Raw genomic sequence first — 1,101,082 nt, 5'->3', positions numbered from 1 at the left:
GCACACACACTTACTCACACTGAAATAGGAAGAGGGAGGGGGCGGGGAGGCACAGTAAACAGACAGACAAAAGGAATTCGATTTTCAGCTATTTTCTATGCCAAAAACGAAGTCCTAGCCGCTGCAAGCAACCTACTTACGACTTCGGGCATACCCTCCGCTGCGGAGTCCGGCCATGGGGGGGAGGGGGACGGAGGGCATAAACACGTGATAAAAGCTTTACTTGCAATTTTAACTTTGCTGTCGAGTATGGGCCGAACCGACAGAGAGGGACAGCAACAGCAGCAGCAGCACAGCAGCAGCGGCAGTTGCCCGGCAATGTTTTTTTTCTTCATATCCTTTCCCTTCTGCCACTGTTGTTGTCTGTCTGTCTGTCTGGCAGTTGGGCGGCGGTGTGGCGCCAAGGGCAGCCATTTTTCATTGGCGGGCGTATGTGATGTGCCAACGAAGCCGCCGCACAGTGGGAATAGTGCTTGAAAAAGAGGTTGCAAAACTTCAAATTACTACTGGTGGCAAATGGTTAGAGGGTGTACTTAACATATATGATTAGGAATTTCTTGAAATTATTGATATTTGTATACTCCAAAAGGGGCCCAGTAAGTGCTGCCTGGGCGTCCTCACTTCCCCTGCGGCCCTATCATTTATGTATAATAATTGAAGTACAATTTTGGCCCACTGGCTTAAGACAGGAGCCTTGGATGGGATATCATACCACTCTGGACTCTCTTCTGTTATTGCGTGTGAGAACGCAGAGTTCGAGCCCCAAAAATACTTAAAGTGGACCCACAATATCTCTTAAAACATGAATTATATCTGTGATAGTTTGTGATTTCTGTCAAACCTTTCGAAGTTTGGCTTCACAGTGCGCCGTTGACGCCTTTGCAACTTTTTTTGCCCGCTGCTGTCGCGGCAGTCAGTCATTCCGTCAGTTAGTTCGTCAAACCAAAATATTGCTTGTCTGCTTTCTTTTCAGTGCATCTCTCTCTCTCTTTCTGTATCTCCCGTTGAGCTGCTTAGCCGTCTTTCTCCTGTCTGTTGTCATCCGTCGTCAGACGTTTGTCGAGGGTCATTTCGTTGCATTCTGGCTGGAACTTATGGTGCCTTCATTTGGCTTTTCGTTTGTTTACGAGTTTAAAGATGCTGCATTTTGGCCAACGAATTTAGTATTATTGAATATTACAGTTTTTAAATTATCTTGGCAGGGGCCTGAACGTTTTTGCCGATTCGATTGTGCTCGTTGTCGTTGGAAGACATTCCTATAAAAATCTCATAATTTACATACTAAAATTCGTCAACTTCTATTGAATAAATTGTCGTCTTCAACTTTGTATTTTATACTCTTCTGCGAGTGCAGTCTCTTCGAAGCGAGTGATCCGGAGGTTGGCACAGGGCGCAGAGGATTGTCCTCTGGTCGCTAATTCATAATCTATGTGTATAAAAGTAGTCATCTTTTTACAATATATAACAATAAATCGCTGTCCTTTTTAATATATATAGTATTACATATAAAGCTCGAACCATACTCAAGGTCTTTCAATGATTATTATAGATTTTCGCTCATTATCATCTGCTTTCTAATGCCTTTTGTTTATTTTTTGTAGTCTTGTTTATAAGTAATCCTCAATTTGTTATTATTCAAACCAAATGCCTTCGCAGCCAATTAGTTAGAGTATTCCAAAATCTTCAAGCGAAATTAGTAATTTTCCGTTGAAAACTTTCTTTGCCGTCGAAAGAAGCTCCATTTTTTGACATGTTTACTGTCTGTTTTGTTTTTTCCATTCTTCTCTGCTCATCCCCGGATTTTCATAGATTATATAGATTTTATTTGAGCGTGGAGAAAAACAAAGAGTACCGAGAGAAAAGAAAACCGCAGGACGGGCGCCACCCACAGCAAGTAATTGGTCCCGGGCTCGGGCCCGGGCCCGGTCCCGGTCCCGGCTCAGGGTTCATTTCGATTCCGGTCGGAGTTCTTTTGGCACAGAATCAGAATCAAGCGGGCTTCGCCTTACATAAATATGCCACTTAACAAGCCACCAACGTAAAAGTTTTTTATTTCTTCGGGTGCATTGATTGCCCCGTCCTGGCTGTGCCCCCGGGTGTACCTCTTGGTATGCGGCGACACTCTGTGGCATGTGGCAGTGAAGTAAACAATTGTGGGGGGGGGGGGGGGGGGGGGGGGGGGGGGGGGGGGGTGGTTTAAGCTATCGTACTTAAGTTAGAGCGAACTATCGGCTCGAACGACTATCGCTTCGTATCACATTTGCATTCGTTTCAAAAAATGGCGGAAAATAGTCGGTAAAACACAGGGCTGTTCTCTTCCATAAACCACCGCTCATCATCGGAGCAGTTTGCAATTTATTTAATTCGATGTTTGTTTTCGCAAGTGCTGCGAATGGCAAAAGATGCAACCATCGCATCCTCCAGCTACAGCTACAGCTCCAGCTCCAGCTCCACGCACACACCAGCACACATTCTGACTGCGAGTCCCATTCTCATTGATTTGAATATGTCAGCAATTTGTGTAGTTTTGTGCACCAATGCGCCCCAAGCTCTTCTGCCCCACTCTGAAGGACCCCTCGAAAGCCAACGCCTGAGCAAATGCAATGAAACCGGCTGCCCCCCCCTCCCCAGTAGGGGGCATGCTGCGTAATGCAATGTAAACCAAACCAAACCAAACAATTTAAAATCATGGCATGCATTTGGCTTCAATTCAATTTAAACTGAAATGAGCGCGTGGCCGGCATGCATCGGTGTCGTCGGCCAGACGGGCTGGCCGTGGCCTGTGGCAGAGACCACCAGCAGACAGGGCAGAGGCTCGCAATTTTTCCACAGAAAATGAGTGTATGTGTAAGTTCACTGTGGTTTTGGAGGAATTTGTCACTGCGATGACCAAACTAAAGTCTTTAAATCATCAACTTCAAAGTTACCAATCTCATATGAAAATGGTAGAGTACATAGATAGTATATCCGACTGTCCGATTAGGGTTTATTTCTTCCTACTGATTACTTATGGTGGAATGTCTATTCTATTAATATATTAGATATTTTTTTTAGAGGATACCCCAAAATGATGAAAGTCAGTATTCAAAATATACGTATCGTATCTAATACCATATTATCTGCGCAATATCTGCACGTAGATTTTAATGCTTCAAAGAATTCATAAATATCAATATTTTAGGTAAATAAATTAGATAAATTGGAAAAATAAAATCACAACTATGTACTATGATACAAAAGGGATGCTCATCTTCTAAATAGACACAATTTGTATAGTTAAAATAATATCAGAGGATAAAAAATTTTAGTAGCTGTAATCTAAATATAATTCTATATTATACTAACTTGGCATCCATTTAATATGCGCCCAGCCCAGCAAATTGAAAGCAATCTCATTACAAAAGTTTTCGCTCAGCCGAGTCTGCAGCTGGAGGGCAAGCACTGTAATGTACGATTACAGTGGCAGGCCGCTTTGGTTTCAGGGCGCTGTTAATGTTAATGCATGTCGATGTAATGCTATGCATTTACAGTGCACTGTTAAGGTTTCTGACAGACGAGCTAGAAAGAGAGCACAAAAAGGACACAGAGGGGCAGAGGAAGTGGATTGTAACCCGTAAATTTGCCGTTATTTATGCATTTTTAATGCGCCCAGGCGCAGGCTGGGGAAAGTTTAACCATTACAATGTTGCCCCTGCCATCCCATTGCACTTATTGACACTTGCACCCAACTGTGTCACGCAATTTATGGCCGCAATTTCAATGGGAACGCTGATGCTGATGTGCACGCACCTAACCAACAAAAAGGCGACGAGCACATGGCGGCACAACCCGAAATAAGTAAGTGTGATATGATGATACAGTGCCATCAAAAACTATTCCACTCCTGACCATTATATATAAGCCAAAGATGCTCCAGGCTCGACTAGAAGAGGCAGGGGACCCGAAAAAACAATTACAATTTTGCTCGGGCCAATTAAAAGTTTCGACAGAACAACAAAGTGGTGGCCGAAAATGTTTCGACACTTGCCACTTTCCGTTTACCGTTTTGGCCTTCCATTTGCCTTGTTAGCGTCAAGTTTATGGCAAATGGCAACTCCAAGTATTTGCCATGGCAATCTAATGAGAAAATGTAGGACAGTGTTCTCCAGCCTGGCGCCCATCACCCATCCCATTCACATTTACTGGCTTATCTCCGACTCCGAGTAGTAGTCGTCGTCGTAGTTGCCGTCAACCCCCAAGACTGGAGCACTACTCAAAGCCGTCTGAGTGGCAGCATTGACTGCAAGTGCATCTTTTACCCACAAACCCACTGAAGCAGAGGCAACGACACAAACCACAGAGTTCATGTCCCACTCGTAGCTGTGTTCCTGGTGGCCCTTTTCAATAAATCAGAGACCCAAATCCGCTGATGTCAGCAAATGTACAAGCCACTTTGTTTGCAGCTCGCCAACAGCAGCGACAACAACAGAGATAAAAACAGCGACAACAAATTGGCATGGAAATTAATTATGACACCTCGGTGGCAAATGCGAGACAACAGCTACATACAATGGTAACAGCAACAACAGCCACACCAACAGCAGCTTTAACATTGGGAATGCAAGCAGTGCCATTCGGTGGTGACACTTACTGAACTGACTGAGTTTAGTTTATGCAAATATGGAGAATATAAAACTAGTTTCACAATTCTACCATTTCTAAAATAAGTGTAAGCTTAAAGATGGCCCATTGGTCTTAACAAAATATCTAGCAAATCTTTAACCCATCGTATTACTATTACTGTCAATTTTTGTGCCAGAAATTCAAACGAATTCATCGACTTCCCTCCATATTGTAGAGAGAAATCGAAAAGGCGCTGATGGCCTTGATCCATGCGTATGACTTCCTGGATATGATCCATGTTTTGGTAGATATCTTTGAATACCATCGTGAATTAGGGAGAAAGAATCAGCAGCCTCATTGTCGGTACAGTTCAGATCGATTCCAAGTCAAAATCCGCAGTCACATGAACCGATAGTTCACTCATCAGATCAGGATCATCTGCTCCAGCATAGTTTCAGAAACGCTCTGCAACAGATGCCATTAAACCATTCTGAAAGTAGCATATCCCTGTTGTCAGTAAAGGAATGAATAGATTTAAATGTTTCCTGACGAAGGAAAAAAAAATGATTTTCCTTGTTTACGCATTTTCTCCTTCATTTTTTCTTTACCACACTTTTGCTCACTCTTTTTGTGGGTAGTGTAGGCTTTAAAGCGTCGCCGGGTTTCCTGGTCTGACTGTCTCCAGCCAAGTGCCACGAAAGTCAAGTGCAACAAAAAACGTCCCCCGTGACGGCGGGACAAGGAACAAAGCAATAAAGGTGCAAAGGGAAGCTGCGCCAGCCGCCACACACACACACCTCCATCCATTCCTCCTGCCCCTGACCCACCACCACCACCCATTCCTCCAACTGTAATAAACTTTTGTATTGTAGCCTTTGGACATCTTTATAACATGGGTTGGCTAGCCAGGCACACAGCTCCCCGCTCCCGGCCCCGAACCACAACCTGAGGCACTTTAAATGCCTTTCGCTTTTATGAGCATCGCTTTACGTGCACCACAAGAACAACAAAATGAACTTGAAGAGTATTTAGGAAAAAACTGGGAAAATATTTAAAATTTGGCACATCAGTCGATTGGACTCTTAAAATTTTTATAGGCCAATTCATTCTTGTGCACCCAACACTCAATTGGTTTTTCCAGCACAAACAACCCCACCAATATGTATGTTATATATAAATAAAGTATCGTATAGTATAGGCAGACATATGTATGAATGAATCCGAGTGTTAACAGTTTTTTGCGCTAGTTTCAATTAAAAATTTTATTGAGTGGATTTTGGTGTGTTGTAAAGCCAAAATTGATTTGGCATTTGGAAATTTTTAGCAACACATTTTCTATTCAACGAAATGCACACACAATAAACACAAACAGAATTAAGCTAAAATATTTTTCACGCAATATTTTGGTATGAACTAGCGAATGCTCTGTAAATGCCAAATCAGTAAAAACTGAGTAAATTCTTAGCACGATTTAAAGAGCATTAATTAATCTTTCATTCTCTGAATAGTCCGCTAACTGAGATATAAAAACTCTGACCTAGTGCAGACATAATCATATTTGGTTGGACGGGCTGCCTGCACTTCCTCCTCTAGCTATTCAATGGGCCAAACAGAGCCAATCTAATGGCATTTCAGGCGGAATAAAAATGGCTACCAGCGAACAAAAATTTGCATTTATTTTTGTGGATGCACAGTGGGCTGATATCCTTCATTTAGCATTGAAATTAACAAATCGAATTTACAATTTTCAAGAGCTATCTTTGGCAGTTAATAAACAGGAATTATTGGACATTTCTTTGTGATAACATATATTCAGGGAAAATTGTTCTTAGGTCCTTGGAGACTCTACAACTTTTTTCCAAAATAATATTACTGGTCTGGTCTGGTGAAGATTCAGAATAAAGCTGCTCTAAAAACTGCACTTATATTCACTTGGAATTTTCCACAGCTGATTATTTTTCTCGTCCAACATCTCAGGCCCTTCTTCGATCTCCGATTCATGATGTTCAGCTTTAAGTTTTTCTTAATTCTCAAAACAGCGAGAATACTTTTATTGTTAGTGTTTTCTATGCTGTTGGAACTCTGTATTTGGCCCCACTGTTCCTAAATCCCATAAAAATGTACCATTTCAGGCGACGCAGCTGCCAAACGCTTCAATCCCGTGTCAACTCTTTAACATGGCAGCCAGCAGCTCCTGAATCTCCTGTTTGGGCCTCCAAAAACGTTGTTTTGTCATATAATTTTCACTTTTATTGGCAGACAAAAGTTGGGAGATGGAGATTTGCAGTTTTATTTGGCCCGTCTGCGAATTTTTAATCATTTTCCGCCGGGCTGGGGCTGGTGACTGCGGTCGCTATGTGTCTGCGAGTGCTAAATGGTTGGAATTCAGGGATTCAGGGAGTTGGTAGAGGGGAATGCAATTTGAGCAGCCAGACAGGCAGACAGATGATAGGAGATGAGAGCGTGAACTAATTAGTGCATTAGCATTTAGTGGCATGAATTTGGCGCAGTGGAAAACTTTCACTCCGCTCTGGCATTCACAGGCGATGTAGGTTAGGCAAAGTTTTTTGGGCAACCAGGTTGTGGTAATGGTAATGAGGATCCACATCCAGATCCAGATGGGAAGGATGCATCTGGAGGAGCATCCATTCCGAGGCTGAGATGGCTCTGACAGCTGCTGGCTGTAATGCTTGACACAAATATAACAACTGGGAGCTGTGGTGAGGTTTATGGTTTCGAGCATCTGTATTGAGGCTTGCATCTGGTGCTCATTAAGTCTGCATATCTGATGGATGCTTACTTATGGATGCGTCAGCTTTAACGCAGCTCAATGCAAGGCCTCTCAAGGCATCGCCCCAAATCATATCGATTTGCTATGCACAGATTGATGATTGATTAAAATTGCCTTAAGTAACCATGATGAGTGCAGCCTAACCGCGCTCGTCAATCAGATGGAAATGCAATTAGCAATCAAGATCTGCAATTGAAATTTAAATTTAAAAGGCAGCCACGGACTGCAGAAAACTGGGATACGGACAGCTGGAGCGGGATACAGCCGCACGGACGAGTTGATTTTCATGTAAAACAAATATCACTTAATGTGGCCACTGCGGCTCAGCGGATGGCTAATGGCAAAGCAAAAAGGCACGTATCCATGGCCCACTGGCACCATCACCATCCAGCATCCAGCATCCACTGGTCAGTAGCTGCCCTGTCTAGGACAACTCACATAGCCCTCCTTACCTCCTCCCAGGACTCGAACTTGGACCCGGCACGTGTGCGTGTGCAGCTCGTAAAAAAGTGTGCATCAGGTTGCAACAGTCACTGGAGCAGGGGTGCGGTACGGTATGGGATGGGGCAACGGCTGCCGTGTGGCATTAATAGCAACTGTCGACAAACAACAACAGCAGCCACACCGCACCACACCTCACCAGCAGCAATAATATTATGAGAAAGCCAGCCCAGGAGGGCACCAGGACCAGGACCAGACCACCTGGTGGTCTTAGCCGGTGGTGCATCCTTCTGGACATTGGTCAACAAACAGTGGACCAATTGTGTTGAAAAACTGAGAGAATTTCCTAGTTAGCTTCAGTCAATTCTTCTTAGTTTTCTAGTCAGAAAGTCAGTCTGCGAACCAGTCTGAATCATCCTGATTTAAGGACTTCCGTAATACCTACCAAGGGGCTCCGTTAGCTCGCATAAAATTTCATATAAGAGTACTTTAGATAATTGATTTAGATCTGCAAATCTATGGCTGCCTCTATTTTGTATGGGAACGTAATTCTGATTAAATTAATTCTCAGAATTCTTAGAATATCCATCTTTATAGCGATATTCGAACCACTGTGTACTGGCTGACCAATGCCCATGGCACTTAATTTTAATAAACAAAATACTCGGCGCGTGGACGACCAGCCCCAAGGATTGAGAGGGGGCGCTGCGTGTCTGTTGGTGTGTGGGTTGTAGGTAGTGCCTGTTCCTTTCCGGGTTGACTCCAAGTAAAGGAAGGAATTCCAGTCTCTGATATGAGTATTTTTTACTGCTCTGACGGAGTTGTAATGAGCCGCACGAGAAATGCAAAAAGTTTTTGAGCTTTAGGAGGTAAGGAAGGAGCTCTGGCTTCGGTTCAGGGCCTCAGCTCTGGGCTCCCAGGAGATCGATGTCTAACCATAACTCAGCCAGAGCCAGAGCCGGAGTCAGCCAGCAAGCCAGTTCGGATGTGGATAGGGATGGGATTGGGTCAGGTGGTGGTGCTGGTGGTGGAGGGATGTACTGGGAGGTAGGCGAGGGCGAGGACGACGACGACGTAAACAAACTCCTTCAGTTTCGACTTTGACTTTGCCTTCGCTTTCGACTCTCTCTCTCCGAACAGGTCGCACGTGCTCTTGTCATTTTACTTATAAAACTTTTGCGTTCTGCTGTCGTTGTCGTTGTTCGGGTGTTGTTGTTGTTGTTGTTGTTATTCGTTTCTGCAGTGTTGGTGTTGGGTGTTGGGTGCTGGGTGCTGGGTTCTGGGTGCTGTGTGTTGTTTTGGCTGCTTTTCAATTTTATTGTGGGTAAAACAACTGGAACTGGAACTGGAACTGTAAAAGGCGTCAGAGTGCTACGTGATTTACACCTAGCCAGGATGTGAATTTTGTGGGTGCATCATTTTATGATGGCTCCCTGATACCCAAACGTTTCCCCATCCCATCCCATCCCCTCCTTGCCGCCGCCTAGAAGTTCGGCTGCTGCTGCACTTACCACATGTCACGCCCTTTCACAGATCCCTGCCTCTGCTGCTTGTTTTCCATTTAAAGTTTATAAGGTGCTGTTGGCTGCTTTTAGCTGCCAGTCTAGATGTTTGCTGTTTATTTTCGTTAATGCTGCTCATCCACATGCTCCTGCTCCGGCTCCATCTCCATCTCCATCTCTAGCCCCAATTTTACAGCTTCAGTTGATTTGACTTTTACGTACGTGTTGATGCAAGCAAAAGCCGCAGCAACAGCCACAGCTTTGGTCACGGGGCATTGCATTTGAAAAATATGGTGTCAGCCTAGCGTCCTTTGGCCTTCGTCCCTCGTCCTTCACCACGGCCCAGTGGCCGCTGTCCGCTGTCCACTTTCCACTGCCCCATGGCCACGTCAAAGTCAAAGCCACGCGACGCCATTGTCATTACACGCGCGGACGCTTACACGATTGAAGTTTTGGGATTGGGATCGACTCGGGCCTCCTGACAGGAACAAGACCAAACTCAGTCTCGGAACTCGGATTCAGCCGCCAGCTACCAGGCCATCGGGCAACCGAGCGACCAGGCGACCCCGCTCTCTATGCTGAGGATGCATTGCATTTTAATGAAGATATACGGCGCGAGGCGCGAGAGTTGGCCGTGTGAGAGTGTCAGGCGCTTTGCTTGCTGTGGCTTAGTTGGAAAATTTACACGCCGCTTTTCCCCCTTTCCACCTATGCCACTGCCACCCCACCCCACACCACCAATCGGTATCCACAGCGGGCCTGTCAGTCAGTCTGGCTTCGGAGCTCTCGGTTTTCTGCCATATATTTTTTCTGTCTCCTCCGTCCTCCGTCCGCGGACAGAGCGCGTGCCTTTCATTTTGCGCCTGGCCAGCGGCGGGGCTGCCAGCGCTGTCGACGTCCACGAGTTAGCAATGTCACCCTCCCTCACCACCCCCCACCCTCTTGTGTGTTTTTGTTTTTGTTTGTGTTTGGGTGCCTGCGTGCGTGTGCAATTTAGCTGCCATTTTCGTTAGTTTTGTAAAATATCTGAAAAATGCAAATCTGATTTGGTTGTGGCGAATTTTTATTAACACGGAATTTATTCCTGTTTCCGACCTTTATTTTGTGGGAATGCCCAGTGTGTGTGTGTGTGTGTGTGGGCGAGTGGTGCTGAAAGAAATATTTTTCAAAAAAATATTTTACTTAAAAGAAGTTTAAGTTTTTAACTTGTTGAGCGACTTTAGATAGCATTAAATTAATCGCTAGTCAGCTTGAAACTAGCTTTTTTCTGTACGATTAAACTTGACATGGTATCCGTGATATTCTCTATATTACATGGTTAATTACGTAAACGTAAGCATTATCATACTTACATGAGTCGAGTTTCTCCTATAAAGGCATTCTGAGGGCTTAACAGCTACAGACATAGGTGTTTATTTACACGGGCCAGAGAGTGGCGCAAGGATGTAAAGAGGATTGCCGGTGTGATGCCAAAGGCCAATGAGCTTCCATAAAACGGCGTCAAGTACTCTCATTTTATGCTTGCTGTAAACACCTTACACAAGATAATCAACTTAAAGGCTTTTCTGTCTCGTACTTGGCTTGTGTTCGGCTTTCTTGTTAAAGTCAGCTGCTCTTAAATCTCTCTTTCGCGATCCATTTTGTCTCCATCATAGCTAACGTATTGACTAACATAAAAAGAGGCAACAGTATGAGTTCGTATTTAATAGATGCTGCAGATGTAAGTCCAAATGTAATTTATCTTATGTTCAAAGCGCTGTCAGAGAGTGGCTACAGAGCGCTGTAACTGTGTGTTAACGGGGAGCAGTACCTGGAAACGATAACAGGCTGTTAACCGCAATGTGTTAACAGGTTTGCTCCTCTGTTAAGGCTATTCTGTTCTGTTGAACAAGCAGTATTCGTAGCGGTGTTGATTCATGATTTTATTTGATTTATCGTACATTGGTGCAGCATTGATAGAAGTATTCACAAACTAAATAATGTTGAATATGAATGAATAGAATGTAGTAATGGGAACTGTGTATGTTTAATTGAATGAGTCCCAATCACACAGGCTACAAAGTAGATCCTACGAAGAAGATGCATGAAAAAGTCTTCGTAGGAAAGAGCTTAAGATAGCTTTTCCGCGACATTTGCTTTGGTTGGTTTGATTCAACAAAACTTTCACTGTTAAACTTTAGTCACAGCAAAAGCGCAGCCTCCACTCTCCTACCCTTCTCCGAAATTCCGCAAATATTTCAAAATTAAATGTTTTCTGAAACTGATCGATTTAAAGTTTACCCGTTGGCGCCTCTTAATTGCGGAAAGCTCTTAAAGAAAATGACATCGCAGAGCGCTGAAAACTCTGCTGGTCACATGAATAATGTATAGACAGACAAGACACTCGCACACAATTCGCTTTTTGGGAAAAGCGGATAAAAATACGAGAAAAAGAAAGGAAAACTTTAACTCATTTCTTTGTCTGTTTGATGCCTTCAATTTCTCTTTGCTGTTTTCTGTTTGCTTTGACGTCGGCGTCGGGGCCAACTTCTTGCGGCTTTGGCCGCTCTGTGCCTGCGTCTCGGCCTTTGCCTTTGCTACAGCCGCTGCCTTTGTCTTTTGGACAACTTTTCGCATTAATTCTGTTAATAATTTTTAATGTCTGCACGCGCCAAGGAATGCGTAAAGTTTCCAACTATTTGCACACATGGTAATTAAAAATGTAATTGCCTTGTTAATATGTGCCGCGAAGTTCCGCTCCTTTTGTTCGTACTGTACTGTACTTCCGGTCCAAGTTAAAGAGAGTTCTAAAGAATGACGCTGACACGTCATTCGTAATTTGCATTACAAATTACTCAGTTAACAAGGACCACGTCTCTCCCCTCCATCCCTGGCGAGTGACTCCTTAAGGTGCTGTCCAAAGCAGAAGGCGCTTCCCATACCCGTACCCATTCCGCCACACTGTGGCATGTGGCAACTATTTGGACCTGTCAATGCAGACCCCGCTTGACGTGTTAATACGCAAGCTGACACACCCATACCTACATATACCCAAACCCATACCGATACCCAAACACTCACGCACAGACATGCAAATGCATGATCGGACATGCAGGAGGCATTCTTGCGAGTATTTATGGCTGCGCTGCCTTTGCGGTTTATTAGCCACGTGCCGGCATTTCTCAAATTCCAACAAAATAAAAGAGGTATTCCATATAAATGCAAATACAAAGCCATTAATGCATATTTTGCAATGCATAAGCATTGCATACTGCCAGGCGTCATCTGACTAAGCGTTTCCACTGCCCAGCAAAGTCAGAGCTGCCAGAGCTGTAAGGACCTCAAGCAGAGGAGGAAAGCTACTGTAAGAGTCGACTTTTTAATGTAAGTTTCAACACAAGTTGAGTGCTGATCGTTGTTAACCATAGCTTGAGTGCGAGGCGACTTTCGAAATTACGAAATTGCGTGATTCTCCTTACCATGATTGATGTTCCTGGAACCCTACTCCGGAACTACCATTAAAACTCGCATGACGTCCTACTCAACTAATCAACGGTAACTTCTTGAGGTTACATTTACTTCCGGTTTGATTCGACTCTTTCAACTCCCTTAAAGGCGATTATCAGCTTTTCATTAATTACCAGGGAAGGGAAATTATAGAAGTTTTGGGAGTTTATGTTTAGTTTTATTATAGCCAATAAAATCGGTAATGTATCAATATAAGCTTGTTGAAATTTCACAATGCAGACAAATGTTTTTATTGGATGCTCATCAGCTGTTTTTTGATGCATGGGGGATAGTGCCAGTGTGGGTTTATTTAATTGATTATTGTTTTTTTCTTTATATATTTATTTTTTACTTTATTATATTGGTTTCTTAATTAGTTGTATATAATTAGTAAATTCTTAAGATTATATGTGTATATACATTCATCAATTCACATTCAGTTGGTCGTCCAACAAACTTGCTGCAATTCAGTGGAAACGTTTAGTCCAAGCTCCTGCCAATACCAAGCCAAAGGAATAGCTTCTTTGGCCGGAATCAAGAGTCACTTAAAACGGGCTTTAAAGCCATAGCCATGGACTATGAGAGAGTTTAAACGATTTGCCTGACATTGCAATGATTTTCAATGGCAACAGTTGTGGCAACATGTAATGGTCGCTGCCTCCTGGCCCACCCTTTCGCCATTCCAGGCAGTCGGCAGCCCAGCCTGCAGCTGCAGCAGAAGCCTCGCCCGTTGGCCGGCAACAACTGCAATTTGGCAGAAGGAACAGCAGGGCGGCTGGGCGGCAGAAGTCTGGCTCTGGAGCCGGGGCAGCAGGAGCAGAGGGAGCACGGCCGTCAGCATGTTAAATGAACTGCTCCTTGGCTGAGGGAGCTTGTAAATAGTTTGGCACTTGAAAATAAATTACACACGCCATATCTGTAAATCGCTTTACAATCCATACGAAATAAGGCGAATTGAATATGTCGTTCGGTCGAGTAGAGATTGTGTTTGGTTAGCCCCGATCAGTGGCTGGCAAACTTTTCCAGCTCCCAAATACATTATTTATGCTGAACAGGAGGGCTTCAAGGAGGGACTGGAGGGACTAGAGGGACTGTGGCAGCTGTAAGTGTAGGAATCTTCACCAAATTGGCAATGGCCAAACTTTGGCAGGCATCTATCGATAAAAGTTGGGTAGCACCAAGCGCCGATTCGTGCTCCCCCTGCGCTTAATTTGAAAGTCAAGTAACGGCTTCGTCTTTGCATTCGGCGTCGGCTGCCACCATTTGATTACACCACTTGTGACCATCTGGGGTAAGACCCGTCTCGTCTCGCCTAGCCTGGCCAATATTTGGCAACTTTCAATTGGATTTCCTCCCTCTCTCGTATTAATTGGATGACTTTCGACCTTTAAACATTGACCAAATTAGACCTTGGCCTAATTGATGGACTTTTTATTAAAAAAGTTGTGACTACTCTTGGTATTCGACTCATATGGGGGGGTCTCAATTATATTACTCACTCGATCTCTTAGATATATTTTAGACAAATTTAATACTTGCCCTTCATATTTCTTTTGTTAAAGTACCTTTTTTGGCACTTAATAATATATTAATCTTATATATTTCCATGGAAAAGCCTTTGAAATCAGTTAATGATTTTCCACAGGAATATTTGTTTGTAGGAGGGCGGATCGATACGTCGGAATCCCACGATGAGTACGTAGATGAAGAATGAGTCCGAATCGTTGTTGCAAGAGGAAATCTGGGTGGTGTAGCTATATATACAAGTGTTATGTTTCGCCTTCTATAGGTTAGGTTAGGTTAACCCGGACGGCCCTCAGCGGGGCCACGCATAGGCCAATATGGCCCTTAGTTTTCCGGATTTCACCTTCTATAATTCGCATTATAATGCCGGCCGGTAGACAGAGAGGATCTCGAGAGCAGGGCGAGTGCGAGAGTTAACAATCCGTTGCAGCTGCGAGCGGCCTTACGCTGTTAACGAAATGCGGTAACTAGAAGCGCTAACAGGCTGTTAACCGGCAGCGATAACAGGCTGTAAGCAGGATGCGATAACAGGCTGTTAAACTGGCATGCTAACAGCGCTGTCGCTCTGTTACAGCTGTTGCCCTGAACAATACATCCAAGGCACGGCTTGCAACGCGCACTGATCAAGTTTTATGTCGGTAACAAGCTTTTTCAAGTGGTGTGATGCTGAATTTGTGTCCGATTTAGTGTGTTCTTAATAAATCCTATGATCTGAATAATTGTTAATTGTTTAAATGTACTAAAAACCTGCTCATAAATGTAGGAACTAATCGAACTTTTCAGCTCAAAAAATTACCTCTGACCGTATGAGGAGGTACTAAAGCGTACAATATAGAAGTATACCTATTTATGAGTCCATTAACGGAACTCTGCTGAATTTTGTCCAAAGCTAATAATGAAATTACAAAAACATTGAAAGTTATAGTTTTAAAGTGATGGAGGGAAAAGGGGACCGGGGGGCACAAATTTCCTGATGAAATCGCAAAGTTTGAAAGGCAAGCACGTAGCGACATTCAGGACGCGGCCACGACCACCATACGGATCCGGCTATGGACGTGTGCCAAAATGGACGAGAACACATACGCCCATACACCCACACACCAACAAACACACACAGGCATGTGAAAACCGGGCACGTAATTGGCTATTAACAGCGACCGCTCCACAAAGGACTAACACCTTTTTTTGTTCTGTTATGCGTAGATATGGTTATTGTTTGCTAAAATGGAGAAATTGAATTAAAAAGTGCGAAAATTGAGTGAGAACTTGCTGAAAACGTGTTAAAATAATGAGCAGCACCCCGCAGCGTACACGCACACGCCCATGGACACGCCGGACTAAGCAAAAATGTAAAATTAATTGTATTTGCATTTTGAACATATGTTTTAATGGCTTTCCACGTGCCGAGCGACGCTGATTTAATTGCGGCAAGCGACGGGCCGGAGGGCCTCCGAGCACGATATAAAAATAATCCCAATAAAATGCATTTTTCATGTCAAACGCCTGAGCTGGCGGAATAACCTGAATGCACGCACAGGACTTTACGGAATTGCATGCAAACAAACCGAGCAGCACCACTGGCTGCCACGCACATGCGGTCCAGCTGCAGTCCAAAAATGTGACGACACCCCAGCCGTGTGGAGTGTGGCGTGTGGGGAGGTGGGGAGGTGGCACAAAGACGTGGCAGCACTAGCACTCTGTCATGATGTAATAAGGAAAACAAAACAACATTTTCATTGAAACTAATCAAATAGTCGAGAGGAAAACAGTCAAAGCCGTTTGGCAGCCAAGCTTCAAGCCACAAACAGAGAGCGCTGGAGTCCATCAACAGTGGGGGCTGGAGCTGGGGCAGCTGAGAGAGTACAAATCAGCTAACAACTGAAGCATTTGACTAAACAAGTAGACCGCTGACGAACGGCCCCACAGCTGGGGCCCTGGGGTCGGTCTCGGGCTTTTGGCTTTGAGAAAGCAGCCGGTCTAAGGACATTTTCCTTGTCCGCAAATTCAATTTATTGCAGTCTTAAAGAGCCAGGCCACAGCCAGCGACGGGATAACGGCATAAAGCAATAAAGCACTAAAAAGGATTATCTCCCCTTTCCCTGGGGCAACAACAGTTCCTTCCCGAGTCCCCAGCCAAGTTACTGCCACAAGCATAGAGTCAAGCAAAAGTCAGCCAAAGTTGCACTTCGCCCGCTGATAGCGAGCAAAAAATAACTTTTGTAACTAAACAAAAAAAAAAAGTAAGCTAAGGGGAATATAATGATACATACAAATGCAATTCTTAAATGCTGGCAAAGTTCTCTGCGGCCTTACGCCTGACATTACTTATACAAATTGCTGCCAGCCCCTCAAGTGGTTCAATTAATTGGAGCTCAGGCAAAGGCATAATGACAGCCCACTGCGAACTTCCCATACACGAGGCAGAGCCCTTAATAATAATATCCATCCATATATTTACCCTGCATGCATTATGCAGACCTTGTGGGGTAAACGCCTTCATCGATGCCACAACAAAAGCCGGCAACGAGGGTGTCTCAAGAGCGAATTAGGGATGAGTGCGTGATCACGTTTAAGCCCTCGAAGGGATAGACAAGTCACTGCAAAGGGCAGAACAAATGTATCAAACTAGTATCAAATCGATTCCAAATTGGCTCAGATTTCGTATTTTCATTTGAGAGGAGTGTCTCATTTGTTGAGCGCCGCATTTATTGATGAATTTAAATTGAAATTAAACCGAAACAGTATTGCATTCACAATGGAACTAGAGTTTCGAAATGGTTCGATTTAGAACTTAAAGTCATCCCTTATGAAGTCACTAAAGAAATTAAGGAATTCCTTAATTATACATACAATCCTCAGGAAACAGCAATAAAAAACGAAATCCAGTAACCGTGAAATTCGCTATTTTGTAATAGACTCATGCCAAGGGCCGCATCACTGTTCATCCAAATATATGTGAGTGCACGTACGTTGTACGTATGCAAATATGTGTGTGGGTGTGCCAGTCTGTCTGCCCAGAACTCTCAATCTCAACCGCGCACAAATGTAGGCAACAAAAAGCGGCGGCACCGTTGTTTGCTGCCATTGTTGCCGTCTGCCTGCTTTCAACGCTTGACGCCAACGCACTTAGGCCCTACCTCACACACACACACACACACCCACACACACTGTGGCTGTGTGTATGCACGCATACAAATGCATCATATCTTGACTCATTAACAGCCCCACAGCGTCTCCCGACGCGACGCAGCGTTCTAAAAAGCGTTCCAGAACAGAGATTACTTTGCCTGATACCCTGATTCCCGAGTACTCTGCTGGGCCTCAGTGTTATGTGCTCTGTGCTCGGTGCTCGGCGCTCAATGCTCAGTTCAGTAGGTGACACCAATGCGCGAAGGTGTTGCCGTTGCCGTGACTGTTGCTGCCACACATCGTCTGGCCTATATAGGCGCTCCCGGCTGCCGCTGCCCCTGCCCGTGCACACTCGATGCAGTGCAGCAGACTGCGTGCACTTGACGCTATTGCTCCACATTTCTTCCGGCCATGAGAGTGTGTGCACCCCTACCCATGTGTGTGGTTTTTTTTGTTAACAGGTATTCGAAGAGTATATTCGCGTAGATGTATTTAGCCGGCAGGAAAAGGAAGCCATTCCGACCCTGTTCGGCGAACCTGTCTGTAGAGAACCTTTGAATTCTGGGGACTATTAAAGCCTTTACAAAGTCGACGCACCAGGTAACCTGTAGTCGACCATGGATTTCGTAATAGTTTCCCATTTTTTTTTTGTGGGAGTGTGTGCGATCTGTCCCCTTCCCCAATGACACTCTGGTGGTGTGCCATTAGTGTCGCGGTGCGTTGCCATAAAAAAGTTGAGCCAAGTAAGTTAAAACAATTCGCACGCTGCGTGCCGCGAGCTGAGTGGAGCGTGTTTCTTTGATATGCTGGGGCTGCCACCACCTCCTTGTAAAGTTTTCATCTACCATCTACAATCCACCATCTCCGAACTTTGCGGACAAATCCGCGAGCTGAAAATGTTCTTTTCTTACACGTAATTATGCTAAAGTTAAAAGCAACCATCATCGACTTCTCCTTAGTCGCAGTCGCCGTCGGAGTCGGGAGTCCCTCTCAGGAATCCCCCACCTCCATTCCCAAGATCGCTGACGTCTCGCCAGGCAGTCAGCGAGGCGGAAAATCAGTCAGCACTTGAGCTGTCGCTGTCGCGTTAAATTATGCAAAAAGGCAACGCAATGCAACGCGACATGCGACATGCGACGAGGAGCAGTGCAGAAAAAGAAGGAAGAAGAGTTCATTAAAAAAGCTGAGCTCGCATTGGTCACTCCACCGAGTGTTTACTGTTATTGCTGTTGCTGTTGGGGTAATCGTACCGTTCCGGGCGCCATAATTGCGGCTGAGAAATGGGCTCGGAGCTCGCCACGGCCCGTCTTGCATGCGGAAAGCGGCTCAAATGTGTTTGCCACTTGATGCCAATTGGTTGGAAATTGCGTAAACACACGTCAAGTGGGTGTTGCTGTGGGTGTGGTGTGGGCTCTGTCCAGCTATGTAAGCATTTAATTGCAAGTGACTTCAAGTGCTGGTCGATTTGATGGGCAGGAAATAATGAGCCGTTTGTGATTACATCAACAGAATCGGCACAATCAGAGGGATTAGCTGGATTGCTGGTTAATTTGCAGGAATTTATATTTCATGTGAGTGAGCGATTAGTATTGCAATTGTAATGGCAATGCCTAAAGCGATACTAATTTGATTACTATCCTGAAAGCGATTGATAAGCGAAAGAAAACCTTGAACTTAAAGGCACATTTTTGAAACTGTTAATGGGCGAAGCCATCTATCATTTGGGCCCGTTCAGCCCCGGGCTGTCTGCGGAGAGCGTTTGGTTCGAAATCGGCGGCTCTTGTCGCCTCGCTATGTGTTGGGGGCAATTGGCTGGCACTTTAAGCGACAAGCCGGCACTTAATTACATGTGTAGTCCAGTCCGTTCGTGGCATGTCCTTTGCTGTCAATTATGGTGTGTCCGACATGTGTACTGCATCGGCAACAGGCTCCGTGGAGTGGAGTGGAGGGGCCAGTGGATAGATGTAGATAGGTTCCGGCCCGGCCCTGGCATGAGTATCAATCACAGCGAACATGTTAAAATAATTTCATTTCACAACGGGAATTAAATGCATTCGCGTGCCGGGCCCATTTACATGACACGACTATTAAATTAAAAAACATGAAAGGACGTGGACATAATGGACATGGATACTGACATGGATACGGTCCATCGTTTAGTCAGTTCGAATGGCGGGCAGTGTAAGCCATAATAATGGTTTATTGACATGGCAGCAATCGCTCAATGTTTGCTTTTAATTTCAGCAGCTCCCTGCCGCTCTCCGCTCCCCGGTCCCTTTTCCACGATCCCTCTGTCATAATTTGTCAATTGCGAGCTAATTGTTTTCCTTTCTTCTTCTCCGCAGCGTCACGTTCACCGCACTCAACATGATGGCCACGTCACAGGATTACTTCAATCCGTACGCCCTGTTCCGCGGCCCACCCACCACTCTGCGGCCGCGCGAGTCCCCGCTAGGCGTCGGCCATGCCCACGCCCACGCCCACAGCCATATCCACGGACACGCCCATACCCACGCCCATGGGCATAGTCACGGCCACGGACACGGCCATGGCCATGCCCTCAGCGGACACGGCTATGCAGCCCTCGACTTGCAGACGCCGCACAAGCGCAACATCGAGACAGATGTGCGGGCCCCGCCCCCGCCGTTGCCGCCGCCGCCGCTGCCGCCCACATCGCCGAGGTAAGCCCCACAAGGGATTAAGCGGAGAGAGGGGCGCGAGACGAGCAAAGAAACGAAGTGAACCCCAGCCCCCCAAATCGAACCCCCAACCAATTGATATGCATATCATCCGCAACACGTCAAGCCCACTTCTCTGCTACATCTTCAATCAACCAACACCGACACCCAGCAAAAACGCAAGAGCCCAATTTCGTTTCCTATACAATGCTATTCAAGATTCAAGCTTAAAGTTTAAAGTTGAAATGCCCTTAAAATATCACGCCCAAGATCAAACATAAAGTAAAAAGCTAGAGATATATTAGATTTTATTCACAAGCATTTGCCAATGGACTTTGAACCCATCAAATCAAGTAAAAGCAAATCCAAAGAAATAAAGAGAGAATCTCAAGAGAAAGTGTTTGCTACGCTACAGAATGTAATCCCTAGATTATAATGTATTTTCTCCTTCAATAAGTACTACTACCACTGTAAGAGTTGACACCAAGAAAAGGTAAAGATTAAAGATAAAAGTAATGAGAGTATTGTAAGAAAACAAGTAACTATTGCAGAGCATTTCGAAAGCACTTGTACCGTTCTAGAATTAAGTACAGTAAACAATAAACAGTAAACAGAAGTATACGTATTAGCAATCGAATACGATTCAAGTAATTAGTAATTATTAGAGTTTCGAATCAGTCAGTTTAATCAGCCTTAGATTTCGATTAACATACATGCAGAATATTTACAAGTTATATAGAAGATATACACAACATATAGCAAATATATTATACAGTATTATATAGCCAAAGTCAAGGAGTTGTATGCCATAGCCATAGCCATAGCCATAGAATAGAGTTACCATTTAAATACTTAGTAGTTACAGACAGCTAACTGAACGGGTCCACAGTATACCCATTAACAAATACTTTAATCGCTTACAATAATCGAATGATATTCTAAATATTCAAGTTAGTAGCGCAACGATATCTTTAATCGATCCTAGCTAATCCCAACTCAAAGTATACGTAAATCGCAATCAAAGAATTTCCTAATAACCACTCTTGACATACTCTTTCAAAGCAATACGGTAAACAATAACTAACACTAACACTATAGTTAAGGTAGATCGAATGAATATATATAGAATATATGTAGTAGACTACTAAGTTTATGCCTAATCACTATTAGTAGTCCTAAGCCCATAGGCATAGACCGAGCACCAGGCGAGATGCACCATGTAAAATGCAAAAATTTAACTACCAAGAGTACAAAGTGTGAAGGAGTGTCCCCCAAAGAAGTTGAACAATTGGCCAGCCCAAAAAACTCTACCCAGTAGTACCCCCCATTAGACTTAAGACTTAAGAAATTGTAAAGCAAACACTTTTCAAGTGACTTAAAGATACAACTAATCAGAGCCAAATCAAGCATACTGTGAGAATTCGATGAAGTGTGGAGGCGGAGCAACGCAACCCCGGAGCAACCGAGAATCATCAATCAACACCACCCCGGAGAAGCTGCTCTTCAATCAACACTCAACCCGAACCGGGGCAACCCGTCAACGTATATTTTAGTATTCAAATCAATCCAAAAAAGTAGCTTTCATCTCTTTATCTCTCTTATAAACCTAAAGAAAAACAAAACCAAACAACAATCAACATGCACCCCACACACCCATCCAGCCAAGGCGGTAAGTGAGAAGCCATTTTACCTTAACTGTAAGCCCCCTACTAGCCACTAGCCACTGACTAGTCCAAGTAGTGGACCATCAGTGATGTAGAACAGCCTAGAAGCCACCTAAAGCTCGAACTGCATCGGCGATACTGTGGATACGGTGGATACTGCTTTCGCTACTACTACTCATGATGATGATGATGATGATGACAATGAGGATGATCGTGCTACTGCTGTGATGCATGCGATGAGCAAACCGTAGCGGACTGGCTTTAGGCCATCGAACTACTTACTTAGCTGCATTGTGCGCATGACAATCATACAAAAAAAAACCTAAAAAAGAACCTTTAAAAACAATAAACTAACAATAAAACTTAACTCTAAGAAAAGGCCTACCCACAGCAACATGCAACGAAATTCGAGTAGTTCTCACATGCAACGATACTTAGGAGAGTTCCAGTCCTGGAAGTTACAGTTACACATGCAATTTCAGCAACTGCAGATTAAGTCATTCTATTGCCAGGACCATGCTCAAGTCGATTTACGAGTATACGCGCCCCTTTCCCAATATCAGACCCATCGCGTTATGAAACTGATCCTCCCCACCAGGCGATAATCAAATCTAGCGGAAATGTCCCAACAACCGTATTTAATGTGCACGCTGACCAATGGCAAGCAGGCATGCGATAATACTATTAATTCGATACCCTGAGTGAGGTATAGCCCTATGGGGAATTTTTGGACACACTTGCATGAAACTATTCCAGATTAAGGGCGAAAGAATTTGGATTATTTGCATATTAATCTACATAAATCTAAGATATACGGGGTTCCACGAAATAGTGAAACACATTCACTTTTATATATTTTATTTATTATATTTTTGACATTACCTTTGTATACATTCTAAGGGATATTTCAAAGCATAGGGTGGGATATAGATTATAACAATTAAGACATACAACTCTAAACGGATCGTGTTTGACCTACAGAATGGTAAATGTAACGGCCGATAGGTGAAAGTGGGTCTAAAGGGAACCCAAAAATCAATCTCACCCAGTGATTGGACATCCACGATCCCCAAAAAGAACTCTATACATATAAAGTCTTTCTACAGCGTTACTTAAAATTATAAATTCCTTCGATCTATTCATTATATTGGTAATTTGATATCTTAAGAGTTGGAGTGCCAAAAATAATATTACATAATCGTTAGCATTATCTATGCACCCATAATCCTCCTGAATCCCTCCCACAACTAATACCAAACTCTAATTGAATTCAAGAAACATGAAAATCGGCGGCTTGTCATAATTTTACGAGGTACTTGGAGTATTGCATTACCCCAAGAATACAAGAAAGAAACAATCTCACTTATAACTTTTCAAATAGAAAAGTAAACACAGTCTTCGGTGTTGGGTGCCCCCAATTTACCTTTACCATTGCGGGGACGGGAACGGGGACAGAGTTTTTTGCCAGAACATTTTCATTTACGGAAGAGTTGTTTTTAACCTGTGCTCTATGTGAGGCGAAGTTTTGTTTCGCGACGCTTGTAGCCCTGACGTGTTGCATGTCGTGTGGCAAGCGATGGTCATGCACTTCCGGCTCAGTGGCAGTGGCAGACGGCTGCCGTGCGATTAAGTAACATATGTAGCTGTCAAAAGCACAGTTCCAGCTCAGGTGTCTACCGGGACATGCTAATTGTAGAGCAGGGGAAGTATTTTGATTTTCTCCTTCGACTAAAGCCAAGACATCCTGCAATTTGTTTAATTGAATGAAATACGTAAATTCCTTTTCATTTACTTGGCTGCCATGGCCAGAAGCCTCTCGTTAGTGCTGGCATGAGCCGGGCTAAGCGACAATTTGGAAGTGTCGCATCTTTATCCTAATAGCTGAAGGCCGCGAGTAATCATAATCATCATAATAGCGGGAGGATGGCCCCGAGTCATGTAACACCATTAGTGGAGAAGAGTCCCAGAGCCCAGAGTCCGCCTGTAAATGCAATTTAAGCCTGCTTCCAGGATGGGGCAGCTGCCGAGGCTGAGTCTGAGGCAATGAGCGCCACCGCCACTTGGCTTAGTCTAATGAAAGCAGCAGACTGTGGAACTGGCACAGGATGCATACAAAAGGCAGAGCAGGACTCGCTTGTACACCCAGTTCCGTGTTGTTGGGGCGGCAAACAGGCACGCACTGACAACGATACACCAATAGGGCAGCATCCTCAGCCCGAGCAGTCAGGAATGTGGGTGAGGCCTTTGTTCCACTGTCTCTACGAGTATCTTTGTCGGAAAGGAATTGCCCATGGTTATGGCCAGCAGAAGACCTGTAATTAAAAACTGTGTGCCCCCATTGGGGATCAAATGTTCCATCCAGAATTATGTCCACTTACCTGTTAGGAAGCTGAGCCAATATCTGGCAACTGTTATTGACCTGCCGGAAACACTTTCTAGTGTCAAATGTAATTGCGGATGCAGTCTCCTAACGGATGCACCCTTCACCTGCGGCCAAAGCCAAGTCAATAAATCACATTTCAATAAGTCACCTCCCCAAAGAAGGAGAGACCCGCAGGAGGAAAACCCGCACTTAGAGCCCGGATAAGGCCAACTGCATTTTTCATTAGCAAGTATTCTCTGTCCGCCTCGGACTTAAATCTGCTTACACTTTTTTGTGGCAAGACAGCTATTGCCACATGGTTTTTCGGTGCAAGCTAAACAGCTTAACTTTTTGCCAGCTGCATTGCCTCCAACCCACAAAGGGCCATTTTGTTTTGGCCACCGCCATCCTTAGCCCTTCCGCATCCTCTGGCACTTCCTTTTGGGTGAAAGTTTGTCTGTTCCATTCGCTGGCTTAAACGCAGCGTGTCGTCGGCCATTCCCCACTAATTGGTTAAGAATCAGATGTTGGCACTTAATAAAGCGACGCCGCCTGCTCATTATGGGAATGGGGTCGGATGGTATCAACAAAGTCCCTGGCTGAGCGTTTGTCTTAAAAAAAAAAAAGGTCAGTGTCGTTAAAGAAGTTTGACTCTTAAAAGGTTTTAAAAAAGGTCGTGAAAAATTCGTGATGGGTCAAGAGCTTCAGTAGGTAAATAAACAAATACAAATACCACAGTTTTACGGCTTATTACTGTTAGTGGTTTTCCTGGGATGTTACTTCATGTCATGGTTTCTCTCTTTCTCTCCTTTTTTTTGACAATCTCTCATGACAAGTGCGAGCGAAGCTGAGAGAGATCGCGGTCTGCTTTGGCTGTCCTAAACAGTCAAAGCGACTGAATTTCACAACTCTACAATGTGGTGGTCGGATCCTAGTTATTAACATAGATTTCCTTACGATATTATGATTACTCAGGTCTTTATATTTTTATAGGTTTTTGGCTTGCTTTATGTGGAAGAAATGGTATTGTATAATATGTATTGTAACTGCAAGAATAGACCCAGAAAAACTCAGCCTGATCTAACTGCTAAATATGGATATCGGCTGACGAATCAAGTTATGCTCATGAGATGAACATATCGTGGCAGCATTAGATATGGGCTGGGAACAACAAACAAATGATTATATGGACTCTGTCCGTTATTCTTCAAAGAAGGCTAAAAAATTTTCGAAAAATTATATTTTCTGAAGTAGACAGTGGCACAGGTCTTCACAAACGCTCCACTCCAGAGTTCTATTTACTATATTTTTACGAGTATTTTTTGTGGGTTCATATGTTTGCAGATTAGCAGCTTGTGAAAAGAAGCCTTTTCAATTTTGTAGGGGTTTATTTAAACAAATTGCCGATGAATTTGATTCCAAGCTGCCATTCTATTCGGGGTCCTTTTAATAATTCATTAAAGCAATGCCATCAAAGAGGAGCTTAAGCACAGAAAAACAAATGGAAAATATAATATAGAAAATGGTAATCGTTGGGAGAGCAGAGAGACAGACAAAAGTGCACTTTATAATTAACTTTTGGCAACTGGCAAGTAAAGGTTCACACTCTGGATGGTCTTGGGGCTTTGTGCCGTTGACACACGCAAGAAACAGAAGGCTGTCGGGTGTCGGTTGTCGGGTGGAGACTCCTTCGAGTGCGCCTGAGTGTGGCCAACGGCACAAATCATAATTTCAAATATATATACGTATTTTGCAGAGCAAAAGGTTTTCCTGTATGTGCGCTCAGTGTGACTTATCATTTGGCCAAATGAACTGGCAGAAGAGTCAACAGCAACGCCTCCCCCATGGCTGCCTCGTCAACTCCTGCATTGTCACATTTGCCGCACGGATCCAACTTTTCACCTGCCGTTGATGCGGCACTTGATTTACTGCTGATTACATTTTATTTGCGGCAAATGTCTGGAGAATCGGTTTCGGCTTGGCTCTGATGGGATGCAATGGGAGGCGGAAGAACAAACAAATAGATTCCATCCCAACGCAATGTCTGGGCGGAAGAGTTTGCAATTAGAGCGAGATAATGGGGCGTATGCTATATATTAATAAGGTGTTTATTTGCAAATTGAATTAGTTTAATTAAATGGAAAACGGCCGGTCGTGGAGAGCACTTGCATTGTGCGTGCAATTGGAAATTTAATTACATTATTTATAATACGCCCCACGGCCAGTTAAAGATTTTCACTTGAGCTGGCTGGTGCTCCTGTCGTGATTACGCATACGCACAGTGCGCCTTCGTTCGTGGCGAATGGGAGGGAAATATATACATACATAAATTACATAGCTTGACAACAATTTGGGTCACTTAGTGTTGGAGTCGGATTCGGAATGTAATATGCGTCTGTCTAGGTTATTAAATTGCCAGACAAATGCGTGAGGAGTAACTCGACAATGGCAAATCACAAGCACTTGACTTGCAGCTTACACAGGCACGTGCATTCGGGTTGCAAGTTAAGAATGATTACACGGAAATAGAAAGAACCAGCCAGCAGCAGACAGTGCAGTCTGCCCTCAGGGAGGCTCTGCCTCATGCGCCATGTGCGCCATGCGGGATTGTGGGGATGCGTCTGAGTGTTGCTGTTGCATATTTCATTAAAAATATTGCATGCCATCGTTGGAGTCCTCGCTGCTTCAGAGCATCCCCAGACCCCAGACCCAAGACCCCAGACGGAGCTCCGATCCCTTAGCCGGAGACCGATGCTGAACTAGTACAAAATGGCGCACACTAATGCACACACATGCGTAACACTTAAGCGCCTTGCCAGCAAGTGCGTGAGTGCGTGTGGAGGGTTGTGCGGTGCGTAAGTGGGCAGCACCGTTAACAGGCAAGTCGAGAGGCATTGCCATCGCCATCACCATCACCATGGCCGGGCCGTCATTTGTGCGTGGGCGTTCGAGATGGGTTCAGCCGTGCCTTTGGGTCCCCTGTTTTTGTTTGCCGGTTCGCTCGTTGCTCGTAGCTGCTTGCTGCTTGCTCGTTTGTTTGTTTCTTGTTTGTGTGTGAAACTTTTTCCATGGCCTGGCAAGAGGCCCAGCAACTTGGGAACATGCAAAACTTGCGGCCAACGAGCTGCTTGCATTTGTTTCAGCCCCAGCCGAATGCAACTTATCGAATTTTCGAGTGCATGGCTTAGTTGATTATTTTTCTTTTAATTAATGCAGCCAGTTGCACTTAGACCCGCACACACACACACACACACACAGTCATTAAGGTACATACAAACATATGTAAATGTGCGCCTTTTGTTTGGCGTCTCAGGCCACACGTTTTGCTGCCTACTTTTGTGCGCAAGCCGTGACAGCCGCAAAGTATGCAGCACGACTGCAGCTGCGACTGACATTGACAGCAGTAGCGGAATCGGTAGAACGAGAAATGAATAGTAAGAAAAGACACAGCACGAAGGAGGAGGAGAACAGAACAGAGAAGAACAGTCAGAGTGGAATGGAATGGAGCGGAAGGCAGGCGAACATGTAACAATATTGCGGCTGCAATTTAATCTAATTAACTTATGACATTTACCCGTGGCTTGAACTACTGTGCCACAAAAGCAAACAAAAATAATGGCAAAAACCGCCAAATGGCGAGGGGTCCGTGAGAAGCAGCCTCAAAACATCTGATTTTCTATTATTTGGGATAATCAAATTCAAAAGTGACTAAAGTCTTCGTTGGAAGAGGCAGTCCATGGCATGTGGAAGAAGTTTGGCGTCGAAATGGGAACATTAATAACTAATTTTCAGAAAAAACGGACTACTTAGAAGCTGTTCAGTCCAATTTCACTGACTGAATGTAAGAAAAGACTGGATAAATGAATGAATTCATTGGATTTCCCCCAGCAATATTCATATTTTTCTACTCTTCAAGGGGGATCTTTCTTCCTTTAGCAGCCACAAAGGACGCGCTCCTCTTGTAATTTATAACTTTCTGTCAATGGCATTTGAAGTGGGTGACATTAAAGCAGTGATGCTTGTGAATATGAAGAGTGTGCTTGCAAAAGTTTATTGAATAAGAGATATGAATACGAGTATAACCATATGACATTGCTCAAAGGGAGTTTGAGCTTACTTGACGATCCCATTCCGCAGTTTTAGACTATCATTCATGAAGGATTCTATCCACAGCTGTTTATTGGCAATCTTTATTATCAGCATATTGTCTGGTTTCTTCCAAGAGTCAATAAAAACAGTAACAATTCTTGAAATGAAAATAATAGATGATAAATTTCTTTGCCATCAAATTTGAGTTACAAAACCTCTTCGTATCAGTATAAGCAGGAACTATCCGCACTTCAAGTGTTCCTAGCCCAACCAATTTTCCGCCCACCGTTTGGGCCATTTGGCAACTCACGCACGCATCGCTAACGGGCCGCACAGAGAACCTCCGCGACACTGCCAACAAATACTCGTATGCATGAGTTCTCCATAAGCGGCTTTAGTAATTTTGAACACATTGCAGTGCCCCCCATTTCTGGGGGCATTCCATTCCGGTGCAGTTTTGGTACTGCTGGGCCACAGCCAGGCATAACCTTCAGCGGCATAGCCAGGCGGCTGTCACAGTTACCTGGTCTCCCACATTACCTTTGGCGCCATGTGCACGGCCCATAAATTCCGCTCAAGCGACAAGCTCAACAAATTTTTACTATGCACATATTCTCGCCACTTATTGTCACCTGCATATTCCGGCATTCGAAGCGAAATTGTGGATGGACTGCCAGGCCATGGTTAGTAAATGTCGGAACGTCGCGGCCATAAAACCGCCTGCTCTATATGGATAAATACTCGTGCTGGGAAGGAAGCAAAAGCAATGCCGAGAACCAAGTGAGTAGAGGAGCAGAGTGAGTGTGGCAGAGCTTCCCAGGGTCTGGATGACAATTAATTGTTTAGTTGCAAACTTAATTGATAAATTGATGGACATTTAAATGCCCGGTCGGAGCCATTAGGGGTCCGAATCAGCATCAGTAGTGGCAGTGGCATCGGCATCGGCATCGGCAGCATAATAATGTCAGGCAATGCCAACGACCATTTTTGGTCGGCCCTGGCTATGGCTCTGGCTCTGGCCGGAGCAAGACAATGCAAATTTCAGACCAGATTCCATTGCCCGACATGGTTGCCCATTTTGGCAGCCTGCAGGCCACTGCAGAGGCCGCTGGCATCGAAATTGCTCCGGCAACGGCGGCCTAGCTGCCTAGCTGGATAGCTGCATAGCTGCCCAATGAAGCTATTATTTGTGGGCCCAGGGAACACAATTGCTGCCTCCCGGCTACCACATCCACATCCACTTCCACGTAGGTGTCACTTACATAAATGGCCAACGGTTCGGGCTGGCATCGGCTGGCATGGGAGGATTGGCTAATCGAGTTCGGGAGCCAGTTTCGACCTGCCCCCGCCGCACGTGCCCGCTTGTCTTTCACTTGTCTGGACGGGCGGGATGGAGCCACGGCCACGGCCACGGGAGCACTTTTCGCAATTAGCTCAACGAAATTATCCGAGTATCTGTTGCTATCGTGTAGCTGTATCTGTTTGTGTATCTGTATCTGGATCTTAGTGTGTTTGTGTGCAACTGTTGCATGCAACAATTTAACTAGATTAGCCCCCATCGTCGCGTCGATTGTTCTCGACTACATGGATCCAGCACTGGCTGCTGCTCCATAAAAATGGCATTCCTGACGGAAGACGGAAGACTCCTCGTCGTCGTCGTCGTCTTCGTCTTCGTCGTCGTCGTCTAATCTAAATGTTTAGCCTAGACATTTGATGGCCAACATGCGCCGTCTGCAGTTGAGTGGCAGCTCCAGCACCGCTGTCAATCGTCATCGTGCCATCCAGTGCCGCCAGCTCAAACGGTGGCTCTTACAGTTGCACTTGCGGATTGGGGATTGCGGAACGGCCGGCAGAGGCAATTATCGTAATCCAGGCACAAGGTGGGCGTGTGGTCTGGGACTACCGAATCCCGACTGATGCCGCATTAACCCATTGACCTTGTTAGGGGAGGCGTTGCGGCCCAATCGGTTTGTGGCACGTTTTTGCGCCACATTTTCCAGCTCTTTTGTTGGTAGGAGGTGGGTGCTGGGATGGTCCAGCAGCAGCCGAGACACCCAGGAAAAATCAATCGCGCAAATCTTATCATTAAAACATCAAAAGCTGCCAGTTGCCAGCATGTAAATGTTGTCAGGCAGCAACTTAATTTCCAGCAGGCCCCGAAGACGACGACTACACAGCTGCAGAACATCAGCGGCAATCAACGGCAGACAATCAAATGGAGAGGCAGCCCCGAACAGCGAGCCAAGCAAATGGCCAAGCGGCCAAGCAGCCAAACGGCCAGGATAAAATCAGCAGGTGCCAGCCAGGCAACAGCAGCAACATCAACAACATCAGCAGCAACATCGGCAACAACAGCACCAGCACCGGCTAAGACTTTTCCGTCAAATGGTGACAACCGGTTCTGGTGATTTTTCAAAATCGCATTCGTGCTGGCAACTGTAGATGTAGATGATGAGCAGGATTAGCCCCAACATTGACAACGCACCCATACCACACTTTTCCGGCATTTCCTCCTCCATCTGATGCTTCATCTGACGCTCTGATGCTCTGATGCTCTGCTACTCCTCCTCCCCATCACATTTCACCGACTGAGTGACTGACATGCAGAAATTATGCTTTGCCACATGGCAAACTCATTAGATGCCTTTGGCTACTTAACACCCCGCCGCATTGGCGTGCAAATGCTAATCAATGTCAATTGCAATTAAGTGTGTGTGTGGGGCAAACTGGTCCAGGATCCACCGAAAAATATTTATATTTTTCCATATTCTGTTAACAAATTCAGACAACTCCCAGATTTATTTGAAATAACCTCAATTGCTCTTCGAAGGATTTGAAAATTTCATAGAAATTGGTAAAGTTAATTCTTCATAAACAAATGAAAGGTTTTCAGTGGTTTTCGTTGTGTTGTAAGTGGTTTAAGTTGTACTCAAACCCTGTTGCTCCACATGGGATTTCAATATGAATTTCTCTTTAAAGAAACTGCCACTCAAGTAGCAGTATGCGTTTTGTAATTTGAAAGGGTCCAGAGCGAGATGGGGTGGCTACAAAAAGGGTTAAAGGCAATTATTGTAGGAGTTGAAAGGGGTTGCCAGCGAGAAATATAACAGCAATTAAGCCCCTAGTCACAATTCGAAAACAAAACATTTTCTCGAACATTACTTGTTTTAGGGAGCGTGAAACAGCAGTATAACTCTTATAGAGAAACTTTTGAATGTACTGATTCGCAAGCCATTTGCCAAAGTATTGTAACTACTTCTGTTCTGCGAAAGATGTAATTTGGAATCATGAACTGATTTATCGAATTGACTTCAGGAACAGGCCTAAATCTGGAATCATGCTAATAAGCAAGACGTTCAATAGTTCTGGTATTGTCTCATGACAATGTGGACATTCTTTGTCCATAACAACAATCATCAATTTCGGATGAGCGGAATATTTAATATATATTTCGTACTAGACTGCGAGATGAAGAAACAAAGCGGATGTAAATGTGAGTGAGTGAGTGTCAATTACGAACAGACGCACTTTTCTCCGGTCCAAATGCCTTTGCGGATTTCGGTCATCTCGTGCCACTTTTAATTGTGATACACGCCATTGCGACATGCTCACACACACATTTCGTTCTTTCTGCTCTACAATTTCCCACGTTTCTTTCTGTATTCATTTGACGGCCCAATGGCATTGTTCAAACACACACAAATCGACTAAATCATTGCTCTTACAAACAAATTGTCATAAAAATCGGTCTAGCCGTTTGGCAGGAACAGAACCACAAACCCCGGCACACGAGACTTTTATATTTTAGATTGTGTGTCCAAACAAGTAGGCAAAACAGCAGTAAATTGTCATATATGTATTCTGAATATCATACTTTTCCTGACACTCGAGCTATTCAGAGCTGTTTTATTTTAAGTTTTATTTTAAGCATTCGTATTTTTATTTCTTAACAAAAACGAAAGCAAGTGATAAATTCGAAATTTTAGTTGATTACTATCCCAAATTCCCGTTTACTAAAGAACTTGCAAACAGAATTCGTAGTCTGAGTCCCTGATTCATGGAAATGTCCTTGGTACGGATGGTACGTAACTCAAAATTCCGTCATGTCTATGGACAGGCCCAAAAGCGAGAGGAGGGTTTCGAAAACATACGCGTCTCGAAAACCAGCTTGGACTCCACTCTCTGCTGCGCCAATCCCAAATTCCTTGCCATTATTCTGGAAACGTCGGGCGGCGGGGCCTTCATCGTTCTGCCACTGTCCAAGACTGGACGCATTCCGTCCGACTATCCGCTGGTGTCCGGACACACGAGCCCAGTGCTAGACATCGCTTGGTGTCCGCACAACGACAATCTGATCGCCTCCGCATCCGAGGACTGTTCGGTGAAGCTGTGGATGATACCAGACGAAGGTCTGATGACCACCCTGACTCAGCCCACTGTCGACCTGGTCTACCATAAGCGTCGGGTGGCCCTCCTGCTGTGGCATCCCTCGGCCCACAATGTTCTGCTCACCGCCGGATGGGACAAGAAGGTCGTCATCTGGAATGTGGGGACTGGCGAGATTCTGGTCCACCTTGACTCCCATCCGGAAGTCTTGTACAGTGCCTGCTTCAACTGGGACGGCACGAGGCTGGTCACCACCTGCAGGGACAAGAAGATCCGTATATTCGACCCTCGCACCGCAAAACTGTACAGCGAAGCCATATGCCACGACAGCGCCAGAGCCTCTCGCGCCATCTTCCTGCGCTCGGGCCTGGTCTTCACAACGGGCTTCAATCGCGCTTCGGACCGCCAGTACTCGCTCCGCGATCCGCAGGATCTCAGCAACTCCATTTCCAAGGGCAATCTGGACATGGCGAGTGGTGTCCTGTTTCCGATATACGATGCGGACACGAACATGATATATCTGTGCGGCAAGGGCGACATCGTCATTAAGTTCTTTGAGGTGACGCCGGAGCCGCCCTACGTGCACTACATAAGCTCCTTCAAGACGACGGAGCCGCAGCGCGGTATTGCCATGATGCCGAAGCGCGGCTGCGACATCATCGCCTGCGAAGTGGCCAGGTTCTATCGCCTGTCGAGCAACGGCCAGTGCCAGGTGGTTTCGATGACGGTGCCGCGCAAGTCGGATCACTTCCAGGAGGACCTCTACCCCAACACACTGGCGGCGACCGCCGCCATCACGGCCGAAGAGTGGATAGCAGGCATGGATGCGGAGCCCGTTACGTTCTCTCTCAAGGAGAGCATCATCGACGTGACGGCCACCAATCAGAATAGTGGCGAGAAAAGACCAAGGAAAAGGGCTATAGGTGGCACAACTTGTCGGGCATCGGACAGCACAATTTCACGCGATCGTGTATCTCGTTCAGCGACTATGTGGGAAAAGTTGCTGAACAAAAACAAGGCGAAACAGATGGAAAAACAGAATGCCGAAGATGCACGGGCATAAGAGCGGACCAAAGCCAAAGGCCTCTATGTCCAACGTAACCCGAACAGCTTTTAAGAGTGAATGTACCATTTCTATATGTATCTAAATATACATTATTATTATTTTCCCAAGCGAAACCCCTTCGAAATCTACGCTTTTAGGGATATATTTGACAAGTACTAGATGTGGGCTCTGAAATTTCTGTCAGTTCTCTGGTTGTCTTTTGCCTAGAAAGTGCATGGAAAATGTATGTTTCCATGAAATCTTTGCTGACAATATTTAAGAGCAATTTCCTGCCATCGAGCAAATTGAATTAAAATTCTTCTTAAGCATTGTCATTACTTTAAATCCCGAGCAGGCTGCCGCCAGAGCGGAGAGAAAAACAGAAGGAATGCGCTCAGATTTTCCTCGGCCAGAGCTGGTGACACGTCCACGAAATAAGTCGCCTAATAACTTCATCTTCATTGGCCAGGACGGAACGGTTTGGGACTGGACGGGACGGGCCGGGTCGACGATTTGTTGGTTGTTATATATCAGCCTTGCCACGCGACAAAACGCTGGCCAGGACGATGCCGACAGCGGGTAGCGTTTTACAGTTTTGTCTCTGCCGCTGCCGCTGCAACTGGTGCTGCGTCAGCGACTGTTGCAAGTTGCAAGTTGCTGATGCACCTGCGGCTGCAGCAGAAGTGGCTGGCAATAAATCTCAATTTAAATGGCGCCCCAGCATGCGTGGCCAAAACGGTGCTTGATGCCTGATGCTGGCCTTCTACTGGTTTTCCTTCAGCTTTCTTTTGCCTCTGTTTTCCCCCATTCTTTCTTTCTTTCCATCTTTCTTTCTTGGGGCTCGCTCATTTGTAGCAGCGCGCGTCAAATTTGTTGCAGAACCAGTTCAGCCTTGGCGGGGAGAGCATGGAGAGCGGCCAAAGAGGAGGCACATTCGAACTGTATCTCTGGTGTCCGTTGCATTTCGAAATGCGATTTACTGTGCCAAAGCGCGATCATTATCCTAACGCAATTTATGCGCCCCGGCCGCGCCCCTCGCCCCACACCCCACACCCCACGCCCCACGCCCCACGCCCAGCCTAATTGCAGCCAGCTTGTTGCAGTTGCAGTTGCATTGTTAGCTGCCTTTTGTGTGCTGTAGTGTGGTGTGGTGTGGTGGCAGTAGCTGCGATCAGATCAGAACAGATCAGAGAACCGCAATCACAAAGATGCAACAACAGTTCCTGTAATGGCGATAATCATTATAAAAATCGAACGCGACTCAATAACAGCAGCCAGCCAGCCAGCCACATGGCTGCTTGCAACATCGAGTGGCACTGCAACTGGTTCTGCAGGGCCCGGACTATGGCATTAGCAGACAGTCTTGGGTCTTTGTCTTCCTTCCATCAATAAGATCGTTTGCCAACGACATTGATCCTCCTCCTTTCCAGCCAGATCGGGCATTCTCGTATGTATTAACATAGCCATCAACGGATTTGTCGGTCTTTATCAATTACGCTTGCTGCATTCTGCATTCCTCTCTCCGCTTTCTGCATCTCTGCCACAGTTGCGAGTACAGCAAGTGGCATCGACAGCGACATCGACTTTGACATCTCTCCAACAGCCTCAGGCCTCAAGAGCCCCTTCCACTCGATTCCATTCCTCTCGATCGAAGATCGAAGATGATGTTGGTGCCTGCCCAGGTAGGATGTCTAATCCCCGCTATGCAACCCGCTGACAGCCCCAAGCTGATGTGTGATTGAGATTTATTTGGGAAACTTGTGGGTTGACGGCACTAGAGATGGAATCTGCTTCAGCAAGATAAAGTAGAAAAGGCTAGCATTCCATAATAAACCCAGACAGAAATCCACTGAAAAAAGGATACAATGGAGGCGCCTTTAAGGGCAAGTGACAAATGCCTTACCAGTACGTGTATCCCCATCTCCCAATCTAATCAGAGCTCACACTCGGCCCGACAAATCCACTTATAAGCTGTCCGGATCCGAGCAATATAAATGTTACATCCGCAAATCTGTGTTACACGACACTCTCCCGGGTCACGTCCACGAATAGATGATGGATGATGGCAGGACATACGATACCTCGTTGCTCCGATCAGGGGGCAGAGAAACAGTGGAGTGGAGTGGAGTGCTGAGTGGATTATAATTTCTGCACAGACAACACATCAGGTAAGGCATCAGGTGGGCCGGGGCGGCTGTGGAGCATCAGAAACAGTTAGCCAGTTAGAGATCTTTCAAGGACACATAACGGGCAGTCGAGTGACAGCTGTGCTGAGGCAATGATAGCGGTAAACGTCGCACACACACGATGCACAGGGGCACCGGGACACCGGGACACCGAGGCACCGAGGCACAGATGCACTCGGAGAGTGAACAAGAACAACAAGTGCAGCTGGGAATGGAATGGCCACAGCAATGGCAATGTCGTCTTCGGGCCAGCCACACGACAGCCCAGCAGATAACTCACTTTATAAAAATTTGAACAGCCAGCGAAGCCAAACAAGCGGCCACCGAACCACATGGATGGATCCAATGCATCCAATGCATCCGATGGAGCCCCTGGAACCCCTGGAACCCAGGCAGCCAACATAACAGGGAACAATAACGAGAACAAGCAGCAGCCTTGATACTCAGGCGATAACAGGGAGGCAACAGCAACAACGACAGCAGCAAAAAATGGAAAATGGAAAAACTATATGTACGGGTGCCGAGCGAAAAGGAAGCAAAAATCCAGGAATTTTCAAGTGGATTACCCAGTTTTTTTTTTCGTTTCGTTCTCTCTGGTTTTGTTTTTGTTGTTTTTTTGCTTCCTCTAAGCTGTGCAGTTGCAACGTGAAAATAAATAAACTTGTGGCATGATTGGGTCTGCATGATTAGTCACATGCTGAATGGAGCCACAGGAGGGGGAAACAAGTCGGAGAGGGGAGCTGAAGCTGCTGCCAAGCTTAATAGAATTGATACGAGTGGAAGCAAGGCCGGCCATAAGATACGCGAAAGATAGCCACCATCAACAGCCAACAGCCAACAGGCAACAGCAACAGCAAAAGCAATGCCATTTATGCCAGCAGCAACAGCAGCAGCAGCAGCAAGCCGAGGCAGGCAGCAGCAACAACAGTTATTGTAACAATAAAATTAGCTAACGATATAAAGGCAAGGCAAGGCAAGGCAAGGCTAAGAAAGCAACAATAACGGGAGAAAGAAAACAAGAAGAGGCAACATCTGGGGGCAAGAGGCGCAAATGCGGATCAGGAACAGGTGGCAAACGTTGCACGACCAAACCATGAAAGAACGGCAAATGCTGATGCTGCTGCTGCTGGTGCTGCTTCTGCTTCTGCAGCTCCTGGTCCTGCTCCCATCGAGTTCAACTCGCTCCCAAGTTAGTGCCGCATGTAAATCATATTCCAGCCATTCCGTCTCCTTCTCTCGCTGTGCCTCTGTGTCTGTGTGTTGCCTGGTTTTGGGTTTAAGCCCCCCTGCCAAAGGCTACGGAAACTCTTCTCTGAAGGTTGCAACACAATAAAGTAATCCGTAATATCCTGTGAAGAATTCAGATATTGGTCACCATCATTAGCTGACTCGATATGACCACGTCTGTCTGTCACACATATGTTTTATCTTCTACAGGTACATAGAGCAGGTATATGATCCTCCAAATGTCACACAATTTTCTTATATTTATGGCGATGATCCGTCTTTTTCTAAGCAAAAATCAAAACTTCTTCTAGCTTACTATTTTATTGTATTTTATTTGGCCAAGATTAAACAATGATCTTCCGATCTGAAAGGGTATCTAAAGATACGACCTTCCGCAGCCAATTTTCCTTTCCAGTTTGTTCTGTTTTATTGCGCTTTATTTGGTATTCAATTTTCAAGAGAAATCTTTGAAATTGAACCCAACAGAAGGAACAGCCACAACAGCGGCAGAAGGCAGAGTCTAGGGCAGTCCTACAATTGGTAATTGCCTCTGCCTGTTGCCACTGTTTCCAGGCCGACTCTTTTGGCCAGAAATTTATTGATTGTCTGCTTCACGCTTTCCTTGTTCGCCTTTTTCGCCTTGTTGACCGTTGTCTCCATCTCTCCATCGTGCTTCCATTTCTGCTCTTGGATCCGGACTTATGCCGGACTGCACTTGTTGCTGTCATGTACTTCAATTATTTTATTAACTTATTCCCAGGCCAATGAAGACATTCCACATTTGGAATGTTTCAATTATCAAATGGAAATCGAACATCTTCGGATTGGAGGCCACTGGGCGCATGAGTAATATTTTTCGAGTATTTTTAAGCATTTATTTCGATTCTTTTCTTAAGACAAACATTGTGCTCAAAACTGCTTTCTGCACATGGACTTTTTCCAATTAAAAAACGCTTCCACTTGGTACTCCATTCCCGCGTTTGTTTGTTGTTTATGTTGTGTCTGCTTATATTAATCTCGGATATATTTAAATAATTCCAAACATCATCCATCATAACTAATGACAGTCCATGGGGCAGAACAAGAAAACTCGGGAAAAAAATCAATTTACATAAAAAATGCATACGCCATGGCGCCCAGAAATGGGTGAGGAGAAGAGCACAACAAGAAAATATAAACAGCTAGAGAATAAGAAAGAGAAAAACAAGTAAGAAAAGAGAAGAGAGAAGAGAAGAGCAGAGAAAATATCTGTTGCCAGTCCATTCGATGGTCACTCAGCTGGCCATTGAAGCGGCAAATGCGACGCAGATGCAGATGCGTGCGCCATTAGAAAGATCCCCAATGGGGGAATGGGAAAGGCCCGAGAAGGAATGGAAGGGAACGGGAACTTGCTTCGATGGCTCGTTGGGTCTGAGACTGCCGCGATACCGTTAGGCCGCAGCGTGAGGCATCTGCAGCAGCATCCGCCAAGTTTCATTGATGCTCGGTCCAAGTCCCAGTCACAGTCCCCGTCCCCGTCCCCGTCCCCGTCCCCGTTCCAGTCTCAGTCATAGTCCAACCCCCAGGTCCAGGTCCAGGTCCAGGTCCAGGCCAAGTCAATCAGGCAGTCAGTCAGTCAGTCAGACATGCGCAGGGAATACTTGAACGACGACTTCGTCTTTGCGGCGACTGCAGAAATTGCTGCACAAAGTTGCCCAATGGGACGCCCCAAGGATCAATGGCAGGTTTATGCCGTTATTGGCCATTGCCGTTCTCTAATGCATGCTAATTTCATTTACCCGCCAAATTATGGCTATTATTAGCCAGTCCATAAACGAGCAAAGCTAAACTTCAGTTGGAAGGTGGTTGCCTAGAAGAATATAGCAGGTATTGTTGCTCTAAATGTAATCGGATTGTATCGATTTCCTATGTATTTTCTAGCATCAATTAGAAACACCTAATTCAGTGTTCCATATGCTGCATGTTCAATCGATTTATCGATATTTTCCCAGCTATTACTGGTCATGGTTGAAGCGCAAAAACATTTAGAAATATCTTCTTCGCAATTACCAAACTGATTTATCTGGCCCACTAATTGATGTTCCTGCTGCGGCGATTGTTTGGGCGCAACTCTGGCGAAACACCTGCAACCCATAAGCCGATAGATACTTTCAATTGAAAATGGGAAACGAAACCCCATTTTGGCCACCGATCAGGCTTCGGTGCAGCCTCAGCCGCTGCTTTAGCTCTGGCGATTAGTGTGCAACAAATTGCTCAGATTTATTACGCGCGGCAGCAACAGGAGAAGCCACAGCAGCAGCAGCAGCAACAACAGCAACAACAGCATCAGCAGCGTCGGCTTATCAAGAGTCTTGCCAATTTTGGCAACGGCGACGGCTGCGTTATGAATTATTGGACACTATTGAGTGCCGCCGTGCGCGGCGTGCTACCAAATTTGTGTGCCGCGGCTGCCCGGAGGACCTGCTGGCATATCCGATGCTGCGGCCTGGTGCCGGCGACAACAGCAACAACCACAGCAATTTGTCAGCGCAGTCGCAACGTGTCTGCCGTGCAGTTTGGGCAAAGCCAATGCCAAATATGGCCAGACCATGGCGAATGCAGAGAGTCTGCACTGGCCAGCTGCCTTCGACTTGGAGTTCGACTTGGAGTTCTCCATCTCCATCTCCCTCGCCCTCTCCTGGCTGGTGTTGTTGTTGTGCACTTGCCTATGCGCATTTATCGTTTACGTTATTTCTTGGCCGCTAGTTTTCCAGTTAGCCTCAGTTAGCTGTGCTGTGCTGTGCTGTGCTGCATTTGGCTCAAAGTGAAAGATTTACGCGGCCTCAACCTCAGCCTCGACTTCGGCATCGGCTGCGGCTTCCCTTGCCCCAGCTCCAGCTCCAGCTTCAGATACAACTTCTCGGCTGCGCATGCGTGCCGTTATGGTTTATTTAATGCGTTTTGAAAGTGCATTTTCATGTTCGATGAGATTGATGAGAAAATTTGATTTATTTTTCTTCTCTGCCTGCACATCGTATACTTAGTATCGTTCGCTTCTCCCATTCTACGATTCCTCCAGCCTCACATCTTTCTATCTTTCGGCCCTGCCTGCCGCTCTGTCAGTTACATTTGCAGGTTGCGGCATTTTGTCAGAGGGACAGTTAGAACTGAAGGCAGCCACGGCCTCGGACTCGGTCTCGGACTCGGACTCGGACTCGGTCTGCCCGTTAAATTGTTCATCGATCTCGCCAAGATCTTGGCCATCGACAATTGGCCATGCCATCGACAATCCATATGCCATAAATGGCCTGGCCTGAGAAATTCTCTGTGGCATCTGCGAGACGCTGACGCTGACGCTGACGCTGAGATGCGGCTGGGAAATATATCGGCTGCCTTGCTGGGGTTGGGCATCGGTTGCATAACTTTTGCCATATAAAATGCTTAAAAATTGACCAAATGGCCCGAGTCAATTGTCATTAGGAAAAAGTCTAAATGTGGCCAGGGTTCAGGCCACATTCAGCGATATCCAGGCAGCCGCCGCGACAGGAAGAGGCTTCCCTCGGCACTCCATTAAATTGTCTCGGCCTTAATGCAGCCGTAAAGGCTTTGAACATCCCGTCGCGAGCTGGAAGCCGCCACTTTGCAACAATGTTGGCAATATTAGTTGCCCCCTCCAATTAATTACACGATCGTAAAATCAATTTCTAAATGTATTGATAACATAGATAAAGGCCAATGAGGCGGCACATAAAAATGTTCGCTGCTCTCTGTTCGCGGTTCTCTCTTCCTTGTTGTCGCTTTTTTTTTCCTGGTGCTTCTTGGTCCCGATCACGATCTCTGTTCTGGCATTAATAAACGCATCGTTAAGTGCCACTGCCGCAGCCGCAGCCGCAGCGACAAAAACCGTAAACCGAAGTGAATCTCGTTATAACTGGCCACCTCTGCCACGATCCGATCCGATTCGATCCCTCCGCTAACTGCTTATTACATAAAATAAAATTCACACACCGCAGGGGGGGTCAAGCTGCAGTTGGGGCCTCAGATGCTTTGTCAACCGGGTCCAAAGGAACACAAAGGCACACTGAGAGAAAACTCAGGAGGTACTTGAGGTGCATTGTCAGCTCTTGAAGTGTGAAGCCTTTCTCAGTGTAACCCAAGAGAGAGAACGGAGAGTCGCCTGTTGCATAATGTTTATTAATGCACAAATTTTTACGATCCGTGGAAGTGGAAGGAACCTTTTTACGATCCCACCTAACGATTAGGCCGTCCGTCCCATGTCTCTTCAATACTAAATACTGTTTTCCAGGTCCAATTGATGAGGCTGCTACGGAGGGGCTGTGGCAGTGGCTGTGGCAGTGGCTGTGGCAGTGGCAGTAGCAATTGGTTTTGGGCCTTGACAGCATTTCTGCTTCTGCGGCTGCTCTGTTGCGTTGCTTTTACGACCAGTTAGTGGGGCTCTGTTTACTGTTCGCTGGTAACAATTTAAATTGCAACAATTTACAATTAGCCACGTTTGTGCTCCATTTCGTTGTCGCTGATTATTGCAAAATGAGACAGCGATCCCGATCCCAGCCTTGGCCACTTCGTTGGCGTCTAACGGTCAAAAAAGAAGAGGAAAAATGCACAAATGCTGTCCCCAGCTGCCCCAACAGCCCCAACAGCCCCAGCGATGGGCAATTAAAATTGCAGTCTGCAGTCGGTTTGCCAGCTAATTGCACCCGACTCCAAGTCCGACTCCGGACTCCATCTAAGCCCACATCTCTCCGTGCTCCGTGCCCCGTGCGCCGTGCCCCGTACTCCATTGGCGGCGGCGGCTCCTCCTCCACCACTGTTGGGGGCCGCCTTTGTCTGGGCTTTGCTGGCTCTCTCGCTCTCTCGCTCATTCGTAAATCAATTGTTTTCCTTGGCTGAAATCTTAATCGATAGCAGCTACTGTGCCTCTCGGCTACCCTCAGTCGCAGTCGCAGTCGCACTCGGACCCTCCCCCCCCTGCCATCGGTATGCTCTCCATATTATTCCAACATGCCTGGCTGGCCGCCCACTTGGGCCGCCCGTTTGGCTTGTGTTTGTAATTTTAGTTCTTGGCTTTTACTCTTCGCTGATTCCGCCCACTCCTGTTCGTGACCTTGACCAACAAACTGCACTGCACTGCACTCCCCCTTCCCTCTGCCCCTGTGTGTGTGTGTGCGCGCGTGTGTGGGCGTGGCAGTTGCGTGAGCTGGAAACTTTTCATTACATAACTCGCTGCGACAGACCTTCAAATTTCGAGGAAAGCTGCCGAAACTTTCCACAGATCCATCCCCAATCGAATCGAGCAGGAGTTGAGTGTCAATAATTTGACGTGTACGTGTTCGGCTGTCATCTGACGGCTTCACGGTAATCACTTGGCCCGCTCGTAATTCGGTTTTAGCTGCTGCACCGCCAAGCAGTCGCACCACCGCGTGGCACCACCGCGTCGCAGCACCGCTTTAAGCTGCAATTTGATAAACGTGCCGACATTAATGCCGTCTGACATGAAAAGCCAGCCGCCCAGCACTGAAGTTGTCGGGAAAATTGCTCTTTAAGCTGCTGGAGAAAATACCACCAGGACACTAGCGCAGGAGCTGGAAGGAAGAACAGGAACAGGAACAAGGACCAGAACAAGTGCAAAACAAGAGTTTCAAGGACAGACACTTCCCTGGGCTTGGCGTCGTTTCTGTTACCAGAGTGGACATTCCCCTGGAAGGGACACAGGCTGAAGGAATCTTTATTGCATTTTCCCCAAGAGCGTTATTAAACTGGGTCGCCTTTCAAAGGTTCCGATTGGATTGTCCTGCTTTCAGTCCATGGATTCATTACTTCCTTCAGTGCTTTGTGCGTAGAGAACAAAAGCGACTTAAGAAGGTTTTGCTGTAAGTATCTCATAGGCTCTCAAAAATCTCAAATAAGCTAAAGAATTCAGGACTTGTTTTTAATAGTTCCTGCATGGCAATCAGATGATATTCCACCTTTCTTTACCTCTAAATTGTTTGGCTAAAAGGTCTATTCAGGCTGCAAGTCAGTGGTGCCTGCAGCATCAGTTCTAGAGGGAAGGAATCTTAAAGGGATCTTAAGTTTTCAGAGTCTTTTAGCTCGCATTTGAAACAACTGTTTGGAGCAGCAGCTCCTAATGGCTTTTAAGATATTTCTATCATATCTATCCGAGTACTCCTCAAGTATCTGTTGCTCTTAGTGCATCCCATCAGCGGACATATGTATGGCACCTTTTTGAAATCTTTCCCCGACAACAGAATCACTATTTTATCACCTCTCAATTGGGGTTCTATGTATATCCTGGGTTATAGTGCTCATAATTCATATCCGATCTCGTGACAAGTTCGAAACGGCTAAAACTGTTGTGTGTAGTGTGGCTCCCCAATTTTGTGGGTAGAATGTGTATTACCAGCAATTAGGGCATTTATTTTTATGCAGACATCATTTTGGCGGGACTCATCCGTGGCCGGTTGCCTGTAATTTCGGGCTGGAGGCCAGTTTACCGCTGATGACCCTAATTAAAAGCAACCCCATAACCCAAACAGAATTTCACACGAACCGCCAGCCAGACCACTAGACCACCGCCACAGAGATGTGAGCCAGGTTGGGGCCTTTATGATCAGCGGCACAAACCGCATCAGACGCGAGTTGGCAGCATCGGCTGGAGCATCAGCATATGGTGTTGGTGCTGCAGCTGGACTGTTCGGCTGTTCGCTGTTCGGCAGCCGTGTTGCAAGTGGCAACTTTTACGACTGCCATTGCCAGTTACAGTTAACATTATTAGATCCAGGCCCGGCCCGGCCCGGCCCGGCTCGGACAGCAACTACAAGTGGCCGCTTAATGACTTTAATAATCCTGTCACCGATCATTAAAAAATCTCTGCAAACACACAAAAGAAATTCCATGGCAGCTTCAATCAAAATAAAGTACGCGCTCTTCCTGCTCCATCTCCATCTGCAACTGAAACTTGGTGTCCGTCTCGGTCTCGGACTCGGACTCGGCCATGGCCAGCTCTGGGGGCCACTGGTTTTTTTTGAGCAGGCCAAGGCACGGTGAGGACACCGCTCTCTCTCTCTCTCTCGCTCGGCTCTGTTTGTTCTCACGTGGTATTCAAATTTTAACAACATTTTAATGATAACCTCGGCGAACATTAAAACTCATTCAGCCATAATAAACATTAATAACACTTTAATCCATGGCGGGGTGTGGGGTGGGGGGACCGCGGCAGATTGCGGCTCGGCTTGGCTCGGCTTGGGGGATGCGCTCAATGCATGTGGCATGTGGAGAGATGCAAGATTGAAGCCGCAAGTTGGAGACTTTCCTGCCGCGCGCGGCTGCAGCTGTGCGCCAGCGCTATCAAAATAATCAGAGAGCGAGGAAGACGGAATAGGCGACAGAGCAGGAAAACGACAGGGACAGGGTAGATAGATGCCTTTAAAGCAGTGCACTCGTACACTGAGCGAAAATTTTATCAACCAAAATGTATTAGATATAACACCGAAGATAATCCGTAGATCTTACATATTTAAACATATTGGGGGACATGCTTGGATTATTCTCAGACCAGTCTATTGGTATAATTAATTTTTACGCTATAAAAATACAATAAAATAATTCCTTCTTGCGGTCCTTGGATTACCATATCTCATAAATACATGGAATATTGTTTAATAATTACAAAAACAGCTTTGGGAATTGATCGCAATGTTTCCTACAAAGTCCTTGATGCTCGAAAGTTTGTTTTGGTTTTATTTATATTTTCTTTTATGCCAAAATCGAAAGTCTCCAATCAGAAGCCACTAACCACTTAACTAAACCACAAATTCACTAAGGCTCATGTACTGTAGATTTCAGTGATTAAGTGGCAAATGCGTATTGGCCAAGAAGTGATCTTGACTGATGTATTTTCCGCTTTTATAGAACATTTTTCTATGTATAAGCTGTCAATCTTCGGGTACAACAGTACCTGTTTATTTTTAAACATAAAAAGCTTTCAGAATTTTCGTGAAATAAAAAAAAGCATGGATTTATTGGTCACATGACTTGGCCATATATTTAAATAAAATATAATTAATATATTTAAGTCATGTTTTAGATAATTTTGATAGTTTTTTGTTCTATTATTAAAATACCAAAGTATCTAGAATGGAATGTTTTAAATTCGATTCAAATTTTCTGCAGTGTCAGTCTTTTGGCCGTCAGCTTGGAATAAATAATAGAGAAACTTGTTGCTGTTGTTGCTGTTTTTGCTGTTGTTACTGTTGTTGTTAGCTGGGCGCGTTGTAAGGCTATAAAAATGCATGTTTGCTAAATCAATGCAACAACTTGGGGGCATGGCAGCAGCAGCAGCAGGCAGCATAAAGGCGTACCACATGGACCTACCTACCTAGCAACCGACCAAGAGACCAGGCGACCAAGCGGCCAAGAAACCAACCTGCCCACCTTTCGCCTGGCATCCTTAGAGCTGAGGCTGTGTGCGATCTTGCCACTTACGTAGGCCGCGTGTGGCAGGTTGCCGTTGGAGCCGTTGCCCGTTGCCCGTTGCCCGTTCCCCGTTGCTCGCTGCAATGGGCTTTGGCCCCATACCAAGGTCTTTGAGCGGTTCTTGTTGGTGGTGTTGCTGCAACTGCCGCTGCCGCTGCCGCTGCTGGCTGGCAGGCCAGATCATTTTGCTTCCTAGTTGCATGTGGCCCATGTAATTGTGTGCCCATATGTGTGTGTGTGAGTGTCTGATACATAGAGGGGAGGTGGGGGACGGAATGGGAGGGGCATCCACTTGGCCACTCGCTGTGACTTGGCCTAGCTGTTGGTGGCTGTGGCTCTGGCTCTTTGGCTCTCTGATTCTGAATGTCGCTGTCCCTTGGCTGGCTTCGACTTGGGCTGGCTCGGTATGCCGGCTAATCGAATTTCCTAGGATGCATTCACTTTGTCATGACAGTTGGACAGGCAGGTTGAGGTCGAGTCGAGGTGGGATCCCACAAGCGCAAGTCCCAGTCCCATTCCGTGGGCTCTGATCGGGGCAACCCGATTTCAAAAGGTTCAACTAGCATCAACATATGAAGTGGGGATATTTTTGGGGGACTAGCAGTATATATTGTCAGCTCTTTTTTTTCATCGTGAAGGATATTTCAAATATTTACTCTATTTATATATTTTTTATATTTATAAAAATAAACTATACAATTTTTTTGAATTATTTATTGCTTTGAGCAAAACTAAAATTAAATATTAACGTAAAATAAATAAATATATTTATTTATATTATTATTATATTAGAGGGCAAGGCCCCTAGGCAATCACATCGCTCGTGCAACAACCCCTGGCTCACTCGCTGGTGCCGATATGAGTCAAATGTAGAGCAAATTGGCTTATTATTATATTATATATTTATTTATTTTATTAAGAAAAAACTTCATCCTATTTTTCTCTTAAATTTATTTAATTGAAATGCATTCAATTGGCATTTTCTTTATTTGTTTTCTTTTGTAATTTATAAAAAGTGTAATGAATGAAGTCATAAATTGCAATTATGTATCTTAGAGCGGTTTGAATAAATTTCAGTATAAACCCGATGACTGTCTATCAAGAATCGTTCTACGTGCAACCTACTATTTGCTTACAAGGTTTCATTTAATGTTTAAGATTAATGTGTTTCTTCTTTTTACATATTCCAAGTGCATTAGCAATTCGTGGTCTATCGATAGTCGTTGCTCGGATTCCATTAGTTTTATTTCATTTATCAGGCACAAACATGTTGCCCCTCGCTCTGCACTCTGCCCCTTCCACACACACACAGAGAAAACGCGGCCCAGGGTCCGGGTTTGGGGCCTGCTCGGATCGCACTAAAAGGTTATGTACAGGGCTGACTGGCTGGCTAAGAGCTGAAGTGTTTGCACTGCGTAATAAACATAAAATTCAATTTTCATTAAGATGTTGCCTGATCCCTTGCCATTTACCGTTATGCCATCCGCATCCTACAGAACGGGTCTAGGTCTAGGGCCAGCCGGAGTACGAGTATTTCAATAATGAATTCGAGATAAGCGCATTGGCTTCACTTGTCCATGGCCCAGGCCCAGGTCCAGGTCCAGGTCCAGGTCCAGGCCGCGGTCTAGCCCCAGGTTGGGGCCATTCACTCGCATGCCAAGCCTCCTCCTCGGCCGCCAGTCCGAACATACGCTGCCAGGAATTTTCATTTTATATAAGAGGCAATCGCAGTGAACCGGACCAACCCCGAAGGTTTCTTCACTGCGAAGTGCACAATTTTCTCACATGGCAGTCGCTGTCTCTACCTTAGTCGCCGTTGCCGTTGCAGTTGTTGCTGCAGTCAGTCCCATTCTCATTCTCAGTCCGAGTCACAGTCAAGTTGTCCCTCCAAAAGTTGTAGATTTAAATGAACATGGCGCTGGCCGAGTGGACAACAAGACATCGGCTAATGCCCAGGCCCATGCGTGTTGATCTTCCGCTCCTAGCCCGCTGTTTCTCATCTCTCTACCCGTCTCTTTGTACACAGAAAAAAATTACAATAAAATAATACCCATTTAGGCCATTGGGTTTTTAGGGAATATGTCAATGTTTTGTTGAAGAAAATTTATTGACATTAGATCTCTGATCATTAGTGATTTTCGAAAGAGATCACTGATCACTGCAAGTACAATTCGTACTGGTAGTTGGATTTGGTTATTGAATCGAAGTCGGATGGGTTTTTGAGCTGTGTATAGCTCGATCAGGATTGCAGATAGGTTGCCCATAGCTGACACCGTTGACGAACATCATGATGATGCTGGCCGCCGTGATGATGAAGATTAGCGTCGGCTGGCTGGCCGATTCAGATTGCAGATGCATCCGCGAACTTATCTGGCAAACAAGTTTCTCCCTCTGTCCCTCTCCTCCTGCTGCATGGCTGGTGTTGCTGTTGTTGCAAGTGCAGCGGCAATATTTAAATTGTTTTATACATCGTTGTGCTGTTAGCTGCCGCCTCGCTGCTCCCTCTGCCCCAGCATCCTGCGTCGTCGTATGCGTCGCCTGCCCCCTCACTGACTGGGCCAATGGATGTCCTAATGCGTAAGGCTGCAACGTGGAGAGGTGGGGATGTGGCTTTTGCTTCCTAGTTGGGCTGGCTGTACCTGTAGCTGCTTTAAATTTCCGTTTATGCCTTTTGAAAGCTTGTAAAATGTTAAATGAAATTAAAATTTATTGCCCTGGCAGGCAGCGATTGACGTCTGCACATGACTAGGCCAGCGTAGGCCTGGCCAGCACCGAGATGGCCAAATGCTCTCGGCCCGGGCGGAGACTACTGTGCCAGGCGATTATGAGTTGCAGCTTGAAAAGGCCCGCTTGGCCGCTTACTGCCTGGCCTTCCTAACTGTAAGCCGCGATATCCCGATAGGTTTATTGGGCAATGAGAACGAGGAGGAACCTTTTAGACTTGTTTATTTAAAACACCAGAGTATTTTGTCTTTATTGACTATTTCGGGGACTTGGCCAAGTGCTTGAGTGCGAATTTATGCACACTGAGCGGATACTCTTAACTTTTGCAGTTTGTAATCTGTAGGCTGTAAAGCGAAGAGCTGGTTGGATAACTGTACGGCAAATGCTTAGAGCTTCTAAATTGGGGCTATAATAAAGCACTTATCTGGAAGTTATTGCGAAGCGTGGGTTAATTAATTAATATACTAACAATATGCAGATAAAAGTAGTAAAAGACTAAGAAGAAAGTAAGCCCATATAACATTTGTGGGATAAACTGAACATATGCGTCAAAAGACCTCGGCTATATAAGCAATATGGGAAAAATATATATACATAAGATAATCGTAATAGTCTCTTCTCAGATATATCCAATGATTCCCATCAATGACAACATGGCCTTCCCGTATTAATAGGTAGATAAATATCTATACTTGTTACATTCTATGGAGGTTTTTACGTATATAAAATATTCTGCAAGCTAGTCTCTCGATTCAATCAGTTTAAAACAAAGGAAAATATTATTTTTACAACATTTTGCACAGCCTGAAGACTGTATTATGTTTTTATTTATTTATTTTTTCCACCACTACTTTACTTTTTACTTTAACAGAAATTAAGATCCCTTCAAAATAAATAAAAAATATTAATTTTATGTAGCTTTTGCTGAAACACAGCCAAGTGTGCTTATTATTTTGCCCATGACTGTATAATGACTGGGAACTATATAGATTTATATGTGCATACTCATAAAGTGTGTACCTATGGTACCAATGTATGTATTTACATATATTTATATAAGCATTATATATGAATCATTTGCTAATTTTTAGATGTTCTCGAAAAACCTTTAAAATCCAAAATTTGATTACCCAAACATTTAATAGTAAAACCTGATCGGAGAGATCATTAAATTTTAAGCTGAATATTAATCTGATGAGGCAGATCGTATGACAATCTTAACTTATATTCTATATATATATATAAATTTTATTTATAATTGAATCGCAATGTTCTACAAAGTAACGGACCCATTTCGGCCCCACTTTGCAGAGGTACACACAATTAGCCGCAGAGAACAAGCCAAATCCTTGGCTATATTGTGGTGTCCCAGCCCACGATAAGCTATATTTGCTATAGCCATTGTTCCCAGATTGATCTGGTAATTCATTCATGGCTCGCTGTGGCTTTGGCTGTGGCTGTGGCTTGGCATCTCCTCCTCCTACTCCCGACTAAATATGGACATTAAACAAAGCAAAATGAGAGCAACCGCAAATAGCAACAATTTTCCACTTGACTTGAGCGTTAGATTTAGCGAGTGGGCAGATGATGCTGGCCCAGGCATTTAGCGAAGGGGGGGAAGGCATGCGGCAAGGGGCTGCTGCCCACATTTGCCTAAAAGGAGCCCAAACCTGTTGCCTACTGAAATGTAAATCTTGATGGTAATTTTAATAGAAAAAAATCGAGGCAAACCGTTGGTTAGCCCAGGCCGCAGTCCACAGCCGGCAGTCCCCAGTCCGCGGTCCGCGGTCCAAGCCCGTCGTTGGGCGTAGAAATAGTTGGCTAACTAAGCCCCGGCACGGGATAACACTCCGCGAGAAACAGGAACAACAACAGCACACCCATGCGAGAGAGCAGGCAACACCAAATGTTTATTGTGCTATATAAATGGCAACATTTGCAGTTACCCTAAGACCGCTTCTTGCTACCTCTGCTGCTGCTAGTGCTGCTGAACGCATTCCTCTGGCTGAAAGTGGCTGCCACTCAGGTACATTGGCCCAATCCTGTCCTGCCCCAATCCCATCCCCCTCTGCCTCTCTCTCCTTGTGGCTCTATGATGATGCTGGGCTGCATCTGCAGCGCCCGCTGAGTGGACAAACCAGATATTGATAACGGCTCTTCGATGCTGTTACTTTAACAGCCGCATTGCTTAGGCCGAGGACAGGGACTGCAACTGCAACTGAGACCCCTCCATAGCTGCTATCATGCAACATTTGCTGCCTCTGCCTCTGCCTCTGCCTCAGCCTCTGCCTCTGTTGCACACACAGCAACACTTCACTTGGGCTGTTTGTTTTCGTATGGAATTAAACGCCTTGGTGCACAGGTGCTGGCCAAGAGATGTCTTCTCTTCTTGGGCCAGCTTCTCTTCCACTTCCACCTCGGCCTCTCAGGTGCAGCGCTTGCATTTTATTTGCAATTATTTTTGTAGCGCAAAGGAATTACTTGGCCATGGCTACGACTACGACTACGACTACGACTACGACTATGGCGTTGGCTTTGTCCATGGCTTTATCAGCTGCCCGGCTTGGGCCATCTTCGAGTGGAGCCGAGCCGAGCCAGGCCGGGCTGGGCCGGGCCGGGGCAGGCGAATTCTAATTTTTACAACGCAGCTGCGCGCCAGAACCAGGTCCAGTCCTTCGCTCTGTTGGTGGCGCTGTTGGTGTTCATTACGCAAGAGGTGAATGCACCAGAGACGCCCAGCACTTGTCCAGGAATCCGCCCAGGGAGCGAATCAATGAGCTAGTAAAGAACCAAGCCCGCTAAACACTCGAGCCAATTATAAATCCGCTGCTCCTCCTGGCCTAGGCAAACGGCAACCAGCGAACAGCGAACCGCAAACATGTTTTGGGCCAATCGCAAAAAATATGCAAAAATCGAAACGCTCTCTTGCCAAATAGCAAAGGTCAGGCCGAGCATGAAACGTCAACGCTTTGAAGGTTGTTCTCATGCAGTCCGATCCGCGGTCCACATTCAAATCCAACACAAAATCCGCGTCCGCCGCCAAAGCAGATTCATTAACCAAGTTAATAATTAAAAACAACAACAAAATCGATTCGTTACTGGCTTGCAGCAGAGCTCGGAGTTTGACTACAATTTATTACATTCCAAACAAAGCGCCCAAAAACCAGGAAAATGAAACAAAGAAACGCTTCGACAGCAGCAGTTTAGATACCCTTTGCCGTGCGTTTTGGTCGGAATTGAATAAATTACAAACAGGTTCTTCAGCAAGAACCCTATTTTGGGGAGATCCACCCTATGGAAGGGTTCAAACTATGGAAAATTAGATCAGAAATGGAATAACAATACGAGTGACTCAATTTGAATTATTGCAAATGAAAGTGACCTAATCTGTGTCCTTCTGAATTTAACAAACCTCTGAGCAAAATTGTAGCACCCTTTGGTAGGGTGTCGAATGAAGTTGTGGCTGAGAAAACGCAGTCAGAAATACGAGCATAAACTTCCGTATTTGCCAAATTGTTGTATGAACTTTTGTTGTTTTTTTTTATCTTACGTCAGTGAATACAATAACTTACGACAACCTTAGGACGGTCTGGGGCTGTGTCTGGGACTGGGGCTGTTGCTGGGACTGGGACTGGGCCAAGGGGCGGTACGAGGAGGAAAGAGACGACAGAGACGATTCGCGGCTGAGGGCAGTCTCGCATAATTTTGGCAAATTTAGCTGCGGGTGAAGGTCCGAGACGGAGACGGAGACGTGGACGGGGCCCCGCTAGACCAGTTTTTAAATTACATGCAAAGCATTCCAAATGCAAACTAAAACATTTATTTTATTTTATTTGATTTTATTTTTTCTTTCATTTGTGGTCGCTTCTTCTTTATTGTTGCTTTTGCTGCTGTTGTCTTCCTGCGTTTAAGCTTTTTGTGTGTATCAAAAATTTAAGCAAAATGCAAAGAGCATGAAACCCACAAAAAACCAACAACAACAAAAAGAGTGGAGCCACAAAAACAAAGCACCAACAGCAACAAAAATCGCACACATTTTTTTATATTTTTTTTCGCAAACTAAAATTTATTTCAAGGGCAAATGCGCGAATTTTTTGTTGTATTTTTTGTGTTGCAGTGCGTCGTCATCAGCTTGAGTTTTCAATACACTGCCATTTTGAGGGTGGGGTTTCTTCGGTACGAAGTTGGGAACCACTCCAAGTGATTCGACTAATATAATACACTTCTTCAAGAAAAAGATAGATAGAGAGACAGAGATGCAAATATTTCAGACTCGTTTGGAAACCTTTAGGCTTAATGAATAACATAGAACAGTGATATTTTAATTAAGGAAGACTTAATGACACATTATAAAATTAATTTAATTTGTATTTTTAATCCGTTTTAATGCCTATCAGTCATTATACTCGCTTATCGCATGTCCCCAATTTATATATTGTATTTTAAATATCAATTAATTTAAAATAAAGCCAACAACAATTTTTTTGACTTGGTACATATGTATGTATGATTGATTTATTGTTTGATGGAAATTTTCTATATATTTTCTATTTTATATATATTTTTTGTATTTTGTTATAACAACATTATAATAAAAATAAAAAGCAATATTTTAGATTTTTATTTCGATTGTTATAATTTTTAACTATAGACTTACATATATTAATTTATAAAAATACTTCACAATTACTATATTACAATTAATATTTTTTAAATAATTTAGATTGTGCAAAATGCAAATACATAGCATTTATTTATATTTATTTATTTATACTTTTTTAATATTATCATTATATTTATTTACTTACATTATGCTTCTAAAATAAATTGAATAAGAAACCAATCAATTGTTTTATGAATTTAATTCTGTCCGTACGATGTGCAAAGCGCATCTCATGTTCGTCATTTTTTCGCTCGATTTTTCCGCTCATTTTTGTTGGTTTTTTTCTTTGGCAATTTTCGCTTAATACTTTTAATAAATTGCCCGGCGCCAAGCCCCAAGCGCTTCGCTTTCGGCGAAAACTCAACTGAAGCGCTTTAGATTTATGCGTCGTGGCAATTAAATTCATTTAACGTAATTTATGAGCGGCCCAAAATACTTGGGTTGAGGGTGACATAATTGAGAGAGTCCAGCGCCCAGAGCCCAGAGTTTGGAGCCTTGCTCCCAAGTCTCAAGTAAGTGGCAGCCACAAGAGCTCTATTTGTGGGGGAGTGGGTTCATCAACCCGCAGGAATTATAATTTGAGTAAACAAGAAATTTACGGCAAAATTTTGATATTCCGAAAATCGGAAATTGGGCTAAGTAAATTACGCGCATTTGGCCAAAAGCTAAACACCCACAACGAGGCGGGTAAACAAAGAACTATGTAAGACATATGTACATATACCTATGTATGTACGGGTATTTATGTACAATATATAGCTCTATTAAACAGATCACCGCAGCGTGTAATATTTGCATTATAATCAACATCCAAAACAACAACAAAATTCACCCCCGATAAAAACCATATTGTTCTCGATCCGCAAAAAGGTGGAGTGGAGGGGAAGGTGTGCAGATGGCGCCCTACTTTCCGCAGGTATTTGTGTGCCGTGCTGGTTCTTATACAACTTTGGGCGCAATTTAGGGCATCTATTTGGGTTTATTTGTAAAGCAAAAATGGTTAATGTCTTAGCTGAGTCTTGGCTCTGCTCGGCTGCTAAATAAAACGAAACACATGTGCGGAAATTTTCAGCCCATTGGCGGAGGCAAATCCAATCTAAACGCCAAAACAAAACACGAGTCCAGCCAGCGGCAGAATATAGCGCATACGCAGCGTGAGCCGTGACCACACACAGCCTTTGTCTCGGAAACCAATTACCCCTTTATGGCCAACAACAACGGTAAACAAACTCACTTTCAATTGGCCAAAAGCTGCGCTAAGCTGCAGTGCCACCTGATTGATATCTCCGATAAGATATGGCTGAAATCGCCTGCACCGACAGCTAGACAGAGAGAGAGAGGGAGAGAGGTTGGGTCAGAAGGATTATGGGGTAATGTTGTCAACTAACTAAAATTCTATACTTATAGTAAATGGAAGGCAGGGTTTCTTTTTATATGGTGGAATAGAGTGGAATAGCTGCAAGCCGTCATTCGAAAAGTCTAAAGTAAGGGGCCTAAAATTAATAAATTCTTTCAGCTATTAAAAAATCATTTAATCAATTAATTTGTAACAAAATTTCGTGGTATTTGTTATCATGCATGAGGTATACATTAATTAATTAATATTCATTAATATATAAAAAAAATCTGTTTATGTCAATGGCCTTTTATTATTAGAGCAGTACATAATTTGCTAGTCAATGTTCGAAATCGTGAATATTATAGTTAGTCAAAGCTTAAACAGAGCAGAGATTCATGCCGTCCACAGACTATGCGAACTAAATTGGTTATTCGCCAGAGTTCAATGTCAAATGTTACATTTTGAAGTAGTTTCTTAAATATTTATATTATATTTTTTTCCACTCTTTGATGTTTACCCACTCTCGACTCACTGGCTAATACGTAATGCAGTTGTTTGTAAGAGAAAAAAAAACCCCCGCCCCGAACAAATGCTAACAGATCCAGAGTTTGTTTTTTGTCGTCGTTGTTGGCCAAAACCGAAAACGGAAAACCAAAAAACCGAAGCAAAAGCAAACGTAGCGCCAATCCGTAAACGTTGCCAATCATTACGACAAACGATGGAACGACCTTGCCAATTACTGATGGCCGGTGTGCCACTCCTTCCATCTGCCCCCTCTCTGTCCACTCCTCTCCCTCTCTTTTCTGTTTCCATACTCCTGCTGGTCCTGGACCCGCATTAAGCCTTTCCTCTGTTTCCGTATGCGCGCCGCATATTGAGTGGGTGGGATTGTGCGGTGGGTGAGTGGTTGCGTAGTTCCGTGTGTGTTTTAGTCTTGTTAAAGGTTAAATGCGAACCTTAAATTTAACCAGCAGCTGCTTTCTCTTCGGCCGCAACTAAGAGAGCGAGAGATGGAGAGAGATACTCGCAAAAAGCTTGCAAATAATTAGCGCAAATTTAACGCTCGCTTCTCTGCTTTGCTCTGCCCTGCCGCTCTGCTTGGGCTTCGGGTTTGCGTTCCGCCTTCGGCAGCGTGCGTGCGATCGCGGTTACCGCATAACCATCGCTCTCCATGTGTGAGTGTGTGTGTGTGTGTGTGGTGTTGGGCGTTCAAATTGTTTTACATGAGTGATCGAGAGCGGGGAGTGTCGTGTCGTCAGAGAGAGGGAGGAAGAGAGTGAGAGAGCAAGCTCGCGCGTAAATTTTTGCACACATTTCTTGTTGCTTTTACTGGCAGCAGGCCAGGGGCGGACTCTGCGGCACAGGGGGTGCAGGCAAGAATTCTAAGGGGAATGATTATTCCACATTTCAGCGCCACACTTTTGGGCCCCAAGTCACTGGACTCCGGTCCTGCGCCGCGCTATGATCCTCGTTTGCTTTGTGGGCTTTTTGCAAGAGTTTACGCATTTGATGCCGCTGTCAGCCCATCCCGTCCCTTCCTGTCTTCTCTCTTCCCTGGCCCTGTCAAGTGCGAAGACCACGTTTTGTAGTTGCTGTGCCTGTGCCTGTGTGTGCGTGCAGTCAGTAGCAGCAACAGCACTTCCAGAGCCACTTAAGTGCTCAGCACATGTGCCGCAAGAACAGAGCATCTCTAACACACACACACACACACACACACGTGCACATGCACATAAGAAGAGATAGAGACACTCACACAGGGACAGCTTTTCATTGCTCAGCTGGAAACCGGCAAGACGGGGCAGGGCAGGGCCCAGCCCGAGTCCAAGACCAAGACCCGAAGTCTCAAGAACGATCCGCGTTCGTTGCCCATCTAAGTCTAAGCCTATTCTAATGCCAGGTGTGCGACAGAGACAGAGCCGCAACTGGAGAGACAGCAGGAGGGAGCTGCGGAGAGCGAGAGAGAGCAACTGCATCGGATCGGCAGCAACTCCAGCATTTGCCACATGCGAAACGTCGTCGGCTGCAACTGCCGCCGCTGCTGTGGCTGCTTGCGACGGCCGAGGCAGCGACGCGACGTCGCGTCGTCTAAGTTGTTGCTGGACGTGTTCTTTTTAGACTTTTAGCATTATTTGCAGCATTTGCAACGAACACTCGCTAAAAACAACTGCAACCGCAACGTTGTGGCACGCGTTTCTATTGCTAGTGCAGAACGAGCAGCAAAAAAGCAACAACCACGGAAAAGAGCGGAAAGAACGATCCTCCTTCCCAAAACTGGATGAAAACAATCATTTAACGTCTTGTGATGTGAATATGCTACCATCAACGATAACAACAACAACTGTGAACTGTGAACAATCGTATGCTAAAGCCAAACGAGAGTGCAACATGTGCCGCGCAACTTGTTGAAACCGCACATCGATACGATCCAATCGATCCACCAAAAGCGGAAAACAGAAATCAAAAATCAAAGCAAAGTATGTGAGGGTTCAAAGGGAGATTCCTTGGAGGAAAAGAATACAGTTATGGGTCACCCTCTATCTAGAATCCATTCCAACTAACGGTATCTGTTAGTCCCAGAAAGAGAGAGAGAGAAACCTCGGACGGACACCCACCCTATCGTTGAGTGACCAAGTAAATAGGAAGCTACTAAGTTTTTCTAGGTAATGGATCCCTATATCTATCTATACGATATGAGATGGTTCTAGGATTCAGGAGTACCACACATCTGTACACACAAAGAACTGTTAGAATGCTTTCTACTCATTCGATTAGAGAGAAATCAAGTGCAACGTTTAGTCATTTTACCTGGAAATCATTTGAATGGGCCAGAAGTTCGCAGTAACCAATTTGCATACTGATTCGGATCCAATCCCGATATCACAGAACTTACTTCAAATGTAATGCTATATGCCACTATTATCCCGCAAATGCAAATTCGTATCATTTCTGTAAAAGCAAAAACTGGAATTTCACAATTAATATTGTTCAAAGAAAGAGCCATAACAAAGGTGGACAAACAATGGCGACAGAGACTGAGGAAGACTTTTGCAGGGACAAGAAATCAGCTGATGATCATCGTCAACGATCTTCATTATCGTTATAGCCGAATGTCTAACATGTGAGGAGCACATTTCCGATTCCCGAAAGAAAGACCCGACCCCAGCTTGGGCAGTTGTTTTTTTTTTCGGTGTGTGCTTAATTTTCAGACAATTCCAAAGAATCAAAAGCGATACGGGACCTGGAAGGGAAGGCAGTTCAGGGCAGGGCAGGGGATGGGACTGGGAATGGGGATGTGCAGACACACAAAGAGACAAAACGAGACTTACACACTGAGAGGGAAGATGGAGAGATGGAGAGGCAAAGCTCTCGGGGTACTGGGTTAGCAGGCAACCAGGCAAACGAGGAATAAATACCGCATTTTATAAGCAGCCGACGAAATTCGCAAATTGCTCGTTTGAAAGCGAAAACCCTCCAAAGAAATAAACGCACACACACACACACTGGCAGTCACAGACACCCCAATGAGAGAGAGAGATACAGATACTGCGAAGGCAGATACAGATACAGAGACAGCCACAGCTACAGATACATCCGCATGATCGCTGTAAGCGCTTCAAGGGTGAGGCGTCGACAGCAGCAGCGGCAGCAGCGACAGCAGCGTCAGCGACAGCGGCAACATCGTGTCCAAAGTGCCCTTGATCGTTTGCCTCAAAATGTCGCGCAGCGGCAGCGGGCAGAGACCGTGGCAGCATTGAAAGAGACGGCCGCAGCGCTGTAAGCTTTGTCCATCCCTTTCCCGGCCCCTCGGCGAATTTTGGCAACGCAAAATAAATCCACAAAAAGATCATCAAAGAAGAAAAAAAAACACATAAGAGTCTCTCGCCTTTAGATATTTTGCTAAGTTTTCGCTTTTATACTCGTAGTATTTCATTTCATTTATTTTGTTTACTTGAGCAGCAGGCAGGCTAAGGGTTTCGTTTGGGACTCGGCCTGTATCTGTATCTGTATCTGTGTCTGGGCAGGGGTCTGGGGCTAAGCTGCCTGCCGCTTGGTGGGACAGTCGACGGTTCGAACTGCTTCGAGTGGGTTACACTTTTAACCTTAACCAGTCTTTCATCTGCTCTCTCTCTCTTTGGCTCTCTTCCTCTCACTCTGTTGCGGCCTTTCTCTGGGCCCATCATCAGGCATTGTGTAATAGTTTGCACAAAAGAATTCCAAACGGAGAACGTGCGCGAGTGTTTGCTACAAAAGTGTGTGAGATACAAAGATACTGATACTCTTGGAACGAAACAAATCCCAATATCCCAATCTATCCGCAAATGCTTCAGCGCGAACTTGAGAGATACTAACAGAGCTGAATACTCTAGATAATCGTGAATCGAAGCGAAATACCAAAAAAAACCAACAGATACTTTTCCCGGCCACAAACGCAGTGCAAATGTCAAGTGCTCTCTCCCTCACACTCACACTCACACTCTAGATTACGGAAATGACAAGGTTTGTTGCATACCACTGTTTATCGTCTAGAAATGGATAAGCCTCTGTTGAGATGATCGCTCAATCATTGAGGTTGAAAATAACTTTGAGATCTTCATCAATTGATATGATAATCCATTTTTATGTTTATGCATTCATATTTCTTGTAAAATATTTTAAGATAATATACATAAATATACTCACATATTTCACTATATGTTCTGGTTAACTCTGCACCATTGAATGGGACTCTGGTATAAATAAGGACTGCAAATGAAAACCATGCTTTGAGATCCCATAAAAATACCAGAAAATTGAAGATATGTTCTTTTGTTTTGTAGCAACATTAGAATACATTTAACATATGTCTTGGGACTATCATTATCAGATGTATAAAGAATATTTTTCACAACCTAGATTCCATTCCCAAGATAATCTCCATATCTCTAGACAGTTCTTTAAACAATCTAGGACTTTTAGCAATAGATGATTAAGCTTTGAGCTGCCCATAAACTCACTGTCAAGGGCATGGCCAAGATCTCTTAGTCATCGAATTAGTTGCGAACTTTTGTTGCAATCTTTCGGGTTTAGTGGCATTTTTGAGTATTAATTATCCCACGCTCGCCGCCATGGCTGGCCGTCTGCTTGCGGGTCGAGTGTTTGTTTGCATGGCTTTTTAGTACCCAAAACTATTGCTAATTGCCAACAAGTATCTGTCAGCTTGATTGCTCCGCTTGGCGCGCCCTGCCCTGCCCTGCCCTGAGCTGAGCTGAGCTGCCTTTTGAAATTGATTTTTGCCCATGTTCTTTTTCCGAATCGATTTTTGCCAAGCCATTAAACTTTGGTACGTCGTCTGCCCGCGCCCATATGGTCAGAGTGACTGCCGCTAAGCCGTTGCCAAATCGATGCCAATTTAGTCAGCGGCTCGTGAAGGACAAATGCGACTCGATCGTGTATGTACGAGCTGGCTAATAGGAGCAGCAGCCACTGCAAGACAGACTCGAGTCGAGGCGAGTGCCGACGACGTCATCAATTGGAAATAGATGAAAATACGCAATGCATGCTAATTGAATAATTTGAATTGTGGCACCTACAACAGCCAGCAGCCAGCAGCAAACAGCTTGTTTGGCATTTGTCAGGCTCACTAATTTAGTTGCTGGAGATATTTTGACAGCCTCGACTTAGTCCGAGCGTGGGTGGGTGCACTCTGGGTGGGTGGCTGCCACACAGCAGCAGCACCAGAATTGGATTGCATTGTAAACGACCGGGAGTGAAATCAATGCGAATGCACATTTTTGGTCAATTGTGCGGATTGTAATTTATTGCATTTTAAACACTTTTGTTTGGCTGCGATTAAAACAAATGGCCAGGCATCTCAGACGGAGACGCGATTCCAAAATGATGTCATACCGCAGATCGGCAGCTGCTGGTGCTGCTGCGAATCTGTGACAGACATGCAGGGTCAGGTTAAAGTTGAATCATTTGTTTATTTCGCAACACGATTTTTCTCTTAGCTCGCATTGATATGCTGCTGCGGACTTGGCCGCTAATTAATCGAGTCCCATTTTATCGCAGACAAAAGCCGTACTGGCAATCAATTCCCCATCCAAATCCAACAAAAGACCTCAATGCGTTTTATTAACGGACACTAGAGTCCCGTCCCCCAAGCGATCAACAAAGAGCCCCAGCAGCCAGCAGCCTCAACAGCTTCTAATGCGCGGCAGCATTTTGTTAGCATTTCAAACACGCCCCAATACGAGTGGAGCTGATCAGGCTCGTTGGGAAGTCCTCCAAAGTGCAGTACAATAGCGACTTACAGTGCGTCTCATAGTCATAGAAATACGCAGTAATACGAAGCACAGTAGGTCCCCCAAAACATTGGACCTTGGACTAGATGTGGCCTATATCAAAAAACGAAGGGTACTCGTATCTCTGTGCCATATTTCAAGCGGAATTGATACTATTCCAGTTGATAGATTCTAAATTTATAGATCTACCTACTATGTCCACTATACATACATACCTCTAATCGAAGAACTCAGAGGAATCGTTTAGAGAGAGTACAGACGAGGAGCTACAACAACCAGGCTTATAGATCAATCTTTAGACTTATAGATCTACCTACTATGTCCACTATACATACATACCTCTAATCGAAGAACTCAGAGGAATCGTTTAGAGAGAGTACAGACGAGGAGCTACAACAACCAGGCTTATAGATCAATCTTTAGATTTATAGATCTATCTACTATTTCCACTATACATACCTCTAATCGAAGAACTCAGAGGAATCGTTTAGAGAGAGTACAGACGAGGATCTACAACAACCAGGCTTATAGATCAATCTTTAATCAATCGCTTAACCGAAAATTCTTCAATCGATCAACGGTTTTACTGTTCTGAAACGTGCTGTATACTCACACTTAAATGTATTCCCCTAAAAAAGAAACAACTTCGGCAAATATCAACTTCAGAGTGTGTGTGTTTTTTTCGCGAGATTCTTTTGGCGTTTTCAGTTTCGTTTTTGTTGCCGCTGCCGCTGCCTTTGCCGTTGGCTTACAAATAAACGGCTTTAACCTTGAGCGAGCGCATTTGGTTTGTAAGTCACGTCTAAGTCCCCGCTCAAAGGTTTGACGGCAGCGACGACAGCGGCGCAGCGCTGGCAGCGACGCCTGCGCAGAAATCGGTTTCGGCTTCCACTTCGTCTTGCCCATTTTTGCAAAATATTTCGCGTGCTTCGCTTACCCTTTTTTTTGGCCAAGTTCTTGTTGCCAACTCTGTGCTGGTGTGTGTGTGTGTTATGTTTTATTTATTTATTTTTTCTGTGTTAATTTTGGAGCTTGTAAAGTTGCTGTGCCGCTTGACCAAGTTGGCTATTGGCTGTTGGCTGTTTGGCTTGGGCTTTTCTCGGCACACGAAAAAGGTTAAAACATGTTTTTGAACTAGGTGGCTCGTCGTTCGACTGACGCTGTCGCTCCTAATGGCCTACTACACGTTGTGGCTGTGCTCTTGACGGCCTGTTTGTGGCACAGACCGCAGTCATGCCTCCAAAGAAGCGATTATGTAATGACCAGGCTCTAAAAGCAATTGGCCTAAGTGCCCAGCAATTTTACCCGCAAATGCAAGGTGACATGAAAGCCACTCGATAAGCGTCTTTTTAATGGATATCTATCGTTGTTTGAAATGTGGACAGAATTTGATTGGGCCAGGCCAGTGATGGGTAAATGTAAATGTTCGAAAAACACTGCCCTATCAGCAATCATTTCATTGGAACTCCCACGTCAAAACCATGCGATAATATTAAGATTCCAAGAGTCCCAATCCTTTTACTTAAATAAAATTGTATTTATAGCGAAAATATTTCTTATCAATAGCTTGATTTGTTGATATTTGGTCGATGAAAAAACTACCATGAGTGCGTGCGTACTTGCACTATGCCAAAAAGGTATTTTTATAGATTCTTTCATGCTGAATATGCTATTTTCCGTGGCATTTAGTAACAGAGTAGGGGAGTCCAAAGAAGATTCCCTGTACCATCTTTATATGGTGCAAATTCTGTTATTTGAACAAACTTTGTAATGTAGGCTTGCATTTTAGGGTTCGATGGGAATAGGAAATAATCAAATTTCACTTAGAGAAGGGTACATACAATAATCCTTCGGCCTGTGGCATACTTTCCGCCTGAAAGATGACCTACGGGGTATAAAAACTTTCCCACACTCTTTGGGGTCTAACGCAGGTACTACTTACAACACGTGGAGCGTGGAGCGTGGAGCGCGGAGCGGAGCTAAACACGCGCGATCAATTCGCAAAAATTAATCGCTACACGCACACACTAACAGAAAAACTGTCAAAAAAAAGCTCCATTCACACACACACACACACACTCACAGAAAGTCCAACGATGCCGTTGTGTTGGTTTGCCTTTTGCCAAAAATTTGGCAAATATCAATAAAAAAAAGGCAAAGTAAATAAAAACAAGAACAACAGCAAAACCAATTTAACAACAACAACAACAAAATTAATATAAACATTTTTGCACTGCTGTTGTGTCTGCTGTTGTTGTTCTTTTCTGTTCTGTTGTGTTCTCTTTGGCTCGGCTCTCTTTGGTTGTTGTAGTGCTGCTCTTTGCTGTTGCTTTTGTTGTTAGCTATTTCGGGTTTTTTTATATGAACATGGGTCCGTGTGTGTATTCGCGCATCGAATCAGTTACACACACAGTTACACAGCAGCAGTGTTCTGTGTGTGTGTGTGCCGTGAACTTTAAATTAGACGAGCTACGACAGAGACAACAACAACTACAGCAGCAGCAGCAACAGCAGCAGCCGCAGCAGAAGGCGGGCACATGCGAAGAGCAGAACCTTAATAAATTTCGCATACTTTGCGAATTTATGCTGAGCGACAAAGACAACAACAAGAAGGGCGGACGGCATCGTGGGTCGAAACTTTTGATACCCTTGTAGATCGCAGATCTAAATCATTTAACTATGGCCTGTCGATTGAGTGTTTGATTGAAGAGCAGGGCAATATTGCTTTTCATTGAAATAATCCTTAGATTTACGTACTGCTAGATTACTAAGGGACATACAATCAGATGGGCGGAGGGACAATATTCTACGAATATCCGATCAAGAAGATAATAATCATACCCTCTGTAAGTGTATAACAACAGGCAGCCATCAGCCAGGCCAGCGACAGTTGTTCATTTGAAAGAGAGGGCGAGAGAGATAGAGATAGAGTGTGAGCGGGAGAGCCAAGCCCAAAAGACGAGGGCCCCTCTGGCGCTGCTGCTGACGACATCAACATCGCAACGAACGTCGTCTAATGGCGTCGCCGTTGACTGCATTTTGGCAGCGCTGCCAACATCGCTCATTTCGTGGCGTTTGCCGATCTTCTTCTTCCTCCTTTGCCGCTACTCTGCGTTCAAGGACAAGTGCCGTGCCGTGCCGATTGGGTTTCGCTTCGGCTCTGACTCAAAGTTGGAGTCGGAAAGAGCAAGGGAGCAGCGGAACGGAGCGGAGGCTGTGCGGTGTCGAGACAGCTAAAAGGGTTGTCAAGATGAGACTTGCTTGAAAATTGCTTTCTTGGCAAAGCAATACTGATGGGAAATACACACGCAGGCCGGGATTTGAATACATTTGTAATCCAAAGGCGTTATATGATGGACAACAACATCGACTTCCGCCTGAAGGGAGTTTCGCAATATTTAAATTAAAACAAAGCATTACAAAAATAATGAGTGGATTGATCTTTGAAGCAGTAGATGTTCAGAGCCCCATCCAAATATAAGCAGGGTGATATTTCCTTGAATGTAAGGATGTTACATGGACATTACATGGTCTGATGGCCATTTTTAAATGGTCCCTACATATTTAACAGCATCATCTCTTCGATCTCATCTTCATCTTTCCTGTCTTTCTCTTTAACTTCAAATCGTAGCCACAACAACAACAACAACAAGAGAAAGAGAAATCAAAGACACAAACAACAACAACGAAATTGTTTTGATTTCTCCTTTGGCTCATTCCGTTGTTGGTGCTTCTCTCTTTTTTCTTTTCCTCTTGTTTTTTTATTGCTTACTTTATTTTATACGCTCGCTTTTTTGTGCGCTTAATTTTTGCATGCACGTTTCGGCGCTGACCTTGAAATTTTTTCTTTGCTTTTGGTTTTGCGTTTTGTTTGCTGCTTGTCATTGTTGTTGCGTTACTGTTGTTTTTGATTTCGTCTTATTTACATTTTATTTGAATACTCACACACACACGTGCACCTGGGTGCGTTCGTGTGTGTGTGCGTTAAGGAGGAAGCAAAATCCAAAAAAAAAAAAACATCTGGCGACAATAATAATAAAACATAATAATAAAGATAAAAAATATATATAAAAAATAAATAAAATTCACAACAATGAAGCGCACGCTCTGCTTACGGATTTTATAATTATTCATTTTATAACCCGATTTTAATTTGGTTGCAATTAAATTTCTAAAAAAACAACATATATTTAACCCGGCTTGAGGCGTGGGCCATTTAATTGGATATCCAATTGCAATGATATTTAAATTAATTTAGTTCAAAAAAAAAACAAAAACATTTATTACCAAAGTTGAGTGAGATATTAAGGAAACAGGAAATTCATTATATAAGATATTTAATAATTTTTGGAGCTAAAGTGTATCATTTTTTGGAGATTGTTTTTTTGTTCAATCGGAAATTAATTAGGGTAATCACGAGACAAAAATGTTTGTATAAATCCTTAAATTTATAATATATCTACATATGTACATACATATGTATCTAGATAATTTATTCTGAGACTCTCAATGGGGGAACCTGTAATTTTATTATTATCCGTTAGATATATATTTATAAATAATTACAACAAAATCTTCTCGTAGATTATCCAAAAATGATTTCGAGTGGTAAAATAAAAGGGTTTATCAGGTCCACTTGGGAGCTTCGTCCCTTAAAGGTTTTCAACGGGATAAAGTCTTAAAAAAAATATATTTTTTTATTCAACTTTTTCCCTACAAATTCTTGAATGTGAATCCATATATTTCTAGCATAGAATTAGTGTTTTCTTCTGTACAGAAACATAAATATTTTTGTGGTTTACATTTGGCACATACAAATATTTGATTCTCTTAAAAAAATTTTGTTTGATCGCCTTTTAAGCCTATAGCCATAGCTATATTTACTCTTGTCGCATCCATATTTATACATATTTTTTGTACCACTTACCAATTCAGACCGCCCCGTTTCATTTGGTTTTCTCCTCCTTTCCAAGTGGCACAATATTTTCGTGTAATTACAGTAAAATAAACATTTTCGAAATTACATGAAAACACTTTCATCTAGAGGCAGAGCACAGAACAGACATTGGCACGGCCAAGTCATGTTGACTTAATTATTAAATATATATTCTATAGTTTTATGTAGCCCGATGCAAGTTTTGTTGTTGTTTTTGCTGTTTTGATGGTTTTCTGCTGCCTTTTGCAGCTCATTAAAATTTGTCGCCAACTTTTGCACCTGTCGCCGCGTCAGGCTGCCACCTTCGACATGGCCACAACAGCAGCAACAACCACCGAAAAACAACCAGAACCAAATAAAAACTTTTAACTGACAATTCGGCCAGACAGACACAGATACAGATACTCGCAGATACACGGATACACAAACACCAAGCAGCGGGCGAAGAGCGACGGAATTGAAATCGAAAGTGTCTCGGCAGCTTGTTGGTTCTTTTGTAAATTTGTCGACGTCTTCGCTTCCCCTCGGGCTGGCTGGCTGGCGGGCTGCGTTTAATTTAGTTTTTAATTTTGTTCATCGTTTCGAAAAGTGCTTCTGGCCGGGCCGAATATGTTTCAGCCGCTTGGCATTACTCGGGCAAACTATACGTTATTAATTTGACCCCAATTCGGCTGACAGCTGAAAAAGTGTGCAAATATTCTGGGCCATCGCTGGGGAGCTGGGGGCGAGGGAGAAATGCTGTTTGAGTGTTTGGGCTGACTGTCAGCCGTAGGGTGATTTGTCAAGTGGTCAGATACGTTTTCCAAATGACAGCTAGCTGTGACAGGCAGCCTCTTCCGCATCATTTGAGAGATGAAAGCGAGAGACGAGCGCAAGATGCATCGCAAGATGCACTCAGTCGACCGACCACATGCTAATTTACTCAAATTATCCCAAATGTCAATTGGTTGCGGCTTGATGTGTGATATATGCGTTAACATTTGAGATTTTAATTAAATTGTCAAACTAAAGCGGCTTTGAGTGTTTCTGATCGCTGGCCACACCTCTCCGCGCACAACGCGGCGTATAATTAATTGCACATTGCGCATACGCCGCGTAAGACGACCGACGGTCGACGGTCATGTGAAGGATGGCCCCAGAAGGAGAGCAGATCGGGGCAGACAACATGCAGGCCCATGCTTGTAATTTATCATTCGAGTTGTGCAAAAATCCCCATGTCTGGCACAATTAGAAATTAAATACATCAGCACTCGGCACCCAGCAGCCGGCACCCAGCACTCGGCCTCCGACAAGACAAAAGACAAACAAAATTAACTTGTCCCGAACTAAGTGGCGGGGCCAACCTGTCGCCTGCGGCTGACAGAACGAGTGCACAAAGCGAAGGCGTTCTGTTCTGTTCTGTTCTGTTCTGGTCCGTTCTGCTCTGCCCAGAGGAGCACTGTTCTGCGAGTGGATGTAAATGCAAAACAATCTATGCTGACCATTTAATTACGTGTTTTTTTGTCGGCCAAAGGAGGCTCGGCCCACGCGGCAGGCAATGCGCCAGCCAGTGCACCAGGCGATGGCTGCAACTCATAAAAATCATCAAATTATGTCTTATTAAGTGTGAAGTGGCAGCGAGAGGCCGCCACCGCGTGTGTCATTAGCCAGCCAGTATTCTACAAGTATTTCCATATAGTCGTATGTTCGGGCCCCGTCAAACTATGCCAAAGGGAAGCATTTGATTCTATTTATAAATGTGTGTATTTCTTGTCAGTTGCTGGACAACATTTTGCGCCGCTCGAGTTGGCTTAATTGCACCGGAAGTGCCGTCATCAAAGTGCCACAGTTTTTGCTTATGGAAACAATTATTACACATTTTGGGAGGAGCCAACATTTATTTAGTTATATTTTTGTGTATTTTTTTTCTGCTGGGATGAATGAATCACAAAAAGCTTATATAAAGATGCCTGGATCACTTTTCATAATCTCTGGCATTGTCAACTTAGAGATTTTTTTACTTAAAGGATTTGCAGCAGGCTCAGACCCCGACTCTGATCCGATTCCGACTCAGACGGGGCGTGTTGTGCACTCGTCTGGACATTGTGGCATATAAATTAATTGACTCATGCCAGACCCCACACACTCCAGCAGATCTTCTCCATGCGGTCGCGGTGCCCGTGATGATGAGTCAGTCAAGCCAATAAAAACTGCTTCGCTTCGCTGAGCCAGCCACTTACAAGCCGCGGAGAGATGCCGGCTCGTGGCTGCCACTTGCGGCAGCTTGGAGCGATACGGGAATGTGGGTAAATCTGCAAGTCGCTGGCAAATCAAAGCCACGACAAAACAAAAGCCGCAACTCTCGGCAATCATCATCAGCCTCAGGCATCATCTGCATCAAGTTGTGGCAACTTTTAAGGGTCGCAGCGGAGTTGCAGCGCAGTGGCAAGCGGCAAGTGGCATGTGTCATGGCTGCAGATAGCAGCATTCATCTGACAAGTGTTTGGCTGCGGCCACAGCCTGAGCATCAGCTTCTTCTGGCTCTATAAATGTTGTGGCTTCTGCCAAAGTTTCCCCACATGGAAGAGGACTCATGGACTCACTCTCTGTCCGCTGTCTGAGGAAATTCAGTTTTAGTTTTATTCAAAAACTCAGTTACATTGTCAGCGCTCTCTGCCAAGGGTCAACTTTTGACAGGATACAGCCAGGGATGTGTCGTTTTTAAGGCTTTTCGGGGCTAGATGTAAAGGCAAAATAAATTTAACCGAAATGAATGTGACTTTGGCCTCTGAATGATTCATGCTGCGGGTCCTTTTATCTACCTTAAAGGAATTTGATTCTGAAACTAGAATTCAATAAAACAAAACCAAGTGATAAAAGGTCTGCAAATGCCAATAAATGTCCCCTTAGAAGCAGTCCATAATTTACAACATGAAACGAAAAGCACAAAAATTAAATTTGAATAAATATTTCATACAGATTACAGCCACATTTAGCTGTTAGCTCTCTTGACCAGACAACAGAAACAGCAATGATAATTAAAACCAAACTTTTTCAAGGTTAACTTCAGGCCAAAAACCACACTCGGCTAACAACAACAGCAACAATATATTTTTGGTTGTAAAGCCGCTCGCCAAATTTCAATTCGAAAACAAAATGAAAACCCAATTTTGCATGCGTTGGAGCCCACCAAAAAAAAAAAAAAACCAACAAAAAGCAACAAAAGGCGGGGAGAAATAGGCCAGTCGGTGGCGGTATACCTATTTAGGTATTCAAATGTTTACAGCTCGATCCGGCGTGGGAGCGGAGGGTCTGGGGGGGGTGTAACGAACGCCCTTTACCTTGCTGACACACATTTTATGCTAAGCAGCCGACGGTAACGGCCACCGGATTGTTCAAGGTGTTGGTGTGTCTTTTTTACTGTTGATTTATTTGTATGTTGGTGATGTCTCTCTTAAGTTTGTTGGTGAGGGTTGTGTCTGGGTTGGTGTTGGTGTGGGTGTTGTTGGAATTGTTTCTGTAGTTTCTAAAATCAATAATCTTGATATACATATGTTCATTTCTAATATAATTTGTACCACATATCTGTTTTTGTTGTGTTCAATTGGTGTAGTTGTTGAAAGTACTTCTTTTGTTGTTGCTATTCATGATTTTTCGACAATGGGATCTTCCCTGTGTCTGTGTTAACTTTGCATCGTGAATAATTTGTTTTTCGTTTAAGTGCGGACAACCTTCGAAATTGCCAAAAACAAAAACACGCACACTTACACTCAACAAGCGAATAGGCATATTTACATTTTGTTGTTTTTTTAAATTTTATTTGTTTTGTTTTCAAAAGTGACCTTGAGAAATGCGTGCGGAATATTTGTTGGTTTTTACAACACTAAATACTCCGAGTATTAGCTCCAATCTGCACTAAATGGCCAATAAATGCAGATCAAACATCAAAAAAACCTTTTTACAGAAGCAAAAAAAAATGCTGAATCGATGCGAAAAAAATCAGAACAATTGTCCATTGAAAACCCGATTTGTAGTGTAAATATTTAAAGCTGAATTTTTGTTTATTTTGTGTTTTTTTTGCTGCATTTGTGTGTCATCAAAATGCGCTTACAAGCGCCAGCAGACTTGGCCCGAAACAAGACAAAAAATATTCTGCTGATTAGCTCAAAATAAAAACGCAGTTATCACCTTTCTCGGCTAATTTTTTGTGATTTTTTTTTTTTGCTTTTTGTTGACACAGCTCGGCCGCTTTTTGGGGCCTCCCAACTTTCGTTGGCGCCAGCCCCCGCGAAGGTCTGAGAAGGCGCCGGCAAAAAATGCAAACCATAATTTTACTCAAACACACGTTCATAGAATATATGTATATAATATATATATACTTTTACGAGTATATGCCCATTGGGTCAAGCAGTGTTACAAAAACAAGGCCATAAAGTGCTGTAATGCGACGCTTATGCGGCCATAAAATGACCAAAAAATGTACTCGAGTTTTTATCTGTTTTTTTTTTTTTGCTGAGAACTTGGTTGCAATATACATAGTAATCTCGTGCACACAGAAAATATATTCATTGTTTAAAGTATAACGGTTCATTGGGTACTTAGTGGCCTCAAAAACCTTTCTGAAGAGCCAATTATGCTTTAAAATTGAGAATTTAAATATATGTATTATTTGCAATATTTTCAAAATAATTTTAAGCAATTGAACAAATTTCTGATCGAGTTTTCAGTGATACTTGGACCTTTTTGGGACCATGGCTTTATTGTTTCTGTTAAAAAAACTACGAGAAGTCAATGCCCACAAACATACGAGTATATCCAAAACTTGCTCAAGCCCAACTAAATGGCTGAAACAAATTTATATCATAGTTATATTTGGAGTATTTGTATTTGAGAACAAGTTTAAAATTGGTTTACCTGCAAAACCAGCGGAGCGTCCATCTTGGGTTCGCTCTCGAAAGAACAAATAGATACATATACGATTTGGTAGATACAGATGCCCGTCGACATTTGGCAAAGGCGGACTGCGGACTGCGTTTTGGCCGCGTTGCAAGCGCGTGTTCTAATGCGAAATTAATTCAGCGAGTTTTTTTGCTCGTTTCTGTAATCTTTGTTCTTGCTTTTTGGCTGACTGGCCGACTGGCAAATTAAAATCTTTTAATCAAATGCGAAATACCCTGGCTAATTTTACTATTTGATAGTTGTTGGCAACAGCAGCTGCCTCCGCTGCAGTTAACTGGTTTCGCTGCTGCTGTTGCTGCTTCTGGCCAAAAGTGGAGCTTTTTTTGGGTTTATGCCTTCTGCCGTGGCGTCGCGTCGTTAATGAACGAAGGTCAGTCTATGTTTATGCCGGTCCGCAGCGAGATCGAGCTTGAGCTGGACCGAAAAAAAGAAAAAAGAAATATGAAATAATTTGTTTGGCAACTAATTTGCACGGTTTAGTTATGCGAACAGGAAAGCCAAGCAACAGCTGCACTCGCGGGGGTTTTTTATTGCCTGGGAACTGCGAGTATCAGCGGATATTACACGAATAATACCATAACTCATTTGTTGGAGGGGAGGGGGATCCAATTAAAGCATTGATGAGCTAGATCTGTCAAGGGAATTGGTGTTATTGGAGTGCAGGCAAACGTATCGCTCTAATGGGGTAGCCAGAGGGGAAAAGGGATATAGAACACCATCAGATTTCCTCGGTTGTACCCCTACAAATCGCAAAAAAATCAGTGCCTCTTCCTGGATTCTTACTTCTGCGCCATAGATTACGACTGGGCCCCGTCAAGTCACCTTTCACATGCGATCTATCAAATCCAAAGATGGTTCAAAGCGGCCGCAGACCACTCGGCAAACATGCAGCAGCACACAAGAAAATACCATAAATATACCAGCACAGAGATTTGGGATAATATTCCGGCCTAAGGCATGGGCCATCTCTTTCTCTCTCTCTCTCTCCTTCGGCCCCTTGCCCCTCGTTGGGGTTGCGGCTCATGTGAAATGCAAACAGGCAATTAAATGGCGTTGCTGGCTGCACTTGCCCAGATCCGGCCCCGTCCTCAAGTCGAGTATACACACAGACACACAGACACACAGAGGCACACATCTGCATCTTTGATTCCTCTGTGCGTGTGTGTTTGGGTGCTGCGCATGCGTCCAGTTTTTACAGTTTTATTAACTGCATTTTTATCTAGCTGCAGCAGCCGCAGCAGCAACTGCAACTGCAACGAGCTGCACGAACTGGCTCTCGAGCGGAAAAAAAAAGTTGTTGCTGCTGCCGCTGCACGAAATACCCTTTTGGCTAAGAATTTAGCCAGCCAAAGGTATCGCGCCAGCCAGGCCAACCAGCCAGGCCAGCCAGGAGAGGAAAGCGGCCAGAACGAGGCTGGAGGAAGCTGGCTGGCTGGTGGGGTGGCCGCACTTGTTCGCTGCCTTTTGGCTCGGCTCGAAAACCAGTCGAGTCTGTCGTTGCTGTCTAACTGTGTTTGCTGCGGCCAGTTGGGGCAAGTGCAACGGCAGCAGCAGCAGCAGCCACGTCCACGTTGGCCCAGGTCTGGGCTTATTATTTATAAGAATTTATTTGGCCCACAACACTGGCAAACACGATCGAGTTGTAAAGCAAAGACTAACAACACAAACAAGTCAAAGAAATCAAATAATGATAACTGCAAAGGTTGGCATTCCTTAACTTATTCCTAATGTTGCGAGCTCTTGGGGCAAGCTCTCTTGGTAGCGGAAATCGCTTGTCCTACAAAGGCCCAAGTGGCAGGAGTGGAAGGAGTGGCAGGGATGGCAAAAGGCGAAGGAAGAAAGCTGAATCGAGGCTGGCTGCCCGACTTGTTGCTTTGTTGCAGCCCGTTGCAGGTCGGACTGGTTGTTGTAATAGAGATAGCTTTGGCTTCCTTATAGGGGCAATCAAGCAGCGACTTCTTCGGGCTACTTCAGGTTGCAGTTGCAGTTACCGTTGCACGCTGCACGTTGCTGCTGCCGTTGCCGTTGCAGTTGCATATTTACCCAGGAATGTCAACAATTTCCTTTTAATAATTTGCCAGTTTGACAAGTTTTTTTCCCCCCCTCCGCTCGTAACTTCTCTGATTGATGCGAATAACAATCGCAGCAGCAGCAAAAAAAGAGGAATCTTCATTTGGGCAATTAATTAATTTGGCAAACACGGCCGCGAGGGGGGACTTGGCTTAGTACGAGTATCTGAGTGCCTTGTTGGCCTGCGAGTGCTGCATCTGGCTCTGTATCCAAGTGGGCTGCAAATCTGAGCTACCGCAACATTTTGAAAGTCAATATTGAAACGAGATGCGATGTACAAACAGCCAGCGGAGAGGACCAGATACAACCACACAGATACACGCCACTGCTTCTGCTGCTGCTGCCGCACACAGATACACTCGAGCAGCACTTGTGCACACTTTGGGAGTTGACTTTTGCCACCTCTCCATGGCTCCACTTCCACTCCGACTCCACCATCGACTCCGAGTGGCTTTGTTGTGACCAGCTTGTGGAATTTCACACGACAATTTGTGCACTGCGTTTTTGTTGTCAGTTTTGTTGGATTATGCAAAAGTGATTTTGGTTGAAATGTGGTCAATGGATATACATACGAGTATACGTATCACACTCATGGGTGGAATGTATTTGAATGTTCGATTTTTAATTTTGAATTGATTACATATGCCAATCAGTAACGATTGTTGGGGAACACTTTAATCCATCATAATATGACTATGAATAACTCTGCTAATATTTGTAAATAAACCTTCAAAAACATAAAGATACGAGGAAGATAAGATAAGGAGTTTTTTGCGGGTCCCTAGATTAAGGAATAAGTTTAAGAATTACTTATTATGTACAGTTTTTTGGGGGTCCATAGAATTTCTTATCCGGTTATTGGTAGGATCTCTTACAGTGTAAACTCTCCACTGCAAGAAACACAATATTTATTTTGCATAGTTTTTTGCGGGTCCATAGATTTAAAAATATATTTAAGAACTATTTTTTGTTGAGTTTTTTGGGGTTCCATAGATTTAAGCATAGAATTCTCCCAATACTTGTTTTAATAAGGGAATTTCTTTTCCGGTTTTTGGTAGGATCTCTTACAGTGTAAACTCTCCATTATATAAAAAAGCTTTCATCCAAAAAGGAGCAAGTGAGTCGAAGCTAGTGTGCAGGGGTCTTGCTCCCACTATTATAAGTATTTATTAAATTTAGAGCAACAAATATATCGCTAAAACTAAAACAAGTATCACGCGGTTACTCATTTGTAAAATTCCAAGAAAAATCTCCCGCTCTTACAACGATAATAGACCCCATTTCCTCTAGGGCAACATGTTCCCAGGCATTTGCCCGCTTCGATTACAGTTTGGTGACCGTAGGAGCTGTAAAAACACATGTATCTGTATCTCTATCGGTATCTGCAGCTGAAGCTGTCAATTTGAGGATTGACGGGTATTCAATGTGTCCTGACCAACCCCCAGGGGGCAAGTGTTGGAAAGGGGGAGGGGGACAAAAAAGAGGTTTCCTGCTCGGTTTCCTGATCTTTTTGCTGCTGTTTGATCGTTTGATTTGAGGGAAATTGAGTTGCATGTTGCTGGCCAAGCCTGTTAGAGTCTTGTCTTAGATCTTAGAAATACAAGTAGCCATCGCCTGTAAAAATAAAAATAAGAATAACAATAACAATTGCAGCAACAAGAAGTAAAAAAAACCAGTAGACATAAACGAAATGATTGTAATTTGCACTCCGTTTACACGATGCTTGTAGCAGTCGGGGCGTGGTAGCACCTGGTACGTTACTTAGGCTTAAGACTAGAACTGATCGAGCCTGATAGTCCCGAAAAATATATAAATACATAGCTAATCTATAGTTTATAGCGTAGTCCTAAGCTGATCGCGATACAACTGGTCTCAAGGCCAATAAAAACCCCACACAAACCATATCATGTCTTGCCCGAATAAAAACCAATAGATATTGAATGTAATCGAACATATATCGCATATACAAATAGCTTCATACGAACAGCATCAACACCCATTTAGATATTATTTTTGAGTCCTAAGTTCAATATTGCATTCAGTTTTCATTTGATTTTGAACACAAAGGAATTCATCTGCAATACGAATAAGCTAACTCTGAATTTTCTATATTTCTAGGTAAGTTTTTGTGATGGATGGATTCCCTAAAAATTCCCTATTACGTAATTATATATAGAAATTCATAAGACTTAACAAAATCGACATATCAACAGGTAACATATGAATATTAAAATATTAAAAATACAACGATATATTCTTTATTTTGTAATTGTAATTAATTTGTATTTTTTGATTGTATTGTAGATTAGTTAAAAAATTACTTTTATTAGTGAAGTACACACTTACCGATATGATATTCAAATATCGTCACAAAATATAATATTATAGAGGGATAATCATTGCAGATGAAAGAATTCAATGATCGGTTCGGCCTCAATCCGGAAATATCGAATTGATCTGCCGCTAGTATGTTTTGAGGCAGGCTCCGGTTTTCACTTTCGCAAAAACTTTCCGATATACAATTTGTGATCTCGAAAAACGCAAAATGTTTGCGTGAAGCGGAAACATTTTCCTGTCCGAAACGGACAGAAACGGCGAAAAAATATAATACTTATTGATGCATTAATATATAACTGACACCATTACCAGGGCAAAGCAGCTTGTGCTTTTATTATAAACAATTTTTTTTTAGCGTCACCTCAAAAATTTTCTTTGCAATGCAACAACACTTTGCGTTTTCGTACTAACAGCTGACGAAGCCCGATTTGGTTATCGATAAATCAGAATAAAATCTCTGTTACACAATACAGAGGATGTTGTGTGCGCAATGCACTAAATTGTGCGCTTAACAGCACTAAAAGGGAAAACGGAACATTTTGTCTGAAAACGCAAAAGTAAGTGAAAGCCGGAGCCTGCGTGATTATAAATAACCACACCAAACTACAATCCTGAAACAATTCACAGTAAATTATTATACAAATTTAATTTAAATGCAAAAGGATGAACATTTAAGCAAAAACCGAAACAGTTTCTGGCATTTCGCCCCCTGTTTTGTTGGTGTCCGGCCCTAACGCGAAATTCCCTTGGCCAAGGATTTCGCTCCCCTTTGCTGTTGTTCACATTCCGCTTTTACACCCCCTCTGAGAGCGCTGACCACAAGCCAAAAAAAGGAAATGCGAAAAAAATGGCGAATGTAAAAAATAGCTTGAGTGGAAAAAAAGGAATTGGCCCCCTGGGGGGAGGGGCAGGGTGGAGAAAAGCGCAACAGCTGAAGGGCAAACAAAAACCGAACGGAAACAGGAGAACGCTTAACGCAAAACGAGCAGAGCGGATGGGGATGGGGAAGGGGAAGGGGGAACGGGAGACCAGAGAAGAGGAGCCACAGTAAAGTGTCATAAAAAGCGCATAATAAAGTGTTTGCCCCACTTGGACACGCCCAAGAACACCAAGAACAAGAGCGGGTAAAAACAATTTCATCTGCCATAATTGTTGGTCAAATAATTGCTGTAATTTTGAATGCAATAAAGTTTAATGCGCGCAGATAAATTTTCGTTTAAGCCAAAGGCGAGGAGGTGGCTCGTGCCGTCTTCTTTTGGGGCGGGGACCACGCGGCGTATGGACAACTTTTAATGCACTGATGAGGAAGGGGACAAGTAGGGTGACGGGTCTGCCTTTGGCTGTCATACTTTCGGTTTATGGCCGCCATTCTTTTATGACTTCATTTTGTAAATAATCCAAAAATGCAACTGCAACGTGGGCAGTGCAGCCCCCGCCCCAATGCCTGCCCCTGCCGTAAAGCGACAGTGGCAGCTACAAATTAATTAAACAAATAAACAAAACCGAAACAAGACAAGACCAAGACGCAGATGGAGATGGAGAGTGTGGAGTCGATGGAATCTATGCAAATCTGCATGATGTCAGCGTCCAAAAAAACCAAAAAGTGAGGCAGAGAGAAGTCAGTGGATTACGATTATGTGCACATGTATCTGGCGTGGGCTGCGTGCATCTGTCAGATACGGATTCGGAATGGCAACAACCGTAGAACGTAGAACGGATTCCTTGGCGATCGCTATCGGCCTCCAACTTGTTGCTTGTTGCTGTTCACTCGCATTACTCATAAATGTGTCGCCCATCTACCTGGCCCCAAAGCCAGAAAAGAACCTTTTCTGACCACTCGCGTTGGCGTCGCTTTTGGGTCAGACCCAGACTGAGACCCCGCCGAGTCAGGCTCCTTTCTGGCATTGTTCTCGCTGGCCGGCCGGGGGTTGGGCTCGGACTCGGACTGAGGCTCGTGATTCGTAATGGAGTCAAGGAGAACATTGAGTACTGCCTGGCCACTGGGCGACCATTCGACCGGTTTCTTCTTCTCCCAGCCCAATGGCCTAATGGCGTGGGTGTGCCACAAACGGCAGCCGCAGCGACCGCATTGGGTACTGGGCCGCAGCGGCTCTTGTTAGTCCCAAACCCCAAGCCGAAAACCGCACTGACGGATTGCTTTCTAATGGATGCCAAATGTAAGCCGATGCCGCCTGACCCTTTGCATAGAAATCCCGCCTTCGGACCGCCGCCGCCTGCCGCCTGCCACTGCCACTGCCTCCTGTCCAACGGCTTGACGTTGCCGTGACCATAGGAGACCCTAATGCTGCCCTCTGCTGCAAACCACTCGACACGAACATAAAGAATGCCTTCTTCCTCCGAGATATACCCTATCAAGAGGTAGCATACAATCCGCCAAGAAAGTGCCAGGAAGGAATACTTAGATTAGATTCCCTTTTGTATGTTTCCTTCAGGAGTTGACTTTCTCCTCTTCTTGGTGGAGCATCTGCTCTTCGGCTTGGCCAGAGCTGGCCTTTCTAGCAATCTTTGTTGCTGCTTTGGCCGCTCGCATGAAAACGGTTAAATCGCCGCAGGCGCGTAACCTGTCTTGAGACCTTTTGCGCAAGTGCAAAAATTGGCCAAAGTGGCGGCATCGGCAGCAGCAGCAGCAGCGGCGGCATTTAGCCAGGCCTAAGCCTGGGTCTGAGTCGGAGGCGGAGGCGGAGACGTAGTCCAAGTCCAAGCGGGAGTCGGAGTCGGAGTCAGAGCCGGTGCGGTGTTGTCTAAGCCCAAGTTCTCGTATCTGTGTCGCTGCTGGCCACTTTTGGGCTCGCAGCATGCGATCACATCACCATATTTGGCCAAGACTGCATTTGCTGAGCTGGCCAAAAATCCATTGCACGCCACTTGACTTGCCAGTCTTACTCGTATTTGGTTAGACATCGCCCTAGGCCAGAGGCCCCCAAACCCCCAATCCCGTCGCCGCCACGGCTCCCCTTCTGGGCCGGTTTTTTTGTGTTTTTTGTGTGTTTTGTTTTTGCATGCCGCTCATAAATCCCAGAGAATTCTCATTTTCTCTCAGTGCCTGCCTGCCTGGTGCTGCCTGGTGCTGCCTGCTGCTGATGCAGCTCCTGCTGATGTTACTGGTAATTCAAGCTCACATTTGACTTTTAACTTTGGGCCAGCCAAATGTGCAACGTGGCCAAATATGCTGCGGCCATTTTGGCCATATGTGCGCACTCCGAATGGCGATGGCCTTACCCTATTCTCCATTGCCCCATTCGGAGTCGCCTCTCCCCCCCGTGTGTGTGTGTGTGTGTGCGTGTGCATCTAGGTGTGAGCAGCATCGATATTCGTCTAAGATCTGCGTGACCGATAATTTTGATTTATTGAAATCGTTTTGGGGCTGCTTCTGGGAACGCATTTCCATACATCATCGGCATCATCATGATCTCCAGATCTCAAGATCATCATGATGGAAATCAAAGAGCAATTGTGGTAATCCTCAGGTCTTAGAAATTCCAAGATGATGATTCAAGTTAGTTTTAAAGTGCCGCTTCGCAGAGTCCTAGATGAAGTCCTCTTTAAGCCGTGTCCTTTAAGGCCAGTGCGCGTCTAGAACTTCCCAAAGTTTAGCGGAGCAAATCCAAACTAATCAAATTAAGGCCACACTTTAAGAATTAACGCGGCTTGTAAATATTTTTAACGGTGCTGAAGTAATGCGCGCCATCAAAACCGTTGCAGCGTGCCACCACCACCAACAACAGCAACAACAGCAACAACAGCAACGTGCAACAACAACAATAGTACGAGTAGCAACTAAAAAACAGTAAAGCAACGATCCAAAAACCAACAACAACAACAACAAAAGGAGAAGTAGGGGCAGAAACAACAGCAACCAAAGCAGGCATATAAACAAACATAATCGCTGGCGCCACGACACGCTTCGTGGGTCAAAAGCGGTTGCAGTTGCAGTTGCAGCCAGTTGCAGGTTGCCAGTTGCTGCCACTGCCACCAAGTGAGTGCAGGTCGAAAAAAGCCAAAAAACAACAATAGCAACAACAGTGGGCGAAGCATCGTGGCAGAAGCATCGACTGCTGCAACAACAATAAGAACTGCACCGGCTCGCTCGCCGAAATAATATGAGTATTTATAAAAAAAAACACACACCACACATAATGAAATATATCAGAGGCGGGAGCGAACCAGGTAGGTGGAAAACCTAAACACACGACCAACAAACGCTAGGAAAAGCCCTGCTCAGCCACAACGAAGCTGGAAATACTCTTACAGGTTGGTTGCTCCCATGGGAAATATTGAGCAACATCCCAATCGTGGTATAGTTTAAGGGGAATGTAATTCTATCATCATTATAATGAATTATACATATTACGACCATCTGTTTACTCGCTTCGTTTGTGGGCAAACCCCCGCCTCACTCGCTCGGCTTACTCGCTCGCTCTTATTGAGCAGCATGTACATAGAAGCATTGTAATTTGATAACACATAATTCTATCATCATTATAATGAATTATACATATTACGACACTTAGAGACAGGACCCCTGCTTACTCGCTTCGTTTGTGGGCAAACCCCGGCCCACTCGCTCGGCTTACTCGCTTTCGCTTCGGTCGCGTCCACTAGCGAGTGGGTCGTACTCGATTCTCATGCCACCCCAAAGACCTATGCCTCAAATGTCCCTGCTGTAGTACTAGCTACTTCTTATAACACTACGTCCCTCTCTATTATATTATTCAGTTTTATTTGGGTTGGGCTTGTTCCCGATTACCATGCGTGTGCAGGGGGCTTGCCTCCTGATCTTGCACATGATTAAAATATAGGGACGACGACCTAAACATTTTTTATAGAATAAAGAGATATTCAAGCAGTATATTTCCAATGGCAATTTTTAAAGTCTTGTCGTTTTGCTTATTCTTCTTAATATTTATTTTTTTTTTTTTTTATTGTTAAGATTATGATATAAAAAATCTTCCAAGTTTCTGGCTTTCAAGCTATACTCCTTCTGATTAGTATTCGAGTTCTCAAAATATTAAACTCCGCTGTTCGTTCTGGAAATCCTTTCTTCACACGAAAATAATGATGCCCCCTTGAAGAGTGTCGAATGGGAGTGCACATGCAACGACAGCTAAGCTCCGTGGAGGAATGGTTAAGGAGGTGGAAAAGTGGGAAACCAAGGGTACCACAGCCAGAGCCAGAGCCACGACCACAGCTGGCACATTTCTTTTACAGCCACAAAGGCAAAAGGCAGTTGGGAAGGTAATCCATCAATAAAACGAAACCGGGCGCGTGCAACGAGTCCGTCAGAGTCTGGTGAGAGTTAAGGGAGAGAGAGAAAGGAGAAGGAGACGGAACGACTGCCGAGAGAGAGGGCATCGAGCACGTTATGGCTGTAGATTTTTCATGATTTAACTTGGCTGCGGCTGCACTTGGCTGCTTTGGCTTTTTACCGGTTGTTGTTTCTGCTCGTACTTTGCGCTCATTATTATGATTATTATTTTTTAGCAGACATTCCCGGTGTTTGTCCGCGTGTCCGTGCGTCTGTCTGCTGCTGCTAATGCGGCGCACTCATTCAATCAGCAGTAGGAAACCGTGTAATCAACGCGCGCATCAACGTTGCATATCTCACAGCGTTCCCTCTTCCCCTCCACCACTCCTCCACTCCACTCCACCGTCCCTGTGTCTGTTCTGCAGTCATATATTTGCTCATCTCATGCAGCCACTTAACGGTTGTTCAGTATGTGCAAACACACACACTCGCACATACTAGTATATCCATCTGCACTTGTCTGCAAGCAGTATCAGTAAGCAGTAAAAAGCAGCGCAGTAAGCAGTAGCTACTGCTGTAAGCAGTTAATTTATGTGTAATTGGCAGAGCGTTGCGCTTGCGTTCGGATTGTGTGCTGTCCGCTAATGGGCCGCCATATGACTGGGCATTAATATCCAGCTTATGTGTAATGAACAGTGGCTGTGGCTGTGGCTGTGGCCATTGTTGTCTGTTGGTCCAGGTCCCGAGTATCACAAAAGGAAGATCAATTGATTGTTAATCAAATGCTTATTAGTGCCAGGAGCAAATTGCAATTGAAAGATAAACTGTGATTACGAGAAGTAGCTCCATTATGATGATATGTAGAGGGGCATTAGATATTCAGTCATTGATTAGTTATAATAGGGATATTAGTGGAAAAACCTTTCTAGAAGATAATAAATTAATAATAATTTTTGGCTTGCAATCCATGGATAGTACTGCTCGGTAACCAACATTGGAATGTCTATTTATCAATAAACATATTTGTTCCATTTGAGACAATATTTAACCTTCTAAACTTTGTTAACAGCACTTAACAGTTATTTCCCACAACAAATTTGATTGCCACACATTTCCATTGTACTCGCAATATCCATATCAAGCCAAATAAGCCGTCAGGAAATTGTACCGATTAAACACTCCATTTTGGCCAATATAACCGAATGATTTGGCCATATTTTGAGGTCAGATAATGCGGCACTAGACCATTGTCGACACGTGTCCATCAATGAGCCGTATAAAAGTGGCCACTGACCAGCAATCAAAGCCGAATTCAGACAAAACAAAGCCACTCACAGCACACAACACAAGATACGAGTATCCGAAGCACAGCACAGCACAGCCCAGATAATTAAGCTGCAAATTGTAGCGTGAACTGAATGGCTGCTGTTGGTGTTGATGTTGTTGCTGCTGGTGCTGATGCTGATGCTGGCACGTGCCGCACATCATTCATAAAGTGCAACAGCAACGTCAGCAAACAAGAGTTGCTGCTGGCTACAGCCACAGCAACAGCAACAGCATTCGGTGTGAAGTGATGCTGGAGAGGAGAGCAAACAAAGCCAAAAGCCAGACGAGACTGAGTGCAAGGCGGCAAATGCAGAGCCACTAACAAAAATGCACAGCCGAAAAGAGTGGAAATGTTTAGTCGGCTATGCCGACTTAAGGATACCCGCTAAGGAGATTTTCGTATGATTTTATAAAGGAATAAAGTTAGTTTTTTCGTTTATTCTGTGTTGCTCTTCCGATACAGAGACTGCCTGTTACATACCGTACATCTAAGCGAACACGATATACCCTTGTGCTCTACAGGGCCTCTTTCTCTCTTCCTCTCTCCTCCGGCAGACTGCAGCTTAATTGAGTGCAACAAGTTCTGACGCCCAGCGAAGAGAGCGACGAAAACGTTTCAAGAGAGCCAACACAAACATCAAAAACAACAACAAGCGTCAGAGAGCAAACAAAGAAACTTTTCGCCTGCTTAGGCGCCGTATTCAGGGGCACCACATCCTGAGAGAGAGAGAGAGAGGGAGGGAGGGAGAGAGCGACAGACGAACAATGCAATTGTTGTTGTTGTTGCATTGATGTTGTCTGTCAAAGCAGACAGATTACCGCCTCGGCACTCCGCTCCACAGCTCGAGCTGAAGGTCACGCCTCTCCTGCTGCCATTGTTGCCTGGTGTCTAGGCAGCTGCGTCATCGTCTCGTCTCAGCGTTCCCATCAGCAACATGGGCCGCCTGACTCACGTTTTGCTCATTTGCAGCCCGCTTCTTTCACCCACCCACCAACACTCAGGCGCAGCACAGCACAGCCCGTCCTCGTCCGCCCGGTCGTCCATCGTTCAGTCATTCATTCAGCCATTTAGTGGCTCTCTCAATCCGTCATTCCCGTTTTCGCATTCGCTTCCATTCAGCACCGCCGTTTCTCTTCTGTGTTTCTGTTTCTTTTTTCTTTGTTCGCTTTTCGCTCGGCGCTCTCGGGGTCAAGGTAGCCAGCCCGTCACTTGATAATGATTGTGTTTGCGCCTGACAGTGGGACTGATTAGTATTTATTGGTGTGCAAAATTTGTATGTGTGTCGAATGCTGCTCCGGAAAGTTTTTCACTTCCTCAATTGAATCTGAGTTGGATAAAGTAAACACTAAACCGAACTCCCAATTAACGAATTTATAAAGATATAAAGTGAAACAACGGTAGAGAAACCTTTAATCCAATGAATATTCATTTCAGACCTGCTCGAAATCAAATCACTTTCTGCCCACTGTTCCTGGTTGATGGGAAATTAGAGCCGCAAATTTAATTTATAGCGGTATTGTTGTACGAGCTGCTGCCTTCGCTTGAGGTTTTCGCCGTTTCGCTTTCCTTTGGCAAATCGCTCATCGGATGCGGGCTGGCAGCCTCCTCCATGCATTCGATCCGACGGCAGTTTGCCAGATTGGGCGAATATTAATAGTTTTATTTATTGCATCGATTGCCCTACCTGTGAGTGGGAACCCTAAGCCCGTTGGCTTACATAAGCAACCCCTCCCTCCAGAGACTCAGCAATCTCAGACGGGAATCATCCGCCTTTTGTTTTCACAGCAAAAAACAAATGAAACCGATGAAAAAAGAAAAAAAATCGTTCAACATTTTTGCGTAGTTTAATTTCACAGTTCAGCGCGTTTTGGGGCGAGCAGATCGCGGCTTAGACGCGCCCATCCCACCCTCATATGAATGTTTGTTGTACGGTATCTGTATCTCTTTGTATACAAGTATTTTTATACATTTTTTAGGTAGATACAGTACGTTTCAGTAATAGTGGAAGAAGGCTTTCAATTCGGGTTTCGGAGATGGTTAAAGGTAGAAAGAATTTACCTTAGAACCACTCTCCAATTAAATATTCTATCGAATTAAAGTATCCCATGATCGGCTAAGAGCAACTTGGGAGTTGTTTTACTAAGTAAAGACTAGATAATTAATACTGATAGGCTTTGAACCAGGAAATCTACATTTAATACCACTTCAGATATCGATCTAAGTGTGTAATCGAATTTCTCGAATGATATCGAATATATTTATCTATTGTCTATCTATTTATCTGGATTATTGCTTACTATCCGCCCTGAAACAAGATCAAAAAGTGTGTCTCTTGTCGAATCGTATTCCCCGCCCCCACCTACAGTTATGTCCTACACTGTCTGAGTACATATGTTTGTAGAGTTTTGTACTTACTTTCCCATTTACAAGTTGCACGCAGCCATGTGGTTAGACAACCCCTGTGCTTTAAGCCAAACAAAAGACAACAAAGCGGGCTGTTCGGGTGGCTGGCAGTCCGACTAGTTTGTTGGCCAAAATGCAACCTTGGCTTCCAAACGGAAGTTCAATGCGGCGTCGCTTTGACGCTGTTTTGCCCCTACTTCCGGTCTCCTCTGGTCTCTGAGTCTTAGCCGCTCCGGCATCACTTCGAGCAGCTGCCTTCAGCGCCATGTAAATTTCCGAATTGCCATATCCTTCAAAGAGCAAACCTTTATGAGCATTTCCCCCATTTCCACTTCCGCCGTGGCCAGGTCAGAGAAAATTTATGACCTTAGCAATAAATAAATATTACACAGCAGAACATGGAAATCATGATAATGGATTATAATTACGTTTTTCGGATTATTTCATTTGCGGATTCGGGCATAAAAACGATTTACAAATTGGGGAATTGTAATTTGTACGTCTAAATATATCGGTGATATATTGTCTGTGCCATCAGGAATATTCATTACTGAAAAAAAAGACAAGCAACAAAAAAATATTTGATTTACGAGTACAAAATTATCTCGCATAAATATTAAGCATCTAGTGTGCAAAATTATAAATTAATCCAAGTTTATTTGAATAATTCTCTTCCCAAAAACCTTCCCAATATCATGGCTCAGGGACCTATCTATCCTAAAGTCCTGTCCTCGACTATCTGGAGACACCAAATGGTTCTCAGGGAATTCAGTTAAGACCTTCTCTCTCCAAAGATTAGTAGAGATTAAACCATACAAAAACCATCCTCTGCCGCCATGCAAATGAAATTACATTGCAATTTTTGGTTGATTACACTTATATTTATTTAATTTAAATTTTATGTTTGTTTATTACAATATTTTAATGATTTGATGTACAATAAATTCGGGTAGGTTTTTCTTTTGTGTGTGTGTGGGCAAATTGAAAAGCCATTAAAGTCAATTACGGGTTATAACTTTGACAAATTTTCGATAATGCCCAACAGAGACGGCCCAAGCGGCCGTTTGTGTGTGTGTTTGGGGGCAGGGAAAACCATAAATAATAAACGATTTCCATGGCGGGGGCAATTGAAAATCTCTTGTGCTGACAATTAAATGGAATGGAATTAAAGTCAATTTTCCCTCGCTGCTGGCGTGGCGCTGCACTGGAGCATTTTTAATGGCCGGCTCTGTCACTTGACTTGTCCGGAACTGAAACAGCAACTGTTTGTCGTTCTGCGTACTTATTTTTTCGTTGGTTACAGGGATTTACAGCAATCGTCGAATGCCTCCCGTGGTGACAGGAGGCAGGCAGGGTTTGGTGCTGGGGCTGGGCCTCCCACCGACTTTTAATTACGCCATAATTTCGGTGTCATCCAGCTGAGTTCTGTCGCTGCTTTTGCGAGAGATGGACTTCAGGGGCAGTGTCGGTTCTTCGTGTCACGCAGTGGCGGCCTCGTGAGGCCCCTGTACTGCATATGCGATCGTGCATGGATTAAAGGAGTCTGTTGAGCCCTCATCATTCATCATATCCGGACCATCTCTCGCTCTCCGCTGTGGTGCGGGCTCTTCTGGCTTTGCTTTCTTTATGCATTCTGCATTCTTTTGCACTGCTTTGATCTGCCCTGTCAACGCCTCTCTGTTCTGTTCTGTTCCGTTCCGTTCTGATTGTATGCTCCATGGCCTTCTGTCCATCTGTGCCTGCCCACAATCCGCGTCCATTTCGCGCATTGTTTTTTAATTATTTGCCAAACTTTTGTGGAGTTGTAAAGAGGAGCCGCCGCCGCCGGAGTGGGCGCCAGGATTGGGCTGTTAATGAGCCAACATTGTTGTGTTAATTTGCCGGGGTAGCAGCACTGAGGACAGTGTCATACCGTACAGTGAGGCCTGTTCTGGCCTGGTCTGGGTTTGGGGCCAGGGCTTTATGGTTCTGGCCGTTGTTGGAGTTATTAAATTGACATTCCTGCTGCCTGGATGACGCGCTGATTGCAATTCCCGGCAGAAGGACATGTAATTTTTATGGCCCGCCATTTTTTGCCGAAATTCAATTTGTCATTTAATTGATTTTAATGTGCATACTGAACTGAACCCGACTCGAGTCCGTTTCCATCGCATTTTCACATTTTCGCATTTCCATTTGCAATTGTGTTTGTATTTGAGTTTGGTCTCCATCGGACGTGGCAAAGGGAGCCGGCCGAGCCCCAAATGCAAATTTTTCAACAGCCAAAGAAAGGCCGAGCCACCGAAAAAAAGAACCCACCGCAGAGCAGACCGAGACCGGAGAGCGGTAGAACTTTAACAAAAAACCGCACTCTTAATATTTTATGCATATTTTGTGGGCATTAAAAATTAAATTAAACAAGCAAATGCATTTGTGTGTGCCATGGTTTTTTTGTATTTTATTTATTGCTTTTTACACTGTCCAACCCGACGCCGCCTCGAGGGACAGTCGGCAGGGGGTTCCACGCGTTCCTCCCATCCTCCCGCACGCCTTAAAATATGCAATGCAATGCAAAGCGGCAACAAAAATACCAAAATATACTATACGTACATGCACATATGCATTTATATATATACAAATGTTGTAAAAACATTTTTCAAAGCCTCGTCAGGGAACGCTCAGACATTTTGGGTATTTATTTATTTTCTCCTTTTGCTCAGTGGGCCACCAAAAATTTGTTGTTGATTTTATTCAAATAAAAATAATGTTGGCCCATATCAAAATAGTTTTTCCTATATTCTTGCACAGTTGTGGTCAAAATAATAGGTACGCCACCGCTGCTATTGTTGTTTTTAAAATACAAAATTGCTAGAACATCTAATTCGTGTTAAAATATTCAACGTGCAACTATTTTTAACAGAAGTCTTAATATATTAATATTTCCCCATAGTTCAAAATTTGCAATTAAATATAAAAGAAATCAAATAGTTTTGAAGGTCTCTTCCACTATAAGTATATATCCAAAACTACACCAAAAACATTTACTTAAACTAGTTTTTGTTATTGCAAATAAGAGTATCATGGAATGGAGTAAAACCCGTCCTCTTGCGAGAACTTTTCGCACGTCTATTCACTGGGATACTTCAAAAGTTTGTAAATTTATTAGGGCTCTGAAGTGACGGAAATTTGCAATTCATTTCCATTTTATTTACATTCTAGACCATGGCATGAAAATTAATTGACCCACCAATTTGTATAAAATAATTAAACAGTCCACTGGGTCTCGTTTTGAATTTCAATTGGGTTTTAAGCTCTTTGAAACGACCAAATTCAAAGGTTTTTAAATGTTTTAGAATTACGTTTAAAGTTGTAACAAATCGGTTCCAAAATAACGTAAACTAAATAGGCATAGAAGGAAATTTGTAAATATTGGAAATATAATTAAAAAGTATCTAAAATATAAGGTTTTTAGACAATTTCCCAAACTATTTGCTGAAGTATTATAACTTGACAAATCTAATAGATAGAGAATGATTTCTGTGGCATTTCATAAATTGAACAAGGTGATCAATATTAATACCGCACCCTGCCACCCTTTACCCCCACCATTGAATGGAAATTCTCGTCTGCTTCTGGAAAACAAATGTACATCGCAATTTGGCCGTTGTTTACCTTACATTGACCCTACCAAAATTTCCAGCTTCCATTGATGAATGTAATACGCTGGCAGCCAAAAGTTTATTTACCGTGCAGACGGGTGCCCGACGGAAAATTAAACATTTATTGTGTTTAGGTTTTGATTGTGTGAATGGGTTTCAGCGATTGGCGAATGGTGAATGGGGGTGAGCCAGGGCTGTTACACGGCCGGAATGAATATTTGACAATAAATAAATATGTTGGCAGTTAATTAGAAATTGCATTGAGCGAAACCATTTTGTTTGGCTTATTAGCAAGACGCTAATTTGATTTTGTTTGATTTGATTCGATTCCGCTTACAATTTATTCAGCTCGGCCTGTCCCACGTTGTCCACTGATTTGGTCAAATTGTTAGTGCAAATATGGGGGCATTTCTGCGGTGGAGTTCACCAAGGAACCCATTCGACCATGTAAATATGAAAGACCCAACCGGACGGACTATGTTGGCTCATTAAGTGCTGATTTTTATACATTTTCATAGAGTGGAGTGTTGACGATTAAGTATTTATGTGCCCGGTACTCGTTGAGAACGAAGGGTATATGGTTTTTGGGTAGACTGATGCAATCGGGGGAAAGAAGCTATAACAGAAAGAGATAGAGAACAGGCTCCATACCAAACACAAATCCGATGGGAGAACACCAGACCATAGACCATACCATAAGACTCTAGTCATTATAGCTACCCGTACCAAATATATCGTGTTCTTCTTTATGATTTAAAAATTTAAAATAATAATCATAATAGTCATGATACTACCAAGATTTTAGTGGATCTCTATATCCTGTTAGCATTTAATAAGGAAGAAAAATTTACTTTGATTTTGGTTTTAAGGAAGTACTAGAGGGATTCTCTTTTGACTTTGACTTCAGTTCATTAGACATTGATTAATGGGTATCCTTTAGTCGTAATACCTAGTCTAGGTCTCTTATATTGCAGTTTTTTTCTCTCTTATCCAGCATGCCACAGAGTTGGTTGTGGTTTACCTTTTGCGTGCGGTTCTAGTGAATTTTTTTGCCCCTCTATCTCTGCTGCGAGGCGTACGTGTGCCGCAGCAAAGCAACGGTATCGGGTGGAGCGCGTTTTTAGCGCGTTTTTTTATTATTTTTTCTGGGCTCTGCCACCCCCATCGGAGGAGCGATATGCTGCTGTTACAGCGGCGCAAATGAGACGCCCACGCGCCTTTTTAGGGGAACGTGAACTTTGGAGCAACTATCAACGGGCTATATCTGCTATATGGCATGGCCATAACAGTTTCTCACGCTTGAAAATATGGTTTTTGTTGTTCTCATTGTCGTGGTGTTGTTGCTGTTGTGCGGGGTGGGGGGGCATGTTGTAAGGCAAGAGAATAGCCGTTTATGGGCGCCAGAAGGTTCGCCGGTTGACAAAAGCTTGAAAAAATGTTCAGGTTGTCGCACTTTTTGGCACGGCGCATGCGCCACACGTTTTGGGCGAGTGTGTCAAGGCAGTGTCGCACCGTAAAGGCCTCAACTGCAAGTGCAATTGGAACTGCAACTGATACTCGCTCTCCCCCTCTGTGCCTCGCTCCATCACTCTCCGTCATTCTGTGATCTGTCTAACTGCCTTTTATGGGAGGGGATTTAGTTGTTGGATTTCATATTTAATGCTCGCTAATTTATAGCAGTCACGCCCCAGATGGAAAGATAGAACAGATTATGGCATCGCGACTCACGTGCTCCTTGGGACGATTCCCCTACTCACTCGCACCCACGAGTCCCTCTCTTCGATCGCTGGTCTTTTGGCGCACATTACATTTGAAATCGCATTGTGTCTCTCTTTCGTGCTGTCCTAATTCTGCTTTCCTCTGACGCAGAGATCTGAAGAGCGCGCGCCAGAGAGAGCTTCCCACTCTTACACTGTTCTCCCTTTCGCAGCGTTGCCTGCGACGCAAATACCGTTCTTTCTTTTATTCCCTTCTGCCGCTGCCGCTGCCGCTGCTCCTTCTTCTGCTGTGCCTTTACGTCTGGTCTTTTCGTATTTTCGCATAACTTTTTCTCGCTGTGTGCGTGAGTGTTTATTTAATAATTCGCTTTTGTTGTTGTCTTCTCTGGATCTGCCTCTCCCTCACACTCTTTGCGATTATGTGAGTGAGACGTCGCGTCGCAGTCGACGTAGCCAGCATTATTGCGTGTCGCTGCCACGATTCTGCTGTTCTGCTGCTGCTCCGCTGCCGACTGCGCCAGTCTCTCAGTCGCGTTATTTTCTAAGCGGCATGCGGTTGTAATTCTCTTCTAATCACATTGGACTTTTTGCATTGTTCCATTGTTGCTGCGGTTACGGTAATAAAAGCGCTCTCAAAGCTCGTAGGTGCTAAAAAGTGAAGTTGTCACGATGACGCCCACATCGTTGCCATGTAATTGACGCGAGCGTGATTGTGTGTGTGCGAAACCAAATCGATAATAATGCGTATTTATAGCGCCTAATCAATCCTGATTGATTAATGCGGCCCCCTTTACATCAAGCGATCGCCTTCGCCTGCAGATAATGTGTGCGAAAAAGGGTCAGACTACCAACGAACCAGATAAGAACAGAGAGCGATTCCAAAGTATAAGATGGGGAATGATGAACGATTACAGACCAGGTCCAGTTGGCTCAACACGAGTTCTTCTTACGATAGTAGATAGGGTACCTCCTGAACACAAACAAACGATCAAGAAATAATTAAAGACCATTGCATGGCGATTGTTCAATGTCCGGTGTTGTTGAAATTTAACGGTTATAGCTTGTGGGTCTCTCCCATTGTCAAATAAAGATTTCACATACAAATAACTGGCTTCTGCATGGGTAAACCCCTGCCGTGTTGTCTCCCATGTTGTTTTGTTATGATAATCATGTGGAGGCCCTTGAGATTACAATTTTAACCTACGCAAACGGATTATGGTATACCGTTATCTGCACAAATACACACATTCCTCTAGATTATGGATCCATTCATGGAAGTTCATTTCAACCGGATGACGTTCATTTGATATGGCCTGATCGGAGAGATCTGCATGAGTGGTGCAGCTTGAATCCAGTCCAGGATATGGCAATCATAATTACTACCACTAAAAGCTTGTGGAAAAAGGACTTGTATTTTAAAATGAAAACATATTACTCTAATCACGTAATATTAATTATATCAGACCGATCGGCGCTCGATCTTCATATCAAAAAGCGAATGAAAAATTGCAAAAATTCTAAATTTATAAAAAAAAAGCAACAATCCATCCAACAGCCAATTTGTACATGTGTTTCGCATATGTACAGATCTACATATGTAGTATGTATGGCCGTGTGTATGAGAGTATATATTATAATTCCCTAACAGCTACAACAAATTAGGCAGCCAAAGCTATCCGCCTGCCTGTATCTCTCTCACTCTTTGCTCTCATACAAACGCATGCCCCATCTCGACGTGCATGTGTGAGTGATCAAGGCAGTGAGTGCCGTCGACAGCGGCCGTTAAAAAAGCAGCGAGCGAGCCCTACACGCGCTTGTAAAATTGCCCACACAAACACACACACATGCCAGCGCTCTTTTTGAATGTGCCAAAAATAAGGCAGCGACGCCGACAGCGACGCAACTAACGCCAAGTAAAACATGAACAAAAAGCACACACACACACTCATGTGCACAATTTTTTTTTTGCGCTTATGGGTCGTAAAGTTGACCTTCAAACAGCAACATTTGCCGAAAAAATACGAGCAGGCAGCCACCAAAAAGAAAAAGAGACGAACGACAGGCCGAAGCCGAACCACACCAAAAATTGGCCAAAAAATTGCAAGTTTTAACTTTGGCTGCGCCCATGCACACACACACACACACGCAGAAACCGTGGAAGGGGTTGCGGGTGAGGTAGCAGTAACGACGATGACGCTATGGTGCATATGTTGTTGTTGATATTGTCTCATAAAAATCTAATTTCGTGAGCGCATTTTACAAAGAGAGTCGTCGACGCTCTATCTAGTGAGATAGAGAGCGAGAGAGATAGCTGGAGAGCGGGGGCGCTGCCGCTGCTGCTGCACATGTTGCTGCCGCCGACAGCGCTGTCTTTTCTTCTTTTTTTTGCAAACGTGCAGATCGTTGTTCTGCCTCGCTTCGGTCGGCACTCGGCCGCAAACATTTTTTGCAAAAGCTCTTTCATGCTACGAATGCTCTCTTCGCTGCCGCTCTTTTCAATTTACAAATTTTGTGTGTTTGCCATTTTTGTGGCTCTCCCTCTCTGTGTGCGTTTGCGTTTGCGTGTGTGTGTGTGTTTGCGCTGCCGCTACGATCGGTATCAAGGTTTTTGGCAATTTGGTTCGTGTCTGCCGCTTCAGTCGGTTGGTAGGTCGTTGCGGCGTCGTCAAACGCCAGCGTCGTGTCTCTGTTGTGTTGTGTTCTGCTGCTGCTGCGTTTACGTTTGCGTCGCGTCGCCTTTTTCTAGTTGGACTGCGGCGACGTTTTTGCAAATTGCCACTGCCACTGCTGCTGCCGCTGCTGCTGCCGCTGCCTCAGCCACTGCCTCAGCACGAGATCAGCCTACACATACGCTCTCGCGTGCCTCTAGTTTTTGCTCAAAATTCACAAATAGCTCTGCCGCTGCCGCTGTCGCCGTCGCCGTCAACGCAGCCGTGGCGCGTTTTGCGGCACTCTTAACCTATTTTCTCGCGAACTGAACATTACGAACATGTTGCGCGGCAGATACGCGTCGGACACCGGGTTGCGGTTGCGCGGATTCTAAGCACACACTTACACAAACTTACACGCGCACACACACACAACACACCGTACTCGGTGCATACTCCCACACGCACACAAATACGCGCGCGCGAAAAACCCAACCGCTGGGGAAAACACGGAAAAACAAAAACTTGGATACTTTTCAAACCAAAATATACACAACAAAAAAGTTGAATGAAATTTTAAATTTCATAAGAAATTGCAGTTCCCCTCCTCCACCAAAAAAAAACTGCTCGGCAAAAAAGTGCTAAAATCGAAATCTGTGCCTTAAAATACCCAATATTTTGCCCATAAAAATACAAAATCAAATCAAAATTCTGTAGCGATCACTGTGGATCGTTGAGAAAAATGTGGTGCCTTGATATAGTAGTAGTTGTAAAGTTTTATGTTTAAACTGCGATCCCAGACCGAAGGATAGCCCCCAAATCGAAAGAGGAACGGATTATAGCATTTCCGGAACCAACTGTACTTCTCACACACCGACAGAGTACCGCCAAGTAAAACCCATCAAATTGGATTACACAGACTTTTGGCTGCTGCAGTCACTCTGGGAAAGGTTAGTATCCGCCGTGCTCGTACGGACATCAAGTATACGACCTGTCTCAACCCAGTCCCGGCCCCGAGTCGCGGGACTGGCTGAATGGGAATGTTCATGTGAATGGAATGGAACGGAAGCGGTGCGGTGCGGTACGGAGCGGTGCGGTGCGGTACGGAGCGGGTAGAATGAAAACGAAATGAAAGCGAAAGTTCCCTCCCGAGTGTGCGGCGCATTAAGTAATACGTTCACATACACACCACACGGACACAGAGATACACAGTGTTGCATATACACATGTAGTACGAACAAGTGCAGATAAGGTTTATTTTTCCTGAGAATTTTCAATGGGGCATTCCATCCGATTTGGGTCAGGGAAATCCTTAGAGCCATACAAATCCGTGGAACTTGGGCATCGCCGGGAGAGTGTTATGTAATCGGAAATATTCGAAAGTGTCAGCTCTGAGAGATGAAAGGAAGTCTTTCAAATAATATCTGATCGTGATCAAATTTGCTTATCCAAAGATTCTCTAGATTTGGCTCCTTCTTCCCTTCGCTTCCCTATAGATGGGCTGTTTTTGTAAGCTACCTTCAACTGTCCTACAACTAAAAATTCCGAATATTTGACGTTTCTTATCTGTGGAACACAACTACACCAGACCAGAGACCCAGGGACGTGGCAGCCCTCGGATCACTTACATCAGAGTCCCATACGATCCCAACTATCTGCCCGAATGGCCATCTATTATCTACCTACGTATCTGGCAGTGCGCGTATGTGTACGATGTAAAATAAAGGTATTTCGCCGTCCTGGCCGCCCCCTCTCTGGCACTGGCACACAATTCAATTTAGCATATCAAGTCATGCGTAAAAGTTATCTCTAAAAATATACACGAAATATTTTCACACAGCGCAGCACTTACACTAGTATCTGTGTGTGCTTGTGCTTGTGTGTGTGTGTGTGTGTGTGGACGAAAAACCTAAAACATGCGAAAATTATCTATAAATTTAAATTTTTACAATCTGTGCGCGATTATAGCAACAAAAACTACAACAAAAAGAGTGCTACCCAAAAAAAAAAAAGCAACAAAAAATTAGAAAGAAAAAAAGCTTTGAGCTGACGTCAAACGGCAACGTCGACGGCGACGGCGACAGCGACAGCTTTGCTGGCAGCGCCAATTTATTTTACACAATTAAGGGTGTGCACGAACCAGGCAGAACAGCGCCAAGGAGTGGAGAGACAGAGAGAGGGAGGGCGAGCGGCAAGCGGCGATCGGCGAGTGCGAGAGATCGCGAGAGATATCTGTACGAACATTTGTATATGGAAGACATGGGCGATCGCCTCACACACGCACACACACTCGCACACACACGGTCATTACTGTGTGCCAATTTAGATTAAAGGCAAACGAACACGGACCACGCCCCTTCACAGCCCCTGCCCTGTGCGGCCCACCCATGAACACTAAAATAAAACCCCCCTTTAAAGAAAGGTTATCTAGCGGGTGCCCATGGGGGTTGGAGGCGCTTACAAGCCCTAGCTTTGATCAGAATGGCACTGGGGGTCAGAGTTCATTCCACATTTATTATATAATCTGGGGTTTAGTTGATTTAGATGTTTTTCTTGGTAATAAACTGGGTTTTGATTTGCCAGAATTCCAAATAATTCGTAAGTTTATTATGGATGATATTTTTGGAATTTAATGTTCCACCGATTTGGCTGGAACCCTCAGACCACCTCTAGGGGTTATCTTTTCAGAAATACAAGATCTTTCTTTTCTCGTTCTTCAGCGGGAGTCAGTAGATTCCATAAATATGAATGTGGGATGTTCTGATCAAGATTTTCAGCTACGAAAGTGTTACAGTACTGGAATACAGGTTCCCTTCTGTTCCAGATACCCCAGATATTCCTAACCAGAGATGGAATACAAAATATTATGTAGAGCTTGCATTTTTGAGAAGGATTAGCCCCCAAGACACACCCATTTCTCGTTCCATTCGCCACACAGCTGACAAATTTCAGTGACTCTCCCCCCGTGGGGTGGGGGGCTCTACAATACAAAATTTGGGGCCTTAAAATAATAAAAAATATACGTCGAACAGAACCGAACCAGAACGCTTCAACACCCAACGCACAGAGGCACAGAGGCACTGCATTGTTGTTACCTTTTTGCGCCGCGTTATTTATTTATTTATATATTTATGCAATATTTTTATTATACATTTTTTTTGTGTGATTTTTGTGGATTTTTTCCTGCCGCTGCGCAAGAGGCAGCGCAGCCAAAACATTTTTTCTGTGCGAGCTTTGTTTCGCACCAACTGTGCAAATATTGCCCCGCCGCACACTCTGCCATTGTATAAGATGTATAAGAGTATAACAGGACGGGGGGGCTGGGGGGATGGGACACAACCCTATTGGGTTATGCCTCTGTGTGTGGCACACATATCAGCCTAGGCACCCAGGCACCCATCGTCGTAGGAGAGGGAGAGGAAATGATGATCTGCCGCTCGGATCTGCGGCTGTTTCTCTGAGTCCTAGAGATGGACCGTCTGAAGAGAGATACCGCTTGATGGCAGCACTTTAGAGAGCACTCTATCTTTCATCGTGCTGCCTCGTGCCTCACGCTGCCATCTCTAGCCTTTGCCTTTGCCTTCCTTCCTTTTTTTTTTTGCTCCCTTAGCAAATTCTGCTCGTTCTTGTTGTTCTTGCAGTTTATTTTCGTGTGTTATAAATAAATTTCGAGAGTGAAAGAGAGGCAGACCGAGTGAGAGGGTAGGCTGAAGGAAAAAAAAGCTTCAAAATGGACCTCTACCTACATCCCGCCGCCGCACCTTGGACAGATCGGAAGACACGCCAAATGCCGAATACCTCCCAAGTATTTGCAAACAAAAACATAAATTATTTTGTTTGCCCCGAATGGATTGCATATTTATAATCGCTCTTCCTCTTTCCTCCTTCCATCTATTTATAGGTATTGTTTTTGGGGCGTGTTTTGTTGGTCAAGTTTAATATTAGAACTGGGATGTTTTTGTTTTGATCTCCTTGGATGATGACCTTTAGAAGGATACCAGGATGATCCTAAAGAAGGTACAGAAGCCCTCCAAACCACTTAATACCTTGAGGTTTAGGTTTTTCTTCTTTTTGTTTGCATGAATTAGGGCCACATGTTGGGGATCGACGCTGCCACCGACACGACTGCGAGGCAGCTTTGGTCTGCCCACGCGGAGGCGCGCGCTGCTCATTGCTCATGTGCCGCCTGAGGTTGCTTTTGGCAGGGTTTAAGTGGGCCCACACGCACACAGACGCACACAGTATAGAAAGATATATACGCCTTCGCTGGCTGTTTGTTTTGTCATGTTGTTTGCGTGTACTTAGTGCTATCCAAGTTGTTGTCGCTGCTCTCTCGCAGACAATTTCTAAGTGTGTTCGTCAGTTCGAATTTGGGTCAGCCGAGCAGCGTTCTCCACCATCCACCATCCACCAGAGTGTCATTGTAATTGCAAATATCCGAGGCAAGGCAGGCAGTGAGTGGGGACGGACGGACTGGCGGGGATGGGCGGAGGAGTGACATGCATTTCGGCTGCCCACGCCAACAACTGTCAGAATTTGTGCATCATCCTTACTGAATGCGCGAGTATCAAGGGGAAATTAGCGAATTTAATTGCCTAAAAAGTGTCTGGCACAGAGACACTTGACGCAATTGGCCAGGCCAATAGCTGCTCGAACGGGTAGATACATATGTATGTAGATAGTTCTTGTAATTCCTTGCCTTTGCCAAAGATAAATTTTAATTATTTCGATAAATGCAATTTGCATACATGCCTCTGCTTCGCCGTGTGTTAATTGAGTTGCGTTGCCGTGCACCACGTGACGTATGCGCAATAATATATTAAGCATACGCCTCGTTTAATTTCGACAGCACGATCCAATGACAAGCTCTTCGTTTAGCAGCCAATAAAATTTGGTCGCTGTCTAAAGGAAGCCCCAAAGATCCAACCAACCCCAAGGCTGCCTTTTGGGGTCTCCAATCGAATCTCGAGTACGGCCCACGGCACGGCACAATGAAAGACAGCTCCTCGAGATGCGTGGACAGCTTCAAAGCCAAGCCAAGGCACTCGAGAGCGAGAGGCTGCTGCTTGGCCGGATTCCAGATTATGGCTCTGGGGCACCCACAAGAGTAACACCGCATAACTGTAATTATTACAGAAAGAAAGTAAGGGAGCGAGCGAGAGAGAGAGAGAGAGAGAGGTGACATCATCACCGTGGGGCAGCACCACCGTGCCCCTAAACACAGTCGCGACTTGCGAGCAGGCGGCTAATTTCATTTGTCGCTCATTTTACACTATTTCGCACTTCTCGGCCGCCCACACGCCGCTGCACGACACAGATTCGCACTGGTGTCTCCTGTGTGCACTGTGCACTGGGGATGCATCTGCGTGTGGGCGTTCTATGCCTGGCCACGCACTGCCAGGCAATTAACACATTTGTATCTGACAAAATGTAAAATGTATCTTTTGGTGGCCTGGCCTGCACTGGTCGACCCCCTCCGCCTCCTCTGCTTGCCACTAAAAATATCTCTCAACGAGCGACAACTGAAATTATTAGCTTTTGGCCGCTTGTCGCCATGTAAATGCCATGGAAATTTCCATTTTATTTGGCAGCCAGCATCCAGGGAGACAAAACAAATGGTCAACAGTGGAAATGCGAAATAAAATCATTTCGAAAAGGCCTCTCCATCTCTTGATGGCTTCTTTGGGCAGGAAAAACACTCATTTCATTCCAAGATTGGTCTGTATTTGGGCCAAGATTCGGTCAGTCTTCGATTCATCACCCTATCCCTATGATTTTCTGTTTAAAAAAAAAGGTTTTGCCAAACAATAGGCAGGCACTGTGCTGGGCTTCCCTTCAAGACATGCCATAAATTCTGTAGACAAAACGTGTTCTGCCATAACTGGAAATCCCAAGTGGGCCCCAAAAAAGAAGGTAACTGATTCCGAAAACCTGTAAGACCCATTAGCCTAATACCGCACACACCCAGTCCGCCCCCACATCGGTTGTCTGGCATCTGGCATCGTGACCTACTTGCGGCTGGGCCTTTCTGCCCAGCAACCTCCTACATTTGACCTTGCTCAACATTCGTATGGTTTTCGCGGTCCGGCCAAGCCCCAAGCCAAAGGCTAAATGGAGTTTTTGGCCTCTGTTTACAGGCCGGGCTTAATCAATCATGATCTATCTCTCCATCTCTATCTCTGTGTGTGTGTATCTGTATCTGTAACAGGCGACCTTCATCTTTTACAAGCTGCTTTTGAGGCTGGCCAAACCTTTTGCAAATGCTGATTCATGCTGCCCGTAGTCCAAGCAGCTATGTATCTACGTATCTATGAAGTTGTTGTTCATTTTGCACATTTGACCATTGAGTCAAGGTGAACCGCGATCCGGGGCGCTAATCTTGATCTCGTTTGCCTTCTGCATATGTGTAAGTGTAAGTGTATCTGTAGCTGTGCATCTGTATCTGTATCTGTGTGTATTAATAAATTCAAATTATTCATTTGGCTATCGGTTTGAACGCATCTTTGTGCGATTTTCAGCATTGATTTATGCTCTCTGAAGGGCAGCCGCGTAACGAAAGCAATTATCGATCTGCTCTGAGGCCCAAATTGTATCTGACAGATACCAGCGTCGTAATGACCATGTGGGCGCCGTCGTCTCGTTCAGCGTTCGTTGAACCCCGCCACGGCACAGCACGGCACGGCAAACGGTAAATTTACAGCGCTCACAGTCGGGGGGGGAAAGCGGGGTGCGGGGAGCGGTCAACCTACGCCAACATGTAAAGTTCTAAGTCGAAAGATAAACAGCGGCGACGGCGGCAGCGGCAGCGCAGCGGCGGAGCGAAAATTGGAAACCGAACAACGAACGAGCGAACAAACGAACCTCAAACGTCAACAAACTACTTTGTATTTATAATTATTATCGCTGTTTTCCCCCCCGCTACCCCCTCTGCCGCAGGAGCCCACTCTAGAGTGCTCGTGTATCTCTCAGATACACTCATACTCGTGCGGCTTTGCTCAAACTATTTAGAACGTGTAAATTGAAAAACTACGAGTCGAGTGCGTGTAGTGGAGGGGGATGGGTAGGGGGAGCGGTAGGGGGGGACGCGCTCTTACAGCGGAACATAACAGCTGAGAGGCGCTGGCAGCGCGGCGGCATCGCTGCCTCGGACGATAAGGCGCCACTAACTAAAAGTTGAAGGCCATTACTGATACGCCCCGTGGTCCGCTCTCGCTCTCGGGGTGTATCTGTGCCTCTGTGTGCGTGTGCGTGTGCGTGTATCTGTGTGAGGCTGTGGCTGTATGACTGGCAGTTAGCGTTGATTATCTAAGTATGCCGTTGACGCGTGACAAACTGTTTTTCTTTTATTCTTATCTCAATCTTTATCTTTATCTGACGCTGCCGCTGTATCTGCAGCTTGATATTGATTCGCGGCGTTACAGCAGCGCCGTGGCACGTCTTGAGCGGCATTTAACATATTGCGCAATTTGCTGATCGCCTGCCCCTGCAGCCCAGGCTCCTCTCTCTCCCTCCCTCTTTCTCTCCGGCTGATAAGCGCGTAAATATTTTTAAACAATTTACGTAAGCAGCAGCGACGCCCGCAGCGCAGCCGGCGTCGAGCGAAAGTAAAAGTTCTCATTAATTAAACAAAAGCATCAGCAACAGCAGCAGCAACAAAAGTTTGTTTGCTTTTATTGCAAATTTGCATTGAAAGCGCAAGTGAAAATAAAAACTGCAATCGCATGCGGCGCTGACGCTGACGCTGGCGTTGACGTTGACGTTGACGTTGACGCCGGCGTTGGTGCTGACAGCGAATGCAAACAGAGAGGGGGAGGGGATATAAGTATCTAAAAAATGCTTGGCTTGTTGTTTCTTTTTTGTGTCGCTGTTGGCGCCGGCGATCTCTTTTATTACCCATCCCCCCCTTGGTTTTTATGCCAAAAGTAAAGTAATTAAAGCAAACAAAAAGTTAAGATTTGGTGGGGGGACAGCCGGATAGAATGACAGCCAAAAGTGGGACTCTAAGTGATGTATTTAGGGGATATTTAATCGGGTTTTATGAGTCGGTTCATAATAGTGATTACAGAGCGGTTTGCTAGCTAGTATATTCCCTGTAAAACCTTCCAAAGGTACTCTGTTATATAGTTAATATTCATTGAGTCATCGCTTGTCGATTTGTTTAACCACGGAAATATATTCACAGATAACTTTCGGGTTTCCCAGACCTATTTTAGTGAAATTTACAACCGATTTATGATGTCATCGTATATTATTTGTTATCAAAAAAAAAAAGCTTATCTATAAACTAATAATTTATGCTATAGTTTCTCTTTTCGTGTTCCACGAGATATCCATCTTTACAGCATTTTATAGTAGATCCAAGATCTATCTTGCGAAATGCCTGAAAAGTTTTGCATATACACTCGTGTATGATTATATAGATATATGCAAATAGATATCTGGCAAGCGAATTGTACTACCAAATGAAAATAATTCGCAATTCGTTTGCACACACAATTTATAAACATTTACAAGAGAGCGCCAAGACAGGCGGCACCCATTTCGACTATGAAGATACCTGCTATCTGCTGTCTATTGAGTGGAAAATCATCTTGTTTCTGGAAACTTTTGAACAACGATAGTTTCAGTAGTAGATAATAGACTCCATCGTTTGAAAAATTTGTAAAAAATAATGCAACATAGTCACGCTTATACAAATTAGCCAATCTTATGGAAAACTGATTAATTTATGGGATAAAATTGTAAAAAATAATGCAATAAAGTCACGCTTATAAAAATTAGCCAAACTTAGGGAAAATTGATTGATTAATCAGATAAAACTATTTTTCTTTTGAAAATTGCGCTGGAAAAGCTCTTAAAACAGCAGTAAACTCAAAAGTTAGGTCCGGCACTGTGTGATTTATCAAAATCTACCATATTACTGCCAGATATAGGGCTCTGCATATATACCCTGTACCGCACCCAAAAAACTAAGATTTGTGCGAATGAAAATGAAAGTCGCGTTTGCTGATGTGTGTGCCTTTTTTTTTCGTTGGTTCTAAAAGCAACACAAACAAAGAACGTAATCGGTGGATGTGGAAGTGGCTGCGGGGCAGGGCGGCGGGCCAATAAAAAACGCTTACGACAGCGCTGAGGCCCCCCACACGTACACACACACACACACGCACGCACCCGCTATAGCTGTAGCTGTAATTATTATTATTGTTATGCTCGCACTCACTCGATCTAATCTCTCTCTCGCACGTGGAACCCCTCACAACGCCTTCGGCTCTCTTCTGCCGTTCGTTTGCGAAAAAGTTCTTCGGCGCCGGCAAAAAAGCTCTCGCAAGCCAAATGCCAAAGCTCTCTCGCTCGCTTCCTCTCTTCCTCTCTCTTGTTGTGATTGTATTGTTTACGCTCGCCCGATGGTCGGAATGGATTGTAAAGAAAAGCAAAAGTGCTTCTTATCAAATCGGGCTCCCCTCCGGCCGCCACCACCTTGCCCCCCCGCCAACGGACTGACGTTTCCCATTAGAACTTTGCCCGCAGACCGTTAAGATTAGGGATAGATTCCAGGGAATTGTAAAAGAGAAACAACACACAGAGAGGCTAGGCCCCGGTGTAAAGCACGTAGGCGCGAGGGCAGATCGAGCAGATTCGGGTGGACCTACACCGAGGAAAATTCTTCCTCTCTTTGCGGGGCCGGACAACGGAGGGCTCCATAAATATCCCATAGATAAGACCGAACGGCCATTAATTATGCCCCGCTGCTCCTCGCTCACTGCTTCTCAGGTTGGCTTACAACTAAATTTGTCTATTTGGCTGAGTAATTAACAGTTAGCCAGCAGCAAAACATGGCGGCAACAAATGGCAATTAACACTCCACAAACACACACATGCACGCCACGCCACGCCACGCACACTGATGCCAAGTCTGGCCACACAAGTGTGCGGCGTGTGCGGCGTGCGTGCGGTGGGGGTGGGGGGGATTGCGGTCCGTGTTATCGGCAAACGGAAATGCAATAAATAATTGAGAACAGCATCCAGCAATTGTAATGAACAATTGTGTTTAATGACAAATTATCATTGGCATTTCTTGTTACACACCCACGCAATCGACCTCGGAATCGGCTACGGCATCGGCATCGGAATGGGAGGAGTGATAAAGATAACAGTTTAAGCAGTTAATTGCTTCCGTTTCCTAGAGGTAGAACACAGTCAGTGGCCAGAAATAGAGAGCCCACCAATCTCCAATACAATCCTAACCGAACCATGTTACTGATAAATAACTTAATCAAGCGAATACTTAATCGATTCCGGTTGAAACCAGTCAAATGTGTTAACACCTATCAGCAATCCCACGATATCTAATGGTATTTCCACCCATTTATCACCTCTCTTGCAGGTACAACACTGACCAAGGAGCGATGGACCAGCAATTCTGCTTACGCTGGAACAATCATCCCACAAATCTGACCGGCGTCCTCACCTCCCTGCTGCAGCGTGAGGCGCTCTGCGATGTCACGCTCGCCTGCGAGGGCGAAACAGTCAAGGTAACGTCTTACAGTCATGAATTCCCAAGACGATGATCAATAACGAATGTATTTTCCCTATTTGCAGGCCCATCAGACCATACTGTCCGCCTGCAGTCCATATTTCGAGACGATTTTCCTACAGAATCAACATCCACATCCCATCATCTACTTGAAAGATGTCAGATACTCAGAGATGCGATCTCTGCTCGACTTCATGTACAAGGGCGAGGTCAATGTGGGCCAGAGCTCGCTGCCCATGTTTCTCAAGACGGCCGAAAGCCTGCAGGTGGGTTACATTCCAAGGGAGACGAAGTCACTAATTGGGAATTAAAAGGAGAATTTTAGTAAACAAATAAGGTGCAAGGACTCACAACAGTACCAAAGATACTAGTCTAGACACCTTTGGTGACCCCGAACAGCCTTTCTATACCTTTAATAAAATTCTCCTAAGTTCTCGCCGCGTTGACTGTACTTCCGGTCTCACAGCAATACCCCCGAATATAAATGAATACAACAAAATATCTACCTTCTGCATTGCTTCAGGTGCGCGGTCTCACAGATAACAACAATCTGAACTATCGGTCCGACTGCGACAAGCTGCGCGACTCGGCCGCCAGCTCCCCCACCGGCCGCGGACCCTCCTCCAGCTATGGGGGCGGCGGCCTCGGGGTGGGCGACGGGGTGCGAGACTCACGCGACTCCCTGCGCTCCCGCTGCGAACGCGACCTGCGCGACGAGCTGTCGCAGCGCAGCAGCAGCGTGAATGCCGCCGCCGCGGCTCTGGGCCTGACGACGCCCAGTGCCGGCGAACGATCTCCCAGCGTGGGCAGCGCCAGTGCGGCAGCGGCGGCCGCGGTGGCTGCTGCTGCTCTGGCGGCCGCTGCTGCCAGTCGCAGTGCCAGCGCCGATGCCCTCAATAGTCGCGGCGATGCATGCAGCGACCGTGGCAGCGAGCGGGGCACCCTCGAGCGGGCCGACAGTCGCGACGAGCTGTTGCAGCTCGATTACAGCACCAAGGACAACAACAACAGCAACATCAGCAACATCAGCAACACCAGCAACAACAATAACAACAACAACAGCAGCAGCAACAACAACAACAATCGGGAGCGGGAACGGGAGCGGGAACGAGAGCGGGAAAGAGAACGAGAGCGGGACAGCAGCAGAGACCGCGAGAGGGAGCTCTCCACCACCCCGGTGGACCAGCTGAGTAGTAGTAAGCGCAGACGTAAGAACTCATCATCCAACTGTGATAACTCGCTGTCCTCGAGCCACCATGCGAACGCGGCCCATGCCCAGGACAGGCACTACCCGCAGGACTCTCAGGTGAGCAAACAATCGAGTCTCGACCTATTATCCTTGTGGATAATCGAAGCCCTGCAATGTGTTTCGATCGAACGATGGATCATAGCTTCATAAAAGGGGACGATCGTCAGAAGAAGACCATGAATATTTTGACAAAATATGTGTAAGATATGTTCTCGTAGATAGAAATGGAATACCCATCTGATGGATAGCATTTAGGCATCTCCTACAACCTACAGCTCATATCCCCAGTTTTTTTGTTGTCACATTTAAACATTTGCATTTGTCCCACATGCGAGTATTCTTTAATTGCTTTATTAACTGGCTCCTCGCATAATTGCTGTATTCGTAATTAAATTGTTTGACTTTTTTTGTGCGCTCAAACCTAAACAACTGCCAGCTCTGGCGGTTGGCACTTCCGCAATTTAAAGTTGATGCGTTTTTTTCTGTTCGGGAATTTTAATTGTTTGACAATTAAATTTAATTAGAAATTATCTCACATCAAATCAGGCGTCAAATATTTATTAGTTACAGGACAATGAAGTTGTTAAATTGTTATATCTGCCCTTTTCTTTTTTGTAGAAAATTTTTTTTGCCGATTTGTATATTGAATTTCTTAATTAATTTGCCGCAATTTACTGAATTTGATTTTCGTGCGTTTTTTGAAAAACAATTCAAAGTTTTTGATGATTTTAGTTAATTTATAATCAATTAAATTAAAAGTAGAACTTTTGTTTATTTTTTTTTGTAAAGAAAACCTGTCAATATTTAATGCTATTTTTCTAAGGGAATAAGAGAAGCGGCCCCTGCCGATATTCGATACCCGATACTGTTTTTCTCGATTCTCACAAAAAAACCATTCGTTTAATCTCGCTCTCCTCCGCCAGATCGGACACACTGCACGAGGAAGGCTGTGTGTGAGAGGGAGAAAGAGAATGAGTAACGCGTGGAAGGCGTAGCGTAGCAACTTCCTTCTGGCTATAAAAATGATCCGAACCGATTCGGCAATATGATAGATATGGCCATTCTCTATGATCTTCATCTCTTATCTGCGGATACCATAGATTTTCCTGATTTTGTTTCACCAGAGTCTGAATATAAAGTGTGGGTTCTCTAGCTCTTATAGTCTCTGAGATATGTATTTCAAATATAAAATTCGTACAAAAAAAAATGTATTGCAAGCCTGTTTTGCTTTAAAATAATTCTTAATTTTTGTTTTCATTTGAGTTTGCCACTTTTCCTTCTCAATAAAAAACTTTAAGGATGCTTAGGGAAGCACATATGTACATTTCTTTAATTTATCTAAACATCCAATTGCCTCAAACTCTAAGTATCCCCTTGCTACAGCGAATTCCTTTGCGTTCTCTATCATACGCTTTAACCTCTACCTCTAGATTAACTAAAAACTGGCACCTAATGCTAAAATAACTAGTGCTGAAATTATGCTTATCGATTGTTAGCGTCATATTTATAGTTCGGGACTTTCCCAAATACATTTTTTCTTTGGTAGGAAAGCACAATCAAAATAATTTTTAAAAAATATATTCGTTATTGGGAGATTTGGAGACGCATAGATACAATTTTAGTTATGAAAATTGAACGAAATTGCAGTGTTCTGAAATTAAATTCGATATATAGAAAACCTTGTTGTACGGAAGGTCGTAGTAGAGGAGACATATATGGTATATCCTATACTCTTCGAATAGCTGATATAAAAACCTGGCTTTCAAAGAGTTTTCTTTTTCTTCATTCTGACTCTAATATGCTAATGATACTATCGCAATATATCACCTGTATTCTTTGTATTTCTTTCACCTTCCCACAATTTAATTTTGATTCTCCAGCTCATTAATAAAGTTATATTACGAGTATTAGGAGGAATATATGTATTGCACTCTACCTTGAGTAGATTTCTTAACAAAAAGAAGCCAAAGAAAGCCAAAATATACTCATATCTGGCTGCTGTCATAGGTATAATCGATTGATCGATGTCTCCTAAAAAAGATCGATTGGGTATTAGGGTTTTCCGAATACAATGAGCCTATAATAACTGCATATTCCCTGGGTATGCCTTGTTTCGAGCCACCCCCACACGGTGGCCTTCGTTCCTCATTGCCGTTGGCTTTGCCAAACTTTTCTTATCAGTCGGTGGGCGGTGGGCGCAGGCGGCAGGCGGCAGGCAAACAAACAACAAACAGTATCAACATTTTCGGGTATCTGTGGCATTTACGTAGCTGCCTCGCGCCTCGCGCGCGCTCTCCTCACATGACAGTGCCCTTCCCCTTGGGCGTCTGCCCCTCCATGGGGAGTGCGATGGCTGCTATCAGCTGTGGCCAGTGATCTACGATCAAATAATATTGTTTGCGTGTGTGGTATTTGTGCTATTTCTGTCCGTTATCAGCGAGTGAAAATTTTGTGGCCTAGGCACGTGCCGCTCTCTCCACCGCTGGCACACGTGCCAATTGTTGTTGTCATAGCGATACGATACCCTTGCGGAGAGTATGCTGGGCTTGATTATTGGGTACTTAACTGTTTTTCGCCTACTGAATGTCATCTTTCGTATCTTTTCCGTGTTGCAGGGCAACTTCAAGTCGAGCCCCGTGCCCAAGACAGGTGGCAGCACATCGGAGTCCGAGGATGCGGGCGGCCGTCACGACTCGCCGCTCTCGATGACCACCGGCGGCCACCTGGGCGGCGGTGGGGGCAATGTGGGCGCGACCAGTGCCCTGAGCGGCCTCAGCCAGTCGCTGAGCATCAAGCAGGAGCTGATGGACGCCCAGCAGCAACAGCAGCAGCACCGGGAGCACCATGTGGGCCTGCCGCCCGACTACTTGCCGGTAAGTGCCCCACTCTGGGGGCAGTCAATCAGTCAATCTATGAACCGAACCTCTTTCGACGATCGTTGTTTTGTTTTGCTGCATTAGTTTGTTAAGGTTTTTTCTTTTTTTGAACCGGTTCGATGGTTCCAGCTAATAATACAGTACAGAACATTCTTGTAAAGCTTTTTGACCATCTAACTGTAAGCCAAACCAATTGCAAAATGCTTCCCAAAAGCAGCCACAGAGCTGCTGCCAAATTTGTGTATATTTTTGTTTAAGAAAATCAAAGCAGAGTCGGAACAGAACGAAGGATTGGTTGTTTTGTCGTAGAGAAAAAACGTTTTTGCATTTTCCAAAATATCGGAATATCGGCCAACAAAGAAAAGAAAAAATCTCAACAATGCTACGTCTCAAGCGAAAAAGACGCAAAAGAACAGAAAATCCTTCCTTCTATCAGAACAATGTTTTCTCAAGCTGATTTCCCCCGGCGTGCATGTAGGTGAAAAAGAGCGAGGCGTATTTAGGCAGCAAGTCCGTGCACCAGATGCTCCTCCACCAGGCGGTGGAGGCGCAGCTGAAGAGCCTGCAGCAGCACTACCAGCAGGAGAGCCTCGACTCCACCGTGCAGCGCCTGCTGCAGCAGCAACAACAACAACAGCAGCAGCAACAGAAGCAGCAGCAACAGCAGCAGCAGAGGAAGCACTTACTGCCGCCATCCTCAACGGGGGGCGGAGTGGCGGCGACGGGGAGCTCCTCCCGCAAGAGCGGACGCTTCCGGTCCAACTGGCTGTACCAGTTCGAGTGGCTGCAGTACGACGAGCGGGCCAACACGATGTTCTGCAAGCACTGCCGCAAGTGGAGCCCCGAGCTGGCCGACATCCGCACCAGCTTCGTGGAGGGCAACTCCAACTTCCGGCTGGAGATCGTGAACCACCACAACAAGTGCAAGTCGCACCGGCTCTGCTACGAGCGTGAGCTCCAGGAGCTGCAGCAGCCGTCGACCATCCCCGACATCATCACCATCAATGTGGGCAAGGACGGCCCTTAGCCCCAGGCCGGTTGGGCCGGCAGGCCACCCACACACCGCTCAGGATTAGCCTTAGGCCCTAGACTAGACTCTGTTTTTGTGTAACGTAAATCTAGGATAAGCATCGGCTTTGGCAGCATTTTGCAATTGGGTCAAATAAAAAGCAGAACTTTACTACAATTCTCCCCATCTTTCTATCTCTCTCTCTCTCCCACTCTCTTGCTCTCCCCTCTGTCTGTCCCCCTTTCGGTGTGCAGAAGCTGCACGCGGAGGAAATGTCGACGCTGCTGTCGCAGCACGCCCTGCAGGCGGCGGACGCGCGCGATGATCACAACGACGCCAAACAGATGCAGCTCGATCAGACGGACAACATTGACGGTGAGTACTGCCCCATAGAATCAGCAGATCAGCAGATCAGAATATCAGCAGGCCAGAACCAAAGCTAGCACAATTACAACTACAAGTACCAACCAATCACACAAGATCTTCTTCTCTCTGAGCTTTTAAACCCTAACGCACTCGAAATCGAAACCAAAAGACTATATATCTACCCTCTATATAGTACTATGGCTATATATTTGGTCGAAACATATACGTACATATATATTTTCCGTTGTTCAAACGTTGGACTCAAAAGCAAAAGAAAACGAAGACAAACTGTATTAAAAAAAAATTGTAGAAAATTTGTAGCTTAATTTCCGTTCCTCCATCCACTCTACACCCCATAACTATCTTCTAACCAAACCGAGCAAACTATCCTAATTTAATTAAGTAGAGTAAACCCCATAGAGATCCCCCCAACCCACTACCCCAAAGGCCCCCCAGGAAGTACATGTATGTATATAATGGAGAGGGTTTATCCTACACACAGAGAGCTCTCTCTCTCTCTCTCTCTTCTCATCTTAACCCAACTGAGGCCTGTCTCCACTCTATACATGTAGTTCCCCCGAATGTTCCTGCATGCATTTCTATATATTTATCTGTTACCCTGAGACAAGTATTACACCCTTGAATCCCACTTCTTTTTATGCTTTGTAAGTACAGAATCCTACATAGTTTTATCCACACAGTACAGTACTATATCCTTTGCCTTACCGTAGCCTATTCGTTCTGAATGATAGACCCTAAGAGGAGTACGACCCAAAGTGCTAGCTAGAGCAACAGATCAACACCTCTCCTCCTACCAGAATATCTCTCTCTCTCTCTCTATCTCTCTGTCTCTCTCTATACATACTCGTACATATCTTAATATATATATATTATTTCGTTGTTTGTCGTATCGTATGGTATTTCTATATATTTGATATTGATATTTACATATATATATATACTCGTATTGTATGAATAGCTTTTAGGATGAGTTTCCCCACTCGAGACGAGACTTGATCGTAAATACGGTTTAGTTTTTGCTGTATGTTTGCCGCATGTTGCATGTTTTAAGACGCCTAGACCTAGACATAGACACCCACACCCCCACACATACACACACACACACACCACCTCAGCCATACACACACTCCCACACATACAATTATCGTTTATGTATCGATTTATTTTAATTTTATACGTATAATTTTTAATTTTTAACCTATCGACTTATCGATTTCCCATCTTCTTCATTCCGCCGCCGCTGCTATCATAATTTAGTCCTAAGACCAATCGGAATTTCCCCCCCCAATTAGTTTGTAGTCGAAAATGCCTCCGTTATGCCATCCCCAACCCCCCAACCGATCCAATCCAAATGAAACATTTCAGTTTAATAGATCAATTGGCGCACACAACAACAACAACATCAAGCAAAACCACAAAAACAAATTAAACAAAAAAAATCTATAAATAATAAAAAATAATCAAACAATATAAAACATGAAATAAATTTCCACACACACGAAACGTAGAAGTTGCCGCGCTTTCTGTTCCCATTTCATTCAGTTTTTATCCATCATTTTTTAAGAAAGTAAATGTAAAAAAAAAAACCACATCTCATAACCAAAATCGCTACAAAATTTTTCCAAATCTCTCTGTTCGTCTTTAATGTTGCAACTTATTGTCTAAGAAATGAAAACGAAACCAAAAGCAAGCCAACTATCGATAGCATTTCAGTGTTGGTCAACACAGAAAATATTATGAATACGCCTCCTTAAAACAGCTTCCAAATCGATGTCGTTTTATTTTTTTTTTACTGCCACACACACAGACACACAGAAACACACACACACACAGCTACAGACACCTGTACTTTTTCTTCCTTTGAATATTTTCTACTAACATTTGTTGCATTTATGATTTAATGTGAAGATCACTGTTTGTAACGAGATAACCGTAACTCTGACTGTCTGTTTATTCCAATTGGTATTTTCCAAAGCTAACTAAGTGTATTCCAATATTCCTTTCTTTTGCCTACTCTCTCTCTCTCTCTCTCTCTCTCTCTGTATCTCTGTCTCTCTGTCACTCTCTCAATCTCTATGTTTAACTGTGTCTGTGTATGTGTCTGTTTGTGCTTGTTTGATTGCATCTCTGTGTCTGCCCCCAAAGATCGCTAGCGAGAGAGCAGCTACACTCGAACGTAACGGTAAAGTGAAAAGCAGAGAGAAACACACGCACATTGGCTCCAGATAGCGCACAAATGAAATGAAAAATACCAAGAAAAAACCTCACAAAATCACAGAAATATTAAAACGAAATTTAAACCAAAATTGAAATTACCTTACAGCTAAAAGAACCCGCACCAAGCCCCCCCCCCGCCCCCCTTTCACCAACACCCTTTTTTGAAACGAAAAAAAAAAGAGAACTGGAATTTGCTCATATAAAATAAATATGTAATAATATAATAAACACACACACACACATATACATATAAATATATATATTGATGTGTACCACAAAGTATGGCTAAAAATCTGTTGCAACATTGAAGTACTAAAAGACCCGAAAGATCCGTTCCCACCACCTCATGAAACGAACAAGAAATAATATCATTGTGTACGTTGAGAACTGTATTATAAAGTTTTGAAAACCAAATGCCAGAACTATAAGATAAGAGCGCCCAAAAACGAAAAAAACAAAATTGTTGATGCCACAAAATGACACGAGACAAAAGTTGATTTTACCTTGATTTACATTTAGTTCATTTATGATTTATCCCAGTCTCCCGATCCGTTTCACACTGTTGATTGATTGATTGATTGATTGATTGATTGGCTTTGATGCAAAAGTACAATTAATTTAGCTGAATTGTTATACTTTAGAGCTATAATGTCCTGCCGAACCGAATCGAGATGCCGCCCTAGCTTTAAGACCAGCCTTGATTTACATAACTTGAGTTTATACTTTTTCCAGTTTACAATAGATTGCCAAAAAACCACACCACAAAATTAGATTAAGACTCTTGATTTGTTTCCTCCTTGCCCTCCACGTACCACCCGCCACCTGCCAGCGAGCGATCTTGTAAATTATGATTTCCACAGCCGCAGCCTCCCTCCCACCCCACCCCAACCGTCATTGTCAATGCCGTTCACTTGAATTGAGTTTTTCTTTCCTTCGTTCTTACCGTTATGTTCTGCCCCCCCCCCCACACGCCCGTACACGCAAAGATTGTTCCGAAAAAAGAACCAACTCTAGTAGCTGTCTGTTGTCTTTTTGCATAGCCCTCACAGCCTCACACACACCGACACCGACACACACAGAAACACACCCTGCCTATATACTATATATATTCGTAGTATATATTTATATATATACTATCCATACACACATATCTTATATACCCTATAAACGAGTTTCTTGCCTACTTCCTACTCTGGCTACTTAGCGTTGAACTTAGCGACACCTAGAGACACCCACCCATAGACACCCCACAGACAATTGGCTTTAGCCCACTGTGCGCATGGAATGCAAGGGAATCGCGATCCCCCAGATCCCCCACCGATCCCCCTCCACACCCCCACAGTGATGACGCCTAATATGAAACAAGCAAATGTTTGCAGGTCGCGTTAAGTGTTTTAACAATCCGCGACAGCTCGATCAGCAGGATCAGGCCAGGGAGCCGGACCTGGACCAGGAGCACGAGCAGGAGGCTCTCGACGAGGTGGATGTCGATCGGGACATGGACATCGACGAGGAGCAGCTCGAATCGGAAGAGGCGGAGGACAAAGTCTCGGCCGTGGCAGTGGCAGCAGTCGCCTCCTACCATGCCACGCCGCCGAAGTACAGGCGAGCCGTGGTCTATGCCCCGCCACCGCCAGACGAAGACGAACCCTGCACTGGCTCCGGCTCTGGCTCGGAGATTTACGTGGACAACAACTACAATTGCGAGTACAAGTGCAAGGAGCTGAACATGCGCGCCATCCGCTGCAGCCGCCAGCAGCACCACATGGCCCACTATGCCCACCCTCATTCGCATCCCCACCAGCCGCTGCACCGCTCCCTGGTGGACTGCCCCGCAGAGGCGGCCTACTCGCCGCCCGCCACCAGCAGCAGCAGCCACAGCAGCGGGTACCGCGACCAGAGCTACGGCAGCACTAATGGAACCGGCCAGCAGTTGGACCTGTCGAATCACGGCTACCATGGACACCACCATGCGCCTCCGTTGCCCCTGCCACCGCCGCCCAGCCACACCCAGGCCTCGCCGCACTATCAGCCAGCCTCCACATCCGCATCCGCATCGTTATCCTCGTCCGCACCAGCTTCAGTGTCCGCCCCGCTGTCGCCCCAGCCCAGCTCCAGCTCGAGCGGATCGAGCTCCTCGGCTGCAGCAGCCGCAGCCGCAGCTGCCGCCGCCGCAGCGGCCAATCGGAGGGATCACAACATCGACTACTCCACGCTGTTCGTGCAGCTGTCGGGCACGCTGCCCACCCTGTACCGGTGCGTGAGCTGCAACAAGATCGTGTCGAACCGGTGGCACCACGCCAACATCCATCGGCCCCAGAGCCACGAGTGCCCCGTCTGCGGGCAGAAGTTCACGCGCAGGGACAACATGAAGGCCCACTGCAAGATCAAGCACGCGGACATCAAGGACCGCTTCTTCAGCCACTATGTACATATGTGATCACTTCTCTAGGCCCCAGTCTCTATGTCCCCTCTCTCCCATTAGACGAATGTTTAGGGCGGAAGAAGAGTGAAACAAATCAAAAAGGTTTTCAGAACTATCTAAATAATCGAATCAAAACCAAGAACCGAATACGTAATATACGAACATACATAAATAAATATATCTAGAGCGAGGATGTACTTATGTATCTTATAAACAATATGCATATATCAATGCTAATCGTAGACAAGACATTGAATTCTCTATCGTTAAAACGTATGAACCTTTAGACGCTTTTTTAGATCAGTAAAAACACAAGAAAGAAAGAAAGAAAGAAACCAAAAAAGATAATGATATTACGATATCACGATATCAAATTATGTATACCGAGACCAGTACTCAATGGAGGGAAACTTTGACAAGTATTATATGTAGAATTCCAATCGATTTCCAAGTCAGTTATTATTTTAGCTCTTTAGTTCGACTCTTAACATGTGCTGTAGTGAATGTTGACTAATTATTGTTCGTGTCATTTTGTGCCATATTAGCTAATCTTTCTTCTAGTCCATAGGCCATAACGTCCAAAATAAATACAAACTATAACTATTAACTAAATGAAATGCATCGAGTGAGGCAAGCAACGACAAGACTTGAACCAAAAGCAATATCTGTCAGGCAGAACTATTTTTGAGAAACCCTCTCTATCTCTCTCGAACTCCCCCAAGTATATCAAAAGTCTTGCTGATCAGAAATTATCGCGGACAGCGCCCGATTCCGAGCCGTTTGGCCAGAGCCCGCCAACGAAATGGGGCGCTCTCCTGATCCGTATTCGTAACCGTATCTTTGGCAAAACACCCACCGATGTTGATTACAGTTGCAAACAGATTAAATATCATAATTTATCGAATATCGATATATCGAAAGAGTTCAGTGCTTTGCTAAAGAATAAAAAATCAAACAAATCGGAGAAAATGTACTTAAAACATTAGCCATAGAAGCCAATCAAGCAATGAATCCAATTATTAAACACTTATAAACATATATACAAATACAACTGCATATATATGAATATATACATATATATGCAAAAAGGATAAATCAATCTTTAACTTCTTTAACTTTACTTAATAAATCTCTTTCAAATCAAATTCCAGTTCTTTTCATTACAAAAAAATACAAAAGAAAGCCCAGCCCCGTCCTTAGGTACTTACTAAAAACTATAACTAAACTACACAAAATTCAAAATATGAATTAAAACTAAATAAAATCCACACCCAATTGAATATAAAAAAAAGAAAACATTGAAATTAAACAATAATACAATTTAAACATCAAGCGCACTGTCTTAACGGTAAGTTGAAATTTCTAAGATCTTCTTAAGCACAAATCCTCCCACTATAATTTAGTCATCCATAAGTTACGTCATCTAAGTTAAATATATATGTATTTTTAATTATTTACTTTTAAAAACGAAAAGCTACAAATTGAAACAAAAAGAATGAAAAAAAAAGAAAACAGGAATTGGCCAAACGATTGAAAATTTTATTTAATTTTGTATACTTATAAATGGAAACACTTGCCTCTTACTCACTCACTCACTCACTCGATATCTCTCTCTCTCTCTCTAGCTATATACATATTTCCTTCTCTCTCACACACACACTTGATCTCGATCTCGCTTTGGGCGATGTTCCATATTTGTTTTCGTTCTGTCAGGCAGGAGGGGTGTTGAATGAACTCTGTTCGATAAACGATATGCGACTATCGATGTTCTTTTCGATGTTCGATGTCTTTTCTTATCGATGTTGCTGCGCTAGGTCTTGTGTTCATCCAGAATCAGTCATTTACTTATCTTTGATTATGTTTTGTGTCTCATTATTTTGCAATATCTCATCCTCGATTTGTCCCTGCCCTTGCTCTCTCTCTCTCTTTCTCTGTCCCTCTTTCTGTCTCTCTCTTTCTCTCTCTGTCTTTCACTCTGACTTATGTACATTCCACACCACAACACCAAACACCACCACTACCCCGGAAGCCCCTTCGAAAACAGTGAAAAAATCAGAAACTAATACGGTTCTTGGGCTCTCTTGACGAATAAATTAACAAAGAATCTTAAAAAGAAACCGAATCAAATCGAACCACACATAATCATCTATTAAAAAACATAGAAAGTTATTTATAGATTCTAGTTATGTGTCCCACACCACACAAATCATTGCATATACATATACAAATATATATATAATTTGGTTTGGGTTGTTTCATATAAAAGCCAGTCCCGTCCCCCGTTGAACCCTAACTCTTAGATATTATTGTAAATAATTCTCCACCAAATATGTGAATACATGTTAAGCAAAACGGGCAGAGAAGTGCTGCCCGAATCGGGGATTGATTTACATCATTATTCTATATATATAGTACTTATTTTTCTTCCTCCTCCCGTTCGGGTGCTGTCAACATTTCTCATGTTCTCAAAATTCACCGATAAAAAAATGAAAGAAAAAGAAATTTAAATCACAAATTTTCCTATATATCGATATTTTTTGGGTGTAACAAAATTTGATTGCGAAAAATGTATGAATTCTGAGATTGAACAACCTCCGAGAGAATGGCTTCTCCCACGAATAAAAATTCTTGGCTTAATTTTTAAAATCAATCCACTCCCAAACATCCCCATCAGCCATCGTCTCCTGTCTCAGGGATATGCAAATTGATTTAATAACACTTTGTTTAAGTTTAATCATTCCTTCCATAGCAAAAAACAAAAAAAAAAAAGAATAAAAAATACGAATCTAATACCAGAAAAAATACCAGAAATACCACACACACAAACACACACCACACACACACACACAGACTATGAAACCATCTAATTATACAGTTTAAGAATTATTATAAAAATGATTTTTCTGTTTCTGTGAATCACCAACAACAACATTGTTTTTCTCTTCTTTTTTTCTTTGCGCGTTTGAACGAACAAACCAAAAAATAAAATATATAAATACCAAAAATACCGCAAAATACCGAATATACCGCAAAACAAATGCAATATGCTAAATAAACCAAATTCCAAACTCTGATCAAAAAATACCGATAAAAAGGATCGAAGGCCTGGCACATGCGGCTCACCTTCGAGCGCCTCTCGGGCGGCTGCAACCTGCACCGTTGCAAGCTGTGCGGCAAGGTCGTCACGCACATCCGCAACCACTACCACGTCCACTTCCCCGGCCGCTTCGAGTGCCCGCTGTGCCGGGCCACCTACACGCGCAGCGACAACCTGCGCACCCATTGCAAGTTCAAGCATCCCATGTACAATCCGGACACGCGCAAGTTCGACAATCTGCTGTCGGGCTCCTCGGTGGGGCCACCCTCCACGCCTACGGCCTGCCACCTGGCCGTCGCCTCCCAGGCTGCCATGGCAGCGGCGGCCGCCGCGGCCTTCAATGCAGCGCAACAGCAGCAACAGCAACAACAGCAGCAGCAGCAGCAACAATCGCAATCGCAATCCCAACAGCAGCAGCAGCAACAATCGCCGCATCAGCAACTGCAGCAACATGCCCATGCCCTGGCGCAGCAGCACATGTTGCACCAACAATTGCAGCCGCAGCACCAGCAGCAGCAGCACAACGCGACAAGTGAATGATATAGTCAGTACCTTGGCTGGAACTATGGCGCCTGGCGCCTCGATGACACGTCCATGAAGCAACAGCCGCCGCCGCACTTTGCCACAAACAGCAACTATCAGCAACAGCCACATCTGCAACATCAGCGCAGGGCCCAGCCCTTTAACTTTTATGCACGCGACTACTACTTCCAGCAACAGCAACAGCAACAACACCAGCAGCAACAATCGCCCCAAACAACTCTTAGCAATGGCAACATGAGGCAGCAGCAGCAACAGGAACACCAGCAACATCTACATCTACAGGAGCAGCAACATCGGGAACAGCCGCAGACGATCATCATCGATGAGAGCGACGACAATGAGGTGGACGAGGAGCAGCGACAGAATTTCAATCAGTATATGGCCCAGATGAAACAGTTTGCTGGCCCCTGCCACTCGGCTGGCGGAGAGGATCCCCATGAGGCCATTAAGACATTGTGCAATATCAGCAGCAACAGCAACAGCAACAACGCAACAAATGCCAATCAAACGGAAGCTACTACAACTACTACTAATAGTAACGATAATGCTAATAATAATAATAATAATAATCAGAGTTATGCTAACAATACTAGGAACTACAGCAAAAGGCAGCCGGCACCGTGAGCACAGCAACCAATTGATACTCAAAATACATAAGGAAATCAAACAGAAATCTTAAATGTTGACCATTGACCATGCAAAACGTTGAATGGTAAGCCAAATTTATTTGTCAATTATGTAAGCGGAAACGGAAAAGGAACGGAATGGAACGGAACGGAACGGAAAGGAAAGGAAGGAATCTAAAGCTGATCTGTGCGGGAGGCGACACATTATCATGGTTTCAACTGGATACGGATGTTGCAGTCATCCCCACAACACACACACACACAACACAAAAAGCCAATCCCCAAATGTCGTATATATTGTAGGCAAGAGTACGAGTATCGTAAGAGAATTTATGCATAAACCAATTGTAATTGTAACGTCTTGTTCGTGGGGCAAGCAAAAGGGTTTCCAAGGCAGCTAGGCAGGAGGTAGACGGTAGACAGTAGTCGGAAAAGCTATTAGAGATGAGAAACAGTTTTGAAATCGAAGCACTCAAATATTAAACTAAACCTAATCTAAATGTATTTCAAGATCTACTCATACGTATATATGGAATTAGAAATTTACGAATTACTGACTGCAATTGTTGGACCTGTCAGACTCTTGTGCCAAAAATTCTTTTGGTGGTAGTGCCAACTCCTTTGGCTGCACTCTCTTTGCACCTGTTTGTTGTTGCATTTAACACACTGATATGTGCACCCCCATATACACACACACACACACATACTTAACCCACCAAGAAGTGGCTCCGACACTCAGAGCCAGCGACGAACATTGAAGACATTTTACTCGTACATACTCGTACAAGAGATTTCTGTGCTGCTAACCATCTTACTGTTTTTTATATAAATACATACTATATATATGCGATCTAGTGGATGTCGTTTCGATGTTACCTTTGCATAACACTTAGCCAATAGACGTACATGAGAGAACTGTTAAATAGAATGAAATGGGAACGGAAACGGAAATGGAATTTAATCGATATTTACATGAAACTTATCTGCAAATATTTATCTACAATGTACAAATCTGTGCGTTTGATCCGTGTTAGTTGACTTTGAAGACATGCATTACAGCAAGCCCTAATCTTAGACAAGCAGTTTTAAACTAAACTAATTCATTGATTATACATGCTAAACTAATGTTAATTTATTTATAACCATTTGGAGAGTCTCGAACTGGGCGGCAGCTGATCGAACCAATCTGTTGTATTATAAGAGTAGTTAGCCCTGACGAAGATGATGGTCCGGATCCAGCTGAGGTGGATTTTTCGTGTTTGTTATCCAGTCTATACGATATACCACATACGATATACAGGCAGACAGACTCTTCTTACCGTGTAAATATGATTGATGATTCTCCCACGATTTCTGCTAGTTAATGTATATTTAAATTCAATTCTTTTGTAATTTGTTGTTGTACATTGATTGCCAAATCCCCGATGTTGGTGCGCACACACACAAACACAAACACACACACAAAAACAAAAACACACACATGAAACAAACATCTAATTGCCTAAAGAATTAATGCATAAATCTATGAAATATATATAGTTATATATATTATACACACATATTCATAATATTTATTTGTTCTACTTCTTAACATGAAATGTTTAGTAATTATTATTAATTATTATTAATAATGCTACATCAAATACTGCCCCCGACTTAATGTTTGTTTAATGTTTATTTTTAACGCTGTTTTGTTAAAAAAAAAAATTTAAGAAATTTATCTATATATGATGTGATAACTATAGTAAAACTAAACATACGCACACCCACACAAAAACACACACACACACACACAAACATTACAGATTGAAATTATGTTAATTAAGCTGGAGAATTGAGGGAAGGTTTTTTTTAAAAAAACGTTCTATAATTTGTGTGGTATGCAAAATGGTGCTAAATCCAAATATACTTTAAATGAGCGGAGGCGACGGAACGAGAGACGACGAAGGAACGATAAAGTATACCCCCAAGCAGATGACGGTTGGGTGGCAGGAGGAACAGTGTAATAGGAGCGTGTAGAAGGAGAGCTTTCTCCGAATCGTATCGTATGTGCAATATGACTAGTTTTCGTTTTCGTTTAAGGTGCAAGCGGGGAGAATAGGGAATAGACGAGAGGCCACAGCAAATTATTTGAAAAGCAAAAAACACAACACAAAAAAAAAGAGATCTAATTGTATATAGTATAAAGCGGTAAGCGGTGCTTGCCCCATGCACTCGACTCGTTGTGCCCCAAGTGCAGCCAGGACTTGGTCGGAGGTCCAGTGCTTGGTGCAGACACCGCTTGAACACTAAATAAATGTTAGCATATCACCATGAATATGATTATTATGGTTAAATAAATATATGTATATCTGATATCGGAAGAACCAGGCGGAAGAGCAGCTAGTTAATGAGAACTTTTCGCTACAGTTTCTGTGTCTATTTACAATAAATGTCATAAAGCCTATCAAATTATCGATCACACACACTCACACACACACATCAAATCAGAACTCACCCACACCCACACACACTAGCATATTTATTTGGGAGCCCGTGAGACATTTGAATCCTCTCTCTCTTTGATTTTTTTGATTTGGATTTCGATTTCGATTTAGAACTTGACTTTGATTTCGTTTAACCAATTTTAACAGCATTTTGCAGTCGATGAAGAGTGGTTCGAACCCTTAGTTTTAAGGACGTGCTAGTTTGAATGTAAAACCTAGTTTAATCTAATTTTTGTATTAATAAATGCAATACAAACTATTTTTAGTTTTATTTATATACAACAAGAACAGCAGCAGCAACAATAAAATATAAAAAACGAAGCGAAAACGCAGGAAAAAATAAAAAAAATGAAAATCAGATTAATTAACGTTAAGCAAATTGAAGCAAGTCCAGAGAATGCTTGCAGCATTTGTTACAATTTATACATAAATATATATTACAATATTTTTTAAAACGATTTTTAATAAACATTCTATCCATTATGGCAGCCTTTCAATGAAAGAAATTGAAATTGAAATTGAATTACTAAACCCCAGAATAAACCGTAATAAAAACATATAAAAAATATAATAAAAACTGAAGAACAGCCAGATGAACCATATACACCTACATACATACATATACATATACATAACAGACAGGACAAACACACACACCAACACACACACGCGAGAAGAATACTCGTAAAACATAAATAACAAATGAAACAGAATCAAAACTAAATCAAATAAATTGAATTTTATGGAAACAAAACGAAATGGTGATCACTTTTCTTTATTATTTTTGTTTCTGATCCTCTGACTACGAATCCTGTTCTACTGTGCGCCTTGAATTGTGCTTCCAAAGACGTTAGGGGTGCCCATGAAAAGTCGAACCTAGAGTCTAAGAATAAACGAGTATATGCCAATACACACTCACATGCACATACAGACATGCGCGAGAAAACGCACACACTCACACACACACACACATACACAGAAAATTTTCAAACCTCGGCCCAATTTCCTGTTTTTTTTTTGTTTTCTATTCTAATTTGAATTTGTAAAACTCTTTTTAACTTTTACGAATATCTTACTTTTATCAACTAAATACATATGTTTTTAAGATTTATTATGTATGCAATTTTACCTTGAGTTTCAGCCCAAAAATTGGTTATGTTTAAGCCAGACGATTCTTCGCACAAACGAGTTACACCCAAAAAAAAAACAAAAATGAAAGAAAGAAATGTGCGAAAGAGAAGAGCCCCTACAGAACTAGTTCTACTCGCACTTACGCCTAGACTCGTACAAGAATTGTTTGCTACAAAAATATATATTTTATTACATATAACTGAATATATCATAAATACACCTCTATGTATGCGCCGATTGTGACTAATTTCATTTGTATACAATTAAAAGAAAAACAACCTGAATATAAACAAAAAATACCAACTAAAAAGGATTCTGCAGGAACAAACGGAGGCATTTTATAAGTTAATTATAAAAAAAACCTAAAGTATACAGTGCGTTTGAAGAGTATACAACAGTTGGACAATTTCAGAAATTCGGAATTCCCCTCAAATCAAAGAACAACAATTGTTGCCTACTTTTGCAGCGCATTGTTTGACTATAAATCTAATATAAATGCTTATTTTGAGAAGGAAGGTAAATTATGCATTATACTTTAAAACGAAATTAATATTTCACTTGCACGCTGGAATATGTTGGAGGGACCCACAGATCAGCTCCGATAAGATAGGATATAGATCCATGAGTTTCCCGTAATTTACGATCTGTTGCCACATATCTAATTGTATCTTTTTCTGTTGACCTAAGTTGCTTGATTGTAGTTAGACCAGTTTGTTTGAGTTTTTTTTATAGTATTTTTTTTTCTTAGTTTGATTTTTTTATTACGTCGCCTAAGTATATTATTTTTTGCTCACAAAAAGGAAATTCTACCTCTGTCTTATGCCATATGTCTCTCTCTCTCTCTGTCTATCTATCAGTCTGTCTCTCTCGCTCTCTCTCTCTCACACACTCACTCTCACACTCTCCTATCTCTGTCTATTATACGAAAAACCAAAAATTGAAACCAAAAAAAATACCAAAAAAAAAACCGAAATCTATTTCTCTGGGCTGATTTTCGTCCCGCTCGACGGGCTGTTGTGTGTCTGTTCTTCTCTTTCTCGTTCTCGACCACAGGCACCAGCGCACGGAACCACCTATCGACACCGCTCTCGACCTCCTCGTCGGCCTCGCCGCCGCCGGCCGTCTTCGGCATGCACCTGTCCGCGGCCCTCAAGAGCGAGTACCATCCGCTGCACTACATACGCGCCGCCGGCAACGGCCACAACAATCCCGCCGGAACGCCGCCTGCGCACGGATACAGCGCGGCCCAGGCCGCGGCCGCCGCCCTGGGTGGCGCCTCGACACCCACCGGCGCCGGCGGTGGTGGGGGCCACAACTCACATCACACCATGTCCTATCACAACATGTTCACGCCGTCCCGCGACCCCGGAACGATGTGGCGCTGTCGCTCGTGCGGCAAGGAGGTCACCAACCGCTGGCACCACTTCCACTCCCACACCGCCCAGCGGTCCATGTGCCCTTACTGCCCGGCCACCTACAGTCGGATCGACACGCTCCGGTCGCACCTGCGCGTCAAGCACCCGGATCGCCTGCTCAAGCTGAATTCGTCCATTTAAGGGCGTGGCGGGGGCCACCATCCGGGCCAAAGCAGCTACCACCAACGCCACCATCACCCCCAGGAACGACAGCAGCAGCAACAGCAACAGGATTACTACAACAGCAACTATAGATACAGATTCAAACAGAGCGAAAGATTCGTGTAGATCGCTGCTCCTCTCCAAAGTATAGGATGTCATTTTTCCTAGGGTTCTCGCAATTCGTTATAGGATCTTCTTGCATTTAGTCGTCTGTACATTGCCCCAGACCCATCCGAGCTACCCAAGCAATAACCCAAACTAGTAGAACCGAAGATGCTAAAACTTAATCCTATGGCAGGCCAACAGCTACGCTACGCACAAACATTATAGCGATAATGCTAACACTAACTATAGCTATTGATAAACTTTGAAAGATTGTCCTTCTAACATGATCCCATCAACTTATAGATAATATATATACCAGGCTATATGAATGTGTATAACTAAACAATATCAACCAGGAAAGGTTTCAGTTGCTAACAAAGGGAGCGAGTTCCCCCGAACTACGACGGGGACAGAAAACAAGGAGTTCAAGTAGAACGGATGTAACCATATTCTAGGGCTCCAACAAACCAACTTTAAGGTTTCTAAATGTTGTTTCCTAACTAAAAGTAGTAACTATTATAATGAAGAGAAGTCGCAGCAGAGAAAACACTAGGTTGATTCAGTAGGCGTTACTTTGTTGGAGAGACCAACACACCAACAGCAACAACAACTACCACAGTCACCCACAACTACTACTCATAAAAAGGTCACATTAGAGCTTAGTTTATCTTACTATATATATACGATACGATGTAATTTTAACAATACGTTCTGCGGAGTATGCGATGGGGCTACTCAACCAACTACAAAGAAATTTTCATATACCTCAAATGCATTTCAGTTTTATTGTTGATTGCTTAATTTTAATCTATGTAATCGTTAGCACTTTATACATATTATTTTAATCTTTTCCGATTGTCTAGCTAATAGTTCTCCAAAGTTATCCTCTGTTTTTTTTTAGCTTGTTCGATCTGTTCCCCTTAAATTTCTGATTTTATCGTGTCCGTTAAGTTTAAGTTCTTTAGGATTAGGTTGAACCACTTGAACCACCTCACTTTTTTTGTTAAGCTTTGTTTATATTTATGGTCAAATGATTATTTAGTTAAAGTACACAAGAATACGTATAGAAATGAGAATGGAAATCAGATGATATGGGAAGCTAAAGTAACAAAAAAAAAAATATGAAAAAAAACCATAAAAATTATGTCTTGAAATTCTTTAAATTTAACTGTCTGCTCAATCGGTACAAAATTGGAAAATATTCGTTGTAGTTTTCAATTTACATATATTTAACGACTTCCCGGCTTCTTGGATACGTCCCCGCAGAGACGGCAAAAGTAATTAATTTTAAACATTTTGTGATAGACAAAATTATGTTTCGGCACAAAACAAGTAGGCAACAAGCAACAAGCTATAATATAACAAAATAACATATAAAATTCAATGTGATATTTTCGGCACAAAACTTTACATAAAAACTTTCAAAAAAATAATAAAAAAATAGGAAATGAAAAGGAGAGGCAACATTTGGCTAAGGTTGCTGCCCCTTTGGAAATTTATCTAGGTGAAGATTTTTGTTATAGATTTATTCAAAATTGTTATCTTTCGGTCCAAAGCACAAAATGTATAAAATTATTTCTAGTTAACCCTTCCCCTAAATATACTTTTACCTTAACTTTAGACCCTACATTTTACATACATACATACTTGATTTCCTAATTTTAAGTTCCGTGCTCTGTTTCGTTGTACTCGTATGCATGTGTGTGTGTACTGTATACATGTATTTTTGCGAGAAAATATATACATACATATACGCGCAAGATGATAATTTTATTTAGTTTTACGTTGATTTAGTTGCGACACTTTAAGCCAATAAACTACTGAAAAACACACACAAGAAAACTGAAACAGAAACAGAATCACCACAAAACAGCACAGATGTTAAGGCAAATCACTACTACACACAGATTTATGTACCAAAAATGTAATAAATATGAAATTATATAAAAAAAAAACACAAAAAAGGAAAGACCAGCAGAAACCAAAAGAAAAGTAGAGGAGCGTAGCTGGATTTTTTAAAATCTTTATCCCCTACATACCCGTAAGCATACAAACATATATCGAACACAAAGTATTTTTATACATCATTGTAATCGGCTAATTGAGGGGCAGGCAGGGCCCTACTCCGGCGGACGGAGTGTGCTGAAGAGCTGGGTTGCTCCGTGGAGTCCACCACCACCATCGTGCATCGCAGGGAACCGCAACGGCAACCACAACAACAGCGAGTTGCAACTATTTTTTCCGCTCTACATTTACAAATTCGATTAATCAATATGCAAATATACAGCCATACAGCCATACAGCCACAATGGCCAATGCGTTCAGTGGCAAATATTATTAACACTTTTTCGTCGTCTACCAGTTTAAATAAATCAATCCATTAAGATATATATATATATAGTATATATATTTAAACAGGCAAATATATATTTCAAATTATTCAAGCTAAAATCAAAATATATAATTCACTAGCAGCATTTAAATGTCAAACAACCAACAAGTAAAACCAAATAAAAATTTATGATTATTATTATTACATATATCAATAACACTCGTTTCATGTTTGGCCCTTCATGACCACGTCCTTACTTGGAAGCACAATTCAAATCGTTAGGTTCTGCCTGGGTTCGGGGGGAGGTTTTCGGGGTTGTCGGGGAACTCTCTATTTCATTTTTCAGTCGACACACGGATCAGTGGATTGCTTTGATTTTAATTGAAAGAAGTAAGTAATTGGAATCATTTGGTAAGTTAATTCAATCGAGTGCCGTTCGAGCCATTTGCTTTTGCTGTTACAGCATTTGGCTTCCACTAACAATGGACGGGATATTAAGGTAACAAAGCTTGGTCATGGAAATTACTTAACCACAACACGAAGGCTGTCTTGAGACCATGCATTTTGCAACCAAACGTACCGTTTCTGGGATACGTCAAAAAATATGTTAATTATGGCGAATAAAACCACTTGAAGACCGACAGCTATGATTAATTATTTTGTATTGTTAATGATAAAAAAAGAGCCGTTGTTAATTCTGGAATGCTTTGTTTATTATTGGACCTGGTGGCCCTCTTAGATTAGGAATACATTTGTGTAAATGTATCCTTTTTAGTCATCATCGACCACGGTCAACAGGTCTTTGAAGCAGAAGGGCGTGAATGCATGGCCTGCTCCCGTATAGAACTTGCTCATGAACTCCACCCAGTGCAGGCGCAGGGTGTGCAGGAAGGCAGACAGACCCTCCATCATCACCATGATGGCGATGGTGAAGAACTCCCAGACGGCGAAGATGATGAACAGCCCAATGGCTCCGGTGTAGCCCTGCATTTGCAGGCCCATCGCCAAGACCATGGTCCACAGCACCTCCGAGAGCTCTGCAAGGAATATTTCAATAGAGTGCTGACCCAACTCGGATACAGTATGTGGGACTTACGAGCATGGGCCAAGGACAGGGCCCAGAGACGGAGATAGGAGGCTGTGTGGGAGATGGTACTCAGGATGTACTCGATGGTGTGGATGGCCTGGTGTATCCAGATCTCGCTCATCGGCTCGTCGTCCTCATTGTGGCCACCGGACTCGTGGGCCTCGGCCACTTCTGTGATGATTACTTCCTTCCCAGTGACCTCGATCTTCTCCACGATTTCATCGACCTGTATCACGGGCTCAGCGGGCTAAGGAATAGAGTTGATGGACCCTTCCTATAACTTTCTTCTGTAAGGAGCTAATCGATTAACTCACCCTGTTTCGGCGCTGGTACTTGATCCAGAGGGGCTTGCCGACAAGAATCCATGGAATACAGATGATGGCCAAGAACAAGAAAATCATTTCAAGCTCCTTTTGAAAGGAGAACATGTTAACTTCACAGCCGGGCACTGCGGTTTCGGTCTTGAACAGCACCATGTCGATGAACATAATCAGAACGGAGGGGGCACAGCTCGGGGAGTCAGCCAAGATGTCGGTGGTCGGGCTATACTTGACCCACTTGTAGAACATCATGAAGCACATGTAGCCGAACATCAGGAGCAGGAAGAGCACCTGGGGCACGAACTGGAGGAAGATGTACGCATACTTCTTGAAGAACACAAAGTTCTCCACCGACATGCATACGCCAAAGGTCATGTGCAGCACCCCGAAGATGATCGACAGCTTCATCTTGTACGTGTTGAGGAAGATGATCTTGTTTGTGGCCGACTGCCACACGGGATCGAGGCCCATGGGGTAGACTCCGCGAGTGGCGAGTGAGGGGTTCAACTGCAGCGTCGGATTGGTAAGCACGGTGGTCCGATTATAGACGTTCACCCAGTGGGAGCCGAACACATTTATCGACTTCGAGAATATGTCGTTGTAGTGGAAGCCCGTGTACATGGCGAACAATCCCATGAGAAGGATAATGTAGCGACCCGCAAAGAAGATGTTCCAGATTTCTCCGCCCCGTTTCTTCAAGAGGCGTTTCTCGTCCAGTACCATCCACAGGCCCAGCAGGAACAGGATGGTGCCGTGGCCCATGTCGCCGAACATCACCGCGAACAGGAAGGGGAAGGTGATGCAGGTGTACAGGCCCGGGTTCACCTCCCGGTAGCTGCTAATGCCGTAGGCGTCGATCAGGTTCTGGAAGCCACGCGTGAACTTGTTAAGCCTGTAGTAGGTGGGCGGGTCCTTCTTGGTGTCCAGCACGTTGAGAAAGGCGGGGATGGTGCTGCCCACGGTGGCCGATCCCGCGGCGAGTGCCGCCTCAACCTGCTCCAAATCCCGCTTGGGCACCCAGGCCTCGCCAATCAAGCACTTGTTGCCCAGATCCACATTGAACAGGTTCAGGGTGTGGTAGATGGCCTTCATCTTCTTAACCATCGCCGTCCACTTGGGCAGCTGCTTGCCCACCGCATTGAGCACGCAGTTGCGGTGGTCCTCCGTCTGGCTGATGATGGCCTTCAGGTCGTCCAGGCGCGTGCGCACACTCTTCACCATCTCCATGCGCTCCGCGTGAGAGCTGGGGCAAGGATACATGTGGGCGTGGAAGCCGGTGCACACCTTGCGAATGCGGGCCTGCAGCTGGTCGCCCTGGAAGAAGACCACGAAGACGCTCTTGTACAGGACGCTGCCCGTGCGAGGGTCCGTTAGGGGCACGTCCACTTCTGAGCGACGGACGAAGACGTTGCCGCGAGAGATGCGCCAGAGCATGCGCTCGAAGGCGTATTCCCTTTCCCGATTGATGACGCCGGCCACGAAACCCAGGGTTCCGTTTGACTTCTCCGGGTCCTGGTGGGTGCCGCGTTTGTTCAGGTCGAAGTTGTGCGACTCCTGGTCCGAGAAGAACTGGTCCGTCCGCTCCAGCACCTGGATCATCTCTGTCAGCTCGAGGTAGCTGGTCTGCAGGTTGATGTTGTTCGCAGCCAGCTCCATGATCTCTGTCTCCGTCTTCTCCAGGTGCGTCTCCAGCTCGATAATGTCGCGGGGCTTTGGAGCAGGCGGGAAATCGTCCATCAGGTCGAGCACCTTGTGCCCGTCTTTTTCTAGCTCGACGGTCACATAGCGGATCTTCCGCTCCAGCTCATCGCAACGGCGCACCTCCCCGATGAACTTCCGCTGCTGGGCGTTCACGCCCGTGTTCATCTGCAGGGATAACGATCAGTAAGCACAAAGGACCCTCAATCACCTCTCACATCCCGACTTACATCACGAAACTGGGCACATCCCACCTCGCCGAGCTCAGCAATCGTGTCGTAGGCTGCCTCCGGCTGCAGAAACATCTGCACCAAGGACATCACCTCGCTGCGGAAGATGCTGTCGGTCTCCTGTTTGGGGCCGGAACTCCACCACTTGGGCATTTTAGCTACTTTTTTTATCCTTTTTTTTCGAGGTACAATTCCGGTGTGGGCTCCGCACCGTTGTGGCGCAGCTGATGAACTGATCGACCGGTCAAGTGACTGCCACGAGGAAGGTTCTTTACAAACTTCCAGGCTTATCAGCAGTCGTCAAGTCGCCTGCCTTGCATAATTGCTGGATCAAAAACCCGGGGACACGGTGCATAATTGACCGATCCATCAAGTTTTTAGAACGTCCATCCCCCTGATGACTTGCTGCCCGGCCCTGCCGATGAATCGCAGTCTTTGCTTATCAGCTAATTGACTTTCTCACAACGACACAGAACGTCTTATGAACGCTCTATTTGATATAGTGTCGGTTCCGCGTTACAAATTATTTGAAGAATACATATAGAAATATGGCTAGCATATGGCTCTTGGCTGAAATTCATCGTTGATGATTTTATGGAGTACTACAGCCACAGCTGTCGGGAGCCGGAGGTACCAAGAGTGCTGCTCTGGCTAGAGAATTTTTGAGGTGTTTGACGGTGTCTTCAGTCCATCTGATCGGCGTAGAATCGTTCTTCTTGATGTTGCTTTTTTCAAATCTTTTTACATATAAAGGTTAATTCTTACTTGCAAATCATTATAATATATTCTATTAGATATCATTCTCTGGCAAGGGTGTGATGCCATTGCTGTCAACCTGATGGCCTAGGAATGGTATCGATGATTGACCGAAACAGCACTTACTAAGATTGATGGTATTGGGGTCGTCGTTGAAACACTTGACATTGGTGAATTTTGTGTTGTTCCATAGTGCTTGATGCATATTGCCGTCAGTCTCAGTCACTGCCAGTCTTTCAAATAAACATAAGAGTACATATTACATATAAGTAATATAACATATATAACATATAACATAAAAATCGAATGAATAAACTATATCAATCAAACAATTAAAATTATCAAAAGGAAGATACTGCACTTGGCGATATGCTCAAATGATATCGTCAGCAAAACAATTATAAAATGGTGAAAAATTCACTGGCAGGGCACTGTTATTGTTACACACAATTACGAGTATTTATTGTATATTTTTTAGTTTAATATATAATATAACAATATATTGTAAACATGCTGACGAATTATTTTTTATTCATATATTCCATCATATTCCTCGACTTTGATTTTCGATTGAATATTACTAACTTTTAAGGACCCTCAGTCCTAAACAAATACTATGAGTCAGTGCTGCCCGCGTCCTCGACCAAATTCATACGCAACGGGAAAATTGACGCCATCATATGAGTGAGAAGATGTCCGAGCGCGTTGATGATTGGAGCGAGCAGCATGGTCCAGCAACGTGGTCCTGGTTTAAGATTTGACTACGATGGAGCCCTTCACCTATTATTATTATTTTAAATAATCAAATCGTTATTTCGTTATTGCAGCTAAGTGTCTTCAGACGACATAGTCTATAAGGTACATATATATATGCATTTGTTTGAATTGAATAAATAATAAAATTAAATAGTTATCGATTTTGATATTCGGTTGAATATTACTAAATAGCTAAGGCGCTCATTCCTAAACACATAATTTTATTCTATTGGCTAAGACTAATTTAAAGTGTTCTCATCCTTTCTGGATTATAAAACGAGGGGGAACGTTGTGAGTTGCTGCGGACACAGCAACTCTACATTTATACCCGATTCTTAGTCAGTATGGCTTTCCTCCGGCAGACGCCGCGAATATTAAACGACACGACAAAGAATGCGTGCGAGAGAGACAGAAAATCAGTCTAAGCGTGACGTCGGGCGCTGCGTAGCCACTGCAAATTGATTTCTTGCTTTTGGCTATACAAATTATCCGATCTGATCCAGATTCAGCAACCGGATAGATATGGATCATTCTCTATGATTCTGTATCGGGTATAAAAAAGGGAAGAAAGATTGGATGAGGCCTTGATTTCCGGGAGAAGCAGCTCTCTCTGTCCTCGTGGTATCTGAACAGTACGGACGTACTTATCCAGCTCTCAAAAAAAAAATAAAAGTTAAAATCAAATAAAAGTTCTCGGGAGAGAACGTAAACTTCCTTCACATTAAATTCGATTTGAGTGGACCAGGGAAAATGGAGCCAAGAATTGGTGGCAGATATCATTTGAATAAAGGATTCAAATCCAAACTGCAGTTATTTGTTTATTTTTTGTGACGCCATCGGTGGTATCAATTAAATCAAGTATATATTTAACAAGAAACTGAATATGACCTGTCCTCCATAAATTGTGGTCCGAATTGCTGGTTAATTGCTGCTGGGAATAATGCATAGATTTTCAAGTAAAGGCTGAGAAGATCACAGAATTTACTCACGAGGCAGCTTTTCTGGCCTATCGCGCACAGATATGTATATTTGGTTTAACTAAAGAAAAAATTTAAAAATTTACGTAAAAAGAAACGAAAGGAAGGTTTCCGTACTCACTATTTCTCCATTAAATCAGATGGACGCCGCTGCTGTCAACCGCGCATTGGCCTCAGCAACACCCTTCTCGATAGATTGCTTAAGCTTACTTAGGTCGCTATCGAGGTACACAATACGCTCATATTTAGCAGCCAACTTATCGACAATGCATCCAATTTGTTGATTACAAATATTTTTGAGGTCTGTATAACTCTGCTCCATGACTTGCTGTCCACTCAGGATACTCTGGAACTCGTCCTCGGCCAGGTCCTCGGCCAGACGATCTTCAGTATCAGCCTGCTGCTTGCGCAATAGAGTGATATCGCGATCTAGCTCCTCTCGCTCAATGGTCATGGCATCGAATACAGCTATCTGCTGGCTCAGTTCGTTGTTGAGTTCCAACCCCGGAGGGAGGAAGCGGCCAAACCCTCTAGGAAGTGTGGACATCGCTGGAACAATATGACTATCTAAGAAATTTGATAGGGTGTAGAGATAGGGTGTATTTTGCTTAAACTTTTGATTAGTTTCTAGTTACCTACTTAGTCCTTTTTCGGATTCCGATTTTGATGAAGCTAATTGACTAATTTTTCTTGATTCGTCTTCTTTTATTTTTGTATTTCCTTCAGCTCTATTGGCCGAGACCCTCTCTGGCTACAAACTACTATGCAGCGATCCTCTCCTCTTACCCCGCCAGGTAAAGTTATTAACTTATTATTTAATCATTTACTTTATTTATCTCTTCCTTTCATTTTAGCCGGTCACGCCCTATGGTGGCCAGGAATACATCTTGCGTGCCCGCGGACCCCGATATGCCCACCATCGTTTGGGCTTCACCCTTCTGGTCTGCCGTGCGCCCATCGGCGACAGACAGACAGGGCTCAATCGACTCGGCTATTGATGCTGATCAAGAATATATATACTTTATGGGGTCGGAAACGATTCCTTCTGGACGTTACAAACATTTTCACCACAAATCTAATATACCCCAATACTCATTTTGAGTATCGGGTATAATAAAAAAAAATTCATTTCCTTGAATGGTAACTACACGATATCTACACATTCGCTACATATTAACTACATTTGTATGTAATTATCAAAAGCGACACCTGAAGGGGAAATCTGTATTTTGTAAACGGCCTCCGCTAACCGCTTTTTGAAATCGTTGCGGACGTTGAAGTACGCTCCGAGGAGGAGGATCGTTGCGGGGACGCAATGATTCTACCTTTGGCACAAGGACCACTTCAAAATATGGGTGCGGTGGATCGATGGACTTTTCCAAGCTGATTTAAAAAGTAACTAATAATTACTTTGTTTGTCACTGGGGCGCCCCCAGCGGTCGTTTGTTAAAATTCGGTTTCGCTGCCAGTTGTCGGTGCTCGAAGCGTCAAGCAGTGTCACGCATCGATTGGCCACAAACTTCTATGCCGCGATCCCCGCCTCTTACCCAGCCAGGTAAAGTTATTAAGCTATTACTTATTTATTTAATTTATTCAACTCTTCGTTTAATTTTAGAAGGCCCCCTACGGAATACCTCTTGCGTGCCCGAGGACACCTATGTGCCCACCATCGTTTATACGATATTGTGGCGGCAAAATAACTGGCTTCAGTAATTCCACTTCCCTGCCGTTCAATTGTATCGAGAGAAGCTGGGTGTTTCACTTCCAAAGGCCGTGTCAAATGAATCTCCGGCTACACTCAACTCCGACTTGCAGTACTTGCACAACTTGTAGCTTTGAAAGTATCTTTATTACCGATTTATCAATTCGTTTATTGAAAGATACAAACATTTCTGAGAGGGAGAGAGTGTGCTCACATGAGAGAGTACTTGTATTTGTGTCTAGAGACTTCTTGTGTGGGTAAAAAATGCATGCCCAGCAGATTGTCGCTGAGGAATATGATCGCATGACCATTGTCGGGGTTGTTTAATTACATTTGAGTTGAAGTTACTCCTTGTTGAGGAATAAAAGTGACAATTCGGAACATGAAGCAGATATTCTTGAAACCGGAGGTAGCCATACCAGAACTCTGAAGACGAAGAATTTCGAAGAAGAGGATCATCGCCAGCGCGCACGGTAATATTTGCAAACTCTGCGCAAAACAATGAAATGCACAACTGAATCAGATACAAGGAATCAATATCCATATCAAAAAACCACTCGATTTTCTTATTCTGTAGAGTAAAATGTTTGAATATTTACTGGAACGGAGAAATTGTTAGCTCACTTTCGAATCTCCAATTATAATCAATAGTCCAGACACCATGTATGATGCCGCAAATATACAAGACCCATAAGAAAGAATTGGAAGTAACTTTCTTCTTCATTCTGGCTATAGCATTTTTGTGATTTGATCTGATTCGAACCAATTTGATTTGATTTAATCTGTTTTGATTCTACATGCTGGTAAATAAATAGGTATTTACATATGTCTCTGCGTTTTAGTTTTTCTCATATCTTTACAGCATGATTATGACCGTATTTTCCCTTTGTCTGCTTATTAAAATGGGAAATCTTTTTGATCGATTCGAAGACGCTGTCAGTGCCTCTGAAAGGCCCACAATACACCGATATCGCAAAGTGTGTGAAATGATTAATATATCAGAAGAATACCTATACCTCCTAAAGTATTGAATATAATATAAATTGGAGCTTACAGGAAGATGTAGAAAAATTTAAAGAAGTTTTTTTTAGCAATATGAATATTTTTCCAAATATTTTAATTTAGGAAAAAAAACAAACAAAATTTAATACAAACTGCGATGATCCTTACAGCTGCACCTTTCGCATCATATGTTAGGTCCGATGACCAATAACGAGAAAGAATTCCTATCATTTAATTTTAAGTCCCGTTTGAATAACACGTAATATCTCCTGGAATTTGGACTCAATGTAACAGCGTATTTGGATCATGCTTAGATATCAGCTCTTAAGTTTTTAGAAAAATACCGCAGCTATGATCTATATTGCTTGCAGATTCTCGTTATTCTAAGTTCCAATACATTTCCTGCATTTACTACAGTCTTCAAAACATTATGTAACTTAGATTTCTCTTGTTCAAAATCTAGCTAAAATCTTTTTTCGATTAGCTCACTGGAATATTTTCTAAACGACAAACAAGAGAAGCATTATATCCAATCTCGCTTAAAACTTGAAACGACCACCTGTTTACACTCGGACTGAGTCATTGCGTTTTGTGACGTCAATAGCTCTTAAGACATTTCAATAACCTCTTATTGTATCTTGTATCCGAATTCTCTTAAACACTCTATTATCGCGCTCATTCTAATTACGCTCTCAGTGCATACACCTACACTCATTATATTCCATTGCTTCGAACTTTTCTTGCTAGTCGCAGTCCACAACGTCGTCGAAAGCGGAACAGCGTTTCTCCCACTAAACTAAAAATAAAACACTAAACCAAAACCTAAAAACGGAGGAGTTTTATTCGTACAAGGAAAAGCTTTTTGACCCAAAGTGCCTTGCTTGAAACCGAGTAAAGAATTTCCCACTAATAAAAACACTGATTTGTGAACTTCCGCGAAACTTAGGTTATCATCAGGTTCAAGAAATTGAGTAGTAAATAAAGAAAATCTCTCAAGTGGTCATCAGTTGTAGCTCTAAGCCCAAGCTGTGAGGATGATCTACGTGCGGTGTCTCTTTCTAAGTCTTAGTCTATTTGTTTGTAAGTTGCTCTGTAAATTGTACATACATATATTTTGTTTGAGAGCCTTTATCTTTGCAGTACTCGGAAACGCTCGGGCTGATTGCGTGCTTAGCCAACATGAACTATCGCAGACTAATAGGGTTTTTGCCACACGAGATGGTTTGAGCTATCATCTCTTTCGTAAGGATGTAGTTCCTAACAGTGCACAAGTACACTCGATTTGCAATTACAATGATATAGTAATTTCCACATGCACTGCAAATGGCTTCCATCCAGTACTTGCCACAGCTGGTTGTAAAAAGCCCACAACCCCAAAAGTGGAAGAGGTCAACGATGCCAGTTGCCCTTACAAGATGTATCGTGTGGGCTATAGTTTGGAAAATTTAGCATTTCTAGAGATCTACAGAAGCTGTTACAATCCAGATAAAGTTCAAGCGCATTTTACCATTTACATGGCCCAGACCAGCACCTCGGGTAAGTTTTGATTCGATCAACGGCCATTAACTGGAAATATCAACTAATCTGCGCCTCTGTCTAGCCGTGGAGCGTCCAATGCATTTTAATACTGACCGCATAATCAGTGGAGCAGCTGCGGGATCCTTTCAGAACACTCAGATCTTTTCCAGATACAATGCACTCTTGGGACACCAGACTTATTTTGCATTTAGCACAAATATGTTCGATCGGGGCCATCTGACGCCATCCCTTGATTTTGCCTTTAAGGCAAGCAGAGGACAGACCAACAAGTACATCAATTTGATACCACAGTTCAAAACCATCAACCGCGGGAACTGGAAAACCATCGAGAACTGGGTACGCCGACAGTTGTCTGAGAGACACTTCGATACTCTAAAAGTCTGCACTGGTGTATTGGGGGTGCTCGAGTTGCATTCGAGCACTTATCGCGCTGACATACCAATGTTTTTGATGGACAACAATAAGAATCCCATTCCCAAGTGGATATACAAAATTGTAAGCCACATATCAGGCCGCAAATTCGTTTTCCTCACCTACAACAACGCACATGCAACCACACGGCCGACTGGACAATTCGTGTCGAACGTTTGCAGAGAATTGCCATGCCAAAACTTAGGACTTAATGTACGGAACGAGGGGACGGCAGGATACACCTTCTGTTGCGAGCCACACGATTTTATTGCTAGAAATCTCCCACGTTTAACGGGCATTTGCTGAATCCTGGGAGTGTGAAAGCTTTTGGTTTGTAACTGTGTTTTAACTGTATTTGGAATGGCTATAGAGCTCCGAAAGTACCAGGAGCTAAATAAAGCAATATATTCTAAGTATAACTATACCCTTCCTTGAGGAGTACTAGATTAAACGTAAGCAGCTCTGACCACATAGGAATCTTCGATCAAAAAAGAAGCTACTGTGAGATAATCTTTATTGTTTCTAAAGGAAATCTATATGTTTGTACATAACCCACATAAATTTGATATGATACAGATAGTATGATCACAAGGTGTGATTGTGATTGTAGGGGAAATGTCGCAACCTTTGGGTGGGACCAATTAAATGACGCACAGTATACGGTATTCCCCAGAAAATGTTTCTGCTGTGATCTTGTACTGCAGGGAGCTAAATGATTAGTTTTTTTTTTATAGTAGATGATTAATTAAATACCCAGAGAACCGACCGCAGTAACTGGAAATTAATTGAGGGCTGGGTACGCTGACACCCGTGCAATGGGTGTGCTCGATCTGTCCGGCACCAGGAATGGGAATATACAATCAGTTTACCTATTTGCCCCCGCTCCCAAGTGGAAGTACACAATCTTAAGCCATCGCAGGCTTTCCTACAACAACGGATACCAAAAACATTCTGCTACAATCCAAGGCATTTTGTCCGCACTAACCATCCATATTTAACATGAATTTTTAAAATAGAGATTTGAAATCCATAATAAATGTATTTCTATTGTTTAATGGCAACCTGATTGCGATAAAAATTTTCGAAACTGACAACAGAAAAACGGAACTGTGAGAATTTTCAGCCAGATACTCATAGATTAGTTTTTATTCAAAAGTAGGCTGTGTCTATGACTATCCGATGCCTTTGAAAATTATTTTCACTATTTTTTTCAGTATGTCATCAGCGTTCATTGGGAACACAACATACATATGTACATCTCAACAAACACTGCAAACTCCACACAAACTTTTTTTTTCAAAAATTTAGTTTTAATAATTTTGTACTTTTTTGGATAAACATTAGGCTGCTTATCATTCTCTGAAATTGTAAAAGATAACGTAAGTATCTATAACCTCGACAAACAAATTATTTGTTACAAAACTAATACAATTTTTTAGGTTTCAATTTCACAATAGGCTAGTAGTTTGCAAAACTAATAATATATTTTTCCGTTTCTCCCACCAAATGTGCTAAAGCCAAACACTTTTTGATCTTGAATATCAGCATGGCTTCTCGACCTAAACGTCCCGCTCCGTCATATGTGATGTGGATGAACGTCCAAGGACGCCAGCGAATAAAGACGGAGCACCCCAATTGCACCGTCCCCCAAATGGGCAAACTTGGGGGCGAGATCTGGAGAAGGATGGACGAGAAGGAGAAAGACAATTGGAAATCGCAAGCTTGTCTTGCTATGATCAACTACAAGAAGAAGTTGGACGAGTGGAAATGCCAAAAAAAACAATAAGCGTCGTTAAGCAGAAGATTAGCCGAAGTAAGCTCTCAAAATTCTTAGTCTCAATTCAATTTTCAAAAAGCAGACGGGCTCAGCTAAAACACAAATTAACTTCCTTGAAGGATTTAAATTTTAAATGTTTTGAATTTCACATTTGAGGTTGTTGGTGCAATACTAATGTTTACCTCTCCACTGAAAAAATGTTATGGTATTATTAATGAAACCAAGAAAATATAAAAAAACAGCGTATTTTCTTAGCTTTTTTCTTCAAACAGTACATTTTTTCGCGGGTAACTCAAGTTGTTGACCTGTTTAAATAAAGGGGGGGTTAAGTGGGCTAAGTCCGTTCTTCATTTGATGCTGGTATATTTAAAAAATTACATGGTATATTTCGGTATATTTCTGAGGGTCACCATCGATAAATCCATTGAAAAAAGACTTCTTGTCTGCAATAGAATTTCGAAAATTCCAAAACCGTTTCTTATCAGCTGAGAAAAACAAAATACAGTTTCCTATCTATTGGGAAAATGAAATTCCCAGTTAGGGTTCTTTGTTCGTTAGTGTGACTGAAGTAACCAAAAACCATAAATCAAAAATACTGACGACACACCGTCTATACCGATATCAGGCTATCGATAAATGATAATAAATAAGAAAAGTGACTGAAGATCAAAAGTGAGAGAATCGTCGTATTTGTTGAATCGGTAATGGCCCGGTTGACAACATTTAAATCCTAGTCGCTCTCATTCAAAAAAGTTCGATTTGGCGCGCACCACTCGTAACCAGTCGATAGTATCGATATCCGAACTTGAATCGGGTAAGGACCTCTTTTACCCGATTGACAGCAATTACACAAACATGTTGCTAATTCCATGCACACATACCCTGGGGGAAATGGATGTTATAGAATTGTGAATATGTTTGTCATCCCAGGCAAAAACAATTTATTTTCAATATATTTTAATATTATTCAATATTATTTTCAATATTTCAACGATATTTTAAAGCTTATTGTCTTCTTGTAGGGACCAAGAATAGGTATCAGGATCGAGATATATATACAAAACACTCATCATATATGTACATGAATATGTCTAAAAAGTGGCAATTTGAGAAAAGGTCTTTATTAGTTACGTTTTATCTTCATATCAATATTTATACTTTCATATAAAATTAACAAAATAGGCTGTACAAAGGCATATACTACGGCTTACACGAAATATAGCGACTCTTTTTTTGTTGAACTTTTTCGTTTAAACCTTTTTTTACAATAAATACAATAAAAGCAAGGATTAAAAACTATCCAATCTTGTAGAAAAAATTATTCACCAATGGGATAAAACTATGTGGGCATTGCTGAGAGATTTAGTTAGTCAGCATTATTCAATGGAATATCAAAATTGAGCAATTTCCTTTTTCGTTTGTTTTGATTGACCTATTTCGCTACTTGTTTTTTGTTTGACTTATTTCGCTAAAACCTCTTTTTACGCAAAATGCAATAAAAGCAAGTATTAAGAATACACCAGTTAAATAGAAAAATGATTCATTAATCGAATAAAATTATGATGGCATGGTTAAATGTTCTATATAGCAAGTAATATTCGTCGGAATATCAAAAACGAGGAATATGTAAAATAGAACTTGAATTCGTCAATATATTTGCGGTATATTTTGAAAATGAGGCGGAATGTTTCGGTATATTTCTGAGGGTCGGACGGTATATTTTATCGACTGCTCACACTGCTCGTCCGTAAACAAGTCGAAATTTTTTCTGCGTTTAAGCCAAAATGATAATAAATAAAAAGAGTGAAATAGAATCTTAGAGAAATTGTATTTGGCTAGGCCAATATCTAGATTCGGCGGAGAGCGGAGGGATAAAAGCAGCTGTTAATATTACCACCTTTTTCCAACCGTGCAGCGACGCACGACACAACATTAAGAGTAGCAAAATACGCGGGAAGTGCAGATAAATTGCCATTATTTTAACGCGTCTGTGTTAACAACAATAAACAGCGTAAGTAAATGAGAAGTGAAAAGCCTGTGTGCTAGTAAATAATGTGCGAAAAGCACCGAAAAATTGTGCATAAATTTGTGAAATTTTGTATGCGTCGTGTCTGTGTGTGTGTGTGCGAATCGAGTGTTGGACAGAGTGCAGCTGTATATGTGTATTGGTGTTGAAAAAATCTATCTCTTCGCTACGCATTTCACCCCCCGTTTTTGCGTATTCATTTGATCTTCTTCCTCTTCTTGTGTATCACTGTAGTCGCATTACCGTTTCCCTCTGCGCGTGTGTGCGTTAATATTATGCCTTTTGTTTTTTTTTTTAATTCTTTGTTTATATTTACTTGTATTTTGTTTTGCTTGGTCCTCTTTTTTCGTCTTCCTCCTTCCGACCAAATGCGATGCTCCGCACCCCGAAATAATTTATAACCCCATAAAAATACTAAAACACAATCTTGAAATGCTCTGGCCCGCTGCCGCCGCAGAATCATAAATCAACTTGCCATCAATTTTTAGACAAGCCTCCCACTCTGGAAACGAACTTTTCCGCGCACTCTGCCCGGCATTCCCATCCCCCCTGCTCGCCTCTCTCTCTCTCTCTCTGTGTGTATTGCACCTGTCTCGCTGGGGTATTTTGATTACTTCGTCCATCAAATATAACACCCCTCTACCCCGCAACCCCCCCACGAATTTCATTCGCCCCAACTTGCAGTCTCCCACTCGCTCTCTCTGTATCCGAGAGATACAATATTCTCTCCAAATAGTTTTCTTGGAGCCCCGTCGCTCAGTTGAATTTTGGCGCCCGCGTCTAACAGTTTGGGGCTCGGGAAACCCAAAAGCATTCGTAGAGTCCAAGGAAAATGCTGTGTAGAAACGCGTGGATTTATTTTTAGCCATCGTGCCGATTTTAAATGTTCCAACGCTCCATATAAAACGCAAATCAGCAGCAAATAGATCGCAGATCGGGAAGAGCACTGCCAAATTAATTGCCAATGCGAGGAGCCTGCCAATAAACATTCAGCCAGTTCATAAGATAAGATCGATGGGCCATCATCGTCCAGTTCCCAAGATCTCCATTATATAATCATGGAAATGGATTGACGGTCGGGCCATCCAGAGATACACAGAGAGAAAGAGCGGCAGAGACGGAAATCAAATTAGAAAAACCAAAACCGAACAGAAATGCCCAGCAAATTTCAAAGAAGAAGCTCCCCACAAGCGCCTGGCGGCGTGGGGGTTGGGGCATCGAGCGTCTCCTCAACGCCGAGCAACCAGCCCCGGAAGCGCGTGAAACGCTGTTGCCGCAACTTCGTCACCTTCATGTGCACGCAGGTGGGCGTGGGCGCCCTGATCGTGCTCTACGCCATCTGCGGGGCGTTCGCCTTCATGAACATCGAGCGGGAGTACGTGGACAAGACGGCGGCCCATGTGCTGGAGCTGCGACAGAACTGCTCGCAGCTGCTGTGGTACATAACCGAGGAGCACAACCTGATCGACAAGCGGATGTGGGTCAACGAAACGAACGCGGTGCTGCGGGAGTACCAGGCCCAGATAGCGGGCATCATCAAGAACGGCTACGTGGGCCGCAGTCCCGAGCAGATCTGGAGCTTCCCGGCGGCCCTGATGTTCTGCTTGTCGGTGATCACAATGATTGGCTACGGCAACATGGTGCCGCGCACCCCCTGGGGCAAGGGCTTCACCGTAATCTACGCCACCTTCGGCATACCCCTCTACATTCTGTACTTCCTCAACATGGGCCGCGTCCTGGCGCGCTCCTTCAAGTTTCTGTATCGCTCCATGCACGACTGTACACAGGAGCGCAACTTCGATTCCCGACTGGATGCCCTGGAGAACGGTAGCCTTGGCGCCCTGACGCTGCGCAAGAAGATCATTGTGCCCTCCACCGCCTGCCTGTGGGTGATAATCTTCTATGTGCTGACTGGGACCATTATGTTCGCCAACTGGGAGAAGTGGAGCTTTCTGAACAGCTTCTACTTCTGCATGACGTCGCTGTGCAAAATAGGCTTTGGGGACTTTGTGCCTGGGGCTTCGCTGACGACCGCCGCCGATGTGGATGCGGCCACGCATAAGTTGCAGGAGGACATCGCCGCCGATCCCAACGAGCTCTCGGAGCTGCAGTCCATAGCCGATCAGCACTCGAAGCTGGCCATCAACTTCGTCTACATGCTGCTCGGCATGGGCCTAGTGGCCATGTGTCGCAACCTGATGCGCGAGGAGGTCCACGTGAAGCTCAAGGAGATGAAGGAGGACGCCAAGCTGTGTGTCGAGGACACGCGTCTGCGTTTCGTGGGCTGCTGTGGCGATCCGCGTGATGTCTACGAGAATGATTACTACTAGGCCGGAATGGCCAGAGTGTGTGGTGTGTGTGTGTGTGTGTGTGTGGTGTGTGTGTATGAGAGTGTTGTTGGTAGGAAGGATCGGATGAATGTATGTCGCCTAATCCCAAATATATGGTTTGCCCTGCCCCCCGCAGCTCACCATTGATCAATTTCTGCAACTTCAAGAGCGGATACGTAACTTCGAGGGCATGCTTGGCGGCGGCAGCGGGGAGCGTTTATGCACGCCAAGCACTTCGGCCGGTCCGTTCCGCATCTTCTCCGTGGCCGGCTTCCAGAACCGCGCCAATGACATCGTCTACTGTCCGCCGATTGTGCGGCAGCAGTCGCAGCATGTCGAGGACTCCACGGCCATTGTCTACTTTGGCGGCGACGTCCAGGACTTTCCGGAGAGCATGGAAACGAACCGGGACAGTCGCGGCTACATGAAGTACAACCTGGAGAACTCGGCGATCCTGCTGCGCGAGGCGTTTCCCCGATCCCACATCATTGTCATCCGGCCGGTTCGGTGAGTACATCTTCGGCCATCAAATCTCTCGTATATCTAAAGGGATTCGATTCTCTTGCTTCAGCATGGAGTTCAAGACATTTAGCTGCTTTGACAACTTTGTGCGCGGCAACAATGCTGGAGTCCCGGACCATACGCCCATGAACCATGCGCTGCAACACTTGGAAAAGTAAGTTCAGGCTCAATGGGGCGCTGACGCTTGAGGAGCACTAACCCACTCTGTTCTCCTTCACAGACTGCTGCAGAACCTGTCGCAACGTCTGATCTCCATACCAGAGAACGAGATACTCGATCAGGCTGCCCAGGCGGCGGCAGCCGCGGCTGCGGTGCAAGCTGCAGCTGCGGCCGCTGCTCTGACTCTGTCCAATGCCACCACAGTCCCCTCGGACAGCAACTCGGCCTTGGCGGCCAACGACAACAGCCAGGACATGGACATTGACATTCTGCAGGTTCAGGAAAATGTCACAGTGGATGCGGACGGGGAAGTGGTCTTCCCCATGCTCCCCGACGAGGCGGACGAGACGGCGGACGCCGGCACAAACAATGGTGGCGGAAACAACGGCAGCATCGGGAACAACGATGTCGGCCTCAACAATCATCAAGAGTCGAACAACCAGCAGCAGCCGCAGCAGCCGCAGCAGCAGCAGCAGGAGTCGTCGCCAGTTAAAATAGCTGCACCCGTGGCTCTGCCAGCCACCAACAACGTGGAGCACTACAATAATTTGAACAACAGCAACAGCGAATGTGCCACGGGACAGGGCCAGGGGCAGGCCGCACTGGGCGGACAAGCGCGGCAGACAGCGCCGGTGGCGACTGATAGCAATCCGTTGTGGTGGCGGGAGAACCTCAATCTAGACAAGTCCAAGCTGGTGCTCATTGGCTTCAGCAAGGGCTGCGTCGTGCTCAATCAAGTGAGTCGCGTTTGGTTCGTTAAGTCGTTGACATACTTGGCTCTGTCCCCGCAACAGCGGGATGCTCCATGATCCTCACTGACCACGGTCCTTTTCCTTGTTCGCTTTCCTTGCAGTTCATCTACGAGTTCCACTATCTGAAGACCCTCACGCCCGATGACAGCAGCATGTTGCGACTGCTTTCTCGCATAACGGACATGTACTGGCTGGACGGTGGCCACGGGGGCCAGAAGAACACATGGATCACGTCCCGGAGTCTCCTGGAGACACTCACACGCATGGGTAGGCGCTTGATCGAGCCCTCGGGGCATACAACTAGTTCATTATTAACTGAGTGAAACTGATTTTCGTCCAGGCATGAACATACACGTCCACCTCACACCCTACCAGGTGCAGGATGACCGCAGACCCTGGATACGGAAGGAGGAGAAGCTCTTCACAGAGATGCTGAGGCGCTTGAGTGCGCCGATCACGAGGCACTTGCACTACGACAACCAGCCGGCGAACCTAATGACCCATTTCGAGGTTCTACAGGCCTTCTGCCAACACGTCCATGCCCTGAACCAGCAGCAACTTCAGCAGCAGCAACAGCAGCAGCAGCAGGGAGTCACCGATCAGTCTGCGGTGGCGGTGGCTGCGGCGGCGGCAGCGGCAGCAGCTGCAGTGGCAACGGTGGCGACCAACAATGGCAGCAACAATCTTCTGGATGCCAGCGAAGAGGCAAAGTGACAGCTTCAACTGCATCCACATCATCACAGGCGTCGCTTGCATGCAATGAGGAAGGGGACCGCTGCTCTGAAGCGCAAGCAGGTGCAGCAGCTGCGACGGCACCACCAGCAGCTGCTGGCCGCAGACCTGTCCCTGTCGTCGTCTTCGTCGCGCTTGGCGGCCGCCCTGATTTCATCGGCGGTGGCCCTCAGCGCCGCATCTACGTCGTCAGCCGCTTCAGCAGCAGCGGCCAATGTAAATAATCATCATCATAGCCATACGCAACCGCAGCTACTGCCGCCAGGACAAGTGCTGCCACGCCATCATCATCATCATCATTATCATCACCACCAGCATATGCATCTACAGCAGCAGCAGCAGCAGCAACATCCACAGCAGTCACAAGAACAACAGCAGTCGCAGTCGCACTCCCACAGACATCACCATCACCACAACCATCATCTGTGTCGCTCGAAACGCAAACTACAAAAATTGTATTATACGCTTTGCCGTTAGATTCGTACACCCCCTCCCCTTATTTTTAATTAACTTTATATATGTATACTTGTATGAGAGAATGTTTCTTAGAACCTTACCTTAAGTCGAAGCATCCAAGACCGCCCCCATCGCCAGCCCTCTACTTCTACTCCTACTCTAGTACTTCGCATCCATGTATATCGTGCGCGTCGCGTCTGTCTATTTAAGTTTCAAAGTCATGTCGAAAGATCGTATCTCTATGTTGTATATTTATTTATTCAAATTTGTTTTCCCGCTCATATCTCATTTGCGTAATTGGCCAAAAAACTGAAGCAAAAATCTCATCAGTGCAATACCATATACAAACACCTAAATATATATATATATATATATGTGTCTATATATATATAATACGAGTATATATATATATATGTATGTATCGAATTTTTCATCACTTTATGTATACAAACACTCCAAGCTATTTATTGATAATTGAGAAAGATTTGTGATTTGCGCACATTAATTAACTTCATCCAGCCTAAATCGTAAGTGTAGCAATCAAGCAATCTTCGTTTTAAGTACCCTCTCCTCTCCCAAGGAATTTACGTATTCGATATCTTCCGGCACAGTCGCCGCATACGCTATATTCAACCCCCCACTACACTCCACCTACCCCGAAAAAACCACAACAAGCAAACCCTCTGATTAAGTATTACTTAGCGTTTAGTAATGATATCTCTTAAGTTGCAACCAAGATGAAGATGTACTTTATAATGTAGGAAGAACCTCAGTAGCTTCAATCAGTTGTGCGGCTAGCCCCAGATCTAGATCCATTCCTGGAGCAATATTAAATCGTCTGATCGTCTGATTAGAGAGACAGAAAGCAATCGTCAATCTCCTTGATATTTGTATTGTGTACTAGTAGTGTATATTCTGGTTGTGCTGCGCAGTAGGAAGTACTACTCAATGCGAATAAGATTAACATTTGTCAAGCCATAGTGTGGCGCGCGTTCCTTATACTATAGTGCATGGAAAAATGGGGGATTTTACCGCTTTCGCTTAGCCCAGAGACAAGAGATGGCAGAGTGGCCCGTCTTGATCCCATCTTGGGGCCCATTTTAAAGAGAAATCAAGTTAAATTATATAGTGCATAGAAGGGAGAGTACCACCGTACCCCAGGCCCCGTACATACACAACACAAAATTTCGTACCTTGGTAGAATTTGCAGTTCAAAATTGCTTTAGAGTTTGTCAGTGTAAAGTAAATTGTACGGCTTAAAATTCACACACGCACACATGGACAATTTAGGCAAGAATATACATACAAGATACTACATACATATAGTAACAAAAAACAAAACAAAACAGTCATACAATACACCTGCACTGCAGATACAGATGCAGTTGCAGATGCACAACGTGTATGTGTTTATACCCTACTATTATGAACATTATAAATGGAAAAGCTGCGAAGTAAACGTGCTAAAGTAAATGGAAGTGAAGTCCACTTCCCAATGATATGATTAATAGAGTTCCCTCATGTAAATTCTACTGATCCATGCGAGTCTGGTAATAAAATGAATAAGCATATACGAATACAGATACACACACTTGCTCTTCAGTTTGTTTCTTTTATCTTCAATCTACTACTTACTTTAAAATAAATTACAATTCTATTGTACTTATAAAAAAATATCGCGTGTGATGCGCCAGACTGCTTCATCCTTGAGATTTGTGTGTCCTTGGCGGAGGTGGAGGAGGAGGAGGTCTTCCCGTTAACTTCATCGGTCCAGTCCAGGGCTCTGCTATGCAGGGCCCGGAACTACGCACATTCGTTGCGGCACTTGGCATGTGTCGTCCACTCGTCGCTGCCGTCGCAGCAATCACATACGTGGTCGTTCACCCGACTGCTGGCCACATACTTGTCCCGTCCGCGCCCCGTTATGTGGCGCTTCTGGTAGCGGCAGTAGAAGCGCCCGTTGGCGCAGGCATTCGTGCTGGGCTCGTCGCTGCCGTCGCCCTCGCAGTCGCAGTAGTCGTCGTTCAAACGGTTGAAGGCTATCTCCTTGCTGCCGTCCAGACACTTGAACTTCCCCTCGAAGTTCGGCTTGTACGCGTCATAGTCGAAGAGGCGCGTACCTCTGTGCGGGATACAGTGGAAAAAATCAAAAATGGCCGTGCAACAGGTCACTGTTGGGACGGGACATACCGAATAATTTTGATGGGCTCCACATCGGGAGCGGATGACCCGTCCAGAACAGCCGCGGCCGCAGCTCTGGCTTCCGTTGCCCCACCCCCATCGAAGGGGTCCACGTCGCGCTGTTTGCTACCCAGGGACTGCATCATTTCCTTGTGCTTCCGACGCAGCTGCTGCAGGTTCCAGGGCGTGGGCACGGCGGGCAGCTGGTTCAGCGAAAAGGCCTATTATTCGTTTATATATTATACACATTTTGGACACATTTCGCATTTAAATTTACACATTTACGGCGGCCAGAATGCCGGAATGGGGTGGGACCTGTACCTGATAGGCGATGAACGATATTCCGACCAGGAAGATCAGCAGCAGGAACATTTTCGATTTCTGGCGGTAGAATGGCTTGTAGTAGATGTTCTCACGCTTCACCCATGTCTTTCGCATTGTGTATTTTAATTTGATCAAAAAAAGATTTGTTAACAAAATTCTGTTTTGTTTATAGAAGCATTGTATTGTTGTTGGAGGTTAGTGAAAGCACCTGCGGGGCACACGTCATCGATGTATCGATAAGAATACCAGCTGTTTTCATTGGATTGCTTCGAATAAAGAACCAGATCTAAAGTTAGATCCGAGGTATGAACCGAATCACGATTTTCTGTCATTTGAAACCCACTGTAGGCATGCCGCACAAGGCACTTCGTTCAAACAGCAGCAGCATAAAACGTACATAGGTGTCTGTGGACGTACCATGTTGCTGGTATTTGAACAATTGGTGCTCGTCAACCGGTACTATGGAAATTTGTACACCCTGTTTTCTTTCATTAATTTAAACAATATTTTTCAAGCTATCTCGATCCCATACCAATATACCAATTAAATATGAGCCTAGCCCACTCTACCCCCTCTCTTTTAACAGGCCACCTGTTACACTGTTACACACTTAAGTTACACTGCGAAAAATAATACTGTTTTTAAATTTCGTGGTATATCCATCCCTTCTCTTTTTTTACAACATAAGTTACCGAGATGTCTTTCACCTGAACTGCGCTATAATTCTTTAAGAGTGTATTTTAATGTCCACTGGCTGAAAATAGGATAATCGTTTTCAGTCCATGATCGGAAATCATATTCCTCGACTTTGATATTCGGTTTAGTATTACTAGCTAGATAGAACCCTCAGCACTGAACATATAATTTCTACAAGAAATGCTAAAATAAGATTTAAACAAATAAATTCAAAGCCTAACTGGCTTGAAATGAATCCAAGGTTTCTATTTTCTTAACCAACATTAGATTTAAAAATATAACAATCTTATCGAAAATCAAAAAAAAAAAAGAGTTATCCGGTCATCTGTATTACAACCCACAAAAGTCAGTACGGGGATTAATCTTTAACTAAATGAATTCAACCGAAAATGTTGAGCAGAATGGTTTTTATACATGCAAAAGACTTTATTTTGCTTAAACCGGTTTCTATTTCCTATTTTCTATGGAGGTATGCATGCAATAAACATTTGAGCCAGCTGACTAAAGTATAAGATTTCAGTGTTTGATGATTTGTGACCGAATAATAAATAAATTCAAATGGGAATGCCAATTACAGCAGAGTCCTGCCTTCGATGCGAGATTATGCAGCCTTCAGGAGAGCTTCGTTCTTGTAAACTTCAATAACATTTTCGATGATCTCCCACTGCTGTTCCCTGGTAAAATCCTTTACGAGTGGCTTGTACCACATGGAACCCTCCTCCGCCTCATCTGTGAGCGGAACTTGTATGCCGTACGTCTGCATAGCCAACGACAGGCACCCAATGGCGACATGAGTGGGCTTGTACTTAAGTATGTTGGCGCTGTGGTGAAAGTCTTGTAGGTACGAGGCGGCCGCCTTAGCTATCGGAACCGAGTTCCAGACCTCGGCCCCCACCCAGTCTTGAAGGGTCTTCATATAGTAGAGAAGGTACTGAAGTCAGAATAGAATCAGTTAAAAAGGGAGGACAAGGATCTTTGCAAAGGGATTACCTTGTGAGCTAGATCTATGTTCAAGTCAAACCCTAGGGTGCGGGTTATGAGCAGCTCTGCTTGAACAATGGCATCGCGCATGGACCAGTACTCGTCGTTCAGATCCAGCGGAGCATTGCCACGGTTCAGTGTGCAGTATGCCACGTTGATGACATCGCGTATTTTCAACGAATCGTCATCCTTGATTTTGCCAGCCAGGTACAGCGAAGACGCGGCAATTAGCTGGCAAGGAAGGTACTCATGAGATATCACTTTGCTGGGCATTAAGTTTGTACTCACGAACTCATCATAATCAGTGGGCTTGACCTCCTTGAAGAATCGATGGTAGACAATGGCGGCACACGCGGCAGTCAGCGGCTTCATCTTTAGCTTGGTGGCGCACTCGAATAAGTAGAGAGGCACGATACCAGGCATGTTCGTCTTGCTGCAAACAATTGCAAGACTTGCAATTAAAAATGGATTTGCTGGACATTAAGCTTTGGACTCACCGGTAGTCAAGGGGCTTAAGTTGGGCCTGGGCTTTGCTCGACTCCACGTGCTGCTGCAGAGACATGACATCTAAAACGTTTTTCATCTTATTAGCAGTGCAAATAGAGGAATGAAGGACGGTAGCACGGACAGTGATGTCGAAATTTAAGCGAGTGAGTTCGTTGGCACCGACAGTGGGGCTCAGAGATCCAATTATAAATCAGCTGGCAGTTGGCAGTGCAACGAAATGCATGTGGGGCAAAACACGCCGAAAAATCGAGAAACGGCAGTGGAAAACCGGTTCAATGGTATGCGCAATGCTGCTCGAAAGGGGCCCAGGAAAGCTAACGGCGTACTATTGCACAGCTGTTGATGTGTCAAGTAAAATGGTGGTCGAAATCGTGTTTTAAAACCTCGTACATATTTTAAACAACAAACACACAAGTACGCAGCGTAACCGCGGATTTATCGATACAACACACCGTCCGACCCTCAGAAATATACCGAAACATACCGCCTCATTTTGAAAATATACCGTAAATATACTGACGAATTCAAGTTCTATTTTACATATTCCTCGTTTTTGATATTCCGACGAATATTACTAGCTAGATAAAACCCTCAGCCCTGCGCAGATAATTTTTTCCTTTTCATGAATGAATTTTGTACAAGTATTCTGACTAAAACAAGTTTTATACAAAAAAGATTAAAAAAAAAAAAACTGTCGCAATGTTGTCACGTCAATATTGCTGGTACATACATACATACATATTTGAATACTTGTTGCTTATCGACCGGATTATTGGCATTTGCACACCCTATTTCGTTAATTTATTATGTTTAAAAAACGTAATTAAAAATGATTGTTTCCTGTATATATATATCCTTATCCCGATACCTATTCTTTGTCTCTGTAAACAATAAACTGCAAAATTTTAATGTGATAACTTTAAAACAGAGGCTGACCAGTTTTGCCATGTATTGGCGCCTTAGATAAAAAACATTTCCTCAGTGAACGTTGCCAGCAACATAAGACGTAAGAAAACGTAAGTGAGTGTTTTGCCAGGAAAAACCCCTCCACGAAGAGAAGATATCCCATCACAAAATAAAGAGCAAGTCCCAAAAAAAGAGAGCAAGTGCCACCAAACTTGAGCGCCAAACAGAACTAGTTTGAAAGTGAATGAGCGAAAAGGATTTAAGTGAAATCCATTGGAATAAATTATGCATGTAAGTACATGCGTAAAGAAGTACACCCTTTGTTTTCAAAAATGCTTTTGAAAATGAAATTTAATAGATTGCTGAAATTGATCAAATATACCATTATATAGTTGTCTATCCATGCCATCTTCCCTCTGAACTTATAAAAAAACGCGATATTTTTCATCTAGTCTGCGATGAAATTTTTCAATTTTCATGGGTATCGTGTCAAAAAGTTAGAGATGAGCTACAAACGATAGCCACATCAAAAGCAGCACGATATCGGACGAGCACAAAAACAGCACAAAACTCCAGCTGTTTCGTTATCATTGCAAAAATAAAGAAACCAATTCCGCACTAAACAATTCCGACACGACACGGCACGGCCTCATGAAGGTGGATCAATAACGCTGAAGCTAAAACTAACCCAAAACCGCTAATTGGATTGAGTGACACACAGTGATAGGCAGAGCTCGGCTTGCGGGAGGCAGGAAAAATATCTAGTAGATACAGAAAACAAATACACAAAATGAAAGCAACAGCAACAAAGGCACGCGCGGCCCGACTTACGAGCCTCACCGAAGACATGGCCAACATACCCGAGGATGCCCCGTACCGAACTCGCCTCCATTACCTGTTCTCGCAGATAGAAAAGGAGTTCGAGCAGCTCTATTTGGAGAATCTGAACTGTGAGTAATTGTAATTGCAAAACTGAACCCAGTCAATAACCCAAAGGAACTCCGCCTTTGTTGCAGTGCAAGAGAAACTTGAGAACGCCACCAGCAACAAAGAATCGCTGACCTCGCACGAGCCACGCGAACGTGAGCGCTTTGCAGCAGGCACAGTCACTCCCGCCCTCGCAACTGGTGGCTCTTCGGTCACCGCCGCCACACCCTCGACGAGCACACAAGCAGACGAGGTTGGTGCCAGCTTTCTGGCGGCCGCCTCCAGCACACACAAGAGCCTCAAGGCGAAACTTAGCAGTGCCACTGGTGGCAGCAAGGTAAAGGCGAGCAACAAAATTAAAGCCCAGACCAGTCGCATTGTCTCCAGCTTCAAGGCGCAGACGGTCGTCAGCTCGGTGGTACGGGAGTTTGGTGGTCACAAGGACGGAATCTGGCAGGTGGCTGCCAAAGCGGGTCAACCCATCATTGGCACGGCCTCGGCCGATCACACAGCCTGTATTTGGGGAATAGAGAGCGCCCGTTGCCTGCTGCAGTATCAGGGGCACGCCGGGTCCGTGAACTCCATCAAATTCAATCAGAATCGGGACCTCGTGTTGACTGGAAGTGGCGATGGAACAGCTCACATTTGGCAAGCGGCCGTCAATTGGGAGGTGCCCAAGTGAGTGATCGACAAGTACGTGTGGAACGTTGACATCATCCTTTCCTTCTGTTTTTTTTTTCAACAGAAAGGGCCACTCGTCCGAGGAGGAACTCGACGATAGCGATGAGCAGGTTGAGGACCGAGATCGCGTCGACACCTTACGCACTCCACTCTGCGAGTTTACCGGCCCGGGTGGTCACCTTTCCGTGGTGGTGGCTGCAGACTGGCTGTCCAGCATGGATCAGATCATCACCGGCAGCTGGGACCGCACCGCTATATTGTGGGACGTGGAGACGAGTCAGGCACTACAGCCATTGACGGGACACGATCACGAGCTCACTCACGTCTCGGCTCATCCCACCCAGCGCCTGGTGGTGACCGCCTCGCGCGATACTACATTTCGTTTGTGGGATTTCAGGGATCCCATACCAGCAGTCTCCGTCTTCCAGGGACACACAGAGACCGTCACATCCAGCGTCTTTGCTCGGGACGATAAGGTGGTCTCCGGATCCGACGATCGCACCGTCAAGGTTTGGGAGCTGCGCAACATGCGCTCGGCCTTGGCCACCATACGCACCGACTCGTCCGTCAACCGCCTGGCCGTTTCCACCGGAGGAATCATCGCAATACCCCACGACAACCGCCAGATTCGCCTGTTCGATTTGAATGGACAGCGCGTGGCCCGATTGCCGCGCACCAGCCGCCAGGGGCATCGACGCATGGTGTCGTCGGTGGTCTGGGCAGAGGAGCCACTGCTGAATTGTGATTTGTTCTCGTGCGGTTTCGATCGGCGCGTCTTCGGCTGGTCCATCGTGCTGCCGAAGGACAACTGAAAATGACTCAAACATTGAGCCGCAGTCATACGGCCCAAAGAAGAGAAAACTATGATCTAAAATAACCGCTTTAAGAACCCGAATATCTCTCGAACAAATCATCCGCGCTTAGTTGTCTAGATCTAGATTCGGGGCTCGTTCTTATGTGTAACCATAATCATAGATCCAGTATTATACATACAAACATTGTTCTAAGTGTTTTAGAGTCGCATGCAAATTTGTCGCCCTCTGAGTGTAACTAACTTTGCTTTTATGCCAAATAGTCGTGGTTATTATACATACATACATATTCGAATTATCATAGTTCCTGTAAACCCCGGATGTAAAGCAGAGATGGGACTGGACTGGACTGGGATATGGGAGCGGGGCGGAGAACTTCCAACTATATTATCTGTGTTTATTATCATAATGCGAAATGTAACTTACTCTAATATGTGTCTAAGGCATGGGCTTAACGTTGATGTTACAGGTAGAACAATTCAAATAAACGTAATCAAATGCCCGAATTAATCGCCGGGTACATTATAACTTTGGAATAAAAACAAGGTGCTGCTTCCAGTGGCTCTCACAGGTGGGCGAACTTGAGCACCAGCAGGCCAATGAGTATGCCCAACTCCAATACGATTATAAGTATCAGTATAATCTTGTTGTACAGGACTTCGCGGCCGAGCTTGCGAATGATGACGCGCGACTTGGACAGATCCTGGTCGGCATCTTCCAGGCGACGCGTGGTGCGGAGCAAAGACTCGCGTTGCTCTCCCAGCTCGCCGAGCACCTGTAGATGTAGCATTGAGCAGTATCTAAATTGCAGGGAACTCATTGAACATATTTTTTTGCACTGACCTCCGCCCCCATATTCTCAGTGTCTATTGCAATCTGGTTGGAGCGCTGAATGCTGTCGCCCGTTCGCTGCAGGATATCGTAAGTGTTCGCAGCCAGCTGCTGCTGGCGCTGTTCGTGGTCGCTGCCGCTGGGCAGCTGGCTGTAGCCGGCGTATGACATGTTTTTTGACAAATTAAATGCGTTTTAAGCAGCAAAAAAACCAAAACAAAGGACGGGTAGGACCGTTGGTGGCAATACTCGGAAAACCCACTAGCGCGTTTCAAAAAGGCAGTAACGCGTTCGGTCTATGGTGGCACCGAATTCGACGCTGATGTTTCATTGCAGATGTTGGCTTTTTGTGGCTGCGGATCAGAACGTAACCGCTCGTTATTTTTTGAAAATAAACAGAACAGAAATTTGTTCCATCTGTGTTCAAGCTGAAGCTATTATAGTCTCTGAAAGCGAGGCTTCAAATAAGAGGGACAGACGGACAGACAGTCAAAGCTATAAAGACTCGGATTTTACTGCTCTCAAGAAAAAAATTTGCTTTTTTAAATATCAAATAATTAAATATTCAAATTTAACTTTTGTAAGTCTGAAATTTGTTAAATGAATACCTTTTTTTTATATTTTGTCTAATGCCCTGCGCTTTTGGTGCGGACTCGTACTTTGCCAATCTTTTTTAAGCAGAGCCCATAGATTTTCAATGGGATTTAGATCTGGGCTATTGTGCTTTTGGTTACCGTCTTGCTGGAAAGAGATCTCCGATATGGGGTAGATACATTCGAGTGTAACGTCTTTAGGATATACATATATACAGTATACAACGAAAACGTACCAAAAGAATTTGATGCAAGATCTCCCATGAACTAAAAAACATTCCGTGTTCGTTTAAAAATTATTAAAATTTTTGTAATGCAAAATAATGCAGCAGAAAATTATGTGGTTACGTTTTCTTGTACAACCACACACATATGTTCATAAGTTGGTTGCCAAGGCGCGTAACGGGGGCGATTTATAAGGCTGACAAAACCAAAACAAAAAACTATCAATATCAAAGGCTCTTATCTAGACACGGGAATTAGTTCTTGAAGCGTTATTAATTTTAATTGATAATGTCTACACTATGCGGACGTACTTATGTACATTTAAGTATGTATGTAACTTTCGAACATTCTGACTTTTGTATTCCGATTTCTGATAACAGACAACGCTGATCGTACATAGTGAGCATGCGAGGGAAAGAGAGCCCGCTACGTGAGAGAGAGCTAGACAAACAGAGAGTGCCGTGCCCGCGCTATATCTCGCTTACTTGCTTCTCCGAATGCCAAATTTAAAAGCAAGAAAACGCTGGCACTTGACCAGACGTGGTTTGTGATTCGTGTGATCGGCAACATACTCAGGCGGGGCAAAAACAAGTTCTAAATTTATCTCACATACTCTGGGGACTCTGGTGTCTTTGGCATTAAAACAATTTTCGGAGCTGTGAAGGTAAGCGAATCAAAAACCAGAGAGCACAAACAATATTCAAACAATGTAGTGCCAGACAGGCCAATATTATTTGCGATCGAGTTCAAGGTGATCTTGACTTGGAAAGAAAGTGCTACTGCATGGAGAGTGCTTCCCTCTGTGTGTGTGCGTGTGTCTCGTTGGGGGTAAAAAAGGAAGAACAGAGTCCAAGCCAAGCCAAGCACGTGCCCGCAGAAATCGGGCAGTTTTCATGGAAATTTACTGCATTTTCTCCATTGCAAGGCCCCCGGCACGTGATATACTAGTGGCTGCTGCTAGGCGGGAGTGGGAGCGCCTGTCATGGGACCCATTGTGTAAACGCTGTGCCGCTCCCACCTGCCCAGAGCCAGAGATACCTGCTACCATAGCTTTGTCTCTGTCTCTGGCCGCGAGTATCTCTCCGTTACGCACAGACGTCAGGGCCGCTGCACGAGTGTGAGTGTTATTTTGCGTGTGTGTCTGTGTGTGTATGGGTGGGTCATGCTCGCCGCTCCAGAGGCGTTACGGAGAGTCGAGTTTTGAGTTTTATGCAATCGCGTATCATGTGATCTGCTGTCGTTCTGCAGTGTTCAGTGGAGAAATCTTCCACAGAACGTAAAACTTCCTTGAACTTAAATAGCACTCAAGTAGTACTCAAAAGCAATAATTCCGATCAATAAATTCCTTTTAATTATGATTTATGATCTCGTTTCCACAAGCACTCCGATCAATCAATCAAACTGGCTGATTAGCCGCCGTCCATGCAGCTGTTTATGAATGGGGAAAATCTGAACTGGTCGAGAAATCTAGAAAGCCTATATTTTCAAGCATTTAGTAAACGGCGTCTGGGGAATTAAGGCACTCGAGTAGCAGATCTCCAATTGCGTAACTTCAGCGTGCTTATCAGCGAATGGGCGGAGCACTGCACTCGGAATCGTGCTGAATGGGGGGGTTCCAAAGCCTTTGCCAATTCACCCTTTGCTTATCATTCGCAAAAGCTCGTCACTGGTCAGAGGGCTCTGGAGCTGGGGCTGAAGCACTTTGAGGAAAGTCAATTGCTGTATCGACAATTGTCGTTAATAAACGATGAGATGAGTGTGTGCCAGGCCTGGTCTGGGGCCTGGGGTCTGGGGTCTGGCCTGGCTGTCTGCCTTGTACGATCGCCTGTTAATTGCCGCAACACCACGGGAATGACAAAGCGTAGTGGAAAATGGGGAAAAAATTGTCATAAAATCGGGCACAGCAATATTGTTCAATAAAAGTTGAAGTAATTCGAATAGAACAACAAATAGAACGTATCCCAAACGTTTCAAGACCAAGAGAGCTCCGATAGAAACACCAAGAGAGGGAAATAGAGAGAGAGAAACAAACAAAACAGAATACAAAACTCAACGAAACTTTAGTGGTAGCGATATTAACGGTGCCAGCACAGACATGGGCGTACACTACGACGGGGGTTGACGGCGCTCTGCCTTCCGACCGCCGATGTGTGATTAAGGCTCGCTCTTCCCCACGTCTTGCGTGTGTATGCAGGACCAACAACTACAACATAGGGAAAAGCACTCGACACCTACATTTGTATACCACCCCACACCAACACCAACACACCCACACACACACGCACAAACATCACGAAAATGACCAGCGAAAAGCTAACGCCAAAAGCAACGTCGCATTCGATTGCTGTTTTGAAGTTGAACTGGTTTTACAGTTACTCGTAGTGCTCTGGGCCCGCGCCTTGGTCCGTGCTGTGCTGTGCGTGTGTTCGGCAATTGGAAATTATTTGTATTATTAACGAGAGTGCGCTCCACCACGTTTGCGAGGCGAGTTTCAATTGAACGCGAATGCCACATTTCATTAATTGGTTTTGAAAAGGAAAAACATCGGGGGTTTTCATAATTTCATTAAATGTATTTATGTACATATGTACATACATCAGACAGTGTGTGGTTGTGAGGAATTTGTTGTATGTACTTATGTACACTCATAGTCATGCTTATAGCGTGATATCATTATCACTGAATTAACAACAATGGTTGCCACTGTATAGGTTCGTGTCCGAGCTAAGGGAGTGCCACGCAAACCTCTTTCAAACTATGATAAACTTGAGTCGCCAAGAGTGATCTCTTCCAGGAATACATAAATATTTCAAGGTTTGCTGTTACACATTGCGAAAACAGGAAAAATACAATTAAAATTTACTAGAGATTCTGTGAAATCGAAGCCGCAATCTTTATACGTCCATCGCAAACAAAACAAATATCTTTCATTCTGATACCTCCAACGGGTCAAAGCCAAATTCTACATTCCAGTTTTTGTTCCATTAAATTTATGAAGGTTATAAACTAATTGAATGGCTCGAAGTTCCCTGCCTTTCTGCTGGCTCCCTAGGGCATTGTAAATTTAACTGGGATCCGCGGCATATTGGTTAGTCTGTTAGTCTATACGGATTTTCCCACCGCTTCTGTACGGGCACACGCCAATCGGTCATTTATAAGGCCATAAAAAATGAACATCAATAGCCCATATTCGTATGTGCATTATAAATAATTAACTAGAGCTGTTGGAAATGGAATATTCATATCATTGCTATCAATGAGTGTCGCCTTGGACAGTACGAAAAGCTGAACAGAGCTATCAAACAAGCAACTATCATTGGTCTAAGCATGACTGTATACTGCGGCTGAGTTTCAAGTGTTTGGCTGATAAACCGTTCTCAAGATACATGTGCCGGCATGGCAATGTCAAAAACAGCAAGCATCAGCAGCAACAGGCGAAAGGGGCGACAGTAGCAGCGAGTGGATTGGGTGGATTGGGTGGAGCACTTGATATCCACAGTTCGCGCGGAAATATGAACCGGCTACTGTCTGACTGCCGGCTGCCTCAGAAGTCTGCCACGTGATTGATCGATGGAAACCACCGAGCAGGTTCTCGTGCTAGTTTTGGCTGGTTTTGGTTCCAATGCAGCCCCTCCTCTGTGGGCAAGTTTTACACATTCTTTTTCTGGCGGCTGGCCAAGGAGTCATCGCCCATTCTAGGGTGCTGCTGCCCATTATGTCCGTGGTAAATTTACAAATTATTCGAGCACCGTTTCTCTATATATTGTAGTACATCATCGTACGTTTTATCTACCGCAAAAAAGCAAAAGCTAATTCTATCCTGGGTCCGGGGCCCATTAATGCTCGATAATGTGCGGCGTCAGCGTCGACTTTGACGTCTCCGTGTCGTTGACTGCTTGGACCGATGATGTCACAGAAAACCTTGATGTCTGTGTATACACTTTGTCCAAAAGCTGTCGCCCTGCTCGGGACTAGCACCAGGACCGGGACCGGGACCGGGACCCGACCCCAGCCCAACCCCCAGGGCGTCACTGTTGTTTCGACCTAATCAAATCAGAAACATTAATTACTTGCATTATCCGAGTTCCACCGATTTTGAGAGAACTCTACTCAACTGTAGTGTTTACATATGGTCTGGCAGCTCTTGATTAAACGACTATTGTAATTATCAGTCATTTGGGCAACATGTTCAGATCTCCCGCATATTTTCAGTGGGTTTTACGTGCCGCAGCTGTCTCGCAAGTGGGTGTATGGGTGGGCTGGGGCGGTGACTGCATTTGGAGCCAACAAAGCGATAAGAATTGTTTTCTTGGGCTGTAAACAATATTGCACCGGCTCTTCAAATAACTGAAGCAGCAGATTGCTACGAAATATACGATGCAATATACCAATTTGACCTTGTAGAGCTTCATACACATGTGAATATATGAAATTTTAGGGTCAAGATCGGGGTAGATAATAAGTTCTGACCTAAATTAGTTCTAAATTAGTTACAGAAACATACATATGCACGTAATGGCGCGGTCTGCGAGGCTAGGCCTCAATAAACAAAGAATTTTAGAAGCAAGTTCCATAATCTAAATTATTGCTCATAAATTAGTCGTTTCTACGATCTGGAACGCGAATTCGTGTACTTATACATATGTATGTGTAATTTATATTAGATGAAATATAAATTCCATATTATATCCTTATCCACATGGTTTTTGGTGACCATTCTATAACGGGTTTCAATCTGAATTGTAGCAAGTATTTCGGTTAAACGTTGGTCCCTCATGTCCAGAGCAAAGCTTTTGATAAAGAAGGGCTTTGTATACCGAAATGGGATCAAAATGTCTTACAACTGCCATAGGAACTATTGATATCTTAGGGTATTGAAAGCATCGGTTCCTTTCTAACAACACACAACTTTTTTGGGCTGTGTACCTGTCCTTCAAACTACTCGTAAGACCGAAAGTCTGGTACATTTTCGTACTACCTATGGTATTGTGAGTTACGTGGTTCTTGGGCTATAATTGATTTAGAACGTGACTCCACGTCGCCATTTGTGCCAAGATTCCGTCAGGGCTTAAGGAAAACAGATTTGCAAGCGAAATGCTTAGAGCTTGTTCGATTCTCAGGTCTCCCGCATGACGTTCGGCAAAGTCAGAGTGCCGGCAGACAGCTGGAGCTGAAAATAGAGTAATTGCCTTTCCATAAAACAAAGGAAACGAATAGAAAGACAAATAAATAGAATCTTCGGCAGAGCAAGTCAACAAAGTATGTTCATAAACATACCAGTCGTCGCTTATTACGTATAGGAGGGGTCTTCGCTTTCCAATTCCCATCCACATCTACATTTTGTATGGCCAGCTGCTTATTGTATGCCCCCTCCGAAATGGGGCAGACAAAGAATCAGCCCGTCACTAGAGCAGGCGGCGACGTCTTCGATTCTCTTATTCGTATGCTTTATTTTAATTGCATGTCTACGGAATGCTTTACTAATCTCTCGCCTCTCCTCTCCAATCTCCCTCTCTCTGCAGGGAACGTAAGAAGTCGCCAAGATGGGGGACATGTTCCGTAGTGAGGAAATGGCACTTTGCCAGATGTTTATACAACCAGAGGCCGCGTACACCTCCGTCTCTGAGCTGGGAGAAACCGGCTGTGTGCAGTTCCGCGACGTAAGTTTAGACTAACTCAATGCCTTGCCAGACCCCTGACTAACCCCTGCTGCTTCCTGCCCCACAGCTGAACGTCAATGTGAACGCCTTCCAGCGCAAGTTCGTGACTGAGGTGAGGCGCTGCGATGAGCTGGAGCGCAAGATCCGCTACATCGAGACGGAGATCAAGAAGGACGGCATCGTGCTGCCCGACATCCAGGACGACATCCCGCGGGCGCCCAATCCACGTGAGATCATCGACCTGGAGGCGCATCTGGAGAAGACCGAGTCCGAGATGATCGAGCTGGCCCAGAACGAGGTTAACATGAAGTCCAACTACCTGGAGCTCACCGAGCTGCGCAAGGTCCTCGAGAACACCCAGGGCTTTTTCTCCGACCAGGAGGTGCTCAACCTGGACTCCAGCAACCGCGGTGCCGGTGGTGACGAGGCAACGGCCCAGCATCGTGGACGCCTCGGCTTTGTCGCTGGTGTCATCAACCGGGAGCGTGTGTTTGGATTCGAGCGCATGCTGTGGCGCATCTCGCGCGGCAATGTGTTCTTGAAGCGCTCCGACCTGGATGAGCCTCTGAACGATCCGGCCACCGGTCATCCCATCTACAAGACGGTCTTTGTGGCCTTCTTCCAGGGCGAGCAGCTGAAGAACCGCATCAAGAAGGTGTGCACTGGGTTCCACGCCTCGCTGTACCCCTGTCCCAGCTCGCACAACGAGCGTGAGGAGATGGTGAAGAATGTGCGCACACGCCTGGAGGATCTGAAGCTGGTGCTTAGCCAGACCGAGGATCACCGCAGCCGTGTCTTGGCCACAGTGTCCAAGAATCTGCCCTCGTGGTCGATCATGGTCAAGAAGATGAAGGCCATCTACCACACTCTGAACTTGTTCAACATGGATGTGACCAAGAAGTGCCTCATCGGCGAGTGCTGGGTGCCCACCAAGGATCTGCCCGTCGTGCAGAAGGCGCTCTCCGACGGCTCCGCGGCCGTGGGAAGCACCATTCCCTCGTTCCTCAACGTGATCGACACCAACGAGCAGCCGCCGACCTTCAACCGCACCAACAAGTTCACGCGCGGTTTCCAGAACCTGATCGACGCCTACGGAGTGGCCTCGTACCGCGAGTGCAACCCGGCCCTGTACACGTGCATTACATTCCCCTTCCTGTTCGCCGTGATGTTCGGCGATCTGGGCCACGGCCTGATCCTGGTTCTCTTCGGCGCCTGGATGGTGCTCTGCGAGCGCAAGCTTGCCCGCATCCGCAACGGCGGCGAGATCTGGAACATCTTCTTCGGCGGTCGCTACATCATCCTGCTCATGGGTCTGTTTGCCGTCTACACGGGCATCGTATACAACGACGTGTTCTCCAAGTCGATGAATCTGTTCGGTTCGCGATGGGTAAACAACTACAACAGAACCACGGTTCTGACCAATCCGAGCCTGCAGCTGCCGCCCAACAGCTCCGCTGTCGGTGTCTATCCCTTTGGCCTGGATCCCGTCTGGCAGCTGGCGGACAACAAGATCATCTTCCTCAACAGCTTCAAAATGAAGCTGTCGATCATCTTCGGTGTACTCCACATGGTGTTTGGCGTAAGCATGTCCGTTGTGAACTTCACGCACTTCAAGCGGTACGCCTCAATCTTCCTGGAGTTCGTGCCTCAGATCCTTTTCCTTCTGCTGCTCTTCGGTTACATGGTGTTCATGATGTGAGTTATACGTTAAAAACCCCACTCACAGCATCCCCTAAAACATAATTGTTATTTCAACCTGTGTAGGTTCTTCAAGTGGGTCACCTACGACTCCCACACAGACTTCCAGCCCCATACTCCCGGATGCGCCCCCTCCGTGCTCATCATGTTCATCAACATGATGCTGTTCAAGAACACGCCGCCTCCGAAGGGCTGCAAGGAGTTTATGTTCGAGTCTCAGCCTGATGTGCAGAAGACCTTCGTCATCATGGGCCTCATTTGCATCCCATGGATGCTGCTGGGCAAGCCGCTCTACATCAAATTCACTCGCAAGAGCAATGCCCACGTGAGTGCACAATGATATGTCTTTCACTAATGTGATTACTTACTGTTTCTTCTCTGCATTTATTTAGTCCAAACACAATGGCCAGTTGACTGGCAACATGGAGGTGGCCGAAGGCGAGACTCCCCTTCCAACGGGCTTCTCCGGCAACGAGGAGAGTGGCGGCGGCGGCAACAGCCACGACGATGAGCCCATGAGCGAGATCTACATCCACCAGGCCATCCACACCATCGAATATGTGCTCAGTACCATCTCGCACACGGCCTCCTATCTCCGTCTGTGGGCTCTGTCCCTGGCCCATGCTCGTGAGTGTTATAAGAACCTTCATACTATTACAGCCATCTAATGCTAATAACCAACCATTTTACAGAACTCTCCGAAGTGCTGTGGAACATGGTGTTGTCGCTGGGCCTTAAGATGTCCGGCGTTGGCGGCATCATTGGACTGTACATCATTTTCGGCGCCTGGTGCCTGTTCACCCTGGCCATTCTCGTCCTGATGGAGGGTCTGTCCGCTTTCCTGCACACCCTGCGTCTTCACTGGGTGGAATTCATGAGCAAGTTCTACGAGGGTCTGGGCTACGCCTTCCAGCCATTCAGCTTCAAGGCCATCCTGGATGGCGAGGAGGAAGAATAAACTGACCAGAAAGTGTTCAAGCCACTGCATGAATAATTAACTAGCCGAGCTTTGTTTTTCCAATTTATTTAATTTGTTTTGTTGAATGTTTTTGTTTTGTTTTTTTTTCGGACATTGTCAGTATTGTGGTGCTCTTCCCACATCCCATGTTTTTTGTGCCCCTCCCTCCGTTCTAGTACCCAATTCTCCGCTTTGTATTCCATCCGGGGTCCAAGTATTCACCTGAGTTGTGCCTAGTATTCTCAAAGGAAAAGTTTCAAAAGCAATAATTTGATATTCATTGTTATAAATAATAATTCTAATAAATATAAAGTAACGAAGAGAATATCAATTGTTTATTTATTCTTCAATTAAGTCATTCCGGGACCAGGTACACCTCATCATCGTGTGTGTGTGTGTGTGAGGTATGTTCTATATGGTTATGAATCATTAATAAATAATGTTCAAATTACGACTTTATAAAAGTCTGTAGTTATCTGGTGGAGTTGTGGCCAATGAACACCATTATCATAATCAATCTTTATCAATTTATATAGACAGGGCCGGTTTTATTTGTTATGATGCCGAGGACATACATGAGACGAGGCGCTTTGATATTGGAAGTCTGGACTTTTGGCACCCAGGGCCTTAAAGCCGGTCCTGTGTATAGCATATGATTATATCATTACTGTGAGGTGTCATCAACGAAACGCTTACAAACTATATCAATGGTAATGATAACATTCATATATTATATATACATGTATTCAATATTGCTTTCTTTGATAAGAATTTCATGACATTCATTTATTGATTATACATACATATATGTATGTTATCTAACGCTTTAATTATAATCGTACATGATTTCTTTACAGTTTTAATTAGGTTTATTAAGAAAATTCCTAATCAAGCTAGTGAAACCTCGATAATGGAAAATACTGGATCATGTCAGCTTGCCTATGTAAATACAAATTACAATTACAATATTAAATGTCATAAACTGAATCAGATCAAGGATGAAGATCACAATTGAAGTTAAATTTGTTCGGCTATGTTAACAAGATCTAAAAATGCCAATCGCTTATTTAAATATGGATTAGGGGGTGTATTCGGCACATCTCTTTTGGTGCTATATCTTCAATCTCTTTCATCGACGATGCACAGCTATTCTTCGGGACGAAAGAAGGAGTGAGATCTCGAGAATGGGTGTACGCCTACCTTGCAATCATCTCACATATCACTAATATATGTATGTAGAATATTTAGGTCGGAAAGGAAGAACTTTCTTGGGTATAGATATTGCAACGAATCCAATAACACATATACTCCCTATTTTAATATTCCCAATCCGGAAAATACGAGCCGTAGAAACGTAACAATACTGATGATGTAAACTCATTCATGGGTAAGGTCTCTCCTTCAGTAAAGCGTTATCTGAATACCATTGATAGGTATGGTGGGTGGATTGTTACCCAATTGAAACGGGCTTTTAACTATCAAGCAATTGCTTTTTAATGCACACCATCAGCTGATGATAAACCTGCAAAGTTGTACTTTTTCTACCCGTGCCCAAGAACCTTCCTCGTCGCCGTCACTTGACCAGGTCAAACAGTTTTTCGGTGGCGATCGGTTGGATCGGTGCGAACGGTACTTACTTGTCTCTCACAAAAAGGATATTAATAATTTGTAAAAATGCCAGAATGGTGGAGTTTCGGCTCCCAACAGGAGACCGACAGCATCTTCCGCAGCGAGAAGATGTGCCTGGTGCAGATGTTTCTGCAGCCGGAGGCCGCCTACGACATCATTTCCGTGTTGGGCGAGGTGGGATGCGTCCAATTTCGAGACGTGAGTGCAGGACAGGGATGTGACGTGGATGTGACCTCAGTGGGCCTTTTTCCTCTAGATCAATGGGAGCGTCCCCGTCCAGCAGAAAAAGTTCATCGCGGAGGTGCGTCGCTGCGATGAGCTGGAGCGCAAGATCCGCTATGTGACCGTCGAGCTGGTGAAGGACGGGCACAAGGCAATCGACCTGATCGACGATTTCCCGCCTGCTCCGAGGCCCTGCGACATTATCGAGCTGGAGACGCACCTGGAGAAGACGGAGACGGAGGTCATGGAGTTGGCCGCCAACAACGTAAGCCTGCAGACCAGCTACCTCGAGCTGACAGAGATGATCCAAGTGCTGGAGCGGACGGACCAGTTCTTCTCGGACCAGGAGTCGCACAACTTCGACCTGAACAAACGCGGCACCCACCAGGATCCGGAGAAGTCAAACGGAGCTCTGGGTTTCGTGGCTGGCGTCATCGATCGGGAAAGGGAATACGCCTTCGAGCGCATGCTCTGGCGCATCTCTCGCGGCAACGTCTTAGTCCGTCTCTCAGAAGTGGACGTGCCCCTAACGGACCCTCGCACGGGCAGCGTCCTGCACAAGAGCGTCTTCGTGGTCTTCTTTCAGGGCGACCAGCTGCAGGCCCGCATTCGCAAGGTGTGCACCGGCTTCCACGCCCACATGTATCCCTGTCCCAGCTCGCACGCGGAGCGCATGGAGATGGTGAAGAGTGTGCGCACGCGCCTGGACGACCTCGGTACCATCATGGGAAGAACAAAGGACCACCGAACCTGCGTGCTGACAGGTTTGGGGAATCAGCTACCCCAGTGGTCGATCATGGTCAAGAAAATGAAGGCCATTTACCACACCCTGAACCTGTTCAACGTGGATCTGGGCAACAAGTGCTTGATTGGCGAGGCCTGGGTGCCCAAGCGGGAACTGGAGCTGGTGGAGCTGGTCCGGCCCTCGCCGAGGGATCGGACAAGGTGGCCAGCACTGTTCGCTCCTTTATCAACGTAATTGACACCAAAGGAGAGCCACCTACATATTTCCGCACCAATAAGTTCACGCGCGGCTTCCAGAACTTGATCGATGCCTACGGTTTTGCCAGCTACCGGGAGGTGAACCCGGGCCTATTCACCTGCATCACCTTTCCCTTCCGGTTCGCAGTGATGTTTGGCGACATGGGCCACGGCTTCATTCTATTCCTGGTCGGTCTCTGGATGATCGTGGACGAACGGCGCTTTGGCAAGAATCGATGGGGAGAGATATGGAACATATTCTTTGCGGGTCGCTACATAATCCTTCTGATGGGGCTGTTCGCCATGTACACGGGCTTCCACTACAACGACCTGTTCTCGAAATCGATAAATGTGTTCGGTTCGCACTGGCTCGTGCCCCATATGGGCCCAGGGCTGCCCAGTCCGAGTGTCCAGTTGGACCCCGCGGTCGCCACTCGCGGAGTCTACCCCATGGGAATCGATCCCGTGTGGCAGTCGGCAGCCAATAAGATCATCTTCTTCAATACGTACAAGATGAAGTTGTCGATTATCTTCGCAGTGTTGCATATGACCTTTGGCATCTGCCTGTCTGTTGAGAACTTTGTGCACTTCAAGAACTACTCCGACATTTTACTGCAGTTCGTGCCGCAGGTGCTTTTCCTGCTGCTGATGTTCGGGTACATGTGCTTCATGATGTTCTACAAGTGGGTCAAGTACAGTGCCACCAGCGATATCCTGGCCAACACTCCAGGCTGTGCCCCCTCCGTTCTGATCATGTTCATCGACATGGTGATGTTCAAGAAGGAAGTCGCTATGCCGGGCTGCGAGGTAAGCATGTTCCCCGTTCAGAGGGAGCTGGAGACGACTTTCCTCGCGCTGGCCCTGATCTGCATACCCTGGATCCTGGTCGGTAAGCCACTCTATATCAAGTATAAACGCCGGAACAAGGTCTGTTCAATTAGCTCTAGACTGGAGGATATTCTTAGCTCTAATAGTGATCTTCTTTAGCCTGAGGTGGCCGAGTCCCAGGTGTCGGTCGACCATAGCGAGGAGGAGGACGAGCCCATGAGCGAGATCTGGATACACCAGGCTATCCACACCATCGAGTACATCCTGAGTACCGTCTCTCACACGGCTTCCTATCTCCGTCTCTGGGCCCTGTCCTTGGCTCATTCTCGTAAGTTAACCCATTCTCATTCATATTTCAAGCAAGGATTGGGTCTTTATCTTCGAATCCCTTGCAGAACTCTCACTGGTGCTGTGGGAAATGGTGCTGATGAAAATACTGTCGTTTCCATTAGGCTTTGTAGGCTCCATTGCGATCTTCCTCGTCTTCGCCATTTGGGCGTTCTTCACGATTTCTATAATGGTCGTGATGGAGGGCCTGTCCGCCTTCTTGCACACCCTTCGTCTTCACTGGGTGGAGTTCATGAGCAAGTTCTTCATGGGAACCGGAAACCCATACACGCCTTTCAGCTTCAAATATCTGTTGAAACCGGAGGAGGATGACTAAAATGCAGTGCAACCCAAAGCATAATGGTTCCACATATATAATCCATTATTAAACGATGTATTCTAGAACTTCCTAGACTTAATTGATTCTGCAATGCACAGAGAAAGGCCTTTCCGATAGTAAAAACATTGAAATTTGCAAAGAAGTACTTCAGTAGTAGTAAGTTAAGTAACTTCAAAGAAGTGAGACCCTGACTTTTATACTTTTAGCAAGAAAACACCTATTTGAAACAGGTATTCCAGGTACTCCCATCACCTTTGTATTTATTTTGACCGTGATCGAGGACGATTAGGAAGGTCTGGCCAATATAACCGTAACCTTATTAGGTCACCGAATAGAACCCATTAATAAAAATTGTTCTTTCATTTGGCGGCCCACTTCAGCGACGTGTTTGGTTTTTTGGTTTGGGTTTGGGTTCGGGTTTCGGTTTTGGTTACGGTCTCGAAGCGTAAAAAGGTCATCTCGGCGCATTGAGGGCAGAGCTCAGCGGAAAATTCTTGCCGAGGGCCGCAGATTTCAGTGGAATTGGTGGAGCCACAGCTGCGGAATCCGAAACTATTTCCCGCGAATGTCGCCCCGCTCGAGGTTATTTAGCTTGGACCAGAGCGCAGCTCTGGCCAGTTGTGGGCCAAACGAGCTCCGGAAAGGTCTCTCTTATGCTATACGTGGAAATGCGGTGTCTTCATTTGGCTGTGCTGCTGTGCTCCTTGCTGGTTGTCTGCAGGGCGGACACCCTGGTCCAGCTTCACGTGAATCGTCCGTACAACGACGTGAACGAGAAGTTTGTGAGCTTCGCCGTGCGTCCGGAGGATCTGTACGATGCCCTGGACGGGAAGAACAGGAAGGCCGTAACCAGCATGGCCACTCTGCTGGGCGATGCTCACATCAAGTTCGTGGGCGACTTCTACTTTGCCACCAATGCACCCACCCGCCTGCGCAATCCCACAAAGATCATATGGAAGGGCTTCAATCGCTGGACGCGGTAAGTTTGTGGCTAGCGCTCCGACTCGGGACTCCCATGGAAGTATCTTTTTCCCGTCTTTAAGTGCTGTTAACTGGACCATGATCATCCCCGTGCCGTATGCCCCGGACGAGTGGGACTCGATGCACACCCTGAAGATACTCAACAGCTCCTACATGGTGGGCATCACGGACTGCATCTGGCAGCTGGGCACGGACTTTGGCACCTCGCGGGCCAAGGACTACGTGCAGGAGCTGCGCACCCTCAAGCTGATGACGGACACCTTCAAGCCGTACGTGGACGACTGGCGGGTGATGGGCGCAGACATCTCCGCGGGCAGCAGTGCGGAAGAGACGCGTAGATACGTGGACATGTCCAAGGACTTGAATGCAGCCTTTGGCTGGACGCAGTGAGTCTTCCCATTGAAGGTTCCCATAGAACCGATCCTAATTCTTTCCCTTCCCTTACTCTATCAGGCCTGCTAATATGCTTCCGCAGTCCAGCCTGGGAAGCTACATCTACGACAGTGATCCGGCTCTGAGGGCCCTTCAGCAGCTGCGCGTCCCTCTGTGGCTGACTCTGCCCGAGGAGCGGTCCTCCTCGGCCCAGGCCATCAGCAAGCGACTGCTAGGTGACGAGACCACGGATGCTCTACGCTGGGCCCAGACCCTGGGAGATGCGGCCAGCAGCGGCTTTGATGTGATCTTCAAGAGGATGTCCCTCGTAGACTTTGAGCGCCCCACCTTCTCACTGTATGTGACGGCGTTGTTCAAGAAGGTCATGGGTTCACGGGTGTTCCCGGCCAGGCCGCTGAACCTCTTCGCTCCCAGCAACAAGCTCTACACGCACTGCGCCAATGCCGTCTCCGGGGGATTGGCCTTCATGGTGGTCAACACGGAGGACCAGCCCATGACGATCACTGTCAGGAGCATGACACGCCTCGCCAGCAGCGAGATCTGGCAGTATGTCCTCTCCGGTCTGGATGGTCGCGTGCAGCTGAATAATGTGAGGCTGACCCTTAACTCCACTCTGCGGCCCCTGATCAAGGCCAACGATGCCAGCAAGCCCTTACAGCTGATCACGCCGAGCATGTCGGTGGGCTTCTGGGTCCTGCCCACGGCCGACCTGGAGCACTGCCAGTTCACCGAGATCGAGACTGGCGACGCCAGCGGCGAGGCATCGACGGAGGCACGCCGCTCCAATCGCTACAGCTCCGCGGACCGACTGCTCCAGCGTCTGATCGAAGAGACGGCCGTCTCGAGAGGATCCCTGCAGAGCACCATCAACCGGAACCGCCGATTCGTGCTGGACAAACAGGAAACGGACTCCCTGCTGGACCAGTTGCTGCAGCCGTTCAACCAGCCCACAGCGTTGGCTCCTGCCAAGCGAGAGGCGCACAAGGAGGCAGCCAGTCAGCAGGTAAGACCCCACGAGGCCATGGCCTGGCTGCACCAGGTGCTGGAACAGACCCGCGACGTGGCCAAGCGACGCGGCAGGCGCAGTGCCGCCAACTATGGCGGTCCCTACTTCTACAACCGGCACGGAAAGAAGACGGCGCTGACCAAGAAGATCACCGAGATCCGAAAGCCCGAGCGCAAGGCCAAGCCACTGTTCGACTTCGATGAGTTCGACGAGGAGAAGTTCTTCAAGAAGCTCGGCGAACAGACTGAGGAGCCGCCGTCCTACACCCGCCTGCCCGAGGGCGATGTCCTTCTGCGCCACATCGAGTCGGTGGATGGGGAGGAGAGTGAGCAAGATGCGGAGCCAGTTGTCTACAGGAAGTACAAGCCCAAGTCCAAGACACAACTCAAAATTATCCAACGATCTCTAGAGGATACAGAACCCGAGCAGGATAGGGAGCAGGCGCCGATGCCGGAGCAGGAGAGGGCTGAGGGGCGTGGAAAGCTGCGACTACTTCCTACGGAGTTCTTCGAGGCCCTACCCGCTCCCAAGCAGAGCAAACGGTTGAGCCTCGGGGCCACCCTTAACTCTTTGCTCTTTCCCGAACCCTTCTCTAGCAAGGCCAGCATAAGCAAGACGATGTCCATGCCGCAGGAAGAGCCTGAGGAGGAGGTGGAGCCTCTAGTCAAGCGTCGTCCCGCGAAGATGGGGCATGTAGCCAACGACTTCCTGCAGGCGCAGCGAGAACTGGGGAAGAACTTCCTCAGCCACATCCACAAGCATGAGCTCCCGTTGGACGATGAGCATGCTCAGGAGAGCTCCCTCGAGGCTGTGCCAGCTAAAAAACCGACTAACCAGAAATATTTTGGGACCAAGGATGCGCTAGTACCGGTGCCAAAGCCTAAGCGGCTGACCCAAAAGGCGGACGAGAGCATCACGTCCTGGTGGGAGATGCCCTCTCTGCGCCGGCGACGCGCACTCTCCGTCGATCATTCAGACGACGAGGTGCGCTCCAATGCTATCGACAAAATGGATAGGGACGATATGCTGCCCCTGGGACGTTACGCCTTTTACGAATACAAGGTGGATCAGCCGGTGGAGGAGTCAACTTCAGAACAGTCCACGGAGCCCCCCAAAGATTCAAAAATCATGAGAATCAGCAAGACCAGAACCCCGACAACCAGCCGCAAGACATCGCTCTCCGACACCCTGGTGTCGACGGTCAAGTCGAAGGTCTCCCGCTTCATGAACATCGTTTCGCGGCACATGAGCGAGTGGTACAACACTCTCACCAAGCACCTGGACACCGAAACCGGTCCATCTCGGCCTGCCTTGAGCGTCAGCGGTAACTCCATCGATTAATACGCGATCGAAAGGAGTCCTTGAAGTGGTTTATTTGTATTCGAAGATTGGAATTGAAATTAAGTGTAGAGTGAACTTAGTAATTAGTGTAAATATGTATTTATGTACATTACCATCTAAACAACCTTAGTGGAATTCTATTTTTCTAGATAATGGAACCGTAATTATCTATTTCAAATAAAAACGCAGCAACAAGCCGGAGAACTAGGTGAGCTTTGATTAAGCTTTTGCTAGGTCGATCGGCTTTTTATATTGTTCGAAGATCGAAGATACTATGCCACTGTACACGAAACAAAACAATTAAAATGTACTATAAAGTTAACATATTATTTCGCTTTATCCCAACTGCCATGCCATTCAAGTATGTCCGAAGAATATTCTATGTATCGAACGTATGTTAGAAAAAGTATGGAAAAGAATGTACTAATAGATGGAATAGATGGGATTTCTAAATCTAATAAGATTGATATTTAATATAGGAAGAATTACTGCTTCTAAGCTGTGTGTATTGGTAAATGTGTGGGTAATGTGATTTATTGGTCGTCAGACGTCTAGATTGCTATGATCTTACATCCGTACTGGGTTCTTATATTCGATACTCAAAGAGAAGGTAGCATTTCCGACCTTATAAAGTATACATATTCCTGTTCAGGCCAGTCAATATAGCTACATCTTGGATCAAGATAAGATAGATATAGACAGAAGCAGTGGAAAAATTTAAACGATAAAATATTTTAAAATGTGGGATAAACAAAGTGCAAGAATTTACATCATTACACAACTATCGGTCGGTGGTTCCACTCTTTCTCTCCATGTTTTTCCCATCTTTCATGACAAATGCGAGCAAACTTGAGAGAGATCGCTGAGAGAGTTTGAGAGAGTATGCGGCAATCTTGGGCTCCGATACCAATTCCGGCGCTTAAATATAATTGTACTGTTATTATAATGTCACTCGCAACGTTCCCGCTCGTACTTATTTCAGTTGTGCATTTCCTTGCCTTGTGCAGAGTGAGAGCAATTATTACCATTATCAGGATTCCCTTCCATTTTCAAGTTTTCCACTTCAGAATTCCAAATTGTCAATCAACAGAATTCTTGTACCTGTTCAAAATTTGGAAAAAATGCAATACATAGTGCAATATCAAAACAAATTCTGTTTGTCGATAGATGAGGTCTGTCTGTGTTGATGGGGCCTGGAGAGCACTGGTCATGCACCTCACAGTCTACGGCTACGGGGCAGGTCTTTCTGTGTCTAAAATAAAGTTTAAATGCGCTTGTTTGGATTATTTGTATACATTTTCAGTGAGTTTTACCAGATTTTTCTCAATCTCGCCTTCTATTTTTCTCTATCTGCGTTTCATTCTGTGATACTCGAGTACTCACGGTTATTACCATTTTTAATTGACACATTCCTCATTATTTTCAACATAATTCATACGTAATTATCCAAGAGGTTTTCCAAGCTTGCAAAAGCTCTCGCCAGAGGGCCCGCTTCTGTCTGGCTCTTTTGAGCTCTCTCTCTCTCTCTCCGCCGTTGAGGCTCGCTCACCTTGGCTCTTTTTAAGGCCGCTCTTCGCGACCCCACTGGGAGAGCCGACCGACTGGCCTGGCCGAAGACGGGCACAAAGAAGATCCACAGAGAAGCGACTCTCCGCCACAGAAGCGGCGTTGAATCAAAGCTTTAAGTTGTTCCGCCGGGCCGGCCAACCTGTTGCCATGGCCAACACGGCGACAGCCAGCAACAACAACCACAGAGGAAAGAGCAGCGAAAGCAACTATCATAGCGACTATAACAATACCAATAAGTGGAGACGATCCGATCCGCAGCCTCGGCTCCGATCCGTCAGTCTCAGAGCGAGCGTTCAAGGCGAAGGTTGTTTCAGTATTTCAGTGTGGATCCCCAGAGTTCCGTTCCAATCAGTACCGCTCCCCGAAGCTAGAGCTAGTCCAAAGTGCAGGCCACAAGCAGTTGCAGCAGACTATAGATCAGTCCGGACCTAAACAGGTGAGTGTTCATTAAACTTGTCGTGAGCTCTGGCCAAGTGATCTTCTGGGCCAAATTCAGCCAACAAGACACTAAAACGGGTCAGTTCTCTTTCTCGGCCTGGCTGAGACTGCACTCAGGGACGGGGCGGGGTGCCTGGGCGCACTGGAAGGGGAGCGAGCGGCGCACGAGAGCGTAACCAGAGCCAGTCTTGAAGAAATCTTTTGTGACGTGGACAGGGAAAAACACAACACCAAAAGCGACTCAAACGAAAACACAACTCGACTCCACTCCACAACATGAAATTTCAGACTTTCTTTCTCTCTTCTTACCCAACTTCTTTCGTTTGGACGCCAATGAACTTTGATTTCGGCTACAGACAGCGTTAAAAATACGTAATAATAAGCCATAATAATTACGCACATGTGTGAAAGTGAAAGTGTAAATTTCGACATTACAAATCGATTTCATAGCTATTGTAAAACTGATAGATGTCTGGGTCCAGACGAACCGGACCGGTAAACCGAAAAAAATCCAAATAATCCAAAGACAAACTGGTTTGGGTTTTGGGGTTACCTTAAGAGAGTCGTGTCCGTCGTCGTCTGGCCTGTGTTGCCTCAAAACTAAGTATTATATAAACTGATTTCCATATTGTCACAAATAGATAACACGCCATCATATTTATAGGATGGGTTTCGTCTTCGGTTGGTTGCCAACCGAGCACTATGTGCGCGACATCTTTCTCCTGACACTCTCGGCGGCCATTGCGGCCACCCTGATGAGCATTCGCTTCTACTTGCGCATTACGGCGGGACGTTGTTTCACCGAGGTAACGCAACCACCCCCTCCCCCCCTCTAAGCTCCCACATATCCAAAAAGCCAAAACAGCCAGCCCAAACTCCCCCAAAAACAGCCCCGATCGTTCAAATCGTGACATGACTTGGACTTGGACTTTGTGTCCCAGCCACTTCCGTTTGAAATTCTTTTGAGATTCTGTATTCAGGGCAGGGGCTCCATACTCAGACCAGTGTGCGAAACTATCGTTCATAGGAACGCTGAGACTAAGACTTACACAGATGGGGATTAAATGCTTAAGATAGATTGTGAAAATTCGAGTTTTCTGCATATTAAATATCTACACACACATGCATATCTATACCATTTACCCATGTAGCTGAGGAAAATGGCTTTAAATGTGGAAAAGCCCCCATGAAACTGAGTTCAATGGGGTTGTTTTGCCTAATGTTTCGGAGTGAATCGTTGCTTGACACATGAACTGGTTTCAATATTCTTAATTAGTTATCATTCCATAACTACTATAACTATAGCTTTTGGATTATCTTCGATAATAAACATAGTATTATTAGGAAAACTGATATATCTATAACGATATCAATGATCAAAGATCTCCGATTATGGAATTTATCAGAGTTTAGCAGAGCCTCTATCTGGAACTCGGCTATTCGATCTGTAAGCAATCCAAACAATCTTAACCGCATTCTCCACGAATCTCTGTGCAATTTTGTAATTGCCTTGCCCGCTGTGACGCGCCAACTTATATGTGCATATATTTCAGTACATATGTACCTGGGACAGATGCGAGTACGTCACATCTCTTGGGTGCAGAGAGAGGTGTGTAATTTACTCACAAGTTTTATCTCATAGATACAGTTACCACCTGTTCGCCAGTATATTATGCATTGCATCTGCGTCTCGATTACCAGATTAGAGAACTTGAGTCAGCGGAAAGTTCTGAGCTCTCAGCTCTCGGGTTTCCCACTGGGGTGTAATTAAAAGCGCCGTTAATGGGTATGAAAACAAAAAGATACACCTACTATCCGTTCGAAACCCTCATTCAAGTCAGAGACTGTGATTATTTTGATAATTGTTGCTGTTTAGATTGTTCAGACCCGCCCTAGACCTTGTTGATTCCATCACAGTCCCAGTGCCGGTCCCATATTAACTGATTGACTTTTGACATCGTTTACAGACAAAAATGGAGGGCAAAACTGTTATCATCACTGGCGCCAACAGCGGAATTGGCAAGGAGACCGCCAAGGATCTGGCTGGTCGCGGAGCACGCATCATTATGGCCTGCAGGAACCTGGAGACGGCAAATGCAGTCAAGGGTAAGTCAATCTAAAAATAATATGTAGAATCAAGTTCTTTACGAAGAGATGCTTACCAATCGACAGATGAAATCGTCAAGGAGACGAACAACAACAAGATCGTGGTCAAGAAGCTAGATCTGGGCTCCCAAAAGTCGGTGCGCGAGTTCGCCGCCGACATCGTGAAGACGGAGTCCAAGATAGACGTGCTCATCCACAACGCCGGCATGGCACTGGCCTTCCGCGGCCAAACCAGCGAGGACGGCGTAGAGCTGACCATGGCCACCAATCATTACGGACCCTTCCTGCTGACCCACCTCCTCATCGATTTGCTGAAGAAGAGCGCCCCAGCTCGCATTGTCATTGTGGCCTCGGAGCTGTACCGCCTGTCGTCGGTCAATCTCAACAAGCTTAACCCCGTGGGCAGCTTCCCTGCCGCCTACCTCTACTACGTTTCCAAGTTCGCCAACATCTACTTTGCCCGCGAGCTGGCCAAGCGCCTGGAGGGCACCAGGGTGACCGTGAACTTCTTGCATCCGGGCATGATCGACTCGGGCATTTGGCGCAACGTGCCGTTCCCCCTTAACCTGCCAATGATGGCCATCACGAAGGGCTTTTTCAAGACCACCAAGGCTGGTGCCCAGACCACCATCTACTTGGCCACGTCCGATGAGGTGGCTAACGTTAACGGCAAGTACTTCATGGACTGCAAGGAGGCCACCCTCAATGCCGCCGCCCTCGACGAGGAGAAGGGCCGCAAGATCTGGGAGGAGTCCCTCAAGATCGCCAAGATAACGCCCCAGGATCCCAAGATCTAAGCTGGCATGGGCTCCAGCACCTACGTCTGCAAATGCATAGCAATAGATTCTTTCCACGTATGCCCATTCAGCTGATTTGATTTTTTGTAATTAAGGGGGAGTTCAATGTAGCCTAAGTTTTTCATTTAATAAAATAAAGTTCTGTATAAATATTCAACTGGATTTGTGACGAAATGAAGAGTACTTGTTCGACATAAATCAAAGGCCAAGGTTCAAGGTATTCAAAAGTATTCAATGGATAAAGAAAACAAGCCAGTGGATGTCCCTATGTATAGCTCTATACAATCATACATTCCATCGGTAATTATTTCAATGTAGTGGTTAGGATTATATTTAGTATTTTGAAATGAACAGGTTAGCTTTGAAAGAAGACTACGTATTATGGCAGTAATAAGCTGGAGAAGCAGACGCCAACATGTACAGAATACGTAATATGAATACGCGACCATTACAGACGTATAAGTATTTTTGCAATTACGCTATGCAACAGCATAATAATGCTTTGAACCAAACCGACTTCTTCTGATAGATTTGGGGATTAAAAATGTTTTAATGGAGTATGGTTTTTTTTCTATGTTCTTTTTGTATTTTTTATGTTTTTTACGTAGCTATCTTGAATCTGTTTGTGCTGAACTTTAAAATTTTGAAAAGCTGATGAATGCAACTATAAATCAGACCGAAACACTTTGTAGCTTCAGCTTACCGACTCGGAAGTATCAAGCTTTCAAAGTAAACATTTATATTTTTTTTTTTTTTTCAAAATTTTGACTTTCAATCTTCGGTAAATACGAAAAAATAAATGGTTACGCTTAAGGTATCATTTGTAAAAATGTATCGATAGACCCATATACCGTTCGGCTCCCCAGGCTCAGTGTTTTTCTAATTACAAAATTTGTAAGCCCCAAATCTGTTCGAAAAAGTCGGTTTGATTTGAAACGTAAAAAAAGGGAGAGTTGGTTTCCTAGTGTTATAAGACTACCATTAATCGCTTGGGGATGTAGATGCTAGCTTCTTCTGACTAATTTCAGAATATGCTTGAATGATCCTCCTGCATCCGAGGCTCACCGCGTTTAGAACGTCATATGGGCACTTCCGCCAAAAGGTATACCATGCCCAAAAACATTAAAAGTCAAGTAAAACAGATTTCCATTTAGTTTTGTCTTGATATTATTTCTTAACTAATTTACCCAAATGATATATAATTTCATAGCTTTGATCTGAAAACATATTAAAATAAGCAAAAACGCACTATTTTTATAGTCCTATTTTCCCTATTATCTTCTATAAGAAAGATCATTTTTGAGAAATGTTGTTCCTCAAAGTTTCTCAAAGATACTGAAGTACATATCTATCTAAGCAACCCATAAAATTGGCCCGCTCTTGGCTAATGGTAGATTTTTAAACTTTTATTACCACGCAATTTGGTAAGTAAGTAAAACCAGTAACAAATATTACAAAAAAAAAAAACACAGAAAAGGTTTTTTCATTTAATAATTTGAATAATTAACGCTCAATATTTAATATATTATCACAAACAATTTTATACAGATAGTCCTACCCAATCTCCTTCTTCCAACTTCGTTCTATTGTTGTCATGTTTTTGGTGAATATAGAGCTACACAATTTTTATTGAGCGCCAGAATGGAAGTTCACATATAAAAAATATCTATAGAACAAAAAGTTGCACACAATTAATACATAATTTTGTTTCTCTAGCTCTTATAGTCTCTGAGATCTAGGCATATATCAAGAATATATCCGAAACGATTCTTTCTATTTTTTAAACACAGCCAAGTTCGCCACAAAATCAATATATATGTATCTCTAAACTCTTCGAGTACCTGTCTCAACAATCTTTTAGTTAGTTACATTAAAATCTAGTGAAACACCACTAGAGAGGTTTGTGATTGCCTGGCAGGACTGCTGGACAGGACTGTTGGATCGTTTCAATTTCAGTTCATGAGAATTATTAAAAACGACAAATCACAGCGCCAATCGGGTAATGTAATCCGATATATCCGATCCGATGGGGATGGTAGAGCAGGAGAAAGCGATGAAGAGCTGGACTGCTGACCGAAAAATTCTCACACAATGCGCTCCTCACCTGTTGAAGAGGCGAGGCAGCGCAGGAGCAGCGATTCAGGGGTGGTCGGGGGAGGCAAGAGGCAGGCAAGGGATATACCCGTACACTGGGGAATTCACTGGCAGACATAATCTGACAAAATTGCAGTCGCATCTTCTGCTGCGGCTGCGGCTTTCCCTCGCTCAAGGGCCAGAAGAGGGTTGCGGTAGATTGTTATCACCGCCTCGCCTCGTTCGGCACGTGTCCTGTGCTGCCGGTGAGTGGCGATGTCGGTGGCGGTGTCGGCGCCAAGGATAATATAATGATAATGATAATCATGATCGGTGGCTAATAATATGTTAACAGGCCTAATTGAAACTTAATATTTATCCAAAGGATTACAGGATAATCATTTGCGGTTTGCCAAAAACGCATCGCTGAAAGCGGAACGTGACTGACGGACGTCAGCACCGCAGATAATTGTCTGTCCACGCCCTCTACCCGCTACTGTGGGAATCCCTGTTGTCTCTATTGGATCTCCTCCTCAGTTGTTTGCGGAAGTGATTCTCTAATAAAAAATAAACAGAGAATCCCATTATATTGCTGCATTGGCTTGTATCTGTCACACGGAGCAGTCCTCGTCTATTGATAAGGGAAACTAAAACACGAACAAACCCTTCTGGTCTGCTCCTCCTTCCTCTGCTGCTGCTGCTGCTCCTTCTGGCAACGAATATCCCCCCAGAAAGTATCGACTTACAGAAATTCAATTTGGCGCGCTCCACTCAAGTGTATCTGCAGGACGGACATTGTTGTGGCCAAGTTCAACTGTAATTCAAGTAGTTTTCTCCTTTTCGAGTTCGAGTGGGGGAGAGAGTCCTTTACAGTCCTCCCACTCCCGCTCCCTCTCCTTCTGGTTTTGAATAAGTCGCGCGCATTTAATAAGCAGGCTTAGGTTTTTAATAAGAAGTGGGTTATGCGACAGTCCCGATCCGATCCAAACCCGGCTCGTACAGCTGTCAGGGCACCAGTGCTGACTTCTGTTCGTCCTGCTCATCAGGCTCGGTCCTTGTTCTGGCAACTGCTGTGCCTGTCAAGCGGTCATCGATACTCCCTGGAGGCGGGGGTGTAGTATAGTCGGAGCAGTTGTTCCCACTGAATGCGTCGAATAACTTCAAAATTGTAATCATAGAAACCATATATTGCACTCCAGTTGTAGATATTTTGACGAGGGCTTCCCAAATACCATATACTATGTATGTCTGTACAAAAGATGGCGTTCCTCGGAGAGCTCTATAACTATTCAATAATGGAACCAAAAGAAGAATCGAGAAAGCAGCAGAATATTGAAAAAATGCATTTGATTTAAACGTCTAAAGCAAGTGATGGATACGTGTGATGGATATTCCTTTAATAATTTCTAGGTGCATCGGCATAGTTTTGAGACTCAAATTTAGTTTTTTTTATTTTTTTTTTTTTTTTTTTTTTTTTTTTTTTTTTTTTTTTTTTTATTTTTTTTTTTTTTTTTTTTTTTTTTTTTTTATTTTCATATTCATAGCTTTTTTTGAGATCATAAATTTATAGTAGTCCTTTAACATATAGTTTATTGACCACAAAACCCACTCGAGGAAGAAGAGGAACTGATTGTTACTTAATTAAAAGACTCAAGAAACGTCTTAATAAATTAGGAAAAGGAGTGCTACTCTAGAGTCTAGACCTACAATATTGTAGAAATAAGCGCCAGAAATTGCCTTCATTCTGCAACTGCTTCTCCTGCTCCTCCTCCTTCTCCATGTCTCTGTTGGGGGCGCCTGTTTGGCTCATTTTAGCCGGCATCTAATATGACCGAATGGCATTAACATGTTGAATGACTTGAGTGCCAGCCAGCATAAAAAGCAAAGCGCAGCCAAAACCCAGGGAAGCCACACCAGTGCCACCCGAAAAGTATTTCATTGATTTTTGAAGCCTCGCCAATACACAACAGAACACAGAACCGAACAGAAAAGTACAGAACAGAACTGAACAGAGCAGAACAGAACAGAAATATATAAGGCAAAAGGAAAATGAGTGAAAATTCGTGTTGCTGGTGGCAACACTAGAGTCCCAGCTGGGTGGGTGGTGGAGGAGGAGGTGGTGCTTTGGTTTGGGAGGAGGACCAGCAGCAGCAGAGCAGGATCATGTCCTCTTATTGTTTGCAAAGTTAAATACGTAAAGTAAACAGAAGCAACCGAGGTTGAGCCTCCCAGCAAACAAGTTCACGTGCTCATCCACAGATAGAGGGAAGGTGGATGATGAGGTGGTTGATAAGGTGGACGATGATGTTGATGAGCTGGTGTGATAACAGGTCCCCGAGAGGGTGGTCAAATATGTTTACCCTTCTGCTTAATTTGCCACAAACTCACAGATTCTTTGGCTTTTGTGGTTAACTGAGAGAGAGAGAGGGGGAGAGTGGAGGGTGATGCTTTAGCCGTTTGATCAGCTGACACCTGAACGCACCTGAGATGCGTTCTAATTGCTATTGATACCCCGGCCAGACGTGGCTACCAGCGCCAGAGCTCAGGCGAGCCTTGATCCGTGATCCGTGATCTGATCCTAATGCATTCTGACAGTCGGCAGCAGTAGAACCAGGCTCGGAGCGGATTCGGGCAGGTCCTTACCAAGTTGTTGACATGAAACTGTAACTGAAACTGAAACCGAGACTGAGACTGAACCGAAAACTGGTTCGGATCTGGTCAGACTTTGATTTTAACACACACGACGCGGCGTTGATGTTCAGTTTGACCTGAAATTCTCATCGCAGATGTAAAATGATATGGGGGAGTCTTTACAATACATGTACTCGTATGTGTGTATCAGATCACTGAAAGCCTTTACACTCAACTGATTCCGTCAATGAGTGAATTCGGTTTGGGCGTGTGAACTTTTTGGCTTAAACAGGGATCTGTCTTCAAATGGGGAATATCTCGGCTTAAAGCTTAATACAAGCGAATTTCATAATCGTTATTCCTTGTTATTTCTTGTCTGCTGTTTTCTTCCTCTTCGGCTGCCGGCTGCTGGCTGCTGCAACCACAAATCGGAATATCAGATGACAGTCAAACTATCGCAATTGCTCGCCGTGCGACAAGAGCAACGATCGATAGACAGACAGACCTATGCACAATCGTCATTGGCTGAGCTACAAATGGAAATCAGCAGCCAAAGATACAAAGATACAGAAGCATTAGCATAAGCAGAGATGGGGAGGCAGCCAGGGGGAGGCAGCGTGGCTGACTTGGCCTGATGGACTGTCGTCAGGCGGCAGAAACGCATTTAACCACAAAAGAATGGAACGAAGGAAGCAGAATGCCGACGAAGACGATCGATCAATGGTCGCCAGTACAGAGCCAGACCCCGTCTAGCCCTTCCTTTCCACATCCACATCCCAGCTCTGGTTGGTGTCTGGTGTCGAGCCGTACAGATATTGGGTGACAAATAAAAACTACTGAAAACTGCTGCCGCTGTTGCTGTTGCTGTTGCTGCTACGTATGAATGGGCCTGGGACGGGCTCTGGGACTGCCACTGGTACTGGCTTGAGCGGGGGCTGGGCGGGATCGGTGACGGGTCGGGTCGAGTCAGTATCGGAAGAGGGTAGAGGTACAGGGTAGTAGCCGCAAAAGCCGGCACTGCCGTTGCTGGAGCGCATTGGTTGGCCGTCTTTGTGGTGGTTGCCGGCCAGGGATGGGTATGTGGCAGGCAGGGGATGTGTGTGCCACTCATGTGTAGCGCTCGGTACTTGGCTACTTGTGTCATTATACCCGCACCGCTCTCGTATCTGCCTCCTCCTGTGCGAGTGCCAGTGCGAGTGCGAGCGAGAGTGTGAGACTGTTGTTGCGGCCCTGTCTTTTGCGCCCTTTTGTCGCTTGTTTGTAATTAAGTGAGTATTTTTTTTTGTTCGCTAGCCTCTGCTGCTGCTGCTGCTTCTTCCTCTGTGGTTGTCGCTTTGCTGCCAGTCGATACGATATTGGGCTGAGACGCCTCGAGCCGGGACTGACAATTAGTTGCCGTCTTATGCTCGTCGCCAAAAGTCGTCGCTTCTTGCCCCGCACTCGGCGCTGAACCCAACTCAGAACTCAAAGTTTGCACAACAGTTCCACACAGTTCCACATCCACAACCCCAAGGAACCCCCAAACGATCGTGTGATATTCCGAAACCCAATTCGACATCAAAATAATCGAAATCTAACCATCTAATATAGTTCTACAAAAAATTCGTGTAAATCTGTGAATTTTGTAATAAAGTGTAAATTCTGTGTGCCACAGATCATGAGATCGACCAATCTATTCAGAAGGTGCGACATTGGAAATGTATTGAAATTTTAAATTAAAGCAGAACCAATAAAGTGTTTTATCCAACAAAAAGACACATCCTCTATCGGTGAAAAATCATTGGACACGAGAACAAACCTGATCGACCTATGGATTACAACTAAAATTACTGGTTTAGGATCTTTTGGATCTCTGTAGGGAGATTCTGTTCTTTCGAGAAAAAACAAAAGCTACTTGCAAAAAGAATATCATTTCAATAAAAATAAGCTATATGCTCGAATTGCTATAGTTCAGTTTGTTCGGCTAGATCAGGGATAATTAATAATTATAAAAGAAACATTAAAGAAAAACTAAGAAAGTAATATATTTTGTTTAGCCTTTGTAAAGAATTAGATGGAGAAAATACAAATTATTATATGTATGAATGGGAGTCTCCAAGACTGCCACGACTTAAAATGGCAGTCTTTGAGTCTTTAAATTTATAAGAATTTGTTTTCAAATGTTTATTTATGTTTCGAAACTTACCAATACCAATACATCCAAACTTCCAGATTGAGACGAAAAGTTTGTTTTGTATTTTTATTTAAGCCATTTAAATTGACATTTTGGTGTTGTTTTCGTAGGGCTAAGTAAAAAACGAATTGATTGTTGACTAAACCAAAGAAAAATGGGAAACAAAACTTGAACTTAATCAGAAACATTTTTAAATTTGTACCGTTCCTGTGGCAATTTCGATTTAAATTTAGTAAAAAAAATACTTTGGACCCATTTAAAAATAATTTCAGAATGAAGGGATATTTAATTTTTTTAAATGCTATTTTACGTATTTATTATGCATTATGATGTATTATTAAAGTCTAAACAATTACACAGATATTGCATCAGGAACAAATTCCATTTAAATTTTTGCTCGACGCCTCTTGGTGCGGTTGTGCGGGGTACTGAAACTTAAATTAACTTTTAGGGGATCCTCCTATATTGTAGTTTTGAATAAAATTGTTCAATGTAATTCGAAAGAATACCTACTATATATTCAAGAACAAATTTCGTGGTATCACAGCTATCATGCAGACATTTTCAAAGCCAAGGTTCTAGGGCGTTTGTAGGCCGGAACCAGAATAGGATGCTTGTTTGATTGGTCTGTAGAGTCTATTATATTCTTTTATTTTTTTGTCTTATAGTTTTCATAAGTACCTTTTTTCATAACGCGGATGAAATCAATCGGGTTTATCACTTTACCTTAAGCTCTAGCTTCGTTAACCGTTTTATCCTTTCCATCCTTCAATATAAGTACAAATCATTCAAAACAATCTTGCATCTTAATGGTTATATATAAATATGTACGAATAAACCTACGAACCTTAATTCGTACAATCGTATATAATAATATCAGTATTTCTAGTTATACGTGAAATGTGAAAAATGTTGTCTTAAAATTTCATTCAGGATTTCCGAGCACAATCCAGAATGGTAGAAGGGCCTTTTATTAATTTATGTATATATGTACCTATTTTTTAAGAATACAGAAGCCATTCCTTTTTCCAATAAGTACAAATGACGGATAAAGGATTGATCATTTTCAGTTGATTAATTTGTAATTGATTTTTCAGTTGGAAACTAAGGCCACAACATGAAACGTAGGAAAAGCAGAAACAAAACGCCAAACGCTGATTTCAAACGTTCCAGAACTGGAGTCATGTCATGGGATTGTTATATAAAGGTTCCAGACTCTTGAACATAATTCTGGGTGAGTGTGTTTGTGAGCTATGGCACGCTCCCACACACACACAGATACACAGATTCAGATACAGAGACCCCGCATGGAGAGCAAAGCAAATGGCGGGCTGGCATTCATCTGTATTCGTTTCTGTGTCTGCGTTTGTGTGCGCGTGCGAGTCGTGCGCGGCTCAAGGGGCGGAGTTTCGTTGAGCGCACAGTGGTTGCGGCAGCGGTGGAACGCGCGCAAAACGTGTCTGGGGAATAGGTTTGGATGGCGGGCATCTCTGACAGCTTTCCAGCGGGCTAACCACTCGATTTCTTATCCCCTTTGCATGTCCTGTCACCTGCGCAGATTCCCTGGAAGATCAAGAGGGTGGAGCTATGTACATATCGTGCGATGTCTCAAACGGAGGTCCCGTGGAACCAGAGACGGGCTATGTGCCCAACAATCCCTTATTCGGCCTGGCGCTGGACAGCCCGCAGGTATTTCCGTTTTTCCGCTCGTCCTGTCAAGTCCTAACCGGTCGCGTATCCGTCCATCCACAGCAAGAGTGCGCTGCATCCTGCGTCGGCTGCCTGTCCTGCCAAGGCAACACCGCCCTGCCCATCTCCTCGCTCACCAGCAGCGACTTCGACTGCGGCGGCTGCTTCGATCCCACCATCGGCGTTGGAATCGGCATCGGTATCAGCGGCGGCGGTGGCCACATCCAGATCAACACCACTCCGCCGGCTAGCAGCGGCAGCAACCTAACGGGCACCGGTGCAGGTAGCGGCAACAACGCCGGCAACGGCAGCAACAGCTACTGGAGCACCGACGAGATGGCTTCCACCTTCCCCGGCCTGCCGCCCCTGGACATTGACCCGCTGCCCAGCCTGTTCCCCTTCTCGCCGTGCGGCGCCTCCTACAACTTCGCCGGCAATCCGCACCAGGCCTCGCTGTCCTACACCGTCCATCCCCACCAGATGCTCATCTCGCCCAACGGTGGCCAGCAGCACGGACATGGCAACCACCAGTCCCAGCACCAGCATCACCAGCACCTACACTCGCAGCAAGCGCAGAACCAGGCATCGCACGGCGGGAACACGCTCCTCCAAGGCAGCAGCAGCAACGGAGGCGGTCCCGGAAGCGGCTCGTGCTACTATGAGGCGGGACCCAGTGCCCCGACAGCCGCAGCGGCCATGTACCCCAGCATGAGTGTGAACGTGAGCATGAACATGACCATGCACCACGGCTACGGGGCCGCCGACGGCACAGGAGTGCCCATGCAGTGCTCCCAGATGAACTGGACGCCACCCAGCAGTTCCTCGGCGGTGAATGTGCTGTACCCGCCGCTGCTGAGTCCCACCCACTACCCTGCCTCGGCCACCTACTCTTTCACGGCGGACTTCCGTGCGCCTGTCCCGACACCCACAGGACTGGGGTCTTTGCCGCCGCTGGCCGTCGGTGACAAGGAGTCGCCGTCGCCGCCTGCCCCCAGCACATCCGCCGCCCTGGGCTACTATGCCGCGGGCGTGGGTGGAGGCCAGAGCTACACGCCGCCCCACAAGAGCCCTGGGAGCGGGTACCAGGTGGGGGCGTCGGCCTTGGGGCTGGGACTATCTGCATTCGACGACGATGGGGAGGACAGCACCGAGGATGGGGACGGCAGCGCCGCCGGCGATTTGAAGCCGAACCTGTGCCGGCTCTGCGGGAAGACGTACGCCCGGCCCAGCACACTGAAGACGCACCTACGCACCCACTCTGGCGAGCGGCCGTATCGCTGTCCGGACTGCAACAAGAGCTTCTCCCAGGCCGCCAACCTGACGGCCCACGTACGCACACACACCGGCCAGAAGCCGTTCCGCTGTCCCATTTGTGATAGACGCTTCTCGCAGAGCTCCAGCGTCACCACGCACATGCGCACGCACTCCGGGGAGCGGCCGTACCGTTGCTCCTCCTGCAAGAAGTCCTTCTCGGACAGCTCCACCTTGACCAAGCATCTGCGCATCCACAGCGGCGAGAAGCCCTACCAGTGCAAGCTGTGCCTGCTCAGGTAAGTGCCGTAAGCCCGGGGATTCCCCTGCCGAAAGGCTAGACTGGAACTGATTTTTCCGTACCACCGGACCACTCCTCACTCTCCCACACAGGTTCTCGCAGTCGGGCAACCTCAATCGGCACATGCGCGTCCATGGCAACAACAACAACAATGGCAGCAGCAGCGGCAGTGGCAGCAACGGTGGTGGCAGCAGCCTCCTCACATGACAAAAGCCACGCAGTGCAGGCGGTTTTCAGCACTATCACCCCCCGCACCAGCACCCGAATCATCTACATCATGTGCACCACCAGCACGCAGCACATCAGCACCACCACCAGGCCCACGCACACGGCCACTCCCACATGAGCAACTACGACTACGGGAACTACAGCATCAGCGACTACACTCCACCCGGCGCCACACAAAACTATTCAGGGTATTATTTCTGCGCACTCAACAAGCCGCCCAAGTTCGAGCGTTTCTACTAGAGCCCCATAAGAGATATAGGGACATACATATAGGGATAAATATACATACATATACAGATATAGGTAGCATCTACCAGGTACACACGCTCAGAACAAAGTTCATGAAAATGGAACAATGGAACAATGGCCCAACAGCCAAATTCGAATGGTGGAGATGATTTATCCTTGCAGAAAACACTTCTCATTGGTTTCAGCAAAGTCATTCAAACACAAACTGAACTAAATATTAAAGGTATTCTTAAAGCAGCATTTGATGTGCAATGGATTATTCTAACGTAAATTTAAAATTTCAAATGAGCCACACAAATGATCCATATTATTTCGGATTGTTTAATAGAATATCATTATACTGCAAGGGATAAATCAAGTAGGTACTTAAAAAGTTGTTAACGGTAAACATTAAATATTCAGAGAGAGAGAGAGAGCCTCCAAGTGCCGCTCCAGAATGCAGTTTAAAATGCTCAAATTGATGTTTCTGTTGGATCGAGGATAATTAAGCAAATATCGCGACGGATCCGTATCCGGTCTAGCCCTAAGTGCTTCACTGTACATACATGCATACATATAGACTTATATACATATTGTATTTATTATATTCGCATAGCATTCATATATACATATAGAGTACATTCGTACGCATGTAAGGTAGTTGAAAAACACGCATAAATCTATTCAAAAAAATTAGCCAACGAAGTAGACATTAAGTCAGATGAATACACCCTCACAACACAGCAGCACCCAAAATGAGAAAATTTAAACACACACAGACACACTTACAAGTTAATCATATAAATAGTTTTAGCGTTTAAGTTTACATTTAGGACAGGTGCTTTGATTGATCTAAGTCAACGTTTGCGTATACCGAAGCAAAGTATGAATAATAAATATCGAAAAGTATTTATAAAGTTATTACAACACAGAGTAACCCTACTTTATTTTTGACAGCTTTCGTTAACAGGAATTATTAATCAATTAATGTTCGACAATGACAGACAGTGAGCCTGAGTGCAAAAGGTGACTACATGAAACGGGGTTTTAGGAGAACTGAAGTATGGAATTTTCGTCTTTTCCCAGCTGTATGGCTGTATCCATGTCCTTGGGCTTGAGCATGGTGCTGGAGTATGTTTACGCCACGCCGGAGTCGCCCGACCCTTTACCTTTGGAGCAGGACTTGAATAAGGCAAGAGGTTCGGCGTCGACTAGCCAAAAACATCACCGCAATCGACTAAGAGAGAACCAAGAGGATCATTTATACAAGTGCCTTTTCTGCCAGGAGGTGTTCGCAAGCCGCTACGATCGCAATACACATCAGAATTGTCACCAGAAAGAGAATAATCTCAAGTCGTTCCGTTGTGGGTGGAAGCAATGCTCTCGCGGCTTCGAAACCGAGTAAATAGTCTTTCGGTCCGCAAAGAAATAGTAAGCTTACTTTCTTTTTCTTTTGTTAGACTCAGTATGGTGAAACACCAACGTATAATGGGACACCACAACTGGAAGGATAGTTGCTGCCGCTGCAAGCTGCTTTACCCGAATTCCCAATCGCTAATGGCACACTCAAAATCAAAGAAATGTGATATTGTCTCTAAAAATACATAGTATAGTGAGGAGGCGTAACAGAAAAATTGTATTTGAATGGCAGTGAACAGATATTGCTTCAACAAATATTATCTACTAAATAAACAGCTTCTGTGTCCCCGCCGCATATGAGGCGCGGCCCATTCGTATCAAAGGAATTGATGGCTTTGCGAATTCCGGTCAACACGCCATCCACATTGACCAGCGAACGCAAACGATCCCCACTCAGCCAGGCGCTGTTGCCATCTAGAAGGTTTCGGTCGCCTATCCCCTTGTTATCCGACCACATCCAGACCTCGCCTTCCTCGGCGGCTGTGAACACCTTCGAGGGATCGCTACGATGGAAGGCGATGTCGGTAATGGCACTTTCATGTGCACTCAGGTAAGAGGAAGGTAACTGCAAGTTGCGCAGATCCCACACCGTTATAGTGCCCTCTTCAGTGCCGCAAAGAAGAATGTGGTGCTGCACGGGATGCGTACCCAGGGCGGAAACAAAGTTGGAACTTTTTTCGTCCTTGCTGCCCACCATGATGGAAATTTTTTCCTGCGCCGCGGTGGAAGCGCGGGCATCGAGGATGCGGATCACGCCCATGCGATTGGCAGTGACCAACTGTTGCTGGCTGATATAGCACACCGAGAGCAGGGACATGCTATCTGCCTCTATGGTGCGTTTCACTTGCTTTATGTTGCTGGCATTCATTATGTTGACGCAGCCGTCTTCGCCAACGGTGGCAATGTCCCCGCCATACACGGAAAGGTCGGTGCACGGTGAGGATTTGTTGGTGCGCTTGAAGTAGTGCAGTCGTTCGCTGCGTGCTGTTCGCTGAAGCTGATCCTCCTCCACGGCACGCTGCATATTCAGCAAACTCAGGTGGCCTGGTAATTGGAGGGTCCTAGTTAATTTCGTTTTTAAATGAAATGGGCAGAACTCACCATCGGCGCAGCTCACGGCTAATGTGTTCTTGTCGGCGAACTCCATTGCTGTGACGTCTCCTTCCATGGCCACCTTGTCGTTGCAGCGCGGAACGAATTCCACGTTGGTGTCCGCATACTGGTTCGATTGCAAGCGGTACAAGCGCACAAAATTCTGTTCTATGTCCCAGCTGCCGGTTACGAAGCGATCGCTCTGCTGCAGTTGCTCCGGCAGCCACCGGACGGCGGATATCTTCTCCGATACGAAGTGGGACGAGACCGTTGGGAAAGACATTATATTTAGCTGCTTTAACCCGGTATATAAAATATAAACAAAAGTGCTTGCTATCGTATACAGTGTGACCGACTCTCAGAAATATACCGAAACATACCGTCTCATTTAAGAAATATACCGTAAATATACTGACGAATTCAAGTTCTATTTTACATATTCCTCGTTTTTGATCTTCCGTGGAATATTACTAGCTAGATAGAACTTTCAACCATACCCACATCATTTTATCCGATTAATGAATAAATTTTCTACTTAACTGGCTTATTTTAACTACTTGTTTTTATTGCATTTTGCGTATAAAGAGGTTTTAGCGAAATAGGTCAAACATAAAAAGGTTTTAGCGAAATAGGTCACACAAAAAAACGAAAGATGACTGTCGTTTGTTCAATTTTTATATTCCGTTGAATAATTCTGGCTAACTAAAACCCTTAGTTCTGCCCACATAACTTTAGGCCATTGATGAATAAATGTTCTACAAGATTGGCTAGTTTTTGGTCCTTGCTTCAATTGCTTTTTTTTTAAAACAAGGTTTAAACAAAATAAGTCAATAAAAATAACCATATTCATTTTAAGTGATTCGAATAACGCGTTTCATTTTTAGTATTTTTCAATATTTTTTCAGTATACCGGCGGTATATGACAAAGTTGCAAGGTGTGTGAGCTGAATAGGGGATGAAAATCGAAGGAACTATTTAGTTCAGCTAGTTCATTTGACCGACGCATGTATTATTGGCGGGAAAAAAATAAACAAAGCAACGACGCAAACAAGTGGCCTGATAATGGATAAATTCTTAATCAAAATGCCCATTAAGCCTAAAAACAATGAAACCCCAGAGCAAGTATGAACTTAATCATTGTCGAAGTGAAACAGAAGAGCAGGTTAAACTTTTTATGTTGCAGAAACCGATGGTCAAAAAGGAGACTCCCAAGGCAGCTGCTAAACAGTCGAATAAAAACACTCCTATTCAGGCAAGCACCAACATCTTTGCTCATTTCAGTTTTCTTTCAGTTATCTTAATTATTATTTCTTCATCTCAGGCTAAAGAGAAGGAACACGCTCAGGAGAACGATACGCCAAAGCAGGGCAGAAAGGGAAGATTGGCAAAGCCAGCGGCCAAGCGAAAGAATCTAGATACACTCGAAGTGGTAAGCGTAGCAATTAATGACTTGGGGCCCTCATTATCTAGCCCTCTGAATCGCAGAATAAGGAAAAGAATACCGCAGGGAGCGAGAATCCGCCCAAGCGTCGCAGTGGCCGCTTGACTCGGAGCACACGATCGATGGCCGAGGAGGGAACACCCTCGCCGGAGAAGGTGAAGCCCGAAAAGCTGCCGTTTATCAACTACCGCGGAGCGATCAAGTACTTCACAGAGAACCAGGACATTGCCGCATCCGCTGACGATGTGATGTAAGCAACACAAAACATGGAATCAAAGATAGCTTATATTTAACTGCCTTATTCGTTTGTTCATTAGGCAATGGGTGGAAAAACAGACCGATGTGGATGTGGTCCCCATGGCATTTGACATGGAGTGGCCCTTCTCCTTCCAGACCGGACCTGGCAAATCCTCAGTCATCCAAATTTGCGTGGACGAGAAGTGCTGCTACGTCTACCAGTTGACTAACCTGAAGAAACTGCCGGCGGCCCTGGTGGCCCTGATCAATCATCCCAAAGTGCGCCTGCACGGGGTCAACATAAAAGCGTGAGTGTAACATTTTTAAGCAAAGCTGCAACTGACCTTGACTAATCCAATGATTTCCCAAATTTGCAGGGACTTTCGGAAGTTGCAGCGCGACTTTCCCGAGGTGTCCGCCGATGCACTTATCGAAAAGTGCGTCGATCTGGGTGTGTGGTGCAACGAGATCTGCGAGACTGGCGGCCGCTGGAGTCTGGAGCGACTGGCCAACTTCATAGCTAAGAAGGCCATGGACAAGAGCAAGAAAGTGCGAATGAGCAAGTGGCATGTCATTCCCCTCGACGAGAACCAACTGATGTACGCCGCCATTGATGTCTATGTGGGTAGAGCCATTAGCATTCTATAAACAAATGGGTTCAAAATTAGCTTCTGTTTCAGATTGGACAAGTCATCTATCGCGATCTGGAGCAGCGCGAAAAGCAAAAACTGATAAACGAATTGCAGTTCAAGGAGCAGAATGGAGAGGCGGCCTTCAAAGCAGTCAAGGGTCTGGGGGAAACGTTTCTCTCGAAAATCAATGAAATAACATTGTGATGGGATCAACTTAATCTACCTATATCTCTTTGCAACGTAGGACTCATATTTTATTATCGAATGTCATTGACTGTCCATGCTATTTAGGCAATTTGTATCAAATTTATTTATTCCCCTAGAGGTTTTTTAATCATTTTCTCAAACTGCAATCAATTTTTAATATAGGAACAGCTAACAAATTTAGCCATCTACACCCATCTAGATTAAGTTTACATCGTTTTATAAATTTTTCAACTTGCAATAAATTTTAATTCGTAAACTCTTATAAAACATTACTAAACATGAAACTATGAACACAGTTTGGGCTGCCGCAACGGGGCTTCATTTGAATATCGGACGACGCGTGTGTATAGCATTTAGCTTGCGCTTGATCAAATCGTTCTCCAGATCGATCTGGCGCTGGTACTTCTTCCGATTGATTGCCGCACTGGACAGACGCGCTGCTGCAGGTGGCTGGAGCTGATAGAATAGAACAGAAATAGGCGGCCATGATGGTACATATCAGTCATTGGTGGATTACTCACCTTGGAAGTCGCGTTGATGTTGCACTTCAAGGCGCTGGTGCTGGCCTTGATCGTGGCCGTGGGCTTGACCGTCATCATCTTTCGCAGCAAGATCTGGTTCTGCCGCTCGATCTCTCGCATCTGTGCATTGGTGAAGCTGAAGCTCTTGCGGCCCAGATTCTTGTAGCTATCAAACAGGCAGAGGATTAGTAGTTCATTAATCAAACAAACCGGTCAACTCTACTCTACTCACTTTATCTTTTCGGTGGACGATCGTGACCGCGGGACATTGAAGACACGGGCACAGTCGTCGCTGGTGAAGCTGCTCGGGGTGATGCTACATAGGCTGTGCTGAAACTCGGGTGAGCGCCGCTGGTGCGGATGACGCATCAGGCCGTCCCCCTGGCCGCACTCGTCCATATAGACACCTGCATCCATCACCGTCTCTGGCTCGGGGTCCGTCTCCATGCAGTCTGTGGATGAAGGACAACGGCAATGGGAACGCGAGCCCACTGAGCTCATATTCTCCTCATAGCCCTGAGGATCCATTCTTTTTGTCCACATCTTTTCAGAAGTAACACCAGTATCGCCGGTATCATAGCTGCGAGCGCTCGTCAGGCTCGATTCCGTAGCCGGAGTCGACTCCGCTCCAGCGTCTTCCACTTTCGGACTTCGTTCCCGCAGCATGTCCGCTAGCATAGACGGTCCATCAAGTGTTCGATTGTTGGTCAGACCACCGTTCATGCGGATTGACTTCATTATAATCGCAGACATCTGCGACATCTGGCGTTCCAGAAGCTTGACGGCCGCCATATCCGGCGCCATCATAAAGCTATTGTCTGGCACGTTCATGTTCATCTCGCTGATAAATTGTTCCAGCTGGGACATGGACGGCATGGCCGCTGCAAGTTGCTCCTTAGTGAGACCGTTGATCAAAGTTGGTGGCTCGATTACCGGCTTTGTCTTAGTATCAGTCTCAATCTTAGTTTCGGTCTCGGTGTCGATCTCGATCTCGAGCTCGGTGATTGCCTCGAGCTTCGCCTCCACCGGCAGCTGTGACGGATGTTTCTTGTCGATCAGGCTCATGTCCGTCTCATAACCTCGGGGGGAGGCTTTGCGAGCACACTTGGAGCTGCACTCGCTGCTGTTGTCGCTGTCATCTTCCACAGTGATGACGTTCTGGGCCGCTGGGGCAACGATTGTCGGCGGATCAGTCTTGGTCTTGGACTCAGGCTCTTCCGGATCCGGATCCGCATCCTGATGTGTCTCCTCGTCCTCATCGGTTCCATATATATCATTATCGGGCGACTCATGAGCTTCCTCGTCAGAGTCAACTGCGCCATCGCTTTCCGAATATTCCGCTTCTTCTTCTTCTTCTTCTTCTTCTTCTTCTTCTTCTTCCCCGTCCGCTTCGTCTTCATCCAAGATTTCGATATGGTCCCCATACTTCATTTTATCTTCCTCTTCTTCATCGTCCACTTCCTCGTCCGAATCACTAATGCCCACGTCTTCTTTGGACCTGGCACTGCCTGGTTTGAGGGTACGCGCCGATTCCGGGCCATCTTCCAACGACGCGTCCCTGCCGAGGGCCAACGAATTCACCTCGGCCACCGTCTTGGTAATGACCACCTGACTCTCGTCATCGGACGAAGAGCTAGAATAGGCTGAAATCCTGCGGATTTGAGTGCGCGCACCAACGAGGGAGCGAAGCAGCTGTCGCCGGGCATGTGGCTGTGGGTGTGACAGGGCATTGGTTTTGCTATCGAGGCTATACTCTTTAATGGTTAGCTCCTCCTGAGGCACAGCCTCTCGACTTACATTGCCGAGCAGGAACTCCAATTTGGGGTCGGCATCGCTATCCTCGCTATCTTCTAGCGTACTACTATCCTCGTCGACGTCGTCGTCATCGTCGTCTCCGTCATCGTCCTCGTCATCGTCTTTGTCATCGTCATCGTCGATGTCTTCGTCATCGTCATCATTCTTGCCCTTGTCTCTTTCCGCTTCGTCTTCCTGTTCCTGTTCGACATCCGAGTCGTCCTCGAAGGACTCGTTCACGTACAAATCCTCATCGACGTCAGCCATTTTTCGGCCAATCGAATAGAGAAAGTTTCCGATGACGGCTGATATTTTTAGTTAAAGTTTTTTTAGATAGATAGATAGATAGATAGATAGGCTCTCGGTTTCTTGTGTATATTTTTTTATTTTGCAAACCGAAGAGCACTTTCGGAATACGTGTATTATATTTCTGTATTATATATCGAAAACTGCCGAAACTGCGAAGTAATATGGGGAGACCTACAAATTTAAACAGTATTTACTTTGCAGGGCCATCTGTGTGGTGGTTTGTTGCTAACTGAATTCGATTTCCATTTTCCTGGATCCTTCTCGTCACTCCCTTGACAGCTTTGATTGACATGTGTGGCCTGCCCCCGATTTGGGCCCGGTGATGGCCAGGGTTGTTCTTTTCCTCTCCGCACTGTCCACCGCAATTTTCCCCTTTTCACTCTGAGACTTTGTTTTCCAGGAAGCTTATCACATTTCACACTCTTTCGGCTTTGATTCTTGGTGGCCTTGCGGTGGCCCTGCCAACCGTCGACTGGTCGGTCAATGGAGGCAGGACACCTGCCGTCGCCTGCCACCCGACACCTGCCGCCTGACCATTTATTTATTTTCGCCATCGGTTGCCTCTGACAACCGAGCAGGCGCAGGCGGTTTGTTGGTTGCCTCAGCAGCCGCACTGCTGTCGGCAATGCCCGTGTACTCTGGCACTTGTTGGCTCCAAGTTTGATAACAACAACCGATTTCCGTACCTTGGAAGCACCCGAAGTGATGGTGATCACTTGGACAGTGACTCGTCAATAGTGGTTTGGCAATCGAACTCTTTTCAGCTGACTCTGGGGCGGAAAAAGCCACATTAAACACTATGTAATGTGTATTTTGACAGATAATGATAAGGGTTTGAGCTGACTAACATAGTTCCATTATGTTGGAATACTTTTCAACAATTTAGAGTTTTTCGCTTTAATTGTCCCCCCTTTGAAAGCTTTCGCCCAACGGCTCTGTGCGGAAGTGCTTTTGCTCTCTCGCCAGCTTTCAGGCTCTCTTTTCGGTGCTCTCTCCCACCGACTGACAGTTGAATGAAAGGCAAAGCGTAGTCAAATGCCGCCGCATGGCAGCTTCATTTTGTAAATATTGCGAGCGATAGTCGGGCCACATCTCTCGCAGTGCATCCCGGAGACATGTGGCAGGCGACTGCGCATGGGCGGAGAGCGGAGGAGCCGCTGCCTCCGACCAGCCCCCGACCGCCAAGCCCACCGGGCCGCCACGTGCCGCAAGTCGGGGCAATGGAGAGAGGACAGCAGAGAGCTGGGAGCGCTACCGGAGCGCTGGGCTATCTGGCCAGCGGGCACTTCATTTGGCGAAGAAGCTTCGTGGCGTGCGGGCGTGTTGCAGAGCCGGAAAATGCGCGCGTAAACTGATTAATGAGTAGCACAGAGCACAAAGCACAACCGAGAATAGAGCCAGAACAAAGAGCAAACATACGAGTGTCGTTCCGTCGTTCCGCCGTTCCGCCGTACTCCCGTTCTCCCGTGACCGTTGTTCCCGCTCCCTCCGATCCCTCGTTATCCATCGCCTGGCTATGTGTTTATGAAGTGCGTGAATGAAGTGCCACAAAACGTTGCGGAAACCGTTTGCTGGCCCATAAATTGGCCAGCTAGTCCGGGTAATTTGCCATTTGCCAGCCTTAACCGGGCCAGAAGTGAGAGTGGAAGTCGGCCTTAAAGCGGCAGCCAATTAAACATCCCCGCCACACACACGCATACGCATCCCTGGAGGAGTCAGGGAACGCATGGCCAGTGCCGGCTGCGGCCATGTCCCAGAGATCGATTCGCTTCCGCTCTTGTTAAATCAATAGAAATAGTTTGGAGGAATTTCTGTGTCCCCAGCTTGCGCTAATGTCCCTGCCGCGCGGGGGGAGGGCGTCAGGAGTCGCCTAAGTAATTGCGAATTGCGTGCCGCCTGTTTACAAGTTTCTTTCCCCTAGTTGTTGCTGCTCGCCTCTCTTTTTGGCTGCAGCAATTTGGCTAAGAGCCTGCGTGGGGCCAGGGCGGGTAGGCAGGTCAAAAGGCGCAGCCACACGACACCAGCCACCAGGCCACAATGCGGCTAGACCAGGCTCCGTCGACAAGAGCGATGGCTGACAAGTCTTGACTTGACTTGCCTTGGCTTGGGCGTGGGCGTGCACTCCGTCCCTGAAAGGAGTACCTAGAAACCCTAGAAAGAAGAGTTATAGCCAACAAAAATATATTTGAGGGGGCATTGGACATCTGAGCATAAGTTTGCCCTGCGAGAAAAGAAATCTACAATATTCTGTTGATGTTTTGTGTTTTGCCTCTTCGCGTGACTAGAGAGATTTCGTAGGACATCTCATCTGAACTTAAATGTACTTCTTGATTTGAAGGACAGTAGTCTGTTTCGGTCATACTTCGAAACAAATGCTTTCAAGGCGAATTTCAGAGGGAAATGTATGTTTTTTCGTACTCAAAAAGATGGCTTTCTGCAATATATATAATGGGTTTCCTAATCGTGTCGGAAATAGTGCAGGTTTCTTTTCACCAACAACAAAAATACTACCATATGAGGTACGGAATTGGAGGGTAATGGTGTACTTAGGGTATCTCCGGACTTAGAAGTACTGTCCAGGGTATGCAGGGGTGCGGCATGTTTCGCATAACCTTTGCTTCTTCTTCGCCGCGTTTTTTGTTTATCGATTTTCGACGCTTGACTGTGCCAAGGAAGCTAACGTCAGCGCCATAGCCATCGCAGTCGCAGACGCCATCGCCATTTGGCTAGCAGGGGCAGCGCAGGCCAACTCGAGCCGTGAGCCGGCTAATAGCGCTCAGTAGGTCAGCGTCGCGGCAGCTTGAAGTGCGTTAGAAGCAACAGCGGCCAACGGCAGTAGGCAGTTGGCGGAAAGCGAAAACAAGACCGAGAACTGGCACAGCCAGCAGTCGTAGCCAGCAGTCGCAGTAGCATTAACAGGCAGGGAACTTGAGGCGGATAAAAATAGCCAACACACAGCCAACACACACACTCACACAAACGCAGTGCAAACTTCAAACGCGCTTGGCCTACTTTCTGGGTAATGGGCCTGGGACACCAGCTACTCCTACTCCACAAATCCCCGTCCGTCCACAGCCCGTTTTCCTGCGCACCCGCCGGACCGCAACCAAGTTAAATGAGGCACACACGCAAAGGGGGGATTAGAGTGGGGCACAGACTGCAAGCGGGCATGTTCACAAACAAATGACCAAAGCCAAGGCAAAGAGTGAAAAGTTGCGGTGTGGGACTACACTACAGCCGCCCGGACATGGACACAGGCTCGAGTTGAGGCACAGGCAGAGGAACAGGCACCGGCACAGGCACAACGTTAACCATACGCATCGTGTGCCAATCCGTGTCCAGTGAATGCAAAGTCAATCAGTGCTTAATTGACAGCTGCAGTCATGGGCAGACATGGCCAACAATGGATGGCTCCAGCCTCATGGCCCCTCACTGTGCCCACTCGGAAAGCCCAGCAAGAAGCAGCCGAAAACAACAATTAAAACGGCAACCAACTGGCCATGATTCGGCTGAGGCTGATGGCCCTGCTCGAGGTCTTAGCCCACTGCTGTGAGGGAGGCCATTAGCGGTCAGAGATGAGCAACACATGGAGCAGTGGTGTTCCTTTGGTCTTGAAGTGTATTCGTCCTTAGTGGAGTGTGCTTAGAAAGTCGTCACTGGTTGCTGAGTTGCATTTGAAGTTATACGATCTATATAAATAACAAGTAAATTAGCTGGAACGTGAACAAAAGTTCGTTTTTGTAGGACTTAACTTTCTACACAACAAAAATTCTCTTGGGAGACCTTAAATCGACCATTAAGCAAAAGGTTTTATTCTTTGTTTCGAAATTAATTGCTCTAATCAATAAATGTAGGACTTTGGCAAGAGGATATACCAAACAACAAGCATACTATAGACTTTAACAGGAACTTGTAGGATCCATCGAGACTCGGAGAACGTTCAATTATGGCTGTTTTTGTAAGAAGCAAACTGCTTTAATTTTGTTCGCCTTGAAGGCTCTCTAGCTCTCCACTATTCCTTTCTGTTAGGAGACAAATACTTTTCATAACCTTCCTCAAAGAGCTGTAACTGTGGTAACGTCTCTGACATTGGCCATCACCAACAGCCGGGCTGCAGCCCCAGGAGCTTCATGGAGCAGCCAGAAGCCGATAGAAAGCAAATTGAAAACCGCAGAACGATTTCAATCCACCCCCCTGATTATTGGCCATATGGCTTGTCAGGGATTGGTGGTAGTAGCAGGGGAGGGGCTGCTCGAAACTTATCGCTCGATTGCAGATTGTTTTTCCGACTGCCTGAAACGGCGCCGCAAAGTATGCAACACTAAGTATTCGCTTCCCACGGAACCACAACCTAGTGCGAGGCTCTTTGCATGGTATTTTCCAATTAGAACTGCCAGGGGGCTGATGGGGCTCCTGCCCCACCTTGGGCCTTGGGGGTAGAGCACAGAGGAAGAGTCCGGGTGTTTGGTGCCAAACATGCGTGGCACGTGAGCGGCACAGGTACGTACACACACACACACACAGTATCCGTTCCCCCAGTGCGTGTGTGTGCATCTAAATTACAAAATCGTGCAAAAAAGGCGCCATTAAAAGCGAAAAGAAGAGAAAAAAGAGAAACATCAGCGCAAACACATGTGAAAAGTTTGTCACCTACCGAGTGCCGCTTTCTGCATACCCTAGCAGGCTTGCTGGAACATTTATAGAAGGTTCCACAAAAACATAGAGCGATTTATCAAGCTGTGGCCACAGTTGAAGTGGTTGGAACTTACAAAATGGGAAGGCAAAGCTATTTGTAATTAATTGAAATTCATAATAAAAGGATAATGTTTGTTTAAAAGGTGGATCTGAAACAGAATGATTTTATAATTTATGATAGTATTTTGTATTTCATTTGTAATCTAATCTATAGTTGATTTATTATATCAAAACATCAATGCAAAAAAACTGCAACATACACGAGAGTTTTTGTGATGGTGCACTCTTTCGAAGTGAATGAATACGGACGATTTAGCCCAAGACCACTAGTCGCATTGTCGTGGATTTTCGAAGCCTTATCCTATGGCTGTTGCTCGTTCTCGTACGAGTAGTCTCTGAGATCTAGGCGCTGTATCGATTGGGCTACAGGCAATTAATTCGGCTATCAAGAATTTATACACTTTATAAGTCTATACGCTCCCTTTAGTAACATACAATCACACAATCTTATATACCCCTGAACCCTATGAGTACTGGCAGTAGAAACATACATATGTTAAACAGCATAAAAGAACTCTTCTATCATGAAACTTTTCCTGTAAATGTGCGGAACCTTCAACACTCTATTATGTTCCAAGCGGAATTCAAGCTTCCGTAACTACCTTTATTTGTTGGAGCCAATGACTATTGAAATATAATATATAATTTGTATAATTTCTACTGCGGAAACACGGTACCAGGGCTAAGTGTGTCCTGTTTCAAGTGAGCCCGACAGTCGCCTCTACCCAACCAAAACGACTCTCGCTATCCACTCTTATCTCTTCTATGTACATCTCTATCCTCTTTTCTAGCTCCCCAGCAACTTACTAAGGGAAAACTATAATCAAGAGAACCCCCAAAGCATTACTTAACCTCTCTCCCCTAAGCACGGGTATTTCCTGGCATTTCTACAAGCTTTTTGATCGTTTTCGAATACCTCGAATGAGGGCATACCGAAAGTAATAAAGAATGTTATGCCTGGCGGGGCAGCAATTTAAATTCTCGCTTCACACCCGTGTCTCGCCAAATCGCTTTGCTACGCATCGCATCGCATCGCATCGCGCTTTCCCGACTCCTCCAACGAGAGCACTCCCTGACTCCCTGGCGTTGCGTATACGCCTCGTGCTCCACTAACTTTTTGTTTGCCTGCGTGTGCGTGCGTGTTCGGGTGCGTGTGGGCGTGCTTAACATAATTACAGGTACGCTGTGCTATTGCGGTCGTTGTCGTCGTCGCAGTCGCAGTCGCAGTCGCAGTGAAAGTCGTTGTCAATGCCGTTGATAATGCGGTCGGCGCTGGCTGTGCCAGGAGCGGAGTCCGTGCCAGTTCCCGTGCCAGGCCGTAATTGTCACTCGAATGACTCTCTATGCGATACCAATAAAAGTAGCAACAAATTCACCATTGTCACATTTGATGCAACAACAACAATTACAACAATTACAACAATATAACACCAACCTACGACAAAACCAACAAAGTATTGCCACCAGCACCACCCGAATAAAGGCCAAAAACCAGTGTGGGACTCCGCGTCATGTTAGAAGCTAAAACAACAGAAGCAACAACAACAGAAACTGCCACATCAGTAATTAGAGCAATTGCAACATTAACTAAACCAGCAACGACTACCATCCAGAGACCAATAACAAAACCAACACCAAAACCAATCCTAAGATGGTCCTGAGCACCGAATGGTCACAGGTGGAGATTATCGATCTGATCAACGATGGCAACGGCCTCGGATTCATCCTGGTGGGCGGCCGCAGCACGGGCGTGGTGATCAAGGCCTTGACGCCGGGTGGCGTCGCCGAGCGGGACGGACGCCTCCAGCTAGGCGACCACCTCCTTCAGATCGGAGAGGTCAACCTGCGCGGCTTCAGCTCGGAGCAGGTGGCCACAGTTCTTCGTCAGACCGGAGCTCAGGTGCGTCTGATAGTGGCGCGGCCGGTAGAGCCGACTGCCATCGATTACCAAACGCTGGCCAGTCATGCGCCGATTATACCAACTAAGCTCCTCTCCGACCCGGAAGAACTGTCGCGTCATCTCTTCCAGAATTCGAGCTTCTCCACCGCTGCGGCTGCGGCTGCAGCTGCGGGCTCCGTGGACGTCGCCAATTTGGTGGGTCTGGTGCGGGGCGGGCCCGCCGATGGCGCCGAGCTGGCCACGGCCGAGCCGCTAAGCCTCGGACACCTACAGCTGGGCGAGCTGACGGAACTGGCCGATTTCCCCCTGCCACCCATTCCCCCGCACATGATCGGGAGCCACAGCAGCAGCTCGATGGAGGCCAACGGGCGGCAGTGCCCGCGAGACCTGGACATTGTGCCCTTCTCCATACTCTCGCCTCCGCCGCGTCCCGCCCTGCAGCTAGCCCTGGAGCCGCGCTGGAGGACGAGGGACCGGGACGGGCAGGAGGAGGAGGACGATCAGCATATTGAGACTGTGATAGCCGGCAAACTGTTGGCCGACGAGGAGGACGAAGAGGGGGACGGCGATGGTGACGACTCCGCCTCTGCCTCGCCCTCGTACATGGACTCCCCGGAGACGGAGACGTACGTTGTGGAGCTGCACAAGAACGTCTACGGGCTGGGCATTACAGTGGCCGGCTATGTGTGCGAGGAGGAGGACCTGTCCGGGATCTTCGTGAAGAGCATCATCGAGGGCAGCGCCGCGGAGACGAGCGGCCAGATCCAGATCAACGATCGCATCGTCGCCGTGGATGGCCGCTCCCTGTCCGGCGTGACGAACCATCAGGCCGTGGAGCTGCTGCGGAACACGGACATCGAGGTGCATCTGACGCTGGAGCGCTTCCTGCGCGGCCGCAAGTTCGAGCACCTGCAGGTGGCCCTCACCGAGATCAAGGGTCGTCCCGCCCCCTGCACTGTGGACAACGATGGCGACGGCGACGGACAGTCGCAGCTGTCGATGCCAGGATCACCATCGATAGCCACGCTCAGCTGGCTGCCACCCAAGTCCCACGACGCAGACTCCATTGCCACCGAGGGCGAGGCGGAAGGCGAGGCCGGAGCAGCGGACGATGAGCCGCTGGAGTTGGCCGATCTGCCCTCGCGGGACACCGTCGAGTCGAACATGTCGCACGTGCTGGACCGCAGCGACCACAGTGGGCCCCGGCCGGCAAAATCTCCCAATCTAGTCCCTAGTCCCCCTCCCCCTTCGGCTCTGACCAATGGCCAGCTTGTGCGGAGCAGAGGCCACGGGCGGATGGCGGCGGATGACAGTGGCAACGACACCGACGAGCAGTGTCCAGAGCCCGAGCCGGAGCGCGACTTAGAGACCGATGCAGATCCCGCCCCGAGTCGGACGCCCACCAATGAGCTGGATGGGGCGGTAGGGGCGATAGGGGTCAAGGGTGGGGCAGCAGCCGGGAAAGCTGACCGGGTCGAGAAGGCTGCCAGCCCGAGCGCCGCCTCGCTGCGGGTGGCCTGGAAAAGTGAGTTTCCCGACAGTGAAATTTTAGTTGCCGAAATAAATAAACTTTCAGGTCTAGGGATCAGCCTCGAGGGCACCGTCGACGTCGAGTGCGGTATTGAGAAGCGTCCGCATCACTACATACGCTCCATACTCGAGGACGGTCCCGTCGGCCGCCAGGGCATCCTGCGGCCCGGCGACGAGCTGCTCCAGGTCAACGAGCACAAGCTCCAGGGACTGCGCCACATCGACGTGGTCAAGATCCTAAAGGAGCTGCCCGCGCGCGTCAAGCTCGTCTGTGCCCGTGGCACGCGGGTGCCCTCCGTCATCAACACCTCGCAGAATGCGGAGGCCTTTGAGACGCGCAGCCTCCTGCCAGGCGGCCACCAGAGCCTGCAGAACCTGCTCAGCAAGGCGCAGTCGGAGAGCTCCTTGTACACGTCCAGCACGGCGACGCTGACGGATGCCGCCGGAGGAGCGGGCAACGGCAGTCACCAGCGCTCCAAATCGCTGGAGAACGTGTCCGGTCTGGCACTGTGGAGCTGCGATGTGACGGCCATCGACATCGAGAAGACGGAGCAGGGCTTCGGCTTCTCCATTCTCGACTACCAGGACCCGCTCGACTCGGAGGGCAGTGTGATTGTGATACGCGGCCTGATACGCGGTGGTGCTGCGGAGGCAACCAACGAGATATATCCGGGCGATCGCCTCATAAGCGTCGGCGATCATCTGCTCCAAGGCCTCGAACTGGACGAGGCAGTCTCCATTCTAAAGGCCATGCCGCCGGGCCTCACGCGCATCGGCATCTGTCGGCCACTCTCCACGTCGGACAGCAACAGCAACATAGCCTCGCCCCTAGGCGACTCGGCCAGCACATAGTGACAGCCCCTCGATGGCCACTCGGAGCCAGAGCCATTCTCAATGTGTGAGTACAGTTTTGATTTACTTAAACAATAGATTTATGCTACTATATTATAATATTATGATACATAGAAATGCCCATCTGTCCCTATGAACTCCTGCCTGAATCTTAGATACTTAAAGCCACATTTTGTGTCTGTTCTATTACTCCAAGTCCCTCTCAAACGATTTCGTGTATGTATCATATGTGATGATACTTTCAATCGTTTTCCCACAGTCCTTTTTCTTGCCAAAGTCCAGAATGTAGACCAAATCTAGCCATCTATCAAGTTAATGATAAAAATAGATACACGGAAAAGCAGCTTGAAGCTTTATCCAGGCACTCTTACTGCAATTAGATATTTGTGAGTCTTTTTTTTGGATAATCATACATTTGTTTTGAGAATTACAACAAACTTTCTCGTGTATTCCTTCGCCTGGCCTTTAAAAGAAATTTATAAATAAATGAAGAAGTGAATCTGGTTTGAAATTCATAAATTCATCCGTACTCGTAGACCAATACAACGCCCTAACGCTTGTTTCCTGCTTATGAAGCTTTCTTTAAGCAATATCTAATATCCCTACTGACAGTTTTTGTTATATTCTTTCGAAAATTGTTCGCGGATTGATTGCTGGGACATCTGTTTCTGGGCAAAAGTCAATATGAATGCGAATTGTCATTGTCTGACTGGCTGGAGGGGCTTTATTAAATTGTCACCTGTCGCAGGTGGCGCCAATTTCCCTTAAAGGTTTTCCTTTTCCCTTCTCTAATCAGGCAGAAATGTGTGCACATCCTGGGGCCCGCCCCTGCCGCTTCGGTAAGCCTTGATGGGTGATTCCGTGATGGCATTCCGGATGCCGGCTGCCCGCCTTTTATTGTGCATATGAGATTTTGATTTTAATTGCTGCCCGGGCAACGGCCCAAAGCCATTTGGCCGTTGGGTTACGCCCACCTGGGGACCAAACTAAATCAATGGCTGACCGCTTGATACGCTTTTGAAGTAGTTCGTTGCTCATACGCCCTGTGTGCGAATCCTTTTTCCTCGGTTTCCTTTTGTGCATACATATATGTATATATCTGCTGGAGAACACAGCCTTTTCGTGTGTTTTATTGGCTGTCAACCCTTGTGGCCTTTGTTACTGCCACTTGTTGTCCTTCAATATCGTCTGATTGCATTTTCGAGTGCGAATCGAGTCACAGGTCTCCCCTTCCACGTAATAAAATGTCAAGTTCTCCAACTCTGGAGTATTGTCTTGATTCATTCATTCAAACCGTTAATGAAACCTCGGAGAAAATTAAGAGCGTTTGACACATGCTGAAAACTTTTAACTTTCAACACGTAAGAGACAGACAGAGAGAGAGAGGGATAGAGAGGGTGATACAGAGAGGGGCAAGGGTGACGTAGAGTGTCAACGAGGGTATGAGGGCAGAAGTTTTCCCTTACCAATTAACAAAGCCAAAGTTGGGTCCGCACAGTTGGGGGGCTTCTTGACGCATAAATAATTCATGCGTAGAAATAAATACGAAACTTTGACGGGACTCCATCTCCCTTCAGTTCTCTGTCTGGCCGGGCCAAGACTAGGCCAAGGATAAACTGCAAATTACCACTAATCTCCAGGGGTCTACAGGGGTCCTCTTCTCTCTAGCAGTAGTTGTGTGGGTTCTGTGTGTGTGTGTGTGTGGCGTGTAAATCTCATAAATAGTAATCTTCCTAATTGACTCTCTCTCCCCGATTCGCCTGTTTTTTCCTTCTTTCTTTTCTATTCATAATTTATACTTTGTTCCGGGCTTTTGTTTAAAAAATCATTATTTAGCAATTGTTGGCCAGCAGACTCGTAAATTATGAGAAACTTCAACGATTTATGCACACAGCGATAGCGAAAAGTTTCTCAGCTCAAACTATGGCACCTACTGGTTGGGAAAAGAGGAGATCCGTTGGGCTGGAGGCTCTCGGCCAGCTGGCAGCTGGCAATGAAATAATAAAAGCTCCGCCAGCAATTATAAAAATGTTTGCTACATCTGCAAAAGCCGGCGGGGAATTAAATTTTTTCTCTCCACATAGTAAATAGCCGCACACAAGCCGCATATATATATGTATATATTTATATGTACATCTATAGATACATGTACACCGAGAGAAAAATACTTTAGGACATATAAATCGTGGACAATGGAGTTGAGGGAAACAGTGTCCGCCCCACTGAATATTCCAATAATCTGTTGTATCAAAGAAAATCTAAAACATGTTCTAGCAACTCGAATCTAGCACTACGGAAATCACTCTTGGTCCCTTGGTAGACCTTTATATATTTCTGAGTCCTCTGTGGGGCTCTGTAGAGTGTTCTCTTAGTTTATACCAGTTTTCTTTTCGATTTCGATATCTGTTTTTATTTTTTCTCAGTGATACTTTTGTAGCGTCGTCTGTTGTTGTTTGGCCGTTTAATTAATTGGCTATTAAAAGTGTTGAAAATTGAAAACAAAACTCGGTTCGTCTGCAGCAGCGGCAGCAGCAACAATATGGAAATAGCATTCTCTGGTCAGAAAAGGCCAGGGACGAGGGGTGTGCAGGCGAGTACTCGTTCGAGTATACGAGTATATATTCGTGTTTGTCTTTGTCTTTGTTGCACAAGCAGATTTAATCGAAACCACTGGATGATATGAATAAGCGATATACGTTAATGCCCGAACGATTTACATAATATTATCATTGAACAATGATATCATTCAGGAATCCCATTATATGGGCTATGAATAATGAAAACAAATATAAGATGCCACCGGCGAAGGGAATGCGGCTACATATGCAAAAAACATGCAAGTATTCCCTTTTAATTTGCTAAGGAATTAAACAGTTTGCAGAGACTTTACTTGTGCTAAAGTGAACCTGAAAATTACTGCTACCCCCCGTTCCAATTACCAGAACGTAAAGAAATAAACGAAGAATATAGAAATATAAATATAAGTACGGCCATATTTGTATAATATTTTACTATTAAAATCATTTTTACATATTATTAAGTTCAGAAATAACTTGTTTGGGTAGAGACTCACATACAGAGACTCCAATATGTGCAAAAGGCATGTTTAATCCCCACAAAATGAACAGCCAAATTATTATCACAATACTAAAAAAATATGATTGCATTTCCAAGGCTGAATGGATCTCTCAAAGCATCGCAATTGATTTTTTGATTCGTGCTTAAAAAATAATTCCATCATTTGGTTGAAGCCCTCGGGGTCATTGCACGTGAAGTGAAGCCTGTGAAGTGCCCTGTGAATATGGATTAAACAAATATTATTGAGATGTTGAAAAACATGCCACAGAAGGAGGAGCAGGACATTCTGTCGGGCCAAATCGCTGACTTCGTTATTTAATGGCGTTTAATAAATTTTCCTGACGCCGGCGAATCTTTTTTTTTGCACATTCAGCCGTGTCTGTCGATGCCTTTAATCGCGTTTTAATTAACCAAACATCCGTCATGGCCCGCCAGCCAGCGGAATTTCGCAAATCACAAATTGTTTACAAATGGCAATTTAGGGAGGGACGACATGCCACCAGAGCGATGCCTCGCGATGGATGAGGACGGGGACTGCGGCTGTGCATTTTAAATCAAATTAATGTATACAAAAGCAGGGATGTGGGACAGCTCTGGACAGCTGGACAGTCTGCCAGTTGGGCGGAACGTTGGCCAGACAGATGCTTTTCCAGTGGCAGCTCCCGAGGCAGGCAGCGCTCAAAATGGGCTCACAAAGGGATGGGGTTGGGGATGGGGATGGGTATGGGGAGTGGCAGCATGTGTTCAATTTTACTATTTTACAACTTTACAAATGTAAATATGAAATGGCAACAACATAATGCCCGAGTCGAACATGTGGGGGCGATTAATACTAGTGCAGAATCTGAATCTGAATCGGAATCAGCCCATTGTTGCACGGCATTTGCATTTGCATTTTAATTTACTAATTGCATGGCCGTCGACTGGCAGCAGCATCCTTAATCAGAGCACACTCGATAGTAATTTATGATTTATGAAATTATTTCATTCAGGTATTGGGCAGGTCGTAGATTATTGAGTGTAAATATTTGTCCAAGAGGGATTTTGCTTACTTCGAGAGAAATTTGTAAGGGCAATTGAAGCGAAAACAAAAGGGATTAGCAATTTGTATTTATTAGCAACAATTGTATTCGTTATTTCTGCTCAATTTGCATACCTTTTGTGCTGACAGAAACAGGGGGGAAGGGAATCCGAGACGGCCAATGAATTGTTCAAACGAGAATTCAAGTATCTTTTGTGCTCACTGGGGAGGGGAGGGCACAAATTCTAGTTCTTATCAGCCATGAACCGACGAGACATAAACAGTAGCATAATATTAAGAGTCGCTTCCCCTGAAGTCAAGGAAAACTAACAGACAAATGCAATTTACTCTTTAAATAGAGTCAAAAACTAAAACAGAGTTCAAATATAAATTCCGAACTGCAAAAGACACGTCAGATTAATTTGAGAGCTCAACAATATATCTTTATCGTGTGCAGTACATTTCCCGGACATCCACTTTCACTTAAGATTAATAGACCTGCAGTTTCGTGCATTTTTCATATTCCCAAGCATTCATTTATTTCATTTATATATAAAAAGAGCAACGATTTCCCCACAATTACCAAGTGCAGTGTTGGTTGTTGGAGAAAGAGTTTCGTTTGCTGCGGAAAATGTTCCGTTTTCTCATTAAAATGGTTGGAGGCTTGATTGCCGGTCCTTGGAGAAAGCGTATATTTGCGCATACAAGTATAACAGACTGCAAAATAATTACGGGAGAACAAAAAACTCATTAAAACGCATTGCACACTGTACCGCAAACATGCCATCAGCGAGCTTTCTAAATATCCACATCCACATCTCCATCGCCGCCACTCTTCCATTTCCGGATCCGGGGCTGAGCCTGGGCCTGGGCATGCATGCAAATCTATCAACGTACATAAGTACATATGTGCCTGGAAGGGCTCTTCTTCCTTTGCTGCCACTACTGTGGTACACTGAGAGGAAGCAGCTTGCCAACTTTAATTGAAACGATTCGAAATATGCATATAAAACACATGGTGTTTGGTAACTGACAATAGAATAGAGGGAACTCCATTATCGTAAGTGTTTTGCGTACTTTTAAAAACGGTTGAATGCAATTCATCAGCACAGAACGTGAGTTTTCCCCACAATCCATATTTTCTCAATGGTAAACTTATTCCAGTGCCTTCTGGCTATCGTCTCAGTAAGTTGAGTGCTCTCAGTGGGTGACAGGACCAGGCCAGGGCCAGGGCCAGGCGAGCCATTGCGAACATTTATCTAATGCAACAATTGTATAAATGAGTCAGCTGCCGGGTGCTTTCTTGTGGTGGGGGTGGCACGTAAAAAGAAGAAACAATAATGGGGCAAGAACATAATGCAGAGGGGAGAAGCCTTCATTTCCTCTATTATTCCTCTTCGTTCTTCACTCTTCTTGTAATTGTCTGTGCATGGACTTCAAGATACAGCACCACCACAACCACAACGACAACAACAACAAGTTGCTGGTTTTATCTTGGCCTATCGACAACATCCTTGCTCTCCTCTTCTATCCCCCAACTTGCTGCACTCTTGAGTGCGTTGGAAATGAGCTTTGCTCTCCTCCTTTCTCTTTTTCTTTTTCTTTTGCCTTATTTCCTTTTTTCTCGCACTCACACATGGTTTAATTAAACGCTGATAACACCAACAAAGATTTTGCTGTCGCTGTGAAAAAGTTTTTCTTCTTATATGTACCTATTGCACGTAGAGTGCAAGGGTATGCCCTCATATTCGCCCAAAACACCTGACGTGCACGTGTAACATGCCTCAACAGTCGAGTGCAAGACCCATCAGAACCTCAGATTATAAGTTCCTAAGAGTTGAAGCATACAAATTGTATTCCATAATGCCTACGCTCTAAAATACTACATATGTATGTACTCGTGTTGTATATGGTATACAGAGGACGACTTTGAAATGAAATAACCAGATAACAAGAGTCCTTATACACTTCCAATATTCGTTAATGAATGTCCTTTGCTTTTAAGCTTTCCAAAAATAAAAATTCAATCACTCCGCATTACATGATTTTTTCCATTGTAAAAAAGTACTGCGGCACGTCGATACTTAATAATTTCTAAAAAAAGAATGATCTGAGCGATTGAAATGAAACTTCACATTCGTTCATATAAAAGAAGTACCTACTTCAGAAAAACAAATTAGGCTAGTCGTAATGCCCTCTCTTATTGAACCGCAAAACTTATTGAGCACCCTTGTATGTGCCAAAATATGCGATTTTTAAATCACTCAATTTAAAGAAAAAATGTCGATCTTAGCATGGTTTTTTTTTGTATTTATAGCAACCCAAGTTTATGTTAAATCTTGAAGATATTTTACTCTGACAAATTGTAATGGCAAGTCAGTTCTCCTTGTGATGATGTGCCTTGTTTAAATTATATGCATTTTGAGATTCTATTACGAAATAAACTATTCCGAGTAGCGGTAGCGGGTATCCTCGTAGTCGGAATTCCCGTTGAAAGCGTCCTCTCTTGTTTCGCCGTCCTGTGCTCCTGTGCTCCTTTGTGTATTTGTTTTTTTCGGGCAGCACTCGAGTGAAGTGCATAAATTTGTACTCATCGTCAAGTTGTGTATCGAGGGTCTATCTCTTGTCTCGCTCAGACTTCGGCTTGATACGAGTATTTATCTTGCTTGTCGCTCATGGCTGTTAATATGCCAGGGCCTACTTATTAAGCCAGTCAAGGGGGGCTGGCAGCGCTTTAAAAATACATAAAAATTAACTGCTGACGCAATTGCCAGGGGAGCTGACGGTGGAGATGGTGGTGGTGGGGGCAGGGCAGCAGGAGGCGGTGGATGAGCTTGAACAGCCCTTACTATGACGCATTCACTGCTCATAATTCTCATAATTGACAATACCACCAGGGCCCCTCGTCTCTGTGGCTCCTTCGTACTCAACCCCGGGGCTTATAAATATTTGACGATTTGCGTTCGCCGACTCGTCAGCTGATTTACTTAACTTGCTTAAATACAAATTATCCAATGCAGCTGGGCCTGGGCCCAGGCTATCTCCTCGCACTTGTAGTAAATATAGTAAAAGTACACTGAATCGGGGGTTTTTATTGATTTTTCTCCCTCCTGGCCGGGGCTCTGTGAAAAACAATGGGGAAACATACATATGTTTTCATATTTAATTATTCCCATTCCCCAGTTACTGTACTCCTGAGTGTACGTGCGAGTACGAGTACGAGTGCGAGTGAGTGTAAGTGTTTTATGGGCACTTTGAGTGCGCCTTTTTGTGTTTTGGCAGCAGGTAGGGCCGACTGGCGATGTCAGCTCGTTTGCGGATTGAATTGGTAATCAAGGCACTAAAGCCGAGGTGGGGACCAGAGACCCTTGAGTGCCCGCCGAATGTGGTCGAGATTCTTGGATAATGCGTATATACATACGTATCTCTACATAAAGTTCAATGGCCATAACTGGGCTTTTATCAATCAGCTAATACGAATTCTTGTGGCTTTTCATTTGTTTTAGTGGCTCAAATGTTTTGGTTTCTGCCTTCTGTTGAAAGAACGCCACTAAAAGCAGGCCACACTTTGGAGCTGAACAGTTTCGCAAAGAATTATTTGTAATTTTAGAATCTGGTTGCTATTATAGCCTGAGTAAATTAATAACTCTCCCGCCTATATACTTTTAGTACTGACTCAAACTTTCCGTCTGATTTTTCATGAAATTGATTAAATGCACACACAAAATAGTTCCTAAATCGAATACAAATAAAATAAATACATACGCACAAATGTAGTCTTATTTACACTCGTTTGAAAGTGGCTTTCTGCACTAGGAGTTTTCTTTTTTATTTGCTCAAAATATTTTGTTTAACATAGTTAGATATTGATAAAAATGTTCTCTAAGAGTTTATTTATTTTTCTGTATGTACGTTGATTAAACAAATAATGTCTATGTATGCAAAATTGAAACGAACATTGAGTTGAGTTGCTGGAAAGGTTAGTTCCTTTGACTAAATTATTTACAAACTATTCAGCGTGAATTGTGGTTGAAATTTTGGGCTAAAAGCAGAAAAAAGTATGCCAAATATACGTATGTGGGGATGTTGGAATCGTAATGCCACATCAAATTAATTTCAGCTCCCGAAAATGGAACCAATAGCACGGCCAAATGAATTTGGGTCGACCGAGGATTTCGAACCGAATTTCAAAGGAAGCTTAATCCTTCGATATTCATCTGCACAAAAACTCTCCCAAATGAAAGAAAATAAAGGTGGAAATTATTCCTTTTTGAAGCTTTGTGACCATTTCAGGGTGAATCTTTATAAAAATCGGTAAGGATTGTATGCCGGAATACAACTCGAATTATTCCGGACGGTATACTACTCCATGAAATCAATAATTGGAAGTAATCGGAGTGGAACAATTGGGCTGCTATTGGCGGCCCGTTTAGACTGGTCATTGATTTTGGCTGGCCGGTAATCCTGCTTGTCTCATTCACGTTAATTAGGTTTTGCAGCCTGATGCCGACGTGGCCAACGAGTTGCAAATTGCAGCGCATTTGTGTTCCAGCCAGACTTTTAATTGCAGGGTAAACGGGACTCTCCCACGCGTCGGCCCTTGGCTGTTATACACCTACTACCTCGTTCACATGCTCCCTACGCCCTCTATGAGGGTCTCCTCGTTCTCTACGGTTTGTAATGCCCTATATGAGAGTGTTCTGATTTTGCAGAGGAATATACTATTTCAGAGAGGGGAAGTCTATCTTTTATATCCGAATAAGCCTCCAAGATCGGGTCAGTATAATGGAGACCTGCCTTGTGAATAGTATTTCTTATATCAAATTAAAAACTATTCAATAAAACTTTAAAAATTTATAGATGAAAGCTTAAACATGTGACTATCCAATAGATATAGAAGGGTATGAAAGCTTCTACCCCTGAAGCTACTCCTTCGTTCTTGTTTGTGTTGCACGCGGCTGCAGAATGTTGCCTCCCACTGTGGCCGCCAGATAGGCCGCGAGCACACACGCGACGTCATCGAGAGTTCATTGTGCATGCAAAGATTACCCCACAAATGTACTCCGCCAACGCTCGGCTCTCACCGCCTTGCCCCACGTCGCCCCCTCTCCCACCAGCAGTTCAAAGTTTACGCAATGTCAATAGAACCGTTGGAGCAGCTGCTGATGCTAGTGCTGTTGCTGCTGCTGAAAGTCTTGCTTCTCATGTAGCTACAGAATCTTGTAAAGTGCAACAAAATTTAAACGCAAAAATAGAATGCAGCAAAATGTAACAGCCTTAACCCTTTGAAGGCAAACTTATCATGACAGCTCCTTGCAAAAACAATAAAATAGAGCAAAGGCTGAAAAGGAGGCAGGGCTGAAAGGGAGCGGAAAAAAAATGAAAGCAAAGGCGATCAGGCGACAGGCCTGACAAAGACAGATAAGAAAAGCTTAAAACATGCAGAGTGGACCTCTGCCAGCACGATGCTGTCTAAAAGCGTGAAAAAAGAAGGAAAAAAACGAGGAAAAAGCGGAGTAAAAAAGAGAAGAAAAGGGGAAAATTGTACATTGCAGTAGTCCGGATATACGATACCGACTGCTCAGATTCTTTTAATTTTCTAAGCAGCTCTTATGACGTGAAAATTATTGGATTTTAGCTAAAAATTCACGAATCTGCATATATATCTACTATACTGTATAGATGTATGTCTAAGACTCCTGGTTAAAGATACACATAAAGAGTGCCGGTTATAAAACGAGGAATTGCTCAATGCCGCATCCCATTCTGCATCTCTAAGATACCATTCTAGTATTTTGAATAGTTCCGAACAAGTCTCATCATATCATCAATTACACACGACCTTTTTACGAATCAAAGCAGATATTTTTGCTGTGCGGATTTCTGTTAATATTCCGCTAGTGACTGTTTGGTAAAGGGTTAAGCGAATCTCCCTTCGGTACGTGATCCAGCCGCTGATGACTTTTGTGAGTTTGTCGCTAGTCCCTCAACCACACCCTCACACCAGACCGCACTGTCTTCGCCTTTTCGCCTCTTCATACGATGACATTCTTTTTGTTGGTAATGCTATTTCACAGTTATTGTTGTTGCTATCAACGCGAAAATGCTTGCGACAAGGGTTATGTGTATACGTATGTGTATTGAATGAAGATGTATGCGGCGGCCAAGATGATATTTATGCATACATTATACGTACATACATATATGTACGTCTGTGTGTGTATGTGCACGCTGATGCATAAATTACGTATACGCTTGGTTCAATCGAAGAGCGGTTGGGCGCTTGTCTCCCATACATACAACCACTTGACAATCGCAAGCAGCTCTCTCATCTCCATCTCCATCTTTGCACGTACATATATGCGGTGTACCCCTTCCCGAAACCCACTGATGTGTTTTCCGTATTTATATGCAATTTTTCTTCATCTTTTATGTATGTAAGTTGTCGTCGCAGGCTTTCATATCCTTTCAAGTGTACATGACATACATATACATATACAGTCGGTCCAAAAGTTATTCGTACACCCCTAAAAGCCAAGCTAAATCCGAAATAAATGGTTTACAATATCAAAATACAGCATTGTGTTACGGATAGACAAAACGTTTAATTTATAACAAAAATCACTTTAAATTCAGTAACGATTTGGCTTTGGAAACGATTATTCTCCACTTTAGATATCTGTGAGGTATCTACAAAAGACTTGGCTGTGGAGGGTCCATTAATATTTTGCGATGGCTGGGTGTTTTCATGCTTGTCAGCCTGCCGTTTGCATACATTTGTGAGTCGCTGTAATGATATTTGTTATTTGTTTGTTTGTTAGTTTGCGTGTGCGTTGAAAGCATTGAAATGCTGTTTGTCAAACACGAACACTCAGCCCCTATACCATGTCCCCCACTTGTGCACTTTTCTAATGGCTAGCCCGGGGGGCTTTGTGCGGGGACTCGGCTCGGGGGTGCATTACAACTCGCTTACAACTCGCAGTGTGATTCAATTACCATGACTGGCTTGGAAGCCCGCTCTCGGATCACATTTGCATAGGCTCTGGCCCGAGGCGCTTTGCCCTTTCCGTAGCCTTTGCTTCTACTTTAACCGAATGCAGCCTGAAAGCAGGCAATGGTATTTTTAAGTGCACACACACACACACACACGCACTGCCAAACTCACGCACACGGAGACAGACAACATATTTGAGTAGTTTCTCCATTTTGAAACCTGCCACGAAAGCAATCTGGGCAACAATTTCGAGTGCCCTTGCCACACTGATGCATTAATTTAACTACATTTCATACTATTTGCTTTCCACTTCACTGATTGTGTGGACTGTGGAGGTGCGAAAATCAGAGTTTACGTTCCACTTTTTGCAGCTAACAAATTAACAAAAAGATAAGTTATCACGTTAAGAGCTGATGATAGCCATGGAGATGTGAGAGTAAAAAGACCACAGATTTTGTACTCCCATAGTATTTAAGGTATTTAAGACTTTTATTATAATTAACCAAAATGGTAATACACCCAAACCGCTAGAGTTAAAAGCCAAAACCAATACCTTAATGAATCAAATAATAATAATGTGCATGAGGCTCACTAAATTAGCCCCACAAAATAATACTGCTTCTCTATAAATTAGGATACAGTCCCCTAGGAATGCCCTACTCAGAATCAAATAAATACAAATGTAAATAATATTACCGTAGAGCTCGAGACACTTGAATGTCCCATCTCCCCAGAGGAAGGACCTTTCGGTTCGTGCCTACAAATTTGGATGCCCGAGAGCGTCGTTTGCAAATGCCCCAGCTTCACATATAACATGCATATCAGATCAGTTCCGTTCCGTCTTGATTGATGATGATACGCGTAACGTGCGCCTATCAGGGGAACAAAGAGAGAGAGAGAGAGAAAGCAGGCGGAGAGCGCTTGTGGCAGACGTGGCCGCAGCAGTCATGCCACAACTAAGCCAGGCCCACATCTCTCTGACGTGCACATTATCCTGCGCTTGGGCCAGAACCTGTCACGGCTATAAACAGACAAATTCTATTATTTGTTGGCCTGACACACGGAACATACTACGCCCCAACAGAGAGAGAGAGAGAGCCAAAATTGTACGGCTCATGTGGCTCACTAAATCAAAGTTTCGTGTTGCATACGGCATGCCTCACATAAATAGGCTCAAAATATTGTATTATGCTTTTACTAGGAGGACTTGTTCAATAAATAAACAAGAATAGAAGGCTAGTTTCAAGATTTTAATTTTACCCAAAGAACTATACAATATATAGAGCTCCTTGACTTTATATTTATATTTATATTCGATCGGTTAATTCTGAAACTAAAGTAAAATTATTTTCTGTGAAACGTACCGTATACAATTTATTTATAAAATTCTTTCGCCTGATACACGAATACACTGGAATGACATCTACATAGGTATGTCCTCCAATTTACTTTAAATTATTTTCAATATACGATTGCATATACCCATTAACTTGCCCGGGAGTGTGCTGACGATGAACGAGTGTGATTTGCTCCAAATGTGTGTTCGGTGTTTGGTTATTTAGTATTTAAAATGAATTTCACAGCATGACATGCAGAAGAGCAAACAAATTATCCGGCGAAACCGCAGTGACACGATATCAGACATCAGGACGGAGCGGCTAATGCTGCTTCCGATTCCCGTCTTCCTCTTTCCCAACTTTCCTTAGTTTTTCCCCTCCTGTCTTGACATTTTTTCGCTCTGCAAATTGAAATTGATTTTGCGCAAATGATTTCCGTGTAAGCGGCATTAAATGGTCGTTATGTGGGTGTCGCTGAGGCCTGCTTTGTTGCCGCGGCGGCTGTTTAAAAAGCGTATGCATAAACAAGGCCCGAACCACTAACAAGAATGCTAACCATCCTCTTCTCCCCTTTTCCTCTTCAGTCAAAGCCCCTCCATTTGCTGGCGTTGCTGCCCGTACTCGTATTTGCACTTCATTTTCATATTTAAGTTCGTTTATTATGCGAATGTAATTAATTATAAAGTTTAGCGCGCAGAATTTCAGTGTTTCAATTCCGTTCGCGATTGGCAGCCCGGCGGGTGTACAGCACAGTCCCCAGAGGTGGTGGCCAGAGGGTAATACCATAACCCAACAGCTTTGTGGGTCAGCGTTGATGTGACATATTGGAAGGCCGCAGGACGATTAGCTGATATTTGGCACTGGCATAAATCAATCGAGAAGCAGGCGTATGCAAATCCAAATATGTCAATCACTGAATAAATCAGTCAGCCAGTCAATCAGGCTGATACCGCGACAGTCCGTCACTTGGTTAATAATCAGGTCAATCAGTCGGATACCTCGACACGTCGCCAGTTGGTTATTAAGTCCATCAGTCAGAAAGTCATGCCATTCTACCTTTTTCTGAGAACAAGGGGGAACGTTGTGAGCCGTGGCACGGGCCGCGGCTCTACATTTATCTGTTTTACATTTGGGAGAGTGAAAAAAAGTTAATACTTGGATGTACTTTTAAATGTATACTTACTTCTCCGGACACGACTTCCTTCTCGATCTCCATGCTTTTCTCAGTGGCCGTACATTCGGTATTTCTCTAGTGTGCTGGGGCCTGATATGGTCCTACAACATATTTTCTCTGTTTCCACTTCCAAGGCAACCGACTGTTGAAGTGTCAGTCGTAGCATTGAAGTATAGAGATTGCGACAATGACCGACTTTGACTCTCGTCTAATCAGATTAACACGGGGCAACCTCCAGCTTTTTAAGCGGAAAGCCCGCACAGCTCCATACTCATTGAGGAATACATAATGACGAAGAGGAGATCTGCCGCGCCAAAAAGTAGTCCTATATGTATTTTGTATTTTGCTTAACCAATTAGTTAAGTCGTAACTATGGAATATAAACTGTTTGAAGTGTTACAAATTGGTTAGCCAGTGCTGAGGGGAGTGCCACGAAAATCGTGTGGCAATGGAGGTATTTTTCGTGGCATCTTCCACTGGCGCGCCCAGGTACTTCCTCCTTGCCCTTAAGAGAGCAGGACAGTTGCAGATGAGATGTTCGTCATATTTCCTGCAACTGTCTCTGTTTGTTGCATGCGCCGCCCACTAATAATCTGCAGTCCTTCCGTGCGGTCCGGCCTGCTTTTCTAGATCGCTTTGCAGCGTTCTAAGGGAGACAGGCACGTTCTCGGTTCTCGTATCCGCCGTCTCGTTTCCTTCGATGCCCTGATGGCTGGGAACCCAGTAGATCCGCACTGACTTTGTCGTGCTTCCCTGCTCGCCAAGACACTTATGGAACTTACCGCGGACGACTGCATGGATCTTATCGCCGCTTATAAATTTATAAAAAATCAAATTGTTTTCTATACTTCAATGCTACGACTGACACTTCAACAGTAAGTTGCTTTGAGAAAGTGAGAGGAGTGGAAACATAAAATATTCTTAAATTCTAATCAAATAGGTGATTGGGTGGAAGGGGAATAAGCGAAGTGCAAGAATTAACAGCGGTACCACAAGCCAGTGAGTGACCATGGGGCAGTCATCTGATCATCTATCAAATACATTGAATAGATTACATAAATCATAAACTCACATGTGTACTGACTGAGTATGGGGTGTAAATGTAGAGCTCGTTGTGGCTAGTGCTATCAGAAAGTCGTGCAGCCAATCTATCCATCAATTAATCCTTCAGGCCACTCAGTCAATCCTTAAATCCGATATTCACTTTGTCATAGAGAAGGTCCAGCCCTCAGTCAATCAAGTAGAGTGTGAAGGCGTCTCTTTATCTGTACGCAGTCGAATGATCATACAAGCGTATAGTCGAACAGTGAATGAGTAAATCAGTCAATAAGCCCGACAATTGGTTAGCCTCTAAATCAATTAATCTGTCGATCAATACTGCTATTAGTCTGCTGGTCAGACCTTAACGTACCTATTCAAGACTTATTCAATCAACCAATCTGCCCAGACATCCTTCAGTCAAGCAAATTTTTCAATGATTCATGAATGAATCAGTACTCCTTTCATTCAGCCAAGTCGGATAGTTAAAGAGTTGTGTATTCAGTCAGATACACATTTAATATATAGCCATTAGTTCAGTCAGTACAACAGTCTTTCAATCAATTAGCCAGTCAGCCAGCTGGTGAATGCCTCTCGCAATGCTTTCTGGTTCCTCCTGGGACCTCCAGGCCATGAATGGGTAATGCCCGATGACATTAGCCGCTTCCACGCCCAGTTTGACTCTAAATGATGGCTCTGTCGAATTTTTTGGCTGTTGGTTGGGGGGGAAGTGGCAGTTGTTGCAGCCACAAATCAGAAATGCAAAGAAACATTTTAATGTGCGTGTGGGTCCAGACCCAGACCCAGGCCCAGAACCCAAACGGACCCCACCCCGAACTCAAACTCGATCCGGAACCCGAATCTAAATCCCAAAACCAAGCAAAAAGCAAATCATCAGCTGAAGTCCCTCTTCCACTGAAGTCCCTCCCGCCACTCCACGCCCCTACGTTTGGCAGCTCGCAGCGCGTAAATTATGCAACATGCTTTTAAGGCAGTGGCAGTGGCAGCGGAAAAAGGAACGCAGGGAAATTATTGCACAAAACGACCAGCGAAAAGAGCAGATGAGAACCTCAGAAGAAGAGGCGACGACGACGGAAACTCAATCGCGCTGGGATTGTAAAAAAAACAAAAAATAGAAAGAGAGAGCAGCAACAAAGACAAAATTGGGACCAGACAAAAAATGGCAGCACAAAAGGGAAACACAGAAAATTTGACAACAGCTGAACAGGGAAAATAACTAGGAGCGAAAGGGGTCGAGTATTACGACCAGAAGATACCTGGTACTCGAATCTTCAGAGATCTATATAGACATATTAATTCAATTTCAAAATTCCCCATTACAAGGGGAGCCACAATTGAAGGAGCGGAATCCTACCCTGTTAATCCTGATCACGAATATATACAGTTCAAGGGGTATTCTTTGTCCCTCGAATACCGAGTGTTAAAAAGAAGAGGCTAAGCCAAATCAGGTTCGAGTCATTTTTTGGGCAAACCCTTTGGGGCATTCTGCTCGTAGACACGACATTTCAATATTTTTAAGCTCTCTCTTTGTTTCTCTTTCTCTGCCGCCCCCCACATCAACACATTGCGAGGGAGGGCGTCAGTGTCAGTATGTCAGTGTGTGTGTGTGTGTGGGCTGTCAATTTTAATGGCTGCCCATGAAATTGAAATGCAAGCGATGAAAAATTCAAGCATTTCAACGTGATGGACACTACTATGGCTCTGATAATTTATAGCTCGCCCATTCGTAACGCTGCCACTAACACCAACAACAGAGCATATGGACGTACATACACATACTCGTGTATTCTGTGATCTGGGCTGAAAATGGAATCGAGCCGAAGCCTTGATATTGTTTTTAGGTCTTTTGCCCTTTTGCGTTTCAAATAGTAATTAAAATGCCATTAGATTACCTACCCCTCAGTGCATCAGGGCCGTGGGTCAACGCCTGCTTGCTGGCTATTGCCGGGCTATTAATTATGGAAAAAATGAAATGTTTCCCTGGGTCGAATTCTGGTCACAAATTGATTGAATGATTTCCCTTCCAGAGTACTTTTTCAGTGCTCTTGTCCTCGTTTCTCAACTCTTTCACTGAACTAATTGGCCCGTCAAGGCGGCAGTGACCCGAGTGGCCGGTGCGTCACACATTAAGGACGGGACAAGTGATTGACAAGTGGGGGCACACTCCCACTCCCGCTCCCATTCACTCTCCCTCGCTGAAGGCCAGCTCTAATTGCAATTAAATGATTGGGTTAGAAGCTTGAATGGTGGGTTCGTCAGGCATAAAATTAGCCATGGACAAATGACAAAGCTATTGAAAATGTAATCAATATTTATAAACATTGATTAATGGGATCACACAGAGATCCATGGGGATCACGGCGTGCCAAAGGAAGGAACAACATACCATTATACCCATGCAATGAGTTTAATCGTTCAGACCAGAGCATTACATGGCTGGTTACCATGTCAATTATTCGATACTGAAGCAACCTTCAACAGTACAGCTGCGTTTGAGCCTTTAAAATTGTGCCGAAAAGGTCAATATCGATTCGAGGCACTTATTCATAGATTCATTCAATTAGACATGGACCTATGGTTTTTGAAAACACAAGACTTTGAGTTGATTGTGTTATATATCATAGAAGGAAATTGGTTTGCATAATTGAATAAAATAGGAAAGGATTACAATCGAAATTTAAGTGCTTAGAAAATTGTTCGATTTAAATTGATTGGGTCAGTCGAAAACGACTTATTTTTTTCTTTTTGTGTAATTTAATCAAGCATTCGACTCTTCGTTCGGTTCATTTGTTTTATTATTACCATTTCCGGAAATTAAATTTCAATTAAAATGTTACGTATATATATACCAAATACAATATGCACAATGGTGTGTAATCAGATTTATTGATAAAATGAATAGAACATCGATTGGGCCAGCATTCTGCTGATGCCATTCTGCTAATGCTCGCCGAATGATGATAAATGAAACAAGAATTATGTAAATGCAATCAGAAAGTGGACAATCGAATACAACTATTGCTCGTTGAAATGCCATCGAACACTGGCGACGATATGGATGAGACGTGACAGCACCCTCCCCACCAGCTAACGGGTGGGCGCATGTGGCGTATGCGTGATGTATCCGTGCGTGCGTTACGCATACGCCACCGGGCCGTGTCGGAGGGATGCTGTCTCCTTCTTTCGTAGGCCCAACTCAATTTAGCCTCTGATAAGCTGCGTAAAATTCAATGCTACGCTGTTAGTGTTCCATCAAGCAAATTCGTTTTCAAAATCAGCATCTAAATAAATACATATAGACAAGCAAAAGAAGGTAAATTAAATTTATCTACGTCAATGGCTCGGCATTGCCTTTGATAAACAGGGTAAATAGCATTCATGGCAGCTATTTTAAGGCCATTAAAGGCGGGCCAAAGTGAATCCTTTCCTTTTCTTTATTTGGCTCTGGCTTGGCTTTGCTTTACGTTTTTTTTTTTTCGTATCCTTCGCTCAGTATCGTTGGGTCCGGAGCATGGCAAACGACATTTGCAGATAAGGTTCCACATTTTTGGGTAGTCCAAAAATGGTTTTTTTCTCCCGGTCTTTCTCTGTCTCCTTTGCTTCTGCTCCTTTGCTTCCATGTTCCCCATGGCTATTTAATAAAAGTTGCGGCTGCAATAAAAACGGAGGCGGATGACAGGACGGGACAGGACAGGATCAGCGGAGGAGGGAGAGGAGTAGGAAGGATGAGTGAAGGATGGGAAATCTGTTGCTATGGTCCGGCGGTCTTATCAACACACTCACATGCCCTGTCTCTAGGCCCTGGCCAGGCCTTTTTGGGAATGAAATTATTACGATTTTATGAGGAATTCACGCCATAGCCCACACAAGGAATCCGTGCCCGTGCCCGTGCGCGAGCCCGAGCTCGAGCCTGAGCCCGTCCTGCTCATGTCCTTGACGCGTGCCATAAGACAATAAGAATGAGGCTTTGGCATATTTCCACATGTCACTGAGTTCCCACTTCATGTTCCTCCTCCACTTCCCCGCCTCTTTTTAGTTTCGCCTTGGCTCCTGTTTGGAGCCCCTGCCCCCGGTTGCTTGACGGAAGTATGGGCAAATAAATCATTTTATTGCAATACAATTTCTGGCTCCGGATGTTTACCACGCGCTCCAGTTACAGATCCACTCTCATTCTCACTGGCACTTGCCCCGGACCCAGACCCAGACCCCCAGCACTCTTAGTCTGGAGCATTTTATGCGGCCATTGGGAGGACAAACACACGACAGTTTCACGTTGCTTCAATATTAATAAGACGGAGAGGGGAGTGGAGTGAAGTGAAGAGCTGGGGCAGACTGTCAATATGACATGGCGCCAAAATGCCGTCACCGGAAGTTGTCCTACAGGCAGGGTGGCAGTAGGAGGAGGGTAGGAAGCGGAAGTCTTGCCTTTTCTTTGCTTACTCGTACATTACATGCATCGTGTTTCATTAGGGGGGCATTGCTCATTTTTTATTATCGCTCAATCCAATCTCGGGCTGCCACCGATCCCTGCCCCGCTCCGCTCTGCTCTGCTCCTTGGGCGAATGTGCAATTGGTTTCGAGCTGCCACCGGAAGCAACAAGGCAACACTTCGGCGACGTTGGCAGCGGAAGTGTTGCTCTGGAAGGGGGAGGGGGCTGGCCACTTGAGGGATTGCGATGGGTAGCCGCCTGTGTGGGCCTTGACTTAAGCCAGATTTGTGGACAGCAATTAATACTTTTATAGCTCTGACGGAACTTTAATTTAATTATTAATTAGCCCGACCTTAGCCCGACCTTGTGACCCGGCCATCCGGCTTATTATCCTTATTAAACCAGGCGCAAAGCCAATTTAATTGTGCCACACCCTCCACTGCCCAGCCAGAGGACATCTGAAGGAGTTGTTTACTTAATTTTGCCTTCTCTTTTCTGCCCCCAGCCAGAATCAAGGCCAGGGCCAGTTAAATTTCGTTTGAATTGCAAACAAAGTCAGAGCCCGAGCTGGAGCCGGAGCCGGAGCCAGAGCTCGCGCTCGAGTCGGAGACACGGCAAAGGACACGGCCCCAGTGGCACGTCCAACACCAACACCAGGACCAAGATCAAAGTCAATTTCTCCTGACCTGTCCTCACCTCAGCCGAGCAGTCACAAAGTTTCCCCAACTAACGAAACTTTGTCCTTTTCCTGCTGCGGCACCTTGAGCGGGCTCCAACTCTTTCTGCTGCCTGACCCTAGCTCCACTGCTCTGCTGCCTGAAATATTCATAATTGAAGTTATTGTTTGCACCCCCAACCCCCTCTTTGGCCTGGTCTACGTACGAGTACAAGTAGTATATGTGTGCGTGCAAGAGCCACGCCCCATGGGCCACAGCTGGGGCCGTTTTGATTGTTTTGTGGCCGGAGACCGTCGATGAATTGAGGCATCGGGCAAAAGTTCTCGAACTTTTCAGTTTTCGGTTTTTGTTTTCGCTCTTTTTCAAGCGCCATAGAAACTTTGATTGGCCTACAAAATGGCACAAGTGATTGGACATGTGCTTCATTTGGTATATATGGCAAGGACTATGCTGGGATACGTCTCCTCCAGGAGGTTTCGCCCCGGGAACTTTCGGCACGAATTTAATTGCTAATTGGAGCAAGTTTTCTTGACAATTGGCAAATGAGTTGACTGAATTGTTAGATTAACTTGGAATTTCCTTGCAATCTGTTCGAGAAAGGATGGAGCTGTGTGCGGGGAAAGAACTCGTAAAACTATTTAAATATGTACTTTAGATAGTCGTAAAATTTGCCCTTCGGTTCCACTTCTTGGTTAAAAAACTTTTAATAAAAGAGTAAAATTCATTGTGCAGCTTAAGGGAGGTTCTAGAGGAATTTTTATTGAACATTTGATACTTAGGTCCTAAGTACAGCATAAAGCAAGCACTCAAGACAGCGGCACTCATTTTTCTGGCTTTAAATTAAAAATTTATTCCGAAATGTTTCAAGGATGGCTCCTTGGAGAAGACGAAAACCAATTGCCAAATGAGTGGGTAATAATAACTTGTTCTAAGAGCTGCCAACAATCAATCAAACTTAAATAATATTATATATATTATATTAAATTGTTAAAAAGCCATATGTATATTATACAGAGCATACTGCAACTATTTTTCAGTGGACACTTATTAAATTAATGTACATTTTATTCAAATATAATAAAACTGCTCTATAAAACCTCTAAATATAATTAATTATTAATGGATAGCACTTGAATTTTTGTATAACCAAAGGCCACATGAATAGAATGAGCTGAATTTTCCGTGCGATTTATGCGATAAAAATGAAATTTATTGTGAATTATAAATTTTAAAGTCTGATCTCTAATTGGGGGACCTTTTCAAGTGAAAACTTAGCTTTGAAATGCCAGAGTGCCAGAGTTTACAGAAGAATTTCGTCGTCTTAATGAAATATTCTGCGCTGAAGACTAGAAATAAACAGAAACTACGTTTTTATTCGTTATTTTTGTGACCATTCTGTGCAATGTCATTTCACGACACGACAACCGTGGGGCTCTAGACTTTCATGTCTGAATATTCTCGTATTTTCGTAGCTGTTATGACTCGTGCCTGAAAAGACCGGTGAAAATCCGCAGGTCGGTCTTTCATTAAAACCAGCTTTTGAATACCTAAACATTCTCACGGCTCTCCCTACCGTTTCTGTCTTTTTATATTGGTACTTTTATATTCGGCTAAAGCTTTGAAACCCGAGTGTTCTTGACCGATTTTTTTTGATAAATAATTTGAAAAGTAAAAAGATAGAATAAGGGGGGAAAATGCTTCAAGAACCCATCGCTCGCTGAAAGCTTTGACGGGACGCTCCCCGTTTATGGGCCTCATTTGAAGGGGCTATTAAATCTAATTGCTAGCAATTTGTACAATCTACTTAGGATATCATTTTTAATGCGACAACCTCCTGCTGCCACTGCCTCTTGACCCCTTTTATGCTAATTGAGGAAAGCGCAAAAAAAGATGGAAGGTAAACATGAAAAGAACAATGAGCACGAAACAATGGAGTTTTTGCAATTTAAATTAACATTTTGAGTGAATCAAATAGAGGTGAAGAGTCAGTCGTTTGGTAAAAACTGCTGACCCACGGTAAGACCCAGCAGGGCACGGCAAAGCAAAGCTTCTAAATTGTTTTTGATGCCACCGTCGGCGCTGCAGATGGTCAACAGAGCTCATGGCAACACAAATACCAGCCCGTGCGCCACATGGCCGGGGACACCTCCGCCCACAGCCCCGACACAGACACACTGCCAGATTTGCATAACACGTTGCGGTGGCCGTTCCCTTCCAGGACACACAGAAAATAGTTGGCGCGATATTTTACCATTCTGCCACTGTGCCTGGCTGCGGCTAGCTTCGTATATTTCTCGCTGTCTCACTTTCTCGCAGCTGCTGCCCCTCTTTGTGGTGGCATATAAAATTCTAGCAATAACAATAAAGCAGGCAGCCCGAACAGAGGGGCACCCGATCCAGTAGTACCCTATATAATGGAGCATTGAATCCTAAAACCCCAATGATGCAGACCAACTTGTTGCTTGGATTCTGAATATGAAGCGAATCGGATGGGAAATCGTTTAAAAAGATCACAAAAAAACAGAAAATTAATACATTTTGGAGACAAATATAGAATGTTACGATCTCAAGGTTCCGCAAACTACGTCTCCTTTTGCCTGTTGCACTTTCGGAGCCAACCCGATACCATTTGCCAGTTACCTAGACAAGGGAATGGGAAACGGAAAAAAACGATTTACATTTCACTCGCTGAGATATTTGAATGCGACGCCGCGCCTTCCCGAATCCGACCTGGTCAAAAGGACGGCGACTGCGACTGACTCGAGGCTGTCCACAACCAAAGCCAAGGAGGCGCAGCGGCAGCAAACAAAGGCAACAAGCAACAACAAGCAACAACAGCAAGACAAACAAAAGCGGGTAAAAAGTAAAAGCTGCAAAAAGGCCAAAGGCGAGGCACGAACTCTTCCACGAACACCCAGCTCACCCACACACACGTTCACTTAGGCAGCCGCACCCGCACTGTATCTCATAGATACATATATGCATGAAATTTCACACCCCGCCACAGACCAACAGAGGGGCGGGTAGTGGATAGGGGGCATGGGGGCAGGACACGGATGATGGGTGCCCAAGACAATGGAGGAGCCGAAATGCAAATACACAAACAATGGCGGTGCGGGGCTACTAAGCCAAGCTAAGAAGGTTTTGGTAAACAAATTTTACTGCCAACTCACACACAAGCAGCCCCCACATGCACACACAGATACACACACACACATAACCACACATTCGTTGTTACTGTTGTATGGCAAATGGCAGCCCAGGACATTCATAGTTAAAATTTAGAGAGACAGCCACCGAGAGATTTGGCAAACAGCTACAATATTCCATACCCCGCCCGCACACCAACACCATCCACCCACCCACCGGGCAGCCTCCTTCCATCTCCTGTTGCGTTAATCAAGGTTCACACAATCACCAACAACACCAACAACAATGGATGGCGAGCACGTGCCAAAATGGTCATGGAATATTTTGCATTTGGTTTTTACTTATTTTCGTAAGCGACATTTCCTCGTTGAGTATTTGCCCAGTCGCAGTCGCAGTGCCAGAGCCAGTGCCAGTTGTTGCTGCACGGCTCGTGTTGATTAAAAAATTGTCAGCCAGACCCAGACTATTCACAGCTCTCCACGGGTCTACAGTGCGTTACGAAACTATAGGACAGTGCTCCAGCTGAAACGAAGGGAACATTGAACGTTTATACCCGATACTCGCTCGCTCACTCTCGCTCCCCTCTGCCAGATGTCACACACTGCACGAGGAAGAGAATGTGTGAGAGAAAGAACGGGAGAGACAAAGAATGAGTCAGCTCTTGGACGGGGTAGCATAGACATTGCAATATCATTTATTCCTTCTGTCAATGGTAATTTTCTATGATCCTGCGTTTTCGGTTTTGCCCTATCTTCAAAATTGTGGACGCCACATATTTTCGTTCTTTGTGGAGGCGGGATGATATCTTGTGATATCTTAGGAGTCTGGATACAAAATTTGGTTGCTCTAGCTTGTGTTGTCTCTGAAATCTAGGCGGTCATCGGGATGGACAGACAGATGTAGCTATATCGACTCGGCTATTGATACTGATCTAGAAAATATAAACTTTATAGGGTCGAAGACGCTTTCTTCGGGGTGTTACACGCATCTACTTCCACCCCGAATCTAATATACCCCAATAAATATTTTTTCCACAAATGGGATGAAATAAAATATAAAATACAGGGGATACATTTTGAATTAAGAATTTCATACTTTCCGTTGATTATTTTTAAACAGACGAGACCGTTAGTATAGAATTAAATCACCCAAAGAAAAAAAACAAGCCCCGAATTTATGGCATAATATTTTCCCCGAGAGTTAAAAGTGGAAGTGTTTGCTCGTACATTTTGACAATAATATATAAATATATGTAAATATAAATAATATATAAAATATTTAAATATCATTTTAAAAATATAAAATTTAATTTTACTATTCCATTTTTTTCTCAGTAAATTACAAGGGTTTCCGTTATGGAATCGCCATCAAACGAAACCATTTATTGCAGTTTTGAGGAAGTTACTTAAATTTTTCTTTCTACGGCTGACACTTGCACATTAAAAAGATGTTATGAAGTGGGTCTTAGCCTTATAGTTTTGAGCTGCACCGTACCTATGTAGATCCATCCACCCGCTATTCCCTCGAGAAAACCTTTTGGGTTGGGACTATTAAAATCGATTGGATTCTGGTTGGAAGTGCTACATTTGGGCACTGCCCGAGTGAAGCCATATTTTTGGGCGGGTTTTAGGTTTGCTGAATGCCCATTTGGGCTAATAACAAATAACTGAATGGTCCATTATACGAAATGAGTCTGAACCAGAGCCAGGGCCAGCAAGTGTTGAGAGCTAATGGCAACCGGCATTGACAGTGGCAGAGCAGGGCTCGGGCTTCAGGGCTTCCCCCATTCGCACAACCAGAAATTGCTCTCATGCATTATGTAATAAATTTATATGAGCTAATTGCTGGCGAAAGTTCATTAATTTGGGGGCCATGAACTAAATTTATTTAACCCATTAAATATTGTTAGTTCTGGATAGCATAATGATTATGTTCGGCGCGTCATGGGTGCGGCAAAGTACGTAAACACAAAAAGCTACTTTACAAGTGTGAATGGGGTGGTGGATGTGGATGAACCGATAACAGAAGTGTTCATTTTGGTATAAAATTATCTGGACAAATTGGCTATTTTTACACAGTATATTCTACTGACATGTTTATAAACAAGATTGAGGACAATATAAGCTTCTAGCCCATATCAAGACCCTTTTAGTTATTCAGATGAGGCAAGTGTCGTCCCCGTCGAGCAGCTAGGGACCGTTTTTTCGTCCCGACTTCGATGGTAATGTTCCCCAGAAGCCACAAAATCAGTTCAAGCATATCTTATCTTAAATTTGTATATTCAGACACATTAGCTTGAAGAGAGTTGATACCCATTTATAGCGATTTATAGCGGCATATTTCTGTCTGATAATTTATTTATTACCTACCCAAAGAGCAAATAGAAACAGTATGACCTCCATTGAAGTCCTTTGTTGGGGCCACAATTTGACCACGGACTTTATATTTCCATACAATTGCATTTGATATTCACTGAAAGGACACGGGCCTCATACCGCTCTGTGTACCTATGGAATTTTCGATTCAATCGAGTGAAAATGGCATTGACTGGCCGTTGAATAATGTATTTGCTATGCCGCTGAATTGAGGACCGCTAATCGAAATTTCATATTTGTTCGCTTCGCTATATTTGCAGATTATATGACCCTTATATCAGCGATGTGAAGGTGCCACACCACCCGCAACAGGACTAGAACCAGCAGCAGCATGACTCCTCACTGAAAGGGGGCGGACGTCTGCGGCATTCAGCATTGGAACAATTTGTATGTAGTTTAGTACATATATTGAATCCCCCCGCATTACTATTAAATTATATAGACAAATACATACACAAAACGCCCGGCAACGTCAACGGGAACGAGCCTGAAAACTAAAAATGCATAAATAAATACAAATAAAATAGCATGGCACGGAACGATTCTAAAATATCACAGATTGTTGTATCAATAAATTATTAATAAAAATTTCTGCGGACAAACAAACGAACAGAACAGAGCTATAAAAAAGTTGTCACCATCAAAAGTTGGACATCAACCAGGAAAAAAAACAATTTCCAAACAGAAACAAGAGCATCAGCCAGGAATGGAATGAAATTTATTCATACAAACACAAATATTGCAAAACATTTTTCCAGTTTAGCATGCAGATGCAGATGAGAGTGAGGATGATGATAGCCGCCCTGGTAGCTCTCACATATCCCCCAAAGACCGCGTCCCAGCCCTAGCCCCAAATCCAACCCAACCCAACCCCACCTCACTCCCACCCCCTGGAGCCCGCTGTAAATATTCGAGAGATTATTTTTATTGTCCTTTTCGGATTTATGTAGCATAAAATTTACAATTTCTAGCAAGTACGAGTAAATCATTTATGTATTTAAATAGGTATGGAGGCCTGGACGATGTTGGTCGGTCTGTGGGGCGGGCTGTTTCGTTGGGCGGCGTGACTGTCACAGATTGCTTTTCTTAAGAGTAGGTTCTAAGTAGATAAAGATAAAACACAGCCAACACTCTCACATTAAACACACAGAAAAACGAAAAGCGAACATTTTGAAATTGTATAGAACGGGAAAATTGAAAGTAAAGTTAAATAGATTCTTCGAGTTAGTCATGCATATATTGTATATGGAAAGATATATACACACATATGTAGAAACCACAAATGCTTTGCCTATGCATAAACTTATTTATACAATTGACGACCAAGCAAAAGTAAAACTTTATATTTAGTGACAGGATCAAGCCTAAATCACACAACACACAGACACACAAAACTAACGTAGACCAGAGAGAGGACACGTGAGTGCTGTAAAAGTAGGCAAAGGACCAGTCCTCGACGACGGTACCTGACTTTCCTCCACGCCTCCTCCACTCGCCTCTGAAGACAGAAATTATTAAATATAAAACAAAAGCTTGTTAGTGATACTAATTTTAAATGAACAAAAGAGAAAAACAACACAACTAAATAAATATTTGTAAAACAAACCATGTTTGATAATTCTTAGCGGATCTTCAAGTGTTTACATTGTTATGAAATTTCAACATTGATTTATGAAACCGAGTTCCGAGTTCATTTGTAAATAGAGTTGCGTTATTTCCCCACATCCATACGATAAGCTGCTTTAGCTATTTATAGACAACCGGCAGTCGGAATACCACATAAGAAGCATACACCCAACAGTGCGTTTCAGAAGTATAGCATCATTTTAATTGAACAAAATTGCAGCAAGCAATTCTTATTGAAAATCTTAAAGCCAATGATTCAAATCGATGACTGAAATACATAATCTATGAAAATTATATGGAATAAGATCTTCGTTCAGTAGATTCAATAGATTCTTCGATAGATAAAAAGTAGTTTATGGCATATAATTTGGAAAAATCTATTTAATTTATTTATTTCACTATACCATACAAATCGACTTTCGTATAGCTCTGAAACGTACTGTACCTAACAAACTAACACACACCCATACATAGCAACACAGACACACACACACTCAAGCACACTCGCCTAAGAAGACTCTCTTTTGCAGCATAAAAGTGAACAAGTTCCAAGCAAATCTAACAGACACAATCTTACGCTCTATATGCCACACTCACACACATTTACATATGTATGGACACGCACATCAATGCAGAACGCATAATATCTGAAACAATTTACCAATTAGCATTACATATTTATGAACAAAAAACTGTCTGAGCAAAAGCAAACTAACTAAAGCAAATGACTAGGCAAAAGGAACAAAAACAAACTAAATATACGAATAACAATGAAAATGAAAATGAAAACGAAGCGAAACGAAACGAAATGCAACGCAAATGTAAATGCAAATAAAAATGCAAATTCGGCAACCAATAAGCGACATTAGATACGAGAGTATGTAAATTGAAGAAACGTTAAATAAACGAACAGAAAATATTACAAAAACATTTAAACATATGTACGGATCCATTTTGTGTGTGCAATTTCATTTGTTTTAGTTGGGAGAATCCCCTTCGGATGCTGGTTGCTGGTTCTGGCAGGGGGAGGGGCTCTACTCCCGTTCGCTCCATCAATTGGTAAGCCGGATATGGACTGCAGCGTGGTCTCTATGGGGGCCATCAACTGAATTACTGGAAAATACGCGTACGCATTTTACTACTGTACGAGCGGAATGGATGTGCTCTAATTGAATGGGAGTAGCAAAGGGTGAGTGACTCGAGGGGCTCGAATTTCACCATCCTATGAAATGTCAGATTATCTCTCTCTTATGAGGGAATTCCGTTACACTTTTATGCATAGAGACATGTGCGGGAGAAGCTGGATAGTCTTGGAGATGCACATGCAAATATTTGAAAAAAGGAATACCTACAGCATTGAATGATTGCAATACCTGGCAAAAAATGCAGTCATTGTTAATCGAAAGACCGTTCAATAGTGGGGATACATATGCAAATTTTTGAAATATTTCATTGAGCATTCTTTTGTCAGCATGGTTTCTCTCTGCTCTGTTTTTCTGATGCTCATAACTCATCACATTTTTTACGGTGGTTAAGCAATTATTGGCATTTAATTTATTAAACATATTTTTTTTAAATCGCTTGTGTATTTCATGTATTTCCATGCAAAAAAATGTTACTTTGTTGATATTTTCATATTTAAAAATGTTTTTAATGTACTCTTCAGTGTTTTTAATTTAAAAGTGCATATTTGTTGGTACAACCCGTGTTTGAAAGATAAACAACTGCATGCGAGAAAAAGGAAAACTTAATGAACAAAAATCCATAAATTAACCAAATTAAATGAAAGAATCACAAGAGTGCACAAACATGAAGATATGATATATTATAAAGCATAATAATACTCTTTAACGGACAATACAGAAGTCTTCTGCGGTGAAACTAATTTTTAATTAGATTTGAAAGAAGCGAGAAAGAAACTAAGGGGAATTTAAAATGTTATAATGCATTGTGCATTTTTTTAATCTTTTATGGCTTAATGAAATTGTTTTTCGAGCATCGACCGACCTTCTTCATAGGTACATACTATATGATCATCGATAAGTATGTTCCATTTCATGGTAAGTCGTTTCTGGATCCAAAGGAAAAGTCGTCCCTCGAATAACGAGAAAGCCGCCTATTTTTAAAAGAAAAACTCGATAAATCCGCACCGACCATCAGCTTTCCCCTTCCTGCCCATGTCAACCCTTTCAAGAAATCCCACACCGTCCCCCAGCATTCTCCCACGCTCGCTCTGTTCCGCACCAACAGCTGTTAAACGGTAATTAAAATTTGTGGCCACGCAGTCTGACCAAAATCTACTACGGAAGAGAGAGGGAGAGAGAAGAGAGCAGACTGGAAGCAGACGCCGACGCTGACTCCAACGCCGACGCCGGAAGATGAATTGAATTACATTAGTCGGCGACTCTACACACAAAAATATGCACACTGAATGCGTAAAACCGCAGAAAAATTGTACAAAAAAAAGAGGAACCAACACAAATTAAATGAGGGGGAACGTTGTGAGTTGCTGCGGCGACCGCAACTCTACATTTATACCCGTTGCTTAGTCAGTATGGCTCTCCTCTTGCAGACGCCGCTAACATTGCACGACACGACAAAGAATGCGTGCGAGAGAGACAGAAAATCAGTCTGAGCGTGTCGTCGGGTGCTGTGTAGTCTTACTTTTGGCTATAATAATAATCCGATCCGATTCAGACTCGGCAATCTGATAGATATGGTCATTTTCTATGATTTTGCGTTTGTAATTTTCTCGTATCTTCAATATTGTTGCCACAGATTTTCGTCCTTTGCGGGGGCGGAAGGGGTTGGGGCGAAATTATTAAATATACGTGTAATAGTGGCATGTAACAGAAGGATTGGATACAAAATGTCGTTCCTCTAGCTCTTATAGTCTATGAGCACTAGGCGCTAATAGGGACGGACTGACGGACGGACGGACAGACAGACAGGGCTCAATCGACTCGGCTATTGATGCTGATCAAGAATATATATCCTTAATGGGTTCGGAAACGCTTCCTTCTGGACGTTACACACATCCATTTTCACCACAAACCTAATACACCCGTATACTCATTTTGAGTATCGGGTATAAAAATGGAAAACGCGTGTAAATAGCGAACAGAATTTTTCCTCTCTACTCTTCCTATCTCTATATCTCGCAGGCTCCTTTATTGCGGCTTGTGCAAATTTGCACATAACCTTAAAACGCGGCTACAGGTAGCGTCGGAGAGGGGTGGGGGGAAGCATGGTCCCGCTATCTCTAGCCATCTCGTTCTAACGCTCGTTTTGTATGCCGCGCAACAAGCATTTATGTAAATTGAAAATATGCCGGTGACGTTTCGAGGGGGGAAGCGGTAGGAAGCGACATCCCATCCAGGGGTGTGGGTTTTCGGGGGGACATTTAAATTCAATTGTCAGCAGCGTCTTCTGCTCTGCTCTGCTTTGGAAATCAGCGCTTGAGGTACTCCAACACGATACGTTTTCCACCGACGGGTTTTTGAGACAAAACTGGGGACATCTTTTATACCCATGAAATGTTGAGGCAAAACACAATTACACTGTTCCAAGCTGTCAGCGAAGACCGTGTTCTGTGACAACAAAAACCTAAGGGATGTACGCATTGAATCCATTGTGAATAGTGTGAATGGCAACTGCTTCCGACAGAAAGAAGTATCGTGCAACGGCAGCCTAAGTGTGGGTGCGGGTACCCACACAAACTACGGGTCCATGGAGTGGACGGTGGGACAGTGGGACAGCAATGAGAATTTATATTTATAGCTACAATTCCGGTTCAGTTCGCGTTCAACATTTGTGCAGTGCAGACGACAGTCGACAGTCGACAGTCGAGTCCCAGATTCATTCATCAATAAAGAGCGGCAGTAACAGGAAGAGAAAGAAAAGCGGTGACAGGAAAAGAAAGGGCCGCAGCTACAGAAAGAGAAAGAGCCGAACGGGAGCATTCATAAGTGCATAAGAAGAGGAGGCGGAGGAGAACACAGCCAGGATGGAGCGACTGCTGACCATGTTCGAGGAGGCGGATCCCTTCTCCACGTGGTGGCCGACGATAGCGGCCCTAGCGGTGGGCCTCGTGATTACAGTGCGGTGAGTGCGATGGGTCAACGGAAACTGTTTGCCCAGACCCCAGACCCCCGACCAGAGCCCAAGCCCCCTCCTGACGCGGAATAAAAACTTTACCCTTGGACACACGTAAATAAATGTCGCAGCAGCCCCAGTAAAAACTCCCGCCACTCGCGGCAAACTTTTTAAGTGGATTCCATAAAGAGATAGAGGGTGATGGAAAGAGAGAGGCAGATGGAGATGGAGAAAGCGAAGAAGGGTCGGATAATATGTAATATCTAAAGATTATTTTCATTTCTTTTTTGTTCCCTCTGCTCGCGGTTTTTGTGACCCCTATATCTCTTGCTCCTCCACTGCAGGTGTTAGCGTAAGCCAAAGACGGATGGAGTCGAGGATGCGGGTCGGTGGCAAGTGGCCACTGCGGCGATACTTCCTCCTCCGTCACCCCAGCCACTGGCTGGCCCTGCAAAATATTTACAAAGTGGATTTGTGCAACTTAGCCTCAAAGTAAATGAAATGCCAAATGAATTCCGAAATGCGAGATGGGCTGGGGGCCAGAACTTACAGCTAAGTGCCAAAATAAGTCTCAGACAAATGAAGTGGAACGAATAGAGCATGGCAAAAATTATAAAGAGGACGAAACTATCTGAAAAGTACAAAAAATACTGAAGAAATTTGACTAGCCTCGATCGAGGAGGTTTGGGGGGTTTCTGGGATTTTATTTCAACTAATGGTTATAGCCATTATTCTGCAGGGGCTTCAGAGTAAATTTGAGAATATTCGGAGTGTATCTGATGTTTCTCCAATTATTTAGATAGTCATTAGTAGCAGACAAACAATACCATAACTATTTATACTCCTACGACAGACATGAATATATGCAGTTATTAATTTTTGAAAATTGTTTTACACTCGCCAAATAATAATTAGGTCTAATGAAGGCCTAATGTGAACATTTTTAATTAGAACGTTTACATTTAAATTGGATGCACTATTCGACACACTCTTTAGGATAATAGGAGCACATTCAGAGCGTCACCGTGTAGGATTTTGGCGTAAATAGATGGTTCAAGGAGTACCTTAAATATTTAGTTTCAATTAGACTAATGAAAGTGTGTTCCCTGAGGCAGTTAATCAAATAAATTAACATTTATTGTCTACGAACAAGGCCAGAAACTAATCGTGCTCGGATAGGTAGGTCCTTAATTGTCCGCAGGCATTATGGAAATGAGTAAACTGATTCTATTAACGCCTACCAATAACCCAAGTTTCCCATACGCCCCATGCCACGCCCTCGTGCACTGCTGTTGATGCCACACAAGCGACAAGAATGCAGGCACGTCATTCCAGGCTCATAAACCAAAACCACACCCACTAACACCACGCCCTTCGCCGACTTTGTCTGTTGCATGACCCGCATTGCAGGACCATAATGAGCGGCCAACGATGTCCCAACGATAATCAAATCAAGGAGCAAATTGTCGTCGTCACTGGTGGGAACAGCGGCATTGGTTACGAGATAGCCCAGGCCTTGGCCGGCCGCGGGGGTCGCATAATCCTCGCCTGCCGCAACATGAAGGCCGCCGAGCGGGCCGCCGCCGTCATCAAGCGGGAGCTCGGCTGCCGCACCCCCTGCTATCCGGACGACGACACGAATCCGGCGGACCGCTACTTTGTGGAGGCACGCTACCTGGACCTCAACTCGTTCAGGAGTGTCCACCACTTCGCTGGCCAGCTGATGGCCGAGTTCGACCGCGTCGATGTGCTGGTCAACAACGCCGGCCTGGTCTTCGCCAACACCCAGTTGGCCACTCCGGACGGCTTCGAGCAGCACAGCCAGGTAAATTATCTGGCTTCGTTTTTGCTGACGCAGCTGCTGTTGCCCCACCTCAAGCGGTCGGAGCAGGGACGCATCGTGTTCGTGTCGGCCCACGCCCACCAGTCGGCCAAAATCGATTTCGACGATCCCCTCAATGTGGGCACCTGGGCGGTGAAGTTCCATGCCCGAGATGCCTTCGCCCACTCGAAGCTGGCCGTTCTGCTGGCCACGCGCTGGCTGGCCAGGGAGCTCAAAGGTAAGTGCTGATAAAACCCAAAGGTACAAAAGAACAGGCCATACACTGAGAGAAACGGGGCACAAGAGAGTGTTTGGAAATTGGCAACAAAATATATCATGTATTTTAAGTAGTGACAAGTTTTCTATGACGATAATTCAATTAGATTGAATATTGAAAGATCAATGTTACATTTTCCAAAGATCAATTGGTATTTTAAGGGTTGCCATTTGGAAAGAGTAAAATTTGTATCTTCAAACTAGCAAAATGGACATTTTAAGGTGGATTTGAAGACAATTAGTTTGGACGTTGGATGATGATATGCATAAGATTATAAGAAGCTTGCAACAGAACAGAACAGATTATTCATTTCATTGTAAAGGTCTTCATAATACAGGGTGTTCATGGCAAGTAAATATGTGATACATTTGTATCAGATTATTCCTTATTCAGTTATTAGATGTATTGTCACATTCAACAGTAATTCGTATCAATCAGCCGCTATATATTGAGTGTTTTAAAGGTTTCGCCCACATCATTTTGTCTCTGTGCACCTCTGAAAATGGTATTGCTTGCACTGTACTCGTACTCGTGCATTATTAATGATTTAATTTCGATAAGTCGGCGCGGCGACCTTTCACAAGAATGGAAATTCATAACTTTTTAAAATACCCGATAAACGTCCAGAAGGTAACAAGATTTTGAATGCTTCATTAAAGTATAATTTTGCCGTTTGTGAGGTTTCTCGCCGTGCACTGCTGAAATTTGCCTAGTTTGCAGTGTGAATTATTGATGCATTCATTTCGATAGGGCCACGCATTCATGTTTTCATGATTTCTGAAACAAAAATCCACTCGTTTCCCCACAGATACCTCGGTCACGGTCAACTGCTGCACGCCCGGACTCGTGCGCGGCACGCGCCACTTTCGCAAGTAAGTCATCCAAACCCGCCACCGAAAAACCAAACAGCTCCCAAACAGCACCCAAAACCCAAATTAAAATTCAAACGAAACCAAAGCTAAGTGCAAAATGCAACTGCAACTGAAACTTTAACTAAATTTTAAGCTCATTCCGTGGCAGCGCGAAAGTTTTGCACTTTCATTAAGCAAAAGCGAACTATGTTCCGAGCTCAACCACACTTTTCCCCGTCTCCCATCGCCCACCAGCCCATCTCCGTGGGGGTCGGGTCGAGTGGGCGGCTCAGTTTGATGCAATCAAAAAGTTGCCAAGTCATTTGGGCGTGGCGCGATTTGGGAGGCAGCCGTGCAGAGGTAGCCGCGTTTTTGGCAGCCGCATCAAGGTAAAATTTGTTACCGAAGGGCGAATTCATTTAAGATCCCAAATGAGTTGGCCAAACAAATAGACGGAGCCAGCCTCCGTCTAGCTGTCAAAATGGATTGTACTTTGCGGGAGAAAAACCTCAAGTATTGAAGTGTATCTAGAATTTAATGTAACTCAAGGGATTGGTTACAATATACCCTCCAAAAAAATATAGAAAAAGTCACACTCCTCTTAAATGAATATTTATAATCTGCTGAAGGTCATTGAAGAAGTTCTTGTAATTGCATTCAACTATTCCGTATTCTCCTTGTCCTGAGGAACATTTTCTTACATAAGCTAGGATCTGTCTAACTGGGAGAGCTCCTTTACGCCTTGAATTATAATGCATTCATTTATGCAGAGCATGGAATTGCAAGGAATATACTATATTCCAAGTATGTTTCCACATTAAGCACACAAAGGGAAAGATTTTACAATGGGAAAGGATTCAGACCCTGGCTCATGGTCACTTCTGGCTGGCATCGATTTGCATTGCCATTCCCATTAGTGGCCAGCACTTAGCCTAACACATTCCAAATGAGATATCTAAATTTTTGGTTCTAAATCCATTTTCAAGGCATCCAAAATATTTGGGGCTGGGGCTTCCTTTCAGCAGTGGGTGTGAGTGTGTAGTGGGGGGGGCTTATGCTGGTGGAAAAAGAAAGCAAAGAGGGACATTTGCACAATACACAGAAAAGGACGTGCAAACACGACAAACAGTTGCAAATTGCGGAAGGACAAAATGCCAGCAAACATCAGCAACATCGGGAACATCAACAGCAACAGCAGCACGAGCAGCAATCAGTAAAAGGAACCGACTGGAGCTGCGGAGTGGGAGCCAACGACAACATCTGCAATGAACTTACCCGGCCCGGCCACGCCCTCATCTCATCATCAAATGCAGATGAGCTGCCATCGAGTGGCACTCGCACACTGAGGGAAAACGTTCAGAAATCGAGAAAATACAACCGAAATCGAGAATAAAAAATCTTTAGAAAAATAATCACTGAATGTGCGCCACTAAAAATAGTCCTGTAAGTCCTGTAGTCCTTTATACTCTAAAACCTATAGATGGCCATGTGATATAGTCATAGTGTCCTGGTTGCAGCTTTTAGATTTGAGAAGACTATTTTGATTCGATCTTATTGCATAGTGTGATTTGCATATCCATTTCTTTGAAGAGCACAGAAAATATATAGCAAGATTTGAAATGATTTTCTTCAGTGCACACAAAGAGACACAGGGAGTGAGGCTGCTGTGCAACAAGAGTGAAATGCGGTAATTAAAACGGCCAAGTCGGAGAGACGCGGGTTAGGCCGCAATTGAAATGGTCACGGGTCAAACACAGGCGCGTGCTCATGTTGTCTGCTTGCCTTTGGGTCCATCTCTGGGTCAGAGCAAAAGTTCAACTTGGTCCCCGGCCCGGTCTCTTCTTTTGAGTTATGACCCGGGCACACCCTGGTGACAGTTGCCGCTTTTGTTGCCTTCGCCAGCATCAAGTTGGTGTGACACAGTCCGAGAATGGAGAACAGAGCACCGACTCCTGGCGGTGGCTCAATCTTCTAATGATGGCCCGGAATTAATGCGAAATTTATTGATGCTCTCGACCAACACAAAAGTTCTGCTTGTTTTCCTTCTTTTCGACTTTTTTTTTTGTCAGTTATAAATTAGAATTTTCCTTAGGAGGTGGTTCGCCCTGGACTGCGAAATCATTTCCAAGAAAATAAATCTATTCGAATGTCTAACGTGGGTGATTCAGCCATGAATTTGTATGAATGCTTACTCACTTGTGAATATAAATATTTTTCAATCATTTATCTAAATATCAAAATGAATGCTTTCTTCTTTGTTTCTTGCGAATCTGAAATAGATTTCTATGAAAATGTTGGGGAAAATTAATGAGGAATCAAAAAGTCACAAGCTTTACGCATTCAAGTGTGGGAAAACTGTCCATACTCATTATATACGTTGGTTTTAAGAGAAAATAGTTCCTCTAATGGCACACACCTAACTTTTTTGACTCAAACTTTCTGCTCAGAAAAGTGTATCTATCCTGACAATAGATGGAATTTCCTAAATCCTCTTTTGGATTCTCCCACACTCAAGCGAATGTACATATATTTGAAATACTTTTTGAAGTGGCTACAATTTAGGGTATTATCAACTTATGATTGGATTAAACTAATTGAAATGTTAAGAAGTTTACCAACTACCTTAATTTGCTTAAACAATTTTACAGCCAAACTGTGCTTTAGTCAATTAATCCAAGGTAAAGTTTTGAATGATGGCTGGAAGTATAGAGGAGGCATGCTGTCAACATGTGCCTGTCCTCCGAATATTTCGGCCATCACTGAGATGGGGCTGACACAGTCTCATTTCCCGTCATTACTTATGCTTTGGGTAATTGCTTGGATAAGATTTTGCTGATACAATGGTATCTTTAAGTTTCGATTCGAGCACACCCACACGTACATACAGAAAAATCTGTGTAAGCAGTGGCGACATACACATGTAAATGCCCCACAACAATGCCCCGAGCAAAGGACAATAGTGGAATGGAAGCACCACTCCTGCACAATGGAGCAGGTGCTCAAGTGTGCGGCAGACATAGATACACACGCACAAAAGTGCAGATGTTAACAGGACCAGCACGTACAGCAAATTACACAATTCAATGGCAATAAACGATGTAAAATAAGAAAGAGAGACAGAGACAGAGAGAGAGAGAAAGATTTGGATACAATTTGGGTACCGAAATTGTGCAAAAGTATAGCTGTCACAAGCCAGAAAAGCATAATCCATCATAGACACAAATTGCAATTCCTTCATATTCGTATGTATATGTATAACTACCGGATGGAAGTGCCAGTGCCAGTGCCAGCTACGACTCCATCTCTAGCTCCAGCTCCATTTCCAGCTCCATGCCGAAGCAGAAACATTGTTAACATGCGTCATTACAATTTGCAAAATGCCATAACAATACGAGCACTTGTACGGCAGGAAAAAGCGCCCTCACAGTGGGCCACAGAAAGAGAGAGACGGAATGGAGCAGAGGCGAAACAAAGAAAGAAATCAAATGCCTTGCCGAAGGTACAAATCATTTGGACATAAAACGCAGCACCTTGACAGGTGGGCGGGCTGGGATGTGGGGGTGGATGTCGAGATGGAGCCAGGAGCCACGGCAGGCGGCAATAGGTCTTGGCCGTGTCGGTGGCACGTGACCTAGGCGCTGCGCCAAGAACCACGGAATGGCCACGAAGCAAATGTCAAAGAGATGAGCAGCGTTCGTGAAACCAGGCTCGTGATTGGCCTCATTTATGTTCACTAGGAATCAATCACACCATAGAAGAGTGGCTTTTAAGGACATATCATCTTAGTAAAAGCGATTCTGATAGTTATATTGTATGTTTGTGAAACTTGCAACAACAAAATATGTTATGATCTCTATTACGACCTGTAGTCTTACGTTTTTAATATTCCCCCTTAAATTTCTCGATTTTATTGGGCTGTAACTTGACTGTAACAACAAACGGAAAGTAGGCCCATGCAAATGTAACGAAAGGAGCCACTACATGCTCACCTCTAGTGGCCGAGAGCCCACCCCGGACTTGGCTCCGGACTTGGCCCGGACTTGACTGCGGGCAGAGGAGAGGCAATAAAACGGCAAATGAACAGCGGAAGCAACTTGAAGTGGATGCATTGATATGTGTGAGTTGGCCAAAGGGGAGTCGGTCTCCTCCACAGGCCCGGCACGAATGCATTGGACTCCACTCCTCAATGCACATGTATTGTATGCAGCTTACATGCATTCGCTTCCTGTCCATCGGATGCCACTGGCCTCCGCCTCCGCCTCGGCACCCGCCCTCGCCTTCCCATCCACGGTACTGGCTCTCGTTTTCCACGTTTTCTGTTACATGTTTTGCCTTTGCAAGTAGATTTTGTTTTCTTTGTGCAGACTTTGTAGCGCCAAATTGAACTTTTGTTGCTTCTGGTGCTTCCCCCAGCATCATCACGGCGATTCCCAGTACGTGTCCGCCCCATCCTCTGCCCTTCCTGCATATGCCAGAGATAACTGCGACTCTCGTTGCCCCGTATCCGGGTCTTGGCAACTGCTGAACTGCTGAAGCAGCTGTCAGTCACATCTATGCAGTGCCATTCCTCTCCGGATCCCTTGCCGACACCCATTGATAGTTTGTGCAGTTGCCATTGATTGAAAAGCTGATACCTGCTGGGCTTTTATAAGGCCATTGAGACTGGGGTTCATACGCTTATCAACAGGCTTCGCTTTAATGATGCCTGCCCCTACAGCGCCAAAGGTCACTCTGTGGGAAATCAATCCTGCTTTATTGAGCTATTTCTTTTGATTGTGGCTTATGGTTCCCCATGTGCATCTGCCAGTCATTGTCGTAAATGGTGATTGGACTGATACTCGTGTAAATTTAAATATGCAAAATAAATAACCACTTAAAGTTTTCACACTCATTCCAATCGAACTGATAAATAATCCCCTCAACTATTGCATTCCCATTCCACTCAGTTTGCAGGCCAATAAAAACAATTAAGGCACAACGGAGCGTAGACGCAATTAATTTTTGGTCCCAGGCAGATTCAATTTCCGCTCGTGGCCCATCTATTGCGGATTTAAAGGAAAATACACAGAAAAACCCGTTTTCTTTTGCTGCTCAAAGCCCTTTAGCTGTGCTGTTTTTCATTTCCCGACCAACACACACACACACAGCCCACATATAGAGGTGAAAGATTTACCCTATTAAAGGCAGGTGCAGGTCGGTGCTTTAAAATGAACTTTGCCCGGCTACAGCCACAGCTTAGCGAGTCAGGCTGTATTTTCCCCTTGGCCAGGAGAGGCATATCAGGCTAGTTGAGGGACATGTCCAAAGGACATGTTACACAGAATATAGAGAATAATTTAAGAAGGCTATATACTTAATTCGACTGAATTTTCAGCTTTAGATTTGACTTTCATATTCAGATATATAAAAGCACCATTTTCACCCATTATTTAAAAACATTTTTAGCCATCTTTTCTTAGGCTTAAGCGTTTTAAAAGTATCTTTATTTATTTATATTTAGAAACTTGCAACTGTGATCAGCATAGGATATACAACTTTCAAGTTGTTATTCCCACCATATATGTACCGTACATATACCATATTTTGGTGTTAAATCTGTAGAGAACACCTCAATTTATTCTCCATACGTAAACACGCATTAATCAACGGATCTATGTACGCGTAGAGTATGCCCCAAGTCTAACCCCAAGCCAGCCACAACCATTTGTTTTTCCTCTTTTTTTCCCACAGACCATCTGCAGCCCCTGCAGCTTTCTATGCACTTTAAAACTGCAGGCAACGTGGGTGCTGGGTGCTGGGTGCCAGGTGGTGTGCGGCTCGGAACAGAGAAGAGTGAATGGGGGGAGTGAGTGGTTGGGTGTGGAGGCAGATATTCGCATCTATGAAAACGTTGGCGTAAAACGATGAATGGAATCAACACCAGCCTCGACCGAAGGCAAGGAGACCCAGCCAGACCGAACGGTGGGACAGACGCGGGACTAGAACGGGGCACAGGGTCCGACAGATAGTGGCAGGCACAAACTTACACCCATACGTGTGTAGGTGTGAATCTTTGTGGGTGACGGCGGCGGCGTATCTGTGTGTACTATGAAATGAATGGAAATGAAAAGCAGTTAATGCTCAAGTCACGGAAAAAGCGTAAATGGAAAAGTTAAGCGCATTAATTATTTATTTATCGTTTTACGATGCTCAAGTGTCGGTGAACTTGCACCGTTTCCCGTTCGTTGGCCGCTAACAAGAACAAAAGCAAATGGAGTAAACAGCAACCAGAGGAAAAACATTAACAACGACAGCTAAGCAAATTGCGCGCAAGTTCGTAATCCTTCGTGAAAAGGCGGCATCAGGAGCAAGAACGGGAACGGGAACAGGCACCCGGCCAGGAGTAACAGTTGGCAGCAGGGAAAACTGGCAGTGAGAATGGGGGATTGAGAGCAGCCAACCATTTTACACAACTCGTTGGACTCAGCCGTTGAAATTGGCCCGGCTGGAGATCAACGCTGCGAATGGCTGAAATGCTGAAATGCGAGTCGGAACCGGCATTCTGCTCCTGCGACTGAACGTTATCGCCGCACTTGAAATTGTCATTAAAACAATGCCGAAAACAAATTGGCTCAAGTCTGACATGACTACAACATTTCAGGGAATAAACAAAAGGCTTGTGTATTGCCCAAAAAATTTAACTCACACAAAAGCCTTTAAGCAGTTGTTTATTGATGCCAGAATTCACGTACTGTACACTATTTACACCGGAATAAAGCAGTGCGTTTCATGGGGCTACCCTTATAATGGGTGTACCGTCCTTAACCGATTAAGGTCTTATTATCTTTAAATATTCGATGGAATATTCATATCAAAACAATGCAGATCCCACCTTTTGATCATTTTCATTATCATGGCCAAATTTACGTATGTATGTACTATATAGGTATATTCATATAAAAATAAAACATTCAAGTATATAAATTACACTGTGCGAAAATATCTTACCTGCTGGAGAAATGGTTCCTGGGCGGAGCCTATGGGCGATCACTCGGGGCGAGACTCTGGAAATCGGCAGCGTTTATTAATAATATATTAATAATATACATGTTTCTAGTAAAGAATTATAGAATTCAGATGTATGTTATTCGTTGTGATTCGTTTAGGGCAATATTAAGTCTTTGAGAGTACAGTCCTCTGCTAGATTATAAAGATATCCACAGGATCCATCTTCAAAATTTTACGAGATCATTTGGACATCTAAAAGTGATGGCGCGATGGGTACTGTACAGCCAGTCCATGCCAAAAACGCAGGGAATCAATGTAACTCACAAAAAATGTTCAAAGCCAAAAAATATACATGATGAGCGGCTGACGAGTTTTTTTGGGAAGTATTACAAAGCCTTTTACCAGATGGGTGTGGTGTGACTTTTGAGCTCGGTGACTTATTGAACCATGCTGTAAGGACGAGAACATATATACCCTACACCGCCTACCTTCTATCTGGTTTTCCAACTGCAAGGGAAATATAAAAATATAATTTTATGCATCTTTGCTTTTTAAATTCTCTCCAAATTTAGCTTAACAGATTTTATTTAATTCAATTGTTGGAAGATATTCCCTATGCAGTTTCTTTGGTAATCTTCCTTGATATTTCATGGCTTTGATTCCATAACTAATTGAATCCAGTCTTTCCTATTGAAGGCATGGGCTTTAAGCAAAGCATAATTCTATTATTTATCAAGCCAAAATTTGGCGAAAGAATATATTTTGTTCATAAAAACATATGCACAGGGAAGCAAAGATACGGGGGATTGTTGTGAATTATGTACTTCGTCCTCAAGTTTATGGGGGTAAACGAGAGTAAGGAAATTAGAGTGACACTTTTCTTCCTTTAGCTGTTTTTCAACTTTTCCGATGAGCTGGCAAATTTCGACATGTAATAAACAAGTCCTCTCCTTGCCGTTGTCTACACATATTTTGTGGCACGTGTCTGTTTGGGCCCTTTATGCTGGGTACTCGAGAAACAGAAGCAAACAAGATGTGTGTGAGCAAGACTTCCCTCTGTAATACCTGCCATATTCTATCTTTTTTGTAATTGGAATGGAAACTAAATTGGCCAACTTTTGATTTCTGTTTTGCGCACAGCTCGCCTCTGATGTCGTCCATTTGTGTGAGAGTGGTCACCTTCCCGTGGATGTGGATCTTCATGAAGAACCCGTACGAGGGCGCCCAGTGCGCCATCCGCCTGGCCACGGATCCCCAGCTGAAGCAAGTTACCGGCGAGTACTTCAAGTGAGTTGCCATGGCCACTGTCGTCGCTGTTGCTGTTGCCGCATTAGTGGCACTTTGTTAGCCATTTTTTGTTACATCTTTTCCTTTTTTTTGTCTCAGTGACTGCGAAATTGCGGCAAGTTCGGAGCCTGGCCAGGACAAGGAGCTGGCCAAGAAATTGTATATGCAAACCATAAAAACACTCGAGAGCGTTACCAAACTAACAGTCGACAGGGAGGCGTACGCGGTGAAGCTGGAGCAGGAGCCAGAGCTGAGGCTAGAGACAGCACCGGAAACGGAAACGAACCAGGCGGAGGACATGGACACGGAGACGGAGATGGAGACGGCGATGGAAATGGAGAGGGAGGAGCAGCAGCCGTTGGAGTGATTTATGCCTGGCACGCGGCCCGTCGTCTTCGGAGACTGCCACTGCAACGTCTATTTGCATTTGGTTTAACAATTGCCGCATTAGGCAGCAGCCCAGACTCTGGCCACTTAGGAGAGACTTTTTATGGGTCTGCAATTGCAACTGCAACTGCCACCGAAGCCAAAGCCAAAGCCCTTTGAAACTGGCTTCCCGACTTTACGAGGTTCTATTTTCTACAAATAAATGTAACTTTAATGTGCGAGCAGCGAAAACTTGCTGAGTTTGTGCTTTGTTCCAGTTTTGGGATGTTCTTTCTCCTGGGAAGAGGGCTGGCCTGTGGGGGCATGGGGAATCCAACAGGCAAAATATGTTGCCGCTGCTGTGCTGTCTTTGATTTATTTCCAATTTCAAATGCTTTCGGTTGAGTGGAAGGAGCCCCGAACAGACCAGAACGGGCAGTCGCAAGCAATTTGCATAAACGAAAGAACCGAATGTTTAAGAAGGACTTTGGAGAAGAAAAGACAAGGGAAGGATACACTTTATTGTACTCCAAGTAATGAAAGGACCCATTGATTACTGATTACTCTAATCAATTAGAAGCTTTGGACCATAGATACCGAATGTTTTGTGAATCAATCGGGTATCACAGGATCTGGTACTCTAAAGACCATGTTCCATGGGATAGCAGTCTCGAATTTGATGTTAAAATTAATGGTTAGCTAGTATTTAGCTCATAACTTAAACCTTATGGAATGATATAAATGGAATGACATTTCAATTGCTGAATTCTTGTGGAATTGTAAATTATGTGTGCGAATCCTGAGACAAAAATTCCACATATAGAATCCCCCAATTGAGAAATGCCTTTCCTTCGGACAATCACTAGCTGTGGCGCAACATCCCCCTGGGCGAGCCGGCCAACGCGTGGCAACAAACTGTTGATTACCACCCAACAAGAACAACCCACCTAGCTACAGATCTGCGTACATATACACAATTATATGAGTGCGCCGAGAGATGCAAGGCCAATTATAGTATTTGTAGTTCAGCTAGAACCGATTTCCATTCCATTATAATGAGTGTACAATGCGTGGCTTAGGCCAGGACGTGGCCAGGACCAGAGCATGGCAATGGCAGCCAGTAGGACGTGGGCCAGGACATAACCAGGACACATGCAACTGTCTCGACGCAGCCCCGCTTTGTATGCTATGGAAAATCTCTTTATTATATTACGTGCGGCGCTTTTGTTGTCAGTTGGCAGCCCCATAGACCCTCCCACCCACTAGGTGGCATCCGGATCCACTCCCCACCCAGTACGGGTAAGCGCCATGTGTTGCTAGAGCAATTTTATACTTCCCTTTTGGAAGTTGCTTCGTTGGGACTGCCCCAGTTCTTTTTCCCTTTTCCTTCTCCCATTTTCTGTTCCCTGTTTCATCCTCCTGGCTCTAGCTCTCTAGCTGCTGAAATGAAAAGCTCCTGGAGTGGAAAAGCGATTACGTTGTTGCCCATTTCTCCATCTGGCAAAAGCTTTGCGTTTCCGGTTACCTTTCCGCCGTGACGTGTTAGCGTAATATGCATTTTACGCGCTTCAGTTTCGCTGCATGGCACGGTCCAAAGCACCGCTCCCCAAGGATGATGAACATCAGATGGTGTCAACTCAGGCATAGTTTTTTACAGTGTAGGAAAAGCTTACTTTGAAGAGCATAGGGAGCGGACCAACAGTCCCAAAGCTCAATCTCTTGACTCTCTTTGCGTCTGCTCTTAATTTTGTTTCTCTTTACTGATTTTTTGATTAAATCAAATATTATTGTTCATAATTTTTAAAATTAACTCTGGAACGATGGTAGTCTGGCCATTGCGTGTTTTAAAATCTACGGAACATGCTTCCGATTTGTAGGCTTAAACAAAAATAAATTCTTTGCTAACTCAAGTAACAAATGCCTAAAACGTAAGAATAAGTACACCATATTAGAGCAAATATACAATCGGAAAATGTTGAAAAAGATGAGCCCCAACTTGGGGGCCCCCTCCGAAGCCGAGATGGATGAGTCCGGCTACATGTTCTCTCGAGTGCGGAACAACTCAAACGAGGAGGCGCCAGTTTTGTTGGAACGCGACTCTAAAACCGAGAACTGTCCGAACAACAATGCAACAACTCTCCCCAAAGGCCTTGCCTCGTCGCTCAACAGCCATCCGAGAGATCAACTCTGGACCAAGAAATACCCGCTGACGATCGAAGAAGCCGAAGAAGGTCCCGATCTGCCCAAGAGAAGATACAATTTTTTCAACCCACAGCTATTTCAAACTTTGGATAACATCAATAACAACTCGTCTCTCATCGGTACAGCCCACAACAGTCTTCAACTGATGGGGGCAGACGCCGGCCGGGTATTGAAGGAGCAGCAACGGATCAAGTGTCCCCGCTGCGGCAAGAGCAGCCGCGTCTTCGTCAGCGAGGCTGCGCGGGAGCGAAGCGATGAAAGCCTGTTGTTGTCGCAAATACCGCCACCGATTAAATATGCATTTTCCAACAGCACGAGGCCACCCATGTCACGTTTCCTGCCGCTGGATCTCGAAGACATCAAAGGCTCGCAGCCTACCTACACGTTCGCCGAATGTACCAGTGTCATCTGCAAGTACCGCTTCTGCATCAACTGCCTGTGCAAGTCCCATCCGGGCGAGCGATGCCTGGTCACCGAGCTGGGATCACCCTCGACGCTGCTGATGCCCAGGGAAAGGCTGACGCCACCGCAGCGCAACCAGAGGCAAGACCCGAAGCTCAAGAAGAAAAACTCACTGAAGCGCTTGTGCTTTTGATTCCATAGTTTTAATTAATTGTAATGTGTAGTATCTTGAAAACGTTTGCCTTAGTTCTTTTAATGTTTCTTTTAATTTGCGTTTAGTTGAGTTTTTACCTGTTTTTCATCCATGCATAACGAAATTCCCGTTAAGACTTACATTTTTAAACTGTTGTCGCTTCAAGACTCTTGAACAATCTGTACCTCTCTGAGATTAGGCACACATACAAAAGTAATTTTTACATTTTCAAAATACATATATAGTGCTGAAGAGCATTTGTGATCTGGTCTCTACCGAAAACCTGCCAATGGGCTTGGCAAATCGAAATGGAATGAGCAATTCTCAATATTGTGGATTATTATACATTTAATAAATAATAAGTATAATGGAAAGTTATAAAATATCTTTCATCGGTAACATCCTCAGGAAGTTTATAACACAACGCTTACTTCCACCAATTGGTAAATGGTGTTCCATAATTTGTCTTTGCTTGAAACAATATCTGCTGAATTCCACATCATACCTTGACTTTCAAGAGGACGATGGCATTTAAAAATATAGTCGGTATATTTCCTGTACTCATCAGTAGTAGTAGTAGAAACTAGTAAACCCTCGGATATGATGTATTGTTGCGGCTGTTGATGTTACTAGAAGTGCGGGCGATTGTCATGCGGATACTGGTGGATAAATCGAGTGTAAGACGTTAGAAGAAATATTTACGATAGTCCAGGGCTAAACGTTAGAAAAGTAACAGGAATCAACCATGGCAGAATAGAGAAATGGGGTCGGAAAATCTTTCTTTTGGGCGTTACACACACATCCACTTTCACCACAAACCTAATAGAGCTCTATATTCTCATTAAGGTATACAAATCGCAATGATTGATTATTGATTGCAACTGTATAGCACATATTTCATAATTGACTTCACATTGGAATATTTGTCAGGCACGGAAAGCGCGCGACAGACGAAGCGATTTGAAATTTGATGTGCAAGTATGGCACGAAAATATATATAAATCATTTCCATATATACGAGAATATATGTATATATCCATATATCTCTGTGGTATAAACAAGTTTGGGTCTTCGTCGTCGCCAGATATTTAATTGAAAAGCATATGTGGCAAAAATGAAAAATCTGATTATTTCTAACCGCCAAATATTTTTTGCACGTAAATTCTTGATAAACCGCGGCCCATCGAGGGTATCTTTTGTTGCTGAAGCAAGTAAGTATTAATATATTAATAAAATAGAAAACTTATTATACTTCCCTTGAAGTATTCGCGAAAATAACTATCTTTAATTATGTTTATTTTTTAAACCAAATTGTGGGATTTCCAATAGGAAAGCTCATATTAGATCACCTGACAACCCTGTTAAAGCATAGTCTGTTCTTCTTCTTTGCTGTTCCCACTCTCTCTCAACAGAAATCATACGCCTCTCTCTTGGTTACAACTTCAAAGCTTTAAACACCTGTGCGAAAGCTTTGGCGGCTCTGATGTAAACAATGCCAAGTGGGAGACGATAACAACAAAAAAAGAAAGGGAAGCGAAACTGGGAGAAGAGAACGAGTAAATAAACAGATGAACAGAATCCGTATTAAAATAAAAACTGATTAGGGAAACGCGTCAAGAGCGTGTAGAAGTCGTATGGCAATGCTCTCCCTTCCTCTCGCGCTGGCTGTGTGGCTCTTATCTGGGAGAGCTACTCTGCGTGGGAGAACGAACAGCCGGAAGCCCGATTCTCAATTGAGAGCGGTAGCAAAGCTGAGCTTTGGCATATTATTTGGATTTTACTTTTCGGATGCTTTTCCTTTGCTCTGCTGTGCTCCGCTGCTCTGCTGCCTGCCACTGGCTTTGCGATTGCTTTTGCTGCTGCCTATGCCAATGCTTTTTCACAGTTTGTGTTTCAGTTGCGCGGCGGCCGAGGCAAAGTGAAAACGTGGGAAATTCTACCGTTAACCGAAGCGACAACAGCGACACAACGTGGACGCAGACGACGATGCTGCCACAGCGGGCAACCTGGCACTAGCCGTAGCACATACTCTCATCCTCATCCCCCTGCTCGGAATCGTGCTCGTAAAAGAAAAATTACTACACACTCACACAGAAGCAAATATTGAAAATTCTAAAGAAAAGCGCCAGCCGTAATGTGGCACAGTTGAAGGTGTGTTGGTACCTAGCTCCTTTCTCTCCGTCTACGTCTCCGCGTCCGTCTCCGTGCCCGTGAACGTTTCGTTGTGTGTGTACGTGTGTGCATATTTATTATTTGAATTAATTGCATGAAATTTTCAACACATCTATATATACATATTCAAAATGTAGACCGAAAGTGTTGCATCTTAAATGAGTGCAAAAATAATCGGGAAAACTCGTGCAGCAGCATAATGATATTTCCGTCGAACATATGTACATTACAAATTCAGTGCTGCCTCTACCCCTCCCCTCACCGATGTCTGAGTTTGCTCTATTATATCATACATAACTAGATTGTCCTGGTTTTCTCCTTCTTCGGGCTCCGGTCGCAGTTTTGTTACATATAGCACCTTGAGCATAAGTGGAATGAATTGTTGGTCTCTTCTTTTGAGCAGATATTTGAAAAGTGAGGCATCTTTCAATATTTGAATCTATTTTCTGTTTCATCTATATCAAATGGCTACCAATCAAACCATACTGTGCTCTTGGTCCTTCAAAGGTACCAAAATGTTGGGGTTCGTTTCACTTGTTGTTTTTGTGGCCCCACTCATAAGTGGGATCTTTTTCGGCCCGCTCCAATGCAAATGTTTGCCTGCCCCCGCGCTTGTTAATATTTATTCTCTCCTTGAAGCCAGACCAGCCCCGGACCCTTACCCGGACGCGGACCCCAGACCTAGCTATCCTTTAGCCAGGAAGGCAAACAAAAACACGTTCAAGTTGTTCCTTGGCCTTGGTATTTATGGCCAGTGCGTCAGCCTGTCGCACACTTGACATGAGCTCGGGTCCTGCTATCGTTAACCGTTGCCCATCCCCTTTCTAGCCGGGGGCGTTGTATTCATGACTAGTGGGCCTCCCTTTGGACTCCACCCACATTGGTGGAGTTTGGACTCGCTCGTGGTGGCAGCATCAGCCTCGGATCAGCCCGGCATCATCATCGCACCGCGCTATCGCCCTCAGCGCCCTCAAATTATTATCACCTTACTAATTATCTATCGATGGTGATGATGATGATGATGATGCCATTTTCAGGCGGCCCCTTATCAGGGCACAGCGCGCGACTTTTGCGTCGTCTTCGGCTATTTGCATTTTGTCTCTGAACCGAGAATTCTAATAATGCTCCAACAAATAAACATGTGAGCACGGGTGAGCCACCACTCGAAGCACCGCAACCTCTAAAAAAAAAAAAAACAGATAACGGAGAGTCGAAAAAAAAACAACAAACAAATAGAAAGAAACAACAAACTTTCCACGAACTTTTTATTTGGCAGCCGTCCTTTGGCATTACCCCGAACAAAGGTTGCCCAAAGATTGAACTTTCAACCCGAATAGAGATGGTAGCGTGAGTACTGAAATGGTATAGATTACCATATTCAATGGCTTGTGCACATAAAGAACACTTACGAAACCTCAGAAAACTATTTCCATATTCTGTTTTATTTTACTACTGAAATCAAAATATTTCATGCTGGGCCAAGACATATTTTGTTTGTTATGTGGTGCAACACTTGAAATATTTGTAGATTATAAATTCTGCCAATAAAAATAGAAACAATCATTTGCAAAATACCAAGAACATTTCTATTCACTTATTTGAGTATATTCAAAATTATTAGCGGCAAAATGTATGGTCTAAAAATATATCAAGAACATTTTCATATAATTAAAAAAAAAAAACTGAAATGTTTGTTGATTTACTCAATTCCGAAAGACTTGTAAATAAATTCGGCAATAGTTTGAATATTTCGTAATTGAATAATTAGTGTCCTTGTTTTGAAATACAATTTTAAAATAATGAACCTTAAATTAGGAAATACATAGTTTTTATAGAATTAGGAGAACACACAGCTCCCTAAGAACGTAAGGGCCATTCTTAAGTGATCAGAAAATGACAGTCATCAGACGATACTCTTGATACTGATACTATTGGAGTATAGCACTATATGGGACTATAGGGTATAGAAAATAGGACATGACTTTTAAGTGTTGGACTCGTCTTAAGGCTCTCAAATATTTGTTACCATTTTTAATTGTTATTGTGTGTTCATATTTGAACACTAAGATAGTCCTATATAGTTCAAACCTTCAGTGAAGTCAATATGTAACAGAAGACCTACGATTCCGAATACATGTCCATATACATAGTTACTCTCAAATACATGTGCAAATACTAGGGCATACATATGTAATTAAAACAATCAAAACATGGTACACATTCACAAATATAACAATTGTTGCCAATCTCTAGGAAAGGACATATCCTTGGTCCTTGGGCCTTGGCTGTGGGGCCGACCGACGGTAGAAAATCGCTTATCAACGCGAGCACAAAGAGCCACGGGCAGAAGCAGGGCCAGGGCCAGAGCCAGAGCCAGAGCCAGAGCCGTAGCCGAAGCCGTAGCCCCCACAGGTAGTTTCTCGCACAGCCTTGACAATGACAGAGAAATAAGAAAATGGGCGCTAAATGGGCGTGACGGTGCGGGGCAAGGCTGGCTCAAGGCGGTGGAAAGAGTGCATAAATGCCAATAGCTGAGGGGGGCTGGGAGGCGATAGAGAGAAAGCCCAAAGGGAGTGGGAGAGGGAGAGGGAGAGATGTGAGAGTGCGGCCGTTACAACAAACAAACAAAGGAAACAAACAAACGATAAAGGGGATAGCACTACAGAGAGGAGAAAGCAGATGGTGTGGTGGGTGGAGGGAGAGAGGAAGAGAGGCGAGACCATGCCGGGTCGAGTGCTTTGGTTCATGACACACACATACTCGTCTGGGACGCTCTCTCTGCCGCTCTCTCACTCTCACGCTCACTATACATTATTCTATGTGTGCGTGTAGTAAAACGGGTTTTGAGTTTGCTTTTTCGCTGCCCTGGTCTGGCCCTGCCCGGTCCCTGGTCCGGGCCTGGTCGGCAGGGGCATCGTCAACGGCTTTGGCAGTCAGTTGGCCAAGTCAAGTCAGTTGCTCTTTTGGCTTAACAAACTCAGAACGTGCCGCGGCGACGATGGCAGTGACATCCGATTGCAGCGCATAGTATGGAATAGAAGCACACCAGTAACAGTAAAAACAGAGGCAAGAAGCAAAACCCAAGAAGCAGCATAAGAAGAAGAAGCATCTAAGAAGCACGGCTTAGTCGGCGTCAGCATGGCCAAGTGGCATCCATCGGATGCAAGACAGTGAAAACACTTACACCAGTGTGTGCGCGGGTATTTGCTTAATAAATTATTAACAACAAATTGCGGAGAGTGGAGAGTGGAGGCCGCTTGTTGCTTGTTGTTATGTAAATGTCAAATGTATCTGTATCTCATGGATACCAAGCAGACTTAATGCCAATTTGGCTGAATATCTTTAGTGCTTCAGTTTTCGTCAATGTGTGTGTGTGTCTGCCTCTCAGTGTCTGTGTTAGCCTTGACTTTAGGCCTCTGCGCTGCGTCATTTTCTGCTCCAATTTTGTTATTTCTCGGTGTTTTTTTGTGCCCGACACTTGAGGTCTTAAGCGGCCTCCGCTTCCAGATGCCATCCAGCCTCCACTCCACGCCGTCTCCTCCCCCACCCCGCGCTTCCATTGAAATTCAAAACGCACTCCGCTACCAGCTGCGAGGCAACTTTTGACTGATACACCTACTTACTTACAAGAAATAACAAAAGAAAAAAAAGCAAGCGATAAATTCGAGTACCGAATCACCAGATACCTTTAGCGATACAGTACTCCGATTATTAACCTAATTTCTAGAATGAAAATGGAGGAAGAACTTGCTTGAACTTAGACAATTTCCAGTTTCTATACAAATTCTAGGAACTATCTTGCATTCTTTAGTAATAATATGCCTAGAACAATTTTAATTATAGACGAATAGAATCGTCTAAGTCTTTCGTCTCAAGCATCTTAACAAATGTATAATACCCTCTCCAAGGGTATGTCAAGAGACAAGAAAATATCAGAAAACAGATTTAGAAAGTTGCTTGGCGGCCGCTCTCCGGAGTCTCTTTCTCGGCTTTCGTTTTGTTGTTCTTCCGCTTCTGTTGCCGCCTCCCTTTCGCTTACATGTGGCATTCCTTTCATGGCCAGGCACATATTTTCCATCGTGATTTATAAATTATTTTTTAATGCCTCACACACACAGACAAACACTCCCCCCTCTGTAAATGGGTCACAGAGGCCACTTGAAAATAATTGGAAAGAACTCAAATATTCCTGACATTTTCCCAGCCCCGATCGCGTATCTGTGTAATCTCGTACGAGTACGACTTTTCTCATCGCCATTAACAACCTGTTTTTTTTTATAATGTCTATTAATATGCCCAATTGAGGTCTACGTAATGGAATCGGCTTGCTGAATCGATTGCCGCATTATTTATCGACCCATTGTCTCATCGAAACACGCTCCACGCTCCATTCTCCATGATCCGTGCTCCATGACCTAACTTACTAACTCTCCTCAAAAAAGCAACAGACAGTCGACTCTGAAAGTATGCGATCACATCACTGTGATGAATAATAGTTTTTTTTTGTTTTTTTTTTTTTTTTTTTTGTTTAGAATTGTGTTTTGGTATGTATTTTTCTTTAAAAGTCGCTTCAATGACTCCTCAGGTCATTCTACAGTCTAAGAAAATGTTGAAAAGATGATATACGTCTGTTCTTGGATCTGCAGATGGATATTTTGATGAGATATTATATCTTGCAGTATGCTTTAACGCTATAAAAGATTGTCGTTTCTCCAGTTTTAGTGAGCATTTTACAAATCACACAGTTTCCATTTACTCCTTCTCCAAAATATCCTTCTGGGAGTTTAGCTTTCTTTGTTATTAAACAGTAAAGTACAGAAAAAGTTCTTAAATGACATATTGTATATTTAATTATCAGCCATTTATTCGTTCCGCCCACTGCACTCTGCCCTCTGCATTCAGCCCTCTGTGTGAAAAGTTGCAATAAAGTTGCATGCAATTGAAAGTTTCAAATGACTCTTTCAAAGGCAGGAAAATGATTCAGTTTGCGGCACTCCATCCCACCACCACGACCCGAAGCAGTCCACAGTCCAGACCAACCCTTGGCTTTCCCTTCGGATACAGTTACCAATTGCATTCCAATTTCAGTAATTACGCCCTTACTTAGGTAAAGTGCAATTTTCGTCAAACTTAAAAGCTTATTCGATAATATCCTTTCAGTTTGCTCTTATGACTGTCGTGGGAATTCTGCCTGATAGCTGGATCTATACGGAGAGCCGGGACCGACTGAAATACCCCTGAAACCGCAGCCCGCCAGAGCAGAGCCAAAGGAAAACAAACAAAAGCCAGCCATCGGAATCGTCCAGAAGCAAACCCGAGGAGGGGCAACGCCAGAGAAAGACTAATCAGGATAGCGGTGGCAACTATTACAAAAGTTATTGCGTCCTTGGCATTTGCAACAACAGGAAGCACCTCAAGCAGAGCGCAAAAGGAGGTCGCGGAAGGTCGAGGAATCAGTGCAGGAGAAGGGAGAATCCTTTATTGAGCCACCCATTCGGCAAGCACAGCCACCGTGGCCCAACGACACCACAGCACCTCCAACGGCAGCAGCGGCGCCAGCCTTGGCGTTGGCAGTGGCGCTGGCGTTGGCAGCGTCCCCGTCATCATGGAGGGGCCCGAGGTGACATTTCTGTTCCAATTTGGCAGCATTCGCGATGCAGTTAGCGTGCCCGTAACCGCCCTCACGCTCAAATCACTCAAGGATATGGCCTGTGATTTCATCAACACAAAGGTAAGATGTAGGAAATGGAAGTTTGCATGGATGGAAGCAGTCTTGGAGGAACTAGGGACCACTAGGGACCACCCCAAAGGGTGTCGGGGTCACCATCTGCTTTCGTGTATTCTGCATGATCCAGAGCTGGGAGCTGGTCATGTCAATAAGTAAATATTTTTATTTGCCATCTGCGCCGAGGCGGAACGCGGTCAAGTCAACACAAAGTCCATTCCGGAGCTCCTCCGAGTCCGATTACGAGTCCGAATCCCTGGCCAGAGCCATGCGGATAGAGAGGGGAAGATTAATAAATGTCTATGTGTGCAGAATAATTGCTTTATTTCATTAAGTCCAAGTAACATAGACATGACTCGCTTACTTTCTCGGGAGGGAGATGGGGTGGTGGGGAGGGAGGGCAGCTATCCATGGCCAATTCAATTAACCAAGCCGCAACCGGTGACCCATAACGAGGCACTGGCAACGACAGCTGCTCCTGACTTGGAACTTGCTCCACCTCCTCTCGTGACCATGTGGGCGCCACGCGCCACTTCTATCATAGCCAAGGGTCCCTCCCCCCAAATGGAAATGCGTATGGATATACTCGTATTTTGTGTCCGATAAGGTTTATTTACAGGAAGATCCATTGGATCAATATATATGTATCGACTGGTATAAAATTGACAAAAAAATTGAAGAAAAGACCTCCGCATTGGGAAAAGCTTCAAGAGAGTTTTCCAATCGACGTTCCACTGCAGTTAGCTTTCGCATATTTTATTTATCTTTTGTTGTTGGCTATCAATTGAAATCGATATGATATTTTGTGCATATGGCCCGCTGAATCTTATCAGGCAATCAATTAAGATACGAATACGAATATGATATGATAATGGGGGGGGGAGACCCGCACTCCCGTATGCAAAAATGAGCGTTAAATGAAGCAAAACACCGTAAATGGACATGGACATGGCCAGTAAAACTCCAACACTCTTGTGGCACATTTCAGATACCGGATAGCGGACTCACGTATCTGTCGGAGCGGATTCTGCTGTTCGTGCACGACTACAGCACACCCAATGTGCTGCACATTATCAATTCGGCAGCGGAAGTGGTGGACGAGACCCTGGTGGAAATTGTATTGACAGCCAGCCGTAAGACTAACCGAGCCTCAATCTGGGCTTTGACTGACCGCCACGTTTATCTGCCACCCACAGCCATCCTGTATCCGACGTCCGAGATGCCAACTCTGAAGCCGCACAGCCTCAATGTGCATTCCTACAAGGGGCCGACATTCTGTGATTTCTGCGGTGAAATGCTGTTCGGCCTGGTGCGTCAGGGCCTCAAGTGTGATGGTATGTGGCCCATTTATGACAACTGTTTTCCTTTGGCCGGACTAATCCGCCTGTTCAATATCCTTCTTCTCGCTCCCCCCCACAGGCTGCGGTCAGAACTATCACAAGCGATGTGTGGTGAAAATACCGAACAACTGTAACCGCTCGAATGACGCCACATCGAGACGCTCCTTCACCCTGCAGACGCCACGCAGCCCGTCCGGCAGCTCACAGCAGTCGCTCCTCTCCTCCGCCGAGGAGTCAACGGGCCGGAATGACTCCAGCAGTTCTCTGGTAAAGCGCATGTCGGACCTTATGAATGACATTATTAAGAATTGACACGTTCGTGGACAGGCGTGTAGACGTGTGGGGAAAGCACGTCAGCTATCCTCATCCCAACCCTCGTCCTTCCAGTGTGCATACATACGCACATATGTGTTTGTGTGAGTGCCAGTGAGTGTTGCGAATGAATAGTGCGTAGTGGTGACGGTTGACAGTTTGGGGCATCCCTACGAGTATTTAAAATTGTACTTACCCTCTTATTTTTTGTATTCTCTTCATTTTTGAATAAATTTTCATTTTGCTTACATTTAATGGCTCATTAACTCTTTTAAATACTCGTAGGGGGGGTGTCCGAAGCAGAGAGCTAAAGGTCCTGGGGAAAACTCTTCAGGGTTCGTGAAATACCCCTTCAGTCTCTGTGAAAGCCTAGAGGAAAGTTGCCTAGGATATGTATGATCTCTGTATCCACTAAAAGGATATCAATTCCCCCATGGTGTAGGCCATAACACTCGACATAAATTTGTTCTATTTGTATATCTATCCTCGAGGCAATGTTTTCATATTCGTATGAACTTCCGCACAGTATTACCCGAGGGATACTTGGCATTCATAACACTCCGTCTCCGATGACATTTTAAGGCAACCTTGTCATAATTTATACTATTATTTTTAGTCAATTATCTCCATTAGTAAGAGTGGACTGTACACGATCCCGTGGTGTACGCCGACTGAAGACGCTTCTCCAGAGCAACCCAATTTGCTAATTAAGTCTTCCCCTCCGTAAACAGAACATACCCGGACGACACCAGCGCACCCACTCGTCGGGCAGCCGGAACGGCCTGACTGCGCTCCGCATTCCGCACACGTTCCAGGTCCACACATACGGGATCCCGACGGTGTGCCAGCTGTGCAAGAAGCTGCTGAAGGGGCTCTTCAAGCAGGGGCTGCAGTGCCGCGACTGCCAGTACAATACGCACAAGAAGTGCATGGACAAGGTGCCGCTGGACTGCACGGGAGAGGCGCAGCTCAGTCAGCTGCAGATGCAGGCGGAGATCGGCGACGGGACGCCGCGCAAGGAGCGGGACAACTTCTTCCGCGAGGAGTTCGATGACAGCGACTTCGAGGACTCACCCAGTCCGCAGCCGGACTACGGAAAGTACGGCAAGGGGGCGATGGGAGGCGGCGTTAATCTGGTTGCAGGGAGACCCAGGGAGCCGCCCAAAGCACTTACCAACGCCCACAACTCCCCCCGGAGCTGGTCAACGGAGGGATGGGCGACGATGGCAGTGGCAGCGGCAGCGTGGGCGGGGAGACGAAGTCCAGCGACGGCCAGTCGGAGCAGTCTCAGTCGTCGTCCTCCTCCTCGCCCAGCGCCAACATCCCGCTGATGCGCATCGTGCAGTCCGTGAAGCACACGAAGAAGCGCGGCGGCCAGGCCCTGAAGGAGGGGTGGCTGGTCCACTTCACCTCCCTGGACAAGGCCGTCAAGCGCTACTACTGGCGCCTCGACTCCAAGACCGTCACGCTGTTCGTCTCGGAGCAGGGCAGCAAGTACCACAAGGAGCTGCCGCTGGCGGAGCTCCTCTCCATCGAGGCGCACCGCGATCCGCGTCCCGACTCCAACTACTGCTTCGAGCTGTGCATGCCCAGCCTCAGCTACTACGTCGGCCAGGATCCCCTCGTGGGCGCCAAGGAGGAGCAGGCGGTGCGCCTGCCGCCCCCGGACAGCGGCATCGGCAGCGATATCGCCAAGAGCTGGGAGACAAGCATCCGGCAGGCCTTTATGCATGTGAACAACACACGTGAGTGGCTCATATTTATACCCATACCATATTCTGAGTGCTAAGAACTAACCAATCTTCCATGTTCCACAGAATGCTGTGAATCGGAGGAACAGGTCCAGGACATGGGCCAGCTCTATCAGATATTTCCCGATGAGGTGCTCGGCTCCGGACAGTTTGGCGTCGTCTACGGCGGCGTGCACAGGAAGACGAAGCGCGAGGTGGCCATCAAGGTGATCGACAAGCTGCGCTTCCCCACTAAGCAGGAGGCGCAGCTGAAGAACGAGGTGGCCATCCTTCAGAACATCTGCCACTGCGGCGTCGTCAACCTGGAGCGGATGTTCGAGACCCCCGAGCGCATCTTCGTCGTGATGGAGAAGCTGAAGGGCGACATGCTCGAGATGATTCTGTCGCACACGAGGGGTCGGCTAAGCGAGCGCGTCACCAAGTTTCTCATCACCCAGATCCTGATTGCCCTCAAGTACCTGCACTCGCAGAACATCGTCCACTGCGACCTGAAGCCGGAGAACGTGCTGCTCTCCTCGGACGCAGAGTTTCCGCAGGTGAAGCTGTGCGACTTTGGCTATGCCCGCATCATTGGCGAGAAGTCCTTCCGCCGTTCGGTGGTGGGCACGCCCGCCTATCTCGCACCCGAAGTGCTCCGGAACAAGGGCTACAATCGGTCGCTGGACATGTGGAGCGTGGGCGTGATCATCTATGTGAGCCTGAGCGGCACATTTCCCTTCAACGAGGAGGAGGACATCAACGATCAGATACAGAATGCCGCCTTCATGTATCCCCCCAATCCGTGGAAAGAGATCTCCTCCAATGGTGAGCCGGTGCCCTCGGGAGTTCCTTCCGTCTTTTCGACTAACCATTTCATCTCTCATTCCGTAGCCATTGATCTGATCAACAACCTGCTGCAGGTGAAGCAGCGAAAGCGCTACACAGTGGACAAGAGCCTGTTGCACTACTGGCTGCAGGACAAGCAAACCTACCGAGACCTGCGCACCCTGGAGACCCAGGTGGGCGGCGGACGCTATCTCACACACGAGGCGGACGACATACGCTGGGATTGTGCGGGTGACATGTGACCTGTGACCTTCGACAATGACCTGAGTGGATCAGTGGGCACCACCCCCACACCTACAACCACGCCCACTCCCATCTTGACCAACAGCACCACGGAGAGTTATCCATCCGCAGGCAACTGCGCCGACTGCCATCGTCTGTCCGAGAATTCCCCCAAGGTGGAGGCCATCAGCGGCAAGGCGCTAAAGTGGGTCCGTTTCCATCTCTGTCGCCACATCAAATAGTCCCGGAGCAGAGCCAAGCAGCTGTTCCAGTCAGCTGCTGTAACGTCCACTTGAAGAAAACTATACCCTAGTATATCTCTGAATCCAATTTAAGTACAGCTTTTAAAATTGGGTAGACCATGGGTGTAATTTCTTTGAGTGTACATTTATTCGTCCCGCACTCTCGATGTTTCTCCTAGACTTGTAAGTTTTCCCTCTCGCTGCTGCTTCTCTCCGTAACGATAACGATAACGATAACGATAACTTTGATAAATGCTAAACAAGAAAACTCTGTGTGCTAAATTTTTCTCTAGAATCAAAATTAGTCGATAGCTTTAATTTGTTAACCACCTAATGGCAACTCTTATGAATAACACTTACGTACATCAAATATACATGCAAAATACATACGTGTATTCATCAATAAAACAAAAAAACCACAAGCTCGGATCTTATGCAGTACCAATTGCCACAAGAGCGAAAATAAACTACTGATGAATAAACAACAAACTTGACATTTGATTGTCGTGAATGCCTCGCGTCTCATCTGTGCATCTTCGTCATCCTCATCATGGCTGTGATCGCCAGTAATTGTAGGGTACTATACCAAGGTATCTCGAAGACTACAAGAACTAGGGGATCCAAATTCGTGGTGTGGTCTCGAATGATCTTGATCTACCCAGAGGGTATTTAATAGTTCATCTTCATCTGCGAAAGCCATCTGAAAATCGCTGGCTTGCAACGGCTGACACTCTTTTCGTAGCACAGCACTTTGTGACTCGTGCCACACTTTCCAGCAGCAGTAGTTCCACAACGTTCCAATCAAGAAGATGCAACTATTACCATTCAGTTTCTTCCTTTTGTTTGCTCTGAGCTTAAGAGAGTGCGTGGAGACAGCCGCAAGCCAGGATTCGGATGGCTTTACCACGCCCAGTCCTGCTTGGATTGAGTACCAGCGCATTCGCTTCAGTCAAGGTCCAGGAGACCCGAATATTTTAACCAGCGCCCAGATTTTAGGGAGCTCTACCAAAGCACCTGTTCATAATGTGGTCGTGGTCACTCCCAATGTGGAGACTACATCGCGGAGGCACTCGTCGCTTTCGACAGAGAGCCATGAGGAGGAGGACTCTACAGAACCACCGGTAGACAACGGAGATGGAGAAAATGGTGGCGAAATCGAGATGCCCAGCATGCACGGCTTCCTCAAGTTTCTGAAAACCATGCAGAACAGCTGGATCAAGAAGTCGGCCCTCAGCATTGAAAAGAAGATCAAACTCCTCCAGAATCTCCGTGACAATCTAATGCGGATGATTGGTAAGAATATCAATTTTATGTTTAGCTGATGCCGAACCTGACTTTCTCCTGACACGACAGAGCAACATTTCGCGGTTCTGTGGCAGCCACCGGAGCGGAAGAGACGCAGGCGTCGCGGCCTGATGGACGAAGCCGCAATAGATTTCCCACCCGAAGCAGCCATCATGAGCATTAATTTCCTTACATTCGCTGTTTTTCTCATCAAGCTGGTGATGGTAGGTCGCCTTCTATAGTAATTTCTAATCTAAACCTTGATTTTTCTTGAATCTTTCAGCAAGTGGTGAAGATTGTTAAGAGCAAGCATTATACCTTGTCTGGCTTCAGCTTTAATCGTCAAGTGATCAGAAATCCGCCGAGGAGTCAACGGGCCGGAATGACTCCAGCAGTTCTCTGGTAAAGCGCATGTCGGACCTTATGAATGACATTATTAAGAATTGACACGTTCGTGGACAGACGTGTAGACGTGTGGGGAAAGCACGTCAGCTATCCTCATCCCAACCCTCGTCCTTCCAGTGTGCATACATACGCACATATGTGTTTGTGTGAGTGCCAGTGAGTGTTGCGAATGAATAGTGCGTAGTGGTGACGGTTGACAGTTTGGGGCATCCCTACGAGTATTTAAAATTGTACTTACCCTCTTATTTTTTGTATTCTCTTCATTTTTGAATAAATTTTCATTTTGCTTACATTTAATGGCTCATTAACTCTTTTAAATACTCGTAGGGGGGGTGTCCGAAGCAGAGAGCTAAAGGTCCTGGGGAAAACTCTTCAGGGTTCGTGAAATACCCCTTCAGTCTCTGTGAAAGCCTAGAGGAAAGTTGCCTAGGATATGTATGATCTCTGTATCCACTAAAAGGATATCAATTCCCCCATGGTGTAGGCCATAACACTCGACATAAATTTGTTCTATTTGTATATCTATCCTCGAGGCAATGTTTTCATATTCGTATGAACTTCCGCACAGTATTACCCGAGGGATACTTGGCATTCATAACACTCCGTCTCCGATCACATTTTAAGGCAACCTTGTCATAATTTATACTATTATTTTTAGTCAATTATCTCCATTAGTAAGAGTGGACTGCACACGATCCCGTGGTGTACGCCGACTGAAGACGCTTCTCCAGAGCAACCCAATTTGCTAATTAAGTCTCTCTCCGTCGTTCCCTCCGTAAACAGAACATACCCGGACGACACCAGCGCACCCACTCGTCGGGCAGCCGGAACGGCCTGACTGCGCTCCGCATTCCGCACACGTTCCAGGTCCACACATACGGGATGCCGCCGGTGTGCCAGCTGTGCAAGGAGCTGCTGAAGGGGCTCTTCAAGAAGTGCATGGACAAGGTGCCGCTGGACTGCACGGGAGAGGCGCAGCTCAGTCAGCTGCAGATGCAGGCGGAGATCGGCGACGGGACGCCGTGCAAGGAGCGGGACAACTTCTTCCGCGAGGAGTTCGATGACAGCGACTTAGAGGACTCACCCAGTCCGCAGCCGGACTACGGAAAGTACGGCAAGGGGGCGATGGGAGGCGGCGTTAATCTGGTTGCAGGGAGACCCAGGGAGCCGCCCAAAGCACTTACCAACGCCCACAACTCCCCCCCGGAGCTGGTCAACGGAGGGATGGGCGACGATGGCAGTGGCAGCGGCAGCGTGGGCGGGGAGACGAAGTCCAGCGACGGCCAGTCGGAGCAGTCTCAGTCGTCGTCCTCCTCCTCGCCCAGCGCCAACATCCCGCTGATGCGCATCGTGCAGTCCGTGAAGCCCTCGAAGAAGCGCGGCGGCCAGGCCCTGAAGGAGGGGTGGCTGGTCCACTTCACCTCCCTGGACAAGGCCGTCAAGCGCTACTACTGGCGCCTCGACTCCAAGACCGTCACGCTGTTCGTCTCGGAGCAGGGCAGCAAGTACCACAAGGAGCTGCCGCTGGCGGAGCTCCTCTCCATCGAGGCGCACCGCGATCCGCGTCCCGACTCCAACTATTGCTTCGAGCTGTGCATGCCCAGCCTCAGCTACTACGTCGGCCAGGATCCCCTCGTGGGCGCGAAGGAGGAGCAGGCGGTGCGGCTGCCGCCCCCGGACAGCGGCATCGGCAGCGATATCGCCAAGAGCTGGGAGACAAGCATCCGGCAGGCCTTTATGCATGTGAACAACACACGTGAGTGGCTCATATTTATACCCATACCATATTCTGAGTGCTAAGAACTAACCAATCTTCCATGTTCCACAGAATGCTGTGAATCGGAGGAACAGGTCCAGGACATGGGCCAGCTCTATCAGATGTTTCCCGATGAGGTGCTCGGCTCCGGACAGTTTGGCGTCGTCTACGGCGGCGTGCACAGGAAGACGAAGCGCGAGGTGGCCATCAAGGTGATCGACAAGCTGCGCTTCTCCACCACGCAGGAGGCGCAGCTGAAGAACGAGGTGGCCATCCTTCAGAACATCTGCCACTGCGGCGTCGTCAACCTGGAGCGGATGTTCGAGACCCCCGAGCGCATCTTCGTCGTGATGGAGAAGCTGAAGGGCGACATGCTCGAGATGATTCTGTCGCACACGAGGGGTCGGCTAAGCGAGCGCGTCACCAAGTTTCTCATCACCCAGATCCTGATTGCCCTCAAGTACCTGCACTCGCAGAACATCGTCCACTGCGACCTGAAGCCGGAGAACGTGCTGCTCTCCTCGGACGCAGAATTCTCGCAGGTGAAGCTATGCGACTTTGGCTATGCCCGCATCATTGGCGAGAAGTCCTTCCGCCACTCGGTGGTGGGCACGCCCGCCTATCTCGCACCCGAAGTGCTCCGGAACAAGGGCTACAATCGGTCGCTGGACATGTGGAGCGTGGGCGTGATCATCTATGTGAGCCTGAGCGGCACATTTCCCTTCAACGAGGAGGAGGACATCAACGATCAGATACAGAATGCCGCCTTCATGTATGCCCCCAAGCCGTGGAAAGAGATCTCCTCCAATGGTGAGCCGGTGCCCTCGGGAGTTCCTTCCGTCCTTTCGACTAACCATTTCATCTCTCATTCCGTAGCCATTGATCTGATCAACAACCTGCTGCAGGTGAAGCAGCGAAAGCGCTACACAGTGGACCAGAGCCTGTTGCACTACTGGCTGCAGGACAAGCAAACCTACCGAGACCTGCGCACCCTGGAGACCCAGGTGGGCGGCGGACGCTATCTCACACACGAGACGGACGACATACGCTGGGATTGTGCGGGGGACATGTGACCTGTGACCTTCGACAATGACCTGAGTGGATCAGTGGGCACCACCCCCACACCTACAACCACGCCCACTCCCATCTTGACCAACAGCACCACGGAGAGTTATCCATCCGCAGGCAACTGCGCCGACTGCCATCGTCTGTCCGAGAATTCCCCAAAGGTGGAGGCCATCAGCGGCAAGGCGCTAAAGTGGGTCCGTTTCCATCTCTGTCGCCACATCAAATAGTCCCGGAGCAGAGCCAAGCAGCTGTTCCAGTCAGCTGCTGTAACGTCCACTTGAAGAAAACTATACCCTAGTATATCTCTGAATCCAATTTAAGTACAGCTTTTAAAATTGGGTAGACCATGGGTGTAATTTCTTTGAGTGTACATTTATTCGTCCCGCACTCTCGATGTTTCTCCTAGACTTGTAAGTTTTCCCTCTCGCTGCTGCTTCTCTCCGTAACGATAACGATAACGATAACGATAACGATAACTTTGATAAATGCTAAACAAGAAAACTCTGTGTGATACATTTTTCTCTAGAATCAAAATTAGTCGATAGCTTTAATTTGTTAACCACCTAATGGCAACTCTTATGAATAACACTTACGTACATCAAATATACATGCAAAATACATACGTGTATTCATCAATAAAACAAAAAAACCACAAGCTCAGATCTTATGCAGTACCAATTGCCACAAGAGCGAAAATAAACTACTGATGAATAAACAACAAACTTGACATTTGATTGTCGTGAATGCCTCGCGTCTCATCTGTGCATCTTCGTCATCCTCATCATGGCTGTGATCGCCAGTAATTGTAGGGTACTATACCAAGGTGTCTCGAAGACTACAAGAACTAGGGGATCCAAATTCGTGATGTGGTCTCGAATGATCTTGATCTACCCAGAGGGTATTTAATAGTTCATCTTCATCTGCGAAAGCCATCTGAAAATCGCTGGCTTGCAACGGCTGACACTCTTTTCGTAGCACAGCACTTTGTGACTCGTGCCACACTTTCCAGCAGCAGTAGTTCCACAACGTTCCAATCAAGAAGATGCAACTATTACCATTCAGTTTCTTCCTTTTGTTTGCTCTGAGCTTAAGAGAGTGCGTGGAGACAGCCGCAAGCCAGGATTCTGATGGCTTTACCACGCCCAGTCCTGCTTGGATTGAGTACCAGCGTATTCGCTTCAGTCAAGGTCCAGGAGACCCGAATATTTTAACCAGCGCCCAGATTTTAGGGAGCTCTACCAAAGCACCTGTTCATAATGTGGTCGTGGTCACTCCCAATGTGGAGACTACATCGCGGAGGCACTCGTCGCATTCGACAGAGAGCCATGAGGAGGAGGACTCTACAGAACCACCGGTAGACAACGGAGATGGAGAAAATGGTGGCGAAATCGAGATGCCCAGCATGCACGGCTTCCTCAAGTTTCTGAAAACCATGCAGAACAGCTGGATCAAGAAGTCGGCCCTCAGCATTGAAAAGAAGATCAAACTCCTCCAGAATCTCCGTGACAATCTAATGCGGATGATTGGTAAGAATATCAATTTTATGTTTAGCTGATGCCGAACCTGACTTTCTCCAACTTCACGACAGAGCAACATTTCGCGGTTCTGTGGCAGCCACCGGAGCGGAAGAGACGCAGGCGTCGCGGCCTGATGGACGAAGCCGCAATAGATTTCCCACCCGAAGCAGCCATCATGAGCATTAATTTCCTTACATTCGCTGTTTTTCTCATCAAGCTGGTGATGGTAGGTCGCCTTCTATAGTAATTTCTAATCTAAACCTTGATTTTTCTTGAATCTTTCAGCAAGTGGTGAAGATTGTTAAGAGCAAGCATTATACCTTGTCTGGCTTCAGCTTTAATCGTCAAGTGATCAGAAATCCGTAGAACTGTGGATAGGGCTAACGCTACCACCTCTACATGGTTTAATGCAAAACTGTTGTAATTTAAGTACACTATAGACTATACTCTTAGTCGCAGTTCCCATAGTTAATTTATTCATCAATCAATCTTCCTAAAATATAAGCTATCCTTAGAACAAGAATATTTAACATCTATTGCTCAGTGTTTTGAATTCCCATTTTAAATAAACAGTCTTCATTAAACAGTCAGGCAACACTCTGCTCAATAGCGAATTTCATAGCAGCCAGCTCTTTACGCGATGTGTCATGAAAAGCAGTGCATTTCATAAACTGCTTGCACTTATAGATCATGTTTGACTTGTTTTGTTTCTCATTTCTTATGCGTGCAATCACATTGTGCACCACATTGAAACATGGCATATGTACCGCGCTAGTAAAATGATAAAAAAAATAAATATATTGTAAAAAATAATGAAAATTATTTCCAAAATATAGTTAATTTCCACTGTGAAAGGATGTAATTTGCTGCAATTAAAAATCATTTTCATATTAGTTTTAAAAGCGCTTAAGTTAATTTCTAAAAAAAATTACGGAATTCAAATATCAAAACTGTCGCGAATGTACTTAATTTTCGTTTGGCTTATTTACAATTAAAAACTCTCATCCATTAAACCCACATTTGACTTCGATTTATTGTTAAGCTTTCGTTTGAATTTGCCAGGATAGCCACACCATTAAAATAAATGAAATAGTGCTGCCAGACTGATACATTTTGTCAGCGCCATCTACTGCAAAGCTTTCAGCACGGCTTTTCGCTGATATGCACTGACAAAAGCTGACTGATGTAGCCCGAACACTTGCTCATTGCTATGGTCTAAGTCGACCGTTAAAACATGCTACCACCACACCCACGCCCTTTGCCACAACCCACGACCACGCCTACAACCACTGAACGGGATGCTTGACCACCGTTGAGCTAATAGAGAGTTGGTTAGGTTATTCCGCTCCGCGCGAGTTCGCGCTTTTGTGTGACACGACAAAGGCACGCAGGGCGAAGGATGAGAAGCGGGACCTGAGTCACGGCTCGGCTCCTGGGACTGGGTACTGGGGATCCCCGATGGCAGCTGTAACTCTGGGCAGGGCAAATGCATTTGCCTATTGGCCGGTGCCGCCTTTGATTTGATTAATTGATGCATTAAGCTCATTTACGCATAATTAATGCCCCTTCACGCTTTTTTGTTATTTTTCCCTCCATTTTTTTCTATTTGGAAAATCAGTTTTTTAATGCACATACTGGGAAAATTCATGCCCAGCTGGAGCTGGCGGCATAATCAAGAATTCAAGTCGTGCGACAAATCAGTAGAGAGAAGACCAACAACAACTACAGCAGCAACAAACAGGAAAGGACGAAAGGCAGAAGCATGGAATACTCTGCCAGAGAAAGGGTTCGCAGAAACATCGAATATAGATACCCGTTTTCAGTTATGGATCGTATCTCTAAGAACATGTAACTTATGATAGATTGATAGAATATTCATATCCTGGCGTTTCCTAGTTATACAGAGGTCTTTAAGAATAGATTTGTGATGTTCGCTCGAAATTTGGAAATAATTCCTCCTCCAAAAACAGGAATACCCTCCAAGAAGAGTATGAAAACTGATTTTTCAGCCTGAGGCCAAAACGAGTAGAGGTAGAAAAAGGAACAGAAAGGAAAGGGAAGTGGATAAGAAGAAGCAGTAGCAGTAGAAGAAACGGAAGTACAAATTCAACTTCATCTCATGTTTGTGTTGACTGAGGAATGACGTTCGTGCGTGTGCCTGTGTGTGTGTGTGTGTGTGTGTGTGAGAAGGAGTGGGACATAGGGATGTGGAGTGTGAGATGTCCTCGTCTGTTTGCAGATACAGATAAGATGTGAGAATCTGTCTCTTTCTCGCTTCGTGCGGGTGTGTGCATATGCTGTGTGTTGCAGCATGGCACCGAGATATGCACTCGTACTCGTACCTGGAAGCGTGGCAGCTGCAGCTACGTGACTCCCAGCACAAAAACGCTCAAGCAAATGTCGATTTCTTGAAGTTTACCCCCTGCCCTGAGAACCGAACCCAGGCCCCCACCCCAGAGCCAGAGGAAAAGCTAAAAACTAAAGACAAAGTGGAAAGCCGCATGCTAATGCAAAAACTTTTCCATTTCTAAGCCTAATTTGGGTCACTTCCTTAAAGTGTCCAAGAAAGCGAAGGCTTCTCTTCTGGCAGCAGCATCTTTCAGAGCGAAAGCAATTACAGATAAGATCGACTCATTTGAGAGGCCCAAGCCCAGTCCACTGTTTGCACAAGTGTTGAGAATTTCGCTTTTCACACCACATCCGAGAGATACGGATCGCTCGCTCTGATGGGGGTGATGGCATTTCGCTTTCCTTTTGCCCAGTGACACAGATTGATGGCAGGCCTCTGATTAGTGGCATTTAAGTCATAATTCTGGCCACTCCTTCAGAGCTTATGCCTGGGAACACTGATTCTATCTCTTCCGAGCAATCCTGTTGTATCCCAAAGGTTGTCTGCTAGTACAAACAGGAAGTGCACCTCCCCTTCCACCAGGTGCCTCACTCTCTTGGGCAAATTAGTGTCATTAATATTAATTAGTTGCACTTTGCGGTCTACGTATCGTATATGTGTCTGAAATGCATATTATTCAAATGTAATTATCATAGAACAAGCAAAGTTCATAGATAGATTCCAGAGGAGTTTGGGTCTCATTCTCAGGAGGAGGAGCACCCCAATGAAACTTTTTGTGCACAAAATTGTCTCAAAGCAAACTCTCAGCCCCCTGCCTATATCTCTCTGGTTTCTCTGGTTTGAGTGGAGCCTTGCATTTCGCTGATGAGGGTAATTAAAAACTTTCCACACTCCTTTCCCCCCTTTGAGGAGCCGACCGCAGCTTGCAACCACATTGGCTCTGATACAGGAATTGTAATCGCTTTAAACGCGAGGTTTTGGGGAATGATAGCATATTGGCATGCTGTTGATTCACGACTAATTCTGGAGGTCCCTCCTACCCACTGGACTCCCACTCCGATAGTCCTTTCAGCACCCCTATATTTCTCTTCTCTATAGCATTGAAATTTGATGACGACGTCAACGACTTTGACTTTGTGCAGCGCAAAACTTTTGCGTCTGCCAAAGTTTTATGACAAATTTTTGTGATTATGCAGCTCCTGGCCTCGCCCCAACCCCCCACCCTCAGAGGCTTAGGATAAGAAAATTCTATGCATTTGTTTGTTGGCTGGCCCCGGCCCCTGCACCAGTCCCCAGTCGAAATGCAAATTAGATTTTAAATAGTTTTCGGTTTTGATTGCGGGGTTGCAGAAGCAGAAGGAGGGAGGCTGGACATCTGCCCGGATCAAAAGCCTAATGCTATTTCAATTTGACTAATTTGAAAAGCAGCTCGGACTTAAAGCCCCCAGAACGCAACGCAACCCCCGGAGCGACCCTTGCAACCCCTAAATGCAGGCGGCTTGACTTTTGCTTTCAAGCCCCCATTCCAGCCTTCAAGCCTCCCAGCCTCCATCCCATGCTCCCTTTTTTCTGGTCTGGCCACAAAAGCAACTAATTAAGAAATTAAAATAAAAAAAAATGCCAAAAAATAAGGCAAAAAAAAAAGCGGAGAATGCACTTTGCATGCAAATTTTATAAAAAATTTAACACAACAGGCAGCGCGGACGACGGGGCCGAGTGCAGCGACGGCGACGCCGCAAAAAGTGCAACTCTTGCAACCAGCGCCTAAAAGCAGCCAGCGAAAGGGACGACTGACCTCTCCACCAGCCATTCCCTGAGTTGCATGCAACAACAAAACGATGACAATGACAAAAAATTGCATAGCCCGAGCAATACCTTAAAGGTCTTCAAAAAAGAGGAGGCTGAGGCAGTGGCAGAGGCAGGGCTCGAGGGTTGGTAGAGACTGTGGTATTGGGGTTCCTCAACAAAGGGATACGATACGATACGGATACCTGCTCGCTCCTGAAGCTGTCTCTGCCCCATCTCCCACTCCAGACGACAAATTGTGAAAATCCGCAGGAGCTCCGTTTTCGGTTTTTGATGCCCGCAAACTGTGTTCTGTTTTTTTTTTTTTTTGGTTTTTTTTTGTTGGTTTTTGTGCATTTTTTGCGCACTGTTGTTTTACTCTTTTCCGCAATGCAATGCAACGGAAATGTGAATGCACCGTAAAGTGAAGTGAAAAATGCACTTGAATTTTCCTATTTTTCTCTAACTGTTTAATCTGCTCCTCCCATTCTCGGGCTCTGTGGCTTTGGTTGTTGTTTTTTATTGTAATTTTCGAAGGCCAAAAAAAGGTGCGCAAAAAACGAGTGGAAATTAAAATGAGCGGAGTGGAGCGCCGCAAACGAGAAACAAACGCAGGCATCATAATTTTCCAGCCATCTCTAAGCGGTTGCTGGATGTGGGTGGTGGCATGTGGCATGTACAACAATGTAAGCGCCCACGTACCAACGCCAGCGCTGAAAGGTGCACTCCGCTCCTTTTTTTTTGTGTGTGTGTGTGTGGCATGAGGCAGGGCCTCAGATGGCGCATACAACTTGTTAGCGTGCTGCTTGTTCATCAACAATGCAGCGGCTCCCTCAGCAGTCGCTGTCGCCGGTCTCGTCTTCTTCTTCTGCGTCTTGCAGGAAAATTTCATTTTCCGTGAGGGTTGCACAAACAGAGCCCCCGAATCCAACCAGAATCGGAGCAGAACCAACTCTGCAACTGAGAAGCTCTGCAGCGGGGACTCAGAGATTTTTCTTAATTATACCCTTGACGAGGGTATCGCAAGATGGACTTTTTCTCGACCATATAGGAGGGAGAAATGTCTGATTAATTTTGAGAATATATATGGGAAGGGGATGTCCCCATTTACGTTGATCCGTTGAGCCAATAAATATTCGAATAAATATTTACCATGGACTTTTATTATTACCTTTTTTGGAAACTTCTTGCCAATGTCCCCTAGAAATAGCTAGTCCTGCGAGGGTATTCCCAGCTTCGACCCTCTGATGCTCACCTTCCTCTCGTATTCCCTCACACTCGCGACACACTCTCTTTCTTGCCATCCCCCCACTTCCACTTCCATCATCGTCCTGCCTGGTGTTGCCAAAAAAAAGAAGAGTGAAAAATTAAAAGAATTTTTGTTAAAAGCGCTTCAAGTGGGTACTATGATGTCGTTGTCGCTGTCGCTGTCGTCTCCTGGCTCCTGGCTCCTCCATCTGTGTGTGTCTCTAGTGGGGGTATGTGTGTGTGTGTGTGTGTCGCACCTCATCGTCATATGTGTGTGAGTCCGCAGCACTTCTGTCGCCCGCCTGCCCCCAACCTGTTCCCCTGTCACAGCCCTCACCTGGGCGAGGGTGCAGTGACACGACGACAGCTCCGACAGCTCGACGCTTTTGGCTTTGACGTTTGCTGCTTGATTTTTAGCTGTAGCTTTTAATTTTTATTTTAATCTTAATTTTTTTTTCCACCGTTTTTTATTTATGTGAATAATTTGGTGGCAAGTGGGCAGTGGGGTATGTGTGGGAGTGAGGGAGTGCCTTGTGTGAAGAGGCATGATGATTTGTAGGGTCTGTCTGTGACAGGCATTTGATTTGAGGCAGCATCAGCGAAAGCCAACCAGATTTGCATTTATTATATTGAAAAAGGATACCAAGTTGGATGTGTGACCTTCGATAGGCCATTACTTAGGTAATGGACGGTACTGTACTAAAGGGGAATCCGATTTGTGCAGCCCCACAAAAAAAAGGTGTGGTGACTTCAAATTCTTAATTATTGACCCCGAAAACCCCCGATTGAAGAGTTTCAAGCGAATCCGATCAGTATTTCAAATATGTTTCCACCATTCTTCGACCATATAGGTCTTTTGAGGTCTTCTGACCTTGGATTCGTGTTCAGGGATATGATACACTAGTCAGCCGCGCAGTACAAAAAATTATCCAAAGCGGGCTATAAAAAAGGTATAAATATGATATAAATTATAAGCCGATATTATCCCATATAAGCTTTCAAAGATTTGTATAGATTTCCATCCTTATACCCCAATAAAATCCCATTGATCATGACATCATTCTTCCATCCTGTTCTCAATCCATTCTAGATATTTTCTATAGTGGGTCCTCCTATAATAGATACACCCAACCTCTTATAGTGTGCACACCCTATATGGTTGGGTTATCTAAAAGTCCTTCCATTTTATCTGCATATTTGCCAAAAAGATTTTTTGTGATTTTATTTTGATTTTAATTTTGTTGTGGCTTGTACTTGGCTTTTACATACTCCCCCTCGGGCGGGCTCTTGTACCCATTCCTAGTCACCCCATCCACCCTATTATTCCCCCTCCACCCTTTCATCATTCCCATTTGCCACTTGCCTTTGGGGCACTACCGTGCACTGCGATACCGTGGTGCTCTGTGCTCTGTGCTGTGTGGTGCTACCTGGCTTAGCATTTTAGCGATGCATAATTAATCTGCCAGAGTCCGGGTAGGGGTTCTGGTTGGGGGTCGGGGGTTGGGGCTCCCCTGCGCCACTTCAATAAAATATCTTTTATTTTATTTTTAGTGCAGCTTTTCACTGCTGTAAAAAAATTGTTTTCATGTATCTGATGATGCCACGTTTTGGGGCACTTCTGTCAGGGGGGCATGCGAGGGGGGAGGGTGGCCATGTAAAAGCGCAAAAATGTGACGGGTACGCTTGAGTGCAGCTCTCGTGCCCAGATCTCCATGTAGCGTGGCTCCCCCTCCTGCTGGCCCATCTTCACCTCCAACTGCCACTACCACCTCCCCCGTCCATCTGCTGCTGCTGTTCTTCTTCCCTCTCTTGGCCAGGGGTTGTGTATTGTTTGTCAAACAACTTGAGAGGGCCAAAAGCACCAGCACCGGGAGCAGCTTCTGTCGCTGTATTCTCCGCCGTTTACCTACCTGTGGGCGCATTCCAGTTGGGGGTAATGACTTATGGACTACCCCCGAGGTGCCCAGACCCAGGCCAAGTCGAAGTTTATCGCGTCGAATTCCAGCAGCATCTTAGACCATCTACTTCGATGAAGGGTTAGGCTAGGGTTGGGGCAAGGGTTGGGGGCCTGGCGCCGAGGATAAGCCATGCATGAGCGCCTTGGCCATTGTTGCGTGGCCTTTTTAATTGGCCAGCACACACAAAGAAAAAAACCCAACGAAAAATATCCACATTTAATTATTCGCAGCAACAAAACAAAAGCAAACGCATTACATTTTTAATTCGAGAAAGGAAGCCGAAAAAAAACACTGCTTAATTTTCAAGAGTGTTTGCTTAGATTATTTCATTAAATTGACCGGAGCGGGACAAAAGGCGACAAAAGGCGCCGGCGATGTTGTCCTGGCGCTGGTCCTGTCCAGCGAGTGGCCTTTGTCCCGGACAATGCCGAAAAGTGGGGAAGGGCAAACAAAAGTGTTGAGCAAAAAGCCGGACAGACTGGAAGTTCCTCTGTGTCTGCCATCTGCCATAAACGCCGAAGGAGCCGATGCCTGGACTCCTTTGGCTGCTCCTTGGATCGGTAGGGGGTGAAACGTGCACTTAATTAAAGATAAGAATTAACTGCTGATTAGTAGTTCTTCTTTACACTTGACACTGCACAGTCCGGCGCTGCCCGGCGGGGGTCCTAGTCCTAGTCCACGTCCAAGTCCTGGGCACGTACTCTTCGTCTTGGCTCTGGCCTAACGAGTTTTTATTTTTGTTTCATTTCGCCAGTGCCCAAAAAGTTTGTTCTGTGTGGCCCTGTTTTGGGTTCCTCAAAAGACTTAATGTAGCCAAATGATTTATGCACTCACACAGATACTCGTACGCACACACAGCCACACAGAGAACGAGGCATGCATTGGTAGCTTCATATGCGATAATTGATGTGGCATTGCCCGGGTCTAGGCCTGGTTTTGATACCCTTTCTGGGGGGGTACAAGCGCATCTTTAGGAAGCATCTTTTCACACCCCTTTTCTTTCAATCTTTCTGTCTGTTCTTCTGTATTTACATTTGAGCCATCATTCTATATATTTGTTGATCTTTTCTCTCATCTTTTTGTATATCTTTATCGTATCCGTCGAACTCTTCTGAGTCCCTTCTAATATTTTAGCCTATTATTCCCTAATAAATTCATCAGTCAGTGTATTTACTCCTTCGACTGTCCTGGCTCTACCGTGTTTCTGTATAATTTAATGCGCCTACGTGTTAATCACGGCAATTAATGTATGCTCTCACACCCACCTCCACCCCCAGCTCCATTCCTGGCCATGCCTCACGGGGCCCAGTCCACAGGCCTGACTCCCCTCAGAGACAGACACAGATACAGATACAGATACAGACAGAGACCGACTCGACCGAGATACAGATGCAGACCCATAAATATTAGCGGCTGACCGGGCACGTTTGCAGAAGGAACTTTCTTTGGCACTTGGCTTAAATGCCTTATTTTCCAGTCATTAAATTCTGGCCGGGGCGCGGGACTGACCAATTTTGCTGGCCATAAAAATCTTATAAAAATCTTGTAGGAATATACCATGCCCCCCCCCGCCCCGAAAAGGGAACTATGGGCACAATATGGGGGAAGTCGCATTATTATTGACTCTCTGTCTGAGGCCCAGGCCGAGGCTCGCTTGAAATATGTTGACAATGGCGCCAGGCAACAAAAGCTAAATACAAATACTCCAACCCCTACACACTAAAACATGGGGGGAAGGTTCCCCTCCCCACCCCCCCCCCCCGTATACACATTCGAGCCACTCTCAAATTTTGCAACCCCTCAAGGCATTTGACTTTTTGATTTGCTTTCCTTTCCTTTCCTTTTTTTATATTTTTTTTTCTTCTTTTTGGGAGCATCAGCAAAAGTTGTATAGTTTTTGTGTTTTTCCATTTTTCGCCGACATTTCCTGAGGGTTGGGCGGTGGTTGGGCGGTGGTTGGGCGACAAATCAAAGCCGAAAATGTGTGGAAAAGTTGCAGTGCAGCAGCATTTGACAATTTATTATATGCTTTTGATTCAGCAAATGTTGTTTTTTTGTTGCTGCTGCCACTGCGGAAATGTTAAATATTTGCCATTGCAGTGTAATGTTTCCTGTTTAGGGAAGACAACAGCCCCGGACTTGTTAGATGTTGTGGGTAATTGATCGAATGTATAATACCATTTTGGGTTGGAGTTTGCTGGCTAAAAAGTGAAGAGATATTTTCTTAAAGATTTTCTGCATTTTTGAAGGAGATTTATGGAGTGGAAAATTCTATAAAAATCTAGGCAAATTCCTCCCAATTTTTAGTTATTCAGAAGTATCCAAAAATGCCTTAATTCTTTCACATTTATATCTCCTTTAAAACGCATATGCCCCGACAATACATACTATAAACATTTGCTGGCAATGAAAACTATTAGCCCAAGTCATAAATCTTTAACGGAAGAGAGATGGAATCTCCCTCTATAAACCAGCCAGAGAACGTTCCGACTAACCACACAAAAGACCGCAAGAACTGAGCTCCATTTGGCAGCTAAAACCAGAGGCTGTGGCAGAGGCAGGGTGGCAGGGTGGCAGGGTGGCAGACTCAGTGCCAGACATGGCACAATTATGACAATTTCTGATGCATAACGCTGCAGCCCAGCCATAGAGCTTTAATGCAATAAACAAGCGACTGCAGCAGCGTCATTAACACTGACAGGACGGGGGGGGCGTGGCAAGGGCAAGCCCCAAGAGGGAGAAGCATTACTGGGCCGCCTTTTATGTCGTGCACTAATTGTCTGCTGGCCAAAATGTGCAGCGCATCAGGGACGTGGGATGGGACGTGGGATGGGAGGTGGTAAAACGCTCCAGTTCAGGTGTGTGTCAGTTGGTCGATGTCACCGCAAAACACTTTACAGGCAATTGTCAGAGCCGGCAGTTTGCAGTAGCTGCAGTTTGCAGTTTGCCGCTTCCCGCTTGCCGCTTGCCACTTGCTGCTGCCTCATTCAGGTGCTAAGATCGTTGTTGTTGCCGTTGCAGCTCAAACTCACTTAACAGCTGACAATGACAGGCCCACACCGGTGCCGGTGCCGGTGCTGCTGTTGGTGCTGCTGTTGGTGTTGCCCCTGTTAATAGCTGCCTGCCAAGTGTCTGGCAAAAGCCCAGTCGCCTAAGCGACATTGTCACTTGCGGTTTTGGGGCGCCCCTGCTGCCATCAGGCACTCCTTTTGTGGCTACTGCCTCTGGCAGTTGAGTGTATCCGCCGTTTTATGTGAAGTGAGGTGAAGTGATAAGCATACGCGCGGTAGAGAGAGAATCAATTAGCAATTAAATTTGCTGAAATTCCAAAAACCAACGACATGTCTCTGGCAAATCAGAGTCAAAATTTGCAACTTCAGCTGGAGCAGTTGCGAGAGTTGCAACAGCTACAGGAACAACAACAACAACAGCTGCAGGAACAACATCCACTGCTGTCAGCAATTGCGGAGAATAATTATGCGTAAGCCGAAATGACAGAAAGTGACACTCGCCGTGACCCCGCGATGAAGCCCCCACGCCAGACCCCAAACCCCTAAAAGCAGCCGCAGAGCACGAAAGCGCCATAGCTCAGGCACTTAGCGAGGACATGCACAGGATAAAGGGTGTCCCGAAAGATAGAGAACACATGTGATTTGAGAGAAAGTGATAGGAGGAAGGCATGGGAGAAAGTATGCAAAGAAAGTCCTCTTATTACAGGGCAAAGAAACTTCTTTTGATATTAGATCCCCGACGAATTTTTGGGACACCCTCTAGTGGGAGTCTCATTTGCATCTATTCGGAGTACATTTACCCACTCCCTTTTCTCGCTTTCCATATTTTCCAGTCAAACGCAACGCGTGCATTATCCCAACCATTACTATCCGAGCAACCATTACCATTACCAGCAACAGGGACGACCGCTGCTGGCCGCCGCTGGCAGCAGCCACAACGGTGCTTATGCAGGCACTGCCCCGTACAGCGGACACTCCGGCCATGGGTAAGCAACGGGTCAGACCCCAAACCCCCAACACACACACACACAGAGAGAAAGAGAGACCGAGAGGCTAATGCAAGTTTAAAATTAGCAGCCACATCGAGCCATCGGTGGAGTACGAACTGCAGCAGACGCCACCCTCGGGTGGGTTCACCTCGTACCATGCCAGTGCCGGGAGTGCGCCCGCACTGTCCATGGGCATGCCCCATCCGCCGCCCCATCCGCCCCGTCCGCCGCCCCATCCTCCAGCAGTCCATCCGTACTCCTATCCAAAGCCCCCGCCACCCACGAGGGGCTCCGCCGGCAAGAAATCGAAGAAGAACTCCAGCGGGGTGATGTCCGCGCTGACGCTGCTCTCGTTCTTCTTCTTCCTGAATCTGCTGCAGAACTGCATCAAGGATCACATGTCCGATATGAATCCCACCGTGATGGTGCTCACGGACACCGGCAGTCGCAATCGTTTCAATAAATTAGCCGAGATGAACTCACGCGAACAAACCTCATCGCCGACCCCATCTTGGCAGCAGGCTGCCTTGGTCCCAGTGCCGGACTCAGGACCCGGTTCCGTCCCCGTCTCTAGTCCGGCCCCCGTTATTGTTAAACCCACGGTGGTGCTGCAGTCGCCGTATAGTGGAGCTGCTGCTGCTGCCGTGGTGACTAATAAGCCCCAGTATCACCAGAACCAGCACCATCCTCACCAGCAACCGCACCAGCAACCGCACCCGCATCCGCACCAGCACCATAATCACAATCCAGCCACGGACTCACATCATTATCCACCACCCCCCGGTGATGATGATGACGATGTTGATTATAATTACGGACATCGCAGACCCCCACCAGGACCGCCCCAGACCAGCGCCGCGGACTTCTATCCTAATCGCACAACACACATTGACCACTCGTCCCGTCCCGACTTTGACTCCGATTCAGATTCAGATTCCGATTACTATCAGCATCACTACTACCCTGAACGCCACCGCTACTCGGACTCCCGTTACAGCAATCCGCGGCGTCCTTGGTCTTACGGTGGCGCCGGCTCGCATGCTGGCAGCGGCGGCAGCAGCATCAGGCAGCGCTACTCATCCGCACCATGGTCTTCAGCCTCGTTGGGCGCTCAGTCGGGCGTGAGCTCTTACTTGGATAATGCCCAGCGCCGTCAAGGTGATGATGATGATGCTGCTGCTGCTGCTGCCGGCCATGGCTTTGACGCTGACGATGACGATGGTCGGCATCATCGGCGACGCGGCGATGCTTTCTATACAGGCATTAATTGAATGCAAGAAGACCATGCCACGCGCCCACAATTGTGGGCTAGGCTATGGAAAAATATACACCACCAGCACCAGCAGAGCGCACAAGAATTGCATGGACCTTAACCCATTGGCTGGCATTGGGGGTGGATATACATTCAAAAATTAACAAATATTTAAGAACAAAAATTAATACTTATGCCCTTAAAAATTTATACATATTATAATTCTAATATATTTTTAGTTCATTTAAATTTTATTTATTAATTTATCTAAAGCACTTAAAGTAAAATAATAAATACCATAATTACAAAAAAAAATATATAAAAAATATTTGAAACTAAATGGGAAAATCCAAACAAATTTTTAGAAATTATCTCCTTTTTTTAAAAAAAAAATTAAACATTTAAAGTATGTTATTGGCATTTTCTATTTTCGAGCATCAGTTATACAATTGTAGTTTACTTAATTTTTAGTTTTATTTAAAGAACTTAAAGTAAAAAACTGAATACTATAATTAAAAAAAAAGAAAAATATGAAAGAAAGATTTGATACCAAAATGTGGAAAAATCAAAATTATTTTTAGAAATTATTGTTCTTTTTTAAAATTAAACATCTAAAAATTTTTAATGGGATTTTTATTCTCGAAAGTAGAACACAGAATACTATAATTTAAATAAAAATATATACTAAAGATTTGATAACAAAATTTGAAAATCGAAATAATTTTTAGGAACAATCGTTTTTTTTTTTAAATATTAACATTTTTTTCTTAGCTCTTGTATTCTCGAGCATCAGTTTTCTTTAGTAACTTTTAGTAAATTATTTTTGTTTTCCTGGGACCGACTGATGGACTTCCCCAGAGACTGTCTATTTGTTGTTGGAATTTTGGGACCGAAAAGTAAGTATTTTCTGTGCTCCGACGAGGACTGTGTTGTAGGATTTTGTGGCCGTTACTCTTACGAATTATATGAGGGGATATTCCTTAAGGAATTTTGCAAAGCCATGGGTTAATATTGCTTGTAGCACATGTATTTATAATTAAAAGCAAACAAAGAGCAGACGAAAAAATGAATGGGTTGAACATGGGAGCATAGAAAGAAGGAGGAACAACAGTAAGCAGAAGTTGAAATCCTAATGAAAATAAATGCTAATTTGTTGCGCAACAAATTAAATGTGCCACCAGTTTCTGGCTGTTGCATGGGAACTTGGCTAAGACTTTATTTTATTGCCTGCCACAGCAACTAAGTTGCAATTTCCCAGGATCCTTGCAGCTCCCTCTCCCTCTCTCTCTCTCTGTGGAGTATGTTACCCTTCTCCTTTTGTTGGCTGCTACTTTTCTAATTCAAATCTGTTGCATTTGTACCTGGGCTGCTTTGCTTATTTATTTATGGGGCTTTTTTTTTCTGGGGGGCCAATGAAACGCGAAAGCAAAGTCATGTAAGGGGCGGAGCCGCTTTAATTAACACATTTAGCGCACTTTAAAATGCATTTTGCCATTTTGCCACTCGCCGGCGTGCACTACAAACAATGCTATCAATTTCAACAACTTTGATTAAACGTCATTTGCAGTTTTGCAGCTTGATGTGGCACGGACCGGGGCTGGGACTGCAGGATGGCAATTGGCATTGTCAGCGCTTTGGCTGGGTCTGCGTCTGGGTCTGGGTCTGCCGCTGTTGCCTCAACAGCTCTTGCTTCATTTGCAATTAAATGCATGCAACGAAAAGGGAGTGATGCAGCTGCAGCTGCAGTTGCATTTCGGCCTCAACCGTCGACACTCAAAAGCGTAATTTAAAATTCTCTTGGCTGCCATTTTTCGAGGCAGCCTTTCTTCACTTTGTGTCGGTGATATGGCTGGCTGGCTGGCTGGAGTGGAGCGGAGCGCCACGCACCGCGATTCGCTCGGCACACGGTGCGTATGAGTTATGCAATGACTGCATGGCAAAGGCAGCCGTGGCCGTACCCGGGAGCACCCCGAAGCAGCAGCCATGGCAAAATGAAGTTAATATAAATTTTGCTTTACAGCGGTGCCGTCCAGCCCCCTTCCCCCCTCTGAACGTGTGGGGCTTTCGCGTTTATATGTATGCAATGCATGTGAGGGGTACGGGTACGGGCACGGCTACCCTCATATATTTAAATAAATTTATGACTTTAAGTGCAAACTGGCAGCTAATGCGTGATTTTTGGAGCCCCAGCAGAAGCACGTGACTTGTGGGGCCCGCTCAGATTGGGCTTGTGGCAGGGAGTGTAGGATTTGGACGTGAAAGGTGCTTGAAAATCAATGCTTGATGGACTAAGAGTTAGGCAAACTTCGACGAATGAAATGTCCTGCCAGACATAAGGCTATATTTTCTGATGGTTGCAGGTCCTTTACGACTCGGGGCAGATCGTAAAAGTGAAATTACCACGTTATTGGCTGCCTCCGGGCGGCAGTGGCAGCTTGTTGCTGCTGGCCTGCAACTGACGCATTATCCACAATTAAACATGCAATAAATTCACTTTAAACATGCATAAATTTATAATGTAAGAGACAGGTTTTTTATCCGCTTCTCTTGTTTTTTTTTGTAGTTCATTAAAAAATAATTAAAAATTGTAACCGAGGCAGTTTTGTGCTGCTACTACTGCTGCTGTTGCACAATTATTTATGCCCATATAAAGCACAAAATGAAAGGGCAATAATTTTCTATCGTGTCAACTATAAGTGTGCGGTAGATAAATTAAAAGTAAACAAGTAAATAAATTTTACAAAAATTGTTAAAGTTTTTACGGCACTCAAAAGAGAGAGAGAGAGAGGGGGAGCGGGAGATGGAGATGGTCCCACAGGGATATTTAAGTTTTTATTTACCATCAGGCGTAAAGCATGCTAGAAATCCTTTTACGGCAGCTGCCAAAACATAAATGGCTCAAAGCAAATACCTAAAACAACAAGAATTTTCCTCTCAAAAGTTCCCACGAGACAGAGACAGAGACAGAGAGAGAGAGAGAGAGCTCAATGTTATTTGCTACAGTTTTATATGGCAAACAATTACGGTAAGTAATTTATTTCTGCTCAACTGAATTAGAAATCTCTTAGCACTAAGCCAGTTTCCTGGAGGGTTGTCCCTGCTCCCTCCTTTCCGACCTCTTTGCCCCGTCTGTGTGCTTGTCTGTTTATGAAGATACAATAAGATATGCAAAGAAAATTAATAGTACTACATTTTTTACAACACTTTTGTCTCGACTGCTGCTAGTGCGATAATTCATTGCCTGCTCTGGCTCTGTCTGCCACGCCACGCCACGCCATGCCACGCACTTCCTGCTCGACTTTCTTGCTCCAGCTCCAGCTCCACCCTCATCTCCTCCCTCGCTCTATCTGCCTCTCAGACATTTGCCGTTACTTTCGTGCTATAATCGGCTTAGTCTACGCTTACGGTTTGCTTTTTGCATTGCCTGCGCATTTGTGTATGGCTGGAACTTTTGTTGGGGTATAGAGAGGGGGGGTACCCCTCCCACCACTCTCTGTCTATTTGGGCGCCAAAGGTGTTAAGTTGTTATTTTATTGCATTTTCTTTCATTTAGCTGGCTGTGTGAGGCTTTCTATCCGCTTTTCGGTACAAACGCCGAGAGCGTATTATGACTTTATTGTTCAATTGGCAAAGGAGTATTTCAGAGTGAAATGAGAGGGGTCTAAGAGGCAGCCATGTAAAACCGTATCCGTATTTCATGTACAAATGTATAAGAAGAACTTTTCTTGGAATTTTTCCATTATATATTCTACTAAACCGAGGCCTACATTTTTAAAGCAGCCACTTAAAGGCATCCCGGAATTGTCACGTGCCTGGACTTGGCTTTTCTTGGCAGGCTTCATTTATCACACACACACACAGACGCAGAGAGAGAGAGAGAGTCAGATGTGTCAACGTTGCATGCAACGGTTGCAGTTGCCGCTTGAAGAGCCATAACTCATAGACAACACTCGCTGCCTCTCTGTTCCGCACGGGTCCTGTGTCGGTCGAGTTGGTCACATAAATGTCACTGCATGTGGCACAATTGTGTCGCAATTGTTGTGGCAAATAAACACGTCATAAACCGTTGACTATCTTCAGCTGCCTTCCAGTTCAAGTGCCCTCCGACTGTAGGCTTCTGACCAACATCCAACATCCAAAATCGGATGTTACCGCCCACAAAAAAAAAAAAAACTCCACCCGAAAAAGAATCGAGGCCCCAGCACTTGGCAATTCAATTACACTGCACGAAAATCGATGTATGTATGGCAGGAGAGAGGTATAAATATTTTTCCACACACACACACACACAGAGATAAAATATCTATTAATGCCCATAGATTGCTCGAGTTTTAAGCTTACTACAAATTCAATGTGCGCACACAATTCAGTGCCAAATGGGATTTTGGTCAGGAGCAGAGGCAAAGGCACAGCAACAGCCACACAAATGGGTGTAAGCCTTAGATGGAATAGTAACAAACGCAACAAGAACAACCCTAGAAAACTACAAGCATTTAGGCGATAAGCCGACTATAGAATACCCCTGTAAATGGAAACTCTACAGGCGGAATGTAAGCCATAAATAAAATAAAAACATAGCCAAAAAATTCCCATTCAAATGGGTTATAAAAGAAATCAATTGCGATTTAGGTTAGTACATTTTTAGTATTAAAACATATGCCTTTTTGTGCCTTAAATATATGTAAATAAATAAATCCCATGTACATATGTAAATATATAAACTGCGAATCTTGTTAGCCAATTATTGATAGCCACTGTCAATGCCTCCTGATTTGGGATCGGGTATACTTCGGGCCACCTGCTAAAATAATCCAATAACACGAACAAATATGTATTTCCACTGTCAATCCTCTCTATATATTAGACCGACACATAGTTCTAGCTAACAGAGAATTTTCTAGAATTTTGTGGAATTTCCTAAAATTTTCTGGCAAGTAGTGCTGCAAAAAAACCCCCACAAGACTCTGATGGAGATGTCTTTCTTCAGCCTTGGCCATGGAGTACCAACATACCCGCTTTGGCCTTCATTTACAGGGTCGAAAAAACTGCACAGAATCGACTAAACTTTATGTTCATGCTAAGAAAAGTGGTGCAGGAGAGTCCGGAGTCCGGAGTCCGTAGTCCGTAGTCCGGAGGAGACTTGTCGGAGCTTGGTCGTTGGGCCACCACACGGAAGTGAAAACGTTTCACACTCCAGTTGCTGGCCCAGTCTCTGTGCTCCCTCCCTCTCACTCTCTCTCCTTCTCTCTATGTGTGTACTTTCTATCGTTTTGGCAAACTTTACGCTGGGACAGCAGGCACATAAAATAGTTTTAAATAAGAAAAGGCGAAAGCAAATAAACAATTCCATTTTTCTGCCACAGAGAGAGAGAGTGAGAGGGAGGAGGAGCAGGCAGGGCGTGTCAGAGGCGAGCAATGAATGTAAAGCCTTGGCGCATGAAACTGAAAATATTTCGTAGCATACTTCTTGCAACGCCGCGGCGCGCCGCCTGCATTGGCATACTAACACAGACACAGACACACAGGGGCAGCCATTTCCGTTTTAGCTGGCCGTGTAAACTATTTACACACACACACGGAGCACACACACGGTTGTCTATCTGTGGTAGAGATATTTAAAGTTTGCCTTTAAAGAGCTGTTGTCCCGTCCCCCCTACCCCCCCTAATGACATTGTAAATCAGAAATTCCCACACAGCCTGAAACGAACAGAAACGTGGTTTTCGCTGACCAGTTGATTTAAATTTAAATGCGCGCCCGTTTTGTAATTAAATTGACTTTTCCCAATGCATTTCCCATTTTTTGATGCTGATGCCCGACCGCTTTTGTTGCCCATTTTGTGGGCACAGGCAAAGGCCAAAAATTATGCAACTGCAACGGCAAATGCAACGGCAACAGCTGTTGACACATGCCGCCAGCGGGCATTGTTGTATGGCCAACACCAATGCTGACAATGCCTGACAACGCACACCAGCACCGCACAACAGCACCGCACCGCTCCCCCAAGGCCCTCAATCAGCCAGCGCCACCTCCTCCACCTCTCCGCGATGCCCCACGCATGCAGCACGTGGCGTCCGTATTAATGGTGGCGCCACAACAGCACATAAATGCCATTGAGATTTGCCTTCATGCAATGTTAACGCTTCAGGGCACATGCACACACACACCCATAGAGAACGCGAGCGAGAAAGAGACCAAAGCTGGAGCAAAAAAGGGACAGCTATGGAGGGGCAGTGGCAAAAAGTGCCGCACAGAAGAGGAGGCCTCCGCGCATAAAAGGAGATTTTTGGCCAATTTATGACTCCATTTTAATATAATGTCCAATGTTGTTTGCCTTTGGCCCCATGCACATTTTCAATTTCGTTTTCAATCTATGAAATATTTGGAAATGCATCATCGAAAAGGAAATCGGGTGAAATTTTTAGACGTTTCTGTTTTTTTTTTTTGCTACCATTTTTGGCCACAAAATGGTTCATTATAACGCCGTCTGCCATTGCTGTTGCTGAATTTTGCGGTTGCTGAACGAACACCCCCCTCCGCCCACACAGACCCAAAGAAAAATTTAAACAAATGTGTATCGTATATGGCACATCGAAGGCAATTGTCACGACTTTGGGGTATACCATTATAAATTTCAGAATCGATTATGGGATTTCCGATAAGCCAATCAAAACTGATTTCCATTTTCGAAATTAATTGAAAAATTTATATCATTAACTTTGATCTGAAAAACAATTAAATAATTAAAAATTTACTTTTTCGGTATTTTTCGGTATTTGTATGGTATTTTTATGGTAATTTTTACCTTTACTATTTTCTCCTGTAAGAAAGTTAACTTTTGATAAAAGTTTTTCCTAAAAGTCTTTCTTAAAAGCCAAATTAAGTTGTTTGCTAAAAAAATATGAAGTGATTTATGGGCGAATGTGATGGAATAAAGTAAAAAAAAACACATGGAAAAATCGTACATCCGCCACTGGTACTAAATTCAATTTAAAGAACACCAATGAAAATACTTTATTGTGTAAATTCTCGATAAAAAACTACATACATAAATCCTCTTTCAAAATAAATTAAATACTTAAGAATATTCAGTTCCGTTTTGAGGATTTTTCCATTCAAACCAAAGTGGACTTCTATTTAGCGTGCATTCGGGATCCCAAGCTTATTGCTTTCTTTATAAAAACTAAAAATTATATGAACCTAAAGCTAACAAAAGGCTATCGAATCGATTAAAAAAATCTGAGGAATATATTTTGTTTTCTATATTTTTTGTACATCAAAAGCGTATGTTCGAGACCTCGAGAAATACCCATTAATATTAAAAAATTCGTTATTTAATAAAAAAAAAAACACCCGAACATAACAAATGTTTTTTAATAAGAGTTTATATGCCTCCTAATTTAAATTCATGAAAAAATTTAAATTTTAAATATAATTAGCATTTAAAATAAATTGTTAAGAGCTCTTTTAAAAGCTTTGATACAAATATCTACCAAATTTTGCATCTATACTCTCTTTCAATCCCGTAGCAATATACCATCGTAGATCCTTATAAACCCTTGAATTGATTCGCACGCAGGGTACAAAAATCTGATACATGGTCGAAATTGGAACTCTGGCGACAGGCTGCCATTTGCATTTGGTCCGGTCCATAGATGCCTGCCATCTAGGCATAAATTCTATTATAAATAACATTTAGAGCGAGAGCCGGAGCGCCGAGCGCGGCTTTTGCATTTGTCAGCAATGGAAATTGGACTGAGAGTATATGTATATGCCACTAAATGTTTGTTTATGTGTGTGTGAGTGTGTGTGTGTGTGTGTGGAGGGAAAATACAAATTGTGGTTTTCTAAATTGAACAGCGAACACAGAGTCTGAGGAAAATTGAGAGTGGTCTCTGTATGCGATGCATAATCAGATTTGCTGATTTAATTTTTCATGAAATTTTCTTAATTTTTCTGCTGTGCGGTTTTTGAGGCTACCATAAATGATTGACAGCCCGGACAGCCGCACAGATTGGATATGCGTTGATCATATCCAGGACAGATTTTCCCAAAAGCCTTGCAGGATGTATTTCAGTGTAATATTCAGCGAATAAACTGATTTATTGGCCCTTGACAAGCTGAAGATGTGGCTGCCACACTGTCTTCAGTTCAATCAGCATAATGAAAATGCTGTGCATCAATTAACAGTCAGCCAAACAAGCCGACTGCCTGCCGGCAAATTACCGCCGCTAATTAACGTTTCATAAACTGTATTGCACATTACGTATACGACGTGTGTCCGTCAGTCAGTCAGTGGATGCATCAGGGCAAAGGGAATTTAATGAAATTAGCAATGGTTGAGCCCAAGCGAGCGGCTTGTAAACGCGCCACCAACAATCGCTAAATGCAAACAATCATATGTGCGGTAATAACCAACTGCCGACAACGAAAAAAAAAAACAATTACGCAAAATTGTCATAATTACAGCATCACAAACACAGACAACAATTGCCACAAATTGTGACAATTTGCCGCCTGATTAATGACCGTCTGTGGCCATCCACCAGACACAATGGACACACACACAGATGTGAGATTATTTGCGGTAATATTTTATGGCCATCAATTGAAAATGATATTCGTGGAACAGCGGAATCCAACCATCAAATCAAACAATAGCAAAAAACGATCTATTAGAATTGAAAATAATGGACGTGCACAGATAAATGAATCAGCAGCTGCCAGAGAGTATTTATTTATTCATTCATTGGAATTGGGCATAACGCCTTGGCCAGTGATCGACGGGGGCAGCATTGATCCAATTTTAGATGCTTCAGCGCCTCAGCCACAAAAACAAGTATCGATTGACCCCACATTTCCACACAGAATTATAAAATTAGCGAAAGGCAAATAAACTTCCTGATTAAGCTAAGTGAACACCAACCAATCGGAAGCAGACAGCTGTCAATAACCATCTGCAGAGGGCTCCTTCAGATTGTGGTGCCACTTCCTCAGCACAAGCACGGGACATTCAGTTCATCGTTTACTCCAAGGGCGGAAAGTAATACCGAAATGATAGGCAAAATACAAGTAGTGCTGATACTGCTCCTAGCTCAGGCAGTGTCTGGGACAACCGAGCAGCCCCAGATGACTTTCCTCACCAATCTCATCCAAAGTATCCACAAAGAAGTACCGATTCGGACCTTACTCATGCTGCAGCACCACCTAGACAAGGACTGCTCGATTCAGGACTGGAATCCCGACGGTATTCCCATCCTACGAGCCAACGAGCTGATAGAAATAGACATGAGGAAGCACTTCAATCACATGTCGTTGGCATTGGTCTGCCTAGAGGAACCCTCCCACCTGAGTCTGCTCCTAGATTCTCTGGCCAAGACATTCGATCATTTGCGGTATGTGCGAATCCTACTGTGGACGCAAGGGAATCCAGCAGAGGAATTCCTCAAACAGATCTCCGACAAGGCCGAGGAGCATAAATTTCTTCATATGATCGTTCTGGGCTGTCATCAAAGAGGGGAAGTTTCCCTCCATCGTTTATGTCCATTTCCCAGTCCTCAGTTTGAGCGGATTGAGAATATCTCGAGCATTGCAGGCTCCACTTTCAACCCGCGTAAACTTAACTATCTAGGAAAAAATGCACTTGTGTTTCCAAATCGGGACGCACCCGTAAATTACACCACCAAGTATGCACCAACGGGCGATTTCCCCGTCACACGGATGGAGGACAAGCAGATCATTGAGTTTGCTTTGAGATACAATTTGACTTTGGTACTAACGGAGAAACAGGACTCCGACGTGGCCGATCCGTATTCCGATATTCAGTTAAATCCGCGCCCAGTCTTGAGTAACGATCTTGTCGACCAAATTGAATGTGTTAATACTTTCTCTGTGTCCTCGCTGATGGTTGTCGTTCCCTGCGGCAGGGTGACCAGCATTACAGATGTTTTCCATAAGCTGGACTTGAGGACTTGGTTCCTGTACATCCTCTCCGTCTATGCCACGTTCGTGGTGGCGGAGACCGTCATTTTGGTTGCAACCCATCGAATCTCAGGCCGTTCCTATCGTCTAACCAACCTGAATCCCTGTGTGAATATGCGCGCCTTCAGGGCCATCCTGGGACTCCCCTTTCCCATTGGCCCTAAACAGACCGTCTCACTACGCCTGCTTTTCCTGGCCATGATTTTGTTCGGAATGATCTTCAGCAACTTCTTCAGCTGTAAGCTGAGCTCCCTGCTGACCAAGCATCCCCTGCAACCTCAGGTGGATAGCTTCGAACAAATGGAGAACAGTGGTCTGACCGTAATTGGAGAGAGATCCATGCAACCCTTCATCGAGAGTGCGGTTGATGATGAGTTCATCAGGCGATGCTTACCAAATATAAAGTACCTAGACGCTCTGGACGTAATTAAATTGATAATGCATTCAAACGGCAGTTTCGCCTTTGTAGTTTTTACAGAGCTTTGGGGAATACTTGACACTTTTCAGCAATCGATGGGACAGAAAACTGTATGCGTATCAAAGAACCTATCAATCATTCAGAACCTACCGAGGATGTACAAAATGCCGAAGAACTCCATATATAGGTGGCCAATGAACAAGTTCTTCATAACATTGTTCGAGTCCGGAATCCCTTCACATTGGCTACAGCTTTTACCAACTGGTATTCGAAGGAGTCTCAATATCACTTTTCAACCGGATCTTAAGCCAGAGTTCGTTCCTTTATCCCTCCAACATTTGAGATGGCTGCTCTGGATCCTTGGCTGTGGCTACGGATTGGCCACATTGGTCTTTCTTGTGGAAGTCTATATGGGAAATCGGAAGAGAAAAGTTGAAAGCAAGGTACCTGCTCCTCGAAGACACCAGGAGGGCGCTGCAGTCTAATTAGCTGCTTAAAGTTGTAAACATTGCAAGAAATTACAAACAAGAATGCACTCAAATCTCACAATATGAATCTCTTTGGCATTCTCAGATTGCACATTGCATATTAACCTGAAATATATTTCATTAAATACGTGTATTTCGTTACTGCTTTCATGGTTCCGAGTCTCGGTGTTTAGTCTCCGCCGTACAGCTGGCTCCACATATGGTATACCAGATTCTGTCTCTTCGTCATTGTGGGGGGACAGACAAGGCAGACCGCATTTTTAGTTCCGTTTTACCTTAAATAAATTAAAAAATCAACAATTATATAGTCTATAGATACGTATTGATTTAATAACTTTCAAAAACTTGCTTTGAAAATAAATCATAAATAAAAGAATAAAAGTAAGAGTGCGGATAGCCTTTGGTATAAACAGCGGGCTTCCATAGTCGTCCAACGCCTCAAAAATGGTTCGAGATCGGGTATATCCGTGAAAAGGAAAGATAAATACATCGGTTTTCACTTCGAACTTATTCATCCTCATCTATCAGCTTTTAAATTGACACATGGACAATTCCTTATAGTTTTCATTAAGTTATCGGCTCCATCAATTGACATTCGACCACTAAAAGGTAGCTGTCATATGATGAACCTCCCTTGGCGTTTGAGTAGTTTTTCGCTCAGAGAAAACCATTTGGAAATTAAGTTCAACCATTGCGAAAGCTTTATTAAGAATGTGCAATTAATAAAATTGAAATAGATACGCATAAGATACATACATTATTGGGAATAGTTTTTGCTAGTTTTTGTGTGTTTCTGTAAGGTTTACATTGAGAATGTTTATAATTTAAAGCGCAAAATTAGACCGCGTCGATCTCCTGGTTTCCTGGAGGAGCTGGTACCTTGCTCTCCACTTTTCTCTTCCGATTTCCCATATAGACTTCCACAAGAAAGACCAAAGTGGCCAAGCCGTAGCCACAGCCAAGAACCCAACCTAGCCATTTTAGGTGATGCAACGACAAAGGAACGAATTCTGGCTTAACATTCCGTGGAATAGTGACATTGAGACGTTCCCGGACATTATAATGAAAAGTGCTTTTCCAATACGAGGGGATTCCGGACTCGAAGAACGTCATAAAGAATTTGGTCAGATGCCACTTATATATCGAACCCTTCTGCATTTTGTACATCCTCGGTAGGTTCTGTATGATGGATAGGTTTTCTGATTCGCATAAAATCTTCCTTCCAATTACCTGCTGAAACCTTTCGAATCCTTTCCAGGAGTCTCTAAGAAATATAAAAGCGAGACTTGTGTTCCCTGCGATCAGTGCGTCAGCGTACTTTAGAGCGTCCAGATACTTCACATTAGGTAAATACCGCCTGGTGAACTCTTCATCAATCTCGTTCTCGATGAAGGATTGTATGGTGGATACGCCAATTACGGTCAGACCACTCGCCCGCAATTGCTCGAAGCTCTCCACCTGAGGTTGCAGTGGAAGCTTGGTCAGCAGGGAGCTCAGCTTACAGCTGAAGAAGGTGCTGAAGATCATCCCGAACAAGCTCATGGCCAGGAAAAGTAGGCGGAGCGAGACGGTCAGTTTAGGGCCAATGGGTAAGGGCAGTCCCAGGATGGCCCCGAAGGCGCGCATATTCACACAGGGATTTAGGTTGGTTAGACGATAGGAACGGCCTAAGATGCGATGGGTTGCAACCATAATGACGGTCTCCGCCACCACGAACGTGGCATAGACGGATAGGATGTACAGGAACCAAGTCCTCAAGTCCAGCTTACGATAGACCTTTGCAATGCTTCTCTCCTTGCTGCAGGGCACTACAACCATCAGCGAGGATAAAGTAAAGGCATTCACACATTCAACTCGCTGGAGAAGGTCGCTCTTTGAAACAAAGTGCGGATTCAACTCAATATCGACGTAGGGATCAGTCACATCGGTGTCCCTTTTCTGAGCCCTTGACAGAGTCAAATTGTATTTCAGTGCAAACTCAATGATCTGCATGTCCTCGATCCGGGTGATGGGAAAATCGACAGTCGGTGCATTCTTGATGATAAATGGAATATTCAGGTTTGGCAGCACGGTCACCGTTTTTCCTTGGAAGTTGACTGTAGGCGGGGCGAAAACGGATCCCTTCATGCCCGAAACATTCTCGATCCGCTCAAAGCGGGGACTGGGAAATGGTTTCAATCGATGCATCGTTTCCCCACTTTGATGAAGTCCCAGAACTATCATATGAAGAAATTTATGCTCCTCGGCCTTGTCGGAGATCTGTTTGAGGAATTCCTCTGCTGGATTCCCTTGCGTCCACAGTAGGATTCGCACATACCGCAAATGATCGAATGTCTTGGCCACAGCATCTAGGAGCAGACTCAGGTGGGAGGGTTCCTCTAGGCAGACCAATGCCACCGACTTGTGATTGAAGTGCTTCCTCATGTCTATTTCTATCAGCTCATTGGCTCGTAGGATGGATATACTATCGGGATGCCAGTCTTGAATCGAGCAGTCTTTGTCTTGGTGGTGCTGCAGCATGAGTAAAGTCTGAATCGGTTTTTCTTTGTGGATACGTTGGATGAGATTGGTGAGGAATGTCATCTGGGGCTGCTCGGTTTCCTCAGACACTGCCTGAGCTAGGAGCAGTATCAGCACTACTTTTATTTTGCCAAACATTGCAGCGATATCCAGTTTGATTCCTTCAGCGCTTGGATTAATAAAGTGAACTGAATTCGGTACCAGAAAGCGGTTTTCTAATTGCTCTAAGGTGACAATATTCTAATGGGTCTCGTTTGGACTTAATCAGATGACAGCTGTCCTTTATTGAAATGGTCATCCATTAACATAATGGTGGCAGCAACATCACTGCAGATAGCTAAAAGTACTAAAGTTTTAAAGTGGAGCATTTTAGAGTATTTATACCCGATACTCCAAAAGTGTATTAGTGTGTAACACCCAGAAGGAAGCATTTCCGACCCCATAAAGTGTATATATTCTTGATCAGCAGCTATAGCCGAGTTGTTATAGCCATGTCTGTATGTCCGTCCGTCTCAGAGAGTTTTGAAGCTAGGGCTACGAAATTTTCAAAGTTTCAAAATTTTGCAATGTTGAATCATTGAGAATGACCATATCTACCAATCTGAATCAGATCGGATCTTTATTTTAGCAAGAAGGAACCCCTAACACCGCGCCTATTCTCTATCTCTCTCCCTTTCTCTATCCAGATTTCAATCAAAATCTTTGCCGTGGTTGAGAAAGCCTGACTCTCAGGCCGCACTAAGGATCAAGGCAATCCAAAAGTCGAACTTCTTGGTTCCAAATCCTTTAGAGACATGCTTTTATTTTTTATTCCATATATATTTCAAATACTGGGGTGCTTTATAAAGAGTGTGCAATTAGTAAATGTTAAACAGATAAAAATGCATACATTATGGTTATATATTTCTATAACGTTTACGCTGAGAACGTTTATAATTATAAGCAGGTAATTAGACCGTGGCGATCTCCTGGTCTCCTGAAGGAACAGGTACCTTACTTTCAACCTTTCTCTTCCTATTTCCCATATAGACTTCCACAAGAAAGACCAAAGTGGCCAATCCGTAGCCACAGCCAAGGATCCAGAAAAGCCATTTAAAATTTTTGAGGGATAAAGGAACAAATTCTGGCCTAAGATCCGGTTGTAAAGTGATATTGAGATATGATTGGATAGTTTTGGGTAAAACACGTGTCCAATGTGATGGGATTCCGGACTCGTAGAATTTCAAGAAGAACTTGTTCATTGGCCACCTATATATGGAGTTCTTCGGCATTACGTACATCCTCGGTAGGTTCTGCATGATTGATAGGTGCTTTGACTCGCATAAGGTCTTCCGTCCAGTACTCTGCTGAGAAGTATCGAATACTCTCCAGAACTCTATAAAAACTATAAAGGCGAGACTATCGTTCGCCGACATCATCAATAGAACCCGCTCCATAGCGTCCCGATATTCCAATTTTGGTAAATATTGCCTGATGAACTCTTCATCAACCTCACTCTCGATGAAGGGTTGCACGGATCTATCTCCAATTACGGTCAGACCACTTTTTTGCAATTGCTCGAAGCTATCCACCTGAGGTTGCAGGGGATGCTTGGTCAGCAGGGAGCTCAGCTTACAGCTGAAGAAGTTGCTGAAGATCATTCCGAACAAAATCATGGCCAGGAAAAGCATACGGAGCGATACGGTCAGTTTGGGGCCAATGGGAAAGGGGAGTCCCAGGATGGCCCTGAAGGCGCGCATATTCACACAGGGATTCAGGTTGGTTAGACGATAGGAACGGCCTGAGATTCGATGGGTTGCAACCAAAATGACGGTCTCCGCCACCACGAACGTGGCATAGACGGAGAGGATGTACAAGAACCAAGTCCTCAAGTCCAGCTTATGGAAAACATCTGTAATGCTGGTCACCCTGCCGCAGGGAACGACAACCATCAGCGAGGACAGAGAGAAAGTATTAACACATTCAATTTGGCCGACAAGATCGTTACTCAAGACTGGGCGTGGATTGAACTGAATATCGGAATACGGATCAGTCACATCGAAGTCCTGTTTCTCCGTTAGTACCAATGTCAAATTGTATCTCAAAGCAAACTCAATGATCTGCCTGTCCTCGATCCGGGTGATGGGGAAAGAACCAGTCGGCGCATACTTGGTGGTAATATTTACGGGCAGAGCTCGCTTGGGCAACACAATGACCTTCTTTCCCTGGAAATTGAGCTCTCTCTGATGGAAAATTGGTGCTTTAATGCTCGAAATATGCTCAATTTTCTCGAAGCGAGCACTGGGAAATGCATTTAATCGATGGATGGTAACTTCTCCACTTATGTGATAACCCAGAACGAGCATTTGAAGAAAGTTATGCTCTTCGGTTTGGTCGGAGATTTGCTTGAGGAAGTCCTCGGTTGGGTTCCCTTGCATCCACAGAATGATTCGCACATGTCGCATATGGCTGAATGCCATGGCCAGGGCATTCAAGAGCACCATTACGTTGGAGTGTATCCCCAGGCAGACCAATCCTAGTGCCTCCATTTGGTTGTAGTTCTTCATCACATTAAATTTGGCGAATTCGTTGGCTCGTAGGATGGGTATACCCTCGGGATGCAAGTCTTGAATCGAGCAGTCCTTGTCCTGATGGTGCTGCAGCATGAGTAGAGTCTGAATCGGTTCTTCTTTGTGGATACTTTCGATGAGATTGGCCAGGAAAGCCAAATGGTGGTGTTCGGCTTCCTGGGTCAATGCCTGACTTAAGAGCAGCAGCAGCACTATTTTTATATTGCCAAACATTGCGACTAAATCCAGTTCGGGTCCTACAGCGGTGGGATTAAAGAGTGAACTGAATTTGGTATCAGAAAATGGTTTTCCAATTGCTCTAAAGGGTCTCTTTCTCTCGTGTAAATTTAATCAGATGACAGCTGTCTCTTAGGCGATTGATATGATGGACATCCATTCACTTTACTGCTCAAAAGTAAATTAATGAAAGTGAAAACTATTACTCTTTTAAAACGGTGCCTTTTCGGGATATTTCTTTGCAGTTTGTCTTTACTTTTCTAGATTAACCAATCCTTGAGTCTTTTTAATTATTTTAAGATCTTCTAAGCTTCATATCTGCTCTTGTGCACCCAACAGCTGGCGTCAATTTCGTTTCCAAAGCCGAATATGTTCTCCTCTTTTTGTGCTGCTGCTGATCGGTGGCATGTTTATGGGTCACTTGCTGAATTTATTTGTGCAACAATTGAGATTTCATTCGGAGAAGCCGTTTCCATTTGGTCGCTGATCGACGTCGAGAGCGACACATTTTCTCAGACAGACACCACCGAGCCAGCGGCAGCGGCAGCGGCAGCAGCATTCTGGCCGTGGCAGTCGTGAACCGTTTGTTGTGCCGTTTGGAACGAGCGTTGTGCGCGTTTGATGAAAAGTGAAAAATGAATTTCCCCATCGCATTGGATGCGCCGGTGCCGCCTGTCAGCGACTAACAAGTGTTGCCCCTACCCCCCTACCCACTACCGCTGCCCCTGCCACACGCCTCTGGGGCGTGGGCGAAGCGGAAATGAGAAATTTACGAAAACAATTATTAATAATCACGTTTTGTCAAATCAAATTGAAATAGTTCAGCGTTCCCGTGTGTTCCCCTAAGAGTGTGTCTGTGTTGTGTGTAAAAGTAAAATAAAATCCGTGTAAGTTGTGCAGCATTAGCCGGAGGTCTTACGGATATGCAAATCAAATATTCATCAGAAAGCATTTCCGATCCTAAAAAGTATATATACGAGTGTTCTTGACATTTCAACAAGAGTCGTAGAAAATCATCGAAAAAATAATAGATTTGTTCGTACTTTTTAAAATATTCTCAGTGCTTTCTCTTCTGTTTTAAGTTTTATAATTTTTTATTGAAGGTATATACAGTATTGCTTAAATAGATAACAACAAACAAATTTTTTTTAAAATCTTAGTGTACCAGAAATTAATTTTTTCATATTTTGGGCCTGGAAAAAAGATAGAAGCGCACTCAAATTTTGTACTTATTTATTTTTAAAACGTTTTAAATGGAAGTATATTTAAACAAATTAAAAGCTTGACCATAAAATGTATTTTTTCAAAATTTTTCCACTCAAGGAAAGACAGTTTCAACAGTTTCTATGGGGTTAGCCATTTCCGATCCAAAAAAGTGCTCAAGAATAGGTTCCTCCAGCACCAGTAGCCCTACCTATTGTAGGTATTTCGCAGTAGTAGTTGCCAGAATACAGTAATAATTTAATCTACATGAAAAAAACAATGTTAAAAAATTGGAGTGTACCAAAAATTTATTTTTTCAAATTTTAGGCCTGGGAAAAAAATATAAAATCGCAATCAAATTTGGTACTTATTTGGTTTTAAGACGTTTGAAATGGAAATATTTAAACAAATGAAAAGCTGGATCATAAAATGTATTTTTTCAAAAAATGTTCCACTCAAAGCAAGACAGTTTCTATGGGATTAGCCATATCCGGTCCACAAAAAGTGGATAAAAATTGGTTCTTCCAGTACCAGTAGCTCTACCTGTTGTAGGTATCTGCCAGTCTCCACATACCATTATTATATGTGTCTGTTGGTGGCAGCCTTTACTGGCACACGCTCAATTAATTCGCTCAACACCTCACATGGGGCATGTCGCAATAATTTCAGCGTCGCCATTGCCTGTCGCACGCTTTAATAGTTCCACTAATTTTCAAATTTATAATCGCTCCACGCTGTGTCTTACAAATCTGTTTTATGTATAGTCAAACATTTGTATCACCTTCGATATGGGAAAGGCCAGCGATGTTTGGAAACTCATAATCATCAGAAAAAGTAGCTATACCCAGGGTCGGAGAGCAAACAAAGACCAGTGGAATCTCTGGTGTGCTCTCTGCCCTGCTGCCAGGTTCTGCCTGGTTCTGCCTGGTTCTGGCATCAGTCAATGTCAGTTGGCCCAGTGCCAGGTCGACCGCGTGGGCGTAGACACAACAAACAAACGAAAAAACGAGCAAAGGAAAAGCAGAGCGGAAAAGCTGAAAAGCGCAAATGAAAAGGGAAAGTGTCCGAGACCCAGCCAGGGGCCAGAGATGTCTAGAAGACTTCCTTTCCAAAACAACTATTTTCAAGTGGTATTCAGCCTCCACGCGTCAAGTATCAAGTGTTTTTATGGCCAGAAATACAATGAGACATATGTAGACAGTGCGTTCTATAACTATAGGCTATAAGGAAAAGGAAAATTCCCGGAAACAACTGTTTTTTTATGAATTTTTGTAGCTATCGGCCACTCTTTGAGGCTGCCTTACATTTCTGCCACGCACTGTATACTCTTTTATCTATAATGAACATAAATTTGGCCACATATATCCGTTCGATTGCAAACATATGTTACAAAAAAAAAGCATGCCAAATATTCGTGGCATATTTTGTTTGTGGCATTTCTGGCGTATTATTTTAATTTCTATTAATTTTTCGCCGCCCCCATCATAGCCACTCGCCAAAAAAAAAGAAAACCAAAAATTATAGCCACATTTTTTTATGAGAATTTTTTAAATGGCTTTTATCGAGCCTACTGGACCCTGGCCCAAGTGCAAAATTTATGATTTCATTTATCATTCAAATTGGTTTTTCCTCACGCTTTTTGGTTCTGTTTTGTTTCACCGCTGAAAAACATATAGACTTGGAGGATTTCTGGACTTGTGCAATAATTGGCTTGATATGAAATGTAAATAACAAAATGATATAATGTCTGATGCCATCTGGTTGAAGGCTGAAATCAGCTGTAAACTTGAACCACTTGGGAAGTGGGTCAGTGGTTTTTCCATATCAAAAAGATTTTCTCTACTAATTATTAGCAGCTCTAAATGATACCAAATTGATCTTGATCTTTGTTAGGGAAATGTCGATTCCATTTTCTATTTTATGCCACTGCATCATTTCCGTTTTCAAATTTCGTGCCAAAAACGTAAACGTCATGCACTTGGCCAGACCCGAACCCCATCCGATCCCAGCCGATCTACTCCTCCCTTTTGTTGATTTTTTTATCTGTTTTGAAAATAAATTCAATTCAATGGAAGGCAAAATGTGTGCAAAATGCGCCGCTAAATTTTCGTTAATCTCCAAAATCTCGAGCTGTTCCCTGGATCATCCATTTCTGTCTATCTATTTAGAGACTTCAGTGGATTCTTGGCTTTTGGGGGATCTGTTTAATGCAGTTGAATTAGATACACATTCATTTATCTGTCGATCTGTTTGTATATCAAACAAATGTACCTAATCTGTCTGTATATATACTGTGTATCTGTTGGAGTCTTTGCATTCATCTATATTTATACACGATACTCAAAGAGTATAGAGATACTCGTATATTAGAACTGTGTAGAGATGTGTAACACCCAGAAGGAAGCATCTCCGATCCAATGAAGTATATACGTATATTCTTGATAAGTAGATCGAGAAGAGTAGATCGGATCCTTGGTATAGCCAGAAGGAAGAGCCAATAGTCAATGCAACTGGTAAAATACTATAATATTCGAATCAAATAGGTCGTTAGGTGGAAAGAAGATTAACAAAGTGCAAGAGTTAACATTAAAGCACAGAACTAGAGGTTCGTGGTTCCAATATCTCTCTAGGTTTTTTACATATCTCATGACAAGTCCGAAGAAATTTGAGAGAAATCGCGGCCTGCCATACCAGTCGTACAAAAATACTCCCTTTCCCGTATCAATTCGTTCCTATTTCGAATACCGATACCAAATGAGAAGCTCAATCATTCCATCAATCTATTTTTCTTTTCATTTACCTTGAAGTTCTTTGGTTCGTCAAATTCCATCTCTCATGACAAGTAAAAAAGAAAATTGAGAGAGATCGTGGATCGTGGAGATCAATCTATTTTTCTTTTCATATACCCTGAAGTTCTGGTTTAATGTCTGTCTTTAAAAAGCTAACTCCTTGTATCTAACTGGCTATAAATATTTTAAAATCATTCCGTCTTTCCTTAGAGGCATCCTTATGGTTGTATTTTAACAAATACAATCCACACGATCTTGATCTAAATAATATATTTATATTTATGTCTCTGCATTTCGATAAATCCATCACCTTAAAAACTCTATCTCTCTAGGGAACATCCACCTATCTTCTATTTATTCAATCTACTTAATCTGCTCAATCCATCCATCTTCTCCTATACGATATACCTCTTACAATGATCGGGCGTCTGCCTTCGCCTCATTTAAGGTGACGTCAATGATCAGAGGGCCCTACGAGAGCAACGTTTTTAGATATATTTATAGCCATATTCATTTGGAGAATCTGCGATTCTTGTTTTCTTATTTATTTTATTGCTGCCTATAATTGGCTCGTTTATGTGTGCAGAACCATAGAACCATAGACCGTACGGGAAAGAGATGGAGGAACACATCCTGAACTTGAAATAGAACCATGGAGAGAGTGCTTGGGAGGGAAGGGTAGGAGAATGGTTGGGAGGCCCGAACTGCACTCGGATTATGATGTTGTGCTCGAGGGACCGTGATTAGTTTATTTTTGGCACGTTCCCTGCAATTTGAACTTTGCTTTGAATGGAAAAGTCTAATGACTGAGGAGTGGCGCTGACTCAAAGGCGCACTGACTTCAAAGGTACACTGTAAAAAAATAGTGAATGGCAGAATGGAATGGAAATATGTCTCTAGTGCGATATTTTCTGGATTTTATTTGGCATACTTTTAGGAGTTTACTAAAAGGAATATTCTAACCAAATTGTGTCACATTTTCTTCCGAATTTTCGGTCTAAAAGGTTTTAATGTTTATAAAGATACAATCCCAGATGGAAGTCTTAGCAAATAACGTATAAATTGAATATCTCTGAGACAACATTTAACAATCAGATCGGCGAATAATATTTACTTTCGGTTGGAGTATATTCCAGCTGTCAATAAGACCCCCAACAGAATTTTTTCGAGCAATACGTCATTGTTGTTGAGTGACACATAATGACGCATGGAACATGTTTATAAGACTAGCAGCAACAGCGGCTTTCTCTTCCCATCAATTAATATTCATAAGCAATTATCCGGCTTACCCATAAGCATTGTCAATTTCTAGGCATGAGTGTGTGTGTTTTTGATAATTAAAACATTAATTAAAGAAGAGATTTGGAGGGTCGAAGATTTAGATACCCTAGGCGATTGATGTTTTCTATGAAAGCAATATGGGACAATAGAGATCTGATCTTTAGGAAAGATAATTTCGAACATATGAGAGGGAAATTTGTGAATAGAATCTTGGGGTATCTCTAAATTAATTGGATTAATCTTTTCCACTTGGGATTACCATTGATTCGTCGGGGAAAATGTCCCATAAGCAACAGGACTCATTCTTTATGGACGAGACGAACAGAGACCATTCGCTACGATTGATTCTAGGACTTAACCGATAAAATATTTAATACATAGCTCAATTTTCAAGACTGTCTAAATACCTTATCCAATCGGTTTTGTTTTCTGCTTGGCGTTACATGCTTCTCCTCGAACCGATCATACCCTCATCCAGGGCATAGTAATGAATTATGCCATGTGTGTTTTTGTCAAGTGTACTCTCACACACTTGCACTTACACCGCACACTTACACACTTACACACTTGCATGCTGTTGCTCATATTTGTCCAGCATTGTCATCATCATCATGCATGGAGCGGAGCGGAGCAGCGACTGAGCCCGCGCCGCCAGTTGCCGTTCAGCCGCCAGCAAAGTCGAAGCTGCCCCAATCCGCCGAAAATGTCCGCGTGCACTGACTAACAGTAATTACAGTCAATTGAAGAGAGTCTTTATTGAGTGAACGGTAAAGCTAATGCATGTAATTTTTCTCCCAACAGGTTGAAGGCATTTAATCAACAATAACAATACTTATTTGACGCGAAATAACGATTTGTTTGTGAACGAAAAACCCAAAGAAAAGTAAAACGAACGCCAAGAAAAAAAACAAAATCTAATTAGAGGAAAATTAAAATAATTAATAGAAGAAAATAAAAGATTAAGCAAAGGAACGAAAAGGAAAGAGACTATAAATTAAAATAAAAACAAAAACAACGATCATGTTTAATTTGCTGCGACGCTCGCGTCAGAGAAAGACGCCGAACAAGAGCAAGAACCACGACACGAGCGACGAGGAGGACAGAAGTAATAAAGAGAGCAGCCCCAGCAGTCTAAGCAGCTCTCTTAGGCAAAGAGAGAGCGAGAGCAACAGAAAAGAAGAAGAGCGCAATGGAAGAGCACAACTCCCGGCCCACAGACGGGCGGTGATCGAGGAGCTGGAGGACTTTGCCGATGACAGCGACGAAGAGCCGAAACGACGGCCGCCGTCGCTGTCGTCGTCGTCGGCGCTGCCGCCGCCGCCTTGTGTAAAATTAGCAAAAACAGCTGCTAATGGCCGCCACTCCGAAGCGGCAGCACCACTCTCTCCGCTCCGCTCTGACAAACGGTATATAAATAACATAGCAGGACAGAAGGCGGTGGCAGGGGGGACTGCCGTTCTTGCTGCTGCTGCTCTTGACGATGATCCAAATGCTGTGGCCGCCTCTGCGGACAGTCCAAACGAGACAGCAGCCAGCGCGAACGCGAATGCGAATGCTAACGGTAACGGTAACGAGAGCGGCAGCCACTACATTGAAAAGGTGGCCAATAAGCTAATTGGCAATCGCCATAGCCCCCCGCAAATTGGGCCACTGATCGATGGCCGGCCAAACGACACAGTAGTCGCCCGTCGAGAGCGTGCCGCAACGAACGAACGACAATCATCGTCGCGTCTATCCCTGGGAAGCATTGTTGCCCTGCCACTGTCGGCCCTAAGTGGCAGTAATAAAAACGGTACAAACAAGGACCTTGACTGTGAGACGACAGCAACAGCAGCAGCAGACAGTGTGACCAAGAAACGAAAAACTCTGCAAAGGAGTCGCGATTTTCTCAGTGAAATTTTCATGGCGCGAGGACGTAATCATCAGCGCCAGCAGCAGCAGAAGCAGCAAAAACAACAGCAAGTGCAACACAACAGCAGTGGCAAGTGCAGCAACACTGCAGCAGAGAGCCACAAGAGTAACTATAACGATAACAGTAACCACGTAATCGGTCAGGCAGCACTGGCCGCACGCCGCCTCGCACACCTTGAAACGAACTCCGACCCCGCCACTGCCACTGCCGCCGCAGCATCCACAAATAGTTATCAAATGACTATGTCTAATAATAGACCAGAGAAGAACGGCCAGAGAGCGGAGCAGCATCAGCATCAGCCAGAGAGCGAGCTGAAGCGAGAGCGTCGCAGTAATTCAGCTGGAGCAGCAGCACATCCACAGCATCCCCCAGAGAAACGAGAGCGCCAAAGGCCAGAGAGTGGAGAGAGCAGTGGACGACCGTTGGCGCGATCAAGCAGTGCCGAGCCGCGAGATGGCAGCGCCAACAGAGACTTCATTCAAGCGGCAAACGTCGTCGAGTGGCGGCGAACGGTGGCCCGGCACGCGGAAGCAGCAGAACAACGCCATCAGCCAGGCAATGCAACATTGCAGCAGCAGCAGCAACAGCAACAGCAACAGCAACAACAAACAAGTGACATAATCATGGGCCAAACCAGTGCCAAGCCCAACGAAACGGCATCGGGAACGGCATCGGCGCACAGCTCGCGAGCCAGCACGCCGCGTGAGTTCCGTGAGTCGATCGTGTCTCAGCCAGCGCCCCAGGCACCGCCGCGCCAACACAAGTCCTCCCAGGATGTGCCACAAATAACCGTGGAGGACTGCAGCTTTGAGAGCTTCAGCAGCAACGAAGAGCAGGAGGAGCAGCTGAAGGAGCCGAAACCGGAGCCGGAAGTCTACCATGATTTCGATAGCGGCCTAAACATCGAAGAACTCAACGAAGCAAACATCGAGACGCTCGAGGATGAGGTCTTTGCCACGGATATACCCTCCACCATCTATCAGAATGCCAATGGCAGGCCCTGGACACGCCTCAGTCACGTCAAGCTGGAGAATGTCCAAGAGGAAGCAGAAGAAGAGGAGGATGAGGAGGCGGACGAGGACGAGGACGAGGATGAAGTGGATGAGGCGGTGGATCTGGAGTATCACCACCACAGCCAGGCCACGCCCAGCGGCAACTCCAGGCAGTCGGCCAGCAGCGAACGGAGCGCCCTGAAAAGTGACTCCAATCTGAGCAGCAGCTATGCGGATTCCGGCATTGGGGTGCACGACGAGGAGCAACAGCAACAGCAACAGCAACAGCAGAAGGTGCAACCGCCACAGCCGCCGCCCCGCAGTTCATCGGCCACATCGGCGACCCAGCCGCTGCTGCAGCGTCGCGACAATCGCTCGCCCTTCGCCCGCGACGGCTACTCCACGGACTGCGAGGAGACGCTGCTGCAGTGCGACGAACTCGATGACGAGCGCGATCTCAGCGAGCGGCTGGTATGCATCGAGAGCATTAGCCTGCCGGATGTGGTGGTTGAGTCAACGACCGCCAGCACCACAACAGCCACAGCCTCGACCACAAATGGCAGCAGCAGCACAGAAGCACAGATCAATATCAATATTGCCAACGGGGCGGGGGCCAACAGTCTGGGCAATGTGCACTTTATACCCATCCACGTGGAAGGACGCAGTCGCAGCAACAGCCCCAAGCAGCGCAGCCGCGACGACAGCTGTCTGGGCGAGAGCCTGGAGATCACCGAGGATGGCAGTGTCCTGAACAAGCCGGCCCTAAAGGAGCACTCCTATGAGACACACGAGCTCAGGTAAGGACTCATTTGATCTTAAACGAGGGGGCTTCGATCATCGAAAGTGCATCGTGTGGGACGTATACTTCGTGCCGCAGCTGTGCGGCAGCCATTGCGACGTATTTAAATCGAACCGATGCCAACAATTTCCCCAAAAACATCTGCATGTTGTAGCCAATTTATCTTGATCTTCATGTCATGGAGCACGATCACTTTCAAGTGTGATTTTGCCCTCCCAAAACTATAGATATAGTGCAGCAAATAATACGAATTTTCGGGTTAAAAGGGGATTACAAAAGCAATTAGCTTAATGCCCGGAACATAAAATACAGTGTGGAATTTTGGTTAAAGATAGCTCCATTAGATAGGAATCTTTATGCCAGCCTTGGTTGCACTTTCCTGTGTGAGAATTTTCCACTGAATTGCCTACATTTTCCGGCATACGTTTGCAATTCTATACAATTTATTTCTGATTTAATTATGCATATATTCCGTAGATATTTTGGCATCTGTGAATGAAACGTACGATCTTTATGGAGCATTCTGCACATTAATATTTTCTCTCTGGGATTTTCATTCCCTTGAATTTCTCTTTTGATTGTCTCTCTCTCCCTCTCTCGTTCATTGTTTTTCTTATTTAGATTTTCTTGATTTTCCAGCCAGAGCGCCATACCCTATATATATTTTTTTTAAATAGAACAAAACATATACAAAATTCGGGCAAATTTTTCGGCATAATTCTGTTGGCATTTGCCCATCAAAATCCCTATACAGAAAACGAGTTAAGTGATAGATGAAACGCCTTGAAGTGCTTGATGGATACAATACAACAAAAATTTCTGAGGAAAACCCACTTGTTCTACGCTACGTATACGCAATGGGAAAACAATCGTTTTGTGGCCATTGTTTGGCCTTCTCGGGGCATACGAAATATGACAGATTGTGACAGCCGTTCGGCAAGTGGCGCAAATTATTCCTACAATTTATATTCATGTATAAATTGTTCAGTTTCAATATTTTAAAATTTTGATTTTTTTTTGGTCAAAAATAAATTCACTTCGTCATTTGCGTTGTTTTTGGCAACATGTTGGCCATTTCCCACGCTTGTTTACCCTTTTCGAAGGAGGGTATAGATGATCCATCATGAATATATAAATGTATCTTTGGCTGCACAGAAAGAGCATCGAAATCTTCGTTTTTCTTTCATATTTTCTCATGTGCATAGAACACGATCTGCCTGCTCTAGTTTTCTAATTTTCCCCCGCTTATTTTCGTCTTGTTGCAAAAAGAAAAATCATAAAAGTGTACGATGTACGATGTACATAATTTAGAGCAGGGGTTGGGGACCTGCACTTGTGGAATTTTATTTAGGTTGTTCTTGATTCTGTTGGATAATTGATTCAGCGTTTCCGTGAGTAGTGGCTGGCCAAAGTACATGTCTGTTAGCATTGAAAGATTGTTTATAAAGGCGCAAGGCGCACATGCGGCGTATGCGTAATTTCCTCCCGCTAACTTATGGGTAATACTTTTTCTCCTCCTCTTACCCACCGGGGTTGTTTATCCAATCCAATTTGATGAGAAACTTGGGAATAAACAACAAAAGTATCCAAAAACCCAACTATTTGCCGAGGAAAGTTCTCAGAGGCTGAGCCAGAACCAGAGGCAGATGCGGCGATGCTTTTGCCAAAAATAATTTAAATAACTTTCAATCTAAGTGCACGCGATGCATCTGTCTTACTCTGTCCATACCCCTCTCTCTCACTCTCTCGCTCTCCCTCTCTGTCTTCATGTCTTTCTCTAGAGACAAGCCAAGACCGCGTGTCACAAAATTTTGATAAATTCACTGCCCATTGTCTATACTAGACATTTCGTACATTTCGAATATTCTTCTACTTTGGCATACAGTGCGTGACGGTACAATAAGAACAGACTACACACTTCATTAGGCAGGAAATTATAGCTGGCTCACTTTTCAATTAAAAAAATAATTACTCACTTTTTATCAAAGCCCAAATAAAAAAAAAATAAAAAATAAAAAAAATTGTTAAAGAAAATCAAAACCGAAAACATGTGAACTTGGTCTATGTCAAAATAAAAGTTTTTTAGAAGGGATACCAGGATTAGCTATTATTAGCATTTTTTTTAAAACAAATTATTATTTTTTTTAATTTTTATTCTTCATTTTTATAATAAACAAAATTATTTTTCAATTTTAATGATTTAATTCAAAAATATATATATATTTTTTTTTTAATTTACATTTTTTTAATATTAAATTGCATTTATTTATTATCAAATAGCTTGTATTATAATTTTTTAATTTGCATTATAAAAATTAAAAATTGGAGTCATACCAGATTTTAGTCATACAAATTTAAAATACATTTTTTTTTTAACAATATAAAAAAGTTAAATAAAAATAAATATATTTTTTCAACATACAAATTTAAAAGAAAATTAATTTTTTTTTTTAATTTAATTTTCGGTATTGATCAATTTTTTATTTATATTGATTTTGAACAGAAATTCATTTTTATTTCATAATTTTTGTATTCTTCCGATCTCAGATCTGTACTCAATGAAAGAATCATTTGTTATCGATAGTTGTCGATAAGTTTCTAATACTCGATATACTTCTATGACACTCGTGACTGGCATCTTAACCTTTCGCTTATGGGATATTTGTACAGCAATTCAACATCAGGCGCCTCTATAAAAAGAAAGAACATCCCTCCATCATGGAATTTCATAGGTTTTTATCAGCCCTATTGTCGCGAAACGCACCGTACAGAATAGTAAGAGAGAGTGAGAGAAAGAGTTGGCAGAATGTACGTACCAGAAGAAGGAAAAAAAAAAATACATATCGTGCGATTTAAAAATAAACTTTGCGCATTTTCGCAGCCACAGGAATCGACAAAGATAAATTCAATTAAAACGTATTTCATTCTGCGTTGAAAGCCAAAACAAAACAAAGCAAAGGCACAAGCCACAACAAACTACATATTATATAAAATTCTATAGCTGTATCTTACAGTCTGTGTATCTGGTATATATTGTATCTCAACAAATTATGGTTGAGGAAGACATTCCCCACACCCCAGTATTTTTTTACACCTCATTACGGATTTAACGACCGACTTTTCCATTCGAAATTGCGTCAATTAAATGTCTAGCGATAGGTGTAAAACGTGTGTCTCCATTAGAAATATTATTATTATTATTATTTAGATTATCTAAAATATATTTATATTATTTTTTTGTGGTGCTCGTCACGTTTGTGATTCATTTTGTTTTGTGTGCTGGGGATTATACTCAGACAAAATCTCAGTGACAGCTGATCTATTGCTTCCCTACCCAAACTATTAGTCATTCCTGATTGAACCACTGTTCTTGCAGAAAGGAGATTAAACAGCAGAAGGCACGCTTCAGCAGCCAGCTGGACGAGGCCCACAGGAATGTCCATCAGCTGGAAGCCAAAGTGGGGGAAATGCATCTCAAGATACAGAAACTGGAGCAGGAGCTCTCCCTCAAGCAATGGAATGTGGAAAGTAAGTCCACGAAACTAGGCTAAAATCTGTGGAAAATAATCAAGAAATTTTTAAAAATCCTAAAGGACTCCAGGGCGAGCTGAGTGCGGCCCATACGGATGATGAATATGTACGCAAGAAGCTGAAATTTCTGGAGGATGAAAAGGTACACTTGAGGCACAAATACAGCGAAGATCAAGATGAATATCGGCTCAAATATGGTCAGTACAAAAGTCTACACTTATAGAGATATCTGTTAAAGTCAGTTGTATCTTTCCATTTGTTAGACGAACTCGAGGCTCAGTACAACGATCTGACCGAGAAGTACAAACAGACCCAGGGTCTGGCCAGCAGTCTGCAGACCCAGCTGGCGGGTGCCCAGGCCGAGGCTCAGGAGTGGCGCCAGCAGGTGGACAGCATTCGGTTAGAGCTCGATGAACAGATACGCATACTGAAGAATGCCCTGGAGAACTCGGAGGCAGAGCGCAAGATATGCGAGGACAAGTGGCAGAAGGAGTTCGAGATGCTCAGGACACACAATCGAGGTGCTCCTCAGGCTTTATTCCATTCCAAAAATCCTTTTATTCTGATGTGTATTTGCTTTTAGAGCGCGAGGAATCCCTGATGACGGACTGCGAATGGCAGCTGCGGCAAATGCAGCGTCAGTGCAAGGACAAGATGGACAAATCCAATTACGAACGGAAACAGGCCTCAGCCAAGGCCGAGGAACTGGAACTGGAGCTGCAGTCCCGTCGCAAGGAGGCCGAACACTTGCGGGTGTGCCAGGCGCAGGTGAACTCCCTTCGAGGCGTCGTGGGCGAGCAGGAGCAGACCATTCAAACGCTCATGGATCGCATCGAGAGTCTCAAGACCGATCTGGCCACTGCCAACGAGAGTCTCGAGGCCCAGATCGAGGCTGTGCACAAGATCAAATATCAGTGTGATAAGTGAGTAAATCTTATATAGGAGATGGGTTCCAAATAGATCTTGCCCCTTTTTTGCAGTGCCATCTATGACAAGGAACGTCAAATGATCTACAAAATCGATGAGGTACGCAATGAAGCTGCCGCCTTCTGGGAGAACAAACTTTAGTAAGCAAAACCTTATAAAAAATACGATCCCCAGATACTTACAGTCTCTTCTTTTGGTAACCTTAGCACAGAGATGACAAGACTGACAAATGAATTGGAGTCCGTTTATGTGGACGAGCGCAGGGATGCCCTGGATAAGCTGCAGAATGAGCATATTGAGGAGCTGCGAGCCCTGACCAATCGATACACGGCCAATGAGGACGAACTGCGAGCCGAGGCAAGTCCTAAACCAGCTAAATCTTCCCTTATTCTTCTCTAAAGGAAGTCTTTCTAGATCGATGAGCTGCATGAAAATCTGGAGCTTAAGAAACAGGATTTCCTCACTTTGCGCGAACGTTCCGACAATGCCCTGCTGCAGACCCGCATGCATTTGGATCGGGCCGATCGCGAGTACCAGAATGCCATGTGTCGGGAGGAGGATCGTCGCGTGGAGCTCGAGGAGCGCCTCAAGAAGGAGTTCGAGGAGGAGAAAACCGAAATGGAGGAGAAGTTCCGCGAACGCCTCGGCCAGGTCAAGGACGAGTTTGCCAAGGAACTGCAGCTGTCCACCCAGGACATGGTAGAATCTCATCGCAAGGAGTTGGGTATGTTCAAAGGCCCTTTAACGACAATTGAGTGATCGATTAATCGACCCTTTCGATAACAGACTCGCAAAAGGCCAAACTTCAAGCGGAAAGGGACGAGGCTCTGCAGGATCTTGTGGACCGACATCGCGCCAAAATAGCCGCTGCCGATGAGCGATTCAAGTGAGTGTGTGTGGCATGCAACACGTACAGCCCTACAACCTGCCTGCCTGACCTTTGGCTTGAATTGAATGCCTTTTGCCTCTTACTGTCCATCACACTCGCATTCGTAATCGTAATCGTATTCGCATTCATTTTCATCTCGACTCTCATGTTTTTTGTTTCTCTTTTTCCGCACAATTTGCACACCTTTGCTCGTGGATCGTGCAGCATGCTGCAGGGCATAGATGGTGCCACAGCGAGACGTACCGCCTTGTGGGTGCTGGCCAGGGGCGCGTGTCCGTACACGCCCACACTCTATGTGCTATATCTGACCATGTCGCCACTGATCGCCCTCGCATGCTTAGTGTTCAATATTCTGGCTGTGCTCTATATCAAATATCGTCATCTGCTCAAGCGCCACTAACTTCGAAAAACCGTTCTCTTCAAAAAAAACTAACAATAGAAATTAAGTTTCGTTATGGTGTATGGAATACATAGATACCCTATAATATCGATTACTTTTACTTTCTCTTTCTCCTCGCTATATGTTATGTGTGTGTTTGTGTGTGTGTGTGTGTGTGTGTGTGTGTCCTGCCAACCCACCAATCGAACCAATATACCTCTGCACACCCTCTAAAACGCTCCGAAACGTGCGAAACCATACCGAAAACGCTTCGACTCCACTTCGTATCCTGCAGCGATTTAGAGCTTCGGCACCAGCGCAATCTCAAGGACCTGAAGGCGGCTTATGATGCCGAGAAGGCGGCGCTGGATAAGCGGGACATCAGCAATGCCAACGAGATCGAGCAGCTGCACCGCAAGTGCCGTTGTCTAACGAACCTGTAAGTCCACCTTTCTCACTCTCTCTCCCTCTTTCCGCTTAGCCGTGTTGTGGCTCCCTTGTCCCCTAATCTCTCTCCATGCCCTTGCCTTTTTGTACTATCGTTTCTCTCTGTTTTGTAGATTCGAAGAGATGCGCATGCGCTATGAGCGCCGTGATCCTCGAGCCGAGGATCTGCGCGAAATCTCCGAGCTGCGAACGCGCTGCGAGAGCCAGGAGCGGGACCTGTATGTCCTCACAGATCGTTTGCGGGACATGCAGAACCAAATGTCGGAGATGCAGCAGAATGGCAAGGCAGGCGGCAAGTCCATCAAGAAGCCACCGCCCAAGACACTGCCCACCAGCTGTGACGTCATCTATGAGGAGAACGAAGAGCGGGAGTCCCCCGAGCAGGAAAGCGGCAACAGCCAGGAGGATGACGAAGAGGAGGAGGAGGAGCACGAGCAGGAGCCCAGCGACACGGAGTCGAACCACACGATCGAGGTCAACGGCAAGGGCCCGCGCCTCAACGAGGACGACGCCCACCTGATAACGGCTGTCTAAACGATCCCATCCGATCCGATCTGTCACTTCCAAAACCAAAATATCTTTGGCTGTTTTTTCAAAAGAAGATTTGCCCCAGAGGGTCAGCGGGAGACCAACTTCTGGGCACTAAGCCACGCGACAAATACAAAAAAATTGAAAATAACTTTTTGAATTGGTTTTTAAAACCGCACCAAAAAAAACACAACAAAACAAACCAGAACGAAATAAATGTAAATATTTTTAACAGAAACATCTCGTTTCTACATCATTTTTACACATTCAACGGATTCTACATCGTATTTACATCCTTATCAGCCCTTTGGCCCATCTTCATGGTGTGCTAGGAGTCGGGGTGGACTTTATTTTGCATTCGTTGAATTCGGCTGGGTGGTTTTGGCTGCTGCACATACCTTATTTTACTTTGCCGGCAGACCTTTTTCTAGCAACATGTGGCCGTTCTCTTCGAGCCGGAAGCGAGCCGGCAGCAGGACCGAGGTCAGCCGAAGCTCATATTGGAACGCGAAATGAGCACCTCTTCTCTCTTTTTCGAACCGAGCTGTGCTGGGCTATGGAGAGGTATGGACCATAGGCACAAACGGCATAGCAACATTTCAACGACTCAGGCACCTCACTCCATATAATATTGTAACATGATTTTCAGGAAATATTTTTAGGTGCCTCAAGAACATGAATCCGGATTGTTGGACTAACATGCGTTGCAGCAGGCGTTTGTTGCCGAGCAACATTTAGTTCGGAACGATTAACCCATTGTAGACCAGTGACCAGACTTCTTTTTACCGTTTACCGAAATTTTTACATCTAATGCGCCAATAAATGCAGAAACTAGTCAGTTTCTGGCTATCACATTACAATTTTGCAGTTGTAGGTCTTAGTAGAGAGATAAGAAAAGGAATTGGGATCAAGATATTTATAAAACATATCAATTTGACAAAATTTTTGAATTAAACCTCTTTAAAACAGTTTTGAAATCAGTATCTTCAAATTAAATCAACAAAATAGGGTATACAAGTGCCCATATTCCGGTTGACACTCAGCATGTCTTCAAATACCAGCAACATTGACGTGACAACATTGCGAATGTTTCTCCTTGTCGGACAACGATTAGCCCATTGTAGACCAAGGGGGTATTTTAATATGCCACAGAAAATAATTCAATTCTAATAGTTTTAGCGCAGTTTAGGTGATGGACATCGTTGCTTTTTTTAAGTTCAGAGGAAAGATGGGATGGATCTACTAGTAAGACGTAGAAACGCTAATATATTCCGCCACCTGCCTCAAATTTTTGAACTGTTTAAATAGGGGGGGGCTTTAGATGGTTAAGTTGTTTTATCATTGGTATTCCTGCATATTTTTTTTAAATCAAACGGCCTTGCTCTCAATTTTCTTCGACCTTTTTTGCTAAAACACTTTTTTAAACAAAATCCAATAAATGCAATTATTAAAATTATGCAAATCAAGTAGGAAATAGATTCACCAATCGTATTAAATTAAGTGGGCATGGCTAAATGTTCTATATAGCTGGTAATATTCGACGGAAGAGAAAACGAGGAAATCGCATCAGCACCCGAACGCCAGAGCCGAAGTCTCGATGCATGTCTGTGCATGTCTCAACATGTCCCAACATGTCTCATTCGTGTTTCAGTTTTCGAGCAGCGCGGTTGCTGTGCTGCGCGTCGTCAAAAAATTTAAGAACGATATCGTACTAACGTATATTTCGCATTTACCGGAGCGCGCGGCTGAAAGAAACCTATAGTTCCGCCGAAATTCCGAAAACCGCCGAGGAATCCAATTTTTAAATCGAGTGCAACGGGTATTTCGCGGGTTGATTGGAATCGGGATAAATAAGAAACCGCAACAAAAGCCGGTAAAATCGGACTTAGGAACTCAAAAATTAGAAACAAATCGAGATGATAACTATTCAAAAACAAGAAACCGTTTAAGAAATTGTGATAATTTGTTGATAGTTTGTAAATATCTCGCTGCATCGTGGGTGGCAGGGCAATCATAAATTAGAATAACAAAAACGAACGGAGCTGCCGGCTGCAATTATGAAAAGGTAGAAAGCAACAACAACGAAAAAACGTAGAGTAGCTGAAGAAGCGGAATCTGGATGGGGCAGAGATTTTGTGGCATTGTTGTTTGCATGTCCCATGTCCCTCAATTTATCTGCCGGCAGAGAGGTCGTTGGCGCTAAGGTCACGCCAACGCAAAACCAACGGAGCAGCGGGCGTTTGTTTCGTGTGGAGTGCAAGTGACAAAAAAAAAACGACAACATAAAACCAAAAAAAGTAGACGAGAACCAGAGTTCTAAGTTCTCCCCCTTCCGGGCTCTAAACAACAGCGAAAAGAACGTGAGTGAGTGTGTGTGTGTGTGTCGCATGGCTCAAGCAAACGGTTAATCTTCATAGCCCCAGCTCCGCACCGCTCCGCGTGTGTATGTGTGTGTTGCCTGCTGTGTTATATTTTGTGTGTGTTCTACCACCACCGCGCTCTCTCCCGCGCAATTTAGCAAGGAGCGAAAATCGAAAATGTAAGTGCCGCTACTTTTATTGCTTTTCTACGTTTAAGATCTCTCCTCTACCTCTACCTCTGCCCACGTTTCTTGTTCTCCTTTTCCCTTACTATTCGTATGTACGTGTGTGAGTTGCTGCAGCCTCCACCAAGCGCCGCATTTAAAGGATATTCCTAATCCGTTTTATTGATTGCCGGTCGTACCAAAGCAGGGTGCAGGGTGCAGGGCAAGGCAGGCAGAAACAGCGACAGCATCACAGCTGGAGTGCTTCGTCTCTGTCTGTTTCTCTCTGCCTGCCTGCGTGTGTGTTTCTGTGTGTGTGTTCTTGTTCGGGCAATCTGTGCTGCCCTCACCCCCGCCGCCATAACCATCGCTCTCTCTGCTGCTGTTTTTCTTTTTTAATGTTTTTTATACCCTTTGCAGAGGTTGTTACGTTTTCGAGCAGATGCTCAAAAATTATATTTCAATCGGCATTATATTGATATATTCTTGATCAAAATCCACAGAAAGGTCTCTATAAAGATGTCACATTTGCTTAGAAAAAAAAGTTTTCTGAAGGAGAAATTTCTTCCAACAAGAATTCGATTTTTTAGACCTTTTTCCATGCCTTAAAAATTATTAATTTTCCATGGGAAAAAATGTTAAAAATTTATAAATTCCTTTAAAAAAAAAGTGTATTTTCAGTCTCGGACTCGACTGCCGCTTCGAGCATATTTTTCCTTCTTTTATGCGCTCTCTTTGTTTCCCCCGGAGGCTTCTCCCTGGGGATTTGCTGACAAATGTTAATTATTTTGGCATTGCTGTTGTTCGATTTTCCCTTCTGCCTTTGCCTCTCCTTCCGTTGATCTCTTTTTTTCGTCATTGCTTAATTCTGTTTCTTATCTTTTTGCTTAATTCCTGAGCATTTCTGGAAATAACTTTATTGTTGGGCAAAAATTAAGAGAAATATGTGCGGCACCTGCCCCCGTGGGGCATAACTCAATAATCACATCAAATGTCATCCAGCCACCCCCCCGCTCTCCCTCTCCCCTGGCATCGCTCGTTTTGCTGTGCAACACCTCCTTAAGAGGTGTGTCCAGCGCACCCCCACCCCCTCGCTGGGGCTAATGCCGCACAGCTGCGCGCCATTTAAGTCGCGGACAAGTGTTTTGCCGGCATTCGCGGAATGCGACGACGGAGGAGACCAGGCCCAGGGCCAGGGCCAGGGACCGAACAGAAGCCGCAGCAAAAAAAAAGTGGCAGGCAACATTGCCACCAATTATGCGATAAGCAAGTGGAGAGCCACTGCAGATGCTTGCCCCGCCTAGCCCCTCCTCCTGCCTCTCTCTTAAAGTTTTGCCTGCTTAAAGCTTTAACGGTGGTTTCTGCCCCTCTTTAAGAGAAGAGCGTAAAGCCTTGAAAGAAAACAAAAGTTTTACTCTTTCAGGACCCTTTGAATAAAGTAATTTAAATCCCACATTCCCCAAAAAAAAGCACACCCATAATAATAATAATAATGATCAAAAATTGCGACTGGAAAAACTAACAAAAGGCCGCGTGCTTGGAGCTCTCAGGCCGCGGCGCTTTCTTCAAACGAAACGAAAAGCGTGCAACAAGAGGTGGGGGGGGGGGGGGGGGCAAGAGGCAGGCAGAACAAGAGCAGAGGAATGACCTTATATTGCAACTGCAACGCAAACAAAGGTCCGCTAATGGGGAGGGAGAGCAGGAGAGAGAGATCAGCGCCGGCAAACCGGTCGATGGGTGCTCATTGGAGATGGCTACGGCTCTGGCTACTGCGGGGCAATTGGGCCAAAAGCATAAAAATCAGTCAAGAGTCGGCGTTGCAGCCCAGCGTTCAGTGCACGAGCATTAAAAGCGACAAACAAACAAACAAACAAACAGAAACGGGACGACGGACCTGCGGACCAGAATCCTCACTCCTGCTTCCAGAATCCATGGCTGCCTCCCAAAGGCCTAGGCCCTGGCCACAGAAATCGATTTTCTCGCAAAACTTGGCCAGGGCTCAGGTCCGAGTCGGAGTCGGAGTCCGAGTCCGAGTCCAGTGCCGCAGGGCCCAGGGCCGCCACTTCATGTTCCTGCCTGCGCCTCAATTGCTCCACTTCTTCCACGGCTCCTCCTCCTCCTCCACCTCCACCTCCTTCTTTCTGCCGCTCTCCTTCGCCTTCGCCTTCTCCTTCGCCTTCTCCTTCTCCTTGTGCTGTAATGGATATGGTTCAGGCGCGCGCGGTTTTTTGATGATGATACTCTTGATAATGATGATTGAAATGATGATGATGATGATGCCACGTTTCGGTTCGCTTCGGTTCTGTCGTCGCCGTCGTCGCCGTGTTGCTTAGTTGTCTCTCTCTCTCTCTCTATCTGTGCCTCTTTCACTGTGCATCTGTGCTTCTCCTTCCTTCCTCCTCCCTTCTTGCTGTAATTGCAATTGCAATTTTCTCCGACTGCAACTTCCCTGCTGCTGCTGCTGCTGCTGGAGGGTTAGTAAATCTGCAAATTGCATTCGCTCAGGAAATTTAGTAGCCCCATGGAACACCACATGGAACCACAGCCTCACCGTCAGCGTCCAGACTCGAGAGTTATTTAATTTGTGTTATAAATAAATTTGTTTAAAGCTATAATTGCCTCGAGGGGGACCAACTGTAAATGTTTGCTGAGAGCAGCATGCGAGAGCGAGAGAGAACTTAGAGCAGAGAGAGGTCTCCGACAGATCTTTTTACTAATTGAAATCCCATTCAAAGAGAGGAGGGTGTAGGTGGAAGAGGATGAAAGGCCAAACCAATTCCCGAAAAGAACAACATAATTTGAGGGGCCTAGACACGCAACAACAACAACTACAACAACAACAACATTTGCATGACCAAAGCAGCAATTACTGGCTCTGATGCTGCCCTCAAGCCTTTGCCACCTGCTTGTCTGGGAAATTTCTCTCTCTCTATCGCTCCCTCTCTCTTTGCTCTGCTGCGTGTGTGTTCGCAGCAGCTAAACTGTCAATAGAAGGGGGAGAGGGAGTATGAGAGAGAGAGTCCCCCTGCCTGTTTTTCAAGTTGTCTGCAAACGACACCCAACGATGACATCGTCCGTCGCCTTTTGCACTGATTTTTGCCGTGCCCTGGCTGGCTCATCAGCAAAAAAACAACAAATCAACGGAGGAGGGAAGAGGCAGTAGCTTCAATGACAACCAAAACAACAACAACAACAACGAGAGCGGAGTAGACCTTGGACTGATGGTTGCATCATCCCTCCTCTGAGTCCTACAACTGTTTATTGCATCCCTATCTAGGGTAAGAGAAGGGACGGACCCGCAGCCGCCCATTCAAAGAGAGGAGCAGCAGAAGCAGTGGGAGAGGGAGAGGGAGAGCATCAGCCATAATCAGTAGAAAAGATGCAGCGGCGACAGAGCTTTTGCATGCTGCATTTTTACGGTTGTTCCTCTCTTCCTGTTGTGCTTGTACTTTGCATTCACTCTCCCTCTCACCCTCCCTCCCTCTCTGGTGGACTCTTCTTCTCATTTGGGTGCTGTTGTTTTTGGCATTGCTTTAATTATTGTTCCGTTTCGTCTGCCATTTGCTGCTGCACTTTTTCTCGTCTCGTTTTTGTTTGTTTCTTGTTTGTTTTTGTTTTGCTTCCCGTTTTTGTTTTTGTTTTTATTTTGTTCGTCGTTGCATTGGGTGGGGGGTTTGGATAGCATGCTGTGGGTAAAATAATACAATAGGCTCACCGAATCACTTAAATCATTCACTCACAGCTTGAGAGTAAGCGAACGGATATGGATGTAATGGATATGGCTGATTGAAGAGGGAAATGTTAAGAGGGATCTCCTTTGAACAGAGGGGATTTACTTTAAAGCTTACATGTACAACGTTTGTTAAGGCTCTGCCAATGACTTCTGCTGTTCCGCTTTCGATCCAATGATCGCTGCCTCTGCCTCTGCTACTGCTCTGCTGCTGTTTAGATTTTGTATGGCCGCTGCTCTGCTGCTGTTTAGCTTTTGTATGGCCACTGCTCTGCTGCTGTTAAGCTTCCGACTCTGTTCTTATCTCTCGTATGGCTACTGAGCTCTGCTGCTGTGAAGCTTCTGACTCTGTTATTGCCCTCGTATGGGCTACTGGGCTCTGCTTCTGTTAAGCTTCCGACTCTGTTCTTTTCTCTTGTATGGCTACTGAGCTCTGCTGCTGTTAAGGCGCTGCTAAAGATCTCTGTCTGTTAAGGCGCTGCTGAAGATCTGTCTCTGCTTATCTTCGAATTTGATCTTCGAATTTCAAGCTCAAGGGCATCTAGAACTAGCTCTCTCTCTCTCTTTCCCAAAGCTTCAGAAGCACCTGCAAAATGAATTCGAATTGTAAATGATTTTCATGGCCCGATTCATCTCCAACATTTGTTGCATTCCTTGCTGCACTGCAAACGAAAGAATTCTCTTGCATGTAATTATTTTAAATCGTTTTTCCACTTTTTATTTTTTCTTTCCTTTTGTTGTTGTGTCTGTGGAAATGCAATTGCATCCCGCCCCCCGCTCCTCCAGCCCCTCTGGCAACATTTCTAAAAAACCCAACCGACGCCCCAAAAACATTTCACTTTTCTTTGTGCAAAACGAATCAAAACAAAACAGAAACAAAAATACAGAAAAATGAAAAAAAAAAACCAAATGCAAAGTTCGAAGCCCCCGGAACGCTTTAACAGGAGTCTTGGTGGGGGTAGAGAGAGGGCACCAACAAAAAATAAATAAAAACAGAACAGAATTAAACGAATCAAAATAAAAGAGAATGAAATGCAGCCGAGGACTAGGACTAGGAAACCAGGAGGCGGCCAGGAGCCGCCGCTAGCAGGAGGTCCTGACGTTGCAACGTTCCAGAGCCCGCCGTCCCCGTCCTCGTCCCCGTCCTCGTCCTCCTGATTCTGCTGTTGTTGGCCATTTTTGTGCGACTTAAATTGCATTTTATTTCTGCAACGTTGCAAAACATTTATTTACTTTCATGGTTTGTTGAGTATTTGCCAGGCCACAAGGAACTACTGCCAGGACGGCAGTGCGCCAGGGATAGGGCTAAGGATAAGGACGATGATGATGTGAGCCAGGGGAAGGGGCAGGAGGGAGGCAGGGAACTGTTGACTGCTTTTGAACTTGTGCGTCGTCGTCGTCGTCGTCCTCGGCAATTGCATCCTTAGACAATGACACAGAAAGAGGGAGAGAGAGAGAGGAAGAGAGAGATGAACTGCAGACATTTTAGGGAATGGGAGACATCCATGGGTTCCTCTGGGAAAGACCTTTGGATTCCGTATTTGCTTCACATGTGCTGCCATTTTTGTTGTGGAAATATTCTATTTCCTTGATAGAAGCTTTTGTTTCAATATGTTTTCAATCCTCAAAGATTGAAATTGATGGAGACGGCCCGAGGGTCCGTCGGGCTGCTGCAATTATGCGCTAATTAAATGCAACATAATTTTTGGAATGCCGCGAAGACAGCTAAAAAATGCATAACATATGTTGAACAGCCCGAAAAATCGACCAAGATCGAAAGAAACGAAGAACCCAAGAACCGCTTTCTGTGGCCTCATGCCGCGGGCTCTTGGGGCACACAAGAAACAGCAGCAGCCATAACCATAACATGTTTTGTTATTAATTATAGTTTACGCAATGCAGGGGACAGGCCGAAGACAACAACAGTCACAGTCACTCAGAGAGGCAGAGCCTGCCACGGATCGAGGCAGGCAGGAAGCCCAGCCGCCCTGACCAGAAGGAGGATACACAAAAAAATAAAAATAAAAAAGAGTTCACTTAATTTGACGCACAAATGTCAGTCACAGTCGGTCGTTCCTTCGTTCCACCGTTCCTCTGTGCCTCTCTGTGCCTCCGTTCCACCATTCACTCTTTCGTTCCTTTTTTCCTGCTGTTCAGTGAACCGCCGCTGCCGTCAGTTGGCGGGCACTCCGTCGTTCCTGTCGTTACTTTAGTTGTGAAAATAACTCAATAACTAATCCTTTTTGATGCCATACCAAAAGGGTTGTTTGCCCAAGGCATTCCGCACAAGAGAACATGTGGCAGAAGGCTCGGGACTGCCTTTCGTCTTTGACTTGACAATAAAAATGATCATAATTATATTTAAATTAATATGCAACAAGGCAGCGGCAATTTCCGCGCTCTCTCGACAAATTACAGGAAATGCCAGACACCAGAAACACCAGCGACCCATCCCGGTGCCCCCGTTGGCTGTCCGCCACTCTTTCTGTTCACAAAACTGTTTATATTAATTAGGAGACTCACACCAAAAGCAGAGCACCGTCCGACAGAGGTCTCGAGTATTTATGACAGAACCCTAAAAAAGAAATAGGAAAAATGCCATCGTTTTTTATGACGTTTCATTTGAGTGAATTCAATTTCACACCTATCAATATTTAATAGAATGTTGGGCCATCAAGGGAAGGGGATAACATAACGAAAAAGACTAAGCCACACTGGGAGAGAGAGAACCAGAAAGGTGAAGGGGATGTGCAGAGCGGGAGAGGGAGTACAGGCCGGAGTACAGGACGGCTAAGCCACACTGGAGGAACAAGAGAGAAAGAGCACTCGAACTGCTAAGCCACACTGGAGGAAAAGGAGAGAAAGAGCATACACGCATTGCTAAGCCACACTGGAAGCAAAAGAGGGAGAAAGAGCACACTGCTAAGCCACGCTGGAGGAAAAAGAGAGAGAAAGAGCACCCACGCATTGCTAAGCCACACTGGAAGGAAAAGGAGAGAAAGAGCACACTGCTAAGCCACGCTGGATGAAATAAAGAACTGCTAAGCCACACTGGAAGCAAAAGAGGGAGACAGACAGCTACCGTGGAACTAATGAAATGTTGGGAATACTATCTGGGAATTTCAAATGATAATTTTATAATTATCCACCCTAGAAAACAAAGCAATTATTCTGGTATTATAATTATATAATTACCATAAAAAATACCAAATACCAAATCAATATCGAGGCAAGCTTTGACCCAATTTTGAGCAACTAAATAGCATTTTCTATGATAATCCCCCAGGCCCCAGACCAGACCCAAATGTCATTAACAGTCCCTCAACTGCTGCTCCATCGAAAATTTGGAGTTGTTAAGCCCCCAGATTGAGACGATGGGGCTTAAGCGGAGCTGATTAATCTGAAGAGCCAGACAAATTCTGGCTAACAAATGTGTACGACATTAATTATGCAAACAGAAATGGAAACAGAAAACAGAAACCGACTAAAGACTACATAAAGACAGAACTAGATTGTTCTGCGTTTTTTTGTTTCCTGAAGCATGGGAAACATTTTAAAAGTCATTTATCATCGAGCAGAACGCAAAATTTGGATAATAAATTATGCAAGAAATTCGTATGAAATCATTAAAATCACATTGGAAGCGTATGTAAAATTAAGTTAATTATTTAATTTATGGCAACAAAATCGCTGTTGTCAATCGGAAATGCAATAAAATCGAATGGAAAACTGGCAAAATATTTGTCAAAGCCAGCATTTTCGACAGTGCAATTAAGAATTTGCATAAATTTACAATTGAATCGCTGGGATGTGGCCTCGACAATATTAGTTTTTAATTGCCATATAAATTATAAATAAATTCAGCAAGCTCGCTCTCTCTCTGAGAGGCACTTGTCTCTAATGTGGAAAATAGTTTGCATAAATTACGAGCATTTTCCCTGCTGACTGACACCTGGCGAAAGAATGGCCCCGAAAAACTGCAAAACAATGTAAATTAATTAAAATATTTATAAGTCTGTGCGGCACGAGTGTGGCGCTGTGTGTGTGGCACGGCTAATTGATAATTAAATGTCAAATGCATGCAAATATGGAATAATTAGGGGAAATACATTTCAGACGCGCATCCCAGGTATTTTATCGATTATTAATCGATTACATTGCGAATTAAAGTTAATAAAGAGGGCAATCGGGCACAGAAATATGGAAATAAAATTGAATGGAGAGCATTGGAAATCGATTATTAATCGATTTATATGTTTAGATCTTTTTCTAATAGAAAATTCGAGGATATTTTGTGTATTTTTTGGGTGTGGAGAGCGCAATCGAACTCGTTTTTGTATCGATTATTAATCGATAGGTAGAATATTTTGTGAATTTAAGGGAATGGAGAGTGCAATCAAATACGAAAATATAGAATTAGAAGAGCAGAAGCATATATTGTATTAATCGAGTTAGTTTCTGTACCGATTATTAATCGATTTACTTTTGTAGATCTTTTTCGAATGAAAAATGAAGGGCATTTTGTGAATTTAAGTGAAGTTTAAGCTTAAAATCTGTGAAAAATTAAGCAAGATAAATCATTACCGCCATCGAATCGCGTAATCGATCGATTATTTATCGATATACATTTGGCGTTCTTCTTTTAGTGAACAATAATGGGCACTAAATCTGATTTAACATTGACTTACAGCTCCGTAAGCCCCGAAAGGCACATACCCCCATTACCGGGGGGTTCCCACCAAAATCCACTCCGCCATTCGCTGTAGAAAAGCTCATTAGCCTAAACACTGGACTAGGTTTATTATTTATGGCTTTCATTAGGCTTAGACTCCACTCCCCTCCCCTTCGTCTCTCTCGCCGTCTTCATTATTATTTTAGTAGCATTCAAATAACACAAAAACTAAAAACAACAAATAAATTAAGCTTTTGTTAAAAATTACACAAATTCATGTTAGTTTTATATTTGTTTTTTTGTTATGTCTTTCTGTTTTCCTGTTGGGTGGGGAGGGGGGGGCTGGGTCTATAATTTATTTAATGATGCTTTTAATGTGGCTTTTTCGATTGGAGTTTCTGTGTTTATTGACAGCCAACCAGGAGCCAACCATAATAACAGTGTTTAGTGGGGCTTTGGGGCCATTTGAATTGCAATTGAATACATGAAAATCGGTTAGAACACAGATTTACATGAACTGAGGGGAATTTTAGTAGCTTTTTCGTTTGTTTGGCTTTTCTCTCAGTGTATGCTAGTGTGGCCTACAAGCCGCAACAGCAGCTTGTGACATTTAAGCCCCGTTTTCGAGTCAAATTAAAACCAAATAAAAATCGGAGACAGTTGTTGTTGGGTCTCTTTTTTTTTGGTGGGGTGGGGGGGTTACATACACGTACATGGTCTGCCAGGAGTCACTGCGCGATTTAGATAGCAATAAAAATGCAGCAGCAGCAGTGCCCCCTCCCCCTCCATTACACCATTACCGATTCAGAAATGTGTGTTCGGTGGCGGCATGATGTTGCAGCAACCACGTCAACAACATGAGAGAAGTCACGAACTGCAACAGGAACAACGGCAGGCAGGAGAAAGACAGAGATAGAGGGAGAGAGAGAAGCAGCAGCAGCAGCAGCTAAATTGTAAACATAAACAAAACATTTATGACTATTTACAGTTTGAGCCGAAAACTGAATTCGAATTCGGCTTCGAACAGCGAGCAAGATGAAGAGTTGAGGGTATATTAGCAGAAAAGGTAAGCGGGAGACGGCACAAAGAGTAAACGAAAAGAGCAGATGAACAGTCGAGAGGGAGATGGCCTTACCTTTCAATCGACTAGCAACGGAATAGACGAAGAGCGGGAGAGCGGTAGAGCTGGCGAGCCGAGCGACAGAGCTGGAGAGCGGTGTAGCGGCAGAGCGGTATAGCGGGCGAGCGTGAGAGCGGGATGGAGGCTTCTGCCAGCTCATCTACGTGTGAGAGTGTCTCCCTACTGACGTCCACTACCTACTTTTACTTCTACTCCTCCCCCTCCTCCTACTACTTCTGCTACTCTTTGCTGTTGTTGGTTCTCCTCCAACTCCTGCTATATGTTGTTGCTGCCAGGGCAATGCTGTTCGAATGTTCAATGAGGAGGTTTTCGGGTGTGAAAGGGTCAATTGTGTAAATAATAACGAAAAAGTGTGAACAGCAAACAGCGCGGCAGCGGCAGCAACGAGAACGTGTATTGAGAGACAGCAGCAACTGAAATCGAATCTCCAGGAAGGGGGACGAGGAGTGAGAGACAGAACTCATAAAAATATCACACGCATATAGAAAAAGCATTTCCGATAAGCAATGCACTAGACAAACACAAACGTGAACAAATGTAAACAGGAGAGGGAGGGGGAGAGGGAAAGATAGGTAGTGCGAGGGTGGGAGAGTGTGCAATGGAGAGAGAAAGAGAGACTGGCGTTGGGCAGCGCAGCAGACAGAATGTCGCGGTCGCTCAGTGATGCTCATTGATTGGAAGGGGTATGTGCATATCGTATGCACTGGAAATAATCTTATATTAAATTTAAAAAAATATTATTATTATATAATGATTTTCCAGGGTATCTCAAGTGCCAGTCTGGATCCCACGTCCTCTTCTTTTCCATTCTGTTTTTGTGTGTGTTTTTTTTTTATGGCTGCAATTAAATATTGTGTTTAATGCATTTGTAAATAATAATAAATAAAAAGCATTTACTACAGCAATCACGATAATGCTGCAGCTCCAAAGAGGCGGTGGGAGGGGGTGGTGTGGCACGGCGATAACGCGATAATGAAGTTTGAAGTTTTTGACTGCAACAGCCACCATATGGGCACGGGTACGAGTATATCGGAGTTGTTTTATTTGCTGCCATAAAAATTGTCATGGCTGCCCCGACTGTCTCTCCGACTCATAAATGCATATAAATAATGGGGGAAATTCATAGACAGACAGTGGAGGCAGCGGCAGCGGCAGTGGCATGTTCTTAAGCCCGGCCTGAGCGCACTTAATGGGGCAGCAATTTGGTTTTATTGCAGCCGTCAATTGTCATTAGAATCGAGCATTTTCGAGGCTTCTCTTTAAAAGCCTTTGCTAATTGATTGTTAAGTATATGGGGGCACAAAACGGGCTTTAATCGGCTATCGACAAGGGATTATCGCATCACAAATACCGATCTATGGAAATTTTGGGGATTTTCATATTTTCTTGGCATTATTTTGTCAATCTTTTGTGCAGGCATTTTGCTGGTTGCCTCGAGGGGGCATGTGGCAACCTGCAATGAAGAGAAAGTTTCGGCAATTCGAGGGAAGTTTTGCGCAGAGGAAAAAAGTTTGTGGCATGCAAGTTTTTTCGGAGTTTAAGAAACTGTCAGCACACGATTTGTGGATAAAACGATGAAGGGTTTTCAATAGGGAATTCAGAATTTAAGAATTTAAAACTCAATAAAAGATATAAATAGATTAAGGAATTATGGGAAATATTTCCAAAGGATATCGAGGGATTCTCTAGGTAATTCTCTTAGTTTTAGAAACCCATTTCATCCAGAACTTAAGAATTTAAAACTTAATAAAAGATATAAATAGATTAAAGAATTATGGGAAATATTTCCAAAGGATATCGAGGGATTCTCTGGGTACATACCCCCCTCCTTCTTGTTTTTCTGCATATTTTAAGTGCGTTGCATGTTGCACAATAGCAAGCTGTCAAGGATGCAAATGTTGAGGGTTTTTTTTTGTGGCATGCGTAGCCCCAGAGGGTTTGTTTCCAGAACAAAACCCTCTTTGATGCGTGAGCTGTTGACTCTCTCTCTCCCTCCGCACGCATCTCAATGGATGCCCTGCCCCTCGGCCTGAGTGTCACATAATACTCAATCAAATTATGGGGCTCAAGTGGACGCAAGTAATTAAATCGAAAACCAACAATTGCCCCACTTGAAACCCAAGGAGTCCACTCGCAGGGGCAGTGGCAGACGCACAAGCAGAGCAAACTATACCATAAATAGCAACAATTTTCATATTAATTTTCATAATTTTCCAATGTTGACAGCAGGGTAAATATAAATACACGTAGGCAAACAACAACCCCCTCAAGGAGGGGTGCTGTGCTGTGTGCTGTGTGCTGTGTTTGTGTGCTGACAAGAAACAAAACAAAAAAAAACAAAAAAAAACGTGAAAAGGATACACTTCTCTCTCTCTCCACACGGAGGCCGCAGCAGGGACCCTGGACTGGACTTGAACTTGTGGCGTGTACTCTTCCTCGTCCAACAGGGTAGGGTCTTTTCGTGGGGAAGCTTGTTCAAAAAAAGGTACAGAGAATGAAGAGGCAATGACAGGACATCCCTCACGTGTGCCTCGAGAAAAACGTTTGGATTGGACTTGGCCCTCAGTGAAGTTCTTTTAGGGCAGCTTTTGGGTGGACACACACAAAATCGAATGATTGAGAAGCGACTGCCTGAGAATCGGAAAAACAACATACATGACTGTGACATTATTATGCAAATATTTCTTGGAAATATATTTCATATTTAATATAAAGATTTTTGATATTTAAATCCACTATTTTCGTATTTAAAATAAATAAATTTCCTAAAAATTTCCTAAAATCAATAAAAAATACAAGAAATAAAATAAAACAAAAAAACAAAAAAAAGAAAATGAAAAAAATAAAATAAATAAAAAATAAAAAAAAAAAAAAAAAAAAAAAAAAAAAAAAAAAATAAAAAATATAAAATTAAATAAAAAAATTATAAAATTAAATTAATAAAATTATAAAATTAAATTAATACAAATATAAAATAGAATTAATAAAATTATAAAACTAAATAAATACAAAATAATCATAAAAATAAAATAAGAAAAAATAAAATGAATCGAATAAAATAAATAATTAAATTATAAAATTAAATAAATAAATAAAATAAGTGAAAAATAAAATAAGTGAAAAATAAAATAATTAAAAAATGTAAAATAACAAATAAAATAAAATAAAAAAGAGATACAAAATAAAATAATGAAAAAATAAATAATGAAATTATAAAATTAAATAAATAAAATTAAATAAAATAAAAATGAAATGAATGCGTACAAAAAATAATAAATAAAATATAAATAAGAAATAAAAGAAATAAACAATAAATAAAATAATTAATTATAAATATAAAATAAAATAAAAACAACATATGGGTAATATTACAAAACTATTTCTATCAAAGTTTAGTTAAAAAGCGAATATTTAATATTTAACATGAGTGGTCCTTTTTTCTCCGTCTCATGTTTTAGGGCATTTCCCTGTTCGATGTTTTATGGTAGTACCATCCTACTTCTTGTTGATGTTTGCTGTTGGTCAACGACAAAAAACAACAAAAGCAACAACAAGCTGCCACATATATGTATCTATATCCATGTTGTGACAATTTGCTTAATAACCCCGGCCAAAGGAGGGTGTTGAGGGGCGCGAGGGGGCAAAGGACCGACATGCCTGTGCCTGGGCCTTGGTTAAGGGGCAAGGGCCCCACTCTTTTGTGGTTTGTTGTTGAACTGTTGACTTTGTGGCAAGCACTTTAAATTGATTAAGTTGAAATTTGTCTAGCGGCGCCACCGCCTTGCGGTTTAAGACCCGTCCTCCCCCAGCCATTAGCTCCCCCCAACCCCCGCCCGGCCCGTCGGCCGCAGAGCCACAGTGCCACAGGTACTTAATGCCACATGAAAACTGCAGCTGCTCTTTGATTAATTCATTGCCTTTGAGGCACCACCGCGACTTGCAGCGACTCGCAGCGACTCTCGAGTGATATGTGGAATAAAAGATACTGCGCTGCAGACAACTCGTGAGACATTAAAACACTTGAATGCCAAAAAACTTTGAAGCAATTTGTGTCGACGGTGGTCGTCGAAAAGGCCGCCGTCGGTGCCGCTGCCGCTGTTGCCGCTGCTGCCGCCTTCAACTTCAACTTTGTGTTGCACAAAAAGGAGTTCGACTTGGAGTCGCCTCGTCTCTGCTTGTCTGTCTATGGGGCACAAAACTTTCCAAGTCAAGCGCTGAAATTAAACTTTCGAGCAGAACTCTCTCTGTGTGTGTGTGTGTGCCTCTCTGCCTCAAGTGGCAGACAACACAGAAAAGTTACAAGTCACATGACAAAGCCAAAGGAGTAGTCGCGGCGGAGGGGGGCCGCCTGATGAGTTGAATGTCATCCGAAAATTAATTTTCCACCAGAGTTGAGCAAATGCTTTGTCATTTCTAGAAACAGTTGCTCCACTTGTAGGTTTTTTGCAGCCCTTTTAAAGGTGTGGCTGTCCCCAAAGAACAAGAGCAAAAGCTGGCTTAATTTGTGCCACATCATTTGACCAGAAGTTAAAGGCTTTTGGGCGTCAGTTTTGGAGGCGGTTGCAAGGAGAATAAATGAAATATTGGCAGCAGCAGCAGTGCTTGATACTGAAATTCTGCATTTCGAAGGAAAAACCTACATTAAAGTGGAAGCTAATAAGGCCCTTAATTATTTTTATTTTTTGAAATAATTTTGTTTGCATTTTAATTTTTGTTATACATCATTTTGTTCTTTTTATTTTTAACTTTTTATTGATATTTTTTATTTTTGTTAATTGTTATTTCTTTGTTATTTTGAATTATTTGTTTTATTTTAAGGGTTTTTTTTAAATTTAAAAATTTACGTTAATCAAATTTAAAGGAAATACATTTTTTGCTTAAAAATAAAGAAAATTAACCTAAATTTGAAATATATTTATTTTAACTTAAAAACTACAAATACAAATATAACATAAAAATTAAAATATAACAAAAATAAAATTAAAATATAACATATAAATAAAATAGTTTCCTTTTTATCAGTGATATTATTTTATAATCAAAAACACAATCCTAGTTATAATAAAACTTTAAAAATATTTATTAAAAAATAAAATAAAAAATAAACCTAAAAACACAAATTAAAATGCAAATATAAACTAAAAATCAATAAATTAAATTTTTTATGAAATTAATGTTTTTTAAACATGAAATATATATTTTTTTAAATATACAAATATTTAATTTAATAATGAAATATATTGATATTTTTCAAATATATTTCAAAATCTCAAAAGTGAAAGCACTTTCTTTTTAAAAAGAAAATCGAATAAAATCTATTAGTGGGAAATATATACTTAAATTTCAGTTCTTTTTTCCTTGGCTGTGGCACGTTTTGAGGCAGGTGGCACATTGAATGCTTATCATTCGCATGACACTCTTGAGAGTTAAAGGCATTCTTTGGTTTTTCTCTGAGGAGGAACCTTTCCCCAATTTACATCATCATCAAGTGTTCACTGTAGTTGTGCTCCCCTGTTGTTGTTGTTGTTGTAGTTGTTGGTGCCTCGCCATGTCTGGGGGCTAGTCCTACAGTTGGCGACGCCTCCACACACTCATTCCACGCCTCGCTCCCCCCCAGCCGTCTCTCTCTCTCTCTTTCGGTTTCTTGTCCTGATTCCCGCGCCCCAGCTACAATTGCAATTTGTGCACTTTACGCTGCCAGTGCCCCACACACACACATACACACGAGCGGCGGAGAAGTGTTCATGCCTCCTCCGTGGCAGGAACCGAACTTCAGACTTCAGGACTGGCGGGGCATGGTGCACACAATTTTTGTATCTCGTGGAGTTTGCGCGCTGGCGAATGTTGCCTAGTCATTGTCGTTGGTTGTCGCCTGAAAGAGAGTTGTGGATGTGGATGTGGATGTGGCATGGGTGCACGTTGCAGCGTGCAGCATGCCACATAGTTGCTTCTCACTTCAGAGAAAAAGTTGCTCATTTTTACACACTTTACTTTTCGATGGAGTTTTTCGCTTCAGTTTTTGGGTTTCGGGTTTTTGGGTTTGTTTTTGCTGTTGCTGTTGCTGTTGCACTTACAACTTGGAACATTGTTTCAGCACTTAAGCGACATCCATGGGGCAGGCAGCGAGTCGAGTCGAGTCGAGTCGAGTCCAACGTTGGAGCCAGGCAGCCCCCCCACAGTGTGTGTGTGCGCCTCAAATGTTTAAACATTGTGGCAGCCACAGGGAAGAGGGGCATAGCATAGTGCACACAAAGCAAAAGCAATCCCAAAAACCCAATCCACACAGACACAAACAGATACAGATACAGATACACGCCACATACAGTGGATGTGGATGTGCAACAGCAGCCTTTTGTTTGAAGTTTGTCTTCGAATGGAAAACTTTTTGGGTGAAAATTAATTACGAATTCGTGAGGTCAATCGTTTTTCGGTGATAATCGAGTGGGTGCCAAACCAAAGGGAGGACTGGAGAGGGGGGGCGGGCAGCAGGGGGTCCTGCTCCCGCTCCCGCTCCCGCTCCGAACAAAAAACCTCTCTTTTTTTATGGATCTCCCGCTGTGTGCGGGAGTGCGAGGTTTTTTGGAATGCATGCTGCTCGGGTGTTTAAAGGCAGACACTCATCATTTCGTATACACTTTAAGAGGGTATCTTCCGGATTCCATTGGATATTCAGATGAGTAACGCCCATACGTTTCGGTGGCACCAGAGAGTGGCTTCAGAGTGGATTTAGGCTAAGTTTTGCTCTTTTCTTAAGGATTTTGTTCTACCTTTTGCTCTGGAATGGTACTCCAAGCCTCTCCCATCTGGGAATTCGTCAATTAACCATAGTTCCCCTTCACTTATGGCACATTTGTGCAGCGTATCAGACCCAGTGCCATGGGTATTCAATGCCTACCATCTCTAGGTTTTCCTTCTTTGTTGTTTCTTCTGTGGCTCTTGTTGGTAATTTGCAGTTTTGTCGTCCTCCTTCTTGCGTCGTGCCAAAGATTTTATAATTTTTAACTGAATTTTCGGTAGCTGCTGTTGTTGCTGCCTCCTTCTGTTGCTGCCTCCTCCTGTTGCTGCTACTGCTGCTGCCTGCATTTTGCATAATTTTCCATTTGCTTGTTGCGTGTCTGCCATGGGAAGTCGTGAGGCGTAATTAAAGAGTTTATTTTATGATTTGCGGTTCGTTGCTGCTGCTGCTGCTGCTGGGTGGCCCAAAAGTCGAAGTTGATTTTCCAGATGAGCGTCTTTTTTCCCAAAGGTGCCTCGCAGCTAGTTGAGCATGGCAGCATGGCAGCATGCAGCATGAGGCAGCAACAGCAACAGCAACAGCAACAGCAACAGCAACAGAGCCTTTGACGTTGTCATCGCACTTGTCAGCAGCACGACATTGTCCCCCTCTCTGGGATGGGATGGTTTCGTGTCCTTTGCCAGGCCCTCGAGCGTTTAGAGGTTGCTTTTGGCTTGACTTGACTTGACTCTTTGCTTGACTTGGCTCTGGGTCTTGAGTCTTGGGTCTTGGCCGGGCCATGACGCTTAGGAAGGGGCTAAGGGACTCGGTACTCGGGACTCCGGTAGTCATCTTGTTTGCTTTGGCATATTGAAAAGACATCCTCGACAGGCACTAATTTTAACTAAATAACTTTGATGACTCGGTCCCTCTCTCGTCGGCCCACGGCCCACGGCCCACGGCCCCCAAGACCCTTTTTCTAAATCAGCTTAACCTTTGTTTAACCTTTTTCTTCGGAAATGGAAAATGTGGCTTCCATCATAATGATACATAATCCAACGAGAACTTCAATTAAAATCTCCTGTATTTGTATTTGTATAGTGTGGTAGGAAAGGGGTGTATCAGATACAAAAAAGAGAGTAGAATCACATAATAGGCTATCTTTGATTAGTTTTGAAAGAATTCATAGCGATTGGATTATTTTTATATATATGGATTTGCATTGAATACTAAAATGCGGTAGAAAAAACCAGATTGTACAAGAAAATACTACAATAAACCAGAAAACCGGAAATAATATAAAAATCGTCTAAAATAAAAAAATGGCGTAAACCATGAACTATACAAGAAAAGTAATTAAAAATATCAAAAATACTAGAATGTTCTAGAAAATACTAGTATAAACCAGAAAGCACTTAAATCTTAAAATTGTAAAAAACCTACAAAAAATTGCGTAAACCATAAAATATACCAAAAAATGCACTTACAAAATACCACAACACTGTATAAATTATTATAGAAACCATAGTTCGACAGATATGCCACTCAAATTTATAGGAATATCGTATAATGCCCCCATCTATCTGTTGTCCAAGTTTCATAACGAACGGGTTTGGATTAAGCGCTGAAAACTTTAAAATCCCTTACCTTCTTTTGGTATTTTTTCTGAATAAGAGGTGTTTCCATGTCTAGATGCTTGACTTTGGCTTGTTGTTGGTTTTTGGCCAATCTAACATATTTGTTTAGGCGCTGTGATCCTTTTTAAAGGATTGTGTTTGTATATCTAATATATTCAGCGCACATATGGCGTCAAAACCAAAACCCGAAGCCGAAGCCGAGGCCGAAAGACCGTTCCTAAATGCTTTAATTAAATGAAATCGCATGGTTTTTGTGTGACGGGCGGGACAGACAGACAGACAGGAGGGGGGAAAGGACATTGGCCGGTCTTTCATGCGTGTTTTTTCCCTCCCTGGAACGAACACGTTTCACAGTTGCACGCACAACTATGCGATGCGATGCGATGCGGTGGCGACTGCCACCCCGAGGTCTGTGGCATTCAAAAATTGAAAAACCAAAATTTAAGCTCCGGCCACAGCTTTTTGAATTTATGACCCACACACACACACGCACGCGCGGACACACACACACACGGGGAATACGCATGGGAATGCATGGGTTGTAAAAACTGTAAAGGATCTACGGGTTATGTGTGGCATGATTAGGGGTTGGAAAAAGAAAGCATCTTTCGGACATGCCCAACTATTTGAATTTTGATAAATTATCCATAAACTGTGCTATTTATGAATTAAAAATGGGAATCAATGGGTGCAGGACATGGAAATATGCGTGCTTCCCAATCCCAGATCGAATGTCCCTTCGATTACAACATTCTGTGTAATTTTTGCAGGAGCTTCCTGACCAGTAAAATGACACCCAAAGGAAAGGACTCTGTTGGCCTGTCCCGGCATAATGTGACACGTTTCCAGGGAGGTGGGGGGTTGGGGGGAGGTTGTTCGTTCTCTAATCCCAAAACGTGGCACACAGGCAGCAAAAATTGCTCGGCTTACCTGAGGAGAAACAGGACCAGAACCAGTGGCAGCTGTAGGACAGTCCACATGGGTCCACAAAAAGACAATTATTCATGTATGCATTGGACCATAATGCTCTCTCTCTCTCTCGTCGTCGTCGCAGCAGCAGCACTCTTGAATGGAAATCGGAGATGGTGGTGGAGGTGGAGGAGGTGGAAGATCCACATTTCACTTTGCATTATGTAAAACATTTTCACAGGCGACAAACATTTGCATGATTAACCATAATTGAAAATCTAAAAGAGAGAGAGAGAGAGAGCGGAGACAGGTAGCACATGCCACCTCCATTGCGTTGCAAGCAGTCCAATCAGTAGCGCTCCATTCAACTCAATTTATCTACGCATTTCAGGCAAGAGTTGACTTCACTGCGGCTCCGGCTCTGGCTCTGGGATTTTCCAGCTTACAAACCGCTTTTGTGTTTTTGGGTTTTGCTCCCATTTCGGATTTTGGGGAATTATGGTTTGCTCTTGCCTGGGTAGAAGTCCAGGCCCAATCGCTCGACTATAAGACAGTTGTAATCTCAACAAAGATACCCAAAAATCTTTGAAGAAAGGCCTTGGACTGTGCATCGGCAAATATCAGCAGGGAATGAGAACATTTTGAGGTTCATAGTGGTTCCATTCCCAAGGGAGAAAGGAATAAACCGACTATCAAAATACATTCGATCAATATTTATCAAGAATTAAAATATTTGGAGAATTTTTCAAGAAATTTAAAACATATTTGAACGATTATTGGCGAAATAATATCGAAAAATTATACAACACATCGATACATTTTATTGATTATTGAATTCATTGAAAAACTTGAAATATCATAAAAAAGGAGTGTTCGATAAATTATTGATATTTCTTAATGATATATGTATCATTTATCGAATACATTTAGAGATATATAAATATTTAAAAAATGGTTCATTATCGATAAGTCTCAATGGTATATCATTTATAAAATATAGATATCGAATATGTCCATAAATTCCAGGTATATGGTAAAATCGATAAATTATCGATGCGCTTTTATGATATATAATTTAGCAAATATCGATATAGAATATTTCGATAAATTCTCGATATACATATGTAGAAATCGATCAATGTTTTGATCATTGGAAAAATTTTATATATAATAGAAAAATTAATTTCGGTAAATTATCGATAAGTTTTAATAATAAATCATATATTGAATATTTTTTAGGGATCTATAAATATAAAAAATCGATCAATTATCTATAAGTCCTAATGATGTATCATTTGTGAAATATAGATATCGAAAATGTCCATAAATTCTCGATTTATGTAAAATACTTTCATCTTAAAAAAAACACCAAATCCCTCATGCAAAATGTTCTTTCTTGCGTACCGCAAGTGTCATTTCATTTATGGATCATTCTTAAAGCGATTCTACGAATCCTGTCCCTTGAAGTCATGCCTGTCATTCTCTTACTTATCGATTATCGAGTGATCTATCGCTTCCACCTTTCCATCGCCTAATCACCATCATTTGAGTGAACAAACTGCTTCCATTGTCAAAGCCAATGAGGAAGTGATTTTCGGTCTAAAAAATTTCATGAGATACCCAAGCAGAGACCGACTTACAGTTATGAGGCCGCACTGTGGTAATCATAACTGTAATTTGAAGCTCATTCATAATTGAATCTCTGTGGCTCTGGTCCAGAGGAAAATACTCGTATGTAATATGCTTCCTGCTCATTAATGCTGCAAGAAGTACGAAAGAACCTTGCAACAAGCCCGGCATAGAGGAGAGGTAATCAGTCAAGTGGTGGTGCAACTTGTTCTCTGCCTCTCTACCTCTCTCTCTCTCTCCCTCTCTGGCTGTCTCTATTTCCATCTATCTGATCTGCTATATCTATCTCCTTTTGGTCGGTTTGGCTTTTGTTCTTTAGGGCTAATATGCGGCTTCCTGTTTAGAGAGGGTTTTTTGTTACTTTAATTAGTTGATCGCACGTGATACGGCGGACTCTACTACCTGGGTGCCCTCTCTCTCTCTCTCCCTCTGTCTATTGCCATCTCTTTTATCTCTCACTGCTGTTATATTAGCACTTGTCCGAGGCTTTAAATTGCTTGTAAAAGATTATCTCTATGGAAAACTCACACTCAATTTGCGCGTTCATTTTAGCATACCTCGAACTCCTCCTTGGACTCGTATTCTCGTTTAAAACATAATCTGGGCAAAATCTTAAGTAGCTTACAATGACTGGGCGTTGCCTGAACCCAAGACAATGTGCTACACAGGAATACTTGACCATATATAGACATTCTCTGTCTATCTCATGTAAGCCAAAAGGATACATAAATTGCAGCCACGAGGACGAGCTGGCAGGGCAGGGCAGGAGGCAGGGGCAGGGGCAGGAGGCAGGCGGCAGAGGAAGTAAGTCAGACAGAAATTGCTTGCTGGCAAATGGCACAGCTGTTGCCCGAACAAATCTACAAGCAATTCCGAGTCTCAACTGAAATAACAATAATATCCATATACACAGGATTCACATGTAGACACTCACACACACACAAACACATCCATACTTAACAACAGTTGTTGCTTCCGCCTCCATATCCTCGTCACTCCCCGTTTGTCTGTGTTTTTGGTGGGCATCCTTATTGCTCTAGTTGTTGGGTTTTTGGATACCCTTACAATAGCGAGAGAGAGTCCACAAATGGTTGCACTCATTTCGAACCCTATAAGGTATATAGGAGAATACTCTTTACCATCTAAATTCTATGAAAATTGCGCGGAATATTTTATTTTTCGAGGTTCCATTTTCAACACTTTGTGGTTTGCGAGGTTTCCTTTTTTGGGCAGTGATTGAATATTCCTACCAAAAATCGTATTCCATCGCTTGGTTATAGCTTTTCCCAGAATATTGGCATATTCATTCAAATATTTGGGTGCTATTAAGGAATTGGATTAATTTTGTACCGATTAATGTGATAAATGACTGATAGCTTTGATAAATGATTTTGATAACATGCAACATCATTTTTTTAAATATAAATACCGATAAATAATCGATAAAATATATAAATGATCGATAGATTCGATAAATACTCGAAAAATCAAAATAAACAGTTGATCATTACGTAATTTTTTCGAATATAATTTTTCGATAACTAAGATTTAATTTTAACTTTATGTAAATATGTGTATTTTTTCGAATATAATATTTCCATATTTACAATAAACCCTCGATACAATATATTAACGTTAGCTTTCGTTTCGGTATCAATATATTATCGATAATTTTGATAAATGATTGCTGGCTTCGATAAATTATATTGATAATATACCACATTATATATTTATTAATAGAATTTGTTCGATAACTCTGATAAATTATCGATAAAATATATAAATGGTCGATTAGGATTTTGATAATATACTAGAACATTTTTGTCGAATATAATTTTTTGATAACTGCGATAGATGATCGATCATTATTTGATAGTTGATAACATACATCAATTTTTCAATTAAAATTTTGTTTCGAAAACTCCGATAAATTTTCTATAAAATATATAAATGAACGATTTCGTTTCAGTCTTTGTATTTCTTTATAAAATCCATCGAATCCACCATTCGGAAAGGAACTATCTGTTGCGTGACCCTCATAACGAATGCAGCCTTTCGCTTATGGTTACTTCGTACCTACAAAAAATCAAAGCCTTCTCCCTGGAAAGGGTAACAAATGCTTCGGTTTGCGTAGTCTCCACCGTTCTTTGTTGTAATTTCTATGCTGCTCCTATGAGTACAGTTTTGCCGTATTGTTTGTTTGTAATTTGATGCGCGCCTTTTAGTTAATTGTGGCATTCAGGACATGAACACAGGCAGGACTGTGTATGCACAATGCAATAACTAAGCCTAGTGTCAGTGTCTCTATCCTTGCAGCACTTGCCAGTACAGTGCCTGGCAAAAGTGTAAGACGGGCCCTGAGAGTGCAGAAGAGGCCATAGACGAAAGGTTTGGTATGTGGCGCACTGTCCTGTGAACTGGCGTTTGCTCGTTTAAGTGACATTTTGTCGCAGTTGTTGCTCTTGGTATTTCTCGGTTTTTGGATGGCTTTGTTCGGGGACCTCTGGAGCAGAGGTTTCTCTGTGTGCAGGGGGCTCTTTCTTGGCATATTTTAGTTAATTAATTTTATGGTCAAGTGCAGGCAAATTGTCTCTGCGGCATAGAGTTATAGAATGCCCCATACATGTCTTTGATTGGCAAGTGATGGGCTTCCTTTGCTGCTAATTTTAATTGCAATTCGGTGAAAGGAGAAAAGAGAACGGAGAAGGGAGGCCTATCATCTATAATTATTGGACACAGGAAATTCTTCTAACTTTAAAACCAAACCAAAACCGAAATATTCAGCATTATTGCTTACACAATTGAATATAATTGAAAATTGTGGTTGAAAGCGAAGGAGGAATGGAAGCAAGAAATCTTGACTACAAATCAATGTTTCATTTAAATTGCGAGTGGAAACCTCTTAATTAAGGCCCCCCGCCCCCTGGAAAAAGTCGCGTATTTACAGTTTTTGGCCATCAAATATTAATGAACGAAATGTACGCTTGGCCTTGCCGCCGCGAATCAGGCCAAAATATCAAGTTCTTTTCAAACTACGAAACTTTGGTCTCCCCTCCCTCCATTCAGTGTTTCCCTTTTCCCACTCATTACTTATTGAAGCACTTTCCGAAAAGTTACAAATTTCACCAATTTTTTTTTGTTTCTTTTGCTGTAATTATGCCTGGCATATGCGCGTATTTCAACAAGTTTTGAAATTTCAACAACCCTCCTCTCTCTCGGGGGCGGTTTCGATTGGGGGTTAAAAGGTTATATTTTCGCAATAAAGTGCACTTTCTGTCCATCAGAGCAAGACTTTAACATGTTTATCGATGCGGAAATTATATTTTTTAAAGATAACAATTTTTAAAATATGTTTTGTGGCAAATGGAAGAATTATACTCTTTATTTGGTGTTTTGTTGAAGAGATAAAGGCAAGGTGCTGGCATACTTTAGTTATATTTATCGATTTTTAAACCGATAACGATATGAAAGACATATCTTTGTAGAACTGAGACTTTACTTATTGTATTTTTCAAGAAAAAGTACTGTAAAGCATGCATTTGATTGATTTTTGTTGATTTTTATACCGATAACGATATTTAAGGAGATTTAAAGATAGAACTAAGACTTTTCTAGGACTTTATTTATGGTATTTCTCCAAAAAAGTAATGAAAAGCTTATATTTTCATGATATGTATCGATTTTTAAACCGATAACTATATTTAAAGAGATATCTTTACAGAACTGAGACTTTTCTAGGAGTTAATTCATTGTATTTTTCCAAAAAAGTACTGAAAAGTCCTCTAGAAATGTTTAAGAATAAAGATTTTCCATAGGTTACGATCAATCAATATATATTATCGATTTTTTAGTTCGATATCGATAAAAACGGATATTTTCAAAGACTTTTTAAATACAGCTATATCAAAAGTCTTTCAGAATCGGAATGTACAAATATTTTCGCTGTTTAATCAGTAAATCGAATATTTATCGATGCTTAAGCCTGATATCGATGTCTAAAGCGATAACATCTGGGACTCCTTGAGATTTCCATTAATCTTAACATATCCCACATGCAAAAAGTCTTTCAGAATCGGAAAGTACAAATATTTTCGTTGATTAATCAGTAAATCGAATATTTAACCCCTCCCCCACCCAAGTTTATCGATGCTTAAGCCTGGTATCGATATCATCGGGGACTACTTGAGATTTCCATTAATCTCAGAATATCCCACATGCAAAAAAGAAAACCCATGAATGGCTGTAGGAGTGGCGTGGAGCCTGAAGCCGGAACCCACTTGACCACTTGGACAGCGTCCAAGCACATTAGTCATCTTTGGCTAAACGCTATTTGAGTTTTGTATTACCCACCAGACATGTGTGTCTGTGTGTGTGTGTGTGTGTGTGTGTGTGGATGCTGTGGGACGCCCTTTTTTCTCTTTCAGACGGCACGGCTAGTGGGGTGGGGGAGGGGGAGACTTATGGGGTCGCCATTCGCCGTTCCTTGGGTCCACTGATTAGCGTTTTGCATGCGAAATGCATAAATCACTTTGGAAGGCAACGAAAGTGAGAGAGAGAGAGAGAGAGAGAGAGTATTTCTGCAATTGCCATTTGGTCTGCGGCCACGCTGTTGACATTTTTATTGCCTGAGAAAATAGAATTCTTTTTACGCTCGAGTCCCCCCTTCATCTGGCGCTGCCTCGGCACTCTCTATTTTTCGCTTTTATCGCAGCTAAATGGCCGCAAATGTCCAGCGGTTAAATAAAATAAATTGTCAATAAATAATAACATAAAATAAATTCAAGAAACGAATTAAATGCAAAATCCTTGGCTTTAATACTTGGGCGTTGATCTCCTGGGTGGATCGTAAAAACTGAGTGGAGATCATGAATCATGGTCCACCCATAATAAAAGGAATCCAAGAAATTAAGGCCAGAACTAAGGAAATTCAAGAGAAGAGATTCGTGGAAAGTGTCATCGATTATGCTGGCCAAAGTTATCGATAAAATTCCACAAAATTATCGAATGTTTGTACCAAAGTCGTGCACACAATCGATATTTAATGCAATTATTCTTTTGATAAATTAAATTAATATTTAATTATTTAATTTATTAAATAAATAATTATGTATTTTATGGCCATCGATAACCAAGTAATCGATATTTATTTCATATCTTTTTGAAATAAATTAAATTAATATTTAATCGAAATTTATGAAATAGATAATTATTTATTTTGTGGGTATCGATGATTTGGAATCAAAAGGCACTAATTATCGATTTGTAAGATTTGCAATAAAATCGATTATTGATCGAATGCCGAAGTATATCGGCCCAACTCGATAGTTCTCTATCAAAATATATTGCTTCCATCCTATAATCCAGCTCTTTAATCCCTTTATTTCTCTGGACAACCTTTGAACTGTGCAGAATTTAAAACTAAAACTTAATATTATTTTGTTCTTCCTTGTCTCCCCCTCCCCCAACCAATTAGTTGGGGCAATAATTTCAATATTTAGTAGTTGGCCCCGCCCTCAAATCTCTGTAGATTCTCTCCCTCTCTCTCCCTCTGTGTGGGTGGCTGCCGCTAATATGCAACATAAAGTCGTAACTTAATTTACTGCTAGAGCCGAAACGGGGCCTGGAGGCGAGTGGAGGCGCAAACTACTGAAAGCGAGAAAAGCTGTGGAAGCCAGGGCTAAGAATGTAATAAGGCAAAGAGGAAAAATCTTTTACTAATTGAGGGCAAAAGCTGAGAAGAAGAAGCCGGCAAGATGTGCGGGCCAGAGCCGGCAAAAAAAAAAAAAAAAATCAGCGAAAATTATGAGCACGAAAAGAAAATAATAATTTTATTTTACGGCTTGCGTTTTAGCCTGAATTACGAGGTATTTCAGTGGGCGTTGAAGGGTATGCTGCAGGCAACAAAAACGGAAGGAAACGAACGCTTCGAGGGTAGCCTTTCGCTTAGGGAATGATTTCTTTCCGATTAATGGGTATGGAAATATCGACTCCTGTTGGCTCCCTTTTTTTTTGGAATTTTTTTTTTGCTGCTGGTTTTGTTTCTGTTTGTTCCTTAATAGCCGTCAAGATTCTTGGAAAGAAATAAAGCAAACGGCGCAAGGCACACACACTGCCACTGCCACCGCCACCGCCACCGCCTCCGCCTTCGAGGGCAAGACGACTCCTACTCGAACCCTTTTCTCAGGCTGCCCTCCCCCCTCCCCCCTCCCAAAATGTGCGCAAGCGTTGAGCTGTGAAAAGGCACAACAACAGCGGCAGCGGCAGTGGCAGCAGCAAGAAGTGGCAGCAACATTGGCGAGAGGCAGCCAAGTGAAGTGGCGTGTGGCGTCATCAGGTTGCAGATGCTGGGGCAAAAGCAAAGCAGAAAGTAAAAAATGCGTTCTACTTAATGTTGCATGCATTTATAGCAAATATTTCCCATGCCCCATGCCCCATGCCCCAGAAGGAGACGGAGACCCACGCCTGCCCCACAACTGCTAATGATGCAACAGCATGAGCATCTCAGAGAGAGAGAGAGAGAGAGATCCCATTCCCTGGGACTATGATGATGCTGAGGCTGCTCCCTTGTGCCTCCTGTTGGCGCTCTTGTCATTAAGCTGTGCAACATTTACAGTTCTTGCCCGTTGGCTGCTCCCTGGATGGCTTACTGCTTTTCGATTTAACTGCTGATAGCTTTTGAAGTTAGAGACTAACTTACGTAGTGCACTTGGCGCACACTTATCTATCATTATCATCAGCAAGAAGCAGCAGCAGCACACATCCACATCCACATCCACATCCCTGGCCGATGCACGTTGTGGCAACTTTTCTATTACGCTACCAAACTGCACTTATCGTCATCATCAGGCAGCAGCAGCAGCATCTGAAGCAGCTCCAGCATCAGTTTCAGCTTCATTTCTCGTAGACGAAGCTCTAGATACCCTCTAGAAGATACATATGTATCTAAATCAAAAAATCCACTAAACCCTCTTCGAAAAAAAGGGGAAAATGAAGAGGCCGCCTCCAGTTGGTGGGGGTACAACGTCCAGTCTAATCACTGTATGCATCAGGGCCTTGATGGCATTAGTTGGACTTCTGTCGGGCTGCTGAAGCTGCTGCTGCATCTGTGGTGGATGTGTATGCCACTTGAGTTGTTGCTATCGCAGCCGATGACGATGAACGATGAACGATGATGATGATCATTATGTAGAAGAGAATGACTGGTTGGCAGCTGTTGATTCTCTCTTTCTACGACATTTGCTCACTCAAAGAACATACATATTGAACGGTGCCTGGCAAAAGTGTATGGCAGAAAAATAACAAATTCATTGGCGACTTGTTCTTCCCTTGACAATTTTTTACACAACAAAATGCATGGGCAGATATTTGCTTCTCGCTTGCCCTCGGTAGCAGCAAGCAGAGTTCTTATCGCTGCTATGATCTGCTCTCTGAGCGAAAAACGAAATATGCACTCTCTCCGTCATCTACAAAAAACAACAATACGTGCAGAGAGCACTAGCTTAGGCAAATGTACAAGATGGACAGACAATTGCCTCTCCCTTGCACTCGGCACCGCCAAACAGAAATTTTATCGCAGCTATGATCTGCTCTCTGAGCGAAATACGCACACTCTCAAACAACAACAACAGCCACACGGGCAGAGCATTGGCAAATGCCCAAGCTGGACCGAAATTTCCCTCTCGCTTGCACTCGGCAACACCTCGGCACTACTTTGCAAGACAGTTATTGTCGCCTCTCGCTAGCTAGCTGCTCGCAATACGAACAATAAACGACAAACGATTTCGCTTGCATTTCGGCTCTGCGTTTGACGACTGATTTTATCAGCTTGATATTTTGATGCACTCGCCCGCCGTCGCTCAAATTACAAGAACAACGCAGTAGCGTAGAAAAGTAGCGGCAAAACAGAACACAGAAGCCAGCAGCAGCTCACACACTGGGAAAATATTCATAGCCAAATGTCACGCACAGCAAAATATATGCACTGAAAATAATCTTATGTTTAGTTTTTTTTTTCCATGTTATTGGAAGGAAATTTGAGACTTAGACTCAAATTATTTGTTAAATATCTGTTAAAAGCAGTCATAGACTCTCGTAACGCACTGTTTTCTGCTCTTTCTCCTATTTTTGCTCTTCTATTTTTTGCCGCCATCTCCCTTTTCCGCCGGCGGCCTGATTTTGTATAATTTTTTGTTGTTATGAATTTGCTGGAAAATTGCAATTTCAGCGGCCTCTCCCCCCCAACCCTAACAGCGCCTCTTGCGCCTCCTCCTTGTCCGCCCTCGTGGCTTGCATTATTTCGAATAATTTAATTGCTTATTAAATCATCTTTTTCTTCTTCTATTTTTCTCTCTCTTTTTAGGTAAGTTTCTTGCGGATCTACTGCGCCTCCTTCTGTGTGTGTGTGTGGACTAATTAGTTTTGTTGCCCCTGCCACTGCCACTGCCACTACTGATGGTGCAACTTTATTAACCGCTGACCGCCGGAAGGTTTCAATCCGTGAGCCCCGGCCGTCAAATTAAATGAAATTTACACTTTACCGTTAAATTGGCAGGTACGTTAGAAAATTACACGGCCAGATCCATAAATTTTGCCGTTTGCTGCCGATGGGGCACAGCCTTTTGTGTACATTTTAAAGTTGCTGCTGCAACCTGCTGCCCCCTCGAGGCAACATCCGATTTTGACACAATTTTTGCTGAACGAGAGAGGGGGCAGGGGGCAGGGGGGCTCTATATATTATGCATTTTGCATTTCAACAACTCCGAATGGCGGCCATCATCAGCATTTCCCAACCCTTGCTGCCACTCCCTGATGCTGCAGCAACCCTTCTGCCGCTGCATGCCTCAATGCACTTTACACTGAAATAGAGAAAAATTCCACTATTTGGTTTCTATTTTCCCTCCCCCCCCTTGCTGTTTTTCATGCAACTGGTTTTTGTTTGTGTGCCACACAGAAAAAAAAAGGGAGTAAAATGGAGTAAAAAAAGTAATGCTTGCAGCAAATATAAACATGCCAGAAAAAAAACAAAAAGAAAAAAAGTTGAACAAACTTTGGTTTTGAGAGACGGGAACCTCTGTCCATGGAAAATGGAAAATTTCATTGGAGAAGAAAGCAGAAAAGCCGAGTCGATTCAAAGGATACACTTTCACTTCTGTTTGAGGGATGAAGGAAGGAAAGAAGGGGGGTTGCAGGGAGAGAATTGTGGGAAAGGAAAGTCCTTTTTAAAGAAGAAAAATACTCAAAAATATACCCAAAGATGTATCTATAGATTGCCTATTTTTGTCTTTGCCAAACTCTTTCCAAAATTCATGAAACTCTCTTCGAAAGAGCACATCTAAACCACGCACCGAATGAAGGAGGGAACAGGGAACCGTGAAATGGAAAAACCTCCACAGTCCGCAGTCCACAGTCGAAAATATGAATCGAAAAACATGGTCCAGGCCCAGGCCCAGGCCCAGGCACGACCCAAAACCAAATGGACCAGAAGGCGAATCAGACCAAGAAGACTTTAGCCTCCTTTCTGGCCAACTGGTTGGAGCCTGTCTGGTTTTCTGTGTGTGTGTCTTTTGCGGCTGTTGCATTGTCTTGTGGCATGACTGCTGCCGCTGCACTTGGCGTTGCTTTTGGGGGGCTCTTTTATTTGTGTTGCGTTTTTCCTTTCTACTTTTGCCGGCCCCCCCACCCCCCGCCTTTGACCAATGTCCGATGGCGTGGTTCTGTTCTTGGCCATGTTTTGGTTTTACAAGAACATTTTTTACACAGCGACTGCCCCATGTTGTACAATAGTTGCAACAAGGCTTTTTACACATGTCCCAGCTGTTGACCCAATTCCCTGTTTCGCGGCTTATATTGTGCTCTCTCTCTCGTGAAATGCAATCAAAAATATCCTAAATCAACAATCAACAAAAGTGTTGACAATAATATTTCCATTCCGCCTTAAAGTATTTCTGTAAATATTGTTTGATTTCTGTTGTGTTTTGTGTGAGGCTGCTAATTTTCTAACCCCACGAAAAATCTATAAATAAACAAGGGACCCGAACCAAGTCGCCAGTTCCTGGAAAATCAACCACCGATTATTATTTTGCTACCCCCGTATGTGATTTTGATTTTCCCAAAGTCCAAGGCAACGGATCGCTGGTCGATCATCAATACTTGTCGCACAAATCCCTTACACCATCGCCCTAATCGTCACCCCTCCGAATGGAGTTCATTTATTTTCTGTTTAACATCATTTTAGGGATTTTCCATGCATTGTCTTTATTTGCACGGCCCAACCCTCCCCCTCCCCCCAGAAAAGCCAAGGGATGTTTCCTTCCCTTCCTTCCATAATTTATTTCCTTCGGGGGGTTAATGCCTTTCAAGTGTTTTTGGTGCGTAAAGTCCTTTTGTGTCCAAAGGATTAATTTTGACCCTGAACCAGAGATCCTTCTTTAATTTATATATATTTTTTTTTGGGCTTTCAAAAATATTAAAAAAAGTCAATTTCGACTGTGGGGCAGGGGTTGTTCTCCTGCCAATAAATCCGTAACGAATCCTTTACGGCAACGGGCAAGGATCTACGCTTCAGTGAATTTTTGATGGACGTATCCGAGCGTAGCATATTGATGGCAAGTTTTGCGCATTTTACGGATATTGCACAATTTCTTTCTTTTTTTTTATTTTCGATTTTTGGGGGATTTTTCAGTCGCACTCGCAATCCCCGCAACAAAAGTGAAAGACGAACAAAAAATATATACAAAAAATGATTAATTATACAGGGGAAAATGGTGGTGGGAGGGGGTGGTGAGGGGGTGTGGACTGTGTCGGTTGGAGGCGTGATTGAGGCAGACGGACGTTTGTGCGCGAGGCACTTTTAATTGGCTTTTGAGTCATCGACTAATAAAGATTAATTGTTTTTTAAAAGCAAAAATGTTGACAATGCAGTCGGAATGTGTTCTTTGTCGCGCGGAGAGCGGGCAAATATGGCAAAGGATATTCGGAGGACCTACCTCTCCCGGCCGTTTATCTATGTCAGCGCACAGGGGGCTTCAGGGGGCTGGGTACGCACTCAATTGGAAGATTAAATGCGAGACCAACGGACCAGTGCAGTCGTCTGGCATTCGGTAGTGGGAATGGGTTGTGTTTTGGGGCGGGAGCGGGGGTCCTACAGTGTATATCATGGACATAGGCGAGGGGATTGGGAAGCGGGGAGGCCCTACGTCGGGCACTTTTGGCAAATTCGGCGTACAAAGTTGCCATAAGCGACAGGACTCGAAGGACATTTGGTACCAGCGATTTGGAATGTTTTCGATAAATTAATGGAAATTTATCGATAATTTATACATTTTTATTGATAGTTTATCTATTTGTATCGACAATTTATATATTTTTATCGATCATTTATATATTTTATCATTAATTTATTTATTTTATCGATAATTTATCGATAAAATTGTTAATTGATATATATTTATCGATAGTTGATATATTTTTATCGATAATTTTTGTATATTTGATCGATAATTGATCGATTTTATCGATCACTAATGTATTACATGAAACATCGATCGATGGTATAAACATACAGCTATGTTATCGATAATAAATCTATTTTTATCGATACTTGATATATATCGATTATTTATATATTTTGATCGATAATTTATCTATTTTTAACGATCGTTTATCTATTTTTCATCGATAATTTATCTATTTCATCGATCAGTAATGTATTAAATGGATCATGGATCGATTATATCAAAAACCTAGAGATGAATATTGGAGGAATTGATGTTATCGCTGAAAAGTCGATAATCTACCAACATTATTGAAGTTTTTGGCTGTGATCGATTATTTATCGATCAACTATTTTTAGTTATTTCGATTTTACATGTTCTTAGATCGAAATTGTACCAAAATTTTGTATTTCTGGTCCGTTTTGATATCCCTTTCTACCTCTCGCAGCCATAAAAATTCTATAACTCCACCAATTTCTAGAAAATATCTCCGAAAGATGACAGTATCTGGTATTTAACCATTATCGAATAATCTTCTTAATTCTACAATAAATGGATCTTTCATTCTTTGGTTCTTTTTCGATGAAAAACTGCACCATATCTGTGGCACATCTGTTTGTTCTTTGGCAGTCCCTTCTGTACAGCCTATAGTCTTTCGTTACGCACTGTATTCGCAGCGCTCTCTGACCTGCCACTTGCCAATGTCGCCCCATTTTTGCCTCAGACAATGTGTTATTGTATCCCACTCCCTTCGCGTTGCATATGCGGCACAGAGAGTGGTGCGGTGCCGAGTGCGGAGTGCGGAGTGCTGTGGTGGTGGCTACTGTAGAGCCATTGGCAGGTCGAACGATTCAAATGGGCCGCCATCGTCGTCGTCGTCGTCGTCGTGGTCGTGGTCGTCCTTCTTCTCGTTGATGGTTGCGCTCCCTCATCCTCAAACCATTTTTGCGTATGAATTGCAAAACGCCGCACATATTTCACGTTATTGTTTGGGCTGTGGATGGGGCTCTGGGCTCCGGGCTCCGGGCTCTGCCTTTGAGTTCTGGTTAAAGCAGGTAACCCTCTCTGTCTCCGTGAATGGCATTCCAAGTCGTGCCGTGCCACACATTTGATATATGTTTTTCGGTGTCCGAGAGCATGAGTTAACTGTGTCACAGGCATCGTAAATTTTCGCCACATTTTCCAAAAGGGGGGGATACCATTGAAATTGCTAGAAATAATCGTAAAATGATGAAGTCGTTTCATGAACTTCGAAAAATATGAATGATTTGTGTGTGTCTCTGTTTCGGTTTTTGGGTGGCTGCAGTAAATTATGATGAGGGGGGGCCTCGAAGTCACAACTAAATTAGTGGCATAATTAGTCGTCCTACTGTCCTTCTGCTCTGTTGTCCAGGATGCACATATATGCATGTACGCGACTGTCATGAAAAATGATATACCAAAAACTTGCCAGCAGCTGCCTTGCCCCTGGGTCTTGTCTGCCTTTTGGGTCCGGTCGGGTCCTCCTTTTGTTTTATGCCGCCGCTTCTCTCTCTCTCTTTCTCGGTGTCCCTTTGTCCCTTTCAAGCGCATTTCCAGAGTATAATTTCGTTTAATATTGTTCATTTTAGTTGTGTAATTGTGCGACGTTGTCAAATGACAACGAGAGCTGCCCTCCTCTGCCTTCACTTTCGTTTTTCAATTTTTCATTTCAACTGCGGAGGATCGTCTTACAGTAGAACCCCTCGGTCGAAGGAAGGGTCGCCTCGCACGTCGCGTGGGTATCTTTTTTTCTTCTGTTTTTGTACCTGAACGAAGCCTGGCCGGAGATCGATCTGGTCTTTGGCTTAAAGGCCAGCGCCACAATTTTTGACATTGACATTGTCTCTGTCTCTGTCTCTCTTTCTCTCTCTGGGATGTATTTTTATCTGATCGTGTGCCGCCGCTGCGGCATTCAGTTGGAAAATTCAGTCTACCATTAATGGTTTCTGCGAGGGTTCTATGTGGCATCTGTCCAAGGCTAATCAAATTGATGAAATTTCAATTTTATTTTGTGGGTTTTTCGATATGAAATTTGAGCTAGTTCTTCGACGATGGGGTTTTAGGATAATTTGGTTTGACACTCATTTGGTGGCGTGTCTTTGAGTGGAAAGATTTGACAGGTTCGCTGAAAAGTAAGAGACACTTCGAAGGGATTCAAAGATGATCCAAGAGCTAGATAAAGCTGTGAATTTAGACAGATATGAGGTTGAATGGAGCTGGACCCCGCATATAAAGACTGGAGTTTAAAGAGGATTTTCTGTTAAAGTTTTCCGTGGTTTATGATGATCAAAATTTGTTGTAAATCGAAGATCAAACCATCGAGATGATGACCCAAAAGATGTGGAATTTTTGAAGACAAATTGTAGATGCCCGCATATGATTGAGGCCTTAAGATTTGAAGATCTATGATGATCATCTAAGAGAGGCGCGTCTTGCCGCAGAGCCCCTCGGTCGGTTAGCGTTTCAGTCTGGGCTGCGGCTTTGGTGTTTATAAAGAAAGATAGGCATCTTTTCCAAAAAATTAACCTAAAAATATGTTTTTTAGTATAATTTTTTTTTGAATTTAATTTATTTTTAATTCAATTTTTGTTTAATATATATTTTACAATTTTTTTTCTTTAATATATATTTTATATTTTTTTATATTTTATTTATTTTAATTTTATTTTCTTCAATATTTCTTCAAAATTTCTTTAATATTTTTGTATTTTAATTTTATTTTCTTTAAAATTGTATTTATATTTTCTTCAATATTTTTATATTTAAATTTTATTTTCTTTAATGTTTTATTTATTTTAATTTTATTTTCTTAATTTGTTTTTATATTTTTTATTTATGTTTTTATATTTTTTTTTAATATTTGTTTTCTTTCCCTAAGATTTTTATATTTTATGTACTTTTATCTTATTTTTTTCTTTTTCTTTAATATTTCTTTTTTTTTTTGGGAAATTGGGAAACAAATATGTATTTAAATTTTTTTTAACAGGTCTATTAATTTCGCTAAAAAAAAAACTCTCATAATCCATTAAATCTATTTTCTGTTTCTATAATCTTTAATCGAACTTTTTTAATGATCGACGCATGGAAGGTTTTGCCAAAACCCAGATCTTGTTTGAAAAACCCAAAACAAAAAGCCTCTAAATGATCTATTTGAGTATTCCGATTAGATTGAACGCTTTAATTGCTGGGGGGCTGGGGGCTGGGGGCTGAGGGCCCCATAGATACGAAAGTTTGTTGAACAAATTGCTGCGATCATGATCCCCGCAGATGAGGATCGATAAGACCCTTAGTCAAGGCCAATTGAAAGGCCTTTTGTTTGGGCAATGTTATCATAGTCACGCCTATCTGTGGAGCAAACCCGTGGTGATGCCCTGGCCGGAGGGAGCTCCCGCAGTGCGTGTGCCCAGAGACGATCATCAGGCCGTCGATCGACTCGCTGGAGAGTCATTAATCAAGGCCCACTTAAAGACATTTAAACGCTTACGAATTGTAATGCTCTTGGCCGATCGAGGCACGATTTTTCAACGATACATATATCAACGATTTATTTTGCTGCCGCCTTTTATTTGTGGCTTTATTATTATTATTATTATTATTGATACAATGCCCAGTTTGTGTTTACCGTTCCCATAAATTGACTTTGACACACACTGAGAAAACAGGCGATGAAATCTCAATAAGAGAGGAGCAGCAGTCCCCAAGCCCCGAAGACAGCGCCCACAGATCTGCCTGGGGATTGGATCGCATTGCAGTTCCCCCCGTGGGCTGTGGGGAATGTAAATTTTTGTCGCTTCTCGGGAATTGATTTATATCTGAGGCAGCAGCAGCCGCAGCGGCACAAGTCGATCTGGATACGTCTGTGGATTGGCTTCAATCTACTTTATTATTCATTGGAAACACACACCAGAAGGAGGCCCACAAGATGACGATCCAATCCGAAAGAAGTGAAATTAAACAGAACAACCAATGCTCATAAAAAAAAGAATACGTACCCGCCAAAGGCCCCGAGACTTTGAATTTCAATTAATTTGTCTGATGGATGGCTTGGAAGAACCATCGTAAATGTGGGTATTTTCATTTTTATGGGCTAATTGCCATTGTTCAGAGACTCTCCTCTCCGCTCTCTTCGGTTTCAATCAAAGAAACAAAATGGCAAAAGGGAAGACCAAGTTTATTTGCCTGCCGCCCCATAAGATTTTTTTCGTTGTGTGTGTGATTTATGGGACACTTCTTTGGGGTTACAAATCACAAAAAACCCACGACAAAAAAAAAAAGGAAAAGACAGGCTGTGACAGAGTCGCTAAATTGGAAATTAATCAATAAAAATTGAATACCAAATTAATATTTATGGCCACTGTATTTCGTTGAAGCTCAATTAATGCAATCAAATTTGAATATTTCATATAATGTTGTTCAAAATGTAATTGAAAGACGGGACAATGGCTGGGAAATGTGACAGGAAAATATATATATATTAATTACTGCCATCCAGGCTTCATTTCTGCATGTGGCAGGGCTTGCAGCGTTTTTCTGGTGACCCCGAAAAAAGGTGACCTAAAGAAAAGTTTTGTTGGGAACATCGGGTCCATTAGGTGGCTAAATCTTATGGTTTGTACAATTTTATGATCTATAAAGATATACAGATCTATACAGGGTGATATAGTACGAAAAATCCATACAATCGGTTTAATATTTTCAAATAAAAAGCAGAAAGCCATGACTCTACCTCCATTGTGCATCGACAAAAACTCTTCCACTGATTTTCGTCTAATGAAACATCATCTGATTCATTCAGGATCCCCTCCAAGGGACTCCCTACCGATTTTAAAGTCTGCCTTGTGGACACTCGACTTGAAAATAATAATCATAATAATTATAGTTGGAAATTCGTTGTAATAATAATAAAATTGTGAAAAATATGCAGACGAGTGGACGAGTAAATTGCCCTGGCTGTGGCTGCCTGTCCGACTGCCTACATCACAAATTATGGCTGCATTTAAGTAATTGTTGCAACCGATGACAGCGCTGTTGCATGCACCAGCAACTGTCTGACTGTCACTGGCACATGGTCAATGAGAGCGTTGAAATACGCAAAAAATGGCAACTTTAAAGGAAGAAAAGGGAGGAACAAAAGGGAAATGGGAATTCATAAACTGCAGCGACGACAAATTGAAGAGGGAAATAGTGGGAGAGGAGGACGGGAATGCCAGGCATATACAATTTTATGAAACGCCATAAAAATATTTATAAAATTGTCACCCCGCTGAATCTTTACGAGCATTTTAAAAATAATGCATGCAATAATGGGAAAAATTAAAAAAATAAATGTTCAAGCAGATAAGAGATGGAGAAAGCAACGGAAATAACGAGATCGGAATGATAGGAAACGTATTGAAAATATAATATTTACAATGATATAACATTTAAGATTTGTAATCTATGTATGTATAACGAGAAGGGCATAGCGAGTATTGTGGAACAGGGAGAATAAAATAAAGATAATGACGAGAAGGGAATAACGAGAGGGTAGTAGTGGGAAGTTAGTGAGGGGCATGGAAAATCGATTAAATAATAACTGTAGACGAATACTGAGAATCAATTAGTAATTAAATACCTAGAAGGGCATAACGAGTAACGAGTAAAAAGAAGAATGAAATAACGAGAAGAAATAATAACGTTAGAATGGAATAACGAAAAATGAATACCAAAAATCTGATAACGAGAATAAAATAACGTGATGATGAGTGATTAGAATATTGATAATGTGAGAATGTAATAACGACAATAGAATGACGAGATAGGAATTACGAGAAAGGAATAAGGAGAAAGGAATAACGAGAAGCAAATAACGAGAACCAAGTAATGAGAAAGGAATAATGATTATATTAAACGAATAACGAGAACCGAATTACGAGAAAGGAATAGCGAGAAGCGAATAACGATATGGAAATAACGAGATTCGAATAACAAGAATCGAATAAAAAGAAGTCGAGAATCGAATAACGAGTAGCGAATAACGAGAGAGTAATGAGGATAAGCGAATAATGAGAAATAATGAATAATGAGAAAGGAATTATGAGAAAGGACTAATGAGAAGCGAATAACGAAAATCGAATAACGAGAAGCGAGTAACGAGAAGTGAATAAAGAGAATCGGCAAACGAGAATCAAATAATGAGATGAAAATAACGAGAATCGAATAACGAGAAGAAAATAACGAGCAGCGAACTACGAGAATCGGCAAACGAGAATCGAACAACGACAATCAAATAACAATATGAGAAAAACGAGTATGAAATAACGAGTGAGCACCATAAATAGAGAGAGAGAGAGAGAATATAATAAAGAGAAAGAAAAGAGCGAATAACGAAAATGAAATCGAGAGAATAATAATACAAATATTGCCAATGGAATAACGATTCTAAAATAACCATAATAGTGGATTTTTCCCATCAACCGAGTCTCATGTCTGATTTCTCGCCATCTAATGTCCATTTCCATTTGGAGTAAGAGTTTTTTTTTTTCTAGATTTTCTTACGCTTCATTGATTTCCTACAGCTTTTGACAGTTGAATGCATTCCTGATGCTCATTTCCAGAGGGAGCGACAGAGACGACTTGCAGACCAAGGCGTGAGTGTTGCACGTGTCAGAGGAGCCAGGAGCCCTGCTGGCTGCTGCCGCTGACCCAAAAGGCAATTCAATACACCACAAAATTTCGCATCGACTAATCCAAAAAGCATTTCTGACACTTGCTGGCTCTCCCTCTCTCTGCCTCTCTCCTGCGTTACTAATGACTTGGCACTTCTTGGGTGTGTGTGTGTGTGTGTGTGCAACCTGTGTGCCACGCCCTTGGCTGTCAGGCATTTGTCATATTTCTGTCAAATAAGCGCTTTTAATATTGATAGCTGCCGCTGCCGCTGCCGCTGGTGCCCCGCCGCCGACGACTGTCAACAGGATGTTGGCTTCAGCGCGCTTCAGCTTCAGCTTCAGCTTTCAGTTGCAGCTTGGGATGCAATCAGGCGTTTTATGTGAGCAGCTTAATGGGAATTTATTGCATTTCATACCCAACCCCCCAGGCCCAGGCCCAACCCGCGACCCCGCACCAGCCCCTCGAATCAGCCCTTCCTTCCACCCGCTTGCCTTCAGATTTAATGAATTTCTTTTTACGTTTTCTTTTGTTTAAATCGCAATCAATAAGTGTTGCTTTTGTTGCTTATGAGGGTTAACCCCTCAATGGGTTAAGCATAATGATGATGATTTATAGCGATGGACTGTTGTTGGTTTTTGCATAACAAATGATGGCAACAAATGCTAAATTATCCAACATTAAAAGCATTAAGCTAGGGGTTTTTTTTTTAACGCCACCTGCGTCGCCCCCAGCGCGCTGGACCACCCGCAGAGCTTGAGTGCAAAAAAAAAAAATGATATAAATTTATTTATATTGCTGGGGGGCATTCGCCTTCTCTCTATCTCTCTCTCTCTCTGAATCATGTGCATAAAAAACAAATGCAAAATGCCAAAAGGTCAGCCAGGTTTCGCCAGCCCAGCATGAAGTCTTTGGCTTTTTAAGAGCACTTTTTGGAGACTAAGGAACCTGTACGAATGTGGGATTTGTGGAACAGAAACTAAGGCTGGGTTTTAAGGGGTTTTTCAATCAAAGAAATGTGTATCTAAGAAATCAATTGAAATAAACCAGAGCTCCATTTAGGAACCTCAATCAAATGAAGCTCTTTATAGGAATTAGTAGATATTTTTTGATTGTTTTTTGGCCCAAATTGCAGTCAATTGAAATTCAAATCGAAGCCAGAGAATGGGGCTCGATCTCGATCTGGATTCTCCACAGGCAAAACCCATGGATAGGCCTAGAAGTTGGCTTCCCAGACAATAAACATTGGATTGCCATAACTTTCAATATTCATGTGGTGGCCGGTCCGAAGAGGCCTGTTCCAGTTTTCGAGTCAATTGCCTGTTAATTGCCGGCCAACAGATTTTGTAGCACACACTCGTGTGCTGTCTGTGTGTGTGTGACAGTCGACAGACCTGTTTTTGGGCAATCAATTGCTTAAAGTTTACACAACAATTGCGGTTTAATTAGAGTCATGCATACCATATATTATGGAGTGCAGACCAGAGTGGATTTCCAATATTTATTGTGGGGTGTGGCACCTGGAAAAAGGGGCTAGGTTCTAGGCTGGAAATTCTGGTAATTAATTTATTGAATGCTCTCACGGGGAGGTTGTAAAATTTTAATGTCCACTTCATTATCTCGACTTGAAAATCTAATTACCAAAAGTGACTGCAGTCATGTGTACCTCTGTATCTTTGTATCTCTGTGTTCTCTTCTGTTGGCCAGGTCATTCTTGCAGCTGACGCACCAACAGATCGGCCAAAAGTCAAACATTTTTCGGTTTCGGGCCTCAATTAAAGAGGAAAAAACTTTTTGGCTCCGACGGTGAACCGGCCTTTATTATCTTGATGAGCGGCCAAACTATTTTACGAGCTCAACAACAAGTTAATTAGCCATTGGCATTAATGCCCCACAGTGGCGACTCCAGCAATTTTATGTTGTCAAATGGATTTTGACGGTCTTTCCTCGCTGTCTCTCTGTCTCCTTGTTTCTTCCTCTCTTTTTGTTTGTCTCCGGCCTACTTCCTATCGTTAATGAAGACGCCCATCATCTCTCCCTCTCCCTCAGAGGCTCGCCATTTATTTGGGTTTCTTTTAATGCCCTTCCATGGGCGGGATTGCCTATAATTTTTCGCAACAAGGAAACATTTCCGTTGGCTATAAAGCATTTTTTAGTATTTATTTCTTTGATCTGCAATCAACAGGAAATGTATAAAGCAGATGTCTTTCCTTAGTCCAGGAAGAATATAGCTAGGGATCACTGGTATCCATAAAATAGTTGATTATCTGTTTTCGATAAGTATTTCCGATATGCAATATGGAAATATTTTCCACTTTTTGAAATAGATATTCATATAAAAGTTCATCATTTTCTTAGGTTAGGTTAGGTTAAGGCGGTAGCCGGGAGGGGGATCATTTTCTTAATTGTTAACAAAATTAAAAAAACCTTTAACGATAAATTAGATAAAATATCGATAGCATCGATAAATAATAAATAAATTTGATAAATAATCGATATAGTCAACAAATACTCGAAAAAATCATATAAACAATCGATAAATTAGTGATCAATTCGATAAATAACAGATAATGTCAATAAACAATTGATAAAGTCGATAAAGAATGGATCAAGACGATGAATAATCGATAAACACTTGATACAGTGGATATATACTCGATAAATCCAACAAATAATCGATAAAGTCGATGAATGCTCGATAAAGTCAATAGATAATCGATAATGTCGATAAATGATAGTTGAAGTAGATATAATCTATAAAATATTGATACAATCGCTCCCTCTCCGATTATTTCTAAAACAGTTTAAATTTACGTATATTTTTTCTAAATTATCGATTATATATCGATATATTTTTGGAGATTTGAGGGATATGCAATACGGAAATATTTCCCACTTACAGAATAAATATTCTTTTAAAAGTTAAACATTTTCTTAATTGATATCAAAATTTATTTCGATTATTATTATCGATAACGTGTATACATGATATTTGAATTAGATGGAGTCCATAAATTATCAATAAAATCACTGTATTTCCGATGTATGAACTCTAAAATACTTGAATTTGCAGTAAATTATTTCCGAAACTATCATTAATATATCGATATATTTTGGAGATTTAATCGAAAGAAATTCCGAATCGTTTCAGACGAATGATCGCTGTTTTCTGGTTAACCGAAGCGGAATAGACTCCTTTCGCTTATAGAACATTTGTTTGACAGCGAATCAATGCCATTCGATCAGGTTTCTAGCTTGATTAGCATTTTATTCTATAGCTTCTATAGAACCCATGACCCTTTGAAGAGTATGCGATTTTGTGGGGTCTTTTTCCAATTCTCGAATGCCTATTTCTGGCCCTTGGGCCTATGCAAAATATATGAATATCTCTCTGTTTGCTTGGACTAATGATTGTAATTAGATGTGTGTGTGTGCGTAGACCTGCCCCAGAGACGACTTCGCCGTCATCTTAATTGCCATCAACTCGGAGACAACTCCAAAGCGGAGTCGAAGGCAGGGGCAGAGTCGGGGGCACAGTCACATCTAGAGAGCGTGTGAACATTTTATTTTCGGTGTCCGTTTCCGTCGTTGCGCACCTGCACGCCAGCAAAAAAAAATAAAAATAAAATGAAAACGAAAATGATAAATGAAATCAACGAAAAATTGTTCGCTCAATGTGCAAATAATTTTTAATTAAATGGCAATTGCGCATACGCCGCGTGTCCCCAAAATGGTGGTGTGGGGGGTGGGGGGAGGAGGGGAGCAGACAGGACGGAGTGACAGTCCACGATGGTAGATAAATAAATGGCCAGACAGCCGCCGCGACACAGCTGTTGGCGACGTGTTGCAATCGCTGGATGGGAGGGAGGGAGTACGAGTAATTTGCCTGCGCCGCTTATTGAGCCGCGATGTGATTTGCCAGGCAACACCTCTCACAATTGTTGCGCTTGGGGCCTAGAGGCCAAGAGTCAAGCACGATCCGCGGGCGATGGGGGCGGCGGGACGGACGGCAGATGGGGAGACAAAGCAGTCGATCGATTGAAATGACAGCGTTTAAAACAAACGGCGGGCCATCCAACAAATTAAACTTGCCCCAAACAAAAAGAGGCACAAAAGAGAAGAAAACCCCCACCCCCAAAAGAGGGGCAGAGGCGACTAGAAGGTACCCATTATTGGGGATTTAAGGGTGGTGGGGGGGGGGGGGGGGGATTTAGGAGGAGACATAAAGCAAAGAAAATTTCAACGAAATCAGCCAATAAATCGATTAAATAACGATAAAAGACATAAAAGCGATAATAAAACTTACCCCAAGTTATCGATAAATTATCGATATATTATATATCATTGAGTATATCGCATCGATTGGCATTCAAAAGTCTTAAATTACAATTTTTGAGTCCTTTCGATTGTGGGAAACTCAGTATTGCTGTCTAGCTATTGATCGATAAATCGATACACCCTTTGTACCCTCCTCCAATTATCGAAAAATGATCGATACATTTTGTATAATGTTGTTGGAAAGACAATCCCCATTCCCTCGCGTCGAAAGGCATTCAAAAGTCTTAAATCCAAATGATTGTGGCCTTTCGCTTATGGGAAATGCTCAAGTGCTATCTAGCCGTTGATCGATAAACCGTTACACCCTCCTCCAATGCCCTGGGCATTCAAATCTTTATATAAAATGCGTTACGACAAACGCCCCCGCAATATCAATTTGTGTGTGTTGTCCCTTGTCTCTGATTGAAGCCAACAACTGCTCTCCAGCGAGCCGGCAACAAGTCCGTTTGTTGTTGTTGTTATTGTGGCTGTCGCTTTCGATGATGTTGCATTAAATTGTGGCGTGCCCCGCTGTGTGCCCTGCGTGGGCGGAAGATACGAAAAATTAAACAGAAACAGAAACAAAAACGAAAACCCAAAAGCAAAACAAATCAAGCCCCCCGACAAACTTTGACCCCAAAATAAATGCAGCCAACCAATTGGTTTGGAAGTGAAAGGGTTTGGCCTAGAAGCACCTAGAGAGGGGCAGGGAGTCGTGACAGCAGTGGCAGCAACATTTATTGCCGGCATTTAAGTTGCTTATAAAAATGTTATACGTTTTTTTTTACGAATTTATTGGGCAAGTTCTTTATTTTTTTAGGAAGATGTTGACACATGAGAAATTTTGGAAATTGGTTGTACAAATTTTGGTGCTAATTTTGAAGAGTTTTTCAGGCTTTAGAAAATAAAGAAATTGGGTTTTAGTGAACCGAAAAATTTGGGAAATTTAAAATGAGTTTTATAAAATATTTAAACGATTAATAATCGATAACATGGCTTAAAAATAATTGATACTATGGTTACATAGCTGATAAATGATAGATAGTCTCTATAAATGAATTATAGCTTCAAGCTTATAGCTTAAAGATAAAATCGATAAACCATTGTGTAAAAATTATCGATTTACGATAAAAACCCACTCTAAGTTATCGATAAATTATTCATATTTTTTTTTAAATTTAATTGGTAAAAATTCCCCATGGATTGGTGTTTTTGGCCCTCAATAGTTTTAAATCCAAACGATTTTTGTGTCCTTTCGCTTATGGGAAATACGTAAGCCAGTCGAAGGTGCAACACAGTGGAAAAAGGGCTAAATAAGACTCGTATCTAAACGAAACAAATGCAACAGGTAGAAGTATATCTATCTATTTTTATCGAGGACTCAATTAGGGACTGGGGGAATATGCTTTTGCCTATTCCGCTGCCTGGCCTGTTGTCGAGGAATAAATTTGGGACCCTTTGCCTGTCCCTAATTGATTCCTCGAAATTTCGAAATTCACTTTCCCAGCAAATTACGATTGAATTTCGATTTGCAGCGTAAAAGCCAGTAAAAGTTCAATTCATGACATTTGGCCGACAGTTTTATTGGTGAATAATTGGTCATCATTGGGGCCGTACCGTACGGCGTACCATCGACGAAAAAAAAACAAACAACCATCCATGATTGATCTATTCAATGCCAATGAAAATGAAAATGGAAACAAAACAGCTGCCAGCCCAGACAACAGACAACAGCCGGGGAGAGAGAGAGATATGTAGAAGAAAAAAAGAAAACAAGAAATCAGCTTAGTCACATGGTTGGGGGCAGGGCCATGAGGCATGTGGCATGGATGGAGACGGAGACTGACGGCAGCAGAGCACATAAATTATATGATATTGGTGTCCTCTTCTGGGAAGGTGTGTGGTGTGGGGAGGGGCCGCTTTTGGTAAAGATTGGGTTGGGCTTTGAGAGGATTATGGGAACGATTATATACAACGGTGGAAGGGTATGCTGGGATCTAACAGAACTGTCGGAAACTAGCTATAGAATTTTTGTTTATGCCTACGACTTTGATTGCTTTGATATTTTCGATGAAATATTTATTAATTATCGATAAGTTATAGATACAACCGATAAATAATGAAATATTCAGAAAATATCGATTAGTTTTCGATAAATAATAAATTAAAAATATGGAAATATTGATAAATAATCGAAAACGCCGATAAATTGTCCAGAAAATTTTGATAAATCGATAAATAACATAATATAAATAATCAAATATTTATAGAAAAAAATCAATAAGGTCAATAAAATATTAAGTTATCGATCAAATCGATAAATAATAATTAGCTTTAATAAATAATGAAATATGGATAAATTATCGAAATATATGAGATAAATCTGATAAATATTGTACAAAAATAATAGATAAAATCGCTAATCGAATAAGCTGATAAATTGTCCATAAAATATTTATAAATTATCGATAAATAATATATCACAATTATAAATAATGAAATATTGATAGATAATCGAAATGTTGATATATTTTCGATTAAATCTTGATCGATTATCGAAAACTTCCAGATAAAATCTATAAAAAATATTTAACATCATTAAATAAATTGATAAATGATCGATTAGTTATAGATAAAATCGCTAACCTATCGATAATAGTGATAAATTATCGATGACAACGATATATTCTCGATTAAAAGCCATTAGTTATCGATAGTTTATCGATCAAACAAAGGCAGAATGTGGCTTCTGGCTGTGTCTTTGCTGGAGGGGTATCCTTTTGGTCGAGCATCTCTTTTGTTGTGTGGCACTCGTTGGCCGCTCGTTGACGGGTCGAAGCCACCACTAAAATAATCCATTAAAGATAAACTAAAAGCAAACACTAAACTTTTGTGCTAAGCCAAGAAAAACCGCAGCAACCACACACCACACACCGCACCCATTCAGCCATTCACCCACCCACGCACTCATGTACCCACTCGGGGGGATTGATAATCAATCATTTATCAATGAGCAAAAGCGCGGCACACGCCTCACTAGAAAAACTACATGTGGGGCATGCGGCAGGGGCATGGTGAATGTGTGTGCATAAGCTTTTAGTTTGCGTTTAACGCCTCATGGATTCTCTAAAGCGGAAACGGAAGCAAACGGAGGAGCGGGGGGGGCTTGGGGGTGGGGCTTATATGATAAAGTGCATGTCTATATGCCTGGCACGCATTACGACGCGCATTGGCAAGCCGCAAGGCAGCGACAGCGATAAGAAACCTCCCTTTCTCCTACCCCGCCGAGGCATGTGGCATGAACAAACCGCAGCTGCCTGTGGGCCCAGCCCCGCCCCGCCCCGCCCTGCCCTTCGATGGGTTTAATTAATTTTCTAGCATTTTGGAGTTTGATTTGAATCTCAGTTCTCACTGCGTCATCAATTGTGGCCAGAGGCCAGACAGCCCTCAGGGTTCCACCGATTAGATTATGGTGGGAAAATCTTCGAATGCGGGTCGAAACATATGCTGTAATATTTGCTGACTTCTAAATAATAATATTCCTAATATTTTTTGCAGGCGGTGGAGAGACAACAAGGAATGTGAGGAGCGTCGAGTACCGCTGATGGCCCGCTAGAAATGTGCGTTATAAATTTTTACGACTCTACGCAGGGCATTGAATTTTTACGAGTCGACGACGTGGAGGAGCAGCATGATGTGCCGAGGCAGCAGCAATTTAAAACAATTCAGGCAGGAAAATAATGCTTAAAGTAAGGCCAAGGAAATTGCATGCTTGGCATTAGAAAAAAAACCCAACAAAACAACAAAGAAAAAAAAGGGAGTAAGGAGAAAGAAAAGCTGTAGCACGTGACATTCGGAGAAAACTCCTTGCACACGACGCCATTTTGTAACGGTAATTGGCAGACGGCGGCACACGTGAAGCTAAACGTCCGCCAACACGCCCCCACAGCAACACTCCATCCTCCATCATCATCATCATCATCATCGTCGTCAGCCTCTCAGGACGATGGCCGTTAGCAACATTGTCTGCGAATGGCTACGTGCCCTGGGACTGGCCCAGTATGCCGAAAGTTTCCTCGACAATGGCTACGATGACCTGGAGATATGCAAACAGGTCGGTGATCCCGATCTGGATGCCATTGGCGTTGAGAATCAATCGCATCGGCACAAGCTCCTCAAGAGCATACGCTCGTTGCGGGAGAAGGGCGCCGCCTCTGTCTATTTTATGCTCAACGATCCCAATTCCCTATCGGGCAGCATGGAGATACTATGCGAAACGCCGCCCAGCAACGACCTGGAGATGGTGCTCGGCGAACAGCTGGAGACGGACGGAGTGCGTCTGACAGCGCATCCATATTCAACACCGGTAAGTCTCCCTCCCTCCCTGTTTTCCTCCCCCTTTTTACTGTAGTTGTAGGATTAATGAGTGGCATTTTTAGCACCCATTATTTAGGGCTAAAGGGGAATATTTTGTATCCAAGTTGTGGTCGGTATTGCTATCATTGGAATTGTTGTTGTTTTTGAAGTATTACTCCTGTAAGATTTGAAAAATTACGATTAATTTTAATCTAAAGTCGAAAAGTGATCGATAAATGATCGATATCTGCGATAAATAACAAGAATGGGAATATTTCGATAAACTTCAATCTGAAGTCAGCCTTTTTTACAAATATGTTATCGATAAACTATCAATATCGTCGATAAATATTGAACAAGAGAAAAATTCGATCAATTTTAAGCTATAGTCAATATTTTGTGCGTCAATAAATGATCAATGTATTCAATGAAATTCGATATTGAAAAAATTTCGATCAATTTTAATCTAAAGTCCAAAAGGGCTGCAAATATTTTATCAATAATTATCAATAGCTTCGATTAACTTTGAGAATTCGACAATTACGATCAATGTTAAGCTAAAGTTCTAATATTTTGCAAATACGTTATCGATAAACTATTAAACAGCTTCAATAAGTTTCGAGAATGAGAATTTATCAATTTTAATCTAAAATCCAAAAAGGTTGCAAAATTGCGATCGAAAAAAGTCAATAGCTTTGATAAATTTCGATAATGAGAACATATCAATAAATTTTAATCTAAACTCAACATTTTGTGCTTATATACTATCGATAAATGATCAATGCATTCGATACAATTCTAGAATGATAAAATTTAGATTTAATTTAATCTGAAGACCAAAAAGTTTGCAAATATGCTATCGAAAGATTATCAAACAGCTTCTATAAATTTCGAGATTGAGAACATTTTGATTAAATTTAATCGAAAGTCCAATTTTTTTTGGAAATATGTTAACGATAAATGATTGATATCTTCGATGAATTTCGAGAATGATCTAATTCATAGAAAACCCTAAAATTTCGTTAATTTTAAACTCATTTTACAAATACGTTATCGATAAATTATCGAAACCTTAAAAAAATTTCTATAAAATATATAAATTAAAGATATATGTATGTATCATTAAAAACTTTATGATTTGATCGTTACACCAATATATGATGGATAACGTCGATAATTGATCGATAAAATCGGCATATATTCGATATCATTCCGATCTTTTAGTTTAAATTCACTTCGGGGTCAATGGTTTCAGTTTCATTCCCTTTTTGCGGATCCTCTTTTTTATGGGAAATTTGAACAGCGAATCAAGCGATGACTAGTGGTGGTATGCCGCTACAGGGTATCAGGGTTAGCTCTGCTTTGTTCAAACTAAATAACACCCTTAAATAACCCCCCATTGAGAGCTCTCTCTCTCTCTCTCTCTGCCTCTGTGTATTCGAAACTCAATGAAACTGTCACGAACAGAGGACTTCGAAGGGTGGGGTGGGGTGGGGTGCTGGACACTGAAGTATCTTTTAAATGTATCCGAACACACACACACACATCGAACTTTCAGGCAAAAGTTTAACTAAAACTGAAGCTTTTTATTACGAAATCCAATTGCAAACAAAATCTAAAATTGCACTTTTCCTACTATGTAGCTAACCCCTCCCCCCCCTTGCCTCCCCGCCCTCTAACACTTTTCCAAGCCAGAGTTTCGAGTGGAAGGAAAAGAGAGTCCCTGGTCCTTGGTCCCTGGGTCTCTGGTGGAAGACTATTCAATGTCAGTTTACATACTTAAATTAAAATTCTGGACATGCGAAGTGGTTCACGGGGCGGGGGGAGTGATGGGGGCAATGTGTGTCCCAGGGGCAGGTTGCAACTTTGGAAAATGTCAAACCCGAGGTCCGAGATCTCCGCACTTGACAGTAAAATGGAGAACATTTTAAACAGAGAAGCAAAGGCACTCCTGCCTCCCTGCCTCTTCTCTTCCTGTAACCTGCAACTGCTACTCTTTCGGTTACGGATTCCCTTTCTCTGGTGCCCCCCGCGCCCACCCTTCCAGTGATAATCCTCTGTGCCCCTCCATCGAGTGTCATGTTTGGGTTCTCCTCCATTGTTCTGTGCAGCCTCTCCACCAGGTAGGCGACATATCATGTGGCAGCACCGAAAAATGTTTCCGTTTAAAAAATACCCACCTTTTCGGCCTTTTGGGGGCTCCGCTGTAATTAAAATAATCCCTTCAAAGAGCAGATTTTGATTTTTTAGCAAAATGTTTGATTTATTATGCAAAAATATTTTTCTCAACTTTAAATACCCGAAGAAACCTTTATATTTTTTTCGCGTGGATTTTTCTCATAGCCCAAGAATTTGTTGCACATCAGTTTATGTGATTTATATACGGGGGCATGCCCCAGTCGCGTCTCGTCTTTCAGTCTCTTCTCAACATCGTTGGCGGCACAAATCACGTCATTGAGTTGTTTTCATCAAAAGGGCAGGCATGCAGAAGACACAGAGAGACCCAAAAGAGAGACCCACAGAAAGATCCCTACCCCTACCCCTGCCCCTGCCCCAGCCCTGCCCAGCCCCTGCCCCATTCCCCCCTTTCTGCCTTGCCTTTCATTCATGGCCTTATGGTGGCTCCTTCTCTGGTTTATTTTTTGTTTTTTGCTGTGTGTATATTTTTATCCCAAAAACTATCGTCTCGAAGGCAGCCTGACAGGCGAACCGGACAACCGTCGACGTCTTTTGCAGCAGTTTTGTCCGGGAGTATCTGCGTATCTTCAGCGGCGGCTGTGGCTGTGGCTGTGGCATACAATTTTTATTTATTACTCATTCAGCTGCAAAATTGTTCCTTAATTGCCCATATCAGCTGAGAAATGAAATTTATTACCTGGCGTGTGTATATCGCGCACTGTCCAACAGTCCCCCCTCCCCCCCTCCCGGGCCGTCTCTGGCTGTCTGCCTGCCGCATCATTATCAGAGGCATGCCCCTCGCTGCACAGTCCTGAGCCACAGCATCATCGACATCATTAGTTTTGTGCGCCGTGCCGACAACGTTTTGTATATTTACTTAATATTGCATTGGTCCGAGACGAGACGAGACCCAGGTCCAGGTCCAGGCCCAGTCCATGACCATTTATCTCCGTGTAGAGCCCGAGACCGACCTTCTGTGATTTCTGATTTCTTATGCCAATTTACTTGGGGATCTGCCGTGGCAGAGGCTGCTCTACTTTGCGGCTCATCCCCATCATCATCATCATCATCATCGTCCAGCCAGCCAGCCAGCCATAGATCAAAAGACAGTTTGCTTTAGTTTTGCTCCTTCTCCATTCCCTCCATTCTGTTGTATAATTTTATTTTTATGTGCCTTTAGCCTTGACCAGGTCAACCGACAGTGCTGTGTTTTTGGGGTCGTCTTCCTGGAGCTTGACTCTTGGCTTTTGCTGCCTCCCTGCCGCCCCGAGGCAGGCATTGACTGACTGAACTTTAAGTTATTTCCGCGCTTTGGTTCTTTTATTGATTTGTCCTCTCTTTGATCTTCTGCCTGAGCTGCTCTCTGGCATGATTTCATTTTTTATGAACTTGAATTTTATTTTCGCCTGGCGTTGTTGCCCCTTTCTTGTGCCGCCTCATTTTGCGTAGCGTGGCAAGTAATTGCCGCAATTCAATTTGTTCATTTTTGCCTACGTGCCATGTGGCTTTATTGTTGTAGATTTTTCTACAGTCTACACCCAGCCCCATTATGTGGGGCAGACACGTTGAATTTCTGTGCAACTTTTGGCAGGAAATTGCTGGGAATAACAGTGGATTTGTGACCTTGAATGGGCATTTTTTTAAACGATTTTTAGGGAATTAAATTTGAATTTTTAAATTTAGATAAAAAATAAATATATTAAAAAATAAAAATAAAATGAAAACCTTCGGTTAAATTATTTTAAGTAAATTAAGCAAAAAAGAGAAATAAAAAAAAAATAAATAAAAAAAAGAGAAATAAAAAAAAAAAAAAAAGTAAAAAAAAAAATAAAAAAAAAAATAAAAAAACAATTTTATAAAGTAATACAAAAAAAAAATTAAAAAAAAAAAAAAAAAAAAAAAAAAAAAAAAAAAAAAAAAAAAAAAAAAAAAAAAAAAAAAAAAAAAAAAAAAAAAAAAAAAAAAAAAAAAAAAAAAAAAAAAAAATTAATAAAAAATAATATTTTTTAATAATATTTTATATATTGTTTATATTTTTGATTAAATAATAATTTAACAATTTTATTCTTTTAAATATCTGTAATATTTTTATAAAATAGCAGGAAATTCACGGTTGAATAAGCGTATGTTTGTCTGTTCGTAATGAATGTATCCTTTCGCTTAAGGCATTTTTTTTTCCCATTTATTTTGTTTGTAATATTTTTTTTTTCTACACTGAAAAAGAACCACTTTATGGCTTTCCTACTGCCTGCCATTCCATTAATCCAACCATCGAAAAATCCGCTAGAACTTTCAGTTTGAGACGCAATCTCCTCTCCACAATCTTTGACAGATTTCCACTAAATTTCCATTAGCCTCCGAAAACCAGGGCCAATTAACGTTGGGCGGGTGTGTGGAAAATCCGGCAGCTTGAGTGAGTTTTCTTTCGTTTACCCGCATTTCCTTTTCCCTGTCTTCGACATCTTTTGCCTGCATTTACCATCTTTCAGCTAGAAATAAACTTTTTGTCATTGCACTAATTAAGAATTGTTCTTCAGTCGGTCCCTGCCCGCCCTGCCATCTATCCGCTCCCGTTTTCCCGACATCAAAGCGGGCGATTTCCCCGCCCTAACCCTAACCCTTGGCCGGAAAATTTGCATAGCCTTCCGCCCCGCGCGCCATTCATTCAACTTAATCAAGTATTTAACACCAAAAAGTAAAACTGCGAAACCATTCATTGCTCATAAAAAATTAAAGTCTAATTGTACGCGAGCGGCAGGGAAAATGTGGGGGAAAATTGGTGGCGGAGCAAAAAGGGAATCCATGTCCTGGGCAACATTGTGTTTTTTGTTTTGTTTTCCTTTCGCACCGCCCCTAAAACGGAACGGAAAAACCCAGTACTCGAAAAAAATCGACTCTACAAAAGGAGTCGGTCGGGAGACGGGCCCCAGGACCCGGGACCCAGGACCCAGGACCAGGAGCTAACGTGCTGCGGCAGTGTGCTTTTTAATTAATTTAATTGCAATTTAATTACGCTTGCTATTTAATTAAACACATTGAACAAGCACAGAACAAGTTAGAGCGAGAGAGCCATAGGGAGTCGTGTCTGCTCGAGGGTCCTGCCACGAAACGCTCAATTGCATGTTGCCAAAAATTGTTTGAAGGGCCGGGAATAGTTATTTTTGTGGCTCAATTAGAACTGCCCCAAAAGTTGAATTGATTTGAAGAGGAAACCCTGAGAGGGTTTGCTCGGGGGGTTTTATTTGAAGGGAGCTTTCATGCACCCAGCGAAAAAAGAGAATCGAATATTTACCTTCGGGAGGGAAAATTGTAAAAAGTGAGACTTTGATTTAAAATCATTTATTTTCAACTATGAAAAAATATACACAAAAAAACAATACAAAAAAAAAAAAAAAAATAATAAACAAGAAAATAATTGTTTTTAAGTTTACTCTAAATTTATTTTGAAGTTTTTTATATTTTGAAAACAATTATTTAAAAATAATAATAATAAAAATTAAATACAAATATGAAAAGATATATATAAAAACAACTATACAAAAAAACAAAATATTACAAATAAAAATATAAAAAATAAAATAAAAATACACAAAAATACATATAAAATAAAAATAATAACATATAATGAAAAATTTTTCACAAAAGTTAAATAAAAATATAAAATGTAAAAAAAAAATATAAAAAAATATATTAAAAAAAGTACATACAAAAATTAAATTAATGACAAATTATGAAAAATAATTAATGAAAATTAAACGAAACTAGAAAAATTAAAACAAAAAATAAAAAAAAATTTTCCAAGAAATCCGTAAAAAAAAAATAAAAATATTGACAAATTATAACAAATAATAATATCAAAATCAATAATGGATCGTATTAAAAATATCTTTAAATAAATTTTCGTGTAAATATAATATAATTTTATTTAAGAACCGAATTTTTAATTTAAATGTGGATGTGTTTCCCTTTACTATTCGACTTTTCTCCGAGTGGAGATATAGTTTCCGTTTCGTTTTCGAGTGATGTTTGAATTGTCTTTGGGTTTAATTTTTTTCGTCGACAAACAGAATGTATCGCGGAAAACAAGTTCCTATATCATCCACTCTTTTATACGATCTATCCTTTGGGGGGTTTTTGTGATTTCTGTTGTTGTTTCTGTTGTGCTTTCTCTTTTGTGGTGGCGGCCAAAAGGTGTTTGTGGCCGCTTCCTGATGCTGCATCGCGTGATGTGCTCCCCATAGGCAAAGATAATTTGCAGGCTCCGTTGATAATTGACGATTAATTTAATAGAATGCCCAAGTTGGGAGTTGTTTCACTCTTCCGACTACGACTGCGACTACGACTGCAACTCCTTCTCTGAGTTGGACTGGGACTGGGAGTCCGACTCCGACTCCGAGCCATGGTCGGCTGTCGGCATGCTCAATTGTGCGAAGTTATTTCGCATTCAGCCGCAAAGTGGCACCAAAATGCTGTCGTCGCCTGTCGCCTGCCTGTCGTATAGTTCCCCTGGCTTGGCTGCTAGTTGGTTAGTTCTAAACAACTTGCCACATGCTTTGAGGCAGCCGTTGTGGCCTCTAGCTGTAGCTGGACTTGGCCTTACTTGGAGTTTATCTCATATTTCACATGCCGCCGCAATTACTGCCGACAGAGAGGAGCAGAAGCTACTTACCAGCCACCAGCCACCAGCCACCAGAATCCCCTAAACCCAACTCTAGTGTCAACTGGCAGCAGCAGCCTACACAAAGAGCAGAGCCCCCCAGTCCCCAGTCCCCAGTCACCGAGCCCCGTGTCCGCTGCCTTGAAATGTTTCATAAATACTTGAGCAACGCGGCAAACATTTTGCTTATAAATCAAAAAGTGACCACGACGGCGGCAACTTGCGGCATGGCATGGGATGGCCTCCCTCTCAGACCTCTCGGGCCGTCTCTGGGATCGTTGACAGGCGCTTATAAATCTTGTCGCGCACTTCTCGACCAGGTCCCCAGCTCTGACCGGGGCTGCTGCTCCTTCCCGGGGACAGGAGCTGCCTACGCCAGGGCCCCAGTACTCGTAGCACCGTACCATCGTACCATCGTACCATCGTACCACTTGTGCGTTTCATATAACCAATTACAGAAAACAGTAAGAGACAGCAGCAGCGGAATGGAGAGCGGTTGAGCGGTTGAGAGCTGCTGCTTTGGCCGGAGGATGAGCGGGAAATTCATCTTGTCCTTTATTCAATTTGTTGCAAAAGTCTTGTTGGGCTTTTTTTCCCGCCGAATACCCTTGCAGCCAGAGAGGGTATTGTGGCACTAAGTGGAAGTCTCGAAGCATTGAAAGGGGTTGTATTTTTGGGATGTATGGGAATCGAAGGGTTTATCGGAAAGAGATTAAGATTAATCTTTCCAAAACATTTTTAAATATTTTCTTATAATAATGGAATATTTCCCTACTATATTCGTCTAAAGTTAATTGTTTGTATAATTTAAACAAAATTTGGAAAAATTTTCTGTGGGTAAAACATCGATAAACCGATAAAATCTGCAAATAATCGACAGAATCCAGAAATAAATTTTAAAAGTCCATAAATTTTCGATAACATTATTGATTAAATATCGATAACATCGATATTTTGTTGATAACAACATAATTGTATATAGGGTAATATTTTATATTCAAATTGTTGATAGCAGCGATATATGCTCTATTCTTGATAAAAGGGGGCAAATTATTGTTGGCTATCCATAAATTCTCTATACAAAATTTATAAATGATCAATAACACCGATAAAGTATCGATAATATTTAATAATGCTTGCAAATGACGGATAGAATCTATAAATAAGATAAAAAAGTCCATAAAAATTCGATAAAATGTTCGATTAATTATCGATAACATCGATATATTTTTAATTTGAGCGATTTATGCTCTATTCTTGATAAAAGTGGTACAATATTGTTGTATATATATAATGGATCAATAACACCGATAAGTTATCGATAATATTTGATAGTTTTTGCAAATGATCGATAGCATCTACAAATAAGACAAAGAAGTCGGAAAATATTCGATATAACTATTGATTAATAACCGATAACATCGATATATTCTTGATAGCAGCGATATATGCGCTATATCTATAAATTCTCGATAAAAAGTCTATAAATGAACGATAACATTGGTATATTCTCGATTACATCGATATTTTCTTAGAAAAATCTATATATTATCGCTAAAATCGATTCTCGGTCATGGCATATTCCTCATGGTTGCAATGGTAGCTTTTCTTGTATCCTTTCACTTATGGGAATACCGATCAGCAGCATTTAACGAATGATTGGACATTTGTTGGGTTTTAAAGCATATATTCTATGTTGTGCAACAAAATATAAAGTATTTGCCTCATAATTCGCTGCATTTGAAGCCACAATATTTTGCTCCACTGCCTGTCAGGGCATTGATCTGTAGACTGTACCCCGCCTGCCCCGAGAGCCTTTCTCTGGCTCTTGTGTTGCTTGTATTTATGTTTTTTTGCGATATAAATTTCTCATTGCCAGCATCGGCAGCAGCCACTGATGGACGGCGACTGAGACAGAGACTTCAAGGGGGAAAGAATGGGAAACGATGGCTAAACAAATCGCATTCGAGTTGACATAACTCGCTGTCAATGTGTCGTCTGTGTGTCTCATAGTTGTTGCCACTGCCACTGGCTCTGCCTCTGCCTCAGCCTCATGGATGTTGCAGCAATTACACATTTCACAATTGTGCCACGCTAATGATGGGAGTCCCACGTCCAAAGCGCCGTTGACAACTGCCTGTAGATTTTTGTGACATTAGCCAATTGTACAATTGCGTGGAGTGGATTGTAGGATTGTAGGATTGTAGGATTCGAGTCGGTAGTCGGTAGTCGGCAGACGGGAGTGAAAGGCGGCCTAGGCCATACAGACTTCATTCGCTTGGATGGACTTGTTCCTCCTCCTGTTCTGCCTCGAGGGGGAGGCGGCCTGCCTGCCTGCCTCCGACTCGGACCCGGACTCGGAGTCCGACTCGGTTCCGACTTTGGGGTGATTGTGCTGTCCGGCTCATTGATATGCCCGTCGCTGCTAAATGTCAATTAATGTCATCAACTTAGTAGTTGGCTTTTCTTCTTTTTCCCTCTAGTCTTGCTAGTCTTTGTTGTTCCCCCTTTTCGCTTTTAATTGGCGTTTGCAACTGGTAGATCCAGCCTAGATTTTTCTAGAATTTTTGTGGGCGTTTCACACTGCTCTTGACTTCGGAGCGGGAGGTCTTGCTGCAAGTGAAAGTTGTTTGCTTTCTTGCCTCCTGCCATGCTGACACATTTACCAGCCATCTCTACTCTCTTCTCCATTGAAAAAGGCCTGTTCTAGTTAGAGCCTGGCCCGGTAGCTAATTAGAGCAGTCCCTGAATGCTGCGTGCTCCATGGGCCGGGCATAAATCAAACATCATCAGGTGACATGAGAGGCGGGAGGCAGGAGGCAGGAGGCATTGCATTTTGTGTTTGCTGTAATTAACAAGCAGCGCCAGCGATTAGGAAAGAGTTGCCAAAAAGAAACAGAGCGAGGGGTTCCATAACGACTGTAGAGATACCTGCCACAGAGGCCTAACAGCAGTGAGCCGTTCGCTTAGGGGAACATTTTTAAAGGGAATCAACAAAGAGTGGCTTAAAAGAGTTTTTTCTATGATTTTTTGGGCTTTCAATCGAAGTTTAAGCTTCAGCTGATGCCCTTTCCTTTGCTTTTAAAGGGTAAAGAGCGAAGGGTTCCAAACAGAGGCCTAACAGCAGTGAGCCGTTCACTTAGGGGAACATTTTTAAAGGGAATCAACGAGTGGGCTGATTTTGGTACGATTTTTCGGACTTTCAATCGAAATCGAAGCTCCATATACCTCTCCTCGTCTGCTGATGCCCTTTCCTCTGCTTTTAAAGGGTATGTGCCACATGAGATGAGCCATAGAGATACCCTACAAAGGAGGGGACCCCCCCCAAAACATCAGGGCCTGTGGAAATGTTGTGCAAATAGTCACAGAAAATGGTGCAAACGGCGCCGCGGGGCCTCAAGTCGGGGCGGGGTACAGGGGCTCCCACTTTCGCTGCACTCTGACCCCCCACCCCCCTCCCCAACTCTTGGCGACTCTTGGATTTTGGTTTTTCGTTTTTGGATGTCATATTTCTGCCCCCTCTGGAGCGGTGATGGAGGATACGGACGCTTCACGTAGCGAGATGTTGTTTGGCTTACACTAAACGACATGAGCATAAATCTCACTTACCTACAACTTGATTTACTTACTTCATGGCATGGCCATACATATATGAGGTCTCGTCTCACTCTCCCAGTGGGTCTTTGCTTCCCTCTCTCTTGCAGTGGGTCTTTGCCTCTATCTCTCCCTCTCCCAGTGGGTCTTTGCTGTTCTCTCTCTCCCTCTCGGACTCTCTTTTGTCTCCTTCTGTGGGACGTCATAACGAATGTGGCCCTGTCAACATTTCAACTTTGCGCCATTTATGTTGGTCAGTCGCCTGCAGAGCCAGAGCCAGAGCCTGAGCTTTAGCTCCAAGAAATCGTGGACACTGTAGGGGGATGGATGGATGTGTGTGTGTGGGTGCTTCACGTTTATTTTTGCATGTGGCAGACATTGCCCTGTGCAACGTGTAGGCGTACCATGGGGTTTTCTGCCATTATAAATATATTTCCTGTTTTATGGTGGTCCAGCTCTCTTTCTACTCTCTTATGATTCATTTGGCAATTTGGGGTCGTCTGACATTTGATATAAATGTGTGCTGAAGATGATGATGATGATGCTTAGACCTCAAAAGGGAACAGAGAGAGAGAGAGAGAGAGAGAGAGTGTCTGTATCTGCATCTGCATCTGCTTGAAATCTGTCAGCTTCTTTTGGCCATAAATTTGGAATTCCCTCGAATTGGTTTTGTGGTTCCAGGCCGCACCTTCATTTTGGAAGGGAGGCTATTAGTGCCACATCAGTAGGGGGGTGGAGGAGGGGGGTGTCGTCTGGTCAACAACCACCTGCAAAACCTGCAACACTTTTATCACCTCAAAACCAATTTAGAGCACCCACACACCACACAGCACAGAGAAACCACCTCCACCGCCACCTCCGACTCCAAAGTGGGGGCAAAAATGCAGTTGTTAAAAGTCTCTCTCACTCGTTGACATTGTTGCAACATTCAGTTGCATCCGTTGTTGCAACTGTCGCGCTGCTGTTGCTGTTGCTGCTGTTGCTGCTCCCCCTTTTTCGTGACTTTTGCTTTGGGGGTCATAAATTTTCGACCGCCGTGAGGGAGTGCTGCGAGGCGGTCTCCCGATGCCTGTTGTTGCAAGTGAATTATGTTGCACAGACAGCAGCAGCAGCGGCAGCGGCTTTCCCCTTGAGCTTTGTTTTAATTACGGAATGATATGACAGTCCCTTAAAATAATATCTACCCAAAAAATTAAATAAAAATAAAATAAATAATAATACAAAAATAATAATAAATAAAACAAAACAAATATTACAAAAATGATAAATAATAAAAAAGTAACAATAAATAAAACAAAATAACACAAAACTAAAAAATAAAAATTAATAACTACAAAAAAAAAATAAATAAATAAATGAAATAAATAAAAATAAAAAAATAAAATAAAAAAATGAATAAAAATAAATAAATATAAAATAAAATTAAAAAAAAAACACTTAAATAAATATAACTAAAATAAATAAAATTAACGAATAAAAAAAAAAAAATGATTAAATAAAAATGGGACAAATAAATATTAATCAAATAAATATATAATAAATAAAAATACATGAACAAATAAAAAAAATAAATAAAAATAATGCAACTAAATAAAAATAAATAAATAAAAAGAAAATAAAATTAAACTTCAAAAATACAAAAATAAGAAATAGGAAAAATATATTACAAAACCCCCTTAAAAGCAACCCCCTTCTAGCTAAAATTTCCTAAATCATGCACACGACATGTATTGTTATATTTTCGAGCATTCTCCCCAACATCAGGCGCTTGTTCGTCCCGATTTCTCCTCATGCAACATCGAAGGATTACCGAACCCCCCACAATCGATTTGGAATGCCCAGACAGACAATCGAAAACGCATCGAAATGCTCGATAATATTACATTTTCATTAGCCATCAGTCCGGGGCCCAGCCCCTTGGCTGCTTAATTAATTTTAGTTGATTGTTGCCACACGCGTGTGGCATGGCGTGGCATGGTGTGGCATGTGTAGTGTCCGTATGGAGTGTCCAATAACCGGGGCACATGTGCGCTTCCAAAAGGGATCCAAAATTCTCGAAGCGCCTTCCTGCTCTACGTTATCTGTCCCTCTGTCCGTCTGTCTGCCACAATTCGCTTTGCTTTGAAGCTCAGTGGAAGGCAGCAATGGAGTGGGGGCATGAAGCCTGCTCATCAACGGGTTTTCGCAAGCATATCAGTTTTCATAATTGGCACTGCCCCAGAGTTTGTCCTCCAATGGTTCTGGCTGTTGGATGTTGGCTGTTGGCTGTTGCTGCGCAAACATTTCATGTTCATGCTGCTTCCCACTCAAGTGGACATTTGAGGAGGCTCCTTTTCGGATCAGACTCTGTTCGTTTCCGTGCCTGCCCCCACCGCTCTACTGTCCATTGCCATGGCAATGTTGTTGATGTTTGTTGTTGCCTTTGTATCTCTGCTGATATGTGCAGCATCATCACCTCATTTAGATATGCGATATGCAAACGCTTTGGCTACGCTTTACGACTGCCGTGTGTTGCCACATCTCTGGGTCCTTCTCTGCCTCTGTATCTTCTTTTCTGTTCGTTGTCGTTGAACTTGACCCTGAGGCTAAGCCAATGAAGAACATGCGCCTTAAATGCCACAAAAACCACCTCACAGACTCAGACTCAGACGCAGACTCGGGCTCAGACTCGGACTCAGCCCCGGACATGAGGCTCTTCTGGAGCTCTTCCTCCTCTGCAACGTCTGGCCTTTGTGGTGGCAATGCATGGCACTCAATGAAATGAATTGGTTGACATTAGTAAGCATACGAGCTGCAAGTTTCAGGCCTGAAACTCTAAACGAGTCGCAGAGTCGCAGACTCCTCGAGTCCACCAGTCCCATGAGGTGTGAGGACTGTTCCGTGGGTCTGAGCTGCCTTTAAATGGGGTATATATGTCGGATTGTTTAAGCGAAAATTGAGATGGAGTCAGATCGCTTAAGTCGTCGCTCGTTCGCCGATAAGATACGGGAAATTGAATGTTCTCCGGTGCTGGCGCATCTGGCATCGTTATGTGGGAATGTGTGCTTATAAAGATACGGCAGATACGGGCTTAGTGCTACCACATGCACTGCAAATTAATCAGAATAATGGAAAATCAACACAAAATGGTAGCGTTTTCGAGTGGGGGAAACAAAGGGAGCCATCAGTAAAGGAAAGATACATCTTTTTGGGGCCCAGTAGGTTTTGAACTAGAGATTACAACTACTCTAGGGGTTCTCTTTACTCTCTCTACTTCTGGAGAGTGTGGCTGCCTCCTCGAACCTCAGTATATTCAGGGTGTTCCAAGATTTCTGGAGACGATTGGTATCTCCGTAACTATGAAATGGTCCAGGACCTCGGGCCATAAACGCAGAAGCTCTAGTACTATCAATCGACATAACGACATCGGCCATTCCTGGCTCCAATCTTCGAGTCGGAAGATGCAGAATCAGGCCCATACCATTCCCTCAGACCTCAGACCCCTATAGGAAGATATCATTTACTTCCCATAAGCCGTCCCTGACCACCCATCGATGGTCCAATTTGAGGTCTACCTTGATGGCCCGCATTTTCTTTGGATAAATCTTTGTAACTGAATTTTTTTCATGGACTTTTGTACACAACCTAATTGTAGCGTGTTTTCCGGTCTTCATTCCAAAATAAAAATTAAATTAAAAAAAAATAAAATAAAAAAACAGAAAAAAATTACAATTAAATAATATTAATATTATTAATAATAATAAATAAAATAAAAACAAAATAATAATAATAAATTAAATAAAAATAATAATAATTATAAATAAAATAATAAATTAAATAAAAATAAATTAATAATAATTATAAATTAAATAACAATACAAATAATAGAATAATAATAATAATAATATTAATAATAAGAACTATTATTCTTATTATTATTATTGTAATTCTGTAAGAATTAGTATTCTTATATTAAATAATAAAAATAATAAAATAATAATATTAAAATTAAGAATTTTTATTATTATTCTGATTATTATTACATATCTCCAAACGTAACAGAAGACAAACAATTTTTATATTTGTTTCCTGTCTGTGATCATTTGTGTTTCTAAAACAAAACAAAAAAATTTTACCCTTAAAAAAAAAACAAATTAATAATAATTTCTGCTACATCTATTACGATGCACTCTGGGCTTTTATACCCATAAAACCTCTTGATATCTATTATGGGAAAATATAAAACATCAAATATCTCTTCATCTGGAGCATTTCAATTATTTCCAAAATTCTGTCACTCAAAAATCGATTTATTTTTATAAAAACACATCAAAAAACTCTGCCAAATGCATTTCCCTTTTAAATACGGCCCATTTAAAACCGATTTAGGATGTAACACAAGTAGGTTTCATGCGACCAATTAACGAGGAATTTTTAGTTCATTTAAATTGGGTTCTCCATCTGTCATGGCCTATCAGAAGTGGTGACACTTCCCACAGCAGCTGCTGCTGCTCTCAGACGGAATTCATATCAATTTTCCCAGAGACCCATCCCGGCCCCAACACATTCCCGAACATATTCCACTTTCAGCGGCAACTAATTTCGCATGCCCCGGCACCATGAGCCGTGGAGGAGAGCACTTCAATCCCGGGCCTCCAGACAAGACAAAATGCATAATAATTTCCACTGAAAGAGTGGAAGGAGAGGGGAACGGTGGCTCTCAACCCAATTCCATAAAGCGAAAAATCTCAATGGGTTTCCTGGAGAGGGAGACGAGGAGGTAGTCCATGGCTCTCTCTCTCTGGCACTTGTCTAAAATGACATAATTTACGGCGTAGCGCAGTGCCGCAGTTACCGCCCACCCGAATGGCAGGGAAATTTTATAAATAATATTTCACTTGTATGAAAATTACCCCACACACACACAGACACACACACACACGACATGTGGAATATGCCACCAAAAACCCCAAGGCCTGGCACAAAAATACCATTTCTTGACTCTCCATCTCCATCGCCGTCTGTCTCTCTGTGTCTGCCTGCTCTTATTGCCAAATAAATTCGTGCAGCAATGAAAATGAAATGTGTAAAATATGTGTTGCACGGCTCTGAGCCGCAAGCAACAGCCTGAAGGAGGCCTTGCCCCAAACTTACGACAACTGGGCCTGCAGTCAGTCCGTCAGTCCAGGGGCAAAAGGCACTTCTATATGGTTTTTCACTTTTTTTTTTTTTATGGCTGCTATAAGAGTGACGGGAATGATGGGTATATGAGACGGACCTGGAAGTCGGAGAACTACGAGACAGGGGGTTAAAAATAAAGCTGGGGAATTTGCTACAGTACTGTACTTCGGAACTATCTCTCTGTTCATTGTTTTTAGATGAAAATAGCTAGAAAAAATATATATCTTGTGGTAGTATTTTTTTTAGTTATATTTATTCTAGGACTTGCTAAAAATTTCACGAGTTTTTGTATAGAAATTGGATAGATCTGAGTTTTATACATATTTATTATCCACCTATTTTTTTTTATTCTTATTAAAAATAGTTATATTTTTTTCAATGCATTTTTTTTAAATGAATTTTTGTTTAACTAATTTTTCTTTTATTATTATTTTTTTTTTTTAATTTAATTTATTTTTTAAATTTAATGAATTTTTTTTTACCATTTTTTCAGTTCAATAAAAATAAATTAAACTTAAAAAAAATAAACTTATTTTTAATAAGAATAAAATAATGCCTGTTCAATCAGTCAAGAAACATGTCGGGATTTTAGCATTACCAAATTTCGAATAGTTCGTGGCGTTTGATCTTTCTGTTTTAAAAGGCCTTTCACTTATGGGACATTTAGGCAGCGAATCCATATGATTCCTAGTGGTCCTCCAGTGGAATAGGGTCACCAAATGACAGGTTTTTCTTTACTTTTCATTATATGAGCAGAATTATAGCAATGATTCGAATAAATCGGAAACGTAAGTATCTTTTGTATCTGAATACTGGGTATCCTTTAGCCGATATACTCATTATGCAGCCTTCTCATTTGTTTCGGTTTCGGTCTCTGCTTGTTGATTGCAGTTGTAGATGTTTGTGTTTGTGTTTGTGCTGCCTGTGTCCATGCCACAATCCCAGATCCGCAGAACCCCATGCCCATTCCCACTCCCATTCCCATTTGCAGTTTCAGTTTCAGTTCCAGATGCGACTTCGGTCGCTCCCGTGGCCCGGGTTCGGCCTTAATTAACTGCTTATGAATCTGCATATGCAGAGGCAGTCCTCCACCGACTCGGCCTCTGTCTCTGCCCCCAACTCTGGCTCGGTTCCTGCCACTATCTGTAGACACCCGCGCTCTCTTTGTGTAGGTGCTGTAGGTTGTTGCAAACTACAAAAAAAAAAAAGAACAGAAAAGAAAACCAGAAAAGAGAAAACAGGATGCTCATTTAAATATTTAATGAAGTGCCTGTGTTGCTGCCTGCCGCTGCTGCTGCTGCTGCCTGCTGTTGGCTGTGGCAAGTAAGATCTAGGCTGCCAGCGGGCAGAGAGGCTAATCATGCCACTGCCTCATCTACATGGCCCACATGTAACAGTTTTTTCTTCCCTACTTTGCATACACTTTTAGTTTTCATCTTTTTTCGTTCCTCTTTTTTTGGGCACCTCTTGACCCATTTCCCTGGTCTCCATGTCTGGCTCTCTGGTCTCTCGGTTCGTTCTTTCTCTGGCAGGGCACGTCTTTAATTAGAAATTAATTGCAACAAAAATCAGTTGGAGATCTGAAAGAGAGAATCATGAGGCGCCTGCAGCGCATTGATGGACATGTGGCAGGACACAGAGAGACTCGCAGACAGGGCACTCGGTTTGTCTTGCAGCAAAGACCCCGGACTCTTGACACATGCCAAAACAGGCCACAAACTATGAGCCCGAGCCCGAGTTCCAGGGCTTCAGATCTTTTCTTTATGTCTGCCTGTTGGTCCTCTACCCTAACCTTGAAACGAAGGAGCTTAGTGACTTTTTAAAGGTGAATGCAGGGAAGAGAAGAAAGCGTTTTAGAGGCTTGGAAATATATACATAGTATATGCATTAAAATCAGATCAATTCCTGTTCCTATGGTAGTTTTTATTATTATTTTTTATCGATAAATTATCGATAGGGCCTATAACTACGATAAATTATCACTTAAACTGCTTTACTATGGATAAAATGGCTTAATAACCAACATATATCTATAAATAATCGATAATGTCGATAAATGATCTATAACATCGATAAATAATCGATAAACCATTTAGTTAAGAGTCTATAATCAATGAATATATTTCTTATAGTTGTTTTTTCGCATTTTTGTTATTGATAAATTATCGATATATTGATATATGATATCAATTGATATATTAATAAAATGGCATAACTCCCTATAAATAATCGATAATGTCGATAAATGATCGATCAAAAATTCATAAATAAATCTATAATTAATACCATAGTTGAATATTTTGTTATGGTAGTTTCTGTAGATTGATAGACGCGATAACTACGATAAATGAATTCTAGCACTTATTTACTATTGATAAAATGTCTCGATTACCGATATACATCTATAAATTATCGATAACCCCGATTAATAATCGAATAACTCGATAAAAGATCGATAAAATATTTACTAAATAATGAATAATCATAGATTAATATTTTTCTTATGGTGGTGTCTGTTAACATTTGTTATCGATAAATTATCGATAAGCTTATGACCTTGATAAATTATCGATCAAATGTATTCTCCATTGAGATCGACCTGTAATACCCGATATAAATCTATAAATAGTCATCAAAGTCGATAAATAATCGATACAATACTCATTTATAGATCGACAATCAATAAAGTATATAAATGATCGATTTTTTTCGATATTTAATCGTGAAAATTCACCGAATTGATCGCTTAAAACCCCCTCTTTTCGTGTCATTTGAACCGAAAGTATCCTTTTGCTTAGGGAAACCTTAAACAGCGCAGGAAACGTCTGTTTTTTCCATCTGGAAGTGTATTTAAAGCCTCGGCCCTTCGCCGAGAGACAGCATTTGTTTCTTTTGTGTGTGTTTTTTTGCTGTGGCTTGCATTACATGGACATGCCTTCATTTCATTTGGCAACACCTTTCAGTCAAGTCAAGTCAAGTCATGGTCTCGGGGAGTCTGGGGTCCCCCGGTCCATTGTCTCTTGGCTGGCGACCGCCTACACAGGCCTTGGGTGATTTTTGCTTAAATTTATATTTACTTTTTTTCGCGCTGTGCTGCGGCGGATGGACCTCATGTTGTTATCATGTGACATATGTGCATCAACGCCCCATGTTCGGGGCCACGGATCGGAGGGCCTGTCAACGCGACAAAGACAGACACCCAGTGGCAGGCAGGGGGCCCGGGACCCCAAAGATTTATGCTGACAACTCAGTGTTTGATTGGCAAATGGATTGGCTATGGGCTCGCCTGGATGGAAGGAAGGATGGAAGGAGCGGACGCAACGCGTCGTATGCGTAATTTGACAAGTCTTAAAGTTGCCCAGTGATTTAATGGTGGAAGGCATCGAGAAGTGGCAGCTTCCGCATGCCGCTAATTGGCAGACCGTGGGGGTAGGGGTGTGGGGGGGCAATTAACCTGCATTGCCCGACGGGTAGTTGAACCCCAAGTCAGGCTTTTGTTTTGTCTTTTTGGCCAATAAACTAATGAGCGACAAAATGCAAAAGCCACAAAGAGACAGAGAGAGAGAGAGAGACACAGGGAGAGATAGATGCTGAGACAGAGACGGGGGCATTCACACTTGGCATGCCATGTCGTCCTGGGCCTTAATTAGAAGGCACTACTGGCACTGCCACTGCCACTCCTGCCCTCGCAGTTGGCTTAGACGATGACGACAACTTGCAACTATGCACTATTAACCCTTTGTGCCTCATGTGGCTGCTACTGTCTGTGCATGCGGGTGTCCTCGGCAAATCTCATTTAGCAATTTAGCCGCACACCCACTCACATGCCCTCGGCCCTGGGCCCTGCCCTGCCCTGCCCTGCCCTGCCCTGCACTCACGTCCATCAGTCTCTCGTTTGCTCGTTTGCCTGCTCGCTCATTTAATTAACAGTCGCGCGCCACGCCATATAGAAGGAGGCTTCAGAGGCGCAACCTCCAAAGGAGGCTGGCCCCGAAACGGGTCTGGACCCGCGACGTGGCTCAGGGAAGTACTCTGCCAAAAAGGAGGCACCTATGACTTTAGGAACTTCCTCAGAATATACTACCCACATATTCCTATCAAATATATCTCCACCTTCTACCCAAGAGTATCTTTCGCTTCGGTTATCCCCGGCCCGACTTTTGGCTTCCTTTTTCTTTCTGTCTGGGTCTCCATCTTTGAGATGAGCAATGTGGCATGTTTTTAATTATGAATTATCATCGTATACTCCCTGACTGGCTGACTGACTGCCAGAGCTTGTTGCATTTAAATGACATAATTATGGCGCACAAAGAAACTCCCACACAATGTGGGCGGCGGCTGTTCAAAGAGATCTATCCATCCATCCATCCATCCATCCCGTAACGTAAATGAATATTTACCGAATCTCTGTTGTGCCGCAGACAACTTGAAAAACTTTATTTCTATTTATATTGTATGCGAATTTTTTTTTTTTTTGGTATTTTGCAACGGTGTGTGGCAGCCACTTAACTGCCATGGCCATGGGCCCTCTGGCCCTCCACCAGACTGCACTCGAATTTCGGTTGCCCCCCGCCCGCCGCCCACCGCCCCCCGCCCGGAAATATATGTATATTTCGGACAATTGAGAGCGTATTTGAGCGTTAAGGCGCATATTATGTGTGCAAATATCACAAGCAAACAAAAGAGAAAATAAATTTCTTTTATTTTGATTTTTATTTCAATTTTATTTGGAATTTTTATCGGGGCTTTTTTTTGTTTGTTGCAGAATTGAAGGGCACTTGTGGAAAGCCATTTTCATTATGAGTGGGTGGCCAGCCACCAAATAAAAATTATAATAAAAAAAAAAAATAGGCAAGCAAATTTTATATCGATTTGCGCCAACAATCCCCCACACACACACACACAGAGAGAGAGGAAATGGCCTAAACAAATAAAATGATGAGCGCCAATGAAGCGAATGCTAAAATGTTTGACTCTCCAGGGGAGAGAAGCCACCAGGAGAAATGGCAGTCCACTAAATGAAGAGACAGAGAGAGAGAGGGAATGAGAGCAGGGGGTGGGTGGGTGTGTGTGTTCAGTCATCAAGTACAGTGGACACTCGAACTAGAGGGATTCGTGAGATAAAGTAACTCAAAAGGGAAAAACATAGAATTCTTTAAGATTAATTCCACATATCGATAAATTATCGATTCCTGATTTTATACAAAAAAAATTCAAAAGCCACATATTTCGATAAATATATCGATTTTGTCGATAAATGATCGATACAATATCAATAAAACATCGAAAAATTATCGTCCACTGATTATATAAAAAATACGTGACTGCTTACTACGAAATCCACAAAACACAAGAAAATATCGACGCTTTCGATAATTTATCGATCCGATAAATCGTTATTTTTTACTAAAGTAAAAAATAATCCTTAAAACACAATAAAAATCGATGCTATCGATAATTTATCGATACAAAAATTCTTGATAGTTTGCTATAAAATCCACACCATCGACACCAGCGACAACAATTATAATTTCCCTTAAAATGTACGATAAGAACCCAGGAGTATATCGATAATTTATCTCTGTTGTCGACCATTTATCGACACTTTTAAAAATTATAATTTCCCTTACATTTTGCGATAAATACCCAAAGTATATCGATAATTTATCTTTGTTGTCGACCATTTTTATCGCCACTTTTAATAATTTAACCATCAAATCAATAAAACTAGGGAAATTTTTGGGCTTTAGATGAAAATAGAACCAAAATAAACCCAACTGGAAGCCAGATGGCCCATCCCCCCGTCAACTGTTATACGATTTCCCTTCTTTATGGGTATTCCTGCCATCCATCACAGTCCTGTTGCCACTGTACCCAAATTGATACAGATAGATTGCAATTTGAAGTGCAATGAGCCCTGATGACGCTTCATCGTTGCTTTGTATTGCATTTTAGTTCAATTTTAGTTGAAGTATTTAACTTAATTGAAATTCTATTTGACTTTCGAGAGCTACAAAGAAAAAGTGGCGAAAAAACACGAGAATAAATGCCACTGCCAATTGCCAAATGAAGCCGTCGAAAAGGGTTTTTGCAAAAGGATGAAATGTAAATGAACACGCGGCTTAATGAGAAACATTGCGCCCGGCTTAACTATACGATATACATTGTGCTGCATAGAATTATGCTTTCTATTACGCATATTATTACTCAATTATAAATAATACTCTAAAAATGCAGATGCGAAAATTTCAATTGCAATTAAAATGGCTGCAAAAACAGTATGCAAAACCTCAAAAACAAGAACAATAGGGCTTTGCTTTCACACAAAGGCTAATTAACTATCGATTGCATTTTACCGCGCTGCTGTGTTGTTTTTTTGCTTATGGCACACGGTACTCGAAGAGTCTAGAGGTATATTAGATTCAAGGAAATGAGGAATCATGAGGAATAAGCGTAGAGAGATATAGCTGGAGTAAACCTCTATGAACACCTGGCTTTGGAGCATTCTCAAAGGCCAGAGAGCACATCCTTGTGCCTAGCTTTTAGATAAAGGTATTCCCTGACAACCGATGGCCAGATGCATCTGTGAAAAGTGCCCAAGAGAAAGCCCGAGTATGCAAAAACAAAATACATGTAGTGTGCGTGTTGCTCGACTCCACACTGGCCCGCGCATGCAAAAACAAAATACACGGGGAGTGCCTGACGAAGGAGGCTCTAACTGGCTCTAACCCGCGATTGCAAAAACAAAATACATGCCCTGCATCAGGAGGTATCTTCGTTTCGAGCCCCGTGTGCTGCCACTTTAAACGTTTTTCGTTTGGGTATTTCTTTTATGAAAAAATTTACTACATTCCAATTATAAATTGTTTGGAAATTAACGCATGCATGAGACCACACAATTTGCATTAAAATAGCCCGCGATATTAGCAGCAGAATCGAAACGAATCTATTTTTTTTTTTTTAACCAAAAAATGTATGGAAATATTTAAGCTGATTAATAGAAAATTGTGCGAATATTGAGCGCAGGCTTAACAGCGGTCCGCTATTCCTTTGGTTAAATTACTAATTAAAAAGGGAAATTAATGCAGAGAAGGCGGGCGGGGGGCAGGAGTGGGGCACGGGCGGGTCCCAAGCTAGAGGACGTGCCAGGGCATAACAAATGATTTTATCAGGCAGTGGGCGAGAGGCCATTGTGCGGGAATTATAATATGATAATGATATCGGTAATCTGGAGCTTTGCTTGGCCTCAACTAATAATTAATTTTATTGATCGAGTGGCCAGCCAACCATTCATCAAAGAGGCTTCACAAAAAACTACATAACTATATATATTTATGTAAAGTATTTTCTTTTTTTTGGGCGATTAATGAGCTTTAATGGCAGGACTTGGAGGGACATTTGAGGCACGCACATAGCGGGGGAGAGCAGAGGCAACACCTAACGCCTTTGGGGATGTGTCCCCAAGCCAGAAATCTGCAGCCAAATAAAGTTGCCAGTGCTCCTCCTCCTCCTCCGCCTCCTCTATTCTGATGTGGCAATGCATAAAAACGCACTTAAATGTTCCCACGCAATTAATTCAGTGCCTTCGCCTTCGTCTTTGCCTCTGCCTCTGCTCCTGGCTTTGTTTGCTTAATTGGTAAACATTTTGTTACACTTTTACGAGCGCCAAGGTGGAAGGTACTGCCAAATCAGCCATCGGCCATCAGGAGGAGCCTCTCCCTCGCTCTCTGTCAAATTAATGGAACAACTTTTAACAGCAACATTTACCCAGAAGCAAAAGCACACACATTCAATTTAATATAGCATTTTTTATTGTTTTGTGCCACTGCCGCGATACTTGTTAATTAAAACACAAACACGTGCAGTGCGCATTAAATATACAGCACCCTGAATGGTGTCCCAGTAGCAAAGGCAGGCCATGATATCATGCCATTTTCCCAGGAAAATTCATATGTATGTAAATGTTGAAACGAGGGCTTCAAACAGCAACACACGGATCCAGAATGGGGATTTTATTTTGGGAAATGTTGGCATTTGACAAACGAATTTTATGGATTTGAAGGATTTCTAATTATTCTGGTTTGGCAGAATGGATATTACTGGATATAAAATAGAGATAGATTTTAATGGATTACCATACAATTTGTTGGTTTGGATTGCCTGAAAGAGAATAATCTTGCAGATAGTTTGATCAAATGATTATTAATATGAATATTTTCATATAAATATGATGGGTGGGCAGAGCTTCAATTTGAAATAGGATAGATTCAAGGAGAACGTGACATTTGTCAACAGTTAGTTCTAGAACGAGTTGGCAGCACTTGTAATAGTTTCTTTCAGAATGAATTGGTAGCACTGTCAATGGATGTTGCTGGAAAATGAGCTGGCAGCACAGTCGGAGCTTTATTTCCAAAAGAATGGGCACCACTTTAACTAGTTTCTTTGCGAATGTGTTGGCAACACTGTCAGTAATTTGTTTAAGATAGAATGGACATCAGTATCACAAGTTTCTTTCGCGAATGAGTCTACAAATTGGCAGCACTGTCAATTTATTCTTGAAGAAGAAATTGCCTGCACTTTCAATAGTTATTTTTAAGAATAAACTGGAAGCACTGTAATTAATTTGTTCTAGAAAAAGTTGGCAGCACTTTTAATCATTTTTGTATGAATCATTTGGTAGCACTCTTAATTGATGGCTTGGAAATGATTTTCTTTCATAGAGAATGGGTAGCACTGTCAAAAGTTTTTTTTAGAAAGAATGGGCAGCACTGTCAATGCTTTCTTTAAGAATAAATCGTATGCATTGTCAATAGTTTTCTTTAAAAATTAGTTGACAGCATTTTTTATAGTTTCTTGAATAATTAATTGGCAGCACTGTCAATAGTTTGTTGTAGAATAATTAAAGCACTGTGAATAGATTGTTTGGAATTAAGTTGACAGCACTTTCGGTTGTGCTGCTAAAAATGAATGGGCAGCACTGCCAATAGTTTCTTTTGCACAAAGGTCAATAAAATGGCAGCACTTTCAATGGATTGCTTGAAAAGGAGCTGGCAGCATTGCCAATAATTTCTTTCAGAAGGAAAGGGCAATCATTTCTTTCATACTGAATTGGCATCACAGTCAGAACGAATTGGCAGCACTTTTAATAGTTTTTAAAGCGAAATAATGGGCAGCACTGGTCAAACCGGAAATTCTGAAACGCTTCAACTCCTATTTGGCAAAGGTTAAAGTTGTATGGAGCTCTTTTTCAGCCATGCAATAGGCCTTCATCCCACATTTCATACGTGCGCACACAACTCTTTTGGCCATTATTTTTTTCTTTATTCTCGTAAATGCAATGCAAATTTAATACTTTTAGTACATCGTTTTCATTACATTAACAAAACACAGCCCCAAAATAAAGAAAATATAATTTTAAAACCTAAAAAAAAAGGAAAACCCCTTGAAGAGAAACAGAAATTTTGTTCGCTTTTTTTTGGCGAAAAATTTCAGTTATGCTTTTGCACCCGTGTCCATATCCATATCCTTTTTCATGTTTGTTTGTTTGTCGTTATGTGCAAAACAATTTCATGTCCTGTTTGTGCACACAACTCCCCCCCAACCACCAACAACCCGCAGGGGGGCCTGGCTATTTGTTGGTAATGGTGCAACATTTTGTGGCTGCCAAAAATATGCGTATGAAAAAGGAAAAGAGCATTCGCCCAATAGGGTGTGTCAGGTCAGAGGAAAAGGGAGATTTTGTGCCTGAAAAAGTAGCTTAAGGGAAGGGAAAGGCATTACCAAAAGAGACAGTTGTGAATCGAAACCCTGGAACATCTCATCTGAATCTGCAAGGGCAAGGAGGAAATACCTGGGCCTCCAAGATGCCTCCAAGAGGAAGCCACAGGAACTGTTGGCCTAGGCCGAAAACACCTCGATTTTGGAGGACTTTTATACCACCTAAACACTCCCGCGATGGTTCAGGCCCTTAAAAGAGAAATTTCTCGAATTATGGTACCCCTTTTTGAGCCCAATTGGTGGGGCCTTTGAGGTGAGTCACCCTGCCGATAAAATGTTTGCCAAATAAAAATAAAAAAAAGGGTTAATGTAAGCCCTTCCCCACCCCCTTTCTCTGTGCCCGTCTTGGACCGCATTCAATGCCAAAAATATGTACAAAAACAGAGCTGCTACCAAAAAATGTTTGTGTGTGTTTCGTCATAAAAGATGCAAAAACCGACGACATGCCAAAGGATAACCAACGCAATTTCCAGGGGGTGGGGGGAGAGACACCAAAGTGGCAGCCACAAAGGCAAAATTTCATAAGCGCATAAGCAGCATGCATGTGGCATGCAACAATTTGGGTGCCGGAATGTGCCTTAAAATTAAATACAAATTTTTTAAAGCCACGGAAATGGGAATTAAAATTGAATTGAGATTCGGTTTGGGTTTTTTTTCTTTTCGGGGATATGTGTGGCATTCATGGTGGTCGGCGGTCGGCGGCCGCATGTCACGTCGTCTGCGGTTGCAAGGCAACTGGAAAATTCACCTTGAAACAGCACAGCTGCCACAACCGCAAAGGAGGAGGAAATCCAGATGCAATTATTCATATAAAAACGAAACGAAACACGCACTCTGCCGCTCGAATGCAAAAATGTTGAGACTGCGACTCGGACTTGGACTTGGAAGGTGTGTGCCCAGCGGCAACAGCTGCCACTGCAACGTGGAGTCGATCTCAGGTACACCATTCCACTGATCCTCCAGTTGACTGACAGTTTTTCCTGGGAACAGGAGGACTCCACTCGACTCCTCTCGATGCGAAATTCATTTGTCATGCTTATAATTGTCTCACTCCGTTTCGTTGTTGGGCAAATTGCAATTTTACGGCGCACTCTTTGCGGCCGAGAAGGTATTCCCTTTTGGTCCTCCCTTAAGATCTTGCAGCACCCGAAAGGGCATATAATTTTCGGTGCCAGAACTGGCCAAGGCAGCAATTTTAATGAAAACGTTTTGGCCCAGCCCCAGATCCAGATCCAGTGGAGGCTCCTTGCTGGATGTTGGATGCTGCTGTTGGCTGCCTTCACGTAGCAGCCCTGTGTGGGGCCTGCCTCGATTGCTGTCAGTAATTATGCTTAATTTTATTTTTTTTTTTGTTTGTTGTTCTTGGCTAAAGGAAGTGAAAGGGCATTTGAAACATTTATTTGGCTGGGAATTTCGGCAAGCATTTTGGAAGTACTCCTGCCTGTTGGCTCCTCACTGGATATTAAGTTGTTTGGCAGCTGCTGCCTCTGCCTCTGCCTCTGATGTGGCTTCTGCTTTCGCGGAATGGAATGATGATGATGCCTGGGTCGTTGTTTAAAATTGAATAATGCCCGCTCATTTGGTTTTATGACATTTCGATAATGATGATTGTTTCTGCCTTTGTTCTGGCATTATCTTTATAAGGCAAACAAATTGTTGTAATTTCCGAAAGACCTGACAATGACTGACAGACAGACAGAGACAGAGAGAGACAGAGAGGAAGAGTGGATAACTTGGCCAAGAAAAGACCGCAAAAATCGTATAATTCCGCCACAGACAGAAGAGATCAAAACGAAGCTGAAAATGAAATCGATCATGATTGAAATCGAGCAGCAGGCAGGCAGGCAGCAGGCAGCACCAGAGCGTATCTGCAACCTGCCTGCCACTCTGCCCCTGCCCCTGGCCCTGCCCCTGGCCCTGGTGTTTTGTGAAACATCAACATTTTGACAGGCACACACAAATCCTCTTGAAATCAGATTTTATAAAACACAGAACCAGAAAAAAAACAAAAAAAAGAGGCAAAGTCATTGTCGGCGGCGGCGGCGGCGTTGCGCTTGGCTGCAAAAATCTCAAAGGCAAAGAAAAAAAGGTAAAAAAAAAAAAGGAAATAAAGTAGAAAAAGGGCCAAAGGCAGAGGGCAAAGGGATCTCTCGATGTGGTTTAATGTGTAACATGTAGCCCCCACGGTTGTTGCCTTGTCTCGCGGTCTTCAAAACCCCTACCTCTGGCTCTGGCTCTGGCTTTGGCTCTGTACTCGTATTTATTTTCATTTTCAAGACATTGTAGTGTCATTTCAACGACCACGGAGACGACAGAAACTTGACCGCAGCATGAAAAGTAAATAAAAAGCTACAACGACGCACATCTCCACGTCTCCGCACCATGCCCCCTGCCCCATGCCCCATGCCCATGCCGATCCGATCCAATTCGATTCGATGCGATTCAATTCCGAATCCGTGGAACAATCCATGGGGCTTGATGCAGCTTTTAATTAAGCCAAAACTTGTTGCTGTGTCTCGGGATGGACTTGAGGGAGAGAGAGTGATGTTGGGTGGGGAGGGGGGGAGAAAAAAATAATTTATCTGCCGCCGCCGACGCCGCCACAGCGCGTGTATCTGTATCTGTATCTGTATCTGTATCGCCGCGGTATCTGTATCTGTCTGTGGCTCTGGCTTTCTGCCCCTGCCTCTTGTTGCATTTGGCTTTGTTTGCTCAGGTCTCAGGTCTGCTGCTTCGGCTGCCGCCCCGCTGAGCCTGGCAACACCCCAGCCATGGAGCCTCTGTCTTTTTTTTCTTTCCCTCTGTGGTACCCCTTGAGAGGAGTGGGGGAAGGGTATGATTGGTTTAAGGGAGATTCAGGTAACTCAAAAGAGCTATGGAATCGTTGTTTAATTCACTCAGAAAAGAAAAAAGAATAGAGAAACGCGCCTTTACTTAGATTAAAAATTTGGTTTTTAAGTACACTTTGATTTAAATTTAAATCTATTAAAAAAGGGTTTATTTGTATGGGCGATATATTTAATTCAAACTTAAAACACTTCAAATAAATAAAATATATATTAAGTTTGTAGGTACTATATTTAATTTAAATATTAATATATTTAATTAATTCAATTTTAATATTAAAATATTTAATTTAAATATGAAATATATTTATCTAAAAATATGAAATAAATATATACATTTTTTGAAAATTGTATTTTTTATCTATTTATTACTATTATTTATATTTTTGTATACTTTTTTCTTTGTATTTTTTTTATCATAAATTATTATGTTTTTTTTTTGTATATACATATATGATTTTTGTATATTAATTTAAAAAATTATTATTTTTTTTTTTCTTTTTATTCTTATTATTTATATTTTTTTATGTAATATTTTTAAATCAATATGTTTAATATGTAATGAATATGTATGTATATATATAATTTTTTTTAAATTTTTTTATAATTTAAATTTGTTTATTGATTATTATTATTTATATTTATTTTATGACATATCTTGAAATATTTTCCTATATATTTTAAAATGTGAAACATATATATATTTAATTTGTTAAAATATTATTTTTTTTATGTTTCTATGAAATATATGGAAATCAAATAATATATATTTTAAATATTTAATATACATATACATACATACATATATATTTTTTTTCATTTTTGTTTTTTATTATTGCTTTAAACTTATTTTGTATTAATTGAGGAAATATTTTTGTATCAAATATTTTCATATATATTTTAAATATAAAATTATATACACACATATAAATTAACTTTTTTTTACATTTATTTTTTTTATATTTATTTTTTTATTTAATTTATAAATTCTCTTGAAATCATATATGTATTTTCATATGAATGTAAATATTCGCATTGTAGTTCCTTGTTTTCTCTGGCCATTGAAGTCCTCAGGGCGACATTGTTCCCATTAGTAGGGGGTATGCCTGAGTCGTATTCCAGCTCTGGCTTAATTTTTTGTTCGCTGCTGAGTTGTGGCCAAAGCCAAAGCCAAGCCCAAAGCTTCAGCAGCCGGCAGCAGCATCGCATCTCACGTTCATGCGTGGCCACATTTTTTGCAGTGCTGGCTGCCTGCGTTTTGTTCGTTTTTATGGCAATAATTGCAACTTGATGACTTAATTGCGGATGCAACTTGTTTTCCAGCAGCTCCACGAGCAGCAGGAGGCAGAAGGCAGAAGGCAGCAGCCAGGAGGCAGCCTTCATATGACTGGAAATTGAATTTTTCCACCTGGTCTGCTTTTTTCCAACCTCTGGGTGCATATTTTTTTTTTCTGTTTTTGAAGCAGGATATGCTTTCATTATGGATAGATAGTAGACAGATATGTAGATGGGAACGATTCAGAGAAAGAGGTGCAGGGTGGAGCATGCAATTTTCCCCAGCCATTGCATAAGAAAATAAAAATTCATTAATTTATGACTGCCAAAGGGGGGGTACAGAGCCAGGGCCATCCAGCATCTCGCAGCTCTCCTTCGATGTTCGGAGTTTGAAGTTATTTCGAGTTATTTTTATAATCGCGGCAACGTGACATTTATGCGGAGTGTTCATGTAAATGATTATTACGTGCCGCAGACGGAGACGGCGACGGCAACGGCGACTCCCCGCGTGGACTCTTCCTCTGCCTCTGCTTCTGCCTCTGCCACTTGCCACTTCACAAAGTTGTTTACCCAAGTAGATTTCATTTGATTTATTTGCCTCAGCTCTGTGTGATCTGTCTGGCAGCGCCAAAGTAATTTTATGTTTAATTAAAAAAGAATTCTGCGTCATTTGCTTGCAGAGCAGAAAGCAGAAAGCAGAGTAGACCTTTTTGATGGACACTTTTGCCTGCCATTCACGCTGTTGCTCTTGTCGAGTTGTTGTTGTTGTTGCATATTTATGTTTAATTATAGTTAACATGTTTTGTGTGTCTACAATGCTGAATAGAGCGAGTATGAGAACCTCTGTGTCTATGTCTGTGCACGACTTTGATGTTCGTTTTGTAATTACATTGCGTGGGCCTATATTCAAATAGAGTTTGAGAGTCGACTGGAGGCTGTAGACAGCGCGTCGCGTTGCTATAAAACTCGTCAAGGTAGCCCAAGGGCTCTAGCAAGTCACACAAATGGGTGCTCGAGGAATGTGTGTCATGTGGGAGTTAGCGGGGGAAATGGGGGGAAATGGATCTTCTACAGCCTCTCAGAAGTCGTGTTTAGTTTTTCTTACAATATTTGAATTTCTATGATCTTTTTTTAACTAAAAACCTACAAATTTGTGTAATTTTAAAGGAATTTAAAAAATATCGATAAATAATCGATAACATTTATTGATAATCGATAAATGCTCTAATTTTTTCCTCAAGCTTATAAATGATCACTGATACCGATAAGTTTCCAAATTTCCAAAAATTATCGACAACATTGATTAATGAGCAAAAAATGCTATAAAATTGTTCCAAGTGTATAAATTCTCATTGAAACCGATAAATCATCGTAATCGCAACGATAGAATGACAAAATATATATATATACATAATACATAATACATAAATACACATATGTATATTCATTCTTAATAAATCCATAAAATATCGATAAGAATATTTATATAAGAATAAGTATATTTTATCAATAATGTATCGATAACATTTATTTATGATCGATGAATGTTATAACCTTTGCTCAAGTTTATAAGAGAGGTTATCCCAAAATATATCGAATCACAAAATAAGTCATCGGTAATACTTAGAAAAAATATCTGTAAATTCTCAATAAAAATATAAATAATCGATACATTTCATAAATTGTCGATAACACTGATTGATGATCGATAAATTCCTTAACTTTTTGCTCAAACTTATAAATGATCACTCAAATCGATAAGTTTATCCTAAAATATATCGAATCACTAAATATATGATTAAAAATGCATAAATATATATATATTAATTCACAAAAAATCTACAAATCATCGATAAGAATTTGAAAAAATTGTTTATCGATAAATTGTCACATACTTTTATTGATTATCGATAAATGATATAACTAATTACTCAGTTTTGTAAATGATCTATGATCGAGAAGTTATCGAAATAGTAACGATAGTTTATCCCAAAATATATAAAATCAAACAATTAATTATCGATAGTAATAAATACATCATAAATAAGTTTAAAAAAAAAATAAATAAATATCTATAAATTTTCTATATATTTATAAATAATAAATAAAATAAGAAACATATCCATAAATTCATAAAAAATTTATAAATAATCCATTAACTTCATAAATGATCGATATGGTTTGGGTATTTCATATTTAAAATATTCCGATTCATTCGTGGCGAATTGTCGCTGTACTCCAGCCGTTCGCTTAGGGGAAATTCAACACTTTAGTATCTCATTTGAATAAGAGATTCCACTCTTTCGATTTCAACAATTAATCGTTTAGAATGAAAGATTTTTTGTCTTTCTAAAGATTTAATCTTCTTTATTCATCAGTTCTTTTTGCCACGCACTGTACCGAAAGTAAACGGATTAAATTGCCTTTTAGTGGGTTGTTCAAAGGTGGGTTTTAGGCAAAAGAGAGGCCCCGAAAGAGTGCCAATAAATTCGAACTCCTTGATGGGGGAATAAACTCGGGGAATCCTTAAGCTTTAAGCCACAATCAAATGAAATCGCTTTCAAATGGTAAAGTGATTTATTTCGATACCATTCTCCACCCACTGAGATCCCCATTGGAAGCACACATTCCCCAGTGATTGATCGCTCGACAGCCAAATAAAACCCCCGACCAAAAGAGTGTTTACATTTAATTGCAATTACGGCGACCACAAAAAGACTCTCCGATAAATTTAATTAACATTTCTGTTTCTCTCTCTTTCGTTTCAGGTAAGTTCTTGAGACCTTTTTCGTAACCGAAACGTTTTGTACCGACATTAAACCGAAAACGTGGCTTAAATGTAAAACGTAAGTGACTTTAACTTCCACCGAATAAATGTACACATGTACTGTATCTGTATCTGAAGGGAAACTGCCAATAAAAAAGAGTGGGGGGGAAAAAATAATCAAAAAAAAATTGATAAGAGCCCGGACCGGCCCATTCGTTTGGGAGTTTAAAAACTCATTTAGTGTCCAATCAAGGGGCCATAAAATAAAGTCAATAAATCAAGCATAAAAGTAAGAAATTCAGGGGGCAGCTTTCAGATAACACACGCACACGGATACTCCCCAACCCATACCCAACCCAATGGGGGGGGGGAAGGGACGACCCTCTCCTTATCAAGGTGTGATGATCACTTGCGTGCCACTCGGCGCCTGACTTGCATTTCAGAGCATCACCTTGCACCGAGCCCCCATGGCCTCCGACGAATCAATAAAAATAAATCGAAATGTCACCGAGCAGCGGTCAAAAAAAAAGTGTGAGGTCCCCGCAGGTTTTGAGGTTATTCAATACCTTGAACAAAATCACATATTAGTTTCAGCATTCGAACGGAAATTAGTCGGCCTAAAAACGTATTGAATTACCCAGAGAGGGAGTGGTCTTAGCCCTACCCAGCCCTGCCCTGCCCTGACTTCGATCTTCATTCAACAATCAATTGTCTGGGGCTCAACATAAATTCTGGAAATGAGAAATGTGTGGCACAGCATCGTGCCGGATCATCAGGGGGTCTCTCTCTCTCTCTCTCTCTCTGTCTCTGTGCCCCAAAGACTATCCACAAATTGGTCGTGTTCAGCTTTAAATCGTTTCCCCTTTCCCCCCCCTTTCCCCACCTTTGAAATGTTTTGCCAAATGTGGCGCTGTTTGTAAATCACGCATGCCCGTTTGCCTCTCAGGCTCTGTGGCACGCAATCCGGCAATGGATCGATTGGAGTCTACTCGCTGCTCGGTTTTTTGCCAGTATGTTAATCTTGGCCAGGCCGTGACTGGGCAATGCTATGGTCCGGCTCTCTGGGCCTTAAAATTTATGCGCTGTTCAAACGGCGCGTAATAAATTTGTTTGCTCTTCAACTGTGTGCGAGCATGTTCATTGAAATTGTGGCAACACACAGAGTCGTCCCTCCTCAGGGTTTCTTGGTGCCCATTGCCCATTGCCGATGCCGCTGCCGCAGCCGCCACTTCATTTTGTTGCCTTTTAACAGCATTTCAGCATTCTTCTGTATTTGTTTATCTAAACGTTTTTTTTTTTTTTTTTGGAGCCTGTTCTTCTTCTGTTGTGGCATTGCTTTATCTTTTGGTGCTGGAGTTCGTGCTGCCGTACCGTACCGTTCCGTTCCGTTTCGTTTCGTTCCTAATTGATGCGCACTTGGTTCGTGGCGACTCCGCGCATGCGCAACATTCACACTTCTTTGGGGTATTGCCTGTTTTGCCCTGTTTGCCGGCCCAGACCACGCCATCTCCACGTTGATTGCACATTTTATTTGCGCATTTATTTGCATTTTTTTTTTTGTTTCTCACACCGCCGTGGCTTCCCCCCCCAACCCCCCTTCTTGCAATGCAATTCAATTGTCTTTAGCTTTTGAGCGGGGTCCCTTCTTCATTTGTTTGTTTGTCTTTCGGTGTTTCTCATGTTTTGCCGACTCTCTCTTCGGCTTCCTCCTCCCTTAATAGTTCATTTAGTTTGCATTTTTATGAAGTCTTTGTGTGGGTTGTGTAATAAATTTAACTCAAGTTTATTTATGTGCCATCTTCAAGACATTTATCACTCAATTTGAAGGCGTAATTGGGCGCAAAACGACAGGAGGCTGCCACAGGAGGCTGCCACAGGCGGCTGCCACAGGAGTCTCCACCACTGTCTGTCTCCTTGCCTCTCTGACTCTCTGACAACTGACAGCCGATATGGCATCTGTGTTGCATATTTTGCATATCGTTATGCAGTTGTTGCCGCAGTTGCAGTTGCAACTTGCATCTTCTTGATTGGCAAAGCCTTTGTCAGTGTTGACCAAAATTGGATGAGCCATGTGTCTCTGTGTGTGTGTGTGTGTGTGTGTGTGTGTGTGTGTGTGTGTGGGGGGGACATGATCTTAACGGTTCGTGTCGAATGGAGACAATTTCATTTGCATATGATTTTTTTTATTTATACCTCCAGTCAACTCCTTGAGCCTTGAGGCTCTGTTGAGAGCCAATCTTACACCAACTTTAATTGAGTTCTTGTTCTGTTGGATGATCTGGAGATGTTTTGTGGCCAAGAAGTGTTTTGGAGTGGAGTACATACATTTATTTGATATTTGCCATAGCTCTTGGTGAAAAGAGCTCGAATTTTGGGTGCTAAACCCCAATTTGGTAGACATAAAAACGTGGAAAGATCAACCAATGTCCTATCTGCCAGATTGCCAAATTTGGTAACGATCAGATCATAATTATGGCCTGCATGCTGGTTTTTCTCTCTCCCAGAGCAGCTTAGCAGTACCTTTTCTCTTTGTTTTACCCCTTTTCGTGCCAAAATTGCGCCTGCTTGAAGATTTATGAATATTTAGCTCTAATCTAGGGCATAATTATCAGGTATTCACTTGGAAAATCACAAATTACTTTTATGCGCTGCCAAAAATATGCAAATTTCAAGGAAATGCCGAAAATTAGCTAAAATATTTTAGTGCTTAATCAAGCATTAATTTTGGCATTTGCCAACCAAAAAGCTGTCCAGCAAATGGTCACTCGAACACGTGTATTTTGGCACCTGTTTTGCGATGACAGACAGAGAGAGAGAGAAGGAGAGCGAAAAACCATTTTAAACAATAAATAAGCAATTTATGCCACAATGGAGAACAAAAAAAACGAGAAGAAGGACTGCAATGGAATGAATGGCTATGCAAAAATGTAACAAAACATTCGAACAGAACAGCCAGCATTCAGCACATTTTGTAATTTCATTTCATTACGCTCCTCCTACTGATGGATGGATGGATGGATGGACAGTTGTTGGACACTTGGCAGCTTGGAGTCCGAAACAGCACAGACTTTTTGGGGTACACTTTTGAATGCCCTATTTTTAGAGACTCCTCTCTCAAAGAAGCCTTCAAAGAATTACCTTAGAGGTGTATATAGCCAGAGATCCCTGATCTATCTTTGTGCTACGGCCTTTCTCTCTCTCCCACAGCAGCTTAGCAGCGATACCAAGCTTGCAGATAGATCGCTTTTGTTGGGAATCCTGAGATACCTCGAGGGTATTTAGTGCATGGGGTTTTTCGCTCATTTTTAACTGATTTTTCCGAGTAGCTTTGTTTGGGTTGTTGCCGCCTTTAGCAACAGTCTGTTTGACCGAAAAACTTTTGCCTCGAAATTGCTTTGCGCTCCGGTATCCCGGGCATTTGTTGCTGTCTGATTGCCCGCAAAAGACTAGTAGCATTTGGAGTCGTCTCCTCTACAGTGGTTGCCGCTGCTGCAATGAACAAAAAATCGAATTTCCCGTGCGGACTGATTCGATTTGGCGTTGCAATTTCACGCTGTGTTATTGCAAAGTGGCTGCAACTGTCGGCGCCAGGCGAGCAGGCAACATCAGCAGCTGCCTGCCACATGCCCCACCAGCAAAAAACCAATCCCCCAAGCCTCGCGCTATTCCTAAACTCCTGTACACTTCAGCTATGCGGCAAAGCCACAGCACGAGCACTGGCTTCCAAAATAGCAATTTCGATGGCGCACAACAATGGCCAAAAACGAACAGGCAACAGTGGAAAAAAAAAAAAAATCTCATTTAGTGACGAATTAAGCGCCAAAACAGACAGGCGATTCAGTTTGTCAGACAAGCGCTAGACACAGATACACAGACACATGGATACACAGAGATACACAGATACAGTTCCGGGTGCTCCAGCAGCAGGTTCATGTTCAGGTTGAGGTTGAGGTCCAACCCCCCTCTCCCTCCCCAGTAGATGACTCTGCAGTATCTATGGTCGGACATCGATTGGTTTGCCTGGCTGGACCCTGGCTGGCTGCTCCTGCTCGCTGTTTATGGCCTTAAACGCCATTTTGTGCGCGCTCATTCACGCCAGGGTTTGACATTGCCCCCTTGCACCCCCTTCACCACCAGCACCCCCCTAGCATTCCCATTGTCCGTCTAGTCCTTCAGTCCAGGCCATTGTCTGCGCCATTGCCATCCTCTCGCTTCCGCATCCGCGCTGTGCACTTCCGACTGACTCGTGGGTGGTGTTGATGCCACTGCTGCTGCTGCTGCTGCTCCTCTGACAGATTGTTGCAAGGGCAAGTGCAATATTAGAACATGATTTATTTATGCAATTTTTACCATAAAGCGAGCAATTTTTCCCCCCCAAAACTGAAATTTCCCTGGCATTGGCAGTTTTCGTCTATCGTTTTCGAGTGAGCGCGAGCTTGCAATTTGTTCGTTTTTCGGTGGTTCGGTTCTCCCCATTGGCAGTGTCCATTAGTCGATGTGTCGGCACGTCAATTTGTTTGTGTCTATCCCGCCAGTCCTCCATTCTGTCTATCTGTCTATCTATCGCTGACTTGCAATGTTTCAGGTTGGTGTTGAAATTATGATATGAAATGGAAAATGGAGTGAGACAGAGCTCAGAGGTGGAAAGGGGTGGGGGGCACTGGTGGGGAGTTGTGTGCCTGCCTAATAAGTTCTTAGTGCCGCTGCTGTAGTGGCAATTAGCTGTTGCTGTGGCACACTCTACTGACTGTAATTAGGAGTGCTACTAATGGATTCGAAGGGGGGAGGATGCTGATGGAAAGCTGATTTGCATCTCAGGTGGAAATTTCGTATATGATTTTAGGCTATGGGTTGAACTCCACAAATATCTGATGCGATTCCAATTCCCAGCTCTCTTCCTCTGGCAATTGTTTACGCAAAAGCAAAGTATGGTCTGGCATTTGCCTCTCGCTTGCACTCGGCTACACCTGGTATCGCTGCTGCGATCTGTCGACGAGCGAAATACGCGCCAACAACAACAACACTGGCAGAGAGCAATAGCTTAGGTAAATGTAGAAAATGGACAGAAATTTGCTTCTCGCTTGCACTCGGCTACACCAAGCAGAGATTTTATCGCTGCTGCGATCTGTCGACGTGCGAAATACGCAGTCTCGCTGCGCCAACAACAACAGCCACACGGGCAGAGCTTAGGCAACTGTAGAAGCTGGACAGAAATTTGCCTCTCGCTTGCACTCGGCTGCACCTGGGATTATTTTGCACGTCAGTTCTTGTCGCCTTTCGCGCTCCGATGATCCTCTCTGAGCGAGCTGCTCTCAAGACGAATTGTGTCTAGCAACAACAACAACCACACGAGTACAAAGACAAAACGTTTTCGCTTGCCTTCGTCCGCCCTCGTTACGCACTGTTTTTTCGGGTCTGATTTTTCTTCGTTCTTCTCTCTCTCTCATCAAACTTGCCGTCAAAGCGCTGTCAGTAGGGCTGAGATTTTCGCTGCTACAATCCTCTCTCCTTCGCTCGCAGGCAATAAAATCGGCAAATCACAAGAACAACGTAGTAGCAAAGTAAAAGAAAACCAAAGCCAGCAGAAGACTTTACACTGCACAAATAATGGCATGGCATATACAAATGTAATGCCAGAGCCATCAATACACCAAAATACATTGAGAAACAAACATTTGATGGTGAAAATCGATTCAGAAAATGTAAATTAAGGAAATAAGGAACAAATTCATTCATCACTTTGGCACTTTTGGTGTGCATAAACGAAGCTATCATTCCTCAAAGCAACTTTTCATTAGCACCTTGAAAATATGCACCCCCAACCAATACTCACACATTTTTTCAACACCTACCCCCCAACCACCACGAGCCAGGAGCCCACGCAATCAACTGCAATCAACACCAAAAGCCAAAAGCAATAAAACGAAAGAAAAAAAAAAGAGAAATGCATAATCAACATTTTTATCATTAGCGATAGAGAGAGAGAGAGAGAAATATGCAAAGCAGAAAGCAACCAAAAACGCGGAACCAAGAGAAGTATTTCAAAAAGGGGGAGGGGGGGGAATAGATGAAGCACATTATAAATGCCAGAGTACATGCTAACTACAACAATTATCCTTAATGTTGCCACCAAAACTGCCATTACCGGTGGGGGGGGAGGGGACGGGGGGTCCGCCGTCGTCCCGATCACTTGCTGTGAAGAAATTCAAATTAAAATACTTGCCAAATGGTATGCAGAATAGTTTCAATTTGTGCCAGAACGTGGTCCAAGGAATGCTCATTATTCATCCATGGCGCAGGACACAGAAGGACCCGCACTCCACAGGGGAGTGCCCGAGATACAGATAAGACAATTTTATAAAATGAAAAAGAAAAGAGAAGAGAGAAATCGAAGAATGCCCGATGCGAATCAATATCCCCTGATGGGCATTCCATTTAGCGATTGCTTGGAAATTGCAGTTAATTATAGCAGACAGGTCCGTTCCTGTCCGCTCCGTACACCGTTTTGTGCTTATTGATTTACGGTAATCAAGTTGACCATTATTAACCTTTTGTTCTTGTGTTTCTTTTTTTTTTTCTCCTGTTTTGTTTTGCTGGAAGGAGCTGCTAAACAGTTCCAAAGGACAAACGGTTGTTAACAAGGCAGTCGGAACACGCGATCGACACCATTACCAAACACCCAGAAACACCCAGAAACACCCAGGAACTGTAACCAGAGGGTAATGGCACCCAGGGAAGGGGTGCAACATGCCGTTGACCAACCCCCTATATGCCACTTGGTGGTGTAATCAAAGCCAGCTGCTGCTTTCCGTCTGCATTCCATTTACCTTGCTCACACACACACAAAGGGAGGGAGAGGGAGAGCCAGGGAGGGAGAGGGAGAGCCAGGGAGAGAGGGAGAGCCCGCTGCTTATCCTCGTTCCGTAGCACTTTTTTCAATTATGTTATTAAAACAAGGAGCAAAGGAGTAAAAGGACTTGACTGGCTAACATTGCGTGTTCGGTTCGCGCTCTCTTTCTTGTTATTGTACTTGTTGTTGTTGTTTTTTTTTTTTTAAACACTCTATTTTTATATCAGCCATAAATGTAGGGTATACGGGGGATATGGGTTGGCGGTGATGAGACCACAAGGAGTTCTATATAAGGCCATGAATGTAGAAGTCTTTGAGGGTTAGAGCAAGGAATAGTATTTTTAAGGGGCCTAAATATCTTTGAATTACCAAGGGATCATCTACATCTACACGGATCCAGATATAGCCTTCTTCTGGCATTGTTCCACGGGAAAATAGATTTTAGTTGAGTTTTTTTGCTGTTGAAAATGTCCCATAAGCGAGAGGATCAAATGGTTTCAAAGAACGTGGTCCTATGCCACTGTGGCAATGGAACAAACAAATTTCCTTAAGGGAAAGGACATATTGCTGTGGAAGAAAATGTTTTACGTGTTCCTATGCCACTGTTCCCCTGCAGCACAACATTTCACCTTTCTGTGGAAGAACACGATCAATGGTTCCTATGCCATCATTCCACTAGAGCAAAACATTTTCCCTAAGCGAACAAACTCATTGGTGTGGAAGAAAGATATGCCATTTTTCCACTATTTCAAAAAATGTCCCCTAAGCGAAAGGACACATTTCTATAAAAGAACACGATCAATGGTGAAAAAACATTCCCTAAGCGAAAGAACACATTGCTCAAAGGGTTCCTATGTCACGGTTCCTCTGGACACACTTCGGTGGAAGAAAGCGATTACCGCGTTCCTATGCCATTGTTCCACTAGAGCAAAAAATTTCCCCTAAGCGAAAGGTCGTATTCCTGTTGTTCCTATGCCAATGTTCCCATGAAGCACACAATTTCCCCTAAGCGAAAGGCAACATTCCTGTGAAAAAACATCCCTCCGCTAGCGTTTATAGATGATCTCTTTAATGCAGAAGGTATTTTCTCTAGAGATTTGACTACAGGGTATCCAGAAGTCTCATTTTACTGTCTCTCATGCATTCATTTGCATTTGCATTTGATATTTGTGTGTGTTTTTTAGTAGTACTCGTATTCCTTGACGCAAAACTAACTCATAAATGTTGTAGGAATTGCAAATGGCAGTGGCAAACATGAAAATTCAATTATGAATACTTGGTTTAAGGTTGACGCCCCGTAATTTCCCGTTTTCCGTACCGAAGCCGACCCAACGTCTGTGGCCCAAGGCAATTTCCCTGAGTAAATATTGTAAATCTATGACGAGAGAGAGAGAGAGAGAGAGCGGGAGAGAGTCGTCTCATTTGCAATCGGAGCGACCGCAGATACATCGGGGGATTTACAGATACACAGATACAGATACACAGATACACAGTTGGATTGAGACTCGCACAGACATCGTCTAATTATGTCGAGTAGCAAGCATGCATTCGGATGCAAATAAAAATAAATATTTACATTCAATTTGGCAAACGCGCGGAGCGCAAACTTTGCCAAAGGAAAATTGTGCGTAAAAAGGAGGAGACGGGGCAGGGGGGCAGGAGGCAGGGGGGCAGCATATTTGTTAACCTCAAGCAACGGGTAGACCGACCAGAGAACGATTTCGTTGCAGACAAAATCGATTACCAACTGATTGAGTGAATGCTGGGTATCCAGAGATCCCTCTCTTTGGCCAAACTGTCAGTTCAAATGGTAATTGACTTTTGCGCGAGACCGCAATGTGTTTTGGTAAACTTGTTGCCATGCCGCGCCTCCCCATACCCCCCACCACCCATGTGTATCCCCAAAGCGAATGCAATTTCCACAAAAGCCAAGGCTGCGCGCTCCCATAATGTCATATTAGAGTTTTATCAACTGTAAGAGGAGGGGACGGAGGGAGGGGTGGCTGGAAGGACCAAACCCAACCAAACGACAGCAGCCTGCAATTTTCAATTTCGCGCACACTTTGCACAGATAATAGAAATTTCTTTCTTCTTTCCCCAGAAGTCCCGGCTGCCACTGCTGCTGCTCCTCCGTTTATTGACACAAATCGCAAACGCATTTGGCATAAGTACCGGCCAACAAGCTGCCTCTTTCATACCTCCTCCCCCCTTCCCCCCCGAGTCGTGTCTGTACTTATTGTTTTTCCCTAGATTCCATGCTCCTCCTCCTCCTGCCTGCCTGCCTGTCTTCCATTTGGAGTATCTGGGTTATGAGTGGTTTAATGGCAAACTCACTCTCTCTTCAGCCTTTGTACTCCTCAGCTTTTGCTCGGAATAACTTCAGAGACGAAAAGAGGGAAAAAACTATGTCCTAAGCTCCTTAGAAAGATGTAATCCTGTGCTTTAGAGAATTGGGAAATCAACTAAGGGAACTTGTGTACAGACATTCCTTAAACCATGGGCTATGTCTTTAAGGAATCGATAAAAACCTAAGAAAAGTTATGGATTAATTTGTTCAGATGAAATAGAGGAATGTTTATAGCAGATATAGAATTTCTATAGAATAATGGAATATAATATAATATATATATAGGGATCCTTGGTGAGCTCCCTACAAGTGAGTAGGAAACCGCTCCAGAAACTCCATAAAATGGATGGGCAGCGATGGGCATACTCTACAAGGCACTAATAGGCACTACTACTAGGCATACTATTACTATATTAAAAGGCAACACCTAAGGCTTCCCAACCATCCCTTAATACCCCTACCGATAGCCCGATATTAGCCCTTAACCAATAAGTATTATGCGATAGTCTTAAGCGATGATTTAGAGAGAAGATTCATTCTATGATTGACGGGAAAACTGGATAGAAACGTGAAAGAAAGCTCAAGAGAGAAAGAAAAAGAACCCAAGATCTGCGCCACTCTCCCCCTCTCCCACAGTGGCTTAGCACTATGTTTTCATTCCCCTAAGTGTTTAGATATTTGATATAATTATAGGATTTTATTGATTCATGGCCTGTTTAATGATGGGGCCAGACCAGGCCAGGCCAGGCCAGGCCAGTGCTCTCCCACCCAAGGATACATTACTCAATGACAGCTGTGTCCAGTCCTAATGGATTCACCTTCTACCAGAAAACTGTGCCACATTTGGCTGATTAGCTTCTCAGCTGCCACTTGCCACTTGCCACATCTCTCGACAATGAAATATATTTTTAATCAAGCTAAATCGAATTCAAAGCAATACACCGGTGCCTCATTATTTAGGCAAATGTACGGCCATTAACTACACAAAAACAAAACGGTCCACTATCGAGAGCGAGAGAGAAAGAGAGTTTGACCCAAAAGTGGGACCCCCAAAAAAATTACAAACGAAAAACAACAAATTGACAAATGTTGCCACTTAATGTGTGTGCCTTGGGGGCAGAGGCACGAGGGCTGGCTGTGTGTGTGTGTGTGCCAAAAATATACGAAACTAATTAATAAGGGAACAACCATCGAGGGAGTTGACTGACTGACTGCCACGCATTTGGATTTTATTTGATTTTGTGTAAAAATTTAATTTCAACAAGAGGCAGTCGAGGCGGCAATTTTTCACAGACTCGAAGACCCCCAGAGCCACTCAGAATGAGTGAATGACTGTGGGGAAGCAAGCCACTTCCTACAGTTTGTTAAGGGAATTTTGCATTTTATTTGAATTATTGCCTTCATTAAGATTGCGTTGTTGATTTTCTCTTCCCCGTAACCCCCCTGTCAGAAGTGAGCGACAGCGTGACTCCTCCTCCATTTCGCATTACCATTTCCATTCCCATTCCCATTCCCATCTTTACCCAGAGTTCCTTTTGGCCTTTGTTAAAAGTATATCCCACCTAGACGAGTGGCTGGCTGGCCTCCCTGCTGCTCGGTTGTGACTGTGACTGTGACTGTTACACATCTTGAATGTTGTGACTGCACTTGACAATAAATTGTGTAGGTAGGGGGCTGCCACGCAGACAGTCTCGTATTTTTAGCTTAATTGTGAATGAAGTTGGATCTTTCAGGCCCACCATCATCGTCACTGCCTCATGTGCTGACGTGTACCTCCTCCTCCTGTCTGCCTGCCTGCCACGACGACTCTGTGTAATTGTGCGAAAATCATTCATATGGAAAATGTAACAGACTGTGACCATTGAAATCATAATTATGCGAATATTTTCCCTTATTTCGTCAGAGGTTTTCAGTAGGCATTTGATTGGCCTGCGAGGTGCAGAAAAGGGGAACACCACTTGATGGCTTACTCCAAACAGTGTTGGTTAGTCATTGAGTGGTGATTAACGTTTGGGGCAGTGTTGGTCAGTTCTTGGGTAGGCAAAGAGTTCCGTCTTCATTCCCTGATTGCCTATTCCAAAATGTTTTGGTTGAACATTGCGCTAATTCTATAATTGCTTATTCCAAATAGTGTTGGTTAACCATTGAGTGTTGATAAACGTTGGAAAATTTGCAAATTGTAGGGGTTAGGACTTGGGAAGGTAAAAAGTACAGCCTAAAATGTATTTTATTGTTAGAAAATGCTAAATCCATGAATTCTTTTTTAAAACATTGTTGGTTAATGTTTAGTGTTGATAAACGTTGGAAAATTGTGGGGGATAGGACTTGGGAAGGTAAAAAGTACAGCTAAAAATTGATTTTATTGTTAGAAAATGCTAGTTCCATGATAGCTTTTTTAAAACAGTGTTGGTTAGTCATTGAGTGTTGACTAACAATGTTGCATAGGCCTTTACTGGTGCTAAACCATTATTTTTAGTTTTAGAAAATTATAATATTATGATAATTCATTCCAATCAGTGTTGCTAAGTCATTCAAACAGTGTTGATTAACAGTTTTGCGTATGATTACTTATTCCAAACAGTGTTTTTTAATCATTCAGGGTTTATTAGCAGCGTTTCACAGCCCTTAATGGTGCACTAAAAAGTACAGTCTGCACTTGTACTTATAGTGTTGGCAAATGCCAACTGTTGGCTTCCATTTCCCAGAGCCACGAGCTCGTATAATTCCCACCACCATTTCCACGCTGTTTACTTCAAGTCTCTGCATAATTAAAAGTGAAAAAAAATATAAAAATACGAAAAGAAAATGAAAATTCTTTCCTATTTCCTGGCCTGCATTTCACTTTTTTTTCTCCCCCCATTTTGTCAAATAGCCGGCGGGCTCGGCGGGCAAACTTTCGAAATTTAACGCTCAGCACAATGGGAGGGCAGGACAGCGACAGGGGCACATGGAACAATTATAACTAGGAACAGAAACAGGAACAGGAACAGGGACTGGGACTGGTTTTGCTTCTGGTTCTGGCGTGTATTTTTGAGTCTTATGCAAACAGGAAACGCATAATGAACAAAGTCCGAACGTGGCGCCAGGAAGAGTCTCCAGGAGTGTGGCACGGAGTATGGCATGGCATGGCATTCATTCATTCATTCATATTTTTTGTTGAGCGTTTTCGTGGTTAACAACCGTTTCCTTATCCTTATTATTTTAATGCCTGCGGCAACATTTTCATCTTACTTACATTTTTGCGCCCCAACTCTCCGTCTCCCTCCCTCTCTCCGGTGGTGTCTGTCTCCGTCGTCTTTGTGGGCCCTTAATTGGGGTTAACTGCGGCTTCCACCAGGTGAGGTAGTGGCATTGTGTGCCCCAAAGTGTGCCAAAAGGAAAAGTGCAACTTTTTGCCGCACTTATAAATTGTCTGGAGTTTCTAGGGTTGGAGCTGCGACTGTGGCATGGTTTGGGGGCAAGCAATTAACAGCAATTGAAAGTGAAAATTGAAAAGCGCGACAAAAATGATGGCAATGCTTTTGACATTTTCCCAGTGATTGAATTGTCACAGAGAGCGAGAGAGAGAGAGCTGCCAGAGTTGACACGCACATTGAGAAATTCAATTAAAAAGCTGTATCCCTGTCTCTCTCTCTCTCTCTCTCTCTCTCTCTCTCTCTGTCTCTCAGGTATTCTCTCTCATCGTCGATTCAGTTGATAATTATTTTTGCGCTCAAAAGGAGCGCCTTCGGTGGGCATTAAAAATGCAAATGGCAACACTTTGCCACTTTGATGGCAGTGTTGCCAGTTTCCAGTGTTGTCACGTTTGTCGTTTTATTAATTTATTAAATTAAAAACAACACAAACAAAAAAAAAAGCGCGAAAAACGTGTAAAAGGGAGACCCTGTACGGTCCTGCGTGCCTCTCTCTCTGTCCCTTTCCTTGTGGCATGTGTAATTGTAAATTTATGAGCATGCCACAAATAAAAAGCAAGCAAAAGGACCAAGGATGGGCAGGACGAAAAGAGTTCAACTGGGGCGCACTGTCAATCGTGTTGCATGAATTATTAATTATTTACTTTTCACACACACACACACAGGCCCCGTCAGTGTTGCAATGCGGCATTTGGTTGCCACTGCCGTTGCGGACTAATGAAATTATTAACCACAAAAAAAAATTGCTCACACTCTTGCCAATAAAAAGCCAAAAATTAGTTTAATCCAATTACCTGTCACGCATCGAAAGAGAGTCCTGGATTGCCATTCCTCCCTTCCAGAAAAATCTGAAAAATATATTGGAGGGTAACCGGAGAGGCCTAACCAACCCTGAGGCTCAGTCTCAGGCCTTATCCTGTGTCCTTCTCCCTTGTACTGGCTTTTGCCCTGGGGACACGGTCCATGGCATCATTTTCTTTCATTGGTCCTGAGCCTTTTTTTCTGTGAATTATTCAGGGGCTGGGAGCCGCCCCCATCGATGGCTGCTGACAGTTTATTTGCCAAATTGCTTGCATGTAATACGAAACTTTCCTTCCTTCGATCCTTCGAGCCTTACTTTATTTTTCGGGCTAATTTTTAGTTGGGAAAAAAAAATGCAAGCACGCGTCGCACACAGAGGGGATCGGAGGCCATGACTGACTGATTTTCCACGTAGATTTTGTTTGAAAATATCCACCCATACGGTGGGGTGGCACTGGCCATAATTCAAGCAAAACCAAAAATTGTAAATCCCAAAAGCAGGCAGCAGCCATTATTATTGCATTATAAATCTAATTAGAAAATGTGTAGACCCGTATCTGAATATGCACGTAGTCTGGCCACAATTCAACCCCCTTCCAGCCCCCTCCTACCCCTTCCTCCTGCCGCATCTTTTGCGTCTGGGGCTCTGTGGCAACAAATTTGATTTGTTTCAAATATTTCCCTTCTATTATTTGGCTTTTTTCTTCTCTTTTTCGGCCCGAAATCGAATGGAAACCGTATCCAGAGACCGCCTGCTTTGTGGTTACTCCTTTGTTGGGGGATAATAATAATTTACATAAGCAAATCAAATTGGAAGACAAAAAAAAAAGACACAAGAAATGGGGGCCCCAGATTGGAACTATGTTGAGTGGATGTCTGCCGCAGACTAAAAATTGTGTCAAGCCAAAGCCTTTTGTGGCTCCTTTTGTGGCCGCCTCAATGCGTCAAAAGAATTTAGCTCAAGTGGCAGGCAGCCACAAGAAGATGCTGTTTGAAAGGATACAAAAACGGGAATAAGTTGTTTTTTTTTGATTTAGTTGGAAACTCTTTTATCACACCGTAGACTCAAACTCAAGCTATCGTTGATAAGAGTGTGAGACGTTGTCTAACACTTAAAGGTGTGCAAAAGTGTCAAAAGAGAGAGAGAGGGAGTGGAAAAATACGAATAGGATGGCCAAAGGCATGCGATTTCACTACTTTATGTTTTAGTTTAATTTAAAAAATCAAATAAATTATGGCCACACATTCTGATTGGGAATTATATTTTTAATGAATATTCTAACCATTTTAAAGGCAAAAGTTTACATTTATAACAAAATTTTGCCTACGATTTGGGTTGGATATATTTTTGACAGCATACAAAATGGTTCTTTCCTATAGATATATGGAATATATGGATATATATCCATTAATTTCAATATTATATTTATAATTTATGTATTTAAAATGTATTTATTAAATAATATTTAATAATTTCGCACTGTGAAATGAAATAGTGTTGGCAAAGTGTTTTATCCTGACCAACACTGCTTTGACCAACACTGCTGGCCATGACTGATCAACTTTCACTGACATTTCGGGACCGTGTGCAAGTATGTGTGTGTGTGTCTCAGCCTGCTGAAAATTTGTGTGAAATCTCATGTGAAAATTGTGCAAAAAAACCAAAACGCAGAGTCGGAAAACACAGCGAACCACAGCGTGAGTGCCACAAGGAACCGGAAAATAAAGGTGCCACCAAAAAGGGCGAAAAAGGATTGTAATGTGCGATGTTTTATTCCGTTTTCAGGACAGCCAATAATGAAAATTTTGGAAATAGCAACCTGAAGGCACATTTCAATACGAGAACACATTTTCCGATCCGAGATCCGAGATCCAAGTGGCATTTGGCTTTTCCGTTCAGTGTCTGTATATCGTTTGGCTTGCCTTTTGTTGAAGTGTCGGGGCAAACAGTTTGGGACTGGATATATCTGTGCAGCTATGTCGACAGCCGCCATGGCCGCCAAGGGTCGAAGGACAGCCGCAGCAGCAGCCGCAGCCACAACGGCAGCAAAGTCCGGACTGGGTGCCCAAGGAGAAGGATCTATGGTGATGGCGAACGGTGGCGAAGTAAACCGAATTGTGGCCGAAAAGGACGAAGAGGCCATGAGGCCATCTGTGGCCGCCATGGGGGATGCCGGAGCGGGAACCCAAACGGAGGCGGGGGGCCAGGGCTTTGCCGAGGAGCCCTCATCCTCCGAAGCCCCGGCTCCCGTCCTTGGGCTGGAGTTGGACCTCCGTCCGAGGCGAAAATTCAAGACAACAATCCTGCCACGTCCGCCAGGGGGCTACCAGTACTCGTTGGACTTCCTGTACAGCATTGGCAGCAGTATGGTCGGCGTTGTGCTGGACATACCCACGCCGGCCTCCATAACGCCCCGAAATTTGCGCACCACACCGCCGCCGCCGCTGGCGTCGCCACCGGGCGCCCCACCGCTGCTCTCCGGCTCTCCGCCACGAGGTGGCAACATGTCGCCCGGCGGTCGCTACGGCGGCGGTGGCATACCCGTCGCCGTGGCTGTGGCAGCAGCAACAGCCGCCGCCACACCCGGACAGTTTATGTATCCGGGCTACGTGCACAATGCACCGCAGCAGCGGCGACTGTGGCACACGGAGAACGCCGTGTGGCAGTTCGATCGCAACTATCCGTTTAATCAGGGCTATGGCCAGCAGTACGGGGTACCGATGCTGCCGATGGGCTTTGATCACAGCTACGGGGGGAGACAGCGGCTGTACTATCCGAACTACGTGAATCAGTCGCCGGGCGGCACCAACCGCAGCGGCAATCGTCACGGCAACACGCAGCAGCAGCATCAAATGCAGCAGCAACTGCAGCAGCAGCAGCAACAACAGCAGCAACTGCAGCAGCAACAGCAGCAACAACAGCAGCAACAACAGCAACTGCAGCAACAGCAACAACAGCAGCAACAGCAACAGCAGCAACAGCGCTCACAGCATCAGCAAACGCAGACGAACAGCTTCCAGCAGCAACAGCAGCAGCCCCTGAGCGCCACAGAGAACCTGCAGATGGAGGAGTCCGGGCCAGGACCTGCCCTCGACAATGGCAGCGTTAATATGCCCACCTGGCGGTATGGCCGCGTGGGGCAGCAGCGCTACATCAGTTCTGGCCGTGGCCAGACACCCAATTCGGGCTACAGCCAGCAGGGATTCCATGGCGAATCAAAGACCTTTTACAACAGCGCTGCAGGAGCGGGAGGATCCCGCTACAAGCAGCCATACAGCCAGCGGAGCATGTATCCCCCAAGCAGCGGGGAGGAGGAGCAGCAGCAGCAGCAGCAGCAGCAGCAGCAGCAGCAGCACGAGTTTCAGTTGCAGGATCAGTATCCACGTGTGCAGCCATTGTCCCGCTGGAAGGCCAAGGTCAAGAAATACAATTTGGGCCAGAAAGGGATCACCAACTCCTCGGATTCGCTGTCCAGCTCCTCCTCAAAGTCCAACCTGGAGGACAGCACTTCGTTGACATCCGTGACGATGCACCCGAATCGTTCGTTTCGCAATCAGACGCACTATTTGCAGGCCACGGACACGGACAGTGGAGGGAGCGGCTATCAGCAGCAGCAGCAGCAGCAGCAGCAGCAGCAGCAGCAGCAGTACAATCCCAGCCAATCGATGCGTCGCCCCAAGTTCAACAGCAACAATTACCACTCTATGGAGTACAATAAACCCTTGGGCCACAGGAGCCAGCAGTCGCGCTACTATCATGCCCGGAATTTGGATGAATTTGGCTACCAAAACTATGGCCAGAATCAGGGCCTGGCCGACAACCAATCGGGCGGTGGCATGGCCAGCAGTCCGGGGTCCCAGCAGCAGCTCGACTCGGACCTGGACTCGCTGTGGAACACACTCGGTACAGACTACGCCCCCGATGACAGGCCGGACATCTCCGAGCAGGAGCACGAGCAGGACGGCGGACAGAAGAGCTCCTGGGAGGAAGATGATGGCCAGTCGTTTGCCAGCTGGGCGCCCAGCCTCGAGAGCGACGAGTCCGATGCCGAACTAAGCGACGCCTCCATCGAGTCTTTTGTGCGGAAAATCACCATCGAGTGCCTGGCGCGGGCCACGAGCACGGAGCCGCCCGATTTGGGGGGCGCCAATCTGGTGCCGTACGGCGACATGAATCACCTGAATGCCATGGAGAGCGGCGGATCGAATGGTTACCGATACCCCAGTTCCACGCTCCGGACGATAGCCGAGCACGCAGAAGTCAAGCTGGAACCGATCATGACCTCCGGGATCCCAGGGGAGTACTCAGTGTCTGCGATCTATATGGTATGTCTTTTGTGTGTGTTTTGCCTTCGGGATTGGCCCGTATTCAATGCCCCCCCCCCCCCCCCCCTTGCCAGGATGTCAGCCAGGGCGATCTGCTGCCCTTGAACCTACAGAATCGCTACTGGCGTGAGTTCTACGACTATACCCCGGCGGATCGTTTCATGCTGCGCTGCAGGCACGTGGAAATGAAGCGTCCGCCGCGCACGGTGCCCAGTCGCTCGCGCTGGGAGTCCCTGTCGGTGGCCATTTGGAACAAGTTCCTGGAGACGCAGCAGACGAGAAGCATCTACAAGACAAAGATGCGACTGTGGCGCTATATCTACAAACTGGCGGTGGTAAGTTTTTAGAAGGAAAACAAGAGACAGAACTCTATACTGTAAACGTCTCTTAAGCAGAGCCAGTATCCACGATATGGTCTGTATTTGGTGGGCTCCTCCATCTCGAACTTTGGCTCCAAATGCTCGGACATGGACATGTGCTTGGTGGGCTACACGAATCCCAGCCTCGATCCCCGCACGGAGGCCGTTCTGCATCTGCAAATGATGCGCAGCCTGTTGAGCGACACCAATCGGTTCCAGGACTTTCATCTGATCGAGGCCAGGGTGCCGATACTCCGCTTCACCGACAGCCAGCACAAGGTCGAGATCGATATCAATTTCAACAACTCCGTGGGCATACGGAACACCCATCTGCTGTACTGCTACTCGCAGCTGGAGTGGCGTGTCCGGCCGATTGCCTTGGCCGTGAAGCAGTGGGCCCAGCATCATAATATCAATAATGCCAAGAACATGACCATCTCCAGCTACTCCCTCATGCTGATGGTCATCCACTTTCTGCAGGCGGGCTGCAGTCCCCCGGTGATACCGTGCCTTCATTCGCTGTATCCGCAAAAGTTCGAGCTGCTCGACAACTCGAGCAGTGGCTACGTGGACATGAACGAGGTGATGGCCCCGTACGAGTCGCAAAACACCCAGAATCTCGGCGAGCTGATGCTACAATTCCTGCATTATTATAGCATTTTTGAGTTCCGGAAGCATGCCATCTCCATTCGAACGGGCGGACTGCTGCCCATCGAACTGTGTCGTGCCGCCATGGCGCCCAAGAACGATATCCACCAGTGGATCGAGCTCTGCATCGAAGAGCCCTTCGATCAGACGAACACCGCCCGATCCGTCTACGATCCGGACACGTTTGAGCGCGTGCGCGCCATCTTTTTGTGCAGCTTCCGGCGCCTGGAGTCCACCCGGAATCTCCGATCGATATTCGAGGAGTATGAGGGGCCCACCATTGCGATGCGACCCCCACTGCAGCTGGAACCGGAGTACAAGCTCCCCTCCTCGGGATCGAACAGTGAGGCGGTCTCCCCCCGTCTGCCCAAGATGATGGTGGACAAGTGCACCACCGCCGTGTGGGGCGACATCAAAGAGAAATTGGCCCTGCCCATGTACATGGAACCGCCCAGCAACACAGTAACTATTAACCAACTACAAACGGGACTAGCCCCTCAGATGGACAGATCTGATCCTTAGCTTTGACCTCTCTATAAAATAGACAGAAAACACTCTCCAGGACCAAGTCCTTTCGAGGGCGGAAAAAAAATTTCCCTATTGTAAAGTTAATTTTTTTTTTTATGATTTCGGAATAATTTGCTTAAAGCATTTTACCCTTAAAAAAAAAAAATTATTCAAATCTAACATTTGATAGGAAATTTCCCAGCTTTCTGATTTGATTTCGAGCCCCCGGTTCAAAAAAAAACCATAAATGACAGATCGGTCACAAAAACTTGTTTGCCGGACTATTATTTGGGAAATTCCCAAAACAAACAAAACTAAAAAAAAAAAAACGTAGCCCAAAACCACTTCAAAAAAGGTAAAAAAAAATTTTAAAATAAAAAAAAATTTAAATCAAAAGTAGAAAAATTTAAATGTAAAAAAAAGTTAAAAAAGTATAAAAAAAAAAACAAAAAAAAACCCAAAAAAGTAAAAAGAAAAAAAATCCTAAAAAAATATTAAAATTATAAAATCGTAAAAAAATAAGACACAATTAAACTCCTTTAAAAAAAGGACGAAAGACGACTTACACTTTGACACATAAAAAACACGTTGGACAGCCCCCAACAAAGTGGCCAAAACAAAACAGACACAGAAAAATGTAACACCAAAAAATTTTTATATTTATTTATCTTTTGTACAAAATATGTAAAATGTCCGAAGGCGCTGCTCAAAAAACCTGCCAAAAGCAAGGGAGACGAAATAATGATGTTCGGAAATTATTTTCAACATTTTTATGACAAACTCAAATAATAAAAACAGCGCCAAAGACAAAAAAAAAATTTTATAAAATAAAAAAATAAAAAAATTTATATACAGAAAGCAGTCTGTTAATTTTTTTTTTTTTAGCTAATTTTATAATTAGGATTGTAATTTGTATTTACCTTTTTATTGGATTTTTAAATAGTGTAATAAATAGGAACTCCAGAGGTTTTTTTTTAATATCACTAATACCCTAAAGGTACAAAAAAAAAAAAACAGTCACAGGAAAATTTAAGATAATTAAAAAAATATTATTTGGTTCAATTAACAGAAAGCAGTCGAAAAGTTTCTGTAGTACGCTAGGTTTTATTATATTTATATAAGATTGTACTATTATAATTATTTTATTTTTTATTTTATGTAAGATTGGCTACGATTACAAGGGTCGCTCTGATTTAACTGTAATTTAGTTAATTTATTAATTAATTAATTAAAATAATTGCGCTCGTAATTTTTGCGCACCTATCGTTGAGCCTGGATTCTCTCCTCTCTTTGTTCGACGGCCGCTTCTAGTATCTCTCTCTCTCTCTCTCTCTGTTACTTGCTCTGTTCTTTGCTCCGTTACTTGCTCTGTTAATTGGTCTGTTACTGTTTCTGTTCCTTGCTCTGTTACTTACTCTGTTATCTCTACAGACTCTGTGGCACTCTGTGGCTTCCTACCAAATCCCCCATATATTGAAACTTGGTCTTCGCAGGCATCATAAATGTCTGCTAATTGCTTCAGCATAAATATTATTCAAAAGCCAGGTGTTCAAGCAGCCAACAGAGACGTATTTTCTCCCTCTAGGCCTCTAACAATGATCCGCTTTGCCGGTTTCCTACATTCGAATCTGCTCATCCGATCCCTTAGCAATCAACAGTCCATCAATCAACTATCCAATAATGTCCAGAAATGGTTTCTTCATTTCAACACTTGGCGGTGCTGGCGAATGCCTCTCCTGGGGTCCTGCATTCGAATGAAATTATGTACGTTGCTCAATTTGATATTCCGCTCTGATTAATTCCTAGTGGTTGGCCCATCCTCCATCCTCAGCCTCCCTGCATCAAATATCACCCTCTTGGGACTAACAAATAGCCCAAAATTCTCGCACATGTTTCAGTTTGAGCAATTATCTAAGGAAATCAAATCAAATCATTGATGCAACAGCGGCAGCAGTGGCAGCTGTGTTACGTAAGGGTGGGTGTGGGGGGCGTGGCGCCCACTGTCGAGCCGGTATTGGGTATCAATGGCAACCAAAAATGTCAGTGCAGCAAATTATTTCATCAATTGCAATGCTCAATTTCAGTGCATCATCGAACACAGATCGAGCGCAGGACACACACGGGCCATGGTGGGGGTTGGGGTGGGGGTGTGTGGGTGCCTCTCGTACTAGGTGGTGGTTGCAAGAGGGTGCTGAATGATGGTGGCGTGTTGTCCTGTGTCCTGTGTCCTCTGTCCTGTTGAGTAATTGATATAATGTCGATGTGCCATTTGGAGTGGCAGCCTAGCGGCTGTCGTCGCCCACCTAATGGCCCAAAATTGGGCTTTGGATTTCGATTTTGGATTTGGGATTTTGGATTGGGATTTGGCCTTTTGTACATCTGCCTGAAACGTGTGCTGTAATGCAGTATCGTGGCCATCATCATCATTATCATTAACGCCGCGTCCCATGGCCGTACAATTGTCACACTAATTTTCGCATATGTGCGGATAAAATTGCTGCCAATTAAATGGGACACGCTGCCACCCTGGCACCCTGGCAACCCTGGAATAGAAGCATTTTGTCAGTCAATTGATGCCAGGACTAAAAAGTAATTAATGCCTTTTGTTAATCGTAAATGCATTTGCATTTCGAATTTATTCCACAATTCCAGGCACAAAAATTTCCACAACAAAGGCGCCAAAAGATAATCTTCATTAAAATTTTTCATCCAGCTGCCTGGAAAAATCGAGTGAAGGGAAAGGACAGCTGCTGCTGCATCTCGTGGTGTCATTAAAATTCCTTTTTCCGTGATTTGGTCTTTGGTCTTGAATAATTATTCATTGTCATTGTAATTGGCGGGGCAGGCGCGCTAGTCCCCCCCACTTTTTCCATTTTCCACATTTCTGAGGAGTTTTGTAGGGCGGGGGGGAAGGAAGACCGATGGCTCCCCAATGGATTGCGTTTGTTTTGGAACACGTACGGGGATAAAAAAGGATTCAATCGTTGAAAAGATGAAGCAGCAATTGTCCGTACCTGGGTGTTGTCCTTTGTTGCTGCAAAAAGAGTTCCATAAATGATTGAGTGGCCTGTAAATGGAAAGCGTAAAGAATAGCAGCAGCAAATGATTGGTTTAAATGAATGAATATCAGAGAGAGAGAGAGAGAGATAGAGAGAGAGAGAGAGTGTTAAAGTGTTTTTATTCCCGATCCAAATGGCAAGTGTCGCTTTGCCGGCGGCCGCTCCGATCGCCAAGCGCAGCTTCGCTCGGCAGACGCTGGGTAGGCAGACGCAAAGGTGAGATAGCGAAGAGCGAGCTTGCAGAGAAAGCTTAGCTAGGCAGGCAAGCAAGCGCAAAGCTTTGGCTGGCTTGCAAAAAGGGCATTTAAAATAAGTTGATTTTTCGATTTCTATTTTAAATAAACAAATAAATACATGAATGAATTATGACTGCATAAATGACTAAACGAAAGACCCTACATGAGTGTTTGCCTCTAATGAACTGCAAATACCCTTTCCACTCAACAAACTGATTAAATTTTTGCATGTATTTGTTCTTCTAATTGCAGGTAAGCTCATTAGCCCACACTTTTTAGGCAACGGCCACAAACACACAGAAAACAACAGTAACAACAACCACCACCACTACAGTTCGTATAACAATAATAATGAATAATGTTAACATAAGTGCTTGTATACAATTTTAATTAGTTTTAAATGCAATTTAATGCATTAACATTTGTTTTTGTTTTTTGTTTTCGGTTTGCCAAAAACTGCTGCTAAAGCACTTAGCATAATTTAGAGAAAGAGAGATAGCGTGGGGGAGAGCGTATTTTTGGTTAAACAATAAATCATTTCCCGCTCGTTGCGATAAATATTGTGCATAATTTTGGGGCCATGTTTATGCCCGTCGAATGCCTGTTAGATATACATACATAATATATTTTGTGACCAGAGGACATGTGTCGAGACTGTGTGTGTGTGGGTGCCTCCCGCACAATTAGAAACGCATTAAATATTTAATATCCTGTGTGGAAATGTTTCCGGTGCTTAACAAACATTTCCATGTGTTTACCTGCAACCGATTTGCATAAGCTCTATCTCACTCTCTCGGTGTCTCTTGCTCTGGCGAAAACAAACAAGTTTGATAAAGCAAAATAAAGCATGTTCGATCCTGTCTGAGTAAACACACGTATGATCCAGTCCGCGCCAAAGCGCTCGCGTTCTATCACAGCTTCTGTCCGAGCCAAAGCGCTCGATCCACTCTCTTTGTCTCAAGCAACGCGTTCCATCCACTCTCTCTGTCTGAACCAACGCGTTCCATCCACTCTCTTTGTCTCAAGCAACGTGTTCCATCCACTGTCCCTGTCTGAACGAACGCCTTCGATCCAGGCTCTCTGTCTCAAGCAACGCTTTCGATCCACTCCTTCTCAACCAATGCCTTCGATCCACTCTCTCTGCCCGAACCAACGCGTTCCATCCACTCTCTCTGTCACAAGCAGCGCTTTCGTTCCACTCTCTTTGTCAGAACCAAAGCGCTCGATCATTCCGTTGCAGCTCGAACCTGCCGCAATCCCTTTCTGATTTTTTTAATTTTTCAGCTTTTTCTGTGTTTTTCCTGCTTTTTTTTGCTTTTCCGAAAGCCAAAAACTTTATTTGTTTTTCTCTGCCTTCGACCCACGATAAACTACTTAATTTCGTGCTTGAACCACGCCCCCTTGATGACTAAACGCCTTCACGATACCAACCAAACAAATACAGCAAAAATATCATAAAAAGTGGGGGACAAAAATCAATCAGCGATTGTGAAGCGACGGCGAAATATCCTCAAAAAAAATATGTAGAAACCTTTAAGGCGTATTCGTCGGGTACACGCCACAGACACGCCCATCTACCGCCCCCAACCCCCCCTTTTGGACCGCCAATCAAGCTCATTTATTATGCATTTTTCATATGACAATTTTTTTGTGGCGCGCGGGGTGGGATACCCCCTTTTTTATAGGTGCATGTGAGTACATCCCCCCCCCTCCCCCTCGTGTGTCTTCCTCTGTGTGTCTCCCTCTGTGTGTCTCTCTGTCTCTTTGGGGCAGACAATTTAAATTCAACCGCAGAAAAACCAGCAGGAAAGAGGGACTCGCAGAGAGGGGGGTATAGAGGAAGCGGATGACACATACGCTGGACCAGGGTTGCCTTTGTGTCCCGTGGGAATATTTTGCGGATGCTGAATGGAGTGACAAGGCAAAAATCCAACTTTCCCCCAACCACCAAAAAATACAAATTACCCGCAGAATTGAACATTTTCCAACCCTATATCCCACATATCTCTCTCTCTCTCTCTCTCTCTCTCTCTCTCTCTCCCTCTCTGGGTTCTGGCCATAATCCTGCAGGGCATGAGAATGCAGCCTTTTGTCCGATCCGATCCCTGTCATATCGCTGTCATCGATTGCCCTCTAAACAATCTATCGATAACAATTTTTTTCCCTTTTTTTTTTTTGGAGGGGAACAAAACAGCTAAAAAGGGTTGCCCGTTGCCCCGTTGCCGTTGCCACATGCAACATTTGCATATCGTTTCAAGTACAGTCGCCGCTCGAGGGCTTGAGGCGTGGCTTGGTTTTGCTTATCGCCGCCAAACACTTGGCAGGTCCAGGACTGGGGTCTGCCAGGACCTCCCCAAGTATTTCCGTTGCCTGGGCACGCTTGTTAGTCCACGGAAAAACGTGGGGGGGGGGGGGAGGACTGTTGCAAGTGTCAGGCGGAGGCAGAGTTCAAGTCGAAGTCGCTTAACGATTCCGTGTCATTTTTTGCATTTCCTTTCGTTGCTTCAGTTTTATTTTCTTTTTGCCTGCCCCACACCCACACCCACCCCCACACCCGCAACATTTTGCGGTTGCCGGTTTCAAGTGTGCTGCGGCCTTATCGCGTGCTACGTTGTGGCACCTTCAGACAGGGACAGCGACAGAGAGAGAGACAAAAATTAAAGCTTGAAGGAAAATGCATACTTCTTTCCAGCAAAAACGAAAATAAATCACAAGCGAAAATGCGAAGCAGGACTCGTAAATTTGTGTGTGTGCCGTGTACGTGTTAAAAACTTCTCACGTGTCAGTCGTTAGTGTGGGCCTTGGTCCAAGGACTCGCCATCTGCAATGCAGAAAGATAACTTTTGCCAGTGTCTTGCATATCATTTGCATTTCCTTTTGCCTTGATTATGAGTCCTATACAGCCCGACTTTGGTTTCCATTTTCGGTTAAGTCCCTCGTTCCACTTCCGGCCAAAAGTGTCTGCAATTAGTGGCCAAAAGCAGGAGCAGGAAGTCGCAGATGCCAGAAGGATGTTGGGAGCTGCTGCCAAGGCGGGATCTTGAGGTGTAGTCGTCGCTGGCAAGAGCCGCGAATCCGATCAATTAAAAAGTAACTTACAGATGGCCACACTCTCTCTCTCTCTCTGGTATCCTTCCTGTCCTTCCTGGGCCTGTCCCTTAGTTCCTGTCAACTGCTTGGCGCTCAGCGTGATTAATTTCAATGCCCATTTGCATGCGCCATGGTGAATGATGCCATAATCCTTGCTCGTTGGCCCCCTGCTTACTACTGGCTCCTGCCACTGGCTCCTGCTACATGCTGCTGCTGTTTTAAGTAATTTGCTACCCTCTAAGTATTTTTTGGTGATGGAACAGGCACATAGGGAAAGGATTTTGCATAGGAGAATTTGTGGAAGCTAGTTTGGGCCAGCCGATCCACGAACAAATCGTATGATTCCACAAGTTCGATGGCAAACAGTATTTTCGATCCAATCTGCGCCAGAGCTCTCGCGTTCAATCAAAACTTCTGTCTTAAGCAACGCGTTCGATCCACTCTCTCTGTCGTAAGCAAAGCGTTTGATCCACGCTCTCTGTCTCAACCAAGGCGCTCGATCCACTCTTTCTGTACAAACCAACGCGTTCCATCCACTCTCTCTGCCTAAACCAACGCGTTCCATCAACGCTCTCTATCTGAACCAACGCGTTCCTCTTACTGTTGGAACGAAGGCGCTTGCTCGCTCTCTCTGCATGAACGAACGCCATCGTTCCGTGGGAACAAAAGCGAACATGCACGAGCATGCAACTTCGATGAAGTGATTTTCTGACTTCTGACTTCAGATTTTTTCAAAGAGAAGTTATGGAAGGTGGCCCGCAGGATACAATTCTTTTCCAAAAATAGTTTTAGTGCGTCCTCCAGGGTATTTAATCCTTCGTTTCCCATTGGCACTGCCCTCTTCACTTCACTTTACTTTACTTTTCTTTCCTTTTTTTTTTTCGGCTCTTCATTCTGAAAGTAGAGGAAAGAAATTAAAAAAGCACGCAGCTCAGTCTGAGTTGCTGCAAAAGGATAAGGCTTAAGTGTGTACCTCCAGCTACCTGGACGACAAGGACGACTGGCAGGACCAAGAAAGCAGGACGTGGACGGCATCGCTTCGCAGTGCGGGCTTCCACAAAGAGGAAGGAAAAAATATTACAAAAAACGTGCCAAACGTTTATTTAAAAGGATTTATGTGCGTTACGTGCTAAATGTGAAATAATAATTTTTTTTACTCATTCCCGGGTTTTTTTTTTAATACCTTTTGGATGCTGCAGAATGCAGTCAGAGGGATATATAGCTCTCTCTCTCTCTCTCTCTCTCTCTCTGTTTCCCTTTTGTTCTGTGTGTGGTATTAACTCAAGTCCTTTTTGCAATTTTTATTGAGACTCCCGAGAGTCTGGGCCAAACGCATGAAAATTGTTGCGGCAGGAGTGAGCTTTTGGCCAACTGAGATTTTTCCCCCACCTCCCCCACCCCCCGAACTGCGAGACTTAATTGCATTCTGTTGGCCATCTCTTGCCACTTTTTGTGGGTTTTAAGTGCTGGCCTGAAAGGAAAAGTTTTCCCTGTTTCTGCGGCTGCCATTCTGCCAATTTCTAGCTTTCTTCGGGCCATTTCTGTATTTGTATTGAAATCGAAAATGCGTGGCAAGGGAATACCAAGACAGAGAGAGAGCCACAACAATGGCCAAAAAGAACCTTCAGGACTCGGAACTCAAGTCCAAGTCCCAGTTGTGCTCTGGGGGTTCCTTTTTCTCGACTTATTGTTATGTCCATCTCTCTCTCTCTCTCTCTCTGGCTCATGCTGTCCTTTTGCAGTCCCGTCTGTGCATTTGTTTTGGGACCCCGCACGCATATAGCATAATAATTAGATGGTGTCTCCCGTTACCCCCTGCCAATGCCACAGACTCCAGTCGTCGTCTGGCTCTCGACCGAGGGGAGGAAACAGCGACAGGGAGAAAGGGAGAGGGAGAGAAACAGTGGCTCGGTCACACTCTCCACAGTTCATTTTGCGGCGCACAAAGTTTCTTAATTCCTTGCCAACCCCACCCCTCCCCCCCCATTCCGTTGCTGCTTTGTCTCTGGGCACAAAATATAGAAAAAAAAAAGAAGAAAACTTTTAATATGATTTGCAGTCAGACATTTTCCCGCAGTCAGTCAGTCAGAGAGAGAGAGAGAGAGAGAGAGTCAAACATAATTAAAGAGAACGCTCCAGAATCATTAAAGATGTGTGTCTAAGGAGGGGTGGTGGGGGGGGGGGGGGGTCTTATGCATATGCATCTTGGCCTCCAGACATCAGGATAAGATGGGACAGTGACAGTCCTGTGTACCTGCCTGGAGTGCCAGTGTGTGTCGAAGAGCCGAGAGACAGGCTGAATAGTTTGCAGGGAGGCTACCTGCACACTGAGAGAAATTGATGGCTTACACAAGATTTGCGGGGGGCCAAGAGTGGCTTTGAAAGTCGAAGAAGCGTTCTACCTGGTTCCATTCATCTTTCCATTCTCTTCTTTAGTCTCTCCCTCGCCTGCAGGGCTATTGGAGGCACCCTGTACTGCTAAGACACACTGGGAGAGAAATATAGGCATAGAAAACAGATTTCTACAACATTTATCTCTATCAATATCTCTCTCTCTTAATCTCCCACTCCATTAGGGGTATTGTACTGCTTCAAAGCCTGTCTTGCTAAGCCACACTGGGAGAGATAGACATTTTACAGTAGATTTCGATTACATTTATCACTATCAATCTCTCTCACCCTCTCTCACTCCATCAGGGGCTTTGTACTGCCGCTAAGCCTATACTGCTAAGCCACACTGGGAGAGAAAGACATATTCTAGCGGATTTCCCTTACATTTATCACTATCAATGTCTCTCTTCCTCTCTCTTACTCTCTCACTCCACCAGGGGCTTCGTACTGCCGCTAAGCCTGCACTGCTAAGCCACACTGGGAGAGAAAAACATTTTCTAGCTGATTTCTCATGTCCATTACATTTATCGCTCTCTCTATAACCTAATCTCTTTGTCTCCTTCAGGGACTTTGTAAGCCACCCTTAACTGCTGCTAAGCCACTCTGTAAAAGCAGCGTTTTTCTCAGTTTATCGAATAATTTCCACAGTTTGCCAGATAAGTTTTTCCTTTCGTTTTACTTTATTCGTATTCTCTCTTTGGGATTACTTTTTGCTGCTTCTTTTCTTAATTTTCTTCCGTTTTCTTTTCAAAGTGTAGACAATGTGTCCTCGCCGTTTTCTTGGGTGTGTGTTTTGTGCGCAACTTATTACCTTAAACTTGGCAAAAAGGTTGTTGACTGGCTGCAATTTGTTGACACAGACATCAGCGACAGAGAGCGACAGAGAGAGAGATAGGGCAGGGCAGGGCGTGTGTGAGGCTGTTGTCCTTGTAAAGGACTCTTAGGCATGTGCAGCAGCAGCAGCAAATTGAAATTCATATGCAGAAAGTGTTCTCCCTCTTTTCACCACTTTTCTCTGCTTTTCTCTGGATTTTCTCTGTCCATTTTTACTGCATTTTCTGGAGTGCATTAGGGACGCACTTTGCTTCAGTTTTGGTTTTCTTTTTGTAATTTTCATTAGCAAAAATCGTCAAAGTTCTTTCCTTGACCAAAGGCTTACAACCCTCTTCCCTCTCTCTCTCTCTTTCTCTGAGAGTGTCGAAAGCCTTAAAGGCGCTCAAGTGAAAGTAATCGCCTTGGCTCTCGGCCACTGCACTCACAGCATTTTATGTTTGTCTAATTCAATTAGATCTGCAAAAAAAAAATACCTAGAAAACTGTGTGGAAAATGGGACTCTTTAAGGCTTTTCTTTAAGGCCACCAGGATGGCTGCTGCAGCAATAAAACTTCAATTAAATTAAATAAATCTCGGATAAAAATGCGCAACTTTTCCATCTTCGAAATGCGGCACGGAGAGAGAAAGAGAGAGGGAGAGAGAGAGAGAGAGCAATCAGCAGACAGCCTGCGGTCATCATTAAATGTCTAATTTATTTCACAAAAACAACAACTACGGCAGGCAGTCATCGCAGAGAAAATTCAGTTTTTACAAGCAAGATTTTCCATTTTCCATTTGGCATTTTCCGCTGGCCTCCGCTGGCCGTAAAAATTGATTTAATAAAACAGGCACGTTTCCATTTTAAGTGCTGTAAATTTTAATTTAGTTGTAGCAGCTGTGGCATGCCCCACGAAGGACACGGGACACGGCACACCTCATCATCAAAGCCTCTGAAGGAAAACTTTGATAGAGATCACCTTCATTAACAACAATGGAGGAGGAAACAACTGGTAAATGGAAATGGAAATGGAAATGGCAACGGGGAAGGGGCAGGGGGATGGGGCAGGGGAACTGACTTGTAAACCAACGCAACTTTGGTTGTCATTTCTGTTTTGTTTATTATCTCTTATCACTCGGAAGAAAGTTCCACTTTAATGAGTTTTATCGAGGATCCGCCGCGGGCTGTACGGAAAAAAAAGAAAGCAGAACTCCGACTCCGACTCCGACTTTTGAAGGCAATCAAATGGAAAACGTACTTCAGCTGCCGTACAATTTTATATGAATATTTATGATTGTGTTTCAGAAAGTTTCTGTTTCGTCGTTGTTTAGTTTCGGTTTGCTGTTTATTTTATTTAAATGCCCCTTCAGCCCCTGCAATTGTATATTAATTCCATTCCAGCCAGAGACAGCGACAAATGCGACAACTGACAAGACAATTTCTCGTGTTTTGGGGGTGAAAACTTTTGTGTGCCACAGCCAGAGACAACAGCCAACAGCCAACAGAATAGAAGAACAGCCCCCACACACAGCATAGGATATGGCAGGCCCTGTGGCAAGCAACAGCAACAGAACTTGCCACGTTGACACACGTTGACATCGAATTATGCAAAAACCCCGACAAAATGTGAATTAAAAATGCAAATTCCTCAAAAGACACCACAATCCCCCCGCAACCCCCGCAACACCCCCCCAAAAGAAACAGTCAAATACTGTCCTTGGGTCCAACAACTAATCAAGTCTGGCCGTCCTGGCCCGTCCTGTCTAGGCAGCATTTCATTGATGCTTGAATGGGCCACAGGAATTCGAGTGGAAATATTACTCTTCGCAAATATTCCTTGAACGGGGGGGAGGGGAAGAGGCCGGGGAAAGAGAAAGAGAGCCTACAGAGCAGGCTTTTAAGCTAAGCCACACTGTGAGAGCAGAGACAATGTACATATGAAACGATTTTGTCAGCGTCCATTTTAAATTACAATTTTAATTAATTAAATAACTAATACAATAACAACATAAATAATTAATTAATTTAAAAATTAATAACATTTTTTTTTAACGACACTAGAGAGGTGAGAGGGGGAACAAAATTTGTAAGCATCGATTTTAAATTAAAATTTTAATGAATTACTTGAAATTGAATTTTAATATTAAATATTTTTTTTTTAAATTTATATTTTTCTTATACTCAATACTCCAAATAAATATTTTTTTTGATTTAAATATTAAATATTTTTTTCCAAATATAAAAATAAATATAAATTTAAAATACAATATTTTATTTTAATTCAATTAAATATGTATTTTAAATATTATATAAAAATGAAATATAAATTAATAAAAAACATATTTAATTGAAACTAAATATTTGTTTTAAATATTAAATAAAAATAAAATATAACTTTAAAGTATAAATATTTCATATTTTTATTCAGTTAAATATATAATTTAAATATGAAATATATATAAAATATGAATTAAAAATAAATATATAATATTTAAATAAAATAAAATATTTATTTTAAATATTAAATATAAATAAAATATACATTTAAAAAAACAAATATTTAATATTTAAATTCAATTAAATATTTAATATAAATAAAATATAAATTTAATTGAAAAAATATTTAATATTTAAATAAAATAAAATATTTATTTAATATATTTACTATTTAAATAAAATAAAATATTTATTTGAATATTAAATGTAAGTAAAGTATAAATTTAAAATAAAATATTTAATATTGAAATTCAATTAAATATTTGCTTTAAATATATTTTGCAGGAATTGAAAATAATTTATTTCTTTTTAAGAGTTTTATTATTAAAATAATTATAGATTTACTTCTAAATCAAAAATGAATGCTATTTAATTTCAGTATAAGACCGAATATATAATTTAAATATGGTCCTATGCCATGTTTTCTTCGAGTGTAGTTGAATTTTACAATAAATCCGCATTGAGAGGGCGTCACAATTTCGCTGTGGGTCCGCCACGGCCTTGATTATTTCTATTTATTTGCCACTCACGCCTCCACTTCCTTCCGCCTGCGTGGTTTTCCGCCTCGAATTGAATTTTCTTCATTGCGGCCTCACCGGTGGAGTGGAGTATTCATGTGATTTCTCGGGGCAATGTCATTCTTACGCATGAAAATGTGCGGAAAGTAAATTGAAAAAAGTTCCTTTTCTGGTTTCTTGCCCCCTTTCTGTTCTGTGGAGCAGTGGCAGTGGCAGCGGCAGTGGCTCAGCCGACAGTCAATCTGTCGCTTTTCATATTTTCCGCATTTTCCCCTACAAAATAGCTCCAGTGCTTGTGTCGTCGGCTGCATGTCCCAGAACCCCAATAAGTATGCAGCCAGGGTTTTGCCATTGTCAACTTCCTTTGATTGCTCCTGCTCCTGAGGCTCCTGAGGCTCCTGAGGCTCCTGCTCCTGCAGCATTACGTCTCGTCTCTGTACCTGGTCGCATTACGTATACGCCATGCCGTGCCGTGCCGTGCCGTGTCGTGGGGAGTTTTTATTGCTTTCGATTTTCATTTTGACTGCTCGCACGTGCGACGACAACGTACCGTCCTTGGATGAGTCCTCGATGTCCTGTCCTAAACTTTCCAGTTCGATGGCGTAAATTTTCTTTAAGCATTATTTTATTACATATTTCCCAGGCAAGGAACGGCAACCGGATCGGGCTTTCCCTTGGCTGCGTTTTTGTTTTCGCTTGGCGTGAAATTCAATTTCCCATTTGCCACACATACATCCAGTTCTACCTGTCCTTGCCCCTGTCCCTGCCCCTTGCTGGCTCTCTCCTTTGGCGACACTCGTGTCTCTCGATATAAAGATATTCATTCTGCTGTGGGACTTCATTTTTGCATACGTATGAAGTCGAAGAAGTCAGGCAATAAGCCACATGACGGGTGCAGTGCGTTTCGCGACAATCAGGCAATGATTTCGCGGATGATTCTCAGGAGGGAGAACCAGGGAATTGCGTTTATGTTTTAGTTTTTTGTCAGAAATCCAAAGCGAGACGAGGTTTGCGCTGACGTACATATTGCCATTCACTTGGAAACGTTGCATGAAAGCTCCTTATATTTATATTGCGAATGAAGAGATTTGATCGAAAGAAAAACATTTTCCCTGATCGAAACTTTTCATCTCATTCGATTTGTAAAGCATTTAAGGCAGTTAGTCATATTTTCAATCTCAAATCAGCTGTTTGACAAATTGCCATTCACTTTTAAGCGTTGCATGACAACTTTCTTGCTATATTTCTTCCTAAAGAGAGAATGAAGAGACTTGATTTAAAGAAATATCTGCCATGACCGAAACTTTGAATTTCATTTGAATTTTTTAAATAATTTTCAGTCACAAATCAGCTGTTTTACATATTGCCAGTCACTTGTTAGCGAAGAATGAGAATGAAGAGATTTTATCGGAAGAAAAAATCTTCCATTTAATGATCATTTTTTAGTTTTCGATGGGCGAATCGTATTTTATAGAGTCGCAAATCAGCTTCTTGCCATTCACTTGGAAGCGTTGCATGGAAGAATCAGAATGCTGATATTTGATGTGAAGGAAGGATCTGCCATCATTTAATGAGAATTTTGTAGTTGTAGATGGAAGCATCGTACTCGTATAGAGTCGCCAATCACTAGGAAAGCTTCTTGGCATTCACTTGTAAGCGTTGCATGAAGTCTAAGGCGGGAATGAGAGCGCAGGGAGCATCTTCCATCCGATAGAAGGAAGCTCAGTCCTTTCTTATTCCCTGGATTTTACTCACTTAAGCTCTTGAGTTGTATGCACCTTATGGCAGTGAAACACACTGTAGGTTAATCGTTTTTTTTTTTTGCTACACTTTTAGTGTGTTTTTTTTTTGCTATCCTTTCGTGTGTGTTTCAATGGCTTCCCGCCTCCTTCGGTGGTCCTTCGTGTTTATCAGCAGACGCCATCGCTGCCGCCGATTTACTTTTCCGCTTTCTTCATTGCATGCAGAGTCGTAGGGGCACGAGGGAGAAGGGGAGCAGGGGGCAGGTGGGGGTTTTCCTTTAACTGCTGGAAATTCATTGAAAAATATTCTTGATTTTTATTGCGTTCGCTCACAAGTGAAATTGCCTTAAAATCTATTTGAGTTGTGCTTTCTTTTCTTTCTTTTTTTCCCCATTTTATTATGGCAGACATTTCTGGGATGCCCTCCCCTCACCCCCCTTCCTTGGTATTCCTGGGCCCAAAAATTTGTTCCTTTTTTTTTGTTGTCTGACTTTTTCGGCCATTTTCTGTGTGTGCTTTTTTTTATGGAATTCCTTTCGGGTTTATTACTTTGTTTATTTGGCCCCAACATGCAAACATTCCCCAGGCTTTGTGTCCTTTTTTCCCAGGATTTCTCACATATTTCATGTGCATTATCTTAACCGATTCTGACGTGTAATTTATGTGGACAATTTTCGGTTTTTCGGTGATCAAAATTGAGCAAAAAAAATGTGCATTTAATTGTGACTCATTTGCATTTCTTTCTGCTACGCCACGCCAAGAAAAGGGTCCTTCAAAATGCGAACCCTAGAAACAGCAAAAAAATAAAATATAAATCATACGCACCATTAAACAATGGCTTCCAGAGGGGGGCTGCTGCTGCTGGCCCACATAACGCCCGAGAGCGCTTTCAATATCACTTATAAAAGTCCTGGCCCATACAGTACCATGTCCTTGCAACGCCATTTGCCATTTGCAACGGAAGCCGAGTCGCACATGCGAAAGTAAAAAAATTCAAACAATTGCGAGCAACATTTAACCAGATGGGAAAGAGGGGGAAGAGGGGGGAGAAAGGTCACAGAAGGAATAGGAAAATCGACTTCAAATGAAAGATGAAAATCAATTACAAAAAGCAAGCGAAACAAAAGCCAAAAGCGAACAAAGGAAAAAGCAGAAGGAAAAACTCTGCAAAAGAGAAAATGGAAAATTGAAAGTGAATATGCTAAATGTACGCCCCGCCCACCGCCCGCCGCCACCCCGATGAGGATGATGATGTGGAAAACCCATAGCCAACCCCCCCCATTGGTTGCCGCTTCAATGATGATTTCCGACCATAAAAAGCAACTTTAATTTAAGGCTCGGGGTCTCATGTGCAACAAAATGTTGCACGGTACTTGCAGGCCTTTCAATAAGCATAAAATAAGGCGGCAAATGGGGAGGGGCAGCATGGGGCAGCATGGGTTTAATATAATGACACATTTTATGATTGCATTTTCCTACTAAAGGCAGGACCCTTTGCAGCTGGTCAATCTCACGTCTGGTTGGGGGCATGGCCAGCAGGAGTGGGCGTAACCCGAGAACCCAAGGAGTCAGCAAAATGTGCAAAAATACAGGGGAAAAAGAAGGCAAGGAAGGCGTTGCCTAACGAGGAGCTTGAAGACCGCCTGTCCTCGGTCTTTGGTCCTCGGCAATGTCTGCCCCGTTCGATGGCTGATTTTCTTGGGTCCTTGGGGGGACACTCGACTTTCTCCTTTCTCCTCTGTTGTTGTTTGCTGTTCATATACACAATTACCAGCTAAGGCGATTTGCAAAGACCCCGCCCCACACACCCCACCGCCATGCCGTTGTCTGTCAATGTCCCCGCCGCCCTGCCGCCCCACCGCCCCGCTGCCCATCCGCTGATTGTTTGACAATGTTTACAGGTGCAAATTTCAAAGTGAATTGCTTTTCTATCGTTCGGAAAAGTGCTTGCAACACGCAGGCGAACTTAAGTAGCTTCCACCAAGGAAAAGCGGTGGAAAAGCGTTGGGCAAACTGTGGAAAAGCGTTGGAAAAACTGTCTAGAGCTAAGCGGATTTGTTTATGGCTGGTCGTGACAGTTTTTGTCATACAAAACCAAAGACCATTAGGCCTGGGTTTTCCCCATCAATTGACAGGTTCTGCTTTTCCGACTGTCTCGGTTTTAATTGAATTTTCTTTTCACTGCAAAAAACAAGACAAGACAAAGGCATTTATTAAACAATAATTGCAATTTGCTTTTTACAGAACAATAAATAAAATAGAAATGGAAACCAAAAACAAAAACTGTCGACAAATGTCGGAAAACTAATTTATCAATAAATAAGAGAGGCGGCCAGGGGCGGGGCGGGGCCTTTGGTATGGCCATAAATGGTCAAGTGTTTTGGTCAACACACATGGAAATGCCTTCACATTTAAGTAAAAAGTTTTTGCAAAAATAATGAAGCATAGCTTGAGGCACACACACGCACACACGCACTCCAGGGAGACTCCAGGATGGAAAATGCAAATTGCAAACAGTCGAGACAAACAAAACCCCGAGACCCCCCTCCCCCCCCACCACAGACCGACCACAGGACCATAACCAGGCCCAGGACAGGCCCTGGACAGGCCAGGCCAGGACATCTGTCTATGTCTATGGCTGTGTCCTTTTTTGGATCATCCGACCTGGGGCACACAATGAAATTTTTGCTAAATTTGTGCACTGCTCCTTGTGTCATGTACCCAAAGGATTACCTGGAGCTTTGACTGGTTCCGGTGCATGGGGGGGGAATGCATGGGGCCTGTCTGTGGTGGCGTGTCACGACGCACTGGCATTGGCCTGTCAATCACAGTCCAGCTTCTGGATGCACTCGCCGCCTAAAAAGGGAGCTTTTCAATTTGACTTCCAGCTGTAGCTTTCCCCCCCCCACCCCGCACAGGAGTGGATGTGGTGCTCCATTGCTTGGGCTAAAAGTTTGCACAACTTGTTTTCAATAGTTTCCATTGAATATACAGGGGCAAGCCACTCCTAGCTGCTGGCTGCTGCATGCACCTGCTTCTGGCTTGGTCCAGGCGCTATTGATTTCTCTGCCAACTACAGTGTGTGTCAAAAGTGTAAGACTTTAAGTTTAGGAATACAACAAAGAAATGTATTGGAGATGGAAAGAGTTTTGCTCAATGCGATCTGCTGCGCTAATAGCAACAAAACCTAAGCACAGCCGATCTCTTATCTCTAGCAGAAACAAATACATAGCTTCGGCTTGCCTTTGCTTACCTTCGCTGTCGTGGGCTCTGCTTCGTGGGCTTTGCTTCGTCTGCTCTGCTTTGTTCTTTCAGCTGAGCACGATTGAGCACGTCTGTCTTGCAATAAAAACTTTGCTTGCGTGTTGTGTGGGAGAGTGAGAGAGGCAAAGAACCGAGCGATCATTGGAGCGCAAGCACAGAAGCACACATGCATATATGTATGTTACATGCGTAAATACCCACAAAAACAACAAACATGCGAGAGGCGAGAATCCCGCTCGCCAGCGAGAACAAAAAAAATGAGTGTATCGCAAAAAGCTCGCAAAACGAGATGGCAAGATATTGCAAAAGTCTCGCGAAATATAAATGACACGACTCAAGTATCATATTTCTCTCATTTGCGGGTCCAAATGCGAGCGTTTTGTCGGTTTAAGTCTCGCATTTTACTCGTATGCGATATAATTTGTCACCGTTTGGTTTGCTCTGGGTATGCTGTGATCGGCCTTAAGCGTCAGCGAGGAACTGATTCAAGAAGGAGACGACAAAAAGTCCCGTTGCTCGGGCGCAGACCGAAGCGAATGGGTGTAGTATATTGGTGCACTCTGAATATGGGTGATAAATAAGAGAAAAAGGGAGGGAAAAAATCTTTAAATGCAAGAATTATTTATTTATTGGTTTATTCGGAAAAAGAATTCTAAGAAGCCTAAAATATGACATAAATAAAAACAAAATGTATCTTACATTCTATAAAACTTTGTATAATAATAATGATATTTAATAAACTAAAAATTATTAATAATAAAATGTAATTTTAATTCAAAACAAAATAAAAATAGCTAAATATAAATTATTATTAATTTTATAATTAGAAATACTAAATAAAATCCTAATTATATTTATAATCATCATACAAAAAATCATCTGAAAACTACAAAGTAATTAAACTTAATAAAACTAAAATATTTAAACTTTCCACAATTTTTAGTAAATCGTAATTATAGTATAAAAAAAACAAAATAAAATATATAAAATTAATAAATAAATATAAGTCCTCACCTGCCGCACAATTATGAACCCCACTGTACTACCTGTACCTTGAAATCTGCATACTGATGCACAAAATTGTTTTAGCCCCAAGTTTTGTTCTCAATCTCTAGAGAAATTATCCATTTTTCCTTCTTTATTGATGAATATCTTAATTTGGTTATTGTGCGAGAGAGAAGTTATTGCAGTGTTGTTGATTGCCCAAAGATTTTGAATTGCAAATACAAATTTAGAAACAAATTTTAATCAAATTTTGCCCTCTTTCTTTTGTCTTTTTGCAGGTAAGTTTCCCGATCAAGTTTTTATTGGAAAATGCCTTCGACTGCCAGACAGGAGAGACAGATAAGTAATTTGAACGAACCCAACACTCATCATCTGGCTAAGCCCCCCCCCCCCCCCCCCACGCGGGTGTCAAGTGCAAGGTTAAAGATCATAAATCAGGGAATTTTTGTTGCTGTTTTCGGAGAAAACTGAAAATATAAATGTCCAATTTGCGACAAAGTTTTTCCTTTGCGCCACGAAAATGATTAACTTGATTTATGCGTGCGGCGACGAAAAGTTTCCAAAAAGGAATACCTCCTGAAATTGGTACATAAAAAACAGGCGAAAACTCGGGCCGAGGCTAGGCGTTAATTTCTTGGGCCAAAAGTGTCCTGCATCTGGTCCTCTCCAGAACTATAACAAGCTCCATTAGTTGTCGTCGTCGTTTCGCCCCTTCATGTGGCACTCTGGCACTGTGGCACTCTGGCACTGTGTGGCAGCCTTCGACAGCTGCCGCCTGTCCTGGCAGTGGCCTCATTTGTTTTAATGTGTCAATTTGTTGACTTTTCCTGGGCCCCCCTGGGGGGAGTGTGTGTGTGTTGCACACCTGTAATCTGTCATCTGTCGCTTTAATAAACGTTTAATGCTCGTTTGGGGGGCGTGGCCTGGGCCACAAACTCGACTAACTTTTGATTTTGCTCCGGCCAGAGGGTCTCTCATTCTGTTTTTGATGATATTTGGTAGAAACAGAAGGGTAAATGGTTTTTATGGGCAGGAGAAGGTCTAGCATTCAAGGAGATTCGCTCTGGGGCGCTCCCAGTGTGGCTTAGCAGTGAAGGGTGCTTGAAGGGTGTTCAGCATTGAATGAAGGAGAGTGCGCCACCTCTTTCGCTCACTCTCCTCTGTGTTTTCCCGCTCTCATGCTTACTCTCTCCCTCTAGCTTTATCTTCCTCTATCTCTCTCCTCCTCTAGCTCTCTCTTCCAGCGTGGCTTAGCAGTGAAGGGTGCTTAAAGGGTGTCTAGCATTGACTCAAAGAGAGCGCGCCACCTCTTTCGCTCTCTCTCTCGCGCGTTTGGGCCTTCCGCCTCGCTTGCTCTAGCTCTCTCTCTCTCCCTCCAGCTCTCTCTTCCAGCGTGTCTTAGCTGTGAATCTTGTTTATCGCTTCGCGTTGAGCTCCCGAACAGACGAATCTGTTGTTCATCTCCATTTAAAGCTCACTTAAGGCAACAATTTTGCCTGATTTACAGGTCATATATTTTCCCTATGTGGGCTCTGAGCTCCATTAAATTTTTATTAAGTGCAAAATGAAATTGCCTCACTTTTTCGCTCTCTCTCTCGCTGTCTGTCTCTCTCCCGTTCTCTCTCTCTCTTTGCTCTGTCTGTCTCTGTGGCTCTGTCTTTTGTTTCTCTGTTGGGGACTTAATGCGCTTTAAGCTCGTTGGAACTTTGGTGGCCATTTAAAATTTGTGCCGACATAAAGCATAAATTATGGGCCCTCCCTGCCCCCTGCTCCTCTCCCTCTCGCTTCCCCCACTTGAGCGTTAAACAAGCTCATGCACACACACGCACACTCATGCGTACTCTTATAGTCGGTGTGTGTGTGTGTGTGTGTGTGTGTCGAGCATATGGCAAACATTTCCTTGCATTTTTATACACGATAATTGTGGGGTATCCCCGAAGGGTATATGCGTCCGCACAGAGAATCGAAGAGAATAAAGAATCCTTTAAGTTTAGTGTTGGATAATGGTTTTATCTTCGATAGAGAGCTCCTTGTGGCGGTGCCCCCTCTAGCCCCCCCCTTAGAGGGTATCTTTCAGTCTCAATTGCCGTCATCTGAATCCTTTTTCTAGTTTGCTTTTGTTTATGCGAAACTAGCGCATTGAAATTGCATTTTTAATGCGCTTATTAAAATGATAAAGTGGCTGGTGGCCCCCCCCCCCCCCCCCCCCCCACTAGACATCAGAGTGTGTTGCACGTTCCCGCGTGGTCATTAGAGTTGTTCTTTCTGGTTGTACAACAAGCACCTCCTATCGTTCTGGCTCTAAGTATTAGTTTTTTTTTGTTCCTTCATTTTGGGGGCAGACGGAAAAGTTAATTAAGTTGCAAATGCCCGAGCGGTAAGTACATTAAAAACTAATTGCTGCTATCGTTATCGTTACGGTTACGGTGTACAGACATTACCGTTACGTAACGTAACGTACAGCTCTCATTACGTTTCGCTTGGCCGCACACAAACACAAAACAGGAAATAATCGTGGCATCGTGGAGTACTCGGAGGAAGGAAGGAAGGCCTCTGCAGATGGAAGGAAGCTTTCAGCTTAATGTTTGAGTGGGAATTTTAGTGGAATTATGGAATGAAACGGGTAGTTTTCTTTTACATAGGGGCTTAGCAGGGAGGAGGAAGGTGGATATTGAGGGAATTGGTAGAGCCAAGGATGGAGGCATCTCCCCTACACTCTCCTGCCTTGCATGCTCTCTGTAACTCTCTCCCAGCGTGGCTTAGCAGTAAAGGGGGAGTACAAATCAAAGGTTTTGGGATAGCCAGGGAGTAATTCTTGATACTTTACAGTTTTAGAGGGGAATTATGGAATGAAACGAGTCGCTATCTTTTACAGAGTGGCTTAGCAGTGTGGAGACGAGTAGATATCGAGGGAATTGGCGGAGTCAAGGGGAATATTATCATAAAATACACTCTCCCTTACACTCTACCGCCTTGATAATTGGGTGAACTCTCTCTCAGTGTGGCTTAGCAAAAATCAAAGGTAATGGGATAATGATGGAGTAATCTCTAATACTGACCCTTTTCAAGTGGAATTGTGGAATGAAACGAGTTGTTTTCTTTCACAGAGTGGCTTAGCAGTAAGGAAACGAGTAGATATCGAGGGAAGTGGCATGGCAGAGGGTTATTTCTTATAAAATACACTCGCCCCTACACTCTCCCCCCTTTTGTGCTCTCTCTAACTCTCTCCCAGCGTGGCTTAGCAGTACAGGTGGAGTAAAAAGCTAATTATCTCACGAAATGTGCTCTTTTTTATATCATTTTTATTCGTAATTGAAACAATATCATTCGTAATTTATTTATACGTACGGCACTCATCTCTGGCCCTGAAATCCACCATCTCCCATCTGCCACCTGTCTCCTCCTCCCCTCCTCCTCTCTTCCTCTCTTCCTCTCCCAACCTTTCAGCCATTTGCCTCTCTTGACGCTTTGGCTGATTGTTCCCGTATCCCTGTTCATTTTCGACCTTAATTTCATTGACGCGCCCACATTTTGGCTAGTCATTCACTCACACACACACACACAGACACACACACCCAGAGAAGAGAGAGGGAGAGAGAGTGGAACGTAAAACATTTGTTTGTGCTCACACTTGAGTGCCATCCGCAGCCTCTTCTGCTGCACCTCCACTTTCAGTTTGTTTAGTTTTTTGTGGGTTCCGTGTCCGTGTCCGTGTCTCCCGTGTCTCCCGTGTCTCCCTGGTTTTCCTTTTTTTCCCTGAGTCGTTTACATTGTCTAAACACCCGGGCGCCCAACAAGTGTACGGGTCTTTTGGCCATAAAGGTGTACATACACTCCCCCTGCCACTCCCCCCCTCCCCCTATAACCTATTCCCAGTTGGGTTCCCCTTCCCCCTGCTTTCATCACACTCTCTCTCTCTCTCTCTCTCTCTTTTCGCAGCTTCTCATATTTCAGGCAATGGCGTGGTGGGGCGGGGCGGGGGGTAGCAAAGTTTTTGCAGCTTTTATTTTGTTGCGCACTTTTTTATGATTTTCAGTTTCAGACATGTAGGTGTTTATACACTCCCCTCAACACCCCCTTATCCCTCCCCCCCTCCCCTGCCAGATGTCTGGGTGGGGCGGATGTTGCCTCTTGCCCCTTGCCCCTTGCTGCTGCCACGCGTTGTACATTTAATGGCGTTGATATGGTTTTATGACCTTTGTGGCCTGTTACACATACGCCCCCGAAAATTGCATTGTTGGCTTTATTTTCTACCCCTCACCCTTACCCACTCTCTCCCTCCCTCTGCCCTTCCTCTTTGCCTTCCTCGTTCCTTGTTTTTTATTACATTTATTTTATGTTTTTTATGTTTCTGTGCTTTTGTTTCTCGCTCTCTCTTTCTCTGTGTTTAATTTTCCTCGTTTTTTTTCGGTATCCCAAGGAGTCATAATTTCTAAGTTGATTTTCTTGTTTGCTGGCTGCCTGCCTCCCCCTACCCCCGCTGCCTCCTGCTGTGCAAGGACATCCTCTGGGGATGGGGCTGTGTGTAGGCTGTTTTTTAAAAGCATTTGCTTTCCATTCAAGTACCAAAATGCATTTCTGTAAATAAAAAATGCAATTTGATTGCTTTTACTTTTTACCCCGCCCCCCCCCCCCCCCCTTCTCTCTTTCTCTCTCTCTCTCTCTCTGTGTGTGTGTGTGTGTGTGTGTGCCTCTGTCATCGTATTTCAAATGTGACAAATTGAGTGGTTGCATCGACAAGAGCCACACCCAGCACCCCTGCCGCCCCCCTTTTGCTGCATGAAAGTGCGAAATTTGTTTGCATTTATATATATATATATAGAAAATTGAGGGGGATATTCTGAGGATTTATTGATGCCAGACGGAGGTAACCGCAAAACGAGTGCCACAGACCACTTGAACCGCGTGTCTGCCACAGTGAAAGGGGTTGCAAGGGTTGGGGGGCGGCCAGGGTGGTGCTGTATCTTTAATAAAATAAACTAAATTTTTGCTAGAAAGGGTTTCGTGGCGGGCGGGGGGTGGGAGGGGGGGCACTGGTGCCAGTTGGTACCAAAAAGAATTATACGCCCCACAAGGAAAATCGAGTCAATATTATTTAATTTATGGCTCAAGGGGCAGACAATACGAGAAGGAAATTGCGTGACGGTTTAATTGAAATGGCTACAAGGAGCAAAAGGAGGAGGAGCAAAAGGAGGAGGAGGAGGAGCAGAAGGAGGAGCTGCAATAATATGCTAAAACGAAGGCCACTTGGCTCTGGCCAGACAGTTTATGGCTCGCCGAGCATGCTCCAAAATTCATGAGCCACAAAAACGCATAAATATCCACGTTGTTGTGATACCCCCCCCTCCGCCCCACCACCCCTTTGCCCCTGCAGACACGAAAGAACTAGGACTCTAGGCAATTTTGATGAAAATTATGACAATAATTGTCATTAAATCAAAAATGCTCAGTAATTGTCTCATAAATTTACTATGCAAATTGTTGGGGGCGTAGACGTAGGCGGAGTCACGTTTCGTGTGTTTTTCTTTTTTTGGACTTTGGCAAAAATTTTACGATATCAATAAAAACGTCGACAATATAAACTTTACTTTGGCAGGACCCAGGGCCTGTCCTTGTTTTTTTTTTCGGTTGGGCATTAAATTTGTATAGCATATTTCTAGGCGCACGTTTGGTTTTAGTTTCTTGAGTCCTGCCCGAGTCCTGCCCGAGTCCTGCCTGCTGTTTAGAGGTAGCCACAAAACTTTTTACGATGCCTCATAAAAGCCTCGGCACGGAACGAGCCAGCACCAGCCTTGCACAGCAAAGGATTAGATAAGAGGGCATAAACCGAGTCCTTCGAGTCCTTTGTTCGTTGTTACCTTTTTATAACCCCCCCCCATGCACTGTAGGCCGATCCTAGGTGGAGGGGCATTAAAAACGAAAGCAAAAATACAACAACGAAAATAAAAAACCGATTCCCTGCCCCAATGGCGATTTAAAGTTTCAACGCCCACAAATTTACACACAGCGAAGGTGGGGGGCGGTGTGGGGGCGAGGATGGGCGGTTGTGCGGTGACCACAGGAAGCCGCAAAGTGGCTTTTTAATGCACAGCAGGAACAGGCAGCAACAGGAGCATTAACAACAGTAGCAAGTGCAGCCAGGAGGGGCAGCCAGGAGGGGCTGCCAGGAGGGGCAGCCCGGAGGGGCAGCCAGGAGGGGCAGCAGCAACAGCTAGAAGGAAAAGCTGCACTGGCAGCATCATTAAACACACGACTGATGCCTGAACAAGTAACAAAAGTGCCACAGAAGCCAACAAACTATTGCTTGCAACATCAGAAGAAACAATGGCCACATTAAGTGCCACAGCAGCACAGCAGAGGCTTCAACAGAAGCCACACAGAAGTGTTGCACAACCAAAAATGATGATACAAGAAGCTGCCACACGCACATGCCACGTATCAGTTCACAATAGAAACCTCCAAAAAAGCCAAAAGCAGACAAAGCTAAACTAACTATTTTATTTATTTATTATTTTATTTTGATTTATTTTATTATTTTTATTTATTTAATTTTTTTTTTTTGTGCACTATTTTCGCTATGTTTTCACCTAACAAAAGTTATTGAAGTTTTCTACAAATATTTGACCTTTTTTCGTTTTAAAAATTATACAAAAAAAAATTTAATGAAGTTACGCTTATTCGAATTTTTTTTAATTTAGTAAAGGCTTTGCATTTGATTATAAAATAATAATACAATTTGCTGTTGCTTATTAAAATTAAGCAATCGTATGGAAAATCGATTATTTTTATGGGATATTTTTATTAAAAATTTAAAAAAAATGGTTTTTTTTGTCAATTCTGAATTTTTTGTTAAATTTGTTTTTTTTTTCAAATATTGCTACCAAAATTAAAAATAAGCGAAGTCAGAAATTAATTTTTAATTCATATTTTTTGTTTTATAAAAATTAAAAAGAGTTTTTACTTCCATATATTATTATAAAAATCAAAAATCAGCGAAATTAATTTTTAATTCATATTATTTGTTTTATAAAAATTAAAAAGAGTATTTACTTTCAAATATTTTTATAAAAATTAAAAATAATCGAAATTTATTTTTGATGTAACATTATTTTGTATTATAAAAACTAAAAAAAACCTTGATAATTAACAGAAGAAAAAGCCGAAACATCGGATACTCGTATTGCAACAGCAGCACAACATGTGGCAACAACTTGCAGCATCCACCTCATTAGCGGCAGCAACGACATGCAATAATTATGTAAAAAAAAAAACACACACACACATTTGCGTTGGAAAATTGCTTACTTTGCAGGCCACAAAAACAGGCCCCAAAGGGTGTGCTTCCTTCGTCCTTCCTGGCAGGATGGATGCGTGTGTGTGTGTGTGTGTGTGTGTGTGTGTGGTCTGTTGTGTTAATTAAATTAAGGCTTGTTTGTGCGGCATACATAAAAATTAAAGCCAAAAGGACGCACAGGCTTCCATCTCAAGGTCAAAAAACAGCAACAAGGGAATGACATATGGCGTTGAAGGGGCAGCAACAAAGTGTTGAAAGTAGTTGATGTGTGGGGAGAGGGAGGGGGGGGGGTGGCTTCATTAATAATTCAACAAGAGACGCCACACATGAACCTTTTTGCCATCAATACACAAAATGTTGCATATATTTCTGGGAAGGTCAATCCCCAGATGGGGAGACGAGGGGCCATAAAATGTAACCCATGAATCGAAGTGCTCCCCATACCCCTCAAGGGAGATCCTTTCGAGGCACACATAAAAAATCCCGAGTAAATTAAAGTTTTTTTTTCAAGGTTTTCTTGAGACAAGCAAAATCCCAATGATTTATGAATTGAGGCGGAGGGGCCTACATAGGTGTGTGTGTGTGGATTTACACTGAAAGAAACCCTAGGGCGGTGAAGGCTTCTCGATTTTGTCTCACTTTCCCAGGGACCCTCGCTAGCCTCCTTTTTGGACAGCTTGGAGAAATTATTATGCTTTGCTTTTAGCGTGATTGAAATGAAATTAAACTCCTGTACGTCCTGCCAAGGACATGTGTTGACATAAACAAAAAAAAGGAATATAAACTAGAGACGAGTGTGCGTGAGGGTGGCGTGAGGGGGCGGGGGGCGTGCTTCTGAAGAGAAAAAAATTTCATTTACAAAATGAAAATTTACCAAGCCATATTCGGCGGCGGGCAGGAGCGTTGATAAACATATTTCTTCATGTCTATATGGAGGGCTGTCTCTCTTAAGGATCTTAATCGTGTGCGCGATTTTTGTGCCTTCATTGCGGCACATCCTTGTAGGAATATCCTCCTCCGTGTGTGTGTGGGTGACAGCGAAAACCTTTTAAATCCTTGTTAAGGTCTCTCCTTTTTCTCTCGTGGGCTCCTTCGTGTGTGTCATCAGCAGCTCAAGTAAAATATAAATTGAAAAGCATTTGAAATGGCATTTTTTTCCTCGTATTTTTTGTTGTTCCTTAAACTGAAATTATGCTGATTGTTTGGCTTTGGCTGGAAGGAAGGCCCGGAATCGAGGCTGAAAGAGAGTGAGAGTTATTGGTTTTTGAGCAGCTAAGGGGGAATTATTGTGCAGACAAGTATGTGGAGAGCCAGAAAGGAATTGAAAGGATATCTTACTGGGTGGAAGGAATGGAGAAGCCTAATAGAGATGCCAGAGCTGTAGATAGGCTTCTATAGTCATAGAACGAGTAGGTTTTATAGATCTAAATAGGTACATAGAGATATTTAGGTAGATTTTGAGGAAGAGAAGCAGATTGGCAAGGCTTTTTTTTTCTTTTCTCTCCCAGAGTAGCTTATCCAAATGGATACCAAATAGATCTCTCCCTCTTTCAGAGTCTATTTGAGCAAAGAGTAAATCCGTTTCCCTTCTTCTCACAGAGTTGCTTAGCAGTAGAGTATATAGATATCTCTCGCTGTCTCTTTCACAGTGTATCTTAGCCGCAGAGAGGTACTCCTTTTTCTCTTCCTCTCACAGAGCAGCTTAGCAGAAGACTCGTAACTCATTCTACTCTACCTCGCTTTCTCTCTTCCTCTCCCAGAGTAGCTTAGCAGCTAATCCCATTAGATCCTTTTGATATCGTTGTCTCTTAGCAGAAGATGGTAAATACTTGTAGCACGCTCTACTCTCTCGGTATTGCCCTCCCAGAGTTGCTTTGCTTAAGAGATTAAATCCTAAATAGATCTTTCTTTCACTCTCTCACACTGTATCTTAACACCAGGAAGTACCTTCGTTTCTTTCTTTCACAATTCAGCTTAGCAGAATGCTGGTAGCTCTTTTTCCCAGCCTCTCTTCCAGAATAGCTTAGCAGAGAAGTGTAACTCCTTCTTCTCTTCCTCTTACAGAGCAGCTTAGCAGCAGAGGGCAACTCTTTTCCCAGATTCTCTTACAGAGCAGCTAAGCAGCAAAGTGTTAAGCCCATTATCTCCCTTTCCCTCGTTCTTTCACAGAGTAGCTTAGCAGAAAAGGGTGTCTTAGCTTCTTCTCTTTCTCTATCGCTCTCTCTCTTTCGCTAATTCTCTGCCAGTGAGGCTCGTACTCGAAAAACGTCTATTTTATCGCCTCCAAAAAGATCTAAATCTTTTTTTCTCATTTATTTCGGATTAAAAATAAATAAAATTCTATGCAAATTAGCGGAAAAAATTCGCACAAAGAAACCGCAGAACCAAAAAAAGAACAGAACCTTACTTAGAGAGAATTAAAAAATAGTTAGGGTGGTGGGAGGGAGTGGTGCGTGGGGATTAGGTGGGCGGTGGGCGTTCCCCAAAAGCCGCTTAAGTGTCAGATGCGGCATTTAAATGAACTCATTAAAAGACGTCCAGAGAGGCAGTAAGGGGTAAGGGGGGTGCCTGAGAAAATATTTTTGGTATTTGAGAAATGTATTTTTCATTAATTTGGAAACATTTGAATATTTACACAGCGCCCCCCGTGCCCCCCGTGCCACATAATAATTAATTGTATGGCCAAAAAATGTTGCTTATTCGAGGAGAGGTGCCGCATTTCACACTTTAATCTGACAGATGAAGAAGGCAGGCCAACGGCACGGCACGGCACGGCACGGCCAAAGGAGTGGCAAGGATTCTCTCTGGCCTGCCCCTTCGGAAGGTGAAAATTTATGCAATGAAATTAATTCCATGCAAAAACAATTAAGTTAATTTAGCAAAAAAAGGAGAGTGAAAGGGGAGGAAAAAGCGCAGCTACCGGGAAAAATCAGTCTCAAAGTGGAAATATAATAAACTTTTGGAGGAGGAGGAGGAGTCCGGGGCGGGTGGCAGAATAACTCAAGCGTTGAAGGGGAAATGCTTTAAATTTCCATTGCCTTCTGTGTGTAGGTGTGTAGGTGTGTGTGTGTGTGTGTGTTGTGTAATACAAACGCAATTAAAACCCGCTGAAGAGGCGCAAACAACAGACTGGCCGTGGGGGTGGGTGGTGTGGGTGTGTGAAGGGGGTGTGAAGCCCCACAAATGAAATGAATGAACAGAAAACGGAGAAGCACAGAACGAGAGCAGCGAAACGACACCGTAAAACATTTAAATGCCGAAAAAAAAAATAGACAACAAAATACAAGGCGGCCCAAAAAAAGGCAACGCCCCGAAGCTGGAAATACCCTAGGAATATGCCCGGGTTTTTTTATCCCCGATTTGTTGAAATATCCTTGACTGGCAGGCTTATCGAAAATACACCCAAAATCCCCGATGAAAATTCGTCTATTCCTGGGGCAAGAACAAAAAAAAGGGTACAAAGGGTGAGCAGGGGTGTGGAGTGTGGGGGAGGCTGGAATTTCGCTTTCAAATTTGCGTTGGCGCGTGAAATATACTTGTATCTGTGTGTGTGCGAAAGGGTGTGCTTGTGTGCGTGAAAGGATTGCGAATTTCACAGTCAATGCATTTAAGGTTCGAGCTGGTTGCAAAGAGGCAGCAAAAAAAATGTTGTGTAATTTAGCAACTGAGGCTCCGAGGCCCAGCAGAAAGAGGCGACACGAGGCAGGGGAAGGCAGGGGGAAAGGGTGGAAAGGGGGGGAGTGGGAGCGAAGGAAAGCGGTGGCAGGCAGGGGGAAAGGGGGCGAGAGAGAGGGATCGAAAGACAGTTGAGGGAAAAGGGAATCGGTGGAAAGTGGTTGAAAGCGGTGGAAAGAGGTTGAAAGCGGTTGAAAGCGGTGGAAAGCGGTGGAAAGGGTCGAGAGAGAGTGATCGAAAGACAGTGAAGACAGGGAAAGGGAATCGGTGGAAAGCGGCTGAAAGCGGTGGAAAGCGGTGGAAAAGGGGCAATAGGGATCGAAAGACAGTGGGAGGGAAAGCAGGGAGGGAATGTGGCGAGAGGGAGGTATCGAAAGACAGTGGAGGGAAAGAGGCAAAGGGAATCAGTGGAAAGCGGTGGAAAGGGACGTCAGGAAGACAGTGGGTGGGAAAGCAGGGGGAAAGTGGCGAGAGGGGTCAAAGGAAAGTGCGGGGAAAAGCAAGTAGGCAGGGAAGTGGCGTGCAACTAGAGAGCAAAGTTTTATCTCATCTGCTGATTGTTGTTTCATTTATCACGCAAATGTCAAGAGCTCAACATGGAAAAAAAGAAATACTTTTTAATTGCATTTCAGACTGGAATACCCAAACCCCACCCCACCCCACCCCCCTAAGCCCAACCCTCTTTGAGGTGTTAAATGGAAAAAAAAACCAGGGATATATATATATAGAAAGAGAGAGCGAGAATCCAACCCCTCGGGGGTGCGCCTGGGCATTGACATTGGCACAACCCCTAGACGCAGCCACCTTACACACCTCTCTCTCCCCCTCTCCCCCACTCTCTCTCTCTCTCCCTCTCTCTCAGGCGTGCAATAAATTGTTCAATGTCATGTTGGGAAAAAAAAAAACAACAAGGAACTTTCACAGCTTCTCGAAGAAGCAGCCACCGCACAACAGTATCCTCGTATCATATGGTATCCCGTGTGCCCCCCAAAAAAAAAACCCTTGCTGCAAAAAACAAACTTCCAATCAGGCAGCCGGCAAGGATCCGGGACTTTGTGATAAATGTGGCTCTGGCTTTTTGTCTTTACTTCATTTGAAGTTTTTGGCATTGGCCAGATGGCAGCCAGAGCCCCACACCCAGCCGCCCAAAACTGAAGGGAAAGTTGCTGCCGGAAAGTGTTGAAGCAGCACTTTGGCAGGGCATCAACGCCACAACAAGGCTGCAAACAGTTTGGGGCAGCATTCTTCGGGGGGTGGTGATGGTGAGGCTTCTTCTCCTGGTGCTTCTCCTCCTGGTGCTCCTCTCCCTGGTGCTTCTCTCCCTGGTGCTTCTCCTGATGCTGCTCCTCCTTAGGCTCCTCCTGATGCTCCTCCTGGTCCACTCCCTGCTGTTGCTCCTCTTCCTCTTGCTTCTCCTGCTGCTCCTTCTCCTCCTCCTCCTGCTGCTCCTCCTCCTCCTGATGGCACCTCCTCCTTCTCCTCGCTTGCCTTTTTATCTGCTTTTTTGCATGTCGTCTTTAAAGTAGTTGTTTGTTTTTTTTTCTCTCTTTCTGTTTTGTTTGTGGCACTCTCCACAGGCCATTCCTTGGGTGATTCTCCGCATTGAAAGTGTATCTCCAGCAGTATATCGTTTTTCTTGTGCCCAAGTTACATTTTTAATCGCGCCTTTGAGACTTCATTAGTGCAACGAAAAAGGAAAGCAAATGCACAGAAAGATAGAGAGGGAGAGGGGAGGCAAGGGAGGCAAGGAAGGTGGCACAAGAGACTAAAACATGTGCGATGCCCCATCCCGCTGATGCTGCCGCTGATGGCCCTCCTCTGTGCCCCTTGTTGTCTGCCAAATGGCGCATGAAGCACCATCAGAGACCAACGCAAGCCCCCCCTCTACCGTGTAGGGGGCCTTGCCCTGAGCTCGAGTGTTGTCTGCTGTTTGGAACCCTTTCTCTCTGAGAAATGAAGTGTGTTTGTCTTGGGCTTCAAGTGTGGCAGGTTGTGATTTTTGTTTAAAAATAAAAACTAAGTAAATAAATAAACGAAAACGTAAGCGTAACCTCTCCAACATCTTTCGATACGATTGCGAGACATTTATGGCACCATGTCGTATGCGTGTTACGTGCCCTGCCGTTGGGACCCCGCAAAACATAAAATATGCATAAATTCCAGCATATTTCAGCTTTCGTTACGCTCTTCTTTTTCTTCGTAAAGAATTTTCCACAGAAAATATTTTCATTTCATTGACAATTGACATGAAATTGCCACACGACACACGACACACGACACACGGATAGAGACTTTTATGTTGCAAATAAACCAAAGAAAAACTCAAGTAATGAATGCCAAGAACATGCAACCAGCCACAAAACAAAAAAAAAAAACAGAATACAGTGCATATTTTTTTTGACATTTCTTTGGCTGGAAAGTCCTCTGCTTGGCAAGGAAATGTGGCTGGAAAACCCCAGCTAATTGGGGGATCTCTGGGCTAAGGATTCACCGGTTTTTTTTTGTTGTCAAGTGAAAATCCCTTAAGACAAGCAAAAATCCCAGCAATCTGTCTGGGGCAGATTTATGGCCAACAAAAAAAGGTGTCAAATGTCGCCATAATAAATTGTAAATTATTATAGATTTTTTGCCATGGAAATACAAGACGGCAAAAGTCCCTAGAGAGAGAGGGAAAGAGAGTGAGGGGGGGAGATTTTCAATCAGGAGTCTTGACTGTTGCGCGTGTCCTGTGGCAAGATGTCCAGCCAGTGACTAACTAGCTGGCTGAAGACATAATTAATTGGCTTTTAATGCAGCCAAGACAAAGGGGAGGGGAATGGGAGAGCCAGGAGGAGGAGCCCAAGGAATGCCGCTGGCAGAGAGAGTGTGCATTTAGTCAAACGGAAAATGATGCCGGGGAATGCTGGGCTGTGCTGTGATTCTGACAGACAGATTCCCCCCCCCCACTCCTTAGTCCTGCCACACACACATACATCGTGCTCCTGCGGGACATACTGCTTGATCCTTTGTAGACATTTCGTTAAAAGTTAGCACAGAGCACTGCCAACAATCAAATCAAAAGCAAACAATGGGCAAAAATGTAAGAAAACATAACCAGAGATAAGCGGCTTGGGCCAGCAAAAAAAGAAAAAAAAAGATGGCGACGCTGGCCCGCGTAAACGGAAACGCAGACAAAAAAAAAAAAGGAAAGAAAGAAGTAAAAGGAAGACAGCAAAAAAAAAAGGAGCGAAGGAAGGACCCACCACGGTCTGGCAGTGGCAGTGGCAGTGGCAGTGGCACTGGGAGTGCAAATGTCGGCGTGTCCTTGTCCTTGCCACTGCCACTGCCACTGCCACAGCCACAGCCAGTGCTGTCCCTGCGGCTGGCTGGGTGTGCTGGGTGGCAGGGTGTGCTGTTGTCTGCTGCAAATACCGCAACATGTACTCAAGCAGATAATGTTAAATACCACTCGAGAGGCAGAGCGACAGAGAGAGAGCCAGTAAAAGGAAGCAGCAAATCCTGGCAACAACGAAAGACATAAGCGCTACAGCTTCAGCTTCAGCTGGGGTGTTGGACTGAGACTGGGACTGGTCAGGACACTAGCAGTTAAAAGGACACCAAAGCCGGCGGAGAGGCGAAAAAAAAACAACCGAAACCGAAAGGCATCTCCTGTCGGAGACAAAAGTTCAAAGACATTGCACCCCCTCTCTCCCTCTCTCCCTCTCTCTCCCCCCCTCCCAGTTAGCCTTTGGTGCTGCCGGAAAATTTAAGCGTAACATTAAATAATTTACAAACAAATGGCGACGCCGGCTTAATCGCCGGAAATACGCAAAAAAAAACAGCTGGAAGGCTGGAGGACGCATGTGCATGTGGCATGTGGCATGTGGCATGCGGCTTGAAAGAAGGAAAATCAATAAAACGTGTGCGAGGATGCGGCGGTTTTGCTTTTGCCACTTTTACTTTTTCCTCCCCCCCTGCTCGCCCCCAACCAGCAGCCAGGACTCCAGTCAGGACGAGCTTCCGATGTCGTCGTTGCTTTGTCATTTGTTTGGCCTGCAGCTAAATTTGCCTCTGCCTCTGCCTGTGTGTCTGTGTGTCTGTGTGTGTGTGGCAGAGGCTTCTCCCGCTTTTTAGCCACATGGCAGGACTTAGGTGTGGCTCCTGGCAGCTGTTTCGCTCTCTCTCTCTCTCTCTCTCTCTCTCTCGCTGTCTACAAAGTGCAACAAACCGAATTGTGCGACGCCACTCACGATTTTTGCATTTATAAAAGAAACGAAAGAGGGAGAGGGGGACTGGGGGGGGAAGACTCCTGACAAGCGTTAATCTCGAAATAAAATATTTGTGTATTCCAGAGGCAGGCACATGGAACCCTGTTCAACCATCAAATAAGAAAAAAATACGTAGCATACTTAAGGGCGCAGCGAATACCCTTTCTGGTAGGGTATCCGGACTTCAAGAATACCCATATCATTATTTCTGGGTGCGGCAGGGGTTTATTTTTCCTGTGCCGCTGATTATCTTTCGGGCGGCAGTGACTTTTCCCATAGATTTAGCATAAAATCTTCCCCCAAAAACTGAAGGGAAAAGTTTTTCAAAGCTCGTCCAAGGGGTGGGCGGAGCGGGGGGGGGGATATCTTTTACGTCTAAGCTCTGGAAAGCACTTCACTTCATTTTTTTGGGGGGGGTGGGGGTTGGGGGAGTTCCAGGTGTTTGCTTACCCTGTCAATGTCTCACAGTCGTCTCGTTATTTGCATATCCCCACTATGTGGGAGCGAGAGGCGGGGGGAGAGTGTCGGTGTGGGAGTGTGCGCCTCCTGTGTGGCATGCTAACATTGTGTTTGTATTTCATTAATATTTCAGAGGTGGCGCGTTGTTTGAAATCAAAACATAAATATTAACATACACGAATTGAAACTCTGTATCGCCGCCAGCGCATTTCCTGCCACAAACACACACACACACACACACATACACCCAAAAAAAAAAAGAAAGATATAAATGCTGGCCGCACAAACCGCAAACAAATACCCCCCCCTCCCCCCCCCCCCCCCCCCCCCCAACGCCCGCGAAAACCCAGCCCAACGCCAAATAATAAAAATGTTTCAAAAACTTTCGAAAAACGAACAGATTGGAAAAAAAAAAGAAGAAGAAGAAGGAGCAAAATGAAACGAAATTAAACTGGCAGAAATGCAAGGCAAATATTTTTGTGTCTAGCACGAATTGGATTTCGGATTGGAAAATGCACGAGTTTTCCATGCGGTTTTCCGCTGGCCCGCTGGCCCGATGCCTGGCTGTGATTTTGCGTTTTGCTTGTTTTTCATTTAACACGCAAATATTTTGTGGCATGCACAACTGGTTTGCTTCATAATTTTAAGCAAATACCAAAATTGTTGTCGGCTGTAGAGAGTGGAGCACAAAAGAGTTAATTATAAAAGCCATATTTATTGTTTATCGGTGGAAAAGATAAGGCCAATTATATGGCCTGGCAGATTTATGCTCCAGGTGAACAATTACCTTTGATATTGCCAATTTATGGACTTTATTTTTTGTGTGTCTTATTGCCTTCGACTGCTCTTCCATTTAGCTGCAAATAGAAGTTCGTTTTCTGTGTATTTAAAATCATTTAAGGCAGGTTTTGGCATTAGTTCTTGTCAGGAATGCATTTGCCGTCGGCTTTCAGTTCCACTGTATGTCCAAGCTCTCTTTTTTATTTGCCAAAGCATGGGCTGGCATTTGCCTCTCCCTTGCACTCGGCAACGCTAAGCAGAGCTTTTATCTGCTCTCTGGGCGAAATACGCACTCTCTCTCTGCAGCAGAAGGGCAGAAAGCAATAGCCTAGGCAAATGTAGAAGATGAATAGATATTTGCCTTTCGCTCGCACTCGGCAACGCCAAGCAGAGTTCTTATCGCTTCTGCGATCTCCTTTCGGAGCGAAATACGCACTCTCTCAAACAACAACAACAGCCACACGGGCAGAGAATAGGCAAATGTAGAAGCTGGACAGACATTTGCCTCTCGCTTGCACTCGACAACACCTGGGTCTGCTGTGCACGACAGTTCTTGTCCGTTGATCGTCACCGAGCGAGCTGCTCTCAATACGAACAACAACACGAGTGGAAGGTGGACAAACGATTTCGGCTTCGGCTGCGTTCGACGTCGACTTTTATCTGCTTGATCTTTTGATGCGCATTTTTTCAGTCGCTGGCAAGCAATAAAATGGGAAAATTACAGAAAACAAAGCAGCAGCAAAGTAACGATGACGAAGGCACAGAAAAAAAAGAGAGGCAACCAGCGGAAGATCGTACACTTAGAATAATTTCACAGCATAAAGTCATGAAAAATACCCTACAAATAATCCCTGATTATCGACCACAAAATCTCAAAGGCCTCTCAATAGAATTCTCTTAAATAATTGATTTTCATTTTTCATAGAGTCTTGTTTGTTCAATGCATTTAAGGATATTTAAACTGCTTTTTGAACCACTTGAAAATACTAGCCCATGAAATATACATATTAATAATTGTTATTTAATAGTCTTAAATATATATCTCCTCGTAACTAATTCCACCTTTCTGTACTTTCTCTTCTCATTCTAGGTAAGTGTGATCAGCCGCTGGCCCAGACGTTTTCCTCAATCCGTTTCAATCGATGTTCCATCAATGTATTCCTCTGTCTCTCTCTGCACACCCCTCACCACCCCAACCCCTCATTCATTATTCCCTTGCATACTTTCATAATTTTCATCATTTTTAAATGTAGTTTAGATATTTCCACTAACAAAATTTGCAAAAACCCAAAAACTAAACCGTAAACTTAACTCTGTTATGCCTCTATCTATCTCTTTCTATCTATCTATTTGTGGGTGTGTGTGTGTATGTGTGTCTGCTTTGATTGTCGTTACAAATTGTGGTAAATATTTAAACATTTTCATTATCATTTCGCATACAGAGCGAAATTTATGCCCAAAAACGCGTTGACAGACGGCGAGGAGAAATCTGTCAGTGATTTGCCGAAAAACCACCAAAAACAATTTGCGTGCTTAATTAAAAATTTAAATTACATCAAATAGAATGCAGGTTTTGGGGCCCGTGGCCAGGGGGGGGGGCTTTATCAACAATTTGTGCGTGTGACAAATTTCCATCGCAACTTTCCAGAGCAGGAAATGCATAGAAAAGAGAGAGGGAAGCAGAGAGAGGCCCCTGCCATTATGGCATGCATTATGGTTAGGAGCAGCAGCAGGAGCCAAGACCCAGGCGCCAGGAGCCAGGAGCCAGAGCCTTGCCACATGCTGCTACTGCCGCTGCTGCACTAATTTGTGCGTTGCGCCCCAAGTTGCTAGCCGAAAAACATAGAACGAAGGCGCTCCCAAAAAACTTTTCCTCACAGTCTTGGGACACATTTTATACCCCCTCCCCCTTGCCCCCCGCCCGCATAGCCCCTGTTGAGTGCAGGAATTAATTGCATTAGAAAAGTTGCAGAGCCCCAGCGAGTGGCACATGTGGCACGGGCGCACAAGTTGCGCTTATTTAAGTTTAGAAATGTTGCAAGCCCACCCCCACCCACACCCGCGCGTTGAACAAACGTTTGTCAGCAAACTTAATTTCTGAACTTTTGGCCCCCTCCGCTCCACCCCCTGAATTCGGGCTCTTACAAACTACTCTCGTCACCAAACTTGGGCTTCCTTTTGGCAAAGAAAGTTGCCCCAACCCCAAAACCTCCCCCGCCCCTCCATGGAATGTTTGTGCATATTTTAAAGGCGAAACTTGCCAGACGCACATTTTACATAAATGTTGCACTTAAATGCACATTTTGTCATAATGTCCCCCGCCCCGGAAGTCCCCCTTGAAGCCCCTCTGGGACTTGCCAAAAGGGAATTCCTGCTTTCTTTTTTCCTGGAAGCACCAAAGGAACTTGCGTTCAGAATTAAGATTCCTGGCAGGGGCAGGTCTATAACAATTTTCAATAAATAACATTTTGTTTATCCTTTTGGCAGCTATAGCGGGGAAGGGGGGGGGGGGGGGGGGATGTGGAATGCATTGAACGCAAAGGAACCCTTGGCCCGTGTCTTCTCAAAAGTGCCTTCAAACTGTTGGGCAGGGTCTACCTTTTCCTTATTTTTGTGCCCTTTATTATTCTGCTTGGAAAAATATTCCCCCTCCCCCCTTTGCCCCTCTTGCCTGCAACTTTTGTGCATTGAAATGGAAATGAAAACTGTTGCCAAATGAAGGTAATGCATGCCTGACTATTTGAGTGTTTCCACTGGGTAGATGTGTGTGTGTGTGTGTGTCGCTTGTTAGTGCAATTTGCACAAAGACAAACGTAGAATTGTGTGTGTGTCTGCGTCTGTGCCCCACACGTGCGCACACTCTCTGACAAAGTCACTTTGTATTGAAATTAGACACATTTCCGTTCATGCAAAATGCCAAAACCCCCCTATAGAAGGGGGTGGGGGGGCTAACGGATGCAGTCGGGCAGCTGCAAAGTATGCTATAGATTTTTGCTCGAGCGCCTCGCACCTCCTGCATGGGGGAGACACTGAAGAGTGCGTGTCTCGTGTCTCGTGTCTGTCTGTGTGACGACGACACTCGTTGACATTGGGGGCGACAATGCGTCAAGGCAGGCAGGCAGGCAGGCAGGCAGTCAGCCCCCTCCCCCTGCCCCCAGACTCGTTTCGCTCACTAATTTGCATATTTATGCAATTATACGCTACCTTTTGTTCCAGCCAACGTTTTTGTACAATGTCAACCCTTTGCTTTTTTCGAAAAGGGGCTGCCTACCCCCCCCAGACCTCAACAGTTGGTCGCGCCAGAACGGCCGTCAGGTTGTCGCTGGCGCAGCATGTCACTTGTCACGCCAAACACGAACACGTTAAATGTCAACAATGAAGTGACGCGATGCAGGGTAGCACAGGGTAACAGAGGGTAACAGAGGGTGTGAGCGCGAAGAAGGGGGCTACGGGGCACGGTCATTGTCCCCTGTGCGCCTACCAACTGAGACAACATCCGATGGTGTTTGGAGTCCTTTTTTTTGGCCCAAGAACACCCCCTTCATTACCCCTGCTCCTCCTGCTTTTTCGGCTCTGGTCCTGTCCTGCCCGGCTGTGCCCGGGCTCTTCCGCTTCTCCTTTCCTGACATTTGACACTGTCACAGCGTTTAGTGATTTATTTGATGGTGACATGCGTGTGCTGGCTGGCTGGCTGGCTGGCTGGCTGTTGCCATGACACACTGCAAAAATGTGAATAGAATACAACACAGAGCGGCACCCCCCACCTTCCAGCGTACACCCTTCCGGCCATAAACACAAATTTCCGAACTTCCCAGTTTTTTTTTTTTTGTTAGGAATCTCCCTTCTAGATCGGGAATCTCCCTTCTATTAAATGCAAATGAAGTTATGAAAATTGCTCAGCAGCCCCTCACCCCTCCTGCACACTTGGCATGAGGCAGTGCCGCGTGCCACAAAAGGGTGCCTCTCTCTGTGTGTGTGTGTGTGTGCAGTATCTACAACAAATGATCTCAATCATGGGGCGAGCATTATGAAAATTGCATAATTTTACCCGGTGCTTGGGGGGCACTTCAATTAGAGTAGCAAATGAAAATGAAAATAAAAACAAATACAAACAGGGCCCCTTTGAGACCTTCATTCCAATCTGACAAGTTTATAATCCGCCGACTTATGGACCACAATCCCTGGCCTCGCCCCCGACTCCTCGAAGAGTGTCAACAGCTTTAAGTCGCTGCCTTTCACTCCTTGGCTGCTATTGTTGATATATCCTGAAATGCTGTTCGCTTTTCAATTACCAGCTCAATGGCTTCTGGGCTGCCATCAATGGATGGCTGGATGGCTGGATGGCTGGATGCTGCCGCTGCGCTGCTGCTGCTGCTGCTGCTGCTGTGGCAGCCAAATAGTTGCACTTCAACACCACGTCTGCAGCTCCTTTCAGCTCCTTACCGAAATCAGCTTCAGCATCAGCTTCGGCTTCGGCTTCAGCTCCTGCTTCTACAGCTGCCTTTCAACTTTCAGCTTCATTGAGCATTGGACATTTATTGTTGCTGCGCATTAAGGCATTAGCAGTAGATGGAGCGGGTCCTGGGGCAGGTCCTGGGGCTGTGGCAGTGGCAGTGGCAGTGGCAGTGTAGCTGTGCCACGAATTATGAACGTATTTTTCTCGACTTTGTTCGACACTTTTATTGGCAAAGTGCTGGTACCAGCGCTGGGCATTAAAGTCAATAAGCTTTCATGGCCTGGCAGAAGGGAGCTCCATAGATTTTGTTGAAGATTCATATTAATATGCATAACAGCAGGGAAATCTGATTTAAGGTTTATAAAATACAAGTTCTCATCTTTAAAACATCTAAAACATATAAAAATCTCATTTCACGCTTACCCAAAAGTGCTGATTGGGGCTCTGGACAATGAGTATCCCCATTTTCATGCACTCAAACAGTCGACAGATGATAGTTATATCTATATAACATCTTAAACATATACAAATCTCATGTGACGCTCATCCGAAAGTAATGATTGGTGCTTAGGACTAAGAATATCCCGAGTATCATGCACTTAAATTCAAACATGAGACAGATGATATGTGTGGCGCATTTATATATGCAATTATATCTATATAGCATCTAAAACGTCCAAAACTCTTGTTTCACGCTCATCCGAAAGTGCTGATTTGTGCCAAGGACAAGGAATATCCCCATTGTCATGCGCTTAAATAAAAACATACGTCCGATGATGATATCTATATCTATAAAACATCTAAAAAATACAAAAATCTCGCTTCACGCTCATCCGAAAGTGCTGATTGGTGCCAATTACAAGGAATATCCCCATTGTAATGCCTTTAAATACAAACATACGTCAGATGATGATATTTATATCTATAGAACATCTAAAAGATACATAAATCTCATGTCACGCTCATCCGAAAGTGCTGATTGGTGCCAAGGACAAGGAATATCCCCATTGTCATGCGCTTAAATTAAAAAATACGTCAGATAATGATATCTATGTCTATAAAACGTACACAAATTTCGTGTCACGCTCATCCGATAGTGATGATTGGTGCTCTGGACAAGGAATATCCCCATTGTCATGCACTTAAATTCAAAGATGAGTCAGAAAAAGTGAAATTGAGTCATCACCAGAAGCATTGAAGCCACGAAGCCACAAAAATAGTTGAAAATGCAGCAAAAAACTATATTTCCTATTCCCCATATTTGTGATAATTTTCTTTGTTGTTTTATTCATTTATTTTCTCTGGTTGATCGCAACTGTCTGCCGAAACTTTGGCAACAGCAAATTCCCTTATGTTGCCTTTGACTGACATGATTATAAGTTTGTCTGAATCGGAGTCGCAGTCTGATCCAGAGGCTGAGTCTGAGGCTGAGTCCTGTTTATGTCCTGCCTTGTCTGGGTCTCGTCTCGGCACGTTAACTCAAACGAAACTAATTTAATGCGCTGCAAAAGTATTCAAACAATTGCACAAGGCGACGCCCAAAGTGAAAGCAGCCAAAGGAGAAAAAAAAAACTGAATTCAGACTTCCTTGGAAATGGAGTTTGGGTCGTGCCTCACATCAAACGAGCGAATTTCATTTGCCATCCAACGAAAAGGAAAAAGTTTCTTCTGCAGCACCAGAGCTGCGTTTTTCCTCTCTTATTTTTAGATACATTCTTATAGTCGTCTATATATATACACAGAAATTTTGTATCTCTCTCTCTCTGGCAAAAGCACAATTCAATTGTTGGGGCGTGTGCGTGATGATGATGGGGCAGGAGAGCGAATGGTGGTATGGGGCCAGCTAGAGACAAGAATGTTAACAATTTTATTTATGTTTGCTTTGAACTTGTCTTCATTATTTGCCAGCGTATCTGCTGTATATTTTTGGTGCAGGGGGATACTCATTTTCAACACTTTAAAACTGGAATTAAAATTAGCTTAAGATGTGAGGGAGCGACAGCCATTAGAGCACCTTTAAAACACAACCCAAAACACCGTTAATTTCCAGCCAGGACACACACACACACACAGAGAGAGAGAGGCAGGCTTAGACGGAAGCCTAACCCTTTTTTGTGGAAAAATTTGCATATGTGTGGCTGCCGAAAGAAGGACGTACTCGTACATCAAACTATTAAAAGCCTCATAGTAAGGCCTCCAGGGGTTTTAGCAGCCGCAGCCACAGCCACCACCTCTGTGTGTGTGTGTGCGTGTGTGTGTGCGTGTCTGTCTGTGTGTGTGTGTGTGTGAGGTCCTTGTGTCTTGTGCCAACATTTGTCAAGCGAGGCTTCGGCGCCTGGCAAAATAGCAACAGTTTTTCCTCCTCGCCAAAAAGGGGATGAAGCATTCCAGCAGCCAGAAACTTACCGCAGACCACGCCCACCCCTGCCCCTGCTTCTGCCCCCCCTGTGTGGAAAAGTTTAAGTGCCCCTCCCCCCTAGGGGAGGGTCTCCAGAGGCAGGTGCATATATTTCCATATATTTTTATGTACAAAAATGTTGAATGAATGCCAGCTTAAGGGATGCCCTTACCAAAACCCATCAAAATTCCAACTAAAATCCTGTGAAAGAGTATCTGCCTTGAGAGCACTTCCATCGAGGCTAGATGAAATGATTTTAAGCCTTTGCCTTTTGTTTAGATTGTTTCCCCGCCACAGGACACTCGAGGAGCACCTTCACTAAATTAGTTTCATTTATCTGTAGACCGGGACCAGGACCAAGGCTCTGCCTCGTTCACGTAAATTTTCCGGGCAAAACGAGGGCCAGACATCATAAACAATCCATGTGGCTATCATAAATTGCTTTTCCTTTTCCGAAATAATGTCTGGGTCATTTTTTATGGCAGCCAGACAGGAGGCGGGGAGCGGGGGGGAGGGGCCTGTAGACGGTCTTAGTGGCAATTAAAATAAATTATGATGTGCAGATTTACGAAAATTAAGAGATTGCCAAGTGCCACGCCCACACATGAAGAGAGGAAGAAAACTATAAAATTACGTAATAAAAGCAGGAGAGAAAAGAGGCAGAAGAAGAGGCAAAAAGGGATAAGTGAAAATCAAGTTGCAGGTTAACCTGTGCTCCTCCTATCTATGCCACATCCTTGATCCCTGGAATGGAGGGCAACACGTGCTGCGGCCTCATCAGCAGTCAGAACACCTGACGGGCACATCCCCCACATCCCCATTCGTAAAGGATTTCAGGGGATCTGGGATCGGGTGTGCCATCAGGAATTCAGGTCATGTGCATGTGAACTCAATTAAGCAGCACATAACTTACAAACCGGATTACAATCATCATCATCATCAACAACAACAACATTCTGTGCGGAACCTTGAGACGACTCGGGATGGAGCCTGCCAGGACTCGTTTGGCATGCAAAGCAGCAGCAGTCGGCCCTCGGCCCTCGGTCGCCTTTGACTTTTCAACGAGCTACCAAATATGTTACTCATCCATGGCGCCCCCCCATTTTAACCTTTTTTGGGGTGCAAAACAATTTGCAAACCATAAATTTTCCAGGGAGGGAAGGTCCTTTAACCAATTTGAGGTAAGGTCAACAACAGCTGTCGAACTTATTTCGCACACAGGATATGAAACATTTTCGCTTGAATAATTAATTGAACGTCGAGGAGCAGGCGGTTGTATCTCCTCCGAGAAGCCGCCGCCCCCTCCTCCTACTCCCCCCACACACCTGCTGCCCGCTCCTGGCTGTCGATTTTGCCCTCCTTTTGCGGTTGGGCGCTGTTCGGGCTCCCCACCTCTCGGGCCTTTGTCCAATTTGCGGTGTTGTCTTCTGTCTTGTAGTGCGGCTGTCTCTCTCTCTCATGCTCCTCCTGCTCCTCCTGCTCCTGCCTCCTGGCAGTACCTTTAATTAAGCCATACAAGACTCGGTCTTAGCCAGTCATGCAATGCAGTGCGGCTGGGGATTGGATGGGGAAGGGGGGGGAGAGGTTTTAGACGGTTAGATTCATTTTTTCCATAAGCCGCTTTTCCAGCACAACAACAACATTTAAGCCTTTCGTGATAAGCATTTAAATAAATTAAATCCAAATCCTCTTTGCCTCAAGCCCCCTAGCCACCCCACCCCTCCCCTCCCCCCTCCCCCTGGTTCTAACCGCAGGAAACGGCTCTAATGAAAAATAGCAAGCAGAGAGAGAGAAAAAGAGTGCCGGGCATAAACCAACAAACAAAACCAGAGAAAAAAATATTGCAGGCGACATAAAGATTTGTCAACGTTGATAAAACAACAACAAAAGCCAGGCACAAATGCCGCCAAAGAGGGGGGGGAGGGGGAGGGCTCTGTTTTGTGGTATATTTTCACTGTTAAGGGTTAAAAAAGAGAGTGTGGGAGGGGGGGGTGTGACTGTACAAACAAAACCAAATCAAATGTGCAACTGTTGCGGCCGCCTGCTGTCGCTTTGATGGAAAGTGTCAATCCGCTGTCGAATGGAAAACAAAAACAGAATAAAACCCAACACCAACACCACACACATTTTCCAGCTAAAAGCAACGCCCGGTGCGGTAATCCCCTACTGAGTGGAATAGTATCTATCAAAAGGGTGTATTTGGCAGTCCCGCTTGGAGTCCGAAAGGCTCTAATTTTCAAACTAATTTTAGTTTTTATAATCCATTAAAATTGTGTGTTTTTTTGGCACATTTTGTTGGATTATAATTTCTGAAATTACAATTTAAAATCGGAATTTAATTTAATTTTGTACTTTCATAAGAAAACAAATTTTTAAAAATAAACAATTTGTGGTAAATATTAATTTTAATTTCTGAAATTACAATCTAAAATCACAATTAAATTTTATTTTTATTTTCATAATATTAAAGTTAGACAAAAAAAAACAACAATTTTTTGGTAAATTTTAAAATAAATATTTAAACTAAATATCTAACTAAAAACAGTTTGAATTTTCAATTTAAATATTTTAAATTGAAATCTGATTTTTATTTTGTTATATTCCAAATTTCTAATTTTTATAATACAAAAATACAACATTTAAATCTTTTTAAAATTTCTTAAATTAATATGGAATTTAATTGTTATATTAAAAAGAATTTAAATAGATTTATATTTTTTTCAGATTTAAAAACTATTTTTATCTGGAATATTTCATTTTAATAGTACAAATTAAAACTAAATGAAAACCGTTTTTCCGTATTTAAATATTTAAATAGATAAATATAATTAAATAATTAAGTATTTATGTGTTGCCTGGTTTCTAGCGATAGATAGATAGGCCAGATAGATAGATAGATAGTTAGATAAACTCTCCCATATTTCCCCGCATTACAGGGTACGTAACCATTCATTTGCTAGCCACAAAATGGCGGCCCTCTCGCGCTCTCGGCCATGTTAAGTACGCTATATTAATTTCCATTGTGCGCGGATTTGCATTGAGGCGAGGAGGCTCTTGTTGTTGTCCCATCCATCTGTCTGCGGCCAAATGAATGGAAAGAACTCTATAGCCCAAAGTGAGAATGAGTGGAGTCAATAGAAGTGCGGCACAGAGTGGGGGGGGATTGCCAATGATTGATATGAAATTGATGCCATTTTTGTGGCTAAACTGAAATCGTTTGTTGTTTGATTTGCCTCTAAATGATCAGGGTAGACGACACCAGACTCCAGACTCAATCAGAGAGGGAATCAGTGTCAGGATGGGGGAACTCCTCCTGCATACGTTCCCATTAGAGATAATCACTTTTGCATTTTTAATGTCCTGCCAACAGGGGAGGCAAAGGGAGAGGGGGAGGAAGTGGGACACATAAAATGAAATTGCAATTGCCAGAGCGCCAATAGCTTTGATAAGCCATAATCAACAGTTGGTGGAGTGGGAAATTAGCATAATAAATGCAAGTGCCGTTGCCCCCATGGGAGGGGAAGGGGGGGACTATGGCTTCATAAAATTTTATTAATTTTTTCGCCACAACAGGACAGATAGCAGCAGCAGCAGAGGAGAGAGAGTGGGTAGAGAAGGGGAGACACCCGTGGGGCACTCAAGAGCTTAACAGATTTGCAGAGCCATAAAAAATCGTGCGAAAACATGTTTTGTTTTCCCCGAAAAGTGCACTAAAATACCACACACAAGTCAGGACTAAAGCAAGGACTTTCCGAGGCTTTAGATACCCTCGTTTCCAACAGTTTCCAGGGTAAGCAGTCGTGGTGGCATGCCACTTTCTAGGTCAGGCAATTGGCAAGTGCACTAAAAGCCAAAACGGAGAGACAGACGGTTGTCAAGCGGCACACACAAGGCATTGCCTGCCCTGCCAAGTGGGCGTGGCACCCATGTTGGATGTGCACCTTGTGCTCCGGCTGTCAACAGTGTCTGCCGTGGCAAGGGCCCGGCTGACAAGTGTGTACGCCTCACAGATGGCTGCCAGATTGCGCATGCAACGGGGAGGGGGGGGGGGGGGGGGGGGCAGACATGTGCACTTTTCGGCTCGCACACAAAAACACGGCGCAGACATTGTGTCTGAGGGGGGAGGGGGCACCGGGAGTGGGGGTGGGGCTGGTGTGCTGTTTTTGGCTGGCTTCATTAGGAAGAAGGGCGCTGGCACTTGTCGAGGGAAAACAGGGGCCTAAAGAACCTTTTAACCTCTTCCTTAAAGGATCTGAATTTATGAAATTAAATGGGAATCCCTAAGGCAGTGAAGGATCCCAGGCTTCTGCTGGGTTTTCCCTGATTTCAAGGCCTTAATGGCCATGGCTTTTCTCTCAGTGTAGCTGTCTTTCCACCGACACGCCCACTTGGACACTTTTTGCAAGGCCTACACTGCACACACCCCTCCCTCCCTCCCTGCCCCCCTCCCTGCCTCCCTCTCTGTCCCCCTCCCTGCCTACCTCCCTGCCTTTCTCTCTTTTTATAGTTTTCCTTCTGGTTTTTTTTTTTGTTGCTGGCGAAAGTTCATTGGCCGCCCTTTTGTTTTAAGGCGGGTGGCAGGCGAAGCGGGGGCTGGGCGGGGGCGGGCGTTTCGGCCGTGTTGTAGGCCAAATGTTGCCATTTTCTTTTCTCATTTTCCGCGGCTTTCACCGCAGCACACAATCTGCGTTGTCACGGCTCCTGGCTCCTGCCTCCTGCCTCCTTCTCTTTTTTTTTTTGGCCCAAAGCCAGAGCAAAAGTTGGTCTTTGGGTCGACTTGCAGTTGATAAAAAATTAAGCATAGTTTTAGGCGCCACCACTGCCGCCGCTGTTGCTGTTGACTTGATGAAGAAAGTTTTATTGCCCCCAAGGAGGGGCCAGAGAGAGAGAGTGGGAGCACCCTTGGTCCTGGCTTTTTTTTAATTTTATACAAATATTTTGCCAAAACTTTTGCCGGGTGGTCCTGCCTGCCTTCCTGCTTGTTGACAGCTTGTTTGCCGGCCTTTCTTTAACGCTTAATGACAATGGAATTAAGCCCCGATCGGCGTCTGCCTCCTAATTGGAAACCGCCAACTTATTGGTTATCCCAAAAGCGGCTGAGACAATGCAAATTGATTGTGGGCCGGCAGAAAGGACACGAAAAATTGGTAGGCTAATGCTTTGCCAAGTTCTTGCCACATGCCGGCGCATACCAAGTGGCAGCTGGGCCATATGTGCGGCATAATGAGGAGCAAGTCGTGCATGCAGCCGCGCGTCTGACAGCAAATCAATTCATATGGCCACCCCAAAAACCAACCCTCCAACGGTGGGAGAGGGTGGGTGGCACGATGGGGGGGGGGGGGGGAGTGAGTGGAATGAATTCATCAAAACGCTGGGCCCTGGGCCCTGGTTGCCCCATTGTTATGTGCGGTTAACTGCAAATATGACTCCAGGGTGCCACAGAGCCATTATCCTTCTTACGACTGGAACTACCACGCCCCCCCGCCCAACCACCAACCCGCCCCCAGGCTGGACAATGGCCAGAGTCCAGGGGGGGGGTGCACTTAATCCATTTTGTCTTATGCTTTCCAGTTGGACAAATGAAGTCAATTGGATTGCGCTGTGGCAGACGGTGGCAGACGGTCGTGGGGCAGCATCAAAGTAAATTGTTTTAAGCATTCAAAGCTGCCGCTGCCGTTGCTCCTGCCACGGATTAGCATCGGTTTACGGTTGCCACAAAAGGAGGGGGGCAAATGATAAAGAACTTTGCGCCTTAACAAGCAACGTGCCACCACTCCATATCCATTAGATAGTTGCCTCTCCTCCTCCTCTCGCCCTGTGTGTGCACTTTCTTTGGCTGAACTTTGAACCCTGTGCCCGTGTGGCAGCAGCAGCAGCAGCTGTCATATTAAGCAACTTTCGGCCATTCGAGTGGGCCGCTCGAGATAGAAATCTTTTTTGTTCATTTCATTTCATTTTATGTCTACTTTTCCCAGGAAAAACCCACTCACACGCACACGCACACATGTGCATTTTTTTGGCAATTTCCTGGCTTTCATTTGTGTGCGTGTGTCTGCCGTCTGACCAATGCCTCAATTTGACATTGATGTGGAAACTTTCCCTTCACTGACCGAAAAAAAAGGAGCCAGAAGCATAGGCTAATTCGGCAAGGAGGCTGAGACCTGGAATACCCCACAAATGGTACTAAATTTTCCAGGATTTCTGCCACAAAAATTCCTAGAAATTGGAAAAATCTTAACGAAGAAGTTTCCCAGGTAAACTTCGCTTCTAGTGCCGCATACCCAAAGGCAAAACAGGGTATCAAATGGCCAAGCCAGAAGGGAGCCAGGGGGAGGGGGATGGGGGGGGGGGTGGGGTGTGTAACAGCAAAAGGCTGTTGAAATGTAATTTGGCAAAATATTTGCTGCTCCTCGTTTGACTTTGGTTTCGTTTCGTTTTCGCTTCGTTTTCGCTTCTTTCCACCCAAATGAAACTCAATCTGTCAGGGGCCCTCCTGACAGTCATGCTCTGCCCCCAACCACCTTCCCCTCACTCCCTCCATGCCACCCTACCACCCACCCACCCACCACTTCGTGCGTTAGTCATTTTGGCACTTTCTCATGCTGTTGTCAGTCGCTTTTGGCCTCCCTTTTGCTCATTCACACACGCCAAGACATGAATGGACATGTCCCTCACGTTACACCCCCTCTCCCTCCCTCTCTCTCCCTCTCTCTCTTTAAGTCTCTTGCTGTTTGTGTTGCTGTTTCTGGCAGATTAGTCTATGTATTTTGTTGTTGTTGCCTTCTTTTTTTTCTCTCTCCTGTTCGATTGTGCATTTAATGTCAATTTTAACGTGTTCTCTCCTCTCGTATGACTAATGTTTCTCCAGCAAACCCCCAAAAGGAAATCAACCATGATTGATGGGCAAGAATGGCATGCGAAAGGCTGCCAGGAGGTAGATTTTTGTGCAATTAGCCAGTAATTACGATGAGAAATGGCCTAAACAAGACGTTTAAGAGGGTGAAAATAGTCTGAAAAAAAAAATTACAAAAAAAAACAAGAAAAAATAATTTGAAGGAAAAAAACAGAAAAAATTAGAAAAAAATAGGAAAAAAATAAAAAAAAAAAAATAATTGGAAAAAAAGGGGAAAAGATTTGTAGACTTAAAAAAAGACGATTTCAGTTCACTTTTTCGTTATTTTTTATAATATTTTTTTCTATTTTTTCTTAAATAAAACACCAAAAAAAAGTACATAACTTTCTTCAGGCCAATTTTCTGAGAAATTTTCTCAAATAATATTCGTTTAAGAGGGTAAGAGTGTGAAAAAAATAAAAATGAAAGAAAAAAAATAGTTTGAAAGAAAAATACATAAAACAAAAAAGTAGAAAAAAATGGAAAAAGATTTTGTAGATTAAACAAAATAAAAGATTTAAAAAAAGAAAATTCTGTTCAAATTTCCTTCATTTTTAATAATATTTTTTCTATTTTTTTTTCTTAAATAAAACCTTAAGATAATTAGATTTTTATAGCCATAGCCACATGGCCTTCTTCAGGCCAATTTACTGCCAAAAAAAACATTAAATAATATTCGTTTAAAAGGGTGAAAGTGTGTTAAATAAAAAAATAAATGAATGAAAAAAAAAGAGAACAAAAATTGTAAAAAAAAAGTATTTTAAATAAATAGAAAAAAAAATAGAAGAAATGGGAGACAAAATTTGTAGATAAAAAAAAAATAAGACTTAAAAAATAGAAAATTCAGTTCACATTTCCTTAATTTTTTCCTATTTTTTTCATTTTTTCTTATAGCCAAAGCCACATGGCCTTCTTCAGGCTGCTTTTTCACACCAAATTTCAAACTTTCTGCCAAAAAACCTCAAATAATATTCGTATTTAAAATATTTAATGATATTTCATAGCCAAAATAGCCCATAAATAAACCCTAGTAAAGTCAAGGACTTTCCCCAGAACCCATAAACATCAATCTTAAGGGTAAACCATCTTTATGCCCCCACTCGAGATCCCCAAAATGTCTAGACATTAGAAGAAATAACCAGCGCTTTGTCCAACGCTTTGTTCATTTGCGAAACTCATTTACAATTAAAACAACATTAATTTTCCTTTAATATGACCTCAAGCATGTCCCTGCTGTTGCTGGCCAAACAGAACAGCCCCCAACAAACGATTGTCCACCCTTCCTGATCATCCCCATCATTCGCCATCATTATTGTCTATAAACGCCGCAAAAAAGTAATTAAATTACGCTGCCCCACGCAAAAAACCAAAACCCCGACAAAACTTAAAACGTTACGCCCCTGCAACAAGCGTTTAGCCACGCCCCGGCCACTGTCAAACCGCCCTTTTTGGTGGATGGTGGGGGGGAATCGATCCAGCTGTGTGTGCGAAAATTTCGCATAATTGCGTCAGGGCTAACGCATAAATTGCCAAAGACAAGCCAGCCCGAGGGCACGACGTGCGTGGAACGAACAGAGTCCTGTGTGGGGCCATTGAAAAACCTGACAGGGAGGGCGTGGCAATCAAACGTTGCACTTTGCGTGTGGCAGGAACTGGCATTGTTCTGGGCCTTGCATGGCTGTCACTCTACCCGAATGGAGACTCTGGCAAAGGACTGTCGTGCATTTTGCCAACTTAAATTATATTAAGTATGAAATATAATGCTAATTATGGCTGATTTCATTTCATTTGTTGCAAGCGACACAGAGAGCGACAAGAAACAAAAGAACACAGAGAGAGAGAGAGACAGAGAGAGGGAAGAAAAGACAATGGAAAATGAATTAAAATTAAATGGCAGGAAAAATGGAAATGAAAATGAAAATTGAAATGTAATGCAGTCCCACTTCCCCCTTCCCCCTCCCCCCAAGTCCCCGGGGGCTGTCTGTGACGTTGACTCCTCGTGACTCCAGGACGAGTCTCCAGTCTCCAGCTGCCACAGCGTGCCCGTCATTATGCGCAATTTTATGTCAAACGTGGCGTATGCGTAATTTTTCCCATTGCTTCTTTGGTAGGGGGAAAACAACCCTTTTGAAGGCTCTCTGTCGCTGTTTCAAATGATTTTTCCATCACTTTACAAATGAGAAATTAAATTATTTGCTGCTAATGTATGTGAGAGCAGCCTGCCACATGCCACATGCCATCCCCTTTTCAGCGGAAATGATATAGCAAAAGAGTGGCTGAAGATGAAATGTGTTTGTGTGTGTGTCGTCGTCGTCGTCGCAAAACTAAAACTCATTTCTGGCAAATTAAACTCAAAATGTGCCACGCACCACCCCACCCCTATGCCCCCCCCCCCTATGCCACATGTGCCCATGAGCATCTCAAATGTGGAAATTAAAAGGCATTTCCGCAGAATGTCAGCGCCATATTGTAAAACATGAGTATTTAATTAGAAAATACTTTTAGGCAGCAGACACACCGAGGAGGCATCCTGTCTGTCGATACTCCTGGCCTCCTGGCTAATGAATTCCTTGGCACAGAGTGGAAGAGCACCGAGTGGAAGTGTAGTAAACGCCTCAAGTTTTGTGCTTTTTAACAAGTTAACATAGTTTCGTTTCGGTCTTGAGTTTGCCGCTCCTCCATGCTCATGTTGGAGGATGTAAAGTACAAAATAGCATTTTCCTTAATGGAAAGCCTCTGTAGAGGGAGGCAGGGGGGGGGCAGGAACTTTGCATGTATGCGGGATATTAGCACCGAAAAGCAACAACCAGCTGGCATTATGGTGTTGCCTGAAATTGCCAGGGAAAAGAACAAGGCAACAGGACAAGGACTACAGGACTACACGACTACAACGATGATGATGACCATGACGATGATGATGACTGTGTTAATGGCCAGGCATTATTCAGGGCCTCATTCCCAGATTGTCACACAGCGATAAGCAGTGGAGGCGTGTGTGTGTGTGTGTGTGTGCTGGGGGGGGAGGGGGGTGAGGGCTGTCCACTGGCCATGTCAAAACTCATTTGCCGTTAACGAGCAGCCATTGTGCTTATAAAAGGATTATTTACAAATCACTGACTTTCAAAAATTGTCAACTGCAGGGCAAATGCCGCAGCACCAGGCCCCTCCGCCCCCATCTGTTGCCGCTTTGATGTACAATTTATGAAATTAACCCTTAAGTGCTCGTTGTTGCTGCTGACATCCGACATGGACATCGCTTCAGTGAACGCTTTGGCCTCCAAGTTGATTTCTTTCAGCTGATTACAGCCAACGGAAACGGATCTGTCTCCCAGCCAGAGGGCCTGCGATTGTGTTGTGACTTGCAAATAGATTTTGCGATTTACAATTTGCAATTGATGGATGCTTGAACGGTTCAATGGTTGACTGCCGATCCGATCCGCTGATGAGAAATGCAAACTCAAGGAGTCCGAGGGCTGTGCTCTGTCCCCTTAATTGATGCCCCTTTGTTTGCTTTGTGGTCACTCTAATTGGTGTTTGCATGTGGCGGCTGCTCTCCCTCCCCCACTCTTTCTCTCTCTCTCGAAGACTTGTGTAAATACAGACCCCCCACCGCCCGGACTGACCAGCTACCCTTGAACCCCCCTTTCTTAATGCCACTTTCGCTGCCCAGTTCTTTTGTAATTCTTGCGTGCGTTTTGTTTGCTCATTAAACGGATTTTGCCAGCGAATGGAATGGAATGGAATATGTATTTCGTTCACACACTTTTGCTGGAGATAAACGAATGCTCTATCTTTTTAGGGGGCATAAAAGTAGCGCCAGTTCGTTCCTGCGTCTCTCATTCGAGTACGAGGCAGATATGGAAAATTCCGCTCATTCGAAAGTACTGATTGCTGCAAAATATTCCAATTTTCGATGGAATTGCGATGGATTACTGCAAAGGAATCCCATATTCGATGGTATTTTCATGATTAAAGCAGCCACCTGATCGTTTTGAATATTCCGCTCATTCGAAAGTTCTGATTGCCGCAAAATACTCCCATATTCGATGGAACTGCGATGGACTGCCGCAAAATACTCCCATATTCTCTGTTTTTTTCATGATTCAAGCAGCAACCTGTTCGCCTCAGTCCAAGTACCCTTTGTCATTGGAGCTGCCTTCTTTCGCTGAGGCTGCGGCGAAGTCATCAATTAGCGGGCCGCAAGTCGAGTGCCAAGACAAGTTTGCGCAAAAAATTGACAGCCCCGGGCGAGGGCACGGTTGGGCACTGGGCCCCCATCCGTGTCCGGGGCTAATGAGCAAACGTAGCCCGAATAAGCAGTAAGCCCAATGCCACTTGCAGAATCACATGTCAAAAGTTATTAGCCTGTTGTCTTAGTGCAGTTGTAATTTGTTTTTCGGGGGGGAGCCCAGAGCCCAGAGCGAGGAGCCAGAGCCAGGAGCTGATTACCCGAATGGAATACGAGTGTACGTACGAAATAAACAAAGTCGTTTGGCCAGAAGCAGAGAACCAGAAATAACAGAATTCGTTGCCAAAAAGTTTTCGGCTTCTGCCAAAAATTCTCTCTCCCTGCTATCCAGCTCCCTGCCCCATCTTAACCCCTCTCTGATTCACTCTGTCAATATCGTGGCAACACATTTCCACGCTTAATATTTTGTTCGTGCTTAGACAAGTTTTTGCAACAGCTACCAGGAAGGTCCTGTCGCTGTCGCTGTCGCTATCGCTGTTGCTGTCTGCGCGATACGTGAGGGCGTTAAACTCATACATCACTTTATCCTTTATCCTGGCACCCATTCCCAGATCCTCAGATGCTGCTCCTGCTCCTGCTGCCGGTCCCCGCCCTTAACTAACTGCCGCGCTGCCTGCTGTTTGTCTTGGTCTGCCGCGCTTCCACTTTTTTTCTCTCCTCACACACGCGGATGTGTGTCAAGAGTTGCCAATAAACCCCAGCCCGCTCAGCTCAGATGCTGCTCCTGTTAGCTCCTTCTGGTTCCGGGGCAGAGTCCTGCAGTGCTATTGAAAATAAATTTATAACGCATACGTCATGTGAGCCGGGAAGCCATGGATGGAGAGAGGAGACCCAAGACAGAGTCGAGTTCGTTCGCAGTTTATTGCATTTGTCGCTGGCATTGCAAAACTTCAATAAATTATTTTATTGCGACAGTTATTTTGCTTGCTTTGCCCTTGCCAGCGAATGTGCCGGCCATAACTATAAGCACTGGCTGTCCGCCCTGCTCCTTGCCCTGCCCCCCCCCTTTGACAGCACAAATTGCAAATGACTTTATGAATTTGCTGTTACGACTGATGAGGCCAGTGAGGAGGGCACCAATCCAATTCAATCCAGAGATGAAATTGATTCCGTACTCCTAGATGAGACATAAACAAGGAATTGCATAATAAACTTGTGCGGGAGGATCGTAATGAGCCGAGAGTACATTTATTTTTCTTCATATGAACAGAAGAGCAGGGAAAATTGAAAATGGGATAGGTCCACCCCAGCTTGAATTTGTGCCCCCGCGTTTTTTTTCGCCTGGATCCTTCATCAAAAGTTGACACCTTTAATGAAAAGGCCAAACAGGGCCAATAACAGCAGGCCAGAGCCTCAAGGGCTCATTGTGAAATTACCCAAAGCGTAAAAGGACAAAAAAAAGTGGAAGGAAGCGGGGGGCAGGAAGCAGGTGGCAGGAAGCCAAAGGCTAACAACGAAAAGGAGCTCTCTCCTAGTCAAAGAGGCAATAAGTAGCAAAAATTACGCTAAACGCGGCAATTTCCTGGCAAATTGCACACACGCCCCTTGCCGGCCCCTCCAAGGATACCCTCTAAGAAGGAAGTAGGATCTATCCTACTGGTAGCGCCATATACGCCACGCCACGCCACGCAGGTGAAAAGACTGTCAATTTGCCGGGGCACCCCATGACGGGGCACACGCATGCGATGTTTTAATGCGTGTCATATTTGATTGATGCCACATGGCGCGGCACCAATGAAGCCTGCGTTGGCAATGGCCGTGGAACAATGTCAAGAGTTTAACATGGCCCCGAGCGCCACTCAAAGTGTCACGGCCTGCCCCCCATAGCCTGCCCCCCCATAGCCTCCCCCGTCCCCACCGAAAGTACCTCAGTTTCCTGGCAGACACTTTTTTTTCCATCTCTGGATTGTCTGTAAAAATTGCCCCTGCAGGTATGCAATGAAAAAGTGCGTGGCTTTCTCCCTTTTGTGTGTGTGTGTATCCCTCCCTTTATGTGTGTGTCTCTCTCTCTCTCTCTTTTTGCAGGCAGAGGAGGGGCGCCCCAACTGCAAATAAGATGCGTGTACAGATATGTTTATGGGCGCCATAATTTATGCCCCTTCTAAGAGCCCTCTGGGGAGGCCCAATATGTGCACCTTTTCGATAATTTTAATGTGTGTTTTTTTCCTAATTTTGAATGTAGTCCAGTAAAAGCCGGTGCTGGTTCTAATTGAATTATTAATTAACCCCCATCCAACGCCAACATCAATCTCTAACCTCATGCTCCTCTCAAGACACACAGAGAGAGAGCCAGCTATCATTCATTGCTCTCTTGCTCTCTCTCTCTCTCTTAACCACTGCACATTAGCATTCATAACTCTACGCCTCACACAACTCTCTCTCTCTACCTCTCTCTGTCATTCCATGCCCCTTTGCCCCTTGACCCTTGTGGAACGAAAAACGTAAACTTTGATTTTCTTTGGTGCTATTCTATCGTCGTGTTTTGCAGGATGGACAACGCGGCCATTTAGAGGGCCTGGCATCCGTCTATTGTGAGTTGTTAATGGCTCCCTTTGGAGATATTTTAAGTGCTTTAGAGAGTGCCAGGCAGGCGGCCTGGGCGGATCACAGTCCGCTCCACAATGCCAGCGCCAGCGCCAGCGCCAGCGGCGGTGCTGGCGGCAGTGGCAGTGCCAGCGGCGCCAGCGGTGCCAGCGGCAGTGGCGGCAGCAATCGTAGCGGTATCGGCAGCGGCAGCGTCGGAATGGGAATCCATCACCGTCAGAAGCACGGCCATCGGGGGCATTCGATGCACGGCGCCGGTCTGCCCAATAGTCATAGTCAGCCCATTTATGTGCCCGGAAAGTATTCGGTATGTATGACCCCTCCCCTCGCCACCCACTCGAAGGAGCACGCCCCCCACCCCAACAACCCCCCCAACACACACCCAAAAAGAGACCCATTAGAGCCGCCACCACCACCCTCCCACAGCCCGCCCCCCCCGCTAGTAGTTGCAAGGAAAATATTTACAGAATCTATCAAGAAAGAAAGACAAATTTTGGTTGATGTTGGCGTGGATTTGGCTTGAAAAACACACACAAAGAAAAACCATCGGAAAAAATTCCTTTTAGATCTCTCTATAATTGTGTAAATATTTGTATTGCCTGTGCCGCATGTTGCATGTTTCTGCCGCTCTATATATACTTCTATATTCCACTATAAATTTCCTCTAGTAATTTTGTAAACCTCTCTTTTGTAGCCCTCCAGCTGCTTGTCCGACAAGGAGGAGGACGAAATCTATGGCTTCGGTTATGGTGTGTTTGCACCGCGTGTGGCACGCGGCGGCCTGACGCAACAGCAGCAGCTGCTGCAACAGCAAACGCTGCAGACGCAACAGAGCATACAGCAGCAGCAGCAGATGCAACAGCAACTGCAACAGCAGCAGCAGCAACTGCCACTCGTGCCCGGCCAGCAGCAGGCAGGGGGCGGACAGCCCGGCGTGGGACCGCAACATCATCAGACACTGCCACCGAATGTGGCACATCTGAATTTTGTGCAACAAAAGTGAGTGGCGGCTCCAGAAATATCCCATTTTTGAGAATTTTAACAACAAGAAAAATACAATCAAAAAATACTAAAAATAGATTAAAAAATACTAATAAAATACTAAAAATACAAAAAAATACTTTAAAAATACTATAAAAAATAAAAAATACAAAAAAAAATACTTTAAAAAACATACTAAAAAATACTAAAAATATACTAAAAAATACTTAACAATTTAGAAATTGTTCTATATAAAAATCGCGATAAATCCTGTGAAAATCAAGGGTTTCCGAAAGTACTGAAACCTACTTATATGCTCTCCCTCCCTCCCTCTCTCTCTCTCTCTCTCTTGTAGCTGCCTGAGTCCCCGTTCTGCATATTTCTACGAATTTCCACCGACTGCTGGTAAGTGGTGGAGCAACTGATGGAATATTTATAGCATTGCCTTGAATTCCCTTTACTAATTCAATTTTTATTTCTCTGTTTCTCGTTCTTTCTTCACTCCCAACTCTCCAGAGGGACGCGAGACAAAGAAACGCACCACTTTGGCCCGACTGTTGAAAGGCTTGAAAACTGTCAATCGACGGGATCGCAACAATCAACAAAATGGCGCCCAGGCCAGGGTAAGTACAAAACATACATTCCCCCCTTGCCCTTCAACCCTACTGGTGGGGGGGGGGAAACTCATTTTCGCGCTTCGTTTTATGACCGCAAGCAAATTGTTTGTCCTCTACCCAGATCCCTTGCCCCTGCCCCAGCCCCAGCCTTTCATTTGAATCAACTGCTGCGGTAATTCTTTCAATTTATTTGCTCGCATTTCGCATTGGGTTTTCCCCAGCATTTTCCTTTCCGGCATTGCTAGGCAGCCATTTTATGACTTTCTGCGTCTTGACTTTGACTTGGGCTTGTCCCCCGTCCCTGTGCCTGGGACCCCGCACCGTGGCCATACTTAATCTTGGCCCTGGGGACATGTAAATTTTTATGTGCGCTGCTTCTTCTTTGCTGCCGTTGCTGCCGCTGCTTTCCACTGAAAAGGTTAAAAATGTTTTGCCAGCGGCCATGTCTACATTGCCACTTCTCATTCTTGGCCGTCGCCGTCGTCGCCGCTGCAACATCCTCCCTAATGTTGTACTCGCTTTATCTGCGCCGCTCACAAAGGATTCATTCAGCGCCTTTGATTAGAGCTCCTCGGCTGCTGCTTTGGGGAGCAGAAGTGGCAGAAGGACGGTCTATTCTTGGGGGCATGGCAGTGAAACTGTGGCCAAAGATAACGCGGCCAGGACGACGACGACGACGACGACGACGCTGCTCATAAATAAGCAAGGACATGCATAAATTTTTCACAAGCAGCAACGGAGCACCGGGCGAAAGAAAAGAATAAATAAAAGAAGAGCACAGCAACACGAAGCCAAAGAGAAAGAGGGGGAACAAAAAAAATATAAATAATAAACTGCGGGGGAGAAGCAGCAGATGGAGTCGAGTGGGGGGGGGAGTAGCCTGCCACGGCTAGGACCTTCTGCAGATAAGCGCAGGAAATGACTAAGGATATGTGCCTAAGTAGCAGCATCCTCTAGCCCAGATCCAGGGCCCTTTCAAAATATAATTAAACAGGCACTCACCTGGTCCTGGCCTGGGCCTGGGCCTGGTCCATGTGTTCCGACCGCCCGCCCGCCCCCACCTGATTTGCTATTCATGATAAGAAAACAAACGCATTAAACACAGAGGGCAAGAGAGGGGCTGCTGAGGGTCCGAAGGCCGGCACGACCCTAACCTGACCCTTGACTCGTTATTAATTAAAAATTAAAACCCCGCCGAAAGGTGTTAAATAGAAAATGGCGTCCCTAATGGCGATAAAGCACGACGCAATGCCCGCTGCCCCATCAAGTAGTCGAGTCCTTGATTTATGAGCAGACCAGAAAGTTCTCGGCCAAAAGCCAAGAAGGTTAATAAGCCACAACCGAACCAGCAATAGAGAACCCTTAACAGAAATTGCATTTAAAAAGTTTCTCTCTTTCCTTTAAATTTAAATTGATTTTTTCTGGTTCTCTTTTCAGGCCGCCAACGATCGTCTGCGGCACTTTCAAATGATAAACGGCGGTGCGGGCGGACAGCAGCACAGTTTCGAGGAGACAATCCATAGGGTAAGCCATTACACAACGGTAACTTAAGAGCCACAAGCTACAGCAGAGGTGGGAATATTAGGGGTGCTCCGACGTACAGGAGAGATGATAGGGTGAGAGATTAAGAGGGGATGGCGAATACTCAATAGTTTAGGGGATAGAGAGTAGAACTGTGGTAGGAGAACACCTATCCGCCAACACGACATCCCTGGTGTACATTAATAATCCATAAATGTACGGCCACACTGCAAAAATACCGAATATATGGACACGGAGATCAACGCTCGATCATTGGAAATGGATCATTCCATCAAAGAAAGGAATTCGTGTTCGGAGAAACAACAATATAAAAGTACATCCAAGTAATTTAGTAATGAAATAGTAATAATCAATAATAGTGGTCGTTGGTATCTACCACACCATCAATACACTCTGTGGGAGATACCAATGGTATATATCGCATAAAAACATCGATAAGGTTGCAGAGAGAGGGCCGATCGGTTCCTATTCACTTTTAGAATCGTTGTGAGGGAAAGAAGTTTGAGTCAAAGAAGAAATAATAAAGATATACCTAAAACTATCGGCATCGGTCTCATCGCACCCCAAAGCCAGGACCTGCCTAACGGGATGATCTAAGAGGACCTTTACCCTAGAAACCTGAACAGATAATTGAACCAAATAATATCCCCCGAAAAATTCTTTAACCTTGATGAAACGAATTTTTTGTATTTAATTTTTTGAAATCATCGTAATTTTTTCTATGACTGTTGTAAATGTTGCTTTAACAGTAACAGCCAACAACCTAAATACAAATTACATAATAAATTAAGAATAAAAAAACCTAAATACGATCATTCATTCGATTTAGCCAAAAATAAATTTCAAATTTAAGAATTGTTTCAACAAAAGGCCTTTGTAGCACAGTGCTCTGCAGTTACTCGAGCTATCACGGCACTCCCGCCTCTAGATTGTCAAACCCCTACCAGGAGGAGGAGGAATCAATCCCCCCCCTCCCCGGTAACCTTCAACAAAAGTATTTTTATTGAAGCCTAGACACTCAACCCTACTTTGTTGACCGCAAGTGTATGTAATTTTGTATATTTTATGCATATACCTATATACCTATGTCTATAGCAGTGGGTGGAATGCTTATTGGCTTGGTTAAATGTTGGCATAGTCGCATAAATATTTATGCAGCAAATTTAACAAGCTGCTGTTGCCACTGCCACTGCCACTGCTGTTGCAACAACTGCGACAGCCAACAAATTTTACCTCAACAGAGAAAAATTTGCACAAACAACAAGAAGAAAGTTTCACCCCAATCAACCCCCCAACCCCTACCCCCAAACGAACAGCAGCCCCCTCTGTGACTGCATTTGCAATGCAATTTCAACACGAAAGCTGCGGCTGTTGCTTTTGAGCACGTTTACCTGTAATGGCATGCCACCAGCAGCAACAGCAACAGCAGAGGAAGCGTGTAGATGCATGCAACATTTAAAAGTTCATTGCCGTCAACATTCATTATTAATGACAGCGCGCACGGCGCCCAACTAAAAACAAGCAGCAGAATGCAATCAGCGGCGACAACAACACAAAACAGACAGCGACACCTGCAGCAGCAGCAGCAGCAGCAGAAAACATTTGGAAAATGCATAATGCAAAAGCCGCCATGCCCACCCTCTAAGACCCACCCAGGACACGCCTAAAAGCAAACTCCAACAGTTTTCGTCCTGTCAACGTCTGTTGCTGCTGCTGTTGCCAAGGCCTGGGTCTGGGCCAACAAAATTAGTTCCACTGCCATTCATAAATAAACAAAATCACTCAGCAATAACTACGACTACAAATTATTTCAATTTCAGTTGAAAGTCCAGGAGGCCATGCGGAAAAAGGAAAAATTTCAACGGGAGCACGAGGAGGTAAGCAAAACACACATCTTTGAACACATCCTTGAGTATCCTTTAAGGCAAAGATTCGGATAAATGCGAATGGCAAACATTTGCCAATTGCTGCGAATAAATCAAGCGTGTATTTGGTTTGGGCACTTTTCGCAAATTAAATAAACATAAACCTTGGGCGGCAAGCATGGGAGGCGGCATATGCCACATGCCACATGCCACACTATTAATTTCACAGTTTCAGAGGCTGTATTTTCATGAATAAAATACCCAGCACCAAACGGAAATCGAGGCCGAATGCAGAAAGCCTTTCTTCACGGGGCTACAGTGCGGTTCGATAGTGTAGTGTCAGCCGGCAGCCAGGGAAAAAGGTTGTCATTATTTTTGCAACGAGATCTCGCGAGAAGGGAAATATTTGATTTAAAATATATTTCATATAATATATTTGAATTAAATATATTTTATGGTTAAATTAAATATAGTTCACATTTCAAATAAATATTTAGATGAAATATTTTTCGCATTTAGATGAAAAATATTTAATATTTAAATTAAGTAAAAAATTAAATTTTTCATATTTAAATTAAATATATTTCTTTTTTAAATTGAATATATTTTAATTAAATATATTTCATATTTCAATCAAATATATAGTATTTATTTAAATTAAACATATTTCATATTAAACTGAATATTTCGTAATTAAATGAAAAATATTTAATATATAAATTAACTAAAAATTAAATATGTTTCATTAAATTAAATATATTTCATTTTTAAGTTGAATAGATTTTAATCAAATATATTTCATATTTCAATCAAATATATTTTTGAGTTACATTAAATATTTTTTATATACTTAAATTACACATATATTATTTATTTCAATTGAGTAAATTTCAAATTTAACAAAAATATATTTCACATTTAAATTATATTTATTCCATAAATGTATAAATTAAATTAAATAAATTTCTCAATTAAATTAGTTGTATTTATTTATCTATTTAATTAACAATTATCTGCTAATTATCTGGTACTTAATTACAAAAGCAGGAATATTTAATTAAATATATTTTATACTTAAATTAAATATATTTCATTTTTAAATTAACTATATTTCTTAATAAAAAAAAATATATTTAAAATTTAAAAAAAAATATATATATCTCACATTTAAATTAAAGATAAATATTTTATATTTTAAATTCCTACAAATAAGTTTTTATATTTATTTTAAGGCGTTTTTTATATTTATCAAAATTATTTTCAAGAATATTTAAATGTAAATAAAATTATTTCTATTTATTTAAAATATTTAATTATAATATGGCTCTGTTTATTTGTACCATGCCATTTTTCCTTCAGTGTATGTACCATAATCAGTGGCAAATAAATATAATTTTCTGTAGTTATTGCAGCTCAACTTTTTCAGCTGTGAAACTCCACTTAAAAATGGTTTTATAGTTGCGAAACTCACTGTTACTTCTTCTTATGCTTGAGGACATGCAATATAAATGCTACAACTCTTACATGCACAAGCCAATTAAAAAAGCTATTAAAAATATTTGATATAAAAACAGCAATTATTTCAGGGCATAAAAGCCCGAGTCCGTGTTCGAGTCCGAGTCCGTATCCGAGTCCAGCCCCAAGTCCAAGCCCAAAGACAAGCTTCTCCTCCCGAAAAACATGCAAAACAGACACGGACCAAATGTTAAGCACACAGATACATCACACACACACAGGCAGAGAGAAACAACAACAAAAACAATGAAGTGCAACGTGCCAGATGATAAACTTTTGTCTGTCATATAGTACCCAAAAAAAGGCAGAAAGAATTACTTGCCACACTATCGGACAAGAAAGTGCATGATAAAGGGATAGAGAGAGTGTATCTATGTGTTTGCACAGCTCCAACTGTGTGTGCGTGTGTGTGTGTGTGTGAAGTGTGAATGAAAGACCAGCTTATTTATTTATATGCCAAGAGAATTAAAAACGAACCAGAACGTAAGACTCAACAGGAAAACTCCTTGTCTTGTCTATGACTGCTGTCCTCTCCTGTTGATTGCCTGATTCAACGGGCATTACTGGGGATTCCCTGGCTGACTACGACTTCCATTCCATACCTGATTGATTGTATAAGCCGTGAGGGGGCTTTAAGAATGTCCAGGCCGAGATTCTTTGCTGGTTCACAATCGATTTAGGAAATCATTTCTATGCTAGTCTCCTGTCTGCCCAATCAACTGTGGGGTCTCTGGGCCCAGTTAATTATGGCAGTTATCAGCTTTCAATGATAGATACAGATACAGATACATGGACAAAAAAAGATGGCAGGGACACACAGACAGAAATTGGGTTGCTGTTTGCTCAGAGAAAATGTGTCCAGGCCTAAGCAAGGGCAATAATTTTTGTGCATAAATGAAAAGCACACAACAGGAGGAGGAGGAGGAGGAGGAGCAGGAGGAGCACCAGGAGCACCAGGACGAGGCTGTGGGGGGAATTGTTGTTAGTGCTGCTGCTTAACTTGGCCAAACAACATTCTGTTTGTCTAATTGTAATTGCTGTTTTTGTAGTAGTCTTCACAAGGCTTGGGGGATTGGACCCATCTCCTTCCCCTCATCCACCTCCTGCCCTGCCCCAGAAGCTGGTAAAAGCCATGCACATGAAATATTTATGACAAGAGTAGAGCAAAAGTACGCAGGATGGGGATCTCTGGGATGTAGGATAAATGTTTGGCCTGGCCAAACTACTATTTCTTTCGGTGGGGTTCCAGAGGGTGGGGGGGGGTTTGCATTGGCCCAGGCAATTAAGCAGAGCAATGTGATTACAATTGTAAGACAGGTTTCGGTGTCTTGGCCACGTAAATTTCAATTTGGTAACTGGCGCAGCACATGTGTGTGTGTGTGGGGGGGCACCCCAAGTAAAATGCCATTTGAATGCATTTTTAATGGGCCAAGTGGCAGGGGGCGGGGGGGTTGCTGGCCAAAAAAGCTTTTAGCTAATTTTTCAGCGCGAGAGAGCGAGCTCGCTTTAGTGTTGCTTTTACTACTACTTAAAGTTCTTTTTTTGTACTATTTTTAGTAGTATTTTTTGTATTTTTTTTACATTTTTTGTAAGTTTTTATTGTATTTTTTTTGTGCCTTTTTTGTAGTTTTTTTTCTATTTTTTTGTAGTTTTTTCGTACTATTTTCTGTACGTTTTGCTGTCCCTCTTTCGTACTTTTTTCCCTCCTTTTTTGGTACTTTTTCTATTGCCATTTCTGTTTGCGGCCCTGGCATGCTTTCTGCTCTCCGCCCAGCATTTTCCATATACATATTACCAAGTACTATGCGCTTTTAGAATTAGTATTCCGAGCACACGGAACGGAGAAAATAAAGAAAAAGTCACATTCAAGTAGTTTTCCGCTGGAAGGAAAATTGTATCACTTTTCAAATGGAATTTTTGTAATTTTAACGCCTTTGCTGCTGCCTGGGCTCTAGAGCTAATAAGATGGGGGGGTTTCCCCTTTGTTGTCATCGCCTTCAAAAAGTTGACAGCATTCCGTACGGCAGTCACGTCTGGGGCCCGGCACTAGACAAAGTGCTGCCCGAAATATCTACACAAAAAATACTTTAATATTCGCCTTCATCGAATCAGCCCCCCAAAACCCCCAAAAAAAACTAATGCAACTTTGTTTTGGTCTTTTGCAGATACTGCGTGACATACGTCAGGGTCTGTTGCAAATGAGTCGCGGCGAGGGACGCATGGGTAAGTCCCCCCCCACCCCACAGACTGGTGGGTGTGAAGAGGGGGGAGACCTTTTAAAGAGCAGCTGCTGGCCGCCGAAAGTATGCAGTGGGGGAATTTTACACTTGAAATGCTTTTGCTTTTGCTGCAGTCGCCTGTCGTCTGTCGTCTGGCGAGCGTCACATGCATAAGCGAGCATAAAATCTTATGTCCGTTTCCGGACCTGCATCCGACCATAAGCCGAGCCACGACCAGGCCCAAAGCTGCAGCAACTTCTGGGGCGCCTCGCATGTGGCAAATGGCATTTCAAGTTTTGTGTGCAACCTTCCGTATAATAATATTGTGTTGCCATCCTCTCTCTCTCTCTCTGCACATTTTTCGGGGCGCTTCAAAAACTTTTTAAAGTTCTCCCTTCTGCCCCCCCTCCGTCCTCTGTCTGTGGACTCCACATAATCCCGAAACTTGCTATCCCGTTGCAGACGACACCTATATGTACGACGAGGCCCTCAGAACTGGGGCAGGCGTGGCCATGGGCATGGGCATTGGTGGCGGCGCCCATTATGCGGTGAGTGCGCTGCACCATCAAGGTCATTGGTACGACGAGCCGCCCTACGAAAGCGATCCCGATGACTTTCTGATGGCCGGCCTCAACTGCGGACCAGCGGCCACCATTCAGGTGAGTCAGGGTCCGCCCCCAACATCATTAACCCCCGAAGCAGCCTTAGAGTCAAGGCCCTGGCAATACCCGGATGTTTTCTACAGGTTCCTCGATGGTTTTTGAGGACAGTTCCAGCCTTCTAGACAGTGGAATCTACCCTCTACTTAGGGCATACGAAGGGGCAACATTGTCGCAGTTGCAATCACATTTTGGATTTATATTCCCTGCCGCCTTCTGTGTCTCTCTCTCTCTCTCTCTGTCTGTGCCGTTAATCCTGCTTACTTGGTGGCTCCCTTTTCCAATACCAATCCCGAACCCATACCCAATCCCAATTCCAGCTTTGATTTCTCTACGGAATTTGCCAGCCACAAAAGTTGCAAGGGAGTTTTCCCGTTCAGCTTTTCCTCTCTCTCTCTCTCTCTCTCTCTCTCTTTTATTTGCTTTATTAAATTATACGCTGAATATATTTTTGTGCTGGCGCATTGATTTCTACCAACTTCGATTTGTATGTCCTTTGGCATTGCTACACCGCCCCCACCCCCCCCTACTGGCACTCCTTTTGCTGAGTGCCACTGCCACTGCCAGTGCGACTCGAACTCACTTTATTTTTATTGACAGTCAAAAAGTGCATAATTCTTGTTGACTTGCTCGACTTTGACTCTCCTTTCAGCCAGATTGTGTATTGTGTGTGCCCTGGCTCTCTCTCTCTCTCTCTCTGGCGTCTTGAGACTTTTCCTTTTTGCATAATTTTCCTTTGGTTTGTTTTCCTTTTTTTTCCGTTTTCTTCTTCTTCTTCTGTGAGTTGCGCTTTTGTGGTAACGCATTAGGCAAGTTATCGGCATTTGGGCTTCTTTCTGGTTGGTTTGCGAATTTGTTTTCTTAGTCAATTGAAATCACTCAACGGAATCGGAATCGGAATCGAAGACGGAGAAGGAGTCCCAGCGGAGACGATGTTTCCCTTTGATGTGGCAAAAGAAAATTTGTTTAAAATTGAAATGAAACTTTTGCGCCGGCCAGGCCAAAAAAAAAAAAAAGGTTAAGCGCGCATTGGAGACGATACAAGGGGTATCTAGGGGGTGGTGGAGGGGGGAATTGTATTGTTTGGTTCGGCCTTTGATCAGGCCAGTGCCCCTTCTAAGCCTCGCCCCAAAACACGTTTCTCTCTAAGCCAGATTCCATTCGAAAAAACTTCTCCAAATTAATGAGAAAAAACGACAAAACTTTGCAATTTACGTTTCCAAAAATTGAAAATTCCAAGCTTAAACCACTGCAGCAGCGGCAAAAGTGTGGCATGCCCCACCACCCGCAACGGTGGTGTCGCTGTCCCATCATAAACTTTTATAACTTTGTTAATTTTTCATAATTTTGTTGCTCCACAGCGGCCAACAAATTCCACTTGAATGCTAATCCCCATGTCTGACTCTCCCTCTTTCCTTCTCTTTTTGTTGCAGGGTGGCCGTGTACGCTTCTCGAACAACCGCGAGAGCACGGGCGTAATTTCATTAAGATCCGCCGGAGATATTTCACTACCGCAACGAGGGCCGCCGCGTCGAGGTCTTATCGTGCCCCAACAGCCGCCAAATCCACCGACAATAATACCCTTAACGCATGCCAGGTGAGTGGCCCCCCCCCCTCTATACAGGGGCGGTGGGCGGTGGTCTGTATTGTTGATTGCCATTATTATTTGCAGTTGAGTTTATGGCCGAAGGGCCGACAGTAAAGGTGGCGCATTAATAAATAAAATGAAACCAGAGTCGATGGAGGGGGGGACAGGGCAGGGATTGATTGTGATGGAGGGGTATGGGGGGCATGGGGGCATGGACAGTTATGATATGACCCCTTTTTGGGTTGGACTTGAAAGGGGCAAAGGGACAGGACTGGGCAGCAGCCATCGAATGATCATTGAACCATAAAACTGTGCCACAAAATGCCTGCTCAGTCGGCCATGCAAAAGGCCAAACATTTTTGGACCAGTAAACAGCTTGCCCAAAGCCCTCAAAGGTGGCCAAAAGAAAGCAAAGCAATCAAACCGGCTCAATAGCAAAAGGTGCGCCAAAGGATTGACCCAACAGACAGCAAAAAGGGTAGAGTAGTCTTCACTTCATTAGTGCGGTTATCAATGCTCTGCAGCCACATGAATGAATCAGCCAAACGAATGGATGAATGGAGGAATGAATGAATGAATGAATGGGGGAATGAATGTGGGAATTAGTGACTGAGTGACGGAGTGAGTGACGGAGTGGCAGACCAATGTATTGGAGCGAAAGTCATCAATTTCATATTGTTACGCATGCCACAATAATGGGGCATGGGCCAAGGGCCAAGAGCCAAGGGCAGGTGGCAGGCAGTCAAAACCAATAAGAAGACGAAACGAAGACGGAAAGTCAGTGGCTGTGGCAGTGGCAGTGGCAGAGACAGCACGACACTTGAATGAAATGGCATTATTGCTACTTCAACGCCAATCCACCAGATGGAGCTCTCCTCTCAATCAACCGGGAGGCAGCCGGGCTGGCCCCCCAGTGAAGCGTTTTCCACACGTACGCATACAAAAGGACTTGCTGAAATAACGTATACGCCCTGTGCGCCTCTGGGGCGAAAAACGGACGAAAAGGAAGGTGGAAAACAAACAGCAAAAGCAAAGCAAAGGAACAACAACAAAAAATAGCCAGGAAAACGATATCAAGTATTTATTTATATGACCTTTGTTTGCCTCACGACCTCTGGCCTCGGCCTCAGCCTCTGGCCGGCTGTAGACCTTCGCCCACAATTATTGTTTGCCATCAAAATGTTTGCCCAATACGATTTTAAAGTTTATTTCCAGGACTTAGGACTCAGGTAGCTTTTAGATAGCTTTTTATGTGGGGGAATCACACTTACAGATTTATTTGGAAAGAAATTCGCAATAAAAATTGATTTCTTTGTGCTTTTCAGGTCCCACGATCGTGAGAGCGGCGACTATGCGGGTTCCATTTCAGATCTACAAAGCGTTACCTCCAGGCTCAGTGCCGTATCGGTAAGTGCGGGTGGGAGTCCTTTTTTTCCATGGGGCACGGGCTCATTTAAGTTGCAGGCTCCATTCCACCCGTCGAACTGCATCTGCAACTGCGTCTAAATTGATTAAGTGCTCTTTGTGACAAACAAACTTCGCATTTGGCCAAATGTCGTCTCGTCTCGTCTCGTCTGGCCGAAATGCACGTCGAGGGCGCATAAAAACTTGAAAAGCTTTTTAGCCAAGTTTCTCGATGTCCTCCCGGTCCTGCCACTTAAGCCGGCTAAACGTTGCCGGAATACCAACAAAGTTGAGCATAGAGCAGGAGTGGAGCCTGCAGCCTGGACATCAGCATTTCATTTGCAAAGTTGACTCGCCTTAACTTGGCTAATACGGCAACGCACTCAACCTCTTTTTTGCGTCTTTTCTCTCCCCGACAGATTGGCACCAACAATTGCACGGCCCGATACCGGACGCTGAGCGGCGGCATCGGGGAGTCGCCGTCGCTGTCGCCCAGCCCCTCGTCGGACTACGAGGACATTGGGGCCACACGGATGCACGGCCTGGCCCCCAGTCTGCTGGCCGCCAAGGCCAAAAAGAATGGCCTGCCGCACGGCAAGGCGAACACCATTTGCCAGAAGGCCACAGTGCATCATGTAAGTTAATTAATCGCTATCAAAAAAACAGAGAGAGGGAGGTGTGTAGCGAATGTTGACACATTCTGTGGCCTGCAAAATGTAATTAGCCTGGTCATTGGCTGGATTTGCATATGCAATCGGCGGGGGGCACTACTCTGCTCTGCTCGTAGGCCCCTCATAATGATGTTGGCCTAAACTCTTTGGCTTAGAAAGCGAGACACGGCCCAGCAACAGCAACATGCACTCTAAATGCAAATGCCAGTTTAATGAGTTTTTCAGCCCATCCTCGGAGTGAAAGCGAAAGTTCATTTCGGAGAAACTTTAAATGTTTTTGAGCCCAAAAAAAAAAAATATATATATATAAGCAAAGGCAGACCCTTCTGTGAGATGAGCAGCAGATCCTTTAATCGCTCTGGCATGTCATTAGCCTACGGTGGTCAAGAGGTCAATTGTGAGAGCCACAGCCATAGGCAAAGCCACAGCCAAAGCGGAAGCCAAGCCAGACATCGCTCCTCCTCTCTCTGTGTGTATTGGAATGTTCGTTTTAAACTTTTTAATGATTTAACTAACAAAACTTTCCCTCCGTTTTTGTTCTTTCTCCGTTCTCCACACTCCACCCTTCAACATGGAATTTATTGCACAACGATGACGACTTTCACTTGGGGGATCTGGGATTCGGTTTCGACAGTCGAGCGAGATGCGTAGCTCGCCAAAGGAAATTGGCACTTTTAATGAGAATGGAAGGAACTTTGTTGCCACAAAGGATACGTCGAGGGATTTCAGCAACTCCCAAGACAATACCGACCGTGGCAGCATGAGCGATCAGGCGTTTGCCTGTTCGGCCAGCTCCGTTGAAAGTTTGCCCAGTGCTTCCGGTTCGAGTAAGTATACAACAAATTGCACTAGTCTATCTATGTATCTATGTATCTGTTTGGGCATCTCCCTCTTGCAATTTGGGAGTTTTTCAGGGTTTGATTTTGTCTGTTCCGCCTCTGCCTGGGCTGTCTGTGTGCGGGGGAGTGTGGATGGCAGATGGTGTGGATGTTGCATAGAAAAATTCCCAGACTGCCTGGCTTGCATATTGGTCTATTAACAGTTGTAGTTCTTGTTGCGGTTTTTGCCGCTGCTGTTGCTGCACGAAAATTTTGCCAAAACTTAATGAATTTTTAATGCAGTTGCTGGTTGGCGCGATGTCTGGGGCGTGGTTAAATGAAGGGCAACCGCTTCCCTTTTTTAATGAACAAAACTTTGCGCCCAAAAAATAAACGCCAGCCACAACACCCCCCAAAAAAGGCAGAGCCGCAAGAGGGTGGGGGGGGGGCTTGGGGGCACTTTGAAAAGTGCAAGGAAAAATACCAGGACACACAAAGCAAGGATTAGCCCAAAAGCTTTGGCCAGCCAAAACCAAACAGCAAGAAAAGGCACAAAAAAAAAAATAATGGAAAACTTCAAGTGCATATTTGAATATTTTTGGGAGTCCCGGGACCCTGCCTAGGTCTTTGTCTTTGCCTCAGTGTGTGTGTGTGTGTGTGTGGGAAAATATTTGAAAAGTTTTTAATTAACCAAACGATTCGTGTGTGTGTGTGTGTGTGAGGGCATGTTTGTCCAGGGAAAAATTCCTTGAGGTCCTCTGCTGCCGGCGGCTAATTGGCTGTGGGCCCATTAATTGGAAATTTTCCCCAGACAAACTTTGATCCAACGGGGCCTAGAATAATAGTAAATATTTATCAAACTCCTAAATCCTTTCGCTGCAGGCACACAGGCTCTGGTGCGTCCCGGCAGTCCGCACAGCTCCATATCGGCCGAGGATCGCACCTCGATGGCGGTCCACAGCAGCAGCAGCAGCAGCATCTGCAAGGCCAAGGCCCTGGTGGACAGTCTGCCCAATCCCTACGACAAGGAGGCACTCAAATTTAAGGTAAATCTAAATAGAAGACCCCCCCTCCCCCCTCTGATGTCTGATGTTTGATTTCTGGTTTGCCTGCAGAAGGGAGAGCTCATCGATGTCCTGTCGATGAACGCCTCGGGCATCTGGAAGGGTCGCTGCCACGGCCGGGTGGGACACTTCAAATTCATCAACGTGGAAGTGCTGCCCGAGCAGCGTCTGAAGAATTCGAGCAGCAAGACCCTGGCCCCCGGCTCCCGGCTGGGCGGCGGCAACAACGGCAGTGGCGGCAACAGCAGCGCGAACGGCAGCAACAACGGAGGCGGCGGCGGACCCAGCTCGGTGGAGGATCTGCTGGTGCGCATCGGCCTCAAGGAGTACACGTCCGTGTTCGTGCTCAACGGGTAAGTGGTGTAGATGAAACAAATTAACCAACCTTTATTGTGTTGGATTGTTTCACCTATCGTTCCATTTGCAGGTACGAGGATCTCGAGCTCTTCAAGGAGCTGGAACCAGCCGATCTCGACTATCTGGGCATACTCAATCAGGAGCATCGGGCCAAGCTGCTGACGGCTGTGCAGCTGCTGCATGACATTGAATGTAAGTGCCCCACCCCACCCCAGCCCCACTCCCACTGTAATCCATTTGTAGACCTTCTTTTGGGGAATTCCCATCTAACCCACACTCTCACAACACACTCACACACACATGCTACAACTACAGCTACAAATTTCACCCGTACAGGCTCCGACGTGGACATAGCCGGCTCCAGCTCGGAGAACGATGAGGCCCGCCTGAACAACATCAACAAGAAGCACGGGGCCTCGCCCTTCGGCCGGCGACACTTTCCGCGGGACTCGGGCTGCTACGAGGGCTCTCCGCTGCCCAGCTCCCAGACACCGACGCAGACGGTCAACTCGACGGACGAGTCGAACAGCCTGGACGACGTGGTGACCAAGTGCTCCAGCGAGATCATGAAGCGCGTGGAGAGTGCGCGAAGGTGCAAGGACAATCCGTTCAAGGCGACGCTGCCGGGCGGCCGGGTGGGCAAGAAGTCATTTCTCGGCGGCGGCGGACTTATGGCTGACGATACGCTCACACGTGGCGGACTCAGTGAGAAGTCGAGCGACTCGGGCGTCAGCAGCAGTTCGCTATCGTCGGGTCCGCTGAAGAGCAGCACTTAACATTTGCCCACGATCCTGGCCCACGAGCTGCTGCTGGGCGTGGGCGCTGGCATGGGCCTGGGCCTGGGCCACGGTCACGGCCTGAGCGTGGGCGCCACATCGCCCACCACCTCGGTGGCCTCGGCGAGCCTCATTGGGGCCCATTGCAGTGCCGTGGGCAGCGGGGCGATGGCCGCCGCTCCGCTGGGCAACATTTGCAACACTCTGCCGCATGCCCCCTCCAGCAATGTGCCCCTCAACCGGAACCTCGTGATGCTGCGCAACCATCTGCGCAAGAACACGAGCGGCAGCAGCAACAGCGGCGGCGGCGGCGGCAGTGGCGGCGTCCAGCAGCTGCTGCAGGATCAGGACGACAAGGATCAATAACCCATTTACTACATCAAATTCTTAGTCTAGGTCTTAGTCTTGGATTAACTGTAAACTGTATTTGAGTTAAGTGTATTTCAATTGCTGTGATTCGATAGTGAAAACAAAAGGCCAACACGCGTCTTTCAGTTCAAATGTATAGTGTATAGAGAGAGATAGACAGACAGGAGTAGCAGGAGCAGAGGCAGAGGCAGAACAGGTGATGAGGCAGAGTGTAGCAGGCTTTGGCCTCAGTCAGAGTTAGTCAGTCAGTCAATCCTTCCTCCGATAATGTTGGCATTTACACAAATATATAACACACACACTTATACTTATACCTACACTAACACTTAAGTAAGAAAGAAGGAAAGAGATATTCTATATATACTTGGTAAAGTACTGAACATGTTTTGACTATTTTTAGTTGGCTCTTTCACAGCAGGCTTCGTATCGGTATGTGTATGAGACTTGTGTCCTTCCAACCCGTTTGCTTTCCTGTTCAATTGCTTTGCATAGGCATATGTATAATTCTCAACGTGATATTGTGAAACGTCCAATTTGAATTGCATTTTACACACACACACACACACACTGAAAGACTAACAAGAACAGACCACACACGCAGACAACCCCCGAGTTGAATGATTCCTATTTTAAAGCACTCTCTTGGAGGTGTGCAAGCAATAGACCAATTCAATTTTAATAAACCAACGACGAACCACAAACGAAATATTTATAGACAAACACACACACAACAAAACACCAAACTGCCATTCGATACTAATTTTAATTGTTTTATACTCGTATAAGTAACAAATAATGTAAAGGAAATGGAAATGCTAAATGAATATATCGGGAGACCATGAGAATCCGTCAGAAACTTGTAAAAAAATAAAAATTGCCAAAAAAAAAAAACAAAATTTAAAGGAGAAATGTAATGTACGCTAAGCAATATTTTCAAATCGTAGCGAATCGTGTGCGGATCGTTTGTACATATAGCCCGGGGGGCGGGGATAGGGAGGTACGATCCAGGTTATGCCATTTATGGAAAAATATCAAAATGTAACCAATAAGAGCGATTTAGCGATAATCAAAAGCAGACAATGAAATTAGTCAGGCAGCGCAAATGTTTTTAATCAGTTTCCATGAATTAGTTAAATAAATGAACGACGAACGGCACAACAACTACGAATAAAACCCATTAAATATACTTACACCCACAACATGAATAAACTGATTCGAATACATATTGAAGCATAGCATAGCATAGCCTAGCATAGAGCATATAAAATATATGGCAATTATTGTAAATGAATGGTGACGGACGGGGAGAATGCTTTGACTTTTACTCGAAACATAATTAAACCTGAACATAAGATAGTATCGATAATCGTATGGATAATTCATCTACTCTAAAACTAAATCTAAATCTATCCAAATAAATTAAATCAAATTTAAACCACAAACAAAACGCACGTGTTACAGCCAGATAAAGATAAAGATACAGATACAGCTACAAATTAAGATAGAAAGTTCGAGGCAGAGCTGCAGGGGGCAATAGAGAGAGTAAAGAATACTGGATTATAGGCATTTTTAAATTTAACTATCCAAATAACGTTTAAGTGTTTCAACTGTAAATTGTATCAAAGTTAAATTAAAAAACAGATTATTTATATATTAGAGAGAACCCAAGAAACCAAGAAACAACCACACGGCAAGTGCTAGCATCTTCTAATTATCACTGTAAAATGATGTAATTTAAAGAAAGAATATATAAGCAATATTAAAGTTTAACCTTAAAAAGAGCAACAAAATTGATTTTTAAGTCAGCCCACACACACACACACATACACACCATTACACACCGACAGCCACAAAACAAAAAGCCAGTAAAATTCCATTAGTACACAGTAAAAAGTGAGCGCAAACTAAATTACGAGTCACGAGTAAATTTTAGAAGAAATTTTCAAACAAAACTAAAAACCCAAAACGAATTCGAAAACAAAAAAGATACAAAGAAAATGGCAAGCGATGATTCGTGTTTACGAATAAATCAAAGTTAAATTCTTTCAATAAAAGTGAACATATCTAAAAAGTAAAACATCAACAAAAGACTTTCATCTCGGGCTTGGTTCAATCAAAATTGTGATGCACACTTTTGGGCTCTCCGGCTGGGCCAGCCACGTGTGGAGATCTTTGCCTCCAATGATCAAGCCCATCATTAACATCTATTGGCTTTCATTGGCATTGGCCGTGCGCCCATCCCCCATCTGGTCCCCCATTTGATCGGACAAAAGAGACCGCCTAAATGGCTTTCGACGACGCTCAAGGAGAGCAATTGGGCGCAGGGCAGAGCCCCTAACCCTCCAAATGAGCCGATGATTGCTGCAAATGTCAAAGAATTTCTGTATAGACCAGGAACACTCGGCACGCTCAGATGGGCACGACGGGGTCGGTGTCGGTGTCGGTGACGGTGCCGCTGACAGTCAATAGATTAGCGACAGCGCCTCCGTAATCTGCGCTGATTAAATCTGAGATCTACTTCTTATCCCAGATCTATACTGCATGGGGATGATGATGTTTATTCATAGAGGGACAGTCGGACAGTCGCTCAGTGCCTTGGGGGGCTTACGTTTTACAGCGTCTAGTAAGTAGTCGTGTCTCGCGGCTCGGATTCCAGTATCAGCACGGGCGGGATCTAAATTTGCGCTTAAGTGCTTTAGTAAATTGTTAAATTGCTTTGTCTTTCGTTCGGCTGGTATATGAAAATATGAAAATTGATATTATTGCATTTGCACATACCCAGCTAAGTAGACTTTATCTCATTCGCTGCTACAGTTTCTCAGTTCTCATTTCTCAACATCTCAACATCTCAGCTCAGTTTCAGTCACAGTCGATGCGCGTCCGCGTTCCCAGTCACAGTCGTCAGGCAGCAGCATCTCCGAAGATAAAGAACAAAAACAAAGTTAAATCATATCTATAATCTAATAAGTAAATACAAACATACAGATGCTCGTAAAGTGTTTGAGTGTGCCTCGAAAAACGCTCAAACTCAAAGTGCAAGTGCAGCGGAAGTGGTCGGAATCGTGGGCCTGGATTGGTCTCCTGGTGGGACGGGTCATGCCCTGCCCGCTGATCCGCTATAATTCAACTGGTTCTAATCGAGCTTAAGCTCGTTTGTCTAGTTTCCCGAAATGTGTCTTTATCTCCGACATCCGTATCTGCGAGTACCTTATCTTTTTTGAGGCATAGGAGCGCCGAGCTCTGTCTCTGCTTCTGTCTGACAGCCCCCAATAAAGTTCAAGATGCATGTGCAATCGCAATTAAAGATCTGCTTGTGTATGGGAAATGTAAACATTTTAACGATTAAGTGTTATATAATGCCCTGTGATTCTTGTCCATCAGGCCAATCCATCAAATACTTCCACCCATTTGCCGTTCCATTGCCCGACACCCGCCGACTGATTAGCATGTTGACCCATAATGCTCTTATCTGCACATTTCGTGATAACACTTGCCGTGGCAGCCGAAAATAGTGGTAGCCATAACCTGCTCAATTCTGGCTTATATAAAAGTAGGCTCATAAATTTTGTCAGGTGCAGTGCCGTCGCGCCATCATCACGGCTCTGTGTGGAGCGTGGGACCTCTCGTAATTGTTAGACGTTTACCAGTATAATCGTGTAAATTAAAAAGACAATCTCTGTTATCAGCTATTCAGTTTATAATGCCGTATACCCGTATGCTCCATCTTGGCCTGATAAGTGGCCACGGACCCGACCAGCCGTTCAAAGCAACACCGTCGGGTGTTGTTAACAGTTGATGAGCTCTCGTGCCAGGCCTAAAAAATTGCACCATTCCGAGGCGGGATGTGAACAGTGCCCCCGAACCGTTAAAAACCATTTACATTTTCAAATTTCCCTCAGATTGGGATGAAGTTATAGGAGTGCAACGTGCATCCTGCAACGCCTTCAAAGCACAAATTGTTAAACCAAATGCAGGACAAATTCAAAAGTGCCAAATAAACTAAAAGTTACTCAGAAGTTTATCAAAATTCTTGCCGTTGGCCAAGTAAAACAAAACAATCTTCTGTGCCGGCCATAAGGTAAGTTTCTAGGTTTAAGATTAAACATTTTTGGAATGCGATTGATATTTAAAGCGTTTATCAGATAAGTCCCGTAAGGTGTTGAGTAGTTTTAGGTGTTTGTGCACTGGATCCATTTGCTTTAATCAATTAACGTACGAGATATCTGGGCACTAGATATTCATTCTCTCTTTCAAAGGTTTGATAAATATTTCATCATCAAATGGTTGAAAGTTTTATTGATGGCAAACAAATTCGTCAGTTTTAAACAAACAAACTCGGGTCGTTATTCCGTTTCAATATCAAAAATTATGACAAGCAATTGTACGAGTGATTGTAGACATAGCTTAAAGATTTTTACAACTGCTCCGGCGCCAAAAATGTTCATAAGAGTTCCGTACGAATTGGCGAGAAAGCACTGCTTCTCGTTTAGTGCGAAGTTCTTAAGCTGCGATGCCATAAAGATTACTCTCGTTATCAGGGCCCTATAACCGACTGAGTGCTATCCACGGTGCCAGAGCAGAAGCAGCGGCCACTCCAACAACAGTGCAAAATGAATGAGAAACTGGAGAAGGCGAACAGCCGGAAGGCCTCCCGCGTCTCCCACATGGACATCGATGAGTCGGAGCTGAACGATCCCTTCCAGGCGCTCATGGAGAAGGCCGGCAACCATGGCCGCTACCAGACCCTCTACAACTTTCTGTTCGTCGGCGGCCTGGCCTTCAGCGGTGCCATGATCTACATGAACATCATTCTGGCCCTCAACATACCCGATCACTGGTGCACCGTCCACGGGCGGGAAAACACAAACTTCACGCTGGAGCAATGGCGCGACATAACGCTGCCCAAGTAAGTGCGGAAAGGTCCTATCCCATCCTTGTGCCCCTGTACGATACCTTCTGTTCGATTAGACAGGCGGACAACCGTGGCAGGGAAACATTCAGCAATTGTAAGATGTTCCAAATGAACTTCACCGAGATCCAGGACTGGTCCACCTGGAACACGAGCCTGCGAACCAATCAAACACAAGGTGCGTAAGAGCTTCTGTTTTGCGGAGAGGAGGGTGTTCCAGCTTACACTCTATCTTCGGAGGCATTAGAAACGGCTTAGATGTTGACAAAGAGGCGAGGATTACAGCTCAATTCAATCCGAGCTGCGAAAACTTGCATTACTTCGATTCAGCGTTTTTCCCTAAGAAAGTGTACGCTGGAATACGAGCAGAACTTTGGCCAGATTAGTGGTGAAATTACTTGGCATTTCGTTGCTCTGTTCTCCCTGCTGTCTTATAAATTTTTGCAACTTTGCACTCGAATGCATTTTACGACCGTTTCCATTACCATTTCCATTCCCATTCCCGTTTGCCATTTTGCCATTTTGCCATTTTGCCATTTGCCATGCCCATTGCGCAGCTTGCCAGAACGGCTGGAGCTATGACAAGACCTGGTACGAGAGCACGATTCCCACGGACCACAATTGGGTGTGTGCCAAGGATTTGTTCGTGACAAATGTGTTCGTTGTGGGTCGTGTGACGGAGGTGGCTGGCTCATTTATATTGGGACAAATGGGAGACTCGTAAGTACAGGAGCAACTACGAAACTTCTCCACTCCACGAAAACTAAGTTATGAGAAGGCAAGTAATTGAATTTCTCCAATGTCTGTGTCCCGTGCCGTGTCCAGCTATGGTCGCAGGTTGGTCTACTACATTAGCGTTGTGTTCTGCTCCCTGGGACGCATCGGGTCCATCATGTGCACCAGCTCGTATACGTGGTTCCTCATCATGTCCGGCATCGTGGGCCTCACCGTCAACAGTCTCTTCCAGTCTCCCCAAATCATTGGCATGGAAATCTCACGGGAGTAAGTTTGACAGTTGAACAAAGTTTCTCTTTCGCTCCCCTGGCTGGCTGGCTGAACTAACTAACTTTTTGTCTATACCGACCCCGCTCCACTCGACTCCAGGGAGGATCGCAGTCGCATTGCCTTCTTCCAGAGCTGCGGCTGGTCCATTGGCACCACGCTCATGCCGCTGCTTTATTGGTGGCTGGGGCACTGGGACTCCTTTATGTGGCTCACATCGTTGCCCACGGCGTCGGTTTTAATTTTCTCCAAGTAAGTCAGACAAAAGCATTCCCATTCCCATCTGTTAGCCGACCAATCCACAATCCCCAATCCTCAATCCCCAATCCCCAATTGAATCATCATCAATTCTTTGGCCGTAGATACGTCATCGAATCGCCGCGCTGGTTGATTAGCAAACGGCGCTTCCGCGACGCCATTGTGCAGCTGAGGAAGATAGCCAAAATTAATGGCCGCCATTTCGATATGACCGAGAAAGAGCTGGCGGAAATCTACAGCCAGGACAAGCAGGATGTAACCTACGGCATTGCCTCGCTCTTCGCCGGCTGGCGCCTGGCCCGCAACACCACAATCATGGGCTTTAGCTGGTGAGCTGGTAACACGCATTCAGAGTCGGACGAGGACGAGGACAAGGACCCGCCTTGCCATCCCGACCCCGTCCGACGAAAAGCAATTTGCATGTCTAACTGCTGACCACTCTCTGGCTCTCTGGCTGTTTGGCTTTCAGGTGCGTGGTGGCCGTCTCCTATTTCACGCTGGTCCTCTTCAGCTCCCGCATGGCCGGCAATCCCTTTTTGAACTTTTTGTATCAGAGCATTGTCGAAATTCCCGCCTACATTGTGGGTCGTTATCTGGGTGAGTGTGTAGCCAGCCAAGACCTGACGCTGACGCTGATTGAGAAACGGGGCAATGGCCGTCCCATCATCTCGCTCTCTTTGTTATCCACTGTACGGTGCCTTTTGCCATCACAGGTGATACGTATGGACGACGCTTCACCAACTCGGTGTCCTTTCTCGTCTCGTTCGTCACCTGCGTGCCCATCATTGTGTATGCGACGGACGAGCGGTACGAGTACTTGATGATCTACCTGGCGACGTTCGTCAAGTTCCTGAACGCGCTCACCTTCTTCACCGTCAACCTGCAGTGCCTGGAGATCTATCCCACGTGCATGCGGCAGACGGGAGTGGCGCTGGGCACCATCCTGGCCAATGCCATCGGTGTGCTGGCCCCCTATCTGGTCTATCTGGGCACCACGGTGAACATCCGTGCGCCCTACTACATTCTGGGCACCCTCTTCCTGCTGGGTGGGATTGGAGCCCTGTTCCTGCCCGAGACGCTGCACAAGAAGCTGCCAGACACCATGGAGGAGGCTGGAAACTTTGGCAGGCACGATGTAAGCAATCAGAGTCTCCTTTTCATAATTACTTCCTTCGATACCTTGAGTCGGAGACGGAGTTCGTTCACCTCTCACCAGATACGTACAGTCCCAAAAGGCTCTTTTTCCATCTGGATTCCCGTGGCTCATCTAATTTATAATCTAAATTATGCAAAGCAGCCGTAGCCTAATTTCATTTTTCACAAATTTAATTTACAGAAATTCTTCAGTCTGCCGAAGCCGCCGCTGGCGCCAGAGCCCAACCAGTCGCTGTCCGCCCATCCGGAGCTAACCAAGCTCACCCAGACTCAGGAGGTTTCGCCTTGAAGGCAGACACTGACAGGGCCACGAATCGATTCCCGTCACCGTCACCGTTACTGATACTTTTACTGTTACCAATCTCTCGTTCACGTTGTTCCCTTTGTGATGTTACATTAAGTATGGCCCAAAGTATTGCGAATAAAGTATTGTTATGTAGGCAGCCCAGCCGTAATAAGACCCACATAAATCACAAATCACCCACCACATACACCGACCGAGGGGCGGCAAGTGAGAGGTAGCCCAAAGAAATCTCTGCAATGAGTTTATCAGCGCATCTGTCAGAAATTTACAAATTACCTGACGCGCCCTTGGCAGCCATTTCCAGGGCTGTGCGAGAAGAGAGAAGCTAATGCTGTGGCTAATTTAATAAATGACGCGCCACCAGCCAGCAACCACCAGCCACCATCCAATGCGGCAACGCACACACACGGCGTATACGTAATGCGTGGCAGGCGCCTGATTTATGCAAGTTATGTATCAATTTTTATCACCAGTTGCAAGAATTGAGCCAAGTTCTGTCTCTGCCTGGGAGTAGGAGTTGGCAAAGTGTTAAACTGTAAGCGAGAACTAAGACCAAGCCAACGACAGACAACAGCAACAAGAATTACAATACATATTAGAAATTCAAAGGAATGCAGAGTCGAAGTTGTGTATACACTCATCGAAAGAGTGAAAGGAAAGAATCGGTCTTTATTGAGTACTTCTTCATACATTTTAAACTTCTCCGAATGCCAACTTTCTTTTCCGAAAGCTCCACTTTGCTGGTGTGGCCCGCCCTTACCCTATCCCAAGGAACCAACTTCTGGCTGCAAAAACTTCTACATACACAGTACTAGATGCCACGGCATGAGGAAAGTAACAGGACGTGCAACTTTTGTGCGCAAAGGTGTTTCGTTTTTCAAGTTATTTATTATGATTTATTTGCCAATGTGGCGCGCTGATGTGGCAGCCCCGTCTTCCGTCTTCCGTCTCCCGGCTGGCTCTGGTTCGGGTTCTGAGACGGAACCCCATCTCTGGCCAGGCTGCAGCAGCGATAAGTAAATTGTTTATCCTACTTGTGAGTTATGTGTCCAGGCCAGACCCAGGCCAGGCCAAGTCCGGAGCAGCCATTCAGTTTGATGATCGTGTTGATGTTGGTCCTGGCTTGGGGCTGGTGCTGGAGCCCTGAAGATGGAGCGGAGCTGTAATGGCCAAGGCAGCTAACATTGTTATGCTTTCATAAACAGCTGAGCGCAATTTTCTGATAAGCCAAGTCCCCCTCTCCCTGTAGGTGTGTGTGTGTGGGCGAGGCGAGTGTTGGTGGCTATTTGTTTCAATTTATCATAAAAGGCAGCCAAGGCACCGGAAGTCAGCCAAGCTGCAGTTGAATGAACGATGAACGACGAAGAGGGACCTGAACAGAGTTTGACTATTACTGCGACTACGACTACGAGGAGGCGGCTTCAGGCGGCTTAACCTTAAGATGTAGCCCGGTCCAAGTCCTTGGCAGCTGGCATTAGCAGGGATTCCTGGCGGGCGAGCTCTTTAAGGACCACTCCACGGCATAAATGTGGCTCACAATTATCATTGTCGCCTTCGGGGAAGGCAAATGTCCTTCACCAAAACTTTCATCCCCCCCCTCCCCTCCTACGGCAGTAATGAAAACAAATTTCTGGCCATTTGCAGCAAGAGGGACAATTATAGGGGACAAACATGGGGGGGTGGAGGGAAGGAAGTGCAATGAAAAGTAAATCTGAGTTGCATTCCTCCGAAGGGACTCGACTGGCTTTACTTGCACATTTTCCTTTTGGGGTTTGGGGTTTTTTTTTCATATTTCACGCAATCGAGAATGAACGAAACTATTTGCAATATTTCAAGCAGCTGCATCAGGCTGCCACATGAACGGAATCCAGACATGAAAAATGCAATACTTGCGGGAGTGAGGTGCGGAGGAGCCGAAGTGCGGCAAGTAGCGGGTGCCACAACAGTGATTGCGCTTTATTTGTGATAATAAAACACACCATCGCGCCCAGACGACGACGACTACTGGATGCTTGCAAGAATGTGGCAAGGCGGTGTGGTAGCAAGGCAGAGGCAGAGGCAGGGGTGGCAAAGCCAAATCGAACCGCGAAATTGCAACAAACTGCGCGTGCACTGGCGGGCTGGTGGGCTGGTGGGTTGGAGGTTGCAGAGAGACAGAGCAGAAGTCAGGACCTCGTGGCAGGGTAAGAATATTTAAGCTGCAACAACGTTGCAGCAAATATTAAAGGAAAACACAACGGGCCGGGCTGTGCCGTTCGGTCTGGGGCGGAGGGGGTGCCAAAGGATTTACTGCATATTTCATGTTCACAACGAACCAATTTTACGCTCTTCAAATCCTATTAGTCAATGGCCCTGTGGGGATGCAACGGCAACGCCATCAGGAGCACCACCAGCCACTGCCTCTATCAAGGCAGCTGTTCGCCAGCAAAGGGTTGAGATTCGGGCACTGCCATAGTGCGGGGTGGGTAAGGGTGCTGCTGCTGCTGCTGCTGGTGCTGGGTGATTGGTGATGCCTCAGCTCAGATACTGCGATTTACTTGTACACCCATGTACCCCTACCCCCAAAATATATCTCTATGTATATCTCTATGTGTGTGGGCACACACATATACACTCACATATAAGTAAGACTCTCTGGGCAACTTCCCGGAGCCGAGTACGAGTCGGTTCAGGTCAGCTTAGTGTGTCTGGCATTTCCGCACGATTATGCATGTGAGTGGCGGTGTTGGTTCCCCCTGGCCCTCTGCCTCTGCCTCTGCTGCTGGTAGCGGGTTGCGGGTGGGGATAAGCCCAGTGGACAGCCCGAAAAGCCCGACTGGAAACGGTCCTCATCAATCTAGCTGCTTGGAGAGCATGAATTATGAAAAACGTGCAAAATGCAAACGGAAATTAAAATTTATCAAAAAAAAAAACCGAGAAAGGAAAGGGAAGGGAAGACAAGAAATGAACCCCTCGAAACCACACACACACACACACACACACACACACACACATGTAGGAAAGGATTAAGGGGTAGAGAAGTTTACAGTCCGTTAGACAAATACGGATGCGGGTACGGGTGTGGGTGTGGGTGTGGGTGTGGGTGGGGGTTCGGGATGGGGCCTCATCAAATCAAAGAAAACAAAAGCTGAAGCTGAAACAGAAGCTGAATCTAAGGCTGCGGAAAGTCCCCAAAACAACCACTGGACCAAAAAAATATGAAACCATAAGAGAGCAGGGGGTTGGGTATATGTAAGGGAAAATTAAACATATTATCCCTGTCCCGCTCTATCGTACTGGGGTTCCAAGCACCCCCCCTGCCTCCTCCTCGGGCAGCTGGCAATTTTGACAGGACGTCTCCTGCACAGCTGTTGGAAAACAAACCTCAACTTTGGTCGCATACAAATTTTTGTCAGGGTCCTGCCGGCGTGTCCTTTATTAATTTAACAGGCTCTACGGCTGTGTGCAGCGACTTTGACTACAACTTGAACTACAAGGGAGGAGGCGGGGGGAGCGAGGCACTGGCGGGGCAGCAACGGAATTCAACAAGCCATAAAACATATGAGCCAGCCGAGTCGCATGCATTTTTCATGAGCCGTTGGCTTTTGTGCCCATCACAATCGTCACAGACCAGACCAGGCCCGAAAAGTCCCACTACCAGTGGCAGTCCCAGTCGCATCCCCCTCCTCCCTCTTCATTGCGATGCCAACAATCATCATCAGCACTCATCCAGGTCCGCTCCAGAGCTGGAGTCAGCTGGAGGACTTCTGCTCCAGCTCCTGCTGCTGCTCCTGTTCCCACTCCAGCTGCTGCGAGTGCCGCTGCACGATGCCGATGCTCTTGGCTACACTTGAACTTACAATGACACGTTCGAAGTTCGAACTGTGAGAGCAGGGGGGGGCATGCGGCAGTGTGGCACAGAGGAGACCTGCATATTTGTTTGGGAATATTCGAGTAGGAGCCCGGCACTGCATTTCTTTCTGCCCCGCACTCTCCACACAAATTGCTTTCATTTGTTTTAATGGGATACGGCAGGAGTCTACTTCGACCCTTCCTTCTCTAGCCTCGATTTGGGCCGAGTGTGGATTTGCATGAGTACGAGTATATTTTAATAGAAACCAAATAATTGGTAAGTTGATCGACCTGCAAAATAAATACTGATGGGCATCTTTCAAGCTCGAAAGTGGAGGGGATTTGGGTTACCTCTTTTTATCCCTTTTCTCGTTACAAGCAAGGAGTTCTCAAGGAGTCTGAACCACTTTAAAGAGGTCTCTCATTCATCTAATGTCAGTCTCGAGATGTGCAGTCTCGACATATATGTTTTAGTATAGTATAATGATGGTTATATTGATTCATTGCAGTGTCCTAAATGACTGCCGCCAATCTGTGCCTTCTATCTTTATAGTTGCTCATTATCTTTACAAGTGCAATCCAAAGTATTGAAATAGTCTTCATACTGCCAGATAACCTTGTTAATTTGTGTTATATTCACATGCCATAGCCTCCCTGCCATCTTGTGCCCCTTTTGCTATGCATACCTTAAGTGCCTAGGGTTCCGCTTGCTTCCTCTTGAAGGTGTGGATGTAAGAGCAATCACAATATCAGCTCCTTTCACCCAGAGAGGGATTGAGAGAGAGGACGCTTCAAAAGCAATCATCAATCATCTACGGCCCGGGGCTGGGGATAAAATGATTTACTGATGGAATACTTTAAAGGGGGATGACACCCTCCTCCCTCTACCGAAACACCTCTCCCATTGAGCAACTTTGGTGTGGAAAAACTCTCTTTATTTCTGTTTTCGAATAGAACTTAAAAAATGCAGGATTCAATTGACTGTAAAAGTTTCCACATAACATATGCAGATTTTCTACACTTTTTGTTGCTTTGCGATTACAATTGCAACATATTCCATACGTTTGCTAAATATTTATTTAAAGTACATATGGGCCTGGCTGGTGTATACATAGCACTACTACACACATAAATCTGTAAATATATGAATATATTTGAACGATTACATGGGATGGAATGGGCTGGGTTGGGATGGGATGGGTGTGTTGTGTGTTGTGTGTGTGTGGAAGTCAAATAATTTTGACACGCTTTCACGCGTGCTCTATTTTCATAAATATTATTTATTTGTTTTGCAATCAATTTGTATGTATATATTCGCATATATATTTGCATTTTTTCATGACTTACTCGTGTACATTTTTATCCATTTGCATTTGAAATGCTTTTGGCATTTTGCTTAAACACTTACGTATGTAAATTGAAATTTGTTGACCATCGTCCATAGACTTTAATTGTAAATATATGTAGCTACCAGTAAATATATGTATATTCGTGTATATATATATTGTATATTGTAAAAGTCATCAATATTCATGGTAAACTAATAAATATATATGGCTATTTATTGATTTTTCGCCTAATTGCTTAACTGAACACATTTCCAAGGGAAGGAAGTCTCCTACGGGGCCCTCTCTGTGGGCTACTTCTTCTCCATTATGATTTGTGGTGCTCCCGAGTGCACTTGGCCATTAGTCTGTTCTGTCATTTGGTCGAGCAGCTCCTGATTGCCGTGCATCTGCCGAGATTCTCTCCACTGCCCAAAACTATGTCATACGATTGATTTGTGGGCTGCTTAATTTAAATTGTGATTGGGGCTTACGCACAAGTGATTCCTTCGCCTGATTTAGTTTATATACTACCTATAGTTCGGGGACTTTATTCGTTTTTCGTTTGCGATTAAAGGGAGCGTGGAATACGACAATTTGACTTTGTTTTTATCCATTTTACACATAAAAGGTGCTGATGTATCTATATGTATGTTTGTATCTGCTGATGGGTCTCTCATTGTTTCGAGCCATTTATATGTATGAGAATATCTGTATCTGTATCTGTAGCTGTATATGTGTATGTATATTTATATGTAGTTAAACAATTATATGTATATTAAACTGGCGCACCATTTTACACTTGACTGCACGGCACCGGCCAGAGTTTTGTTGCTTTGTTTTCACTTTGCCTATATTTAATTTCACCTTTTTTCACTGTTTGCATTCGTTTGTTTGTTTGTCTATACTATTTTCACTATTGCTGGATGGGTGGATGGCTGGGTGGCTGGGTGGATGGCTGGCTGGGTGGCTGTGGGGTGGGGCACGGGGGACGGGGACGCCTCTCTGCGGAGGCTCTGTTGCACTTAATTTAATTTAAATAAAATGATCATCGAGGCCTGGCAGAGTTAATTGCACGTTAACACAAGCTAAAAACCAATTGAAATAAATCAAAGAAAAAAACCTATTCTATCAATTAAACGAATATTTATATACGAGTACTCGGACGAGTGTTGTTCAATGGAAATGCTGACAAAAAAACCTTTAAGACTGTCACAAGCTGTTTCCAACTTTCCACGGGAGACCGGCTCGGGCCTTAAGTGCTTGAGCTAATTGCAGTTTCGGCGACAAGCGGAACCGGAAATGAGCATCGTTGGCACGCACTGGCGCTGGCGCTGGCACCCGCTCACGTAACCACTAAATGTTTCAATTTCGTGGCAGCCCCAGACATTTAATAACACGAGCACGGGTGGTGCTGCTGCAGTGCCAGGGAGTTTTGGCAAATGGCAAAGACAACCGCGAGCCGATGGCTCCATCGAATGGTCGGTCGGTCCGGCGGTCGGGCGGTCGGTGAATGCCTCTTGGCCAAAAAGCAAACAAAATTAAAAACGAATTTCAAATGCCTTTGCACGGCTCAAAAATGCAAATCGCATTCTCTGTCGCAGCAGGACAGATCAGAAACATGCAACACTCCTGCACACGGATGCCAGTGTGTCTATGTGGGTCCGGGGCAAGTTCGTTGCATACTTTCGGGCACAACATGCAATTAAAATGCAAAAAAGGCAAATGGCAAAGGCCGCCTGCAGCTGCAGCTGCACCCCGCAGGAGCACCCGCTCCCTGCAAGCCGCACCATGTGCCACGCACCCGAAAAACCAAAGACCAAAATCGATGCAATGCCAAGTTGAAACGGAAATGCCACACAGTCAGGCCCGTCCGTCTGCTCCGTCAGTGTCTGTCTGTGCAACGTCTGCGGTTAGGACAAGTTTGCCGGGCAGGGCTCCCGGGCTCCCTATCTGTGGGAGCCTCTTCCCCGCCTCTCCCCCCCTGCATGCGTGCGTGTGTGTGTGTGTCCCCTCTCGGTCTGTATGGGTGTTGATTTAGCGTTAAGCTTGTTGGATTTTTGCGTTTTGTCAACATTTCCCAGCGGAGTTTGGTGCCGCATTCGCAGACTGTGTTTCTCTGTGGGTTTCTCGGGGTGTTCGAAATAATTGTTGATAGACTTCGGGGCAAGAGCCTGTCCTGATTGATTCTGTATGGCGATTTTGAGTGGGAGTCTGTGGGGAGGCATCAATGGAGAGGGTGCAAACGAAACAAAGTGAGAGTTATTTATAGAGGAGCTATAGAGGGTTCTATCCTAGGTGGTGCTGATGGTGGTGACTATACACGAGAGAGAGTTCAGGTGGCGATCAGGTAAGGTTCTAGGTAATTCAATTAGTACTAGAGGTAAGTCAAACTCCACTAAATCTATGGATACATATACGTATTGCTATATTGCTTCGTTGATCTTCGCTATCCCTATCCTTAACTATCCCTAAGTCTCTAAGCCTCTTCGAGTAATACGAGTAGACTATGCTCCGATTCCTGCTTGCCTAACATGTGTATCACCTGATTGAAAAATTGAATTGATTGAAATGCCTGTGTGTTGATTGGGGGTTCGATTGTTTAGCGTTGATCTTAAGCAGCAGCGCTGCTTAGGGCCGTGTCCTAGGGATGCTTCGTGTAGTTGTTCAGCGGCATCTCGTTGACGTGGGCATGGGCCAGGGCCACCTCCTTGTTCCGTTCGTGACACGCAATGTCCATGGGCGCGCTGGCGGGCTTCTTCTGGGCCGCCTTTTGTGTCTTGAGCTGGGTGCAAAAAGGCCAAAGATACATTACTCAGTCATGGAATGCCAGTGGGGGCTGGGGGGTGGGGTGTGGACTCTCATATTTACTCTCTGAATGGTCTTCTCAAAGTCCTGGTGCGGCTCAGGTCGCTTCATCGTGCTGCAGGCCCTCAGTCGCTCGTTTGTCTGGAATGGCAAATGGTAGATAGATGTTACTCGTACTTCTGTCCTCCCACCCATGATTACTTCATTAGCTTGCGAAAAAAGACCACACCAGACCAGACCCACGGCATAAAACAAATCGACACCTCCAAACAGAAGGGACCGCAGCCCCCCAGAACTTCAAAATGGAAATGTCAAATGAAAAGCGGCGAATACGAATAAGTATAATGAAAGGCCAACGCCAGCGACAGCCCCAACTGAATTTCCCCAAAGCAACATTTCCGCAGCAGACCGCATAATGAGAGCGTGGCCAGGACTAGGGCCAGGGCCAGGCCCGGAACCGAGCAGCAGAGTTTGCGAAGCAGTTTAGACATACGCTCCGTGTGACCTTTGGCAGTGGCATCCCGCCTGCTGCTCCTCCTCCAAGTGGCAGATGTTGCCGGGGGGCTGCCGGGGACGGAAAGGTAATGAGTGCCAAAGGACACACAGCACTGCCCAAAAAACACAAAAGAAGTTGTCCCGAGAACTGAAACACGGAGTCGGAGCACAATTGTCGCCAGTGCTTAGCCCAAGTCATTTTCAAAATTGACCGCAAAACTCGCCAGGAGGGAGGCGAGGCGAGTCCTTGGTCCTGGACGGCGGCAAATTGTGCTTAAATATTAAATGAACAGCGCCGGCAGCAGCAGCAGCAGCTCCCGAGAAGCAGCAAAGGAGCAAAGAGTAAAGGACACAAAAGGAAAACCGGACAACAGCCGTAAAACACGAAAAGTTATAAACTCTCTCAGGAGCGTAAATACACAAAAAAAAAGAATGAAAATTGAGGGTGGAAAACCTCCTCTCCACCCCGCCCCCAAATGAAGAGAGAACATACCAAGCAAAACACTTTGGCACGCCTGAAATAATAAAAACAAATGCACACGGAAAAAAAGGACAATCGTGTGTAGGGAATCCAGTTACCTGTGGACCATCCAAGCCGCTAGATGCCCCCCCGTCCATCTCCATCTCCCTCTAGATAGCCAATGGCAACCGCAAAAAAAAGGCGGAACGCGCAAAGGTGCAAATGACCCGGGCCGGAGAAGGCCCCAGGAACGTGCTCCAGGCCCTTGACAATCCCAGTGCTCCCAGTAGCCTGTTAGCCTCTTACCAGTGCTGCTGCTCGGCACTCCTCTGTCCTGTGCATTTGTATCTGTATCTGGCACTTGCACTTGCAGCTGCCGCTGTCCACTCCCTGCCAGTGCCGCTGCCACTTGCCCTGCCTCTGTATCTGTATCTGCTTCTTCATCATACTCCTGCTCCTCCCATCGGCAGTTCATATCTGCGAGTCTGGCATTTGCATCCGGCACATGTCCTGTCCTGCTGTCCTGCTATCCTGCTGTCCTCCTGTCCTCCTGCCTGTGCTCTTTGCTCTGCCAGTGTTGTCATTGTCTGGTTTTGGCCCGCTTGCCTTGGCCAAGTCAACGCAATTAACGGTAATTGCCTTTTATCGGCTTAGCCTTGATAAAGTTTTCTACTCTCCCCGCACGCTGTTCCCTCTGTTCCCCCCGTTATCAGGGGACTTTCCCCCCCACTTCCCTTTGTTGCTGCTGTCGTTGTTATTTGTAGGTTTACGCGGTTTTTCTATTTTAATTTAATTTTATAAGTAGCCCCCGTGGCCACCCACCCACGCCCTGTCCTCGGAAGCGATGGCCAAAGTTGTCCATTGCTAAAATTCGACATTAAACAGAGAGATGGCTGGAGATGCAGAAGGGGGATGGCAGCGACAGAGACCAGCGAAAGTTTTTGTTTTGAATGTGGCAAGGAAATGCTTTGAAGTTGCCTCCAAATTATAGAACTTTTCATGGCTTCCCGGGAGAGTGGAATCAGTAGTGAAGAAGCGGGAAATGTGCAAAACTCTCACCATATTCATAAGTCTTAAGGAGATTATAGAGTGGTGTATGTTTAACCGACGAATGTCAAGGCGGAAATGCCTCTCTCTCTTGACGGAAATGCAATGAAAATGGCAGCAAATCGTGCCATTCGGTAAAACAACACTTACGGAAGCGGAAGCGGAAGCTCCCCATCCCAGCCACGCAATGAAGCCCTGAATTTTTCCCATTTCCACTCACCTTCAGCTGCATTCCCTCGGTGGCGTTCAGCTCGTCGCCGCTCTGCCGCAGGCCCTGCAGGAAGCGGGCAAAGACCGTGCGGCGCTGCTTGTTCTTGTTGCGGCCCTCTGGGGGGCGGGGGGCAGATCCAAATAGAGCCGATTCCAGATTGAGAGATCCCGGAAAGAAGGCAAACAAACAATCAAAACCGAGTATCAAACAAACAGGCAAACCAGACCGACAGAGGAGTTCATTTGATTAACCAGACAGACAAAGTTTAAGCGCAAACCAATTTAATTGAATTAAAAGCCATAAAAGCGAAAGAGCCGCCAAAGTGTCTCTAACCTCTGGCAGGAGCCCCGTCCGGCTCCTGCTCCTGCTCCTCCTTCTCGTCCCTTACCTGTTGCGGAAAAGTCGTAAAAGAAATTGGTGCGCGCCCCCGGATAGCTGTGCTGCATCCCGTTCAGATTGAGGGCCGACTTGGAGTCGATGGCGTTGCGGGCCATCCGATTGGCCAAATCGTTCTGCGTGTAGCTGTAGATCTCGTTCTCCTCGCGGTTCGAGAGGCAGCTGGAGGGCTGGAGGTCCGTGCGGCACACACATGCATAATGAACGAGATGAATTAGGGTCTGATTAGCCGGGAGTTCGGGATTCCGGGAGTCATAAAAGCACTCGGGCCGTAAAAAGCCAAGAGTTTGTTCCGCTTACCAAATACTTGCCGGGCACATACAGCGGCTGGCTGTGGCTGGTGGGCATCACCGAGGAGCTAACCAGTCCTCCGCCGGAACTGCTGGAGCCCGGAACGCCGGCGAGGCGGCGGGTGAGTGTGTGCCCCGTGGAGATGCGCACATGCCGCTCCTTCCACTTGGATAGGCGCACCTGTTCGATGGCATCCAGCACGTCCTCGTACGGCATGTTGATCTGCTTGCTGTAGTGGGCGGCCAGTCCCTCCAGATATCCACGTTTGCCCTCCTGCAAATGAGAGACAGAAAGACTGAGAGATGGCTAAGACTCAACCGCAATGCAATCCACTAAGGCCAGGGTCAAAAGCAGCTCCTTGAAGACAGACAGACTGGAGCAGGAGCAGGAGCAGGAGCCACACAAGTGTTAATATCTTCCGGTAATTAGCGTGAGGCTGCCACTTAAATGTGTCCTGTTTGACATTCAAAGCGGTCATTGAAGCATCCCCTAGCTCCATCGTGCCCCCGGCAGCAGTATCTGTGTCTGTCTCTGTCTCTGTATCTGTATCTGCATCTGCAGTATCTGTGTGCATCTTTCTATTCCAGAGAGCTCTCTACGAGTTAGAGGAGGGTTGGCTGGGAAAATTCATTTAGCGTCGCATTCATGTAATGCACATGCAAACATTTGTGCTCAACTGCAACTTGTCTGCAGCTGTCAGACAGACAAACACACAGACAAAGCTACATAGATGCAAACAAACAAACACACACACACACTCACAGATAGATGTCTGTCTCATCAGCGCAAAGTGCAATTAGTTGAAGTTGCAGCCCGCGCGTCAACATGGCTCAGACGGAGTGCAGAGCAGCTCTGCCCGGCTCGTGCCAGAAGCCAAGAAGTCTGGCAGCCAGCTCCTCCTTTCCCCGAATCTGGAGGGACTCCGTGGTCGGACCCCCCACAGACACCTGTCGTCTAGCCATCCATTTGGTATAATTTCATTTCGGTCTTAAAGTTCCATTTCAATTTGAGCCAACAATCGTAAATATTTAACCACATCTCGCCAGACAAACTATGTTAAGTACTCAACGGAGGAATAAAGAGAGCCGCTAATTAAAATGCAAAGCAGCAGAGGCCGATGCAGGCACAAGCCTATGACAAAGTTTTCACACATTCTACGAGGAGTCGACTCCGCAGACTGCACACTTTTTGGGCTCTTTGCGTGGAAGTGGAAGTGGCAGCGTGGCCTGCATATTAAGCAGCTGCAACATCATCGACAGCATCAGCATCTGACGAGTCTCGGTCGGGTCTGGCAACTGTCAACACTCTATGCGTGCTCAATAGGCTCAGTACTGCCACGCCCTTAAATGAAGTCCTCCTCCTCCTCGTTCTTCTTTCTGGGGCCCAAGCACAGGCACCTCTTGAAATAACTTTAAATGGAGGCAGCCTCGCTTTGCATCTATTTGCATTTGCATTGCATTGGATTTCTTTGGCGGAATGCAGGCGACGGCCCTGAACCAGTGACATGTTTTCCACACACTCACAAGCATACAAAGATACACATACCCAAACACAGATACGAGTACAGAACATTCATGAAAAAATAAACTACAGACAAAGGGAAGCAATCCCAAGCCCAAGGGGCTTTCAATATGCATTTCTGCTCCCCCAAAAACAGTGGGGCATGAGACGGGGGGAGAGAGAGGGAGAGTTCTCCTTGAGAGCACTCTCGTGGGCATAGCTGATACCGGTGCAGTCTGTACTGTACTTCGGTGCTGTGCTGTACAATTTGCTGGTCTGGCCGTTTTAGCCGATCGTTTAATTGTTCCCCATTCATAAACATTCACCTCCTTCCGCTCTGCAGACCCCAGCCACAATGTACAGTTTTATCTGTAAGCCAACAGCCAACAGCATTGACCAAAAAATACGCGAGTGCCAAAAATAAACAAAATTAACGCAATGCAAAATCATTTTGGTCTCCGACCTGGGACCAGAATGCTGGCTGGCTGCTGGCTCGAATAATAAAATAAACAGTCTACAGAAAGGCTAAACCCAGCGGGGGCTGGGGGCCCTCGGGGTCGGTTGGCCACTCGGTTTAACTAAATTAAAATCGTGTTAATTTCACATTAGAGCGCACCGGCGACTGTCACACGTTGCTTCCCGTGGGGCAGGAGGCGGAGGATCCAGCAAATTGCCAGGCCCCAAACAGAATGGCCAAGATAAGAGAGCAATCGCTTGGACGACTGGCTAGTTGCCAGGATAGTTGCTGGGGGGGGGGGGGGGGGCTGGGGGCTTGGAGTACTTACCGGTGTGGAGTACGGGTGGGCGGTGAGGCGGATGCCGTCGGCCTCGAGGTGCCGCTTCATGACCGCCTCCAGCTCCTTCATGGTCACGGGCGTATCACAGTCGGAGGCCAGGATCTCGTTGCTGTTGCTGAGCGCCTTCGGATCGTTGATGAGCACATAGACAATGGCCGCCCCCTTCTCGCGCAGCATGCGGACGCTCTTCAAGAGCTTGCCGCGATGCGACAGATTGTCCACGCCGATGGCATCCAGATCGATCTCGCCGATCTGCTTGCAGATCTCCAGCTCGTCGTAGCCATTCTCCAGGAAGCTCTCCCCGTACTGGGCCAGCCCGATGGTGCGCAGCCACTCGCACACGATGTTGTGGTTGGGCATCGTGTTCGCGTATCACGTGGCCACCGTCGGCACGCCGATGTCCAGCGGTGCGAACGATACCTTGGCCAGCCGGTGGGGCTTCGAGGTGCTCGCCCCGGCAGTGGTGGCCGCCGTCCCCGCCAGGGATGGCTCCTGGGGATGGCTGCTGCTGCTGGCGGCGCTGCTGCTGCTGCTGGTGGTGGGCGGGGTGCTGCTGGACGTTGCCTTCATAGCAGCTGCAAAGGAAAAGTGCAACAGAGTGAGACAGAGACAGGCTTAGTGCAAAAGTGCGTATGCGTAATGCTGTTTGGGATACTTCCGGCCAGGGCCAGGGTCAGGGTATGGCCATTAAAGCCTTAGTACCCCAGCCAGGTGCTGGTCGGAGCGGGAGCAAGAGCAGGGCCTGGCATATCAATTTGTGTTAATAACAGTCATTGTTCACCCACGCAGACAGATGGTCAGAGGAAGCCAGGGTTGGGATCCTGCCTATAAGCACTTAATGATAATGCTCGGTCATGTACACGAGCCACTAAAACACTTGAATATGTTTAGCCCCGGAAGCCACTTGCATATGAATAAGCCACTTAAAATGACAGATGGACCGGACCGGACCGGCCAACACACCCAAACACTCAGGGAGTACACAAACAGAGAGGCAGACAGACAGACAGACAGACAGACAGAGAGAAATCTGCCTGAGAGGGGGAACGGGAACCGACTGCGCCCTCGGGTCACAGACAAAAGACAAAGGCAAAGTCGTCCTCCAACTATTTGCAAGAGGGCCTTGCCTCCCCGTTTGCACCCCTCTACAATGCCGTGGGAGAAGGAATTTTGATTTTAACCATTTGTTTTGGTACTCGTTTAAGAAAGCATATTCCTGCACCCATTAAATATATCCCACATTGCCTTAATTGGAATGCTATCTAGGAACACACCTATTACCATATAGCTGGCAATCAGACTTTACAGATCGGATCACTATTCCATCGAGGGTATGTAAAGGACTCAGAGCCCAAGACTATGCTTGTTGTTTGTTGTTTTGTTTGAAAAATGAAATGCAAATGTCTGCCGCCAGAGGAAATAATGCCCAGCCAAACATTTCCCACTCCGCTCCAGGTGTTCTTCCTCTCCAGAAACGAAAGAAAAGTATACGTATGCGTAAATGTCCAAGACACCAGACAAACAATGCCCTAATGAAAATAATGTGGCTACTGTTTTCTCTGCCTCACACACACACACACACACAGCTGGCTGCAGTTGTCATTGAGTGTGGCTGCGGTGCCGTCAAGTGGTTGGGTTGCCTGACTGGTGGACTGATTTATATACTCGTCCTTGCAGACAGAACAAATTTGAATTTGTCTTTGATTTGGGTGTGTGGAAGTGGCTGGGGAATACCTTTCATATTGATAAATAAACGCCAGATGAAATTCCCGAAATGCTGGACAATGGGGCGTATGATGATTGCTTTTTAGCAAACGAAGAAGTGGCTCTCAAGTATGTGAGTATCACAAGACATTCCATGAGTCCAGAAGGAGACATTCCGATATAGAATTTGGGTAAAAGATGCTCTGTGAGAGTTCGAAGGACCTCCTGCCCCGGCAAACTTTCGGCACATTGTTAGCATAATAAACACGTAATAAAATGCAGAGGGGGGATGGAAAATCAGTTAAGTCAATTTTGGGAAGATGCAGATGCTGCCCGTTCTTGGCCAAAGTTTATTTACTGCAGTTGCCGCCTCGAAAGGTTGCCACTGTCAACGTTTATTTGCTGCAGCTGCCTCGAAAGGTTGCCACTTCCAGTTAATGAATGTCAGTGGCACATGCCACAGGCCCGGCAACAGTCCCAGCCCCAGCCCCAGCCCCATCCAGATATATGCATATACTCGTGCAATAATGCCATATACCATTTATATCAGAGTGTAATTACATGCATGTAAATGCTCGAAATTTGCATATGCCGCAAGCTGACTCCGGTAGGCGTCTTAAATTTTCAATTTTGTTGTTTATTAAGTGCTAAATAATTGTTTACGTTTGTCCCCCCGGGGGGAGACCGAGGTCCGAGACCTGATCAAAGGTGTTTTCGGCCTGCACACGATTTCCGTTTGTAATTATTGTTGAAATTTTGTGCAATTTCCTCTGCTCATCTCACACTCACTCCTGGCACTCCTTCCCAGGCTCAAATGTGATTTCCTGCACTTTATGTGGCCCTGCAATTACCGGGGCATTTCGTGATGTGTGTGTGAGGCCTTTGAGGCGTGTGAAATTATCCAAAATGTGCAACGCACTTTCTCTAATTACCCCCGCAACTGCTCGCCTTCGCACTCTAATTACGAAAGACCTAGGAATTTCAGGGAATCGGATCTGGGGCTTTGCTTAAATTACGCCAAAACAACACTCGGACGGACGGTCACAGTCACAGGACGTCGCACACAATCAAATGTACTCGCAGGTACGAGTGTATAAACACACATGACAATGGCCCCATTGTTTATGGCCTTTCACGGCACATTTTTATATGCAAAATTCAGCCAGAGTAATTAATTTTAATATGAAAGCCAAACATGAGCGCGCTCTAACAATTGTCATATAATTTGCCGTCTAGACAGTGGAAATTTAGTATTTTCAATTAACTGCAATGGCAACTCCGCTGCAGTCTCCCCAGCACTCAGCACGGCCACAGCCACGGCACCAGCCACCAGCCCCCAGCCCCCAGCACCCACAACAACAATGCACACAAAAAGGCGCACAATAATGATGGGGAGGGAAGTACTGGAACTGGAGCTGGAACTGCAGTCAGAGCTGGAGCCGGAGCTGGCTGGCTGGCTGCCATGTTGACATAGCTAGCCGTGAATAAAAAAAACCCAAAAGCAATAAAAGAAAAACAAAAATTAAGGCTAAATTTTATTGCAACGAAGTTGAAAATACCCTGGCAGAGGCATCCGAAATTCGTTCAACCAATGATACCTACCTATAAGCATTTTGGCAGTCAAATGTTGGCAGAATTGTCTATAGTTTTAGAGAATTTTGCCTAGTTTCATTAGTTTCTCTAACATTTTGGGGGGCTCTTTTGCATCCAGAATCCAATATCTTCGAAGCTGTGCCAACCTGATTTTATTACTAGCTACTAGATTAAATATTACTAGCCCTGGAGTCAGGCGTTACGGGTTCAACTGTTTGGCTTATAGATTTTGCTTTCCCTCGGCTTCGGGGCTTTGCATAATTTTGCTCCCCATTATAATGCTCTCTAAAACAGTGTAGTTCAGCCGGGATCTGGGAGCTGGGAGAGCTCTCCCTCCCATCGCTGGAATAAACAGCCTTGACTCTGGGCTGGGGGCAGGAGCTCGGGTAACGGGCTTACCGACGCCCTCAAGGTTGGCAACAAAATTGCACGGCCAGTCACTTGAGGAGCAATGGGGAAAGCTGTGAGGGCAGGGGCAGGGAGTGAGCAGCTTGATTCGTGCGCCAATGTCACTGCATCTGACGGTGCACTTGCCACATGGCATTCACTTTGAGTCGCCACTCGACTGGTTCCCTTTCCCTGACTAACTGACTGGATGGATGGCTACGCTACGCACTTGCAACTTGCTGTGGCTGCGGCTGTGACTGTGACTGTGACTGGGAAGCCCTCCAAGTGGAGGTTGGAGTGGATGCACATGCACGCAGTCCCTGCACCAACCCCCAACCAGCTGATGGTCCGCCAACAACAAAGCGTGTGATGTCGACGGCTTCGATTTCACTTTTTGTACCCCCCATTCGCTAAGCGTTTGTCCCCCTTTGGATTTTTAATTGAAATTTCATTTGCTGCGTTTGTTTGCACATAATTACGGTGGGTGTGATATGGCTGCTGGATCCGCTTGTTATGCAAATTTAAGATGAATCCAGACCGGAGATTCGAGCGCGTATGTGTGTGACGAAGTGCAGGGAGGATGGTTCGAGAGACGGCTATAAGACGAGCCACAGATGACTGAATAGATGGAGGTAGGTTTGCAGAATAAATGAGTACTGGTATATGTCTGGAGCTGCAACAGAGTTGAAGTGTCCTCATATTTTTCTTTATTTTTTTTTGCTGTGGTTTTTGTGGTTTCATTGTGGTTTGGGAACGGCTCGAAAAGGATTCAAAATCCAATGCGAAAGTTGAGATGAGTTGAGCTCAGCTGAAAAGGAGCTTTGCCTTCCGCCTGCGGGCGGCTACCGAGTTTAGCCAGCTCCATTCTCCATTCAGCTCCGAGTCTGAAAACAAACGGAGAAAGAGCTCAGATCTATTCAAATAGTGAGCTGTATTAAATGGGATTTTCGCAGGGGGGGGTGATAGTAGTTTTGCTCTCGGCTTAAGACCCAAATAAGTTGGGGAAAATGGCAGCACTTGGACTCTGCTCTTTGCAGCAGGGAATAAATGCTACAAATTAAGAGCAACACATTCAAAGGAAATTACTATTTAAATGAAATGAATAAAATGTTATTTTTTGTAATAGCTGTCGAAACACTTGGCTTTAAGTGGCTTTAAGAGTGCTCTCAGGGGTCACTCATCTCATCCCGTGTTTTGGGTGCACCCACCACATATCCCACCCAGAATTGACCCTAATCCATGATTATGAACTCCGTTGAGCGATATTCTATCGTTGATTGAATAATCACTCAGTGGAAACGGCAAGCTGCCACATACAACAGGCAACTCGATTAATTTACTTACATGGTGTATTGTGGCAAGCGATACAGGTGATACAACGCCGTTGTTGCTGCCCCAAACTCAAGACACACTCGCACGGACACGGGACACAAATTAAGCGGCTTTGGGGGCGTTTAGTAGTCGTTGCTTCTAATCAAATGCCACGGCACTTCATTTGGTTCGGGGATTTGTTGACTCTGGCGGGCCTATAAAGACATAATCCGCCAAAACTTCCCCTCCGGGTGGGCCACCTGTCCGTCCACTTGTTGTGGTCCAGAGAGTCCTCGAGGCTCGGTGGCACGCAACGCTGGAGCACTGCAGGAACGAACGATGCAGGATGCCCGTTAGACGCTGGTCACACACGCACAATTATGCCATTTGATTTATGGCATTGGGATCGAAGGATTTTAGCCGCAAATCTGTCGGTCTCTCTCTCTTTCTCTCTGCCAATACCGGAGGCCGGCAAAAAACTGGCGCCAAAATGGCCAACTTTTGCGCGGAAAAATTCGAGGCCGGAAACACAAAAACACACGCACACGGAGACGGCGACGGAAAATGGCAAGCAAATTACGACTGACAAAAGGAGGAGCGAACGCGAACGCGAACCCCGAAAAAATGCCACAGTTTGCTGCCTCGAAGCCAGCGATCCAACGATGATTACCAGCAACAAAAGGATGCCAAAAAAGCGGCCAGTTCAAACTGGGAATCCCCCCAAGCTCCTGCCGACTGGAAATCACTCACTCGCTCGCACGGACAAATCGCGCGCTACCGTGTTGCAGCCGGTGCGCGGGTCGGAACAGAGCGGAACGTGGCGGAGGAGCGCTGGAAAAAATGCAACCAAAGTATGCAAAGCACGCGAACGTACTGCGGACTCCTCCCTGGCTGGGCTGGCTGGCTGGCTGGCTGGCAGCAATGCAGCCGTGCCTCAGCTGCCTCTGGGCCTCAGTTGCCTCCTCAGTCGAGACGAGGCACAGAACTCGGGGAACTTCTCGAGCCGGGCCGCACCGTAAACATTAACGCTAACGTTAACGTTAACGCTAACGTCGCTGCCAGCCCATATGGTGGCGGGGGGCCAAGAGTTGAAGAGGAGCTTTGCCCACGCTGCAAGTGTTTGTTGTAAGCGATACCCAGGACTCGGGCCGCGAGGGAGCAGCAGTGGTGGCAGCGCAGCTGGGGAGGTTTTTTTTTCAATATTTTTTTCCGCTTTTTTGCAGCTTTTTTTGTTGTTGCAGCCACCCCGCTGAAGCTGAGGCTGAGGCACAGGCACAGGCAGAGACTGAAGCCGGCAAATGCCCAAGTGCAGAAAGTAGGTGAGGCAAGGCAGCAGCAGGCTGCCACATGAGGCGAAGCGAGACAGCGTGGCAGGCGCAGACGAGAAGAGGCAGGCAGAGCAGAGAGTGTTTACCTCAGCTTAGGGCTCTATCAGCCAGTCTGGCTCTCTTCTATACACAGCCTATGCCGTGGCACAAAACATGAATGAGTTGTGAAGCAAATGAAGTGCCACACAGCTTGCCTCATGCACCGTGCACCGTACACCGTGCACCGTGCACCGTGCTCATTGCAACCCGCAGCGTATTTAAATATAGCAGAGCAGCAGAATAACAGAGGAGCTGCGAGCAAGCAGCAGCAGCAGGAGCTGTGGCAGTGGCAAGTGCAACGCATGCAGCAGCAGTCGGCGAGCGTGGAAAGCGTCTGCCACATCCGCAGCCCCAGCGACGCGTCGCAACGCCAGCAGCGAAGCCGGCGCAGACCAACGCGCAGACAGGACGGGCGGCAGACAGCAGCGTTCACAGGCTATCATGTCACCGCCGCCGTCCTCATTTGTCTGTTTGCTGTGTATCCGAATACCCTCCCATTCAGAGGGTACTCTGACTAGGATCAGAAGCATGCCACTTACAGAAGAAAAGGGTTAGCCTATAGAGAGTTTATCGAACGATATTCGTGGCTTCCACAGAGCCATAGCCATGCCATGTGTAGCCGCTGAGAAAAGATCACTTCAAAATAAGAGTATGTATTGTTTTATAGACTGAGATGGTAGATAGAATGTGGTACTTCTTCTAGTACAAAAACAATCTCAAGAGAATGTTGATTTAAGAAGAAATTAGGGCAGTACTTGAGCAATGTTTTGCAAGAGTGTCCACAAAGGCGACCCTTAAAGCCATGTCTTTTTCCCTGCTTTATTTTAATTTCTTTTTTTGTGTGAGTCAAACAGACAGACAGAAAGTCTGACTGGCTGGCTGGCAAGTTGGATGGCTGTATGGCTGGATGGCTGGCAGGCAGTTTAGTTTCGACTGAGCCTGGGCACATTTTGCGCCTCATCATCTCGGCCGCTGAGGATGACACATGCGAATGACTGCAAAACAAAATGAGTGGGGCAGGAGCCGCCTCTGATGCTTGCTGCTGTTGCTGCCACTGATGATATTGTTGCTGTCATCAGCAACATTTTGCCGTGCAGCGGCAGCAGCGGCAACAGCAGGAGGAACTTTCTAGTGGACTCCCACTCCGGCAGAGAGACAGAGACTATTTGCTGATGCAGCTGAATGAAGGGTTACAGACAGACCCGACCTTGGTGGGGGATTTGGTGTCGGTCCAAGCCCAGGAGGCTCAATCAACAAATTGCCAGGTCGTTGGGTGTTAATAATGAATATCTATGGGAAGCAAAGTAATTTGCTGATTTGGACAGGTCAGGTTTCAGATATCCTACCTTATGTATTTTTGTATGACGATCATAGGCAAGCATCACTGTGAATAGGCCCAAAACGAAAAACACAGAAGTTAGTAAAGAATAGAAAAACTTTAATCAAAAGAAAATTACACAACAAAGGCAGCCCCACCCCTTCGCACTCTGGAGGGAGGAGGAAGTAAGTCTGAGACTGGAACTGGAGCCTGAATTAGGGGCTGTGTAGGAGAGAGTATGTATGGTCTGGTTATAGGCTGGCCGGGGCACGTACTTGCGGTGGCATGCACATAATGAGAGCTGGCTCCGGCATAAACGTGCCATAAACAGTGGCACATCCCCCCCCAGCCAGCCCCTGTCCCTATCCCCCATAAATATTCCATGTGGCATGCGTTGACAAAGCTTCAGCTTTGGCTTCGACTGCGGCATCTGGAGCATGAGAGAGCATATCATATCATATCATATACATAGGTAAAGTAAAGTTTTCCATATGCCCCCACATGTGGCAGATACATATATAAAGGTATCCCGGCATAATGCTGGACTGACGAACGCGTGCAGAGTGAGGAGGCTTCTAACTTTTATCGGTCCTGTTGTGATAGTTGACTCGCTGCTAAGCCTATTAAGGCGCTTGAGTCGTCCAACAAGCCAACGGCTTTTGCACCGACCAGGTTTCGCTGCTGCCGCTGCATGCCGCCCCTTCGTTTGGGGGCACAGCTTTTTGCTTTTCGTTGCAACAAATGATAGGCCCCACAGGGGAGCTAAGCACTCGTTGGGGCCTGCGTCTGTTCCTATGGATCCTGCTCCTGCCTCTGCTCCTCCTGCTGCTGCTGTTAATTATGGGCAGGTTTGAGGTGGACACGGCACTGAGACAGAGGACGTTCGTTGCTCGTTAGTGACGCTCCACATCTCTGTCTGCCTCTTTTTCTCTCTCTCTATCTCTCTCTCTCTCTATGTCTCTGTCTCACTGGCTCTTTCTGTATCCGCTCTGGCTGCAATTTTCTCAAGAAGCCGCACTTAAATGGCTTCCCCATGCGGGTGCAAACAAAAGCTGCCACACACACACACACACACATGACTACCCTTCTCTTTACTCTTTCCCCCTCCATCTCTACCCCCTCTCACTCCATTTCTTTGCGACAGTTAAAAAAGAAAAAGAAAATATGGCTAAAATCGCTGCTGCAAGACGGCTGAAGTGGTGGTTGAATTTGTATTTTTTTTGTTTTTAGCTGTGTCTTGCAACGTGCAAATGGAAAAAGAGTTGCAAATTTGCGATGCTGCTGCCTACGCTGCCGCTGTTGCTGCCACTGTTCTGCGCAACACATGCGCCATTATGCAATTGATTTTTGTTCGTTTTTTTGTGGCAGTTTCTGTTGCAGGCTTTATTTGTTGTTGCATTGTTTGCTGGCTGACGCCCTGGCCGGGACAGGGCCAAGTACTTGGCTTAAAGCTAAGCTGTGCCCCACCTGCACGGGATGGGATGGGGTGCCAGCAGAAAGGTCATTCAACCTGGGTGAGACTAATTTGCCACTGCCCTGGCAGGTGTGCCTAATTAAGCGGATCCCTTTCACCAGAAGCCCTCAAACTAAAGCCAAAAAGTATGCAAAAAAGGCACCTACAGGCGTTGAAAGGCCAGCCCGGGCTTACACACACAAAAAGGTGTCTAAAATGACGCTTTATATGCGCTGAAACAAGTGGAAAGGAAGGAATAAACTGAAGGCATACAAACAACACGAGGGCACACACTGAACTGCACTTGCAACTGCGTTGCACGATGCACGTGCTCTATCGCATTGTAGGTTGCATGCAGCTCATAACCCTGAATGCCATGCCCCGAGACAGCAATGAATGCAAACGGTCTGGCCTGGGGACGGGGGAAGGGCGACATGGCCAGCATAAAGACAGACAACTCACAGACGTACCCACACTCCGCATCCGGCCGACTCCAATGCACCAGATTGCGTATACGCAGCGTTGGCCACTTCTCTCTCGCTCTCTGAAGTCGTGTGCTGGTGTGTGTGAGTGTGTATGTGACATGCTTTGATAAGCCACCGCATCTCCAGCTGCATCTGCATTCGCATCTCCATCTCTGACAGCGGAATTGGAGGCCATGCCGCGTTTTATGCGTGCGCCCTGGCCCCGGCTCAGCTTCTGTTCCTGCCCCTTGGCGCGTCCCTTCTCCTGCTGCTGCTGTCCCTCATTGTGAATGTCAAGTGTTGGCAGTTGGCCTGGCAAGATGTTTTGTGCGACGCCGGGGCAACATCAACGGGAACGACTACGCCAGCAACATTTGCTGTGTCAAGTGGCAGTCAAGTGCATTTAACATGGCGCGTCTTTGATTGACGTCTGCCCGCGTGTCAGGGAGCAGGGAGCAGATGTGCATAGAAGCTGGCAATTTCCAGCAAGAATCGTTACCCAGTCCGGATATAGTAGCAGCCCAGAACAATGACAGCGCCAGCAAAAGCTGATACACCTATTGTGCGTTTGTTAGCCCCGCTAATTCATCGTCACAGCTTCCCTTCTCTGCTCTGCTCTGTTCTGGTCTGTGGTGGGTCAATCAATCACTTCACTTCATTGGTTATTCATGCATACATTTGCATATGCTTAGCGACGATCATGTGCTAAATTATAGGCAATAACACAGCCATGATTAGGCCCATCAAATGCAGTTGCAACACAAGACAAAATATGGTCCCGTCTCTCTGCTTAATAAATCAAAAGATAAGCTAATTAAACTCGCATTTCGTTCGATACAAAACTCACGTAATATCATCCCATTCCACACATTAACAATAATATTTATATCGCATATGGCTCGTCAGGCAATCAAGACCTCACCCTCAATCCAAATCCATAGCTATCCGAAGAAACGCCAAGGAAATCGGCAAACATTCATGCGAATTTGATGAGCGTTAGCCAAGTCATTTGCCGAACACGTGTACATACAGATGAGCTATGAGCATATCTATATACTTTTACTTTTTCCCCGGTCCACGTCCACTCGCTATGCAGAAAGCCACAAAATCATGCAAAGTAAATTTAATTAAATTAAACGCAACTCCAGCTCCAACTCCACTGAAGAGGTAAGAGTGGAAAGGCCAAGTCTACGGTTTCATGGTCCCATAACGAAACGCAGCTCTGAAATAAAGCGAGGAAAGAGTTGGCTGGCACTTTAATAATGACACAAATTTTGCGTGAGTGATAGTCAAATGAACGCTCAAGAGGCACTGGCAGACATATAAACAAACAGGAAAGAAAGACCAGCGATCCTCGGATACCCTTACTTCTGCTGGATCATATTAAACAGCATTGACAAAGATTGATCCTATGGCATATATAACAATATCTATGTGAACCCATCGCGGTCCTTGGAAAGTCTTGACACGCATAGGCTTTCGTGGAAACCAAAATACCCTCCGCTGCTGCGGTATATTAATGAGCAAATAGAGATGCGGAGACAAAGCGTTTACCGAAAGGGAAAAAGAAATTATTATGAAATGTTCAAACTGTTGCAACGAAACAAAGCGCAAAGCCAGTCGAAGAAACAAGTTTTCGAGTGATCTTCTTCGCGCGTCCGGCGGGGTCCAACTGCCTTTTGCTGGGGCCTGCCCCTGCCACAGCTCATTTAGCTGCGAGTCGGCGACCCGCAAACAACACGTAAAGTGCTCCAAAAAGTGCCATTCGAAGATGACTTCCAATCCGTGGCTGTTACTGTCGATGGTGCGTAACTTAAACCGAGCAGAGTCGTTTTGTGTATCAAATTAATACGAGTATATGTATTTTGCACCTTAGCTGGCCCTGGCCGCCACGGTGCGATCGCAGGAATATCACTACCAGCGCCCGCAAGTCCCCTTCAGCGAGGTGTCAGCGCGTCACCAGCAGCCTGCCAAATATGTGGTCCAAACCCTGGGCCCCAACAGTCGCACCTACGCTCTGGAGTCCCACCTGGCTCCGAGTGTCTATGAGAACCACCAGACTGTGGTCGTGAGGGCGCAGAGGGGACAGCAGAACCAGCTCGGATATGGATTCCAGGGCCCGCAGCAGCAGCAGCAATATGTGGCACCGCAGCAACAGTTCCAACAGCAGCAATATGTGGCACCCCAGCTGAATATGCAGTATCTGGCAGCCCAGCCCGTGCAGCAGCCACAGCTGCACTATTCGACCTACAGAAATCCTTTGCTGGGCAGCGGAAGCTATCAGCAATTCTCTTCAGCCCTAGCCGCTCCTCTCAGCACTCAGGCACTGGCACCACCGGCACCACCAGCGCCACTCAACTATTACCAGCCTCAAGCTCAACCTCAGCCTCCAACCCAAGCCATCGCCCAGTACCAGGGAGTACCTCAGCCCGCGGCCCAGTACTTGGCACAACCGCAGAACCTGGCGCCACAGAGACTGTACTTCGCCAACCCCCATCCCTACGCAACGGTCACCCTTCCCTCGGGGCAGCAGGTGCTGGATGCGGGCCACGGCTCCGGTGTGCCGCCCACTGCGGTGCTGAACAAACTGCTGACCAGCACGGGTCTCACAGAGCCGGCACCGCGAAAGGGCGACCATGTAGCCCAGTCGGAGAGCGCGTCGCTGGATGGCTACGACTACAAGCAGACGGTGCCCGGGGACACCAGAGAGTACCAGCGTTACGTGACCAATTGCCAGCCCAATGGACAGTGCCAGCAACAGATCTTGAGTCCAGGACAAGTGGATCCGGGACACAAGCAGCTGCTGCAGGACATACGCGCCGTGGCCCATGCCCATATCGAGGGATGCACCAAGAGTCCCGCGATCTATGTGCCCCCAGGAGCCGTGCAGAATGGCCAGGGCCAGCTGAGGCCTAGGAACAGGCGCACCTATGAGCGGAAGGAGAAAGTGATCGAAAGGCATCCCTTCAACTGAACCCTAGCCCAAATTCAAATCTAGATTTAATAATTGTTATTGTTAGTTGAACACATTTTTCAATGTAAGTAAAGTGATCGAGTCTCATTCATAACCGATTCCGCGAATTGTTTCAACAGCCCAAAGGTAGACAATGCTCCGGGGACTCCCCAGCTCCAGCTGATTGAGGCGACATCATATTATTGATCAACCGGTTGGCTGTTGCCTCATCTCTGCCCCCGTGGATTTTTAATATGCGATTGCCAATGGGTCTCTGTCTGTCGTATGCTAATCACCCATACAAAAATTAACAGTGGACTCAATGCACTGCGCGAAAAAATGGGGGAGATGTGGGAGAGCATGCGAAAACCTAAAAAGTAGATTTGTGATCTTCAAAATGTTTACAAATGCTGTCAAACATTGCAAAGTCTGGCTTGCATTCGTTTTTATTTCAATAAAACCTATCAAAACATTTCTGAAACCATTTTTGCAACCTACTTTCTAGTATACCTAAAAATAGAATCAATTATTTGAATCTGCCAAATGAGGTATGAGCTAATGATTTTCGTCTGATCAGACCGTCATTAAAAAAGGTTCTAGACCAGCGAACAACAATATTAATAGTACATTAAATCTCAAAACAATTGATATTTAGTTATAGTTTGTTATAGAGAACGATGTCAGTTGGGGTTGGTTCATTGCGGTATCAAAATGCGCGTTCACTATATTGTCTGGATGGTGACTTTTATTCTTTCATCTTGTGTGACGGAGGTAACTTCCATAATATCGAATCCTTTGGCTGTTACTTTAGTGTTTTGTGCATCGCCAGATACATTCCCTGTTCGAGTTTACCAACATCAAGTGCAATTCGATTGACAAAAAGTTCTTCGACTTCGATTACTGTCACATCAAGGCCGTGAATCGGACCTTCAAGTACATGTCCGTGAGGGCTGCCCTGCATGAGGTACCCATTAGGGAGGTATTGGTAAGTACTGTACTTTATCCGCATTGTCCAAGGTTATGGTGTCTCCGTTCCTAGGCAGATCTGCAAATTTTGAGGCGCTTCAAGGGCTACATACCAATCACTATGAATGTCACCTTGGATGTGTGCAAGTACATGAATAAGAAAAAGAGCCGCAATCCCATGGTGAATTTTTTTGATAGAGTGCTAAAGAACTACTCGAATGCCTATCACAAGTGTCCCTACGATGTGAGTTCTACAAGATACTTAACTATACTTGCTATATGTAGTACTTGCAGCACGACGTTTGGGTGGAGAAGCTTCCGACTCAGTTCGTGAACACGCAACTCAGCGACGTGCTACCTCTTCCCAGTGGCGACTATGCCTTTTACAGCACATGGATTGTCAATGGCATGACGCGGGGAACTCTCTGGGTCTACGGAACTCTGTCTTAAGCTCTGATTTTAAGAACTTATTCCATACCTTCCATATGAATTATCTGTGCAGTGCAGCGCACCAATAAAACCTAAGCATATGTCTGTTTTATTTCTTTCAGTGTGCAGTGTTTATCGACTCTAAAGGCAGTGATTCCCCAGTGATTTCTCTATAGTTATCAGTTCTTAAAGACAATCTATGCTAATCAAATCGGTAAATCCAGATGAGAACACGCAAACAAACCGGTTTCTCTCAGTGTTCTCTCTCTGGACAGTAGCATAATAATACCACAGATGTCATAATCGGTTCTAAGGGCAAACCATAAGAGTTAGTCAGTCCGTGGACCCCGAAGCGAGACAATCACAGCGATACAGAGATGAAGACGAGTTTGCTGCTAACTCTACTGGTAATCTCCGTTCAGAACACGGAACTCGTTTTCCCCTTGACAATGACGTCAAATGCTTAACCACTCTGTCTCTGGCCCATAGATGGTGGCGCTAGGTGTGATGTTAGCCCACTCGGCTATCAACCCAGAAGCTGGCTACCCGTACGAGGCGCCAGATGAAGAGCTCCAGCAGCTGACAGAGGAGCCTCGTCCCAGGGCGCAACGTCTCAAGGTGCGTGCGGGTGGAGTAGTGCCTGCCCAGCGGCGACAGCCGTTTGCACGCCGCAACTGCCGCAACAAAGGCAAGGGGAGTCCGGAGGCGGAGGCAGCAGCTCGGGCCAGGTATCATGCGGCTCGTCCCCCGCCGCGTCGCCTGTCAAGGCACAAGGAAGTCCAGGTGGACAGCGAGTTCTTTGAGCCCTCGCCGGAACGGGTCGAGGAGCTGAGGCGGATTCTGCTCGACCAGCAATAAAATGAAATGCTCCAGGAAATTCCTCGTGCTTGATTTGCTGTTCCACGGGCCGGGTTTGGTCATTAAGCGAATGCTTGCTAATGGCAGGGGCAATTAGACAAATTGTGCCGGACCATTAGATGGTTGCTATCGGACCACCGAACCGTAGAATACCCTACCCTACCCTATTCGGATACAAGTCCATTTTGATAGAACTAACTATGGATATCCGAGCTAGATACTATACGAGGTTCTCTATGTGTCATGCTACCCGCTTTTAAAAACTTGCTCGAGCCGCATTCTTCCATCGAGACGGCGCCAAAATTGGCAAAAACCAAATGCAGTTTACAATAAATAAATAATTTATTTTGGCGCTTAACAAACAGAAAACAAAAACACAGCAACAAATTCATAAAAAGTCGGGCCATAAAAGTAGCCCTCAATCCCGATTCCGACTCCGATTCAGAGCGATCATCAATCTAGGCGTCGTGTTTGTACTTCTTGCTGTCGCCAGGATTGACGCTGTAGAGGTCGTAGTCGAACTGGTCCCAATCCTGGTAGTCGGATCCTCGGGGCTGGGTGCTGCCCTTCTTCAGCTTGAGCAGCGACTTCCTCTCGCGTCCAATGTCCACCGATGGCACCTGCTGGCGGATGCGTATCTCGTCCGCGGTCAGAGGCTGTGGCGCCCTGACGGGCGTGCTGGCCAGGAACTGGGACTCCTCCATGCCCAAATCGGAGCCCGGGCTCACCTGGGCGTCGTAGAAGTTGGCAAAGTTCTGCAGCTGCATGGAGGCGGCCGGATTGTGATCGTAGTAGTCGGGCATGATGAGGTTGTAGTTTCCTGTCAGTGTCATCGGCTCCTGGGGCCTGGGGGCATAGGCGAAGCTGGACAAACTCGCCGCGGGTCGGAGGTCTCCGCGCCGACTGTAGCGGGGCAGGGCTTCGGTGAGGGTCAGGAGCAGGCCCAGGCAGCAGCTGGCGAGCATTATCTGAGGGAATAGATCTGTCAGAGTCCGTCTGGCTGGGAGATGGCTGTGGCTGTGTATGCTTACCTTTTGCGTGGGATTTGTGATGGTCATTGTTGAGACTTAATTGAGACTTCAGTTGTTGTAGAACTTATATAATTTGAATTCCCTTAATTGGCTTTGCACTTCTGTTCGTATTGCTACTGGCTTTATGTCCAGTCAATGTTCCTTGGGGCTGTGCTTAATTCGAGCTCTTAAACCTTTCTAATGTTCTGAGCTCGGCGATTTTGTATTTAAAGCAAATTTCAGGCGAAAGCCCAAAGCTGACTGCCGAAAGAATTTCATTTCATTTCGTTTGATTTGTTTTGTTTTGCTTGGGATGCGATACCCATATCGCCCCGAATCCGGTTTCGAGACTTTTGATTTCCAGCAGAGCGTCAAGCGAATCCGCTGCCCCTGACTGCGGGAGAGACTGTCACTTGGAGTGAGTGACACACGCGGCGACGTCAGTCCAGGTCAGGCACATCCACATCCCCATCCCGATCCACAAGACGTGGAGCAGCAGCACAGGTCAGGAACATCTCCGGCCAGAATGGGGATGAAATGGTGAAGGAGCAGCCGGAGGAGACGGGGGAGTCCAGTGATTGCGTCAACAGAAGAAATGCAAATTCCTGAACGGACGGAGACACACGCTCTGCGCTTCTCGATTCCATTTCAGCGACTGGACTATGGGTCTGGAGCCCTTGTTTTGACACACATTTGATTGGATGATTCATGGAGCAATTAATCCAAATTAAACGCTAATAAAAATATTAATTGCCCTGGCATTGTACCAGTGAACTTTTGCCCAGGCCCAGGCAGGGTATCCCGTATGTAATTAAGCAGCCGATTTGGGCAGGGACATGATAATCGGCATATTACAAATTGGCACATCAATCATGCCGCTTTATTGGCTTCCAATGATCTGACATTTCAATTTCTGTCATTTGATTGTCACTCGAGCCACGGCACTGATAATCCTGCGGGCAGGTTCAACAACACTTCCCCCTTCAGGGAAATTCCAGGCCTCACCCCGACTGATCGCAGTGAGAGATGAGATCCAAACTGGTAGCGGGGATAAGCCCGAAACCAAAATTGGAACACACATTAAAGTGGTCTCTTTTAATTGGGGGCTTTTAACGATCACTTGAGATACGACTTGGGGAAATCTAAGCCAGCGCTCAGTAGCTGGAGACTCCACTCTCTCCTAATTGATACCCATCACAGATATCACAATATGAGTACAGGTGCTAAAGTTCTACAGCTGTATTTTTGTGAATCATGTGTTGTCCATCTAAAAGCCCTTCCCGCCTGGTATTTCGGAACATTTTAAGCGCTAAAAACTCTCATAAATCAACCAAAAATTCCTCAATTTTTTAAATGTTCTCAAATACTCCTCCAATACTTTTAACCATTTTTTTTTGTTTGCCGAATCTTTGCTCATTTGAAGTCAAGAATTTTATATCACACCTCATGATTATTTTGGGCTAATAAATCAGGTCTCTGCGAGAAAGGTGAATGCCAGAAGAGACAAATTTGAGCCTTACCTTGGACTGTCGCTGCCAGACCTTATTTACAGCTCTTAATCTGGAGCTTTATTTCCCGCTGTTCAGTTATAAAATATCATGGAATGTCGATGGGAGCCACCCACAGCCACCCCCTTGGCAAAAATTAAGGCATAAATAAGTTTTAGTGTCCCGGGGAAAACCCGTTGTCATCGCCAGATACCTCTGGAATTTCTCTGGCATTTTTTGGGGGAAATATTTCCCAAATATGTACTATACTCCCCGGCCAGAACAGGGCCAGAACTCATTTGGCATTGTTTTAAGCACTTGCTCGAACATTTCGTTTCGTTTCGTTTAATTTGTTTGTGATTTGTATTTTGCATATGGATATTTACAACCCAACTTTTATTGCTTCATTTTTTTGTACATTTTTGTGCTGCTTTATTTTTGTATTTTATTTTTTTTTGCGTTTTCCCTTTTGTGTGTAAATTGGCCCGTTTTTAATTTTTGTTGTTTGGTTTTTTTTCGGTTTTTTGGGCACATGTTTTTCGAGATCAAAGACATGTTTCGTGAGCAGCCAGAGAAAATAAATGTTTTTGTATTTGCTGGGAATTTACGTCGGAATACAATCCAGAAGAGATATCTGTAGGGGGGAAGGGGCTGGAGCTTCAAAAATTGTTTACTTTGGCTTAAGCCTGGCATAATATTTCAATTATTTCGTGGGCCAGATACAGATTCACAGTCCCCCCGCGCCCCTGCCCCCCCCTGGACTGTTTGAGCAGCTCAACTATTTGCCGAGGCCCAGGCCGCAGCAGCGGCAATGTGGAGGATGATCGAGTCGAAAGCCTCAAAGCAACGTGCCCCAAAATACAACCGCAAAATTACTTACCCGCCAGACGTGCTGCTGGCCCCCGGCCACGTTGCCCTGCGGTTGCCTAGACAAATGTTGCATGCCTCTATGGGTGCTGCATGGATGCTGCAGCCAACCCCAACCAAGGGAAGTGTCGCCTCATTATCGATGTAGGGGCAGGCAGGCCCCAAGCCAAGCAAATGCAAATCGCATTAAATCTAATATGCAACTCGACCGCACCTCGGCTGCCTCCCCCCCTCCGCTGCTCTGCTGGTCATTGTGTGTGCTCTGCCTCGGCCACACACGAGCTTCAAGTTCATCATAGACCATAGTCCAGTAAGTTTCAACTTAGCTGGGATACTCTGCCCAGAAGGGCAGACACAGACATACAGACATTTCTACCCCGAAAAAACACTTCATAGTACTTCATACATCAATAAATACGAATTTAGGCAGGTAATACATAAGTTAACAAATGCAACTAATGTAGAACGTACACTAGCTCGGGCTTTCGTACCGATTGACGGGTGAAGACGCTCTGGATATTAGCCACAAGATATTCCATAAAGGAGATAAGCAGATCTCTGTACATGAGCCAGGATGCTAGTGGGGGCTGCTGGAACCTACCGAGGATGTTCTGCATTACCACGCCATTGGCGGCGAAGTTGGCGAGCAGCAAGGCCACGTATAGGCCCACCACGAACGACACAAAGGAGCGCGAGGCCGTTGGGTGATTTGTTGCCTCGTTCCACTTCGCCAGGGCAATGACAGTCAAGATGCTGATTGGCAAAGCCGCCACTACCATGAACAGATTGAGCCTAAAGGTGAGACCCAACACGGCAGCATAATTGGCACTAAAGAATTGCGAGTCAACGGCTATAACGATGTTCATCTGTGGCCGCAGAAAGGAGGCCAACATCAATGTATAGAGCAGCAGGAACACCACTATATGGTAAGGTTGTGGGTCCATCTGCGGGATGGTTATTGGAGGATTATTGAAAGTAAATTTAAGGCAAACAGAGTGAGAGGAAAGATCACACACCCCCAAACAAACCCCATCAATCCTATTTCAACTTGTTGCAGACCCTAATTAAAATGCACTTTCGGAGACAAGCAAGGCATACCCATTGCCAGACCATCCATCAATCCAAATAGACTTCGATTAACTGCAGTTCGCATACAGCGGAGCCCCAGTCGAATCTTATGCCGTGTCACGCCTCGCTCCCGTGTGACCGACTCCACATCGACTCCAGCCTTTACAGCAACTACTTAACACATACGAAATGTCATCAGAAATGCAGTTGTAAACGCACTCACACTCGCTCTTTCTCACTCACAAAAACACACTCAAACACTGTCGGGGAGGCTGTGAGGGTACTCCTCGTAATAACCTCATAATATGGGTCATTAGCGCAGGCGGGACGGCCACTCTGCCAGCCATTAATTACTTGCATTTCCATCGATGCCCCTTAATCTTCACACTTGCGAAAGACCGAAAAAACAACAACAGCAACGAACAATCGGGCAAAAATTAAAATGGAAAACAGCAAACAGTGGAAATGCAAAAGACAGCGACAGAGACCGATGAAGAGGAAGAGGGGAACACAGCAAGCACCACGAAGCAATAAAGCATAATTAATTGAAAAATGTGCAGCAACAGCTTGGAATACTTTGATGTCAGTTTTCAATAGTGAAAATGGACAAATATATGTACGTCAGCTGAAATGGAATTGGAAATGGGGGAAAAGCGGACGCAGTGCTGAAATCTTAGGGCCAGCAAACCAGTCGAAATAAATCAATGCAAAGCCCCTGACAATGCCAGGCTAATTGCGAAATGATTAAGCGAAAGTGGCAAAAATCAAAATTCATTTCCATGGAATATGCATGTGTGTGGGGGGGAAAGTAAATGTGATTGAGTGTGCTGGTTGGTGCCTGTGTGTGCTCGGACCGCCCGTTGACAGCAATAAATCAGCAGGTGTAATGAGTCAAAGTTATCGCTGTGCCCGGATCATTAATCACACGCATAACAAATTAAGAGTACATTATTCCAGTGCCACAAATGCACTCACACACACACACACACATGCAGTGCATGTGCATTTTGGTGCAGCCATGGAAAAACCTCTGCATACTTTCAGGCGCAAAGCTCATTGGCATTATGTTAATTTGGCAAACAACAACGTTTGCTGCAACATTATTAGCTTATTATCTCTCGGACCCTTCTTTCTTTTCTGCTGGCAGTATATAATTTGGTGGGGATTAGATATAGACAAGTTCTGATAAAAATAAATCCAGTATTCGAAGATCGCACACCGAAGTGTAACTTTCAAAGAAACTATGACCTAAGCGTGCATGCTCGAATGAAGCTTTCAACTTTGAGAAACCCGAAAACTGAATTTTCCAATCTTGTTAGATGAACATTCGAGTCCTTAGACCAGGCTACACGATGCTCTCTCCGAGAGCTCTGTTTACTCGCTCGCTAATTGTAAATGCCAATCAGGGTGGTGGTGCCCGGGACCAGCTGACAAGACAAAGCCAACTGTCGAGTCGAGCCTGAGCTGAGCTGAACTGAACTCAGCCGAATGGAGTGCGGCTGAGTGCTGGTGCTGGGGGATTGGCTGTCTGACGCTGGGTGGGGGAATGGGAATGGAATGGAATGGCAGGGGGCTGTGCAGGAGCTGGCTGATTGCTCCAATTGCCAGGCGCCCGGGCACGCACGACTGCCTCATACAAACTTGCAACTAAACAAGAGCAGCGGCAACAACAATTGGGGCAACAACAGCAGCATCCAGCAGCATTCAGCAGCATCAGCCACTGTCAACGCACAAAGACAGCAGTCGGAGCTGACGTAACGAAACGGTTAATTTAGACTACGACATGGCCAACAACAAACGAAACGAAGGCAGTTCAAAAGCCGTCAGCGCGAGATGAGATGAGCTTGCAGATGGCTACAAAGAGAAGACCCACAAGAAGGACCAGTAGCAGGAGCAGCTTTGTCGCATTTGCATAGGGGCGTGTATGGAGTCCAGGATCTGCAATTACAGCACCCTTGGCTGGGGATGCGGATGGGGTCTCACCCTGGAGATTGGATACGGAATAGGGTTCAGCTTGAAAAAAGGGGCTCCCCGGAGTGGGGTGGGATTTGTTGCCATATAAAACATTTTTTAGTGTTTCCAGCATTGAGATGCTGGCGAATGTTTAGAATTTAATTAGCGACGCTCCCTGATTAGGCGTGCATGAAATTAGAGACCCATAAAATGTCTACCAAAGTGGCAATGTCAACAAGGAGACCCAGAACCAGGACCGAAAACGGAGCGGGAGCCGGCGAGGCATCGAGCTTAAGCGGGCCACGTCAACAAGGAAACGAGAGCCAGGACCAGGCCCAGGACTCGGATATGCCCAGAGGTACTTACCATGCGTCCAATTAACCAGCGGGAATCTGATTCCAATTGCTGGAACGCCTTTTAGTTGAAGTGCAATTGCAATTTCGAATATACGAAAGAATTTTTGTTGTACATATTTGATATAAAATGTGATCGAAATGTGAACTAGATCAAATAAGTTTTGGGTATGGTGTTTAGTGGGTATAGTTTTGATGGGCTTACTGTTACCAAGGTTCAAAGCTAAAGATCGACATTATTTGAATAAATACCTGTTACCTGCTCTTACCCCTCACCTGGGGCAGCATTCCCAGACTCTATCTAACACCTATGTTAGCGACTGCAGACTGCAGACTATCCGTGTCGTCAACTTGTGGCAATCATCGCGTGGTGGCCCTCGTCTGGCCAATGCCTGCCCGCCCGCCCGCCAGCGCCTGCCGGCTCGACGTTGACACAAAACAATGGGCAACACTTCAGCACTTTCATTTTCCTGCTCGAACACTTGCCGCGGCACTCAGCCGCAGACTCAACGCATTGCCACATACATTTTGTGGATTTTTATTTATTATTTTCCTTCTTTTTGCCTTTGTTTTTGCTGTTGTTCCTGTGGTGGCAACTCACTCGCACAGAACAGAGGCAGAACAATTTGCGAGTCGCACTCAGCATGAAGTGTTCTGTGCGGTTTTTCGTGCTTGATGTTTTATATATTTTTAGAAATTGTTTTTAGTTGCATGTTTTACTTTTATGCTGACGCTCTGTGACAGCCTGGACAGGCTGGGCTGGCAGGGGATGGACTGGACTGGGATGGGATTAGGATCTGGGGGTAGGTTCACTGTACAGCAGCACCACGACGGCAGATAAGTCACATATTGTTTACGAAGTTTTTGTTTAGGAACACAGGCACACACGAATGGTCTTCTAGGGGATGGGAGAGCTAACTCGTTGAATAAAAGACACAAAAAAGGAGCAATTCGATTCGTTTTTTCATAAATGTTTGAAGAGTTAAAGAGTGACTCATTTTTTGAAAAAAAACCTCTAGATATGCCTGTCATCTTCTTCTTGCAATGTACTATGTACTCTTTCAATCCCCTTCATTATCGTTTTTCAGCGAAAGAAGTGATTATCCCACACGGAACCCCCCAGAAACTGCCCAAGTCGACTCTCCTGTACTTCCTCTGAGTCTGCCACAGATGCAGTTGTCATTTAGATGAAAATTGCATGAGTGCACCCATACACAGGCACAGGCACAGGCACACACTCTGCCACTCTTTATACACACTCGTTCAGGGGAGGGGCACGTACGATCGAGCAGCCCGGAAGTATGCAACACTTTCTTTACTGTCTATGCGCATCTTTATTAATTATGCCAGAGCGATTTAATTAAAAACTTAACCAGCTGTCGCCTTGAGCGCCGTGGCACTCAACAGGGGGGTCGTCTGATAGCTGGGGCAGGGCATGTTCATGCCACTGCCGGTGGATGGATGGCTGCTACTTGCTGGCGCTGCAGTTGCCGGCGATGGGGATGAGCTAATTAAAATGCATTGTTTAATGCAAATAATGGATTATAGTTGGTAGTTTTCAGTGTTTACTTACACCGGCTGAGTGCCAGCAGGCCTCGAGTGCTGCAGGCTGGGATTCTGGAAGGAGGTGGCAGTGTAGGCGGATCCTGGCGCCACAACGGCTGCCACAGGCGGCGCCTTAACGATTTTTGGCTCGGTTTCGGGGTATTGCTGTTGTTCTTGTTGTTGTTGTTCTTGTTGTTGTTCAGCCTGAATTGGCTTTGGCGCTCTGAATAGCTGTTGCCCCTGTTGTTGCGATGCAGGATGCACATTGACGCCATTGAACCCTGGCAATATTTGAGGTTGTTGACTCGTTTGCCCCGCGGCCTGAGAGTTTTCATACAAAAAAAAGTGTTGCTGCTGTTGCTGCTGTGGTTGATTGGTGGCTGCCATGTAGCCTGGCTGCTGGCCCTGCCAACTTGGGCCACTTTGGCCCAGTAACTCCAGCAACAATGGCGCCAACTCCTCGCTGCCCGTGATTTCCTGGAGATGCTGCTGCAGCCGCCCCGGCTCTACCATCTGAGAGGGCAGGCGCTGAATGGTCAAGCCCGTGGCGGTACCTCCTACGCGGTTAGAGTTAAGCAAACTGCAAGTAAATACACACATGGTTTGCTCAATAGATTGACCCGCTTCAGAGAGAGACACAGACACAGAGAGACTTGGCGACGACGACCTACTTTGTCAACTGCTGTTCAAACATTTGCCCCCCGGCCAGGGGCAGGCAGAGCCAGAGGCAGCCCAGGGCCAAGTGGGGCAGAACGAGCCAATTTGGATACATATTTAAAGGCTTATTAGTACCTTCCACTGGAACCTTCCACGTCAAACTCAAACTAGGAACTAAAAGCCTCAAGTCGGGCATTAACTCAAACACCAAACACACATCGGAAATTCTCTGGAGCCATTGATTCTCATTAAGACTGTCAGAGAGATACAGCGATAGAGAGACGGAGCAGGGGACAGAGAATTTGGCTGTTTATATTTTGGCATTTCATTAGGTTTCCTGTTTTCTGGCATTAATTATTGGGGTTAATTATATATGCCCATTAATATGCAAATATTATGGGGTGTGAACATTTCGGTATTCGACTAATTACCATACAGAGTTCTCAATCGGAGCCAGATACCGGCTCTCAGGTGAGTGAAAATTTGGCTCGTCAGAGAAGCATCTGGGAGAAGTTGACCCTGAGATAAATACAGATAAATACGAGTGTATACAATGGCAGAGAGACCCAAAAACCTAAAAACTCTTTATCCGAGTCAATATGTTTCAATAACATGGGTATATCTATGCGCATATATCGTACGGGGAGTGTTCTCAAGCCCCCAAGTTGTTTGCCTCCACAAGCTGTCACATGTGAGTCGCTGGCTTTAATAAATCCCAGCCGAAAGCGTCCCCAAGCCATGGCAGTGGCTGTCAAACTGTAAAGTGACACTCTGCTTTGGGGGATACAAGCATGTCCCTCCTGCTCCTCATCGCCGACCTCTCGCTATATGTGGGGCAAAATGTTTTTCCATTAAATTACAAGCTGGCCTTCTCCGCCAACCCTCCTCCCCTCCCAGCTGCCGTCAGCATCGCTGCAGACAGCCCCTTCGTCTGCGTGCTGGCTGGTCCGACCGACCAGCAGAGTCATGAAATTTAGTGTTGGCGGCATAATTAGACCATCAATTGCGGAAAACTCATGACAGTCATGAATGAGCGTTTCCCTGTGTGTGGCTGTGTTTGTGGGGCACAACCACAGGGCAGTGGCTAGGGAGGTTCTGGGATAAAGTAATATGGCCCCCAAGCATAAACTCATCAGCGCCGGAAATGCTGACAGCGATGAGGACGAGCCACCAAAGGCGGCCAGAATGTTGACGATGGCCGAGACTGTTGCTCCGGAATTACAACAGCAAGAAGACCAACCAACCACAATGGCTTTCACAATAAAGTGAAAATGTAAGGGACAAATGCTGCTTTCGTCGCTCATAAATATTCACTTGAATATATATTTCTGGCCTGCCCATATACGAGTGGGAGCACGAGTGGGAGTGGCAGTAGGAGTACGTATGGCTGGACGCTTTCATTTTCAGCTGTTTTTCGGTTTAGGGGCGCCAAAGTGTGAAACTGTTTGAGAGTGCATATTTGTATGACGATTTTTCGGCGACTGTGCCTGTGCCTGTGCCTGTGCCAGTGCCAGTGCTGGCCAGCCGAGTGTGAAAGTTAAGCACATAAATTACATGTGAGCCATCTCGGGGTCGGGTCCTGCGAGAGGAATTAGGAGCGACAAAACCAGAAAACACTTAGAATATGGCAACAACCGCTCGCTGGGGGTGCATAAAGTGCGGCTCGGTGGCGCTTTTTAGTAAAATTACACGCTCTAATCCACAACTTTTGAGTGGGCACTACCGCCAACGCCGCCAACACAACCCACACAACCACCGAAAAAAAGACGCTGAGAGCAGGTTCTCCACGAGTGTGTGGGGGGCCAGATGAAAGGCGACAGCCGAGGGCATATCAAGGGCTACAAGAATGCGCCAGACAGCGGCAAAGACCTAAACGCAAAACAAGCAAATCGCATATATACACACACACACACACACACACATGCAGCGCCTGAAAGTATGCAAAACATAATTCATGCTGATGGAATTGTATGCTTGAATATATGCGAGGAGTGGTGCTTCCCATCCCTGCTCCACCATACCGACCAGGGCTGGCTAAAAATCATATGCATCACGTGATTAAACGCGTCATGCATGAAAATGTAAAATATTGTGCAACCATATACGGAGCACATACATATATGTACATATACCCCCCAGACAGACAGAGACTGAACCACAGTCAGGGCAAGGGTGAGATGATGGCTAAAAAATATACAAATCCGCACTTCCTCTGGCCGAAGCTCAAATGCTCTCACATGATCATCAGAATTACAGATTTTCTTACATGAGTTTTAATCCGATTGTGGCTATAATTCTCGTTTCATAGCAGCTTCGACTTACATTAACAATGTGGTATTTCTTCCATACTGATAGATCACTTGTGCTTTTAGACACACATAAAAGATACAATTCCAGAATACTTGCATGTATATTTTGTATAACAACATATACCCCCTTTTAGTGTATAAAAAAGGGAAAAAATTAGACCCCGCATATCATGTTTACTTGACTTGACTGGCAAGCAAAGTCAGGCGACAGGACCGGGAGCGGGAGCGGGAGCGGGACCGGGACTGGCTCCGAGTCTGGCATCCGTGACCAAAGCAAACGAGTGCAAACAAAACGCCTCGGTTACAAATTTTTCACAATTTTTTCTCCCCTCCATTTAAATGGAGAGAAATGGCTAGCGAGCGAGCGAGCTGAGCTGAGCTGCTGATGCCTCCGACTGAGAATCCTGCCGTTGACGGAGATGAATCTGGGCAGCACGTGCTGGAGACGCCGCCAGACATTGGCTTGAACTTGGCCAGAACGGGGCCCCCTCCCCCCCACACACAACACTTTGGGGCGTGGCTCCGACTGCATTGGACTCGGAAAATTGCAGTTTTGCGGCTTTAATCGGCTGCCAGGCGAATGCGGATTGTGAATGTTAAATGAAGGTCAACGGCAACGTCAACGGCAACAGGCTAAAGTGAAATGAATGTCCATTCAAATGCTCATAGTATTATTCATATGCAATTTTTATGAGTTGAGCGTCAAACGTTGGTACGACTCTGTATCGCAGGGATTGCACAGAATTTTTGTGCAATAGAAATAAATGGAAATTGTTATAGATTTTTGTGAAACAATTCATAACTGATTCGAAGCGAATCATGTATTCAATTCGGAGATACATATATTTAAACGAATTTACAGGATTGAAAGCTTTAGATTCCATGACAGTCAGGATGTGTATGGATTCTGAGGGATTTTTTTCGTAAAGCGTACGTACATAGACCTCAGGGCCTGAACCACCTGCTAGTGAAAGTGATAAGCAAAACCCTAGAACTTTCAGCATTTCCTAGACCACTTTCTGAATACCAACTTGTCACACAAATTATCCGCTGCAGCAGCGAAATGCAAATGCAAATGCAACTTTAATGGGCATCCCTATCGCCCCTCCTTTTAGCATATGGGAACCTTTTTTGGTGAGGGGCACACACCCATAGGAAAAAAGACAAGCTCGAGCACACTTTGTGGCATGGCTGGGGGAAAATTTATTACTAGAGCTGGGATATATCATTCAGCGCCAGAGCTGGCGCCGCGCTCACTTTCCGAGAATTATGTCAGGCCGGAGCAGCTAAAAGTTGGAGTTTAACTACTTTCCTACGACTTTTTCGCATTGCTGTGGCCAGGGAAAAAGAAGTCGAGCAGAATGCCGGAAAGAGCGCGAACTTTCTTCATTTTGGTGCGGCGTGGCATGGCACACTTTGTCGCAGTTGGCACTTGCCTCGCTTGATTATTTTAGTCGCTCCTTTAGTGCGGATGCTTCTGCTGCTGCTGCTGCTGCAGCCTACAAACTGTGACAAATTCCCTCGGCTTTCTCCAGCCACGCCTGACACATATTCCCATGGTTTTAGCATACTTCGGGGGCAGCGCAGTGCGGCCAGATTATTGCGGACACGTCGCAGCCACTCGCAGATAAAAGAAGAGAGGAGACACAAGAAAAACCACTGGGAGCACTTTAGTGGGGCCGTCCGACTTGAAAGTATCCTTTGCTAGGGTTTAAAAAGATCTGAAAGTGGGGCAATGACAATGGATTGCAGCAAAACTAGAATGAATTCAGACTGATTCAGGCATCTCTACAGTGTTGGTTACTCTGTTTATCTCGGAGAGCCTTCTCAGAGGTCTGATCTGCAGCAATACCCGTGTACCCGTACTCTTCGGTTCAATGACAAAAACATGCAAAGTAGAGGACAAACCCGAGAGCAAGAGGGAGTGCCCTCCCACAACATCGTAGAGTCCCGGCAGCAGATGACATGTTTGGGCAACCCACTTGCGTATTAGGAGCTGGACAGCTGCCTCTTCATTAGGGACTCCATTGAAATTTAGCATGCCAAAGCATTGCGATGCATACTTTAAGGCCACCTTGCCGCACCGGACTGCAGCTCCAGGGTGCAGAGAGATGCTGGAGAAAAGGAAAAAGAAAACTTTGCTTTGCAGCAAATCAGCGAAAGCGCCAACAAACTATTAAAAACTTTCGCAACAAGAAAAACTTGCAGGACCAAGACTTTCGGCTCCTCCCACCGCTGCTGGTGTATCCTCGGTGCAGCCTTGTTGGCTGGTGGTGATGGCATCCATATCTGACGAGTGCCAAAAAGCAAAAGTTTCCTTCCTTCTTCTTGGGTCCGATGCTGCCGCTGCCGCTGCTGCTGCTGCATACAATGTTTGTGCTGATTGCAGCTCGGCAAATGGCTTTTGATTTCACAAATCAAAACTTTCTTGTGAGCGCTGTGCACGTGATTTATGCCTGCGGCAGTGGCAGCGGCAGTGGCAGTGGCAGTGGCAGTGGCAGCCAGCAGCAGTGGTAGCTGGCGAGGATCGCCGGCGACATGCACGAGCGCCCTGCTGTAAAAACTTGGAAGGGTCCGTCCGGCTTAGCAGCCAACAGCCAAAGACGCAGTCCACACAAAAGTTGCTCATTCTGGTTGCAGCTTAATGCACATTTAGATTTCGCTCAGTGCGAGGCGGGGGACGTTGGTGTATCCTAATGGCAGCTCATCAGGCTGCCAAAAAATGGAAATGGAAACTCTGCTTCAAGTCGCTTCTAATGAAAGCAGCGGCGGCGTCCTTAACACTTTCCTCTAATTGCCACACCGCCAGCCAGGGGAAACTTTTGCTGTGAAATGAAAATAACATTGCATATCTTATGTGGCTGTGGTGCTGTGTGGCAGCAGGTGAGTGGGTGCCAGTGTGTTTTCGGCAATTCATGTCTTAACGTCTGCAACTCATAAATAACATCAAATAATAGCCCCCGTCTGGCGAGGGGAATCCGAGGGGCGGCGGCCGCTCCCTAATAAAGTGCCAGAAACAAGCACAGCAGCAGACCGAGTAACACCAGAACAACAACCTGAACAACAACTGGCAACACCAACACACTTGCAACACTTGGCAGCAGCAGCTGCAGCCGCACCAGCATCCGAGCTGCCGTTGCAGTTTCCCAGTTGCCACTGCCACTGCCACTGCCACACCCGCACACCCCCGAAAAACTTTTGTGGTCGTGCATTCGCTTAGCGCTAAATGCAGCAGAGTTAAGTCTTTATGGGAGTACAGCCCAGCCACACCCTGGAACGGAACGTGATCGGAAGTGGAACAGAACCGGCGTGTACCCTGTAAAAGGTCGGAGGATCCTTTTCGATTGGATTTCTTGTGAATTGCAGAGGGGACCCTATGAATTTTGGTTTGAGGCATTTTAAAAAGCCTATACTTCACGTCTAAAAAGCAACCCCAAACACCTTCCACTTTTCTGCTATCTACCCTGGCTCCAGCATGCACCGCCCTACCCTGCATTAGTTTCGTTTTCTGCCCACTTATCAGGTGGCTGCGTAGCCTGCTAACAAATTTGGGCTAATTAGTTGGACTTAAGCGCGGCTTATGTGCCGCCTAATGGCGGCCCCCCGTGAGCCCCCAGCCCAGTCCCACTCAATCCTTCCGGGCTGTAATGCTGCCACAAATGGTTAGCATACTTCTGGGCGGACGAGCATTTAATATATGTAATTGCAGTTTCTGTGCTTCGCAACGCAGCCAAAAAACAAACATACTTTATAATGTTGCCAACAATTTTTGGGGAACCAACTCAAAAATTGTGCTGCTGCCTGACCCCGTTGGGGGAGAGGCAGAAGGACACAAATTGTCAGTAGACCACAAAACACGCAAACATTAAGGCCGCACTGGAATACCCACCCACACACACATCCAGACACTGGGATATTTGTGGGTCGCTCCGCTCAGGTCCCTCTGGCTCATCTGTTTTGTCATGTCATTGAAGCGTAAATGAGACATTTGCGACGCTTGTTTAATTAAAATAAATTTTAATTTAATCAAATTTTGTCTCGATGTGCGATGTGCCTGCGTGTGGCTATAACGGCAGAAACAACCATAGCAACAACAGCACCGACACCGTTTGCCATTTTACATTAAAATTGTTTGCATAGTTTTTTGGGTTTCAAAATGGTCTTCCTGTCCTCGCCCCATGGCAGCTGTCGCTTTACACGCTTTAAAATTCCAACAAAGTTTTGTAGTTGCTTTTTAGAAGTCGTCTTACGCTCACTCCTGCCCCTGGCCATGTCCCTGTCTCACTCTCGTGCACTCTCTCCTTCACTCTCTTAAGTGTCATGTTGTACAGGTGTCAATTGTGGGCGTGGCACTTAATTAAATCATTCTGTCGTCCTTTGATTAATTGTCACATAACAAACATTCTGTGGATTGCGTGAACAGGGACAATGGATGAACGAGGTTATGAATGGAGTGGGCAGGGCTGGGGATATGTGAGTGAATAAGTGAAAACGTTGGATACTTTCCACTTGGAGAGTGAGTCAATTGAATGATTTCTGTCGGAGTTTACGGCCAAAGCAAACTTCCAGCCAAGAATTTATCTACAGTATTTTACATTGAACTTCCCCGCACTCGAAATGTTTATTTAAAAAGGTTCCTTCAATATACCTACGTTATTTATGTACGAGTTTGTTCGAGTGGGGCTTACAAGTTTTATTTTATTTCATAGTTCACCCCATCCTTGGGCGGAGTCGGAGGAGGTGGTTAAAGCGCTGAGGAATTCAATTAAATGCTCCGGCTCCGGCTCCGGCTTGCAGGAAAAGTTTTTCTAATTTAATTGGACGTTTTGTTTGCATATGCCGCGAGTATTTTCATGTGGCCATTGTTGCCATGTACTTTGCCCAGAGCTTCGTTTTATTCGATTTAGAGAGCGCCAAAGTGCAAGCCTGAACACATGACGTATGAGTGATATAAATATAATAAACGCGGCGCCGAGCAGCAGCGCTAATTGCCAGAAATACTCGTAAATGCAATATAAGTTCGGCCTCGACAAATGTTATTACAATTATAATGGAAAGCAACAGCAGGAAAAGGCATGGGCAGGGGCTGTGGTTGTGCTGGATGTGCCATGAAAAATGCATATTTGGGCTTAACCGAAAAATAAACAAGGCCAACAGAGGAGGCAACGTTGCGGGGGGCAGGGCGGCACGACTGCGGGGGTTAGCCGCCTGCACCGTCATGTGTGCAACACAAATTCTTTCGCGCTTCGTTTCGTTTGCTTTTTGCATGCCACAGCGCGCGCTGAGCCGAAAAGTATGCAACAATAAATTCCACCATGACGCCAGCTTTTCATTTATTTCAGAGACCACTCCCCGCTCCAGACCATCCACACTCGCAGACTGCACCGCCGCACAGAAAGCGGTAGCAAATAAATAAACTCAAGTATATTCTATCCGCCAATTTTCAATCAATTTTCATGGAAACTTCCCATAGAATGAGCTCCTCCCAAAATATTTACAATTGTACATCTGTGTGGTCTGCTTGGCAGCCAGTTTGACTTTGATGGCCACCAAGTCAGGGCCTCTATCCTCTATCTGGCCACTTGTAGTTTATAGCCCCATAAATTCTGTGAGCGTTTTGTTTGATGGCTTTTCTTCAATTGATTTTCAAGGCTCGGGGCCTGCTGGATCGCTGTTAGTTAACAGCTTGCACAACTGTACCACATGAATGCGATGAAATTTACGGCCGACCCAATCGAAACAATTGCCTGACTTGCGCCCGATTGCATCTGTGGATGCACAAAAGGCTCGTTGTGACAGCATTCATGACTATCAACCTGGCTCCTCCTGGCTAAGCTGCACCTGCATTTTACGACTGTCAGCTGCAACGTTGTCCTGTCCCGTTTGTGTGCATTTTTTGAGCTGCTCTCTCCCACTCACTCTCACTGCTCTGTGGCTTTTGAGTATTTGCCGCTTGAGTATCTTCGGTTGGGGCTTGCTGGCATGCAAATACTTTCCTCCAGTCGAGAGATAAAGTTGATTTTTGATTTGCCAGCAGACCCACTGAGGCATGCGGCGACATGAAGCCATCCAAATGCCTGCTCAGAGTCCCCCGCTCTGAAACCGAATCTCTTGTTCAGTAATTACAAAAATACGATAAGACTCGGAGCAGCCGCCAGTCAGGTGGAAAACGAATACTCGAATGCCAATACAAATATTCATGGCCTGTTGTTGAGGGAACAATCAAAGTATAATGGAATATGTTATGCCAGATTATCGATAATGCTCATTCTCGTGTCTGTGCGGCGGAGGAGGGAAAAATGTGTCAAGCTGTTGATGAGGAAAACTGAGTAATATATATACATATGTACGTGTATATATACATATATATAAATATTAATGGTATTGAAGTTTTTTCAACTGCAAAAAATCTAAGACTTGGTTAGTTTCATTTGCAGCATGGAAGATGCATATCTTATCACTTGATTTACATTCAAAATACACATAAATAAGGCGTTTAATATGAGAGCTATTTTATTTAAATTTATTTATCAAATTTATTATGCTTATCAACATTTATTCAAAGTCTAATTTGCATCAATCAATTTTAATGGGTGTTTCAAAGAATATAAAACATATCTAAGTGCAGGAATATTGTGCATAAACTGTGCAGATAATTGGGAGTAAAATACAGATTTTATCTAGCCATCTAGCGTGTGGCCATCGCTGCGCTGGGGACATTAATTAACCTTTCGCATCTGCTGTAGGATTATGTCCTCGACCTGAACTCCATCGGGCGTATCGAGTGCATACAGCACGGCTTTGGCCACCTCCAAGGGCTGCAGTTTGGGCAGCTCGGCCACCGCCTCCGAGTAAACACTGAGAAAATCCGTGTCCACCATTCCGGGACAGATGCTCTGGCGGGAATAAAGAGGAGTACGAGTAGGAGTTCGAGTACTGCTTGGTTACCAGACGCGTACGTCATGTTTGATGGGAATGCAAATTTTCAACCAATGGTCGAGGAGGGTGATTGATAATGGGGGTTGGAGGGTGGAGAGTGGCGAGTGGCGAGTGGCGAGTGGAGTGCCATGTATGCACTGCATTTAACTTACCGTTAATTTAATATTTAATTTGAGAAAATGTATTTCCTGGCGCACCGTTTGGCAGAGTGCCGTAATTGCATGCTTCGTGGCCGGATAAACGCTGAATAAGGGTACCGGCACTTCCGGTATGCGATGGCCGAGGACGCTGTCAAACGGCGGCGCAGCAGTGATGGCACATAAGGAGGCAGACAAAGTGTGTGTGCGTGAGTGTGGGTAAATAAAGTCAACATAACGGATTTAAGCACTTAAAACAGCGACGAAAAAAACAATGGCGGAGACAGCGGCCCCGGAACAGCAGCAGCAGCAACACTTACGAAAAATGGCGGTCAGCAGCTGACACGGCCTCCACACGCAACACCCCGCCCCCGCCCCCGCCCACGCTCCCTGCAATCCGCACTTTGCATGCCTCAAAGAATGTGTCCGCGTCCGCGTACGAGTCGGAGCCCTGTCTCTGCCCATCTGCCTGCATGTCGCCGTGCATTTTGTGCAAACATTGCGTAAACTTCTTTAATTTAACAGCCAGGTGACCGTAGCCATGCGTTTTTCGGGGACGAGGGCATTTAAAGCAAACAGCTGCAAACTCAGCTTCAGCCCCAGCCCCAGCCCCAGCCACCGTCGTCCTGCCAGCATCCCAGTGCACTTTTTTAATTAATTAAGTCTTAATATTATTTCATTGACATTAAGCGAAATGCATATTGACGACCGCTGACCCGCCCCACAGCGTCACACGCTCATTAGCAACGCCTCAGAGGACAGTTTCGGCCTCGACTCCACCCCACTCCACTCCACTCCGGCCGAGCATTGTCTTTGACTCCCAACGCACCGCCCATCAAATAAATACATTTTCTCATTAATTAACGTTTGCGAATTTCGAAGTTTCCTTTCGCACTGCCCCGCCCAATTGTATTTGGTTTTGACAATAAGGCCCCGTGTGCGCTTCTCATTCTCTCATTATGGCGGAAAAATATGATGTGCATTTATGGATGGAATTTCCCTTAAGAAGCCTTAAGGAAGAAAAGGAACAGTGGAGTATATGGAGGAGTTTTTATGGAAAGCCTTTAAACAGTCTACTTCATACTGTTTTCTACTTTCTTATAGCTTATGCTTCACTTATAGCTCTTCCATTTCATGTTGACTTTATAGTACTTGGACATACAATTTGTATTCCATGAATTTGACATGGAAAAAACATGTCCGCCCGTGGGCCGTGGGCGTGTACGCAATTATTCAATTTATCCATTTGCTCATCGGCAAACGGCAATAATTGCTATCTGCTATTGGGGTCCCTGTGGTGTGCACTCGCTTGTGTGTGCACTCAAGTAAATTTCATTAAAATTAAATCAATGCAATTTGAAATTAAAGCCATAGCGCAAATCAAACATTCGGCTTAATGCGCAACATTTTTGATTTTAAATGCGTCGCGCATTGCAATTCATGAAATAATAAAAATCATCGACTGGCGAACTGCGGGGGGAATGGCAAAATGCAAATGCAATACGCATTCAGCTTAATGCAAAATACTTAATTATGTTGAATAATTGAGTTGTTGTTATTATTGTTGTTGCTGTTATTACTTGGTTCTGGTTCTGGTTCTGTTTCTGGTGTTGCTGCGGCTGTTGCTGTTGGATTCTGGATTCTGGAGTTGTTTGTGCAAACACATTGGGCATGCAAAGCTTTTAATGCACACCCACACCGCAAAAGCACAGCAAACCCAGCTTTCATATGGCAGCTATAGGAAATATATATATACATTTCAGCCAAGAATCGATTCCAGAAGGAAGCTTCAATTATGCTCAAAGTCCCATCACCCTCTGCAAGGGTATCGCAACAGCCACAGCAGCGAGAGAGATGAACATGATTGAACAGGAAGAGCTTGGCTTGTGCTTGGTCACCCTCTCTGGTCCTCCTATCTGTCTCTCTCTCTCTCTGTCGCTGTCTCTGTCGCTGTCTCACTCCCTGTCACTCTCTTTGCTTTCAGCATTTAAATATCAATAAATGTTTGTGCTGCTGTGCTGTTTGTTTGCCGCATGGCTTTTAATTTAATTTAAATAACGCACCAACCCCACTCACTATTCTGCACCAGCCCAACCATCACATCACCATCAACGGGCGATGCGAGACGGACCCGAGTCCTTTTTGCGCGAATCATGCAATATGCATGCGTTGAACAACACTGGGCATGGCTATTGACTGGACTGCCCGGCTGCACTGTTTGCACTTTCATTAAGCCCCCCGATCGGACACACCCTTGCATCCTTGCACCCTTTCATCCACGCACTCACGCATTCCCCCACGACATAATTTGGCAAATACAATATTTTGGCACTCAAGGCAGAAGCTTTTGGTCAGCCTTTGTGTGTCCCATGTAAGCAAAACTATACATAAAACAAATATGTGCGAGTATGCCTACTGATTTACCTTCCCCACCGCTATGCACACACACATGGCTGTTGCTGTGTCTGTGTCTGTGTGGGTGCACGCACTAATTTCAGTTTAAGCCCAATTTTCGTATTTCAGCTGGGTAAACAGCACTCAGAAAACTGCAACAATTACCAAAGACAGGAATTTGTATTTCTGTTCAAATTTGTTAATGAAGAAATCTCTTTCACTTTTACCATCCAATGATTTCTTTATGAACCAGAAGTCAATATTTGGTCCAGATCTGTATAAAGTTTAGAGGAGAGAGACGGAACGGACCCTGTATTAACATTATTTCTAGCCCAATGACTCTCCTAGCTGGCTACAAATACTCCTACAAAACACTTTACACTTATTTGCAATTAGAGTCTTTCATGAAGTTCCTTTTTCGAATATTCACAAATCTGATAACTCGATATTCTTCTCATATTCTGCTTAATATTTTTATGAATCCCCCCTATAAAGATACTCACCTATTCATAACCACAATATGTCCACGAACATTAGCCTCAGCCATGAGCTTTAGACCCTCCCGGAGGCAGCTGGCTGTGGCCACCACATTCGTGTCGAAAAGCTCCTTGATGTCCTTGGTGGATGACTCTGGAATTGTGGTGGAGGCAAGGTCTTTGTTGTTCCCAGATAACATTTATGTAAATCGTAACTAACCGCTGAGAAAGTTGGCCTTAAGAATGCCAGCGTTGCAGACGAGGACATGGATGCAGTGGAATTTCTCGCGTATCCAGGTGAAGGCGCTGGTCAACTGCTGCTCATCGTTCAGGTCGCACTCATAGGCAAAGATCTTTCCCTCGCCTTTCACTTGATCATTGAGGGTCTACAGAAAATCGCCAAGAGCTTTAGACAGACTTGTACGTGTGCACAAGATGTACTCCTCACCTCAATGAGCCGCACTCGCCGGGCGAGTCCAACGACCGACATGCCGGCATTGGCCAGCAGCACGGCCGTCCTGGCCCCAATGCCCACTGAGGCGCCGGTCACCACAGCCACCTTGTTGCGCCAGTAGGAGTTCTCCATGGCTTCGTAGGAAAAGACAGACAATGTTTAGGGAGCCGGAACAGTAGAGACAACCTAACAGCTTCGTGTGCCGGCAGCAACTGCCTCTGGATGCTGTCAGCGATCAAGTCGTTGATCCAGCTAAAGCAGCCATAGTGCAGCACCGTGGGCGAAACGTGTAGAGAACGTGCTCTAAAAGTACCCTTATATAAGTTGGTCTTTTAAAGACTTAACCATAAGTTTTCTGCCTAGCCTGAAATGCAACCTTTTTTCTCAGTTTTTGGCTGACGTGACCCCACAGTACACTGCAGTGTCGGCTTCTTTAGCCGTCGAGGTTCAGGGGCCAGGGATGACGTCCCCTTTGACTGCGTCGGCTGCTGGACCATTCGCATTTAATTGATTGCAATTTACTTTCTGTCATATTGTATGGCTGCACTCTGTGTTTTGCACTTGTCCCATTCCAAGCCCTCCCCCCGGCACATTTTCACGGAGCATTGGACTCGTTTGCGTTTCACTTTTGCATTTTCTTTTGTTTGCGGCGGGTTTTCCAAGCTGGGTTTTGCGGATATCTGATACCAAATGAAAAATCTCATTTCGCTTTGCGGCTTTGGTTTGTTGTCACTAATCTCTCGGGCTGAAACTTGGGGATTATTTTCATACTTCTATTCAAAAAACTAAAACCACTGCTAGTAAAAAAAACTGGGGTATAGACAATGAGAGATACATATACAGGGAGGAACAACTAACGGAACTTGTGGAACTGTGGAACTATGGAACGGTAGCATACCAAAAGAAACCATGTTTAATACAATTTGTTCTATCTCAACCCAGAATTTGTTCAGTTTTTTTTGGTAGCAATTATTTGAAACCAGAAGAAAGGTTTGCTTCGAACACGAGCTAAACAGAACTGCTAATATTGTAGGCAACCCATTCAGAAAGATTGATAGGTTGTGGTCCATTTAAGCAAAGACTATAAAATACCAAGATATTCCATCCGGAACAATTCCATTCCAATTTTCGGTCGATGCTTCATACTTTTGCGGCCGCGTGGGGTATCCTTCGCGTCTGACCGTGGCTCCGCTGCTTACTCGGCATCATCTGTCGGCAATGACTTGGCCAAGTCGGTCCAAGAAAGGTCCAGAGAAGACTTCCCTTTCGGTCCGAAAAATCCAACAAGAAATAAACAGAAAGCAAAAAATAAAGAATGATACAAATTGATGCCCGGACCGATACCGATGCTTGTCATACATACATACCTCATCATGTATTATTGGGCATTCCGTTTTGAACAATTCCTCATTAAACCCGGCCGATATTTGTCCTATATTTATACATATATACATATGTACATATATGTTTTTCTCGACTTTTTTAGCGTGTAAATTCAGAAAAAAGGGAACGTTAGTAATGGTTCGAAAAGGCTGGAGTATGTAAAATATCTATATAAAAAAAGATTTATTAATATTTGTTAGTTTTTAGAGAAAACCTATCCAAGGAATTCAAATCGAATAGAGCTTGCCAAACCGTAGAAATATGCAGAATTTAAGGAGATATGTACATTTTTAATGGCGTTTAAGCATAAATAGAAGATATAAATACTGAACAAAACCAACTAGTAAAAGCTGTATACTACATAGACGGTTGGTGTGGTTCTTATAAATATCATAACAATCAGCTGTAACCACTTTCAAATCTATAACTGAATTTTTCGAATTAATGGCATTCGCCAGTGCAAGGGCAGAATGTTGCTGAAGAATGTATCGAATTGCGTAAATTCATACATGCTGCAAATTATATGTTGCGTAGAATGTTGCGGAAAAATTAATTTTGAAAAATCTTTCACCCAAAAATATGCTATGAAAACGCCGAAACAGTGGCGCCTCCAGCGTCGTCTTCATGCTGACAACATACAACAGCTAATAGACGGCGCCACCGCTAACCGTAGAATTTATTTGAAAATATTTTGTCGTATTGGTTTAGATTGGACAACCGACCATTCAGAAATGGCAGAAGCTGAAGCTGATGTGTTGGGTACCCAAGGATGGGGAGGGGTAAGCTGATCGAAGCTACTGCACTTTCATTGGGCAACTTTTCAGCATGAGAACTGCACGCCCAAGCCAATGTTCCTGCACCCGACGCCCGCCCATTGAGCTGAAGAATTCCTTGCGGCAGGGATAACAGGTGTTCTCCGAGAAGCTGTTCCCTCGCACTGAATATCCAGCAATTGCATGAGTTCATTCCGATTTGGTATTCATCACAGCCATATCAGAATGGACAAAAGAAGTTGTTGTGAGCCAAATCAATACGAAATTAAATTCGAGCTAGAAACCAGAGCTATGACAGAAACTGTCCCCAGCAATATGACACTATAATTGAGTTGAGAACCGCGGAAACAAGGAAAGAAAAGAAAGCCAGTGCAAACAGTAACGGCTATGATTTTTGGATTCAGCATTTACTCTCTAATTTATTATGTAATACAAGAAAGTTAAAGTGTGCATAGGAAAATCACAATTGCGGACATTGGGCTGCCGTCTTTAAAATAACGTAATAATGCTACCGTACGGAGCTTAAACTAAAAAATACAAAGTTGGGAAGATGCCCAGATGACTCGCAGAGCATTGGTAATATATCAAAATACAGGCTTACAAATAAATACGTGTTACCTGACGAATGGACAATTTCTTGTTACACATTGGACACTTGTGTGTGGAGCGAATGGAAGCTTCGATGCATTGACGGCAGAAAACGTGGCCACATTTTGTCGACGTTGGCTCTCGGTGGCGTACGCAGTCCAGACAAACAGGGCACTTGTAGCCTTCGCCCGAAGACTGATTTTGGTCGTTGCGCTTGCGCTTCGGAGGAGACACGTCGCTGGCGACGACATCCGACGTTGTACAAGCTGTAGTAGGAGTACTGGAGCTAGCATAGCTACGACGCCGAATAGGAGGAGTGGCTATATTGTAGTCATCCAAATCAATCGTGGCTATTGGGATGTTTTGTCTGATCGGAGTGCACAAGTCAATCACCGCTTCTGGTACACGATTCGCTGCAGATCTACGATGTGTATCGTCCACGTTCAGTAAATTTATAACATCCACAGGCGCTACTGCAGGAAAACAGAAAAAATTATAGCTGCTTCCATTCACAGGACCATAGTCCACAACACGGTTGGCTTACTGTCAGAGGGGCGAAAAACACGGCGGGCCATCCGTGGGGTCGACGTTGCTGTTCCACTGGTCTCAGGGCTAATGCTTGAGACTACTTCTGAGCAGTAGCGATTTACTGAAAAACAGACCAATTAGTCCCTTGCATGAGGTTAAGATGGCTTAAGCATACTGCGTTCTATTTCAGCCTCCACCTGGGAAATATCTATGGAGAGTGCCGAACTCTGCCCAGAGTTGTTGAATGAAACGGAAGCATCCGGGCTAGATTGGCCATCATCGACGCTTACAGCATATGCCACACTACCGTCCATATCGGAATTCTCCGAGGTATCGCCAGATACTCTGCTTGACGCAGAGCGAGAGAACCAGCTTGTTGAGGTGGAGTTAGAGCTGATGCTGATGCTGGTGATGCTGGTGGTGCTGGTGCTTGAACTGGAACTGAAGCTTGACAAGGAGCTCTCGCTACTTGTATAAGCGGTCCCGTTCAAGGTGGAGCTTATTTCGACTGGGCCGGATCCAGTAACTCTGAAGGCTTCTGATGATATGTCAATTGTTAACGAACCATTTGAGAAATTCTACTGAACACACCAAAAAATATATCAGTGTAAGGTTCAACGCGCACAAACAAGAGTCGTCTTACCGAAAAAGAGCGGGAAAAGTTGGCCATTGCTCAGAACAGGTGAATTCACGCTTCAGGAACAACAAGCTCCTTTCAGCACGAGAATAAGTCTGAATGAATTGAGCTCGCTAATTTCTGCAATTCGCATTTATAAAATTTATGCGGCGCCACTTGCTTGATAGCTGTAAAGCACTAAAAAATACCAGCTCGGTATATTCCGACTGGCGCCATATTACTGCTGTCTACTCTTCTTCGGACTCTTTCGGCACGTTCTTTCTGCCCTCTACGTTTACTTTCACGTTCACCCAATAACAGTTTAATGGAAATTATTTAACTCTATGATATCAAAAAATTCGTATTCGATAGAGCACTAAAATAATACCTGTTCCCGCCACAGAACTAGCGGCAGCAAACGATAGTTTTGAATGGGTAAATTAAAAAATCGATCCTATTATTAGTATCGGACTCATATAATTAATATTAAAAAAGGCTATTTTTCAAGCGAAATTAAATAAAAATAGTTCATAATTACCCATTGTATTCATATAAACTCAATTTATTGTGTGTGGCGTACTATAATGGATTGCATTTAAATCATTGTCGCTCATTCACTTTCAAACCATTTCTATTTGGTGGGTCTTGCTCTCTTTTTGAGGGATTTGGATACAGGAAACTAATCATATCCATGATTACGTCTAAAACATATCAATTAGAGAGAATTTCTTTATTAATTACGTTTTAAAAACAGTTTGGAAAACAAGACGGTATAGTTTGGTATATTTCTGAGGGTCAGACTGTATATTTTATCAGCGGTCACACTGATTTCCACGTTCACATAGGCGGGCGGCCAAAAAAAAAAAAAAATAAATAAAAAAATAGCTTGAGCCGTGGTCATGGACAAGGATAAATTCACGCTACAGTCCATTCGGCAAGACCTCATTGACAACAATTTGCAAGCCAAGGCAATTATTCAGGTGGGTAGTGCCCAGAGAAACGCCCGGTCCGTAAAGTATAATATCGAAACAACAAATTAAAGGACATAGTAAACAGTAGAACATCCATTGTCGAGCTTGAGGAGCTGAATGAAGCTGGACGGGCAAGGCTGTCGGCCATTCGCAAAAGCATCGAGCGCTTGGATGACTGGGCACGTGACATGGCCGACACATCTTTGGCAAAGGAGGTGGACACACATAGGGATCAATTCTCCAAAACATTGCAGGCATTCCGCAAAGCAAATGTGGCGACTATGCTGGAGATCGAAAAAGCCAACCGAGAGGAGCTAATGGCCATATCTGGCGAGAGTGAGTTGCGCCAACGGACCACAGCGAGAGCACGACACAACCAGGGCAGTCTGGTGTCGCAGGAGAACGATGTAACCGAGAAAATGCTGGCCATTTCGCGGCATCTGTCGGAGACAACGCAGAAAAGTGCCGTCACGCTGGAAACACTAGTGGCGTCGTCCCAGAATGTTGAAGCAACGAGCGACGAGCTGCACCACACAGCCGGCAGCATTAAAATGTCCGGAAAGCTGCTGAAAAAGTACGGTAGACGCGAATGCACCGACAAGATGCTGGTATTCTTTGCGTTTTGTCTGTTCCTTGTTTGTGTCTTTTACATTGTACAGAAGCGATTGTTTTAGGAAGGCTACCGATCACGGTATACGATTCGGTGTTAAGTCAGTCGGTAGCTTAAGGGTTTCACTTTGTCGTTTAGGAAATAGGGAATAGTTAATGTCAACAGCAGGCCAGCATGGAGCCGCTAAAGCTATGGATGTGATTATTAATTATTATAGTTAAGCGCTATTTGCTCTTAGTTTATTTATCTGAAATTTCCGAACTGCAAATGTAAATCACTTTTATAAATATACTCGTACGGCTAGTACGGACACCTGGGCACTCCGCCTGGATTAGTGAATCCATTTGTATTAACCAAACGGCAGATATCCTTGTACGAGCGCTGATGTTGCTGCGGCCTCGGTCCTTGCGTTTGCCTATAGTAACCAGGATAAGACGGCTGTGGTGGTGTATAGTAGTAGCCGCCCCCTTGAAATAGCTGGCCAAGCACTGTTCCTTGGTAAGAGGTGCTCAAAGCAAACCACAGAAGAATAGCACTGTTATAGCAAGGACGCATGATGTTCGTACATACATATATGCGACTGCTCAGTTTGAGATTATAATTCTGAATAGCATTGCGGCTGGAATAAATCTCTGCCCTACTTATGAGATTTCTGCAACCTTGCTCTAAATGGGAAATTACGAGTATGTGCCAGTCTGTTTTCATTGCCAATGATACTGATAACAGAGAGAGCGCGACCATCAGTAAAAGAGAAACAATACACGACCGCAGAGAAAATTCAGATTCGCCGAGAGACAGTTTCTTTGGATTTCATTGGGCAGTTCTTCTTTAACCCATATTTTTATTCAAGTTTAAATAAAACTCCATTTAGTTCTCGGTCAATGAGCGGATGATGTCCGAATCTCCAGGATCGGTAATGGACATGGTGCACACGCGGAAGTATTTACCGCAGGCGGTTCCAAGCTCAATGTTCGTTCCGCTGTAGTGCTGGACCTCAGTCTTGGCCAACATCGCGTAGTACTCAATCTCGGACTTCCTCAGGGCGGGCGTGTTGCTGGCGATAAGCACCAGTTTGGCCTTGCCCTGACGCAGAGTCTTCAGCGACTGCTTGTATCCCAGGCAGTATTTGCCGGATTTCATCACCAGCGCCAGACGCGCATTGGTGCTCTCCAGCGCCTTCTTCTGCTTCTTTGGGGCAACCATTTTTCAATGTTTAAATCTGAAAAAACACTACATTTAGATTAATTAACAATAAAAATTTGTTTTACACACCTTCCGCTTGAGAATGCAAAAAAAGAAAGAGTCATTGTGACCGCGGATTTATCGTTATTTGGTCCGACCCTCAGAAATATACCAAAATATACCGTCTCATTTTAAAAATATACCATAGTATACTGAATTCAAGTACTATTTTACATATTCCTCGATTTTGATATTCCGTTTAATATTATTAGCTGGATAGAACATTTAGCCATGCCCACATAATTTTATCTAATTAATGAACCTATTTTCTAATTGACTGGCTTATTTTAAACACTTGCTTTTATTGCATTTTGCGTAAAAAAAGGTTTAAGCGAAATAGGTCAAAATAAACAAACGCTAGAGGATAGTCGTTTATATTGCTCAATTTAGAGATTCCGTTGAATAATTCTGGCTAGCTAAATCCCTTAGTTCTGCCCACATAATTTTAACCCATTGATGAATACATTTTCTACAAGATTGGCTACTTTTACGTACTCAATTTTATTTAACGTGTCTAAAACAAGGTTAACAAAAAAAGATCAACAAAAAAACAGTGAAAACGTAAGTGATCGGCACGTGGTTTTAAATCTAGTATTTTTAAACATTATTGATGGTTATATCGATAAGTGTTTTTCCATCAGCTTATTTAGAATTTTTTCAATTCAATGTGATCCAAATCAAATTTCCTTTCAATCTAATACAATTCTTTGTTTAAAAGTGCCTTCAATTTGAATTTGGGTATCGTACGTTTTAGTATTTTAAAGAAAGAGTTGTCAGCGCTGTACTTCAATATGTAGTTACAATGTATTAAAATGTGTAGTTAAAGCAGATTACCGATTTTTTGTAAACCTTATTTTACTAAATAAACTTAACAATATTGTACATAATTGATTCATTTATCGGATAAAATTATTTTTGCAGCACTGGGGGTTCCAGCTAGCATGTAATATTAAACCGAATATCAAAAAAACGAGGATCATCATTTTCGGTAATGAAAAAATTAACCCATTTTGTTCCATTGCGTGTTAAAAAATAGCCACGAAAATGATTCAACTTATAGAATTATAACGCAGTTCAGCAGAAACTTACCGTAGTGTTTCTTTTTGAAAGGAAGTAGAAAGGAATATTTTGCACAATCTACAAGCACTAAAGTTGTTCCCCTGTTTAAAAATCATATTTTTAATGGTGGCCTAAAAGTGTTAATGTAAACTAGTTGGCATGTTTCTGTACTGTTGTGAAAACAATATTTTTTATATTGTTTCTGGGCTATAATCGTGTAATTCTGTTTGGAAATAAAATGAGCACGACTGCGGAAGCGACCGTCAAGCCGCCTCCGATGAAGTCAGCAAATTACATTGCGCTCCAAACAGCATTTGAGGTCAGAAATCGAGAAAGATAGGCGGGAACGAAACAGCGAACCGGCAATATGAAATCGCAAATATTTACAGAATGCCTTGGAAAAGGCCATCAAGGACAGCAGCGTGGAGATGCTTGTTAAGGAGTACAACAGCTACACTGCCAACTCCGAGCACGACAAGCGTCTGCCCATGGACCATGCCTTTCGAGTGCTCCTCATGAAGCGCCTGAAAGACGACGTCAAGCGAATCGGTGATCTGGTGCGTCTCTCTGTGGAAGCCACTCGGGCTGAAATCGTATCCAACACCATTCCCGTAGTACTCCTTATAGACACTTTCGATATGGTCACCTTGGATAGGTGTCAGGAGATCTTTAAGTTTGTGGAGGAACTGGTGGATGTGTGGAAGGAGGAGATATTCTTTGCTTCTTGCAAAAATAACATATTGCGAATGTGCAACGACCTTCTGCGTCGCCTGTCCCGTACACAGAACACAGTCTTCTGCGGTCGCATTTTGCTCTTCCTCTCAAAGTTCTTTCCGTTCTCCGAGCGGTCTGGCTTGAACATTGTTTCCGAGTTCAATTTGGACAACTTGACAGAGTATGGACTGGATAGTAAGGATCACGATGACACTGACAATAAAGAGCTTGAGGACACTGCCGAGGATATCCCCCTCAAGATTGATTATGATCTGTATTGCAAGTTTTGGTCGCTTCAGGACTTTTTTCGCAATCCCAATCAATGCTACGGCAAGGCGCAGTGGAAGATGTTTCATATGGTAAGTGACGATCAAACTGTTGGCTTTGACTGGCTTGTACACGATTATTCTTTGCAGCACGCGGACAACATACTTCAGTCATTTGCCAGCTTCAAGCTGGAAGACGTGCGTCCGAGCAACAGCGAGAACGGCAGCGAGGAAGATCAGGCGATGGATGTAGACGATGACATTGTGGATGCCGCAGTGGCATCCACCGTGAGCAAAGCGAACACCTTTTTTGCCAAGTTTCTAACCAATCCCAAGCTACTAGCACTCCAGCTCTCCGATTCGAATTTCCGGCGTGCCGTCCTGGTGCAGTTCCTCATACTCTTTCAGTATCTTCAAGTCAGCGTCAAGTTTAAAATGTAAGTGAGCGAGGCTTCAGCAACGGGATACTTGAATAATTTGAGCATGTTTGATTTTAGCGACACATACACCTTAACAACCGAACAGGCTGAATTCATTAAAGACACGGAGCCGCGAGTGTATAAACTTCTGGAAGAGACCCCGCCATATGGCAGGCGCTTTGCCCGAACGGTTCACCATATGCTGGTGCGCGAGGAGATGTGGAACAACTGGAAGAACGAGGGCTGCAAAGAGTTCAAGAAGCCGGAAGATCCTCCGTCGAACGACGAGGACAACAAGCCTCCTCCCGCGAAACGACCAAAGCGTCCACTCGGCGATTCCCTGCGCGATGCTGCTCGTAATGGCAAGTTTTTCCTTGGCAAGTACGTACACATCCCGCTTCCTTGACTTTCCGGAATGAAAATCTGAGAAATTCTCCCTTAGCGAGAACCTGACCCGTTTATGGAACTACTCGCCGGACAACTTACAGGCCTGCAAAAGTGAGCAGCGCAACTTCCTGCCCCTACTGGAAACGTATTTGGAATCGCCTCACGATAAGATTGACCCAGCCTTCGAGTGGCGTGCTCTGCGCTTACTTGCCCGACAAACTCCCCATTTCTTCACTTCGCCTTCGCAGCCGTCTAGCAAGATTTCCGACTATTTGGAGCAAGTGCGCAAGCGTCTCATACGCGACAGAGAGCCCAAGCAAAGCGCCCCGGTATCCAGCAACGCATCAGAGCAGAACAACGGCCTGGCAGCAAAAAGGACACCCGCAGAAAGTGAGCAGGAAGCGGCTATGGCGCTGCAAGAAGCAGAGCCAGAGCAGGATCTCGAGGTGGAAGACACAGATCCAGTTGTAGAGGAAGTGGAAGAGAATCCGGGCCATGAGAAGTCATTGATGGTCACCGCCAAGCATATCGAGGAGGTGGCACCGCTCATTGGCGAGCCCTGGATGAAGGTGGGCAAAAAGATAGGATTCACCAATGACGAACTGCTGTTCTATCAAATGGAGCATGCCACCGCCAGTGTTGCCTGCACGAAAATGCTGTGCACTTGGATCTCAGAAGATGACGATGCCACGCTGGAAAACTGGGCCTATATGCTTGAGGGCCTGGAGATGAACCAGGCGGCCGATGCCGTAAAGGCCATCATCGAAAAAGAAAAATCTGGATCTTCTGGAACGACTGCCACTGTTGAGCAGTCGCAGCTCGAAGATGACAACGATGTCGAAGTATTATCCGACTAGGATGACCCAAAGCCGCCCGCAGTTTTAAGTTTAGCATCGTTTCATTCATCAAAAATTCCTTTATCACAAGTAAACGTATGGGCATGTTCATAGTCGAACCCACCTCTTGGTCGTCAGCGCTTCTTCATAAGAGTGGGTCCGTTCTGGCGCGGTTTGTTGTGTATCATGGTGGCACATTTTGGTATATGCCGCTCCGCAGCCATTTGATTGAAGCGTCTGCCGCAGTGAGGACACTGTATGTAGTCGGCATTCTCCGACGGCGGTGGCGGTGGAAGGTCACTCAGCTTGCCGCCGCGAGCCAAATGCGCCTGCATCTGCTTCGCAGATCGTATCGTCTGTATGAACTCCTCGTGCTTCTTGCGCCAGTTGCTTTTCTTTACGCCCGTGGACAGGCCCTTTATCTGGGCGGCACTGCTGTACGTGGACTGAGAGCGAGTCTGCTTATTACCCTTCTTGGCGGTGAACTTCTCCGCCTCGGTGCCGCCCACACGCTGCTTGGAGGCATCGAATATCTTGCGCTTGGTGGTGATGGTGCGCTGGCACACAGCCTCGTGCTTGCCCAATCGATCCGTGTTGAAGTGCCGACCGCAGTATCGGCAGGCGGACGTACCATCAGGAGGCGGCTGACTCTGTCAGAAGAACAGTGGCATTAGCGAATGACCGTTTCAGCACCTGACACCACGACTCACCATTGTTTTCTTGGGGACTGGAGATTTTGCTTCGGCCTGAACCGGATTAACATGGAATCAAATTGAACAACATTAATATATTTTTTTGTTCGGAAAATAAAGGCAATGTGGGATGGAATGATACTCACCTTTCGAACCAGTGGAGGTGACTTGCGACTACTTGCGACTGCTGCCCCCCGACTGGCCGGTTGGGCCTTTGCCCTGGCCGTTGCTTTTGGCATGGGACTCCTCGGAGGAGTGGCAATGAAACGACTGGTTGCCTCCGCTTCACGCGGTGGCGTTTTTCTCGTAATCACAGGCTTTAGCCGGTTCACAGTTCCCGCCGGATTGTACTTGTTGTTGTTGTTGCTATCACTGGTCAAGCGTTTGTTCAAGACTGGCTTGTCCCTTAGGCTCATGGCGGAGACATCTTTGATCAGTCGTTGAACTGGATGCTGGCTACGAGCGGGCTGCGACGGTGGCGTGGTAGCCCCACCAACAATGGGCTTCAGCGGATTACTTCGATCGATGCCAGCTCCGCGACGCCGCTCATCGAACATTTGGCGTACTTTCCCATTGCCTACGAGCCTGGACGAAACAGCGCTGGGGGCCACAGTAGCTTGACCATTGCCACTAGTCCTGCCCGCCATTAGGTTTCGGCGACGCTCCTCCTCCGCCTTCTGAAATCGCATCTGGAAGAAGAATTGCGAACAAATAGAGAGATTCAGATTCAGTTGTGTGCGGGAGTAATTTTTGTTTTATTGGATGCCCTCTATGATGGTTGTGACCTTACAGGTGCCGAAGTGCTGTTGCCATTGCCATTGCCATTGGCATCGCTGGGTGGCAGGTGACTCAGCGCCTCGATTAACCGCCTGGCCGCCCAAGATTCATTGAGCTTGAGGGGCAATATGTGATCGTGCTGGAGGTACTCCGACTCGAGCCCGTCGCTAAAGATGGGTATCTGTTCGTCCTCCTCCGCTTGCAACATGCTCGGCCAACAGGCGCGTGTCAACTGAGGTGGACATTAGCACGTCCGTTTCCCCCGAGTGGAGTCATTAGGTGCACATGTGTAAGCTTGTGTTCCCCCCCCGCTTCTGTTTCTTTTAGTGTTTGTGTGGGCTGTTGTTTGCCTGTCTATTCCGCGGGGCAAACGATGCGGCATGCGCCCACTTCCCACTTCCCGCTCGGAACAAATCCGTGCCCACCACTTACGTGCCGCCAGTACATAAAGCCCCGTGCCACACGACCCGCCTGGGCAAAGGTAACTTTGTCCGTCGCTGGTGGGCCAAAATAGTTGTTGGGGCTGGTGGGCATGCTCCGCCTTCGCCTTCGCTCCTACTCGTATTTCCCTATAGATAAGGCTCTTGCTGTATTCCTCTTGTTTCCTGGTTTGTAGTGTAGTGGCCTTCGGGACCGACCGGCCATGGCCATCGTCAAAGGAGAATACTATAGAGAGTCTTTTGTGTATCGGACACTTAAGAAATTCTAGCCAGCCGCTGTCCTTTTGTTTAGCCTGCTTCTGCCCCTTCCTCGCCTCCTCCTCGCTGTTGTTGTGCATGGTGTTGCTGCATGCCAATAGCAACAACAACAAAATCAATGGCTGCAACGGCCACCAGACGTTGCCATGGCTCACGTGGCAGTACAGCACTCACACACGGAGCCAGACACGGACACACACAGGTACACATTAAATGGAGGGAGCGAGAGCTAGTTCGGCATTTGTTGAATGCAACAAAGGAAGCGCTCAGGTGACAAAGAACCTCCCACGGGGGACCGTTCCAATCAGCGATTAAAATCGCTGTTTTCCAAGGTAAATTATTTGATTGATTGATGAATTGATGGATTGTTGGACTGTTTTTCCTATGCTGTGTGTGTGATTGGCTGAGTGTGTTTAATGTCAACCCTTTATGGGTATTGAGGGGCTCTTCTAGGATTTTCTAGTGCCGCCTACGCCCCCGGGTCTGCCATCAACAGATGGCATTGAATGGAGAGCCTTTTGTGTCGCGACAAGAGCACCCATTCCCCAAATACGGGGAGGCACTAAATTAATTGGCTGGCTTTCCGCTGGGAAACTTCAGAAATAGAACTCCATCGAGCTCGAACCATTTTTGGAAGCGTCACGGAAATTGGACGGAAAGATCTGGCTGCTGATTGGTGGATGATCATGGTCAAATGGTCTGCTAATTGTGGCAACAAATTAGTAATCACAAGTGGCCGGGATGCGGCCTTCCTGTGACGAGAACTCTTACCCGCATATCGCCCAGCTTTGAGGGCAGGCCCTCTCCGGAACCGTTTGCAGCCATAGCCAAATATAGTCGGATGGATTCGATTCGACTGGTGGTGAGTGGGCAACAGACAAGGCGATGACGCGAGTAAGCCGCTTGAACGCTTTTGTTACCGTAGACCCGGCTTAGACCGCTTAGTCCAATGAGTCATGCGAGGTTGTCGCACTGCCTGCAAAGAAGCAAAAGTCAGATTGGAGAATTACGATAGTCAATAAAAGTCGGCAGGAGGCGTGAATGAAAACAGGGTGCAAACAGTCGCCACAGATCGTCGGATAATGCAGTGCGTGGGCGACCAGACTCGGATCCAGATCCAGACCCAGACCCAGACTCACACCCAGCTCAGACTCACAGTTGTGGGCCGATGGCCACACCGAATATGGCTCTTCCAATGAACACTCCAATTGAATCGAATCGAATTGAATTTCAAGCAATATGCGCACCAAAAACGAGTGAACTCTAATGAACGTTCGAAACGATTAAAACTGAATCTAAAAGTCTGGACCAAAAACAACTAGCAATGTTTGAAATTTATCAATGTATATTTGTTTAAGCGATATTCAGCCGAAGCTATTTATTTGTTGTTAATTTCGGAATGCAAACTTATTCCATAACCTGTCGAGCAAAGCCTGCTGGGTGGGGCATCTACCAGCCCCTCCCCTACAAGTGTTATTTCAATAAATATTCTGACTACTACTGAGTATTTCATCTGGTTTTAAGGGCATAGAGCCGTCAGTATTGCCGCCCACACATGCTGTTCCCCTCTCGACTTCGCTCGCAAAACTAATTTATGTACATTTCTGCTTTTTGGCACACGTCGTCTCTTGCTGACTAATTCCAACTCTCGGCTCTGTTTGCTCTGTCTGCGATTTGCATACGAGAACTCTTCCAATTATGGCCGAAATATACTTACCAGCCGTGAGTGGGGACAGTCCTCCGGTTGGCCTGGCCAGAAGGCACGCGAGTTTGTTGACACACCAGCGAGGGGAACTTTAGAGCCAGACCTCGAGAAGTGGGTCACCGACGAGGGGACAGGACAGCGCAGGACAGGCCAGGATAGGACAGTGGCTGGGGTAAATGGCCAGCTGCTGACAGCAACTACGCGTACGCCGCCGCGTTGGCCCACTCAAGTCGTTTGAATTTTAAAGAGGTGCCTCGCTTGGGCACCGGCTCGGCTCGGCTCGACTCGACTGTTTGCTTAGAAGTTTGCGCGCTAACTGAGACAAGATTCTGAATTCGAATCCGAGTCCGATTCCAATTCCGATGGCCAGGCCCAGGCCCGAACAAGTTGCGAAGTTGGCGACATCGAGGGAGCGTTGCAACGCCAACTGATCCTATATACAGCGATGATGGTGATGGTGATGGTGATGGTGATGGTGATGGTGATGGTGGCGTGTCGGAGCTGGCTCCAAACCCCACTCCGCGTTCAGCATGCCACTCTTTCCCCCCGCCCATGTGCGTGATTTCGCAGCACACACGAAGAGAAACCATGTACAATGTTTATTCGCTCAATTGCTGTTGTTTCGTTCTCTCAGATGTTGTTGCTAATCTTTATTTGCTTTTTTGCTTTTTGTTTTACATTTATCAACGCCTAACGCATCGCAGATCTCTCCGTCAAAACTCTTCTTGGCTGCCTGCCTGCCTGCCTGCCTGCCTGAAGTCATCGAATCAAGACCCCGCGCGTAAGGTGTATTTATAGACCTTTGTGAGGTCTCTCAGCGATTGCCGAAACCATGATTTATCAAAAGCCATCACACATAGATGTAGGTTTTGCAAATTGGCTAAAAATGAATTGGTACAAAATTCTTACAAAGTTTTTGCGATGGGAATCGATTCGGAAATGTTCGACTTGTGAGCGTATTCCAGATTCGGCAATCGCTTGGGTCTGATTCAGTGGATGACTTCTTTTGTTTTCGTTAGACAATCATAAATGTTCATTCGTTTTCGTTTTCGTGTGCTTTGGGGGCTGTGCGGTCTTGAAACCATATAAGAGCGTTCGACTTTCGGGCTCTTCTAACTGCCAGCCTCTCTTTCTCTTTTTGGCCAAAAGTATTCTGCTGCACATGCTCTTCGGCTTGGGATTGGGTTTGGGGTTGGGGTTGGTGGCACTTGGTGGCACTTGGTGGCACTTGGTGGCACTTGGTGAACCTGCACCATACAAAGGGAAGGGATAAGGCAGGGTTCGTTTCGAGCAGATCTTTCTCTGGCTGAAGCGTTTTTGTCGTTTGTCGTTTTTGGTTTGAGCTTTTGCGGCGTCATGCGAGTGAACGTCTACCAAATATTTATAGACACATATACATACGATACACATCAATAGAATTACATATTTACTTCTCTAATTACGGCTCGAGAGCGACCCTGGCCAAAGTTCGGGAGAAGGGGGGACATGGTTGGGGGTTCGCAGGTTGCAGGAGTCTTTGGCGGGTCTTTCGGCCTACGCTTAAAACTTTTACAATTTGTTACATTCATAGTACATAAGATTTACTCGTCCTCATTGCGATTGGGTTCTGCCATCGGGTTTTGGTTCAATTTAATCAATTATGTTTCTGCCTTACGCCAATGCACACTTGTGCGAGTATGTGTGAATATGTATATAATATGCACACCTATTTAATGTATATGTATATGCATGCATGCATGTATGCTTTCTTGTATAATTTGTATAGTCTGTTGCTGCTTCATTTCTTCTGTTCTCTGACGACAGACTGCTAGCAGTGCGGACCACAAATTGGAATACATTTAACAATGACACGGCAACTTCAACGTCAACTTCAACTTCAACATCAACATCAACATCAAGGACACTGACAACTGACAATTGGTAACAAACAACGAACTTACTAGCCTAATTGCAAGTAACGGGTATATGGTGAGCCGGGCGGCAAGGCCTCGCCGGCAGATCGGGCGTATACGCAATGTCTGCTTCCGGCCTTGCCCCCGTTGCGCTCTCTCGTTCCATCTCTCACGGATCATTCACTTGGCTTGGATTCATAACTTCTATTTGCTCTTTCGGTTCGTACTCCCCTTCAGGGCTACCTGGGGTGCTGGGCCGCCGCCTCCTTGCCCTCGCTGGCTGCCTAAATACGCAGCACAATAAAAATGGATACAGTACACATCTGTATGTATATGTTTATGGGTGTATATAGGTATATGCACATATACACTTTTCTGTTGTTCAGCTAACACGGAAAATGCATTTTACGTGTACAATTATTCTACAAAACTTTGCTTCTAAAGTATACTCATGTTCTTTAAGGTTTCCTTCAGTTGATGTTTTAAAACACACATGTGGTTGGGTTTTTTCATCGCATCGTTTACAATAAACTTTATAAAAATACTTGTTGGTAGTGTAACTGAAGAGCGTGTGGGGGATTGACACTTAATTGAAGCTTGACGTGGCTCAAACCCCTTCAATCGAATTCAATCGTATTCATATTCGTACGTTAACGAGTATTTTGTAGATATTCATACATAAGTTAGGGTTCATGGAGTCTGGAGTCAACTCCATTTCCATTCTGGACGTGCTAAGACTATTTATTACACACAGGCCAGGCCCGAGTGTCTGGCCAGTTGTCCTTCGACATCTCCACATCATCGAAGCTTTAACAATTTACATACATATGTATGTATACTATTTAATCCAGTTTTTCCTACATGCGTATGCGTGATTGTCCAAGGTTGATTTTACTTCTATTTTGGTTTTAGATTTCATTTCATTAAGTTTAAGGTTTTAGGTTTTAGGTTTTAGGTTTTAGGTTTTGAGGTTTTAGGCTTTAGGTTTTGTGTCCGCTTGCATTCCTTCTTGACTAACAATTTTCGGCTTACACTCGGATTAGGCTTCAGACTACAACATTTTGGTGAAGATATTCCCATCTATATATGTATAATATGTATGTGTGTGTGTATATATAGTATAGGTATATGCATGTATATGTTTGTGTCGCTCTCGAATCTCGAGTCTCAAATCGCTTCGTCTTCGCTTTATCTAGAACTATAAGCCAACATTCAATGCGCTCTAATTTAACGTCTAAACGACAATTGCTTAAGTCTTTTAGTCTACATTTACTTATACTCGTAGGTTGCGCTGTTACACTGCGCTGCGTGGGTTATCTCTCGTCTTCCCCGTACTAAACACCTAACGAACGGTTCGGTTCGGCTATGGCTATATATGTATGTAGGTATTGTACACAGACACAAACATACAAACGCTTACGTGTGCGCGGAGTATACATACAATAACAACGATTGGTAGCGTAGTGTGTACGAGAGTGTACGAGTGTGTACGAGTGTGTGTGGGCTGTGTTCTGTGACGGCTAAGGTTGTAGTAGGCTCAGGTTTAAAGGACAACACTCTACCGATAGAAGTTATCGATTGGGAAAAATCAACGCTGGACTGACGCGGACTAGATTTTTATTTGTATTTTTGTACTTGGGTAATTGGCGATTGCATTTTGTGCATATTCTGCTGAGATTTACGGTTAAGTCGAACGACGCCAACAAAATGGCGGATCATAAGTATAAGTTGCTCAGCACGATCGACCCCAGCAAAGTAAATGTGCCCTTCAACAAGAAATTCGCCAAACTGACGCTATCTTCCCAACAGAGAAGACAACCGATAGGCCGGGACACCAAGGAATCAGACCCAAAGCCTGAACCAATAGAAGAGTGTGAGAATCCCCTGCTCCGCAGCGACTCCAGTAGCGACCACATTGCCATGGGCCAAAAATACACTCCCAACGATGACGCCGAGGAGACGCACCTCGATATCGAAGGCTCCGAATATATGGAAGCTCTGCATCTGAGTGGCGATGGCTGCACACAGCCTGGGCGCAGTAAGACACCCGTGGATGTGGAGGCTCTAGCCACACAGGTGACCAACTTGACAATGGAGCCCAAGCCGCTCAATCCGGATATATCCATTTGCATCTCATCTACGACAGAGGAGGGAGAAGATGATGACGATGACGACAATAGTGCCTCGTGCATTACTATATCAGACTCCAGTGATGATGAGGCCGCACCACCGGAGAGCATGGCCGTGAGTGATCGTACACCTGACACTGACCCAGAGCAGGAACCTATCCCAGCTCCCATTTTGAGCAACGACCAGGTCCAGCGCATTGAGGCCTTTCTGCGCGACGTCTCAATCGAACGTCGCGAGATGGGGGAGAAAGAGTTGCCGATGTCTCCGTCGCCCCTGTCCTCCGCCCAACGACGTTCTCGGCTGGCCGATGCGGACACAGAGTCCATGGTCACAACCGACGAGAACTGGATGCCGCTTGAGCAGCCCACGAGCCCGTCCACGAGCAAGCGGTTGGCCCACGAAAAAACGGAAGTGGCCAGCTTCTCCTCTAAGAATTTAGCCGGACTGGACAGAAGCAAGAGGCTGGCGGATGCCGACACAGAGGCGAATACTCTCAGCTCACAGGATGCGCCATGCTTGGACAGCAGCAGGCGTCTGGCGGATGACGACACCGAAGTAAACACTCTCTGCTCCCAGGAAGTGTCCGACACATCCGGCTGCCACGACTCGACGCTCAACGAAGACGAACCGATTCCCGATGAATCGGTCGAGATCCCAGAGGCAAGCAGCGAGGGCGAACCAACGCCGCCAAGACCGACCTCGTCCTCCACATCATCGGGCGAAGAGGCTCCGGCCATCAAAGTGAACAGTATCAATATCTCGGCCAAGATTAACATAAAAATACATATACCAGCCATGGAAACGAGCTCAGAAGATGATGACGACCAGTATCCATCTCCAAGGGCCACCCAATCCTTGCCAGCCACCGAAGAAGTTCATCAGGAACAGCAGCAGCAGGAGCAGCCACAAGATCATCAGCATCAAAAGTCGATGCTGTCAACCAACGGTGCTTCCGAGGACGAGCAATTCCTCACACAGGCCGAGAAGCTCTTGAATGAGCTTTACGGAAAATCCTGGCAGACTCCCGATGTCATACGCACCCTGAAGCGATCCAGTGGCATTGGCGGCAAGACAGCCCCCCTAAGGTCGAGGAACTTTCAGATTCCAACAGCCGCCACAACTGTTAAGAAAAAGAAGGAGCGCCCTGCGCCGCGTGTGCAGCAGCTAAAAGAGAGTGTCCTCGCTAATTTTAGACAATGTAAGTGAAGCTGAAACTTATCTTAACTCGCAACGTTTAACTCTCTCTTGTTGTGCTGCATGTAGTCCAGAAAACCCCGCACTCCAATGAGACCCCATTGAACCCCACTCGCTTGCCGCAGCGTGCCGTCCAGACCGAAAGACGTCCCCGTGCCGCCCGGCCACAGCGCCCAACCCCCACAAAGTCCACGGCACGCACCAACCATGTGGATGAGGACCGCTGGCGTGCCTTGATTGACTCTGAAAGCGGTACAGATGCCTCCGACGACGAGGACGCGGATGCAACCTTCAGCGGCAGTGAAAGTTGCAGCGATGACGAAATAAATGGAAAGGGTGATGTTACCTACTTGGATTTGACCAAGGCCGAGGTCGAGGTGATCAGCAATCCCGACATGGATCCTCAATGTAAGATCATTAAGATTTAAACTCAGATCAAATACTAACATTGTCATTCCAACAGCTCCGAAAAATCATCGTCGTCTTGACGATATTCTCCGTTCATGTCGCGCTCGCACGAAATCCAAGCTCCCTGCTACGCCCGCAGAACCCACCACTGACACCGCTACCGCCACCGCCACACCCACAGTCCAAGCCCCCATACGACGACGGTTGTTCAAACCAAACATTGGCTATGAGACCGAAGAAGAGGCCATTGAGATTGTGAATAAAGCACGTGAACTGGATATGCTGGAGGAACTGGAGAATGACTATCTACCGCACACGCCAGTGCTTATAGACGTGCAACAGGTGAAGAAGGACATGGGAATTGCAAAGAACACCAATGTAACGCCCAAACCCAGCCCGATTCTGAAGCTGTTGGCACCAAAAACAGCACCCCCTAAAGTGATCTCCCGGCAACTGAAAGAACAACCAAAGAAGAACGAGGGCAAATGTAGTTTCCTGAAATCGCTGGAAGGACAGGTCAGCCGAGAGTTCAGCGACAAGGAGGCGCTCTTCTATCGGGAGAACTTTGCCAAAAACAAGGAGCAGCTGGCCGAGCGCCTCTATAAGATGTTCAATGCGGACGTGTTCAACAATGAGCTGGACGTGACCATCACATGGTCGAAGCTGCTGCGCAGCACGGCTGGACGATGCATGAATAAGACAAAGTTGGTTTCCCGAAACCACGCATAGCCCACGAGCTGCCTCTTATCGTCGGCTTTGTTTTTTCTTCAAACTTTAGACTCAATCAACGGAACAGCGTGGTCGAGCTCAGCGTAAAGGTGCTGACCACAGCCGACAGACTCCGCTGCACGCTCATCCACGAGCTGTGTCATGCCGCCACCTGGGTTTTCAACGGTGAGGGTGGACACTGCCGTGTCTGGAAGGACTGGGCCAAACGCGCCAACGAAAAGTATCCAGAGCTGCCCGCCATCACGCTCTGCCACAGCTACAGCATTGAGTTTAAGTACACGTATAAATGTGTGAACTGCAATCTTGAGTAAGTTTCGTGGTCCATTCTCTGGTTGCTGTAGCTTATTGATGCCATCGTTAATCGTTAATCCCCTTGCAGCTCGCACGCCCACTCCAGATCTCGCAAGGTGGAGAAAATCCGCTGTAGTCTATGTCGCGGCCCAATCACAGTGTTTCTGAACAAAAAGGACAAGCTTGGCAATACCGTGTCGAAGCCGGCGGGCGAGGCCAAGGGCTTCGCCAAGTTTGTAAAGGACAATTTCAAGAAGTACAAGCAGGGCAATGTCCCGCACAAGGAAGTCATGAGCCTTTTGAGTGCGGAATATGCCAAGCAGAAGGGCGATAATGTAACGAACTTGGCAGGTGTCGGGGAGTGAGAGAAGGGGGCACGCAGATATTCCCGGCTGGGAGGCTCGTCGGCTAGTTGGGGTGGTGATCTTGCCCTCCTCTCACTTAATGCCTCTTCTCATTATTACAAGGTTATAATCTGTGCGTGCTACGACGAGAGTTAATTTGGACCTAAAATTCGACTGAACCCATAATTGGCTCTTTCTTCTACCTGTTCCCGAACGCTTTTCCTCGCCTCAGATCTCGTTGAAGCGGATTGACCCTCCCTTCCTTGGCCATCCCTAGGTCGCAATTTTCAAGAAATGACCCCTCTGCGTTCTCATGGGGCTCTCAGGGGCATCTGGCTAGCCGAAGGCATACAAAAACTATATTCTAGAACATTATAAAATGTATTGAATCCTACATAAACAAATTTCTAAACTAAAAATAAACCTAACCCAAAAATAGGTGTACGCATAAAACAGATAAAATAGATGGAATTTCAAAATGACTTAATAATAGTGATAAACAAAATGAATAATTATTTCACATATAAAAAGATTAACAACGGCCAAACCGAAAGGGGGGAAGAAATAGAAACAGTAAGGGGGGAAGCATACAAAGTATTTATCCCTCTCCTCTTTACTTTTTCAGTGGGACTCGAGTCAAATCGTTCGAGTTGAGTCTTTTAAATTTCTCTTTCACACTCACCCGCAGATCCGCATGTCCACCGACGAAAGCGCTTTCCGGAGGAGAATCGGACCTGGAACGAGAACTCCGATAGGGAGTGGCATAAAGCACAACAAAAACTCACTCACAAATTCCCCACTTTCCTCTCTCCACACTTACTTTGAGCGACTCATTACATTCAAAAAAAACTTTCTCGCCCCTTTTCTTTTTCTCGTTCGCGCCGCCCCTTGCCGACTGCCGATGTCTTTCTCAAAAAAAAACTAACAAAAAAAAATTATTTAAATTAACATAAAACACTCGACAATACACATATTATTTCTTTTCAAATTTCTGCCTTCCCGATCTCTTCCCGATCTCTTCCCGACCTTCCGCAATCGGGCTGTTTTCGTCGACCACTCGCGCCGCCACTCGAAATCTCAGACTGTTCTTGATTGCGCTCAGTCTGCGCTATGTAGCCCTTCCTTGGCTCGCTCTCCAACCAGAAGATGGAGTTTTTTTTCTTCCAAAAACCACTCAACTCCCGCTAGCGTCGTTGGTGCCCGGGTACTTGGGCCTGTAAATTTTCCACCGCAGCTTCGGCTGCTCCTCTGGACCCCTTTTGCGTCCCTCGACCTCTCGATCTACTCTACGCCTCGGCGTCTTTGGATCCGTGAAGCTGAACCGGGTCGGTATTGTAATGAAAATGCGGCGACACGGCGTTCCTCTTCTGCCGTATAAACTGCGCCAATAGCCGGTCCTATGCGGATGAAATCATCTAACTAGCTTGGAAAAACTAACGCCGGATTAACTCGAGACTTTCTCGTTTCTGAAGCACTTAGATAAAAATATATATTTTTTTTTTGATAAAAGAAAACGAATGCTCGGGTCGAGCGCCAAAACGGGAAGAGACCGAAGCCAAGCCCCTCAACATGCTAGAACCTTCGGGACCTCTCATAGAACAAGGGAAATGCCAGAGAAAGTTGACAATCTGGGCTGTTAAATCTATCACCCTTTCCTATGCCCCTTTTCGTGACCTCCCAAACCTAGCCCATAGAGGGTGTATGCTCTGCCACGGCCATTACGGTGCCGACCACTAGATGGCGCTGCGAACTAGCTCTCTCGGCTGATCCAAGCGTTACAACCTCCAGTGACCAAGAGATTCTGTAATAGATTCGGAATTCAGTGAATGTACCAAACCTGCTTTCCTCTATAATCACCGTCTTTTTCTCTACGTAGCACTTTGCACTTTCACCACACAATATAGCTTGATCTTGCTTTTTAGTCGATTCTCCGCCGACTTGCAGTTATGTAATTTGGTATGTATTATGTAATACAGGGACACGTGAACTTCCACTAGAGTTTGGCACTATTGGCACAGGCACAACCGAAGTGTTTTGGGAGAAAAATGGAATTGATCCGCGTGTTCACCGTCGCTGTCGGCTTAAGCGGCATAGACGAGCTTTAACGGGACCCTTCCATGGAATTCGGTCTCGAGAGACGAAAAAGAACATTCGAGCAATTAAAGCTCCATATTCGAAGTAGCTGTTTTTAAAGCCTTGGTGTTCGAACTAATCAAGTTGGCGCGTGATTTGAATCTGCTTTATATCTGGGAAATTTTTAGGGAATTTAATCTGGGCTTGCTTCACTGGCCACTACAGAGGTCGGGTCTTCTTCCTCTACTATTGTCGGGTTTATGCATTTTACAGTGAATGTCTTAGGACGTTTCTTAAATTTAATGGTTACATGTACAATTTATATTACAATTTTGGTTTAATTTGGTACTTGGAAGATTCCATGTTACTAAAATGTTTGGTTCTATATAATTTACTTGAATGTTCTTATATGGTTTTGTATAAGGGCATTTTGCAGGTTTCTGTTGTATGATCGGGAATTATTTTGTATAATGGGGTGTTAATGCTTTCGCTTTAAATATTGGAAACTATTAATATTTCATTGGAATCTACTTTTAACCATGTTGATGTTTTGATGTGTAATATTTTCTCAGAATTTATATGTTTCAGGTTATCTTGTTTTAATAATTTTGGGTTGAATATACCAAGCAGATAGCTGCATACCCAACTCTATATCTTCAACGTATTCTGTGAAGTGTTGGAGGTTAAATATCAAAATTTCTAATTGTTTATTTCTATTTTTCTCTTCGTTTAAATTATTTATGGCCTCAAGTCCTTTGTTTATTGTTTCTATTACTAAGGTTAATTCATTGGTTTGTATACTGTTTTTTGGCTATACTGTCTATTTTGTATTGTATCTGAATTACTTTTTTGAAATTGTTAGCTTTTTCTAATAGGCTTGCATAAGTTTCCTCAGTTTTTGTTATGTTTACTGTAAGGTAGGGATATTCATAATTAGTTGGTATGTTTATTGTACCAGTATTGAATATGAGATATCCATACGGGGATTTTATTGGGTTAATTTCGACGTTTTGTCCATTCGTGGATGATGATCATTGATCTAATCAGGTTGCGGTTCATTATTCCCGTTATTATCTTCCGATTCTCTGTAATTATTGTATTTACTATTATTAATTTTAGTTTTCTTTTTGAATTTTGATTTATAGTGAGTAATTTTTCTGCCCCTATTCTTTTCTTCATAAAGGTTTTCGTCTACCTGTCTAATTTCGCCTGTTCTTTTGAAAGGGTTCGTTACTTTCGACTTAACTAGAGGTGACTGTTTATAGCGGGTATCTACCTCATACTCTATGCGGTTTTTATTTAATTGAGTGATTTTATTGACTTTATTTAGTTGGGTGTCATAATCAGGTGAGCCTGCATAAATGAATATATCAGCTGAAGTCCTATTTGTGGTATTATGTTTGGTTTTATGATTAGAAGTATAAAGAATTAATTCAAACTTCGTGAATCTATCTTCTGGATTATCCTCGCTAGATATTATTCTTAATTTTTCATTTACTGTTTTATGAAATCTTTCTAGGTCAGATATTCCATTTTTGCTGGAAGTGATCTCAATTTTGACGTTTTCCGCATTCAGCCATGCTTGCAATGCTCCGCACATAAAAGCTGAATCTTTGTCGGCTTTGATTTAAATTGGTTTGCCCATCTCGTTAAAAACTTTCATGATGGCTCTTTTTGTCTCTAACCAATCACGACCTTTAACTTCTACTAGAGTGGCAAACTTAGAGTATACGTCAATGCATGATAGGAACTGTTGGTTACCTATCATATAGAAATCCAGGACGTATTTTTCTCTGATATTCAATATCTCTGGTGTGGTTTCGAATGCCAACTTCGTATTACTATGCTCTGTTTTGGCAATATTACAAGTAGGACATTCGTCTATGATGTTTTGGATTAGTTTTTGATAATCCGGGTAATAGTATTTTGCCCTAAACCAATTGATTGTTTTCTCAATCCCAGGATGGAGTAATCCTTTATGATTTTTCAATATTGTTTCTTTGAATTCTGCATAATTTTGAATATCTAGGAGTTTTGTATTTTGCTTTGGTTATGTTGTTAGCATTAATGATTTCTAAATAGGCCTTTTGGAAAGGAGGAAAATCTATTTCGTTATGGAAATATAATGCGCTCGTTTTGGTGCATAAATATTCCTTTATTATATCCTTTGCTAGGGTGATAGTCATTTCCTTATATGTGACCTTGATGATCAGTTTGTGGAAATAGCGATCTGTTTCTACTTTATCTTTATTGCCTTTTATTAACTCAATTTGCCGATTGTAATAGTTAATAGGTCTTTCCGTGATGGCAATGTGATTGAGATTGTCTTCCTGTGCGCTATGTTCGGTTGCACCAACGCTATTGGAAGCATCTCCAAGGAGATTTTCATTAATCTTTACCCTTGATAGGGCATCCGCTACGTGATTTTCCTTGACTGGTAGATATTTTATTTTAAAATCAAACTCATTCAGGTTTATTTTCCACCTTTGTAATTTCATATTAGGCTCCTTGAGGTTGTTCAACCAAATCAAGGGTTTCGAATGTTCTGCCGAATAGGTATGAACGGAAATACTTGGTTGCCCATACGATCGCTAATAATTCCTTTTCGATGCCTGAATAATTGATTTCATGTTCATTCAAGGTTCTACTTGCGTAGCAAATTGGTTTGTGGTCTTGCGACAACACCGCTCCTAATGCAATGTTACTTGCATCGGTTGTTACCGTGAACATTTTGTTGAAATCTGGGAATGCGAGGATGGGGTCTGAGGTGATAAGTACTTTCAACTTTTCGAAGGCCTTTTGCTATACGAGGGTTGCTATTTATATTTCGGGAATGGGCAATACTAAAGCCAATACGTAAAATCTGGCAACGCCATAATAAACTTTGTCATTTTTAAGCACATATGTACGTACAACGTTTTTATGTACAATAGGTTTTTGTTTTGTTCACGATCACTTAAAAAAAACAATTTGGCAAAAAAATGGAAATTTCTCGAGAGCGTTTTCGTTGGATTATTTTTCACAACTTTCGACGTGGATTATCCCAACAAGAATGTGTTGATGAACTTAGTTCTTTATATGGCGAGAAAGCACCATCAAAAACGACAGTTTATCGCTGGTTTGCAAAGTTTAATAGTGGTCGTAGTTCAGTGACGAATTCCGTGAAGGTCGCCCAAAATCGGTTGTTGTGCCACAAAACATCGATGGTGTGCGTGAACTGATAGTGCAAGATCGACATGTGACATATCGTGAGATAGAGGCATCCTTGCACATTAGTTCCACTTCAATACATTCCATTTAACATGAACACTTAGTTGTAAAAAAGGTTTGCTCTCGTTGGATACCCCATAACTTATCACTCGCTCAAAAAAAGGCTCGTGTCGATTGGAGTAAGGAAATGCTTAAAAAGTTCGACCGAGGTGCTTCAAAAGATGTTTATAAAATCGTGACAGCTGATGAATCATGGATATATGCGTATGAGCCGGAAACTAAACAGCAATCGACCGTGTGGGTGTTTCAAGATGAGCAAAATCCAACAAAATTTGTTCGAGCACGAAGCACTTCGAAGCAAATGGTCGCCTGTTTCTTCGGGAGAATGGGTCATGTGGCCCTCTGTTCCGCTAGAGAAACGTAGGACTGTCAATTCTGAGATGTACACGACCATTTGTTTGCCGGAGGTCTTCGGAGACATTCGCAAAACCAACTGCCGAGCACGAATCATTCTCCATCATGACAATGCGAGCTCGCACACATCTCGACAAACAGGTGAATTTTTAAGCAGTCAAAACGTCGAATTTATGACTCTTCCTCCCTACAGTCCTGACTTGGCACCCAATGACTTCTTTTTATTCCCTAACATCTAAAAAAAACTGCGTGGTCAACGTTTTACGAGCGCCGAAGAAGCAGTTGAAGAGTTTAAAAACCATGTTTTGGAGGTGTCTCAAGAGGAGTGGAAAAACTGATATGACCAATGGTTCAAGCGAATGCAAAAGTGTATTGATCATCAGGGGGAATATTTTGAAAAACAATAAAACCATTTTCATTTAAAAATTGTTGTTCTTATTTCCTATTCCCGAAATATAAATAGCAACCCTCGTATTAGCGAAATTGGGAATGAATTTCCTATAAAATCCACATAAACCTATGAATGATTTTATTTGTTTAGTCGTTTCCGGTATTGGAAATTTGACGATGGCAGAGATCTTGCCTGGATTTGGTACTATTCCTTCAGTAGTGGCTACATGGCCTAGGAATTCCGTTTCTTTCTTCAGGAATTCACACTTATCCATTTGAAGTTTGAGGTTTGCATCTCTCAACTTTCCAAAGACCCTTTTAAGTGACAACAAATGTTCTTCCAATGATGTGGAATAGATAATGATGTCGTCTAGATACACAAGGCAATCTTTGAAAATTAAATCTTCTAACAGATTGTTCATGCATCTTTGAAATGTGGCGGGGGCAGTGGTTAGCCCAAAAGGCATACGAGTGAACTCGTAATGTCCATGCTTAGTGGAGAACGCAGTTTTTGGGATTGAGCTAGGTTCCATGGGTATTTGATGGAACCCTTTTGCTAAATCGATTATCGTAAAATACTGACATTTACCTAGTTTGTCTAGGTTTTCATCCATTCTTGGAGTTGGGAACTTGTCCTTAATTGTTATTTCATTTAGACTTCTATAGTCTACTACCATTCGGTATTTTTTCTTTCCTGAAGCGTCTATCTTTTTCGGAATCATAGATATGGGCGAGCAGTAAGGAGAATTCGATTTTCGAATTATTCCCTGCCTGATCATGTCTTTGATTTGCTGGTTTACCTCCTGATCATGTATCTAAGCATATTTGTATGGTCGTCTGTAGACCGGGTCTTCATGTTGAGTTTTGATTTCGTGCTTGATTGTACTTGTGAAAGTCAAATTGTCACCTTCTCTGTACTGCACGTCTTTAAACTCGTATAACACCCTTTTAAACTCTTTCCTTTCCTCATCATTTAAGTGATAGAATCTTCATTGACTATATTCCCTCAATTTATTGGCCAGGGCGGAAGTGAAGTATTGATCTCCCTCTGGAGATGTGTCAAGGCACTTATGTGCGATCTTATCTTCCTTTGAAGATGGATCAATGCACTTGTGTGCGGTCTTGCCGGATTCAATAACTTCTCCACTCTGAATGATTGGGTACGATCTTGCTCCTATCGTTACATTTATATTTCTGTAATCGATTGATCTGTAATCTTGTTCTGTACTTTCTTAGCTAGAGTCTACAGATGTCTACAGGGTCAATTGTACGGCCTAGGTAGTTGGAACGAAAGCACCTCCAAAATATGCCTTTATCTAGATGTCAAATGTCACAGAATTTCTTGCGTCATACTTATTCAGATCAAAAATATTGTAACGAATGGGAAATCAAGTAGGACGACTATTTAGTTGTCATGGCTTTTACTAGAAATAGTCAGTCGGAGCTCACAGTTTGCTTAGAACGGAAACCAAATTCTCTCAGTAAAAAGTCATTAATAGAAAACAACTCTCTCAACCCGAAAAACAAACTCTTAGAACCGTGACAGTATTTAAGTATTTTTGAAGTGTTTACAAAATTTGAATCTGCTTCAACATGGCTGACTACTCCTTGTACCCAGAGGAACGGGAGAAGCTGGACAATTGGCTCCAGCAATGGGACATCAAACTCGACTACCGATGTCGCCACCAGTTCCGAGATGCCATGCCCGTGGCGAAGCTAGTGGAAAAGATACACAATAACCTTGTGGATCTCAGCATCTACAAACCCTGCACCAGCGTGGCAATGATGCGAAACAATTGGAAGATATTCAAAATTCACGTGTTGGATGGACTGAAGATAGGCCTATCCGATACGGATTTGGAACACCTGGCCCTGGGCACCGAGGGAGCAATTGATCAACTTCTCTTCTGTATAATGTACACCCAGTACGAAAAGCTTTGAGAGGATTTTACGAGTAGGTTAGGGATTTGTCCATTCGATATAATAAATTATTAGTGGGAATTACTAGAACGAATTCGGTCATTACATTTATCTGCTCATGACAAGAGGCACTAGGTATTTTTGAGATTTTGCAACACTGTGTTTACGTTTCGAACCAAAGCAATAAGTAGCCCCTTTACCAAAAGGTTTAATCTGCGATTCTAAACGGGACTTAGGATCCACAAGTTCTTCAATGTTTAAGACGTTAGCCGTATTGTCTTTTACGCTTGATTCTATTCCCCCCATTTCGAAGGCTGTCATTCAATTTTGTAAAATAATCTTGATTCAAAGAGTTTTTGAAATTCTTGACATATTACAGGACAGCATTATGGCTGTTACTACGATTTGAGGAACAGAAACCAAACAATTCTGAGTTTGTGGATCATAATTATGGTTAAAATTTGGATGATAATTTCCTACATTTTAACGTTTTGCTTGCTGTGGTTTTGGATGTTCTTTAGTTATGTTCCTTGCTATAATATTGGTTTCATAAAGGACTTTCTGAATTCGTTGATCAATGCTGCTTTTGGCTTGTACCAGGTGTTCGGCGGTACCATTTGAGATACACATTGTGCCCGCCATTTAACTGTTCTTCAATGGCTCCTAAGATGATTCTCTGTTGACGGGGTGCTTCTGTTGAGTGTATATACATATATATTCCGTAGCTCAAAAATCTGATAATTGGTATCGTTTTTCGTCTTGGCCACTCTTTTTTTTATCGGAATGTATGGGGTGTTTCTAGATTGGAGTATGGGAACCAGTTGTTTATCCGTAATTTTGATTCTAAAAGAAATAGAAATATGTAGTCCTAAGTGATAAATGATCCTAAATAACAGATTAAGATAAAATCAGAAGAATGTATGTATAGACATACCCAGATTTGAAAAGCACCTGTTTAAGTAATGTTTTAGAGTAAACGTCTATTTATTAATATAATGATAACTTTATTGAATAATTGATAATTCAAGTAATATAATGACTACATATTTAAAGCTAGTGATGTAATGAAAGCAAGACAAGCACATATGTATCTGTTGCTGCCACTCGGCGGATCACTAAAGCCGTATCCTACCCAACCTTCCCGATGACGAGCCAGCCCTCTGTTGCCGGCTACGAAGCCCGTCGCTGTTCGGCATAAATACTGACCTTGCGCCTCATGTGTGCTCCCACAGACGATGAATCTGTTCACTTGACAAGATTGCAGAAAATCACTCCACACAGTGGCCAATTTTTATCCTAATGAGAGTGTCGACTCGACTTCCTTGGTTCTTGGTCTAAAAGCTACAAGTGGGTCCTTGTGAACAGTTCTTATCAACGCAACTTGCCTGACAAGTTCGAGTGTATTAGACATTGAGCTAACGTATCAGATAACAACAATCTGTTCCAACAGCTTTACTCGTACCATTCAAGGATCAACTTTTCTTGTGTTCAAGGAATTCCCGATCGTTGTAAGCGATATACGATTCGACGCTGCAAAAGAGATCGAGGAAAACCAACAGAACTAGAGATACCAAACACTTCTCTGCAAACGGCATGACCACCAAGAAAAGTTCCTTTACTGACAACAAAATAGGATGAAGTCAGAAGGTTGATTTACGCCAAGGAACACATAGATTTGCCATGGAATAAACTAAGGGCAGCTCGGACGAGTTCAAAATAGTTTTCTATAATGCTTCAATAATGACTTGGGTGAGTTTTTTCTTTCCTTTGGTTGGACCAGTTTATGGGCTAAAAATGTAATGGATTATCTTTTATAGGTTAAGACATTGATGGATATGATGGATGCTACCTTCTGGCCTCGGAAAAAATAGGCGAAACACACCAATAAATCTGCCAATCAACTTTGGCAATCTTTGAAAAGATCCTACAGTTCGATTTCTGTAAAGAAATGCCAAGATTGGGCTAAAATTAACTTCCAATACTCGTATATAAAGGGCACTCTCAGGCAGTATTAATTAACAACAGTCTCTTGTGAATTATCTTAAGTTTTTGTCGTTACCACACGCTGTAATTATTTTAGTTACTTGGAAAATGAAAATCTTTTGGGATAGATATTTAAGATGTTTATAATTTAATAAATAAATAATACATATATGATGTAGTATAATATGCCACCGGCTAGCGTTAAGTAATTTCATATGAAATATTGAACATTAAATAATGTGAAAAAATTCAAAGCGTTTGCACTATATTTATTTTTTGGTGCAAATTATTTATCAAATATGTTGATGAAAACTTTTAAAACCCTAAAAGTACATAGACTTTTATGAATATGAGTATCTTCTCAATTAGAGACTCTTGCTCTGCAACCAACAGGTAAACGGGTGAGGGAAAATAATGAGGAAGACACATTGAAGTCAGCTAAATGGCTTAATTGAAAAAGAAATCATTTCAGAGAAAGTACTACATATATGGGACGTACTGTATCGTAATAGTACGGCAGTAACTTTGTAAACTCTTCAGATGAACTATATATATATTTTCATGCTCTTCAAAGCGCCCGCCAAAAGCTAACGGATGCTAACGGATAACAACGCTATGTTCTATGCGCCAAGCTCGTTTTTCATCGGTATATTTACGGATATGAGATGGTATTTTGGTATATGTTGATAATTACATAAAAACGTAGTTAATATGTAACGTGTACCGTGTAAAAAATTAATTTTATGAATATTGTTGTTGACTTTTTTGCTTAAACCTTATTTTAAAAACAATCCGATAAAGATAAATTAACCAGTCTTGTACGAAATTGATTTATCAATCGGATTATACGATGTGTTCTGGGCTTAAGATTCCGGCTAGCTAGTAATATTCAACCGAATATCAAAAAAACGAGGATCATCATTTTTATTAATTAATGAAAAAATTAACCCATTTTGTTCCATTGCGTGTTAAAAAATACCCACGAAAATGATTCAACTTATAGAATTAAAACGCAGTTCAGCAGAAACTTACCGTAGTGTTTCTTTTTGAAAGGAAGTAGAAAGGAATATTTTTCAAGGAAAATCTACAAGCACTAAAGTTGTTCCCCTGTTTAAAAATCATTTTTTTAATGGTGGCCTAAAAGTGTTAATGTAAACTAGTTGGCAGGGCTGTTTCTGTACTGCTGTGAAAACAATATTTTTTATATTGTTTCTGGGCTATAATCGTGTAATTCTGTTTGGAAATAAAATGAGCACGACTGCAGAAGCGACCGTCAAGCCGCCTCCGATGAAGTCAGCAAATTACATTGCGCTCCAAACAGCATTTGAGGTGAGAAATCGAGAAAGATCGGCGGGAACGAAACAGCGAACCGGCAATATGAAATCGCAAATATTTACAGAATGCCTTGGAAAAGGCCATCAAGGACAGCAGCGTGGAGATGCTTGTTAAGGAGTACAACAGCTACACTGCCAACTCCGAGCACGACAAGCGTCTGCCCATGGACCATGCCTTTCGAGTGCTCCTCATGAAGCGCCTGAAAGACGACGTCAAGCAAATCGGTGATCTGGTGCGTCTCTCTGTGGAAGCCACTCGGGCTGAAATCGTATCCAACACCATTCCCGTAGTACTCCTTATAGACACTTTCGATATGGTCACCTTGGATAGGTGTCAGGAGATCTTTAAGTTTGTGGAGGAACTGGTGGATGTGTGGAAGGAGGAGATATTCTTTGCTTCTTGCAAAAATAACATATTGCGAATGTGCAACGACCTTCTGCGTCGCCTGTCCCGTACACAGAACACAGTCTTCTGCGGTCGCATTTTGCTCTTCCTCTCAAAGTTCTTTCCGTTCTCCGAGCGGTCTGGCTTGAACATTGTTTCCGAGTTCAATTTGGACAACTTGACAGAGTATGGACTGGATAGTAAGGATCACGATGACACTGACAATAAAGAGCTTGAGGACACTGCCGAGGATATCCCCCTCAAGATTGATTATGATCTGTATTGCAAGTTTTGGTCGCTTCAGGACTTTTTTCGCAATCCCAATCAATGCTACGGCAAGGCGCAGTGGAAGATGTTTCATATGGTAAGTGACGATCAAACTGTTGGCTTTGACTGGCTTGTACACGATTATTCTTTGCAGCACGCGGACAACATACTTCAGTCATTTGCCAGCTTCAAGCTGGAAGACGTGCGTCCGAGCAACAGCGAGAACGGCAGCGAGGAAGATCAGGCGATGGATGTAGACGATGACATTGTGGATGCCGCAGTGGCATCCACCGTGAGCAAAGCGAACACCTTTTTTGCCAAGTTTCTAACCAATCCCAAGCTACTAGCACTCCAGCTCTCCGATTCGAATTTCCGGCGTGCCGTCCTGGTGCAGTTCCTCATACTCTTTCAGTATCTTCAAGTCAGCGTCAAGTTTAAAATGTAAGTGAGCGAGGCTTCAGCAACGGGATACTTGAATAATTTGAGCATGTTTGATTTTAGCGACAAATACACCTTAACAACCGAACAGGCTGAATTCATTAAAGACACGGAGCCGCGAGTGTATAAACTTCTGGAAGAGACCCCGCCATATGGCAGGCGCTTTGCCCGAACGGTTCACCATATGCTGGTGCGCGAGGAGATGTGGAACAACTGGAAGAACGAGGGCTGCAAAGAGTTCAAGAAGCCGGAAGATCCTCCGTCGAACGACGAGGACAACAAGCCTCCTCCCGCGAAACGACCAAAGCGTCCACTCGGCGATTCCCTGCGCGATGCTGCTCGTAATGGCAAGTTTTTCCTTGGCAAGTACGTACACATCCCGCTTCCTTGACTTTCCGGAATGAAAATCTGAGAAATTCTCCCTTAGCGAGAACCTGACCCGTTTATGGAACTACTCGCCGGACAACTTACAGGCCTGCAAAAGTGAGCAGCGCAACTTCCTGCCCCTACTGGAAACGTATTTGGAATCGCCTCACGATAAGATTGACCCAGCCTTCGAGTGGCGTGCTCTGCGCTTACTTGCCCGACAAACTCCCCATTTCTTCACTTCGCCTTCGCAGCCGTCTAGCAAGATTTCCGACTATTTGGAGCAAGTGCGCAAGCGTCTCATACGCGACAGAGAGCCCAAGCAAAGCGCCCCGGTATCCAGCAACGCATCAGAGCAGAACAACGGCCTGGCAGCAAAAAGGACACCCGCAGAAAGTGAGCAGGAAGCGGCTATGGCGCTGCAAGAAGCAGAGCCAGAGCAGGATCTCGAGGTGGAAGACACAGATCCCGTTGTAGAGGAAGTGGAAGAGAATCCGGGCCATGAGAAGTCATTGATGGTCACCGCCAAGCATATCGAGGAGGTGGCACCGCTCATTGGCGAGCCCTGGATGAAGGTGGGCAAAAAGATAGGATTCACCAATGACGAACTGCTGTTCTATCAAATGGAGAATGCCACCGCCAGTGTTGCCTGCACGAAAATGCTGTGCACTTGGATCTCAGAAGATGACGATGCCACGCTGGAAAACTGGGCCTATATGCTTGAGGGCCTGGAGATGAACCAGGCGGCCGATGCCGTAAAGGCCATCATCGAAAAAGAAAAATCTGGATCTTCTGGAACGACACCCACTGTTGAGCAGTCGCAGCTCGAAGATGACAACGATGTCGAAGTGTTATCCGACTAGGATGACCCAAAGCCGCCCGCAGTTTTAAGTTTAGCATCGTTTCATTCATCAAAAATTCCTTTATCACAAGTAAACGTATGGGCATGTTCATAGTCGAACCCACCTCTTGGTCGTCAGCGCTTCTTCATAAGAGTGGGTCCGTTCTGGCGCGGTTTGTTGTGTATCATGGTGGCACATTTTGGTATATGCCGCTCCGCAGCCATTTGATTGAAGCGTCTGCCGCAGTGAGGACACTGTATGTAGTCGGCATTCTCCGACGGCGGTGGCGGTGGAAGGTCACTCAGCTTGCCGCCGCGAGCCAAATGCGCCTGCATCTGCTTCGCAGATCGTATCGTCTGTATGAACTCCTCGTGCTTCTTGCGCCAGTTGCTTTTCTTTACGCCCGTGGACAGGCCCTTTATCTGGGCGGCACTGCTGTACGTGGACTGAGAGCGAGTCTGCTTATTACCCTTCTTGGCGGTGAACTTCTCCGCCTCGGTGCCGCCCACACGCTGCTTGGAGGCATCGAATATCTTGCGCTTGGTGGTGATGGTGCGCTGGCACACAGCCTCGTGCTTGCCCAATCGATCCGTGTTGAAGTGCCGACCGCAGTATCGACTGTAGATTTTGCTTCGGCCTGAACTGGATTAACATGGAATCAAATTTGAACAACATGAATATATTTTTTTGTTCGGAAAATAAAGGCAATGTGGGATGGGATGATACTCACCTTTCGAACCAGTGGAGGTGACTTGCGACTACTTGCGACTGCTGCCCCCCGACTGGCCGGTTGGGCCTTTGCCCTGGCCGTTGCTTTTGGCATGGGACTCCTCGGAGGAGTGGCAATGAAACGACTGGTTGCCTCCGCTTCACGCGGTGGCGTTTTTCTCGTAATCACAGGCTTTAGCCGGTTCACAGTTCCCGCCGGATTGTACTTGTTGTTGTTGTTGCTATCACTGGTCAAGCGTTTGTTCAAGACTGGCTTGTCCCTTAGGCTCATGGCGGAGACATCTTTGATCAGTCGTTAAACTGGCTGCTGGCTACGAGCGGGCTGCGACGGTGGCGTGGTAGCCCCACCAACAATGGGCTTCAGCGGATTACTTCGATCGATGCCAGCTCCGCGGCGCCGCTCATCGAACATTTGGCGTACTTTCCCATTGCCTACGAGCCTGGACGAAACAGCGCTGGGGGCCACAGTAGCTAGACCATTGCCACTAGTCCTGCCCGCCATTAGGTTTCGGCGACGCTCCTCCTCCGCCTTCTGAAATCGCATCTGGAAGAAGAATTGCGAACAAATAGAGAGATTCAGATTCAGTTGTGTGCGGGAGTAATTTTTGTTTTATTGGATGCCCTCTATGATGGTTGTGACCTTACAGGTGCCGAAGTGCTGTTGCCATTGCCATTGCCATTGGCATCGCTGGGTGGCAGGTGACTCAGCGCCTCGATTAACCGCCTGGCCGCCCAAGATTCATTGAGCTTGAGGGGCAATATGTGATCGTGCTGGAGGTACTCCGACTCGAGCCCGTCGCTAAAGATGGGTATCTGTTCGTCCTCCTCCGCTTGCAACATGCTCGGCCAACAGGCGCGTGTCAACTGAGGTGGACATTAGCACGTCCGTTTCCCCCGAGTGGAGTCATTAGGTGCACATGTGTAAGCTTGTGTTTTTTTTCCCCCCCCGCTTCTGTTTCTTTTAGTGTTTGTGTGGGCTGTTGTTTGCCTGTCTATTCCGCGGGGCAAACGATGCGGCATGCGCCCACTTCCCACTTCCCGCTCGGAACAAATCCGTGCCCACCACTTACGTGCCGCCAGTACATAAAGCCCCGTGCCACACGACCCGCCTGGGCAAAGGTAACTTTGTCCGTAGCTGGTGGGCCAAAATAGTTGTTGGGGCTGGTGGGCATGCTCCGCCTTCGCCTTCGCTCCTACTCGTATTTCCCTATAGATAAGGCTCTTGCTGTATTCCTCTTGTTTCCTGGTTTGTAGTGTAGTGGCCTTCGGGACCGACCGGCCATGGCCATCGTCAAAGGAGAATACTATAGAGAGTCTTTTGTGTATCGGACACTTACGAAATTCTAGCCAGCCGCTGTCCTTTTGTTTAGCCTGCTTCTGCCCCTTCCTCGCCTCCTCCTCGCTGTTGTTGTGCATGGTGTTGCTGCATGCCAATAGCAACAACAAAAAAATCAATGGCTGCAACGGCCACCAGACGTTACCATGGCTCACGTGGCAGTACAGCACTCACACACGGAGCCAGACACGGACACACACAGGTACACATTAAATGGAGGGAGCGAGAGCTAGTTCGGCATTTGTTGAATGCAACAAAGGAAGCGCTCAGGTGACAGAGAACCTCCCACGGGGGACCGTTCCAATCAGCGATTAAAATCGCGCGCGACCAATTTTCCAAGGTAAATTATTTGATTGATTGATGAATTGATGGATTGTTGGACTGTTTTTCCTATGCTGTGTGTGTGATTGGCTGAGTGTGTTTAATGTCAACCCTTTATGGGTATTGAGGGGCTCTCCTAGGATTTTCTAGTGCCGCCTACGCCCCCGGGTCTGCCATCAACAGATGGCATTGAATGGAGAGCCTTTTGTGTCGCGACAAGAGCACCCATTCCCCAAATACGGGGAGGCACTAAATTAATTGGCTGGCTTTCCGCTGGGAAACTTCAGAAATAGAACTCCACCGAGCTCGAACCATTTTTGGAAGCGTCACGGAAATTGGACGGAAAGATCTGGCTGCTGATTGGTGGATGATCATGGCCAAATGGTTGGCTAATTGTGGCAGCAAATTAGTAATCACAAGTGGCCGGGATGCGGCCTTCCTGTGACGAGAACTCTTACCCGCATATCGCCCAGCTTTGAGGGCAGGCCCTCTCCGGAACCGTTTGCAGCCATAGCCAAATATAGTCGGATGGATTCGATTCGACTGGTGGTGAGTGGGCAACAGACAAGGCGATGACGCGAGTAAGCCGCTTGAACGCTTTTGTTACCGTAGACCCGGCTTAGACCGCTTAGTCCAATGAGTCATGCGAGGTTGTCGCACTGCCTGCAAAGAAGCAAAAGTCAGATTGGAGAATTACGATAGTCAATAAAAGTCGGCAGGAGGCGTGAATGAAAACAGGGTGCAAACAGTCGCCACAGATCGTCGGATAATGCAGTGCGTGGGCGACCAGACTCGGATCCAGATCCAGACCCAGACCCAGACTCACACCCAGCTCAGACTCACAGTTGTGGGCCGATGGCCACACCGAATATGGCTCTTCCAATGAACACTCCAATTGAATCGAATCGAATTGAATTTCAAGCAATATGCGCACCAAAAACGAGTGAACTCTAATGAACGTTCGAAACGATTAAAACTGAATCTAAAAGTATGGACCAAAAACAACTAGCAATGTTTGAAATTTATCAATGTATATTTGTTTAAGCGATATTCAGCCGAAGCTATTTATTTGTTGTTAATTTCGGAATGCAAACTTATTCCATAACCTGTCGAGCAAAGCCTGCTGGGTGGGGCATCTACCAGCCCCTCCCCTACAAGTGTTATTTCAATAAATATTCTGACTACTACTGAGTATTTCATCTGGTTTTAAGGGCATAGAGCCGTCAGTATTGCCGCCCACACATGCTGTTCCCCTCTCGACTTCGCTCGCAAAACTAATTTATGTACATTTCTGCTTTTTGGCACACGTCGTCTCTTGCTGACTAATTCCAACTCTCGGCTCTGTTTGCTCTGTCTGCGATTTGCATACGAGAACTCTTCCAGTTATGGCCGAAATATACTTACCAGCCGTGAGTGGGGACAGTCCTCCGGTTGGCCTGGCCAGAAGGCACGCGAGTTTGTTGACACACCAGCGAGGGGAACTTTAGAGCCAGACCTCGAGAAGTGGGTCACCGACGAGGGGACAGGACAGCGCAGGACAGGGCAGGATAGGACAGTGGCTGGGGTAAATGGCCAGCTGCTGACAGCAACTACGCGTACGCCGCCGCGTTGGCCCACTCAAGTCGTTTGAATTTTAAAGAGGTGCCTCGCTTGGGCACCGGCTCGGCTCGGCTCGACTCGACTGTTTGCTTAGAAGTTTGCGCGCTAACTGAGACAAGATTCTGAATTCGAATCCGAGTCCGATTCCAATTCCGATGGCCAGGCCCAGGCCCGAACAAGTTGCGAAGTTGGCGACATCGAGGGAGCGTTGCAACGCCAACTGATCCTATATACAGCGATGATGGTGATGGTGATGGTGATGGTGGCGTGTCGGAGCTGGCTCCAAGCCCCACTCCGCGTTCAGCATGCCACTCTTTCCCCCCGCCCATGTGCGTGATTTCGCAGCACACACGAAGAGAAACCATGTACAATGTTTATTCGCTCAATTGCTGTTGTTTCGTTCTCTCAGATGTTGTTGCTAATCTTTATTTGCTTTTTTGCTTTTTGTTTTACATTTATCAACGCCTAACGCATCGCAGATCTCTCCGTCAAAACTCTTCTTGGCTGCCTGCCTGCCTGCCTGCCTGAAGTCATCGAATCAAGACCCCGCGCGTAAGGTGTATTTATAGACCTTTGTGAGGTCTCTCAGCGATTGCCGAAACCATGATTAATCAAAAGCCATCACACATAGATGTAGGTTTTGCAAATTGGCTAAAAATGAATTGGTACAAAATTCTTACAAAGTTTTTGCGATGCGAATCGATTCGGAAATGTTCGACTTGTGAGCGTATTCCAGATTCGGCAATCGCTTGGGTCTGATTCAGTGGATGACTTCTTTTGTTTTCGTTAGACAATCATAAATGTTCATTCGTTTTCGTGTGCTTTGGGGGCTGTGCAGTCTTGAAACCATATAAGAGCGTTCGACTTTCGGGCTCTTCTAACTGCCAGCCTCTCTTTCTCTTTTTGGCCAAAAGTATTCTGCTGCACATGCTCTTCGGCTTGGGATTGGGTTTGGGGTTGGGGTTGGTGGCACTTGGTGGCACTTGGTGAACCTGCACCAAACAAAGGGAAGGGATAAGGCAGGGTTCGTTTCGAGCAGATCTTTCTCTGGCTGAAGCGTTTTTGTCGTTTGTCGTTTTTGGTTTGAGCTTTTGCGGCGTCATGCGAGTGAACGTCTACCAAATATTTATAGACACATATACATACGATACACATCAATAGAATTACATATTTACTTCTCTAATTACGGCTCGAGAGCGACCCTGGCCAAAGTTCGGTAGAAGGGGGGACATGGTTGGGGGTTCGCAGGTTGCAGGAGTCTTTGGCGGGTCTTTCGGCCTACGCTTAAAACTTTTACAATTTGTTACATTCATAGTACATAAGATTTATTCGTCCTCATTGCGATTGGGTTCTGCCATCGGGTTTTGGTTCAATTTAATCAATTATGTTTCTGCCTTACGCCAATGCACACTTGTGCGAGTATGTGTGAATATGTATATAATATGCACACCTATTTAATGTATATGTATATGCATGCATGCATGTATGCTTTCTTGTATAATTTGTATAGTCTGTTGCTGCTTCATTTCTTCTGTTCTCTGACGACAGACTGCTAGCAGTGCGGACCTCAAATTGGAATACATTTAACAATGACACGGCAACTTCAACGTCAACTTCAACTTCAACATCAACATCAACGACACTGACAACTGACAATTGGTAACAAACAACGAACTTACTAGCCTAATTGCAAGTAACGGGTATATGGTGAGCCGGGCGGCAAGGCCTCGCCGGCAGATCGGGCGTATACGCAATGTATACGCAATGTCTGCTTCCGGCCTTGCCCCCGTTGCGCTCTCTCGTTCCATCTCTCACGGATCATTCACTTGGCTTGGATTCATAACTTCTATTTGCTCTTTCGGTTCGTACTCCCCTTCAGGGCTACCTGGGGTGCTGGGCCGCCGCCTCCTTGCCCTCGCTGGCTGCCTAAATACGCAGCACAATAAAAATGGATACAGTACACATCTGTATGTATATGTTTATGGGTGTATATAGGTATATGCACATATACACTTTTCTGTTGTTCAGCTAACACCAAAAATGCATTTTAGGTGTACAATTATTCTACAAAAATTTGCTTCTAAAGTATACTCATGTTCTTTAAGGTTTCCTTCAGTTGATGTTTTAAAACACACATGTGGTTGGGTTTTTTCATCGCATCGTTTACAATAAACTTTATAAAAATACTTGTTGGTAGTGTAACTGAAGAGCGTGTGGGGGATTGACACTTAATTGAAGCTTGACGTGGCTCAAACCCCTTCAATCGAATTCAATCGTATTCATATTCGTACGTTAACGAGTATTTTGTAGATATTCATACATAAGTTAGGGTTCATAGAGTCTGGAGTCAACTCCATTTCCATTCTGGACGTGCTAAGACTATTTATTACACACAGGCCAGGCCCGAGTTTCTGGCCAGTTGTCCTTCGACATCTCCACATCATCGAAGCTTTAACAATTTACATACATATGTATGTATACTATTTAATCCAGTTTTTCCTACATGCGTATGCGTGATTGTCCAAGGTTGATTTTACTTCTATTTTGGTTTTAGATTTCATTTCATTAAGTTTTAGGTTTTAGGTTTAAGGTTTTAGGTTTTAGGTTTTAGGCTTTAGGTTTTGTGTCCGCTTGCATTCCTTCTTGACTAACAATTTTCGGCTTACACTCGGATTAGGCTTCAGACTACAACATTTTGGTGAAGATATTCCCATCTATATATGTATAATATGTATGTGTGTGTGTATATATAGTATAGGTATATGCATGTATATGTTTGTGTCGCTCTCGAATCTCGAGTCTCGAATCGCTTCGTCTTCGCTTTATCTAGAACTATAAGCCAACATTCAATGCGCTCTAATTTAACGTCTAAACGACAATTGCTTAAGTCTTTTAGTCTACATTTACTTATACTCGTAGGTTGCGCTGTTACGCTGCGCTGCGTGGGTTATCTCTCGTCTTCCCCGTACTAAACACCTAACGAACGGTTCGGTTCGGCTATGGCTATATATGTATGTAGGTATTGTACACAGACACAAACATACAAACGCTTACGTGTGCGCGGAGTATACATACAATAACAACGATTGGTAGCGTAGTGTGTACGAGTGTGTACGAGTGTGTGTGGGCTGTGTTCTGTGACGGCTAAGGCTGTAGTAGGCTCAGGTTTAAAGGTATCGTATCCGTTTCCGCTGCATGCGTTGATTATTGTTGTACGTAAAAATATATGGCTATCAATACACATACAAATACAAAGGACCAGCATGCAACAGATGCGCAGAGGGCAAACATATGCCCTCTTACCCGTAATTTATGTTCTATCCTGTATGCATATACATATCTCTGTGTATAGCTTAACAATCTTAACAAACATCCTACTTATTCTAACATTCTCTATATACCTAACGTACAGTTAATTCAAGGTGTCCGTAGCGGCGTTTTCTCTTTGTCACATTCTGGCGCACGGGGGCGCACAAAATTGCTCTTTAAAGTTCTTCAAAATGAAAATTCAAATTCGAATCAATATAGAATGAGAGCATGAGAATGACGAATGCGAATACGAATGCGAATGACAGTGGATGTGTGGATGTGAATGTGAATGTCGAGAGTGCCTACACGAATACGAGCATGTACGCTGTATGTGGATTGGATTGGTTTGGATTGTTTTCGATTGGACTGCTGCGATGACAATGACAATAGTATCTGTGATTTGTCCTTAACTAAGTACTTCGATTACAATACAATAAGCGTACAAGTGTGTGCACACACGCGTATCTTTGTCTTTGGTATCTGTATCTTAATACATTTGTGATTTTTTTTACCTGGGTTGCTAACTTGTCTCTTGCTGTTTCGTTTTTGTTTTATAAACTTTACATCAGTACGGGTGGGTATGTCGATTTCTCTGTGTGTGAGTTAGTTTTGTAAACTTAACTGGCCTTAATAGTCCTACAAGGAAGGGGTCGGGGTCGGGTTCGCTTTTGGGTTCAGTGTGTGACTGTGTCGAGTGCTTACCTCTAGAGTGTGGGTTCTAGCCCTATTTTAAGTTACTTGTTAGTTACCTGGTTTTCCTGTTTACTGTACGTAATTTCATTTAACATCCTATATATATCAAAATGTCGGTCTTTCTTTGGTTTTCCTATTAAGTTTTTATCGAATTACTTGCGGCGTACGATATCCCATACGAGTATCTGTATAAATTTGTCAAAAATTTGCACACAAAAATGGTTTTTTGTTTGCCGGGGGAATTGGTGGGTGGTTTTGGCTAGTGGTGTGTGGGGAGGGGTACGGGGTGTGGGTAAATCTGTGTGTTGCGGTTAAATACTATTGATTACAAAAATTCTAGAAAATCATGGCAAAACAATTTGAAAAAGTGTTTCCATACAAATTGCATCAATATAAATTTCAAAAGTTTTCCAAATACCCAAAAGTATTTCCATGCTTTTGTTTGTTGTTGTGTGTGAGTTTCCGTTATCATTTTCATTAAGATTTGCATCCTGTGCCATCCTGCCTGTCTCTGGCATGCATTATTTATTATTTATTGTAATTTGTTTGCCCCTCGAGTGCAAAAATATTTTGTAGCCTACTTACATACAATACGATACGATACGATACGATACGAGAGTATATGCGGGATGCAAAAATATTTTCGCATTTCAAATGCTTTCTGCGGTTACGATTGCCGAGTGTGTGGTTGGGTGGTTGGGTGGTGGGGCGAAAGTGCGGTTGGTGGTTATATATGCATATATGTATACATGTAGTTGTGTGTGTATGTGTTTATCTGGTTGTCCGACATGCACTCATACGTGTCTGTGTAGTTTTCCGAGAAAAATGGGGGAATTTCCGCGGAATATGTTATGTTTTGGCGAAATGCATTACGTTCGCATTACGCTCGGGTTTCTGTTTAACTGATTAACGCGATTAGCACACAGATACAGGACACAGGGCACAGGAAACAGTAACAACCACCTACGGGGACACACAGTTGCAACACATGTGGCGTATACGTAATGCAGGATGCAGATACCCTATACCTATTCCCTCTCCCCATTCTATGCCTGTCTATTCCTATTATGTGGCAACATCTAAGACACAAAGAGAAAGGGTAAGCACACCTATTATACGTACTACCGAAGCGATTACCAGTTGCGAGTGTTCCAGAGGCTAGATCTTATGAGGGTTGGGGGCGTGGAGGGCTTTTAAAATATGAAATCGCCACAGTCCATGGCGTAGTCAAAGTCCTCGCCGCCAATGTCGTCCACTCCGCCGGAATGGAAGTCGAAGCCGCCAATGTCGGTGTGGTAGACGGCGCCGCTGCATGAGGTGTCGATCAGATTGGTGCAGTGGGTGGTGGGCAGGGCGTGAAGAGTGAAGGTGTCCTCGCACTGCGACCAGGTCAGGCCGCCGCTCCACACGCCGTTTGGCAACGTGGCCCATCCCCAGCCATGGCCCCAGGGCAGGGCACAGGCCAGCGAGGCCTTCGAGTCCGGCTTCTTGCTGAGAATGGCCACGGCCGCATCGCTCTTTACCAGCGGATTCTGGATCTGTTTGTACAGCCTAGTGGTCATCGCCGACGAGGTGCAGCGATTGTGCTTGCTGCTGCTGCTGTGGGCCGCCGCCTTGCGGTGCTTCACCTCCGACTGGGTGGCAGCTGTGGACGGGACACGGACAGGGGCAGTATGGCAGCAGGCGTGGGTAGGGGATTTGCACGGAATTATCAACGGATTGGCTATATATACTCACGTCTAATGCGCACCAATGGACGTCGCAGCACGTTCATCAGGTGCGGCTTGTCCACCACCAGCTCGATTTGTGGCGGCGGCGGCAGGGTCTTCGTAATCGCATCAATCCAGTCGCTCACCTCCTGCTCGGACTTGGCCAGCATCCAGTAGACCTTGGACCGTTTCCGCTGCGATCCGAGTGCAATCAACTGGGAGACATTCACGCCGTCCGGTAGCGGCGGTCGACGCGGTATCTGTCCAGTCCAGTGGGCAATGGCCAGCATCTCGGGCGCTTCTTTCACTAGGATCTTGCCCGACGGCGAGGTGCGTCCCGGCTCCGTGAACCAGGCCATGGTTGAGTCATCGTACAGAACCACCCACTCCTCGGACCAGCGATTCCAGAACATTTGCTCTGTCAATGGCAGGTGAACAAGCAACGTCAGTGCGGATCATCCTCAAATCTGTAGCCCACAAGCTCAGCACAAATTGCTCCCGGCCGTGTTACTACTCAATGCTGCCCCTAACGAGCCGGACAATGACGCATCCTCAGAATCCTCAGCCCTGCCAAATCATGAGTAATTACACTTGAATGTGGCCCCCAAAAGATTATCCACCCACACAACACATCCTCTGTGCAGGCATCTATCTCTATCTATGGCTATGGCTATGGCTATGGCTCTGGGTCCGGGCGGATGCTGCGTCATTCCGAGTTGAGCTTTCAGGCGGACCTGAGTCGCTTGTGCTGAGTTGACAGATTGTCGCCCGAGCTGTTAAGACCTGAACTCGGGTCTGGTTTGGTCTGGGGCTGGGACTGGGTCTGCTGACTGTGCTAATGGGTCGGTCGGTCTGTCTGTCTGAGACCCGGCTCATCTTCGCTTGAAATGGTCCATTCAGGGTCATGTCGTTGCATTGTCTGGCACTGCATGCCCCAGCCACAGGCGCCTGGCCACAGCCCCAAGTCTAACAGGTACTTTTTCAGGATTACTTTTTCGGATGTACTTACTTTTGTAGCGCAGTAGGTAGCCGCCCTTGATCTGTTTGCCGCCAGTTCCTGCAGAGACAACGAAAAAGGAAATAAATGCCGTGTATATAGATATGTACAAGTGCATCCAAGCGAATCGATGCTCATCTAGTGCACATCCGTTGCCCAGTGTTCAGTCATAGGCTGCGACTTAATTGGACAGGAGGTTGCCCCTGCAACGGAAGCTGGAGTCCATTTCCCATTCGTTCGATTTGAACTGAAAGCCGAGATTATGTCGCCCACGCACTGACAAGAGAGAAACACGGGACAGCCGGTCGTCCCCTGGCCCCTGGAGCTGCAAATTTCTGTTGTAAAAGGAAGCGAACGGGGCCAAGAAATACGAAACGAAATGTAACACGAAAATTCATTTAGCAATTCCCCCGGAATTAACTCAATCAGACAGCCAGTTGAGGCAGGTGTGTGGTATGCCTCAGCCTCAGTCCCAGCTGAATCAGCCTGCCCCCAGTGTTGCACTGAGTGTCACCTGCACTGGCACTGTCGCTGACACTGGGCTGTCCGGGTCTTGCATTTCAAATTCATTACCACTGGACGACTGGAGGACAGGAGTGCAGAGTGGACATATACATACACGTCCATGTACGTACGTGTAAATGCATGTTTAGTAGATGCAGTGGATTGTTGGGCAAACATGAAGCTGGCGGTGGACTGAATTAATTACTTTAATAAAGATGGAAATGGCTCCATACGTATACTTGATATGAAATCATTTTAAAGATTAAGTCTCTCCATAATTTCCATTGAAATTTAATCAGTGGCAAAGCATTGAACGCAGACCATTGGCAAATGGATAAAGTACCGATTCGTTCGATGTTTGATGTGGTATCATGCACAAGCAATGTATTTTGTTTTTGCTTTTTTGAGACCGAGTTTCGGGCATCTCCAAAGACTTGCTGTTGGAGTTTTCTGTCCGAAAAGTAAGTCTTTTCTGCGCCTCTTCAAACACTGTGTATATTGTTATTGGATTTTGTGACCGACTCAGCTGCCCAAGGCATTTACGAACAGAGGCAGCGGAGCCACGGTCAGGGGCTATAGAACATCTTTTTGGCCCCTCAAGCAACTTTTTCCTATTGGTTTTACGTAGCGTAGGGCCTTCCCTGCAATTATAATGCGTTCTGAATTCAATCAGATTGGTACATCGAATTGCGGATCTTGAAGAGCCTCTTGGAAGAATCCTTGACAGTGAATCAGCTGCACTCTGGACCACTTGAGCGCAAGCTCTAGAGAAAGTTGATTCAGCAGCAAACTGATTATGGCCAGAGTGTCCTGGCGACAATTTGCTTTGGCTGCAAATGGTGATGCGATTGAGCTGAGACAGCATTTGGATAACGAAGGCTCGAGGGGCATGGCTGACCCTCAGAGCGGTCTGGTTCCGAATCGCAACGAACCGAAATGCCGACGACAACGATAGATTATAGAGTCCCAGTGTCCACTGCTGGCGATGATGATGATGATGGGAGAACGAGCATGCCGAAGGACACTGTGCCGCTTGTATAAGAAGGCAACGGACATCATGTGTGCCACTTGAGTGCACGCACACAGCCACAGACATTGCACATGCACATCCACATCCACATCCACATCCATATGACAAATCAGCTAGAATTGCAAGTGGCTGCTGCAACAGACAACGTTCTCTGGCAGTCAACGAAGGCGAACGTATACAGACATAACTGTAAGGCTCGGGGTTAGAGGGGGACTTAGTTGGGGCTGGGGCTGGGGCTGGGGCTGGGACTGAAGTGTGGAAGCGCTGGTATATAGTAGTTGCATGATTTATGCATGTGGCTCGTTGCAAACTGTGGCCTGAAGCGAGCTGTCATCGTTGCCTGGCTGGAATAGCATCCCAGATACACACACACACACACACACACACACACACAGATACTGCGATGCTACAGTGTAGTATACTTAATGATGGCCAATGGGCGTGGCACTGTCTACCAATTGCAATATAATGAAACCGCATTCCGGATTCCGCTTGATATGTGGAGCGGGTGGGCGTGTTTGTGTGTGTATGTGTGTGCATGTGCCCCATAACGAGGCAGGTCAACAATGGGGTCCGAAGGGTGCGGGAGAGCCAGAGCCACAGAGAGACATGGGAGGGGGATGAGAGTGAGAGTGAGAGTAAGAGAGACCGTGGCAGAGGCAGAGGCAGAGACAGAGGCAGACAGACTCGCAGCTGCGCCTGTGTGCGAAATTCATTGAGAAAAATAGGGCCAGGCCAGGGCAGGCCAGGCCAGGAAAAACGAGTTCAGGGTTTTCCGCCAAATGAGGCCACAGCGACTGCTGCTTTTCGGGGCTGTGGCACCAGAGCCTCCAGAAGCCCAGCATCGTTTTCGTTTTCGGTTTCGGTTTCAGTTTCACTTTCTCCCAAATGGAACCCCCCCCCCATCCCCACCCTATGCCCTTCTCACCTGTATCCATGTTGTGTACTTACCCATTGCCTGTGGCTGTTGCAGCTGCATCTGCTGGGGATGCTGCATGAACGAGCAGTCCGGCTCCACGCTCTCCGACTTCACCTTTGTGCACATGGAGAACATCTTTGATCCCTTCCTTTCCCTCGTATCCGTATCCGTATCCGTTTCCGTTTCAGTTTCCCTTCCCTTGCTTTCCTTCGATTCCTTTACGTTTCCCCGTTCCGTATAATTGGCTCTTGGCAGCTTTGTTGTAGTTTAATTGATTTTGTGGTCTTTCGATTGGCAGCTTCTCGGGTCTCGGTCTCGGGGTATGATAATGGGTATGGGGATGGTTCAATGGCTCAATAGCAATGGAATAGCAGGAGCGAAAGTGATGTCAGCACCAGGCGCGCGTTATCAGAATTCACACAGGCACCGACACAGGCACAGACACAGGCACAGGCACGTACACAGATTCAGATACAGATACAAAGCCACCGACAGTCACGGGCATACAGAAACGCAAGAGTGTTGCCTGCTTTCGCTTTCCCTTTCGGACGAAATTTCTATTTGTTCGCTCTCCAATTTTGTGCCGTTTTTTCCCGCTATACGCTGGAGATGCCAGGAGCAACGCCTTTTTCTATATAATCTGACAATGGATGCTTCTGTTGATGGTTGGAAATTAATGGATTAACGCAGATCTGACACTGACATTGCTAATTAGATTTCATTTGCAATTTTTGTGCTTTTTTGGCCTCTTGGTTTCCGCTGCTTTGACTGCTGCTGATGATATTGATGGACCTCCACATCCGTGTCCGGCGAAACTGACAGCAAACACGGAGTGCAATCGACGCTGGATGGGCATGTAATGGATAAGGATAGCCTTCTGTCACTCAGCGAGTCAATCAGTTGGATTGTTGGATTGTTGGTCAGTGCCCAGGTCCAGTCACAGTCACTGCCAGTTGCACATTGCGATGGGATGCGTTGCGTTGCGATGCGATGCGATGCGATGCGTTGCAGGTGCAGATACAAATACGGATACAGATACAGATACAAATTCAGTTATGGTGACAGAGGCAGCAGAGTGGTGGTGTCTGGTTTCTGTGTGAATTTAATTATTTTTGTTGTACGATTCGGCTGAACGAACTCTCCTCCTGTCAGTTCTGTCTGCTGTCGCGCTGATGCGGCTGCTCTTCCTGCTGCTGCTGCTGGATGTGCTGCTACTGCTCTGACTGCCTGCTGTGTGGATGGGTGGATTGTCCGCTGCACACCTATGCTGAGTAAGACGGCCGAAACTCGACTGACGACGGCCATCGAGGAGCCCCGAAGCTCGGAGACGAGACCAGCCGAGAGCTTTTTCGGCCAGGACTAGGACAACACCAACAGACGCAGGCGGTCGGTCGGTCGGTCGGATCGGATCGGGTCGTCTCGGTTCGGTTCAGTTCGGCTGATACTGCTGCTGCTGCTGCCGCTGCTTCTGGTGTCCTTCAACGTCCTACGGCAACAACACGTCGGCAAACGAACCCGCCAACGCCAGCGCCAACAGATGACAGACAGGGACGCTGCTTTCACTCATCTTCTATGCTTTCTCTCCATCGTTTCTTTTCTCTGGCCCTATTACTGCTCTCTCTCACGCACACGTTCCTCCATCGCCCCCTCTGTGTTGGGCGGGTATGTGTCAGTAGGTTAGGGCCTGGCTGCCTAGCACTCCAAACACACTTCCCAAAAAGTTGTCGTCGCCCCAGAGAAGCACTTTCTGGCAGTCTTTCACTCCTCCAAAATGGGAGGCTGGGGCACCTCTGGCAGCATCTGCTCCGCTCCCTGATAATCGGTAATAATGCGCTGAGCCACTATTCAAATGGGCGGCAAGTAAATAAACAGTACTTAGTACTGTTGGGAGCACTTTCTGGGGCGCCTTCCCGGTTCGGTGGAAAGGCACTTGACGCAGCTGCTGGAACCAGCTGGGACACACAGCCACAGCCAGCCCCCTCTTTGTCCCTTGGCCTGGATGGATAGTGGATGTGCAGGGCCGAGGGGAGAGGAGAGCTTTCCCATGCAAGTATGGGTGACCCAAATTGAAAGATATCCCCACTGCACGAAAGCGATTTAATTATCCTAATTTGATTTTAAGTGACTCTCACAGGGCCACATGGCGTATGAGGAATGGGCCCTGCTGTAGTCGATGATGCTGCAGCTGCTAGTAGAGACATTTAAGTGGGTATTATATACATAGCCAACGAGTAGCTGATTGATTTGAGAATATGGCTTCTATAGTGTACTCTTTTTGTAGGCAGATAGATGGGTAGATACTTTCATGAATACCCATCAAGTATGTAATCAATGGAAAACAGAATATACAGATCGATTCCCGTCTCCAGGACTATGCAGGATTTCCAATTAATTTTTAATTCTATTGTCAACAGGCCAGCAGAGACGACTTCCAAGTCAACAGCACTCATTCCTGCGGCGCAATAAAGTGCACCTGTCGGTTGGCTGTCCAATGATGTTCCTTTATTGACTATGAGGCATAGTCGCCAGTTCTTGGAAGCCTTTTAAAGGGTTTCTTTTTATTGAAATTGCAATTGCAATGCCTTGAAGGAGACACATTTACGCATTTGAGACCCATTTCTTTGCCATCACTTGGGTGGCTCAATCTCGTCCACGCCAGAGGATGTCTTTGTCGTCTTTCAATGTCAGCTGGCAGTTCCCAGGTCCCAGGTCCCGGGTTCCAGTGGCACTTTGTGACTGCCATTTGTTTGATGTTGATGCTCGTCTGCATGTAAAACCTGAACGTGAACATGAACCTGAACCTGAAATCACTTAATCAGTTTATGCAGCACAAATTTTGCGATGGCAAAGTTCGTTTTGGTTTCCCCAACAAAGCACCAGCCCAACACCCAGCCCGAGGTGCTTCTAGCTCTATTCGAACGTTATGCCTTTGTAAGTGGCATTAATTTGATGCTGTGCCACCGAGGTTGGATGGCCTGCCGTGGCATGGCATGGCATGGCTGGGTGGCTCGGCTTGGTTGCTGCTGCTGGTGCTGGTGCTGCTCGGCTGCAATAATAAATCAATTTTAAGTTCATTTCTTTCTAAGAATGTGTCGCAGCCCCGGCGCACTTGCAGCGCCAGGAGAGTCTTTCAAGGCCTGGGCGTTTTCACTTTCGGTTTCCAATTACACACAGTTGCGTTTTATGTTCGCCAGCTCTCAGGATAATATATCTTCCTCTCACGCTCGCACACACGCAGAGAGAGCGACTGGGAAGGTACTCGCTTGGCTTTAAAGTGTGGCCTGGTTACGGTTTTCCCTTGGTTGCCACCCGGCCATTCCCGTTCCCAATTGGCACACGTCCACGCCCATACTCCTGGCCGTGACACCATTTCCATTGTTGAGCAGCGTACACCGCAGTAACAGCAACAGCAGCAGCAGCCACAGCAGCAACATCCCACTACTGCCATGTCCTGATTCTCTTCTGGGGTACACAGCTGCGACCTGCTCTATTTCCCTCCATACATTTGTCTTAGTCCCGGGCCAAGTAACTAGGACCTGGCACTGGAACACCTGTTGGCCACCCTTCTCTATTTACCAGTACATATTACGCGTTTGGTGAATATCATAGAATTTATTACCATTTGGTGATTTGATTTAAGGCTCTACCTAGTACGGACACTCGTACCATGATACATAAATATTTTGAACCACTCGCACACATATCATGTACATGCACGTAGATCAGGTGTTCGGTTCTTTGAATGTGTGTGTGTGTGTGTGTATGTTGTGTGCTAAAGTTAAACAAAGATTTGCCAGAAATCAACGTTGCATATACGGTCGGACTTTTCTCCCTCCAACTGTTTGTTTAGTTGCCAATAAATTGTTAGGGAGCACCTGTTTGTCAGGCCAGAATTAAACCCATTGGCGTGGTGCGATTTATGCCTGGAAGTGGCGGGAAACGGTGAAGGGTGGTACTGTTCTGAATTGATGGCGCCAATGTCTGTAGCCAAAGGCGATTGCTACTGCTCTTGAGCAAAATTCTCCAAATAAAATCGTATTTAACTGGAAATTAATAGAGTGCAAATGATATGTTCGCAGACAAATTAATTTACGAGATTAAAATTCATTTTCTCTATTATATAACATAGTTTTGGGTCGTCGTCGTCGCCAGAATTTTTATTTTTAGTGTCATTTAGTTAGTACTACAGTAGGGACACCTAAGACACAATTTTTTCAGCACGCAAATTCGTGATAAATCGCATTCAGTCGAGGGTTCCCTAAAGCCGTTTAAAATTTGAAACCGTTGCCCGTTGTGGGACTGGCATCTGAACATGACAATGCTTCGCCATAGAATGTTGCTTATTTGTCAAATAGTTAACCGACGTTTACTGTGTTATAAATAAAGTTTGTTAGAAAGTACAGAACATATAAGTTTGTGGGGCGTGACAGATTGGTTCGAGTCAAAGAAGTTCGACTGTATAAAAACATTATTCTATGTATACGAATATGCACAACAGATTGCCTGAAACAACGCTTTCTTAACATTCGCTTAGGTTTGTAATTAACATTTGGAGTAACAAATTTATGCAGCAGCAATGCGAAGAGACGTCACGCTGGCTGGCACCTCAGTCCCAGTGTGATGTTCTTGGATATAATGCTAATTAGGTTCTGAGACGAGATGGATTCGCATGATAGATGGCAAGATGTTTCTACCCATCCTCAGCCTCGAGTATCCTCATAGGATGTATACACAGTGAATTTTGGTTTGGTTTTAGCATACAGTATACAGTATAGCGTACAACTAAAGTTGCAGCCGGGCAGGGCAGCCTGTTGTACATACAATACAATACAATACCTATCCTATGTACATATGTACACGTTATATAAAATTGTGGGGCCTTATTTTAGGGGGGGGTTTTGCAGTTCTCTATAAAATTAGGTACATACAAATTATTAGCTATAACATTTTAAAAATTCTGTAGTCTTGCCATTCAGCAGGCAAACAACGAATATTCTATAATATAATTATAGTAATTATTTATACTATAATTTTCCATATGTTTTGGTTGTTTCATAGCGTAATACTCTAAGCGATCTACCATCTAGGGATACTTAGTTTCTGTTTCTTATTTTCTTAGTTACTTTTTATATAAGGACACCAGTGAATTACATGTATGTGTTTGAACGTTAAATGAGACAGCAACGCCATTGGGAAGAAAAGCGGAAAGTTTCAAGAAAACCGTACATAATGGAAGGGTAGGGACCAAAACAGTGGAAAATAGTGAGTGCGGTTTCCATTTCCGGTTGTGTGCTTCCATTTCTGGTTCCGCTTAGTTCTGCAGGGCAGCGCGCAGGAGACTATCCAATGTGAGCTGGATGGTGCCATTGGCAGCTGCCTGTAGAACGGATGGCGGCTTCGGTAATGCCGGAAATTTGGCAGCTTGGCTGCTGTTGCTGCTCAGGCATTCCATACCAGCGGATGATGACTGAAACGGCGCTGGCTTGGGCATTGGTGTTGGTGTCGCAGCTGAGACGGCTGAAATGGTGGCCTGGCTTTTGCGAGGTGGCGATGGCGGTGACTCCAATGGAGGCGGTTTGCTATTGGGCGGCGTGCTTCCCATTGGGCACTCCGATTTAGATTCCTCCTTCTTGGGCAACCCTTGCTGCTGGGCCCGCGCTGTGTTGACCTTGTTCCACAGGTTACTTATGACGGCGTCCTTGCCGCCGGCTGCCGTACGCTTTGCAATCTTCTCAAAAAAACTCTCGGGCTCCACCACATCCTGCTGCTGCTGCTGCTGCTGCTGGCTTTCGCTGCGTGTGTGAGAGATGAGGCGCGGTCGTATCTGCGGCCGCTCGGATGGCAGTTCTGGCAGCGTGGCAGACACTGCGCGTCCTTGGCTGACAAGCTCCAGCATAATGCGACGTGTGATACCTTGAACCAGTGGCTTCTTGGCCTCTGTTATGTAGGCCTCCCATTGCTTGGGTTTGTTCTCGTCGTTGCCTGCATGGCGGCGCAGCTTGGCGCGCATGGACTCCGTGGCCAGGGGGGCTGGTGCTGTCAGTGTGCCGGAGCCATCTTGCTTCGAACGGACCAAATCGTACACAAAGTCCTTGTTGACCGCCTTGACCCGCTTGCGTGTGGGACGCTTCTCCGTTGTCTGATCGCCGGAATCGGGCGATATCTGAATGCGCGATTTGCGACGCTTCTTGCTGGGGATGGGATCGGCCGGTTCCAGGTCGGATTCCTTCTTTATCGGAGTCGAGGGTAATATGAGACTAGCATCTCCCACTGGCTCAGACGTCTTAGCACGCTTCATCCGTTTCTCGTATGTCTTGGTTGGTGGCTTGGTCTTAAACTCGTCCAGTGCCAGGCGATCGGCATCCTCCTCCTCATCCACCAAAATGATGTCGGCATTCACATCTTCGCGCGAGTACTCGCACGCGTGGGTCGTCACGTACTGCTCGGTTATCTGGTCGCGATCGCCTTCGATCTTGTGGACGAAACCCAAGTGGTTGACAATGTCGTAGCGACGAAAGGCGCGATAGTTACACATGTTGCAGCCAAAGCGTGACTTCTTGTAATGGAACATAGATATGTGTCGACGCAGGTTGCCCAGGGCATTGAACTCCTTGTTGCACAGCTTGCAGCGGCAGCGCAGTTGCTTCTCAAGGGGCACACTGCGCTTCTTCTTCACCTTGGCCTTGGTCTCATCGGGATTGGACTCTTGCGCGAGCGACTCCTCACTGATGTTGGTATTGGTAGATTCGACGCTGCCCGAGTCGGACTCGTCGGGCAGCTGAAGCTTGTCCAGTGAGACCGTGTGCAGCCCCGTTACGAATGATTCATTCTTTTTCGCCAGGTCGGCAAACATTTCGTTGAGAACAATCGTGTCGCCGTCAGGTTCCTGCTTAATGGTACGTTCGATGGTCGACAGATCTACGGCGTCAGAATCCGGTGCATTCTCTGCATCAGCTCCATCAACGCTAGAGGCATTGCTCAGATTTGCTTTCGCTTTCGGCTTCTTAACCCCAGGAGCAGGCTTGGCCAGCGCCTTTTGCTTTGCGCGACAGTTGAGCAGGTGGGTGGACAAGGCGGCCCGGCGCTCGAACGACTTGTCGCAGTAAATGCACGGTGACATAATTTTAAGCTTCTCACCACTCGCATTTGCCGGATCCGGAGCATAGCCAACCACGTCATCGGACATCTGCAGGCGTTTCAGCTCGCGCGAGGGCCCCTTGGTCTGAATATCTCCTTGTTGTATGGGATTCTTGAGAATGTTGCTACGCATCATTCGAATGCGACGCGTCGGTTTCCTGCCAAATAAAATACAAATTAGATTTGCATCTCTACCAGAATTTAACAGCTACCATCTACTGCCGACGGGCTTATTAATCCACATTTCGACGATGTTCTACTCACTTGTGATTGTTGGTTAAATGACGTATAACTGCTGCGGCCTGCAGGAAGGTCTCCGAACAGGCTGGACACTGAAACACAAACGTCGACGCCGAGTGATTTTTTTGTATGTGAACTTTCAGGGTTTTATGAGTTTGAAATGTTAGGTTGCCTGTTAGAATGTAAAACACAAGACGAAAATTAGTTTCACAGCCTACTCGGATCTATCTATGGATTGCCTTACATATCTCGCATAATATGTTTGCTTCCGTGTCATCGCTGATAGATTGCTCGGCCGTTTCGCCCGATTCACTGCCGCCTTGGCGCTCGCATTTGATTGTGGTCATTGCCTTGCCATCTGGGCCGACAATCGCGCTTCCGGGATTGAGCATATGATGCACCTCGTTTATTTCGGTTCGTATGCTGTCATCCTGGTCATCGGTTTTAATCGTTTGGTACACGGCCTGACTGGAGGTCGGGACCGACTCCAGCTTCAGCACCGTGGGCGTGTTTTGCACGGCCGAGGGTGCCTTCTCGCGTCGCAGACGCTCGATGACGCCACTCAGGTCCCGCATACTGCCGCGTATGGGACGAACTTCGCGAGGAACTGGCGAGCAGCCAGTGCTACGACTACGCAGCATGTGCTCAATGTCTTGATGCGACGACGCGTTGCCCGTTTGTATGATCATGGTGGAGTTGTGGTCCTGCAAGCGAATTGAAATGATGAATCACACGAATTTCCCGAGAAGTAAATGTGGTAATACGATATTGTCTTTACTGCGCACTCACTGTGTATCCGTTCTGCTGGGCTGTGCGGGCACTCACACAGCAGAAGACCCGCTTGTGGCTGATGAAATTTGCAAGACTGCGAAACATGTTGCGGCAAACTTTGCACTCGTATATGAGGCTGCACTCCTGGCTGAGCAGCTGGCGCACCTGCAGATATTCAATACCATTACCAGATACTTAACATAAACACACGGAATTCGATGCCAAGGAATGTTCGTGGCTCGCCATTGCCGCACTAGGCTGAGTCACGTAGACAGCCTGTGCGTAAGCGATGCTTACCTCGTTAGTGCCATCCTCGTAGGCTCGACGCGCCTCCTCGAACCCTGTGTGGGCCGTGCGCAATGGTCGCTGGAGCAGGCTGATGTCGTCACTGTCCATCTGCTGCTCCTTGAACGCCACCGAACTGCAACTGCTCCGCTTCTTCATAGCGCTGGTAAGGCAAATACCTCGTCAACACCCGCAATCAGCAAACAACCAACATCAACCGCAACAAATACCCCGGCTTATGTTTATTTCTCCACGTAAGAGATGTCTTGTCTTAAATATCGTATAACGAGTAATTAAAGTGGTTTTTTCAATTAGAATGCCTGCATCTTGCAGTTTTTGTTTATGTTAACAGTGTGCCTGCGGATAAAATATACCGTCTAACCCTCAGAAATATACCGAAATATACGTAATTTTTTCAAAATATACCGTAAATATGCCGATGAAAATCAGATTCCTTAATTTTCCTAATCTAATATTAATTGCTAACAAGGGCCCTCGGCGGTAAACAAGGCATTTTATAATTTGATGAATCAATTTTCTACATGACTGGCTAATTTGAAGCACCTCCCTTTATTGGATTGTTTATAAAATCAAGTTATACACAAAATTTCCTTTTTTACATGCCAACTACACATTTGCTACATATCAACAACATACATATTTATGCAGTATGCCATTTGTATACCCTTTATCTTTTAATTAATGTGAAATTCTGCTTTCCAAGTTACTTTAAAGCCTCAGTAATCTCGTATTGTGATGGTTTTTACCTATTGAAGCATTTAATTAGATTCTTATTATTTGTATCAGTAAGATAGCTTTAAAATCTGTAAACTATTTTTGCATGGCTACTAAATATACAAAAAAGATCATAAAACCGGTCATTGCATTAATTGGAGCCTGGATAATGCACATTTTAATTACCATAGAATGGAAAATATGAATTTGATTTTACTTACCACAAAATATCGGTATTTTCGGACAATAAATTAAATGGCGGCTATTACTTTGAAAAAAATGATGTTTTGCAAGATTTATCACCATCTGAATCTCTACACACTAAAATATTTGTGCGAACTAGTTCCGCAAAGATCTACTTTAATTTACTAAAAAACACCACCATTAGCGCGAGATTAGCGCCGTACTTACATGCCATTTCAAACAGAATTTTGAATTTGAAAATTTGAATGCTCGAATAAAACACAGTGGGTTTAGTCATATATAGTATGTATTTTTGAAATTTTATTATTCGCTCAAGCATGCTGTAGAGGTTGACATTCTGTTTACTAGTACATGTATTAATTGGTTTAACTAATGCTAAATATACTCTTGCTCCTTTACGATTCAAATGGTTTTGGTTTATTTGTAAAAAGCGTTTGTCATAAAATAAAATGGAATAATATTCTTTTGCACTGCGGTTTTCCATAGTTTAAGCTTGGTTTCATACTCGTACTCTGATATATTCTCGTGGCTAACGATTGCTTCAAAACTCAATTGCTAAATATACATCGATACAATACATGATTAGGTGTTTCCTTTGAGATACAATTCACCACCCAATCGTGATGTTCTTGGAGTTGACCAGTAATTAGACTACATTTTACGTTATAGTAATATTCTGACAAATATATGAAAAATATGATTTCCTTGATCTGTATTTTATGTATTTGGTGTAAATAGCGTGTGGCTGAATATCGATTCTGTAGTAGGTATGTATATCTTTTATGCTGTACGTATACTTATGTTTGTATGGTGAAGCAGAACCGGCGCGATATAAATATAATTCTCTTCTCTTACAAATTCCATATGTTTCTTTGACTTTTACAAGTGGCTTGTGTTGTATTGTATTGTATTGTGTGGGGTATTGTATGTAGCTAGCAAATAAATGCAGCTTCGCTTATGCTCTTGACCATTTGCACTCTTCGTTAGTTGTTAGAAGTAATAATTCATTTAATTTAATACATTTCAATCGAGTAAATTTGTATAAAGGTTAAGGTAATGCGTTTATCTTTAGTAAGGCACTAGTTGCACGCCAGGCCGACGCTGGCCAACGTGCAACTACTGACTACGACACACAAATTGCAAGTGCAATCCATCCTTTGCACCATCCATCTGCACCACTCCTCGAAGCACTCTTCTTTAAAGCTTACGTGTACATACTTTCATTTAGCGTAATCCTCATTTCTACATACGAGTACATTTCATTTTTTCTTTTAGCTGCTACGAACCAAACTAATCTGCTTACAGTACAAGCAATACATTGCAACATTGCAGCGACGACACCGCCGCCTACTAAAGATAAAGATTTCTGGAACTGGTACTTGGGCGGGGGGGGGGAGAGGGATAATCCGATCAGATCGGGAATTAGCTGTTCGAACTACAACTGAGAGAGAGTTTCGCTACAGTACGAGTATTTCGAGTATCGAGTATCGTAAGTGGGTGGTTCTGTGTCTTTCTGTGTATGGTGTAAGTGTGGTTCTTGTTGATAATAGTGTGTACTGATAGTTAATGCATGTTTCTCTTGGGGAGGTTTACATAGAAGAAGGAGAGTAGTAGCAGTTCAATGTTTAACGCTCAGTTTTGGTTGTATGGTAGGTTGGGACACACACGCTAGTTACAATGTCTAACCTATAAGTACATGGCATTATTCGGGGAGAGACAGAGAGGAATAGAAAAAGAGTTTGTATAGTTAGCATCGGGTTGTTCTAAATCAGACTATAAACTAGATTGTTTTTTGTTTTTGTTTTTTATAAATTGTACATGACAACTACGTTTAAAGGTTTAAAATGCAACTGCAACTGCAACAGATGCAGCAGGGGAGGAGAATTTTGTTCTGGTTCACATCATCATCATCATCGTACATACATTTCACAAATACATAGTGTCTTGTATTTATACATATATTGTATGTAGGTTAAAATTTGTATCAAAATCCATTCAGTGAGAGTATGCAGATGTCGTGTTCTGTTATGTATACTTATCCCAGAGGATACAGGGAGTGCTGGAGTATGTTTTGTAGTAGTTCGTAGTTGACGGCAGTATAGAAACATTCTAACCTAAATTGCAATTGCTATCTTCGCTCCATGTCGGATGTTGGATGTCGGATGTGTGGCGTGTGTGTGTGGGTGTGTGGGTGTCTGTTCTGTTATGGGGGCTTACATGCATAGCAGGACTAAAAACTAAGTGCAGGATGGCATTTCATTTAGTTGAATTTTGTTGTTCTTTCGGTAAAAGTTTTGTTCTGGCTTGCTCGCTCGTTTCTTGTCTTTGTAGTCTTTCATTCGATTTAGAGACAAGCAAGGATATGCTGCTGGGGCTTACAAGTTAAAAATTTCGTTTCGTTTCGTACGAGTACCATCGAATTTACAAATGAAAAACTTTCAGTTTATTATTAAAATATCTTTCTTTCACACTTTATCGAATTTTACAATGTTTTTGTATGTGTGTGTATGTGTAATGGTAATGTAAGTGTATGTGTATGTTGTAGTGTGTGAGTATGTGATGCGCTTATTGCTTCTGCGTTGACATGTACATGAATGGGATACGATACGATACGCATTCTACTTAGGATAACTCATAAATTAGACCATTAACTAAAACAAGCAATTCACAAATAAAATGTACACTTAAAATCATAAACAAAATCAGATATTCAATGGTTCCTATCCATACGATACGTACAGATATGCATACATACATGTATGTGTATGTACGCTGGTTAAATGTTAAACTTAGCGAGCTGATGAACGTAGAGAGACATGAACGTAAGCTATCAGTATATGTCGAACATAAAATTAAAATGTTACACAATGGGTTATATATTTCATATAATACATAAGGCCTTAGAAGGGGAATCCAGTTTAATACTTAAAAGTAAAGGTTTCATCTCGTCTCTCGTTTCATCTTTACGAGTATCTTCATCTCCATCTTCATTCTCATTATCAATCATCATCTTCAGAGGAAAGCTGTCATGTTATGTTAAAGCAAATCTATCTAGCAGATTGTTTTTCTGCATGCGTGTGTGTCTGAAGGTGTATGTATGTATGTATGTATGTGGGGGGCATGAGGAATGTGGCTTGTGACCCATATAATACAGATACAGTTTTGATTGCTTGTTCTTCAATACGTGGATATCATATGGATATATATATATCTAGTGCTGGCTATAAATATATCCATATATATTTCATATTTGTCTGATTTTGAATGTTGTTTTTGGGTTTTGGGTTTGATCGGCTGATTGGTAGGTGTTTGTAGACGACTGTGGTGGTTGCTATGTGTTGCGGTTGTTGTTTGATTCGCTTTTGCGTTTGCTTTTTGATTTGGATTTTTACATATTGGATGCGTTTAGTTCAAGATCTTTGCTACTGTTATCATTATGAGGTTGGCCAAAATGATGCAAATGCTTGATTCTGTCAGATAGCTACCTCCGCTCACAACCACGTCCTTCTCCTCCAGCAGCGGATAGTCAATGACATGGATGATTCCATTGGTGCACTCCACATCGGGCCGATAGACATTGATCTTCTTGTAGTTCCAGATGATCACATAGCCTGTAAAACAAAGATTTCACAATTAGAATCATTGCTCTTCCATTCTCGAATGCTTTTTGTATGTTTCTATGTGGTTTTCGATGGATTGCTAATGTGAGCACGGGCAGGACAGATTTTTGTGGGCTGTGCGATGGGTGGGTGGGTTTGACAAACTGCAGCACTCACCAGTCCATTCGTGACTAGCATTCTCATCATGTAGGTCTTTTGTTTGGACAACGGTTAGATTTTGTTAAGCGTAAGCGAGAAGTTTTAGGTCGAGAGTTATATAGAAAAACAGGTTCAGTTAGTAATACAGCATACAGGGAGGGGGACCAATAGAATAAATCAAATATTGATTGAAATGAATCGAAAGAGAAGCATTTAGAGCACTGTGCCCTGTCGTCGGCTCGGTAGATAACTTACGTCCAGCTTCCTCTTCCACTCTGAGTTGGAGCGAGTCGCGGAATGTGGGCAGAACAACGTTGCCGGCCTGCTCTGAGTACTGTACAAGATCCTTCATGGTGAACACATGATCCGCAATGGCCAGATGGCGTTCCAGAATAGACTTTGACTGCAATTGAAAAAAACCAAAAGATAGAATGGGACATTAGGGGAAACTTGGCATGAAGTGGTAGGGAAATGGCCAACGTACATGATAGGAAAAGTCAGGCATGAAGAGCTTCTTGTGGGCAGATGGGTAGTCCAGCTCGGTCTTCTGCCAGCCCTTGTCCCGGGGCACGAAGTAAGTGAAGCGGCGCTGAGTGTTGTTCAGCTGATCGTTGAAGTGTGAGAACTGGCCCATCTTGTAGGTGTCACTGTGGAGTGTGGAGAGAATCTTCTATCACGGAAGCTGTTCAGATGCAACTAACAAGACTGCGCATACCTCATCATGGGATCGGACTCCAGCTTGCCCAGAACTGTGGTGTGTGGAACGCCCAGGACCCGATCGATAATGTGTACATAGCCATTGGTCTGTGCAACGTCGGCTTGTATGATAGTGGCATTGACACCACCGCCCTCGACGGTGATCACGGCGTCGGTGCCCTCGCCCTTGACGTTGAAGTACAGGAACGTGTTGTTGTTGACGGTCGGCACTTGAGCAATCTGTCGATGGATACGATGGCTAAGCAAAACACCGTCTTTGATTCTCAGCCACAGCGACCACTTACCATATTGGCATTCTTCTGCCTGATCTTATCCACATTCAAGCGGTCCCTAATAATGTGCATGTTTAGGATTTCCCTCATCTTCTTGCGGTTTCTGAGAGTCGAAGGAAATCAAATAAAATACACTCCGTGTTTATTAAACATTTAAGCTTCTTACCTTAAAAGATTTTCGATTAAGGATGCATTCCAGGCATCATTGCTGGGTGCCAGAATTGTGACCTCTGACAGGTTGGTGATGTCGTCCAGCACTTCGCCGCCGTTGTCCATAATGACCTCGTAGAACTTTCTCAGAGCTCCGTTCTCGCCGTTCTCCTTCAAAAGACAAGGCACATTATTCAGTTTATTTCAAATAATGTGTGCAGAAAAGTATGTTTGAGCACTTTTCTGCACAATTAAAAGTAAAAATAAAAGCAAATTGAACTGCTGAATGGAAGGTTGGAGTATGCTCAAGCTGATTTGGGTACTTTTTTGGTGGGTGTACATATAAACATCAATTTGTAACAATCACGGAATTGCCAATTTTATTTTGGTTTGAATTCGACTCTAAAATGTGGTTAATGCCAAATGATTGTACTATGATGTATAGACCAAATCTGGTTCAATCTGTGGACTTGATGGTGCGTTGATTGGGTTTGCTTTTGGATGGCAATTCGATAGCAATGTACAGATGCTGCTGTCGCTCTTTCTACAGTGTGTGTGCACGAGATGTGATGTGATGCGTGTGGTTGTGTGCGTGTTACACAGTTACTTACGTTCAAGAACTAAATCGGTTTACAAAACGGAGTGGTGGTAGAAAAGAGTTTGGTTTTGATTGATTTAAAGATTCGAATAGAAATTGATCATTGAAAACATTATGTGTTCCGCGCAGAGTGCCAGAGTTGTTCCGCCACGGGAGAACGTTTGAAAGGAAGCACAATGGAAATACATAGATTTTATTCTCATGTTTCTACGATCATATGGCAGTTAGCAGGCAATTATTTACATAATTATCTAACGATTTTCGATAATCGATTTGGCTCGCGTGCACTTTTCAACATTTAGAACGAATTTAACACTTAAATGTAGGTGGGGCTTAAAGGTGCTTAAGTTTATACAAATCTTTCAAATACGTGGCACAAAAAAATGCCCAAATACATAGTCACAACACTACAAAAACTTCCATTCGTCTGCATTTCGTGTCCACCTGTTACTCGACTTTAAAAGAAAAACCTCTGGAGACCTTCCTTTGTTTGGAAAACTAACAACTCTAAGTTCGAACTAAATTAGCTACAATTCGGTACAGTCAAGCCCAAGTTATTTATACATAAATCTCATATAGAGATACCCCCAAAAGGCTTTACTCATTCACATGCCATTCAAATCACATTCTGGGGGTGAGAGTCATGCAAATGGATCCCTCGCATTCTATTCGTTCTGCAGGGCAACAACGCAAATTGCAAATAAAAGCCAAAGCCAAAGCACATACTCGTAAACTCAATATTAAAACGGAATTTGGTTATTTTGTTACCTTGAACGACTGAATTCGTTATCGGATAAGTGTTTTTGGTTCAATAGTTGAGCGATATGTGGTTGGAATGTGATGTATGTAGTTGTTTTTAGTGTATATAGTGTATGTCGGTCGATTCAGCATGTGGCAAGAAACAAAAGATAGATTTGGGATCAGTAAAACAAATTTTGGGAAAAGAGAAACATTACGAGTAGTTTGCAACAGAACTATAGAAAGGAAACGAGATATGGGGGCGCTGATGAGGCCTACACGCTAATTGATCCATTCAGATGACACCACAATGTACAGTCCGTTTCATAACCAAAGGGCTAACATAGCATCCGTTTCTTTGACTAACTTTAGACGATCCTAAGCACCTGCCTTCATTTAATCTACATAACAGACATCTTGGCCATACTTTCCACATCTGGAGACATAGCTTTAGTTGCAAATTGAGTGATGTCAAAGTTTTGAAACGCACTGTATATGTGTAATGTGGATGTCTATGAGGGCTCTTCCATACGGCGGATGTGGAGCACGATTATGCGTATAAGAAACATTTACGAGTACAGCTAAAGCATGCCGGCTGAGCGAGCGAGCGATCGGTCGATTGATTGATTGATCGGTGATCAGTGATCTTATGGACGGCGACTGAAAGCGAGGGGAATACGAGTAAACATACGAGAATATGTATGGCCAATATATGAATAGATACATTCCATTTGAATGGGCAGTAATGGGAGCTTTTCGTGAATGAAGTTTTTGCGATTTCAGCCAGACAAAGCAAGGCGCGTTTCGGTGTTAGCCAATTGATAGTTCATAAGATTCAGATTTTGGAGCGCCTTGCCCGATATCTGCCAAATGGGACTGAGGGAAACTGCGAGGAGAAGGCATTCTGGTATGAAAATTTGATATCGCTGAGAGATATTCACATGAAAATACATTTAGTTAAGGTCTAATAATTGTTTGGTTTTTCGATTTTCGATTTTCGATTTTTTGGCAATACTTACATTACACCCAAAATTTTTTTAAAATAAAATTTATATTTTAAAAAATTATTTTAAAATAAAATTTTGCTTTTGATTTTACATGGAACCGAACTGAACAAAACAACTTTTTGAGCAAAACTCTTTTCGGACGGGGAATCTTGCACCAATTTATCGATCATATGCCGAAATTCAGTTCTACGTAAAATCAGACTTTGGGTTAATTTTTTTTTTTTTTGAATGTTTTGCTATTGGGAACTGGGGTTCTGTATCGACTAATCTATTCTTTGTATGTGTGTGTCTGGGTTTCGGGTGCAGTTTGATCTGGTTTTGGCTTTGCATTCGGCAGAGCGCTGCGTGGAATCTGTGGCCCCTGGAAGCGACTTCCATTGGCGCGAGTTTTGGGCGGCAGCCACTCGTCCAAATGCAAAGTAGAAGGCATTGCTTGGTATGTGTTAGCTGGTGTGTGTATGTGTATGTGTTCGTGTTTGTGGGCATGTTCATGTGTTAAGCAACTGCTGGGCAAGCAACTTAATTAGTATCTTGGTATCTTTGCTGCCCCCAGCGAGGCGAGCAAATCAAAATGCCAAGCCTTATCGCAAGCCGCAGGCACTACCAGGGAATGTATGTACTATCTGTCTATGTTTTGTGTTTTGTATCTGAGTATCTTCGTATCTATTTCGTATCGTATTGTTGTTGTGTTGGCAGTGTTTGGGCTAGAGCTGGGGTTGTGTGTGCTTTTGTGCTACCTTTAGGAAATCGGTGACGGTCGTATCGATGATCATCAGCGGGCGGTGAATCAAATGGACGACTCCGTTCTGCACTGGTATGTTGGCCTTGACAATTTCGGCCAGCACCACGCCCTCTCGATGCTTGGCGTCGCCCACAATGGTATTGGACTTTACGTACACTGCAACAGGAAGAAGATGCACGGATTAACGTTAGCGAGATCGATCGATGAGTGTGCTGGGGCTCTCACTCTTGCCATCCTTTTGCTTGAAGAAGCTGACGGTAACCTTGAGCAGATCCTCGAATGCAGCCGATGTCTTGGGATCATCGTGCTGCGAGGCGGCAGTGAAGATGACAGTGTTTGGTATCACATGGCCATCAATGACCTTGGCATCCACCAGGCCACTCCGTGCCGAGAGCTGCAATACGACAACAATATTAAATTGGATACAAAATGGAATAAACCGAAGGCGGACGCGTCACCTTGAAGCTCTCGTCGATGGGAATGAGAAAAGTGTGTGCTCCGGGCGACTGGTAGACGGACTCCTTCTTCGCCAGCGTCACTTGGGAGCGATAGGTGCGCAAGTGGAAGTCATTCAGCTCGAGCTGCTCGGCCATCTGCAGGAATTGCATCGCATCCGGATTGTTGATGTTGTCCTTGGCGTTCTTCTGAACGGACAGTGGCTGCAGCACCTCGTCAATGATGTGCATGACCTGCAAGCGAAAGAGTAACGGATTGGATTGGATTCATGGTCGACAGCTGACAAAAGGGTCTGCCACTGACCTGACGCTTGCCCTCGCGATTGGTCATCTCCACGCTCAGCGAGGGAATGATCCGGGCATTGTTCACGTAGATGTCACCATTGCGATTCTTTGTGATGTACAGCGGCGGATTGCCCTCCATGTCGGATGACACAGATTTTGGCAGTTGTTCTTTGCTGAAAGCCGCAGTAGCTGCAAAAAAATATACAATAAAAATAAGTACTCTCATTCGCATTCGCATTCGCTTTTGCATGATTTATCATCCGCACTTACTAATGTGATAGAGCACATGGATGCTCCCTTTGTAGCGCTGGAAGGCTTCATTGGTGGGCACGAAGATCGTGCAGCTGCGCAGCGTCAGCGTTGCATTGGCAATGGGATTCTGCTCCACTTGGCTGTAGAACTGCAAAGAGAAGGGGGAACGGAGGACGTTTCGTTACACTTTCTCTCTCCATGACTGATAGAATTACGAGTATATCGAACAAAATGTGGCAGGAGGTGATTGCTGGGTGGGGTGTGGGTGTGGAGGGTGGATATTGGGGGGTGGTAGTCGGTTGCTGGGGGGGGCAGTTTTGGCAAAACTGCGACTGCGACTGCGACTGACTGCCAGGCAATTTCTATGGCAACGTCAAACAAACTAATAAAAGAGGGAACATTATGCATGGCCTGGTTGGGCCAGACGCAAAAAAGGTTTATTGAACCAATTACGTAAGCAGCAGAATGGCCGCCAGGATAGCTGTACACCCGGGGGTGGACTGTGGACTGTGGACTGGCGACTGGTTCATGGGCTAAGTGGATTGTGTGTGTGTGTCTCATTTCATTGAGAGTCCGCTATCTGTCAGGAGCGGGACATGAAAATGCATTTTCCTGCTAGCAGCTACCCCAAATACCAGCCACTGACCCTAAACCATGCCCGCACCCAGCCCGGCCACCTGCCCCGGCAACGTCATCGGCCTGGCCAGCGGCAACGACATGCAACCGCACACTTTGCGGCTTCCCAGCCAGCACCACCTCCCACCACGCCCCGCTGCACATTCCCAGCCAGGTTTATGGGACCAAGTAAATACATATTTCTGTGGTGTGCGTGTGCATCTGTGTGCTGTGTTGACTGTGTGGGTGCGTGTCCTGCCGAGGACAACACCTTTTTCTGTGCTCTCTTTTAAAAACGGCTCGCTCAGTCGTGTGACTTTCGCGTTTGTGTCCAGGTCCTGGGCACAGCATGAGTCATGGCAATTTGCCTTCAAGAGTCCCTTTTCCCTTTCCCTTTCCCTTTCCCTTTTTCCCCGGTGCACGTATCTATGGCATGGCATCGACAGAACACACGCACATACAATATACTCGTACATTTTGTTATTTTCTGGTAATTTGAGACCGGACCAGTTCACGATAGAGCGGGCCGTTGTCCTGGTCCTGGTCATTCCAGTCGCCGCTGGCTTTGTTCTTGCCACAAGGTCCTGGCCAGGTCTCTGTTTCGCTTTCGAAATGTTTTCGCTTATCTAAAGGACATACAGAGAGTGCTCCGCTGGATAAGTGCAGTAAGGGTATTAGGGATTGGCTCTGGCATATGTCAACGTCAGCGCCTGAAATGGGACACCTATTGAGAGGGATATCATGTCGATTTCTCTTCGGATGGAAGTGATTCGAGGGAAATTATAGAAGTGACATTGTTTACTCAACAGCCGCTTCTTTTGGGCGGACAGATCGTATCTGGCAGCTATCCATATTTCTCCATCTGTCAGCACACAGCATCACATCTCACTGCCCGAAAGTGAACTACCCCCGGGCCCGGGGGAGATACTAGAAGCATTTGACAATTAGATGCAATTACATTCATAAATTTTCCCTTTCGAATGTTTTGCATTTGATGAAGGGAACATTAATCTTGATGAGTTTCCGGCCCTTTTGGCACACCATCGCGATAAGGTTACGGTCGGCCGCCGCGCCAGATGGCAGCCTGCGATATGCCCGGGGGACTATTTTCATAAGCCCGAAATTTGCTTCAATTGTTAGGGTATTATCCTGTCATTGATAAGCGGCCAGGGGGGGGGGGGGGGGACTCTGGTCTGGGAGGACGTCTTATTTACTATGCAAGCACGAGCAAAAGCGAAACTTGTTTCTTAACCATCCTCAAAAGGTCCCAGGGGGGACTGGCCCCCCTCCGGGCCAAGCAAGGGGTGATTTGGAAAGCGCATTTTGATTTTCACGAGTGCCAATGACCCCCGGAGGGCACAGACAGAGAGGGCACCCCCCAATCTCTCTCGCAGAGAGTCAAGGGCATGAGTCACAGCGAGAGCCAGACGGCGGGGCAAACAATAATTTGGCCAATGGCTGGCCCCCCCCACCCACTCCCCTCACTCACCCCCTGTCTGAATATTTATTAACAAAAAATTAATACACATGTGACTGTTTTTCGTAAATGTTTTGTAGATGTTGCGGCGTTGTTTGTTTTGAAAGTTGAATGGTGTTTTTTGTAATTTCTTTTTTTTTTTTTTTTTTTTTTTGGTATTGCAGCTTACCCTAACTGGCATAAGGCGCCTGAAGGATTTGGCAGTGCTCTGAAAGATAGAGAGAGAAGAAGAAGAGAGAGAGAGAGAACCGCTGGCAGTTCAAACTTGTTGTTGTTGTCTTTCACTTTTAGCCAAAAAATGTACTAAATTGTTCCTAGTCCAAAAAAACTACTACAAACAACAGAGGAACTGGGGAGGGGGGAGCATGTAGTGTAGTGGGGGCGTGGCACTTGAGAAAATTCAATTTTTGTTTTTCATCTAATAGAGCTATAAAAATTAATGAGCAACAGAAAGAGAGAGCGAGCGAGAGAACGAAAGTCTTTCTGTTGCACAGAGACAGAAATCCGGACAGTGCATGTTGTATAAATAAATTTAATTGGTACAAATTATAGATGCATATGTCTGTTGTTTGTATGGTTAAGTTTTTGGGATAATTGCAGGAACCCACTAGCCACAAGCCACAAGCGAAAGCAGTCTCAACCCCCGAGTCGAAGCCGAAGCACATTTCACTTTTAATTGGTATCGCTGTGGGAGGGGGTAGGGGACTGGGATAAGGCATCACTCCCGAGGCCGTTTACGGATCACTCAAATGAATCAGTCTCCGCCGAGCATGTGTTCTTCTCTACTTTGGATCCATTAAGGTCAGCCGTGGCTCTCATTCATCGCCTCAGATGTAATGGAGCACGGCATATCGCATATCGTATATCGTCTAGTGGTACGCGACCGTCGGCGTCGGCGTCGGCGGCCTCACTCGCGCTTTGGCATCGCATTGTAATCTTAAATTAAATTTAATTGAATCCCCCCGATGCTGCTTGCACCCGGTTGGCTGGCTCTGCCTAGACAACGTTCAGCCGGCGGCAGTTGTCAACCCATTTCTGCCTCCCCCACTCGACCATGCTCGTGTCCAGTGCAATTCCCGTTGCAGCGCATCAGTCAAAGGTTAAAAATTAATATTAATAAAACGAAGACGATGACGATGACGATGACGACGATGATCATGATCATGATGAACGCACGACAGGAAGTGTGGGGTCAATGCAGGAGGTCACCCCGCCCGCACAGATGCCCTTACTCATCTGTATGTAAATTAATTTCATTGGAAATTTCACTCAAACGATGGCATTTATGTAAGTCTGTTCTGTTTCAGGATCGGGTTGGGGCTTATGAACGAGGCCCAGCCCTGTGATCTGCCAAGCAAAACCACAAGCACAAGCACAAGCACAAGCCGAAAGCAGAAAGAAGAAAACCAACCTATGTATGTACATATATATATATTTATCTAAGCCATCATAATGAGCAAGCCATGGGTACGCTCTGTTTCGTCTCTAGCGTCTTGAATCGTGGCCAGGGAGGGGGGGTACTTCCCAGACACCTAGGCACAGAAGAGACACTTGCAACAACACTTACATTGCCAGTCTGTCTCTCTCTTTCCGTTGCACGCTTTCTTTTCAGTTGGAAGATGCTTTTCTTCTCGGCTAACAAGTATTTTCGGCCATTAAATGCTTAGCAGAGTAGAACACCTCTTTCAAGGGCATAGCCAGGGAGTTTCCTGCTATAGATCTTGTCACCGATGCTCGCCTCTGCTGACCCTACATGGGGGAGCCGCACCGCCACTGTTCTGTTTGTTGGCTTCTGGGTTTTTACATTTTTTTAATGCGTTTTCTCTGTGTTTCAGTGTGCGTGTGTGTTGGCGTGTGAAGGTGTAAAAAGGCAAACTAAATATAAAACTGTTATGCTCAGTCGACGTCAACGGCCGGGCAATTGTCCGTCAGTCGGTCTGACTTGGTTGGTTTTACCTTAATTTATGTAGTTTTACTCGTTTACATAATAGAAGGCTCCGCCATGCATACGAAATATGACCAAATAGAGCTGTGCCTGTGGCTGGGAATGGGAATGGACTTTGGACGAATCGCCAGAAGTTCTTTTTGCTGCGGGCATCGATTTTCCACAGCAGCAGCAGCCCAACAACAAGTGAAAATGGAAAAGGTCAAGGACGTGATTAGGAATGGAATGCTGAGGCTGTGGCTGCTGCTTCTACCTGTGCTGGTGGCTGTGGTGCCGTCTCTCTCTTGCGCAGGCTCTTTTTCAAATAGCGACCTGCTCGCCCGCTCTCGCTTTCGGTCTCTCGCACTACTCATCTCTCTCCTTCTCTCGCTCGGTGTCTGTCAAGGTTTTTCCGTTCAAGGGCAGCCGCTAGGCATGCGATGGCCGAAAAGTGTCAACTGTTGTGTGTCCAAGAATGAGTAACCATGAGTAGCATAAGGGTCTGGTCTGGTTTGGTCTAGTCTGGAGGGCGGGGATGATGAATAGGGGACAGTGGAACCAACCTGCTACTCACCTACAAGTGTTTCGAAAAGCACGTACATACATACGTTTTACTGTAAGTGTAACATAACTGTTTGCGGACTGTTGTTTTTCCGACTCCGACTCACCTGAGAAAGCTCCGAATCATCGCGCAATTTGTCCGACAGCTCTGCGGCAGCTGCAAACGTGGCGGCGCAGAGCAGCAGCAGCGCTGCCGCCGCTCTGAGTCCAGACGACGTCATGTTAAAGCAATTAAAAATACGCGCGGAGGGCTGCGGCGCACTTGTTCTCTAACTTGGCTGTGCTGCAGCGACGAAGGCAGCAGCAAAAACAACGACGGCAACGACAACGACAACGAGGGTGGTGGCAGTATATGTTAATATATGAGTATTAGTCCGTGTGTGTATCTGTATGCGGCTGTTCTACGTTTAAGATCTGCAATTTAAACACAAAGACACATAAGTTAAGCACGCTCAGCAAATACCAAGCGTCCCGGCCGTCCCACTGCACCCAAAAGATTCCCATCACATCCTCCTCTCAACCTACACGCTGGCGGAGAAAATGTCCAAAAAAATATTGGGCCACCATTAACAGAGCACTTAAGCAAGTCTAACATTGGATACCCTTGTGAGCGATTTTAATCAAAAGAAGCACATCACCTTATAGGCTATTGATCGGCATATATTTATGCACATACATATACAGATGTATATTAAATACTGGATTATAAATAGAACTTTCGTTTTTCAGCTGTATGATTTAGCTATACATTTTTGGTTAATTACTGCGTTCAAGCTGAGGGACTACCTAATAAGTTCATCTGTATATCGTGTGGTATGGAAGGGTATACAAACATTAACAGCAACGCAAGCAGAAGCTCGTGTCGCAGCAGCGCAGTAGGGAGAAGAGAACAAGAAATAACAGCGAAACAAAAACGGCGCTGCTTCCTGTCCTTCTTCCCCTTGCACTCTCTTTTTGCCTGCTTGGGGCGTCGAAGGTTGGCCTTTCTGTTTGCCACAATAATACCGTTATGTCACAGTATAGTAACCATCCCAGTACAAACGGACCACCCACCGATCGAAGATTCAGAAAACTATAGCAGAAGCAAAGCTGCGCTTATTGTGTATTATTTTTTCTGCCTTCGTTGTGCTTAATTATTATGTACATTCCGATTCCATTGACTCATATGCATGGCTTTTCTCTGATGCTGCTGCGTCACCTTTTCCAAGCGTTTGGCACGTTTATGTCTTTTCTGTTTAATATTCTTGGAAACTCATACTATTGGGGAAAATAACGACCGCACCGCGACCCCGCGATTCTGCAGACGCAGCAGCAACCAGCAACCAAATTATGCAACGACACCACGGTAACGGTTCACAAATTCAAAGAAAAACTCTTTTTTTTTGTTATACGAGTAAAAGCAGCGCGGTGGGAAAATCAATAAACAAAAGAGCAGTTGCTTACACCTCTTTAAAACCTTTTTAAACTTATTTTGTATGCAAAAAATCTTTAATACTACGGGCACCAAAGATGGAGGGAAGAGTCAAGAGTGGTACACATACACAACAATCATATACATATGTATTATGTACAGAGCATCGAGCAACCGTCTTCCTCCGAGTTCAAATTATTTTACTATTAGTTATTTTATTAGACGACGCGCGCAGCAACCGCTCCGTGAACAGTTGGGAAAATTCGGAGTAAAATTCGACACCTAGTCGCTAGTTGATGTCTCCGCGGTCGAAAAATGTGTGCCAGAAGAAAAAAGAAAATAAAACGACTCGACCATAACAGGTTTTCGAAGCACGGCTCAAATATTATATCGATATATCGATATGGAAAATACTATCTATTTTTATACGACATCGTATACATCGATATTTTTAGATTTGCTGAATGTTGAATTTTCAGCGACAGCTCCCAGAGTTATATGTGCTCACATACCCTTTACTGTAGAATTTTTTAGAGTATTGTGACATTCTTTAAAGAACTGTTATTTTGCATATCCCTTATATACTAATATAGAATACGAAAATGGGTAAACATATATACACATGTAATATATGTGATAATCCCTAGTGGGTTGCGCAGTTACTAGACCCTGGCAGAAGCGTTTTTTTTTTTTCAGAGGAAAAGTGCCTTTACGGAATATTCGACTATTTTTGCAGTATATATTTGCAGCTTCTGCCTATCAGTGAAACTGTCACCACTAATAATAACAAAAAATACCAGATCACAAATACAATTTTCATACCCGATTTTCAAAAATAGTATAGGGGTATATTAGATTTGTGGTGAAAGTGGTTGTGTGTAACGTCCACAAAGGACGAAAATCTCTGGAATCCATAATTTTAAGATACGAGATACGCTATATCATAGAGTATCTGAAATGGTTCGGATCATTATTATGGCCAGAATGTAGAAAACCATTTTATTCTCTCTCTCTCTCTCTTTCAAAAACACACGTTCCTGGTCTGCTTTGCCTTTCGCTCCAGATTAGTGCCTAGATCTCAGAGACTATAAAAGCTATAAAAGTCCCTTCCGCCCCCGTAAAGGACGAAAATCTATGACATCCACAGATCACAGACCAACCAAATTTTGTATCCACACCCTGTTAGATTTCACTGTTACAAGTATCTTTCAAAATGGCGCCATTTTAAGATGCCAGTGATATACACACACATATTTGTTTATTATAGATATTCTGTTATTGGCTGTATGTTTTCTGTGGAATTATTGCTCAGGTATTGGGGATTTTTGAAGATATTTTGTTTTATTTGAATAGTTGCAAGACATAGATTGGAGATGTCAGGAGTGTATGACTGACAGTTTCGTGATGTTGTGGGATTCGTTTGTGCAAACACAATATAAATAGTAAGTAATAGTAATCTTTTTGTACTCGATTTCTTCTGCCTGTCTCCAGAGCTCGCTGCACGCACTCTAAAATGTTTTTAAAGGCCAGAGAGAGAGCGCTTAAGAGCTAGCCGCTCTCTCGTTCTATAAAGGTACGTTCCAGTTTTCACTTTCTCAAAAATTGTCCGACTTACTTCTTAAACACAAAAAAGGGTGATTCCGTGTTCACAAAACGCATGATTTTTCCGTTTTAAAAACGAAAATATTTTTCTCGGCTTTTTATGCAGCAAATTGAGTCTTAATCGCAAAAGGAACAAAATAGATCACTAACTTATGCATTAAGATAAATTTGACACCATTTCCAGGGCGATTTAGCTTGTTCCATCCTTATAAATAATTTTTGTTTTGGCCAACCTCAAATTCGGCTCTAAAATAACACTTGGCAACAAAATGTCCCTTATATTTGGGGCTTCACTGACATTTTATTTATGTTTATTTCATAGGTGCTACTTTTTTTCACGTAACTCACGTATCTTACATCTGGTTTTATAGAACTTTGCAATTCTGCAAAGCTGATAAATGCAGCTTTATAGTTTTAGCTTACCGTCTGGAAAATATTAGACTTTTTTTAACTAATCGCAGCTTAAAAGCCCGCTCTTTGTGGCAAATATTTTATTTTGATCATGGTTAACTTATAAGTGTTCCTATAGGACCATATCGCCGAATTACGATACGTATTTTGTAGTGCATACTTTACCGAAGCCCCCAGAGAGAGGCCACTATCAATGGTTATGTGCTATGCGGTAGGAGCACAAGACCCCTTGAGGAAACTCCTGGTAGAGGTGCGAGTGAGCAGCCCAGACGTAGCCCATCCCACCCCAAGTAGGACTGAATCACCACCGCTTCTCTTGGAGGCGAAGTGGATTTTGGCTGCCTTGGGTATACTCCCCAGCAAAAACCACTATAAATTGGTCGCACTAGCTGTTTGTTTACAGTCTGTTGCTTAAAATATCTCCGATTTGTTATTCATTTTTTATCACTAATCTAACTTATTCTTTTTGTCTCCATCGTTGATATTTACTATTTCTTCAATCGTGTTCTCGACATCAAAACTCTTTGTTTCTGCACTGTCGGGACCAATGACGACAATGTGACCTGACGTCCTACTTAAATCTCCATTGCAAAAGGGACAAGTCGATGCTCTGATGGCCCTTATCGGAGCCACCTTATGTTGCTTGTAGAGACACTGCAGACGATGAGATATACAGAGAACGGGCATCAGGAGGAACGCTGCCATTAATACACCCATCCAATAGCCGTTCTGTAAAGATGTACAATAAAATCGATCGGTGAATCGAGCTAAGACAAAATTATGTGGGGACTACTTACTATGGGGTCAACCATGCGATTGCAAACCAATTGCAGGCCACGATCGTATATGTAGGTCAGAGGCTTGCAGTACCCGATCTTTGTGTGCGATTCACGGATTATCATTTTGATATAGTTCTTGATCTGGTCCTCGATCACTTCGGTTAGGTTTTGGCCAAGAGAAGAAATATATGCCGTTCCTTGATCTCGTATAAATTTCTCGGCCGCCAAAACTTTTTCTTTTAATATTTTAATGGAATCGGCAAAGTTGTAGTTCTCGTATAAAATAGATTCATCTATTATTTTCACATGTTTAGCCATTAAGCGAAAATTCTTTTCTAGACCGTAATAAAAGTTGGCTTTAACTGACACTAGACTAACATACGCGTTCTCGAAAGCTACAGAGGCAGCAGGAAAGTTATTCCATGACAGCGAACGTCCTAAAGCTCTGATGCTCTGTGCCATATGGTCCAAATTTAATATGCTGAGGTCTTCGCAAATTAATTCCAACCACAAGTCGCTGTGAAACAAGCCGGCCTCGGAATTTTCCATTATGTTTAAGAAGACATCTCGGTCTTCCTCCGTCAGTATAAACTCTTTTGAAAGATCTAAATTTGTATCATATTTCTTTTCTACTGGGGTCACTATTCTCACACGAAGAAAATCGTCTATGTCAAAGATTCTATTCTCATCCAGATAATTAAACAAATAGTCGTTGCCCTGGCACGCCTTGATAACACTCGATACCCTTATTGGGTCGGTTGAAACATTGACAGCTGGTACATCCATATTACGGAAAGAAAACATCGTCCGGAGATCGATCTCTGAGTCTAGCTGTTTGAGAAGCGCACTAGACTTCATTTCCCTGAGTGGTGCGCATGCGCCTTTGTAAGCCACACCACCAATCACAAAATAAAACAGCACCACACTCAGCATGACGGATAGCGAACAAAATATGAAAATCATGGTTCTGCCAGGACGTTTTCTTAGTTATGGTAGGTAGTTTAGGTAGTTTATAATCTCAGAGCACTCACAGTATCAGCAAGTACGATGCGATCCTTGTGGTGAAATATTCATCGCTCGCTCCGGTGGGACGTGGTAAAAGAAAGCCGATAATCAAAGCCAAAGCCAGCATCGACAGTATCTAATAGGGAGTTTTGAGATTAGATTATAGGGACCATGTGCAGATATTCACCATTTATTTAGGTACTCACCACAATGAGGTTTACAGCAATATACAGAACGACGTACTGACGTGTTTCATTAAATTTATCGTAAAGATCCTCGAACGCCCTGCTCGCACGCATGGTGCCAAGATGAATGTCGCTCATGACCACGTCAATTATTTTTTCTATTCTCGCCGCCTCTTTGGTAAAAAGCACCCCTCCCTTGCGTATGTCTCGAATTATCGGAGGTGAGACTCGTCCCATCTCGTCCTTAATCTTTGTACTAACACCACGGAGACGAGCTAACCATCTTTCTGGTCTGCCTTTTATTTGTTTATACAAATTATTTAAATCAAAGAGAATTTTGTCCGACTCCGGTACCTAGATAGAGAGTAATTACAAAGATTCTGAGATATTGGTATTGGTATGTATTCACCTCATCCAGGTGAAGGCATCTGGATGTGTCCATATACTCAATTCCTGAGGTCTGCAAAAACTTCATGCAATCAAAACTGCCACAGAGCACCACCGCCGCATGGTTAACGTCGCGCTTCACTCCCCGGAGAGCTGGAAAAAATGCAGTAAAAATGCAAAAAAATGGTAGTGAACATAACCAGAACAAGTGACTGGCTAGTGACTAGCTGTACTGCTCTAACTCTTGCACTCTGTCTAGTCTGACTATCATCTTTCCACCTACTGACAAATATTCCAGCTGTATCCGTACCGCCCATTCCGTTACATCTCTATATCTCTCTCTATTTCCACCAACCAATTACCATCTGGTCGTTACACTGGACACTGGGTATGACAGGGGGAGAAAGCGAGCTCGTGGCAAGGGAGTCAGCCCTAGTCATTCTGGATATTCTTTCTACTTATATGCTTCACGCTGCCCATCTTCAGTCTGTTTCGTTTCAATTCAATGGTTCGTATCGTCTAATTGTCCTAGAGGATTTTAACCTACCCATTATTTCTTGGTCTCCTTCTGAAGTCTCTACCCTGATGTTTTCTTCGACTCTTTGCCTGAAACATCGTTGTGTCAGGTAAACCCTATTTGCAATAATACTATGTGTAGGCTCTTAGACATCATTTTTGCTAGCGATACATCGACATCTGTCCTTGAAGACCCCTACCATTCCCCACTTGAAATTGTTGTTCAGCTGCCTTTCTTCGGTTCCGTCAAATCTTTCGTAAAGCCCTCGGCTATCTTTTGCTTCAAGGAAGCGGATGTTCTTTCCTTAAATCTCGATTTGCTACTTTCAGGAAATTGAGCCTTCTACTAATGCATTCTATAGTATCAGTTGTTCCATCTTTGAGAAATCTAAGGGGCCCTATTTGGGTCCCTCCGATTCGCAATCGGATTTTTTCAGTATTCAATTGCAAAGTTTGAATTTTGTTTATTTAATACTACATGCTATAAGAATGACTTTGCTAACCTATGCTTAAATTGACTCTCCTAAACGTAGTCCTTCCCAATTTTCCTCATCTTTAAACTTAAATGGTATTAATGCTGATAAAAATCGCGATATTGCTGATCAATTCGATTTTTTTCGGTACCTTTTCTACTTTATTCCTTCTAGCAACGTTCCCTCGTTTCATCTAATGACTTTCGTTCCATGTACTCATATGAGCCCTATATGTATAGTACTCTACAACTCGGCTATTGATGATGATCAATAGGGTCGAAAATGCTCCCATCTGCATGCTTCATAAATCCTCACGAGATTCACGAGATTGGGTACCTGGTATAAATATAATTTGTATCTTACCATTTCTTAGTCTAAGTGACACTTCTTTTGTGTCTGCTTGAGCTTGCTTGACCATTTTTAAATTTAGGATTGCCGTAACAATATTGTTAAAAATCCTGCGTAGTTCCGCCACGGCGTTACCTTCCGCGACATCGTTCAAGTCCTTGAACAAATGTTTAGGTGCCTCTGTGGTGGGTTAGGTATAATGAGAATGTAATGATAGAGAAGAGGTCAATTGAAATACATATATCATACCCTCGATAGTAGAGACCAGATGTGTCTCCAGTTCCTGATAGTTTTTCACAAACAAATGATGAATATGATCGCTGACATCCTTCAGGAAGTTGCAAGTATCCACGCTACCCATTTCTAGGGTAATCTTAGTGTTGTCCAGGCCGCGTTCTAGCATGCCATTTGAAAGAAAAGCCAAGCCCATACTACCACTGTGAACACAGAACGAAAGAAAGGAAAAGAAAGAATGTATTTGAATTCGGAAAAAAACGAGCCATAACCTACGCGATAAATGGAAGGATCAGAAGCAAGCAGATGCCCCAAAGAATACGTCTCCTATTGACATCCGATTGGCAAGCTGGACAGCCCAGCTTACAGCGATGGCAACATAAGCAGAAATACACGACACTGTTCCATGCAAAAAAGACTAGCATGTCATTGATAGTTTTGTGAAGAAGTACAGCATTTTGTACTCACCCTGCAAAGGGTATCAGAATAATGAGAGCAACCAGTAAAAGTATCCATAGCCACATAAGCCAGAATGCGTTCAACCAATCCGCCCAATCGTCCTCTATAGCTTTCGGTCCCAACCTCATGTTATCCTTACCCAGGTCCTTTATGTAGCCTGGATCACATATTTGATGACGTTCAATATTAGCCCTAACTCATCAAGTCAGAGGCGGCCGTCGGGACACACTTACCTCTTGGTACGGTCGGATCAAGGGGAAACAGTTTGTCAAAAAAGGTTCGCGAAATTTTGAAAACAACATCGACCCACATATGTGAGACATTCTCTTTCTGGGAGTAATTCGCCAAAGGCTTGTACTCTGAGAATTGAGCTTCGCCGAAGTGAATTGCCCCCACCTGCTCGTGTGTGGTGCCGTGTCCGGAATATCCTTTCCGCCAATATGGGGGAGGGGGATCATCTCGTGAGCTTGGACTGGCGGAACTCTCAACAGCCCTTGTGACCAGCACAATCAGAAATATTGCCGCACAGAGACTGGCTATTGTCAAAGTCCTCTGCATTTTTACCTCTCTTCGCTTTTTGACTTTTTTAATCACTGACTGCTGAGATTCCATAATTGTGCATTCAGCCATTGTCTCCAGGCTTCGGTTCTTTAAATACACCCGAACACCAATTTCTTTCTTGCATTCAGCGAATGGAACAGCAGATCAAACTTAGACTAAACGAAAACTTCATGCTAAATATAGATGGGGGAACCACCAAATGACTTAATCGATGCACAGAGATATGGTTCATGCTCATACGTAACACTCACCCCATTTATAGACATAGCATCCTCCGATGTAATTAATTTGAATTATTTTAATTTACCACAAATTTCGAACTAGTATTGAAGCTTCAATATTTGACTCAAAACTTAGTGCAACAGTAAAGTCAGAAACTACTCAAATCTCACATACCGTTTTGTTTGCTGCACATAGAATATAAATTGGAGGAAACAAGATCGGATCACTAAACCATATCGCTGATATACATAATTATCTGCAATGATTCTGTTTTAAAACTTACGGCACTGTAGCTAGACTTAGATTGATGCTTATTTAATGAACAGTTGCTTGATAGTTTTATTTACAACGATTGGATTTGTTCGATTCTTGAGTTTCATACTTTACAAATTTTAAGTAAACGAAACTCATGTTGCTTCGGTGAATATTTTTACTGACTAAGAAATGAGCGAAATAATGCAATGTTAGCAGTAAGAACATGTGTGTCTGCGTCTATGCATTGAGAGCGTATAAGCGAGGCAATATAATTTAATGTATAATTTAGGAGAATTCGGATAAGAGATGTTAGATGTTGGAAAAATAGCTATGTTAGTTCACCCGTCCCACGGTTTTACTCTCTCTTCAAAACCACGTTGCACTTTGAAAGAAATTAGGCTGGTGTCACAATGAAATTTGCTTAACAGAGCGAGAGTCAATGCGTGGTGAAGATGATATGAACAAAACAAGAGCTCAAGCGGATGGAGAATGGCGCACGTCTTTCTTTTCTCTTGTTCTCCTGATCACAGACGGACTTCTGTAAAAATTCATTGCAGTGAAAATACCAAGTGCCACGTGTTAAGCTCAAGAATCTATTACCAGATCCGATGATCGAGTCTAACTCCAATTTATCAAAGGCCGAACCCTTTGGGCATGTCCAATTATATCCCAAAAGCCTGCCACAGAAAAATATAGTTCGATTTAAGCCTATTTACAGGTTTAGCCGTTCGTATTAACCGATCATATGACCGTATCAAGTGCTGTACGTTTTAGCGGAATGCCCCAGTTGCATTGGCCTCGGTCGTACAATACGAATTGCCTTGAATTTAAGAATTCGATGGTCTAATAAATAGATGAACATCGGTATCATGAATAAATTATATTACGTTCTCCGCTCCGGCAACATAAACTCTTTACGTATCTTACTTTGCTCAGAACAACAGCAAACTTAGTTCTTTCCCCTCTCTATCCAAAAAAATAGCGTCAATGCGCGTTCTGTAGTGTTGAGCATACATAAAGACCCGAAACAGAGTTAGCGTTGGAAGTATCCCTCTTAAGAGAACTGAAGACCTTTCCACTTCTTTTACGCCACATCATCCAGTCGTAATGAGAGTTTTCTGGAAGAGCCACCTATCTATTCCTCTATCTATTCCTATGGAAAGTAAAGGAAAGGAGAGAGCGATAACCGTTGCAGTTCATCAGTTAAGATCACCGTTTGGCATTGGCGAACTTTTCCCTTTTGTCAGCTATAGACCTTATATATGCCAATGTTTATACCCGATACTAAAAATGAGTATATGGGTATATCAGATTTGTGGTGAAAATGGATATGTGTAACGTCCAGAAGGAAGCGTTTCCGACCCCATTAAGGATATATATTCTTGATCAGCATCAATAGCCGAGTCAATTGAGCCCTGTCTGTCTGTCCGTCCGTCCGTCAGTCCGTCCCTATGAGCGCCTAGTGCTTAAAGACTATAAGAGCTAGAGCAACGACATTTTGTGTCCAAACTTCTGTAATATGTCACTATTACACGAATATTTCAAAATTTCGCCCCACCCCCTTTCGAATCCGCAAAGAACGAAATTCTCTGGCAACAATATTGAAGATAAGAAAAAATTAAAAACTCATAATCGTAGAAAATGACCATATCTATCAGATTGCCGAATCTGGATCGGATCGGAATATTATTATAGCCAAAATAAGAAATCAGTCGCTACGCAGCGCCCGACGACACGCTCAGACTGATTTTCTGTCTCTCTCGCACGCATTCTTTGTCGTGTCGTGCAATGTTAGCGCCGTCTGGTGGAGGATTACCATACTGACTATGTATCGGGTATAAATGTAGAATTGCGGTCGCCGCAGCAACTCACAACGTTCCCCCTCATTTTTTTGTGAAAAAAGCTGTGAAGAGAACACCCATATACAAGTTGCGATTAATTAAAGTACATATGAATAACGTTAGAGTAAAGTCGACGTAAGAAACTACCCAAGCTTAAATTTGAATTTTTTTCTGGATAAGCAATCCGAGTAATTTCATTTGTTTTGGTTTTGTGCAGTAGTTTTGAAAAAAGAGTGCAGTAATAAAAGTATGCTCGTGTATAGCAATTAAATGTTTTAATACGCTGATCTTTAAAATATTACAGCACCCATCAGCAACCACATGGATGCACTTTCTTCGATAGATTGGTTTGAGCTACTGAGCTTCTTCAGCAGCGTAGTTTGCGATATACATGTATACATATATTAAAGTCGATAATTGTTCGGTTTAATATTGATTTATTGTGGCGAATAGTATATAAGACGTACATATAGCAGAACAAGAGCGAAAGGTGTGGGAATGCGATATAAATAGCCAGATTTAGCGGTACATAAGATAGATTCAAGATTAAACTCGCACTAGCTGTTTTTTTACACTCTTTTCTTTAAGATATCTCGGACTTATTTTAAATTTTGTATCACTAATCTAACTTATTCTTTTTGTCTCCATCATTGATATTTCCTGTTTCTGCAATCATGTTGTCGCCATCATAAATGGTTGTTCCTGCACCGTCCAGACCAATGCAGGCAATGAGTCCACCTGGAATCCTATTTGGATTTGCACTGCAAAAGGGACAAGGGTCTTGTTCTTGTTGTTCTTCATGCACGAGCCGTGCTCTGATGGCCCTTATCGGAGCCACCTTATGTTGCTTGTAGAGACACTGCAGACGATGTGCTATACAGAGCACGGGCAACAGAAGGAACGCCGCCGTTAATACACCCATCCAATAGCCGTTCTGTAAAGATGTACAATACAACCGTTCGTTGAATCGAGCTAAGACAAAATCATGTGGGGACTACTTACTATGGGGTCAACCATGCGATTGCAAACCAATTCCAGGCCGCGATCGTATATGTAGGTCAGAGGCTTGCAGTACCCGATGCTGCTGGTGGCTTCACGGATTATCATTCTGATATATTCTTGGATTTGTTCCTCAACCACTGCAGTTAGGTTTTCGCCAAGAGTAGAAATATATGACGTTCCTTTGTCACGTATAAATTCCTCGGACGCCACAATTTTTGCTCTCAATATTTTAAAGGTATCGGCAAAGTTGTAGTTCTGGTGTAAAATTATACGATCCATGACTTTAAGACTTTTTGTCATAAGCTTATAGTCCCTATCTAGACCAAAATAGTAGGAGGCCTTAATTGCCTTGAGACTAACATACGCGTTCTCTAAAGCGACAGAGGCTGCTCGGTAGTTATTCCACGACAGCGACTGTGATAGAGATTGAAGATTCTGCATAAGCTGGTCAACATTCAATGAGCTGAGATCTTCGCAAATTATATCGAACCACAAGTCGCTGTGATACAAGCCCATTTCAACATCCTCCATTTTTTTTAAATAGACGTCTCGTTCATACGGCGTCAGTATAAATTCCTTTGATAGATCTAGACTTTTCTCCTTACTCTTTACTGCTTTGGATAATAATTTCACTCGAAGAAAATCTGTTATGTCAAAGATTCTATTTTCTTGCAGGAAATTAAACAAATAGATGTCGCCCTGGCACGCCTTGACAACACTCGATACTCTGACTGGCTTGCTTGATTTATTAGCTGGTAAATCCTGATTTCGGAGAGAAAACATTGTGCGGAGATCGATCTCTGAGTCTAGCTGTTTGACAAGCGCACTAGACTTCATTTCCCTGAGTGGTGCGCATGCGCCTTTGTAAGCCACACCACCAATCACAAAATAAAACAGCACCACTATCAGCATGACGGATAGCGCACAAAATATTAAAATCATGGCTCTGCCAGGAGAATGTGTTCTTAGTTATGGTAGGTAGTTTATAGTTTCAGAGCACTCACAGTATCATCATGTACGATGCGATCCTTTTGGTGAAGTATTCATTGCTCGCTCCGGTGGGACGTGGTGCTATACAGCCAACAATCAAAGCCAAAACCAGGATCGACAGAATCTAACAAGGAGTTTCGAGATTAGATTAGATTAGATCAGATTAGAGGAGCCATGTGCAGATTTACCATTCACCATTTATTTAGGTACTCACCCCAAGGAGGCTTACAGCAATATACTGAACGACGTACTGACGTGTTTCATTAAATTTGTCGTAAAGATCCTCGAACGCCCTGCTCGCACGCATGGTGCTAAGATGAATGTCGCTGATGACCACGTCAATTATTTCTTCTATTCTCCTCCCCTCTTTGGCAAACAGCTTCCTTCCCTTGCGTATGTCTCGAATTATCGGGGGTGAGACTCGTGCCATCTCGTCCTTAATCTTTCTACTGATATTTCTGAGTCTACGGAGCGGCGCTGCCCATGCTGGCTTTTCCAAGGTTTCGTCTAGATCATCCAACTGTTTTTGCATTTTCGGCGGAAGAGGCAACTAACATAGATAGAGAGTATTTACAAAGATGCTGTGAAGTTGGCATTGGTATGTATTCACCTCATCCAAGTGGAGGCATCTGGATGCGTCCATAAACTCAACTTCGTTAGTGTGCAAAAATTTGAGGCAATCCGTACTGCCACAAAGCACTATCGCCGCATCGTTAATGTCCCGCTTCACTCCCCGGAGAGCTGAAAACAAAATGTATTAGTAGTGAACATAACCAAAATAGAACTTATTTTTTACCATTTCTTAGCTTATTGGATACCCACTTTATGCTTGTTTGCAAGTATCGGGACCATTCCAATTGTCTTTTTGCTTCTGGAAGATTGCGTAAAATCCCAGCTAGCTCTGAGACGGCATTACCTTGCGCGACATCGTTCAAGTCCTTGAACAAATGTTTTGGGGCCTCTGTGGTGGGGGAGGTATAATGAGAATATAAGAATAGAGAGATGAGGTCAATTGAAATATGCCATACCCACGATAGTAGTGATCAGATGAGTCTCCATCTCCTCATAGTTTTTCACAAACAAATGATGAATATGATCGCTGACATCCTTCAGGAAGTTGCAAGTATCCACGCTACCCATTTCAAAGGCAATTTTAGTGTTGACTAGGCCGCGCTCTAGCATACCATTTGAGAGAAAAGCCAAGCCCATACTACCACTGTGAGCAAAGAGAGAAAGAAAGGAATAGAAGGGCCAAAGAATGAAAGAATGCATTCGCATTCGGGAGAAATTAGACCCGTAACCTACGCGATAAATGGAAGGATCAGAATCAAGCAGAAGCTCAAACAAATACGTCTCCTTGTTACACCCGATTGGCAAGCTGGACATCCCAGCTTACAACGATGGCAGCAGAAGCAGAAATATATGACACTGAAATAAAGCATTGATGAATAAAGATTTGATGGTTCCTGGGTTCCTGAAGACAGCTTGTTGTACTCACCATGCAAAGGGTGCCAGGACAATGAGAGCAACCAGTAAAAGTACCCATAGCCACATAAGCCAAAATGCGTTCAACCAATGCGCCCAATCGTCCTGTACAACTTTCGGTCCCAACCTCATGCTGTCCTTACCCACGTCCGCTATGTATCCTGGATCACATATTTCATGACGTTCAATATTAGCCCTAACTCATCAAATCAGAGGCGGCCGTCGGGACACACTTACCTCTTGGTACGGTCGGATCAAGGGGAAACAGTTTGTCAAAAAAGATTCGCGAAATTTTGAAAACAACATCTACCCACATATGTGAGACATTCTCTCTCTGAGAGTAATTCGACAGTGGCTTGAACTTTGAGTATTCAACTGGGGTGAAGTGAATTGCCCCCACCTGCTCGTGTGTGGTGCCGTGTCCGGCATATCCTTTGCGCCAATACGAGAAAGGGGGATCATCTCGTGAGCTTGGACTGGCGGAACTCTCAACAGCCCTTGTGACCAGCACAATCAGAAATATTGCCGCACAAAGACTGGCTATTGTCAAAGTCCTCTCCATTTTTACCTCTCTTCGCTTTCTGGTTTTAATCATTGACTGCTTAGATTCCATAGTTGTACATTCAGACATTGTACTCCCGACTGCCATTTTGAAATCAACAGCAGATCAAACTTTTGTATACTAAAGACTTAAAATTAAGACTTAAAGCTAAGTATAGATGGGAGAGCCGTCAAGTGAATCAATCGATGCAAAGATACAAAGGAAAGGTTCATGCTCATACGTAACACTCACCCCGTTTATAGACATAGCATCCCCGGATATAATTAAATGAATTTAAATTTACCACAAATTTCGAACTGGTATTCAAGTTTCAGTCGTTTCTGTTTTATTAGAATCAAAACTTAGAGTAAAGTACAACAATAAAGTCGGAAACTACTCAAATCTCACATATTGCTATGCTTGCTTCTCTTCTCATGCCAGCTTATTTCAATTTGTGTGTTAGTATACGAGCCTATGAGCCGTCCAGCGCAAGTTTCAAGAATATACTACATATACATACATATGTTGTTGAACGTTTTCAAATTAGAAGAAGGTGTTCATATAGTAAGCCTTACATATTTAAATCGTTTAAAACTAGCTTATTTGGCTAATGCAAGTGCTATAATTATGATTTCGCTAATAAATGTCAGGATATTGAGTGTAAAGGAAAGAGTGTCTATTTGAATAGTCCACAACAGCTCTAGAGTAACAGCTCTTAAGGAAACACTGACAAATTTCGAGATCAATATAAAAAAGCCAACACATTCATGTTATTATGATCTGATTCCAAAGAAGACATTAATGTTCAAAAAACGTACTGGTTTTTCTTATGAAAAGACACACACAATTGCAAAAATTCTTTTAAATTGGGAGGGTCATAAGTATCACTGCTGGCTTTTGTTATATTTATCCAATTATTAAACTGATTTGGTCCCTAACCGGGTTACATTGGCAGGCCAGTTAGTCATAGATGGCCATTCCAGTTCAGTTGGAATTTGGTTTGTGGCACCCCCTTAAAACTTGGTTCACTCTTTTCAGTTTTTGGAAACAATGACAAGAGCATTGACAAGTTGTGACTATATGGAGAAAATTCAGCATTTCAAAAATTACTAGCTTCACTATAGAAAAACATTACCAGAAAAACATATATCTATCTACCGATCGTAGCTTGATAACACCAAATCATGTACAAAATTAATATGGGAGCCAGCAAGATCGCTGCTAAAACGCGTGGCGGTCTGGCTCATAGTCTCGATAAATTCGACGGGATCAAGGAGAGCAGCAAGACGAACGGGAGTATCGATCTAAACACGACCACGGAGCACAACAATATCCCACGTCCAGTATTTAAAAAGCGTATCTCGAAACGTACTAAACCAACCAAGAAAAACGAGAATGGAGTGATATCATCGCAGAATGAGGAACTCGTAAACTATATAAATGACTCATGGAACATGTTAGTGGGACCAAATCCTACTGATGCGACCCCAACAGCCGACCAGACAATTGGTTCTGAGGAAAGCACATTGGCCAATACACAGGCTGCCACCTCTTCATTGGCGACTGTTTGGATAGAGCCCCCTAGCCCAGACTTGGAAGACTTTAAGCCCTTCGATCTGGAATCCTGGTGGAGTCGCCGCTTGTTCGAAAACATTACCAAAGACCTCTAAGAGACCTCCAAGAGTATCTTAAGTTGAAGTTAAGTTAAGTTGTACGAGTATGTCAAATAATAACAGCAATAAGTAAACTGAATGTTCTTTCCGTATCAATTAATTTAAATTCAACGTGTTTTTGCTCTATTGCCAAGAGATTATAAGCAGGTTAAGCAAGGGGAGAAGCTTAATCCTACAGTTATTACTAACTTACTAATTAGAGGTCCAGAACTTAAGGACAACTAGGTAGTACATCCAGGAATCAAATTTCGAATTTATTTTTTTTCGTGCTATGATCGTCCGGTCAACAATCGGCTTACTATTAGCTTTTTCGTGATACATTCGGGTTGAAGAATATTAACTAAGATTGAAAATCATCTTTAATCTTTAGAGAATATTTGGAATAAACTTCTATTGACGGATTTAGTATCCCAATGGTCTTGTTTTTTGTATCGACGGTTGTACTTATATGTTCACTGAAAATAAGCTTTTTATCTAGATTGATCTCTAGATTATTCTCAATTTCTAGATCGCAATTAGGCAGAGACGATAGACTGCGCTTTTTTGAAAAAGAGGGAGCCTTGAGAGAGTTTTGAAGGTTATTTTGGATTTCATTAGCAGAACCAGAGCGGCGAACATAGGGATTCGTAACCCAGTGAAAACCGAGAGCGACAGTTCATGTAAGCATTATTTACGATGGGTCTAGGAACTGATCCTTGTGGTTGTGTCATTTGTGCCATTTAAGGAGACACAAAAGTACCTGTCGGATAAGAAATTTTTTATTTTTGTAATATTAAATTGTTATATTTTTTTGTTGAACAATAACTACGAATGAAAATGCAGGAAGAAACTCGCATATCTACAGGCAGTTCTTGCACAAACTTTCAAATACACCGCAGATAAAAGAGAAGCATCAGCATTGTTTGATTTACAACATTTGGATTGCTTTCGTCAAAGCGAAAATCAGCTGTTTTCGGGCCGCGTCTGCCCATGTAAACGCCTATTCTGCGTCATTGCGTCTATTACGATATCGATAGGAAATGCGCGCTAGTGTAAAAAGTGAAAATGCAGGAAGAAACTCGCATATCTACAGGCAGTTCTTGCACAAACTTGCAAATACACCGCAGATAAAAGAGAAGCATCAGCATTGTTTGATTTACAACATTTGGATTGCTTTCGTCAAAGCGAAAATCAGCTGTTTTCGGGCCGCGTCTGCCCATGTAAACGCTTATTCTGCGTCATTGCGTCTATTACGATATCGATAGGAAATGCGCGCTAGTGTAAAAAGTCTATTAAATTGCGCAGAAAATGTATATCGCAATTTTAACAATGTTACATACTTTCGTGCAGATTCATTCACATTTATTTAACAGGTACTGAAGAGGAAAGAGAGGACAATTTTTCTGCTCTTTGAGTTGGCCATACCTTGCGAATAATTCGACCATGTACAGGGACATAAAGGGGGGCAGGCCTGGTTGCGCAGCTCCTCAAAACGCTGGCGTCGCTGCTGCCGTCGCGTCGTTGACTAAACTCGACTGTTGTGGCGGCTCTGCCGTAGCTGGTGGCATTAGTTTTGGACACTCCGAGAGGCACGTCAGGGCCAAGCGCGCGCGCTTCTCGTGTCGATTCTGTCTGTCTGTCTATATGTGTGCGTGTGTGTGTGTGTGCGTGCGTGCGTGCGGAAAAGCCAGCGCCAGAGCCAATGGCACTATTGGCATTTTCTAATTCTATGGCAAATATCGTGCCGTAATCGGCGTAGCATTGTGCAAAATACGAAAATCCCACAAGCATTCTCTACTCTAAAAAGTGAAAAAAAAATAAATAAATCAAGTGAAAGTGCCGCCCCCTCCTCCCTCCATCCGGCAGCAACAACGTTAGCAACAAAATCAAAAAACCGCGTGGGCTGCAGGGCAGCAGCTGCCATTTCTGCTCTTGAAAGTTAGTTCGACGCTCGACGCTGAATGTTTTATTTCTATTTCCATTTCCATTTCCATTTTACTTTCATTCTGGGCTCTAGCCTTCCATCTCTCTTTTCCATTCCGTTTGCCCGACTTGGGGCCTGTCCGTCCTGGCGGTCGCAGGCCAAAAGGCGGCGTGGGCGGCTGGTTTATACTTGAGACGTAATTTTTATGGCAATGGCAGGCGCTCAAGAAGTTTGGCGATATGTCCCCAGTCTCCAATCACAGACTTTGCTGATTGTTGATTGCTGATGTGTGTACGAGGTGGAAAAGCTATTGTGTTTTCCAACTGATGAATGTATTGTGGGTGGAAGTGCTGCTACCGTTTAAATCGCTTAAATGTCGCAGGGTTCTCGAGCCAGGGTTACACGTATGTACTGTCGGTCAGTGTATTACTCATACGCCGCGTGGGCCTGGGCCAGCCCAGCCCCACATACGCGTAGATACAGCTTATGGGAATGAAATCATACCAACTATAACAGTTAGGCCACAATAACAGTTAAGCCAGCGTGTCTGTGTCTGTGTCTGCGTCCGTGTTTCTGTCTATGATGAAAATTGTGAAATGCGTGCCAGGACAAAGGCGAAAGTGAATGAAATAAAAATGAAATAAAACGGTCCACCGGCCATAAAATGGAAAAAAAAAAAAAAACACAAGGGAAGAGGTCCGAAACAAAACTGTGGGACTGCGGCTAATGTCCAAATTGACCCACGTCCAGAGTCACGCGAAGTGGCAACAACACCGAATAGAATATCAAGGTGAACGGATGTCATGGCAGGCAGGAGCAAAAGTTCCATCTAGTGGGGAGGTTTTTCGAACAGCGCGACAACTTCTATATATTAGGGATATATTCGAATTGAGTTTAGTGGGGAAAAGGATGTAAATTTAAAAGTAATAAAATGGCACCAACAACAATGCAATTAAAATGTGTAGCATAAATGATTCCACCCGCAACACACAAGCAAAAAGGTTACACAGTCACTGGGGCGACAGCGCTGACGCCTACGCCAGCGTCGACGTAGCCGTTGCCGTTCACGTTGGCAGTGACAGTGGCGTCGACAGCGATGTTCTCTCGATTTCCGACTCGCGCTCTCAACTCGCGCTCACGTCCGCTCTCGCTCTTGTTCTTAAACTAACCTACATCAACAGCTGTTGTGAGAGCCACCCACTCGCCGATTCACCCACGAAAACATAACGAATCTGTGTGATTTTAGTGCTAATGTTGTTGCTTTTTTTTGTTCAGTGATCCAATGAGCGGCCAAATAAATGACAGAAATTGTGTGAGGGGAAACCGCCAGGGAGCGCAGTGAACTACAATTTAAAACCAATGAACACCAGAGCGGCGCCTCTCTCTCACTTTTTTCTGACTGTGAAACAGCTGTTTCGCCCTTACCTAGCTAGCTAGCCAGCCTGTCATCCGTCTCTCATTTGCACCCTCTCTATGTCGCCTGGCCTCTCTGCGCCGAAGCGTGTGTACATAACCTCAATATCCGAATTGCGCTGCTTCTCTCTATGTTGCGGTAGGTAGGCAGAGCACGACGCTGCCGCTGCCACTGCCGCTGTCAACGCCGGCTGCAATCTGCCCCTCTCTGTCGCACACCCAGCACAACACCCACATATATACGGTTGAAGTGCAACGCGAGGAACCAGAACCAGAACCAGGACCATCCGAAGCAGTAGCAGAAGCAGAAGCACGACGCACTCGTTGATGCCGTTGCAGCTGCTGCTGCGACGCGAACGCCAACGCCGACGCCAAGGACGATAGCAGCAGCAGCAACAATCAGCAACATCAGCGCCCTGTGTGCACGGACAATAATATGAGGAGTGGCAGTTCGGAATTACTACTCGAGCAGCAACAACAAGAGCTACGGTTACGTAAAATCCGAGAACTGGCTCCAAAAAAGAAAAATGGCAATCGGCGCTTTCGCTCGTGGCGGGAACGTGCGCGTTTCTACGGCACCTCGACTCTGGCCTTCTTCTCGGTGACCGCCGGTGCTTCGCTGCTCTTCCTGGTGCCGCTCTACGTGGACCCGGCCATCTCCACGCTGAGCCACGATTTCATCGAGAATCCCACGCTCTGCACAACCACGCGTCGCGAGGATCTGGTGGGCATCTTTAACTGCTCCTGGAGCTCCTGCCGCGAGGGCTGCACCTCTGACCTCTACCGCTGCGTGCATATCTACGTGACGTTCATCGAGCAGAACATTACCATTCCGGAGAACATGACCGACTTTAGCAACTACACGGCCGACTGGGAGCAGTCCGGGGAGGCCACGCTGCTAGTGAACATTAAGGGCTGCGGCTACCCGCCCACGGTCACGTGCAAGACCTTCAACGACTACTACGGCGCCGACGGCGCCATCTATCCGTGCTACTACTCGCGGAAGAACAAGACCGTAGTGCTCACGTCCTACAGTCACGACGATCAGGTGGCCGTGATCATAAATTTTTTCGCGGTGCCCTTTGTGATAACGGTCATCTCATCCATCGCCTTGTGCATCATGCACTGCGACTGCCGCTGCAAAAAGGACCGCAGCCATCGACGCAATCGTCCGCAGTGCCGAAGGCCGCGCATCGAGAATCTCAGGTGAGTGCCGCCTTGAGGATCCGCCCTGTCCTTCCGTCTCTTGAAGACAGATCTCCTGAAGATCCTAACTGGCGTACCAAGTCAATTTGAATTCGGATACAGGCCAAAGCGACCACGGAGATATCAGGAAATACCATTTAAAGTGAATATGTTTGAAGAGCGGGAACTTCCTTCTCCGCTATGGCTATGTCCCTCCCGATATTTACTTGGCTTTCATGGCGTCAATGTAATTTAAATAATTCACTAATGACAGGTTTTTTTTTCGTGCCTTTATGTTTGAGGGGGAACGGGAATGTGTCTGTCAAAGGCAGTCTGAGGTGCTGGTTTGTTGTTATTTGGGAGTAATATGCGGTCTAAATTATTTATAAGACCAGGCGTCGCATGTGTGTACCCCCACTCGACGGCACACGCCACCCCCCTCTGCCCCCTGAGCTCACCAGCGGAGGCATTAGGGCACGCACGAAACACGCAGCACATTGCGTATGATTGATATGTTGAGCTGTTGACAGAGTGGTTTGGGGGGCCTGGGGCTCTCTCTGGCATTGACTCCTAATGGAATGGGTGGTGCAGATAGTGCGTGGCAGGGGGCTGGGAGTGTGCCGCACTGACAATTACATTCGTCCATCGAGTAAATACAAAACAAAAGGCCTCAAAAGCCGAGCCATTGATTCGTAACACACTGCGGTATCCAGCTCTCTCCTTCTTTAGAGAAAGGGATTTTTATGGGTTTTCTCCACTGTTTTTTTTTTTATTGAATTTCCTTTGACTCGTGGCATTATCAAATCTCCCCCTTTGTTTTGCTTTTTGCTTTCCTCTTTTCGATTTCAAGGCAATATCCATCAGCTTTCAATTCACATTGCACATCGATTCAATCGATAATGAATTGGTGGTCTACTGCCTGGCCTGTGCTCCTGCTCCTGCTTCTACTTTAGCCCATTCACTCGGTCCGTGCATTATTCAAATGTCATGGCGCTCAGACAGGGCTCTCCGTCAGTCCCCATCGAGTACTAGTGTTGGCTCTCACATGACTGCCAAGTTCGGGCCAAATTGCGTTCCATTCCATACTCAGACTTGGTTTTCTGGCCCGTGAAAAAGCCTTTATCAATTAAGAAACTCCTCCCCTTGCACTCTTTTCTTAGCCGTTATGGCTCTCACATTTGCAGTCTTTAATCAAAAGCGACCGAATTACAGTCCCGTCGTCTTGCATTTTTGAAAGGCTCTTTGGGCCAGCTGCAGCTGCATTCTTGATAAATTCTCCCACATAAATTAGAATTCTTGAATTTCTTATGTCTTGTAGTGCCAGCCGCCAGCAAAAGTGTTTCAAAAGCGCATATTTTAGCTTGTTTTCAAGGCAGTCACTAATAAAAAATAAAAACTGTTCAAAAACAGCTGTTGAAAAGTTCAGAAACAAAATGGCATCAATGTGCGCCTTATGTTAATGCTATCTGCTATGCACACTCTCTCTCTTAGCGTGTGTGTGTGTTACATAATCAGCTTACCTTTCGCTGATGCATGCCCCTTGACGCTTACTTCAACTTTATTTCAGTTGCAGTTTCAGCTGCTTACCTGCTGCTTTTAGAGGATTTGTCGGATATCACTCACACGGCGCTCGATTGAAACTTCGCTCAAAAATGTCCACGCAAACAGCAGTTGGCCATGCGAGCACAGCACTGGGTGGTGATGGGTGGACAGCTGAATCGGAGCCCTGCAACAATTGTGCAGCGTGGCGCTCGTGGCTGCCACAGGAATTGTCGAGTGTCATGCTTCAGCACGCTCTGCATTAGAAGCACTCTCTCAGGCCGCACTCAATCATCAGCCCATAACGCAACCGAATCGCTGCCAATAAGGAAAGCCGTTGCTTTTCCAGTTACTCGTAAGTGGCAAGGCAAAAGCCAGAGCCAGAGCCAAAAGTGGGCTAAGTTGCAATGAGGTTAAAGCCTCTGACCAATGCGAATGCTCTCAGGAGAGGAAGAAACGAGCAAAGATGATCGAGAGACGACGCTTTTATAATATATCTTAAAGTCTTCTTAAACTATTCTGATCCTTGGCCAAAATCTCCTATTTCTATCCCAAAACAGGCTCTATAGTGTTTTTGGGCGGTGAGTCCCCAACTTCAGAATCGCCTTCAAGTGCAGCCCAAACAAGGTTTTGTGGGCTTAGAAGGGCTGTGGGGGGTGGCTGTGGTGGGTGTGCTAGTGTGGCCTACTTCTGCTTCAGCTTTTGCGGCTGCCTGGAAGCGTTTCTCTTTCTCAGTCCATGTGTGTGGCTGTGTGTCTGTGTGTCTGTGTGCGGATGTGCCACTTTCTGGTTACGCTCCATTCTTGGTTTCTTCTATTTTTTATAGAAAAATCAATTTGGTTTCTTTTATGAACATCCCATGAAGCTGAAAATGCAACGAAGTCACGTCTTTCATTTTCCTAAATGATTTTTTACGAATTGTCTCTCTCGTTCGTTGTGTGTTTTTGCTGAAAATTCTCTGAGCAAGTCGATGGTCTAGGATCAGAAGGACAGCAACCAGTATGAGCCAGAAAAATATGCTTTCAGCTGAGAACATATCAATTTAGTGTAAATCTGAGCTACCACTCCACTACTGGCGGATAATTTTTCTTCCCGTCTATAACTTTTTGTTACCTTCTGCCGGGTCACGTGTCCCTCAATTCGGGTTGGGCTCGGGGCAGACTGCCGCCATTCAATGACAACAACAAGAGGCCCTTGATTATTGCTGAAATGCCGTTTAGTTTCAGACAGATGTTGCCCGGCCTCCCGTCAGCGTGGACACTTTTTTCCAAGCTTCAAACAATGGTGCCACACAAAAAGGCAAAAGGATATCTTTTATCGATGGCGTGCAAAAGGAAAAGCATAAATAAAGTGGCATGAGATGTGCTCTCGGTGTTTTTTATCAGTGTCGATGGGAACTAGAGAGCTGAACTGCATGGCCTGGCTGTGCCTGGCTGTATCTCAATCTCGGGTGCTGGCATGGCAACCGCATGTACAGCGACACACACACACACATACAGAACCGAAAGAGATGGAAAAAACATCTTCAAGATGCGCCCGTCACCCGGAGCAGGCGTAGCCAGTCCGCCCTCTAATCGATATTAATAATGCGCAGCATATGAATGCTGTTCAATAAATTTTCATTTCTTGTTCAGTTCTGGCCATTGAAAGCGGGTTGGCCGGGTTGTCTGGGTTGGCTAGATGTCGATGTCTGGCCGTGTGGGCGTGGTCATGCATATGTACGTTTGATACGGAAATCACATCCGCAGATGGCGCGAAAAGAGCAAGAGCAGCATCAGCTTCGCCAAAAGCAAGCTGCAAACGAAGGCAGTCGTCACTCAATTCATGTAAATCCCCACAAAATCCCTATTGCTTTTCCTCAACCATTTCCAGTTCGAATGAAAAAATCCGCTAAGTCAGTGGAGCCATAGCAAATGCTTCATTAATAACAAGAATACACACACACAGAGAGAGAGAGAGAGACCCAGACAGACCTACGACATCCCCGAGGAATACATATTCATGAAGATTCTTACGTAAAGGAGCACAGCCCAGAAGTTTTTCCAGTCCGAACTATGAATCCGCAAGCTGGGAGCTGGGAGCTGGCACAGGCATAAAGATAAGCAGACGATAAGGGGGGAATTTGATACTTCATTGCCTGCCTTCGAGCTCAAAAGGTAATGGTGGAATTCGCCAAGGAATTCGTTTGCTGGTGGAATGAGGCACGAGTAGGCTATGCTGTGGGTCTGTCGTCTGGATAATTTAGGTGTTCACATAACTCAGTTGAGTTTTCAGGCGTCTGACATTGCACAATCCTCACTCACAAACACGTGTGCATGTAAAAGAGAGAGGTAGAGAGACAAAAGGGATGCAGGCATAAATATTGCACTAGAGACGGATATTATCTAAATTTGAATATGTTATTAAACCGAATTTATGGCCCCAGCCAGCCTCTTCCCTTCCTACTTTTAGCGGCCTCCTTAAGATGAAGCATCTCATAATAAATTATACGAACACGAGCACACTCAACCACGCACAGATACTCGTATGTACTCACGTACACATCTATGCATGTGTATCTATGGAAACGCGTGCGATTTTTAATGGTCTGGCATTTGGTTTAATATCTCAATTGGAACATCATACGCATATAAAAGTACATACATATATACTACAATATATGCTCAGACGAGTTTCTGCCGACTCAAAGAGAAGCTCTTTAATTTTCAGAGATGCATATCTGTTTTTAGAAGGAAATAAATCTATTTAATAAAATATTTATTAAAGGCAGTGTGTATGGATACAAAGTCAAAAGGAATAGCAAGGCTGAGTGGATAGTAAATTTATTAGATCAGAGATTGCATGGATAGTGCAATATTCTACCAATCTTTGAAATATATCCAACGATTATTACAATCCATCTATCTATCTCTCTATCTATGGGTTGTCCTTTAATCCTGGCACCTAAATTTTTGTAGATATCTCAGGCATCTCGTTATTTTGAATTCCATTCAACACTTTGCATTAGCCCTCGTTTGAAGCTAATTTCCTCTTGAGCATCACAATTACTCTTCAGATGTAATCGCAAATGTTAATTTGGTGGAATTTAAAACGTGCTTGAGGACGAAATGTATGGGCCACGGGGCGTATGAGTTATGTTTAGCATGAGTGCCATCACTCCCAGGGATCCTTAGGGGTAAGATCTCCTCTCTGGCTCTGCTCATATGTTAGTTTGTTTGGTCGTTCGTTTGCTTTTCCTTCCACATGAAACAAGCCAAACAAAGCTTTTATTCAAAGCAATTCACGTGTATGAAACATTTATCTTTATGGCCGTCTTCAAGTGTTGTCGTGTGTACGCGTGCCTGTTTGTGTATGTGTAAGAGGGCGTGGCACCAGCACGTGTGTTTATTTAGGTTTAAACTGTCAACAATGTGTCTGACTGCCTGACTCTAATTTGTGCGAAAAAAAACCCCACGTAGGAGAGAATTTAATTTGAGGCGGAGTGCTCTCGTTTTTGTCCCCCATTTATGTAGCTCAGATGAACAAATTTAATTACTGCTGGATGTCCTTTTGCCTGCCAGCCCCGCTTGCCATTGCAGTCACTTCAAACCGAAGTGCTGCGGCTCCCAGACCCAGGCCCAGACCCAGACCCAGACCCAGACTTGGCCAGCAGCAGTGGCACTGTGGCAGCAACAAGGACACACTGCAAAACAATTTTTGTTGACAATCAAGTGCAGCAGTGAGTATCGTGCAAGGACATTTTGTCAGCATGCTGAACAAAATGGGGGGGGGAGGGGGGGAGAGGGGACGGGCGAACCGAGCATAATGCAACAAATTTCAATGAGGACCACCTGCCGCCGCCGCCACCACCGTCGCCGCTGCTACCGTTTCGCCCATTCATCCCGGGGATGGGAAGTCCACTCGAAAGCCCAATGAAATGCCTGGGGTGTGGCCTCGGTCACGACACGTTGCTCGTGTTTCTGTGGATGCTTCTGGTGCTGCTGGTGCTGGTGCTGGTGCTGCATCCGGATCCGTCAGAGACAGGACATGCCGGCAGGAGCTGCGGCTGGACGGCTGCTCAAGTGGGCCTCACGGATATTGTAGAAGAGCCACACCCCAAGGCTGATCTCTTGCCGCACGCCAGCCTATATGGTTTGCCTGTCAATCCATCAGTCCCTCTGCCAATCCATCCGTCCGTTCGTCCACCCAGGCAGGCAGCCATCCAGCCAGCCATCTATTTATTTTTTTTAGACAGTCCATCATGCCCATTTTTGGGCCATCTGTCGCAGTTTTAATTTCGTAATTACAAATCCTTTCTCTCTCCATGGGTCCTGGCCAACTGCCAAGAGGCATTCGGCTTGCATCTGCCCCGCTCTCTCCTTCTCCCTCTCTTTTTTTCCTCTGCCAATATTTTGCAATGATTTCTGACAGCTCTTGCGGTCGGCCCTGCCAATTATTAGAGCTTCAAGGAAATTTGATTTAATTAAAAAATATGTTCGAGTACGTACTCGTACATACATAAAATATAAGAGCTGCTCAAAACTAATTACGAATTTCTTGGTCGGTTGGCAGTGACAGGCAATTATAGGAAAATGCCATATTTTGGTCAGCAAGGACTTTTGCTCTCTCTCTATCTCTGAGGGTTTCTAATGGCCATCGATTGATTAGTTCGGCACTCATTACCGGGCCTTTGGTACTTTACGGGAAATGTATTACTCTTTGGTTCGACTATAGATTATTTATTATATGGATATCAGATCACCAGATGGCTGAATACATTGATTCTTGGCTTACCTTTAGAATCGCTAGCTCTCATTTTGTCTGTAGAAAATAGGTAAAATCTAGCAAATATTGCCATAGTTTTGGTATCATAATAAGCCAAAAGATTAAACTTTTTGCCCTGCTTTCGGAATGGTTTGTCATCGAATATTTATTTATTTAAAGGAGAGGAGGAAAGAAAAGAATTAATGAGTTTGCTAAGGGATCTCAAGGGATAGTTCAGGGCATAATTGTGGCATATAACCCTAAATGGTTCATGCTGGGCATAATTTGACCTCCATATGGATAAGCGGATTGGCCGAAAAGTACGGGTAGGACCGAGGAAGCCATACGCTAAAGCCTGGCTTCAATCTTATCCGTGTTTATGGTATGCTTAATGCTTGAACAATTTGTTAACATAAATCCTTATTCGTGCACTTTTATACAAGCAAATTCCTTGCTCAAATTTAAATCATTTCAACAGGAAAATTATTCACTTGTTCTGCCATTTTTTGTGCCTTGAATCTTTTTATATTCATTACACGGCCATGTACATTTTTTGATGTTGTTTGGTTTGTCTGCCGCCTGTCGGTCCAATTTGTTATCCCGCTGGGGATAGTGGCGTGTGAAGCGGCCTAAATGCAGCCGTTTTAATAAGAGTCTTTTAACGGATATACAAATGTACGTACGTATTTATGTATGTACGGGCGTTTAGCGCCTGGCTACAAATTGCTGGGATTGCTCCACTCCATTCCTTTTATTTGTCGGTTTTCCTTTTGGCTTGTACTTTTTGTTTTAACAATGTGACATTTTGCCGCTGTCCAGACCTGGATCCATACATTTTTATTACGGAATGCTCCTTGCCCAGTAGGGCTCGGGTGGGCGGTGCGGCTGTGGATGAGGATGAGGATGGATCTGGATCTGGATCAGGCCCACTTTGCATGTAGCTCCACACCTAAACAAGACGAACGTTTGTATATTTCACAATTTCCGCTTCTGTTCCGGAACGTTGTCGTTTGCCGTTGTTCGTGTCACACATTTTTTTGTGCTTTCCGTTCTGCCCTGTTCTCCGGTTTTTTTTTTATACTTTTTATTCGCCATTTGCTCCTCTCTTTCCTGCACCTTCTGTTGGCCTTTTACTCCGCACTGGGCTCCACAATAGCAATACTCGTAGCAGCTACAACCACAGGAAAAATGGGACATTCGGGAGCTTTCAACGCAATTTGAACGGAGGACCGACCCGCCCTCTTTCCCCCGTAAAATTGTACATTGTTTGTCTCGGCGGCAACTTTGTCAGACCTCGTTCCAAGTGCAACGCGCCGGAAACTAAAAGCGCCCACCAGCGCCAAAAGCAGCAACAACAAATAATCCAAATAAAAAAAACAGAAAAAACCTCTGACAAACATGCAAATAAGTCGACATCGTTCCGTGTCCATGCTAGCCCCTCGCTCTCCGGCAAAGTCCCACCCACCGGCTACGGCACTCTGCAAAGGGAAGCGCACAAACGGAGAAACAAAAAACATAAAAAAACATAATAATTTCTTAAAAGTTATTGTGGCTGGCCGCTTTCTGCTTAGACGCTTTTGTCTACAACCAGATGGAACCACCTAGACGGCCCACTCACCCGGCTAGCCGTGATTTATGGAAGCCTTCACAGTTGGCTTTTAATTTGCCGGCGAATCTTGAATCCTAGCAAACGTATCCTCTGTGTGGGCCTCTGCCTCTGCCTGTGGCTGTGGCTGGGTGCGTGTCCTGGCTACTGGTTTTGGCAGGATGCCTCAACTTTTTGTTTGTTTTCGCCCGGGCCGGCTTCCCTTTGTCTTTGATTCTTTTAATGAATTGTTGTCTCTGGCAAAGCATTTTGTAATTTATTTAATTAAACTTTTTTGCTGCTTTTTTACCCCCTCCGCCCGCTTCAAAACAAAAGTTTCCGCCGCTTTTGAAGTCCCCTGATAAGAAATGTACCATACGATGACAAAAACAGAGAATCTAAGCACAAGGATAATTAAAAACATTATACAGATGGGTGTTTTTATGACCAAACTTATATTGGATTTCGCTACAAACGATATTCTTTCTCCAAGGTACTGTAAAATGCATCCTTTGGCTGTGAGGTAAATCGAATCCAAGATCAATACAGGCAGGACTCAATTAGGAACAAAGTTTCGAATACTTTCCCTTCGCCTCGAGGCCAGTCCTTTGCCCCGGCATCCGCCTCGGGAAAGGACAATGTCCGGAGGCGTAGGGAAAGGGGATGACAACTGGGACAATGGCAATTCCTTTATGCCGGATTATGACAAATGTCTTGGGCCATTTGTCCAATTCCTGGAGCCCCGAAATACTGGAAAGTGTGGTCGAAAATTGATTTGCTTTTCGAGTTCAATGGGCGTGCGACAGCCAAGGGAAATTGCAGAGGCAAAACTGAATCAAGACCAACATCCCGTGGCAGGTCAGGGGCAGGGGGAGGCCAGCCAGCCAGCCAGCCAGTGGCCAGAGCAGGATGTGGCCACTGTGGGGCCCTTGGTAATTTCACCCGTTTTATGTGGCCAATAAATGTTTTATCTTCGTATCCAAATTGCCGCCAGCTGCGTGCATGCGTGCCGATAAGCGTTAGCCCCTCAAAGCCCCCAAATCCCGCATCCGTAACGGCAACCGCGTACCTACTACTCGTATACGCGATATATTGTGTGTGGGGAGTCGAACAATTGGTAATACAGCCGGGGCTGCACTGCGTCGCTTTAGCTGCCGAAAGCAAATCGATTTATTGGCCATTAAGTGCCTGGCATTTGCCTCTAATATTTCAGCCCAGTTGCATTTGTTTTGGGTCGAGTTTATCGTCTTGAATGTGTAAAATAATTCCAGTGTCCTGTGTGGCCGAGGACGGGGACGAGGACGAGTCGCTGTTACTGTTGCCCTTATCCTTGGGCTGTGCGTGACTTTTGGCAGCTGCTTGCATTTGGGGACTACGACTGCAAATTGCCTATTAAGCCCAGGCCCAAGCCAATTCCACTTTTTGGTCACGTTCTGGCTTTTAATTTGAACTTTCACAGCTCGCCAGACCATCGCCAAATGAAAACCCAATTAAATCATTCTTATTGAGCCATTGATTTAAATTTATGTTTTATTTTTAAGTATTATGACGGCAATCAAACAAACAGCGAATGGCGCAGAAAAGGCTGCCTCTTGGATTGTTTCTGGCATACGTACAAGTCTTTAAATTCACTCTTAAATTTCATATATTACCCCCAAATGATTGTGCCCCTCAGTTTCTACAGAACTACTTACTGTAAGCCCGAGTTTCTTTAAAAGCTTAATGGCTTCTCTCTCGCTGTATACAGGCAAAGTTAATCAGAAAGCAATTTAGTGGAATAAGAGCGGTAAGCGGCAGCAGGACTTCCTCGAATCGTGGCCAGAGACTGGTCAGGCCATAAGTTAATTTGATTCCACTCTTGCCCAGTGACGAGTGCATGCGAGCCATGTGAGGAGGAGGAGGAGGAGCAGGTGGAGCAGGTGGAGCAGGAGGAGCAGGCAGAGCATCAATTATGATGGCTTGTCATTTAATTGAAACCCAATCGGCTTGCGCCGGACAACGACTGCCCCCGGGGGCAGGACTTCGCACTAATTAAGCTTAATCAAACAACAATGAAATCGCTCTGAATCGGCATCGATTGGTGTGGCGGGGAAGCGCAGAGAGCACAGATTAAAGCCCAGCCACGTAGCAGCAGTTGCTGGTTGCTTGAAGTTTAATCATGGATTATTTTCAATCGAGTCAATTAAGCAGCAACACGCACGGCAAACTCGATTCGAGTGCACCAGAGACTGAGCTCCGAAGTGCCTGCCGGACGTGTCCATAACCCGTTGGGGCTAAGCTGGACAAGCATTAGCATAGACCCGATTAGAGGCGATAGCCTTGGTACCGGGTACTTGGCAAGTGATGTTCCAAGTGTCCTCTACCGTATCTTGACCTTCCCGCCCGGCTGGCACGTGTCGAGACCAGCATGAATTCACAATGCCCATTTGTCGTCAACCCGGTGGAGACAGAGAGCAGTTGAGGCTGTTCTTGGTCCACTGCTAAGCCGCTAAGTAGGTTTTCCTGTAAAGGCCCAGCCTTTCCAATCTTATCGCCCACGAGCCGTGGCCGTAGCCGGAGCCTAAATAATTGATCTGCGGAAAGGAGACAGACAGCAGTTGGGAAAAAATGATGAATGCGCAGATTGAAAACGGAAAATCGATGTCGAAATTTGTTGCTTGCCGCTGATTAATTTTTAAGCCCGAAAAATGTCAATAATTAATGGCTCAGTGCGAGCACTCCTGTTGGCACAACTTCCTGGGGCTGGCCGACAATTAAGAAGTCCCATCGATCCGCCTCTCCTGGAAAATTTCACATGACAACTGAAACTTGTCAGCAACCTCTTTGTGTGTACATATGTATTGTGTGTTCTATATGGTATATTGTATAGTGTGTATTTTACGTGTGATTGTTTAAGTGGATCTGTGGCTGTGTTATTGTTTGTGCCCGCTCTGCGTGTGTGTTCAATGGAGATTGACTTTCGTTTATGTTCGACGGGGGATATTGTTTTTGGTTTATTACATCAATACTTTGTTATAATTAACCCAGGGACCGCGGGGCATTGGCCATTTCACGACCAAAATAAATTGAAAAGTTACGGTGTTGGCCAACGGCTCAGCAAATATGTTCGTTTGTGGTGTCCAAGGACAAGGACAAGGCTTTTTCTACCCCATAAGAACTGTGGATCAGCCACGTCCTTCTGTTCTCTACAAACAACTGGCTCCTCAAAGATCCAAAATTTTAAAGGTTTTGGTCTATGTTTTTGTAGGATTTCGTTAGAGCCAGAATAAATGGCTTTAAATTGTTTGCCCGTAAAAGTATGCTATAAAAATTGGGTTCTGCTCTGAAATGCATTAAATCAAGATACAGTCGAATTTCTCTATTAAGAACGAAGTTTCCTATACAACGAATTTATTTCCAAATCCCTGCACTGCTATATTCTGCAAAAATTAGTTCTATTGCCCTTGAGATTTGGTATAGAAATCAGAACAAATACGATAAGACCACACCTGTTTTGGCTAAAAATATTACTCTCGTCTTCTTGGCGGGTAATAGAAGAGTTCTGCCTTTTCCCTTTTTGTCTAATTGATTTGTTACTGCCTGGCTGTCCAAACGGACTGACTGCCTGTCAGGGCATCAGCCACGGGGACCTGCTCACATAATTGACATGTGCCTAAGCCTAAGCACCTTATCCCCGGCCGATTGGAACTGGAAGAGCAACACAAACTCCAACTGGTTGGATGAGATGATTTTATTTTATTATTCGGCTTTTACTCCATAGAGCTATATATATGTACATATGAATCGAATGAATCGAAACGAAACGAAACGAGACCGAATAAAATAGAATAAAAGCAAAGGCGAAATCAACTTGTCGTGGGAGTGGAGTACTCTAGGTGTGAGAAAATCAATTTGTATGGGCTAGTATGGGCTATTCGACATAAAAAGACAGAGAGAGACAGAGAGAGAGAAAGAAAGTGAGGGAGAGCTATATGAAGTTCCTATTCGTTTTGGTCACTGTGGGCCTGGCTACTTAAGCCCCGCAACTCGGAGAGCTTCACACGAATTGGAATTGCCTTTTGCTCTGTTTATGGACATTATGGCTGTTGCTGTTACTGTTGGCATTGCTGTGCCTGTTGTTGCTTGTTGCTGGTTCTCTGGTTGTTGTGTTAATGAATCTCAAGGCTCAGGTGGAGTCCGGGACTACCCGTCATTGTGGCTGGCAGTTCACTTGAACTCAATTTCGTTGGCATAGCATGGGCCAGTGTTTGGCCAGGGCCTGCAGAGACGGAGAGGCATAGAGCGGAAATGGTCAGTCATACTCGTATGGCGTGCAAGAATGTGACATATGGAATGACTCGCTGCCAGAACTCCCTCTCCGTTCCCCGAATTTATGCGCTCTTTACTATAATTGGCAGAGCGCTCTGCGAACGTGAATACTGCTATTTTTTTGTCCTTTTGTTTGGCTTGCATTTTTCACATTCCCCATGCAAACAAAACGTTATCGACGCTGTTTTAATGGATGAATTCATTATAGTTCGGGGCTGCACAAAATTTCCAAAGAAACCCATTTCGAATGGATCAACAATTATAATAAATTCAATTTAAATTCCAATGAATGTAAACACACGAGTATATGCATCTATCGTTGGTTTATCCACTCAAGGCTATCATTATGTATTCTCAAGGTTACATTTCATCGCTCATTGGCTCTTCTCATATGTATCTATAAATATCTATTGAATAGCACCCTTCATTATACCTATTTGTCTGTATTATTTAAAGTCTTAAATATTCAGTATTTCCAATAAAGAATATGCATTTCATTTCATTTTTCCTTTCTAATAGAATTTCTGTTGATTTTATTTCTCGGACTATTTCTAATATATTTTTGAAGATATTTTTCTCTCCCCTTTCAAAGATACCCTTCTTTTCCCATGTTTTTTAACCCACTTTTATCCAATACACATTTTATTTAGACATTCCTGTATACCATTTGTGGATAGCCTTCCCTTTACTGCATTTTATTATTGCTTTTTTATACCCTCTGGTCTTTTCTGCAACGCTATAATTAGTCGGAATAAAATTAAAACCCCAGAACTCTCTAACAATACCTCTTTTACGTATATCCCTTTCCCTGTTTCCTGTGAGGAATTGTCCGAAAATGGCAAAAGACTGAACAATAAAAGTAAAAATTGTCGTCAAATATTTGTTTTGCGTAATAAGTTTTGCTAGCAGACTGGCATCGGTTCCCTTTGTGTTTCTTGTGTCCTTATAAAACTCACATAATTTATGCAGATCGACGTTACGTGCAGCAGCCGCTGGTGTATCGTGGGGGGGGGGGCAGTGCGGTAGGTGGTCTGCGCTGGAAGAGTGGGTGGCGTTGAGGTGTATGGGTGTTTGGGGGGTAGCCATTGTGGGGGCAGTGTAGCATTTAACATAGAAATAACAATAACAATTTAACAAATTGTCGCCATTGCTTTCATTTTGCTCTCTTTCACTCACACACAGTCTCTCGCTCTCTTCTTCTCACTCTCCTTCTCTCTGACTGCGACTAAACGTCTAGCCGAACAACAAAAGAAATTTACTCGCAATATATTTTACTTGGCTTCCTGCTATATACTCGTACGAGTATTTGTGTATTTTTTGTGAATTATTTGCCTGCCTAAAAGTTCCTCAAACTGTGCTTGTGTGTGTGCGAGGAAGTGAGAGGAACAGCGGAAGTGCCAGAACACAGCAGCAACAGCAGCAGCAGCAGCAGCGATGGGAGCGGTCGAAGGAGGCGGCGTCCGGGAAAGGCGTCCACCCACGCGACGAACGCCCCAACGCTCGACCCTTGGCACAAAAGCTGGTTAGTCAGCCAGGCGACTTTTGTGCTCATACGATGGTATGTGTAACAGTCTCTGTTTGTGTACCTACAATATGTGCCTGTGTGTGTGTTTGTGTGTTTGTGTTTGCTGGCCATACACAAAAAAGCGATGAACTCATAAAAAACTTATGAAACTAATTTTGTTTTGCTTGCTTTTGCTTTTTGCTTTTACTTTTCGCGTGTGTTCTTTTTTTTTGCTATTGCTTTTGTTTTTGGCAACCCACTCGGCAAAACAGCGATAGCCATATACCCTATACCCTATGTGGGTCTTTAGAGAGAGGGTCTGAGGGTCTATACATCTGTTGCAATTCGGGAACTCCTATTTTGAAGCTGTGATACGAAACAATACCATTCTAATGGATCTCTCTCTCTGGTAAATGTAATTTTATTTTATTGGCCTACCAGTATCAGGTACTTAATAGTCGTATCCTCGTTGGAATGCAAACTTTATGTTTTGCCGCCGCTGAAGAACGCGAACGCGACGGCGAACCGAGCAGCAGAGACCCCTTCGCCGACGCCAGCGTTGCTGTCCTTTGACTATTTAACTGGCCCCGGGACGCGACATGCCAATGGGTGGGTGTACACTGTACACTGTACAGTGATGTGTGTGTATGTGCGATTGTTGGCTCATCGCTGGCATTTGCACGGCATTGGGCATGACCAGGGCAGGGCAGGACAGGCCAGGCCAGGACAGGCCAGGACAGGCCAGAAGCGTGTTTTAGCCAACTTTTTCTTCTCAATGTGTTTTGTTGGCGTTAGTTTTTGCTGGCAATGAAACCGAAAATATAAAACCAAAGCCCAAACGGAAAACGGAAAATGAAAAATCAATAATATTGCAAATTGGCCTGCGTAGCCCGTAGGCTCCTACGGAACCTTCTTCGCCATCGCCATCGCCATCGCCTTCTGCCTCAGGCACTGCCACTGTTGCCATGCGATATTGATGTTGCTCCTTGCCGTAAGGCTAAGACGTGTCAGTCGTTGTGCCAGTGAACGGAATACTAAGTGGCCAGCCCGGCCAGGACACATGCACACACAAAAGGCGCCGTCGAGCGGAAATATTGCCATACGTTGCGTATGAGCAATGCGTAATTTTAAATACATTTATGCGCAATATTCTCGATTTATTTGTCTCTCCAGCCACCCTTTCGGCCCCTCTCGCATTCATTTCTGTTCTTTTTTTTTGTATTATGTCAATGGCTGTGCGCAAATTGCATTGACGAATTTAATGGCGCGTGCCGAGCTTTGAGCTTGTGCACTTCGAGTGCTCACAGCTGAATGCAGACGGGCTAGACCATCGGGATCGAATATACATATGCATGTGTCTGCTGGTGTGCCCCACAGTCATCGTTGGAATGGTCTTTGGTGTTTGTTTCAGGGCAAACTGCACACGAACTCGCAAGAGGAAGGCGATGGTTTGCATGTTCATATTTCAGACTCTGACTCAGTAATGATGTTTCATATGGCTTTAAAATTGAATCCGCCCATTCGGAAGATCCGATATCTATCGGGGATGTGGCAAGGCACTCGAATATAGCTTATAATTAAATATCGAAGCCAATAAGTTTATATTGAAATTTAGCTACAAACTTTCAAGGATTATCAGCCCTTGAGAAATCTGTATTAATTAATATTGAAAGGCTTAGGGGTCAGTTATCTGATATATAATGGGCTAAGAGTCCGCCCAACATTTGACAAAGGTCTACTGGCGCCTAATCCAACCATGTTAGCTCTCCCTTCAGCCCTAGATACAGACACAGACCCAACCATTGTTTTCCTTACGACCAAATGCAATGTGTAACCAGGAAAACTTTTTAATTAGTAAATCCCAATTAAAATGCAAAATGTAATATTATCTGTGGCCCTCTGTCAGGTCTGGGCGGCAGTTATTCTTCAATTTGCTGATTGGATTAAGATGCAAAATTGAATTAGGTTGCCGCATTAACGAGCTCAAGCTGAAGATACGATGCCCATCGGAGCGGTTAGTGGTTGGAATCTGTATCTGTGTGGCAATTAAAATGCTTCATAATTTTGTTTTTCCAAATCATTCCATTAAAACGAACGCCCGATGATGAAATGAGTTTGCTGGCAACAATGGGAGAGCATCGTTCTCTTCAGGCTGTCAAGAAACGAAAATTCGGTAGATAGGAATCAGTAAGAGAAAAATTGTACGAAACTTTTACACTCCTCGATGAGGAGGGGCATAGGGGGGCATAGGATGGTTGATGGGCGATGGGCGATGGCTGATGGGTGTCGGGCGTCGGGGATGGGTGTAAAATCTGGAAATTTCAGTGCAAAGTGAAGCGCAAAAAGCAAAAACATGCCCCGCTCTCAGGACACGGCGGCTGCTTTTAAGCACTTTTATGCTGATGCTGTGATTTTTTACAGCTGCCATTTGGAGTGAAGGCGGGGTGCTCCTCCTCCTAGCTGGTGTTCCTCCAAAGCGAAGGCATCTGTGCGTGCGGTCGTCGCATCTTCGACAACTCGGGTGGGATATGACGCAAGTCGATGGTTGGGTCGTTAGCCAAAACGAGTTCCAGGACGGGCCCGAGACTACACCAAATAATGTTTGACTATGACGGCAGCTGTCTGTCTGTCTGTCTGGTGGGTGCTGGGTGGAGCCACAGCAACGAGTGTATATATTGAATTTTGTGGTAATTACAAGTAACTCACTTGCGCCCATTCACCACGGAGACAGAGTTGTGCTGATGCGGCTGGGAAGTTGCCTCCACGTCCTCGATGATGATGATGGCGCTGCAGTGCGATGCGTGCTCTGATTTCCATACTGTTTGGCGCCCAAACTGCTGACGGAGTTTGTTGACTCTGGCTCTACTTAATTGGCCAAGTAGAGCTTCACTCTAAGCGCCCGAAGGTGCGAAATATTATCACGATACAAGGCAGATATAATTATATATATTTAATATTTAAGCAGTGGTTTGCATTTAGATGCATCTTTGTAGGCAAATTAAACGATCACTCCCGACTATAGCCTTGCTTAAATAATGAGGCTACAAAGTGCCTGACTGCCTTTTTAGAAGAGCAAGAGTATAGACTCGCTATAGTTCGCTGGAGCCTTACAAATGGGGCAAATGGGACAGATTTCCAGGGCCTTTTTGAGGCAACAGCCGCAGCAGATGTGCCCGCAACGGGTGGCACGTAGACTCTCCAGTTCCTTGGCATCACGAAAGCATATGGGGCAGCGGTACTGGCTCTCCGAACTGCTAGACATACTGGCCGCCCGGGAGTTCGGAGTAGTCTGATGGATATTCACGATGACGGAGTCAGAGCTATGGGGATGGTGCAGCGGTACGATGACGTTTTTGGTGCCGGCATCTATGATGGCGCTATGACCAGCTGAAATACAAATCGTTTTGTTACACTCGAGGGCGAGTTAATTACTGAGTACTTACTTGTAATATCCATGAAGACGGGTGTTCCGCTCTCGGTTTTATTGACAATATAGATATTGATACCGATCGGCTCCGCTGATATCCCCACATCTTCAGAGAGCTCGTTCCCGGAATGTCCATGCACCACATAGGCCAAAATCGAAGGATCGTTAAGGCAGCTTTGCCCATTAATTTCTGGTGGGGCTGAGAGGGCAGCAATCGGTTTACATTCAACATTCAACATTCAACGATTATGTATGTGCATTACCTGCAATTATATGTCCCTCAATGAATCCAGCCAGACCAGGTGCAATCTCGTCCAACTCGCGCCTCACCATATCTTCGTCAGCCTGTGCGGATGGCAAAGCCCCATTGGTGCCTGGATTTTGCCGATTGTTACTCATTTTACTTTTGATTTTCGTGTTCTGTTTGAAGTCTTGCCGACTACTGAGCACCTTACTGTCATTTCATTGCCCGAACAACAGATGCACAGCCAGGGTTGCTTAGATCTGTGAAACGTCATCCGATACAGAGAATTATTGGAATAGAATACCTCTATTGCAAACCCTCTAATTTATTATGAAACAGAAACAAGAAAATTAAACATACTAAATCATAAATTCATGGAGGCTCTTGAGATGACTTGAAGGACAGGCCTACATAATAATAGGTTTCAGCTGACCCCGGATCAAGCACCCCCGGCACATGGGACACTTGCGATTGTGCTTTAAGGCAGTGTCAATGCATCGGCTGCAGAAAATGTGTTCACATATGGTCACCACTGGCTTTCGGCCCGTTACGCTCTCCAAACAAATGGGGCATTTGTAGGTTTCTTCCAAGGACTCGTTTGGGTCGGTGCGCTTGCGGTTCGGACTCGACGGGCCGCTGACTTCGGCATCCGAAGCAGTAGGACCTGTGGTAGCGCTACTGGTGCTGGCGTGGCTGGTAGATGGGTCCCAAATCCTGTCTGTTAGGAGGCTTCCTCTGATCGGAGAGCGCAAGCCAATCGCCGCCTCTGGTGCACTATTCGATATTGAATCGGAGCGATTATTACGGGGCACCCCCCGTGGTATCCGGACTAGTGTATCATGGTTCGCAGACCTCATTTCCGAAAAGCGATTGTCTGAAACACACAGAATAATTAGTCAATTGGCTGATGTAAGGTTAATAGGGCATACGATTGCCTCCAGCAGCCACCATGGGGGGAGTAGCTGGAGTAGCTAGAGTAGCTGGAGTAGCCCTTGAGCCCGAGTTGGCTCCATCGGATAAGTTGATAGAGATTGAAATATTTGGGATAGATTGCGAAGATCGTGTGCTGGTTCCGGAGCTTGAGCCAAACTGCGAATCATCGCTTCTCACAGTTGTACGAATATTTACACGTGAATCGGCGCGTCTTACAACAAAGGTCAACGAAATAGAGAGTGGAGTGTCTGACATGGCTCGTAATGTGCAACGAAATCGGACTTATGGCACAACAATTGAAATATTCACAAAATTCAGAAAAATTATCGGCTTTAAGCAATTTTACCAGGAACAGTCGGTAGCAAAACAATTATTACAACACTGAAAAATACTAGAACGGAGTCCGGCCAACACAAAATACCGACGCCTGCTGATCTCTCTCTCACACTGGCTGCTTTTCCCATAAGGTGCTTATATCGGGTCTCACCAACGTATACGACATTAAATCCTATGGGCGTATGTTCTACTACATTTCCTTAACGCTCTAATCTAAAGGACAGAGAGAGGCTGAGCGAGAGAAAGGTGTGCTTTAGCTTGGATTCTTATTCGATCTGGTGGAGACTATCGATTACTAGACTGTGCAAATATGAGTCGTCTAATCTAACCAAGCGGGGCGTGAAAGACAAGAGAGGTAGTGCAGTGTTGTGTAGGACGGGTATCGAGTGATAAATGCTCCAAGTATTTTACCACACTTTTGTGGTTGGTATTTCGTATGAATATGAATACAGCCTTGCCTCTCGTGACATGCAAAAATTTGGTCCAAGTTGTTGGTTGATTTTCAAAGGCAAAACTGGCATAGAAGATGCAACATGGCGCATATGTATGTGTGTGAGTAGTCCACCCATAATCCCCTAATGGATGGCATGGATAGCTGCCCCCCAGAGCGACTGCCGACGTGGAAGACTCAAAAGAAGAAGAGTACGAGTAAGCCGCAATAATTGAGATAAAAATGTGCAATTAGTGAGGAGTACGCGTTGGCTTCGCGCTTCAGCTGCGGGGATTTTACGCAATTTACGTGGCCAGCAATGCCCGGAATGGCTACCGGAATGGGAGTGGCAAGCGGGGAATAGACTCTACCATAGGGGAGTGCCAGTGGCAGTGGCAGTGGCAGTGCCTTGGCTTTCTGCCATTTCTGTTGTGTGGTTTACCCGTCAAAAGAGAGAAAAAGCCAACGAATGGTGGCAAGAGCTTGCCTTAAATGCTGCATTAGCACCAGTCGGACGGTTGCTTAGGCGAGGTGGGTCTACCCGTACCGCGGAATGTTGCCAGCGGTTGCAGTTACCTTAGCCGCTTTGAGTGCAGAATGTGCCCCAAAAAAAAAAAGGCGAAAAAAAAGAGAAGCCGCCTTGGTTTGCTCTTTGACCCCGGGGCCTCGAGAGGTGGAAACGATTGTGAGTGTGTGTGGCGTGGTTTTGCCTTTTCGCTTTTTTCCTTTTGCCTTACTTGTTGTTGTTTTATTTATTTGCCGCTTGGTGTAATCGCAGTAGCTGAAACGTAGCTGGGGAGAGCCGTAACAACAGCAAGGACAAGCTCTATTGCAGTAAAGCGAAAAATAAAAGCGAGAAAAAGCGAGAAAATAAATATAATAAAATAAAAGGAGACCCCCGGGGGGGCCCGAACAGCAAACGGCAGCAGTTATGGAAATAAATATTTGTTAATGTTTTATTCACTCAACTGTTATGGCACATTCGTTTCGGAAATATTTCATATTTGTCCGGGAGCACCGCCGCCGCCGCCGCCGCCACCGCCCCCAAAAGACCCACAAGAGCCGCCGCCAGCTTAAAGGATATGCGAGAATGCACACACACCGTATCCCTGCGATACAGTGGAGCAGCAAATGCATATACATATGTACCGTTTTCCCGGGATACATCCTAAGCGTAGAGTTATGCAACGCAGGCCGCGACATGCCGCAAATGATCTGCCAAAATCAGTTCGTATTCAGCCAAAATGATGTTTTAGAAGCACAAGTTGGGTGTCTAATAATCCATTTTCTGTCATTGTCCTGCGTGTGGGACAATGGCAATCCACTTTAAATGCAAACTCGATTCCAATCAACACATATCAATAATCGCATTATGCATACGCCGTGCTGTCGCAGCGGATTCGATTTAACAATTAAGCGGAATCGCTGGGCTAGGTGCACACATACACTCATGTATTTTATTTAGAGAGAGTGTGCGTGTGTGTGTGTGTGTCACGGAATGATTTCATTAAGCAAGTGACGGGCACAGGGAAACCGGAAACCAGAAATCGAAATCGAACTGGAAATCAATGCGGGAATGGCAAATAAATCATGCGACCGACCTTTTAACGAACATGACCCGAAATTAAATTCTGGCCCCGAGCCGTCACTGATAGCCTTCAGCCCCAACCCCAACCCCAACCCCAACCCCAACCCCAACCCCACCCCATTCCAGCCCGTTTCGATTTTCAGCTGTCAGCTGTACTCGTAACTGATATCCAAAAAGGGAAGAGAAATATGCGAAAAATTGTCGACGTGATGATTGAGCTGTGAGCGGAAATTAATCAACGGAAACTAAATTTTCAGAGCTGGCAAGGCCTCTTCCCGGGGCTTCCTTGCCACTTGGCTTTGGCCCACAGGTTTTTCCGATTTGCCGCCGCATCGATTGCCCTCGAAGCTGCCGATTGGTAACCCATACAAATACCAAAGTATTTATTTACATAAATCCTTTTGGGTCAGTTTTAGATTTGTGCCATCCCCGTGGCAGTCGGGGTTATTTATGGGCAGCGGACTAGACATCACGTAGCGGGATGGCTGCCCTGCCCTGGTTTGATTAATGGCCGCCAGGCGGTGGCTACATCTTAGGGCCCTGCAGGACCGCCTCCTTCGAAATGACCAGAGCGAAACCCAGCAAACTTTTGCAGCACATTTGCCAAAGTTTCCAGCAGACGCCCAGCCAGAGGGAGGACAGATGATGAATCGTCCAGGCTCTCGGCCAGGGCTACTTAATATCAATGCCCTTGTTGACTTGGCCAAGACAAGCGCCACGCCTCGCCCCGAATCGCCCCTTGCTCCGCTTGTTTGAGTTGGAATTTGAGTTTCAGTTTGTGTTTCAGTTCGAATGCAAGTTGGCAATTGAATTGGCCAACGCCCACGCAAATGACAAAACAAAAGTTTCCGAGCACTTTCTGGAACCACTCTGGCCGTGCCCCGCCCCAATTGTTTGGCTGCGACGACTGCGACGACGACAAATGCTTAAAAAATTCAACTTTTTGTTTGAGTTGGCGATGGCGATGGCGATGGCGGGCATTGATTGGAGATGTCGGCCAGCGGTGACCTACAGGAGACCGTCATTGGAGGAGTGTTCAAGGTGGGCGCGTGGAGGACGGCAAGGGCAGGCTCAACAAGTATCTGTGTGTGCACAATGTAGTATCTGCTGCAGTTGCAGTGCCTTGACATACAAAAACTTTTGCAGTCCATGAGCCAGTCACGTGTGCTACCATCAGCGCCACCAGCGCCACCAGCGCCACCAGCACCGCAAGGAAAAAAGCCTAACCGAATATTCATGCTAGTTTAGAGCTTTATGCAAATTCCTTTAACACACACACAAGCTCCCACTCATGCAGGACAGGACGGAGGACACTTCTCAAATGGTAGGCGACCTCGACTCGACGCACAACATTGCCGTCAACGCAGACGCCGAGGACAACCGCTCCAGCTCAGCGCTTTCATTTGCATTTAAAGTGCTGCCATATGGCCAACAAAAACATGAACAACAGCAACAGCAGCAGCACCAGAAGCCGCAAAGACAACACCGATATATTCCGAACCCCTGGGGCGTGGCACACTTCCATCTCATTCAACATTCCATGCCATACCATTCTCTTATCAAACAATACACACACAGATACTCGTCTGTACAGCAGAGGAACGTGCCGAGGCATACGAGTATGTGTATGTGGGAACTGTTCAAAAATCCTTAATAAATGCACAAATATTCTTCAATGTACTTTTGAAGTTCAGTTCTGGAGACAAAAGTTTTGGTGTTTGGTACGGGTATATACGGTTTAGAACAGACCGAAGCAAGCTTCTCCAAATCAGGAGGAGTACAATCAAAGTTTTGTGAATCATTATGAAATGCTATCCACTATTGCTGCACTTCAAATTTTGGCAGGCTTAAATTGTTGCATTCCCGTGGACTCTCCGCCGTTGAATAATGAATCCTTGAGAGGCAAAGGTAAAGTGAATCTGGAAACTGTTGGCCCAACCTTAGCCCCAGCCAAGGCCGGCCTCTCTGTCCTCTTAAAAATGTAACTAATGAGATTTTGAGTTTCTCCCGAGCCTTCCTCCCGACACTTGTCGGTCCCAGTAGGTGTTTGGGCGATGGTTGCTTGGTGTTGGTGTTTGTGTTTACTTGTCGCCTGCCGGATGTGGATTTGGATGGTGATGGCGATGGCTATGGCGGTGGGCCAGTTCCAGCTGCTGGTGATGCTGGGCCTAAGCCCTTAGCCCTTAGCTTTGCTCTGAGCCCGCAGTATGCTGACCTCTCGCACTCTGGCGACTCTGTATCTGCTGCTGCCTGGGGCTCATGTCCTTGCTGCGAGTCCCAAAGTTTTGTTGGGACTTTTGGCCAAATGAAAATTTAATGTAGCCTGTTTCGGGTTGGACGGCCTATACGTACACCCAGCGCGGCTTCGAAGGCGTGGCGCGTGTAATTTAATTTACACGAAGCATTCAACGCCGCAGTGTCGGTGTCGCATTTTCAAATTAAATACATTGGCAAGTTTTGCACTCCGCCATTCCCTGCCAGCCCCAGCCCCAGCCCCCCACACACACACACACACACACCTGTTTGACCTGGTTTCGCCTCCTCCTGGCTCCTGGCTCCTGGCGCCTGTCGCCTTTGGCCATTTCTCACTGCCAGTTGGCATTTACATTGCTTGTTGTCGCTTATAATAAGCCGGCTTCCTCCCACCCCAGTGATGGGGTCCAGAGCGGGGGCCAGTTAATTGCAGAAAGTTGTTGCCAAAGTCAGTTTTAGTAGATTTACAGGGACGTGCACTTGCTCGAACAACTTTGAGGAATGTTCGAGATGAGTTTCTGTTCTGTTCTATTCTGTTCTGCTCTGTCCACGTCAGAAACTTTGACGAACTAGTTATTAATATAGGAGACGTACCTTGTGGCAGGACTTTAAATGCTTTAACTGCATTTTCGTGAAACATGAAACATTGATTTTAATAATCAATTGAAATGGTAATGAAAATGGAACACAGAGAGGACATTGCAACAAAGTGGCACAAAGCAACCGACAGATAACCGCAGGCACTTGCCGCGCTTTTCATGGTTTTTATGACTCCTGAAACTAATTTCATGTTAAGTGCTATTGAAAAGGCTTTTTAATTGCATTGAAATCCTGTATGGACACACAATACTCGAATTTTCCATTGCTGTTGCAGCTGCCGGTCGGTTTTTTGCTGCTCAAATTTGTTGCATTTTTAATTGGAACATTGGTTTTAACAGCGTGCCAACAATTTGCACACTTTTCAGTGTCCCGGCATGCTGTCCTGCCATTTGATGTCCTGCTAATGCAATTCCACTCCCCGATGCTGATGAATGGCCAGCGCCAGATGGTGTCCTCACCTTCAAGCTGGAGCACTTTGCCCAGCCTTGGGTGATGGCTGCGGTCGTCTCCAGTAATGGGATGTACTCCAGAGAGTGCACTTCCACAATGGGGCACTGCTAAGAGTGGATTTTTAGCTGCCAGCTGTGGAATCATTTGCTTTCTCAAGGACTTTGCACCGCAGACAGATTGAATGCCTTAAATCCAGGAACGAGCAAGGAATGTTTGTTAATAAATCACCGAAATTCCACCTCTTCCAAATGCAAACACAACTTATCTCATATGTTAAACGGATGTAGGATGATGAATATTAAAGATAATGCCATCAACTATTTTCCGTTTAAAGAGCACTCGGGCATCGATGAGCCGGAGAACGGTTTGTTGCATTTTTCGAATGATTCTCGTTTTAATTATTTCAGTTAAGCGCATTTCGAGTGGTTGCCAACCCTCGAAAAGTTTTCAGGAATATCTTTAGCTCTTGCGTGTTTTTTGTTTGTTTCTGCCCCGAAGCAAAGTTCCAGCAAACTATTTTGAACTCTTCTTTCCATCCTCCTCTCTCTCTCTCTCTCTGGCTTGGGGATTTATTAAAAGCAATCTACTATGTGCTGCAAGTATGTATATAGCAGGAGGCAGATGAATCAACTACCGTGAAACAAAATGAGATTTGTATTTAATTCAATATTCGAGGCAAAGTGCAGCAAAACTACGGAGGAGAGCAGAGAGTAAACGTAATCACACATAAAACTAAAGTAGAATACCAATAAAGAGAACAGCCAGCGAACACAGTGGGGCCCATAAGTACGCGTATAAATTACATTTCAAATAGTAAGCGAAAATGCGATTCCTTTGCTTTGTCCCACCCGCAGGGCTTGTGGCATGGAAATCCCCTAAATACAATAAATTTCACATTTCATTTAATTCCATTTCATTTACAATACGAAACCGAAACCGAATCCGAATCCGAATCCGCAACAAGCAAACAAAGGAAAAGCAGCTCCCCTTTTGGTGGCGGGGGAGTTCCATCAAAAGAGCATGCGGATTGGGACTGGAAGAGAGTAGTTGTGGGTCCTGGGTTGGGCGAACAATGAAAGGAAAATATAAATGTAACAATTGAACCGAATAAATGAAATCAGGAATAGGAAAGTGCCTTTCTTCGAGGCATACGCACTGCAGGACTGTAGGGAGTGGATCAGGTGCACACGAAAAGCAAAGGGTGGACAATGGAATAACATTGAATAGGATGTATTAGTATAATTAAATGGATGGACGGCAGTTGGAATTGCAGAAAATATAATGGAATACAAGATTGTTGATTTGATAAGGACGCTGGTGGTGGCGGATAGTGGATTACGTATACGTACATAAACAATTAGTATGTGACATAATGGGATTAGTGCTATTTCTGGCTTGTTTTCGCTTCGAGTACACACTCGTACTCGAACTCGTACACTTAAGCACTTCTGACAGCCCAGACCCAGCTTTGTTGTGGCACAGGCTTAATGTACAATATTGCTGGCAGCTGTTGACTGCTGTGCTGCAGAGCTCCTCTGATGGAATGTGCCCTGCAGTTGCTGCGATAAGACTTGCAGCTTTTCTTTACCTCTGTTTTCCACTTCTCTTCTCTTTCTCTGGCTTCATTTTCAATCATTGTCCCCCTTGGAACATGTAGTTTCGGACTTTTTGCCCAACTTATTGAATGCTTAATATTTATTATTTATTTTTCTGTTTATTTCAGCGACACTTCGATATCTACGCGAGTGGACATGCTCACGCCTGCTATTGAAGTCTACAAGCCGCCGCTCTGACATAAGGACGACACTGTGGAGAGCAATTTGGGGAATCCATCAACGAGTAGCGACTTCTAGCAGAGCCTAATAGCGACACCCTGCGGAACCAGCTACGGATAATCTCTTTGTTCTTCCAACTCAGTGTCAATCCCAATCGAAATCCGAACAGAGAAGAGTGGAGTGGAGTGGAGAGACTCTGTGCAGACAGACACTATCAGAGGTTTTGGGGGAAAACTAGCAGAACAGAAATCAGATGACACACACAGAAATTCATAATTGATCCAACTGAATAATTCCTAAGATTGATTAAATTTAGTTACTTTTTAGCATACGAGTAAATGATTTTTAAACCAAGCAAAGTGAAGGAGAAACCAAAGGGTTACCACATGGGAAATGGAAATGGAAAACAGAAAAAGCAAAGAAAAGAAAGGAAAGGAAAACCTAGCTATAAGCCACGGCATGAGTGGAGTGGAGTGGCATATTATGTACACGAGTATTTGTATTGTAGCCGTATCTGTGTGTACGAATTAAAGGATGCAAATTAGGCAATGTGTAAATTTAGTTAAAAACCGAAATCATTATGGAAACCAGAGGAAACCAAAAGAAAAATGCAATGAATAATTTTTGTACCGCTGAATGAGAAAAACAAAAACGAAAACGAAAACCAAAACCAAAACCAGAATATAAATATAAGTGTACAATTTTGCATAGGTAACGAATAAGTTTGTAATGCATTAGTAATAACAGAAATACCACACAACAAAAGCAACCAGATCCACTAAAAATGCAAATGAAAATTCGGAAGGGAATGGAAATTCGGCCAGCGGCAGACAGTTTAGGCTTCGGTTAATTGCTCCACACAGATCAGATATAGACACGCCATGCCACGCCTCAGTTACGTATTAGGATCCGCCCACAAATAGGAATTCAACGTTTTAGGGTTCTGTTGTAGAATTTTGAAATAATTTCGTCCTAGACGAATGCCCCCGCCCCCCGCCCCCCCGTTCACAAAGTGCCCCAAGTTGAGAGAGATTTGGTCAAATCGTTATTCAGTTCGTTATTGATTTGGAGTCCCGTCTTTGTGAAAGGAAACGAAGGAAAATGTTTAGCGATTAATTGAGTAATGCAAGTTTTTTGACTGTGATCATTTGAATGGTATATAAAGAGATATGATATTATGAAAATTATGAAAAGCAATTTACTTCTCACTCTTGATTCAATCATCCATCAATCAAGCTAGCACGCCAGGGATTTCCACGTTTCCACATCAGTATCTATGCGTAATGTAGGTAGTTCTATCACGATAATCACATTTATTACGAATACGAATACGGTCTGTAGTTGTTATTATTATTATCTTTGGTTTCGAGGCTGATCGCACACTCACACAAATTTGTGCTTGACAATATTTGATTTCTAAAAGGAAAGAGAAAGGCAAACACTTTCGCTTTAACCTGGCTATCAATCACTCCACCACTAAAAATCGCTGCGCCCAATTTGTAACTACATAAAAACCGCTTATTCTGTTCCACATTGAGATACAGAGGCTTTGTATGGACGAGGAGTACGAGGCAGACGGCAGAAGGCAGAAGGCAGGAGATATTGAATGTTAACATTTATTTGTATAAGCTGCAGAACATTGTTGGAATTAGAGGAACCTGCATAGTTTTTTGATATTCATGTAGATACATGTAAATGCCACTCACTAAACTTAAGACAAGGACGAGATATGGCTAACGACGGCATCAAGGATAATTGCATTATATTTGTAATATCAAACTGTTCATAGTTAAGGCATAACAAAACAGAGAATGAGAAATAGTAACGAAACAACACGAATAATAAGAGTACATGTATATAAGCTGACTAGTGATTGGACGAGTAATGGAAACTTTTCGAGGGCAATACTCAATGAAACAAATGAAGCTACAACAGAGTGCATATAATTTTGATAGTTAAGATAATTTTAATACATTTTTTAAGACACCAGCAAGGCAAACCAGACGAAAAACAAAACAACAAAAAATAAACTAAGGAAAACCCAAAACAGGAAGGGCCCCGAAAACATTGCGTTTCCATTTTTTTACACACATCCCCTCCGCTCCCCGCCCCCCTCACACACTGGATCGTTGATTGGTTTTGTTGTTACAATAAAATAATGCAATAAGATTCGAATAATTCCTTCTATTATTGTTATTAAATTATGAATTGTTATGAGCAAAATTTGAATTTCGAAATTTGCACAATGATTTTTGATACACCGCAAATTGGCTTGGAGGCGAAATTCGTTTTGTAATCGAGCAGGTGAGAGCATGTCCAGCATTCGGAGCGGACAGTGAACATTTATTTATACATACGAGAATATAATGACGAGAGAAATAATCGAAAATAATAGAACTAGAACGCATATTGAATAATAAACGAGACATACATATTATTGAAGGAAATTAAAAAGAACATAACAAAAAAGACACAAAAATTCGATTTCTTTGGGGAGTCGGGGGAATCGGAATGGAACTGATGGCCCCTCATCGAGTAGGTATCCTACTTTGCCGGCCCTAAGTGTGGCTCAGACAGACCTACGTCTCTGTCGCCATTTGCCTTCTTTAATATTCGATGAAGTAAGTTACACAAATCCCAGCATCAAGAAGCCGAACAGCAAAAATTATGTGGAACCATCGCCCGTCATTCCAGGCCGCTGGGTTCGGTTTGCTCCTCCGTGGAATGAGTAGGGAAAGTGCGGCTTGTGGCAGGTTGCGGCCGCTGCTAAAGGTAAGAGGTTGGGCCGCGAGTTTGCTTCCACCAGCAAAAAAATGAAATGAAGTGAAATGAAATCAAAGGCATCCTGCGCTGATGCGCGAAGCCGGAGCCAACGCATGGGCACACACTGGGCCACAGAACAGGCACTGGGGACGACCTAGCATGTGAGATAGGGACTTGCACTGAAAGAAATAGCAAGAATTTTAATCGGCATAATATAGGCATTTCTGCGAATGATTTCGATTTGCTTTAGACTAGACTTCTAGTGTCCCATCACCAAAAACAGCTGATCTAATGGGCGCAAATTTTATAATTGATTTAGTGTGTTCTCACAGTGTGTCCAACCACACGCCAGGCATCCTTTCGCCCAGATGATGTTTACACTTGAGCTGCAACATAGGCAAACACAATCTCCATACAAAGCCAAAGCTTCCCGGCCCTCCCACAGCTGGTGCGTTTGTTGTTTGTGCGAGGAGACCCTGGCCATGCCCCTGCCACTGCAACAACCCGAGAATACCCAAAAGAAATTGCCGTGGTTTTAGTGCGGAGTAGGAGCTCTGGCTTGCGATCCAAGTTATTTGCCTGGCTTGACTCTGCGGTCGGCAGATATACACCAGGAGTGGCTGGGTGGGGCCCGACATCGGTTAGTCCGGAAGCCAGTCAAATGGGGTGTGGGGTGTGGGGGGCAACGATGTCATAACCATAGAACCAAGTTGATCCTGGATCGATTAGTTGAGCAGGAAGCGGGCCTCTCATACAGGAAACTCGTCCCCAGAATCGAGACACCTTTGTGCGAGCTGAAATCGGAACAAGGACGCAGACCCTCGGGCCACGCAAACGACCCCTCAAATGCGATTGATGAACGGTGGATGGCGATGAAACGCCTCCCTTGCAGGAGCAATTGGGAGAACAACGAGCTTAACAAGTTGCCAATGTGCCAAGGGGGTCTTCGATTTCCACCGAGTGCTCCATGGATCCCCCACTTCTGACGCCTTTTGTCTGTTCGTCTCTGTCTAGCGGTGTTGTGGTAGCTGGCACTTCAATTGGACACATTAATGTGCGACTTTTGTGGGTCATAATTGCGCCTGGAATGCCGTAAATCAACACTCTCACCATTTCCATGGAGAGGTATCGATTAGCTGGAGCCTAACCTTCGAATTGGAAAACATTTCCCCACCTCGGAGAGAGGTAGCGGTGAGTGCGGCCACCCACTATGGTTGGGCTTTAAATTTATGAACTTGACTCTTCTCTTGGTTGGCCAACAACCATCAAGCACCCAGCTAGGTGGCAGGACAGCCTTCCCTCGTCATCGGCTCCGGCCGGGCCAGACACGAGAGGCAGGCGAAGGCTTGCATGACTGCAGGAAATTACCATAATTTCAATTTAAGAAATTAAACGAGTTTCGTTCTACGCTGAAAAGAGCAATGCAATCCCTGACCCGATCTTAAGCAAGAGCCAGTAGGCGACTAAGTAGATGATTTAATGGTTCTCAACATTCAAAGAGTTTATGGAGCCTGCTTGCTGCCGCCCGTGCGGATGTCGCTCTTCACTTGGATTTTGCTGTGGCGCACAGCCGCACGCAGCATGGTCATCTTCGCGATGCGCTGAAACTTCTTTTCCAAGGCCAGGGCACGCTTGAAGTTGCTGGTGCGCTGATCGGCCTCTCTGGCGTAGAGGATCTTGTGGTGCGAGTCGATGCGGGCCTGGATGTGGCCATCTTGAATCAGCTGCACCACCTCGTTCTCCAGATCGCCCACCGAGGTGTTCAAGGCCACGGCCATTTTGTGCATGTCGGCCGACTGATAGGGACTGAAGTACTGAATCATGGCGCGCTGGCGAATTTTCGCGTAGAGAGTGCTCACGTGCGGTGCTATGTACATTTGCACGAGGAGGTTGTCGCGAATCTCGTCGAGCAGCGTCAGGCACGAGGCGAACTTGCTCTCGTGGAACATGAAGATAATGTCGCGCAACTGCGGCTCCTGCTCGAGGAACAGCTTGAACGATGTGGAGGCAATCACCCGGTGCTTCAGCTCCGGCCTGTCGAAGGTGGCCAGAGCGCAGAGGCCGCCGTAGACAGCCACATCGTTGGGGGAGACCGACGATAAGAGAAACTGCTCGCAGTGGGCAAAGTTGGCGTTCAGGAAATGCTCGGCGGCCACCTTGTAGTTCTTTTGCTGCAGCTCGGCCAGGCCGGCGACGCACTCGAGGCGTTTGTGAAAAGGGCCGTTGGGCCCATGGACCTCCATTTTCACGTCAAGTGACTTCGTCTTCGTTATGTATCTCACGGCTTGGTCCCAGTCCTGCCTATAAATTAGCAGCTGGATTATATCGAACAGCATGTCCATCATGTCCTCGACGCCGGTGCAGTACCCATACATCCGAGTGTGGCATACCTCGACACTTTCCAGATCTCCGCAGGTCAGATAAAGGTCGGCCATCTCTTCGAGGCTGCGCCGAGCGCTCTCCTTAAACAATCTCGACTGGTAGAACTTCAGCTCCGAACTAATCTTCTCCAGCTGGAGGGCAGCCCCCTTCATCTTGGTCTCCACCCAGACGGGATCGTACGCAAACGAATCGGCTGGCACCTGCTCTGCAGGCGACGTAGGGTTCAATTCGCTCAACTGCTTGTGCAGAAAGGTGTACATATTAACGTTGTACGTGGTCTGCACGCACGTGATGGCCATTTTGAGCGCCTCCTCGCGCAGCATGGGGCAAACCTCGGCCACATGCATCAGGCGCTGCAGTCGTACTATTCCGTTGTATCGATTGGCATACACCTCTAGATCTATGCTGGGGTTCTCCGCCACGATCTTCTCCTTCGGTGCTGCATTCGCTGGCATGGGTTCAATGGCGTTCTTTTCGTTTGGAAAAAATTTGTCAGCATCAAGAAAAGCTGTAATCCTCATAGGCTTACCTGCATCGGGAGCGGCATATTCACAGGCACAGACATCTTGAGTAGAAATGCTGTTTAAATCTAGTAAGTTTTAGTTATTTTTAACGCGAAGTGCAAATTCTTCATCAAACTTGATTGTCAGAGACAAGCCGGAGAAACATCGCTGTTATCGATGTTTCGATGTAATATGCATCGATGTTTTTTCAATCATCCCTGCACTCAGCTTATTGGCAAAAAAGTTTTATAGATTGCTGCAACATCCAAAGCTTCTGAAAGGACTGGGCAGACCCTGTTCGATATGTTCTTTATGACCTTTTTCCACTAGACTTGATTTGAAATGATTTAAAAAACAGTGCTGATAACGCCAATGCTTTTTAAAGATGGCAGAGCTAGAGAAACAGTGTTCGTAAACGCTCTAAGGCACGTTAAAAGTGTTTTTCCTGACGCACACAGCTTCCCCAGCACAGCACGAGCTACTCACTTCAGAGCAATTGCACTTTCCACTAGACACAATCAAAGACAAGCGAAATGAGTTCAAATAAAGTTCCGTTCTTTGCAGTGATCAAATGCGAGATGTGCATCAATCCGGCTACCAATTTTGTGGTCGGCCTCTGCCAGCGTTGCGAGAAAATTTGGGCTAAGAGTCCGGAGTACATGCCGCTTACCAACCATCGCGTAATGGCTGCCATGGTTGCCAGTGAGCGCAAGCCGGATTCCCCCATGGATCCCACCTTCCAGACGGCCATGATGAATGCAAGGAAGAAGAAGGCCCAGAAGATCGCGCTCTTCCACAAGATTCGTGGGCAGTTCACCAACAGCGTGCTCGTCGATACTGACTCCAAAATGGCAGAGCCCTTTAAGACTGAGGACAACTATTGGGATATTCCCGAAATCATGGATGAAGACGTTATGGCTTTTCAGCGCAATGTCGATCTCCTGGCTGACATGGTGCCAGACAGAACGCGTTCGGATAAGGACAAGGACAAAGATGCCACAGACAAGGAGAAAGATACCACAGACAAGGAAAAAGATGCCACAGACAAGGACAAAGATGCCACCTACAAGGACAAAGATACCACAGACAAGAAAGAAGACTCTGGATTGCCCGAATAACACGTGGTGACCAAATATTCCAAAGAAAATGTAAACCACAGTATTAAAACAATCATTATAGAACAGAACATGTTTCAAGGGTTTTCATTTTATAATTTCTAAATCAATATTGCCCAATGCGGCTAGTAGCACTGCCCTTTTGGTGACCAAAGACTTCAACGAGAAGATGTGATTGCGTCCGTTTCAGCAAAGTTGGCGTTCGATTTCTTGATTTACCATTCCCATTAAGTCCATGGTCTCAGGTAACTCAAGGTGATCGGCTGCTCGGTTGTTGGCTGGGGTATGGAAACGGAGTATTAAACTGTATTTTCAATGGCATACACGTACACTTACAGGCACCGTCGACGATGCTCCCATACGTTGAGGGATCGTGGTCCACTTCCATGATATCAGGTGGCAGCTTGAGGACATCCACGACATCTCCCACATATACATAGTACTGCCTAAGCTGCTAACCAATCGTTCCGAGGCTGCAGATCGTCCGGCTCAAGCGTCTGGGTGAGCCCAACTAGTTTCCTATAGACCAAGCGGTCCCTCACATCATTATTAGGTGGCGGATCGTCCGGCGTGGGCGCTGAAACAGAATAAATTCTGTATAAACACGTTGCAACTGGTTGGATACCTAGATACCTGTATATCAAAAGTTTCAGCAAAAAGACGTCCGGAAGAGAGACGTCCAGGGTGAACACAAGACCTGGTGATAGTACATCTATAATTATTTGTTTATTAAACTTTTGCATTTTCTTTTTGAGGCTAGAGTCCACAGTACTGTAAAACGCCAAAAAACAACTCAGACATTACGTCATAAATTAGTGTAGTGTAATAGTGTAAATAACTATCGATTTCAGCGATATCACTTGCAAATTTCGTTTCCCAATATTTGAAAGAGGGTTCATGAAACGAGCGCCGCCAAAGTTCAATGGCCGCTGCCCTTTAGCCACTCCTAATGGAACACCGCAATTAGAACCGCTACCAGATCATTACCGAATGATTATGGCCAATTACTAGTTGGGCCTGGCTATGAAGTGTCACTGTGGGCGGTATCGTATGGAAATACTGAATACTGAAGGCCAAAATTCAAATGCCAAGTCAAAAACCAATTGAAGCCAAGTGATTGTCTGGCCAGGATGGATATCTGGACATCGGCCATCAGGCACTGGCTGTCTCCGGGGACTCATGGACATTTTGCTAATGAAAATGTTTATTCAAATTTGCGTCAATGGATGTGTTTACACGAATGAAATGACCATCAATCTACTTGAATAAGCGTAAGTATAGTCGATGTACTGTTCTTGGCCTGCATTGTTCGGCAATTTGTTTAATGAGAAAACTAATAAATCAAATGCGCCGTCGATTACAATCAAATTTAGTTTGGATGGTGCTCCAAATCCACGACGTATCGATTGACTCATCCCAGAGGGCAGAACACATTCCTTGGGTAAGTAATGTGTGTACTTTGCCCTAAGATTCCACAGAAACTACTGTTCAAGGGGTAAGCCTCCGTGTGGAATGGCTTTGATCCAGCAACAGGCGAGAGCCCACTCCAACCACACGCCACGACGCTGGTCAGCACCAGGACTCGAGGAGGATGTCCCGCCATGGAACATTAGTCAAGTGCAACAGCTTTCAAATAAACATAAATTGAACATGCTGAGCCAGCGGTGGCAAGAGTCGAATCCCTGGTTGGGAAGCAGCTGCTCCTCCTGCTTCTCCCTGGCCCCCCCGCCTGGTGTCGTAATTAAAGCCAGTCGCGCAATAACGAAGAGGAATGTTTGTTGCCAGCCAGCGAGGACCAACAAGAAGAGGATGCGCCTCTAATTTATTTGTTTTTCTCACTTGACTTTTATTTACACGTGCATTGGCATGCGAGTGGCGTGGTGTGGAACGGAACGGAACTGCTGCTGCTTCTGGGAGGCAAAAAACTATGCCAGCATCGGCATCGTGGCCATAGTTTGCTACCTTTGTTTGGGGAAAGTTCTCCGTGCGCATTCCGGGGTCAGGGCACAGTGCCAAATTGGCCTAATGGCGTTAATGCGAAGACGAGTCGGGACTAAACCAGCGACAAACCAGCCCAGCCCCAACACCAAAGGTCGTTTACAGAGGGCTGCAGATACAGTTGAAGATAGGGCCAGAGATGCACTTGCCAAGCCAAGCCCTGTTTAATGGCCAGACCCGGTCCCTACCTCACTTGCCCCACGAAAAAAACTCTCAATGCAAATCAAAGCACTTAAAAAGTTGAGCAATTTGGCAACGACTGCTAATGGAAGGCCCCATGAACGGCATTGGAAACGAACAAATATTCATTGAAAGCATACGAAAGGAGCCGCAATACATTTTCATGTTTATATTGCATTTCATCTACTGTATACTAAAGTCTGGAGCTGCCAGTTAGGAAGAGTCACCCAAAGCATCGCACCAGAAGCAGAGTTTGTTCCTTAATATTCGGCGACCATCGATACGGCCGGACATTGTCTCTATGATCGCTTTAAGCTGATACAAACACGGTTATATACACATATTGCATTTGTTCAATTATAATCTGTGTTGGCTAGCTGGCACAGTGTGGGGGGGGGCTGTACATAATTCCGTATGCATCGAATTTGTTGGGACCTGAATTTGCTGACTTCTGACGTTCGTTGCGCAGGATGTGCGTGCAATGGCGGTGCTTATTTACATCCCATTTCCGCATCCGTTTCGACTAGAACCGCGGCAGCGCTATTTGCGCACACCCCACACCCCCTTTCCCCTTTCACGGGTCTCTCTCCCTTTTTTGCGTATGCGTGATTTTCCAACATTTCCACAGCCCAAGCCCGTATAAAACTTTTAATGGAATTCCCGTAATCATGTTTAAAGTTACGAAGGACCCGGAAAGTCGGGCTGTATTGGTAATGATTAAGAGGAGAGCATTGCCATAACAATGTCGATGGCTGGAGAGTCTACTGTGAATGCCAATACACAGAGAGATAGTAATTTAGTACTAGATAATGCATCATGGCTCCACATGCCTACCCCACGTGGAGGCCCAAGTACTGCATAAGTACATTTGGGACGCAATAGATTAGCCTAGTGCACCGAGTGGAACCTAAATGCGATAATTCTGGCATTAAAATTGTAAATGAGAGGCGCATGGTCGAGCATTGTGGGCCGAGTATTGACTAGTCGCCCGATCGCCGACACCCAGGGCGCACCGAGATCCGCAATGTTTGAGATACTGAACGCTCCACCCGTAGATCCCTTTCGGGCGCCCCTTTTGGACAGCCACTGGCCCACCCTGGTCATACTGGCAGCCTACCTGCTGTTCGTGCTGAAGGTGGGCAGGCAGCTGATGGAGCACCGGGAGCCCTTCGATCTGCGCGGCGTGATCAAGGTCTACAACATCGTGCAGGTCCTGTACAACGGCATAATGCTTGTGGGCGTGGGTGATCAGGTTTGACGCACAGATGGGACCCCGAGTAATGTTTGTGTCTCTCGCAGAGCTTTTACCTTATGCTGAAAACCTACAACCTCAAATGCATCGTCAACCTGCCGCTGGATCACGAGTGGAAGAACACAGAGCGCTGGCTAACCTACTCGTATTTCATCAACAAGTTGCTGGACCTGCTGGACACCGTCTTCTTCGTGCTGCGCAAGAAGCACAGGCACTTGTCATTCCTGCACATCTTCCATCACGCCTTCATGCCGTACTTCTGTTTCCTGTACATACGTTTCCATGGACACGGCGGCCATGGCTTCTTCCTCTGCTTCTTCAACGTCCTCGTGCACGTGCTCATGTACACCTACTACTACGTTTCCTCCGTACGCAGGGATGGCCAGGCAAAAGTCTGGTTCAAGCAGTACATCACCATCGTTCAGCTCGTCCAGTTTGTCATTATCCTCGTTCACTGCATCTACACCCTACGGCAGCCCGACTGCAATGCATCCCGCGCGGTGCCAGTCTATGGCGGCCTCGTCGCCATCACATTCATCCCTCTGTTCATTAATTTCTACATAAAGGCCTACATACTGCCCAAGAAGAAGACGTCGAAGCGAAAGGTGCAATGAATGCTGGATGCCTAAGCCTTCAGATGTATTATTTAAATATTTGTTAAGCGATCTAAAAATTCCAATAAACCACACAATTCAATAAGAGCCTCTCCATACTCAAGACTTAAAATCTTCGGATCATAATAGTACAAAAAAGGATACACACCCTTACTCTACCTTTACTAAATGGACTCTGCTTTTACTCTACTCTTTCACTACTCCACATAAGATGGAATAAGATACTTAAACTTTTGCTAAAAATTGCTGTACAAAAGTAGCAGAATAGCAACCAAATAAATAACTTCAAACTAAAAAGAAAGAAGTTGAATCGTAAAATAAATTAGAATTAGAATTATTGGTAAAAGTGCAGAACAATTTCAAATATATACATCTGTGGGAGGTCCGACGCATTGTAGGTGTCTGAAATGTATGCTTTTTCTTATTTTTCAAATGCAAGGCACACAATATTTTATCTGGCTCATGAATATTACTTTGCTTCCGCCAATAAAGTACATATGTACACATCTATGTAGGCCCAGGGTAATATGTTGATTTGACGATAGTTTCCGAGGTTTTGTAGTCCACTCCATTCCGCCTGCTTTGCTGAAGCACTGGAAAGCAATTGGATTTCCATACGGCCCATTAGCACACGATTTGCATGCACTTATCAATGAGGAACGCAACCAATGGCAGACACTATAAAGCAAAGGTACATTTCTGGGACTAGTCTCTGGACGGACCCCCTTAAGTACGGCACGGAAATGTTCGAGGTCTTCGACAAACCCTATGCGGATCCTGTCCCACTGCCGCTGGTCAACAGTGCCTGGCCCCTGGCGACCATAATCGCACTCTATCTCCTGTTTGTCCTGAAGCTGGGGGGGCAGTTTATGGCAAGGCATGAGGCTCTTCAGCTGCGAGGAGTCCTCAAGGTGTACAACATCGTCCAGGTCCTGTACAACACGGTCATGCTAATATGGGTAAGCCGGCTCAAGAAGGTATTTCCCATTCATTAACTGGAGTCTGTTTGGCCACCGACCAGGGCTTCCATCTGATATTCGTGGCCAGGCCATACAATTTGAGCTGTATGACCGTCCTGCCGCAGGATCACCCAATGAAGTCAACGGAGCGCACCCTGTCCTATGTGTACCACCTCAACAAGGTGCTCGACCTAATGGACACAGTGTTTTTCGTGCTGCGCAAGAAGCAGCGCCAGATCACCTTCCTGCACGTCTTCCATCACGTATTCATGGCGGTGACCACGCACCTGCTGATCCGATTCTATGGCCATGGCGGCCATGTCTACTTCATCTGCATGTTCAATGTGCTGGTGCACATCGTGATGTACGGCTACTACTATGCCTCCTCCCAGAGCCGCAATCTCCAGGAGAGCCTCTGGTGGAAGAAGTACCTGACCCTCACCCAGCTGGTCCAATTCCTGCTGATGTTCCTGCACTGCGCCTACACCGGCTTGCAGCCCAACTGCAATGCGTCTCGGGGCGTCATCTACTTGATCTGCACCATGTCTGCGTTCATGTTCGTGATGTTCACCAATTTCTACATAAGCACCTACATTCGACCGAAGAAGGGCACGTCCAAGGGCAAAGCGCAATGATTCCCAGTGGTCCCAGCCAAAACCCGGATTTGAATTTTCGCCTAAACGAATTAAATATGTAATTAAATGTACACCAAGACGGCATCTTTCTGAAACGTCCCTTAGATGCACATCCCCGGGGTGGTATCCCAGCCATTCATAATTCCTTTTGTTCAGTCCGGCCGGAGAATGGCCGGAGTTGTGGGCCGCACGTGACCTGCATGTCCCCAGTACGTGTTTGGATTTCGATTCTTTCTCTGTGCATTTCCATGTGCCTTTTAATTAGAATATAAGACTGGGCCAGCAGACCCGTCGATTTATGGCACCGGAAGGGTCGCCTGCCTGGCATGGGTCTGCCTGCCTCCATTTGCATAAGAATCGCATGCGGCGAATCAGAGTCGAAGTGCTTGCTGAATAATTGCGGCGGCCATGCAGTGACATTAAAGCGAATCCGAAGGCACTGTCAAGTGCAACGGCAAGCGCCTCGACTCGCCTCGACTCGCCTCGCCTCACTCTGGGGGCTTCTGTGTGCTGGGCATTGGCGCTCGGTTCCGCAGACAGAGCCGGAGCGGAGAGCGTGCTGAGTAATTGCCGTTTTAAATGACATTAAACGTGCATTGTGTGGTTCTTTTAGGACCTAAGAACCCAAGGCAGTTTATTTCTTCCTTGGCTGCCACTTTTTCCATTTCGCTATTTTTATGCACACCCTTTGCATGTGAAGAAAGGGCGGTCGCAACCGTTAAATAAATCTTAAAATTGTTAACATTATTTATTTAGATTTCCTCGACATTGCACAGCAAAAGCATATAGTCGTAGGGGTACATAATGTGTCGGCATAGTGAAAGTTGTCTCCAGCACATCAGGATCTGCGAATCAGATAGATGGTAAGATAGTCCAAGTGAATCCTGCTTAGAGCCTGTATGAAATTGCATCTCCCCTACACATACTCGCACACCTTTCATTCTGATCGGTATTGGTACACATTTTTCCTTTACTGAAGCGTTCGTGCTTGTTGCAATACAAATTAGGCTATTTTAGCTGAAGAATACATCTTATAGTTACACAGCAGTCTTCTGGCAGGTTATTATTTTGTGGTTGGGCTGTGGTGGTAGCCTTTCCAGCCGGTTGCTCCATTGTTGGCCAAAAGCCATTTGTCGATGGGGTACTGCAAGGAATTGCACCTTTAAGCCAAGTCATTCTCCACTGACTATCGCAGGGCAAAGGAATTACTTCTTATTAAAGGTTGGACATTGGAGCAACGGTAAAAGTATTGGCGACGCCAACGAGCAAGTGTTTGGGGAGGAGTGGCCAGTGGGCGTCAGCCATTGCAAATTGAGTCATTTTTCATTCGAAGCCGGATAACATCGGTAGGAAAGGGGAAACGGGCCGGCCGGCAGAAGGCCTCAATGTGTCACAATTCCGTGGCCATAATTGGGTCAAAGAATTGGTCCTTTATGTACGGTGCTTGACCGCTGAATAAGAAGGATTATGCCAGTTTTTCTCTTTCTCTCTCTCTCTCTCCTTTTTGTTTTTTATTGGATTATGTAGGGACAGGTGCATTAATGTTATCCAGCTAAAGGCTAAGGACATAAAACCGACAATTTATATGGCCCCGGAAAAGGGGTTGGAGCGAGGGGCACGGCACACACTCGCATCCCTGCCTGCCCCATTTTGGGTAGCCAAATTGGGAGGCATAAAAATGGCGTCTCATTATGGTAAAGTTAATATTTCATGGGCAATTTACCGAGATTGAAACCGACACACTTCAAAAACTGCGTACGTATACGCACACACTGGAGCATAATTACGGTTGCCGATTTCCAAAGGTCCTTCTGTACTGTTCTGTTCTGTTCAGTTCGGTCGTCCTTTTCGCTTTCTTCATACAATTTTAAACTTAATTAAAAGTTTTTCGCATTAGACGTACTTGTGCCCAAAGAGCGAGACACACATTTGACACAAGACCCCACTCACCCCACTCCATCATTATGCATATACATATATCCGTACATATATGTATATGTACATAGGGGGAGGAAGCTCCGTTCCTCTCGAAATGACATTCGCATTTAGTTGTCATTAAAAATGTGAGTGATACGATCTAAATGACTTGACATGTGGTGCACACCTGAATGGGATGAAAGTTCACTCGGGCCGCGGTCCTTGGCCAGGTCCCAGCAGGCCTGTGAATTCAATTGAAGCCAACAACCCATTGACACACATTGATACGCCTCTTAGCTCCGGATATACGCGTTCTACGGCGCAACCCGAGATGGAGGGAAGACCTTTAATGAATGTGACATCTCAATGCAGTAGTTTGGGTGATCTTAAAAAAATAGAGAGTTGGAAATAATTGGTTTACTATCGAACGAAAGATTCCAGTCAGAGTCTTGAACTGAGGTGCCTACTACTTACCCTAAACCGAGAGAAAAACCCCCTGGGGAGGGAATAGTTACACTCAGAATGAAATATGTATGCCATTATACTTGCCTTGAAAGTGGTCTTTAATTTGATTGATATTTCATATTTAAAATAAATATATTTTATAATTATGTTAATTATATTTCCCACAAAGTGAATTCTATATAATCTAATAATCGAATATTAATTTAAATATGTGTGCGTTGTTGTTTTTCCTTAATATATGCTTAATTAAACCCGACCAGACATGACTGCAAAACCCATAAACGAGAGTCCATTCTCTGAGACCCTTCTGGTACGTAATAGACCTGACTGCCTGCCTGAAATCGTGGCCATAGCCGTAGCCAGAGCCGCATGAATAATGAAAGCAAATCGGAAAGAGGCAAAACAGCAAAAAGTTAAATGCTTCTAATGACAGAAAATGAAGCAAATGACGAAAAATTGCGCAAAACAAAAGAGACAAATAATAGCATGCCAAAATGGCCGCCTCGGGTCGGTACGGACTCTGGGCAGCAAGCGCCACCTCACTTGCACCGCCCCACCGCCAAGCACATCCTGCTCAGCCATCCAGGGAGGGCACGCACAACCGGAGATAGGGAAAGAGAGCGAGGAGAGGAAGAGAGCTAGTGGTGGTGGTGGTGTGGTGGCGAGGGGCGAAGTGAATTACCGACAGCGGGCGAATCAAGAAAACCATGTGCGCGGCATAATTACGAAGCAATTAGACGAAATTATTATTGAGGTCACTGGCAAGGGGGGCACCCGGTATCCGGGGGCCCGTAGAGAACATATGGCCAGAGCTAGGGCTAGTCCTTGCTGCTGCTGCTGCTGCTGCTACTGCTGCTCCTCTTCTGTCTCTTTCTCCCAGTTCTACGGGTGGCGTGTCAAAGGGATGCGTATGCCATTATCACTGCCGACAGAGCGAGAAAAAGGAAGCCCAGGCACTAAACGGAGAGCACAAAGCACAACACACCAAAACAATACACAGAAAAGCAAGCTCAAAGGGAAGAAAAATAACACGCCGAATACCAAATGTCCTTACCAAGGGTCTGATATGGGTATTGGCGCCAAAAAGATGTCAGGGCAGCAGAAAGGCCACAAATGCCATTGGAGATGGATACTTGTCCGCTGCAGTACGGTTCATAATTTTAGTTAAGGAGACCTTTTTGGAGTACACTTTCCCCATTATTAGCATGAAAAATATGATAGATAGATGCGGGCCCTTAGTCATGTGGGAATGGGTCAGTGGGTGAATATTTGCACAGCTGCCACTGGAACCCAAATAGACAGTAGGGGAATAGTACTCGTCCGTACAGAGGGCAATGAATTGGCGTAACATGATTTAAAGTTGAGACATGAACTTGCATCTAAGTGTAGTTTTGGAAGTTCACGGAAATGTCAGAATTTCGGATAGTTTTGCATTGAGTTTGAGTTTCAGTTTGACGGTCAGCTGGTATTGGGAGCCTTAAAGATCGCGTTTTCAAAGTTCAATGCTGACAATTGAATAAAGCCGTTTAAACATTTCGTACAATGACAATGACAAAACACCATACAGAGTCCTCACTACCCCACCCCCTCTGGTTGCAGAGGGAAGTCAAAAACTACAACCTTAAATTGTTGCTTGTTGTTCAAACGTTTCGCAAAATAATTTCGGGGTCAAACTTGAACAGCAACTGGAAAGCGCAAGGATATAATTGGACCTGCGTAAGCCCACCTTCTCGACTTTTTTGATTGGCAACGGCATTGAGTTCTGTCTGAACTGTGGCAAAGCCCAAGTACTCTTGATTCCCGTACTCCTGGTGATAATGGCCAAACGTTCACCTCTTCCACCTCAATGGCTTGCCTGTAGCCTGGCAGCATTGCTCTAGAATGTAAGTCCCCAGAGCTGGGTACGGCGATTCTCTAAGCCAATGATCACAAGTGCATTACTAGTTTTATTGTAATCGATTTACTACATGGGATTTTCCATCTTGCCGCTATTGGGCAGCTTTATAGCCGCCTCTCTCGGAGGTGGTGCAATCTTATGAGTGTTCCCCTCCTCGGCCTGGGCTATGTGCTCCGCCAATTCTGAAGTACTCCTGAAAGCCAAGTCTGGACAAGCAACGCACGTGTAGGAGACACTAAAACTGATAGCTGGCATCAGAGTCGTTTCTGAGACCTCGTAGGAGTTTTTCGACGTATTGGGATTGACGCTTTGAGATGGTGTAGGTACTGGCACGCATCGGGACATACGGTCATCAACAGTGCGTACAGATATATTGTTATCCACTTCATCGTCACAATCAGCAGAGCCTTCGGAACTCTTGGACTCACAGTGAAACCTTTCTTGCTTCTCGAATATTAGACTGTGATGGTGTTCTTGACAAGGCCCGACACATATAAAGCGCTCTGGCGCGTTATTCATTAGTTGAACACCATCTACCAGCAACTTACGATGGCCTGGATGGTAAATGCCCAATATTTTAAGATCCCGCGGAACAATTAGCTTACATTGGGCAATTGTGTCGTAGCCATTTTTCGTAAACTTATCCATATACATCTCCATGGTAAGAAGCACCAGCCATTCCCGGACAGCGTGTGGACACATTCCAAAATAATTTTTTTTCCTCAGAAATTCCAAAACAACACCGAATATTTTAACATTTCAAATGGACCAAAAGCGTCCGTTACGGTGAACTAGTTTTTTGAACTGTCACCCTTAGATAGAGTTGATTAGATAAAACATACCGATCTGGCAACGACGCAACTACCATACAAGGAAATTAATTTAGTGGAATTGCTCAAACCCTATTTTATAGGCAATGCGATAGAAATTAGAGCTTTAATTTAACCAGTCCTGTAGGAAATTGATTATAAAATCGGATAAAATGATGTGTTTAGGGCTTAGGGTCCTAGCCAGCTAGTAATATTCCACGGAATATCAAAAACGAGAAATATGTATAACAGTATTTTGCGGTATATTTGCGGTATATTTTTAAATTGCGACAGTATATTTTGATAAAATTATTTGAATCGGTAGTAACCGGTAGGCGACAATGAGTCCCAATCCATACTTTTAAATTATGTACTTATATTACTGAATAAACAAATGGTGATTGGAACTGCATTTCCCAGCCATTGAAAAGGTAAACCCAACGGGAAATGTACGTGATGTTCATATTCAGAGGTGGAGCAGATTCACACTGTTATTCGGCGAAAATTGGAATGCGATTTTCAATTTTGCTGCAACAACATGTTTTGCAATTCATTTTTGACGATTTTCATTGGCCGAAAGCAAAAATCGCATTCCATGTCGCTGAAACATGTCTAAACATATCAATTTGAGAAAATTACTTTATTAATTATGTTTTCAAAACAGTTTGGAAGAGAGGATCTTCATATTACATTAACGAAATATGGTATGCAAAGGCCTATGCACGCATCTTGTATTCAAATACCAGCAACACTGCGACCGTTTTTTTTTTTGAACTACTTTGTTTAAGCCTTGTTTTAGTCAAAAAACAATAAAAGCGAGTATTAAAAACTAGCCAATCTTGTAGAAAATGTATTCATCAATGTTCTAAATTATGTGGGCAGAACTAAGGGTTTTAGTTAGCCGGCATTTCCGAAACTTAAAAATTGAGCAATATGAACGACTATCGTTTTTCCTTCTTTTTTTGTTTGACCTATTTCGCTAAAACCTTTTTTCTACGCAAAATCCAAAAAAAAGGAAGTATTTAGAATAACCAGTTAAGTAAAAAATTGATTCATCAATCGTATAAAATGATGTGGGCATGGCTAAATGTTCTATCTAGCTAATAATATTCGACAGAATATCAAAATTACGCAATATGGTTACCAATCCTTGACGGAGAACGATTAACCTATTAACAGCCAAGGGGGTATTTTAATTTTCCACCGGGCTGAGAGATATAGATATCTAGCAATATTCCACGGAATATCAAAATCGAGCAATATGGAACTTGAATTCGTCAGTATATTTACGGTATATTTTTAAAATGAGACGATATATTTTGGTATATTTCTAAAGGTCGGACGGTATATTTTAACGATAAATCTGCGGTCACACTGCTTACGGCTCTCGAATTAATTTTAATTTTTTGCCTTAAAGAATTAAAATAAAATATTAAAATTTTATCGAGTAGTGCAGTAGTGCTCAACAAAGTTTGCTCAGTGGTGGTCCAATTAATGAAAGTGATACACAAGAAAATCGTACAAAGAAAGCTGAACGTGAAGCAATACGAACACGAAGCAAAGAGGAAACAAAAGTAACAATGCGTGAGCGAGATAGCAGTAGGCAAGTGCGTTCGCTAGTGTAGCTCTTCTAACCAAATAAAACAAAACAAAGGAGAAACAAAGGATAGAAACCCCGAAAAACTCCACAAGCAGACACACACACACACTCGCATTTACAATAAGAAGAAGCAGATGATGATGAAGCAGAGCGACAGATAAATTACAACAAGAATGGAATCCCTTGGCCGGAATTAAATCAATCCATAAATAAATTATATGTGATCCAGTGTCGATAGGTATCCACCGTCCGCCGTAAAAGAGTGAATGGAAAAATTCTTCGCTGAATTATAAATGAGTGCCTCTGTGTGTCTTTCGGTGTGTATGCAAGTGTGAGTGCGTATGCATATGGGGTTGGAAAACTGTGAAAACTCGACGAATACGGAAGTGATAAACGCAAAAGACTTGGTCCAGACCACTCATCGAGATCTTTTCTAGCAGCAGCAGCAGGAGCAGGAGCAGGTAAAGAATATGCCGAGCGCCTCGTTTACCTCGTCACGCACATACGTGCGCCGCTCGCGACGGAAAGGAGCCAACCGCATCGCCATGCCCAACCGTCCCACGGGCAACATCATGGATCCCATGCTGCAGCAGAACGTTGCCAGTGGATCATCGTCATCATCGGCCGCCGCCAGCTCCTCCAACAGCACCAGTGCTGGTGCAGGGGCAGGCGGAGGGGCAGCTACTGCTGCTGCTTCTGCTGCAGCATCTACTTCGGGCTCGTCCGAGTACTTTGACAGCGGACAAGGCACAAGTGGTTCGGGTGGAGGGGGTGGAGCCAGTGGCTCTGGGTTCTCTGGCAACTTTTACAATGCACTACAGATGATGGACACCACGGAGAGTTCGGGCGCCGGTTCCAGTGGCGTTGGCGGTGGTGCCGCTTCGACATCCTCTAGCTCAACACCGACGGCAGCAGCAGGATCAGCAGCGCCTGGGGGATCCTCATCGAAGTCCACCTGCGCCACATCTACGTCGGGGTCGAGTTCAGCCGCCACGACGTCCTCCACCGCCGCTGCAGCTGCTGCCGCCGCCTCCAGTCATCAGTCGCCGTATGACTTGCGGCGCAAGATCTCTGCCAGCAGCCACGAGCAATGGTGCTCCACTGGACCCTCCTCCTCCGCTATACTCGTCGGGCCATCCAGTAGTTCACCGCCCCTGGTGAATCCCAGCTCCTCGCCATCCAGCTCGTCATCGTCATCTTCCACTTCGTCGTCTTCGTCCTCATCCACTTCTTCGTCGTCCTCATCCTCCGCCATCGTGCAGGCGCCCTCTACGAGCGCCACATTCCCGGTGAACAATGCCCCCACCACCGGAGCCACTCTCGCCCAGCCACCCAATGTGCACAGTTCCGTGCCGCAGCAGCACTGCGGCGCCCTGCCAGTCGGCGCCGCCATTGAGGACAACAACTACATGCTTCCGGCCAGAAAACGTTCGCGACGCCTGTACACCCAAAGCGGCGATGCGGGTCCGGCGCCCGCCACAGAGGTAACTGGTGGTGGCACAGCCACAGCAGGCGGCAGCGGCTCCCCCACGGCTGCCCAGTATCTGCAGTACGAGTTGGCCGATGAAGTTCTTCTGGCCATCTTCTCCTATCTGATGGAGCAGGACCTCTGCCGCTTGGCGTTGGTGTGCAAGCGTTTCAACACAATCGCCAACGATAGCGAGCTGTGGAAGCGACTCTACCAGTCCGTCTTCGAGTACGACTTGCCCCTGTTCAATCCGGAGCTGTGCAAGTTCGTGTTCGAGAAGCCCGAGGAGTCGGAGTTTGCGAATCCGTGGAAGGAGAGCTTTCACCAGCTGTACCGAGGTGTGCATGTGCGCCCCGGCTACCAGGAGAAGCGCTCTTCTGGCCGCAGCATAGTTTTCTTCAACACCATCCAGGCGGCCCTGGACTATCCCGAGGAACGGGCTGCCGCGGGGGGAGTGTTCGTGTCTGGCGCCGGCGCTGGCGCTGGTAATGTCGTCTCTGCCGGCCTATCCAATACCAGTGCCGCTGGTGGCGGTGCTGGTGCCAGTGTCAATGCTCTGGTCAACATTTACGAGGAGCCAGTGGCCCCGACGGAGCATCCCGGACCACTGATATTCCTACATGCTGGCCACTACAAGGCCGAGTATTTGTTCATCGACTCCGATGTGGCACTGGTGGGAGCTGCACCCGGAAATGTTGCCGAATCTGTAATCCTCGAACGGGAGGCCGGCTCCACTGTGATGTTCGTGGAGGGAGCCAAGTACGCCTACGTGGGATATCTCACACTCAAGTTCTCGCCGGAGGTCACGTCAACCGTTTCCCACCACAAGCACTATTGCCTCGACATTGGCGAAAACTGCTCTCCCACAGTGGACAATTGCATCATCCGGTCCACCTCTGTGGTGGGCGCTGCCGTCTGCGTCGGCGGCGTCAACGCCAATCCCGTAATCCGCAACTGTGACATCAGCGACTGCGAGAATGTGGGTCTCTATGTCACCGACTATGCCCAGGGCACGTACGAGCACAACGAGATCAGTAGGAATGCCTTGGCCGGTATTTGGGTGAAGAACTTTGCCAGTCCCATCATGCGCGAGAATCACATACACCATGGACGCGATGTGGGCATATTCACCTTCGAAAATGGAATGGTAAGAGGCAGCTTCTTCTCCTCTATCAGGGATCTCTATACGTGTGTGTCTTTTGCAGGGCTATTTCGAGAAGAACGATATACACAACAATCGCATTGCCGGCTTCGAGGTGAAGGCTGGTGCCAATCCCACCGTGGTCAAGTGTGAGATTCACCACGGCCAGACGGGGGGCATCTATGTGCACGAAAACGGTCTGGGGCAGTTCATAGAGAACCGCATTCACTCGAATAACTTTGCAGGTAAGTAGATAAAGCAATCCCCAATCACCGAGGGACTATTTCTAACTTGAAATCTTATTCTTAAAGGCGTCTGGATAACCTCCAACAGCAATCCCACCATACGCAAGAACGAGATATACAACGGCCATCAGGGCGGTGTGTATATCTTTGGCGAGGGTCGTGGCCTGATCGAGCACAACAATATCTATGGAAACGCCCTGGCCGGCATCCAAATACGCACCAACAGCGATCCTATAGTGCGCCACAACAAGATCCATCATGGCCAGCATGGTGGGATCTATGTGCACGAGAAGGGCCAGGGCCTGATAGAGGAGAACGAGGTGTACTCGAATACGTTGGCTGGTGTCTGGATAACCACTGGCAGCACTCCAGTCTTGCGGCGCAATCGAATCCATTCGGGCAAACAGGTTGGCGTCTATTTCTATGACAACGGTCATGGCAAGCTGGAGGACAACGACATCTTCAATCATCTGTACTCGGGCGTGCAGATCCGGACGGGCAGCAATCCAGTGATACGCGGAAACAAGATCTGGGGTGGCCAGAATGGCGGTGTCCTCGTCTACAACGGTGGTCTGGGGCTGCTGGAGCAGAACGAGATCTTCGACAATGCCATGGCGGGCGTTTGGATAAAAACCGACTCGAATCCCACCCTCAAGAGGAACAAGATCTACGATGGCAGAGATGGTGGCATCTGTATATTCAATGGCGGCAAGGGGATCCTTGAGGAGAACGACATTTTCCGGAACACACAAGCCGGTGTGCTGATCTCAACGCAATCGCATCCGATACTGCGACGCAATCGGATATACGATGGCCAGGCGGCTGGTGTGGAGATCACCAACAATGCCACGGCCACGCTGGAGCACAATCAGATATTCAAGAACAAGTTCGGTGGGCTGTGCCTCGCCAGCGGCGTTCAGCCCATCACACGCGGCAATAACATCTTCAACAATGAGGATGAGGTGGAGAAGGCCGTCTCCAGTGGCCAGTGCCTCTACAAAATCAGCAGCTACACATCCTTTCCCATGCACGACTTCTATCGCTGTCAGACCTGCAACACCACCGACCGGAATGCCATCTGTGTCAATTGCATCAAGAATTGTCATGCAGGCCATGATGTCGAGTTCATACGACACGATCGGTGAGTAGCCCCACTTGTTTGCAGTGGAGTGGAGTGGAGTGTATTATTACAACCAAATATTCCAAATCTCGAACAGCTTCTTCTGCGACTGTGGTGCTGGCACCCTGTCCAACCAGTGTCAGCTGCAGGGTGAGCCCACGCAGGACACAGACACGCTGTACGACTCGGCGGCGCCCATGGAGTCGCACACGCTGATGGTCAACTAGGAAGCAGGGCAGTCAGTGTCAGTGTATCATCCTCTAAGCTAAGTCTGTATCTCATAAGTCGTTAAGCCCCAACCAAGCTCTCAATTTTCCCGCACATCTCACAAGTGCTGCTGTAAATATTCAGAAAGAAACAAAAGCCAAGACCCCCAATAATACAATTCTTGTTGTATGTAAATAATACTTAATTATTCTTTCGTTCGAAATTTAACTCAATGTGCAATTTAGTTTAACACACACGAATAACTCACTCGCAAAGTTTATAACTTTTTAATTGAAATGAAATCATGAAAAGGAAATCAAAACAAAAAAAAACAATCGAAAATCTAAACAATTCGCAAAGAAAACTGGAATTTTTCTATTAATGTATGTCACAACGAAGAAAGGAAAAAAGGAGAAACATTTTTACCACACCACACACAATATGCATTTGTTTTTGTACGACGGAAAATGTTGTAAACGTAGGGGAGGAAGCAAACGATTGCAGCGAAGCCCCGTTTGAACCCAGTGAAGAACAATTTTTGTAATGTAGATTAGTAGAGATTTTAAATTTACAAAACAAAAAAAAACAAAAAACTAAAATAAATTCTATATATTAAGCCATACCATAGACGATCGACGATTGAGAGAGAGAGAGATACATGGGTGTGCGTATTTGGCCACTGATTAACAACAATTCGAAGAAAGCAATTCTAAGTATTAACAACAAACTAGATTAGCGGCAGGCAATGCTTCAGCAAAACTAACTTATATATAATTATATACATACATATATCGTACGAGTATAGTAGACACTCTCCACACACACAGAACACACGAACACACAATATATAGTACATATATACTCGTACGTACACATATAAATCTATGCGATATCTAAAACTAAAACTAAAACTAAACTAGCACTCAGACAAGATACAAATCAAAAAGCCTTTACCGTGCGTAAAATACCAAGCAATATTTCATGTCTCAATGTTGTAGATCAAAATTTGTAGCGCAGAAAACATAACATACAATAGAAACAAAAGCCATGTGTCATTTTAGCCAAGTAAGTTCCGAGTATTCGAATTATGCAAATCACTTATTATTTAAGTCTGTAGCCTAAGTGAACAGCAACTACATACATATATGCATACGAGAGTAGTAGAGATGACCCTTTATCGTTAACAATTAACCATTAACCTTTAACCTTTAGCCCTGCGTGTCGTATTAAGTATTTTTGTTTTTATCGCATAGCCTCCCGTTTCTTGTTTGTATCCTTGTTTCGTCTGTTCTTGTACTTTGGTTTTAAATTTGAGTTTCCATTCGAACATTGAATCGAGCCCAAACCCAACCACACATAAATGCATATACTATATACATATAAGACATTTATACTACGTAGAGATTTATTTTAATGTGTTACCTATGCAGCTAATATCGTCATCGTCGTCGCCCTTGACTTGGACAAACCACTAATTAAACATATAAATATATATATGTATATTTATATATATATATATATAAACAAGGTATAAGCTAATATTTGAAATTTGACAAAAAAAACAACAAAAACAAAACGAGTATGGAATCATTTTAATTGATCTTTCTAATTTATACAGCCACATGGATCCTTCTTGTAGTTGTTCTCCCTGAAGCGCAGCAACGTCACGATGTGGTCATGATGGGCGGCCTTCGCGTAATCTATGGGCGTCATGCCCAGCTCGTCCTTCACATAGGGATTCTTGTAGAAGGGCAGGAGATAGTCGACCACTTCGTGGTTTCCCAACTGGCAGGCATAATGCATAGCCGTGCGTCCCGTGCGATCCGCCAGGGTTAAATCGGCGCCGGCCAGCCGGAAGGACTCCATGCGTTTGATCTTGCCGCGCTCCGTCAGTGCGCGCAGCAGTTCCGCCTGCACCTCCGGAGGGTCGCTAAGGACAGCCCCTTGGCAGAGCAGAGCCTTTATCACGTCATGATTGTCCGTGTCGACGGCCTCGTGCAGCGGCGTGCGGTTAAACCGATCGTGAACATTCACCGCACAGCCGACGGACAGCAAAAAGCTCACGCAGTTCAGCTTGCCCAGATAGCAGGCCAGGTGCAGAGCGGTGCGTCCGTCACAGTTTTCGTCACACAGATCAGCCCCATACTGCTTGAGATCCCCCAGCTTTTCCACATCGCCGCTCATGACGGCAGCGGACACCAGTGCGGGATAGAAGATCGAGCACATCTGCTCCCGCTCGACCGAGGAGGACATGTGCAGAGTGCGTGCCACGCCCTCAATCAGGTCGATATCGTTGATTTTGGCCAGCTTATTGGTGGTCAGCTCTCCGCGGAGGCTCAGGTGCATCACCTTCTTCTTGTTCGCCAGATCCCATTCGCACTTGCCCAGCACGTAGGCCAGTTTGGTGAGAGCTGCCTCTGGAGTCATATCATAGCCAGGAATCACACCTATTTCCGTGAGAACACTGCCCGACTCGTAAATGGGGGCAACGATTCCGACGGAACACTGCGTAATATTGACCACTAGGACACCCCTACCGACCGCCTCGCGCAGAACGTCTAGGATTTCCTCACGATTCGCTGGAATGTTGCCGGCCCCGAAACTCTGCAGGACCACACCCTTCATGGGCTCCCTGAGGAAGGCACAAATCACGGCGGTAGTTATGCCTGGATACATGCGCAATATGCCCACATTCCTCTCCAAGCAGCAGTGCACCGAAAACTCCCCGATGTTGCAGGGACGGAATATTTGGCGGTTGTTGATCTCAAATTTAATGCCCGACTGGCCCAGCGGTGGCTGATTTGGCGAGTCGAAGGCATGGAAGGAGTCGGCGTTGATCTTGGAAGTGCGACAGCCCCGCAAGATCTTATTGCCAAAGAAAACAAGGACTTCCGGAATGTTATACTGGCCCGCCAAAAGCAGAGATCCCAGAAAATTCTCTCGGCCATCGCTGCGGGTCTCGAAAATGGGAATTTGTGCCCCCGTCAACACAACTGGTTTGTTGAGATTCTCCAACATGAAAGCTAGAGCAGAGGCCGTGTATGCCAACGTATCCGTGCCATGAAGTATGACAAAGCCGTCATAGGACTTGTAAGCATTCTACAGACAGATATGATGTCTAAGAAGTGAGACTGGAAAGACATACAAAACTTACAAACACGTCCTTGGCTATTTGCTTCCACTCGTCAAAGCCCATGCAACTAGAATCCAGCAAGGGACAGTACTCCACCAGATCATACAGGATACGACAAGGTGCACCCTCCACCATGGGCAGCACCATAAGCGACGAATTCTCTGGCTGGACGGACTTATATTGTTTATCGTGACAGTTGGGATATTCGCGCAACCATGCCGTCAATTCCTTGCGGGCAGGGGCCAGCACTAGCCAAAGAAGATGTGCACTTGTAAGGAATATAGTTTACATTGATTATACTCGTATACCTCCAGATGAATTCCGCATCATCCCGATTGTCCCACCCGTATAGATGACATGTACGCGGACTTCCTTCTTCTTACGGCACCCACAAGTTTTGGCCGGCATTTCTAAGGATTTCTGCTATTGGGGCAACTACAGTTAATTTTGAATGTTGTTTTATATATCCAAAAAATGATTAATAGACAGCTAAATCATTGTTATTTGTACAGTTTCGTTTTAAAATTTGGCGCCTTAACCAGACAGTACATACCAGAAATGCATTTGGTAGATACAGTATTTTTTAGCAGAAACGTGCTAGGTCGTTTATGGCACACTAGTGATGGGCAATACCACTAACCATAAAGTATATAGATCCCAAGAAATGATGAAATTATACGGTTGCGAACATATATAATTTCATAGTCATCCCTATGCCTTATGGTGATTTTTCTGCCGTGAGCTCCGTGTGGATCGTGGATTGTGGATCCGAGCGCCCCTCCGAGCGCGCACTCCGGGGCGCACGGAGTTGGCACAGTGCGCGGAAATTGTTTACGGCTGGCCTGAACATCTACGATTCTCAGACATACGTTCAGTTTTCTCGTATCTTTAAAATTGTGGATGCCACAGATTTTCTCTTATAGTCTAAAGAAAGTGATATGGCCTTATTAAGAAGGGTGACCTGTGTGTTATCCCGAATTTTTGCAATCGAGATGGCGCGGATTTTGTCGTTTTCAAAAACCTCGCTGCATATAACAATTGAATTGTATGGACGTTACTCTTCTTACTATTTACATTAGAATTTTTCATCGGTATATTTACGGTATATTATAAAACTGAGACGGTATATTTCTGAGGGTCAGAGTTATCGAAAATCGGCTGGTGCAGAGTATAAATAAAAATAAATAAAGCATAATTACATTAAACGACTAAATTGCACCCAGCAGAGCTCTCAAGTGACACTAAATTCCCGTCGCTTCGTTATCTTTGTCGCTGTTTGTGGCTGCTGTCCGTTCGTTCAGTTGCAGTTGGGGGCCAACGCTGAGAGGAAGCCACACAAATAGAAGCAAATTAAAAACATTTCTCCGCTGCTGCGGCAGCTTGGGACAAGGGGATGTCCTACTTTATGCATACTGCTATCAGTGACTTGGTCAATCTCAATGTGGGTGGTCAACGGTAAGAACCCAGAGTCTATATTACGATGCTCGATGCAAGATGTGAATGACGCTGATGACGCATGCAATATTTAACGTTCCGTTTCCCGTAGATTCTCTACGTCACGGCAAACGCTTACGTGGATACCAGATACATTCTTCACGGCTCTTCTCAGTGGGCGCATCTCCAGCCTGAGAGACGAGTACAATGCCATCTTTATTGACCGCGATCCGACCCTCTTTTCCATCATTCTCAACTATTTGCGGACAAAGGACATCGATATCAAGAATTGCGAGATACGCGCCCTGCGACATGAGGCCGAATACTATGGGATAACACCCCTGACCAAGCGTCTGGCTCTCTGCGAGGATCTGAATCACTCATCCTGTGGCGATGTGATCTTTTATGGATTCCTGGCGGCTCCGCCGATGCCCTCTAACGAGACTGTGCAGGCAGCCGTCGACGAAGTTTTGCCATCCACATCGGGAAATTCGGTGGGGCGACCTGGATCAATGGTGCGGGTGCCAGAGCCGTCCCGGGCCTCACATTCGCGAAACTCTTCGTGGGATCTACGCCTGGCCCGAACGGGTAGTGGGAACGGCAGCGGCAGCTCCAACCCCCCCGCTCCCATGCTGCACTCCCGGAATCCTTCCTTAGATTTTATGCGACACTCTCGCAACTCATCGGCGGATCTAAACAAGGTGTTTAAAAACGAGGTTGGCATGGTGTTCAGCCCCACCCAGAGTTCCCATTGGGTGGATCCTCTAAGAGTGCAGATTATCAAGGCTCACCAGAACTGGATAGCCGTGGCCTATGCCCATTTTGTGACTTGCTACCGCGTGAAAGACTCCAACGGATGGCAGCAGGTTTTTACATCGCCACACATTGATGCCACGATTGAGCGGATAGCGATCAACTCAAAGGTAAACACATCGACGGCGGAGCCCATTCCGAGCAAAATGGTGGCCATCTCATATGGCAGCCAGATAAGACTGTGGAGCATACAGGAGGGTGGCCAGAAGACGGACGTGGGTACCTTTAATCTCAATGTGAGGGTAGAGTACCTGTTCTTCATTGGTAGCCAGCTGGTGGCCCTGTCCTCCTCCGGTAAGATTGGCGTCTGGCATGCCATGACCCAGCACTGGCAAATTCAGGACTTGGTTCCCGTACTCTCGTTTGACTCCGCTGGATCCTTTCTGCTGCTTGGATGCAACAACGGCTCCATCTACTACATAGACATGCAGAAATTTCCACTCCGAATGAAGGATAACGATCTGTTGGTCACCGAACTTTACAAGGATGTGACGCTGGACCCCATTACCGCCATTTCCGTCTATCTAACTCCGAAGACGTCAAGCATCAGTGGTAATTGGATCGAGATCGCCTATGGCACCAAATCGGGAGCGGTGCGCATTATTGTTCAACATCCGGAGACAGCTGGTCACGGACCCCATCTGTTCGAGACCTTCTTTGTCCACCAGAGCCCCGTCACCAAGGTAATGCTCTCGGAGAAGTATCTCGTGTCGGTGTGCAGCGAATATCATCATGTGCGCACCTGGGGCCTTACCCGATTCCGGGGAATGCTCTCCACCCAGCCGGGCTCCACGCCGGAGGCCTCGTTCAAAATTGTCTCGCTGGAGGCCACCGACTCGAACTACAGCTATGCGGCTGGCAATGATTTTGGTCCCTACGGCGACTTTGACGACATGATCTTTGTCCAGAAGGTCGTACCCGAGACGGACCAACTTTACGTGCGCCTGGCCTCGAATGGGGATCGCGTCTGTGTCATCCGGTCCGTGGACAGCTCTACCATATCAGCATTTTGCGTACACGAGTGCGAAGTCTCGTCGCGCATGGGATCACGATTTATACTCACTGGCCACTGCAACGGCGCCATTCAGATGTGGGATCTGACCACGGCCCTGTCGCTGATTTCCAAGGATGAGCCCCGGCAGAAAACCAACGGCGGACCCGACACTAACGAGCTTCTCCGCCTACTTGACCAGTGTGAAATCAGCAATTCATCATGCTCAACGCCTTGTATGTCACCGTGTCTATCAGTTGTGGGCAACGGCACTGGAATGGCCTCCTCTATAGCTCGCATGAAGGCCAGCAATATTGCCTTGCTGAATCGTGAGCCGGTCGTCGCACCGCCTCCATCCTCCATCCTCCTGCAACCCATACAGCCGCCACCACCGGCGGCGGGAGTGCCAGCTGGAGGAGTCGCGGCAGTAGTAGCTGCTGCTGGTGCACCTGAGCCAGTGATCCTTCCGATGCCCGATGCCAACAATGAATGAAACGTGGAAGCGGCTGCTTGTTCGGCGCTTGTCGGGCGCGTTTCATCGTTCACATTTCATAGGTGTAGCATGATCTTCGACTTTCAATTTGTATTCCTGCAGTTTATACTCTGCGTCCTCATCTACATGTGGGTGACGCGACTCATGCAGGCCGCCACCGCCAGAAATTGACGGCATCCCGGCATTTAACTTTTAAATCAAATAATCTCCATTTTATGTGCTCGATGTGGATGTTGCAATGGCAAGTGTGTATCCCCTGTTATGTCCTGCGCATTATAAGTACACTAAGGAATTGTAATAGGCCTTTGTTCTAGCTAAAATTATTCGAATTAGTTAAATCCTTTCCCCCATAGTTAAAACAATATAAATCAGAGTATAAGACTTCTGCAAGCGACCTATAGAGCCCAACTCCTAAGGTTGTCCACAATGGAGGTGTTCTCACGATGCGTTATGTTGTTCATTGGAACGAAGGGCATTCAGTATATAATATAGAATACTTTCGGTTCTCCTCCTTTGTGGCACCGTCTTAATTTGGCAATCTTTTTCCTAGATTATAATTTGTGATTTTTTTAATTTTGTCAAGTGTCGTATCTTTATCTTTTGCACCCGAAGAATGCACTTTGTTTTTGTGTGCGGGTTAGGTATGCATGCACTTGATATAAAATATTGATCTGCCGTGTTACCTGTGTGCAGACGGTCCTGTTGTAATCCTTAAACCATATACATATGCAATAAAGAATAACTATAAAATACAGATATCATTTTTGTGAGTCATCAATAATTTATTGAACATTTTATCTTAGTTTCTTGTTGCTTGAATACTTGGAAGTGTCTTGTTTCTTTAACATTTATAAATACAAATACAAATACACAATACTTGGCTCGTCGTTCCGTCTTCGTATCTGTTTCAGTAAAGTAAAAAGCAGCAAAAACGCCAAAACATATAAAAATATATATAATATATACATATATGTAAATGTATTAGTAGGTAGGTAGGTGTGTACTCTTCCCCCCTATATCCGTCTAAATATCATTGCCTTAAATAACAACCCACCGAATCCAAACCAACCCGACGCTTGTGCTTATCAATTTAAACAAATGCCGCGTCAAGTGGCGCGTAGCTCTTTGTTCTTTGTTCTGCTTACAATTCGCATTCAATTTACCTAAAATAGGACGCACTGGTACTTAGATAGAATAATCCATATTGTAGATATTGTGGAGTATATGTATAGGGAGCGATATACCCTCTCGCGACTGGTGGAAGTACACAATAATTGTCGAACCGGTGACATACAAATAGTTTGTACACAAAGTTAACTTACGACTACGGAACTATGCTATGTACTAAAGAGCAAACCGATATGAAGCTGTGTGCCATACTGGATAAATAGTACTTGGTTACTACTTGGCCTGCAAGTCCACGTACCATGGGTCAACGGACCTGCAGCCTAATCTAAAGACTGTCGCTGAGCGAGCGCTGTATGTATCTACGATTTATGCGTTTCTTTTTATGAGTGTGCATCAAATGAATGATATGTGCGTGAAAGATTGCTAAGCAAAAAAACTGATGATGATGGGGAGGGGGGAGATCCAGCTCAATCCAGCTAATGGGGCTCCTGCTGACTATACGTGGAAGTAGTCATCTACTAGCAACTGCTCACTGGGCGTGGAAGTGGCCGTGGCTCCGCTCATTGGACTGCTCGCCTGCGTGTCCGACTCCAAATCAGCCTGAAGCGGCTCATAAGCATGCTCTACGAAACCGCCCCCGCTACTCGTGCTAGTAGTCGTTGTGGTCGTTGCTGTGGCTCCTGTGGTTAGGTAGCACACCGACTCATAGTTGGGATCCGTTTCGCTGCCCGTTCCTGTTAAAGACTCGTACTGGGAGGATATCGGCGTGCTGGTTGCCACTGTTGAGGAGTTGAGCGCCAGGGAATTGGATGTGGAAGTGGAGGTGGGCGATGTCAGGGTTAAGCGACTGCTGTTCGAAGTGCTTCCCGGTGTGCTGGCAGCTACATTTTCGGCTATTCTCGCATAGTGGTCCGTTTCCGCGGTGGCCTTCGTTTCCAGAATGCTGGCATAGTTGTGATTGGCGTCGGCACCTGGAATAGTGCTGTAGCCCCCAGCATCCGCAGTGGGTGCCCGTTTCTTCTCCAGCACCTTGGCATATCCGTCGTCCGAGTGGGCGCGACTCTTGAGCACCTCATAGTTGGGATCATAGTCAGATTTCTTGGCATCATCTTCAGTGTGGACGGGATGCAGCTGCAGTTGCTCGTAGCCTGGATCGTTGTTGCATTTTGACGGAGGCGGCGGCGGTGGCGTTGGCTGGCTAATAGTCTCATAGTGCTTTGTGCTGGCGCCGCTGATCCCAGTCGCTGTCGCTGTCGTTTTCGTCACAGTCTGGGGGGCAATCGCTGAAATGGTGGCAGGAAACGACAACAGTTAGTGGGCCGGTTTTCAATCGAATATAATTAATGTCTTTTGTGGATTGTTTGATGGGTATCCTGGATGCGATACTAACCACGGCTATTTCCAAATAAAAACTCATGAAATTTTCGTCGTTTCAACTGAACAAGTACGAAAATTTCTCATTTTGGCAATTCGACTAAGTGGGGAAGGCACAAGGAGAGACAGATAGATACATAGATAGTTAGGCAGATTAGGTATTAGGAAGAGATGAGATTAGCCGCAGGTTAGAGATTAGGCAAGGATAAATAGCAGGGTCAGGGGTCTGGTAGCTCTACGTGAAGTTACCTCCTTCGTGTTGGCGCTCCTTCTGCAGCATATTGGCTGCATAGCAATCCGATTTGCGATTCTCGTGCATAAGCTGGCCATCTGCTGGGATCGTCTCATAGCCATGATCCTTGGCCGAGTAGCTGTTGCTACGCACGCGAGCACCCTTCTGTGGGTCCACAAGCAAAGCTGCCGCACTGTCCAACGGGCTCACTCCCAACGTATCTTGCTGCTGCTTGCGCGTGAGAATGGGCGAGCTGTTCTGCGACGAGGGAGAATTGCGAGAGAATTTGTGTTTCTTCATGACCTAAAAGCAGGGCGCAATGCAAATAAGTTAGAGTCGATTACTGGCTGTAGCTGTTGAGGAGTCAATGGCGTTTACCTTGGCATACATGCCCTCAATGTTTTTATTGCCCTCGCCGCCGCCATCCTTTGAGGGACTGAGACTTTTGCTGTGCTTGCGCTGTGGAGATCCCTCGGCGGATGGCTCAACTTCGTGACCATCGCCGCCAGCTTCAATCACCGAAATAACAGAATTACGGGCAGAGGCGAGGTTGCTAATGCTGCTCGCATGCAGATGGGCACTTGACTTGGGCGTCGGTGGCAGCGGCGAGTTCGCCTGCCGCTTCTCCGGCTTGGGCGAGCCCAGATTACACACAGAAGTGCTATTATTTGACGAGGACGATGCCTGTCGTGAGTGCATTTGCGCTCGTAAGCTATCCACAGGCGGGGGGACGGGCACGGCATGATCAGTTGGTCCAATATTGGTGTTAGTCTGCCTGAGAGCTCCACTCTGGATGCCTCCACTGACCACGCCCGCGGCTGAGCTCGTTGTTGGCAGGCTGCTGCTGTTGTTGATCTCAACGGCCACCACTATGGGATTGATCTGCATGGGCTGGATTTGTGCGTAGGTCTCCGAGCCGCTAGTATAAATATCGGCGGCATGCGTTGGGTGACGATTGTTGGGATCCTCAATGGCTGCATACGTTTCATCTAGTGAATCACAAGATTGTTTTTACTTCCATCAAAATATTGTTTAAATAACACCCACCTGAATCATCGGATACGGTGGCATAGTGAGAGTCATTTCCATCTCGTGTCAGGGAGGCATTTCTGTTAGAAGGCTTGCCCGGTGGCTGTTGTGCCAGTATATTGGCCAGCGGCTCACGCACGCTAATGCTTGTGTATCCCTCTGTGAAGTGGTTAAAGATCATTCAAATACTTGTGTACTTTTTAGGGAGTAGTGCACACTTACTTGACGAGTCCTGCGAGTCACCACTAAAGTGCTGGTTAGCAATAGGCGGCGTCATATAGGGCAGATCCTGGCTGGCTGATATCATGCCCGCAATGGCCGAAGCTGCCGGAATTTCCGCTTGCGCTGGAGCAGAGTCATTGTGGTCTCTCGAGCCGTCGCTGTGCTGGGAGCTCCGATGCAGGTGATCGACGCCCTCACTGGATGAGCCTGCTACGACCGCAGCCGCCGCTGCAGCAGCACCTTGCGCCGATTGGGATGTGGACGGTGCATTTAGCTGGGCATAGGGATGCTCAGTACCTCGAACTTTGGCATAATCATGCGGTAGTCCCTTGACACGCGAATATGGCGAGCTGACATCATCCGCCTGGCTTATCGAGCTGTGCTGCGAAACGCTTGTCTGCTTCTTAAGGCTGGGCTGGGCTGTGGGGACAAAGGCAAGATAGTACAAGTACAAAACATTTTGCAAGCGGGGTTTCCACATACGACTTTGACTACGCGCATTGCGTGCATCCACAAGCTGTTTATCCGCCACAGTCTCGTATAATTCGGAGCCATTATCGTTGCTTTCGGCCACAGGAATATCAGGCAAACTACGATGCGCCGCTGTACTTGATCTGAAATTGAGTTCATGATAATTTCATTTGTACATAGTAAATAAATAATACGGGACTTGCCGCTTTTCCGAGTCAGCATTCGAGACAGTGGAGGCATTCAGCTCCGCCTGCGACTCACTGTTGCCCACCAGGCTGGTTACCACAATGACCTCATCCGGATTCTTCAGCTTGACCATACCCTCGAGTCCGAGCAAATCATTTCTGAGAGCGTAGAGTTGAGAGTGGGGGGGGGGAAAATGTGTAATTAGTGGCATGAGTGCATCCAACTGTAACTGGGCGGCAGAGAGATCCGACTTTCACTCTCTCGCGGTGGCAACTCGAGCTCTCTGAGCATTCGGGGGCTCCGCTCCTGCACCCGATGCACGACTGACTTACTTTGGTATTTTCTTTTTGCAGCAGAGACACGCGCCTAACATTACAATGAGAGTCAGCGTCAAGTTGAGCGTCACCAGGAGGTACGTGTAGGAGGTGTTGGCTTCCAAGCGATACTCCGACGTCGCCGTCTCGACCATGCCCATGCTTATACCTATGTCCGTATCTATACATATGCACTATGTACCCATTAAACACTTTTCCACTATTTACTATACATCAATGCTAATACTTTTTGTTACGTTAAGACTTTTTCTTCTTGTTTTTTTGTAGACGACTCGAAACAACAACAACAACGCGACTGAAATGCGGTCATACTGTGCAAGATTTTTTTTCCTTAAAACTGTAAGACCATATGTAGTATATGCCAAAATACCACATAATAGATCATGATGAAGTTATAACAAGGTGGTGTATTCGATCTCTCTCTTATTTTGCTCCACTCCCGATATTTTTAGGCGTACTCAGCAAAAATAATACCCCGAAAAGAGAGCGCTTTTAGCGCACAAACTTGTTATAAGAAAAAGGAATAGAAAAGACATACATATGTTCATTAGTTTTTATTTCATACAAATATTTGGTCTCGAAACTATACTTTTTTCTATGTTAAGCAACAGCTTAACATTTGTGCTTGACACAATATGTCGTTCTTAAATCTAATTTATTCGCTTGGCACGTTTAATGATTCGTTTTGATCATAGCTCTGAATGCTTGAAGATAGTTTTCTCAATGTTCTCCTGCAATTTTTCCACCTTGCGTGCTTGTTTTTTCAATTGATCCTCCATATCTTCGAAGCGGTTGCTTTTGTCCTTGTGCTTCTCATCCTAGATGAGAAAATTTGAAGTTATTAAATCGATCTGTTTTAATAGAATCCCGGCATTTATACCTTGTACTTCTCCTTGTGCAGAGCATGCTCGGTATGCAGATGTCGCAACTTCAGCAAGCGACTTTCAAAATTATTGAGTTCGGTCTTAATGGAAGCCCTTAACCGTGAAATTGCTTGCCTGAGCGATGCGGTCCGGACGACACCAGGCGTTCCAGCCGAACCAAAATATCGATACTATCGATAGTGCCCTCGATGGTTTGACACCTCTAGCGCGCCATTTCCATCTGTGCCAAAAAACTTATATTTATTTAATCCGCGCCGTCCATCTGAAAAGAAAAGCAATGAAAACAGGCACAATAATCAGCTGTTGCTTATTGATATTTAATAATGTGTGCTGCCAGAGTGGCAGTAAACAAAAACGGATAGACCCTCATGACGGCTGGTCGAATTTCGTCATGGATTTCGATCAGACCCTTGGCGAATACTACCCCCAGTGCGAATGCCCGGAAATGCCGCAGAGGTCTCCGGCTGCCATTGAGGATGCACTCTCCCTAGTGTATTTTAAGAAGTTTGTAAACCTACTATTTCAACCGAAAAGTTTGCAGGTAAGTTTGTTCCTGAAGATCAAATTTGTCTGGCATGACGTCATGACCATGGTTTGTTTGTAAATAGTATGATGCTACCGCAACGCTCTACAAGCGATCGCTGCTGTTCTCGTTGCTTCCGTCACAAATAGATGAGCTGGAACACGTGCAAGATGCTCGCGATCTAGACATTTTGCTCACCAGGATACTGGAGAGGGCGGAAGCAGCGCCACTCGTTGAAGGCGCCTTCGGATGCGCCTATGCACATCAGGGGATGGGCGTGTGGGCTTTAGTTACTGATATTCTCAAGGATTTTACACAACTGTTGAAAATATCCGAGGTGACTATAGCATTGTTTATGGAGAAGTAGCATTTGCTCAACGAAAACATGTTCCACAGGTGCAATTTATGCTTTTAGCGGCGCTGGCCGCCTTGGCTGTCTGCATTGTGCACAAACGCTTCCGATTCCGGCTAATCAGTGTTATTTTAGGAGGCGTGCTTCTATGTGGATACTTCCACACATATTTGGAGTGCAATAGAGTGGGTAATAGGACGCCCTCAAATGACACTTTGCTAACCTTACCACCTCCCCTCAGAAATTGGAAGTTGACGCTATGTTGGATGTTATCAACAGTCACCAGGAGCCGCTAAGCTACGATGAAATGTCTTGGATGCAACGACTGAGGAATTTTGTGGTCAGGCCATCAACGGAGGCCGAACAAAAGGAGAGACTGAGGTATACCGATCGCTCTTAGAGGTATCAGTAGATACAAAATTGATTTCGTCTTTTAGAAAATCTTCAAAACTCAACCTTACATACTGCCTACCAGATCATGTCTTCATTATGTATATAAACGACTTGTTTCTTAAGCAATTGGAACTGCTTTTGGAGAAGGTGTCGCAAACTATGACGAAGCTGTCCTGTAAGTACCTTCCGCCAGAGAAAAATGTGCCTGGATAATCACCATTTATTTATTGTACCCACAGCTGGATTATCTTTCCCCTACAACCTTATTGCTCCCATATTTTTGGTAGCTTTGGTGGGGTACATTATCAAGCTTGCATTCAAATACGTCATTAGTCCCAGAGCCTGGGTTACACTACTTCACACTAGACCAGGCCATACCGACACTCCGCATATGCTTCAGTCTCAGGCTTCGATCGCTGGGAGAGAAACTGTTGGAGATTGTATATCAGGAGAGAATCTGAAAATGCTGTTGAACGTGATAGGCGACACTCAAAAGAGTGTCAAACAACAACTACCGGCTGTATCGGGAGTCCAGGAGCTAATGGGACCTCTGGAAGCTCCTTCCGCAGCAGATAAAAAACCAAAACTAGATGTCAGCAACAACAGCAGCAGCATCAGCAGCAGCAGCGACAGCAAAAGCCATAGTATCACCGAAGAAGATGGATTCACAGTGGTGGATGACCATGAGGAAGATGAGATACATAATATCTAGCAGTAAGCTGCAAACCTTAGTTTATATTTTAAGCGTATTGTCCGTGATCATTTTTACCCAATTCTTTATTGGAACCTAGTGCCTAAGAATAATTCAATTTGCAGTTGATTTGTCGTAGTTAAAGTTTCTTTATTTAAATTATTTTGCGTGTTCTTATTCGCCTGTTCACGATAAGTGTGGTTAAGTATTAATCTTCAACAATAAGATCGTTTTAAGTAGGCCACCAAATCGTCTTTATATTATTGCATGTTTTTATTATGCTGCCGGCCGGCCACTCCCAAAAATTGGATATACTTTCAATGTAATTTGTTGAACATTTCGTATTTACAATGCTGCGCTGAGCCGTTTCGTTTCCGTTCATTTTACTTATTCGCAGTGGTCGCTCTGTCGCACTGTGTGAAGTTGCATATTAATTGAATGTAAGCGAAATTTATATATGTATTCGGTGTTTTCGAATCATGTAAAAACTAGTTCAATATGTATACAACTAATATATTTGATTTACATACTCGTATTTAAATATCTATGTATATAGATATATTATATGGTGTGTGTATATATATTCGTAGGAAAAAAATTAGAATTTCGGTGTAAATATATTTATTTGTTGTATTTTAAATCATGCACTGCACTTAAATTGTATTATACTTTAATTACACTTCATTGTTATAAATATAATAATAATAACTATGCAACGAGGGGGAACTTGCGTCGCTGCGTAGCGACTGATTTCTTACTTTTGGCTGCAATAATAATCCGATTCGATCCAGATTCGGCAATCTGATAGATATGGTAATTTTCTATGATTGTGCGTTTTTAATTTTCTCGTATCTTCAATATTGTTGCCACTGATTTTCGTCCTTTGCGTTGCGGAAGGGGGTAGGGGAAAATTTTTAAATATACGTGTAATAGTGACATATTACAGAAGTTTGGACACAAAATGTCGTTGCTCTAGCTCTTATAGTCTTTAAGCACTAGGCGCTCATAGGGACGGACTGACGGACAAACAGACAGGGCTCAATCGACTCGGCTATTGATGCTGATCAAGAATATATATCCTTAATGGGGTCGAAAACGCTTCCTTCTGGACGTTACACACATCCATTTTCACCACAAATCTAATATACCCCTATACTCATTTTGAGTATCGGGTATAATAAAAATTATACAATAAAAATCAAAAATAATAATTTTGAATTTTATTGTATAATTATTATTTTTGATTTTTATTGAATAAATATTATTATAAATATTATTCTTGATTTTTATTGTATAATTATTATTCTTGATTTGTATTGAATAATTATTATTCTTGATAATTATTATTATAATTATTATTCTTGATTTTTATTGAATAATTATTATTACAATTATTATTCTTGATTTTTATTAAATTATTATTATTTTTGGATCAAAACATTTATTACATAATTATTCTTGATTTTTATTGTATAATTATTATTCTTGATTTTTATTGAATAATTATTATTATAATTATTATTTTTGATTTTTATTGTATAATTATTATTCTTGATTTTTATTGAATAATTATTATTTTTCATTTTTATTGAATAATTATTATTATAATTATTATTTTTGATTTTTATTGAAACATTATTATTTTTTGATTTTTATTGAATAATTATTATTCTTGATAATTATTATTATAATTATTATTCTTGATTTTTATTGAATAATTATTATTTTTGGAATACATAAATAAAGTTCGCTTACATTCAATTAATATGCAACTCCACACAGTGCGACAGAGCGACCACTGCGAATAAGTAAAATGAACGGAAACGAAAGCGCCGCATTGTAAATAGGAAATGTTCAACAAATTACATTGAAATTATATCCAATTTTTGGGATTGGCCGGCCGGCAGCATAATAAAAACATGCAATAATATAAAGACGATTTGGTGGCCTACTTAAAACGATCTTATTGTTGAAGATTAATGCTTAACCACACTTATCGTGAACAGGCGAATAAGAACACGCAAAATAATTTAAATAAAGAAACTTTAACTACGACAAATCAACTGCAAATTGAATTATTTTTCTGCTGCGGAAGGAGCTTCCAGAGGTTCCATTAGCTCCTGGACTCCCGATACAGCCGGTATTTGTTGTTAGACACTCTTTTGAGTGTCGCCTATCACGTTCAACAGCGGCCCTGAAATGCCTGGTCAGTGCCAACCCAGAAGCATTCACACGGATGTATAACCAGTGCATCCAGGAGCGGATCGTACCAATAGCATGGAAACGCCAGAGGCTTTTCCTGGTACCCAAGCCAGACAAGGACCTAAGCGACCCATCGGCATACCGACCACTATGCATGCTAGTTGGTGTGGGTAAGATCTTCGAGAGGCTGGTATGCAACCGACTCGAGGGTTGGGTTCAGGAAGCAGAGAAGCACCACAGACGCCATACAGAAGGCGATGTACGATGACATCCCGCGCCTGAACCTACCGGAAGGTTGGTTCGCACTGGTCACGGTAGCAAAACTAAAAAAAGGAGCAGAGGTAAAACGCAACGAAGCAGTTGGCAGCATGAAATCCAGGCTAAAAGCGAATGGACTGTCCCTGGCGGTGAAGAAAACGGAGGCTGTGCTCATAAGCAGCTGGAAGGTGGTCGGGCAGGCGTGCGTAATGGTTGGCAGCACTGCCATCATGACCAAGCACGCCCTAAAATACCTAGGGTATTGGTTGACCCGTGACTCACATTCAAGGCGCACCTTGAGTACGCAAGCGCGAAGGAAGCGATGGCCAACACTGGAGGCCCAAGACATCACAGCAGACACCTCCATAATCCTCTATGGGTCAGTTGTGTGGGCACCAGCAATGAGGGTGCCGTCATACAGCAGAGACAACAAAGGAGCATACAGACGCTGTGCCCTCAGTGTCGCATGATGCTTTCGGACGGTGTCAGAGGACGCCGGCAGACATGGTACCGCTGGACCTCCTGGCAGACGAGCGGCAGAGCGGCATGGAGAGGCCAGATAGACCACTACCTCGGCCAATTGCTAACGGGGCATGGCTGCTTCAAGCACTATATACACCGCTTCAAGCATGCCGACGACCCATACTACAGCTACTGCGGGCCCGGAGTATACGAAACCCATGCTTTCTTTTCCTGTCCCCGTTTTTCCAGGGAACGAACGAAGCTAGAAGAGGCGAGCCCAGAAGTAAGCGTAGACACCCTCACTGAACGGATGTTATCTGACGAGCAGACGTGTCGCGTGGCTGCCAATATGGCAGCTAGCGTTATCAAGGAGCTGCGTAGGTTGGAGCGAAGCCCGGCTATTTAAGACCCAGAAGACCCCATACTCCGCACCGCGAAGGTGCGTCTTTTCGATCTCTCTCTTATTTTGCTCCACTCCCGATTTTTTTAGCCGTACTCATCAAAAGTAATACCCCGAAAAGAGAGCTCTTTTAGCGCATATGTTCATTAGTTTTCATTTCATACAAATATTTGGTCTCAAAACTTAACTTATTTCTATGCTAAGCAACAGCTTAACATTTGTGCTTGACACAATATGTCGTTCTTAAATCTAATTTATTCGCTTGGCACGTTTAATGATTAGCTTTGATCATAGCTCTGAATGCTTGAAGATAGTTTTCTCAATGTTCTCCTGCAATTTTTCCACCTTGCGTGCTTGTTTTTTCAATTGATCCTCCATATCTTCGAAGCGGTTGCTTTTGTCCTTGTGCTTCTCATCCTAGATGAGAAAATTTGAAGTTATTAAATCGATCTGTTTTAATTGAATCCCGGCATTTATACCTTGTACTTCTCCTTGTGCAGAGCATGCTCGGCATGCAGATGTCGCAACTTCAGCAAGCGACTTTCAAAATGATTGAGTTCGGTCTTAATGGAAGCCAGTTCCTTAACCGTGAAATTGCTTGCCTGAGCGACGCGCCACAAGCCCTGAACCTTGGGCTCGATAAAATCTTGGCTATGCGGTCCGGACGACACCAGGCGTTCAAGCCGGTCGTAGTGATCCTTGATTCCAACATGATGGCCCCGTAGAGTGTTCAGGTCGTTCTCAAACTTTTTCACATTCTGATCATGCGTCTTTATCTCGTTTTCGTTGGCATCATTGTTCGAAATGAGATTGTATGTGTCAAGGTCTTCAGTGTTAATGGCATCTACATGGAGGAAGTAATTTGTGTAACACTTCTTGTTTTTACTTACTGTGTCAAAACTTACTCTCGTGCTTATCGGTGTCCATAGAACCAATGTTTTCCAGCAAGCTGTAGTAGACATCTACCTTGTCCTGATGATGCTCAAACTCCTGCTTCAGGGACTTCAATTCCTCCGAAGTGAAACCGGAAACTTCCGCTTTTTCCCACAGCCTGTTAAGTTTCTTGTCCTTAAAGAGACTCTTATTTTTATGGCGTTCCTCGGGGTCGTGGAATTTCTGTGAGTGGTAAGAGCAATGAATCAACCTTTTGAACTCGAAAAGAGACGTACTTTGAAGGGTTTGATTTTCTCAGCATCTTCAGTTTCGTCAAAGTGCTCCAAAAGATCGTAGCTGCTCATTATGCCAATCAGCTTTCGACGCAGTTCGTTTTCCTTCAAACCATCCTTGTCCTTGTGCTGCGAGTTAAGCTGCTTCCAAGCGATCTCTTCTTTATCGTGGATTTTCAACTCCATATACAATGACTTTAGCTTAGGCTCCGTTAAACGCTACAAACACACGCAATTTAATTAACGTTATCTTTGTTGTAATTTCTCACTTACATTCTGTGCCTTCGACCACACGAGATTCAATTTGGCCATTCGGAAGGGTCGCTGGATTTTCTTAAAATCCGGATCGTACTTTTCGTCAGCCACTTGCTGGAAATGCGGGTCGTTGGCCTCCCGGCTGTACTTCTTACTCTGCTTTTTATCAGTATCCACGCATGTTATAAGTAAGGCCAGTGCAAGCACCAAACCAAGTTGCCCAAAACTTTGCATAATTGTATTGACTTCCGTTTTGAATTGCACATGCAATTTTTTTGCTGCTGACCTGGCCAAACAGTTATTTAGATCTGCCAACTTGCTTCGAAGCGAATGCCGGGACTTTTAGTACCACTGATGCCAAATCAGCTATTTTATGGCTAGTTCTTCTCACAAAAGTATTTCGATTTTCTTTTGAATTAACTCTCGTTTAACGAAAACATTTTTGAGCATAACCTCAGCACGCCCGTCAGCCATGTTAAATACACAGCTGTTGCATCTAAGAAGTCTTGATCTTCTTAAATCGCGCACTTTCTGCCGTCGTCTGGCTTCAAAACAAGCAATTGAAAAATAAGCAACCACTTTAACTGTTTTTGTTTGCCAGAATCGATGAGAAAATTAAACATTTCGATATACAAAAAATTTGTGAAAACGGGTGAAAAAATGTATTCCGCAAAAGTAAGTGAAATCCGGAGCCTGGCCGAGTAAAAAATGTTATCATAAATATATCATGTTATTCGACCAAAACAGCTATTTTTGTTCTAGAAAGTTGGCAGCACTAACTGGTTAATAGTGGCGCCACTCGATAGTTTTGAATCTTTTGATTCAAAGGGAGGTTTCACACATCAGTTTTGCTTGTTTCCTAAGATATTTAAGATTTTATTTTATAATTTAATAAGTGATTGTTAGGCGCAGTCATCTAGTTTTCCAAATATACAATTTTTCATTAGCGCATTCTTTCGATAGTAGTGGAAGCACCAAAATATCGAGCCTATCGATAGTGCCCTCGATGGTTTGATACCACTACCGCGCCATTTCCATCTGTGCCCAAAAACTTATATTTTTGTTTAATCCGCGCCGTCCATCTGAAAAGAAGAGCAATGAAAACAGGCACAATAATCAGTTGTTGCTTATTGATATTTAATAATGTGTGCTGCCAGAGTGGTAGTGAACAGAAACCTGTAGACCCTCATGACGGCTGGTCGAATTTCGTCATGGATTTCGATCAGACCCTTGGCGAATACTACCCCCAGTGCGAATGCCCGGAAATGCCGCAGAGGTCTCCGGCTGCCATTGAGGATGCACTCTCCCTAGTGTATTTTAAGAAGTTTGTAAACCTACTATTTCAACGGAAAAGTTTGCAGGTAAGTTTGCTTCTGAGAATCAAATTTGTCTGGCATGACGTCATGACCATGGTTTGTTTGTAAATAGTATGATGCTACCGCAACGCTCTACAAGCGATCGCTGCTGTTCTCGTTGCTTCCGTCACAAATAGATGAGCTGGAACACGTGCAAGATGCTCGCGATCTAGACATTTTGCTCACCAGGATACTGGAGAGGGCGGAAGCAGCGCCACTCGTTGAAGGCGCCTTCGGATGCGCCTATGCACATCAGGGGATGGGCGTGTGGGCTTTAGTTACTGATATTCTCAAGGATTTTACACAACTGTTGAAAATATCCGAGGTGACTATAGCATTGTTTATGGAGAAGTAGCATTTGCTCAACGAAAACATGTTCCACAGGTGCAATTTATGCTTTTAGCGGCGCTGGCCGCCTTGGCTGTCTGCATTGTGCACAAACGCTTCCGATTCCGGCTAATCAGTGTTATTTTAGGAGGCGTGCTTCTATGTGGATACTTCCACACATATTTGGAGTGCAATAGAGTGGGTAATAGGACGCCCTCAAATGACACTTTGCTAACCTTACCACCTCCCCTCAGAAATTGGAAGTTGACGCTATGTTGGATGTTATCAACAGTCACCAGGAGCCGCTAAGCTACGATGAAATGTCTTGGATGCAACGACTGAGGAATTTTGTGGTCAGGCCATCAACGGAGGCCGAACAAAAGGAGAGACTGAGGTATACCGATCGCTCTTAGAGGTATCAGTAGATACAAAATTGATTTCGTCTTTTAGAAAATCTTCAAAACTCAACCTTACATACTGCCTACCAGATCATGTCTTCATTATGTATATAAACGACTTGTTTCTTAAGCAATTGGAACTGCTTTTGGAGAAGGTGTCGCAAACTATGACGAAGCTGTCCTGTAAGTACCTTCCGCCAGAGAAAAATGTGCCTGGATAATCACCATTTATTTATTGTACCCACAGCTGGATTATCTTTCCCCTACAACCTTATTGCTCCCATATTTTTGGTAGCTTTGGTGGGGTACATTATCAAGCTTGCATTCAAATACGTCATTAGTCCCAGAGCCTGGGTTACACTACTTCACACTAGACCAGGCCATACCGACACTCCGCATATGCTTCAGTCTCAGGCTTCGATCGCTGGGAGAGAAACTGTTGGAGATTGTATATCAGGAGAGAATCTGAAAATGCTGTTGAACGTGATAGGCGACACTCAAAAGAGTGTCAAACAACAACTACCGGCTGTATCGGGAGTCCAGGAGCTAATGGGACCTCTGGAAGCTCCTTCCGCAGCAGATAAAAAACCAAAACTAGATGTCAGCAACAACAGCAGCAGCATCAGCAGCAGCAGCGACAGCAAAAGCCATAGTATCACCGAAGAAGATGGATTCACAGTGGTGGATGACCATGAGGAAGATGAGATACATAATATCTAGCAGTAAGCTGCAAACCTTAGTTTATATTTTAAGCGTATTGTCCGTGATCATTTTTACCCAATTCTTTATTGGAACCTAGTGCCTAAGAATAATTCAATTTGCAGTTGATTTGTCGTAGTTAAAGTTTCTTTATTTAAATTATTTTGCGTGTTCTTATTCGCCTGTTCACGATAAGTGTGGTTAAGTATTAATCTTCAACAATAAGATCGTTTTAAGTAGGCCACCAAATCGTCTTTATATTATTGCATGTTTTTATTATGCTGCCGGCCGGCCACTCCCAAAAATTGGATATACTTTCAATGTAATTTGTTGAACATTTCGTATTTACAATGCTGCGCTGAGCCGTTTCGTTTCCGTTCATTTTACTTATTCGCAGTGGTCGCTCTGTCGCACTGTGTGAAGTTGCATATTAATTGAATGTAAGCGAAATTTATATATGTATTCGGTGTTTTCGAATCATGTAAAAACTAGTTCAATATGTATACAACTAATATATTTGATTTACATACTCGTATTTAAATATCTATCTATATAGATCTATTATATGGTGTGTGTATATATATTCGTAGGAAAAAAATTAGAATTTCGGTGTAAATATATTTATTCGTTGTATTTTAAATCATGCACTGCACTTAAATTGTATTATACTTTAATTACACTTCATTGTTATAAATATAATAATAATAACTATGCAACTAGGTGTTCTTTTACACAATTGCCTGGCCTGTTTCATGCGCAATTTATATGCAAATTCCAATCCACGGCACATACTACACTCTTATAGCCCTAGCCAAGACCAAAAACAGTTTGCTCGCTCTAGCGTTTAACATACCTAAAACTAGGAAACATTAAGCAAAAAACCTAAAGCACGGCAGGCTACCAATAAATGACAACATAACTAAGGCTGGCTGGCATACATATCGATACCGATACAGATCGATCGATCATCCATTTCTATGGCAAACTGAGAGAATTATCTAATTGATTTCACAAATCTTATACGCAAATTGGTCCGCTATGATAATCTTGATTAATAATTTCACTACTCGAATTCAACAATTTATTTTTAGTTCTAGTATGTAATTTTCATCTCTCGATTTGTGTCTGCTTTTCTGTTTTGTTCTGTTCTGTTCTATTCTGTTTTGAACGGTCGTAACAACTGAGCAACATCATAATTAATGTAATTACTTTCCGCTGGTTCGCATTTGCGTTTGCCCCTCTTCAACCAGCTAGTAGTATGGTTTCGCAGCAATTAAAGCATATATGTCTCTCCTCACCTCTCTTACGTCTGATTGGTACTCGTACTCGTAATCGTAATCGTATAATTTAAAAAACTAATGCCACCTAATATCAAACAGCAGCAAACTCCTACGCCTATGCACAAGCCAATCTCAAATTGAATTATTATTAAGAAAACGAATGCCATAATTGGAATTGTTTGTATTAAGTTATACATAAGTTACTACATGTGTGTGTGTTTGTGTGTGTGATGTGGTTTGTGTTTTTTAAAAACAGGCAACTTATTCTCATCTCCGGTGCTGTGCTGCAAAAATGCCTCCTCAAATATCCTTCGATGTACGCGTGTTCTTTTGCCTCACTTCCACATATTACGGCTCAACGGATGCAATTGTACTTAGACTTCGATCTGACTTAGGTTTAGACTTAGGTTTTCTTTCACATTTTTTCACTTCTTCTGTGTTTGTTATTGTTATTGTTAAAATGCTCTCGTCTCGTCAATAACTTACAGCAAATAATTGTAAAATTGTACATATTCAATACAATACACAAACAACGTTATTTGGAATCTGGAATTTGCTCAAAGAATTAACAAATAGCAGATTAGCAGACGATTTCTATGAACATTTCGTGTCTGTTTGTTTTCTGGATCATGTGGTGTGGGGACGACTGTGGCATGGCTTTGAGTATTTTATACATTAGCTTACTTATGTGGCGATCAGGGTTTGGTTCGTACTACATTCATTCATTCATTATTTGTGTTATTTTTTGTTTGTTTTTGGTGGTAAATAGTTAAACAGCAATGATAGTCTGGGGAGGCATACGGCGGTAATGGGGGATCGGTTCTTAGATAGTTTGCTGCGAGAGCAACCCCACAATTGTCTCCGTGTCGACTACTTACATAGAGAAGTCTTCTGTTAATGGATTTTTTAAGTATGTAAATATAGTAAGTACTTTTATATTGTAAGTAGATACAGATTTATGTCTTTTAAGTAGGTACTTTGGCTTTCATTAGAGATACGATATATGTAGTGGTATAGCTTTCAATTATACCTGGTTACGTGTGGCATGGGATGGGCTACAGTTTACTGGCCACTTGTGCTAGTCTTCTTCCATCGCGAACTCGTATTGGATTGGTGGTGCATCATGCAAGTGTGGTGTAAATATTTGATATGTATGCCGTTGCGTTTCAGATGCGTTTCAGATGCAATTTTGTGTCAACATAGGGCTACTACCATTCATGGATGTGCCGGGTCTGTACGTGTTCGTGTACTGTTCTGTTCTGTATTTTATGTTCGTGTAGTATGGATAGTATCATATTGTTTAGTATAGTACTCGTACACATATGGTGTATACTGTGCGACTAGAAAATTCTTTGCTTGAATAAAACCTATGCAAAATATAGTCGTAATCGTAGTTGTAATTGTAATCGTAGTGTGTTCTTAAATACATACTGTATGGATTTAATGCTTGTGTGTGTGTGTGTATGGGAGGGGGATGCACGGGTTTAAATCTAGATGGGGGTGTGCGTTAACGTTAAGACCGCCTCAACCCAACGCTACTGCCCCAAAGCGAGTATTTGTCTGTCACCATTTCATTTCGTATCGACTCGAATCACTCCATTTGTAATGTAATCCGATAATTCTTACATAACCCGACACTTCTCTTTGGCACCGCCGCTGGCACTGGCGCTGGCCTCCCCGTTCTCTGGTATGGCGCCATTCGTTTCCTTTGCCTTTTTCTCCTTCTTCTGTTTCTTTTGCTTCTTCGTATCCAATTGCAGTGAGACAGTACGCGTTTTCTCCATATTGAGGAGCTCCTGAAACAGCTCGGTAACATTGTGGTTGGTTTTGGCCGATGTCTCCATGAACGATATGCTCCAGGTGGTGGCCTGCGCCTGGCCCTCAATCTGCGAAACCTGCGAAGGAAATTTGTATGAGTGAGAATGGTCCGAACCATGGTCCTGTGCACCTACCTCCCGCAGCTCGGCGGTCTCATCACACTTGTTGCCCACCAGCATGACGGGAATGTTGGGTATATCGGCGCCCTGCATGGAGGAGAGGAAGGTAAGTGATGCTCTACGATCTGTGGCACTGTCCTACCTTGAGCTCTTTTATTAGCGCCCAGATGGGCCGTAGCTCCTCCAGGCTTTGCTTGGAGCACACCGAGTAGACCAGGATGAAAGCGTGTCCCTTAGATATGGACAGTCGCTGCATGGCTGGGAACTGATGCGATCCCGTTGTGTCTGTTATTTGCAGCGTGCAAATGTTCTTATTGCAGCTGATGACCTGCCGAGTGTCATGATCGCAATTAAGGGGATAATGGGAACCCAGAAGCTCAGCTCAGCGAAGCACTCACCTGTCTGTAGGTGTCCTCAATGGTCGGAATGTAGCTTTCCCGGAATGTGCCTTTGATGAATCTCAGCACCAAGGAGCTTTTCCCTACGCCGCCGGCACCAAAGACCACCACTCGGTAGTCGTTGCTCTGCTCCGGTGCAGCACGCGTCACCTGGTTCTTTTGCTCCGTCATCTCTCGCTGCGAATTGAGGTGGGTGGTATATCGTTTCGATATTGGTTGGCTCCTCCACACAGGAGCTGGCAACAGCAGAGGCGGATGCGGAGGCGGAAGCGGAGCTGGCTTGTTTGCTTGCTGTCGACCGCTTGTGGAATGTTCTACTTGAGCGCCATACTTTCGTTTATCTGCAACGATTAAGAGCAAATCAGTTGGTCATAACGCCCACGCACGCACAACACAACCTTTTCGTCGTCTGTGGGTTTTGCGGGTGTGCGATGGGTGATTAAGGGGTGGGGTGGGTGTGGGTGTGGGCTGTGGGACGCACTGCTTCAGGGTTCCCAACCACAAATAGGGGAAAAAACACTACGCTGCGTGAGTGTTGCGCTAATTTTAGCCATGTGCCATCCGGTTTAAGGAAGGGTATTGATTTTTTTTACTTTTTGTGACTTTGTTGTCAACGCGACAGATCGGCATTGGCATCGGCATCGGCATCAACCTCATCATTATCATTATGATTAGGGTTACATACTATTATTATTGCGTTGGCGGTTCGCTCAGGTATCGCATGATGGCCGGGCCCGTATAAATAGCGACGCTTTGATGTGCGGGGGAAATGCAGGGCGATTACTGTTGGACAAGCCACAGTAGCAGCTTGCTTGCACAGTGGGGTCGGTCTGTTTCCGCCCAAGTTCCAACTGCTTACTTCCGCATGATTGTCCTGCGACCCCGTGTCCGCATCCGCGTCCGTGTCCGGGTCCCGTTCCGTTTTGTTGTTTCGCACTTATTGTTTTCCTTCTCCGCACACAAACACATGCACAAACAGCACACGCACACACACTCTCACACTCACGCACTTTGCTGGTGATTTTCCCCTATTTTATTTTGGCTTGGTTTTATCGATTTTATCTGTGCTGCAGTTCCGCCTACTCACACAGACATTGAGGCGATGGCGAAGGCGAGGGCGCCTAGAAGCCGCGATAGTAGCTGCGGGAAAGTGGCCTGCCGCTTGCAGGATCTGAGGAGAGCTTCAATTGCGTCGCAATTGTTACTTGCATTTCGTTGCACTTCGATTCGTTGCAGAATTTGTTGTTAACGTTGTCGTTGTCTCTGCCGCCGCCGTAACTCTGCCCGTGGTCTTTGCTGCAGGCCGCACTGTGAAATCGTCCAATGGATCCCATACGAATCCCGCCCACCAGCCACGCTACCCTGCTGCTGCTACTGCTGCCCCCACCAGTATCCAACGGTGGCCAGATTTTCAAGCGTCTGCGCATAGCCACGGACCCGTTTACGAAAGCTTTAGCCCCGACACGAACCCCAACGCGCGGAAGCTCTTGCGCACGGCCCCACACCCACACAGCCGGCCGGCCGGCGTGTGCAAAACGGGAATCGGAATTGAAATTTTCCGCCGGCCGTGTGGAAAGCCGCGTTTCGACGGTGTATAAAGCAGGGCGCATCCGGCAGATGTGCATCAGTCAAGTGAACAATCCAATCACCTTCTCTACTCTTCCTCAAGTGAACTAACCAACAAAAACCAAACTCAAAATGCCTTGCCCATGCGGATCCGGTAAGTTTAAACACAAGAATATCCAGTGTCATCCTGTGAACTAATTGAGTCCTTCTTCGCATCTCCAGGTTGCAAATGCGCCACCCAGACACCCAAGGGAGCCTGCAACTGCGGCACTGACTGCAAGTGCGGTGGCGACAACAAGGCCAAGTGCGGCTGCTCCAAGTGAGGGGTATCCCAAGCCCGCCCAAGCCTACTGGCATCCATCCACATACCCGCACCGATAACGTTGTATTATTTTTTGTACTCTCCAAATGGAAGACAGGCAAACGTCATGCAGCACCTATTTTATAATTTGTTCCTCGCTTTGCATAATGTCCAATAAACCCAATTGAAACTTGAGCGGTGTCAGTGTCGTCGTGTCTGGTTTTTCAGTTGCGAAATCATTTGGTCTGTTTGTGCTCTCTTTCTTAGGATAAACAGACGTATGTATGTACGTACTATTTTTAAGGGGGGTCGACAGAACACAGCATATGTTATTCCACATGTGATATTCATGTTCTCTTGAGTGCTCGGTGCCCCCAATCTTCTCGAGCCTCTCTCGCTGTCGAGCTCTTTAACGACACTTTAAAAGTGTTCAAGTTAAGCCTCCAATACCAAGACAGTGCAATAGACTCATCAAATTGTAAATTTACTTATAATTTTGTAACAGAAAGGAGTCAAGAGCAAGAACCTGCAGAGTAATTCGTTTGAAATTGACCCGGGTTTACGGGTACGATGGTAACCAAAGACCCGCCCCAACCTTAACCACATTTGTAGTGTACGAATAATGGTGTTTTATTTTGTATAAGACTACGAAAGAAACTTAAGAAGTGTGTATGTGCTACATCTAATACTAGGAGGCCTCGGTACAGGCTTAGACGGGGAATGGAACTGAACTGTTCGGTATACATAATGCGCAGTATGTCTACAAATATTGTGTGTACATATGTACATGATTCGTTCTGTTTATCAACTTAGGTAAACAAATACGAGTGAGATATCACGGCGGCAGTTCTAAAATTGTTGAAACGAAGGTGCACTCACACAGAGCAGATCCGACTGTATATACAACAATGTACATACGTCGTACATAAGGTACATATGTATATGTACGATTGGTGGCACTGGGTGTAAAGTGCCGGGCTTATTTGATAACAATGTTCTGTGTGAGTCGCTTCACGAAGTCCACATTGAGAAAATTGGCCATCAGTGTGAGCACAGACTTCTTGGGCGGACGACAGTGCCGGAGACCCGCCTCCTGGCAGCACACGTTCGGGAAACAGTCCAGCGTTGAGGTACACGCCTTTGGGTGGAGATCAAAGATTGGTGGCGGCGGGGCAGTGCACTCCAGATACTCGGTGACTGCATCAAAAAGGATTCATAATTATCGGATACTCGCAAGATTCCAGAGATAGTCCAACACTCACGATAGTCAAAGGAACGCTTGACTGGCGCCGGGGCCGTCTCCAGCTCTGGCTGGGAGGTGCGACAGTACCGTCTTCGTCCGTCGGGGCAGCAGACTCTTGGCCAGCAGTCCATATCCGTGCTGCATTCCTGGACATCCCACCACAGCTCGGCCAGCGGCCTGGTGGGGCACTTACGAGGTATCAGGCCGAGTATGGCTAAAGGAAAAAGTTCGTTTAATGGCTGGGCGTACACCGAAGGAAGCCTTGAGCTCACGTGCATGGACCGCCTCTTCCAGGGGCTTCGCCACTCCAGATACACAGCTGCTGGCCCCAAAGATGTCGCAGCACAGCTCGTCCCGCTGCCAAACAGCGCAGTCCTTGTCCGTCTTGCAGATCTTCGGGAATAGCTGAAAGCGCACCTCGTTTTCCCGCGGACAGTTGAAGCGCAGCCGTAGCTCGGCGGCAGCTCGTTTCTCCTTCTCCCTATCCCGCTCCTTGCCCTCGCCGCTGGAAAATGTCAGGGTGGGCAGAGCAATACGGAATGGTCCATCTGTGGCTGGCCTCACAGTTGTAGTTGTGGTTGTGGTTGTCCTTGTGGTCGGGCTGGATCTGGGTTTACTGGTGGTCTTGGGCGGCTTTCGATAGCTGATCTTTTCCTCCTTGGAACTGAACTTCTTGGGCGGATGGGGTTGCTTGGTTGGCGGCCGAACTGCAACCAGACTCTGCTGTCCAAAGCTCCAGAAGCTCGGATTGAAGAAATTGAAGCCATTGGACAAGCTGGGACGGGCCGCTGTGCAAGAGACAGACAGAGAGAGAGAGAGAGAGAGAGGTGGAGAGATATGGAAAGGTGATTTCACATGTGCTCAATGGCCATTCCGTAGTAGTATTTCTGCTCCAAATAGCAGACATTATTCGTACTATAGGCCAAGTAAAGCGCAGTTCCCGCCAGTCATAAAGAGCGTTTTAATATACCTACTATTTTGTTTGGTTGCCTCTTCCCCCCGCCTGCTTCCCCATGCTCCACCACCGCCGCGATTCGTGAACAATTGCATGGAGGCCTGTTGGCCAACGAATCGTATCTATGGATTCCCACCCACCCCACTCGCAACAGTCCCATTCCCACTGCAATTACGTGGCCTGCCATTGCAACAATATAGACTCGAACGAATCGGATGGGAAGTGACCCGAGGAGCAGGGCGTTTGCCTCGATTAGTTTTACGAGCATCAGTGCTCAACGACACTTTACGAGCCCACAGTTTCCGTCAAATAAAAACACTTTAATTGCATGCCAAGTTCAGGGCGTCATCCATTAGGCTGAAGGGAAACTAAGGCGCTGAGGCATTGCACTTACAAAAGTTCTAAAGTCGAAATATGCTGCTGGTCGCGAGGTAAATTATCAAAGGCCTTAGGCCCCAATAATCCGCGGCCTTGTCTCTCGCGAAACTATCAAGGTCTCCTGCTGCAGCAGCAAAGCAAATTCGAAAGCATCGCTGCTCCAGTTATTGGCTATGGCACGGCACTTAACCTATGCACCAGACACCAGCACCAACAACTCAACTAGTTATGGCTCATTCGAACGGGTATATCAGGTTTTGCATACGGCTTGGATTGCTCCCCTCTCTAGGCAACAGAATGATTATCCACCGAGGGTATGCGGGCTGTCAGTGTCCCCCAGCCTCAACCCAACCTCAGACCACTTCTGTTTCGCTCTTGTCGTTGCCAACTTCAATTTATAAAAGCGAAACCCATACCGACACCGAAAGCTAGGTCAGTGCCAGCATCTTCGACTAGTTTTCTTGACGAATGGTCAATGGTTAGTTGCATATGGACACCAGTGCTAAAGTCCAGCTGCAGTTTTCGCCAATCCCACTCACTTGTTGTACTCGTCGTGGTCGACGTGGTTGTTTTGGACGTCGTTGATGTGGTGGTCGACGTGCTGGAGTTTCGATTGACCGGCCTGCGTCGCCGGACAATCTGTGTGCGCCTACGCTGGTTCGATGCCGTCTGAGATCTTGCCTGGCTCGTATCATTCCGCCCAGCTGCTCCTCCCGCCCTCATTTGTACAGCTTCACTGTCTGACAGCACTAGTGCAGGCGCGGGTTGCGGGAGCCTGTATTGTGCAACCCCTCGAGGGGTAGATACCTTGGTGGCAGTTGCATAACCGATGCACAGGTAGAGGCTGCTTAGAAATGGCAGCGGCAGCCACAGCAGCACAAGCAATCTCATCTCGGATAAGCAGGTCACGAAGCTGGTAACGACCTCACGATGCGAGTTTCTTCAAAGTGTCGCACCCTTTGGTGTCTAAATCTAAATGAGGCGCTAAACGCACATTTCTCGGCCAAACGCAAATCGGAATTGTGTAAACTACGGGTAACACAGCGCGCAACGTTGTTTAGACACCGAGCAACCGCGTCAGACTCAAAAACCCCAATTGGCGAATGTGCAAAAATTGTAATTTTCGGCAGCTCCGACAACAAAACCAGCTGAGATCGCGCTGCTAGCACAGCTAAGAGAGCCAAAGCTGTGGGGCTGACCCGCTCTTTAGCACCGCAGTGGGGCGGACAAAACGAAACTGGTTTTGGGATTTTGTTTTGCTTTTGGGCTAATGTGCAGTCGCTTGGCGGTGAATGCAGCTTTTACTGGTGAGGCGGTATGGATGCCACTAACCCACTAACAAGGAAATGTAGGCTTCAGAGCACGATATTGCTTCCGGCTTTCCAGAAAGGATGGTGTCCTGCTTAACTAGCTTTCCTTCAATGCTCTTTTGATTCTTCACCTCAGCTATTAATCAACATAGATATTTCCGAAACAGATAGCAGACAGCAGCTTCATTTCAGACGATCGGCTCAATTCATGCTTTGAATTGGTGGCACCTGATTTAAAGATCGTGGACTGATAAGTACGAGCGCTTGGAACTGGCCCTCAGTTAGCTCATCTTGGATCTCCTAGTCGATTGCGTGCTCTGATTACGTTGGTTAAAGCTGCTGCTGCCTTGGAGTGTATCACAGCCGAGTCAAAATATAACACAGTGGTTTTCGGTTCTTGTTATGGTATAATCAGACGGCGATTTAAACAACTAGTAGTTCTACAAAGTGTTGAATGTAAATATACGTGTTCTTGCGTAGTTTTACTTGTTGAAAATGATGTTGTGGAATCAGTTGTCTCCAATTATTCACAGTGCACACGCTGACAGCTTTCTTGTTCTTTAAATCTCCAAATGATCAAATTATGTGGTGCAGCATACTGGTATATTAATTTACGCAATCCCCTCCGCACTGATGGCGACTGCTTATATTAATATAACGAATGTTGTTTTTAGACATGCTTAGTGCGCGCTAAAATAAGAAGTGACGCTTAGTCCAGCTGTAAGAAAACAGAGATTAGTTTTTGGATAATAGCAAACTTTATTGTAATAGAATGCTCACCTTCTTGAATCCAATGTCGTTGGCGTACTCCCTGAAGCACTGACGGCAGATGTTCAGACCGTACTTGCGGATGAGACCGTGAGGGTTAGAGCAGGCACGGCTGGAATTAAACAAGTCATAAGTAGATTGTGTATAGATGTATAGATTGTTTGAGATTTGGCAAAAGTTAATAGCACAGCTATCGCTGCAGTCGGCTGCACCATTTCTATAAAGGAATGACGCCGTGCCGCATGCAACTTTACTTTGGCCACCCTTAATTAAGGAAACTGTCCAACATGTTTAAACACATATTTCCGTACTCAACCGGGGGCAAATACCATTTAGCATTTAATTCAGCAACGAATTCACATTCAATAGAAAATATAGCAAATATGGTAGTGCCATGCGTGTAACAAGAGCTGGGCGTGATTAACCTCACTTTCTACAAGCATGCGAAAATCATAAAAATACGGGGAGTCGGGGCAAGCATTTAAACAAGTTATGCACTATTCGATGCGCTAGATCACGGGCTACCCAAATCTTACCAGCATCGGGAGCCTTGGCCGTATTTGCGTGGATGAGAGTACCAGAGAGTAGCGAAACCCATGTTGGCGTCTATACGAGAAAAATCGAAAAGAAAGAAGGAACTAGAGGTGTCAACTGTGCCGAGTTATCGTTAGGAATACGGTGCGACCCTCAGAAAAATACCGAAATATACCGTCTCATTTTCAAAATATACCGATGAAAAACTAAAAGAAAGAAGGATAAATATATATTTTAGCTAATACTAAAATTGTAGGTGATATTTTTTGTCTGGCGATATGAATATGGATATCTCTGTGGGATTTATCATCCACAGATTTGTTTTTCACAGTTCGGATCAAATTGGCGATGGACAGGGTAGTTGCAAAAATCATATCGGTATTTTTGTGCGATAAGCGCATGCACTTATATTTCAAGCCGCAGAACGATTTGGCGACCTGTTTAAAATAAAAAGAATATATAAATATATTTACACAATTTTACAGGTACGATTTAAATAAAAAGCATATATAAACATATTTACACAATTTTACAGGTACGAATTTGGATAAAACGGTAGAGATGGATTATTCTTCACCACCACAATTTTACGCTTTGGTCTTTCGGGTTTCACTGGAATCTCCTGTTTCATTAGCTGTGGTTCTGGCTTTGGATCATAAAAAATTGTCATAGTCGGCTCTGGGCTCTCGTAAAAAATTATTTCTTGATCTACATCTTCATTCATGGGCGTGGGCTCAGCCTCCTCCACACACTGCTGAACCTCAAATTGGCTTGAAGTGAATCCATCTATTGGATCGCAATACATTCCGTCTTGTTCTTCCGTACCGAAGTTGTTTGGAAGATCTTCGTCAGGACCGACATGAGATCCTGACGCTTCCGCCGAGTAGCCGTCACCGTCGCCCATTTGCTCTTGCCGGATTCTGGCCTTTGCTGCTTGCGCCGACTCTAGCTGAAACTTCTGCATCTGCATCATAAGACGCGAGTTGGCGTCCAAATGGGAATGTCGTGCACGTATATGCTTGTCCCGGTCTCCGCGTTGGCGAAATGTCTTTGTGCAGAAGAGGCAGCTATATGGTTTCTCGCCAGTGTGGATCCTCTGGTGGTTCTTCAGGGCATCGGCTCGGTAGAACCGCTTGCCGCACTCATTGCACTCGTAGCGCCGCTCCCCGCGATGTATAAGACGGTGCTGATAGAAGACGGAGCCGGTGAGGAAGCGCTTTCCACACACCAAGCAATGATACGGTCGCTCTCCAGTATGACACTTGCGGATGTGATCGTTGAGGTCCGGACGGATGGTGAACTTCCTATCGCAATTGGCCTCTTGGCAGGCGAAGGGCTTGACACCTGTCAGGCCCACGGGAGAGCTGGTGATCGGCCAGGGACAACGCTGACACAGCTGACACTTACCCTGGTGGAAGCGCAAGTGCTGCCACAGATGGCTGGACTGAGTGTACGACTTTCCACAGACGTCGCACAGGTATTGGCGAAGTCGGCCGTTTCCGTAGCTGGGGCCGTTGGTGCGCGTCTCCTTTTCGCGCCTCTTCTTGTTCAGATGCTTCTCCTGGTTATGCCTCTCCACCTCGTGGGCATGTGTGAAGTTGGCATCGCAATATTCGCAGGGCAGCACAAGTGTACTGCCGTCGGCGGTGAGGCGTGGAAAGTAATGGTAGTAGATGTATCTAGGAGTTTGGAGAGAAGAACAATTTGATATGAAAGGGAATGGAATGAGATTGGGAAGTGGATCGACATCTACCGGTGCTCCTGCAGCAGGTCTGTGGTGGAGAACTTCTGCTCGCACACATTGCACACAAAGTACCGAAACAGAGCGACATCCAGCCGCTTGAGTTCCTCGCGCATGAATGTACATTCCGTCTGGAAATGGACACTGGCCTCCTTGGCCGTGATCATTGTAATGCCGCAGGTGGTGCACTCGAAGCGCCTCTCCGCCTCGTGAGCGGCCGAGTGGACAAGCAGCTTCTCAATATCCGCAAATACGTACTCGCAGAACTCGCATTGCAGCACGCTACCGAGGATCAGGGTGCTAGATGGCCCGGCCTCAAACGCTCGCTTCTCTTGCTTCTGATGGACACTTCGTTTCTTTGACTGCACACAAAAGAGAAGCCAGTCCCCCTTCAGCATATGCTTACAGAAATCTTTCTTTTCGGATTTGTTCTCAGCCGTCAGTGGTTCGTATAACTTCGGTTGATCGGGATAATGGACACGGGCATGCTCCATGGCCTTCTTGCTTTGATAGAAGATGCGGCCACAGTCGTTGCACTTTATCACTACGGCCAGGCCGGGGGCAGGCGGAGCCGGGTTCGATGGCGCATTGGCCTGTGGGGTGATCAGGTTCAGGGCATGCTTCTCCATGTGGCGCACCAGGCCAGAGGAATGCACGAACTGCCGATCGCATATACTGCACTCGTTGATCTGCTTGCCGGTCTTCCTGGGCACCAAACTGTCTACGCCCGTGGTGACATCGTACTTCAGTTCGTCCTTCATGTAGCGGCGTAGGCGTATTTGATTTTCCAAGATGATGCGCTCGGTGGCTCGAACATAACGTGGCGCCGGGACCGTTTCCATTTCCGTCGACGTCTTCACTGCTCGTGGCTTATCCTGATGTCCGAATGCCTCACAGACGGTCTTTGCGGCGTCTTCGCATGAACAAATGTGACCGGGAAAGTACACAGCGTCGTACTTGCCACCGCAGTGACGGCACTTGTAGATGCGGGACCCAGTCGATCCCGTGCTCATGCGTTGTGCTGGGGGAAAGAGCAACGAGAACGCAATCTTCTGATATGAGGGATGAGAGGGAATGGGACTGCAGTCTACCTTGAAAGACCGACTCCTCTGTGGTCATCTTACTGTTGGTGACGCCTGCCAAGAATTCGCGTATTTTCATTTGCTCTGTTGCCGGATCAAAATCTCGCTGGCCGTCGGCTTCCTGGAGTATCTGTTTCAGCGCAGGATGCTCCAGAGTGCGCTGAAGAACCACCTCATTGGACATCTGGATGATGGGTGGCGGTGGCGGTGGCGGTGGCCTGGTAAAGAGCTGGACCAGTTCCTCCTGGCCGAGAACTCGCTTCACTTGTCTGTTCCCCTCGCTGGGTGCCAGGACTGTGGCATCCGGCAGGTGGCTGAAATTCAGCTGCGACTCGTCGCCAACTTCAATCTCCGCCAGCGTATACTCACCGGGCACCCCCTCGTTGAGCTCCAAGCTCTCAAAATTCTCGTCAGCCATTGCTCTGCAAGAAGTTTCAAAGTTTTCGGACCAATAAATATTTTTTTTTTTTGTCACTTTCTGACAATTCCGAATTCGAACAAGATTCAATTTTTTTCGGATTAAAATTACGACGACTTTGCCGACACGTTAGAGAATGATTTTGGCCTAGCCCCAAATCCGAAAACTAAATGATTTGACAATTAATGCCAGGCATGAGTATAAATATTTTTGAACGATAGTGGTGAAAGAATCAAAGCCTAACCTCAAAATCGAAGATAGCTTTTATCGAATTAGTTCGATAAACTATGATATTACTGCAATAAAATAAAACTTTTCTATTTGCATCACTTTAGATGGAAAATTCAGGACATATAGCCTTAAGTCCTGAGATTTGCCAGCAATACGTGCTTCATTAATATTTTGATTTGCCCTATATTTATTGATTCTACTTAGTAGAAGATAAGTAAACGAAAAAATTCTACTTTGCTATTCATTGTGTTAAAAAATTTATATATATTTTTAATATGTCTAATAATGGTCTACTTAGTACATGATGATCAGATCAGACAAAAATTACATGCCTGCCATCCCTTACAAATAGTATATGCTCCTTTATTTCCGTTTCAAGAGACCTCACTGGGGGTTGTGCCTTCATGTTAAGATCAGTCCAAGCCCAATATTCTCGAACCAGTTTCCGCTCTCTGCAGACATTAGTCACATACTAGGCAAAATGACAGGTGGAGTACCACTACCGAAACAAAGCTCATGCTCATTGTTTATATTTTCTTTTGGCTCTGGCCTGTCGATGTCGACGCTGCTCTAGGTGATTACCTGGTCCCCAGTTATCAGTGACTCTAGATAAGGCGCTTTGCAAAATGAGTAAACGCCAGGGCCTAACATGACATACCACTGCCGTTAATCAGTCCGACCAACTGCCTTCTGCTGTTCAAACTTGCTCCGGCTGCGGTTACGGCTTCCTTACGTCTGCGATCTTCCCGAGCTCTTGAGAAACATTGGACGGACATTTTCGGTGTACGAGTCAACGGTAATTACGAGGTGTCTTGGACACGAGCTGCATGCTGCTGCTGCCTCTACCAACTGCGTTTGAGAGGTGGCTCTGTGAATTTCCCTGGTGACTGATGAGACAGCTATGAGTCACGCGACCAAACACCAATCCGAATCCCCAAATTGATAAACTTCTTATCTGTAAATTGGCTACAAGATAATGCCCACAGCGCACTGTGGAAACGGGCAGGGGAGGGAGTCCGTGAGTTTGTTCCGAGTGGGCTGTGTGCCAAGTCAGTGGATGGGGCGGCCGTCTTATTGGAACCGTATTAACGCAGTATCCAACTCGTATCCGTATCCGATTCTTTTAGTGTTGGGCGCAGTATGGACGGTTACTCGTACGCGTACATCTCCGAGCCCGTGGAGTTTAGACATGTGGAGGGCAAGGCCCTCGATTTCCGCAAGACGTTCGATGTGCGGGGTCGTGGCACCGACGAAATGCTCCAGCTATACCTACGGAAGGCCAACCTGTCCGACGACCTTGACCGTCTGTCGGCCATTCAGAGACGGGCCTATGTCTATGACATAATTAGGAGCCATAAAGGGCCCGGTTATTGGGTGGTAATGGCCAACAACAACAAAATAGTGCACTACGCAATCATCTCGCCATGTCACATACATTTGACTTGAATGCTGCTGTTCTCTGTCGTTTCAGCCGCCGTCCATGCAAGTAAGTAGCGACGTCTTTGCCCATCCGCCACCTGCCGTACGCCCACCTCCCGCTGTCACAGCCAGAACCACGCCCTACGCCGACAACGCCAGTCTGTACAGCATGAAGAGCTCTTCCTCATCGAACAGCTTGGACCGCTACCTCGGCGCCCCGCCATCAACTGCCATTGCAGGGCCCAGCTTCGCCACAAGCGTCCTGGTCAGCAGCAAGGGGTCCAAGTATGAGATCAGCGGCCCCGTCAACTTTCAGCATGTGTCCGGCGACGTAACGCGGGATCGCACAAGAAACGCCTTCGACCTGAGCGCCGATGCAAACGACAACGTCCTGAGGAAGTACATGATGGAGCGGGGTATTACGGAGGCGGACATAGCGGACATGCGGCGCCAGGATGTCGTCAAGAAGATTGTCCATTCGAACTTCACCTGGATGGTAAGTGGGATCGAGCTGAACAGAAAAGTGCAATTCTTATTGATCAATCTTCTACTAACGCAGCCCAAAAAGCAGGATTTTCAGGCTCAGCCGAAAGTTCAGGAACACCAGCCACGCCCACTCCTCTATGCTACAATTTCAACAAACAATCAGATCACTCCGCCGCCATCACCTCCGCCAACACCACTGATTTTGAAGCCAGGTCCCACACCGAGTTTCGCCAACTACGCCTCGCTCACATCACGCTTTGTGGACATCTCGGATATGGATATGCCTTCTGTGGTGAAGCCAGCAGCTCAGACGCCATTCAGACAGCAGGAGGTTGGGTCAGTTGTTCCCGCCCAGGTTCAGTCTCAGCCACATCAAGTAATGAGGCCGAAAGTGCCTCCGCCGCCATCGGCTGTGACAGCTAACAATACGTACGCGTATCCGGCCGCCATTGACATGCGTCAAGTGCGACCCTCTGGTCCTCCAAAATCAGCGCCCGAAACGTACGCCACGATTGCGCCACAAAGAAAAGCAGGCACAATGCGCATCCCACCACCAGCGCCTCCGAAGCCAACGATTTTGCCCAACACCAGCTCGATGATGGCCGTGCAATACGCAACGGGTTCTAAGCCACCACCGCCTGCACCTCCAATCAAACCAGCACCTTCGATCAAAGCACCAGCTGCGGTCTATGCGCCTCCTCCACCTCCACAGCAAAGGCCGAGTCCAGTTGCATCAGGCATTCCTCCGCCGCCACCCCCAATGCCGGCTGCAACTACATCTGGTGGTCCACCACCACCACCACCGCCGCCGATGCCAGCTTTAACCGCGGGCGGACCTCCAAGAGCAATCCAAAAGTCAGATCTGCCTAAAGCTGCACCCACTGCTTCTGCGGGCGGAGATCGTGATGCGTTCCTGGAGAGTATACGGAATGGAGTGGCACTAAAGGTAACAAATTGATTCCAAATTGACGATCTAATTTCTCACATCCCACTCACACTTGCACTTGCAGAAGGTAGATAAAAAGGCAGCTACAATAAGCGGCATTAAACCACGACCTGAACGAAAAGCAGCACCACCAGCAATGGATTTCATGAGTGAACTGAAGCTTGGACTTACGCTGAGACGTACAAAGAATCCGGCCGAAAATCCATATTCCGATGAATCACAAGCATAGCCGTTAAATATTTAATTGTGGCCGCCGCCACACTTTACAGCACTGGACGAAATACAAGGCTGCCATATTAATAATTTTAAGTTTTAAATACAACTAACCATGACAATTGCCAGCGAAACCATTGTAAATAAATATGACTTCCATGATAGGCATACCTGTGTTATTTCACACTTGATTCTTCATATGCACACATACTCGTAAAACAAGTCTCATATGTGCGTTGTTTTTGCTTGTGTGCGAAGCCACAATCAGCTGACGCCGGTCCCTCAGGTGGGAACACGAAACTACTGGAATTATTTCTGATTTGCTTTCTTGCTGGATAACTAGCATTTGCGCAGTTTTAACAGTGAATTGCAACAAGTGTGGACTTGGGAAAACGCGCAGAGTGCCATTGAGAAGTAAGGAGTCTGAATTATGCAACGCATTGCAGTTATTGGTGGCACCGGCATGACCGGAGAGTGTGCCGTAGACCACGCCATAGAGAAAGGTAGGTATTCTAATTCATCAGAACTTGGACCCTACACGAATCGATTCTTGCAGGTCTGACGGTGCGCCTACTTTATCGTACAGAGGCCACTGTGCCCGAACGTTTCAAATCCAAAGTTCAACTGGTGAAAGGCGATGCCACCAATTACGATGATGTAAAGCGCTTGATTGACGGCGTGGATGGCGTCTGTGTTGTTCTGGGCACCCGTAACAAACTGGAGGCCACCACCGAACTATCACGTGGCACGGAGAACCTCATTAAGGCAATGAAGGAGGAAAAGCTCACCAAGTTCTCCATTGTCATGTCTTCGTTCTTGTGGCGTCCCCTTAACGAGGTGCCCGCTGTATTTCACCGTTTGAACGAGGAACATAAGCGCATGCTGGATTTGACAAAGGCCTCGGGATTGGATTGGATTGCCATTCTGCCACCTCACATTGCCGACGAACCGGCCAGTGGATATACCGTGGTTTACGACGAGGCACCAGGACGTCTAGTTTCCAAATACGATCTAGGAAAGTTCATTGTTGATAGCCTGGACCAGCCGGAGCATTATGGAAAGGTTTGCGGCATCGGCAAAAGCCCAAAAAGTGCCTGAAGCAATCCATCATAAATAATCAAATACAAATCCGACTGCTGTGCATATAAATGCGAAATCATTTCGGATGTCTAGAATATTCATATTCAAGCCTGTTAAAGTCAAACTAACCATCTATATAAGTACATACCTATATGTAATGTGAGCGAACGCACAATAAAACTTTCCATTCTGAATAATTTAATTGAAATTACGTGCAATATCGTGTCAGTTGGCATCGAACGCTTAGAATTTGAAAACATTAGCACCTGTCGCATTAAACGACGGGCAGGTATTTTAAAAATGTGTAACCATAAAAAACCCGTAGAACCCCAGGCCAAAACAGCTTCCGCTTTCAGAGAAATGCCAAGAACAAATTGGCGTACGCCACAGAGAGAGAGAGAGAGACTCGCGACAGTTTTCTGGCAGTCGAGATCTCTCTTCGCCCCTTACATCATGCTGGTGTTTATTTTTGTGTAAGAATTTTGCATGACGCTCGCTGGGCAGCCGACCGACATGCTAGCGGGCCCCCGTCAAATATAGCTGCATAAAAATAACGCCACACACCAGCAGACCATCAATTCATAGATGTCGCAACCGTGAACTTGAACTTGTCAGAACAGATGAACAGTCTGATGTGCATACATAATTCATTATACAGGAAGATGCTTCCGCCGTGAGACGGGGACTTCCGACCAGGAACAGACTTGAGGCTTTTTTGGCATTTACAATTTCTTACATATCTTTATTATAAGTTATTGCCTTCGTTGAGTGCTTAATGCTAGGGCTTCGATATGTTTCTATGCTATGTTTCGTTTGGAAGATACTTGAGCTATTTTCTTAGCTTATTATCATCATAGGCAGGTAGTTATTCGTCTAGAAAGCAATTATGCACACGCTTGAGCAAACACTAGTAACACATCATCAGAAGTTCACACAACTTATTTTACATACAAATACCTCATTTAGGATTAGGATAACATCTGTAGTACCATGCCTTAAACAAACGGATTAAAAAAAAAAATAAACAAAACAAATCGGTTTGAATTTTGTCATACAAAAAGAACCAAAAAGTTTACAAAATACACGCGGAAAGTATTATTAAAAAATCAACACAAGCGTATCATGAAATGAATATTGCTTATCGGTTTAATGGAATCAAAAGCTTATGCTGCAACTACCAATGCGCGTGTGGCATTGTGGCACATTCCCCTAAATTGGTAAAATGCGATCAGACTACGGCACAGCTGCTGGCAGGTGAACCTTTTACCAAATTTGACTAGTTAACGGCCACAGGCTGCTGCTGTTCCTGCTCGGCACTGTTCAACGTAGCCAATCTCACTACTACTACTGGCGTTGATGTCTATAAGACCTTCTTCATGTATTTCTTTTTGGCATTTTGTAAGCTGGGCAACTCGCAGTGACGCGGCCCGTACATGGAGACGGGCGCACAATATTCATAGCCGATGCGTTCGTAGAAGCCATCCTGATCGATGGTTGATAGGTAAATTGTCTTCAGGTCGAGCACAACTCGACAATAGTCCTCGGAAAATTTCATGATCAGTTTTCCGAATCCCTGGCCGCGGTAGCTCTTGTCTACAACAACAGACTCTACAAAGCAGGCCTTCTTCTTGGCCGTGATCGGGCTGAGCTTGAGGTGCGCTATAACCCGGCACATGCCCTCTGTGGTGAGGACCAAACTACATGGCAATGTGTCGCAGGAAGCCTCCAAGGACCTCATTCGCGCCGTCTCGGATCTGGGCCATTCGGCATTGATCAGAGCACAGGTGTCCTTCATCAGCTCCGGATAGTTGTGTATGGGCACCACATTGAACGGGCTGCCAGTAACGTTGAACGGTGGAAGCCCCTGTAATTAAAATAGTGTTAGTATATCCGATACACTTGGCGGACGGAGAGTGGATGCTGTAATAGATTCGGTGCTGCTGATCGTTTACTTCATAATACGGCTCCGGTTTTATGTAGCGCATATCGCTGAAACTGACAATGAGACTGGGCTGGGCCGGACCTACTGTCGTTGTGCCCGCTTAAGGTATGAAAGGGTGCAACAATCTAGAAGAGAATAGAACAGAATTGTTTCTTTTCGCTGACCAACTTTTAGCACACTGAACATATTTATGGGTAATATACACAGGAAATACACATAATATATGGTATGGGTTAGGACAGCATCAGAAAAAGAAACATGCCCACACTGCCAGCAGTTTACCGTCCACTGGGACTCAGGGCTAAAATGCTGGCAGTGCTATCGGCGCAGGACAAGGAGTGCAGGAATTTGGAATAATCAGCATCAAAGAATACAAAACGTATTGCCACTGAAACAGCACACACACACGCACACGAAACATACGTATGTGTGTACATATATGTACATATCTATACAATATTTTCGCAAATCAAGGTGAGGCGTAAAAAAAAGAACGTTCTCATACATGTACACGAGACTATGTGCGTTGCGGCATTGACTGGCCGCCTACAAAAACATACGTACATATGTACACAAATATATGGAATCAACTAATTATAATGGATGTGTGCAGATGATCAAGGCTGTGGCGCCAAGAGTCGCCTATGTACAAATGAAGTGGAAGTGGGTGCCCGCCAACCTGGGCACGCACCAGTACACACACTTTGTTTAACAATTGTTATTGATTTTATGATAGGTTACCATTGCGAAAGCTCGTCGCTGCTGTGTCTTTGATTCCTCCCGTGCGCCACGACGAAGTGAACAGAACAAACTGATATGGTTCCCAATATTGAGGATGAAATGGGCCAAGTTCTCTGACCGTTTATAGAGCGTGAGAGCGGCAAACAAACTTTAATATGAGTGCTTATTGTTTGCTTGTATTTGTAGCAGCAGCGGCATCGGGTACTGTGTGTTTCGCTCGGTCAGCCAGCTGTTTGACCAAAAAGTGTGTGTGTGTGTGTGGCGCGTATAGTAATTTGCGCGCCCGGAAAATTGAATATCAGTTTGATTTAAAACGGAATGTTTTTATTTTTAAACTCATTTATATATGTAGCTGAGCGCTGCTTCTTCTTGGCCTGGCCTGCCATCTCGGTCCGAACAGACGGCGCTGCCATCCCGTTCCAAACAGACCGGCGCTGCCCACTCGGCTGAGCGGCGAGTGCTGCCCACTCGGCACAAGCAAAAACAGAGTATAAACAAAATCGAAACAAAAACAGTGTATTTGTTTGTTGGGAGAAAAGTGCATACGGATGGCATGGCATGGAGCATGCAGATAGCGGAAAACACTCGAATCCCAGTTTGTTGGTTCACTTACAATATTCTCGCGGAGTTTTTCGGAGCAGACACAGTAGCGAAAATATACGCGACAGCGGGACTAAATTATTTATTACACAACAAATAAATCAAAAAAGGCATCAGCGTACTGCTAAACGTTTAAAAGTGGCAGCGTTCTGCTAAAAATAGGTTGTAAACAAACCGAGAAATAGGAAAGAAGCGCGCTCTGCGTCATTGACCCACTAAATTGCATCTGTCATTGCCAACGTCGTCGTCGTCGCCGGCGAAAGAACGCGCTATCTTTGTTGCCCCTCAAAGCAAACCGAAGCCAAGTGCAAGAGCTGTTGTAACCTCTTCAGTAGCAGGAGCACGTGCAGTTTGGCAGCCATGGCGAACCGACAAATGGCCCAAGCCAATGCCAATGCGCCAGAGAACCATCTGCGGCTATCCTGGCATGACACCCAGATGATGGCCACGCTGAGCCCCCAGACTGTCATGGACTACTTCTGCCGCAAATCCAATCCGTTCTACGACCATTTGTGCAACAACGAGACGATACGGATGCAGCGGCTGGGACCCGAGCATCTGCAGTAGGTTCGCTCTTCATCCACTAATCCACTTGGCTAATGATAACTTTATTTGCAGCAACATGATTGGACTGGAGTACATCTTACTGCATGTGGCCGAACCCATTCTGTATGTGATACGCAAACAGCATCGTCACAATCCCTCGGAAGCGACACCCATTGCCGACTACTACATAATTGGAGGCACTGTTTACAAGGCGCCCGATTTGGCAAACGTCATCAATGCACGCATAGTATGTACTCCATTAATGTACTCTTGAGCTAAGCTAAGCCCATTTGCTTTCAGCTCAACACAGTCGTCAATCTTCAGTCTGCCTTCGAGGAGGCCAGCAGCTATGCCCGGTATCACCCCAGCAAAGGATACACCTGGGATTTTTCCTCCAACAAAGTTTGTAAGCATCAATACTTGTTTGCAAATTCTCTGTTTTCTGTTTAAGTCGAAAATTTTCTGCAGTGTCCGACAAGTCCAAGTCGGACAAAAAAGATGCCAGCGCTGTGAAGGATGAAAATAGCGGCACTCTGTTCCAGAAGCAACGTGTGGACATGCTGCTGGCCGAATTGTTACGCAAGTTTCCACCGCCCATCCCTCCCATGCTACAGAATCTCCAGCAGCAGCCCTTGGCAGCGGGGGATGAAATGACACCCGGCGGAATCAATGCAACCGATATGAACAATGCCACGGGGCCGCTGGATATAAAGACAGAGGGTGTGGACATGAAACCCCCACCCGAAAAGAAGTCCAAGTGATTATGTAAGTGTGTATTTTTGTTCGTCGGTTGTTGGAGATTAAATTACACTGGAACTAAGACTTAGCTAGAGTAAAGACAAAATGTTTGATTTAATCCTTAGCACTCGGTGCTTCATCTTTAGCGGCGACCTTCATGGTCTGACTCTTCGAGTGCATCGTCATGCAGTGGTTGGTGTACTCCAGTATACTCTTGAACGGCTGCTTGCAGATGTTGCATGGCACAGTCTTTGTGGGCGTACGGTAAACACCAGCATGGGCAACGTTCTTTGGCGCCTTTTTCACGGACGGCGGTCCCATGGCCTTGGCTCCATTAGGGGCAGCTAGAATGGTAGATAAAAGCGTTAGAACAGTTCCATCCTGTCTTTAGATAACTTAAAGCTTACCCTTTCCAATTGGTTGTGTAATTTGAAGACGTGGTGCCTTGTGTGCATTCAAAACTGGTGGACCACCGCCACCTACAGTAGCTATTTTAGGTAGCTGCGCCTTCTTCACATGATTAAGTTCTGTGAACTCCAGCTTGCGCTTTTCGGCTGGTGGTATTTTGTCACAGTTCTGCATCAGATGAATGTGCAGAGTACGCTCCAGGGCGAAGTTCTTGTCGCAGAACGGGCAACGATTCTTGCTCCCGCCAGTGGCACTCGGATTGCCGTTTAGTCTCTTTAGGGTCTTGGGTCCATTCTCTACCATGTCGTGCATGCGAACATGCATATCGTGCAGGCTCTTCACACGGAAAGTGGCTCCGCAAGACTTGCAATTGAAGACTGCATCAGATGCGGGCTGAGTTGGGGCCTTCGAAGCGGCTGGTATGACATTTTTGGGACAACTTTTCCCTGTGGTGGATATGGACATGCGCGAAATGCCAGATTTGGTCTTGGGTATAGGCAAAACGCTCCGGCGGCTTACTAATAGCCCGCCGCCTGCGCCCATCTTGCGGGATGGACTGTTCAGCGTAGTTTTCACTACAACGGACATGCGTTGTTTGAAGGAGTAGGTGCGCGTCTCGACAGCGCTTGTTGGCAACATTGAGCGTCGTGGACGCGGCAAGGTCCCAGAAGCTTTAGGAAGTAACGATACTCGCTTTTTGGTGGGTTCGAAAGTTAATGGTTTCGTCGACGGATTCATGGCGCTGGATATCTTTAGAGCCTTGGAAAGCAGCTCGGAGACTTCGTTGACAACATCAGCGACTGGGGGAGTCTCTTTTACATCTTTAACTTCTGGAGAACAAGCGAGAACCGACGAATCCTCATTGGACACTGAAAACCGGATCGGTTTAACACAGAATTACGGGAATACTGGGGATAGGGACAAGACTCACCTTCGGTAATGTTCTCTAGGACCACATTTGCACTTAAAGGGTAAACGGTGTTGAGGATATTCGGCTTAGCAACCTCCTGCATTGAGACTTCATCCGAGGTGGAGTCTTCAGTCTTCAAAGTATTGAATTTCACGGTGGTACCCGTCAGTTCCAAGGAGCTGGAAATTGTTGAATTATTACCGCCTGGATTCTCATCGGGCAGTGAGTTCTCCTTGTTCTCCGCATTATCCATTTCGACAGGCATTGCCAGCGACTCTGCTGCCATGATTTTCTTTGAGGGAGTTGAGCTCAAAGCGTTGTGCTTGTTCAACAAGCAGTAGTCGAATGGTTTCAATGGCGAGTTTGGCTCGGAGTGGTGCAGATCCTGGAGGACGGCCCGTTTCATCTCCGTATCTTCTACAGTCTTGTCCAAATTGGCTTCCATCTTGGAGCTGTGCACCTCCATATATTGACTGTTGTGGCTACCCACTGCAGATTGCCATTTGCTGACACTGGACAGCGTGTCGTCAGCATCAAAGGACAAGTACATGGAAATACTTTCCTCGTTGGCCGCGTTCGAGCGACGGGAGTCGTCCATTACTGTCCTCGTTATTTAGTTTCGTCTGGTTAATAATTTGCCCAATTGGCTACTCAAAGTAAATTTGATTTGTCAAAAAGAAACGCCACTAACAATGAAAAACAATTTGCGAACGCCAGAACCGACGCTGTACCAAAAACAAAGCCGCTAATATTTTAAAAAGATTTTCCAACACTAGTCATTCGAAAAAATTCAATAAATATCAATAATTTTCTTAGCTCTTATTTCCCGAGACACACTCGACACGACACAACTATATACTGAATATGATAAAATAAACTAATTCAGCACTTGAAAGTTTTTCATTTCGTCGCCTTCTTTGATTGACGAAAACTATATAATACCGTATTTTTGAAAATGAGACGGTATATTTCAGTAGTCAGCCGTATATTTTATCCTTGTTCTCTTTTTCACAAAATGGCCATTGCGCATACCCTAGGGTAGAGGGTATTATAGAATTTAGGAAATGCTTGTCATCCGTGGATCCAATGGCCATACTCAATGCGGATGCCTGATGCCAGCAAAGACGTAAAATCCCATACACACTGCGTTACACACTGACCTCTTTCCTTAAACCTTATTTTAAAAATAAGTACTTTAAATTAATAAATCTTGTAGGAAATTAGCTCATCATTCGAAAATGTGCTCAGCGCTGAGAGTCCTATTTAGCTATATCAAATCGAATATTCAAATCAAGTAATATGGTTCCAATCCTTGACGGGGAACGATTAACACTTTGTTGGCCAAGGGGTATTTTAATATATTACCGAAAATAATGACAATTTCAGGTGAAAGATATCATGGTCCTTTTTTAAGTAAAGATGAATGATAGGATGGAGAATTATTATTATTAGTATTAGTATTTTCGGCGGCTTAACTCATGTTTAAATAAATGGGGTTTAAGTGGGCTAAGCTCTTTTTTTTCAGACGGGTGGTCAGACCGATATACCGATAAATTCACTGTTGATGTATATACAAAAATTCGCGTTGGATGAGAAAAATCTTATTTGCCAAAATCTATTACAAGTAAATACTGTTGCTGAATTTTGATAACAAGTTCCTGTAAGTCCACAAACGAGCTGAAACCTACCAAACCACATATCTGCGCACCAGTACAGACACAGTCGACACAAGCATCCGGGATTTTTTGATTGTGTGTGACTCACTGGGAACACAGATTTCCCCCAAACACTAGACAACATCGAAGTCGCACCCACTTGTTAAGTCATCAGTTTGAGGCAATCAAGTCTAAAAATGGCTGCTGTGGAGAACGAACCGCGCACAGAGCTCCAGGAGCTGCAGCTGAAGTCAGCTACAGTGGCAGATGAATCGCTGGAAAGCACCCGCCGCATGCTGAGTCTCATGGACGAAAGCAAGGAGGCGGGCATTCGTACCCTGGTAGCCCTTGATGATCAGGGAGAGCAGCTGGATCGCATCGAGGAGGGAATGGACCGCATCAATGCTGACATGCGAGAGGCCGAAAAGAATCTCAGCGGCATGGAGAAGTGCTGCGGCATCTGCGTAATACCCTGGAAGAAGGTGAACATAAAAGACGATGGAGACAGCGCCTGGAAGGGCAACGACGATGGCAAAGTTGTGGCCAGTCAGCCCCAAAGAGTGATCGATGAGCGCGAGCGCGGTGGCATGGGTGCACCTGCACAGTCTGGCTATGTGGCACGAATAACCAACGATGCACGCGAGGATGAAATGGACGAGAATCTGGGCCAAGTAAACTCAATGCTGGGCAACTTGCGCAACATGGCCCTGGACATGGGATCTGAGCTGGAGAATCAAAACAAGCAAGTCGATCGTATCAACGCCAAGGGCGATGCCAACAACGTTCGCATGGATGGCGTGAACAAGCGCGCAAACAACCTGCTCAAGAGTTAAATATGCACAAAGAAAACGGACTCGTATCTCAAATCAATAACCAAGCCGATAACCCAATCCCCCAGATTAATTCGAACCCTTCTTTACTTCTGCCCTTATGGGAAGAAAAGCAAATGTTATGGGCACAAAACTGTAGCAGTTGTAGAAGCCAGTGGTTGCTACCCCGATATTTATACTATATATTATATACATATACAAGTAGAAGAAGAAAACTGGACTATACTATGCAACAAACCCATCTATACACTATACAAGCACTCCTTTGTACAACCAACTGAAGGTACCAATTACTTACGTTCGACTACTAAATGTACATTTATGCGAAAAGCAAAGCCCAATTACTACTGTTACTATTACTATACATGTGTACAAACAAAAGCAACCGACCCGAGCGTTGCGGAGCCCAATTTTACTGAGATTTACCTTATAATGTACTCTGTTTTTGGTACACACTTTTTGAGGCATTTTACCTATGGAACTTGTGGAACACATACTATACTATAAACGTAACTATTGAGATAAATATGAATGTAATGTACTATTGATGTATTTATGTACAACCCGTAGACCCGAACCGAGTCCCCGATATCCGCCGCACAGGCACGGCATCTGAAGTCACTTGCTCTCATCCGGAGGATATGAAGCAAATTTAAGGTGTGGTGGGTGTCATATCGTAGCCAATTTTATGAATCGTTTGTTATACATTTATCTTATGGATATGGAACCCCTTGTTTATTGAATTGATCACTTGAAATTTTTGGTCCAAAACGTTCTATTGAATGAATACGAATTGAGATTTGAACTTCGCGGAAATCGTACAATTATATAGTTTAATTATTTCCCAAATAAACATAGACATCAGCCCAGTTTCAACCAACTAGTTTAAGTAAATGGAAATTGTTGTTTTGAATTGTCTCAAGACAAGATATTGCTCGTTAATTAATGTATGTATTATGAATGTCTGTATTGTATACTGATTAGATAACTTATTTTATTGCTTCTATTATTGCCACATAGCTGTTAAATTGCAATTATATGAAATCAAATGAATTTATTGCACTTTACAGAAGGTTTGGATTACAATTATGCCACTCGAAAATAGTTGTATGTCGCTATATAGCAGGTGAAGTTTTCGCCACAATCTTCGGCTGGGGAAAATTCAATTTCCGGCGCTGCCTCCACTGGAATGTAGACAATGCTGCCGCGCGTCAACACAATCTCTTTGAGGCCGGCACTGGTGTTTAGCCGCAATGTGCGCGAGCCCTCAAGCGTTATGAGAATGGACCCGTATGGCTGAACTTGCAACTTATAGTTCTCAACGGTATGCTTAATGGCCACATGAATCACCGCAAAGTCGTCCACGGGTGGGACGTACACCTGGACGTTTTCGTCAATGTGATAGGGCAAGAAGAGCTTGCGGCCAGCGTCTGCGCCCTCAAAGATGACAGAGGCAATCAACTGCTCTACGTCTTTATACTTTGGCGTGAGCCCAGCGCGTATCACATTGTCCGAGCAGGCCATACACTCGACGCAGTCGCCGTCCAGATACGCGTGAATCTCATTGGCACCCAGGTAAATGGCTTGGCCCGGTTGCAAGTGTACCAGATTCAAGAAGAAAAGCGATAGCACGCCCACATCCCCAGGAAAGTCCGCGTTGATCTTGTTGAACACGTTCAGAAGCTCATTGAATTTCAGTTCTGTAAGAAAATAGTTTACATGGGGGTCTACCTGGATTTAGTTGGACTTACCTCTCTGATAGTTTTTGGCTATATCTTTAATGCACTTGGCCACGTCAGCCTCTTTAGAATTCATCAGCTTCTCATAGCACAGTTTAAGGGTCTCGGAACTGGGACTTTGATGCAGTTTATCCACAGCCTCCTTGCCGATGAGCTTTGAAAGGGGCTGGAACTCGTCAATAAAGTCTCGAATGTCCTCGACGGGCTGGAATCCAACTAGAGCCACAAACGGAGTCAAAGCTATGGCCAACTCTGGCTTGTGATTGTCGTCCTTGTAGATCTCTGGACGTTCCTTGTGCAAGCGTTCGGCCTCGCATTTATTTGGATGAACTTGTATGCTCAGGGCTTTGCTTATGCTCAGCACCTTGAACAGGTACGGCAAGTCCTTTTTCAGCACCCGATCCAAAGTCTCGCCAGTTTCCTTCACCACTGACACCCCACAGATGTGTGTGCCCATCCACATTTCCGCATAGCTCTCCTCCTCATTCAGCGTAAAGTCCGGATCGTTGGCCATGGCCAGTTGGGCGACGGCCGAGTTGATCCCCTTGCGTCCCCAATCATAGTTTTTTACCCAACCAGTTAGCTCCATTTTCGTGTGCCCTGACTGAAAGAAAAAGAAAACTTGGGATAACAGCTGTTTTGGACGCTACAAAAGCTCGCCGAGCGAGAAAGAAGCAAAGCTTTTGTGTGGGCTTGCAGGCTGATAAAAAAGCATAGCACAGTTTGTCGCCGTCGGTCGTGGAAACTACTTTCTCTGTTCTCACCGCATTCGCAAATTCGAACACACACGTAACTTCACTTTACTTGACATTTTACATACATGCACGCCAGTTTGCGACATGACCTTCATCTGACCTGCGTCTAGACACGGAAAAATGACCTTAAAATGACCTGCGTCTAGACACGGCCTTTTTCAAGAATTTTTTTTTTTATCAAATCAATCGTTTTTACTTGATTTTTAATCAATAAAATACTAATCACGATTTCTGTGCTAATCACCGCTACCGTAATTAATTACTTACCCAAGGTCTAAAAAGCGATATAAAAAAAACTTGAATTTTGCCGAAAATATATAATTTTGTTGAATAAGTAAACAAACCCTCTGGCAGCCCACTTATTTAAGAGTTGCCACACTACTAATTTAAAAACAAAAACAAAAAACAACGAACTAGCTATCGAATTTTGAATTAAGATTTAACTTTTTATTTTTTATAAGTCCAACACACACAATTATAAACTTTTATTTAGATCTATTACAGCACGATCGTCGATCATTTGGTTTTCCTGTTCTCGTCGTCTATTTTGTCGATTACCTGTTTTAAACAGTCCTTCGTTGACGTTTTTTCCAAATCGCAGATGCGCGTGAGGTCCATTGTTGCAATCTGCTCAATCATCTCTTTGATTTTTTCCTGCTTAATTATTGATTTTACAGACTGTCTTATTCCAGGTCGCCCGCCAGTGGCACCTGTGGTCTTTGGCGTCGGCTCCGAGGAGTCGTTTTCGATATCCTTGCCCTTAGCGCGATAGTGCTGCTCGATAATCTGGCGTATCTTCAGCTTGGTTGCCGCCCTCGATGTTCGCGAGGCTTGTCCCAGGGCCAGGTTTCGTAGTTCCAGAAAATTGATTTCCTTAGTTGGAGCATCGGGTGCGTCAACGTCAGGATCAATTTTAGCATTGAGCTCAATGGAGGTCTCTTCCACAGTCGCCACAATGCCGTCATCATCATCCAGATCTAGAAACTGGTCATGCTTGGCTTCAGGCACTTTATTTTCCTTGGGGATCTCCACTGCGGGCACTGGATCTGCTGTTACTGGTGTAGGCTCCAGCACTTTTGTCTTTTTTACTTTTGGTTTGGTTTTCTCTTTCAGTATTGGCGGCGGCGTCGTTGCCCGTTTCTTGAGGATGCCTATGCAAGGCTTTGTCTTAACTCGAACCGGCAACAGGGAATTGTATTGTATGCCTATGCTGTTGAAGCAATCGACAAACTCCAAGGTGTCGAAATCATCCTGCAGCGATGACCATAGCTCCGTGTTATGCTTGTTTTTGGCTTCCACCAGAAGATGGGTATATCTGGCTATTTCAGCTTGGGTGTAATTCATAGACTCATCCTTGCTGTAGGTCCATTCATCACGAATTTCCATGAAACGGGACACCCCACTTTGGGCAGCCAAGTTGGCAATGTGTACCGACACATTAGGGGTGGCGCTCTCCAAGCGATGCAGCCGAGACAGGGCCGCTCCGCCCGGATAGTTTGTTCCCGAAATGACAAGCAAAAACACGGTCACAAAGACATTTAGTAGAAGATGACCAACGGACCCCAAAGCCAGGCAGCTATGCCACGTCGACTTGGCACAGTTCATCCATCTGAGGGAAGAAGAATAATGAATCTGGTAATACCCGAGTAGTTTTTCTCACTTACATGCGTTGGCAGGCGCAAGCTGCGGCTATGTTTAGCACAGGAAATACATATATGATGAAACGCAGCTCTTTGTGGGGAAGTACAGAGTAGAGCAGTACAAAGGCCAGCGCTGACAAAGCCAAGGGACGAATTCTGGGCTCTAGGACACAACCGATTGGTACAAATAATAACGATGCTCCCATAGCCCGAGGCAGGGCCGAGTAGAAGTACCAAAGGAACGGTGACGTGCCCCAGTTTGAGCTCTTATTAAGAATGGTATTATACCATAGTACCTCACCCTCGGGCCAGAGTAGGCGCCGCCAGAAGAACGAGTCCACGAGCACTGAGGCGGCCAAAATGCAAACGCCCGCTGGCAAAGCAATCTTCAACAGCCTTAGGATAATGTGAATAGTCAGATGGTCAATAGTTAGCTATGGGATTCATCAACACACCTATCAATGGACAGCTGCCGCTGCAGTAAGTTAATGGCCAGCAGTAGTCCCAAAAAAAGGGCCAACTCCGATCGAAAGACCAGTATGGCAATGCCAGAGCACACAATGAATGGCTTCTGTTGGCCGCGCATCCAATAAGCAATAGCATAGAGCACTGTAACATCAACATTTTTTAGTTAATTGGCCATACAGGCACTTTGAATACTTACCTATGGGCAAAGCAAATATGTTGGGCAGTGGACGCGTCATGTAGAACATGAAATGAAACTGCGTTATTGTTATGGCCGTGAACCAGAGACGCACGTCCACCCCGTAGATCTTTGTCACAGCCTGACGCAGGTTGTTCCAAGCTAGGGAAATGGCTCCTGCTAACACAAGGCGCACTGGAATATTAACAAGAATTAAAAGAGGCGACATTTTAATGTACAAAATGCTTTTACCTACATATTGTGCCCAGAACTTATTGAGCCTCAGAGTCTCGAAGAGCAGCACAAATGGTGCCGACAGCATTGATACCACCAGCGGGCCAATAAAGGTGCGGGGTACTACGCCAGGATACTCATGGTGATCATACTGATGGATTAGAGATGCAGAACGTGTATTAGTGATACGAATGGGGTATTAAGTGGCGTGGCTTAAGTTTGATTACCTGAGTGAAATTGCTGCGCAAGTACAAAATGTCATGCATGGCCTGCAAGTTAAAGCTCTCCTCCACTTTGGTAAAGGGCGTGTAGACCAGATGGGCCGCCGCCGTTAGAAGCACCAGCATATCCACGCCCATCTTTCGGTATCGTCGTTGGTGTATCAAAAATGCTTAAAAGCTGGAGTCAGTATTGGACCATTACATAATGGCCATGTTTGTTTTGACATCAATTTATAGATATGTATATATATTTGGACTTGTCTTGTTATGATGATTCTATCATCAATAGCCAAGGTTCCGGCCGGTATCGCACTCTCTTTGTTTTGAAAAAACTACACTTCAACGACTATTCTACAGGGCATTCGCAAAGAACCAGCATTTAAATACATATATGGCTTATATGGAATACAATACGTTGTTCCAAAATAAATCGAAATATATAAATAGAAGACGAAACAGCAACCACAACAAGAACAAGAACAAAACAACAGGTCCGTGATACAGCTTAGAGGAGGTGTCAAACTATCGATTGCACTATCGATAGTATCGATGTTTTGTTTCGCTACTATCGATGGTTTCGCTACTATTCATGATACCCAAACTCTACTTTGATTTTGAAAAGTGCAGTGGTGTCAACCGAAAAACTTGAAGATACCTTTATTCATTCATCAGAAAACATAGCCAACTCATTACGAAAGGATCTGGTCAAGTGGGTGTTATTGTAACTGACAATTCTTTAAAAACGACACCTACTCCTATGCCCACTGCTTAAATTTAACGGTGCAAAACTGCTTGAGCCAAGAAAATTTGAAGTTTGTGCTGAGCATGGTTACCTTTTTGAAAAGTAGCACGTTCGCATATAAATAGTTCAAGGTTCAAATGTTGGCAGGCAGGTCTGTTTTTTTTTGGAAGAGAAATAAAAAAAAGGCTTTTGATATTTGCCGATCGCTCAGCAATCAGCTTTACCACCATATAGATCACCGATACAAAAAATAAGGATTTATCTAATTTTGCTTGAAAAATAGCTTTTCAAACTTTTCTATCGATACTATCGATTTTTTAAATCATTCCATTCACAACTATCGAGTGGCGCCACTATCTCCGTTTTGGTTTTTAAATATTCAAGTCATTCTTTACTTCATCTTGTTTCTGGAAACTGCAAAAAAAAAAAATTACGATGAAAGACCTCGCATTGTTTCACAACAAGAATTTGCAAAATTACGCAGGTTTAGAAATCAAGGATCTGTATGTGATATACAAGAAACTGCAGATGGAGTTGGAGCTTATCCAGGTGCAAGAAGATTACATTATAGAGGAGCAACGTAATTTGAAGAAGGAATTCATACACGCCCAAGAGGAGGTGAAGCGTATTAAAGCAGTACCCTTGATTATTGGCCAGTTTCTAGAGCCAGTTGATGCAAACAATGGCATCGTAGCTTCTACCACTGGCTCAAACTACTATGTCCGTGTTCTGTCCACCATTGACAGAGAGCAACTCAAGCCGTCGGCATCGGTGGCCCTGCACAAGCAGAGCAACTGTTTGGTGGATTTGGTGCCGCAAGACGCTGACAGCACCATCTCTATGCTATCGGCGGATGAGAAGCCCGATGTGAGCTACTCGGACATTGGTGGTCTCGACATGCAGAAGCAAGAGATTCGCGAGGCGGTTGAGCTGCCACTCACGCATGCTCATCTTTATAAGCAAATTGGTGGGTACCTATCATAACTTATTTTGTAGGTTAACTTTTGAATTGTCCGCCTCAGGCATTGACCCTCCTCGTGGCGTCCTACTTTACGGCCCGCCGGGATGCGGCAAGACTATGCTGGCCAAGGCTGTGGCACACCACACAACCGCCAACTTTATGAGTGTTGTGGGCTCGGAGTTTGTTCAGAAGTACTTGGGCGAGGGGCCGCGTATGGTGCGCGACCTTTTCCGCCTGGCAAAGCGGAATTCTCCGTCGGTCATCTTTATTGATGAAATCGATGCCATCGCCACCAAGCGCTTTGACGCACAAACCGGAGCAGATCGCGAAGTTCAGCGCATACTGCTAGAGCTTCTCAACCAAATGGACGGCTTCGATGAAACAACCAACGTTAAGGTGATTATGGCCACTAACCGGGCTGACACTCTAGATCCGGCTCTGCTCCGTCCGGGGCGCATGGACCGTAAGATAGAGTTTCCCTTGCCGGATCGTCGTCAGAAGCGTTTGGTCTTCACGACCATAACCTCCAAAATGAATCTGGGGGAGGACGTTGACTTGGAGGACATAATAGCACGTCCCGAGAAGATATCCAACGCAGACATTAATGCCATATGCCAGGAGGCCGGCATGCATGCCGTTCGTGAGAATCGTTATGTCGTCAATGCAAAGGATTTGGAAAAAGGCTACAAAGCAAGCGTGCGCAAGGATGAGGCCCAGCACGAGTTCTACAATTAAAAACCAAATGTATTAACAATAATAATAAATTTGCGAATAGCGCCTTCGTTGAAACTTTTGAATTCCCCACGGTGTCTGGGAGGAAGGCGCGATATTGCGATTGTTTTTCGATAGCAATGGCGTTGGTTCGAGGGTGAACAGATCAGCTGTTTGTTCAAAATTGTGCGATTTTTGTTTTGATTTGCCGGATCGAATTAATGGCATTTGCAACTGCGAGTGGCCAAAATGATGCACTTAGAGAGGTATGTGACCCGTATAAAGCCTGCAATAGAAGGTTTTATAAAAGACCCCAGAAAGGACACGTTGTCGCTGGTAGAAAGAGAAATCGAGGGATTCAACTTTGGGGAAATGCGCATCTACCAGGTTCAGACCGTGGTTCCCCTGGTGGTCAAGCTCAATGATCTAACCGGGTAAGTGACTCCACATCTGCTTCAAAGCATTGTTATATAGTCTTTACTCCTCGCCATAGTGAGAGCCAGGAGTTGCGCACCGGCCTGATGAACTGCTTGAGGAACATAGTCTCGCACTCGTATCTGGCCGATGAGAAGGGGCTGCGCTCCATACTGGTCGTGGTGCTACAACAAATACGAGACTCCAAAGGAGCCGTCATGCGGCCAGATCTCTCCGAGGAAATTAAGCTGGCAGCAGTTCTGTGCATACACGAGGCACTTAGTCGCTGTACAACGGATGTGATTGAGGCATTCTACACAAACGAGACGGTGGTGGTCATTGGGCAGATATTGCTCACGCTGCTCGAAATCATTGAGGCTGAGAAATATCGGAATCTGGTCAAGGCAGCTCTGCAATGCCTGATGGTCCTTTTTTACGTCCACAATGAGTCGGATCGTTGCGATGTGGTGCTGCGCAGCCAGGTGGCAAATACAATATTCATTTTCCTACCCAAAGTTCTTATTGTGTTGTTTAAGACGTCTTTGAAAGATGAAAAAGTCGGCGAGACCATTAAATCGGTAAGTATGCGCCGGCCCTAAAAAAACGAATTAATATTCATTTTGTTCCTCGTAGATGTCTATTCAGGCATTGGGGCGAATCATCTGCATCATGTTTGAAGAAACCACCGATGAGTTCAAAAAGCTGCGCTATGACGTGAATGCCTTCAGAAATCTGTTCAACAACTCTAAGGACTGTCCGGCTGAGGCCTGCGAGTACAACTATTTTGGCAACAAAAGTTCCACGGCCGAAGAGAAAGAGGAGCACCTGCATCAAATGCAGAAGGACCGGCGTTCTCTTTCTTGGGTGATGGCCACTTCGCGACGCATTCGACCTATTCTTGTGGAAACGAGCATCCTGCGTGCCCACACGTCGCCCAGTGTGCGCAGCACCTATGCTGAAATGTGCTGCCTTCTCCTCACAGACTGTGCCCACAATCTGCGAAGCAACTTTATACATATATTAGAGAGCGTGTTGGCCCTTTCCGAAGACGACGACCGGAAGATATCCCAGTTGTGTAAGGACACGCTTTTGCAGCTGCAGCAGCAGCCCAACAGCCAGCATATATTCGATGAGAATGCAGAGCTACTGCTCGATGCCCACCTCAACAAATGGCCACGCGTCTTGCACCGCGGTGAAGACAACGAGCAGTTCGCTGAGCTGCTTTTCTTGAAGGGATTTCTGCGCAACGTCAATGCGGAAAAGCTGCAGTTGTTTCTCCTGGTTCCCAAAAACCTTGAAATGTTCGTTACATGTTTGCTAACAGCGCTCGATATGCGCACAACCCGCGATCTTTTGAACGAGGAGTACTCACTGCGTCGTATCCAAGACGGAAAATCCAAAGAGCTGGCTGCCGAATTCGTGAAGTTGCCTTGGCGTCAGTTCAAGCATGTCAGCTCAAAGCGTACTGTGGATATTCTATCGGACATTGTAGCGTTGCTGGGCGCTGAGCCGGCCATAAATCGGATCATCTTCGATTACTGCCAGGATCTAGTAGTGCAGAGATCTTCGGCCATGAATGAGTCTATTTTACTCTTAACAATGATGGTGTCGCCGCAAGCAAAGACAGCACGCGAAAGTCGCCTAGTTCTGGCTGAACTTTTGCTTGAGCAGATCCTCCGCGACGAACACTGGAGCTTGGCACTGCAGCCGGACGCGGCCTGGCGCCTCAAGGTCTACAAGGTAGGTACCAAGGTCTTAAACAACGAGAGAAACAATAACAAGTTAATTTCTTCAGCCCACGCAATGGTTTGAGGACCGCACACCCGGACTCTACTCGTCCGCTGTCGAGGTGCGTACCCAAGACTGTGATTCGGATGACGAGCAGACTGAGGTTGTCCACAGTCGTGTGAGCATTGCGGATGCCCAATTTAATGTGCTGCACACTTGCCTAATTCTGGATGCGGTGGGACATTGCGCAAAGTTCATTGGCGACACCTTCGACCGCCATATATTCTTGAGTTTGCACAGAGTGCTGCTGAAGTTAGCCAGCAGTAATACCTTTGTCCACCATGCAGCCACATTTGCCTTTGTGTCCATGCAGTTGGCACTAAAATACGCAGAGCCCTCGCATTTCATAGAGTGCTCGACAGACTATATCACCTTTCATTTAAATGCTTTGCTCAAGAGGGTGAGTAATCTATGCCAAACGCCATCTTAAATGTGTCTAATTTTTTTAACTTCCAGTCACAAGAGAGCACCGCTGCCGTGGACATTCTCACCGTGGTCTTGCAGTATAGCAGCCGGGGCAATGTGCCTCATCTGGACAGCATTTTCCAGACCATTCGCGAGGAGTGTTCCAAGTCTCATCAGACGGGCAATGTTCAGTCTTATCTGCGCGTATTTAATGCATTCCTAAAGCATGTCAGCCACTGGCATAGCGACACAACGGCGGAGATTAATGCCGAGCAGCTACCCATGCAGGTTGATGAGGATCAGAGCGTGTTGAGCACTTGGCTTCATGTTCTTGAAAAGCCACAGCTCCTACAAGATGAAAACGCCGACATCAACATGGACGAACCGGTGGCGGAAGACTTGCCGGAGTCCGATACAGAGCCGGAACCTATAAAGCCCGGTCTACCGCGACATATTGAAATCATAAAAGATATTCTAGGACAAGTCATAAAGTTTATCTCGACTGCTGAGCAGTCGCAGCAGATTGTCGCCCTGGAATGTTTTGCCAGTGGTGTGCCCCTTCTGGCCGATTATGAGAACGAACTCCTGCCACTAGTACATCTCATTTGGCAGCCGCTCGTGGAGAAGTTTCGGCAGAAGGACGCCTTGGTGCTGAACCGTTGTTTCACATTGTTGCATCTACTTGGGATCCATGCGAAGGATTTTATAGCGAAACGAAGTCTCAGGTGAGCACAAAATAGAAGCTTGCCTCAAATTAGCAATCCTCAAAATTGTGTTTTCTCTTGTTAGCGATGTCATACCTCAACTGAAGCAGTTCCTCAAGGTGGCCAGCGTGCACAGCAAGAGCGAAACCCCGCTGGCCCAAACTCAGGAGTACAAGCTGCAACTGTTGTTGCTGCAGAGCTTGGGAGACCTTATACTAGGCTTGCAGCTGGAAGGGAAACATCTGCACGAGCTGCTGACCACTGTGGCGCTGTACCTGTCCCAGGCCCAACCCCCAGAGCTGCAGACGTTGGCACGAGAATTTTTCCTCCAGCTGGCTGCCTATAATGGCCCCTTTGTATATGTAACATTGCTCCAGCGGGCGCACCTCAAAGATAGCAAGACAAATGTCAGCCAGATCTTTGGTTCCATGGGCTTTAGCATAGCCAGCGGAGCAGACTTGCAGTAATAAAGAACAGGACACTTTAACTATATTATTTCACAATTGCTCTATTCTGTATTCTGTTCACTCGATTAACATTACAGGCTTTAATGCTAAGTGTCTTTTAATGCATTGTTTTCGGATCAGATAGTACATATTTGATACACATTATATTATGGTAATAATATTCTTGGATTATTGATTGATTCTCTCTTCTGAAGCGCAAGGAGGAGGAAAATATCGAAAAAGCTTTGATTGGAGATATCTCTGTAACTTGAATATGTTTATTAAAGTGACTTTTATAATATAAACAAGGCAAGGATAAAAAAACAAAAAATAATTTATACACAGTTGTTGGAGGAGGAAGGAGAAGGAGCATTTAGAACAAAAACCGAATTGAATTTCATATATTTGTTTGTATGGTATATTTATGTATGCATATGTATACTGTACTGGGATTTTGGTGGCCAATGACTAAATGCTATGCATGAACAAACATTTTAATTTCATTTCTCATTTCCTTCTCAACTTACACTCGTACGTGCAACCGCGCAGATGCTTGGCACCGATAAAACTTAGCATCCGACTTCTAAAGCCACTATACACTAAAACATCCTCGATCTGTATCAGTATCAAATATAGCTGAATTTTATAAAATGATTGCTGTTTCTGTTTCCGTTTCCGTTTGAATCTTTTGTGTAATTGTGATCCTTTTTACGCCTCTCGTGACTCGCAGTGCTCGTCGCACTTAAGTAGTGAATCAGCCCGTTGCAGTGTGTGTATAAAAGTCTATTGAGCATCTCCAGAATCCTCTGCATCCTATTTCTGAATTTTCTTTGTTCGTTGCAAGCTGTCTGACTGCTCTGTGGTTGTGTGGGTTCTCAAGCTGTTTGTTTGCAGATGTGTGTGTGTGTATTTGTGTGTGAGGGAGTATGTGTTTAGCTATTGTAGTTATTTGGGAACTGACTCGACTTCTATGACTACGCCAGCCAGTGCATTAAGCTGTTGGCATAGGCCATCGGCTTGACATCGGGATGTGGCTAAACAAAATTAACAAAACAAAAATATTGTCAAGAAAACGACTTTTTGAGAACATTTTTTGCTTCAATTCTTACCACAGCCTTGAATGATGTGTAATTTGGTTTCATGTCGTTACCCGTAATTGTAATAAATGCGCCCATATTGCCCATAGTATCACTAAAAAGAATATAAGAACATAGTTTGTCTTTAGGAAAAAGGTTAAGCGTTGATTACTTACCAATAGTTCGGGGCAGAGAAGACGGTGATGCATTGTCCGTTGTGTGCCACCTCGTAGCCCATATCCTTAACTTCGTGGCTGCGTATGATATAGTCCAAGTTATTCAGCTTACAGAATGCTTCAGTTACATCTGGGCCAAACTGTATGCCGACACCGCGCTTGGACGGCCCTCGGCCCATCCATTGCTGTGGATCGGACCACAACAATTCGCACATGAGTCCCTCCTCGGGTGGCTGACAGTTTCGCTCGATTCTCCTGATGTTGTCCAGTGAGACATTATCCGAGGAAAAGAGGCCGCCGTGCATCACCAGTATCTTCTGATTGATGCAGTGGCACAGTGGCAGCCAGTTGAACACTTGCGTGAATATGTCCGCCATGGTGCTAGTGTATTTAGCTGTTACCTCGCCCGTGAACCCGTACATTTGGTTCATATTGATACTCTCGTGGTTACCTAGAATCAGTAGGATATTGTTCAAAGGACTTAATTGACTTTTTGGTGAGTTTTAACTTACCGCGGGATAAGAAGAAATGATTGGGATAAAGCAGTTTGAAGCCAAACAACGTGAAAATGCATTCCACAGAGAAGGAGCCTCTGTCCACAAAGTCGCCATTGAACAAATAGGGATTCTTCTCGGATGGCAGACCATTTATATCGAAGATGTTCATCAAATCATAGAACTGGCCGTGTATGTCACCGCAAATCGTAAACTTATCCTCATCCTTCACAGTGATGTCCACCAGAGAGGGCTGGGCTCGCATGTAAGTATCAATTTCGCAGAGTATCTAAAATGGGAGGGATTTATGTCGTGTTTTCGATCTTCCTTGGCTTACGCATTCTCACTTTGTAGGCGAATTTCCGATGCAATCGCTTTTGTTCCTTGTAATGCTCCATCAGATCCTTCATAAACTGCAAGGTTACTTTTCCATCCTCCAGTTGTGGTCCTTTGTAGTCATCCTCAATAGCTGGAATGCCCATATAATTATACATAAGCTGCATAATACTAATAGTGGCTATTTACTTATGGTTTCCATGTCCCTGTACATCTCTGAGAGGGTTTTTTCGGGCTTGTCAACTGCAATGGCCCGCTCGAAGGCACGCATTTTCACAATCTTCGTGCACTCCGTGAATTTGAGCTTAGCATCCTTGTCATTGGGTCTGCACTTGGCTACCTGTAAATATATTCAACGGCTGTTTATATGTTGAACTGTGCTGGCGAGGTTCTACTTACAAATTCAAAGTCGCATAGCGCCTGCTTGAACTTTCCCAGCGACATATGCGCCGCTGCCCGACGGTAGTATCCCTTCAGGTATCCAGGATCTGCTTTCACCGCCGACACACCGTCCTGCAGGGCATAGCCAAAGCTTTCCTGGCGCAGATGAGCCAACGATCGGTTGGCATAATAAACCGCGCTGTTGGGATACAGGTCTATGGCTTTGGTATACATGTCGATGGCTTTTGTAAATTCCTTGGCTGTTCGCATGTTGAGAAATCGAAGGAAATTGGGTCAGTAACATTACTAATTGTTCTCTCATGATATGCTAGGCGCTTGGAACTTGGGGACTTGTAAATTATAGCACAGTGATAGTTTTTGTTCCCGTTTTCAGGTTAGGTTGAAAAAGGTACTCGGAATGTATGGTTTTGCAACGCATATGGATGTCCATGCAATCTGCAATCTGGGAATGGCACGGTGTATGTTATAAATTGAAGTGTGTCACTTACTTTTGAGCAAATCATTTCCCTGATTTTTGTACTGCTCGGCCGCGGCAAAATCTTGATCATTTTTTGGGCCGCCCTCTTCTAATACCGATTCTGGTTCCTTGCTGTCCGTAATCTCCGCGTTATCTGCGCCCGGCTGTTTTTTGTAGCTTTCGCCAGCCGCTTTCTGTGTTTCTAGCTTGGACGAAGACATATCTTTTGTTGTAATAAGTGATTTTCTAAAAGTTATTTACTGTCTGAAAATGTTCAAAGGCAATGTTGGCAAACGACAGGTTGAATACTGCTAGTGCTGTGCAGTGCTGCCAACTTTTATCAGAAATAAAAGCTGTTTCTAACTTGAAAAAAACGAAAAAAGCTGAAAATTTAAAAAAAAAATTAAATAAAATCGTAAATAATGGTGTTAACAATTTTATATTAAAGTGATATTTAAAATGTATTTTGTATTATTTTCATTAACTCATCCAGCTCTTTGGGGGCTATCTTCTGATTCGCATCGTACGACAAGGTCGTACCAATTATGCTTATGTAATTATGTGGCACCTCGTAGCCAACAGTACACCTACAGTAAAAACTAGTACACCTAATTCTGTTTTTACACAGTTTTTTCAGGAACCAATCTACCATGTAAAAACAGAATTAAGTGTAATATCCTTTCATGGATTTCCTTAGTTTTGTCTTATCCAGATTAACCTGGCTTAAACCCGCTCAATATCTGCGGCAATGATAGCATTTGCAGTGCAACAGCTGTCATGTCAAAAAATCAGCTGCTTTTACCAGAATCTTTATAAGATGTAAGCCTCGAAAACATGGTGCTGTCGCTGATATTTAATTAATTAATTAAATTAATATCGCTATATTTGCATTCAATTTATGAATATTTTTATCTTTAGGGTAATCGAAAATTTTGCCAATTCCATTTTTCTTTGAGCACAAGATTTTGTTGACGAAAAATAGTAAAAAAAAGTTTTAGAATTTCTAAATTATCTGTTAAACTAGTGGTGGTATTGGCAACTATCGTGAAAAAATAATGATGAACCGGCCACTTTATGTAATCGGTAGCAAAAAAGCTGAAAAAAAGCGAAACACATTTATAAAAATCCAGAATTCCCGCATATGGTCGTCAAAAAAAGCCAGATCTGACGGAAAAAGAGCGTAATCGGCAGCACTGGTGCTTTGAAACATCATATCGATATGAAATTCTCTACACGACAAAAGCAATAATCTAGTCAGTAATGCTAACTCTAACGGCTAAACATTTGAATAAATGTTTTATTTAATATCTGTTTTCTTATTTCGTTGATTTATGCTTATTTGAGACGTCTTACTACAGGTGCAGCTCGTCGATAACGATATCGTGCAAACAGCTGACTTGAGTCGGATTTATACAAAGCGGAGCTGCGAGAAAACTTAGAAACGGGTTTTATTGTTGGTATAGAAACTTTGGAGGCGCTGAGCAGCAGAGTATAGTATAGTTGAGTGTGGCATTGCAGTGGCAAGCAGCACCAGAAACAGTCCCAGCTCAGTTCAATCCAGCGCATCATTGCAATTGAAAAGTATCAAGCCCGTGATTGTGAGCGAGTGCGGGGGTGCAATATCGTGGGAAACAGACGCGTAATCAAACGTAAATGATGTCCATGAGCAATCTATCAATAGACGGGGAATTCCGTTACATTATTCAATGGTTTCACGAGTGGAGCGAGCTGCAGCGCGACGACTTTGTGTATGTGTTTGTGGAATACCTAACCAGAGGCTCCAGTGTACATGTGAATGGCATTGTAAACGCCTTGGCAACCGCAGGCGTGCAGGACAAGCCCATGAGCTTGTTCCAGTGTCGTGTAAGTATTAGAAAGTTCCCAGCCCCGGCGACCAGCAGCCCAATCTAACTGTGCATTGTCAACAGATTAAGCTGTTTCGTGAATGGAGCCCCAAGTGGCCGATCGAGTTCAAATGCCAGCTGCAGGAAAAGATCAACGAAATCGACTCGAAAGTGGGGGAAAAGATCATCAATGAGCTAAAGGGGCACCATGGCGGCGTGCACAATGGTGACGTAGCCGTTCATTTAAATGAAAATGGAGCAGCAGCGGGCGAAGACATCGAACTGGAGCAGCCTGCTGCAGTCGCAGCTGCTGTGCCAACTCCAGCAGCGGCTCCAGCAGCAGATGCGGCGTCTCTCGAGGCTCCGGCCCCCAACCAGGCGGTGGAGGCAGAAGCAGATAATGATAACCATTTAGCAGCGGTATTGCGTCAAGAAACGCCAGTTGATGACGACGACGAGGACGACAATGAGCAGCGTGCGTCTGCTGGCGACGATTGCAATGCTGATGTAAATGGCCATTATTTATCGGCTACGGTGACAACCAGTGCGGTGAATACATCGCCCTCGACGTCTCCATCGCCATCGCCCCAGCCCCAACCCCAGCCCCATCCCCAGCCCCATCCCCAGCCCCAGTCGAGCGTCGAACCTGTAGAACAGGTCGAGAATAACGTTACAGTCTCGGTAGCCTCTCCCGAGGTGATACCCCCGGTGGCATAGATGCACAGAGTGCTTTCTTGTTCCCGAGACAAACCAGAACAAATAATGCGAAGGCCTAATGAGTAGTTAAGTATTTTTAGTCGTATGACATTCCATTCTACAACATGCATTTCTAGTTATGTAAGTTCTGCCGTTCGCGACTTCTATGAGATAAGCAAAACTAATCCGAACATCTACTGTTCTAAAGCACAAGCTAACCAACGACTTTGGGGTCACATAATCCTGCTCACATTCCATTTCTAAGTTTGTGCGTATTTTTTTCATCAACTATCCTAAGCGCATCCATCAACTGTAAACTAAACACATACAGATAAAATACACGAGAAGAGCTCATTTGAGAAGTTCCCCCCAATGCCAATGGCGAACGCATTCTATCCTATTCTGCAGACTTGGTTCCAAGTTTGGCGCGGGAAACGCACTGAAATATGTTTAGTTCGGTTCTCTTGGCTCTTGGCTCCGGTTACTCAGCTTTTGCCGGCAATGTCTTTGCCTGCTTCAGACGCCGCTGCAGGCTGCCTGCCGAGCGATGTTTTGGGCAGCGGCCGTTCTTTTGTCTAAATTAAGTTTATGGCTTGATAATTGGCTTTTTCGTGTTCTCTTTTTGTTGTGATTGTCGCCCCACATTGAAATCGAAATGGAAATGAAAATGGAAATAAGATATGTAAGCTCACAGATTGAACCAATTTATTTCAATTTCGCACATCGACGGGAAACGTTGTGTTCGCGGCAGCTCACAGATTCATTCGATTCCGATCAGTGATTGACAAAAAATACGAAATGCGTCAACAGCTTGCGAAACTCATCTGCCTATTGTGCTGCACTCTGTGCCTCCTCCGATGTGAGTATCTTAGTAACTATTTAAAGTTTTCATGTGCGTGCGTGCGTGCGATATAAAAGACTCTAGAAGCGAACGCATGTTCGTTCGGAAAAGGGAATTGAATCCAATTAAAGAACAGCGCGCTTTGTGGGTCACGGCCAATGGCTAGAAATTCCCAGTAGCAGCAAATGTGCTCGGCCAGCGCCGCAAAACGAAGGGCAATAAACCGCGAAAACGTAGCCAAAAAGTGAGTGTGTGAGTAATTGCCGCCGTGCTGCGGGAGACGGGTCACTTCTGGTTTGGCGCTGGCCGACATCGACCTTGGCCGGAGTAAGCGTTGAGTAAGCCTGTTCTCGTTTCAGCCGATTTCGGGTGTGCCAGTTTGCGAGCTTGCAACTGCATCCGGATCAAAGAGTGCGTTGCCTTCACCCGTCTTCTGCTGCATCATCAGCCGGAAGAGCGGGCCGCTGTCTTTGCGAAGGTACACGCGGCAGGCTGTGGCTTTGAAGGAATCGATCCCCTGGTCTGCTGCCCTCAGAGCCAGCACCAAAGTCGACACCGCCATGAGTCCACGGTCAGGCCCATGCGCATGCTACGTTTTGCCCCACCGGACGAGCGCTGGATTTGGGGCGACAGTCGTCTGTCTCCGCCTGCCTTTGGCCAGGACGAAACAGAAATGAATCTGCACGACTACTGGGACTTCAAGGAGCAAAGAAACTGTCCCCAGCCAGTGGATCCAGAGTTCTATGATCATCGCTTTGGCAGTGGAAGCGGTCACTCATTCCACTACGACATCGACCATGGCAGTAACGATTGGCACTCGCCGCGTCCTGCCCCAGAGGACAAGCCTATCGTGTTTCCCGGGGACTTGCGCTTCCTGCGACATGGCGGGGAACAGGAGACCAGCACAGACGTGAGTCAAGGTCCACCCTTGGCACCTTTTACCACGGCCCTGCCGTCAACCACCACGTCTGCTTCTCCTACTGCTGTTCCTGCGAAAGTGTCCTCCTGCGGAATAAGCATCGAAAGCCGATTGCTTGGAGGAGAACAGGCCACTGCAGGACAATACCCATGGTTGGCTAGGATCGCCTACAGAAACAGAAGTAAGTAAAGGACACACGTAAACTCCTTGGAACTGCTCTAATTTAGAATTTGAATGGCAAACATAAGCGCCTGCTTGTAAGTGATGCTTGGATTAATTGTGTCCTGGATATTGTGTAAACTTGTTGTCGTCCTTGTTGCAAACTTTTAAATATAATAAACCCCTGCTAGCGATCCTAGCCCATCTCGTTGGCCAAAGCTCCTAGCTTGATGGTCGAAGCGACTCCTACGGCAAAGAGCCCCACAGCTATGGCCATGGACAAGCGGCCTCCAGGTAATGCTGTTTCTTCTCTTTTGGGATTTGGGCCTTGTCCGAAGCCCAGAGTACGACTCTCAGGTCCTTGGCCAGGAGCTTCACCATATCCGCTCCCAGTGCCTGTGCCTGTGCCTGGGCCACCGCCTCGACCATTGTTGTAGCCTTTGCCAGAACCGGCGCCAAATCCGCTGTCAATGCCTTTGCCAGAAGCATCAGTTGGACCGCCGCCGTATCCACCGCTGCCACCATCAGGACCAGTGCCAGGTTTACCGCCACGAACACCGACAGGATCACCGTAACGCTCTCCGTTCGGGCCAACGCCATATCCACCATCAGGTCCAAAGGCAACAACCCGGTCATCATCTAGCTCATCTGCAGGACCACGTAGTCTACGGCCAGAGGTACCAGCACCTCCAGCACCACCTGACTTGCTAATCGGACACAGTTGTTCTCCACATGGGTCTGGTCCGCACCGCCCCCGACGGCCCATGGGTGGACCTGGGCCGCATGGCGGACGACGGCCAGCGGGTGGGCCGCCATTCTGTGAAACGTGTTGTCCGGATCCTTGGGAAGGATGCCCATTAGCATTACAAGCGTCCGACTGTTTTCCGTCTGGCGCACAGGGACACCCTTTTTTCTCCATTATCGATAGGGCGCTGTTGAATGAGAAGAAATCGCATGAATCATCCATTCCAAAAACTATTTCAGGCAGCAGCCGCATCAGCTTCCGCTGCTCGGGATCGCTGATCGCCAGCAACTATGTTGTGACAGCCGCCCATTGTGTGGTTAACCTGGTTGGAGACCTGGAAGTGTAAGTGTTTTGGCAAGGGATAAGCCTCCCGCCCATTCTAATGCAGCTATTACCCCACTCCCAGATCCCATGTGCGGCTCGGCGATGCACCGGCCAATGCGGAGGATGCCTCCAATCTGTTTGCCATCGACCAAGTGTTGGTGCACCCGAATTTCGACCAGCCCAGATATGCCAACGACATTGCTCTGCTGCGGCTCAACAGTACGGCTAGTAAGTGCATCCATCCCATCCCCCATGTCTGCCACTCCACTAACTTTATCGTCCCCTCAGGTACCTTTACGCCCATTTGCTTACCTTTGAACAGCACTGAGACACTCGGGAATAGGCTGATTGGGCAAACGGGAGTTGCCGCCGGCTGGAGCACTTCGAATTCGGAAGGTATGTCTTGAAACAAGGTCGTAATATGCTTTGGTATCTGTGTGGGTTCGTTTTTTAATACAGATATTGTCGCTTTAGCATCGAACGGCACACGTTCGATTTGACTGGATTTACCAGTTGACTGGAATAGGTGTACCACAACAGGGAAATGCAAAGCCTACGATGATTCAAGCATATTCGTAATTTCAGGTAACATCTCTACCAATTCGACATCATCCACGGTGCGGTTTATTCGGCTGCCCATAGTGAACACCACCAGCTGTGCGATTGCGTATGCCACTCTCAGCGAGAACTTCCAGCAGCCGATTGTGATCACACCCAGTCACCTGTGTGCCCAGGGCCAGCCGATGAATGACGTGTGCCGTGGAGACAGCGGTGGGCCGTTCATGGACGATGGCACCTCTGGCCTGTTGGCCATCAATGGACGCTATACGCTCATTGGCATTGTGGCCTTTGGACCGACTTTGTGTGGTGTTACCACAATTCCGGGTGTTTACACGTTGGTCAGCAGCTTTTCGGACTGGATTCAGAGGAGCATCAGCAGGACGCCCAATACCTGACCAGCTGCAACAATGGGAGGCGTCCATCCAAAGCTTTCTTTCAATGCCAAAGTCTACAGTGTAGAAGTATAATTTTAGCGATCATAAAAAACCGAGATTAAATCAATAGTCTTTATACCTGATACGAATTTTATAGCGAGAGCAAAAGCTTCCGATCAAAGCTCACGCAAAGCTTCGCTTTGGGCCGCTCCGCACTGCTCCACGGGAATTCCGTTTTAGTCATCTCATTTTATTCGCAGCTGAAGATCAGCCCCCATTATCGCGGTGTTTATTTTGATATCAGCTGCCCCAAGCTGCGATATCAATCGACGACGTCTTGAGAAAGGATTAAGCGAGGCAGACACTACATGAAAAATGTTCAAAACAGAGTACATCTGTTTTATTTGTGGGATTTTAGCAAACTTGTCAGCCGTGTTAGGTCGTAAGTAAACATTGAAGAAGGTAGAGTGGAGGGAAGTACATACTACTGATTGGCTTGTGCTCTGGGCCTTCACATGTCTTCTGAAACCCCAAAACCTGTTCCATTGCCTATATATCTAAATCTAATGCTAATAGTTGTTAGATATTCAGAGGCTGTTTGCCAAACGGAATTGTTGTTTATTTTTGGAATTAGATATGCATTTTTGCTCAATTCAGACTAAATTACACACAGTGTTTAATCATTTGCCCCCCAGAGTTCTATTTCCCCAATGAGGCCACCCAAGTGCCCAACTATGGGCGATGCATTACGCCCAATCGGGAACGGGCCCTGTGCATACATCTGGAGGATTGCAAATATCTCTATGGCGTGCTGACGACCAGCCCGCTGCGTGACACCGACAGACTCTACCTCAGTCGCAGCCAGTGTGGCTATACGAACGGTAAGGTATTGATCTGCTGCCTGGATAGGTACCGGGACACCAGCCCGACCACGATGCAGCAATCGGTCCAACCAAACATCACCAATAGCAATCTGCTGCCGCTGCCCGGCCAATGCGGCAATCTGTTGTCCAATCGTATTTACGGTGGCGTCCGAACCAAAATCGACGAGTTCCCCTGGATGGCATTAATAGAATACACCAAGAGTGAGTGCCTAAGATACGTCCGACGCCTTATTTCATTTCATTCCTCTTTTCATTTTTTCTATTCCGTAGCCGCCGGCAAAAAAGGCCATCATTGCGGTGGCTCCTTGATCAGCACTCGGTATGTGGTGACGGCCTCGCACTGTGTCAATGGTAAGGCGCTGCCCGCCGACTGGCGACTGACTGGTGTGCGCCTGGGCGAGTGGGACACCGCCACCGATCCCGACTGCGAGTTGGACGTACGGGGCATGAAGGACTGTGCCCCTGCGCACTTGGATGTGCCTGTCGAGCGGACTATACCACATCCCTCCTACATTCCCAGCTCTAAAAACCAGGTTAACGACATTGCTTTGCTGCGTTTGGGCAACCAAGTGGAGTACACCGACTTTGTGCGCCCCATTTGCCTGCCCCTGGACGTGAATCTGCGCTCAGCCACGTTTGATGGCATTACCATGGATGTGGCTGGCTGGGGAAAGACGGAAGAGATGTCCTCCAGCAATCTGAAGCTCAAGGCTGCCGTGGAAGGGACCAGAATGGACGACTGCCAGGCCGTGTACAACCGTCAGGACATAATGCTGGAGGACACACAGATGTGTGCAGGCGGCAAAGAGGGCATCGACTCGTGTCGCGGTGACTCCGGGGGTCCGCTGATAGGCCTGGACACAAACAAAGTAAATACATACTATTTCTTGGCGGGCGTGGTTTCGTTCGGGCCCACGCCCTGCGGCCTGGCGGGCTGGCCAGGAGTGTACACGCTCGTGGGCAAATACGTTGACTGGATCCAAAATACAATTGAGCCATAAATGTTGTGTAAGTGTAATTGTAAACCACATTTAAATTGTAAATTGTAAATAAATCTTATAAACAAATTACGCGCCAAATAGAGCAACTGCAGGGCTGCCATATCTATCAAATAGCTTACGTAAGGCGTTGCCAGAAAACGCGCTACTGTTAAGTTGTAAACACGAGAAATATGCTGAAAAATATCTGCGTAACACAGTTAAATCTGCTGAAAAGTGCAACCAGCCTGCAGCAGCAGGTCCGGGTAAGTAATGTCGCCAGCGAGGAGGGGCTCCTTCATTCAAAACTTTTCGTTTGCAGACCACGTTCATCCTGAAACGAAAATATGAACCGCTGTTGCACAAAACCAACGAGAAGCCCCGGCGTATGCGGGCCAAACACTTCATCTATGAGCTGGTAGAGGACACGCAAGTGAAGAAGCGGCCCAACATGGAAGTAGTCCTGAAGACCTTTGTCGAAGGTGTCGGCGACAAGGGCGACGTTGTGTCCATGAAGCCCCATTTCGTCTACAACAAATTGCTGCTGCCGGGACTGGCGGCCTACAAAACGCCCGAGAATGTTGCCAAGTACGCGAAGACAGAGGCCGAGAAGTCGGCAGTGAAGCACAGCTCGGCTTATGCCCAACGGACGGTCAACATGCTGGAGTCCATTGTCTTGGCTGTGATTATGAACAAGGATGAGCCGTGGGTGCTCGAGCCGTGGCACATCAAAGCCTCGCTTCGCAAGGCCGGCTTCCATTGCAAAGAGGATTGCATAACCCTGCCCAAGGAGCGCATTGAGGGACCCGATCTTAAGAAGGAAAGCAAAGACTTTTACTGCATCGTAACAATCAATAAATTGGAGCAGGCCACGCTCAAATGCCGCTTGCATCATTGGAGCACAGACCCAAGCGAACGTTTGCCCTACGTGCTGGAGCACTGGAAAATGACATCAGAGCCGTTGCTGGATGTTAGTTCCCCTGAAAAAGAGACCTTAAACTGTTAACAATAAAAATGTATGTTACAAAACTGTTTTATTTATGAACAGCGTGAAAAACAAAGAATATTTATTTTAACATTTCATGAATTGTTGCTCAAAAGTTGTACGATGTGGAATACTACCTTAAATGCTACATTACAGAGTCTATATGATGTTTATTTTTAGTTCACTCCCTTCAACTCCACATCGAAGACAAGTGTCGAGTTGCCTGGAATATTTGGAGGAGCTCCACGGGAACCGTAGGCCATGTGCGGGGGGCACGTGATGCGACGCTTGCCGCCAACCTTCATGCCAATGACGCCAGTGTCCCAGCCCTTAATGACTTCACCGCCTCCCAGGCGGAAGCGGAATCCCTTGCCCTGTAGCATGCTGTCAAAGGTCTTGTTGTTGCTCTGGAGACGACCGATGTAGTATACGGTGGCACGTTTTCCCTTCTGGGCCTGTGGCCCTTTTCCAGTGGTCAGGTCCAAAATTTTCACACCGCCCGTGATGGTGCGCTCGCCGCCGGCAGGCTTTTTCTCCTGCTCCTTTGCCTTCGGCTGCTCCTTCTTGGACTCGGGTTTTTCCTTCTTCGCCTGCTTCTCCGGCTTGTTTTTGGCTACACCGTTCTGATCTTTTCCAGCTTTCTCATTACCTTTGGATGCTATCTTGGCAACCTTGGCTTTGGGCTGCTCGTCCTCCTCCTCAGAATCATCCTCTTCCTCACTCTCATCTTCGTTGTCCTCCTCATCATCTTCTTCTTCGCCATTTTCGAGCAAGGACTCGTACTCTTCGATAATCTGACTGTCCTCAATGTCTTCATCGTCTTCATCTTCTTCCTCGTCGTCATCTTCGTCTTTATCCTCCTGGCCATTCTTTTCGGCCTTGCCCTTCAATAAAGTCTTCAAGTTAAACTCCTCGTCGTCCTCATCTTCCGAATCAATGTCATGCAAGTAGCCCAGCAATGAAACAGTGGCGTCGCCTGCGATGTTAGAAGAAAATTTTTAATACCGATTAATATGTAATCCTCTATATGTAAGCTTTATGGATGCCTGTGGGTGCACCCTATTAATCATAAAATCAGCTTACCTGTGGTTTGGAATATGATTCGGTCGCCCTTGCTAAAGTTCAAGTCCAGCGGGACTTGTGGAGTATCTTTGCGGACTGTGGCGACCACATACTTTTGCTTTTCGGCTGTCAAATACAACTTGGCCTCCTCTCCCTTATCGAGAGCAACACCCGAAATATGGAACGACTTTACAATCGTCTGGGTGTACTTGCGGTTAGGCTTCATTACCAATCCTAATGCATCAAAAGATATAAGATGTTACACATTTCGTCTCTAAAATGGTGGCGTTCCACGCTGCCGGCGTGTCTCAAGCACGTGGCCGGTGCAACAGCGTCAGCTGCGATGCCCATGCGCCCATGCGTGACCACCATGGCCATGGATACAAATCATTAAAATCATTAAAAAGGTCCAACTTACCCCAAAACATCGACATATTGAATTTTTTTTACTTTTTTCTGCTGGAGTACAACTTAAATGTCAAGAAACTATTTTACAAGAGAAGCCACTGACGCGGGCAGTATACAGTGTGACCACAGATTTAAATATACCGTCTGACCCTCAGAAATATACCGTCTCATTTCAAAAATATACCGTAAATATACTGACGAATTATCCTTGTCAAACGGAGTATGCTCATTTGTATAGCATATTTCGTTAATTTAATATGAAAATATTGTTTAGACTGTTTTTTAAAACGTAATTAATAAATAAATGTTCTCAGATTGATATGTTTTAGACATATTCATGCATTTGATTGGTTTTCTGTACATATATCCTGATCCCGATACCAATTCTTGGTCTCTGAAATACCCTTTAAACAGATAATGACAAGTTTCTGCATATATGAGAGCCTGGGATGACAAAAATGTTCTCCTCTCTATAATATCCTCTTCCGTAGGGTTGGTGTCAAGCGGCTATTACCGATTCAATACCCGATTCAAATTAATACTGAAATATACGGTCTCATTTTCAAAATATACCGACGAATTATTCATATTCCCTGTTTTTGATCTTCCGTGGAATATTACTAGCTATATAGAATGTTTAGCCATGCCCACATAATTTCATCCAATTAATGAATCTATTTTCTACTTGACTGGCTTATTTTAAATACTTGACTTTGCTATTGCCTCCATTTTGATTCCTCAACAACAATATAGCGTCTCGAATGATGAAAAACCGAACTTAGTCCACTTAAGCCCCCTCTATTTAAATAGTTCAACTACTTGAGGTATATGGCGGAAAATATTAACGATTGTAAATTCATCTTGAAGATTCATGCAATCTTTCATCTGAACTTAAAAATAACTACGCTAACTTTCACCTGAACTGCGTTAAAATATTTAAATTTTTATTAATTTCGGTGGAAAATTGAAATTTCCCCTTGGCTTATAGGTTAATCGACCTCTGTCAAGGATTGGTAACCATATTGCTCAATTTTGATATTCCATCGAATATTATTAGCTAGATAGAACTTTCAGCCATGCCCACATAATTGTATCCGATTAGTGAATCTATTTTCTGATTGACTGGTTTATTTTAAACACTTGCTTTTATTGGATCTTGCCTAAAAAAAGGTTTTATCGAAATATGTCAAACAAAAAAAGGTTTTAGCGAAATAGGTAAAAACAATAGAACCAAAGGATAGTCAATTTAATACTCAATTTAGAGACTCCGTTGAATAATGCTGGCTAACTAAAACCGTTAGTTCTGCCCACATAATGTTAAGCCGTTAAATGAATACATTTTCTACAAGATTGGCTAGTTTTTAGTCCTTGCTTTCATTGTATTTTGACCAAAACAAGGCTTAAACAAAATAGTTCAACAAATAAAACAGCCCAATGTTGCTGGTATTTGAAGACATGATGCGTGTATAGGCCTTCGTGTACCCTATTTCGTTAATTTAATATGAAGATATTGTTCAAACTGTTTTTAAAACGTAATTAATAAATACATGTTCTCAGATTGATATGCTTTAGACATATTTATGCATTTGATTATTTTTCTGTACATATAGCCTGATCCCGATATAAATTCTTGGTCTCTGAAGTACCTTTTAAACAGATACTGACAAGTTTGATATTCCGTTGAATTTTCCTAGCTAGCTGAGCTCTGAACTCAAAATTTCATTCGATTATTTCATCAATTTCCTAAAGGACTGACTAAGTTTAAGTTCTCATCTTTATCGTATTGCCCATAAAATAAGGTTTAGGCCAAAACAATTTCCACTTAATTCATTTCTTTACATGTTAATACACGCCAACTACACATTTTTCCTTATAGAAGGCATTGTGGTAGTGGTAACCAAGCACACTTGTCCAGAGTCTTTTCGCTCCATCTTCATCCGCAGCTTCTTCGCGTTGCACCTCAAATGCAATATCCGGAAGGTTCTCTGTTGCATTTTTAAGGTCTTTAAAAGGGAGTGCTTGACGGCGTGCTTTCCTGCGAGGAGAATATAAGTATGCAGTGATTTTCAATTATTTTTGGCTATGCTCACAGCTTTATTTGACTTCTTCGATGAAGCCATTAGAGCTCGATACATTGGCTCGGTGCGGCTCTTGCCGGAGCGCAAGAATATCAGAGGCAAGGTCATGCGCCGAACAAATCGTCTGAACCACCGGCGCAGTCCTGCCAGCCATCGCAGAGCAGGGCGGCCGATGCAAAGCTGTGGGAAGGTGGAGTAGGATATTGTAAGTTTAAGAATTGGGCAGATATCGTGCCTTTCCAATCACTTTGTTGATGGCAAGGTCTCCTGGCCGCTTGCAGCAGTCGGCCTCATCGTGGACATTTCACAGTTGTCACAGGTGGTACCGTCGCAGATCAGTGCCTTGTCGCTGCCCTCGGCTGACTGTCAGCTGAATTCGCCGGGCAGTCCTTTCGTCACAGCGCCAGAAGGCGGTGTACAGTCGTTGCTCATGTCACTACTCCCGCCACTTAAAATGATCTGGCCGGATACACGCTGTAGTTCTCCTTGTCCTCCAGTAGCATCAGATGCTTGGGGCACGAGCAAACGTCGTGAGTACTGCGTGTCACCCCGCTGGCTATGCAGTTGTGGAAACATCCACACGGCCCGGATGTCGGTGAACTGCGACAGACGATGCATCTCCACGGAACAACGCTCTCCGTTGACAGTGATCCTCTCCAGTCCGGTCTTGTTGTCCAGCCAGTACACAAATCCCCCTAGGTGGCAATGTTGTTCACCTGCGGGATATGCATGGAAGCAATGGTTTTTCTGTAGAGAGGGAACAGGAGATTACACGTGTCCAGAGGTGTCAATATGGTTGCTTACTTGTTCTTTCCATTGATGTCTATAACTTCTTCGGACTGTTGGTCCAGGGCCAGCGCCGTGACTCCTTCCAGCTCCACACCCTCATTGCCATCGACTCGGGCCCGAATGATGGTCTGATGGCTGCCGAAATCTGTCGAGAAGAGCAGACGCCTCGCCTTCAAGGCATGCACAGCAATGTTGCGAGGCTTCTGCGAGTTCGCCCAGGAAGCTAAAAAAGGCAACGTTTTAGAACACAACTGAATAGGAGAGAGAGCTATACCTGGGCACGGATATTCTTGCTGGACACCGGCAGGGGTACGTTCGGGCAGTCTGTCATAGTTGGGGGGATGCAGGCACGTCTTTGCGACATCTGCGTGATTGGCCAGGGCAGCGCCGGCTCCACCGAAACCAGGCACCACATTGACTGATCGGCTTGCTTTAGGTCGATGGTGTGGCCGGTAGCCAGTGTGGGTCCCAGTTTCCAGGCCAGTTTCAGCGATGATTTGATATGTTTTGCCCGATTTGCTCTTGTGCCACTTACTTGTTGATGAACAGTCCGTGTAGAGCACCTCCGGGGTGGTCTGGGGGCTGAGGCAGTGCGGAGTAGTGGGCCAAAACTGCGCCAAAGGGCGCCGCTTGTCGTTTTGGCATCGCAACTGCAGACTCTGTGGCTCGACTTTAACTGTAAATGCGAAGAAGGTGGAAAGCACGGAATAGCCGTGGAACAGCGGTTGTTTTTGGGGAGTGCCCTGTGACATCAGGACTTATTGTCATTTGAAGCCACTGTTGGCAGATGCACAAGGCACTTTTGCTCATACAACAGTAGCATAAACAAATGAGTATCGTTCCAATTGCTCAATTCTTTATTCCGTCGAATATTACTAGCTATATAGAAAATTTAGCCATGCCCACATAGTTTTATACGATTGATGAATCATTTTTCTACTTAACTGGCTTATTCTAAATACTTGCTTTTATTGCATTTTGCGTAAAAAAGGTTTTAGCGAAAAAGGTCAAACAAATGAAACGTAATAAAACGTAAGAGAAAAATCGTTCCAATTGCTCAATTTCTTTATTCCGTTGAATAATGCTGCCTAACTGAAACCATCAGCTCTACCCACATAATTTTTGGCTTTTAACGAATAAATTTTCTACAAGATTAGTTACTTTTAAGTACTCCCATTTATTGTATTTTGACTGCAGCAAGGTTTAAACAAAAAAGGTCAACAAAAAAACAGTGGCAACGTAAGTGAGTATGAAATGTCACGTCAACCGTGGCTTGGGCATATGTACATATACCCTATTTCGTTGAAATATAAGAAGAAACTGTTTTTCCAAGCTGTTTTAAAACGTAATTAATATAGAAATGATCTCAGATTGTTATGTTTTGGACATATTAATGCATATGATTAGGGTCTTGTAAATATATCTCGATCCCGATACCCATTCTTAGTTTCTGTAAGAAGACCAAAAACTTAAAAATATTGTTGAAATACCTTTATAACAGAGACTGACTAGTTTTGGCCTTTATTGGTGCATTAGATGACAAACATTCTCTCAGTTCTATAATATCCATTTCCCAGGGTATGCAAAATGTTGCTCAATCCGCGTAACGTTGTGGAACAATGCTGCTCGATTTCACGGCACATGAGTCTGGCCCATCCGATTAGTGAATCAATTTTCTACTTGACTGGCCTATTCTAAATACTTGCTTTTATTGTTTTTGGTCTAAAATAAGGTTTAAACAAAAAAGGTCAACAACATGTTTAATAAAAAAAGTGTATTTTTATTTGGTGGTGGTATTTATCCTCGTGGTGCTGCCACCTGATAAGAATGGGAGATACCCATAATGTAACGCTGCTAGGTGAATGGCAAAAACTGTGTTTGTGTATTTGTGGCAACGACAGACGAAAAAAAAATCTTAGTCGGGCATTGGTGCCCCGCCTTATTAACTTTTAATTTAATCAAGTCAAGTCGTTAGAGTTATGATAAAAAACCCAACATGACGGAGAAGATTACGCTTGCCGATGCACTGTCCAATGTGGAGGTGCTGGACGAGCTGTCGCTGCCCGATGAGCAGCCATGTATAGAGGCGCAGCCCTGCTCCATTATCTATAAAGCAAACTTCGATACAAACTTTGAAGATCGCAATGGATTTGTCACAGGAATTGCCAAGTACATAGAGGAAGCGACAACTCACGCGAATTTGGTAAGATAAGACGCACAAAATTCCGCGCTACATCACCAGTAAACAATTCGCTCGTTCCTCTCCCCCACCCATAGAATGTTTTGCTCGATGAGGGGCAGAAACATGCAGTCATGCTTTACACCTGGCGATGCTGCTCTCGGGCCATACCACAGCCCAAGTCGAACGAGCAGCCCAATCGTGTGGAGATCTATGAGAAGACGGTCGAAGTGCTTGCCCCAGAAGTGAACAAGCTGCTGAACTTTATGTATTTCCAACGCAAGGCCATCGAGGCCTTTTCGGGGGAGGTGAAGCGGCTGTGCCACGCAGAGAAGCGCAAGGATTTTGTGTCGGAAGCATACTTGTTGACGCTGGGAAAATTCATCAACATGTTTGCCGTTCTCGACGAGCTGAAGAACATGAAGTCGAGTGTAAAGAACGATTATTCCACCTATAGGCGGGCAGCTCAATTCCTCAAGGTGATGTCCGACTCGCACACACTGCAGGAGTCGCAGAATCTCTCCATGTTCCTGGCCACGCAGAACAAAATACGCGACACTGTCAAGGACACGCTGGAAAAGATCGTCGGCTACGAGGATCTGCTCTCGGATGTCGTTAATATCTGTGTGCACATGTTCGAGACGAAAATGTACTTGACGCCCGAGGAGAAGCATATGCTGGTGAAGGTAATGGGCTTTGGCCTCTTCCTCATGGACAGTGATGCCTGCAACATCAACAAGTTGGACCAAAAGAAGAAAATCCGCCTGGACCGCATCGATCGCATCTTTAAGAACCTGGAGGTGGTGCCCCTCTTCGGTGACATGCAGATAGCACCCTTCAACTATATAAAGCGGAGCAAGCACTTCGACTCCAGCAAGTGGCCGCTCTCCAGCTCGAATGCCATCAGCCCTCAGGCTGATTTGATGGTGCACTTGCCGCAGATACGGGAGGATCATGTCAAGTACATATCAGAGCTGGCGCGCTACACCAACGAGGTGACCACCACTGTCAAGGAGAATCCATCGGATGCTGAGAATCGGATTACGGCCGACTTGGCCCTGCGCGGTCTGCAGCTTCTGTCGGAGTGGACAAGTGTGGTCACTGAGCTGTACTCCTGGAAGCTGCTCCATCCCACAGACCACCACCAGAACAAGGAGTGTCCCGTGGAGGCCGAGGAGTACGAAAGGGCAACCCGATACAATTACACTTCCGAGGAGAAGTTTGCCCTGATCGAAGTGATCGCCATGATCAAAGGCCTGCAGGTGCTGATGGCACGCATCGAGACGGTGCTGTGTGAGGCTATTCGACGCAATATTTACTCCGAGCTGCAGGACTTTGTTCAGCTGTCGCTCCGCGAACCCCTTCGGAAGGCGGTGAAAAACAAAAAGGATCTGATCCGGAGCATCATTATGTCGGTGCGGGAGACATCTGCGGACTGGCAAAAGGGCTACGAGCCCACCGACGATCCCGTGTCCAAAGGCAAAAAAGATCCCGATGGCGGCTTTCGTATCCATGTGCCACGCCTCAATGTGGGACCATCCTCCACCCAGCTATATATGGTGCGCACAATGCTGGAGTCGCTGACAGCCGACAAGAGTGGTGGCAAGCGTACATTGCGCAAGGATATCGACGGGAACTGCCTCATGCAGATCGAAACGTTCCACAACACGTCGTTCTACTGGAGCTATTTGCTCAACTTTAGCGACACTCTGCAGAAATGCTGCGATCTGTCGCAGCTCTGGTATCGCGAGTTCTATTTGGAAATGACAATGGGCCGCAAGGTCAACAAGTGCATGGTGCGTCACCAGCACAACGAAGAGTGCAAGGATTTGATAACAATGGAGAAGCGTATACAGTTCCCTATTGAGATGTCTATGCCGTGGATTCTCACCGATCATATACTGCAAACAAAAGAGCCCTCCATGATGGAGTAAGTAAAGAACCCTCCACCTCCAGCGAATATATTTAACCATGTGTTGTTCCCATAGGTTCGTCCTGTACCCGTTGGACCTTTACAACGATTCGGCACACTATGCCCTAACCGTCTTCCGCAAGCAGTTCCTCTACGACGAGGTAGAGGCCGAGGTGAACCTGTGCTTTGATCAGTTTGTCTACAAGTTAAGTGAGCAGATCTTTGCTCACTATAAACAATTGGCTGGGAGCATATTCTTGGACAAACGTTTCCGTCTGGAGTGCGAGGTGCTGGGCTTCAACTTCCAGTCGTATCCACGGAACAATCGCTATGAGACTCTACTAAAGCAACGACATGTCCAGCTATTGGGTATGTAAAATATATGCCCCTTTGGATAGGCGAATTAATGAATTGGCTTTTGCTTGTCCAGGCCGATCTATTGACTTGAACAAACTGGTCACCCAACGCATCAACGCCAATATGCACAAGAGCATTGAGCTGGCCATCAGCCGCTTTGAGGCCAATGACATAACTGGGATTGTGGTATGCCTTGAAGCTGAATGTTTCCATATATCTCGATCGATCTTTCATATGTATTTTCAATGCAGGAACTCGAGGGCCTTTTGGAGGCGAATCGCATTTGCCACAAATTGCTGAGCAAATATTTGGCATTGGATAATTTCGATGGCATGGTCAAGGAGGCTAATCATAATGTCCTGGCCCCCTACGGTCGGATAACGCTGCATGTTTTTGTGGAATTGAATTACGACTTCCTGGTCAATTACTGCTATAATGCGGCCACAAATCGGTACGTGTTTGCATGCCATATTTATGATCCATATTATGATCTGTGTCCATTCAGGTTTATTCGCACCAAAGTCAATTTGTCGTCGACGCAGGCCATTCAACGGGAGAAGCCGCCACAGATGTCTCACTATTATTTGTGGGGCTCCAAGCAGTTGAATGCCGCATACTCCACACAGTATGGGCAGTACACTGGTTTCGTTGGATCGCCGCATTTCCATGCCATGTGCCGACTGCTTGGCTACCAGGGCATTGCCGTTGTCATGGACATCATACTGAAGGACATTGTCAAGCCGTTGATCCAGGGCTCGTTGCTGCAGTTCACCAAAACGCTTATGATTGCCATGCCCAAATCTTGCAAATTACCGCGCTGCGAGTACGGATCGCCCGGCGTGCTCAGCTATTATCAGGCTCATCTTACGGACATTGTGCAATACCCGGACACGAAAACCGAACTGTTTCAGTCTTTCAGGGAGTTTGGCAATTGCATCATCTTTTGCCTGCTGATTGAGCAGGCTTTGTCCCAGGAGGAGGTGTGCGATCTGCTGCACGCGGCCCTCTTCCAAAACATCTTCCCCAGACCCTTCTGCAAAGGTGCGTAAAAACCAAAAGAGCTCCAGTCTGAGCTGGAAATATATTTCTGTTTATAATTTGCAGAAAACGAGAAACCTGAAGCCAAACAAAAGCGATTGGAGGCTCAGTTTGCCAACTTGCAGATCGTCTCGAATGTGGAAAAAATTGGCACTGCCAAGGTAAGCAAGCAATCGGCAGTAGAGAGGTGGTTCGTGAGTTTATTTTTGCTAATTGAAATTTAATCTACAGCAAGCTATGATAGCCCGCGAGGGGGATTTACTGACACGCGAGCGCCTCTGTTGCGGCCTGAGCATATTTGAAGTGATACTCAATCGAGTGAAGAGCTACCTGGACGATCCAGTGTGGTGTGGCCCGCCACCAGCCAATGGCATAATCCATGTGGACGAGTGCTCCGAGTTCCATCGCCTCTGGTCGGCATTGCAGTTTGTCTATTGCATTCCTGTGCGTGGCACGGAGTACACGATTGAGGAGCTCTTTGGCGAGGGTCTCAACTGGGCAGGTTGTGTCATGATCGTGTTGCTGGGTCAGCAGCGACGCTTTGAGGCCCTGGACTTTTGCTATCACATTTTACGAGTGCAACGCGTCGATGGCAAAGACGAGGATGTCAAGGGAATTGTAAGTTGTCGCTTTGAAGTGATGTTTGCTTGGAAAAATAACTCAAATTTCTGTTTTTTTATTTTCGTTGGCAGCAACTGAAGCGAATGGTGGATCGTATTCGACGATTCCAAGTATTAAACTCACAAATCTTCTCCATTCTCAACAAATATCTGAAGGGCGGCGACGGTGAGGGCTCAAATGTAGAGCATGTGCGCTGCTTTCCACCGCCACAGCATCCTTCGGTTATATCATCGTCGTCACACTACCAGGATCCCCAAAAGCTGCGGCAGAGCATGAACAATTGAGGCCCTCACAGCCGAAGATGCATTTAAGCCAATCGTATGAATATAAGTTATACTTAATCACAGTTTATATGCCCGTCGGGAAGCGCAAAAGTCGCAATCGAGGTGATGATAGCCGCGTAGAAACCAAAAGAGCCAAAAGAGCCCTTGGCCATGCGCTGAACCCCTCTATGCATCATGACAAAAATGTTCGCGTGGATTTGATTCTTGATTGAATTCGATTTTATTATTGAACATGTTTTCTGGTATGGTATTTCGTACAGTATGTCAAATGTATTATGCAAGCAATTATATATTTACTAGATATAATATTGATTCCCCCCATGCTATGGCGTTCTATTTAATCTACTCGTATGTTATCCCAAATACTCTACTGTAAGAACGAACCCTAAGATATTATGTTTTGGCATACCAATAGAAAAACATTCTTAACATTCTTAATTTGCTTTTGCTCCACGATTTGAGAATCAAATTAGCCAAAGAATTGACAGACAGCACGGCGCAAAATAAAAACAAGAACGAATTGGCTTTAAATAAAATCGAAAGTATTACAGATATAGATGCAGCGAATGAACAGAAAACAATACATACTCGTACTATACTTATAAAATGGAAGATGTGGACAGCCAACATTTACACACAGACACACGAAGCACACTCTTAATACAATGAACTTTATCGAATAAAATTTTCATACGTATTTCTAACAAACCCCAAAACAAAACGACTCTTACACTTACGCATGGAATTTTGTATGTATTTAGGAATGAATTAATGTCCTGGTTCACTTTTCTTGGCACTTGCAACACTTAGTGGCCACGCCATTCCCCGTCGGGGCTTTGCCGCCCTTCGATATGGTGTGCAATACTGTAAAGTTGTCGGAATATTTGCGCGGCAGGTTAAAGGCGGCACTGTCCGCACCCAGGTAACAGGCACCGTAGGCGCTGCTCTTGGTGATGCGCACCAGCTTGAGATTAAACTTGATGCTCTGCTTGGACAGCTCTTTGGTAAAGGCCCCTTGGAACAGGTTCCAGCTGGACCACACCGAACCAACGCACACCACGTTCAGCTCGCCCGTCTGGACCAGATCCTTGTGCACATTGGGCAACAATGCCGTGATCATGCGGGCCAGATGGACGCCAGCCTCGCGGAAGAGTATCAACGCCAGTTCGTCTCCGTCCTCGGCATTTTGGGCCAGTTTCTTGCACAGGTTGGCAAAGAAGGGCTTATCAAACTTGGCATAGCAATGGGGCAGCATGTCGTAGCGGGTCTCAATACTGAAGTGCTCCTTGATCAGGGCCCAGGTTTTGGTTATAGAAGCCGGGGCCTTCTCGAAGCTATCCATGTCATCAAAGACAACCTTAAGGGCGCGATAGGATATGTACCAGGCTGGGAATGACACAAATTGGGGGTCGAATGATTATGATCAAAGTCGAAAACAACAACACTGTGCCACTGAGTTAGTGGCAATCAACGCTGCTATCGTCAGACAATCCTAATCGCAGTTGATGCGTATAATCTGAGCATTGACATCGAATAAACAGACACAATCCATTAGCTGATAGTGGATTACACTCACCGCTGCCCTCGTCTCCAAGGAAGTTGCCCCATCCGCCGCAGTTGAACGTGGAACCGTCAGGGTTGCGCAGCAGGCAATTGGAGCCCGTGCCCGAGATGAGCACTATGCCGCCGATGGAGGAGGCGGTGAACATGCTGCCCATGGTATCGCTGGAAACAGCATAGCTGTCGGCCAGGTTGGGGAATGTGGTGCGCAGTTCCTGCTCCAGCTCTCGATTGGTGGCTTCCTGTCAAGAAGGACTCATGAAAGAATGCACTTGCCTCTTGGGAGAGAGAACTTACTTGCTCGCAGCCACTCAGGCTGAGGCCCAAACTGGTTAGCCGAGTCTCTTTCGATATGTTGGCCTCCTCCTTTGCCCGCTCAACCATGTCGGCAATGCGTCGCGCACACTCCGGAATGCCAATACCCCAGTGGTTGGTGCCCAGGCCACTGGTAGACCCCACAGACTGGCCGCTTTCATCGCAGATGACCAGCCTGGAGTGCGTTGCTCCGCTGCAATAGACAGGACAGAGCAATGGGAGTCATTAAACCTGACCTGATATGCAACATCTACCATTCCCGTTTCCCTCTCCATCCGGAAGCACACTTATTCTTACACAATAGGTGTCGTGTCGTGGCTTTCTCAAGGGTCGTGACCGGCGAACAATATGCCGGTTAAATCAAATTAAATTAAAAGAGCCAGCGACTGCAAATTGGAATTGAACTGTCAATTGATAAATGAATTCATTTAAGAAACGTGTCGCACACGCACAAATTAGATTGACAAACGCGGAACCCATACAGAGATCTCCCAATTAAACTATTCTTAGATGCGGGAAAATGGAAAGAAAGCCGGGTCTGTCTCCAAATAGAGATAAGCATGAAATAGTTCTGAGTAATAGGGGCCCACAGTTACCGTTACTTTATCATACAGGGCAGTGAGGAGTGCAACAGAGATAACGCGACTGCGAAAATGCACATGGGCTTAATGCGCTCAATTGAAGTAAACACAGTGTGTGTATGGGTTGGATAGCAGGATAGCTGATGTTATTGCTATCTACGATCTAGCTAATACTAACAAGCATTCTAATTTATTTTCGTCATAAAACAGCCGCTTTCCATTCAAATGTGTGTTACGTAGTGGTGTGACGTAATAGGGTCAGATAGTCTGGCAGCGCTGCCATGGCCTTGTGTGGGGCTGCCAACCCGATTTAGTTATTACCAAACAGCCGGGGCTCGGGTGAAATTATTTATCAATTTGTGTTGCGAAAACCATTTCAAGTTAACTATTCAATTTACGGTGGCCCCCGCGCTCCCCCGAGCTTACATGAATGTCGTGCAATAAACAGTTTAATTAATCAAAATGAAATTGCTGACAAACGCACAGAAACTGCTGCTGCTGCTACGCCGCCAAAGATCGTCAAAAACAACAACAGTTCAAGCACATGATCCCTCAGCGGGAGGGCAACCGGCTCTAACCAGTGCCCAACTGGATGAGCTGGAAAGGAATGTGGAGCTGCGCCATCACAGAAACAACGTGCCCCTCATCCGCAAGCTGATCGAAGCCTCTGTGCGCGGAGATCGGAGCGTTGAGCAACAGTTGGAGGAGGAGCTGGGGCAGTTGCCCAATGCCACACATCCGCGTCTGCTGGACTACGGGGATCAGCCGCGGGAGCTGGCTCAGCACGTACAGCGGGAGATGCCTCTCAAGCCCAAGGAGTTTTCGGAGTTGGCTCGTGCTCTAAACCTGTATCGCATGGATCACCTGGGAAACTATACGGGTCACAAGAGCTACTACTTGACGGGACACTTGGCCACGTTGGAGCAGGCCATAATACAGTATGCCCTGCAGTCGGTCACAAAGCATGGCTTCAAGCTAATCTCTGTGCCGGACATACTGCCCAAGGAGGTCATTGAGTCGTGTGGAATGCGCACCGAAGGTGAACGCACCCAGGTCTACAAGTTGGACACTGGCGAATGTCTCTCCGGGACATCGGAAATGGCACTTGCCGGATTCTTTGCCAATAAGGTGCTGCCAGAGGAAGAGCTCCCGCTGAAGGTAACCGCTGTGAGTCGCTGCTACCGGGCCGAGACATCCGGGCTGCAGGAGGAAAAGGGCATTTACCGGGTACATCAGTTTACCAAGGTGGAGATGTTCGCCATCTGTACTCCGGCTCAGTCCGAGGCCGAGCTGGAGGAGTTCAAGAACATTGAGGTGGACCTGTTCAAGCAGCTGGGCATTAATTTTCGACTGCTCGACATGCCGCCCTGTGAGTTGGGGGCGCCGGCATACCAGAAGTACGATATAGAAGCGTGGATGCCTGGTCGCCAGATGTGGGGTGAAATTTCAAGCTGCAGCAACTGCACAGACTATCAGGCTAAGAGGCTGGCTGTAAAATACCGCCGCGCCAGCGATGGACAAGTCCAGCATGCTCACACCATCAACGGGACGGCGACAGCCATACCACGTCTGCTGATTGCCCTGCTTGAGTCGTACCAGAAGGGGGACTCCGTTGAGATACCCACAGTCTTGAGGCCTTTTATGGATGGACAAGAGTTTATCGCCAGAAGCAAAAGAATACCCGAAACGAAGCTGGTGAAGTTCATTAAGGCGGCCTAATCTTTACACATTCTTTTTGTGGTAAATATTCGATTTTAAACACTATGCTAGGGCATGGCTACTGAAGTGTTCGCCTAAGGACTGTCTGGAAGATGCAAATGATAACTCTTGGTATCACGATTGCTGGAATTATTTACCCTTCGACGCCGCCGAAATATTTCATTTTAAATGTTAGTTGCTTGGCCGTAATGTATTCCCAACCGGAATGGAATGGTTGTTTGTTCAGATGAATTGTTTATCAGCGCACACACAAATCCTGTAAGAAAAAAATAAACACAATTAAGCCATAAATAATTGCACGATTAATGCCACCGCCAACCAAACACAAAAAAAGAACAGCAACATATCAACAGGCTGTTAATTATACAGAACCCAATCTTATCGAGCTTCATAATCATAATAAATCCAAAACACTTGCAAAATCAACCCCAACCCCAGTCCGACAAAGAATCCGCTGACGGATGAAAAGCGTAAACTTTAATCGAAATGGACAACAGCGGTCACCTCCACCACACTCCACTCCACTCCAGGCTGTAGTTGCATGCTCATAAAGAATGCCAAATATTTTCTGTCGACCACTGTCTATTAAAATTCCACACAAAGCATGTTTCACTGTATTGTTTGAACCCCGCAGTACTACGCACGCGAAGTGAGAGTGAAAATTGTTTGCATCATAAAACAAGTTTTTAACGAAATTCCCGCTCACTTTTGTTCAGCGCTTCGTAACCTTTTCCCGTTTGGATCTTTTGCTAACGTCGTAAATAGTGAATTTTTGTGGTTGTTTTGATTATATTGGCACATGGCACAACACCACCCTCACAAGCCCAAACACACACATTAACTTTCTTGATTAGGAGCGGAGAATAATTGCAACAGCAATTACTATTGTGTATTATTCACCCGCAGCCACCGTAGCAATTCGAGCTCTTACCCGGCCAAAGCTTTTTACGCTGATGTTTGCTGTTCGTCCGCACTCGGCAAAGCCTCAAAACGAAATACTTCGTCTGGTCGACAGTATATTTATTTAAACTTAAGCGTCCAATCTTTTTTGATGTCAACGGGCGCCTGTCAATTAAATCAGCTGTGAAGTCAGTGTTGAGCAGCGCATTTTTAAAATTTCGGTATATTTTTCGGTATTTTCGGTATTTTTCAAAAATGACAAAAATGACGTCAAAATGACAGAAAAATGAAGAAGAAGAACAGAATGACGTCAGAAAGACAGAATCGTACCGACAAACGCTGCCAAATCCGAAGCCGTTTGCAGGACGTTGGCCAGAGGGGTGCCGGGGTGCCGAGGGGGGTGCTGGTGCAGCCGAACAGCTGTTTTCGTCGACACGTGGCGGAAAAAAGGAAAATTCCTGTGCAGAGTGGACAACGCCGAGGGCGCGCATCCTGGAAGGAGTGGACAGCCGGACAGAGGTCGCCCCTCTCCCCTCGGACTCCATACGCCGGATCTGAGCTATAATCAAGGCCGGGAGCTCAGATTCGACCAGGAGACGAGACGCCTCTACCGGATGGCAACAAGTTGGTATCTGACACCGGCGTCTTCAGGTGGCGTCTGGTGCAATGGAAAGACCGTGGGGAACGTGCGTGAGCCGTGGGGAATGGGGCCTGTTCTCGCGTCGGTCCGATGCGGAGGCTCGTCTCATCGAGATCACCCGCTTGGATGGCAGCAGCCGGCGCGTGCTCTTGGACAGAGTCGCCTCGGACTCCATACACCGCGCCACGATGGACGAATCCGAGCTGCAAGCAATCATGGCCCGGAGCTTATATACGACCAGGAGCCGAGACGCCTCTACTGGTTGGCAGCTAGGACGACGTGTACTGGAGCGACTGGAGCACCGGGGACATTGATCAAGACGGGCCAGAGCCGCAGCCTCGCCAAGGACGTGCCCTGCATCCCCCCAGCTACGACAGACTGCCCGAATGTGCCGCTGCCCAGGTGAAGCTCTCTCGTTGCCTCTTTTAGCTTTTTGGGCGAACTCGCAGAAGCCTCGCAACATTGCCGTGCATGCCATGAAGGCGAGGCGTCTGCAAACGTAGGCGCTGGAATCTAGAAGGTATGTACCATAACCCGCAGCTCAGGATACTCAATGCAAGGCAGGCATAACTCAACGAATTTCAAACATGATTACAGATGGAGCCTGGTGAATGGTTGTATATTTATTTGAGTAAATATAATATTAACATTACTTTTTAGCCTTGTCTTTGTCCTTGATCGTGTACTTGTCGTATGATTTGGTGGGATCGTACGGTTCCCAGCGGCTGGCTGGGAATATATGTTTGTTGCGCTCGTACCAGGAGCGGAGTAGCACCTTGCCGGCATGGGACTCCTCCTTTTCCACGGAGGCATCACTTATCATGCGCACATCGTCATGGACATCGAACTGGAACAGAGGTCCGGATTTGCCGCGAGCCTTCGTCACGATAAAGTCGTAGAAGGAGTAGTGGTGGGGCAGTATTAGATCCTCCTTGACGTACATTAGCTGGTCGGCCATGACCGTCTTCAGCTCGATGAACTCTTTGCGCAGCAGCTCTAGACATTTCTGCAGAAACTGGTAGATGGAGTTGCCCTTCTTCATTTGCACATTGCGACGGTGCCCGGAGCCGTCCCAGTAGCTGAATGTGATCGAGATGTCCTCGTCTTTGAGCTCGGCTTGCTGCATTACCCACTCCTGGCGCAGGGTCTCGCGCAGTCGATTCTCCTGCTCCTCGCGTTCACGATCTGGCAGGAATGAGGTGTCCACATCGGGATTTTTACAGATTTTCTTCTTTTTGATGGGCACGATCTCGTCTTGCATCTCTGTCCACTTGGCCGCTTTCGGCTTGTCCTCCTCTTCCTTGTCGCTTTCTTGGTGGTCGTCGTCGGCCTCCTCATCGTCCTCGTCTTCATCGGCTAAATTGAAAGATAAGGCCTGAATCTGTCGCTTCTGTTTGTTCTTCTCGGCCTGAATGGCTTCCAGTGCTCGCTGTTTCTCACGGTCCTTCTCGTCTTTCTTTTGTGCCAGTTTTTTCTCCCTTTCGCGTACTATGTCCTCCTGCTTTGCTTTCATCTCATCCAACGTGACCAGACCGATGGTCGAGGTCTTGAGCTGCTGCTCAACGGCATCGTAGTGCGTGGCGAACTTGTTCTCAATCTTCTCCAGCTTCAACTCCTCCTCGATTTTCTTCTTGCGAAACTCAATCTCCTGCTGTTGTATCTCGCGCTTCTTCATCAGTTGGGCGGCTCGCCCCGCCTCGCTGGCGGCACCCTTGTAGTGGGCCATGTTTTATATTTTATGTGCGCGGCTTTTAGTCAATGAAAAGATTATTTATTTATTTTGTTTGGAAAATCAGCTGCGGACTTATCGATAAAATGTAAAATCGAACTTAGCCCACTTAAGCCCCCTCTATCTAAATAGTTCTACTACTTGAGGTAAATGGCGGAAGATATTAACGACTGTAAATTCTTCTTGTAGATTCATGCCATCTTTCCTCTGAAATTAAAAAACAACAATAAATTATTTTCGGTGGAATATTAAAATACCCCTTGACTTACAATGGGTTAATCGTTCTCAGTCAAGAAATGGAACCATATTCGATTTGATATTACTAGCTAAATACGACTCATAGCCCTGAACACATAATTTTATCCGATTGTCGAATCAATATCCCTACAAAACTGGCTAGTTTTAACGAACCAATTTGACTGTTTTGTTAATAAAATAAGGTTTAAACAAAATTGGTCAGCAAAAAAGTACTTTTTTAAATGGTAACTACATAGTAACTACATAAGTTTGACAGTGATACAAATGCAATCAGCTGATGTACCAGCCAGCTACTGACAGAGTGCGATTTGTCAGTTATTTTTCGTCCTGTGTCCTGTGTCAAAGTCTTTCCGGCAAGCTTCAATCTGCGACGCCACTTATTAATGGGGAAATGGATATTATAGAAATGAGACAGAGCTAATGGTTTTAGCTAGTGAGCATTATTCAAGGGAATATCTAAATTTAGAAATAGGTACAATTTTTCTCTTACGTTTTATTTGTTCGACCTTTTTCGCTGAACTTTTTAGGCAAGATCCCATAAAAGCAAGTATTTAAAAAAAGCCAGTCAAGTAGAAAATGGATTCATTAATCGGATAAAATTGCGTGGGCATGGCTGAGGGTTCTGTCTAGCTGGTAATATTCAACGGAATATCAAAAACGAGGAATATGTATAATATAACTTGAACTCGTCAGTATATTTACGGTATATTTTGGTATATTTCGAAGGGTCGATAAGTTACATTTTCTCAGCTGATTTTCTTAGATGAAAGCGATAAAAGGTAAAAAACCAGCTGGTTTCGAACCGATAAAAAAGTTTTAAATATCTTGAACTTTACATCGTGTCATCCTTTTCAAATTTCGCATACTATATATCCGTATATACATAATTAGAAACAAACTTTGTAATCTTTGTAAAATATATCAAATTTATTAATTATAAATACCCATTTTACACTAGGTTGAGTTTTTGAGTTTTGGGCAAAACTCAGTTTTTTACAAAGGACATGCACAGGGGTCTAGTGGTGGCAAAAAGTTTAGCTGTGTTTCAGTTGCGTTTGTTCGATTTTCCCCGCTCTGCCTATCGTGGCTGTTGATGAATTTTTTGTCATCGCAAATTTTTGTCCCGTAAACAACGCACCACTGCTTACCGCCCCAATCTTTATCGGGCCGCGGACTAGAAAACACGGAAATAGTGTCGGATATTCGACGAAATTTTTAAAAGTTCTTTTCGGTTGAGATATCCCACGAAAATAACCTTATTGATACTTTCGCCGAGTACATATGTTATCATAAAAATATACATATATATCCTTATTAGTATTTGTTTAATATCTCTACCGAATCCGGTCGCAGTTCGAATCAGTTACATCGCAACTTTCAAACCCATTTAATAAAAGCGCGCTATCAAACGGTTCGCCGAAAAAGTGTTTCAAAAATTGTTCGAATCTGAAAACAGCAGTTAAATGGTTTAAGTGAATTGTAACGTATAATTAGCCAGAAGGCCAGAAATTAAAAACAATAAGGCTCTTATTAACATTTGGTTCGGGCAGGACAGTGCTTCGTGGGAGAGTGTGCTTGGGTGCGTGTTGTGTTGAGGAAGCGTCTGGCAATGGGCAAGGACATTAGGGACAAAGAGCAGTGTCAGCGGCAGGCGATGGGCGCCAGCGTAGTGCGGTGCCAGGCGTTGGAGGGCGAAAGCGGAAGTGCCAAATTGAAATGCCATTTAAGCTAAGCGAACGACTTCCCCGACTTTATCCAATGTCCCTTCCGCATCCGTCCGGCCATCGTTGGCCAGCCCTAGTGCACTCAGATTTCTGCTTGGCTAGCACAGAGCTGACTTTAACTTGACGGCAACAAATATGAAGACGAGAGGACAACGGTGGCCACAGCGACGGACGGCATGAAGGATGAAGGATTCCCAGACGACACTTGGCGTCTGCGTTGGCGGTTTTTGCTCTTGACATTGATAATATTCATGAGGCCGAGTCATAAATTCTTGCCCCACTGCCTGTTTATGAGGATGCTGTTCTTTGCTTTCCTTTTCTTTCCACTTCAGCTTCCCCTTCTATTTGTCCTTCTTTTCCCCGCAACGACGGTGCCAAGTCGAGTGAAGTGCCAATAAAATCATTAACTGTTGCAACGCATTAAATTCATGGTCCAGACGCTTCTGTCGTTATCCAGCCAGCAAACATTGTCATAAAACTAAAACTCATTCCTGGCATATTTCATCTTAATTCGGCACCCCATTCACCCATCACCTCTCCCCCCTTATGCGAGTAGTAGAACCGCCCAATTCCTAGGACACTGCAGCTAATTGGGTGGGGAGTCGGGGGCGTGCGAAAAACTATTAAAAGGCCGTTCGACTAAGCATCCTGTGCCATAATTAATGGCGACAATGACTTTATCGGGCGATAATTCATTTATTGGCATTTGTATTGCCACACAAACATACACACACACATGAGAAACAGAGAAACACACATGGAGGACTAGGACTAGGATTGGAAGCCACGTAACCGGTACATGTCCCACGGGAGCAGAGCTGCTCGTAAATTGTCCGTCTGAATACTTAAGCAATCCTGTGCACGGGAGCCCTCACGGTGCACCCATCCTTAGGGCAAATGACTTTAATTTCAGGGCCAGTAAAACAATGGGAAAGTTTTCGGCTTGCCCTGGCCTGAAACTGAACCAAACTTTAGCCTCGACTCGATTCTGTTCTTAGTTCTATTGTATTAACGTGGCTTAGGCTTTGTCTGTGGCTTTGGCTACTGCGGCTCTCACATGGTTCCTCCACATAGTTTTGGCCACAAATTAGTTTGCCACCGGATTATGCTGGCCACTGCTCTCTGGCCCAATAGTTACAACTATTTGCATTTCAGCGATGGAAACTTCTGGCAAGAGTTTACCAATTTTCGTAAGCAATTTTCGTCAGTTGTTTTCGGCAGACAGCTTAGAACTTGTGAAAGTTGCCAGACACTTTTTCGGTTGGAAAAAGCAATCAATTGAAAATGATTAAAACTTAATTAATGCATAAATCGATAAGTAAAGCAGTTGGAAGAAGAGTCATCGGCCATAGTCATTACGCAGACAGATGAGGGAGAATTAATGTATTTAAGGATACAAGTATAGATAAGGGGGAATTAATGTATTAAAGGTTATCGATTGATGTGCTTTGATTGAAACCCGCCATGATGTTTGAGTGTTCAATTAATATATGTAGATATCAGAGGGCTTCAAGCAGCAATAAACCACTCAAATGCTTTCCCTTTCATAAAATCGAATCAGTGGCCTCACTTAACTTAATGTGTAAATAATTTATTTTTACATTTGAATTCGTTCACTTGGCGAAAAGTGGTAAATGTGGTTTTCCAATAATGTGGAATATTTCGTCTTATTTGCCACAAATCGTGTCACAACAAATTGTTTGCTTTCAAATTTTATTACTCTCCGATGTCATTCCATGTTGATTAACACACAAAAAGAAAGAAAAAAGAAACCTCTTTCGCTTCATTGGTCTCCGGTGTGGCGTTAACAGAACACAAAACTATTCCCTACGGAAGGGATGCGTTGAAATTGTCAAACTGTGCTGACACCAGATGGCAGGTGATGCCCCATCCTTCAATTCCTATCTGAAGTATTGTAGCCCAAGGTCCGGGCAATTAATAGTAAAGACGCGATTTTCAACGAAATCCCCAGTTGGACCCGCGGCGTTGATAAATCCCTTCGGGGTGGTCAGGTTGCCATCTTGTCCATCTCTTCAGCTCCTCTCTGACAGAAACTTCTCCCTGGTCCTTGCACTCGTAAAATATACTTTGTTGGCTTGATCCTCAACACTTTTTGCTGATGGCCATCCCGTCGCTGGCCTTGTCTTGATTTCTGAAATTGTTTTTACCCGCAATTCATGGGGTGGACCCAGAAACTTTTGGCACCGCGCGGTGCAAGTGCTGGCAATCAGAAACCAAAAAAAAAAGAAAAAAACGAAAAGGGGGAACGAAACGACAAAAAATTGACACAATTTAAACTTTTCTATCAACAAAAGCAATGCAGAGCGGCAAAACCCGAAAAGGTTAGCCAAACGAGCCATTTGTTTCTGCTGCTATTTACTCGTACTCCATCCCATTTTTTGTTTTACCGCTCTCTTTGGCTGCGGTTCGGTTCGGTTTTTCGTTTTTGGCAGTTTATTACAATATATACATAGATATAGACACAAACACAAGCAAACGCTCCTGCTGTTGGGTTGAATTTGTCAAAAGGGGAAAGGGGAGCCGAGCACGTTTTATCCTTTTCTTTTTTGCGTGCGGCGTTGCTTTCCCAATTTCGTTCAAATTGCGCACATTTGAAACAATTTGAGGGACGCATACGTTCACACACGCTCACACACACACACGCACACATTTAAACACCCACTCACACGCTTACGATTTTTACACCAGGCTGCATTTGGCGGCAGAGATTTATGCAAGCTTTTCATAAAGCTGACACCATGACGTATGATTAATATTCCCGCTCGTTGTCCTGATTGTTCTATGGCTGCATTTAATTAAATACGAGTAGAGCCAAAATTGATTAAGTGCTCATTTCATGGGGCTTAACATGGCGGTAAGGACCATGGCCACGGCCACTTCCACGTCTCTCAAAAAATATATATAAATATCAAAAAAATATACGTCAAGTATGCTATTCTTGTGGCACAAGCTTCAGCTTCAACATCATCGTCAGCATCAGCTCCTTGACGACTTGCCTAACGACCAAAAATAATTAAAATTTCCACTAAAAATATAAACAAAAACGCTCTAAAATTATCTCAGCTGCACGGACAAAGGACCGGACGGAAGTCGGAGATAACAATGGCGATGACAATGACAATGATGATGATGATGAGTATGTGAGGGTGCCAGAACATATTACGTATACGCCATGTACTCAATATATATTTGTGCATTTCATGACAATGACGTTGCAGGCGGCCAGCTCACTCACGACATTTGACGATGTTGCGTGCTGCAAGGCTTGCCTGAATGCGATTGTGTGTGTTTGTGTGTGTGTGTGTGTGTTTGTGGCTGCCTGACATTTCTTTGCTGCTTGCTGTTCTGTTCGTTGCACATACATGTACATATGTGCCAAATGCCAACGTTCATTGCAATGCAATTAATAAAGATTGAGCCAGTTTCCAGCAGCTGAGTCCACAAACTTCAAGCAGATAACCATATGAATGAATTATCTATAAAACATGAACACGACAGGCTTGACAAACGTTTAAAACTGTTCTTATATATTAGTTTAGTTGGGCCGAGTTTTTTACATTGTTTTCTTCATAAAAATCAGCGGTCGGCAAGGCCTTAGAGTTAGACATTTATTCAGAATTCAATCAACCCTAACAGCTCGAATAGCTGCTAAAATTTCCAGTACTCCTTTATAAGCGCACAGCGCCAAGAAAATTGCTCAATTTTAAGCCACTTGGTGGCTCTACCCTGCCAGTAACAAAGCAGTAACAAAGCAATGAATGTTTCATATTTGTCGTCCTGAGTTTTTGTCACGGTTTCAGCCATCACTTTGTGGTTTGCTGGTCCTTTTGACTGGACTGCCAGCCAATTAGTTTACCATATTTTTGTTGTTCTGGCAACATTTTCTGATTTATTGTAATTACATTTTTCTCTTTTAATTAAACTCATTCATCGAATGGCAACAAGAAAAAAAACACTGCGCAATTCGAAACTTTTTGCAATTTCCGGCCTTAGCTTTGGATTGAGGGGAAAGCTTAAGAGCAGAGAAATGGAAAACCCCAAGCAATCTCAGGTCCAATCATTTCGATAGGGGATTCGGAATCCAGTCTCCTGCCTGCACACGGCAGTCAATTAGTATGATATCCTTGGGGCTTATCGCGCAAGTCTTATTACCAATTCGCTTCAGTTCGTCTGTCTGCTCCAGTTTTATTCTTGATTAATGCCCGAGATGTGCATTGGCATTCGCCCAGGATCCGCAGCATCTGAGGAGCTGCTGAACAGCTAGAAACAATGGCAAGACTCGCGTTGGGGCACGTTGATTTGTGCCACCTGGCTTGGGGAATGGCCTCGCTCGGTCCTTTGCTCCCTCGCTCGCCCGTTCGCCCAGCGGAGACGCATCGTAAATCATGAATGTAAAAGTCGGTGCTTTGCTCCAGCCACCACCACCGTCTAACGATTACCCAACAGCCGGGAGCGCTTTTATGGCACAGTATTTTGTTTTGGCGGCGAAAGTTTTACCTTCGATTCGTTATTGGCTGCTACAATGGGAAACTTTCCTTTCTCTGACTTTGTAGGCAAATTTGTCCATTGCCAATTGTGTTTGAAGGCGAATCATAAAAAGTTTGCTTGTTCCGCTTATTCCGTTTCTCCATCCGCATTATCATCGGCAGCTCAAGGGGGCGGGGAGCGGTTTCCCTTTTATTTATACCCTTACACACATTCATTCATGCGAACTAATGAAGTGTCAAAAATGGGCGCCCCGAAATGTATGCTATGGGATTTTCTTTAAATATATTTCACAGCGTGTGTGTGTGTGTGTAACTGTGTGTCTGTGTGGTATGACCTTGGACTATAACTATGACCGAGTTCTGACTAAAATAGCTTCATAATGCTATGAGGTGATGGTGTCGATGGCGTGGGCTGGGGGATGTTTGTAGTGAAAGGCAAACAAACAAAAAGCATTTCCACGGATACCTCTCGTCTGCTGCTGTTGCTACTGCTGCTCCTGATGTAGATGGCTCTCAAAGTCTGTCCAGTTATGGGTTGAATGTATCATCGACAGTGTCCGCTCTTCACGCGTAATTGAATGCCCGACATTCTATCGATTTGATCCGCTTCTGCCTCTCACTGGGCTCAGAGCCTGCATCTAAATTACAATTAGAGCAGATTTCTCTGTATTTTTAGTTGGTCAGGGCACAAAGGCCGAGGTGGAGTAGTCGTCCTTGTGGCTCTGAAATTGAGCGTAATTGTCCTCACTCTCACTGTTTCTCTCTCTCGCCGCCTTCGCTTTGATGTGCTCTTCTTGAATATGTTTCGCTTTCAGTGCTTTATTTTGTTTTGCGGTTGATTTGTGTATCTATTTGGATTTGGGGATTCTTTTCTGGGTCTGGTCTAGTCCCTGCCATCGATTGGGGTTGTGTAAGCGGTGGGTGGGTGGCTGGCTGGCTGGCTGGCTGGCTGGCTGGCATAGGGAAATTACATTTGTAGGTCGTTTAGGCCCAGCGCCCTGCCCCTTCTCCTTTTGAAGCTTTCGCACATGGCCCTGTCAATATTTGGCAAACGGCAAACCAACACCAAACTGTTTGTCGATTGGGTTTGAGGACTGTTCCCCTCTCCACCCAAAAGGTCCCTCTCTTCCTCTGTCATTTGTCTTCTGGTACTTGCAGCTTTAATGTTGTCTTGGCAGATGCGGATGCTTGCCTGGGATTTGTTAACTGAAGCGGCGGTAGTCCCCCATTTGTCCTTCCTCTCTCGCTCTCTCTGACTCTATTCCCTACTCCGTTTTATCCATATCACGTGCCTTGGTATTTGCCTTTGAGGGGATTTCCCCAATCATTTTTTCATCGGCTTGTCTGCCTGCCTGCCGGCCCGATTGTCTGTCTGTTTGTCTGACTAGCTGTTATGTATTTGCCAATTTGGACCTGGTTTTTGGGGCTCCGTCCGGGGCCGACAATGCCAATCAACACGCACAGGCACACGCCGTACGGCACCGCCAGGAAGTTTTACTCCCGACACACGCCACAGCCGTTTCCGCCTTTTGAGCTCGGATTTGGTTACGGCAAAATCTACGAGCTGGTCGCCGGTCTAATCTGACCAAAATTGTTATTCACTATTTAGCATAAATATTCATTTTGCCTACTGCCAAACATGTGCCACACACAGACAGACACATCTGCATGGGATATACAGGAATTTAATTATGAAATGCAGTTTATTTCGGGCCTGGTCAAGTGCAGGCGGAGGAGGGCAAGAGTCTTACCAATTGAGCTGTTTGAAAATTGAGTTTCTGCTACGAAATTTGCAGATGCGTAAACACAATGTTCCTTCGACTCTTTCTTTCTCCCTCTCGCTATGGCTGTCTCTTTCTAGTTTGGCAATTATGCTGACGCAGGCAGCTATCTGTTTGGGCGAAGAGGGAGGGAGGGAGGACGGGGGAAACTCAGTTTGGAAAATGGAAATTTCTGTTTGCGTTTGCCTTTGCCTTTACATTATTGGGATTTAAAATTCTTGGTTTTTCCATTGGTCGCATAGGGAAGAGGAAGGAGGGGAAGGGCAGGCCAAAATATAACATTAATTGCGTTTATCGGTAAATGAATTCTCAAATTCCTGATTCAATTAGTCTGTCGATTAACACTACGGACTCGAAAGATGATTGCAGAGGATTAAGCATTTTGTTGCCTCTCCCCCCTGGGATGGCTGCCATCTAATCAGTTCTGACCTAAGCTTTTGCAAGGATCTGCTGCTGATTTTTGCTGGCTAATGAGGCACTCTGGCTCCCCTTAAAGCGAGGTCAATCTGCCATTTACAGCCACGTGCCCCAAGCGGACGTCGTTGCGGAGTCGGCTAATTATACGAGCATTTCTTTATTCTGCAGCCCCACACACATTACGAAGCCCCATCCATGCTGGTCTATAATTTTAAATTGAAAAAAAAGGGACACCGCACTCAGTGTGGGAGCTACGTGAACATGGCGTATACGCAATGGACTTGTGGCATGTTACGGCAATTCATTTGTTGATTAGCCACGGCAAATTGTTGGCAACAGAGGAAGCAACAAAATATGACCCGGGGCCAGTGGCCTGAATAATAAAGCCACAAATAATAAACAGTCGAGCGTGTCCGCGCTCGTATCCTGTCTGCCGACTCCTCTCCGTTCTCGTGTCCTTCCTCCTACTCCTCGTCGTTCCATTGCTCTGCTATTTTGTGCTGCTTTCACTCTGAAATTTCAATTTAAAAGCTTGTAATTTTTCATGCACGTAGATAGATAGAGCACTGGACTGGAGTGGAAATGGGGTCTGGCCTGGTTGTCGCTGGATTTCAGCATCATCATAGCGCGTATGTGCTGCTGCTGTCACCCATTGCTGTCATTCACTCGTTCATGAATACCCACGCCCACCATTCGAAAAGACAGTAAAAGTTGGCATAAATGAATTTCCCAAAAAAGTTGCGAGAGTTTCGGAAAATATATACTCGTAAGTTCAGAGTTGGCTGAAATATGTTAATGGCATTCTTGGAAGTGCTTTCAAGGGGCTTCTGACGAGCCATCGTTAAATATTTAAAGTTGTCAGTTCTTGTTTACCAAGGCTATTATTATTATAATAAAGACAAGAACCTTTTTCTAGGCACGAGCAAAAACTGTGTATACAAATTTTGGACATACTTCCCTTTTCTATTGATTCTATTGTACTTTCAAATGAAGTCTCTTCATGACCGGAAATTAATAAAAATGTAAAGTTTTTGATGCTATAATAAACTACTTTTAAGAGAGATCCGGCTTTCAGAGTCGCTCCTTAGCTGAATAAAACAATCAGAGAATAGGTTCCCTTCTGTTTCCCTTTCGACATTATATGAAAGTTCGTCTGAATAAAACAGAGAATAGTGCCCCTTCCGCTGGAGAGTGTCGAAGAGATCTGGGAAAAAATATACAATTTTTCAGCCTTTTGCCTGACAGGTGTGACGTTTTCGAGTCTGCTGTTCCATTCCAGTCAGCCCTCACTGTGCCCGTTAGCTGTGATTGCCGTGTTGGCCATCAGATGGTTGGCTTCTTTGTTGGCCTGTTTGTTTTTGCCTGCTGACTGCTGACTGCAGCGAGGCATGAAATCTGTGCAACGTTTTGGTCGTTTTTCACAGCCAGCTGCCGTATTGCCATTGCCTTACTTTACCTTTACTTGGCTTTACCGAGAGAGTGAGTGAGTGAGTGAGTGTCTCGATTGTCTTGTGCCCGACAGCTATTCGGCGGCTATTCAGCTGTGTGTGTGTGTGTGTGTGTACCTCCCTGAATGCGGGCGTGTGTGTGTGCCAGTCAATGGCGGCATAGAATTTCCACTAAACAAAACAGCAGCAAAAATAAAACACAACTTGGCAACTTAAACCATAAATGCCGGCCAAGCCAAGTCAGACGAAAGACAACACACGCACACACCAACACGCTTACACAATACATACGTTTATGTATTTATATGTATGCATACTGTATAAATACATTTCAAGGATGGCATTTTCATGGTTGGACGCTCGAGAAAACGCATACGCCCCGTTGTCTATGTGTGCCTCCTTTGGCATGTTCTGCTCTTTGGCTTTTAGTTATCGTCAAGCCATGTAAAATGTATAAATACAGAGGACCTATAACTCCGACACTCCACTCCCCGTCCCTAATCCAATCTACGCCCCTAAACCATACCCTACCATCCCATCCTATCCCCCCAAACCAAACCAAACCAAACCAAACCAATACAATCCAATCCCATCGCCTGTCCCACGGCAATCCTCTCAAGGCGTTGCCTTGTTAACATGTCGCATATTCCGGCATTATTTACGCTCGCCTTGTCGCTCATCGCACATTTGTCCTGCTTTGTTTTAACGGCTTTTGTGTTGGCCCGGCTATTTACACTGGAAAATGCTCCTCCGCCAGCGCCCCAGAAATTGTACTCAAGTGTTAATATTGCGGGCCTTGGAGAGATGGGATAAGGCCATACGCATTCTACTTAGCCGCCTCGTCTGGATGACTGGCAGCTGCCTTGATATGACCAGACAATGACAGACAACAACAATAACATCAGAGGAAAAATGGGCAGGAGGAGTAGCACAGCACAGAGAGAGAGAGAGAGAGGGCGAGGCTAGTGCCAGTATCGGTGGAGACACAGAGCCTGGGGGCAGTCTGGGGCCAAACAATGAGCTCTAAAGGCCATTTGGTTAGGTGTTCCCCGAGTGTTTAGCTTAGATACGAGCCTGGACAGAGTAGGCAGGGGCGAGCAAGCCCCGTGTGGATAAGGCCACTCATAGTCTCTTGACGTCTGTGTGAAGGAAGGCCAAAGGCTTCTCAAATGGCCAGAAGAGGGCTGTGGCCAGAGACAATTAGCCAGAAATTAGATGTTCCAGACGTTGATAACATATAATGGGTTCTACTACAGGAGAGCCACGGTCTCTGTGGTCGCCATTGGAGTGTGGAAATTTGATGTGAAAGCCGTTCCCATTCAGGATAAGGTAGCTCCAGGGATGCCTTTACTCTCTCTCTCTGTCTCTGCCTACAATACGCTTAGATGAAATCCCAATTAAGTTGCCTCAGGCAGCTTGCCACGCCTCCAGTCAGCCGTAACGCTCACACACACAAACGGAGAGACTCTTTAGCGAGTGGCAAATGCGGCATGTTGACAATTAGTCCTTTAAATTAAGTGGGTGGATCCGGGCTGCCGCAAGGAAGGGCGGATGGGTGGATGGGTGGATGGGCGGTGTGCGTGTCCTTCTATTGTGTAGCTCCCAATGTAATTGATTGTGCTTTTCACTGCTGCCCCACATTGCAGGCGAGCACGGGTAAAGTTGGAGCCCACCGGGAGCCCAGGCGGAGCCTGTGGCGGTGGCTGTGGCCGAGGCTTTGGCGGAGGCTGTGGCTTAAGGTGTTTTGGTATTTGGCTTTGTGACCGGCGGACAATGAGACGAAAGCCGAGTAATTAAGACAGAGACAAACACTCGGGGAAACCACTTAGGGCCAAGCACCAAGCAAAAAGGAAGAGAGCCAGCGAGAAGCACAAAGGACAAAGGTCATCGAGCCACTTGGCTCGTGTTTATGCTCCTTTTATGCTGCAACTTCATTAAATTTTACTTTTACGAGCACAACAAATCCTTAAAAACATCTCAGAGCCGGCCACGCCCCTCCAGCCCCTCATCAGTAGATATCTGTAGCTGGACAACGGCAGTTTTAATTACTTTCTGCATAAATTTGCGCTCATTTCCTGCTTTTTCTCGCTTTCTTTTTATACACTACCATAAAGGCATTGCCAAGGCTGGAAGGCGTCCTTTATTGTACAGCAGGCAGTGTCTATCTATCAATGAACCGATCAATCCTCAGGGTATGTTATGCTTCGACATCCGAAGCAGCATTCTCCTCTGGACTCTGGCTATGTCTGGCCTTAGCCAAATGGAAAAACATTTAGTTACAAGCTGACATAGCCTGTATGTATATGTACATGCCATACATATAGGACAAGGCATGAGTACGAGTACGATTATATACAGATATTCTCTCTGAAATTATGCAAAAGAAAAACGCGATGGTGTCCTCCCCGACTGTGGGACTGTGTATTTTGGCTATAAAGGGAGTTTGGTGGCGTTCGCTTTATGTCCGACACTTGATGGCAGTGTGCGCGGCTCCTAGTGCTCCCTTTTGGCCAACTGGCGGCTCTGGCTCCGGCTCCCCACTCCCGGACATGTGTGAGTGTCCTTTCGGGCGGGCACTCTCTGTCGGAGTCTGCTGGCAAATTGTTATTTAATTATGGCATCCTGGCTCGTATCCTAAACAGCAGCAGAAGTAGCAGTCGTAGCAGGTTGGAGACGGATGCCACCGACTGGTCACGTACTGGAGTAATGGCAAATAAATCAACAGCGGAAGCGTTGCAAGTGACGTGCCACTGGTGTGGTTTGGGTTTCGGGTTTTGGGCCCCTTTTTCCTTTCCCTTCGCTCACCTGAGAAGGATGCTGCCCTTTTCCTTCTAGGACGCAACAGAGCGTGAAATGATTGACTTTAAAGTCAAATTGCGCAATTTATGTTACAGGTCGGAGCCAGAGGCGTGGCCGGAAATGAGCTTTGGACGGGAACGGGCCACGGGCCATAGGTCACATCCCAGTCACGGCTTGGCATGACATTCAATTAACTCGATGCCCGGATCCGCAGGTCGCTCCAGCAGTTCGGAAATTATTCCACTGGTAGTCTGACAGTTGCATTTGCCTGTGGCCTGGCAACTGCCATTTGGAAAAAGTCCTTTCTACCAGAGGTGTCGGCGGTTAGAGTTTGAGTCAGAAATAATTTGCTTCTAGTCACAGCACAACTTTCAGTTGCATGTTTAAGTCAGTAAGCGAAAAGTTTGGCCAAAGTTGGAGTCCTGTCTTGTCCTGCCCGGTCCTCAGTCGGAACCGAACCTGACAGCTGCCGGCTGTGATTATCAAATCAAGAAATAATTGCTTGCTTGTCTTGGCCCATCATCGTTCCCATCACCATCATCACCCTCATCAAAATGGAATGTTTCTGCTTGATTTAAGCCTGCTTTCGAGCGGGGAAGCACTCGTACGAGTATGTGACCTAAATCCTGCTCAAACACGCGCCTCTGTCAGGTCTCTGTACTTGTCCAAGGACACAGATATGGCACAGACACCTTCACGTCTGTGCAGATTTTGCAGATGAGCTGCAGCTGAGCTCCACCTCCACCTCCAGCTCGTAAATAGTTTTCATTTGTGGCCAAGCAAATGTGTCAATATTAAGTTAGCCGACAAGCAGCATTAAGGCGCTTTGCGGGATGTCCCTTAGCCTGGGATTCCGGTCGGTGAATGGAGCGAGAAGCAATTTCTTATCCTTTATCAAGGCAACTGTCGCACTCAGAGACGCTTGTGTCTGTCTGTCTATCTCCCTGTGAGTGTGTGTGTGTGTGGCTTCGTAAGTGCTGTAAAATGTTCGCAAAATCCACTCAAGCTCACAAAAGTCACTTGCCTGACAGCAGGTGGAAAGCAGGTGGCACTGAAGACATCCCAACTTTATCCAAGGGGATGGGCTCCATTTTTACATTTTCATGGCTTCCCCCGGATTACCTTTTTCCCTACTCTTTCGCTCTCCCTTCGGATAACTTCCCCCTTTTCTCGGGCACACAAATAAAGCTGACAGTTAATCCGTAATTGATCTGGAAAAAAAGGTACGATTATGATAATGAAGCTGACAACGACAATGTCGCCTCTTAAGGAAAGCCATCACCTCGTCAAACAGCTCAAGTGCCCGAAAAAACCCCTCACTGAGGAGTGTTGAGGGAGTCACGTGTTCTTGACCTGCTTGAGGTCCAGCTAAAGCTCCACCCAAGGAGCCGCAGGAATTTAAATTCTTATTTACCGATAATAAAACGAGCGAAAGGAAGAGAAAGAGGAAGTCTTTTGCGTCGAGTATTCCGAATGGAATATACCCCCGCTCTTCAGATTTCATTTTGTTGCACAAAAGTGGAATTTAATATGCGTAAGACAAAAGAAGAACAAAGAGAATATCTTATGGGTTGCTGGCATATCATCCTCTTTGCTTTTATGGCTTTAATGCATTTTTGAAAGAGATGAGTTTTAGTTGGATTGGTAGATAATATCTATTAAACAGCAACATCGAGGAGTCGAACCAAAGGAGTATACCATCTACGTCTCTTTTTTTGTGCTGTAACACTAGTACAATTTCAACTGAGGTACAATCTAAAGGGGTATAATCTTTACGACCCTGTTACATCCGTCTAAACAAACAGCATATACCCGAGTGCGTTTCTCGATTACGTGTCATGAAAAATGTCCTTGGTCTGGGGAAATTCGTTTATGGAAATGCGTAAAACGCAAAGAAATTTGCAACTTACCTAAGCAGCAATAAGGCGAGGGATAGAGAGAGATCATAAATAAAACAATATCATATGAATGCATATTATTACACTTTTGTCCCGGGCTTGTGTGTGATGGAGTGTGTGAGAATGGGAATGTGGATGAAAGGATGAGACGGGGCTTTTGCGACAAGTAAACAAAATATTATTTGCTTTTTGCCACGCAATTGTCAGACAGATAGAGGACCCAGAGACAGGTCACGTCCTGCCAGGATATGCAAATACTCGAGTGTGTGTGAGTGTCGTTATATACATATCCTTGTTCCCGCATCTTGCAGCACACAGGATGATGATTGTCAAAGTAATAGGAGAGCAAGTGTAGCACAAGCCCACCCGCCAGCAGCATAAGCCAAAAGTGAGGGGAAGACCACGACCTACGCCAGGAGCATACCAAATGTCAGTCGGCAAGTGCGCAAGTTTTCCTAGACGGCACTGCCACGGCAGTGGCAGCCCAGCTTGAGCCTTTGCGGCAGACACAGACACAGACAGTGAAAAGTTGCCACCAGCAGCCTCAAGCGAAGGAGCACCCACCACAAGAGCAACAACAACAACAGCCACACAGAGATGGAGGAGACTGCAGCAGGACCTGCGACGAAGAAGAGTGGCACCACACTATCCGTGGATCGGGCCGCGTTCCTCCTCCTGCGCGTCCGGAAGGCGTTCAAGAAGAAGCGACAGCAGCGAAAAGAGCGACAGTAAGTTGAATGTTTGCCATTACTTAACCATTGGTTGGGGTAGGGGGAGCCAAAGTGGGGCCTGGGTGCAAGGAGGATTTGACAGGATTTGCTAGGATTTGGCTGAGCGCACAAGGCCCATTGAATTGTCAGCCAGCCAGCCAGCCAGCCAGCCAGCCATCCAGTCAGGCATCCAGTCAGGCGAAGGCAAACAGAATTAACAAGTTGTTTGAACTAAGGATTTGGCCGCAATTAAAACCGATTTCTATGCCGTCAAACAAACTTTCATCTTTGCAACAAACTAACTAAAAAACAGAATCGATATGCTACGACCACAAAATAAACATCAATCAAAAGTACGCATCTATTCTTTGGTGCAGTCTTTCAAGTCGCAAACAAATGCAACAATTCAGAGAGATTATCCGATCGATAAGGTGTTTTATTTTGTGGAAATATTTAAAGCAAAAGTCTCCTGGATTGCCCGCAGAGACTGATTGGTATTCCAGTGTTGTTTGCACCCAAAAGAGCTTCCATCTGCTTTTAGCATTTACCCTTTGCCCTCAAAAACAACCGCGAAGGAGAAAGGTTATAAATAGAACGCTGCTATTTTTGCACTTTTTTCGGTTTTTCAATTTTGGGGAAAAACAAGCCAACGCACTTTGCTGGCAGATGCATTCTTGGAATGCATTGTGGGAAGAGCCCTTCAAGTCCCTGATAAAAAACGCCTGGCTCTCAGCGCTAGAAGCCTTCAGCCTTTGGCCTGTTCCGGGAAATGGTTAGGGACAAAGATAAGGCGTGGGGGAAATGGCAACCGAACCAATCTCGATTCCCATGCACGTCCTGCAGCCGTTGCTCATTTGCTTTCTAGGAACCCTCTAGGACGCAGCTCGTTAGATATTTGCTCCGTTTATTGCGTGGATTCTCTTTTGTGAGCTGCAAAGTAAATTTTCGACATTTTTTTTGTGGTGTTTGCTCTACTGCATCGTTGTAATGAAAATGCTTCTTAAGCTCTGGCATCCGCATGCCCATCATTTGCTTAAGCCCAGACGCAGGACGAAGGACGCGGGTGCTCTGAAAGAATGCCAAGCGGCAAACTCAATTAGGCACGGCCCGGGCCGCCACCCGATTCCGGGAAACAAACCGGGTCTCAAGTGGGGTGGCGTGGTTTCTTAAAGAACGAATTGCTTTCGCGCAGCTCGCTTTAACCCATTATAAAGGGAATCCGGAGGAGCAGAAGCCTGGGCTAAAAAGGGCTGCCATCCGATGATTTGATTACACGAGCAACATTTGCTCTAATTATGCACGCACATGTAAACACAGCACCAAATGCAATTACACGACTTACCCTCTCACACACACACAAACACACACATGAGCGGACACACATTGGATTACAGGTCACACACGGCGTATGCGTAATTTGGCAAAGCCCTTCGGCTTAGTTGCCCTTTTTACAGACAACCGCCGCCATCGTCCGCATGCCAGGCCTCTGTACGGCGACATTAATGATGCCATGGGTAATGCCCATGCTGATACCGATGTTTATGGCGGGTACCCGGCACCAGGAACTTCATTACCTCCCAACTGGTGCTGTCCGAGGTGTCAACACAGGAGTCCCTTAATTGGCATATGCAAATGGGCGTAAGGATAATCATTAGGAAGGAAGAATTTCTAATAGAATTAGGAGTGGAGCTCGTGTATGTTCAGCTCCTATATGTTATGGGCATTCCCTAATGAATGCCTTTGGGTATTCGCTTTCTGTTTCAAAAGTGATGAAAGATAAATGCCAATGGTGGAGCGGGGCTTATAATACCTGTGGAAAGCTGAAAAAACCTGAGGAAAAATGAGCTTTTATCAATAAAAATTGCAGCAATTAATTAGAGAAAATTAAGACCTTTTTTAGGGACCTTGTTCTGCTCCTTAATGAAATAAAATAAGTAAAATATATATAAGGTGGAGAATAGTTTGGTTAAATGATTTTTAAACCTACCCTGAGGGTATGCGTTTGATCCTTTTAACACATGCACTCCTTGCCGACTTCCTGCTCTCATTAAATAACGCCTTTACACCCCACTCCACGCCCGTATGACTCCATTATCAGGCTGTAAAGTTTTATGTGGCGCCCAATCTTCAAGCTTTTTTACCGGCAATTCTGGCAGCATGTTAACCTTTTCCTTTCGCTGCGCCATCCAGCTCTTCCCCATTTTTGTTTAACCCGAAAGGTGGTGGCAAATGTTGTGGGGTAATGCACGATTTACGGTTACGAGTATTTCACGTCAATTATGCAGATCCGCTTTGAGTTATGTGAGTGGGTTGCCGTTGCCCGCCCACTGCTTCTTCGGCCATATGCCGCCTGCCGTAGACCTGCCTTTGCCCTCTGCTTCCCGGCCTTGTTGCGTTTCCCGTTCTGCTCCCCTGCTGTGACCTGTAACAGCTTGCCCTTAGTGGGTGCTGCCACATTATATTGTAGGTGGGTGCGTGTGTGTGCCGTAACCCTGCGTTTAACGCACTCAAAAGTGCCTTAACATCCTGCAACACCAGGCCTATAAACAAAAGGAGAATAAAGAGGCGTTGCGGTGCTCAAAAAAAAAAAACAATACAACAACAAAAACTTCAACCTTTCCCGCTAAAGCGTTGTGTAATTTTCTTTTTATTTATGTGTGGACATTGTGTGTTGTTGTTCGTTTCGCTGTTGTAACTATTTCGAATGTTTTCTTCAAGTTTTCCCCAGACCCCACATCCTCTCCTTTTCCAGCAAGGACACATATAAATTGCTTACATGATTCTTTTTCTGTGTAACTTTGCTGCAGCTCTTGTCAGCGATGCGAGAGATGAAGGAGTGTGCGATTGAAAGTATTATCCTGCAGGCCCTCGCTGGGGATCTTAAATGCCTTGGGGTTGGTGGGAGAGAGATAAGTCAAAAAACTTTGCTGATTTTGCTTCGTTTGGCAGCTACCATTCCCATTCTTCCGTTCCCGTACACAACACAGGCATTCCCAGTCCGATCTGGCTGTGTATCATCATCAATATATAGCGCAAAATTCCGTGTTAGAGCGAGGACATGAAGCTGCCAACTTGTGTCGAAACTCTGACAGATATTCGGTCGGGCGCCTTGGCGAAATGTCAAAGTCAAAGTAAATCAAATAAAAAGTTTTCCATTTCTGTAGCTTCGTCCTTTTTGCATACGGAAATATGTAATATCGCAGTATGGGTGCAGTTCAAGAGGTAGACAGGGGTAGGGTATCCATCAGCCTGACAATTGTTAGAGCCGAGCAGAGCCGAGCCCCCATGACGCATCTGGGGTAGGCGTCGAGTTGGGAGACCCATTCGAGTGCCAGAAATTCAATCACACATCAAGTTGCACAAATTGAGGGGCGTGGTGGGGTGGCAGCTGTCACTGCCAGCTGGTGGAGGATGAGAAAGAGGTTGGAGAGATGCTGGAAATAATTTTCCACACAACAATCAAATGTAATTCGCGTGTGTGCGAAAAAAAAAAATGCGCAAATCAACAGCTGACACTCGCACACCCTCGATGCAGGAAGTGGAATAAGGGATGGGAATGGACATGGGAATGGGAATGAGGCGAGGGGCGTGGGGCGTGTGGCGTGGAGCATGCAAATGAAACGGAAATGGCATCCATGACAATGGAGGAGAAAAATCGTAGGAAGAACTAATTGCATTTCCTTGCTGACACACCCCACTCGTCGCACTTAATATATAATTGCATTAACTTATTATTGTCACTTCCTTCACCCTTTTCCACTCACCCTGTGATCTCTGTGTCTCTCTCTTTTCAGGGCCCAGCAGAGCAGCGCCGCTGCGGGTGGCAGTGCGGGTGGCGTTGGCAGCGGAGGCGGCGGCTCTGGGTCGCAATCACGGACGGGCAGCCGCAAGCTGCCGCCGCCATTGTTAAGGTCGCGCACCCTGCCCGCCATCATTGTGCCAGGACTTCCGGTCGTCTCGCTGCACACGGATAAGCAAACATTTCAATTGGGTGCGTATACCAGCTCGTGTTTGCAAAAGTATAATTGAATTATTTACACGCTCCGGGAATGGAACATTTGAATAGAGATAACATTTGTTTACCGCTCAAAACGGATTTGCAATTGAATTATGCTGGTTTATGGAACTCTCTGGCTCTCGGAACTCAAATAGGGTCAAGTGCAGTCCATCATTCCCACATTCCTACATTCCTATGGTCCGTATTCCCATAAGCTGATTTACCCTCTATAATCGCCTTAGCCGTCGTCCCTCGTCAAGCCCAGGACCAGGCCATCCATCCATGAATGCCATAGGAGAATTTAAATTTTATTTTTAAACAAACTGTCAGCTCTCTTTCTCTCTCTCTCTTCTACTCTTCTCAGAATACGAGTAAATTGTGTGTAGTTATTTGGTTTTCTAGGGAATCATATTACATGGCCATTTTCTGATTGATCAGAAAGTAAAGAAAAAAAAATTCGTGCAAAAATCTCTTGTATTCGATGCAGAAAAATGCAGAAAATTGAATATTAAATCGCATCGAGAGCTATGAGCTAAAGGCTAGATAGAAACTCCCAATACACTTGCAGATTAAAAATATAAATAAAACTCCACTGCCAGCTACTGACACTTTTCCCCCTTTTTCCATTTTTATTAGAATTGAATTACATTAAAGGAAAAGCTACCCTTTGAAAAAAAAGGACAAATGAATGAATAATTTATACGCTTCAGAATATTTCTATAGCCACTGAGAACAAATGTGGGTACCATTTTAATTGAAATTGACATTTTTATATATAGAACCATTAAACTAAAAATGGAAATGTTTTCATAGAAGGTATTCTGAGTTGATTTATTTTATGAAGCAACGTTTCATTGGTATCTTCCTTTGATCCCACGATTTCTATGCAGAGATATTTGCTACAAAAAAGATGGAAATATCCTTTGATCATTGAATGATCATTTTGGCTTATTTTTTCCGCTCCAACAATGAGCCTACATAGGAGACATAGTCCACTGATAGGATGGATAGGATAAATATTAGAGATTAAGTCTTTTAGAGACTTGCCAATAAATCAACTAGAACAACAGATTCTTTAACGTGCGTTTGCAAATTTCTAGGAAAAATGAAATCACCCTCTGGCAAAGGGTATTAAAATACACAAAGTGGAATAATGAAAATGGCTTTCCACAGTTTCCACGAGCCGCAGGGCGTTCGTTGCGTGGCCACGACATGTTATGGCAGAAGATTTAATTAAAAACTTTTGACAAGTTTTCAGCTCGAGTTATGATTAATATTCGTACGAGTACCCGTGCACAGATTAAAGGAGAGTGCAGCTTGCACAAAGACCAGACAAAATCCATATATCAATGTGCGCTCCATTAACTGATTTTTCATTCTCCATTTTCCACCCACACAGAGGAGCGACTGTTGGGCAGCAAGAGCCGAAGTGGCAGCGCCAGTGGCCATCGCTGGTCACTGCTCACCCGTGCCGGACACAGCGGTGGTGGTGGTGGTGTTGTTGCTGCTGGTGGTGGTGGCACCGGCAATCCTGGCAACACCACCAGTGCCACAAGCAGCAGCAACAACAACAACAACACTCATCTGGTCAACAACAACAACACACTGATGGTCAAGTCATTGAATTTGCCAAAGGATGATAGCAATCTGGTGTATCGTCGCAAGTCCTCGGGCAGCACACCGCACCACCACCAGACCACGCACTCCACACTGCAGCAACAGCAGCAACAGCAACAGCAACAGCAGCAGCAGCAACAGCATCAGGTGCAACATTTGGGGGACAGTTCGTTGTTCCAGCTGTCGGATGATTTTGAGTGTCATGCGGATGGCTCTCTGCTGCTCAGGTGAGTAAAACACTTCTCTCCAGCCGGGCTGTATTCATTTTTAATTGTACATTTCCTCGGCAAGGATCCCGGCCCCACATGTGGTGGCAGCGCGTGCCTATCGTCTGGCAGCCAGAAAGCGTGCCGCAGCCAGCTCGGAGGCCACCACACCGCTGGCCAGAGAGCACACCCTCCACGAACTACCGCTGGCCGAGGCATCGGCAGCATCTGGCTCTGGCTCTGGCTCCGGTTCGGGCACGACCTTCACTCGCCTGGCTAAACTGCTGCATCAATCAAGTGGCTTCTCCGGCAGATCCAATCTGCGGCCGCCGCCCGGTGACACCACGTCTGTGAGTCTGGGACTCGGTCTGGGTCTGGGCGAGGATGCGCCCCGTCGTCTGTCCTGGGAGAGGTGCGTACTTCTGTAATTTATGACATCCTTCAGCACTAACCATCACTGTCAACATTCACCTTGACTGGCAGAGAAAGAGATAGAGAGATAGCGAGATAGAGAGAGAGGTAGAGAGAAAGAGAGAGAACGGTTGCAATTAGCTAATTTCATTTGCACCCAGAGCAGCGCGGTGGCAAGCTGATCTCTGGCATGCCTCCTAATGGCTGGCCACACATGAGGTTGTGACGTTGGCTGGCTGGATGGATGGATGGTGATGACAGGCGAGGAGCAGCTTGCCCTGCGGTCGAGTGTGGCATTTGTCTTCATTCGCTTCAATTCGCTTCACTTCACGGCGGTCTAATGGAGACACATGCAGTCGCAAGATTAACACACGGTCCAACAAAACCCCCAAGACAGAGACTCCTCTCGATGCTGGTTTAATTAACGTCAGGTGCCCGGTCCCTGTCCCTGTCCCTGCCCACTCTCTACCTTTTTCTGTGTAGCAGAAACCCATCTCAGGTCCTTGGCCAGCAGTCAAAGAACCTTTGGGAAACCAATTGATTTATACGAACATCAGACTAATTGAAACAGATTCAAATTGCATTGATAGAATGGTCTGGCGTAGTCCGACCTGTGTGGAGAGATTGCATAAAGACACGCGTACACTATATATTTTCTTTAAATTCATTTTTGAAGATTGGATGCAGTAGAAGCAATTTGTGATACAAACTTGTCTTTTTGACTGAATAAAATAATTGAGCAGCGGAAGACCGCACAGAACCACATACATCCTGCAGACCTACCTCGGCCTGTGTCTGAGTCTTTGTCTGTGGTATTACATTCTTGTTCGAGCACAAGTCCTTGACGGGACTTAAGCAATTTACGAGCTGCAAGATTGCGCCTTGAACTATGCATTTGCCGGGCAACGCCTGAGCACAGTGACCACGGTCGAGTGTGTAAAATCATTTTGGCAAACATGCCACAGATACAGAGAGAGAGAGAGCGAGACCCCACTCTGGGCACTGATTGCATCGCTGCCACCCGCCCAGCGTGATACACAAGAAAGAACCAAAAAAAGATACAAAGGAACGTCAGTGCCCAGGTCAGGGTGCTCGTTTACAAGAGACTGTGCTTAAACTTTGATATTTTAAAATGCAGAAAACCGAAACACCGAAACTCAAACCCAAACAAAAAGGGAGAACGATTTTCGGGCGGGTTATTGTTGTCCGAGTGCTAGTACTTTACTTACTCATTCTTCTGCTGTTTGTTTGTGTTGCGTGTTGCTAAATTTAGAGCCAGAAAACAACGCAAATGGCAGCTGGAGCAGCTAGCAGCAGCCAGAAGCAGCCAGCAACCAGCAATTCGCATAATAATAACTGCAGAGCAGAGCAGAGCAGAACACGGAGTAGAGGCTACGGCTACTCTTCCTTCGGGGTTTTCTTAGTCCTCACTGGCTTAATTGTGAATGCATTATTCATGAGGAAGTCAGACCCAAGAAAAAGGAACAACAACAGCCACAACACGAAGGGAAAGATGGTAAGCGAACGAACAGTGGGGCCAATAAAACAGTGTCCTGTCCTGTCTTGTCTCCTGTCTCCTTGTCCCAAGTCCTGATGCTAAGGATAAAGTTTTGTGCGTCTTGTCGTCTGTCGTCTGTGTTCTGCTCCTGTGGCATGGCGGCACCATCCAATCCACCATCCAACTAGCTAAGGCAACACAAGATGCCACTGGAAGTTCGAGCAAACGAACCATAAATGAAATTGCGCATACGTCATGTGGTACACGTACACTCACAAAAACACAGCCGAAGACAAATACAACGACAACACTCATTACCTTCAATGTCTGGGAGGGGGTGGTGTGTTATGTTCTGTAAAATTTTATAAATTGCATGCAACTCGGCACAAAAAAAAAAAAGAAAAGGAGAAAGAGAAAGAGAAAAAAAGCTTAGCTAAAAGCCTCGACAAAATGTCTCGCTGCTGATGTCAACATCAATTTGTGTGACATCGTTGCCACATTCTGCTTTTGATTTATTTTCCGTATCACTTTGGGCCCGTTTGATGTCGCCAGAGGAAACGGCTCCCTCCCGTTGGGGAAGTTTGTGTATGTGATCCGCATAAAAGGTCACCAAATTGGGGATGGAACCAGTGCGTATACCAAAATGATTATGTGCGTCGGAGAAGCCAGGCAGCTGTGCCAGCCCCCGAAAGAGTCAATCGGACCATCGAATTCATTAGTCCAAATGTAGGCCGAAATTGACCAAGAGAATGCGAGAGAAAACTTTGTCGGCAGAGCCAACCCATATCGATTTGCAGCCACTCCCTTTCTTTCCCACTTATATTCCATTTGTGTTTTTGTTTTTCCGTTCCTAATGCACTATTCAGTCACCCTCAATTACGGTGCAGTGGCCAACAATGCCATGTCCTAGAGAATTTCGGTGCTGTTCGGAGTCATCTCTCGATAGGGGAATTTCACACAAAAGGCAGACAGTGGGTCCCCCAGTGACCCAGAAACACCTTAACAGCTTGAAGAGCGGGTGCTGTCTAGCCACGCAGAAGGATTCTGTATGTCACATATGGCCACAGAACATGGCGCATTCCCTAGAAATTCGCTTTCGCAGGCGGCTTTTAGACAAGAGTAAATAAGGAGGCCAAATGGCAGACAACCAACGGGCATGGAAAGACACTCAGAGCAGCAAGTGTGTGTGTGTGTGTGTGTGGCATTCACTGGCAGCAGCATACTCGTATACCCGTTCGGGAGTACACGAGCCTTGTATTCGGCCTTGTCATGGCAAATGCATGGTTATGCTTGTTGTTTCTATATTTGGGCAAACATCGCATGGAGCGCCCACTTCCAATCCCCATTTGACTCTGCTCCTGACTTATTGCCACCAGTTGGCAGTCGGTTAAAGTGCCTGACTGCCACCCTGCCTGCCACATCTATGCATAACTTAATAACAATCATTATTATTGACTAGGCACCAGCACAGCCGGTGGTTGGTTGGCAAATACGAGATGCAATCGGAAGGTCTGGTCTGGTGGCCCATCTCTAGCTGGCTGTCATCTTTCATTCCACCCTCAAAGACAGCATGAGGTTGACAACTAGTCGAGGAATCAGGCCAACTGGGGTCTCGTCTCTTTCCCAATCTCTCTGCCTGTCGCCTGCCATGAAATGTTTCTGTGGCTTCGGAGTTGCTTGTACTTCAGCCATCAACCGGTGATGACGAGCACAACTTTTTACCCTAGAGTTCACTCAGCGAAGTCGAGAGCAAGGAGTAGTGTTGTTGGAGGAGCTGGAGTTGGGGAATCACTTCGTTTGTTGCCTAAAAGCGTCGTCGTAATTTGATTGAATTTGCGTTGATTAAGCGTATTTAGCTGTTGGCAAATTATGAATGTGTTTAATTGCAAATTTCCTTAACTTTGTCTCGGAGAAAGGGACAGACATTCCCTTCCCCCTTCGCCCCTCCGGTTTATTATGGTTTCGGATTAACAGAATTACTGCTTGTACAAATGCATCTATCCGCCCAGCACTCGACCCCACCTTTCACCAGATCAAATTAACTCTACTATGGATGGGGGTGGGGTGGGGTTGTGTTTGCCGACAGCTTTTGCGGTTTTAATTGAAAATGTTGCGCATACGACATGTTGTACATAAATATATGTCGCATGTATGGGTCCAAATTGGAGGACAAATTTGTGAACTGACTGATGCGTTGGCACAGGGAAACTTTGCTCAAGGCTATGGCGGGTTTAATGTGGTCGACTTTTCCAACTTGACTCTGATTATGCAAATGCTCCAAATGTGCCACAGAGTATGGGTGGAGGGAGAACTCAATTTATGTGCGGCCTGAAAATTTGATTTAGTGTGTTGCAAATATCGTACATATACGAAAGCAGAAGGTTACGAAATAAAATGGTTTTGAAAAGCCAACACAGTTTTAATTAAGGGCTATGTTTATGAAACTCTGATGAAAGAGGTTTGAGGGAGTCCTTTTATCCGTTGTTTATCCGATCCTTTCGCTACTAAGAAAGTATGAGCTTCTGTGTATCCTTCCTCAGTAAATCTCCTTCTAGTTAAAGTAGTTAAAGTATCTGTACATGTTTTTACAACGCTTTTTGCTACTATGAACGATGATAATTTTTTCTCGCAACTGATTAACTATTCCTTCTATTTTATAAAGAAAAACATTTTTGTCATTCTCGGGCATTCTCTTTTGCAGCATTCGCTTGTGACTCATGCATATAAGAATGAATCATGCACAGCACATGTATTGCTTTTGCCATTCTCGCCTGTGCGTCTCAATGAAGCATCAATGTACCGAGTCATGCACAGCACATGTATGTTGCTTGTGCATATTCTTTTTCAGAATTCACTTGTGCCTCTCGAGCACTTTGGAGTAGAGCGTGCCCACCGCTGCTTAAAAGTATTTCTATACAGACGACTCAAGACACCCAAGCAGTCTTCAGCGTGGTTTATTTCAATCCTATACAGTTAAATGTAAACACCCAAGTTAAGCTGAAGTTTCAGACCATCTTGAAGTGGCCACATCAATCCATTACCAAGCCGCTAAGTGAGGCGTAAATTGCAGTTTAGTGTGACCTCTGTGTTTGCCCATCAACTCCATTGCTTGTCTCGATTTGCAGGCCATAAACTTGGCAAGTCATAGGCAAGAAAATGCAAAGAAAATGCCAAGAAAGGCCGGGAAAAACAAGCAGCAAGAGGAAAACTGAAGAAAACTATTTGTATTTAGCTTGGATGAAGAAATATGTTCAGAGGCGAGTGTGGTGCATGCGTCGACTTTGTCAGCATTACCCACAGCACGGCAATAGCGCCAGCTGTCTGCGCGGGGCTTTCTCCACTCGCGTGGCCATAAAAAACGGTCACATTATGGCCAACTAGGCCGGCCACTGACCGCAACGGGGCAACGGGGCAACGGGGTAACCGGGTAACGGGAGAAGTTGGCGGCAACACTTAATGGTCTGTGGGTAGCTCATTAAAATGTCCGACAGCATGAAGTAATTACGATACTTTATAAGCTGTCGCCACTTTTACGCGGATCTCTGCAGCATAGCCACTTACCCCCCGACCAGCAGGGACTCATCCTTTTCCGTCTCTTTGATTTCTGTTTGCAGACGCAAGGACAGCAGTGCACTCCAGCGCTCGGCCAGCATCGACTCCTTTGCCGAGATTGTGTTTAGTGACCTGCCGCGCCCCTCGCTGGCCGTCACGGCGCCAGGTGGTGGTGGTGGTTCCCCCTCGCCGTTCAGCAAGCGGCCCTCGGCCAGCAGTCTCTACTCGACATCCTCCTCCGGCACCACATTCGGCGCCCAGGCGCAGGCCCAGCTGAATGTCAATTACGGCGACCTGGGCATCGGCTCTGGAGCTGGCTCCGCGACGGGGTCGAGTGGCGGCCACCTCCACCACCAGCACCATCCAGGAAACGGGAGCAGCAGTGCCAGCAGCAGCCGGCGGGAGAGCATGCTGAGTCCATCCTCCACCAGACGCTCCAAGCTGACCAGAATTATAAACGGTGAGTGCTGTGACAGGGAAAGGGGCATGGGATTCCTACTTAGTTACAAATGCAGCACGGGCAATGCGTGCCATATTGGTAGGGAAGTGGCAGTGGTCCTCGTCATCAGTGGCTCATCGGATCCGTGCGGCGGTTTATTTATTTCGCTGCAGCCACCTGATTGAAATTCAAATGCGCACTCGAGCGGACCGGGTGGGCTGCCCGGAAAGGAGCGGCATTAAATCGATTGCCACTTGGACAAAGAGCTCACTTTTCGGCAGTGGCTCACGGCTCAAATCTCAGAGCTCGAAGTTGAGCGATTTCCCAGCAGGACTCCGAGCGGAATAAATCAGCTAAACTAAACAAAAATTGAAACATTATGTACCATTTTCAAGGTTTAACTATACCATTCTCCACCAGCTCAAGCGGAAAGGAAATTTCACAAGTTTCAGGCGCCTGAAAGTTCAGTTTGTTGAAAGGATTACTACGTAAAGGACTCAAGTCTTAAAAAACTTTAAGTACCTTAAGAACTAACTTTTTCTGGGAACTAAACTAGAATTTTGACTCGTGACAGAGCTTTGCTGGGTATAAAACGCTTCGATCAACACAAATCCAGAAGATCAACAAACTCTTTTAATCTCAACTTCCGCGGAAAAACGTTTGTAATACGAGTACATACAGATAGATGTACATATGTGAATGGATTAATAAAATAAGAGCTTCCTCTGCGACTGGGGATACATTTTAATGCTTACGATAACAGAAAATAGACTTCAATGCTTCCCATATACTATGTACATATGATATCATTCTGTGTCCGATTTAAGACTCTGCAAACTGAAACGAGGGGGAACGTTGTGAGTTGCTGCGAACACCGCAACTCTACATTTATACCCGATACTTAGTCAGTATGGCTCTCCTCCGGCAGACGCCGCTAATATTACATGACACGATAAAGAGTGCGTGCGAGAGAGACAGAAAATCAGTCTGAGCGTGACGTCGGGCGCTGCGTAGCCAGTGCAAATTGATTTGTTCCTTTTGGCTATAAAAATGATCTGATCTGATCCAGATTCAGCAATCTATGATTCTGCGTTCTTAGTTTTCTCGTATCCTCAATATTGTGGATGCAACAGATTTTCGTCCTTTGTGGGGGCGGAAGGGGGTGGGGCGAAATTTTGAGATATACGTTTTATAGTGAGATCTAACAGGAGTGCGGATACCAAATTTGGTTACTCTAGCCTTAATAGTCTCTGAGATTTGTGAATATCCCCAGATTTTCATCCTTTGCGGGGGTGGAAGGGGGTGTGGCGAAATTTTGAAACAAACTCGTCTCGGTCCGATATATTAGGAGTGTGGATACCAAATTTGGTTGCTCTGGCTCTTATAGGTTCTGAGATCCTTGAACTCATATTTTGCAATTGGCAAAACCGACCATGAAACCTGTGTGTTAGAGAGAGACAGAGCGAGAAAGAATGAAATTGTTTTCTTGATTCTGGCTATAATAATTATACGATCTGGTTGAGATTTTACACTCTAGAACATATAGCCATCCTCTACGATTCTGCGTTTTTGGTTTTATCGTATCTTTAAAATTGTGGATGCCACAGATTTTCGTCCTTTGTGGAGGCGGAAGTGGACGGGGCGAAGTTTTGAAATATTTTTGTAGCAGTGACATATTACAGAAGTCTGGATCCAAAACATCGTTGCTCTAGCTCTTATAGTCTTTGAGCACTAGGCGCTGAAGGGGACGGGCAGACGGACGAACGGACGGACGGACGGACGGACGGACGGACAGACGGACAGACAGACAGGGCTCAATCGCCTCAACCTAACCTAACCTAAAGAACTATTAACCAAAAACCGCTATAAACTCAGAATGAGTGAAAACTCTATAATTTTTGCTTTACAATATTCCCATATTTATCCCAGAGAGCGGCTTTGCAACAATTAAACTCCAATTGGATCGTTTTCTGCTGGCTGCTCAAGCAATTATTCCAAGTAACGGGTATCTTATAGTCGGAATAACTCGACTTGAACGAGAACTTGCTATCGCTGCCCCCAGCAGCGTCAGAGGCGGAGGCAGAGGCAGAGAGTGGATGAGATGAGAGGTTGGTTTGCAATGCCGCAGAGAGCGGCGGCGACTAACTGTGAAGCGCTGACCATTGACGGCCGACGCCGACGCAGACAACTACAACGACAACGACGACGACGGCGACGGCGGTTGTTTGTGCCCCACCGCCGGGGCTGCAAGCGCAACAACTTCGTTTTCAGTCGAAGAACGACTTTTGAGCGCAGTGCGCGTCGGCGTCGCGTGTTAACGGAAGACGACGAATAAGAAACCCGATTTGATCGGCCGAAAAGCGCTCCCTTCTCCAGGCGGGATCAAAGTGAAGAGGCGGTAGAATATCACGTGTGTGCTTCGAGTATTATAAGGCTGCAAAAGTGTGTTGGAATAAACCAAATTTACGAGTAAATTTGTGAAAATTGTGCAAATGAAACAATAAAAAACGCGTCTCTCAGCCGTTTCGTTTCTGCTTCGTTTACCTCGTTTGCGCATGTGTGTGAGTGCCTGCTACCTGTTTGCTGCGGCGCAAGTGTGCGTGTGATCGAGGGAGAGAAGGAGAGTGGGAGAGAGAGCGGACGTGCGCTGTGTGTGTGTTACCTGCGCCGCCGTAGCGGGATAGTGGCCAAAAGGAGAGAGCCAGAGAGTGGGAAAGAGAGAGAGAGGGAGAGCTGCTGCTGGCTAAGAAGTGTCAAAAAACTAAAAGGCGTCGCTTTCGTTTAAAAAAAAGAAACGTTAAGGCAACAGTCTAAAACAGCAAGCAGCCGCGGGGCAAAGAGAAATCTTTGTGTATGCTGCAAATGTTAATTAAATATTACGTGCCAGCAAAAAGAGCTGCAATTTACAGTAGTAATTGGATTGCATGTCCACCGCCACAATAACAACGACAGTTGCAAGCAATACGACTACAATTACAAAAAAATAAAAATAAAAAAACTACAACTACCAGCACAAGGCGAGGGCAGCGAAAGTGAACTTTTGCTTTTGCAAGAGGAATAAAGAGAGAGACGGAGTGAGAGAGGGGTCAGGCTTCCGCTCCCTCCAAGCAATTTACTCACGTGTCTGTCAAACTGTCTCCAGCCCGAAGCTTCAGCCAGATAATTACACTGCTAGTGTCTTTGTGTCTCGTTCGCACGATACGTGAAAGCCTCTGCCTGCAACTGTAAAAAAGCTCTCTTGCAAGCTGACTGATCTCCGTGCAATCGGCGTCAGCGTAGCCGTCGACGTTTTCATTAAAGTTGTTTATGCTGCAATTTTAAATACATGCACTCAACCCCCCCGCCCGCCACCATGAACAGGTAAGCACACGCATACATACTCACATGCACACACACAAACATACATCGGCGCACACAGCGGCTGCAGCCTCTTACTTTATTGTGGAAAAATATGCAACGGCATGGAAAAACTTGAACTATTGCAACATTGTTGGAGGGGGGCTTTTGTGTCTTGTCGTTCGTTTGCCAAAGTTTATTCACACCGCAAGAAAGTCAAAGTTGTCGGCGTTTCAAAAGGCATTCAAACATCATGTAGCATCTTCCCCGTCTCCCCCTGGCCCATGAGGTATTTTTGCACATTCCCCCCCTCCCATTCGTGAGATCTAACATTTGGTTTTCTTTACAACTAGCCTGCAATTGACAGCACGCTATCAGCCCCCCACCCGCATGCCGCCTGGCTCCAATTGGAGCCGAAGTTCGCGTTGGCCATTAATATTTCATTGGTTGTTTTGACCGTTGTTTCGCTTTCGGTTCGTTTGCCAAAACAAACCGTTACGTTCTTCTCCCCCGCACGGCACAAGTCACGTCGGATATACGATTCTCTTTAGATACCCTGTAATTCTTGGTATTGGTGTGTATAGGTTTTGTGGGGATCTGTTTGAAAACAAGGACTCTGATCGCATTCCAGTTACTGTTCCACCACCGAAGACTGTTCTATCCAGTCAGAATAGGGTACTAACATTTTGTATTCAAGTATTTCTCTCTTTGGCACTTATTTTAATGGTATTTTGATAGATTAAACGGGTTTTTATTTAGATAATCTCCTAGTAAATCCTTCTATAGGGTACAACGTAGTCGGAATACTCGGCAAACCTCTAATTTCTTGTTATTTTTTGTAGCTTTTCCTTTACTTGAGAATAATAAAAATGGAATAAAACTAAGTTTTCTCGATTTTCAGCAAGGAAAAATAAGTTCTTTCCAGTTTAGCGATGGATGGAAAGTGGGTCTAGCTGTCAGGTCAGGCAGGAGTGGAGAGTGTGGTCTAAAGGAGAAAGTGAAGGAGCGAACCTGGCGCTGGTGGTGGTAACCGCCTGAGCGGGCACTTAAGAGCACCGGAGGCCAAAGTTTGCGCTTGCGTTTTTGCTATTCCATTTTATTTCGAGTTGTGCACTTATTAAAAAGTTTTAAATGTTTGATTAAAAAAGAATTCATCACGAAATTTGTTGTGGCACATTGCCTGAAAGTTTTTAACAATACTTTAAGTTTGTTTACTTTGGCTCCAGCTCCAGCTCCGGCCCCAACCCCCTTCTGTTATCGAACCTGGCGGGTTCTGGAGGTGGCTTTGGAAGAAGTCAGCTCTTATCGAATAAATAAACACCAGCAGCAAAAACTATGGGGGAAACCTCTGAAACGAGTAGTTAGTCGGAACCATATCATTTGTCGTCGATGTATTGTATAATGTCTGTAGATAGCTTTAGACCCCGGTCCCCTGTCAGATATCGCATGTACAGAGTACACACATGAGCATGAGCCAATGTGTGAGGTGTGTTCCCGAATACTCGCAATGTGTGAGATTGGGGCGGACATTGTTTGTTTGTCTTTTGCAAAACGAGGGAATAGCGTGACTTATTCCCGAACGAAATTTGAATAATAGCAGCGTTTTTTCGCAAAACAAAAGGCAGTCTTTGTCTGTATCTTTTCCCAAACCCATAGTCTCAGTTTATTCAGTTTCGGACCAGTATAAGGTCCTTAACGGTGCCCGATAATTATGGAGTAAGAAGAACTTTAGAATTTACTTTTGACAACTTTCCTTGGAATATGAAATAAGGCAAATAGGGCTTCATTAGCACCGGATCTGAACCAGCTTCCACTTTCATTAGGCGGAACAACGGAACAGATTTCCAAGAAATGTTAATTTTCTCGTCTGTCTCTGAATCTGTAGCGGTAATGGGAGCAACTCTTTAGAGGTGCTGGATTTTCTCAAATTACCATCGATTTTTGGGGACGAAATTCATGGCAATTTCGGGATGCTACAAATCTTGCCTCAGCGCCAGCCTCGTCTCCAGTTACCTCATTGGGCGAAGCCATTGTGTGAGCCGTCTAAGGCTGCTGCTGCTGGCAAAGAAATCGCTTTACAAAGCAGATAAGCGACTGAAATCAATCAAAAGACTTTTATATCAAACAATATAAATGAAATGTTGTATGCCGTTGTCGTTGTCGTTGTCGCTGCGGCTGTTTCCAGCCATTATAGCTGTGATTCTTTCGTGTCTATCTTGGGTCGCTATTCCGAATTGAACTTTCACGTTTGTCACGTTGCGCCCTGCCCCAAGAACAGCGCAATGAGCACGTAGAGCCCACACACACCCGATTCGAGCCGATCCGATCCAAGCAGAGCCGAGCCAAGACCCCAAGCGGACATCCCACAGCACAAACATGCAAATGAATGGCCTCTGGAATGGTCGAGTGTGCGTACGCACATATGTCAAATGCGTTGTGGGGCACAAGCTTGTACGACTTTTGAACTTAATGCCCCCCAAAGGTCACACACACACGCATCTGTGTGTGACGGCCTGACCTAAATGTGTCGCTGAAGCATTGGGGCTTATGCATCAATGTACCCTAGACAAACTGTAGGAAGCGGATGAATTCTGGGAATCAAAGGCCCATAGATATCCATAGTCTGGAAAGTTATATTCAAAGACTTTTGTCTTTCGAAATATTGGAATCCGTACATATATTCAAGTTCCAAGTTCAAGTTTAGTCCCTTGGCCAGAAGATAGGAAATCTGAAAACTTTCATGAACGGACACCCAAGGATCTGCTCCTTAAATCTTTTATTAATTCTTAACAAAATGGCATCCACTTTGCTTCAATTAGGAGTCATAAAAAAAGGTGGCTCCCCTGTAAGGGAATGTTTTGTTTCGTTGTTTTGCTCAACAACTTTTTATCCCAGGGCGTATTTAGCCATGTTAATAGTAGTGCCACCGCCACCGTCGTCGTCTTCTGCCGGACCGGACTCTGCCCCTATTTTGCACATAAACTTTTCAATTTGAGAGCCAGCGCAAAAAATGGAATAACCCAGAGATCCCTTTATGCACGACAGATTTGCGCCTTGACCCCACTCACAGCCGAAGAGCCAACAGCCCAACAGCCAACAGCCGAAGAGCCAACAGCCCAACAGCCAAGAGAAAAAAGTAGCACACAAATCGGACCAACAACGGCAAAAACTTTGTGCAAATCGCGCTGGATTTACATAATTTTAAATGCTGGCTTATTGGTTTGTGTTGGCCTCCAAACGAGGAGTGGAGGAGTGCGCCAGGCGGGGGGTATAGGCAGGAGGCGGAAGATCCAGGCCAGGAAGTGGGCAAGTCCAAGTGACCCGGTCAAAACGTTTATTGCCATTTTGGCTTTGACTTTTTCCATTCCGCCTTTTTTGTCACTCTGTTCACTCTTTGGAGAGTGTGTGTTTGTGTGCGTACCCTTTAAAGAGGGTATTTTAGACTAGAAGCTGCTCTGCTGTAGGATCTAATCCGATGACTGTATACCACCCAGAGGAACGACTTTAATCTGCCAGGGTATCTGCTAGTTTGCTGCCTTTTCTTTCATCTTTTTTTTTTTGTGTCTTTTCTTGCAACATTTTCATTTGGCGATGGCGATAGCGACGAGGGTCCCCAATTTGCATATCTGATTAATATGAATACATTAGTTCTGTGATTTGGCACAGTAAACCAATAGAATTAAATGCTTTTGCTGATTGCAGAGACAAAGGTCAAGTTGGCTCCTATCTCTGTCTCCTCGCTCTACTCTCCCTGTCCCTCTGGGGGCAGTAATAATGCGTTTGGGGTTCTGGTTACTTAAATTCAATTAGCATTTCCGCCTGAACTCCGCTTGGCTGCCTCTGCCACTGCCTCTGCCTGTGGCATTCTCTCTCACTCATAATGCGATTTGTACTCGAAATCAGAGACATGTAAAGTATGTTATTTTTTGCGCTTTCTGGCGCTCGTCCCCAAGTGCGGACTCCAGACACACAACAGAGCTCGTTCTCTTTGGCTTCCCCGCCTGCTTGGAGCTTTTATTGAGGAAGCGACAAATTTATTTAAATTAAGTCAAAAATGCCTTCTTTTCTGCCGCTGTCTGCTGCTCGTAACTTTGCTTAATGTGTGGTAGATCTGACAATTATGACAGCGTCGAATGCAAGATGAAATCGGAATAAATTACTTCTTAGGGCAAGGGGGGAGGGACTAGTGGGAGCCTGGGATCGGGCTACAGCCACCATTATTGGGAGTCGAGTCTGTTGTCGGCTCTATTAAGTGGATTATGTTGTTTTGTCTGCTGAAGGGAGGATATGGATGTGGTCTGCTGGCCGTGCGGGTTTGTGGATTGCGGCTTGTTGGTCCAATGGATGACCTCTATCCTATCCTGTCCTGTCCTGTCCTGTCCTGTCCTTACCCCACAATCTCCCTTTCTACAATCGTGGGCTGTCGTCGAGAGCCTTTGCTGTGATTTATGTTGGGCAATTTTGTCCTGCGTAGCTTCATAAATTTTATTATCCTGCAATTGCAAACCGAGTGCCCTGGGCCCGACCCACGACCACTCCTCTCTCCTCTCCCTTTTTTTCAAGTTTATGGGTCAGCAAATTTTATTTATTGCACGCCCTCAATTGACAGTTTAAGTTGATCCACGGGGGGAATGGTGGGTCGGTCGCCCTGGAACCTGATAGTATTAGCAAAACGGCTTAGGATTGATCCCGGTACGTGCCGCAGGGCATTGCCAGTGGTGCCGGAACATTGGTGTGTGTTAATCATTTTTTAACAAAGGCTTTTCAAATATCACACAGTGATATGGAGGGACGTGATTCTGATTTGTGTCGGGGATCAAATAATGGCTAATATTGAGTGACAGCTCACTTTTATATCTAGTTTATTACAAGCTTAATTTTGGCTATTCCTTACTTCTTCAAGACCCGATAAATTAGTCAGACGATCCAGAAACCAATCTAAGTCGTTAGATTTGATGGAAATCTAGTACTTATTCAGGATTTATTTTTATAACAAACAAAGATAGGCTTGAGTCAGCTATCAACCATGTTCGTATTACTCGTAGAATCACGGATATTTGCATATGTAACAGGGCTCCTATGATACTTATCTGAGAACCCGAGGAGACCCAACCCGAGACCCACCTCGAGACCCAACCAGATTCACTTTGGTGAATCAATTGCGGGTCTGCCTGCTTGCCAGTCAGCCCAGAGAGACTGAGACTGAGACTGGGCCTGAGTCACTGTGTTTACGGCCCCTGGGCCTGACCTTGACCAAGTGTATGGGGATAATAATAGATGGTTTCCGCCACAGAGACTAGTTCCCAGTATTTGAAATCGTTTTCGCCGGTGATCAAAGTGATTTCAAGCACAAACAGGCGTGCGACATTTATTCGTTTCATTTCATTCATATGAGACAATGTCTAAAATTAGTGACAAAAACACACACGAAAATGTAAAATAAAACCGGTCTCATGTTTGATCGAGGGCACATCGAATTTACCTTTCAAGACTCCAATTAGTTTTCAATTTTTCTGACTCTGACTTCGGGTGCGGGGGGCCCTTTGTGGGGGCTAATCAGCCCCTGTGATACCCGACGACAGCCGCGACACAAAATTTAATTTCTTCCATTCGTCTTCATTGCCTGGGGGATGCGACGGTGACACCTCCCAAATGCCAACAGACAGGCGTCGATAAATCAGTGCGGGACGAGTCGTCCTCGACGGCATCATCAGCAAACAATCCTCTAGGGGTCTGGAAATAATTTGTTAAGGTTTACGATGCTCGAAATGTCGCCCGATAATTGATTTTACGACACCCACACATCCTTATCCCACAGACACGTGATAGGGCATCCTCGAAGTGGATTTTTACTTTGAAACCGCGGCTGCTACTTAAAATAATTCGTATGCAGGTACAGACATAGAAACACACATACATACATACGTATGTACAAATGTATGAACAAAAGCGCAGTAAACAGGGATCAAACGAGTGATATTTCCTGTACCAAATATAAGGGGTAGGTAGAGCAAGCAGAGAGAGAGAGCGGCAGTGAGAGATAGGCCTCTGCGAGAGGGAGAGTAAGCAGCAGCCTACCTAAGCAACCCAGGCTCTCATCAGTGCTGGCAAGCATAGCGGAATCATAGCTAGAAAAAGTAGAATTTATCACAGAGATTTTCCAAGGGAGGAGTATGAATTTTCATAGAATTAATTTTATTTATCACTCTTTAAACTTTTTAGTGAGACTAAGGAATTTAATGACAGTAAAATAATACATTTGTATACCCTTTTCTAGGGCTCTGCTTTGAGAGCCCTTTCTGGCTTGAAAACAGCTAAATTGCCACCACTATCGCACCTCTCATATGTAAAGAGAGGATTTCAAACCTAGAGAGAGAGAGAGAGAGAACGAAATCACGTTCGTTCCGATGCTGTTCTCCCACAAGAGAACTTTTCACATTCGATTTTTGAAACACGCGACGCGCACATCGGAAAATCCTGCCATAAAACCAAAAACAAAACATCGAAAACGGGAAAAGAAATGGAAATAAACTGAAAACGTGTCAAATGTAATATATTCGTGGACTAAAAAACGTATTTATGATAGAATCGAATAAAAGGAAACGCAACGAAAACCGGTTAAAGTGATCAATGGAGCGTCGCAAAGCGTTGGGCATGTATTCGAAGCTGAAGGATCAGCAGGCGGCACTGATACCGACCCCGCAAAAGGATAATGAAGACGGGGACTCGCTACCCGCTTTGCGCCGCTCGCATTCGGTGCGATCCTCCCTGCGGCGCCTCAAGAGCAAGCTGCACAGTCCCGCCCTGCCGCTGCAGTCGCCCTTCAAGCTTCGCGCCCATCTGCATTCGCGCAATCGCACACGGACAGCGCTGGACAAGAGCAAGGCGGCGAAGGCACTGCGCTTGTGGAGTGAAATCGGTGCCGTGGCCGTGGTCACCACCAAAGTGAAGGGCAAGAACGAGTTTGTGCCTCTCAAGCGGCAGCCCGGCTCCGAGCTGGCCGCCGATCAGGAGGAACTGGGCATCGAGCAGCTGATGTCCACGCTGCCCGTGGGCGTGACGCTGCCGCGAAAGGCCTGCAAGCTGCTCCAAATACCCGAGAGCTATTGTCAGCCGGAGCAGGCGAAGACAGCCCCCAAGGCCACGCTGGACTCGGACCTGGAGCGGACGCTAAGCGGCGACGACTCAATGTCTGTGCTGGCGGACATCACGCGGAATGCCCAACAGGGGATCTATGGAACGACGCGCATGCGCACGGCCACCATCCGGAAGCCGATGCCGTACCTGAACAGTCGTAGGTGTCCGTGACCCTTTTTCTAGATCGTTATTCCCAGAAAAATCCGTGGGAGGAAACCGAAATGGAGTTTATACATAAATCGCGTTTAAGTGCCAGATTCAGATGTGATTTAGTGAAATGTTGTCTCTCGTTTTGTGGTTCCATTCTATGATTTGATTTGATTTGATTTTTATATCCATCATGTGTTGATTTGGCATTTTTATTTGCCTCCCAGTGGGTCAATGAACTGTTCGAAATGCTATTCCGAGAAGAAAAGAGAAAAGGGGAGGAAGCTGAAGCTGTACATATGGCTGTCTCAAGGAAGGGTTAGGTAGGGCTCCGGCTTCGGCTTCGGCTTCCCATCTCAGATCTTGTTATTACATCAACGAAAGCAATTTCCCCTCAACTCTCGTTGCCATTTGTCGCTTGTTTACACGAGAGTTGTTTCCTTTCGAAGAAAGAAACCCATAAAACGAGTGTGGAAAGAGGATGAATATTCATTTGAATGTTTCATGGGATATATTTATGCGCACACATCTGTTGACCATACAACCACTGGCCCACTAATCCCATGGCAAAATATCTGGCGGGGTCGTTAATGTTATGCTCTTGCAGATGCTACCAGAGCGATAGCCATAAAGTCCCCTGTCCGCCGCAGAAGCTCCAGATGAGCAGCTGTCTGCGCTCTCCGGCGGTGTTCATGCGCCAGAAATCGTTTCACACGCTCAACGAGCTGACCAAATTCTGTCAATTGAAAGTGTCCCCAACAGCGGCGGCACGGGCGGCGGCTGCAACACCATCATCACCAGCGGCAACGGCAGCGGCAGCGGCAGCTACCCACGGCACACTGCCTCCGCCTGCGCCTCCGTTACAGCAACGCCGGCGTCACAGTCACTATGCCTTCGATGGTAAGAGATGGGTTAGAGAACGGTGTTCATGCAGTACCCCCATGCGGGGCAATTAAGAAATGCGCTTGAAATACTTACATTTATCATCATTCCTACATACAATACCAAAGGCATAGTTATTAAAGACAATTGAAGTGGAATGACAAGGGGAACAATCATCACGAGTGGTGGGTGGGTGCAAGGCTTAGGTGGGCGCTTCTTGCGTTGCATGGACACATACCATAACCAAATACACACTAACAAACACTCATACTTACAAAGCAAACACAAACAAATGGTTGGATTCCGCTTTTGCATAATTAATATAATTGGTTCGATGGTCATCATCATGTCATCTCAACTCGGGCCAGAAAAGAGAACCCCACACAATAGCGGTTGGAATAGGCATTTATGTTTCATATTTAATTAATCACATCGGCAAACACAGCAGGCGGAAACAACAATAATAATAGTAACAATTACATGACGGTCCCCGCCCCTCATTCTACCCACCCACGGCGGGCTATTTACCTTCTCTGTACATACTCGTATATACAACAAATCCCGCAACAAATCCTGCATTTAATTTATCTTTAGCTTTAAATGGCTTTTAAGTTTGCATTTAATTTTGATTTTCCTATTATTTTATTTTAATTTATCCCTCATCCCCCCGATAGACAACATTCAGTCGCAGTCGCAGTCGCAGTCGTATCGGGATAGCGACACTGAATCTGTGGACAACCAGGTCAAGCTGCGACCCAAGGATCGGGATAACTATCCCACATATTATCCAGCGCCGTTGCTGTCCACTCGCTGGTCCGATCAGCTGACGCAGCATGCAGCGGTAGCCAAGATACGCACCGCCATCTCCTGCCACACACAGGATCTCAAAGAGATGGAGTACCTACTGCCGCACTCGACACAGTCGCAGTCGCAGCTCTGCATCTCCCGCCATTCGCAGCCGAAGAACGCCAAGCTGCGGGATGACCATGATGACGAGGAGAAGGCCGATTCCGCCGACCTGGAGACGCCGCCACTTTCCGCCGGGGACGAGAACACGGCGGCCAATGTGCAACAGCTATCCGTGCACCGCCAGCCCGTGCAGCTGAGAACGAAAGTAACGGGCAACATACCCCATCCGCGAGCCAGCAAAATGTCCAAGAAGCAGCAGAAACTGGCACAGGCACAGTTCGAAAAGCTGACGCAGAGCAACCTTCATCTGCATGGTAGGCCCAGGGCAACCAAAAACTAATCCACTAACGCAACCAGGACTTAAGATCAAGCCCTCAGATTAGTTGGAACTGCAACTAAACTCTCTTTATGTATGTGTCTATTTGTAGCTCTGTTTTCGGCCGTGGAGCATGGACATCTGGACAAAGCACGCACCATCCTGGAGTCCACCGATGTGGATGTGAATAGGTAACATTTCTCATCGCCCATCCGTATATGTACTCCTAACACATCTACCAACCCTTCACAGCATTAACAATGATGGTCTCTCCGCCTTGGATCTGGCCGTTCTAAGCAACAATCGCTCCATGACCAAAATGCTGCTCCAACACGGCGCCATGGAGGGCTCGCAGTGTAAGTTCAAGTACATCTCACGCTGTTCCTTTCACTGTTCAATCTTAAACTCAATATCGTTTGCAGTTTCCGCGGAGAACATTGGCAGCAAGCTCAATGGCCTGCTGCAGGACGCCGAGTCGCGTATCCACGATCTGAGCGGACCGGAGGGCCTCTGTCCACCGATTTTCGCCTCGCGACCCTCCATCTCGAGCATCATAATTGGTGAGTGGCTACACAGCCATCAACCCTCATGGATGGGGCTCTTAATCAGCGTGTCTCTTTCCCCAGGAAACTCGAGTGCCTCCGTGACAGGCTGTACGGGCAGCGAGGTGGAGAAGCAGATCGGCATCTGGGAGCGTCGCGTCAAGGGCCTGCGACGGCTGCTGCTTGGCTGGGACCAGGCAAGGCCGCCAGATGCGCCCGCCTCGGTGGTCGTAGATGTCACCGGCGACAATTCCATCAGCGTACAAATCTTGGAGCCCTTTGAGGGTGCCATCGGCACGAAATTTAAAGGTACGCAACCACAGAACCAAGTGGCCTCTCAATCTCATGCTGATTGCTTTGCGACTGGTGGCTGTGATGTGGTTAGTCCCACATTTTGATTTGGCTTTGACTCAACCTCAACCTCTGCCTCCGTCTCTATTTCTGTCTCTGTCTCTGGCACAGTTCAATGGTCGACCCGCGCGGACTTCAATAACGTGGTAGGCGAAAGCGAGCTGCTGGAGTGGGTGAGCTTCCATGGCACAATGGGCGCCCAGTGTCACATATCCGGCCTCACCCAGGGACGTCGATACTTCCTGCGCGCCTCCTGCGGCAATGTCAAGGGTTGGGGTGCCTATCGCACCTCGGTTCCAGCTAGCGTTGTGCCATCGAGTGAGTATCCCGGAACCCTAATCAATCAACTGCCTTTAAACCATGACATATCCTTCTTCTTGATAGCCTGGCGTGACTTGGACAATCGTGAGGACCGATTTGTGGGCCGTCACCGCATTCTGGACAACCTCTTTACGGCCGTGCGTTTGGCCCGACCCGCCGATGTCTCGGAACTCACGCTAGATCCTGCGGGCGGCCAGCGACGCAACCCCAAGAAAAAGACCACCATCAAGCAGCTCTTTTCGGTGGCGTCCAAGTTCCAAAAGACCCTCAGAAGGTACATACATATATGGGAATAAAGCACAAACCAGAGACTAAACCAATCCAATTTCCCACAGGGGCATCTACTTCTCGTGCATCGTCCACTGCGATGACAAGGTGCTGGTGACCAGCGAGGACTTTCCGCCCGTCATCGAGATCGACGAATCGTATCCGAGTGCCCTGCACATGGACTACTACTGGCTGATGAAGGTGGCCTGCACCTGGGACGATGTCAAGTCGCTGCGCTCCGACATGGAGCGCAATCTCACGTCTGCCGTTCATTTCCGGACAAAGCTTTTGTCTGCCGTCTGCCAGATGCAGTCGGCGCTGGGCTTCACGGACCTCGGCCAGCTGTACTACAAGCCGCTGCGGGATTCGCAGGGCACTGTTGTCCTCACCTGCGTCCAGTCGGTGAAGAGCCAGAAGGCCGTCTCCATACTCAACTCCCGCTGGCTGCCGGTCAGCAAGCTGCAGAAGAAGCTCGGGGCCCTGCACGAGGACTACAACATCAACGAGATGCTCATCTCCTCGATTGGCGAGCAGATGCACTACCAGCAGGCGGCCCTGCAGCGCCTGGAGCCGGGCCTCTATCTGGGCTATCTGAAAATGCAGTGCTCCATGGACCAGATCCAGGTGGTGGTGCCTGTGAAGACACCCAATGTCCTGCCCCATTGCAAGGTGCGCGAGAACAGCCACATCACGGCCGAGGAGTGGCAGGTGCTACATCGTAGCGGCGATCCGCTGCGCCTCCCACTGGAATTCAGCTCGCCAGGTGGCGAACGGTCGGGCACCACAGAGGTGCAGCGCCTCTTCCTGTACGATCTCACCAATGCGATGCACAAGCTGTTCGCTGGGATGAACATCAAGGCCTCGGAGGCCACCACCCACCGCCTCTACGACGTGGAGGTGATCGAGCACAGTCCCGACATCAGCTTCCTGGTTGTGTGCCCCTCGGCGGAGTCGTCGTGCGCGGTGCCCGGACAGTCGGAGCTCCTGCTGCAGCGTGACGATCTGGCCAGCCTGAGCATCCAGGCCTTTGAGATGATCCATCTGCGCACTTACCAGCCGGCCATTATCCAGAAGTACGCCCGGCTCTCCTGCATCCTGGAGCTGGACACGGCGCTGGCCACGCATTCGCTGCGCGAGGCCTTCTCCAGCAGCGAACTGCAGGCGGCCAAGGAGCGACTGGCCACACTGCAGGAGCTCAGCTCCAGCCTGACGCTAGTGTGGAAGAGCGTGCGCTGGCTGATGGATGTGGTGGCCTATGCGCGCAACAAGAGTGCCCAGCCGTCGTTGGCCATGCGGGAGATCCTCGACTTTGCTCAGCTGCGGCAGGACGAGCTGTCCGCGGCGGGGGGCCAGTCCAAGCAGCTCCTGCAGCTCCCGATTCGCGAGAGTAAGTTCAACAAGACAGGCACTGGACGTGGCAGCTGGCCGGGACCCGGCACCAACGAGGATCAATCGCAGGGCAAGCCGGAGCACTCGAAGTCGGAGCAGAATCTGGGCCAGACTGCAATCACCCCAGTGGATGCCACGACTTCCAAGCAACAGCAACAGCAGCAGCAGCAGTCACAAATGCAACAGCAACAACAGCAGCTGCTGCAAGTATCCACCAGCGAGTACGCAGGCTCCACAGGCTCAGAGGTGTCGCTGCGGAAGAACAGCGGCGACTCCATGAGCTCCACCTACACGCCTCAGAGCTTCTACTCTGCCGTGGACTCCATCTCGGATAAGAACAGCAGTAGCAGCAGCTTTGCCCTGCCACCGTCACGCTCCGATGACACTCTGGCGGATGCACTGCGCCACTCGCAGGCGGTGGCAGCTCAACGGAAGCGCACCAGCTCCAACATCGGGCACCACACCTCGACGCCGCTCATCACGGTGCATAGTTCCAGCTCGGCTCCGTATCTAGCCGGATCGAGTGTGTCGCTCAGGAGTGGCAGCGGTGTCTTTGCCACGGACCTGGAGCACAAGCCGCTAAAGCCGGCCGTGAAGGCCGCGTCCAGTGCCAATTTGCGCGAAGGAGGACCCTACCTGAAGAGCACCCTGGCGGAGCTGAGGGCTGTGGGCGGCGAGGAGCCGGTGGCCAGCACCTCGAAAGCATCATCCACCAAGAGCCTGTCGCGCCAAAGCAGTGAGGAGGACTCGGCCAGCTGCTCCAGCCTGAACACGGAGCAGGTGCCGGGCATCATCCAGGTGTACACCGCCTACAATACCGGACTGGCCAGTGGCACCAGCCTCAAGCTCCACGTAACCCCAAAGACGACCGCCCGCGAGGTCATTAATCTGGTGGTCAAGCAGCTCAACATGGCCGTGGTGCTGAAAGGCAACAACGGGCCCATCTACAGCGCCGATATGCTGGAGAACTTTTGCCTGGTGGCCGTGATTGGGGCACGAGAGCGCTGCCTGCGGGACGACTTCAAGCCGCTGCAGCTGCAGAATCCCTGGAAGAAGGGACGTCTCTATGTGCGAAAGAAACACGAACTGCTGGCCGCCATCGAGCACTCCAACCGCAAGTCGCATTTGATTTGAGCAATCGGAGACTATCAATGGAACTAGCGATGGATATAGGAAATACAGATTAATGAATCCGATCCGACTATTGTACATTTGTTTGTGTGTTTGGTTCCACCCGTTCCACATACCCCGCACCGCACCGCACCGCTCCACGACAATGATCAAAGATGATCGTCGACCAATTCCCAAATTAGACTGAATTACTTATGTATGCCCCAAAAAATGGCAAATGAATGGTATTATTATATTTTGAATAGTTTAAAGTTCTACATAAGACCCACCCACATACATAAATACACATACTAACTAGTAATCCATTCACATACGAATCGAACTACAGATTGTTGTTAGTTTTTCTAGATTAAAGCGTAGAAAGAGGGAAGAGAAGAAAAGAAAAGGTTACACCAATATCTAATATCCAATATGATATGATATGATATACGAATAGATATGTATTATATGTGTGTGCATCAATGTATTTTATTGTATGTATTTTGGTAGATTAGTGAACAAAATGTTTTGATTGTATTTTTGTGAAATTTTTAAGGGGCACACACGCACATTCACACACTCTTAATCTAAGCGAAACTCACTGGATGTCAATATGCATTTTAAGTGTCACTCTTGATGTCTCCCGATGTGTTTTGTTGTGTGGTTTGTGTGTGTGTGTGTGTGTCCTTGACAATTGCAATTCCATTGGCTTAATGTTTAAAAGAAATGTATTAGTATGTAATCGGAATCAAACCAACAACAACAAGAAAACGAAAATTGCAAATATTTTTTAAAAATATATTGGCACAACAAAATGTTGAAAAAAACCAAACAAACAAATAGGAAACTTTTAATTCAAATTCTAAAGATTGTGTTTATTAAATGTGTAGCTACACGAAGTCGAGATCCTCCTTACTATCCTATACTAGTAGTAATCCTCCACTTTCCCCGCTTGCAACTCGTGTTCTATTCAATTTTCTATCTATCTCAATGTGCAGAACAGTATGTGTCTATAACTTTAAAGTGTACTACTATATGGGTACTCTTACAATGCAAAAAATACCTTAATTAACATAGTGGAAATTCTTCAGATATATGCATGTGTACTATATGTATTGTTGTGAACCATAGACAAAGGAGTCCGTTTCATTGTCAAGCTCATGCCCCAAGTCCCAGTAGATATGTACTTTTTGTTCGCGACAGCGATTCGAATTTAGATTGAAAGTAGATGATGGTGGATATACATTTCGAATCTTATGAGAAACTACACAGGATCACACTTACTTTAAATGAATGTGCAACACACGAGTCCACAACAGATATCGTACTATTTAAGATGTCTACGACCAACATACGATTTTTGTACATTTTATTCTCATGATTTTTGACGAGAAAAGAAAGAGCAGATTTTGATACATTTTTACTATGGTTTACAAGTGTCCTAGGGCTAGTCGAAGCGCAGCAACGAATGAACCATAAGGCGGCCATGCCCCCCTAACCCCCATTTGCGTTCATGCAACAGCAACAACAACAGCAACAGCCCGGTTTCAAATTTGTATTACCGACAGCCAATTGCCTCAATTCAAATGGTCTCCTTCCCATTCCCCTTCCCGGGAAATGGTCGAGCAAACAACGAAACGTATGCAAAGGCGAACAAATTCCATATTGTATGACCAGTTTTCTGTTTATTAACTCGGAATCGGAATGCCAATTAAAAAATTTCAATTGTACGATACACAGCGTCCGTCCCTAGAAGAGCGTTTGATTTTACGAATGGATGCGAAACGTATACAGAGTATTATTATTATTTTGAATTGCGATCAAGTGAGATAGATTAGTTTTTACGATGCAATCTAATTGTAGCTAATGTGTGGAATATGTATAACCCAAAAGCATCGTATTGTTTCGAAAATAAAAAAATACACCTGTAATTAGATATATGTATGTAGAGGATGAACCTTATCAAGTGTAACTCGTGAACACAAATTGCATGCCAGTACCAACAAACATCCATTATCAATTCCGTGTGTGTATTATTGGTGTGTGTTAACTGCTCTATAGTGTATTGTATTGTATTATTATCAACAAACAGAATGAACAGCACTACTCGTCGTAAGAGATAATGTTGAAGCAATGTAAGTGGCGGAAGGAGTCGCGTGGACGAGTACTGTAGATTGGGAGTGTAGTCAAACTAAGAATAATGTGAGTACCGAAGCATTCAAAGAATATTCAATTAAATTAATAAAGACTCAACAATTGTTATGGTATCACAATCATGTTTGTTTCTATGTTCTATGGAAATTTCTAGATAAAAAAGGAGAATAATGATACTCATGAAATATTGCAAATTCGAGTATAGTAAGTAAGTCGAGTAGTGGTGTAAGCACAATCATGTTTATTTCTATGTTCTATGGAAATTTCTAGATAAAAAAGGAGAATAATGATACTCATGAAATATTGCAAATTCGAGTATAGTAAGTAAGTCGAGTAGTGGTGTAAGCACAATCATGTTTGTTTCTATGTTCTATGGAAATTTCTAGATAAAAAAGGAGAATAATGATACTCATGAAATATTGCAAATTCGAGTATAGTAATTAGTTACTCATCGCAGCTAAGCCGGAACATAATAACGGATCGACATACATATGTACATACATACATTTTTATAGAGTTAGCTATTTGTTACGTATACGCAGGGTGGGGGCTCTACAACTGCACTTGGATGCGGTTTGCGATGACAAACGGCGAAAAAACCTAATACTGATAACGAGCTGATAAGCCGAACATTTCACCAGTTCCTGATACCTGACAGCTGCTTGAAGGGGGTAAGGTTAATTCTATTCGAGAGGCTTCTATCATCTTGCTGGCAACAACAAAGAAATGTTGTGCTACATGTTGCTCCATAGCGTTTTGGAGGCCGATGCGTCACCAGCGTCGTGCGTATATACACATTGTATATATAGATATATTCTCGTAGTATATATATTTTGGGACTCTATGGGGATAATGTCGACACTGATGGAGCGAGCTGTAATGATCGAAAAACAAGTTAGATTGACTCATTCTCTCTCTCTCTCTCTCTCTCTCTCTCTGTTGCTCTCTGCAGGGGGGAGTCAAGAAATATAACAAGTCATGGCGATAAGTGAACTTTGTTTTAGTGTATTTCCCTTCTCGCCAAACACATACAATAAACATTCGTACGTATGTAGCTATGTATCTATTTAGTGCGTGCATAGACCTTTACTGAGATACTTCCAAATCTGGAATATGGCATATGTTCGCTCCCTGAACTTTGCCTTCAAATTATATGGTTTCTTGCTTGCTTATTAATAAACCATTTGTCCACGCACTTCCTCCACTTGAGACGAACAGCTACTTCTTGTAAATGCCCTACTTACAGGGCGAACCAGCCCCACTGGTACTCCTTCTCCAATCGCGCAGCTCAGTCGACCAATATACAGCCGCTGTAAATTTCGACAATAGATTAATTTAGGGCGGACGGACTCCTTCATTATTCAAGCACACCATTATGACGGGATTTATGGGGCCGTTAGCTGTTGCACCTGACGAGCCGGCCAGTTTCCAATTTTGATATCATCTACTAGTAAATCAAAGGCAATATATTTAAAATATCTCCCGCAGCTAAATTGGAATCTGCTTCTAATCGGCAGTCGGTTTTCGTTTCTTGATTCTCAAGTACTGGGACGGGTTAGCCACGTGATCTGAATGTGAGGTCGCTAGGTCGCTGGACGCGTCCGCCGTAATTAGATTTGAGACCCAGACGCAGACACAGACAGCGATTAACAAGGTAAATAACAAAGCACTAGAGGCCACAGCCACAGCAACAGCCACAGGAACAGGGACTGGAACCAGCCCGCAGTCATCAGTCCAGCACTCATAGCGGCTGCAATAATTGTCTGAATGTGTACTAGACGTATACTTAATTTGTGAGCCAAACCGGTTCAAGACTCGGTGACCCCAGCCAGCAAATGACACAAATAACAATACAACGCCATATAGGGCGAGAGCTGGTTTGCCGTTTTAGAAACGCTTTATATTCAGAAGAAGTTTGAAAAATCGTTTACAATAAAATCAATCGATCATCTGGGTTTTGTATAACAAACAATAAGTACAGAACTACGACACAGTATACAGGTATACACACAAATATTTTAACTAAAGCTAAGCTTCTTTCTGCCTCTCGACTATGCCTATGCCTATGCGTTGGCTTTGGCGCTGGTGCTGGCGCTGGGTATGGGCCGCGAGGCACCCACAATATAGCCCTTGGCAGTGAGAACGCCGCGACAGCGGACATGAACTTGGTAGCGCAACGACCAATCGATTGTGTAGCCGGGTGCCAGGCCAGAAAACTGTTCCTCTGGCAGCAGCAGCTCAGGATCGCCGTGTGTGTTCAGCTGGATGTCGTGGGCGGCACAGAACTCTTGCAGCTCCGTGGGCACACGGCAGCAGGTGGACAGATTAACCTGCGCAATGGTGGGGGCGACTGCGGCTGACTTGTGCAGCTCCGCCAGCGCCTCGGCGTCGAGGTCCGCAATGCCCAGCTGCGTGATCTTTTGGTTGAGTGCATACTGCTCCAGGGACCTGTAGAGTTCCTTGAGTTCGATTACGCCCTGGGCTCCATTCCGAGCGCTCCAGTTGGAGACGCTCGAGGGTGCGGGGTTTGCCTCAGAGCACGGTGATTTGACGGCCGGTGCTGCTGTTGTGGACTCAGCTGTTGCGTTGGCAACGGGCGATGTGGTGCCACTCGCATTGGGGTGGTAGGCCAACACCACGTTGTCCACGTGCCTCACATTGAGTATGTTGAGTAGGGTGTCCACCGCCTGCTCTATGTACACCGTGGAGTTGTTGTTGAGGAATATCTTGGCGCCGATGCTAATCTCACTGCGTTGGTTCTCCGTCAACCGTTTGGTCAGTTCCTCTGTGGCATGCTGTACACGTCCATGCAGCTCGTCGATTTCGACCACCACGCGCTCGACATTTGGGTCACTGTGCAGCGTTATTTTCAGCCCATCGTACAGTTCCTCGTTGGACTTGCGCTGCCCGAGCTCGTTGTTAATGATGTTGCCGGTGCTAATCACCACGTTTTGATACTCTTTTTTTATGCACGGTATCATGATGGGGTTTGCTTGGGTTTTGATTACAGTTTACAGTTAAATAGTTGGTATCTGTGTTGAAGTTATCTTCACTTATGTGCAGGCCGCCTATCAGTTTACCACCGTGTGCTCGTGTGCTCGGTTCGCCACTAAATACACTTTGAAATCCATACAATTAAATATATATATGCAGTGGATGTTGGTACAAGTTCAGTTCATTTGTTCACTCGTTCATTTATTTTGACAAACTTCTACATTTTGCTCTACTTAGTACATGTCAACTACACGGTATCTACACATTTGCTACAAATCAACAACATATCAACGGAAAATGGGAGGAAAAATAGAGTTTGATAGACAACAGGCCAAACCGCCAAGAAACAAATGCAAGGTAAATACATTAGCTTTTACCAAATATAACTTGATTTTGAGGTACCCCTGTCTACAGTACATTCAAAATTACGCTCTCCAGACTCATTATTTCGTTTCATATATGAGCAGGACAGAGCAGACCGTCTGACCCTCCAAAATATACCGTCTCATTTTGTAAATATACCGATAAGAATCGAATTAATATTGTTAAGACTAGAATAAAACGAATATAATGAGTGGATATACATACTCGTATTTAAATAAATGTTTGTATAAGAAAAAATGTTTATTTAATGCACATATTTGTATTTATAATATGATATAATCGCATCAACATAAATAGAAATACAGTTAAGTGCTGTTACGATAGTTACACTTCGAACTTTGCATTATTCCCTGATCAAGCGGTTGTAATTTAAAAGTCATATTCGGGGAAAAAAATGCGAATTCGATGCATTTCATTTTCTTCTTTAAATCGTTCGGATGTGCCGGACAGTTATCAACAAGCAACACAATTTTCCGTCCTGCGCGTAGAAACTGCTTATCTAATTTTGGAATGCATTCTTCAAAAAGTGGCTGGGTCACCCGCGCCTTGAACTATCTTTATTATCGATGGATAACGACTTAACGCCCCGAAAGTAGCGAGGTTTTTTACTTTCCTTACTTTTCTGAAGCATCCATATTAGCTGTCGGCACTAACGTAACTCGCTGCTTGCTATTCTTGTCTCCTCTTTAAAGTCATGGTTTTTTTCTGGCAGGCAAAATGCGGTAAAATTCCATATGTCCATACGCTGTCCGGGAATGGCTGGTGCCATTTATGAAAAATGGCTACATCCCCATTGCCCAATGTAAACTAATTGTTCTGCGGGATCTTAATAGATTGGGCATTTACCATCGGGGACATCGTAAGTTGTTGATAGATGTTGTTCAACTAATGAACGCTTTTTATGTTCGCATATATCAGGCCCTGTGAAGAACATCATCACAGCCCAATACGCGAGAAGCAAGAAAGGTTTCAGTTTGAGCTCGAGAGTTCTGATAGTTCTTCTGATAGTGACACTAAATTGGGATCGAGGGAGCTATACATTTGTGATCATTAGCTTAGATAATCAAATCCTTTGCCTTATTTATATGTTAATTAACTTACTTAAACGTAATTAACGGATTCAACAACGCATTCAACAGATACTTAATGCCCCTCATTAGTTCCTGCAGGCGGGCATCCATCGGAGAGGCACCTATTAGTCGTTCAATGCTCGCGGTACCTAGCTCTGGGGACTTACATTTCCGGCACTCGATGGTCTTCAACAGAACTTGCACATCGTTGGTCCGTATCCGGGAGTGATGGAGTGTGCCGTAAAACAGCACAATGTCGCCATGGCTGAGCTGCCGCGTGAAGTTTCCGAAGTCATGGTGAGCCTTTAGAACCACTTCAGAGGAGGTCGAGCGTCCCAGCAGTCCACCCCCGCTGCTGCTACCGACCTTGACCAGCAGGTCATATTCGTAGCGGTTATATTTTTGGAGCGTGCAGCTGCCTGTTCGAGCATTGACTTTTTTGATCACGCGCTCCCACTCATCGCATTGGTCATTAAGGTTGCGATTGCACTGGAAATTCTGCGATATGCCCTCGCCATGAGCGCAGCGTACCGCCCTGCCTAACCAGGCGGGCAAGTAATTGGCGACGAGATCTTCAAACATATTGGAGATCTTGGAGATTTCCACCTTGGTGACGCTGCCCTGCCAGGCCACGGGCAAGCCATTGAGGTGAATGCAACGCAGCTGGGCCTTTATCTTGTTGGGCTCCTCTTCGAAAGGCAGGGCGCACAGGGAATGGAAACGATCCCATGGCAGTGAGTCCACGTCCGACAGAGAATGTAGACCGAATCGTGGCATCGCATTGAAGCGCGGGGTGTCCTTGAAACTGGACGTCATGTAGGGGAAGACCAAAACACAGGCCATTGTCACACCCATGACCAGCTGCAAATGATTTACAAGTATTTAGTTACAGTATAGTATCACAGGATGACACCGCCACTCCACTTGCCTGCAGCACGGTAATATACTTTTGGGTAACACGGTTTAGGGCGAGAAGATAGGAGCCGAGCATGATGAGTAAACAGGCGATGGCTACACCGCCCCAATAAAGTTGCTCGCTGGAAAGCCCGAGTGTCTTGATGGCCACGAAGACCGGAACGAGGAGCGCCACTATTCCGAATAGGGGCAGAAACAAAACCATCCCGGCGAGGACGAGAGTCCCGCGAATCACGCCAAACATGGTGGCACTCTGAGAGGTGGCGATGCACACTTGCAGCCAGCAGAGCGTGACGCAGTGTGGAATGAGATGCGTGTAGACACCGTGCCAGCGTGAACGTTTGGCCATTATCACCAGGAGCACGGGAATCAACAGGTACAATGCTGTGCGGCAGTTCAGACAGAACTCAATGCCGTTGCCAATCACAAATGTCGAGAAGGTGGGTTTACGCAGGTCCAGGAAGCGCCAGCGTGATGTGACCACCTTGTCCATCTCATAAGGATACTTGGCCAAGACGTTGACGGCAAAGGAGACAACCACCACCCAGTTGGGCAGTAGGTCAGACGAGGCATACACGCTCCCTCCCATGGTGAGTAGCGTGAAAGCTCCAGAGATTATAGTTAGCTCTGAGTGGGGCATCCAGCCATCGGCCACCAGAGGATACACAATCAGGTTGCAGATGAAGGCTCCAAAATAATACACGTACGGCTTCATGTTGTTCCGCAGGAAGCGCTCCTCCGCTATACCCGCATCGATGTTGTTGTCGCCATAGCGCAGGAACAGTCCCGACCAAATTCGAAAGTCGACAAACTGTTGCTTGGTCTTTAGCATTTTACAGGTGGCCCAGATCATCATGCCAACGCTGAAATAGTAGCTGATTAGTGGCACCAATTGGAAGCTGCTCCACCAGGACAGAGCTATCAGGAGACCCAGGCGCACGCTCACAGGCAATATGCTAGGCAACGAGATGATGCAGTTCACCAGACGGTGGTAAAACAGAGTGAAAAATATGAGCGGGTGGAAAAAGATGCGGTAGATGGGGTGCACATGGTCTAAGCTCCTTGGATCAGGCACAGACAGTGTCAATGTGTCGTTTACAGTGGGCATCCGTCCGGCACTGTAGTTGGAAGCAGCCGATACTAGATTTGCCTCGGTGATAAAGCGTTGATGCTCCACATTTGCATGCCCCATGGTTTCCACGTTTCCCAGGGGCTCACATTCTGGTTCGCCCTCGCTGCTGGACCCGGACGTTTCGTCCTCAAGTCTGCGGCGTTTACGTTGAAGATTGTATATGCATCTCATCTTTCTTTCCAGCTGTTTGGGTGTAACGTGCTCGTTTCCGTTCGAGAGACAGGCAAATAGTTCACGAGCTGCTTTTCGGGCCGCCCGCTCCCCTGGCGTCATAGACAGGCAGCTACGGACTTCATCCTCGTTCTCTGCCGTTATGCCACGGCCGTCATTGTAGCAATTTTTTAGCAGCTTGGCTGAATCCTCATGGCCATTGTGAGCCGCGGTGACGAGCCAATTTACGGCTTTCTGGTACTGTTCGATTTTGTCCATATTCGGATCTGTTTAAGAAAATAATAGTTTACTTTCGGATGCAGTATAATTCGAGGTTGTCACTAGCCTATTGCGTTTTCCAAAATCTGCTTGGCCAAATCATATTGCATCTGGGGGCATCCCTCCTGTGCAATATGGTTCTTCAATTTGTTTAGTGAGGCTCGATCTGTAATCATGTTTGAATTTCGTTGAGTTATGCCTGCCTTGCATTGAGCCTTCCGAGTTGCGGGTTATGGTACATACCTTCTAGATTCCAGCGCCTACGTTTGCTGACGCCAGTCGGCTCGTTTTGCGTCCAAGTTGCCATCTATTCTGACAATGTTAAATTTTTGTTTACAAAATCAAGTGAAATTCTTAGCAAGGGTAGTGGAGTTATCGCTAAAATATACCGTCCGACCGTCGGAAATATACCAAAATATACCCTCTCATTTTTAAAATATACCGTAAATATACTGACGAATTCAAGTTATATTACACATATTCCACGTTGTTGATATTCCGTCGAATATTACTAGATGATAAAACCCTCAGCTCTTCCCACATAATTGTATTCCATTGATGAATAAACTTTCTACAAGACTAGCTACTTTTAAGTACTCCCATTTCTTGTATTTTGACTAAAACAAGGTTTAAACAAAGCACTTCAACAAAAAAACAGTCGCAACAATATTTGAAGACTTGTTGCTTGTCAACCCCAGTATGGTACTTGTATACCCTATTTCGCTGCCTACCGGCTCAAAAAGAGCTCTACCCGGTTCAAGTTCGGCAATCGATACTATCGAGTGGTGCGCGCCAAATATAAATTGCTTGAAAAAGAATGAGAGAAAAGGATTTATATGCAATACATTGAAATAAATAATGCACATAAGTACGATTTGAAAGCGAAAATTAAAAAATTCTGCGTATGAAATGGTCACCCTGCATAGCAATCACTATTTCTTAATGTTACATTTTTGTTTACGAATCGGAACTCTATGAATTATGGTCGTGTGACATAGGCTTACGGAACATGTGAAAGCCTTACGGCTATCGTTACAATCCCATTGTCGACCAGTTGGTATATGTATCAAAACACACATTAATATTATGAAACTTGAAGAACTTTAGGGCAGTTTAGGTGATATATATGATATATATCGCTGTTTTTTTATAAGTAAAGAGGAAGGATAGGATGAATCTGCAGGAAGAATTAACAAACATCATTATTTTCCGAAACTTAGCTCAAGTTGTTCCCGTGTTTAGGTAGTGAGGGGTTGAGTGGGTTAAGTTCGTTTATTCATCGGTATATTTTAAAAATGAGACGGTATATTTCGGAGGATCTCAGAGTGCGCGTAAAACAACAAAATATGTCTTTATTAGTGTTATCAGTGTTTATCATAGCTACCAGCTGTAATTGAGGCGTGTCATCGCAAGGATTCCTCCGGCAACTCGAGCTGCTGTCCACTTTCAGGACGACCCAAACAACAGGTATGTAAACTGAGGTCTTGCATATGTGAAAATGATTCAGAACACTTTTCCCAACAGCCGGCATAGTTTGTCTGTGCGATCCACCCAGTCGGTACCCTGCATCCGGTCGAACTAGAATGTTGTGTAGAGGTTACCCCCCTTCCCGTCGTTGGGATCGAGGCCTTGAAGGACTCATCATACATAGCCGTCTCTGCCGCAGGAGACTTAACGTGATCTTATCGGGTCAAGGCTTTGTTCAACTCATAAATGTACCTGGGGAACAGGTATACCTTGCTGTGACCAGGATCTGCTCTTTGGTATTTCTCCAAGTAGGCCTGGCCAACGAAATGGCACCACAAGACCATTAAGCCCGAAACCAGTTGGCTTGGTGGATTTAGAGCTACATTTGTGACAAAACCCTTGCATTCGAGCACTTGGGAAAAGGTTATTATTATTGTTCTTTTTATAACGATTTATTTAATTTATCTTGCAACTACTCTCCTTAGCTTAATGCCATACCCTGCGGCAGTAATATGGTGAAGCCGACCGAAGGCGCTACGAACAGTAGCGATAAAATAAGTACTGCCATAGCTCTGCGCTCCTTACAGATGCCACTGTCGCCATGTGGGATGAGAGGCCCCATGGCAGCCCCACCATCCAGGATATATTCTATGTGAAACTGTGCATATTCCAGTTTGTATTCGAAGCCCTAGCCGAAATGGTTATCAATCAGATTTCGGATCAGAGAGAAACCACAGTAATGGTGGCCTCAGACTGCGCTATGGCGCCCAGGGCATCAGTGAGACAGAGCTAAAGAAGGCTGCAGCAGCAGCGAGCTCATCTCAGTCCTAAGTAAGTATGTTTTCATTATACCTGGAGCTGTATTTCATATTCATTCCTTTTCCAGTCAAGGATCGGAAGTACTTTCAGAGTCTGGTTGGCCAATATGCGATGTGACCAATGACAAAGAACGCTCGGATGAGTACACAAGCAAATACACAGAGCTAAAATTCTCGCAGTTTGCCATTAGCTTGTATCTTCGGCAGCAGCGTCATGGCTAGGTATTCGAGCGCTTCAAGGGCAACCAGTTAGCACTGGCGCAACTCATGCGCGACCATCCATTGCTGGTCTGGTTTCAGCTGATATTCAACGGCACCTACGACCGGCGGCAAAGCTCATGTCGCAAATTAGATTAATACTGATCTAACGCTCAACGAGTGTCAGTTGTAGTTGACTCTTGGCCTTGACCCAGTAGCACAGAAAGTGCTCAAACCTTAGGATATAATTGATGTAAGTCTGGACAGACCATTAGGTCTAAAAATCATTGAAATCTCGGAGCTTATGGTGAGTCGTCATCTTTCTACCACCCATGGAGGAGTTTCTGGAGAGCACAGAACTGGTCTATCTGCCGCAGAACAAGTCGTTCCAATATCTCTTGAAACTGACGAGTATGAGGCTAATATATTCTAAAAGCCAATAGAAATGGAAGTCTAATTATGTGTTGTATACACAAGCATTTACATTTATTAAAGTTTAAGCTTTAAGTTCAAGATGGACTGTTTTTAAACTGATGCGGCTTGTGGGCTGGTGGACAGTTACCAGCTTTGTTACTCCTCTGCTCAACCGCTGGGATTATAATATATTATATACTGGGTTTCTTCGTCAGCCTCAAGCTAGCACACTGTCGAACGCGGAGCTGCCGGCGAAAGTATCTGAAGTGTGGCGAACGGAGAGGAAGCCCTCTAAGTGTTGGGTTGGCGCAACTTTACAGTCGAGTCGCCGTGGGCCACTGGCCCCTCATCAGTTCAGCTTCGATCATGACGGACGAAACAACGCCACTCACCGCCGCCGTAGCCAGTGGCTCTGGTTATGTGGCGCTGCCTCCTTATCAAGGACCAGAACACGTATTTCCAGGCGGTGTCTCACCGCGTTCGCGTCGCAGCAAAATGAAACAGTTCCAGTGTTGCATTGGAATTACATTCATGTGAGTGGGGCAACCCGAAAGGGACAAGTATTTCCCATATTTTCCAGTGTGGAACATTTGTATAGGCGCCGCCTAACCGCAGTGTGTTAGCCACAAAGTTAAATTATTTTCCTGTCCGCAGAGTCATTGTGTTCGTCGCCTTGGGCCTGGCCCTGTTGTTTGACGACTCGCTCAGCAACACAGATGGTGGTCCCAGCTTTTTCTTGGCCATAAATGGAACAGACATGGAGCTACCACCGACGACACCAATTCCAGATGAGCCGGAAGCGGATTGGGCCCTAAAACAGGCGGCTGTCGATCGTCATGAGGGCGCCCGTTCAGTTAGTGTCGGCATCAAGGCGCTGGGGGATCGTGAGATATTGGAGGAAGGCCTACAGCCGAATGAGGTCAACACGCCAGCTTTCCGGCACTATCGTTCCCTGAGCACCAATCCAGAGGCTCGGAAACTGGCCCGTCGTGGTTACGTAGAGAACCAGGCGACTATGGACATTGCCCGAAGATTCAACTACACCAAACAGCCGGGTCGAAGTAATATTGGCTGGGGCCCGCAGATCGTGCTGCCGGATCCCACGGTGCTTCGGTTGGACTGTGACTTCAATGCCCGCTACAGGCGATCTACTGGCGTCTGCAACAACAAAGATCATCCGCGCACATTTGGAGCTTCGATGGTGCCCTACCGCCGCATGGTGGCACCGGACTACTCCGATGGCATTGCAGCTCCCAGGACCAGTCATGATGGACACCTGCCACCGGCACGCCTAGTCTCCCTGAAGATTCATCGTTCCAGCTACGAGACGGACTCAAACTTCACCGTGATGCTGGCGGTCTTCGGCCAGTTCATGGACCACGACATCACCGCCACATCGCTGACCACCTCCCAAGAGGGCGAGTCGATCAACTGTTGTGCGGCTGCCACACGCGAACAGCATCCAGAGTGCTTTCCCGTGGAGATACTCCCCGACGATCCCTACTACAAGCGGTACAATGTCACCTGCATGAACTTTGTTCGCTCTGCGCCGGCGCCCATGGGCAGATTCGGGCCGAGGATGCAGCTGAACCAGGCCACCGCATTCATTGATGCCTCTGTGGTGTACGGCAACCTGGAGCAGCGGCAGAACCAGCTTCGCAGCTTCATCAACGGCACGCTGCGCATGTTCCTAACTGACGACGGACGAGAGCTGCTTCCGATCTCGTCCAATCCTTCAGATGGCTGCAATCGCGTCCAGATGACACGACAGGGCAAGTACTGCTTCGAGTCTGGCGACGATAGGGCCAACGAGAATCTGCTGCTCACCTCCATGCACCTGCTTTGGGCCAGGCACCACAATAATCTGGCTCGAAGCCTGCACGAAGTGAATCCCCACTGGGACGATGAGCGGATCTACCAGGAGGCCCGTAAGATTGTCGGCGCACAGATGGCCCACGTCACCTACAATGAGTTCCTGCCGGTGCTGCTCGGCAGGAATCTGACTCGGGTCAAGGGTCTGCTACCGGCCAGCCACAATCTCGACGAGCCGGATACATACGATCCCCAGGTGGATCCCAGCATTGCCAATTGCTTTGCTGCGGCCGCCTTCCGGTTTGCCCACACCCTGCTGCCGGGTCTGTTCAATTTTTCTCGAGACAATAGTACGCCCGAGGCAATAGAGCTGCACAAGATGCTCTTCAATCCTTTCTCGCTGTGGAATGAGCACGGCATTGACCACGCCCTGAATACAGCTGCCAATACGCCAGTGATGCGCGTGGATCGCTTCTTCTCTCTGGAGGTCACCCAGAAACTGTTTGAAGGCAATCCCGACGATCCGGTTCCACTTTGCGGTCTGGACTTGGTCTCGCTGAACATTCAGCGTGGTCGCGATCACGGCATACCCGCCTATCCGGTCTTCCGGCGTCACTGCCGCCTGCCCCCGGTGGACACCTGGGAGCAGATGGCCCAGGCCGTTGACAACGCCACACTGGCGTCCATCAAGCAGATTTATGAGTGAGTGCATTGCAAAGACACACTGACTTTCCCCTCCGTTTAACCCGTCTAACCCTTAGATCACCGCAGGATGTGGATGTCTATACGGGAGCCGTCAGTGAGCCACCGCTCGAGGGTGCCATCTTTGGTCCGCTGTTGAGTTGCATGGTCTCCGACCAGTTTCTGCGCCTCAAGCTGGGCGACTCCCACTGGTACGATCGGAAAATGGGACCCCAGAGGTTCACCAAAGGTGAGTTCTGTCAAACTGAAGTAGTGCCTCGTCGTTGGCTAATCCTTGCTTGTGCAGGACAACTGACGGAGATCTACAAGACAAGTCTGGCCGCCATCATCTGTCGAAATTCGGATGGAATAACGCGAGTTCGAGAGCGTGTCATGGAGCGTCATCGAATGGATGACAATCGCTACGTCAACTGTCAGGATTTGGCTGGCTTCAACTTGAATCTCGAGCCCTGGTCAGAGGCCAAGCAGTCGCCAGAGCTCCACAGGACGAGTTTCAGTCGGTCGGACAAGGCGGTGCGGGTAATATCAAAGGAGTCGAAGGGAGCAAATGTATGAGGTTTATTAGGCTCGGCTAAAAACCCATAACATTATTGTATGAAAAAATGCCAAATAATTGTGAAAATCCAAAACGAATCTGCAGTTTCCGGGCATACCATTCCGGACTAAAGGACGCTGCCCAGCAACAGCATCATGATAAGGCACTTCAATTCCTATTTACTTGCCTTTTAAAGTGCATATTACATACTCGTATAGTCGTGTTTAATTGTACTTATTAAAAATATAAATTAATAGCAAATAATGACAATTAAAGTAAGCTTGTAATCAAACACGAATCGATTCCGTACTGCCTCAGTGCTAAGCTTATCGCTTAGTCAGCAAATGGAATACTCGTAGTCGAGTGGGAAAGCCGTAGTCCGTAGTCGTTGCCGGAAAGCCAAACAGATGCGTATTGGGAGCGCGGCTGATGTAATCCCATGGGTGGTATTGCGGCATAGCAATCCCCAAGAGCTATGGGGATTAGCTATAAACTGGCCAGCAGCAGCTGAGTGCCATTGGATGCCAAGGCAACTGGCGGAGAGAATGTGGATGGCGACGAGAACGGGAACGTGATGTTGTTTGTGGTGCCGCTGCCGGGGCCGCTGACGGTCGTGCTAATTGCTCTATTTGACCGACAGCCATCGTTGGAGTGCGCCAGTACCAAGGCGGCAAAGAGGGTCAGCAGGAAGATAAACCCGAGGCAGAAAGAGCAGAGACGCCGCACACTCTGCCACCAGGGATCCAGGGCAAAGGGCAGCAGCTCCTCCAGCGTCAGACCGAATGAGTAGCTGGTTGGGGGGGAGGGGGTAGAAACGCTGTGTAACAAAGTTATTTTTTAATGAAATGCGACAGAAAGCGTTTACTCAGCAGTTGTGAAAATGGGTTCATAATCCTTTGGATCCTTTGGCAAAACAATGATGTGCTGGCGTTGCTGGTGTCCTTGCTGCGATGCCAGCAGCGCTGTTTTCTCATCACAGGACATATTTGCCTCGTCTTGTCTGTCTGTCTGTTTGTTTGTCTGTCAGGACTTTCTCTGGATTACAAACACTTCTCTACACTCCCTCAAAGGCGACCGACTGCAATGCGGCTGAGATTGCTCCGTGGCGCACTGGCGGACAACTGGCGACTGCCTTTGGGGTTTGTTTCAACTTAAATTAGCCGCGCGAGAGGCAGTTCCATTTGTTTTATTGCTATTCGAAATCCCGTAAACAACTTTATCTTTCCGCTTCATTGTGCTCTCGTTGTCTGCTCTCGCCTGCTCATCTTCCGCAACCAGCTTTCTACGCTGATTTCCCCCGCTTATCTTGTGCAGCTTTTTTGGGTCTCCTCTCCGTCTCCGTCTGCGGCTGATGATAAGGGTTGCGTAACAGCGCCCAGTTTCCCATAGCGATAAGTAAGCTGCCAGATGATAAGAGGACCAGACCAGACCTTTCCAGCCTTCTTGGAAATGAGGGAATTGGGAAACAAAAAAAGAAGATCGACAATCGCATTCGGTTTAATGTGTAGTTTATTGGGTTTTCATTGGGTTAACATGCCTGGAAATACATTCACATTCGGGTATGGTATGGTAGGCAGCACTGCTGAGCGATGCCATTATTGTTGTAACTCTAGGCGATAGGCTCTTGGCGCTATACGATTGGGTAGTAAAACGATAAGCATTATTTCTGATGCCTGCCCTAAAGTACGAGTATGTAAATTCTCAAAGTGAATATTCAAGTTCTTATATCGTATTGTAGTGAAGAGAGAGATAGCGAGTTCTAGCTCTGCCTCTGGCCTCTGATCTCTGGGCCCAGAGATACCAAAAAGATACCGTTAGTAAGATGGCTACAGTTCTAACTGCATTCATATATAGTAGTATGCTACAGAAGCTACATATATGTATACATACATACATATCTTATGTATTCGATCTGCTATTTGATTAATATACTTTGCTTTGCTTCTTGAATATTTTTTATAGACTGGGCGTACGAATATATATATTTTGCATTTGCTTTGGTTTTTGGTTTTTTTTTTGGGTAAAATCACATTCATAAGTATACATATAAAAAATGCAGGTATAATTTGAATTCGAAAATACACGATAACAAACAGCAAATTATTAATATTGTACAATACACATACACATATTAACCAACACTCGTTTGCCGATCCAATCATACCAGATCTACATATATCATATTCATACATCGTACATCTAAGGAAAGGAAATCGAAAATGAATGAATTTGAAATGAAGCAAACATATTGGAAATTACACTTATAAAAAGTATATGGAAAAGAAGTGAATATAATCGAAAAGTTTATATAGTTAATAATCTGTTCGTCCACTTTCTGCCGCTGCTCTTTCTACTCGAAGTCCTTCAGACGTACCCTACATCCTATATCGGAAGCACTTTTATCGCTTTATTTGCCTTTTCCATTTGAATATAATCGTCTATAGATAAATATAGGTCTGTATGTCTGCCCACTTGTACGACTATAGGTATATTGATGTATTTTTTTTATGTGTTATATTGTTTACGGTTTACTGCTGTTCGGCACTTCTATTCCATACATTATTCATCCTATCTGCTATTTGCTATTCTATTCCATTCTATTCTATTCTATTGATTTCCTTGCCAGACTTACCCTGACCCCCGACCCGTGGACGATTCCCCCGAATCGCATGTTAACTGGAGTAATATCCATCGAATATCCTTGATCAATCCTATGACTACATACAAACATTTGTGATCTGATCTCGTCTCAATATTTGCGCTTAAACAACGAGAAATTAAGTTTAAAAAAAAGAACAAACGATTGAAATAAATTTTAAAAGAAATTTAATTATAATATCTAGCAGTAAACATTGACAATATAATTTAATACATACATACATATTTCAGCTATAATTATATTTTTATTCCACTGTTTTATCGTTCATACTCGTATATGCATTTGTATATGTATTTGGTAATTAATTACGTCAATTTACGTCTAAATTTGGCGAAGTTCTATCATCAAGTTCCCCATATAATACAAATTTATGCATGGCTATAAATATCATTAGGTTTCCTTTCCTTTCCTCTCCTCTCCTTTCTCCTCACCCCATTATTTAGCTAGAATTTTGCTACAATAAATATGAAAAAATACATAGTACATTATACAAAAAATATGTACCTGCTAGTTACATTTTGATTACTCGTACTCGTACATTCACTTTTTGTTTTGTTTCTCATTCATTTCATCTATTTGTCGGTTTTGGTGTTTGCCTTAATATCCGGTTTTTTCTCTACTTCGATTTCGTTCGATCACTGCCAGGCGACATAAGCAAATTGAAAGTCTTTTTTTTGTTGTTGTTTAAGTAAATTGATTAGTGCTCCTGTTATTGTAAGTAGTGTGCAGTGCGGAAACACTGATGGTCTTTCGGGGCTAATCGCTAGTAAGTAGTGCCGCCACTTGGTTTGGTCAGAGTTCAAGAAAAGAGCTAGTATGGAGGGACTAGAACTAGTTGTTGGGTAGGAGACTGCCTAAGTATTAATAGTACGAATAGTAGTAGTAGTAGTAGTAGTAGTAGTAGTAGTAGTAGATGTGGTAGTCGTAGTAGTATTTAGCTTAAGGGGTTTTCTGTTGGCTAAAACTTTTAATTTTTTCTGCTAAAACTTACACATGTATTAAATTAACAATGATTTCTGACAGATGGAGAGACGATTTCAATTTCAAAATTAAATTCGAATTCAAACGGACGGGGGCGGTATCGGTATCTCAGTGTCCCCCTCCACGCGTTTGTGGACTTGTGGATTAAGTACAGCTTTAACAAAGAACAACAATGACTTAAGTTGTACGCAGAATGATATAATAATAAATATATATTGTATGTTTAGAGTATGTGTGTATAATTAAGTATATATGGCATAACAATGAATGATCTCGTTACAATTACAAGATTGCTGAGCCGTGGCAGCCTTTCTGTATTTACAATTCATATCGAATATATGTATATATATATAAATAAAGAGAGTAATGTAAGGTAATCGTAAAATAGTACACAATATTTAAAATAAGCCCGACTTACAAACCTAGTTAAACATTACGATTTTACTCTTAGTATTAACATAAATTTTACACAATAAATATCAATATATATATGGCATAGCACAGTGCAGTGCATACGCGTATATATATAAGTTTACATTTATAAAACTGTTTCGAACAGCCTCTTCGCGTGTGGTTTTTGTTCTCGATTCTGTCCTGGCGATACATTTCCTTTGAGCCAACGCCATTAGGGTGGTGTGGTTCGCTTAGATCCGGATGATGTCATAGGCCTCCAAAGTGCAGATGGTTACATAGAAAACCCAGAGGAACACCAGGATCGAAGCGCAGAAGTACTTGGATCCCCTTGGACCGCCCAGCTCCGCACCAATGTTCTTGTTCCAGCGCCGGCACATGATCACAGCGATGGCAACCAAAGCCTCGGCCACGAAGAGTCCCACTGCAAAGCCAATCCTGTCAAAGGACGAGAATCGTGTAAGTATTCATTTTATCATTGAAATTTGAAAGTGTCAAAGGCAGACTTACGTTCCCGGCTCCACGTTGAAGGTTCCGCCATGGGACATGTGGTAAATGGAGGCAATGGACCAGGCCAGCCCAATGCCCAGGAATACGTTGACCGCATTGCTGCCCGTGACATTGCCGATGCAGTTATCGGCACCCTCGTCGTGCTTGGCCGCAATCATGCTGGCAAATGTATCTAAACCGAAACGAATCGAGTGTCAGGCATGTAAGAGTGTCTGTCAGGTGGGGGATCGCTGTCCCAAAAGCTTACCTGGTATGCTGGTGCCCAGGGCCACGAAGAGAATGGCTGTAACCGAATCCTTGATATTGAGGGCGCAACCGAAGTAGGAGGCGGCGTCCCCAATGACGGCGGTGATGATACCAATGACAGATATCGAAACCAGAAAGGTCACATAGCCGCCGTAAATGTCTAAGGGGAATAGAGTCAGAGTTGGGAATAGAAACAGGAGTCTGCAAGCCACAGTCTGCAGCCTGCAGGACGAGACTCACTTGTGGGCGGCACAAATGCAAAGAGAACCTTCCAGAAGAGGCAGACAAAGTGGCTGATGTAGCTGAGGCAGCTGGGCACCTCCTCCTCCACATCATCGTCCACATCATCGAACTCACTTTCATCGGCTGAAAAATGCAAATGTTAGTTCGTTGTTATTCGATGATGATGATGTCATGAAGAGCAGCGGGCGTTTGTACCTGGGATGACGGTGAGGGCATCTTTGAACTGTTCCTTCCAGGAGGATGTGCCGAGCACGGCTGAAGTATTCGCCTTGGCCACCAGTTTGTCGACAGTAGCCTGTGGAGAGAGAGAACACACAGACATTACTCATACGCACATAACGTATACGCAAGAATAAAAAAGTTACAGACACACACAGTCGAACAGACAGACAGGCAGAACACACAAAGTGTCATTTGGAGATTTACACACAATTAGGTGCTTATTTGCCTGGCACCTGAGGACCGGTTAGCCGTAACTTGATCTGGCAACAGGATAAGGATAGCCGCCTGTCATTATGGGTGTGTCTGGTGTGTCCGCTGGGTCCCGTGCACGCATTCACTTGCAACCCGATGTAAATGTGTGCTGGGATTTGGCTGTGATTCCCGTTGTTGTTGTTGCTTAGCCGTCAAGTGAATTGAATTGCTTTTCATTTGCATTGTCCTTTGTCTCGGATCTAATCAAATCAAGTGTACGATACATGTGGGCTTGACCCCGACAGCGCCCCCGGAGTTTCGGACTTACCTTAAATTCCTTGCTCTCTCGGATGCGGATATGGGAGGTGGACAGCTCTCCGTTCCTGGGCTTACTCAGCAGCAGGATGCGGTCCAGCTCGGTTAAATCCTTGGTGTTCTTCTGCTCCACCTCTTGGATTTTAGCTTGAAGTTCATCGTCTGGCCAATGGCAGCAGAAGCGGCGTCGACAGGGAAGTAAACGGAAATTTAGATCTCTGCCACAAAATAGAATTCATCTTCGACTTCGCATGCAACCAAACCCATCATCCCCCCACAACAGAGTATCTTAAGCATACATGGCATAGGTATAGATATAGATAGATAGATATTGAAACTGATATTGATATTGGGTGTGTGTTTACATCCAAAAACGATAGTGCGGTGCGGTGGAGTGCGACGGATAAATGGAGCAAACACAGAGGTGGACAGATAGATATTCGGGTAAGGTGAAGCGGACAGTGTCACATGGAACTAGTCAGCCAATGGAAGAGAGAATAAAGATTAAAGCGGAGTCGCGCGCAAAACATATAATTATCCGATATGTATACATCGATTATATTGTACTTCAATTTAATTTCCAATTAAAATAGAACCGGAGGAACGCACACGTCACAATTAGCTGAAAATGGAAACCAATTAAAAGCATATGGAGCTACAATACATGAAAGGATGCGGGCTGTAATTGAAATTGAAAAGAAAAAAGCAGAGAGAAGCCTCAACTGAAGTTGGATTCGGGGAAAAGCTACACAAAGATAGATATATAGATACACACACAGAAAATACGAGTACACATCGAAAACTCAATGAAACGCTCAAGTATCACGCACACATATCCATTGGAAGAACGAGGAGCAATCGTTATACAGTGTTCTTGAGCGTTTCAATGAGTTGGCAAAAATGCTTATGCTAAATTGCCCGTCAGGATGCAATTGAGTGGAAAATGGAAATTGATAAACTGCATATTAAGCAGACACATAAAGAGACATACAGATACGAGTATACATATATGTATAAAGAGAAAGAGAGTGGCATGCAGCAAGGTCACATATGTATGTATATGGGGACATAAGGTCTCAAGATATTGATGACTCACAGGTATGATCTCCAGTGTGTTCGTGTTTTTCTATAGACATCGACATGACAGGTGGATGGAGGTTTCAAGGGGTAGTAGAGTTCAGATAAATCGGTCTTGTAAAATGTTGCATATGTGGCTTCAACAATCTCTTTCTAAATATTCAGTTAACGAATATGCCTACGACTGCGTGATGGTGTTTGGTGGTTACTGGGTGATATTTATCCTTTTATCTTGTTGTTATGCTGGAGCATTTCTTGACTTGGTTAAGGGGTTACACATTTAGATAGCTGGGCATATACTTATACTTTCCGATTTGATTAAGCTCTAGCCTTCACACACACATAGATAGACATACATACATATATAGTATGAGCAAATACAATATATGTATGCAATACACGTTGACAGCAGTGGAACCAACGAACGAGCGAACGAACGAAAGATACGGAAAAACACATCGACACAGTTAGGGTTAAAATCAAAAGCCGTACACGATCATTAGGGACTATAATGCTTTAAAATGTTGCCTTAGGTTCTAGAACACACACAAATCGAAATACAAAGAAAAAAATATAAGAAAATTATGGCAAAACAATAACTCAAGGACATATATCAGTTTTGTAATTCGTAAATACGTTCGAGATCAAATTAGATACGCAGTGTAGCGTGTATATTACTTACAAATCGATTTGGCGATGCAGAGGCGTGTGTTTGATTGGTGTGTTATCGATATCGTGTTCGAAATTCGAGCAGCAAGTCGGGGCACAGGCACACAACAGGAGTAGGAGCAGAAGAAGCGTAGAAGGGCACAAGCGCGTAATACAAATGTCCGCCGAGCATAGAGTATAACCAAAAACATTACCCAAAAATTGTGACCCACGACCAACTTTATTTCAATTGAAGACGAAGCCCGACCGATTGCTTGCTCTGTTCGTTATTCTTTTTGTTTTTCTTTTCTTCGAATTTATTAGCACAAGTAGCTGGAAGCTTGTTGCATTTATCAAGTGCGTGGCTGCTGCGTCGAAAAAGCGCAATTGTTCTTGGATGGTTACAGCTTGAATGCAAAATGCAGAGACACAGAGATACACGGCATACTCAAACACAAGCACAACACATATAGATATGGACACGGATACGGATACGGATACGGATACGGATACATATACGGTTTTCGATACTAATACGGATACGCATAAGACATAATTCTGATAATGTATACGACGTGTGTGTTAATGGACAAAAGGATCAAATAAAACCAAAAAGATATGACAATGAGATTGGCTACAAAATACTTTCATCTTTCTTTTTCGTTTTTCGCTTATCGTTTATCTTTTCTTGACATTCGCTGTACTTTTTTGCATATTCTCGATTAACTGAACACTCGAAATTGTTGATCTCGAAGATATGGCAAAGAAAGACGTGTACATACCAAAAAATCGATTGAAAAATGATTCCTTATTAAAGTCATCTGCGTGAGGATTGAACGTGTGTTTCATTTGGCAATTACGTTGTGGATTAGTTCGATTCGATTCGATTGGAGTGGATTGGAGAAACAAGTGTGAACAATGGGTATATGCTTAGTTTAGTCATGTTATATGTCCACAAGCAAATGTCTCGATGGTTCAACAGAAATAAATACTTAGGATCAAACTGCACAGTGCTTAAGGTGGTATGGGAGATGGAAGGAACGGAATGTGTGTTGGGTTGGGTTGGGTTTCTTTCGGTTTGTTTCGATTTGGGGTATACATAGATGCGAGTGAAGAATGCTATGTTCAAACTTCGATGGGAACATTTAAGACACTTTAAGAACCTATTGCTAAAATCTAAACAGATATAGGAAAACGGGAACGGTAACGGTAATGGGAACTGGGTTTGGGACACATAAAAAGGCATCTACTCGTAGGTGGTGAAACATAAGAACATACACAACACCGAAACGAAATACGTAACTAAAATGTGGCTATTTTTTGTTGTTCAATATAAAAGGAAAGAACCAAATGAATTTGCACTTTTTTGGCCGCAATTTCCGCACTCGGTGAAACAAACTAAAGGACCAGAAGGAAAAATGATGTGTTGCACGGGGCAACCATTTTCAAGGGTTTTTCTTTTCGAAGAAACCGAAACCCGAATTTGTTGACCAAATTGGAATTGGCAATTGTGTAACTTTCTTAGCATTTTCCGCTTCACGTTTCCACGCTGGAAACGTTCTGCGTTTTGTTCGCTTTTCTTTTTGCGCTTTCGTGTTCAATTAAAATAAAATTAATTAATGCACAATTCAAGGCTTACGGTAGTGAAGGGAATCTAGAAGCATAAAGAACACAAATTAAAAGACCAAAAAGTATAAAAAGAACCCATGAGTCGATAGAAATATAGGATGCGACCAGGAGACACACGAAGCCGGGTAGAAATTTTGTCTCAATTGAAATTCAAATTCAAATTGGAATTTCCAATTGACAGACAATTTTTAGATTCTATTTTTTTTTGTCATCTTTTTGTATTTTCTTGCCTGTTCTCAATATATTTGGGTTCAAAGGGGTCGAAGGAGTGGAAGTGGGTTCTCACATTGGTTTTCACAAGTGGAAAGGAGAAAGTGGAGTGTGGAGAGTGGATGGAACAGTGTGGGGCATATTCGTGTGGGGTTTTCCCTGGGAATTGATCTCCCCGGTGACGCCTGTTGAACTTTTTTACCAAAAAAAGATGAAAACTTGTGCCTTCTTCGGGTGCACTTCTACGAGTACGCTGGGCTGCTTCGAGTAATTTGGTTAGCATTGTCAGAGGGGGGAAGTGGGGCTGTGAGTTTGGATTGTGGGTTGTGGATTTCAGGGAGGGTTGTGGATCTAGGACTCGGTCTAGGACTCGGTGCTGTAATGCAGCTGGAACGCGCTGTGTCAGAGGCCAACACTCACCTGGTGCCAATCGTGGTATTCCGAGGTGGACCTTGAAGCTGACATCCTTCTCGTAGCTGCTCTCCTCCAGAATGAGTACTTCGAACTTCTTTCTGCAAACGATTAGGGGGTACAAGAGTATTAGCACAGAGTCACCGAATCATTGCCTGACGGACAGTGTCAGATGTGTAATGGACTGCCCAGAAGCCATGAACCATGAGAGCCATGAGAGCCATGAGGCTTTGGCTGTTTGATTAATGCCCATGCCTTGGCTAAATGGCCGCAATCTTGACACTCGAAACAGAGCTCCAAATTTATTAGCCAGCATTACGTTTCTGTGTGTGCTGCGACACTATGGCCCCGCACCGCCCCCTCTATTGGCTGTAAATAAAAAATTACGTATACGCCCCAGTGTGCACATAAATATTGGCATTATTCATGTGGTGCCGGGGCTGCTGTAGTACTGTGTACTAAATATGTGCACCGCATTCGGAAACACATCAGAGAGTGAGTCAAAATTATAATTGCTTCAAGGAATTTACATATTTATAGCCATAAACTCGACTATTTGTTGGCCCAAACACATCCACCAAACAGCCACCAGCGCGATAGCGATATCGATAGCGTCGAATGCCCACACAGAAAACCTTTAAGATTTGTGTATGTACTCCGTATTCAACAGTTGCATTCTGGCATTCTTTCCTCCTGGCATTTGGCGATTTTCCTTTTCGCACAAACCAAGTGCAAACGAAGGTCAACTCCCACCCACATCCACAGCACCCAGCACCCAGCACCACCCACTCTAATTCCTCCACTGGACAGGGTCAACTTTAACCTTTCTGTTTTCAGTTTTCTGCTTGGTGGTTGGTTGCTTGGCAGCTGCTTTTCTTGCGTTCGAATGCCTTTGCATTGGTCTTCATTTTCGCTGGCTGTTTTGCTGGGTCGCACCGCACGGTCACCTGTTTATGGCTTTGACCGACCTGTTTTTATGGCTCCAAACAAATGAAATGCGGCTGTACGCGGGGGACACCAGCCTTTCACCGAGCTTATCCGTTCACGTGCAGCCGCCAGATTTTCCGAATTTTCCCAGATGATTACGTGATGGTGAATGGTGAATGGCGAATGGCTTTCAGCGACGCATATCGACCACCTGTCCCGCCCCTCACCCCACTCGGCAACAAGTCCGGCTACTCACGTGCTCGGCCACGGAGCGAACACCACAATAAATCTATAAAATTTCTTACTGGCCGTCCATCGTAAATAAAAGCACGCCTCGGACTAAGGAATTAGAGGCGTATTAGATTTGAGGCGATTCTGGTGTTTATGGAGCCGCCACCTCTGGCCGCCTATCTTATCGCAATCTGCATCGACGGGACGTGCAGATTGCCAGACCGCTCTCTGGGCAGAATGCCCCTGTCCGAAGCCTACGCAGGCCAGTCTACAGCAAGATGTTCCTCCGAGCAAACGCCGTTCTGATCGCCATCGGGCTTCTGTTCCTGCTGGCCAGCCCCAGTCCTAGTGGGGCAGCGCCGGAGTGCCTGCGCGGCCCGGAGCAGTGCCGGGAGCGTAGTATGCATCCGGATCTGCCGGAGCCGAAGCGAACCATCCGTAAGGTGGATGGCGAGGAGACCAACGCCTTCTGGCGGGAGCAGGGCATGGAGTTCATCAGGAAGCAGCTGGCCTCAGAGCCGAACAAGCGTCAGGCCAAGAACGTGATCCTCTTCATTGGCGATGGCATGGGTGTGACCACAACCTCTGCGGCCCGCAACCTAATCGGGGGCGAGGAGAAGTCCCTCTCCTTCGAGAACTTCCCCTACACGGGCCTCTCGAAAACCTACTCCGTGGACAAGATTGTCCCCGACTCGGCGTGCACGGCCACCGCATATCTGTGTGGAGTCAAGGGCCAGGAGGGCACCATTGGCGTCAACGGAGTTGTGAACCGCACCGACTGCACGTCCATGCTGGACGAGAGCACCCACGTCGACTCGATCGCCAAGTGGGCCATGGATGCGGGCAAGTGGGCGGGTCTGGTGACCACCACCCGCGTGACCCATGCCTCTCCCTCCGGCGTCTACGCCCACATTGCCGAGCGGGACTGGGAGAACGACGCGGAGGTGATCTCCGACTGCGGCGCCGACTCGGGCATCCAGGACATCGCCTACCAGCTGGCGCGCGGCGAGGTGGGTAGCAAGCTGAAGGTGATCCTTGGCGGAGGACGCAAGAACTTCGTGGACTCCACTCTGTCGGAGGAGGGGAAACGCACCGATGGCCTCGACCTGATCGAGGAGTTCAAGGCGGCCAATGCCCAGAACGTCTTCGTGGACACCGTGGACGACTTGATGGCCGTGGACGTGACCACTACCCAGCGCCTGCTGGGACTCTTCAACTATGATCACATACAGTACCGCATGGAGACGGCGGAGGACAGCCCCCAGCCCTCGCTGGAGCAGATGACGCGCAAGGCCATCGAGTACATGAGCCAGAGCGAGCAGGGCTACTTCCTGTTCATCGAGGGCGGTCGCATCGACCAGGCCCATCACAAGAACATGGCACGCATGGCCCTCAACGAGACGATTGAGTTCTCCAAAGCGATTGCCGCCGCCCAGGAGCTGACCAACGAAGAGGACACCCTGCTGGTGGTCACTGCCGATCACTCGCATGTGTTCAGCTATGCAGGATATGGGGTAGGACATCACTCAATCCTACTTTGCTCCCTCAGAGCCTATACTTATATTGGGTTTGTCTTTTTCAGTACCGCGGCGAAGACATCTTTGGCAAGGCACCCGTGAACGGAAACGATGGAAAACCCTATATGGTCCTGAGCTATGCCAACGGTCCCAGCTACGAGAATTTCTACGACACGGAGACGAAGGAGCGCAGGGATCCCACCACCGTGGTGACGGGCGCCCACGACGACCAGTTCCCCTCGGGCGTGCCTATGTACGATGATTCGCACGGCGGCGATGATGTGGCCGTCTATGCTGTGGGTCCCTGGTCGCATCTGTTCACCGGCGTCTACGAGCAGAGCACCATCCCCCACCTGATGGCCTATGCCGCCTGCCTGGGCGAGGGACACACCATGTGCAGCACGTAGTGGCAGGATGGGAGGAATAGGGATCGGGATGGCATGCCGCCTGCCCATAACAATTAAGTTTGAAGCTCATTAAATCCAGCGAGCGGCATGGCATTTGTATTTGCATTCGCCTGCACTCGAGTTGATTATGCGAACGCAGACTGCAAATTGAATTAAAGCGAAATGCCAGGAAAACTCTCCTCCGACTCTACTTAGCTCTTAACTGGGTTACTTTCTCCACCCGTTCCGTGTTTCGAGGCGGTGTCATGGGGGAGTGGAGCAACATCATCCATCCCCCCATCCTCCCTCCCTCGTAATTCACAATTTGAAACTCATCAGAGCTTTGATGGGAGTTCTCGGTCCCTTGCGTGTGCACGCCAAAAGTTTGTTGTTTTTTTGGGGCCAAACCTTCTTCTTCCTTCAGCCAAAGCCAAACCAGAACCCGAAACGAACCCTTGGAAATGTGCAAATTTCTGCGTTCGGCCTCGAAAGAGCTGGCGCCCCCCATTAGTGGGATTAAAGAGCGCTCAAGGATGGAGTTTTTAAAATTGACCTATTTGCATTTTGAATTCTAAATACTGTACTGCATGCAGATCCAATCCAGGCAATTAAAACAATTGCACCATCGTGCGTCATTGAGGGCTGGGGAGCGGCCTTATTGAGTAATGCGGAAAAATTGCTCACAAATTGGCGGTGCAAAAAGAAGAACCCTTTCTGCCAACCATCCTGTGCGTGTGTGTGTGTGTGGGTATTTCCATTTCCGATTTGATTGAACGCTAAATTATATCCGCCACACAGATACAGAGACAGACAGACAAGCAAATTGCAATTGGAATAGGAATTGTGTCCCGTGCCCCGTGCCCCATAGCGTATGCCAAGACCTCATTTCCCAGTCTTCCTATGAGGGCTATTAACCCAACCAATGTGTAACCGGGCGGGGGGAAGGGCGAGGAGCCAACCTCAAAACTTTTGCCATAGCCCTTTTCCGGCCTCTGCCCCTGTCCCGCCATTCGTTGGCGTTGCCCTGACATTCAATGCTAATTTTTGCTGTATTGCCTATGCCTGAAGAACTTCCGCCGTTTGATTTCAATGGCAACGGCCACATCGCTGTCGTCCATTGTTAACCAACACACACACACACGCGAGAACATAGATGTGTATATGTGTATGTATACACATGCCTGAATGGCTTACTCAGATGTGTGTGCGCTTAACGCGTCTATTGATTTTGCAAAACTATCAAGTGAGAAGCCAGAGACCAGAGACCACGACCAGAAAAAGCAGACAGACGAACGTCGGCCAACATTGTGGCGACCAAATGCGGCAAAGTCAAAGCCAAGCGAGAGGGAGAGGCCTACTAAGGGTAGGGTAGGATAGGGCCAGAGTGTGGTCTGGGAAACCGCAGACACTTACACCGACAACCATATGCCATGTGGGCACTCGTACGAATATCACGAATCATCAATCAAAATCTGAATCTGAATCTGATTAAGATTCACACTGATTAAAATTAAGCGTCAGTTCATGAGGCAAACATCAGCAGATATATCCCCAATTTTAGACCCTGTGCGAGACCAGACAATTGGCTTTGAGTGAGCCTGTAAGCCGACGATTATAGGGCTCATCCACAGCCATCTGCCACAGATCCCACCCAAACACACACATACTGGCCTGGGCTGATTAATGCCACAGCTCTGGGTAATAATCCACACAAGAGTCCGAGTGCCATGATGGCAGTCAGATTTCCGTGCTGCTCCTAAGCGCCTCAATTACCTGCTGCTGCTGCTGCTGCTGCTCCTGCTCGTGCTCGTGCTTCTGGTTCGCATGCAAAATCCTTCAGCCACTGTCTACTGTCCACTGCCTGATGACCCCTGCCATGCTCATATGGTCAAGCACACATAATAGCATTACTTAGTCAACACAAGGGCGAGGCCGCCCTTCACCCTGCCACCCACAGACAGGGACAACGACAACGTCTACGAATAGGAGAATGGGTTGGGGAAATCGGGTGGGTGTGGGGGTGGGGATATGTGAAACAGTGGGGGCTTCGGAAACTTTTGCTTGAAAATAAAATTAAAGAAAATACAGCAATTTGCATAGCAATGAGCAGTGCACAAGGGAGTCCCCCCCCAGAATTGGCGGTTAGGGGATCTGAATGGAAAGGGAATGGGAATTGTGGTCTGGGGGAGGGATAAGGCATGGGGGCTTAGGGCTGGTTTCTAACCATTAAACCCCAATTGCCAACTCAGGGAAAAGTTTCACCTTTTGTTGGCAAGCCACCTACTTCCTCCTCCTCCGCCCAGTCCTTTGGGCTCCTATCTTACCGCTTATCCAGCCACCCACTCCGCGGTGAGCTGTCGCTTGGGGTTTGGGCGGAGGAGGGGCTTGTTTTTCAAATGACGTTGCGGCTGCATATCATATTATTGGGACACAGTGTGGCTTTTTAGGTTTTGAATTTTAAATTTCAGATTCAAGGAGGCCGCACCTGAGGCCTGGAATCTTACCAGAAAATGGCTAAAAGTCCGTGACTGGCCCGAGTGCACAATCCATTCGATATTCACGGACAATGCCATCTTGCTGGCCGACTAATATTAGCCTTTCCATAACTAATGTGGCTCCGGTTTTAATGGAATTTCCAGCAAAAGTCAGGATGCGCGGGATATTTGAGCTGGCAGATTGATTGCCCTTTTGGGCATTCAATTAAATCTCACCTGACCCCAGGTCGAATCGAAAGTGCCTAGAGCCTATGTACACGGCAAGCAATTATGAGTTGAGTGTTGGGTGCCGCCGCCTCTCTGGCGGGGACTTTGACGATGACCGAGCGAGGAGAGCAACAGGTGGCGACAGCCACAGAGGCCCCCAGATATTATGGTAATGACAATCACTTCTCCGCAATTGCTGTCTATGGATCAATAATTCAATAATGCTGCATCACCGACATGCATACTTAATGTCTTCAAGTGGCCTGCCTGCCACGCGCTACCGCTCGGCGCTGCTGTTGCTGCCACCGGCTGTTGGCGGGTGTCGAGTGGGCGCCACTGGGAAAGTGCAAAGTTCAAGAGCGTAAATTTAATAAATTGAAAATGAAATTGTGTTTACTTTTGGAAAGTCAATCATCGCTGGTCGATGTCGATGTCGAAGTCGATGTGGAGGTTGCTGCTATACTCGTATCAGTCTATCAGCCCGTCCAATATTGACCGAACGAATGCCGGATTCATTTAAAATTTATGGCAAGTACATGTGGCCGAGGATGAGGTACAAATATTCGATGCCCCAAGCTACCGGCCAGGCTACGGCACCCACGGAAGGCTGCCTAATGAGCTGCAGGGCTTTATTGGCTGCGGCAGAGTGGCAGTTAAATTGAGCCCTAATTGGGCCAGTCCATCAAAATGTCAGTCCTGAACGGCTTGTGCAAACATTTCATCGATCCCCGGCGGCACCTAAACGGCGATGGTGAGCAGTGGAGCCGTGGGGGATCCCCGAGTAAAACCTTCTATCTACTCAAAAATCAAATCGTTTCGCCTTATCTGGCCCCCGAAAATAGAATGTTGTAAATCGCTTTGGCGATGCAAACATTCCGATAGGACCAAATTGAATGCATGTTCGACAAATGAGCGTGACAGCCTGGTGCCAAGCAAAGCAAAGCAAAAATTACCCCGAAAGCGGATGTCTGTCGCCGACAAAGACAACAAATTACACTTGTTGAGGCGCGAAATTAACAAAAACGCAAACACAAACACACAACACTCCACTGCCCGAGCACAACAGTGGCCACAATCGAATCGGGTAAATAATAACCCGTCAGAAGAGTACGGGCCCGGAAAGACAAGGGTGCAAAATGGCGTGGCGTTGGACCAGCAGGTGACATGCAGCAGGGCGGGGGAAAGGATGTGGAAGCCAGCGAAGCCTTTGACAGACGCTCCGGGCGCCCTGGAGACCAGCGCACGTGGCCCTGTCCTCTGTGTTGGATAACAATTTAATTTAGTTGCTCCTCTGGTTGTTTTCAACTTCAAACTGAGCGCAGAATGCTGTTCTGCGCTATAACATACACAGTTCTAGGAAGTATATTGTAGGTACGAGTCTATGCCTGAGAACCCCATGGTGTGGTGGATAGTTGTATAACAGGTAAGAGCAGAGACTCTTAAATTACCAAGATGTTGTGTAACGTATATTACGGGTACATTCGTGATATTAAAACCCATGCTCGGTCAACTAGTTAATGAAAAACAGCACCGATTTTCAACGTAATGCACATCGGAGTACCTCTCAAAAACCGCACATATTCTATGTATACTTTTATGCCTCCTTTCTTTATGCAGTATCAAAGACTATAAAATAGCAAGAAATTGCATCAGGGATAAATTCGATTTCAATTTTTGTTCGATGCTTTGTGGTAGAATTCGCCAACAAAATGCACAGTCCTTGGTGAGGTGCCCCAAAGACTTACTTCTCGGTCCGAAAAATCCAACAACAAAATAAACAGTAATTGTATATTTGCTGGCAGTGTGTACATACATATTTATACTCGTAGTCTTATCATAAAATCGCTGATGGCATTGAGAATGGTGGGAAATTCTAGGAAAAATACTCCCCCAATGGCCCAGGTCCGTCGTTGTTAATCAACTCAAATCTCTGTGTGTTGATACAGACCGCAGAGAAAACAACCAAATAAAAACCGACCGAAAATTGCGGTCTGCGTTTGTTATTTTTGCGCTTCTTCTCACATTCTGGGTTGTGTTTTGCAGGAGTCTCTGGCGGAACGCTGACGCTGACCATGACAAAAGTTTCCACAGCAAATAAACGTGAGATGTTTTTTTCTGGAATTCTAAATTACCGTTTAATTGGCTACAGCTACTCGTACGGTCCAGCACACGGGTTCATCTTCACGTTCGTGCTGGAACATGTGGCAGCATGGCCCAGAGATTTGGCCATAAAATGCGCTGAACAGGCTCGCGCACATCCCTCGGATGAACGTATAAGCGTATAAACGTATGTTTTTGATGTTTTTGTTTAGACAACGTGTTGTGTTTGTCGGGTGCACACACAAAGCCCAGGGGGGAGAGGCAGATGCGTGGCATGGCCGGAGATGCCATGTCGTCTGAGTAATAATTCATTCATTAAAAGGCAGTAAACACCTCACACACACACACACACACTGTGGCACGGGGACGCGGCATCGGAATTGGGTGAAAATATTTTACGGAAATGATGGAAAACTTGGGGAAGGCCGCAGTGGCTCTAGCCATAGCTGGAGCTCATAATTACCTACTTATTGAGTCTGTAATTGCAAAAGTTGAAGTAATTGCTTAAATGAACTAAGCATTCATAAGGAAAACTTCTCGCTTTTCCTCACCCAAAGCAGCAGCATTCACTGGCCTCCTGTCCGCCTTTGTGTTGGCCAGAAGCAGGAGGACTTTACAAAAAGTTTTCCACTCGTCTCCTTCCTTTTGTTCCGAAGCCCCAGCAATTCATTAAAGATTCCTGATACGGCCATGAGGTACGTCTTTTGTTCTGTGTGTTCCGAGAGTCCGGGCTGATCTGGCCCCTTGGCCATTTGCTTGAATGCAAATCGAGTGGAAGAGTAATCCCCCCCAGAGCCCAACTCCGAACCAATATAAATCACAGAAATAGCCAACAAATCCCGCAATTGAAATTGAAAAATTCCAAAGTGGAAATCCTAAAGGGCTTTCAGTTCTTGAAGAAGCCCTTATGGCTATGCACTTTTGTTGGTCCGGTCTGAACACCACTTTTCTATTCATTTCAGGCAACAAGATGGCCTCAGTGCTGTTGCATGTTTATGCTGGAGGTCTCTACCTAATTGGGCCCGTGATGAGTCAGCGATGAGACAGCAACGACAGTGGGGCCTTTCAGGCGTGCCAGGTAATTTGTAATGATGCTCTCCCTGGTGGCAGACAGGTGGGAGGCCTTTCCTTTGACCTGCCCCCGCCATCAGTCACATTTAGTTGACGTTTTAATGAAGAAGCCAATGTGAAGGCAGCAGAGCAGCAGCAACCTTGAATCCTGGACGGGCACAGAGAGATCAAAGTGCTTCGCTAACATAACTCACAATAAGTCCTGTCATGGCATGTGTGTAGATGTGGATTTTGATGTGCGGGGCTGATGTGACCTTTGACATTGGCTGTGTGCTGTTTCATCATTTAATGTCGCTCGTTCTGGTTCTGGTTCTGGCTCTGGTTGGTCTGTCACCAGCAGCTGCTGCTGCTTTATCGAGTTGTTAGCCACAGACTGACGATACTACAAAGCGCTGCAAAGCACACAGCAGGATGCTGCATGCAACGGTTTGACATTTTCACAAGATTTCCACAGCTTTGCTCATTCCAGCTCCAGCTCCAATGGAAATGTTCGATTGTGAGGTTGCTGATGGTAAAGAGGCAGCTGTCAGAAAAGGCAGACATGCTCGTACAATCAATAATAGTAATGCGCATTTTTTCCAATCCAAAAATAAATAGGTATACAAGAAATGTAAGAGCAGGTGATGGGTAATCGGAATTCCATCTGAGAAATATATATTGAGTGAGCGGAATATCCCCCAATGTTAACTAAAAAAGATTTATTTCGTAGCTTAATTAATCGAAAAACCCCTTCAGAATGCTATAAAACCTTTTAATACCGGAATTAAACATTTTATTATTGCGTTGTTCGACCATTTGCTTTTGATTTTATCCGATTTTCATACGTGTATATTTATAAATAAATACTTTCATCTGTTCTCAATTATGTAAACGCATTTTGCAAAAATAAACATTTTCCCAATTGATGGCGGGGGCCAGAAGTACTTAAGCCACCGAAATTGCTTTCCAAATTTAAGGCCGCTGCTTCAGAATTTTCCTGTTATTAGAAAACTTTCTTTGGCAGTGAGGAGGCAGGTCTACGCGTAGGTTTTATTCAATTTTCCCTGCCATTGAATGCGAAAATCGAAATTTTATTTCGCTTTACTTTGCAGTTCAACAAGTTTTAAAGCGTCTTAAATTATACTTTCGGCAGAGTTGAAGAACGGGTTGCCAGGGATGGGCTTGGGTGCTGTTCGTACCTTATACTTTTCGGGGTAACCGTAACCCTAAACCCCTTTCGGGAAGGTCGAGAGCAACAGATGCCCCCAGGCCTTCGGCTGCTGCTCATCTCGATGTTGATGAAGCAGCTCCCTCCTGTTGTCGAGGATGTCATAATAATAGCAAGCAAAAACAAAAGTAACCAAAATCCTTGCAAAACACAGACTCCCCGATGAGCGACCGCAGCCAAGGATCAGGAAGGCTCTGTGGAGGCCCAACAACGATTCAGGCTAACGACATCAAGATAAACACGAGAAATTCGAACCCAAGCCCCAAGAAGCAGCAACAGCAACAACCAATTGACATTGGCTAGGATGGACGGACAGACAATTTGCTGCCTGTTGCCGTTCGTCGGTAATTTATATGCCGAGCGAAGAGCAAGGACCCTGGCCCGGTCGGAGGCCCAGGCACGAGCACCCCAAAGCAAATTGAATCGCAAATAAGAGACTCGACTCGCCCCTGATTGAACCAATCGAATGGTAGATACTCTCTCTCCTAACGAATATATTGATTGGGTTCTATCAGAAATAGGTCTTTCCTCTATTGTGTCTTGTCTAAATGAAATCATAGTTTTGGCTCGGCTCATAGCCATCTGAAGAGCACTCAAAATTCCACACAACCTGTTGTCCGCGAGGAATTGGCGACTCATGACAGTCAAGCAAGGATTGCCTTAGTGCCTTCGAATAGGGCTTACGGGAGGCAAAGGCGAAGGCGAAGGCATTGTGGCTGTTTGCTCGTGTTCACGCTCACATGGATGGGAAACTTCTGGCAGTTATTCAGCTTGCCACAGACCGTGACTGCCACTGCCACAAGCTCAGCCAGTTGGAGACAGACTTCGCTTACTTGTCAAGAAGCGGCAGTAGATGGGGCATTTTCCCCGCCGGCCACCGGAAATGTTACATGAAAAGTGAAAGCAAAAACCGCACACGAGAGGATGATAGCTTGTAAGTTGGTTGGATTTTTCGTCCAGCCTTCTCCCTTGGAGCTCTCTGGGTGGAAATAGCATAAATTTCAATTTTAGATTATGTGTGCTTAATAAAATATTTGCTCTTATCTTTACTTCAACTCGGAACAAGGACAAGGGGAATCCTTCCTCTGTACATCTTTTATGTTTGACTTTTATATGCCTGGAAGTGGCTTCATGCACGTCCAGGGATTGTTTCTATCAAAGAGCCTCACACTGGAGACTAGTTCTTGAAGATGCTACCTTTTGTGGACCATGTGGCAAGCCGCCTAAACTGTGGCTAATTAACAAATGCCCCCGGCATCTGTCTGGGCGGCGCCTAATGGAAATGTCTGCTGTCTAAGCTCCTCTCCCGACTCTTCGCCGCCTAAAGGATGTTATCGTTAATGCGGCGCAGAAAAGTAGGCTATGAATTTTAGCTTGTATTTTAAGGAAAGTCTAGTTCTGTCTGCAACGCTGCAACGTGGCAAGTGGGGGGTTATTTAAGGCCCTATAACTCAATCTAAATGTCCCCTGGTCCCTGTCCCCTCTCTATTCCCACGCCATCAGATTATACAAATTTATGCAAGAGTGTTGGCACTTTGTAGACCGCCCCTCCTTCTCCCTGTTGGGGTTCTGGTCTTCTTTTTTTGCTTTTCTACCGGAGAACTTTATGGCATTACGGGCTGGCGCTGAAGCTACCGCCTCTTCTGCTGCTGTTTTTTATGATGGCCAACTACATGGCTGCTGCTGCTAGTGCTGTTGCGCATTTCCGCTGTCTGAAAGCTGGGAATTACCACTGGTTGTGGGTGTGTGCCAGTGGTTGTGTGGGTGTCGTCCCAGTGGAGGGTGTCTATGTTTATGTGTGGGATAGGCAGTGAATGTGGCGGATTTTGATTTTCATTAAAACAGAAGCAGAGCAGAAAAAGTTATTGTGGGCGAAAAGGAAATTTATTGCAGCCACAGACCCAAAGCCAGACCAAAACACATTCACATCCAAATCAACTTCAAAGTGGATTTGCAAGCTAAATTTAATTTCTTCATTTTGTTAACGCTTGCCTGCCCGCCCGCCTGCTCTTTAAATTCCACGTCCCACACTTTCGCTTTAATGGGCATTTAAAAATACATCAAAATGTGTTTAATTGTGCGCCCTAGTTTATGGCCAACTTTCACTGAATACTCTTGAGGCCCTGGCGCTTCCAGTATCCAGGATTCGAGTAGTGAAGAGTGCACTGGCTGACAAGCCAAATGGGCCCCAGGGATCCACAGATCGAACAGCACTAGGGGGGTGGCACTAGTGGGAGACTGGCCTCCTGCCACCGAGCATGCGGCGGCACTGACGAGGCCAAAGGCGGCGAAACTGGCAACATTAAAAACAAACATTATTACCAAAGCCACCGCAAGGCATTCAACTTGAGTGGCTGTAAATGCTGCCAAGTATCCTCAAGGATTGCTAGGACCCAACCCAGAGACGGAGAGCGGCTAGCGGCGAGCGGTGAAAAGGAAAAGAAAAGGAAATTTATTGGGCCAGTGGCTACGTATACAATGAAACGTTTTAAAACTTTTCCGAATAATTGCAGAGAGAGACAGAGAGGGAGCTGCTGCATCCATGGAGGACACCAAACCCAACATTTAAAAGTATTCCAACTGTCTTTGCAAATGGCAAAACGGTTTAAGCACTGACTTTGCCGGCTAAAAGCTTAACGACCACTTTGGGAGCATTTCAGCCACGTTCACATCCACGGGCAAGTCCACAACTGCTTGTACGTTCCCCCTGGTGTGGCATGGCATCGTTGCCACTTCATTCCCTTAAGTTTTCCCCCGTTGACGTTGACAGGTGGGGAGGTGTCCTCTCCTCTAATTGTCTGCGCCGTTTTGGTTATTACTTAATAATGAAAAAACCTCAACAATTTATGTTATGCCTGAGCGGGACGTGTTTGAAACAATTTTGCGCCAGTGCCGCAGCTGAATGTGGGATGGAGGCGAGTCCCTTCCCCAGAGAGAGAAAGAGAGAGAAGTAAAAATTTTGGCAGGGAGGAAATCCCCACATTAAAAACCAGAACTCTCTGTGATCTAATTAGCCAAGTAAGAAAGTCCAAAATGGTCCCAATTAGGGAGCCTTCAAATTAAAGCTACTGCAAAGGAAGTGAAGGACAGGGCCTTAAGGGATCTAGTGCTAAAAATAGTTCACAGGAGTAGAGCCAGAGCCGATAATTGACCTTTAAACTAGGGCCGCACTGAGGGAAATGTGTACTTTGTTTCCCTCTCTAAGCATTGCATGAATAACGTTCTAGCTCTTAATTTCTCGCAGTGCACTTGTCTGCCTAATTCCTACCATATGCTGTTCATTTGGCAGGACTATAAATCATCCTCGAGCGCCTCCCAGCTCCTCCTGGCTGGGCCTGGCCGAAACTGACTTATATTTGTGGTCATGTTGCGTGCTGCCAGTCAGTTTCGGAAATGGACATGGACATGGACATGAGGATGAGGCCCGCAAAACATATGCAAAACAAGTTAACTAAGTGTGGCTGTCGTCTGCGAAATGTTTCATCAGAATGAATAAATTTTGCAAAATTAATTACAGCTTGCTTTCGGGCTCTGTTCAGGTCTGTTCTGTGCTGTTTTTGCCTTGGTGCTCGCTGCTCGCTGCTGTGTTGGGTGTTAATGTTAATGCCTGGCAGGGAATTGTTACGCGTTGTCGCACAGCACGCAGCCAGGACAACGGGGGAACCAAGCACACAGCAGGATATATGCACACACACATACATAATAGATTCATGAGTCGAGAACAGGTGGTGCCAGGCAGTGCAGGAGCGCTGACAATGCTATTTGGGAGAGAGTGGGGCCGGCCATAAACCCATCTCCTGAGTGTCTGCCATTTTGCAGCGAGCACATTTTGGCCATCGCCATTGCCACTGCCACTGCCAGTGCCGTCTGGCAGGTGGTGTGGCAATTAAAAGACCCAAATTATTTCAACTTTAATCGATTCGAGGCGCACTATCTTGCACGCACAGAAGCCGCCTGTCAATTCCCAGAGCGGAAATTGCGAGTTTGCTGAAAGACTCCGTTGGGAGTTCGCATTGCGTGACCCGGGGGCCGAATCGTCGCGGTGCTAATCGCAACAATAGTAGGTCACCTCAAGACAAATATAGGTTAATATTCCTTGATATGTACTCACTCTGTTTCATTGTTCTCGAAGATCAGTTCGCCGCGTACGGACTCAAAGTCTTTGCCACCGACAGCGGTCTCATCTTCGGTCCAATATGGCACAATGACGGTGCCACGAGCGCCGGAATAGCGCATGACAGCCACCTCGTAGAGCCCCACCGATTCGCTGGTCTCAAAGAAGGAATCGGTGAAGGCGAAAATGCCGGCATGATCGTCGTCCAGGATCATTACGGTGGCGATCTGGGGCACCGATAGAATCACATTTTCCGATGGATTGAACAGACGGATGTAGAAGCATTCGTCCTCCTCGAAAATGTCGTCATCGATGACCTCGATCTTGAAGCGCTGCTCGTCGACGCCCGGCGGGAAGCTGAGCGTCCCCTTCTTGCCAATGAAGTCGGTGCCGGCGATGGCTGTGCCGTCCTGGGTTTCGTACTCGACGGTCGAGTAGCTGTGGATGTCGCCGCGGCGCACGACGCGCACCTCGAACTCGCCACAGTTCTCCATGACCGTGTAGTGGCCCGGCTCGAAGTACACGCGGGTCGGCTGCTCGTCCTCGTCATCCTCCTCGCTCGACTGCAGGCTGGCCTTCACCTCGGTGAGATCGCTGTGGGCGCGCTCCTGGATCTTGCGCATGAGATTGCCGCTGCCGACCATCTTGCGGGTGGCCTGGACGCGGTAGAAGGCGCGCGACTTGTTGCCGCGCGAGATCACCTGCTCCTGGGCCATCATCTCCAACTGCTCTAGCTCCGCCTCGGGGTACTTTTGCCTCAGCTCCGACAGCACGGTGATGTACTCGCGTCGCGCCTCGTCGAAGGCCTCGGCATCGGAGTTGCGAGTAGACTGGAAGCCGACAGACAGGGGATGGCGCCCCTTCTCCGCATCCATCTCCACCTGGTCGTGTTCGCCGGCCACCACAGTGCCGCGCTTGTTCACGCGGAAGTTCTTGTCCATGTACTTGTAGACGAGCATGCGGCGCTCGGCAATGTAGGCCCAGATGACCGTGATGGGAAAGAAAAGCAGGGTGACAAGGGCCTCCCACACCTCGATGATGCCCGGTGAGAAGACGGAGAGGATGACCCATAGCCAGACATAGGCGAAGATCGAAAAGGTGGCGGTGACAAAGAAGACGCGCAGATGCCTGATCCGACGCACCTCTCCCGCCGGTATCCAAACCATGCACACGGCAATGATCATGAACAGATTGTAGGCGGCGGAGCCCACGATGGTGCCCGGTCCTAGGTCGCCGCTCTCGAAGTCCTTGGCGTAGATCTCGATAACGGAGAGCAGGATCTCCGGGGCACTCGATCCCAGAGCCATCAGCGTGAGATTGGCCACCGTCTCGTTCCATATGCGCACGTTCATCGTCTTTTTCTCGTTGTTGGGTCCGCGCACCACCACAGTTCGCTCTATGGACGTGATCGCCTCGATGGCCGCCATGAACCGATCCGCGATGATGGAGACCCCAACGAACAGATACACCAGTATCACGAAGTAGACAAATCCTCGTATCAGACGATCACCCAACGAGATGTTCTTCTGCGGCAGCCACAGGGGCAATACCAGGCCCTTGCTGCACTCTCGAATCTCATTGCCCTTCTCCTCGAGCTTCTCTTCTTTGAATGAAACCTCAGTCCCTCCCAGTCCATCATCATCTGGCGCCTGCCGCAGCCGTCGACTGTGAAAGGGACTCTGGTCTTTTAGGCTGAAATCGCTCCTGTTGAACGACGACCTGTATGATGCTCTCGTCTCGTCAGCCTCCTGGACCTTGGCCAGAGACTGGGCTGTAGCATAGATGAAGAACACGAGTAGGGCGCCTGTGATTATGGACTTTATGAGCAGCTTCATGGCGGAGCAGTCTCTGGATTCAGTTAACAACTAATTTGGTAGTGCTGGCTCGCTTGGGGCTTCGCTCTGGAAGTGTGGGAAGTGGGAACTGGAACTCCTCTCTTGGCTCTGGATTTTTGGATTCTGGAAGCTTTGTTGCGTTCGATTTGGCTGTGTTCGAAGTTGAATTCTTCTCTGGGCTTTGTGCTGGTGCTCTCTGGCTAGTGCTGATTTCTCTTGATGCTGAATGCTGAATACTAATGCTGCTGCTGAGTGCTGAATGCTGGGGGTGGTTGACTATGACGTAGGACCGCGAGGTGGCATTCTCGCAATGGCACGTTTAACACTTTGACGCAGTTGGTCCGCCGCTGCACCTGCAATCAGAGAGAGGGTGGAGAAGGAGAAGGCGTGACATTAGTTGACTTGCGCTTATTATAATGCCTATTCTTGGGCCAACTATTTCGGGTGCATTGCATCACGAATGTCGCGAGGCGAGGCTCGCAGACGGCAATGCCACTGCGAAGGTTGTGCGAAGGCCCACAAATAGTCGCTAGACCGGCTAGAACGACCCATCCAGATGGTGGCGGATCGGGGGCAGATTGGGGGCGGATTGGGGGCGGATTGGGGCGGATTGGGGGTGCCCTGCCCCGAGCTTTGCCGGAACAGAACTTTTGTTTTTCAGCTGTTTTGTGTATTTACACAATAAATAAATTAAATGCATAAATAGTCAGCATAAAACATAAACAAAAATGCAGTAATAAAAGCGGCAAAAGCTAGAACGGCGGCACAAAAACTGCGGAAAAGCTAGATGCCAACAAAGGTCGCTTTTCCCGGAAAATGGAAACGCAACAAAAGTTAGTTGCAAACTGAAATTTTAAACTGAAAACTGCACCAAATTGCAAGACAAATAAATTATCTACCAACGAATCGATACAAAATGCCATTCCCCCAATGTCAATAACGGATATTGTGGGCACACAAGCAGCGGAACGAAAAGCAAAATAAACTATAATTAACGGAACATTAGCGGTTAGATAAAAGCAACAAGAAATTAACCAAAAAGGAGCCTTCGATTATATCTCTCGATACCCTTGCATTTCAAAAGCTCCTTTGAGCGCTATCAGAGGTCCATTTACTTGCATATAAAACTCGGAAAAGATATCTACACACAGAGAAAAAAACCCTGAGAACCGAAAAGTTACACTTCGATTTAAAATATATACCAATCTATTCCCACCGAGAGTGGAAATGGTAAAGAAAAAGTGTTTTCACATACATTTTACCATGAATATGAAAATATTTATGATCTAAACATATTTCATATTTAAAATAAATATATATTCTATATTTAAATTATATATTTGTATATTATAATTTATTTATTTATTTTAAAGTGATTTTTATTCAGATTAAATATAGGGGGTATTAAAATTCCCGTTTCAATTCCCTCATATATCTTAAAATATTTTGCATTAAAATTAATTTTAATTTTATTTTATTTCACATTTTGTATTTAAAACCAGAATATTTAATTTAAATATTTTTATGTTTCTGTTTACTATGCCATTTTTCTCTACAAAATGCCAAAAACTTTTCTCTGTTTTAGCTTAAAAACTGAGGGAGCATAAGGGGTCATAGAAATAAGTAGATGACAGAAGGATGGGGCTATACCATTTCCTCTAATATCTTGCCAAAACCATCTCAAAATGATAATACCTAGAGTAAGGGTATATTAAATTGAACATAGCCAAACCGTAACGGTGGACAGAACCAAGAAGAACAACAAGCGACCAAAGTGACTGACAAGACAGACCATTATAAATGCATAAAGATTGCCAAGAAGGGATAGGAAGGCGGATAAAGCAGAGAGGAAGAGAAAGAGACTAAAAGATGTATGTATGTATGCATTTGTGATGCACATGCAGACAGTTGACAGCTGGCAACGCTGAGGCGCCACAGCAGTTGGCTGAGAGTGAGGTGGGGTGGGGTGGGGTGTTCACAAGACTTTGATAACTTTAAATAACACAAAGCCAAGCAGAAAACTGCACATGAGACGTCTGTATGCTGCTGCCCAGGGGGTGGGAGGAGGTGGGAGCTCCGTTAACGGTTCGCTGAATTTAACTTTCTGCATAAACAGACATTTGTTTGGCATATTTATAGTCGCGTTTTTCCTTGGAACTGTCAAACTTGATCAAACACATCAAATCAGATGTATGCCCGATTCGAAATTCCATAAATCAATAAGAACATATGTACATACATGCAAGTCTTGATATGCCCTACAGTTTAAGACGAATGCGGTTAAGATAAGATTGAATGTGCGCTGAAATATTACTGATTGAGCTCCCCTTTTAAAAGGGGACAACACACTGACATATTTTTGGATGAGAGATTAGAGAGCTAAAAGTCCATGGTATATATCTCACACTTTACATATTAATTTTATCATATTAAATCACTTTTATATCCATCATATACTGTGGTAATATTTGTGTTCGATCAAACACACACACTTCACTTTTGTTCCGGCTTCGAAATCCGATAAATCAATATGCCCTGCCGTTTATGGCGCAGGGGCTAAGATAATCATCAACGTTTGCATTAATTTAGCAATTACAACAAGAGCTGACAGCAGACGGCAGCGTAGCAAAGCAGAGATATAGATAGATAAAGAGCGGGACAGATAGAGAGAGTGTGATGCACGTAGAGGGACAGGGAGAGGGAGAGAGTGAAGAAGTGAAGATGAGGCAAGGGCAAGCAGACGAATAGACGCCCCTGGGAGCACAGAGAGAACATATGCTGGGGCAACAGCTTCAATTTTTCCTGTTGCTTTTCCCTCTGTCTGTCCTCTCGCCTCCTGCCGGAGCCCAGCCATTTCTCCTTCCAGCGGCAAATTGCATTTGGCCATTATTGGAAAATTGCTGCACGTCGTCGCCAGGTTGAGAGATTGCGAATTAATTAAAAGCCTGCGCCCCCGGGCGGCTGCTGCAGCAGCTTGGCTTACATTTCTCCTCTGCCCTCGGCCCGCTTATCGTGTCAGGTATTCCAAAAATTCCGCTACGATTTTGTTTTTCCTGCGGGGGTAATCTTTCCGTTTCGGTTATGATTTATCACAAATGTTGGGCTTGACTGACTTTAAGGGACTGTAGAATTCGAAGCACGCCAATGACACTGTACGGCATATACTCGCACATATTATAATTTTAACAAAGACTTTTAAATTTAGCACAAACAAAAAATAACAGAATTTTCGATCGAACGCGCCGCGTCTCGCCAAGGACTGAGACTGAGACCGACCGCCGTGAATATGAGTGTGTATGAAAATGGGAATGGGGGAATGCGAATATGTAGGAATAGGAAATAGATGAGCGGCGGGCAAGCAATCGAACGAACTAACGGAACCAGCGAGCAGAGGCAGAAGCAGAAGCAGAGGCAAGGGCAGAGCTACAGCAGAACAGAACAGAACATCGTGCAAACGAACGGCACTTTGTTTACGTTACGTTTGCGCGCCGTTACGTTGCGCCATTTACGTTGTTCTGGTTTCTCAGTGCTTCTGGGTCGATCAAATTTGTTCGATATTTTTGGCAAGTTCAAGCACAAGGCAAAGGCAAAGGCAAAGGCACGGCACATCACATTCGGCATTCGTAAATCGTCTAGTAAATTAAGTTACAAAGACATACAGCACTTTAGCGCGGACCAGACACGGGTTGGTATGGACGAGTGTGTGTTTATGGGTGTGTAGGTGGTTGTGCCAAATTGGCTGTTAAGTAATTCCCAGTACAGATGTTTATATATAACTCTCCCAAAAGTTCTGTTATTCGTCTGCCCTGACCGAGCTAGCAGCGATTTGAGATTTCATTTTTTTTTCGCATTCGCTTGGCATCCAACGCACGACTAATCTGCCACTGTACTCGCACTATCCTCCCCGCATTGCCACCTGGCCACCTGTCGGTCTGTCTCTGATCGCCGACTCTCTCTCTCTCTCTCTGTCTGCCTGGCGGCATCTCTGTTATGTCTGCTGCTTCGTCTGTCCCCCAGTTCATAATTATTCGGTGTGCGCTACTTTTGTTCTCTGATTTTCCGTTGCTTGAGCACTGGGTACCATGTGGCAAAAAAAAGATACAAATTTTACAATAATGATTGCACAATCGATGGAGTGTTGAAAACTGAATGGAGCACTAAAAGCACATTTTAATGGCATAAGAAAATTGAAAATTTCTTTTTAAATGTTGTATAATTCTATTTATACATCGCTTGGCTTGGCCCATGACTTTAAGCCCCTTGAAAATATTCCATTTAAAAAATGTATTCTGAATAAACTGAATATTCGAGTGCATGTATGAAGAGTATCGATTGTTTGATTTGATTTGCAACCCGTGTTCGGGGCTAGACACATATCCCTCTTTTATTATTAAACATTCATTTCGGGTGTTCTGCAGTCTCTATCCATCTATCTATCGTCGCGTTCTCCTCTCTCTCTCTCTCTCTCTCCCTCTGTCCCTCTTTTTGTTGGTTTTGCCATGCATTTTGTTTGTTTATTATTGTCCCGCGGTCGGTCCGATTCTAAGTATAACAAAATGCAGGCAATATTTTCTGGTAGTCATGCACAGATTTTTGCTAATTCTGATTTGTGTGTGTGTGTGTGTGTGTGGTCTGTCTTTCTGAAGAACATTTTTAACGCATCTTCATCATCTACTAGCCTTTAACAAAAGAAAAGACTCTCTCCCTCTCTCTCCCTCTTTCTCATACGGTCCCCAGTCGTAGTCCAATATGCCTGCCCGCCGCCAGACATATGAAGATTATACATACATATGTAGCCATTCGACTCGATTCGTGTGCGGATATATCGTATATTGTATGCTGGCCACCACACATAATTTATTCGCATATTTTCTATCTCATCTATCTGCGGTAAGCGGCTTTTGGGTCCGCATTTCATATCGATTCCCGCACATCTCCTCCTCCTCTCTGGCATGTGATTTTCGGCTGCCGCGGCGTTACGTTGAGGTGTCGAGGATTACGAGTATATAAGTATGTATCTTACAGATACATAGTTCTAGACATCTATCTCCCCTCCCCTCCCCGCCACATGGCTGGCTCTAGTGTGTGCTGTGTGCGCGTGTTATTTGTCCCCTTGGCGTATACTCACTCAGAGCTGGGATTGACTCTGGAATCTATCGCAAATATGCAATATATTCAATGACGATTCGACTTGACTTGCTGAACGCTCTGCTACGGTCTTTAATAATGCATAGCTCTTGTTCTCTTCACGCCTTTCGGTGTCGGTCGACTTCGCTTGCTTCCTGGCAAGCAACTGAGCTACCGGCCCTTGCCAAGTGCCAAGTGCCTAGTGCTTCTGACAGCTCCACAGATAGAGGCACAGATACAGATGCAGATACGGGGATCCAGCACAGATACGGATAAAAGACTGCATTCGCTATCTGCGGTCTACACACGGCCGCAAGGGGCTCTCTCACCTGAAGCTTCGATCCTATTTGTGTGGTGTGTCTTTTGGAGAATAAGGCAGCTCTGTTTCGAGTTTGATATACATGAAGTATAAATCAGAGCACACGAAATCGCGTGCCATGTGGGTCACCGTTTAGTATACGAACTGTAAACGTAATCGTATCGCCGCTTTGGCAGACCCGTCGATATCTCGCCTAAGTATATGACGCACGCAACGGCCTCAGATAGGGCGGCACTCGATAGGGAGAAATACAATAGTTGCTTAGAATAGCTTCGCGATAAGTCGGAGCAATTACGTCTGTACTGCCGGCCATGATAGCCTGATGATAGAGCTCTTCATCTTGATATACTCTCAGGTCGGTTATATGATCGGCATTTAATCAGCACAGGTACAGGCACCGGCACCGGCACTGCCACTGCCACTGGCACGACAATTATAGACCCGCATTGTGGCCCATCACGTCATTGACAATCACGGACATGTTGCTAACCTTAATTATGGAGTCTGACAATTGACAAAGTCCCAATAAGCTGATGGTTAAGTGGTTATCAACCAGCTACGGCCAACGTGTCACTGTTTTTGCCCAAAAAACCAACCGAATTAAATATTTAGCAAGAGCGGAGTAAACCGCAGCCAACCGTAAAGCTGCCACAACATTCCAGATACAGGCACACAGGCTGCCACACAGTTTTTTGTGTGTTTCAGAGTCGACACAACCATATCAAATGCCGAATCTAGAATCCTTCAACGTGAGCGCACACACCACGCCCGAAAGGGAAAGTCCATCCCACCACAAACATTTCCTTGCACCCTATCAAAGCTTATCTCTTGGCACTTCAGTTTAAACCAGTTAGAAGCAGACGATTTACTGCATTATCTTTTACAATACCCTTCCAGGCGGTATTTCTTTCATGGCCAAGATGCTTGCGCCGCAGAGAAGGATGGCAAGGTATCTGCAGCTTCGGCCACTGTTTGCTGGGGGTAGATCTAAGAGGAATGTCAGCCTTCCATGGGCCTGGGCATGGGTATTAGATTCGTTATCCTAACAAGAGAATGTCTGACAGTTGTCGGTGCTGCGATGTTCGCCAAAGAGAAACAACAGCCGAGCCAAATGACATGTTTAATACAGGACCAAAGCGAGGAACAGTTGGCGATGTCAGCGTATTTTTCCCTCTCGTTTATTGGCGACATTTTGATATCGTCGTCGCTGTTGTTGCTGTTGTTGCTGTGTCGTTTCGGCTTTCTGTGACGTTATAACAACAAGTTTGATGACGGTCGTTGTGTGAGTCGTCGTCGATTTGAAATGCCTTCTTGTCAGAAACTTGGAGAGTGTTTCTGTGTGTGTGTGTGTTTGAGTGTGTATCTGTATCTGTATCTGTATCTGTGTGCCTATCTGGCTGCTCCTTTGTGTTGGAGTGCGGGTGTGGTGGTGCGGGCTTAGATGTGTATCATTTTGTGTGTTGACAGTTGAACGGCCACGCCTCCCCCATACCCCATACCCCGTGCCCCGTGCCCCGTGCTCCTACCACACACCAGCATTTTCACGCCTTTTGTCTGCCGTTCGGAGCGTAAACTGTTTATTATTTAACAGTATCGTACCCCCGTTTTATCTGTTATTTATTTATAGCAGTATTTCACACATTTGCAAGAATGCCCATGCCGACGGCTTGGGGTTAAGACCTAAATAGTTGTCGGCCAGTGGGGATGGATGAGTGGTTAAGCGGTAAGTGGGCGCCCCACAAAAAATGTGCCACTTGAATGGGCGCAATCTCAACCAAAGCTCAAGCAGAGCTCCGCCCGAAAGTAGGCTACACATTACGTTCCTCAGCATGTGGTTGTTTTAGTGCCTATGTGTGTGCGTGTGTGTATGTAAGTGTGGGGGTCTCTTTGAGTGGACCTGTCCATCTGTCAAATATGCCTTGGGCGGAAAATCCACATCCACATCACTGTCGTCAAACAGCTAATGGCAATTATGGCACTGCAATCGGACAAGGACTGGAATCGCGCACTGGCCATCGGCATAGGGCAGGGACTGGGACTGCGACTGCGACTGACATTGATTTGATTTTCCAAAAACGCTTGAAATGTCAAATGTCAACATGTCCCATCATCCAGGGGTCCAATATGCGGGATATGCTGTTTCGCGTGTCACGAATGCAGCCGAGACGCTTGACCAGAGACGAGATTCTGCTTGATTCCTCCAGCTGACGAGCAAATAACTTGACGACCCTGCTTGCCACATTAGTCACGTCTCGTCTTGACTAATAGTATTTTCTTGTAGGGCTTCTATTGTTGGACTGTGGCTCGTAAAGAAGAAAAAAAAACATGCAGTCATCTGGGGACTGAAGTTAATGCCAATGTCAAGGCGAATGTACACCATATACTAGAGACTATATGTATCGCGGCAGCTCTTAGTCATATCTGTATCCCGCTTGAACAGAAAACAATAAATTATAATTAATATTAGCTCGTGGCTATAAAGCTTAGAGTTTAGAGTCAGTAAATAATAAAGCCGTGCCGCTTTACCAGTGTCAAAAAGTCGAGTTATCAGACGGCATGATATTATCACTTGTTCGCCGTGATTTATTGGCATGCGGCAGCAGCAGCGAGCACGAGCAGGCAACAGCAGCTGCGTGCCACATAAATAAATATGTGTGAGTACAACGCACAGTACTATTGATTTTCCTGCCCCATCCGCATCCGGAGCCAACTCCAAGGGAGGAGAGCGGACGAGAGCCATGCCATAGCATGCCAAAGTTGGTTAGATAGCTCCACTATCGTGGTGGGCGGGGGGAGCACAAAACTATTTGTGAACCAACTCCGCAAACTATCCCACTCGCCCATCCTGCTGAAACTTTCAATGGAAAGGGCTGTTGTGTTGGCTGTTAATGTGGCAAAGAGTTGAGTCTCGGAATCGACTCGACAATTTGCCACACACAGTTGCCGTGCGTCAGTGGCAGCCCCGGCCAGTCCTCTGCGATGCTGCCTGATGGATGATGGCTGCTGACCAAACCAAATGTTTGCACTGGGGGCATGAAAAAGCGTTCGCAATCAGTCAGTTCATCAATCAATCATTTCGATGAATGAAAATGCTGACCCAGCGCTTGATTAGTCTCGGCCAATCAGTAAAGCAAATATCTTTCCCCCCCCCGCAGTTTCTTATCGTTGCAGTTTCCGCTTCTCTTCCTGAAGGAAGGGAAACGGATTGGTTGCACCGATAACCGATAAACAGTGTACAGCATTTGTGGCAGGGCATTGTTATGTTATGTGATGTTATGGTGGTAGGACGCCATGTCATTTATATGCTTGCCTTGGCATCAAAAACGGCTAACGATGTTACAATCTGGCTCAGAATCGGAGCCAAGAAAAATCACATTATCCCATCGACAACATCATCGTCATCAGCAGCATCGCCATCACCATCATCATCGCATACGTAATATTCTGTGTGTGGGCACCGACCTAAGCAACAGTTTCAGCCCACAAACAAATTGTTATGCTGTTTCTCCGCCTTGGAAATCCATTAGAGCCGGCACACAGAGCCAAAATGGCGCCCCCCCCCCACGCCTCCTCGTGGCACAGACGTAGTATATAGTTTGGCGTTTATCCACAGAGCGTAGGAAGGCACAAGGATGAGTGCGAGTGGGAGTGGGAGGAAGCCAACAATGAAATGCGGAAAAAGATACGAGGGGAAAATTGAAATGTAAATTAAGTTGGACCGGAGGCCGGAGCCCACATACTCGTATAGACAGTACTTCGATCCTGTTTCCTTGAATTACTTCGGATTCACTTACATTTTTGAATAATTCACCGAACATTAACCGAATGTATGCCTGCCTTTCGGTGTTTGCTGTTGGCTGTTTGCTTGATGAATATTTCAGACACGCGTCTATTTAATTGAAATGCGACTGATGAAAGGCAGTTAAGGTAATGTGAGATTTATTAAGACCTGCCCTACTCGGCGAGTGAGAGTTAATTGAAAGCGTTTCAATTACATTTCTCTCCACACAAGTGCCTGTCTGTTAAGCGGAAAATTATCATTTCCTTGGCCTTTGTTCGCCCAGTCAATGGCAGGAAGCTCTCACTTCTCCTCCCTCCCTTCTCCTCCTCGCTGCTGCTGCTGCTGGAAATGAAAGGTTTTCACTCTGGTTTCCGTGTGTTTGAATTTCAGACTTTTTCTATGTGTGTGTTTGTTTCTTGTTTGTGCGTGTGTGTGTGTGGGAGAGGTGCGTGACAACGGTAATTTAGATATCCCAATATCTTGTTCCTTTCGCGCGTCTTTTGTTTCGCACGACAGAGCTCGACAAAAGCCGACTTACGGGCCCGGTTATTGTCATCACCATTGCCGTCGCCATTTTGTGCGATGTCGCTGTCTCGCTGTCCTTTTTCTTTACTGCCATTTTGCCCCGTTATTTATTGTTCCGTTTTGCGCCTCCTTTTTCTGATTTTCCTGTCATCTTTATGGAAGTTTTATCTCTTTTAATTTTTATTTTTGCGCTGCTTTCATCATCGCATAATTGCCATTCCCTTTTTTTATGGACGGAATCCGAGCTGGGGCGGAAACGTAATGGAGTCCCTCGAAGCTGGCTGTCCTGCCTGCATTTTATGCTCGACTTGGCTCTGGCTTAGAGAGTAATCCTTATATTTTACCATTTCTCTCTCTCTATATAATATACTTTATGGTCCGCTGGCTTTAATCAAATTGCCTGCAGATTTGCTTGGGACAGGACCAAGCGTTTTACGGGGCGTATGCGCAATTTGTAGCCACACACGTTCAATTTAGCAGAGCAATGCGGCAAATAGAACTCTCCCTCTCTCACACTCTCACAATGTTCTGCCCCTACTTTTTTCTGGCTTAAAGCTAGCTGGCCGGGTCCTTTCTCACTGTCAGTCGTATGATTAACTCTGCTGCTTGCTGCTGCTGCCGGCTGCTGCTGAATTCTGCATAAAGTTTACACTCGAAAGAATCCTTTCTTCTGCCGGCAGAAGTTGTGCTCCCGTTGCCATTGTGCGAAAGTCAGACGTTCGGCTGCTGTGGCTAGTGCAACTGTAACTTTGGTCCTGTTTGGCTACCGCCACCCCTTTGTTGGCCCCAATTCGTGGGAGGCGAGGCTCATGAATTGCCTGCCAGCTGCATGAATCAAACATGGCCAAATCTTGTTATTTTCCGTTTTCTGTGCCCGTATCGTATGTGTTTGCGGTTGCTTTTTTGTGTGTTTACAAAAGTTACGCTTTTTTGGCACACAAAAAAAACGTTGCTTGTGTTTTTCGGAGCAACGCGGGCGTGGCCGGGGGCGTGTGCCCGCTGCTTTGCGGCCGCTTCATATGCATGTGCCGGCCATAAGCTTTTGAGTGACTGCCACTCATCTCTCTCTCTCTCTCTCTCTTTCTAAGCCTTTAACGCGTCGAGTTTTCAACGGAGAAATAACGAAAAGGGGGCAGGGGTAAGAGGGTGGGGGTGGAGTGTGGAGTGTGGAGGAGCTGCTCTGCGGCTTGTTGCTTTTAATTGCACTCAAAACGAACGGAGAGAATGATTCAACAAATGAAATGAAATTTGCATAAAATGCGGTTTCTATACGAGGGGTTTCCGTGCGCAGTACGCCTGTACTTTTAATGGGTGGACTAAGCCTTCTCTAAAGGTAGTGGCCGTACCAACCGATCAATGCTGAATTTGCATACATATAAGCTGTGGATACCTCACCTCTGGGGGGGCACACGTACGAGTATTGTCCGTTCCACAGCTATAGGTTATGGCAAATAATTTTATAATTGCTTTGGCAGTGTTCTTATCATCTTGGTTGGGGCTTCGAGAGAGTCATGCTGATGATTGGGTACTTGATTGATTAGCTAGTTAATGGCCATCATTTAGGGTGATAAGATTCGAAATAGCCCTAAACACACATCCAATTTTTGGGGTACCCGCTCCGGATTGTCCAGCAATTGAACCGAAATGTCAAACAATTGGGGATGACCTTTCTTTCTTACAATTTGTCAATGAAGAAGGGACCCCGCCACGACTCCCATGAATGAATGAGTGAATGAATGAATAGATATGTAGATGTGTACTCAAAGGGGAGCTCTGAAAAAAAAACGAAATGGTAAGCAAATGTCAGGGAACTGAGGCGACAAAACGAACAATTTGACTGATATTGACAAAGGAAAATGCCGCCAGCCAGCCAGCCAGCCAACCAGCCAGCAAATGGAAGGAAAATGGGAGGAAACGTGCCGAAAAGCCAGCGACGGGGCGAGTCAAGTGGCAGGACAGACAGGAGTCCTGAAGGAGGCGCAAAGAGTCGTGAGTGGTTCGCCTTCCATTTGTTTACCCGCCTCCGTGTGGACTGTGTTTTCCATTATTATTTTTTCGCTGCTGCTGCTGCTTTCTTTCTGAGCCGCACAAAAGACTCAATTAGGCGACGCCGAAGACAAGAGAGACTGGCGACAAAGCCATATGCTTCTGCTGCTGCTGCTGCTTGGCATGGCGTGGCCCAGAAGTTGCCGCTAATTCGCGGAGGCGGAAAGACAAAGGCGAGACCTAGACAAGCGGCCACGAGGTGGCAACAACGTTTCAGAGCGCTTAATCGATAGCGAAAAACAAACTGACAATTGTCACGGACTCACCACCCCGTACCCCCTCCTGTCGTTGTCAAGGTAAGCTCAAGCAGTAAAGGGGTAGGGGGGGGGGGGTGGGTGGCACAGAGCTGTGGCCCTTAGTCGTAATATCTTAAACCAAGCATTAGCTTAACCCGCCCCAAAAGGCACCTTACCGGCAATTGGAGATTCAGGCGCCAGACTGGCGAACTGCAGAAGTTGCTGCTGCTGCTGCTGCTCCACTGATGCTGCTGCTGCTGACACAATTTTCGCCGCTGCAGAGATGGGGCTGCTTTTGCTGCTACTGTTGCAGGATACACATACACGGACAGAGGGGGCGCTGAAAGACAAACAGGATGCGCACACGAAGCCGGGACGAAGCGACGACGGGCCACTGCACTCACGAATTTGCAGTTGTGCTTGCCCCGAACCCGGAACCCGGAGGCTGTTGAACCGTTGTACCACTCCGAGAACCACTGCACCGAAACTGAACTCAAAGGCGAACTCTTTTTGCGCTTGTCCTTTTCGATGCGAGTGTGAGTGTGAGTGTGTCTGTGTGCCTGCTTGCTCTTATTGCTCTTATTATAAAGGAAGCAGCGAACGAGGACGCCACGGACACGGAGATACACGGCCTGCCGGCGCTCAGCGGTCAGCGGTCAGCGCTGGGGCTTGGAACAGGTTCAAATGTCGGCGACCGCAGGCGCAGGACCTGTCTGTCTGTCTGTCTGTCTGTCGCTCTGTCGCTCTGTGCCTGTGTGTGCTGAAAAGCTGGCCCAAAAGTATGCAAAGATATTTAGCCTAGTTTCGGCTCCACCGATTCTCCACCGATGCTGCTGCTGTTGCCGTATGCATTTTGCAAATTGAATTCTGAACAATTTATTTCCTCGAGTATTGCTCAACATTTATTTATGGAAGATCATATCAATAACATTTAACACTGCCGCCATGTAATTGTCGTATTTCGTTTTTGTTTTTTGTTTTTGTTGTGTTGTTTCTAACTGAAAAACCCACACACACACACACGGACTGCACTGCACTCACACGAATGGCCGAATGTCCGAATATCCGTATATCCACGCATGCACTGGTGTGTGTTTGTATCTCTGTGTGGCTCTGTAGTAAAAATAGTAAAACGCTCGGCACTTAAAATAGGAGAAGCGCAGCAAAAACCGCTTTGCCGCCGCCGCTCTCCTCGAATTTTGCTGGGGTGCTGTTTGCCGCCGCTGCGTGTGTGGTAGGGAACCAATGCGAAAACGTGACCCGCTCGTACGCCGGATAATGAAAGACTGAGGCCGCCAACCGAAACACGGCCCGACCCGGCCCGGCCCAACCCCGTTGGCCCCAAACAGCTCCACAAAACACGAGCCACAACGAGTCGAACCGATCCGATCCGATACGATACGATACGAGCCGAGCCGAACCACGAAGGGGGAAGCTATAGGTAAGGGCCCCAACATTGCACAGGATAAGGAACGGCTGGGCAATGGAACACTCACTGGGGCTGCCATGCGATAAGAGCTGCTCTCTGAGAGTGCCTTCTGCCCCCGCTCTCAGTCTCGGTCACTCTCTGGCTTGGGCTGCTCTCAGTGCAGTCTCGATGGCGCATCGAGAGAGGGAGTCCCCGCCGTCTTAGACAAGCAAGCGCGTAAGTTTTTGACGCCTGTGGTAAGTCGGGTGGAAAAAGGTTTGTGCTCATTCACATGGCCTACCCTGTACCTGCAGTAGGTATGCTGGAATTAGCATACGAGTCTGCACAGCCCCCAACAGTATGACAAAAGATGGTTCGAATTCGACACCCGTTCCCATTAAGGCGATTAGAGTCGAATAGCAAGAAAACCCATTCATTACTTCATACGGAGTGCCCACATGCCAGCCTCCCCAAGTGTAGGGCATTGCCATGGCTGCGACCCCTGCTTGACAGCAGAACCCCGAACAAATGGGTTCTTCGGTGTGGACGGCGTCTGCGTCTGCGTTGGGGACCCACGATGGGGGCCTCGCAATGCGAGCTGTGCGAAACATCGTAAAAATAAATAAGCAAAACGGAAATTAATAAGACCCAAATGTTTCTGCTGTCGCATCGGCCTCCCATCCACCCCATCCCGTCCGTCCGCCGCTGGGACCTGCGTCGCGACACTAACAACATCAGCAGCAGTAGCAGGGGGGAAAAGCAGCGTGCCATTGCTATAAACACAGCCGTAAACATAAGTGTATGTACGGCCATTGTAATACACGCACACACACACCCACACATTGAGGTGTGCGTATTTTTTGTGTGCGTCGTTTCTATTTGTATACGTCTGGGGGAGCTCTGGGGGCGTATGAGCAATATATTTATGTTTATGGCCGAGTTTCCAGTGTGCGTCTGGCCGCGAAGATGTCACGATTCTTTTTTGGGCAGAGATGAGGACTTGGCAAGAAAATGTGCTTCAGAGATGGAGTGAAACGAATAGACAGAAATTGGGAAAACGTTTTGATTAAACCTAATATAATAATAAATTAATTTACTTCAAATTTCATTTGGTAATTCCATCAACAGTTACAGACTGAAGCCATCAAAAGATTTGATTTTTCCATTAACTTTCTTTGTCTGAAAAAGCCTCACAACTTTCGCAGACATTCTGAAGCCATTTGTCATTGTCTAAAGGCCAGATGAATTATTCAATCGAATCAATTAGAAATGCCTATTAAAACTGGTCAAGATTCGATGTGGTCATTCCCTGCAAAATAAAAACAAAACCAGTTTGCTTTAGTCATTTGGCTGACAACTTAAAGGGGTGTCATTCGAATAAAAAGAAAACATTTCGTTTGGTTTTTGTTTTTTTTTTTTTAAGTTTTATTTATGTAGTTTTTTATTTTAATCATTGTTTAAATCTACAAATACATTTACAGCGGAGGGCGAAAGAACAAAAAATTAAAAATGTTACTCATTGTATTTGTTGTTACATGCAAATTGTTACTTTTGCGTGTTGGTTGACAAATTTCTTGTTGTTTTCGAGTTGTTTTACTTTTGTTTGCTGTTGCTTTTACCATCAAACGTTTACATAATTTCTGCATTTGTTTATAAATATTTCTTGTTGTCCATATTATGCATAAATTTATTTTATTCGGATTTTTTCCCCTTTTTGTTTTTTGTTTATGTTCGTTCTGCTTCGTTTTTTAGTTTAGTTTCTCTTTCACATCAGCATCCATCGATCAATGTTATTTATTACTCAATATAATTTGTTAACAACTAATAATAATAATTTTGTTTAGTTTTTCATTTTTATTTCATAACTAACATGCCACATATATATCGCTATCTTCAATGCTAATGATCATGTTCACTAAGTTAGAAAACCAGACAAGTATTGAACAAAAATATCAGCGAATCAAATGTTCATGAATGACGTGACCGACCGACCGACCGACCGACCGACCGATTGACTTTTTGAATGTATCTTTCGGATGGGTTTTTCACGAATTTCAATTAGCCAGCGGCCATATTGTTTGCCCTTTTCTCTGATAACGTCAATCCGACGGGCTTTTGTGTTCCCGGAATTCCGAATACCAATTTGGTGGCCAACAATCTGACCGCTCAACCGTTCGTCAGTCTCGTCACTCAATCAGTGTGGTGTATGTGTGTGTGTGTGTGGTGTATGTGAGGCGGGTGTGTGGGGGGGTGTGAGAAGCGATAAAAACAATCAAAGAAAACATAAACACAATACTGCCTTGGGCTTGCCCCATTTTGGGGCGCTGTGCCGTGTAAAACTTACAAACATTCATTTAGTGGGTGTTGTTTCACTTATTTCGGTTTTTTCGTTTTTTTTTTTCATTTTGTTGGATTTAGGTATCGGTATCGATATCGGGGGGACCTAACCCCTCTGTATCTCTGTATTTGTTTTGGGCTTAAATGCACACAAAGCATAATATTGCATGTCAATTGGTTTAAGGGTTTATTTATAAACATTTAGTTGGTTTAGTTTTTAACAAATTCTCCCGCCAATGCGGGTCTTAATGGGCCTCTCGATCTCGATCTCGATCTCGATCTCGATTGGAGTTCGTACCCTATCGGGATCGCTAGATCGGTCAGCCGCCGCTGGGAGTTGGTTGGATTCGTTATCGATTCAATTTTTTTCATTTTGTTCTTTTTTTTTTTTGGTGTATTGTATAGCTCCATTTATATAATCAAATTTTTCCATATAATATATGTGTGTGTATATATATAAACAATTATATTCCTTGTGTCGCTTCACACTGCTCTTCGGTCTTCGCTCTGCGCTCTCTCTCTCGCTATCTGCCTTGCTCTCAGCGTTTTGCCATCCGTTTATATAGATTTCGTTTTGACCGTTTCTTGTTCTTCCGTTCGTCCGAGCTTAGCTGTGGGCTTTACACTTCACACACAAGTTTGGAAATTAGTTTTCTGCCTCTGTTTCGATTTTCGATTTCGGTTTCTGTTTTATTCTCATTTGGGTTTTCCCTTTTCCCTCTTCACGGCTTATTATGTAACTACGCTAAGGGGGGTTTTCATTGTTTTCTTTACTTTTCTTTTCTTTTCCTTTGTTTTTCATTCATTTCTTTTATTTGTATTACTTCGTTTTATAATTTTTCTAAACTTCTTATATACTTTGTCTCGTCATGCGTTGTGTTATAGTTTGAGTGTGTATGTGTATGTGTGTGGGCATGGGTGTTTTTGGATGTGTCTGGTGTGTGTTTTTGTGTGGGTGGTTTCAGGATTTGCTTTTGTTGCATGTTTCTTATGTGGCATAGAACGGGGCACACATCGGGCTGTGGTTGTATCGATAAGCATTTATTTAAATATTCGGTTTATCCCTTTTCGTTACGTTAATTATTTTACTAAAAACATTTCTCGTTTGGTTTGCTAATTATTGGGCTTTCTTGCGGATCTTCTGCACAATTCTGCGTTTTCGATTCGATTCGGTTTTGTTTTCATTTTATACTTTATTTAAATCTTATTTTTAGCTTTAATTTATAATTTAAAGTTACTTAAACGTTTAAAATAATTATCGCTTGCATTTTTGTTTCTCTTTGTTTACTTTAAATAATTAAATTAAAAAAATAAAATATATATTGTAATATGTTCTTGCTGCTGCAGCTATATGGAGCTGTTGTTGTTGTGGCCGCCGCTGTTGCAGTTGCAATTGCAATTGTTGTTGTTGTTGCTGTTGCTGTGGCGGTTGCTGTTCCTGTTGCTGTTGCTCTGGCTGTTGCTGTGGTTGTGTGGCTTTTGTGGTACATAAACATTACTATTTGTTGCTCTTCATGGTAGTGTGAGGGCATGTGTGTGTTTGTATTTTTGTTGTAGGTGTGGGGTGTGGGTGTAGGTGTGGGCGTACGTGTTGGGGCGTGTGTGTGTGTGTGTTTAATAGTATGTCTCCTGCTCCAACCAGCCTCCGGGGTTGCGACGCAAGTAGAAGCGACGAGTCTCGTCATAGATGAAGATGGCCAGCGCAAATGGAATGGCCGGGAACCACCAGACGAGTCTGTGAGTATAGAGTATTTCAGAGTTTCAGTAAAATTGAAGGAGACGAATGGGGTGGGGTGATGTGGGGATACTCACTTCAGGGGATACATGCGCAGACCCTTCTCCATGCCGGGGCAGTACGAGAGGAACGCGGCCAGCACGGTTTCAAAAACGAGACCAAAGTTCAAAGCCCAGTTGCGCATGCCCTGATGGAAGATGGAGTTACGGCGCGTCTTACAGATGATCAGATCAGCCCATTGCACAACCACAATCGAGATAAAGAAGGCCGTGTGGCAGGTGTACTCCAAGGTCTTGCGGTCGCGGTAGGTCTACATGGGGAAATATCCAGAGATAATCATAAGATCTAGTAATCAACAACAAAAGATTTAGTGGCTGGTAGCTTACCCATTCCTGTCCGTAGGAGTCAGTTAGATCGTTGACCGCCTTCGAGTCCCACATCTTACGAATGCCAAACAGTTTTCTGGGCAAGAAGCCGTTCTCAGCCATGATGACAAAGTACACAAAGAATCCGGCAGCGGCCTGGATCATACCGATCTGTCCATAGGCCATCGAAATCAACCTAAACGAGTCAAGGGCGTGTGTGGGGGAAGAGACAACAGAATCGTATTAGACTACGCTCAAAGGTATGCTATCTTTTCTTTGTGTGGGGTTTGTTTTATTCTCAGGACGCAAGACATTTCTGGTTACGGTTTGGCTAGCGGTAAAGTATCGGGGCACGGGCATCCGGCATCGGACAGCGACAAGAGCATGCAGGGCTTGGCCAGGGTTTTTGGTCTTTTGGTTTTTTGGATTCAATAAAACATTTAATTACAAAAAAGAAGAAACATTTACATAAGTACATACACACAGAGAGAGAAAACAACGAAAGATGGAACAAAACCCTGTCCAGGAGCCGTAGCGGCGCTCCCGAGCTGTCCGTATTTGCTGTTAGCCTGGTGTTATTGCCACCACTTTACCTTGAAGCTCTTTTTATTATGGGCTGGTTAAGCAAATGAATGTTTATCGTTTTGGGGGTTTTTTTTTTAGGTGTGTTAGACTTTACTTTATACAGCGTGGATTGTGTCTGAGCGAATCTCATTTGAATTTGTGGTTTCTTTTATCTCAAGAGCGCGCAAAAGCAAATTGTTCTAAGTATATAATTATATGCTTGGCAAAAAGCGTGCGAGAGCGCAGAATCGTTTTTAATTTTCGTTTCTTTTGGTTGGGTTTTTTAGTTTTCATTGGATGTGAATGTGAAAAAGCATAGCACCATTTTTGTTAATTCTATGTTACAACGTGCAGACACTACTATATACAGGTTACAGAGTACAGGATACAGGATACGGGATGTATGTAGGCAGGCAGAACGAACATTGAAGCGTGCATTGAGAGTCTATAACTAGGATAAGCTAGGATAATGCATCTATCGGTTTTTACAGCAATCGTTTACTTACGTTTAAGGAAGATTCGATAGTAATAACATAACGTAAAAACATTAACTCAAGGTTTAACTTACACTTAACATAAAACTTAGGAGAAACACGCAAGAGCTTGCCACAACAAAATTATACAGAAAATCTCCGTTGCCTTTTGGTTGTCTGGATTTGTACCTACGTACGAGATATTTTTCAGGACTAACTCCCTCACACATTGAGACTTACTGCGACTTGCTTGGCACTTGGAACCAGATTTCGATATGAGATTTGATACGAGTATGTATAGATATTGTATATAGTTTTGGTATATAACGAGTAGGAGTACGAGTACGAGTATGTGGTGTATCTAGAACACAACGGAAGCGTTTTTGGTTTTGATTTTGGTTTTCGTTTGGTTATTGGCTCGAACAAACTCATCTACAAGTAACGCACTAACTGGACTAAAAGTAACAGCAGAAGCTTCGTTTTGTAGGTCTGTTTTTCTATGGTATATATTGTAAGATATAGGTCGGTGGTTTGTTTGCTTGTGATCGTTTTTTACTGTTTATGCAGGCGAGCGTTGGGAGCGAGCGAGCGTTTTTCTTTGAACAAACTTCGCCTAAGTCTCTAGAAGCAGTTGTTGGGTGTTTTTCTTTGCAGACACACAGTACGAGTATTTCTACTTTATTTGTGATACTAATTTGCTCCTAATCACATTTGAACACAGACAATTATCATGTGTCGGGGGTTTTTGAAGATAGTATTGTGCTGGGAACACACAACAAAGGATTCGATTCGAGTGTGTGGGGGGGGATACGTTAAAGGAACACATACATACATCAATGTTCAATTTTGAATCAAACAAAATTAGAGGAATATACGAGTATGTATTTAGAATTTGAAGGAAGGAACACAATAGATAATTTGATGATTTTTTGTTTTGTTTTATTATAATATTAGAGAAAGAGAATTTCATTCCACATTGAGAGATCCAGAACAGAAACGGAAATCATAAGGAGATATATTTTCGATCACACAGGAAACACGAAAACATAAAAACCATAGAGAGAACAGTTAATTGTTTTTGGAATTTTTGTCTGTGTGTGTGTGTGTGTTTTGGAATTGGAACAGGAAACAGGAAACAAAGAAAAACGCAGGAACATCAACGCATCAGCAAACGAACAAACAGTCACTCATGAAATTTTGAATTTGGCATTCGATTAAAGAATTGATTGATCGATCGATCGATTGATTGTTTGTTGGCCAAAGGGACGATGCAAGAAACGCGACGACCACAACACATCAAACAAATTTCAAATCGTTTAAATTAAAAAGATGGTTGCATGTTTGTTCATTTTCTAGTAGTTTCTTAACTAATCAACTAAAAGATTGGATGTTTAACACTTGGATATTGTTTGGTTTTGGTTTTTTTTTTTTTTTTTTTTGATTAAAACTTAGCGTTAAGTTTGTCCTGACCTGCGGTTGACCAAGTTGTCGCGATACGGATCTCTCGGCTGACGCTTCATAATATCGCTCTCGGCTTGCTCGTAAGCGAGTGAAATGGCCGGAATCTTGCGTTATATGGCAATAATGGTTATATCGATATTTTCAGTTTTTTGTGCGAGTTGCAAGTTGCAGGTTTGTTAGTTGTTAGTTGTTTTGTTTGGATAATCAAAAGAAAGACATAACAAGAGTTGAAAGAATGTGGGGGGAATACAAAAGGAAAATCCGATTAAAGTTTACGAATAATTAGTATATATAAGTAGGTATATTCATATAAAGGATTTATATAAATATGTTAGCTTGCGGGCGAATAGTAAATACTTGTTCTTTAAAAGCTAAGTAATATTCACTAAGATAGTTCGTTAGAGATAGACAGGTGGAGAGAGCGGGGAGAGACAGTGTCAAGTTGTACCATCGCAGGGGATCGGATCGGTTTCAGATCGGTTTCGGAACTGTAGAGTGGCTTTGTGTTCTTTGTAGTGTTTTTTAATTTTGTTTTTGTCATTTTGTTTTTAGCTCCTGCGTACTTACGAAGCTAAAACTAGGACTAGGGGCAGAAAGTTCAGTTAGCACCCAAGTAACAGTAAAAACGGGGTTCGTTAATTATAAAACAGGTACGAGTAGAATGGTAGATATAGGGGTGTATAAAATGGCTTATAGCTTAACTTGCGCTAAATTGTTATAAAAGTTGTACTTTTTAAGACTAGCAAACAATTTGAGCCTTGTTTAGATTTAATTTGAATTGGATTCGAGTTCGATTTCTGTGTGGTTGAGTGTAATGTCTTTGAACTACAACTCAAAAGAACAGGATTCAATGATTGAGACTGATGGAGGAAATAGACTGTATTCATAGATGGCTAGATAGAGACATAGACATAGGGGCAAACTCTGGCTGATTGGTTGACTGATAGTATGTGGTACTTGATGAGTCGATAGTAGGGGGAGAAGGAGTCCAAGTCAATGGAGAGACGTGAATGATGTGATGTCTGTCTACCGATAATAATATTTGTAGTTTAGCATAAGTAGAAACGTACATAAGAATGTTATTAAAATACAGAGTCTCTAAGATAATATTAGGCCTGCTCTAGCATTGAGATTATTTACTATGTAAATGGTAGAGATGGTAGAGAGTCCGAGACGGAGATGGTGACAATCTATCTATAGTATACGTTTATGGCGCAGAGAATTGGCCTCCGGCAGGCTTCCCTGGGGAACAAAGTCACTTACCTTCGAACCGCAAAACTAAAAGACTTCAAATAAAATATTGAAATAAACGTAAATCGAAGGATACAAATCAAAAGTTACACTTGAATATACTGGTACGATTAGGCTGTTATCAAAAAACAAAGAAATCAAAGGGCATACGAGAGACGTTTGGCACCGATGTCATATATCAAAGCGTCATAATATCAAAATATAGAGAAAAAGAGACAAAAGAGTGTGATAAAGATAGAGAGTTGACCAAAAGAAAGCGGTAGAGCGGAGAGAGGCAAAACGAGAGGCTCCACGAAAGGAGCATTCATTCGTATCGTAGTGAATATGTTCTAGAACCTATGTAGATAGTTCGGGGTGCAAAAATTTCGCTTTTCTAATATCCAAAAAGTCGTTTTTCCTTGTGTCCAAAAATTTGTTATGAAGTTTACAAAAAATCAATCGATATTACTTGGCTATATTGTGGCTATAGATTATACGATTATCAGCATATAAAAATTGGATATATTGCATTATTGCAAATACAAAAAGAAATAATCGCGTAAAAAAAGAAGAGTAAAAAATACAAATTGAGAAAAAGATTCGGGCTAGAAAAATGGCATACAAGACAATCGTTGGACCTAGGAGCCCAGAGACTTGAGAATGTGCTTATAAAAGATGTCTGCGAGTCCCCACAGCAATACGCACTGAAGAAGAGATGGCTTCGACTCAGATACAAGATGATATTTAAACATAAGGAAAAAATTACTGAACGCTTTGTAAAAAAGTTGTTCAACTATTTGAACGGAACTATCAGAGACTAGAGAAACGAATAGTAAGGAAATTAAGGGAACATTAAACAGATATTAAAACGGAAGCTACAAAATGAGCGCGTAAATCAAATAACATTGAAACATAAATCACGGAAAAAACACTTTGGAGAACTTTCCAAATAATCAACATTCAACCAAGGAGAGAGAAATGATTACTTAAGCTATTTTGAAAGTATTTTGAGTTAGTATATAGAGCGTTATAGAGAGAGAGATATAGCGAGATATATTGTACGAGTATATAGAGAGAAATAGATTAAAATGATTTGAATTATCTTGACTTTTTTTTGGTAGAAGAGGAAGCGTACTTTGAGATATTGGCTTGCTTTAAGAGATCTTAGGATCATAAATGAATTATTCAATTTGCTTTTCATTTCGGTGGCATAAAGGGGAATAGGAATTTTCTTGGTGGTTGTTGCAGAAGAGGCAAATCCTTGACTTGCATTCGGATTTTGTGTCTTTTACTTTGATACGAAAATCGATTCTTGCTGTTTCTTGATTTTTGCTTGGTTTTTGGTTGGTTGTTCTTGTTGTACGATTTGTTGTATTTGATTTGATTTGATTTGGTTTGATTTGTTGAGCAGCAGAAGGATAAACGTTACCTTTCGTTGACCAGCTTATCGCAAAATGGATTCCTGGGCTGGCGTTTCATAATATCGGATTCAGCCGTCTCATAGGCTAGGGAAATGGCTGGCACCTAAATGTGCGAACGATCGTAGTGGGGTTGTTCGATTGTTGGGTGTAGTTTTTTGGTAGTTGGTGGTGGTACGAGTAGTAGTGGAAAAAAATAAATGTAAATTAAATACGATAAATTATGGCAACTTAAACTCTTTCTCAATGTTTCATCATCAACTGCTTTTCCTCTCTGAAATATCCCGGAGTCAAAAATCAATTGCTGCTAGAAAAGTTCTGTGGTGGGGCTGAGGGAAGGACTACCTCTGTCAAGTAGTTCTGTTGGAGATATCTTACGAGCTATGTTTATAGTATTTAGTATAAGGACTTAAGATTTAACTTGAAATGCACAGAGACTTAAGAGAGGGGAATGCGTGGTCTTGAGATCAAAATTAAACTAAAAATTAAATGTAAATCCATTTTGGGTGGAGTGTGGACTATGTGCTACGATTTGTGTGCAATTTTGATATTCACTTTTTGCCAAAAATAATAAAAACGTAAAATTCCATAACAAATGCCAATCAATTTGTCTAATGGTGGGGAGCTGTATTTCTGTTACACAACAAAACAATAATCGAGAACTGTGTGAACGGATTTATCGGTGAGAGATATTAAACGAAATACGAATACGACGCACACCAATTAACATTTAGAGCGTTTTTAGAGTACGAGTATAGGCAGATGGATTTCGGCTGAGTGTAGTTGGATCGGTACTGGAACTTTACATGTACGAAATAGTTTATATATGTATATGTGGGTATATACGAGTATGCTGTATATATAAATCTTCTTGAAGGAAACTTAGAATTGAACGATGGACTGGATTGGTCTGGAAATGTACAGAGCAGTGGGGAGCGGAGCAGAATGCGGCATGAATGTACGACGAGTATGTATAGAGAGAGAGAGGGAGAGAGGGGGAGAGAGATGCGGGGAATTTCGATGCTTTCGAGTATATGCTACACAGGATGAACGAACGAACGAACGTTTTGGTATGCGGATGGGTTGTTGGGGATGGGGATGGATAGTAAACGATAATCTTAAAAGTAAAGTAGGTATTAGTAAACCATAAACCATAAAACGTGTCAACTGCTTTGTTAGTTAGTGGTTTTTGCGCTGCTTTTTTTTTTCGTTAAGGCCAAAGGACTTATGATAGTTACAATCCAGCCACATTTGTATTTGTGAGACATACATATGCTATAGTTATATGGTTATTCTCTTGCTGTTTGTTATTAAGTATTCGCTGTTGTCTTTTCTTTTCTTTTCTTTTAGTCAAGGAGATTAGTTTTTAGTATGGTGTGTGTGTGTGTGTGTGTGTTTGTGTGTGGGTGAGTGTGTGTAGGCGTGTGTGTGTATGTAGTGTGGGGTAGAAATTGACTTGATTGGCACCTTGAGTTCACTAATTTATCGTTGAAGGGGTCACGGGGCGGACGCTTCATAATGTCGGCTTCGGCATGTTCGTAGGCCAATGAAATGGCTGGCACCTAAGTATTGGCAGATATTATGGCAGGTTGGTAACATTAGCAACGGTTTTACATAATTTTCAAAAATGTTCGTTTTTCAAGCTCTTCCAAATTTTGAATGAAAGAGATACATTGCATATACATAGATACATAGCCTGTGGGCATTGAGCAAATATTAAATGTAGAATGGTCTAAAAGAGCACTTAAACTACTTCATAGCCTAGCGTTTGGCACTGGCACTGGCACGGGCTTCGGGCTTCGGGTGTGGGTGCTACGCGCTGCGAGGATTATGTACCTCTCATTGACCAGATTGTCAACGCCCGGATTGCGTGGACGACGCTTCATGATGTCCGCTTCGGGTCCCTCGTAGGCCAGCGATATGGCAGGTATCTGCTCGCCAGTGCGGATCGGATCGGATCGTGGGTTAATCAAGACACTAGTTCTTAACAGTTACAGGGGATATACGGATTGGTTGGATGGATGGGTACAACTTTTACATTTCAATTGCTCGAACTGACTTAATCGCAAAGTTAAAATTAACTTTAGTTAGACTTGAACTGGTGGAGGGAGGATCTTTGAAGGCTGGATGGTGCGATCCCAGGTGGAAGAACTTACCATGTCAGTGCCCAGATCGATGCAGAGAATGGTGACGGTACCCAGTGGCAGTGGTATGTCGCAGAGGATGAAGGCCAGGAAGGGTGAGATTTCGGGAATGTTGGAGGTCAGGGTGTAGGCAATCGATTTCTTCAGGTTATCAAAGATCAAACGACCCTCCTCAACGCCAGTCACAATGGAGGCAAAGTTATCGTCCAGCAGAATCATGTCAGCAGCCTGAGAAACCATTCATGATCAGTACATCATATCTATATATTTATTTATGCATGTATGTAAGTCCTCACCTGTTTGGATACATCAGAACCAGCAATACCCATGGCCACACCAATATCAGCCTTCTTCAGAGCTGGGGAATCGTTTACACCATCACCAGTCACGGCCACAATGGCGCCCATGCGCTGGCAGCCCTCGACAATGATCAGCTTCTGCTGGGGCGAGGTACGGGCAAACACGATCTCGGTGTGGTAGCGCAGAATCTCATCCAATTGGTCGCTGGACACATCACGCAGCTCGGCGCCATGGACAACGGCGGCCTTGGCCTCGCGGGGGTTCACCTCGGAAATGGGGATGTTCAGGCGCTGGGCAATATCTTCGACGGTCTCGTTGCCCTCGGAGATGATGCCGACGGACTTGGCAATGGCCTTGGCAGTGATCGGATGATCGCCAGTGACCATGATGACCTTGATACCAGCGGAGCGGCACTTGGCCACGGCATCGGGTACAGCGGCACGTGGGGGATCAATCATGGACATTAGGCCAACGAAACGCAGATTGTCAATGGGGAAGTTGACGTCGTCGGTGTTGAACTTGAAGCCGGAGGGATACTTATCGGATGGCAGCATGAAATCGCAGAAACCAAGCACACGCTCTCCCAATCCTCCGAGCTCCATGTAGGCATTGTTGAACGCCTCCTTCATCTCCTCGTCCAGCACCTTCTCCTTGCCGTTGATAAAGATCGTTGAGCAACGCTCCAGGATCCGTTCGGGGGCACCCTTCATCACGAGCAGGTAGCGGGGATCGCTGGGATCCTCGTTATCGTGAATGGACACCTGGTACTTGTTGGTCGAGTTGAATGGCAGCTCGGCAATCTTCTTGTTGCGCTTTCGGATATTCATGACATCGCCCAGGGCCAGCTCCATGCACTTGAGCAGAGCAGCCTCTGAGGCATCGCCGCTAACCTCCTTCTTGAGGATTGGCACACCGTCCTGACCTCCCTTGAACTCGGCCCGATTACAGAGAGTGGCAATGCGAGAGAGCGCCTTGAATCCAGGGCTGGTTCTATCGTATTGAACACCCGACTGATCTTCAGTGGTATCGGCCTCAATGATCTGATTGTCGAACCACATATGGGCGACCGTCATCCGGTTTTGGGTGAGGGTTCCGGTCTTATCGGAGCAAATGGTCGATGTGGAGCCCAGGGTTTCGACGGCCTCCAAGTTCTTCACCAGGCAATTCTTCGATGCCATACGCTTGGCGGTGAGGGTCAGGCAGACAGTGACGGTGGCCAGCAGGCCTTCAGGTACGTTGGCCACAATAATACCGATCAAAAAGATGACAGCGTCCAGCCAGTGGTAGCCCAAAATGAAGGCAATCACAAAGAAGGTGACGCCCAGGAACACAGCAACGCCGGTGATCAAATGAATGAAATGGTGGATTTCCTTGGCAATGGGGGTCTCGCCGGTATCCAGGCCAGAGGCCAGGCCAGCAATACGACCCATGACGGTGTGATCGCCACAGCTGATGACCACACCCTTGGCAGTGCCCTCGACGGCGTTGGTTGAGAAGAAGGCCAGATTTTTGGTCTCCAGCGGATTCTCGTGGGTGAACTCGGCATTACGCGACTGCGGCTCCGACTCGCCGGTCAGCGAGGAGTTGTCCACCTTGAAGGTTCGCGCCTCAATGATGCGAATGTCGGCGGGGATGCGGTCACCGAACTTTACCTCGACCACATCGCCCAGCACGAGATCCTCGGCGCGCAGCGTCAGTTTCTCGCCCTCACGGATGACAGTGGCAAATTGGGGCACCATGTTCTTGAACGATTCCATGATCTTAGAACTTTTCGATTCCTAAAAGCGTTCGGAAAACGTTAAGTTTTGAGCGGAATGGTAGGAGGAGCAGGAGAGCCGCCCACTACCGTTGGGCACCGAGTCTTACCTGATAGTATGAGAAAATGCCCGTCACAATGACGACAGCGGAAAGTACAATACCCAGATACAAATTATCATCGGCCGGCTCCTCGCTGGTGCTGGCCTGGATAGAGTAGGCCACAAAGCAGAGAATAGCACCGATCCACAGCAGCATGGCGAAGCCACCGAAAAGATTCTTACAGAATTTTACCCATTCGGGCGTCTGCTTGGGTGGCGTAAGCGCATTGGGACCATCACGCTCCAGATTCTCCTTGGCTTTGGCATGACTTAGACCCTATATCGATGGAAGAGTAAGTAATAAGGATCGATCGCAGAAGGTGTATTTATGGGAAGGACTTACATTTTCGGGATGTGTCTGAAAGCGCTGATACATCTCCTCAGGAGAGATCTTATGATGGTCGATGTCCAACTCCTGTTTGAGATCATCTAAATTCTCCTTCTTAGCTGCTTTGGTCGGCATCTTGCGTTTTGACTAAAGATACGCCAAAGGAAATATGTTACTAAAGGGAAACTCTACTGGGATTTGGAGCAGCGAAAGACCCAGAAAAGCCACAACAGAAAATTCGATTTACTTCATGCCCATAGACGGGTTTTACGGCGTAAGAGAGTGTTCTATATTGTTAGACCGTTAGACCAGGGAAAGTTAGAGACAAGAAGGGGATTAGCAGCCACCTACTTACCCAAAAGAATTGTCAATTAATATACATAAGTATTAACCTGCAGTGTGTATTACATTGTGTTTTTGTCTGAGGATGATTGCTGTATCGTATGGGGCGACGAGGAGCGTGAGAATATTCAGAATAGCTCTAGTAATCTGAGGCATGCGAAACGCTCCCTCCCGGCTATGCATTTGAATGCCAAGAGCACGTAAAACGAATTGAATTGCAGTAAAAAAAAAAACAAACAAACAAATGACATACGTTCCAAACACAAAAGAAATGAAAACTGAATGAAAATGTAGCTTTTCCTAAAATATATATTGCAGTACAATTTACTATGCACTGACCTCGGAAGCCATTCGAACTAGCAGAATAAAATAACAAATGAAATAAAATAAAATCAAATAGACTTTCAATATATATTATATGTACAATATACGTGTATATATAGACGGTAGGAGCAGCTGTCTAGTGTCTGGCATTCTATCTTTAACATTTTGTCTATAAGTATTATTTTGCTCTATTGGGGAGCACGCGCAATGCTCTTTGGGCTCTCTGACGTCATTGTTGAGGCTGCCTGCAGAAATGGCAAAAACAATAAAGAGTTCTAGAGTACAGACAATATTTCCGGGCCAGAAAGATGTATCTGAGATCTCTTCGGTGTTGCCAATGGCTCGAAATAATGGAATCGAATCGTATCGAATTGGAAAATATGAAATTGCCATCATTATGACATTATTATTGGCCATGGTAATACACATACAGCATACAGACAGACATGGGGGTATTTATAGTTCTGTAAGCATTTCGATGATTTCTTTTAAATGTCATGCGCTCGCGGTGGCCCGCGGTGGCTCTTAGGCCGTAAATGCCATTGGAATCATGCCCAAATATAAATGAATAATAAATAATAAATGCATTTATAGACGGACTGTTTTGGGGGTAAATCAATGGGAACGGGTGGAAAGGTTAGTATCCTAAATAATAATCGTAAGTATAATGAAAAGTATAGAAAGTGAAAAAGGGGGGAAAAAAACATTTATAAATATGTGGATGAGAGAGAGAGAGAGAGAGAGAGAGAGAGAGAGAGAGAGAGAGAGTGCGGAGTGAACGAATGCGAGTGTGAGTGCGTTCGAGTGAGTGTGAAAGAAAATTCGATTTACCTTGTAGTGACCATCGGCTGTGCGATTGTCGTCATCGGTCGCAATAACCGTGGCGACTCGATAAGAGTCCGCTCTCCCATGCTACGCGCATCGAAGGTTTTTTTTTTCGAGTGGTGCGGTGGGTCAATTGGTTGTTGGGTTTTGGTTTGGGTGGTGTTGGTTTTTTGATTGATGATGTCGATGATGGGCGAACAAACAAACGTATATATAAACGGGGATAAAAAATACAAATCAAAAACAAGAACAGGAACAAAACGAAAAGCGAGCATAAACAAATGCACAGACATAGGTACAATACAGTATAAAATACTTATAAAAATAACTATAACAAACTATATAAATATGTGTATGCATATTCGAATGATTAGAAATTAACCTTATACTAATCTTTAGGGTGGGTGTTTTTACAGACTGTCTATGGGGATGTGGTTTGTGTGGTTTTCCTGTGGCCTAGCAACACGCGATTTGTTGTTGAATGATTCAGCGCAAAAAATCATTCACTCGGGGTCAGGCCAAAGGACAATGAATCACGTGTTATACATAGCAGCTCTCCGTGGCGCCACGCGGGACGGCTTCCCAGTCAATGGGCCGCCAAAATTCGATCAGTGGCAAGTGCGCGGCCTTATCGGCAGTGCGTGACTCACTTTGCAAAAGCAAACAAAACGCGGGTAAAGAGCGGACCCGTTAGCACAAAAAACAAATCAAAAACAACACAAAAAAGAGATATGCAATATAAATATAAGTACAGTGAGCAGGGGAGAGAGACCGAGAGAGCGCGCACGGCAGTGGAATCAAACAGAAAATCAAATTAATTAAAAATACAAATGTATCTACATATATGTATGTGCGGGGCACATGTGTGTATCTCTCTGTGCAAACACAGAGGGAGGGAGGGAGAACGCAAACCTGTCGCGCTCACATGGACGCGACGCCGTCGCTGATGACGCTCAACGGCCAATGGTCGGCGAACGGACGGACTTCTGGGCAGACAACTTTCGGGTAGAAACATTCGAAAATCGTACGCTTTGTTTGGCATTTCGTGATTTATATAGTTTATGTTTTTTTTTTAGGGGTTTTCTTACGCATGAAATAAATCTAGAACTTTTGTGTGAGGGCTACTCTCCTTTTGGCTTACGCACATTTTACCACACAAATTTGTCGTACAACTATCGATCTATCTGATCTGCCGCCTTCACGGCGTAGGCAGGCTTTCTCGCTGGTTATCTCCCGTAGAGCAGTGCTCGCTCGCTCGCCCTTTTTTTTTTTGTTTCACACAAACGCTAGACAATCTGAGGCGTTGATCATTTTGATAAGGAGAGAGCAAAGAGTTGCAAAAATTAGTTAGACTGTGGCTTAAAGTAACTTACGGGGCTTAGGGGCTAAAACTGTTTGGTTCGTGGATCAAATCAGTGCAAAACAATTGTTAACGTAGTGACAGGAGAAGGGTGAGTTCTCGTTCTCCTCTCCCACAATGGCGTTAATTTTGGTTTTCCTATACAAATTAATTCAACTTAATCGCGCTTGTTCACGGTTCAATTGATCCCAAACAATTGATTCACAAAATTACTAACAAAACGAAGCATGTGAACCTGTACCGTAGTCGAGCAATTAGACTGGCGTCCAGGATGCGATACATAGATACAGATCGAGGCGATATATGTACATACATATAAATCAGAATGCGACAATGGCAAAGGCTTACATAAGCGTTTGCGAACGGCAAACGTCGAGCAGGCAGCGTACATTGCCAATTAGGCGAATAGATACAAATGTATCTGTGGCTGCGCTCCAGCTATTCATTCAGACATTTCCCATTCCCCATGCCCCCCACCATTTTTCTGAACAGTTTGCGCACATTTTGCCGCAAACCATTTGGCATTTGAACTTGAATATCAATTTACAACAAACAGACATCGCCTCGGGCCCCGAGTGCTAGACTGCGCCTAGAGGAAGAGACCGAGAAATATAGAGACAGAATTGACACGCTAATTGTTCAATCAATGCAAAAGTATCTCTGAGGAACGTGTAAACTCGCGGGCGTAACCGAAAATGAACAAATTAAGCCGCACACAAAGCGGTGGGGTGGGGTGGGGTGCGGTGGGGTGGTGAGGGGTACAACACATCAATTGTCCGAACACTCTCAGAACTCACACACAGGGTGCATACGGTTACGGTCGGAGGTGAGTGTAAGATTCGGTTTGAACCAGTTTTGAAACCAGTATGAAGCAGCGTAACTCTCAATCTCACACACGCACACACGCACACAATAGCATATGTGGAGAGAGAGAGAGAGATGTCGAACAGGTGTAATGGGAGGGGAGAGCATTCTGTGTTCCATCTCGGAACACACAATATTAACTTATGAATATGCATTGTCGCTCGCTGGAGTGTGGAGTCCCCGAAATACCCCCACTGCAGGGCCGAAACCAGTTTTCGTGCTTGATAACAGATCGTGGCGAGACACGTTCCTTCTCTCCCTTAGTATCTTTGGGTTGCATTTACATGGGAATTCAACTTGTTTTTGAGGAGCCAGAACCAGAACCAGAACCAGAACCGAGAGACTCGCTAATGATATCTCCAGCTTTAAACATTATTAACGATTTGATGCTAATTGTTTGCTTATTATTTGCCTGTTTTTGCATGCTCCGTTTACCCAGCCGCAAACTGGATTTCCCTCATTTAATGGTCGAGTTCGTTATCAGAAGTACCTCTGCTGCTGCTGCTGCTGGTGGCTGCAACTGAGAACAGACAAGAGCAGAACTTCCCCAAGGGCAGAAGACAGAAGACAGAAGTACTCGAGAAGTCAGTCGAGTTATGCAATTTACTTAGCAGAGACTGTGACTTTCCTCTACACTTAATGGATAAGCTAAAAAATTATAGTATTACAAAAAGTATATATAAAAATAAAATAAAATTATTGCAACTATTCATGCTTGGGCAGCATTCCGAGCAAATTATAAATGATGGAAGTAAATAAAATACGTAAATAAGATGAAATACTGTTTTCAGAGCTTGTCACTGCCCATTACCCACCTGACCACTCATAGTGGGTTTTCTGCTGCGGTTTTTCTTCGTAAAAACTTATTAACAGAGAACAGAGAGACGGAGAGACGGAGACGTGTTTCAAACAAACAACGAAAAACGACAACGATACAAAGTCAAACTTAACAAATGGAACAAATAACAGTTATACAAACTAAAAACAATTAAGATCAACTGCAATGAGAAAAAGCAAAAAGAAAATATGGAGAAATGAAAAGTGGTATAATGATTTACGCTTATGCAACAATCGACAGGAACGACCCTGCTGGGACACGCAGCCACTGGAAGCGCCGAGTGGAGCCGAGCGAGCAGCAGCAGAGCCACTGGAAAGATGGAGTCATGGGAAAGTCAAGCCAGTGGCAGCGGCACTGGAAGGTGGTGGAAGTGTGGAAATGCAGGCGGGCTGGAAACTGCAGCCAACAGCAGGATACGAAATAACGGCACATGGCAAAGCACACAGTCAGGAGAGAGCGAGAGAGAGAGAGAGAGGGAGAGGCCAGCGAGAGAGAGACTAAGGGACATCGAATTCGAATTTCGAAAATGAGCGAGAGCTTAACTGTAAACAGCGCTGCGAGAGCAGAGAAGCCGTTAGAAGCGCGAGCGAGGGAAATGTGAAAAAGAAAAATGCTCATACTAGTACTCGTACTTTTCCAAGATTTGTCTCCCCCCTGCTATACACGAAGACTCTCGATTTTCCCTCTTCTGCTCATTTTTTGTTGTTCGTTTTTGTGCTACGTTTTGCAATCGTGTTTTTGCTTCTGATGGCATCGCAGAATTATGAAATATCCAACAGCGGGGAGTCCTCGTCAGTCCCCCTGATTTCTGCCCTCCACTCCCTGTCGGTACCTTGTCCAACCAAGCTAAAGCTATCGCTATCCCCTCTTTATGGATGGTCTTCGCTTATGTGGGGTGGCCAGGAAATTACTGCTATTCCAAAATGTAAATCGCGTCAATTGAATCTAAACGATTTCATTGCCACAAAAAAAGTACGTCAGTGGCACAATGGGAACGAACGGAAAGATGGAAAACGGACAGACGGACAGGACAGGATGGACATGCGTTCCGTTGCTCTGCCATGAACGCAAAATTGAATGCCAAATCGAAATGTACGAGACACAAAAAAGCAGATTTCTGCAGACACAGAAGTCTTTTTGGGGAGGAAACGTTGCATACCCACACACACACACACACACACACGCTATCCAATATTAATGGCACACTCACACACACACACACACACACACACACACTCTCGGACTTTTGTCAAATTTGCGAAAAATGCATTTTCACTTCTTTCATTTTCCCCATTTCATTATAGAAAATCTTTCTGTCTGTCCGTTATGGGGGATCTCTCTTTCTCTCTCTCGAGGGGCCCTCTCCGAGTGCGGGTCGGGGGCGAGTCGGGGGTCGCGGGTCGGTTAAAAATGTCTATATCCATTACGGCCAGGCATGAAGTTTTGGAAAATCGATTCGGTACAAGGACGTTGTCGCTTACTCTGACGGTGGTCGCTGCTGCAGTTGTAAAAAACATTAAAAAGATACCAGGCAAAAGGGGGGGCCTGGTGTCTTGGGGTTTTCAATTATTCTACCTTTTACACACGTCGGGGGCTATTACACAATTTCTGCGCTTCTGCGTTGCCGTACTCGAAGGCGGATTCTGTTGGGGGGTTTTCGCAGAAAAACTACCCCGTTAGCAGTATTGGAACTTGTTTTGCACTTGATACGTTTCTCTTTTCGATTTAAACAATCACACGCGTTGCTATTTATTTTTTATCGGACTCAGGAACGGGACTCGTTAAGCCGCAGGGCAGCAGCTTAAGAGCTTGCCTTTTGCTTTTGCTTATCCTGATTTTCCACTGTCCGTGTGCTTCCTCTTGCTCGACCCAATCGATGCACAGTTATTGTGTAAGCAGCACACCAGCGCAACCAACGCAGGCGGCGGCGGGGCGGGAGCGGAGAAGAGCTGTACTAGTACTAGCACACTGGCTGTACCACCCGACAAAGACGAGAGCTCAGAGTACTGCTACAGTTAGACCGACCTTCCCAGTTCGGTAACGACGTTCGACTGTAAATTTTCAGCGTGCCGCGAGTGGTTAAGCTTTTCGTTCGTAGAACATTCTATCGTCGACGCTGCGGCGTCGTCGTCGTCGTCGGAAGCTTTCGCCCGTCAGATGTGTAGCGCGCTCTCTCTCATTGTCTCACCCACTCTCTCGCTTTCCTTTGCGTTCCCGCGGGCACTCTCTTCCACGAGGCCCACCTAATCTGCTCCACGCTCACAGCGTGCGAAAAAGTGCACACACAGTGTGTAGCGGCATTAGTGGAGCTTTCGAACTCTCAGTCAGCAAGCCCGAATATATGGCAGTGTGACAAGTGAGGCAGGGCAGAGCAGCAGACAGCCCACAGCCCACAGCCCACAGTGGGACGAGAACTTCGAAACTGGAGCAGCGCTGAGCTGAGCCCTCATCGAGAGAGAGAGAGAGAGACAGAGGGAGGGACAGCTCTTAGGGGTTGTGCGCAGAAAGACCCGTAGAACTGGCACTGCAGGGGAATGTGTGTCAGAGATCCGCCTCGTACATAAATTGTATAACGAAAACAAAGCGTCTGATAAAAGGGCGAACCAACTTTGGCATTTTTTCGGTATTACGACTATCTGCTCTGCCAAAAACACACAGCCGCCTGCCTGCCTGTCCGACCGCCTATTTTAATCGCTTATCGAGCCCTTGAATGACGTCACTTTAAGCTCGGAAAGAGGCGAGTGATGTCAATTATTAACATCCCAAGTCGGTTAGACAAGGCACAGCCGTCATAGCCCTATCAAAGTCACAAGAAACCCAAACCTCCACCTAGCAGTAAATCAAAAATGTAACTATCGGCAGCCTCGCTTTTCTAGGACAACCAGTTACGAATGAATGTATATAGTATCTATTCGTATTGTACGGATATATGCATGTGAGTTTGTAAGTATCTCGAGTTTCAACAGAAAATGTGAGCTCGGTCACAAGGGAGGGGCGGCAAAACGACATCAGCAGAGCTAAAGGACACTTTTAATATCCATTCGGAGAAGTCCTCGAGTCTATTTCGGGGTGCTTGTAAGTCAGGTTTAATTACATGGAGCACTCACTGGCTAACCCAAACACACACACACACACACACACAAGAGCATTCTTTACAAATGTGGTCGGTCAGTGAGTAACACGAAACGCCAGCGGAAAATCAATATAAAAACATCGGGCGAGCAAAAGCAGCGGAAAGTTTGTGTCTCTGGCATTTGGAGCAGTCACTGGTTAAGGCTGGGTGGTGGCAGGGATAGGGTGAGGCTACTACTCGTACTACCCCTCAATGGATCAATAGTAGTGGGAAAACCAGTTTCCAGATTGAAATTGTGCACGTCCCATCTACTAATCTAATCGCATCTAATATCCCGACAAACTCAGACTTTATTTGTGGGTCATCAACTTTGCTTAGCCTCCCTGCATGTCAGCCAATTTTTTCCAAAAACCTACATAAACTAAACGGAGAGCGACCCGCTCTCTGCTCTAATATAAAATTATGTAACGACGCGGTACAAAAAACCACTTGGCAACCAGACCAAAAGCTGAAAGTGGACAAAATGGGAAGTAAAATCAGGACATAGAGGGATGCGATATATCCCCCTCTCGTATATGTACTTTTGAGAGTAGGATCCGCGATTTACTGCTTACTTTACTGTACAGTGAATGCAGACGTCATAGGAGCCAGCGTCAGAGTGAATTGTTCCACCTGACAAATGGTCAAATGACAAGAACTGACTCTACTATCGGGCATTAACAGGCATTCGATGTGTGTCACTTTAACGTATCTAGACGGCGCCCTATATCGCAGTCATTCGTCATCGATCACTCCACATCTGGGGCTACTGTTGGAACAGCTCAATTTGAGGAGTTTCAATGCCGGACACGCCTCCGGCACGTGTCGCGTCGCACCCTTACGAGTATACGTATAATGCCGCATATTTGAAAAATCGATATGCCATCAAAAGGCTTTATCTCTCTCCCTTTCTATCTATCTGTGTGAAAGCAATTATGACTTTTAGTCAAAATCAATACGCAGATCCACTCCATGATGATTCTAAAAATTTGAGTGGTGTCAAAGTCAACAAAAGGTAAAGGCGGAGCCCCATATGTGCTTTCATTGAACGAGATGAATCTGAACACGTTTTCCACCCGCTGGTATTTTTTTTTGGGTGCACTTGCATTTGGAAATGGCTGGATGTGGCTGGGGTGCTACATCGTGCACTTCCCTTTGGCAACAAGCAGCTAAAACTTTGGCCAACACGCTAATTGCCAATTGTCGAGTGCAGTACTGCAAAAAGTATGAGGAGGAGGAGTAGCAATGATGCTCTTTTGTGTTGCATAATAGCGGCGCTCATGACCTGGCCCTGGGCAAAATCGGAGACTGCACTCCGGGCAGCAGCATAATCACGAGTGTGCTCATAAAGCTGACAGCGGAACGGTCTGTTGTACTTGAGCATTGATTAAAATGTGTGTGGACCCTCGTCCTCGGCGTAAACCCCTGTGGCTTTTGGGCTGTGAAGAGAAGTCTCATCATATTGCTCATACGACAGACACTTGTCACGATTTCATGCGGCTCTTTCGTTTCCTTTGGGAATTATTGCTCTTTGGGCTGAGCTTTCCCAAAGTAAGATCATAATGCTGGCAATCGTATAAACACAGTATGAGTGCGAGTCCCGGTTCTAGTTAGTCTATGATGCCATTCGAGTGGACGGACATGAAATAATTTGCTCGTCTGACGCTTGTCGTCGCTCCTCGTAGGCGTTTTATGACAATAGATTTACGAGCATACATAGCTCGCCTAATTTACGCCCATTCCCCATTGTAAAGAAGCAACCATCCAGCCATCCATCCCGTAGTTAAAAAAAAAGATGAAAAAAAACCTTAGACGACAACGACAACGACGAAGGAAAGTCACTGGCATCTCTCGGGGCACACACAGCATTGAATGAAATGCCCCGGAAAAAACCAATTGTTATTCCACGTTTAATTTAGTAGAGCAGTGGAAAGCATAAGCCTCACGGACGGATACTCGTAGAACAGCAGCTGACTGAACTGGACTGGACGGGGCTGGGCTGCATCATTGTGGGCGGTCAGGCAGGTCTTGGTTTCATCTCATCTCATGCCAGCGCATCTCTCGGATACAGATACTCGTATAGAAACAGTGACAGAGACAGAGACGGAGATGGGCAGCGTTTGGCTTTGAGTTTCAGTTGGGTAATGCCACCCGCGCGAGACCGAAAATGGAGCAATAAATTCTAATCAAAATTAAAATATACATAATAATAAAGTAAGCAAAAGCCGAGTCTACGTATATTCTATAGACCATTCAGCGCGTGTGTGCACTTGTCATTGCCCAGTAACTGGATGGCACGGACGTCTGAAATGGTTGAAATGGGCAGGGGGAAGGAGTGGGCCCAATATGTTGGCCAAATTTGTTGTCTCGCGGTGGGGGATGGGATATTGCCAGAGTCAGAGTGATTTGCCTTATTCTGTTGATAAAATGGATTCACAAGTTTTTGGAGTGTATTCCGGAGTGCCTTGAAATTGTTTGGCCCAGAATTGCCAGATCATAATCATATAGTCCACTGATAACACGATACACACCTTAATTATGTTGCTAGAACGGTAGATACTAATGGATTACTGGTTTTCACTGCAATTCCACATACCGATGTGCAAGATTTGTAAGACTTCGATCTTTATGTGTAACTAATGTAACAGCATCGATATATGCACGTACATGTTTTGTATAAATATTTTACTAATGCTTATTACAAATATACATCATATATTCTTATCCTCATACAAGAGCATATTGTGGAATGTCTGGGTATTATTATTATTATCAGATAAGATCTGTATATAGAGAACAGTTTACGACCGGCTTATAGATACTGATACTGATCCGATCAATGCTCATCGTTGCAATGATTCAAGCAGTTCCCTTAGGGGAATATCCGACGTTTAGAACTGTGAGCAGTATAAGGATTGTGTCCGTTTGCTTATGGGACATTCAACATGATTCGCATCACTCGACAAATGTGCTTTAGTGGAAAAGCGACAGTAGATCCTTAAAGGGACAACCGCTTAAGGATAAAGTACTTTTTACACTTGTTCTTGCCACAAAGATGGACAGAAGATAGATCTAAAATATATTTATCTGTATTTATTGATTGAAAAACCTATATTGTCTTGGTTTTTCACCTTTTATTTCAGCCTTCTACTGGGGTGTTGACTGACTGACTGACACATGGCTGACACGCGCCAGTGCTCAATGAAACGCTTTGCACTAAATCAGCCTCAATTGAGAACGTGCTGGCTAACCTACTTAAGCGGCAGCGGCAGCAGCAGCAGTGTCCAACAGTCGACGTCGATTTGTGGCACGTTGGCACGTCTAATTGGAATACAGTGAGAACACACGATACAAGGGAGCTACAGAGCTCTGAGCCTTGAGTCGAAAATAGCTCCCAAGATTCCTTCGATTCGCGTTCAAGGGGGCCTGACAACGTAAGCAGCTCCTGATAGCATGCTATCTATTGGCTATCTGCTGACGCACTTCACCCGATCATGACCAGAGTACTACAGTGGCAAATGCGCAAACCAGTTCGCTTCAAGTGCTTCGAACTGCGAAAGCAATTACAACTGTCGATAGTTATTTATTTGTCCGGCTTATTTGTCATTAGAGAGAAGTGCGATAATTTTGATTTTATTTTCATTTTCATTTTGGTTTGGTTTATTTTTGGGAGCACCTGCTTCAGAGTTCGATTGCCAAAATGCTGGGCAAACATTGGCCATTGGCATTGGGCGGGCTACTTAATTTGTTTGCATTTGCATTCAGCCAAAGGCCTGGAAGTGCCAAGTGTGAGTGTGAAATCCAATGGCTGTATGGCAGCGACTGTGGCTGTGGATGTGGCTGTGGCAGCGTCAGCAATGTGTATTAAATTGTATTTAAATTAAAACAAATTACGGACTTGTCGTGCATCGTGTGTCTGTTTATGTGTAAGTGGCAGCAATTGTTGATATTGTCGTCATATATGTGGCATTAAATTAAATCAAAATTTATTATGACGATTTAAGAAGCTACAATCACACGGCGAGCAAGTGTCTGATATCAGGCAAAGTGCGAATACAAAGATACAGCTGCAGATACAGATACAGATACAGATACAGAGACATCTATAGACACCATGCATACAATTGAGTAACATTTCATCCAGTAGCAGGGATCCAGGTCTGTCCGGCACAATCTTTCAATTGTCCGCATTGTTTGGAAAAAGATTTCCATTCCATCTTGCAGGTAGGAACCAATATTTTCTGGAAATATTCAATGCCAGAGAGATTTCTTTCGTTGCCTGTCTGACGATGATATCTTATTTATAGACGAGAAATCCCAGTTCCATCTGATTTTAGCAAGTACGAACGGGATTTATTTATTTATTCCAACAAAATCGTATAGATTGAATGTTTAAAGACCTCTGTGTTGGTTTTTTGTTTGCAATTTCCACAAACATTTCGCTGAGATATGTATCAATATTATGAGTAGCTTTTGAACAAGAGACTACTTATTATTATATTTACAATTATTATTAAACACAACGAAACAGTAAATCAGGTGGTCCCTTTCTATAGATATAAAAGTGCTTGCTCCCAAAGCCTCCCATTGCTTCGCGACTTATCCAAACAACACAAAAACCACATATGTACATGTCGTGTGCATGACGAGACACATTGCTGTTTGATACGACACTGGGCACGGTCCCACGAATGCAAAAACAAAATACACGTCTTATGCTTGACGAGAAACATTAAGGGTTGCTTTAGTAGCTACTGTATCCATATAACTGCTATTTAGCAAGTGAAATATTTCACACCAAGAATATGTATGTTTCGCTAATAAAGACGCTTTAGAAGTTTTTTTGATTTCAGAGCCCCCCTATATCCCTCATTTGACAGTTATGTCATTTCCTTTGGCATTATGAATGCCAGACACAGAACGGCCTTAATCTCAGCTCGTTGACTTCCTCCCACAAGATGATCGGGCAATTGCGGTAATTGTTGTCAACTGACGATATTAAGTGCGTACGAGTGTGTGTGCGTGTGTGTTGTGTATCTGTGTGTCGAGTTTGAGTTGAAAAGATCACATCAAACTGCAGAAAACTCGTTTTAACTGGAGGCGCGCGGACAACAGACAAAGGTTTCCTTTTTGTTCGAGTGACAATAGATCAAGCTGTGCTCAGCCTTGCAAGTATTTTTACCTGGAGAACACACACACAGACATAGAACACAATAGCCAAAGAAGGGTCGCTGTTGCTGGGTCTCAGGGTCGTCCCTTGAAGGAGTCGCCGTGTCTTAAGCAACGTTTGATCGATAGCCTCTTCCGAGAGAAGAGTGCGGCGGACAATCAGTGGGCTTGGAAATAGAGGGGAAAACAATAAAAACCGAAAATAAATCAACGCCCCGTTCTCAGACCTAATCTACAAGTGTTGAGTGTTCGTTTGTTTGTTATCTGATAAGCAGACGTAAGGCTAACAGCACGGCAGCCAGCGAGAGAGATACAACTTGTGAGTATATCACGAATGCCCATGCCCCAAACAGCCAGTTATGCAATCAACCACCCACCCAGTAATTAAACCCACTCTCGCCCACTGACGTAAGTCTCGAGCGCAGTGCCAAATATCGCACAGAATCGAAAAAAATCAAACTAGGTCTCCGATTCCGTTTCCAGAGTCCTTGTGCTCCGTGCACTTTGGCAACCTTTGAATGTGGCAAAGTGACAGCAAACAGCAAACAGAAAACAGATGATAATTTGCCACATCTTGCTGCTTGCGCCGACTGCCAATTCCAATTGATGTCCGGCCCAAGTCCGAGCTCTCCCTTCCCTCTCAGACTGCAGGTTGTGTGTGGGTTTGCCATTGTCTGTTGATTAGATTTTTATTGGCGTATAATTGAATTAAAATGGCCAATATTGTTTTGTTGCCACGCTTTGATTGCCCCATCGGTCTAAACACAGGCGGCGGCTAAAGCAAGTCCGCGTCCCGCGAAGTTTTTCTGGTATTTTCCAGTTGTAATTACTATCGCGATACGAGATTCCCTGTCGCTTTTTATAGCCGTCAACAAGCTGCGAGCCGCTGGCTAAGTAGAAAACGGAGGCAAGTCAGCATATACTGGTGGACAGGGACAGAGGGCCCGTCCCCAGGCTGGAGCAGGAAACCGTGTGGATTGACTTGGCTATCTGGAATGTGATGTATGCCAATGTTGATTACTGCTGATAATGCTCCACATACGAGTGGGGGAGGGGAGATTGTTAATGCGATATATAGACATATCATATCCACGCTGCCAGCCCAATCTTTTGTTTGTTGTCTAGCTAAACTTCCCCCCAGCTACGATTAATTAATTGCTTTATCTGCATTTTGGTCGGTTGGATGATACGCTTTTTTTCTCAGATACAGCTCAGCAGGTTCTCTTGATTGGGCCAGCCAGCTGTGCCACATCATCTGCCCCAAGAGCAGGAATCGAGTGGCAGTGGCACTGGCACTGCCACTCTACTCCATTCTCAACTTCATTATCACGTTGTTGCTTGGAGCGATATTCGGTGCGTATTTCTGTTGTCTGCTTAGAACATCATCAGATTGTAGTTTCTTGATTTTCGCTGTGCTTTTTCTCAATTGACTTAAATTGAAAGCGCATGACTCAGCATACAAAACGAATCTATGGCGGGGATATGGCTGCGGGGGTGCGATGGGATGGTAATGGTGTGTGGATATGGCCTGGGGGCCACAGGCAGCCAGCCCCGAGCATATCGTAGCTCTTTGCGGATTTTGTGCGTGAAATCATAAAATATTCCAAAAGGCACTGTGGAATTTTGCTCAATAAAACGGATTACTTTGTTTTCAATAAACTTAAGGGCCAGAATAAACGATAATTGCTTCAGTTTATTTGCGCAATATTTTAGATATTCGTTTTTAAAAGTGTTATTCTGCTATGCTATTCTATCCTGTCTATTGTCATAGATCATAGGTCATGTTATGTTTTCAAGCAGTACCATATTTCCCAATCCTGTACCGCTCGCGGCGAGTGTATCCGTTCACTAAGGGGAACTTTTGTAGAGTGTAGAGTGGGTTCAACAGATCATAGTAAACTTATTTTACTGTACATACTTTCCCAGATCCAAAATTCCTTAGTCTTAGTCTTTCAATTGTAAAAATATAATGTTTAAAAGGATACTTTGTGCAAACTTTATAGCGTATGATAAATTGTATAAATGGATTCTTACTAAACTAATTCATTAATTAATATTTCAGTAAACCATTTTTCTTTTTCAAACAAAAAGTTTTCAATGGATATACTAAAATTGTCTGGCACGGCTAGTGTGGTTGACCCACTGTGCAATGTTAGTGGGCCCATGGTTAGCTTTGGAAGTAGTTTTGCATACTTTAGGGAGTGTTCGAGTGCGTGACAAGCCCTGAAATCAATAGAGATACATATGTATATGTACATATCTACATATATGAATATGAACCGGCCGTTTCGCGGTCCGTGATAATTAATGGAAGTCCAGAGACCAGCGGCAGCAGCAGCAGCAGCCATGAGAGCAGCGGCTCTCATTAACGTTTGCGGTGTAATTAAGTGTTGTCATTTGTGGGGGCAGGGCACTACTTTACTTTGGTAATAATAGGCGGGGAAAGGCCAGAGGAAGACTCATGCAAATACGAAAATGTATCTATGTATCTATCTGCCTGTATGCATGTGTATGTGTGTTTGTGTAATTAGCAGCGCACGACTCGCCCCAATGACACCAATTCCGGAAAGAAGAAAAAAAGAAACGGACGGAGGCACAAGAATGGCAAAATTGAAATGTAAATGTGAACGAGAGACAACGATGAGGGTAGTTTTCTCTCTGCGCTGTGGTGTGGTCTCTGCACGAGATTCCAATACGGATGAGAGAGGACGTCTCAAAATCTTCGAGATGGTGGCCTGGGGGAGGAGGAGGGGAGTGTAGGGGGTGTGGTGCGTTGCCAGTTGCATGGCATAGAGCACTAGCACGGAATTCTACCGGTTATGTAAGCCGAAAAGTGGAAAATTTCCAGACACACACACACAAAAAGCTCTCTGGCTTCCAAGCGAAAATCGAGAAATGAAAGTCAAAGCAACACCAAAAAAACTGAAAAGAAGAGAGCTTGAGGCCGACTGGAAACTTGAGGGATTGCGCATGCCATCGCCAAGGGAAGGAACACCGTACCAATATTCTAGCCGATGGCACGCAGCATGTGTAACTAATATTTTGACCGCAACTGTCAGCTACATTCGAACCGCTGTTGTCCCTACGACCAACCACACCTAACCTAACCCCTATTTCCCCCGCTACTGTGTGCAATATTGTGACCCGCCACTGTCTGGTCGGGGAAAAATATACCCTTCTCTTTCTCTCACAATTTCCTGAAGTTTCACGAAGGCAAATGTCTTTCGGGTTTTTTCACACTGCTTCAAAAGGTTCGGTTCGATACTGCTTCCAAATAAATGTTCGAAGCGGGACTTTTTTCAAAAAATTTCCCACTCGCTCTCTCTTTCTCGCGCGCGCGTTAGAAGTTGAGAGCGACTCACTCCCCCGCCCCCTGCAACCAAAACCAGCCTCTGGAGGGTTCGGCTCCGACCGCAATGGCCAGCAGGTAAGAAGTCTCTCTAAGCCACGCCAAGATTGGCCTGCAGGTGTGACAGGGCCCAATAGGATGGAGAGCATATGGGGAGCTCTAAGCTCCACGTCCCCTCACGCATGTATATCCCCCACAAATTTACGTTAACAGAGAACGGGGACTGAGCCGAACACAAATTAATAAACTTGGCAGCGTCTTAGGGCGTCGCCGGCGCAGAGCTGGCGACGCTGGCATAGGCGTTGGCGTCGCAGTGGCCAGTAGCAGTTATTGTTGTTGTTGCTGCTTTTGAATATAATAGCAACAAAACAAATAGCCAGCACACACTCATGCACTCACGACTATACATACACACACACACACAATTTCGCACGAGTTTCGATTTTTCCCACTAAAAAACGCCCGCTCAGCGTTTGTTGTTGGCAGAGCGTTGGAGCTCTGTTTGTCTGCTGACGTCACATGTTAACAATTGTTTGCACTGGTTTACGTTTTTGCACTTAATTAACTTAGTTTTGATTGCTAATTCTGGTTTAATTGCTGCGCTCACCTCGTAGTCCGACCTTAACGCCATATGTTAATTATTTTTGTATATTCAACAATTGACGTTTTCTTGGCTTCCGTATTTTTATTTTCTTGCAATTACAATTCTTATTTCTTATTTGTTTCGCACTTGTGGCCCGCTGCCAAAAAGCCTTCTTCAAATTATTTTATTTATTTTATTTTTTTAATTGAAATCGGTCCCTGGTCAGTGTGACCGCGGATTTATCGATACCGTCCGATTACGGTCCGACCCTCGGAAATATACCGAAACATACCGTCTCTTTTTAAAAATACACCGTAAATATACTGACGAAAGTTCTATTTTACATATTCCTCGTTTTTGATATTCCGTCGAATACTACAAGCTAAATAGAACATTTAGCCATGCCCACTTAATTTTGTACGATTGATGAATCAATTCTATACATGATTGGCCTATTCGAAATACTTGCTTTTATTGGATTTCTATATAACATTGAAAATTAAATTAATAGATTTGGAGTAGAGGTGGAGAACTATCGATGGTAGGGCACTATCGCGCTACTAAACTATCGGTGGTTCAGAATAACCGTGGAAGCGTCTTAGCCCACTAAAGCCCCCTCTATTTAAGTAGTTCAACTACTTGAGGTAAATGGCGGAAAATATTACTGATTGTAAATTCTTCTTGAGGATTCATGCCATCTCTACTATGAACTTAAAAACAACCACGATATTTTTCAGCTGAACTGCGCTAAAATGATACAATTTTCATTATTTTCAGTGGAAAATTGAAATACCCCCTTGACTTGTAATAGGTTAATCGTTCACCGTCAAGGATTGGAAACCATATTCCTCATATTCTTTGTTCCGTTAAATATTACCAGCTAAATAGAACATTTAGCCATGCCCACGCAATTTCGTACGATTGATGAATCAATTTTATATATGATTGGCCTATTTGAAATACTGGCAATTATTGGATTTCTATATAACATTGAAAATTAAATTAACAGATTGATGAAATTGACAAAAATACCATTTAGCACTAAAAAACACCACATGGGAGCGCGGCGAAAACCAGTTTTTACAGTATGACCCTCAGAACAGCACCGAAATATACGGTCTCATTTGAAAAATATACCGTAAATATACTGACGAATTCAAGTTCTATTTTACATATTCCTCGTTTTTGATATTCCGTCGAATATTACTAGCTATATAGATCTCTCAGTTTTGCCTAGACAGTTTTATATGATTGCTGAATTAATTTTGATCAGGATTAACTACTTTTAAGTACTTGCATTTTATTTTGTTTTGACAAAATCACGGTTTCAACAAAAATGTTCAACAGTCGCAGTGCTGTAACGTCAGTGTTGCTGGTATTTGTTGACGACCAGGGTATGGGCATTTGTATACCCTATTTCGTTCATATAATATAAAAATACTGTTTTCCAAGCTGTTTTTGAAACGTAATTTGTAATGTCTCTTTCTTAGATTCTCATTTGATTTGTGTATATCTCGATTCCGATACCTGTTCTTGGTGTTTGTGAGAATATCATACACTGCAAAATATCGTCGAAGTAGCTTCAAAATAGAGATTGACTAGTTTCTGCATATATTGGCGCCTTTGATGACAAACATTTCCTCAATTCTATAATAGCCTAATCCCTAGGGTATGCAGAGTGTTGCCCATGTTGTCCAACGTAAAGTGGCTATCGACAAAGTGCCACCACTATGAATAGTCTCCTTATCTTAGCGATAGTTACATCGACAACTAAATAATATAATGATGGTTGCATCGATAATTTCATAATGTATCGATAGTTGCATTATGCAATATTACGGCGATATATGGAACATCAATTTACAAAATCCGCAACATTCTTCCGCCACACCTAGGTTTCATGGCGACGAGCTTTTGTCAGATAACGATAATGGTATTCGATACTAGTAGGCGCGACTATTAAAATGTGTGGTGCCAGGCCTTCGTTGTGGTTTGCGACCTCCAGCGTTTCCAGGACGAAGTTGACACTAAGTGTTACGTGTAGCATTAGGACTTGTATCTCCAGCGGATACCCGAAATTTATTCTTAGGATCTAAAATTATGTACTCTTATGAGATTTTGGGAATATTGTCAAACCGGATTATACTATAAATAGTGGGAGTGGGAAAGGAACCTAAATTTTCTTCAAAAAGCCTTCCTAAATAATATAAAAAAACTCCCTGCCTCCGTTCCTCCATGCGGAATACGAACCACAAAAAACGTAAACAACATTATTAAGGGTACTGCAAGGCTAAAGGTTTCGCTAATCCCTTGGACAACCTTCTGCTCAATTGATTCGGTGGAAAACTATGCCATCAACTGGTTTTCTGGTTAATTAACATTTTAAAATCAATTGTCTTCGATGGCATGGCCCTGGGCTGGAAAAAAACACCAAACAAGCGGTTGCTTAAGCCAAATGACTTTCCTCTCAGCTCCAGTACCTCGAACTCCATCCGTGCTTAACCTTAGCTTCAATATCCAATGGCCATTAGAAGGAGCCGCATCGACAACAAAATTGAGCCCACATAAGCTGAAAGGAAATCGTTGTTTCCCTGCTCCCGGACTTTGGCTGGGGCTTTGGCTCAAATAACCAGAAAGGTCCAATCAACAGGTGTTCTACCCGTCTGTCTAGCTGTCCGACGCTTTGTCTGTCTGTCTCGCTCTCTCTGTGCCGGCTGGGTGTGCGGTGGATGTTGTGTGGTTGTGTGTGTGGTTCAATAACCTGGCCCAGAGCAAAAAGTCAGCAGAGGATGCCGCCTCGCCTCGGAGGGCCACTGCCATCGTAGAGCAAACCAAATGGCGAGAAATAAAAGTGGAATAATTCAATAGGAGGCGTGGCCCACCCACCGACACACCACCCATCCTGCCACACAGAAAGGGGGATGGGATGGTCATGTTTGATGGTTCAGGGGGGAAAGCAGGAGGGGGGGGATGAGATTCTGTGAGGCAGCTTCATTGCTTGCGTAATGAATGTCCTTAGCAGGCGAGGCACGTTTCATGTTTTTTCGCTCATGTTTGCTCGGGAAGCTGTAGCTCTGCTCTCCCCCTTCTGTGTCCCGGTGTCCCCTGTGTCCCCTGTGTCTCCTATGTGTGTGCGCCAATTTGGAGTCGCCTTCGTGGGGGGAGGGCGGTGCTGCGGCAAGAGTAGAATGCTGCCCATTAAAGCGAGTGTGCTTCCATTCCTGCCACTCATTTCAGTTAAGTTCATTTGGCAATTCAACACTTTCGTGGCACGCATCACGCGTCCCCGTTCCCGTCTTAATTTGCGTCGCCTTTTTCCGCTTAAGCTCATAATAAATGCAAGAAATAAATAAATTCTTAAGACCCACGAATCCCCCGAGTCCTCCGAGTCGCCGAGGAAATGCCAAAAATATTTGCATGCAAATTCTTGACCTCGTCCGAAGGCAACGACAGCGTCAACGGCAGTGCCAGTAGCAGTGGCAGCGGCAGCAGCGTCAACCACAATTTGAGTAAATTTAATTGAAACCCCTTCGCCTGCTCATGCATATTTATTAAGTTATGGGAGAGAAGCCCCCTCCGAGCAACAGTTGCGCATACGCCGCGTGTGCCCCGCATAAGTTTGTGGCGCAGGCCACAACCGAACCGAGCATCAGCTCAAACTCAATTTTCCACGCTTTCCCCCCTCCGATTATGTTAATGCACGAAAGAGGCACACAAAAACAAAACAAAACACGCTGGAAATGGTGGAAAAGTAGCAGCAACAAAGGTTATTTTTGTTCCTGCCTTGTTTCCTGCTCTCGGGCCCGGGTCCGGGTCTGGGACCGGCACAATTGTCGAGGTGTGGAGGCTCTGCCGCCTTTCGAATTACCAATAAAAGACAGCAGCAGGAATTCGCTGAATGAACCCTCTGCCAACCAGGACTCCCACTCGCACTCCCCCTTCTTCGGAGGGACTGCTTATCGCGCTGACTTTGTGCTTCCGGTCTTATTTCTTGCCTTTGGACAGCACAACGCTGCTTGTCTGTCTGCCAGCCAGCCGTATAACAAATAGGTGCTGAGGCATCTCTGCCTTCGTCCTGTGGCTCGTAAACAAATTGTTGCTCTGCCCCCAGTGCTGTGCTGCGTGAGCATTCGTGTGTGGCAGCTCTCCTCTCCGACTCTCTCGTCGGGCATTGCGCATACGCCGTGTGTGCGTTATTTTTCCACTGCTGCCCCACTGTGCCTTCTTTTGGATATCTTTTTTTGCTATCCCGTGGGGAAACTGTGCTATTGGCCCGTATAACAGTGGCGGGCAGCACCAGCAACAGCTGCTGGACGCACAGTTCATCGACAGTCCTCGTCTGGTTGGGTCCTTGGGTACGCGGCAACAACGCACAGCAAACAGGAAAGGGAATCAAGCAGCCCCAGAGCAGCACAGCAGAGGCAGCAGCACCAGGAGCCAGCAGAAGCAACAGTCACAGAGCCAAGGAGCAGCTACCGCGACCGCGACAACGACAGCGACAACGACAGCGGCAGCGAGAGGAGAAGCAACAGCACACCAGGAGCAGCAAATATTGGGGAGATCCTTGCAATTAGTGTGTTCCGAAACTCTGTGAATAGTTCGCGTTCAGTTCGGTCTTCAGAAGCGAGTCCTGCCACAGTCTCCAGTGCAACCTGCAACCGGGTGCACAATCAGAGCTAGCCGGACGAATCCTTGCACAGGGATTTGCGCACCGCCAAGCGGCATAAAATGATAAGTGAGTAGAACTAGAATCAGATTCGAACAAATGCTAATAAATGCCTGCCACATAAATGTCATCCCCCCTGCCGCTAATGGTGGCACTTCTTCACTGCCACACATGTTGCGGCTGTTGCATGAGCGTCTGTTTAACGCCACTTAATGTCCTTTCTATTTACTCGCCTCTCTGTGGTTGTGTGTGTGAGAGAGTGTGTTTCTGTCTGATGACTGCACAAAGCACACTCGTTCCCACACACATCCAGCAGGGGCAGGGGCAGGGGCAGGAGCAGGAGCAGGTCTACCAGCAGCAGCAACACTTCTGTGTACTTGCCACTTGCCACTCAACAGTGTTGCGCGAGAAAAACAAGAAGGAGCAGCACTAGTGGCTGTGGCACTGGAAGAGGGAAACTGTTTCAATGCTCACACTCTGTATGGAAAAACGGGAAAAGTTTCCCTTTGGCCGCCTAGCAAAAAACTCTAAACAAAAGTTGAGTTGAGCAACAGAAAAAAAAAACCAGAAAAACCCAGAAAAAAAATGTGAAACAACATTAATTTATGTGCTAAAAGCTGGCCGGCCTTGAAAACTTTCCCTCAGAGCTGTAACCATGCATGAAAATGAAAATGAGAATCTTTGTGGCACTACCGGAACCACAGAAGGGGCGGGGTCTAACAATCGAGTTGATGATGCCCTGCATTGTAAATAGACATCCAGCAATGGGCAGTGTCTACTTCTAGAAAAAAATAAATCGGAGAAGTTCATTACACGTAAGGAAAAATAGAGAAGGGGCATCTTTCCATTTTCTCGGCTCCCACCGTTTGCTAATTAACAAAGAAAAGACCTTCCCTATTGCCAGCGTGCCAGTGCCCCTTCCTCTTAGTATCTGCATTTACTTCCTCATTTCACGGAGATTAACGAGAATTTCGACTAAGCGGGTGATGAGTAAATCAACTCACAAGACGACAGCTTAACCGAAGGGCACACCGAGAAAAATGTATAAAAATAAAAAGAAAAAACCGTTTCAGTAAGGAGAATAAATTCTGTAAGAAAAATATGACATTCTATTTGTAAATCCACACAAAATGTCACGGGGTTAATGGAGTACACTGCCAGAAACAGCAGCGAGGATAAAACAAATTAGTTCAATAACAGAAGAATTTGTAAAGGAAGCGTAATTTCTCTGGGTGTAAATCAACATCAAATGTCAGGGGCTAACAAAGTGCACTGGGAGAAACAAAAGTCTCGCAAAAAACAGAATTTGTAAAAAAAAATGAGAGGACGTGTCCTTCAGTTACACATTTCGGAGGTCTCTGGTTTTAAGTCAATCAATCAATGTCCAGTTTGAAATTGTATATCTTGCTTATTTGATCTAGCTTTAATTTCTTAAATTTGCCACCCAGACACCGTTTTTATTGCAGTGTAGTTAGGCGTTCAATGATCTCGTTTTAAAAAAAAGGGGACCATAAAATGCTGTCAGGATGCGTGCCAGAGGCAGCCGGAGAAAGGGACATACTTTCCGCTCGGAGTTAATGAAACAATGCAGCGGTTGCTTTAAGATGTTTCCCCACCCCCTCCCCCTCCTACCACTACTCACCGCAGTCTAAACCTCCCCCTGCAGTGGTGTACATGAGGGCGGGTGCGTGTGTGTGTGTGTGTGTATAAATTTTACGAGAGTCGCTTTTCCTTTCTGCCTTTTGGCTCTGCCTTTGTCGCTACTGCTGCTGCTGCTTTCGGCACACTTTTCCCTTTATTTTCCTTCTTTTGCGAGCTCTGCTCATTTGGATTTCCATTTTGCCATGGCACTGGCTCTGGTTCTGGTTGTTGTCACTGTGGTTGTTGTACATATCTGTGGTTGTTGCTGCCACCCACCCACTGCGCCCATTTGAAATCGTCAGTCGCATGAAATTCGTTGGGATTTACGCATATATTGTGATGGCCGGGAGCCAGCAACCTCCCGAAGCACCACTCCTTAGCCACCCCCCTCTTATCCACCGCCCACCGAGTGGAGGGACGGGGGAGAGGGAAAGTCCAAAAACTCAATTGCGGCTTTTTATGTGTAATTCGCATTTTTGTTCCCTCGCTGCTCGGCGTCGCTTTCATTGTCGGTGCTCGTTCTTCTGTGGATATTATTTTTTAATTTAACTTTTATATTCCGGGGGCTCTTGGCATATCCACCGGCCCCACCGATTGGGGGTCCCGCGCACTTTGGGCTGTTTACTTTTATGGGCCAGTGTCTTTTGATTCTATAATTTGCTTGATTTTTGCTTTTTCCATTTTATTAAAATTAATTTAAATGCGACAATCAGTGGGGGTCTCAGTGGTAGTCCTAGTCGTAGTCGGAGTCGGAGTCGGAGTCCGTGTCTGAGTCGTAGCCTTAGTCCTCTGGCTGAAGACAAACAAAAAGTTCATGGAGCAACAGGGAGAGGCGGCAGCAAGAGAGCAACAAGAGAGCAACGACAACGACAATGGCCAACAATGTGGACAACGACATCAGCGGCTTATGTTAATGAGCACTTACAAGCTGTAATGACGGTGCGGCAGGCAGGACACAAAAGGACACTGCCGGTCAGGCCGACAGAAAAAATGTACACAAATTTCCAACAAAATTATGCAGCAGCAACAAAATGGAAACGAGCTTTGCTTGTATGTTTAATTAACACTTTAAACCTTCATTTTCTTCAATAATTTATTTGATCAGCTTGCACAGGCGAAGAACACAGAGTTAGAGAGGGAGAGCGGGAGAGCGGGTGAAAAAGGGAAAATTTTCTGTGCCACTGATGAGGTGGCAATCAACCGGCCTACCACCCCCGCCCACAGCTGCCGCAGCTGCTCTGGCAATCCACAAGCCAATGACAGTCATATTTGTCATTTTATCAATACAAGTATCAGTCATACATATACTCGTACACCGGTATGTGTGTGTGTACGGATGTACACAATACGTATCAGTCATGCTGTCCTTATTAGACTTGTAGCTGAGGCTGAGAAGCAGGCACAGACATCGCTCAATTTTTATATCCCTTTCTTCGCTTATTGGGTAGCGGTTGCAATATTTCAACAGGCAAATGCCACGCCCCACCAGGAAACACTCAAGACACCCAAAAGAAACCAAGGACGCACCCATAAGCCACCCACAATCCACACACACACACACACACACACACACAAACACATTTGTCGCATTGGATCGCATCGTTTCGCTCTGCTCGCTTGTTGATGGCACTTTGTCATGTGTTCGACAAAGAAAATTGAAAATAAAAATCGTTTTTACCATCTACCATTGCCTCAGCCCCCGCCCCTCATGCCCTATCCACACACGATTCAAATTGTGAAGTTTTGTTAGCAAACACTCCGCCTCGAAGCGATAGGTAGTGGTATCTTTTGGAGGAAAAAGCACACACAGACACTCGTGTGTAAATAGTCGGGAAAAGCGGCTAAAGGCTTCGCTTTTTTTTTTGGAAGCCGCCCGACACTTTTGTTGATGAAGGAGCACTCAGCACCCGTACGATGTGGGGCAGGCAAATAGAAACTGGCTTAAAACTACTTCGTAACCCCAAAGGCAGAGTCAGTTTCGAAACTTAAACTTGTTTAATCCGTCGGTTAACTATATTTTATACAAAGCTAAATATGTTTCTTTACTTAAAGGTAAAGGTGGTTTCCACATCTCAAATTTTGTTTAAATTCGTGACTCTCTCAATTTCCCTCTAGACAAATTCTCTTCAATTAATTTCTGCTTGTTTAAATTTGATTTTTTATGGTAAATTCTCATTGCTAATCAAATTGGGAATGCTGTGAGCCAGTGGCTTATAAAGAAATTCTTTGCATTTCAGCGGTTTGCTGCTGTACATCAATGCCATGCCATATCTGCCGTCTGTCTCCTCGTGCGTATCTGTGTGCGTATCTGTCTATGGTGACATTTCAAACGAAAGTCACTCTTAGAGAGCACATTCACACAATGATACGGATGTTGCCAGTTGATACTTTTTGTCACCCAAAACCTGATCTTCCCACAGGAACATTCTTTGCGTGACTTTAATGGGGATTTTGCTGAATTTTTGCTGGTTTTATAGTCGCATTGGTCTTTTGGTCAATTCTCAGATACCTCTCTCGGACACACACACACATACAGACCCAAATGCACCACCATTGTTCGCCATTGTTTTTGCAGGTCGTTTCGGAATGCGAATTTTTCATAGCATACATTTGTGGGCAATTTTCAGTTTTTGCAGCGCTTGCCATTTGTTCGCCCTGCCCGGGCTTCTCCTCTTTTGTGACATTTCGTTATCCTTGGAGTGCTCTATTGGTCACTTTATTTGCAGCAGCAATTTGCTTCGCTTCTTTCGGGTTTCGGTTTGGTTTCTGGTTTTCTCTCTATTTTTTTTTTGGGTTCGGTTCAGCTGTGATTTATAACCGGCAAATAGAAATTGTAATTGGTTTCGGAACCAGCCCCGACCCGATCCGACCCGATCCGACCCGACCGACTGCACTCGTTTGCCACTCAGCCACTCAGGCGAAGGCTAATTACACGCTTTGCCACTAAAAGTGGATTTACGTTGTGGCGTACACTGCTGCTGCTGCTGCTGCTGCAGCGAGTTTGGGGAACTTTTCGCCTGACGACCATAATGCAATGAGACCGATAACGAAGCGATGTGTGTGTGGCACAGCGTGCCATGAATGAATGCGAGGTAGTGTGGAATGCAGCTCACAGTTTAGACATTTTACCCAAAAGCAATTACAAATACGGCCAACGGGCAACGGCGCCTGTCAGCCCCCCTACCGATAGCCCCTGAATGCCAGCTGCCAGTCCATGTCAAAGCTGACTTTGGCCACACATGCAATTAATAGGAGTGCGTTGCACACACACACACAGGCACAGACACAGACACACTGGCACTGGCACTGGCACCCATCACACATTGGCCAACTGTTGACTGACCATATCGGGGGTCCCGATTTGTACTGGATGGGGGCCCCGAAAAATCTGTAGCCCCAACTGCGCTGCTCAGTGAAAAGTCACGTACCAACTGTTGGAAACACATCGTAAAACGTAAAACGTAAAACGTAAAACTTTACTCCGCTCGACTCGCTTAAAATGCGCATAAAATGCTTCCTCCAGGCGATGGTATTGGAGAAAAAGGGTTTGTCAGTTCATGCCCCCCTCTCCCTCGCACTGCACGCACCACTTCGCTGACTTTTCCCCCCCGTTCGTGAAACGTTGTGTGCGTATGACGTGCAAATTTTCAAAGCTTTTTTCCCAGGGACATCTCGGGGGTGTGGCAGAGTAAAAAAAAGGGGCCAACGCATTATATTTTATGTTGGGGGGGGTACGAGTATAGAAACAGAAGGGGTGTGTTGGGGCAGGTATGCTTAAATTTGCTGTGCACTGATAATGAAGTTAATGCAGGGAGGGGAAGGAGGTGGATCCAAAGAGAGACAGACGCCACACAGCAATGAAAGTGTCGGCTTTAGCTGTGCTAACTGAAGCAGAAGCCGAGGCAGTTGAAGAGGCATAAGTGCAGAATACATTTGTATGAGTAATTAACTCACACACACACACGCACACGCAAGTCCTGTCCTCCAGTGAGCACTCCCCTTCTTATGCCATTGAATAATTTACGCTCGTGCAGAATGTGTAAATCGAGCATGAAATTTGATTTGACTTTGCCTTTCGCACGGCTCACAGCGAATGACTTTAAACGGCTGAAAACTGCGCCAAAATGAAATAAAGCCGTAAGCGGCGGGATAAACGAAAGTATAACCAAATTTAAAGGCGGCTACATACACTCGTATATGTTTGTGTGTGTGTGTACACTTTCAACAAGCATTTTCCTTGAATGCCCTGGCATCTCTCATTATTGCCGTGCTCCTGGAATATTTTCGTCTGCACTTTGATTACTTTCGTAGTTGCCTCAAGGAGCTACAAGGAGAACAAAACGTTTCAAGAGCTGTGTTTCATTTTCAAATATTGGAGTACAAATTTAATTAATTCTCACTCAAGGATATTGCTTTTAAGAACTATGTTAAAATACAAGAATCATTAGTTTTCTCTGTTATGGAAAAAAACCCCTGAATTTGTAATATTTTCACTTAGACTTAAAAGCCGAAAGTGGAAGCATTAAAATTGATGGGTTTTCACATACATGCCGACATTAAAATGAAAATGTTTTATTTTAATATATTTCATATTTCAGTTCAATACATTTTCTACATTTTGAATATTATAAATTCATTTTAAAGTGTTTTATATTTCGATTAAATATGAGACGGGCTGAGAAGACTTTTCAAATAGGTACATATATATTTTAATTAAAGGAATTTCCATTTAATTTTACTTTGTTGACAAAACCAGTTACTTAATTTAAATTTGGGAGTATATTTTAATATATTCGTATGAAGCTATGGCATCATTTTAATTAGATAAAAAGTTCAGTTGGGAAATATATGTATATTTTCATTTTAGTTTGCACATTAATCCTGCCATATGAAACCAGTTTCGTACTCATTATATTTTGGTTATGTCATACTATACAGTTTTCCTGTTCTTTTCAACTGGAATCCCTGGCAAAACTTTACTCCTGCACAACACACAAATCGATTAGATGAGCAGCGATTTGCTGTACTGCACAGCTGCCATGGCAACAATTGCGAAAAGCAAGCAATTTAGCCATGGAAAGCATATTGTTTCCTCTGGACTTGTCTAAACCATTGAAAGTTAATTCTGCAACATTTGGCTTCGTTTCGGTTTCGGTGTGGGTGGCAGTGGCAGTGGAAGTAGGACAGCATTTACCTGCCAGTAAATAGCAGCCACCAAAACACAATTTGTAAATTCAATTAACTTGTTTACCCCAGCGCAGCGGTGGAGCCGCACTGCTGGTGGTCCCGCCGACGAGCGGCTTGTGACAAGTTAGTTTGTTGCCCAACCGATGTCTGCAAATCGAGCTTTAATATCTTAAAACAGTGATTACAGCGATTATCCCACACTTCACTAATCGTTTCTCTAGTTAAACAGCTTACTTGACCCTTCCAGCGGGTATTTATATATATTATACTATTTATACTATTTAATTTGATTAAGTCCCGGAACAAGCTCACATAATCGTACTCGTTTCATGTTGCACAGACAAAAAACACCTGGAGATATGTTTAAAAAAATATCTCACAAATGGCCCTCATATGCAAATGGCCAATGAAAATATTCCACTTGATTTTATGCAATTTTAATTAAACTCCCAGCATTTTTGCGCCATTTCCTCTGTTTTTTTCTGCTTAACCCAGAGTCTGTTTGCCCGGTAAGGGTGTTTGTGTGTCAGCCAACAAACTGACACACAAACAGGCCCAACACCCGGTGGACGTCCGAGACTGCAGTTCCCAGTGGCCGCAGGTGCACAAAAAGGACTCATAGAGACGGATTAAGCGGAGTGCTGGAGAGGGGCGAACGCATGGCAACGCGTGGCCAGGCGGCGCTTATCAACACGGATCCAGGACCCCGACCCGACGCATGGACACTCACATTCAATCAAGCGGCCCTTTGTCGCGCTCTAAAATGGTTCTCACACTGGAGGGAAAAAATACCGCTATCTCTTGTGCTTTCTCTCCTTCTGTGGCCTAACCACATGTTGCCACTTTCGCGCAGTGTCCTGGCCCTCGTTTTCGCCTTCGTCTCACTTTAATGTCTCTGCTGCTGGGGCCGCTCTGCTCCCCCCTGGAGCTATCCGTTTCCGGGCCGTAATCGATTTTGAGCCAAACGAAAGACCCACTGACAGCGGCACCACCAACAAAAATAAAGCCAACAACAGCACCAGCATCTGCAGCGCATCCTTTGGAAATGCCGCTGACAGTGGCGTAGCCCAACTCAAGAAAAGCGAAATTCCAGGAATACATTAGACAAGATGAAAACTTTCTCTGAAGATAAAACAACAGCCAAAAGAGAAGAAAGTTGAAAACACCGCTAAAAAGGAACTAGATGTTGGGGTAGTGCAATATAATGCCCTTTCTTATGCCCAATGGAGTCATACAAGGATTAATAAATATATTTTGTTTTTTGGCTATTTTTTAATTGATAATTGTTGAAATCTTTTTTACTAAATTCACCATAAGGTGTGGCCCTAAGCAACCCTGATCAGATGCATTTTAATAGACCCCCCCAGTGGCTACGCTACTGCTCCGATTATGCCTGTCTTTACTGTCTTTACTTTTGGCAGTTTAAAGCGATAGAGACGCGAAACCCATTGATTGCCCCAGGCAGACGTGCGACTAATGGAATAGTCAGAAACATTTGCCAGATTACGGACTGATCCAGGGTCTCAAGCGCCCCTGGCTGGGGCAATGCAACTATTTATTTAGCCGGCAGTCAAGTTTTTCCACTTCCATTTAGGAGGAGTCACTGAACTGGTGGCCTCCATCGATGCTGGAGCCACGGAGGTGGCCGGGGCGCTACCCTGCAGCTGTCACAGTCAGTGGACCTTGGCTTGCAGTTGATTGAGTTCGTGTTCATGTTATTATTGATTTGATTTCGCTATCGTCAATTTGCAGTTCCGCTGGCAGTGAATACATCATCGGGCTGTCGGTTCGCAGTCCGATGCACACTCTTTACGGCTCGCTTAGAGTCTATTAGACTTCGAGCAGGTGTTTGAATATATATCCCAACCACTCCATCGCCAACCTCCGCCAGCTTGTGCACATAAATCAAAATGGGTTTTTAAACAACGCGACTGGTCGGGGTTTAAGCTCACTTCCGGCTTCATCTGCATCTGTATCTCCCACTCCCGCTTTCGAGCCTGTAGCCATCTCTCTCGATCTGTCCGTGTGCGCTGTCTCATGTGTGTGAGAGCTGCCATAAAACACCAACAGCAAACCACAAATATTTTGAAGCGTTGGGACTGCGGATGGGAATGGGGGAATGGGGGAATAGGGATGACGATGACGACGACGACAGCGACGATGGTGGTGATGATGATGGCGGCGCATAAAACTTGTTGAATTATTCGGCTCTCGGCATGAACGTGGCTTTGGAAATTCTTTGCCTGCTTTCGCCTCAGCCGAAAACGGAATTTTTTATTATTATTGCAAATTAAAAAAGTTTACATTGGCTTAACTATGTGAACGCCACGGCCAAGACCAGGCCCAGGCCCAGGCCCAGACCAGATCTGTCAGCACAACTATGTAAAAGCCAAGTTTAAGCTGAGAATGAGAATAAAGCTTGGCCAGGAGGATGGAAGGATGAATGGTTGGATGGGTGGAGATGGAACAACGTTTTGCAAGAATATTTTCAACATTTCTGCCGCAAGCGAAACACAAAAAGCGTGAGGCCCAAAACCCATCATAGGCAGGCTGTCTCACCTGACTACTCCTACCCCACACCTACACCCACACCCACACCCTCCCCATCTACCCCACCTCACCGCCAGTCAACGAGGCGTATTAGCAAATTAAATTCCATTTTCGCAGGTGGGGCGTCTGCTTGTGATTATGAGCTGAGGACTTGCAGCCATCAAATTTAATGCACAGCAGCCATCAGAGCTGCTCCTCCTGGAGTTGGCTATTGTGGGGAGCTCTGACGGTGATGCAAGTGTGGTCGGTGGTCAGCCAGGCGCACAGCACAGTTTGCTCCATAAGTGTGTGTCCTTCCTTCCGTTCAAAATGATGTGTGCTTTAAAATTAAATGCAGTGCAGGGAAAGGGAGAAATTCGTCGTCATTAGAAAAATTGAAATGTCCCCAGCTTAAAGGAAACCGTCTGACCAAATCAGGAAAAACGCCGGGCTAGAATTGCTTGGCATCGACAGGGAAGGGGAAACATAAAAATGCCGAATGGCAGAAATAAAAGGAAAGGCACGCGCCAAAAACCCAACAAAAAGGCAACTCTGCCTCTGCCCTCCGTTTATTGATAGAGTGACTCGGGGAATTGATTAAAAGGCATTGTCAAGGCTTGCTTTGGGCTTAAGCCACGTCGGTGCACAATACTCGTACGCACAGATCTATAGATGTTCGCTGTGTGTGCATATGCACAGCGGCTTTGATCTATCTTTGCCTCAACATGAATGGCCCCCGACAAAATGGCGGGGGCCAGGAACTTGTCTAACAATTTGACGCTTTAATCCGCCTCTCAATGCCGACAGTCAGACAGTCGGACAGACGGGAGGGGTGGGAAGAAGGGAAGGAGGGAGGGCGGGTGATAGAAAAGAAAAACTCAAACAGCTCCCTGTCTTCGCTTCAGTTGGCCAAAAGCAAGCTGAGATTCATTCAAACTGGCATGGCTATCCGCGTCTCTGTGTGTTTCTGTGTGTGTGTGTGCGGGTGTATCTGTGTGCTGGCTGTCTTTTATGCGTTTCTTTCTGGTGTCGTATTATGGTAATTCGCATCGAGTCCGATTAGAGGCAACATGTGGAAGAACGAGTTTCTCTGTAACAGAAGAGCCTTTTCCAGCTTCCTATCTCACTCTCTCTCTCTCTGTATAGTATTCTGTTTGTAACTGAATAAAAAACATGTAATACTCGTCCAAATCATATATTATTAAACTAATCAGAATGAAAAGACTGCATATGGTTTGGTCATTAAATATAAATTGATTCTTTGTTTTGTACTTCTGTTGCATTCTCAAGAATAGGCCTGAAAAGAGATCATATTGGGTATGGCTTAAAGTCAGCTATGGGAAGAACTTTAATTCTCCAATCTCCTGCTGCTTTAGTCACAAAACAAAGGAGAAGGAAAATGAAAATGCTTTTCGCTGTTGGTCGCTGGCAAATGAGCTGGCGAATGAGTGCTACTGGGACCTGGGAGATGTGCTTTGTGTCGCGCCGAGACGCATCTGGCCCGAGCTGACACAGAACAGGCAGCTGGTCTTGACCAGAGCCAGCCAGATGGAGTGGAACAAGTGGCCTCAGATTGCATTTTCCCCAACCGACCCCACCACAGGCTCTCTTCCAACTTTAGCTCTTCCTTATTTTCTTTGTGCTGATTTGCCACTTGAGACCTGTATGCTGGCCATAATTTAATATCATGCGAAACGAGTTTATGGCCACTGCAATATTATTTGCATGGCCTGTACTGCCTGAGACTCGTCGACTGATTCGATTTGAGTTTCTCAGTTAATCAATTGATTTTTCCACTCCACTCCGGCAACAGCATCTGCATCTGCATCTGCAATCTGTAAATTGTATATCTACTCCAAGGTACCTGAGTGAATGCCAGCAGATGTCACTTGCATATCCTTTTACAGTGTAATACACATCACTTTGATTTATATTGCTGGCTTATTGACTTTTATTGCATGGAATGCTCTTTGATTCTTCAAAATGATACATAAATATGGGACAATAAACTGTAACTATTCATATTTCCCGCCGGAATCGCTTGTCGCAGGGTAATTCCGCCATTGTCTCGCCATAATTAGTTTTCCTTGAGCGGTTCTTTTATGTGTAGGCTTCATTAAATTTTCAATTGTCGCCGAGACTTAATCAATTTTGATTTCCCAACTTGCCATAATCCCCAACACTTACGGAAAATATAGATATTGATGGTCCTTCTCTGTAAATCTTAATGGTATAACCATTAAAAGCGATTACTATGCGGCCAGGGGGTGGGTGGGGGCGATGCTCGTACGAGTGTGTGGTCGCGTTTTGTGGTGCGTGGCATTTTAGAGGAAATCAATGAACCGCCCCGGCCGCCCTCTGGGGCGTTACATTTTATTAGCGCAAAATGATTTCATGTGCCAAATATTTGCCGAAATTGACGACGACGACGATGCCGACCGCCCATGGCTGTCCTAAATGGCATTGCTAATGGCCGACATTAACGGGGCGTATGCGCAATCTGCGTTGTCATGCCGGACACGCGTCCGTCGATACTGCGGAGTTGGCTTTAAGTGCACTTTGGCCTTCTAATCCGGTCAGTGAGTGCGTGCGAGTGTGCATGCAGTTAATGTCCGCTCATCGATGGGCTAAAATGGCGATTACAGAGCAGAGTAGTAATCCGCAACATTTGTGTGTCCTCTTTTTTTTGCAGGCATCTGGTACAACAGTGACCGTCGCGATTGGGTACGCGTTGCCGGACGATAGTACCCATTGTACCCTGTCAAAGGGTTGAGACCATCGTCACTGCGCAAATCATCCTCCTCCAGCAGCAGCAGCATCAACAACGCCTGCCCCCCGCCGCCGCCCACACCGCACCAAGTGAACACCAGCAGCAGCAGCAGCAGCAGCACTCCGCACCAGACACAGACATCGCCACATTCCCAGCATCAGCATCCGCATCCACACCATCCGCATCCGCATCCGCACCAGCACCAGCACAGACGTAGTAGCAGCTCCAGTCATACCAGCCACGCGGAAAACACGAATAGCTTGGCCACGAAACCGGCCATCAATTTGCTCGGCAATCAACTGCAGGTCAACTACTTCGAGTTCCCGCCCGCCACTCGTCCGCCGGCTTCCGACCAGCCACTGTGGGTCAGTCGCGGTCGCAACACAGCCTCCACCCCGGCACTGAACTCCAACTCCAGCAACAGTTACAGCAACATCCACTACAGCTCGGCCGTTGCCAAAGCAGCCGCCTCAACAGCTTGTTCACTTCTTGCCACGTGCCACGTGTCCAGAGATTCCCCCCAACATCAGCAATACCACCACCAACAACACCAACAACACCAGCAGGAAGAACCACAAACACCAAGCAGCATGGGTCGCCGTGAGATAAAGCGCTCCAACACCAGTGGCTCCACCACCAGATCCTACGACAGCGGCAGCGGTGAGTAGAAAACACTTTAAGAATAGCCCCTAACGCAGATCTATTCACTTGAATAGAATTCAATAGAGCGGGCCAGTGGGTGGAGGCACTGCCTAATCGCCTTACGTTCAGTGATTGGGACTCTGGATGCCACGGGAAATGGAATTAGGCTGGCAAATTAACTCAACGGAGATTTGTTGTCAAGCTGTCGTTGTCCTGCTGCCCAATGCTATTTGCCGTCGAGCTCAAGAGGTGTTGAATTGGTACAGAGAAGTGGGATTTGATGTAGCCGAGAAATAATGAAAGAGAATATTGAAAGAGCTTCAAATGGGAATCCAAATGGCTCGGAAATTAGTTCCACCTTCAGCACAGAAAAGAAATTGCCTAACCATTTCTCTGGGCTGCTCTTTACTGATAATTTAATTATAAGGTGGGTTCTGTTAACGAGTACATCACAGAAAGCCTTAATAGTTCGTTGATTCGATTAAAGAGTTTATACAGATCAATCAATCTATAAGTATAGACTTGCCAGACTCAGCCAGCAATTGAACAGACAGACACACAAATAGTTTCATTTCATTTATGAGTTTTATTAAATACAAAGTAGGCAAAGGACACAGCCCCGTTTGCACCAGCCTTTGTTGCAAGTAGAGAACATACACCGACTAGAATTTCTGTTGCATCCTACGACTACGAATCAGGAAACTTTGGCTGGTAAGGGCAAACGGGGCCTAAAAGGCGAGGCAAAAGAACTTAATTGAAAATGCATTTGCAGTTGCAGTCGCAGACACGAGGTGGCTGACCGCATCCGTGGCCAGTCACTCGTAGCGGACTACGAGCAGTTGGCGACTATGTTGGAGAGGGTCTGCTCGCAGCCCTGGTACAGGAAGCACTCGTATAGCGAGCCTATGTTCCGGCTGTACAGACTGCAGCAGAGCTGCGAGGCGCGTTGGCAGTTGCTGCCCGGCTGGTAGTCAAACTCCTCGGGAAATCGCAGGGCGTCTGCAATAGGGAAGGCCGAATGTTATCGAAAATGTTGTTTTGGTGTCGACGGCGACGGCGACGGCGACGCTTACCTTGCCGGTAGGAGGGTTGTGGCGCCAGGGGCGCTGATTCTGCCACAGGCACGGGCGAGTCAAGAGGATAGGTGTCTTCGAGACGTTCATCGGCTGCAATTAAGAAGCGTTGGCATGAAAACCATCGTGTTAAAGTGCAAGTGTGTGGGTGAGTGACTGAGTGGATGGTTAAATTGTGTGTTGTGGTTTTGGTGTGTGTGTGTGTGGGTGTGCGTGTGCTTCGGTTATGTAAATTTGTGTGCATGTTTACCCTGATGGCTCCGGAGTTTGAATGCTTATTCATTCAATTAATTAACAACTGGCTGTAATTTATGCCCTGATGCACAGTAGCATCTGCTGATTGCATCAATTATGAAGGTGCAACATACGTAATTATATCCCCCGGATGTGCGCAGCTTAGGGTCAAGAATTATCCATTCAATTCCCAGCCAGAAGCCACAGGAGCTAACCTCTCTCTCTCTCTATCTCTCTATCTCTCTCCCTTGTGTGTCTGCCATGGGATTTGCAGGTGTAAATTGTATTTTGTGGTACGTAATAGATGGGTAATTAAAAGATAAGCTATCAATGGGCAGTGGCAGTGTCAGCTGACAGCTGCCAACTGCCAACTGCCACCTGCCCGGTGCAGCTCTACGCTCCACGTTGGCTAATTGATATGGTGGCTGGGATTGTGCAATTGCGATTGCAGAGGATATGATGCTGCATTACATGACCAGCCACCAACCACTCAATTGATATCCAATTAAGCCCAGCATCATCGTCGTACATAAGTTTTAAGGACAAATTGTATCGGCCAATTACGTAACTTTAATTCGATTGTTGAGCGGATGACACTAAAACGATGATTGGGTAAGCAAATAATAGATGCCAGATGACAGATGCCAGATGCCATAAGGACTGTAATTGTAGTTGCGTGTTTTTCGAGTGCCATAGATGCTATAATATATGCCAACAGACCATGAGTTAGTTTGCGTTTGTTTGCGATGAGGTGTTAGTAGTAATCAATGTGGTTGAATGTTTCGAGTTGTGTCCATCACCCGGTTACGCAGGGAATGCCAGTAGGTATTCCCTGGCTCTTCGCTTAGGCGGGCCACAGAAACGTAGACAGAAAGATTCGTCACGGAAAGCGAAGGCTTTATTAACCAAGTTAAGACTTATGCGAGTAAATAAATTAAGTTTTGTTTTATTGAGATTTGATCTTGGGTAATACTTTGGGAAGCAGCACCACGAAGCGACGCGAATCCTACTGAAAGTTGTTCAACACTCTGGATAACGAACCATCGAGCACAGTCTCGTCGGCACACGGATTGATGCCCCAGAAGGCGCCGCTGCAGCCGAACTCCTCGAAGCAGTTGTACCGGATCTTCTTGCTGCCCTTCGAGCAACAGTTCACGATCGCCCACACGCAGTTGGTGACCTTGGGCGAGGGTGTCGCTCTGGGCGTGGGTCGTGACCAGCTGGGCGCGGCAGTCACGGGCGGGGAGTCCCACGGCCGACTCGTCGTCTGCGTCTGTGGCCAGGAGGGTCGGCTCACTATATAATTCACAAAGAGGGCAATAGGTCAAGACGAGTAGAAGAACAAGCGATAGACAGGTAGCGGAGGCAGGTTAGCAGCAAAGCCTTTCATTAATCACACAAAGACTTTTTTTGGGAATGGTTTTTGAATTTTCTGAATTTTCGTAGCGCTGTAGCATAATGAAACCTACCTGGGCGGGAATTGCTGATGGGTCCCCAGACTTGATTGTTCACTGAAGGCGGACTGTTGCTGATATTGTCCCGTCCTCTGTCAGAGCCAGAGGCAGAGCTGGAGCCAGAACTGCCACTGATCTCATTGGGATTGGGCCTGGGCTGATTGAATATCGAGAAATCGGCCTCAGCTGGATCTGAGTTGTGCAGCAGGAAGTCGTCCCTGGAGCCAATGCTCATTGGGTTGGTGGGGTTTTCGTCCGTTTTGTCCTGCCAAATGGGAAGCTTGCCGGGCAGGATCGGCTTCTTTCCCGACACAGGCAATCTGCAATGGGAATGAGCATTTGAAAAAGGCCTCAACGATGGGCCATGATCTCTCTCACCTTTGTGATGGCTTGGCTGGCAGATAGTAATAGGGAGAGGGCGGTGCTGGAGGCTGGAAGTAGACCGCATGGGATGGGGTCTGGTAGTAGCTGGAGTGGGAGCACGGAGTGTAGGTCTGACGACGCTGGCGGCTGTGGTACTTCTTGTGGCTCTTCCGCAGCCACTCCTCCTTCGTTGGCTTCACCAGCTCCGCGGCCTCCTCCAGGTTCTTCTTCGGCGCCGCTTCCAGGTCATCGTTCAGCACAATGGGTTTGTCGGGCAGGACGTCGAAGACGATCTTCTCCTCCTCCTTCTCTTGGTGGGGCTCCTGTCGATGGTGGTGCGTCCGTGAGTGCTTGTGCTTCTTGTGGTGCACGGTAGTGGCCGTCTCGTTCTTGCTGGGGTCTATGAAAATGCCAGGAAATTAGTCTAGCTTCAGTTTGAGGCATGCTCGATTACTCACCATAATCCTCGCTGACGAAATCCTCCTTGTACATGATCACCGGATGGTCCGCCTGCATGACACCGTCCACCATTCTCACTTGATGGATCTGAAGCGAGAGTTTGAGGGGTCAGCAAATGTTGCAATGGCCACTATTGGCATTTCCCTTACCTCCACATTGTCCATATCCGGGGGCAGGACTGCAATGTCGCTCTCATCCTCCGTCGGGGGTCGACTGGCGGCCTGGGCCACTAGACACAGTACGAGGGTAAACAGCAGAGCCGGAAGTCCGAGGCTGCGGCTGCCATTCGATGGCAAACTTCGATTCATCTCCTTCAGTTTGTTGTGGCGTCTGCAATTGGCAGCAGGCAAAGATTGTGCATTAGTTTCCGTTGCCCCGAGTCAACTTTTACTCTGCAGTTCAATCTCAATTACTTGACCCCCCTGCACCTTCCTACACCACCCACCACTCAACACACACATACACATAAGGATGGGGACACGACATCGACACCCTCCCCCCTGCAGAGCTCTGGCGGAGCAAAGTTTTGAAGTTGTAAATTTTGTTGCGGCTTTGTTCTGGCTTTCGGCCTGACTCACAGGATCGGGATCAGGATCTGGCTTAGTTTTTGTTTGGTCTGGGTTTGGTTTGGTTTGGTTTTGAGGTTGGTTTTAAATTAGACATCAAGTTGAGTTCAATTTTTCTTGGCCTTTTGTTGCATGTTTTGCTCTGCGGTGAGCTTTTGAATTACTTTTTCTCGCATTCTGTTTCCCTCTGTTTGCCATTCTTTATGTATTTCTATTTTAGTTCAGCTTCCGCCCAGGGTTATTGCAGCACGTCGAAAGTTCGTCTCGTCCGCCATAAACCGCTGTGGCAAGGCTCGTTGCGCGCTGCCAAGCGGAAAAGCAGAAACTTCGCCCGACACCATGACACAATAACACCAAGTGTTTTAAGTATTTTAATATTCTAATGCAGAGCATTCCACCCAGCCCAGTCCCACTCCCCCCCGCCACTAACCGATTGTTGAGTTTTTCTTTCGAATGCGATGTTCCGCTTTTGGTTGTTAGATTCAGACTGAAGCGAGCACAAGCGATTCTGCTCAATATAAACGAGAAACCAAAAGTTTGAACAGCTGCCAAGGTATTTCTCTCTCCAGATCGATGCCTCACGTTTTGCCCCAATTCGTACTGATAAAAGCGAGCACTTTTTTGTCAACAGCAGATAACTGATACCGACAGAAAGCCAAGATGATAAAAAATCAACAATTAGTCACAGGAGTTGGTATCTTTTAAGTGAGAAAAATAAGTACGTCACTGGACAATTCCGCTGACTGCTGTATTCCTTCTAGAATCTACCCCATTCATGCCTGAATCATTCTTTTATTTTCGCTTAAGCAAATATTGAATAGACTTGTGTATTCAAAAAGGAATTATTTTTGTTGGCGTGAAAGCTTTGAGTTTACTGGAAATTCCCAGAGATCAATCGGCAGTAAAAGAGGGCCCCGACATTTACATTAATATTCTCTGGAAAACCCACAAATCAAAGGCCAGAAATAACATTTACAAATTTTACGTTCTCAAGAATTGGCGTATGTCCTCAGTTGATGAGTGGAAAACAAAGCGTATTATGTTCTGTCTCTGGTCTTCAAAGGGTCTTAGTCCAATTAGCCAGCGAAAAATATTGGATTACAGAGTAAAGAAAAATGAACCCCTGATGAAAATCTGAGCGGGAAAACAAGGGACAATCAAATGGAAAATAGAGAAAGGGAAAAACGGAAAAAGGGAGTACGTTAAGTGCAGGGGGACTTTGTTTAGCCATAAATCATCGCAGACATTGGAGTCTGTGTGTAAATTGGTTTTCACATTCCACGGATTTGCTGGCCAATGAGTAATTGAAAATTCCTGATATCCTGTCGACTGTCCTAATTGATTTTGCACGTAGTAATCACCGAAATGTTTGCAGATTTTGGGCCAAATGTTTTTGCGGTGAGTGCAAAATTCTCATTTGCAGCAACATATCCACCCGTGGGTGATCAAATCAAATAAATTGCCAAAATACATTTCCCGTTTCCGGCTGCAGTCGGGGCCCATAAAAGTATGCTAACTGTTGTGTTGATGTGCATGCAGGCCATCTGTGCGGGGGCCATCGTCCTATATATAGAGTATGACACACACACAAGCACAAGCCCTCGCCCACACCCTCGCAGAGCAGAGCCATCAGACTGCCGAACCACAAAAGTAACACTGTTCAGTGGAGCTGAAAATATCGGGGGCCGAGTCGAGCCGGGCCGGGCAAAAACTCAATTCCAAAAAATTTGTGTGAATAGCCAACGGAAATTGTAAGTTTTTTGGGGGAATAACCCACAATTTGTTGCAATAACAGCAACAGCGGCAGGAGGAGTGAGCCACAAGTGGCAGCTGTAGAAATGAGCTCAAAAACAAGCTGGCAAAAGAAAAAAAGGGAAATAAAAATACGGTTCTCGCTCCCATCATATGAATATATGAATCGGCTTCAAGAATAAATACCTCGTTGATTGTATTTGGTGTGGGTGCCGGCCTGGACTCTGGCCTTCCTCCCAGCACCGCCTACACTTTTTTCGTGCGTTGCCAAACGGCTGATAAAATTGCCATTAAATATTCAATATTGATATTCTCATACACAGCGAGAAATGCCGTGCTGCCCTGTCGAGAAATGGCTCGCATTTTTAATTGACTTTCAAGTGGTTTTTTTTTATTTCTAGATTTTATCTCGAACCATTTCCCATAAATTGCATCTGACAGTGACTGCATTTTTCGTGGCCATCGGCTGTCGACTGCATTTTGTGTGTTTTAAAAACGTTTTGGGCCAAAAATAGTTTCATTTTCTTCAGGTGAATTTTGGCCTGCAACGGAAAGTTATTGTAATCAATTCGGAGCGTTAAATTGAGTTTTTGCGGAGGGGCTTCGGCTGCTTCATTTAATTGGATTCCGAAGATGTAATAAAACGCTGAGTGAGAGCCCGAGCCCTGGCTAAATGCCTGAAAAGCTGAACAGTTGAAGGAAAATCCAGTTAAAAGGGATCCCAAAGCGAAGCCCCTAAAGAGGTGACACCAAAGCCATTAGCTATATTAAATGCGGCATTTTTCATTAAGCGAAATGTGTCTGTGCATTATTCATGGCACAGTTGCAGCCCAGTCCAGTCCAGTCCATTCACAATTTAAATAATTATATGCAAGGTTCGTGCACTTCTCACCTCAGCGGACAGGCAGGCGCCTGCCTGTGATGTGGCAGCCTGTGCGGCACTGCACAAAGGCAAATTGAGTTTTGCGAGCGACAAAGTTTCCACAAAACTGCCTGGCAACGGCAACAGGCACACAGGCACACACACAGACACACATACGATGTAGGTGCTGTCACACATGCAACTGAACGTCGATTACAACTCATTAGAAAGTTATCGGTGTCGGGGAGAATGCAACATTTGGCCAACATCCCAGAATCAGATTCACCCTCACAACCAAACTCAACCGAGCCCAACGGCATCGAGTGTGGGCTGTTTGTGGGACCCACTTTAACGTGGCCATTTGGCTGGCAAACTGTGTGGCCCCGAAAAGATGATGTGGCCAGCCAAGTGTGGCACCACCGTGGCCATCATAAAAGCCATTTCCCCTCACACCTGAACGAGGACAACGACGATTATCGAAGCAACATTTCCTTTGGCCTCCTCCGACAGACACTGACTGGGGCAGGCCCTCCTCAGTCATTGTTGTTTTTCGGGCCAGTAACTGTACGGCGGGCAAAGCCATAAAGTGACACGGCAAATCGGATTTCATTATACTTTTATTTATACAGATATATAGCTGTATAGCTGTAAAGCTGCAGGAAACTTTTATGTTGGGGGCTGCGCAAACAGCCGGAAAGGTTCGATCGGAGCGAGAGGTCTGCTAATTGATATGGAAATTTGGTAGCCAAGGCCCAAGGCGAGAGCAAACTCATCAAAGTCGTGAAAACTCATTGCAGATGCGATTAAAGGCAAACACTCTGGTGTAAACATGCAGCGAGGTAAGAAGAAGGCGCTGCCCCCGACCCATATCGAATCGACTGTTTACTCTGACCTCAAAATACGCAATAAATAGCCGTGCACTCTCATCATTTCGCATTTGATGATAATGATGGAAAGTGAATTTCCCCGAAGATGTAATCTTAAAGTTTATTATTTCTTCGGTTTGTGTTCGCTCTGTGTTTACGCTGGATTTTATGCAATTTTTGTGGATATTTCGAGCGTAAATTGTTGATGCCAAGAATAACACGTGCGGGTCGTGCATTATGACTAACATTGTTGCTTCTAATTGGCTTACACTGTATGTGTATGTGTGTGTTGACCCACAAAGGAACCGACACAGTTATCCCTCTATGTGTCTGGCTCTGCTGGCCTGGGCTCTATTCATGTGTCAAAGTGTCGCCCGTCAACTGTTGTCACGTAGTTGCAACAGACACGACCACAGCAACGGCAACAGCATGCAAATAGCCATTAAGGGCGGCCAGGACAGATCCAATCATGGGCATATTGCATCCCTGCATAATTGAGATGTTCCTGTCGATGCCAAATCAATGGGGGTCTGGCCTGTAATTAAGCTTGTAGAGATGTGTTTTTGCAACCATATTGCAGTGACCTCCCACGCCTCCCACGCCTCCCACGCCTCCCACGCCACCTATGCCTCCCACGTGCGTAATGCGATTTGGCCGCCCATCGGTGCGTATACGCAGCATGGGGTATTCGGTTGGACTCTCAGTGGACCATGAGAAACCGTCAGCTGCCAGCTATCCGAATTTTTTTTCTCTGTGTTATTTAAAGCAAACGCATTCCATTCCCCTTCTTCGCAATTCCATTGTTGCTCCATTTGCAATACCAGTATGTGTGATTTTGATCTGACTGGAAGCCCGGGCTTCAGGCCAAATGCTGCCATCTTTTCTTCTTATTACTGTTCAAAATGAAATTTATGCAGCACGCACACACATCCATTCGTACAAAGCCATCCATGATGAAGACAGAGCAAAGTGGGGCATCAACACGAGAGAAACAATGCATGTGGAAAAAGGGTTCCGTTCTTTTTTGTTGCTTATTTGAGAGGGCTTCAGGAAACAATGCAATGTGTTTCAGACTGCAGAGAGATGGTTGCATAATCGCCAGCTGTAGCTGGAGACTTGTAGTACATCCAGTGGTTCAATGATTATCCATTTCACCTTTCCTGCGTATTAACGGACAGCAATTGTGATATCATCTCCTTGCCACATCCGTCAGGATCATCAGCAGCCAACAATGGAATGGTACCCCTGTGCAGAGTCTATATGATGCTTTGTTCTCCTCATGGCGGATGACACAACAACCACATCAGCAGCATGAATAAGAACAACGGTCACAAAGGCTGACACATTCATGTGAACTTTGCTTCCTTCCACGGCATCCGCACCACAGCCCAAGTTCTGTCATGTGACAACGGCACCAGCCACAAACGAAAATTACGAAAATACCCGGAGAGAGGGGACAACATCGGGAAAACAATATCCACATGTTAAAAGCCCAACAAGTGCCGGTCTAGGAGCGGGATAGCGGGGTAGCGGACTAGGGGCAGTTGTGGTCCGGGACGAGAGTCCTCATGCTACTTCAAGTGCTGCCAAAGCTGATGGCACTTTGGGAGCAACCACTTGTCTACTTTGCTGCAGTTCTAATTGCAAAAGTTCCCGAAAAGCCAGAGCCAGAGCCAAAGCAAAAGCCAACCAAATTATATGCACTCGGCGGCCGCTCCTTCAGTGCCGGGATACAAATGTCTTGGCCCGGGGGAAGCGGCGGAAAGCATAAATATTTTGTTGTGGAGCACTGGAAAAGCGGCGAGTCGGGGCCGGCGGAGACGGGGATATGCCCAATGTGGCAGCCGCCACTTTAAAGTGGTCGCAACTTGGCAACGGAGCGAAGAAATGGAGGCAAAGTAGAAGCAGGCCGTGTCACTGCCAGGCTGTCAGTGTGAAATATAACTGGGAAATAGATTATCAGCTACAGGCCCGGCTCCGTAACCGTACTGCAGGTATTATGCCCTCTTGGGCGTGGCATGGCTTAAGCACGGCCAATTGGCTTAATTGTTATGTCAACGCCCGGACCACGCGGCGTATGATAAATGCCCGTAGAGTGAAGCAGCTGCTTCATGTGCTTACAGCTACTTACACATATTTACTGTGGCGCTGAGCCCATTCCGAGACGGGGCTTTCAGAGCACTTTGTGTTGGTCCTGCAGCCGTTGAATCGGCTCAACAGTCATCCGGCAAATCGGAGCATTTTATTTCGTTTTGCTTTGCATTTTGCTTTGTTGCTCGCTTGGACAGCGAACAGTGGAAAATGTAAGCCCAAACGGGGACTTACTGCCTTGGTTAGTCGAAGATTAAATACTCTTTTAAAGGGATACGAAGAGTGTAGGGCAAGGGGTAATGTGGCGAGGGGCCGCAATCGTCATTTGTATGCATGTGCTCTGGTGGCCCCCTTCGTAACCAAACTAATAATGTCCATGGCTGAAGCTGAATGAATGCCATAATGCCAGGATGTTGGTTGAACTGTCGTACGACCGACCGCCCGCAAAACGGGCGACGCACAATTGACAGCTAAATTGTCTGTCAATTTGTCTCGCTGACTGAATGCGTTATCCTGTCTGGGCGAGTATGTGTATGGATGGAGTCCGTGGCATTGTTGCCGGGTCGCTGGGACAGTGTTTAGTTTGGCCAAAAACTGACAGATTGCCATTATCATGGCCGTTGTGTGGCCGTTACTTACTGCTGTTGGCTGTACTGCGGATGTGGATGCTGATGCTGCATGCCACACGCTGCTTCCGCAGTTGTGCGACCACCGCCACTATCTGTTAAACTGTGGCTTCAATTGGACCGACCACTGGCCACCCTCTTCATTGTGCCGGGTACGGGTACGGGTACGGATATATATTTTCCTTTTTCTGTATACTTTTCGGCTGCTCTGCTCTGAATGACAAAAGTTCAAATGTGGCCCCTCCATCCCTTTGTATGTATGTACCCATCCACCACATCTTAAATCCCATTTCCATCTACTCTCGATGTCTCCGTTTGGGTCCCATGTGTGTGCCTTTCGGAGTCTTTCGGTTCGTTTGCTCGATGTTTGTTTGTGTATTTGGGCACACGTCTATTTGCCCTGCCAGTTGGGCCTACCAGGAGACAGGGACAAGGATGGGGACGAAGGGCCAAGGTTTTTGCAGTTTACACATGTGCGTATGTGTGTCTGCCACATCTTTCTCCCTCTCTCTCACTATTTCTCTTTGCGTCTCTTGACTGTTTGCCAAATGCGGCAAAGGCGGCGGCGGCGGCAGTTTCTTGAATAATGCAAAATAGTGGCATCAAATAACGGCACCAAAAGTGACTTAAAGTTTTAATGAAAATGCCAGGCTCAAGCAAACACCACAACAAAAATTCATACGCATCCTCCTCTTCTCTTTCTCTATCTCTTGGTCTCCCTCTTTGAGTGCCACACAAACATTCATACATTAAATATTGAGTGGCTTTATAGCAATGGCCCACAGCGCATTTTACATTTCTTCGAGTAGAAGAAGCCCTAAAGAAACAAGCAAATCGCACCTACTGCCATTATTAAACTTACCTTACGGTACGGCCATTTTGCCGGAAATTTATAAATATTAATTTAATTTGATGCCTCAATTGAATCGAAAAACAAACCGATTGCCTTCTCAACCTGCCAGGACACGAAACTTAAACTGCCATTAGAGCACAGGAGCAATTTATGGGCAAATCAAAGTCAACAACTTGTCTGGGGCCAGTCTTATAATAAACTGAAATTGTTTCTGCTTGTTGCTTATAGATTGAGCTATTTAGTCGGATGAAAAGCCATTTCCTCCCTTCGTTTGTGGGCCCACAACTGGGTTAGTTACTGTGGGCTCTGGGCAGCTGGTGGCCGGAGATGAATGACAGATGACCACACACATTTTTCGTGTGGGCCTACACAAATGTTGAGGTGCTCAGGTCAAGTTGTGGTCATGTCCGAATGGTCGGGGATCACTTGGTTGGCTGATGGTAATCCACTGGACCATCTAGGACCGAGTCTGCTATAGTGGGATGGACCTGTTGCTTGACAGTTTACTTCCCAGTTGCTCATGTTTCACTGTGTCGACACGAGTTTAGTTTTCCCACCGCCCACCTTCAAGCGCAAATATTTACTCAGCTTTTGAAATTCGAATTTTCCCTCATTACCATAAATCAATAGACAGTATGGGCACGCTCCATTTAAACTGAAAATAACAATAAGTGACTAATGCACAATATTGTCACCTCGGGACGTAAATTACTCCGCATTTGTAAGGGGCGCCGAGTCTCGAGAGCTGCAGCGTGCAGTTTGTCATTTGAATTGGTGGCGAATGCTGATGCTGGGGCACGTTGCACGATTTCAATAAATCTGAAGCGTGTCGAAATTTCCGACTCTCCGATGATTGATGTGGGCGTTGACACAGGCGTGGGTTGCGGCTGAGGCTGGGGCACACACACACCCAGAAACACATAGACACGTGCACACAAACGCGGTCAATTAGTCAAACAGGAATCGTTTTTGGGGGCCTTCGATGTCCTTAGCAAAACCCAACTAATTAAAACACGCTGAGCAAACACACCCGCTGGCAATCCGAGGAGCGGTAACTAGCAGCTGGATAGGAATAGGAATGGGAATGGGAATGGGGATGGTGACGGTTGGGTCCCGAAATGGTAATCAGCACGTGCCGCTAGGATTAGCGAGGTCAAGACACATTTATGCGTTCATTGATGGCCACGCCCTTGGCATACAGAAATATACATACATATTTCGGGAAGGGGAAGGGTGTGACAAAAATACCAAAAACACAGACAAGTCAATCCCAGATACTCCCAGATAAGCAGGTAAAATGCAGCCGAAAAAAGACAATAAATATATTCAAAGCTTGGCGGATGAATCATTCAAAATACGCTTGAACCAAAGGTGATTAACGATGAGTATATTGAGTGCAGATAATGGCAAGCTGACAAGCACCAGTAGCAGCTAAGTCCATCAGTATTGTTCTTGGCAAATCTTCTTTGAGATGACAGAATTTTGACACTCTTGAGGCCTCACATAATCGGATGTCTGTATGATCTCATGCGCATGACATATTTATAGCCTGAAGTCATTACGAAATCATTCTGGACCATAAAGCGTGACCAAATTATAGCCGATCTTGGTCTTGGGTCTGCGATTGGGGACTTTGAACTCTCAAAATAACCCACATCTAGCTTTGGGAGCTCATTAGTAAACGGAAATATAAGTTCGTTAGCAAGATCCTCTATTAAATGGCACTCGCCAGAGTACAACTTCAATTAAATTGAAACCCGTGGCTGGTTCTCTATCTAATGGTTTTCTCTATGCAATTAGTGGCTTTACTGTGACTATAATTATAGCATCATTTTACAGATTAAAGGGGACTAACAAAAATGATGGAGCTGCCTTGTTTGGAGACAGGCCAAAAAAGCGGATATAATATAAAAGCTACAGAATTGTACCAAGAATAGAAAACCAACAATGTGATCTCCATGTGTTTTGGTTCGCAGTCTTAATGTTGTATTGACGTCATGGCAGCTTTTTTACTCGATTCACATGCAAATGCAATCGATTAATCTGTCCTTTTAATTGTAGGAATTTATTGCCAATGCTTTGATCAAAGTGCCCTCGTTAGCAGAGCAGTGCAGTGCCAAGAGGAAAACTGCGAAACTCTAGGTTTAATTGGTTTCGAATGCTTTGCAAAGATGCGTGAAATGCCAACCATTTGACTAGGAGCCATTTAAGCAGATTAATGAACATTTGGCCCAGCTTTTTCAATTTCTTCTGCAGTACTGAAATACGAGTTTGGGAATTAAATGGTTTATACAAGAATCGAACTGGTTTCTATTTGATGTGCTTATGTCACTGAATCGAACTGGTTTTATGCATCATATCATTCCTTCTGTAATGATTTTTGTTGAGTGCCAATATGCTAATCAAACAATGATCTCACTTACCATAAAACTATGACGAAACTAGCGTAATTTCCCTGATGACTTTACTGACTCGAATTATGCTTGGACCAATCACAAACACATTCATATATAGAGAAAGAAAGAAACGTGGGAAGCATTTGACGTACAGTGTCGTATAGTACCATATAATCATCATCAGCGGCACGTGCCTGCGGTTTTGACTTTGAGGAATTTGCCGCCGCTCAGTTTCACAGTGTAATTCATGGGAATTAAATGGAAACCTGTGTTAAGCACTTACAAGTCTGTAACAGAGTCTGCACTGGCACTGTGAATACTCGCTACAAAAATAGACATTCATTCACGCATTCATATCGTCTCCCAGTTGAGTCAAAGGAAATCATGGCCAAATCGTTCCCCCTAGAAGTTCTTTTCTAGCTTCTGAGCGATGACGAAGCTTGATGGAAAACCCAACCAGAGTCATGACATTCCCAAAGTCGCTGACCGATAAGACATTCCCATTGTTGCAGAAATGCGGACTCTGCCGCTCAAGAACAAATGGAAAAAAGTACAGAACAGAACTGAGAAAACTGTAAAGGGAAAATCTCATCCTACTTGTGTGTAAACAACAGAAGGGAAAATTAAAAGTGAAAAGAAATAAACAATACAGGGGACGGGTTGGGTTGTGGTGCAAACAAAAGATGAGCGGGCGCACTGGAAATTCCAGAATTAAAAAATGTAAGGCCGTAAAAAAAGAGCAACAACGAAAGGTTGAACTTGAAATATTTGTGGGCCAAAAGGGCAACACATGCACACACAGATACGGAATACACCTACGCATAGTCACACACACGGAGCCACGTGCAGAGCTTTAATTATGTGCGAAACGAAAAGTTGCTGCTGTCTTTATCTTTGAGATACTTTAAACGCACTTTTCGCTCTGCTCGATGCGGCACAAAGAGAGCACAGTGCTGCTCTTGAAGACACGTTTCGTTTGTTGTTGCTGCTGTTGGCCAAATTATGTGCTTCGCTTTCAGTGGCTGACGCTGAGGCTGTGGCTGAGAAACTGCCAACAAAGACAAACAATATGTAGCAGTTCACACACAGATACACCGCATCACACACACTCCCATGTCACGGTGTATTTTTTTGTGTTTTGCCAAATTAGCAACAACCGGTTTACGCAGGTACTCTTGGCCGAAAGAGAGAGAGAGAGAGAGGGAGATAGAGACAGAGACAGAGAGAGGAGCGGCGACAAGCCAAAGGCAAACAAAAGCCGTTTTGCTCATTAGTCGTCTCTGCCGATGGGTCTGAGTGAAAATGCCGCAGCCAAACAATTTTTTGTCGTCATTTTGGTTGATATCAGTGGGAGAGGAGGTGGCATGGTGGGATGAGAGTGAAGGCCACGAGAGCTTCCGATGTACCAAAAACCCACCTCTCGAATCCGCCGAAAGACGAATGTACGAGTATTACCGCACCGCCTCGCCAGAGCCGTCAGAACAGCCAGAACAGAGAAGAGCTGCTGCCAAGTGCCTGTCGGCAGTGGGGCAACAAGTGAACTAGAGCAAGCGGCTTACTTATAAGATGTCCTCTGTCTGGCCCCATCAAAATGTAGGTAAATCTGGGACTGGGACTGAGTCTGGAGCTGCGACTGAGATTGGGCATGATATTTGGTCCAATCGGTTGCACTTACACGAGAGCCGTGGAACGAGTTTAACTGGCTAAATGGGTTTTTTCTGCCATATACGAGTACGACTATGTATTCTGTTGTTCTGCTGATCAATGACAATGTCAGCCAGCTATCTACAATTGCTAATTTGTTTGCGCCTGGGCGGCACAAGCCCTTTATTGAAAATTTTCTCTTATTTGCTTAGTATTATTTAACCCCCAGATGCTCATAAGAGCTTCGACTTCCTATGAGACTGGGGATCTATTTGACTTGTCGTTGACGTCAATTGGCTTATCTTTATTTTTGTTGGTCACGCAACAATATTCAAGAATTTCGGCCTTAACGAAATTTTTTGGGTATTCCATAAAAATATGTGCATGCATTTTTGTCTCAGGTTATCTTGACTCAATTTAAATTTCTTGATAATCTACAAATGTTTAATATTTTCATAATGTTTTCTTTAAATATATTTCGGGAATTCCCTAGACGAAAGTGTCGCAGGTCAACTTGAGCATTTCTTTTTCGTTCTATAAATAAACAATTTATGCATATTTTTAAACGTTATCTGGCAAAATAAACAAAATAAAATTTGTTAAATTAAATTGGGCGACTTTGTTGTATTTATCTATAAACGTTTCTTTTTATGCAAATATATATAGATTTCAATTCGAAAATTTGTCCAGTTGTTGAATCATTTGGGTATATCTATATGATGATATGCAGCAGTAAGAAAAACAAACTATTATTAGTCTTGAAAAAATTCTATAAAATCGAAATTTTATGCAAATCAGCAAAAACGAGGAGTAAATAAAAAAAAAATACGAGTATCATGCCACAACAGACCGGGCAACGATAGAGAGAATGAGAGAGAGAGAAGACATCAACATGGATTAATTGCAGTTTTTATATGGAAATTTGTTGCACTGGCAAAAAGCTGCAAGCCGCGTATAAGGCCAACTGGTCGACAGCCAAGTCAATAAACCAATTAGGAGCCATGGCCCAAGAGCTGAGCGCCCATTAAGCAGATTGCGAACAAACCCGATGAGCATGAAAATGCATTGAAAATGGGTGTCTCGGTGTCACGACCAAGCTCCCCGAGTAGCAGCAGTAGTACTCGTATCTACTGGGGGATCAGACTTACCTACACTAAAGATATGTATATCTGTCTGCGCGTGCTACGCTCTCTGGAGCTCTCTGAATCTCTGGATCGTTTTGTATTATACTATAAAATTCCAATAGTTGGAACAGTTCTTGTTTACTTGTAATGGTTTTTCTGTTTCCTTTTACTTTCAACAATTAAATCCAATAAAATTCACGTTCAATTGGCTTAAGGCCTATTTCGTTTGGCTGCTTGTTTCTTTTTTGGCGCGATATATGCGTGCTTTTATGTATCCACCAGTATCTTATGTACACAAGTATGTATGTTGGTATATAAAGTGCCCCGAGCTCTTTGTTTGTGGTTGTCGTGTTTTATCGTGCTCACGTTTACTCGTTTTTCGCTTTTTAATATGCTTTTATGTTATTTTATTTTATTTTACTTTATTGTGTTGCTGGTTTTTATGTATTTCTCGGGTGTCTGGGTCGCGGCAGTGCTCGCCTTCAGATTCTTGAATTTACACTGAACAGATCTCTCTTGGGTAAATCTTTATAAACTAGCAGACATAGAGAGCGAGAGAGCCAGCCAAGAGAAAGAGCGGTGGTTGCGGCTGTCGCTCTTTTTCTCTACCAAAATGTGAGAGCGGAGCTCAACAATCCGCACTGCTGTACATATAAACACAATTTATTCGGTGCCAGACTGTCAGATACTTTTTGCTTGGCCCAGTGCAAAGTCTCTTTTGGTACGTCATGATCATCGTCAGAATGATTCGGCTTTCTCCAGGGAACAACAATTACGGTTTCCCAGCTTGCCACCCGCCGCCAACCACAAACAGAGCGCAGTCTTTGTCCAAGTTCAAGGCAGGGGAATGAATCATTCTGTGAAAATGGCAATGCACTTTATGCTCCGCCAACGAAGCCCACATAAGGGACGAGTCAGCCTCTGGAAGAGACAGCAGATGGCTCTGGTTCTAATTAGGAGCAGCACGGTTCGATTGAAGTAAGCATTCAGATACATCTGCAGTGCTTGACTAATTTGCAACGGCTTGACTCAGACACAGATGGACCCCCTCTCCGTGGGCACGACAAGCACACAAATCAGGGCCTTGAAGTATGTCACGTTTTGCATACATTCACGGACATAGACACGGACAGACAATGACGAATGCTAATTGCACTTTCCGACATCGAAAGGCCCATTAAACGGGCGCTGTTCGAACGATTCTGGAGTTTTCCCATTCATTAATATAAAAAAATCATTAGCAGCGCGAAAATGAAGGAGCGTCTGTTCAACGACCAATGAAAACGTAAATGCAAATAAACGAATTTCACTGTGCTGTGGTTTTTAAACCATTTCAGTACGAATTTACGATGCCAGAAGTACTTACGTAATCCCATCCACCAGATATTTCAGATAATTCCTTTGAGTTTCCAAAAACAGCTTAATTGTCTGAGTTTATTTTATTTTCGATGCCAAAACCACTTTTAAAAGAACCACTTGAACGAAACAGAAAATTTTGAATTTTTCCAGAAGTATAACGAAATTAAATAGAATTTAAAGAGCCTGTCTAAACGAATTTTAGATACATTTTTGTATATTGACTTTTTAAGCAAATATGTTTAAGATGACGAGTTTTCACACGTTTTCCGCTGTTGACTTGGCTAAAAACATGTAAAATGCCTCTAAAGATTAAATACGTTACGTTAACAAAAAGTAGGATATTTCGCAGCTTCTCCACTGAACACATGAAATACAAAGAAACCACGGTGCCCTCAAAAATTTTTTCAAGAGACCTACAAATGATGTGATGCATAAGTTCTGATTACGATATCACGACGATAAGTCACAAAAAATGGAAACAAAAAAACCACACACTTTTTTTGAAAAATCGTCCTTAATCACTTATTTGTATTTTTTTTTTTGTATTATAATTTTCTGTGTCATGCCCGCAAATGCATAAATTGTTTTTCGCTATTACCTGTGTTTTGTCAACAAACACGACTCACAATACTGAGATCAGATAATAAACTTGCAGATAAGAATTTCTGTTTGAGAAATCGGTCTTGTTTTAAAGACTTTTTCAATATCAATTAATTTTGATCAAGATCTGATGGCTGTACTTGTTATAGTTAATAGTTATAGTTTTAACTACGATCTCCATAAAACTTCTTGGCTTCAACTGCATCCGTAGAAAGAAAGAAAAGAAAAAAATCCAAAATCAAAGGGAAAAAATAAAAAATAAATCGTACTGAACTTTTAAATTAAATGAAAATAAAAAATTGTCCAAGGAAATATTTATGTTTTATGGTTGTTTAAGAAAAATTACAAAAACCCTTAAATGATTGCCACTAAGCCAAAGTACGAATAAAGCAGATCGATTCTACTTGCTGCCGTGGTGGTGCGGGCAGAGGTGTGGATCCGCGTGCGAGAAGTCCGAGGTTCTGTTCCCGACGTTGGCAAGCGAAAGAAGAAGGGCGGCGTCAAAACCAATATAAAAAATATTTTTAATTCATTTTCAAGCTCGTTGCGATATCATCATGGCATAATAGTTTGACTTTCCCATAGCCGAACAATTTCCGCATGAATCGTAGATTATTACATGGTTAATGCGCGTATCTACTGACATTTCCAATCAAGAATGACAGTGTTTCGTGCAATTTCCGCACAATTTTTATTTTAGCACCAGAAACAAGAAATTAAAGAAGATAATTGTTTCTATTAAAATTTGTTTCCAATTACCGTTCCACAGCAACCACAAACTTTGTTGGGAAATTCACACAGAGCGTGCGGCGGATCGTTCAGGATGTGAAGGACGAGGGTGCGCCGAGTGGAATGACGCGGGACGAGGTAATCGAAACAAATGAAAGGCTGCGCTCACTCCGACTGCGATTGGAGGAGTCCTACGAGACGGCCAAGCAAGCGCTCATAAACCTCATGAACAAATACGGCGACTCGAAGAGCCAGCGCAACATGTTCCAGCGCTATCCCATGCTCAAGTTGATGATAAAGGTTGGTGCACTGAAACCCTGCAATCGAGGGAATGCTGAACTAAATTTTTTAAACCTATACTAGGAAGTCATTCGCCTGGAGACCCAGTACTGGACCCTGGTGGACATACCGCGTCAGGAGAAGCAGGAGACTGTGCCCTCGTACGTTATGCGCGCCTGCTCGATCATGGAGAAGACCCAGAAGTCAGGCGAGGGGGTGAAAACGTCAGCCAAGCTGGCCGACGAGGCGGCCGAGCGGCGGGAACGGATGGAGCGATTGGAACGTAAGTGAAATGAGCTGGAAACTGCGACCCATGGTAATTAACTGCATTCGCATACCGTCCCATCCACAGACATGACAACGGCTCAAATCGAGCACGAGAACACACAGCTGATAAACGATTTGTATCGCTTGCTGAAAAAGTATCTGGGGCTGCGGCATCTCATCCGAGTACTAAAGGTAGGCGAAACGGAACGGAAACTGTCCGACCCCGTGGCAACTTTACCCTTATCTAACCGTGTGCTTCTGTGTGACCAAACAGGAAGAGTACGGCAGCTCAAAGATGTATCCGATATTTCCACGCTACACAATGCTCAAGGACATGATAAAGGGCATCATGCACGACCCCGACTACATGGAGGTGTGTCACGAAACGCTGGCCAACGCCAACTGAGCCGAGGCCACCGGAAATGGCAGGCGTCGCATGAGTGTCATTTGAGAGGGGCCTAAAACTAATACAAATACAAATACAAACAGCAGCATACACAGGCGCACGACCTAGGAGTAGGAGTTGGAGTTGGATGGAGTCCAAGTACTGATCCGTGTGTATGCTGTATTCGCATGCGAGTTTCTGCCATTCCGGGATGTTTTAGAAAATGTTCAGCAACTTCTTTGAGACTCTTAGTCCCGCGAATGTGCGGGCGAGTGAGTAAAACCAATCCTTTTCGGTAATTTTAGCCCATACTCAAAGGCAAAGCATGACAAACTAATCAAACAACTAACTAACAAACTATGTACACCCGTACCCCACCACCTACCACCACCTACCACCAACTGAACATGTAACTATTTACACTACTCAACAAAGAACAAACACTTGAATACTCTTCGGTACTAGAGTGCCAGCAAACAAACTAAAAGGCATTTATTTTAATGAACTTTTGAGATACAAGAAAAACAAAACAAAACAACCAACAAGATGCAAAACACAACATATTTGTACGTATAATGATGAAAGAATCGCTCTGAAGAAAAGCCGAACCGAAAGTGTATGTAACTTGTAACTACAACAGTAAACTGAAAAATGATATACCTATGTACGAGTACCCTATATGTAATAAGCAAGATATATAGTATGTATATGTGAAATAATCAAACTAACTACAGCAACAGTTGATTGGGAGCATAATTCATTTCGGAGGATAGATTTTATCTTTATTTCGGCCGGATTTGGCCTAAAATGTTCTACTCTAAAGCGAACTAGTTAAAGACCTGTATTGAATTACCTATATTAAACGAGCCCTGTCCCTCGATGTATTACTTACCTAGTTAGACAATATGCGGGAAATATTCCCAATCCAATTGATGTGAGCGAGTGCGATAGCTCGTTACACCTTTTAAGGCAACACCAATCCGTGGCGACATGGAGCAGCCAATATTCTAGATCTTAACGAATGTTAACTCCTGGTTTTGCCGAATATTTTTACTAACAAGCAAATGCTTTAAGTGTGTATCAAAACGTTCAGCTTTAAGTCGTTGTTCAGTCCTATGCAACCCAGATATTATTAAATCCACATCTACACACTCATAGGCATTGCTTAATACGTGCGTGTGTGTGTGTGTGTTGGTAATTTTAAGCTTTAAGAGAGATATGTGAATGTATTTATGTATGTGTTGTTGTAACTATCGTGTATATGTAGCTTTGTAACCCAATCCAATCCCTAACCAACCGAAGGACACAACGCAAACACTCGAATACAAAAGACCAAAGAAAAACCTTAGACGAGCTTACAACTTTATACGAGAGCTAGCAATTCACAATTCACAATTTCCATTTTCATTTCTTTTATTATTTACTCGTACAGCAGCAGCTAGCAAGTGTAAATTACACAAACTCGTAATGAACTGACACAGACAGAATCTAGAAGAAGCCTTTCTTTGTCAGAACAACAAGCACAGCAACAACAACAACTACAACTAAAAACTACAACTACAATTCTGACACGCCCACCGATACACAGAGGAAGAACCTAGCAATTTATATAAAAACACACAAACATATCTGTACATAAGTATGTATATGTATATGTACATATATCAGTATTGCAGAATATCAGAAGTAGACTTCCCTCAATGGAAGTTTAATTGAGTGCATAAATTAGACGAACAATTGTTTGCCTGCCTATTATATGCTTCACGGAGCTCAATTGCTGGTTAATTTATCCACTTTGTGACGGGGCATCCTTTTAATGACCCCCTCAACGCTTTAAATTGAAATTGAAAATATCCCTGCCCCAGCGGCCTTTCGGGTCAGAAGTGGAAGCGGGAGCTGACCACAGACGACACAGAGACAGAGACAGAGACAGCCCATAACAACTAACAACAGCATGAACAGCCAGTAAAACTAATTATGAAAAGTAAATCCAAATAGATAATTCAGTGTTGGGAGAAATAGCCTAGCAAATTAATTAAATATGCAGAACACCATATTAACTCAATTCAATTTCATTTAGATGGTTGAGCCCGTTGTTTGTGTAGTTAAATGTTGGTTTTGATAGTAGATAATGAAATTTCGAATGGAGATAAATATGAATCAAAGTGGCAAGTGTTATGTTGTATGCTTCTTGATAAAAATATATATTATAAAACTAAATGAATACACTATATACATACATGCAATTATAGCCAACTAATTGTAATGTAATGTAAGCAGATCAGGAAATAATGTTATGAAACTTAATCAAAATCTATTATTATTAACAAACATTTGTACGGCTGTCCAGCCCAGTGTATGTGTGTGCGTGAATGTTACCATTGTAAGCGCATTGCAATATAGGATATAGAGACAACAGTTGGGCGATATTGATATTGATGCATACCCACAGAGACGACATACATATGAACTATACATGGTTATATACATACATACATATATGATAATGGTATTCGTATTGTTATACAACTTATACACGATAACAACATATACACTTCTACTTTACTGCATGCCCGAATGGGGGCAATGAGAGCAGTCAGGATGGGCAGTTAGTAGTCCTACAAATCAAAAACTTCGTACAATTTTACCTTTTCAACATCTCAGTGTCTAACAAAAAGCATTAAATGTAACTCCGCAAAGGAAGCTACCAATATATTGGATGTATAATTAAATACGAGTATATGTGTCGAGACACGCTATAATACGAGCAAGTCGATAAATATATTGATATTCAAACGGATAACACCCTTCGTTTCTTTTCTTAAACAGTCTTAACAGTTGGTTCGGTTGAATTTTGAGAAGGTTTTGGTTTACGACCTCTCTCCACTAATTACTTAATTATGTACTTAACCTAATTACTGAAAAGTGCTTGGGTGTTATAATATGGGTATTTTTATGGGATATTCACGGGGAGTGGGGAGTTTCTGATTTTCTTTTTGTGTTTCATTGTCCGTGGTAAATATTGAAATATACTGTATGTTTTAAGAACATTTTAAGGAATAAATCGTTTTTTCCGATGAATTAATAAATTTTCCATACGATTCGTTTATTTTTAAAACACAAAGTTGTTTTATTGAGTTCTTTTTGGAAAAAATATTTAAACCTAACAGATTTAAACCTCCAAAAACATAAAAGCAACAACGACAACATAGAGAAAATTTACCGGGAAAATTCTACATAATTTTTACATGGAACATTGCACGGTGGTAATATTGGAAAGATACTTTTGTCTCAAAGCTCCAAGAGCTTTTAACTAAGCTTTCCCTTCAAAAGCTATTATTGGATGGAGAAGATAACTCAATGCATTTTTTCCAACTCAAAGCTTGGAAGCAAAAGTTTATTCACGAAATTTCCCCATAAGATTTCCCAGAAATAAGTATTTATTACTCTGAATTTTGCAGCATTACTTCTTGGCATGATTTGGATGTTTGTCTGTTGCCTCACCCTCTGATGGATCCTCGGGCAGCGAGTCCACGGATATTGAAGAGCCCTTTGACTTTGAGCTGGCTATCGAGCGCGAAGAGTTCTTCGGGTACTTCACCGCCTTGGTATTGCCCGAGCATTGTATTATGAAACGAATCTCATCGATCAGTTCGGTCTTGAAATTCACCTGGGATGTAGATACAAATTAAATCGATGAGATTTGAGAGTAAAAGTTAAAGCGGCTTAGGGGGCATGCAGTTGGTTGAACTATCACAAGCAAATAGAGGAATTTGTCGAGGGAAGCTTGGTTAATATTTAATGCATAGACTGAAAGAATATTTTGGACAGATGAGAGGTCAGTTGCTCCAAATTGTCGCTGCTGGGAGCTGATGAAACATATCCATTATTCAGATGATAGGTGACCTTTTCATGGCCATTTTTAGTCACGACACATATGGGTCCACGCCCACTCCGACCGTCAGGGCAGGTGTTAATATTTTTAGAGCGCCGTCCAGTTTACCTTGTTCTCCCGCGCACTCCAGTAGATGCTGACCACGCAGTTAACCAGGCCGTAAACGCTGCCAAAGCAGCTGCCCACGAACATGACCAGATAGACGCCGCCCAAATTGGCAAAGCCCAGCGAGGAGGCATCCGAATCGGCTTCCTCCTACAGATTTTTCCATGCAAATAACGTCGAATATTGCGATAAATATAGGAAAATGCTGGTGTGCGTGTTTAAGTGTGCGTTGGTGTGCGATGGTGTGCACTGCAGGCAGGTAAACTAATCGGACTGGAAGCCAGGAGTCTGTCGTGTCGATACCTTGTTCTCGTCGCTGCGCTCTTTCACACCGAGCACCATCTCCAGCAGGGAGACAAAGATGCCAAAGAAGGAGCCCACTCCCATCACCAGAAAGACGCCACCCAGATTGCTAATCTCCAAGGCCACGGCGCCGGCATCGTCGTCCGAATCCTGCACACACTCACACATGGACACTGACCCACACGAGCTGGCCAAGATTGATTCAGACACTTACCGAACAGGCTCCCCCGCCGCGCTTCTCCTTCCACCACTTTGTCTTCATTTTGGTCAGCAGTCCTTGCTCCTGCATCTCTAGAATGGCCTGGCTGAGAATGTCGCGATATGGCCAGTCTGTGAAAGAATCCGATTAGGAACAGCCTTTTCGACAATGACGCTGGGGATGAACTACTCTTCCGCATGGCTATTCCATAGCCCTTCTCGTCCAGCAGCGCTCCCACCTGGGTCAAAGTACAGCGCCGCTCAGTGATGTACTCGATCGTGGTGGACTCCATGAGGAAGGCATAGTTGCTGTTTTCGACACGATCGACGCCCTCCTGATTAGAGTTCGTCATATACTGAGGATTATCTGTCAAGAACTGGTACATCTTCTGATACGTTGGATAGTTGGACTCCTATAAATTAATTAAACTATCGTTTCTGAGGCTCTTTTTCACTACCTCCGCTCCAATCTTCACTCACCTTAAAGAAGGTAAAGGTGCTGCCGCCATTCTTGGCACCATAGTTCACGCCGCCCTTGTTCTTAGACAAATCGTCAACGTCATTAATTGGCGTCACCAAGGATTCCACTGTGAGAAATGCTGCCAGATTGGCCGTGTACGATGAGACCAGAATCAGTGTAAAGAACCACCATGATGCGGCCACAGCTCGAGTTGAATACGCCCTGCCATAAAAAGATCAATTCGTAACTCAATAATCGAGTACCGACCAGCTACTCCTATGCACTCTCAAATAGATATGCAATAATTTATAAAAACTGAGGAAAAGTACTATTACTTGTACATTATATATACCCCCTGCACAATCGCTTCGCTCGTGAGCCAGTCGCCCCAAAATTCCCTTCAATAGAAGTGTAGATAATTTTTAAGTTTGATCGATTTTCGTAAAACAGACCGACATTCGAATAAACCCGTAGTATACCCTTTAAACGGGTTAAACTAAATAAACATAAATAAATGAACATTTTGTAATCGATTACTCACTTGGGCGCCAGTTCGGACCCCTGCTGGAGCAGGGCGCCCACCGAGAACCACAGGCAATTGGGGAAACTGAACTGATTCTCCAGCTCCGTGGGCTCCTCAATGCAGGGATACGGATTGTCCCATTCCGCCGGCGACAGACGGCCCAGCACGAACATGCTTATGGACACACCCATATAGGCCAAGCCCAGCCAGAGCCAGACATCGCCCGAAAAGGGCGACATGAAGGAGAATAGCTTGGGTGGCTCCTTCATTGGCTTGCGAAACAAAATTCCGATTCCTAGAAGTGTCAATCAGTTTTAATACACTTCTTCGAACAGCTGCCACAGCTCTTACCCAGACTCATGAAGGGTATGGTGAAGTCGACTCCGCTCTCCCGCTCTGATGTCATGGTCAGGTCGGTAATGCCCATGTCAGCGCGCTAATCAAATATGAAAAATTATTTAATCTGGTCTGAACCTGTGTACGTACATGTGTATATGCGAGTATGTATTATGCCTTTCGAAATGTAAATAGAAAAGCATATGTAAATATTGCGTATACGCTCAGTTGCACATGCTGATAGGGCCATCTGTTAATTATGCATTTTAATTGAAATTTATTCGCTGCGAGAGGCTTAACGTCTGACAAAATTCCTCGTAAATGAGAGCAGCTCTTCTGGGAAGTGTGCACATTACAGTGATAGTAAGCCCCAGCTTGTAGAGATTTTAATATTATCCCGAACAGCGAAATTCATCGGAATTCCGGCGCATTATCAATAGAATACATTTGACATTGTTATCAATTCCTATTAAAACTGAGCTTCATCTCATGATACGTCTTCCTTTAAAAGGGCCACTAGAGCGGCATCAAATATCAGTTTACTCAAAGCCTCCCAGAGGAAGGAAATTAAAAAATGTCTCGCCTAATCCACCTAAGGTAAGGGATTGAAATAAATACATGAGATATAAGACTTAGCCCCCATTCCTTTCAGTTTTTGTTTGGCTCTTCTGACGTGCCTGACGGGCACCATCAGTGCCAATCCGATAGACGATGATCGTGACCGCATAAACCAACTCCTAAGTAATCCGTAACCTGCAGACGGTGCCGAGCTGCTGAGGAACACCCAAGAGGCTATTGCGCTGTACAAGAAACAGGCTCGTTGCACATCAACTGGACATCAGGTGGAGGAGCTCGATTTGAATCGGGATATCAGAGCATTTGAGACCGAAAACCTGACGGTGGACGGTTTGCCCATTCAGGGTGGAGCTTGGGATTGGATTAAGACGGCGGCAGACAAAGTACCCCATGATGTCAAGGATAAGTCTAAGGAACTTGCCAAAGCTACTGGCAAAGCTCTATTAATTCAATTGACCGATTACCTTAAGAAAAAAATTAGCGGGAAAGATGCAGCAAAGAAAAATACATAGATTTATGTACTCAATAAACCATATGAACAGTTACCCTTATTGTATTTGCAAAATGCTAAACTTAAGCAAGGGATAAGCCTAAAGGAAGAGACAGATGGAAATGTAAGCGTCCAATTATGCCGAATATTAATTTGGAGCCACTGCAGTTGCAAGGCCAGTGACACACCACGATACAAATAGTGCGATACTTTGAAAAGCATCGTCTAATCGTATAAGGGTCATATCAATATTAACGATGATGGCAGCGTTTATGGCCATTAAATGTAAATTAATAACCCGACAAGGTCAACAAGGGATAAGCTCGATAAATAGCCCCAACCCCCACAACTCACATTGTCGATTATTTCCCGGAGCATGCCATTCCATTCACCCGTCTTGGGGTCCAGGCCACCATATTTGTTGTCCGGCTGGAGGCGGAAGGTGTAGCTGAAGCCAAGCTTCTTGGAGAGCTCATCGATGAGCTCGATACCAAAGCCTTCGAACTGATCGTTGCCCTCTAGCTTCTCGGAGGTCTCCTTCAGCATGCCATAGGGTTCGCTCTGGGAGAAGGAAGCCATTAGGTCAGCGGGCACACGAGCTCACCCTCACCCACATCCACACTTACAATAGCCGTGACGACGACGAAGCTTTTGTTCACCAGCGAACGCATATCCGGCTCTAAGGAGTGCGCCGGAGCCGGACGATTTGCCTGGAAGCCATCCTCGCCGCTCCACTGGCCAATTTTCTGCATGCCCGACACTGCCAGCTCGATGACCTCCAGCTGGAAATCTGTGCGCAGTCCCTCGTAGTCAAAGCGAATGGGACCCGTGAGGCCGTTCAGCGTTAGCTGAGGGGAGAGAGACCATGAGAGTTGCATGAGTTATTCAGACTTGCCCCCCGGCCAGCTCCTCACCGACTTCATGTAGTTGACAAGCGTGTAGCCCTTATCCCAGGCGCTGTCATCGCCACAGCTCAGGGGCACGGGCCGGAAGTTCACATGCTTGTAGGTCTCGGCCAGCAGCTGGACGCCATCGTAGACCAGGGCCATGCTGTTGGTCAGAGGGCACGACACTGCAGTGAATAGACAGAATAGGACGGAGAAAGAGTCATAAAGAAAAACGTCATTTATCATTTTTTGCCCCTAGTCGTCGTCCGGGGCATGGGAATGCAATTCAATTATTTAAATTCACTCATGCGAGTAGATTTTGGATTTGCTTAAATTCTCTCGAGTCCTGGGACCCGCCATCCGACATCCTCACAGTTCTGTGGGAGCTGTCCAGGTGATTTACCGTTCTGAAATGGCTCCTCGCTCTCGTAGAGGGCCTTGGCGACATCCTGCACCTGCTCGTTGTCGGGGGAGACCAGTCGCAGACCCGTGATGTTGGTGCCGGCATGCTGAAAGGGCTCCACGTCCATGGTGTGCCAGTCCAGGTTTCCAATCATATAGCGATAGTCGCTGGTCACCAGACCCACCTGCTGGGCCTGCTTGAAGAACTCGGGCAGCGTGCCCATCGACCCGACCACGACGAGTGAGAAATCGTCCGCATTGCGTATACGCCGCAGGACATTGCGGTAGTTCCCGTTGAGGTCCAGCTCGTAGCGGCGTACGGTGATGGTGGGTCCGGCCGTACCGTACATCTGCAGCAGCTCCTTCACGGTGGCCAGATACTCGCCCGACTCGTAGACAATCGTGAAGCTCTCCCAGCCCAAGGCCAGCACCATGTCCTTGAGGGCCACACCCAGAGTCGTCGGGTGCGGATGCAGGTTTATGGTCGGAAGCTGGGCATCGAAGTCCCAGCGCGTGTCCAGAAACGGCAGCTCCTTGGCATCGCAGATGCTCATGGCGTGACGGCCGGCCAAATTGGTGGTGGGTCCAAAGACGGCCACAAGATTTTGCTGTACATCGAAATAGGTTTTAATGAGGCTTACTGCAGGGGACTGGGGACTCACCCTAAGCATTCTGCACAGCTTCTTGGAGGTCTCGAAGGAGTTGCCCGGCTCAATGGCCACGGCCACGCCGTGCAGCTGCATCTCCTCATTCTCCTCGTTCGCCTTGCTTATGGCCAGATGGAAGATCTTCTCTAGATCGGGTTCGGTGTTCTCGTAGATGAGACCTCCGAAGATAGATAGAAACGCATTTATAATGAGAGAGTGCACGGCACGGTTTTCCTCTCTTTGTTTTGCTTGGCGAGTTCTGTTTATATTTTTGGGGCTTGCCGACTGGCCGACTCGCCGCAATGTAGCATGCGGCATAAAAATACATGCCACAGAATGCGCGGCGAGCCACACACTGCAAATTCCTGTTTATATAATGAGTTTGTACTCACCGACATTTGTCCGCTCTGACCGGCTGTCGTCGACGACCAACAAAAACTGAAACAAACACACTGTGAAGCGGAATCCTGCGCCTGACCGCCACATCCTATTTCGCATCTGTTTTTATAGTCCGTCTATACCGCTGTAATAAAAGATCCATAAATATATTCTGGACTTTGATCGGCGATGAAACTCGCAATTATTTACTTTTAATTGTGCGATTTTCTAACGTTTTCCTTGCCCCGCACTCAAATTTCTGTGCATATTTCTGCAGTCTGTCTGCCGCGAATGGTAATGGGAATGCGAATGCAGATGGCCAAGCAATTTGTTTCTGCATTTTCTGGGTCTTCTTCGGCCACAGCTGATGTTGAATTCGCCCCGAATATTTATAGCTTCTGAGTGGGTTGTGTTTTATCAATGAAATGGTTCTCGTGCAAAAAGTTTTCCCGCTGCCATAATCGAATCACACTCGTACTTCATTAGAGTCAATCATTGAACAACTTTGAGCCGTATTAATTAGTTGAGATTCACCTTTTTAACGCCAATTTAACGAGGATACTTGTAATTCCTTGCCACTCCACCGCGAGGCACAAAAAAAGTCCGACGGACTGCAGAAAGTGCAGAAACTCGAAAATAAATCCACCAGATAAAAGAAACGTGCACGGCATACGTTGCGCATCGCACAATTGTATGGCTAATGGGTCAGGATCAGGGGAAAGTAGCTGGGTTGGGTGGGGTTGGAAGGGGATGGTGATGTTGTGTTTAAGAAAGCAACGATAAATACACCGAAACACACACGAAAACGAAAAGGAAAACAGCCAAATGCAATGGGGCGCACTGAGCGAAAGGGGGAGAATGAGGGGGAGCTCGGAGAAAGAGATTGAAAACAGCTTTCTGCGAAATTTGTTTCGGGCCCCATGGGTGTGTGCAACAAGCGTCGATAAGTGCAGCCAGCGCGAAAGGGAACCAGTCGAGAAGGAAAAATGGACGGGGCCGAGTGTCTGACACAATGGCTGGTAAACAAATTCATTCGAATTTTCGCTGTGAGGGGGTTCTGGTGGTGGTACAGTACTCGTAATTCCGTGCTTGTCAGGGCCAACTGTGGCTGCTGCGCCCCACTCTTTGATTTTGAAGGTCCCACTAGATTTATGGGCCAGGCTTTGAATAATCCATTTAGAGCATGTAAAGCATGGGAGAGCGCGAACATCTCTTATTTTTAATAATGATGGTAAAGTGAAAATGTGAAAAATTGCTGCAGCGAGTGACTCTTATAGACACACACACACATACTTGCTGCCGGAAGGTTTTTATGTTTTTACTTTCGGGCATGTCCTTCACACACAATGGCCGTCAAGAGAGAGAGAGAGAGAGAGAGGCGAGTGTGCGGGAGGGGAGTGTTGGCTAGTAGCAAACTGTTGCTGTCAGCCGTAAATAAAATCAACGTCAACGTCAGCCCCCGGGCCCCTGACTCTGGTCCGGAATGCATCTGTATCTTCACCTGCTCCCAGTACTCTTTCGCCTGCACGCTCAGATGTGCACGATAGCTGTAATGAATGGCCAAGGGTATTCCTTAGACGACTGCTTGTTTGCATACACACCCACCGCTTCTCTCGTTTTTCCCCGACCCCTTGTGGTGTCAAATTGCCCAGCAGCCTGGTGCTCTCCTTTGCATTTACATAACGCCGTGCAGGCGTCAATGTATCTTGAGAATACGCACGCTGGTGCTCTCAACGTGCCTGAGCGTGCATTTTCTGCTCGGCAAATAGCTGACATTGTGCATACGCACACTCGTCCCAGCACCAGCAGCAGCAATAGCCCCAACACAAATACTCGTACCCACATAAGCAGCAGTGGCATGCATTTGCATAAGTACTTGGGTTAGGTCCTTAAGCTGCCGCCGGCTGTACGCAATTAGCAGAAGCCATTTGCAAATCCCTTTGGGGCACGCACGCAGATGCCGGGAGCTATCAACCATTTTGCCAATCAATAAACCAAGTCCATTCTTTTAGAGGCCAACGATGGAACGCGAATGTTACGTGTAAATATAGCAAATAAACAGAACTTATGTGTGACAATAGAATAGATAGATTTGAGAATTATTGTCTGCCTTGCTTAGAGCTATAATTTCCCATATTGGGACTGATTTCACAGGAGAGCGCGTGTTTGCTTCATATGGCATACAGCATCTCCTCATCGTCTTTATTCCAAGAACCCAGATTCTGGGAAAGATTATAGGGCAGCTTCCCAGAATGTAAGTAACCTTGGGTTATCTGAGCTTGGTCTCAACCTAGAACTTGGGCAAACATTTAATCGACATTTACATATTTATATATACGAATTTATTTCCTTTCTCGGAAAGATTATGAACTGCATGGCTATATATTAAAACGAGCTGGCGGCTATTGATTAATTGAGTAATTATTCGTATAAATTATCATTCGTACAATCAAGAGGTTGATAAGGTGAGTATAAATTTGTTTTTAATAAATTACCCTATCTCGAGTTGCCATCGCTCGATCCCGACTACCTCAACATATGTGAGAGATCCACACACATTATCTGATATAGAAAGCTAAGCTTGTAATATTGGCATAGCAATAATATATAAATGAATGATGTTCATGTTTGCAATCATGCACTTTAATCGAAAATGAGTAAAAAAAATTGATGTATGATGCCAAGTCTGTAAAATTATACAGAAGAAGGGTCTTTTGATACATGCATTATATAAATCTGAACCGGCAACATCGGCTATGAATGATCAAACTCCTTAAAGGTTTTTGTATAATATTAATGGAAGCTTGACTTGAAAAATGATATTGTAGTTTTTAAATGCATGTTCGGTATTTATTTTAATATTTTTGGAACAATAAGTTCAGAGGATTACATTGATTTAGTCCTGAACATATAGCTGGCGACGACAAAAACCAGACCGAAAATGGCTACCTCTCGGTTGATTTCCAGTCCCTTTGAGGACGACCTGGCATGTTCGACCGCTGCGCCCACTGCTTTAATGGCTCCCTCCACCAAAAACTGCCTAAGAAGAGACGATATCCAGCCACCGTTAGCTGGAACTCCATCGATGAGCACTTCAGAACTATTCATACGTCTGTGCTTCTCCAAAAGTTCATTGATGCGCTGCTTTTGATCTTCGGGCAGTTGAAGACTATTGGAATAGTCCTCATAGAACTTAGCAAGGCTCCCCAGATTGGTCTCCTTTGTGCCTTGGTCCACATCAGGATTAGTGTAGATATCAACCAAACGACGTTTCTCTTGCTCATCATACTGAGCGCAACCATTGGACACCAGGCATGCAAGTACAGCCATCAGGGAACTAAGAGAAAACCATTTCATTAAACGAAGTTTGTTTTTTCACCATTACGAGATCACTTACACTAGGTGGATTGCGTTGGCCATTGTTTTTTACGAGTCTTTCGAGTCTAGCTGTCGGAATGACGATCTGAACTGAAATGATAATTTCCCTAGGAGCCGCATCACTTTATATAGACTGGCTCAGAGAATTCTTATCACTTATTTCATTTGGTTTGCTGTTTTATTTTTGTTTGTAACGTTTTTATTTTTACACAGAGCGTTTTCTTTCTTCTAATCAAGACATTTGAGATTTCGAAGAAAATAAGACCTAATCTGCTTTCTTGGATTTCCAAGAAAAAAAACTTGATCTGTAATCTCGGGTTAAGACGGACTATGACCCGACGGAAAAATGTTATTTTATTAGTGCCGAACTCTCCTATTCACGTGTATGTGAGTGGCACCGCAGCAACAAAACATTATAGGACACCAATCGCTGCCGACCCCTGCTGCCGACCCCTGCACTAGAGTTCCTTGGAACCCAACAAATATATGTACATAGTAGGTACCTTAGGCTCTGATTTCTAATTTAGAATATTGCTAATACTTTACATAGACCATTTGTTGTGCTTTATTCTTCCCTGGGAATACCCTTTGCTCATATTATTTGTACACGTATAGCTGCCATAAATAGTGGGCCACAAATCAAGCCTTGGAGCGGCGAACTTTCATGTTTCAAAAGATATTTCAGCTGAAACTTGGAAAATTTCACTCTATAGGAATGAAATAATTCAGCTTACAAAAATTATAGTAAATTATTATAAAGCTGATATAAGAACGATCTATCTATCGTCACCCAAAAGCAAGTCTTTCTGGCTTCGAGATTTAATAAAATACTTTTTCAAATGATTTAAACACGTAATAATTTCAATTTATTTGAATAAATAAAAATACTAATGTGCTTAACAAAAGTCTTGTGATTTGTAATCTATACTTTATTAATAATGATTTTTTTGCCATATTCATAGGAAAAGGGCTCATTATCAAATTGAAATACATATGTACATAAATTACAGAACCTTTGATGACCGTCATTATTTGAGGTCAAAAGAAACAATTCGATTATATAAAGTTATCATAAAATAATATATTGAGTATTGTTGAATTTGTTGAAGACCTCATTATAAGAGAGGAATATGGGCGAATATTTATTATATTTTTTAGTGTGCCCCAATTGGCTTAGGTGTCGTTGGATCGTGTCTGATGAGACTAAAGATGAACTTGGCTATCAAGTTGCCGACCGTACTGGACAGAACGGATCCAACCCATCCTCCTTGAGCCGGAAGTCCATCCACCAACTTAGTCTGGGACTCAGTATATCTGGCAACGAACTCATCCCATTGTCTCTTATCGGCATCGGGCAGCTGAAAGCGAGCGGGATAGCGCCTATAAAATTCAATTAGTTTTGGAATATTCCTTTCCTTCGTAAATTCATCTACTGCCGGATTATTATATATTTCGAGTATCCTGCTCCTTTCGGTGTCGTATTGATCGTCCTTTTGTGCCTTGACTGAGCACAACAGACACACGATCAGGCTCAACACACAACTAAATTGGAACGCCGGAACCCTCATTGCTATACTGGCACTCTGTTTAAGGAAACACTTCAATTTATAGCTACGAATGGATGAGATTTACTATCTCGTAGTTTAATAATTTATTCAATTCTTATCTGTCCGACAGGGCTGTGCCATTCCAAATGGCTGTCAACTGATAATTGCAAATGATTCATTGAATTAATTGCATTTTTGGTCAAATATGTTTCAGCTAAAGCACGAAATATGACTTTAGTCAATATTTAATTCCCCACAACATTGGGCGTCTCTGTGTGAAGATTTCATTCCTGATTGAGTCAATGGGTGGGGGAGCTGATTGCTGATTTGATTTGATTTGTTTTGGCATGGTATTCTGGGGCGTGCCAATTCTGACAAGCGAAGCGCCAGGTCGATTTGCTGTTTGCGCTGTCAATGCCAATGCCCCAAATCGTTTCAGTCAAATCAAATGCACAATTTGCACTAGAAGCTTGATTGACAAATGTAAACCTTGAAATGGGCTAAAAGTTTATTTTGGGATTTCCATGTGTACTTTGGCAGCCAGCCATTGGAAAGTTTTTTGAAGGAAAATAGGGGAAACTTATGTAAAGAATAATATTCAAATTGACTTTTACCTATCTCAAGTTGGAATCCCTCTTTAAAATTTCATTACATTTATAAGACCTGTCTTCCAACCCTTTTTGAAAAATCTCAAACAAACCAACCAGAAATAGCATGCAAACGGCTTTTGCTGAATGAAGGGCGACAATTTGGCGCGTTGTCAAAACAAAGTGCTCCAGTAAATAGAAACACTCAAGAGCGCACACAGGGAAAGTCGCCGCGAAATGTATGTGTACAGGCTGCCAGACAAAATCAATTTGAACCGCGGCAGCCAGCCAGACAAACAAGGAGCAGAGTCACAGCCAAAGGGAGAACCGACAAGAGAGCAAAGCAATCACACTCACACACAATCTGAGGCCTCTCACAAGCACACCCACACCCACACACACACACACAGGCGAATACAGACAGATGCAGGCAACGCGTAATGGCGCGTAAAGTGTTGCGCCATCTTAATGCGTGCCGAAAGCCACAAACTCATGGCCGCGAATACTTGGACGGGTGTAGGCAGGGCAGGCGTCTGATAAGGAAGCGCATTAGGCAGCGAGTAAAAGAGAGGGAATGGGGGGACCACAGGGACCACACCAGGAAACGGAAATGAGTCGAGCAAGTAGGCAAGATGGGCAAACAAGTTCAGACATTGGGGGGACAGGGGATAGAGAGGGGGTTTGGCTGAGTTGAACGCACTTGGGGCCACCGCCGACTCTCTTTTCATTGCAATTAGCAGTGGGCTCGTGTATTGGTGTGTATCTCCCACTCTCCGCCACTTCAAAGGGATAACCCAGAAAGAGAGAGAATAGGCTAACGAGCTGCGTAAGAGACTGAGCCAGGAATTCGCTGTGCCTCTTGTTGTTGATTCAATTGCAGCGAGACTCACGCACAAAGTGGCCTATAGCCCATGCCCATGCCTGTGTCATGAAATGTTAACAGCAAACAGGTGAGCTGCCAGGCAGTCTGGCCTGAGCTGCAGCAGCCGAGAGGCCCTTGGGTGGCCCATTTGGCACGAGGCCAAAACTGGCCAAGGCAGCCGCCCAACCAGTTGCATTGTCGGGTCTGGTGCTGGTTATGGTGCTGCTCGATGGGGTGCTGGCTGCCTGCTGTGGCATGTTAATGTCAGTGTCACGGTGTCAAATTGTCAGCGCCTGTTGCCACTGTGACCCTGCTGCCCTGCCGCCACGACCAAAAGAAGAGAAACAGGAATAGTTGGCATGCCGAGGCATGAACTATGTATGTGCGGCGCCTTAAAGTATGCAATGCGTGCTGTTGCCACAAATTTAGTTATGGCATGGACGTGAACTTTGCTCGGGTGCAAAACCCTCAAAAATGAACACACTCTACGTATGCTGAATTCTAATAAGAGAATCCTCAAAGGGCCTCCCTAAGCAGTTCAAACATATTTGGGCTGTATTAGCATCTAAGTAGAGGCACGCACGGCAAACAACAGTCTACCTGCTGCCGCCTAAGACAGAGCACAGAGCACTGAATCAGCGAACAGTAATCCAGCATATTGGCTATTAAGCATACGCCCTGTGGACCCTTGGAAACCCTCATCAAATTAATAACATTCGAGCAGGAAGCAGGCGCACGGCAACCAACGAGTAGCGAGCAACCCTTCGCACGCATATGCCAAAAATATCCCGTGCACATTTTTTAAATTTAACCACTTGTTAAACAATAATATCCAATATCAAAACAAACGCAGCGAGTGCGCAGGCCGAAAGAGAGAGGGCCAAAAAGAGAAGAGTACAGTTTTCTCTCTTGGAAGTTTCCACAATGAATACACACAAATGTACTACACCAACGGGCGAGTGAAAAGTGGCACTCTGGCAGGCAGCTCCCAGTCCCCAGCTCTCTGGCCAGGAGCAGGTGCCACAGTTCGACACGAGAGCTGAGCGAGTGCGGACGCGTGCAGCGGCTACCAAGCGGAACAAAACATTGTAGGAGCCAGTGCCAGTGCTGTAAACAAACCAGAAATTGTGTGAACTTGAGAATTGTGGGCGGAGAAGACGAAGACGGCTCGCGAGTGTACGTGCCTGCCATATGTGTGTTGGTGGCTGTGCGAGAAGGTGCCACAGATTAATTAGCAATTAACGCTGACCCACTGCAACAACCGACGACCGACACTCGACAGGCCAGGCCGCAGTATGTCCGAAATCATTGAGCTAAATGTTGGCGGTGTCAGCTACACGACCACGCTGGCCACTCTGCTGCAGGACAAGACATCGCTGCTGCACGAACTCTTTGGCGAGGGACGCGAATCGCTGGCCAAAGACAGCAAGGGTCGCTACTTCCTCGACCGCGACGGGGTCCTCTTCCGCTACATCCTGGACTACCTGCGCGATAAGGCGCTGCATCTGCCAGAGGGCTTCCGCGAGCGTCAGCGCCTGCAGCGCGAGGCGGAGCACTTCAAGCTCACCGCCATGCTCGACTGCATACGCGGGGAGCGGGACGCCCGTCCGCCCGGCTGCATCACCATTGGCTACCGGGGCAGCTTTCAGTTCGGCAAGGACGGGCTGGCTGATGTCAAGTTCCGCAAGCTGTCCCGCATCCTGGTCTGCGGCCGTGTGGCCCAGTGCCGCGAGATCTTCGGCGACACGCTGAACGAGTCACGGGATCCGGACCACGGCGGTCCTGACCGCTACACCTCGCGCTTCTTCCTGAAGCACTGCTTTATCGAGCAGGCCTTCGACAATCTGCACGATCACGGTTATCGTCTGGCCGGCAGCTGTGGCTCGGGGACGGCTGGCTCGGCCGCGGAGCCCAAGCCGGGCGTGGACACGGAGGAGAACCGCTGGAACCACTACAATGAGTTTGTCTTCATTCGGGATTAAGGCCACTATGCCGCCTATATCCCTACATTAAGCCCCCATCCACCCAACCAGCTGTCTCTATCCTTCTGTGTTTCGCCATGTCCCGGATTCTGCTGAGGCCCACAGGCCACGTTACGACAACATTCTCAAGAACAACTAACAGCTGACATCAACATCGGCATTCTGTCGTCCTTGTGACCTTCTTCTGGCTGCCTCGTCAGTATTTTGCGTGTGTGTCTTTCGCTTTAATGAGATATCCATTATGCGCATAGGAGATCATAAATAGGACAGGAACGAGCAGCAGCAGCAGGATGCCAAGGAGAATCCAAAGGTTTGAGTTTCAACCCACCTCTCGATATACAAATGGGAACATTTCAGATGTACAATTGAACTAAAAATCCACACATACCCCGTAAGCCTAGACAATTATTTAGAAATACTTAAGCCAGGACCGCATTCTTTTCCGTTTTGTGTTCTATATCTGTGTCCTTCCTTGGGGTTTCCTGCTAATTAAATGCGAGTCACACTTAATGTCGGGGGGAGAGCGGAGAGACCCATCAAATTTGATATGTTGAGCTGCTGCGCATAAATTTTGCTGATGAATGAAGACGAATTCGGATTTACGAGCAGACAACAAAGTGAAAATAAATTGGCAGCGGCAGAGGCAAATAGCAACAACAAATCGAACATTTTATTAGCCCCAAAATCCGTTAATGCATTGAAGAATAAACAAGACGAGAGGAATACATAAAACAGAATCGAATGTAATGGAAGTGCAATGAGATAAGAACCAGAGAAGGTACTACAGTCTCCAATAGACCAGAAAGTCAGGAATACACTGAAACCCTGAACAATTTGAAATACGGGTTACTCTCTTGAAACTAACGAAATATTGTAGAAACAGAAATCACCAGTAAAACAAATATCCAGCTCTAGTACCGAGCATACAAAAAACGAAAACAAAAATGGTAAATTTAAAGTTTTATTAGCCTAATAAAAGTCAAAACTTGGAAAAACAACACAAATACTATATACATATATCTGTATACATAGCGGCATAGGATAAAGGCAGAAAACATCTGGCCCGAAAAAATTATGGCCTAAGCAAAAAGGCAAACGCAATCCATAAAACTCGAGCACGAATCGATATTAGAACCATATTTACAATAAATATCTTACAAAGGCTGTCACAAGACAACCAAAGCAGCTCTCCAAAATGATTCCGAATTCTGGAAAGCTGCGAGTAAATCAACCAAAAATGTGGCCATATTACACAACAACAACAAATATTTGGCTTGACAGCTATGGAGAGCGAGGTACTTAATGGGGGGCTACAATTCCAGGTTCTTTACATGGTAAGGAATCTTGAAAAATATCTAATCCCAGCCTGGTCCTTCGCAATGTTCTGTAGCTCATTTTTGTGGCCCGAACAAAGAGGAGCATTTAATGTCAGGCATATGATTGTCATGTGAGAAGCTTTTGAAAAACCACTCCGAATTATTAGTGAATTGTAATGAGAGATGCCAAAAAAAAAACAAATGGACACAAAGTACTTCCAAAAACCGATGGGAATACAACACATGCCCAGTAAAATTTGCTGAACATTAGGGAAACCTCTTCGTTATTGATTTTATCCGCTTTGAGAGCGGCAACAGACTCATTGAAGCACATATATTCAGCTGACATATCTCGCATCGCATTTTCAGCATTTTCCCATTTATGTAGGTTTGTTGTTGATCTCATTTCCATCTACACCAATATTTGTCTACACAAGAACTCCAATGAAAATGCCAGGGCGCGTCATTGGACACACGAGCAAATTGTATAAAACTACGAGCATGAATTGTTTAAATCCTGGGTAAAAGTCGAATTGCATATGTAATCGTAAACAATAATTTGGCTACGTGCATGAGAAAACTATCGAGCTGCATTATACACTGATATACTGATGACGAGGCTCACACAGATAATATGAATCAATATATACATAAATATATCTATATATACCTAATTATATATTAAAACAATTGTCGATATTGAAAGTATCTTATAAATGTTTAGTATTATGTAATTGAAACCAAATCGAAAGCGAAAGGGACGGAAATGTACGAGTATTGTATTATTAATTGAATTAAACTAAAACTAAAGCTAATTTAAACTAAACTAAACCGAATGTAAAATGTATTTAGAAAAGCGCAAAAGTAAAACTGCTAAAATAGCCTATCAAGTGCATATGTATGTACATATGTACCTATGTAAAGAGGTATAACTTACAACAGGCGAAAACCAACAATAAATTAAAGAAAACCGAAGAAAATGTAAGAGTCCTGATTGGGGTATGGGTTGTCAGGGGAAATCTCTATACTTCTTTAGCTGATTATCATTAATTGGTCATTTTGCTGCCCGAATCAAAAATTCATTCGTGGAATATATGGCGGAATATAATATTTATAGACTCATGGGCCCACGACAGCTCATTAAAATTCACGAGCACACAAATAAAACAACGCAATAATGTAAACAAAATCATAAAGGAATCAAATATACATTTAATATAAACAACAAAACGAAAAGTCGACAAACAATGGCAAACAAAAGTTTTGCGGCCAACAAGGCAAACATCGGTCCCGTCTCAAAATGTTGGCGGGGAACGGAACAAAGCCGTGCACATAAATAGCTGAAAGTCTCTTTGAGGAGGATGAATGAAGGCGACCATTAAAGAGGCAGCAACAATTCGTCATTTGTTTAAATTCAAAGCAGGCAACAGTCATTTCTGTAGGGCTGTATGGGCTGGCAGCAGTCAGAGGACCTGAACGGCAACAAGAGTCAAGGGAAAGGCAGAGAAATGTTGAAATTAAAAGGGAAAATGCTTTCTTGTTTTTTGCAATTTTCTTCTTTTTGTGTTTGTGCGTGTTGAAGTGCGCTCTAGAGCCAGAAAGGTATACATACCAATAAAGGAAGCAGGCAAGCCAAAGGGAAAACGAAAGCGAAGGAAAAAAGGCGAAAGTTGGCGCCAATGGGAAATGCACTGCCTAAAAGGAGGCAACGGAACCCGAGCGAACACCCACCAACACAGCCACACAGCACGCCGTTCGCTGTTCGCCATCTGCATACTAAGCAACAAGCGAGTATTCCTTGCGTATGTGTGAGGGAGGGGAGAGCGAGACAGTGATAGAGAGATGTCAGATATTGACTGTACGGACTTAAGATGTACACAATATGCAAAGTGTGGGCCCGGAATAAGGTAAGTCGGTACGCCCACTCCCACTTCTACTGCCACTCCTACTGCCACTCCTACTGCCACTCCTACTGCCACTCCACACTCCATCCATTCAGTTCCAAGAAAAGACCAAATTTTTGGTATCTGCTGTACGCATATAAATTGCAGAGCTTGGCTTGGCTTACTGCCATCTCCTACCCTTCTTCGTGCCAATTCCATTCCACTCTTACTCCCATGGGGGACCCAATCTACGACATAACCACGAACAGCCAAAAAGATACCCGCTACTAAGGATATACGCTGAATAATGCTGATAAAAAACGGTAGCACCCATCCTATTTTTTGAAATATTTAACAGATCGGAAGGATTTGAAGTCTTCTTCCTAGTGTTACATATATTTGCGCGGATCTATCATACCCTTGTGCCTTAGATATACGGAGTATTGCCAGGCAGGCAAGGCCTTCCTGGGTGTGTTGACAGCTTCTGACAGCAGGGAAATGAAATGATTCCTTTTTGTCTCTTACGGTAAATTACCTTGATTTGATTTCGCCATAGCGGAGTTGGGCCGTCTGATTAACATTTCCTCGCTGTGCGCGCAGTCATCGTCATCATCATGTGCAGCAACAAAAGTGCCTCGAATTGCGCCCGGCACGGCACTGGTACTGGCACTGGCACCCTGTCAGTTTCAATTAGTTTCAACTGGATGATGAGAGAGGCCCTCAACCGACCCGGTCCCCGGTTTCGGGCTATCCAATAAAAAGGCACAAGGCGCCCCCATCCGACCTTGTCGCCTGCGTGCCTTATTAATTCATAAATTTCGCATAGGTCGTGGCAGGATGCTTTAAATTTATGTCATTTCATTTAGTGGCGGGGCATCGAAGAATACCAACACTTGGAGCTTATGTGGTTACCTTACCTTGCTTCGCCGCCTTGTCTTACACGTCGAGAGTCGAGCCTTTGAAATGTGTGGCATGCCTTACCGGGGCACAATTAACACATCCATTTGCATAGCTCTGGCAGGTGCTCTGAGTGCGTGGGCACTTAATTAAGTGATGGCTAGATCTGAGCGACAACTTGTCTTTAATCTTCTAAAAAAGGATTGGTCACAAGAGGAAACGGTTCCCCAACTAATTATTATATTAGAAAACCCACCCGGTGTATCAATTTAAGCTGTAATTTTGTTTGGAAATTACTTTTTGGTATCGGATAAGTACCACTTAAGCTATGCTGAAGCATACATATGACCTTATTTAAAGAAATACTCATTATCTGAACGCCTTGTGGCTTTTCCAAGAAGAGCGTGCCAATAAAGTCAATGATCTGGATTAACTGCTGATAGCATTTACTTCGAGCTCTTACTGTACATCTTCCGATTTATATATAGAAAAGTTAATCTCAAATGGGTCTGTCTTATCTTCTCCAAGGGGTATATATTCTGTTGAATTCTACGTACCAGTTCAATTGACTCAAGCAGGCGCTTAAGACTGGTCGCGATGCCCACTTCTTCCATAACTTTAGTGTAAGTCGAGTAAATCAAAAAGTAATTTCACATTTTAATACGTATTTCCAGGTTTCTTTCGTTGCTCTTCCTATGTCTCTTATACACTGGGTATACGGACAATAATCTGGATGAGGATAAGCGCAAATTATTTGAAATTTACAATAGCTCCCATGATGATTTGACTAAGATCAATAATATCCCAGAATTAGTCAAGATATATGAGCGCATTTCTTACACCTTATCTCCGGAACTAAGGGAATCACTTGACAGGCTTATCGATGAAAATACAGCTACGGATCATGATACTATATTAGTGGATGGCATGCCTAGACAAGGCGGCAAAAAAAAAATAAAGTTTATAGTTCCAAAGCTCTTGACTGAGCCTGCAAAAGACGTAGCAAGTGGATTCTTTAATAGCCTTGGAGCGGGTTTGTATGACTTCTTCTTTGGGAGTAAGAAAGAAGAGTAACATAGTATACATCGAATTTGTATATCATATACTTTAACAATACGAGAAATACAAATCGTGTACATTTAATAGTTGTTTAATTCATATTTTCAGGGATTAAATGGGCCTCATTTATGAGTTTTGTTGGTCTAATAAGTTACCCCATAGTGGGAGTGACCTAAACAAATAATATTCCAGTTCCTGTATTGATCTTTGCCACGTTTTAGTGGTCATTCCTCGACGCTTCCTGGGAAGCAGCGTAAGAGTTTCTGCTATGTCGCTACTCCATATCGATAATGCTGATTCTATATATGTACCATATGTATACACTACTCGAATCAAGACAATAATTATCGGCAAGTGGGGTTATCTGTAGGCATTGACAGTAGATGGCATATCTTTACTGGTCAAGCTGTGATTGAGTCCTAGTTTCCTTCTTCGCAATTTGCTTAAATTTATTTTTATTTCCGCTATTTATGGCGCCACAAGCATTTCCTCTAATTTGCCACCAAAACAAACAGGAACGGCACACACAAGTATCGGGTCATACACAAGCACCAAGTACATCTGTACATACTCGTGTTGTATGTAGCATGTACATAATCATTGCACGTTCTCCATATGGTCACACCCACACAAATGCAAAGACATAATGACCGCATCATTCACCATACAGCCAGAGCCGGAAACCCTATTTACAACTCGTATTTGCCGTTAGTTTTAAAGGCCCAAACGTGCGCAACGCCCTGCGTGTGCGAGTGGGCAGTCATAAAATAACAGTTGGGGCCGGCCAAGAAGAGGGCTCAAGAAGTAGTTAGGTATGCCCTTGACGCAATGTTCTTTCCTGCTGCCCCAAATGGCAAGCTTACTACCAACCCACTCAACGCTTGATCAACCCCACACTGGGTTCAGAAAAATAAGAAAATATTACATTAAAGGGTTCTTGAGGCCCCTAAATAGAAAAATACTACATTGGAGTCTTCTCAAAGGCAGTTATGAATTACATATAAAATCAACCCTCATATTTAAATAATATCTAAAAGAAAAAGAAGAAAACGAGGGGGAACGTTGTGAGTTGCTGCGGACACCGCAACTCTACAGTTATACCCGATACTAAGTCAGTATGGCTCTCCTCCGTCAGACGCCGCTAATATTGAACGACACGACAAAGAGTGCGTGCGAGAGAGACAGAAAATCAGTCTGAGCGTGACGTCGGGCGCTGCGTAGCCACTGCAAATTGATTTGTTCCGTTTGTCTATAAAAATGATCTGATCTGATCCAGATTCAGCAACCTGATAGATATGATCATTATCTATGATTCTGCTTTAGTTTTCTCGTATCTTCAAAATTGTGGATGCCACAGATTTTCGTCCTTTGGGGGGGCGGAAGGGGGTGAGGCGAAATTTTGAGATATACGTTTTATAGTGAGATCTAGCAGGAGTGCGGATACCAAATTTGGTTACTCTAGCGTTAATAGTCTCTGAGATTTGTAAATATCCCCAGATTTTCGTCCTTTGCGGGGGCGGAAGGGGGTGTGGCGAAATTTTGAAACAAACTCGTCTCGGTCCGATATCTTAGGAGTGTGGATACCAAATTTGGTTGCTATAGCTTTTATAGTCTCTGAGATCTAGGCGCTAATGTTTTACTCTAAGCAAAGCCGCCTATGCTACGTGTGTGTTAGAGAGAGACAGGGCGAGAAAAAATGAAATTGTTTTCTTGATGCTGGCTATAATAATAATACGATCCAATTCAGATTCTGCAGTCTAAAAGATATGGTCATTCTCTATGATTCTGCGTTGTTGGTTTTCTCATATCTTTAAAATTGTGGATGTCACAGATTTTCGTCCTTTGTGGGGGCGGAAGTGGGCGGGGCGAAGTTTTGAAATATTTTTGTAGCAGTGACACATCACAGAAGTCTGGATCCAAAATATCGTTGCTCTAGCTCTTATAGTCTTTGAGCACTAGGCGCTAATAGGGACGGGCAGACGGACGGACGGACAGACGGACAGACGGACAGACAGACATGGCTCAATCGACTCGGCTATTGATGCTGATCAAGAATATATATACTTTATGGGGTCGGAAACGATTCCTTCTGGACGTTACACACATCCATTTTCACCACAAATCTAATATACCCCAATACTCATTTTGAGTATCGGGTATAAAAAGGAATGAAACTTATTGAAAGTTTGCCACTTGCCTCCTGTGAGGGTTGAACTCACGGCCTTTGGTTTACGAGACCAACGCTCTACCACTGAGCTAAAGAGGCACTGCGAAGAGCGGCGCCAAATGCCTTATATCACCCACCCCGCTCAGCGGTGCTGGGAAATGCAGAATAATGAGCGTGAAAGAGAGAACTGAGAGATGCTTATCAAACAGATCGTGACTCATCGTCATTGAAAGAACAACACACCTAAGTAAATAGAGTATGGTTATAAAATGAGAATATCTATGGAAATATTTCTTTGTAATATATTTTATAAAACGTTTTATAAAACGAATCAAAATAGTTAATCATGTGAAACTTGCCTCCTGTGAGGGTTGAACTCACGGCCTTTGGTTTACGAGACCAACGCTCTACCACTGAGCTAAAGAGGCTTCGTGGTACCGGCTGCCAAACGGCGCATACGAGACAGCGCACAGCAAACAGTTCATCAAGAGAGCGGCAGAGCAAGAGAGCAGCATTGCGTCGCAGAGGCATGCGCAGTACAAATTCAAAAATATTAAAAATAATATTTATGGACATTAATTAACTCAATTCTAATTTTAAGCGTCGCAAACGGAGTTGCTGTTTCATTAGCAAGAAAGTGCGTTATAGAAACTATTGTAATACTGGTCATCAATTTAGATAAGACATTTCCCACTATCAATATCACTAAGTAAATGTGTTGGTACATCATTTGAGGAAACTGGAGATGTTTCTGATAAGAGCAAGCACACAAAAGATACCTATTAGCTAATAGAGTACTAAAATTTCGTAATTGCAGTATGCATTAGACAGTTAATATGTGGCTATCCATCATGATGGCAGCCCAGAATTTGATGCTGCTTTTTGTTGCCTCTTAGCGTTGACCAAGGCGCACACACACAGAAACATCACTCATTGTCACAAACACACAACCACACACATTATGTGTGTGCCACAAAGCGGAAATGCTTTGTGGCAGCTCCAAATGAAAGCATTTCCCTTTTCCAGCTAGTAAAAAAAATGTCCAAAACATGGATTCAAATTTTCCCCTACCACTGCCCGTTGGCTTCCTTCGCATACTCGTAATACATGCCATTTTCAGTCTCCCGGCCTTGGCTTTGTTTCAACTTGAGCCACCAGTGACAAATTCACTTGTCACACAACACAATTGCGGTGAATGATAGTCATCCACTGAATTCCCCGAATGTGGACAAATATTGTGCCAGAGAAAACGAGCCACGCTACCCAACAGATGTCGACAAAATATGAGTGACAATTCTATTAGTTGCAAATTGAACTGGCCCGGTCGAAACCAAGCAGGAGCCAGCCAAGGCAGTGAAGGCCATGCCAAGTGGTGGCGGGGCACGCAAACGAGGCATTAACACCCGTCATAACTGGGGCTATAAACAACAGGTCCTCTGACACAATCCCAGAATAACTAGTACGTTCGGTTTATACTGTGAGGAGATTGTGATGTCACCGAGTCCCCTTCTACATCAAAAGCAACACCGGATCAAATCGAACTGACCTAATTGGCTTGGTAATGCCTTAGCAGTTATTATACGCATACTATCGCTAATGTGGGATGTCCAAATTTTGGTGTTTAGCAGGATTTTAAGCAAAATAGTCATAAACTAGACTGATTAAATCAATAATTTGCTGCAATATCTAAACCAACAACTACATTCTTATCTCAGTATTCTATTCGCATAAACGATTCCCCTTAGGGCCACTATGGGTTGACCCATAACATGTCTGTTTTCTGTTCCCTCTGTTCAGTACCCTTCTGGTTGGCTGAGTGATTTACGCATAGGCGTAGGGCAAATTAATTGCCACTAATCAAGTGATTTGAATTCATGCGCGAGCCTCGTAAAAAGGGTTCCCGTGTTCTTCTTAAAGTTCTCGTTAGGAGGCGGCCTAAAGCAATTTATGATGTTTTATAGCATCACTAATTGCACGCAAGCGCGGGCTCTGATTAATAACTGTCAAAAATGGGATTGGGAAGCGACTCAGGAGGCGAGGCAGCGAGGACTCGACTCCCGTTCGCCCACATGTTTATTGATTTTCTTGCCAAACCAACATACACGCACAAATACATGGCTGATAAATGAAGCTAAACGACAGAATTTATATCCCGCCCGAGAGCAAAACAATAGGGGAAAAATTAAAGAAAATGGGCAGAAAAGCACGCCCCAAATTCTTTGGGCCAAAAAGCTAATTTATGGCAAGATGCTCCAAACGAGTGGTGACCTCTGGCATATGCCGTTTCCTCCGGCAGACGGGCATCTTCATTTGGGGTTTGATTTTGTTCAGATCTGGCCAAACTGTCGAAATTCTCGAGGCGGCAAGACCCATTCCTGGTTGAGATATTTGCGGGTTTTTGAGTAGATACGATTGGGTAGGCAGCAGCAATCTGTTTTGGATTAGTAGAAGGCCTCCCTGTACAATGTGTATGCATACCAGCAGTACTATCAATGACCAATGCTTATTTGCATATCGCTGCTGCCACTTTTTTATAGCCGTTAATTATTCCAACTTCCAGATGGTCAAGTACAAATTAAACGCATTTCAACAGCTAATAAAATTTAGTGGTCTCACGTAATATTTATTTATTTATGGCTGGTCATAAATCCAATTGCTAAAATAATCAAAAGTCATCTGAAATAAATTAAACGCCCATGCCGCAGGCTGGAATGCCCTGCAGGCCATACCAGATAACCGAGATAACCATAGCGAACAGAGCGAGATGGCCAGAACACTTAATGAGGCACGAAAAACAATTTGACAAAAGCTGCGGGCGCTAGCCGAGGAAAATTACCATAAAGAATGCATGAAATTTGCAATTAATAGAGCAGACAGTGGGGGAAAACGAACGGGGAGGGAGGACTGTTCCGACTGCTGAATGGTGTAATTAATTGAAGTGCAAATAAACAAGGCATCGAAACAGAAGTAACCGGAAATGGCCGGCCCCATTTGTGGCTGCTTTGGCCGAGCATTGTTTAGACTGGATTCTAGTTGTGGTCCATTTCAATGGAACAACGTGTGTGTGTGTCTGCCAGTCACTGGTTCCTGCCCCAGTCAGTCAGTTAGTCAGTCAGTCAGTCAATCAGTCAGTCAGTTAGGTCCTTTCTCCCGAGCTCACATTCACACATACAATATTTGAATAATGAAATTACCTGGCATGCTTTCAGCGTTGACTCTCGCTTCAGTTTTGTCTGTTTGTGGCGGGCTCTTTTTCTTGCTTTTTTCCTCCGAATGGCATAAAAAGAACAAAGCACAAAACAAACTACCAATACACACTCACACACATACAGATATGGACGATACCAAAGGCCGCATCCGCACCAGTCCCCTTCTCGATTGCGGCTTTGCTTTGTGCCCACGAGCGTCAATGGCTTTGTGTTTATGTTAGTGTATTTGAGTAGAAGAGTGGGTTTTGTGGTTGTATGTGAGTTTGCGGAATTTTCAACAATTTAATTTTTCAATGGAAAACGGAACAAAGGGCGGCTTGCTCGGAAAAGCGAACTGCAAACTAATTTCCATGGATTTACATCGACACAATCGACAATAATATTATATTTGCTATCAATAACAATATTCAAAAAGACTTATATCAAACCCAAAAATATTGTAGGGAAAGGTGGTGTTTTTCGCCACCAAAAACACAACCTACTGCTCTAAACAAATCTAAATATAGGACCGTTCTTAATCCGATCCTTATCTGAGGTAACATGGGTCTAACAAATGGCTAACGAAGTCTTAATCGATACCCATTTGAAATGCGTGCATGTGTAGAAAGTTTATGACTAACAATGAAGATGGCTATGATTATGAGAAGGGTGCCCGTGCCTCCGGTCCCGCCCCCTCACAAAAGCATAAATGATGCCAATAATGTTGTGTGGACCTTCCATGGCCATATCGCCCTGACATTGTTATGACTAACCGCACAGAACACACAGCCGCTGGCGATTCTTCAACATGAGACGATTCTGCCCCTGTTCTAATAAATTCGATTAGATTTACCCACACAAAATACACCCACCATTCCCCACCCACATACACCCACTCGAGTTGAATTATTGATTCGTCCTTCGGTTCGCATAACTTCATTAATAATTCCTCAATGGCATTTAAAAAACGAGGAAAAGAGCGAAAGGGAAGCCTGCAACAATGGAGTAACGAGAATCGCGGATAGCCGTGAGAATGAGAATGAAAATTTACCGGCTTTAAGTCTGGTTAAATGCCATTGAGAGCCACGTCCGTACGTGGCATTTTGTATATGGGTTTCCCTCTTTCCGTTTCCACAGTCAATGAATTTCCAAAGAACTCATTTAACGTCGTAAAAAATCGAAAAAATACTTATTGCGGCTGTGCAAAATTAAAGAAAAACAAAAAATAAGAAAAATCCGAAATCCCATACGACCCACAAAACCAAACACAACGAAGGGTTTAAAAAAAAGAAACCGCAAGTCTGAATAAAATGGCCGCCCCGGAAACGGAAAAGGAAATCAGTCGCATTTAAATTTGTCGGGGTGGCAAGAAGTGGCGTCGGAAAGGAAAAGAGAAAACGCAGTTGCGTTACCAGTAAGCAAATTAGCTTTGAGAGTCCCAAAGAAGAGGCGTGGCAGCGGCAAGGGACGTCCCTAACTGCCAATTGGCATGCAAAATCAAAGCAAATTAAAGTGAGAACGCCGAAACGAACGTCACGAAGTCAGCGAAGCGAGACGATGGAGGGGCGTTTCGCATAAAAAGAAAATCCAGGAAACTAGAAGCATGTCGCACACACCCAGCCGGAGAAAGACGGTGAATACGAGTAGAAAAGAGAGACCACAGTCGGCTGCGGCTCCTGCCCCACAATTTATAACGTAAAACACATAAATTTCGAATTTGTCACAAGAAATGTTTGCTGTTAGCCGCTTTAACGGTATTTTGGTGCAGGCAAATGAAAATAAATCACCGCACCCGCAAGGAGTGGAAGAGAAAGTCAGCTGCGACCAACGCGGCGTATGAGTAATGTTGAACTTGAACTTCTTGGCGATTTACGGCACAATTTTGGCCAAGTTTATCTGCCCGGATACCGAAGTGTATCGAAATGTATTAAAGAGAAACATATTGATATTAAACTGGCAAAGGAAACAGCAACAATCGGATTAGGTATTCAGTTAAACAACATTTAACCAATCGCTTGTTGGCATTGGACTAATTAAGTGTTTAAGTCCCATGAGGCTTGGACACTAAATGCGTAATATTCTTTGAAATAAACTTGTTAAATAGTATTTGTATTGTGCTCGACTGCATACATATAAATATATGTACATATGTTCATGACTTAGAGATGGTTATCGGTCCTTTGTACGAAGCCCAAAAGAGGGATCAAAATTAATTCAAAAGAGATTATTTAATAAAGAACATAAAAGAGCTTATACAAGCATTATAAGAATAATACAGTTTATTATTCTACATACGAGTTTGCATACACGGACATTAATCAAGAGTTGTGTTTTTAAACCAACCAGGAGCACTTGAAAAATTCAGATTACAAAGGATGGGTTCAGTTACGTACATTTCACGTACGTGGGATATACGAGTGTCTCAGCCCCAGCTGCTGGCCAGGTGGTCGGACTCTAGTTTAAATTGCTTTTGGAAAAATTTTTCTATTTTATTAAATTCACTATGCTAGTCAGTATGTTTAGTCAGTTACGAAACGATTTTCTTAACTGAAGGATGTAGAGGAAAGCTGGAAAAGTGTGGGGGGGCTGTGTCTGTGTCCCGGTCTAGAGATAAGTACCAGCTGCAGTCCACAATGGGATATTCAGCATCAACTTTATACAATATATATGTCCTGCTGCCATCTCCAATTCCGCATGGAATGAAGCTGCATTTGCAATTTGCCACACGTGGCATTCTTTGTACAGTTACCCAGATACATACTCGTACACACTGCCCTACCTGGTTTTGGGCCATGGGCCAGAGATGGTAATCGTTTGCAATGTAATTAAAATGCCATTTGCTATGGCAATGCCCGGAAATACATTCAATTATCGGTGGCAGAGTTCGTGAATGGCATTTATGTTGCGTTCCAATTGAAATTCGATTAAATCTCTCAAATATTTAATTAAATTCATTTGTTCTGCTTCAGGCCGAAACATTTTGACGAGTGTATAATGAAATTTTCCAGCCACAGCTCTCAATTCGGAATGAGTGGGAGAGACCAGAAACCAGCTCTGCTGTGCATATATATACGAGCATATATTCAATCGATTCATCCACTTTAAAGTTGAAAGAGTTGCCAGTGCTTAAATTAAGTATACGTCATGTTCGACGGCAAGAACGGCAGAACAATGCAAAATGGCGTAAAATTGCACCGAAAATAAACAAAGAAAAGGGAAAATATACAAAATAAGCACTTTTAACTTTGATGTTTGATTTCAGAGCAATTTGCAAACTCAAACGAGCTCAAACCCTGCGTATTATTCCACCGCTGATGAACCAACCAAGAGGAGCAGCCAAAAAGGAGCAACAATGTGTAATATACAATATATAATACAGCAGCGTTCCATTTATTGACTTTTTCTTGAACAACTTTGTTGCTTTATGTGTATTCTGCTGCCATAAAGCGCAGGGCAGGGCATGGCAGAGCAGGCCGCCGCCAGCCAAGAGCAGGCTGAAGGCTGAAATTTATGAAATTTTTAGGGACTCACGCAGTCCAGACCAAGGACCAATAAATCATTTAATGTGATCCCAGGGCACAGTCCCAGGACACAGACCTCGAGCAGGTGATGCACACGGCCCACCTGATGTTCGTTTTTAACGGTTTCCGGCTGGCCCGAAAAATGTCGGAAATTTCCGGTGCCCAATGCATCGATGATGATGATGTTCTCGATGCTGCCGATGATGAAGATAACGATATTTATGGGTTTATCAAAGTAAAATGTATGTGACTTTCGCTCGACTTTCTCCTTAAATTATTCAATTAGCAGTTGACGATAAGCGGGAGTGGGACCGGGACCGGGACCGGGACCGGGAGCCAGGAACTGTTGGCTCCGCTTCATTTCCCTAGTTAATCAATAAGCCGGGAGCATCTGCTTATCGGGCCGAAGCAGGCGGGGTCACTAAAGCGTGACCTTCAAACATCCTTTCACACATTTTCCCTCCATTTACGCTCGGCTTTTTCCTTTTTTAAATGTCTCACATTAAGTATAAAAAAATGTAATAGGTTTCCTTTATGGGTCGCACGCTTGGACGCTGCGCCGCTCAGGTCTGGCCCTGCCCCTGCCCTTACCCTGCCACACAGAGAGACAGCAATAGCTCCCAAAAAGAGGGGTCGCAGGATGCGATGGGGATGGGTCCCGACGGTTGATACAAATTTTTAGCATTTTATGACAAAAACCATCCCAGCCAGCGGCAGTGACGCGGCAAGAGCCAGCAAGCATTTGAATCGATAAGCAGTTTGAAGCCTTTCAGATTTCAATTGTTTCGCCCTCCTTTATTGTTACTGGCAAATTTTTTATGATAACCAAATCCATTTCAATGCCATCAAAAATGAATGAAATGGTTTAAGAGCGGAGAATATGGCAAATGGCATGCATTGGAGCTCATAAATGGATAAAAAAGGAAGGAAATGCTGGGAGGGAGAGTGGGGCAGGGAACGCAATGATTAGAAATGCAAATGCATCCAGTCCCACAGCAGACATAAAATGGCCAACTAAAAGCAGAGAACCAAACTTGGCCCTCCACTCCTTCTGCCACCACTCTCCCCCCTCCCTTTAATGTAAACTTTCTGTGCATATTTGGTTATTTTCATGACTTTTAAGTGGGCAGAGGGACAACAAGCCGAAACGTCGCCAAGTGCCCGGACCTCGGCTCAACTAATTTATTAATGCACAAATGCCGCTGCCAACTTTTGAATTTTAATTATTTGGCCATGTAGCGGAGGCCGGAAACGCGCCAAAGCCAAGGGAAACACGTCAAGGGGGAGACCAGAGGACCCGGAAGTAATGCAAGAGACCAAATAAAATGCCCGAGGGGACATTCCGGATCAAGATGGTGAAATTCAGAGGCCCTGAAGCAACGAGGCCCTGCGTTATATCTAAAAAAAGGAAATAGGAAATTATTTTAATTTAAAATTCCCATTTTAGTCTATTCTGATTCTAAAAGGACCAATAACTATTTCAAAGGGGATTTAACGAGTAACGAATAATGTAATGAATCGTTTCTTACTTAAACTATGGTATTTTCTTTAGTCATTATGAGTAGATTTTTCTAAAACCCTAAACACAAATATTCTTTGCCTGAGAAGATATTTTTAAATAGTTAAAATATTAGCTTTTATTAATTTACTGTAATTAAATATATAAATATAAATATTTTCCCACACACAAACATCCTTTGCCCAAGCGGATATATTTTTACCGATTTTGTACATTCCTTTTTCAGAAAAAATTTAAAATGCGGAAAATAAAACCCCAGAGGAAAATTGAAGCCATCGTCCCATTTCTGTGACCATTCAATATTATTTGCCATTAAATCGAGACATTAATCTGCAATGCCATTTGGGACTTCATTATCATGGACAAGCTCAAGACCGGAATACCTTCACAATCAAGTTTCCAGTGAAATCGTCTAATTAAAAGACATACTGCCTCCTTGAGTCAGCGATTTAAAGAGCGAGGAAAAGCGAGAGAAAAAGTAAGAGGGTCAAAGGAGGAGATCTCTTTGCCTAATCCTCAGCTACTTATGGGCCGGCTTCAACGTCTTTGGGTTCGCTTTTGCCGGTTTTTAGAGCTTTGTGCTCCCTCAACACGGTTTTATGGCCCAAGGCTCCTGAAATTAGCGCGTCGGACAGCCAAGGCCGAGATTCCCACCCACTCTCTGGCCGAGCTGTCGTATTGATTTTTTGTCACTTTTTTTGCCAAAACTCTGTCAGAAAGGCCTGGCCTGGCCTGCCATCATAATTGAGGGCAGAATCTTAGACGTGCGGCGTTAATTAATTTTTATTGCCTTTAAAGAAAATATATTTTATACCGTTTTCCGCCGGCAGTTGAATTTATGCGCTTTTCCTGACAGCGCCTGGCCTTAAAGGAAATGAAATCCATTAGAAAACAAGTCCGTGTCCAACTTTCAGCAAACTCCGGATTTATTTCCCGTTCAACACTCAACTCTTGTCGCCGTTGGAAAATTTGCCTGACTAAAACAGTGGCAATGGGAAATTGGATTGTGTTCATATCCCTGGGATTCGGGCGACGTGTCAAGGACGAGTTAAATTTGTTGAAAATTCCAACTGCCATGCGAAACCTTAAAACTCGAGGACAAGTTTTTCCTTCAACTTTGTTGTTAGATTAAAAGCATTTTCCGACAAAATGGGAAAGTTCTCTCTTTCCGTCTATTCCGCATTTGTGTGTGTGTGTGTGTGTGTGTGTATCTGTGTGGGCCTACGAGGGCGTGTGGGGTGAAGAGCCAGAAAGTCGCATTGGCTGACTAACAAAATGGAAGTGGTGACTAGATGAAACAAACCACTGCCGCCGGCAATAAAAATCTATTACATTTTGTCAGACACAACTTTGATTTTACGAACTGTCAAACTACACAGAAATATTTGAGCACAGACATGCCCACAGACACAGACACAGACTCCCTCCACTCCTGTTTTTCTATTCCTTTGGCTGCCATGAAATGAAACCCAACGCTTGAAAGTTTTCTGTCAAGCACAAAACTTATGCAATGGTTTTATGATCCCACAGCAAAGAACTTTGTAGCGACTGTAAGGATCCGCAGCTCCTTCAAGTATAGCATATATGTACATATGTAATGTAATGTAATAAACATTAGCCACTCCCCACGTGGACTTCCTGACTTCCTACCTTGGGGCAACATCAAAGGGAAATATTTTCATCGAAAAATCTCCACGTTGCATATTTTATCGTCTAATAACACGAATATATCCCTAAACGTAAAGCATTCCCCATATCTAACTTTTTTTATAAGTTTTTTACTGCACAAATTTGAATAAATTTTCCTGAAATTGCACACAAATAGTAAAAGCAAATATACTGTAAAAAGCACGTTTAACAGCTAATTTGGAAAGGTTATATTTCGTCATTCATGCCAGAATTAAATTCGATGTCAGTCCAAACAGCAATACAGCGGCAAAATTGTGGGAAATAAATGAATGAAAACTCAAACAAAAAATAAAAAACGGTTCGCGGGAAAAAATGTGAAAAACTTCGACGTTGGGGGAGCAATTTGTAGACCATTTGCTGGGATCATGGATACAAAAGAGAAAAAAACTTTTTAATTTCTTCATGATGCTGGAAAAAACAGAATTATCATTCAGCGCTGAGGTGCTGCCCCATAATGCTGAAGGAGATGGAGAAGGAGGCTTGGGGCCAATCGCTCACTTGTGTGCGATTGCACTGCCATCATGTGCAGGGAGCGGAAAATCACATGAAAATGCTAGCTTGAGGCCCCCCAATGGGGAAACTTTGCACAGCATTTATGAGAAAATTTTGAGTTAATTAGTTTGATTTCATGCTCCAAGTGTCAAGCATCCAACTACGGATTGCCAATGCCATTTGCCAACTCATTAAAAACTTCCCTAAGTCCCCCAACCCCCCCCAGCTCTGAAGCCCCTGTGAATGGTAAACGATTGCTGTCGAAACAACAACAAAAATGCCACAGCATTCCTTTGTGGTGGTCTCCGCTGTCCTCTGGGCCCATTATATATAGAAATCGATTGTAAGTTGAATTATATGCAAATGGCTTGACAAGGTCAGCTGCTGGGCCGAAAGCTTCAATCAATTAGTGCCGCCTTGCTTTAAGCTTAATAAACTGTGAAATTTTAATTAAAAGCAACGAAACTTTGCCTGATTTGTGATAAGTTGAGGCAAAGAAAATTATCAAATAAAAGGATTTAATTTAAAGTTTTGCCAATTGGTAATTACACTTCTTTGTTCTGTGCTGGATTAAACTCCAGATTAAATACAAAGCACTAAAGAAATATACAAGCGAATACGGCCTTTAAGTGTATAATATATATAATATAGTCTGTTGATAGGTACTACCGCCAGTGATGGACATTTCATTTGGAGCTGACAAAACCCAAACAACGTTTTTCCCAATTAGCATCGTTCGCAATTTCACACTTCCCTCTGACGACAGGACATGCCTCGAACAACACGAACAACTGAATCAGAAAGAAAACTACATGACAGCCATGTAAATGCGATATGTAACATGTAATTTCATTCGGGGGCTGACAATGACAATGGCACTGGAACTGGAACTGAAAATGGGAAGGCGAATCATCACAATGATAATGATGATGATGATGATGGCGAAGCTGTGGACAAGGATGAGTTGTGGATGACGCGGTCCAATGAGGATGCTCATGTCAATGTCAATGCGCGGGTACACGGGGGTACCAACATGTCTCTCTGATTAGTGCGGCTCAGGCGGCAGCAACAATCAATATTAATGCATGTCAGCATTCTGAAATGTTTCTGGGCGTGTCTAAAGCAAGGACATGGCCATAATTATGAACCCATCAACGCAATAGTTGGCTTTTGCTGGCTCTTCTAATATTTCTCGTTGCCGCGTTGATTCTATTGACAGAGCTTCCCCGACAAAAAAAGAGAAGGTGGAACAGACCGACCCCTCCATCATCAGCATCAAATTGTCGCCTGGGAACAATTTGTGGAAAACTTGGCTGGCATCCTTGGGTCTCGGGTCTCCCAGAGCACCGTTCCCCCGAGCTGACAATAAATATTTTTGCTTTGCTGTCAGAATGAAAATCAATACGCACAGGAAGTGCTTACATAGTTGGAGATACACACAGATACAGATGTATACCATTCTGTAGTTTACATTCAGAAGTTTTCATTCCGAATTTCCAGGACAATATTCAGATATTGTGACCACTAAATTGCACACAGCTTCAAACAAGTTATGCATAAATGAAATGAATTTCAGTGACGTCATCGGTATATACATACATATGTACTCAGGCCATACACACAATGAAAGGAAAGCCTCAAATCGCATTTCAAATTTGTGCCAAGGCATTTCGAGTGAAAATGTGTCCAGGGCCACAAATTGTGGCCAGTCATCAGAGAAGAGGAAGCCGAGAGGCGGCAGAATTAAGTGCTGACAATAAACAATCCCATGAATAATAATTATACCGTAATTGAGTAGATTTAAGATGTACAGAAGCACCTACATAAGTATTATTTCTAATTGGGAGATTATAAGCAATAAGTTATAAACAAACAGAAAAATAAAAAACAATTTAAGAACACCTATAATACTCGAATTATCTTTATGGAATGATTAGAAAGCATAAAAAAAATCAACAAAATAAATCAGCTTGAAAAATTCCCTTTAAGGATGCAGTCGTAAAGATTAAAGTTGTATAGTTCAAAAACTTGTACTACACTATAAATTTCCCTTAGTTTCGGTGTAACTTTTAGTTTGCCTTTTTGTGCAATTCTGGGAAAATGCACTGTAGGGTTGGCAAAATCCAGAGAGAGGAAAACAAACTTGTTTATAACAAAAGAGTCACTAAACAAGCGAAAAATAAATAAAGAGAAGAGTTCAGAAATAAATTTAGACAAAAATAAAACTTCAAAATAATGAAAACACTTTCATTGAACGAACCAGAAAAAAATCCAGAAAATATGAGGAATAGAATGGCCTTAAAGACTACCATTTTCTGTAACGTTTCCATGGAGTAGCAACAATCTGATTTTGGGGAAATCTCACCTAAGCACTGTCCCACCCCGGCTGTCTGTCTGTGGTCGAATGCCCTTTGCCTTGAGAAACCCAACTCAATTTTCAATACGATAGAATGAAATTGGGGAAAATGGAAGGACGCTTGAAAGTGGAGGAGGTACGAGGACGAACAAAAGGCAAAAGTAATTTCAGCAGCACTAAATCTGTGGCATATTACACAACATACAGACCACACAGGAATGGTTTGGAATGGAATGGCCAGAGCTGTGAAGAGAAATCTGATCCACTTAGTTGCCAAGAAAAAGCAATAAATTCTTATGAAAACAGTTGAGGAGCGGCGACACGTCCCTGTGCAAAATGAATTGAACTTTTGGTCAACGTGGAAATTGCACTAATATTTGGGCCTGCCATTACAGAGGGCCGCCGGTGGAGCAGTAGGGCGGCAGATGAGCCTCGGGGTCAGGCCAGAACAAACAAGTTCCTATGCCTTTTTGGATATTTATGAGTGTGAGCGAGGGGGGGGGGGGGGGGGCGAAAAGTTCACAAAGGCGAAACGAACCCAAAATCAAATAAACCCATGCGATAGGCTCTGAATGAAAATAAAGTGCGAACAGTGCTGTGTGTTGGTGGAGCGCAACTCCCACAAGGACACTTGGACAACACTAAGAACATAAATTTTGGGCCAAATTTTCGGCTGCTGCTGGAAAGCTTTAAGGCCAGAACCGAACAGATTGAGGCTGGCCAGATGCTCGAGCAGCCATTTCCTTTGGCAAGGACATGGCCTGGCCAGTAATTGAAATTCAGTGTTGTGTCACGACACAAAACTTAAACATAACAGGAAAGCAGGACAAGAAGTCAGCGGCGGGCCACGGGGAAAACATTAGATTACCTCTCGGGCCCTCTCTGGTTACATCAAAGTTTTCAAACCACTGACTGTTGCTTTCCCGTGTGCTGATGTGTGTTCGAGTGCTTTGCACGGGCTTTAGAAACCTTTTGTTGATGCAATAAAATGGTGAAAGCCAAAGCCAGAACAGTAAGTCGACATGCAAAAAGGATACATGTTGTAAAAAGCGCATAAACTTGGCCGAAAGTGTCAAACAAAGAGCAACGGCTCACTGATGGCTGGGGGAAGGTGAAAGGGAAGGGAATGTTGCAAGAGGCAAGGCCAGAGGCTGCGGGGGTGAGGCCAAACAAAAGGTAGGCGAAATTGAAGCCGACTTGATGGGCTGTAAATGGCAAACTTTTCTTTTCGCTTTTCCACATTTTTCCCGCCACCACCCCCTTTTCAGGTGCTAAAACTTTATCAGCACATGCGTGTGCTCCAGGAGTATGTGTGTGTGTGTGTGTGTGAATGAAAGTGAGATAGCGAGAAGGAAGCGTGCTGAAGTATCCATCTATTGTACGAGTAGTAGTCCTCAATGCTGTGCCTTATCTTTGCATTTGAATTAGTCTTCTGCACATAAAAAAACGAAATTGAATTTTCCCACAACATTTTTGTGGGAAGAGCAAACAGTTTTTGGTGTGGAAGTGCTAGAGCCAAGAGGTGGCTTTTCTAAGAACTTTTCCCATATATTTAGGAGCCCAAATGGCATGGGCGTTCCAGGAATATTAACGATACAAGGCTTCAGTTGTAGCTATGTGTATTTTTACACAGAAAAAAATTTAAGTCGTTTTAAGTACATATTTTTGATATTTTTACTTTTTGGTGCTTTTCAGTAATGAAATTATTTTTAGATACGAGGCATCTCACCTATACACTCCTAATGGCCTCAGAGGGGTATATGATTTATGTAGGTTATCCTGTTTTTCGTAAGCAAAGTTCTACTTAAAGTCTGGCATCTTGGATGACTGAGAGTCTTTACAAGTTTTGCAACTATTTGGCCTTCAAATTGCTCGTTCTTGCATTAAAGTTGGCAAAGGTTCCTCGTCCACTCATCGTCTTCTCCGCCGCCGTCCTGCCACAGTACCGCGTCTTCCTAATGAAAGCCAGCCAGAAACTAAAAAACTGTCGTTATTTCTTTCAATTTCTTGGCATCCAAGAAAGTTCCTTGAACGCATCACCGGGCCCAAGCCTTTAAGGCCATCCACAGCGAAAGTTTTGGCAAATGTTGTTGGCTTCTTGTTGAGGGGCGGAACGTGTTTTTCGGGCATGTAAATACGAGTAGTTCTGTATAGAAAGAATGTCTATGAGGATGCGTGTCCTGTTTTGGCAGCAACTTGTGTGTGCCTGCAGGACATTTCATTTCAGGCCGCTTTAGAGGCAAACACTTGACTAGGCAAAAATGCTGATTTTATTTTGTGTGCCACATTGTCACATGGTAATCGGTGCGATATAGGCGATAATATGGGACAACCCCCACAAGCACGCACTGAGAAAATAGAGCGAAGAGCCCTTGTAAGCAGACCTGAAGAAAAGTCCATACAAATCGGGAGAACACTACCCTACAAGACTATTGTCGAGTCGATCCTTGGGTGGGCTTCTATGCAAATGTAATTGTGGAATACACAACTCTGCCATTCCAGGAATCACTTGAGCACTAGGTCTCCCTCTAATCGTTTGATTCTTAAGCATTCAGTAAAAGCCTTAAAGTCTGAGCGTCTTAAGTATTAACTGGTAAGTCTTCGCCTTCGCCCGTGATTGTCGGCTAAGCCTTGAGTCAGAAGTCTCAAGTCTCTTTTGTTAATCAAATTGTTTGTTGCACAGTACGGAAGTTGTTATTCCCCGTTGCTGCGTTGCCTGGCAGCATTCCTTGGGGGGTATGCCCATCCGGTGAGTTCCATTTGCATGTAGTGACCCACTTTTAGAAAGCGCGCCGAGTGGCGCCAAAAACTGCGCTGCGCTAAATTAAAACCGTCAACACCTGCCACCGCCTGAATTAAGTTGACCAGAGAGACCAGAGATACAGATGCAGGATCTGCAACTGACATTTGTTTGGGCTCTCGTCATTGGGGATGGTCGTTGATAATACAATTTAAGTTTATATTGGAAAGCTGGCGAATGAGAGTGCAAGTGATAGTGATAGTCAGAGTGAAAGTGTTTGTGTTGCGGGAAGTATGTGCTCTGAGTCTGTGTTTGTGTGTAAGCATTTAATTAAACAAATTGCCAGCAGCAGCGCCGACAAGTTTAGCAAACATGGAAAAGGAAACATGACAGGGACAGGATCAACTTTACGACAGAGTCAGAAGTCAAATGCCACAGCTGACGGCGTTGATGGGGCAAACACACAGGCAAAGGAAACATGCCACCGCATGGAGGAGTCTCTGTCAGACACTTTCAACACTTGCATGGTAATTACTTTTCACACACGCCTGCTTTCGGCCAGACAATCAAAAACTTTTGCACCACCACCAGGCAAGTTTTTCCGTCCACAGAAAAAAACATTTAACACGAAAATAATAATTTCGAAAAGTTTTTCGAAAACATTCTTCCAGTCTGCAGTCCAGTCGCCAGTCCCCAGTAGCCTGTCCAGCGGCGGTTGTTCCTGGGTGTTGATTGAATTCAACCCAAAAACTTTGTTCTCCGAAATTGAATGAGGCATGTGGCAGGAATTCTGTGCTTTTAAATTTTATAGAAAAGGCTGTGGAATCCATTAAGCCAGTGCAAACTTTTCGATTGCATAACTGCCGAGAGCAACAAGCCCCGTCAGGGGCATGCGAATGCTGAACAGCAATCATGAATATGCATGCGATGATGATGAAGATGCTCGCTTATATATGTGTATCTATGTGTATAGGCAGGCAGCCAGTTCCCTGTGTGTGTGTGTGTGTGTGTGTATGTGAGAGCGTATACATTCTGTGTGTGTTTTCCAACAACTCTTTCCCCAGTCACAAGATGGTGCCACTGAAGAGGGTTGCACCTCATTCAAGACTTCAGCTTACGCGTGTACTTATACATACATATATCTATCTTTGTGTGTGTGTGTGTGGGAGAGGAAAAAAGAAAACAGAAGTGGAAACGGATGCGGACGGAGGATGGTGAAACAGGTTGGTATTTAAAGTGCTAAACGCCTTGGGGAAAACAGGTAGGGTACGAGGCAGAGGCAGAGACAGAGGACGAGGAGAGTGAAAAGCAAACACTTCCACATCAGGCAACAGCTCATGGGTTTTTCCCTGCTGTACACATGTGTCGTCGGGTCTTATCCCCCATGGATTATCCTTGTCATTTAGTAAATTTCAAAGGCAGGCAGTTTGATCATTCCAGGCCACGTACTCCCCGGTGCTAATCCCAAAAGTTGCTGTTACGAAAACGATGATATGATCGATTGGGCCCAGCAAATGTACAATTTCACAGTTCAATGCGTGTGCCCAATCGATGGCCGCAAAGGTAACCTATAAAACGCATTTCGAAAGATAGTTTTTCATTTTACCGCAACCCCACTCAAGTGTAGTTTAAAAAAGACCAAATATTTGCCATGCATTTATTACTAGTACTTCCGCTTATATACTTTGTAGCGAGCACAATGCAGCCGCGTGTAGCATTATTGGAATCAACGGATTGGGATCATCCATCAAAGTAAAGTGCAAGTAAGGATTTGCAAGCAGCCTCTAATTTTTGAGAAATTAAAAAATCTGCAAACCTCTTGAAAAAAGGGGAAACTTAATGGGTAATAGAAAATGGTTATAGCTGCCAGGAAATTGTGGAAAACAAACAAGACCTTTTATGGTCTGAGGGAGCCTGCGGTCATCGCAGGGGTCGTAAAGATGTCAGAACCCAAAAGCATCTACACTCGAGCTGGGAAACTGTTTCAGCACGAAGATTTAATCGAAAACTATTCCACAACCAATTTCTATTAAACTTTCACATGAACTTTGTTTGACTTGGACGGAACCCGCTCTCCCCGTGGTCTGACGAGTGCCAGGAAGAGCTCCAGGTGAGCCTGGGTAATTGAAACATTTAAACTCAAACAACTGTGGGCGCTATATATGTATGTTGGGAATTCGAGCACTAGTAGCTGTACAATTGACACTGTTGACGACAAGGACTGGTGGCAATCGCATTGATAATCCATTTTTAATAGACTCTCAACCGTTGTCAGCACTTGTGAGAGTGGAAATTGTACAATCAGGCGGCAAGGACACGCCTGGGAAGGAGCGGGAGTGGGAGCCAGATGTTTTTTGTACAGGTAAGCAACGAGCATGACAATCTCGCTGGCAGCCATTTGAAATTTCCGCTGTCTAGAGGGTTGGGATTGGGATTGGGAATGGGAGTGGCATTGGGTTGGGCTGCCAGGAAGTGAGTTGGATAAATCCCAGTTCCACTTGAAAAGGATTGCGAGTGAAGTGTGTGTGGCGGGGGAAGCTAATTGCCTAAATCTATCCCACATGGCCCACACAAGCTGGCAATTTGTAGGTCGGGTCTTTAATTAGCTGGCTAACAGGCTGTCGTCTAATTAATGAAAGAGCCAAGCGGCGGCAGAGGCCGTAACAGTAGCCGTAACAGTAGCAGGCTCGGGTTCGGCTCCGGCGGCAGCTTGCCACCAAATTGTATGAACAACATTTGCATAATGTGGCCTTTGCATTTTTAGTCAATCGCTTTAACCGAACCCAACAGCCTCCAGCCCCGCACCGCTCAATCAGCAGAAAGTGAACGCGCGTGGCATGAATAAATTAAAACGATTTCGTGCCACATTTTTCCTCAAAGATTTATTACAAAGAGCAACCGCTCTCTAGCGCCCCCCCCCCCCCCCCCCCCCCCCCCCCCCTCCGACATTCCTCTGCTCCTGCTCCTGCTCCTGCTGCTGATGATGATGATGATTATGCTGCTTCTTATTGCTTTTCGTTCACTTTTTTTTCTTGGGTGCTGCCAAAGATTGTTGCATATCAAATGGCGCCTAAGTGCTGGGCGTGTGCCTTCGAAGCGACGTGTGGCAGGCAGCGCCTGGTGCGTCCCACCAAAACAAATCAAATCAGAATCGAAGCGTCTGGAGCGAGGCGTCGGGCTTTTGGGCTTTTTATGGCCTCGACTCCATTTATTTAAATTCAATTTTATATTAGCGGCACTCACTTTCGCCTTTATTACCAAAAGAATGACTTACAAAGTGGATTTGAAGGCGCCTATAAACGCCGGCCAGAGAAAGTTAACCAGAAACAAGGCCCGAGACTCCTGCCAAAGAGGATTGGGTTTCCTATTCAGCGGGGGAATCCGAGCAGATGACAGGGAATTAAACATCGTCCTTCAATGTTTCTCTAGTCTCCTCTCCCAACCTCCTCCAGGCCATGTGCCACTCGTCGCAGGTCGTGCTAGGTCGTCTCTCTATCAGTGTCAGACCCGTGTGACGTTGCCTGTCGAATGCACTAAAAATACCAATAAAAGTGTCCTTGGAGTGGGCCAAAAAAAAGAATATGGGAATAGTATAGGCCAGAGAATAGTGGCAGAGAGCTCTCAACTAAAAGCAGCTTAAGTGGCTTTTTGTGCGCCATTTAATTGACAGAAGTCGAAGCTTCCACCTGCCTCATGAAATTATGAATTGAGCTGCAGGGCAAATTTAATTTCCAAGTAGAGTTGGAGCTTGCTGATATTTAAGTTAAAAGTTAAAAAAACAATGACTGGCTCTGCCAATCACTTTGCAGCATGCCTTAAATGGCTAATTAATTAAAAGTGAAAAACAAAGAGCCAACAATGGTTTCGCTCTGTTTTTTTTTTGTTTTTTGTAATGAGAAACCCAAACAAAGCAGAGGGATAGAAACACGCCAGGACGTATGCAACGCTTTTTTAATATCAGCCTGGCGAAGACCCCTAATGAAAGTTTCTCTTGTTGTGGTTTGTCTGTTGTGGTCCAGCTATGTTAAAAGTTGAAACAAAAGTACGCCATGCAAAAACAGGGGCAAAAGAAATAAAGGAATTTCGAAAAACATAAGGAACATGGTCGGGCATTTAGTGGTTCACATTCCTTTGAGTAACCTGCATATAATAAGTGCATACCGTAAGCCTGAAAAACGGCAACATTCATTCACTGGAATTTCCCAGAAAATTGCCAGAAATTGTCCACAATTCTGGGACAAAATAAATATTTTAGTTTGCTGACCGTGCAATGCAACGGCCTCAAGGATAACCTTCATGTGGGTCACATGTAGCTCATTCGGCTTATTTGCAATATGAACATTATTAGACGACCTATGTATATGACAGACATGACCAACAGAGCTTGTCAGCATCTAAGGATAATAAAACAAACCCCAATGGCAGAGCTGACGAAGGCTAGACAATTGACAGACGGAAAGACGGAGAGACAGACAGGTTGGAGGAGAAAGTCCAAAAGTCAGTCACTCTTCTGACCTCATCCAAGTATGAGGTTCGTGTCTGGCGAGTAAACAACATCAAAGTGCACTCTCATGCTTAAGAGAACCCGGACACGTCGAATCAACCAGGGTCACGCACACACATAAACAAACACACAAACACCGCACAGATACAGATACACAGATGCTTCCATTCCACGACTGTTCCACTGACTGATGCTAATAATGTGCGCTGCAAAGTTTCGGGAGCACCTGGTGGAAAAGTGCTTTCCTAGTTTAATTTAAAATAATTACCGCTGAAAGCCAGGGCAAACTATGCAGGAATTTCAGAGGCGTCTGTGCATCTGTGAGTATCTGTGTGTGCGTGAAATTTATGTGTGGCATGTGAGTGTGCTAGGGAAATTTGTTGGCCATGTGCGCGTTATGTTGAAATTAATGAGCCAGTCCATTGCTCTACTTCATTGCCACGACGACGCGTGGCGACAGCAGCGGCAAGAACACACAGAGCGGAAGAGAAAGAGAAACACAACAGAACAACAGAGAGAGAGATAGGGAGAGAGAGACACAGAAGGAGTGAAGGGAATAGATGGTGATGAAGTCGCACAGACAAAAGCGGAAACAAGCACAACCAGCAGCTTCCGGCCAATGTAAATAAGGCACTAACCGAAAACCCACTGGCAAAAGATATGCATGATTACACACACACACATACACAGACGCAGATACACACACACATGCAGCTCGCGCTGGCATTCCTCTGGCCTGGTCCTGCTTCTGTTCCTGCCACTCCACACGGACTCCCAACTCATTTGCCAGGCAACCGAGCTCAATGATATTTTGCGCATTTCCAAGCGCGACTTGCTACGATTTTACCCGAAACGACATTCTGTATTTATGGCCCAACAGCATCAACAGCCATATATGTACACTGAAAACAAAAGATGGACCTATTCAACATGGACTTACAAAAATAAAACACAAACACAAATTTACGTGGTTTTAGATTTTTTAAATATCCAACACCCTAATCAGAGTTTCTCTTAATATCTTTATTATTTTAAATAAACAAATTGTTTCAGTGCACTTGTATATTAAGCGCCAGAGCTGTGTGTTATTAATGGCCCCTGCTTTTGTTTGTTAAATTGTTAATACTCTCACATTTACGCGCCTGCAGTTCGCATGGCCATTGCAGCTCTCGCTTCCACTTCCACTTCCGCTTCTGTTGCTGCTTCCGCTTCTCTCTGTCTCTCTCTCGTTTTGTGTCCCTGCACTTTGAGCCGAACGCGGTCAACGGCATAATGAGCTTCTCTGTTTTATTTATTTTCTTCTGTTTCGTTGGCTGCTTCCTTTATGCTGTTTAATCCTTTTCCTCTTCGGCATGTGAAAAGAGCTTATGACGAAAGGTGGAGACCGTTGGTCCCGGGGAATGGTGAAGGCTTAAGGCCAAAGGCTGAGAATGAGGTTGCTTTCTGTGTCCTTGCCGGTGGCCACACGAAGGGAAAATTTCAAAAGAAACCCAACTTATTGCATTGGCGTTTCATTCATTGGCACAAATCAGCCGAAAATCTCGGCTTAAAGGCCAACCGTATCGAGGATTTAATTCTGGCCATTAAACGATGCACAGAAATGTTCTCCCTATTGGAGAGCCACCCAAGTTTACAGATTGGATGGGTGGTAATTTGTTCTCCCGTCTTTGGAGGTATATTTTATTTATTGTAATGGTTCTGGAATGTATTTTGCTGGAACGTTTATGGTACATATTTACTAGTGCATTTTTTGAAGTGTTAGCTTTAAAAACGACTTAAAAACCCATTATTCCATTTCTTATATTTACCTTCAAAATGATTTATATTAACCCTTATCGCACAGGACTTAGCATTTTCTTCAACCAGCAGTTTACCGAGTTTTCCCACCTCGCAGTGGAAAGCTTCCTGGCAATGAGAGGTGGTAACGTAGCCCTGGTCCGTGCTCAGCGCTGTTCAAACTGTCAGCCGGCATTTGGATGTGTTATATAGAAATCCAATAAATGCAAGTATTTCGAATAGGCCAATCATGTATAGAATTGATTCATCAATCGTACAAAATTGAGTGGGCATGGCTAAATGTTCTATATAGATAGTATTATTCAACGGAACAAAGAATTGGTCGTTTTTTGAATCAAATTTGAGTTCGCCGCAGTTCGCCGCAGTTCGCTTTAGCAACAATGAGTCTCGTTCCATACACAATGTTGCACATTCCATACACACTGTTGCGGCAACATTTACTTGAAAACCGTATTTTAGTCAAAATAAATTACGTAAAGGTAATTAAAAGAAGCAATCTTGTAGAAAATGCATTTATCTATGCGATAAAGCTAAGTGGGCATCTATAGCTTGAAATATAGGCAATACCCGATTCGCCGCAGTTTCGCTATTGCAACAATGAATTTCACTCAATACACAAACATGTTGCTAATTCCATGCACACTTACCCTGGGGGAAAATGGATGATATAGAATTGAGGAAATGTATTTCATCCCATGCTCTAATTAATGCAGAAACTAGTCAGTATCTATTTTAAACGATATTTTGCAATTAGTGGTCTTCTTACAGAGACAAAGAATCGCTACAGGGATCCGGTTTTATATACAAAGAACTAATCAAATGCATGAATAAACCAAAAAAATGCAATCTAAAACAAGGCCTTTATTAATTACATTTGAAAGCAGCTTGGGAAACAGTATCTTTATATAATATTCACGAAATAGGGTATACAAACGCCCATACCCTGGTTGACAACAAAGAGTCTGCAAATGCCGGCAACATTGACGTCACAACCTGCGACATTGAACATTTTTGTTGAAATCGTGTTTTTGTCAAAATAAAAGACTTTCAAGTACTTAAAAGTAGTTAATCTTGATCAAAATTGATTCAGCAATCATATAAAATTATCTGGGCAAAAATAAGAGATCTATATAGCTGGGAATATTCGACGGAAGAAAGATTAACCAAGAATTAGTCGTCATAACCGGTTCAAAACAATGAGTCCCATTCCATGCACACATACCCTGGGGGAAATGGATGTTATAGAATTGTGAATACGTTTGTTTTCCAAGGCTCAGTAGGTATCAGGATCGAGATAAATATACACAAGATACTAATAATGTACTTTAATATGTCTAAGGAATATCAATTTGAGAAAAGGTCTTTATAAATCACGTTTAATCTTCATATAAAATTAACAAAATAGGGTATTCCAAGGACCACACGCACACCACCGGGTGGCCCACTCCACAGGATAAAAGAAGGCAAATCAAAGGATGTTCCATCCTTGCAGGCAACGGTAGAGCGCAAGTCAGAAAAGAAATACGGAAACAGCAGCATCTGAGAGTAAAAGGAAAACAGAGCGGAATTTGCCGCCTTGTGAAATGGTTCTTTTAGGAGACAAAAGATAACCGAGTGCTTTGAGGACAAGTGCCGGCAATTTGGTGAAGTTATTTAATTAATTGAAATTGTAAACTGCGAGTGAAAGCAATCCCAAAATGCGACCGAGAGGCAGGGAAAACAGGCGAGTTCTGGTCCTGCCGTTGCTGCTCCTTCAATTCATCTGCAACTGCCGAGAGGCAGAGACTCTGCCAGATATCATCAAGATTGGTAAGTTGCGGATACAAATCCTTGAGTGGCTGTCACAAAATTCCGATGGAATCAGAATCCTTCCCATCCGATTGTACGCATCGCATCTCCGCACTGTATCGATTTTTTTCACGTCATAATCAAGAGCGCGTGCCTCTGTAGAAGTGTGTGCGTGCGTGTGTGTGTGTGCTTCGCTAAAAATACGCGAGTGTGTAAGTGTGTATCTGTGTTTTGTTTGTTTTCGTACACGTACCCGGCGGAGTTCCCCTGCCTAAGTCCCAGTGCAGCAAAAATATTGGACACATTTGTATTTACATATCTGGTAACATGCTTTTCCCTTCTGTTATCATTTATCGCCGCAGGTGGGCTCTTCCATCCCTCCGACGACCACCAGGAGCTTGCCTTCCGCCAGGCCGTGGACCGCATCAACGCCGACCGCTCCATCCTGCCGCGCTCCAAGCTGGTGGCCCAGATCGAGCGCATCTCCCCCTTCGACAGCTTCCATGCCGGCAAACGGGGTGAGTATGGGGGGTGGGAGTGGGAGTGGGCGTGGGGGCCTGCCCTGTTTTTGCCGCCTTGCCCTTTACCTGATGCTTTTACCTGCATATTTGATTTGGTCTTTTCCCATATCGCTCTTTGTTCTGCTCTGATGGAGCGAGCTCACATTTGTGTTCGCTTTTTGTTTTCTTATTTATTTACTTCACTTTAACCCCTTTGTTTTTGCTCATCCGCATCCGCATCCTCATCCGCATTTGATTTGTGATTTATGTTATGTTAATTGACGCCCTGGGGCCGCTTGAATTCTCTTGTAACTCCATTACGGACAATCGATGCAATTTGATACCATTGTTGCACTTTCCAGGCTCCCATAAATCATTAATATTTATTACTACACAATATTGTTGACAGGCAGGGGGATAATGGAAGTCGAAATCAAGTCAAAACAAACAAGAAAGAAATGTTCAACATTCCGACTAAAAGACATTCTTTTCAGCTGGATATTTGGTACTCTAAAAAAGAATAGATTATTGATGTAATTAGTGATTTAACATTTTAATAATCTATACTTTTGTGGATGAACATTATTTCCTTCTGGCTGTTGCATCCATTTCCAAGAACACCAAATCCCCCTTTTGTTCTGCCAGTACCAGGTACTAAAACTATTATCTTTATAAGCTTGAAATTACGTTAATGGAAGGAGCATCAAAATCAAATCAACATCATCAGGGGAGCCATCTGAGATGTTTGATGATAAGCTCAGCAAATTTTCACTATGCAATTTCATGTTTAATATCTCGAAGAAAAGCAAAGAACAAAAGTAAAGCATTCAAGTCAGGATAGGTCGAAAAGCGGGGGCAAGGAGCGCAAAGGGAGCCAGCCGAACTGTCGAATATTCTGTGATAAATGAGACACAAACGACGCTGAAGGTTGCCCCAATACTCATGGCCAAAAAATACCTTGCGGCCCATTAAGAGAACCCAGAGTAAAACACTTTTCAGCACGACAGTAACGAGCCGAGCCGGTCGAGGTCCGGGGCCGGGCCATCCGAGCTGAGCTGAGCTGAGGCATTCGCCCACACATCCCCACACCACACACTGAGGCACAGACACACACACATGCCCAGAGGATGTTAACCGCATCACCGACTCGAAGCATCGAAGTGCACCTGCAGCCGCACCTGCACTTACACGTGCTTAGTGGGTTTGATGAGGCAAAGGATGCTGACAGACAGAGCAACGCCAAGCTAAGGATTGTATGGGTTGGCATGGGGATGTGGGTGTGGGTGTGGGGTTGGCTTTTGATGGCTGGGAGAGAGTTGAAAGGAAACGCCAAAAAGGCAAAATGAAATTATGTCATACTCAAGTGCATTTTAAATATGCGAACGAGGCTAACTGAACATTACCCTAGCCCAAGCCAAAGCACATTACTGCGCTGCCAGTTGGGCTCTTTTTTTTGTTCCCTTTGCAAGTCGAAGGCGAATCCGTGGGTCCCTGAGAGTCAGCTCATAGCTTGAGATTATCTCCCCCCAATACAGATGCTTCTACGAGCATCTGTATGAAAGAAATCGGATTGGGAATGGGAAAATAAGAATGGGAACTGAACCCAAGCATATTACTTGGAAATCAATTTGTGACTTTTAAGCTCTTTGGGGGATTTGTGTTTCACTCAATTTACCATAAGGAAATATGTGTGTGTGTGTTTGTGTGTATTGGTGTGGTCTCCAAACTACAAAACTTGCTCCAAGCGAACATGTGTTCGCATGAAACCTATGTGGGTGATATCTTACAGCGGTTTGGCTTGATTGTCAATTGGAATTCTTGATGGGAATGGGAATTACCACGATGATGATGTTTCCGAGTTTGAGCTTTGTGAAAGTGCAGCCCAGCCAGCAACTACTTACAACTGTCTCAATATTTCTCTAACTTGATACTCCTAATACCCCTACTGCTACTCCTATTCGTATTGAGACCAAGTGCACTTTTGTTTGTCTTTCAGTTTGCGGTTTATTGAACATTGGTGTCGCTGCCATATTCGGACCACAATCCTCGCATACCGCCAGCCATGTACAGAGCATTTGTGACAACATGGAAGTAAGTATGAGCCTGAATGTGTGTGCCTGTGGGTGCGGGTGGGGCTATGAATGTTGAATGGGAATGTGGATGGTGGCAGATGGAATGCAATTGCATTACAAAAGTAGGATGATGGCAATAGAACCCTTCTAAAGGAGAGCCACCCACTCATTCTAGATACCGCATTTGGAGAATCGCTGGGACTACCGACTGAGGCGGGAAAGCTGCCTGGTGAACCTTTATCCGCATCCTAATACACTCTCAAAGGTATGAATACGCTTCCTTGGCTATGCTTCCTTCCTCTTCACGATGTTGACGTTTGTGTTTGAATTAAGGCTTATGTGGATATTGTACGGCACTGGGGCTGGAAGACGTTCACCATAATCTACGAGAACAATGACGGTATCGTGCGACTGCAGGAGCTGCTTAAGGCACACGGTATGACACCCTTTCCCATTACGGTGCGCCAGCTAAGCGACAGCGGGGATTACCGGTACGGAACAACATACGACAATAATATACTTACAATATTTACATGCCCTACATTCCGCCCTAGTCCCCTTCTTAAGCAAATCAAGAACTCAGCCGAGGCCCACATTGTCCTGGATTGCTCCACGGAGCGCATTCACGAGGTCCTCAAGCAGGCCCAGCAGATTGGGATGATGAGCGACTACCACAGCTATCTGGTTACATCCCTGGACCTGCACACCGTGAACCTGGATGAGTTTCGCTATGGCGGGACCAACATCACCGGATTTCGGCTTATCAACGATAAGATCGTCTCGGACGTGGTGCGTCAGTGGAGCATCGATGAGAAGGGCCTCCTGCGTTCGGCCAATCTGACCACAGTACGTTCGGAGACGGCTCTGATGTACGATGCCGTGCATCTGTTTGCCAAGGCGCTGCATGACCTGGACACCTCGCAGCAGATCGACATTCATCCGATCAGCTGCGACGGCCAGAGCACCTGGCAGCACGGCTTTAGCCTCATAAACTATATGAAGATCGTCGAGATGAAGGGCCTCACGAATGTGATCAAGTTCGATCACCAGGGTTTCCGCACCGACTTCATGCTGGACATTGTGGAGCTTACGCCAGCGGGAATCCGCAAGATCGGCACCTGGAACTCCACGCTACCCGATGGCATCAACTTTACACGCACCTTCAGCCAGAAGCAGCAGGAGATTGAGGCGAATCTGAAGAACAAAACCCTAGTGGTGACCACCATACTGGTAATGTTATAAGACTTGACTACCATGATCATCCATCCATCATCATCTGCTTATCCCTGTTTTTCTCTGTAGAGCAATCCGTATTGCATGCGCAAGGAGTCGGCTGTGCCGCTCAGTGGCAACGATCAGTTCGAGGGCTATGCTGTCGATCTCATCCATGAGATCTCCAAGTCCCTAGGTTTCAACTATAAAATACAACTGGTGCCCGACGGCAGCTATGGAAGTCTGAATAAATTAACAGGGTAAGAATTAATGCCCAGTAAATTTCTTGAATAAAGTCCTCAACATATTCTTATAGGGAATGGAATGGCATGATACGAGACCTGCTGGAGCAGCGTGCCGATCTGGCTATAGCGGATCTCACCATCACCTTTGAGCGGGAACAAGCTGTGGACTTTACCACACCCTTCATGAACCTGGGCGTATCCATCCTCTACCGCAAACCCATCAAGCAGCCACCTAACTTGTTCTCCTTCCTGTCGCCCTTGTCGCTGGACGTTTGGATCTACATGGCAACAGCCTACTTAGGTGTCTCAGTGCTGCTCTTCATTCTGGCCAAGTAGTTTAATGCCAAAAGATACAATTTTCGTTGCTAAGAAATGGCTTTTCTATAGATTCACACCCTACGAGTGGCCAGCCTACACCGATGCCCATGGCGAAAAGGTGGAGAGCCAGTTTACGCTGCTCAACTGCATGTGGTTTGCCATTGGATCGCTGATGCAACAAGGCTGCGACTTCCTGCCCAAGTAAGGATAATCAACATAACTTTTCCAAGTTTGGGATGACCAAAGTAACTTTCTTTAGGGCTCTATCCACTCGTATGGTGGCTGGCATTTGGTGGTTCTTCACACTAATTATGATCTCTTCGTATACGGCCAACCTGGCTGCCTTTTTGACGGTCGAACGCATGGATTCGCCCATCGAAAGTGCCGAGGACTTGGCCAAGCAGACGAGAATCAAATACGGTGCCCTCAAGGGCGGCAGCACAGCGGCTTTCTTTAGGGTATGTGGGGAAAGTAGTCTGAAAGATTCGAATCTGTTTTCATTGCAATTTTCTTTTGGCAGGACTCAAAGATCTCCACGTATCAGCGCATGTGGTCTTTCATGGAATCTGCACGTCCCTCCGTCTTCACAGCCAGCAATGGCGAAGGTGTTGATCGTGTGGCCAAGGGCAAAGGTATGCCAGAAGTCTTAACTGAATGTTAATCCTGTTCTAAAATCATATATTTACAGGTTCCTATGCATTTCTGATGGAGTCCACCTCCATTGAATATGTTACCGAACGAAACTGCGAGCTGACGCAGGTCGGAGGCATGTTGGACACCAAAAGCTATGGCATAGCCACCCCACCAAGTCAGTCCCAAAACGCACCTATTTAGAGAGCATTACCTGAATGACTTTTATCTTTTTAGACTCACCTTACCGCACTGCCATCAACAGTGTCATACTCAAGCTTCAGGAGGAGGGAAAGCTGCACATCCTGAAAACCAAGTGGTGGAAGGAGAAGCGCGGCGGTGGCAAGTGCCGTGTGGAAACCTCCAAGTCATCATCGGCGGCCAACGAACTGGGCCTGGCCAATGTGGGCGGTGTGTTTGTGGTGCTAATGGGCGGCATGGGGGTGGCCTGTGTCATAGCTGTCTGCGAGTTCGTGTGGAAGTCACGCAAGGTCGCCGTCGAGGAGCGTCTCAGTGCGATTCTCAATGAATGAGAAAAGTCATAAACCCGGGATGAATGGGTTTAAAGGAAAAAGGCGAGATCGAGCATGATATGTATGGTATGAGTGTGGTCGTGGAACTTCAATCAAAAATGCAAGTAAAAGGCGGAAGATGTGCAATCCAACCGATTCTCTAGAGCATATATCAAGAACAATAGATTAAAAATAGCCCGTTGTCGCTATCCCACGCAGTCGTAGTACTTAGATATTCGATACGATATACAATATTTTTGGGATTACATAGTTTGTACGCTGCCCGTGTGTAAATGGAGAGATCTACACGCAGGAGCCACCAATGAAAGTTTGCACTACGTTCAAATTGTTCGACAAGTAGCGGGCGACCCGAGTCAAGAAATAAATATACACTAAAACTGCAAACTTAGGAAAGATATAATATGTATATTAATTCGTATATATATTTATACAGGTTATACTTATACTCCCTTTCGTAACTTACTCGTAATAATCATATACATAAACTATACACTAAAGGAACCACAACAACGCAACAACGCAACAACTTACAACAAATCGAAATCGAATCGTATTGCATTTATATTTGAAAGCATTTTTGGGAATTGACCTATAGAAGTAATTGTAGCTAAATTATACGAGTACGAGTATATAAACATGAAAGATATATACAAACCCATAATCCAGACGACAAGATCAGCGTGTTCGAGTATCCCTAAGATATCTGGACACAGTTTACACATAAAAAGAACAAAAATTCCGATATTTTCAACGGACAACTAGCCAGTAGACCTCTCGCCTAAGTGTAACTGTAACTCTTAGCTTAGACATACAATCCCCAATCCCCCCAATCTATTACCCCTCCAACTGCCCCTCATCCTAAGACATAAGATTGTAAAATGTAATTATCGCGCATACAGGCAATTCTGACAAACAATTTCATAAAATTACTTATAATTAAATAAAGCAAGTTAACAAAAACATCACCAAAAATCTTGTACGAATCCCAATCCGATACCACCTGATGAACACCTGCGGCCAATTGAACATTGATGTCGAGTTGGCTGTCGACGCCTAACCGCAAACCGTCAATCACATTCCCTTCAGCTGATTCCTGTTCACTTTCTCGCCAATGAATTTTTCATGGGCCCTGCACGCGCTGTTGCCACTGCATGCAGTCCAATTGCCGGGTTTTAATTGGAATTTTTGTTATCAGAAAGAGGTTACCTCGTTGGCTAGGCTGTCTAGCGGTTCGCAGTTGCCTTTCAGGTATCCTGGCGGCATGAGGTCATCGGGCTGTCTTCTGCTCCTTTTCGGATTTCAGCTCTACTTCCTTTCGTGGCCAATGGCGGTGGAGGGAAACGACTTTTCCTCATTTCTAAGCGCCAATGCTTCTCTGGGTGAGTTCTGGTTACACCCGGGATAAAGATAAGTCTCCACTAATCATGTGTATAGCTGTTGTGGTGGACCATGAATACATGACCAGGCACGGCCAGAATATTATGGCCCATTTCGAGAAAATCTTAAGCGACATCATACGGGAGAACCTGAAGAACGGCGGCATCAATGTACGATACTTTCGCTGGAATGCGGTGCGGTTAAAAAAGGGTAAGAACTTATCTGTTCTGATGATTATTTGAGCCCACTTGATTATATATCTCAGATTTTCTGGCTGCGATTACGGTGACGGACTGTGCAAACACCTGGAACCTCTACAGGAGCACTCAGGAGACCTCAGTGCTGTTGATCGCCATCACAGACTCCGACTGTCCCCGTTTGCCGTTGAATAAAGCTTTGATGGTGAGGCAAAGTTTGATTCTTAGTGTTTAGGGTCCAATCCTATTGGCTTTGTTTGATAGGCTCCCATGGTTGAGCATGGCGACGAATTACCCCAGATCGTACTCGATGCCAAGGTCCAACAGATTCTCAATTGGAAGACGGCAGTTGTGCTGGTAGACCAAAACATATGTGGGTATCCTTAGTCTCTCAAATACTCCAACAGTGTAATCGGATTTGACTTTCAGTGGATAATAACTCCGAGCTGGTCAAGGCCATAGTCCACGAGAGCACTACCAATCACATTGCGCCGATATCATTGATTCTCTACAAGATTGACGACTCCCTTCGAGGACAGAAGAAACGGGCTGCCCTGCGCCATGCGCTCTCCCATTTTTCTCCCATCAATCACGAGCAGAAGAATCAACAGTTCCTTGTTTTGTCCAAATTTCACGACGATATCATAGAGATTGGCGAGACGATGAATATGTTCCATGTGGGCAATCAGTGGATGTTCTTTGTGTTGGAGACGATGCGGCAGGACTTTGATGCCAGCACGGTGACCATCAACCTGGCGGAGGGAGCAAACATAGCCTTTGCTCTGAATGAAACGAATACCGATTGCATGGACACGCTGAACTGTACGATAGCCGAGATAAGTATGGCTCTGGTGACGGCCATTTCCAAGATGACGGTCGAGGAGCAGTCCATATACGGTGAGATCTCCGATGAGGAGTGGGAGTCCATACGCTCCACCAAGCAGGAAAAGCAGTATGAGATTCTAAAGTACATGAAGGTAATGCTGGAGTTTTATTCATGTACTAGCATACACAATACATACCGAATGATCCTTAGGAATACCTAAAGACCAACAGCAAGTGTGCCAGCTGTGCCAAGTGGAGATTTGAGACAGCCATCACCTGGGGCAAGAGCCAAGAGAATCGGCAATTTCGAACGGGTAAGTCCAGTCCAGGTGAGATTCTCATTCCATGGGTTATCCCTTACATCAGGCCATACTCTTTAGCTCCCACCAGGGATGCCAGGAACCAGAACTTTGAGTTTGTCGATATTGGCTACTGGAGTCCCTTGCTGGGATTCGTTTGCCAGGAGCTAACATTCCCCCATATCGCACAGCACTTCCGTAATATCACCATGGACATTGTGACGATGCATGTGAGATTTTGAATATAATATATGTATAATATAATCCGTACATGTATATATGGTTCAAATTACTCGTAGAACCCTCCCTGGCAAATACTGACCAAGAACAACCACGGAGTCATTGTCGATCACAAGGGCATTACCTTGGAGATACTGAAGGAGCTGAGTCGGGCACTAAACTTCAGCTATTACCTGCACGAGGCAAAAACCTATGACGATGAGTTTCCCCTCAATCAGAGCACGAACGAGAGCGTAAGTGAAAGAATACCAGTTCTTAGAAGGTTCAAAGGTCTACTCAAAGACCCTCCATTTCAGGACGAACTGTTGGGTTCAATGACCTATGCCATACCCTATCGCGTGGTGGAGATGGTTCAGGGCAATCAGTTCTTCATGGCCGCAGTGGCGGCCACCGTAGAGGATCCCGATAAGAAAGCGTTTAATTACACCCAGCCAGTGAGCGTTCAGAAGTACTCCTTCATCACCCGTCAGCCGGATGAGGTGTCTCGCATCTATCTTTTCACGGCTCCGTTTACCACAGGGACCTGGGGATGCCTGGTGGGCATCATCTTTCTGACGGCCCCCATGCTATATGCCATCAATCGCCTTGCGCCGCTACAAGAGCTCCAAATCCACGGGCTATCATCGGTCAAGAGCTGCTTTTGGTACATCTTTGGGGCGCTACTGCAACAGGGTGAGTATACCAACTAAAAAACATCTCTACCATCTACTTGAAAATATGGTTACGGCAGGTGGCATGTACCTGCCCAGAGCAGACAGCGGACGACTGGTGGTGGGCTTCTGGTGGATCGTTGTGATTGTGCTGGTGACCACGTACTGCGGAAACCTAGTGGCTTTCCTCACGTTTCCCAAGTTCCAGCCGGGCGTTGACTATCTGAACCAGCTGCATCGCCACACGGAAATCTTCCAATATGGCCTGCGAAACGGAACCTTTTTCGAAAAGTATGTGCAAAGAACGACGCGCGATGACTTCAAACAGTATGTGGCCAAGGCGATTATATACAACAATGGCCAGGGCGAGGATATTGAGGCGGTGAAGGATGGACAGCGCATCAACATCGATTGGCGCATCAATCTGCAGCTGGTTGTGCAGCAGCACTTTGAGCGCGACAAGGAGTGCCGGTTTGCCCTGGGCAAGGAGAGCTTTGTCGACGAGCAGATTGCCTTGATTGTACCCTCGCAGAGCGCCTACTTGCACTTGATCAACCAGCACATAGATAGAATGTTTCGCATGGGTTTCATCGAGCGCTGGCACAGGACCAATCTGCCCAGCGCGGACAAGTGCAATGGCAAAAGCATCCTCAGACAGATCACTAATCACAAGGTGAACATGGATGACATGCAGGGATGCTTTCTGGTGCTGCTGCTTGGCTTCATTCTGGCTGTATTCGTTGGCTGCATCGAGTACTGGTTCTATCGCCTCTACGTCCAAAGCGACAGTCGCAAGCCGACCGTTTTCACCAATTGAGAAACGAAACATTACACGGACGAGTCGCGTCGGGTTTACAGCTTGAAATTTGTAAAATAGTTTGTTTAATTTTTGAAAATTACTTTATGAACATCATTATGCATTAAAAGATAGCGACTTGTTCATCATCCCAGAGACACGGTTCACACTTTACGTGGAGTTGGCGTTGGGGCCACGACGACGGCCGAAGCCCTGGACAAAGTTCACGAAGCGGCGATTGTACTGGATCCTGCGCTTGGCGCGGCCGGTCTTCTTCTTCTTCTTCTCCTGCTTCTCCACCTTGGGGGTCTGTCCCTTGACCTTACCGGCACGAGCCAGAGAGCCGTGCACCTTACCACCAAGCATGGGAATGTTGATGTCCAGCTCGAAGGAGCTGAGCGCGGTCACGGGCGTCTCGTTGGCCAGGGTGGTGCCCTCGCAGTTGAGGCTCACCTCCTCGGCGTTGAAGCCATGCAGCTGGGCGAGCTGGTTCTGAATTCCAAAAAACAACAATTAGGTTAGGGTTGGACTATTGTTGTTGTAGCGAACGATGTCAGCCCGCGCCGTCCGTACTCACCTTGACTCCAGCGATGGTGGCATCCTGGGACACCTCCAAAGCCTCAATAGTTTCAAATCCACGTACGAAAAGCTGCATCTTGACGCGATCTGCAACCGAACGACGAAAAGACAAATTAGTCTCCACTGTAGCAGAGGCGCGACTAAGCGAAACACGTGTGCCGATTCAATCACTCATTTCAACAGTTCTCATTTGTTAAGACTCTGGCATTTCATGCACCACCCATCCAGTGCACACTCGGTCACACATTTTCACCGTCTTTGTTGTTGAACTCTCATTTTTTCCATATTATTTAGCAAAAAATTATTCGCTCACCTTGTCCCTCGGTGCGTGCGGATCGAAAAAGAAAGATGGCGATGGTGTGACCGCGCACTTATGAAATACGGTCTGACTCTCAAAAATATACCGAAATATACCGTCCCATTTGCAAAATATACCAAAAATATACCGATGAAGAAACGAACTTAGCCCACTTAAGCCTCTTGTATTTAAACTGTTCAACGACTTAGGGTAAATGGCGGAAAACATTACTGATTATAGAGCAATCTATGCCATCATTTCTCTGAACACGAAAAAAGATATCTTTCACCTGAACTAAAACTAAAAATGTTCAATATCTTCGGTGGTATATTACAATACCCCCTTGGTCTACAATGGGCTAATCGTTCTCCGTCCAGGATTGGAAACCATAATGCTTAATTTTGATGTTCCGTCAAATATTATGAGCTAGATAGAACATTTAGATATGCCCACATAATTTTATTCAATTAATGAATCAATTTTCTAATTAACTGGCTTATTTTAAACACTTGCTTTTATTGGATTTACCTTTGCAAATGAAATTTAATAGATTAAAGAAGTTGATAAAATATCCCATTACATACCGATGTACCGTAAATATGCCGCCTTGGCAACCCTACTGGCCAAGCGGTGCTGTCAACTACAGCTAGAGGGCGCTGGGTGCTGTTAGGCCCCATGTCAGTTCTGTTAAATGCAAATGAACAACAGTCTGTTGGCAGAAATTCTTTAAATTTAAATTTGAAAAGCAGAGGCAAGTTTTCATTTCTGCATCTCCAAATTACACAAAAGATCAAAAAAGGGCAGTCTGTCTGACGCCTGCTAAGCCAGCGCACCGCGCTTACTTCAATCTACGTAAAAATGGGAATTACGTTAATCCCCGTCCGTTTAGTCCATCCCGCGCCCGTCTTGACCCAGTTTTTCCATTCTACGAGTATTTGCGCATGCGCCTGCGCCTGGCCTTTGTCCGGCCCTAAGAATGGGACAAGGAGCGACCGCCGGGGACATTTGCTGTGTTATTCTACGCCATTAGAATAAATATTGCCGCATTGTTTGTCAAACAGGACTAGATTAGTAACATAAACATTCCTTCACTGAATTGAATTGAATGCAAATCATAAGCCGATTTCACAAATTTACTCGAATTATCTGCAACTAATGAGTGTGGCTTAAATTGTTCCAGCTGATCCTTCGAGTGCTCGGTCTCTGTCTCTGACGGAGAATGGCTAGGGTCTGATGTGGAAAGTTTCCAAGAGACGGCGGTCTGTTCCCTGATAAATATGTGGACATGTGCTGCTGATTGATCGTATGCGACATTTGATATTCTCAATTTCAGTATCCATGGCCAACCCTTTGCTGCAGATCACCTTTCGATGCTCATTTGAGATAAGTAAATGGCGCACGCGATCCGCTCTTCCTGTTCTCCACTTTGGTCAAGATCCTTTGGCCCTTTCGTACTCATATGATCGGATTAGATGGAGGATTAGGTGCAGACATCCCTGGGATTTGCGTAAACTCATTTGCCAGGCTCTGTGGCACAAATACAAATTCTACATACACTTGGAAAACGCATCCTGAAACATTGTCCCCCACTCTCCGTCGGAAAATGGTTCCGTCATCTTCTCAGGAGGAACTGCCGCTTTGTAATCTGATATTTTTGCATGTTTTGCAAACAAAGGTTGCGGAAAAACAAATTATACTTGACCATAAAAACAACAGCAACAATTACGAAATCGGCTTAGCCTGCCCTCCTCCTCCACCATTCCCGACTCTATCTCAGCGTTTGCTGTTTTTCCGGCACGCGAATTTCCTCATTTTCATTCAACATTTTCAAATATTTTCCCATATGGCCTTGAAGGTATCTCTGTATGGGGCGGTCTTGTTTGATCCCATTATTCGAATGTGATGCCTGGTTTTGTGGGAAGCAAAATGAACAAAGTCAACCATTTTCCGCCATGAAATATTGAATTACTTTATCCAAATTGGATTTGCATCAGGTGAAACTGATATGAGATGGTGTTTCATATGTGGGGAGAACTATACATACATAATTGATTGAATTTCTAATGCAGATGAAAGTTAAAAATGTATTACATGCATGAAAGCCAAGACTAATCCATTGTAGGGGAACATTTTTTATTGTTATCGGGATGCTCATATGTATGCTATAACTACTGGTTTCTATTGTAGAAAAATTAACAAACTTTCGTTATCTGTTTAATGTTATTATAAGCAAAGTATTTTAATAATAAAAGATGCTTATTCAAAGATTTTATCAATAACTTAGTTCAACAATATCCTTTTCATTCTATGTAGTTTCATTCCTTTTTTTTCTACTTGTAAAGTTATGTTCTGTTCTCTCAATAAATACAGTGAAAAAGTAAATATAAAATATCCTATAAAAAGGAAAACTCAGCTTCCGGGAACGAACCTTTAGAACCTTGCAGATCATTTTTCTGGAAGCTTTCTTAAATAAGGCTCCAACCGTTCGAAGTTAAATACTATTTTAGAATATTTTTCAGACGAACTTACAGAAGGAGAACAGACAGAAATATTGTATGTTGTTATGTCGACAGACAAAACACTTTTTTAGAAATAAAGTGTACAGTAGATAGTTTTTGCCAATATCATATTTCGCTTTACTGCGATAAGATTTTGTAAACTACAAAAATTAGAAAACTTTACTGCTTAATTTTGAATACAACTTCTTTAGATATCATAGTCACATTTAAGCAACAAATTTCATTAACTCTGGAATTCATTTTCCAAATTTCAATTAAGATCGCAATCATTTTTATCTCGCGAATAAAGAACTCTCAAAAATTTAGGGTAATTGTTATTTAATTTATTTATAATATAATTTAACTTACTTTACTTAAATAATATAATGAAATATTGTCTGTATAACTATTTAGATTTATTTGTACAACAATGAGTTTCAATTCAATAATAAGTGTACTCGTCTGAGAGTCCATCCACAAGGTACACCAGTAACAGCCATAACGTGAGCGGTGCTCCACCATATCTCCCATTAAACAATGACAAGCATGTCCGGTTCCGGACTGGAGGCATTCGAAGAGAAGGTGGAGTCGCAGCTCTCATCCTTGTCGCGTTTTTCGCGTCGTTCGCGGGCGCGCCGGTTCTGGAACCAGATCTTCACGCGGGTGTTGGTCAGGTCCAGGGATTCGGCCAGCTTGTTGGCATCCTCGGCACTCAGATAGTTCGACTCCTTGTACGCACTCTCCAGAGCCTGGAGCTGGGCGGGAGTGAAGGGGATCCGGGGCAGGCGTCCAGGCGTACGTTTGGCGGGTCCATTCTGCCGCAGGGCACGTGGCAGCTTGGGCGGATGGTAGCGGGTGTACTGCAGCCAGTCGTACATGGGTAGATGTCCCTCCTCAAGAGCCACCACAGCCGGGGGCGATCCACGCTGCTCCTTGTATCCGGGATGCGCGTACGGGTGAAATGGAATGCTGGCGCGGATTCGTTGCAGGACACCGACGGAGGCATTGGTGCCGATGTATCTGTCGCCAGCGCGGTTCAATATGTAATCGATGCTGAATTCACTCATCCTGGCGATCCTGCTGCTGGGCTGGTCGAATTGCTACTGTTGAGTTAGGTGCGCATCCTTGCGCTATTTAAGGACAGCCCACTCGAAGGCATCGCCGCCATTTGCCCGAAACAGACAGCACTATGGCTATCTCCCTCTGCCGTTAGGATGCGCCAGGACGAGTCAGGCCCAATGCCAATCTCATTTGAAAGCAGCGAGGCGTTTAATAGGCGTTGCCCTTGTCCTCTTCCGCTTTCCAGGTAGCGGTGTGCCACCGATTAATATTACCCTTATCAGACAGCAAGATTATATCCGTTCCCTATCAAATGTTTGAAAAAATTAAATTGTGTTTCAGCTTCTGCTTGTTGTTAATACTTGTATTTTTTTACCCTAACCAAAGAGTATGTGATGATCATAAAGATATCGACTGCAACGCAGGGTTTCTCATTCGAAAAGACATAATTTGGCTATTAAAACACATAATAATAATTTAAAACCTTTTCGTTGACAGTATATTGACAGATATCAGTATCCCTTGAGCATTATTATTATATATTAATAATATATTTAATTCCGATTAAACAACTGAACCCAGAACGCTTGAGAAGAGAGTATCCATCCTTCGGTTGTCAAGAATCGTTTTCATCGTTTTTGTGGTTATCATTTGAGGTTGAGGCAGAATCAACCACCCAGCCCCTAATGAACTCATCCGGCTGCCATGTTTTTCTTGTCTTTCCATACCATCCCAACCAATCCAGTCCTTTTCGATAAGAAAACAAGTTGAGCCTGATATATTTTGATGCGTGTATGTTTTGATTGACTCGTAAATTTGTTTTCACAACAGTTGCACTCAGGAAACGAGTTTTGAGGCCCCAAGGGGTATGGAAAGTATCAATTACACTATTCATTTCAGATTAGCATTGGATAGTTAGCTTATGGGAAGCTACACAAGGAACAGACTCTCTTCTATCTATCTTGTTTAGGTTGATTCTATAACGCATCTTCTATAGGTTGCTATAGTGGGGCTTATAAATATTGGATGGGTTATTTTACCTATTGATTTATTGTTAAGTTTGAAAGAAAATTAAAAAATGTATTAAGATTTACGATTAGAAATAATTAGTTTTTGCATCTTCCCTAAAATCTGATATTGGTAATTGAAAAGAGACAACTGCTTGGGCAATTATCCGAGAATAGTATCTGCCAATTGTCATGTAATTGTCAACTAATTTGCTCTTTGCACAATCACGACCCTGAAATTAGTTGCGGAAACAGTTGGCAGATACCAAAACCATACACAAGAAGATCGTCCCTAACGATGGACTCCATCCGCACTCAAACGTGGTGGCTCTGAGAGACCGGAACAATAGCCACGAGATGCCAAACAGATACAAAACGGTGGTTCCTTTTTTGTGCTGTGGTCCTGCGGTTATCCGGGGCTGATCGCAGCCGATTATGCTTAACAGACACAGAACTTCTTTGCTTCTTTCACCTCAACGCACCGCGACTGTGTCCCATACGAGTCCAATCGACTGATGCTGGGCACACTAGTGGATATTTTTTGGGTCTTGGGGTTCCAGTCGGCAGAGGCCTCGAGGAAACCGCCGCCAGGTGAAATAGATAGCTGGATCAAATAGACAGATGATTTACCCTTCCTATGAACGGACATTATTTTGTCAAGCTTCAGATGACGACACTTCTGCGTGCCTTTCAGGGAGATCAGAAATTGATTTATGGCCTCCACTAGCTGTTCAGCTATCGTCTTGGCCATTTGATCTGTGGGAGAAACCTCCGTGAAGCCGCCACAGCCGCACCAATGGTCGTCGATGCCTGCGAGGGAACAGTTTCTGGACAAGGATACCGCTTGGAAGACGCTGTGACAGGTTGGACAGCCCTCTGGTCGGGGCAACTGTTCCGCGGGTGTGTCCAGCTCCAAGATGTGCTTGAGTGTGGCATGGATATCGTAGGGTGAAGTCAGCCGGTTCTTGTTTGCCTTCAAGTTGTCCAGAAACTGCGGATACTTGTCCCGAATCCATTTCGGGAGACGTATATAAATAACCGGTAGCCGCTCCTCTAGAAAACCGCTCGCTAATTTACGCAGCAACCCGAATCGGGTGCCATGATCGCTGAAGAAGATAATGATGGTGTTCTGCATGATCCCATTGTGGTCCAGGGTTCGCATATACTGGACCATCCTGGCATCCATGGCCGATAGCAAGGAAAAGTCGTTGTGGCTAAAGGAGTTGGTCCAGAACATGCCAAAGAAACTACGATTCTTGTGAACCTCTGTAAACTGCTCGGCCAGGTCGTAGATATACTCAGCGGAAGACTTTCGTCCCAAACAGTATGGAATTTCCTTTATATACTTTTTCTTCAGTTCCTTCTCCAGGGCCAGGACCAGAGGGCGTCCATACACGTCCGTGGGACGCGTGCGAAAGCCCTTCTTTAGATATTCGAATGTCGAAATACTCGCCCAGTCCTCGGCGTAGGCGGTCGCATAGCCTTCCTCCTTAAATCTCTTCCAGATCATGGGACAGGCATCCAGGCCACCCACTGCGGTTGGTCGACACTTTGAATATGATCGGGTTTGATTGAAGCCCGTGAGAATTGCCATTAGATTAGGAAAGGTATTGTCGCCCATCTACACAACAGAAACGATCCATTAATCAATTAATCTGTAATACTATACTGCACTTTACAACCTTATTATAACCCTGCAGCTCGTACCAAGGCTGTTCCCGAAAATACTTGAACGTCAAGGGCATGGTTAGCTCAAAGTTCATACGTGAAAGCGAATCGATACCCCAGAGCAGGACGCTGGGCCTTTTCTTAGGAGATGATGAAGGCATTGGGTGTGGCTTCTGTGGATGCACGAAACTGAAGCCATCCTTTTGCAAGACTTTCGAACTGTTAGGTCGACGGCATTCAGTTATCACTGCCTCTACGTCTGGAGGTACCACAAAATCCTGGGGGAACGTAACGCACGACAGCAACCTGCAGAAATGATGCAGAAAGCCTCCTTCGGATGCATAATTATGTATGGAAGCACTTACTTGTACTTGGAGTCAGCTGTTGTCCGAACTCCTGCTCTTAAGATCTGCTTGTAGCAACATGTAGAATTGGGATCGTTTCTGTGCAGTTTGTAGGTCTGATCTTTTTCATTGTAGATGACTTTAAGCATGTCCGGGTCCTTATCACACACTACATAGCGTTTCCTGTGGTATATTTTTAGGATATTTCTGGAGAAGGGGTTAAGATATGGCATTTGACACTGAGGGGTATTCACAAAGAACTTTATTCTTTTTGTCTCCGGCTGTAATGCTTCAGTGGTCCTTGCCGTCGATTGGTCATAGACTATGTTCGTGGTTGACTGTCCATTATCCGTGGTTGAGTATTCATTGCCCGTGGTTGAGGATTCGCTGGCCGTTTTTGAGTATTCATTGTCCGTGGTAGACTGTTCAAAAACAGAGCTTACAGAAACCGCCTCCAAATTGATGAACGCCTCAACCGCTGTCGGAGTACCCAAAGTACTGGCCTCCAACTGAACTATTCCAGGACTCCAAGTGTACAAAGCCAGAGTCACGAGCCCTACAAATATAAGGCCAAACTGCAGTATCCATGGTGCAGAGCTTTTTTCCTTGAGCGAATGCTCGTCGTCAGTCGGAATTAGTTGGTATTTAGTTTTTAACATGCCCTCGCCTCGCCCTTATCAACACATTTCCGTTAAAAAAAATATGAAATAGTGGGAGCCGATACCAGAGAGGCATAAAAGTACTATAGCTTTGACAGCAACATAGAAACCATTGGCACTACGACCGTGCATTCCTCTCTCTCTCTCTGATTCTCTCTCGATTTAAAACCGTACTCATACAAATTAAGGATCAATACTTACATACATACTCGTAAATGCAATTTCTACCCAAGCGGAACATTTTAGTCTAACTATGTATAAAGACAGATTCAGGCACAGAATGGAATGTTTTTGAGAATATTCTCATTTTTACGCCAGGTCTTAATTTTGATAATAAGGTGAGACGCGAGAGGAGAGTCGATCATGACTAGATCACACTGCCTATCTGTTCTATCATACATATGTACAATCATCACCCTATTCCTTGGAAACCATTTAAAAAAGGTCATAATCAAAATATCCAATATAGTTTCATATACTCTTAGTTTTTTTATAGTATTAGTAATTTTTTACAGATTTCATGTATCAAAAATAAAGTTAGCTTTCATCACATAATTACCTTGAACTTACAGATCGAATAGGTTTTTGGTCAAAAATTTAATTGCTTTGTTAATTCTAAAAAAATTGTTTTCAACGCAAAGAAAGATACATCTCCCATCCCAGCCCAAGGTTACGATAATAGATATGTATGTATATTCAAGCGCTTACATAATGTAAGTACATATTCATACATACATACATACAGTACAACAGGTTTTCACATAACTCAGAAAGATTTTGTTAAGGTCGGACCCCTACATACACTCAGAAAAAAATTACATTTTTATGAATTTAGAATTTACATTGACTGAAATATTTAACTATTTTCATAGTTAAAAAACACTTTGAAAAAATATCATATATTAAAATTGTAAGAAATATAAAGTTTTAATCTATGTAGAAAAATATTGAATTTAAATATGAACAAAAATTTGTTTTTGATATAAAAAAAATAAATAAAATTTGATATTAATTTCTAGATGTACATAAGTGCTCTCTCTGTTCAAATCAATTGGTCTATATTTTCAAATTTAATATTAAAATGTCAGACTCTGCTCTAGCTACTATAAAAATGATTGGTGGCAAATAAATTTATTGAATTCAAACTATATTGTTTATATACATAGTCCAAACTTCCAGGTTATATAAAGTATGGAGACTCTTGATCTTTCTCTTGCTTGAGCCTGTTTTTTCTGCCTTTACATAAATTACAAATTATCTTTCACATCTACAAACTCATTGTTGAACATTAATTGTGTTAATCACCAGTGATTTGTATTGATTTACAGTCAAAGTCCATTCGTTTATTTTGCTGTCAAATAATTCGTAATTTTTTGTCTTCATTTGATTGTTCCACTTTTCCTTCTTAATAAAACCTTTAAGCAAATATTTTGTAATTTTTTCAACTCTCCTACACTTGCCTAAAACTCTAAGTACCCCTATGCTACAGCGAATTCTTTGGCGTTCTTCGACACTTTGCTTGCTATCAATCAATTCTATCACTTCGAAAACGCATGGGCAAACGACTTACGGGCTTAGAAAAAAATCACAATAAAGATATATTTGCTAGAAGGAAAATCTTTATACGGACATCACAACGTACTGAAAATTGGTGGAAATTGAAGTGTTCTGAAATTAAGTTCGATATACATACATATATAGAGAAATCTTCGTAGTACGGAAGTTCGTAACAGAGACGTTCGACTGTAATATGTATAAATATGTATATGATTCTGAACATGAAAACAGACTTGGGCAAGAAAATTGTTTTTGCTCTTATCCATTCTGCTGTGGATCATACATCATCTGTGTGTACTGTCCTCGAGCCAACACACTCTCTAAAAAGCATAAGCGAGCCCATGATGAAACTGTATAATAATTATATGTACATATAATTATAATTTTATCATGAGCGGGTCTGCTGCTCGCACTCTTGCTCGCACTCTCTCTAGATTGCATTCTTCTTTTTGGACTATTCTTTCGATGTCTCTGGCTTTGGGAGTTCACTGTTCGTTTCCGTCACTTCGCTGGATCGTCTGCCTTGGAATATTGCCGCTGCTGCTGATTTTCGCGCTCGCTCTGCTGCCGGCTCTCCCATAATGCTTGTGCTCTCTCCCACTATGCGCTTTTTGAATTCTTCGTTTATTTGCTGTCAAAAATGGCTATTATTTGCAGTGCAAAAGAATGTGAATTCGGTAGCAACAGTATCGGCGATTCATTCCCCAGCAGCTGGATATGCGAAAAATTTGAATACATACAATTTGGGGGAATTTCGGTCGCGTAAACGATCTTATCTCAAAATTATGGGTCTGTCTTGGTCATGTTTGGCTTGCCGGGAGATTGGTGCCGAAATGCGCACTTTTATGAGATTAACTCGAACCGGTTTTCTGGATTTCCGGAAACAGTTTGTCGCCCTCAACGAGAAGATCCTAGCCTCTTGAGCGAATCGCCTAAACGGAAAATTTTCCATAACAACAACAAAAATAACCTCTAGCAACCCAAATCGAATGGATCACCTGCTTGGAGGGCTCCCAGTGTGGGTGTGTTTGTTGCTGGTGGTGTCCTGACTGTTCCTACTCCGTCCGACGCTGCCGACGCTTCTGCCCCCGGACCGAGATCTCTTTTGGGAGTAGATAATACATAAGCTCAACATCTTAGACTTTAAGATTCTCCTCCCTGATTCTTTCCTATCTAAATCAATTGACCCGTCAAAATGTCCTGAGCCTACAATTATGCACGAATTTCTTCATAAATAGTAAAAAAATTACCGAAGCCGCTACTTAAAACAACTAAGGAGCCTTTTTTCCATTCCATTCCCATTATCGTACCCGTCTCATACAAATATACAACGCATCCACTCCGTATCCCTACCCTCTACTTGGTTACAGTATTTTTATACCCGATACTCAAGAAGAGTATAGGGGTATATTCGATGTGTGGGGAATGTGGGTGTGTATAACTCCCAGAAGGAAACGTTTCGGACCCCATAAAGTATATATATTCTTGATCAGCATCAATAGCTGAGTCGATAAAGCCATGTCAGTACGTCCGTTTGAAGCTAGTTCGCAGACTCTATAATAACTATAATAACTTTCGCTGTGGCATACACAATTTTGAAGATTCGCGAAAATGAAATAGGCACAATCATGACCAATGACCAAATCTACCAGGTTACCGAATCGAAACGAAACGAGTTTTGCGGCCCCGAGGGGTACCCAAAGTATCAATTAAACTATCAATTTCAGATTAGCATTGGATTAGCTTATAGGAAGCTACAGAAGGAACAGACTAGCTTCCATCTTCTATACAACTTCTTCTATAAGTTGCTATAATGGGGCTTATAAATATTGCATGGGTTACTTTACCTATTGATTAATTGTTAAGTTACAAAAACTACAACGGTTATGTATGTTATGCTATAATTACTAGAATTAGTTTTAAAAATGCACAATACTTTTTATTAAGTTTGTCCTTGAGACAAGTCGGATCATTATTATTAGATGGTAGACACATCAACCTCAAGGGATTCTGAGCTATTATTAAATATCCAGTGCGATTTCTTTAATTTAGATATTCGATTATTCATGGTGTGGAGTACAAGTGGCGATGCGATTTGTCGTCACATTGTCTGATAATCTTTATTGCATTCACAAGCTATAAATATAAAAATCAATTCGTTTAAAACATTGTCATATACTTATTGGAAAATATGGCGATACCTTAGATTACAAAATACAATCAATTATACAATACAAAGAACTTTTGTCAGGGTATCTGAATTCTTGTCTAGATAAAATTGAATTGATATTCCTCACAAGGGCCGGGGATGGGTGTGAAGCCAGCGTTTGCAATAATAAATGCTTTAATAAATTTAGTTTTACGAATTAAACTATCAAAAGTTGAGTACTGTAATCAATATGAAACGATTCTTTGGAATACAGAGAGCATTTTAATGTTTCCTCCTAAATACTCACGTTTCAAGTGCCATTGAGATAATAGAAAGTGAAAGAATTGGATTGATAACAAAGTGATTAGATAGATTTTGTGGCTTCTGTGGCTACATATAATATAAACACTAGTTAACACACTTTGGTAACAAAATTAAAAAATTAACTAAGATGTACGCTTATAATTAATTAGATTGTGCATCTTCCCAACAGTTGGCAGATACCAAAACCATACACAAGAAGATCGTCCCTAACGATGGACTCCATCCGCACTCGAACGTGGTGGCTCTGAGAGACCGGAACAATAGCCACGAGATGCCAAACAGATACAAAACAGTGGTTCCTTTTTGTGCTGTGGTCCTGCGGTTATCCGGGGTTGATCGCAGCCGATTATGTTTAACAGACACAGAACTTCTTTGCTTCTTTCACCTCAACGCACCGCGACTGTGTCCCATACGAGTCCAATCGACTGATGCTGGGCACACTAGTGGATATTTTTTGGGTCTTGGGGTTCCATTCGGCAGAGGCCTCGAGGAAACCGCCGCCAGGTGAAATAGATAGCTGGATCAAATAGACAGATGATTTACCCTTCCTATGAACGGACATTATTTTGTCAAGCTTCAGATGACGACACTTCTGCGTGCCTTTCAGGGAGATCAGAAATTGATTTATGGCCTCCACTAGCTGCTCAGCTATCATCTTGGCCATTTGATCTGTGGAAGAAACCTCCGTGAAGCCACCACAGCCGCACCAATGGTCGTCGATGCCTGCGAGGGAACAGTTTCTGGACAAAGATACCGCTTGGAAGACGCTGTGACAGGTTGGACAGCCCTCGGGTCGGGGCAACTGTTCCGCGGGTGTGTCCAGCTCCAAGATGTGCTTGAGTGTGGCATGGATATCGTAGGGTGAAGTCAGCCGGTTCTTGTTTGCCTTCAAGTTGTCCAGAAACTGCGGATACTTGTCCCGAATCCATTTCGGGAGACGTATATAAATAACCGGTAGCCGCTCCTCTAAAAAACCGCTGGCTAATTTACGCAGCAACCCGAATCGGGTGCCATGATCGCTGAAGAAGATGATGATGGTGTTCTGCATGATCCCATTGTGGTCCAGGGTTCGCATATACTGGACCATCCTGGCATCCATGGCCGATGGCAAGGAAAAGTCGTTGTGGCTAAAGGAGTTGGTCCAGAACATGCCAAAGAAACTACGATTCTTGTGAACCTCTGTAAACTGCTCGGCCAGGTCGTAGATATACTCAGCGGACGACTTTCGTCCCAAACAGTATGGAATTTCCTTTATATACTTTTTCTTCAGTTCCTTCTCCAGGGCCAGGACCAGAGGGCGTCCATACACGTCCGTGGGACGCGTGCGAAAGCCCTTCTTCAGATAGTCGAATGTCGAAATACTCGCCCAGTCCTCGGCGTAGGCGGTCGCATAGCCTTCCTCCTTAAATCTCTTCCAGATCATGGGACAGGCATCCAGGCCACCCACTGCGGTTGGTCGACACTTTGAATATGATCGGGTTTGATTGAAGCCCGTGAGAATTGCCATTAGATTAGGAAAGGTATTGTCGCCCATCTACACAACAGAAACGATCCATTAATCAACGAATCTGTAATACTATACTGCACTTTACAACCTTATTATAACCCTGCAGCTCGTACCAAGGCTGTTCCCGAAAATACTTGAACGTCAAGGGCATGGTTAACTCAAAGTTCATACGTGAAAGCGAATCGATGCCCCAGAGCAGGACGCTGGGCTTTTGCTCAGGAGAAGATGAAGGAATTGGGTCTGGCTTCTGTGGATGCACGAAACTGAAGCCATCCTTTTGCAAGACTTTCGAACTGTTAGGCCGACGGCATTCAGTTATCACTGCCTCTACGTCTGGAGGTACCACAAAATCCTGGGGAAACGTAACGCACGACAGCAACCTGCAGAAATGATGCAGAAAGCCTCCTTCGGATGCATAATTATGTATGAATATACCTTCAGCACTTACTTGTACTTGGAGTCAGCTGTTGTCCGAACTCCTGCTCTTAAGATCTGCTTGTAGCAACATGTAGAATTGGGATCGTTTCTGTGCAGTTTGTAGATCTGATCTTTTTCATTGTAGATGACCTTAAGCATGTCCGGGTCCTTATCACACACTACATAGCGTTTCCTGTGATATATGTTTAAGATATTTCTAGAGAAGGGGTTTAGATATGGCATTTGACACTGAGGGGTATTCACAAAGAACTTTATTCTTTTTGTCTCCGGCTGTAATGCTTCAGTGGTCCTTGCTGTCGATTGGTCATAGACTATGTTCGTGGTTGACTGTCCATTATCCGTGGTTGAGTATTCATTGCCCGTGGTTGAGGATTCGCTGGCCGTTTTTGAGTATTCATTGCCCGTGGTTGAGTATTCATTGTCCGTGGTAGACTGTTCAAAAACAGAGGTTACAGAAACCGCCTCCAAATTGATGAACGCCTCAACCGCTGTCGGAGTACCCAAAGTACTGGCCTCCAACTGAACTCCAGGACTCCAAGTGTACAAAGCCAGAGTCACGAGCCCTACAAATATAAGGCCAAACTGCAGTATCCATGGTGCAGAGCTTTTTTCCTTGAGCGAATGCTCGTCGTCAGTCGGAATTAGTTGGTATTTAGTTTTTAACATGCCCTCGCCTCGCCCTTATCAACACATTTCCGTTACAAAAAATATGAAATAGTGCGAGCCGATATGTCCGAACTGTTCGCGCTGCGCTTCTTAGTACTACTGCTAGAATATTTATCTACCAGAGAGGGATTAGCTTACTATCGCTTCGACAGCTACATAGAAACCATTAGCACTACGCCCGTGCATTCCTCTCTTTCTGTCTCTCTCTCTGATTCTCTCTCGATTTAAAACCGTTCTCATAAAAATTAAGGATCGTGACCATAAACATTTTAATCGCACGTTTCATATTCAAAGCTCAAAACAATACTTACATACATACTCGCAAATGCAATTTCTACCCAAGCGGAACCTTCCAGTCGAACTATAAAGTCTGAGTCAGGCACACAATGGAATATGTTTGGGAATATGCTAATTTTTACACCAGGTCTTAATTTAGGTAATAAGATGATACGCGAGAGTAGAGTCGATCATGACTGATCACACTGCCTGTCTCTCCTATCACTCTACATACAATCACCATATATACACCCTATTCCATGGAAAACATATAAAAAAGGTCAGAAGCGAAATATCAAGTATAGTTTCTTATACTCGTAGTTAATTATTTGTAGTATTAGTAATTTTTTGTTCAGATAGCATGTATCAAAAATAAAGTTACCTCTAATCACATAATTCACTTCCTCAGAAACTTAATTGCTTGATTGATTATACAAAAAAGGTTTTAAAGCAAAGAAAGAAACGTCTCCCATCCCAGCCCAAGGCTACTCTAATAGATATATTTTTATATACATATATGATGTGAGTACATATACATACATACAGTGCAACAGGTTTTCACATAACTCAAAAAGATTTGGCTAAGGTCGGGCTACCTACCTACACTCAGAGAAAAATAGCATTTTTATGAATTTAGAATTTACATTGTTAAAATATCTAAATATGAAACACTTAAAAAAAATCATATATTCAATTTAATGCTTATTCAATGCTTTTAATATAAAATATAATTCAATCAAATAATTTATAAATGTAAGTGCTCTCTCGGATAAAAAATATTGGTCTATATTTTCAAATTTGTTTCCCATGTCTTAGTAAAACCGATTTGTATCTGCAGATCAGTCTGCAGTCTGCAGTCTGGTTCAGACTGCAGTATCTGAACCAGATCATATAACTGTTATAGCCACAATGATGAAAACCATTTTCTCTCGCTCTGTCTCTCTCTAACACACACGTTTCATGGTCGGCTTTGCCTATTGCAAAAGTGAGCGCTTAGATCTCAGAGACTATAAAAGCTAGAGCAACCAAATTTGGTATCCACACTCCTGTGATATCGAACCTGAACCAGTATATTTCAAAATTTCGCCCCATCCCTTTCCGCCCCCGCAAAGGACGAAAATGTGTGGCATCCACAGATCTCAGATCTTGTTGCTAGAGCAACAAAATTTGGTATTCACACTCCTGTTAAATCTCACTGTTACATGTGTATTTAAAATTTCGCCCATACCCCTTCCGCCCCCCACAAAGGACGAATCTGCGGCATCTACAATATTGAAGATATGAAAAAACTTAAAACGCACTATCATGAAGAAGGACCATATCTACCAGTTTGCCAAATCTGAATCAGATCTGATTATTTTTATAGCCAAAAGTAAAAATTCAATTTGCAGTGGCTACGCATGGCCCGATGACATGTTCAGACACGTTTTCTGTCTCTCCCGCACACACTCTTTGTCGCTCAATGTAGCCATACTCACTATGTATCGAGTATAAATGTAGAGTTGCGGTCGCAGCAGCAACTCACAACGTTTCCCCGTATCATTTATAGAATGGACCGCTCATCTTTTGCTGGTGCGGATCTGATTGCAGACAAAACAGATTTCTCATCTGAGTTGTTCCCATCCAACAATATCCAGGGAATCGAATTACATATATGCAGTCAAAGTTCGTTTTGGGCAGCATTTATCTACTTAACCTGATCTTACATTTCTCCCAAGTCTGATGCTGAGGTTCACTTAAACCACGTTTCTGCCATTTATACTGTTGTATTGGCATTAGTTTTGCGCTAATTAGATTATTGTCATAGGGGACTATAACTTACCATTCCCTTCTTGGCTGCCTTGTGATAACGCTAGCCTGTTGCTACCCAACTGCCACAATGTTTTTATCAATTTGCTAAGGAATGTCTCCCTTGTCCAAATTAATGCAATTAGAAATAATAGGGTCAGACTTCTTGACCTTATGTTCGTCATTGATGCTTCTCTAGCAACGGTAGCCAGAGTAAGTCCAATATCACTTCCTGAAGACACTTCCCTTCAATGTGTCCGATCTAGTTGTGCTGACAATTCTTCGAAAAACTAATTTCGCTGAGCTAAGTCTCTCGAAAGTTGATTGGTCGTTTCTTCAATTATTACCGAACATCGACGCAACTTTCGAATCGTTTTATAATACTATTTATTCCGCCCTTAATACATTTGTTCCGGAAATCACTGTATCTGTATCGTCCGTCTCATACATAAAGAACAGAAAAACCAGGCTCTTTAAAAAGTACTAAAAAACTGGCTCCATGTCTACCTCAGTATTTCTCCGCTCGTTATTAATTCCTTACCGTTAATAGTCTGTGATATAATCAATACCTTTCCCCATGTAGTAGAAATTTCCGTAGTGATCCTAACAGATTCTTTTCCGTTAACTCTAAGCGTAAGTCCAATGCATTTCCTCAATCCCTTCAATATCAGAATAAAACAGAATCTTCTGCTGCTGGTATTGCAGATTTATTCGCCACCTGTTCCCATTATCGTACCCGTCTCATACAAATATAAAACGCATCCACTCCGTATCCCTACACTCTACTTGGTTACAGTATTTTTATACCCGATACTCAAGAAGAGTATAGGGGTATATTCGATGTGTGGGGAATGTGGATGTGTGTAACGCCCAGAAGGAAAGAAAGGGTTGGAAAACCCCATAAAGTATATATATTCTTGATCAGCATCAATAGCTGAGTCGATAGAGCCATGTCTGTCCGTCCGTTTGACACCTAGTTCGCAGAGATTATAATAAAGATATAAAGGAGCCATAATAACTGAGTGTCGAGTATTAATATAGAGTCACAGCCGTAGCTGCAAATCACAACGTTCCCCCTTGTTCTACCTTTCCCTGAGGAAAGCAAGATCATGATCTAACATGGAAAACTACCGAGGTGTCGCAAAGCTTTCCGCTTCTGAGTCTGTTTGAGTTTATGGTCACCCGGCAACTGCAACATCTTTTCTGTTCTCTAACATAATCAACCGTGGCTTTTAAAGCTGTTTGCAGCCGTACGTAATTTTTACAGATTTTAGCAAGGCATTTGATTCCTTGAACCATACTCTGCTAAGTCACAAGCTTTCTTTGTTAGGTTTCCTAAAAAGTTTTTTAAATGGGATTTCGTCCTATCATTCTGACCGCACATAACGTGTTTTGTTTACTAATTTGTTGTCATCTGAAGTGCCACACGAAAGTTCAAGACCTTCCTCAAGTTATAACATATTATACTACACTAATGTATTCTGATGATGTTAAAATCTGTCTTCCCTACTTTGATTGGTACTTGAACACACACCTTCAACGGACCTAAATGAACTCCTAATGTGGTGTTTAAATAATCTTATATTTGTGAATCTTTTAGAATGCAAACTTATGAAATTTTACCGTCGCGTTTCATATTTTGTTTCAGGCTCTCTAGGAAACCTGTATCGAATTTCGAGTTCAAATGACCTTGACATTGATAAAGCTAAGATTGTTTTAGCGTTAATCGTTAGTTCGTCCGATATTGGAGTATTGTTCAGCAGCAGACTATCGAATTAGTGCAAAAGGCATTTTTGAATTTTTCCCTTCGTAAACCTGCTTTCATTGCACCAACGCAGAATATTTAATGGGGTAATGTTAGTGCACAAGCTCCTTTTCGGGATTATTGACTACCAAACTTTTTTTGGGTTGACTTTTGCGGTTCCATATTGACCTACCCGTACTTTTCGGCCTATCCGCTTAACCGGATGTAGGTCAAACTCCGCCAGCATGAATCTTTTAATTATAATTCCCTTTGCTATACCTTATTCCCCAACTATCCCTTAGGATTATAGCACCTAATATTTATAATTACCTGAACTTAGAAAATTTGTACATTTTTGTTCTTTAATCCTCTCCTGCACTTGTCGCTAGTTATTTTATTATCTTAATCTATTATTAGCAGATAATTGCTAACTAAATAAATAGATATTAAATTCGTAAAAATGTATATTCAAAGAAAGCGTTTTCGACCTCACAAAGTATATAGAGAAATATTCTTGATCAATAGCTGAGTAGATACAGCCATTTGTCCGTCTGGCATTTCGCCTTTATGATCGCTTAGATCTCAGTAGAATATGTCAAGGAAATCATACATATATACATATACTAAATCTCTGGTTCTGTTTATCATGAGGCGTTAAAGCATATTCTATGCATTACATAAATAATAAATAAAATATTGTGGGAAAAGAAAACAAGATTACTTTAAGGCAAACGCAGAAGATTAATGCGAGTAACTCGATGAGACGTTTAATGAAATCATTAGAAAAATCATGAGAAAAATATTATTGTAATGATGTCATTAGAAGTCTCTGCATTTCTTGGAGATACCAAAGAATTACTTACTGTAATAATAATACAATATATAGCTGACATGACAATAACCTTTCAATAGTTCCCCCATGCTTAGTATATTTTAACGTATGTATACAACAAATGAAACCTTTGTTCATAGAATATCCTAGGGTACGAACGAATTAATGATACTCTTGATAAAATTGAGAACCTTTGTTTTAAGAGCTGTTGACACTTTAGTAGTACCTGAGGTTGCGGTTGAGGTTGAGGTACGGGATATACCCGTACATCCGTCCGCTCACGCAGATGATCTTTGCTATTTTTTATGACAGTTCAATTAACATGAGTATATAATAATTAAATCTTTTCCGACAGAAGAGAACGGAATGAAAATTACGAGTGAATAATTGACACCTTTTCCCTAACTATACACAGAGCCAGCGAATATCTTGTTTTGTTTGTTTTATTTCAATAATTTAAGTCATTTAAAAATGTACATGTACAATAATATACGTATACACAATAATCCATAATGTACGTATGTATACACAAAAACTTCATAAATAATAAAATGTTCAAGAAACGCATTACAAATGCTATGCATGTACAATATCGAAATCTGGCAGGGCGGTCGCTCCGCTCGCTCGTGGCCGCACGACCACCAAAAGGTAAACGAACGGCCCAGCAAGTGGGTAAAAATGCGACCACATCCTGACCAAAAAAATACATACATAATTTCACTTTCAGCTTGCATAAACTACATAATACATTTAGTTCGTAATGTCATTTTCATATGTTTGACGCTTACACTTATTGTTCAGATGACCGACGATTTTAGCTAAGTTTTTCTGCTCGTATCGCATTGCTACGGTTGGTGAGTTAATTGGTAGGTTGGTTGGTTTGTTGATTGGTAGGATAGCCATTGCTTATAAGAAGATTCAATGCCTAATGCTCGTACCTTAAATGCCACACTATACGAGTAAGTGTGAGCCTGATTGCTCGTAACAAATTCTAATACATATGCTTGATAATATTTTCATCAACGACTGTTTTACTGTATAAGCATTATTCCGTAATGCGTCTCTAACCTCGGTTTATTTCTATATAGATATATATATATATACGTAAGTATATGCATTCATATATCTGTTTAACGACTTCGGCTGCTGCTGCTGCTGCCCATCTGCTGCCAGAGTTCTCCGCTTACGCGGAACAGAGCTCCACATAGTTGGCCGGATATAAGCCAACGCGCCCATTCATGCGTCCCTTACACCAGCCCTGCTCGTCCTCATCTTCGAGCTTTTCAAAAACATCACCTGCCATATGGAAAGACAGAAAGAGAGAGAGAGGTTGAGAGAGGTAACCAGATTAGAGACGAACCAGATCTGGTCAGATGGAAGGCTTCACGCACCTTGTTTGAATGTGAGCTCATCACTTTCAGCCCCCTCGTAATCGTACAGCGCTTTGACTGGCACGCCCGGCTCACCGTTGTCGACCAGCACGTTGTCGGCCTCATCCCACTCCTCCTCCTCGTCGAATGGATTGGAATCGACTTTGCCGTTGCCATTGCTGCATGAGTTTGTATGATATGTACGAGAGTACACGAATTGAAATCAATTAGTTCAATGAAAATGAGCGCTTCAACGCGACTTGTGTCTGTGGAACCGGCTGCAGGGTGTATCGTAATTCAAAACAATACAAAATGTTTCAACTTACGTTACGCTCGGATTGCGATTCGGTGCTACCGCTACCGCTCCCGCTCCCGCTGACGCTGCTGTTACCGTTGCTGTCGCTGCCGCTGTCGTCGAGCCGGCGGTTGCCGCCGCTGACGTTCTGGTTTCGGTTGTTGTGGCAGAAGATGGCGTTGCCGCTTGTTCGCTCTTGCCGCTCGCTCTGCTGCTTGCGCTGCCTCCGGCGCTGTTGCTCTTCTTGAGACTATTTGTGGAGTGGTATTCCTGTAATGTGAGGGGAGGAGAACAAACCACCGATTAATGAATGAACGAATGAATGAACTTCCTAGGTTTGGCTCACGTGGATGCCCTCCTCGGCGACAGGTCGCTGATTAATGAGCGTTATGGGTGCTGCCGGCAGTGCCTCTTTTGATTTGTTGCCCTTGGCAATGTCGCGGAACTCCTCCGTGTATTCCTAAAAATCCAGACAGTAAGCCAATTAAACAAAGCCTTCGGAGAGCGCATGGCACACAGCTTACCACAAAGATTGGCCAGTTCATGGCCATGTTAATACCATGATTGTTTGACCACCACTTCAGATCCTTCTGCTGGTCCGCATTGTTGATCGTATGATAGAATTCGTCATAGATTTGGGGCAGGCTGCAAACAAAAGGAGTTACAATTAGGCCACGCACAAACGGAGCGGAGAGAGATGTCGCAACGAACCTTTGCACTTTGGTGAGATCCAGACTCGAGTGCACATTGAACAGTATGTCCTTGAAGAACTGCAGCCGCGTCTTCTCCATGGTTTGGCACTTTTCATACACAGATGTCATGTCCTCAATGTAAACCGAATTGAATTTGGTGATTTCGGAAATGGCTTGCTCGTACTTCTCGCGGCACTTTTGCACTTGATCTTTGGTCTTTTGCACGCGATCGTGCATTTTCTTCATCTGCAACAAATGGCAAAAGCACATTAGCACCATTAGCATTGGCATTAGCATATTCCAAGGACTATTTTTTACCTGATCGGGAGAGAGCGAACTGTCGGCATTGGCATTGCGCTCTTGGTTCGTTGCGCTGCGCTCTGTCTTGCAGGCTGAGTGATAGTCGGCCTTGGCCTTCTCGACCTTGGCCAGCAGCTTGGCCCACGGTTTCTGGGCCTTCTTGAACATATCATCCATATCCTTGCGCTCCTTGATCTGCATGAGCGTGTGATGGTAGTTCTCCTTCTGCCACGTCTTGATCGAGCTGTTGACATCGTTGCACAGACTGTCCTTGATCTTCATGTGCACATCGCAGACGCGCTCAGACTCCGTCAGCACGCCCTTCCAGGCCGCCTCGGTGGTGCCGTATTCCGGCCCTGCAACCAATCAAGCGCACATATCTCTTACACAAACTGATCCCCAATTATTTATAGATTATACAGTTGTCGCCTGCGGTTGACGTCATCTCTCAGGCGCCCCTACGGTGTTTCGAACACGAACCATTACGATGGGGAGCACTTCTACGTTTTATCTAATCACCGAACGAAACCCAAGCCATTTGCGAGTCGAGGAGCGTGCTCTAGAGAATATCGGATTGTGTGATTCGTGCGATCGTCTGCATGTGTGTGTGTGTGTGTGCCTGAGTGGGTCGCAAAAATACCTCACATTTTTGGCATTTTTTATTGGGCGCTAACAAAGAGCGCAAACTGTAATCAAAATTTATACGATGCTCGTCTCATAATTGGAAATGCACGGAACTCGTTTGACTAACGACAGACTATTCTCAATCGGATGCCCTCATGCCATCAGCCCCACTACCCCACCTCTACACACACAAACACACACAGAGATATATAGAAATTGAGACGCTTAGCACAGAAATAACTCGTTCTATTTTCCCCGTCGCATTGATTTTTGAAACCATTTCAAGCGACGCTTTGGTGCCGGTTTGGTCTAGTCTGGATGGGCACTAGCTGGAGCTTCTGCCTCTGCCTCTTTGCCTCTCTGCATCCGTTGCCTCTGACTCTGGCTAGACGCAAAACTAGGCAAATTCCGCTCGTATACGTGGGGACAGCAGAAGAGTAGGCAGTTTGGAAGTGCCCGGGACGCGAGTAGGCGGCGCGACGGTGGAAGAAGTAGCCGCTTTTGCAATTGGCTTTTGCTGGTTACTGTGAAAGTGGACAGCAACAGCAACAGAAACAGCCGCCAGCAACGAGGCAAAGCGGTTGGTTACCAACTTTGCAAACGCTGTACTCGATTTCATTTCGCGAAGAAGCGCGCACACAGAGCGCACACTGTGCTGGAAATCCATCAAAAATGGCTTGAGAGACCCCAATTTATGGCTTTAGACATTGTTTTGGGAATAGCAAAAGACCTTTGAAACTACAAACGAGTACAGATATGAAGGGAATAGATCAACAAGCTATAAGGTATGTTCTCTGCTAGTGGAAAATCCGTCATAAATCCGTAAAAGTTTGTTAGATCAGCTTTTAGAATTTGGGAGAGGTCGAAAAACAGCAACAAAAAAAAACCTCTTATCAGCGAAATTCGAGTCGGCCATCAATGTTCCGCATCATGCACACGCTATGAATGTTGCTTTTCTAGGGCATTCTCTTTTGCAGCATTCGCTTGTGCGTCTCGAATCGAGCATCAATAAGTGGCGTCATGTGGGTGCAAGGACGTGCCTTGCCTTCTCAAAGGAACCTCATTAATGAGTGGAATAAATTTCAAATAATAATAAGTTCAGCACTTATTATAAAATTAAATTCATCTCAAATGTTTAAAAGACTATTAGAAACCTCAATGTAAAATGTTAATCAATGTTAATCCAAAAACTATTCAGGGATAAATCATGGAATAAGATAACTATAAAGTTATAGGATAGTAAAATGGTCAGCTAAAGAATTGTTGTAATTGTAATCTTAGTAAAATCCAGGTTCATAATTCAATTCTTTATAGACGGAAGACACCCCCCATCACGATCATTAATAACATATTTCCTTAAGGTGTTGGTGCAATTTGATGCCACTGTGCGATGCCTCAGGCGCTGCTTCCATCAGCGGCTCAGTCGATGGTAGTGGACAAAAAAAAACGAGGTAACAACAACAAAAAGCCCATTAATAGCTTAAGCCACTTATCGCACAACGGCAACAACAATGCTCAGAATGATGTACAGAATGTGGCAAATAGGAACAGAGACAGCCAGTGGGCCAGGAGGCAGGGGCAGAGGCAGAGGCAGGAGTCAGCTGTGGGAAGACAACATGACGCAGTCGTCAACGCCGGCAGCGGGCCCCCACCGCCTACCAGGGCGTGAATGAATGTGTAAGACAAACAGTATGGCTACACAGCGTGCGAGAGAAGAAGATGAATTTCTCATTCCACAGTAACAGCTACAGAACACCCACACGACACCAATACACTCCATCTTTACTCCATTCCACTCCACTCCACTTCATCGCAGTTCCAATCCCACGTGATCTGACTGCGTTTGCTTACCTTTCTCAATGAAGTCACCCCATTTCTTTGACCAGGTGCGCAAGCTTTTTGCATATCCCTTTTCGATATCGGCTCGCTCCTGAATCAGTTGCTGTAGGTCATTGCAGAGTCTGCGCAAGAGAGGGAAAGAGAACAGAAATAAATAATAAAGCAGGAAGGCTTACTACGGAGAGCCGAAGCTTAAATACCCTGGAAGTTCTTTAAAGTTTTCTTCTTCTATACAAAAAAACATAGTTTTTCGCAAAGAGATCGTTTCAATGATATAATGTTATATGGGAAGGAATATTATTAAATGTGCGTTGTAGATAAAATGTAGATAAAAAGGGACAGACAGACCTAGAATAAAAGTAGTCTCCGATGCCAGTGCTACAGTTAGGTTAAGTTTTAAACTAATATTATATAAAATAAACAAAAATATATATAGTTTATGCTGTCACTGATTCTTCCTTCTTTGCGGTACAAACATCTAAACAAACTGATAATACCCTGCACATGGGGTATAATGGGTACAACAATGAAAACTGGTTTCACTTGATTTTTGCTGGCAATGACCCAACACCACTGTTGTGGTACAACCGTTGACAGAGCATCATTGGGGTGGGGTGGGGAGGGCAGGGGAGGACAGGGAACGGTGGTACCCTATTCGGAACTCACTTGTAGCCATCCTCAATGCGCTTGGTGGTGCGTTTGTAGTTGCCGGGCTCCCAGAAGGAATCGCTTCCAGCCTGCAAGAGCTGATCATCGCTGTGGTGGGACATTTCCTGTGGATTCGAGGGTTGGAGGATGTCATTAAATTAGAAATTAATCAAATGAATCAATCAACAAGTGACACACGCGAGGCGGGCAGAACGATATAATCATAAATTATTTGAGTTGCGTAAATAGAAGTGCTCTCTCTGCCTCCCTCTCTCTCTCTCTTAGACCGTAAAACAACCATGTTCTTTGTTTATAGGAAAAACTTGTAGGTTTATCTCAGGCCAACAAATTGCTTTATGCCGCGATTGTTTGTTAAACAATCTCTTATGTACATATATATGGTAGGAAGATTGCTTTGTATATTAATTGTTTGGTTAACAGTTCTAGTCTGGAAATCTGCATGTGTTAGGAGAATTTTTTGAGATCATACGAACAAATATAATCGGTGTATGTTTATTCTCAGAAGAAATTCGCTTAGAAAGTCCAATTACTACCGTAAAATGCAGAGTGTGCCAAAAACTAGCACTCGTAAGCACTTAATTCACTAAATTCGAGGGCAAATGGTTGTCGAAATTGCAAACAAGACTTTTGTTGTGCGTAAACAAGAACACGAGAGTGACCATTGGCAACGTGCTGGAATGCGATCGGTTGCTCTAGCCCACCTAAAACCCAAATCGGAATCAGCCTTGAGGGTGATTACCGTTGAATTTTTAGTCTTGTGCGTAGTGCGGGCACACTAAAGGAACGCTTTTTTATGGATCAGATATTTCTTGAACGCATTCCTTTTGAATGGTTTTTTTTTCTAGCGACCCCGTTGATAAGAAAACATTTACTTTTGTGAGTCACTGATAGTGCTCCACTTTACGTAATCCATTCTCATTGCGTATAGACTAGAACATCGATAGCGTCTCAGTAGAAAATAGTCGAAATTAGGGAAATTCCTTATCTTATCAGGGATCAATGGGGAGGAGTTTGTATGTCCGTCCGCCCATCAGCTGTTTGTAAACAAATGCAGCAATTGCTTCACACACAAACACACACACGCACACAAATTGTTAACGTAGCTGTTATGTTATCATCAGACAACGACCAGCATAGATAATGTGGGGGGGCATTGTGCACCTTTGAATAGGAAATTTTATCGTTCACTCACACACACATTCACTACACTGATGACACGTCTGACATGTCTTTGATTTTGGGCGTCATCCATCGCCAAGCCACATATTTGTTGTCATTGCCATCCGTCGCTTCGCGATCCGATCGGTATTGCTTACGGTGATTGTTTTATAGTATTTCCATCAGGTTTTTCAGGTGATTCGCTTGCGCGGTTATAAATTTAGCTGCATGCAGTCATAACTACTACTTATTTAGCATTGGTTTGGCGAGGTATTTGGGATTTGCTGCTGCAGCGGCACCGCAGGAGTAGTAGAAATTTCCAACGGAAAGTATACGAAACAGGTTGACGCATACTTCGCATATTTGTGGAGATAGATAAGCAGCACAGCACAGCACACACACACACACACACACACAGAGCGAGATAAGCGAAACTCGTTTATCTTAAAGATTGAATTTCTCGTTGGGTGTTTTTTTTCTTTTTAGGCCTATTAACAGTAAATGTATGCATTTCTATCCAGGCACCTTACATAAGGCCACGCCGAAGGAAAAAGAGGTTGAGGGAGAGAGATCTCATCTGTGCGCACAGCAAATTGCTTCCTTTTTTGCTTTAATTATTAACAAGCGAAGCGTACAAAGAACACTTGCTGGCCGATGGGATTTTGTTGTTGCCAGACTCACACCTATGCACACACCACCATAGCGCACACACACACATCCACGGGCACACGCATTGAAATTCCACTACACCCAAAGCAAACCGTACGCGTTTACATGAGTGTTCCAAGTCCGTTCTGTCGCTCTTGTTTTTCCCTATTGTGTGCGCATCGCAATTAATTAAGCACACGGGACAGGGGTTGGCACAAGATGTTTTAGACCTACCAAATAACAAAATAGCGTAAAAAGCACTAGTTCGAGTCGCCAACTAAAAAAACTATGTGCGGTAGACAGTGTGATCGCGGTTTTAGCCATCGTCGGGCCCTCGCGAATATACCGAAATATACCGTCCCACTTGCAAAATATACCGAAAATATACCGATGAAAAACCGAACTTAGCCCACTTAAGCACCCTCTATTTACGATTGTAAATTCTTCTTGTAGATTCATGCCATCTTTTTTCTGAACTTAAAAAAAACATTATTAAATATTAATTATTATCGGTGGAAAATTGATATTCCTCCTTGGCTTATATTAGGTTAAACGTTCTCCGTCAAGGATTAGAAACCATATTGCTCAATTTTGATATTCCGTCGAAAATTCTCAACTATATAGCACATTTAGCCATGCCCACATAATTTTATCTGATTAATGAATCAATTTTCTACTTAGCTGGCTTATTTTAACTACTTGCTTTTATTGCATTTTGCGTAACAAAAGGATTTAGTGAAATAGGTCAAACAAAAAAAAAGTTTTAGCAAAAATAGGTAAGCAAAACAAACGAAGAGGATAGTCGTTCATATTGCTATATTTTGTTATTCCGTGGAATATTACTAGCTAGCCCTCAGCCCTAAACACATAATTTTATCGGGTCACGTCACTACAAATGAAGACCAACGAGCACCGTTGATTCATACCGCAAGTTATAATATCAGCGTCTAAATTTATAGCTGATCCTGATCTTCATTCGATAACAATTCCATACTATAGCTATACCTCTCGCTCTCACAGTAATAAGGTTTGTACTACTGCCAGTAATTTACTGGTTTGGTCTCACGGTCTTCAATTCAACTTCCGAATACCATTCTTTAAATGGTTCGCACCGGTGAACTAGCGACACATTGGAAACTAGTTCCGCGATCCTTAATCCGCACTAAACTTTAAAATACAAAGAATTGGTAAATGTTGCTATAAGAACTTTACTCTGAATTGTGCATAACAACAATCGTGTATAGTTTTCTATAGTTCCGTTTGCCAAAACAAAATGTTTTCCCTTCTGATTTAAAAAATAGTTGGTTGGACCACATATTTCAGATACTTACAATCATGAACATTAGGGAGCTCACCATACCCTGGACGCAAAGTGAAATGAGACGGTCCATTTTACGAAGGAACACAAATTTAGCAAGACAAAAAAATAAACAAAATTTGTGATACGAATGTGTATGTGTATTCTGAATATTGACGGAGATTTCAGAGGACCTCTTCCCTTTTGACATACGACAAGAGAAACTCGATTTTCTTTGCCAACTGCGACACTTTGCTTCTAGTCAGCTCCACGCTGCCGCTGGCCAGGGCAAACAGCTTCTGGAATCCGGCCTCTTGCGAAGCCTTCCGACTGATTAGTGCCTTACTTTGCTGGAGCAGGCGGAGGATGTCGCTCAGGGCGGCCAATTTGTGGTCCCGCGTGGCCATGAGCTGACGGGCATCCAGCTTCAACTGCTCCCGGCTCTCTACGAAAAAGTTTGTGCCCACGCCGGCACTGCCCACTGCCGCAGCGCCTGCCGGCCCATTGCCCGTGGTGATGGCCTCCATTTCCACAGAGATGATGGCGTCTTCAGCGTCCTCGAAGTTGGTGCCGTACTTGAGGGTTGTGCTGAGATTCACTAGATGGGCGACAGCCTCGCTGGCATTCGTTCGATGCTCGCCGGCGTAGAAGCGGGCCACGCACGCATACGCGCTCAATATGTTCCACAGGTTGTAGTGCAGGCAGGGCGAGGGCGTCTTCTGGCAAATATCCGAGAACTTTGGTATATTCTCATGGATTTCGGGGGTGGAGTCGTCCGTTTTTTTGGCTTCTCCTGGTGCAGGAATTTCAACAATCTTGGAGTTCTTCGCCTTGCCCCACCAGGGCTTGTAGTCCGGCATGAGCTTCATGATGTCACCGCTGGCAATCAGCTTCTGGAACTCGCCTTGTTCTTCCTCTGTTAGGCGGCTCCAAACCTCATCGGCGTCGTTGATGTCGATGCCCTTCAGGCGCGCAGCGATGTCTTCCTCCACTTCCTCTTCAAAGTCTTGTTCTGGGTCATCACCAAGCTCTTCCTCATCACCATCTCCTTGTCCCTCCTCATTATCTGAACCCAGCGGATTGTCCAGTCCATCTGCGTCGAAATCTTTGGGATTGAAACCAGCGTCCGTTTCCCGCATACGCTTCAGTATGTCGTAGATCTTTCTCATTTCTTCCTGGCTTTCCGGAGCCGTAGTCGCACCGGCCAGCTCGTCCTGTATGCAGGATTTGTAGAACTCCTCGGAACATTTCAGATGTGTCTGCGACTTGTAGCACGCCACACTGCAGTACAGCGCATTGCACTTGGGGCAGCTATACTTGAAAGGCACTGCATGGCAGCTGGAAGGGAAGATTAATATAAATAATAAACCTTTAAAGCGGTTTCGCTACTTACAAATGACACTTTTCCTCGGCCTCCGACATATTCAAATATCGAAATCCAAATCAAAAATTCGCAGGGTAAACAAAAAAATGCGGCTGCAAAACAGCTGATTTTGTGGCCTTTTTAGTTATTGTAAAAACGCACTTATCGCACAAAAATATCGATAAGAACCGGTGCATCCATAAGATACAGAAAATTCGCGGGAATATCTCATCTTACGAAGTGCAACAACAGGAAAATAGTGTATATTTTCTCAGAAAAACAGTTCCGTTGATATTATATCCACATCCAACTGGAACTCCAACCATTTTCGCAGGTCAAAAATATATCTCCTCAAAATATCAGAACAAAACATATATCGATATATTGGCAGATCAAAATGAAAATCTCTAACTCCCCCCCTTCCGTTTTCGACCAGCAAGTTGCCTGGTTCAGCGCTGCTCAAAATAAAAAGATTTGAATATCTCGACCAGAGAAATTGCTAAATAATGGTAATTACGCATCCCCCAGTATGTCAACTGTTGTTCCAACTAGCTTGGAGCTACGGAAAGGGCAAACTATATGAAAGAAACCGACGCACGTGCTGCGGGATTCAACATAACCTCACTCTAACAAATGTATTCCACATCGACAGGCTGCTGCACCCAAGGACATTGAGAAGCCCCATGGCGGCGATTCTGCTTCAGTGCACCGCATCCGCATCACCCTGACCTCCAGGAACGTGCGTTCTCTGGAGAATGTGTGCCGTGACTTGATCAACGGTGCCAAGAACCAGAATCTGCGTGTCAAGGTGAGTCGGAGCCCCGATCTGAGCCCATAGCACAATATTTGCTTTCGCATCCGCATTTACCTGGAGGCTTTGTGTTCCGCCAGACGCTTAGCCTAGTCTTTAATAAATGCCATAGAAAAATGCTTGAATCGGACATTATTCCCACATTGACTGCCAACAGTGCGAGAATATTATATGGTTCAAGCGACAATTGACTAAAATTCTATAGAAGCGTGTGCTAATGGCGTACTTTTTCTGTTTCAGGGCCCCGTACGCATGCCAACCAAGGTCCTGCGCATCACCACCCGTAAGACTCCTTGCGGTGAGGGTTCCAAGACTTGGGATCGTTTCCAGGTGAGATCTCCATTTAAAATTTATTACCACATGAATGGGCAGATCTGATATCGTGGTTCGGTATTTAACCTGCCGTTGTACAGTATCATATGCGGTCTGCCCAGACTAAACGTGTTCTCATAGTCCTCTTTGCTGATTCTCCTCACAATTTGGCTCTCCGAATTCGACAATACCTTCAGCTGAAAGACTTCTTCAGCAAAACTGCGACATATTAGTAATTTGAATCTCTATTTTCGTCCCCTTTCAGATGAGAATCCACAAGCGCATCATCGACTTGCATTCCCCGTCTGAGATCGTCAAGAAGATCACGTCGATCAACATCGAGCCCGGCGTAGAGGTTGAGGTTACCATTGCCAACTAAGAACGGCTGATGTCCTTTTTCTACAAGTGAAAAAGTTTTCAAATAAAACCGAAAACTTTTCTTAAATTGTCCTTCTGTGAACTTTATTGGAAATGGTTTTTGTGCGAATTTCGTAGGGAAATGCATGTGTACTGGAATGTTTTCTAAGGCTCCGCAAATGGGCTGACGGTCTTAATAGTAGTCTGGCACCGGGGCGCAAGCAATCTTGACAAAGTCTGCGTACCGCACGCTGCTATTGCTGTTGACATTAGCCTCACGGAAGATATTATCAACCTCGCGCATAGAGAGGCCCTCGCCCCAGTTTTGGAGGAGGTTGCGCAGCTGCCGGGCAGATATGGTCCCCTTGTTCTGTGCATCGGCTGCCTTGAAGGCGGCAATGACCTCGTCCGGCAGACTCTCCACCTTTGAGTGCTGATGCATAATGTCTAGAAAATCGGCGAAGCTCATTTTTCCATTCTTCTGCTTCAGGTATGAAACCAGTTCTTGGATCGTCGGCGACAGACCGAGCGAGCGCATGATTACCTAGAACAAGGTATTGTGGTTAATGTGAGTGCCGTGCATGAATAACGCTTACAGTTAGTTCGTCCAGATTGTTGATTTGGCCCGAACGGGCAAACAGATAAAAGCACTCGCGGAACTCTGCATTAGAGATAAGAAATTTGTTCAGAATGAAATCATCAATGCGTCGCAGCAATAATTACCATCTATATCCTGCTCTTTGAAGTAACGTGCCTATTGAGAATTTACATGGATAGAAAGTTGCATAAATAGAAATGGTTATTGAGGGCAGCCAAGTGGAAAGTGCAGCAGTCGTAGAAAGCGATTCTCCCACTTTTTCGGACTTTTTAGGGAACCACGACTTACCATATTTAAAGTCTTTTTACTACACTAACAAATTGAACAAACTAACAATAAATAAGGTAAACAGAATGGACGGAAAACGCAAATAAATAAAAAAAATGAAACGAACTCAAACAGGTAGTAGAATAAAAGTGTGACCACAATGTATAAAGGAAATATGTCGAGTTTTTGCAGGTGTAAGCACTAATCTGCTACTCTTTCTCTCTTTTGCAACACTAGAAACTCGATAAACGATAGACTTCTATACTAAAGCGCGGAAATTTAAAGATGTTCGTTTGACTGCAAAAGACAAACTTTGGAAAAATAGCAAACAAGGAATGTGATGTCGTTATAAAATATATTGCGAATTACTTAGTTTAAAATCAATCGTCTCAACATTTATTTTTAAAATTTAAAATTAATTAAATTTATACTCAAGGAAACACCAAAAGATTTCAATTAAAATGTATTTTGTTGCGACACAATTACACAAGTCAGAGCACACGGTTTGTTGTATTTAAATATTAAAACAACATCATATAGTTATTGTACAATTAAAATATTTGCCTCCCCTTCCTTCATCGCATACAAAATCTGAAACTGCACCTGATGATCTTAAAAACTAAGTACGTCCTCTCCTCATCAAACAAGAATTTATAGTAAATTATGCGTGGTACGAGCCGCTCAAAATAAAATTTGTGAACATCAAAAACTATGAAATAAATCTTAAAAAAGCAATAGGCTAATAATTTGTGTCCAAATATTGTAAGATAGTCGAAATATAAGTTGCATTTGTGGAGGTTATTTCTGTGGTTAGATAGTAATTAAAGGCCATTTTCGCTACATTGCGCGTCTCTGGCTAATGGGCATTAAAGCGCTTCCGTCTCATCATATACCGTATTCATAAGTACGTTGTCGCTTCATCTTGCTAGCACTAGTGCACGTTAATAATGGACTCGCGGCCCTTGCCAACGCCCACCCAGCGCACGGGCACGCTCAGCTCTTTCTCCAGGAAGCGAACGTAGTGTTGTGCGTTCTCCGGCAGCTCCTTGAAGTTGCGTATGTGCTCCGTGGACGTTTGCCAGCCGGGTAGTACCGCGTACTCCACCTCGATGTTGCCCAGCTCGGCAATGGTGCCCGGGAAGTGATCCAGTTTGTCACCATTGGCCTTCTTGTAGCTCACAGCCACCTTGATCTCCGGCAGCGTATCCAGGATATCCAGCTTGGTAAGGCAAATGCACGTGTAGCCGTTCACCAGCGAGGTGTACCTCAGCAGCGGTATGTCCAGCCATCCACAACGGCGCTTTCGCTTCGTGGTCACGCCAACTTCAAAGCCGCGCGTCTGCAGCAGGTCGCCAATTTCCTAAAAATATCAAAGGATTCTCATTGGTAAGCGACCTGAATCTCTTTCCTTTTTGGCGTTTCACTCACATTCAACTGCTCGGTGGGGAAGGGGCCGTCTCCCACTCGCGTCGTGTAGGCCTTGACCACGCCAATGACCTCGCCAATGGTCTGAGGGGGCAGGCCCAGACCGGTAAGGACGCCGCCAATGCTGCAGTTGCTGCTGGTCACATAGGGATACGTGCCAAAGTCAATGTCCAGCATGGCCGCGTTGGCGCCCTCAACCAGGATGGTCTTGCCGTTGCGCAGGGCGGTGTGTAAGAAGCAAATTGTGTCCTTGACATAGGGACGCACCTTCTCAGCGTAGTCCCTGTAGCGGGTCAATTCCGCCTCGACGTCGACATTTATCGATGGGAACAGCCGCAGATGTGTGGCCACAATCAACTTGAACCTGAATACAAATTTCAATAAATTACAATCCAGCATATGGAGCGGGATGACGATTGGGGCCACTCACTTGTCGCTGAACGCATTAAAGTCGCCCAGAAGCTCGCCCACACGGATTCCGTTGCGGGTGGCCTTGCTCGAGTAGGCCGGACCGATGCCCTTCTTGGTAGTGCCCAGGGACTTGCCGCCCTTCTCAGCCTCCTGCATGCCATCCACATGCTGGTGGAAATCAAACACCAAATGCGCCCGATCCGAGATGATCAGTCGGTGCTCCAAGTGCTGCAGACCCTTGGCCTCGTTCTTCAGCACCTCGTCGAACAGCGAGGGCAAGTGAATGACAACACCGTTGCCTGAAAGTGCACAAATAAAAAAATTACGTCAGGCCTTTGAGAATATCTGCGGGATCCCCCCAACTGCTGCAACTGAAAATTTGATGGGTAATAAATGAAGCAGGCTATTGCGCGTCTGGCAGTCATGTGACTAATGCCATTGCAGTGCAGTACGACTTACATAAAGGCACTAAAGTTGGCCCCCATTCTCTCAGGTTCAGGTTGATCTCGTTTCTTAATTAATAAGCATGTTCTCGGAACTTATTTCCTGCATTTTAATACAATTTGTGAAAAATTGCTCAGAAAGGTTGTCTTTAATTTCTTGGCACTCGAGCAAACACAATCCAAACAGCAATCCAATGCTCCATAGAGCCCCTAAAACAAGTTGAGTCTCTTATCTAGTAAGTCCTTACACGAGCTGTTACGTTATCGAGTGGTTTTTATACTAGCTACATTCAGTTTTTATAGGATACATATGGTCACTAATTTCTCGGAATTGTGGCGATAAGGTATTACTTGCACAAGTTCGCAGTAGATCTTGCACGTCTGATACCAAAACGGAATGCAGGCGGAATCAGGTGGTTTGAATCTTTATGAGAATCCCCCATATATCTTTCACATTCCGACAGAAAATTTCATAACAAGCTGACAAATTGCGAAGCCCATCGAAACGATTCGGGCACGCGAGCTGAGCGGGTTCTGTTCTACAAATTGGGCATGGAATAAGTTTGGAAATTAAAAATAATAAGCTAATTGCCTGATTAGAATAATTTGTTCCTCTCCCCCCCCTTTGCGGTTGATTGTGTGGGCGGGTGGTTGTGTTTGTGTGTGTCGTAAACGATATCTTAACAGCACACACACACTCGCGGAATTTCAATGGGGGGGGCTTTGTTCTGTTCTGTTTTGATTATCTCATAAATTAGTCTTGTGACAAGCGATGAGAATGCACAATTTGTTGTTGCTGCTGCTGCTTCTGCTGCTGCTGAGTAAACAATGTCACAACCTACAACATCGATTAAACTTTGCAAAGCAGAAGGGCAGCCAGGATAAAAGTAACCAGGAGAGAGCTATGACGACCTTGGTGACGTCATTGGCAGGCAGCACCAGGCACAGAGCGTAATCAACTTTTCCGCTTCCAACTTTGATTTAATTATTTGAATTTTCCCACCGCCCGGCCCGGCCCATTCACGAAAATAGAAAACCTTTTATTTTCATGGGCGAGCGATATCAAAGTCGAAAAACAGACCCCTTTGACTGACCCGCAAGCCAATGTCAATGATGCACTATATCTTGCCAGAAATTCCTCCATATACACGGGTACATACATACATCCATATCAGTTTTTCTCGATACATTAAATTTCGCGAAAACAAAATAAACGAAAAGAGGCAGAGTATTTATGTATGTATACATTTGTAGGGACAGTGGAATCTCTCTCGGCATCGACCACAGTACGATTAATGTGGTTACAATTTCATTAAATTTAAAATAAGAAAATCAAATGTAAAAGGAAAGAAATCGTTGGCTTACTTTCAATTGAAAACCCTTCTTGACAGACATTTATCTTGCTTGGCCTTAGGCCTTAACTTGCATTTCTTGACTCGACGATCCACGGTATCATTGCTCTCAAAACTTACCAATGACCGAGATGCACTTCTCGTTCACGACGCCGCTCGGCAGTAGATGGAAATCGAACTCGGTGCCATTGGCCACCACAGTGTGTCCAGCATTATTGCCGCCCTGTACGAATGAAAGATGAAAAGAAAAACATTTCAGAAAATCTGCCAAATGATATAATATATAAATATCCCCCATCCATGTCCATACATACATACATACATATATCGAAATATATGTATAAACATTGTTTAAATGTTGATATACAAAATTAGCATTGTTTGTTTTTTTTTCGCTTGTGTTACGGCAGAGAAAAACAAAACCTGAGCGAAATGAAAAATAAATAAATTTTTTTTTTTTTTGTGTCAATTGAATAACAGCCGTCCCGTGTTTTTCGAGCACATTTTTGGGGCCATCAGTGCCCACGTGCCCCACACTGTGTCGCATGAAATCGAAAACGTTCCACACACACACACACACACACACACACACACACACACATACACAGAACGCATACAAATACCTATAACTATCGTAAAGAATTTCAGAGATACGCTAACACCCCAGGTTGACGCCAGAAAGAAATTTTATTTGTTTTTCTCTTTCGTTTTGGCAACTGTACAAAATTTGCTTGACTTTTGCTAATCTAACATTATATACTATACTGTAAAGAACATAGAAAATGAAAATTGTGTGTGTGTATATAATGGTGATTAGGCAGAGAAAGAGAAGAGTGAATAGTCTGGAACCTTCACAAATCATTGCGAAAAAACAAAAACAAGACAATCAAAAAAATGTTTACGCAGTACCACGGACAGACCATACAATTAGTACAACTTTTGTATTCCTAAGCCATGATAAGAGGAAATGCCGAGCCGCGATTATAGTCCCAGATCCGGACCCCGTCCATGGCCTTTCACTGCGCAATATGCGTAATGGGAATCGCCGAGAGGCGTGTCAGTCGTGTGACTCAGTCCACAGAATTATCAGTTATATAACAAAGCTGCTCTGATAAGAGTGCTTCAGCTCTGCGGTGTTGCTAGGAGTTGCATCGACATACCCAAAGAGGAGAAGGGGGACGAGACTTCGACTCCGGCTCCATTTCATATCGTTCATTGAACTTAAGTAGTTCTAAGCACAGGCCCAAGCGCATATCAACAAGTTGTCATTGGGACATAAACCATCCGGCACGGAATGCTCAGTTCCAAAGAAAAAAGCGGAGAGGATTACCGTAACCCAGGGATTGCGGGAATCTGCATTGACATGACTGCATGTGCCCCCGTGGGGGCTTTTCTCTCAACGGGGCATGGCATGGTTGAATGATGTTGGTGGTTATGTAAACCTGGCTGGTGGTTCTGGGTTCTGCTGAGCAAGAACAGATGTGATGTGGAACAGCACAGCGGAAAGGAATTAACGTCAGTCGAGGGCGAGAGAGCGTGAGAGAGCACAAGTGACGAATTTTGGTTGGCAGACTCGCTGACGGAATACACACAAACACACACAGATGGTGTATGGTATATGTAAGCGATTCGAACCGTGGAATAGGAATGAAAACGGGCAAGATATATAGAATAAAGAAGGTAAGGCAGTTCCAGATACTGTACAGAAAAATGGAGACTATTATCATATTCTCCAAATATTTTGAGAAGCATTACACCATATGCAGATGCATATGACACAACGCCGATTCCTCACCTTCTATAGAATATACTCTTGGACCCGGAACAGGCACACACATGCGCCGCGCCGAACCACATACAAACACTTGAGCAAGCACAGACGCCGACACATACACAGCCACATGGCGGGCGCAGAATTGATAAATACAAATGAGAAAGCATGCGGCGGCGATAATAGTTTGAAAAAAGACCATCTACTTGTGAAATACTCAGATGCTGAGGCGACACTGGCAGCCGGGTGAGCGGCATTGGATGTCCTTCAGACAAGGATGTCATGGGACTATGGCCGCGTTATCAGTCGTTCTACTTTACCCCCCAGAGATTGATTGGTCTGGTTACTCACCTGACACCTGCACACGATGTCCACTTCGGAGGCCAGCATGTCCACCACCTTGCCCTTGCCCTCGTCACCCCACTGGGCGCCCAGGACAACGTCCACTTTCGACTTGTACATATTCGTCCGTCCTTGGTGCAATTGCTCGTAGAGATTGCCGTTGATGGCGTTTGTTGTTGACATTGCGACGGCTCGAGCACGGAAAACAGGCGACAAGAACGAACACGTTGTGACCGCGGTAGTGATGTGATTCTCGAGCATCGATGTTATTTTGCCGATGTTTGCCGAGGTTTACCGATGTTTTTGCTGCTACCACTAACCATACAGTTTAATTTCACAGCACACAGCGACTATAGTATAAACTTGTAGTTTATTTACAAATTATTTACAAAAGCATTGACAAAAAGTACTTTTTTTATATATTAGTTTGATCCACAATGAAATATAAAAGACTGCTATGAAAGGTCAAGTTTAATTTGTCCTATGTTAAATATTTTTAAGATTTGTTTTTTATAATAATAACATCCCCCCCCTCCCGGCTACCGCCTTAACCTAACCTAACCTATAATAATAACGCTATGAAAGCACCAGTAAACACCTAAAATAACATAAAATATTCCTTTATTCAAATGGGAAAGATTGAAACATCGGTCATACCTCGATGCATTGTATGTTTGATTTTGACGATAGTCGTTCATATTGCTCAATTTAGAGATTCCCTTGAATAATTCTGGCTAACTAAAACCCCCAGCCCTGCCCACATAATTTTATCCGATTATTGAATCAATTTTCTACCTTACTGGCTTATTTTAACCACTTGCTTTTATTGGATCTTGTCTGAAAAAGGTTTTAGCGAAATCGGTCAAACAAAAAAAGTTTTAGCGTTTTTAGGATAGTCAATTTACAGATTCCGTTGAATAATTCTGGCCAACTAAAACCCTTAGTTCTGCCCACATAATTTTAGGCCGTTGATGAATAAATTTTCTTCAAGATTGGCTAATTTGTAGTCCATGTTTTTCTATAACAAGGTTTGTTCCAGTCCCACCTGAGCGACAGTTGGCCCAGGGCTGAGGGCGACGCGCCATCTATCGGGATTCCAGGAAGACTCGATGGTGTATGGGGACATCGGGGGGGCTGGGATCCGCTACTGGGAATATAAGGAATAGAATAGGATTAGCTATTATTATATTAGCGTGAAAATTATCAGAAAACGGGGACTGAGTTATAGAAATCATAGATCGTGGACACAAGGGTAAAGTCGACTCAGAACCGCGGATTTGTGTGGTTAAACCCAAAATTTGAATGTGAGTACAAAAAAAAGAATGCGGGCCACTCAAATAGGGTTTTAACGCAGTATATTTTGGTCATAGCCGGCCCGGAATACAGCCACCGGAACCGGGCCAGAAGGTTAAATATACATCTTTTCATCTTGATAATACTCCTATACTATTTTAGTATCGGTTATATTGTAATTAATAATACTTAAAAAACTTAACACACGAGGGTACAATTTGTGACTACCGTTTTGAAAGCCGCTATCAATACGATATAACAAAAATATTTTGATATGAATTATAACATGTATTCGGAAGCTGTTGAATGAGGAGCAGATGGTAGAATACTTACCATTGATTTCAGATGGTACTTTATTTCTCCCGCTTTGGTCGTTGTTTGGTGGGTGTTTTTGACCCGCCAAAATCAAATTTAACTCTAGAAAATGTTTCAAGTAATTAAAAAATTGGCCAAATATTCATCTTGGCAAAGAAAATTTGCGTGTTTTTTCTGGACCTACTGTTGCTATTGCATCCGCGCTGGCGTTGGTAGCTCCTGCTGTGATCTTGTTTTAACTTTTTTCATTTTATTGACTGCATTTCCACCCAGGTTGATGTGAGATGGCAGAAGGCATCTGCAGTGACTGTTACTGTTTAATTATATCAATATCCTCAGGTCTTCTGCACATTTTATTTACCTGCAACAGCGTCAAGAGGGATGGTAAAAATTGACATCAGAGTTAAAATTAATCACTTTTTTTTGCTCTTGCAAGCGTTCAAAAAATCATTCCGGGTTTCAATTTTTACTACTCTGCTGGGGGCCAAGAATTTGACACACGATTTGATTTTAACCTCACCGATTTAACCAACAATTCGTCTCGATTTGACGCAGCTCTGCCTCCCAAAAAACCAACGACCAGAAACAAATTAAGTTCCACAAAATTTAAAAAACCGCTAAGTGGCGAGCAGTGTGACCGCAGACTTATTTATAAAATATACCTTTCAAACACTTAGAAATATACCGCAGTATAGTCTCCTTTTTACATTACACACGTAATGTAAAATTTAAAAATACGTACTAGTTCCGGAACGGCACGTTACATGTAGTTATTTTGAAATTATTAAATTCCGGTAAGTTCCAATAACCGCACAAAACACCCATCGATAAATGGTTAAAATTATACCTACCCAGCTACAGTGTGCACGGAATTCCTTGCATCTAAATTAAAATGTCCCTCAGAAAAATCGAAATAGCTATCGCACTAAGCTACCGATATTTTTTGCATCACCCCTGTGAGTCGTTGCGATACGTACCGATATAATTACTTAACCTTTAGCATCTCTAGCACATATGTTTTTTGTGGACTCAAAAATGATAACACATTCGATTTTCGTTCGCGGCAGCCAATGCACTTGTCCCTTCCCGAGATAGTTATAATTGTGGGCCAAAAGAAAATAACGCAGCAGATAGTTCAAGTGCAGCCATCAACACAGTTGGTCAATCAAAGTCAGTGCTAATCGCGACCCCCCGCCACCCCCGCTCTCTCTTTGGTCTATTCCGAGCAGAAGAAATACGTACGCGTCGCAGCAACAACAAAGAGCCCGTGACCGCCGCGGCGTAACAATTTTTTATATAAACAAAATAGAAATCGAAATCACATTTGCACACACCTGTGAACCAGCAAAAGCCAACGAAAGTGCCACAATTGGTCGAGTTATATAAATGTAAACCGTAAATTACCAATATCGAACCCCAATTATGTTGATTTGTGTGCGAAAAGTGCACAAGATAAGCAGAACTACTACTCGTACTCGTACTACTCGTACCATTAACGTAGTTCTATTCTGAGAATCCGACAACGCGTGCACAGAAGAGTAGCCAAAAAATAGATACAACAATAAACTAGTTGTTGCCAACCGGGAGTACGCTCTTCCGCCTCTTCCAACCAGTCTCTTGGGCCCAGCCAGCGGACCATCCTCCCAACTTCATTTGCATTTCCTTTGTGGACTAACGGCGGCGTGTGTGCGCGTGTCACCCCCCGTTCACGGCCTAGTCCCTGAGAGCAGACGTCATCCAGAAAGCAAGGTTAGTTATATTTTCACCATATCTTTCCCATATAGAGCGAGTGGGTCTTATAGTATGTGCACACACTCCAACCAGAATAAAGCCACAAACCAGCCTCTCTGACCTTCGACTTTCTATCTTGTCTGATTGGCAATTATAATTGTAATTTCCCCATTGGGGGGGAAACGGAACTTTGGCCTCCGCCGCTGCAGAGAAGCCACTATTTGGTTAGTTATGCAATTGGGTTGGAATACTGTTTCCACACACACAATCTTATCAATGTCTGGCGAAGAGGCGGCGGCCGCGGCGGCGGCGTCTATCACAAGTTCTGGCCCATGCATCAGGGGAATGGAACATATGTTGGACAACTTTCTCCGGCCCCTCTCTTCCGAGCATTACTTCCCTCCAATCAATGTGCATTTCCTCAAACCATAATCCCACTTGAGGAGGCACTTGAGTTCTTCTATTACGGAACTGAATGAGTGGGCGCCGCCGCCTCTGGGCCTCTCTGGTGTGGTGCCATGTCCATGTCCAGAGGCGGCATCCTGTTGCGTTGTCAACTTTTCTCATTTCCTTCTGCCTGCCTGCTGCTGTCGATGCTGTTGGTAGAAAGTCACTTGATTTCCTTGGCCTCTTCCCCGTTTCCCTAGTTTCCAGTTCCCAGTTCCCAGTTGCCAGTAGTATGCCAAAATGAAATGTGCGACATCTGGCCGAGACAGAGACGAGGACGATTGCGGCGGCGATGACGAGGACAGGCACTGACACGCACAGAAAACTGGCTGAACGGCCTGAACCGATATTACAGTTACATATGTATGTGAAGAGCGGCAATTTCAAAAATCCAAAATAAATTCCGAACAAAACATTGGCGGATGACGACGGTGCCGCATCTGGCTATAAAAAGCAAAAGTGAAAAATGCCACACAATCCCCTACGGCCACAGCAACAACAACAACAACAAGTAAAACAAGAAAGGATATTCGAGAGCCGATGCTAAGATACCCTTACTGATCCATTACTGATACTGATCTGTTGTTTACATATTACGTATCTTATAACGAGACCAAACATCTGCTCAAAATCGTAATGCTCGTTGTCTGCCCAGGGTATATGGCAGCGGACTCTGTCAAGTGCATTGGCGCTTCCTACTTTTTGTTGTTGTTGTTGCTGCTGGTGTGTTTCTGGTGTTTCGTTTCTGTCGTTTTGGTTTCGTTTCGTGTGGCAAGCCAACTAGAAATATTATTCAATTACAAGCCAATCCAGTTGTCTTACCCCGCGGGGGGGCGTCGGTCTCCCCAATTCGTTCGTTATTGTAAATTGCGAAAGAGTTTTTTCTTTTTTCTTTCGTTTTATTTTTTATGTATAAAAGCCAACGGCAGGAAAGAGATGGCTGCAACAGGCTGATCGACTTCGGGCTTGGCTGTGCTGCTGCTCTCTCTCGCACCATTTACATTGGATCCGAATATTCGACTTCGAGTTCGAATTCCATTGGCGGCGATTTCATAATTCCCCTGCTCTGCATCCGCTGCTGCCCGTTCCGTCCCGACTCCTATGTTGTTGTTTTTTTTTCTTTTTTTTTTTTCTTGAATTTTGTTTTTTAAACAAATTTATTTTCCAGCGCGCTTCTGCTTTTGGCTTTTTTTTATTGCTTTTGTGGCCACCAGCAAGAGCTTGGGCAACAGCAACAGCAACAATAGGCAGACAACCGACAACAAAAAAAGAGTGGCTTAAATGTTGGTAACTTTCTCCGCCACCTGCGGGCCGTCGCCGTTGCCGCCGAAACTTACGCGCGTTTTCAACCGCGCACGCAGGCGCCTCTCTAGCTGTTGCCAAGTTGTGTCTCTCTTTTGCTCCTCTTTCTCTTTCGTGTGCCTTGGCTGCGGCAAAAGGTATATTAATTAGATGGTACGGTGGTGCAGCTCTCCAACCACACGAATCGCACCTTGGTATCAATATACCCCTCGGGCCGTGTCCATATCCCTCTCTGTCTCTTTTCCTGTTATGCTTCAGCCTCTCCCTTTTACTCTTCAGCCAAGTCATGTACGGATCTGCATCGGTGTGCGTGTGTGTTTGATTGCGCGATTAGCAAAAACGCGCGCGAGCAGCTTTACCGCCGCATGCAAAACGCGTGCGCGATTTCCAAGCTGCTGCTGCAATTTCATCATCAAAAAAAAGAAAAAAAGAAGCATAATTGTTGTTATTTTCAACTAAATTGCGCTGTCAAATTGTTCAGCGATGAGTCGGCACATGGGTGGAAGTGTGGTATTTCATAGAAAACCCCCAAGGGAGGGTCTTGAGGGGGGAGCACTCATGCCGCAATCGACTTGATTCAAACACAATGCGGAGGTGGATCACCTTCAGGCCTGCCTCACAAAAGGCCCTAACGCATTGCATTGAGGTGCTTCCGCTGGTGGCTGTAGGCCATCGTTTCCATGAAGGCCCCTAGGCCTGGCTTGACCATTAAAATGGGCCAAATCAATTTGATTCGAAACCAGCGGTACCAGCTTCACTTTAGATTCACTTTGTAATGCAAATATGTATGCTCTAAACAAATACAAACACACACACACACACAGACACACTTCTGGGACATAAACATATCAATGTTTATGGTTATTGGACCCGCATCTGTCCCGTCCCCCCACCGTCAGCAAAAGTTTTGCATAATTCCTCGATGTTTTGGTATTGTTGTTGTAAAATGAGGTCAACACCAAACTTGAGGCCAGAAGAAGACAGCGGAAAAGTGGCAGTAGGCAGCAGGCAGCAGTCAGTAGGAAGATACCATCGAAGAAGTAGAAAAACCTGTCAATATTTTCATGTTCAGGGTTCAAATAATACATAAAAAAAACGAACCGCTGCAATTGCAGTTGGAGCCCCCATCTTGATTTTCGGTTTTTCGCCTTTCTTGGCCTCTCAACCCCAGTCCAGTCTCGGTCTCGGTCTCAGTCTCAGTCCCAGTCCCAGTAAAACCCGATTCGGTACGCGGGCACGTAAAACCCGACCGAGCAGGCAATTGGCACTCAAAAATCGTAGTTGACCGCCTTGAATGCTGATGACTCTTAATGGCTAGCCAGCAAGCAGCAGCAGACTGCAACGACGCAACAGTACCTGTCCGACAGACCTCTACCCCACTCTGAAAGAAAAAAAAAAATCCAATGCGTAACTAAAGAAAAAATCCATTAAATGTGACTGTGGAAAGAGGAACTGTGTATGCTCTTGGGAATTCTTTGTTTAATTAATATATAGCAGAACTGATTGATAGTCGATAATATTCATGATAATGCTATTTGGAATCACTTCGTTGTCTATCTTATGGATGTCCAAAGATAATTATAGTAAAATATACAAGTGGTTCCTATAATTGTATCCTAAAATCCATCAAGAAGGCCGTTTAGTCTTCAGTTTCACTGTGAAAAAGGGGCAGCCTAACTTTCTATATACCTACTTAGAATAAAGCAGTTCCTCGGTCTAGCTCCAATCTAGAAGATATCTCTGGTTTTATGTACATATATTCGACATAAAGAGTGAGCACGTAAAGGGGGCTCCCACAGGACGCGGTATATTGATGCTTGACTTGAGACGCACAAGCAAAAAGTGCTAAAGAGAATGCCCGAGAGTGCAAAAACAAAACCTCAACTTACAAGCCAATCTAGTGGTTGATGGACTGCTCCTAAATTCTAAAAGCGCACCCACAGCTCTTCTAAATGATATTAAATATAGAGGGTTCCTTAGATAAAAGCTATATGTTGTAGTAATTTTGTTATGGCTAGCTTGGACACCCATTGTCTTCTCTCAAACTGGGAGAACAGATGGTTATGCCGGGATAGTGGATAACCCTTTTTCGATGCCCAAAACCCTGACCGTAATCAGGATACCCCTCTCTTTGGAGGGCATACAGAAATGCGTTCGCCTTTGGGTCTCGTATTGGTTTATGGCATAATCAAGTTGCACCAGCGCCAAGTTCGGGGCGGATGCATGCGCATGTGGCAGCCAGGTTGTCTATGTCACATGGCTGTTGCATTTGTTGTTATTTATGTGGCGTGGTTTTTTCTTGTTTTTTGTTGGTTTTTTTTTGTTATTGCTGCCACCCATGGCTGATGTTGTTGGCCAAGTTGTATATTTACGCTAGTCAAACAAACGACAACAGGGACGACGACGGTGCAGTCGAGAGGCGGTAAATATTTAACCAATGCAGAAGCTAGTGCCAGGGTACGGTCTCCCACATGCATAATTTTATTACCCAAAGAGGAGACTCTTCTCTTCTCTGGCGCGGGTTCTATGCTCGACGCGATGTTTGTTTGCCCAACTCTCAGCAGCTATCCGATAGATATCCGAAAGGTCTCGCAAATATTGCACAAACAGACGGCAGTCTGCTGTTTAATCTACACTCGTTTCGTTGTTTGTTGTTGGAAGTCTCAAAGACAGCCTCAAAGCCACACAGTATGCCACGAAGGAATGGAATCGATGGACAAAGACCCATTTCGATTCGACCCTCACACTGGCTATATAATCAAACTTCAAAGTCAGACTGGCACATTTTTTTATTTGCAGCGATACGAGAAGTGCCACAAATATTTGTGCAATTTATTTCAGCGACTTTGATTTAATTAATTTTTCCCAAGGAATGAGAAATGGGCGAGAGGAAGAGCACCAGACACGACACGACACGACAACGGATATAGCCCACAGATAAGGCTCAAATTACATGAATTCGGGGGAGAGATGTATTTGGGGAGGTTGTCATAATTAAGCGGATAACTCGATTAAAAATGGTTCATTATTTAGCAGGGAAACATGTGTATTCCCTATTTCTGAAGAGGGGTCTCTTTGAAAGTAGGTTGAATGGGAATTCGTGGGTTAAGAATTACACAAGTTATACAACAATTTCCATATTTAGTTCTGGACTTCTTTTCTTAGCATGGACTAAAGTCTAGCTATCCATCTATCTACCATTTGCATCCTATTTAGGATCTATTTATATGTATATTCCTTCCGCTTTGGGGATCTAATTATTCCTTGAATAAACCGTTTAAGGCCCCCTTTTCAACATTAAAATACTAATCCACTCTCTCAGTGGATCACCTTTTAGATCTATGTACAAAATGATCAAGGATAAGAAAAGAACTCTTTAAAGATAAAAAACCCTCAGCATTTCTTGAGCATACTTAACCTGAAAACATTAATTTAATTCTTAGAAATATGTAAAATAAACGAATTTATTTAACAGCAGCTATTAAACAGCAGAGCTGAAGGCTATAATTTTTAAGTTAGTATTTTATATTAGCCTTAAATAAAGCTAACTCTCATCTTTTCTTGCTATCAATATAAGTACCTACTGTTATCTGTGTCGCGTGCCGTGCGGCAGTGCCAATCGCTTACTGCCTAACATGCTTCGGCTCTTGGTGTTGCTAGATCAAAGTCCTAATGTGTCATTTATATACGTTTTTGGATCGAATCATCAACAGCTTAATGCTGATAAAGAATTCATATATTTGATGGGGATGGAAATTGACACGTTCTGTCCATAAAACGTCATTCGTACTATTCAACGAGTATTATATATATATTTAAGAGGTACTTTAAATATAGAATGCGCCGCTTGAGGTTCGCTTTCTTTACTTTATGCTCTTCTAATCAGAATTTACTTGAAACTCCTTCTTCTAAGTAATTCCCCTTTACCACAATATTCATCTATCTATATTTTAAGATCTACAAGATACTCTATAAGAGTCCCCATCTCCCGATTCTCATGCTACCTCACTTTAGATGCGATGATCTATTTCCATTTCCTGGGAAATGCTCTCGATTCACCAAGGAGATCTCTTTGTATACATATTGATCTTACTTATTGTAGATCCCCACATGACTCAACTTTCAACCAAAAGCGTGTAATAATTATTCGCACACTTATAGAAAAATTACGAAATCTATGAGAAATTTACGATTTGTTTATGGCACCGCAGTGTTTTGTATACACGATTTTTAGACTTGTGACCAAAGTTCACTCAAACAACCTTCGGGGCGAGGGAAAAAATTCAACAAGAGACAACGTGAGAGGGATTAACATTCGTGATAAAGTTGATAAGTCTTCAGGCAACCCGCATGGAAGGCCAGAACACACACCCGCTCGCAGGCGAGTCTCAAATTCAGTTAAGGCCAGGATATGAGGGTAGAGGAGGCTCCTTCCCTTCTGTCCTTCTGTCCGTGTAACCGTGTAATATGACTGGTGATTGAAAATTGAAATTGCATCCGGTAAACACACACATCAGAGAACCGAACCGGTGAACGATAAAAAATCCTTCTTTCCTTTTGCAACATCCCAAACCATACTTTTCGCCAGTTTATGAGCGTTTTAGCCGGCAGATGACAGCCCACATATGATGATAATGCTGATGCTGATTCCCCCTTTCTGATTATGATGGGCCTCTAATGATGATGTGTGTGCATTCGCATGGGAGTGCCTGCCTGTCTGTCTGTCTGTCTGCCTGCTTTGATTAGAATTGCCGTGCTTAGTTGTTCGGCTAACCAAGCATGAAGGCAGCTTTACTTAGCAGCGACACAGAAACGGATGATGGCTCCCAATCGCATGCTGGCCAATCCCCAAGGCATCTTCCACGCGTCTCTTTGCACACGGAAAAAAAAGCCTTGGCCAAAAACCATCGGCACTGGCGGCGGGCCATTTCAATTATGGTTTATTTAATAGTGGCTTTGATTGCTTAATTTGTTAACAAAGGTTGGTCCTATACGAGTATAGTCAGCATTCATGTTAATGGCCAATTAACCGCTGACTGCACGGCGGCTATGGGGAATACACCAATTAGCTGCGACCGCCTGACGCCACCTCTGCCTCTACCGCCTGTCTGTCTGGACTGTCTTGGTCTCTACCCTGGTGTCTAAATAATATTTTATAATGTATGCAATGAATTCAGATACAGATATAGCTACGGCTGAAACCGCAACACAATGCACGTGCCGGAACCAGCTAACAAAAAAATTTCATTAACAAAAAAAGAAGCGAAAGCGAAACGAAAACCGAAGATGGGATGCTCTTGCTGTGAATTTGAGATCAGTTCGACCACAAAAACGAACCTCCTTTCTGAAGCAGTAATGTTTGAGTCATGCACATGACATGTATACTGCTTTTCCATTCGCGGGCATTTTATTTTGTATTTTTCGCTTGTGCGTCGGGATGCCATCGGTTGTCGAAGAATAAAACTCTTTGGGAGCAAGGACTGATCTACAGTAAAAGTGTGACTGAAATCACAAAAGACATTGTACAAAAGATGTTCCCAGAAGTTAAGAAAATATATGTACTCTAAAGAGCCGCCAGAGCTAGCAAAATCTTTATAAAAACAATTGCCACAGGAAGTTAACAATTATCAGACAATTAAATTACATTTACATAACAAAAGTTCCCTATATAATGTGCTATAATTAATGTTTGTGTTAAAGGACGTACTTGTAGTAGTTTTTGTACTTGTTTCAAGGTATTTAATGCCAAAATATAGGAATATTTTTTGAAGTAATCCTCAGTATTACTCTCGTGCCCATTAAATTTCTATTTCCACAGATAAACTTCTATCTAAAATTGAACATTTAATGGCCCTACGTAGAGAGTTTCTCCATCGCATACTCTACTTAAGACCTAATTCATGATACCCCGAATAAACTTTCTATTTCATTGCGTTTGGGTTCCGGTTTTGGTCTTCATCTTTGTCTTTGGATGTCAGCGCGGCGATCTTTTGGTCAAAAGTGAATCAATGAATACGATCGTGGAGTATTTGGGTCAATGTCAGGCACTCGCTTGGATGGCGGATGACGATGATGATGATATTGCGATGCTGGAGCAGCACCTGATTAACATATGAGATGTGTACACACTTGATGGCCGAAAGACCAGAGAGACAGGCCGAGGAGGATGCCTTAGATCTACCCTCATCCCTGGGCTGCTGCAAACTTTGATTCGGTTTTAATTTCAAGTCCCTTTAGAGGGTAAAACTTTTTGGCAAAGAAAAAGCAACGAAAAAGGCCTGGGAAAAAGCCTTTTGATGTGCCAGTCAGCCAGCCAGCCAGCAGTCTGTTGTGGGCTTAACTTTTGCCTCAAAACTGAACGAATTTCTTGGCTCTGAGACTCTGCGGCTCTCCCGCCCCTCTTTGACTGCATACAAATTAGCAGCAGGCATGGCATTCGCATTTTTGGTAGAAAGTAAAACTGTTTTTGTTGCCGTTTTCTGTGCGTCGTCTCTTCTTTTTTTCTTCTCTTTTTTTTATATTAATTTATTTGATTGTGTGGCCCACACGACGACAACTTTTACTTTTTGTTTGTGGATCCAAACTTGTAAATTACAACAACAACAAAAAAATACTGCTGCAAAAATTGTTTCAAATTTGTTTCTTTCTCCGGTGGCCAGGGAAAATCTTGTTAGCCTCCTTATCCGCTTAATGCCGGGCATTAATCTCTATGGCAAGTGTTTTGCGACTTGACTTTGCTCTTAGCCAAAAAGCCTGTTGAGGGGATGGATGAATGGGAATGGGGATGGCCAGATAAGAAATTGGTTGGAAAAACGCAACTGACAGCAGATAAAAGACACATCGAACTTTGATCTAGATTAATTCAAACGAATTTCAATAAAACTATATCTGGCTTTGACCCTGTTTTCCTCATATCTAATCGGATGCCGAGAATTGGGGCCACTTTCTATGTGGACGGACAATTAGCCATCAATCCTGTCAAATCTCATCACTCTTCCGGCGACGCTTGCAACATCAGACCCACATCAGAGCGTGGTGTGCCCTCAATCCCACGGCAATTGCAATTACCCCGTTTAGGCCACCGTTTGGCCTGACTTCTCTCTCTCTCTCTGTCTCGGATGAGTCATGGACGTGTACACCCATGGGATCGTAATCGTAATCAAGTTTTCCTCAAAGCAGAAAACAGAAAAGAGGTAGAACAAGTAGAGGCGAAAGAGTTATGAGTCATGAATCATGGTAGGATCAAGATCTAGCCGAACAGCAGGGGAAAACTACTTTATTAAAGAAGGAATATCATGCATTAAGTCGCAAGAATGAAGCCTCCGTTTGCAAGGCTGGGGCAGTCCGATCCAACCGGTTGTCATGGAGATCCCCGGAGCTGTCCGCTTTTTCCCTTCCCCCCAAAAACTGTGCTGTAAAAAGTGCTGTGAGGAGAATCTTTAGATGGTTTTGCAAATGTTTGCCCTTCAAGACCTGGTCTGACTTATCATCAGGAAAATCGATAAACTATTGCTGATAGCCGGCTAGATAGTGGTATCAGTCGAACAGCCTTGGCAGTATCTGTGCCACAATATGCAGAATATAATAATCACTAATCTTATCCACCAGATAGACTACAAAAACAAACTAATAGCCATATGACATTCGACTTTGCTGCGAAGGGAGAGAGATATCATGAGAGACAATACATAAAATTTGTCCTCAGACACTTCTCCCGGCTACACTATGCAACAAAATTGACAATTTTTTCCGCTGTAAGCCAAACCGAGGTTTTTTTTTATAAATGTAGAGCTTTAAAATACAATTTTTTTTAATTTTTTTACATTTTTTTTTCAGAGGCAGTCTTTCTTTTCACAGGACTTAAGAATCTTACATCTGGTTTTATTGAACTTTGCAATTCTAAAAAGCTGATAAGTGCAGCTATAAATCGGACCCAAACACTTTGTAGCTTAAGCTTACCGTCTGGAAAATATAAAGCTTTTAAATTTAAAATGTATTATTTTTTGCGGTATATTTTTTCAAAAAATTAAAAAAATATATATTTATATAAAAGAGCTCGTGGGAAAGCTCTAATAACGTAGGAAAAAGCTAAAATATTGGCATATCGAGACAGCAACCCTACAAACAGGCAGATAGCCAGTCTGTTCTGTCTCATTTCTGGAGAAATCCATCAAATTATGGAAATAATTTGAAAGCTCTTAACAGAAAAGCATTCAAGAATTATGATGCGATCTGCGGATAAAATTCGATCAAATTTGGGAGTAAAAGCTGGTATAGCAATAGCAATATATTTCGTGTAAGATGAATGTCATTCGCTTCAAACAGCTACTCCAAAAGTCAAAGACGTTGGTCTTTGAGACATTACATTGGAGTTTTCAGCAAGACAATGCCGCAATTCATACTGCTAAAGTGGTAAAGAAGTGGATTGAAGACCAAAATGTTGCATTAATTGAGTGTCCACCTTACTTTCCTGATCTAAATGTAATAGAGAACGTATGTATGGATCCAGAGCACAATTTGAACATGTTGAATCATGCCATCAAAAACGCCTGGAGCGAAGTATCCTTGGACCATTTGAAGTCCTTGTATAGATCAATGCAAAGTCGAATTTGCGAAGTCATTTCCAATAAAGGTGGCTACACCCATTATTAAACAGACTTTAAATATCATAAAAATACAAGCTGAATTGTCATTTGTATTAATTTTACGCACTTAAGGCTATTCCATTGATCCAATGTGAACTTTTTTAAAGTTCACAAACAAAACAAAATATTAAAAAAAAAATATTCATTTAGAAATCTAGTTTTTTTTTTTAATTTGTTGTATTCAAAAATAAAACCTTAAATTTTGGAAAAAAATAATTGTTTTAAAATTCATTCGAACCTTGATTTTTAAAATTAGTTTTTCTAAAGAAAATGCATTTAGTCTATTCTATTGATCATGTACATTTAAATTCTTATATGTATGAAGAATATATGTACATATCTCTCCAGCTCCGACTATCTCTAGGCTGCCATAAGGCTAGAAAGCATAGGTACATATGTATATACTTTTTTCCCTGTTTTTATTTTCCCGCAATGTTTTTTATATGATATGTAGTGGAATACGAAAATTCTAGACCGCAGTGCTTGCAGTAAAATATCAGCGTAGTGGGTGAATATTAAATAATATACAGTACCTTATGGATGTGATTTATTATAATAAATCAAATTAGTTAGAATATAACCTTTAGGCAGAAAGCAGTATAAGAATAGTTTCAATAGTTTCCCAGGGACTCTCTGATTTTTAAAGAAATAGTTTCATAGCTTTCAGTAACCTCACTTCTCGCATAACGCATAACCCTTCATTGTTTTATAGCTGTCAACGAAGAAGTTTAATGGAAGTTGCAGTTTTAATAGTTTCATAGCAACCAGCCTAAATAATCTGGGTTTCATAGCAGCCAGCTTAAATATTCACACAGCAGCGAGCTTTTGAAGGCCTCACAAAAGAGAGCTTTGCTAGAGACCGTTTTAGAACGTTTTTTCTGCTCAAGATCGTACAAGAAAAATAATGTTCAAATTAATTTATGGATCAACTTTAAAATCCTTTAAAATGGAGAGTAATGAAAAATATGACAATGATATGCAATACACTTAGCAGAACAGCAGCGAAATCTCAACGAAATGATAAATACATACTATAAGAAAACCATGAATAAATAAGTACATACCCTAAAACATTACGAAAACTTTTAAATCCCCATCAAAACACCACATAATAAAGTGCATTATAATGTTTTACTGATGGAACCCATCAAGAATGACACGAAAAACATTTGCCCTTTGCTGTGGTGCGCATTTGTTGTCGCCTTCTAGAACATGCGATTTTTTAGAGTTCCTTGGAAAATCTCAAGACTCACGTAATGTATTATTAGAAATAAGAAACGAAAATACTTACGGATAAACAGGAACCAGCGGCAGCAGCAGCGCACTCTCTTCGTATTTCCGTCTGTCTAGTATATAAAAATAAAAATGTAATTATTTATTGAACATACACATAAATATTTCGGGAGAAAAACAGCCAAGTGTCCCCTTACATAAGCGATATCTAATAAGGTAATCCATAAAATGCTGTCGCCGGAGAAGGAGGAGGAGGATGGCAGAGGTCCCCAAAAATATTAATTTGATAAATTAATGCACGCACACGCCGGGGTCCTCAGGGAGGGATCTGCTCTTTCCCCGCCTGCTCCTGTATCCCCCTTTTTGGGGCACAGATACACAGTGTATCTTTGGCACACATTTTATGGCACATTTATCAAATTTTTGTTGATTGTTTTTCGCCATTCCTCGCCATACCTGAGACCCAAACAAATCGTTGCACATTTGTTACGATTCTTAGTTTATTGGAATCGAATTCGCTGCAGCTGGAAAATATATATTAAACAAGCAAAGCAAAGGCAATTAAATTTTAAATACTAGACGAAAGACATATAAACAATAAACAGGCGAATGGCGATCAACCGTACCCCATGATGGGATGCTCTCGCGCTCTCCCTGTGCGGGGAAAGTACTATACATAGGAGTATATACCCTAGATACGTACAGGCACGAGAAACTAATGTAAATCAAAGTCCAAAGCCATGGCCACGATTCCATATAACGAATCAATCGATACGAGAGCCGAAAATTCAATAACAAACAGCTATAAATTAGAGGCGTTAATTGCAATAATTTTAGCATTTAATTTAATTTATTCTCCCGATGCGCAAAAGAAATATATTTTTTTTGGATTCCAGCAAAAGAAAATTCCAGTCTAGTCCGAGGGGAGACCTTTTGATTAAACAGAAAGGAAACAAGAATTTAACACAGAAGTATATATCGGGAATACTTTTTAGATAAAGGAGGATATCAGCGAAGCCCCAAGTCGATCATCAATGAGCCTTGTATTTTGTTTTTGCATTCGCGAACATTCTCTTTGAAGCCGCGCGTCATTTGCGGCCAAGGAAGTGCTCGGCATTTGTTTAAACAGAAACCAAACAAGAGATGAATACAGAAATATATTTTGGGATACTTTTCGGTTACCACTTTCCATCCGAGTAAATAACTGCGAGGAAGTCTTCTTCCGTAACATTTTTGGAGTCATTTGGATGACACGATCTTGGTTTGTTTTGCATTATCTTTTAGCATCGCATCGCTAAGTGATTTTTGGTGGCAAAAACAATACAGAATTATTTGGAAAATTCCCATCGGGTGTTGAGGCCATAAATAAGGCGCGCGTTCAACGCCAAAGATTCCAGGAAACCCCCAACCGAATACGTTCCGCTATTCCACCCACACCCCCAACCCAAAGACAGAGTGAAACTCTGACGGGTCTGACGCATCCCATGATCTGGGTCCCCCTCGGATTCTCGGTAGCTTGGCAATTACCCGCCTCGTACTCTATGGGCATATTAATTGCCTTCCATCCACTGGGATATTCCAAGAGGCAGGGCAGGGCGGGGCCATTGTCTGTTTCAATTTGGGTAAATGCAAATGCTGAACGCGTTCAGCTTGATATTTTCGCAGAATTAATATTTAAGGCGATCCACGATCCAACTCTGGACATGGCAATTGGTTATTCAATTGTATCACTTTGGGGGCAAATGCAGCACAGTGCCGAACAGTGTTCCAATTATTCATAATTTCGTCATGAATAAAGGGCCAATGTTTACAAGAAACTCTTGTGGCCAGATAAATAAATATTCATAACAATGACACAAGTATTTTATATCTTTAAATAAATCTTTGAATGCTCTTTTTTAAAGTTCTACTCTTTTCTATGGGTATTTAAATTGGGGTCTATCTAGAACCTTCCTCCCAAATCGCACAAGCGAAAAGTTCAAGGGAGAATGCAAAAACAAAATACATTTGATGTGCAGGGATAGCGATTGTTTCTAGAACTATCTACAGTCAGAGGAAAATGGCAGTGTAAAAAGAAGCACACACTCATTTTTAAATAAAATATTCGGTGTTCAAATACAAAAATAATTAAATAAAATATAATTTACTTCTATTTATTTTCAATAAATGTATTAAAAAGTCAGCATATTTAATGGAAATAAAAAAATACTTAAAATTAAAAATATTTTACAGAGTTATATTATTATATTTGTAGGAAATATATTCACTTGAAATATACAATTTCAGGACTTTTTTCTCTGGGTGTATCTTTAATAGATATATCTATTCGTACAATAGATGTACTTGAGTATCCCAATCTCTGTTTCTCTTTCGATAACCCTGGCTGTAGCCCCTGTACTGCATATGTACATATATTCCCCGACTATTTCAATAGTTATTCCTCCTCTAAAATCGCAATAACCCTCTCAACCCCACAGCGGCGGCAGCAGTGGCGGCAGTGGCGGCGACCATAAGGTTGAGGTCGTCGGCAACATCCGTTCTGGCGAGAGTGCTTTCAAATGTAAACGAAAAAAAAAAGTATGCAAAACAATGCAGAAACAGCACCCCTCACAGAACGTTTGTTGCCAAATAGTGGAAAAGGTCGGGCCGCCCGCCCGCCGTCCTTGCCCCATCAGCAGCGTCCAATCGTTCGAGAGACATCCTCCAGAACTGTTTTTCCGCTATTTTTTCCAGTTCTTCAATCCACACGGAGGCTATATTTAAACATTTCGCCATTCAGCAGCCATTCAGATTTTACCAGGCGCCCCCGTTAATTGTTTTTCTAAAGATGTGGCTATAGCTGGTGCAAAGACCGAAACGAAACCGACCAAAAATAAACAATTTGAATAAAAATGAAAAATTTTCGTATAATTTGTTCTATAGTTCGGTGTTCTCCACCGGATTTGGCCAGACCCATTTACATTTCACACTCGTTCGTGCACTTTTCTTCCATTTACATAGAAACCGAACGTCATCATCCGTATTTCACACCCAGCTTGATGGACTTTTAATAGCAACAATTTGTGGTTTTTGTTTTGCCTTCGAGCTAAGTTCTATTGCAAATTTAGTAGCGGGTTCAAAACAATTATATTCAATGATGTTTCTATGGGAATTAGCCAGGCAGGAAATTGAAGAAAATTGGACAGGAAAAGAATCTAGAATCGATCACAGAAAGATCACAGACAGAGAGGTCAATACACCCGGCTCTGATAATGCCTCTTCGTAAGACGTCGATTCGTTGTACAAATTTCTCATAAGCGAAACGACTCAGTTGTTTTTAATCACAAGAACAGAAAATAAAAGATACAACTCTGTTTTACGATGAAATACACAAAGTATTAGATAAATTATTACTGATGTCGATAGTTTATCGTTCAGATAGTTTTTAAAATCGTTGTACTAGATAAATTATCACTCATATCGATAGTTTATCGATCAGATACTTTTTGAAATCGTTTAAAAATGCGCTACTACTTGGAATCTATTAGGATTAACAGTAGAGCACCACCTCTCCCTCTGAATTCAGATCTAGCTCTCTCCCAGTGAGACCTGTACTAAAACAGGACTTGTACATAAAGATTTTCATAGAGATATGGTCATAGATGTCTATATAGCAATTGAATACCGGGTATACTGTCGAGGCACGTGTGCCGCAACTCCAACGTTCCGACTGGTATTTTTGAACTGTATTGAAAATTACCAGACAGTCTGATGGAACCAGCATCATCGGCTAATATGATTGTGAGAATGATAACAGTCGTGCGCGACTGACCAGAGTATCCCATCCCTATGGGCCCTGAAAACGAATCCAAGGTCAGATTTACTCCATCACGTCAGGTTTTTTTTCTAACGTCAAAAAACCCATATGGTGGAATTGGAACCTATAATACGACAAGTATTAAAATGAAATGATGATGAGGCTACCTCTCGGCAAAGTCCACGTTTCGTTTGAACCCTTTCCTATAAAGAGATGAGACTCTTTCTTAAGTATTCATCGGCCATACTGGATTCTTCTGTTCTTCAGTAGATACCTAGTCTTTGGTCAAACGAATGAAATAGAGTATGTCTTTGTTCTATGATGGTCTTCAGGATCTTCTACTAAAGTGTGAACCAAGCCTCAAATCAGTGACAGAAATAACCAAGTCACAAAATATGACAAACAGTTGACGATATTTGCTCATTTGATGCTTATTTTGGTGTACGTGCTTTTTCGCAAGTTTTTGTTTTTGTGTGTAAGTGAAAAGTATTTGGAGCCATTCTAGGAATCCGACCGAACCCCAACTGAAAATAGATTTTCAGAATAGAATCAGTGAGATCCAAGGATGAATCTCGCATTACGTATTCTATTCGGACACCGAGTGGTATGCCACGCACATTCATTTACATGATCTTGATCTACTCTTTCAGCCCTGGCCTTTGTTCAGTGCACCCCGGCACGGCCCGGTACGGCTGCTGCTGGTTTTTTTTTTCGCCATAAAAAGCTTTACCAAAAATAACATCAACAATTGCCAGCCAGGCTCTCATAAGCGGTGCCTTTTATTTTAGCCACAGAGAGAGAGAAAAAAACCTAATTTTTGTTGCTGTTTCTGTTTCAGTTTTTGTTTGGAATATTAAAATCCAATTTGTTTATGCCTCGCCAGTTTTTACGATGACCGACCCCACAGTTCCAGGCCCTGCCGGCTGCCCCTTGGGGGTGCAAGATCTATGTCTATAACTATAAAAAAAAAGAACATACTTGGGAAAGTTTTGGGGCTAAAGCTATAACATTTCCAAAGTGAGAATTCCCCAAACGGGTAATTGCTTTTGCCATCTAATGAAAGTTCCAGCTCTGCTGTGCACTTGGGGAACGAATGCAGGGTCCAACCAAATAATGATTTTAAGTTTAATAAAGCTATATCTTGGGTTAAATTCCTTGGGAATTTAAAGTTCTGACTTATTCTAATTGGATGTTGTACGCGTATTTGTCAGGGTTTGGATTAATATTTGTTGGAGTTTCATTTCATTGAGCCACGGAATTTTCATAAGAGTTCCCTGGGCACTCCTTGGGCTCTTAAAAGGCTACCAAGGCTTCACTTCTTCCCCTTCTTCGGCGCCCAGACATTTCCCTCTCACTCACCAGCGGCAAGGACCCACGTTCTACGTCTGCTACTATCTCTCTTCTCGCTCCTACTATCCTCTCTCTGAGTGAGTCTCTCTCAGGAGTACAGCATGAGTGGATCTCAATCCACCAATAAAAACAAAACAACCCTTATTAGAAAAACCCGAATCGATCAGCGATGCGCCCACGAAGCCCTGAATATTGTTATTGAATTCGTGGGACCGAGTCTCGTGTCGAAAAGAATACCTGTGTCAAGGCACTTAAATAAAGAGAAGAGATTGTATACTCACTAGAGGTCTACATGTATCCACAGTATTCATAAAATCCCTGCTTTCGATCACTACAAATCATTCCTTCAATCAGATTCGGATTGCCCCGAATCTCTGTGGATAAAAATCAGTAAATTTGCAGTCTCTGAAAGGAAAAAACTCGTATTATTCATAAAATTACAGAACTGTTTTAGCCCCCACAGAGAATACATAGTTTTGAGTTGTTTAAAAACAAATCTCATTACAAATCGAATCGAATTACCATTGAATCTCCATTCTATCGTTCTCTAGTGGGTTCTGTTTTTATGGGTCTCTCTCTTAAGCACTCCAAGTACTCCAAAAGGATGCCTCTTTGGCCTCTTGAGTGCTGATATTGTTTATGGCCTAAAAGGCTTCGGATTACACAATCTAAAGTCAAAGCCGAAGCCGAAGCCGTAGCCGTAGCCGTAGCCAAAAGCCAAAGCCATTGCCTGCTACTCGTAAATCCCATAGCACTCTGGAAGCCAAGCCCCATGGCATCTGCCAAAGTGGCATTCGTTTGATTTATTTTCCATTTTTTGTGTGTGTATTTCTCCGCCTGAAAACATTGTTTATGGCTGCAAGATAGGCACCTCACACCCAGATACCACATACTCGTTCATATGTGGGATATGCGCCGGCGTACAGAGAGATCCCACTGAGATCTGGACAGACTTTGAATATTTATGGGGCATTGCCTAACGGCGGCAGGCCCGCCTGGAAGGACAATTGTGTATGCGGGGCACGTGGTGGTCGAGAGCGATCGTTAAGCCACGCCAACTGATGGCTTAATTGGAACCAGAGCGGAGCGGCGGCATGCGGAACTCGGTCTGGGCCTCGGTCTGGGCTTAAGCCATCAATCATGGATTCCCCTTAACACCTGACTGTAATGGGATAAACTGGCGTAGAGAGGCATTCCACGCTCAAGGACGACCGACGCTGAAATCCGCTTAGTGTAATAACAAGTTTTGTACCCTTTCTTATAGAGAAGGCACATAAATGTCTTACAGAAGGTCCCAAAAACAGATAAGGAAATGTTTCCGCAATTAAATCCTGGCTTGATTTACGGGGTATTTATATGTGGAAAAGGTGGCAGAAAGAAGCGGCATATATAGCTCCCAACTGTTCCCAATGCTCTGTGATGTATTCTTCCACGACTTAGGCTCGAAACCGAGAATGCAAAAACAAAATACACGTCGTGTGGGGATCTTTAGGATATCGCCATATCCATCGTCTGTTTGCGTATTTCTAGGGAAGCTCTCCTTTGCCTGTTCTAAAGATCTATCTTGTATTTCTCCTCCAGCATTGAAGGCTGTTCGAAGAGCATTTGTTCTTTGATTCATAGAACTATAATTCCGGAAACTTATCTTAATATTTTATATAAAATTATTTGTTTTGAAATTATGGGTATGTGTATTGTAAACTTCTTAGAACAAATAAAAAACCTATACCTACTGTGACAATTTAATGATAAAATTGAAACCTTTGGGTTAGGGTATCTCGCAAATGGAGCCTCGCTCTTGCTGGTTTCGTTGCAAGCCGCTTAGAGGTCGTAATTATCGCCTGAGCTTCAGCTTCAGCCTCCACCTCAACCTCCAACGCCTGTGCCTGGGCCTGGGCCTGGGTCTTGTGCCTCATTTTGTGTGTGTGCCTGGGGCGCCTTTGAATGTGTCAACAGTTAAATCGATACGTTTCAGTAGTTTCAGTTAATTCCTTTGCCCTCTCCTGGGCTCCCCAGCTGCCAACAAAAGTTGACTGGCCTCCTCCTCCTCCCGGCTCGTGCAGCGGCCTTGGGGCCTGCCGGCTATAGAACATATTGTAGTTAAATAATGTGGAAAAACTCGATACTGACATGCGGATTTCCCTCCGTTTTTTTTCTCTCATATTTTATTAACAGCCTGCCAAGATTGGCCAGATCTGGACGCGATTTGGATAGAGCTTGCCCCGCAATGATTGGACGTTTGTTTCGCGCTCATGGGGAGTTCTGTGCCTCGCATCCCTGGGAGGTGATTGTCGCCCTGCTGACCATCACGGCCTGCATGCTGACGGTGGACAAGAATAACACCCTGGACACGAGCAGTGGCCTGGGCACAGCCACGGCCACCGCCACCGGTGCGGCTGCAGCGGCAGCTGCTGCGGGCGCAGCCCCGGGCACAGCCATACCCATGGACATGCCGGCCTCCGCATCGGCCACCTCGAGCCGGCACAGGCCGTGCCATGGCTGGAGTCAGTCCTGCGATGGTCTCGAGGCGGAATACAATGCCGCGGACGTCATCCTGATGACTGTCTTGCGGTGTACGGCTGTGCTTTACTGCTACTATCAGTTCTGCAGCCTCAACCGCATGGGATCCAAATATGTGTTAGGTTAGTATCACAGAAAAAAGATTACATCACATGCCGCATCTTGGGATGGGTTCCGCTCGGTTCCGCTTTGGGGCATGGCACGTGTGTTGACCGAAGCGATTAGAATGCTGTGCCGTGCCCACCAAAAAAAGAAAACTATTTCGGCGGCCCCCAAAAATGACGACAGGCTGGAATGTTTGGCCAATGTTTTAGAGGGGCACAGGCGGGGCTACCTGGCATTTCTCACGTGCCCTCTAAACGATTCGACCTCCGTTTCGGACACTGACTGTATTTTGTGTGTTTTGGGTTCCCTTTTACAGGCATTGCTGGTCTCTTCACGTTCTTCTCCAGCTTCATCTTTACGACGGCCATCATCAAGTTTCTGGGCAGCGATATATCCGATCTGAAGTGAGTAAAACCAAGCAAACAATCCCCTCGGTTGGAGTTTTAAACCCTTTTATCTCTGCCCTTCAGGGATGCTCTGTTCTTCCTGCTGCTGGTCATTGATCTGTCCAACTCTGGGCGTTTGGCCCAGCTGGCGCTGTCCGGCAACAACCAGGCCGAGGTCACACAGAACATAGCCCGGGGACTGGAGCTGCTCGGGCCGGCCATCTCGCTGGACACCATTGTGGAGGTCCTGCTGGTGGGCGTGGGCACGCTTTCGGGCGTACAGCGACTGGAGGTGCTCTGCATGTTTGCCGTGCTCTCGGTGCTGGTCAACTATGTGGTCTTCATGACCTTCTATCCGGCCTGCCTGTCGCTGATCTATGACCTGTCACGTACGGGCGTGGACATGTCCGTGGTGCGGGAGAAGGCCAAGGGTTCGCTGCTGCTGAAATCCCTCACCGAAGAAGAGCAAAAGGCCAATCCAGTGCTGCAGAGGGTCAAGCTGATCATGACCACGGGCCTGATGATCGTACACATCTACAGTCGCGTGGTCTTCTCCAGCAGCGACTACGATGCGGTGGACAAGACGCTCTCGCCTACGCTCAATCTGAATGTGAGCAATAACCGCACGGAATCCGGGGAGATTACCGACATAATCATCAAGTAAGTCTAGCACTTTTACAGACCCATTTCCAGCCAGAGATCTGATGATTCCCCTCTCCCCTCCTCCTGCGCTAGATGGCTGACCATGAGTGCCGATCACATAGTCATTTCCATTGTTCTGATCGCTTTGGTGATCAAATTCATTTGCTTTGACAATCGCGACCCATTGCCGGATCAGCTGCGTCCGGCCAGCACAGTGGAGACCCAAACGACGCCCATGGAGGAGCCGAAGAGCGAGGCGGCAGCTCCTCTGCCTGTGCGCGCGCCCCTTTTCACCATCGAAGAGCAGAGCTCGGCGAATGCCTCCACCCAAACAGAGCTGCTGCCCCAGATGCGACAGCGACTGGCGTCACAGGTCAGCCACAGGCCAGTGCGTCCTGTGCAGGAGTGCCTGGACATATTGAACTCCACCGAAGAGGGTAATGGCCCCAGCGCCTTGAGCGACGATGAGATCATTGCCATGGTCCAGGCTGGAGGTCAGGCCGCCGTGCACTGCCCTCTGTACAAGATCGAATCGGTGCTGGATGACCTGGAGCGGGGAGTGCGCATCCGTCGGAGGATAATTGCGGGCCGAGCCAAGCTGGCCACTGAGCGGCTGGATATGCTGCCGTACCAGCACTTTGACTACCGCAGGGTCTTGAACGCCTGCTGCGAGAATGTCCTCGGATATGTGCCCATACCCGTGGGCTATGCGGGTCCTTTGATCCTCGATGGCGAAAGCTACTACGTGCCTATGGCTACCACAGAGGGTGCCCTGGTGGCCTCCACCAATCGCGGCTGCAAGGCTCTGTCCGTGACTGGGGTGCGCTCTGTGGTCGAGGACGTGGGCATGACCCGGGCGCCGTGTGTGCGCTTCCCCAGCGTGGCCCGGGCGTCGGAGGCCAAGCTGTGGATCGAGGAGGAAACCAATTATAAGCTGATCAAACTGGAGTTCGATTCCACGTCTCGGTTTGGCCGCCTCAAGGACTGCCACATTGCCATGGATGGGCCCCAGCTGTACATCCGCTTTGTGGCCCTCACTGGCGATGCCATGGGCATGAACATGGTCTCCAAGGGGGCGGAAATGGCGCTCCGACGCATCAAGCGACAGTTCCCGGACATGCAGATCATCTCGCTGAGCGGCAACTTTTGCTGCGACAAGAAACCCGCGGCCATCAACTGGATCAAGGGCAGGGGCAAGCGCGTGGTCACCGAGTGCACCATTTCGGCGGCCACCCTCCGGTCCGTGCTGAAGACGGACGCCAAAACACTGGTGGAGTGCAACAAACTGAAGAACATGGGCGGCAGTGCGATGGCCGGCAGCATTGGTGGCAATAATGCGCATGCGGCCAATATGGTAACCGCCGTCTTCTTGGCCACCGGCCAGGATCCCGCCCAGAATGTGACCTCCAGCAACTGCTCCACGGCGATGGAGTGTTGGGTGGAGAACAACGAGGATCTGTACATGACCTGCACCATGCCGTCGCTGGAGGTGGGCACTGTGGGCGGGGGCACGGGGCTGCCAGGACAAAGTGCCTGCCTGGAGATGCTCGGCGTGCGCGGGGCACATCCCACGCATCCCGGGGACAATGCCAAGAAGCTGGCCCAGATCGTCTGCGCCACTGTGATGGCCGGGGAACTGAGTCTGATGGCCGCTTTGGTCAACAGCGATCTAGTCAAGAGTCACATGAGGCACAATCGGTAATAAAATATGACATATAATTGACGTTCCCCCTTTTCTAAACTGTGTGCGTTCCGTTGCAGATCCTCCATAGCCGTGAGCAGCGCCAACAATCCTCTGAACGTGACCGTTTCCAGCTGCAGCACAATCAGCTAAGATTGGGTTCAGGACGGGCGACACGCCTCCTCCTACTCTCCTTGTACATTTCTCTCTAGGTGTTATTACAAACAAAATATGGTTAAATGTTTCCGCGTACGATGATGGCCAGGCCAAGCAGCAGCAGCAGGGAAGGAAGCCTTCTAGAGTCCGCTCGCCGTGTGCACTCTTCATTGTTATAGCCTAGTATATCTATATCTACTTCCATTTAGATTGTATAATCATCATAACGATAATATTTTTCTACCTATTATAAATGAAAGAAAAATCGGCGCAGCCATGAAAACCAAAGACAATATAAATAATAAGATGCACAACGACAGAGAAGAACAATCACATTTGTATGCCATGAAGTTTTTTGCTAAAATAGAGTCTGGCTCTTAAACCAGGCTCAGGCGAGCCTTATATGGGGCGTTATGCATCTTACTATTCATATCGTCTCTGGCAAAAGGCTCTGCCAAGATCGGATCGTACTCCAGACAATGCGATTTCTTGTAAGAAAGAAAAAACGAAGAGTATTCCTTAAGCGAAAAAGTAGTACATAGGGTTTTTGAATAGTGGACTAAATCAAAAAACGAACCTTTAATTAGCGCGATTTATGAATGTTTTCTTCTCTACTCTCTTTTTTCGGTTTTAACACATTTTTATAAACGAAAAAAATCGTAAATCGTAATGGATAGAATGTCTTTTGTAGACGCAGCTTCACTTCATTTATTTTACTTTTACGTTTTATTAATAATAATTATTAATAAATTATTATAATTAATTTATAATAATTCACTGCGTTTCTCATTCATTTAGTGGGGGGGTGTTTCTGTTCTGTTCTGTTCTCCATTTATATTTCGAAAAAAAAAACACGTAAGCAAGCGGCGGTTAATTTTGATCAGTGGACGACAACTCCTTGGCCTCGGCCTCGGCATTGGCGGCGGCATCGGCATCTACGTCTTCGCTAGCCACCTCCATGGGCGGCACACAGACATCATCGCTGCTGTCGGGCTGCTGGACGAGCACCTTCTTGGAACTGGGCTCCATGCTGTCCGCCTCGGCAACGGCGGTGGCCGCTGGGGCTGATGACGAATCCTCATCGTCGTGTGTGGTCGATTCGGGCTGCAGGCTGGCGGCAACTTCAGAGGACACACCATTTTTCGTGTTCTCGACGGAAAATTCTTCGGGATGGATTAGCTTGCGGCGGGCAATGCGGTCGCCGAGAGACTTGTGCAGCTGGGCAATGTCCGCCGGACGGCCCATGGCAAGGAAGATCTTCAGGGATCCCGTGTTATCGATGGCAGTCAGACGCAGTGACTTGGGGCTGGCCCGTTCGGCCACCATGGCCGCCCAGACTTTGGTATTCAGCAACAGACGGAGGTTGCCTGAGGTACGGAAGACGACGCGCGAACAGTCACGTTCGCCCTTGACATCGTTCAGGCGCAGACTGCCTCGTCCACGCTCCTCCCAGTTGCTGTTGACCCAGGCGAACAGCTTGCAGCTGACATCGACAATATTCAGTTCGTCCTCCTCCCCAGTGAATGTCTCCACCTCCTCGTACTTGCGCTTCTGGGCGCGGCTCTCCTCGTACTCGCGCGCCACGTCTGTCAGGCTCTTGGCCTCTGATGCCTCAGATTTGTTGTTGTTGCTGCTGGAGCTGGAGGAGGCTGCCTCGCTGCTGTCTGTGGATTGGGCAGCCTTCTGAATGACGCTGGAGAACAGGAGCTGCGACGAGGAAGAGGGTTCCTGTGTCTGCTGCGATTGGGATGTGGCGGCTGCCGCCTCAACATTGTCGTGGTCTGTGTTGGTCTTCTCCGAGGAGCTTCCTGGGACTGCAGCAGCCACATGGCCGTCACCAACGCCAACGACACGCTCATGCACATTCTGCCCGAAGACATAGCCAGTTGTCTGGACATGTGGCATATTGGTTTTGGCCGCTCCGAACATACTGGATCGCTCGATGCCATTGCTTCGAAGCTTGGTCAGCGGATCCGGCCGCTCATCAACTTCATCGTCGTCCTTCTGTTCTGCTTTTTCAATGGAAGAAGACTCCGGGGCAACCGTAGGGGCGTCGGCTGCGACGGCGGTGGCATCGGCCCCGGCATCTTCATTTCCTTCATCCTTTTCCTCGCGCAAAAATGGGTTGTTTGAGATGTTTTCATCCTCCGACTTCTCGTTGTTGCCGGCCAGCGATGTGGAACTATTGTTGCTGTTGGTCTGGGCACTCGACCCCAGAACGGAGGGCCCAAGCACGGGCGGACGCAGCACTGCCCCGCCCAAGCGCGAGGCCTTCAAGGTGAAGCCACCTCGGAAACAGTTACTTTCCACTGACGCTTCTAAAATAAAAAACAACACGAAAAAACAAGAATCCGATTTAGCTTCACTGCGCTAAAAATGCACTTGCCATGTAGGCTGCACTTTGCAACGCAGTGCCGGCGAATTCAAGAGCCATCCACGTGCGAGGACTTTGCTTCAGCACTTACCATTATTTTCCGACATTGCGTATTTAATATATCACTATAAGATTTTATAAAATTAATTTGACAAAATCTTTTCAACAAAAGAGCGCTCTCTGCCAAGCCAGAGATATAGTGTGACCGCGGGCTTGTCGTTAAAATATACGGTCTGACTATATCACATATTTCTAAGTATACCGTAAATATACTGACGAATTATTTGTATTCAAGTAGCATCACATTTCTCGTTTTGGATATTCCGTGGAATATAGTTAACTAGCTAAGACCCACAGGTCTAAACTCATAAATTTATCCGATTATTATTGAATTTTTTAGAAAATAAGGTTTATACAAAACAGGTCAACAACGATTTCGACTAAATTTATTTAAGTACATGGTAACTACACGCTTGGCCGTCAGCCGTCGGGTGCTACAGGGGGATAAACGGATGTCGGGTCGGCTCGTCACAACTGTAGACTCGGAACGGGGCACAGGCGCCTCGGGTTCATGGCTTGCCCTGGATCCAAGGCGACTGTGCTCCGCGTCATAGGATACAGGTGGGCACGAGCGAACCGGCACCCGCCGTAACTGTACACACCGGCGGAAGTGCGACTATACTCTCCCCGTGAGGGCGGCTGGAAACAGGTCCTGGTACGGTCATGTCTCTGCCAGGATGCTGGCTAATTGTAGTCGGGCGGAGAGAAGAAAACTCTCAGTGAAATAACCCCAATCCAAGGGTGCTCGGTCGCTTATATGCGGACTCTGGATACCTGCCGACCTCCAGTTTTAATAAGGCTTCCCGGGGCACGCGGGCTATGCCCCGGGCGACTAACCCCTTCGCCTACTCGTGGGATCAAATATGCCAAATTTAAATATTAAAACAAAAAACACCGCAAAGGAGCACGGCACTCCTCCTAAAGTGCCGGAGGGAAAAGACCATCCCTCTACAAACGCATCTGGGAAACCAGTGCCCAAAAAGACGGGGAAGGAGACTAAGTCGGTCCACCGTCTCGAGGCAGCAGGCGCTGTGAGGAGAGGACCGAAAAGCCAATCGGGCCAATCCACGTCGGGGGCCCCAAGGGCGACCCGGTTACCGGGGGGGGCGACCATGCAGAGCGATATCGCGGCTGGCGGACCCCTTGGGACCGGGAACCCCTTGACAACCCCGGCAGGCGGCTCCTCTGCCTCGAAAGATAGGCCCAAGTTCCAAGACAAAAGACGTGCGGCCTTCATCCTGGGCAACGACGACCCGGTGTTCCTGGCGTCTGCCCAGGGAATCGAATCGCGGCGATGGGCCAAGACAGTCCTGCCCGACTACCAGCCAGCCAAAGCTGGCAAGGCCACAGCCAAGGCCCCAAGCAAGCGGCAACGCTCGGCGGAGGACACCGCCACACAAGTCCAACAGGCCAAGAGGACGAAGACACTGAGCAACCGCTCGTTTGCCGAGGTGGCGAGGGGAAAAACCCTGACTCTAAAGACGGGCAGATCCCTAGGGACAAGTGGCACCTCGTGGAAAACGAGCTCCAAGACCGTTTCCTCCAGGAGTTGGAGGAGAATGGAGGACCACCGCCCAAGTGTGAGAACGCCGGGTGGCACCAAGGCAGGGTGAAAGCCATCGCCTGCCAAGATGCTCGCTCGGCGGCCCTCTACGCGAAGGCGGTAGCGTCGCTCAAGGAGGTCTACCCAGGAGCCCAGCTGGAGGTCGTGAAGTGGGAGGACATCCCCAGCAAGCCGAGGGCCAGAGCGTGGGTCTCGGCGAAGCCTGCAGAGCCGGATAAGATTCTCCGGATTCTGCAGGTCTGCAACCCCCACCTTCCCACAGCCGATTGGAAGGTGGCCAAGGTAGAGGAGTGCAACGGGCAGAGGCGCCAAATCATCCTCGTCCTGAACGAGGAGTCGGTCAGACTTCTCCACGACACGGAGGGCGCTGTGGACTACGGCTACAAGAAGGTAGTCGTAGTACCGTACAAGTCCGACTCCAAAGGCATGCAACCGACGGTCGAGCCAGACCTGGAGCCCCCGGAGATCCCTAGTATGGAGATCAAGCCTGCGGTGTCAGACGTGGCATCAGTGGTGTCGGATGACATCCTAGATGGTTACGTGTCAGACGTGAGCGATCTCACTAGGGATCTCAAGCACATCGGGGTCGTGGAGGAGTTGGACTCTTCGGAGAGCGACCACGACAGGACAATGGTGGAGGTGAACCTCAGGAATGTCACTGATACTCCTGCAGATAAACCTCCACCATTGTAAGGCAGCATGCGCTGCTCTCTTGCTCCACCTAGCCAAGGGTGGAGCCGACATAGTCCTCATTCAGGAGCCCTGGATCCTCGGAAACAGGGTCTCTGGTCTGAGAACTCCTGACTATAAGCTATACGTAGCTGACTCCGCAGGTAAAACTCGCACCTGCATCCTTGCAAAAAGAGATTTGCCCTTATTTTTGCTCCCAAGTTTCAGCAATGAAGACCAAACAGCAGTGAGCCTCGAAGGCCTGGGGTGCTCACTGAGAATCTGCTCCACGTACATGGGTCACGACCAACCAGATCCCCCTCCACAGGCGCTCAGCGCGCTAATCACAGACTGCGAGGCCAAGGACACCGGCCTAATCGTAGGGTGCGACGCCAATGCACACCACTGCCAGAGGGGAAGCACTGACACCAACGAAAGGGGTGAGTACCTTTTCAACTATTTACTGACCACTCAGATGGTCCTTTTAAATAGGGGGAGTGATCCCACCTTCATTATTAAAAACCGCAAGGAGGTCCTGGACCTCACACTTGCCTCTCATGAGTTACACGCGAACATCGTATCTTGGAGGGTCCTGGAAGAGCACTCCTTCTCGGACCACAGGTACGTGGAAACCGTATTCTCTTTTTCACTACCGAGACCAGCTCAATTGCGGAACCTTAGGCGGACAAACTGGGCTCGGTACTCAGACCACCTCTGCCGTGTTCTCCCTGAGACTTCACCTGAGGAGGAGATCTCCAGGGAAGCCACGACTCATCTTGTTAAACTATTTACCGACGCCTGCAATGAGGCGCTCGATAAATCCTGCCCCTCTAGCAAGAGCAGAGGCCGGAAGAAACCTGAATGGTGGAATCCGAAACTGAGAGAACTCCGGAAAGTCTCCCGAAGACTCTTCAATAAAGCTAAGGCTGAAAACGCTGAGCAGAACTGGGCCGATTACAAGGCCAGTCTGTCAGTTTACAATAAAGAACTGAGGAAAGCCAAACGCGCCTCATGGCGTAAGTTCTGTAGCGACATTGAGAATAGCTCGGAAGCCTCGCGCTTGCGCAAAGTTCTCTCGAAGACTACACCCACTCTGGGCTACCTGAAGAACGTCGACCAATCATGGACAACGTCCAGCAATGAGTCGCTAAATCTTCTCCTTAACACCCACTTTCCCGGCTGCGATGAAAACAGACCACACTACATCGCGGCTCCCTCCGTTGCCTCAAGTGTTATCATGAACCTGCTAAGCCAGGAGAACATTTCCTGGGCAATAAAAAGCTTCAAACCATACAAATCCGCGGGACCAGATGGCATCATCCCTGCCCAACTGATTCACGCTGGACAAAAAGCCACTAATTGGCTCAAAAGGATATACGAGGGAATCTTCTCCCATGGATATATCCCGGAAACCTGGCTTCATACCAAAGTCGTCTTCATCCCCAAGGCAGGCAAGCCCTCGCACACTGCCCCCAAAGATTTCAGACCCATAAGTCTATCGTCCTTCCTTCTGAAGACGATGGAACGGCTTTTGGGGATGCATCTCACGGTAAATATTCCGCCTAGTCTATTCTCAGACTCCCAGCATGCCTATCGGAAAGGAAGATCCACCGAAACGGCCCTACACACGATCACATCGATCATAGAAGCGTCCCTCAACTGTAAGGAGTACACCCTGGTAGCCTTCCTCGACATAGAAGGCGCCTTTAATAACATCCTCCCGACCGCCATCACGGGTGCACTGACGGACCTGGGGGTTGACTCCCGGACGGTGAGCCTGATCGATCAGATGCTACAATGCAGGACGGTATGGTGGCCAGCCTTAGACAAAAGGACATGCCTCAATAAACTCAACAGAGTTCAACGCATGGCAGAGCTATGCATAACTGGCGGGCTACGCACTACTCCAGGGGAAGCCCTGGATACTGAGCTGGACCTCCTCCCCATAGATCTCATGGGAAAGAAAGTGGCAACACTTTCCGCACTCAGAATGAGAGAAGCCAGACTGTGGAAAGAGTCCGCGGTTGGGCACTCGGGAATCCTGACGAGACACCCGCAATTACCAGAGAGGACAGATTATTGTGTCCCTAGTGATCACCTCTCGACGCCTTTCCAGGTATCAATCCCACTTAGGGAGGACTGGGAGATGGGCGAACCAGGACCCGCAAATGCGGTTCACTTCTACAGTGATGGCTCAAAGTTAGACGGCCGCGTGGGAGGCGGAGTCTACTGCAGCGAGCTGAACATCAGTCATTGCTTCAGGCTCCCGGACCACTGCAGTGTGTTCCAAGCGGAGGTTGCAGCCATCAAGGAGGCCATTTCCATCGTCTCCAAACTACTTCTAGACACGCACTTAGTGTGCGTTTTCTCGGACAGCCAAGCAGCTATTAAAGCTCTAGGCTCAATATCGTCGAACTCAGCGACTGTAAATGACTGCCGCAGGTCTCTGCACAAGATCGCAGATCAGTTAGACCTCTTCCTTATATGGGTCCCAGGCCACAGGGACATCGAGGGGAACGACGCCGAACGAGCTAGCAAGGCAGGGTACTACAATTCCTCTCCTTATGGAGAGGGAGCAGGTAGCGATGCCTCTGGCTACGTGCAGGCTCCTCACGCACGAATTGTTCGAGCAAAATGCGAATAGGAGATGGCAGCAAAACCGTTTCCTGTAAAATCTCAAGATTGATATGGCCATATCGATCGAAGAAGCGCTCAGCCGAGCTGTATAGGCTCAGCAGAGCACAGTGCTCTGCAGTTACTCGAGCCATTACGGGACACTGGCAGATTGGCACTCATGCCTCTAGACTGTCAATCCCTCATAACGACTTCTGCAGGAGTTGTCGCGACGAGGAAGAGGAGGAATCGGTCCCCCACTTCTTTTGCCACTGCCCGGCCCTTGGAAATCGTCGTCTTCGTATTCTCGGGGCCGCTTTCCTCACGGACATTTCGGACCTGTCCGAAATCAAACCGGGGACCTTGTCCAGATTCATCCAAGCCTCCGGATGGGACTGCCCTTAATTTGCAACAGCCTGTTTCTCCACGGTTTTTTGGCACTGGGAAGGGGCACACGCCCATGCGGCACCACAACGAACCTTCTACAGGTCCAAGTGAGCTTGGGAGGGTTTCTTCACTCCCCCAGGCAACCGCCTGAACCTAACCTAACCTAACTACACGCTTACTACAACTTTGCTACATATTAAATACATTTTCATGTAATTACTAAAGGCGCCACCTGAAGGGGAAATGTGTACGATTCAAAATTTTTTGCCCGTCTTTTTTCATATAAGCCCCATGGAAGCGCCAGTGTGAAAATCCTCCGTTATCAAATTTTTGACATGCCTTTTTCCGACTTTTTTGAAAAAAAATTAGATTTTGATGGCAAACGATCAGGAATTTAATTCTGATCAAGAATTAGTATTCGATGCGGCCTGGGACATGGCTCTTACTGCCATTTCGACACGGTTTCTACATTGGTGCATTGGACAAGAAGGTGAGTTCATAACGCGTCTTAAAATATACTGGAAAATACTAGAAAAAACTATGAAAAGTATAAAAATTCCGTGGTGTGTGAGGTAGACGTGGTGGCAAGAAAACAAGAAAATCCGAACAAATATGCCGTCCAATTTTAAAAATTTACCGTAAATATACATATTCTGATTTTGATATTCCGTAGAATTTTACTAGCTATTTAGATCTCTCAGCCCTCCCCACATAATTTTATACGATTCATTGATCAATTTTCTACTTAACTGGCATATTTTAAATTTTCTACTTAACTGGCATATTTTAAATTTTCTACTTAACTGGCATATTTTAAATACTTGCTTTTATTGCATTTTGCGTAAAAAGAGGTTTTATCGCCGCTCCGATATACGGCGCCTGCCTTTCCAACACCACGATTAGTTGTCAGAAAAACAAGAAAACTTAAAAGTTTTTTGTTTGACCTTCGCTAAATTCTTTTTTTAGACAAGATCCAATAAAAGCAAGTATTTAGAATAAGCCAGTCAAGTAGAAAATTAATTCGTCAATGGTGTAAAATTATGTGGGCATGGCTAAATATTCTATCTAGCTTATAATATTCCACAGAATATCAAAATCAGAATATGTATAATAGAACTTACATTCGACAGTATTTACGGTATATTTTTAAAATGAGATGGTATATTTTGGTATATTTCTGAGGGTCGGACGGTATATTTTATCGGTGAAATCGGCTGTCAATTTTGGCACTGAAAACAAGAAAATTTACAAGTCATCGACAGTATAAGGAAAAGATCATTTAATTTAACTTAGATACTTGTATAGCCAGTCCACAAGCTTTCCAATAATGGCTCAGACTCTGGAAGACAAATCGATATGGGAGGATGGCGAGGAGTCGCTGGGTGAGGAGGTGTTGCGTATGTCCACCGATGAGATTGTGAGCAGGACTCGACTAATGGACAACGAAATAAAGATCATGAAGAGCGAGGTGATGCGCATCACGCACGAAATACAAGCGCAAAATGAGAAAATCAAAGATAACACGGAGAAAATCAAGGTACCATCAGCACTTACATGCCCATCAGGGTAGAAAATCGAGACTGATTCTCAATCTTTGTAGGTTAACAAAACGCTGCCGTACCTGGTGTCAAACGTCATAGAATTGTTGGACGTTGATCCGCAGGAGGAGGAGGACGACGGCTCGGTCACGGTGCTGGATAACCAGCGAAAGGGCAAGTGCGCCGTAATCAAAACTTCCACGCGTCAGGCGTATTTCCTGCCCGTCATCGGGCTGGTCGATGCCGAGAAACTGAAGCCCGGCGATCTGGTCGGCGTCAACAAGGACTCGTATCTTATTTTGGAAACCCTGCCAGCTGAGTATGATGCTCGCGTCAAGGCCATGGAAGTAGATGAGCGACCCACAGAGCAGTATTCCGATATCGGTGGTCTGGACAAGCAGATTCAGGAGCTCATCGAGGCCGTGGTGCTGCCCATGACGCACAAGGAGAAATTCAAAAATCTGGGCATTCATCCACCGAAAGGTAAACAATCCACATGGAAATTCTAGTTAGTGTGATATTTAACCATCCACATTTGATAAGGTGTCCTTCTGTATGGCCCACCCGGTACGGGAAAGACTCTTCTGGCCCGTGCCTGTGCCGCCCAGACCAAGTCCACTTTCCTCAAGCTGGCCGGACCGCAGCTGGTGCAGATGTTTATCGGTGATGGCGCCAAGCTGGTGCGCGATGCCTTCGCTTTGGCCAAGGAGAAGGCACCGGCCATTATCTTCATTGATGAACTGGACGCCATTGGCACAAAGCGATTTGACTCTGAGAAGGCCGGCGATCGTGAGGTGCAACGTACCATGTTGGAGCTGCTCAACCAATTGGATGGCTTCAGCTCGACGGCCGACATTAAGGTAATTGCCGCCACCAATCGTGTGGATATTCTGGATCCCGCTCTGCTACGTTCCGGCCGTCTGGATCGTAAAATCGAGTTCCCCCATCCCAACGAGGAGGCACGGGCACGCATCATGCAGATCCACTCCAGGAAAATGAACGTCAGCACCGATGTGAACTTTGAGGAACTGTCGCGGTCCACAGATGACTTCAACGGCGCCCAATGCAAGGCTGTCTGTGTGGAGGCCGGCATGATTGCCCTGCGTCGGTCTGCCAGCTCGGTGACGCACGAGGACTTCATGGACGCCATCATGGAGGTCCAGGCGAAAAAGAAGGCTAATCTTAATTACTACGCTTAAGGCTACAAATTTGCAGTTTAACCCAAACCCAAACACATTGTCATTTGGTAATTGCTCTACGAAATCCCCCTCTAATAAACCAAACTATTCAGAAATTCTAACACAAAAATGTTCACATATTCACAATCGGTTTTTTCTTTGATTTTTTTGATCAGTACAACATTTATAATTTGAGTACGATATCTAAAAGGTCGTTTTTGAGTTAATAGAAAATATTAAATCGGGCGAAATTAGATGATAAATATTTACACGCACACTAAATTAAACTAGGGGGGGGATGATTAAACCAACTCTCACTAAGACTAATCAGTGGGATCGAGAGCATTCGCATTGGCGCTGGCGCCACTCGACGCCGCCTCTGTCGCACCGTTGCCATTAGACGTTGCCGCCGCCGTCGCCGTCGCTTTTGATGTGCCAGCAGCCGTTGAAGGATCTGGTTCGGGTGCCGGTGCCGGTGCCGGTGCGGGTGCGGGTTCGGGTGCAGGAGCGGCTGCTGTTGCGTCGGCAGCTACCGGAGGCACCATCTGAACCTGCGCAGCAGCGTCCAAATTATTTGCTGGCTGCTGCTGCCCCGCAATCTGATCAGGTTGCTGGAATGGTCGTCGCGTATACATGATAAATCCCAACAGCAGAGTCAGTAATGTAATCGTGTACAAATCCCAGTTGGCGGCTATGTTTTCATCCAAATAGAAGATGAACTTATACGGGGACTGTGAGACAAGTATATCTGTTATATAAATCCTTATATATGTATGTACTAAATATATACCTCTTTGATTGTTTCAATCTTTGCCAGAAACTGCAGCTTCAATAGCGCTATGGCCACTGGTACTTTGGCGTCTGCATTGGTTTCGGCAGCCAGATCATACAGCCGCTTGGCCAGATGCCAATCCTTCTTCATGCCCAGCCCCTGCTCATGCATGTATCCCAAGTTGAACATGGCCTGGGCATTGTACTGCTGCTCCGAGGCTTTCCTACAGGATTATGGAACATTAATACGTTATCAAGATATATGATATGAACCCAGGCACCTGTATAGAGCAGCAGCAGTCTCGAAATCCTTGGAAGTACCCCAGCCATAATAGTAGTAGTCACCGAGCTTCACTTGGGCAGCCGAATAGCCCTGGCCAGCAGCCCGCTTCCAGTAATAAAAGGCTCGAATCAAGTCCTCATTGCGGTCATTGAACACATGCACCTCCTCGCGGTCCAGCAGGAAGGCGGCATTGCTCTGGGCCACCTCATAGCCAACCTCGCCCATCAGGGAGTATTGCATGTAGGCCTCATCGATGCGATTCTGCTTGTAGTCGCTGTACGCATGCATCAGCCTGTTGCTCCAACGTCCTCGTTCCGACACGGACTTGAAGAACTCAACAGCCGTCGGGCAGGAGCGCAGCACCCCCATGCCATAGGCATGCATAACCCCAAGATTGTAGTAGGCCAACACATGGCCCGATTGAGTGGCCAGATTGAAGTACTTGAGGGCCAGGCCGTAGTCAGTCTTGACCCCATTACCAGCTGAAAAAAAAGAGCAGAAGATCCTCTTTAGAAAACAGCCAAAATCAAAGCTTTGGAAGTTTAGAAACCTACTAAAATACATGGTGCCCAGCTGGACCTGGCCATCAACCCAGCCTTGGTCTGCTGCCTGTGTGAAATAGGACAGAGCCTTGACTGGATCCTTGGGAACACCCAAGCCCTTCAGGTACATGACACCCAAGCCGCTCAGGCCCACAGGATCGCCCGTTTCCGAGGCCTTGGAGAAGTACTGATTTATGGAATGACCAAAAGCATATTTAGCAATGGAAATGTGTGGTTATGTTTCGAGTCTCCGTCTCACCTTAAAGGCTGTTTCGTTGTCCGCCTTAATCTGTTCACTTCCCTCCAGATAGAGTTTGCCCAGAAAGGCAAAGCCAATGGCATTGCCCGCATTGGCCGCCAGCGTAAAGTATTCCAATGCCTTCTGATGATCCTGCTCAATGGCCTTGCCACCCTGATAGTAGAGCTGGCCCAATCCCACCTGGGACTGCACATCACCCTTGTCGGCCAGCAGCTGGTAGTAGTCGACAATCTCAGTCTCGTGGCTGCCGGGATTCTCCAGCTCATCCAGCAGCCGCACGCGATGCACAACCGGCCCATTGGCAAAGGTTACTTTCGAGGCCACCTTCTTGGCCACTCGCTTGTATTGGATCAGAGCCTTCTCGCAGCTGATGGGCACATTGATGCCGTACAAATAGCGATAGCCCAAAGCCATCTGAGCCAGAGTGTCGTCGCCCAGGGCGGCCAGAGTGTAGTGGATTAAAGCCAGCGGCTGGCTCACATTCTTCCCACCAACTCCGGCCGAATACATGAATGCCAGTCCCATGTGGGCCGAGGGCAAACCCTCGTTGGCCAAGCTCTCAAACTCGTCGGCAGCATGATGGAAATCGAACTCCATCCAGTGGCCCATGAGCACAGCCCAAGCGAGAGCCGCTCGGGCCTCACGATGATTGAAGGCCGCCGCCTTTTTTAGCAAGGTGAAGACCACCCGTTTGTCTGTGCGCGGCTTGGCGAGCATGTCGATGGCTTGGTTATACATCAGTTGGGCTGATGGGAGCAGGAGATTAACCTTTTGTTAGATGGACTCGAGAAGTGATGGGAAACACTCACCTTCCAACTGCTCCGGCGTTAGCTCCGCAATGGTCTCGACAGTGCCCTGTAGACTGGCTTCGATTTTCTCGATCTCGGCCTTTAGCTTCTGTTGTTTCATCAGAGTATCGTTAAAGAGCCGTTCGAATAGAACAGCTGTATTCACCCGTGGCATAAACTCCGTGCCGTCCTTCGGCTTAGACGCCTTCCGCTCATTGCTGACGGCCGGAGCCCGGGAATCTGTCTCGGCTGTGGTTACCTCTTCCGTGTCGGCCTGACTAGGTGGCTCTCCTGACTGCAGGCTGCTGGCAGAGGGCCCAGTGGTTTCGGTTGTAGCTGTGGGCCCTTGCAACTCCGCCCGCAACAGCTGGCCGCGCTTGGCCAGGAGGAGCATTAGCAGGCACATCCAGCTGGCTAGTTTCATGGTGCTATCTCTGTGGGTATTCGGAAATTTTCAGCATAAATATACACAACACGAAATTTGATCTACTTTTCTTTGCCTCTCTTTATGCCTCTTTACTTCTGACGTGTTGTGTTATTTACTTCTTCTTCGCTGGGGAGGGGGGTAGGGAGTCCAGCAGATTTGTACCGTTTTCACTGTTCGACCGTGCTGATTATCGCTGGTGCATTTTCAATCACACTCGATTGGCGATTGATATTCCTATGCCACCTTTTATTAATTTTTCACACGTAAGATTCTTTAGTTTTCCTTTTTTTTTTTGTTGCAATTTGTGGTCTTTAGTGTTGCGAGCGTTGCCAGCGTTGCCAGTGTTGAACAGTCCACGTTAGAAAACATACGTTTTGTTCCAATCTTTTGTTTCGTTATGCAAATGGTGCGGGGCGGCAGGTGGACGTACAAGTCAGACGCATTTCAGACGAGATTGGGGTGATAATTTGGGAGTATACTAATTAGAAGACGAGGCGGCATTGTACACACGTGAATCACTATTGTCTCGAACCCACCAGCAGCTGAGCTCCAACCGGCATGGAGATGAGTGTAAGTAGCGCGAGATTACTGCCAGACACGAGTGGTTGGACTGCTTCAAAAGCGGCTGGCTCATCGGAAACCGAAACCAGTTCCAAAGCGCGCCTCAAGCAAGACAGACAGACAAGACAACCATATTCTGTGCTCATGCTCATCTGCCCCCCCCCCCCCAGCGAGCTGGTGAAAGTTTACAGCTGTTGCGCGCTCCACGCTGCCCAAAACAGAATAACCATTCCATTTGTGTGTGTGTCCCCATCTATAATTTAAGGCTGCTATGTTCGCACGTGTGTCCTTCTACCCCACCCTGCTCTACAATGTCCTGATGGAGAAAGCTTCCGCCAGGAATTGGTACGACCGCATTGACGACACTGTCATACTAGGAGCACTCCCCTTTCGGAATCAAGCCAATGACGTAAGTTAAGTTAAATTGAGACCCCACAGCTTAATCTTAAGCCTTGGTTGATCAACAGTTGATTCAGAAGGAGAACATGAAGGCGGTGGTGTCCATGAACGAGGACTACGAGCTGACAGCCTTCTCGAACAATACTGATAAATGGCGGAAACTTAACGTCGAGTTCCTACAGCTGGCCACCACCGACATCTTCGAGTCGCCCAACCAGGAGAAGCTCTTCCGCGGCGTAGAGTTCATCAATAAGTTCCTGCCTCTGTCCAATCGCATCAGCGGACTGAGCTCCACGCAGTCGCCAGAGAATGTTGGCTCTGTCTATGTACACTGCAAGGCAGGCAGAACGCGCAGTGCCACCTTGGTCGGATGTTATCTGATGATGGTAGGTTAAAGGTTCATTTTTCAAGTAAGGTTTTATCTGGAATCTATTGTTTTGCAGAAAAATGGATGGACCCCAGACGAAGCTGTAGATCACATGCGTGCGTGTCGTCCGCATATTTTACTGCACACCAAACAATGGGACGCCCTCAGATTATTCTACACAAATAATGTGCAAGCAAAGTCATGACCTAAGATGTTCAATAGCACAAAATGTTTATTGCCTAGATTACCATACGTAACTGGAACAGCTTGTTCCCCCATTAACGTTTCCCAACTAATGAAATAGGTGCAGTTCTCTGATTTTGTTGAAAATTACAATTTTTGTAAAAACATGTGCGCCTTTCTCTTTATACAATTTATTTATTTAGTGACTATATATTTGCCGGGGCGGGGATTTTGGAGCACACAAAGCTATCAATAAATAACGGGTTGGCTTTGCGTGTTTATCGAGCGGTTGAATACTTTAAGACTGCTTCTTCTCCTCAGCATCCTTGCCCTTGATGGCCCAGAAGCGCTTAATGCCGTTGGCCAGACCCACATCATTTTGGATGAAGTAGAAGAGGCCTCCCAGTGTGGCCACCGAGAGAACGATGAGTGCGATGTGTGCCACCTTCGGCAGAATATTTCCCACCACAGATGGACGCATGTAGTCGACAACCATGGCCTCAACACCCCTGCAATAATAATTATAATCTGTGATTCGTTTTTCCCTTTATCCCGGGCAGCAGAAATGTGCATACCAATGGGCGTGAATAACCACTGAGATGGCCAGCAGAGCATCTAGTATCTGGGATGGGACAATGAAAGCAGCTGGAATAATGGCCAACAGACCAACCGATACCAGGCGTTCCAGTGTCCACATGGCTGTGTGGCTGGACTCAGCCGAAGCCATGCGTGGTGCACTCACAGAGATCTCCCGAACTACGGGCTGAAAGAACAGGCAGGGATTATTATCCTACATCATTCGGTCCGGTCAGGCCAGGTCATTGATGCACTCACCGCAACCATCTTGGTCAGAGCCAGGGGCTTAAGAGTCTGACGTTGGGCATTGGCCACAATTGTGGAATAGGCCTTCAGTGGCGATATCCGCGCCGACTTAACGAGATTTGCGGCTAGTTGCGGGATACCAACAAACAGTTTGGTTATATAATAAAAACAGTTTCCTGCCAGGCTCCGCGGAATGTGGCAGTCCGTTTAATGCTTACCATTACAGCGGACGGCGCCACGCAGGACCAATGATAGCGACATGCTTGTATAGGAATTATGAATTTTTTACAAATTATAAAAATTCTCTTGATTCGTTCAACACGGCCGACTTGTTTTCAACACTAAAAGCAGAGTTGCTGTGTCGATTCTATCGGTCACTAGATTTATCGAAATACAAAAGACGTTGTTTCACACATTTTATTAAGCTGCTTAAATTGTTTACGTAAAAAGTTTGAGATTCATTCGGGGACGGAATTGCTGATACTAATTACAAACTTGATATGGGATGTTTGTTGACTTACAAGCTAGGTTACAAATTTCATCTAAAAGGGCAGTATTTGCATTAAAAGGCACACCGATATTTTCTATGTTTAAAAAGACACTGTGAATGAAAAATAAATGGACGGAACGTAATTCCTTCGTTGGTAAAATTAAAAATACTTTGAACTCAGTGAGCGACTAAATATGTGAACAGCATACAGGCCATAGCAATGGCCGTGGCCAGTTTTCCATTTATGGCTGACGCTCCGGCTCTGTAGAAATCCCAGTCGAAGATAATGTTCGAGGCATCCGATGGTCTCCAAGGATTCAAGCCATCGTCAAAGTACATGGGGCAATCGTCGCGTTCACGCTCGTATTCAACAGCATCGATGGCCACCGCTGCCCCTTCGGAATGATTCCATGAGGTCACATCCTGTTCCAGTTTACAGAAGGCGCCCACAGCCTGCGACATTAGAACACGGTTGAGGTCGGCGCGCTGATACACCCAGCAGCGGTACTTGGAAAGCGGATCCAAATCGTCGTACGTAATCAGATAGGACTTTAGGTTCTCCTTCCAGAAACCAATGCACTGCATGCGATAATCCGGATCACTGTAGATGTCCACCGGCCGTCCCAAATGATCAACAGACAGGCAATAGTTCTCATCGACAGCCAGTTCCTTTTGGTCCGTATCGCAGACGGACAAATCGGAAATATTCTGCTTGCAATGAATGTCCGGACGGGGACTCAAGGTCACACCACCAAGGATCCTGCAAAGATTTACGATTAGCTTCGTCTACAAAGAATAAATCAATTAAACACATGCCTCGTTCTGAAGGGATGCTCTCCTCTTTGGGTAAAGTTGAATTTTCCAGCCACCGGACAGCGAACGGGCACTGGATTCCTGGCGAGGAACAAGTCATATTTCCAGGCCTCCGAATTGGGGAACTGCACCCACGAGCATACCGTACTGAAATCATCCTTGATCACGGCCAAGCCTCTGCGGTAGCGTATGATGTTATGATGGCGGGGCATGAAATCGAAGCACACATAATCCTTTTGGCATCCATCGACCGTGAGACGGGCCATCATCACCCTGTTGCCACGCCGCTCGCGGCACACATAGATTGTCTTGCGGTAACGAGCTTTGTCGGGATAATAAGTCTCATTGATGTGCGTCTCGCTGATGGACACATCGGCGTCAATGTTGGCCGTGTTCACCCACTCGCCGCTAAAGTTTTGCGGCAGCGTGCAGCCCGGTTCCACAAACTCAGCTTTGACGGGGGTCAGCTTCAGGCGCTCTGGCGATGTCTCGGGCGTCTTTAGTGTATTGCACTCGGCCGTGATGGAGACACCAACGTACAGATCATCGTCTCGATTCTTGAGGAAGCAACGGTATTTCTCATCTTTGCGCGATTCCTTCGTGTTTGCCACTGCAAAGTAATGGTTCTTTCCCACAAACCAATCGCCCAGGCAACTGAACTCAACAGGGCCGCTGAATGTGCCATCCATGCCCTCGCATTTCTGATAAGTGATGTTGAACTTTTGATTCTGTATAAGAAACTGGGTGCCAGCTGTTTGGCACGACTGTATGCGTGCATCCGGTTGATCGCACACGCCCGTAAAACGGAAACGATTCTGCACGAAAAGAAATTTTCAGATGGGGTCCATCATTATGGCTGCTAGCTTAATTGTGCTTAATTAATTTGGTTGAAGACCTACTTGATATGTAAAATGCCACACGCCCTCCAGCGACGAGCGGCAATTGATGGGCACAAAGTTCTCGTTGAAGAGCGTTATCAGCTGCTGGTCATCCTTAATGTTCCTGCAGATGTTCTCCACCGTAGGCTTCTGGCCGGGGGGCAAGCTCAGACACGGACCCTCGTACTTTTCAAACACATTTAACGTACGGATTTTCGTGTTGACGCAGTGATAGCAGTCCTTTGTCTTTTCTTTGAATACAAATGAATACTCGTCCCCGTGATGGCGCATGTAGTTGATACAATAGCCTCGACTCGACATCGAAGTGGCATCGATCACCGTCTGTGTGGGCAGGCCGGTCTCCCATGAAAACCAAGATCCCTGCAGTATCTTCGGTATAATACAGTTGCGTTGCTCAATTTGATTTTGATTGAATTGTGCAAGCGCTAAAAATAAATACAAATTTTAAAGATTAGGCCACATGAATCACATCACATTGAAGCTGCTTTGCTTTTTAGGCGAGGCGCGCTTGGGTGTGGCTTGAGAGTGAAGCACGCGTACTGACCTGAGCTCACGAAGCCCAAAAGGCAGATAACCCTTAGGTGAACATTCATATTGGGACTACAACGGTTTTACTTAATAGCTAAACATAGTTTTTGAATGTAAATTCGAGGAATTAATGGACAAAAACGCAGTTAACACAAAAACAAACACGCAACAAACAAATTTACCAAAAGAAGCCTGGCTTTACAACACTGAACGAGTTTCTCCGTACCACCTTACAGTACTGGGCTGATACTTTGATTAGTTTTATTCGATTGGTTATTCATCTACAGTTGAATTTGAAATTGAATTTCGTTTCTATGATCAAGACATTGTCCAAGTCTACAGCTCAAAGGTTTACTTACATTATCTAGCTCTTTGCTGGTGTAATAAAACAGTCTGTCTGGCTGATTACAGAAATGAGCTACTTAGCAACCGGCACAGACAATAGCGAGCCGCTAAATTGAATTTAACGCTGTCTGGCACGGCAGACTCGGACTCGGACTCGGGACTTGCGGGCACAACGACCTGAACGCCTCCGCAATTATTATGTTGAACTGCAGTTTGGACTCGATTCGGCTCTTTCGTCACTTGTTCTAAATTAGCGCCATATGATTCGATAGTTGATCAGGCGATTACTGCCTATAAAATTACGATCGCTGCTGAGATAGACGACGACAAGTGATTCACATGCTTGGAGTTCCTAATTTAAACACACGTAGGTCTATGTGGTAGTATAATCCGGTTGAACTTTGGAACTCGTTCAGAGCTTTCTATAATGGCATGTTCATGATAAGGCATTGGAAAAATGTCGAGGTGCACGGTGTGTTTGTGCATATAGAAAGAGCGAGCGTCCTTATCGCGCGCGCGAGTGTTAAGGGTCAAAACGAACATGATGCGAGTGGAGTGGTGTCCAGAAAGTGGACGACTACGATTTAGTCTGAATACACATCCCGTACCGCTTAAAAGGGAGGCGCGATCGGTGCGAGCAACTTAGAACGCGACGTGATTTTGGGAATTCAAATACAAGCACGAGTCGATCGAAGAGTGGAAGCAGTAGCAATTTAGCTTGTGCCCGGAACAGTTCATTTACTAAGCGACTCTTATACACCCTTCTCACACACAAATGGGTTAGTGTTAGTGGCACGCGTTGCATAATGTGATCTCCAGTACATAATACCCTTTCATCCTTTTAAAGCAACTGCAACTATCGGCGGCAGTGGACTCCACCTAGAGGCCATCGATCGCATTGTCTCCATTCCGTTGGTGGAGTCGAGCGTGAAGCGGGTGGAGAACATCTACGGCAAGGTGAAGAACAACAATCGTTTGTTCTCCTGGTACTTTGAGGCCGCCGAGGCTACCATTTCGGCCGCCTATGGCTCCGTTCAACCGGCCGTGAAGCTCTTTGAGCATCCCCTGAAGCGTATCGACAATGTCATGTGCAAGAGTCTGGACATACTGGAACAGCGTATTCCTCTGGTCTATCTGCCACCCGAAATGGTAAGTACCGGCGACTGGCCTCCGTCCCGCCAATGCGGCTTGATTCGCTTACAAGGCAATTATTTTGGGCTTAAAGATGTATTGGAACACCAAGGAATACATGTCGGATCATCTAGTGCGGCCCGTCCTCAAGCGCGCCGATTCGGTCAAACAAATTGGCACTGCTGTGCTGGAGAGTCCCCTCACCACCTATGCGGCGGATCGCATCGATGGAGCCTTCACAGCCGGCGACAAATTCGTGGACAAATATCTGGTGCCCATTGGCACGGGCCAGGATCAGACAGACGGTGAGTAACCTTGAGACAAGGTGCACTCATCTCACGCTCTGCTGTGGCTGATGCTGCTCAGCTCAGCTCAGCACGGCTCGGCTCATAGTTTATTTTTAAATTCCAACGTTGCGATGGCGATGGCGTTGTCGGGCGCTAGCCGAGGAGGTTATCTCTTGTGAATTATTGGAGTCACGAGATAAGCGGAGGCTCAGGTCCGCTCAAGTCGCTGTTACACAAAACACATCTACAAATAATGGGGATTCAAAATGGTATTATAATTTTGAATATATCCGCTTTGCAGCCCCGCAAGAGGATGATAACGGAGCGGCACTCAATGAGAAGGGGGCCATCAAGGCGATCCACCACGGTCAACGATTCTCCCGCAAGCTGAAGCGCCGCCTCACACAAAGAACGATCGCCGAGGCCCGCGCCCTGAAGAAACAAAGCAAAGAGGCCATCCATGTGCTCATCTATGCTGTTGAATTGGTCAGTAAAAGGAGTGCCTTCCAAGTAGACCACATGCCTAATAGCTCTTGAACATTCCTACAGATTGCCACGGATCCAAAACAGGCCATGCAAAAGGCTAGGGAACTGTGGACATATCTCAGCGCAGATGAGCCCGAGAACCAGGCGAGGCCAACCACCCTGGAGCAGTTGATTGTGCTCCTCACAAGGGAATCGGCCAGAAGAGTAGTGCATTTGGTGAACTTCAGTGCCACTGTAGCATCCAACATTCCCAGGTGAGTGTTCTAAGATATTTCATTACTGATTCCCCACTAATCTGGCACTTGATTTCCACAGAAACCTGGCACACACCACCACAGAAGTGGCCCACCAAATCGTATATATTAACCATCGCATTATCACAATATCCCGACTGGACAAGGTGAAGACCCTGTCCAAGGAGGAGGCTGAATCTCTATTAAAGCGCGCACTGGCGTTCTACGGCAGTCTGCAGGGCCTGACCAACAGTTATCTGGTGAGAACGACTAGACCACTTCCCTCGATTACTTTACTGACTAGCAAATTGCATTTCCAGGAGCGTGTGGCCAACTTTCTGTCCGGACGCATTGAGGCCGAGAAGGTGACGGGCACCGACAGCGCCACAACCAATCACAGATCCTCGAGGAGGCGACAGGACAACAACACAAACAATTACTCAGCGGCCCACAACAACATAAATGGTGTCTACTAGGAAATCGAGTTTTTTATTGTAATCGTATTCTTATGTCTTATAATAGAGTTTTGCTTTTGTCTGCACATCCGCACAAGTCATTAAACGATTTTTTTACACTTACACAAAAGCGAGCATTATTGGTATTGGTCACTTAAACAAATGCTCCTTATAGTACTTCAGTTCTTGAATGCTCTCCATGATGTCGTCGAGGCTGCGGTGAGCAAAGACCTTGCGCGGCGCTGCTTTGGCGATGTCGGGGTACCATCTCTTGGCCAGCTCCTTGATGGTGGAAACGTCCACAATTCGATAGTGTAAATATTCGTTGACGGGCGACATGTATTTCCTGATAAAGAGCCGATCCATGTAGACAGAGTTGCCGGCAAGGAGACACTTGCCCTTGGGGATGTTTTTCTGCAGGTAGGACATCACTAGATCCCCCGCCTTGTCGGGAGTTACATCAGAGCTCCGGCAACGGTCGATCAGGCCAGACTCGTAGTGGCGTTTCATGCACCATGCGTTCATGTTTTTGTAGACATCCTCTGGGTAGTTGATGGCAAAGCAGGGTCCCTCGGACTTGATGTTGAGATCCTTGTCGGTGATGATGCAGGAAACCTCCAGTATTTTGTCCGTATCTACGTCGAGGCCGGTCATCTCCAGATCCATCCAAACAAGATCCGTCTCGACATCGGCCACACTTTTACTTGTGCTCATTTTTCGGTCTTGATTTGTTGCACGCCTACTTTGTATCTGTATGAGCCTACCGCCCACAAATAGTCCTAGGCGTTTTAGTTCAAGGAGCATTAAAAATTGTGTATAAATTTTTCAACAGGTAATCACCAACCATGTGATTGTGCGCTCTTCCCTCACAACGATAGTTGCAGCAATCGATAGAATATCTCACATCACTAGAAATTAACAACACTGCCCTGGTACAGACAGCGTTTTTATCAAAAAGTAAATTTTATTGTTTGGGGAAAGCGGAAACGTATAGACATAGAAATTTAGGAGAAAGGAAAGTCAAAAACAATGTCCTCCGCATCAGCCAGAGACCAGCCCAGCACATCAAAGGAATCGTTCGAGGACTTCTACACCGAAGTAAGTTTAAGATGGCAATGCCAGCGCAATACCAGGTTGTGGTTGTGGGGCCCTCCCATAACAGCCAACACACAACACAATTATTATTTCACTGTACACATAAATAAACGATTTTGTGACTATATTCGCAGGTGAAAGAAATTGAAAAACGCGATTCTGTACTAACTCCTACTCAACAAATTGATCGTTTACTTCGTCCAGGTTCCACATACTTCAATCTTAACCCATTCGAAGTGCTCCAAATCGAACCAGAGGTCGAGGTGGCCGATATAAAAAAGCGCTACCGCACCTTGTCCATTCTGGTCCATCCGGATAAGAATCACGATAACCAGGAGCGCGCCCAACTGGCATTCGACATTGTATCGCGTTCCTGGAAAATCTTGGAGAATGAATTGTCGCGAAAAAAGTGCCTGGAGGTCTATGAGGAGGCCAAGGGACGAACAGATAAAATGGTTTGCCACATGACACATGACCCATAACAGAGACTGAGATATTCTTAATCGTATTCTGATTTTCAGATCGCAGAGAAACGCAAAAAGCTTAAAAAGGAGGGCCGACCCATGGAGCCCATACCAGAGGATGATCCCACGAAATACAAGCATGCCATTTACGTAATGGTGATGAAACTGTTTGCCGATATGGAGCGACGCCGCCAGAAACTGGACCAGCGCGACCAGGAGGAGCGCAAGCGAAAGCGGGAAACCGAAATCGAGGAGGAGGAACGCATCAAATCGGACCGCGAGTGGCAGCAAAACTTCGAAGAGTCCCGTCAGAGCCGCGTGAACAGCTGGCACGACTTCCAGTCGGGCACGAGCAAATCAAAGAAGACTAAAAAACAGAAGCACATGACTGGCATGATGGTGCCGCCCAAATTCAAGCCAGAATCACGATGAAATTGCTCTTCCAGCGCGACGATGTTATATCGTTTATTTCCATCGCTCCCCGTCGCCGCATCGCGTCGCGTCGCGCTGTTTGAATGTTGCATCCACAAATATTTTTACACTTTTATAAGTCTCCCATTTGGAATTGTAATTGACACATGTGCATGATAAATAGTTTTATAAGAAATCAGATTCCTTGTCTTGCCTCTCGAATCCGGGCCATGCCCCACATCCCATTACACATTACAGTTCCGTGTACAGGCTGGCAGTGAAGACAATGTCTCGCTTGATAGCCGCCGAGGCCTCCTCCATTTTGGCCTGCATGCCGGGATTGCCAATGCGTATGGCCGCCGTCTTAACGTCGCGCAGCGTCTCGTCCAGCTGCTGGATGCAGCGCACAATGATGCCCTCCTGCACTTCGGTCAGTTTCATGATCTCGGCAAAAGGCTGAAAGAATAACCGAGGGCAACCAATAAGAAGCACTAACAATTTTCAAACGCTTCTTACCTTATTTCTGGCCCACTCATAAACCACCTCGAGCAGGCCAAAGTTTAGGCGACTCTCGGATTCAGTGGACGCCTGGAAACGCTGCTCCTCGGCTAGAATTTTATCACTGATCTGCTCAAAGGCAGCCACGCATTCTTTTAAGGCCTCAGGTATGACTGGCTCGCCCTGGATCTTGGCCTGAAACACCAGACCCGACAGCAGGGCAGCAATCTCTGCGGGCTCGAGATCATTGAACATGTTGCAGAGTATCAGTTCGGTGATCAGCAGCTCGTTCTGGCCCATTTCGCAGGCCACTTTGCCCTTGAGCGTCACCTCGTTCTGCTCATCGATGTAGTTGAGGGCGTGCAGGACCTTCAGCTTGTTGCAGTAGTCCGGATAGAGGGACAGATTCTTGGCCGAGTTCTTGAAGCGCAGCTCCTCGATGTGTAGCTCCAGCATTCGTCGCTCATAGACCTTGGCGAACTCCTGCTCGAGTCCGGCGATATTGGTGTGGGGCAGCAGGTCGGCCACCTGGCGCCCCAACTGCTCGACAGACTGGAGCAGGTCCACCTCGGTGTCCGCATTCACATTGATCTCCTTCGCCAAGTTGATGAACTTGATGCTGTCTACATTGGCGATATAGTTCTCATTGAGCTGATGCAGATCGGAGACTGCCTTCACCACCGTGGCTCCCGGTGGTGTGTCCTTGAAGCGCTCCAGCTGCCGCTGTTCCCAGTTGCGTATCACGACATCTGCGTCCACCTTGAACGTAGACTTGGTGATGCTCACAATGTCAATGGCCTTGATGTCGAGCACAGTATGACCGCCAATCCCCTCCGGCTGGAAGAACTTGTTTTTGGGCGTCAGCGAGAGTATTTTGTAGTAGAACTCTCCGCGATTGACCAGTTCGATCTCCTTGGCCTTGAACTGATGATCCAAGACGAGCACTTTATACATGGTGTCCTTGCCCAGCACGGACTTGATGTTCAGGAGGATACCCAGCTTGTTGTAGTGCTTGCCCTGCGTGATGACAATCACGCGACCCACCTTCAGTTCCTTCTGGATTTTGGCCTGGGTAACGATGAATTTCTGCAAAAGATCAGGCATTAAATAAGCGACACTCCCACTCCCACTCCCACTCATGAACAACCATAACGCGATGCTTTTCCTTCCAGTAGTGAATGGACTTGTCGTAGAACTGGACCAGCGGCTGCAGATGCTCCCCCAGGGTGGGCAGCATGGCAAACTTATCCTCAGCTATGCGCAGCTGCTTCTGCTGCGTTGGGAGCTGGAGTTTCTGGTTGAACTCCTTGAAGCTGAACTGCATGATGTCCTCCACCTTGATGCTCTCGAGGCGCAGGCAGGTGAGGATGACGGCATACCGGAGGATGAACTGTGATTGCAGCTTCTCGGGTAGGCCGAGTATCATCGGCCGCAGCTCCATCGAGGGCGGCACATCCCCCTTGCACAGGACGATCACGGTGCCGGTCTCATCGTGCCCACGGCGACCGGCTCGACCAGCCATCTGTATGTACTCGCCCGGCTTGAGATTGCGCACCTCCAGGCCGTCGAATTTCTTGTGCGAATCAAAAACCACGGTGCGGGCGGGCATGTTGACGCCCATCGAGAAGGTTTCGGTGGCAAAGAGCAGCTTGACCAGACCATTCTGGAACAGCATCTCCACAATCTCCTTGAGTATTGGCAGAATGCCACTGTGATGGACACCAATGCCCCGCTCTAGGGCATCCTTAAGCACCATAACCTGGGGAATGCTGCGATCCGGTGGCTTCAGCTTGGCCAGACACTGCAGGAAGAACTTCTGCACGGCTCCCTTCTCCTTCTCCGTGTTAAGGTCCACCGACTGGAGGGCGGCCACATTGGTATCGCATCGATTGCGCGACAGCGTGAAGGCCACCACCGGCATGTTGTTGTTGCGCTTGAGGAAATCAATCAGTCCTATCCACGTGTACTGCTCCTGCTTAGCATTCACATAGTTCTTGGACCCGCTGGCGCCGGCTCCGCTCTTGGATTTGCCCTGCATCTCCTTTTTGCGCTCGACGGCCTTCTCGTAGTTGCCCTGCAGATACCTGCCATTGGCGTCGACCAGCAGGAATATGTCGTCGCGGCTCTTGCCACCCGCTCCCGTGTAGAGGAAGTGCTGCAGCGGCACCGGACGCTTCAGAGTGCTGATCACATAGACCTTTCGCTTCTTGGTGCTGCCCACCCAGTCGGCCAGTTCCATGGTGTTGGGAACTGTCGCGCTCAGCATGATGATGTTGACATGGTCGGGCAGCAGGATGATCACCTCCTCCCAGACATGGCCGCGCTCCGGGTTGTTGATGTAGTGCACCTCATCGAAGATCACGTACTCCAGGTCGCGGGTGATGTCGCTGCCGCAGTAGAGCATCGAGCGCAGGATCTCGGTGGTCATGATAAGGCAGGAGGCGGTCGGCTCGATCTGCAGATCGCCCGTTATCAGGCCCACATCCTTGAAGGTCTTGCGAAAGTCGCGGTACTTCTGATTCGAGAGCGCCTTGATGGGCGACGTGTAAATGGTGCGCGTCAGATCCCGCTTGGACAGGGCGATGGCATACTCGGCCACCACCGTCTTGCCGGCCGATGTGTGGGCCGCCACAAACACATACTGCCGCTGCTCCAGCTTAAGGATCGCCTGCTTCTGGAAGACATCCAGCTCGAAGGGGAAATCCATTGCGGGACAGGGTATCTGCTCCTTGAAGTCGCTGATCGGCTGGCTAATGTCCACCATTTCCGCCCAATCACTGCTGAAGGTCTTCGCAGTAGTCGAGATATTCAGGACCGGCTTGAGGTCCGCTTTCATAATCTGGTCGTCCACATCCTGGAACTCGGTGGAGGAGGAGGGAAACTTCAGATCCACCTGCGGTCCCTTGGCGGCCTTATTCTCACTTCGCGTCATCTGCATCCATTCCTGTACATCCAGATCCTGCTCCAGATTGTCCAGCAGATCCACGGTCTTTGCAGCTCCAGTCTTTGGAGCTCCTGCATCGCCTGCCTGAGTCTGGGCGAAATCATGGCCTGAGGCAAAGCCCGGCGGCACCGTCAGGAGATTATCTCCAAAATCAAAGCTGTCAACTTCCAAGGCGGCTATCTGCTGCCGCTGCTCATCAAAGCCGCCCGGCCAGAAGGGATAGTTCATGTGGGATCCACGCGTCGCCTCCTCCAGCAGACCCGGCTCCCGTTGCATGGACATTGAATTGTTGGCATTGGCCTCCACATCCTCGAGATCCACCTCCACGAACTCAAGAATCTCACCGCTCAGGTCCCGCCGAGGCATCAGCTTGGTGCTTCCCGAGCATTTTGGGACACTCAACAGGCGCATCGGATCGATCTGCCGTGGCAGCACCTCGGGCAGGGGATCATGGATGGATATGTCCGGCCGTAGTATATAGTTAAGCAGCTTCTCAAAGTTGTCCTCCCCGCAAATCTCGCCCATTTTTGTTAATCCAATTGTTTGGTTTTTTTTTGTTTGACGATAAAATATACCGTCCGACCCTCGGAAATATACCGTCTCATTATTAAAACATACCGTAAATATACTAACGCATTTAAGTTTTTCTACACATATTCCTCGTTTTTGATATTCCGTCAAATATTACTGGCTAGATAGAACCCTCAGCCCTGCCCACATAATTTTATCCGAATTATGAATCAATTTTCTACCTGACTGGCATATTTTAAATACTTGCTTTTATGGGACTTTGTCCAAAAAGGTCAAACAAATAAAACGTAAGAGTAAAATCGTTCCTACTTCTCAATTTAGATATTCCGTTAAATAATGCTGACTAACTGAAATCCTTAGCTCTTCCCACATATTTTAGGTCATTTACGAACAAATTTTCTACAAGCTACATTTAGGTACTCATTTTGATTATATTGTGTCTAAAACAAGGTTTAAAAAAAAGGTCAACAAAAAAAAAGAGGCAACGTAAGTTTGTATGGAATGTCACGTCATTTCTTAGTAGTAGCTTATCAACTGGAGTATGGGCCTTGCATACCCTATTTTGTTGCTATGTTTTAGACATATTCATGCATATGATTAGTATCTTGTATATACATAGACATATCTCGATCCCAATACGTATTCTTGGTCTCTGTAAGATACAACAAGCCCTATTTCTTGCGGAACACCTCCACCTTCAGGGGGTGACACTTCTCGTCGGGCACCTCGGCACCCACCGGTATGGAGACATCCCCTTGGGGACAGGCACTCAGAGCCACCAGCAGATTCATGTCAGCCACAAACTCGATAAAATCGCCTCTGCGGGCTGGACTCGGCTTACAGAAGTACTGCTGTGTGTCTTTGGTGAAGCCAGTGCACATGAAGATGTTCCACACGTCATGGACATCCTGCTCGGTCAGGCCGCGCTCCTCCGCCACGGCCTTCACTAGCGAACTATGGCAGCTGCCGACGCGATCTTGGCCCGTTATCAGCTTGTAGGTGTAATCATCACAGCGCGTTCCGATTACATCATGCAGAGAGGCACCGTCTTCGTCGATGCCATAGTTAGCCAGAGAATCGAACACAAACGTGGCCATGGGACGCAGGTGGGGCAGGCAGCTCCACAGGCGATCGTACACCTTCAGGTGGGAGGAGTGCAGCTGACGCGTCTTGCCCGAGTAGAAGCGCTCCTGCGTGTTCTCTAGATTCCAAAAGTTCAAATCGCCCACTTGCGAGCCCTCGTGGACAGTGATACGGCACAGATCGCCCTCCTGCATGGTCCAGGTGCGGGCCTCTCGCTTCGGCACTACCAGTGTCTGGACTGTTTCTCCGGTGATGGCCAGGAAGCGTTTATCCTAGATCAACAGAGATCGTGTTAGCTTTCTCCGGACTGGACTCCGGACTCCGTGTGGGTTGCAAACTCACATCGTATTCCTTATGAGAAACAACGGATGCCCTGGGCTTGTCGTAGCACACGACAGGCGTGTGTTTATCGAAAGAGCGGGGCTTGAAGTCACGTCCACACCAAGGGGCTGGCACAGTTGGGCTGGCCATTGCTTCTGGGAATAGTTTTTTAATTCGATGCAGGTGCTCGATTGCCACACCTCCCACTCCCACTTTGGCTATCGATCTAATGATCTGGTATCGGATTTGAAAAATGGAGCGGCGGCCACCATCGATAGTCGCGATTTTTTTATAGATCGATGGTTTATTTCGACGATCGTTTGAGAGAAAGTAGAAGTAGGCAATGCAACCAGGGTTGGATCAGCGAAATGCTTCTCAGGACACAGATTCGCTTCAATACTTCAATTATTTAAAAATTATTCGATTGAATCTCGATGTATCGGTGGTTTTTTCGATCAGATTTTGCTATCGATAGACAATAGAATGATAAGATATGATAGGAAAGCTCTTATCGGTTTTAAAAAACGCAAACGCACGGTCGCGCTTTTAGTGTGTACAAACAATCAAATCAATTTTATTGTTTACCAAAAAATGTCTATTCTAAAAGTAGTCAGACGATCGGAAATTGGAAATATAATCGAATTAACAAAATAACATAGACATTCATAATAACTCTGATGTGTGTTTGTGATCTGATCTTTCTGTTGACGAAACGCTTTCCTTAGCTCGAAACCTTACTCTAGTTCTTGCTTTGTGTTTTTTTAGGTAGATTCTAATCAACGTTAATTATATATAGACTTACTTTCGATCTTATATTGTATTTTCGTGCTTTTCCGCGTGGCCTAGTGTTTATGCTCCAGATCTTCGAGCAGCTCGTCCAGCAGCGTGCGCAGCTCTTTCGAGAGGGACTCCTGTGGCATTGGCAGCCGTTCGAGTGCCACTTTCAGCACGGCGGAAGACTGCATTTGTGAGCTGACAATGCACATGCCTTGCACCAGACAGTTGAGGCTCTGCGAGATCTCCGTCTGGCACAGACGATGCTTGGCCGTGGGACACGGTAGCAGACTGATGCGCGAACAGAGTTCGCTCAGCTGCGGCTTCAGGTTCTCCCAGCGCGCCTTGATGTCCTCAATGTTCTGCACGTTCCGTATCTGTTTGAACTTGGAACTGATGTCGATAAAGTCCAGGAATATCTGTCCCTGATTGGCCCAGTTCGGCACTCGGATGCCGCTGCTGCAGCCCTCGGTGTCCTCGAACTGGATGAGCAGACGGTGCAAATAATCCGTTTGACCTGTAAAACACAATCATGCCCAAAATGAGACTGCTACATCGGTGATGTCTGTTCTATGACACTTACCATTAATTAAGGCATCGGGCGCAATGTGCTCGAAGATGATCTCGTGTGCCTCCGCCCAGTGCTTGGCCTTTAGCAGATGCTTCGCCTGCAGATGCCGCTTGCCCAAAGAACCGGCGCGCACAGCCTTGGCATAGTCCACCCAGGACTTGGGCACACCCAGCTGCTCTACGATGAAGCGCTCCTCGTCGTTGTGTGCCGCCTGGGCCAATACGCTCACGTTACGCAGCAACATCTGTTGCACGGCTCTCTCTCGACGGTGACGGCTCTCGATGTGCAGCAACACAAAGATGCCCCACTGCCAGAGGCCCTCGTTCTCCAACTGGCTGGCAAAGTCCACCGTCAGCTGGGCTTCGGTCAGGCGCGAGCAGTGGCGATAACCGAGCGCCCACAGGGTCTGCAGCAGCAGCCAACTGTTGGATAAAGGGTGTTATAAGGATCATTAAAGGGAGTCGAGTGTCTACCTTAAACGAAAGTCCATGGGATCGACTGTGTGGGTTATGGGATTCAGTGTCTCCTCCAGCGGATGCATTCGCTTCGAATACAGCTGCAGGAGATGGTAGCGCAAGTCGTATACAGGTTTCTTTCTCTCTTCAGCGGTGGGTACTCCCTTGTAGGTGGGGCTGGGCGGCTCTGCGTAGCACTCCTCGGACTGGAAGGCCTTGTCGTACTCGATTAGGGCGTCCGTAATGGAAGACGTGGGCTCCCTGAAGTACCACAACTCCATGCCCACCACCGTCAGCCAGCTGTTGTCCGCCATCAGGTTGATGACCCCCTGGGAGGACTGCATCATATTGACACCCGCGGCCATCATGAACATCTTGAGGCGGTTCAGGTGGATGTATTTATCCGATTTACTCTGCTGCCAGGCGAACAGTTGCTCCTCCAAAAGCATGCGAACGACGGCACCAGATCCCAGCTGAGCGAGTGTCAGAGCCAGGTGGGCATCGTCGTAGTTGAGGGCCAGATCGCAAGCCTCGCTCACGCGATGGCAGCTGAGCAGATCTATCATGTGGTCCAGATAGGTGTGGCTGCTGACCTTTTTGGTCAGCAGATCTCTGCCCACGAGGGTGTTCTCCAGCCACTCGGAGAAAAGGTTGCGTCGACACATGACCGTGTGGTGACTGTTCGCGTCGTTCGAATCATCCGAGAGCTCTTCGTGTCGCCCCCATAGGGCGTATAGCAGGGACCACACTGACACCCCGTACTCCTCCAGGGCTCCCAGGTTCCGCAGTTTGACGGCTTCTCTCAGGTGCTTGGCAATCAGCAATATTGTGTCTAAAACAAGGTTTAAAAAAAAGGTCAACAAAAAAACAGTGGCAACGTAAGTTTGTATGGAATGTCACGTCATTTCTTAGTAGCAGCTTATCAACTGGAGTATGGGCCTTGCATACCCTATTTTGTTGCTATGTTTTAGACATATTCATGCATATGATTAGTATCTTGTATATACATAGACATATCTCGATCCCAATACGTATTCTTGGTCTCTGTAAGATACAACAAGCCCTATTTCTTGCGGAACACCTCCACCTTCAGGGGGTGACACTTCTCGTCGGGCACCTCGGCACCCACCGGTATGGAGACATCCCCTTGGGGACAGGCACTCAGAGCCACCAGCAGATTCATGTCAGCCACAAACTCGATAAAATCGCCTCTGCGGGCTGGACTCGGCTTACAGAAGTACTGCTGTGTGTCTTTGGTGAAGCCAGTGCACATGAAGATGTTCCACACGTCATGGACATCCTGCTCGGTCAGGCCGCGCTCCTCCGCCACGGCCTTCACTAGCGAACTATGGCAGCTGCCGACGCGATCTTGGCCCGTTATCAGCTTGTAGGTGTAATCATCACAGCGCGTTCCGATTACATCATGCAGAGAGGCACCGTCTTCGTCGATGCCATAGTTAGCCAGAGAATCGAACACAAACGTGGCCATGGGACGCAGGTGGGGCAGGCAGCTCCACAGGCGATCGTACACCTTCAGGTGGGAGGAGTGCAGCTGACGCGTCTTGCCCGAGTAGAAGCGCTCCTGCGTGTTCTCTAGATTCCAAAAGTTCAAATCGCCCACTTGCGAGCCCTCGTGGACAGTGATACGGCACAGATCGCCCTCCTGCATGGTCCAGGTGCGGGCCTCTCGCTTCGGCACTACCAGTGTCTGGACTGTTTCTCCGGTGATGGCCAGGAAGCGTTTATCCTAGATCAACAGAGATCGTGTTAGCTTTCTCCGGACTGGACTCCGGACTCCGGGTGGGTTGCAAACTCACATCGTATTCCTTATGAGAAACAACGGATGCCCTGGGCTTGTCGTAGCACACGACAGGCGTGTGTTTATCGAAAGAGCGGGGCTTGAAGTCACGTCCACACCAAGGGGCTGGCACAGTTGGGCTGGCCATTGCTTCTGGGAATAGTTTTTTAATTCGATGCAGGTGCTCGATTGCCACACCTCCCACTCCCACTTTGGCTATCGATCTAATGATCTGGTATCGGATTTGAAAAATGGAGCGGCGGCCACCATCGATAGTCGCGATTTTTTTATAGATCGATGGTTTATTTCGACGATCGTTTGAGAGAAAGTAGAAGTAGGCAATGCAACCAGGGTTGGATCAGCGAAATGCTTCTCAGGACACAGATTAGCTTCAATACTTCAATTATTTAAAAATTATTCGATTGAATCTCGATGTATCGGTGGTTTTTTCGATCAGATTTTGCTATCGATAGACAATAGAATGATAAGATATGGTAGGAAAGCTCTTATCGGTTTTAAAAAACGCAAACGCACGGTCGCGCGTTTAGTGTGTACAAACAATCAAATCAATTTTATTGTTTACCAAAAAATGTCTATTCTAAAAGTAGTCAGACGATCGGAAATTGGAAATATAATCGAATTAACAAAATAACATAGACATTCATAATAACTCTGATGTGTGTTTGTGATCTGATCTTTCTGTTGACGAAACGCTTTCCTTAGCTCGAAACCTTACTCTAGTTCTTGCTTTGTGTTTTTTTAGGTAGATTCTAATCAACGTTAATTATATATAGACTTACTTTCGATCTTATATTGTATTTTCGTGCTTTTCCGCGTGGCCTAGTGTTTATGCTCCAGATCTTCGAGCAGCTCGTCCAGCAGCGTGCGCAGCTCTTTCGAGAGGGACTCCTGTGGCATTGGCAGCCGTTCGAGTGCCACTTTCAGCACGGCGGAAGACTGCATTTGTGGGCTGACAATGCACATGCCTTGCACCAGACAGTTGAGGCTCTGCGAGATTTCCGTCTGGCACAGACGATGCTTGGCCGTGGGACACGGTAGCAGACTGATGCGCGAACAGAGTTCGCTCAGCTGCGGCTTCAGGTTCTCCCAGCGCGCCTTGATGTCCTCAATGTTCTGCACGTTCCGTATCTGTTTGAACTTGGAACTGATGTCGATAAAGTCCAGGAATATCTGTCCCTGATTGGCCCAGTTCGGCACTCGTATGCCGCTGCTGCAGCCCTCGGTGTCCTCGAACTGGATGAGCAGACGGTGCAAATAATCCGTTTGACCTGTAAAACACAATCATGCCCAAAATGAGACTGCTACATCGGTGATGTCTGTTCTATGACACTTACCATTAATTAAGGCATCGGGCGCAATGTGCTCGAAGATGATCTCGTGTGCCTCCGCCCAGTGCTTGGCCTTTAGCAGATGCTTCGCCTGCAGATGCCGCTTGCCCAAAGAACCGGCGCGCACAGCCTTGGCATAGTCCACCCAGGACTTGGGCACACCCAGCTGCTCTACGATGAAGCGCTCCTCGTCGTTGTGTGCCGCCTGGGCCAATACGCTCACGTTACGCAGCAACATCTGTTGCACGGCTCTCTCTCGACGGTGACGGCTTTCGATGTGCAGCAACACAAAGATGCCCCACTGCCAGAGGTCCTCGTTCTCCAACTGGCTGGCAAAGTCCACCGTCAGCTGGGCTTCGGTCAGGCGCGAGCAGTGGCGATAACCGAGCGCCCACAGGGTCTGCAGCAGCAGCCAACTGTTGGATAAAGGGTGTTATAAGGATCATTAAAGGGAGTCGAGTGTCTACCTTAAACGAAAGTCCATGGGATCGACTGTGTGGGTTATGGGATTCAGTGTCTCCTCCAGCGGATGCATTCGCTTCGAATACAGCTGCAGGAGATGGTAGCGCAAGTCGTATACAGGTTTCTTTCTCTCTTCAGCGGTGGGTACTCCCTTGTAGGTGGGGCTGGGCGGCTCTGCGTAGCACTCCTCGGACTGGAAGGCCTTGTCGTACTCGATTAGGGCGTCCGTAATGGAAGACGTGGGCTCCCTGAAGTACCACAACTCCATGCCCACCACCGTCAGCCAGCTGTTGTCCTCCATCAGGTTGATGACCCCCTGGGAGGACTGCATCATATTGACACCCGCGGCCATCATGAACATCTTGAGGCGGTTCAGGTGGATGTATTTATCCGATTTACTCTGCTGCCAGGCGAACAGTTGCTCCTCCAAAAGCATGCGAACGACGGCTCCAGATCCCAGCTGAGCGAGTGTCAGAGCCAGGTGGGCATCGTCGTAGTTGAGGGCCAGATCGCAAGCCTCGCTCACGCGATGGCAGCTGAGCAGATCTATCATGTGGTCCAGATAGGTGTGGCTGCTGACCTTTTTGGTCAGCAGATCTCTGCCCACGAGGGTGTTCTCCAGCCACTCGGAGAAAAGGTTGCGTCGACACATGACCGTGTGGTGACTGTTCGCGTCGTTCGAATCATCCGAGAGCTCTTCGTGTCGCCCCCATAGGGCGTATAGCAGGGACCACACTGACACCCCGTACTCCTCCAGGGCTCCCAGGTTCCGCAGTTTGACGGCTTCTCTCAGGTGATTGGCAATCAGCTGCGTGGCCGTGCCCGCCTGCAGCCAGGGACACTGGCTATCCTCGATCTGCACGGCCGAGCCCTCGGCCAGCTGCACCTCCAAATGGGGCACAATCGTCTGGCGAAAGTTCGCGTGGCCATGCACCATATTGAATTTGCAAAACTGCCACAAAACGGGCGACAAATCATTGGCTGCCCGTGGCATAAAGATCAGAGAGGATAGCGACACGCTGCCATCTAAAAAAACAGGAGGGGCGGTACTATTAATCCACATTTTAGGAGGGGAATCTTCTATGCTTTTGCTACCTTCTATGGCTCGGCGCACATTGTTCACGGTCTGGGGCACCATCAGTGTGTTGTGCGGACCAAAGGTCAGCTTCAAGCTGCGGCCCTTGTAGAAGCCCAGATCGGCCACCCACTTGAGGCGATGCTCGTACAAAAGTGAACGGACGAGCGGCACTGTTGTGCCGAAAACCTTGACAGGCGCCACCTTGGGCTTGCTCACAAACTTAAACGGTCGCACCTTGGAGGGTACCACAAGTGCTGTTGGCTTTGGCTTTTCCGCAAAGATGCTGCCAGTGGCCACCGAAGAGGTCTACATAGGAGGTGGATGGGTTCATTAGTATAGAACTGTACTATTGGATGTGATTTGTGTTTCATCTGTACCTCATCCGACTGCAGCAGACTGGCCACAGAGGCCGATGAGGAGACGGGCAGGCCGGGAGTTGTGTGGCCAAAATCATACGGACTGGAGGATTCAGAGGCTCCCATGTCTGTCCAGGCGTTCGGCCCTGCCTGGGACAAGTGTCGGTGGCGTTGGAAGCGCTTGTTAGTCACTGAAAAACATATAAACATTCATGGGTGATGGGTGATCGGGAAACGACGGGCAATCGCTGCTACCTCTGACTTCATCTTCGAAGGCCTCGTCGTCTACAAACAGCGAGGACTTCATCAGTTGCATTTTGTGTGGCTCATTGCCGGCCATCTCCTTGGCCAGCATGGCTGTGGGGCTGACAATGGTCTGGGGCTGCTGCTGTCGTGGCGACTCAAACATGGAGAAATCCGTCCCGGCGCCAGAAAGACACTGAAAGAATTCTGTGTGTGGCATCGCGCATGAGTTTTAGATGTGATACAAACAAAAGACAGATCAGCTCTCGGGCCACTTACGGGTCTTGTCCAGCAGCATAAACTCGGCCGAATCATCCATGGGCCGGAAACTGTTGCTGGCCACATTCGTGACCAACGCCTTGGGATCCAGCGAGCGGGCGGCATCCTCGGATATCCTCTGGGCATGCCGCAGCGAATTGAGTGTCATCTTATCCTGTCCGGCCTCCTGGGCCCCCGCTGCTCGATGATGTGCCTCGAGGGCCGTCATTTTTGGCTTCTTTGGATCGGTGGGCACTTTGTCGATGCTGCACTCCTCGTCGCTCTCCTCCAGGCCGTACTTGGAGAAATGCTTCACACGGAACACCCAGCTGCCCGTCTCCGGGCGGTACTCGATGAAGCGCGTATCGTTTTTGTCGCACACACGACGCAGCTTTCCCTCCCAGTCCATTTCGATCAGACGCTGGGCATCCTTCACAGCCACATGCTGGGTTTTGTCCACGGGCCACACCTGGTCGAGGGTGACTTGTGCCTCACGATTCAGGCCTTGGTTGATGGCCGGCTTGTTGTCATCGTCGGGATAAATGATGATCTCCTTGTTACGGAAGTGAACTGGAGGGGAACAGAAAGAGGGGGGATTAGCCACGGCTGCTCTGCTCTGATCTCTGCTCTGATCAATCACTTACCAAGCTCATCCAGATTCAGTCCAGCCACATCCATCTCCTTGCCGAAGTACACATTGCCATAGCCCTCGCGTCCGATGGTGAAATTGGGCACCACACAAGACCCATCCTCGGCCAGGTAGGACTTGAGATCATCCAGCGAGGGTATCGTGTAGTAGCCCGCGCGACGCAACACTATGCCCGTGGGATGGGGCTCGAGGTCCGCCTCAGCAGCCGCCTCAATAACCAGTCGGCTGCGATTCAGGGCGGCCTCCTCTTCGTGGGTGCGGTTCGAGAGGGTGCTCTCGTTGCTCGCCTGCTGCTGGTCCGAGAAGGTGTCCCGCTTGGCAATGGCACTGGCCGACTGCGACTGATCCTCGAACGGGTTCTCTGGTATGGTGGACACGGACAGGCGCTGTGTGGAGCAGGGACGATAGGTCTCCAGGGGTTTGCGCGGCACCAGCTCGTTGAGGGTGCTGTTGAGGGGCGACTGCTGCTGGTCCATGCCCGTCTGGATGTTGCGCTGTCGCACCATCTCCAGGTTCTTGGGATGCAGCCAGGACTCGCGGCGACTCGTGTCCTGCTGCTGGTCTCTGCTGTCTCTGGGAGAGCGGGAGCTTCTGGCCGGAGCAGCTGGCGATGGTTCATTGGGAATTGCTCCATTGAAGGACTCTCGACTGGAGCGCCCTACAGCCGCATGGATGCTGTGCGGCCCGCTGCTGTTCACCGAAGAATTCAAGTTTGAGGCTTCGGTTGGCTTGTCCTTGGAATTGATCAAAAGACGCCTGGCATTCGGCCTGATGTTGAAGCCCTCGACACTGGCATCGAACTCTTCGAGACCCTCGAACAAGGACTTGCGGGTGCTGCTGCTCGTGGCCTTCACCTTCAAGGGGACCGGGCTGTCGTGGAGGTTGATCTTGTATTGTTTGTTGTTCATGTCCATCACGGCCTGTTGCGCGGCGGGATTGGTGGCCCTCGTGGCGTCCACACCATTGCCGTTACGCAGGTCCTTGAAGATGGGCGTGTCCCCGTAGGGAGAGGTCACACGGGCCAGGATCTGCTGGTGGATGGGCTGCTGCGATAGCTGCATCATGCCGCCTCCGCCCATCTGCTGCTGGGCCCCCATCCCCATGCCGCCGGCCATCGATGTGTTCCCCCCGAGGCTGGCAAATGCTCCGCCGCCGCCGAGTGAGCCGCCGCCTGTGCCGAAGGCTCCAGTTCCACCACCAAAGAGTCCTCCTCCTCCTCCGACTGGGCCACCCTGCGTCTGGCCACCCAGCGTGGATGTTCCACCGAAAAGGCCGCCTCCCGGCTTGGCTGCGTTCCCAAAGAGCGATCCTCCCGTGTTGCCGGCATTAAAGTTTAGCGGCGCCGCAGCTGTTGCCCCAAAGCCGCCAAATCCCGTGGTGGCTGGCTTGTTCATGCCCCCTGCATTGTTGAAGAGCCCTCCGCCCGCCGCGACGCTGTTGGTCATCCCAAAGTTCCCGAAGCCCGTGTTGGGCGTTGAGGTGGCTCCGAAGGCGGGCGCCGCGAAGCTTGTGGCTGGCTTGGCCCCAAACAGGCCTCCTCCGGCCGTACTGGTGGCCGGCGTACCGAAACCGAACCCTGTGTTGGCCGCCGTTGCAGCTGTGCCCAGGCCGAAGGCCGACTTGTTGGGATCCGCGGCGGGGGTGCTGCCAAAGAGCGACGTCTGCTGCTGCTGTTGTCCTGCCGTCGAGCCGAAGGAGCCGAACCCTGTGTTAGCCTGGCCAAAGGCTGGAGCGGCACTGGTGGCGGGTGCCTGGCCAAACATGCTGGCTCCCTGGCCAAAGGCCGGCTTGGCCCCAAACGGATTCGAGGCATCTGCGGCGGGCTGGGCAAAGGGCGTGCCGGCTGTCGCTCCGAAAGGCTTCTGCAGGAAACTGTTCTGCTGGGCGGGTGCCCCGAAGGCGCTGCTCGTGGCCGGCTGGCCAAAGGCCGATGCCCCGAAGAGACTCTTGTTCTCCTGCCCCACCGACTGGCCAAAGAGTCCCCCACTCGGCTGGACCGTGCTGCCGAACAGCCCCGAGGCCGGGGGCTGGGCGGCCGTGGCCGAACTCCCGAAACCAAAGGCCCCCGCCGGGCTGCCCGCCTGCGGACCCTTGCGCGAACTGAGATAATCCTCCATGCGCAGCTCCTCCAGCGACTTGAGCTCGTACTCCTTCATGGCCGTGATGCAGTGCTGCTTGGTGCTCACACTATTCGGCTGTCCGTTCTTCATCTGCGTGTCTGTGCCCATCGTTGGCTGATACTTGGCCACCGCCGAGCCCGGATTGACGCCGCTGGCCACGGCCCCGGGTTGGGGCTGGGCAAAGGCCGATGCTGTCCCACTGCCAAAGACATTTGTGGTGGTGGGCGCTGCCTGGCCAAAACTCCCAAAAGCCGAGGCGCTGGTGGCGACTGCCGTCTGGCCAAACAGCGACGATGTAGGCTGTGCTGCTGGCGTCTGGCCAAAGGCGGTCATGCCCAGGGTGGCTGGCTTGGCTGCTCCGAATGCCGGTGTTGCTGCCTGGCCAAAGAGCGAGGTGTTGGATGCCGGCGGCGGCGATCCAAATATGTTTGCCGCCTGCTGCGGCTGCGAAAAGGCTGCGAAAAAGCGACAGAATATCAGATTAGTTCAGATGCTACTGCAGAAAAGACTTCGTGCATCGTCTCTAACCTCCAAATGATGTGGGCGCGCCGGCGGTGCTGCCGAACGCGCTGGACGTACTGGCCCCGAACATGCCACCGGCTGGCTGCGCCGGCGTGGCTGCAGCACCAAAGAGCGATGGCTGTGCGGGCTGGGCGGCAAAGGTCGAGGTGTTGCCAAACGCTGGTGCCGCTGGCTTGCCAAAGGCCGACTGCCCGAATGGTGTGGTCGCGGCCGTGTTGCTAAAGCTCCCAAAGCTGGTGGCACTGGGCGTGGTTCCAAACGAGGGTTTCGAGCCGCCAAACATATTTCTTCTTCACTTCACTTGGGTGGCTCCTCAAACAAAGCGTTAACACATGCACCAGCACTAGATGGCTCCTTGGATCGTCGTCAGTGTCGACCGCGCGGGATTTCACAATGCGCTGCAAATTACCAGTTTCCCAACTTGACAATGTGCTGCTCTACGTTTTGCTCGTAAGCCGGTGCTCCGGCGCCGTAAACTATTAACAATAAACACTTGCAAACTGTTTGTTTTGCACAAAATTTACTGGGGGACGCAAAACCAGGGGAAATGGCGCGCCGATTTTTTCACAATGCAAGAAAAATGGTGATGGCACTGATACAGTGTGTTGCGTTTTGTAACGCGCTAGTGTATTTTGTCAAAAATATCGGCGAGAGGAATCACGAGATCCAAATTTTTATTAATGAAAGCATATTTATTACTAAGTTGTAACATTTTATAACATTTATCGCCGCAGTTTCGCTTTTGCAACAATGAGTCTCATTCCATACTCAAACATGTTGCTAATTCCATGCACACATAC

At 44.8% G+C, this 1,101,082-nt stretch overlaps 140 protein-coding genes, 4 long non-coding RNA genes, 2 other non-coding genes and 1 pseudogene across 233 annotated transcripts; 71 read left to right on the top strand and 76 right to left on the bottom strand.

Annotated features, from left to right (window-relative positions):
- The first annotated feature begins 28,950 nt into the window (after window positions 1-28,950).
- Window positions 28,951-123,994, top strand: LOC108156841 (sex determination protein fruitless). Of its 4 annotated transcripts, none has more exons than XM_017288555.2 (7): window positions 28,951-29,048; window positions 102,263-102,410; window positions 102,478-102,678; window positions 102,936-103,718; window positions 106,277-106,534; window positions 107,801-107,921; window positions 111,530-113,720. In XM_017288555.2, exons 1-7 carry the CDS (start codon window positions 28,960-28,962, stop codon window positions 112,588-112,590), a joined length of 2,661 nt encoding a protein of 886 aa, XP_017144044.2. In that variant the 5' UTR covers window positions 28,951-28,959; the 3' UTR covers window positions 112,591-113,720. The 4 variants fall into 4 exon arrangements, with proteins under 4 accessions (XP_017144044.2, XP_017144045.2, XP_017144047.2 ...); XM_017288556.2 differs by lacking the exon at window positions 111,530-113,720 and adding an exon at window positions 115,671-116,305 and having other exon boundaries at window positions 28,952-29,048; XM_017288557.2 differs by lacking the exon at window positions 111,530-113,720 and adding an exon at window positions 121,512-123,994 and having other exon boundaries at window positions 28,953-29,048.
- On the top strand, window positions 32,134-33,833 carry LOC108156842 (coronin-6-like). Its single transcript, XM_033388693.1, has one exon. It carries the CDS (start codon window positions 32,326-32,328, stop codon window positions 33,715-33,717), a length of 1,392 nt encoding a protein of 463 aa, XP_033244584.1. The 5' UTR covers window positions 32,134-32,325; the 3' UTR covers window positions 33,718-33,833.
- Window positions 116,253-118,361, top strand: LOC108156843 (transcription factor mef2A-like). The gene has a single exon (XM_017288559.2). The coding sequence runs from the start codon at window positions 116,267-116,269 to the stop codon at window positions 116,837-116,839; it is 573 nt and encodes a 190-aa protein (XP_017144048.1). The 5' UTR covers window positions 116,253-116,266; the 3' UTR covers window positions 116,840-118,361.
- Window positions 123,995-125,163: 1,169 nt separating the features above from the next.
- Window positions 125,164-128,041, bottom strand: LOC108155576 (V-type proton ATPase 116 kDa subunit a-like). Its single transcript, XM_017286478.2, has 4 exons — window positions 127,808-128,041; window positions 125,874-127,745; window positions 125,569-125,806; window positions 125,164-125,509 (listed from the first exon to the last, which is right to left on the bottom strand). The coding sequence occupies exons 1-4, from the start codon at window positions 127,958-127,960 to the stop codon at window positions 125,244-125,246; spliced, it is 2,529 nt and encodes an 842-aa protein (XP_017141967.1). The 5' UTR covers window positions 127,961-128,041; the 3' UTR covers window positions 125,164-125,243.
- Window positions 128,042-130,124: 2,083 nt separating this feature from the next.
- Window positions 130,125-130,921, bottom strand: LOC108155582. Of its 2 annotated transcripts, none has more exons than XM_017286488.2 (3): window positions 130,418-130,921; window positions 130,309-130,357; window positions 130,125-130,250 (listed from the first exon to the last, which is right to left on the bottom strand). In XM_017286488.2, exon 1 carries the CDS (start codon window positions 130,841-130,843, stop codon window positions 130,433-130,435), a length of 411 nt encoding a protein of 136 aa, XP_017141977.1. In that variant the 5' UTR covers window positions 130,844-130,921; the 3' UTR covers window positions 130,125-130,250; window positions 130,309-130,357; window positions 130,418-130,432. The 2 variants fall into 2 exon arrangements, with proteins under 2 accessions (XP_017141977.1, XP_017141976.1); XM_017286487.2 differs by having other exon boundaries at window positions 130,125-130,247.
- Window positions 130,922-133,742: 2,821 nt separating this feature from the next.
- On the top strand, window positions 133,743-136,971 carry LOC108155580. The gene is made up of 4 exons (XM_017286482.2): window positions 133,743-134,080; window positions 134,141-134,536; window positions 134,601-136,329; window positions 136,468-136,971. The coding sequence occupies exons 1-3, from the start codon at window positions 134,035-134,037 to the stop codon at window positions 135,254-135,256; spliced, it is 1,098 nt and encodes a 365-aa protein (XP_017141971.1). The 5' UTR covers window positions 133,743-134,034; the 3' UTR covers window positions 135,257-136,329; window positions 136,468-136,971.
- A 1,476-nt stretch (window positions 136,972-138,447) lies between these two features.
- On the top strand, window positions 138,448-145,285 carry LOC108155577 (UPF0565 protein C2orf69 homolog). Its single transcript, XM_017286479.2, has 6 exons — window positions 138,448-138,738; window positions 141,220-141,590; window positions 141,655-141,759; window positions 141,826-142,501; window positions 142,618-142,783; window positions 142,857-145,285. Exons 2-6 carry the CDS (start codon window positions 141,274-141,276, stop codon window positions 143,228-143,230), a joined length of 1,638 nt encoding a protein of 545 aa, XP_017141968.1. The 5' UTR covers window positions 138,448-138,738; window positions 141,220-141,273; the 3' UTR covers window positions 143,231-145,285.
- LOC108155579 (TWiK family of potassium channels protein 18) lies at window positions 138,748-141,213 on the top strand. Its single transcript, XM_017286481.2, has one exon. It carries the CDS (start codon window positions 139,908-139,910, stop codon window positions 141,081-141,083), a length of 1,176 nt encoding a protein of 391 aa, XP_017141970.1. The 5' UTR covers window positions 138,748-139,907; the 3' UTR covers window positions 141,084-141,213.
- LOC117187372 (lateral signaling target protein 2 homolog) lies at window positions 143,260-145,285 on the top strand. The gene has a single exon (XM_033389899.1). It carries the CDS (start codon window positions 143,276-143,278, stop codon window positions 143,723-143,725), a length of 450 nt encoding a protein of 149 aa, XP_033245790.1. The 5' UTR covers window positions 143,260-143,275; the 3' UTR covers window positions 143,726-145,285.
- A 17-nt stretch (window positions 145,286-145,302) lies between these two features.
- LOC108155581 (glucosidase 2 subunit beta) lies at window positions 145,303-146,438 on the bottom strand. 2 transcript variants are annotated; one of them, XM_017286486.2, is made up of 3 exons: window positions 146,207-146,438; window positions 145,895-146,088; window positions 145,303-145,826 (listed from the first exon to the last, which is right to left on the bottom strand). In XM_017286486.2, exons 1-3 carry the CDS (start codon window positions 146,321-146,323, stop codon window positions 145,508-145,510), a joined length of 630 nt encoding a protein of 209 aa, XP_017141975.1. In that variant the 5' UTR covers window positions 146,324-146,438; the 3' UTR covers window positions 145,303-145,507. The 2 variants fall into 2 exon arrangements, with proteins under 2 accessions (XP_017141975.1, XP_017141974.1); XM_017286485.2 differs by having other exon boundaries at window positions 145,895-146,106; window positions 146,207-146,435.
- An 859-nt stretch (window positions 146,439-147,297) lies between these two features.
- Window positions 147,298-149,718, bottom strand: LOC108155574 (cyclin-Q). Of its 3 annotated transcripts, none has more exons than XM_033389897.1 (5): window positions 149,682-149,718; window positions 148,384-148,453; window positions 148,175-148,319; window positions 147,896-148,117; window positions 147,298-147,836 (listed from the first exon to the last, which is right to left on the bottom strand). In XM_033389897.1, exons 1-5 carry the CDS (start codon window positions 149,701-149,703, stop codon window positions 147,507-147,509), a joined length of 789 nt encoding a protein of 262 aa, XP_033245788.1. In that variant the 5' UTR covers window positions 149,704-149,718; the 3' UTR covers window positions 147,298-147,506. The 3 variants fall into 3 exon arrangements, with proteins under 3 accessions (XP_033245788.1, XP_033245789.1, XP_017141965.1); XM_033389898.1 differs by lacking the exon at window positions 149,682-149,718 and adding an exon at window positions 148,515-148,825; XM_017286476.2 differs by lacking the exon at window positions 149,682-149,718 and having other exon boundaries at window positions 148,384-148,825.
- A 103-nt stretch (window positions 149,719-149,821) lies between these two features.
- On the top strand, window positions 149,822-152,229 carry LOC108155573 (WD repeat-containing protein 37). Of its 2 annotated transcripts, XM_033389896.1 has the most exons (4): window positions 149,822-150,249; window positions 150,316-150,904; window positions 150,972-151,134; window positions 151,284-151,431. In XM_033389896.1, the coding sequence occupies exons 1-4, from the start codon at window positions 150,090-150,092 to the stop codon at window positions 151,380-151,382; spliced, it is 1,011 nt and encodes a 336-aa protein (XP_033245787.1). In that variant the 5' UTR covers window positions 149,822-150,089; the 3' UTR covers window positions 151,383-151,431. The 2 variants fall into 2 exon arrangements, with proteins under 2 accessions (XP_033245787.1, XP_017141964.2); XM_017286475.2 differs by having other exon boundaries at window positions 150,972-152,229.
- LOC108155575 (vesicle transport through interaction with t-SNAREs homolog 1B) lies at window positions 152,096-152,808 on the bottom strand. Its single transcript, XM_017286477.2, has 2 exons — window positions 152,563-152,808; window positions 152,096-152,494 (listed from the first exon to the last, which is right to left on the bottom strand). Exons 1-2 carry the CDS (start codon window positions 152,719-152,721, stop codon window positions 152,285-152,287), a joined length of 369 nt encoding a protein of 122 aa, XP_017141966.2. The 5' UTR covers window positions 152,722-152,808; the 3' UTR covers window positions 152,096-152,284.
- Window positions 152,809-153,868: 1,060 nt separating this feature from the next.
- LOC108156561 (V-type proton ATPase 116 kDa subunit a) lies at window positions 153,869-162,009 on the top strand. 2 transcript variants are annotated; one of them, XM_017288084.2, is made up of 6 exons: window positions 153,869-154,032; window positions 158,891-159,028; window positions 159,096-160,723; window positions 160,793-161,051; window positions 161,119-161,353; window positions 161,419-162,009. In XM_017288084.2, the coding sequence occupies exons 2-6, from the start codon at window positions 158,912-158,914 to the stop codon at window positions 161,682-161,684; spliced, it is 2,505 nt and encodes an 834-aa protein (XP_017143573.1). In that variant the 5' UTR covers window positions 153,869-154,032; window positions 158,891-158,911; the 3' UTR covers window positions 161,685-162,009. The 2 variants fall into 2 exon arrangements, with proteins under 2 accessions (XP_017143573.1, XP_033245786.1); XM_033389895.1 differs by lacking the exon at window positions 153,869-154,032 and adding an exon at window positions 155,750-155,852.
- Window positions 162,010-163,296: 1,287 nt separating this feature from the next.
- Window positions 163,297-166,168, top strand: LOC108154383 (V-type proton ATPase 116 kDa subunit a). The gene is given in 4 exon segments (XM_017284647.2): window positions 163,297-163,511; window positions 163,570-164,451; window positions 164,454-165,672; window positions 165,740-166,168. Coding segments are annotated over 4 exon segments (2,523 nt in total). The 5' UTR covers window positions 163,297-163,358; the 3' UTR covers window positions 166,009-166,168.
- A 466-nt stretch (window positions 166,169-166,634) lies between these two features.
- LOC108157705 lies at window positions 166,635-170,054 on the top strand. The gene is made up of 3 exons (XM_017289875.2): window positions 166,635-166,990; window positions 167,055-167,378; window positions 167,446-170,054. The coding sequence occupies exons 1-3, from the start codon at window positions 166,665-166,667 to the stop codon at window positions 169,730-169,732; spliced, it is 2,937 nt and encodes a 978-aa protein (XP_017145364.2). The 5' UTR covers window positions 166,635-166,664; the 3' UTR covers window positions 169,733-170,054.
- Window positions 170,055-171,565: 1,511 nt separating this feature from the next.
- On the top strand, window positions 171,566-174,804 carry LOC108157692 (retinol dehydrogenase 14). Of its 2 annotated transcripts, XM_017289861.2 has the most exons (4): window positions 171,671-171,737; window positions 172,404-172,545; window positions 173,707-173,845; window positions 173,912-174,804. In XM_017289861.2, the coding sequence occupies exons 2-4, from the start codon at window positions 172,405-172,407 to the stop codon at window positions 174,640-174,642; spliced, it is 1,011 nt and encodes a 336-aa protein (XP_017145350.1). In that variant the 5' UTR covers window positions 171,671-171,737; window position 172,404; the 3' UTR covers window positions 174,643-174,804. The 2 variants fall into 2 exon arrangements, with proteins under 2 accessions (XP_017145351.1, XP_017145350.1); XM_017289862.2 differs by lacking the exon at window positions 172,404-172,545 and having other exon boundaries at window positions 171,566-171,737.
- Window positions 174,805-180,727: 5,923 nt separating this feature from the next.
- On the top strand, window positions 180,728-187,364 carry LOC108157031 (protein glass). Its single transcript, XM_017288844.2, has 6 exons — window positions 180,728-181,029; window positions 182,617-182,753; window positions 183,078-183,208; window positions 183,272-184,758; window positions 184,853-186,617; window positions 186,677-187,364. Exons 2-5 carry the CDS (start codon window positions 182,708-182,710, stop codon window positions 184,965-184,967), a joined length of 1,779 nt encoding a protein of 592 aa, XP_017144333.1. The 5' UTR covers window positions 180,728-181,029; window positions 182,617-182,707; the 3' UTR covers window positions 184,968-186,617; window positions 186,677-187,364.
- LOC108157032 (nucleoporin Nup43) lies at window positions 186,827-188,083 on the bottom strand. The gene is made up of 2 exons (XM_017288845.2): window positions 187,737-188,083; window positions 186,827-187,679 (listed from the first exon to the last, which is right to left on the bottom strand). The coding sequence occupies exons 1-2, from the start codon at window positions 188,008-188,010 to the stop codon at window positions 186,883-186,885; spliced, it is 1,071 nt and encodes a 356-aa protein (XP_017144334.2). The 5' UTR covers window positions 188,011-188,083; the 3' UTR covers window positions 186,827-186,882.
- Window positions 188,084-188,713: 630 nt separating this feature from the next.
- LOC108157145 (Werner Syndrome-like exonuclease) lies at window positions 188,714-190,359 on the top strand. The gene is made up of 7 exons (XM_017289049.2): window positions 188,714-188,849; window positions 188,911-188,979; window positions 189,049-189,156; window positions 189,213-189,418; window positions 189,486-189,713; window positions 189,783-190,026; window positions 190,086-190,359. The coding sequence occupies exons 1-7, from the start codon at window positions 188,790-188,792 to the stop codon at window positions 190,239-190,241; spliced, it is 1,071 nt and encodes a 356-aa protein (XP_017144538.1). The 5' UTR covers window positions 188,714-188,789; the 3' UTR covers window positions 190,242-190,359.
- A 35-nt stretch (window positions 190,360-190,394) lies between these two features.
- LOC108157144 (protein hemingway) lies at window positions 190,395-193,376 on the bottom strand. The gene is made up of 4 exons (XM_017289048.2): window positions 192,563-193,376; window positions 190,998-192,475; window positions 190,766-190,931; window positions 190,395-190,700 (listed from the first exon to the last, which is right to left on the bottom strand). Exons 1-4 carry the CDS (start codon window positions 192,824-192,826, stop codon window positions 190,563-190,565), a joined length of 2,046 nt encoding a protein of 681 aa, XP_017144537.1. The 5' UTR covers window positions 192,827-193,376; the 3' UTR covers window positions 190,395-190,562.
- A 592-nt stretch (window positions 193,377-193,968) lies between these two features.
- LOC108157449 (patj homolog) lies at window positions 193,969-229,756 on the top strand. 4 transcript variants are annotated; one of them, XM_017289507.2, is made up of 4 exons: window positions 193,969-194,468; window positions 198,802-201,048; window positions 201,100-201,951; window positions 227,461-229,756. In XM_017289507.2, exons 2-3 carry the CDS (start codon window positions 199,275-199,277, stop codon window positions 201,903-201,905), a joined length of 2,580 nt encoding a protein of 859 aa, XP_017144996.1. In that variant the 5' UTR covers window positions 193,969-194,468; window positions 198,802-199,274; the 3' UTR covers window positions 201,906-201,951; window positions 227,461-229,756. The 4 variants fall into 4 exon arrangements, 2 of the variants coding, with proteins under 2 accessions (XP_017144996.1, XP_017144995.1); XR_001775197.2 differs by having other exon boundaries at window positions 193,970-194,468; window positions 198,802-201,951; window positions 227,461-227,587; window positions 227,643-229,756; XM_017289506.2 differs by having other exon boundaries at window positions 193,970-194,468; window positions 198,802-201,951.
- A 2,857-nt stretch (window positions 229,757-232,613) lies between these two features.
- Window positions 232,614-244,757, top strand: LOC108157741 (retinol dehydrogenase 13). Its single transcript, XM_017289919.2, has 5 exons — window positions 232,614-232,930; window positions 234,332-234,981; window positions 235,829-235,892; window positions 243,999-244,145; window positions 244,245-244,757. The coding sequence occupies exons 1-5, from the start codon at window positions 232,833-232,835 to the stop codon at window positions 244,510-244,512; spliced, it is 1,227 nt and encodes a 408-aa protein (XP_017145408.1). The 5' UTR covers window positions 232,614-232,832; the 3' UTR covers window positions 244,513-244,757.
- A 1,660-nt stretch (window positions 244,758-246,417) lies between these two features.
- Window positions 246,418-247,511, top strand: LOC108154487. The gene is made up of 2 exons (XM_017284788.2): window positions 246,418-246,742; window positions 246,839-247,511. Exons 1-2 carry the CDS (start codon window positions 246,484-246,486, stop codon window positions 247,306-247,308), a joined length of 729 nt encoding a protein of 242 aa, XP_017140277.1. The 5' UTR covers window positions 246,418-246,483; the 3' UTR covers window positions 247,309-247,511.
- Window positions 247,512-252,427: 4,916 nt separating this feature from the next.
- LOC108157141 (serine/threonine-protein kinase D3) lies at window positions 252,428-260,319 on the top strand. Its single transcript, XM_017289044.2, is given in 9 exon segments — window positions 252,428-252,680; window positions 254,641-255,211; window positions 256,194-256,338; window positions 256,402-256,539; window positions 256,625-256,812; window positions 257,589-258,042; window positions 258,045-258,602; window positions 258,675-259,412; window positions 259,479-260,319. Coding segments are annotated over 8 exon segments (2,766 nt in total). The 5' UTR covers window positions 252,428-252,680; window positions 254,641-255,085; the 3' UTR covers window positions 259,898-260,319.
- Window positions 260,320-260,706: 387 nt separating this feature from the next.
- Window positions 260,707-265,132, top strand: LOC117186907 (serine/threonine-protein kinase D1-like). Its single transcript, XM_033388231.1, has 6 exons — window positions 260,707-261,190; window positions 261,251-261,405; window positions 261,536-261,583; window positions 262,370-263,342; window positions 263,415-264,152; window positions 264,219-265,132. The coding sequence occupies exons 1-6, from the start codon at window positions 260,707-260,709 to the stop codon at window positions 264,413-264,415; spliced, it is 2,595 nt and encodes an 864-aa protein (XP_033244122.1). The 3' UTR covers window positions 264,416-265,132.
- Window positions 265,133-265,452: 320 nt separating this feature from the next.
- Window positions 265,453-266,293, top strand: LOC108153956. Its single transcript, XM_017284054.2, has 3 exons — window positions 265,453-265,936; window positions 265,999-266,153; window positions 266,213-266,293. Exons 1-3 carry the CDS (start codon window positions 265,453-265,455, stop codon window positions 266,291-266,293), a joined length of 720 nt encoding a protein of 239 aa, XP_017139543.2.
- Window positions 266,294-276,514: 10,221 nt separating this feature from the next.
- LOC108153955 (lipoma-preferred partner homolog) lies at window positions 276,515-283,648 on the top strand. Its single transcript, XM_033388229.1, has 6 exons — window positions 276,515-276,749; window positions 277,113-277,265; window positions 277,357-278,440; window positions 280,615-280,644; window positions 281,474-281,545; window positions 283,508-283,648. Exons 1-6 carry the CDS (start codon window positions 276,610-276,612, stop codon window positions 283,646-283,648), a joined length of 1,620 nt encoding a protein of 539 aa, XP_033244120.1. The 5' UTR covers window positions 276,515-276,609.
- A 3,924-nt stretch (window positions 283,649-287,572) lies between these two features.
- On the top strand, window positions 287,573-289,402 carry LOC108153954. Its single transcript, XM_033388227.1, has 2 exons — window positions 287,573-288,922; window positions 289,169-289,402. The coding sequence occupies exons 1-2, from the start codon at window positions 287,573-287,575 to the stop codon at window positions 289,400-289,402; spliced, it is 1,584 nt and encodes a 527-aa protein (XP_033244118.1).
- Window positions 289,403-290,242: 840 nt separating this feature from the next.
- On the bottom strand, window positions 290,243-292,063 carry LOC108153953. The gene has a single exon (XM_017284051.2). The coding sequence runs from the start codon at window positions 292,061-292,063 to the stop codon at window positions 290,243-290,245; it is 1,821 nt and encodes a 606-aa protein (XP_017139540.2).
- Window positions 292,064-292,875: 812 nt separating this feature from the next.
- On the bottom strand, window positions 292,876-294,708 carry LOC108153952. The gene is made up of 2 exons (XM_033388225.1): window positions 293,204-294,708; window positions 292,876-293,053 (listed from the first exon to the last, which is right to left on the bottom strand). Exons 1-2 carry the CDS (start codon window positions 294,706-294,708, stop codon window positions 292,876-292,878), a joined length of 1,683 nt encoding a protein of 560 aa, XP_033244116.1.
- Window positions 294,709-300,619: 5,911 nt separating this feature from the next.
- LOC108154759 (golgin subfamily A member 6-like protein 22) lies at window positions 300,620-310,576 on the top strand. Of its 3 annotated transcripts, XM_017285134.2 has the most exons (12): window positions 300,623-300,710; window positions 300,786-303,685; window positions 307,064-307,215; window positions 307,281-307,415; window positions 307,482-307,739; window positions 307,802-308,141; window positions 308,199-308,285; window positions 308,352-308,502; window positions 308,560-308,869; window positions 308,932-309,031; window positions 309,709-309,852; window positions 309,974-310,576. In XM_017285134.2, the coding sequence occupies exons 2-12, from the start codon at window positions 301,005-301,007 to the stop codon at window positions 310,392-310,394; spliced, it is 4,779 nt and encodes a 1,592-aa protein (XP_017140623.2). In that variant the 5' UTR covers window positions 300,623-300,710; window positions 300,786-301,004; the 3' UTR covers window positions 310,395-310,576. The 3 variants fall into 3 exon arrangements, with proteins under 3 accessions (XP_033245268.1, XP_017140623.2, XP_033245269.1); XM_033389377.1 differs by lacking the exons at window positions 309,709-309,852; window positions 309,974-310,576 and adding an exon at window positions 309,239-309,513 and having other exon boundaries at window positions 300,620-300,710; XM_033389378.1 differs by lacking the exons at window positions 300,623-300,710; window positions 300,786-303,685 and adding an exon at window positions 306,818-306,855.
- A 1,439-nt stretch (window positions 310,577-312,015) lies between these two features.
- On the top strand, window positions 312,016-483,461 carry LOC108154760 (sterile alpha motif domain-containing protein 5-like). Of its 9 annotated transcripts, XM_017285135.2 has the most exons (18): window positions 312,016-312,927; window positions 359,379-360,186; window positions 467,232-467,594; window positions 467,982-468,286; window positions 468,624-468,673; window positions 468,785-468,891; window positions 470,323-470,409; window positions 472,248-472,304; window positions 475,973-476,030; window positions 476,489-476,685; window positions 478,119-478,282; window positions 479,599-479,680; window positions 480,097-480,312; window positions 480,983-481,175; window positions 482,049-482,212; window positions 482,282-482,583; window positions 482,658-482,779; window positions 482,924-483,461. In XM_017285135.2, the coding sequence occupies exons 2-18, from the start codon at window positions 359,827-359,829 to the stop codon at window positions 483,361-483,363; spliced, it is 3,267 nt and encodes a 1,088-aa protein (XP_017140624.1). In that variant the 5' UTR covers window positions 312,016-312,927; window positions 359,379-359,826; the 3' UTR covers window positions 483,364-483,461. The 9 variants fall into 9 exon arrangements, with proteins under 9 accessions (XP_017140624.1, XP_017140625.1, XP_033245058.1 ...); XM_017285137.2 differs by lacking the exon at window positions 467,232-467,594 and having other exon boundaries at window positions 312,017-312,927; XM_017285136.2 differs by lacking the exons at window positions 475,973-476,030; window positions 476,489-476,685.
- Window positions 483,394-485,809, top strand: LOC108154762. The gene has a single exon (XM_017285144.2). The coding sequence runs from the start codon at window positions 483,415-483,417 to the stop codon at window positions 483,727-483,729; it is 315 nt and encodes a 104-aa protein (XP_017140633.1). The 5' UTR covers window positions 483,394-483,414; the 3' UTR covers window positions 483,730-485,809.
- A 1,685-nt stretch (window positions 485,810-487,494) lies between these two features.
- LOC108154761 (carcinine transporter) lies at window positions 487,495-491,514 on the top strand. The gene is made up of 10 exons (XM_017285142.2): window positions 487,495-487,810; window positions 488,271-488,638; window positions 488,701-488,819; window positions 489,199-489,361; window positions 489,467-489,643; window positions 489,746-489,895; window positions 490,006-490,230; window positions 490,371-490,498; window positions 490,615-491,036; window positions 491,238-491,514. Exons 2-10 carry the CDS (start codon window positions 488,343-488,345, stop codon window positions 491,343-491,345), a joined length of 1,788 nt encoding a protein of 595 aa, XP_017140631.1. The 5' UTR covers window positions 487,495-487,810; window positions 488,271-488,342; the 3' UTR covers window positions 491,346-491,514.
- A 4,604-nt stretch (window positions 491,515-496,118) lies between these two features.
- LOC108157749 lies at window positions 496,119-510,441 on the bottom strand. The gene is made up of 7 exons (XM_017289930.2): window positions 509,550-510,441; window positions 504,510-505,096; window positions 502,234-502,497; window positions 501,926-502,103; window positions 501,547-501,653; window positions 499,388-499,465; window positions 496,119-499,301 (listed from the first exon to the last, which is right to left on the bottom strand). The coding sequence occupies exons 2-7, from the start codon at window positions 504,879-504,881 to the stop codon at window positions 499,161-499,163; spliced, it is 1,140 nt and encodes a 379-aa protein (XP_017145419.1). The 5' UTR covers window positions 504,882-505,096; window positions 509,550-510,441; the 3' UTR covers window positions 496,119-499,160.
- A 5,378-nt stretch (window positions 510,442-515,819) lies between these two features.
- Window positions 515,820-517,536, top strand: LOC108154543 (transcription factor SPT20 homolog). The gene is made up of 2 exons (XM_017284846.2): window positions 515,820-515,922; window positions 515,995-517,536. Exons 1-2 carry the CDS (start codon window positions 515,890-515,892, stop codon window positions 517,090-517,092), a joined length of 1,131 nt encoding a protein of 376 aa, XP_017140335.1. The 5' UTR covers window positions 515,820-515,889; the 3' UTR covers window positions 517,093-517,536.
- Window positions 517,537-517,782: 246 nt separating this feature from the next.
- On the top strand, window positions 517,783-518,487 carry LOC108153951. The gene is made up of 4 exons (XM_017284049.1): window positions 517,783-517,809; window positions 517,901-518,056; window positions 518,111-518,281; window positions 518,332-518,487. Exons 1-4 carry the CDS (start codon window positions 517,783-517,785, stop codon window positions 518,485-518,487), a joined length of 510 nt encoding a protein of 169 aa, XP_017139538.1.
- Window positions 518,488-518,771: 284 nt separating this feature from the next.
- LOC108154605 lies at window positions 518,772-519,356 on the top strand. Its single transcript, XM_017284922.2, has 2 exons — window positions 518,772-518,873; window positions 518,956-519,356. Exons 1-2 carry the CDS (start codon window positions 518,844-518,846, stop codon window positions 519,322-519,324), a joined length of 399 nt encoding a protein of 132 aa, XP_017140411.1. The 5' UTR covers window positions 518,772-518,843; the 3' UTR covers window positions 519,325-519,356.
- Window positions 519,357-519,647: 291 nt separating this feature from the next.
- Window positions 519,648-520,541, bottom strand: LOC108154381. Its single transcript, XM_017284645.2, has 2 exons — window positions 520,356-520,541; window positions 519,648-520,292 (listed from the first exon to the last, which is right to left on the bottom strand). Exons 1-2 carry the CDS (start codon window positions 520,380-520,382, stop codon window positions 519,783-519,785), a joined length of 537 nt encoding a protein of 178 aa, XP_017140134.1. The 5' UTR covers window positions 520,383-520,541; the 3' UTR covers window positions 519,648-519,782.
- A 2,546-nt stretch (window positions 520,542-523,087) lies between these two features.
- Window positions 523,088-526,224, bottom strand: LOC108154499. Its single transcript, XM_017284799.2, has 2 exons — window positions 526,076-526,224; window positions 523,088-523,632 (listed from the first exon to the last, which is right to left on the bottom strand). Exons 1-2 carry the CDS (start codon window positions 526,076-526,078, stop codon window positions 523,144-523,146), a joined length of 492 nt encoding a protein of 163 aa, XP_017140288.1. The 5' UTR covers window positions 526,079-526,224; the 3' UTR covers window positions 523,088-523,143.
- A 1,166-nt stretch (window positions 526,225-527,390) lies between these two features.
- LOC108153950 (protein FAM170B) lies at window positions 527,391-528,411 on the bottom strand. The gene is made up of 3 exons (XM_017284047.2): window positions 528,279-528,411; window positions 527,636-528,187; window positions 527,391-527,569 (listed from the first exon to the last, which is right to left on the bottom strand). The coding sequence occupies exons 1-3, from the start codon at window positions 528,377-528,379 to the stop codon at window positions 527,431-527,433; spliced, it is 792 nt and encodes a 263-aa protein (XP_017139536.1). The 5' UTR covers window positions 528,380-528,411; the 3' UTR covers window positions 527,391-527,430.
- An 8,727-nt stretch (window positions 528,412-537,138) lies between these two features.
- On the bottom strand, window positions 537,139-541,202 carry LOC108157777 (farnesol dehydrogenase). Its single transcript, XM_017289967.2, has 5 exons — window positions 540,968-541,202; window positions 540,740-540,905; window positions 540,547-540,673; window positions 537,665-537,800; window positions 537,139-537,469 (listed from the first exon to the last, which is right to left on the bottom strand). Exons 1-5 carry the CDS (start codon window positions 541,103-541,105, stop codon window positions 537,293-537,295), a joined length of 744 nt encoding a protein of 247 aa, XP_017145456.1. The 5' UTR covers window positions 541,106-541,202; the 3' UTR covers window positions 537,139-537,292.
- Window positions 541,203-543,515: 2,313 nt separating this feature from the next.
- LOC108157232 (E3 ubiquitin-protein ligase complex slx8-rfp subunit slx8) lies at window positions 543,516-545,253 on the bottom strand. 2 transcript variants are annotated; one of them, XM_017289189.2, is made up of 4 exons: window positions 544,889-545,253; window positions 544,421-544,823; window positions 544,262-544,366; window positions 543,516-544,187 (listed from the first exon to the last, which is right to left on the bottom strand). In XM_017289189.2, the coding sequence occupies exons 1-4, from the start codon at window positions 544,913-544,915 to the stop codon at window positions 543,727-543,729; spliced, it is 996 nt and encodes a 331-aa protein (XP_017144678.1). In that variant the 5' UTR covers window positions 544,916-545,253; the 3' UTR covers window positions 543,516-543,726. The 2 variants fall into 2 exon arrangements, with proteins under 2 accessions (XP_017144678.1, XP_017144677.1); XM_017289188.2 differs by having other exon boundaries at window positions 543,516-544,190; window positions 544,889-545,252.
- Window positions 545,254-545,676: 423 nt separating this feature from the next.
- Window positions 545,677-546,781, top strand: LOC108157222 (vesicle transport protein SEC20). Its single transcript, XM_017289179.2, has 2 exons — window positions 545,677-545,841; window positions 545,904-546,781. Exons 1-2 carry the CDS (start codon window positions 545,761-545,763, stop codon window positions 546,504-546,506), a joined length of 684 nt encoding a protein of 227 aa, XP_017144668.1. The 5' UTR covers window positions 545,677-545,760; the 3' UTR covers window positions 546,507-546,781.
- A 459-nt stretch (window positions 546,782-547,240) lies between these two features.
- LOC108157223 (60S ribosomal protein L30-like) lies at window positions 547,241-547,756 on the bottom strand. The gene is made up of 2 exons (XM_017289180.2): window positions 547,715-547,756; window positions 547,241-547,661 (listed from the first exon to the last, which is right to left on the bottom strand). The coding sequence occupies exon 2, from the start codon at window positions 547,643-547,645 to the stop codon at window positions 547,310-547,312; it is 336 nt and encodes a 111-aa protein (XP_017144669.1). The 5' UTR covers window positions 547,646-547,661; window positions 547,715-547,756; the 3' UTR covers window positions 547,241-547,309.
- A 1,142-nt stretch (window positions 547,757-548,898) lies between these two features.
- On the top strand, window positions 548,899-551,488 carry LOC108156526 (THO complex subunit 1). The gene is made up of 5 exons (XM_033390146.1): window positions 548,899-549,062; window positions 549,133-549,816; window positions 549,874-550,160; window positions 550,221-550,523; window positions 550,585-551,488. The coding sequence occupies exons 1-5, from the start codon at window positions 548,982-548,984 to the stop codon at window positions 551,384-551,386; spliced, it is 2,157 nt and encodes a 718-aa protein (XP_033246037.1). The 5' UTR covers window positions 548,899-548,981; the 3' UTR covers window positions 551,387-551,488.
- On the bottom strand, window positions 551,423-555,546 carry LOC108156525. 3 transcript variants are annotated; one of them, XM_017288030.2, is made up of 5 exons: window positions 555,250-555,546; window positions 554,304-554,508; window positions 552,204-552,746; window positions 552,076-552,111; window positions 551,423-552,015 (listed from the first exon to the last, which is right to left on the bottom strand). In XM_017288030.2, the coding sequence occupies exons 2-5, from the start codon at window positions 554,355-554,357 to the stop codon at window positions 551,500-551,502; spliced, it is 1,149 nt and encodes a 382-aa protein (XP_017143519.2). In that variant the 5' UTR covers window positions 554,358-554,508; window positions 555,250-555,546; the 3' UTR covers window positions 551,423-551,499. The 3 variants fall into 3 exon arrangements, with proteins under 3 accessions (XP_017143519.2, XP_033246039.1, XP_033246038.1); XM_033390148.1 differs by lacking the exon at window positions 555,250-555,546 and adding an exon at window positions 554,689-554,938; XM_033390147.1 differs by lacking the exons at window positions 554,304-554,508; window positions 555,250-555,546 and adding an exon at window positions 553,267-553,383.
- Window positions 555,547-558,726: 3,180 nt separating this feature from the next.
- LOC117187447 (acidic repeat-containing protein-like) lies at window positions 558,727-562,805 on the top strand. 2 transcript variants are annotated; one of them, XM_033390143.1, is made up of 6 exons: window positions 558,728-558,884; window positions 558,939-560,457; window positions 560,523-560,861; window positions 560,917-561,565; window positions 561,640-561,897; window positions 561,970-562,805. In XM_033390143.1, exons 1-6 carry the CDS (start codon window positions 558,837-558,839, stop codon window positions 562,244-562,246), a joined length of 3,090 nt encoding a protein of 1,029 aa, XP_033246034.1. In that variant the 5' UTR covers window positions 558,728-558,836; the 3' UTR covers window positions 562,247-562,805. The 2 variants fall into 2 exon arrangements, with proteins under 2 accessions (XP_033246033.1, XP_033246034.1); XM_033390142.1 differs by having other exon boundaries at window positions 558,727-560,457.
- A 5,126-nt stretch (window positions 562,806-567,931) lies between these two features.
- On the top strand, window positions 567,932-568,158 carry LOC117187450. The gene is made up of 2 exons (XR_004472129.1): window positions 567,932-568,063; window positions 568,116-568,158. It is a non-coding gene; the product is annotated as an uncharacterized LOC117187450 (long non-coding RNA).
- Window positions 568,159-573,369: 5,211 nt separating this feature from the next.
- LOC117187448 (THO complex subunit 1-like) lies at window positions 573,370-575,970 on the top strand. The gene is made up of 5 exons (XM_033390144.1): window positions 573,370-573,544; window positions 573,615-574,298; window positions 574,356-574,642; window positions 574,703-575,005; window positions 575,067-575,970. Exons 1-5 carry the CDS (start codon window positions 573,464-573,466, stop codon window positions 575,866-575,868), a joined length of 2,157 nt encoding a protein of 718 aa, XP_033246035.1. The 5' UTR covers window positions 573,370-573,463; the 3' UTR covers window positions 575,869-575,970.
- LOC117187449 lies at window positions 575,905-579,239 on the bottom strand (annotated as a pseudogene).
- A 964-nt stretch (window positions 579,240-580,203) lies between these two features.
- Window positions 580,204-590,299, bottom strand: LOC108156524. The gene is made up of 4 exons (XM_017288028.2): window positions 589,026-590,299; window positions 586,553-586,600; window positions 585,572-585,961; window positions 580,204-585,479 (listed from the first exon to the last, which is right to left on the bottom strand). The coding sequence occupies exons 1-4, from the start codon at window positions 589,126-589,128 to the stop codon at window positions 585,028-585,030; spliced, it is 993 nt and encodes a 330-aa protein (XP_017143517.1). The 5' UTR covers window positions 589,129-590,299; the 3' UTR covers window positions 580,204-585,027.
- A 2,791-nt stretch (window positions 590,300-593,090) lies between these two features.
- Window positions 593,091-597,792, bottom strand: LOC108156686 (zinc finger protein 800). The gene is made up of 5 exons (XM_017288326.2): window positions 597,439-597,792; window positions 597,160-597,306; window positions 596,615-597,074; window positions 596,395-596,542; window positions 593,091-596,288 (listed from the first exon to the last, which is right to left on the bottom strand). Exons 1-5 carry the CDS (start codon window positions 597,583-597,585, stop codon window positions 594,305-594,307), a joined length of 2,886 nt encoding a protein of 961 aa, XP_017143815.1. The 5' UTR covers window positions 597,586-597,792; the 3' UTR covers window positions 593,091-594,304.
- An 851-nt stretch (window positions 597,793-598,643) lies between these two features.
- LOC108156145 (fasciclin-1) lies at window positions 598,644-613,665 on the bottom strand. 16 transcript variants are annotated; one of them, XM_033388676.1, is made up of 19 exons: window positions 613,458-613,665; window positions 612,024-612,330; window positions 609,601-609,639; window positions 607,358-607,487; window positions 607,107-607,276; window positions 606,806-607,036; window positions 606,573-606,741; window positions 606,343-606,503; window positions 605,618-605,635; window positions 604,629-604,637; window positions 603,874-603,882; window positions 603,279-603,433; window positions 603,125-603,215; window positions 602,839-603,059; window positions 602,608-602,770; window positions 602,379-602,526; window positions 602,142-602,177; window positions 601,851-601,976; window positions 598,644-600,051 (listed from the first exon to the last, which is right to left on the bottom strand). In XM_033388676.1, the coding sequence occupies exons 2-19, from the start codon at window positions 612,135-612,137 to the stop codon at window positions 600,047-600,049; spliced, it is 1,995 nt and encodes a 664-aa protein (XP_033244567.1). In that variant the 5' UTR covers window positions 612,138-612,330; window positions 613,458-613,665; the 3' UTR covers window positions 598,644-600,046. The 16 variants fall into 16 exon arrangements, with proteins under 16 accessions (XP_033244567.1, XP_033244555.1, XP_033244556.1 ...); XM_033388664.1 differs by having other exon boundaries at window positions 598,644-601,976; XM_033388665.1 differs by lacking the exon at window positions 613,458-613,665 and adding an exon at window positions 613,360-613,428 and having other exon boundaries at window positions 598,644-601,976.
- On the bottom strand, window positions 610,856-612,019 carry LOC117187026. The gene is made up of 3 exons (XR_004471835.1): window positions 611,930-612,019; window positions 611,630-611,877; window positions 610,856-611,519 (listed from the first exon to the last, which is right to left on the bottom strand). It is a non-coding gene; the product is annotated as an uncharacterized LOC117187026 (long non-coding RNA).
- Window positions 613,666-615,747: 2,082 nt separating the features above from the next.
- Window positions 615,748-620,653, bottom strand: LOC108157709 (prominin-like protein). Its single transcript, XM_017289878.2, has 11 exons — window positions 620,539-620,653; window positions 619,960-620,460; window positions 619,736-619,883; window positions 619,544-619,666; window positions 619,283-619,470; window positions 619,049-619,213; window positions 617,719-617,849; window positions 617,331-617,663; window positions 617,151-617,260; window positions 616,138-617,086; window positions 615,748-616,069 (listed from the first exon to the last, which is right to left on the bottom strand). Exons 2-11 carry the CDS (start codon window positions 620,354-620,356, stop codon window positions 615,788-615,790), a joined length of 2,826 nt encoding a protein of 941 aa, XP_017145367.1. The 5' UTR covers window positions 620,357-620,460; window positions 620,539-620,653; the 3' UTR covers window positions 615,748-615,787.
- Window positions 620,654-623,030: 2,377 nt separating this feature from the next.
- On the bottom strand, window positions 623,031-626,997 carry LOC108157672 (prominin-like protein). Of its 2 annotated transcripts, none has more exons than XM_017289835.2 (11): window positions 626,876-626,997; window positions 626,320-626,724; window positions 626,096-626,243; window positions 625,903-626,025; window positions 625,626-625,813; window positions 625,394-625,558; window positions 625,208-625,338; window positions 624,812-625,147; window positions 624,612-624,721; window positions 623,608-624,553; window positions 623,031-623,539 (listed from the first exon to the last, which is right to left on the bottom strand). In XM_017289835.2, the coding sequence occupies exons 2-11, from the start codon at window positions 626,711-626,713 to the stop codon at window positions 623,225-623,227; spliced, it is 2,856 nt and encodes a 951-aa protein (XP_017145324.1). In that variant the 5' UTR covers window positions 626,714-626,724; window positions 626,876-626,997; the 3' UTR covers window positions 623,031-623,224. The 2 variants fall into 2 exon arrangements, with proteins under 2 accessions (XP_017145324.1, XP_017145323.1); XM_017289834.2 differs by having other exon boundaries at window positions 626,320-626,791; window positions 626,876-626,996.
- A 628-nt stretch (window positions 626,998-627,625) lies between these two features.
- Window positions 627,626-628,388, top strand: LOC108154445. Its single transcript, XM_017284716.2, has one exon. The coding sequence runs from the start codon at window positions 627,808-627,810 to the stop codon at window positions 628,291-628,293; it is 486 nt and encodes a 161-aa protein (XP_017140205.1). The 5' UTR covers window positions 627,626-627,807; the 3' UTR covers window positions 628,294-628,388.
- A 1,370-nt stretch (window positions 628,389-629,758) lies between these two features.
- On the top strand, window positions 629,759-660,915 carry LOC108157361 (protein tipE). Its single transcript, XM_017289384.2, has 3 exons — window positions 629,759-630,213; window positions 631,475-632,818; window positions 658,461-660,915. Exons 2-3 carry the CDS (start codon window positions 632,049-632,051, stop codon window positions 658,528-658,530), a joined length of 840 nt encoding a protein of 279 aa, XP_017144873.1. The 5' UTR covers window positions 629,759-630,213; window positions 631,475-632,048; the 3' UTR covers window positions 658,531-660,915.
- Window positions 649,412-650,368, bottom strand: LOC108157363. The gene is made up of 3 exons (XM_017289388.2): window positions 650,167-650,368; window positions 649,920-650,102; window positions 649,412-649,863 (listed from the first exon to the last, which is right to left on the bottom strand). The coding sequence occupies exons 1-3, from the start codon at window positions 650,300-650,302 to the stop codon at window positions 649,541-649,543; spliced, it is 642 nt and encodes a 213-aa protein (XP_017144877.1). The 5' UTR covers window positions 650,303-650,368; the 3' UTR covers window positions 649,412-649,540.
- Window positions 650,457-651,541, bottom strand: LOC108157362 (pre-mRNA-splicing factor cwc24-like). The gene is made up of 2 exons (XM_017289385.2): window positions 651,077-651,541; window positions 650,457-651,021 (listed from the first exon to the last, which is right to left on the bottom strand). The coding sequence occupies exons 1-2, from the start codon at window positions 651,333-651,335 to the stop codon at window positions 650,555-650,557; spliced, it is 726 nt and encodes a 241-aa protein (XP_017144874.1). The 5' UTR covers window positions 651,336-651,541; the 3' UTR covers window positions 650,457-650,554.
- Window positions 660,916-662,731: 1,816 nt separating the features above from the next.
- On the bottom strand, window positions 662,732-664,513 carry LOC108157360 (COP9 signalosome complex subunit 1b-like). Its single transcript, XM_017289383.2, has 2 exons — window positions 664,187-664,513; window positions 662,732-664,127 (listed from the first exon to the last, which is right to left on the bottom strand). Exons 1-2 carry the CDS (start codon window positions 664,220-664,222, stop codon window positions 662,778-662,780), a joined length of 1,386 nt encoding a protein of 461 aa, XP_017144872.1. The 5' UTR covers window positions 664,223-664,513; the 3' UTR covers window positions 662,732-662,777.
- A 62-nt stretch (window positions 664,514-664,575) lies between these two features.
- On the top strand, window positions 664,576-665,341 carry LOC108157364. Its single transcript, XM_017289390.2, has one exon. It carries the CDS (start codon window positions 664,694-664,696, stop codon window positions 665,276-665,278), a length of 585 nt encoding a protein of 194 aa, XP_017144879.1. The 5' UTR covers window positions 664,576-664,693; the 3' UTR covers window positions 665,279-665,341.
- Window positions 665,342-665,362: 21 nt separating this feature from the next.
- LOC108157365 lies at window positions 665,363-666,511 on the bottom strand. Of its 2 annotated transcripts, none has more exons than XR_004471989.1 (3): window positions 665,909-666,511; window positions 665,606-665,852; window positions 665,363-665,553 (listed from the first exon to the last, which is right to left on the bottom strand). It is a non-coding gene; the product is annotated as an uncharacterized LOC108157365 (long non-coding RNA). The 2 variants fall into 2 exon arrangements; XR_001775185.2 differs by having other exon boundaries at window positions 665,612-665,852; window positions 665,909-666,501.
- Window positions 666,512-668,427: 1,916 nt separating this feature from the next.
- LOC108154354 (elongation of very long chain fatty acids protein F-like) lies at window positions 668,428-669,406 on the top strand. Its single transcript, XM_017284621.2, has 2 exons — window positions 668,428-668,693; window positions 668,753-669,406. The coding sequence occupies exons 1-2, from the start codon at window positions 668,478-668,480 to the stop codon at window positions 669,317-669,319; spliced, it is 783 nt and encodes a 260-aa protein (XP_017140110.1). The 5' UTR covers window positions 668,428-668,477; the 3' UTR covers window positions 669,320-669,406.
- Window positions 669,407-670,010: 604 nt separating this feature from the next.
- LOC108154307 (elongation of very long chain fatty acids protein F-like) lies at window positions 670,011-670,997 on the top strand. The gene is made up of 2 exons (XM_017284563.2): window positions 670,011-670,278; window positions 670,341-670,997. The coding sequence occupies exons 1-2, from the start codon at window positions 670,063-670,065 to the stop codon at window positions 670,911-670,913; spliced, it is 789 nt and encodes a 262-aa protein (XP_017140052.1). The 5' UTR covers window positions 670,011-670,062; the 3' UTR covers window positions 670,914-670,997.
- Window positions 670,998-675,208: 4,211 nt separating this feature from the next.
- On the bottom strand, window positions 675,209-676,016 carry LOC108154440. The gene has a single exon (XM_017284713.2). It carries the CDS (start codon window positions 675,892-675,894, stop codon window positions 675,259-675,261), a length of 636 nt encoding a protein of 211 aa, XP_017140202.1. The 5' UTR covers window positions 675,895-676,016; the 3' UTR covers window positions 675,209-675,258.
- A 1,340-nt stretch (window positions 676,017-677,356) lies between these two features.
- Window positions 677,357-683,156, top strand: LOC108154999 (F-box only protein 11). The gene is made up of 4 exons (XM_017285546.2): window positions 677,357-680,216; window positions 680,275-680,455; window positions 680,522-681,596; window positions 681,673-683,156. The coding sequence occupies exons 1-4, from the start codon at window positions 678,072-678,074 to the stop codon at window positions 681,800-681,802; spliced, it is 3,531 nt and encodes a 1,176-aa protein (XP_017141035.1). The 5' UTR covers window positions 677,357-678,071; the 3' UTR covers window positions 681,803-683,156.
- Window positions 683,157-683,357: 201 nt separating this feature from the next.
- On the bottom strand, window positions 683,358-685,409 carry LOC108155002 (L-asparaginase 1). The gene is made up of 3 exons (XM_017285550.2): window positions 685,224-685,409; window positions 684,937-685,163; window positions 683,358-684,881 (listed from the first exon to the last, which is right to left on the bottom strand). The coding sequence occupies exons 1-3, from the start codon at window positions 685,321-685,323 to the stop codon at window positions 683,388-683,390; spliced, it is 1,821 nt and encodes a 606-aa protein (XP_017141039.1). The 5' UTR covers window positions 685,324-685,409; the 3' UTR covers window positions 683,358-683,387.
- Window positions 685,410-686,044: 635 nt separating this feature from the next.
- On the top strand, window positions 686,045-689,402 carry LOC108155001 (BTB/POZ domain-containing protein KCTD3). The gene is made up of 2 exons (XM_017285549.2): window positions 686,045-686,370; window positions 686,462-689,402. Exons 1-2 carry the CDS (start codon window positions 686,309-686,311, stop codon window positions 688,644-688,646), a joined length of 2,247 nt encoding a protein of 748 aa, XP_017141038.1. The 5' UTR covers window positions 686,045-686,308; the 3' UTR covers window positions 688,647-689,402.
- A 2-nt stretch (window positions 689,403-689,404) lies between these two features.
- Window positions 689,405-693,926, bottom strand: LOC108155000 (serine-rich adhesin for platelets). 2 transcript variants are annotated; one of them, XR_004471955.1, is made up of 9 exons: window positions 693,621-693,926; window positions 693,306-693,446; window positions 693,115-693,245; window positions 692,632-693,051; window positions 692,428-692,568; window positions 691,759-692,369; window positions 691,398-691,683; window positions 691,165-691,248; window positions 690,966-691,057 (listed from the first exon to the last, which is right to left on the bottom strand). XR_004471955.1 is itself a non-coding variant. In XM_017285547.2 (8 exons), the coding sequence occupies exons 1-8, from the start codon at window positions 693,761-693,763 to the stop codon at window positions 690,270-690,272; spliced, it is 2,661 nt and encodes an 886-aa protein (XP_017141036.1). In that variant the 5' UTR covers window positions 693,764-693,925; the 3' UTR covers window positions 689,405-690,269. The 2 variants fall into 2 exon arrangements, 1 of the variants encoding a protein (XP_017141036.1); XM_017285547.2 differs by lacking the exon at window positions 691,165-691,248 and having other exon boundaries at window positions 689,405-691,057; window positions 693,621-693,925.
- Window positions 693,927-694,263: 337 nt separating this feature from the next.
- LOC117187201 lies at window positions 694,264-694,596 on the bottom strand. Its single transcript, XR_004471957.1, has 2 exons — window positions 694,504-694,596; window positions 694,264-694,441 (listed from the first exon to the last, which is right to left on the bottom strand). It is a non-coding gene; the product is annotated as an uncharacterized LOC117187201 (long non-coding RNA).
- Window positions 694,597-694,603: 7 nt separating this feature from the next.
- On the top strand, window positions 694,604-696,735 carry LOC117187197. 3 transcript variants are annotated; one of them, XM_033389335.1, is made up of 6 exons: window positions 694,604-695,048; window positions 695,116-695,367; window positions 695,427-695,567; window positions 695,624-695,763; window positions 695,820-695,950; window positions 696,015-696,735. In XM_033389335.1, the coding sequence occupies exons 1-6, from the start codon at window positions 694,629-694,631 to the stop codon at window positions 696,485-696,487; spliced, it is 1,557 nt and encodes a 518-aa protein (XP_033245226.1). In that variant the 5' UTR covers window positions 694,604-694,628; the 3' UTR covers window positions 696,488-696,735. The 3 variants fall into 3 exon arrangements, with proteins under 3 accessions (XP_033245226.1, XP_033245227.1, XP_033245229.1); XM_033389336.1 differs by lacking the exon at window positions 696,015-696,735 and having other exon boundaries at window positions 695,858-695,950; XM_033389338.1 differs by lacking the exons at window positions 694,604-695,048; window positions 695,116-695,367; window positions 695,427-695,567 and having other exon boundaries at window positions 695,673-695,763; window positions 695,858-695,950.
- Window positions 696,736-699,926: 3,191 nt separating this feature from the next.
- Window positions 699,927-701,525, bottom strand: LOC108155004 (alpha-2-macroglobulin receptor-associated protein). The gene is made up of 5 exons (XM_017285552.2): window positions 701,228-701,525; window positions 700,958-701,173; window positions 700,694-700,904; window positions 700,268-700,632; window positions 699,927-700,205 (listed from the first exon to the last, which is right to left on the bottom strand). Exons 1-5 carry the CDS (start codon window positions 701,441-701,443, stop codon window positions 700,077-700,079), a joined length of 1,137 nt encoding a protein of 378 aa, XP_017141041.1. The 5' UTR covers window positions 701,444-701,525; the 3' UTR covers window positions 699,927-700,076.
- A 679-nt stretch (window positions 701,526-702,204) lies between these two features.
- LOC108155003 lies at window positions 702,205-704,699 on the top strand. Of its 2 annotated transcripts, none has more exons than XR_004471956.1 (6): window positions 702,205-702,570; window positions 702,638-702,889; window positions 702,949-703,089; window positions 703,146-703,285; window positions 703,380-703,472; window positions 703,537-703,629. XR_004471956.1 is itself a non-coding variant. In XM_017285551.2 (6 exons), exons 1-6 carry the CDS (start codon window positions 702,307-702,309, stop codon window positions 704,007-704,009), a joined length of 1,401 nt encoding a protein of 466 aa, XP_017141040.1. In that variant the 5' UTR covers window positions 702,210-702,306; the 3' UTR covers window positions 704,010-704,699. The 2 variants fall into 2 exon arrangements, 1 of the variants encoding a protein (XP_017141040.1); XM_017285551.2 differs by having other exon boundaries at window positions 702,210-702,570; window positions 703,342-703,472; window positions 703,537-704,699.
- A 735-nt stretch (window positions 704,700-705,434) lies between these two features.
- Window positions 705,435-709,110, bottom strand: LOC108156960 (GTP-binding protein Di-Ras2). Its single transcript, XM_033389342.1, has 5 exons — window positions 708,691-709,110; window positions 707,604-707,944; window positions 707,348-707,533; window positions 707,221-707,292; window positions 705,435-707,163 (listed from the first exon to the last, which is right to left on the bottom strand). Exons 2-5 carry the CDS (start codon window positions 707,772-707,774, stop codon window positions 706,891-706,893), a joined length of 702 nt encoding a protein of 233 aa, XP_033245233.1. The 5' UTR covers window positions 707,775-707,944; window positions 708,691-709,110; the 3' UTR covers window positions 705,435-706,890.
- Window positions 709,111-709,212: 102 nt separating this feature from the next.
- LOC108156961 (metallothionein-1) lies at window positions 709,213-709,665 on the top strand. Its single transcript, XM_017288739.1, has 2 exons — window positions 709,213-709,323; window positions 709,392-709,665. Exons 1-2 carry the CDS (start codon window positions 709,302-709,304, stop codon window positions 709,490-709,492), a joined length of 123 nt encoding a protein of 40 aa, XP_017144228.1. The 5' UTR covers window positions 709,213-709,301; the 3' UTR covers window positions 709,493-709,665.
- Window positions 709,666-709,963: 298 nt separating this feature from the next.
- LOC108156555 lies at window positions 709,964-713,552 on the bottom strand. 2 transcript variants are annotated; one of them, XM_017288077.2, is made up of 4 exons: window positions 712,586-713,552; window positions 710,986-711,501; window positions 710,733-710,927; window positions 709,967-710,667 (listed from the first exon to the last, which is right to left on the bottom strand). In XM_017288077.2, exons 1-4 carry the CDS (start codon window positions 712,935-712,937, stop codon window positions 710,450-710,452), a joined length of 1,281 nt encoding a protein of 426 aa, XP_017143566.1. In that variant the 5' UTR covers window positions 712,938-713,552; the 3' UTR covers window positions 709,967-710,449. The 2 variants fall into 2 exon arrangements, with proteins under 2 accessions (XP_017143565.1, XP_017143566.1); XM_017288076.2 differs by having other exon boundaries at window positions 709,964-710,927.
- Window positions 713,553-713,743: 191 nt separating this feature from the next.
- LOC108156554 (40S ribosomal protein S29) lies at window positions 713,744-714,770 on the bottom strand. Its single transcript, XM_017288075.2, has 3 exons — window positions 714,661-714,770; window positions 714,137-714,236; window positions 713,744-714,074 (listed from the first exon to the last, which is right to left on the bottom strand). The coding sequence occupies exons 1-3, from the start codon at window positions 714,720-714,722 to the stop codon at window positions 714,066-714,068; spliced, it is 171 nt and encodes a 56-aa protein (XP_017143564.1). The 5' UTR covers window positions 714,723-714,770; the 3' UTR covers window positions 713,744-714,065.
- A 96-nt stretch (window positions 714,771-714,866) lies between these two features.
- Window positions 714,867-718,637, bottom strand: LOC108156550 (testis-specific zinc finger protein topi). 3 transcript variants are annotated; one of them, XM_033389332.1, is made up of 5 exons: window positions 718,477-718,637; window positions 717,491-717,903; window positions 716,412-717,420; window positions 715,182-716,337; window positions 714,867-715,095 (listed from the first exon to the last, which is right to left on the bottom strand). In XM_033389332.1, the coding sequence occupies exons 2-4, from the start codon at window positions 717,897-717,899 to the stop codon at window positions 715,188-715,190; spliced, it is 2,568 nt and encodes an 855-aa protein (XP_033245223.1). In that variant the 5' UTR covers window positions 717,900-717,903; window positions 718,477-718,637; the 3' UTR covers window positions 714,867-715,095; window positions 715,182-715,187. The 3 variants fall into 3 exon arrangements, with proteins under 3 accessions (XP_033245223.1, XP_033245225.1, XP_017143558.1); XM_033389334.1 differs by lacking the exon at window positions 718,477-718,637 and having other exon boundaries at window positions 715,182-716,002; window positions 716,066-716,337; window positions 717,491-718,102; XM_017288069.2 differs by lacking the exon at window positions 718,477-718,637 and having other exon boundaries at window positions 717,491-718,103.
- Window positions 718,638-718,842: 205 nt separating this feature from the next.
- Window positions 718,843-721,339, top strand: LOC108156552 (formin-like protein 3). 2 transcript variants are annotated; one of them, XM_017288072.2, is made up of 4 exons: window positions 718,843-718,926; window positions 719,602-720,045; window positions 720,109-720,981; window positions 721,046-721,339. In XM_017288072.2, the coding sequence occupies exons 2-4, from the start codon at window positions 719,611-719,613 to the stop codon at window positions 721,208-721,210; spliced, it is 1,473 nt and encodes a 490-aa protein (XP_017143561.1). In that variant the 5' UTR covers window positions 718,843-718,926; window positions 719,602-719,610; the 3' UTR covers window positions 721,211-721,339. The 2 variants fall into 2 exon arrangements, with proteins under 2 accessions (XP_017143561.1, XP_017143560.1); XM_017288071.2 differs by lacking the exon at window positions 718,843-718,926 and adding an exon at window positions 719,263-719,507.
- A 123-nt stretch (window positions 721,340-721,462) lies between these two features.
- On the top strand, window positions 721,463-722,476 carry LOC108156553 (flavin reductase (NADPH)). Its single transcript, XM_017288073.2, has 2 exons — window positions 721,463-721,697; window positions 721,751-722,476. Exons 1-2 carry the CDS (start codon window positions 721,625-721,627, stop codon window positions 722,290-722,292), a joined length of 615 nt encoding a protein of 204 aa, XP_017143562.1. The 5' UTR covers window positions 721,463-721,624; the 3' UTR covers window positions 722,293-722,476.
- A 509-nt stretch (window positions 722,477-722,985) lies between these two features.
- LOC108155370 (N-alpha-acetyltransferase 80) lies at window positions 722,986-725,356 on the bottom strand. 2 transcript variants are annotated; one of them, XM_017286134.2, is made up of 3 exons: window positions 724,958-725,356; window positions 724,227-724,341; window positions 722,986-724,138 (listed from the first exon to the last, which is right to left on the bottom strand). In XM_017286134.2, exons 2-3 carry the CDS (start codon window positions 724,257-724,259, stop codon window positions 723,635-723,637), a joined length of 537 nt encoding a protein of 178 aa, XP_017141623.1. In that variant the 5' UTR covers window positions 724,260-724,341; window positions 724,958-725,356; the 3' UTR covers window positions 722,986-723,634. The 2 variants fall into 2 exon arrangements, with proteins under 2 accessions (XP_017141623.1, XP_017141624.1); XM_017286135.2 differs by lacking the exon at window positions 724,227-724,341 and having other exon boundaries at window positions 724,958-725,353.
- Window positions 725,357-725,425: 69 nt separating this feature from the next.
- On the top strand, window positions 725,426-726,925 carry LOC108155368 (mediator of RNA polymerase II transcription subunit 6). Its single transcript, XM_017286132.2, has 4 exons — window positions 725,426-726,120; window positions 726,176-726,350; window positions 726,404-726,509; window positions 726,572-726,925. Exons 1-4 carry the CDS (start codon window positions 725,918-725,920, stop codon window positions 726,862-726,864), a joined length of 777 nt encoding a protein of 258 aa, XP_017141621.1. The 5' UTR covers window positions 725,426-725,917; the 3' UTR covers window positions 726,865-726,925.
- LOC108155366 lies at window positions 726,862-729,028 on the bottom strand. The gene is made up of 3 exons (XM_017286130.2): window positions 728,181-729,028; window positions 727,249-728,118; window positions 726,862-727,185 (listed from the first exon to the last, which is right to left on the bottom strand). The coding sequence occupies exons 1-3, from the start codon at window positions 728,755-728,757 to the stop codon at window positions 726,956-726,958; spliced, it is 1,677 nt and encodes a 558-aa protein (XP_017141619.1). The 5' UTR covers window positions 728,758-729,028; the 3' UTR covers window positions 726,862-726,955.
- Window positions 729,029-729,693: 665 nt separating this feature from the next.
- LOC108155369 (synaptosomal-associated protein 25) lies at window positions 729,694-731,520 on the top strand. Its single transcript, XM_017286133.2, has 2 exons — window positions 729,694-731,153; window positions 731,215-731,520. Exon 1 carries the CDS (start codon window positions 730,012-730,014, stop codon window positions 730,645-730,647), a length of 636 nt encoding a protein of 211 aa, XP_017141622.1. The 5' UTR covers window positions 729,694-730,011; the 3' UTR covers window positions 730,648-731,153; window positions 731,215-731,520.
- A 98-nt stretch (window positions 731,521-731,618) lies between these two features.
- On the bottom strand, window positions 731,619-733,507 carry LOC108155367 (mannose-6-phosphate isomerase). Its single transcript, XM_017286131.2, has 3 exons — window positions 733,406-733,507; window positions 732,396-732,987; window positions 731,619-732,344 (listed from the first exon to the last, which is right to left on the bottom strand). The coding sequence occupies exons 2-3, from the start codon at window positions 732,970-732,972 to the stop codon at window positions 731,731-731,733; spliced, it is 1,191 nt and encodes a 396-aa protein (XP_017141620.1). The 5' UTR covers window positions 732,973-732,987; window positions 733,406-733,507; the 3' UTR covers window positions 731,619-731,730.
- A 101-nt stretch (window positions 733,508-733,608) lies between these two features.
- LOC108155365 (probable Dol-P-Man:Man(7)GlcNAc(2)-PP-Dol alpha-1,6-mannosyltransferase) lies at window positions 733,609-736,366 on the bottom strand. 2 transcript variants are annotated; one of them, XM_017286127.2, is made up of 6 exons: window positions 735,883-736,366; window positions 735,674-735,806; window positions 735,443-735,616; window positions 735,234-735,387; window positions 734,803-735,174; window positions 733,609-734,747 (listed from the first exon to the last, which is right to left on the bottom strand). In XM_017286127.2, the coding sequence occupies exons 1-6, from the start codon at window positions 736,012-736,014 to the stop codon at window positions 733,655-733,657; spliced, it is 2,058 nt and encodes a 685-aa protein (XP_017141616.1). In that variant the 5' UTR covers window positions 736,015-736,366; the 3' UTR covers window positions 733,609-733,654. The 2 variants fall into 2 exon arrangements, with proteins under 2 accessions (XP_017141616.1, XP_017141617.1); XM_017286128.2 differs by lacking the exon at window positions 735,883-736,366 and having other exon boundaries at window positions 735,678-735,767.
- Window positions 736,367-736,964: 598 nt separating this feature from the next.
- Window positions 736,965-738,368, top strand: LOC108157752 (26S proteasome regulatory subunit 6B). Its single transcript, XM_017289933.2, has 2 exons — window positions 736,965-737,585; window positions 737,641-738,368. Exons 1-2 carry the CDS (start codon window positions 737,054-737,056, stop codon window positions 738,312-738,314), a joined length of 1,206 nt encoding a protein of 401 aa, XP_017145422.1. The 5' UTR covers window positions 736,965-737,053; the 3' UTR covers window positions 738,315-738,368.
- Window positions 738,369-738,447: 79 nt separating this feature from the next.
- LOC108156327 (TELO2-interacting protein 1 homolog) lies at window positions 738,448-742,273 on the top strand. The gene is made up of 6 exons (XM_017287720.2): window positions 738,448-738,724; window positions 738,784-739,282; window positions 739,338-740,444; window positions 740,500-740,892; window positions 740,949-741,622; window positions 741,687-742,273. The coding sequence occupies exons 1-6, from the start codon at window positions 738,540-738,542 to the stop codon at window positions 742,066-742,068; spliced, it is 3,240 nt and encodes a 1,079-aa protein (XP_017143209.1). The 5' UTR covers window positions 738,448-738,539; the 3' UTR covers window positions 742,069-742,273.
- On the bottom strand, window positions 742,120-745,293 carry LOC108156328 (serine/threonine-protein phosphatase 5). The gene is made up of 8 exons (XM_017287723.2): window positions 745,020-745,293; window positions 744,529-744,770; window positions 744,319-744,469; window positions 744,141-744,262; window positions 743,812-744,082; window positions 743,300-743,750; window positions 743,157-743,238; window positions 742,120-743,081 (listed from the first exon to the last, which is right to left on the bottom strand). Exons 1-8 carry the CDS (start codon window positions 745,207-745,209, stop codon window positions 743,022-743,024), a joined length of 1,569 nt encoding a protein of 522 aa, XP_017143212.1. The 5' UTR covers window positions 745,210-745,293; the 3' UTR covers window positions 742,120-743,021.
- Window positions 745,294-746,352: 1,059 nt separating this feature from the next.
- LOC108156298 (myosin-1) lies at window positions 746,353-747,901 on the top strand. Its single transcript, XM_033389340.1, has 2 exons — window positions 746,353-746,851; window positions 746,917-747,901. The coding sequence occupies exons 1-2, from the start codon at window positions 746,642-746,644 to the stop codon at window positions 747,547-747,549; spliced, it is 843 nt and encodes a 280-aa protein (XP_033245231.1). The 5' UTR covers window positions 746,353-746,641; the 3' UTR covers window positions 747,550-747,901.
- Window positions 747,902-747,995: 94 nt separating this feature from the next.
- Window positions 747,996-751,563, top strand: LOC108153949 (CLIP domain-containing serine protease 14D). The gene is made up of 6 exons (XM_033389343.1): window positions 747,996-748,387; window positions 748,729-749,469; window positions 750,432-750,534; window positions 750,599-750,744; window positions 750,805-750,912; window positions 751,102-751,563. Exons 1-6 carry the CDS (start codon window positions 748,327-748,329, stop codon window positions 751,470-751,472), a joined length of 1,530 nt encoding a protein of 509 aa, XP_033245234.1. The 5' UTR covers window positions 747,996-748,326; the 3' UTR covers window positions 751,473-751,563.
- LOC108156297 lies at window positions 749,488-750,919 on the bottom strand. The gene is made up of 2 exons (XM_017287681.2): window positions 750,829-750,919; window positions 749,488-750,379 (listed from the first exon to the last, which is right to left on the bottom strand). Exon 2 carries the CDS (start codon window positions 750,084-750,086, stop codon window positions 749,715-749,717), a length of 372 nt encoding a protein of 123 aa, XP_017143170.1. The 5' UTR covers window positions 750,087-750,379; window positions 750,829-750,919; the 3' UTR covers window positions 749,488-749,714.
- Window positions 751,564-751,677: 114 nt separating the features above from the next.
- LOC117187198 (serine protease easter) lies at window positions 751,678-753,405 on the top strand. The gene is made up of 3 exons (XM_033389339.1): window positions 751,678-751,893; window positions 752,147-752,536; window positions 752,606-753,405. Exons 1-3 carry the CDS (start codon window positions 751,827-751,829, stop codon window positions 753,334-753,336), a joined length of 1,188 nt encoding a protein of 395 aa, XP_033245230.1. The 5' UTR covers window positions 751,678-751,826; the 3' UTR covers window positions 753,337-753,405.
- A 61-nt stretch (window positions 753,406-753,466) lies between these two features.
- On the top strand, window positions 753,467-754,451 carry LOC108156296 (39S ribosomal protein L9, mitochondrial). The gene is made up of 2 exons (XM_017287680.2): window positions 753,467-753,578; window positions 753,635-754,451. Exons 1-2 carry the CDS (start codon window positions 753,507-753,509, stop codon window positions 754,316-754,318), a joined length of 756 nt encoding a protein of 251 aa, XP_017143169.1. The 5' UTR covers window positions 753,467-753,506; the 3' UTR covers window positions 754,319-754,451.
- On the bottom strand, window positions 754,345-755,889 carry LOC108156295 (39 kDa FK506-binding nuclear protein). The gene is made up of 3 exons (XM_017287679.2): window positions 755,778-755,889; window positions 755,381-755,593; window positions 754,345-755,273 (listed from the first exon to the last, which is right to left on the bottom strand). The coding sequence occupies exons 1-3, from the start codon at window positions 755,791-755,793 to the stop codon at window positions 754,474-754,476; spliced, it is 1,029 nt and encodes a 342-aa protein (XP_017143168.1). The 5' UTR covers window positions 755,794-755,889; the 3' UTR covers window positions 754,345-754,473.
- Window positions 755,890-757,246: 1,357 nt separating this feature from the next.
- LOC108157562 lies at window positions 757,247-759,492 on the bottom strand. 3 transcript variants are annotated; one of them, XM_017289679.2, is made up of 5 exons: window positions 758,909-759,488; window positions 758,650-758,857; window positions 758,093-758,592; window positions 757,858-758,025; window positions 757,248-757,802 (listed from the first exon to the last, which is right to left on the bottom strand). In XM_017289679.2, exons 1-3 carry the CDS (start codon window positions 759,384-759,386, stop codon window positions 758,541-758,543), a joined length of 738 nt encoding a protein of 245 aa, XP_017145168.1. In that variant the 5' UTR covers window positions 759,387-759,488; the 3' UTR covers window positions 757,248-757,802; window positions 757,858-758,025; window positions 758,093-758,540. The 3 variants fall into 3 exon arrangements, with proteins under 3 accessions (XP_017145169.1, XP_017145168.1, XP_017145167.1); XM_017289680.2 differs by having other exon boundaries at window positions 757,247-757,802; window positions 757,858-758,592; window positions 759,170-759,492; XM_017289678.2 differs by having other exon boundaries at window positions 757,858-758,592.
- Window positions 759,493-760,508: 1,016 nt separating this feature from the next.
- LOC108155737 (cytoplasmic FMR1-interacting protein) lies at window positions 760,509-765,458 on the top strand. Its single transcript, XM_017286753.2, has 9 exons — window positions 760,509-760,837; window positions 760,912-762,743; window positions 762,802-763,094; window positions 763,156-763,268; window positions 763,334-763,533; window positions 763,588-764,123; window positions 764,187-764,281; window positions 764,352-764,738; window positions 764,813-765,458. The coding sequence occupies exons 1-9, from the start codon at window positions 760,631-760,633 to the stop codon at window positions 765,023-765,025; spliced, it is 3,876 nt and encodes a 1,291-aa protein (XP_017142242.1). The 5' UTR covers window positions 760,509-760,630; the 3' UTR covers window positions 765,026-765,458.
- Window positions 765,332-770,283, bottom strand: LOC108155739 (N-acetyl-D-glucosamine kinase). The gene is made up of 5 exons (XM_017286755.2): window positions 770,132-770,283; window positions 769,338-769,456; window positions 766,883-767,093; window positions 766,602-766,827; window positions 765,332-766,411 (listed from the first exon to the last, which is right to left on the bottom strand). Exons 2-5 carry the CDS (start codon window positions 769,361-769,363, stop codon window positions 765,807-765,809), a joined length of 1,068 nt encoding a protein of 355 aa, XP_017142244.1. The 5' UTR covers window positions 769,364-769,456; window positions 770,132-770,283; the 3' UTR covers window positions 765,332-765,806.
- On the top strand, window positions 767,779-769,805 carry LOC108155738 (serine--tRNA ligase, mitochondrial). The gene has a single exon (XM_017286754.2). It carries the CDS (start codon window positions 767,944-767,946, stop codon window positions 769,198-769,200), a length of 1,257 nt encoding a protein of 418 aa, XP_017142243.1. The 5' UTR covers window positions 767,779-767,943; the 3' UTR covers window positions 769,201-769,805.
- A 1,048-nt stretch (window positions 770,284-771,331) lies between the features above and the next one.
- LOC108157048 (protein FAM50 homolog) lies at window positions 771,332-772,554 on the bottom strand. The gene has a single exon (XM_017288865.2). The coding sequence runs from the start codon at window positions 772,464-772,466 to the stop codon at window positions 771,390-771,392; it is 1,077 nt and encodes a 358-aa protein (XP_017144354.1). The 5' UTR covers window positions 772,467-772,554; the 3' UTR covers window positions 771,332-771,389.
- Window positions 772,555-773,689: 1,135 nt separating this feature from the next.
- Window positions 773,690-800,211, top strand: LOC108153948 (putative uncharacterized protein DDB_G0277255). 2 transcript variants are annotated; one of them, XM_033390131.1, is made up of 6 exons: window positions 773,690-774,206; window positions 787,614-788,030; window positions 791,807-792,003; window positions 793,409-793,853; window positions 793,918-794,244; window positions 799,356-800,211. In XM_033390131.1, the coding sequence occupies exons 2-6, from the start codon at window positions 787,900-787,902 to the stop codon at window positions 799,915-799,917; spliced, it is 1,662 nt and encodes a 553-aa protein (XP_033246022.1). In that variant the 5' UTR covers window positions 773,690-774,206; window positions 787,614-787,899; the 3' UTR covers window positions 799,918-800,211. The 2 variants fall into 2 exon arrangements, with proteins under 2 accessions (XP_033246022.1, XP_033246023.1); XM_033390132.1 differs by lacking the exon at window positions 773,690-774,206 and having other exon boundaries at window positions 783,856-788,030.
- Window positions 800,212-809,698: 9,487 nt separating this feature from the next.
- Window positions 809,699-819,019, top strand: LOC108155881. Its single transcript, XM_017287010.2, has 9 exons — window positions 809,699-810,362; window positions 811,909-812,457; window positions 812,572-812,650; window positions 812,712-812,815; window positions 812,882-813,019; window positions 813,086-813,310; window positions 813,464-813,670; window positions 813,737-813,947; window positions 814,009-819,019. The coding sequence occupies exons 1-9, from the start codon at window positions 809,699-809,701 to the stop codon at window positions 816,461-816,463; spliced, it is 4,632 nt and encodes a 1,543-aa protein (XP_017142499.1). The 3' UTR covers window positions 816,464-819,019.
- A 1,449-nt stretch (window positions 819,020-820,468) lies between these two features.
- LOC108155880 (glutamate--cysteine ligase regulatory subunit) lies at window positions 820,469-821,764 on the bottom strand. The gene has a single exon (XM_017287008.2). The coding sequence runs from the start codon at window positions 821,572-821,574 to the stop codon at window positions 820,657-820,659; it is 918 nt and encodes a 305-aa protein (XP_017142497.1). The 5' UTR covers window positions 821,575-821,764; the 3' UTR covers window positions 820,469-820,656.
- An 879-nt stretch (window positions 821,765-822,643) lies between these two features.
- On the bottom strand, window positions 822,644-825,905 carry LOC108156896 (wolframin). Of its 2 annotated transcripts, XM_017288636.2 has the most exons (5): window positions 825,761-825,905; window positions 825,585-825,683; window positions 823,970-825,525; window positions 823,073-823,902; window positions 822,644-823,004 (listed from the first exon to the last, which is right to left on the bottom strand). In XM_017288636.2, exons 1-5 carry the CDS (start codon window positions 825,822-825,824, stop codon window positions 822,941-822,943), a joined length of 2,613 nt encoding a protein of 870 aa, XP_017144125.1. In that variant the 5' UTR covers window positions 825,825-825,905; the 3' UTR covers window positions 822,644-822,940. The 2 variants fall into 2 exon arrangements, with proteins under 2 accessions (XP_017144125.1, XP_017144127.1); XM_017288638.2 differs by having other exon boundaries at window positions 822,644-823,902.
- An 883-nt stretch (window positions 825,906-826,788) lies between these two features.
- Window positions 826,789-831,582, top strand: LOC108157486 (chorion peroxidase). The gene is made up of 8 exons (XM_017289581.2): window positions 826,789-826,984; window positions 827,042-827,407; window positions 827,470-827,815; window positions 827,871-828,307; window positions 828,630-828,947; window positions 829,069-830,928; window positions 830,988-831,157; window positions 831,215-831,582. The coding sequence occupies exons 5-8, from the start codon at window positions 828,781-828,783 to the stop codon at window positions 831,481-831,483; spliced, it is 2,466 nt and encodes an 821-aa protein (XP_017145070.1). The 5' UTR covers window positions 826,789-826,984; window positions 827,042-827,407; window positions 827,470-827,815; window positions 827,871-828,307; window positions 828,630-828,780; the 3' UTR covers window positions 831,484-831,582.
- Window positions 831,583-831,670: 88 nt separating this feature from the next.
- LOC108157487 lies at window positions 831,671-832,609 on the bottom strand. The gene is made up of 2 exons (XM_017289582.2): window positions 832,329-832,609; window positions 831,671-832,253 (listed from the first exon to the last, which is right to left on the bottom strand). Exons 1-2 carry the CDS (start codon window positions 832,445-832,447, stop codon window positions 831,950-831,952), a joined length of 423 nt encoding a protein of 140 aa, XP_017145071.1. The 5' UTR covers window positions 832,448-832,609; the 3' UTR covers window positions 831,671-831,949.
- A 2,444-nt stretch (window positions 832,610-835,053) lies between these two features.
- Window positions 835,054-870,605, bottom strand: LOC108156679 (sodium/calcium exchanger 3). Of its 11 annotated transcripts, none has more exons than XM_033388629.1 (12): window positions 869,518-870,605; window positions 855,470-857,660; window positions 841,227-841,318; window positions 840,607-840,621; window positions 839,750-839,788; window positions 838,339-838,368; window positions 837,256-837,404; window positions 836,709-836,808; window positions 836,511-836,636; window positions 836,272-836,430; window positions 836,025-836,196; window positions 835,054-835,952 (listed from the first exon to the last, which is right to left on the bottom strand). In XM_033388629.1, exons 2-12 carry the CDS (start codon window positions 857,305-857,307, stop codon window positions 835,748-835,750), a joined length of 2,925 nt encoding a protein of 974 aa, XP_033244520.1. In that variant the 5' UTR covers window positions 857,308-857,660; window positions 869,518-870,605; the 3' UTR covers window positions 835,054-835,747. The 11 variants fall into 11 exon arrangements, with proteins under 11 accessions (XP_033244520.1, XP_033244521.1, XP_033244519.1 ...); XM_033388630.1 differs by lacking the exon at window positions 869,518-870,605 and adding an exon at window positions 862,764-862,832; XM_033388628.1 differs by lacking the exon at window positions 869,518-870,605 and adding an exon at window positions 862,436-862,752.
- Window positions 842,626-844,484, top strand: LOC108156681 (membrane-bound alkaline phosphatase). The gene is made up of 2 exons (XM_017288317.2): window positions 842,626-843,889; window positions 843,958-844,484. Exons 1-2 carry the CDS (start codon window positions 842,654-842,656, stop codon window positions 844,297-844,299), a joined length of 1,578 nt encoding a protein of 525 aa, XP_017143806.1. The 5' UTR covers window positions 842,626-842,653; the 3' UTR covers window positions 844,300-844,484.
- A 3,938-nt stretch (window positions 870,606-874,543) lies between the features above and the next one.
- Window positions 874,544-901,912, bottom strand: LOC108155631 (sodium/potassium-transporting ATPase subunit alpha). Of its 7 annotated transcripts, XM_033388167.1 has the most exons (11): window positions 891,089-891,572; window positions 889,491-889,673; window positions 886,458-886,538; window positions 884,976-885,107; window positions 884,643-884,909; window positions 882,773-884,554; window positions 882,489-882,704; window positions 881,800-881,894; window positions 875,208-875,382; window positions 874,899-875,131; window positions 874,544-874,821 (listed from the first exon to the last, which is right to left on the bottom strand). In XM_033388167.1, the coding sequence occupies exons 2-11, from the start codon at window positions 889,500-889,502 to the stop codon at window positions 874,701-874,703; spliced, it is 3,114 nt and encodes a 1,037-aa protein (XP_033244058.1). In that variant the 5' UTR covers window positions 889,503-889,673; window positions 891,089-891,572; the 3' UTR covers window positions 874,544-874,700. The 7 variants fall into 7 exon arrangements, with proteins under 7 accessions (XP_033244058.1, XP_017142056.1, XP_033244061.1 ...); XM_017286567.2 differs by lacking the exons at window positions 881,800-881,894; window positions 889,491-889,673; window positions 891,089-891,572 and adding exons at window positions 882,169-882,263; window positions 901,751-901,912; XM_033388170.1 differs by lacking the exons at window positions 886,458-886,538; window positions 889,491-889,673; window positions 891,089-891,572 and adding exons at window positions 887,597-887,746; window positions 901,751-901,911.
- A 16,328-nt stretch (window positions 901,913-918,240) lies between these two features.
- Window positions 918,241-939,688, top strand: LOC108153947 (protein bunched, class 2/F/G isoform). Its single transcript, XM_033388176.1, has 6 exons — window positions 918,241-918,324; window positions 918,495-919,179; window positions 938,253-938,512; window positions 938,576-938,774; window positions 938,844-938,950; window positions 939,033-939,688. The coding sequence occupies exons 1-6, from the start codon at window positions 918,241-918,243 to the stop codon at window positions 939,162-939,164; spliced, it is 1,467 nt and encodes a 488-aa protein (XP_033244067.1). The 3' UTR covers window positions 939,165-939,688.
- On the bottom strand, window positions 919,728-937,072 carry LOC108157113. 5 transcript variants are annotated; one of them, XM_017288990.2, is made up of 8 exons: window positions 936,891-937,072; window positions 922,894-923,074; window positions 922,744-922,831; window positions 922,301-922,685; window positions 921,938-922,242; window positions 921,510-921,764; window positions 920,235-920,327; window positions 919,728-920,160 (listed from the first exon to the last, which is right to left on the bottom strand). In XM_017288990.2, the coding sequence occupies exons 2-8, from the start codon at window positions 923,050-923,052 to the stop codon at window positions 919,991-919,993; spliced, it is 1,455 nt and encodes a 484-aa protein (XP_017144479.1). In that variant the 5' UTR covers window positions 923,053-923,074; window positions 936,891-937,072; the 3' UTR covers window positions 919,728-919,990. The 5 variants fall into 5 exon arrangements, with proteins under 5 accessions (XP_017144479.1, XP_017144481.1, XP_017144478.1 ...); XM_017288992.2 differs by lacking the exon at window positions 936,891-937,072 and adding an exon at window positions 935,946-936,048; XM_017288989.2 differs by lacking the exon at window positions 936,891-937,072 and adding an exon at window positions 935,549-935,937.
- Window positions 939,689-942,560: 2,872 nt separating the features above from the next.
- Window positions 942,561-948,662, bottom strand: LOC108157824 (glutamate receptor ionotropic, kainate 2). 2 transcript variants are annotated; one of them, XM_017290024.2, is made up of 14 exons: window positions 948,554-948,662; window positions 948,358-948,488; window positions 947,981-948,144; window positions 947,320-947,926; window positions 946,944-947,101; window positions 946,656-946,877; window positions 946,384-946,590; window positions 944,979-945,063; window positions 944,646-944,922; window positions 944,125-944,326; window positions 943,835-944,057; window positions 943,661-943,776; window positions 943,447-943,596; window positions 942,561-942,813 (listed from the first exon to the last, which is right to left on the bottom strand). In XM_017290024.2, the coding sequence occupies exons 2-14, from the start codon at window positions 948,461-948,463 to the stop codon at window positions 942,607-942,609; spliced, it is 2,724 nt and encodes a 907-aa protein (XP_017145513.1). In that variant the 5' UTR covers window positions 948,464-948,488; window positions 948,554-948,662; the 3' UTR covers window positions 942,561-942,606. The 2 variants fall into 2 exon arrangements, with proteins under 2 accessions (XP_017145513.1, XP_017145514.1); XM_017290025.2 differs by lacking the exon at window positions 943,447-943,596 and adding an exon at window positions 943,147-943,293.
- A 2,506-nt stretch (window positions 948,663-951,168) lies between these two features.
- LOC108154399 (protein Turandot E-like) lies at window positions 951,169-951,823 on the bottom strand. Its single transcript, XM_017284665.2, has 2 exons — window positions 951,741-951,823; window positions 951,169-951,680 (listed from the first exon to the last, which is right to left on the bottom strand). Exons 1-2 carry the CDS (start codon window positions 951,761-951,763, stop codon window positions 951,230-951,232), a joined length of 474 nt encoding a protein of 157 aa, XP_017140154.1. The 5' UTR covers window positions 951,764-951,823; the 3' UTR covers window positions 951,169-951,229.
- A 997-nt stretch (window positions 951,824-952,820) lies between these two features.
- Window positions 952,821-953,289, bottom strand: LOC108153946 (protein Turandot X). The gene has a single exon (XM_017284043.2). The coding sequence runs from the start codon at window positions 953,287-953,289 to the stop codon at window positions 952,876-952,878; it is 414 nt and encodes a 137-aa protein (XP_017139532.1). The 3' UTR covers window positions 952,821-952,875.
- Window positions 953,290-955,734: 2,445 nt separating this feature from the next.
- LOC108157662 (BTB/POZ domain-containing protein KCTD12) lies at window positions 955,735-958,213 on the top strand. The gene has a single exon (XM_017289821.2). The coding sequence runs from the start codon at window positions 956,013-956,015 to the stop codon at window positions 956,697-956,699; it is 687 nt and encodes a 228-aa protein (XP_017145310.1). The 5' UTR covers window positions 955,735-956,012; the 3' UTR covers window positions 956,700-958,213.
- Window positions 958,214-961,331: 3,118 nt separating this feature from the next.
- LOC108154588 (protein Turandot B1-like) lies at window positions 961,332-961,938 on the top strand. Its single transcript, XM_017284892.2, has 2 exons — window positions 961,332-961,418; window positions 961,470-961,938. Exons 1-2 carry the CDS (start codon window positions 961,393-961,395, stop codon window positions 961,867-961,869), a joined length of 426 nt encoding a protein of 141 aa, XP_017140381.1. The 5' UTR covers window positions 961,332-961,392; the 3' UTR covers window positions 961,870-961,938.
- A 2,110-nt stretch (window positions 961,939-964,048) lies between these two features.
- On the bottom strand, window positions 964,049-964,120 carry Trnat-cgu. Its single transcript has one exon. It is a non-coding gene; the product is annotated as a tRNA-Thr (tRNA).
- Window positions 964,121-964,377: 257 nt separating this feature from the next.
- Trnat-cgu lies at window positions 964,378-964,449 on the bottom strand. The gene has a single exon. It is a non-coding gene; the product is annotated as a tRNA-Thr (tRNA).
- A 22,852-nt stretch (window positions 964,450-987,301) lies between these two features.
- LOC108156713 (glutamate receptor ionotropic, kainate 2) lies at window positions 987,302-994,097 on the top strand. The gene is made up of 13 exons (XM_017288361.2): window positions 987,302-987,636; window positions 987,978-988,133; window positions 990,112-990,206; window positions 990,363-990,452; window positions 990,521-990,678; window positions 990,742-991,417; window positions 991,490-991,659; window positions 991,716-991,976; window positions 992,032-992,163; window positions 992,222-992,420; window positions 992,483-992,594; window positions 992,651-992,770; window positions 992,830-994,097. Exons 1-13 carry the CDS (start codon window positions 987,525-987,527, stop codon window positions 993,123-993,125), a joined length of 2,577 nt encoding a protein of 858 aa, XP_017143850.1. The 5' UTR covers window positions 987,302-987,524; the 3' UTR covers window positions 993,126-994,097.
- A 139-nt stretch (window positions 994,098-994,236) lies between these two features.
- Window positions 994,237-997,919, top strand: LOC108156715 (ionotropic receptor 93a). The gene is made up of 10 exons (XM_017288364.2): window positions 994,237-994,504; window positions 994,560-994,712; window positions 994,768-994,904; window positions 994,964-995,072; window positions 995,129-995,676; window positions 995,736-995,838; window positions 995,905-996,053; window positions 996,123-996,296; window positions 996,360-996,735; window positions 996,794-997,919. The coding sequence occupies exons 1-10, from the start codon at window positions 994,237-994,239 to the stop codon at window positions 997,528-997,530; spliced, it is 2,754 nt and encodes a 917-aa protein (XP_017143853.1). The 3' UTR covers window positions 997,531-997,919.
- Window positions 997,579-998,499, bottom strand: LOC108156714. Its single transcript, XM_017288363.2, has 3 exons — window positions 998,402-998,499; window positions 998,087-998,175; window positions 997,579-998,001 (listed from the first exon to the last, which is right to left on the bottom strand). The coding sequence occupies exons 2-3, from the start codon at window positions 998,162-998,164 to the stop codon at window positions 997,681-997,683; spliced, it is 399 nt and encodes a 132-aa protein (XP_017143852.1). The 5' UTR covers window positions 998,165-998,175; window positions 998,402-998,499; the 3' UTR covers window positions 997,579-997,680.
- A 2,599-nt stretch (window positions 998,500-1,001,098) lies between these two features.
- Window positions 1,001,099-1,002,449, bottom strand: LOC108154317 (homeobox protein EMX2). The gene has a single exon (XM_017284576.2). The coding sequence runs from the start codon at window positions 1,001,949-1,001,951 to the stop codon at window positions 1,001,415-1,001,417; it is 537 nt and encodes a 178-aa protein (XP_017140065.1). The 5' UTR covers window positions 1,001,952-1,002,449; the 3' UTR covers window positions 1,001,099-1,001,414.
- Window positions 1,002,450-1,002,979: 530 nt separating this feature from the next.
- Window positions 1,002,980-1,005,971, bottom strand: LOC108157668. 2 transcript variants are annotated; one of them, XM_017289830.2, is made up of 4 exons: window positions 1,005,823-1,005,971; window positions 1,004,984-1,005,518; window positions 1,004,633-1,004,924; window positions 1,002,980-1,004,571 (listed from the first exon to the last, which is right to left on the bottom strand). In XM_017289830.2, exons 1-4 carry the CDS (start codon window positions 1,005,860-1,005,862, stop codon window positions 1,003,390-1,003,392), a joined length of 2,049 nt encoding a protein of 682 aa, XP_017145319.1. In that variant the 5' UTR covers window positions 1,005,863-1,005,971; the 3' UTR covers window positions 1,002,980-1,003,389. The 2 variants fall into 2 exon arrangements, with proteins under 2 accessions (XP_017145319.1, XP_017145318.1); XM_017289829.2 differs by lacking the exon at window positions 1,005,823-1,005,971 and having other exon boundaries at window positions 1,004,984-1,005,671.
- A 3,720-nt stretch (window positions 1,005,972-1,009,691) lies between these two features.
- On the bottom strand, window positions 1,009,692-1,014,565 carry LOC108157527. The gene is made up of 4 exons (XM_017289631.2): window positions 1,014,361-1,014,565; window positions 1,011,607-1,012,159; window positions 1,011,247-1,011,538; window positions 1,009,692-1,011,185 (listed from the first exon to the last, which is right to left on the bottom strand). The coding sequence occupies exons 1-4, from the start codon at window positions 1,014,509-1,014,511 to the stop codon at window positions 1,010,004-1,010,006; spliced, it is 2,178 nt and encodes a 725-aa protein (XP_017145120.2). The 5' UTR covers window positions 1,014,512-1,014,565; the 3' UTR covers window positions 1,009,692-1,010,003.
- A 2,766-nt stretch (window positions 1,014,566-1,017,331) lies between these two features.
- On the bottom strand, window positions 1,017,332-1,025,972 carry LOC108155666 (protein kinase C and casein kinase II substrate protein 3). 3 transcript variants are annotated; one of them, XM_017286630.2, is made up of 10 exons: window positions 1,025,829-1,025,972; window positions 1,022,689-1,022,795; window positions 1,022,035-1,022,144; window positions 1,019,578-1,019,915; window positions 1,019,279-1,019,505; window positions 1,019,092-1,019,212; window positions 1,018,914-1,019,027; window positions 1,018,599-1,018,837; window positions 1,018,294-1,018,451; window positions 1,017,332-1,018,198 (listed from the first exon to the last, which is right to left on the bottom strand). In XM_017286630.2, the coding sequence occupies exons 1-10, from the start codon at window positions 1,025,886-1,025,888 to the stop codon at window positions 1,018,086-1,018,088; spliced, it is 1,587 nt and encodes a 528-aa protein (XP_017142119.1). In that variant the 5' UTR covers window positions 1,025,889-1,025,972; the 3' UTR covers window positions 1,017,332-1,018,085. The 3 variants fall into 3 exon arrangements, with proteins under 3 accessions (XP_017142119.1, XP_017142118.1, XP_033244151.1); XM_017286629.2 differs by lacking the exon at window positions 1,025,829-1,025,972 and adding an exon at window positions 1,024,732-1,024,836; XM_033388260.1 differs by lacking the exons at window positions 1,017,332-1,018,198; window positions 1,025,829-1,025,972 and adding an exon at window positions 1,024,732-1,024,837 and having other exon boundaries at window positions 1,018,446-1,018,538.
- LOC108155668 (zinc finger HIT domain-containing protein 2) lies at window positions 1,025,934-1,027,309 on the bottom strand. The gene is made up of 2 exons (XM_017286632.2): window positions 1,027,188-1,027,309; window positions 1,025,934-1,027,132 (listed from the first exon to the last, which is right to left on the bottom strand). The coding sequence occupies exons 1-2, from the start codon at window positions 1,027,214-1,027,216 to the stop codon at window positions 1,025,980-1,025,982; spliced, it is 1,182 nt and encodes a 393-aa protein (XP_017142121.1). The 5' UTR covers window positions 1,027,217-1,027,309; the 3' UTR covers window positions 1,025,934-1,025,979.
- A 247-nt stretch (window positions 1,027,310-1,027,556) lies between these two features.
- LOC108155671 (40S ribosomal protein S20) lies at window positions 1,027,557-1,028,681 on the top strand. Its single transcript, XM_017286634.2, has 4 exons — window positions 1,027,557-1,027,666; window positions 1,027,810-1,027,965; window positions 1,028,209-1,028,298; window positions 1,028,546-1,028,681. The coding sequence occupies exons 1-4, from the start codon at window positions 1,027,664-1,027,666 to the stop codon at window positions 1,028,657-1,028,659; spliced, it is 363 nt and encodes a 120-aa protein (XP_017142123.1). The 5' UTR covers window positions 1,027,557-1,027,663; the 3' UTR covers window positions 1,028,660-1,028,681.
- A 34-nt stretch (window positions 1,028,682-1,028,715) lies between these two features.
- Window positions 1,028,716-1,029,664, bottom strand: LOC108155669 (calmodulin-like protein 4). The gene is made up of 4 exons (XM_017286633.2): window positions 1,029,524-1,029,664; window positions 1,029,361-1,029,391; window positions 1,029,234-1,029,298; window positions 1,028,716-1,029,181 (listed from the first exon to the last, which is right to left on the bottom strand). Exons 1-4 carry the CDS (start codon window positions 1,029,524-1,029,526, stop codon window positions 1,028,831-1,028,833), a joined length of 450 nt encoding a protein of 149 aa, XP_017142122.1. The 5' UTR covers window positions 1,029,527-1,029,664; the 3' UTR covers window positions 1,028,716-1,028,830.
- A 288-nt stretch (window positions 1,029,665-1,029,952) lies between these two features.
- Window positions 1,029,953-1,035,498, bottom strand: LOC108155667 (adenylosuccinate synthetase). The gene is made up of 5 exons (XM_017286631.1): window positions 1,035,256-1,035,498; window positions 1,033,254-1,033,356; window positions 1,031,358-1,031,637; window positions 1,030,931-1,031,291; window positions 1,029,953-1,030,862 (listed from the first exon to the last, which is right to left on the bottom strand). Exons 1-5 carry the CDS (start codon window positions 1,035,427-1,035,429, stop codon window positions 1,030,434-1,030,436), a joined length of 1,347 nt encoding a protein of 448 aa, XP_017142120.1. The 5' UTR covers window positions 1,035,430-1,035,498; the 3' UTR covers window positions 1,029,953-1,030,433.
- A 2,362-nt stretch (window positions 1,035,499-1,037,860) lies between these two features.
- LOC108154668 (3-hydroxy-3-methylglutaryl-coenzyme A reductase) lies at window positions 1,037,861-1,061,681 on the top strand. Its single transcript, XM_017285006.2, has 6 exons — window positions 1,037,861-1,038,603; window positions 1,057,534-1,058,000; window positions 1,058,300-1,058,387; window positions 1,058,454-1,059,029; window positions 1,059,105-1,060,709; window positions 1,060,773-1,061,681. Exons 2-6 carry the CDS (start codon window positions 1,057,586-1,057,588, stop codon window positions 1,060,843-1,060,845), a joined length of 2,757 nt encoding a protein of 918 aa, XP_017140495.1. The 5' UTR covers window positions 1,037,861-1,038,603; window positions 1,057,534-1,057,585; the 3' UTR covers window positions 1,060,846-1,061,681.
- On the bottom strand, window positions 1,061,401-1,063,424 carry LOC108154671 (ran-binding protein 3). The gene is made up of 2 exons (XM_017285012.2): window positions 1,063,314-1,063,424; window positions 1,061,401-1,063,166 (listed from the first exon to the last, which is right to left on the bottom strand). Exons 1-2 carry the CDS (start codon window positions 1,063,327-1,063,329, stop codon window positions 1,061,719-1,061,721), a joined length of 1,464 nt encoding a protein of 487 aa, XP_017140501.1. The 5' UTR covers window positions 1,063,330-1,063,424; the 3' UTR covers window positions 1,061,401-1,061,718.
- A 6,294-nt stretch (window positions 1,063,425-1,069,718) lies between these two features.
- LOC108154672 (26S proteasome regulatory subunit 6A-B) lies at window positions 1,069,719-1,071,353 on the top strand. Its single transcript, XM_017285013.2, has 3 exons — window positions 1,069,719-1,070,052; window positions 1,070,116-1,070,536; window positions 1,070,597-1,071,353. The coding sequence occupies exons 1-3, from the start codon at window positions 1,069,843-1,069,845 to the stop codon at window positions 1,071,250-1,071,252; spliced, it is 1,287 nt and encodes a 428-aa protein (XP_017140502.1). The 5' UTR covers window positions 1,069,719-1,069,842; the 3' UTR covers window positions 1,071,253-1,071,353.
- Window positions 1,071,354-1,071,363: 10 nt separating this feature from the next.
- Window positions 1,071,364-1,074,510, bottom strand: LOC108154669 (protein sel-1 homolog 1). 4 transcript variants are annotated; one of them, XM_017285010.2, is made up of 7 exons: window positions 1,074,418-1,074,510; window positions 1,073,896-1,074,308; window positions 1,073,087-1,073,832; window positions 1,072,840-1,073,014; window positions 1,072,284-1,072,767; window positions 1,072,022-1,072,226; window positions 1,071,364-1,071,962 (listed from the first exon to the last, which is right to left on the bottom strand). In XM_017285010.2, exons 2-7 carry the CDS (start codon window positions 1,074,296-1,074,298, stop codon window positions 1,071,555-1,071,557), a joined length of 2,421 nt encoding a protein of 806 aa, XP_017140499.1. In that variant the 5' UTR covers window positions 1,074,299-1,074,308; window positions 1,074,418-1,074,510; the 3' UTR covers window positions 1,071,364-1,071,554. The 4 variants fall into 4 exon arrangements, with proteins under 4 accessions (XP_017140499.1, XP_017140498.1, XP_017140497.1 ...); XM_017285009.2 differs by having other exon boundaries at window positions 1,074,395-1,074,487; XM_017285008.2 differs by having other exon boundaries at window positions 1,074,375-1,074,459.
- A 268-nt stretch (window positions 1,074,511-1,074,778) lies between these two features.
- On the top strand, window positions 1,074,779-1,075,978 carry LOC108154677 (phosphatidylglycerophosphatase and protein-tyrosine phosphatase 1). Its single transcript, XM_017285019.2, has 4 exons — window positions 1,074,779-1,074,871; window positions 1,075,128-1,075,271; window positions 1,075,330-1,075,647; window positions 1,075,705-1,075,978. The coding sequence occupies exons 1-4, from the start codon at window positions 1,074,860-1,074,862 to the stop codon at window positions 1,075,831-1,075,833; spliced, it is 603 nt and encodes a 200-aa protein (XP_017140508.1). The 5' UTR covers window positions 1,074,779-1,074,859; the 3' UTR covers window positions 1,075,834-1,075,978.
- Window positions 1,075,836-1,076,983, bottom strand: LOC108154678 (succinate dehydrogenase [ubiquinone] cytochrome b small subunit, mitochondrial). Its single transcript, XM_017285020.2, has 4 exons — window positions 1,076,852-1,076,983; window positions 1,076,646-1,076,758; window positions 1,076,387-1,076,574; window positions 1,075,836-1,076,320 (listed from the first exon to the last, which is right to left on the bottom strand). Exons 1-4 carry the CDS (start codon window positions 1,076,892-1,076,894, stop codon window positions 1,076,110-1,076,112), a joined length of 555 nt encoding a protein of 184 aa, XP_017140509.1. The 5' UTR covers window positions 1,076,895-1,076,983; the 3' UTR covers window positions 1,075,836-1,076,109.
- A 53-nt stretch (window positions 1,076,984-1,077,036) lies between these two features.
- On the bottom strand, window positions 1,077,037-1,079,539 carry LOC108154670. The gene is made up of 4 exons (XM_017285011.2): window positions 1,079,380-1,079,539; window positions 1,078,836-1,079,260; window positions 1,077,940-1,078,751; window positions 1,077,037-1,077,883 (listed from the first exon to the last, which is right to left on the bottom strand). Exons 1-4 carry the CDS (start codon window positions 1,079,426-1,079,428, stop codon window positions 1,077,301-1,077,303), a joined length of 1,869 nt encoding a protein of 622 aa, XP_017140500.1. The 5' UTR covers window positions 1,079,429-1,079,539; the 3' UTR covers window positions 1,077,037-1,077,300.
- A 746-nt stretch (window positions 1,079,540-1,080,285) lies between these two features.
- On the top strand, window positions 1,080,286-1,082,423 carry LOC108154674 (lipid storage droplets surface-binding protein 1). Of its 2 annotated transcripts, XM_033388521.1 has the most exons (7): window positions 1,080,286-1,080,487; window positions 1,080,556-1,080,857; window positions 1,080,913-1,081,144; window positions 1,081,428-1,081,612; window positions 1,081,676-1,081,866; window positions 1,081,928-1,082,105; window positions 1,082,166-1,082,420. In XM_033388521.1, exons 1-7 carry the CDS (start codon window positions 1,080,484-1,080,486, stop codon window positions 1,082,319-1,082,321), a joined length of 1,248 nt encoding a protein of 415 aa, XP_033244412.1. In that variant the 5' UTR covers window positions 1,080,286-1,080,483; the 3' UTR covers window positions 1,082,322-1,082,420. The 2 variants fall into 2 exon arrangements, with proteins under 2 accessions (XP_033244412.1, XP_033244411.1); XM_033388520.1 differs by lacking the exon at window positions 1,080,286-1,080,487 and having other exon boundaries at window positions 1,080,934-1,081,144; window positions 1,082,166-1,082,423.
- LOC108154676 (probable oligoribonuclease) lies at window positions 1,082,316-1,083,233 on the bottom strand. Its single transcript, XM_017285018.2, has 2 exons — window positions 1,083,145-1,083,233; window positions 1,082,316-1,083,079 (listed from the first exon to the last, which is right to left on the bottom strand). Exon 2 carries the CDS (start codon window positions 1,083,012-1,083,014, stop codon window positions 1,082,451-1,082,453), a length of 564 nt encoding a protein of 187 aa, XP_017140507.1. The 5' UTR covers window positions 1,083,015-1,083,079; window positions 1,083,145-1,083,233; the 3' UTR covers window positions 1,082,316-1,082,450.
- A 1-nt stretch (window position 1,083,234) lies between these two features.
- On the top strand, window positions 1,083,235-1,084,469 carry LOC108154675 (dnaJ homolog subfamily C member 8). The gene is made up of 3 exons (XM_017285016.2): window positions 1,083,235-1,083,398; window positions 1,083,530-1,083,850; window positions 1,083,917-1,084,469. Exons 1-3 carry the CDS (start codon window positions 1,083,330-1,083,332, stop codon window positions 1,084,289-1,084,291), a joined length of 765 nt encoding a protein of 254 aa, XP_017140505.1. The 5' UTR covers window positions 1,083,235-1,083,329; the 3' UTR covers window positions 1,084,292-1,084,469.
- On the bottom strand, window positions 1,084,441-1,088,279 carry LOC108154667 (helicase SKI2W). The gene is made up of 3 exons (XM_017285004.2): window positions 1,085,916-1,088,279; window positions 1,084,787-1,085,854; window positions 1,084,441-1,084,726 (listed from the first exon to the last, which is right to left on the bottom strand). The coding sequence occupies exons 1-3, from the start codon at window positions 1,088,235-1,088,237 to the stop codon at window positions 1,084,523-1,084,525; spliced, it is 3,594 nt and encodes a 1,197-aa protein (XP_017140493.1). The 5' UTR covers window positions 1,088,238-1,088,279; the 3' UTR covers window positions 1,084,441-1,084,522.
- A 375-nt stretch (window positions 1,088,280-1,088,654) lies between these two features.
- LOC108155970 (uncharacterized protein C11D3.03c) lies at window positions 1,088,655-1,089,881 on the bottom strand. Its single transcript, XM_017287147.2, has 2 exons — window positions 1,089,669-1,089,881; window positions 1,088,655-1,089,598 (listed from the first exon to the last, which is right to left on the bottom strand). The coding sequence occupies exons 1-2, from the start codon at window positions 1,089,795-1,089,797 to the stop codon at window positions 1,088,915-1,088,917; spliced, it is 813 nt and encodes a 270-aa protein (XP_017142636.1). The 5' UTR covers window positions 1,089,798-1,089,881; the 3' UTR covers window positions 1,088,655-1,088,914.
- Window positions 1,089,882-1,090,191: 310 nt separating this feature from the next.
- LOC117186890 (nuclear pore complex protein Nup98-Nup96-like) lies at window positions 1,090,192-1,092,393 on the bottom strand. The gene is made up of 4 exons (XM_033388173.1): window positions 1,092,375-1,092,393; window positions 1,091,466-1,092,279; window positions 1,091,005-1,091,414; window positions 1,090,192-1,090,938 (listed from the first exon to the last, which is right to left on the bottom strand). Exons 1-4 carry the CDS (start codon window positions 1,092,391-1,092,393, stop codon window positions 1,090,490-1,090,492), a joined length of 1,692 nt encoding a protein of 563 aa, XP_033244064.1. The 3' UTR covers window positions 1,090,192-1,090,489.
- Window positions 1,092,190-1,100,872, bottom strand: LOC108155969 (nuclear pore complex protein Nup98-Nup96). 2 transcript variants are annotated; one of them, XM_033388518.1, is made up of 10 exons: window positions 1,100,289-1,100,872; window positions 1,097,636-1,100,215; window positions 1,097,013-1,097,561; window positions 1,096,746-1,096,940; window positions 1,096,512-1,096,681; window positions 1,096,152-1,096,440; window positions 1,095,062-1,096,082; window positions 1,094,601-1,095,010; window positions 1,094,046-1,094,534; window positions 1,092,190-1,092,279 (listed from the first exon to the last, which is right to left on the bottom strand). In XM_033388518.1, the coding sequence occupies exons 1-9, from the start codon at window positions 1,100,563-1,100,565 to the stop codon at window positions 1,094,086-1,094,088; spliced, it is 5,940 nt and encodes a 1,979-aa protein (XP_033244409.1). In that variant the 5' UTR covers window positions 1,100,566-1,100,872; the 3' UTR covers window positions 1,092,190-1,092,279; window positions 1,094,046-1,094,085. The 2 variants fall into 2 exon arrangements, with proteins under 2 accessions (XP_033244409.1, XP_017142635.2); XM_017287146.2 differs by lacking the exon at window positions 1,092,190-1,092,279 and having other exon boundaries at window positions 1,093,796-1,094,534.
- On the bottom strand, window positions 1,092,346-1,093,477 carry LOC117186992 (uncharacterized protein C11D3.03c-like). Its single transcript, XM_033388522.1, has 2 exons — window positions 1,093,265-1,093,477; window positions 1,092,346-1,093,194 (listed from the first exon to the last, which is right to left on the bottom strand). Exons 1-2 carry the CDS (start codon window positions 1,093,391-1,093,393, stop codon window positions 1,092,511-1,092,513), a joined length of 813 nt encoding a protein of 270 aa, XP_033244413.1. The 5' UTR covers window positions 1,093,394-1,093,477; the 3' UTR covers window positions 1,092,346-1,092,510.
- Window positions 1,100,873-1,101,082: the final 210 nt, after the last annotated feature.

The sequence above is a fragment of the Drosophila miranda genome, chromosome 2 (genome assembly GCF_003369915.1).
Source record: "Drosophila miranda strain MSH22 chromosome 2, D.miranda_PacBio2.1, whole genome shotgun sequence".
NCBI lineage: Eukaryota > Metazoa > Arthropoda > Insecta > Diptera > Drosophilidae > Drosophila > Drosophila miranda.
Note: the sequence above shows the minus strand (reverse complement) of the source record. Positions and strands in the feature narration are given on the sequence as shown.

Excerpts from the sequence above, each read along its gene's own strand:
- LOC108154762 (XM_017285144.2), top strand. The coding sequence starts at position 483,415 with ATGGGCCTGGGCCTGGGCCACGGTCACGGCCTGAGCGTGGGCGCCACA.
- LOC108153948 (XM_033390131.1), top strand. The coding sequence starts at position 787,900 with ATGGAGGAGACTGCAGCAGGACCTGCGACGAAGAAGAGTGGCACCACA. Across the intron at positions 788,031-791,806 it reads CAGCAGCGAAAAGAGCGACA|GGCCCAGCAGAGCAGCGCCG; the intron begins GTAAGTTGAATG and ends CTCTCTTTTCAG. Across the intron at positions 793,854-793,917 it reads GATGGCTCTCTGCTGCTCAG|GATCCCGGCCCCACATGTGG; the intron begins GTGAGTAAAACA and ends TTCCTCGGCAAG.
- LOC108156714 (XM_017288363.2), bottom strand. The coding sequence starts at position 998,164 with ATGCAGCTTTTCGTACGTGGATTTGAAACTATTGAGGCTTTGGAGGTG. Across the intron at positions 998,002-998,086 it reads CCACCATCGCTGGAGTCAAG|AACCAGCTCGCCCAGCTGCA; the intron begins GTGAGTACGGAC and ends TTTGGAATTCAG.
- LOC108154317 (XM_017284576.2), bottom strand. The coding sequence starts at position 1,001,951 with ATGAGTGAATTCAGCATCGATTACATATTGAACCGCGCTGGCGACAGA.
- LOC108157222 (XM_017289179.2), top strand. The coding sequence starts at position 545,761 with ATGGACAAGGATAAATTCACGCTACAGTCCATTCGGCAAGACCTCATT. Across the intron at positions 545,842-545,903 it reads AAGCCAAGGCAATTATTCAG|GACATAGTAAACAGTAGAAC; the intron begins GTGGGTAGTGCC and ends AACAAATTAAAG.
- LOC108155576 (XM_017286478.2), bottom strand. The coding sequence starts at position 127,960 with ATGCCCAAGTGGTGGAGTTCCGGCCCCAAACAGGAGACCGACAGCATC. Across the intron at positions 127,746-127,807 it reads GATGTGCCCAGTTTCGTGAT|ATGAACACGGGCGTGAACGC; the intron begins GTAAGTCGGGAT and ends TTATCCCTGCAG. Across the intron at positions 125,510-125,568 it reads CCTGTCCTTGGCCCATGCTC|AGCTCTCGGAGGTGCTGTGG; the intron begins GTAAGTCCCACA and ends TATTCCTTGCAG.
- LOC108155738 (XM_017286754.2), top strand. The coding sequence starts at position 767,944 with ATGAAATTGCTGACAAACGCACAGAAACTGCTGCTGCTGCTACGCCGC.
- LOC117187197 (XM_033389335.1), top strand. The coding sequence starts at position 694,629 with ATGCGGTCCGGACGACACCAGGCGTTCCAGCCGAACCAAAATATCGAT. Across the intron at positions 695,049-695,115 it reads TTCAACCGAAAAGTTTGCAG|TATGATGCTACCGCAACGCT; the intron begins GTAAGTTTGTTC and ends GTTTGTAAATAG. Across the intron at positions 695,568-695,623 it reads CATATTTGGAGTGCAATAGA|AAATTGGAAGTTGACGCTAT; the intron begins GTGGGTAATAGG and ends ACCTCCCCTCAG.
- LOC108157824 (XM_017290024.2), bottom strand. The coding sequence starts at position 948,463 with ATGCGAAATAGGATGTGGCGGTCAGGCGCAGGATTCCGCTTCACAGTG. Across the intron at positions 947,102-947,319 it reads CGAGGAGCCATTTCAGAACG|TGTCGTGCCCTCTGACCAAC; the intron begins GTAAATCACCTG and ends TATTCACTGCAG. Across the intron at positions 944,058-944,124 it reads GCACCTTTACCTTCTTTAAG|GAGTCCAACTATCCAACGTA; the intron begins GTGAGTGAAGAT and ends ATTAATTTATAG.
- LOC108153950 (XM_017284047.2), bottom strand. The coding sequence starts at position 528,379 with ATGTATCCAAATTGGCTCGTTCTGCCCCACTTGGCCCTGGGCTGCCTC. Across the intron at positions 528,188-528,278 it reads TTTGAACAGCAGTTGACAAA|TTTGCTTAACTCTAACCGCG; the intron begins GTAGGTCGTCGT and ends ATTTACTTGCAG. Across the intron at positions 527,570-527,635 it reads CCTGCTGGCACTCAGCCGGT|CTCATCCCCATCGCCGGCAA; the intron begins GTAAGTAAACAC and ends CATTTTAATTAG.
- LOC108156561 (XM_017288084.2), top strand. The coding sequence starts at position 158,912 with ATGGGGGACATGTTCCGTAGTGAGGAAATGGCACTTTGCCAGATGTTT. Across the intron at positions 160,724-160,792 it reads GGTTACATGGTGTTCATGAT|GTTCTTCAAGTGGGTCACCT; the intron begins GTGAGTTATACG and ends CAACCTGTGTAG. Across the intron at positions 161,354-161,418 it reads TCTGTCCCTGGCCCATGCTC|AACTCTCCGAAGTGCTGTGG; the intron begins GTGAGTGTTATA and ends ACCATTTTACAG.
- LOC108154677 (XM_017285019.2), top strand. Across the intron at positions 1,075,272-1,075,329 it reads TTCGGAATCAAGCCAATGAC|TTGATTCAGAAGGAGAACAT; the intron begins GTAAGTTAAGTT and ends GTTGATCAACAG. Across the intron at positions 1,075,648-1,075,704 it reads TCGGATGTTATCTGATGATG|AAAAATGGATGGACCCCAGA; the intron begins GTAGGTTAAAGG and ends ATTGTTTTGCAG.
- LOC108156841 (XM_017288555.2), top strand. The coding sequence starts at position 28,960 with ATGTCGGAACGTCGCGGCCATAAAACCGCCTGCTCTATATGGATAAAT. Across the intron at positions 102,679-102,935 it reads AGACGGCCGAAAGCCTGCAG|GTGCGCGGTCTCACAGATAA; the intron begins GTGGGTTACATT and ends GCATTGCTTCAG. Across the intron at positions 106,535-107,800 it reads TGCCGCCCGACTACTTGCCG|AAGCTGCACGCGGAGGAAAT; the intron begins GTAAGTGCCCCA and ends TTCGGTGTGCAG.
- LOC108157709 (XM_017289878.2), bottom strand. The coding sequence starts at position 620,356 with ATGGCTGAATGCACAATTATGGAATCTCAGCAGTCAGTGATTAAAAAA. Across the intron at positions 617,850-619,048 it reads GTCACTTAGACTAAGAAATG|CTCTCCGGGGAGTGAAGCGC; the intron begins GTAAGATACAAA and ends CATTTTTTCCAG. Across the intron at positions 617,087-617,150 it reads GCATCGTACTTGCTGATACT|AACCATGATTTTCATATTTT; the intron begins GTGAGTGCTCTG and ends ACGTCCTGGCAG.
- LOC108156552 (XM_017288071.2), top strand. The coding sequence starts at position 719,271 with ATGGACGGTTACTCGTACGCGTACATCTCCGAGCCCGTGGAGTTTAGA. Across the intron at positions 720,046-720,108 it reads ATTCGAACTTCACCTGGATG|CCCAAAAAGCAGGATTTTCA; the intron begins GTAAGTGGGATC and ends CTACTAACGCAG. Across the intron at positions 720,982-721,045 it reads GGAATGGAGTGGCACTAAAG|AAGGTAGATAAAAAGGCAGC; the intron begins GTAACAAATTGA and ends TTGCACTTGCAG.
- LOC108153952 (XM_033388225.1), bottom strand. The coding sequence starts at position 294,708 with ATGTTTGGCAATATAAAAATAGTGCTGCTGCTGCTCTTAAGTCAGGCA. Across the intron at positions 293,054-293,203 it reads ATGCAGAACCTACCGAGGAT|GCCAGAATTTGTTCCTTTAT; the intron begins GTACGTAATGCC and ends ACCGGATCTTAG.
- LOC108157362 (XM_017289385.2), bottom strand. The coding sequence starts at position 651,335 with ATGTCAGACACTCCACTCTCTATTTCGTTGACCTTTGTTGTAAGACGC. Across the intron at positions 651,022-651,076 it reads GGTGGCTGCTGGAGGCAATC|ACAATCGCTTTTCGGAAATG; the intron begins GTATGCCCTATT and ends TGTGTGTTTCAG.
- LOC108157749 (XM_017289930.2), bottom strand. The coding sequence starts at position 504,881 with ATGCCCAACCACAACATCGTGTGCGAGTGGCTGCGCACCATCGGGCTG. Across the intron at positions 502,498-504,509 it reads CCCACCCGTACTCCACACCG|GAGGGCAAACGTGGATATCT; the intron begins GTAAGTACTCCA and ends TCTCATTTGCAG. Across the intron at positions 499,466-501,546 it reads CCGAGGGAATGCAGCTGAAG|ACAAACGAGCGACTGAGGGC; the intron begins GTGAGTGGAAAT and ends TTGCCATTCCAG.
- LOC117187198 (XM_033389339.1), top strand. The coding sequence starts at position 751,827 with ATGTTCAAAACAGAGTACATCTGTTTTATTTGTGGGATTTTAGCAAAC. Across the intron at positions 751,894-752,146 it reads CTTGTCAGCCGTGTTAGGTC|AGTTCTATTTCCCCAATGAG; the intron begins GTAAGTAAACAT and ends TTTGCCCCCCAG. Across the intron at positions 752,537-752,605 it reads ATTAATAGAATACACCAAGA|CCGCCGGCAAAAAAGGCCAT; the intron begins GTGAGTGCCTAA and ends TCTATTCCGTAG.
- LOC108157113 (XM_017288990.2), bottom strand. The coding sequence starts at position 923,052 with ATGAATCGAAGTTTGCCATCGAATGGCAGCCGCAGCCTCGGACTTCCG. Across the intron at positions 922,243-922,300 it reads CCAGCCAAGCCATCACAAAG|ATTGCCTGTGTCGGGAAAGA; the intron begins GTGAGAGAGATC and ends TTCCCATTGCAG. Across the intron at positions 921,765-921,937 it reads CATCAGCAATTCCCGCCCAG|TGAGCCGACCCTCCTGGCCA; the intron begins GTAGGTTTCATT and ends TGAATTATATAG.
- LOC108155739 (XM_017286755.2), bottom strand. The coding sequence starts at position 769,363 with ATGAAATATTTCGGCGGCGTCGAAGG. Across the intron at positions 767,094-769,337 it reads TATTTCGGCGGCGTCGAAGG|CGGAGCAACGCACTCCAGGC; the intron begins GTAAATAATTCC and ends TGTCTATTGCAG. Across the intron at positions 766,412-766,601 it reads CCTTGGAGACGAGGGCAGCG|CCTGGTACATATCCTATCGC; the intron begins GTGAGTGTAATC and ends TGTCATTCCCAG.
- LOC108157145 (XM_017289049.2), top strand. The coding sequence starts at position 188,790 with ATGGATAAATTCTTAATCAAAATGCCCATTAAGCCTAAAAACAATGAA. Across the intron at positions 188,980-189,048 it reads ATAAAAACACTCCTATTCAG|GCTAAAGAGAAGGAACACGC; the intron begins GCAAGCACCAAC and ends TCTTCATCTCAG. Across the intron at positions 189,714-189,782 it reads CACGGGGTCAACATAAAAGC|GGACTTTCGGAAGTTGCAGC; the intron begins GTGAGTGTAACA and ends CCAAATTTGCAG.
- LOC108157668 (XM_017289829.2), bottom strand. The coding sequence starts at position 1,005,621 with ATGTTAAAAACTAAATACCAACTAATTCCGACTGACGACGAGCATTCG. Across the intron at positions 1,004,925-1,004,983 it reads ACAGCTGACTCCAAGTACAA|GTTGCTGTCGTGCGTTACGT; the intron begins GTAAGTGCTTCC and ends TCATTTCTGCAG. Across the intron at positions 1,004,572-1,004,632 it reads AGCTGCAGGGTTATAATAAG|ATGGGCGACAATACCTTTCC; the intron begins GTTGTAAAGTGC and ends TCTGTTGTGTAG.
- LOC108154761 (XM_017285142.2), top strand. The coding sequence starts at position 488,343 with ATGAATGAGAAACTGGAGAAGGCGAACAGCCGGAAGGCCTCCCGCGTC. Across the intron at positions 489,362-489,466 it reads TTGGGACAAATGGGAGACTC|CTATGGTCGCAGGTTGGTCT; the intron begins GTAAGTACAGGA and ends TGCCGTGTCCAG. Across the intron at positions 489,644-489,745 it reads GGCATGGAAATCTCACGGGA|GGAGGATCGCAGTCGCATTG; the intron begins GTAAGTTTGACA and ends ACTCGACTCCAG.
- LOC108156298 (XM_033389340.1), top strand. The coding sequence starts at position 746,642 with ATGATGTCCATGAGCAATCTATCAATAGACGGGGAATTCCGTTACATT. Across the intron at positions 746,852-746,916 it reads TGAGCTTGTTCCAGTGTCGT|ATTAAGCTGTTTCGTGAATG; the intron begins GTAAGTATTAGA and ends CATTGTCAACAG.
- LOC108156297 (XM_017287681.2), bottom strand. The coding sequence starts at position 750,086 with ATGATGACCGGGTTGTTGCCTTTGGACCTGATGGTGGATATGGCGTTG.
- LOC108153949 (XM_033389343.1), top strand. The coding sequence starts at position 748,327 with ATGCGTCAACAGCTTGCGAAACTCATCTGCCTATTGTGCTGCACTCTG. Across the intron at positions 748,388-748,728 it reads CACTCTGTGCCTCCTCCGAT|CCGATTTCGGGTGTGCCAGT; the intron begins GTGAGTATCTTA and ends TTCTCGTTTCAG. Across the intron at positions 749,470-750,431 it reads GATCGCCTACAGAAACAGAA|GCAGCAGCCGCATCAGCTTC; the intron begins GTAAGTAAAGGA and ends AAACTATTTCAG.
- LOC108154678 (XM_017285020.2), bottom strand. The coding sequence starts at position 1,076,894 with ATGTCGCTATCATTGGTCCTGCGTGGCGCCGTCCGCTGTAATG. Across the intron at positions 1,076,759-1,076,851 it reads TGGCGCCGTCCGCTGTAATG|CCGCAAATCTCGTTAAGTCG; the intron begins GTAAGCATTAAA and ends TCCCGCAACTAG. Across the intron at positions 1,076,321-1,076,386 it reads GTGGTTATTCACGCCCATTG|GGGTGTTGAGGCCATGGTTG; the intron begins GTATGCACATTT and ends TTATTATTGCAG.
- LOC108156960 (XM_033389342.1), bottom strand. The coding sequence starts at position 707,774 with ATGACGGAGCAAAAGAACCAGGTGACGCGTGCTGCACCGGAGCAGAGC. Across the intron at positions 707,293-707,347 it reads CGCTAATAAAAGAGCTCAAG|GGCGCCGATATACCCAACAT; the intron begins GTAGGACAGTGC and ends TCCTCCATGCAG. Across the intron at positions 707,164-707,220 it reads AGACCGCCGAGCTGCGGGAG|GTTTCGCAGATTGAGGGCCA; the intron begins GTAGGTGCACAG and ends TTTCCTTCGCAG.
- LOC108155573 (XM_017286475.2), top strand. The coding sequence starts at position 150,090 with ATGAAAGCAACAGCAACAAAGGCACGCGCGGCCCGACTTACGAGCCTC. Across the intron at positions 150,250-150,315 it reads CTATTTGGAGAATCTGAACT|TGCAAGAGAAACTTGAGAAC; the intron begins GTGAGTAATTGT and ends CCTTTGTTGCAG. Across the intron at positions 150,905-150,971 it reads GTCAATTGGGAGGTGCCCAA|AAAGGGCCACTCGTCCGAGG; the intron begins GTGAGTGATCGA and ends TTTTTTCAACAG.
- LOC108156328 (XM_017287723.2), bottom strand. The coding sequence starts at position 745,209 with ATGTCTTCGTCCAAGCTAGAAACACAGAAAGCGGCTGGCGAAAGCTAC. Across the intron at positions 744,470-744,528 it reads CGCTATGCGACTTTGAATTT|GTAGCCAAGTGCAGACCCAA; the intron begins GTAAGTAGAACC and ends ATATATTTACAG. Across the intron at positions 743,082-743,156 it reads ACACATCATTCAAGGCTGTG|CCACATCCCGATGTCAAGCC; the intron begins GTAAGAATTGAA and ends AATTTTGTTTAG.
- LOC108156145 (XM_033388664.1), bottom strand. The coding sequence starts at position 612,137 with ATGACGTCGTCTGGACTCAGAGCGGCGGCAGCGCTGCTGCTGCTCTGC. Across the intron at positions 606,504-606,572 it reads CAAGCAAAAGGATGGCAAGA|TGTACGTAAAGTCCAATACC; the intron begins GTGAGAGCCCCA and ends TTCCTGTTGCAG. Across the intron at positions 602,771-602,838 it reads GAGTCCGATCCCATGATGAG|TGACACCTACAAGATGGGCC; the intron begins GTATGCGCAGTC and ends CACACTCCACAG.
- LOC108157032 (XM_017288845.2), bottom strand. The coding sequence starts at position 188,010 with ATGTCTTTCCCAACGGTCTCGTCCCACTTCGTATCGGAGAAGATATCC. Across the intron at positions 187,680-187,736 it reads AGCCGTGAGCTGCGCCGATG|GCCACCTGAGTTTGCTGAAT; the intron begins GTGAGTTCTGCC and ends TCCAATTACCAG.
- LOC108156553 (XM_017288073.2), top strand. The coding sequence starts at position 721,625 with ATGCAACGCATTGCAGTTATTGGTGGCACCGGCATGACCGGAGAGTGT. Across the intron at positions 721,698-721,750 it reads AGACCACGCCATAGAGAAAG|GTCTGACGGTGCGCCTACTT; the intron begins GTAGGTATTCTA and ends CGATTCTTGCAG.
- LOC117187372 (XM_033389899.1), top strand. The coding sequence starts at position 143,276 with ATGAGGAAGGGGACCGCTGCTCTGAAGCGCAAGCAGGTGCAGCAGCTG.
- LOC108155003 (XM_017285551.2), top strand. The coding sequence starts at position 702,307 with ATGAAAACAGGCACAATAATCAGTTGTTGCTTATTGATATTTAATAAT. Across the intron at positions 702,571-702,637 it reads TTCAACGGAAAAGTTTGCAG|TATGATGCTACCGCAACGCT; the intron begins GTAAGTTTGCTT and ends GTTTGTAAATAG. Across the intron at positions 702,890-702,948 it reads AACTGTTGAAAATATCCGAG|GTGCAATTTATGCTTTTAGC; the intron begins GTGACTATAGCA and ends CATGTTCCACAG.
- LOC108154307 (XM_017284563.2), top strand. The coding sequence starts at position 670,063 with ATGTTCGAGGTCTTCGACAAACCCTATGCGGATCCTGTCCCACTGCCG. Across the intron at positions 670,279-670,340 it reads ACACGGTCATGCTAATATGG|GGCTTCCATCTGATATTCGT; the intron begins GTAAGCCGGCTC and ends GCCACCGACCAG.
- LOC108153956 (XM_017284054.2), top strand. The coding sequence starts at position 265,453 with ATGCAACTATTACCATTCAGTTTCTTCCTTTTGTTTGCTCTGAGCTTA. Across the intron at positions 265,937-265,998 it reads CAATCTAATGCGGATGATTG|AGCAACATTTCGCGGTTCTG; the intron begins GTAAGAATATCA and ends ACTTCACGACAG. Across the intron at positions 266,154-266,212 it reads TTCTCATCAAGCTGGTGATG|CAAGTGGTGAAGATTGTTAA; the intron begins GTAGGTCGCCTT and ends TGAATCTTTCAG.
- LOC108157672 (XM_017289834.2), bottom strand. The coding sequence starts at position 626,731 with ATGGCAGTCGGGAGTACAATGTCTGAATGTACAACTATGGAATCTAAG. Across the intron at positions 625,339-625,393 it reads ATCCAATAAGCTAAGAAATG|CTCTCCGGGGAGTGAAGCGG; the intron begins GTAAAAAATAAG and ends TTTTGTTTTCAG. Across the intron at positions 624,554-624,611 it reads GCATCGTACATGATGATACT|AGCCATGATTTTAATATTTT; the intron begins GTGAGTGCTCTG and ends TTCTCCTGGCAG.
- LOC108155579 (XM_017286481.2), top strand. The coding sequence starts at position 139,908 with ATGCCCAGCAAATTTCAAAGAAGAAGCTCCCCACAAGCGCCTGGCGGC.
- LOC108156550 (XM_033389332.1), bottom strand. The coding sequence starts at position 717,899 with ATGGCTGACGAGAATTTTGAGAGCTTGGAGCTCAACGAGGGGGTGCCC. Across the intron at positions 717,421-717,490 it reads AGAGGAGTCGGTCTTTCAAG|CACAACGCATGAGCACGGGA; the intron begins GTAGACTGCAGT and ends TCTTTCCCCCAG. Across the intron at positions 716,338-716,411 it reads GACCTGCTGCAGGAGCACCG|ATACATCTACTACCATTACT; the intron begins GTAGATGTCGAT and ends CCAAACTCCTAG.
- LOC108153946 (XM_017284043.2), bottom strand. The coding sequence starts at position 953,289 with ATGAGGGTTCCGGCGTTCCAATTTAGTTGTGTGTTGAGCCTGATCGTG.
- LOC108157527 (XM_017289631.2), bottom strand. The coding sequence starts at position 1,014,511 with ATGACGAACATAAGGTCAAGAAGTCTGACCCTATTATTTCTAATTGCA. Across the intron at positions 1,011,539-1,011,606 it reads ACAGCTGACTCCAAGTACAA|GTTGCTGTCGTGCGTTACGT; the intron begins GTAAGTGCTGAA and ends TCATTTCTGCAG. Across the intron at positions 1,011,186-1,011,246 it reads AGCTGCAGGGTTATAATAAG|ATGGGCGACAATACCTTTCC; the intron begins GTTGTAAAGTGC and ends TCTGTTGTGTAG.
- LOC108154381 (XM_017284645.2), bottom strand. The coding sequence starts at position 520,382 with ATGACCATCACAAATCCCACGCAAAAG. Across the intron at positions 520,293-520,355 it reads TCACAAATCCCACGCAAAAG|ATAATGCTCGCCAGCTGCTG; the intron begins GTAAGCATACAC and ends CTATTCCCTCAG.
- LOC108154487 (XM_017284788.2), top strand. The coding sequence starts at position 246,484 with ATGTTGAAAAAGATGAGCCCCAACTTGGGGGCCCCCTCCGAAGCCGAG. Across the intron at positions 246,743-246,838 it reads GATCGAAGAAGCCGAAGAAG|CCCACAACAGTCTTCAACTG; the intron begins GTCCCGATCTGC and ends TCATCGGTACAG.
- LOC108157223 (XM_017289180.2), bottom strand. The coding sequence starts at position 547,645 with ATGGTTGCCCCAAAGAAGCAGAAGAAGGCGCTGGAGAGCACCAATGCG.
- LOC108156715 (XM_017288364.2), top strand. The coding sequence starts at position 994,237 with ATGAATTTTTCATGGGCCCTGCACGCGCTGTTGCCACTGCATGCAGTC. Across the intron at positions 994,905-994,963 it reads CGTTGAATAAAGCTTTGATG|GCTCCCATGGTTGAGCATGG; the intron begins GTGAGGCAAAGT and ends TTTGTTTGATAG. Across the intron at positions 996,736-996,793 it reads TGGGGCGCTACTGCAACAGG|GTGGCATGTACCTGCCCAGA; the intron begins GTGAGTATACCA and ends TGGTTACGGCAG.
- LOC108157562 (XM_017289678.2), bottom strand. The coding sequence starts at position 759,386 with ATGTCACAGGGCACTCCCCAAAAACAACCGCTGTTCCACGGCTATTCC. Across the intron at positions 758,858-758,908 it reads GCAAGAATATCCGTGCCCAG|CTTCCTGGGCGAACTCGCAG; the intron begins GTATAGCTCTCT and ends TGCCTTTTTTAG. Across the intron at positions 758,593-758,649 it reads GACATCAATGGAAAGAACAA|AAAAACCATTGCTTCCATGC; the intron begins GTAAGCAACCAT and ends CCCTCTCTACAG.
- LOC117187448 (XM_033390144.1), top strand. The coding sequence starts at position 573,464 with ATGAGCACGACTGCAGAAGCGACCGTCAAGCCGCCTCCGATGAAGTCA. Across the intron at positions 573,545-573,614 it reads CGCTCCAAACAGCATTTGAG|AATGCCTTGGAAAAGGCCAT; the intron begins GTGAGAAATCGA and ends AAATATTTACAG. Across the intron at positions 574,299-574,355 it reads AGTGGAAGATGTTTCATATG|CACGCGGACAACATACTTCA; the intron begins GTAAGTGACGAT and ends TATTCTTTGCAG.
- LOC108154667 (XM_017285004.2), bottom strand. The coding sequence starts at position 1,088,237 with ATGGGCGAGATTTGCGGGGAGGACAACTTTGAGAAGCTGCTTAACTAT. Across the intron at positions 1,085,855-1,085,915 it reads AGGAAAAGCATCGCGTTATG|AAATTCATCGTTACCCAGGC; the intron begins GTTGTTCATGAG and ends GATCTTTTGCAG. Across the intron at positions 1,084,727-1,084,786 it reads ATGAGTGGGCCAGAAATAAG|CCTTTTGCCGAGATCATGAA; the intron begins GTAAGAAGCGTT and ends TTATTCTTTCAG.
- LOC108157232 (XM_017289188.2), bottom strand. The coding sequence starts at position 544,915 with ATGGCCAACTTTTCCCGCTCTTTTTCG. Across the intron at positions 544,824-544,888 it reads ACTTTTCCCGCTCTTTTTCG|AATTTCTCAAATGGTTCGTT; the intron begins GTAAGACGACTC and ends TGTGTTCAGTAG. Across the intron at positions 544,367-544,420 it reads GGAGGCTGAAATAGAACGCA|TAAATCGCTACTGCTCAGAA; the intron begins GTATGCTTAAGC and ends TCTGTTTTTCAG.
- LOC108155582 (XM_017286488.2), bottom strand. The coding sequence starts at position 130,843 with ATGTCCACACTTCCTAGAGGGTTTGGCCGCTTCCTCCCTCCGGGGTTG.
- LOC108156296 (XM_017287680.2), top strand. The coding sequence starts at position 753,507 with ATGCTGAAAAATATCTGCGTAACACAGTTAAATCTGCTGAAAAGTGCA. Across the intron at positions 753,579-753,634 it reads GCCTGCAGCAGCAGGTCCGG|ACCACGTTCATCCTGAAACG; the intron begins GTAAGTAATGTC and ends TTTCGTTTGCAG.
- LOC108157363 (XM_017289388.2), bottom strand. The coding sequence starts at position 650,302 with ATGAGTAACAATCGGCAAAATCCAGGCACCAATGGGGCTTTGCCATCC. Across the intron at positions 650,103-650,166 it reads TGAGGGACATATAATTGCAG|CCCCACCAGAAATTAATGGG; the intron begins GTAATGCACATA and ends CTGCCCTCTCAG. Across the intron at positions 649,864-649,919 it reads CGTCTTCATGGATATTACAA|CTGGTCATAGCGCCATCATA; the intron begins GTAAGTACTCAG and ends TTTGTATTTCAG.
- LOC108157741 (XM_017289919.2), top strand. The coding sequence starts at position 232,833 with ATGGAGCGACTGCTGACCATGTTCGAGGAGGCGGATCCCTTCTCCACG. Across the intron at positions 232,931-234,331 it reads GGCCTCGTGATTACAGTGCG|GACCATAATGAGCGGCCAAC; the intron begins GTGAGTGCGATG and ends CCCGCATTGCAG. Across the intron at positions 244,146-244,244 it reads GTTACCGGCGAGTACTTCAA|TGACTGCGAAATTGCGGCAA; the intron begins GTGAGTTGCCAT and ends TTTTTGTCTCAG.
- LOC108155000 (XM_017285547.2), bottom strand. The coding sequence starts at position 693,763 with ATGGGCATGGTCGAGACGGCGACGTCGGAGTATCGCTTGGAAGCCAAC. Across the intron at positions 692,370-692,427 it reads CACCGTATCCGATGATTCAG|ATGAAACGTATGCAGCCATT; the intron begins GTGGGTGTTATT and ends GTGATTCACTAG. Across the intron at positions 691,058-691,397 it reads GGAGCGCCAACACGAAGGAG|CGATTGCCCCCCAGACTGTG; the intron begins GTAACTTCACGT and ends CCACCATTTCAG.
- LOC108155001 (XM_017285549.2), top strand. The coding sequence starts at position 686,309 with ATGTCCTACTTTATGCATACTGCTATCAGTGACTTGGTCAATCTCAAT. Across the intron at positions 686,371-686,461 it reads CTCAATGTGGGTGGTCAACG|ATTCTCTACGTCACGGCAAA; the intron begins GTAAGAACCCAG and ends CGTTTCCCGTAG.
- LOC108155367 (XM_017286131.2), bottom strand. The coding sequence starts at position 732,972 with ATGGAGCTAACTGGTTGGGTAAAAAACTATGATTGGGGACGCAAGGGG. Across the intron at positions 732,345-732,395 it reads AGCCAAAAACTATCAGAGAG|AACTGAAATTCAATGAGCTT; the intron begins GTAAGTCCAACT and ends ATTTTCTTACAG.
- LOC108153947 (XM_033388176.1), top strand. The coding sequence starts at position 918,241 with ATGCGCAATCTGCGTTGTCATGCCGGACACGCGTCCGTCGATACTGCG. Across the intron at positions 918,325-918,494 it reads CACTTTGGCCTTCTAATCCG|TACCCATTGTACCCTGTCAA; the intron begins GTCAGTGAGTGC and ends GCCGGACGATAG. Across the intron at positions 938,951-939,032 it reads ATCTCATCCGAGTACTAAAG|GAAGAGTACGGCAGCTCAAA; the intron begins GTAGGCGAAACG and ends GTGACCAAACAG.
- LOC108155669 (XM_017286633.2), bottom strand. Across the intron at positions 1,029,299-1,029,360 it reads CAAAGAGCAGGATATAGATG|AGTTCCGCGAGTGCTTTTAT; the intron begins GTAATTATTGCT and ends TCTCTAATGCAG. Across the intron at positions 1,029,182-1,029,233 it reads ACAATCTGGACGAACTAACT|GTAATCATGCGCTCGCTCGG; the intron begins GTAAGCGTTATT and ends ACCTTGTTCTAG.
- LOC108155575 (XM_017286477.2), bottom strand. The coding sequence starts at position 152,721 with ATGTCATACGCCGGCTACAGCCAGCTGCCCAGCGGCAGCGACCACGAA. Across the intron at positions 152,495-152,562 it reads CTGAGAATATGGGGGCGGAG|GTGCTCGGCGAGCTGGGAGA; the intron begins GTCAGTGCAAAA and ends CTACATCTACAG.
- LOC108155737 (XM_017286753.2), top strand. The coding sequence starts at position 760,631 with ATGACGGAGAAGATTACGCTTGCCGATGCACTGTCCAATGTGGAGGTG. Across the intron at positions 760,838-760,911 it reads CGACAACTCACGCGAATTTG|AATGTTTTGCTCGATGAGGG; the intron begins GTAAGATAAGAC and ends CCCCACCCATAG. Across the intron at positions 764,282-764,351 it reads AAAAAATTGGCACTGCCAAG|CAAGCTATGATAGCCCGCGA; the intron begins GTAAGCAAGCAA and ends TTTAATCTACAG.
- LOC108154588 (XM_017284892.2), top strand. The coding sequence starts at position 961,393 with ATGCCCACTTCTTCCATAACTTTAGT. Across the intron at positions 961,419-961,469 it reads ACTTCTTCCATAACTTTAGT|GTTTCTTTCGTTGCTCTTCC; the intron begins GTAAGTCGAGTA and ends ACGTATTTCCAG.
- LOC108155970 (XM_017287147.2), bottom strand. The coding sequence starts at position 1,089,797 with ATGGCCAGCCCAACTGTGCCAGCCCCTTGGTGTGGACGTGACTTCAAG. Across the intron at positions 1,089,599-1,089,668 it reads TTTCTCATAAGGAATACGAT|GATAAACGCTTCCTGGCCAT; the intron begins GTGAGTTTGCAA and ends CTGTTGATCTAG.
- LOC108153953 (XM_017284051.2), bottom strand. The coding sequence starts at position 292,063 with ATGTTTGGCAAAATAAAAGTAGTGCTGATACTGCTCCTAGCTCAGGCA.
- LOC117186907 (XM_033388231.1), top strand. The coding sequence starts at position 260,707 with ATGCAACTATTACCATTCAGTTTCTTCCTTTTGTTTGCTCTGAGCTTA. Across the intron at positions 263,343-263,414 it reads TATGCATGTGAACAACACAC|AATGCTGTGAATCGGAGGAA; the intron begins GTGAGTGGCTCA and ends CATGTTCCACAG. Across the intron at positions 264,153-264,218 it reads GAAAGAGATCTCCTCCAATG|CCATTGATCTGATCAACAAC; the intron begins GTGAGCCGGTGC and ends CTCATTCCGTAG.
- LOC108157449 (XM_017289506.2), top strand. The coding sequence starts at position 199,275 with ATGGTCCTGAGCACCGAATGGTCACAGGTGGAGATTATCGATCTGATC.
- LOC108155366 (XM_017286130.2), bottom strand. The coding sequence starts at position 728,757 with ATGGACGACTCCCGTCGCTCGAACGCGGCCAACGAGGAAAGTATTTCC. Across the intron at positions 728,119-728,180 it reads CCTAGAGAACATTACCGAAG|TGTCCAATGAGGATTCGTCG; the intron begins GTGAGTCTTGTC and ends TCCGGTTTTCAG. Across the intron at positions 727,186-727,248 it reads TACACAACCAATTGGAAAGG|CTGCCCCTAATGGAGCCAAG; the intron begins GTAAGCTTTAAG and ends CTACCATTCTAG.
- LOC108155671 (XM_017286634.2), top strand. Across the intron at positions 1,027,966-1,028,208 it reads ACCAGAATCTGCGTGTCAAG|GGCCCCGTACGCATGCCAAC; the intron begins GTGAGTCGGAGC and ends TTTCTGTTTCAG. Across the intron at positions 1,028,299-1,028,545 it reads AGACTTGGGATCGTTTCCAG|ATGAGAATCCACAAGCGCAT; the intron begins GTGAGATCTCCA and ends GTCCCCTTTCAG.
- LOC108156679 (XM_033388629.1), bottom strand. The coding sequence starts at position 857,307 with ATGAAGCTGCTCATAAAGTCCATAATCACAGGCGCCCTACTCGTGTTC. Across the intron at positions 841,319-855,469 it reads TTCGAGAACAATGAAACAGA|AAAGAAGTTCGAAGTACTCA; the intron begins GTGAGTACATAT and ends AATCGTTTGCAG. Across the intron at positions 836,431-836,510 it reads TGCATTTGTGCCGCCCACAA|ACATTTACGGCGGCTATGTG; the intron begins GTGAGTCTCGTC and ends TATTCCCCTTAG.
- LOC108155631 (XM_017286567.2), bottom strand. The coding sequence starts at position 901,774 with ATGGCGTTAAGGTCGGACTACGAG. Across the intron at positions 882,705-882,772 it reads GTTCTGATGTATCCAAACAG|GCTGCTGACATGATTCTGCT; the intron begins GTGAGGACTTAC and ends ATGGTTTCTCAG. Across the intron at positions 874,822-874,898 it reads CTGCGCATGTATCCCCTGAA|ACTCGTCTGGTGGTTCCCGG; the intron begins GTGAGTATCCCC and ends CTATACTCACAG.
- LOC108153954 (XM_033388227.1), top strand. The coding sequence starts at position 287,573 with ATGATAGGCAAAATACAAGTAGTGCTGATACTGCTCCTAGCTCAGGCA. Across the intron at positions 288,923-289,168 it reads AGTACCTAGACGCTCTGGAC|CTTTTACCAACTGGTATTCG; the intron begins GTAATTAAATTG and ends CATTGGCTACAG.
- LOC108154445 (XM_017284716.2), top strand. The coding sequence starts at position 627,808 with ATGTACAAAATTAATATGGGAGCCAGCAAGATCGCTGCTAAAACGCGT.
- LOC108157705 (XM_017289875.2), top strand. The coding sequence starts at position 166,665 with ATGCTATACGTGGAAATGCGGTGTCTTCATTTGGCTGTGCTGCTGTGC. Across the intron at positions 166,991-167,054 it reads GGCTTCAATCGCTGGACGCG|TGCTGTTAACTGGACCATGA; the intron begins GTAAGTTTGTGG and ends CCCGTCTTTAAG. Across the intron at positions 167,379-167,445 it reads GCAGCCTTTGGCTGGACGCA|GCCTGCTAATATGCTTCCGC; the intron begins GTGAGTCTTCCC and ends TTACTCTATCAG.
- LOC108155369 (XM_017286133.2), top strand. The coding sequence starts at position 730,012 with ATGGCTGCTGTGGAGAACGAACCGCGCACAGAGCTCCAGGAGCTGCAG.
- LOC108153955 (XM_033388229.1), top strand. The coding sequence starts at position 276,610 with ATGTCTCTGGCAAATCAGAGTCAAAATTTGCAACTTCAGCTGGAGCAG. Across the intron at positions 276,750-277,112 it reads ATTGCGGAGAATAATTATGC|TCAAACGCAACGCGTGCATT; the intron begins GTAAGCCGAAAT and ends CATATTTTCCAG. Across the intron at positions 281,546-283,507 it reads TTATATGGCAAACAATTACG|CCTTGGCCATGGAGTACCAA; the intron begins GTAAGTAATTTA and ends GTCTTTCTTCAG.
- LOC117187447 (XM_033390142.1), top strand. The coding sequence starts at position 558,837 with ATGGCGGATCATAAGTATAAGTTGCTCAGCACGATCGACCCCAGCAAA. Across the intron at positions 560,862-560,916 it reads TCCCGACATGGATCCTCAAT|CTCCGAAAAATCATCGTCGT; the intron begins GTAAGATCATTA and ends TCATTCCAACAG. Across the intron at positions 561,566-561,639 it reads CGATGCATGAATAAGACAAA|ACTCAATCAACGGAACAGCG; the intron begins GTTGGTTTCCCG and ends TTCAAACTTTAG.
- LOC108157692 (XM_017289861.2), top strand. The coding sequence starts at position 172,405 with ATGGGTTTCGTCTTCGGTTGGTTGCCAACCGAGCACTATGTGCGCGAC. Across the intron at positions 172,546-173,706 it reads CGGGACGTTGTTTCACCGAG|ACAAAAATGGAGGGCAAAAC; the intron begins GTAACGCAACCA and ends CATCGTTTACAG. Across the intron at positions 173,846-173,911 it reads GACGGCAAATGCAGTCAAGG|ATGAAATCGTCAAGGAGACG; the intron begins GTAAGTCAATCT and ends ACCAATCGACAG.
- LOC108155880 (XM_017287008.2), bottom strand. The coding sequence starts at position 821,574 with ATGATACCGTGCATAAAAAAAGAGTATCAAAACGTGGTGATTAGCACC.
- LOC108154759 (XM_017285134.2), top strand. The coding sequence starts at position 301,005 with ATGTTTAATTTGCTGCGACGCTCGCGTCAGAGAAAGACGCCGAACAAG. Across the intron at positions 307,416-307,481 it reads TGAATATCGGCTCAAATATG|ACGAACTCGAGGCTCAGTAC; the intron begins GTCAGTACAAAA and ends TCCATTTGTTAG. Across the intron at positions 308,870-308,931 it reads ATCTCATCGCAAGGAGTTGG|ACTCGCAAAAGGCCAAACTT; the intron begins GTATGTTCAAAG and ends TTTCGATAACAG.
- LOC108155368 (XM_017286132.2), top strand. The coding sequence starts at position 725,918 with ATGGCGAACCGACAAATGGCCCAAGCCAATGCCAATGCGCCAGAGAAC. Across the intron at positions 726,121-726,175 it reads CTGGGACCCGAGCATCTGCA|CAACATGATTGGACTGGAGT; the intron begins GTAGGTTCGCTC and ends CTTTATTTGCAG. Across the intron at positions 726,351-726,403 it reads ACGTCATCAATGCACGCATA|CTCAACACAGTCGTCAATCT; the intron begins GTATGTACTCCA and ends ATTTGCTTTCAG.
- LOC108155667 (XM_017286631.1), bottom strand. The coding sequence starts at position 1,035,429 with ATGTCAACAACAAACGCCATCAACGGCAATCTCTACGAGCAATTGCAC. Across the intron at positions 1,033,357-1,035,255 it reads ACATCGTGTGCAGGTGTCAG|GGCGGCAATAATGCTGGACA; the intron begins GTGAGTAACCAG and ends TCATTCGTACAG. Across the intron at positions 1,030,863-1,030,930 it reads TCCCCACCGAGCAGTTGAAT|GAAATTGGCGACCTGCTGCA; the intron begins GTGAGTGAAACG and ends TGATATTTTTAG.
- LOC117186890 (XM_033388173.1), bottom strand. Across the intron at positions 1,091,415-1,091,465 it reads CCCATGGACTTTCGTTTAAG|TTGGCTGCTGCTGCAGACCC; the intron begins GTAGACACTCGA and ends TTTATCCAACAG. Across the intron at positions 1,090,939-1,091,004 it reads GCCCGATGCCTTAATTAATG|GTCAAACGGATTATTTGCAC; the intron begins GTAAGTGTCATA and ends TGTGTTTTACAG.
- LOC108154669 (XM_017285010.2), bottom strand. The coding sequence starts at position 1,074,298 with ATGAAACTAGCCAGCTGGATGTGCCTGCTAATGCTCCTCCTGGCCAAG. Across the intron at positions 1,073,833-1,073,895 it reads AACGCCGGAGCAGTTGGAAG|CCCAACTGATGTATAACCAA; the intron begins GTGAGTGTTTCC and ends TGCTCCCATCAG. Across the intron at positions 1,072,227-1,072,283 it reads ACTGCTGCTGCTCTATACAG|GAAAGCCTCGGAGCAGCAGT; the intron begins GTGCCTGGGTTC and ends ATAATCCTGTAG.
- LOC108154672 (XM_017285013.2), top strand. The coding sequence starts at position 1,069,843 with ATGGCTCAGACTCTGGAAGACAAATCGATATGGGAGGATGGCGAGGAG. Across the intron at positions 1,070,053-1,070,115 it reads ATAACACGGAGAAAATCAAG|GTTAACAAAACGCTGCCGTA; the intron begins GTACCATCAGCA and ends CAATCTTTGTAG. Across the intron at positions 1,070,537-1,070,596 it reads GGGCATTCATCCACCGAAAG|GTGTCCTTCTGTATGGCCCA; the intron begins GTAAACAATCCA and ends ACATTTGATAAG.
- LOC108154676 (XM_017285018.2), bottom strand. The coding sequence starts at position 1,083,014 with ATGAGCACAAGTAAAAGTGTGGCCGATGTCGAGACGGATCTTGTTTGG.
- LOC108155581 (XM_017286485.2), bottom strand. The coding sequence starts at position 146,323 with ATGCGAAAGACATGGGTGAAGCGTGAGAACATCTACTACAAGCCATTC. Across the intron at positions 146,107-146,206 it reads TATCGTTCATCGCCTATCAG|GCCTTTTCGCTGAACCAGCT; the intron begins GTACAGGTCCCA and ends AACGAATAATAG. Across the intron at positions 145,827-145,894 it reads GAGCCCATCAAAATTATTCG|AGGTACGCGCCTCTTCGACT; the intron begins GTATGTCCCGTC and ends TATCCCGCACAG.
- LOC108154543 (XM_017284846.2), top strand. The coding sequence starts at position 515,890 with ATGACTTCCAATCCGTGGCTGTTACTGTCGATG. Across the intron at positions 515,923-515,994 it reads CGTGGCTGTTACTGTCGATG|CTGGCCCTGGCCGCCACGGT; the intron begins GTGCGTAACTTA and ends TTTGCACCTTAG.
- LOC108154760 (XM_017285135.2), top strand. The coding sequence starts at position 359,827 with ATGGCCGTTAGCAACATTGTCTGCGAATGGCTACGTGCCCTGGGACTG. Across the intron at positions 360,187-467,231 it reads CGCATCCATATTCAACACCG|GATGGACAACGCGGCCATTT; the intron begins GTAAGTCTCCCT and ends CGTGTTTTGCAG. Across the intron at positions 467,595-467,981 it reads ATGTGCCCGGAAAGTATTCG|CCCTCCAGCTGCTTGTCCGA; the intron begins GTATGTATGACC and ends TCTCTTTTGTAG.
- LOC108155881 (XM_017287010.2), top strand. The coding sequence starts at position 809,699 with ATGGAGCGTCGCAAAGCGTTGGGCATGTATTCGAAGCTGAAGGATCAG. Across the intron at positions 810,363-811,908 it reads GATGCCGTACCTGAACAGTC|ACAACATTCAGTCGCAGTCG; the intron begins GTAGGTGTCCGT and ends TCCCCCCGATAG. Across the intron at positions 813,020-813,085 it reads CATCTCGAGCATCATAATTG|GAAACTCGAGTGCCTCCGTG; the intron begins GTGAGTGGCTAC and ends CTCTTTCCCCAG.
- LOC108155002 (XM_017285550.2), bottom strand. The coding sequence starts at position 685,323 with ATGCCGGCCAAAACTTGTGGGTGCCGTAAGAAGAAGGAAGTCCGCGTA. Across the intron at positions 685,164-685,223 it reads GATGCGGAATTCATCTGGAG|TGCTGGCCCCTGCCCGCAAG; the intron begins GTATACGAGTAT and ends TTCTTTGGCTAG. Across the intron at positions 684,882-684,936 it reads AAATAGCCAAGGACGTGTTT|AATGCTTACAAGTCCTATGA; the intron begins GTAAGTTTTGTA and ends ATCTGTCTGTAG.
- LOC108155666 (XM_017286629.2), bottom strand. The coding sequence starts at position 1,024,821 with ATGGCTAAAACCGCGATCACACTGTCTACCGCACATAGTTTTTTTAGT. Across the intron at positions 1,018,838-1,018,913 it reads TCGCCGAGGAGGGCATCCAC|GAATACCACTCCACAAATAG; the intron begins GTGAGCCAAACC and ends CTCACATTACAG. Across the intron at positions 1,018,199-1,018,293 it reads TGAGCTCACATTCAAACAAG|GTGATGTTTTTGAAAAGCTC; the intron begins GTGCGTGAAGCC and ends TCCATATGGCAG.
- LOC108154440 (XM_017284713.2), bottom strand. The coding sequence starts at position 675,894 with ATGTGTCCACACGCTGTCCGGGAATGGCTGGTGCTTCTTACCATGGAG.
- LOC108154675 (XM_017285016.2), top strand. The coding sequence starts at position 1,083,330 with ATGTCCTCCGCATCAGCCAGAGACCAGCCCAGCACATCAAAGGAATCG. Across the intron at positions 1,083,399-1,083,529 it reads TCGAGGACTTCTACACCGAA|GTGAAAGAAATTGAAAAACG; the intron begins GTAAGTTTAAGA and ends CTATATTCGCAG. Across the intron at positions 1,083,851-1,083,916 it reads AGGGACGAACAGATAAAATG|ATCGCAGAGAAACGCAAAAA; the intron begins GTTTGCCACATG and ends TCTGATTTTCAG.
- LOC108157361 (XM_017289384.2), top strand. The coding sequence starts at position 632,049 with ATGAGGAGTGGCAGTTCGGAATTACTACTCGAGCAGCAACAACAAGAG. Across the intron at positions 632,819-658,460 it reads CCGCGCATCGAGAATCTCAG|CGACACTTCGATATCTACGC; the intron begins GTGAGTGCCGCC and ends TGTTTATTTCAG.
- LOC108154668 (XM_017285006.2), top strand. The coding sequence starts at position 1,057,586 with ATGATTGGACGTTTGTTTCGCGCTCATGGGGAGTTCTGTGCCTCGCAT. Across the intron at positions 1,059,030-1,059,104 it reads ATTACCGACATAATCATCAA|ATGGCTGACCATGAGTGCCG; the intron begins GTAAGTCTAGCA and ends CTCCTGCGCTAG. Across the intron at positions 1,060,710-1,060,772 it reads AGTCACATGAGGCACAATCG|ATCCTCCATAGCCGTGAGCA; the intron begins GTAATAAAATAT and ends GTTCCGTTGCAG.
- LOC108155577 (XM_017286479.2), top strand. The coding sequence starts at position 141,274 with ATGCTTGGCGGCGGCAGCGGGGAGCGTTTATGCACGCCAAGCACTTCG. Across the intron at positions 141,591-141,654 it reads ATTGTCATCCGGCCGGTTCG|CATGGAGTTCAAGACATTTA; the intron begins GTGAGTACATCT and ends CTCTTGCTTCAG. Across the intron at positions 142,784-142,856 it reads GGAGACACTCACACGCATGG|GCATGAACATACACGTCCAC; the intron begins GTAGGCGCTTGA and ends ATTTTCGTCCAG.
- LOC108157486 (XM_017289581.2), top strand. The coding sequence starts at position 828,781 with ATGACGGACGAAACAACGCCACTCACCGCCGCCGTAGCCAGTGGCTCT. Across the intron at positions 828,948-829,068 it reads TGCATTGGAATTACATTCAT|AGTCATTGTGTTCGTCGCCT; the intron begins GTGAGTGGGGCA and ends TCCTGTCCGCAG. Across the intron at positions 831,158-831,214 it reads ACCCCAGAGGTTCACCAAAG|GACAACTGACGGAGATCTAC; the intron begins GTGAGTTCTGTC and ends TTGCTTGTGCAG.
- LOC108154999 (XM_017285546.2), top strand. The coding sequence starts at position 678,072 with ATGCCGAGCGCCTCGTTTACCTCGTCACGCACATACGTGCGCCGCTCG. Across the intron at positions 680,456-680,521 it reads TCACTCGAATAACTTTGCAG|GCGTCTGGATAACCTCCAAC; the intron begins GTAAGTAGATAA and ends TTATTCTTAAAG. Across the intron at positions 681,597-681,672 it reads GAGTTCATACGACACGATCG|CTTCTTCTGCGACTGTGGTG; the intron begins GTGAGTAGCCCC and ends AATCTCGAACAG.
- LOC108155574 (XM_033389897.1), bottom strand. The coding sequence starts at position 149,703 with ATGGATAGACAACTATATAATG. Across the intron at positions 148,320-148,383 it reads CTTAAGCCCCTTGACTACCG|CAAGACGAACATGCCTGGTA; the intron begins GTGAGTCCAAAG and ends AATTGTTTGCAG. Across the intron at positions 148,118-148,174 it reads CCACTGATTATGATGAGTTC|CTAATTGCCGCGTCTTCGCT; the intron begins GTGAGTACAAAC and ends CTTCCTTGCCAG.
- LOC108157360 (XM_017289383.2), bottom strand. The coding sequence starts at position 664,222 with ATGTCTGTGCCTGTGAATATGCCGCTCCCGATGCAG. Across the intron at positions 664,128-664,186 it reads ATATGCCGCTCCCGATGCAG|AACGCCATTGAACCCATGCC; the intron begins GTAAGCCTATGA and ends CCAAACGAAAAG.
- LOC108157031 (XM_017288844.2), top strand. The coding sequence starts at position 182,708 with ATGGGATTGTTATATAAAGGTTCCAGACTCTTGAACATAATTCTGG. Across the intron at positions 182,754-183,077 it reads ACTCTTGAACATAATTCTGG|ATTCCCTGGAAGATCAAGAG; the intron begins GTGAGTGTGTTT and ends TCACCTGCGCAG. Across the intron at positions 183,209-183,271 it reads TGGCGCTGGACAGCCCGCAG|CAAGAGTGCGCTGCATCCTG; the intron begins GTATTTCCGTTT and ends GTCCATCCACAG.
- LOC108157048 (XM_017288865.2), bottom strand. The coding sequence starts at position 772,466 with ATGGCCCACTACAAGGGTGCCGCCAGCGAGGCGGGGCGAGCCGCCCAA.
- LOC108156525 (XM_033390147.1), bottom strand. The coding sequence starts at position 553,368 with ATGCCCACCAGCCCCAACAACTATTTTGGCCCACCAGCGACGGACAAA. Across the intron at positions 552,747-553,266 it reads GCTTTATGTACTGGCGGCAC|ATGCGATTTCAGAAGGCGGA; the intron begins GTAAGTGGTGGG and ends TTCTTCTTCCAG. Across the intron at positions 552,016-552,075 it reads CAGTCCCCAAGAAAACAATG|AGTCAGCCGCCTCCTGATGG; the intron begins GTGAGTCGTGGT and ends TTCTTCTGACAG.
- LOC108155668 (XM_017286632.2), bottom strand. The coding sequence starts at position 1,027,216 with ATGTCGGAGGCCGAGGAAAAGTGTCATTT. Across the intron at positions 1,027,133-1,027,187 it reads GCCGAGGAAAAGTGTCATTT|CTGCCATGCAGTGCCTTTCA; the intron begins GTAAGTAGCGAA and ends CTTCCCTTCCAG.
- LOC108154605 (XM_017284922.2), top strand. The coding sequence starts at position 518,844 with ATGAAGACGAGTTTGCTGCTAACTCTACTG. Across the intron at positions 518,874-518,955 it reads GTTTGCTGCTAACTCTACTG|ATGGTGGCGCTAGGTGTGAT; the intron begins GTAATCTCCGTT and ends TCTGGCCCATAG.
- LOC108156295 (XM_017287679.2), bottom strand. Across the intron at positions 755,274-755,380 it reads AATCATATTCCAAACCACAG|GCGACGCCACTGTTTCATTG; the intron begins GTAAGCTGATTT and ends CTAACATCGCAG.
- LOC108156526 (XM_033390146.1), top strand. The coding sequence starts at position 548,982 with ATGAGCACGACTGCGGAAGCGACCGTCAAGCCGCCTCCGATGAAGTCA. Across the intron at positions 550,161-550,220 it reads GTCAGCGTCAAGTTTAAAAT|CGACACATACACCTTAACAA; the intron begins GTAAGTGAGCGA and ends GTTTGATTTTAG. Across the intron at positions 550,524-550,584 it reads GGCAAGTTTTTCCTTGGCAA|CGAGAACCTGACCCGTTTAT; the intron begins GTACGTACACAT and ends ATTCTCCCTTAG.
- LOC108155004 (XM_017285552.2), bottom strand. The coding sequence starts at position 701,443 with ATGCAAAGTTTTGGGCAACTTGGTTTGGTGCTTGCACTGGCCTTACTT. Across the intron at positions 701,174-701,227 it reads TGTGGTCGAAGGCACAGAAT|CGTTTAACGGAGCCTAAGCT; the intron begins GTAAGTGAGAAA and ends GTGTGTTTGTAG. Across the intron at positions 700,905-700,957 it reads AGAAAATCAAACCCTTCAAA|AAATTCCACGACCCCGAGGA; the intron begins GTACGTCTCTTT and ends TACCACTCACAG.
- LOC108155969 (XM_033388518.1), bottom strand. The coding sequence starts at position 1,100,565 with ATGTTTGGCGGCTCGAAACCCTCGTTTGGAACCACGCCCAGTGCCACC. Across the intron at positions 1,100,216-1,100,288 it reads CGCGCCCACATCATTTGGAG|CCTTTTCGCAGCCGCAGCAG; the intron begins GTTAGAGACGAT and ends GCTTTTTCGCAG. Across the intron at positions 1,096,083-1,096,151 it reads TGTGCGCCGAGCCATAGAAG|ATGGCAGCGTGTCGCTATCC; the intron begins GTAGCAAAAGCA and ends CTGTTTTTTTAG.
- LOC108155580 (XM_017286482.2), top strand. The coding sequence starts at position 134,035 with ATGATCTACGTGCGGTGTCTCTTTCTAAGTCTTAGTCTATTTGTTT. Across the intron at positions 134,081-134,140 it reads AAGTCTTAGTCTATTTGTTT|TACTCGGAAACGCTCGGGCT; the intron begins GTAAGTTGCTCT and ends TTATCTTTGCAG. Across the intron at positions 134,537-134,600 it reads GGCCCAGACCAGCACCTCGG|CCGTGGAGCGTCCAATGCAT; the intron begins GTAAGTTTTGAT and ends GCCTCTGTCTAG.
- LOC108156896 (XM_017288636.2), bottom strand. The coding sequence starts at position 825,824 with ATGGCAACTTGGACGCAAAACGAGCCGACTGGCGTCAGCAAACGTAGG. Across the intron at positions 825,684-825,760 it reads TAGGCGCTGGAATCTAGAAG|ATCGAGCCTCACTAAACAAA; the intron begins GTATGTACCATA and ends ACATGATTACAG. Across the intron at positions 825,526-825,584 it reads GATTTTGGAAAACGCAATAG|ATCCGAATATGGACAAAATC; the intron begins GCTAGTGACAAC and ends TTTCTTAAACAG.
- LOC117186992 (XM_033388522.1), bottom strand. The coding sequence starts at position 1,093,393 with ATGGCCAGCCCAACTGTGCCAGCCCCTTGGTGTGGACGTGACTTCAAG. Across the intron at positions 1,093,195-1,093,264 it reads TTTCTCATAAGGAATACGAT|GATAAACGCTTCCTGGCCAT; the intron begins GTGAGTTTGCAA and ends CTGTTGATCTAG.
- LOC108157144 (XM_017289048.2), bottom strand. The coding sequence starts at position 192,826 with ATGGCTGACGTCGATGAGGATTTGTACGTGAACGAGTCCTTCGAGGAC. Across the intron at positions 192,476-192,562 it reads TGGAGTTCCTGCTCGGCAAT|CCACATGCCCGGCGACAGCT; the intron begins GTAAGTCGAGAG and ends TCACACCCACAG. Across the intron at positions 190,932-190,997 it reads TCGTCCACCGAAAAGATAAA|CTACAAGAATCTGGGCCGCA; the intron begins GTGAGTAGAGTA and ends CCTGTTTGATAG.
- LOC108156842 (XM_033388693.1), top strand. The coding sequence starts at position 32,326 with ATGGAAATGTCCTTGGTACGGATGGTACGTAACTCAAAATTCCGTCAT.
- LOC108155365 (XM_017286127.2), bottom strand. The coding sequence starts at position 736,014 with ATGGGCGTGGATATGCTGGTGCTTCTAACGGCGGCGGCCCATCTGGTC. Across the intron at positions 735,807-735,882 it reads TGCGCAGCAATTTCACTCAG|TATGATCACCATGAGTATCC; the intron begins GTAATCAAACTT and ends CTAATCCATCAG. Across the intron at positions 734,748-734,802 it reads GCTTGCGCCTGCCAACGCAT|ATGGATGAACTGTGCCAAGT; the intron begins GTAAGTGAGAAA and ends TTCTTCCCTCAG.
- LOC108154354 (XM_017284621.2), top strand. The coding sequence starts at position 668,478 with ATGTTTGAGATACTGAACGCTCCACCCGTAGATCCCTTTCGGGCGCCC. Across the intron at positions 668,694-668,752 it reads ACGGCATAATGCTTGTGGGC|AGCTTTTACCTTATGCTGAA; the intron begins GTGGGTGATCAG and ends TGTCTCTCGCAG.
- LOC108157487 (XM_017289582.2), bottom strand. The coding sequence starts at position 832,447 with ATGTCCTGTGATGAGAAAACAGCGCTGCTGGCATCGCAGCAAGGACAC. Across the intron at positions 832,254-832,328 it reads CCCATTTTCACAACTGCTGA|CTACTCATTCGGTCTGACGC; the intron begins GTAAACGCTTTC and ends CCCCCCAACCAG.
- LOC108154670 (XM_017285011.2), bottom strand. The coding sequence starts at position 1,079,428 with ATGAATGTTCACCTAAGGGTTATCTGCCTTTTGGGCTTCGTGAGCTCA. Across the intron at positions 1,079,261-1,079,379 it reads TTTGGGCTTCGTGAGCTCAG|CGCTTGCACAATTCAATCAA; the intron begins GTCAGTACGCGT and ends ATTTATTTTTAG. Across the intron at positions 1,078,752-1,078,835 it reads TGTGGCATTTTACATATCAA|AATCGTTTCCGTTTTACGGG; the intron begins GTAGGTCTTCAA and ends CTTTTCGTGCAG.
- LOC108157364 (XM_017289390.2), top strand. The coding sequence starts at position 664,694 with ATGAGTTCAAATAAAGTTCCGTTCTTTGCAGTGATCAAATGCGAGATG.
- LOC108156681 (XM_017288317.2), top strand. The coding sequence starts at position 842,654 with ATGTTCCTCCGAGCAAACGCCGTTCTGATCGCCATCGGGCTTCTGTTC. Across the intron at positions 843,890-843,957 it reads TCAGCTATGCAGGATATGGG|TACCGCGGCGAAGACATCTT; the intron begins GTAGGACATCAC and ends TGTCTTTTTCAG.
- LOC108155370 (XM_017286134.2), bottom strand. The coding sequence starts at position 724,259 with ATGCGCTACATAAAACCGGAGCCGTATTATGAA. Across the intron at positions 724,139-724,226 it reads AACCGGAGCCGTATTATGAA|GGGCTTCCACCGTTCAACGT; the intron begins GTAAACGATCAG and ends TTTTAATTACAG.
- LOC108156713 (XM_017288361.2), top strand. The coding sequence starts at position 987,525 with ATGCGACCGAGAGGCAGGGAAAACAGGCGAGTTCTGGTCCTGCCGTTG. Across the intron at positions 987,637-987,977 it reads GCCAGATATCATCAAGATTG|GTGGGCTCTTCCATCCCTCC; the intron begins GTAAGTTGCGGA and ends TTATCGCCGCAG. Across the intron at positions 990,207-990,362 it reads GCATTTGTGACAACATGGAA|ATACCGCATTTGGAGAATCG; the intron begins GTAAGTATGAGC and ends CACTCATTCTAG.
- LOC108156554 (XM_017288075.2), bottom strand. The coding sequence starts at position 714,722 with ATGGGTTTCGCTACTCTCTGGTACTCTCATCCACGCAAATACGGCCAA. Across the intron at positions 714,237-714,660 it reads GGCCAAGGCTCCCGATGCTG|CCGTGCCTGCTCTAACCCTC; the intron begins GTAAGATTTGGG and ends GTTTAATTCCAG.
- LOC108154674 (XM_033388521.1), top strand. Across the intron at positions 1,080,858-1,080,912 it reads TCTATCTGCCACCCGAAATG|GCAATTATTTTGGGCTTAAA; the intron begins GTAAGTACCGGC and ends TTCGCTTACAAG. Across the intron at positions 1,081,613-1,081,675 it reads TCATCTATGCTGTTGAATTG|ATTGCCACGGATCCAAAACA; the intron begins GTCAGTAAAAGG and ends ACATTCCTACAG.
- LOC108157662 (XM_017289821.2), top strand. The coding sequence starts at position 956,013 with ATGTCCGAAATCATTGAGCTAAATGTTGGCGGTGTCAGCTACACGACC.
- LOC108157752 (XM_017289933.2), top strand. The coding sequence starts at position 737,054 with ATGAAAGACCTCGCATTGTTTCACAACAAGAATTTGCAAAATTACGCA. Across the intron at positions 737,586-737,640 it reads TCATCTTTATAAGCAAATTG|GCATTGACCCTCCTCGTGGC; the intron begins GTGGGTACCTAT and ends TGTCCGCCTCAG.
- LOC108156961 (XM_017288739.1), top strand. The coding sequence starts at position 709,302 with ATGCCTTGCCCATGCGGATCCG. Across the intron at positions 709,324-709,391 it reads GCCTTGCCCATGCGGATCCG|GTTGCAAATGCGCCACCCAG; the intron begins GTAAGTTTAAAC and ends TCGCATCTCCAG.
- LOC108156327 (XM_017287720.2), top strand. The coding sequence starts at position 738,540 with ATGATGCACTTAGAGAGGTATGTGACCCGTATAAAGCCTGCAATAGAA. Across the intron at positions 739,283-739,337 it reads TCGGCGAGACCATTAAATCG|ATGTCTATTCAGGCATTGGG; the intron begins GTAAGTATGCGC and ends TGTTCCTCGTAG. Across the intron at positions 740,445-740,499 it reads GGCGCCTCAAGGTCTACAAG|CCCACGCAATGGTTTGAGGA; the intron begins GTAGGTACCAAG and ends TAATTTCTTCAG.
- LOC108156686 (XM_017288326.2), bottom strand. The coding sequence starts at position 597,585 with ATGAAGAAGCGGAGCAGTTGCAGTTCGGTGGCGTTCAAGGAGCAGCAG. Across the intron at positions 597,075-597,159 it reads CCCAGCAGAACGGATACACA|GACCACAACTCCACCATGAT; the intron begins GTGAGTGCGCAG and ends ATTCGCTTGCAG. Across the intron at positions 596,543-596,614 it reads AAACATATTATGCGAGATAT|GCAACCTAACATTTCAAACT; the intron begins GTAAGGCAATCC and ends ACATTCTAACAG.
- LOC108153951 (XM_017284049.1), top strand. The coding sequence starts at position 517,783 with ATGCGCGTTCACTATATTGTCTGGATG. Across the intron at positions 517,810-517,900 it reads TTCACTATATTGTCTGGATG|ATACATTCCCTGTTCGAGTT; the intron begins GTGACTTTTATT and ends GTGCATCGCCAG. Across the intron at positions 518,282-518,331 it reads ATCACAAGTGTCCCTACGAT|CACGACGTTTGGGTGGAGAA; the intron begins GTGAGTTCTACA and ends TAGTACTTGCAG.
- LOC108157777 (XM_017289967.2), bottom strand. The coding sequence starts at position 541,105 with ATGGAGAACTCCTACTGGCGCAACAAGGTGGCTGTGGTGACCGGCGCC. Across the intron at positions 540,906-540,967 it reads GGCGAGTGCGGCTCATTGAG|ACCCTCAATGATCAAGTGAA; the intron begins GTGAGGAGTACA and ends GATTTTCTGTAG. Across the intron at positions 540,674-540,739 it reads TAAGGCCAACTTTCTCAGCG|AGTCATCCACCAAGGACATC; the intron begins GTTAGTTACGAT and ends CCACAATTCCAG.
- LOC108154399 (XM_017284665.2), bottom strand. The coding sequence starts at position 951,763 with ATGGCCAACGCAATCCACCTAGT. Across the intron at positions 951,681-951,740 it reads GCCAACGCAATCCACCTAGT|TTCCCTGATGGCTGTACTTG; the intron begins GTAAGTGATCTC and ends GTTTTCTCTTAG.
- LOC108156524 (XM_017288028.2), bottom strand. The coding sequence starts at position 589,128 with ATGTTCTCCATGTGCACAAAGGTGAAGTCGGAGAGCGTGGAGCCGGAC. Across the intron at positions 585,962-586,552 it reads CTACCTACTGCGCTACAAAA|AGCAAATGTTCTGGAATCGC; the intron begins GTAAGTACATCC and ends TGCCATTGACAG. Across the intron at positions 585,480-585,571 it reads TCCATTGGTGCGCATTAGAC|CTGCCACCCAGTCGGAGGTG; the intron begins GTGAGTATATAT and ends TCCCGTCCACAG.
- LOC108156843 (XM_017288559.2), top strand. The coding sequence starts at position 116,267 with ATGAAGCAACAGCCGCCGCCGCACTTTGCCACAAACAGCAACTATCAG.
- LOC108156555 (XM_017288076.2), bottom strand. The coding sequence starts at position 712,937 with ATGAGATTGCTTGTGCTGCTGTGGCTGCCGCTGCCATTTCTAAGCAGC. Across the intron at positions 711,502-712,585 it reads GACCACGACGAGTACAACAA|CGGCCCGTCCCAGCTTGTCC; the intron begins GTGAGTGGGATT and ends TCTCTTGCACAG. Across the intron at positions 710,928-710,985 it reads GGAAGAGGCGGTCCATGCAC|CCATACTCGGCCTGATACCT; the intron begins GTGAGCTCAAGG and ends TTTTTCCTTTAG.